General features: G+C 38.5%; 1 protein-coding gene and 1 long non-coding RNA gene across 8 annotated transcripts; one reads left to right on the forward strand and one right to left on the reverse strand.

Moving 5' to 3' along the window:
- Positions 1-102,844: 102,844 nt before the first annotated feature.
- Positions 102,845-951,898, reverse strand: PDE4D (phosphodiesterase 4D). Of its 6 annotated transcripts, none has more exons than XM_036278944.1 (15): positions 951,787-951,898; positions 306,983-307,174; positions 289,106-289,142; positions 281,809-281,882; positions 278,470-278,519; positions 156,655-156,767; positions 123,867-123,960; positions 122,059-122,231; positions 121,436-121,534; positions 120,082-120,246; positions 118,144-118,243; positions 110,806-110,960; positions 109,096-109,218; positions 108,458-108,640; positions 102,845-107,772 (listed from the first exon to the last, which is right to left on the reverse strand). In XM_036278944.1, the coding sequence occupies exons 1-15, from the start codon at positions 951,879-951,881 to the stop codon at positions 107,356-107,358; spliced, it is 2,070 nt and encodes a 689-aa protein (XP_036134837.1). In that variant the 5' UTR covers positions 951,882-951,898; the 3' UTR covers positions 102,845-107,355. The 6 variants fall into 6 exon arrangements, with proteins under 6 accessions (XP_036134837.1, XP_036134836.1, XP_036134838.1 ...); XM_036278943.1 differs by lacking the exon at positions 951,787-951,898 and adding an exon at positions 814,250-814,731; XM_036278945.1 differs by lacking the exon at positions 951,787-951,898 and adding an exon at positions 365,943-366,725.
- On the forward strand, positions 157,684-177,414 carry LOC118641621. Of its 2 annotated transcripts, XR_004961638.1 has the most exons (5): positions 157,684-157,794; positions 158,527-158,633; positions 159,364-159,470; positions 161,408-161,523; positions 176,801-177,414. It is a non-coding gene; the product is annotated as an uncharacterized LOC118641621 (long non-coding RNA). The 2 variants fall into 2 exon arrangements; XR_004961637.1 differs by lacking the exons at positions 159,364-159,470; positions 161,408-161,523.
- Positions 951,899-1,021,099: the final 69,201 nt, after the last annotated feature.

The following is a 1,021,099-nucleotide window of genomic DNA, read 5'->3' on the forward strand; positions in this document are numbered from 1 at the left end:
ATCCACACCGCCCCCCACTCCGCGGCTCCCAGGAGGGGGCGGGGCTTCACCCCGCGGGGGCTCTCAGGCGGGGGCGGGGTCTCACCTTGCGGAGGCTCCCAGGAGGGGCGGAGCCTAACCTCCCACCCCACCCGGGGCTTACAGGCGGGGGTGGGGTCCTCCCCGCACCCGGGGCGGCGCACCCTGAGTGCCCGTGCCCGGACCTGCGGCTCTCACCTGGGCGGGGCCCGGCGGGGCTCCTCCCCCTTGGAGCGGGGCAGCGGTGGCATTTGCTTTTACTTTGTTCTCTCGAAGCCTCGGGGACTTGCCATTTTGTTCTCAGACTAGTGGTGGTGGCTGTGCGCCCTGTTTCCGCTGGTGTGGACAGACCGCACTCTTGCTTTCTGTCAATGAAGACTACTGAACCCTAATTTCCCCAGTGCAGACAGGTCTCTGATGTTCGCTGGTGTAGACGGACTAATGAAGACAGTTGTACCCCTGATTTCCGCCGGTATAGATAAAGTGGACTTCAATTTCTGCTAGTGTAGACGGACCAAACTTCTATTGCCGTTCAAGTGAGGATGTTGCTTACAGGGATTCTCTCTTGAGCCCTCTGGGCCTTGTCCCAGAATAAGGGGCTTGAGCAGAGTCCCACTTTCCCCTCTTTGGGGAGTCAGGCACCAGAGAGTTGAACAGGCTCTCACCGGGTTTGCAATTCTAATGCCTTGGCTTATAGACAACCTCCAAAACAGTGTCTCCCACACCCCAGTGAAAAACGACTCTCCTGTAGCTAGGTGACTTGCAGGGTTTTGGTAGAGCACATTTCCTGAGCACCTGCTGTGTGCTGGGGATGCAAGCCAGGGTCCCAGGTGAACCCACTTCTTCTAGGAGGGTCTGCCAGTAGAGCCCATCCGTCTTCAGGTTTCTCACTCTGCTATGTCCTGAGTAGAAACTTGGGCACAGGCTCACCCACCCTGCTCTAAGACAAATGTGCTCATTTATGGATAAAGTTCAGTTGTTCAGAGAACAGAGCTGCACCGGAGCTGAAACCTAAGCCACAGGTTACAGAAGGAATGAGGTAAGGGTGGCAGGGGTGAGCTCCATGCCCTCCCCCAGGACAGGGCATTTAAAAAATTTTATTTATTTATTTATTTATTTATTTATTTATTTATTTATTTATTTCCTGGGAGGGAGGGAGGTGGGAGGAAGGGAGAGAGAGAAAGAGAGAGAGAGAGAGAGAGAGAGAGAGAGAGAGAGAGAGAGAGAGATCCTGTCCTGGACAGGGCATTTTTAAATTCCTATAGTTGTTCCCTGTCTTGCTTCCAGGAACCTCCAGCTCCCCCAACCCCACCCCCCATCCCAACCACTGAACCCAAGCCCACTAGTTTGAGTGCTGGGAATGTGGGTGTTACTCCTGTCTGCACCTCCCTGAGGCCCACAAGCATCCTTGTCTTCTTCTTCTCTTACCTGTTCTCCCAGTAGGAGTCCTGACCATGCTGCTCTAGGAACAGGAGCCAGGCTGTGTGGTCCCAAAGCACCTGCCAGGACAGAGCTGGGAATGTTGGCATACCTCCAGAGCAGATGGCTTTGTCCCTCATCAGCTCCTCCAGGATCCAGGAGCTGACCTCAGGAGAGGTCAACAGTAACCCGAATGCCTGGTCAAGGTGCAGCCCTGGACTCTCATTCTTACTGGAGACTTTAGGGCCTCCAGGTGGAAGCTATCCTGCCACACCCTGTTGTGCAGAGGAAAGCTGGACCGGCACAGGGCAAGCCCAGGAGTCCTCCATGTGCTGTCACAATATCTAGGGATCTGGTTCCTGCATTGCTGTGCATCCATAAAGTCGAGCATGTTTTCTAAGAAGTTTTTTCCCAAAACTTGGACAAATGACATGGTTTCATTTATTCAAAAGGTACTTACTACTTACTGATCACCTACTTTTGGCCAGTCACTGCACAGTCCCTAGAGGGTCTGACATTCCAATGCAGGAAGACAAACGATAGACCAATGAGCAGAGAACAAAAATCTGGATAAAGCAGATGGTCAAAGCAAAGAAGACTGTGCAGGCACTAGAAGAAAGTGAGGGAGTCACCTGTGCAACCCCTGGGCTGGGAATGGATCTGGTGTGCTTGGGGAAGGCTGGTGTATATAGGATCATGGTGAATGAGGGCTACGCAAAGTGGACAAGGTTGGAAAGACTGCAGGGATAAGTAGGTCACTGTGATGGATTCTGTTTTATTCTGAGTGTCGTGGGAAACCACTGTGGAGAGAGTTTGAAAAGGAAGTGACACTATCTGATTTTCATTCCAAATATCTCACCCTGTTTGCAGTGTGCAGACCACAAATGGTCAAGGCAGGGAGATCAGTCAGGAAGCAACTGCCACAATCTTGGTGAGAGTGATAGGCTTGGATCAAAGTGGGGATGACAGAGGTTGTGAGAAATGGTCAAAGCAGGATATACTTAGAGGCAGAGAAGGTTGAGAGGACTGGCTGACAGCTGGCTATGGAGAGTGAGGGAAAGAGAAACCAAGGAGGTCACTGGGAGGTTTTCCGAATTAGCTGAGCAAGACCCACACCCACTGCCTCTAGCGTGCCTTTCTGCATGCCCCAGATCCCTTGCATCTGAGATCACAGATGTGCCTGGTTTTGCTACAACATACACCACATAAGATATGGAAGGAGCTACAGGAAGTAGCGGCTGTCAGGGCAGATTGGTGGTGAATGTGTTTAGTTTGTTTAGGGAAGTTCAGGTCCTATCCCTGGCAGCAGTGGTGCTGAGCAGAAGGGAGTAGGACGGTGGGAATTTTCCTAACACAGTCGTACAGCATGGTCAGGTGTTTCTCCAGGTTGTTGATGATTCTGGCTGTTCCTTGTTACCTGACCCTCTCACAGATGCTATAATCTATCTGATATTTCCTACTACATCCATTACTGCATACATTAGCTACAGTGGCTTCTGCTATCTGCAGGTAAGAATCAGCAATTCAAGGATTCTGGGACTGATTGGCAGGTGGAGGTAGGTGCCACTCACTGAGATGGGAGAGACTGGGGGGAAAGCAGATTTTGGAGGAGAAGACATATAAACATTGAGATGCCTGTCAGACCTGTAGAATGGACCATTCACTGAATGAGCTTGGTGCTGAGAGAAGAGGTCAGGTTGGAAATACAAATCTGGAAGCATCTAAACATAGGTGTGTTTAGGGATGAGGAAAATGAATGTGTGAACAGAAGGAAAAGGGGACCAGGACTGAGCTGGGGAACATGCCAACACTTAGACGTTGTTTAAGAGTAGAAAGGCCTGCTTCTCAAACTCTTCCAAAGAAAAAATCTAAGAGGAGGGAACATTTTCTAGTGGATTCTATGAGACCAGCATTACCCTGATATCAAAGACAGAAAGACACAAGAAAACTATAGACCCATATCCCTGATGAATATAGATGCAAAAATCCTGAACAAAAAATTAACAAACAGATTCCAACAGCATATCAGAAGGATTATTCACCATGAAAAAAAATGAGATTTATTCCAGGAATGCAAAAGTAATTCAAAATAAGAAAATTAATCAATGTAATATTTCTCAATAACAGAACAATGGTGGTGGGGGGGTGTGTGATCATCTCAATGGACGAAGAAAAGGCATTTCAAAAATCCAACACCCTTTCATGATAAAAGCTCTCAGAAAACTAGGATTAGAGAGAAAATTCCTTAACGTGATAAACAGTATTTATGGAAAACAGACAGTTAACATCACAAACAATGATGAAAGATTGAAAGCTTTCTCCTTAAGATCAGGAACAAGACAAGGGAGCCTGTTTTCATCACTGCTATTCAACATTGTACTGGAAGTTCTAGCCAGAGCTGTTAGAGGCAACAGAAAGAAATAAAAGGCATTCAAGTTGGAAAGAAAGGGGTAAAACTATCTCTATTCATAGTGACATTATCTTATACATAGAAAATGCCAAAGAATTCACCAAAAAGTTACTAGAGCTAATTGATGAATTTAGCAAAGTTACAGGGTACAAGATCAACACACAGATCAGTGGTGTTTCTATACACTAGCAATAAACAATTCAAAGAAATTAAGAAAATAAATCCAGTTACAGTAGCATCTAAAAGAATTAAATGCTTAGGAATAAATCTAATCAAGGAGGTAAAAGACTTGTATGCTGAAAACTACAAAACATTCTGAAAGAAATTTAAAAAGACCTAAATAAAGGGAAATGCATGATGTTCATGGATAGGAAGACTTAACATTGTCAGTGCTACCTAAAGTGATCTATAGATTTAACACAATTCCTATAAAAATTTCAACAGTTTTTTTCACAGAAATTGAAAAGCTGATCTTCAAATTCACATGGAATTGCAGGGACCCTAGTAGCAAAAACAATCTTGAGAAAAAAACAAAAAACAACAAAGTTGGAGGACTCCTACAACCTGTATTCAAAACTTACTGTAAAACTACAGCAATTAAAAATGTGGTCCTGGCATAAGGACAGCTATATAAACCAATGAAAGAGAATAGAAAGCCCAGAAATAAACCCTCACATATATGGTTGAATGATTTTCAGCAAGGGTTGAACATTCAATGGGGAAAGGACAGTCTTTTCAACAAATGGTTCTGGGAAAACTAAATGTCCACATGCAAAAGAATGAATTTGGACCCTTAATTCATACCATATACAAAATGTAACTAAAAATTGGATCTCACAGAGTCCTCACTACAACAGTGTGAAGGCCCAGTATCAAAGGCACCCTAAATGTCCATCAACTGGGAAACAGAAAAGCAAATTATGATACATGAAGGAGCACAGCAGGTAAAATAAATTAACAGAGAAGCCTCAAAGGCAATGTTGAGTGAAAAAACACCCAGCAAATTACAAAAGGATCAGAATGGTGTCTTATCATTTAGGTAAACCCTAGAAATACCCCTAATTATCTGGGCTGTTTATCAACACATGCTCATACTCTTAAAGCATACAATCTCGCATGGAATGACAACATACAGGGCCCTGTGTCAGGCTGGTGAGCTCAGGCCGAGGGCGAGCGGCGTGCAATGATCTTTTAGGTGTGGGAAGGTTGCACTGGTTCCGCTGCCAAAGGCTGGAGTCAGGGCTCCCACTGCTTTTCAACTTCTCATTGTTATTCTAGTCTACATTTGCTCCTGCTTCTACTTTGAGTTTTAATCGGTTTACATTTTAGCCAGAGATTATAATGAGAAATATACTGGCACTGACAGCAATTACATGTGCGATTGGGTGTTCTGGGGAGGACACAATGGATGGAGAGCCTGTAAAATGTGGGTACCCTTAGGGCCGCGCACGGGTGCGGAGAGTTGCTGCAGAAAATCTGTGCGGGGCTTGGTGCGCTTTCCTGGAGCAGCTGCCCGCTCCAGGTCAGGGCCAACTCCATCCTGGTCCAGCCTTTCCTTAGATGCCTTTCCTCTCAGATCTCATCAGTCCAGTGAATTTTTTTTCTTTCTTTTTCTTTTTTTTTTTAATCCTCACCCAAGGACATTTTTTGCATTTATCTTCAGAAAGAGCGAGAGAAAGGAAGAGAGAAAGAGAAACATCAATGCGAGAGAGACACATCAACTGGCTGCCAACCGGGCCAGGGACAAACTGCAACCAAGATATGTGTCCTTAGTGGGAACTGAACCCAGGACTCTGGTCCGCAGGCTGACGCTTTAACCGCTGAGCCAAATCGGCCAGGGCCCATCCAATGGATTTTTAACCATTTATGTCCCAAGATAAAGGAAATGCGGAGAGCTGCAAGCAGAGGGAAGTGTGTTGGGGAGTGAGCGTAAATGCAGCTCACCCATTACCCCCATACCAGGGCGGTTGTGAGGTTGGCCTCCCAGAGAAGCAGTAAGAAGATGAGGGAGACACCTGTGGGCCCAGCACTTTCAACTGCACCTGCTGCGCTCTGGAGCCTGTCCTCAGGGGCTCACCGCCCATAGGTCAGAGCTCAGGCCCGCCCCACAGGGAAGGGCAGGCAGAGAGGTCCAGAAGCGGAATGGACACAGTCCACTGTGGGACCACAAAGGGCTTGTGTGGTCGCACTGGGGGATGGGGGTGCAGCCCGGGGACACGGCCAGGGTAGCGCTGGGCTGTGCTTGGGGAGATGACCCGTGGCTGTCATTGGCTGTCTGAGGCAGAAAGAGAAAGTATCTGGGAATGGGCCGGGGCTCCTTGTGACAGGACTGTGAGACTCTGGCAGGCTGTGGGCCACAGCGGTTGCTTGGCTTTTACTTTTAGAGAATTTAGGTTCTGTTGTTGAGCATTTAGAAGTCTCAAAGAGATTCTGAGCATCGATTTTGTTGTGAACTCTGTCCTTAATTTACTTTTTCATAGAATATTTTGTTTTCATATTTTTCATTTCACAGATACCACTTAAATTTAAAACTAGCTTATTTGTTTCATTTTTTTTCAATCCTTTGTTGCTTGGTTATAGTAAAGAATATAATAGCAGAAAATATTCGCTTTCAAGAGGAATGTTCCCACAGTTACAAAACGTCAGAAAGCGCCTCTGACAAACAAGTAGGAGCGCCAGTCACAGACGCCGCACAAAGGAGCAAACTCTGAACTGGAGTCTGTCCTGTCCCTGCTTTGGTGCTGGCTGCTGACACTGTTCACGGGTCACTGATCACATTGGGCATTAGGTGAGAGGGTTTGTGTCCCTGAGAACCCCTTTCACACAGAGCCCAGAGAGGAAACTTATGTCCTGGGTTACCCGATGATGCTTATTTAAAAAACATTTAAATGTGTGCTCAGTGTCTACAAAGTAGGGAAACAGATGAGGAGCTAACACTTGTCTGAAGCAGCTAACAGTTCGTCAATGTACCGGAAGAGGGGTACCTGTTTAAAAGTGTTGTTGTGATGTTTAAATGATTGTTCTCAAACTATTGGTATTGCAAATTTAAATATTAAAACTCTAAGACCAATGAGTTAAAAAATTTAATATGACAAAAAGTTTTAACATGTTAATTTTCTAATTCTTCTGAGAAACAAAAAGGAACTATATCCCCCCATCACTAAAAGTACAATCATGGAGCATATGGATTAAAATTATTTTCAGTCCAGAAATAGTTAAAACCAAATATTATGAGAAGGTTCAGAAAAGCCACCTGGTGCAGTCCTGCAATGGCCCCTCCAGGGAGCTCAGTGGGAGATGGGGAGCAATCTGCTGTGGCTGCCTACACCGATTGATTCCATTGTATGCAGGATTTCACTCTGACAGAATTGGGCAGCAGAACACAAAGGGAGACTCAGGCCCTGCCCGCCCTGGAATGTGAGTTATTTCAGAGCCCGGCCTTCTGTGTCTCAGCCCTTGGGGAGACCTGCCCTGGAGGACAGAGAGGCCTGTGTAAATGAAAATTATGCTGTAGGCTCAGATGCTGCAGGCCCGGGCCGGGCACATCAGCCAGGTCTGAGGACTCTGAAGAGCAGAGACAGATGATGACCCACCTCCCACTCCTATAAAATTTTGTTTACTGCCCTAAAGTCAGGTCTGTCTTGCTGGTCCTGACAGCTTTGGCTACCTTCAGTAGAGCAGGGAGGGGAGGGTACAAGTGGCCGGGCTCACAGAGCCTGCAGACCAGCCACACTGTGTGCCATGGGGACTTTGCATAGGCTGTTCCTGCTGTCCAGAATGTGCTCTCCCTACCCATCCCCTCAGCCAACTGCCGATCTCAGCTGAAGCCCTCTGCAAAGCCCCCCGCCCCCTCACACACACCTCTCTAACCAGCCTGCTGCCGTGATTACTGCCCCTGGTGTAATTTTACATGTTATTTCTCTGGTTGTCTGCCTCCCCAAATAGGGCTTTGGCTCCAGGAGGGCAGCACCTGCCCTCTCTCCCCAAATCCCAAGCACTTAATGTGGAGGGAGTTGTGGCAGAAATAAAAACTTTGCCGTGTATTTTAAGCACTCTCTCAGTTAAGTGTGACCATCTCACACCATGTTTGCTGAGCTCAGGGGGGAGGCCAGCCAATAGCATCTCTGAGAGAGGGACTTGAGCGAGAGCCACCAGCCCCGGCGAAACAGAGCCTAGGTGGCAAAGGCGGCAATGCCATCCTTCCAGATGGACAGCTGTGGTTGGGAGGGCCTGCCCCCTGACTGCAGGCCTGGGTATTCAGCCTTCTGCAGGAGTAGAAAGGTGAGACAAGAGGCATCTGGAGAGTCAGACTTGAGGGGGAGGTTAAATGCAGGAAGAGCTCACATCTGATTGTGCAGGCTCGGCTGTGAGGAGGAGCCACGTTCAGGGTCCCATTTTTGTCCCTATTAATCATTTTTTCTCTTTTATTGTGACATGTATGTAATCAAAAGAGTACATAAAAGGAGGGACATCTGTAATACTTTCAGCAATAAAGATTTTTTAAAAAGAGTACATAAACCAATGCACATCTCCTCTGTTAGCCATCACCCGGGCTAATGCACAGTCCCACTCACTCCTCCCCACCCTGAGGCCATCATTGTCCTCAAGGTGAAGCCTTTTCCTTGCTTCACCACCCACACAGGCAGTCACACAGGGGAAACCGAGCTGTGTTTGTGAGATTCACGGATGGACGTGATTATGTGCACGTGGATGTCTGTGAATACACACTGCTGTCCTTCCTCCTCACTACGTGCACAGCCCACGGCATGAAATACCACACTCTGTGTCCACCCTCCTCGGGGGCCAGCTTGTCTCATCTCCATTTCTTGGTTATTAAGAATAGTGACACCATGAATAGTCTTGTACACGTTTCTCAATAACCACTCTCAACACCTTTCTGCCGTCCACGCTGAGGAGCAGAACTGATGGCTGTGTGTACCTTCAACGCTAGTGGAAGGCCAAAGCCTCTCAAAGATGCTGAACCTTTAAATGCTTTTTGTGTGGCAATAGGGATGATCATATGATTTTTCTCTTTTAATCTGTTGATATGCGGATTATATTAATTGCTTTTCTAATATTAAACTAGTCTTACTTTCCTAGATAAGCCCTATTTAATCATATCATATATTACTATTTTTATATATTACTGGATCCAGTTTACTAAATATGTTAGAATTTCTTTACCTATGTTCATGCATGAGATTGGCCTGTATTAACCTTTCTTGTTCTACCCTTGTAAAATTTTACTATCAAAATTTATGCCAACCTCATAAAATAAGTTAGGAAATATTTTTTCATTTTCTATTCTTTAGAAGAGTTTGTGTAATATTGGAATTATTTGCCCCTTAAATATTTGATAAATTTCCCGGGGAAGCATCTGGGCCTGGAATTTTCCTAGGGAAATGCATTTTGATGATTGATTTAGTTTTTGTTCATGGTTATAAGACTATTAGGTTTAATATTTGTTTTTGAGTCAGTTTACATTTTATTTTTCTAGAAATTTTTCTGCATTATTAAATTTTTAAATTTATCAGCATAAACTTGTTGAAATATTCTGTGGATGAAAAAAAGGGGTTCTATGGAAAGTAACCTCACAGGGTAATCTGATCATAAATTTCTAACTGGGCAGATCATGGTGGGTAGTCATGACCCAGGCCTATATATTTAAAAAATTTTTTCCCTCTATTGATTTTAGAGAGAGAGGAAGTGAGAGGGAGAGAGAGCTAGAAACATCAATGAGAGAGAACAGTGATTGGCTGCCTCCTGCATGCTCCCCACTGGGGATTGGGCCCACAACCCGGGCATGTGTCCCAACCGGGAATTAAACCAGCGACTTCTTGGTGCATGGGTCGATGCTCAACCACTGAGCCACACCAGCTGGACAGGCCTATAACTTCTTTAGTGAAAGGTGTTTAAGTTAGCCCTCTCCACTGTTCTTGTGCATGCAGGTTAACATACCTTTGAGATGCCAGAAGGAATACTCCTCAAAGGTGTAACCACCCTTAAGAAAGCACAAATATTGTAATCCAATTCCTGCCTCTTTTTTTTAACCCACCCTCATGTAATCTTCCTTAAATTCTCTCCTTAATTTCAAATGCTTAGAAGAAGCTGCAAAACTGTTATTCTCCAGAGCATTTGAGATCTTGCTCCTTGGCATATGTCCTCAGTTTGATTCAAATAAACTCATAAAAATTCTGTCCAGGTTTGGACATTTCTTATGTTGACAAGACTGAAACTGCATTCTTTGTCTCATCCATGGTGGCAGGCAGTTAGGATCTCAGTTCAGAAAGCTTTCAGGCCCTGGCCAGGTAGTTCATTTGGTTTGAGCATCATCCCCATAGGCCAAAGTTGTGGGTTCGAGCCCCACTCAGGACACATATATCAACCAATGAAAGCATAAATAAGTGGAACAACAAAATCTCTCTCTCTTTCCCTCTCCATTCCTCTCTTTAAAATCAATCAATAAATTTTTAAAAAGAAGAAAAGTTTTCATTCAGCCTTGTGTATGTGCAGCTGGGGCACTGGCCAGAGACCCAAAATGCAGAGTTTCCTTTCTCTCTAGTTCTCCTCTTCTCTGATTTTTTTTTTTTTTTTAAATCTGTCAACTTGGCTAGGCTACAGGCCCATTATTCAATGAAATATTAATCTAAGTGTTGCTCTGAAGAGAACAAGTCCATAATAAATTGGGGAGGGGGTATAGTTAAAGTCCATAATCACTTGATATTAAGCAAGGGAGATGGTTCTGGATTACCTGATGGGCCTGATTAAATCAATTGGAAGGTTTGATCCTTGGGGGGACTAGGGGGAAAGAGGGAAGAGAAGGAGAGATGGAGAGAAGGAAAGAGGGAGAGAGGGGAAGGAAGAGAGGAGAGAAAGAGGGGCATATTGAGGATGAGAGGGATCTTCTACGGGTGCACAGCAGCTTTGGCCCATACCTGTGAACTTGCCTGTGGTCCCCTTTGCTGCATAGTGGATTTTGGACTATACACCATAGAAGCCAATTCCTTCTCTCTCTACTGGTTTTGCTTCTCTGGGTGGACCCTGGCAGATACAGCTGGTGGTCTGGGATGCCTTCAGCTCTTTCCCCTGGTTCCTCAGGCAGAAACAAAGGTAGATTTTCCACAGTAGTTCTGTTAGATAGGATAAGGGTCTCAAGATCTGGGGAGTTCTAAACATTATTACTAAATGTTATTATTGCTAAATGTTAAAATGTAGCACAGTATTTTGCAGACCAGCTGTGAACAGGGCAAGCTTGAGAGGAACTCAACCACATAAATGTAGACAACAGCAAAGAAGAAATGTATAATTGACTAAATAATGTATGTAAGCAATGGCTAAGCCTCCCTTTGGGGAGACAGAGCTTGGGATGTGAATCCTCTGTCTCCTTCTCTTGCTGCAAGTCAGAAAGCGACCTGGTGACAATCAAGAACACCCCAAGGGGCAAACCCCTTGAGTTTGGTAACAGTTATAGCTGCCCTGCACCACAATGTGGCTGTCCTCAGGACAATAAAAACTGGAACTCACCTATGCCTGCCAGCCACTCCCTCACATTCTGATTCTTCCTGAAAACCTGTCTGCTTTTGTTCATCTGTCAGTGCCCACAGGTGATTGTTTTATATTTCTCCATAGTTTGTAGTTGTCATCTCTGGGAGGATTGTTATCTCTAGAAGCTGAACTTCCATTTTTTTGTTCTTGATTTGATTATTTATCTTCTCTTTTTCTGATTAATCTCCTCAGAGCTTGTCAATCCCACTGGTTTGTCAAAGAACTAACTTTTGGTTTTGTCTATACTTTTTACCATGTTGTTTTCTAGCTCAATGCTTTCTGCTCTTGTCTTTGTTTAGTTGTTCAGCAGCTGTTCATTGAGCACCTACAGTGAACCCGGCTCTAGGAACATAGTGTTGAGAAAGCACATGTCCTCGAGATAGGGAGCAGACAGTAAAGCAAAGTAAGTATGTGAAATAGGTACCATTTTAGCAGCTGAATGTTAAGGTGGGAGAGTGAAGCAGGGAAGGAGGGGATATGAAAGACCGGGGCAGGGGTTGACGTTTCAGGACTGGATGTCTAGGAACAGTCTTATTGTCTGGGTGGTACCTGAGCAGTGAATGCGTAGATCTCTGGGGGAAGAACATTCCAAAGCTTAGAGAGAATCCAGAGCAGACACTGGGTCTACAGAGACTTCAGCATTCAGCCAGATGGAGTGCCCCTCCTTTTCCTGGGCACACAGCTAAACTATATTCTCCAGACCCCCTTGCATTTCATTTGGACTTCATGATTAGGAAAGGCTGGATGGGATGTAAAATGAGGTCACTGGAGAATAACGGGAGCCTGGAGTTCTCTTCATAGAGAATGGCAGAGACCTCACTGGGAGAAGCCATGAGAAATTAGATTTCTGTACAGGACAAATGACCACTCCTTGGAACAGGTGGCTTGAGAACCTACCACCTGGGAACAGAAAGAAGGGGGGCTTCCTGCATGTTTTTCCACAAGAGCAAAATAGTCTGTAGTGGGTTTGGGATGATTGATTCCATAGAGGTTCCCTAAAGGGGAAAGCGGTGGGAAGTTAGAGTAGATGAAGAAGGAAGAGATGAATGGGGAGGAAAGATGGACAAGGAACAGAGAGTTGAAGGCGCTGCTGGAGGGGGAAGACGGGAAAACACTGAAAATGACCTCACAGTGATGCTCCACAACACATTCTGACCACAGGGCCACTCTGGCTTCGAGAACTTACTTGGAGCCCAGGCGTTAATGTTGAAATGCCAGGGAACCTGGCATTAGAGTCCATGATACAGCTGCAATTTCTACAGTATGAACATAATGTGGTGAGCTTCTTATCAAGTGAAACAGGTGCTCCAGGAAGATGCCCATGGGGATAAAGGAGGTTACCAGAGAGATGCTACAAGCCCCACTTGGTGGACAATCCAGAAGACATCCAGTGGCTCCCAGTGGCAACCAGCAGTTTGTCCAGGGCCAAAGTCGATCAATGCACTGGCATATACACTGTCCTTTCTGCAGAAGCATCTGGTCACCTAGGAGTCACCCTAGCTGGAAGCATGCAACTGTGATGAACTCTGGTGGGGGGCCAGGCCGTTCGCTACAGTGGGAGGGTCTAGAAAGAGAATGCACCACAGCTGTCATCTGAAAGTTTGTCAGCCACATTGTAAAAAGGTAAACAGAAGTAAACATAAGCAGATGAAATGTACTTTAATAACATATTTCATGTAAATTAACAGCCAAATAATATAATTCAAGACATGACCAATACAGAAATTATTGAGCTCTTTTGTTCTGTGTTTCACACTGGATTTGAAACTCCTGTGGCCCTTACGCTCACAGCCTCTCAGTTTGGAACAGCCACATTTGAGTGGCTCAGCAGCCACGTGTGGCTTTGACTTTCATCCTGAGTGCTGCAGGACTTCAGATCGTCCCCAGCACTTGGCCTGGAGCTACACAGGCACCCCCAGGCCGCGTGCACCCGACTCATTCCTACCTCCTGCTCTGCTGAGGGCAGGGTCCTGCCTTCAACTTTAATCCGTGGCTGGGCACCGAGGACATGTCGAGCCCCACCCTCCTCCTTCCACCATCTGTCTTTGTCCCTTCTCCACTCCCAGCCTCCAGGATCCACTGACACCTGGTCCTGTCAAAGTGTCAAAAAGGATGGGGTTTTCATAAGGTTATGAAACTATCTTGACAATTCAGTCTGACGTCTGAACTAAAACATAATTTAAAAGTCAACTCAGTGCAATGGTTTGAGCATTCCTACAATATAACCATTTTATTCATGAAACGAGTTCAATGATTTTCATTAAAACCATTATTGTTCAGCAGTTATGTAGGATGCTACCCGAGGAAACAGCTTCTCTCTCTCTCTCTCTCATTAATGCTTTTCAAATCGGCCCTTCTTGAACTTCTTGAACGTTTCTACTATGGAAACATTGGTTCTACAGGGACATAAAGACCCAGCTTTCCTGGGGATGACTGAGGGTGCGCTGCGTGGGTCTCTTGGTGAGGACAGGGAGGCTCACTGCAGGAGGGGAGCTGGCTCCTTTGAGCTGGAATCTGCAGGAACTGTTGAGACATCTGTAAACAGCAGAACAGGGCGCCACCTCCTCACAGCTCACCCCACTCATTCTGCAGCTTGATTATCTATCTCTTTCAAGGGCTGAAATGCAGCAACAGTGAGGAGCCTGGTACTCCCAGGGCTCTCAAGGTTAGAAAGCAATGACCTTCTGTACCCTGAGGTGGTGTCTACACTCAGAAGAAAAGAATATAACAAACTGGGCAAAAAATACACATGAGCAACCGGGTCACAGGAAACATTTCTGTTACTGAAACAAGTGTGCTTTCTTTTTCTTTAAACCATTCAGGCCCCTCCCTCATTGCCAACCCTCTTTGTATCAGGGCTCAGGTAGTCAGGGTGATAGAGGTAAAGGGGCTGGGGGCTCTGTGCCTATGGGATCCTTGACCTGCATTGCTGCTGACCCTCTATTATATGCTGGTACGTTTCCCCCCCTTCTATCCCCATTTGGAGGCCATCCTGCCAGGTCATCCTCTGTTCCTTTTTTACTTGTGATCCATGCTTCTCTGTCTGCCCTAAACCCTCTCTTCACTCACTCAGGGCTGTCTGCAAAGCCCCCAAGTGCTGGCCTCCTCCAGGGGTGCACAGGCCTGACCTTGAGACAGGACTGGGTGTGCAGACAGACCAGGTGTAAGGTGAGTCCCACCTCAAGAAGCAGCAAACACACTAAGAGGGAACTGAGGTTGGTGTAGGGGGCTCCCGGGCTGCCCATTCTGTTGCAGTATGTTTCTGAAATTTCCTGTCTAACTAAATTTTCATACAGGCAAGAAACCTGCCACGTAACTCAGAGCCATGGCTTCTCTCCCTTACCCTTGGGAGGGATGATGAGCACACAGTAAGGGCAGCAGTGCGGTCAACCTCACGGTGACTCTGCCTCATGGGAGGATGACTGCCTACACCCGCTGGATGAGCCCCCTGCAAAGCCAGGCCCTCCCCGGGGGGTGCTCCTGAGGCTTGGTAGGTCTGCCTCTTAGGTACCAGGACCCAGCCTTTAGAAAACCTCTTGATGCTCTGTGAAATGTCAGGCATTTGTAACAGAACAATGGCAGTGAAATCACTGGGAGAGCAGTTTCCATCCCTAGACACTCTGCTGTCTGCTGTCTAAGCGTGCTGACCCTAGTACTATAGCACTGCATACGCAGATGCGTACTACAAAGTACCAGGTCAGGTTGTTAGTTCTGAGCAACCTACTGATAGTTAAATAGAAAACCATAGAAGATTTATTACTAAAGTCACATTTAAACCCAGAACATTATCCAGCACTTCCGATGAACAGTGACAGCCGTCCACCAAAGTCCACCTTCCTTCGGGGCAGACACGTGTGCGGGCCGTGGCCTCCACCACCAGGCTGCTGGGGCACTGAGCTCTCGCGCGGAGGCCTGGCCATGCCCTCTATGCTCTCATCCCCTTCTACCTGGTCACAGGTCTGTGTCCCTGCGGGAAGGCAAGGTACTGCTGGAAGACACCTGGATCCCGAATGAGCGGCGGGAAAGAGCCACCTGCCAGGACTGTTGTGAAGCAGGAAATAAACAGCTGTGTGGAGCTGTGAACTAAGCCTGTTGACTTGACCACTAATCACTCTGGTGAGAAATATAATGAACTTTACCCTTCATGACAAAGCGAGATGTGCTAAAACTTGTCTTACTGGGTTCTCCTCAAAGCTGGTCACTGCACTAGCTGCTCCCCTTTAAACAAAGGATGCCACAGCACCTGTCCCAGCAGGACCTGAAGGAGTGGCTCTCTTGGGACTCTCCATGGCTTTCCTGCCCCATACCCTTGTCTCAGGGCCAGCCAGGGTGGTCCAAGGGGGGCGGAGGACAGGGTCCTCCTGGATGTCCTCAGCCCTTCCTGGTAAACACACCTGCATCTGCCCACAGCAGCAGCATCGTGAGGTCACTGTCTCTGACTCTCTCTCATGCACTCTTCCTTCCTATCTGTGTCCCAGAGGACTTGCAGTGTACAGGGACACGGTGACGAATGAGCATGGCCACCTGAGCTCAGAGTCCCCTTTCTGTTGCCTGGAGGCTTCATAGCCTCTCCCTCCTCCTCCCTCCCTCCTGTTTCGGATTGGACCTCACAGCGCATGTCTCCAGAACTGCAGAAGTGAAGGGTGATGCCACCCTGGAGGCCAGAGGGAGAGGAGGGCCGTGCTCACACTGCAAATCAAAACTCTGAGCATACTGTCCACGGACCCCTGTAACCCGAGACTGCTGGTTTAGGCACGTCATATGGCCTCTGGCACATTACAGAGCACCACAGGCCTAGGTTGCCAAGACCATCGGCAGCGGGACACTCAGTGTCCTGCACGTACTTCCGGGAGCCCTATGGTTAAAAGTAACTCTGGAACTTCATGGAAAAGAAAGAAACTCTACTTTAAATAAATTCTGATCCAATCCCCAGTAAAAAGCATATGTAAGAGTGTTTAGCTAGTACTCAGTTTAGCAAATATCCTAAATGCCTCTCCTGAATCTTCTCAGACTGGGTTTTACCTAAGGTTGACTGATCTAATTTGTGGAAATAAATATGGTCTAACATTCTGCAAACATGTCCCAGTTACTATCAAAAGTCCATTAAAGTCCTTTAAATCTCCTTTCATGAGACTTCCACTTCCTGTCTAATGCACAAGCGTGTGCGCCCTTCTCGAGCCCCCATGGCCGCCCTCTGCCCGGCCTCCCTGTCCTCTTTGCTCCCTGCAAAGGGCACACAGGTCCTGGGATTTAGCCATTGGGTTCTCTCTGCAAGGCATGATTCATGTTTACCCAGTTTCTGGTGTGGACACTTCTCCCTATTAAGGGAGTCTGGGGCACATGGAGCAGGGAGGAGACAGGTTCCTCCGTCAAGGGCCTTCCCTGCACCTCTAAAATCAAACCAGCTGCCTCTTCCCCAGCACCAGCTCAGACCCAGGACTCATGGCACCGAAGAGAACTCAGTGCACTTGCTTTTTCTTTCTGGCTGAATCTACAGCACACAATGAAAAGTAAATACGGTTTTCAACTAATGCAAGGGGAAATTCATACGTTTATCTCACTCTAGATAGTGCAAACTGTAGGTCTATCCAATGCGGTATGGAAAGCACCTGCAATTATGAGACCTCAACACTCCCCTCTGGGTTTCATGACTGGCTCCTGTTTGAATGAAGCTAAAAAGAAGCAGTAAGAACAGCTCTGTTGTCAAAGACGGGACTGTCCTGTAGACTGGATTCCCATGAAAGGTCCCAAAGGTGGGAAATGAGGTCACTCTGGGTTATGATGAGACAGGAGCAAGAAAGCGACAGAGATGAAAAAATTAAACTTGGAGCTGCTGAAAATCTTTCCACAATCACATCTAGAGCGGGACATGCAAGTGTGCTACATGGATCAGTAAGCACTCCTAGAACAGCCACATCACACGAAACGTCTCATAACATTAAAAACAGCCCCAGAGCTCATGCGGCAGTTTGAATCAGCACCTATCCTGGGTTGTAATTTTGACACCATTTCCAAGCACTGTTTTTTCCCTTCTCCAAAATGTACTGGTTTTCACTCCCTTTCACAGAGTCCTTTGTCCGTGTCTGTGGTCCTGCCACTGTCCAGTTTTTATCTTCACAACAAGCCCTCTTGGGTTACTCTGTGTCTCTCATAGAAGCAGAACGCAGGCTAAGCAACCAAGGAAAGGCTTTGCAAGGAAAAAAATGTGTTCTGTTCTGTCCTGTTCCCCTGCTGCACAATGGGAAACAGCTCGTTATTTCCACAGGAGCTTTACCCACCGCACCTGAGACCTGGGGCATTCCTTTGGCCAGGGGCTTCTGCTTTCCGCCCCCGTGGTGTTCTTCCCTCGATGATGCCCGCTCATTCCTTAGAGGCACCTCCATGGTTCATAACCGATCCCAGCCCAGCCCACTCCTCTCTGCAGAGCCCACCCTCTGTGCCTCAGAAGTTGGGGGGATGCTCCTCCCATGGGGGTGGTTTAGGCAGGACCCGGTGCACCTGATGAGGAGCGAGGGAAGAGAAGAAGGCCCAGACAGAAACAGAACCTGCCAGGCCAGGAGGGGGATGGGACAAGCAGGATGGAGCGACACTCCTGTTCAACAGGCCCCGGATTCTGGGAAGAGCAAGCAAGGACACTTGTGTTTTGTGAGCTCCAATCTGGTGGTGCTAGTGCTTCCCCAAGGAAGGGGTGGGGAGGATTGGACAGGACAGAACAGAGACCTCCTGGTGAGCAGAGAGGGGACAGGCTGCCCTTGGAAAACCAGTGCTAGTCTACAAGCAAGTGTTCTGAAAGCAAAGCAATAAAATGGTGGGGAAGAAAACAGAACAAAGAAATGAGAAAAATAATCAGGGTCAAGGAAGAGAAATAAAAGAGCAAAATTAAGACTTTCTGCAGTTGTGAAGCCTGAGGCACGTGTGATGCCGCTGGACAGGGCAGGACTGAAGCCACTCCATCTTCCAGGGCCCAGCCCTGTCCCAGCCCTGGGAGAATTCCCGGCCCCCAAGGTGCACCTGACCGAGACCAACGCTGCAGGAACAGAAAAGCAGCACAGCCTTCTGGGACTGAGGGGCTGCTACAACCTGTACCTCTATGAAGCCCTCAGGCAGGCCTGCCCCGCACTCAGCAAGGCTGATCCCAGAGGCCATAAGGGGCAGACCCCAAAGTTCAGAGGCAGTCAAGCCAGCCAGAGGAGCCATGTGCCAAGGCTGGGAGATTCTCCTCCCAAATCACACACAGTGTACATGCAAACATACACATTCACACAAACACAGTGCATACACCAACACACATGCACATGCAAGTGCACATACTCTGCCCTCTGGGCTGGGCCGGAATGTGGGGGGCTGAAACCACAAACTACCCTCCCCCTTTTCGAATGGCCATCCTGGGGTCCCCACTTGGTGGGAAAGAAGTCATCCTCTTTCTTCTCTTGTGTCCCATAGGCTCTCCTTTCTCTTTCCCTAATAGAACTGTGGGTTTTCCCTAAAAGCCAGGGGTTAGTTTTATGCTGACCACTTTCTGTGTACTGTCAGTTAATTCCTGCAACTCGCTTCCCAAGGAAGTGACCGGGGAGACGCAGAGACCGAGTGGGTATTGCAGCCAGAGTTTGAATGGGCCAGCTGTTCCCAGAGCCTGTGCACTGCCTCTCTCAGCACCAGGCCCCCACCTGGCCTGAGTACCCTCTTCCCACCTCCTCCTGGGTGGTGCTAGTGCGAGGATCCTGGCCTGAGAGTGTGGAAAGTTGTTAGAGCTGGCAGGACTTGGCCATTTTGTCACCTGAATCCTTCTTCCGAGGGACGAGGACTCCAAAGCCACACAATGGTCTACCTACATCCAGAAGGAATCTTTATTTTCTTGACATCACACCCAACACTCCTTCCAAAGCTGCCTTCGATTGAATACCATAGCCCCGATTCTGCCTACGCTCGCCCCATACCATACCTGGAGAGCTTGGATCACAACCACAAGCCTGTGGGATCACAGACAGGCTCAGCCACGAGGCACCGAGGCAGTGATGACTTGGGAAGTTAGGGAGGGAACACAGACTAGATGGGAGCTCATGGTCCTGACCACATAGGCACCAGTTCCAGGAGTGTCTCCTGGCAGGGATGAGCTTGGGGTCTGGCCCTGAAATTGGAAGTCCAGTGAGATGAGATGGAGGCTGATGTCTGCCCAATCCCAAGAAGGGACAGGGTCTGGGTCTCTTTAATTGGGCGACCCTGCATGAGTGCTGGCTTCCTCTCAGCTGTTTCCTGAGACTAACTCACAGGAGTGAAAATAGCGATGAAAACTCAGTTAAAATAAAATGGGAAACACCCAACTCACTGGCTGGCACCTGGTCAACCTGACGGAAAACCCGATTCCTCCCCTACCCCAGGGCGGGTGCAGGAGAAGGCCCAGGATTCAAAAGTCTCCCCAAACTCCCCTTAATATCATTCACCCACTCTGTGAGATATTTTACCCCACAAAACCCAAATAAATACCTTAGCCTCCCTTAGGATCATGAATGTGAGCATGTAACCACATGCTCACACATTCTCAGACACTCGCCCTCCCCTTCCTTGCCCCATGCACATGCCAGACAAGCACATTCCTTAGACCCTCCTTCACACTAGCAAGACTCATAATCATCGCCTTTCACAGCAAACACGAGTGTGCAACGAGTATGGAGAATTAGAAAGAAAAGAAATTGAGGGAAGTGAAAGAGAAAACAAACAAACAACAAGAATAAGAATAAAAACCCAGGGAACAGAACTTAGGAGAAGGAGAGCAAGTAAAAGAAGAGACAGAACCCTGCAGGACCACGTCCAGATCACAGTTGGGAGAACACTGAGGGCAACCTGGAGATTGTGCTGTCCTTGGGCAGACCTCCAGGCCACTTGTGCCCTCTCAGGAAACTTGCCACTCCGAGTAACTTGGTTGCCAGGACAACGCAGCTGACACCACAAATGAGAGAAATAAACAACAGGAGACAGGCCACCCCTGGCCCTCTAGCCTCAGTGTGGCCCTGATGCGCCCCTTGCCCCACTGTGATCACAGTCCTGGGGCAGCCTCAGCTTGCTCACGGCAACCAACCAGCAGAGAATGTGGCCGCCTGGAACCACTGGTGAGCAGTGCCGGCTCATCTCAGGTAACAGGCAGTGTGGACGAAAAAGGGGCCATGTCCTAAACCTGCCGAACTCAGGAGAGGCCAGCACAGTGGGCCTTATAAACTCAGAGACCCAAAGTAACCACGTAGAAGTCTGAACACAAAAATTCCTAAGTCAAAGCAAATCATAGTGGGTAGCCACACCCTAGGCCTGTAGCTTCCTTGATAAAGGTCGATCTTTACTTTAAGTAAGCCGGTCTACTGTCTTTTTGCATCTAAGATAACATACCCTTGGAATATCAGAGTAGTCCCCCTTTTTCATGACCCCTCAGGGTATACTCACTACACCAGAGCACCAGAACACAGAACCCTTCATTGTTATCTTGTTCCCTGAACACCATCTCTATGTAGAAGTTAATTGTTAATTATTCTGTACCCACCGATGTAAAATAAGCACGTGTCTCTCCATTTTATTCTCTATGGAATCTCAGAGATTTCTCTGCTTTGCTTTCTCCCGCCTCCTTAATCCACCACCAATGAATTTCCTGTAACCTCCCCTTAGGTCCCCTCCTTTAATTATAATGCATAAAATAAGCTGCAAAACTGCCATTCTCTGGAGCATTTTCTCAATCTGTTGAGATTTTGCTTCCCACCAATTGTCACCAGTTTGGCTCAAATAAAGTCACAAAAAATCTCTGCAGGTTTGGCCATTCCTGGCATGGACAGCAGCCTCCGTCCACCGGGTGGGTTAGTACGTGCTGCAGAACAGTCCGTAGCACTTTTATTTTCTCACACTGCACTGGCGGATGCTTACTGACTGTGGGGAGCTGGAAAGTTGTCTCAGTTCCTCCAAACCGCGGGTGGGGAGCCAGGCGCTCCCAGTCCGCAGCCTTCCCTTTGCTAATCGAACCTGCTGCTGAACTCCTTACAAGCACTCTGTGACGTCAGATTTTGTTAACTTTCCAGGCCTTTTTACACACTTCTTCTGATCCACACAGTGATAGAGCATAGTGTTTCTGCTTCACCTTGGCTCCATTATTTCCACAGAAGAACAGATTTGAGCTCCAGCTCCCCACCTCTACCCAGTTACAAGGAAACGGGGACCGGCGAGGGTTACACATTGCCTGGGGATGATCCTGGGGTTTTCTCTCCCAGCGACCCCCACACAAAGGTCCAGAGGCCACAGCGACTTTGACCCACAAACTTCTAGGAAGGGACACTAGCCCCAGGCTTCTCCCTCTCTGTTCTGGTCTCCCAGTCACCCAGGTCCTTTCGCAGCGGTGCCAGAAGCGGGAACCTGCGGGGTTCAATCCAGTGGAAAGAAAAGGCAGTTGCTCAGAGCACTGGTCATGCTCCTGGGGGTGGCCACAGAGGAAGTGCTTTCTAGGTGGTCACCGACTTTAGGGGCTTTCCTAGCATGTGGGAAGGTTCTGGACCCCTGGCCAAAGACTCCAGTTAGGGCCCCCTCCAGGGGTTCTGGGCTCCTTACTCTCTTCCCATGACGCCAGGTGCACGTGCCTTGGGGAGGTTCGGGGTCGCGGTGCGTCAGGGTCTGCAGCAGTGCTAATCCTCCCTCCATGAAACTTCTCACTGCTCCCCATCCTGTCAGCACCACGTAACCCTGCTTCCCCAGCACTGACCCCAACCGACCTGCCCCGCACCAGCACCCCTCTCACCCCTCAACCCGAAGGGGGAACCGGCCCCTCGCAGGGCCTGCCTCACCCCTGCAGGTTGGCAGGTTGGCGCAGAAGTAGTGCCACCCTGGCACTCCTGGGACCCCTGGCGGAGTACAGGACCCCACCCAGGTGCCCCCCTGGTCTGCCTGTGGGGCAAGCACCGTGACCTGGGTAGAAGCTTCGAGACTCCGAGACTCAGACACCCCCTCCCCTCCGCATTTGAGAGTGAATACTGGGACCTCACACAAGGGGAGGGAGGAGTTTGGGGGACTCTGTGGATAGGGACAGGGAGGGCACTGGAAGTGGCTGGCTCCAGCCGCTCCCTGTCAGCCCCTAGGAAACCCAGAGAGGCCTGGAGCAGAATAGGGTACTTGACCCCCCGCCCTGCAGATCTCTAGGTGCCCCTTCTCTTCCCGAGGCGCACCCCACTTTGCTCCGGAAACCCCACCCAACCCCTCACAGTGCAGGAGAGGTCTCTGGGGCTGGAGGGCACAGGAATCTTCATATCCAGTCAGTAACTGGGCAAGCAGGCAGAGCGGTGCTGTGGACCCGGCGCAGTGACCCCTCCATCCATCCCTTTGCACCTTTTCGACTCTGAGATGATCAGACGGGGTCTGGAGGTGAGTCTGGGTGGTCAATGACGTTGGAACCTTCCTCATTTCATAGAGGTGAGCTGAGATTTAAAGCAGGTAGCTATTTGTGCAGTTCGCCAGTGCGTAGGAGCCCAATACACGGGCACCAAGCCCTCACCAAGCCCAGTCTCCATGAGTCCACGCACACACACAGTCAGTCCCCAGGCGGGCTCTGCAGCCCCACAGGAAGTCTTCCATCGTCAGACAAGGAGTCACATTGCCCTCCTGCAGGTGCCCATGCAATGAAAACGAAGAAAAACCACCATGTCTATTTTTCCTGGAAACTGACTTGGGCTGTGGGAGATGTGGCCAAGGCTAGAGGGAGGGCAGGATGGCAAGAGGCAGCTCTTCCAACCTGTGCCGGGATGGTCCTCTCATAGGCTAGTTAATAGCCTTTCTTTACAAAAAAATCCTGGTGAGCTGCCACTCTGACTGGCTCCTCTGTAGCTGAACTCAGCAGGTTCACCTCTTGGGGTGCTCTATTCAAGAACAAGTTCAAGAACAAGATTTGGTTGTCAGAGGTAGTTTTCTTTTTTTTTCTTTTTTTATCCTCACTCGAGGATATTTTTCCATTTTTTGTACAGATAGAGAGAGAGGAAGGGAGAGAGAGAGAGAAACATCGACGTGAAGGGACACATCGAGTGGCTGCCACCCGCACGACCAACCAGGGCCGGGGACAAACTGCAACCGAAGTACGTGCCCTTAGCGGGAACCGAACCCGGGTCTCTCCAGACCGCAGGCCGACGCTCTAACCGCTGAGCCAAACTGGCCAGGGCAGAGGTAGTTTTCTTTACTTGCATCAAGAAAAGGAGATGGGATTCATATCCAAAGCTTTGTCTCCCTGAAGGGAGGCTCAGCCATTGCTTATAAGCACTATTTGGTCAATTACATGTTGATTTCTTCCGTGTAGTTGGCTACATTTATCTTTTTGAGTTCCTGTGGGGTTCATCCTGTACTACATTTTAACATTTAGTAAGAATAAATAGCATTTAGTAAGAATGGCCCAGACCTGAGAGCTTTACCAAACAATCCCCGCCTTAGATTTTCACTCCTATTCTTGAGGGAATGGGGACGAGGGCCATTCATTTGTAACTGCTTCTTGCTGAACATGAGGAGTTACGTCTTTGAGTTAGAGGAATGAAATTTTCTGTCAACCTTATGAAGTCAGGTTCTGGGATTCCTGAGTGCATAAGGAAAGTACTACCCTAACCGGAGACATGGACCAGAAGAGGCAAGGCAGAAGCCTGGAAAAAATCAAGGGGACAGAAACCTTGCCACGCATAAACTCACACTCAGGTGGGGATCTGATGAGCAAGATGGATCAGAGTGCTAGCTTCCCTGAGGACAGTGACGTCAGAAAGGGAGAGAAGGGGGGAAGGTGCAGTCATTTTTGAATCTTTTCCCATATGATTCAGGACACCAAGCCATGATTTTTATTCAGGGATCACTTACTGAGCTGCTAGCTCTATCCGGACTTTGAAGGACAGGTAGGATCTGGGCAGGAAGTGATAATGCAGAAAGAGCGAGCCTGGTGGATGAAGCACAGCAATTGCACAGGGGGAAGGAATACCAGAAATGCGTCTGGCTATTTCCAGTAGTTACAAGAGACCTGTTCATGACCTTACTTACAAGTTTCCATCATGGGTAGTTTGGCCAATGTCCAGATTTGGACAGTGCAAAATGTCCAGTCAATGTCCCATGGTTTCTCAAGCACAGTGATGCTTGCCATGTGGCTGAGTGAAGAGCTGCACCTCATAGGCACCTCGGCCTGGGGAGGGAGGACAGGGTGGGAGGAAGCCTTGACACAGCCCTCTGCATCCACTCTCCTGGAACAGTGCACCACAGAAAAGCCCCCTGTGACGACAGGAGGCACTCCGGGGGAACACACACACACACACACACACACACACACACACACACACACGAGGGTGAAGCCAAACATGTGAGGCCACACTGTTCAGGTAACAAGTACAAAGCCCTCTATAAGCAGACGTCTGTTCAGACACCATCCCCTAGTAAGCCAGCCCCACGGCTGCAGTTCTGAGACTAAAGCACTTATGAAAATGAGGATACAGGGAGAAAGAAACAGTTACTTTCTACCTCTTTGTCCCCCAAATCCACTGCCCAGTAGGTGTTGAGATGGACCTTGAGATGAGATCAGCTGAGGGCTTTTTTTCCCTATCCTCACCTGAGGACATTTTTGCATTTATCTTCAGATAGAGCAGGAGCGAGAGAGGGGGGAAGAGAGAGAGAGAAACATCTATGTGTCTCATTGACTGGTCAATACCCACACAACCCCAACCGGGGCCGGGAACAAACAAAAACCAAGGTACAAGCTCTTATCAGGAACCAAACCCAGGACTCTCTGGTCCGCAGGCCGACACTCAAACTGCTGAGCCAAACTGGCTAGGGCCACCTGAGGTCTTTATAACTCACAGTTTTCATCTTTCACAGACTGTGGCTCTTCTACCCCTTCTCCCCTATTTGGAAACAATAGAAGCTCAAGACTAAAAGTGAAGCCCTGGCCAGGTGGCTCAGTTGGTTGGAGAGTCTTCCCAATATACCAGGGTTGCAGGTTCAATCTCTGGTCAGGGCACATGTGGGAGTCAATGATTGAGTGCATGGATGGGTGGAACAACAAATAGATGTTTCTCTCTCTCTCAGATCAATAAAAAGACAAACAAGCAGTTGACTGAATATTTTTTAAAAAGTGGGGGGAGACTCAAAGTGGACACAGGAAACAGCTGCAGGCACGGTTTGTAATGAAACAGGAGAGAAAAGTTAGGACAGGCAGCAATGCAAGGAAGGGCTGCTCACAAGGCACCGCCCTGACTCACCTCTCTCCAGCAGTAGACATCCGCTAGCAGGCCTGGCTTCTCGCAGCCCTTGGCTTCTGGACTCCTAGAGAAGATGGCTGAGAAGGTCTCCCCGAGGCTTGCTTTTCTCCACTCTCTAGTCTCTCTTCACTCTCCTTTTCCCTCTCCTCTTCTCCTCTTAGTCTTTGTTTGTTTGTTTCCTCTCTCTCACCCCTCTGCTCTCTTTTTGCTAAGTGAAATAAGTGAGACAGAGAAGGACAAATGCCATATGATTTACTTACATGTGGAATCTAAAAGAACTGAATAAATGAACAAATACAACAGAAACAGACTCGTAGATGCAGAGAGCAGATTAGGTGGTTGCCAGACAGGAGGTGGGGTGGGGGTGGGGGTTGGAGGGCTGGGTGAAAAAGGTGAAGGAATTAAGAAGAGGAAATTGGTAGTTTTGAAATAGTCATGGGGCTATACAGTACAGCATAGGGAATATAGTCAATAATATTGCAATAACTGTGGTGTCAGGTGAATACTAGACTTACTGAAGGGATTACATCATAAATTAAATAAATGTCTAACCATTATATTGTATACCTGAAAGTAATATAAAATAATATTGAAAGTCAACTGTAAATGAAAAATGTTTTAAAAAGAAAAATATTCATATTTTTTATTATTTCTTTAGGCAAATTGTATGAACAACTGATTTCAGAGCTGCTGAGCTAGGTGAAAGCTAGCAAATTGGGTATAACAATAACGATAATACTACAAAATTCTTCATAGGGTTTACAGCGTGCAGGCGACGTAGCCTGCATTTTCCCACGGAGCATTTTCACACCTGGTCTCACGAGATCACCATGCTTCAGGAGTCCACTTGCACTGCTTACTTACGGGCATTCTCTTGTAGCCTGTAGGAGGTAGGTTCTGTTTGCATCCTTGTTCTAAATTCTAGATGTGGAAGAAAGCCTTTTAAAAAATGACATGGATGCCCTGGCCGGTTTGGCTCAGCGGTTAGAGCGTTGGCCTGCGGTCCAAAGAGACCCGGGTTTGGTTCCCGCTAAGGGCATGTACCTCGGTTGCAGTTTGTCCCCGGCCCTGGTTGGGTTGTGCGGGTGGCAACCACTTGATGTGTCCCTTTCACATCGATGTTTCTCTCTCTGTCTCTCCCTCCCACTCTATCTGAACAAAAATGGAAAAATGTCCTCAGGTGAGGATAAAAAAAAAGAGGAAAAAAAAATGACATGGTTGTTCCAGGTCAGATTTGGGAAGTGAGTCAAAGTTTGATTCCACACCCTCTAAATCCCAGTTTTCCCATCATGCAACACTGTTGTGCTAATTTCTAAGGTAGTTGGAGCCAGGCTTTACCTTTCTCTAAGTGAGGAAATTTCGATCCAGAGGGCCTAAGACAACATTAGGATCCAGCTCATTTACTGATGCTTAGTTACCTTGACAATAATATTTTTAGAGGCAGATTTCATGTACTTTTTATTATTTTCAAAGATATTTCTGAAATGCCTGCACGTAGACTTACTTTTCCAGCACTAGTCATAGGTTTGGACTGATCCATCCATAGTCTTTGTAGGTTTTTCTTTTTGTTTTGTTTTGTTTATAGACAGTTTGATATACACATGCAAAATAAAATATATTTATTAAGATATATCTAAGTTCTAGGACTTCCTCCATACTTTTTAAATAAATTCCTTTTTTATCACAGAAATGTGAAGTACAGCATAGGTAATATAGTCAGTAATATTGTAATAACTATGTATGGTGTCAGGTCAGTACGTAGGTTTTTCTTAAAACAACCTTTCAACTAAATGAGATATAGACAGATTGAAGGGTTTCTCTGTAACCATAGAAGACAGATTCAAATTCCCTTGACCATAGTAAGGAAGCTAACTGTGACAGACCTTAATTTTCAACAATGACCACAGTATATTTCCAGTCCCACTTGCTTTTCCAGGTCTTTGCCACTCACCTGAGAGGTGGGGTCTATGACCCCTCCCTTTGATCCTAGGCAGGCTTTTGACTAGATAGGATATGAGTGACATAATCAACAGAATATGGCACAAGTGTTAAGTGACTTCCAAGGTTGGGTCATCAAAAAAGGATACAGCACCCTAGCTGGTGTTGTTCAGTGGTTAGAGCGTTGGCCCATACACTGAAGGGTCATGCATTCAGTTCCCAGCCAAGGGCACCTACTTGGATTGCAGGTCAATTCCTGCCCTGGTTGGGGTGAATGCAGGAGGCAATCGATCAATGTGTCTTTCTCACTTCGATGTCTCTTTTTCTCTCTCTCCCTCCCTTCTACTGTATCTAAAAAATAGGGAGATTGAAGACATATTGTGATGATCATTTTACAATATATACAAATATCAACTCATTTTGTTGTACATGTGAAACTAATATAATGTCTATCAGTTATACCTCAATAAAAAAAATAGGGTGTCACTATAGTTTTGTTTTTACTGATTTTGTACATACAGAATATATTCTTTCGTATCTCACTTCCTTTGGGCAACATTGAGTTTAAAGATTCATCTACATGTTTGTGTGTAGCTGTAGTTCATTCTCTTTTTTTGCTGTATAGTATCCCATTTTAGGCTTATACCACATCTTATTGATTCTGGTGTTGAGGGACATTTGGATAGCTTCCCTGCATTATGGACATCTTCATGTAAGATGCTCCCCGGGCCTCTCCTGGCAAGCATCTTGCCCTCTCCCAGCATGATCCCTGGCTCCCTACCTCCACCCAAAAAATAGGGCATTTGAATCATATGGCTCTCACCACTCTGTAACTCCAGGACTCAGACTTTACCCTCACCGAAGCCACAAGAAGACTCTGGCATGGCCCCAGTGAGAATCACATTAGAAAACTCTCCTTTGACTTTATGCTAGGAATGAACTAGCTTCTGTGTCATTTAGGGTGTGTTTGGCTGCAAATAACTCAAAGAGGCTTTAAATATTGAGTTTGTAAAAATCCAAAATAAAAATCTCAGAAGTAGGATGGGCTCCAGAGCAGGTTAATATAGTGGTTTAACCATGTGATCAGGATTCATGATCTTCTAAGCTTTGATGTTTACTCTGTCCATAGGAAGGGAGCCAGATAGCTTCCGTGGAACCAAACACCAAATCCAACCAAATTTCATGAGGAAGAAAAGAGAGTATCTCCTTCTGGGACTTCCTCTCAGGTGAGAGAAACCTTACCCTGAGTGACACCCCTGACCCTCAACGAGCAGCAACAGCAGGCTTCTCACGTCTCATTGACCAGAATTGGGTTACATGTTCTACCCTGAACTTGTCACTCACTGGCTGGGAGAATGAGGGTCCCCTAGTAGGCTTAGACTAAGCACATGGACTGAAATGGATGTTAAGTGTCAATTGTAATGTCCACTCCATTCTCCCTCCAACTCTGCCTCAGTTTCTCCTATTGTAAGCACTGGCTGTCCCACAATTCCTCTTCTATTAAACAGCAGTTCATTGGTGATGCCAAACTGCTATTCTAGGCAATGGCTCTCGGCCCTGGATGCCTAGTAGAGTCACTTGGGAAGTGTTTTTAAACACACCGAGCTTAGGCCTCACCCCAGATCAACCAATAATAATGGACTCTCTGAAGGCGAAATAGATGATCCCAGTTTGCCCAGGGTTATAACAAGTTAGGGATGGAACGAAGTCTCCTGACTCCTGGGTCAATGATCCTTAGCTACGGGCTTTTACTCTCTTATCCCATTCAATTCTATATACGCAAAAGGATTTGACTAGTAATTGACATTCCAAAATCTTTCTGTGAGAATAAGAACAAAGGTCAAGTTTTATATCAACACTTTCTTCCCCAAACTTTTCCCCTTTTTAGATTTTCTTCAGAAGTAACTGAAAAAAAAAAAAAAAAAGACTCCTGCCTGATTCTGACTTGTAGTTGATGGCCCCCTAATGTAGCTTTTGGTAAATGCATCTTTTGCAATGTGCTTGAGCAGCAAGTTCATGTTTTGCAATAATCTAACATATTGTGAATGCATAGATTCACCACTTTGTTGATAAACATTCAAAAACATGTGCATTCCACCCTGGCCGGTGTGGCTTAGTGATTAGAGTGTTGACTTGCGCACTGATTTGATTCCCAGTCAAGGGCACATACCTAGGTTGCAGGTTTGATCCTCTGCCCCAGTTGGGGCATGTGTGGGAGGCAAGGCAATCAACTGATGAGTCTCTCTCACATCAATGTCTCTCTCTCTCTTTCTCCCCCACCTCCCTCCCTTTACTCTCTCTAAAAATCAATGAAAACAATATCTTTAAGTGAGGATTAACAATAACAACAAAGATGTTCATTCCTCACTGTGTTATAAGTGGATCTTAGGAGCCCTCAGTTTCAAACCATTGTAGGACAAAGAAAGAAACTGGAGTCTCTTCCCAACTATCTCTTCTTGTGGACAAAAAAGTAAGCATAGGAAATCTTAGTTTTACTTTGAAATTAAATATGGACTTGAAAATATCAAAAGTTACCAATATTCTGCCCACAACACCTAACATATTTAAATTGTTTGTTTCAAATCCTATTTGTTGTCTCACCTCAAGATAGGTATAGTTTACATAAATGTTGAAAAGAAAGGGAATACTATTCTCTTCAAATGAAAGTGAAATAAATAATTTAAATTGAATAATAGAAATAATGAGGAAATGAATTGGAGCCAAGCATGCTATCTCATCCTTCTGGAAATCACTCCAAACCAAGAGCCTCCTTTGTAAGCGGATGGAGATGTAAAAGGCAGGGAGAAACCACTCACTCAGGCTTGCCCAAACCGATGCGGGAGGAAGTAGCATATCTTAGTAAAAATCCTACTAAATATTTAATGAACCAAGTTTATAAAACTGTTTCTAGCTTTAGGGTTTTGATTGCTTCCTGCCTTTCGCTTTCTTCCTTCCTCTCCTCCATAAAGAGACCCCGGCTCACTAACCCAGCGTCAGCGCTCACACGCCCCAGCGGCTGGTTCCGCTTTACCGTGGCCTGCTCGACCTTCAGCCTCCCAGACACAGCTCTTCCTAGCCAACCACTCAATCCAGTGTTTCCTCCTGCGTTTTAAAAAGGCTCTGGTAACAATATTCTCTGCTCACCCATGTCTACTTCTTCATCATCCCTAATGTCATCCCTAATGCCTGGCTGTCCACCCTTCTTTCTCTGCTGTCTGTCGGGTGGGAGTGAGGAAAGGTCGGTGCGTGCCTGCTGCAGTGAGCCTGGCTGCATTCCCATCCTGTGTCCCCAGCTCCCAGATTGAAGTGATTTAACCTCTCTGCGGCTCAGCTCCCTCATCTGCACAAGAGACTTGGTATTAATAATATGTATTCACCTCAATGGGTTGTTGTGAGGATTAAACTATATAACACACAGAGCACCAGAAGAGTAAACAGTAAGTGTTTGCTACCTTTTAACTGCGGGCTTTATGATTATACACCTGAACCTCTGTACCATCCTTCTAGCTGAGTCATCTCCTGAGTTCTCCAGTGCAATTCCACACATCTGAAAGATTAACCCTGCTAATCCCACTCCACTGCTCAGGAGTTGTCAGTGGCCCTCAGCTCATGAAGAGGTTTGGCTTACCCTCCATCAGCAGCACCCACAATAGGTCCAGTCTATAATTCCAGCCACATGTCCCTCAAACAGCATTTGCCAACCCTGTGCTCCAGCTCCACCCCACCACAGCGCGATCCTGCATTTAACTGAACTATTTTAAACAAATAAAATAGAATATAAAAATAATATAAGAAACTTACCTTCTACCCAATGCTATCAAGTCGGAATATTTTGGCACATCTGCTTCACATCTCTTTAAATAGATAAAATATTATAGATGTGCCTGAAGTACCTGTGCATCCCTCCCTTGATCCCATGGCCCTCATAACCTCCCAGAGGTAACCAATGTCTTGGATCTGGTGTCTGCGATTTCCTTGCACTTTTAAATACTGTTATTGATCAAGAACAGGAAAGTCTGAGGTACTGTCACAAAAGAAGAACCTAAGGAGACATGAGAACTAAATGTAATATGATATCATAGATGGCATAGAAGGATCCTGAAGCAGGAAAAGGACATTAGAAAATGACAAAGAAATCTCAAACTATGGACTTTAGTTAATAACAACGTATCAATATCCATTCATTATTTGAAACAAATGTAGCATACTATGTAACATGTTAATAAAAGGATAAACTGGATATAGGTATATGGGAACTATCTATACTGTTGTCATAATTGTTCTGTATACCTAAATTTATTCTAACATAAAAGAATTACCTTAAAAACATTATTACCACCTATGAATATTATCATTGAAAGAATATAGCATTGTTCTAAATGTTCCATATGTTTTCTAATTTGCCTAAATGATATTATACTATAGATTTATTTCATTATACAACTAGCTTTTTTCAGTGGTTAGATTCCAACGCCTTACTCTAATTCCATTCTCTGTGCCCCAAAAAGGTGACCTCTATAGATTGCATCTTCAGGCTCCCTTGCTTTCTGCTGTTGGTTGGAAAGAAACAACAGAAGACAGAAGAGTATCCGAAGAGAAAGTATGATGTGGTAGGCAAAATGATGGCCCACCAAAGATGTCCATGCCCTAACACCCTGAACCTGTGAGGATGCCACTTACAGGGCAAAGAGGACTTCACAGATGTGACTAGTTAAGGATCTGGAGATGGGGAGATTATCCTAGATTATCACAAGCATCCTTATAAGGAAAGCTTAAGGGTCAGTTTTGGAGCGAGAGATTAGATGGTGCTACATTGCTGGCTTTTGAAGGTGGAAAAATGAGACACAAGCCAAGAAATTCAGGCAGCTTCTAGAAGATAGAAAAGGGGAAATAATATATCCCCATCTAGAACTTCTGGAGGGAAAGCAGCCTGATAACATTGATGTTAGCCTGGTAAACCCTAAATTGGACTTCTGACATCCATAACTGTTAACAGAATACATTTCAAGTTTTAAGCCATGAAGTTGTTGGTAATTTGTTACAGCACCTATAGAAAACTAGTACATAAGAGATATTTATTCCCTGGGTTGTCTCCCTGTCTGGCTGCATATTTCGCAGTGGCTTCATTTTTGGCTTCAATCACTATTTTCTAGTAGGATCTCTTCTATGGCTTCAACTCCACCAGGCTCCATTAACTCTAATCTCTCCCTTATCACTTGAAACCTAGAAGAAGTAAAGAATTCCTGCCCTGGCCAGTTTGGCTCAGCGGTTAGAGTGTCGGCCTGTGGTCCGGAGAGACCCGGGGTTCGGTTCCCGCTAAGGGCATGTACTTCGGTTGCAGTTTGTCCCCGGCCCTGGTTGGTCGTGCGGGTGGCAGCCACTCGATGTGTCCCTTCACGTCGATGTTTCTTTCTCTCTCCCTTCCTCTCTCTCCCTCCCACTCTATCTGTACAAAAAATGGAAAAATATCCTCGGGTGAGGATAAAAAAAAAAAAAAAAAGAATTCCCTTTGTTACTAGTCGGCTAGTGTTTTACCAACCCTCTGCTTCCTTTAATCCACCCACACCTCTTCATTGAATTATTTTTAATTAAACTCCATGAGAAAACCATGTTTTCTGACGAGATTGACAAATAACACGTTTTTCTCTCACTACTAATATTGTTATGATATATCCATGGGAATAACATGAAGATCTAGTTTCTTTAATTTTGTAGGTAGATAGTATTCTATGTATGAAACACCAAGTTTTATCCATTCTCCTGTAGATAGAGATTTTGATAGATTTAAGTTTTACTCATTACATTTTCTTGTGTATGTATACTTGTATATATAAAAGTCATATTTCTTTAATTGACCGATATTTTATTTTATTTATTTATTTTTAATTAATTAATTAATTTTTGTTACGAATGTTTCTCCTTTTCCCCCCACTGACACCCTCCTCCCTGCACCCATTCCCCCCTTCACAGTATTGTTGTCTATGTCCATTGATTGTGCATATATACATATAAGCTCTTTGGTTTATCTCTTCCCTCCCCCCGCCCCCTCCTCTGAAGTTTGTCAGTTTGAACCCTACTTATGTCTCTGGTTCTTTTTTGTTTATGAGCTTATTTTGTTCATTATATTCCACAAATAAGTGAAATTATGTGATATTTGTCTTTCTCTGACTGGCTTATTTCACTTAGCATAATACCCTCGAGGTCTTTCCATGTCGTCTCAAAGGATAGGAGATCCTTTGTGTATATGTACCATAACTAAAAGCCATGTTTTATCTCAAGTGTAAAATTATAGGTGGAAATGCAGGTTGTTGATTATGTGTAATTTTCAGTTTTACTAGATCATCTTTCAAATACGTATTCATCAAACTCCTTCCTGTTCTTCAATGACTAGCTTGAATCCCACCTTCTCAATGCAGCCTTCCTTGACTCTTCCAGCTATAATATATTCCATTTCCTCTGGATTCCCATAGCAATTTTGTTGTCCCACTCATATGTCACTTACCAACCCCTATTTTTTTTGGCCTATTATATATGTGTGCCTCATCTCTCCTAAAACAGAAGCCATGTTGTTCTGGATCTTTCCACAAAAGATTACATTTGTAAACTATCAGCGCATCTTTTTCCCAACTAGTTTTTCTGCTTGGCTTCTCCTTATTTGTGGCATCATAATTCTCCTACCTACAAAGTCCTGAAGCCTTAGGAATCTTCAATTCTTTCCTGCTAAGTTGTAATTTGCTAAGGACTTGTGGCCCCTATGGCTGGTGGCCATATATCCGTAGCATAAAACCAGTCTCCATTTCATTCTCCATGTTGTTCCCTTGGTCGAGGCCCTATTTACTTGTTATTTGTTCATTTGGAATGACTCTGGGCCGACCCCCCGCTTCACCCAAGATGATGGATTCCCCTTTCAAAGCATCTTATAATAGCATCCTCTCCAAGCTCGTGTACTTTCAGGACTCAGAACTGAATCTGAAACTCTCCACCAGGCATTCAAAGTTAACAGATCTGGTAGAAATCGACAGCAAAGCAATAACAGTAGGAAACATCAGTATCCTACTTTCAACAATTGATATAGATCAGACAGAAAATCAATAAGGAAATAATGCACTTGAATTATACTTTAGATCAAATGGACATATAGAGAACATTCCATTTAATAAAAGCCGAATATTCTTCTCAAATGTACCAAAAATATTATCCAGGAGAGATAATAAGTTAGGTCACAAAAGAAGTCTTAACATATTTAAGAAGATTGAAATCATGTCAAATAATTTTTTGAATGAAACTAGAAGTCAACAGGAGAAAAGTTTGATAATTCACACACACACACACACACACACACACACACAATGTGGAGAATAAACAACACACTCGTGAATAGCTAATAAGGCAAAAAGGAAATCAAAAGGAAAATAAAAAAAATATCTTGAGACAAACAAAAATGAAAACATAATAAATCAAAACTTATGGAATGCAGCAAAAGCAGTTCAAAAAGGGAAGCATAGCCTGGCCAGTGTGGCTCAGCTGCTTGAACTTTGTTCCTTGCACCAAGAGGTCACTGGTTCAATTCCCCATCAGGGCACATGCCTGGATTGCAGATTTGATCCCCATTAGGGGGTGTGAAGGAGGCAGCCAATTGATATTTCTCTCTCATAGATGTTTCTATCTCTCTGTCCTTTTTCCTTCCCCTCTAAAAATAAAAAATCAACAAATTTTGTTTAAAGGAAGGTTATATAGTGACAAATGCCTACATTATGAAAAAGGAAAGATCTCAATTAATCAACCTAATTAATCTTATACCTCAAGGAACTAGAAAAAGAAGAACAGCCCTGGCTGGTGTGGGTCAGTGGTTAGAGCACCAGCCCACACACCAAGGGGTTGTGGGTCCGATTCCTGGTCAAGGGTATGTACCTGGGTTGCATATTTGATCCCCTGACAGGTGGCATGTGCAGGAGGCAACCATCTTACTGTCTTTCTCACATTGATGTTTTGCTCTCTCTCCCTCCCCCTTGCCTCCATTACATTCTCTCTAAAGATCAATGGAAAAAATATCCTTGGGTGAGGATTAAAAAAAAAAAAAGAACAAACTAAGCCCAGTGCTAGCAGACGTAATAACAAAAATTAGAGCAGAAATAAATTAAATAGGAAAGGGAAAGACAATAGAAAAGATAAATAACAATTAGAGTTGATTTTTTGAAGTGATAAACAAAATTGACAAACCTTTATCTGGAGTAGGAAAAAGAAGAGGTGACTCCAATAAATAAAATAGCAAATGAAGGAGGAGACATTACAACTTCTACCACAGAAATGCAAAGGATAAGAGACTACTATGAAAAATTATATACCAACAAATTAGATAACTTAGGTAAAAAATAGATAAATCAAGAAATATACAAATCACTCAAATTGAATCACAAAGAAATAGAAGATCTGAACAAACCAAAAATAAACAAGGAGATTTCATCAGTAATCAAAAATTTCCCCCATAATGAAAGCCCTGGCCCAGAGAGTTTCACTGGTGAATTCTATCAAGCATTTAAGAAAGAATAATATCAATTCTTCTCAAACTCTATAAAAAAATAATTGAACAGGAAGGAACACTCAAAACTCATTTGTATCAGTGTTACCCTGACACAAAAAACAAAAACAAACAAACAAACAAACAAAACCAGGCAAAAACATGTCAAGAAAAGAAAATTATAGGCTAATATTCCTGATCAACATAGATGTAAAAATCCTCAACAAAATACTCACAAACCACTTCAAGAGTACATTATGATCAAATGGGATTTATCCCTGGGATGTAAGGATGATTCAACAAATGCAAATTAATAAATGTGATATATCACATTACCAGAATAAAGAATAAAAATCATATGGTCATTTCAATAGAAGCAGAAAAAGCATTTGACAAAATCCAACATAATAAAAACTCTCAGTAAATTAGGTATAGAAAAAATACATCTCAATATAATAAGTCATATATGACAAGCCCACAGCTAACATCAAACTCAATGGTAAAATGTTGAAAGCCTTTTCTTAAAATCAGGAACAAGACAAGGATGCTTACCCCCCACAAATTCTATTCAATATAGTACTAGAGCCCTGACCGGTTTGGCTCAGCAGTTAGAGCGTTGGCCTGCGGTCCTGAGAGACCCGGGTTCAGTTCCTGCTAAGGGCGCATACCTCGGTTGCAGTTTGTCCCTGGCCCTGGTTGGGTCTTGTGGGTGGCAGCCACTCGATGTGTTCCTTTCACATCGATGTTTCTCTCTCTCTCTCTGTTCCTCTCTCTCCCTCCCACTTTACCTGAACAAAAAATGGAAAAATGTCCTCGGGTGAGGATAAAAAACAACAACAACAACAAAAAAACAATATAGTACTAGAAGCCCTAGCCACAGCAATTAGGCAAGAAAAAGAAATAAAATAAAAAGAAATAAAATTGGAAAGGAAGAAGTAAAATGATCTGTATTTGCAGATGACATGATTTTATATATAGAAAACCCTAACTATTCTACCAAAAAACTGTGAGAACTAATAAATTAATTCAATAAAGTTGTAGGATATAAAATTAACATGCAAAAATGTTACATTTCTTTAAAAAATTTTTTTCTTTATTGATTTTAGAGAGAGAAGAAGGGAGAGGGAGAGAGAGAGATAGAAACATTGATGAGAGAGAACATCAACTGGCTGCCTCCTGCATGCCCTCACTGGGGATTTGGCCTACAACCTGAGCATGTGCCCTGACTAGGAATCGAACTGGTGACCTCTTGGTGCATGGGTCAGTGCTCAACCACTGAGCTACAACAACCGGGCAATATGTTGCATTTCTGTACATTAACAACAAACTATCAAAAACAGAAATTAAGAAAGCAATCCTACCTACAATTACACCAAAAACAATAAAATATTCAGGAATAAATTTTACTATGGAGGTGAAAGATCTGTACAGTGAAAACTTTGATACATTGATGAATAAAACTGAAGAAGTGATACTCACGTTGTTGTTCAGGAAGAATTAATATTTTTTCAATGTCCCTACTACCCAAAGTGATCTACAGTATCACAGCAATCTCTATAAAAATTCCATTGGCATTTCCACAGAAATAAAAAAATCCTAAAATTTTTGTGGAACCACAGAAGACCCTTAACAGCCAAATCAAAAACAAAGAACTGAAAGAACAAAGCTGGAGACATTACACTTTTTGGTTTCAAACTATATTACAAAGCTATAGTAATCAAAACAGTATGGTACTGACATAAAACATGGATATAGACCACTGGAACATACTTGAGAACCCCCAAATCAGTCTACTGCATACATGTTCAACAAATCTTTGACAAAGGCATCAAGAACACACAATGGGGAAAGAAAAGTCTCTTCACTAAGTGGTATTGGGAAAACTGAATATCCACATGGAAAAGAATGAGACTGGACCCCCATATTATACCTCTCACAAAAATTAACTTGAAATGGGTTAAAGGCTTAAATGTAAGATCTGAAACCAAAAAAGTCCTAGAAGAAAATATAGAGAAGAATTCCCTGACATTAGTCTTGGCAGTGATTTTTTGGATAAAACACCAAAACCATAGGCAACAGAAGCTAAAACAAACAATTTGTACTTCATCAAACTAAATAGTTTCTGCACAGGAAAGAAAACAATTAGTAAATTAAAGGCAACCTACAGAATGAGAAAAAATATTTGCAAAACATATATCTGATAAGGGGTTAATATCTATCATGCATAAAGAACTCATACAACTCAATGGCAAAAAAAAAAGTAATAATAGAATTAAAAATTGGGCAAAAAACCTGAATAAACATTTTCCTGAAGAATTACAAATGGCCACTAGGTACTTGAAAAGGTGCTAAACATTACTAATCGCCAGGGAAATGCAAATCAAAACCACAATGAGATATCACCTCCCCCTATCAGGATGATTATTACAAAAAGGACAAGAGATAACTAGTGTTGATAAGAATGTGGAGAAAAGAAACCCTTTATACACTATTGATACAAATATAATATTGATACAGCCACTATTCAAAATTTTATGGCAGTTCATAAAAAATTAAAAGTAGAACTACTATATGATCCAGAAATCCCACTCCTGGGTATATATCCAAAGAAAATAAAATCAGATCTCAAAGAGATATCTGTACTCCCATGTTCACTGCAGCATTATTCACAATAGCCAAGATATAGAGACAACCTAAATGTTCCTTCAAAGGATAAATACAAATGTCAAATTGTGGTATATATATTTTTTTATTCATCCATAAAAAAGAAAAAAATTCTGCTATTTGGGACAACATGGATGGACCTGGAGGGTGTCATGCTAAGTGAAATAAGCCTGAGAAAGACATATACTGCTATGGTACCACGTCTATGGGGAATAATAAAAAGGGTGAGTTCATAGAAACAGAATGGTGGTTGCTGCCAGCAGCTCAAGGGAGGGGGAAATGGGAAGATGTAGGTCAAAGGTACAAACTTTGTTATAAGATGAATAAGTTCTGGGGATCTATTGTGCAGCATGGTGACTACGTGCTGGTCAATGATATGGATAGTATTGTAGACTTGAAAGTTACTGAGAGTAGATCTTAAGTGTTCCTACAACAAGAAAAAAAAGAATTAACTATGTAAGATGACGATTGTGTTAATTACCATTATCTTGGTAGTCATTATATGTGTGTGTGTGTGTGTGTGTGTGTAATCACAAACCATCATGTTGTACACTTTAAATATATACAATTATATTTTCAATTATTCTTCTATAAAGTTAAAAAAAGAAAAAGAAAAAAAGCATTTAGAGCCTGAACTCACTTTTATATCTTTTCGCCCAAACCTTCACAACAGGGCACGTCGTCCTTCTCCAAATGTGTCTCATCATTTGCTGTGTCCGTGCCTTGGTTCATGCTCTGTCTTTTATCTGGAAAATCTTCCTTTTTACCTGTTGAAAATTTCCCTTCCACTAAGATATTTCCTAATGTCACCTACATGAAAAAGAAGAATCACTCCCTGTCCTCTCCCACTCCCACTCCTGCCCTGGAGCCACCACCGTGGGAGCTGGGGGTCTTCCCTCCCACTGGGCTCTCCCAGCACCTGCACCCCTGGCTCCTTCTGTAGCACTGAGTTCACTGGTCCCAGCATTACCTCAGGTGGACAGTTCTATAAATCCTTGTTAGTTTGTAGATAGTGGAGACTATGTTTTAATATTCTTTATTTTTATTTATTTTTAATCCTCACCCGAGAATATGTTTTTATTGATTTTAGAGAGAGAGGAAGGGAAGGGGGGAACATCTATGTGAGAGAGAATCATTGATCAGCTGCCTCCTGTATGCGCCCGGGTGGGGATTGAACCTGCAACCTACGTATGTGCCCTGACTGGGAATCAAACCTGCCACCTTTTGGTGCACAGGATGATGCTCCAACCAACTGAGCCATCTGGCCAGGTCTTAATATTCTTTAATTCCCCCATGGCTCCTACCATTTTGTTTTGCTTATACCAGTGTTCAATTAATACACATGTATACACAACTATACACTTATAAACAAGAGAAGTAACGACTAAGAGGAATCTGTAGGGATTGGGAAATTTGGAACCGGGTGAAACTTTAGAAATTATTCAGTTGAACTCAAACTGCTTTTGTCTCTTCCTTCCTTAAATGCTTTCATGGTTCCCCACTATCTTAGAAGAATGTCAGGTTCTCATTATGGCCCAAGACCTGCCACCCTCCTGGCCCCATCCCTGGCCACACTTCCCTTACTGTTCCATTCCGGCCTTGCCCCTCTTGCTCCATGCCAGTCACGACGTTGTTCGTTCACTGTCGAGTGCTCTTCTCCTCACTGCTCACTGAAACTGTTCTTATCCAACCCCCAGGTCGCAGCCTCTGAACTTCACCTCATTCACTCATTCGCGTCACAGTATTCAGTAGCTGCCTACCGTGCACCAGGAACTCCCTTAGGCTCCGTGGATAGCATATCAAACAAACCACACCAAGATTCCTGCCCTCAAGACTCACATGCTTCCTTCAGTCTTGCCTTCCCCCCAAAACACACACAAGAGTTCTGCTCCCCCTACTGTGCGCCGTCAGTAGGACTCCTCTGTAGTATAGATCACCATTAGAGGTCCTTACCGATTTACTCTTTCATTAGAGTCCGTCTTCCTCAGTAAGCTGGGAGGTTCTTGAGGGCTGAGTTGTCCTTTCTTCACCTTTGTACCAACACCAAGCTCAGCACCAGGCACCTAGGCATCCTCAGGAAGTTTCCTGAAGGATTAAATGAAGTAATGAAATGAAGCCCCTAACTGTACGGATGAGGAAGCAGCAGCCCAAAGTTGGGAGGGGTCACCATCTCCTTCCCATAATATAACGAGGTAGCATAATGAGGTAGGGCCAGGGCTAGAACCTGGGCCACCGGACTCCCACGCCAGTGTAATTTCACTTTGTCAAAATTGAAATGGAGAAGGCAATGTAAATGAGTTGGTAAAGACGTGTGGGGAAAATGTGAAGGAAAAAAATATATTAAGAAAAGGAGAAACCATTAAAAACATTTTTGTGAACCAAATATAAGAGAAGAAAAGGGAAAGGGAAGACATGTTGACAGATGAAGAGGAAATGGGTGTGGGAACGTTCAAGAGGAGATGGTCAGCAGTCACACTGTCTGTATTTCTATTTGGTCCTGTTTCCCACAACTTGGTAGGAGCATTTATCTTTTGTGGGGGAAGGTGGTGAGGCAGCCATTACTTTATAGTAACAGTGTTGAACAGTCTCCACTGAACCTCTGCCTTTCTTCACCTTGCTCCGTGTTTGAAAGCGACCACCAAGGACTGCATCATGGGCTCCCTGGACCTTTGGCTTCTGACTGTGTTCAGTCTGTGGGAGGCAACAGCAAGACATTGCAAGGCAGGAGGAGAGAAGAACCAGGGCACTTATTTTCCCAGCTCCCCTGATGCTAGGAAACAAATTGATATTGGTTGCCTTCCTCTTCATGAAGCCTCAACTCCCGCAGCTGCAGTTCTTGCCACATTTCACGAATAGCTCACCCTTTCAGGTTTGGGGGTAGTTATGGCTTCCCACTGTTGCTGGCCCTGGAGAACTTGTTAGTTTCCCATATTGCTGTCTGCACCTTTATAATTATGGTAGTCTTTCATTAAACACTTAAATCATTCCGGATGAGGATGCCAAGAGCCTGACTAATACATTTGGTTTGGAGAATCCCCCATCCCCTCTTAGGAGGTAGAGACAGCTTTCTTTCTTTTTTTTATTGTCACCCGAGGACATTTTTTTGTCTTTTGTTCAGATAGAGTGGGAGGGAGAGAGAGGAAGAGAGAGAGAGAGAAACATTGACGTGAAAGGGACACATCGAGTGGTTGCCACCCACAGGACCCAACCAGGGCCAGGACAAACTGCAACCGAGGTACGTGCCCTTAGCGGGAATTGAACCCGGGTCTCTCTGGACCGCAGGCCAACGCTCTAACCACTGAGCAAACCAGCGACAGCTTTCTCTAAAGAAGCCACATGCTCATTTTCCAAGCTTCCCTTGCAGCTAGGGTAGAGGCACGTGACTTCGGATCCACAAATTGGGTGCACCCACATGAGAGTTTGACTTAGAAGCTGGAAAAGCAAAAGGATGACCTGAGTGGAATACATTCTGGGGAGGGTATCTACAAGCACAACCAATTCCTGGGTGTATAGACTTAAAGCCTGTTTTTCTTTCAACCCTTGCAAGGATTCTGAGAATAATCTTGTCTGCTTAACCAAACCAAACAAGGATTCTATTGTTGGCCACTGAAAACCATACCGCCCTGTCCTGGACTGTTTAAAAGTTGATGCCTGGGTGATTCTCCTGACTTACTCTCTCATCTTCCAACCACAGGTTAAGTTTGACTTTAATGCCTGCCCTTCCTGCGCTGGAAAAATGTTTTTCTTTGCTTCCAATCACCAACGTTGACCACATATAACTTGGCTTTGAAAATAATCCTTGTAAAAGCTGATGGCTTGGAAATCAGGAAAGTACAGTAGCTCACTACGTGGTCTGCAGGAAGCCCCATCTCCAAATGTCCTCCTCCTCCCTTTAACACTGGCCTGACCCTGCTCATTAGTGGTTTCAGGAGAAATTCTATTCCTGACTTCTTGCCCTCTCATTCTATAAAAGTTAATCATGAACAGCCACACACACAGGACTATTTCTGACCCTAGGCTTTGACGCTTTTCAGAGGTGGCTAACTGTGACTCAAATACGAAAAAGGAGAAAACTCCTTTTAAAGTAACAGATGTCACCTATATTATTACTCATACCCTGTGGGTTTTGACTGTACACGAGTAACAGAAGAGCACACGTAGCCATGTGCACATCAGTGTTTTAGCCTGAGGGGCTGGAGAATGAATCCCAATTTCTTTTTGTTCATGTGAACTACTCAGAGACCAAACAGGCGACATTCCATTTCACCTTGAGATTCCTTACTGAGGATCCCAACCCAGTTAGCCTGTTTCACATAGGGATCTAGATAAAGAGCTAAATTTAGCTGTACCTCAAAGGTAGAACATGTGGAACAGTAAATCCTCACTGAATGTCCTCAGTAGGTTCTGAGACTTGAAGTAGAATGACATATAGGCACACCTCATTTCATTCCACTTCATGGATACTTTATTTTTTTTTCAAATTGAAGGAAGACCCTTTGCCACCAAAACTCTACTGTGATGCTTGCTTTATTGTGGTGGTCTGCAGCCGAGCCCACAGTATCTCTGAGGTACGCCTGTATGAAGAGATCAATTATACCACAGACTAATTGAAAGAAACAAGAATAAGTTCCTATGGCATTTCATCAACATTATAACCAAACAGTATTCAAGGACCTGCTGCACATAATGGCATGAGTCAAGTGATCAACATCTGCTAATCATTACAGAATTTTTAAATATCTTTGCTCTCATAACCAATCAACTCACAACATTCCACTAGCAGGAGGCTTAAAATTCATCTGGTTACATTCCTTCATTTTACAGATAAGGGAACTGGAATCCAGAAATGTTAAGTGCCTGCCCAGGTCAGAAATTTGCTAAAATGCAAAGCCAGATGAAAACCTGGTTCTTTTTGGCTCCTAAACCAGTGTATTTTCAAACCACAGGAATCTAACTCTCCAAATAATAGGGGGGAAATATACGTTCAGGTCTTTATTTAATATATGGCTTTTCAAAAACCCAAAGATTTATTAAATTTGTCTATAAAACATTATCTGTAGGGGGAGAATAGGAATAATGTGCTGGGTTACATTATTTAACGTACTACAGTTATATAGAGCATAAATTACTTTAAGTTTAAAGTGCTTTTGCCATAGTAGCAAAATCAAACCTAGAACCTTGTCTAAGGAGCTTACCTTGTAAAGTGAACCACCTTTCAACAATAAATGTGGTTACAAATTAGCCAAAAGTGAAGATTCACAAAGAAGTCTAAGTGCTAGTTGTAGAATCCATTGAGCGTCCCTCTGTTTAAAGTCGAGTGTCTGATGCAGTGACCCAGGCGTTCTGAACTCTGTACACAGCTCAGGAGGGAGCAGAGGGCGGTGCTGGGGCCTGGGCTCTGGAGTAGGGCTGTTCGAGTCAGACAGCTCCATGACTTGTTGGCGAACTCTTGATACATTAGGTAACTTCTCCGTGCCTCCATTTCCTCCTTTGTAAAGTGGGGAGACAACAGTGAGGGTTCATACATGTAGGATCTGGTAGGCAATACGTGTTCCCAAAAGTCAGCAATTATCATTATCAATAAAAGAATCTAAACAGAGATCTGAGAGCTTACACAGGGATGGTCTTTGGAATTACCTGTTTCTAAATTTAGTGGGCTGCAATGAAAAAAAGTGCTCCAGAGAGCCACTAGAGGGAGCGCGTGGGTCAGACTGGAACGGTGGAGGCTGGCGTGTCAGGCAGCCACACAGATGCACATGCCTTCTCGCTTGGACGAGCAAACACACGGCCTCAGAGAGCACCCAAAACCCTAGGGCTGAGGCCCATGGATTTATAGATCAGACGTCCATCTTGAGCCGAGGTTTCTGTGGGGAGGCCGTTGGAGTTTGTCTTCGAATTGTCTCTCCTTTTCAAGTTGCCTGAAGCTGTGGTTCTTCACTGTTATCAGGACTCAGCCCTGAAGAGTGTTACTGATAGTACACTAAGATTCTCTAATGGAAGGAGGAGGGGCGTGTGTGTGTGTGTGTGCGCGTGCTCTCGGAAAGAGAGACGACAGTCAAGTCACAATTTCTACCAGGGCTGGGGCAGGGAGGGCCATGCTGTCTTCAAATGGCACAGCTCCTCAGAAAGGCACTGTGGGCAGCCTGCTGAGGTTCCAGAGGCCAAATGTTACGTTCTCTCTAGGCCACGACTGCAGGGGGTGCTCGCTGGCCCTGGCCCTGGCTTCTCTGCCCACTCGGCCCGCTCTGCCCGCTCCTGTCCCCGAGCTCTGCCCGCTCCTGTCCCCGAGCTCTGCCCGCTCTGCCCACTCCTGTCCCCCAGCTCTGCCCGCTCCTGTCCCCGAGCTCTGCCCGCTCCTGTCCCCGAGCTCTGCCCGCTCCTGTCCCCGAGCTCTGCCCGCTCTGCCCGCTCCTGTCCCCGAGCTCTGCCCGCTCCTGTCCCCGAGCTCTGCCCGCTCTGCCCACTCCTGTCCCCCAGCTCTGCCCGCTCCTGTCCCCGAGCTCTGCCCGCTCCTGTCCCCGAGCTCTGCCCGCTCCTGTCCCCGAGCTCTGCCCGCTCTGCCCGCTCCTGTCCCCGAGCTCTGCCCGCTCCTGTCCCCGAGCTCTGCCCGCTCTGCCCGCTCCTGTCCCCGAGCTCTGCCCGCTCCTGTCCCCGAGCTCTGCCCGCTCTGCCCACTCCTGTCCCCCAGCTCTGCCCGCTCCTGTCCCCAAGCTCTGCCCGCTCCTGTCCCCGAGCTCTGCCTGCTCTGCCCACTCCTGTCCCCCAGCTCTGCCCGCTCCTGTCCCCGAGCTCTGCCCGCTCCTGTCCCCCAGCTCTGCCCGCTCTGCCCACTCCTGTCCCCCAGCTCTGCCCGCTCCTGTCCCCGAGCTCTGCCCGCTCCTGTCCCCGAGCTCTGCCCGCTCTGCCCACTCCTGTCCCCGAGCTCTGCCCGCTCCTGTCCCCCAGCTCTGCCCGCTCCTGTCCCCGAGCTCTGCCTGCTCTGCCCGCTCCTGTCCCCGAGCTCTGCCTGCTCTGCCCGCTCCTGTCCCCGAGCTCTGCCCGCTCCTGTCCCCGAGCTCTGCCTGCTCTGCCCGCTCCTGTCCCCCAGCTCTGCCCGCTCCTGTCCCCGAGCTCTGCCCGCTCCTGTCCCCGAGCTCTGCCTGCTCTGCCCGCTCCTGTCCCCCAGCTCTGCCCGCTCCTGTCCCCGAGCTCTGCCCGCTCCTGTCCCCGAGCTCTGCCTGCTCTGCCCGCTCCTGTCCCCGAGCTCTGCCCGCTCCTGTCCCCGAGCTCTGCCCGCTCCTGTCCCCGAGCTCTGCTCAGGCACAGCCCTGCTTTAACAATAGTTCTCTTCCCCTAACAAATCCAAAATGTTGGGGGAAAATCTGACTCAGTTATTTTACTCTTCAGTTTGATTTCAGGATATCATTGGCATTTATTATTATTTTTTAATTTAGCTATAATTTTGACTTAAAGATTATCTTTATTTGGTCTTCCTTCTACTCCCAGCTTCTCGTGATTTTGAGTGTCACCCCAAGCTCAGAACAGCCCTCATCATCAGACTGGAGGTTTTTTTTAACTTCACCCGAGGATATTTTTCTATTTATCTTCAGCTAGGAAGGGAGGAAGGGAGGGAGGAAGGGAGGGAGGAAGGGAGGGAGGGGAAGAGAGGGAAGGAGAAACATTGATGTGAGAGAGACACATCTACTGGCTGCCTCCTAAATGACCCTGACCAGGGCTGGGGACGAACTGTAGCTGCTACCGAAGTATGTGCCCTAGACTAGAATCAAACCTGCGACTCATTGGTTCATGGCCTAAGGCTCTAACCGCTGAGCCAAACTGGCCCGGACCCATTGAAGGTTTTCTCAGGCAAGGGGCTTGCTCCTTGCTTCTGTGGATTTCCAAGGCCAAAAGTATGGGAGTTTCTTCATAGAAGGCTACCCCCTGACTTCCTGTCCCCAGAACATCCTGTCACTGAACTCTGTCCTCAGCTGACTTGGTGGGTGGACAGATTCTGGTGGAGGCAGAGGGAGTTCACAAGCTCACTGCCAGGCTGGGGTTCAGAGCATCAAGCAGCCTCTGACAGAGCTTGTGTATTATCATTTCTCTCTGAGGGGGTCCAGGCTTTCTCATGGGGTGAAGGGTCACCAGTAGGTCAATGCAGTTTTCCATCCTCCAGTCTGACAGCAGCAGCTCATTCTCTGAAGTAGCTGAACCATTTCCCTGCTGGCTTCACACCCAAGCTCTCTGACTTTGGGGTACACATGCTAGATGGGCAGCCACTGGTCTTCTCAACTTGGCAGCCAGTCTCCTGGGCTCTGCCCACAGGAAGTCTGCCTGGCTCTGCTCAGATGTTCCATCTCCTCTCCCTTGTTTTCCCCCCACCTCTGACCCTGGGTGTCCCTAGTACCTCTTGCTGGACCTATCAGCCTCTCTTTGCTTCAGATGAAACAGTTTTTTTTTTTTTTTTAAAGGAAATGTTTTTCTTGATTTTTTAGAGACAGAAGAAGGGAGAGAGAGATAGATACATAGATGTGAGAGAGAAACATCAATTGGCTGCCTCCTGCATGCCCTCTACTGGGGATCAAGCTCAAAACCCTGGCACGTGCCCTGACTGGGAATCAAACTGGTACCTCTCAGTCTATGGGGTGACACTCAATCCACTGAGCAACACTGGCCAGGCTGAATCAGCTTTTTAAAAAAAATCCTTACCCAAGGATATTTTTCCATTTATCTTCATATAGAGTGGGAGGGGGAAAGAGAAAGAGAGAATGAAACATCGATGTGAGAGGGACACATCGATTGATTGCCTCCCGCACGACACTGGACACTAACCAGGACTGGGGACTGAACCGCAACCGAGGTACGTGCCCTGGGCCAGAATCAAACTCCCGACCCTTCAGTATGCAGGCTGACGCTCTAACCGCTGAGCCAAACCAGCCAGGGCCGAATCAGATTTTTAAAAGTCCATTAACATCCTGACAAGAATTCCTCCCAAGCCATCAGTGTCCCTGATGAGGGTATCTGGTCCCCAACCACAGGGCTCCTCCCCCTGTTTCTCTGCACGGGCATTTGTAGTGGACATGCGTGTGGAGGACAACTTCGTCTGGCCTTCAAAAGTCCTGGTGGTCTCCCTCCATGCTTTAGAGACACTGGACCCAACAACTGCATTGTTGGCTGTTTGTTTGTTTTCAACCACACATCCCTTTTCCTACTTCAAAGCCATGCCACACACACACACAAGTACCACTAAGGCCACACTGTATTGGAGATGCCCCCGGAGGTAGGCCAGGGTGGGAGCTGTCGTGTTTGGCCGAAAATTCCTCCATCATCCACCCTAAATGCTGACCTTGTTCCTGGCCACTCGACCTGCACACTGAGACCAGGACACCAGTGATGTTGGGATAGAACTGAAACAGTCCTCTTTTGAAAGTTTGTTTAATTAACTAGCTCTGAAAAAAAGAAAAACACAAACATTGGGCAGAGTGGACTTACTGCTTTTTGCCTCAAGGAGTAGCTTTCTATCATTGATTGCAGGGCATTCAAAGTATATAATTTTGTCAGCCTTTTAACCAGTTTTATAAATGAGATGAAATTGAGCAAACATTTTTAAAAAGTGTGATGGATTTCTCCTAGGCAGCCCCAAAATCTTGTGTTCTCTCTTCCCCTTTAAAAATCTTCTGTGTTTGGACAGACATCATCTGTGTGTACACTGCTGGCCACCAACAGTGGGGGACGAGGGCCCAGAGACTGAGTAGTTGCAGGGAATCAGGGAAAATGTCTCTGCTCCACATTTTGCGTGTGCAAGCACAGCGTGGATAAGGGGTGTGGGGCAACCTTAGGCTGCAGGCAGTTATTCCTAAACCTAAGATGTTTCATGGAGGACCTGCTAAATCTTAGGGGTGGAAGCAACCTCAGGAAATGTGTGTGAAGCATGTCCATCTTCCAGATGCTTGACAAGCCTGTGATTGATTACCCAGAAGTAGAGCGGATGGTGGGAGCTTGTACTTGGTGCAGGCTGCCTGGGTTTGAATTCAGATTCTCCAGTTCCTAGCTGATGTGTGCCTTTGGCATGGTGCTTAATGCTTCTGCGTTCAACTTCTTTACTTGTAAAATGGAGATAATGGCAACACCAACCTCTGAGGGTTGTGGCAGTGCCTGGGGCTGGGCGAGCAGTGGACACGGGGCAGAATTGATTCATTTTACAGTCTGGCATAGAGCAGAGGGCTGAGCATTTGGCTGCTGCTCAATAAGTAATCAGGAACGAGTAAATAAGTAAACGAGGGTGAGTATGCCCAGTTTGCAGATACAGAAATGAGGTTGGGGAAGTCATGAGACACACACGGGGTTCTCAACTTAATGAGAGCTGGAACAGGCCCCTAAGCCCAGATCCTGGCCCCCTTTCACCACACCACTGTCTTCCTTGGGTGATGACCACGGTAAAACTGAGTGGGCCTGTGAGGTCGCTCCCACCCTGTCCTGCCTCCCACCCACACTCGGCAGAGCCATAGGAGAGTGCAAATTTAACCAAACTTTAACCGGCTCCTTCATCACCTCCTGCAGGCAGGGCGGGTCACTGGAGAACCTTCCCTGGGACACGGCAGGTACCAAACCCCGACTGCTCATCTCCAGGTTTAGAACAAATTGTCAGCCAGGCTGCCTCTGCAAGCCTGAGGATCCCAGGATCTTTGTTCCCTTTGTTCCAAAGATGATTATTTCTGCAGGGCCCTCCTGTTGGCCCCCTTCTCTCTGACACTCCTACTTGCCATTCTGATAAAATTCTGTCTTTAAGAACTGGGACTCCTGCTGTGCAGCCCCCCCCCTTTCTCCTCCCATCCTCCATCCCCTCCCTGCCTCTCTCCCTCTCTCTCAGACATCACTTCCCTTCTTTCCCTGCCTGCGTTTCTCTGCCAATTCCCCTTGACGTATTTTATCCCTCTGTGTTTTAAAGGGGAGGGAGAGACTTCTTTTTAGAAACCAACGCCTCTTAATCGAAGCAGGACAGTCCTGACACCTCACCCCAGAACTATTAAAATCTCTGCTGTTTCCCTCCGCAGCGGGCAGATTAAGGACACAGGCGTCTGCTGGAAGCGTAATTGTCATTGTTCAGTTTCATTTTCCCAAGGAGCAGCCTCCTCTGACGTTACAGCGGGTGACCTTGAGCTGCCCAAGAAAACCGCTGTGTCTGTTCAAACGTTCCGGTGACTAGAACTCCCCCAGAGGAATAGCTGGTCAAGGATGAATGGGATCAAGAGCAGCAGAAATCACGTCATTCCTCCGGTAGAGAGCAGCATTTCAGGCTCTGCTCTCTGTGGTTAGCCAGCAAGTTCTCGTTTTTGAAAGATCATTTCTTTCTCAGGGAGGTGGAGCGTAGCCTTGCGGTGCCCTTGTTCTGTGATGACACCCTGCACCCGGGAAGAGATTGCTCAGGCCTGCTCTATTCTGGCCGTTGGGTTTTTGGTGATGAGTGTGGATGAGTGAACCCAGGAGGCAGGATCCCTTTGCAGTCTGTTTCTGTCCTAGTTGCACTGTGCCCTTTAAGTACAGATGTGTATTTTTGTGTCCCTCTGTAGCCATCTGTCTTGCTCTTCTCTTAGTTGTCTTACCTGAGCTCCTCTGCCCTTTTGTTTCCTTTGGGCCATTTTCTCCTTCAAGCATTGCTGCATCGTGAGTTTACCTTTCTCTCTGGAACTGTTTCCTCAGCCCTAAGGGGAGACCTCTGATACAACTAACAGATGGCAGACCCAGAAACAACGGGATCGATGCTGCAGGTCAAAGGAGTGACCGCCAGATGGCACCCTACTAAGCAGATTTGGCTCTAGTGAGAATTTTCTGGTTTTAAAAAACAATCACTGGAGCACTGGCTGATGTGGCTCTCACATCCATGGTTTTTTTTTGTTTTTTGTTTCTCTTTGTCTCTCTTTCCACCCACTCCCTCCATACCTTCTACTCTCTCTAAAGATCAATGGAAAAAATATGCTCGGGTGAGGATTAACAACAACAACAAAGCAAGCACCCTGAGAGATCACTCAGCCCAGTGGCCTCCATATATATATATATATCACATATACATATAAGCAACAACTTTTTGTAATTGAATTTATTGGAGTGACATTGGTTCACAAAATCATACACGTTTCAAGTATACAACTCAACAAAACATCATGTGCACACTGCGTCATGCACCCACCACCCCAAGACAAGTATCTTTCCATCTCCATTCCCACCTGCCTTTACCAACCTCCACCTACCCCCACCCATCTTTCCCTCTGGTCATCACCACAGTATTGTCTGTGTCTACTTGTTTTATATATCTATATCTATATCTATATCTATATCTATGTTTATGTCCATATCCATATCCATATCCATATCCATATCCATATCTATATCTATCTATCCTATACCTATATCTATACCTATACCTATACCTATACCTATACCTATACCTATACCTATACCTATACCTATACCTATACCTATATTCATGCCTCTGTTTCTGTTTTGTATGTCGATTTATTTTGTCCATTACAGTCCATGTATAAGAGTACTCATATGGTATTTGTCTTTCTCTGACAAGCTTATTTCATTTAGCATAATAATCTCCAGGTCCATCCATACTTTTGCAAAAGGTAAGTCTTTCTTTCCTTTCCTTGCCTTTCTAAGGCTCGGTAGTATTCCTCCGTGTAAATGTACCTCAGAAGGCTGGAGCGCGAGTCCACAGGCTCCGCCACATACGACAGTGTTTACTTGTGGAGAAAGGTGAATGCATGCCTTGAGCTCTCACATGAAGAATGCCAGGAGCCCTGGCCGGTTTGGCTCAGCGGTTAGAGCATCGGCCTGCGGTCCCGAGAGACCCGGGTTCGGTTCCCACTAAGGGCACGTATCTCCGTTGCAGTTTGTCCCCGGCCCTAGTTGGGTTGTGTGGGTGGCAGCCACTCGATGTGTCCCTTTCACGTCGATGTTTCTCTCTCTCTCTCCCTCCCACTCTATGTGAACAAAAAATGAAAACATGTCCTTGGGTGAGGATAAAAAAAAAAAAAAGAATGCCAGGAGGCTGCCAGGCAGGACCTGCCAGCTGCCACCGCAGGCTCCTGGTGGATCCCAGCCTGAGTCAGTCGTGAGCTCCTGCTACAATAAGCAAGCTCTAGGAGACTTCCTATGGGAGGCAATTTCACCGAAGTTACAAGTGTTCCTTACATTTTTTTTTGGATGTGTCTATTTTTTGTCTCCCAAAGTAAGTCTGGCTTTCAGCAACTGCTGCGCTGTACCCTCCAATATTTCACTTTCCCTCTAGTCTTACTTACTTTACTTACTTTCTTAAGCTCAACTTTGTATTGACCTCCATTTCTTCTTGTTCCTTGGCTCCTCCCTGCAAACAAATATCCGATTCACTGCATGCTTAATATTTCATTTTTAGCCTATGCTTTGTTTTACTGCCAGCATCATCCCCAGACTTCGCCTGAATCCCAACTCACTCCTCATCTTTCTAATATATGTGGCTTAGCCTCAGCAAGAGACCCAAAGGGAGTGGGGCTCTGGGCATTAGGTGACACAGGAAATTGGCAAAAGGACATTCTCCATGGGGGTGGGGGTGAGCTTTGATAGGCCTGGTGGGAAGGAAGAGTGGCTAGTAACAGGAGTATGGATGGGCCTGTGTAAGAAGAAAACACTTCTTTTTTCTTAAGGAAAGTGAGGTAACTGCTGTGATTTACCAAAAGCTGAATATCCCTGGATGCCTTAGTTTGACTGAGGTGATACAACACAGCGAACCGAAACAACAGTGGTTTAAACAGCTCACAGCTTATTTCTTCCTCATAAAAATCCAAGCTGAAACTCTGCTCAAAGTCGCCAGAAGTCCAGGCCTCAATGCACCGTTTCTCGTTCATGGCTGCCACCAACTTGTCTAACAAGAAAAAGGAAGTAGGGAAAGTACACTCTTCCCTTTAGAGCATCACCCTGACGTTGCATGCTTCACTTCCTCTTGTGTCCAGTTGACCATAAATCGGTCCCCTGGGAACACCAGGCTGCAAGGTGAGCTGGGAAGCACGGCGCTCACGGCGTGTGCTCGGCGGGACCTGTTTCCCTGTCAGAGGGAAGAAGGAACACGAAGGGGAACCAGCACTCCGTGGACGGGCTGACTAGGCTGTGGGAGCAGTTCTCAGGGAAAGATTGCTACCGTCTCACAGGATGAGGTTAACCAAGGGGGTCTTCCCTGGAACGAGCACGGAGCCACCGACAGCAACGCCTTCTTAGAAACGTCCTAGTTACTGCAGATCACAGTCCCCTCGATGGGATTAGGTGAAAGTAGATGAGAGAATGTCAGGTAAACTTGTACCAACCGCCACACTCTGCCCACTCAACCTCCTCCCCACTCCACACCCTGGCATGAAACCTCCGTGGAGCCCTTCAGACCACTGTGTCTAGCATAGGTCTAGGTTCAAATCCCAGCTCTTCCAGCAACCAGCGCTGTGATTTTGACTGATCTGCCCTCCGTTCCTATGCATCCATTTCCTTATCTATAAAAGAGATAGATACCTACCTCATACAGCTGTTTTGTTCTAAGGATTAGATAGCTAATGCATGTTCACAGTACCTGATACATGGTAAACCCTCAACAATCCTTGGCTATTATTATAACACAGACTGTACACACAAACCCACCCTCTCCCCCAACCCTCATGCGCGTAGCAGTTCTCCCTGACCCTGATCTGGCAAAGAAGAGAGATGTCTGCGCAGTTTCTTTCTCACCTTCCATAGCCCAGGCTCCGCTGGGGGAGAAAGAGTAGGGCCAACAAGAAGGGCAACAGCAAGAGGCAAATGTGTAGAAACAAGGGTGAGCACGGGCCTTAGAAAACAATGGAAACCCCAGACCAGCTAGAATGGAAAATTTATGTTGGAAGGTCATAGAAAACAAATTTGGATAGTTCAGTTTATGCACTCATCAATAATGATAAAGACCTGGCCGGTTTGGCTCAGCGGTTGGAGCGTTGGTCTGTGGACCAGAGAGTCCCGGGTTCGGTTCCTGCTAGGGGCACGTACCAAATAATCATCATCATCATCATCATCATCATCACCATCACTGATAAAATGTGAAACCATCCAGCAATGAAACTCTCAGTGGCTTAAAAGTCATTTGAGAAAGACATTCTCAGCACCAGCAATGGCAGTAGGAATGCTTGCGACAATGGTTGCAGTTAGTATCATCAGGACTACTGTCAATAAACACATGCTCTGACACCCCAAGTGCTCTTCATATCCCGGGACACATTGCCCTCTCCTGACCCAAAGTATCTGGTCAAAACCTTGGAAAATGAGCACCATGTTCTTCACACCCTTTCCCCAAACCCAGCTGCACTTGTCAACTATCTACAAAGGTAATTCTCAATGGTAGGAAAGGGGGGAGCTTTATGTTCCCTTCTGAGGAACTTCCCAGAATTGCCAGGGGAGCTTTTCAGCGCACACTAGATACACCCCCCACTGACTGTGATACCCGCTTACCTGCTTGCTAGTGGTGTGCTGGAGGCAGCTCCTACATGCTCACGAAATGTACATCTCTTCCCAACTCTGTGTTCAGAGCATCCCCATTGGGCGCTTGAAATCAGACATGGTGGGAATACGTACGTGAAAGTTGGCAACCGTTATACACCACGGCTCTCCCCAGCCCTGCCCCCTGACAGCTGCTGTTTAAACATGTACCAGCCTACCACTGCCACCTGCCTCTGAGGGTCAGCACAGCAAGGGTTCATGTTGCCCAGGATGATGTACCTACCTGCCTCCTGGCACGGCGGAGTGAGAAAAGAGGGAGAATTCAATGTTCTACAGCACGTGGGGAACTACGCTGGGCGCTACAAGGCCTCTGCGCTCCAGGAGGGTCATGTGTTTGACGCCTCCGAGCAGTGATGGACTCAGCTGTGGTTCCGGGGGCAGCACTGTGGAAAGCCATGTTCGGTAGAGAACATGAGTATCAAACACATTCTCTGCCCTCGTGATGCTTTGACTGGCTGACAGACAAGGTATAGATAATAAGGTAGCGAGTGATATATAATATATAATAACATATGCAGAGGTGCCAAATGACTGGTGTGGATGACAAGTCCTCAAAGGGGGTGGAGGAGGGCTGACTGAGTGACTGCCACACACAGTGCTAGGAGACTCAAGCGAGCAAGACAGACCTGGCTGCTGGCCTGTGCTCACTGTCTAGAGTGGTGCCTCTCAGGGTGTGTCTAGCGACCACCTGCATCAGAATCATCGCAAATAATAACAGCTGAAGTCATGTTACGTGCAGTTCCTGAACTGAGTTCTTTATGTGTGTTACAGTTCCATTCTCAGACCAATACTATATATATATATATATATACACACACAGACACACACAGACACACACATACATATACATATATATGCATATATATGTTTATCTTCATTGTTGAAAGTATTACAGATATTCCTCCTTTTCCTCCTTTTCCCCCCATTGACACCCTCCTTCCTGTTCCCCCAACCTTCACCTCACTGTTGTCTGTGTCCGTTGGTTATGCACATATGCATATAAGTTCTTTGGTTTATCTCTTCCTGACCCCCCGTCCCCCTTCCCTCTGAAGTTTGTCAGTTTGTTCCCTATTTCCATGTCTCTGGAACTATTTTGTTCATTAGCTTATTTTGTTCATTATATTCTACAAATAAGTGAGATCATGTGATACCTGTCTTTCTCAGACTGGCTTATTTCGCTTAGCATAATACTCTCCAGTTCCCTCCATGTAACAACACTATATTTGCTCTCATTATTATTTGTATTTTACGGATTAGAAAAAGAAGAGACAAAAGAAGCTAACTTACATTGCCCAAGGTATGAGCCATGACGCATACCAGGAAGCCTGGCCCTCACTCCCCATGCCGTAAACCTACATTAAAAGGACTGGTTTCTAGGGCCCAAACTCACTGAAGCAGAATCTTGGGACTATATGTCAAAAATTTTACATTTTTAATTGGATCCCTAAATGATTGTAATGTCTACAAGTATTGCGACCAAATGATTTGGAGATAAAGTCAGTCAATTCACAAGCAATCATAATAAAAATATCACTTGGTAAGTCTCACAGAAGGAGTATGTACAAGATGCTGAGGGTGTGCTGAGCTTAGATGTGGTCAGGGAGGGCTTCCTAAGGGAATTGCTCATACCTCCCTCAAAGGTAAGTGTTCACCAGGTATCAGAAAAGTGAGAAAGCTTCAGGCCTGCAGTACAGATCAGATAACAGGGCTAATGGCCTTTGAGAGGTGGAAGAAACCCACTATGACCAGAAGGGAGGAAGGTGGGGCCCCTGCCGAAGAGAAGACACAGAGGTGGTCAGTGTAGGTGAGCCAGGCCTCCTGCAGAAGGCCGTGCTGTTTGTTGTGCACTGCGTGAAGTTTCTGCATCCACCCAGGAAGGGTCTTTTTGTAATTCAACCCCTTTCTTACGTACCTTTATGCATTTTGCACAAAGATACCATCTGTCTCGTTGGCCATCAGTGGGCTATCAGTGGCCTTGGGGCAGATCGGGGAGAGGTTTATTTGTAAATTCAGACATTTGGACAATGGGTAGCTATTGTAGGATTTTTTTTTTTATCCTCACCCGAGGATATTTTTCCATTTTTTGTACAGATAGAGTGGGAGGGAGAGAGAGGAAGGGAGAGAGAGAGAGAGAAACATCGACGTGAAAGGGACACATCGAGTGGCTGCCACCCGCACGACCAACCAGGGCCGGGGACAAACTGCAACCGAAGTACGTGCCCTTAGCGGGAACCGAACCCGGGTCTCTCCGGACCGCAGGCTGACGCTCTAACCGCTGAGCCAAACTGACTAGGGCATATTGTAGGATTTTTAAAAAGGAAATGACATGGTTGGGTTTGGGTGTTTGAAGGATCACTCTGACTGCAAAGATTTCTACGGAGCACGCTTATTGTGACAGGGATTGTAAATAGGACTCCGCGGTGAGACCACCACTATGGCTCCTTGGTCTGGAGGCTGCAGAGTTCTTTCCCGCCATGGGGACACTGCGTTTCCTCTCATTCACTCCCAGAAGGTCAACCTGCTCCCACCCCCCTTTGCTCTCACATGCTCAACTCTCTACACAGCATGGCAGTTCATTCTTACAACTACATTTACACATAAAGAAGCAGAGGGCCAGAGAGGTTAAGTAATGTGCCCATGGCCACACAGCTGCAAATGTAGAATTCAGAACCAAGTAAGTTTTATTCCAAAGCCTGCCACTGTACTCAATTGCCTCCAGGAACAAGCCAGACTCTCCTGGGGTTCCTATGATAAAACCCACCTGGGGAAACAGAAGCACTCAATTTCCTCCTCACATTTTCAGGCCACGGAAAGCTATGAATGAATCAAAGTTACTTTAGCAGACAGAACACAACTCAAATTGGCTTAAGCCAGGAACTTAAATAGCTCACGTAACTATAAAGCCTGATTTTGAGCCCTAAGGCCTTGGTCACTCTCACTCCATCTCAGCTTTGCTTTCTCTCCGTGGGGCTTCATCCTAAGGTGAACTCTCCGCTGGTGACAAGGACAGACACTAGCAGCTCCAGCTTATGTCTTACTTGCTTAGCTACCTCAGCTGGAAAATGCCTCACACTGGATCCAGAGAGAAGTTCTGGCCAGGGACCTCATTGCCCAGGCCTGGGCCCTGTGCCAGCCAATGAGAGGAGTGCAGTCAGCCCCAGTTGATCTCATGGGCTGAGAGTGGGAAAGTAGCACCCCAAAAGGAAACAGATGCTGTTATCAAAGGAAGAACTGGAGAGTAGGCAGAGAAAATAGGTTTTCAGAGTCCTATAGAATTTTTGAATCTCTGCTGTTTAGACCTGGTAAGATCATACTGGCTTCATTTTTACTATAAACATCTAGTCCTCTCCAAATGCAGAAATAATTTGAGACCCTTCTGAATGAGAATCGCCAGCAAAAAATGTCTGAAACCCTCTTTTTGGTTTCATGTGCTTTAACCTAAGAAACAAATTGAAGAAAGTCCAAAGGGAAGAGGAATCATTGATTTATGGGAAATATTAAATAACATTCTTAAACAGTTGGACATGTAATAAGAAAGTAACAAACATGAAAGATGAGAAGATGATTTAGTTTAACAAAGATCTGAGGTCAAAGAGAATGAGCAAAGTTGAAGGATGGAAAGGAAAAGAAAATTATTTTGAAAATTGAGATGTCAGGGAAGGAAGAACTAGTCAATGATGGATGTCTCAAAAAAGCAGAAATCCATCAACTTAATCAAGACATCTATGTTAAAATTGCCGAGCTATCAAGAGTGCTGCTTTTCCCAACATGACAGGTGATAGAATAAGCCAAGCAAGAATGAAAAAGATTTACTGGTTCCTCCATCACCATGACAACATCACAAGGGGAAAACAGTGATGGTGATAACGTCATATTCTAATTATTTTCTCCACCTTCATTATTTTCCATGTTCAGGGTGATGATAATGATTTTTTAAATTTACTTTATTGTTCATAGATTTTTCTTTCTTTAAAGTTGACGGAAGCTGTAGATGTTATTCTGTTTAGTGTATGATGCAAAGATAATAAATTATTCAGAGAAAAAATGTAAATGGTGTGAGAGAATACTTTCCCCGTGATTGCGTTAACAGCACTGTGTCATTTTGGGATAGTTCCATGTACTGTACATGAGCAGTGGGCTCAGATTTGTCCACTACTGTCCACCACAAAAGATGAACACTGAGCACTGTGGATTCAGACAGCATTTTAATACCTGATGATATAAAAATTTTTAAATGTATATATTTTTTATTGATTTTAGAGAGAGAGGAAGGGAGAGGGAGAGAGAGATAGAAACATCTATGAGAGAGAACATTGATTGGTCGCCTCCTATACATTCCTGGGCATGTACCCTGACCAGGAATCGAACCCGTGACCTCTTGGTGCATGGATCGACACTCAACCACTGAGCCACACCAGCTGGGCTAAAATTTTTTTAGGATAATAAAATAGATGGTCACTAATTTAATCACAATTATCATTATCTTTGAATTAATCAAAATAGATACTATTTTAAGTGCTTTCTGTGTGCCAGGCACCATACCACATGCTTCTTGTGTCCCCTTTTATTATATGAAAAACTGAGGCTTAGAGAGCTCCAATTACTCACTCAAGGGGATAAATGTAGGAAGCAGTAAAACCAAGATTTACATATTGGGCTGATCATCCCAGTTAGCACCCCACATTAATGGAGAAAACCATAGATTAAATGCACATGAGGACCAATTAGCCTCACAATATCCTAAGGCCAAAGAGTTCATTTTTGTTTTTTTTTATAGATCTTTTGTTTTTAATTGATTTTTTAGAGAGAGAGGAAGGTAGAGGGAGAGATAGAAACATTGTTGAGAGAGAAACATTGATTGGCTGCCTCCCACACAGCTTCTGGGGGTTGAGCCCACAACCCAGTCATGTGCCCTGACCAGGAATTGAACAGGCAACCTCTTGATGCATGGGACATCACTCAACCATCTAAACCACACCAGCCAGCCCAAAAAATTTATTCTTGCCCTTTGCCACTGAAGTAATTACTCAAAAAGAGAACTGAGCAAGAGTATGTTTTCAGCTACTAAAAGCCTACCTTATGATGTGCAGAGATGATAATCAGCTGCATCTTCCTTATATGTGAAGCCCAATATATGATTATTTCATATTCACCAAATTGTATTGTCTGGAAATTTAATGTACTGATTGCCCACTCTGTGCAAGGTACTGACCCCATAACTTCAGGGACAAAAATTATGAGTTAAGATGTAGCCATTGTTTCAAAGAACTTAAAATATGGGGCCAAGGTGGAAAAAGTTCAGGTGAGCGCTCTGTGGGTAAAACCAGCCACAATGAGAACACTGTGGAAGAGCTATACCCCAAGGATGGGAGTTTAAAGAGAGAGAGGAATCCCATCCATTCGTGGAAAGGCTTAATGAAGATTGTGGCATTTGATGTGGTCCTTGTGGATGTGACAGAATGTCAGCATGTACAAAGGAATGGAAAAGAGGATGTATCAGACAGAAAGAACAGCATAAATAAAAAGGTTAGCAACCCGTGAGTGTGTGGGCTGGCACACACACTCATGATGAAGTATCATGGTCTGATTGGAGATAAATGTGTGCATTGGGAGTAATGAAAGGCAAGGCTAGAAACATAGGTTGCAGACATTGTGCCCGACCTTCATGGCCAAGCTAAAAGACTGGCCTTGGTTTGCCAGGCAGTGAGGAAGATGTGCAGACGGTTGAGTGGGATGTGATTGGACTGATTAAAAATCATGCAGTTGGAATTGATGTGACCAGGTTGTTATGACAACAACTAACAAAATATTTAGGCCAGTGCTTCTCAAACTTTAACATGCCTAAGAATCACCTGGGAACTAGTTAGAATGCAGATTTAGGTTCAGCAGTGTGAGATGGGATTCGAGAGTCTGCATTGGTAACAAGGGACCAATGCTACTTACTTCTAATTGGAACTCAGAAACGTAAGTCTACATAAAATAATTTATTAGAGCCCTGGCCGGTTTGGCTCAGTGCTTAGAATGTCGGTCCATAAACCAAAGAATCGCAGGTTCGATTCTAGCCAAGGGCACATAGCTCGGTTGCGGGTTTGGCCTCGGTTGCGGTTTGGCCTCGGTTGCGGTTTGGTCCTGGCCCTGGTGGGAGTCGTGCAGGAGGCAACCAATCAATGTGTCTGTCTCATGCTGATGTCTCTCTGTCTCTGTCCTCTCTCTCCCACTCTCCCACTCTATCTGGAGATAAATGGAAAAATGTTCTTGGGTGAAAAAAAAAAAAAAAATATATATATATATATATATATATATATATATATATATATATATATTTATTAGACATTCTTAAGCATTTTGCCATCAGTTGTTATTTCTAGTCAGTGTTCTACCCACTTCTTCATTGCTTTGCATTTTCAGTGGCAAATCTGACATTTCTACCTGCATCTCCTCCTGTCCCCCCATTTTTAACATCTTTTTTTGTTAATCCCCATTGAAGGATATTTTTCCACTGGTTTTTAGAGAGAGTGGAAGGAAGGAAGGGAGAGAGGGGGAGAGAAGTGGGAGAGATAGAGAGAGAGGGAGAGAGAGGGAGAGAGAGAGAGAGAGAGACATGGATTGGTTGTCTCCCGCACATGTCCCGATCAGGGCTGGACATCAAACCTGCAACCCAGTTACAAGCCCTTGAACAGGAATCAAACAAGTGACCCTTTGGTGTGTGGGCCGATGCTCTAACCACTGTGCCACACAGGCCAAGGCCAGTTTTAACTCTTTAAATACAATCTTGAAGATAAGAAGCAGCAAGCTTAAAGGAGGTCATTTAAGCAGTGTTTCAACTGCAGATTTTTGTTACATTAAAGGAAGTAGAAAACATGTGGATGTATAAATAGAGGTGTAGAACACAAGTTCACAGAAATTTATTCTCTCGCTGTGTAAGGATGAGCTCACATTGAGAACGCAGGGCTCAAAGCTGGTTGCCTTAGTGAAAAGTGGGATACTGGTTACACTAAGGACAGTTTAAGAAATTTAGGTCTTTCTGTCACTTGCTGTGGACCAGATGCTGGGGCATTGGGCTCTGGAGCAAATTAAACTGACGACATTTAATAGCAACCTAATTCTTAACGGCCGGAATAGGGAGCACAGCGAAAGACTTAGAACTAGGTCAAGGAGGAAACTCTGATAAACCTCCTGAAATGGCTGGCTTTTCAAACATTATTCTTTCTATCAGTCATTTTCAAAAGGAAAACATGTCTTCCCTAATGGTATCATTGCTGACACCCAAATAAAAGATATAAGAAGTCATGCATGGCCCTGGCTGGTTTGGCTCAGCGGTTAGCGCTTCGGACTGCGGACCCAGGGTCATGGGATTGATGCTTGGTCAAAGGCACGTACTTGTGTTGCAGGTTTGACTGCAGTTGGGGTCGTGTGGGAGGCAGCCAATCAATGTTTTTCTCTCACATTGATGTGTGTGTCTCTCTCTCCCCATCCCTTCCACTATATCTAAAAAATCAATGGTAAAATATCCTTGGGTGAGGATTAACAAACAAACAAACAAAAAATGAAGTCATTCATGGAGAAATACAAAACCCAGGGCTGCCACGCACACTTTCCCTGTGCACTGCCTGACTTTCCGTCCCTGCCTTTTCTGTGTTTTGCTGGCTCCCAGCCACACGATGCAATCAAGGTGGGAACAAATTAACCTGGAATGAGAAACACCCATAAAGAAACAGATTAATTCACAGTTTGAGGTCATTATAATTTAATCCATTTTAGATGGATTGTTTGACTAAACAGATGGTGACAGTGTCCATGCATAAGCTCATGTCAGTCTCTTGTCCCGTGTCCACTCACACACCAAGGAAGAGATTAGCTAAATGCAACCAGTAATCTAAAGCAAGATTAGAGGAGGATTCACCTACATTTTCCAAAACCCCTCTGGCATTCTCTCAGTTGAAATTGTGTTCCTCTGTGAGTACAGAAAGAAAATCTTGCCTACCCCACCCAAGTATTTCCTTCAAGGGAACTTAATATTAGATCACAAAAGGAGAACACCACGAAGTGAAAGAGCTATCATTCTTATGTCAGATTAACACACATGGGACGAGACTGGTCGAAGCCATGGGCCTTTTCATTGAAAACTGTGTTTACGGCAGTCCTTGTGTGAGACTTCCTGTCCCTCAGAAAAACTGCTCCATGAAGGAAGGAGCTCTGAGCAGTAATTCCAGTAGGACTGGCCGTGTTCAGGCCACGTGACTGGCTGGCACAGAAATCACCAGTCTCCAGACTGGCCTGGGACCTGGGTCTCGCATAAAAAGCTCTGTGAAAAGAGAGATGATGATAGTTAGATGGCCAGCCAGACCCTCCTTAAGAACTGGAACTGGACACGTGGAGAGAATTGGCAGTGGGGAAAAAAGCAAGAAGCTCCAAAGATAAGCAGATACTGAGAACAGCAGAACCATTGGAGAGGCAGAGTGCACAGTGAAGAAACCTTGTGTCCTGGAGCGGAGGTGCCTGGAGGTGTGGGGGGGTCCAGCAGCTATCCTGGCCTGTCCCAGGCCTTGTGCAGCCCCGTGTGACCAGCCTTCCTGTTCTCTGTGGAACCTGGTGATTCAGCTGGTCCTGAGTTTCCATACGATCCAGCTAGCTATTGGCTGACATTCCCACTGGCAAAACTTGAAACTCCATTCCCGACCCATATTGATAAAAGAGGTCAAATACTTAACTAACTGAAAGAAGCTAGGAAAAAGGAGAGAAGAAAGAAACAAGACAAGAATGCAGACCCTGAAAGGAAAATTCAAGTAGTTTCAAGAACTTGTATGTGAGTCGATGTTCTATCAACATCTCTACCAGGAGACCCTTGCATTCAGAAACGCTTCATTAAAAATGGCCAACAATTAATGAGAGCAAAAAAAAAAAAAAAAAAAAAAGAGCAAGGGTATGTTACTTCTCAAAAAGCACTCCAAATTATTTTTATTATATTTTGAATAAATTTTAAGGTATCTAAAATCTTTCTTTGGCCTTCTTAGTCTCCTTTTTTTTTAAAAACTCACAGATCAGTTTTTTCTATTTTGCCATGTCCTGTCATCCAGAGAAGAGGAAGTCTAAGACAAAAGAAACCATTACACCCCCACCCTTGTTAAATTCTGAAAAACAGAAAACAAACAAACAAACATAAGCAAACCACATTTATTTAGTTTCATGTCTCAATTCTCTTTCCCACTCAATTCATTTCCCAACTGGGAGCTCAGGGCAGATTTTTTCTGGACTTCAGAGGTATGGTTGTAATGAGGACAGAAAGAAAAGATAGGAAGTTCTTTCAAACCCCAGGTGTACTCCTAGTTCAAAGGAAAATACATTCTTTACAAAATTCTCCTTCCTCCTTTTTTTGTCACTTCATGACAGCTCCAACTTCTATTCAAAGCCTTTAATGTCATCATCTGAATGCAGCCTGTATCATTGGTGAGCACTGTCATTGAAATCTCTCTAGTGGGTTGTCACAAAGAGAGGATCCTCAATGAGTCTCTGGCTAGCGTGACCATAGAGATCACCATGGCAACATGAGCAGGGTAAAAGGTAGTGTTATTGTTTCCTCATAGGGTGATGCTACAGAAAGGGCCTTGAGTTCTCAAACTCATCCTCTCCTATATCTCGTGAGGCCTCTCACCATCTCCTGATGCTGGAAGTCACCTTCTCCTTCCCAGTACCTAGACTGCACTCAGCACACCAGACAAATAATAATATAAAATAAGTATATCAGTGAGTCACCAGTTATTCATCTGAACATTCTTAAAACACTATCCATATAGGAAATGGACCCCAAGGGAAAGGAGGAGTCTAAGAATTTGAAATCATTATTCCAAATGCCAATATTTCAATCCCTTGAATAAAGAAAAGATAGTGAGACCTTCAGTTTTGTGTGACATTGCATCCTACTCTTAAGACTTCTCAAGATTTTACTTTTTGCAATTTTTATCGATTTATTTTTGTTACAAATGTTTTTCCTTTCCCCCCCTAGACATCCTCCTCCGAATCTTCCCTTTCCCACAGCATTGTTGTCTACATCCATTGGTTACACATATGTGCATATAAGTTCTTTGGTTTATCTCATCCCTCTCCCCAAACACACTCCTGAGGTTTGTCAGTCTGAACTATACTCCTTTCTATGTCTCTGGGTCTATATTGTTCATCAGCCTATTTTGTTCATTATATTCCACAAATAAGTGAGATGATGTGATATACTTGTCTTTCTCTGACTGGCTTATTTCGCTTAGCATAATACTCTCCAGGTCCCTCCACGTTGTCTTAAAGATAAGAGATCTCTTTTTCTTATAGCTGTATAGTATTCCATTGTGTATATGTACCACAGCTTTTTTATCCATTCATCTATTGATGGACACTTGGGATGTTTCCAGATCTTAGCAATTTAAGTAGTGCTGCTATGAACATAGAGGTACATATATTCTTTCTGATTGGTGTTTCAGGCTCCTTAGGATATATTCCTAGATGTGGGATCACTGGGTCAAATGTCAGATCAATTTTTAATTTTTTGAGGAAACACCATGTTGTTTTCCATAGTGGCTGCACCAATCTGCATTCCTAGTGGCAGAGTAATAGAGTTCCCTTTTCTCCACACCCTCACCAGCACTTGTTTTTTGATGATTTGTTGATGGCAGCCATTCTGGCAGGTGTGAGGTGATACCTCATAGTTGTTTTAATTCGCATCTCTCTGATTAGTGATGTTGGACATTTTTTCATATGTCTCCTGGTCATCTGTATGTCCTTTTTGGAGAGGTGTCTATTTAGGTCCTCTGATCATTTTTTAATTGGGTTCTTTGTCTTTTGTTGAGTTGTATAAGTACTCTAAATATTTTGGAAATTAAACCCTTATATGATGTATCACTGGCAATTATATTCTCCCATAAAGTGGGTTCCCTTTCCATTTTGATGGTCGTTTCTATTGCTGTGCAGAAGCTTTTGAGTTTGATGTAGTCCCATGTGTTCATTTTTTCCTTTGTTTCTCTTGCCTTATGCATTGCATAAGTGAAAATTCTGCTGCATGTGATATCTGAAATTTTGTTGCCCACATTTTTTTTCCAGGATTTTTATGGATTCAAGAATCACATTTAAGTCTTTTATCCATTTTGAGTTTATTCTTGTGTATGGTGTAAATTGGTGGTCTAGCTTCATTGTTTCGCATGTAGCTGTCCAATTTTCCCAACACCATTTATTAAAGAGACTTGTATGCTCTTGCCTCCTTTGTCAAATATTAGTTGAGCATAATGTCTTGGGTCAATTTCTGGGTTCTCTGTTCTGTTCCATTGATCTCTATGCCTGTTCTTGTGCCAGTACCAGGCTGTTTTGATTACAGTGGCTTTGTAGCATAACCTGATATCTGGTATTGTGATCCCACCTACTTTGTTCTGCTTTTTCAAGATTGCTGTGGCTTTTGGGGCTCTTTTTTTTTTTTCTTCTTCCATATAAACTTTTCAAGTATTTGTTCTAGTTCTGTGAAATATGTCACTATTTTAAAGGGGATTACATTAAATCTATAGATTGATTTGGGTAGTATGGACATTTTAATGATGTTAATTCTTCCAATCCATGAACAAGGTATATGCTTCCACTTTTTAATATCTTCCTCTATTTGTTTTTTTAGTGTTCTATAGTTTTCTGCAAATAGGTCCTTTACTTCTTTGGTTAAGTTTATTCGTAGGTATCTTAATTTTTTTGCTGTGATAGTAAATGGGATTTTTTTTTAGTTTCTCTTTCTGTGAACTCATTATTGGTGTATAAGAATGCCATCAATTTCTTGATGTTAATTTTGTATACTGTCACTTTGCCAAATTCGTTTATTAAATCTAGTAGATTTTTGATGGAGTCTTTAGGGTTTTCTATGTACAATATCATGTCATCTGCAAATAATGACTTCCTCCTTTCCAATTTGGATCTCTTTTATTTTTTCTTCATGTCTAATTGCTGTAGCTAAGATTTCCAGTACTTTGTTAAATGAGAGTGGCGAAAGTGGGCATCTCTGTCCTGTTCCTGTTCTTAAGAAAAATGCTTTTAGTTTTTGCCCATTGAGTATGATATTGGCTGTAGGTCTTTCACATATGGCCTTTATTATGTCAAGATATGATCGCTCTATTTCCACACTGCTGAGCGTTTTTATCAGAAATGGGTGCTGGATTTTGTTGAATGCTTTTTCAGTATCTATTGATATGATCATATGGTTTTTATCTTTCATTTTGTTTATGTGTATTACATTTATTAATTTGAGATAGTGTACCATCCTTGCATTCCTGAGATGAATCTCACTTGGTCATGGTGAATAATTTTTTTGATGTATTGCTAGATCTGATTTGCTAGTATTTTGTTAAGGATATTGGCATCTATGTTCATCTGGGATATTGGCCTATAGTTTTCTTTCTTTGTAGTGTCTCTTTCTGGTTTTGAAATTGGGATCATGATGGCCTCATAAAATGAGATTAGAAGTCTTCCTTCTTCTTGAATTCTTTGGAATAGTTTGAGGAGAATGGGTGTTAGCTCTTCTTTGAATGTTCGGTAAAACTTCCCCTTGAAGCCATCTGGGCCCCCTTGAAGCCATCTGGGCCCGGGCTTTTGTTTGCTGGGAGATTCTTAATTACATCTTCAATTTCCTTAGTTGTTATAGGTTTATTCAAGTTTTCTATCACTTCCCAGTTCAGTTTTGGAAGATTGTTTGTTTCTAGAAATTTGTTCATTTCGCCTATATTGTCCCATTTGTTGGCGTGTAATTGTTCATAGAATTTGTTAATGATCCTTTGTATTTCTGTGGTGTCAGTTTTTATTTCTCTTTTATTTCTGATTTTGTGTATTTGGGTCCTCTCTCGTTATTTCTTGGTGAGTCTAGCTAAGGGTCCATCAGTCTTGTTTATCTTTTCAAAGAACGAGCTCTTTGTTTCATTGATCTTTTGAATTGTTTTTTTAGTCTCTATGTCATTTATTTCTGCTCTGATCTTCACTGTTTCTTTCCTTCTACTTGCTCTGGGTTTTTCTTTTTGTTTGATTTTTAGTTCTTTGAGTTGTGAGATTAGACAGTCAATTAGAAATTTTTCTTGTTTCTTGAGGTAGGCCTGTAGTGCTATGAACTTCCCTCTCAGAACTGCTTTCGCTGCATCCCAAAGATTTTGTGTTGTTGTGTGTTCATTTTCATTGGTTCCAGAAAGTTTTAAATTTCTCCCTTGATCTCCTTGGTAACCCATTCATTGTTTAATAACATGCTATTTTAACCTCCAAGTGTTTGAGCGTCTTTGCGTGTTTTTGTTGTAACTGATGTTTAGTTTCATGCCATTGTGATCTGAGAAGATGCTTGATATGATTTCAGTCTTCTTGAACTTGTAGAGACTTAATTTGTGTCCTAACATGTGGTCTCTTTTTGAGAACAACCCATATGCACTTGAGAAGAATATGACTTCTGCAGTTTTGTGGTGTAATTCTCTGTATTAAATTCATTTGATCTAGTGCATCATTTAGAGTCTCTGTTTCCTTGCTTTTTTTCTAGAGGATCTATCCAGTGACCCTCTGCTATGATTGTATTGCTGTTGATTTCTCCTTTGAAGTCCTCCAGAAGTTATTTAATATATTTTGGTGCTCCTATATTGATTGCATATATGTTTACCAAGGTTATATCTTCCTGTTGGATAGACCCTTTCAATATTATGTAGTGGCCTTCTTTGTCTCTAGTTATGATGTTCATTTTGAAGTCTATTTTATTGGAAATGAGTATTGCTACCCCAGCTCTTTTTTTCTTTCCATTTGCTTGGAAGATTTTTTTTCTATTCCTTCACTTTCAACCTATGTAAGTCTTTTGTTGTAAGGTGAGTCTCTTGTAAATAACACGTATATGAGTCATGCTTTCTTATCTAATCTGCTACTCTGTGTCTTTTGATCAAAACATTCAATCCATTTACATTTAACATTATTATTGATATGTACTTATTCATTGCCATTTTTGTTTATTGTGGTTATATTTTTCTTCCTGTTTCTTCTAATTACAGCAGTCCTTTTAACATTTCTTGCAGTGCTGGTTTGGTGCTAATATATTCCCTTAGCCTTTTTTTTTTTTTGTCTGGGAGGCTCTTTATTTCATCTTCTATTTTGAATGATAGCCTTGCTGGATTCTCTCTTTATCTTTAATTTTTGACATTTTAATTATTATATGTCTTGGTGTGTGCCAGTTTTGGTTCTTCTTACTTGGGGTTCTCTGTGCTGCTCAAACTTGAATGCCTTTTTCCTTCACCAAGTTATGGAAGTTTTCTGTCACTATTTCTTCAAATATATTCTCTAACCCATGCTCATTTTCTTCTTCTTCTGGAACTCCTATGATGTGGATGTTGTCACATTTCAAGTTGTCCCACAGTTCTCTTAAGCTGTCTTCCTGTTTTTTAATTGCTTTTTCTTTTTGGTTTTCTGATCTATCATCTTCTAATCACTGATTTGGTCCTCAGCTTCCTCCACTCTGCTGGCTATTCTTTCCAATATGTTCTTTGTTTCTGCTATGTCATTCTTCATTTCCAATTGGTTGGTTTTTAATGTTTCTATATCTTTACTCATGCTGCTGAGCTCTTTACTCATGCTGTTGAGCTTCCTCATTATCATTGTTCTGAACTTTACCTCTGATAACTTGTTTAACTGTATTTCATTTATCTCTTCTTTGATAGAGTACTCCTGTTCTTTCTTTTGGGATTTGTTTCTGTGTGTCACTATTTTGACTGTCTCAGTGGGTTTTGGAGCCTGCCAAATTTTTCCTGTGGGTGTTGGTGTTCTGCTGATTGTGGCTCCCTCTACTGGGTTTGGATGAGTATGGGAGGACCCATGTTAAACACCATTGTCAAGTCTTACTTTCCTGGGCAGATTTGCAAGCCCAGGAAAGGTTCAGTTTTCCTCTAGCTTTTTGCCTGGAGGCTATTAGTCTCAGTAATTTGATGAGCCTTGGATTGTAGCCGTCAACTGAATTAAAAAAAAACCCTCAAGTATTCAGGGTAAGAGGATTTCCAGAGGATGGGGCAGATGCTTGCTGGCTGTTAATGAGTCTCAATTTGCATTTCTCTGGCCTGGTCAGGTGTTTTTAACTTTCTGAGGGAGGGGCTGTTGCTTCTCTGAGGGGCTCTGAGAAGAGGTTCTTTGAATAATATGGCTACTGTCTTGTGAGGGAGTGATTCAGCAAAAAAACGCCCAATGCCCTCCTAGCTCTCTAAGCTTCTGAGTCTCCACACAGTTCCAGTCCAGTCCACCCTCCCTCTGCTGGAGCCCAAGGTGAGTGGCTGTATCTAATTTAGTGCTCTGTCCTGGCCCTCTGCACTGTGGACCCAGCTTGGGATGTTAACCCCAAGGGAGCTGCTCACAGCTAAAACAGCTGCTGTCTGTAGGCTCCTAGCCCACCCTCTTGCCCCTCTGCAGTTCCTAGTAGGCTCGATTTAGTGTCCTTTTTCTGTCCCTAGTTATATGGGTCCTCTTCAGCTGCTTTTCTGTTGCTTTTCCCCAACTATTTGTCTTTATTTTAGTTGTAATTCCAGTTTGGTCCTGGGAGATGGTCTGTGTAGCTTCCATTTACTCTGCCACCATTTTGTAATCTCTCAAGATAATTTAAAAATTTTTAAAAATTGATTTTAGGGTGAGAGAAAAGGAGAAGGAGATAGAAACATCAATTGATGCATCCTGCATGCCCCCACTGGGGATTTGGCCCAAAACCTGGGCAAGTGCCCTGCCTGGAAATTGAACCAACAACCTCTTGGTGCATGGATCAATGCTCAACCACTGAGCCACACCAGCTGGGCAAGACTTCTCAAGATTTTTAAACATCCTTATCAAATTCTAAAGACTACTAGAGTTTCATGTTATCAATAAATGATGGACTGTGGTGAGGTGAAAGAGAATAGTGCCTACCTCTTGAGGTATAAAAACTAACATGTTTTTCTTCCTTCATAAGCATTACACCTTGTCCTTTGCTTCAGAGAAAGCAAAGATTCCTAAATTGTCAAATTTAACTCAAAAGAGATACTAAGTTCCTCTTATCCAAACTTCTAGCTTGGTATGAGACAGTATGGTATTGTGTTAACACTTAGCTGTGTAACCATGGTCAAGTTAATAACTTATTAAGTCAGGAGGACAAGATTCCCTTGGTCAAGTTACTAATTTCTCTAAACAGGAAAACCTGGTTGTAAATACAGTATGATCACTAACTCATAATGTGAGCATGAGCAAATCAATTATGACACCTTATTTTCCCCAATTGTCAAAGTAAGGTAACATTCTTGCTTTCCTATTTACCTTAAAGCCATACTCCCAAGCATCTTGTTCCTCAGGGTCATAATTGTAGACACTCTCTCCCTGGGTATACTATGACAAGACAACATGGCTCACAGAAGGGCTAAGCAAGTTAGACTGCAGGTTATGCTTAATTCCCCCAAGTGCCAGTAACTCCTTCTCTTGCTGATACTAGACTTAACCTGTGTTGTAGGCAGCCTCTAAGATGGTCCCCAGTGAGTCCCCATCTCCTGGTATTCACATCATTGTATAATTCTCTCCCCTTAGGTGTGGCCTGGAACTAGAGACCTTTTTCTAACAACTGGAATACAGAAAAAGTGGTAGTACATCACTTCTGAGACTATAAAAAGACTAGGATTGTCTTGCTCACTTTCTTTTTTACTCACTGTGCTGATGCTAGTTGTCTTGCACAGAGGTCTATGTGAAAATGAACTGAGGGAGGCCTCCAGCCAATAGCCAGCAAAGAACAAAGACCCTCAGATTCCACAAGGAACTAAATCCTAACAACAAACATGTAAGTGAGCTTGAAAGTGTGTCCTTTTGCTCTTTAATTGAACCTTCAGATGAGACCACAGCTCTGGCCAACACTTTGCAGCCCAGTGAGAGACATTAAGGCAGATGCACCTAGCTAGGCAAGGCATGGATATCTGACTCACAGAAACTGAGATTGTAAATGAGTGTTGTTTTAAGCCACTGAGGTTTGGGGTAATTTGTCATATGCAGCAATAGATAACTAATAAACCAAATGGTCAGAAATCATGACAGTGTATTTGCACTGAAGTAGTATTTTTCAAATGTCTGTGTCTCAATACATTCTAATGGTTATAACCCAGTTTAGTAAGCTAGTGAGTCTCAATCAGCATTTTTTAATGAAATGGAATGGAATAGAATAAAAAATATCAGAACTCACTGTGTTAAAGATAATATTGTCTTATGGAACTTATATTTCCCAAATATATTTCATACACTGGGTTATGAGGTAAAATGTATTTCTTAATATGAGTTGGGCCCAAAATGTTTGAAAGACACGCCTAAAGGGCAATTATAACAATCAAATGAGAAAATAAATTGAACTCTTGCTGTGGCCTGAATGTTTCTGTCACCATAAATTCACATGTTGAAATTCTAACACCCAATGTGATGGTGTTAGAAGATCATGAGGGTGGAATTCTTATGAATGGGGTTATTGATCTAACAAAAGAGACTCTACAGAGCTCCACGGCCCCTTCTACCACGTGAGGACACAAGAATTCTGTGACCTGGAAGACAACCCTCACCTGACCGTGCTGGTGCCATATTCTTAGACTTCTAGCCTCTAGAACTATAAGAAATACATTTTTGTTGTTTATAAGTTTCCCAGTCTGTGATATTTTGTTATAGCAGCCAAAATGGACTAAGACACTCTCTCTTCCTCCACTAGGCCAAGTTCAACAAAATGTTAAGACTTGGCTCAAGTTTTAACTCTCCTTAAAGCCTCCCTGGACCACTCCAGCCCACTGACTTTTTCCATCTCCTCTTGGAATCTAAGGACTATGAGAATCCAGTGTCAATGATAATAGTTATATCAATTTGAGTATTTATTACTGAGCACAGGGTATTTCTCTTAAAATATATGGCAAGATTCTTGAGAGGAAGGGCTGTGATTTCTTGTCTGTATCCTCCATAGTATATAATGTGAAAGGTATAAAACATGCAAAGAAGAGGCTTTTGGATCACCCTGGTGTTGGAGGTTTGTCATAAAGAAGCACAGCAGTGCAGAGTAATACAATTTTCTCCTTGTGTGAGGCCAGAAATGGTCTCCCCAGAGATGTCCATACTTTAATCACTGGAACCTGTGAATGTTACTCTATATGGAAACAAGGTCTTTCCATCTGAGACTAAGCTAAGGATCTTGAAATGAGATAGGAGTTATCCTGGCGTATCAGGGTGAGCCCTAAATGCAGTTAGATGCATCCTTGTAAATGGGAGGCAGAGAGTAATACGGCACAGACAGAAGGCACTGTGCCCGCAGGGGCAGAGATTGGAGTAATGCAGTCAGTGAAGATCGAACTCAGAGGTGGTATACAATCCTCACCTACTGCATTACTCCAATCTCTGCTTCCCTTAGCCTGTCACTTGGCATGGCAGCCTAGTAAGTCTCAATTGGGCTGCAAAAACAAACATGACCATCAGTATAATAACAGTGGAATGATACTCAGCTTAGAGAATGCTTTTTAAAAGCATTACATAAAGGTGACGATGTGTTCTTACAGGCCTGTGGAAGGACTTCTCGACAGTAGGTGAAGTTTGCTGACTGAGGAGAGCAGCATCTGTAGGAGTTTGTGACTCACCGGGATCCTTGTCTGAGCCCCAAATAAAAGACATGATCCAAGCATGGCCTAGATGGAAGCCAGGTAGCTTTGTTTGCTCTTAAGACAAACAGGGCAAAAAAAAAAAAAAGTATCTGAAGAGGTGTTAATTCTGCTTTTCATGTGAGGAAACGTGTGACCTGTAAAGCCTAGATTCCAGTCATTTAAATCAACACTTCTGAGCAAGTCCTTGAAACTTAGAAAATGCCTTGTGAATTTTGAAAACAATCCTGAGACATGCTAGACTGCTGCATTTGCTGAAGTCAGCTTGGTGCAAGAGCCTGGGCAGAGCCTGGGGACAGTGAAGAATAAAAACCACGACCACGGTGCAGTAGCCAGTCTTAGTGACCCCAGGTCACGACATCCTCAGTTTTGTGCTTAACCAGTATTTACCAGACAGATTCCTGGATTTCACTGATTGATTAAGATGGATGAGAGAGAGAGGGAGGGACAAAGAAACAGAGAAAGACTGAGAAAGAGAGAGAGTCACAGAGAATGACTGAAATAGCATTGCAGACTCTTTAATTTTTTTCTTCATTGATTTTAGAGAGAGGAAAGGAGAGGGAGAGAGAGATGTAACCATCGACAAGAGGGAACATTGATTGGCCATCTCTAGCATGCCCCTGCCCACAACCTGGGCATGTGCCCTGACGGGGAATCGAACTGGCTACCTCTTGGTACATGGGTTGATGCTCAACCACTGAGCCGCACTGGCTTGGCATATTGCAGACTCTTTTTATGACATTTAAAAACAAACAAACAAACAAACAAACAAACAAACAAACAAACAAACAAACAAAATCACCCACTGTAGCCACTATTTATAAATAAAAAGCATTTAAATACAAAAAAAAAATAAGAAAGCACATGATATTAGAATAAAGGGCAGTCCTTTAAGTTGAATAAATGTAGTTTTAGAAAAAACTCATTACCTTATGCTTATGTTTTTCATTTTACCCCAAATCAGTACTGTGAGTGTTCTGATAGCCACAATTGGAGACTTCAGCTCCTTTAAGTGACCCAGTCACTCCTTTGAGAGACTTCCTTCTTCCTATTATAAATTGAAATGAGCTGAGCTTTTTTGGCCCAACACAAATCAAGAAAAAATTAAACACCTGCCACAAATAAAAGTTGTCCAAAGGTCGTGGAAAAGTTTTTAATCAACCACTCTCAACTCTGGTTTTTTTGTGTGTGTGTTTTTTACTACCCTAGGAATTTTTCATTATCTCAATAGCTGCTGGGAAAAGCTTCAATAACCTACAACAAATTAAAGTTTAACTTTTGTTTTAGTGTTTGTATCATTTAAGACTTTAAAAAATAAAGGTGACGTGCACTATTTTTGAGTGCCTGACTACACGTCAGATGTTGTGCCAATGGCTTAGGAATACATATATACATTTTCCCATTAAAAAAAATTAAGGTATTATTTATGTACAATAAAAGTTAGACATTTTTACTGTTGAATTCTAGGAGTTTTGACAAATACACAAGCTATGTAACTAACACCACAGTGAAGATACAGAACAGTTTAATCAGCTCACAAATCCCCATCACCCCTTGTAGTCAATCCCTACCCTTAACCCCAGCTGGCATCCACTGACCAGTTTTCTGTTCCTAGAGTTCTGCCTCTTCCCGAATGTCCACACAATCATCCTCCAGGTGTCCATATAAATGGAATCATACAGGATGTAGCCTTTGAATCTGGTTTCTTGCACTTAGCATAGTGCCTCCGACATTTCTCTGTGGTTGCACATTATCAATAGTTCCTTCTTTTTTACTGCCAAGTACAACATAGTTTGTTTATTCATTCATCAGCTGAGGCACAGTTGGGTTGTTTGTATTAGGAGTAGAGAGACTAAAATAAAGCTGCTATGAAATTCACATACTGTTTTTGTATGAGTAAATTTTCATTTCTATTGGGTAAATACCTAGGAGTGGAATATCTGAGTCTTAAGTGTATGTTTAATTTTTAAAGAAACTACCAAACTAAGTGACTATCATTTTTTATTCTTAGCAGCGATGTGTGAGAGTCATAGCTGCTCTGTATCTCTGCTATCACTTGGTATTGTCAATTCTTATGTATATATATGTTTATATAATTATGTGTGTGTATGCCTCTCCCCCTCAATATACATATATATCTTTCTTCTTTTCCCTCCCTCTCTCTTTCTCCCTCTCTCTAAGAGAGAGAGACTTTCTAGTAGGTATGTAGTGGTATTCCTTGTAATTTCAACTTTTCAAAATTGAATTGAATTTTTAACTTTTTAAAATTTAATTTAATTCTAATATTTTTATTTTTAATTGAGACAAAATTCACAATTTTAACCATTTTAATGTGTATAGCTCAGTGGTTTTCAGAATATTCACATTGTTGTACAACTGATTGCAGAATATTGGACAGTATGATGATTAATTTTATGTGTTAACTTGACTGGACCATGGGTATCCAGATGGCATGATTGAAAACAAATATCTGGGCCAGAAGGTAAAGAAAACGTGAAAGGATGTCAAGGTGTTAATTCTAGCAAACAATATTGAGAATAAAGGAGATCAGTGGAAGCATTCTCAAATGAGAAGGGGTGCAGCAGGAAGAGGGAAGACAAAATTCTAGGGTCACAGCCAGAACTGCAGAAAAGAGGTTGCAAAAAGATGCTGCTCAAGGTTTAGAACATCCATAAAGCAGAGAGAGAGTGTGTCGGGTGGTGCACCGAGCAGAGACTTTGCTGGGCCCTAAGCCCCAGGGACACAAGCCACAGAAGCACCCATAGCAGCTTTGTTCAAGAATTCTCCAAATACAACAAATATGAGACGAAGAAAGAACCTCCTCTAGGAGGTGGGTCTTCAGACCTAAGCAATTTCACAGCAAGAAGCCATGAAAAAAAGATAGTTAACAAAGAATAGAAGATACATGTTCTGGAGGAGTTACTAAGGGCAAAGAAACTACACAGAGGCCCTGTGGAGTGGGAGTTGGGGGGTCAGAAAGGAAACAGGAATATGGTGCTCAAAGACATGAAAATGAAGAGGTTCTGATTGTGCTGGATAGGAAAGAAGGGCAACTCAAATAAGAAGTGGTCACTAGACCTGATTCTCTTGAGAGTTTCTAAACTCTGAAAGAAAGCATTGTTATCTCAAATGCCACTGTCAGAGAGGAGAGGGCATACTTGAATGGGGTTTCTCTCTAACGCAAGGTAATGTCTAATGCCCAAAAGATTTCTCCCCGGTGAATTTAAATTTACGGGTCATAGATTCTGGTCAACTGGCATGGACTGACCAGCAGCCTAACAGCATTAAAATAAAAAAGTCTTCCTTCACCTTTTCTCCGTCACTCAGAGACCGCTGGGATTCTAATAAAATGCAGCAAAATAAGACATTTGTGAAGATGGTTTTTGAACTTTAACTGAAGAATTATGGACGTTAGTCTTTCAACTCACTAAAAGGAGAACTGAGTTTGAATTTTGAGACTTTTTTGAATTTGATCTTGCCAAGTAATTTTTGGATGTTACCCTTTCTCCAAGAATTTGACAATATGATAGGGTTTTTAATCAGAGTCAGGGTGTGTCCACTTTAGTGTTAGAGTTGATTTATGCATTATATTTTATTTTTTATTTTTTAAAAATCTTTATTGTTGAATGTAGAATGTATTACAGATGTTCCACATTTCCCCCCATTGACCCCCTCCCCCCCACTCCCCCCCCCCCCGCCCGCCTTTTCCCACACTATTGTCTGCGTCCACTGGTTATGTATATAAATTCTTTGGTTATTTCTTCCCACCCCCCCCCAACCCCTTTCCCTTTGAGGTTTGTCAGTCTAGCAATAAATTTGTACTTCTTAATCCCTTTACCTTTTTCACCCATTCCCCCAACCCCCCTCCCATCTGGCAACCAACAAAATGTTCTCTGTATCTATGAGGATGTTTCTGTTCTACCTGTTCATTTTGTTTGTAGATTCCATTGTTCATAGATATGTATTCATTGCCATTTTGTTTGTTCATATATTTTATCTTTTTCTTCAAAAAGACCCTTCATCATTTCATATAATGGTTTGGTGGTGATGAACTCTTTTAACTTTTTCTTGTCTGGGAAAGTCTTTATATGGCCATCAATTCTAAATGACAGCTTTGCAGGATAGAGTAATCTTGGTTGTAGGTTCTTGCTTTTCATCACTCTGAATATTTCTTGCCACTCCCTTCTGGCCTGCAAAGTTTCTTTTGAAATCAGCTGACAGTCTTATGGGAACTCCCTTGTAGGTAACTAGCTGCCTTTCTCTTGCTGCTCTTAAGATTCTCTCTTTGTCTTGAACCTTTTGCATTTTGATGAGGATGTGTCTTGGTGTGGGCTTCTTGGGGTTCATCTTGTTTGGGACTCTCTGTGCTTCCTGGACTTTTATGTCTGTTTCCTTCACCAAGTTAGGAAAGTTTTTGCCATTATTGTTTCAAACAGGTTTTCGATTTCTTGTTCTCCCTCTTCTCCTTCTGGCACCCCCAAGATGTGAATGTTGGCATGCTTGAAGTTGTCCCAGAGGCTCCTTACACCATCCTCATTTTTTGGATTCTTTTTTTTTCCTGTTCTGATTGGGCATTTTTTGCTTTCTTATATTCCAAATCGATGGTTTGCTTCTTGGATTTACCTACTCTACTATTGAATCTGTGTAAATTATTCTTTATTTCAGTTAGTGCCTCCTTCATTTCTGATTGTGCATCCTTCATTTCTGACTGGTCCTTTTTTATGCTCTTGAGGCCCTCACTAAGTTCACTGAGGTTCTCACTAAGTTCATTGAGTATCCTTATAAGCAGTATTTTGAACTCAGCATCTGTTAGGTTGCTTATTTCCATTTCGCTTAGTTCTTTTCTCGGAGTTTTATTCTGTTCTTTCATTTGGGAGCTGTTTCTTTGTCTCCTCATTTTGGCTGCCTCCCTGTGTATGTTTCTATGTATTACTTAACAAGTGGTACGGGGCTAGCTGAGACCAGATGCTGCTTGTTTGAAAGAATTTAGGAAAAACCTGAAACAGGATCCAAGACAGGCCAATCTTATGGTTAAGCAAGTGGCAACAGCTTGGGTGGGCCTGAAAGTTGGGTGGGGCGGGGCCTCAGGGAGTCAGAAGGGCGGGGCTACCAGTGTGAGCCAGGTTGCTGGAGTCCCAGATATGGCGGCTGTCTGCCCCCCCCCCCCCCCCCCGGGGAAGGGCTCACCAAAGGAACAAAGGCCTCTGACAGCACGTTTGTCCTGGAGAAAGCCCCCTCTCCAGCCCTCGCTCCAGTGCCAAACAGCTCAGTTCTTCCCTGTATGTCTCTGGTGCCCCTCGAGCCGCCTCCCCTCCAAGCTTAGAGGGAGAGAGTCCGATAAGTCCGTGCGCGGGCCCTTTAAGGAGCTGCCTGGGGCTCCAGCCGCCTCAGCTTCCCTGAGCCTCAGTTTCCGCTGGTTTTTCCAGCCAGAAGTTATGGGGATTCTCTTCCTGGCACTGGAACCCTGAGCGGAGCACCTGGTGTGGGACAGGGACCCCTCAGTCCTCAGGAAGGGCCTTCCCAGCCGCGGGAGCCTCCTGATTTTTATCCGCCACACGTGGGTGTGGGACCAGCCCCTCTGCCTCCGCCCCTCCTACCAGTCTGGGTGTGGCTGCTGCTTTAATTCCATAGTTGTAGGACTTCCATTCAGCTTGATTTCAGGCGGTTCTGAATGATGATTGTTCTGTAGTTTAGTTGTAACTTTGATGTGGTTGTGGGAGGACGCGATACTGCATTTACCTACCCGCCATCTTGACCGGAAGTCCTCGATTTTTGCATTTTATATCAATATTTCCATTCACTCTCTCAGCAAATCATGTGAGACTATAGAAAGGACCAACTAGATAAAGTCTTGCTGCTAAAATGAATTGTTGCAGGGAAAAGATATTAAGTGTTCAAAATACTGCCCAAGCATCCAAAATTAACGTAATAAGATTAAAAGGCCAAAGTAAAAAAAGAAGAAAAAAACTATTTCTGACTTTGGACTTGATGTATGATAGTGCCATTACCTTCACAACAGGAACCTCAAATGGGAAACAACCCGACTGGCTGCTGACAGCGATATATTGGCTTTTGCCAAGTGCTGCTTCAGTGTGGCCCCTGGACTTCACACACACACCCTCACTCCACCATTGCTCTCATAAACAAGAGCATCCTTGTGCTGCTTTGCTCCTCTTGCAACAAGAAAGGACTCCAGTCTAAGCACTGTGATTAGACACCATTATTCCTAATGAATTATAAAACCTAAAACATTTGCCATTCTGTCTGCCAAACCAGAGTTAGTTACTTCCATGGGTCACAATAACAGATTTTAATTTAAGAGTTTGCTAGTAAAGAAAAACATAATAGGGAATATTCTCTACCTTTTATTTTATTTATTTTTTAAATCCAAACACGAGAATATTTTTCCATTTATCTTCAGATAGAGTGGAAGGGAGGGAGGGGGGCGGGAGAGAGAGAGAAACATTGATGTGACTGCAACTGAGATATATGCCCTTTGCTGGAATCAAACCTGTGACTCTGGTCTGCGGGCCGACGTCCAACCACTGAGCCAAACCGGCCAGGGCCTTTGTCTCTACCTTTTAAAGTGTATCCACAGTCTGATTCTTTGGGGGCCAGCTATATTTCATCTTGAATGGTGCCCTGGTTCTATAGCTATAGCCAGCCATCTATAGCTAAAGGAGACTTTGGGGCAAAAATATTTTCTCTTCTTTTTTCCTGAAGTCCTTCCCCTGTTAAGGTCAATTTTCTTTATAAAGACTGGGTCTGCTTTGGGTCCTCTGGCTAGGTTGACCATATAATTTATTGTCCAACTGGGATATTGGACATAAAGGAGGGCAATGGGTGTAAACCAAGATTTCCAGGCAAACCTGGTCACCATATGTATGACATTTTCTTGATGACCTTGCTGTGTTTATGGATTGCTTTATGAGCATCATACATTATTAATTATCCTTTCAAGTATAAGTTCTAAATCAAGTTGTTGTGGTTGAAAATAACCGAAATACCTTAAACTAGCTTAAGCCAAGAAACTGAGGGGGCGCAGGGAGAGTTATTTAAGGCTGTGGAAAAGCCCACGGAATCTGAGCGCCGAGAGCACAACAGGTCTCATGGGGGCTCTTGTGAAGCCAGGGACTGGGACAGCGTTGGGAACCAAGGATGCACATCGTCTGTCGTCCGAATGCTCTCTTACCTCCACTTCTCTCCGAGTGTCTACTTGAGTCTTTTTCTCTGAGACCACAAATAAGATCATCTGTGGGAAGTTATAGGGTGCAAAACTCCTGGGCTCAGAATAATGCCACTTTAGAAGATGCCTCCCCTCAGACTAGCCACTTGGTGTCCTAGCTGTTCAGTTCTTCAAACTCAGCCATGCTAGAGACTTGAGTTTTTATTACTTGCTGATTTATTTTTTAATCCTCACCTGAGGATGTTTCCATAGATTTGTATTTATTTTTTAAATCCTCACTGGAGATATTTTTTTCCATTGATTTTTTTTTTTTTTTTAGAGAGAGTTAAAGGGAGGAAGAAGAGAGGAAGAGAGAGAGAGAGAGAGAGGGAGAGGGAGAGGGAAAGGGAGAGGGAGAGGGAGAGGGAGAGAGAGGGAGAGGGGGAGAGAGAGAGGGGGGGAGAGAGAGAGAGAGAGAGAGATACACTTCTGTGTGAGAGAGACACACTGATTGGTAGCCTCCTGCACAGTCCTGATTGGGTCTGGGGAGCAAACCTGCAACCCAGTTATGAGCCCTTGACCAGGAATCGAACCACAGAACCTTCAATGTGCAAGCCAATGCTCTAACCACTGAGCATACTAGCAGAGCTCCATTGATTTTTAGAGAGAGAGAAACACAAATGTGAGAGAAATATTGATTGATTGCCTCCTCTAGGTGCCCGGAAGGGGAATCAAAACTGCAACCTTTTGCTGTAAGGGAGGATGCTCCAACCAACTGAGCCACCCAGCCAGGGCTCAGTGATTCATTTTTAAATAATTTCTTAACTGCATTTCCTTTTCCCAAGGGAACATTTGGAAATGTGCACTGGAGAAAGGATTTTCGGGCATTGAATGTGGGGGAGGGGCCGCCATGCTACTCATTCCTCATTGCCCTATGCAAAGAACTGCCCAAGACCAACTTTTCCCCTCTCCCTTCTTTATCCCCCCCAATTCCAATAGTGTTCCCATTGAGACGCTGAAACATAGTTTGCTGCCTGCAGGAGCCTGAATGGTTGGGCGTGAGAAATGAATATGTAGGCCACTGGATTGAGATGAACAGCACTCTGGTGTTCAGATTCTATCAGCAGGTTGTAATGGCAGAAAATACCTTCCGTGGTCCTAGATGAGAAAATAAAAACTGTAATAGAAGAGATTTTTGTTGTTATGTGTCCTTACACACCATCTAAATGTCACTAAGAAACTTTGTGGTTGTAGCTACACTAAATGTGGGCCACTGTAACAAAACCTGGAATAATAGCACTGAGATGGATGTCACTCGCACACCCTCAGGACACACCGACCTGACGTTAAAATCCCCCAGATTAAGGTGAGTGTCCTGTGTGTGCTGACAAGGCACCAGCTGTTAAAAATAGCTTATTTTAGTCGCTGGGATAGTTCAATCAATCTTATCAAAGCATTTTTAAATGTCAGAGGCTTTTATCACCTGGTTTTCATCAGCTTCCCAATCTGCTGTTTCCCACACTAATTTTAGGGGATGTTTGGTCTTATAAACCATAAAGCTTTGAACCTTAGAAACTAGACTAAATTGAACTGGCTTGGTTAGGAAGTCTGCAATTACTTCCAAGATAGGATTTTTGGCTTTTCATGTCATGAATTCTAGAGCGGTGAGCTACTAAGCCGGGGCCCCGAGGGGAGCCGGGAGCCTCAGCAACGAACACCCCTCTCCACCTCCAGGCTCACTGCCCGCTTCCTCCTGGATGTCAGGGGCCCACCACATGGCTGTGGGTGGAAACTTGGCTCCCTGCCCTGAGCTGATCCCTTAGGGACTCCTTCAAACTGCTCATATCTTGTGTCAGGAGACAGGGAGGAGGTTTACACTGACATCTTTCGGTGTTACCTAATAGCTTTCCTGAATGACGGAGGGAAAAGAAATCCTGAGGTGTAAAAATAAAACTCATCAGCATCACCCAACTTCACAGCAGAATCGTCTCTTTTGCCCTCTTCATTATTAATAACATCAAAATCGAGTCTGACGTTTCAATCCAGTAAGCACCAAGGGTAAATGTGGTAAACCATCTCTGTCTATCACACTCAGGGTGACACCTTCTGCGGCAGCTGTGTGTGAGCGGCTGGCCTGCGATCCAGGTACAGGCTGGCTCTGGGTGCAGAGGCCCTGGCCAGGCCTGACGTGGAAGGATGGCAGCTCCCTGGCACATCTTCCTAGGAGAATCCAGTTAAGAACCACAGACAGATGTGCACAGCCATAGAATTTTCTGGAATGTAATTGTTAGTGTCTTCCTCCTCTCGACCAGATAAGCACTTTTATTTTCCTGGAACACTGAATTAAACTGTTTTTATCTTTATCCCATGAACTCGTGTCATTTGGACAGCAAGGACAGTCATTGTGTTTACTCCGTTCATCGGACAATTGAGATCTTTCCGCCTGTTTGAAGACATGAGAGTTGAGAATAAAGAGCATGGCAGGTATTTAGATTTATTTCAGCTGAAGTCATGCCTTGTTTTTTAGCTTTCCATTCTTTTTCTGGGTCAGGCATCTGTAATTTTTAATTGCCTTAATTGAAAAGGTCCAATATTAACCAAATGGCTTGTGAAGTGTGTCAAGCTCATGCGTGGAAACTGGTGATGCTGCTCAGCTGGCTCACGATGCAGAGGTTTGAGCTAGAACTGAAGGTAGACTACATATATGAGACATAAACATATATTTTATCTATCTATTTATTTATTTTATTAATTTGTTTTTGTTACAGATGTTTCCCAGTTTTCCCCCATTGATACCCTCCTCCCCTTCTCTTCCCACCCCATCCCCAGCTTTGTTGTCTATGTTCATTGGTCACACATACATGTATATAAGTTCTATGGTTTATCTCTTTCCCCCCAACCACCCCTCCTCTGAGTCTTGTTAGTCTGTACCCCACCTCTATGTCTCTAGGTTAATTTTGTTCAGCAGTTTGTTTAGTTCATTATATTCCACAAATAAGCGAGATCATGTGATATTTGTCTTTCTCTGCTTGCTTGTTTCGATGAGCATAATACTCTCCAGATCCTTCCATGTCATCTCAAAGATAAGAGATAGTTCTTTCTTACAGCTGCATAGCATTCCATTGTGTACATGTACCACAGCTTTTTAATCCACTCATCTACTGATGGACGCTTGGGTTGTTTCCAGATCTTAGTTATTGTAAATAGTGCTGCTATGATCATAGGGGTACATATATTCTTTCTGATTGGTGTTTCAGGTTTCTTAGGGTATATTCCTAAAAGTGGGATCACTGGGTCAAATGGAAGTTCAATTTTTAATTTTTTGAGGTAACACCATATTGTTTTCCATAGTGGCTGCACCAGTCTGCATTCCCACCAGCAGTGTACTAGAGTCCCCTTTTCTCCACACCCTCACCAACACTTGTTGTTTGATGATTTGTTGATGGCGGCCATTCTGACAGGTTTGAGGTGATACCTCATAGTTGTTTTAATTTGCATCTCTCTGATGATTAGTGATGTTGACCATTTCTTCATATGTCTCTTGGCCATTTGTATGTCCTTTTTGGAGATGTGTCTATTTAGGTCCTCTGCCCATTTTTTTATTGGGTTCTTTGTCTTCCTTTTGTTGAGTTGTATGAGCACTCTACATATTTTGGAAATTAACCCCTTATCTGATGGATCATTGGCAATTATGGTCTCCCATATAGTGGGGTTTCTTTCCATAAACATATATTTTATATGCACAGATCCATTGTTGCAAACATGTCACCTTATTCAGAGATGATTTCCCCAATCCCTCCTCAGTGATCATGTTTCCTTCTTTGCAGGTCGAGCCTCCCATATTGTCCTCTTTGCATCTTCTCCTGACCAGAAGTCAGTGAATGACTAGCTGATATTGGGATATAATCTAGTTAAATAATAGACTTTTTCTCTGAATGAAGTTGGCAGGTCTCAAAAAGATGTTTATTCACACACCTGGCATATTTAGCACCAGTGATCTAACTGAAGCAGAGACTTAACTTGCTCCATGTATGAGCATCTCATTCTTTCAGAGCTGACCACGCAAGGGCCATACTTCAGCTTCTCTTCTTGAATAGTCTCTCAGACTGGCCAGCTAGATTATTTCGGACCAAGGCAGTACAATTTAGAGAATCATAATCTAGGTGATGCTGTCTGTATTCTCATAGGTATTTCTAGAAATATATCTTACATGTGCTGTAAAAAGAAGCATTTGGGTAGTTTTACTGATTCTAAAATACAATAAAAGGAAGGTGCATTAGGAGTAAAAGGAGTTTATTTTTGTTCATCTTCTCTTTGCTCTCTGTCTTTGAAGTCACTAGTGTTCCAAGCATGATTCTTGTGGTATGATCAGTGAGGGTTACAGCTGCACAAGTCAGCCTTAAGGTTATGGTGACCCAACCACAGTATTCTGAACAAAGACGTAGTGTGGGTGGACACATTGCCTGGGCCACCTGGAAGCCAGGCAGTAGATCAAGGCTAGTTTGGTGTTGTGTCTGGAGAAGTGTCCAGGGGACCTCCACTGTGGTCCCAGCAACCTGGACAGATCTGTGCTTATAGCTGCTTGTCTCCTTCAGCAACTACCCGTCCAGCCTTCCCTCGGTTGCCAGCCCTTCCCTTGCTCACCAGCCCATTTGGATGTAAAAGGCCTGTTAGCTAGTCACTGACCAGTTCACCACAGTATCGACATCTTCTTTCAGAAAAGCCATTCTTAGATAAATGAAGAAGGCTAGAAGTTATAGATGCTAGTGCAGATCAATAATTTAGGATAAGATCCTGCTGAGGTATCTTGTCACTGAAACAGGAATAGCCAACTCCACCAACTCAAATGGGTTGGGATGAAAGGAAAATTGCACAAAATAACTATGTCAAACAGGTAGAACCACCAGCAAAACTGCATTCTTTGCCCTAGTATATAACCTTTGACCCCCACTCCACACTCTCACTGACGAGCCTAGCTTCCTAACCTTGCTAGTCAAGTATGAGCTCAAGAATGTTCCAGAGAGTCTCAGTTTGTTGGTTATAAACTCTTTCAGTCTTTGCTGAGCCTGCACAATGTTGAGATTAGTTATGGACCTGGTGGCACTGCATGTTCATGACTACACTCTTCTCTTTCATCACCCCCACCTGCTCAACTCCCTCAACTCCCCCATGCCCCACTCCTCCCCACGCCCAGCCCACTCCACTATCCCAAAGTGGAAGAGTAGAACCATCAATACTGAGCCTTTTGAATAACTTGAGGATTGACAAACTCATTGCAGGATGCAGAGGTGTGGAATAGTCTTGAACTCTGAGTTGAATTTGGCTTCTAAATTAGTATGGAAGAAAAAACTAACTTGGGGGGATACTTCCTTGGGGCTTTAATAAGGAGCTAAACGCATGACTGTCCAGCCATTTATTTATATTGCCTGCAGGTGAAATGAAATACAATTAACACAGGACATGTTGAGAAGACAATGATCCATGGTTACAGCCCAGCCTGTGAACTTTGTGCCTGCAGCTAGAGCTCACACCAATTTGGATTGCTGGAGCCAAGAAAGCCAGCCTGGGGCCTCTGAGTCAGCCCGGGCTGTGGGGAGGTAAGGAGTCAGGGCCTCCATCAGAAACTTCTGAAAAGGGAGGAGCCATCATGGGCCAACAGCTGTCCCTGTTGGGGGTAGGCCATCCCTTCCCCACAGTCTCCACCTGCTCCCCTTCTTTACCCTGCTCTGTGACTTGTTACAGCCTGGGATTCAAATAGTAGAGATTCTTTTTAGTGTATTGAGAGATAAATGATTTTAAGTTTTCTTTGGGAGTGTAAGACGAACCAAAACTATTACTGGTTAAGTATTTCCCCCACCAGCCTTCTGTGGAAAAACCTTTCATGCTGTTGTGCCTCATTTGGACGATTAAAAAGGTAAAGGGTCCAGAAGCAGAATTATGAAAGGCAGAGGCAAGAAGATCACTCTCCCTAGGAAAGGGCAGAGGTGAGAAAATACTGCATTAGTAAACTCGGAGAGAGGAGAGAGGAGAGAGGAGAGAGAGCATGGGGAAATCGGCTAGGGGGAGAATTTTAAGATCAGTTTTTAGATATTATTGTTTTATATAAAATGTTTCCTGACACTTATTTAGCCACTTTATTTAAGATTCCAGGAAAGGCTCTTCCAAGGCTTTTTGCTAGAGTTTATTTCTTTGGAGGTAAGGATGGAGCAAAGGCCCAGGCTTACTTCGGGTCTGCCTATATCTTGGCATCAATGGCGAACGCCAGCCAAGTAAGAGCAGGGTCTTGCTGAGATGGGCTGAGGCATGAAACGGGCGGGGGATGCTGGGGGGGAGGGTGCGTGGCAAGGCACCCTGACACGCTTTGCCTCTCCACAGTTCTGCCCTGGGCCAGCCCCATGAGCTCCTTGTTTTTGGCCTCTGTGTGCCCCTACTGCGTCAAAGGAGTACCCAGGCGGCTGCCACCAGGGAGTGGAGCAGCAGCAGCAGCAGCAGCAGCAGCCGAGAGACTGGGCAGAAGTCCAGGTCCAAGTGCTCAAAGCTGCCAACATGCGGGGCCTGCCCACCCTCTCAGCCCACTGGCTCCTCATTAGGCAGTCAAGGGCAGACCTCAGTGCCCCTCAGTGCCCCCAGCCCTCTCCGCCTCCCCCCACCCCCACCATTATCCCAGGATGACAGTTGTGGTCTGGTTCCCAGCAGGAGCACATTGCCAGCTTCCCCCTGAAGCCACCTCGGCCTGTGCTCTACGAAGCCTTTCTGGACTAACCCTAAGAGGGACAGACAGGAAACTTGGGCAGAGGAAGTTGGCACTTAATGGCAAATCTGACGCCTTGCAAAGAGATTTATAACCAGGAAATTCACCGCGTCTGTGCTGCTTTTAGTAAACAGTGCCTGGCTTGATGGAGGAAGAGAAACTTTTGTGGAAAATGCCTGCCATTCATGTTCCTGGCAGATCTGCGGGCGTTTTACAACACATGCAGCCCTGATGATCGGTCACTCTCGCAACGCAGACAGGCGCTTTGTCAGGACGCCGAGCGTGTGTGCCAGCTGGCAGGGCTCAGACGAAGAGCAGAGGGGAGGGTGTGTGCCCTTTCCAGCACCCCTGATCCCGCCGTGAGTGTACCCTCCACCCTCAGAGCACAGCGCTTTCCCGAAGGATCTAGGGCACGCAGCAAGCTAAATTTATCCCAAATGTTATGGGTTGAATCACGTCTCCGCAGAAAGATATGCTGAAGTCCTAACCCCAGCCTCTCAGAATGTGACCTTGTGTTTGGAAATATGTCTTTGCATACGATGAAGTTGTATCAGAGTGGGATTGGCTCTGAATCTAATATGACTGGTGTCCTCGTAGGAGACAGACACGCAGGGAGAAGGTGGCTGGAGAGAGGCAGAGCCTGGAGGGGTGCAGCTGCGAACCGAGAATGCCCTGTCTGCTGGGGACCACCAGAAGCTGGAGAGCGGTGAGGGAGGGTTGTCGCCTACAGCCCCAGAGGGGGCATGGCTCTGCCTCTACTTGGCTTCAGGCCTCCGGACTTCAGAACTCTGAGATAAGTTCATGTTCTTGGAAGCCACCCTGTCTGGGGAACTTTGTTACGGCAGCTCTAGGAAACGAGTCCACCAAACGACGTGCGCTCGAGAACGGTCGCCCTGAGCTGGCCACGGAGCCGAGGTAAACTCGGGGACACCCCAGTGCACCTCCATCAGGAGTGCCAGGTAAAGAGCATGTCCTACAGGAAAACGCTTCTGTTGTTTTCTGGCTAAAGACACTTCTCCTTCATGATCCTTGGGGGACTTTGTAATCCCTTTTTCACATCGAACAGAACGAAAGTGTCATTGGTTGTCACCTTGTCCAATAATAAATGTGCTAAGTCCTTGAGCTTTTGCCCTGTGATTTAGACTCGTGGAACAAGAAAAAAATCCTTCCGAGTAAAAAACTCAATCATCTCTTTGGTTTCAAGAAGAAAAGGCCTGATCATTCTAGAAAATAACAAAACAAAACAAAACAACAACCCAGTTGCCTGGTTAGGCATAAGGGCCCGAGAAGATGGTCACATCATTCTTGGGTTTTAGTCCCTCACCTATGATTAAATTTTGGGGCTAAATGGACATAACCTTAGCTGCTAGCCACAGCAGTGAATGATGGAGGGCACCTTGAGCTGTCTATAAAGAAGGTCAACTTGGAATCACTTTGGGGATCAAGTGGAGGGCAAAATCGGCTAGGGAGGGTGGCAGGGTGGAGAATATATAATCTAGGTATGACAGAGCTACTGCTTGAGCCAGGACAGGATGGTGAAGGTTAACGGGACAGAGTAGCTTGCAGAGAAAGAAGCCACTTGAACATAAGGCGAAAAAGAGAGTTTCTACAGACTGTGGCAAAATTCTGGATCTGGCAAGGATGTATTTGCCTCATGTCATCCAGGAAAGAGAGGTTTTAGTCCACTGATTTAAGAACATCTACATTTCCAGAAATATTTTATATACCTCACACAATTAAACATTATGTAAACTACGACAATTAAGGGTTCAAGATCAGAAAAGAGATGATACAAAGGAGACATAGGGTTAGATGTTTTGAGGCACCTGTATGTCAGGAACTGCTGTAGCTGAAAGCTAAGGCAGAAGGAGAAATAAGCTATCAAGTTTTTACTACATAGTCATACAAATTCATCCGAAGACTAACATTTCCCTGGAAGGGAGCTTGAGAAGAGTTTATCCCATTAATCTATTAATCTATATTCATTTTATGAGAAGATAATGATTATATATACTCTTCTCTAGAAGTGTGTGATTTCTTCCAAAATTCACTGGGCTAAATGAGGTTCAGCTTAGACTTTGCAAATGGATTCTCTGATTTCTGTGATTATTATCCTATTCTTAAGAAATACAAGGTATGTGATAAGGAGTCAGACAAAACATCATATGATTTTATACATAAATATATTCTCCCATATCTACTGTCAAGTCTTGGAGTCAGAAACATAGCTATTGTGGTAACTGAAAGACAATTGGTCTCATGATTTTACACAGTAAGAAACAGAGATGGCACCTTTAATCCCCCAGAAGTTTAATTATCCCGTAGAAAGCCCAGCTAGTGGAGAACTCTCCTTACTATTATTAGATTTCTTTGCATTTAGGATGCAAATATATGCTGAAAGTGATTCACTGAAAATTACTGCTTTCTCTGTTAGTGTATTTGAAATCTGAGCTCTGCAGTGATGGAGTTGGTCCGTGAGCTGGGTGCAGCTTCATCATGGCTCTTCCTCAGTGCAAAGCTCGATTCTGGTCAAACTGGCATGTGGCCCCTTAGTCTACTTCCATGTGTGTTCCCAGAAGGCAGCGGGACGGTTCTCTTGGACTGCTAAGGTTTTTCTAAGTTCCAGACTTTGTTCCACTGACAGCTTTTTTCCTTTATAGTTTCAAAGGTTCTTAGTGGCATTTTTAAAAAAATGTCATAACTAAAGATGTGACTGCTATTCAGTTACCTGGTCAAAAGAAAGCCCTCTCGTCATGCCACTTGATTTCTCATGCCCCTCAGCCCCAAGTCCTCTTTGTGGGATATGTTCCCCAGAGTCACTGTTTCAACCACGGGCAAAACAACGGATCTCTAAGTCCAGAAAGAATGAACAAAATTAAAGATGAGAATTATTTATGTACAGAAGTATGTGAGCAGTGTTAGTGGTCTCCCTCTCTTCCCACACCTGCACACATGCACTCGTTGGCTAGAAAGATAATAAACTTCTGCATTAACCAAATGACCAACTAAAAACTAACACAGGGAAAGACCTATTCTAGTATTAGTGGATAATGTTAACCTTTGTTGTACACCTCTGTAAGCCAGGAATTGCTGATACTTTATGTACTTAACCTATACTACCCTACATAACTCCTTTAGGTAACTACTATTACATTAATTTTACCATTAGAAAAGGTTAAGTGGCTTGCTCCAAACTGAACATCTACCAAAGCAAGAATGTGGGCTTGCATTGTATCTGTGTTTCTAAACTATTGTCTTACTCTCTTTCTAGTCTACCATAGATATTGATAGCAGTCAGCCAAATACAGAATAACTGACTTCTCTAATACATATATATTAGCCAACAAGTTAATGATATGCACTGTAGCCACTTCAGAATGAACTAGAACATAATTTACGGAGGCTTTTGTTATCCTTTGCATAAGTCAAATGAGGCTTGCTAACCCTTTCACTCAAGTCAGTGTTTTCTAGCGAACAGTCTTCAGGTGGATGAACCAGCACCCCCCTACTTCTTTCCTCTCAGAGCATGGCAGCTCGAGCTCACTCCCACTACCCATCCTCTGCTTTTTCTGGGGTTTGAAAATGAGAATTTGAATAATTCACTGACCCACAGACTACTCAGCCTTGGAAAACCTGCCCCTTGACCTTCCATGCAACTGGCTCGATGCACTCAAGCAACTGGAATTTCTCAGTGACCAGTGATCAGAGAGGAAACCAGCAGCCGAACTGACCTATAGCAGCAGAGGCCAACTCGGCTTCCTCTGATGGTTTCCTGAGGCTATTGGGAAGATGGCCCTCCAGTCCTGGAACACCTTGTAACTCTCCTACATGCGTCATCACTCCCCAAACTGCTCCCTGAGAACTTTCATCTTATCGTAACACCCCACCTTCCTTTGCCTCTTTCTCCTTCCTTCCTTCCTTCCTTCCTTCCTTCCTTCCTTCCTTCCTTCCTCCCTCCCTCCCTCCCTCCCTCTTCCCCTCCCTCCCTCCCTCTTCCCCTCCCTCCTTCCCTCCCTCCCTTCCTTGTTTCTTTTTTCTGCTTCTTTCTTTCTTTCTTTCTTTCTTTCTTTCTTTCTTTCTTTCTTTCTTTCTTTCTTTCTTTCTTTCTTTCTTTCTCTTTCTTTCTTTCTTTCTTTCTTTCTTTCTTTCTTTCTTTCTTTCTCTCTCTCTCTCTCTCTCTCTCTCTCTCTCTCTCTCTTTCTTTCTTTCTTTCTTTCTTTCTTTCTTTCTTCTTTCTTTCTTGTTGTTATTGTTCTTCTTCTTTTTCTTCAGAGAGGAAGAGAGAGAGAGGGAAACATTGACGTGAAAGGGACACATCAAGTGGCTGCTACCCGCACAACCCAACCAGGGCCGGGGACAAACTGCAACCAAGGTACATGCCCTTAATGAAAACTGAACCGGAGGCCGACACTGTAACTGCTGAGCCAAACCAGCCAGGGCTTCTTCTTTTTTTAAATGAACCTCACACACAGAGGATTGCCCTAATCACGGTCTCAGTTTATGGTACAGTTTATGATCTGTATCATCATGAATCCTCACAAGGACTCTCTTGTTTCGTATAAATGTCATTCTTCCCCGTTTATACTGATCCTCATTCTTTCCCCCTCAGGCCCCACCCCGACAGGTCTGACTTGTAGAATTACCTGCATATGCACGTGTTTGCAGCAGGCACTGGTCCTTGTCCTCCTTGCATACTCATTGGGTTGGTAGCCGGTGCTGGCCATGGCTACACCACTTAGTTCCGGCCAATGGATATGAGCAAAAGTGGTGCATGAACTCGTAGGCTGCCCGGAGGCGGAGATGCGTCCTTGCCCTTCCTTCCCCTCCCCTCTCCTTGTGATCAAGCAGCCACGTAGGAGCCTGAGATCACAGCTGAGGGTGGCAAAGAAACATGATAGATGCCGCTTGGGTCCCTGATGATTTGGAACCACAATATAGGAGAAATTTTTTATCCAGTTTAATCCACTGTTATACTTTGAGTGCTTTTGTTTTAGACGTTGATCCAATTTTCTTAAAAAACGCAGCATCTTTGCAAAGAATGTAGGGGCACTTAATATGTCTGTATGTGATTCAAGCTTGAAATGGCATTGTTCGGTTTCTTAGGTTTTTCACTCAGAACTATTTGAAAAAAACGATCCCTGCTACAAGGAGCACGCATAGCTTTTGCTGCAGAAGAGGCCACTCCATGCCTCTACCATATTTTCCTTTGAAAAACTTATAATATTTATTGCTTTTTCTGAATTTCAACTACAATACATACGTGCTATGTAAAATATTACAGTGATATGTAATATAGAATCAGAAAATTAGCCTTCATTCCAGCTCTCCCTCATTCCCAACCACGTTTTCCTACACACTTCCCTAGTGATAGACACCTAGACTGCTTCCAACTTCACACTACCATTAACAACACCGTGATGATATCTTTATGAAACTTTAAAATAATTTTTTTCCTGGCTATATATAGAAGAGAACATTTGCTGGTCATAGAGTAGTCTCATGTTTAATTCCATTAAGTTCTGCCAAATCACTTTCCGGAATGGCTATCCTCGTCTGCACCGCCATTAGCGATGTCTGGGGCTCCTGGTCCTCTATATCCTGCCCTACATCTTGAGTTATTTAAATTTCTAATTTTTGCCAGTCTCGAGTGACTCATTTTTAGTTGCAGTGTATTAGCATTTGTGTAATGGTGCATATACTTGTTAGCCATTTGGGCTTTCCCTTCTATGCATTGCCTCTTCATACTCTTTTCCCAATTCCTGGTATATTCTTCTATTTTTAAATTATGTTTTCATTGATTTTTTTTTTTAGAGAGAGAGGAAGGGAAAGAGAGAAACATCAATGTGAGAGAGAAACATGGATAGGCTTGCCTCCTGCACGCCCCCTACTGGGGATCGAGCATGCAATCCGGGCATGTGCCCTGACCAGGGTTCAAACAGAGACCTCTCTGTCCATGGGACAACGCTCAATCCACTTAGCCCCACCAGTTGGGCTCCAGGTATACTCTTGATATTAATTCATGTTGGCTTTAGTTGCTTCTATTTATGATCTTTCAAGGCAGATATTCTTAGCATTAGTCATCAAGACCTTGTAGCTGTTAGATATTGATTTTCACACTGGTCCCTAACCCATGTCCAATTCCTACATTAGTGTGCACCCCACCTGAAGCCCAGTCATGTTCCTGACATTCCCCGTGTCCCTGAGCTGCCAAGTATCGTCAGCTTCCAACAACTTCACTGGTAAATCATCTCTCCCTTTCCTCCCCTTCTCTCTCTAGTTCAGTCTCAAAATCTGAATATGGCTATCAAATAGTGACCCTCTTCCTTTCCTGGAGCCTCTTTTGCTTGTCTGCAGTTAAGGAGCAGAGGGTCACAGGGTGCAACTGGGGTCATGCAGCTGGATGCTGACACTCTAGATGCTGACACTCAATCTTCATCAAATCTTCGCTTGGGAATGGACACTGGGATGGAATTTAGAGGAGAAACTTGTAAGATCGCTCTTAATTCTTAAAAGCTCGAGTCTTCAGAGTTTATGTGGGAATTTACAAAGCTTTTATTTTTCTTGTAAACCAAGAGATTTCCATCGACTATACCTCTTATTTTCAGCTTATTATTTTTTTTTATTTTCACCTGAGGACACTTTTCCATTTTCTTGCTTAGATAGAGTGGGAGGGAGAGAGGGGAAGGAAGAGAGTGAAAGAGAAACATTGACGTGAAAGGGACACATCGAGTGGCTGCCACCTGCACGACCCAACCAGGGCTGGGGGCAAACCACAACTGAGGTACATGCCCTTAGCGGGAACCGAACCCAGGTCTCTCGGGACCGCAGGCTGATGCTCTCTCTAACTGCTGAGCCAAACTGGCCAGGGCTTCAGCTTAGTTTTTACTGACCTTCATCTAAAAGCTACCCTCCCTCTGGATTGGCAACACTTGCATTCCTCACCCGAGCCAAGCCTGTGGCCACTTGCGCTAGGAGGTCAAGATGCTGTCGAAGCTGTACTTTTTCTTTCCAGAGTCCTGGGAGAATGTCAGCCCATGAAATTCAGTGCAAAAGATTTCATGGAGCTAACTAGAGCACAGTATTTTAAAAGATCTCCACCGACTAACAAACCAGGCGGGGAATAAAGCTGGTTTCATTCTCGGCATAGAAAGAGGAAAGATGGATCGCTGCTAAGGGCCCACGGGGTTGACCAGGGGCTTTATGATATAACACTTTCTTAGCTGTCACTTCTGGCCCTAATCATGGTTTACTGCTAAACTATTCAGTCCGGTAGTCAACACTCTCAATGTCTTTTTTTTTCCCTTAAGGGCATGATTAACTTATTTTAAAATATTGTACCACGCTAATCATAATGACCAGCATACACATTCTGATGGTTTTTCTCTTGGGTATTAACATTGCCATATTTTCATAGAAAATACTAACCAAGAACATTAGGAAAATAAAAATCTGTAATGAAAATTAACATTAATAATTGTGGTATCTTATCCCAGAGAATTATTAAAACCCCTTATGAATCAGAGCGCTCTCAATGTCTTTTATTCTTCTACTACTCCTGCTTAGGAAAATGCCAGCAATGGACAACCCAATTGTCCTCTTTCTCTGATCCCGTTGAGAAGTACTCCTGTGAGCACTACTGACAAAGGTCATACCTTAATGCTGACTAAATCCATGTCTCCAACATCAGCTGGGCTTTCAGTGAATATTTTCTTGAATTGCTACCACACCCTTCATCTGCCTTTTCTATTCAAGTTTTATGGTATAGCTTGAACATCACCTCCACCAGAAAGGCTTCCTTGATTTACCTGTCCCCAGACTGCAGCAGAGTTGGGTGACCATCCTTTGGTTCTCTCATCAGCCTCTGTCAGAGCACAGAGCACACTGCAGTATAATTGCTTCTTGGGCTCTCTCCTCTACTAGAGAGATGCTCTGCTGTTTCTTACCTTGGCAATCCCAGTGTTTAGCACAATGACTGGTACTTGATAAAAGTTTGTGAAACAAACAAATGAACAGAGTAAGAATTCATGTCTACATCAGCAGACATGACCAAGGTTCTTATAGTAACCTAAGAACTAGTCCAGGAGCTTGTTTGCTTAAGAGAGACAATAACAAAAAACCACCTGAAATCAAGCTGAATGAAAGTCCTATAACTATGAAATGAAAGAAGAAGCCACATGGAGACTGGTAGGAGGGGCGTAGGTGGATGGGCTGGTCCCACACCCATTTGTGGCAGAATAAAATTAGAAGGATACCTTTGTTGGGAAGGTCCTCCCTGAGGACTGAGGGGTCCCTGTCCCACACCAGGTGCTCAGCTTAGGGTTCCAGTGCCAGGAAGAGAAGTCCCCATAACTTCTGGCTGGAAAAACCAGTGGGAACTGAGGCTGAGGGAGGATGAGGTGGCTGGAGCCCCAGGTAGCTCCTCTTAAAGGGCCAGCACACGGACTTACTCAGACTCGCACCCTCCAGGCCCCAGCACGGGGGAGGCAGCTTGAAAGGCACCAGAGACATACAGGGAAGAACTGAGCTGTTTGGCATTGGAGCGAGGGCTGGAGAGGCGGCTTTCTCCTGGACAGACGTGCTATCAGAGGCCTTTGTTCCTTTGGTGAGCCCTTCCCTGGGGCAGCAGACAGCTGCCATATCTGGGACTCCAGCAACCTGGCTCACACTGTTTGCCCCATCCTGGTGATTCCCTGAGGCCCTGCCCCACACAACTTTCAGGCCCACCCAAGCTGTTGCCAGTTGCTTAACCATAGGATTGGCCTGTCTTGGATCCTGCTTCTGGTTTTCCTAAATTCTTTCAAACAAGTAGCATCTGGTCTCAGCTAGCCCCATACCTCTCGTTAAGTAATACATAGAAACATACACAGGGAGGCAGCCAAAATGAGGAGACAAAGAAACAGGTTCCAAATGAAAGAACAGAACAAAACTCCAGGAAAAGAAGTAAGACAAATAAAAATAAGCAACCTAACAGATGCAGAGTTCAAATCACTGCATATAAGGATACTCAATGAGCTTAGTGAAGGCCTCAAGAACATAAAAAAGGAGCAGTCAGAAATGAAGGATGCACAGTCAGAAATGAAGGAGGTACTAACTGAAATAAAGAATAATTTACACAGATTCAATAGTAGAGTAGGTAAAGCCAAGAAGCAAACCATCAATTTGGAATATAAGGAAGCAAAAAACACCCAATAAAAACAGCGGAAAAAAAAAAAAAAATGAGAATAGTGTAAGAAGCCTCTGGGACAACTTCAAGCGTGCCAACATTCACATCTTGGGGGTACCAGAAGGAGAAGAGAAAGAACAAGAAATCGAAAACCTATTTGAAATAACAGAGAAGAGAAAGAACAAGAAATCGAAAACCTATTTGAAATAACAATAGGTTTCAAAAACCTATTCAAAACAACTTGGTGAAGAAAACAGACATACAAGTCCAGGAAGCACAGAGAGTCCCAAACAAGATGAACCCCAAGAGGCCCACACCAAGACACATCCTCATCAAAATGCAAAAGGTTCAAGACAAAGAGAGAATCTTAAAAGCAGTAAGAGAAAAGCAGTTAGTTACCTACAAGTGTGTTCCCATAAGACTGTCAGCTGATTTCTCAAAAGAAACTTTGCAAGCCAGAAGGGAGTGGCAAGAAATATTCAGAGTGATGAAAAGCAAGAACCTACAACCAAGATTACTCTATCCTGCAAAGCTGTCATTTAGAATCGATGGCCATTAAAGAGTTTCCCAGACAACAAAAAGCTAAAGATGTTCATCACCACCAATCTATTATTATATGAAATCTTGAAGAAAAAGATAAAAAATATGAATAAACAAAATGGCAATGAATACATATCTATCGACAATGGAATCTACAAACAAAATGAACAGGCAGAACAGAAGAATTCTCATAGATATAGAGCACACTTTGTTGGTTGCCAGATGGGAGGGGGATTGGGGGAATGGGTGAAAAAGGTGAAGGGATTAAGAAGTACAGCCCTGGCCGGTTTGGCTCAGCGTGTGCTTCAATGCAGAGCGAGTGCTGAACAGCGATGAAGATGCTGGAAACTAAGGCAATAAAAATGGAAATGATTATTATCTCTAGAAAAGCTACATAAAAATGAAATGTAATTATAATAAATGGCATGGAGTGGATGTAAATAAGTTTATATAATGCTAACAATGCAAACTTTTAATAATTAACCAAAAATATGATATAATTCTAGAAGAAGACTTTAAGAAAGCATGTGGGTATGAAATCTGAGGGTAAATCCTCATCTGTGATAGTAAAAGTCAGAAGGTTATATTTAAACTTACAAAGCAGGAAATAGCAGTACCAACTAGTCACTTATATATAGGACAGTAAATGGAGGAAGACAAAGTAAAAGGAGGGCTAGGCTCTTAGGGAGTGAGAACCAGGGTGTAGAGAGGAAGGATGAAGTGAAGAGGACTGCAGTGTCTCTCTTACTCTCCCTCTATCCTTTGTTTCTAGTTAGAATGCCTGCGTCCTTCAGTGCTACTGTAGTTCCATCTGCCCTCCGTCTGCCTTTGGCCCCCAACTGCCTCAGTTCCTGAATATCCAATCTCGAATCCATTCTAGGCCAATTCATACCCTTCCCACCCATTCTTCACCATCAACATTCATTCATTCATTCATTCATTCATTCAATTACCCAGTTATTCTTTTCTTGTTTAAGAACCCTGACTATATGGCAGACACTGAACTAAGCTGTGGGAAAACAAAGATGAATAAGGCCCTGTCTCTGCCTATAAAAGCTCTATTTTAAACACAATGCATATGTACGTATACACTCAAATTTGGTATCTGCTACTCTGAATATAAAGGATGGCGTGTAGCTCAGGGTCTCTCAGAAACAGCCAGAGGCACAGATCAAGGTGATAGTAGTTTACTGGGAAGTGCAAACCTTTGGCTAGTAGGGTGAGAAAAGGAGGATTAAGGCCAACAGTAGAAGGGAAGTAGGAAGAGGGGAAGCAGTGTGTTGTAATATGTCTCCACATGGCTACTGCCTCACAAGGAGCAGCCCACAGACAGTGCAGGTGGCTTGGTAGGGTCGTTCACGGGATAGGAACTCACGGATTGTCCCGATGGGCTTCAGGAGAAAACCGAGCCTCAGAGAAGTCCAGGGAGAGAGAAGGAAAAGAGCAGAACCATCCTGGCTCGCTCCCATCTCTGGATTCCAAATGGTCAACGTTAATCCCATGGGTCAAAATTAATACCCTGAACTTCTGGGTTGTGTCATTTGGCCCCTTTGGTAACGCCTGTGATGCCAGACCCCAAGCCTGTGTGCTGTGTGGTTTCACCCAATTACGAAAGTAGAGGGGCGCTGGCCTGTGTGACGAGAGAGCCCCAGCAAGGCGGTTGGAGACTGTGAAGTTCTCAGTCCCTGCCAATTACACTAACGGTCTTTCAGGGTGAATAGAGATGTGATTTTCTGTTAGCCTATTCTATCCTCTGAATGACATTTTAATCTTTAGCCTATGCCAACTTGTGATGTGTGACATTGTGATTTATAACAAGAAATACATATTTAGTCTTCTTCCCAGTTTCTAATACAGAGCTCCTAAAACCCTTCGAATGTCCTAAGTGAAACAGCCATGAAGGTTACGGTAAAAGGTGACTGGAAAGCACCAAAGGATAAAGCCTGGTTGCCAGGGGAACCAGCTATGTGATTAGAAGGCTGGAACTTTCAGTCCCCACCCCTTTGACCTCCAGGGATGGGATGGGCTGGAGGTTGAATTGATCATCAATAACCAATGAGGTATGCCAATGAGGCATACCTCTGTAATGAAGCCTTCTTTAAAACCCAAGAAGGATGGGGTCCAAAGAGATTCCCGTTTGGTGACCATGGAGATTTGGGGAGAGTATGCGTCTAAAGGGACATGGATGCTTTTGCTCTTTCCCCACACTTTGCGCTATGCAACGCTTCCATATGGCTATTCCTGAGTTACATCCTTTTATAATAAACCAATGCTATTTAAGTAAAATGTTTCTCTGAGTTCTGTGAACTGTTCTAGCAAAATTAATCAAACCCAGGTGTGTGTGTGGGGTGTTGGCAGTGGAACCTTCAATCTATAGCCAGTAAGTCAGAAGCCCAGGTGACATGGGCTTGCCACTGGCATCTGATGTGTTGGAGAGGAGGTCTTATAGGACTGAGTTCTTAACCTGTGGAATCTGATGTTACCTCCAGGTACGGTCTAACACTATTAGAATTAAGTTGAATTGTAGGACACCCAGCTGGTGTTGGAAACCACCACCATCACATAAAAATTGGGTCCAGAACCCTTATGATGCCAATGAATACCATGATGGTGACAGACAATCCTAGGTTTTCTCTGTGAACCAATAGCTGACTTTATCATTCTTTTCCTGCTTGAGGAACATTGGCCAAACATGTGATTCTGCTGTTCCTTTGATTGCCTTTAGCTTCACCAGGTCACCTGCTGCAACTCTGTGGTAACAGGTATCCCTTTGAGTGAATGTAATGGAGTTAGAAAGGGGGTTGAGATGATTATGTTGGCCTTTTTGCAAAACTAAAAGAGAAAAAAATAATTCCATAAGGTCTTGAACAGTGTTTTCTCAAACTATATGGCACATAAAAGTAACAAAAGAACTTGTTAAAACAGATTCTGGGGCCCACCCCTACAGAGTCATATTCCAAAGACCTGAGTTGGGGCTTGATAATTTGCATTTCTAACAAGACCGTAGTTGATTTTGACATCAGTTCAAAGGAACACATTTTGAGAAGTGCTGGTGTTAGAGGGAAAAGACTAATCAAATATTAATATCCTGATTTAAATCTTTACTTGCCAGGCCAAAAGGAGTACATTGCCTTAAAAAAAAAAAAAAAAAAAATCACAATCTAGTGAGACAGAAAGTAAAAAACAAAAAAGAGAATTACAACATATTAGGTGGTAAAAAGCCATTATAGGGGTATGTAAAAATACCGAGAAACAGATTTCTGGGCCCAATATGGAGCCACTCTTGCCCAGGGTGCCATGTCATTGGACTGAAACTTACGTAACTTTTATGTCCCTGTAAATGTTCTGATTGACCAGAAACTCAGTATATTCAGTCAGCCAATCCCCAAGCACAAGTCAACTCTGGGCTTTCTCACCCCAAACAAGGTTCATATGTGCCCCAGCCAATCTGATCATTTCTACTTATCTCTTGTTCTTTATTTTTTATCCTATAAAAGCTCTTGCTTTCTGCCTCATTTGACAGATCAAAAGGAGACTGTCCACTTCGTAGTTTGTTTGTATCACCTAAATTGTCTTCTTTAATAATTTTTTTTAACAGTTTTTGGTAACAAAGTATACTATAAAACGGCACAAAATTCCCAACCCAGCAGCACATCCCCCTTGGGCATTAATTTCACTCCAAGAGACCCCAAACTTAGCTAAAGTACCTGGGGTTTCAAAGAACCGAGTGTACCACATCCCAGCACACCTGTGGCCTTGGAAGCTGCGGTATCTACACAAATGACAACATTTTACTAAGCCAACCTGGACTTAACAAGGACCATTATGGGGAATGTTCCAATTAGACATGTGCTTTAAAGCAAAGGTTCTCCAACAAAAAATGGGAAATCTGTTTTAACTGGAATGCAGAAGCCTCTAAAAAGCTTCAAAATTTCAAAATAGCTTCATTGTAAGAGGTTAATGAGAAATTAACGACACAGAGGTACCTAAAACACAAGACTGTAAGACTGACTTGACTCCTGCTCCTCTCACTCTTCCTTCACCCGAGGACTCACTAGTCCTCTTGTGAATTGCCTTTCCACTCTGCAGAGACACAAGATGGTAAGTGAACACCACCGACTTATCTGGCAGCTGCAACAGTTTCAAGTCAGAAACCTAAAACACCTGGGCCTCCCCCTTTGTACCCTTCAATGCATCCACCTTCAAAACACTGGCTCAGGAACCGGTGCCGATCACACTCAGCCAGGACACTGCAAAACAGATTGTACTCCAAGGTTTTGTTAAATCCCTTCATACCAACTCGAACACCCTCGTATGTACCCTGGAAGGAGGGCCCCTTCCTGTGTTGATGGGATTCCCCGGGATTCCCCAGTAAACTGCTATCAGTTATGCCTTTAAACAGCCAAGGGGAAATTAAAAAAAAAAAAAATTAAAGGAAAACCTTTCCACATTCTGGTAGACATCGGGGCTACACTCTGTACTTGAAACCCCACTCATTTGAGAGCTTGCACATAGGACCCTGGGAAAACTGGCAGAAGCCGAGGAAGGGTGAGGATTCTTACCGGAGTGGCTCTCCTGGATCTCTGTAGTGCCGGGTGGAGAGAGGAAAGTAAAATTTCAAGTGACCTCTTTCTTTCCAAATCCTGACCCCACTGGTCATCCATCCTCTCTCTCCCAGGAACAGCAATTGCTTTTTGGCACACAACATGTTTGCCATCGGTAGAAACACATTTTCCATTCCCGTCTTCCACCCACAAATATAGCGTCTTTTCCATCTCAACTCAGCACGTTTGCTCTGCGGTCATAACTTTTGCAGTTTGAAGTGCGACAGCAAAACTAGTACGAATTTCTTTTTCCTTCATCACAATTTCACAAATTTGTTTTTACTGTAGATCTTCGCAACCTCAGCATTCAATTATTTTCTTTCCTTATTAAGTCAAGAACTTCCACCTTTTCAGTCAAAGGAAGCTTCTCTTTGGCATATCTGAATTGCCAGCATTACCACTCCTGTGCTTTGGGGCCATTATTAAGCCAAATAAGGGCTATTGAACAGTCCATCTGATAACCTAGATGGCTACTAAGTGACTAACAGGCAGGGAGGGTATAGGTGGGGATGAGATTCACATCCCAGGGAGCGGGATGGAGCAGGACTCTCGAGATGTCATCACGCTACTCAGAATGGTGTGCAATTTAAAACTTATGAATTATTTCTGGAATTTTTCATTTAACATTTTCATATTGCAGTTGACTGCAGATAACTGAAACTGAAGAAAGCAAAATTGCAAATAAGGGGAGCTACTGTATCCTTATTCTAGAAAAGATTCGGGGATTATCTATGTATTCGATTTTTGCTCATTCCTTAAGTCCCTAAAATGTTTTGATGATCAGATTGGATTATATCTAATACCAGTTTGGTGGCTTTACTTAACAAATATTAAGACCTACTGTGTACCGGGTGGTTTTAGGTGTGAGAGAGACACCTGTGAGCAGACTTTGTTCTTAGGGAGCGATGTTCTGGAGGGAGAGGCAGACAATAAACAAACATGTGTATATCAGTTTGTGACGAACATTATACAAATAAAGCAGGGGAAGGAATAATGAGGGATGGAGCAGGGGTGCGTTCCTTCCACTTCTCCAGGGTCTCACTTTCATATGTACCTCAGGACTTGAGCAAGTGAAGTTTCCTTGTCTGGATCCCCTTCTTCTTCCTTTTAACTCTCTCTCCTGCTTGGTTTCCTCCCGCGATTCTTTAGAGCTCAGCCCCAAAGCACTTTTTTAGGGAAGCCTTCTCTGCCCCCCACAGGAGAGCACGTCCAGGTTCCTGCTGAGTCACAGCACCAGAGGCTCTTCTGAGCATTTATGGTGTCATGTGTGTGAAGTTGCTTAATGCCTCTGCCCCTCCAGACTGGAAGCTCGCAGAAGCAAAGCTGTGTGCCGCCTTCACTGCTGAGTCTTTCGAAACTTGCAGTTTTCAGTGTAGCTACCCAACAAGTAAAGGTTGGATGTCTGATTGACTTCCTGTGTACCAGAATATTCAATTAAACAGAGAAGTCCCCTTCCCAAGCCTCGTTACAAAATACTGTACTTCACCTTGTAGGCCATGCAAATAACGTTGGCATTATTTTTCTATAGAAAGACTAATCTACATACTTTTGTTTCCTTTGATTATGAATATCAATACTAGCTTATGTCAAAATCCTTTCATTTCACATTAACAATCTTCATTACTCTTGGAAACCTGTGTTGACTGGACTACAATTTTAAATAAATAATATTTTATTTGTAAAAGACTGACTCATAATTAGGCAGAATCAACCCATGCTTTTATTTTTCATTGCATATAAAAATTTCATATGAAGGTATTGATGTACAGTACTATCCCCATGGGCTGTAAGAGGCTAAGAAACCACTAAAAGAATCATCATTTGTAATGCTCACACACAATTTACCACTCTGAAAACATTATCTAAGGAAGTAAAATAAAAAACAACTAAATCAGTAAGGATGTGTTTTTGTAATTCTAGTGTCCCCTTTGTACTGTTTAAAACAAAAGTAATCAAATTCCTTTGGGCCAGGGCTGCTAAAATCTACAGTTTGTGTCAAAAAAACAAAAACAAACAAAACAAAATAAGAGGCGGCTCATTTTTCCTAAAAAAAGAATCCTTTCACTAAGTCATGTTTTCGGAGGGCTGGGCAGCAGTGAAGGTTTCCACATCATCCACTGCGAATTTTTTATAGCTTTTGGGAGCTGGTCACTGTGAAAGGTTATATTTTAAAATTCTAAAGCAATATAAGTTTTGCAGAAACAAATTCTAGAGAAAGGTAAATCCTTTATGCTATATCAATTGGCATCGTATAAAACAAATCGTACATTGTACATTCAGACTTACGTATAAAAAAAAAAACTTGGTTGATTTTAGTTGAAAAAAATTTCGAGGGTTAAAAAAAATGATCTTTTTCATATTCTATATTCTCTTAACATGACAAGAAGCTGATGAATAAATGACTAACCAGCACGTGAGATCTTTGGCTCTAGCTTCGAATCAAGTTCATTTGCCTCTGTGCTCTAGAAGCCAAAAATACTTTTCATAATCACTGGACAAGAATATATTTCCCAGTCGTGTTTGAAAGTAGAAAACAAATGTAACTAATTCAAGTAGCTCCTGTTCAACAGCTGGGGAAAGCCATCATCATATATGCAATGCTGCTTCATGGCAAGAAGTCCTTAAGCTTGTATGTCAAAAGCGTCTCAGAATCTTTCAGAGGTTGTCTGTGGTTTTGTAAAATCCAGCTATTGCCAGATAACCAATTGATTCAAAGCTTGGATGTAAAATGCCCAGCCCTAGCCCCACCATAACCTTACTTTCAAATGCAGCAAAACAGAAGAAAATATTGGTTAAAGTTAAGGCACAGCCCTGGGACCAAAGACCTGCAGCTATGTTCTTTAAATTTATATATCTTTATGTATTTTATAGTTTTTCTTGAATTTTCCATAAACAAGCTCTAAGGTGACAAGACTATATTACAGGAGAAAAGAAAATGTACAAGGAGTATGTATACACACCATTCATTCTCTCACCAAGAGTTTCCAAATATATCAACACCATCCCACCGTGGGATGATGTTTTAATAAGAACTGATAATTTACAATTAACATTACAGTATGTACATTACAATAAATACATGGTTGTAAACAGACAAACAAGACTGTATTACAGGTAAGGTCATTTGGTGAGGGAAAAAAAGCATGGCACAAAAAATAAATAATGCATTCAAAAATTATCATAAAGCTTTCTGTGAATTCCATTTCATTCAAGTTTTTTTTTTCCTTATCTTCAATTTGTTCTATCTACATTTTCTTGTGAATTTTAAGTGAACGTAAAAGAAAAGTAAATTAAAACAGCGTTATTATGTTTAGTAACTTGCAAGCTGAAATGTACTGGTTTTATGCAAACTTGGACATTTTTTCCCCATACAGTACCCAGATATTGCATCTTCTTATGGCATTTTAGGAAATGTAAAGCCACTTGTGAAAAAAAATGTTACTTTTAACACGGCGTATAATTCTGAAGCACGCTGGGGCAGAAGAGAAGGCGAGAGGAAGGAGGAGGGAGGGAGAGGGTAAGCAGACCGTACAGTGCACTAGTCCCTGCCTCTTGGATGTCACACATTTTCTACAATTTGATTGTCAATCAGTGGGTACCTTCATAACATGTGACCATTAAAAACCAACAAATTGAAAAAAAAAATCCTCTTTTTAGTGCATTTATAAACCCTTTCAGGTCTGGATTTGTTTGTGACATATTGCTGCTTTAAAAACTTTTTTTTCATTATTAAGATTCTAGGCACTCTGTGGGGGAAATACCAAGTATTAGGAAGAGGAAGGAATGAGAAGGGAATAAACCCTGGATTCTTTGCCTTTTCTTCTAAACCTCCATCAGGGTTAAATAAAATTAAAACAGAAGCAAGTTTCCAAGTGTTCTTGTGAAACCATTTGGACAAATAGAGGACTTTATTCTAAAAATTACTGTCTGATCTTTATAGAGAAAGGAAATGGAAATCTGATTATTAATTAGTCGATTCCTATTCTTCTCTGTGTAAAAGATCAGAGCTACATGAGTTTTCCATCAGTGGATCTCAGGGGACTAAATAGGAGCTATCTTCAGCTTGGGTCATTTCCCTGGCTCATGACTTAGTTGCTAGTCCCCAGTAGGCTCCCTGCGACACCCCAACTATAAATGTTTTTCAGGGTTACACTTCTTCTTAACTATTTTATTTATTTTCCATTTAGTCAGATACCCCCTTTAGTTCTATGTCAATTCTTGGATATCAATGTGAAAAAGGATTATGTGGGTTTCAAACTCTTCACAGAGAAAGTGAACACTTTGTTAAGAGCTGAAATGGGAGGAAAGTACAAAGTAAATTAATGTCCCAAGATGCCAGCTGATAGTAAATACTAGGAATTAAACTCTAAATTGCAATAGAGTTCTTGATGCTAAATTCTGCCAAGAATTTTTCTCTCTCATTTTTAATTTCGGCAGAACCTCTTTACCCAACCCAGTGTTTTCGGCTGGCATTATATTGCCAAACCTCTGGTGCTAGTGGCATCATCAACTTCTTTCCTTAGGATGTTTAAAGAAGTTCTCCTCTAGAAGACATACTTATGAACGGATGATTACTGATAAAGCAATCCTACATGTTACGTGCTTGTCTGTTAAGGAAGGGTAGTTGCTACACTTAAAATCACTTCTCAAGAATATTCTTTATACAGTTCTTAATCCCATGGTAAAATTGTAGAAACAAATGCACATTAATTGTCCTGGTGTTTGTTGATATATTCTGCTAATATTGTTAAAACTGCCTAACTAGCTGTTAACTTTTTTCTGTAAATCGGGAGTAAAAGCTAGTCATTCTACATGACCTTGCAGTAGAAATGAATGCTAATGCTAACCTGACTACCTGTTTCTGTTCATCAATCAAAATGGCAATGCTATATTTGATAAGACCCTATCTAGTGAAAGTGGACAGAGGTTCAAACACACACTAAATAATAAAACAGCACAGGGGCAAACGTTTTTCTTACTATAACCGACTGTGGAAACAATAAAAATGAGCGTGGCAGGTGGGGGTTATTTCAAAGACATGCACTTGTGAAATGAGGGTCTATTGACATAGCAAAAAGTTATCAGAAGACACTAACTAGGAAAATATCTAAAAAAGACTGAACATTTTAGCTACTGGGTATTTATATATCTCTCACTTCTTCAGACAACACCAACTGATGATTGAGTGTCCATGAGGCTGAAGACACAGTAGAAAGAATGCACACTGAAGCATTATTGAACAAATATTCACTTTGCACACCATGAAGAAAAAGAGTGAAGAGCAACTGCTTATCTGAAAAGACTGAAACAAAAAGCAAAGTAAACAAAGGCCTACAAAAAGAGTTTCCTGCAACATAAAATTTGTTTTTGTTTCAAAATATGGAAGTCATTGGTATATAAAACAAGGAATCACTACAAATCAGTTAATTGCTATGAATTATAAGGTGCAAGTAAAATTCAATTCTATTTTTAAATTAGATTTATCCAGTGTAGCACAGATTTGTACTGAAAACTTGCAAGTTACTCCTTAGAAAAAAATAACCAGTGGCAGATGAAGTTCTGAACATAGTTTTTTTTTTGTTTGTTTTTGTTTTTAAATATAATACCTCAATACATTTAATAATAAAAGTAAGCTCTACAAAAAATCTGTTTTACATATCATACAAAATGTAGAGGCCAGTGCAGCTCACTGAACCACACTATTCAGTCATGTATCAGGAAGACTTGAAATTAGAAAATTATGCAATTTCTGTGGCTCATCTTCCTCCTGGTAACAGATTCATGCTGTGTCCTGTGTCTGACCCATTTGTGGCTTCATTCATTAGTTCACTCTGTCTGTGTAATGCCTCCTTTCTGCTGAAAATATTGCAAACAAATAGAAAGAAATCCCAAGCCATATCAATTTTTGGGCTGCCTGATGAGCCACACTCTCTTGGAAACAATTTGGAATTGATTTTCTCTGGTTTGTCAGCTCTACCAAGCTGAAATCTTGTTAAAATGCTGTTCGTGAAGATGTCCCCTTGCTCTGATGACATGGAGGTGAAAAACTGGTTACAATATTCCTGAGCGCCAGACTGAGTAGTCAAGGTCAGTTCTGTTCAACAAATGTCCTGGCAGATGACAGTGAGGTGTGATCATGGTTGTGGCATGTGACATGCACTTTGGAAACAATTTTTCTACTTAAAAAAAAAAGGGTGTGAATCAGTCTTTTGCACTGTTACGTGTCAGGAGAATGATCATCTATTACACAGGCTTCAGGCTGGCTTTCCTCCTCTTCTCCTACCGCTTCTTCTTCGACCTGTTCGTCAAGGGGAATTTCGGTAGACTCGGAGTCTTGAGTACAGAGAGTCTTGGAGTCACTGCAGCTAGTGTCTTCTTCCACCTGACTTCCACTGTCCTTTTCAGTGTCTGACTCGCCATCCTCCTCTAAAGTGAGTTCAAACTGGAACTTCTCTGTCTGACCCTGCCGGCCTTCCTCCTGGTCATCAGGTGCTGGGGAGGGGCTCTGAGGAATTGTGCTCTGGTACCATTCACGATTGTCCTCCAAAGTGTCCAAAATGTCCTGGGCATCAGGATGTACAAGGTCTGCCCATGTCTCCCAGAGAGGATGAACAATATAGTCTATGAAGCCCACCTAGTTAAAAAGAAATCCAATTTTAGTGCAGGACTTGGGACTAAGAAATAATGGAAAAGGTTAACTAGATCCCACAAATGTATCTAATTTATATCTATATCTATATAAAATGTAAATGGAAATATACAAAATATAACATGGTCTACAAATGAAACAATGCACAGAAGACTACTAATTTTACTTTGGTAAAACAGTCACTATTTTAGGCAACAAGCCATATAAAAGTGTTGTTACTATTGGTGAAAATCAGTTTCTAGAGCTTTTTACAACATAAAAATTCTACAGCTGTTTATGTGGTAGGGTTTGGCTTGAGCCCTGGACTTCATTTTAGAATAGCCAATTTATAGGTGAATCGAGATAACTGAAATAATGTCATGTATTCCATATGGATTCATATAACTGAATTCACTCATAGATTCAGATAAATTGTTCCTATAACTGTGAATATACTATGTGAATATAGTCATTGATGACTATAATGCTACGAGAACATATAAATGACTATATGAATATAAATCATAAAAATAAAAGAGCTTTTTGGCTTATAAACACTAATGTGCAATTGAGCTAGCAAAAATAAAGTATTCATGTAAGAGCCACTAACATACTGTGTGATGTGGACACAATGGAATCAAATGTTCAAGTTGTTTTGGCCTGTCTGAAAGCTTTATGCTTAAGGCATTACCTGTGATTTTTCCACAGATGCATTGTGCTTGTCACACATGGGACTTATCTCCATGCCCCGCTCCCTCTCTCGGTCTCCTTGGCGGAAGAACTCCTCCATGATGCGGTCCGTCCACTGGCGGTACAGCTGCAGAGGCTTTGTTGGGTTGCTCAGGTCTGCACAGTGCACCATATTCTGGAGGACCTAAAAAACACAAATGCTTCCTCTACTCAGCACCTGTTCCTTAAAAAATTTTTTTTTACTAGAAATTCATATTAAATGACTGTGGCACTTAAAAATACACTTAGTGGAAGATTAACTCCAAACAGTTCAACCACAATGTGTCTATGTGTGGCTCACACTTATATTAATAGTCCCAAATTATGCCACCTCTACTGCATCTAAATATCAAGAGAAACTGTTCATGTGCACAGCTGATTAAATTCAGAGGTGCCTCAGTAGCTGGTTTTGTGGGACATTAGGGTTTTTATTTAAATGCACACACAAGTGAAAAGTCCAATCTGGTTAATTCTCAAGATTAAGAATATGGATTAAAATCCTGCTTATAATTCTTAAACTCATAAGTTGGGAGAAAGGAGACATAAATCTTATCAAAGCTAGACACAGACACACGAGACAATTCAAGTAATGCTTTTTACCTGAATCCTGTCAGAATAATTATCAAGAAGAAGAACTCCAGAACTTGTCACTTTCTTAGTTTCAACCATAGTTTTCAAATCAGCCAGTAGATTCATGTGTTTTGACATGTCTGTTGCAAGTACCTTAAAGGCAAAGAGTATTTTATTAAGTATAAAAGTCCAGAGGAAAAAAGAATCTGCAAATAAAAGTATTATGCAGAATGTAAGAAGAAATGGAAAACTATCTAATAGCAATGTATGGGAATTCCTTATTACTACTTGGGGTAGAGTCCTTTCTCCCTTGTTGTCAAGTTTTCTGGAAGCCCAGATACACGTGTGCAATATACAGAAACATGAGGCACTGATAACCTCTTTTATAATGGAACAAAATGTTATATGCATGATTAAGACATCATCACATATTTTTTCTATTCCTTGGACTAGGAAGTGGTTAGTGAAAGATAATGAACTGATTCAAGATTGCTCACTGAGTACTTCAGAAAAAGAATATTCTGGGCAACTTTCTGCTTATCCTTTGCTTTGTATATACAAAGCTTAACAGAATAAACTTTTTTTTCACATATTAAACATTTTATTTATTTTATTAATTTATTTTTGTTACACATTTCTCTTTTTCCCATCATTAACATCCAATTCCCGATCTGCTCCCCCCCCCCCAGCATTGTTGTCTATGTTCATTGGTTATGCATACATTTATATAAGTTCTTTGGTTTATCTCTTCCTTCTTCCCCCTCACCCTCTTCTGAAGTTTGTCAGTCTGTAACCTACTACTGTATCTCTGGGTCTGTTTTGTTCTTCAGCTTATTTTGTTCATTACATTCCATAAATAAGTGAGATCATGTGGTATTTGTCTTTCCCTGATTGGCTCATTTCACTTAGCAAAACAGACTCCAGGTCCCTCCATGTCATCTCAAAGGATAAGTGATCTTTCTTATAGCTGCATAGTGTTCCATTGTGTATATGCACCACAGCTTATTTATCTACTCATCTACTGATGAACACTTGGGCTGTTTCCAGATCTTAGCGACTGTAAATAGTGCTGCTATGAACATAGGGGTACATATATTCCAGAATAAACTTTTTGATAACCAGAGATTTTCCTGTGTCTCATAATCACTGTGAATAATGTGCAGAGAGAAAATATTAAAATCATGGATATTTTCTAAATGGCATTCTGATGGAGTTTTCCCCTCCACTTTTTGAGTGGAAAGAATTCGAGCTATGGCCAACACCTTCTGCTCTTGTTAGTCATCTTTCTCTGCCAGTCACCAGACCAAAGGAGTTCAGAAAATAAAATTGGAATAATGAAGGTAAGCTGTCATTATTCTTTAAAAAATTTTTTTTAATTGACTGATTTTAGAGAGAGTGAGAAAGAGAGAGCGAAACATCACTTTGTTGTTCTGTTTATTTATGCATTCATTGGTTGATTCTTGTATATGCCCTGACTGGGGATCAAACCCGCAACCTTGGTGTATCTCGACAATGCTCTAACCAACTGAGCTACCTGTCATTATTTTTAACTTCAAACAGGTAGAAGTAGAAAACCTATTACAGAACATCATTGCTGGAAGCAGAGAAAGCTTCTCAAACAAAGGACAATAAGTTTTGAAATACACAGTTCCTTTCATCTAATAATACTAATTCTTCTTTAAAAAAAAAAAACAACAATTTGCATCACGGTTTTCTTTTTTGCTTTTGTCAGCTACTTACAATGTCAATGACCATTTTCCTTAATGATTGTCTTTGCTTTTTGGTCAAATTCTGGAAAATGTCACAGTTTTCTTCTTGAAGCAACTTAAAGCCCACGGCCAAATGATGGTTCTCCAAGACAGAAGAATCATTGTACATCAAGGCAAGTTCAGAATCTTAAAAGAAAGATAAGAGATAAGGTGATTAATAAAGCCATTTATTCTAAGTTTATCTTATTCTTCATATTCTGAGATACTTTTGGTTTAGGATTCAATTTCCTCTAAACATCTCTGCTGGCCTTACCATTACATGCCAACACCAAGGAGAGAATGTACTAGTTACTGTAACAGTAGAAAGAGCACTGGAATCTTGGGAGTGAATTCTAATGAGACTGACATGTGACAAGTCATTTCACCCTGTAGGCCTCAGCTTTCTCTTTTCTCAAGTGCAAGAAGAACTGGAATAGATGAACTTTAACCTCTACTCCAGATCTGCCGTAGGTCGCTCCATAAGCTCAGCAGAATATGACATTATTCTTAACATTTGCAACATGTCCAAAACATAAGGTGTTGTATTCCTGATAACTGTGTATCACCTACCCAACATTTTATATAATGTAAGGATCATGTGACTTAAGATTTTTGTACTCAGAGGGGGTACAAGAACTGTTTGGAACACACAAAAAATATTAGATTTGTTCACGCTGCTCTTACTTATTTTCATCCACAGTATAGCTTTGAAAGTAGAGGCTTTATTCATTTTTCCATTTCCTTTTCCAAGTACCGTGGCAGTGACTATATACATGTATACTGCCCTTTCTACCTGTACACTCACGGCTTCACATAGAGGTGGATGTCAGGCTGCCTACACAACTGCATGGTGAAGAGTCTGCTGCTCTCTCACAACTGGCCTGGACCTGTGTATTTTAGGTGGTGAGAGATCCCGCCTCCTTACTAGTTCCTGTAAATATTTTATAGACCTAGATCTATAAGATAGTCATTAAAAAAATTGACTGATGCTTTAATCTGTTTCCATTTAAATCCTTGTAAAGATTAAAGTGCATGTGTTTGATCTTTTTACTGATTAATGTACAGAAAATATATTTGGAAATATGTATTCTTTTCTAAGAAAGAAATATCCACTACTACTCAATGAATATTTTAAAGGAGCTAGGGAGGGGAAGTGAGGCTCAGACATATTTCTTCTGTGAAACCTATGATTTCATTAGTACCATAGAAAGAGAATTTTCTGCTCCCAACCACAGAAACAAGAGATGTCTAGAGTACCGGGCAGTACATACGTATATTACTGTCTTTCTTTTTTTGGAGGCAGGGGGCGGGTAAAGCAATAGTGTTCCTGTTTAAAAAGTCAGTATCTGGTCAAATTGACTTTTAAATAGTCTATAAAAGCACTAGCAGTGAATATTTATCTACAGACAGTTAAATATATAAAAATAAAAAAATTTAAACAATAAATATCTTAGCACATGATGTTACTGTTTCTATAGTAGTATCATATTAGACAACATATATTGAAAGCAAGGCATAATGTTTTCTGAGTGGAGAAATAATGCCTAATCTATTACAGTTATTTTAAGGGAGTAAATGAGTATATAGATAAGGGTATTAACAGAAGAACTGACTCAGGCTTATAAAAACCCAGCTTAATCTATATGCTCTGTGAAGTAAGGTGAAAGAAATGTAGACAATTGAGCCTGCAGAATAGAAGATGAGTTGTTACTTTAAGGAAGAGGCTGATCTGTGGCATGAATGTTGAAACAAAGAATCTGAATTCCACTCAAGGTAAGGATGGCTTTTCACAGAGAGGGTGGTCTAGAAGCCCCCGCCAAGCCTGCCTAGGGAAGCAGTTAGCTCCAGACTTTAACAGGAGTCCAGACGGTCAAGAAAGACCATGAAATGATTCCTTATTAGACAGGTGGGCCTCTACTGCCTTTCCAATCTCTGGGGCTGTTACAAAAAGGTGGTGGTGACTGCTAATTTTTTTGTTTTAATCCTCACTCGAGAATATTTTTTTAAAAAATTTGAGAGGAAGGGAGTGAGAGAGGGAGGAGGAGGGAGGGGGAGAGGGAGAAAGGGAAAAAGGAGGGGCGGGGGGGGGGGGAGAAGCATCAATCAGTTGCCTCCTGTACTCACCCTGACTGGGGATCAAACTTGCAAGCTAGGTATATGCCCTGACTGGGAACTGAACCCTCAGCCTTTTGGTGTACGGAATGGTGCTCCAACTGAGCCACCCCGCTGGGGCATGACTGCTGATTTTTAAATGAATGCATGTTAGCATTCAGGCAACCCTACACTTCTTTAGGACTGAAGATGTGTGGTCACATCTAAAGGGGAGGTAAGATTCTATAGTTCTTGAGTAGATTTCCCCCAAAGGTGGCAATTCGGCAGTTCTATGTAGATTCCTTGAAGGTTCAGGAATAATCAGAAAGTTGCCTTCATACTTTGCTATAAGGTAAAGTAGCACAGAGGGAGAGAGAGGCTAGTTTATGCAACATTTTTGTTGAAATCCTCTTATTTTTCCAAGGCACAGTATGAGTCACCTCTTCCATGAAGCCTTTCTTGATTACCACAGGCAGAATTGCTCACTTTCTTCTGTGATTTCCTAACTACTTTGTGCTACTCATTTGGCATTTATCACATTTCACCTTATTGGTCATTATAACTGTACAAGTCTTAATAATCCCCATGAATGACATCCTAATCGACTTAGAGACTAAAAACCCTATAGAAAATTAAAAGCTATTAATATGATATGTTAGTTATCTGGTTTCTCCGGGACACTTCTGAACAGAACATTCTTCCATGAAATGGGGAAGGGAAGTGGTGATTTCAACTTAATATCCAGTTGCCAAGGACAAAGGATTAAATTCCTGGTTCATTCACTCCCTGTGCCCTCAACCTGCGCCAAGTGATGTCATACATTCCTTCACTTTTCTAGCAGAAGGCAAACTCTGTCTTGTTCCCATGTACTCCTAGTGCCTGGAACAATGTCTGGCACAAAGTACACCCTCAATAATTTTTTTGGTTGAATAAAATAATGATCTATGCAACTATTTCTGTATAATCATATTTGATATTACTTTGAAATGGTTAAGTTTATACAGAAAAATAATAGTATATATGGTACACAAATATAACTATGGAAAACTTATTTTAAAATGAGACTAGAGAAATAAAAACGTGTATACTGATAGCTAACTCTGGCTCCACCTTAATGCAGTGAAATGCCTCTGCTCGTAGAATCAAAAGCCATATGCTTTGGCCCTGGCCAGTTTAGCTCAGCGGTTAGAGTGTTGGCCTGAGGACCAATGAGTCATGGGTTCAATTCCGGTCAAGGGCACGTATCTTGGTTGCAGTTCATCCCCAACCAATGTGAGAGGCAACCAATGTGTCCCTCTCACGTCGATGTTTCTCTCTCTCTCCATCCCTCCCATTCTATCTGAAGATAAATATCCTTGGGTGAGGATTAAAAAAAAAAATCTATATGCTTTGAACACATGGCTCATGTAAGTAAATCTTTCTCCACAAAACTTAGCATCTTTGCTGGAAACAAAATTTACTCGTTTCCAGGTCAAATTAAATGCTACATTGATTCTGTACTTTTGACACTGCTTTATTGTTTCAGAAATAATGCTCTGAAGTAAAATGCTTTTGTTATGATAAATACCCTCCAGCATGTTATACCCAAAAGTTTATGATGCTACTTACATTTTATAGATTTATTTACATAAACTTCTACAGTTTTCCACCTGGAATTTCAACTTCTTTAAATCCTATTCATAGTCTCTCATATCCCTACATCATTTATAAGAGCTTAACCTACACTGCCAGGTAGAAACAATCTGTTCTTAAAACTTCCAGCATGTTTATAATGAGTGTTCATATTATTAGTATCAAATAATTTGGTGCCTAAAACAAACACAGTGGAACAGTTCATGGAAACTGTCATCACAGCTAAGAAGCAGAGGAATGTACTGAGGCTAGAATCAGCCAGGGAGCTCCAGTACCTCTCTACCATGCAAGCCATGCAACCTCATGGCACCTTTGTAGCCTCCTTAAAATAGGACAGGTGGGCTCTGGCCGGTTTGGCTCGGTGGTTAGAGCATCGGCCTGTGGTCCAGAGAGACCCAGGTTCAGTTCCCCCTAAGAGCATGTACCTCGATTTGGGTCGTGCGGGTGGCGGCCACTCGATGTGTCCCTTTCACATTGATGTTTCTCTCTCCCTCCAACTCTATCTGAACCAAAAATGAAAAAATGTCCTCTGGTGAGGATTAAAAAAATAAATTAAAAATAGGACAGGTGGACTCCTAACTATGGGTTTAAAATTTTGATGATTAAAATCTTTAGCATTCTTTATGATAGGAAACATAGATTAAACCTTTGGCATTGGACAAGTTGGCAGCACCAGCTCTAAGGTGCTAAGAGTGTGCTAGTCTGAGCTGCTGATGCTCAATTAATTCATAAAAGAAAGAGAAAACATACATTTAATGTCTATAAAAAAAACAAAACAAAACCAGTTTACGCCTGGCTGGGTGGCTCAGTGGACTGAGCGTCATCCCATGGACTGACAGGTTCTGCTTCCATTCCCAGCCAGGGCATCTGCCCGGGTTGCAGGCTTGATCCCTAGGGGAGAAATGTTTCTCTCTCTCTCTCCCTTCCCTTCTCTCTAAAAAAATCAATAAAAAAATATTTAAAAAAAAGTTTACCACAAACTAAAAATAATCTTATAATTTTGACAGCATATTTCACAAAGCTATTTATTATAAATTTATCAGTTATTAGGGGGACTCCTTTATAGCAATCTATGAAGTTAAAACTTATTTGTGTTACACTTGCTACTAAGCCTCTTCTGTGTCTTGAAATAAAATGCTTGCTGGCATGATCCCTAGGCAAAAGCTAACTAAGGCAGTAATTCTCATAATGCCCTGTGGCTCTGATCAACCCTGAGATACTTTCATGTACCAGGTGATGATGCTGATTCATTCTCTCAGGAATAACACAGCCTTTTCACACACCCCACCTTCAAGGAAACATCAGCGATCCAAAGCTGCTCTGGGAACTGTTCACCTCCCAGTGTTGCTGAGGTCCCACAGAAAAGAGATTATCACAACATCACCGAGTAACAAAATACTTACAAAAGCAGGATTCGCTCTTTCACCTCAAGCAAGTCATCAGCAAAATGACCTTACAAAGACACCCTTGGCCATTGTCACTGTATTTAAAATTCTCCCCTAAATTTCTCCAGTATCTATCTCAGTGGGCATCAGAACTCTGGAGAGCATCAGATTCATTTGTGAACCGAGGAGCTGCTAGCCTCAATTCCAGACTCCGCGGTCCTCTGAGGCTCACCAGAGTCCTCCAGTGCCAGCCTCACCCATTTGCCTTTGAGAGTCCACAATAAAGAATAATAAAGCTAGTTCTCATTTTTAAAAATATATGAGTATTTGGAGACAGTGACTTTATTACCAGTTGTTTTATTTTTTTCCTCTAATATATTTTTAGTTCTAATGTTACAATAAGGGAACATACAATATTATATATAATCGGATGCAAGAAAACACACCAGTCTGAATTTTGGGTGTTATTAATTTAAATAAAAATGTATACTTTTCTTATTTTTTTAACCCTCACCCGAGGATATTTTTCTATTTATCTTCAGATAGAGTGGGAGGGAGTGAGAGAGAGAGAAACATCGACGTGAAAGGGACACATCAACTGGTTGCCTCCCACATGACCCTGACCAGGGCCGGGGATGAACTACAACTGAGGTACATGCCCTTGACTGGAACCGAACCCATGATTCTTTGGTCCGCAGGCCCATACTCTAACTGCTGAGCCAAACTGGCCAAGGCAAATTTATACCTTTCTTAAAGGTAAAAATTAAATTATAACGACATTGTTATAAATTTGTTAAAAATCTCTAAAATAAGGAACATATCAAGACATGCATAACAATCAAAATAAATCAGGCCAGGCTAAGGAAAAATATCAGTGTATACTGCATTATATGACCTCTCGGTTCTCAGAAAGGACAGTCAATCCTAACCACTGATACAATGTAAATTCATGAGCTGCATCTAATGTTATTACTACTTATGTGTTAATATTTAGCTATACTTTGATGGTCCTGAAGGCACTTTAGTATAGGCTCTTATAAGGAAGCTGGAATATGAAATGTTATCCTATCTAATCGTGCATTAAATAAGTTCATAAACCAAACTTCTAAAATGTATTTGACACACATTTTAGGAAATCCACGACTTTCCCAATCTTCCTGTATATGAATGAGTCACTAAAGTACATTTTGTTATAGGGTAGTCCAGAGGCTATTGAAAGATACAAAAATAGATCTAAATATTCTAAATATCTGAGTTAAATCTCTCAAAGCAAAGCTTCATTTAAAACCTCCCAGCAAAGGATAGGAGATGAAAGTTGAATGCATGGAGACTGCTAGAGCTAGACTGCTATAGGGCATGAGAAATCTCATGGCCAAAAAAAAAAAAAAAGTCATATTCTTAACAGATAAGATAAAAAAATTTTTTAACAACTTTGCATTTATTATTTTGTATGTAAAAGTAAATTTACAATATTAATCTACTATGGTAGAGGGGGTTTAATTTTAGGACATTTAAATCACTTACCAATTAATTTAAGTAACAAAGGAACAGAAAAACCTAGAATATCTAGCTGCAGCACTACCTACATATTCTCTACAGAGGCTTTCTGTGTCAGAGACGCCCCATACGGAACAGTCTCTACCGCCCCTTGTATTTCCAAAAACAGTGACGACTTCTTATTTGATGAAATGTCACCCACCAATGAGAAAAAAATTAAAGGTTAAAAAAGAACTAAGTTAAAAGAGAAGTTCCTGTTGCCCTCTTAGGAGAGTTAAACAGGAAAGAGTAGGGCTGGGTGTGGTGGAGGGGAAAGTAGTAGGTATAGCCTCTGAAGAGGACGAAATGGCAACGTACACCAAGTGAGGAAGGTTTCACATTAATTCTATAATTTTTCTTTTTTTAAAAATATAAAACATAGGGGCAATACAAGTACCTAAATTTTCCTGCCAACTTTTACTTGGATTATCCTTGTGTACTAACATGGCAACATATTATTTCTACAGAAGTACTAGAATTCATGTGTTTCAAATAGCATACGTCTCACAGGATACAACAATAATTTTCAGAATTAAATTACATTAAGACACACTCTCATTAAAATGCATATTTACACAACCCCAAAGAACTTTATGGCTCTGGAAACCCCCAAGTATATAGAGACCCACATTCTAAAGTGTACAAAGAAAAAATATCTCCTGCAAAAATAAATGAACACTACTTACTTGTATTGATCAGAAACTGATTTGACACACCAGGATGATCTACATCATGTATTGCACTAGCAAAAATTGCTGCAAGAATCTCCAAATCTGTAAACACAGCCTGGAAAATCAGACAATATAGATAGCATCACTATTCTATAAGGTTTAAACAAATGGAAAATTACTTCCCAGAATTTTATGGAAAACAAAGTGAAGTTTCAAAATATATTATCTTAATGTGTTGGGAAGAGTCCTTTAGATAATGAGTTACTCATGAGCTTCGTAAGTGTAATCTTGGAAGAAAATATTTTACCTAATATTACTGTAACTTATGATAAAAACTTTTCCATTTGCTATATATTTTTCAGTATGACAAAAAATTATTATTTTTAATCCTCACCTGAGGATATTTTCCCATTATCTTCAGATAGAGTGGGGGTGGGGGGAGGGAGGAAGAGAGAGAGAGAGAGAGAGAGAGAGAGGTGAGAGAGACATCAATTGGTTGCCTCCTGTATGACACCAACCAGGCCAGGGGACCAAACCACAATGGAGGCATGTGTCCTTGACCAAACTGAACCTGTGACTCTTTGGTCCATGGGCCAATGCTCAGGGCTGAAATTGTTTTTTAAAGAAAATAATGAACAGTTATTTTTTGTTTGTTTGTTTTTGTTAATCCTTACCCAAGGATACTTTCCCATTGATATTTTAGATAGAGTGAAATAAGAAGGGAGGGAGGGAAAAAGAGAGAGAAACATCAATGTGAGAGAGACACACTGATTGGTTGCCTTCTGCATTACCCTGAGTCGGGCTGGGGCTCGAACCTGCAACCCAGGATGGGCCCCTGACCAGGAATCGAACCCATGACCTGTCAGTCCAAGGGCCAATGCTCTAACAGTTATTTTTTTTCATTCAAATGAGCGTTTTTCAACTTCAGCAGAATTCACATTTTGGGCCAGATAATCTTTGTTATGAAAGGCAGTCTGTGTACTGAAGGATTTTTAGCAGAATCACTGGCCTTTACCCATGAGATGTCAGGAGTATGTACCCCCAGTTGTGACGGCCAAAAATGTCTCTACATATTGTCAAATGCCTCTGGGGGGTGAGAGCAGAGGAAAAAGAAGGAATCACTCCCAGTTAAGGACCACTCACTCAAATGATGAGGTATTAACATAGTTTTATAATGAAAACAATCTGAACTACAAAAGAAATATTAGCAGCCCTGGTTGGTTTGGCTCAGCGGTTAGAGCATCGGCCTGTGGTCCAGAGAGACCCAGGTTCGGTTCCCGCTAAGGGCATGTACCTCGGTTACAGTTTGTCCCTGGCCCTGGTAGGGTTGTGCGGGTGGCAACCACTCGATGTATCCCTTTCATGTCGATGTTTCTCTCTCTCTTCCTCCCATTCTATCTGAACAAAATATGGAAAAATGTCCTCGGGTGAGGATTAAAAAAAAAAAAAGAAATATTAGCAAAAAAAGAATCTTTCTCCAAATGATTAAGGAAATCAAATTTCTTAAACAAACATTTCATGAAACAAGTCCTTAGGATTTGGTAAAATTAAAGTGTTTCCTTCTAATCAATTCTATAAAACATATCAATGTATTGCTTATATTTTAAAAGAATCATCCTTTGAACTATAAAAATGCAAAAGCCATGAGATTAAATTCCAGAAAAACAAACTGAAATGAAATAAGCCAGACAGATGTGCTTTAAGGAATGTCCATTAGCTCATTTCAAGGAAGCAATGTCATAAACGGACAAATCCCTAAATCTCTAATCAACTGTCACAGACAAAATCATCAAAGACTGTTTATTTACCACCACAACATCTTTTCCTTTATAACTCAATATACTTTTGATGAAGCTCATTATTTTCTGCCCTGCATACCATTTAGTATAAAAATTTAAGAGACCTTTATGAATGGCAAGTTAGTGTTCTCAAAGTTTTGGAAACCAGATTTACCTCCAAAGCAGGTGTAGATAACAGCACATGCGTTGACTGGACCACGTCTGCAGCATGAATATTGTTGTGGTACGCCACATCTGCGTGGTAATGGTCTTCCAGGGTCATAAGGTATGTAATTAAAGTGTCTACTGGAATTTTGAATGTTTTTAATAAATCCCGTTCCTGTAGGAAAAGAAATCCTCGTAACATTTTGTCCTTACATAAAAAGATTTTCCACAGAGTGTTAACAAAACAAGAAGAAAAAAAATCACACCCAGAAATAGAAATAACACTCTCACAATGTCCAGTGAGGAAAATGGAAATCACTGGGATGATCCAGGGTCGTGAAGGATAATACCAAGGTTGAGTTGTCCTTCTGAAGCCCAGTAGTGCTTGACCCAAGATGTATGGTGTGAGGAATGAGCTGCCAGGTATAAAAGTGTCTGTGTCCCAAGATCATGAAGTCAGCCTCCGTCTAGCACCACTGACTCAGCTACTAGATCACACCAGGTGAAAGCAACATCCTTTCTAGGGCTGGCATCTGCCGTTCCAGTCCCAGGGTATCTACAGCCTCAACTACTCATTTACAATCCTAACCCTGTGCTGGGACAAAAGCAGCTCAAGAGTGAGAAACTGATATGAAGAGAGTAATACACAAAACATCCTAAGATCAGTCAGCAGAGGGACGGATTCTTTTTTTTTTTTATAATTAGTACTCTATTTTCTATGCGAGTCAGGGTCATGTGGATGACTAAACTATTATGTTAATGAATCGCTCCAATTTTCCAACATCATATCTTGTCCTTAAATGGGAAAAAAAAGGAACGATATTGGTTTATTTGAGTTTTGTCCACACTTGGACCTTCTTGCATTCTTTTTTTTATCTTTATTGTTGAAAGTATTACAGAAAGTATTTTCCCCCCATTGACCCTCTCCTCCCCATTCTCACCCCCCTCCTGCCTTCCCCACATTATTGTCTGTGTCCATTGGTTGTGCATGTATGCATATAACTTTTTGGTTTACCTCTACCCATGCCCCGACCCCTCATCACCCTTCCTGCTGAAGTTTATCAGTCTGTTCCCCACTTCCATGTCTCTGGATCTATTTTGATCATCAGCTTATTTTGTTCATTATATTCCATAAATAAGTGAGATCATGTGGTACTTGTCTTTCTCTGATTGGCTTATTTCACTTAGCATAATACTCTCCAGGTCCCTCCATGTCATCTCAATGAGGCAAATAAGAAAAAAGTACAAAATATGCAGAAGGGTGAGTAGTAAAGAAGGTAAAATGCATGTACAATTCTCAGAGTAGACACTGAGTTTCAGAATGAAGAAAAAGAAAGAAAGGTGATAGAACTCAACCGCATTACCTGAAAGATGGTGTGCATGATAACAGTCAGAGGCCGGTTGCCAGACAGCTCTGCTATTCTAAAAACATGAAGACCCCATTTGTTCACATCTTCTAGTTCCTGGGGTTAAAGAAAGACAGAACATTTAGAAGCAGAGGTAGAACATGAAACAATGAACATATTCATTAAAAAATTACTGACTTAATGAAAAAATTGTTAGATTAAAAAAAAGTGATTCATTTTCAATGTAACAGATCCATCATGTAAGTACAGGCAAACTTTAGGCAAATTAACTTAAACGTTCTAAAAACTGAATAGTATTGCTTAACCTCGTGCCTTTGACAATACAACATATTTTCAATATAAATTTCAAAGCATTTCTTCAATAGATAAAATGCATTCACAAAAACTTGAACTATTCTCCTAAAACTGGAAGATATAATACATTTCTAACTTGTTAAGGTTAAACAATCAAATGTAGAAACAAAAAAGGAAAGGACACACATCCCAAACTACCTGTGTAAATCCACATATTAGTAAAACCCAAATAATTTAGAAAGAGCTTTACTAAAAGAGAAGGAATCAAAATTCATTAAAAGGCATTGTTGCATATTTATGATCACAATCCTTGAAATTTTTCTTACCTTGGCAAGGACATCTTCTTGTTCAGTTTTAACCCCAAACCTCGGGATGCTTGAATTAGTCAAACTGGAGCTGTGCATCAATTTCTTAACCCCACTGATCTGAGACATTGGCCTTTTCTTTTTCTCCTTTTCCTTCTGAGTTGGAGAAGGAATTTCCACTTCATGTTGCTTATCTTAAAAATAGAGAAAATAGTCTATATTTACTATTAATTCTACCTGGGCTTTTAAAAAAAAACAAAACATATATAACTAAACAGGTTTTAATTTATCATTATATATTCCAGGAAATATTTCCAAGTTAAGCTCCTTTTAGAGGAACTGAATATTTACAACTTGATGTGGACTTAATTTGGTACCCCAAATTCAGCAAATAAATCCCACTGCAAAATAATTGACACCAAATATGTTTAGTGGTTACATCTTTGCTAGAATACCCTAATACATTCTTTTGAAACACTTATCATGATAGTAGACTTGGAAAAAGCAAAACACATTGGTTATTTCCACTGTTCAACTCCATTCCTATCTGAAATTCTCTTAGTGGCTTCAAAACTGCTCTTGTCAAGTAAGGACTCCAGTTTCAATACTGCGTGGAAATGGGGGAAACTTCCTGCACAAATATAAAAGCAACAGGGTAAAAACCTGAGAGCTTACTGAAATGGATTACACTGTGGGAGTATAAGCCGCTTATCTGAATGACTTCGATTGTTCTTGCTGTTTCACATTTTCTATACTATAGTGAGCTAGGCGTTATGATGTAACAAGTTTTTATGGGAAGCACAGAGACTCTCCAATGTTATCTGATAAGTGAGTATCAGATTTACAAAAGCTACTATTTTTCAAATAAAAGAAACAAGATGTATCAGTACATTCATCCCCTATTTTAAGGGATTGAGCTCATCTAACTCATCCTTGTACATACTGTGTTCAATAAATGTCTGTTTAATAAATGTGCTAGTAAGATATTAAGCAACTTTGTTTTTGCATTTAAATATATTTTTATTGATATTTTAGACAGAGAGGAAGGGAGAAGGAGAGAAAGATAGAAACACCGATGAGAGAGAAACATCGATGGGGCTGTCTCCTACACACCCCATACTGGGGATTGAGCCCACAACCTGGGCATGTGCCCTGAGTAGAAATTGAACTGACAACCTCTCGGTGCATGGGACGATGCTCAGTCCACTGAGTCACACCATCTGGGTAGCAATTTTGTTTTTCAAGTAAAGTCAACTCAGGACTATGTTCAAGTTGTTGACTTCCACTTACTGCATTTTTTCTTTCTTTCTGGGAATGGGCGATGGGAGTGATGTCCCAGTATACTACACTCTCAGCCATTGTTATCAGCAAACTTTTCTTTAGCAATCATATTCTATCTTCCTCAACAGTTTATCAGGCATGGTGTCCATTAGACTACCAACACACTGAGGGCAGAAACCATTTCTAATTTATCATTTAATACCTAGTGCTCAGCAATGGCTGGTACTTAAAAAGAATTTGTTGAATGCATATATAGATCTCTCTAAAAAATACTTTTCACAGTTTAGTACATTGGAAAGACTAGCAAGATATAACTTTAATTCAGAAATCCCTAAAGTCCAGAATAAAACTAAAAGATAAAAAATGTACTTTGTCACTTTAGGTTCTAAAACTTAGGGGCTTAGAGGCTCAAATTATTAATATAATGAGTGAAAACAAATGAATTTGATTTTGATTTCCAAAATAAGTTGGTGCCCTAATCCTCCTGCCAAAACAAACAAATAACTCAAAATAAAATTTAAAAACTGCACTTAAATTGTTATTCTCACCTAAGAATGTGTTTGATATATACTCCGACACTTGATTTCCGGACCGACTCATTTCAGAGAGATGAGTGAGCTCCCGATTCAGCATCCTTTTAAACTGAAAAACAAAAAGATAAAATAAAATAATAGAAGATGAAAATTTAAGTGAAAGAACATAAGCATATGTAAAGATACTGAAAATACGCCCAAAGAAGTTTTACATTGTCCTGACACTTCAGATCAGTGCTTTACAACAGAACTTTCTGCAGTGATAGTAAAATTCTGTAATATGTGCTGTCCATTGCAGGACCACTAGCCACATGTGGCCATTAAGCACTTATAGTGTGGCTAGAGCAAAAGAGGAGCTGAGTTTTGAATTTTATTTAATTTTAATTTAAAGAGTGATATGTGGCTACGGGCTACCATATTGGACAGAACAGATTTAAACACTCAGGACGTGAAGGGGAGGAAAGGATATTAAAAAAATAAGGTGTTAGTAATTATTAGAGAAAAAAAATCCTAATTTATAGGCACATAACAGGCTGCCACACAATAGAGTATGTATGTTTTTCTTTTAATCAATTTGTCATGAGAGGAAATGAATATGTATACGGGTCAGAGGTTAAAATATAGTCTTATACTCCAAAATAAAACCAAACAGATTTGAGTATTCTTGCAGAATTACAGAGAAAGAAAATATTTAAAAACATATTTATAATGTTTGCTTTTTAACGTTTTTCCCCCTAAGTAGGGAGTATAAAATGTATTGGTTTTCAGCATCCAGAGAATTTACCAGTCCATTTCCCTAAGTCACATTAATGCAAAACAGGCCAATTTTCAATACTCTACTTCATTACTTCACAATTTTTTTTTACTGAAGCCATGGTGCCTATTTTATCCAAAGAAACCCTGGAATTTACCTACTACTACCACCACATAGCATTCAAGACCAGAATTCTCAGAAATGTTATACTTTCTCATCCATCAACTGCTTCTTTTTTTTTTTTTTATCCTCACTCGAGGACATTTTTCCAATTTTTGTACAGATAGAGTGGGAGGGAGAGAGAGGGGGAGAGGGTGGGAGAGAGAGAGAGAGAGAGAGAGAGAGAGAGAGAGAGAGAGAGAGAGAAACATCGACGCGAAAGGGACACATCGAGTGGCTGCCACCCGCACGACCAACCAGGGCTGGGGACAAACTGCAACCGAGGTACGTGCCCTTAGCGGGAACCGAACCCAGGTCTCTCCGGACCGCAGGCCAACGCTCTAACCGCTGAGCCAAACCAGCCAGGGCCATCAACTGCTTCTTAATGTCTTTCACTCCCAAAATTGCCCAGTTAGGCCTTTTAAGGTACCTTAATATTTCTCTTAACATTAAGGAAAAAATATATGTTTTTCTATATATAGAGTATACTATTAGATACTTGATCCAAAAAAGTCACATTTTATTTTAATATATAGTTGCCTTTAAAATTTTGAATTTCACCATAAATTGACATTTAAGTCTAGGGGAAAGACAGTGGTGTTCAAAATGTAATTCTAACTCAGTTTATTAAGTCAGTTTATTAAAAAATTTAAAAATCTCACTTTTCTGATAATTCATACCAAGATGATCTAAGTCAAGATAACTGGGCAAATTACTTCCAAAGTCAATCTTACTGTCCATCTAGATTAGGTATAAGAATTTATCACCACAATGCACTGAGGAAGATCAATAAAAAATTTCAAAAGACTACTGGATACAAGAAATGCTTATTAGCATTATCCTGCAGCCAAAACCAAAGAACTGGCCATACTAATACAAATTTTCTGGTTGTTAATTTTACAGGCATAGGGAGTTTATTCTCAAACTCAGAAATACAAAGGTCACTATCTTTGTTCATGCAATTTTTATAGTTGTCTCTGATCAAAAAATGCACATGATGTACAAATCTAGAAAGCTACATAGAAAAAAAATAGAAATCATGTATAGCCCCAGTGCTCAGCTATAACCATGCATAATTAGCTATATTCCCTTTTATGCATTTTTTAACATTTGTATAGATGTATATTATTATTATTTTTAATTTTATTTTGTTAATCCTCACCTGAGGATATTTTTCCATTGATTTTTAGAGAGAGTGGAAGGGAGGGAGGTAGAGAGACGGAAACATAGATGTGAGAGACACACATTGACTGGTTGCCTCCCACACATCCCCAACCGGGGCCAGGGATGGAACCTGCAACTCAGGTACGTGCTCTTGACCAGAACTGAACCTGTGACACTTTGGTCCTTGGGCCGATGCTCTCACCACTAAGCCAAACCTGCCAGGTCTGGATGTATATTTTTAAAATTGGCATCAGCAGTATATAAAACATGAACTGCTGCTAATTTTCACTTAGAATTATATATTATGATTGACTGGGGAAAAAGTAAATTTTGGGGCCTTCTAAGAACACTTATGCCCTGGCTGGTGGCTCAGTTGCTTAGCGTATCATCCAGATATGCCAAGGTTTCAGGTTTCATCTCCCGTCAGGGCACATACAGGAAGCAACCAAAGAATACATAAGTAAGTGGACCAATAAATTGACATTTATCTTTCTCTCTCAAATCAATTAAAATTTTTTAAAAAATACTGATGAAAACATTTATAACAGTGTTCAAATAATTTTCTGTCCATGTTTTATAAAGTTATATTTTCTTGAGTAAGTTACCGCCAATCAATTAATTAAAGAAGCTAATAGAAAGTGTCCTGTATTTAGCCTGGCACACAACAGGTGCTCAACATTATTTGAGCTCTTCTACATCCCTGGGCTTTTTATAGTGATGGATGATTTTTATCATTGCAGGACAAACAAATATAAGATCTGCATATAGTTATTATGCACTCCAAAATACATGTCTAAATATCTAGCTTCCCTACTCATTTTCATAAATAATTTAGGATATTATTCATATAGGAAATGGTCACCATGCTTCAAAAATATAACGATAACACCATGCACAAGGCCCAAAGGTGAGTAAATCCTTGCTTAACAAATAAAATTTACTTTCAGAAAAAAATATTTTTAAATTTATTTTATTTCCATCATTTATCCCCCTACACCTTCTTTCACTTCCACCCCCACCCCCGCAATCCCCACACTGTTGTCCATGTCCATGAGTTCTCTCTTTTTTTTTTTTGCTTAATCACTCCATACCCCCCTCCTCCACCAGATCTGTCTGTCTGCTCTCTATTTGTGAACCTGTCTCTACTTTGCTTGGTAGTTCACTCTGTTCATTAAATTCCTCATATAAGTGAAATCATATGGTACTTGTCTTTCTCTGACTGACTTATTTCACTTAGTGTAATGTTCTCCAGGTTCATCCATGCTGTTGCAAAGGGTAACATTTTCTTCCTTTTAACGGCCGAGTAATATTCCATTGTGTAAATGTATCACAGAAAAATATCTTTAGGTAAAACATGTTCAAAAGAGTCTGCTAAACCCTTTAAACATACATTTAATTAAATATCTCTGTGACCTAAAATTGTGCATGCTATGAGCTAACAGTTGCTATGAAGAACTGTCTGGTCATGACAGTCTTTTATAAGATGGGGGAACAGGCAAGGCTTTCAGCTACTCCTGGCCTCTCCACAGTCTCTATAGGAACCACACTGTCCACCTGACCTTCATGCATTTCTCTCAGTGTAACTCTATGCAACCTTGCTGGGGGGCGGGCACTGAAAAGTTAGATGGATACCCAGCTTTCTATAGAACTACCTTCCAACTTGTAAGCAATGAGGTATGAGGAATATGTTGCCATATGCTAAAGCACAAAAACTGCATGGTACTTGCAGATTCCCTACACAAATTGTTGAATTTATCTGGAAGAATACAAAGAATGAATTATAATTTTCCTGGCAGTTTGCTTATATAAATTATCAAAATAGCCAATTAGTACACATAACCAAAGCAAAAAATGACAGTGAAAAGTAATCTATTGTACAGACTGATAAATTACAGATTGCACATTCCACTGATTATTTTTGCATCATATATATTCTCAGACTACTCTTCCACCTTTGTTCAAAATTCAAAAACATGGGGTAGAGAAAGTCCTTCAGTGCACACTTATCTCCCTACCAAGGCTAGTGAGGTGCTCCAAAGAAGTCAACATTTCCTTTTAACATAATCAGAAGAAACATTTTAAGCAGTCCCCTTTCTTCCCAAGGGAAAGAGGAGGGGAGACCTCCCAAAGATAATCTTTAGAGTCAATTATGTTATAGCATAAAGGCATTTTTCTGAAAGGAATTAAAATCACCTCCCTTTTTTGTTACTGATATAAAACTTTGAGTCCAGGGAAGCTAAAATAATAACCATAAATATTATCATCAGTGCTTTCTCAACTGATAGCTGATACTGCAATCTGGTTTTGGAGTGTATAGCTGAACATAAAAAACAATAAACCACTCAACAGTCATTTTTAAATGTAAGTGAAATTTCTCTCATTTTAAGATTGCTACATATTATTTATTAGAATAACTATATAAACTTACTATGGGGTGAAATGATTAGAAAAGGTAAATAAAAGGTACTTTCTTAGAAAACTGTTATTTACAGATTTAAAAGAGATGACATATAGAACTGCTTTTCAAAAAAACTGAAAAATGTAGAATAATTTAATAGAGATTTTAGATATTTTTAAAAGCGACCTCTCCATATTTTGTGCTGAGTTATTCTGATTGTTTTTATCTAAATAGTCTGAAATAATATACAGAATCATTGTTGTAGCAAAGAAAAAAGATTTCAGGGTTAATGCTTTCAGATCCTTTGTTCTCATTGTGCAGAGGGTCTGTGAGCAGCACAAAGGAAAGTGAAATGCAGTTGAATTGAATACTGTATTTTGCTTTTTAAACTCCAGTTCCCCAATTTATATTCTACGTTTAAGACTGTTGAGGAAGAAAAATGAAATAATTAAAAATTTTAAGTATTCTTAAATTTAATCCTTTTATTTCTACATTCATGTCAATGTGCTACTGGGTACGTTATATACTCTCCTAGTATATAATTAAGAAGTTGGTAAAGGTTAAACATTAAGAAAATGCCTGTTTTGCCCTCATAATATTCTGTTAAAAATCATTTAAATATGCTATCCCGATACACTATTAGTTTAATAGGTTGCATTAAAAGCTAAAATAAATATTGTACTGGCTGTACAACAATAAACCCTTTAGCATATATAAGACTAAATATATTTATATGTGTCCTTAAGGACAAATATTTTCCCTTCTTATATTATATTATTTTTAGCAATATAATATCAAATATATAAAGTTGTCCAGCAAAAATTTTCTCAAAAAGATACTAAAATTCTGTACTGAAATTCTTAGAGGTATTGTTCATAATCATAACACATATGTGAAGCCCTTAAAAATGTATCAAATATGAATTATCTAAAAGCTAAGAGATAATTTCTAGGAGGATTGTGAGGGTTTTCTTTATTACTCTTTATACTTTTCTGTATTAAAAAAAAATTAAGCCAAAAAGTGGCTAGCAAAATTTAAAAGAAAATCTGCATTTAAAAAAAATACTAAAAATCTGGACCATCTGTAGATTAAAAGGGAGGTGGGGAATCATAACTATGTGGATAATGAAAACTGAAATAAGTTTTCTTAGAATGCAGGTAAATCTCACAGCAAAGAGAAAATTTTCCTTTAAAAAGAAACAAAGAAAATAAAAAAATTTTCAGTCTCAGTTCTTAATGAAAGAGGATTCTTAAAAACAATATATTGTGATATACTCAAATATTCAAGAATAAATTTCAATCTCTGAAGTGATGCTTCATTTAGGACTGAAAAAGGTTTTTCTATTTCCTGCTTCTATTACAGAGATCACCAGGCTATCATGACCAGGGGGCATGCAAGAAGCCTGCAAGGAGGAACACAATTTTATTCAATTCAGTATATTAATTCATTTCTTGAGATTAACAGAAGTAGCAGTATCATATAAACATAAATGTCTTCAAGTTTTACAAGAAGATAATCAAATTTTCATTTTAATAGAGATCTCTTAAAAACTCAAGTAATGTCAATTTTTAATGTCATCTAAAGCTTTACATCCAAAGGTGAAAAAACACTTCATCAGGTTACACTAGTGTAAATTTTTAGAAAGAGCCACAAGTTAATTTTTATAAACCTTTAAGTGCTACAAATGAACTGGAACCCATATACACCAGTATAAGTAATTTTGATCAATAATTTAATTCTAATGGATTTATTTAATTACCTTGATATTTACAAGCATAACTCAAATCCACACAACATGACAAATAGAAGAACCACTGCACATTAAAAATCTATTTTAACATACAAACTATAACTATTAGAAGTTACACAATTTCTCCTTATCTTGATCACTAAAAACATATATTTCTAGTGTATTCAGGTAAAGAAAAAAGCAAAAGATTGCTTAGAAAGCTTAACTCTATTGTAATATATTAAAACTATCACTTATACAATCAGAGTAACCAGGAGTTTACAAAGGCTAAATAAACCTTACCTTTATGTAGCCCCAGGACACTGACAGTAAATAGTTTGCTTCAGGCATTTTTGATTGATTATATAGAGACAGTAAGTTCTAAAATATGAATATCTTCAAAACCTTGATAGTTTAACAATCTCCACAAGCCTTGGAGTGTGTGGGTTTTTAAAGATTATTGGGAATTAAGTGTATGTAAGAAAGCCTTGCATTTAGATCCCATACGACATCCAGCTGTCTTCCCATTGAACACATGCCACTTGTAAAACTCCAGAATGGAACAGAATTCAGTGACTATTCTGAATAAAGAAAATTCATGTGATAAAGAAATATCTAAAGATCTAAGGGTCTGCATCTTTTTCTCCCTGAGCTCCAGAGATTAATGAATAATGTATGCCAATGTGCTTAGCTGCAAGAAAGACAAGTTCTGTCAAAAGCTACCAAATAAGGAACTGCGGGGAAGGTGGGAAGAGTGACAAGAAACCCCTCCCATAAAACCCCAACTATGCACCAATTGCACTCCATCCCTGGATCTATCAGGTCAGGAGGCGTGGACTAGGCCCAGGGTGCTCTGTGATTGGCTGGCAAGGACAAACCTCTGAGAAGGGGATTTTCCTCCTCCTCATCTCTGGTAAATGCCCTTTAAAAATGGTATCCCTACAGCAAAGGCTGCCTATGAGAAGATGAATGGGATTTTCCTCTCACAGTGATGAAAAACAACCATGAAACACCTGAAAACTCATAGTTCATTCTTAAATGAGACTACTAATCCTTGTGGAGTCATTTCTATGAATTTTAATATTCTCTGACTTCTCTTTAAAATAGAAGCTGCTCTGAAAATGGCAATCAGGCATTTTAATTGCTTCTCTTAATTACAAAACAAAACAAGTGGCTTCCCTGGTGACAAAGATATAAACAAAGTTCTTCCTCCATCCAACATAAAAGTATAGTGTAATTATAAAAAAATACAGTTATGTCCAGAATCCACAAATGGAAGTGATATTTCATTTCCTCACTGGTGTGGCATGGCTGTCTTGACCTCCTTTTATATGTTGGGTAGCCTTGCTTAGACGTTTATATGACTAATTTGCAAGGAAGAGGAGATTTTAAAACATCTTAAAAGAATTTGATGAAAGTTCTGCTAAGAACACAGAACACTGTCATAAGAAATCTTGCAGCTTTCACCTTGGTCTCCTTGAATGTGCCATTAGGATCCCTGAGTTGTCCTGTGAGAAAGTCGGACTATTCTGACACTGCCATGTTATGAGGAAGCCCATGCTAAATTTATGAAGAGACTGCTGGGAGAGTGACAGAGAGTGACAGAGAGAGTGACAGAGAGAGAGAGAGAGAGAGAGAGAGAGAGAATGAACAAGCTTATGTGTAATAAGCAGTTGTAGTCTAGGTTCAAATAATCATACATAAATTTCTCACCTACACGAATGGTTGTTAGCAAATGGGGTAATCCTCCAATGTAAGGACTACCCCATGTATTCCAGGACATCTAGTCTCCCTGGCTTCCATCCATAAAATTCCAGGAGTACTTCCCAATAAGTGTACCCTGAAATTTGAATGTTCCCCCAGGGTTAAGGATCAGTTTTAGTTGCTTCGATTGCCTTGAACTGTGACTCCTAAATCAGGGTGGCAGATGCTTGAGGCAAGAAAGATAGGTTATTCTCTCTTTGTATTTCTCAAAGTAGTGAACCACAGGCATAAAGAGATTCAATTGCAAATCCCTAATCTTCTGCAGTAAGGGAGATGATGATGATAACAAGAAATCTTTTTATAAAGCTCTGACACAATTAAAATTTATTTCATTTTCCCCACTATGAGAGACAGACTAGAAGCTCCTTCCCATTACCATGGTAGTAGCAGCCTGCAAAAGTCTAGACAACACAGAAGAGAAATGTGGATGGGGCCAGAGAGATACAACTCTTACTCTCAGACTTGGCTTCTGAACATTCTAATGAGGACACTGTAACAGGCATGTTAGAACATTTATTAAGCACTTATTATGCACCAGGAGCTTTATATACCCTATTTCTAATATTTGCAAAATCCAGGTAAGATAGGTATTATCACCATTTTAAGGTGAAAAAACAAGCACTCTTAAATATTCGATATTGTGACAGAACTGAAAGGCAAATCCAGGCTTCTTTCAGTCTTTGCTCTTCATGGTGTAATGAATAGCTCGTCATACAATTAAGCAGATGCAAACTCTATGATAAATGGTATGAATTTAAGAGTGGACTCATTTATCCTTAATCCTGTGCTGACTTCACAGTGTCCTGAATTAAAGAACCAGTGCTACTATCACTGTGGTCAGATCTCTGGATAGGGTGGATCTTACTAACTTCAGTCAGGAAGCTGGTACCCAGTCATAGGCAGCTTCACCTGAAAGTGAGGCCTACTATGTATGGGAGGTTATGTGAGCAAGACACAGATGCCCTTAGCAAGGTAGAGCTCACATTTCCTGTCTGGTGATCTGCTGCTCTCATACAAATGTATGCAGGTACTGAAATGGGGGGGTGGGGGGGATGTCCTTCAGCATTTAGTTCTCTTTTCATGTCTTTCTCTAATAACACTCCCCAGAATCTCTGATGTCACCCCTCTTTTATTCCTCATTTTCACTGATACTGCAAGCAATCACCAATCTTTCTAGACTATTTTAAGATATTTAAATTTCTGCTGGTGGAGTCGAATCATTGATATATTAACACGTGCTGGTATCACTGACTTTGTAATAGAGGTCAAGAGAGATAAGACAAATTTTTGAATAGGGGAAAAAGAACCAAACCAAACTATGAGGAAATTGAGGCTCAGAAGGTAAAGTGTCTTGCCCAGGGTCTCAAAGCCAAGCAGCAGAGTGGATATGAACTGAGGCTGTCTGGCTTCAAAATACTTTAAATTGCCAAAAAGTATTTCTGGCATTAATCTACATTTAGCCTAGAACCTATGAACAATATGTCGATTAACATAATAAATTCTAACCTATACAAGATATTACTGTACCTGAAATATTTAAGAAATATTATTTTAAATAAGTGTATTAACTCTTAGATTTCTCCAACCTAAGAGATCTTCCTGGTAACAGCATTGTTTTTGGTAGAACTTATACATTTGGAAAATATTTTTTCTATAATCAATCTACATTTATTTTATACTCTTCTACTTAAGACCAAAGTTCTGATAGTTATTATTAATCAAGAAGCAAATCTATATAAAGTGGGCTCTCACACATCCAATACTGTTCAGCTTGACACATGCAAATCTAATTGCTAAATGCTCCTTGAAGAATTCTGAGGCAAGGTTAAACTTCAGATATTAAATATAATAACTAGAGCATACCAGTGTCTTTAAAAATCACTGTTTTTTCTATGTCAACTGCCTTAAAAGTAGTTTTAAAGGCAGACAGTAATCAAGAATTAATTTATAACCTATATTTTGAATAACATAATTTAAATATATTTTTACATTATAAAAGCTATACTTTCTATGATGAATGCCAATTGTACAAAAACAACCTTAACTCAAGTAAACCCACTAAATCTGTTTGTGTTTACTGCCCTCTAGTGAGAATGGATCTGAATGCAATTTAAGGAACAGCTTTGCCCTGAAGAATCATTTCAGAAAACAAAACAACATATCTTACAAATACTATATAGGTCTGAAATTAAGAGAAACTCCAGGCTGACTTTAGTCATTTGTAATTAAGGAAATAAAAATTAAAACCAAAATATGATGCCACTACATAGTTAATAGAATGGCTAACATAAAAAATGAAACTCTCATACATTACTGGAGAGAATGCAAAATGGTATAGTGACTTTCTAAAAACAGTTTGGCACTTTCTTATAAAGTTAAAAAGTACACTGACCACATGATGCAAAATCCCACCCCTAGTTATTTACCTAAGAGAAATGAAAACAGATATTCATACAAAAACCTCTATACAAATATTTATAGCAATTCTATTCATATCAGCTGAAACCTGAAAATAGCCCAGGTATCAACTGGTGAATGAATAAACAAATTGTGATACATCCATAAAATGAACTAGAAAGCAATGAAAAGAAAAAAATTACTAAGATATGCAACATGTCATTGGATGAATCTCAAAAGCAATATGCAAAGGTAAAAAAAGCCATTTACAAAAGGCTATAGAGCCCTGGCCAGTTTGGCTCAGTGGCTGGAGCACTGGCCTGCGGACCAGAGAGTCCCGGGTTTGGTTCCCGCTAGGGGCACGTACCAAAAACAAAAACAAAACAAAACAAAACAAAAAGGCTATAGATATACTGTATGATTTCATTCATATGACATTCTGGAAAGGCAAAACAGCGGAACAATCAGGTCACTGGCTGTCAGTGACTGGGAGTGGGGGAGGGGAACGACTACAAAGGAGCAGGAGAGAACTCTTTGGGTGATGGAAATATGCTATATGTAGATTATGGTGGTAGTCACCCAGTTGTATACATTTGTCTAAATGCATTCATCCATAGCTAAAATGAGTACATCTTACCATATGTAAATTATACCTCAAAATCTGACTTTAAAAAATGTTAGATATTATCAAATTATTTTAATTCCAAATTTGCTTAATTGTGCCTAAACAGAAATGAAACACAAAAATGTCAAGCACAGTTACAAACAGTAAAATAACATTTTTACCCTTTCAAAGGGCTCCACCATCATATCCCAAATAGGCATATTTATGTCTAAAGTCAATGTTAGCTTTGAAGAATACAATATGTGGTAAATTATGCACAAAGCCTTTAGTTAAACTATCCTCACAGCTATTAGTATCATTTTTATTTTAATCCTCTGGAATAAAACATTCCCTAACGTATCTTAGATATTTTCCTGCTGTCTTAAATAAACCGACCTTAATTTAATACTTTAATGGTGGTCCTGGGCCACATTTACTCACTCATCACTAAATAGTCAATAAACATTTATTTTATTGTATGTCCCTTCTAGGCCAAGCACTATGCCAGTTGTTAGAAATTTAAAAAAAAAAAAAAAATCCAGTAAAGTTGGTAGAGCTGCTTGCAGAAAACTGAATAGTCCCAACTGATATATTCATTTTTTAATTCTTCTCTCACTTTTTCATAGGTTTTATTTTTTGAGTCCTTGGTTGTCAGCCTTTTCTTCTGTGGTCCGTATAAATCAGCCTCCCTGTAGTCAGTAAAGCCTTCATTTCTCCCTTTCTGTTACATTGGATTTTTGTCTAAGGCAGCATAGTATTTCCTAGAATGTGTTCTAAAGAACAGCAGTTCCATTCTCAAAGAAGACATCGAGTGCAAAAGAAACTTCTGATATGGTACTAACCTTCTTGAAGACTGTGTACATTAGCATACTAAAGGCTTTACCAAGAACAGTAATGAATAATCTTTCTAATTTTGTTTGACTTGGCATTTCTCAAACCATTTTGCTACCTAATTCTTCGCTCTTTACATTTATTAACAAGCAAAAACAAAATATTAGGGTTTCACGGAAAATTCTTGTGGAAAGTAATGGGCTTTAAATATCAGATAATATTTTTTTAGAATGATTATCTATTTATTCACTTAGCAAAATATTAAAGTTATGTGTCAGCATGGGCGATAAATGAACAAGACAGAAGAGTTCCCTGTCCATGTAAACCTTGGACTCTTGAGGCAAAAAGACAAAAAACAAGCTTTAGACAAAAAAAAAAAAAAGAGTGACAAATATGCTGAATAAAAGAAAAGGGGGGGGGTAACAACACCACACTATGATGGTGGACTATTAAGTAGTCAGAGCAAGCTGCACTGAAAAGGTATTATCTGAGATGAAATCCCAGTGACTAGAAAGAGCCAACCAGAAGATTTGGGGCAGAGCTTTCTGAACAAGGGCTGAATGAACACAGCCAGTACTAGGGAATAAGTATACAGGAAGAGATCAGAAGTAGGTCAAGGAAGGGCACCGTCAAGATCATATGAGCTTTCCAGAGGGTGTGGAACACCACTGGAAGGTTCTGAGCAGGGAGTAACTCCACGTGACTTACATTTTAAAAAGTTGTCTCTTGAGAGGGTGGTTTGTAGAGGAGTAAGAGCAGATGGAAGAGGAGAGGAAGCCCTTGAAGAAGAGCTAACAAGACTTGAACTGAATGCTGGAGTGAAGAGATGATAACAATCAACCTTTAGACTTCTTACTTGAATAGATATTTGGGTCATTTGCTGAGATGAAGAACGCTGGAGAAGTACAAATTTGGAGGAGGGTGAAAAAGAAGAGTCCTATGAATTGAGTGCAAGAAAATTTAAATATGTGAAGTTTTTTTTTTTTAACTGTCGAGGGACATTTTACATCCCCCCTCATTCTTCAAGAGTTCTGAGTAAGGAAAGCTGTCAGTTGTTTTAAATATGTAGTTACTTTAAAAACTTCTAATGATATTACATTCTGATAGACTACTTTCATCAAATTCTTTTTTGAAATTTATTTTTTCCATCACCATTTATCCCCTCTACACTCTCAATCAGCACACTGTTGTGTCCATGTCCATGAGTTCTCTCTCTCTCTTTTTTTTCTATTTTGTGCAATCCTTCCACCCCCTGGAGCTGTCTGCCTGCTCTTTATCTATGAGTCTGTCTCTATTTTGCTTGGTAGTCCAGTTTGTTTATTAAATTCCACATATGAGTCAAATCATATAGTATTTGTCTTTCTCTGACTGACTTATTTCACTTAGCATAATGTTCTCCAGGACCATCCATGCTGTAACAAAGGGTAACATTTTCTTCCTTTTTATGGCTGAGTAGTATTCTATTGTGTAAATGTACCACGACATTTTTACCCACTCATCTACTGATGGACACTTAGGCTGCTTCCAAATCTTGGCTATTGTAAATACATCAAATCCTCTTAAGATGTTTTCAGAATAGCCCAACAGAAGGGGCAGTAAAAGATAATCTATTTTTTTAAATCCCTTCTTCATAGCAGATTAATAATGTAAAAGCCTAAGCAAGGTTACACAATAAAACCAAAATTAGAATCTAGCACTCAAGTTGGCAATATTTTTATTAAAGTACTATGCCTTATTTGAACATTTTAGGAATTAAGAGTTAACTAAAAGCAATCACAAACTCAGTTAAAAATGGTGCAGTAATGGGATTGTTTTTTCATTTGCAACAATGACAGAATAGCAGGGTATGACAATTCTTACAAGTACCATAGTATACAGCATAGGTTTCTCTAGTTGGCTTCACCAGAGTTCAAATCTTGGCCTTGTCTCTTATGAGCACCACAATACACTGCAAACTCTTTAGGGTCTTTGGTTTGTGTGGAGGGAGTCAGAGTTAACTAAGGTAATCTAGCATAGTATTAAGCAGATGTCAGGAGCCCAATAAACTATATTGTGACCAGAAACACTGAAACTTGTCATAAGAAAAACAATCTGATTAAAACAGCTGCATTAAAATTCCTGTAATAATATCTACCCAATAGTCTATGCAATCAATGGTTTGTCTGAAACTATTAGAATCACAACTGAAAATGCTTATGGAGATATATAAAAAAAAAAATAGGGATAACTTTCTCAGAATGCACTGACCTGACAAATATAAAATCATCCCTGTAGGCTTCAGGACCAAATTCCAATCTCCAAAGGAAAATGTAGGTACAACCCTACAGGTGACTTGAGACCAAGGAGATCAAGCCCAGTACCAATGAGTATACAATGATAATCCTTTCAATCAGCCAATATTTAATTAGCACCAACTGTGTGTTATCTGCTGTTTCAGGTATGTCAGCCAGCCAATCCTGTGCTCTGAAAGAGCTTACCTATTAGCGTGTGGGAAACAAGGTGAACAAGCAACTGCAGGAGCTACCCCAAGTCCTTTCAGTGTGTGCCCTCCTGTGCTGCAGAGGCTGGACAATGAAAAACTCCATATCCCAAATGCCCTTGCAGCTATGGTTTCAGATGTGATACAATTTCTTTTAATCAGATGAACCCCTGCTACCTCACACAACTTAAACAGCTGTCAATGTCATTGTTATTTCCTTGTAAACAATCTGCCTCTTCTTTCCAGCTGTGTTGAGATCTATTTGTTTTGTGGTTTCTCTAGGAAATATCTAGATGGAGGATTTTTTTTTTTTTTGTCCTGCTTGGGATTCAACTAAAATCCTAGAATATTTCTTCCCCATTTTCTCCTTCTGGAATTCAAGTTAAATGCATGTTGCCATTTTGCTGGAAGAGGAAATCTTGCCATATTTTAAGTACCCACTGCTATCCATAAAATACAGCACAGGTCATATAATCATCATTAATTCTATAGCAGTCATTTTTATTCAAAATACTGCTTTTAAACAATTTTTTAAGTTAAATGTGATTGTTCTTATATCTTGAGACTAAAATACTGGAAAAACCAACTTAATTTATCTAATTGCTTATAAAATAAGATGCACCTATGTTTCTTATAGTAAAAAACCCAGCCGTGCCCTGGCTGGGTGGCTCAGCTGGTTGAAGCATTGTCCCATACACCAAAAGGTGGCGGGTTTGATTCCCAGTCAGGGCACATACCCAGGTTGTGGGTTCCATCCTTGGTCAGGGGTGTGCGGGAGGCAACTGATTGATGTTTTGCTAAAATCAATAAATTATTTTAAGAAACTCAGACCTGAAAACACAGTTTAAAAAAGCACTTAACTCACTTTTGTTCACACTTCAATAAAAATGGTTGTAACTATCTTGACATTTATTCTTCTAGGATACCTGCCTATGTTATAGCTTTAAGAAAGGAGAATGTAAAAAGTTTTGCTTCTGAGAATAACGAGGATAGGAAAAAAAATACAAACTGAAACAAACAAAAAACCTCTGCTTTACTTGACCTTACAAATGTGAATCTAATGCCCTGTGAGACAGCAAGTCAATCACATGTTAGAATGGGATAATCAAACATACAATTCTTACTGTGAAATATGTCCAAGTTGGAAAGTTACTCTAAAGAGATTTAGTCCAACCTTCTACCCAGAGAGGAGCCCTACAACTCTTCATAATTATTAGTTCTCCTCTCCTGAATTTCTTCCATTGTTGTGTAAGTCTGTTCCACTCTGGGTGAATATGGTTTTTAAACTTTGAGCTAATGATCACTAGCTTGCATTGACCTAATGCCATTCTCCAAAAGCTCTTTCTAAACCCTTTAAAACTGATTTCACTCTGAACACAGCAAATGAAAATAAAAAGTAGCTCAGAGGTTTTATTATAGAAGCTGCAACAAACAGAAGAACAGTCAATATCCTTAACCATTTACATAAATAAAAATAACACTCTAGATCTTGCAGATAGTGATTAACAGCTAAATAGGAACAATCATAGCTTGGGCTGTTATCTTCTCTTAACAGCTGGGCCACAAGTAAGTGAATTAGAACATATTAACTTCCATTTGGGGTATTAAGAAGACACACAAAGCAGATGGCTTTAATACAGGGTGGGGCAAAAGTAGGTATACAGTTGTTTGTATGGAAAATAATACAATAATTAATAAATAATCATACAAGAATAAACTCTTGTGTTTCGTGTTCTCATACCTACTTTTGCTCCACCCTGAATAGCCTCCAGAATATCAGTTCTAATAATTCATAAAATTGTCTTTCCCTAAAACCCAGGGTTAAAAATAATAATAGCTAATATTTACTGAGTGTCTACTATATGCCAAGGATAGTGCTGAGTACTTTCCTGGTATTATCTGATTTCTTTCTAATAACAACCCTATGAGGACTATTACTATTGTCATTTTACAGATGAGCCTTAAAGTCTTAACCATCAACTCTGGGCAGGAAATTCCCGGTAAGGAAGTCCTGTTCTTTCACCAGAATTCCAGTCCTGACAATTGAAGGCCTATAGGACATTTCTACTTAGATATGCAGTCTTACCTAAATTTCATGTGTAAAAATTTAACTGCCATATCGTCCACCTCACCACCCTCAAATGAGCTTCTCTTCCTGATTTCCCAACTAGCATACTTTCTTTTATTTAGAAACAACAGAATTTCATACTTTCCTCTGGAGACTTTCCTCCCACAAAGTCTCATATATCCTGTCACCTTTCCCATGCAATCTTTTTTTTTAAATCTTCACCTGAGGATACTTTTCCAATTATCTTCAGATAGAGTGGGAGGGGGAAGAGGGGAGAGAAGGAGGGAAGGAGAGAGAAATATTGATGTGAGAGAGACACACTGATTGGTTGTCTCCTGCATGACCCCGACCAGGGCTGGGGGACCTAACTACAACCGAGGTATATGCCCTTGACTGGAATCAAACCCACGACTCTTTGGTCCACAGGCGGATGCTCTAAATGCGGAGCCAAACTGCCCAGGGCTCCCATGCAATCTTTTTACTCACTCCTTTCTTTTTATTCCCACCCTATTCCAGTCCCTCATTGCTTATATGCCTAATTCTCTAACACATTCCTTCTGGCTTTCAATATTTCCCCTTACTGTTTTGCATCCATCAAACCACCACCAGACTTATCTTTCTAAAACCATTTTTGCTGCTATTTTCCTTGTTGTATTTGCCTTATAATAAAATGCAAGGGTTCTTCAGGACTTATAGGGTAATGGGCAAATGACTTAGTCTGGCATTTAAGGATCTCTGCATTGTGGACCCAAGCTACATTTCTCATACCTGCCTCTGTTCCTACAATGAGATTTCTGTTCTAGGCAGGCTCACTTATCCAGAACACCCACTACTCACCCACTCCCACAAATACACAATAAAGCTAAATCCAAAGTGTGTTCCATCCTATCCTGCCTCGTCTAACCCCTGGAATGTCACTGATTTCCTCATTAGCAACCTATATGAATTCTCAATGTTCAAGATCCAGCCTAAGTAGCACTGTTTTGGGATGCTTCCCAATCATTCTGGTTCTTACTATTGAACACACTCTGAACACCTCTGTAGGACCACAATACAGTGAATCACTCTATCATTCATTAACGCACACAGGCTTACTTATATGGCAGTTGAATTTCAGTGTGTACGTCTATATGCTTTTTTAAAATTTATTTATTTATTTATTATTTTAAAGACTATTTCCTCACCCAAGGACATTTTTGCATTTATCTTTGGATAGAACAGGAGAGAGAAAGGGAGGAAGAGAGAAAGAAAAACATCAATGTGAGAGAGACACATCGAGTGGTTGCCACCCACATGACCCCAACTGGGGCCAGGGACAAACTGTAACCGAGGTACATGCCCTTAGCGGGAACCAAACCCAGGACTCTCTGGTCCATAGGCTGATGCTCTAACTGCTGAGCCAAACTGGCCAGGGCTCTATAAGCTTTTTAATATCTACCCATCCATCTGTGTACCTATCTACGAATCCATCCATCTATCTATGCATTTGAATAAAAACACACATATACAGCCTTGGCCGGTTTGGCTCAGTGTTAGAATATTGGCCTGTGGACCAAAGGATCTTGGGTTCAATTCCCGGTCAAGGGCATGCACCTGAGTTGCAGGTTTGATCCCTGACACTGGTTGGCGTCATGTGAGAGGCAACCAATCAATGTGTTTCTCTCACATTGAAGTTTCTCTCTCTCTCTCCCCACCTCCATTCCACTCTATCTAAAAATCAGTGGAAAAATATCCTCGGGTGAGGATTAACAAAAACAAAATACACACACACACACACACACACACCTCATTTCATGTATAAAAACCTTTGGAGCAGATATATATCCTAGAGTTATCAGACCTCTCTCTCCCCCTTCCCCACCTCAATTCCCTTATGAAAGCCTATATACTGAATTGTGGTTATCTGAAGCCAAAAGGCATGAAACAACAACAAAAAACCTCATAATGATTTATTTCCCACATGAAAATGGTACCTGGTAAGTATTAAACACAAAAAATAAAGACACATCAGACTAAAAATCTCACTCAAAAGTAATGATGTCAATAAAAGACCTAAAAAAGGTCATGTCTATCAATAAAATATTTTTATTTGCCACAAGATAAAAGCCTTGACAAAAGTAACACAGGCTGTTTTGTTCTGGATCACTTCCTCTTTCCTGTGCCCTGTTACCTCATCTGTAAAATGAAGGAGGTGACTAGGTTGATCTCACAAATCTCTTTCACCTCTAAAGACTTCTGGAATTAAAAACAAAAAACAATTTTTATTAAGCATACCAAAGTTTGATTTCTCTGCAAAGTGGCTGACAGCAAGTGGGAAATGGAAAGGTATCAATCACCTACTCAGTGACTCATATTCAACTCTTACAACAACTATTCTGCTGGGGAGTTTCTTTTCCCTCTGGTATGGCTAGTGTCAGACCCATGACTAAGACCTCATCATGGGTTGGAACTACGTTCAAGGTCATTTCATCCACGCCTCTATTTCTCAGCTGGATTGTCATTTTAAATCTGTGCAATGATGAAAGGGTTTATTTTTGGTTCTTGTTCCCACTTGCCCCAAGAAGAGACACCTAGTAACCTGATATTGATATTTGACACTTTTGTTAATAATCATAACCTAAGTCACTTGGAGGGGGTCTTACAGGCCATCCAGGTAAGCAATGCACTAATTTTTAGACAAAGTGGAATGAAATCTATCTACATGAGAGCCTTACATCTCTAATTAAAGTTTCTTTTCCTGTCTGCCTTTAGATATATTCTTTCAAAGTAATCATAATTAAGTGGTTAGTGAGAATGTAAATAAAAATATGCTATCATGGAGTGCTAGGTAACCGAGCTAACACTAAAGTAAACAAACTCAGTGGCCATCACATATGCAAGCTAGTGAGGTCCCATAAATCACCATGACTGGGTATCAGGATTTCAAAGGCACACTCCGTGAGCTCTGTTGTCCAGGCTTGTTGATTCAAGCTCCAGTTGCATTGAGTTACTTATATGGCAGCATATAAAGTTCACCTTTAAGTTTAAAAATAGTTCCAATCCCCATCCCTACTAAAGCTAGGCCACAGTACCAACTATATATGTGCACAACACTATGCACTTGACATAAGTTTTCATACGTTCTCATAACAATCATGTAAAATAGATTGTTAATCCTGATTTACAGAGAGGTTGAGGCAATTTAATTATCCAAGGTCATAACCCTAATGTGGGGTGGATTTATATCCAGACGGTAAGAAAGACTGAATAAGGAAGAATGAAAGCAGAATCAAGATCAAGATTCATGTTTGTCATTTGCTTTTCTGTTCTACTTTTCTCTTTTGGCATCTAATAATTGCTCATTAAATACTACAGTGAATCAACTTAGAAATTTTGACACGGTCGCTCTTCCCCCTGTTCCACTTGCACCTTGCTGCCCCATGCTCTCACTCCCAGACAGCAAGTTCCTTAGGGGATAGCCCAGCAGTTGGATGTGATAAACCACCCATGCTGCTACTGGGCCATGACTCAAAGAGGCAACAGGTGAAGGAGGTGACGCCAACTTCTGGTGCTAAAAAAGACTCAAGCCTCAGAAATACACTCTGTCTATAAATCTCCCCTCTCCAGTCATAACTCCCCACCTCCCTCATCCCCGCAGCTGACTGTCTTCCCCTAAACAGTCACACCCTCACACTGATCAGGGGATTTCTTTTTTTCCTTCAAGGCTGTCCCAAAGGTTCACCATATGGTCCAACCAGATTTCACCATATGAATTCTGAGGTATAAAGTGGGCAGGAACACAAACTGGTCAGTCTGCCTCCAGCCAAGGAGAGCCCTGATCCCAGGCCAGCCCAGTCAGATATTCCTCCTCTCACATCCTTCCCCTTCCTCCCCTCACTAATACAACTTTCTCCTACTTTTCTTTCCGTCAATCTTTATTTCTCACTCTAGCCATGAGTCCGTCTTCCCTCCCCAAACAGGCAATCCCATGGCAATAGGCCATTTAAAACTTCTGACACCTGCTTAAACCTTCCCTGAGTTAATCCTATCTGCTGCATCCCTCCCCACTATTGATCAAGCTTTATTCCATTCAATTCTACTCACCCACCCCTCCAAATCTCATCAGCTTAGAATCTCAGATCTGCTTTAGTCAACTGATTTTCTGATACCACTGTCCCCATTACCTGTTAGTTTATATCTGTGCCCTGTTAACTACCTGCCTGCTAAGATGACTGCCAACGTAACATGCTGTCTCACCAGCATACTATTCCTAGGAGCTAGGCCCTTTCTGCTCCCATCCCAACATGACACGGAGAACAAGACAGAATAAGCTGCACTATAGGATTCCCCTCCAGGAATTATATTTTGCTGAAACTGCTTTTGCAATTTTGTAATCCAGAGCTCACTAAATACATTAAAACCTTATTAGGACATATTTAAAAAATGCAGCCTGAGAACAGACACTTACTTTTCTATCTCCCTGCCCCTTCTCCCCCGTGATGTTACATTCAGAAAAATAATGATCTCTGCTGGTATTAAGAAGCATATATATGGCTCTCAGACAAGTTGAACACAGCATCCATCTTTCACCTTTAAAAATGAAACATCGTTTTGCACGGAGTGTACTGCTTCTGGGACCAAGTTGGAAATTTAAGGTTTGAGGTATGAAAAAACATCAGGATTATGCCTTCCATGAGAAAGTAAGGTATATACCGGTGTTTTCCTGAGCAGCTGTCAAAGCCTGCTCATATGTATCATGTGATGATATCAACATGTTTGAAAATAAGGCTAAGACAACAAGTAATATTTCCACTGAATATTTTAAGTCAGTTTCAACAATATGTTCTGATGAGAATAAAACTACTTAACATCTTTGGTATATATTTTGATTTTCTGTATAATTTAGTGTAATATATAATTCTTTAAATAGACACATGTTAATTTGATTTTTGTATAATTCCCACTGTAATGAATGATCTGTTCTTTCTCCTTAAAAAGTTTGGATTAGAATGATCAGGTAGAGTTAAAGGAGTGTAACAAAAGAAAAATACTTTGATATATTCTCTCAAAATATTTTGGCAATTATTGTTTAAGATATCTTTATTCATATTTAGATTTAAAACAAAACAAAGCAACCCAAACACTGCTGTGTCAACAATGGACAGCAGCCTTAAATCAGCCAGTCATTTTCTGAAATGAAGACAATATCAGCCTGCATTTACTTCATGATGGCAACCTCATCTTTGCCTGGTTGCTATGGACACTTCCCTGTCAGGCCTGTGCTTTCCACTCTCCAGACCTGTTTATGACAGACTGAGGTGTTTCCTATTATGGTGCCTATGTCTGCACAGCACACTCCTTTCCAGTAATAAAGACCAGAGGCCGCCACTCTAGGGATTACAGTGCAGCAGACCAGAGATGCTGACAGGAACCCGAGCATGCCTTGGGTAAAGCTGCACAGGATGCTCCCTAACAGGCAAATGACAACCAGAACATCTTTTCTTCCCAGGGTAGCAGGGGAAGTATTCAGATATGTCATTTTTAGTTGAAGCGAACCTATAATAAGAATGTTATTGCTAATATAGATGCAGAGGAGAGAGAACTGTTTAAGGCCATCAATATGGCCTGTATGATTTTTGTCTGTATACTATGAATTTTTAATTTCAATGAAATTAGACTAATCTGAGCATAAACTATGCTAAAATTTCTGAGGCATGAGTGTCTATAAGCAGACCTGAGATTGTTAAATGGGAAATGATCAGGATTCTTGTCAGTGAAAGAAAAACACCTTTCTTGCAAGACATCAATTATAATGCACAGAATCCAAGGTGAGAATAGCATTTACATTAACCAACATCATGCATATGGTACTAATTTATGTGACCAACTACAAAATGATATATTGACACTCACTGGTTTTGAGTTATAAGGCCTGTAGAGGCGTCATCAATTCTAGTGCATGGTAGAAAATTTACTGTTTATATATTTGAACAGTTATTGAATCCATCTGCTTATCAGAAACATGGTTTGTATTCTATTTACACAAAGAGAAAAAAGTGTATCTCCCACTCATGGTTTATGAATATGATTTGAGAAAAAGGCTACACAGTTGATCCAAAATAATGCAGAGACACTCTAGGAAGTGAACTACATAAGAAGTCAGGAGATTTCTAACTACACAGGTAGTCCTGGACAACTTTTGGGTCTAATTTCCCAACTCAGACTAGATGAGTCAGACAAATGATCACTTCTCCCTCTTTAGTGCTAACACATCTGGCTTGGGTCTGAGATGAATAATGGATAACAGTAACAATGATGCTTTGAAATATTGATCATGCTAAATACTACCAAAACTACCAAAGAACTAAGTAGGCAGGAACAGACTATATTTTCATTTTATTAATTTATATTACTTCCACTCAAATAACATTAGACAGAAAAAATTAGGACAAATTTTAATTCTTTGACCAAATGTTTAGTAATTCCCTTGCAAAAGGTCTGACAAACAGTAAAATTGAAAATATTACCCATAAAAGAACTTTGATCTTCTAAGCACTCTTAAGTAAAATTGACCTTAGTTCCCAAGATTGATCAGTAATGATTCCTACAACACTGAGAGCAGAAACATTTAAAGCTGCATTTCAAGGATCACCACAACACTATTTACATAATTCATCCAGTATTTATTGAGCACCTACTCCACAAGGCCTTGTGTTCGATGTTACTGAGGCTGGAGAAATAAGACTAATGACCTAATGTACAATGTAAATGTAATAAGAATAAAACAAAGAAATAAATATTGTACTAAGAGTTAAGAGAACTACAAGTAAAACCCTGTGGAAGGTTAAAGGAGAAAGACATTATACTCAACTAGGGGAGGCTGGCTCGGAAGACATGGGAGAAGACACAACAGAAAAGGCTTCCCAGAGGAGCTAGCATTCCAGATAGGCCTTAACGAATGGTGAAGACTGGTTTAATAAACTTTTTGTTTTAGAATGCAGAAAAATGGGGAAGTACAGAGAGTATCCATATGCCCCACACCCAGCTTCACCTATTATTAACATCTTACACAAGCATGGCACATTTGTCACAATCACTGAACCAATGTTGATATATCATTATTAACAAAAGTCTACCTTTATTCCGATTTCTTCAGTTTTCACCTAATGTTCTTTTTCTGTTTCAGGATCCCAGCCAGGATAGTACATTACATTTAGTTGTCTCCTTAGGTACCTCTTGATTGTCACAGTTTCTCAGATTTTCCTTGTTTTTGATGGCCTTGACAATTTTGAGGAGTATTGGTCAGGTATTTTGTAGAATGTTTCTCCACTAGGAATCATCTGATGTTTTTCTCATGATTATATGTTTTTGGTAGGAAGACCACAGATGTAAAGCACCACTTTCATCAGATCATAAGGGTACGTACTACAACATGACTTATCACTGTCGATGTTAACTTTGATTATCTGGATGAGTTAGTGTGCACTTGTTGGGCTTCTCCACCAGAGGTACTCTGTTCCCTCTTTCCATACTGTGCCTTTTGGAAGAAAGTCAATATGCACAGCACACACTTAAGGAGTGAGTAGTTTTATGCTTTCCTTCCTTGAGGGTTGAGTATCTACATAAATTATTTGGAATTCTTCTGCACAGAATTTTGTCTATTCTCCCCACTTAATTATTTATTCAATAAAGTATTTATATCAGTATGAACTCATGAATTTTTTACTATTTAAATTTTTTTTTCTTTATTGATTTTAGAGAGAGAGGAAGGGAGAGGGAGAGAGAGATAGAAACATCCCTGAGAGAGAACATCGACTGGCTGCCTCCTGCATGCCCCCTCTCTGGGGAGTGCGCCCACAACCTGAGATGTGCCATGACTGAAAATCGAACTGGCAACCTCTTGGTGCATGGGTCAATGCTCAATCAATGAGCCACACCGGCCAAATGTGGATTTTTTACTTTTATATTTTGGGTTATAATCCAATACTCGTTTATTTTCTTGATAAAATATTTCAAGTAACTGGGAGCTCTTTCACCAGTTTGCTCTTTATCCCTTTGGTATGTCCGCACCCCTGTGGAGTTCTGTTTGAGCACTTCCTTACTTTCTGGCACTACAACATGCTCCAGGCTCATTTCCTCTCCCAGTTTCCAAATCAGCTATTTCTCCAAGAACTCACGACAAACCAGGCTGAGGGTGCTAGGTATATTCATTGCTGCTGGGTGTCACTGCTTTAGGCCCTCAGCTGACAGAGCAGGGAAACATTTATACATATACTAGACAGTTAAGATGTTGAGAAGTGCAGTGAGATGCTATGTCCTTAATATACTTTTCTTGGCTTTAAATATTAGTAAGAGATTCCGTGCCTGAATTACTTTCAGTCTCATTCAGAATAATAGGGGTACATTCATTTATGAAAATAATGGCTAAATTATTCTCCAAAACTTTATGTATTCCACTTAGAAACAGCTCAGCGAGTTTTAGACATTCTTGTAAAACTTCAGGTCAGATTGATGGGCTATTCTGTAAAATTACACGAAAAAAAGGGTAAACTTCTTAATAAGTCATTGATGGGAAGCAAATTGAGAAAAATTCCAAACGTCCTCTTTGGTTAGCATCAACATCATCAGGCCACCATTCACTCTTAAAGCTCATTGGAAGTGTAGGTGTCAGGATAGCAAAGAAACACCTTCTCCAGGCTTCACCCCAACAAAAGAAGAAAGAAAGATGGTATTCCTTTATAGATAGAAATAAATGATTTGACATTACTGAGTACCTACTATGTCTCTGACTCTGTCTAGACAGTTTCTATCTTTTAATTCATTAAATTGTCACAGCAACTATTTAACAGATGAGAAAACCAAAGCACAGAATTGCAGTAAGTTGTCTAATTTACATCTAATAAAAGGCAGAGAGTGAATCCAACCCAAGAGTGTGCTCTAAATCCATAGACTGTTCTGCCTGAGGAATGAAATGTCTAATGAGTAAGAGATTTCTGATGATGAAATCTGGCATTTTCTCCTCTAGTGGGGGGATCCCATTAATGGCAAAGAAAAAAAAACCATAGGTTGTTTAAAAAACAAATTTTTCTAACTAAAAATTACTCATAAAATTGTTCTTGCTGGAGATTTAATTTATTTTTATCCTCAACCAAGGATATTTTCCCATTTATCTTTGGATAGAGTGGGAGGGAGGGAGAAAGGGAGAGAGGGGGAGAGAGACAGACAGACAGACATGGATGTGAGAGAGAGACATTGATTAGTTGCCTCCTGCACGACCCCTATCAAGGCTGGGGACCAAACCACAACCAAAGTACGTGCCCTTGACAGGAATCGAACCTGTTACTCTTCGGTCTGTGGGCTGACACTCTAACCACTGAGCCAAACTGGCCAGAGCCTTGCTGCCAATTTAGAACAGTATATCCAAAGGTATGCACAGTGTCTGTGAGTGTTAAGTAAAATGCTTTAAGGTGGTATAGATGAATATTTTCTCATTTTGTTACATATTTATTTTAAGGTATACTAGAAAAAATATAACTAGGACTTCAAATCCATGATTCTATGTATATCCTTTCCTTAAGATGAGGCATTCGGGTGGGTATTAACAATAAAAAAATAAATGTTTTAAATGAAAACATTCAACCTGAAGCAATTATGAATGGATACAGAAAGCCTGAACAACACAAATTTAGACTGTTATTTATTAGAGAATAGAAAGATCATGTTTTTCTTCTAAGAAATATTATTTTCTTACATTGTAAGGAGTGTATGGCACATGGTTTTCCACAATCTCTTTTTAAGAACATATTCTAGACATTGAAAAACTTGTAACTTACTGACCACCCAGTATGTGCTATGCACCAAACTGAGCTTTGCATATATTATATCTAATGATCTCAACAACCTTCAATTTTATTTCCGCCTTTTACTATCCCCATTTATAAATGAAGAAATTGAGATTCAGAGAAGTAAGGCACGTTGCCCAAGATATTAGGTAGGAAGCAGCAGAGCTGGAATACGAAACCAAGTTCACGTGACAAAAAACATCTATGTTCTTTCCACTCTACAAAGCTGCCATTGGCATCACAGTTGTACACACCAGTCCAGGGAGTAATATCATTCATCCTCTTCTAAGTACACAAAGTATAGCAAAACAATAACAAAAAGCTCAAAATAGTAAGCACTAATACAGAAAACTACTTCATTAAAGCTCAAGTATTTTCTAAGTGTAAAGAGTGATTAACCTATTATCATCCAATTTAACTAGTTTCTTAATGAACAGAGCAGAACTGTTTGTTGTTTAATCAAATATTAAGACTCACTCCTTATACTATTAGAATGAATGAAAGAAAATGCTTTCTTGAAATGTCTTTTAAAATATCTTTTCAAACAAATAAAGGGCAACCCATCTCTCTATTTCCTAGAAAGATCACAGACTAACAGAGCCCAAAGAGACTGTCACAACAAGTAGCCAGGTACAGCACTACCACCCTGGCAGAGCTATGCCTTCAAACAATAAGCTCCAGCTATTTGCAGTTTTAGACGGTTGGTCTCTTTCTGAAAAAGAGAAAATCAGAGTCTACATATTTTATGGATTAAGTGAAAATCATAATATTTATAGCATTTCACATCTGCCAGATATGTCTATCTTAAGTAATAGTTATAATTTAGGTGATTATCAGAAATCTTCTTAAATTGAACAAACACATTACGTATCATCCTTGCTATTTGGGGGGGAAAAGTGTGTTTAATCTATCCATAATATTGGGAAAGTACTATTTTATCTTGGCCAAGCCTTTTGTTTTGAAATGAAAAAACAAAACAAAACAAAAAACATAGTTCATTATGCTCTGAGAAGGAAGTTACCTCTACCCTATAATTAAATCAAACTGTAATAACTGAAAACAATTTCTCTAGTAATAACTAATTTATTGAATCACAAAATTAGAAGTTTTTGATAATTAAATTGTTAGGGCTATTAAAGCTTACTGTTACTAAATACTGATTGATACAAAAATTGAGTTGATGGTAATAGAGAAACCTAAGATTTGTTTTAATCCATAGTGTTTTATTAAAGTCAAGGGCTTTACTATTATTCAATGAAGCATAAAATTTCTGTTAAAAGTTGTTCCCTCTTTCTATTACTATGAAAACAAAGAAAGTATATTTTACTACCATTAATAATAAAAACAAGCATTCTCTATCCTTCATAATAACTATGGCACACATGTGAACTACATAAATTTTTGCTAAATCTGCTTTTATTAAGTAAATGAAAAAGCAAATTCAAAACATCAATAAGTTGAGTTTCTATAGTTACAGAAAATACCTTCTTTTAAAATTTAAAGTTTTTCTTTAGGTGTGCTTAATTCTTAACAATTCTCTTATGACTATGTCAATAAATTTAAATATTTTAATGTAGAAAATAACTGTTACTTGCTGCTTGTTCTCCATAAAATTAAAATGCCTTTTCCAACTAACTTCAGCATCCTTCTTAGCAAAGTTAAACATTGGTTTCTGTTCTGTTATAATCACATAATGCTCAACTACCTTAAGATTTAGCTACTTCTATGAACATCCTATATTCATTCTAGCACCCCTTTCCCAGAAGAAAATTTATCAGCAGTCACAGAAAGCTCAAGTATATGTTATGTATGCACTGACTATTAAACAGCAGCAGGGGGAGCCGAGGATGAAAACACTAAGAAAAAGCACCCCAGAAAAGCAATTTAATTTACAGGCATCAGAAGCATGATAAGAGATCTTTCTGACAAAACAAATAGACAAAATTAATTTCATAAGAAATAATGACCACATTTGCTATGTTGGCCTATATACATCTGGAATGAACTAAAGAAAAACCTTAAGTTTCGTAGAAGGATGATTGAATCCTAACTTCAAGACGAACTTTCAGCCTCAAGTATAGTAGTTTCCGGCAATGACAAGGAACTACCCCAAAATTAGAGAGGAGGAAAAAAAACCTTTTTTTAGAGGGGTATATTTTGAGGGAAAATAAAAATGATTTAGTTTCCTCCTTCAAACATTTCTGCACTTACATTGAAAGCCTGGTGAAATGGGCATTGTTAGGTCACAAGTGGATAGAGTTATAGGGTAACTATATAAATAAAGTTATAGGGTAGCATAATCCTTGAAAACCCTGAGGCTTAGACTCCTGGCCTGTCCTCCTTGATTCCTCAATTGACTTTCCATAAGAGAAGGTAACCAAAAACACCCTGAGACTACTCTGCATCAAAAACATCTAAAAGGAGCCCTGGCCGGTTTTGCTCAGTGTTAGAGTGTAGGCACATGGACCAAAGAGTTGCGGGTTCGATTCTGGTCAAGGGCATGTACTTCAGTTGCAGTTTGATCCCGCGTGGGAGATAACCAATTGATGTGTCTTCTCTCTCACATTGATGTTTCTCTCTCTCTCCCCCTGCCTGCACTCTATCTGAAAACCAATGGAAAAATATCGAGTGAGGATTAAAAAAAAAAATCTAAAAGGGTATTTTAGCTTTGCAAAATCTGTACAAATGAATGAAAATGAGTCCCCTAATCCCAGACTGTTTTAAATATTCTACAAATTAATAGGAACTGTGTTTTCAGTTTTAGAGTAAAACAAAGAGTATTTGGCTCTTCTGTCTGAGATTCTGTAACTGGAATTTAAGAAAAGACTAAACTTCTAATTAGAACTTCAAAATGTTTATGTCTATATTATACCAAAAAAGTGTAAGTATAATTTAAGCATTTGTATAATATACAAATGTACATTAAAGACAGCTATTTAATAATTATATTATGAAAATCCATGAAAGTTAAAATGTCAAGCATAAATTACGACTGAATGTTAAAGAAAAACATTTTAGCCAAGTAAGCAACCAATGAAGTTTGACCTAAACCTCAAATAATAATACCAACAACAACAGGTATAGTGTCTACTAATTGTCAGGCACTATATTAGCTAGCTATTTTATTCTTTCAAACTCCTGAATTCACCTTTCAAAATAGATATTGTGTCCATCTTATGCTAAGGAAATTGAAGCTAAAAAAGTTAGTAGTCACTTCTCTAATGTAAGTCAGCTAGCAAAGAACAAAATTAAGATTCAACTTCCAGGTTGGTCTGCCACCAAAGCTTTGAGACCTCACCAAAATCTCCCTCCACTGTAGCAATGACGTTCCAAAGGAAATCTGTATAAATCTTAGGCAGATTAATGTGTTTATGAGGGCAAACGCTGTAGATTTAACCACTCAAATTAAATGCCATCTGGAGCCTCTTACCCTACTTGGTACAAGCATCATTCTACATGTATTACGGCTAACTCTGGCCTTGGACAAGAATTCAATAATTTTCCTATCTTAAAACATCAATAAGCATTATTCACATTATAATAGCAATCAGGAAATACAGCTAGTTGTTTCTAAAGCATCATTAAAAACTGCTAATAATTTAGATTCTTTTCATTAAGATTTAAAAAAAAACATGAAGAATCTGTTAACCCAATTAGCTAAATGGGTTTGAAGAATCAATTTCCTTCTTCCTGACAGCCAAAACCATCTTCATAATAATCATCATAGAGATATAGTGATTATTTGTATAGTTTGCTATATAATCACTTACAGATCCTGGTTCTTACTAGTATTTCTATTGTTATTTAAATCTATAAAGTAAAGTTTAAAAAACCTCAAGAGAGAAGAAAGCACAGAAGGATGTCATGACCTTTCAAAGGCAAAAAGAAAATAACCTGAAAACATTGTTGGTTCAAACAAGTACATGTAAAAAAAAAAAAAAAAAAAAAAAAAAAAAGATGGTAATAAAACAAAAAACCCAAAGCCATGTTTCAGACTTACTCATTCATACTCAAGAGATATCAAAGAACCTAGTGGACGTGTGATACAAGCTGTCACAATTCCAGTTCAGACTTAGGTTCACTCATGGGGACCTTCAGATCAGCTGCTCCAACTCAGTTTACAGCTCATGTGGATGTGACTTATTCGTGCCCTTGTTATCAAGCAGAAGGGTCACTTTACAACCTTTACCAAGAGCCCCCCCCCACTTTTATGCTAATCCTTTTTCATCTATAAAAAGTCACATGAGCTTAGCATTCATTTAGAAATAAATGGATTAAAAAGGTGAATATCTTAGACATTAAAAGTTTAAGCAACAGTTTCATCTGAGTTAAGAATTTTAATGTTAAAAATAAGTGTTCTGTCAGTAGTCATTCAATCATAAGACAAAGACACTGCTAGAAAGACTACATTCTGAAAAAGTCTTTTCTCAACCTGATCGCACTTCAATCAAATAAACCCATCTCCTATACTAAACCTGTATATTAACATAAAGTCTAATTTAGGGTCCTTCACAATGAAGATTAAAAAACAAAATCCGTCTCATGTGGTACCTTTAAAAGAAAGAAATCATTTTGAGTAATTATTGTGACCTAAAGTTTTATTTTTAATCTTAAAATGTAGATAAATAAATTAATTAATAGTTATCATATATTATGCATTATTAGATTTCATGTTAATTTTTAAATGAAAAAACAGGCCTCATCATTAAAAGTATGTATTTTGGGGGAAAGTAACTGTAGCTGCTCTGATTCATTTTGCTGAAAAAGTACAGTCAAATCATCTTGAAAACATAAGCAATTGCTTGCACATCTCTTCAGGTGCCTTCAGGTTCTGCTCTTTATTTTACTACACAGAATTAACCAGAGAAGAGAATTAAGAACTTAGGCCCACTGCAGAATGGTCCCATTCAGCAGGTAGGACAATGGGGATACTCAGCTTGTGCATTGCTATTATGAATCAAATTATGAAAGCCCAATTTATATTTTAGAAATTTGATAAATGAACTAAGAATTCGTTAGCCAGATGAGACCAATGACACATACTTCTACAGCAGGGACTAGGAGAGCAATCATTTTGATGAGGAGCCATACCAAATTTAGAAGTAAGGCCCAAATGACAATAAATAAAAATTCAGATATAATCTGTTGTGTTTATATGGGTAGGTCAGCATGCTTATGGGTACATTAGTGCCTGCAGACAGTGACTAGAGAGTCCCTTTTATTTTGTTTATTTGCAGGTAACATTTTACTTAAAAACAATGCTGTCTATATAAGCACTATCAACAGATAAGAGAAGTGGCTGGTATGTTATGGTATTTATTTTATTTATTTGTTAATTCTCACTTGAGGACATTTTTCCATTTTTTGTTCAGATAGAGTGGGAGGGAGAGAGAGAGAGAGAAACGTCGACGTGAAAGGGACACATTGAGTAGCTGCCACCCGCACGACCCAACCAGGGCCAGGGACAAACCGCAACCGAGGTACATGCCCTTAGCGGGAACCGAACCTGGGTCTCTCCGGACCACAGGCCAAAGCTCTAACCGCTGAGCCAAACTGGCTAGGGCATGTTATGGTATTTAAAAAAACCACACACACACACAAAAAACCAAAGAACAAGTGGGATAAAAACTACAATAAGCTAAAATAAAAAAAAGCATCACTCTTTGAAAAATATGTGCACATAAACAGTAAAATGGTATAACCTTCCTGACCTTGTAAATAGGTGACCAAAAATTAAATATCTTTAAGATGCAACTGTTACTAATTGTCACACAAAGTTACCAGCCCATACTGGCTGAATCCCTTGGCCATTTACCTTCAACATGGGCATGCCTCCTTTCCTATCCCCTCCGCCAATACTCATAAAAACATACATGATCAATCGTTTCCTTACACAACTAAAGACTAAAAACAGGAATCCCAAGAAATACAGTAAAACAGACAACACTCTACCTTGCTTTACAGCTATGTCAGGCTGAAGGTTACTTCTCAACCCCTCAAACTCCATTAACCACCAAGCATCACTGTAACGAAATGACCTCAGAAAACTGGACTTTCTCTCCAAGACTCAAGGGAACAAAGGTAAAGCTCATAATAAATTTTCTAACTTTGCTGACGTTTCCTCTGGACAGGTATGGCCAAGCGAACCTATAAAGGCTCCGTTTTTACAGGGTACCCTGACACCCAAATAAATGAGGGCTCAGGTTCCCAGTTCAGTTTGAGTGAGGTAGGTGGTGACATCCAAGAAACTGCACTGACCTCCAGCAGCTCTTATTTCCAGCCGGGACTCCCAAGAATACCCTTAAACGTGCAATGCCAATGGACTCGACTGGGTTTCTGCTGCAAGGGCAAAGTGTCACGAGCCTCCCCATCTGCCACCTCCCCCCAAAAACCACTGTGTCCTGGAGGTACCGCCATCAAACTATGTCAAAGCTACTTTGGCAAAATGTTAGATTTATCTGGAGTGAGTGGAGGAGAGAGGGAAGACACAGAATCAGGAACCTCCCTCGGAGGGAGCAGAACAGCCAACATACAGTGAGCGTGACAAAACCTGTGCATATCTCCCGGGCCACGGGGACTGGCGGCTCCAGCGGCGTGGGAAGCGACAGCCGCGCGGCGGCAGCGCAGGGGCTTACCTTGTTGGAGGCCATCTCACTGACGGAGTGCCTGGTCTGCAGGGTCTCTAGCTGGTCCAGACACCAGTCCAGCTCCTCCAGGGTCTCGCTGGCCAGTTTCTGGTAGGCCTCCTCTGCGAAGAGATAGGGAAAGGGGGGCTCAGTTCTCAAGCGCTTCACGGGGCCAGCAGCGAGTTCAAAGGGGGCCATCCTGCCGTACCCCGCCATGCTCGGATGCCCGGTGCCCGCACATGGGGGCTGCTCCTTCATATTGCCGAGCCGGGCACCGCGAGGGGGGCCTCGGGGACGCTCGGCCTCTCCAGCTTGGCGTCTCAGTCCGGCGTCCGGGGAGGGCGCGCCAAGTGCCGCACGCCAACTTTTACACGGGGACACGGGCGAAAACACCACGGTGCGACTCTGAGGCGGTGCGGCGGCCGGAGTCCTAGTCCTTGAGGATGACGAAGGGGGTGGCGCGTGCGCCGGGCGCCCGCCCCGCGGAGGGAGCGACTGGTCCGCCGCCCGGTGCCCCCGGCGGCCAGCCCCGAGCGCGTCTCCGCGCCGCCCCGCCCGAGCCTTCGGCAAAGGAATGAATCAGCCGCGGCCGGCTGCGCGGCCACCACGCTTCCTGTTTTCTTTCTCAACTCCTCGGGCGGCGGGCGCAGCGCCGCTCCAGCGCCGCGGCTTTCCGGGAACACTCCCCGCACGCCCCCTCGGCCTCGGCGTGCCGGCCGTCCTCAGCTCTACAAATGAGCCGAACTGCCCGAGCCTGCGCCCCCCGCCGCGTCCTTCCCCTCGGCCTCGGTCCCGCCGCCGCGCTGTGGCATCGCCAGCACCGCCTGGCGCCGCGCGCTTTGAAGACAGCCGGAGAGGCGCGGCGCGGGCGAGTGTGACTGGGGCTGTGGTGGGTCTGTGCGAGGGGCGCGGCGGAAAACCCGGCGTGGAGCGCCCGCCGCCCGCCCGCCGCCCGGGGTCGCGCCGGCCGCGGGGCTCTGGCGGCACCTGGCGCGCACGCGCGCGGCCGCGCACCTGCCCGCGGGGACCCGGAGCGCCCGCGGGGCCGCTGCCCCTCCCGGGTCGCTCCGATGGCCCGAGCCTCATCGTCTGCACTGCCGCCGCTTCCTGGGAGGTTTCGCGGGGAACCCGAAGGGCTGCACAGACAAGGTTGTTTAGGACCCGCGCAACCGTCTCTGAGGGTTGGGGTGTGAGGGTTTTTGAGCCTTCGTGTCTGAGGGTTGAGGATTTGCCTACTTCAAGGACAGGGTGGTTGTGGGAATAAAAGCATGTCTATCAAGACCAGACTACTCCAGTCCCCAGTCCCTGCTAAGTACCAGACTCCAAATTTTTGGAGCGGACATAAGCAAACAAAAACATGCAATGCTGTGGCGGAACGCTTTAGAAGTCTCGGGTTTGACAATATGCTGTAATTTCACATTCAGAATTGTCTAAGAGTTATCTTAAAGCTACAGCAATGCGAACGCACCACATGGTATGGGCAGTTTACACACGTCCTGCACAGCGCTCCAGGCGCCTGTGGAATTGCAAGTCAGAGACCAGGATGGTCTTGTGATGCCAAGGGGAAAAGTCTGGCAGGGTGTTTCTGGTCACTATGCACCGAATGCATTACAAACGTGCGAAAACGAAAAGACCCTGTATGAAAGCCGGCTCTATTTACAAAAGCTGACCTGGGGACCATGGGCACTCTCCATAAACACATCAATTGCAGAGAACTTCACTACATTAGCATTCCGATAAGTAAACCTCTCAGAGGGGAAAAATAATCTAAACTCCCAAGAGTCCATCTTATCCAACTTTGTTATTTTCAATTAGAAAGAATACATTGAAAGGTTTACATGAAGGTGGTGAGATGGCTTTTCTTTGTCTTGGAATCTACAGGTATTAAAAGAGAAGAAATTCTGCCTTTGAAATTTAGGCTCTATAAATGATCAGCGGCACAACAAAGAATTTCATAGACTGAATTTCAGGCTCATGGGATTTTCCAGGTAGGTTTTTATATAACATTTGTAAAAGTTAGAATAACTTTCTAAGTATTCGTTACAAGTACCACATGGCTCATTGTTATCAAGGGTTCTTGAACTGTTGCTATTTACTTTGAGAACTCTAGGTTAAAATTTGCCTCTTCTATTCTACTGTTTGTTTTTTCCTACACCAGTCTCTGTAAATATATACTTGAGGTGAAAAAACAACTGCCTAAACCTTGCTAAGTGAGTTATAAAGTGTAAGACTGGAGCTTTTATCCCTGACAATAGGACAACCTTAAACATAATTTTAAATTGTAAGTATAAAATATTTTTTGTGTATAGTCTTGTCTTGATTATAAGAATATAAAGAAATATAACATGCTTGTTGTAAAAACTGAAATATTATACGAAGACATAATATAGAAAGTCCCTTGTAATCCTATACCCTTAAGATTATAAACAATAATTAAGCCTTTGACCATAACACATTTTCATTGTACTTAATATCTTCCATATGCAAGCATAGCAGTACCAAGTTGTGATGGTACTACATCTACTAAATATATATATATATATATATATATATATATACATACATATGCATATATATATATAAATGTGTATATATATATATTTTTTATCCTTATCCGAGGATGTGTTCCCATTGATTTTAGAGATAGAGGAAGGGAGACAGAAACATTGATGTGAGAGAGAAACATGGATCGGTTGCCTCCTATATGTGCCCGACTAGGTATTGAACCTGCAACCTGTGCATGTGCCCTGACCAGTGATTGAACCTGCAAACTTGTGTACTCAGTGACGCTCCAACCACCTAAACCACCCTGCCAGGCCTATATGGTTTGTTTTTGCTTTTTTCATTTCTCTACTGTATAAAATAGTGATGTAGGTTATTTTAAGAAGAAATTTACTTATTTTGGGTAATTTGTGCACTGTTAGCACACCAGTGGGCTAAAGATGCAAAACCATTGTGTCTAGGACTTTTTCACTGTTATCTTTCCAGTTATTGATTATAACAGAAACAGGAACCCCTCTCCATACCACTAAGGTTTGGCTTTCCACGTTCCTTTTCCCTGCACTTCAATTCTTCCAAAGTCTGGGCTCCTATGTAAGTAATCCCCTCCCATCTTCACCAACTTCTCAAAGCTTTTCAGAAGTACAGGCCTTGGGCCTAACAGAATGTGGCACCACATATTTCACTGTTTATTTTTTAATCGTAATAGAAATGTAATTCAGGAAAGTTCCAATGCTTCAAAACATTATGCATTTAAATACAAGACTCTCTCTTAGGAAGGGAGTACAGGGACAATAGGGACAACTTATTTCAGAAGATGTACTTTATGTCCAAATTATAGATAAGCTATTTTGACAATCAGCATTTGGGTGCAATCATAATGTGGCCATAAACGTATTTAAGTATTTAAGTTCTAACATCTGCATGTACTGTATAAATCTGGAGAATGAAAAAAACGAACAGAGCACATCTACTTACCAAGAAGAAAATAATTACTAATAGCAGAGTAAAGAACAGTTTGTTCTATTAAACTGTTGCTCAAATAAAGAATTATTGTTGATATTAGCAAAGAGCTAATACTACTTTTTCCAAATTCCTAGGTTTATAGGCAATATAGCTGACCACAGTTTTTCAGGATCATTATGAAAGCTTAACTTTTAGGAATTTTAACCCCAAATGTTCTAAGAAATTGAGTAACTGACCTTTTCATCCCTACTACAAAGCCTCAATGTGAAATTGCTAGCCATCTTACAGGAAATTGAATCACCACACCAAACAACACACATAAATGTCATTGACAGCAGGACACAAACAGTGAGCTCGTTTAACTTTGGATTTTACCAAAAACACAAACTGTGTTCATAATAAAATACTTTTTACCCCAGAGAGTAGTATTCACTGTGGCACCACTTGAAAACGTATGAAAACTCTTCTATTTAACTATCCAAAATCTTGCTAAATCAAGGAACTACAGGGAGAAAAACTCCCAACCAACAACTGTTGGCGAAAGTTCATAAAAGCTAGGAGAGCGCTATCAAAGAGCAACGGAGAAATCACTCGAGCCTTTGGAAGAACCCTCCTACAGCAGCACTGGTTTTCTTCAAGGCACCCTTGAACTATGTAACACCCGCGGTTCTACTCAGGATCTTCTGTGAACAAACAGTTCTCAATTCTTGTAGGCCGGCACTTGGCTTCCGTCACTGTGATGCGATCAAGGGTTCCCCTGACACATGGCCTGAAATGGTGCCAGGGGCTCCAGGAGAAGATGCTGAAGCAGCAGCTTCCCTTTGCAAAGGAAAAAAGTAATCGCTTCAGAGCCACAGCAGTTAGCGAGGGGTTGAGGTCGGTTTCTTGTGAAATGTTTAGCAATTACTCTTACCCACAACTTAAGCAATGTTGACCATTGAGGTAAAAGGATCCACTCTACGTGATGTGTAACTGTGTGGATGTTGGCTTCTTTGCCAGTACTTGAATGACTAAAGGTCTGTATAAGGTTGTCATAATTCCTAGATAGGCCTATTGGTGTAAATGAAGAGAACAGGCCCCCCAAAATCACTTACTATGAACACCATTTACTTATACTTAATTAAAAAATAAATATAAATTATAACAGCTGATTTAGTTTTTCTTAAAATTAATAAAACAAAAACAAAAACACCACTTCACTAAATAGCTCTTGAGAGCAGATACTTATATATCTTCTTAGCCAATTCCAGCCATCTCCTCTCCTAATTCCCACCAAAATTTCCCCTTTGTTCCTCAGGATGGAGTCGATGGTATCTGATGTAGGCAGAACTGGAGAAAAATGATTTCTATTTCACCATGTATTGCTTCGAGCTAGTTACTCCCTGAGTTTGCTACAGTAAAAGATTTGTGCAGGTTAGTTTTAACTTTTGCTGACATTTTTTCTCTCCATGCATTTTATCTGATGGGAAATACATGAAGGAGTTGGAGTCACTTTCAATGTGTACATGTAACAGGTTTAAGCAGAGCTTGCCAGTGGCAAGCTGCTCTCAGGTCCAAGTGTATTTCTGGCATCAAAGTTCTTGTTTTGAAGTATTTTAAAATCTTATGAACTACATAAAATTTCTCTTAGTACTTCAAAAATCCTCCAAAGGGAAGAGGTGCATAATTTTGTGAGTTTTTTTTCCCTTTTATCTTCTCACTATCTATGATTTTTTTTCTAGTGCTTTCCCTAAGGCTCTAGTAGAACTTTAAAATGAAATGAATACAAGATTGGGTTTTAGTGACTTCTAGTACCATCAGTAAGTCAACTTCTAGCAGCAGCAGTAATTTATTTAGCACCAACTACGTGTCATGTACTTAACAGAGTCTGTAATAACAAGATGATAAAAAGAGCGTGTCTCTTATCCAAGGAAACCCTCGAGTCCAGTAAGGAATGAATTTCAGTGTACCTTACTAGAAAGCATTCTGAAAGAAGAAAACACATGGGCTATGGGAGAATAAAAGAGAGCTATTCAAATCAGACTGGGACAGAGGTAGAGTGGGAGAAGGCTGAGTCCGAATGAAAGAAACAGGAGATAAAAGGCTGAGAAGTATTTTTAAGAGAAAACAGTATGAACAAACACATGAGCCTATATTCACTGAGATATGTGTGCATATGTCTGTGGAGAAAGGAACTACCATGGGCAGGGCCTTGCTTAGGAGGAAAGAGGCTGCAGAAACCCACAGACACTGGCCATGGAAGTCTTGTCAGGCATCTGAAGGTAGGGGCTTTGGACTGAACCTCGAGTAGGAACCACTGAGTGATGCAGAGTACTGTATGAAATGGGATCTGACCTTATTTAGATGGAAAATCTAGGGCTCTGTAATGGGATTGAAGGAGGCAAGGTTGAAGTCAGTGAGAGCATTATCTTTGGCCATATTATTAGTGGAATAAAATTAATAATTTATAGAACATTTGCTTCTCTGATGATTATTCTTATCTAAGACAATCTCAGAACTAAAATTTTACATAGGCATATGTTCACAAGATATGCCAGGCATGAAGAGAATAGAAAAGGACTTCCCAAAGTGACTTGTGAGGGAATAGACTTCTTGCTCTTAAAACTACAGTCTTCTAGTCACTGAAATTTTAATCATACTGTATTCACCATAACTGTTTTCACCAGAATTTCTTTCAGGGAGAGCCTACATGCAGGAAAATGTTCGATAAGGCTACTTATATAGAAGGTGAGACTTTAAGGAGCCCTGGTTTGTGCGGAATTGATCTGTGGTCTCTTCTACATAGGAGAGGGGAAAAATATGCTAATTGCTTCAGAAGAGAGAGAGAGAGAGAGAGTGTGTGTGTGTGTGTGTGTGTGTGTAGTCAACTTGGTCTATAGGGTAATTCCATTCTATAAATCACCCTCTCCTTCCAATCTTTAATAAAGTTACTGAAGGCATAAACTGCTGAGATAAAGAGATTTTCTTTGTTTTGTTTTGTTTTAACCCAGTGTAGGGACTGAACTCAGAGGCCAGATTGGCCCAAACTAAAATGTCAGCCTGAGTTGACACTGAAGAGAAGAGGCAAAGAAAGAAGAGAAAGCTGTGGAACTCAATATAAGAGTAGAGAGGGCTTTTGTCCAAGGAATTGGGATTTGAGCCACGTTTAATCAGACAGTCTGGGTTGGAGATTCCATATGACCTGTGTTTGACTATAAGCAGTAGTATCTCTTGACTAAAACTGGAAGAGTACAAGGAGGTTCCAATCTCTATTCCACTACATGTAAGCCATAATTCCTGGCATATCACTTAATCTTTCTTAAACCTTAATTTCCTCACCTGTGGATTGGGGATAATAAAAAGTACCTTGTAGCCCTGGCCGGTTTGGCTCAGCAGTTAGAGTGTTGACCTGTGGTCCAGAGAGACCCGGGTTCTGTTCCCGCTAAGGGCACGTACCTCGGTTGCAGTTTGTCCCCGGCCCTGGTTGGGTTGTGCAGGAGGCAGCCGCTCCATGTGTCCCATTCACATCAATGTTTCTTTCTCTCTCTCTCTCCTCCCCACTCTATCTGAACAAAAAATGGAAAAATGTTCTCAGGTGAGGATTAAAGAAAAAAAAAAGTACCTTGTAGATTATTTTAATTTAAGAGAGAGACCATGAGTTAAATAACCTTGCATTGCTCACCTAATAGATTCTTTTCCAAACACTGCACTAAATGATGAAGATTTAGCAATGAACAAAGTAGTTGAAAGCTCCTGTCTACTCTCATAGACTTTCTAATCTACTGGTTATGATGATCTTTTATTGAACACCTGCTATGTGCTAGGTGTTGAGTATGCAAAAGAGAAGGAAATAACTTTGGGATTTTAGAAACTCATAGTCCAATGAGGAAGACAGTTATGGAACAGTATGTATGTAACTTGTCCACTAAAACCAGGCGGTACGTATAGGTGAGCACATGGCAGAGAAAGGGGACAGGGAGAGTGTCACCTACCACAGCCTGGGAGAGATCTGGGAAAGCTTTCTGAGAGGTGGAATGTTAGCCTTGAGTCTTCAAGGATGAATTGAAGAGTTAACTAGGTGAAGAATGGGAGGTGACATTTGAGATAGAGGGCAAATGTGCCATTGCCAGTTGGAGAAAAACCTTACAAGGTTGTTTAAATAAGCTAATCTGCAATAAGGCATTTAATACACAGGAGGTTCCTTCCTCTCTTACACGTTCTCAGTCCTAAACCAATTATATTTTCCTATCATCACCATCAAGCCTCAAACATCAACCAGTTCTGGGCTGAATATGAGTGAAAAAAAAAAACTAAGGTCTAGAATAGTCTTCGCAAGAACACACACACACACAAACACAAAATAATGCAAAGTCACTATGTATAAAAATTATGTACAAGATATATCATTGGTAATGAAAGCACCATTTACTGGGAGTCTGTTGGGAGGAACAGTTTAACATTTCCCAAAGAATGTTCACATAAACATTATTCCTACAGGATTCTTCTTACCAAAAGAATTCTGTGATCAAGCAAGTTTGGGAATAGTTGAAAATGTAGCCTCTTTGCAGTGATTTGTAATGGACACAAACCTACCAAAAACCTAGAAATTCTACAGCAAAGAAACTCATTTAATGCCATTTTACAAATTTTATTTTATTTTATGCAACTATCATCTCTTAAAGCATACTTGGGAAAACTTTGTCCTGTACCATGTCAGGTGAGAAGACAAACACAATACTTGAGTTCTATAGGTTCCCATATATTAAAATCCCCACCAAACACATCTTATTTCCTCTTCTCAGGGCCTTCGAGTCCTGTTGAGAATGGTCAGAGAGTACTCTTCCTCCTCCCATTCCTTCCTCTCTTTTGCTTTTTCCCAGAAAGAGAGCAGTCAAAAAAGCCCATACATATTTATTGAGCCTCTCTGATGTTCTGTTGCTTTGAAATACAAGAACATGAAAGATTCAGTGGCCTGGATCTGGGAAGGACCTTATAATATCCTGCTGAGAAAATCAGACACATGACCAGCTGCTGCTGGCATAGAAATCATTCAGCTCGGGAGTGCTATTGTAGTCCAGAAGGAGGGGGCGGTATGGACTGTAGTTAAGTGTACGGGGTTCCAGGAAGGAGGTGAACCTGGATGTACGTCTTTGACGACGAAGTCTGTGACGACGAAGTCTGTGACTTGAATGTCTGTGGGAGGAGGGAGTCAGCTGGCATTCTTTTCAGATAGAAGAAATGTCTGGAGCCTGGATCAGGGTTACATCTGTGGGCGGTAAATAGCTTGAATGAAGTAGACTCCTTGAAGGGTGGAGAAGGGAAATAGAGTTGAATACTTAAATGTGTGGCCTTGAGCTAATGGATATTGTTGGAATTGGATAAGTGCACTGGTAGCCCAGGAGGAGACAATAAAGAAGAGAGAGGAGGGAGACCAGGGATCCATTGCAGTAGTCCAGATGCACAGCAAGTGATAGGCAGCGTTCATGAGATATCCATTTTAGTGGCCTATTATGACAGTTGTGAGCTATAGAAAGAGCATGACATTGGGAACAGAGATGTAGGCTCAAATGCTGGCTCTGCAACCTAGCAACCATGTGGCAAATTTGGGTGAATTACTTAACTTCTCTGTGCCTCAGTTTTCTCTTTTGAAAATAGGGCTAAAAATGAATCCTACAGAAGATTGCTTCCCTCCAGGCCATTCTAATAATTTTATCTGAATTTTAAGACTAACTTTAATTTAAAAGTCACATATCCACATGCCTATTTCATTTTTGTGGGTTTCATTTCTACTTAAATGCATGACTTGTTAACAATTATAAATATTTATCAAGTCTGTTACATGTAATACCTAACAGCTGACTTTTTTTCTTTATTGATGTTAGAGAGAGAGAGAGAGGAAGGGAGAGAGAGAGAAAGATAGAAACATTTATGAGCAAGAACATTGATTAGCCACCTCCTGCATGCCCTTCATTGGGGATTTGGCCCACAACCTGGGCTTGTGCCCTGACCAGGACTCAAACCGGCAACCTCTTGGTGCATGGATCAACGCTCAACCACTCAGCCACACCAGCCAGGCCATAACAGCTGATTTTAACAGCAATTTCTCCGCCCCCCCCCCCCCCAATCTCTTCTTTTTTCTTTTGGCAGGGGTTGGAGGGGTGGGGAGAAGGAGGTGATGGGTGGGAGTGGGGGTGGGCTAGAATCCATTTATTTCCATAAAATTGCACACTTCTCAGAAACTACATTTGTGTCTAGAAAAACATAAAGTAGGATTTGCAATGCCTCTTTGTTCCTAGAACCTGGACTTGTCCAGTTTAGAGCAAATGATCAGTTGCCTGGAGTCGTCGGTCTCATGCAATGCCAGCCTTCCCCTGCCTAGACCCTTGCTTGTGTCAGGGCCCTTGGCAGCACTGCACTGGGGTCAGCTATGGTGAAGTTGTCCCAGCCTGGCTCTGGGGAAACTTCACCAGTATATCAAGGGACAGCCCACATAAGGGTGGATGTGTCAGTCTTCAGGTGATGTCTGGACAAAGCAGTTATAACTGCAAATTGAATAGTGCTTTTCCCCATGGAGCACAAAGCTATCAAAACAATTCTGTATGTATTTTTGATGCCAGTAGTAGTCAGTACCTGCATCTCTCTGAAAATGAACACAATTAGCAACAGTATTTATTGTATCTGCTACTTTAAACAATTTCAACTGCAGTTGTTTTATTATGCAAGATGCATAAAGCATGCCACTTATGTTTTATTTCATTCTTAAGAATGGCTTTTGAAAACATATTATTCACCAAAATCTGGACACTTCTTACTATGCTTTGATCTTGGAAACCCGAATTTTATTTTGAGTATTCCAGGTTTATGCTTAAATTATAGTTCCTTGATAAGAGAAAAAAATGTATAGCATTTTTATTCTCGTTGTCTGAACACATAATGTTTGTACATTTTATATATATATTTTTATAAATCTCCAGGGCATATTTACTAGCTAGAATTATTTAACCTGTGAATATTTTACATTAAGATCATTCTATATTAATATGAGTAGAAGGTTTTTGATTTAAGACAAGTCTGACATCCACTAAAATTGATTGTTGTAATAATATGTCCTTCTGGTGACTTAATACATATATATTTAAACAGCATTACATTTCTTAACTCTTGAAGTACAACTTTTAAGTTCTGTGAATTTTGCTGTTTTGCTAATACTACTATGCTTAGTATATCCATTATTTCACTGGAATTATTATTATTTTTTCATATAAATTTTTTGTTGTAAATCTAACCAATGAAGAGGCTTATGGATATTTGGGTCCACATTCTAATTTTGGTTTTTATATTTTGTTTTCATGATTTTCCTTGTTGACCTAGTAATCATGGCTGCCCGCCTCAAGAATGTCCTTTCTTCATCAGCTTGAAGGCCCCAGCTAACCAAACTATTCCTTTTTTTGCATTTTTTGATATCTTCCAATGCGCAAAAATTATGGGAGACCAACTCCTGTGGAGACTGTGTTTTCTTCTGAAGGCCCAGACTGCGCCCATAGAGTTTGGGGGGAAGATTAAATGGATGGAGCAGTGGCTTTCAAACTTTTTTTGATAGTGAGCCATAGTAAGAAACATATTTTGTATTATGATAAGTATACTTGTTTAAAGTAGAAGGTACAATGAATACTATTGTTAATTGTGCTCCTTTTTGAAGAAGTGTGGGTACCTACTCCTAGCATAAAAAATATGTACAGTACAGGAATATTTTGATATCTGTATTTGTTTAAAAAGGTAGGGGGAGTGAATAATATAATATAATATCATCATATATTATATATAGTCACTATTACATTATATAAAATAGTCTTGGCAAAATTTGTTCACAGTCTTTAACAAATCATACATTTAAATTTAACTGAAAGAAATTAAAAGAATTATATATGCAATATAAAGGAAATTTATATATAATTGAAACCATAATACATACATATATACACATATATATTTGATTCAACGTATAAAGAATTGAAATAGAACTTACATGAAATAATATTTACTCTTATCATGTATGACTCAGTCTGATGTTTTCTATTTCATTTAAAAATCTTGATTGTGATCCACTAAATTGATATTGCAATCTACCAGTAAGTTTGAAAACACTAGGTAGAGAATCACCCAGCTTAATTAAAGTTAGTTTGTTTTAACTCTTCTCTGTTCCTCCCACTTTATAATAAAAACTCGCCTACTTTCATACAGGAAGGGTGAAGTAAGTAGAACACAGAGATCTCTAAGGTATGAGCTGTTTAATAGGTAGGTACTTTGTAAATCATTTCTCATGTGTGCTAGAATCTTGCCAGTTGAATACATAAAGCAAGGATCATCCACTGAGGGGCCTGTAAGAGGCAGACGGATCATGTGGATGAATGATGTGGCTGGTGGGGGACGCCGGGCCAGTCGGTAGGACTTCAGAGAGCACATGCGGAAATGCAGGCCAACAGATTGCCAGGTCTTCGGACTTTTCAAGATAATCCTCACATTTGGATATTTTAATGCAAAATTTATGTTAAAAAAATTTGGCAACTGATTAAAAAGAGTTAAATTATTTTAAGGACCAAACTAAAAAGTTCAGATCCTTCGCACAAGTGACAAAAACCTTCCTGAGATCAGTGTTTTAGAAAAGCCCTTAAGGACCTTATAAATTCAAGGTAGAGAAATTAAGTGTTTCTGGAATCTGGAATGCTAATGTGGTGTCACTGAAAGACTATTTGATTTGGAGTCAAAAGACAGAGATTCCTTTCCTGTTTCCAACCGTTACTCAGGAATGGCCTTGGCCAAATGATCTCAGCTGTCCATGGACCAACTGGACCCCTATGAAATGTCCTGTGAGGAACTTGGCCTGACCAAAAATATCTGACTCCAATGACCTAACAATTACTAATGACCCAACCAAATAGGGAGCACTATTTCCTGAAGACTGCCATACATTCTAACCCTTTTATTGGCAAATGAATAGGAAAAAATAAAATTTTCCATTTGGTCCTCATTTTCCTTTACAGCTCTTAAACTCTTACCAAAAAATTACTGGAAATTATAGCTGTTTTCTTTTCCTCTTTAAAAAAATTTTTTTTTCTTTACTGATTTTAGAGAGAGAGAGAAACATTGATGAGAGAGAACAATGATTGGCTGCCTCCTGCATGCCCCCCACTGGGGATCAGGTCCACAACCTGGGCATGTGCCCTGACAGGGAATCAAACCAGCGACTTCTTGGTGCATGGGTCGACGCTCAACCATGGAGCCACACCGTCCGGGCAGGGGTCTTTTCCTCTTTCAGTCTCTCCTACATAACCTTATGTTCCCAAAGCACCTCTTATATAATACTATCTCTCCTCATGCAAGACCAAATTCTGGTTTTTATTGCCTGTAGGTTTGTATCTGAACTTCAGTTAAACCCCTGAGAGCCCCTCTAAAATCACCACACTGGACCCATCTGTCCTCACCATCCCTCGTGGTTGAACCCACCTACACACACCCACCCTGGTCAGGAAGTCTCCTTAGAGTCTCATCTCTGCATATTTAGTCATATTTGTCACTTGCTCATCCAGTCCTTCCTTCCCTCTTTCTTGCCCTCTATTGTATTCCTGCCTCTCACAGGTTACTCCTTTGTGGAAACACTCCTTTACAGGAAGCTCTACATAAAAGCAGATGACAAGCTGTCCTTAGGAGCAGCAGAAAAGTCTGGAATGGAGTGATTCTGAGATTACTCATGGAGCTGGGGCACTCGGGAGGGCACTAAGGGTGATGGGTTCCGGAGTTGGAGGGAATCCACATATTTGGTCTGTTTAGGTTCGACCGGGGGGGGGGGGGGGGGGGGTGAGTCCTTTCTACAGTTAGGAAAGTTGACAGTGTTACATAATTCATCCTTGTCAACTTAAACTTTGGTTCAGTTAACTATCATATATAACTATTTGTTCACTACTTGGTGCGGGGTAATCTGGCACTCTAAGAGATGCTCAATTTAAGAGCTGAATTCAGAAAATCTCTGCTTTGGGAGCCCACAATCTAGAGGTTCTGATCAACCAATGAACAACCCAGTGGCTTCAAAAGCAATTCATGTGTGCTATGGTAGAAGTATGTACGGGTCAGGAAAGCTGCGAGGGTCCATCCAGGCTGCCTGGAGAGGCAGTCTGCACTCTCCTCCACCTGATAACTCATGGTCAGAGTCTGTAAACTTGGCTGGGATTAAGGGAACAATGTGAGAACAACAGGAAGAGTGGGTCCGGTGGCTCACACGGGTCAAGAATGAGCTCCTGGCTCCAGGCCTCAGGCACAGCAAGCACAAAACATTTTTTTTTTTCCTTCAACTCTCCAAATTCTCTGCAGTGGAAGCCTAGGAGTGAGGGAGAAAAGGAGGCTTCAACCACTGGGGTGAAGGAGGAATGAGTAGGCATGAGTCTCTAAAAGTATAGAAAATCAACCAACTGGAAGCTGATTGATGGATGATCATGTTTATTCAAAAAGAGAGATTAAAAAGGCAACTGTGGGAGGCAGAGGAGAAAAACTGGGGTTGCCAGGAAAGTGGGTGAGGAAAACTCAGCCCTTTGAGAACTTGATAACATTTTGAAGCTTGAATTTCACATAGGCTGCTTCCTCTGCCTGCTTCTCCTTCCCCAGGAACTGGGCTGTCTGATCCCAAGGTTCTGCTCTCTTTGTGGGACAATGAAACTTTAGAAATGAATTCATCAGGGCAAGCAAGCATTGCTAACATAATTCTCCTTCAGGGTGAGACTGGCACCTGAATCTAAACTGGTTGGATTCTACAGGAAGTTATCTATTCAACTTGAGTTAAACCCCTACTCCAACTTCGACTTTCCACTTTAATTCCTTTATTTAGAAACCAGGCCAGAGGGTCCCTGTACCTAATCCCTGAGTGGATTATACTGGGTTATTCTGGGCCAAAGAGGGACTTTACAAAAACTGAAAATGCAAGAAAATCACTTTTGGAGTAAGGCAGTCCTAAACATGAGCTTTGCCACTGACTAGTGTGAGACCCTCATATAAACCAATTAACTTGTCTCAGCTTGTTCTCTAATGTGTAAAATGGAGAGCAGTACCTACATCATAGGGTGATTTTGAAGATTAAATAGGATTATACATGTAAAGCAAAGCTTGAAAAGTAGTAAGTGTCCAAAAAATGATGACGAATTGTACATGCAGGCACACAGAACATGCCTGAATTTTTTTAAAAAATTATTCCCAGCTCATTTCAATGTTTCATGCTTCTTCCTGATTCCGTGATCCATGGGCTGACTGAGTCTGTCTAGGCTTTACCAATGTGACTACGAACAGTAATCCTGGAAAGCGCTCTCAAGTTATTTATCTAATTAAATAAGCAAACCTTTTAAACTCAGCCATCCAAAAATCTCTGTAGCCTGTCTCTGTTTTGGTCAGAACAGCTCAGATGGTAGGAAAGGGCTTTGCAGGTGGAAAAATCAATACATTAGCAGTCTGGGAAACAAGGACCTCTGAATTATACACACCTCATTAAAACAGCCTGTTTACCCTGTTTATTTTGCCATGGTGTCTACCATTAGTAGGGGACTGGGAAAATCCAGTTTACCACCCAGCAGGCGTTCCCTTTAAAGACAGATACTGGCAAATATCATGTTTGATGTATGATAGCCGAACCTGAAGTTAACTTTTCAAGTAATTAAATCACTAATCAATCTATCACAATGATTTGTTTTACTGAATTTCTCCAGGGCTGCAACCATATCAAATTTATATTTCAATCTCTGGTGCTAAACACTGCCTGTCACATTCCAGGTATCCACCAAATGTTTGTTGAATCAACTGAACATGCATGGAGCATTCTCTGTATTAAGGCTACCTTTCTGTAATGTTTCCAGAGCTACTAATACATCTGAGAATCAGTAACTATAGTTAGAGGAATATTAATATGGTTCAGGGTCTTGTAAAACTCACAGTCCAAGATATCATATGATTAGACTGAATTTTGTGCTGGGAGAGAAAGCCCTGGTAGAGTGACCTCTGCCTCCATTTTTCTCCATTTTTTCCTCTGGGTACCTAAAAACTTTATTATGTTTATTTGTTTAGGTATCTGTTTCTTATGGATAGGGGGTCTACACATCCCATTGGTTTGGCATTTACCAGGTTTATGTCTGTTATCCCAATGTAATTATGAATAGCATTGCCTTTCATTCCACAAAGTGCCCTGGTTTGGATGCTAATCACATGGACACTCTACTTATGGGAGAGTTCATCACACATCATTTAGCTGCCCAACTCCATTTCCCTTGGAAGTCTGGGCATTCCACCCTGTCCAGGCTTTCTCTGTGGAGACACCTCTCCCAAGCACTGCATTCTAGAGCTTTGGGCTCAATCCTAAAAGAACAGACACCTCTCTTTCGATAGACTCTTGGTGGAGCAACAACAACAAAAAAATCAGTTTTTTAAATTTAGGTCATTCCTGTCTTCTTGGACATCTAATAAACACAAAGAAACAAAGACTCCCTAATAATTACATCCCCAAATTTGCTGAAATGTAGAAGATATGCCCATTTGAAAACTCTAATCTAGTAATTAAACTTAAGGTTCTCAGGTTAAACCGCACCTTAATAATGTAGCTCATTTTGTTAAAATCAGTTAAGGCCCTCTAATGTGTTTTGGAATAAATGGACAGACAAAAATTAAAATGTGGCTACCCAAGGTAATCAGAAAGCTCGCTTTATTCACTCAATAACAATGGCACTTGAATGGGTTCTTTTTACTATCGGCATGTAATTGTGCTTGGCTTTAATTTCTAGTAATGATGGAACAAATTGGATTACCTCATACTTTTAGGATCATTTGGTACATTGTGTTTTTGTGCTTCCATAAACCCCATTGGAAATGTAATCAGCTCTGTGATTGCTCATTCTCCCTATTTTGTGACATGTCTGCCTCACTCATGTCAGCAGAATGGTAACCATCATCTACCTTAATCCAAGACACTGCAGTAGAGTTAAAAGAAATGATTTCCTCCACCCCTCTCCTTTCAGATCTCTCTATTTGTAGCTATAAAATTTTGGCATGCCTGCTGGGACACAATCTTGTTAGAACAAGCAGAGTAATTCTTATGTGAGACTTCAGGACTCTTTCCACCTTAAGTTCAATATGTACCTGTGATTCAAACTTAGATGAGGGAACGGGTTGGTAAGAACATGATGAGTATCAAACAGTACTGAGAATACAAACTACTTCTATTTTGGACTATTAGTTTCTCCCTTCCTAATTCCAGGTGGACATGCAAGCTTTGAGGTAGGCAATCTACTGCCACATATCATTAAAATTAATTAGTGATTAATCTAGTACATTTAATCTTTAGGTCCTTACCCAGAGCAGGAAAAATATTCTAGGAAACCTAATGCAACTTTCCTGAACACTGCAGCTACTAAGATCATACTGTAAAAGACCATACTACAAATGACATTGCAAATACAGTGCAGCAGACTGACATTAAATATTTAAAACACATTTAACATTATTAATAAGCAGCAATGTCACAGAGACTGCTACCTGTCCCCTAATACTGATGATTTTCTTCATCAGTTGTATTAATAGATAACATTCAAAACAGAGAAAACTTCCAGACTCCTGTATAGCCAGGTGTTGTCACACAACTATGTTCTCATAAATGGGTTGATAGAAGTGTTATGTGCAGTTTTCAAGAACCTTCATTAAAAGACATCTGTCATATATCTTATATTTATTGATTGTTTGCCTATGGGCTAAATTGAAGTTGATGGATGGAGCAGGAGCAGCCATATTGGACCATGAGTTGAATTTAGGCATAAAGGGCACATACATGTATTGTTTCCAAATGGAAGGAGCATATGCCCTTGAAGACTTTATGGAACAGTGTTGTCACATTAGCTCTAGACTGTTTACATTCAGATTTTAACATGATAGAGAATAAACATCTATGTTCTTTAAGCTACTTCTGTTTTAATCTCTATTCACAGTGACACACAATCCCAACTAACATAAAGACCAATAACAAAACTCGTATTTCTCTTGATCTAGGACCATAGCTTAGTCTTGTCAAAAAGAATTGTGTTTACCCTGGCCCATTTGGCTCAGCGGTTAGAGTGTCGGTCCACGGACCAATGAGTTGCGGGTTTGATTCTGGTCAAGGGCATGTACCTTGTGGTTGTGGTTAATCCCCCGCCCTGGTCGGGGTTGTGTGGGAGACAGCCAGTTGATGTGTTTCTCTCACATTGATGTTTCTTTCTCTTTCCTTCTCTTTCCCTCCTACTCTATCTGAACAAAAATGGAAAAATATCCTCTGGTGAGGATTTAAAAAAAAAAAGGAGTGTGTCCACATAGGCCAGGCTGTGATTTAGCTACTGGAGGACTGACTGCCATCTTACTGCAATTCGAAGATATTTTGTAGTAACAGATTGCTAGTTTAGAGCTTCCAGAACTTTCTGAAAATGATTTCTAGAAAATATGCTAAACAAAGCCCTATAAGAACAACCCTGGAGCTTCCCTTAGGGCTCAGATATTTGTCTTTGCAGTCATATTTAGAAGTCATTCCAGTCTGGAAGCCACTGGGATGAACCAAAAAGTGGTTTCCCTGCCATGAAGACGAACACTGTCATTTTGGGGAGGTTCTCCTTCCCTCAACCCCCTCCACCACTCACTTATACTCTTCAACACATGGATGCTCACACATTGTTCTGACTCAGTAGTCTCTGAGCACACTGCTCTTGTTAAACCATTAAGAGCTGGAGGGTCTTTTCCAAATTATTCCTTTTCGTGAATTGTCATTTAAAGCCAATGTTCTTTCTTCCGGCAAATTCAATAGCTTTAAAACTAAATTCTTGTGCATCCACGTCATGTCTGAAAGTTTTATAGAATGACATACTGTTGTCATAAGGTCAGAGCAAAAATACCTCTGCATGTGCAATGTTTTGAAGTAAAACAGTTTATGCGTAGCTTCCATGAGGTTATAGAACATGGGATCTTATTTATTACCCAATTCCCAGTAGTGCTCCTCTATATAAATCTGTTGAATGAATACATGAAGAGTCTGCCTGAGGTAGTAAACTTATTATTTGCACACACTGGAGGCCCAGCTCTGTGTGTTCATTGTCACTGGAGGTACATAGAGCCTCTAAATGATTTTGCAGGACTGTGCCTCTATAATGTCCTCCATAGTTACCAAAGGATCCCCTTTTCACAGATTGCTCTAGCATCAGGCCCTCCCCCTACAGAGAATCTTGCTGCACATTCAAGTTTTCTGAAGCACTATTCTCCTCACTCAGACCCACTAATACATAGACATATTGTTGGATATACTTGGATGGAGAAGCATATGCATGCTCAAGATGTCTCTGGGAAAAACTGCAACTGTCAGAAATGTTAATTACCAAAATTAAGTGCATAGATTGTGAAGCATAAATCTTAATTCTGTTTGTTCACAGCAGTCTAAACCTGCATTAAAAATTTAAGATAGGAAATAAAAATAGTTATAAGAACTCTTTTGGGAGAGACCTACCACTATATTTGTGAAGGGATGATTACCTACACACCCCTGATCACTCTCAACCCATTCAGTACACCAGCAGGGCCCCTACATCTCTCTATTGCATGCTGTCAGGCAGCAAGGGAAGGGCATTGTCCAAGTAGAAACTACGTCAATCCTTAAAACTCTTGGTTTATCTGGTTATAAAAGGAAAAAGAAGATAAAGAATACAGAAAGATAAAATGTTCTGTCTGTGCTAATGAATGCTAGCTAACCATAATGCCATGGATAAGATGCAGTACAAAACAGGTAAGATCTATTAAGGTAAATCTTTTTTGTATTAAATCATTTTTTCTTCCTAAAACCAGCATTTAGTCATTTCCCATATACTAACATGACATGTTTGTAATTTTAAAATGTTAGTGAGATGCCTTTCTTTCTTTCTTTCTTTCTTTCTTTCTTTCTTTCTTTCTTTCTTTCTTTCTTTCTTTCTTTCTTTCTTCTAGTTGAGCTGTTTCTTCTAGCAGTTTCAGTATCTGGATTAGAATTTGAGGTAAAAAGGTATATATATGTCATGCTGAAATAGTCAAAGGCCATCAGATGTTTGAGACTGTATTGTAATTATATAGAAAAGTGTCCTTGTTCTTGGGAGGTGTTCATTTGAGGATAAAGCGCCATGATCTATGCAGCTTTCTCTCAGGTGGTTCAGAGAATAATAATCGTGTGTGTGTGCATGTGTGTGTGTGTGTGTGTGCATACACAAAGAGAAAGAGAATGTAATAAAGCGCATGAGGCAGAATGTTGACATTGGGTGGGAATATGCATGTGTTCTTTGTACTGTTCATGAAGCCTTCCACTGAGTTTGAAGTTATCCAAATAAAACATATTTTTAAAAAGGCAATTAGAACAGTGACCATGAATAATTAAATTATTTTATATTTGAGCACACTTTCCTGCCCTCCCCATGTACACACACTTCATACACTCAGAGATACACATAAGTGACACTTAACTGTACTGTTTTGCCTCCATAATGAGTGCTAGCATGTACGTAATTGAGAAATACAGTCTTCTATTCACGTATTCAAGCTCTAAGTGATTCTAAGAGACTTTTTAGACGATTTGGTTTTTAAGGCAACAATTTTGAAAACTTACTATAATGTCCTTCCTTATAAACAAGCTGCCCTTTTGTTTTTTCAGATTTGGTTGAAACTGGCTCATGGAGTTCAACTACCTGAGAACACATCCTTGAAAAAGACAGCTGAGGCATACTGCCTAAACCACAGATGGTTGAAAACCTGGCCAAAAGTGACTGTGACTACTCTGGACTGTTGACTTCACGAGTGCTGATGAATACAATGAACTGTAGAAGATCTATGATTTGTTTTGAACACATTTACTATGATGGATGGTCCAGATTTGGCAAGTTAGTTCACTCCCAGTAGAAATGGAAGTTTCACTGCCTTGCCTCTTTCAACATTCTTGTTGAGACAAATTTCACTCTTACGGGCCAATGTCACTGATAATTTGCAGCATAATGAATTTATTAGCTACCCTATGGATCAATGCTGTACATAATATTCCTGAGTCAACATGAGCTCTTAATTAAATGTCTTTGTTACAAATGCCTCTGCAAATTTTCCTTTAGATGACCAAACTTGAAGACATGCGTCTAAGTGTCAACCAGTAATTAGGCTAGTCACTTTTTGAGATGGGCCAGGACCAAGGCGAGGGCAGGGTCAGGTTAGAAAGTAATCTGTTATGCACAGCAGGTTATAAAATGGATACATGTAAAAAACAACCAATAAATTGATTCAAACTATTTTATGCCTGAAGTTATTCTGACACTTAGAGTATCAGCCTCTGAGAGAGCCAATTTTAATAATTGCCTTAAAAATTATAGATGAGAAGATAAAATTTGATATAGTTTATCTGGCAGTGGCAGCAATCTAGGGAATGAAAAAGAAGGAAGTTGAAAAAATGTGAGAATAAGACAATATCAGTTTTTAGTATAAATTTGAAATTCTTATTTTTTCCCAAAAAGTTAGAATGTTTATTGCTACTTTGTTTTTATTTAATTTATTTTTTATTGTTGAAAGTATTACAGATGTCCCCCATTTTTCCCCATTGACGCCCTCCTTCCTGCTCCCATCCCCCTCCTGCCTTCCTTGGCCTAGGGTCCATGTTGATTGGTTGTGCATATATGCACATAAGTTCTTTGGTTTATTTCTTACCTTTTGAGACGACATGGAGGGAACTAGAGAGTATTATGCTAAGCAAAATAAGCCAGTCAGAGAAAGACAAGTATCATATGATCTCACTTATTTGTGGAACATAATGAACAAAATAAACTGTCGACCAAAAGATCCAGAATCATGGAAGTAGGGAACAGACTGACAAACCTCAGTGGGAAGAGATAAACCAAAGAACTTATATGAAATCCTTATTTGATTATTATTATTGTTTAAACAAATTTTTTTCTTTATTGATTTTAGAGAGAGAGAGAAAGAGAGAGAGATTGAAACATTGATGAGAGAACATCGATTGGCCATCTCCTTCATGCCCCCAACTGGGGATTTGGCCCACAACCTGGGCACGTGCCCTGACTAGGAATCAAACTGGCGACCTCTTGGTACATAGGTCGACACTCAACCACTGAGTCACCCTAGCCGGGCTGAAATCCTTATTTTAAGTGGATTAATATCATTCAGAAATGCAAAAAGGAAGGTGAGGGAGTAAGAAACTAATGCCAAGGTACTTCTAAGGAAAAGGGTATTTAAATTAAAAATTGGACCTGGATTGTGGCCAGAATTTAACTGTTTTGTTATTGTTGTCATTAATAAAGAAACATGAGAAAAATATATGGTTTCACTAGGAGAGAGGGTGGAGGGTGAAGAAAGAGAGAGACAAAATCTGGGAAGAAGTAAAAATCCAGCTTTAAGGTCCCCAAATATGCTATATTTCAGGTCCTCCTCATAATATCAAGTTTTGCTAATATAATATATTAGAAATGTTTCTTATTTTAAAAGTCAAATTGGTAGACCCATTAGCCAAGGTGACATTTACATTCTTGTTACTCTTTACAGTGAGTTCTGTGGGCTAACCTTGAAAAATCCTTGCCAAGCTCAAATTGGTCCACTTTCTGCTAGGTAGACTACACAGCTCTTAAAATAAACCATGCAGCAACCAACTCTGACTGTACTAAGGTTAGGTATGGCATCAGGTCCTACAGGCTACCTATGCCCCAGTATTTTATCACAATGAACCATAAAACTACTGGCAGTGAATTTTCAATATGCCACAAAACATGGTTATTTGTTAATTCAGTTTGGTTCTCTCTCTTTTTTAATTCTCACATAAGGATATTTTTCCATTTATCTTTAGATAACCTACTTTATCACATTTCTACTCTGTATGATGGCATTGAAATATTGACTAGGTTTCTGATACAGTTTCTGGAGTCTGAATGTCACTGCAGGGATGAATAAACCAGACAGATTGGATTCATATGGGTTTGCCATATGACACTTTTTTTTCCTTCATAAGATTAGAGGAAAAACTGATTTCATTTCATTTACTGCTTTATTTGGGTTAGAACTGAAGTCAGTGTCATTATCCCTTTGCCTATTCTTTTGTATTTAAAACCTGATGTCAGATTATGCTGTTACAGAAGAAATAATTCAATACCTTCTGCTACATCTTATTTCTCATGGGCTTTATTTTTTTTTTAAAAGACAAATGGGACATAGACTTACTTCACAAAAAGCATACTTTTTAAACTTTAAGATTTTTTAAAGTTATCAAATAAACTAATTTATTATTATTTTATTTATAATTATATAATTTATTTAAAAGTTTTATGGGAAATGGTTCTACAGATATGTCAACTCTTCTCTTTTATTTTAAAGTTTTTTATTGTTGACACTATTACAGATGTCCCAGTAAACACACATACATATTAGTTTACTCTAATTACATTAAACTTACTTATAGGCTAAGCACCTTGTATTATGTAAATTTTTTTCATGTTATTCTTTTTTTGTTTTAATCCTCATCTGAGGATATGTTTTTTCATTGATTTTTTTTTGTAGGAGAGAAAGAGGAAAGGAGAGAGAGAAATGTAGATGTAAGAGGGAAACATTAATTGGTTGCCTCCTATATGCATCCCAACCAGGATTGAACCCACAACCTAGGTATGTGCTCTGAGTGGGAACTGAACCCACAACCTTCTGGTGTGTGGGATAATGCTCCAATGAACCGAGCCACCTGGCTGGGGCTATGTTACTCTTATGTGGTCAGTTTTTAATAACTCAACATTTATGAAAACTTCCTAAGACTACAGGCGTTCTATTGTAGACCCTGTAGTGACGAAACATGAACCCAATTGGCTGAGATCCAGAGCTTAAACTGCCTACTTGAGTTCTAGATTAAAAATTGCTGATATGTATAAAATACAAATTCTGACATCTCTATAGATGAGTATTCTGAAGTCTCAGTGTCTTTGTTCATAAAAAACATAAAGCTTGCCCCTAACACATACTGCCAGCATGCTGAGGTTCCCTTAGGGTATAGATTTCATTTGGGTTAACGTAATTGTTGATAATGGTAGTATATGTCACATGCGCTTAGGAAATGACTGTCTATTCAGACAATGGAAACTGAAAGTTTTTTTAAAAGTATAATTTTGTTAGGAGCTGGATCTTAGTCTTTCTGCTTCATTCATTTGTTCACGTATTTGTTAGTTAATTTGTTTATTAATTCAAAAATATATTTTGGGCAATTTCTGTGGCAGACATTGTGACAGGTGCTGAACTCAGTGATGGACAAAACACATCTGGTTTCTGCGTAAGCATCTTGCCCTGTGGAACAGAGTCAAACAAGGAATGCTAAATAAAAAATTTAAATCTGATTAACATTACATGTAAAATGCTACCCCCCAAAAAAGGGTAATTTATCTTCTATTATGGAAGACTCAGTCCAGTGAGGAAGATAAATATGTAAATAAACATAAAACAAAATGATCAGTGGGTGATGTAGATTTCAAAAAGGGGCCTTAGACAGAAAGTCCTGGCTTTGGATTTGAGTTTCAAATACAGTTGTGTGCTCTTGAGCCAGTTACTCAAGTCTTCTAAACCTCAGTTTCCTCTGTAAAGTGAGGATAAAACTACCTTGCTTATCTGATAGTATGAGAATTGGCTAAATGACTAGACAGCTCATTAAATTGTAGGTATTAGAATTGTTATTTTCTGAAATCATGGAAGTGTTCACACTGGAGGGAACATTTCAACTTAGTCTGGAAGAGCAAGTAGAGTTTATCAGACAGAAAAAGTTTGCTAGGGTGTTCCAAAGAGAAAGAACAAAGTGTGCAAATTCAAGTGGTCAAAATCAAAATGGTTTTTTGGAGGATGGTGAATAGCTCTGTGCAGTTGGAGCACAATATTACCCAAACAATCTGACTCACTGCCTCCTCTTTTAATGGATAAACAAAGAAAAGCATTCTAAAAATCAATTTAAGTCCTTCTTTCTCCTTATGCATTCTCCATTCCGCATGTCATTGAAACACATACCTCTTTTATAATAACTCAGTGTTAGGAGAGTTGGTAAATCAAGATGAACAGATTTCACAGCATTGGACAACAAAGAGAGAACAGTAACGGCAAACATGTTCCATGCGAGAACTTAATGCTCCAGCAAGTTAGAAGATGCAATTAAAGGAGTAAAAGTGGATGCAGGGATATTTCAGTGATGCTCCTACCATCATCCTAACCATTATTTCCTACCTTAATAAAATCCATTCCAGTCACTCATTGATTTGTGAATTCTGTTCCAGGAATTACCTTTTCATTCAATAGGAAAGACCTCTCCTTTTTTCCTGGGAGATTCCTGAGCAACGATGAAAACAGCAGTCACTGTCAACACAGCTAGTACTTGCATGGAGCCTCTGGTCCATGGCACCGGAATGACTCACACTTCCAGATGGCCTTGGTAGCCTTCATCCAGATTCCAGTCTTGGCACTATTAATCTGGTCTGGTGTTGTCTCAATAAATAACTGTTATAAAGACTAAGGCTTGTAAAAATTAAAAATGTTTATATTTCTGAATATAAAAGTAGCCTTCATTATAGATTATTTGGGAAAATGCAGAGAAGTGCAAGAGATAAAAAAAATTGTAGTTTCATCACCTATAATTCTACCATTCAGAGATAATCACTGTGAACATTTTGATGTACTTTTGTCCAATTTTTGTTTCCTAAGTAGATCTCTAAGAGAGATTTATAAAAGGGGAATTACTAGGTCAAACAGAATAAAGATTTTAAAAAATCTCTTGATGTGTACCGCTAAATTGTTGTTTTAGAAATATTATACCAATGTCTACTTTTAGAAGTCCTATTTGAAAATTCACAAATTCTCATCAACACATTATAAAATGTTATAAATATGTAAAAACTGAAAAGATATTATTTACTTTGTTTTAATTTGTGTGTTTTATTACAAGTAAGATCAATCAATTTTTAAATTTAAATTATATGTTTATCAAAGTTTTATAGGGACATAATAAATTTAATAGTACTAAAAATCTCCTGCACCATATACCTATACCTATACCTATACCTATACCTATACCTATACCTATACGTATACTCCATTCCCCTGAGGAAGCCACTTTCATATATTTTAGCTGATTAATTTGCTATATTACTCTGTATCTCTAAATGACATACCTGTGTTGCTACTTTCTATATTTTAGTTTTAGGCACTGATTATTGTGGGAGATGACAATTTAGTTTCTGATCCATTCACACTATCTTCAGTCTCTGAAATAGATATTGCAATTTAGATAGAGTTATTGTGTATATATTAGTAGGACTAAGGAAACACTATAAGCAGCCAAACTATGTAATATATGCCAATTACTTCTTATTTTCTTCACAAGTTTTTGTTTTCTTTATAGTTGAAAGTTCTCTGTTGTTTCTTTGTTTCTTTCCTTGTGTCTCTATGTAATTGCAACTAATTCTGTATCAAACTTTGCCCCATCCGCTAAGATCTCCTTTAAATATGGTTCAAATCCATTGAGTTTTATCAAATTCATTTTCTTGAAGAAATCTCTCCCAAAGGCCTCTTCTGATCTGGGTTGGTTATTCCCTAGGTTTGTTGCACAGCTGTCATTTTGGGACATTCCTTCGTTGTTATTCTGAAGATAGTGTTTTTGGAGTTTACTCCCTTGTTTTGGTAGCTTCCTGAGGAAGTATGCATCAGAAGCAAATTGTCTGAGGCTATAATATCTTTGAAATTGTCTTTATTCTGTGCTCACCCCTGATTAATAGTTGGCTGAGTATATAATTCTTGGTTGAGAATCATTTTCCTTCAAAATTTAAAAGGTTAAAGGCACCATCTTGTAGTTTTTCAACATCTGTCTCCACCCTGGAGGCAGAGTCTTCCTCCAGAGTCCCCTGGCTCCTCCTGAGCTGAGGGAGCTCTGAAGCTTCAGGCTCCTGGGTAGAGTCAAGCCTGAGGTCTCCGCGGATCGAGTCCGCTTCAGGGGCTGGAAGCGGCCCTGGCAAATGAACACATGGAGGACGTGGGGGAGGTCTTGACTTTCAACTTTGATCGTACGTTTTTCCCAGTTTGGTGCCCTTTCGATTTTTGATCCTTGTATATGACCTGACGATGATCCTTAGAATAAATTATTTCCTCCTACAGTTTTCTCTTCTTTCTAGAATTTCTGTTATTTACACGGTAGATGTTTTTGGATTGGCCCTCTAATTTTCTCATTTACTCTGCTTTCTATTTCTCCATATTTTTGCTCCATTTCCCTGGAGATGTCCTCAAAAAACTGGTTCATTTTCAGCATGGCACCTCAGTCTTCAACTATACCTGCTGTCCTTCAGTCCAGAGATTGTTTTATGCCCTTTGGAGAATAAATGGCAAGTATCTTGCTGGGGTGAATGAGGAACAGTCACATTGCTAGAGCATAAAATAGGATCTGCAGGTCTCATGGCTTCTTAAAAGGTTTTAATAATTACCCCATTTTTATAGGTACTGGGTATGGCTGATTTTTGAGTCTTTGGGTTGTTTTGCTCTAGTCATGGGATGGCTTTTTTTTTTTTTTTTGCTTTCCCCAGTGCTAGCATAAGATTCAACTTTAATTGTCTATTAGGGCAGTTACCACTTGTCCATTCTTTCCCCCCAGCTTCCAGAATTCTATTGCTGGCCCTCCTTTCCCATTTTCTTTGTCATTATGTTTTATGCTTTAAAAAGTCTTTTTATGATTTTCTGAAGACAGAGATGTTCAATGAATGTGCTAATTGCTCTATCTTTATCGAGAGGTCCCAATGTTTTTTTTTTAAATATTCTAACTTGTCATTATATATCTTCTTTTGTAATTGTCAGAACATATCTCTGACAATTTAACAATGATACCTCAGTGTTTTCCTTATTTATTTGCATGAGCCTTTTCTTTGTTAGTGCATTAATCACTGACCTCAATATCTTCGGGATGACTGATTTAAATTCCAGAGTTATCTGTGGTTCCTGTGGTTTAGAATGTACACAAGTCACAAAAGGCTTAGATGGAGGAGATACAATAAAACATACTCTGAATAGTTTGCCAAAATATTTAAAATCACATAAAGAACAATCTTCAATGACTAGGTTTTGAACTTGTAACAGGCAGATACTGATCTTTAACTATATTAAGACAATAAACTTCCATTGAACAGTTGATATGCGTGAAGCACCATATCCTTGAGAGTACATATTACAAGGTTCTGAGTCCCTTCCTTGCAGAATTTTCTGGAGAAAACAGTTTCATAAATAACTGTACAACAATGAGAACTGATCTCTAACAGAAAACAAAAGCTGAGAACAACTCACTTGACGTGAGTTAGGAGGAACTGGGAAAGACTTCGGAGCTAAAGAGCTGCCATTTGAGGTGGATCTTGAATGAGGAATGGTGGTTTTGCTAGGCTGTAAAGCTGACAGAGGGACTCAGGCCGAAAAAAGAGAATGTGCAAAATATTGCAGATATTTTTAAAAAGTTTGTTTAGGGAATGGTGAGAAGTCTATGGGTGTTGCTGAAGGTACAGAATATAAAAAGTTGAAACTGGACAGGATTTTAGAAAGAGAGTCCAGCCCAACGCACTGAGTTTTACAGACTGGACATCAGTCCTAGAGAAATTATAAGCTGTCAAAGATTCCATTCTTAATGAAAGAACCAGGACTAAGACATAATGTTCTGCCTTCTTTTAGAACTTTTTTTTTTTTTGTTATATCACACAGTTCCTAACTTCTCACTATAGAAACAGATTCTTTTCCTAAGAGCAAGTATGAAAAGAACTGATCAGAAGATCTAAGGGACCCAATTAGGATTTAATTCTAAACCATTGCTAGAGATTCCTTTGAAGTATTTTATGAAGGATTCTGAGGTCTACAGAAAAAGCACATTATCTTAATTATGTCTGTCTACTATGGGCATAAGATAGGAAAAATGACATGGAATTAAATCTATGACCAGGAACCACCTAATGGGAAATGAGGGGTGGAAAATAAGACAGAAAATAATGTACCATATGTGATTTATGACTAATCTCATTTTGGCTCAGTTTACATGATCACATTTATTCTTTTGAAAAAGTCATTAAATTTTGGATTAGATTATTTAAAACCTTTCCCTTTGAACCTCAATTTCTTTTCCTGTTTTAGTTTTCTCTTTTAAGCAGTGGATGTGCTTACTATTCAGTATTTGAGATTATACAAAACTATACTTTAGTCACCTTGATGCCTTTCGAATAGAGTCTGTTGTTTTTTAATCTTCCAAATTACTGGAATGCACATTTGCTGCAAATAAAACTCCTTCTGTCAAATCTTGTTTATTTTGTCCCTCAGTAAATAAGTACTTATTAATATACTGCATTTCTTCTATTCATTTATTCTGTGAGTACGTTTGTTAAAGCTGGGGACCATGAAACCCAAGGAAGGGTTTGGATAGAAGCAGCAGCAGGAGAGGCTGGGCGGGGCTGCTTTGGCCTCTAGAAATGTTAGGAAAGAAATGAGCCAAGGTGGGGCTGCTATTGGCTCACTAAAAAGTCAGAGAAAAGGAGCCTTGGAGACAGGTTCAGGGTTTTCTTGGCCCACTGTTCCCCTGGCTGAAAGTCCCTCAGGGGTCCCCAGAGTTAAAAATAAAATGTGCCTGAGGGAAGGGTATGGGTGTGCTCAGAGGAGGGTGTGCCAATATACTGCATTTCTTATAAATTACAAATAAAATTTTCTTCAAACATTTGCTTATTTGGAATCAGGTACGTAAGTCGAAAAGACTTTTCTATAATATGTCATGGTTTCAAAATCTATTATTACTTCCTACAAATATAGAGCATACAAAAGTTTCTCATCATTTTTCTAAGATTAACAACAAGGATTCATAAGTGTTAATCTCTTAGAATACTATTTTAATTTTTCTAAATATTTTCACAACCTAGTTATTTTTATCCATATTTTTAAGTTATACATATCTATTTGTATCTTTAAAAGAGCAGTATTATTTTTCTACATGATTCACCCTAAAATGTCATTCTATATTAATGAGGTAATTTATTTCTTCACTTTTCTACTTTATGATGCTTGAAGTCCTAAATGCCACTGTAGATCTTTCTAGAAAATACTTTTCAAAAATTGTGCTTCACTTTGGAGCTCTTGAGCAACTGCCTGAGAATTCTTGGAATAAACCAGAAGGAAGGCTGAAGAGACAAAGGAAGACGATAGCTCCCTGAAGTTAGTCAAACAGAATCCCTTGGTAAACCAAAATGGCCATTTGTACATCAGTAATTTATATTTTATACAGTACACTGATATTTATAAGTACAAAAACAACACATTTCTCTAGCTGTAAGTGGAGCCTCTTGGCAAATAAAAGAAAAACTGATTCCCATTAGTAAAACATTGGAGTTTAAGTCTAGATAAAAATATTTTAAAAATCTAATTTAAAAAGTCCCTGATTTGTACTCTGTGTAAGCAATTGGTTTGAAAATATTGCCATATAATCACAGAAAATACTAGCTCGACTCTTTGGAGTCTCCAGCGGCAGTAAGAAAAACAGGGGGAAAAAAACACTAACTCTATCAACAATAAAAACATGGAACCTGAGGAGCGACTGTGAACATAAATATACACCTTTATGAGCCTGATAATTTTATATTCAGTTCATGCAATTAGCAAGTTTGATAAATATGATTATAACTCTCAAGTTGAAACAAATGCTCTTTGCTAAGAGCAAAGAATTGTTCTTGAACAGATGGTATTACTTTTCTTGCCAATTTATGTTCATAGAACTCAATGCTTAGCCTTAAAAATGTCAGATAACTCAGATTTCAGGATAACACATACCAACTAATCTGCTCTGCTTATCTCTACCCTGTCACTCCCCTCTTGAATAGCTCAAACAAGATAGTATGATTGACACAAATAAAAGCAAAAACTATATATTTCTTATTGCTACACGGCCTTATCTATAATATAACATTTCAATAAAAGATACCATAATTCAAAGCAATAATATGCCCCATAATACTAATCTGCAACATATATAATGTGAAACACTTTATTTGTGCTGGAATTGCCACCAATATGAAAACATTTGATTACCAACTAAATAAGAATTCATTTCCAATGTGCTGTTAAGAACTAAAATCATAAATATATAAAAACTGGGTATAAATCCTAGCTCTGCTACTTATAAGCAATGTGACAACTGGTCAAGTTACTTAATCTCTCTGGTCTCAGGATTTATAGGGTTCTTCTGAATATTAAAAAATTATTACCTATAAAGCTCTTAGCAGGCTGTCTGCATAGAGTAAATATTTAACAAAATGGTAACTAATATTGGTGAACTGAAGTTTTAAATACATTAAGAATTTGTCCCTAAGGTATAGTCAATGCAATCATGACTTAAAAAAAATATTTTTAGGGTGAGGGAGGACAAAGATGGAAAAAGATGTCAAATGTATGGTGATGAAGTGAGACTAGCCTAGGGGTGGTGAGCCCACAGTGCAATATACAGATGATGTATTATAAAATTGTACACTTGAAACTTACATAATGTTATTAGCCAATGTCACTCTAATAAATTTAATTAAAAAATTTTTTTTGTCACTGTTTTCCTAGGGAAAAAATTTCTCACCATTTTTTTCAAACTTGTTTTGAATTATGAAATGAATTTGTAGGCATCTGAACCAGTTAGACTATATTGTACATGTAAGACTGACAATTGATTTTCAAGATTTGGCAAGAGTTCCAAATGTTTTCTTTTTTTTTTTTTTTTATCCTCACCTGAGGATTTTTCCATTTTTTTTGTACAGATAGAGTGGGAGGGAGAGAGAGGAAGAGAGAGAGAGGGAAACATCGATGTGAAAGGGACACATCGAGTGGCTGCCACCCGCACGACCAACCAGGGCCGGGGACAAACTGCAACCGAGGTACATGCCCTTAGCGGGAACCGAACCCGGGTCTCTCTGGACCGCAGGCCAACGCTCTAACCGCTGAGCCAAACTGGCCAGGGCTCAAATGTTTTCTTTTTGCAAACACACCTGAGGGCTCCCATGCACATATGATCAGTCAGCTGTTCCAGAGGACTGCTGCAGGGGTAGGACAGGTGACTCAGGGATAGGACTGGCTAAGAGCCTGTCCCCCCGCCCCCCATCAGACACCTGCCCCTCCCTTCCCTCCTCCAATTGAGCAGAGGACTCTTTCTCGCATAAAAACAACAAAAGCAAAATCCATCTTCGTTGTATGGGTTTTTACCCAACTTTTCCTTAGGAGCTCCTGAATTCCCCCCAAATCTCCATTTTACAGTAGTGTTGCTATTTCCTGAATGAGCATCTGAGTCTTTTGTGAAGTTTGATGAGACATCGAGGATGAAGACTCTGTTCTCCAGAAATATCTGATTCTACCTCCTTTAAACTCTTCTTTTCCATGACCATCTCCTGGCTTGTTGTCTTTCTTTGCATCTTATAACAAATTCACTGATCTAAAAATTAGTGTAATACATAAATAAGCATGCACATCAATGTTCACTGCACTACTGTTTGTAATATTAAAAAATCCACCAATAGAAAAACAATAAAATACAAAATCTGAAACACATAGTATGTTACAGTTTAAGAATATTGGTATAGATTTATATGTGCTGAATAATATAATCTCCAAAACATATTAAATACAAAAGTCAGTCACAGAATAACATGTGTAGTATATCAATTAGATTAAAAATTTCCTATAATTCTAATATATAAATATTCAGTTAAAAATTCAGAAAGGTTATACACCAAATTGCATCCATTGCTAAGTGGTTATTTTCAAGGAGAGCAAATCTAAAGGAACAGGAAGGCCTGGCTGGTTTGGCTTAGCGGTTAGAGTGTTGGCCTGTGGACCAAAGGGTCTTGGGTGTGATTCCTGGTCAAGGGCATGAACCTGGGTTGCAGGTTCGATTTCTGGCCCCAGTTGGGGTTGGGTGGGAGGCAACCAATCAATGGGTCTCTCTCACATCAATGTATATTTTTCTCTCTCTCTCCCTCTCCCTCCCTTCCACTCTATCTAAAAATCAATGGAAAAATATCCTCAGGTGAGAATTAGCAACAACAAAACAATAGAGCAGGAAGGAGAACTTTTCCATATTCTTTTTTTTTTTTTTTTTTTAGTGGTATGTGTCCCTAGCGGGAACCAAACCCGGGACTCTCTGATCCGCAGGCCAACACTCAACCGCTGAGCCAAACTGGCGAGGGCAAATATTCTTAATGTTTTAAGTATTTTATGACATGAAAGTACTTATCTATTACTATTGTAATAAAACTATACATTAAAAGAAAAATCTCATGGTAGAAATCTTAGGAAATATAGAAAAAGTAAAGAAAATATAGAACAAGCACATGTCATTCTACAACCCAATGCTCATTACTGTAAAAAATTGATACTTTTTCTAATACATTTCTACATACATATGCCCACATTCAATTTTTTAAAGCATGACTGGATCTCATCTTATTCACCTGATACCCTAAAAAGTTTGAAATACCAAAAAAAAAAAAAAAATTATTTCTATGAAGAAGCAACACTAGGAACTATTGGCCAAAGTAGGCTGTGGCTTTTATTGGTATAGTTTAAAGCTCAGCTGAAAACATACTGCATAGAAAAGAGATGCTATGCTATGGTCATATGCACACACATGTTTTCCATTTTCCAAGTCCCAATTAGGTCAGGGCAGCAAAAGACTGCCTAGGAGACTGCATTGTCTCAAGCTACTGACCTAATTCCTAGTGCTTGATTCTGGTGCATTTCCTGCATGACCTCAGAATGTGTCATTGTAAATTCCGTACGACAGAAGTTGCACATTTTGGAATGTGGATTCTGACATGTGGCTCAAATAAATGTTGTGGAAATGACAATGGAGCTCTGTGGGCCTCAGTTTCCTCATTTCTAAACTGATCTCTACATCCCTTCCAGGGTAAACAGTCTGTAATTTACTTAAAGCCACAAAGAATTATGCTGAACTGGCCACCATAATGTGGTCTATTCTCAGAGTCCTTAAATTAATCTTCAAAGCCAAATTTCCTGCAAAATGACTTCACTCCTTTATTGTGTATTTGTCTCCATTCTCCAGAATGCTCACCAGATGGTGACTGAGTCTATCTCCTCATCTAACAACATCATATTGTTTCTTGCCACTCACTACTTAAAGTTGTAAAAAAAAAAAAAAATCCTGTGGAAGCAAGTACTTAGCTGAAAAATGTAGCTTTCTCCTTAGGAAAAGGGTTGCAGGGCCAAACAGGGGCCCCAGACAGCTATCCTGTGAGGGCAATTATACAGATGATCCCTGGTTTTGATCTTCTTTGAAGTTAATTGAAAACACACTTGAATATGTACCAATCTTGACAGGCATGAAAGTCAGATTCACAAATAGGAAATGTGAAGCTTTCCCAATATTCTATTTAATCTTCTAATATGTTCGTGAAACTCACTGTAATTCAAGATCTTTACTATTGATATGAAGGAGATAGTACATAAATACATAATCTTTTAAAAAACATGTTTTCATTGATTTTTTAGAGAGAGAGGAAGGGGAAGAGAGATAGAAATATCGATGTGAGAGAGAAACATCGACCAGCTGCCTCATGCATGCCTCCTACTGGGGATTGAGCCCAAAACCTGGGCATGTGCCCTGACCAAGAATTGAACAGGGACCTCACAATTCATGGGACGATGCTCAATCCACTGAGCCACACTGGCCGGGCTAATCCACTGAGCCACACTGGCCGGGCTAAATACATAATCTTATCTCAAATATAATTCACTAGGTAAAAATCTTAAAAATAAAATAATGGTTTTATACTATCTATTGTGAGGAGAAGAATAAAAAATTCTTCATCAATATCCCAAGAAGTTTATGTTAGACATTTCTAATAAAACACAAATTAATTTCAAGTCAACATTAATACTCAAGTTATTGATTTCTTTTATTAGAAATTTATTGTCTATAGAAAAATGGGGAAAAAAGCATAAAGTTCTACTATCCAAGACTTCATGCCTTGTAATGATGCCAAGTTATCCATAGTAAGAAAACTCATTTATTTATTTGAAAACAATTAAAAATCATTTAAATAGATGGTATGGGAGCCAAAATATTTAAGCAACATTTTAAAAAAACTACAAAATTGCTAAGATAAATGATTAGAATATAGATTATTGATGTTTCCCATTTCAGAAAAGAAAGTTGAATGTTGCCTTATCTTTAAGGAGTAATCATTTCCTGCTGTTCAGTTTTGCTTTTAATAGGCATATATGTGATAAGCAGCAGAATAACTGGTCTGTTTTTTGCAATTTTGTATAAATTTTACTCAATATCAATTGTATTGCCATCAAATATTCTGAGTCTTATGGGCAAGAAGAAATCAGGTAAGGAAAGTGGATTCGCCATTTGACCTATCTCTTAAATTCAATCCTTCTATATAGATTTCCTCTACCTTTGTCCATACAGTTATACAATTATCACTGGATGGTTGATTTATTAAATGGTTTTCTATATATTTTCCTCAAAATCATATTTATTCTATAATGGTATCCTATAATATAAAATTGAAGCCACAATTTTTTCCATTCAACAATATCCGTAATGTAACCCATCACATTTATTAAAGAGTAATAGTAAAATAGGACTCCTAGTACAATAAGAATAGAATGGTTCCTTATCATGCTAGTATTCACTATTCAGCTTCCATTCAACAGCTTTAATTAACAATGAAGCAAATAAGAAACAAGAAGAAGCTGCCCACTATCTCCATTAGTTAATGCTACTTAGGACATTCTAACCTAAGCAACTGAATAAGAAAACCAAATATGACGTATAAATAAAAGGAGAAAGCAAAATTATATTTTCAGATGAAAATTATATAATTCAAAATTCAGGAGAATCAACTAAGTGTATAAGAAAAATAAAACATTATAAAATACATATATCGAATAGGTTTTTCTATAGATCAGCAATAACCAGTTAGAAAATGGAGAAAGTATCCTATTAATAATAATCATAAAACATAGAAAAATACCTAGAAATAAACTTAATAAAATATGTAAAAGTATTGTATAAAGAATACTGTAAAGCTTCACTGAAGGAGATTGAAAAAAAAACTAGAAAAATAAAAGTATATTTAATTTCCTCAGTGGGAAGACTCAATATTTTAAAGATAAATTAATTTATAAGTTTTTTCCCCAATTATTTTGTTCTAAACTATTAAAAGATTATTAATTGTGCAAGTTGATTTAGGATATCTACTATCGTTTTGTAGATATTTTTCTTAGAACCCTATGATGACTTTTTCTAATTTAGGCCACCTGTTTTCTGGGTTTACTACACTGTTATCATTTTGGAATTCATTTTCATAAAGCACCTGGATTAGTTCCACTACTTGTTTGTTCTATCTTAGGTTATCGTCTGTATAGGATTTTTTTCTTTTTGCTTGATATCTCAAATATGTATATTTTCATTATGAAGCATCTACAGGAGCTAAACTTTATAAACTTGAGCCCTTACATGTTTAAATAAATCTTTAGTTTTTTGATAATTCAACTATCAATTTTGGGTTCTAAGTAATCTTCCTCAGAACTTTGAAACATTGCCTAGCCTGTCCCAGGTCACCTTTGAAAGATTCCTTTTTGTTCTATAGAATTTTTTAGGATCAATTTTTTATCTTTGGAATTCTGAAATTTTACCAGCATGCGTAAACAGCATGTGTCTCCCCATTCCCCTCCCCCGCCCTGTTGGGAAGTGAATGAACTTTTTCAATCCCAGGACTTGAATCACTCTTCAGGTAAAGTAAATTATTTTTCAATTACTTTTCCTGCCCCTTCTTATGCCCCTACTGCCACCACATTCCTCATATCTCTTTACTTTACATCATATTTTATACCCTTGTCTTTTTGCTGTACATTTTAGGAGATTTGCTTGACTAATTCAATATTTATTCATGTTCAGTTTTTTATACAATCTTGCTGTTTTTTCAACATCCTGCTCCTAATTCACAGAACCCTAATCATAATTAATGTACTCTTCCCCTTAATCTCTCTGAAAGTTTAATATTTTAAGTTTTTATCTATGCTTTTTATCATCTCTGTTTCTTCTGAAAAGAAATTATTCTTCAGAATAATACTTTTGTTTTGCTCATTCATTCGTTTCTTTTTGTTTGCACGATTGGTTTCTTCAAATCATTGGTGATCTTTTGTTGACTGTGCCTACTTATAATTTAAGAACCAGGAGTTTTGTAGATGGTTGGCGGGGTTTCATAAGTAGTTGTGTGGTACTTGTAAACTACTTAATTAACAACGTAATGCAATTTCAATCAAAATTCTAATGAAATTCTTTTGTGAGGACTTCTCAAATAGATTATAAAATTAATTTTTATAATTTTAAAGTAATATTTATAAATTAGCAAAACCAAGTTAGAATAACTAAGCAATTTTTGAAAATAAGATTAAGAGGGCACATGATTTCTTAGCTACTAGAATGTATTTTTTATGTATATTAATTATAACATGGTACTTTTGTACAGGAATGGGCTACAAAGATTAAAAACAGAAACAATCATCCTTAAATTTAGTGAAATATAGAAGTGACATCTCAAGCCAATAAGGAAACTATGGATCATTCAATAAATGTTGTTCTGAAAATTTAGGAAATCTAGATAAAGAATATCAAAGCCCATAATTATTATTAAAATAAATCCTATAATTATTAAAGATTTAGACATGTAATGTAAATCCATTAAGGACTAAAATAAAATGTAGGTATACATATAGATTGGGGTAGAAAAAACATTCTAAGAATTTATAAAATATATTTATATTTTTTAATATACTTATATATAGGTTCTATAAGTGATTAAAAAGTTTTAGTTGATTAAAAGAAAGTATCCATAAAAGTGAAGTTGGGATGGTAGAAGGAAAAAGAATAAAATATTTAGAGGTAGCTAAAAACAATGTTGTACATATAAAATCATCCTCTCTTTTGCAAGGGTTGTATACAGGAGAGTAAAAAAAATGAACAATTTAATGAAAAATGTGCTATTATTATTCCCATTTTACACATGAGAAAACTGAGGCTTAGAAGTTATAACTTGCTGAGGATCACATAGCTAATAGTGGGGTGCTGGGATTTGAACCTAAGGAGCCCACCTTTCAGCCCTATGTTGTACTGCCTACTCCAACCAATCCTTTGGTATAGATTTGATCTCTCTGTCTGTGAGACTTTGCTGAAAATGTTTCTGAAACCCAGAATCCGTACCTCTTCCTTTCTCCCTTTGTCTTTCCATGCCCATTTCAATTAATTCCTTCTCCACAAAGTTTTTCCAGAAATCCCAGTCCTTCTTGGAATTCTCTCCTACCTTAGGTTGGAGAACACCACTCTCCTGATTTTCTGTCTACTCCTCAGTCACTCCTTTTCAATCTCTTTGTCAGATTCTTCTTTCTCTACACTTCTTTCCTCTCACCTTACTCTTTGACCCTCTGAGTACATTTACTTCCAAAATTGAAATGTCAACTTACTATGTTCTGAAAATTCCAGCTTAGACTGCTCTTCCGCATTCAGATTTCTACCCGAATGTGCAGACGCCTCAGACTCCCTGTTTCTAATGTTGATATTTACTCTGCGCTTTTTGCTCTCTGACTGAGATGCCACCATCACTCACCTACTCATTGAAGCCAGAATTCCAAGCATGATTCTTGAGTCCTCCCTCTCTCAAGCTCAATCTCCAAGTTCTGTCTGTTTTATTCTATGAATAACTATTGCATTCCCGCCCCTCTTCCAAATACTCTTAGTTCAAGCCCTTTGTTTCTCATGTAGTTATTGCAGTAGGCTCTGAACTGGTTTTCCTAGTGGCTATCTTTCCCCTTCTCACTCCAATTCTATCTCCACATCAACATTTCTCAAATTTGAGAAGTCACAGACTTCTAAGAACCCCTTCGCAACCCAGAGGCATACAGTCTCCTTATGAGAAACTTTGCAGCAAAAGTTATACACTTTTCTTCAGGTGATTTCATGTGTGGTTAATGCAATACTCCATGCATTAATAAATACAAAGGCAAAAATTCAGGCACATGATCCAGAAAATGTTTATATTTAATTATTTTTAAATAAATAAAAATAAAAACACATTAAAAACTTTACAAAGATTGCTTTTAATATGCAATTCTAAATTGTGTCAAAATTAAAGAACATGATAAAGACTTAAGGCTGATTTCTCTCATTGAATAAAATTACCCCAGTGTTTAAAAAAGAAAAATCTCAGTTTCTTGGCACATTAAAGACGTCATAGCGGTTCATGATTGGTTGCTTCTCTGTAATCTTTCTTATCCCTTCTCCATCGCCACTGTGTCTCATACTGCAACCTGTTTGGGGCTCTCCTGCGCCTTTCACACTGCAATATTTGCCTGAACTACTGACCTCTAACTATCTATACCTTCCCTGCTCTAGCCAACTTCTCATCCTCAAAGCACCTGATCCAGGATTTTCATCTCTGGGAGAATATCTGATTTTTTTCTCTTCTCTAGTTTTGAAGTGGTATGTGGGCACCAACAGCATCCTGTGATGTAATAGACTATCTTTCTGTTTAATGCCCCTATCTGTTGGGTCCCTAAAATTTAGGACTGTCTTAATTAATTTCCAGTCTTCAAGCCCAGTATAATTCCAAGGCACTCAATACATCTTTGTTAAATAGATCAAAGACTGTAATCATCTTTCTCTTTATATTTATAAATCTATATTTCTTTTTCCTTTCTCCATTGAAATTAATTAATTCATTTATTCATTCACTAATAATCATTGATCTCTTAGTTTCAGGGAACACAAAGATGCATAAGACATTGTCCTGGCCCCTACAGAGCACTTTAATATTGTGTAATTCTTTTCTTTCTCTATTATCATTTAATTATAAAGGTCTTTTCTTCAAAAGAATAGTAGAGTCATCATAATATCTTCTCTGCTTCTCACAGTTCTTAGATTATTGTAGAAGTTCAATATCTACTTGTGGATTAGCCTTATTTCGCCTTTAGGGGTGTCTATTAAGGCATACTTCTCTCAGAGGGCCCTGCTGTGTGGGAACCCCAAGTGCTAGACTTTAAGCAATTTATAGGTTTTCTGGCATAAATGTGCTAAGTGGACTGGAGGTCAGAATTATGAGTTCAGAAAAGAAACAGAATGTTGTGTTTGATTCCAGGTTATCATCTTAGTTCTCAGGGAAGTACTTATTCCATCAACATAAATAGACTAATTTTTATTGAATCAACATTATATATGTTAGTTTTACAATGTTTAGAGATTATTTTTAGGTATTATTTATTTCTATATATAAAGATGAAGAAATCAAAGCAACTAATCTAGGCCGATATGATTACAAAATCACTTTCGGTTCTATAATTATTTCTGGATAAACATGTTATTGCTCTTTATTACTAAAAAGAAAGATAACAGAGCTAAGATTTATTAAGCATTTATATTAGATTAGCTCAGTTTTGAGCACTTTCATATGTATTAATTAATTGAATTCTCACAGAAACTTTTATTATACCCATTTTATTGCTGAGGAAAATGAGGCCTAGTAACTTGAGCTTCAGTAACTTGCCCAAGGTAACTTAGCTGGTTAAATGGGGAGCTGAAATCCAAACACAGGCAATATGCACTTTTTACAATTGTATTATGCTTCCTACAGAAGGAGCTCAGGACTGGTTGTTACAAAACCAGGTTGTCAATCTTAAATTTGTCATATAATAGTAGAATGAATTTATTTAAGGATGTTATTTTATCTTGAGTTTCACTGTTCTTGCACCTTTTACAAGCTGGGAGGAGGAGTCTTTTACAAACTGAAAAGTGTTATAGATCCAATATATATATATATTTTTTACAATACTTTAAAATTATTTTTAAGAGTCTAGCTTTGGCTGATCTGGCTCAGCGGTTAGAGCATTGGCCTGCGGACCAGAGAATCCCGGGTTTGGTTCCCGCTAAGGGCACGTACCTCAGTTGCAATTTGTCCCCGGCCCTGGTTAAGGTCGTGTGGATGGCCACCAGTCAATGTGTCTCTCTCACATCAATGTTTCTTTCTCTCTCTCTCTCTCTTCTTCCCTTTCTCCCTCCCACTCTATCTGAAGATAAATGCAAAAATGTCCTCTGGTGAGGATAAAAAAAAAAAGAGAGAGAGTCTGAAAAGGAGAGTCATTCAGAAAGTCCATGTGAAGTAGAGAGAAGGTGGGACACTAGAACTGGATGTTCAGACTCCTGCTAATCATGGTAAGCTGCATGCTTTATTGCTGAACCTAAGGGAGAGATTAGATGGGAGGAGAGTGGGAAGTAAGAAGGCATGAAGCCTGCCTATTTGAAAGTGATGTAATTATTTTCTGATCAATGTAAGAGCATTAAAAACTTACAGAATAAGCAGAGTCACGAAGTTTTCAGGAAGGAATACAACTGTAAGAATACAGTTAAATTGTTAAAGATTATCAGAACCATCTTTAAAATCATAAATTTTATTATATATCTTTCTTTTCATAATTTAGTTAGTTGTTATTAGCAATCACATGATGAACCCTGCTCATGTTTTATGACTAGAACAGTTAACACCATTTCTAGGGCATTTGGCATTAGCCTCGGAGTTAGAAAACCCGAGTCTGTGCCGAGTTTGGTTCCATGTCAATAAAGAAGTGGCCATCAGGCCAAGGGAGTTGGAGGTGGGGTTGGGTGAAGGTGGGCAAAGGTGGGGGAATGGAGGACATCTGCAATAGTGTCAATATTAAACATTTTAAATAAAAATAAAGTAAATAAAAAGTATAGTCTGTGCTAAAAAAAAAAAAAAAAAAAAAAGTGGCCAGCTCCCTGTGGGATGATCTGTCTCCTCCAGTGTAAGGAACATGTTCATGCACTTGCCTCCTCTGCATTTCAAAAAGAACTCCTTAAAAGTTACACCACATACAGACACACTGGCATGAGAACTACTACCATCATCTCTTTTATACATGAGAGTATCAATGACAAAAAAATTCTCAAATGCAATCCCAAATTATAAAAATGTTGGGTAAGGAAAAATGTTGGGCAAAAAGTTATAGGATAGGAATAACAACAGTGACGCTGAATCTAAATGAATATTTGCCTTCTATATTCTATGGATTCTGAGAAGGGCCAGTCTTTCATTGAGTGTTCCAGAGTATTATCAGCCTTTCTCATTGACATGTTGTAGCAACTATTTGAACTTATGTGGCTTTTGGTTCCTTAAAGGTGCTTGCAAATGCCTTTTAGAAAATACTTTTTATGCCCTGGCCAGTTTGGCTCAGCGGTTAGAGCGTCGGCCTGCAGTCCGGAGAGACCCGGGATCGGTTCCCGCTAAGGGCATGTACTTCGGTTGCAGTTTGTCCCCGGCCCTGGTTGGTCGTGCGGGTGGCAGCCACTCGATGTGTCCCTTCACGTAGATGTTTCTCTCTCTCTCTCCCTTCCTCTCTCTCCCTCCCATTCTATCTGTACAAAAAATGGAAAAAAAAAAAAAAAGGAGAAAATACTTTTTATGAAGAAGTACAATAATAACAAAAATTCAAATATCTACTAAACATATAAAAGAGTGCTTACCCTCACTAGTACTCAGGGAAATGCAATGATTCCATTATAGAGCCTCCATATTTAGAAAAAACTGGAAAGTCTGACAGTACCATATGTTTTTGGTTAGGATGTGGATTCAGAAATTCTCATATACTTTGTGTATTATCAAACACTTTCCCCTTATCTACTAAAGTTGCATGACCCAGGATTTCATTTCTTGGTATATTCCCCCCAGAAATGCATGCTTATATGCACCAAGATGCATGTATATGAATGTTTATAACATTTTTGTTGGTGCTGGTGATGACATCATATTTTTATTCATAATATTTCCAAACTAGAAAATGCCCAACTTCATAACAAGAGAAGATTGGATGAATAAATTGTGGCTCTTTTATACAACAGAACACTATATAGTCATGAAAATATATGATCCTCTGCTACATGCAACATTGATAAAGTTTACAAGTATAATATATAAAAGAAGCAAAACATAAAAGTATCCACACATGAGTCCATTTACATAAAAAGAAATTGGGTGTTTCTGAGGGATAATTAAAATAGTACTTTAGAACTATTTGTTAAAATTAACATTTATATTTTACGTAGTTTTCTAAATATTTGTTATATTTCACAATTTATAAATTTACTTGAAATTATAGTAATCAAGGTGGTGTGGTATTGGAGAAAGAATAGACAAGTAGATCAATGAAACAGAATAGAAAGCCCAGATATAGACCCATATAAATATAGTCAACTGATATTTGGACAAAGAAGCAAAGGTAATATAATGGAGAAAATATCTTCAACAAATGGTGATGGAACAACTAGACGTTCACATGCAAAAAAAAAAAAAAAAAAAAAAATTCTAGTCCTGGCCAGTTTGGCTCAGCGGTTGAGCGTCGACCTGCTGACCAGAGAGTCCCGGGTTCGGTTCCTGCTAGTGGCACATACCACCAATAATAAAAAAAAAAATTCTAGACACAACCTTACATTCTTCAGAAAAATGAACTCAAAATAGATAACAGACCTAACTGTAAAACAATACTATCAAACTCCTAGAAATAACATAAGAGAAAAATCTAGATGACTTTAGGTCTGGCATGACTTCTTAGATACAACACCCAAAGGCATAATTCATGAGAGAAATAATTGGTTAGCTAGACTTCATAAAAATTGAATTTTTCTGCAATTGTTCTGCAAAAGACAGTATTAGGGGAATAAGAAGACAAGCCACAGACTACAAAAAATATTTGTAAATGACATATCTGATAAAGGAATGTTATTAAAAATATACAAAAAGTCTTAAAACTCAACAATAAGAAAACAAACAATTCATTTAAAAATGGGCCAATTTCACATATGATAACTTCACATAACAAGATTTCCAGATTGCAAATAAACACATGTAAAGATGCTCCACATATGTCATCATGAAAATTAAAACAAGATACCACTACACACCTATTAGTAGTGTCCAAATCTATAACACGGAAAACACCAAAAGCTGCCGAGGCGGTGAAGAAGTTAACAGGAACTCATTCAATGCTGGTGAGAAGCAAATGGGTGCAGCCACTTTGGAAAACAGTGTGGCAGTTTCCTACAACAAAACATACTCCTACCATATGATCTAGCAGTTGCACTACTTGATATTTACCCAAGAGTTGAAAACTTAGGTCCACACAAAAACCTGTACAAAGATGTTTAGAGCAGCTTTATTTATAATTGCCAAAACTTTGAAGTGATAGTCTGTCTGTCAGTAGGTTAACGGATAAACTGCGGTACATTGAGACAATGGAATATTAATCAGTGCTTAACAAGAAATGAGCTATCAAGCCATGACTAGACATGAAGGAACCTTAATTACATAATACTAAATAAAAGAAACATGATAAAAGGCTACATACTCTTTGATTCTAATTATATGATGTTCTGGAAAAGGTGGAATCATAGAGACAGTGAAAAGATCAGTGGTTGCCAGGGCTTGAGAGGAGGAAAGGGAAGGATAGTAGATGGATTACAGAAGAATTTTAGGGCAGTGAAAATACTGTGTATGATACTGTAGTGGTGGATACATGTCATTATACATTTTTCCAAACCCAAGAGTGAGCCCTAATTTGTAATCTATGGACTTTGAGTGAAAACAATGTCAATATAGGTTCATCAATTGTAAATAATACATCACTCTGGAAGGGAATGTTGACATTGGGCGAGGCTACACATGCATGTGGGCAGGGGGTATAAGGAAAATCTCTTCCTTCTGTTCAGTTCTGCTGTCAACCTCAAACTGCTCTAAAAAGAAAGTATATTAAAAAAAAAACAAAAAACCAAAGAACCTGAGCATTTATGGCTTCTCAGAAGTTCACAAAAATTTTACAGTCTAAAAAGATTAATTATGTAGAATCTTTTACTTCTATTTTATCTATGTAAGTGCTGATGAAGATCACCTGGTAGATAATTTAGAGGTTTAACATAAAGAGTCTTCTTAAATAATATGCCCTAGTTGAGAAAAATCACAAAGTTCCAATAGCAAAATGTTAACAAGGGAAAGAACTGAAGACATTTCTCTCTGAAACTGCCAACCAAGTCTGGTGTAATTGAAATTGATGGCAAGGACAACAGAGCACACTTAATTGAATTTTACTCTTAATGATCTCTAAGCCATGTTTGAAACATAAACATACATGTGAGAGTTTTTCAAGATGTTGGACATGAATCTGTTTTCATAATTCAAAAGCATACTTTGCTTATGAATCTCTTTTTAACAAGCTTTGGCTGGGAATTCTTTTCTTCCAGATGTTTGGTGTTGTATAGGCACAACATTCATATTTCTGGATATAATTTAAACCATAGTTACAAAGAGTATATTTATATTATAGAATGGTAGGACAGAATTCAAACAGATTGTCTATAGTTTATATAATGATGAGTACCTAAGTCTCACAAAGTACTATAGAGGCATCTGGTCATTTGAAGGAGGTTCTCTTAGTACTTCTCAAACCTGAAAGAATTTTAAATTCCATGAGACATTATTAAATAATATGGCCAATGAATAGTTTTGGTAAAAGAGAAAGCCTCTTAAATCACAGACACATAAAATGATTTTTAAATATATACTTTCATTTAAAACCCCTGTATACTCAATATATTGGAGGCAAATTAGTTTGGTGGTTGACAACACCGTCTCTGAAGTCAGATCTGGGGTTAAGTCTCAGCTCTAACAATTACGAACTTAGACAAGTCATATTACCTCTCTATGCCTCAGTACCTACTTCCCGGTATTCTTACAAAGGCAAAAATAAATATCCCATGTAAAGAACTTTGCAAAGCTCCAGGCACACAGTGAGCATTCAATAAATATTAGCTATTACCATCATTAGCACCTTCCAGAATCTTGCTGATCTTTCATCCAACTTGTTTTATCCCATCTTTTTTTTTCCAGTACAAAGTGCTCTTTGAGGCCACCTTCCTCCTCAGCTATGAAACCAGACATGTTTATCTTCTCTTCCCTTTTCTGAAACCTCACTGAAATGAAAATAAATAAAAAACACACAAGTCCACAAAGGCATAGATAATGGGGGAGGAGAGCAACAAAGGAGTTTTTAGAAATCAGAGAGTAGAGAGAGGAGTATAAACTGTCTTAGCACAAGGGAGAAAATGATTACAGAGAACAAATTCCAAGAGAAAGTGAACTAATATGTTCTGCCACACCCAGAAAGACTTACTGTTTAAGAGACAGTATAACTAAGAAAGGCAGGAGTTTAGTGGAGGCTGAACTATATCAAGATTATATATGGAGACTGTGGATCCAAAGTATTCCCTCTTATGCTGGAGACTGAATCTTTCTTTTCTAGAGAAAATAAGCTGGAGACTTCAAACTGGGGACATTGGGCACCAAAGTGAGCCCAAGGCTGAAAACAGATGCTTAACTGAGGAGTTTCTAGTAAGATTCCCAACCTTGTTACATGCCATGCTCCCCCAATACTAGCAGAACAGATAGATGTCCCTAGGTGATGTCTCCCAGGCAGGAATTGGGGAATCTTCTCCTAATGACATTGGAGAACTTGCCAAAGAATAAACCAACTGAACACCAATAATGCTGTCGTGAAACCCTACAGTTGACAAGCCTATCCATGTTCACAGAACTTCAATGTCTATTTATTGTTGTCATCATTGGTATTGTCTTTGAGCATGTGTGTGTGTCTCACTTTTAAATAAGAATGGATGGTCTCTTGAAGAAATTCTCCAGAATAGAGAGAGACTAGAATATGCAGGCCATACAAACTGAATAAAGCAATCCACAGGAAACAGAGAGACAGAGGAACAGCTCTAAGGAACTATCATTTGTGCCCTTAGAAAGATAATGTATTCCAGTCATGAGAATAGATACTATTTAAAAAATAACCAGAAAACAAGAGAGTACTGAAATTAAGAAATTAAAATTTTAATAGAAAGGTTGGAATATAAACTTGAAGAAATAGAGAAAGTGGAACAAAACATCAAAGAGACAAAAAATGGGGGTGGGAGGAAGTGAGGAATGCTGATCTAGAAGATCCAGCATTCAACTGACAGGGACCCCGGGAAGAGAGAGGAGAGAAAATGGAGGAAGTAAAGTTACTGATGACTTAATACAAAAAAAATTCCAGAATTAAAGTTCACAGATGTCTGGAGTGTGCCCAAGACAATAGAGGAAGACCCAGACCAAAACAACTGATCATGAAATGTAGAAATTTTGCAAGTCATTATAAAAACATAACTAAGAATGACCTTTTGCTATTAACTAATGACCCAGCATTCAACTATCTCGTATGACAAAGTGGAGTCTTTCTAAATTTGAATGCTTATTGAACTACAATGGAAAAAGTTTATTAACAATCTTATAATGTGGTATTTTTAAATGTGAATTCTTACCTAAAAGCAACGGAACAAAAAAATAAAACTAAGGGAAAAAACAAAAACCCTTCTTGGTATTTCAGTATTCTTTTACAAAGGATCCAGTTTATCACAGTAATTGACTCTCCTTTCTTACACTGGGCATATTACTATATTAAATGGCTACAGGATAAACTTAGGTAACAGTGGAGCTATAGTTCTTTCAGAAATAAGATAATTAAATAGTTATGTGTGCCAAGAAAACTTTCTTTGAACATTTCTATTATACCCTCTCATTATTTCTAGCTACCTGATTAGCAGTCAGTAAACTTGGGTAACTGCTTCCTTCTGATATCACTTCCAGTCTATTGTGGGGTTCTCCTAGCATTACTTCGACCACCAGAAAAAAAAAAAAAAGAGAGATATTTTGTTTGCTACTTATAAAATATGCTGAACTGTTTCTAACATTCAGGTTTTTTTTTTTTTTCTAATTCCCCAAACCAATTTTTATAATTGGCTAAGATTGATAATAATAGATTAAGGAGTATAAAGTAAGTATAATAAACATTATTACTTAAAATAAGAAGAGTTTCCTGATACTGAAACTGAATTCATACTAAACTGTTGAGTAGGATATTTCAGGGGTTCTCAATGCATTCCTGATGAAGATAGATTGCTTTTTATTTCCCTCAAATGTTCTTTATTCATTTCACAAGTATTTCTTCATTGTGTACCATGTACAAAGCACTGTGCTGGTTACTGTGGAGGAAACCAAGTGGGGAAAAACATCTAGTGTTTTTCTTCAAGACAGAGATAGGTCATCTGTGTGGGAGTTAGTGGTAGGGGTTCCTACAGAGTAAACTGCTGAATGTGAGGCGATGGGAAAAGTAAGGATAAGGAACTAAGTTGTGAATAAAGGCCAGTCTGACATTTAATTTGATAATTAGTAAAATGTGGTTTGTGTTTAGCCCTGCTTTCCTGGGCAGTCCTCTTGAGCTATAAATAGACATAAGACTTTAGAATCTACTAGTGAACTATGATGGAACTGTCATGGAACCAATGACATATACAATGAGAAGTTGCTATCCCATCGATAAATAGGGCTTTTCTCTCTTGTGAGCAGCTGGTTATTACAGATGCCCAGTATTCAGCTCCCCTATCTTTCGAAAACAGTACCCTGATTTCCTTTGGGGAAACTCCCCACTCTGTTAGGTGAGACCACTATGATTGGTTCAGGGTAGGATCTACAAGGTTAATTATATGGGAGCTACTAGAGAGAAATGCTCTTTTTTCTGTTTAATGTAAAACCTGGAAAGATATGTATAGCTCCAGATTCTGACATTGATGTTATTCTCATTTATATGAAAACTAAGGATGAAGCCAGAAGTGGACAGAGTTATGACAGAGGACCCGTTGACTGACTAAATCCCCGTTCCAGTCCAAATGGTACTCATGATTTACCTAAAACCTCACGGAACCACATTAGGAGTGTGTGTGTTTGTGTGTGTGGGGTAGGGGATGAAGCCATCCATACACTACGTGTAGGAGACTGCATCCTGGGGGGACACATTTTTACTGAGTGTGAAAACAGGTGGGTAACAACTGCTTAAGGGTGTGTAATACTCTTCACTATTATACTCCATGATGTCAAATGTTGCCCTTTAATATGACTGAGAAGTATTCTCAAGGTCATGGAAGAAACAAAGTTGCCTATCAATGAGGAGAAATATTTTAGTAAATGGAAGGTAAAACTTAAAAACATAATTAAAAGAAAGAAATTTTCTCCTTCTGAAAGTGGATATGGAACTGGTAAATAATAAGGGTAGTGGTTATTGACACATGCAAATCAACAAGCAAAACCACCCTAACTGGAAAACATGTAGATATGTGCAAAATGAAGCAAATCTTCTGATAGCCAAAAACACAAATTTATAAGTCTGCTTGAATTATATATTTTGACTAGTAATATGTCATATTAGTACTTTTATTTAAACCACAGCAATGTTTGCCATCCTAAAAATAGTTCCTGCACTCTAGAAAAGTACAATATGAAATTTCAGACTAGTGCTGGGCTTAACACACCGATAGAGCTGTAATACATTTTTGAAGTCCCTGCTCATTAGATTTCGCCCCTCCTACTACCTCCACTCCAAACATACATGCAAACAAATCACAAAAAAAGCATAATTATTGAAGAATACCATAACCTGCAAATTACAATATGAGGAGAATCACTGAAGCAAAATCGAAAAAGAGAATCAAAATTATCCTAGAACTTTTTTTCTTAAAAATAACTTTTCTTTCCTTTGAGCATGCATAAAACCATCTATGAGCACTCACGTGGTTCCTTTTTTACCTCTGTCTGTTTGTTTTAAAGACAAGAGGAGAAGAATCTGCTTAAAAGCCAAATACACTGATAAATGTTTACCGATAAAATCTTCCAGATGGGACTACTTTCAAGGAAGGTCAATTACAAGCCTTGTCTCTCTCCTTTTAATGATATCCTTTAATGATCCTCTTCCTCTCCCAGAAAATTAAATCACAAATACAACTTAGGCAGAGAATGACCTAGTAATCCTCATAATCACATTGCAATGACAGACAAGGAGATCAAAGTACAGGTGTACTGACAAATAGAGGTTTCCATCCTATTATAAAATGTGAACTTGCTACTAAGATCAAAAGTGCTTTTAGATCCCCAAACCCCAACAACTTCCAACATTTAAAAAAATGTGTGGTATCCCTGCTTAATAAACTTCCCTCAATTTTCCCCCTCTTCCAGTTTATACCAAAACATTGAAAATTCTTCACATATTGTGGCTGTGTTTTCATAAATTCAATAATTAATTAATTTTAGAAATTGAATGAATTATGTTTAGTCTCTAGTAGCACCCAGAAGAGTAAGTTTGCTGTTAATCTATTCTCTCCAAAATTGCAAACAGAGAACCTAGTGATGGAAAATTATATAAAGTTTACCTGATGGCAGGCAATGTATTAGTTAGAAATGGAGTTAGGCATCTAGTAGTGGCTTCAAAACAATCTTTATTTTTGTCTCATATTTAAAAAAATCCAGAGATAGGCCATGGATGGAGTAATGACACTGTTTTCACTGGAGACCTAGGCTCCTATTATCTTTCTTCTCCACCATCATTTACATATGCTTTCCATTCTCAAGGCCATTCAGCTTGCAAGATGGCCACTGATACCCCAGCCATCCCATGAACATCCCCAAGTCAGTCCTACAGGAAGAGTGGCAGGGTAAAAGGGAGTGCTTCTAGGTAGAAGCTCCCTCTGCTTACATTTCGTTGGCTACGCCTCTCTTTACAGGAGGTTGAGAAATGCAGTCTTTTGGCTGGGCAGATATCACCCAGTATAATTCAGATACATTTAGTCAATTTAATTATATTGGTCACAAAACAAATCTGTTGAGGGTATTTAGTCAGCCCTAGCAGTTAGAGAAACTGAGAGTAGAAAGATGAAAAGATTTTCCCCAAACTACAGAACCAGTTAGCCAGAGAACTAGGAGCAGAATTCAGACCTCTGATTTATCAGTAAAGATCCAGTCTTTTACTGACAAAGTGAACTTCGATGAGGTTAGCCCAGGAAACTCAGTTAACCAACATGAATAATAACAACACATCATACTACCTGGGGTCAGACCCCATGACTCACACTTCAGGTTTTACGGTCATAACTGCTCACAAGCTGTAACGTCTACACCCTTTGGTTACGAAGTGAGATTCACCATACTTACCGCAAGTCATATACATGTCTATATTGCCCTAAATTACCAAGAAAATGAGAGCTGTGCTATACAACATGACAGTATGAGTTGCTGTTTGTAGGAAAGTAGGAGGTTCCACACTCATGAACAGAAATTGGTACATGAACTTCACGAGTGGACTCTAGGTCTTTTATGGTGGTGGCTTTTTAAGAACACACACAAACATTATTATGGTGTCTCCTGAAACTGACATTCTGAAAATAGAGTCCACCATTATACAAAGGTTGTTTAAACATTTGAGGCTTTTTTTTTTTTTTTTTAAGCCATTGCTCTCATCCTCTTATCTCTTTTTTCACTATGGCCATCACTTCCTTACCTTCTCCTCCCAGCCACATTCTCAACCAACCACAGACCAAGATGGTAACTCATATACTGTATGTTTTCTTCAGTACTTTCTTCAAAGTTATTATTAGGCCCCTGCTATAATGTTTTACTTATTTTATGTCTTAAGGTTTCTGAGATCAGGGTCTATACATTTTTTATTTTTCCATAACATTCAACATATGGCAAAGATACCAATTTTATTTCACAACATCATGCTTAGAACATTTTAACACTCTTCCAAGCTGGTCTCCCTCCCTGCTTCCAGTGGTCCCATCGATCCTTCTCTCTTAGCCCTACTTACCACTTGCCCGTCTAAGTTACCTAAGTGATTTCTCAAAAATACAGAATATAGTAAGCTACCCTTATACATAGTTGGTGGTGCACCACTGTCTACGGATATAAATAAAATAATTTTAGAAGGTGATCCTAATCTGCATTCACATCAAGTCTTACTTCTTACCATTCTAACTGTTTGCACTCTACATACTATAAGCTACTCAGAAAGTCACCTCTTTTACTACATGTCTGTGATTTTACATATACTGTTCCTTCCTTCTGAAATGCCCTTCCTTCTTTCATTTATGCAGAGATTCCAAAGGCCTCCAAGATATAAATCAATTACTAAGCATAAAACTCTATGCTATGTATATCCAGCATTTTCTAGGAGACAGAGAAGCTTGGTAAATAAATTTGAACACATCTTTACAAGTACTTCTGTTATCACACCTATTCTACTGAATTTGGAAAACTCCATGAGTGTAGAACCGTGTATATTTTAGTTCAGTTCACTGTGGATCTCAGGTTCTGACACACAGGTAATACTCGATAGTTTGCTGAATGAATGAATGAATGCCACAATCCTTAACTAGACTTAAATAATTTTGAAAATCTACCTGCGAGTCATATAGATCTTGTATAATTTGATGCTATATTCACAGAGGCTAGCATAATACTTAGATGTAAATATTGCTCCACCTCTTTTGTTTTTCCAGTGAATCACTGGAGCCTAGAGCTGCCCTTGCAGTAGAAAACCCACTCTTTCCCTCTTTGAAAACTCCTCCTCCTTCAAATTGCCCAAGACTCTTAGGGATTATTCAGTCTAAAGTAGAATCTTGCTTCTAAACTTCAGGTAGAGAGGGTGGCCAATTAGCATGAAGGATTCTACCACTGCCATGTGGCATCACAGTTGATCTTGGGCCCTGAGAAATCCTATGTCCTGCTGGTTCAGGTCTCCATAGAATTCTAGGATGGCCAGACCTTGGACTTCAAGATTGCAGCTCTTTGATTTAATCTCACTGGCTCACTGAGACAAAAGTCAGCCCCCAGTCAACAATCTTAGGTCCATGCCCTGAGTAGGCAACACAAGCTTCCCTTTTCCTTCAGATATGTTAACCCCTCTAGGACCTTTTATATCAGCATTCTCTCCTGACCACAGACCACATGGGCCCCTCTTGATCCATTCTAATGGGTTTCCCTTACTTGTAATTGCAGAAAGGAAATTGAAGTTCAGTCTTTTTTCTCCCATTAGATTCCCAAAATTCTTTGGTAATTTGGTCCACTCTCTCCTCAAATTTGACCAAAGGTAGGGGCAGCTTTTAATGAAAAGGGGCCGGGGGAATCTTGTCACACACTTTCTCTAGGGAAAGAGATGCCGACAGGTCTTATATTTACATTGCTAAGGGACTCCACTTAGTGATTTCCCCCAAAATAATATATTTATGAACCCCCAGGAAGTTTTTCCAATAGCAGACTAGAAGTGGTGAGCAGAGATTTAGAATTTGTGCCTCTCCAATCATCCTTTTACATATTCATGAAGATGCTTTTTGAAATGAACAAAGTAATTTTTCCAAGTTCTTTATTCTTAATAACAGTAATTTATGACCATACAGACAAGGTAGGATTAGGACGGTTGAGTAACATTTGTTCTGATTGTCCTTTCCTGAGTGGCCAAGGAAATAGTGAGTCTGATAATCAGCTATTTAAAAAGGTGCATGGCCCTACCAATCCAATAACACTAAAGAGATTCATTCCATAAGTGAAGATCTGGCATTGCAGGGTCATATTTGAGCATGAGGACAAATGCAATAACAATAAATTTCAATTAGATGACAAAGTCAGCCATACATCACTGTGGCAGCAGTGTCTTTTCTTTCTTTTTTTTTATTTTTTATCCTCACCCGAGGATATTTTTCCATTTTTTGTACAGATAGAGTGGGAGGGAGAGAGAGGAAGAGAGAGAGAGAGAGAAACATCGACGTGAAGGGACACATCGAGTGGCTGCCACCCGCACGACCAACCAGGGCCGGGGACAAACTGCAACCGAAGTACGTGCCCTTAGCGGGAACCGAACCCGGGTCTCTCCGGACCGCAGGCCGACGCTCTAACCGCTGAGCCAAACTGGCCAGGGCAGCAGTGTCTTTTCCATTAAGAACCGAGAAAGGAAGTCTTAAAATTCTTGTGTTTATTTCAAAAAGATACAATAGCACTCTTTCTTCAAATGTATATACCCAGTTGAGTTTTATATAACATGATCCAGGAGAGATCATCCCAAATTGAGGCTTAATTTGCTACATTTCAGTGACTCTAAAAAGTACATATTTTCCCACATTTGTAATGCCTCTCAAATCCATGTTTGTCCTACAATCAATGGCATCTTGAATTTGATAAAGTAATTAATCAAATATTTTTAATTAAATGAAATACTTAAAAAAATGTAATAATGGACTACCTACAAATTCTCTAAACATCCAGGTTCCAATCCCAGAATCAGGATGTTACTGTATTAGCACATTAAAACAGAAACACAGACAATAGTGGTGGGTGAAGATGAATTGGAGCAGGGTGGATCTCACAGGGGGCTCCCCATCTAGCAGTCCATCAGCATCAACATCACCTGAAAACTTATTAGAAATGCAAAATAATCAGGTCCCACTCAAGAAGTACTGAATCAGAATCCTTGGGATATAGGGTTCTGCAATCTGGTTTTTAACAAAATACCTGGACATGAATTTGAGAACCACTCCTATAGTATGAAAGGAGACACTTAGGTGTACTTGGCATATCTGGGGAAGTGGCAGTGTCATAACTTAACCCAGTGGCAAGCTAGACTACAATAAAGAGAGGAAGATTCTAAGACCCAGTACAGAAAAGCACTTCTTAAAGTCCCTCATTTCCTAGGTTCTGACTCCATATGCACAAAAGCAGCTTCTGCTTAGGAGTTTGCTCCTAGGTGGCTGAATTACAAGGAAAGAATCAACTGGTCAGACCAATATGGCATGCTGACACTTGGAAACATATTTCCTCTTGTACATTACTTAATTAGCATTCTCGCTTTTGCACTGAGTTCTTGAGTTATGAGCATTAGTAACAGCACCTAATCTAACTGGATTCTGAGAAAATAAAATTTCTGAACCTGGGAAACTAAAGGTTAGTCCCTGAAATTTGAGTATATTGTGAAGACACTGACCAGAAGGGTCCATGACATACCCAAGCCACTTAAATGGACTATTTACCAGGTCAAGTGAAGTGGAGAATTAAGGGCGATTAGGTCAAGGTTGCAAACTGGCAGTCTTCTGGCTAGATGTGGTCTACAGATGTGGTTTGTTTGGGCCACACACATAGTTTAAAATTTGAGAAATTTCACATAAAATCTTGGATTTCTTCCTGTCTTAAAAAAGCTGAAGACTTGACAACAGGGAACCCACATCCTGGTATTTCAACAAGAGCCTAGAGCTAAGCAGAAACTGCTTCCTATAGATGAGATGTTCCCTGCAGTTTGCCATAGTCCCTATAGCTGGCCAGCCTGTCCTTTGATATTACCCACCTGACCCCTAATGCATTTGAATTCGAGAAGCACTAATCTATATAAATATTTTTTTCATGAAACAGATAATTGAAATGATTTGAAAGAAATAAGTTACTCAGAAAATTAACTCAACTTTATTATGTACCCTAATATTTATTAGTGTGTGTGTGTGTTGTGGGGACAGGGGTGTATATATTACTTTTAAAAACAGACACAGCGATGAGGAAAAAGGCTGTTGAGGCAGAGTAAAAGGAATAGTAGACTGGGCCCCTAATGTCTACATTCGAATCTGTTACTTACTAAATGTAAAATTATCCCTGAGCCTCAGTTTATATATCTGTTATATGGGGATGATAATATCTACCACACATAGGGTTTATCATGATAATTAAAATAGATAATGTATGTTCAAGTTCCTGACAAACCACAGACCCTCAGAAATGTTTGTTGAATTAAAAATCTGATGTATTTTGTTATCTGCATTTACTTTAGAATTATACCTAACACAGATAACTGTTTGGAAAAAAAATCAAAACTGACCCTTTGAAAGTGTTACAGTAAATGAGATAAAGGAATTAACATTATTGATTGTAAACTATGAACCATGAACTATGCTGGGTGTTTTATATACACTGTCCCCTTATAGCAATACTATGAGCTAGTATATCTCTCTTTTACACATAAAAACCGAGTCTCAGAAAGTTTGGGTCATTTACCTGAAGTCACACAGCAAGTATTTATAACCAGAATCATCTTACTCCAAAGCCTTAACATGTGAAAACTTTATTGTTTCTCACACTAGCCTGAATTCAAGAATCACTTGGGCTGCTCGTTAAAAATACAAGTTCTCCTGTTCCTTCCCAAACTTACTAAATCCGATTTGAAGCAGAGTAGCCTGGGACTCTGGATATTGTATGAAAGCCCCAGGTAATTCTTAATAATAGCAAAGAAATACTGCTTAAGGAAATTGACAAAGAGTCAAAGTAAGCAGAGAAAGAACTGCTTTGCATTATGCTCAGTAGAAGGAAAGAAGGAAGGGAGGGAGGGAGGGAGAGGAAGGGAAGGAGGAATCCTGGAGTTAAGGTCTAATCCCTTTGGAGGATTATGAGAATGCACTTTACTAGATGGGTGCTTTCTTTCTAACAGCACCCAGGCTGTTTAAAGCAAACACTAGAGCCAGCCAACAGGAAACTCAGCTTGCCACTGCAGAGGAGTAGAGTAAAGCACTTTGAACTACAGGCATCTTGTACACCCAAATTACATGCTGTGATACACATAGTATTTGAGCTGTTCTGCAATACAGAAGCCAATTATTCTTGGCAAGTACTTCTATCATGCTATTCGAATCACCATCCCTCACATGTGGAACTGTGCCACATCAAATGCACCAAGCCATAAATTCCTTCAACTCTTAGAGATGAAAGTCAAATGTTGGAGAAAAGACTTTGGTACACTCACCATACAGCAGAAAAGATATATACTTAACTTCTACTTCACTTAGCTGGATCTATTATGAGAAACTGGGGCAGCAGAATTCTGTCTTTGGAATTTTTCAGAAAGTAAACTAATTTTTTTCAATGTAATTTAGCATAATCATTGCATTTCAATTTTTGGTAAAGTTATTTCATTTCTAGTATTCATCTTAAAATAACTGATTTTCCAGCCTCTATATGTTTTAAAACACAGTAAAAAAAAAATCAGACACTAAAACAAAGAGTAGAGGCTGTAGGTACCATAAAATTCTTATTATAAAAGCTATACATATGTCTTGAATGATAGTGTTATTTAATAATCAGACTAATTAGTCAACCCAATCCCCTGTCCCTTACCTCTTGCAAATACTAAAGTTAAGATTTAATCAAGACTGTTCTGTGATATTAAAACAGAAGTCCAATGATAATTGTTAATGGTGTAGAAAATTTAAAATACAAATCCTAAAAGATTAAAAAACAGGAAATGAGGTATTAGATGCACCAGTCCAGGGTTTCTTATACTTCACTGTGCTTAGGGATCTTGTTAAAAATGCAGGTTCTGATTTAGTAGGTCTACATTTCTGAGTCCTGAGATTCCATATTTTTTTAAAAATATTTTTTCTTTATTGATTTTAGAGAGAAAGGAAGGGAGAGGGAGAAACAGATAGAAACATCAGTCAGAGAGAACATCGACTGGCCGCCCCCTGCATGACTCCCCCTAGGGATCAGACCTACAACCTGGGCATGTGCCCTGACCTAGAATCAAACCAGCAACCTCTTCATTTATTCCCTCAAACCCTCATCCCCCTCCTCCTATCCCCCCCTGCAATTACTACAGTTGTCCCTGTCTATGAGTTCTTTCTCTTTTTTCTTTTTCTTTTTAATTTAAGAGAGAGAGAGAGAGAGAGAGAGAGAGAGAGAGAGAGAGAGAAACAGAGAGAGAGAAACATCGATGTGAAAGGGACACATTGAGTGGCTACCACCCGCACGACCAACCAGGGCCGGGGACAAACTGCAACTGAGGTACGTGCCCTTAGCGGGAACCGAACCCGGGACTCTCTGGACCACAGGCCGACACTCTAACTGCTGAAACAAACCGCCCAGGGCTCTCTTTTTTTCTTTTATGCTCAATTTCCAATCTGCTTATATATTTGACTTGTAATATTATTGTATAAAGACTAATGGGTCCTCAATCATTTCTATAAAATATAAGCTGGTTGAAATGCATATTTTTCTAAGGTAAGACATTAAGCTTCTTCATGTTAGGTAAGAAGAAATCAGCATATTAAGAAGTTAACTATATACTCTTTGGGAAAAACACAAGCAAAAGACCCAGGTATAAAAATTATTGTAGATATAAGGGGTTCTAAAAATGTAAAGGGCAATTGCTGGATGTAAAGGGTTTTATACTGGAGCTCCATGTCCAGTGTTTTTCTCCGATAGTTGTAAGCATCTCACTTCCTATCTCTTCATACTAGTGAGAAATTATGTAAATATTTAGTGTTGTTATTTAAAAGACAGAATCAGTTTATTTTTTTAAGAGTTATTGATTACCTAATCTTAGATAAGCAGCTGAGAATCTAGAAATGTAGAAACACCTGTGTGTGTGTGTGTGTGTGTAAAACACTATACCAGGGATGATATGAAATATAAACATAATGCTATGAGAGTACTGAGTATTGAGAGTACTAATAAAGAAGTGATTATTTCCAGTATGAGGTAAGGGGGACGTGTCAAGGATATAGTCACGGAAGTAGCTTTGAGCTGGACCCAGAAGAACGGAAAGATATCAATACATGAAGAAGTAGGGGGGAAGCATTTCAGGCAAAGGGTCCTATGAGCAAAGCATCACAGAGGTGTGGCGGGAGAACGTGCAGTTTGGACCAAGTAGAGTAGGATATTCTATTACATCTGTTGTAATAACTCAGCTTGTGTAGTCCCCTCTCCTGAACCTGGGCTGGGCCTGGAACTTGCTTTGTGGGAAAATTGGCAGTGTGCCAGTTCTGGGCTTCTTCATTAAGAAGGCCTGGCTTTTGTGCTCTTGGAAGCTCTGAGCTTCCAGATAAGGAAGTCTGACTACCTTGCTGGAGAGATCCCCTGGAGAGTCCGCATGGAGAGAGAGAGGCCCTGACACTACATGAAGAGAGACAGAGACAGAGTCATCCCAGCTGAGACCCCGGCCCCCAGTAAGCCAGCCAAGGGAAATCAGTCCCACTCAGGACTACATTCAGTGAGACCAGAGAATTGCCAAGCTGAGCCCACCTTCGAGTGCAGAACAGAATGGCTGTTTTTTAGGACACCACTTTTTTGGAACAGTTTCTTAGAGAAAACTGTAACGGTGTTTGTCAACATTTTAAATCAGTACCTTCTTTTGATAAATATAAAACTCATATCCACCTGGAGATTCCGAAGTAGCCCTGCCTTTCTACACACACTAGTCAACACTTGTTTTGGACCTTATTTTTAGATTTTGATATACAGAAATGTTTTTCTTTTTATAAAAAAACTTATTATGAATGTTAATAGACTTTTTCAAACAACAGTCCCTGTGTCACCCCTCCTTTAACCCCTGCTCGACAGGGCACCTTGGACAGATTACAGTGTGTATGTGTATGTGTGCATGTGTGTGGCTTGTGTTGTGTTATACAGACAGCCACTCTGAAACAACTTTACATTAAACAATTCCCGACGTGTGACGCATGCCCGTTTTTTCTAACGTATTCAATTTCTTCTTTTCTTACTGCTGGTTGTGACCTGCTGAATTGGTTTCATAATGTATGAATAGGTCAAGACCCTGAGTTTCAGAAACACTGTCCTAAGAGGCATGACTTATTTAATAAATATTCATTAAACCCTGTATGTGCTATGCACTATTTTAATCTGCTAGGTACGGCAGTGAAAAAAAAAAAACCCAATTCCTTCTTTCAAAACAGTCACTAAACAGCAGCAACAAAATAGGCACAAAGTATGATTTGATTTCACTTGGAATAAACACGGAGAAGAAAAACTATGAGTGCCATGAAAAACTGTGATAAGGAGACTGTGCTGATCCTGGAGCATTGGAGTGGATATGTTCATGGATCCCAAATCAACAGAGATCGTCTTCAGAGCATTTCCAGACTTTCTGGCCTGCCAAGGGCTAGCAGAGGAGGATAGCAGGAGGCTGCTAAAAAGGCCAAGTGGGACCTGAGCCAGGCTGATGCTCCATCCAATTCTAAACCTGGTTGTAGGGGCTGGTATATGCCTTTAGCCTGTTGGGTCCAGCTTGTATTCAACACTTTCCAACAATCCTTGGCTTGTTGGGTCTGGACAGGAGAGTGTAAACAGGCAACATTGCAGTATTCCCCTTAGAGTCCAGAAATGAACAAAACACAATTGTCCACAATATTTAAGTATCAAATTATGAGACTGACCCAGAGTTAGGCAAAAATTATCTTCAAGAGACTCTCAAAACCGGACCCCGAGAGTAACTGGCTGAGGGTGTTAACATGTCTGGAGAAAGAAAGCTCCTATTCAAGGGAGGGTGGACAGCCAGCGCCTTTGCCCAGGGAGTGAGCCTGTCTTCCTGAAAAGGACTGTCCCACTGCTCACACCCATGTCCTAGGTCCTCAAAAGCAGGAGACAATAAACATTCTTATCCTATGCAACTCTGCCTATTCCAAATCCATGCTACGTCATGACTTGGCTTTCTGGACTTACCTGCAGAAGAAGAATGTGTGTTGGTGAGCCCAAAACATTTTGTAAGGAATTAACTGATATTCTGGCTTTAAGGCTCTTGTGAGTTTTGAGACTAGGAGTCAGCATATCTGGGAACTGTGACAATATCACCTTTCTAAGACTGTATGGCTGAGGGGCAGACCCTGGAGTATATATTATAGTTAATTCACCAAGAAAAATACTACTCTGTAAGGACCTGTCTGGGTGGCCAAGGTCCCTATCTGCAGCCCCATCTTTTTTCCTCTGGCTTTCCTGTGGTCTTACAGGGTCTAGTTCCTGCATATTTTCCATTTGTTTCAGTTTGCCTCTTTCCGATCTACAACTGTGCGAGCATGATCCTGGAACTAGAAAATAGTCAGCAAAATGTGGGCTTATCTTTGGGAAATTCTTTCCTTCTTTTCTAGGAGTTTATTTTTATACTTAATGCTAAATATCTTTTTTTCATTTCTATTGGTCATTTCTTCCTTAAGGATAAAGCAAGGAGAGTCAGAAAGTTGACAAAAAAGATATAAATGTTCAAAACCATTAGTTAAATAACACTACTGACTAGAACATGAATTACAAAAATTATTTTGAAGAATATGATTTGATGCAGAAAATGTTCATAATGTTTTGTTAAATGAAAGAAGAGTTTTACAGTGGTAAATGATGAAACGTTATGATCTCATTAAATATACATATGTATGTATACAAACATATACAAGTTCACAAACATATGGAAGGATATAAAGGAAGTATCATTAGTGGCTGTCTTTGCGTGGCTAGATTTATAGTTTTAATGCCGTTTGTGACTCATTTTTGTTTTATTTTCTGAACAAGTATGATGTATTCAGATGACTGAATAATGTCACCAACTATAAAGAGGAACAAATATAGGGGAAAAACTAAATTTAATTATGGATACAAAGAATTTGATAAACCTGTAATAATTCCAATAAATTGTTGGCATTTAAAGATTCATGGAAGAGGTTAAAATGAACCTGGATATGAATTTAGGGGTTATTAGTATAGAGATGGGATTAAAAGAATAAAACTGCACGAGTAAATCCTGGAGAACATAAAGAACGAGCTGGGGACTGAGAATGGGGATCCTGGGAACAGTTTCAAGTGTCACTGCCCTTTTAGAAAACCTACATCATTAGTTTGTTGAAAAATTTTACCCGTCTTCTGTAAGCCATAATCTATGATTACATAAATAATCAAAGGAAGGGTGGAGGAAGAGGAAGCTAGGAGGAAGACAGAAAGAATGCATAATTTCAAGTCAAGAAGAAGATAGTTTTTAATTTTTATTTTTTTTTAAATTTTATTTTATTGTTGCTAGTATTACAGATATCTCCCATTTTCTCCCTCCCCACCCCCACCCCATCTTTACTTCACCCCAGGCTATCTCTATACTATTGTCTGTGTCCATAGGTTATGCATATATGCATATATGTTCTTTGGTTAATCTCTTCCTCTCCTCTCCCCACCCCCCACCTCCCACCCTGAGATCTGTCAGTCTGTTCCATTCATCCATATCTCTGGACCTATTTTGTTCATCAGTTTATTTTGTTCTTTTGATTCCACTTATGAGATCATGTGATATTTGGTTACCTCTAATTGGCTTATTTCACTTAGCGTAATAGTCTCCAGGTCTATCCATGCTGTCTCAAAGGGTAAGAGATCCAAGAAGACGACGACAGTTTTAAGGAGGACAGACTGATAATTGCCTTAGAGAAACCTAGTAAGAAATGAGCTGACAAATATCTATTTTATTTGGCAATTAGGAGATCAGAGGAACCATAGTAGGGATAGCTGCATTGGAATGGTAGGACCGCAAGCTGACAGCAAGTGGGTTGAGTAATCAACGAGAGGAAAAGAAAATGGAGGTAGTGAGAATAAATTCTCCTTTCTAGAAATCTGGGTGAGAAAACCAACAGAGATATGGGGGGTGGGGCACAGGATCAGACATGAAGAGAGTTTTTTCCCTTAGAAAGGTGGAAACTCAACCAGTCTGAGGGAGAACCCACCAGAGAAAGAAAGAAGAGGGAGAAGGGATGAAGGGATGAAGGGATGACGGATAGAGCAATATACAGGGGGAAGTGTTGAAAGGGACAGGGGTTAAGTTTGAGAGTATTTTGTCCTGTTATTTTTAACTGCATAAAATAGATATCTTTTATAATATTACATAAAAAAGCAATAGCAATCAAACAAAATATAATTTAGTCTTTTTTTGATGACTCAATATCATCAATTAGAAAGTTAATTATTATACTCAGTGGAGTAGTTAGGGCTGTGTTATTAGGGTTTCCTAAGACAGGTTGAGTTTATTGCCCCATTCCAAAAGGCCCCAAACAACTGTGCTTTTTGGATGATTTTGTTAGGTTTCTGCTGCTTCTGTTTTCGGGTCATCAGCTGTCTCTTGGTTACTATCAGTAGCTTAAGTTGTGACTTACCCTGAAATCTCCTACCCACTTTTTCTAATTTGTTCATCTTTTTATAGGAGACTTAGAACTACATGACCAAGCCTTGTTTGAATCATTACTAAAATTTATGGTCATGCATTTCTCTTGTTGGTGAAGTGCATTACGTTTAGTGGGTGAAATTATGAATATCTATTTTGGGTGCTCAGCGACTTCTGTTGCTTCTTTCCTGGTATTGATCTATATTACAAGAGAAAGGGGATACTGTGGGGGTTGGAGTTGAGTTTTTAATAGTTAGGATGTGTATTGATGTTAATAATTGAGGTATATGTATATACCATGTTTAACAAAACATAATGTGTACATAGAGCAAAGGCTGATGGAATACTATGAGCTTACTTATCAAGAGTTACTGTCTTTCCAAAAAACCCACATAGTTAGTTTGCTGAAGGATTTCATCAGAGTCTTCTGCAAGCCATAATCTATGATGACATTAATGAAAAATAGTTGTTAAATAACTTTGTAATGATTCTGGTTCTCTTTAGATCCCCAACTATATAACTCCCACAATATTCTGGGAGATTTATAATTATTATTGGAAAACATATTTCTTATCTCAGAGAGATGGTGAATTAATGCTTGCTGTAGTCCTAACTAATAAATATACAGTCAAAAACGGTAAAAGTTCAGGAAATAAAATGGGAATATTTGTTCAAATTACCAACCTGTTTTTAGCATGTGTGGCACTAAGCTGTATTATAATGAACTTTTCTTGAGCAAATCTATTCAAGAAATTAAAATGGCATAAAGCACACACTTCCCTATTGTATAATTAGAATAAACAAGATGAATGATTTTCAGAAAGCTTATCCCTCGGATTTCTTTTCAATGTATATGCTATATGTAATTTACATTGTATGATGAGGATACAAACCAATTTTTGCCTTGTGACCCTGTTTTACTCACCAAATTTACACAGCTCAGACCTGCTCAGACAGGTTTTGAAAATAACACTTGCCAAGAACATGTGCAAATGTGCTCAATGAACGTCTATGTACATGCATTTTACTACTTTTCCTTTCTTTTTTCACTCCGAATGCTTTTAAAGATCAGCATAACTGCAATAAAAAGAAACCACAAGTGCCCTATTATTGAATTGCTAAGAATGTGTGTTGGAAACACCCCTCAGCGTTTTGAGAGGGTCAAAAGGAAGATGCTCTGCACGTAGTCCACAGCTGCAGGAATTCTGGTGAAAGCAGATACCAACTCAGAGCTGTTTGAGTGATGACGGTGCAGCCAGGCGAGTGAGGTGGGAGAATGACTGAAGAGCTTGGAAAGCTGGATGGGGTGTAGGGGAGTAGAAGAAGAAAGGGCAGAAAAGACAAGAGGGATGAGAAGGACAGCAGATGTGCTGCTGGGACAGACCTACTCTATGTTTCCATGTGTCAGTTGTTTAGAAGTTCTAAGAAAGACAACATTCTGCAAGGTGAAAGATTGCTGTAGGCAACTGGTGTTAAGTAATTAATGACAGTTGGTAATTATTCAATATAATCATTAGCAACAATAATGGCAAGACTAAATGCCAATAAAAATACTTGATCGTACACAGTAAGTCCATGTGCCAACTCCTTCATCTGAACTCAATTTCTCTATGGTTAACCGCTATTATTTCTCTGCCTCCACCATGGCTTTATATAACACTGCTAAACTGGATCGCGCCCACTTACCTGAGGCAGGTCTCCTTGGCATATTATTCTATTCTGGGGTCTCACTGCTATCAATTATTCATCTTATTGTCAGATAAATTGCTGAAATGCTGTTTTTGCGAAAAAAAATTGCTATTCCCATCTGTGCTCAAAAAATATTAATGACTGTCTACAAACTTTAAGTTAATATCCAAGACATTTTAGTTTGAATAAGGCTTTCACAGCCTGAATCCCTTTCTCACCTCACTCACCTGGATGCTCTGCTACAGGACCGTCACACTTTCACACACATCCCTGATTCAATACTTGTGCATCTCATTTGGGGTACCTGCTCCTCTCCATCCACGATTTTTTTTTATCCATATTATCCAACTCAAGCCTCACCTCCTCTGTGGAGCATTTCCTGACTAATCCAGCTCTCAAAGGTCTCTTCCTCCTTCTCTTCTTCATAGTTATATGATTTATTGGTTCTATTATTTATTTGACAATAAAAATTACAGAATTGCTGTTGCAATGGTATGATAAGACTGGCTGTTGTCAATTGTTAAATATTCAAGAATCTTGTCAAAGGACAAACCAGTGGTATCTTGAAATCAGCTATGGTGGGAGTATTTATACCAATGCAATAGGCAAACACTGCAGATCGTGTTTTGTTTTGTTTGTTTGGTTTTTGGTGGGAAAGGGAAAATAGAAGAAAACTAGTTTACCAGCACACCACAGCAGCAGACCCTCTAATTTAATTATTCTTACTACAATTAAAATATTTTATCAACTCTCTATCATAGCTAGTCAGTATAAATTTAAATACTTCTAGGACTAAGTAATCCATGACCTCCCAAGGAATTAAATTCCAACATGAACATGTATTCATGTATGTAAATTAAATTACAGGCTACATAATAGCTATCTCTCTCTATATATTTTACATTCTTTATGGAATTCAGCATAGCATATAATGAAAAACAGAACCCTCTACCTTTATAGCTTCAGTTTCAAGGTCTCCCCATTGCCCTTTAACTTTTAGCCTCACTGAACCTTAGAGTTGTTCCTCAAACATATCAGGTATTTCTTCCGTAACTTTCCAGAGGTCACTTCCCTGCTTTGGCTGGCCCAAATCTATTTTAGCCCTTCATCCCATGAGTGCCTTTTGTGGCTTTAAAAACACGTCACTTTAGACACATTGTATATTAATTGCACATTGATGTATTTATCTCTCTACTAGATCATAAACTGATTACATGTTAAATCTCATATGTTTCTCCTGTGTATCTCAGGTCCAAGATGCCCGACACATAGAAGGTGGTCCTTTTTAGATAGTGAATAGAGCAATTTATAGATGGTAGGTCTTCTTTGGCTCTTGTTCACAGCATTGATTACATTAAGCAATAGACCTCATGAATTTGCCACACTGTTTTATTTTTGTTGTTGTTGTTTGTTTGTTTCTACAAAGCAATCACCAGGGCATGCATTTCAAAGAGGAGAGAGATCATTCACAACTCCATGAGTACTTGTAACTATTGCTTTCTTCTTAGTCACCTTCCAGCGTACCTGACCTCATTCTCCTGTCTCTTCAGGATTATGGTTTGGTCCTCCAGTTTAGATGTTCTTTCTTTTGTGCATGCATCTGTTCTTTCCCCCCCCTCCAACAGCACCAATGGTAGATGCACTACAATTGATTACCCCCAGGAAGTCTTCATTGTTCTATGCTTAGTACATACCATAGAAATAAAAATTAGGCTATTGGACTTGGGGAGTGGGGATGACAAAGGAATCGTGACAGAAAGGAGAAAAGATAGAGTAAAGTAAAGCACAAGAGAAATGTATAAATTGGTGTGGAGAGAACCAAATGACGTAGCAATACTCAAAAACTCTTTATTCAACTTACTGCCAGCCTCCTTCTTTGAAGAAGATAACAGATGTTACTATATTCATAAAAGTGAGTTTCTCTCTAAATTCCCCAAATCTTATTTTATTTATAGATCCAGGAGTCTTTCTCACAACAGGCAAGCAAAATACATAAAATGCTTTTAGGAGAACCCTAAATAATATTAAATACCAAGAAAGTAGAGGGAAATTATGTCCTCTGTATAGAATATAGGGCCTATCAATGTATGGGTTCTGTTGACAGAAGTATAGTTGGGTAATTGAAATAATTCTTGACAGAGTTTAGGCAAAAAATTCTAACACCATGGCAGAGGATATAGATGAATTACATAAGCCTGAATTTTACTGTTTATAAAACACTGACTTGTCATAACTTTTTCTATTGTACCTCCAACTTATGTTTTTTCCAATGGTGTTAATATGACAATGAAAATAACAGAAGACTATACTAAAGAAAGCTTAGAATATAGTGACTTTCATTTCACTAACACTATTTTTCAATCACTGAGCTCTGCTCTAAGTCTTAACATTAGATGTTCAATTGTGCTCTAAAATGGTTAAGGTGGAAACATCCTGTGATTGACTTCAGTTCCACTACCTTTCCAATGATTCATATGAAAAGAGATGGATGTAAAAGGCCTAAAAGGGAAAAGCAGGACAAAGAAAATCCCACTTATAATTTATAGTTCCACAGAGGCTAATGGGGAAGATGCAAAACGAAATCAAGCCAACAACACTCTGAAATTTGCAAATGTTAAATACGCCTCCACTAATCTACTTAAAACATAAAACAGCTAACAACAACTTTAATTTTGCTCATGGTAGTGTCCTACATTCCCTTACTATATTCTACAACAAAGAGTCAAATGGTACGCCCACCAAGTGGACTTGACTGACTGTGACCTGCTCAGAACCATCCATTCATTCATTAATCAAACACATATGAATCCCATGTATGTGCCAGGCACTATGAGTACTGGAAATTCCAACATCAATAATACATGATGTAAGTTCTCAGAACATCATAGGCTTGCTGTAGCCACTACCACTTATCTTTTTTTTTTTTTAATTCATAAAGCTGTACTCTGATGTCCTTATAGTGCTAATTTCTCTCACTCTTTTTCAAAAATAATTTGAGGTGAGATTAACATTTTAAAAATCCAAAATTTTAAAGTGAGCGATTCAGTGACATTTATCACATTCACAATGTTGTGCAACTACCACCTCTATCTACTTCCAAACATTTCCATTATTCCAATAAAATCCCTGACCCATTAAGCAGTTTCTCCCTCCAAGACCACTTTAAACTTCAGTGTGTTGGGAAGCCTTTATCTAAAAACACATTGTAAAAAAACTCTTCTACTCCAATAGTCACTCAAACTTAAATAATGAAACTGAGAAAAAAATATTAAAGTCAAAGAACTTTTAAAAATCAAAACCAGGCTCCCATCTTAGGGTTTTAAAATGGCATTTTTCATTTTATTATTTTATTTTGTTTTTTACTCTTTAAGTCCATAGCCTCATTTCAGGAAGCATGTACCTCTTTCTTTCGGTCCAGCGGCTAAGGCGTTGTTGTACTGAAAACCTATGACACACATAATTTCTAAACAAGCATCACCATGAAGAATTGTCATATCTCTGTGTTATTTATCTTTTATGTCTCAGGACTTCATCTCTAAATCCCACATAGTCTTCTTTCTCTCTTCAGCTATAAGCAATATAACAGTTTCCACTGTATCTTCTTTGTTTAATTTTACATCAGCAAATTCTTCTTCAAATATTTACTTTCTAAGCCAATTCAGGTAATTCAGTTGATTACAAAAAGCAAAACTCTTTCCAGATAATCTCTGTTTCCCTTCCATAATCTGATGTTTACAAATCCTTTTCATAATTTTGTTAAACCCCTTCGATTCTTCCTACACTGTTGTCTTGCCATCAAAACATTTGATTCCAAAACCTGTGACCTCTCCAGTTCATTTAAAGCATTCACTGCCAAGTTTCCTGCTCTTGACATTAGAATTCTTAATACCAGCATCAAACCAATGTTTTACCCTCATCAGACAACCTGTCCCGTAATAGTTACAAATAGGAAATATGTATACCCTTGTAAATTTTAAAACTTCTGGGTGTGGAGGCCTAAATGCCAGAGACTAGAAAAAGTTGCATTTTGGAAGGGGTCTGTCCTGAGGCAGCACAGTGTAGCACAGTGGTTAAAAACATGCTTGGGAGAGCCAGACTTGGGTCCAAATCTCACCACTTACAAGCCCCATGACCCTGGATAAGTATATCAATTCTCTGAGCATCAGCCTTCTCATCTGTACAATGTAAAAAGGCAGCACTGTTTAATGGACAATCTTGTCTTTACACCATTTTTAGTAGTTGTACAACTCTCAAGCCAATCAACATATTACCTCAGAAACTGTTAAAAAACATGTAACTTTTGGAAAAGTGTACTCAGGGAGAAACAACTTTTCCTACTCCAAGCCCAGCTTATAATTCTGCCCTGATAGGTATCTATGCATCATAACACCTTTGCAGGTCTTCATTTCCTTAGTTATAATCTAAGGGAGGTTGAGTGAGAATTTCAATTGCTTGCATTCTGGATTTGGGACCCTGGGGTTTTGTTTTACTCATGAGGACCACTGAGGCATAGAGAGAGGCAGTGGTGTGCTCAAGGTCACACAGAGAGGCATGCTAAAAACCCAGCTCATCCTAAACTGGCTCCCAGCAAGTTTGGTTTCCATTTGAGTAGACCATGCTTTCTTAGCTCGCACAGATGCGGTCCCTCACCTCCTTGATCCCAGCTCAGCCTGACTCTAAGCTTCTTTCACTTCGACCTCCCTGAATTTTTCCCTGAGAATTCTGCAGGCTAACTAGTCTCCCTCTCTGAGATCCTTTCTTAAAGTGGTTATTCCATTAACCTTCCTTATTGGTTACTTGACTACTGTTGCTCTACTGCAACCAGTCAATTCATGGGAAGTATGAGGTGGAACAGAAAAGGAGAAAAGAAGAATCCAACAAACATAATATTAACTAGAATTGTTAAGCTAAAAAATACTGAGGTTGAACATCATAATACATTATTTATGAATAAAAATATAGTAAAGAGATAAAAATGTGGGCAGAATAATGATTTAAAAAAAAATTATGGCAGTGGTTGTTCTGAAGAAAGAAAAAGGAAAATGGGGGTGTTGGGGCAAATGTTAATATTCATTAATTATAAGTTGTGAATATATTTTATGTATATATATAAAATGTAATTTTATATATATATATAAAATTAACTCTGAAAGATTTGTACTTGCTACTCAAAGAACTAAAAAAATTCAGATATCTTGCCGAACAATTCAAATGCTGGGGCAAAGCCTGTACTACAAATATGTGCAACCAAAGCCAAGGTGCTCTCAATGCTTCTAGTTTTGGATTACAGCAATTAGAGGATATTGAGTTATTTTGTTTCCATGGCTCATTAAGCTAGGGTTAGAGTGCTGTCCATAATCAGATTCACTGCATTTATCCTTGCCTTCTCCCTATGAAATTAGGTCAGACCTTAGGGAAAAGAAAGACTAAAAAATACCACAAGTCCAAGGTAATTCTACGCAGAAAAGAAAGTGTTGACCCTGACAGATACCTACTAAGAAGGGCTCCGGGTGGATAACTGGACTCAAACACAACAAAATAAAACCAAACCAAAAAACAGCCTAGTAGCCATTGCTACACAGGGCCTGTGAAGAAAATGGCACTTCAGAGAGAAGCCTGCCTGCACTGTGTCTGCCATCTGAGCCAGCCTTATAAAGGAGTTCCTGGAATAGGATGAAGACTTTCCCCATTCGACTGGAGCTACATAACTATATCCCAATCAACTTCTTCACTGGCCAATTAGAGCGGCTCCTTTCTGACCAATCAGAACAGTGCCTTTTGGACCAATCAAACTATAGGAATTTGGAATCTTTATCTGCATTAGGGCAAACCGATTAGGGACCAGGGGCAGGGTCTAGTGTCTACATGTCAGCTCCCCTCTGGCTCTGGGAGTACACTTTCCCTTTCCACCGAAGACTGAAGACTGTGTTTCCCGACTGGAGTTGAATACTGAAGGTGAAACACTGAAGAGGTCTTGTTGGAACAAAGTGGAGCAGACCAGCATGGAGCAGAGCAGACCAGCATGGAGCAGAGCAGACCAGCAAGGAGCATAGAAGAGCTCTCTAGATGGAGAGGGGCCTGGCCCCAGGGCCTCCTAACAGCAGTGCTGTTTTACAGTCTTTTGCTGTGTCACAATTGAGCTATTTGCACTGAATAGTTTCCTTCTTCATGGCACCCCAAACTGGGGATTCCTGTTGGTGTTGAATTGACACCGATGACCATCAACCACCCATTGACAAAAGTAGCACACCTGACAAAGATTAAATTCTTGTTCCTTTTCTAAATGATCCCCTTCTTTAAACTTCCTTTGTTAATTGACTGCCAACCCTATTTGCTAATTGCTATCCTTCATCAGGGTCACTAGCACTTCCTGTTGCAAATTCGTGTTCAGTGAAACTGAGCCTGAGATCTTAAAAACTCACGCAGACCCAGACCGGGGCTTCCTGCTAGGGTGCCTAGTGCAAAGGGCGCTCAAACATTGCCAGGGGATGATCAACCAACTGTGGCCTGGGAGTGTTGCAGGCATCATCAAGGAATAGCAAGAGGCAAAAGGAATCTAGGTAGGAGGAAGAGAGAAAGGCTTTCTTCATTTTCCAGGAGAGGGAATTATCTGGATGGAGAATAATGGAGAACCACAGACGGGAGAGGTGAGGCAGGATCGGGGATGGCAGAAACATCAACAGGAACACAAACACGTCCAGAAGTGCTTTAGAGAATGGAAATGGTTGGTGTGTACTGTGTTGCTAGGGTTAATATCAAAGTCAGTGATTTTTAACCTTTCTGGGGACAACAGCCCTGTGAGAAGACTCATCCCCAACAACCCCCGCCCCACCTCCTCACCCAAAGTACCATCACACACTCAGGCTCCTGCAGTTGGAGGAAGGGCTCTGATCCTAAGGGCACAACCCAAGTCCCTGTCATATCCTAGGACAACAGGTTCAGAATCTTTTCTCTTCTTTTTGGTGTTAAGGAAAAGTATTTAATACTTTTAAAAAGAAAGGAAGGGAGGAAGAGAAGGAGGGAGGAAGCAAGGAAAGATTTCATATATAAACCTCAGACAAAACAAAACCTCAGACAAAACAAAACCAAAACCAAAAAATAAAACTAAAGTAGCCAATTTGAGCCAAATTAGAGATTTACCTGTATCTTTTCAGAGGGTGCAACCCAGGTTCTACGCGGGTAATTAGCCATCTTTCCATCACTACACTAAGCAAGACAGATTAAATGTACATAGCAAATGTGCTTTGCTAAACTCTCTCTCCCTTCCTTTGCCCGGTCACATTATATGGAAGAGGCCCACCTTCATGTAACCTTTACAATTTTCTTTTTTTTTTGGTATGTGCCCCTAGTAGGAACCGAACCTGGGACTCTCTGGGCTGCAGGTCGACGCTCAACCTCTGAGCCAAACCGGCCAGGGCACCTTTACTATTTTTTGAGAACACATGGGAGGGAGAGCACTATTTGTTTATTTGAAAGGAGTACTGCTTCTTGCTCCTTCCTTTTCAAAAAGAAACAGGTCTCTGGAAACAAAGAACTGTTATTGTGCTTCTCTCTCACGTGGCCTCTAGGATCAGCCCATTTAAATAGGAGTTTCGAATAATGCAGTTCATGAAGTCCACATTTTTTTTGTTTTTTTGTTTGCCAGATTCTGCTTTATGTGCATATGTTCTTTTGTTTCCCTCCTAACATTTCCATGGCTCGGAAACCATTCCTTCTTTCAGGGATAGCTGAAGGACATGGATATTAAAATCAGATCAGCAAAAGATTTGATAGACTTGGGAAGCTGCCAATCAATGCTGTAAAATAAAGCACATTGTGCGCTGATATCATCAAGCCTATTCTCTGTAGTTTTAATAATCTCGGAGTGAGGGTGGAGCTGGCAGAATAATTGGGAGCTGGAAAGAGAATGAAAGGATTAGATTAATTGTGGAATTTGAAAGTGGGGACAATTTACACCAAAGGATTTTTTTTCACAGACTTCCGGACCTCCAAGACATTTTCCAGTCTAGGTAACCTTTGAATTACAGATGGAGGTGATGTTCTTGGAGGCGCCTCTGAGAGCTGAAATCACAACATGCCCGCAGTGTTCTCTCTCCAAACCCACAACTTTGTCATTTTCTCAGGCAGACACACAAACACTCCAACTCCACACTAATGGGGCACAGAGGGGGGAAATCTTTGCTTTGTAGTAGCTCTTTTGAAGTGTTTAATTCCTCCTTTGTAATCTATTCATCAGCACACATTTCAAGCATATCAGTTTTAGCTCAACAATTTCATTCTCAGAGGCTTTTAATTTCTCCTGTGGCTCAGGGCCTCTGTCCAGCACCTGGGTGGCACAGTTTCTTTTATCTGAATTCAGAAATGTTAACAAAATTAAATTCTTTCATTCTCTCTCCCATCCTCTCCCCACACCAATTCAGGCTATGGTGCCCACTGAGGCCAAGCGAGCAAGAGAGTGTGTATGCGTGCACAGGAGCACCCTTGTGTCCAGCTTTTTAAAACACAAGAAATGCATAAAAGAAAGAAGAGTTCAGCTGGAGCCATGGCTTCCCATCTTCGCTTCTTTCTCCTCCGCCCCTCTTCCCCTCGTGCTCTCCCCCTCCCCCCAAGCACCAGCTTTTAATTTTCAAAAGCACTGCAATTGCTTGGTGTGGTTTCAAGAGCTGGGGTGCCATTCTCCCTGATGATGACTCTGCTGACGTCAATGGCATTCTTATCATGCCTAGTGCGACATCAGAAACCAGCCCTCTGAGGCTCCTCTTATTCACGGTGTCTGGACTCTTGGTAAAACGTGGACCGGATTTCTGAAATGAAAGGGACTCACTCCTTTTTTCCAGCAAGCCCTGAACTCAGCCAGACGCCCTTCTTGTCTGTGGCAGCTCGCCAGTTAAAACTTTATTCTCTCTCTCTCCTCTGCAAAGACCCCTTGAAAGAGAGGACTAAGTGGATCACAGAACTTCCTCTGTGTGTGTGTGTGTGTGTCCCTTCACCAAGGCAAGACTGTTCAACCCACTTCTGATTATTTTTTACATTTTACTAAAGACAGTGATAAGGTGATTTCTGCCTATACAGTGGATAAGACCCATTCATTTAAGTGTTCCTAGCTTACCCTCTGGGTCAGAACAGGAGCCCAGGTCCAAAACTCAGGCCCAATATCACTTCTTCAGATTGTAGCAAGCAACCCTTTTCTCTTTCATTTTTATTGAATTTATTGAGGTGACATTGGTCAAAGATTATATAGGTTTCAAGTGTACAATTCTGTAATACACCATCTGTACACTGTATTGTGTGTCCACCACCCCAAGTCAAGTCTCCTTCCATCACCACTCATCCCCCTTTTACCCTCTCCTACCTCCCCCCCCCTTTCCCTCTTGTAATCACCACAGTATTGTCTGTGTCTATGAGTTTTTAGAGCAGAAGGGAAATAATCATAGCTGAATAATAAGAGTAACGATAAAAATAGCTAAATACAAAAACTATCATTGAGAGTTTAACATTTTCCTCTAAATACTTAAGGCTTTTGAAGAGGCCCGATCTTAAAGCCTGGAGTTATAAGGTTGTTGCTAGATGCTAAAATCCATCATTCACTTTCCACCCAGCAGTTGGGGGCAGCTGTTACGATGACGGTGAAACTTTCCTTTGCAGTGGAGTTTATTACAGCCCCAAACTATCCCAAAACATTTCAGGAATATCTACAGTCCAAAGCTAGGGGATGGGGAGAAGGGGATAAACCACAGAATTTATACGCATGTATATGTAAACAATGGACAAAGACAACAATGCTGGGGGTGGGGATCAGGAGGAGGAGGGTGTCAATGGGAGAAAAAGGAGAAACATCTGTAACAAAAATAAATTAATAAAAATTTCAAAAAAAAAAAAAAAGAGCTAGGTGTTAAAGGAGTCAGGTCATTTAACATGATGACAGAATGGTACACATTTGGTAAGGTTTCATCTGCCCAATCTTTGATACAGAAAAATCAAAATGTTCTTGGTATCTACCAACCAACTAACAATGTTTCACTTCAAGATCACTGATCCACCCATAATAAACTTATTAGGAGCAACTGTTCTAGAAAGAAGCCACTTAACCTATGAAATGTACAATCATTAATTCTATCTAGAACTATTTGGAATCATAACATTAAAGGGACATCACATGACTTTGGCATAACCCTTCCACTTTCATGTGAGGAAACTGAGGCCCAGAGGTGGTTCTGTGATTTATTCAAGATCAAACAACTACTAGTGACAGGACTGAAAAACTCAAGCTGTTTCACGCTAAATGGTGTGCTCTTTCTGTGATACATTGCTCCTGCCTGTTTAAAGCCCAAACTCATTTGCCTATGAAGTTTCCATTTTTTCATAAAAATGAATAATAATTTTGAATGTCTTGATTAAAGTAAATTTTCAGATGACCAGAGACCTAATAATTTTTTTTTTCAGTGAGTTACACAACTAGTGAAAAGATTATGATGTTTATAGTTACCTTCTATACCTCCACCCCCTGCTCCTCATGTTAGTTCTGTCTTCTCCTCAGAGGATTATCATGGCCTTTATAAATGACCTTTGTCACTCTCTTTTTGACAGATGTGTAGCATCACATTGTGGTCCAGAATGGAGGAGTTGAAAGACGCTCACTTCAGAGACAGAAAGATCTAAATAGGAAACTTTGTTTTACCACTTGCTACTATATAACCTTTAAGAATGTCTTAATCTGTCTGAGCCTCAGTTTCCTTATCTATAAAATAGAAAGAATGACCCTTACCTTGCAGGGTTGTTGAAAAAGAGTTTAGAGATAATGCTTACTAAGCTCCTATCACGACACCTGGCACATAGGAGAAACTCAATAAAGAATAATGATACTAATGACGAATTTTTAAAAATGAGGAGAATCGTAACATGGGTAAGGACCAATAACCAGAGTTAGATCTGGGAAGTGCCACTAAAATCGAAAGGGCAGTATTTCTTTAAAGCATTTTTTCTAATGAGAAACTAGACCCAAAGCACAGGCCCACATAATAAATTTCTATCAACTGTAAGTGGAATGCATTTTACAGTGAGTGAGTGATTGATGTCAAGTAGCTACAAAACCTAATTATGCTCTTAAAAATTCTTCAAGGATTGTTTTGAAAATGCTTTGGGAAGGCTACTTTAAAGGTAAGCGATTATAGACTGAGCCAGTTTCTGGTTCTCTTCTGCCTGAGATAAACTGCCAATACTCACCTAGGCAGTAAGTAGCTTTTTGTACACTAAGATTAAAAACCAGAACTAATTCCTTAAACTTAAAGGCAGACTCACATTAAGGACACAAGTGTTTGGAAAGCCAAGCTGACCATTTGTGAGGTAAGCCAGTGTTCCATAACACACGTTCTCCCTGTATACCACATGACTACAAACTTGAGTTCATTTCATTAATAGCAAAATATACCTAAATATAAATGCTTCCTCCTTTTCTGAAATCAGTAACTTAACATAAAATAACAATAGCATTTAACTCAGAAACAAATTACAGCCACACTTGTTTAAGGTGGCTCACCCAAATTACATAAGCAATACTGGAATGGTCTGAGTCAGTTCTAGGTTGGATATGAATCAAGGAAACCAAGATGTCAAAAGAAGTATGTGTGATCTGAGAGGTGTCCATGTTGGTGATTTAGTCCTGAACTAATCAATTCTGCCTTGGGCACTGGAGAAAAAAGCTTTCTTTTCTAATGGAATTGTCAGGTCTTACCTACCTAATAGAAGTTTTGCATGCACTCAATATCGAAGTCAACTTTGAATGTTTGATATCCCTTCCACTTCACTCCAACAGATGGAAAGAATTTAGTCATATCTAACTACTCCAAATGAATAAGTAAGGTTATAAATGCAAATTTGATTATATCTTCCCCTTCTTTAAAATCCTTCATTAGCAATGCTCCATTTACCTAGCCACACCCCCACTGGGGAGGCCTGAGGAGGCCTGAGGAAGGGGCACCATTTTCTAATTCATCCCATTAAGGGATGGCCCTTTTCTAATCCAACTGCCTAGAGATTGTACCTGTTTAAAGTATACAGAAGTTGCCTTAAGTATACAACAGGCACGAGGAAGTCCTTTCAGAGTCAGCTTAATGCTGATCTGATTATATGCTCTCGCAACTTGTATTTTGCCTTCATGGTACTTAAGGCATTTCAATCATGTTTTTGTTTTGTTTGTTTTTAACTTTTCCCTTGCTCTTCTAGACTGTAAAGTGGGAATTGTGACCACATAGTTTATCTATGTATCCCCAGCTGCTATTTTAGTGCCTGGTACACAAGTTGTTAAAAAACTGTTATATAAAGTTGGGTTGCTATGTCATAGTCAATAGCTGACATGTTTCTCAGCAGAAGTTTCTGAGAGGACATGAAATAATTCTATATCCTAATGAATGATATTATTGTGGTCATTTCAAAACACCATAGACATATGGAATTCCAAAATAAAGTCTTACTGGCCCCTGGTGAAATAAAAATTAATAATAGTAATAACAATAATAGGGCTAATGTAACACAGTTACACACACACCTTAATGAAAAGTTTCAACAGCCCTTTTTGGGGGGCTGCCTGCTCTTTATGCCTTTTCCTCCTTTGTGAAATTAAAGGTATATAGGATATAGGACGTAAACGTCCTAATCTGGAGTCATGGTTCTAGTATGATAGTTGTTATATTGAAAATAGTTTTACTGAGTTGATGAGGTAGTAGTTCTATGTTGGACTTCTTATATTTTTTTGCTTGAAATTCTAAAGTCTAGGAACCGTTGACTTCACAGAATTTCTCCATTGGTACATAGACTTAAAGATTTTTGTGACACATGTCTTAGTGTCTAATTGTGTGGGGCTCAACTTACAATCCTTCCTTACTTTACTTCCCCATTTTTATATTTTGCCTTTTCTGATACTCCCCAGGACTATACCACACACTCACTCACAGTTCACTAGAATAATTAAAGATATAATCTTTAAAGGTAAAAGTTAAACTACGTTCTCTTTACATATATTAGACTTTCTAATGGTGTCCCAAGAAGTAGGGATCACAGTGGAGCCAGGATAGCGATTTTCCTCAACCCTGGAAGCAAATGCATGGGAGACTGAACACATGCCACCTTCTTTATTTACTTTAGTATTCACTAGAAACATAATTACCTATGTGTGCCATTTGGGAAACACCGACCTAAATGACCTCTGCATGATTCGATACATGTGTAAGTTGAAATCGAGAATACTAAATCTCAAAACTATTCAGAGGACCCTAGTCAATGAAATAATAAAATTTCAAATTTCATTGCAGTACATTTTCAGGTATGGTTTTTAAAATATTTAATATAGGGAAATATACAATTAATGAGCATGTGAAAATAACACTAGCTTCATCCTCCCTTAAAGAAAGGTTCTTATTGCTATTCCTATTACACAGATAGGTATGGGACTTCATGGCATTTATGGCATGTTGACATTATTAACATTTTCACTTGATTGTGGGAAATGGTATTTGTTTTTAGCTCTGCCTTAAAATATTAATACCTTAATTTCAAAATGATATATTAAAAATGTCCTTGTCAGTCAACCCCACAGGCTGTAGAAATGATCACGTTAAACATGTTGAACCTGATTTGACAATGGTAGCAAGTGAAGGCTGTTCTAGTGAAGGGAGGCCTTCCTATTGTAGCAAGAATTTCTTTATTCCTTTTGCTAAAATTGGTATTGTGATCAGTGTATGTCAAAGAATTTATTTGCATCAAACATTCTGCAATCTCTCTCTCTCATACACACACACACACAGCTATGAAAATCTTGTCATGTGTATAAAACACAAAAAGAGATTTTGTTGCATGCATGAAAATGGGAAGAACTCCTTCATCACTGCTACTCATGGCTAGAATTCATACTTTTCTAGTAGGTACAGTAAAATGGATGCTGATTCTATGACATAGGATTTCAATGGCTTAGAAGTAGAAAGACCTAGCACTGCCACTTCCTAGCCACGTGAACATTAGCAAGTTATTTAACTTCTTTAAGTCTCAGTTTTCTCATGTATAAGATGGAGTTCATACAGTTCTGAGGATTCATCAAGATAATTTATTTGAAGCATTTAGCATAATAACTAGTATAAAACAGGCACTCAAGCAACAGGAGATACAACACTAAACTTCAGTGCACTAGATCAGGACATTAGAGAAGGCGAATTCAATAAATCTCTGGTCTGACCCATGTTCTTTCTGCCATTAAAACATAGGTGAGTACACTGGGCCCCGTTTATGGGCTTCCCTTGGGCATAGGCTGCTTTCCCATCTTCCTGGTGGGAGTAGCCCCAGAAAGTTTTGGTCATCATTGCAATTGCCTCATCTTTTCTGCCTCCCCACCCTGGAGAGTCTGGCCTGGGCAACAGCCTTCGACTTGACAGGAACCATTTAGCTGTATGTAAGATACATGGAGCCTCTGCCTTCCCCAGAGACTTCTGGGAAGGTCAAGTTTCTGTAGAGCAAACTGACCAATGAGCGACAAATGGTGTGTAGGCAGAAAAACGGCTCATGCTTTTTCCCCCAAGTGGAATGTTCTAAGACGCAGTGGTTCTATACAACCTCATAGGCAATATTTTTTGAAACTTAGCAACTAGCTGTGTTTCTTATAAAGACGTGACACGTTTCATAATATATACCTCTTATTTGCTTTCTTTTCTCCCCTCCCCTCCCCTACTCCCCTGTTCCTTTTACCCCCCACTCCACTCTTGCTTCCTTGATGTTCCATGACTTACCTTCTGAATAAAAGCTTAGAACATAAGCTATTTCTAAGGGAATTCGGCCTAAGTCTGTGAGATTTAGAGGGAAAAATGAGACAACTAGAGTATAAAAATGAGAGAGAGAAAATTCATAGTACTTGACACCAATTTTACTTATCTACACTTCCTTGGATTTCCTCAATAATGAAAGCTCTTAAGGCCACCTTATGAACAAGGCAGAACCGATCAAATTAAGAGAACAAGGGGCCTTTGAGGAGACTGTCATTCCTTTCCTTCCATAGAGTCTAATTTCAATTCTAACCTATGATAACATAATTGAAAAACTTAACGCTGTCTTGAAGGAAAGAGAAAGGAAGGGAGGGAGGGAGGGAGGGAGGAAGAGAGAGAGAGAGAGAGATTAAGAGATTTTTCTCTTTGAAAAGTTATGTTCCTTTGTACTGAACTAAAGTGTAGCAGGATGTTAAAATGCAACTCTGGCATTGTTTTTTCTTTCAGAAATATGCCCACATTTTATAGAGTAAGCTATATATTGAGGTTCCACAAAAAAAACCAAAATGCAATTTTCACATTAAACATACATTCTAACGTCTGGCATTTCTCCTAGTGCTTGCACATAATTATCCATAACTGCAGTTTTTCCAACAGGGAACCCACAGTAGTCGCTCCGATTCATTCCACATTATATGACCCTCTCACAGAGTGATAACGGGCTCTATTCCCGTGCCCCTGGCTGCCATCTGCCTTCAGCTTCCATGGAACCGCTTTCCTCTCAGGCCTCAAGGGACACCACATATATGAACTCTAGGTTGTTATTCAGGCTTCTTTCATCCCCATTTTCTGTGCTTTTTTTTTTTTTTTTTTTTTATGACTGCTTGTTGCATAGGCACATTTGCTGAGTTGGCGCCTCACAGGTGGTTTGGTTTGTGGCATATTTTAATAGCTATGAAACCATGGCTTCAGCTATTGGGTTGCAAAGAGTTACATAATGCATGTGCAATTCAGTACACTAAGACCCCAAGTGACCCAGGAAACTGACACAAGAAAGGGACTGCACCTCACCAAACAACCCCTTTCAAGCACATGCTTATCCTAAAGACCATGCCCATACTCTGGAGGATGGTGGTCTTTGGAGAGCAGATCCTTCAACTACAAGGCACATTTATTTCTGTTGCTGTTTGGTTCATTTTTTTTTTTGGCTTGGTTTCTTTTTTATTCTTAGTGATCAGGGCATTTTATGAGTATTTTAGCATGCAGTAGTAATTGTATTCTCTAGAAAAATTTTAACCTTTCAAACATAGCAGAGATGTTATGGACGTTATAAATTAAATGTGGTCCCCAGACCCAGGTTGATGACCATAAACCTTTCCCTTTTCTTGCCACTCCTATTTAATTTATTTGGAACGAAGGAAGTGTGACGCTCCAGTGATATTAAGATTAGTTGCCATTCTGGGCCTGTAAGCACAGCCTTCTCTGGTCTGAGCTCAATTTCCAGAAATGCCTGTCATTGGTGCCAGAAGATAAAATTCATCCAAGTTCTAGTTATCCCATTATTATCATAGTTCATTCTTTATTTCACAATATATATTATCTTCAAAATATAGGTTTTGACATTCATTTTCCAAATCTTCATGTATCATAAAGAGGAATAAGAAGTAAATAATAATATTAATCTACTCAGGCTTTCATTGTCTATTCATTCAAAAAACATTTACTGAAGATCTATTCGATAATAGGTATTGTACCAAATGCAAATAAAGCAAGGAAAAAAACATACAAACCATATGCAAAAGATGAATTTGACTAGAGATTTACAATTGGCAGAATATTTTGTTTGTAAATCCCAGAAGCAGGGGGAGTGAGAATACAAGCATTTCTTATGTTGATGGTGGGACTGTAACTTGAAGTAGTCTTTCTGGAAGATTGGCAATATGTCTAAAAATTTTAAATGTAATTTTACTGCTAAAAATTTAACCAGTGAATATATCTCACAAAAAGATACAGAAATGTTGGGATATGAGGAAGCTAGCAATGTTATCTGTAGTAGTAAAAAAAAAGAAAAGAAATGATCTACAAGTCTGTGGACAGGGTTAAGTGGACTATTGTGCATAACTTAGGGAATGCTGTGTGTCAGGTAATAAGAATGAGGTACAGATCATTATCAAAATTAACACATACAGAAGAGCCCCAAGATATATTATTAAATTAACAAGAGCATGGTGTAGAATAGTATTTATAATACTATCTGGACAGATATGCAGGACATTACTAACATTTGACTCCAGACAGCCATGCTCAAGCAATTAGAATGGGCACAAAGTGACATCTATTTGCTGTCCTGCTGTCTCACATGATAACATTTACTGTAAGTAGGGCTCTCCCTGAGGGATGTGCTGAGCCAAGATCTTCGAATATTTGCCTACAGCTAGAATCAGGGAGAAATAAAGATCAATGCATGTTTTCAAAGAAATGGGGACATAAAAAGGGGAGAGAGAGAGAGAGAGAGAAGCAGCAAGAGTAGGTAGGAGAATCAACTCATCCCAACTGGCCCAGGACTTCCCTGTATTTTAGCACTGAGTGTCTCACCCAGGGAACTCTTCAGTCCCAAACAAAATGAAACAGCAGGTCACCTAGCCTGTGTTATGCATTAACTGTGCACATAGGAGAAGCTGAGGTACTTTCTTTCTTGCTCACATTCCAGCTCCTCTGTACCTCTTGCCTAGATGTTAAAGGGGACCCACAATTACCTGTAGTCTAAAGTTCCACTTCTATCCTTTGGTGCAAGGGGGGAAAAGTTACTTGTGGGGCTAGGAATAGTAAATCCAAAGAGGTTTTCAAGGCAAGGAAAACTTCATGGTATGGAAGGGCAGGCATAAAGCAGTATTCATTAGAAAAAGTTAAATGGTATCTATGAAAGTAAGTTAGATAATAATATGGACATTTTCGGAAAAAAACCTTTCTAAAAACACACTGACCCTTCGGAACTACTGGATGTAATCAACAATTTAAATTCCTCTGACTTCCCATATGACCCAGGGGTACTCGGGAGGGAGCAGCGGACCAAGAGCAGCCCTAAATTAGCGCCTGCGGCAGGTGCTGTGCTGCGGCACACCACCACCCTCACCAACCCTAACAAGGTGAAAGGCCAAGTCCCTGGGATCTCATTGTTTACAGTGTCCATGGCAAGAGGGAAGCCAAACACTGGGGACACATGCTACTTCAATGTTGCCCCTGAAAGCGGGTCCTGTTTCAGACTCGAGAGCGGCATCAGCAGCATAGCTGAACGTGCATGTGTTTCTCATAATGATGTTGGTATTCCTCTCACACATGTCCCCGCAGCAACCACTTGCTGAAGGAAAGCCGAAGCCATTTCAGCTTGGTTGCATTTTTCTAAGACTTCCTACAGAAAGAAATCCTCAATACTATTCACAAGCTATTTAATCTCTCGCCTTCAACATTTCTGCCCTTCTAGGGGGTGGTGTGCTGGCTTTTGCATGGATAGATCAGCTATGCCACTTTTACAAAACCATGTGCATTCTGCTCCGTGGGCAATTCATTCGGTCATTTAACCAATGTTTGCTAGGAAATAAATGGGGGCTGGGTTTCATGGATGAGTAAGACACAGATTTCACTCTCAGGAACTAATATAGGGAAGACCGACTAATGTGAATGACATTGTCAGATGAAAGAAGACTGTGAAGGATTTTATGAAAGTATAGAGGAGGAACGCTTAAACTCAGGAGGAATTCAGGAATCGCTAACGCAAGGGGAAAGTAGACGCCCTTAGGTTTCTGCCCTTAGGTTTCTGTAAGAGATGAGGGTGGAGAAGACTTCCAAGGGCGGCAGAACAATATATGCAAAAGCTACAGAGTTGTGGGAGAGCAAGGCTTGATCAGGAAACCGCAAAATGTGGGCTGGAGTCCAGGAAGGGAAGGCATGGGTGTGGGAGGAAGGAATCCGAAAAGGTAAGTGTGACCAGACACTGAGGAGAAGGTGGAAGAAAGGGCCCTTGTATTAACTGAGCATTTATTTTGTACCAGGCATATTTGTTATTTCATATGATTCCTCCAATAACTGTCTGACAATGTTCTCTACTCCATTATGCTAAAGAAGAAACAGAAGACGGAAAGGTTACACCTAAGCTGACCTACAATTTGAGGCCAAGTGTATCTAATAGCAAAACCCCTGGTCATTTTACCCCTGGACACTGTTTCTAGGTGAGAAGTAAAGAAGTTTAAACTTTACCTTGAAGGCACTGATGAGGGTCCGTAAGAGAGTGTGATAATCCGAAATGCATTTTAGAAGAAAAGTGCTCTGACGGTTATATACAGGAGGAGGAACTAGAGGCAGGGATACAAGGGACTTTTTCCCGGGCAGGGAAACATTTTTTCTCATTGTTTTGGAACAAAGGTCAGTGTCCAGGGGTACCCACAGAAAAGTGGATGTTTCCTTAGGCCTTGATGCTTAGAAACAGGCAAGTGTAAAATACAAGTTACAAAACTGAGGATGATGGATCCTAGAAACTGACCCATTTTGAAGGGGAGGGGGATTGGGCAAGGGGCAGAGGGCAAAGTAACAACATATTTCCAAAATTGAGAAACATAAGTCAAGCAGATGCAGTCCCAAATGAATGGCCAGGGGGGTTAGAAGACATCCATTCTTCTGAAGAGCAGTAGCTGGAGATGCTGGAGGCAGATGAAGCAGTTGAAACTTGCCCTTGTGTAATTACTTCTGGGTTACACTTCTGTTAAGTGATCCCACTACTTTAGAAGTCTGAGATGATGCCTGGCCGGAGAGCTTTCTTTAGCTACATGTCTCAGTGAAGCTATAAATTTCAGTCGAGTCATGTCCTGCAAATTGGGTCTAGTGAACTTAGGAAATGCAGGATGGGGTGATTGGGATATCTACTCAGGTTTGGTGGAGATAATTTACTTCTTGGGTAGAATATCTGATGGTCATTATATTTCCTTTTTTGGTTGGAAATATAAGTCCTTTGATATATATTTTGCCCAAATGAAATAGGCAAGTCAAAAGTCAGGGAGTGTTCTCGGACTAAGGACTATTTTATCATAAGCTCTAGTAAAGAAGGCTAGACTGTTTCTAAAAGAATTAGAAAAAAATTTAAATGAAAATTTTGCTGCTTCATCTTATTCAGAAATGATAACAAGACATCCATATTCTATAATAGTCAGTGAAAGTCTTTGCACCAGAGAATCAAGATTTTGAGATGTCAGGTAAAATTCTTATCAGAAAGATATGGTTATGGGAGCTAGAAAAGTAGTAATATTCCTTGATGTGGTGATTTTCTGATAAAATGTTAAAACTGCTATTAGATTTTCACCTTAGGGTCAAGGAGACAGTCATTCTTTGAAGGCTGCAAAGGTCTGGCTCTAGATTCAGGAATCATCAGTGCTCCTTTGAAGGTAAAAATTATACCTATGTATACATGTTCTACTTGTAAAATCAGAAATAATCTTCCATCTGTAAACTATAAATGACTTATACACACTGTAAATGGATGTTTTACTTATATGGCAGAAAGAAAGTTCCAGAAGTTTCAGGATCATAAGTGAGAATAAAATGCAATACAACTGGTAGACTAAATGAAAAGCCATTTGGTGATTTTTTAAAAAACTCCTAAAAAAATACATTTTCTACTAATGCTGTTACTTGAAAATTTACAATTAGATTCTTCTTTATACTTACAAAATAAAAATATTCCAAACAATTGCTTACACCACAGTCTAAATGGTCTCTCAGTTTCTTTCTGTAGCTAGCCTGCTGCCCAAATAAGTTGTAATAGCGGTTTTCAGGATGTTCACAACTAAAACCATCTTTAAAAAGTAGTTTAGGTGACATTTGTATTTCAATGATTAGGCCCAGAGAGGTAAAATTTCTCAAGGTCACGTAGTCCTAGTCTGTTATTAACAAAGTCAAGATTATGGACAATTTCAGGGTCTTGTTTTTGGTGTTTTCTTGGTTCTGAGGGTGCTCCTGAGGGGCTTGCTCTGGACAGTCAATATGACAAAGAGGCAACCAGGTGGGCTGCCTAGTCTTTCCCCCTCTCACTTCATCTAAAGCAGATCTGGGCTTTAAACAGTTATATACTGGGCTTCTTTCTGAAATGACATTTATTTGAGAAGAAAGACTTCTTTTACTAAATGACATTTTTAGATGAGTACATGCTGAACCAGAGTGACATGGTAGGCATGTAAGAAGAGAAGATGTTCTGGACATTGATGGGCACTCTACACGTGTCATAAGGCCAGAGGTATGTCCTACTCATCTTGGAATTTTCCTCAGAATCTAACTTGGTATCTTGGAGCCTAAGACATGCACTCGTGTACTAAGACATGTCAGCATGTTCTCATCTTCTAGACTCCTGATGGAGTCTAGTAGTTCCAGGGGCTTCCTTCTGACCTTAGTGGAGAGTTTATAATTCTCTCCTTGGTTTCTTCCACACACCCATGGGATCTGGCCAGCTTGTGTCTCTTAATGCCAGCCCTAGCTTTTCCTGACATACCTACTTTCAAGTTGGAAACACAATCTCCCAAACTGTACCTACCCTGTTTTCTCTGCACATGCGAAACTCGTGAATGAAGCATGAATATTAGGTTAATAACTACAGGGAAAGTGATATGAGGTAATCAAAACGAAGGTAAATGAGTTCACTCTAGCTTTCCACTAGTCCTTTTCTTAGAAGTTATGATTGCTTTCTCTGCTCTTTTGTTTGCTATTTTATTCCTGAGATGCATCTCTTCCTGTCCTCCTAAAAGGAGGCTCCACAACCCCCATGTTCTACAACCTCCCTTTTCCTGCTTTTTCAATTCTGTTTGCAAATTAGGTCACTTAAGCTTATAGCTGTCTGTATTATTTCCATCCCCAAGCAAACTTCAGGTTGTAATCTTCAAATGTGAAGTCCCTTTCACAGTTTATTCTGGAAAACCTGACCTCAGGCAATTACTGACTAAGTGACTTGACTTCTTGCTACATTTTGCCTAAAGGTGGGCCCTTTCTGGAACCACACAAAGGGTGCAAACTGAAGCTGGGTTGGGGTCTGGGAAAACATTTTCTATTAACACTTTTGTATTTTTACATCAATGATTACCTTTAAAAATTATGCTTCACCAGTTATAAAGACAAAAACCTCTTTTCAAAGATCTTCACAATGAAAAGATCTTCCATAAAATAAGACCCTTTAAAGCCAATTGCTCAATCAGAGGTCTTCAGAAGTCTTCCCTGATAGTACTTTCTTGGGGAATCTGGAGGAAATTTTTTCCCATTAAAATGGGATTTCATAATAGTTATAAAAAATGATTTGTAAGTAATGGATTTTGGGGGGTTAGGTGGGAATATAAAGTAGCATTGGGAAATGAGTTGTAAAATTTATATTCATGAAAAAACAACATAGTAATAGAGGTTCTAGAGAGACACCAAGTTCCTTTTCCTTTTTACCCCTCCCTTTCTTTCCCTTTCCTCTTTTCCTCCCTCCCACTTCCTTCCTGGAATACTCAAATGCTCAGTTATCTCTTAACATTTATTCAAATGCAAACTCCAGTCAGTTTGATTGGCTTTTACAGTAAGAGCTCCATTTTGAAGAAAACGAAAATTAAATGTCATCATCAATAAATCAACTAAAGGACCAAGTAGATTTATAGCATGGGCAGAGAAATCGATCTAACATAAGGATTCAGAGGTTACTGAGTCAGCCAGACCTAGACTGGACTCCAGCTCCACCACTTACAGTGCATGACCTTGAGCAAGCTAATTAAAGTAAATGACACATCCTCCTATGAAAAACGGGGATAATACTATGTATCTCCAAGTGAAACTGTGAAGATTGAATGATAATATGTACGTGGAAGGCTTAGATGTACCTGGAACATGGTGAGTACTCAATAAATATTATAATTAATATAACATTATAAAACATACACTACTCATATCATTGCAAAGCAATAAAGCAAAAGACATTCCAATATTCCACCTAATTAAGCAAATGAGTATTTAAGCAATAATTTAATTCATATGCTTCTAGTGTTGTTTACAATGATCTCATTCAAAAGATATTTTGTAAAAATTGTTTGATGCTCCAGCTGCTTAGATCTTAGAACCAATAATGAATTGCCAGGCTTTTAACTTAGGAATGCTCAGTAGTCTCAAGAATTCCACAGGGTTGATGTTGGCTCACAGCTTGTCACAATGTGTACTTCCATCCCTGAAGCTGACCGGCAAAGCAGAATTAGGCAAAGGTACTTCATCTTCAAGATCACATGCTCTCATTTTGATCCAATCCTATATGTTAGCCAGTTGTTTTAAAGATAAAAAATCCAAATAAATGAACCATCAGGAATTTCTCTAAGGTTATGAGAGGAAAACATCTTTTGTGACTTTGTCTAATTTTCTATTGATAACAATAAAAATAATTCTTCCATTCAGCCAGTTTTATAGAAAGCCGAATGTGTTGTGGGTCAGGAGATGTGAGTTCTGGCCACTAATCAGCTGGGTACAAGTCACTGGCCTGGTCTCTAAAATCAGCCTTGCACTGATGATCAGTGAGATCAGTTCCAAGCACAACAGCCTATTATTTCACACTAAACAACTTTTCCAGATGAACTAGAAGGCTGTAAATGGTATATTCAGAGAAGAAAAAATGGGCCAAAGTTAAAAAAGTGTATGTATGTCCTCAAAAAGCAAAGAAAAAAAATCATGAACACTATTCATTAGATTGTTCGCTGAGAAAAAAGATGAGTGGTGTTCTGAATATTAATCTTCAGGATATTTCAGCTGTTAAAATTAGCTTTGTAGTTAACTGACTGCCTATCACAGGGCTTTGTGTGTATTAAGCAAGCATTTCTGAGCATTGGCAGTGTATGAAATTTATATCTAGGTGCCATGGAGTTTAACAAAGTTTGGCTTCAACAAAGTCTACCTGCAGCAGCTTGAAATCAGGTAGATAAGAAAGAAAAATGCAGATTTAATATAAATCACTTAAAAGGTGATCTATGTCACATCAAAATAATATACCAACTTAGTTAAGTGACTAACCTGGAGTTAAGACTTAAAAGGTTTATATGTTTTACACAGGTCTTCAGATTTCCCTTCTAGAGACACTTCTCTTTGAACAATTAAACTCTTACCAAGAAGCTACTTGTTTTATAGCTGTCCTTGTGCTTTTAAAGAGATGTTAAAACAATGTGTTGTTTTTATTACAGAATATATACCCACTAAAGACACTAAGTTTGATAATTCAGAGAAAAAAAGACTTTTTTTAATCTTAAAGAAAATAAAGAGTGGATTCAATGGAATGACCATTTTCAAGTGCAAAGTGTTATGGTCTGTTAGGCACTCTCCATTCAGTCTCATTTAATCTTTGTAATGAAGCACAGTATTATCCTCATGGTTGGGGAGTGATTTTCCTGAATTCACATGTAACTAAATTGGGGAGGTGGAAGTAAACCCAGATTTGGCAGGCTCCAAAGTTTATGCTCTTCCTCTTCTTTCATGCTTCTTCTCATTCTCAGTGCTTCTCTGGAATTATGCTTGCAGAGAGGCGGAGAGCACGGACAGCTGCACCTATTGACCAGCTTGGATTATTAAAAATGTACACCCATCTCCCCCCTGTGATTTTTAGAAAGTCAGATTCCTAATAAATGAATTTTAAATGTAATTTCACATTCTCCTACAAAGAATGCATATGTCCTTTGTAGAGATATGAAATGTACTGAATTAGTAAAAAAAAAAACAAAAAACAAACTACACCAGAGATGCAAAGGGTGAAAGATATTTTATATCTAATTTAATCCAGCCCTAATTGAAAATTAATGATTTCATTTACATAAGTCCGTGTTTAGGTAAATTATGCAGTGTTTATAATAAATATAAATATGTTTACTAACAGTTAAGAAAAATTTAAAATATGTGTCTGAAGACAAGTTTAAAATGTTTAAATAAAACAAGTCCTGTTCTTATGTTTCTAAATTCTGGAAAAAACAAACAAACAAAAAAATCTTTAGGAAGCTTTTCTTTCCCTATCAACACTTAAAAATATTAGCTTAATAAGTATAAGCACTTTTCTATTATGTTTTTAAAAGGTTGCTAGAGAATATTTTGCTTGCATATGCATAAAAGTGTTTACATAATACACAAGAAACCTAACATTTGATCTTTTTTAGAAGACATCTGAACTTTGAAGCATGAGAACCTATTATTTATTTAAAATAATTTAAAGTAATTTCAATTATAAAAATAGTTCTAGACATGAAGGGTACTTACTATAGGTAGTGTAGGATACAAATGTAATACTTTTGAAGCCACTGAAAAGAGTCATTTTTTAAAAGTGAGTTAAATGAGTTAGTTGTTTCATCAAGAAATGAAAATGGTCAGACTCAATTTCTTTCAAATCAAATAACGCAACCTAGTGCGAATTGTTGAAAGAGTTTTGATATTTTTATTTTCAAACTGGATTTGCAGCATTTCTTCTTATTCAGATTACACAGAGAGCAGAACAGTAGGACTTAAATTGATAATGTAATTGGATAAGACCCTCTACAGAAAAACTGCAGAAAACAATAACCTACTGCTTAATTTCCTGAATAAAAAAAATTACCTTAATAAAATAAATAGAAAAGCCAAAAGAAGTATATTCAAGTTAGAACTACCCTCCTCTTGAACAACTCTTTGACATCTCTGTTAATTAAGTCAACAGTTAAGAACACATGGCAGTTTCACATAAATTTTAAAAATTAAGTGTCTTTGCAACTTTTGTTTAAAATTTTCCTTAAAATGCCAAAAAGAAAAAAAAAGTAAATTCTTATGGTACAGTTGAAAATAGTGGACAAATAATTATATTTCTAAAGTAGAAAAGAATACTTATTAAGAGTTTTCAGTTGAACTGGGAAGACCATTTTTTAAAAACTCAAATATTGTCTAAATCTTGGTTAGTCCTAAACTGGAGTCAGCTTTAAATAAATGGGTAAATGCATTGTGTGCCACGTCGCCCACTGGCTGAATTGGAATGCAGTATGACTGACGACAATCTCATCTGAGTTTGACCCGTGAACATCACAAGTTCTGACACTGTTTAAATTTCTAGTCCTTTAACACTTCTCTAAATAAATGACAGAACTTCTTAGGGTCCTATTTTTGTCTCTACAATTCTAAGTTGGATTTAGAAATATTTATAAAGTAAATTAAAGAACTTTAACCTAGTAACTATATTTCTTGTCATTGGTTCTTTGGCCAAAATTTCTGTTTCTCTTCAACAATGTCAAGTGAGATAAGGTGTTTGATTAAGCTATTTTCCCCATAAAATTATATTATTTGAATGGCTTTCTCTTGACCTTCCTATTCTCTAGTCTTTGCAATCATTCAACTAAGAGAACCAGTTATGAATATCACCCACACTAAGTTACATTAGGCCATCAAAGTATAATTTGTTGGCATGAGGAGATTTTTGAAGGTCCTCCTAATTCAGCAGCCACTTGCATTATTTATATCCAAATTATTTCCCATTTTTCTTAGTAGGGGAATGATTTGGTATTCAAGTGAATAATCTTTCTTGGTAATTTTTTTTTTTTTATCCTCACCCGAGGACATTCTCCATTTTTTGTTCAGACAGAGTGGGAAGGACAGAGAGAGAGAGAGAGAAACATCGATGTGAAAGGGACACATCGAGTGGCCGCCACCCACACAACCCAACCAGGGCCGGGGACAAACTGCAACCGAGGTACGTGCCCTTAGCGGAAACCGAACCCGGGTCTCTCTGGCCCGCAGGCCGATGCTCCAACCGCTGAGCCAAACCGGCCAGGGCTTGGTGATTTTTTTTTATTTTAGTCATGTCACTAGTGGAGGTATCCTTAATTAGAAAAATATTTGTATTTTCCTAAATTATTGACTTTTATGTTGTGGGGATTTTGGTGGCAGTGACCTTATGGTCCTGGTTCTACAATGTATGGGCTGGTGACTTTTTTTCTGTTGAGAGTAGAGGAGAAAAATTATATTTGAGCCCTGGCTGGTTTGGCTCAGCGGTTGGAGCATCGACCTGCGGTCCAGAGAGACCCGGGTTTGGTTCCCGCTAAGGTCACATACCTCAGTTGCAGTTTGTCCCTGGCCCTGGTTGGGTTGTGTGGGTGGCGGCCACTCGATGTGTCCCTTCACATCGATGTTTCTCTCTCTCTCTCTTCCTCTCTCTCCCTCCCGCTCTATCTGAACAAAAAATGGAAAAATGTCCTCGGTTGAGGATTAAAAAAAAAAAAAAATTATATTTGAAAAGTGGGAAACACCTAGGAACTAAAGGAGACTTTTATTTTTTTCTTTTTAATGTAACTCCTCAAATCTTATCTAAAACCTCAATTTTTTCTTCTCTAAGCTTCTGTATTCTCATCTGTATCATAAAGATAGTAATGACAGATTTGAAACTCACATGACACAGAGAAGGTGAAAAAAACAATATAGGCAGAAAGCTTAGCTGAGCACTTGGCATAGTGAGCACTTAGTACCAGATATTAGTTACAATTTTAATGGATATTAATTGTATTTTACACATAACCTGTTCATCCTGGAATAAATCTATTACCAATGAAGACTTTTTAAAAGGAACTCCATGGATGATAGGTTATTCATTGGACCTATAATAAAGATATATTAGAAATAATTAGATATTCTATACAAATTAGATATTCTATACAAATATATATTTTAAAAAACTGGTTTTGTTTTAAAGAGCAGGGAAATATTTCGATTACTCTAAAACCACACATGATTTAAATACACCAATGGTGTTTAACTATTATCCAAAGGAAAAGCTGACAAGACTGACAATCCTGTAATGCTTTTGCTCAGTGTGGGCTTGGGTGTCAGGATTTTGTGTAAGAGATACCAGACCTGTTTTGGTCATGGTAGTGATCAATGACTAACCTTGGCAATCATCCGCTTATAGAATTTGGTTCTTTGAGCAAAGGTGTAAATTATTCCCTTCCCCTTTTCTTTAAGGGTACACTTCGGTTTAAATTTTCTCTTAAATTAACAAACATCCTCAGGCTTTTAGCTAGGCAGAAAAAGCAAACACAGAAGAACTGATGGGCAAATGACCAGTGAATCTAAGTGAAGACTCTACATTTGAGTCCCAAACCAATTTCAAACTCAGTTTGATAGACAGTAAGTATTTCCTCTTAATCGTTTAGGGGTTAGCAGGAGTCGCTAAGCTCTCCTTTCTGTAGTATTAAGTTCTTTCACTAACGGACCAGGTTCGTTCAGGTGCTATCTTATTTGGGGTTTAATTTGTCCTAACATTCCTCCAAGAGCTATTACAGTATGCCACATCACTGTATTCCATTTAACTCTCCAACCACGAAGAAGCTGGCTGCAGCATCAAACAACACTATTAAAAATACCACAAGGGAACCTTGGAGTAGGAATTTCAGGCATAGTAACAGCCTAGGGACAAACAGAGGTTGTACAGACCTTGAATAATACAGAAATGGGGATTTAAGAGAATTTCAGATTTTGAAAAACCAGTCCGTGATATTTTCCTGTTAGGTTCCTAGGGCTGGCCCTCTGTAACTGTTAAAAGACAAGGGTAAACTTTGTCTCTCCCTATTGCCTTTAATTTTCCTTGTCAAAAGTTTCAGGATCAAGCATGATTCAGAATGGCTCGGCAGAGATGTCCAAAAGGAAGCCCTCCGCTACTAGACACCTTGCAAAGGAACACACACAGACGCATGAGCATGTAATTGTTTAAAAACCTGGTTATCACCCTGGCCAGTTTGGCTCAGCGGTTAGAGCATCAGCCCACTGACCAATGAGTCACGGGTTTGGTTCCGGTTCAGGGCATGTACCTTGGTTGCAATTCGTCCCCCGCCCTGGTTGGAGTTGTGCAGGAGGCAGCCACTCGATGTGTCCTTTTCACATCGATGTTTCTCTCTCTCTCTCTCTCTCCCTCCCACTCTGTCTGAACAAAAAAGGAAAAATGTCCTCGGGTGAAGATAAAAAAACAACAAACCCAAAACCTGGTTATCTTTATTGTGCCATTTAAGCAATTACTTGGAAGTTTTCAGGTGAAATCCTTACTCTAAGGGTTTAAAATGCAAGAGCAGAAGTTAGCATAGCCACAGCTACGTAAGAATTCCCAGGTATTTCAAATGGGAATGAATGTTTTGGAAATCCAGCAGACTTAATGAATTAGTCCAGAGTCCTACCTCATGGGAGGTCCAAAATCAGAGCCTTGGAGCTGGGAGGAAGATGTTACAGTTGTGTCAGTGGAGGAAGAGGAGCCCGTGCCTGCCTTTCAAAGGAGACCTTCTCTGGGGGGGAGAATATGACCACGAGACAGAAAAGCCTGTGGTGCCCCCAGACATCTGGGTCTGCAATAGAATCATCACCAACTGAACAAAGCAGAAGCAATGGCTTTTGGCATAAACTTCCTCATTCTTCTTAATGGGACAAAATGCTTCTAGAGTCATCTCAGAAGATCCAGTCTGCTAGACATAGTTTTTTGTTTGTTTGTTTTTTCAGGAGATTCCAGGAACGTGGGCAGACTGGGCTTCTTTTGGTCTGCCACAATCATAGAATTTTTCCTTTTTATCACATACTTCAGTTTGGAATTTTACATTTAGTACTGAGTATTTGATCACTACATATCTCCCCTCTCCTGGCCCCCAGACTACAGCAGTTAAGGACAGGGATAATGCTTCTTCAGGCCATCACTGTACACCAAGATCCTTGCTTAGATCTGGCACATGGTAGACTCTTAAGAAATTATTTGGTAAAAGAATGCTGTTCAGCCCTGGCCAGTTAGGCTCAGCTGTTAGAGTGTTGGGCCCATGGACCAAAGAGTCATGGGTTCGATTCCTGGTCAAGGGCACGTACTTTGGTTGCGGGTTTAATCCCTAACTCCCTGGCCCTAGTCAGGGTCATGCAGTGAGTCTCTTGCATTAATGTTTCTCTCTCTCTCTCTTTCCCTCCCTCCCACTCTATCTAAAAAATTTAATGAAAAAGTATCCTCGGGTAAGGATTAAAATGAATGAATGAATGAATGCTGTTCATATTGTTGAACAGACCAGGTCTAGAGATTGAACCCAAAGGCAGGCAGTTCATGGACTCACCAGTAGCCAATGACCAATAATACAAAACTAGAATAAAAAATTGCCTAGTAGTATTTGTAAACTTGTAGGTTCCATTTAATTATAATTGTAAATGAGAAATTGCAAATAGGGTAAGTGGTGTCAGGAGAAGTAAAAAGAAAATTATCTTAGATGGTCTGAAGTAACATTTAGACTAGGGAAGCTCTGGCCAGCCATGCGCAAGCTGGGCCAATGAAAAAGCAGTCTGTGAAGAACAGAAGAAATGGGTCCAGAAAGAGAACACAAACAAACAAATGGTAAAGAAAGATTCTATACACCCTACAAGCAAAAGAAGAAGTTGTAGGTCTCTAGAATTAGGATGATTCCTTAAAGCTTTTATGCCCTAGGAAGCAGGTAAGAATGACATATATTTTGATTCAGTTATCTCTAATAACCAAGCTGATCTGATGGCAATGCTACTACTTGCTACTAGGGACCTCTGTGAGTTAATGTGTGAAGTAAAGGTGCTTACTTTTTCTCAGTAGCTTGGGAAGCTGGAGTCCTTTCCTGGAATTCTTAAAGTGTTTCCAGGAAAAAGGCACTAAATAGCTTTGATTCAAGGAAATGAAACTCTTTTTTCTGGTATTGGCTGGTTGAAAATATAGTTATGGGAGTAAAATACAATTTTGTTCAAAGTACTACATCATGGTGTACCTCTCAACATTTACTGCAATTGAATCATACATAGAAACCTAACTTGTCTTGGATTTCACAGTTCTGGAGTTGGTTTTTATTTGCTGCCCGGAGCTCAGTTCCTGATAGTGATCATAGCGAGAGGCATTATCTTTTTCTAGTCACTAGAAACCATCGGGAACTCAACAAAAACCTACTTTGTGAGATATCTGGTGGGAATTAAATAGCCTTTTTAATCACTTTATAAACACAGACTATACTCCTGTATACAGGAGCAGAGGGACACGTGCTCTCCTTGAACATATCCTTGCCTTGTCTGGTGTTTAAAACTGGGGCCACTTCCATCCTAGAGGGACAGGGGTTAGGAAGGCAGAGGTGAGAAATGACAAATGGGGCCTGGAACTGGGAGATGCCGCAGGGAGGGATGAGGAGGCATCATGAGGGGAGAATGATGCAGGATTAGGGAATGTGGAAGGAGTAGGGTGACGAGGGTAAGAACAGGGATGTGAGATAAGGAACGAGAGATCACCAACAAACAAGTGAGGGAGGGAGAGAAAAGAGTGGGTAAGAAAGGCACAGGACATAATGAAGGGAAAGTGGGGGGGAGTATAGTGAAGAAGATGAGGAAAGCAGAGAATGTGGAAGAAACTACAGTGAACTGTGGTGAAATGAGAGAGAAGCAACAGAGTGTTGTTTTCAGGGCGAAGAATCTGAAATATAATTTCCAGGGTTTGAATCCCAGCTCTACAACGTGTCAGGACACTGACTATGAGCCTCAGTTTCTCATTCTGTAAAATAGTGTGACAGGTCATTCTACCTCCCTTACCAGGTTGGTGTGAGAATTAAAGGTGATCATGTGTGTCAAGGCTTAGCACAGTGCTTGGCACAGAGTCCGTGTTATTGTTGTTGAGGGAGAAGCAGAAGGGCAAGGAAAAGAAGATGGTAGAAGTAGGAAGAAGAGATACTCAGATAATGAAAGAATAAAAATGAAAGAAGTGAATTTCTGCTAATAATTTTAATCTTACTTTTCTAATATTATAATACAAGTTTCTACACCTACTATATTATTTCTGTTTTAATGACACTTGGGAAAATAAGTATGTGTTGGGTATAAATACCTTTTAAAATGTATTTTTGTATTCCACTAACATATAGTAATTGGCATTTCCTTAAGAATTAAAATTATTCCCCGAAACTAGTAAGATCAAGGCTAAATAAAGTTAAACCAGCTATCCAAAAAGTCATTTGTTTATTTTTCCCTTCCTCTTTAATGTATTGACTAGCCATCTGATGGAATTAACTAAAATCACTGGTTATTTTGAAATGTGTTAACCCAGCTGTAGACAGTAGGGAAAATAGAGCCCCTAGTGTTCTTGGTGATGTATCTTTCCAAGTTTCTCTCCACAACACAAACCACTTCCTTTTACTTGAAGTCATTTTGCTTTTCTCATTAGTTTCGCAGTCCAGGGGTTAATGCTGAGTGCTAAAGCAGCTCTAAGTCCAGGACCATAAAACGACACAACGGAATTGACCCAAAGCATAGAAGGAAGGCACACAGAGTTGTTCTTCTCCTCTCAAGAAAAGAAAGAAAGAAAGATGGAGGGGTAGGGTAGCTAAAGTATGGGAAATATATCAAAAAGATCTTTTCTGACATTGGGGAAGAGGAATAAAATATAGCCCAATTCAGAAGGAAAATAACTCATTACACGCATCATAGACATGCTCCAAAGTGCACTTGGCGTGGAAGTGCAGACTTGTCAGGTCACAGACATGCCTCCCTAACATTTCCACAAAGCTGATTAAATAGTGTGTCATAGACTCACCAATGGTAGTGGGATGAGAGGCCAACCTTCAGAGCCCATTAGTAAGTCTACCCTTAAATACCACTCAGAATAAACTGAAAGGAGTTTTATCCTTTTCACAATAATATGTCCTTTTGTGCGACCATGTGAGTTATTTAAAATATTGGCCAATGAAACAGGCCAGTAACAGCATTGCTTCTCACATTTTCCTGCTTCTGATTCAGAGGTATGACAATATGGAGAAGGTCATGCATTACTCACTTCTTTTAAGTTATTCCCTTCTGTCAAAGGGGTTAAGAGGCACATTTTCATCCACTTTCCTTTTTGTGCAGAATAAAAAAAATAAAAAAAATTCAATATTGGCTTCTACTGCCCTATGTTTTGTTTCTATATTCTACTTAATAATCATTTGAGAAATTATGAGAAGGGATGAATAAGTTGAACACGTTGGTGTCATAGCATCACACACTCTACAGTGAAGACAGAACAAAATAACTGACATATTATTGACAGCATGTTTGAGAATGAAGAGGCATAGACTACAGTTTCTAGAACAATTTCATTAGAGTTATGTTAGAGGTAGGTGTGGTGGCTATGAAAACAGAGAAGAGACTGATGGCCTAACCCGGCCAGGGGAAGGGAGAAGGGCTTGGATTTCAGGTGTCACATTACCCAAAGAATGAGGTAAAATTAGCCAGTCAATTAAGAGAGGAAAGTGAATTCTAGATGGGGAGGAGAGAACAAGCAAATTCAGAGAGTTGTGAAACATGGTCTCTTGTGGGTGGAAGATGTTTTCCATGAAACAATCAGGTGGTAGGGCATGTCTAGAAAGGAGGTATGATACGTTACTGGGCAGGGGCCTTGTGCACCAATTGCAAGGAGTTTAGATTTTATCCTGTGGCTGATGGGAGGCATAGAAGGGTTTTAAACAGGGAAGTAACATTTTCAGATTAATTTTTCAACTATATCAATTTGGTTGCACTGGGGAAGGCAAAGCTAAGGAGAATATACCACAGACAATTTAAGGAAGTGGTTCTCAAATTTTTTTATTTATAGTAAGAAGCAGATTTTTATAGCAAAATGGCTGTGTGCGTATGTGCATGCATCGACAATTTTATAAAACAGTACTTATCACTGATATCATAGACGTGGTTTTATATTCCACTATTTTCTATTTAATTCAACATAATGTTTTTATAAAATGCTAAATGCAACTGGAGTTTCAAAAACACTATTTCAGGTACTACTACAGTAATACAGGGAAAAGCTGGTGAGTGCCTGAAGTATCAGTGAGTTGGAAAAAGAGCACAGATTTGAGAAATATTTAAAATGTAAAATAAAAATGTAGTTATTTATTTGATGGAGTGGTATATGATGTCCAAGTTTTGGTCTAGATAATAGTGCTTCCAATGGAGACAGAAAGAACAGCTTTTCAAAGAAATATGTTCTTTGAAACATATCCGGTTTTGAATATATTGTATTTAAATGGCAGAATATCATCAGGTATTGGGTTTTTGTATGACTGAGTCTGAAAATTAGGGAAGAGGTCTGAGAAGAGAGAGAGTTTTAGGAATCTCCTTCACAAGATGAGGATCAACTGCTGAAGTACATGAAAGCATCTAGAGAGTACGCCGATAAGAAAACACTGGATCAAAAAGGACCTTTCAGAGTGCTCATGTTACAGACAGGGGAAGAAGACAGGTTATGAAGGATGGTGAGAAACAGTGTTGGGGAAGCAAGAAGAACAGAATTACCTGGGAGAGTATGGCTCCCAATAAAATAAAAAAAAATGTGTTGAATAAGTATTTACTGAGTAAATGAATGAGGAGAGAGTTTCAGAGGAAAGCCTCTAAGATAAGGACTTAACAGGCAGGTGGGAGCTCATTGGGAATAGTGAGGGGCGGGGCAGTTGGAGCAGAGGTGTGTGTGAGGGTTGGGGAGTGCATGGGAGATGAGGAGGGGGAACAGACAGACTTAGAAGAAAAGGACAGCCCAGCCGGTGTGGCTCAGTGGCTGAGCATGGATCTATGCACCAAGAGGTTGCCGGTTTGATGGCCAGTCAGGGCACATGCCCAGGTTGTGGGCCAAATCCCCAGTGAAGGACATGCAGGAGGCGGCCATTCGATGTTCTCTCTCATCAATGTTTCTATCTCTCTCTCCTCCTCCCTTCCTCTCTCTCTAAAATCAATAAAGAAAAAAAAAAGAAGAAGGGACGAGAAGGACAAAGAACCAGCTAACAGATCAATAAAGGGTCCATTACTGAATTTTTCTATTACGTTGCTTTTAAGATTGAAAGAGACATGAATAGGAAAAGAGCCAGAGGGAAAAAAAGGAGAAATTCAAGATGTGAGAAAAAGAAAGGAAAACCGGTGAAACAAGGACCTGAAGGTACGAGGAGGAGAGAGAATTAAGAGCACAGATGCAGGGGCTAATTTAGAGCAGTGAGGAAAAGGGACATATTATCTGCTGAGACCCAAGGAGAGAGAGAAGAACGGATATGGGAGTCAACAGAGGATGTAGGAGCTGAGAAAGTTCATGTCTTAATGAGTTTTTTCATTAAGCAACAAGTAAAGTCATTTTCTAAATGGTGATGAGCAGCTGCTGGGTGCGGAGGCTTGAGAAAGGGGAGAGTGTTTGAAACAGGCGCCAAGAGGACTGGGAGAGGAAGCAGAGCAGGATCAAGTGGCAAGTGGTACTGAGGGTCCAGGTGAAGCAAGTGATCTTGACTTTAGTGGAATTCCAGCTTAAAGTGATGTGGGAACCCTCCATCCCACCCACCCACCCAAGAAATTCAGGTAAAGAAGTGTAGAAGGCAGATTGCAAGACTTGACAGAATGTTGGACGTTCCCCAAAATGTATAAGAAGAACAGGATGGCAAGGAGTTTGAGAGACACTGACTGGGTAGGCAAGAAGGAGAGGTTAGGAGGGGGCTCATTTGCTTAAAGGAAATCGAAACCCTTGAATTAGACATTGCTAGAAAAATACTTTATTTACTCCTCTCCTTTGCAGCAAGATATGGTATATGGATAAATCTGAGCCAAGTAGATGTAAATAGAAATATTATGTGGGATTTCTGAACATTCTCTTCCAAAAGGAAGGGATATGCTATCATTCCTCTCTTCCTCCATCCTGCTGCTGGAAATTTAGATGTGATGACGAGAGCTCTCGTAGTCATCTTGAACATGGAGGCAAAGCCCATAATCTAGGGATGGTGAAGAAATTATCTCCACCCAAAACCCAGGAGACCCTAATGATCTTAGAGCAGCCATACCAGCCCTGGACTGCCCACTCTGGGACTGTTTTGTAGGCCAGAAAAACAAACTTCTGTCTTGATTAAAGCATGATTTTTCAGATCTCTTTTCCTCTAGCAGAACCAAATTCTAGCTATGAGTGTATACATAGCAACTGGAGCACTTGTAGGGCTACCTTGGGAGAGAATGTCAGCCCTCCATCATGTCATGCCTAAGCAGAGACAATATTTTATAGTGACCAAAGAAGCTTGGATCTTTTTAGGAGATTATAGAGTGCTCTTGATTTGGATGGAGAGAAAACACAGTCAAAGCCACATGGACATTATTGTTTTTTCCTGTTACACCAAGCAGTCTGTCTTCTTTGTGGTTCTTATAAAGAAATGTATTACAATTAATGACAACATTTACACCTAGGACTGCACATTTCCATTGTCTTATACTTTCTGTCTTCCTCCCTGAAAGGTCAGAATTCTTGTCAGTCAGCATAAAATAATTTAAGCCCAAGCCTAGTAAATCACTTATACTGAGTTGTTTTAAAGTGACTAAACAGCTGTAGTGTTCGAGGGCAGCTGAATCATCTGCCAGGGTCACATGTGTTTCACATGTCAAGTAATGTATATGGGTTCCGCTCCATCCGGGATTGTATGGAAAAAGACATTTGCAAACAAGTGATCTGAAGCCATGTTTCCAAACAGCTGCTATGGTTATGAAGATAAAAGTCACTATTGTAAACCATTTGAGTTTAGGACTATCACTCAAGAAAAAAATTCATTACAAATCACAATGTTCACACCAACGGGATCACTTTCTGATCATAATGACCCCCAATAAGTATCCAATCAGGATAAAAGTAATAGCATATCATCGTAATTATTATAATGACCTTATTCATGTGCAAGTAAGTGGAAAGAATGTGCACTGGGTATAAAAACAACACCAACCAAACACATAATTAAGATGGAACCTCATTAAACAGCTAAAGAGAGAGGACTTCAAGTAAGGAGAGTATTCTAATACTTTTCCTCCAGTTCTTGCTCCAGGTAACACTGACTGGGAGCACAAGGTGTGACTCCCGGGTGCTAATAACTTCCTTAACGAGCTGGAGTAATTGGTATAATGGAGCCAGGCTGATGGGACTGAGGGGATGACCTCAGAATCTAAAGAGTTTAGAAAAAGAATAACCTTTTTCTTAAAAGTAAAAACAATACATTTGAACTCAGAGCATAGTTAGAGAGTATCTGGCTCCAACAGAGAAAAGGAAAAGGGTACTGATTTTTGTGAGCAGCTTCACCATTGGGTTCTATTAACTCACAAGAGATAATTGGCTTTGAATTTACTGAGTTTTCATAATGTGGTTGGTATATGCTCTTCAAAGCCTATGATCAGCCTCCTCATCTTGTTTATATTTACTAGTCCTAATGACCTTTCATGTGGGAGATATGTTGAATAAAGATTGCTTTCAGACCATTTAACTCCTCTCTGCAGGTTTCAAGGTTGGCTTTTGTAAGTAAAATAATAGGTACCTCCAAGTCAGAGGAGCAGTGCAGACAGGCATAGACAAATACCCACTCTATCTAAGTATGGGCTCCACTCGAGCTGGAAAAGGCCTCTCAGCTCTGAGTCACTTATATAATCGAGTCCCTGAACATGTTTCTGTCGCTAATATTTTGTTGCTCTAGGCAACCATCAGGTCCACATGAAGACTTCTGCCAACTGGAGAGGATGACTAGCCAGAGGAGCCAGAATTTTCTTTTAACTCTTTGTTGAAAACTCAAAATTGCACAAGTGTCAAGAATATCTTCTAAAGATCCATATTGGGAAAAGTGGAAATCATACACTGACTTAGTGCGTCTTTTATTCACTGCTTAGGGAACTATAACTAAAGAAAATAAGGGCAATTAATCAAAAGCATGAGTTTAAAAAATAGTAAAACATTATGAAAGAGCTAGTTGGATCCTTCGATATTATTTAACCCAATATCCTCATTTTATAGAAGAAAAATCAGGTTTAGTTACTGACCAAAGGTTAAACAGGAAGCTAGCGACAGAGCAGGGATTATAATTGGTCCCTAAACCCTGAGGTCACCGCTCTTCCTATAAGTTTCACAAACCCAGCGCCAGATGCAAAAGGAAGGAATGCTAATAAATCACAAGTGATCACCTCTCTTTTAAAATAACAAATGGTCCTGGATGAAAACTGCCACTTTGCTGGGGTGCTGGAAGCAATCTTAAACCTCTGTAGCTATGTAGTGATCATTCATTGACAAGCCCACTACCAAAGTCTGTCCAGGTGGGATTTTGAACTGACCCTAAAGTATCTGAAAAATGTCTCAGGTCCATCATTGCTTAGAATCTGAAGTTGATCTTTGCCTCCTCTGAACTCTGAAGACACTCTCTGTGGCACAGTCCTGGAGCTATCTAAGATTCGTCTTATCTTTTTCATATATCCTGCCAAGTTCTTAGGAGTGGGACTACATCTTATTCACTTCCATGTCCCTGAAAACCAAGTATAGAGTTACATGTGTTTTGTTTCACTGGTCGATGATAAATCAGTATTAATTTTATTAGCTCTAGTAGTATAGTAACAAGCTACTTGTGCAGAGATTATCTAGGAACTCATACTATTCAACACCAGTAAATAAGTGAAAAGAACCCGAGAACAGTTAAGTAAATGTATTTAAATTACCAGTTATAAAACATGTATGGGGATGTAAAAAACAGCATAAGGAATATAGTAAATAATACTGAAATGTGTGGTGTCAGATGAGTACTAGACGTATCAGGGTGATCACTTAGTAAGTTATATAAATGTCTACCCGCTATGCCATACATCTTAAACTAATATAATACTGTAAGTTAGCTGTAATTGGAAAACATTTTTGAAGTTGTTATATGCATCAAATATCCTAAATCTCTGCCTCAGATATAGATTGCCCCCAACCGATTTTTATATTGAGTTAATTTGCTCTTCTTTTAGGCTCAATGAAATGGCCTGGTAACCAAGTTTACCAAAAAGAAAATAAAGCAGCAGATCAGAAAAGATCCCACTAAGGCAGGTCTAGTAAAAATATAGGGAGGTGATGATTGGGAGGAGCAGATGAGAAATTAAAGTGAAGCAAAATTGGGGGCTCTTTATTGTAGGGGAAATACGTCCATGTATCATTACCTCCTTAGGGCATCTGTGAGTGATAGAGAACTATACAAGTGGACGGACATAATGATGACCACAAAAAATGACATTCAGTGCACAACTTTGAGGTTAATAAAGAGTATACCTTTCAAAGATTTTCATTTCAAATGGTCAAAATTAGATTATGAACCTTGGTTTTCTAGAATATTTGACATATGAAACATTTCTCCTTAAATAAAATATAGGTAATCTAGGCATGGAGATAATTCAGCCTTAAATTTCACACTGGAATGCAGGTATTGCCATATTTTCATCCTCTATATAATCTTATATGTCCTACATATAATACCAAGGATTATAAGGCTTCAGACATTGTCAGAAGCATTTACATCCACTTAATAAGATCATTCAGTTAGCAGTTACTAAATCCTACCCATCTGTCCGTTCATCTTCTGCAACTACCTCTTCCTTTATATACCTGCTATCTAGCTATTTGCCTGTGTAGGGCCTTATTAGGCCTTATTCTTGGACATTGTGCTATTGTACTCTAACTGGTCTCTGAACCTTTAATGTTTTCTTCCTTCACTCTTTGGATTTGTAAAAAAGATTCCCAGGTAATTCCAATGAACAGACACGTTTGTGAACCACTACCCTAAATGCTTAGCACACTATTCATTTGACTCTTAATTACACCCTACAGTGGAACTAATTCCTTTAATGGCAGACAGCATATGTCTGTGATTTCTGGGCTTAGATGCTCTTAAAAAAATAGTTGCCTTTTAATAAATATTCACCATTAGTGAAAAGTATGGTCCCCTCACTTTCCATTTTCTCTCTCCATTTACTTAACAACCATTTGTAAATCCTTAGGTGCTACTTCTTCCAGAAGACCTTTGTACCTTGCACTGGATCTCCAGCAGAGAGGTACTAACGTTTTCTTTACCCTTCCTCTAGAGGTGCCATTTGATGTTTAGGCACAAAGAGACCAAGACAGTGGGCAAGAGTTGCTCTTTTAGTTTTACTTTTTCTTTGCAGGGAACACCTAAGGAGATCTGTCACACTTTCGAGTCCACCCTTCTTTGAAAGTCTGATTTGAAAGCAGATGGGGCTACATTTTGCACAAAGGCATTTGTGCAGGTGTGACTGTCATCCTGAGGAAGAGGACCCAATACCAGGCTCCCAAGGGAGCTAGACTGAGTGGCTCACTGGCATGACTGTTGAAAATGACAATGCTTTAAAGTTTGCAGACCCTTCCGTTGAATGATATTAAAACAATTCCACTCATAAAGCCTTAGAAAGCTAGTGGACAAAATATCCAATTGATATACAAATGGGGATTCACTGCATTAACTGTTTCGGTGGTTTGTTTGAAGTCCCCAAGCAATGGGCAATCTAAGCAGAGAAAACTATTTTCTACAAGCTATGTCTCCAAATAGTGATACTTAAGTTTGAACATCTTCAAGGAAAGCTAATCCTTTTATGTTTAAAATTTTGCTGTATTTTAGTTCTCAGCGCACAGATGCATAATTTGGGTCCCCCCAACCCCCTCTTAATTTGACCAAGCATTAGCTTCTATTTGATGTAAGAAAGGAAGCTCACTGAACACATTTAAATGGACCTAACCTAAGGGAACACTGTATTTATCTAATTGATTTTTAAATGAACGAAGTGTGGCATACAAATCTGTTTGATTCTTCTGCTTATTATTATTCAAATATGTAGCCATGTACCATGTTTCTCCAAAAAATTTTACAAATCTAATCTTTTCCTGTTTTTCTCCTGGCTTCCTTCACCCCTTTTCTTCACTTACATTTCTGTGAGCTCAAGACCATTAAGATTCAGAGTGGGAACTGGGGTACATTCCCATTTTCCCATATTTTCAATCTGTTGTAAAGTAAATATTTATTATGAGCAAAATGTGTCTGAGGAATGTTTATCAGACTATGGTTTTTATTTGGCTTTGTCCTAGCATATTCGTTTTTTATAAATTTTTTGCCCCATTTCAATGGTTTCTTTGATGTCTTGTTTTGACCAGCTGCTGAGCTTTGTGTGGCTGTCCATTTACATCACTTTAAAAAACGGTACATAGATGAAATTTGAACAAAATGAACAGTACTTTCACATTGTTTCAAAATCAAACATGTTCCTAAGGAATCTGATTTGTGGCAGATGGAGAACAAAACCTTCCAGAGGGAGGGCTGTTAAATGAGTCTTAATTGCTTGCACATGAAAATATAGTGACTAAGATTGTGTGCACAATTAGGAATTTAAACACGCAGCAAAGAACTGGCCGTGGAACCAGGCAGACATTTTTGCAGGCATAGCTAGTTTCTTGTGAACACAGACAATAGAAGACAAGTTAGTTAAGAAAAACAGTCTTAACAGAAATTTAGTTGTCTTCATTCTTCCTTATGTCCAGTTTCCAATTCTGAAGATGACGCATTTGCCTCTAACTCACGGATGAAAGTGTCATAGTACACTCAAGGAAAAAAGGTTTATTCAAGAATTAGAGTTTCTTTTTTTAGTTCCTACTGTGTACCAGATACTAGGCTTGGTGCTTATTCATCTCACTTAACCCTTATAATAACCCTATGGGAGACTTTTGTTATTGTCTACATTGTATAGATGAGAACATTGAGGCTCAGAGAATAACCTGTCCAAACTCAAATAGCTAACAAGGGGAACAGCCAGTATTCTCTGCATTGATTTAATACATCCAAAGCTCACCCTCTTACAATGCCTAGCTACTCCCCTGAGAAAAGATACATACCGTTTTATAAAACTAACATTAAGGTTGGCTCTACTTTCAATTTCAAGTCAATAATGCCTTCCTTGTGTTGGCGACACAACATGGGGAGGCTGGTGCACAGGCCAGAGTTGGTTAGGTGTGGTCAGGGCTGAGATGACAGATATAGAGACAGAGGCGAGGGCCTGCTACAGCTGTGGTTTAAGAAGTTTCTTCAGAGCATGGGTGGGGAGTTCAGTGGGCAGGTGGAAGCATCTAGTAGAAGTCAGTGCCTTGTGGCTCTGTGGGGAGCAGCTATAGGGGCAGGGAGGTTCTACCTGACTGGTTCTGCCACAATGTGGGCCACTCAGTCTAGCTCCCTTGGGAGCCTGGTGTTGGGTCCTCTTCCTCACAATGACAGTAACTTTCCAAGTGAGTAGGTAGTACAGTGTCCTACAGTGAACTTCCACTGATCTTCAGAGACTTAAATCTATGTCATCGCACTGATAAACCTGAATGCCTTTTCTAGGGGATCTCAAACTCTCCTTCAGATTCTTTCTCCTGGGGAAACCAGCACATTCCTGGAATGGAGGTATCTGATGGTTCAAAGGGACCTCTGATAAATGCCAGTGTGTGAATATTCATGACTGTGTGTGGATATTCAATGAACCATCCCATGAATTAAAAAACCCAACTCATTGATATACCAGGACCTATTTACAGGTTCTTCTCAGGAAGCTGAGAGGCTTACAAACAATCCTTCTCTTTCTATTATTCTGTATTCCTTAAAGTAAACCAAATTAGGTAGTGACTTAGTAGACCACAGTCCGTTTAGATTAAAATTAAATAAAGACCATAGGAATGCAAATTATTCTTTGCTTTGATTCTTATATTTGTAAGTAAACCAGGGGCTACAGACCATGGCACCTGGTATAGAACCAAGCATAAAGGAAGTATCATAAATGTGTGTGGGTCAAATAATGAGTCAGTCAAATCATTTTTGTGCCTATGAAAAGTCCAAACACAGATGAATTTGGTTCCCAGGGATACATTAATGAACAAGATCCATCCCGCATTCCCAAGAACCTTAATATCATAAAGAGCAGTTTACTGAGAAATATATTAGCAAAATAAATAGTGTATTGAAACCAACCCTCTCATCTCACTATAATTGATCATTATTTTTAGCTTTTCAGTATTTATTTCCTCTTTTTAACAGCACCCTAGTTTCTTTCAGGAAATTACTTGGCATCTTCATGAGATAATTCTAATAATAGCAGAGCCCACAATGATCAAGTGCTTACTCTGTGTCACGTATTGTGCTTAGTGTTTCATACATCATCACAAGTGATTTTCATGAATTCCTATGAGGTAATTACTATTATTATGCCCACTTCAAAAACAAGGGACTCGAGGATTCTGAAAGTTTAAATGAACTGTTTAAGGAGAAACATCTGTAAATGGCAGAGCTAGAACATGAACGCACACAACTGACCCCCTGATTCCGGCTCTTACTCCTACATCACGTCACACACTCTGGCAGAGCGACCAGGTGCCCTATTCTTTGTCGGTCAAGACTCAAGACCCAAACTAGACCAATTAGACCACTTCCCTGGGATTCAGCTCTTCAACAACTTAACAGAGAAACCAAAAACAATTGTGGGGGTCACCAGATTGCTCCTACTAGGAGACTTTTTCTTAATCTGTGCTTTCTAGCATTCTGAAGACGCACTGCCTGACCGTCAGCCTCCTAGCGAATTCTCAGAGAAGCGAAGATTCTTCCAATATGCTTCCACTAAGTTCCATTTTGCTTACGTTAGCAGAGTTGGTTTTCATCCTGTAACCAGAGGATCGTTGGTGATAGACCATCATAAGGGGAGGTTATAAGCAATTCAGAGAGAATGATATGGAATCCTCAAAGAACAGGACGCTGAAGACTGTCAGTGCCCAGCCCTAATTTAACAGACTCAGAGAGAGGGCGGAGGGACAAAACGCCAGGCTAATTTCCTTTGCTGCCCTTGCTTTTGGAATGAGGGTGTGGGCCTTCTCTGAGCCAGTGGGCTGGGGCATAGTGCCTTCTCCTTTATCTCCAGCACCTTCAGCACTTCCCAGTGAAGAGAACCTGGCTGCGAGGATCTGTAGAAACACAGCGTGTATGAGGTATGGCTGAAGGGTGAAAAAAGATGCCTACAGCCCATTCCCCTTCACAAACTGCTTAGAATTCAGACCAAATGTGGTACTGCAGACAAAGCTGTCTCCTTCAAAGTGTCACCAGGGAAAACCTGCGTATACACACACACACACACACACACACACACACACACACTCCATATGTTGTCATCACACTAAGAATCCTAGGACACTTTGCCTTGGTATTACCTTCAGAGCCCCTGTTATATTTCTTTCAGGTGCTTTAAGAGTCTTATCCCACGGTGGAGTGGATTCATTCCTAGAATTCGCCTCATCCAAGCTAATCCAACATCCTGTTTGGTGACTAAGGTTCCTAAGCATGTTGAAAATGACATTTTTGGTCAAAAGTGAAGTGTGATATTAAACTAACGAGAGTTTTGTTTTTTTTTTGTATGACCTGCAAACTGTCTGTAAAGTCATTCCCAGAATGCTTTCAGCAACAGCAGAAGGGCTACAGAATGCAGTTTACAAAGATGACTGTTTTGAGGATCAAAAATAAGTACATAAAAAAATGATGTCTATTGAAAGTATTATAATGCTCATCAATATATAAAGCACTTTTCACCTACCTTTTGTTAAGAGTTAACATTTATTATTACCAGATATTGTGCCAATTTTTTACATGGAGTATATAATGCAGTCCCTCAGAATTAGGAAGGTAATATATTATCCACTTCATTTTCACAGAAAAGACTCAGGGCACAGAGAAAGTTGTTTATGGTCACAAAGTGGGCGAGCAGAGAGCCAACAACAAAACCCAGATCTCCTGACTTCGGAACCTGCTCTTCCTCCTCTACATAGGTTCCAACTTATACAACAAACAAGCGAACAAAACTTACAACAGTTTGAATTTTTAAAAAACCTGCAGGAAGAGAAAACGTCGGGCTATTTCTATGTAAACAATTTTAGTTAAACAGCACGGCCCGTGCACAAGGGTTTCCGGGGCATCTCACCTATTTCTCGATTGAGTCTCCGTTCCACAGCCTGCCTGTCTTTTCCTATGTTCCTCCTTGGTGATTTAGAAAATATGACTTCTTTTACTACTCCCAGTCCTCTACTTTCCCATGCTGCTAAGTTTTCCTGAAGTTCCCAAACTGGTTTCTAGAACTTTTCTAGGACTAACTGAATTCCAGTGAGGACAGCTCCCAGGATCCTCTAGAAAACAGACCGTACTCTGTCCCATTTCTCTCTGCTTTCATTATTTTATCTACTCATTTATCCATTAATTTTACAAATCCTCTGTTTTCTATTTACTTAATGCTCTTTGACGTTTAGTAGAACACATTTTATCTTTTTTAATCCTATGAAACTCTAGGATAATGATTGTAAAGCTCAGTGGAGGTATTTCATGCTTCACTGGGTCCTCAACATCTAAGCATAGTTTTTCACGTTCTAAAGACTGAGTAAGTGAAAGAGTCGGGAGGGCAGCAAATATGATCAATTCAGTGGGCAATATGCAAATATCAGAAACACAGCAGAAAAAAGGTCATAAGCACCCACCGGTGTTGCCAGGCTCATGGTACATGTTGAGTGCCCACGATGCCAAAAAAGAACCACAAAAAAAGAGAGAAAATATGGCACACTCAAAAGCACTAGATATACAGACACCAGAAATATCTAAGGGAAGCATTTGGGGAATGGAGAGCTGGAAATTTCATCACTAGAAGTGATAACCAAGAAAATGAGAACAGATATAAAGAGCTTGTGGCAAGTCCAAACACAGATAATGAACATTATCACTTGGTAGAAACTGTTATTTCAGAGTTTATAGTGAGTGGTCCTGGGAGCCAGGTGAGTGTACAGGCTCAAGCATGGCTTTACTCTCATCCTGACAGGCTAGGTCTGCCTCACTTTTTACTCCGACCAGGGGGTCTTTCCTTGTTGGTGCTCCTGCCCTGGGCACTCATGACAACAGGCCTGCAGAGGGGTCAGGAAGAGAACTATGAGAATTGAGGGGTGCTTGAGGAATTCTACATCCCAGGCAGGAATCCTTTCCTGAGCTTATAGAACCAACTTCTGAGGTTGTCCCGAAGGGTTTCTCTGTACCCACAGGTCTTGTCCCTCCTGTTATCCTGTCCTCCCTTCATAGACACTCAGTAACAGATTATATAGATTCATTTTCTGCTCCTTTACTGGTTACATTTTGCCCTGAATTGTTTAACTCTATGAATAAATGGGAACTTCATTCACATGCATTTTCTGCTCCTTTCTCTGAAAAAAAGAGAGGAAAAAAAATCCCTAGGGAATAACTTTGGGAAGAGGCAGATGACAGCAGACTGTATATTTTAGTGTACGTGTTAATGAATTTTAAGGAGGAAAGTCTAATGTTCTGCCTTTGAGTCAGATGTAATCTATACTCTGTCATTTGTAGCTACATATTGAATTATAGTAAGGTTTAAAAGAGCTTATGCAGGTAGAGTCTTTAGTATATATCAAATGTCAGAAAATGTAAATTTTTATTAATATTAGTGTTAATAATACATCCAACCGATTTGTTGTTGTTGTTGTTGTTAATCTTCACCTGAGGATACTTTTCCATTGATTGTTTTTTCTTAGATAAAGTGGAAGGGAGGAAGAGGGAGAGAGGGAGAGAGAGAGAGAGAGAGAGAGAGAGAGAGAGAGAGAGAGATGAGAGAGACATATCCATTGGCTCCCTCCTGAACTCGGGGATTAAACTTGCAACCCAGGTACATGACCTTAACCAGGAATTGAACCTGATACCCTTTGGTCCAAGGGCCAATGCTATAGCCATTAAGGCAAACCAGCCAAGGCCCAACCAATTTTTTAAAGCTTTTTCTGAGAAAGTGAAAGAAAAGGATGCCGTGAATGAAGTTCCCATTTATTCATAGAGTTAAACAATTCAGGGCAAAATTTAACCAGTAAAATTTAGGAAATTAAACCCAAAGGAATTTTTCTTGTTTTGTCCCACCATAGTGTTGCATTTCTGAGTATGCCTAGAATATTTTATAAGGCATGCATAGGTGGGAAGCACTTTGTGGATAAAGGGAGTGACTTAAGAATGCAGTTTCTGACATTCTTTATTTTTTTTTAAGGAGACTTGGTAACATGTCTGAGAAGGCAAAAAGAATACAGTTACTAAACTAACATTTCCCAAGCTCACTCCCACCCTCATACACAAACGTGGACATGATACTTCATTTTCTTCTAGGAGAGGAGCAAGCTGGTCTAATTAAAACCTTGTACACTTTGAGAGATAACACCAACGTCGGCTCAGATGATGACGACCATGATGACGAGGATTGCACAGATAATAGTATCACCTTGTATTCTCTTCTACTGATCACAGAACCCTTCACACATTATCTTGTTTATCCTACACTACATTGTTTGTTAGATGGGGATATGGCTGTCACTACATACATTTTTAAGAAAGACAGTGATTTTCCAACAAATTACCAGCAACTCAATAACACTATACACAGCAGCACTCTTACCTACTTTATTTAGTTCTATTATACTCCCAAATTTGGCCAATCATGGTTCACCTGAAGCACTTGCTAATATAATAGACTCTGAGCCTTACCCAAAGGTTCTCTTCCGGACTGCCCAGGAATCTGGCTTTCTGTTTTCAAACATCCCTTCATCAGGCAGGGTTGGGAAACAACAACCTTTTTTTTTTTTAAGTCAGGATAATGGGGAAAGACTACTGGCTGACGTGAACTTTAGTAACATTTAGATCCTCTATTTTCATGGTAGTTTTTCTGATCAGCTGGAGGATAATAGAATAGTCATGTCATAGGCTCAATAATCAATAGATAAAGTGCTGCCCTATCCAAAGGATATTATTATTTGAAAATATAGTCAATTGTCCACTGTGGCACCTAATGTTGAAATATCACTAGGCAGCATCATTAGTACCTTTTGGTAGGTGAAGAGAGGCAAATAGACCACTGAGACCTGAGTAATACTTACATATTTGTCACTACCCACATTCTGTGTAAAATGGTAAAGCCATGTGCCTTTGTTAGTTACACAACAAAGTAGTTAGTCAACATCTAAAAATGTCTTAAATTAATCTTTGACATTTCTCATCACAATATTTTTTTTCTGATATATCTCCTTGGGCAAAGGAAAGAAAGGAAAAAATAAACCAATGGGACTACGTCAGCTACAAATTTTTGCACAGCAAAGGAAAATGTTAACAAAATGAAAAAATAACCACTGAATGGAAGAACATATTCATCAGTGATACATTTGATAAGGGGTTAATATCCAAATTTTATAAAGAACTCATGCAACTCAACACCAAAAAAACAAACAATCCAATTAAAGAATGGGCACAGGACCTGAATAGACACGTCTCCAAAGAGGACATACAGATGGCCAATAGACATATGAAAAGATGCTCAATGTCACTAATCATCAGAGAAATGCAAATTAAAAACACAATGAGCCTGGCGGTGTGGCTCAGTGGGTGAGCATTGACCTATGCACCAGGTAGCTGTTTCCATTCCCAGTCAGGGCACATGCCCAGGTTGTGGGCCCAATTCCCAGTGGGTGGCCTGTAGGAGGCAGCCAGTCAATGTTCTCTCTCATCAATGTTTCTATCTCTCTCTCTCTCTAACCAATAAAGGACAAAAAATTTAAAAAACAAACAAACATACAATGAGATAACACCTCACATCTGTCAGAATGGCTACCATTAATAAATCAACAAACAAGTGTTGTCAAGAAAAGGGAACCCTTGTGCATTGTTGGTGGAAATGCAGACTGATGTAGCCACTATGTTAAACCATATGGATGTTCCTCAAGAAATTAAAAATGGAACTGCCTTATGACTTAGTGATTCCAGTTCTGGGTATATACATACCTGAAGAAAACCAAAACACGATTTCAAAAGAATACATGCACCCCTATGTTCATTGCAGTGCTATTTACAATAGCCAAGACATGGAAGCATCCAAGTGCCCATCAAATGATGAGTGGATAAAAATGTGGTAGAACATATAAACAATGGAATATTAGCCATAAAAAAAGAATGAGATCTTACCATTTGTGACAATATGGATGGACCTAGAGGGTATTATGCCAAGTGAAATAAGCCAGTCAGAGAAAGACAAATACAATATAATTTCACTTATATGTGGAATCTAAAGAGCAAAATGAAAGAACAAACAAATGGAAACGGACTGATACAGAGAATAGACTGGTGGTTACCAGAAGTAAGGGGCATTGGGAAGTTAGATAAAAAAGGTGGAGGGATTTAGAAGTACAGATTGGTAGTTACAAAATAGTCATGGGGATGTAAAGTACAGTATAGGAAATATAGTCAATAATATTGTAATCATTATGTATGGTGCCAGGTGGGTACTGGATTCATCGAGGGGGAACACTTTGCAACTACATGATTATCTATGCTGTACACATAAAACTAATACAAAATAATATTGAATGTAAAAATAAAAATTAAATTAAAAAAATAAAAATATCTTAAATTATATCCAATACAATTAAAATACATTAAATGCCCACTTAGCACTTTATCATGTACACTTTAAAATAAACCAGTCAGAGAAAGGCAAGTATCACATGATCTCAATTTTATGTGGAATCTAATGAACAAAATAAACTGATGAACAAAATAGATCCAGAGACATGGAAGCCTGGAACAGATTGACGGACCTCAGAGGGAAGGGGGTGTTTAACCAAAAAACTCATATGAATATGAATAACCCATAGACACAGACAATAGGACAGTGAAGGCCTGCTGGGGGGGGGGGGTGTGAGATGGAAGGGGGTCAATGGAGGAAAAACGGGGGACATCTGTAATTGTAATACTTTCAACAATAAAGAACAATTTTAAAAAATAAAATAGAAGCATTAGTTTACACTATCAACATTTTCTCATAAATCATTAAAATCTTTTTATTATAGAATACTTATACCTAAATAGAAATCACATACTATTTAGCATTTGAGTTGTTTTCAGTCTTTATGCATACACACAATGCTGTGATGAACATCTGTGTATATGACTTCATTTTTCACAACTTTTATCATCACTCCTCAATCTAATAAACTGCCAAGTCTTCTCAACTCTATCTCTGAAAAGAGTTGTGAAACCATTCCATCATCTCCACCCCTAACACCACCACCCAGTTCAGAGCCATCTTATCTTTAGCATGTACCTGGTCTGCGACGGCCTCCTAATGAGTATGGGGCTGCCTCTAGTCTTTCTTCTTTTCAGTCTGTTGTCATTCTAAAACACGTACTTGCTCCTCTGCTTAGAAACTATTGATGATTTTCCATTCACCATAAAATAAAGTTCACTGTTACATACATTGGCTTCTAATGCTCCTCACACTATTGCTTTCATCTACTCTTGGACTCTCTTGTTCAGTTACTGCCATAACACTTTCAACTCTCTTTTGTCCTTCTCTGTTCCCAGTGCCCTGACGTGAACAGCACTCCATGTTTCCATATCTCACGCTTGCTGGTCCCTTGGTGTCCTTTCCCCTAACCATACGGCGAACTCCACATTCTCAAAGCTCAGCAGGGAGCTTTATCCAGGGAGAACCACCTGCCTTGCCTTCAAATACACGTATTTGAATTTGCTTCAATAATGGTACTTAGATTGTACTTAATTATTCATGCGTTCTTCTCCCCTAGGTTATAAATTCCTTGAAGTGCAGTAGCCACATTTTACTCATCTCTTTATCTCTAAACCTACCTTACTGCATGCCATATATAAGGTGCATAAAAAATATTTGTTCACAAAATGGATACAACTACTAATAAAATTACAGCAATGATGCTACCTCACATTGTTGAATACATTCTTGGTACCAATTACTGACTTAGAGTTTATTGATGAAAAAATAAAAGTTTAAAAAATTTCGATAAATTGACCAAGATTCTGCAGCTAGTAAAAGAAAAGCTGGGTTTTCAACCTACGTGGTTTGACTCACAGCCTTTTCATTGTGCTGACTAAATGAACATGCAGTCTCATCTAATAATTTCAATTAAAGTTATAGCAAAATGCCCCGGGAAGATTTCAGGCAACAGAGATACAATTAAATTATTATTATTTTTTTTTACCAGATTATGACATATCACTCTTTTCACTGTTTGTAAAAGCAAGTATTACTTCAATTAATTCTTGGTTGAAAAGGCACTGTGTCAAATCTGGTCTTTTTACATATTAGTGAGTATAACTCTGCTATCTGAATAAATGTATATGAGATAAAACAAGTTTGCTTGCAAGGAGGGAAACAGAAATTTAACCATCAAAAAGGTTATAAGTTTAATCAATAGCCACACTCCTTGCATTAGCAAATCTTTTAGTTCAATGTTTTCCTGAAAAAAACTTTTTAAGGAGGGAATTTTGTTAAAGTAATCTATTTTGGCTTAAAAAATTTAGAACACTTGACAGTCATTAAATGTCCTAAGTATAAAAGTAAAACAGGCAAAAACTAAAAAAAAAGTCAATGTATAAAAAGTCACATGAACAATCTTTATTAATTTTTTATTAAAGCTATTCACATAATGTGCACTCAGCATTTTGCAATCACATTCCTAAAGAGGTTACTAAGCACTCATTCTCTGCAATTATTAAAGCGTTGCCGCAATCTTTGCTCATAATAAAAGAAAAAAAAAAAGAACTAGCCAACAATGCTAGTACCTGCTAGAGGTTGATAAAGAGGTGAGGCTTCTGTGGCAAAGGCTTGGTCTACATCCTCCTCCCTGTACACAGTGACACACGTTTTATGGTGTGTCCTCAGATCCTACATATATTTCTCACCCAGATCCCTTTTGCCTTCTTTATTTTTAAAATATGTTTTTATTGATTTTTAGAGAGAGAGGAAAGGGGAGGGAGAGAGAGATAGAAACATTGGTGAGAGAGAAACTTTAATAGGCTGCCTCTTGCATGCCTCCTACTGGGGATGGAGTCTGAAACCCAAGCATGTGCCCTGATCTGGAATCAAACCAGCGACCTCTTGGTGATGGGTAAACATTCAACCATTGAACCACACTGGCTGGGTCCTTCTGCCTTCTCTATGTGGCTCGTGCTTTTCAACTGTTATCTGTTTTATGCATCTTGTGTTTTTTTTAAATCCTCATTGGAGGATATTGTTTCCATTAATTTTTAGAATGGAAGGGAGGGAGGGAAACATTGATGTGAGAGAAACACATTGGTTGCCTCCTGCATGACCCTGACCAGGCCAGGGATCAAACCTGCAACCCAGGTACATGCCCTTGACCGGGAATCAAACCTGTGACCCTTTGGTTCGTGGGCCCATGCTCTAACCTTTGAGTCAAACTGGCCAGGGCTGTTTCATATGTCTTTTAATATTACATACACTACTTGTTTTTGTTGTTTTTCTATCCTCACCCGAGGACATTTTTTCCCATTTTTTGTTCAGATAGAGTGGGAGGGAGGGGGAGAGAGAGAGAGAGAGAGAAAGAGAGAGAAAGAGAGAGAGAGAGAGAGAGAAACATCGACTTGAAAGGGACACATTGAGTGGCTGCCACCTGCACGACCAACCAGGGCCGGGGACAAACTGCACCGAGGTATGCCCTTAGTGGGAAATGAACCTGGGTCTCTCTGGACCACAGGCCGATGCTCTAACCACTGAGCCAAACCGGCCAGGGCTACACTACTTGTTTTTATCACACATACACACACAGAGACTTAAAAGACAGAGACCTACATAAGGTTTGGTGTTATCACTGTTGTCCCAATAAAATAGTTGCTGAGTTTCTTTCCTTTCATAAGGTCAACGTGTTAAGTGATTAGTCTAGATAATAACAAAATAATTGTTCCAGTTAAATATTTTTGTTACTTTTCCCCCCCTTTGTTAGATTTTAGGCTCCACTTTGTGTTTTAGAAGAAGAATATACAAGATTAAGTTTCTTTTCATTGTGTTTTGACTGACTAGTATTATTCAGTTGTTTACTATTTAAATCTTCTATTTACCAACAGACTGGATTCTATTTAGAATTCATTTTTAAGGAATTACAAATATTCAGGGTAAAAATATATGAAACAGAGTGGAGATTTACACCAAATTTTTGGGACTAAAACTATTTTTTTCTGAAACTACTTTTGTGTTGTTTTATGCTTGTCCTTCATCACATGTCTCCCTCTACAGGTAAAAAGTAGGTAACTGTACTCATTTTATTGCTTGGAGAGAACTTTTATTTTCTATAGTCAAAGCCTCAAAAGTCCTGTGCCTTAGGCTGCAAACCTTTATTAACCCGAGGACCACTAAGGTGGAGTCAATAGGTTGTATGAAGAAAACAGCTCTGAATGCAAAGACCTATGCACAAAAACCCCAATGCTCTATCTAGTGCTCAGAAATCAGTAACCTTAGTACTTACTTCTTTAATTTCTCCAAAACATGCACTTCTATGGTGGGTCTGAAGGCTAACCTAATTTGATGTATGCTTTTATGGAGGTGTAAGAAGGTCTCTGGACTTAGAAAAAGGAATCCTATATTTGTTCCTAGTTCTGCTTCTAAATAACATTTCTCTCACCAGGTCTCAGTATTCTCATCTTTTAAATAGAGAAGTTTAGATCAATGTTCTCTGACTTACATTCTTCCCTGAAAATTCTTAATTTCAAAATATTAAATAGAGAAACTGAAAATATGGAAATTAGGAACATTGAAAATTGGTATCGTGAAAACATGACCAAGTCTCATGAGATGTTTTTTCTTGAGTTAACGTTGTTTAAAAATGAAATGCTCAAAATGACTAATTGTGCCCAAAGAGACATGGCCGTGCTCGGAACACAGTACAGACCAGCCCCGCACAGGCATGGCACCTGTCACTGCTGCCTTCCCGGTTCAGCACACCCCCGGTCTGCTACTCGGCGCCTGCGAAGGGCTGCGCAGGTGAGCCCGTCTCTGCGCAAGGCAGGGGTCCCAAACGGCCTGCCATCAAGGCAGGGGTCCCCAAACGGCCTGCCATCAAGGCAGGGGTCCCAAACGGCCTGCCATCAAGGCAGGGGTCCCCAAACGGCCTGCCATCAAGGCAGGGGTCCCCAAACGGCCTGCCATCACTGCTGGGAAACGGCCACAAATGAAATGTACCAGAAAAGCTGATATATCCTGAATGTTCTCCTCCGCTCTACCAGTTTTTAAATTAACTTTAGGAACAATAGGGAAAGTCGGGTGCAGAGTAGGGTCGAGGGGAGACACCCTTGGTGAGTACCACTGCTTGCTGAGCTCTGCTGGTCGCCGACTTCTCTCCGCGTCCGCACGGGGTGTGGTGCTCGCATCCCTGCGCGTCAAGTGAGCCGGGGAAGCAAACGAGGAAGCGGGGCTCCGAGGAAGCGGGGCTCCGAGGAAGCGGGGCTCCGAGGAAGCGGGGCTCCGAGGAAGCGGGGCTCCGAGGAAGCGGGGCTCCCACGCACACTCGGAACCGCACGCACCAGCTTTTCATGACATCGCACGAAAGAACTTCAGTAGTAAGGCCCTTTGATGAATGTATTATATTTGGGCGCTTTATTATTATTTTTAATTGTTAAATCACTTTCCAGCTATGTATTTACCCATTGTGTATGGAAATAAAGACTGGCACGTGACTAAAAGGCCTTAACCCTGATGAAATAAATGAAACTTTCCTGGCTTTGACACATGCCCAACAGAATAACCTCAACATGGAATAAAGGTATTCTATGTCCCAGGGGAGAAGTTTTAGAGAACAGAGTGTGACATATGTAGATAGTCAAAATTCTTAACTCTCTTTTTTTTTTTAAGTTGATCTATGGAAAAGTTATGGAGTTACTGTTTTTTTTTGTTTTTTTTTCAAAGAGCTGTGGCTCAAAATAAGTTCTTAGATTTTGAAAGCAATCCTGAATATAGCTTATCACACACATCATGAAGACACTGAGGTCCGCGGCTGTCGTAGAGGGAGGGCCGCAGCCCTGGGGACACTAGGAGGCCCCATTATTGACAGGTGTGAAGAGTGTTTCTAGTTTGACCACCTGGGGGGGGGGGGTTCCATAATTTTTACTCTTATAACCCTGCAATCTTGTTTTTCTCTCATTTTTCCTTTTTTTGAAGTTCATCTCTCTGGCCTACCTTTCTATCACTCCCCCGTTCTATATACAGAGTGGGCCCTAGAAACAAAACCAAATAAATGATGTATCCAATGTTTACTCTGTGAAGCATGGAGCTGAGTATCCCACAGGTAAACTCATTCAATTTAGCAGTAACTGTATGAGTTATGATCTGCATTTCATGAGTGAGGAAACAGAGAGGGTGTGTAACCTGCCCAGGGCCATATGCTATCACGATAGAGCGTGGTTTGAATTCTGCGCGGGCAAAGAACTCACAACGCACAATTCCCGGGCATCAGTGACGTCTGGGAAGTTGCCCCGCAGGGGCCCCCTGAATCTGTGTACCACAGCAGCCTTTGGACCAGTCACGAACTTAACCAGATGCTACACTGTCTCTCTAGACCCGAAACAAAATTTCTAAGAAGGCCAAGTTCATCTTAAAGGGTGTCCCACAGACTCTTTTTAACACTCTGCTCTGCCCTTCCCGGGTCTTCTGCTAAGGTACAGCTGCCTTCCAGCAACAGGGGATGTAAACGGGGAGGCAGGACCGGGGTAGTCAGCTGCTAAGGGAGGAAATTCACAAGCACTACCTTTTCTGTGGATCTCAAGTTTTCCATCAAAGTCTCAACCACTATTATCATTACTATTTACGTTTAAAAATTGTTTTCTTTATTGATATTAGAGAGAGAGAGGAAGGGAGAGGGAGAGATAGAAACATCAATGAAAGAGAACATCAACTGGCTGCCTCCTCCCGCATGCCCCCCACTGGGGATCAGGCCCACAACCTGGGCGTGTGCCCTGACCGGGAACCGAACCGGTGACGTCCTGGTGCATGGGTCAATGTTCAACTACTGAGCCACACGGGCCAGGCTCTATGTTTTTAAAAGCCCACCTTTCCGTAATCGGCCCAGAGAGGGGAACCTTCCCCTGCTGTTGCTCCTCCCACCCCCTTCCACCTTCCTTCCCACCTCGGTTTGCTGTGCTTGGGCAAGGAAAACACCTTCCATTCTCTAGTCAGTTAATTTCCTATTGTGCTTTGTGATGAACACAGCAGCACTAAGCAGTTAATGCCAGTTAATTAGTTTCCCTTCCTAGATAAGATATTTCTGTAGTCCCATTGTGGCCAGGCCCCAGGCCAGGAGTCTGTGGGTACAAATGAGGCCATATTAGCCTCAATTCCCAGATTTTAGTAAACTCACAGTTTTAGTAATTCAGTTACTAAATTTTAGTAACTCACAGTTCTCTCGGGTATTGCTCCTGGGCCTCAATACTACGGAAACATTTCTGAGCTGCCATGCGGTTTCTCACACATGTTCAAGACCAAGTCTGTGCCCTTCGAGCGCAGCTACTCTCCCTTTAATCAGTGCCAGGCAACTGCCAGGGTGGGTGGACAGCTGACCCGACCACTGAGCACCCGCCACCTCTTGTTGGGCACAACAGTCTCCAATGGTACCTGCAGCTGCTCCTCTGGGAGGATGCTCCAGTGAGGCTGGCTCATGTGTGACCTCGAGCTACAAAAGGTTTCAGGGACCAAAATAGCACTGCATTCTGCTTATACCACAGTGTTAGAGTCTTGCTGAGCCCAAAAATAGCAGGGGTCGGGGGAGGGTTTGTCCCTCTTCACAAGGGTCACAAAAGTGCCCGGAGCAGGGCCGGGGACACAGTTCCATGTGGTATCTCTCAATAGAGGGCCCAGGCACATGCTCACACAAGTCGGCTTGCTCATCCCTTAACATAGTCACATAAGGGTAGAAACAGAGGGTCTTGGTCTACACCCACATCTCAGTTCAAGCTAACTGACATTTAATTTGGATTTTTGAAGGCGAAATGTATTACTAAAAAAACTACATCGCAGGAATTCAGTTACTGTTCATCTCTTGATCAGTATCAAGAAAACTGGTGAAGCAGACTTACACTACAAAACGACAGTTGAAAATCATCACCAATAAAATCTTGAAAGATAAACATGGAAAAGAGAACCAATAATTTAATATTCACTGAACACAAGTCTCATTCAAAAAGACATCCAGGGAAAAAAACAACTTTAACAACTGTTACAGAATCATTTCTGATGTAAAAATCACTAGCAAGCCGGTTGAAAGTGCTGACCAGACAGACACTCACTATAACTTAATAAACTGCTCCTCAGCATAATGTGAGGTGGAGTCCAAAGGAGACACTTGAATCAAATGAAATATTGGTCTAATTTGGATACTATGTTAATTTTCTTCTGGTGATAATTTTAGAAAACATAGGTTTTCTTTTCCAGGTAATTATTTTAATGAATCAGTTGGGGTTTCAAGAAATGATTAAAGGAACTCAATTTGATTTCATGTTCAAAAAAATGACCTCATTTATTCTGTTCTGGGTTCAGGTGAGACCAAGTCCCCATCTAAACCCGACTAACAGGAAGAGGGGTGCTATTGTTTCTGCCCTTTGTGTCCTTCACCCTTCTTTCCACGCTTCTTCCCCAACACCTGATCTTTTGATCCCATTGAACCTTTCTGTATTTCATAATTACTTCTCAGCCCTTCCAAACAGAATTTATTCTCAACTCGCTGGGTCCAAATCAGCGACTATGAGAAGGGTGTCCCTTCCTACACACAACTGGGATAATGATTAACCAGGAAGGTACCTTTTATTTATGTGTTTACTTTCATTAAACCAAGCTGCCATACTTGAACAGCACACCGATAACATGAAACGGACACAACACAGTCAGCACTGTGAAGGGGAGGCTATTGCCCAAAGTACAAATGCCCAGAACAACGCTGAACACAGTATAAACACACATTTAAATGGTTTAAAAATGGTATATCAGTAAAGATTTTCCAAGTCATAGTTCAAATGGACAACTTGTGAGATCAGTAAAAGAAATGATCATACAGAGAAAAATGGACTCATTTCTTTAAAATGGTACAACTGCAGAATAAAATTGGTGTTAGTATTATGCGGAGTCTCAGAAGACACGGTTTCTTCCTAGACATGAGATGAATGAGCTCCCAGGTCTTTCTTACCTGTTATGGTGGCTTTGTTGATGGACGGTTGATTGCACATGGGTGATCTTCTGACAAAGAGAGAAAAATATACAGCAGTAAATATGGGGTGCTTGTTGATTTGAGAGCTCTGAGTCATTTCAGATATGCCATTTTAGTTTAAAGGATTATTTTTAAGTTAAGACATGCAAATAAAGATTTCCCTTCAGACTAGCCAGTCAAGTGTCTGGGTGCCCTTTGACCTACAGCTCAGGTCACACATGTCAAAAAGTAAAGAGTTAAATCTCATAGTTATAGACTTTGGGGTAAATAAAGCTGATGTAAATGTCACAGGCACATGATAGGAGAGGAAGTTCTTATTGATCGACTATATTCAGTTAAGCCCGGGCTTCCAGAGCAAACACAGCCTTTCTGAACTTGAAAAAGCAGTCAGTGTACAATTGGTTTCCTTAATTCAGTGTTTAAAAGCTTTTATTTTTGGCATTCATTTTTACAATTGCCTTTATGTTATCAGAAATCAATGACTTCTTGTAAACTCTATTACAATTAGTGAAGCTAGTTAAACTTTTTCTATTTTCTTATGTTGAGAAACATCTATGATAATGTTTGTTAGAGAGCAATATTAATGATTTGTGCAAATAGATACTATAGAAACTTTAGAAATACTATAAACTAAAGCTACTTAAATAGATTCTACCTTGTATTCTCTAATTTTTCAGAAAATCTTCAAGTTCCACAAAATGATTATAAACGCTTTGAGTTTAAAAAAAAAGACACACACCATGTGACACGATTGACCTGTATTTCTACAGAGTCTAGTACCATGTATCCAGTGTTCAATCAGTGCTTCACAAATTATGTTGAAAAGAATATCATTATGGAATGTCCATTAAAATGTTTAAAACCAGAACTTTATAAAGTTGTTCATAAAACTGAAGCTTTCAAAATATAGTGATCTTTAAATTAAAATAAAAATAGATACTTGCAAGAGAGACCACAAGGGCCTTTACTTTGAGTCTATCAGATACTATTGTTTGGTTAGATGTCATCCTGGGCATTATACTGTAAGTCAAGACCAGGCATAAACTGTGATTTCTGTCTTCCTCTGGCTGCTCTTTTCCATTTGGGTCTATTTTGTCACTGTGAAGCGGCTGGAAACTTCTGTCTTGCACGGAATGGATCTCAGGTCATCTCCTTAGAGACTGAGGACAGTCTGATGCCTTCAGACCTGTCCGATCAACTGTTTGTCTCCCAAAGGTTTAGATGCTGGTACCCAAGTGACCATATTTGAAGAAAGTGTAAAAGGAGTTACAAAGTTTCTTGTTTCCTATTTAAAGCAACACCTCCTATTTTCTGGATAAAATTTAAAACTAAAAATGTTTTCGAGTGATATCAATAATTCCATGCCTCCTTCAGGGCTCAGACTTTCCAAAGAGGAGGTGACATGCCTACCAATTGCCATGCTAGAGTGTGGCCATGGCGCACGGAAGACGTGGGGCACTGAGCACATACACCGAGCACCGCTCCAGGCCCCACTCTGCATGACCACTCCCTTCTCCAGACAACCCACTCTGCATGACCACTCCCTCCTCCAGACAACCCACTCTGCATGACCACTCCCTCCTCCAGACAACCCACTCTGCATGACCACTCCCTCCTCCAGACAACCCACTCTGCATGACCACTCCCTCCTCCAGACAACCCACTCTGCATGACCACTCCCTCCTCCAGACAACCCACTCTGCATGACCACTCCCTCCTCCAGACAACCCACTCTGCATGACCACTCCCTCCTCCAGACAACCCACTCTGCATGACCACTCCCTCCTCCCGACAACCCACTCTGCATGACCACTCCCTCCTCCAGACAACCCACTCTGCATGACCACTCCCTCCTCCAGACAACCCACTCTGCATGACCACTCCCTCCTCCAGACAACCCACTCTGCATGACCACTCCCTCCTCCAGACAACCAGCCACGGGAGTGAGCGCTCTGCTGAGTACTCTGCAGGCACAGGCACATGCATGTGAACCAGATACAACCCCTGCTCACTGGGGACTGACATTCTCAAGAACACTCGGTTTAGACAAGCAAATAGGTAACTTGAGCATAGAGACCGAGGTGCTAAGAGAGGAGTTAGACACAGGACACAATTAGACAGAGATGGAAAAGGCATACCACCCAGTTCGGGGCCCGTGTGCGTGGGTGTGTACGCTGGGTGTTAGTTAGGGGGGATACCCCCAAAGAAACTGTAATTGAGCTGTCACCTAAAGAATAAATGACAGTTAGCCAGTGGATGTAGATGGGAAGAAGAAAGTAAGAAAAAAATGTTCAGGCTGAGAGAACAGGACTGCACAAATTCATTACCTACAAAACATGACAATCAGCGGAAGCTTCTGGGTTCCACGCAATTATTTGGATTGAGGCATTTATATTGATTTCTAAGAAACCTTTTTATTACCACAGGAAGTAAGTGCACAATAGCCAGAGCTTTTTTTAAACCATGGAAAATGTGAATTTGGGAGGTCACTTATATTATTATGGGGTAAAAAGTTCAGATTTTCTTTGTTCTTTAAGAAGTATTAACTACTACGAAATTTTATACACTTAGATAAGTTATAGTTCTAAATAAATTTCTACTCATTGTCCTTTTAATATTAATTTAAAGAAATGTTTTTTTTCTTCTGGAAATTGATTAAGTTGATATTTTAATAACATTTTATTATTAATAATAGATTATCAAAATAATGAGCATCTGAATCACTAATCAAATTTTCATTTACTCTTAGAAAATTAATTTTCTCTTTTTAGATATTTCACAGTTATTAGACCCCTCCAAATATAATCATTTCCTGTCTCAGCTTTTCTTCTTTCAAATGCTCCTCTGTTGTCCCATAAATGCCAATTTTATTAATTGCTCCATGACGCTGGTGATCTGAGGGTCGGTGACGGTTAGCAGAAAAATCAAAGATGTTTGCTATGATATGATGCTTCTCTAAGTAATCACTGACTTAGAATTAAGAGGATGACTTTAGATTGACATTAGACTTGATGAGATTATTTGTCCATGGTTAATTTATGAAGTAAGTCAAAACTATAAAGTTACCCTGAGTGTAAATAACTCGGCAGAGGACTGATCATGCCAGGTGATTTCTGACAGATGGAATCACCATATTTATTTGTCATACTGCTTCAGTTCTGATATTAGAACCATCATTACAGAGTATTTATAGAAAATTAACAGGACATCATATGACTTAGTGTAAATGGTTAGACAACCAGGCAAGGGCTCAGAGAAATCTAATATATTGCCTTGCGTTCAATGAAACTCAAGGAGGGGAAACAAAGGATAACTTACTTGCTAGGTGCTCGATCTGGCAAATTAGTTAATGCAGCAAAGTTGTTTCGCACAGTTCGCAGGCTGGCTAAGACCTAGGACAAAAAAAAAAAAAAGATTCTTTAAACTTCTTGAAGTAGGGCCATCTTTAATGCAATTTAAAATGATTTGGTGATTTTAAAATATGGTTTGTTAAGTGAAAACTTGACATTGCTTGCAACTTAGTTTCATACACCACTAAAGCACGAAAGCATTCCCAGGACTGAGGGAAGTTTAAATGCATCTGTGGGAAATCCAGAGGCCAGACTGTAAGGATTTCCCAGGCCTTCTCCTCGTGGTCTGTGAATGCGGCGACAGCAGCGGCTTCCGGGGCTCCTCAGCCACCAAGTGATGTACACAGAGCAGTCTTACATTTTTATGCAAATTTGAAACAGTGTAATAGAAGGTATTACTAAAGTCTCAGTTTAGAGGTGAGATTTAAAACAAAGTACCCTCAAATTTGCTTCAAAAGTTCACCAAGAATGTCATAATTTCAAAGTCAACAAGCTAAGTACATTTTAAATTGTGTGTGTGTGTGTGTGTGTGTGTGTTTTCCTACCTCTGCTACTGGCTAGTTTAGCCAGTAAACAGAAATTATTTTTGGTTAAGGTTATTGGAATCTTGAAGTATAAGTTCCTCAGGGAGGCATTTCTCACATAAAATCGGTCCACTCTGTATGTGCACAGTGCCTGGTGCATAGAAGATTCTCACGAAAACTGGTTTCCTAAATGACACCACGTAGCCACACACAGAAGGCAGGGCCATTAGGTCCCCCTGTGTCTGACAGCCCTCCCTTTTTCTAATTCAGTGAATCTAGAAAGTGGCCAAAGAAGTGGAAGTAAGACTTCTGAGAGTTACGAGAGTGTTCTCGTCCTCACACTCTCCTAGAATCGGCAAGTTTTCTCCAGGTTGAAACCTAGATTAGGTGAGACTATGGCTAATCTGGGTGACAACCAGAATGTTAAATTATCTAAAACACAGATTACAAATGTCCTGTTGGGTGCCACATAACCACTCAGACTGCCTGGGTCCGTTACGTTTCCAATGTGTGAACTGAGACAAGTTATATACTTTCTCTCTAGCTCGGTGTCCTCATCTATAAAGTGGGATAGTAAGATCCACCTTGAAATATTGCAAAGATGAGATGAAATGACAAGTTAGGTGCCAAGAACAATGCCTGGCAAAGAGAAGACACTCAGTGGACATCAGCTCATTATGGCAACATTCCATTTGGCCAATGGTTTGGTCTGAGCACGGGAATTACAAATGTCCATCACTGATAATACAAAGGGGGGCACTTTTATGATTGCTGCAAGGGTCTCAGAACTGTTTTCAGATTTTTTTTTTTTTCATTTGGCACTGACCTAAACAAAAGTCAGTATAAATATTTTCTAAGAAATTAAAAAAAAAATGTCTGAGATGTTTTTTGAAATTGGCATTGATCTGTGTAAATTAATCTGTGGCTGTTTCTGCCCTGGGACTGTGACCTCCAGCACGATCCCCTGAAGGAGTCAATGGCGCTTCCTAAGGTGCCAACCGCGATTAACTCAGTCACTGGAAAAACCTGGCTCATTATCACATATAAACAACTCACAGCGCTGAAAGGTCACACTGCCTATGACGGTGTATTCAAGCAGCCAACTGCTGACATCAGACCATGATGTCTTTTATTAGGCATGAAATCTTGAATGATGCAGAAATAAATCTAATAAATAATCCATTGTCATTAAATCCTGCAGGCTTAATTTATGCTTTAGGAATTGAATATCAAATACTTTAATAAAGCATTTTAAATAAGACTACTGCACTCCTTAATCAATCCATTTGCTAGGCAAAATTTTAACCTCAGAATTCTAAGAATTTTATTCTAATAAATTACAGTAAGTGCACTACATTTGACAGCTGAGTAAATAGAAATTGTACTGCAGGCAATTCATGTTCTATGCTCATTTGAAAGGAAATACTAGTTCATAAAAGATATACTGGAATTGCTTTTCTGTAAAAAGGATTTTTACTCTGTTATAATAAAGATATTAAGTTGTAGTACTTTGAAATTTAAATTTAATGTATCTATTTTTGTATAATTTATATCTTCACATGATGCAGACTTAAAACAGGAAAGGGTAAGAAGTAAAATGCCTCCCCCTCAACAACAAAGACAAAATTCAAAATGATTATTTCTGAGAGGAGGCAGGAAGACGAAATTGGGGAGGAGGAATACTCTGGGGCATTAAACTATTGGTACTGTATTTCTTAAACTGTTAACTTTTGGTATTATTCTTTATATTTTAGATAATCACTAGATATAGTCTCTCATACGTATATTTCTTTCTTTTTTTTTTTTTTTTTTATCCTCACCAGAGGACATTTTTCCACTTTTTGTTCAGGTAGAGTGGGAGGGAGAGAGAGGAACAGAGAGAGAGAGAGAAACATCGATGTGAAAGGGACACATCGAGTGGCTGCCACCCGCACAACCGACCAGGGCCGGGGACAAACTGCAACCGAGGTACATGCCCTTAGCGGGAACCGAACCCGGGTCTCTCAGGACCGCAGGCCGACGCTCTAACCGCTGAGCCAAACCAGCCAGGGCTCATACGTATATTTCAAAATAAGGAGAAAAGCAATGTCCCTCTCAGCCCCTCCTCTAGGCAGTCACTGCCTGTCCCCTTGACTGATGGACTCGTAGGTTGTCTCCTAAAGCTTTCCTTGGTAAACAATGCCGCAGTCAATTACCTTGCAGATACATCATTCCCTGATCATTGTTTTTGTGGCAGGACAAATAATATTTAATAAATTTTATATTAAGCATTAACTCTTATCTTCCTCACTATGACACCTGATACTGGCAGAAGTGTAAATAAAAGTTCCAGACAAATCTTATAAGGGGGCACTGCCCTAGGCATAGTTGATTGAGCCTAGGTGTCCCCGTTGCAAATGCACTGTTGGTCTTTCATGCTATCGGCTGCATTGCAGGACCAAAGAGGGAGACCTCTGCTGCTGCCGGAGTTTTACTCATGACCCTGAGTTAGGGTCCAATGATTTTTTGCTTCTCTTCTGGGGCAGGTCTCATTCCCCTTGCATTCAACCCTTTAAGAACTGTTGTCAAAGCTTTAATGCTCCTGTAATTTTCTTCACTCTTCAGTGTCTGCTAACCAAAAAGGTCCCTCAGGTTTCTCCTACACAGCTTAATGGTTAAAAAATTAAGGTCATTTCTTTCTCTTCTGTCCCTCCAAGCAAAAGTGTAATAAGTCAAGGTCAAAAATACACTGGGAATGATGAGAAATATATACGCTTTGAGAAAGAAAGTATAATAGGGTTATGGAGAACTTTACATAACGATGTATCGTGTATCAGCCCGTGAAAGGGTTTAGATGTTATTTATGCATGCTCCTCTCAGGTTTTCTTAGGTACTTCTGAACGTTTTCTAACCGACAGGATTCACTGAATACAGCAGGAAATGTGGACTACACTAAAAAGTTAAACAACTGAACATAATAACCTAAAAGAAATGTATACTTGTAAAATAATGATTTCTTGAAAATATTCAGATTTCTTTTTTTCTTTTTTTTTTAAGATGTGGCAATAATGTTGTTACAAAAATCCCTGCCTAAAAAAATAACAAATGATTTTGAGGACTGTGGTTTTCATTCCAAATACTCTTTAAGCCACAAGATGGCGCTAAAACACAGACCATGTGTTGTCACTGGCCTTGGGGGAAGTGGGAGAAAGAATACCTTGCCTTGGTTTTACCTCCAGGGAAAAAATGGAGTCAAATTATGATTATTTACAAGATAGAGAGGTCATTTTGATAGAAAACAAAACCTCTTTCCAAGTCATGTTTTGGTTAAACCATATGAAATTGCTGTTTTTGTATGTCAACAAATATTGATTTCTGGATTTCTAAAAGATGCTAGCTGTGATTTTTTTTTTTTTTTTAATTAAGGATAAAGAAAAACTAACAGATAAAAGCAACTGAAATGTGATAATTATCTTCTTTCATAGCCTGGTGAGGGGAACCTGGTGGGCTCAGTGAGTGGGGAACTGTGATGAGACCACAGAATGGCTGCGGCTTTAGTGAGACAGGGAAGGGCCTGCAGGGACATTGAAGAAATACTGGCGATGTTCTGTTACCGATGGAACAGTAGTGTTCTATTTTAACACTTCATCTTGCAGGTGAGAATTCTAGTTGGCCTGGAGTTTTACAAAGTAGTCATAACAAATAATGGGCAGCTGACGACAAAGCAGGGTTTCCTACATGTCATCGGTGTTGTCTCCTTGGTCCCCCACAAGAACTCTGGCCAAACTCTTACTGCACTCTGGGGAGGAAATGGCCAGTTGCCGAGCGGTGTGACACGGTGCCACACTGGGATCACTCAACACCTAGCCTCCATGCCCAAGGAAACTCCCACTCCAGAAGATGTTAGCACGGCCCTGGCCTGTTTGGCTCAGCAGTTAGAGTGTCGGCCTGCGGACCAGAGAGTCCAGGGTTCGGTTCCTGCTAAGGGCACGTACCTCGGCTGTAGTTTGTCCCTGGCCCTGGTTGGGGTCGTGTGGGTGGCAACCAGTCGATGTGTCTCTCTGACATGGATGTTTCTCTCTCTCTTCCCCGCTCTATCTGAAGATGAATGCAAAAATGTCCTCAGGGGAGGATAAAAAAATAAAATAAAAAATAAAAAAAAGGTGTTAGCACGAACATAGGAGAATATTTCAAAATGGAAATACATCAAATGTTTAAAGCTATCACTGTTTCTGAAGATCAAGACGATTCTGAGCTTACAGGGGAAAACATAAGAAATTGAAAGTGGAGGAGTTTAGGTTAAATACACCAGGAAGACTTGCTAGCCCTGACCATGCTGTGGACTCGGGAGGGATACTGTAGGGTCCTTTCTGAAGATTACGTCCGTCCAAGATGATTTAGCTTTCAGCCCTGGCCATGAAAGTAGAATATATCCTTCCTTAACTTCCTAAATTCTCTTATAATTTAGGAGTTTATTCTCTTAGCGTCACAGGAAACCACAACTGGAGGAAAAATGGAGGGATTCTTTCATGTTTTGGAGATGCACTCAGGCATAATAAAAATGAGTTCTGAAGAAGAGGCAGAAGATGAGATGAATTTGGGAGAAGACTTTTGTCCACTTTAGACAGTGGGAGGCTCATTTTTAAGAATTATAGTAAAGAAAATACACACAAAAAAATAAGGCTAAAGGGATATAAAATAAAATGTCAATACTAGTTATTTTGGGGTTTGGAATTATGGAAAAATTTCTTTTCTTCCTTTTGCTTATATATCTTTTCTAAACCTTTTATATATATATTTTGAAGGCAGTGTGGCTTTTTCACCAGAAGAATTTAGTGGGACATTCCAAATCTCAAAGCATGCTGGGGAAAGGGGAGAATTCTCTGGCCTATTTGAACATGTCCCTGAGTGACTTGTCTAGAATCAACTGTCCACTGGTGAAAGCAACTCTGGTATATTAGGCTGAATAATAATGGTATCACCTCAAGTGACATAACATCTTACATTGTAAGTATTATAATATTTAGCATTTAATGGCGACTATTTTATCTTGTATTAAGAATTTGAAGAGTTATTGGTTAGACCAACAAAATAAGGTAGTTGTACCCAACAGGGCTTAAGAGAAGACTGCTCAAGTTGGGATGGTTGTTTCTATATTTGGTAATGGTTATTTATATTATTTTGCCTGATTTTATCTTTTCACTCAGTTCACAGCACTTAGAAAGAAAATGATGGGTTCTCATTAATAAGCTATAAAAATCCTTAGTTTTAAATGGTTTTGGTATCACAAAATATGATTAAAACATGTGAGTGTATATTTTTTTGAACATAGAAATATAGTTAATAGAAATAAGTTATGATCTCCAGCAAAACCTCATGCAAACAAGACATGAATCTTCAGAAAGGGATGGTGGTTTCATTCTACCTTTAATTGCCTTTATTAATAAAAAAATCACTATTATACTGTTGTGTTATTTATGGATTCATTACATGGTTTATCTAAATTATAGCAAAAAAATTTCAGAAAACTTAAAAAAGTAAAAGAATTATACATAATTTTACTATCCAAACACTGCCATTATGCATTTTAAAAAATAATACCTATTATGATATTTTAGAAATGAAAAAGCCCTTATTGATAACATTAAAAATTCATTAAGCATTTTATTTTATAAAAATTGTGCCCAGTATTTTACAAGCCTGGTATTATTTCTCTCTCTTAACAATCTTATGAGGTGGATGGTGCTCTTGGAACTGTCATTTAGGAGGAAACCTGGTGGAAAAATTCAGTGAATAACCCAAGGCCATTCATTTAGCTAGAGGAGGAGATAAGGTTTGAACTGGGGGCCTATCTTTATATAGCCTAGCCCCTCAATTTTACCAACTGGAAAAAAAGGAGTCTTAGAGAAGTTAAATTAGTTGCCCACAGCACCAAAGCTAGTCTGACATGATTATTATTTGTTCTTATAAACTATCTGGATAATTCACATTCCAGTATTTAACGTTTCTTATTAACAGTGTTGGCTTTAAACCTGTCTCATGCTCCCAGTTAAATCAGTTTTATTCCATCCTCTCCTAAGTCTGTCTATACAGAGGCTCTCCACTTTTCCTGGAAAAACAGTGGGGGTGCAGCTTAGATTAAATCCTTTGTAGTGATTCTAATGCATAGCTAGGGTTGAAGAGGACTGATCTACACAAAAATTATCTGGTCATCAACCACTTTATATATATTTCAAAATGCTTTAGATCATTATATCACCTTTTAGTATTTACGTCATGTTGTGAAAGTATTTTCAAGTTAAAGTATACCTAAAAGGAACAAATAAGTATAAATATGTCACTCAGTTAAATCTTTGTACAAATCATATGTAAAAAAAGAAGGAGTAAATAAAGTATCAGGTTGAATTGGAATATTCAATTTCAAACTCTATCATGTACCTAATTATACTAAATGTAATTTAATCTGTGATATAGCCTTCTGCTTCTAGTGCTATGTCAGTTAAAAAAGTATGGTCCCATTTAAATGTCACTTAGGGAATTTATAATTTGGAGCAAAGAAACTCTACAGGGCTCTAGGTTTATAGGAAACAAACCAATATAGCCAAGGTCACATTTTTTAGAATTGCACTTGAGTTACTTGAATGAATCACAGAATTTGCATTTGTATTTATGCTTGATTGAAAATTAAATTAAGAACCAGAACTAATCCCTCAAATTAAATTTTCAAATGAGAAACCTGCCCATTCACCAAACCGTGCTTACCTGAGCAAATGGAGTCACAATCAAGTCATCTCCGTGTCTGAAAAATAAACCAAATCCAGGGTTACAGGTTACCAATAACTCTGTGATCACTTTTGATCAATCTTAAATGGTAAGGTTCACTTTCATAAATTCCCATAGAGAATTACAGTAATTCCATTCTTATTCTTCAGCACATGTTCTTCCCAGCCACTGGGGTGAAAATATGTCTTCTGGGCTGTTAACCATTGTCCAGTTCCCTGGGTAAAAAGAGGGGCTTCTTGATTCTCAGCCAAGGTCACGGTTGCTCATTAAGCACACAGGATATGCAATAATAGAAACAGAGTTCAAGCAGTGGGGCCTGAGTTTTACTCTTGGCCTCTCACTGTGGTTATCGGGAAACGGTGCTGTGGAAGGAGCTAGCAACTGCAGTGGCTTTGGGGAGAGGCCCCTGGGCCATCTAACATTTGAAGGTGATGAGAATCGAGTGCTCCGCATCATCATGTGTGAGTCTTGGACCGGCTAGGAACTGTAGATGGCATGGGACTGCATCATACACTAATAAAAACCCAGTGCAACTTCTCAACTGACTTACGTCCCAGCCGCTGTAATTACGGGGGAATGTCACCCCGTGTGTGCTGTTGCTGCAGCAACCTCAGCTACACCGTGCCTGAGGATGCAGGAGCAAGGTGTCAGCATGACGTGTCTCTGAGGGACAGGGAAAGAAAGGCAGGAAAGTTGTGCAACATTCCACTTGGAAGAAAGTGTGAAACTAGGGCCCAGAGTTCTTTCCTGGTATTTCTTAGCATGAATAATCTGTGAGAAGGATTTCCAAGATCTCTGTGGGACAGCTCTTGATTTAGCAAACTGAAGCTCTTTAATCAGAAGCGAAGGCAATTATTCTACACGGAAAGCTGGACGTGACCGTCACGTAGAACCCTCCAACTGACCTTTCATTCACCACCAACAACTCAGAAAAGGACCTAAGTGACCTAAAACAACACTCAGGAAATAAGCGGCAGCATTCGGATGACGTTAGTAAACGGTTCATTACCAATAATTAGACCAGTTGTTATGGTCGTCATCAAATTCCACAGAGACCTTGAAATTCAGAGTGTGGGAAAATAAAGAGAAGAAAAAGGTTGGAACACAATGGAAAGGAAACCTGTGTTATTTTGCACCCCTTGGTTTCAGAATTACATTTTTTGAGGGGTACTTGTTCTTTGTAGAGACTATTCAGATAGTCAAAATCAAGATAATGTGAAATCCAGATTTTTTCCAAGGTACAGTGTTTTTTTCTTCCATTTTATTTTTTATAATTGCCTGACTGCAAAGTTTATTTTCTAAGAACTAAGTCATCTTGACCAGGGCACATCATCCCAGGAAATATGTCTTCTGATTTTTTACATGAATTACGTTGGATTTGAATCACTCTACACACAAAAGGGTGTGAATGTTTATTAATTCTTTCTTTGGTTGTATTTTATTCCTAAGCACTCTAGAAGATGTATTTAGAATATATAATATTTAAAATAATTTATCAGTCTTGCTTTCTTTCTCTGTCAAAGCATCAAGAGAGACGGTTATAATTTTAGTGAAGGTGTTTCACTCCTTTGAATTACTCAGAAACTGTTTTTGTCAAAACATCTCAATTGTCTCATTTTAATAACAGTAAAATTATTTCCAGCATTTTGGTGGCAAATGTTCTCAATAAAGAGCAGGTCATATACTGTGTCCTTTTTTTTTCAAACTACACAATGCTTACATTATCTTTGAATACATACAGAATATATAATTTTAAAATCTCTGTCTGAGTCTGCACCTTAATATTAAGATGTCTTATCACCCACTGTCACAAGTACAATAATGCATGTGAAATATAAATTATTTTGTGTATGGAAAATACACAAGAAAAGGAATATAATATAAACATATTTTAATTGTATCCTATAATTTGTTTATAATAATAAAAAATCAGATCTAGTAGTTAAGATTAACAGAAGATAATTCTGCTATATACAATTTGGCTTAAAATATGTGTGAGTTTTAATGAACTGACTAAATGTACACACCAAAAAAACCTAGGGTAGAAAATAACTCGGAAATGCCTCACTTAAACAATTTTCCTCAAAAAGAAACATTTAAAAAAAAAAGAAAACCTAGCTAATTAAAGTATTGGAAGGGATTATAATACCACACCATAAGAATATTGCTGTTTCCTAAAATGGGAAGAGACTGTTAGGAACTCCTATAAATTGGCGAGAAGCTAGATTCAAATTTGCACAGTGATCATTGCCTGGAGACCTGAAATTGTACCTCCTGGTGACAACTTTTCTGAAGAAGATTATGCAATATTGCCTTTCCTTTAAATGAAAACAAAGAAACAAACAAAACAACACACTTTAACACAAAAGCAACTGGAGTATGCTTTAGGGAAAAATAGCTTTTTTAAGGAATTAGAGTATTTATTTATGCAGGACAGGTTGGGGCAGAGTGAGGGCTGTGGTGTGGGTCATAAATAACGCTTGTTTTGACATTGCCTGTCTGTGTGTGTGTGACTATGTGTGTGTGTGTACGTACGTATGTATGTGTGTCTGTGTGCATGCATGTGTGTGTGTGTATGCGTGTATGTGATGAGATCGGTACTCTGGCAACAGTCACAGCAGAGTCAGTGCCACGCTGGTCTCTAGTCCCATGATGTGGAAGTAAGTACTCAGTCACCTGCCCTGGTTCTCATGGGCTGAAACAGTCACCTCCTCCCACTCTGATTTTGAGTGTGGGGGGGTGCTGCTTCTCTCTCATATTCAGCAAGAACTTGAATGACCCAGAAATTGTTTTTGCCAAATATCTCAATTGTCTCATTTTAGTAACAGTAAAATGATTTCTAGGGTTTCAGGGGCAAGGGTTTTCAATAGAGGGCAGGTTCTATCCATATCCTTTTCCTGATGAGTTCTGGTGAGTGAGTCTGAGCCAGCACTGCTGGGGGCAGGGGACTAGAAGGCTTCAAGTGCACTATTGAATTTTCTGGTTTTCCTAAGTGGAATGACACAAGAGTCAAGAAAAATCCCTCTGCCTTTGGCCATCCTTCTCCTACTCGTGTATCATTTACTACTTTATTTTTCTAACCTTATTCTTTCTGTAATAGGGAGCCAGAAACATTGGGAAAAAACGAAAGAAGAAAAATCCAAAAGCAAACCCTCTTACAGAAACCTCACTGAGATCCAGAAACTATTCAAGTACTTAAATGTGGAAAAGCCCCTTGTCACCTCACAAAGTAAGTTCAACCTGAAAATGTCATTTTGTAAACTAGTGTAATTTTGTTGAAACACACTAGGCATCAATCTTTCCATGCTTTATTATTACTAAACCAGAAGGAAAAGGAGGTGTAATTAATCAGAAGAAAGTTGATACTTTATTGAGCAAGAAACCCCAATCCTATGATACTAAGAGCATCAGTGGCCACAAAGGAGCTGCTGCCTCTGAGCACCAGGCGTCGCAATTTCAGCATAAGTAGTTTCATGAACCAGCACTTTGAAGAGGAGTCATGGGCTGAAGCTTACTTTCTGAATCCAGTCTTGCGAAAACTTTTTGATCTTCCGTGTTTCACTCTCTCTCGCTATAAATCTAGGATAAAAAAAACCTCTCCTCTGGAGTTTGTCAATAGAATTGGGGAACTGATAAACTTACAGAAAATTGGTAGTTTGATATTTTAAAATCCTGGTGTCTTTCTTTCATTAGACTCAAAAACATCATCCATTTATCCATTCACTCTTGATCCACTTTTTTTAGAATTATAGGGAAACAAGCGTGTTCTCATATTTAATACGTACATAGAAATGTTTCTGGTGACTGGGCTGTTGGACAATACCCAAGAATCAGCCACAGGAGATCACCCCTCTCCACTCACATGTACAGCATGCAATAAACAAATACATAATACAATGTACATGATCTTTTAAAAATAATATGTATATTTTGAATGTAAAATTAGCTGTCGAAACTTTGGGAAATAGAGAAAAACTTAAAGAACCACCCACAGATAACTTTTGGTAACATTTTCCTTCTGGGTATATGTGAGCACATGTATGTTACACATGATTTGTATAGAAAGCATGATTTCTTACACAATTAGAATCATGCTTTTTAAAAATTAATTTATTTTGTTACAGATGTTTCTCCTTTTTTTCCCATTGAAATGGGAAAAATGCCATTGATCCCCTCGTCCCCATCCCCCCACCCTGTCCCCAGCCTTGTTGTCCATGTCCATCGGTTATGCGTACATGCATATAAGTTCTGTGGTTTATCTCCTCCCTCCCCCAAACCCCTTCTTCTGAGGATTGTCGGTCTGTACCCTACTTCCATGTCTCTGGGTCTACCCTGTTCCTCAGGCTGTTATGTTCATTATATTCCACAAATAAGTGAGATCATGTGATACTTGTCTTTCTCTGCTTGGCTTGTTTTGCTTAGGATAATACTCTCTAGGTCCCTCCATGTCATTTCAAAGGGTAAGAGATCTTTCTTTCTTTTTTTTCTTTTTATCCTCACCCAAGGACATTTTTTGTTCAGATAGAGTGGGAGGGAGAGAGAGGAAGAGAGAGAAACATCGATGTGAAAGGGACATATCGAGTGGTTGCCACCTGCATGACCCATCCAGGGCCAGGGACAAACTGCAACTTAGGTACATGCCCTTAGCGGGAACCAAACCTGGGTCTCTCAGGACTGTAGGCGGATGCTCTAACCGCTGAGCCAAACTGGCCAGGGCGAGATCTTTCTTTCTTACAGCTGCATAGTACTCCATTGTGTATATACACCACAACTTTTTTATCCCTAAAATTATGCTTTTAACATGAAACATATTGAATCATAAAAAATTTTGCCAGCCTTTATATTTTTAAAGCATGTTTAATGATTCCAGTCTATGTTTAGTAATCTTTAAAGCTTTCAAGTAGCTATGAATCCAAATGTATTAAAATGTAAGTGCTGATTCTATTTTAAAATGTAAAACATTAAATAATTGCATGAGTTAGATTCATTTCAGCTCATCCATTCCTTTAAAAACAACTCAGCAAAGAAAACATGCTTATTTTGACAAAACATCCATAAGACAAAGCTAAATATTAAAATATTACATGAGAAATTAGGTTCGTGGGGATGTTGAAAAGTAATCTGAAAAATTTGGCTACTGAGTACATTTTGCAAAACCAAATTCTATTTTTCCATAGATATCATTTTTAAAAGATAACTCATTTAAAAAAATGTTGGCCCTGAGAAATTGTGAATGTCACATTTAGGAATATAAACGCTTTAAAATTACTTCTGAAGGAGGAGGCATTATGATTTTAATAAACTGCCAGTAGACAATATACTGCTAACACACACCAACGAAACAAAGGAAAAACTGTGCGCCACTGGTTCCACATTGACCTGAGGATGTGCCTCCTGTATACCACGAGGCCTTTAAATCTAGACTACTTCCCTTGTAAATCAAGAAAAATTAAGTAGCACCTCCTTTCTGAAGCCCGGGAATGAAGTTCCGGTACAACAAAGCCAGTCTCGGCCACACCTGAATGGGGTTTTCCTCTTTGCAGCTCTCGCCACTTAGAATGAAAGGCATCCGTGTAACACAAAAGCTTAGTCCTCTGGTCAAAGGCCACAGCTACTGAAACTTACATTCTGGCAAATAAAATTAAATCACTTCTTAAAAAATTTGAAGTTTTTCCATGTTAAACTCAAAGTCATTTGTTTGTATCTGTACATACAGTTTCAATAGATTTTTGACAATGCTGACCATAGTTACTAGTCATCAAGCCTACATGTTTACCCCCATTTCAATAGAAATACTTTTGTACTTATATTAGCACAGAAAGGAGAAACCAAATTATAAGCCTTTCCTCAATTTTAACAAATAAGCTGATACCCTATTCTACAAAAACAGATGAATGAGGCCATCCCGGTTCTTAACTTTATAAGGAGACAGTGTATCTTCTGTGCCTTAACCTTTCTTTGCCCTGCAACCACAATTTCCTAATTATAGTTGATTGGTAGTTTATCCTAAAACCTCTTTCACTGATGCCCAGCAAAGTAACTTAATGCCTTCTTGGCTTCAATACTGGAGCCATTGTAATGTGTTACCATTACTTTTTATTTCTTAGAACAGACTTTTACATAATTATTTTTTAAAAATCAGAGTATAAGACCAAACAATTATAAATAATAATGGTAATAACTGCAGACAATTATAATTATTATGGAATCTTAATGATAACATTTATCGAATAATTATTATGTGCCAGGCACTGTGCAAAGCGCTTTGCACTGATCATCTCCTATTAATTCTTTTTGTAGATGAAGAAAAGGAGGCCAGAGAAAGACAAAATATCTTTCATCTGCTCATGAAATGATGGAGCCAGGATTCAAATTTAGGCAGCATGATTTTCAGAGGCTTTGTACTTAAACACTTGGCCATTCTGCAGCTGGAATGCACTGATCAGTGCCAGAAGCACACCGCAAACAATGCACAATCGTAACACATTTTCCATTTAATGTAGGTGATACATATGCTAAACACAGCAAATAGTAGAGTTACATATAAATGCAAAAGAAAGAATGTCAAAACATCAATGACTTACAAACAAAAACACCAAAAAACAACAACCAAGCTCTGCCTGCCTACTAATTTTCATGTCTTATAACCCTAAAAATAATAAATAAAATGAAATAATTTTGGTTTCCCATTTAGGTGATAGCTCTGGCGGATAGTCAAATGCCATATGCCCATATTCAGAATGTAGCAAGACTGTATGCATGTCAAATGTAACAAAGGCCTCTGAAGATGCTATTCATGTACATATATATTTATATTGAAGTATCTATAAGTAAATGTATGTATGTATATATCGTGTACACATGTATATATGTATATAATCTTATGGAAATTGTATATGTGTATAATTTTATGGAAATTCTGTGAGCTCTCTTTTCTTTGACATAAGCATTTTGTTTTTCTGCTTCTCTATTTTAAATGAGGGGGGGAGGCTACCACGGGGGAAAACACCTCCACCATCCTTATTGGCAGAAAGAGTATTTACTATATTATTTTGCCTATACTGTTCAATGGAAAAACTCTTTAAAGATCATCTGCTTTACATACATATATTTTAAGATATATTTTGTTTGATTAAAAGCACCATGTATGGAGACAGGTTTAATTGTAACAAATGTATCACTTGGGTGTGAGGGCAGGAGTGTATGGGGAACTTCAGAACCTTTCTTGTGATTTTGCTATGAATCTAAAACTGCTCTAAAAAGTAAAGTCTTATAAAATTTAAAAACAAAAAAAATCATAATTTGAGAAATAGATATGACCTTAGAAATTATTTAGTCTTCTGATATTTAAATAATTTGCTCACTTCTTATTAACATTTTGAGAATTAAAGACCAGCCTGATATTGGTAACAGAAATCCCCAAAACAAGACCCCTCGATTTTGGCCCACGTGTGCTCATATCACATATACTGATTATAAAGCAAATGGAACTGGAGTTAATGCAACATGAGCAAAAAATTCTCTGTGGTCTAAAGTGTAATCTGTTCTTTATGTGTCATAAAACAAAAATGTTGGCTTTATTAGAGGAAGTTCCTGATGCCAATCAATGACCTCAAGTGTGCCAGTTATGGGATGGCACAAAAGACAATTTGTTTTCAAAACTATGTATCAAAATATTTTCCAGTTTTGATAAGTTAGAAACTATTTTGCACATGTGTGTAGACACACCCACCAAAGCACATTGAGTTAGTTTATTTAATAAAAGCCAATACAATAGACTTCCAGAAGGGTTGATGCCAGACTATTGTCACAGAGCTTTGAGTGCTGACTTCACGGAGGGGAAGGAGGGGAAGAGGTGAGGACCCAGCCAGCTTGCACCGCTCTTACTGTGCTCCAGGAACAGGTTCTTCTTGCACAGGTTACCTTATTTGACAGGCCCCTTCTTGGTGTCAGTGGCCCTGTCCTCTTGGTTTTTCTCCAGGATGGATTCCTGAAGAAAGATTTTTGGGTGGCTAGTTCAACAATATTTTTAAAGATCTTCATGTGTTAAAATGATCTGGAAAATTAAAAGGAAGTGCATGCGCCCTGGCCGGTTTGGCTCAGCGGTTGGAGCGTCGGCCTGCGGACCAGAGAGTCCTGTGTTTGGTGTCCGCTAGGGGCACGTACCAAAAAAATAAATAAAAATAAAATAAAATAAAAGGAAATGCATGCTGCCCTGGCCGGTTTGGCTCAGTGGTTAGAGTGTTGACCTGAGGACCAAAAAGTCATGGGTTCGATTCTGGTTTTGTTTCGGTCCCTGGCCCTGATTGGGGTCATGTGGGAGGCAACCAGTCGATGTGTCTCTCTCACATAGATGTTTCTCTCTCTTGCTCTCTCCCTCCCACTCTATCTGCATGCCTACTATGACCAGACACTGAGCTCTACTGATACATGGTGTTTAATTCTGATGGCTCTGCATTAAATGGGTGCTTATATTCCTGATAACTAAAGTCTCCTTGGTGGTCATGCCCTTGGCAAGTAGCAGAGTTCAGTGATTTCCAAATGCTAAGCTGAGACCAGGTGCTCGCCCAACAGAATGTTCATTGGTCTGTGCCAAAGGGAGAATGAGCAGGGACCACAGAGTGAGGTTTTAAAAGAGTTAAATTCCTTTGGAAAACTCTCTTTGATTCTGAGAATATACCTTTGTTTGTGTTAAAGTGAAATGCCTTTTAAAAAATTGTGTATATTGATGGAAATTTTCTTGTTCAAGTCCTTTTTCTGGTGAAGTGAGCAGTTAGTAACCTTAGGTCAGTCTCCCAGGTGGTTTTAGCAGACTCACTGAGTCATAAAACCCCAAGGCACGGAAATGTGCAATGTAGCTGGATTTAAACCCAGGCTTTAAAATACTGCTTAGTTTCCACCACACCATGCCACTTTCTGTGTACTCAAATGGATTCAGCTATTTTGCAGCCACAGAAAAATACATATTCTGGACTCTAAAATAGCACTGTCCGACAAGAATTGTTGCAGTGATGGAAGTAGTCTCTGTGTTGCCAATGCATTATCCGCTAGCCACATGTAGCCACTTAGCACTTGAAATGTGGCTGGTGCAACTGAGGAACTGGTTTTTATTTTTATTTAACATTAATTCATTTGAATTAAGGAGCCATATGTGACTAATGGCTATCATGTTGACCAGTACAGCTCCTGAGCAATCATTACAAAACTTGTTATATGTCTTCCAAGAAAAGACAATGTCTGTATAACTGGAAAAAAAAGCACCTTCTCAAAGCTTGTGAGTGAAAGATCATTGATACTAAATTAATATAACAAACTCCTGACTGGCAAAAACCCCAAATCAAAAGGTTTGCTCAGATGCCCATCAAGAAACTCCATTCTTTAGAGTAAAAAAGAGATTTTAGTTTAATTGCTTTACTTATTTATTATATTCTCATCCAGAGGCCACTGTACCTCCCAGCAAATACCCCTGGAATGCTCTAACAGAAGCCATTGGTCAAAACCAGTATGTTCAGGGCCAAGGTACCTGGATCCAAATATCCAAAGTCATGGTGTGTGTGTGACATACATTTTAGAGCAGAATTTTGTAGTTTCTAAAAGGGAGCTGATATTTTCTCTAGTTTTCTTATATGGTTGTTTTGAAGATAAATTATTAAAACTTCATGGAAGAATTGGACATCAACCGTAAAGATTAGAGAGATGCCAAGCAATTTTAAGAACATGTTCCTATATATTCTTGAGTATGTACTTGTCGCAGAAACTAAAGGTATGCACTTCATTCCCCAAAGCATCTATGAAGCTAAGCACGAAGGAGGAAACATGGTGAACCCTGTAAATATCCTGAATTTGAACTGATGACTCCTCGGTCTGTTCATGACCCCTGGGGCCACGTTCAAAGTGCTCCTGTGTTTGGAGAGCTGGATTATGGATAAGCTGTCTGTCTGGGAAACATCAGGTTCCTTGATAAATAGGGCAAGCTGGACCACATTTAAACAAATGCAAAACAAACAAACAAAAACACTAAAAAAATACTGAGAAATATTACCTACTTTCTATAATACATAGAATAAATAACTGGAAACTTGATGTATTCAAGATAAAGAATGTACATAAAAAGAAAAAAGAAAAAGAAAAAGAGTGCAGTCAACACATGAAATTAACTCCATTATTTAATGTAAGAGTTCTTTTTACCAACTGCCTTCTTTTTAGCTTCTGCAAAAATATATTCATAATTGAAAATTATGATTAGATAAAAGTTTTATTTTAATGCACTTAAAAAAAAATCACCCAAGGGACCTTTAGATAACACACAAATCAGCATGCTTGCTTTCTGATTTTTCTGGAAAAAACAAAACAAAACAAAACAACCCCAAAACTAAAACAAACAATCAAATGAAAAAATAACCAGCCAAAGAAACAAAACTGGCCATGGAAATAACACACTTAATTTGAGTTCCCTAAGTCCCAAAGGGGAAATGGATATTGAGACAGGAAAACACGAGCTCTGCATGCAGACTCGTTCTCTCTGGAAGAGAAACAATGGTCTTGGGATCATTCATAACATTTACTAGGAGACACAGTCATTCACTGAATTGCTTCAATGATTTCCTGCCACAGTGCAGCCTCCCACATTCGCAGAGGTGCAAGCAGCTGTTCTCTCTCTTTCTGCTTTTAACTTGTCGGCTTTCAGTGAGAGGAAGGCAGGAACTAATGCCTTACACATGTTTAGACATACCTGTAGTCGTCAGTGACAGCACGTTTTCTTTTCAACCTAGGTTGAGAAAAACCCTCAAGTCTCAAAACCATTAAGGGAAGCTGATACAAAGCTTGAGAGAAACTGCAGTAAGCAGATGAAATAATTGCAGATGTTTCTCCAGCAAATCTGATCAGAGCCTCAAAGCCCACTGTTTGCTATTCCTGACTTGGTGTTTCCTGAAGGCTTTCTTTGGCTATATTTGTGAAGCACATCTTTATGTTTAATATTGCAGGGATGCAATGAGGAAGATACACAAATACTCCATAGCATATCCTATCTCAAGAAACACATCGCATAACTGTTCCTCCAGTGGTGTGATTACTTTTCCTTATATGGTTTAGGAAGCAATACAGAAAACATTAAGAACAATTCACTAAGGATCTCACACTGACAAGCAAAATAAATATTTAAAGTGATTGATGTGTAAGTGAAAATAGGGATTTATATAGAAATCTCAATATTGACTGGGTAAGCCTCCTCTATCTAGAATTTTGAAAATAAATAAATGAAGACAGAAATGCACAATCCAAACAACATTTTTATCTTGTTTTTGTGGATCTATACTGTCTCAAACAATACCCTGGCATAAAGTAAGTGTTATATATAATTGCTACATGAGTAAAAAAATGATATTCTCATTTAAAAATGCAGCCAAGTAATATACCCATCAGTTGGGAAACATTTAACAAACTATGACAATCTTTTGAGTAGAAGCTGCCAGGAACTTCTCTTCTGCTTTACATAAGATTTTTAGGTGCTGAGTTTAGCCTAGTGTTGTAGACTTATATATATCTTCCAAGGGTCGGTCGCATATTTTCTTTATTACTTCTCTGACCACTTTGAGCTTTTATCTTGTTGTATTCGTAAGATACAAATGGAAACCAAATGTTCATAGTGCCATCAATTTGGTCAAATGAATTTGCATCAGGTACTTCTGCTTCTCAAAACTTTCTGAAATGCTGTGAAGCACTTCGTTTACATTGGGATTACCAAAATAATGTTCTAGAAACGATCAACATGTTTGGGCGTTTCTTAAAAAGGTTACATTCTCAGGACCTTGGATCTCTCATCTGTAAAGTGACATAAAGATTGTCCCTCTCCATGGGACTGTGAAAAGTATCAAATGGGAGAGCAGATGTGAAAATACTTGGAAAGTGAAGGCTGACACATGCATGTAATGGATCTGACTGTTATTACCGCCATCCTGCACCTTATTTTCTCCTTGCACCTCAGCTATGTACCTAGTATCTATTCATACATAACGAGGTGATGACATCCTGTCCAGTAGGGAGTGATTATTTTTTTTCCTCAATAAATGAAATTGTTAAATTTCAACTTAAAGAGCATTTAAAGCAGCGGTTCTCAACCTGTGGGTCGTGACCCCTTTGGGGGGTCGAACGACCCTTTCACAGGGGTTGCCTAAGACATAACGGTAGCACAATTACAGTTATGAAGTAGCAATAAAAATAATCTTTTGGTTGGGGGTCACCACAACATGAGGAACTGTATTAAAGGGTTGTGACATTAGGAAGGTTGAGAACCACTGATTTAAAGGTTTTTCAAAATATTTCATTCAAATACATAATCACGAACCTTCATTGGCACTGTTTGCATCTGAAATTTCTAAGGGGTTTTCTCAATAGGTTTTTCTCAAGCTTAACTAGAACAATACATATAAAACCACCAAAAGCAATTAAAATATGTTAATGCCATTCTCTATAAAGTACAGTTGAATTATAGACATTCAACAATCTTCCTAGCATTACCATGAACTAGGTAAGAAAAAAAAATGGAGATTTACATATGGTCACATGTGAAGTCAAATGTGTATAAGATATATATAGTGTCAGATTAAAGCCCAAAATAGTAATTATTTACTCTATTCACCTTCCTTCTCAGAGAAACTTCATCTCCATGGTAGAAAATGCTTTTCCATGGGTCAGTGTCACAGAAAAACCCTATTGTTCCAATGCAAATATCTAGGGCAAACAGGAAAGCTGAACATGTCAAGACATTATTTTTCAACAATATATAAAATTGTATTATGGTCTGATTAAACATGTCATTCTTATGTGAGTTCAATCAGATAAAGAAAACTAAATAGGCACAAAGCTTTTCTTTGCTTTGGAAAAAAAAGCATTATTTAAATATGAGATATCATAGGTTTTTTTTCCCATAAAATGCATGCATATATTTAATATTTACTAACTTGGGTATAGGGTATAAAAGAAACAATCTACACAGTGGTATCTAAAATTCAATTTGCTACAACTTTAAAAACAGAACACATGACCACATCAAATAGACCACTAACTCACCAAGACTCTGTCTCTGGCCTCTGTCTAAAGCTAAGATGTCCCCCCACCCTTTATTTTATTTTATTATTATTTTTTATTATTATATTTTTATCCTCACCCGAGGACATTTTTTTTTTTTCCATTTTTTGTTCAGATAGAGTGGGAGGGAGAGAGAAAGAGAGAAACTTCGACGTGAAAGGGACACGTTGAGTGGCTGCCACCCTCACGACCCAACCGGGCCGGGGACAAACTGCAACCGAGGTACATGCCCTTAGCAGGAACTGAACCCGGGTCTCTCTGGACTGCAGGTTGACACTCTAACCGCTGAGCCAAACCGGCAAGGTCAGATGTTTCCCCTTTGATGAAGCTGGAGGAGATAACTTTCAACCTGGTCCTTCATCCATTCAACATATTCATTATCTATGGGGCTGTCCTGCATCGTTCTCCTCACCCCGATTCTGTTCTCTTTCTGGGTCTGCAGAAGGACTTCTTTAAGCCTTTTCTCTTGTTCTCAAGCTTCCCCATGCCTCTTTCCTTTACTTGTTGAAGGCAGTACTTTTTATTTCAATAAAAACATATGGATCACTAGCCATGCATTTTCTAAATATCTTCCCTTTACCTCCAAATTTATATTTCCCTTTTTCACTTGTGTCGTTCTTCTTTGTCCTTCCTAAATAATACTGTCTCTACTACTTTCCCAAGATTAGTCTTTTTACTTGAGCTCATGATAATACCTTTGTCAGTAGCTACAGCTCCATATTTAACACCCTCCTTCCCTCAGTTCAATGTTTCTGAAGTCAAAGAAATTTTTCCTTTGAATCCAATTCTCCCTCAAGCAGCTTTAGTTTTTCCTCCTCCTGTAACTTATCAGCCTTTTAAAGGGGCACCTGTACTTGCTGGTATCTCCACTGTCAATTCAATCCTGAACCCACTGGGCTTCAAATTCATTACTTCACTAAGACACTTCGCTCAGTTGTCACTCACACCCAGTCATTACAGAAGGTAATTGGATTTTCCAATTTCTCCTCTTCCTCTGGATTGTGTTTCAGCTCTCTGACCTTGTCCTCTAACCGTTGCCTGGTTTTCCCTGGAGTCCTCTCCTTCTCACATAAAAGCCAAAATCATTACCCATTATCTGCCATTACGTTGTCTACTCTCTATCCTGTGTGCATCATGTCAACATCACCATTAGTTTACTCCTTCAGGGGCAAAACTTCAGCATTTCCTTTGATTCTCCTTCTCCACTGCCTGTGCCCCAACGCGCGCACACACACACACACACACACACACACACACTCCACTCTATAAACCTCTTGCCTCTTGCATCCAGACCAGCCTCTTCATCCCTTCCCCACTCCCTTGACCTGGGCCTCCATCATATTTAAACTTCTTTGTTTCTGAGAATATCAGCATGATCCACCTCCATGCAGTAACTTTACTATGTAATCACTCAACAACAGAGTCATCAGAGTGCAATAAAAATAAGAGTGTGACCTGCCAAATCCCAGCTCCAGATCTCTGTGGCACTTAGGTCCCATATGCTGTCTAAGAGCTTCTCTGCTGCCACCTTTCCCTACACACCAACCAGACTGCCGTTCTTCACGGACCATGCTTTGCCTTGCCTCACACTATGCCCACCTTGCTCCTCTCGCCTGGCTTTCCCTGGATGGCAAACTCCCACTCCTCTCTGCCTCCGTCTTGTCAGCGCCTCACTGACGGTGTCACCGGCTCATTATACAAGTCAGAAGTGCAAGCCCGCCCCGTCTGCATACTGGGAACTTTGAAGACACTGTAGTTGCTCAAAAAGTGTTTTAATTACGTGTAAATGAATAAGTAAATGTCTTAAATTTCAAACCCAAGAAAGTGGGATAAAAATAACATAGAAACAGAGCCATTGGAAACAGCCATTGTTTTGGGATGAAGAAAGGTGGATGTCATTAATACAAGGAACTGATAGATACAGGGGGAAACAAAAGTAGGTTTACAGTTGTGACTACACAAAACACAGAGTTTATTCTTGTATTATTATTTATTAATGACTGTATTATTTTCCATATGAGCAACTGTAATCTGTATGTACAATTAATGAGTGTGAGGTAACAGTTGAACAAAGGAGTGTACATTTCCAGGATGCAATTCAGCGTTAGAGATCTGAAGCTCACTCACTAATGATGAACATGTACTATGTGGTGATTGTGAGGCACGGCCGAATAAGAAAGTGCAGATCCATAGGAAGTGTTTAAGTGCTACAGACCTGGAGTTCAGCCTCAGTGCTACAGACCTGAGGCTGCAGGGCCGGCGATACTGAGCAGTAAGTTATCTGATGAAAGCTGCTAGTTGGATACATACACAAAAGAGTCCCCCAAAGAAGAGCCCAAGGGGTTAGGGGCTATACTTTGGGGAAATACAGTATGTTAAGGGGTGATAAGGAGAACTGGTGAAGAAGAGAGCTGTGAGCAGGAGGGAACAGAGAATACAACAATGATCAAAGCCAGGAGATAAAAACCACCTTGCATTTCCTCTACTAACTGGCAACATGCCTTCCACTTTATGGAAGTGGAATCTATTTATTTCAAGTCTTGAATTAATGGGTTTTCAGAGCAATATGAATGGGAGACCGATTTCAGAATATTCAGGCAGCACAACATGCTGAGGAGATGTAGAGAACAGATGTAAATACGTAGACCTTTGGGGTGGGGCAGAAGAGTATAGAGATATAACTTACTGAAGAAGTTTCAATGCTAAAAAAGCAGAAGGAAAAAAAGCATGCACATATATATATATTTTATCCTCACCCAAGAACATTTTTTGATATTTTGTTCAGATAGAGTGGGAGGGAAAGAGAGAGAAATAGCGACATGAAAGGGACACATGAGTGGTTGCCACCCACACGACCCAACCAGGTCCGGGGACAAACTGCAACTGAGGTACGTGCCCTTAGCGGGAATCGAACCCGGGTCTCTCCAGACCACAGGCCAACGCTCCAACTGCTGAGCCAACCCGGCCAGGGCAAAAAAAGCATATTTTTCAAAAGATAGTGTAGAGTTGTGCATTATCAATGTAGACAGTGAGATGCTTCCCCCTGTAGTCTACAAGGACACAAATTAGGGTTTACATACCGTCTATTCCACTAACCATGTGATCTGTCTGAGCTCTCTTATTCCATAGATGATTTGTTATTTGAAATCAAGAACATTGTTTTGTGATTTTCTTATATCTCCTGAAGTGCTTCAGACAGGGACAGTGACACAATAAGAGTTTAATAATTCAGTATGTGAGTCAAAATGGTTGCAGTATAGTCACTCATTCCTAGGGAGACTACAGCATTAATTGTATTATCATTTTACAAGTGTTAATAAAATGGCAACCAAGAGCTATATGTTGGGAAAATGGAAAAAGTACAATTTCATTTCTGGAACCCTATTCGAACCTATTGGAATACCTTCGTCATATCAGGATGCCAAGAATAACCCCAGACCCTCAGAGGCCTCATATAAGTAAATTCCTGTAGGATTAACTGCAACCTGTCCTGAGCTTTTGAGATGGCATCATGAGAAAATGGTGAGTGTTACTGGACAAATGTCTAGATGCAGAGGAGGGAAGTGGGGGCCGACTCTACATACAGAAATAAGAATGACTACAGATGACAGTGTAAGCATTGAGTGAGACTAAGGTCCCATTTAGAAGCCTCCACAACTTAGAAAGCTAAAGAACACAACAGTAGACACAGGATTGGATTGTGCTGAGAAAATGAGCTAATAATAGGCTCTGATCTTTGAACCTGCTTATCAGTTTTAATTATTTTCTAAGCTGTGCCATCTCTTAAATGATACTCAAGTCGGCCTAATGTTTTCTGTGCTTGCATCCAGCGATCCATATTCCAAAAATGGTTTAATTTAGGCAAAACCCCATAAAGACCTCTCAAATGATCTGGCAAACTAGTGCTAATATCTGGATGATACATCAATGGAGTTATATTCAAAATGCTATGCATTTTAATATAGTCCTTTTCAGACTAAGTTTAAAGCTTTTTAAAATATTAGAAAATATGCATGTGGCTGGGTAGTTAAAACTCAGGTCCAGCATGAATAGAAGCTAATGTTTTAGGTGTAAATGTTTCCATTAAAATGTTTAATTCTCACTTTTCCCAGACACTGTATCTGTGGGAAAGTAAATGTTTCTTATCAAGAGTGACAATAGATGAGTGGATAAAAAAGCTGTGGTACATTTACACAGTGGAATACTATGCAGCTGTAAGAAAGAAAACTCTTTTACCCTTTGAGACGACATGAAGGGACCTGGAGAGTATTATGCTAAGTGAAATAAGCCAGTAGGAGAAAGACAAGTACCACATGATCTCACTTATTTGTGGAACATAATGAACACAATAAGCTGACGAACAAAACAGCTCCAGAGACATAGAAGTAGGAGATAGACTGACAAATGTCAGAGAGAAGGGGTATGGGGGGAGCGGAGATAAACCAAAGAACTGATATACATATGTGCACAACCAATGGACACAGACAACAGTGTGGTGAAGGCAGGGGTGGGGGTGGGAGTGGGGAGGAGGGTGTTAATGGGGGAAAAAGAAGAAACATCTGTAATACTTTTAACAATAAAGATAAATTTTAAAAAAGTGACAGTGTGCTCAAGGTAAATCTACCATTTATCTTCAGATTGTATAATTTTCCTCACCACTCTTTCTAAATTCTAGATTGATCGTTTTATTACATCATCAACTCCAGAAATAAACTAACTTATTTTCTACAGAAGCTCCCTCTTCGCTTTGCTCACCCTTATACTTACATATCACTGGCGATGGAGGAGTTCCGGGACATAGACTTTGGAGAGAGGTCATAATCGCTGTCGGATCGATATAGAAATGACTCCCGACGTTGACTGTGGACAAAGTTTGCTTGGAGAATTAGCCCAGATCCTGGGCTGGTCATGGGATCCAAGGGACTCCGTCCCGCAGATGTGCCATTGTCCACATCAAAACTGTAAACAAGGAGAAGAAATGACATTGCTATGAATAATTGCATGTTGGTATTTTAGTAGAGGAAGATTTCAGGTTAGGAATTGACAGTGGGATAATTTATGGCTGATTCCTGCTGGTAAAAAACAATAATACCGAAATATACAAAAGTAAAAAACAAACAAACACAAATTGATTCCATACTCTTGTCTTTCTAAGCTTTGGAATATTTGATACTTTTGTTAACCAATCAGATACAAGACATGGGTCTCTCTAAACTCAACTTTAGTTAGTTAAAAGGAACCATTCTGAAAAGAGCAATTCTATGTACAGAATTCCTTTCAGGAAAAGAACAAATACATAGTAACTGGCAAAATATTTGGGTTCAATTCAACAAGTGCTCATTATATGCCTAATGGCATTGCTTCCCCAAACCTGGGCTGGCTTCTCTCCCTTTTACCTATACCTATCCAATCACTAATTTCTATTATAGCCACTTCCCTCCATCCCTACTGCCAATATATTAAGTCCAGGGTTTCATCAACTCTCACCTACATTATTATAACAGCCTTAAAATTAGTCTCTTGAATCCATTTTTCCACCCTGTACCAAGAATGATTCTTCTTAAACTATAAACCTGGTGGCCCTTCACCAGTTTAAAACCTTTCAGTAGCTCACTATTGTTCTCAGGAAAAAGTCCAAATTTCTTGGCTAGACAGTCTTAATAATCGATTCTCAATTACAATTGACCATTTTTCCCAGCGTCAACATTGTAACCCTGTTCCATCGGGCATTTCAGATCCACTCATATTGAACCACCAGCTCAGGCTATCACTCTCTAACCTTCGGTTCCCTGCCCAGTTGTATTCATCCGTGAGATGCCCTTCTCTGTGCCCCCAAGGCATTTTCCCACCCCTTATCTGTAGCATTTTCCAGGAATAGACATTCTTACTTCTTGGTCTCCATTTCTCGACCGTGAGCTCTCTGAGAATAGAGAATGAGTGTTCTTGGCACTTCAGAAACTGTTAGTAAGTGGTTTGAATGAATGCCTGAATGAATGAAAGGCATTGTGCTTGGCCATACAGACTTCACAGTTGAGGGAAAAAAGAACCACACACGCACAGTTTTTAACATCTAGATAAACTTTCCACAAAGAGCTTTTCTAGTCAAACATCAACCAACATTAAAATAAAGTCACCACACATGTGTCCTTACAAGAGGAGGGTGATAGCTTGGATATGTGGTTAAAGATTGTTGAATGAATAAATAAACAAATGAATTCAAGTTTAGTTGTTACTAACATTTTCAGCAGTAGAAACTTTACTTAAACTATCAACCAGCTAATTTGAAAACATTTTCTTATTTTCTCCCTTGGAATTGTTAATAAATAGTGTTATGACCCAAAGAATAGAAGCCAAAGTAGAAGAAAAAGTAGGGGCTGGATGTTTCATAGATCATCTATGAATCTGTGACTAAATAAGAATATTGACTCTAAATGAATCCATCTATTTTAGAAAAAGAAGAAAAAACTCATGATGCATTTGATGTCTTTCAATTTAACATTTTCTCAGAATTGTGTCACTTTATAAATGCATTTATTTGGTCCTTGAAGGACAATGAGAGATTATCTAGTTGAACAGACTCACTTTATAGAAAAGAATATCGGCTCCCAGGAAAGGTAACTGACCAAAGTTACTGAGCTAACTGGATTCAATCATCTACTTTTCCGAAGTTCTTCCAGCTCTAATGTATAATTATGTAAACCACAAAATGTGTGTTAATAACTGTGACACCCAAACCGGGGACATTTGCTTCACTGAGAGAGGTGCTTCATGGATGTGGGAACTTTGGAAATCCTGAGGAAGGCCAACAGGGGACTGGGACCTCTAATCATTAAAGAGACATATCAGGGATCTCTGGCAAGCTCTTTTTGGATATGCTTAATTAAATAAGCATTTACTAAGCACCTAATATGAGTACATAGAGATACAAAAACTGAAGGAGGTAAGGTGAACCTAGCCTGGGATATCTGAGAAATCTTACAGAAGAGTAGTGTTTCATATAAAGAGAGCTTTGGAAGGCATTCAGTACACAGCTGAAAGGTGCGAGACCTCTGAAAAGGAGGAGGACAGGAGGAGATTTCTGTTTTAAGACAACAATCATGGAAGCTCTTTAGCATGAGGATAGTAATGTGAACATATAAAAAAGGTTTATTTTGATTTCCCTTGAATATCAAGATGTTCTTAGAGTTTATTTATTTTAAATTTCATTAATTTCATTGAGGTGACATTGGGTAATAAAATTATACAAGCTTCAAGTGTGCTATTATATAACACATCGTCTCTATATTGCATCGTCTCCTTCTATACCATCCTGAACGTGCACAAGCTGGTCTGTTCTTCAGTTAAACAAAATAAAGAGTAAGTACTCCCTCCTTGCTATACATTATCAAAAATATAGGAGATAAAGGAGTGTAATTTTTAGTTTAGTTTTTTTTAGTTCAATTGAGTCAGTATCAATATAACCAAAAACAAATCAGTAATTTGTGTTATTATTATATATTCCAATTAATTTATGTGTTAACTTACAGAGACTCTCCATTATAAGGTTTAGAACAAATACTGATACATGTATTAAAATAATTAATATTTTTTCAATAATATTATCTATTAAGAAAAAATGTATTAATAGGTCATAAAATGCTTAATATGGAGTATTCTAAGGACTTTGATATTTTTCTTAGCAAGCTGTAATACAAACATTGTCCACTAGATGGAGATCATTTTCTTAAATAAGAAAATTTATTGTAAATAATCTTAAACTAAATTAGTTCTTAAAGACTCAGGACAACATGGGTGGACCTAGAGTTATGCTATGTGAAATAAGTCAGACAAAGAAAGACAAGTACCATATGATTTCATTTATGTGTGGAATCTAAAGAACAAAATAAATGAACAAACAAAATAGAAACAGACTCATAGATACAGAGAAAAGACTGATGGTTACCAGAGGGAAGGGGGGTTGGGCAGCTGGGTATAAAAGGTGAAGGGATTAAGAAGTACAAATTACAGAAGTCATAGGGATGTAAAGTCACAGCACAGGGAACATAGTCAATAATACTGTAATAACTCTATGCGGTGCCAGGTGGATACTGGAAACACTTGGGGGGGGGGGGAGGGATACTCTGTAAAATATATGCTTGTCTAATCACTATGCTGTATACCTGAAACTGATATAAAAAAAATATTGAATGCAAACTATAACTGAAAGTTAAAATGTAAAAATGACTCATGTAAGCAACCACTTAAATATTATCCAAAAAAATAAAGCCTCATAATTTATAGGAAGTAATTATCAAATTTGATAAATTTATATTAATCTAAAAATATTAGTATTAACTTTATAGATTGAGAATGAAGATCTAAAAATGGTCACTGCTATTATATTAGATTTTTATTTTAAAAAACAACAACAAAACCTTGAGAAGCCTTTACTGAATTTCCATGAATAATAATAGAAAACCTATTATTGTTGGGATAAGGTAACTATAGTATCATTAATGGTCTGGGGAATCACTCTAAATTTTAATAACAAATTTACTGAGAATACAGTTTTTGTGGGGAGGTGGACCCAGGGTCTGAGGTTATTTACATGGTTGATTTCCATTACATTAAACGCTCCTATAATCAAAATTCATTATCAAGAAAAGGTAATATAGTAATATTCCAGAATTCCTAGGCAGAAGCATTAGCAAATGCCAGTATTGGTGAATGACTTTATAGAAAAACAGACTGCACTGTGAAAGTTTCAGTGAGCAAACTGTTAGAGTTTCTCCTACAACCTTAGGTTAGGACTAGAATAAATACAGATGTTTAAACATAGCACTCCTCTATAAAGAAAGCAATGTAACACGAAGCAATAAAGAAAAATAACAAAACATTCCATAGCTATATTAAATATTATATAAATAATACATTACTAAATTGTGTTATATAGGCAATCGGAGAATGTGATTTAGACTATACAGGAAGTTTAAGAAGCTAAAGGATGTGTTTCTTTGAAGGGCAGATAAAAAATATCCAGAGTAGAGTTGGGTAGGAGCCATAGACGGAATGTTTGTGTCTCTCAAAATCCATATGTTGAAACCTAATTCTCAATGTGATCTTATTTGGAGAGGGGGCCTTTGGGAGGTGATTAGGGCAGGAGGGTGGAGCCCTCCTGAGTGGAATTAGTGCCCTTATAAAAGAGGCCCAGAGCTCCCTTGCCCCTCCCAGCATGCGAGGAGAAATGGGCCCTCACCAGACACTGAATTTGCTGGCACCTTGTTCTCGGACTTCCAGCCTCCAGAACTGTAACAAACAAATGTCTGTTGTTTATGAGCCGCCCAGTCAATGGTAATTTGTTATAGAGCTTGACAATCGGAGAGAATGGGAGGAAAGGGTGTGTAGTAAATATGAAGCAGCATAAGTAAACCCAAGAAGGAGTAAGGCATGTGCATAAAACAGGACAGTGTTTGGTTCCATTTGAGGGCTCCTATTAAAGAACAGTGGGACCTATAAAAATGGCAGTTTCAGATAGTTCAGCCTAATAGGCAGGGCTAAGTGTGTGTGTGGAAAGTTAGGCAAGGAGGGTCAGCAGAATCTTATTATAAAGAAATATGTGGAAAGGCACATGCCAACTTTTAACACTGATCTCTCAGGGGAGTGAAATGGGAAAGACTATTAACTGTTCAGTTGTATGCTTCCAGATTATTTTATTGGCTAAAATAAACACATTGATTTTGAAATTAAAAAGAAATCAATGAGTATAAACATAAATAAATAAACCAAAGCATTGCCCCTTCCCCCACTGAAAGGCTTATTTATCAACTCCTTTAACTATTAGAACTAAGGCGCTCCCCTTGGGGATGGGTAGGTCTGGGGAAAATCAAGGCAATACTTCTTCATGCAGTGAGTAGTAATATCTGAGTCTAATAATGACGGTGATGCTAATAACTACAATGATGATAATTATGATAATAAAACTTTTGGAGCACTTTCCATGCGCCAGGCATTGTGCTCTGTGCTTTATATACGTTATCACATTGAATCCTCATGATAACCCTTTGATGTAGGCACTGTGTTTTCCATTTGACCCCTGAGGAATCTGAGGCACAGAGAAATGGTTTTATGTTAAGTAATGTGTTCAAGACTATACAGGTCACAAGTCAGTTTCCAACTCAACCTGTCTGATTCTAGAGCCTGGGGGAATGGCCCCTGTGTTTATGTCTCTACTGCACAGCCTCCTGTTAACCATTAACATCTCTTAGTTTCCTCACTTGGATGAAACTTCCAATGCTAACTCTCTGAAAGTGACATTCTGATCAACTTATAGATCATGTTTGCCAAGGCTAATTCTGGATGCGGTTTTAATACAACCCCTGTTGGGAGGTGGGGGAAGACCAAAACTATCCCTATTAGGATTGGAGTTAGAAAATGTGAGTTAAATGTCAAATTTTGGGTCTGCCACTTTCTGGTTGCACGACTGGGCGAGTTTACTGTACCTTTCTAAACCTCCACTGCCTGTTATCTAGCTCTAGGGCCACTATAAGGATTAGAAGAGAAAAAAAATGTCGGCAAGCTGCCTGGCAGCTAGTATATTTCCAATATTTAGCAGCTATTGTTATTTTTATTGTTATTGCTCTTTAACTCTGAGGGGGACTTTCCAATGAGGTCACTCTCTGTACCTGAATACATCGCTTTGGGAAGAACCCGAAAGGAGAGATGGAAGAGAAAGGGAATGAGAGCTGGTCAGCCATGTCACCTGGACTGACCCTGACAATCAATGAGGTGACAGATGCTGGAGCCAGACTGTTCCTACATCTCCACCCCACTCCGCAATTCCAGTGAGATGACATTAGGGAGAGGGTGGAGACTGTTGATTTCGCTCTAGATATTCCTCGCCGAGAAGAAAGAACAATTTCCTGCTAGGAATGGAGGAAGACAAGGAAGCAGGACAAGCTGGGTGGGACTCCACTGAATATAATGAGCAGAAACAACCCTTTAGACCTTAGGTCTCCAGCACCTGGGTGTACGCCGGGGACTTCAGGTCGAACTCACACTGCTATTTATTTACCTGTGCCCGAATCTCCCATGTATATTGAAACCCATGCTGTTGGTTATATAACAAAATTCATTTTGGTGCTTGCCAGTCAAGGAGAGGGGGATGGGTCACCCTTGAGCTTAAGAGAAGTGTAACCAAAGTTAGATAATTACTGAAAAATATTCTTTTCTCTTTATTTTTTTATTTTATTATTATTATTTTTTTAATCCTCACCCGAGGACATTTTTCCATTTTTTGTTCAGATAGAACGGGAGGGAGAGAGAGGTAGAGAGAGAAACATCGATGTGAAGGGACACATCGAGTGGCTGCCACCCGCACAACCAACCAGGGCCAGGGACAAACTGCATCCGAGGTACGTGCCCTTAGCGGGAACCGAACCCGGGTCTCTCTGTACCTCAGGCCGACGCTCCAACCGCTGAGCCAAACTGGCCAGGGCTCTTTTCTCTTTATAAGAGTTTATCCATTGCTACCAGTATCACAAAGCTATGAATCTGTTCCTAATTAATGCCAGTGATATTTCCCATTCAAGATATCCCTGAGGGTCAAATAACTTCTTTGGAGTTAAGAAAACTACTTCTCAAATTCCCCATTTTAATATTTATTTTGCTCAGATTATCTATAGAGACGAGACTACAGAAAGTAGTATATTTTCAGTGATAGGCACAAATGGCAATCTTTCCCAATCATCAAAAATCTGCACCTCAAATTCAAATAGGATGCCCCGAGAGGACATGATATTTAGCCACTTCAGTGAAGTATACAGAAGTGAGGTATGCATGTTAGCCTGCATACTATGTGTATTTGCACAGAGAACTAACATTTAAGCACAGGAACAATTTACCCTTTATTTTCACAGATGGATTTTATAAACAAAAGCCTGGAACAAAGGCGAAAGGTGTATGCTCATTTATCAGTAAAAATATCAGGTGACCTCTGGAAACAACATTTGTTTCCAACTCGTCCATGAGGCTTCCACGTAACATAGGGCAATAAAGAGATTCAAGAGGAAAGTGATGGCGTGAGTGTGATATTTGGACTAGAAACCACAAGAGACTAGCTGGACTTGCTTAGCAGGTTTCTGCCAAATGAGGTGTTATAAGGCCAATTTTCCTGAAAAACGTTTATTAGATCTAAAATTTCAAAAGCCCAGACCGAGAATTGTTTTATTCGAGGTTTACAGGTTACTTTTGAATGATTATCTTTTTTTTTTTTTTTGCATTTATCTTCAGCTAGAGCTAGAAGGAGAGAGGGAGGAAGAGAGGGAGAAACATTGATGTGAGAGAGACACATCAACGGGCTGCCACCCACACAACCCCATGGGGCCGGGGACACACTGCAACCAAGATCCGTGCCCTTAGTGGGAACCAAACCCGGGTCTCTCTGGTCCGCAGGCCGACGCTCTAACCGCTGAGCCAAACCGGCCAGGGCTGAACGGTTATCTTAAAGGAAACTTTTCTTCACTGAGACTCTGCTTTAGAAAGGATCTCAAGCAGGTCCTCAGTGGGGCTGTGACGCTGGGAGGCAGAGGCCAAGCCTGCGGCCAGCAGATTACGGCCCGTGTTTGCAGCAATTCTTAAGAAATAATGAACAGTTCGAGTCATCAGGATATTTTTAACTTGAATATGTGCTGACAGTGGAAAGGGCCTGTTTTCCTAGTTGTTGGTAGCTCTCAATTTATCTAAAAATTTCACTCGGGCTTCACTGTGCCGGAGAATAAAACCAGCCAGCCTGCACTCCCCGCCCTCACACCGTCTCCACCGGGGCTGGCCCGGCGAGTGGACGGGACCAGCCGCAAGTGCAAGTCTGCCGCCTGCGCTGGACCCGGGTGTCAGACGCGGCCCCCAGGGATTCACCAGGTTGTATTTTTCTGCCATCTGCTCTCTGAGACCACTTCTAAACTATTATATTTCAAAATGCAGTTTTCCTCAAAACCTGTCTTCATCAAGCTCAATCCCAAAGCGGGGAACCCCTCTGTTAATAGGGCGGGGGGTAGGTTATTTCTGCATTCATCAATTAATTAATTATTTCTGTGTTACAGAGCAACTAAAATTGCTTTGATAAGCCCGAATTAAAACATTAATATTTAACGGTGTGCCCCCTACTTCTCCCCACCAAAACATTTATTCTTTAAAAAAAAATTTTTTTCCCTTTATTAATTTTAGAGAGGAAGTGAGAGGGAGAGAGAGATAGAAACATCAGCGAGAGAGAACAGTGACTGGCCACACCCTGCATGCCCCCCACCGGGGATTTGGCCCACAACCTGGGCACGTGCCCTGACAGGGAATCGAACCAGCGACTTCTTGGTGCATGGGTCGACGCTCAACCACTGAGCCACACGGGCAGGACCACACATTTATTCTTTATACAGCAGAGTGATCCCGTTAAAATGTAAATCAGATCCCTGTGAGTTCCTGCTAACCATCCCCCAATGGCTTCCTATTTTATTCAAAGTAAATACTGTTAGGGCCCAGAGCAGGCCATCCCCCAAATCTCACCATGGCATATCGATTACTTTGAATTAAAGTTACTTGACTAGAAGCCAATGCAAAAAGGTCACCTTGACCCTCCCTTCTCTCCTTGAATGCAGGAAATAAATCTTCCCTGTGAAAGGTGCTGTCCTTGTTTGAGGGGGACTCCGAGAGAAACCCTTACTGCTGAAGTCAAGGAGTCCGGGGCAGAAAAGTTGACATAAACTAAACGTGTTACTCCTTTACTAACTTTACTATCCAAACCCAAACTGTGCTTAGATTTCTCACTAATGAACACCCAAACCTAAGTGTCTTTGTCCTTTGTCATTGTCACATATGTAGTTTGTCTAAAAAGAATAAAGAGCTGGCTGGTTCATCATTTCATGGAGCATTGTTTATAATATCACACGTGCACATATGAATGAGGTTTTCTCCTGTTAATCTGTGTTATGTCAATTTTATTATTTGTTCAGCTGTAAGAACTGAAGAAGTGTAGAGGGAAACATTTCTCTCTCCCTGACAATACTATGTCCTCACAGTGGCTCAGGTCCTGAGGCCTCTCCAGTCTCATCCTGTCCCTATTTCCTCTTGCCTCAGCCTCTTAGCCCCGGTCTGTCCTTTGAACACCTGTGTGTGCATCCTCCCCAGGGCCTTTGCACTTACAGTTCCCTTTGCCTGGGATATTCTTTACCCAGATATCAGCTCAATGTGACCTTCATGGCTACTCTATTTAGAATTATCACCCTAATCTCCTAGCCTTTTCTAGCCTGCTAGTGAGAGGAACCACTGTGCACTATTGATGGGAATGTAAATTGGTGCAGCAACTATGGAAAACAGCATGGAGCTTCCTCAAGAAATTAGAAATAGAACAATTCTATGATCCAGCAATATCAATTCTGGGTATATAGTGAAAGAAAATAAAATCACTATCTTGAAGAGATATCTGCACCCCCATGTTCATTACAATATTATTTACAATAGTCAAGGCATGGAAATAACCTAAGTACCCAGGGGCTGAGGAACAGATAAAGAAAATGTGATTCACACACACAGACACACACACAATGTAATATTATTCAGCTATAAAAGTAAGGAAATCTTGCCATTTGCAACAACATAGATGAAACTTGAGGGCGTTATGCTAAGTGGCCTAAGTCAGAAAAAGTAAGGCAAATACTATATGATCTCATTCATATGTGGAGTCTAAAAGAAACAAACTTGTAGATACAGAAAATAGATTGGCAGTTGACAAGGGTTGAAGAGTGAGGTGTCAGGTGAAGGTGGTTAAAGGGTACAAACTTCCAGTTATAAGGTGAATAGGTTCAGGAATATAATGTATAGCATAATGACTATAGTTAATAATACTGTATGGTACATTTTAAAGTTGCCAAGAAGACATTTCAAAAATCTCACCACAAAAAAATAGTTGTCGCTATATGAGGTAGTAGATGTGTTCACTAACCTAACTGTGGTAATCATTTTGTAATATATACATGTCACTACATTATATGCCTAAAAGTTACATAATGTGTCATGTCAATTATATCTCAATAAAACTGGAAAAAATAAAGTTGCCACACTAATTGCCTAGCCTTTCCTAGCCTCTTTTCCTTTTAATTTTTCTCCCCAGCATTTATCAGCCTCTGCTAAACTATTATTATATTTATCTTACCCTTCTCATTGGATTGTAAGCTCTACAAATGCAGAGATTTTTATCTATTTTGTACATTAACATATCCCCAGCACCTAGAATAGTGTCCGGCAGATAGCAATTACTCAATAAATATTTGTATTATGAATGCACTGATGTCATTAGATGCAGCACCACTTACTATATTCTGGTTGTTATTTACCATGGTTGCCCGTGTGGCTCTACTTCAAATGAATATTATTATTTTTTATTTTGGCTAGGAATCACTTTAAAAAAAAAAAATCTTTATTGTTGAATGTATTACAGATGTTGCTCATTTTTCCCCCATTGACCCCCTCCTTCCCACTCGTGCTCCCCCCCCACCTTTTCCCACGCTATTGTCTGTGTCCATTGGTTATGCATATAAATTCTTTGGTTTATTTCTTCCCACCTCCCAACCCCTTTCCTTTGAGGTTTGTCAGTCTAGCAATGAATTTGTACTTCTTAATCCCTTCACCTTTTTCACCCATTCCCCCAACCCCCCTCCCAACTGGCAACCAACAAAATGTTCTCTGTATCTATGAGAATGTTTCTCTTCTGCCTGTTCATTTTGTTTGTAGATTCCATTGTCAATAGATATGTATTCATTGCCATTTTGTTTGTTCATATATTTTATCTTTTTCTTCAAAAAGACCCTTCATCATTTCATATAATAACGGTTTGGTGGTGATGAACTCCTTTAACTTTTTCTTGTCTGGGAAACTCTTTATATGGCCATCGATTCTAAATGACAGCTTTGCAGGATAGAGTAACCTTAGTTGTAGGTTCTTGCTTTTCATCACTCTGAATATTTCTTGCCATGCCCTTCTGGCTTGCAAAGTTTCTTTTTAGAAATCAGCTGACAGCCATATGGGAACTCGCTTGTAGGTAACTAGCTGCCTTTCTCTTGCTGCTTTTAAGATTCTCTCTTTGTCTTGAACCTTTTGCATTTTGATGAGGATGTGTCTTGGTGTGGGCCTCTTGGGGTTCATCTTGTTTGGAACTCTCTGTGCTTCCTGGACTTGTATGTCTGTTTCCTTCACCAAGTTAGGAAAGTTTTCTGCCATTATTGTTTCAAACAGGTTTTCAATTTCTTGTTCTCGCTCTTCTCCTTCTGGCACCCCCAAGATGCGAATGTTGGCACGCTTGAAGTTGTCCCAGAGGCTCCTTACATTATCCTCATTTTTTGGATTCTTTTTTCTTTTTGCTGTTCTGATTGGGTGTTTTTTGCTTTCTTATATTCCAAATCGATGGTTTGCTTCTTGGATTTACGTACTCTATTATTGAATCTGTGTAAATTATTCTTTATTTCAGTTAGTGCCTCCATCATTTCTGACTGGTCCTTTTTATGCTCTTGAGGCCCTCACTAAGTTCACTGAGGTTCTCACTAAGTTCATTGAGCATCCTTATAAGCAGTATATTGAACTCAGCATCGGTTAGGTTGCTTATCTCCATTTCGCTTAGTTCTTTTCTTGGGGTTTTGTTCTGTTCTTTCATTTGGGAACTGTTTCTTTGTCTCCTCATTTTGGCTGCCTCCCTGTGTTTGTTTCTGTGTATTACTTAATGAGAGGTATGGGGCTCGCTGAGAGCAGATGCTACTCGTTTGAAAGAATTTAGGAAAACCTGAAGCAGGATCCAAGACAGGCCAATCCTATGGTTAAGCAACTGGCACCAGCTTGGGTGGGCCTGAAAGTTGTGTGGGGTGGGGCGGGGCCTCAGGGAGTCACCAGGGCGGGGCTACCAGTGTGAGCCAGGTTGCTGGAGGCCCAGATATGGCTTCTGTCTGCCACCCCAGGGAAGGGCTCACCAAAGGAACAAAGACCTCTGACAGCACGTTTGTCCCGGAGAAAGCCCCCTCTCCAGCCCTCGCTCCAGTGCCAAACAGCTCAGTTCTTCCCTGTATGTCTCTGGTGCCCCTCGAGCTGCCTCCCCTCCAAGCTTAGAGGGAGAGAGTCCGATAAGTCCGTGCGCGGGCCCTTTAAGGAGCTGCCTGGGGCTCCAGCGCCTCAGCTTCCCTGAGCCTCAGTTCCCGCTGGTTTTTCCAGCCAGAAGTTATGGAGACTTCTCTTCCTGGCCCTGGAACACTGAGCGGGGCACCTGGTGTGGGACAGGGACCCCTCAGTCCTCAGGGAGGACCTTCCCAGCCGAGGTGTCCTCCTGATTTTTATTCGCCACACGTGGGTGTGGGACCAGCCGGTCCACCTCCGCCCCTCCTACCAGTCTGGATGTGGCTGCTGCTTTAATTTCGTAGTTGTAGGACTTCCATTCAGCTTGATTTCAGGCAGTTTTGAAGGATGGTTGTTCTGTAGTTTAGTTGTAACTTTGATGTGGTTTTGGGAGGACGTGATACCGCGTTTACCTACCCACCATCCTGACCAGAAGTCCAGGAATCACATTTTTAAACAAAGAATCTTATCAACTAATGAGGTTCATTAGTTTGTTTGACTCAATCATTTGGAGAGGCACTTAGAAAGCTGGTGTGTTAAAAGGCATTTTGATAGGGGTTATTTTGAATATGCTCCTGTTTGACTACCAATCAGTCATGGATTCAGGGGTGGGTTCCAGGTTTTATGGCACATGAAGGTTATGCGATTTGGGGAGTCCACTTTGAAAAAAATAATGCCAAAAAAATCTTACTTTTGCAAATTTTACAAAACGTATGAAGCTTCTAGTACCTCTCCCTCCTAGAGCTTGGAAATGGCCTAGGCCAGTGAGGGGTCTGAGCTTGATCTTCATTGGTTTCACATTAAACCAGCATTTGAAACAATGCTAGATAGAAAAACAATGAAATGGCTGAAAATGAAAATGGAGCACCACGTTTTTTCCTAAAAGATAAATTATAATAGAAGTTAATTTTTTCTTCATCCTTTCCTTCTCTCTCTCTCTCTCTCCTTTTCGTAGCCCTAATCTCCAAAATTTACTCATATTTTTCACAAGTTGTCTTGCTATGTGTACATGTTTATTCTTCCAGATCAGTGATTATCAACTCGTCCTGGGGGAGTGGGGAGTGATTCTACCAGGTAGGATGCCAGAATCATCTTGAAGGTCTGAAGGGGGATGTGCTTCAGACGACACCTGTCTCCACAAATACTATGATATTCTCTTTGGGAAAGTGGGTTTTTAAAATGTGGTCCTGTATTATCTCCAGCTATTCATGTATTTAGACTTATTAAGAATTAACTTCCAAATGGTTTAGTTGAATGAATAAGAATTATTAAATTATGAGTCCCTTGTGAAAAATACTTATCATTTAAAATAATATATATTAAGTAGATTAAATAAGTCCAGGCAAGATGACAACTAAAAACAAAAACTGTAATAGTTCTACTAAAATTGCCTTGAAAAGTATAACTTAAATGTTATTCTTTTCTATGAATGAATATGAAAACTCATATACCATGTTTTTCTCTGCGTCTGGACTCTCCCTCAAACAGGTCAGGAAACAAGTCAGACTACCTACTATTAAATCTATTTTGGAAAAGTGATATTAGTCAGTTTCTAACCTCAAAGATTCAAGCAGATGAGTTTTTCCATTTGAGTGGGGGTAAAGGGGAACAGAGAGCTGTGTGGCTTGAATTAAATACCATTTCTTCAGTCCTACCAAGGTTAAAACAAATAAAAGAATATTATCCTATGACTGCCATAAACAATCATTTTTCTTCAGTAGTTCTTTAAAAATAAAAACGAAGACTAAAAATGAAGACATAAACACTCACACCAGACAGCATACATGTAGTTTTGTCATTGGCACGTTAAGATTAGCTTTACCTGCGATTTCTTACATTGGGTGAAATATACATTCTTACAAATGATCCTTCAGAGGTTTTAAGACATTGGGATGGGCTGCCAAAGAGGCTGTGAGGTCTTGTCTACAATGCTTTTGAAGAGTAAAGACATTTTTTATGTTTCCTTGAAATGATTTTGTATACAAGCCTGACTAAAGGCAAATGGTCCTGGAAAAGCATAGAATTCAATAATCAGGACCATAAACATAGAAAGTTCGGCCTGCTGTCTGCCAAATTCGATTCTCCGCTTGTTCCTGTGAATATACAAAGTCCTCTTTTCTCTGCTTCACTTGCAGTTAAGTTGGCCAGTGAGCAGAAACACTGCACATTGCTTTCAGGACTGGCCTGTAGCTCCTCCCACATGCTCATCTCTGTGCTTTCTCCTACCAGCTGGATGACAAAGGTGCCGAGCCATGAAGGGTGGTGGAGCACAAGACGGGGGATCCCTTAATGTGAGTAAGGAGCGCTTCCTTGTCCTAAATTTCACCTTACTTGGTAAAAATGAATATATTTTTTAAGACACTTAATTTTAGAGGTTTACAGTATTTGTTAGTACAATAACACTTAATGCACCGCATTACACCAAGCTAAATTGGCAGTACTGAAAGTATATTCAACTGTCAAACATATCACATTCAGTCTACTTCTGGACTAAAAAAAAAAAACCAAAAAAACAGTGCCCCACAGAGGCCCACTATTTCTTTAACTCTATCTTTGTCAAATATGGTTTTGCTTCCATCACCCCAAACCCCACCATTTCCCTTGCTTACATATATTTTCATTAAAACATTTCTGACCATCCAACTGCTTAAGAAGTGTTACGTTCATAACCTTTACACACAGTTGTGATTGTTCTGTAAAGAGTGAAAGCCGGTTTGGATCTGTTCTGCCTCGATGGCCATCAGAAAAGCTGCAAATGCTTCTTCTGGAGGATCAGCTCATGTGTGACCTCTTCTCTAATCATCTTAAGTTGCAAAGCAATGTCATTGCTGACCTCCTTTGCTTAGATTAACTATGTTTTCAAACTTTAGCCATTAAAATTCCTTTCATTTTTATGCAATGATATATCTCAAATATTTGGATATAATTAATCATCCATTTGTGCCAACTCATCTCTTTTCCAGAGGATCTGCTCAAGCATGAAGCTAATGCACAAATTTGTCTGTGGATCACTGAAGAGATCGCCTTCTCTTGGGATTTGGATCCATGCTCCACTTGAGATGGTGAGGTCTCAGAAGTATCAGATCGAACTAGGCTTGCCTTAGAATGGGATTTCAGACCACATAAATGTGTTCATTTCTAGGAGTATGGACCAGAATCTATTGGAAAAACTAGAAATATTTCAGTTTACCCAAATTAAGACTAGAACCACTCTTCACAGTTTTTTTTTTGTTTGTTTGTTTTTTGTTTTTTTGCTTATTTGCAATGGAAACAGGGCTGAGTTGGTTTTTTAGACTGAGAATGCTGTAGATTGAATCAGGAGCTGAAGGCCCTTCCTGTTCTGAACTCATAGACTAAATACTCTCTGATTCCAGGTGTGCTTCTCTAGAGGAAGGAAAGGAAGTTACCTGGGGTTTTATTTTTGGCAATAGCTTCTGAAATAATGAGTGGTGTTCAGTTTGTGCTTCCCTTCACTGAACTTTACTGTGTTTCTGATTTGAGAAACATTATGTTGTCACCTTAGAAACAAAATTCAAATGATCAATATAGCCAGACGGTGATGGAGTAGGTCACAGAAACATCTCCACCCACTCCACAAATATTCATCAACCACCTGGTGTTGCCAGACACCACTGGGAGGGAATGGAGTTCATTGAGAAGACACAAGGACTGTAGTAATTGCACTGAGCTTCTGCTTCTAAATTAAAATAGAATTTTTTCCCCTCCACACAACCAAATTCATGGTGAGACTGTCAATAAATCCTATTGACTTGCCAAATCCATAGGTAAGAAAAATGTGTGATACTTTTATAAATACATTTGACCACTTCTCTTATCATTTTAAGTTGGAAAGTGATGTCATTGCTGACCTCTTTTGCTTATACATTAACTGTGTTTTCAAACTTTAGCCAGTAAAATTCCTTTCATTTTTATGCAATGACATATCTCAAATATTTGGATATAATCATCCATTTATGCCAACTCACCTATTTTCTAGGTAAATTCTGACAATTCAACTATATGTATTTGTCTCTTTTTTTCTTTTTGTAGAATTTATTTATCCTGTATAATTTTGGCTCCCATTTTTGGATTATTTCCCACTCATGCTCCTTTTAAAAAATGACTTATGCTTTTTAAATGAGGAATCCAAAATGGTACATGGAGTTCAAAGTACAGTGTAAACAAGGCCATCCATAATGGGACAGCCTTTCAACCCAGCAAAGATCTGTCTAACTGGCTATAGATGGTCATATAAGAATCCTCAGATACAGCATTTCCTAACAGAAACTGTGATTGTTCTTACTTCTGGCCTGTAAAATATTTAGTACTACATTGTACCACCATGGTATGTAAATAGGACCTTAATCTCCAGCCTACCTATATAAAATGAGTACCACTGGGGGGTAATCTAATTTGAAATGTACTTACTTTTACAGAAAATAAACCTTATAAAATAAACTCTATTCTTTTTCAGACTCTACTACAAAAGTAAACTTAGTTTGGAAGGAAAAAACCCTAACATGATTACATACTTTGCTGACCTTTAAATTTTAATTTTGATCAAATTTTGAAAAGGCCTAAGATGGCTATAATTTATGAAATCCAAATCAGAGTTTTTACAAGCATTCTTTCAGTGTAGGATCCTTTTTTGCTTTTTTTTCTATCTTTAGAACTTTACAAAAAAAATCTTAAAACGTGACTTTACCCTTCTCTTTCTTTTCCTGTAAAATTTAGAACTAGAAATTAAATTTGACAAGAGGAAAATAAATCCAAACCACGTCTATGCTTATTCTGCTCTTGGCTTCTTCATACACAGCTGTCCTTTAAACTTGCAATATAATTATGAGTTTGAATTCCATGTATGCCACTAATTCCACTAACGTACTTGGCCCCTCAGGCCACATGGAAATAATCTCACAGGGCGCCATGGGTTCTTTAGCAATTGGCTGTGTCCACAAGCAACATCTGGACCTCTAATAATGAGTTGGACTATGATGACCTGTCTTCTGGAAACAAAAACTAATCCTCCCCAAAGTCCTTCCCTCCTGTGCCTCTCACAAAGCCCACTCACAGCTATTGTTCAGTGGAATTCACACAGTGACCCTGAGCTAATAGGCAGTGGGGGAGGAGATGGGGTGGATTCTTGTCCTCATGTGCCAAAGAGGACACTGAAGCTCAGGAAGAAGGGCAGTGGCTTGCCTAGAGTCTCTCATTGATGTAAGTGGCCAGATTATGACGCAAACCAAAACTTTCTGACCTATGAATTAAAGATGTAAATAGAAGATTGAACAACTGGATTAGTTTTAATTTAATAAAGCTTGAATCCAAGACACATTTTTGTTTTAATATCTCCTATCAACACTCAGAGATATTATCTAGCTGCCTTGAGCCTATGCTCAAAATCTTTGAATAGAATGTGACATTTTGCTGAAATGAATTGATGTATTTACTTGTCTCTAAATAACAGTATGACAAAAACTGGAACAGGATTATAGTAAGGGTCCTCCACTTTGGTAACCTTGTTAATCATCCTAACCACATTGTAATCCTGTGTTTGGTAAATGTTTAATAATTCTTGAGGGGAGATACAGCAAACAACCTCTCCATTATAAACTTATTTAAATACATTATAGACCAGCTTTGCAAGACAGCGGGGTTTCTATTTCATATTATAAGAAGTATTTGAGAAAAAAAGGAAAGTATATTTTTATAACTGAAAGATCAGAATTTACCCTGAGCTAGAGTACTAGGTTGGGGATTGGGAGCCTGGAGTTTGTGTTTGACTCTGCTAATAACTAATTCTTGGGCAAACCTCTTGACTTTTCTGTAACTTAGTAATTTTATCAGTAAAATAAAAGGATTGACTACAAGTTATTTTCCATTACTGGTCTGCACATTACTTTTAAAAGGCTTTATAAATACAGATTCTTAGGCTCCCTTTAGGATACTCTGAGTCAGCAGATCTGGAGCGGGACCCAGGAATCTGTATTTGAAAAACGCTGTCTAGGCGATTGCATGTGTTGTTAGGTTGGGAACACTAGATTTTCTGTTATCTAAGGCCCCTTCCAGGTTTAACATTCCGGATTCTAACTGCACAGCACTGAACTCAACTCATATTCCTGCACCCCACGTTCACTCCAGAGAGAGGATATTCAGAGCCACAGCTGTTCTGGTTGGAATTATCACACAGTCTTAGTTGTGCCGCTGTCCCTAAGTCCTACTGCGCTACACTGTATCTACACTGCTGTTGGGCTTTTGTGTGTAGTTGAAAGGAAAGAAATAAGGGGAAAAGGGAAGAGGGCAAGAAAAGGAATGATGGGAAAAAGAAGTAGAGAGAAGATGCTTGGAGTGGTGAAAAAATGGGACTGTTATTTACTTGAATAACTAACTACTCCTGCCTACCAAAGCAGGTTAAAATTCTTCATCATGGCATTTAAGTTACTTTAAAATCTGATCCCAACTCCTTTCCAATCTCACCTCTGTCCCCTCCAAAGATATCTTTGCTCTTGCTGGTCTCACTGTGCGGGGTACATGTTCAGGTGAAGTTTCATCTGAACCTCACCTGTTTCTGCCCATGAAATCTCTCTTATTCCTCAAAGGTCCGCATGTGTTGACCAATGTCTAGTATGCTTCTAACTTTTCTCCTGCAGTTCCAAACACCTTATTCATATCCTCAATAAAACATTATCTTGGGGTACTGCAAATGGCTGTAGAAACACCACTCCCCTTATTAACTGCCCCTCTCCAGCTATTTGAGGCTGGAAGGCGACATACCATTCATTGACCTTTAATCATCATAACAAAAATAACATTTATGTTCTTTGCCATTTACCAAATTCTTTTACATCCACTATTTTACTTGTTTTTTATAACATATCTGTGCAATACATATTATTGTCACCCCTTATTTGATGATAAAACTGCAACTCAAGGAAACTTAATGACTTGCTGGTAAATAAAGTTGAGATTTGAACCTAGATCCCTGTGACTTCAAATCTGTGCATTCCTGGCAGATAGCAGGTGCTCAATAAATGCACATTAAATAATTATGTGACTAAATAACTGGTGAGAGGAGACATCATGGTGTTGTGGGCAAATAATGGTCTTTGGGCACAGAGAAGCCCATGTTCACATCTTGAATCCACCACTTGCTAACTGGACAACGTTGGACAACTTAGTCTTTCTGAACTTCTATTTCCTCACTTATCACATGAAGAAATAATACTGCCTTCATAAAGGGGTGTGTGTGTATGTGAACTCAATAATTAAAATTATAATGTACTTTTGTCCAGTGTGTGCACAGAGCAAGCACTCATTAAATACTGGCTGCTTTACCTTGGTGACAGGCAGTCATGTATTAATTGCACCTGAATTCTGTGCATATGTCTATGCAGGGTACGTTCATTCCTAACACTTTTACCTTCTCTCATTTTCAGGAAAAAATATTAAGAGGTACTATATCATCATGGTTAAGAACACATGGTCTTGGGCATCTAGGTTCAAAACCTGACTCTCCCCCTTATTAGCCAAGTGAACTTGGCCAGGTTACTCAACCTCTCCATGCCTCAGTTTCCTCTTCCATGTAATCAAGCAAACAGTGATCAGCCCTACGTACGCACTGGCCATTTCTAGTATCATGGAGGCACTTAGCTAATAAGAGGTGTGCTGAGTATGAGAGAAAATTTGACCATTGTGCTTCTCAACCAAATGTTGATAACCCTTGTTAAACAGGAACCCAAAGTAACAAAGTAACCTTGTCATTTGGATTAATAGATTATAGCAATTAGTCCTGGCTGGTTTGGCTCAGCAGTTAGGTCTGGGTGTTCGATTCCCGGTCAAGGGCACCGGTACCTGGGTTGCAGTTTCGATCCCAGCCTCGGTCAGGGTCATGCAAGAGGCAACCGACTGATGTGTCTGTTTCACATTGATGTTTTTTTTTTCTCTCTCTCCTTTCCTCCCTTTCAACCTGTTTAAAAAATCAATGAAAAAATATCCTTGAGTAAGGATTAACAAAAAAAATTATATAGAGATAATAGTAATTAGACAAGCATTTGGACAAGAGGTAAGAACTCACCTATCCATGTAACAAAGCTATGAGAGTGTGCATTTTGCTCGCATATACTTATAAATGGAATAGGAGTCAGTTGACTTTTGGTGAGCAGCTCGGGTTTCTACTTCTGATGCTTTCATCTGAAATAAAATGACTCTTGCTCTCCCTAGCCCCACCACCAAACAGAAAGAACTAAAAGGAGAAAAAAGTTGCTATACTTGAGAAACTGTTCCTCTGAATCAGTTATCCCTATTGAATATTATATTAAAGGCTCTATTTCGCCTAAGAAATCTTGTACACATTTCAAAATTATAAAAACAAGAATATATGCTACCTGTAATGCCAAAAATATACCAGGCAAAATGTAATAATCTCTCTCATTCTTCAGTCGTGCACATAGGTGTAAAGTTAGAGCGAAGGTATTTTTGATTGTAAGATGGTAAGTAATGTGAGATCAATGTCCTTGGGAATAACCAGAAACGTGAGCCATTTATTGCACAGAGTTAATGTTTTGTGGCTTCTACTGATGTTAGGACAACCTCAGAAAGATTATCTTTGCAATGGTAGAGATTAAGTTGCTTTTGGAAGGCCAGGTATTCCTGTTACCAAAATAAACACTGCTTCAGCACGGGAAAGGAACCACAGAGGAAAGGTTTTCCCCATCTCTTTGCTGAAATACTGTTTGGTAAAGTAAAACAGACAAATAATTTGGAGGGCCCAGCATTTAAATCTTGCCCAGGTGGTCTCTATGTCAGCACTGTAATTGCTGTGTGTTGATGTACCTGCGTTTCCCTCTGGATGCTTCAAACTTGGACTGATGCCCGTGAGAGGAAGTGTGGTCTTTAACCTCTTTCCTAGTTTTGGTAACACTTTACTTTGCTGAAACATCTCCTCACTGGAGACCTGACGACACGTCACGCTCTCTGCAACCCCGCTCTTCCCCATCGCATTCCCCCAACACAATGAGAGCTGCTACTTTATAGCTCCCAAAGGCAAGACTCCCCAGAGTCCTCAGGTAACTGATTCATTGTCCACGGGGACACTGCTGTCCTGTTCCATGGGCCTTTTCCCAAGGTAACACAATAATAATAACAACAACAACAACAACAACAACAAGAGAGAATGCACTATTCTCAGCATTTCATATCCATTGTCTCATTATTACTACATTGGATAAAGAAACCTTACTCGTGAAGTAATGTACTTGAAGTCTGTATTTTATTCATGACACTTCTTTGCTTCTGTAGGATCCAGTGGTCCTTTATTAAAATATTGGTGCAGTTCATCGACTGGGTCCCCAAATGCTATTAGCTCCCCCAAGTATCAAATCATAGCAGAAACTACATGTGCTTTGGAATCAAATCTGTTTTGAATACGCTGTTCTTTGCTGGCTCTGGGACCTTAAGCAAATCTACTTAGGCTTTCTGCGCCTGAGATTCCACATTTGCTGAAATGGGATAATAAAGCATTCACCTTTAAAAGCACTTAGGATTTATCAATTAAAAAAATATATTCTCTAGGTTCTGCTGTGGCCCCAGATAGTGTTTAACTTTGTTTTTATTTATTTTTTCTATTGTGGGTTTTAATTCTACCCTCCTTCCCCCAGAAATTGGTTTTATTTGATGTACCCAAGTCTTAAGTTTCTCAATAAAGAAAAAAAAATCTCCATAAAAAAAATAATAAAAAAATAAATAACCAAACTGGGTTAATGAGTGTTAAAGCAACTAAAACAGTGTTTTAAAAGCGGTATGTGTTTAGTAAATGTCAATTCCCTTTTTATTCTCTTGAAATACACCAGAGTTCCCTGTATATTTCTTTGCTATTTTACTAAGATGGCCATAATTTGGCTCACTGCATGCAGCTTGAGGCCAGTAAAACACTAATAAAATTATCATTTGCAATCTTTTCACTTACTGAAACTAATGACCAACACACAACTTCCTGAGTTCAGAGTCCAACTAGATTTTTAGTGAAGGTGGTCGTATAGTTATAGTTTCTATCAGAGCAAAATTATGTTATTACTTTGACTCCAAGACTTTTCTTTTATGTGGCCATGACTTTGTTAGAGCAAGAAACAATTTGACTTTGATCTTGGCTCCCCTTCAAAAGTAATTTCACTACTATAAACTAACTCATTATTATTGAATAGCATATTCCAACCCATGCCTAGGGTAACACATCTGTTTTAGCAGGGTATGAGAAAGCTGAACGCAATGTTTCAAAATGATGGCCTTTTTGCCCCTGAGCTCACCTACTTTTGATTTTCCTAGTTCTCTTAATATTTGATGAGTGACAGGAGTTTTATTTTGAAAGCTACTATCAATTAGTATTGTGCCCGAAAGAAAGATGTAGTGAAAAGGTATTGGGAGTGAACGTCACATGTCTGTGAAGCACTGGTCTTTCAGCACAAGAACAGCAGATCTTCCTGGTCAACTAGCCAAGTGGTTTAACTGATAACACAAGTAAAGACTCCCCAAAGGTGTGATGCACATATTTTTCTGCTCAGTTCATTCCAATAGAAGCCCATACCTATAGTCATCCTGTAGCAGAGGGTTTCACATTTTGGAGAGCAGTTATTCCTTTAAGAATCAAATGACTTGCAAATCTTCAGCAATGTAAACCTTTGGAACAAATCATAAACATCACACTCACACACACACACACACACACACACACACACTTGGCTATAATTCTAGAAAATTCAATATGGCCTACTGGTTAAGCCTAAGGTTTTTAGAGTCAGATAGCCTAGATAAAAATGCTTAGTCTGCTGCTGTAGAGTTATAGATCTTCTGCAAGTTATTTCACCTCTTTAATTTCATTTTTCTCATCTTCAAAATGGAAATATAAACAGTACCTGTCTTACAGGATCATTGTGAAATTTAAATGAGATAAAGCACGTGAAGTGCTTAGCACACTGTGGGACACCAAGTGTTGGGTAAATTTTTATTGTCATTATTTTAAGGAGGTTACAGATCCTGAAAGCCTATTTGTGGACTCCAGGTTAAACATTCTGCCATGAAACAGGGATAAAGTTCAAATCAATTAAGGACAATCACTTACCATAAAAGCAACAAGATCCTATTAAAGTAAAGTAACTATCAACAAAAGGGCATTAAACAACTAGGTCTGCTACCCTGCCTGGCCCTAGCAAGTGGGACAATGGGTCTAGTCATGTCCCCGGATCTCTCTAAGGAGCACCAACCCGTACCAGCCTCAAGAACTTGGCGGCAATGGCTGCTATTGAGCAAAACAGCTTCTTGGCTGCCTGAACCTAATAAGGCTATTGTTCTGCTGCTGATTATTCTTTACAGGGTCCTAGGTGTAAGAAAGGGCTGTTACAAGGTTTTAATGAGAAAATATATAAGTGCCCAGTTTAAGGACCGACATACAATAACCTCTCAACAAATGCTGTCTCTTTCCCTGGTTCAGGAGGAAGGGTAACTTGGCTTGACAAAGTCACAGCTCGAGGAGAAATTGCACTGACACTCAGGGAAACATCTAAGTTATATAGCTTAAGTAAATATGACTTGAAATAAATAGGCCTTGGAGAGGGCTTTTCTTTGGGGATTATACAGAGATTTTGCTGGCGTGACGATATTTTCTCTGTAGACATTTGACTTATGCTTTAAGGTACACTATTTTAGTCTAAGATTCTTTAGCCAGATTAGTACTTTTTAGCCAGATTAGTACTTTTTGAAATGATTAAAATATCCAGCAGCCAGCAATTTCTTTAGTTCGAAGTAGTCACAGATTGAATAGTGCTTGTATCATATTGTTTTGTTCAGAAAGATTATCACAGAAAATAGCTGAGTTAAATTATTTTAATATATTCATTTCTGTGTCTCCATCACCTAACACATGTACAGGATACCATGTTCTGATACCATGTACAGGAACTTAATAACTATTCATTGAATGCATTTACTATATATGAACTTTTTTATCCACTTAACAAAACTCTCTGTTTAACACAGGTTTTATTGCTGAACCAAGTGACGTGGAATTAACTGTGCAAACACATGCTATGACTGACACAAGATGCAGATTTTAGCTCTGCAGTGGCCTGGAGAACCCATACTTTCCAATGGGGTCTCTGAGCATAAGGGCAGCAGAATCACTATTTTATTTTCAACAAGATTCACTGAAACTTTTCCAACTGGTCTTACCAAACTCTTTGGGTAGCTTCAGTTGCTTTTGATCTCAATTTAATTTTAACTCCAGTTGTGTGTATGGATGAGACAAAGAGAAAGAGGGAAAGACCTAAGTAAATAGAATTGAACTATGTCAGAGGGACCATAGGACAAATTACAACCAACAATCCACCAATAATGCCAGTCATTTAAAATTATTTAAACTTGTCAATGCAGGAATAATGACATAGATATCATGCCAATGACAACAATGGTAGTAGAAGTTAGCATTTATGGAGTATTTACTATACGCTAAAGATTGTGCTACATCCTTTTGAGGGTTTTATTTAATCATAACAACCCCAGGTGGAGGATACTAGTACTTCCCTTCCCTCTTTATAAATAAGGAAACAGGCACAGAGAAGTTAAATAAGTTATGGACAGATGTAGAGCTAGTGTCAAAGCATTGGAGTCATTCTTCATCATCATACCAATATTTCTCAGTGTGGCCTTAGACATCTACCTCAGAATTAACTGGGGTGCTTGTTAAAATAAATAGTTGTAGGTCATAGTCAGAACTACTGAATCAGTCTTGAGGATGAAGCCCAGGACTCTGCATTTTTAAAAACACACTCCTAGCCCTGGCTGGTTTGGCTCAGCAGTTGGGGCGTTGGCCCGCGGACCAGAGAGACCCAGGTTCAGTTCCTGCTAAGGGCACATACCTCAGTTGCAGTTTGTCCCCGGCTCCGATTGGGGTCATGTGGGTGGCAGCCACTCAATGTGTCTCTCTCACATCAATGTTTCTATCTCTCTTTTCCTCCCCCTCTCCCTCCCGTTCTATCTGAAGATAAATGCAAAAAGTGTCCTTGGGTGAGAAATAAAAAAAGAATAATAAAATAAAATAAAATAAAAACATACTCATAGCATTTTTTATGTACACCATAGTTTGAGAACCATTCTCTGCAGCATGAATCTTATAGCATGCTATTCCTACATGAACCAGATTTAGTAAAATGACTCTCATTTGTACTGTAGAGATCTGACTTATAAGTGTCAAAATACATCACCACACTTAAAAGAAATATTGAAATAGTTTCCCATCAAAAACTGCCTCAACAATTAAAGTAATTTCAATGGAGAACCCAAACTGTTTCTCTACTGAATTCTAATATAAGTGTAACTTCTTTTGTCCAGCTTTGGAAGATAGATTTTTGTGCTACTCTATCTTTTATATGGACCTTTGGCCTTAATTTCCTACCTGTAAAACAAGAGTGTCTGACAGCATAAATTATACAAATTCAGATTGTATTAAATATCAACGGCAAACTTTAGATCTTTAAAAAAGAGATTAACTACAATATTTCATTATAAAGCAATTTTCTTTAAGTAGGGTTAAAATATATTTTAATAAATATCCAGAAATATAATTTGTACTGAGTGTTTTATAAATATTTAAACTCGTTGATCCAATAACAGCTTTCCAAAGAATTTTGCCTAAGTAATCCCAGACACGGATTAAGATTGCTATTACAAAGATGTCCTATGAACCATTTTTTATCAGAGAAAAAGGGAGAAACCTTAACTGCCCAACAATGGAAAGAATGGCTAAATAAAACATTTCATTATTTGTAAAATGGATTCTGTGCCATCATCAGAATATCAGGTTTTACTAGAATATTAAAAGATATGGGAAAATGCTTATCAACAGTGTTGCTAAATGCAGAATAAAAAATGACATATGCAGTCTTGACAGTCATCTGGCATATGACAACAGGCTGGGCTACACATGGCAGTAAACATGTTTCAAATGTTCAGTCTCTGTGACCCAAATTTGTCCATTCCCTATGTATGTATACATACATTATGTGTGTGTGTTTGAATATGTTGTGTGTGTGTGCTTTAAAGTTATGCAGAAAATAAACCAACATGGTTTTTTTTTTTCTTTTTATCCTCAACCGAGGACATTTTTTCATTTTTTTGTACAGATAGAGTGGGAGGGAGAGAGAGGAAGAGAGAGAGGGAAACATCGATGTGAAAGGGACACATCCAGTGGCTGCCACCCGCACGACCAACCAGGGCCGGGGACAAACTGCAACCGAGGTACGTGCCCTTAGCGGGAACCGAACCCGGGTCTCTCCGGACTGCAGGTGGACGCTCTAACCGCTGAGCCAAACCGGCCAGGGCAAACCAACATGTTTTAATATGGCTATCCTGGATGCTATGATTATAGGTTATTTATATTTTATGACATGTACGTTTTGTAGTTCCCAATTTTTCCACAGTGAACATGTGTTTACTTTGTATTTAGAAAAACATGTGCTATTACAAAATAATTCAATGAGGAGGCACTGCTGGAAATACATTCATGATGTCAAGTGAAGCCGGTCCCGCACCACGGCCCTCGCTAACAAAGGGCCTCAGAGGCGCGCCTCGCCGGTGCTCCCGCCAACGGTGACTTTGGCGACAGCTATGCTGTTAGGGAAGCTGCAAACTCAAATGCCACAATCATGAGCTTCAGCACAGAAGGCTGTACTGGAAGTGGCAGCCAATGTCAGCTTTTGCCAAAAGAATGGTCAAGCGAATGTGTGCTTTTGCCCAAAAAGGAAAGTAATGTGGCTGTAACTGGATATTGTAAATAAGTGGTCAAAGGATCTCTAAATAAGCAATATCACATAAGCCTCCTTGCAGTGTAATTTTTCCTCCTGGGATCCGTGTCAGGCTCATAGGCATGGAGGCAGACAGGAAACTGTTATCTGTTTACCTCTAATTTATTTTTATAACTGCACAAGCCAGCAATGGGAGAAAACGTTTCTTTCAGAGAAAAATAAAATTGGCAATAAACCCTCTGAGTTTCTGAAAAATCTTAACAAACCAAAACTTACACTTTCATGTAGTTGTCAAACCTAGCCTCATTAAAACTTTATTTTCAGTTGAGTTTGCATATGTATGTGTGCATTGGAACCTTGAGATTTGGCCTCAAATCCTGGCTCTGTCAGTAGCTTTGTACCTTTGGGTACATTTCTTAGCCTCCCTGCTTTTAGGTTTTGTCATCTGTAAATGTAGGCAGTCTTATGCCACACAGGTTGGGTGAGAAAATGAGAGTTAAGTAGAGGGTATAATGGAAGGCACATTGTAAATACTAAATACAAGTCAACTTGATCCCTTTCCCCACATGTAAGTAAGATGATTTCATGCCTTGTGGAAGCATTTCAAACAACAAAGGAATGAAGTCAAACAAGTGTGTGTGTATGCGCACATGCATGTGATGAGACATATATGTGCACGCACACACATATATATTTTAGACATCTTTAAGGCTAAAAGAAAACTAGTATCTGCTTAGCAACAGCATGGATAGACCTGTGCAGTATATTATGTTAAGTGAAATAAGCCAGTCAGAGAAAGACAAATACCATATGATCTCACTTAAATCTAATGAACAAAATAAACTGACGAAGGAAAAAGAAACAGAGGCATGGATACATGGAACACACTGACAGCTGATGTGTTGGGCGGGGGGGGGGGGGGGCAGGAGTGGACGAAAGAATGTGAAGGGATTAGCCAAAGAACACATAGCCCATGGACACAAACAACAGTGTGGTGACAGCCAGAAGGAAGAGGGGCTGGAAGCTGAGTGGAGGCAGGCAGGCAAAATAGGGGGAAATGTGGACATCTGTAACAGTGTCAACAACAAAAATAATAAAATAGATTTTAGAAAGATTTTTAAAAAAAGAAACTTCTTTATTGATCTTGGTACTTCTGTGCAGGTGCTGATACAGTCAATGACAAAATATCTATTTCTCGTCTACATAGTTAGCTTTGTTTGGACAAGACCATGGCATCTATTCAGAAAGGTAACCATCTTTTTTCTTTTTAAATATTGAGGCAGACCTCTCAGAGGTTTCTTTAAAGCCAATGGCAATAAACATGTTTCAACCTCTGTTCTGCTTCACTGTAGACTCTGTGTGTGGTTAGGTTATGAAATAAAAAAGAGCTTGACCTTACAGGTATTTAGAAACAAACAAAATGGCACAGGATGATGTTAACTATGTACTCATTATCCTAATAAAAACATATAAATATCCAAAAAGAAAAAGACGATTATACATTAGACCTTCTATTTATTATTAAATAATAGAGGTCAATGTCACAGTTCTAGTCAAAACCAATTCTGACCTTAATAAATCTGATATACAAACATATTACCAGATGGGGACTATATTAACCTTATGTGATATTTTCAACCATGATGACTAATAATTCTAATATTTTATTTGGGTGCTCTTATTGAGAGAAGAATAACCATTTATGGAAGTATTCTACACGATTGTTCCTCCTTGAAAGGAAGGCCAGATCTCCATGCGTGTCAACATATTAATAAAAAATATACATACAATCAAATTAGTCAACAAACTGGAATCACAGTCAATTTTATAGTTCCAGATGCTGATCTCTACCCAGATAAAGCAAGACAATTTTATTTCTTCATCAGAACTCTAAAAATTAAATATTTATATCACTCGAAAATATAAGTAAAACTACCAAGGCATAAGTGTGTGTATATATGCATGTACACATATGCATATGTTATGGGCTCAGAAACCAATTTGGTCTTGTAAAAAATATTTCAGTTATAAGCCATAATGCTTATATTACATATTTTTTTTCTGTAAAACTACCTATACCCATATACATATACACACATGCACCATTATAATATAACTTTTAAAATTATTTCATATACTTGACCTTATTTGATCATAACAGAAACCAGTCTAATTGAAATAAATGTCTTGACCATAAAACTAAATCAGTTAATTAGTGACTATAAAAGCAGTTGATTTATAAGACTCTCTACCCCATAGCCATGCTAACAGAGCTAATTAATTTCATGTGTCATGCAAAGCTTGTTAAATTAGTAAGTGCTGTTACATTAAAAGGTATACAATACACAACCCCTTTAAAGCACAGCATTGTGATGACTTAAATGTTTCACTCACAGATACATAATATAGTAGAGTGGATTATCTCTCGATTTTATACAGAAAACATGTCATATGAGTTTATTCTTGTTATTTATATACATTTTGAGAGTCCTAGCATATTAGCATATACAATTGTTCAATAAATAGTATTAATGAATAAAAAAAGAAGGTATAAACATCTTACAGTCTAGCAAAATATTCATGTAGCTAAAATCTAGAAGTAAAGAACTAATGTTTACTTGTCCATTGTTTTAATTAAAAGTATTAATTCCCCCTTTAAGGTTATGCAAAGGTAAAGCAATTTTCAAAGTGTAAAAATTATGGGTTTTATATTGTGTCACAGAGTTCTCATAAAGAGCTATTCTGGTGATCTAGTGTATATATATATATATATGCATATACATTGTATACAATAGATATTGTAGTGACTCTAACTTGGATACTGGCTATCTTAACAGAAATTAGAAGATTTTAGAATACAGGCTGAAAGTTCGATTTACTCCGACTAACAATCAATCTGAAATAAAGATCACATATTTCAGAAGTTAAACTCTTAAGTAGGAAATGTGATTCAGTATTTTAAAGATAAATTTACACTTTATTTTTTCTCAAATATATTAATTGTGTAACTCAAAGTCTACCTTTAATTGATACAAGGTCAAAATGAAGAAAAAATGTGAAGTTCCTTAACCAACAGCTAACTAAACTCATCAGAGTATATAATTTTTGTGATGGGTATCATCTTAAAATCGGTACAAATACTGAGCATGATTTTTGTGAAAACAGAATAAAGTGCTGATTTTCATGTAATACGTTAGTATGTTCAATGTTTTGGGGCATCATTTAATGCAGAAGAAGCCTATGTTTACTGAGTAAAACAAGGAAGTAACAGGTCCTGGCCATATTCACTCAAGGCTAAAGGCAACCTCAGCCTCCCAGAGCCTCAACAATGAGCACTTCAGAAAAGGTGAGTTGGGATGCTTTGACTGGATTAAGTACGATGGCATTTGATATTGCTAAAACTTCTGCACAATTTTTCATTGGTGGGCATTTTTAAAAACAGAAATGGAATGTAGCCATAGGCTTTGGGCATTACTGATCAAGGATTCCCTTGATGACATAGTAGACACTAGCTTGAAAAATGAAAATTTACTGAACAAGTGTCCTGAACTACAGTTTCTGCAACATGCTTTCTTCTTCAGCATTGTCACTTGAACTTCACCTGCTGCTCTGAGTTCTCCCTGGTCTCTAGAAATAATTTTTATTTTAAGCAGGAACAAATTTAAGAGTCCTCCAAGCATCAGTCTCGAGGGGGTATCACACCACTCTTGCCACAGTCACCTTGAATCTATGTCCCATGTCTGAGTACTGGCTTCTGCCTTGATTCCTTGTGTCTGTCTTCCTTTCCTGAGACTTCGATTCATATGACCTCCAGATGTGAGCCGGAGTTGCTTTGTTACTGTTCCACCCTGAACCACAAGCTGGTATACAGACCTTTCTGAGGTCACATGATCTAGATCAGTGATCTCCAATCTTATGGGAGAGTATATTTCTACTAGATTAAAAAAAGTGTTAAGTACCTTTATCATGTATTTATGTTTAATAAGTTATATCATATTCCTGTATTATTGTACCAAAGTGTTACCTATTTTATAAAATACACTACAAAAAGAAATTTTGAGAGGATGAGAAAATATAGTCTTTCTTTCACACTCTAATATGTTGTCTTGTCCCCGTCCTGGGCATATATTTCTTTTCTTTTTTAAATAAGTTTTTTATTGATTTTTAGAGATATAGATAGAAACAATGACATGAGAGAAAAACATTGCTGCCTCCTCCATGCCCCCCACTGGGGACCAAGCCCGCAACCTGGGCATGTGCCCTGACCTGGATTTGAACCAAGACCTCTCAGTCCATGGGATGATGCTCAATCCACTGAGCCACACTGGCTAGGCCTAGGCACGTATTTCTAAGACTCACCTTTTCTGAGCCGCTTGTTAGGACAATATTATATTTTGTCTCCAAATAGCAGTTGGTAGATGATATTATCACTATGCCTGGCAGATGGAACTTTCCCTAGTCCCCAGTGGGTAGCCCCTTTAGTCCACTGCTCTTGCTTACATCTAGCACCTCCAACCATCTACCACGAGGTCTCACCAATCTGTGCTTTATCCCAGGGAAAGGGCTCATTCCAGGTTCTAATATCTCGTGTATTGCCTTATCCTCACACAATGAACTAATCAAGCCTCTGGGATAAGAAAAGATAAATGTTTATATAGGGGTTACCAAATGGATCAAAAGCAAATGTAAAAACAGTTAGACAATTATAATAGTTTAATACAGCATGTTTCTACCAATAGGCTGCACAGGTTTGTTTTGTTTTGTTTTTGTTTGTTTGTTTGTTTTTGCTGGTTTCTATTACGGTGTTAATTGTAAGATGTAATTTTATACCTGATAAGTATAGACACGATAGATGATATACAAAAGTTTACATGTGATACAGAACAATAAGTAAAGTAGGGGATATTTAACAAATGGTTGTGGAACATATGGCTAACTATTTGGGAATAAAATACACTTGGACCCTTATTTTAAAATAAATTTCCAGCCCAGCTGGTGTGGCTCAGTGGTTGAGGGTCGACCCATGCACCAAGAGGTCACTGGTCCGATTCCTGGTCAGAGTACATGCCCAGGTTGTGGGACTGATCCCCAGTGGGGGGTATGCAGGAGGCAGCCAACTGATGTTCTCTCTCATCAATGTTTCTATCTCTCTCTCCCTCTCCCTTCCTCTCTCAAAAAAAAAAAAAAACAAACACACACACACACACAAAAAACCAGTACTGAAAGAATTCCAACAGATTAAAGAATTAGGTAAAAAATGAATCCACATATAAAGAAAATATAGCTAAATATTGATTAGCTCTTGGTATAGGGGAAAAAAACCCTCATAACATTTTCTTTGTTAAAGCAAAGAAAAAAGTTACCAAAAAAAATCAATAAATTTTACAATACAAAACACCATAAATAAAAGTAAAAGAACTAAGAACTGAATATATGATTACAATACATGTGGGATAAATAAGACTCACATGTATAATATGTAAAGAACTTTTGTACTCAATAAAAAGAAAGACTATACAAGCATAAAAAAAACAAACCAAACCAAACAAAAATCAGCCCTGGCTGATTTGGGTCAGTGGTTAGAGCGTCGGCTTGTGAATGGAAGAGTCTTGGGTGGCATTCCGGTCAAGGGCATGTACGTCGGTTGCATTCGATCCCCGGTCCTGGTTGGGGTCCTGCAGGAGGCAACCAGACTATGTTTCTCTCTCTCTCTCTCTCTCTCTCTCTCTCTCTCTCTCTCTCTCTCCCCCCTCCCTCCCTCCCTCCCTCTCTTCCTCCTTCCCGCTCCCTCTCCCTCTCTCTCTTTCCCTCTCTCCCTCTCACTCTATCTGAAAAAAATCAGTGGAAAAATATCCTCAGGAGAAGATTAAAAAAATTTTCTTTTAAATAATAAAAAAAAGAAACCAGCTAACAGATGAATAGAAAATTCACAGAAAACAAAACGCTGATATTTTTACTCTTTGGGAAAAAGTAGAAAAAGCTTAACTATCCAACAATAGGCAAATATTTAAATTATGAAATATTTTAAGGCAAAATATTGTGTATACAGATAAACAATATTTTAAATATTATCAAATGATATGATAAAATTTAAAATTTTAAAAAGATGGAAGTAAAAGTATATGATCCACATGACTGCTATCCATGCCATATTTGCTTAGAAAAAGATCGAAAGAAAATGCCTAGGATTTCACAGTTGTTATTTTGGGAAGTAGTGAGGTTATGAGTCATTCATACTTGTATCTTTGCTCTCTGATATTTTTTTAAAAATTCTAGAGTGCACAAGAATTGCTTCTATAATGACAATTATTGTAATAGAAGAAACACATGGGGGTTAATGTGCCTTACCTGTAAACATTTTGCAGATTCTACACCAAGAAATTTAAAGTTAATAATGTTTTCCTATTTGAATAAAATATAAAGGGGTGCTCAACAACAGAATGTGATCAGACTCTGTGAAATACATTTCATACGTGACTCGGGGGCAAGCCACTCATGTGCTATCTTATTTAAAAGTTGTATTAAGGGGGTTCCCCATAAGGCAAGTTGCCTGAGAGACAGCACAGCTGTCAGGGAGCCGGCTTCCCTGTCCAGCAGCCTGGGCTGACAGTCTCGCTCCAGTGAGCAAAGCACTGCAACAGGGCATACGGTGATTTTACCTCCGCAAGACCCAGCCCGATGACCCATTTTCCCTACAGATGCCACCAAACCAAGCAGAAAGGGGGAGAAAATGGGGTCAATCCCGTTTCTAGTGACTAAATAATGACATAATAGGATTATTCATGTGATCTAGATTATAAACTGAAAAGTGATAGTATGGAATGGATAGAATGAGATCCAAAAATAAACAATGCCAGGTGATAACTTCCTTTCTTTCTGATACTGCTTTCTCCACTGGGTGCCTGTGCTCTCAGCATAACAATATGCAAAACACAGCGCAGCCTTGGTCCTCAGCAATTGCAGTTAGAGCATGCTCAACAGTAGGGTCACATTCCATAGTCACAATATACATAAAAATGTCAAAGAATCTTGCCCCCACCCTTTTCCGGATGACGGAGAAAAGCAGGCAACTGTGAGGTTTTACAACAGAGAATGCTTTGTTAACTCTGTTGACATTTGGCAAATGAATTACTGGTTGCCTCATGGCAGCAAAATCTTTATTTCTGAAAAAAAGATGCTGCGATTAGTCAGTGTCTTTTCCTCTGAAAATAAACAATAGTTTTGCCAAAGGGAAATGTATCATGATTTGTAAGATACCTCCATATTTAAATAAAATAAAAAATATTAAGACTTTTCTTTAGTTACAATCATCTTCATAAATTAATTATTCAGGAATAGATTGTTAGTAGACAAATTAATTGTATGCTACAACTTGTTCTGGTAGCATCTTTGTTAATTTCATCATTCAATCTCTCCTTCCCCAAATTCAGTTGCCATACATAGTATATTATTCATCCCTGCAGCAGGATGTAAACAATATTGAAAAAAAAATGTATTTATTTCATCATCTATGTTTTTATTCCTCTGAAAAAGACTTTTTAGTTCTAAGGAATGTCTGTTTTATAAATTTCTGATAAAACCAAATTATTTTATATTATTCTTTAAGATTTAGCTTTTATAGAATCTCTTCTCTACATCTTTCTTGATGTATTTTTAAGCTAATCCATATTGATTGCTGATACTATCTTTTTCATTTTACAGAATAACTAAGTGAATCAAGAACTAAGAGAGAGAACTAATGTAATTTCCAAAACAAGATTTGGTTAATATATGTTTTTTTTTAAAAAAATAAACTTTAAGGAGTTTGACCATTTAAAGGAGATAAATTATTTTTCCACCATCTGAAAATCATGTCCTCCAAGGCACCGTCACTTACCAAGGCATGGTGTCACTGCAATGCTGAATGCACAAATGCTTAATCAATAAATAAGTAAATGCGAGAATGAACAAATCAACAGGAAAACGAATGTGGGCACTTTTCTTTCATTAATAAGGCAAGCTAATTCAACCAAAGGCAGAAATCAGAATCTACTGGTGTATTTAACACATAGTCACTCCAGGTTTTGTCTGAAATAAATAGAAAAATGCACACTAAAACAGCTGACTTTCAAGCTCCGATAAAGCAAGCACAAAGCTGTTGCAATGCAGGAAGCATGACTGATGCTATGCAGGAAGCCACGACTCCCTCTTTCAGTCGCCAGCACACAATACTTGGCCAGACTGCAGAGGATACCGTGAAGGTCTCCACCATTCATGTTTAGTTGGGTCACCCTCCTCTTGTTTGTCAATCCTTGATTCACCCAGATGCTCACCCTAGTCCTTTTTTTTCCTGTTATGTGGATTGGTTTGTATAAAACATTTGGAAATGTTGTAGAATAAGAACTAAACAATGTCTTTTTTGAAATGATACCTTGGCTCTTAAAGATAGGAGGACAGACATTACCCTAATAACTAAAAATGATGTCAAACTGGGCAGATGGCAAGAACATGGGATGTATTGCACTGACCACCTCACAGTGCAGGATAATCCACACAAAGAAGCCCCTGGTCTTCCCATCACTTGTCAGAGGAGTACCTAGAAAATACATTTCTGCTTGTTTACATTGAGACATATTTTCAATAGAAAAATTAATCAGTACACAGAGTAAAAATCTTCCAAATTCAGCCTTGTTTCATCTCAGATTCCTGAACCTGTAGCCATCCCCTCTCCAAAGTCAGAACTATTGCCATTGTCTTGTGTGCACATGCAGGAAAAATGAGTCTTCGTATATTTTCATAAATGGGAATGCTGTGCCTTAACTTTTCCGTTTAAAAATACACCTATACTAAGCTAACAATGATGCAGTTATTTGATAGATTTTTTTTCCAGTGGTAAAAAAGAGTGGGAATACAGCCACTTTGGAAAACAGTAAAATAGAGTTATCATTTGACCCAGCATTTCCTCTTCTAAGTATATTCCCAGCAGAAATGAAAATATGTGCCCATACAAAAGCATTTACATAAATATTCATAGCAGCATAGCTTGTATTAGCCAAGAGGTGAAATAACCCAAATGTCTATGAACTGATGAATGAATACACACTATCTGGTTTAGCCACATAATGGAATACTATTTACCCATAAAAAAGGAATAAAATGCTAATACACAATATAGATGAATCTTAAAAACATTATACTAAGTAAAAGAAGCTAATTATGAAAGACCAGAGAGTTTTATTATTCTAATTATATGGAATATTCAGAATAGGCACACTTATAGGGACAAAAAGTAGATTAGTAGTTGCTAAGGGCTAAGAGTGAGGTAGGTGATGGGAAAATAGGAGGGTGATACTACAGGACACTTGGTTTCCTCTAGGGTGATAATGTTCTAAAGTTGATTGTGATGATGGTTGCACAACTGTGTGAATATACTAAAAATCAATGAATTGTATACTTCCAATGGGTTCATTGTATGGTATGTGAATTATATCTTACAAAAAATACCCCCCAAAAGAGCAGAAAGCATCTTCATGTACCAACATACCGTCAAGTGGAAAAATACAAGCTGCAGAACAGTGAAAGTGTAGAGTATGCTTCTTGTGTGAAAAGGGGGGCATAAATAGAATTTATTCATTGTTTGCATTTACCTAAGCTCTAAGGGATGTACAAAGGAAACTAATAAAAAGTGGATAGCTGTGATTAGGAGCATCATCTTTTCAAATTATAACAATAATAATAATAGTAAACATCACCTGGAGAAACCTCCGTACCAGCACTTAAGAGATCTTCCTCACAGTTGCATAATATTCTATTACCATTGTACTTAAATTATTCAATCAACCCCATACTGATTGACATTTAAGCTATTTCTAGTCTTCTAATTACAAAAACTGCTACAGAACATTTTTTTACATATATTTTTGTATTTATACACAACCATATAGGTAAATTTTTCAAAAATGAAGTTGCTACATTAAAGATAAATAATATAATATATCCATAAAGTAATGCAACAGAAGAATACTCCTTCAATATGTTAATTGCTGTAGCAGCTGTTAAACTCCAATAGAGTTTAATTGCAATTACTGAGCAATATGCATGTCTCTGAAAAAAATTAAATGAACATTTAAGATTTACCCATTCTCTGTCATGATGGCATTAAAGACGAAGCACAATAAGCTCTTTTTAAAAGAAATTCAGACAAAAAACCCAAACGGTTTATTCTATGTAAGCTCAGGAACTCGAGAAAAACAAGCCTATTTTTAATAGGCATGAATTTATTTGAATTTATTATGTAGTTTCCCAAATTCCGTGCACATTTAAATTGACCTTTCAAGCCTCAAAGTAGGAGTCTCAGAGCAAAAGGATGAAGAGAATCTGTTTCAATTAAGATAAACATCAACTGCCAAGACCCGATTAGACTACTTGAATTCCAAGAAGACAAAACCGTCATCAAAAGAAATGCAAAGCATCAGAGGCAGCAATAAACTTGATAAAATTTAACTGTGTGAAGTTTTGATGGTGCAGAGATATTTGTAAGTGTTCATGGAACACAGGGTTATGTTAGGATATATTCCTTTCTTTTCTTCCTTCCATCTTCCTGGCTCATTTTGGAGTTGTTTTGGCATGGTTCTATTTAGCTGCATTATCACCTCTACTTAAATGAACATATCTGGGCAGAGTAAACTCTGTTATTTATTATGGTCAAGGAATCGTAGAGATTAACTAACAAAATATTGTGGATGGAATTATATATATATATATATATATATATATATATATATATATATGAATTTTGGCTTTCCAAAAGAATTAGGATGTGATATATTTCACACTAAAATTTTAATTTACTTAATTTTGGTTGATATTATTGCTTCTGCCATTTTTTGTTCTTTTATAATCTATAAACTACTAAAGAACTTAGAGGATGAACATACGATGATGGTTGTGAAGATGATCAGTGATGGATTTGAGTTAATACAGGCCAAAACTCTACTTGCTGTTCAAAGATGACAGAACGCATCCATGAACCACTTAAGGGTAGCCAGGGAAAAGAATACTATGTATCTCTGAAACAGTCTTGCCTATCAGAACCTCTGTCTTCTGGACCATTCATCTTGTCACAGTGGGCACACTGTACTACCAGCTGAAGGCTAACATTATATCCTTTGGGACAATTACTATAGCCAGTCGGTGTAACCATTTTTTTTTTTTTTTACACACACATATATCTACTAACTCATTACATTTTGAACTCAAGTCTTAACTAAATTTAGTCCATAGAGGCATTAGAACTTGGAAATCTATGTACCCATAGCAAAGGTTTCCTGGTGGAAACTGCTACCTAAAAGCAAAGTAAATTTACCAATGGAAAACACTTTTTTAAAGAGTGATCACAGGGTTAAATAGTTCTTAGTGATTTCTGAAATTCTTTTTCTTCCTTGACTGGGAGAGGCACCAAAAAGCAGAGATTTCTTTAGCCTAAAAAAAATACCTTTCAAGTCAAGCAAGTCAAAGCTTAGCAAGCTCTTAGACTTTAACTAAAGAAGATGGATTTGCAGCAGCATAGCATCCTCAGGGCACTTTTCCTCCAGAAGGCTCTCCTCTTCTACCGAGGTGAACTTCACTTTCTCCGACCTTGGCCCACCAGGGTTCTCAGGAACACACTCGAGCACCGGAAGTTGGGTCAGATACACATCGAAACAACCAGCCAAAGTTCAACACTGAGGACAAATAGCGGGGGATCCATTATTTCAGGATTTGCAATTTTCCACTGGAAATCTGAATGTGAGGGCCATATAAATGCAAGGTCTTTAGAGAGCATTCTTTCATTTATTTTCTTTTTTAAATGACTCAAAAAGGTGGTCTTCTTTTTTGTTCTTCACGTCTGCTGGATATTCAGGTCCTTTGTACCTGCTGTAATAGGGTTCCTTTAGTTCTCAATTTCCCTGACTAGCCCAATTATAGTGCATTTCCAGGAAACAAACACACACACACACACACACACACACACACACACCCCTCTGTCCTTTCTGTATCCTCTTCATTGCATCTATCAGATTGGAAGTCTTTTATTCATTTAGTTATTTTTGCTAAGTAAGCTCCACGAAAGGGGGAGGCACCACTGTAACCCCAGTGTTTAGCACAAGAGACTAAATATATATTTGTCCATATAGAAATATATAGAAACTACCTTATACAAAACTGTAGATAAGTATCCTAAACAAAAATCTTGTTGAACTATTTTCTATTTTAAAGAAGCATATCTATCTCTGTTGTCTCATGGCATCACTGTAGGCTACTATTAAAATAAAAATAATTCATGTATATTTAAGAACTAAATCTAAAGTAACATATCTCCATATACTATAACATTTAGAAAATTATATATATATATATATATATATATATATATATTTAAGAAGGCAAGCCCTGGCCGGTTTGGCTCAGCGGTTACAGCGTCCGCCTGCGGTCCGGAGAGACCCGGGTTCGGTTCCCGCTAAGGGCATGTACCTTGGTTGCAGTTTGTCCCCGGCCCTGGTTGGTCGTGCGGGTGGCAGCCACTCGATGTGTCCCTTTCACATCGATGTTTCCCTCTCTCTCTCTTCCTCTCTCTCCCTCCCACAATGTCTGTACAAAAAATGGAAAAATGTCCTCGGATGAGGATTAAAAAAAAAAAAAAAAAAAAAGAAGGCTATGTCAAGGAAGTTTCCAGTCTAGCTTTAGCTAGAAGTGAAGTTGATTTGTTCCATATTCATGTAAATTTTTATCACAGAATTATAAGTTTAGATTAAGCCAAGATTATTTGTATCAGCCTTTAAATTAAACAATAATTAAGTTTTGCCCAGAGGTGTCATGGCATTTTCTCAGTAACATTTCCATTATTATTTCACATGTAAAAGATGTTATATGAAGATCATATTTGTATCATATTATATACCACTGTAAATGGCTAAAATTCTTATATCCTCAAATAGTAACTTGTATCAGAGACTACCCTGAATCAAAACTAACATGAAAGCATATGCAAGAAAATGTCAATAGGTGTTTTTGCCTCCTAATAATAATAAACTGGCTAATATTTATTTGATTTGCTAGGTACCAGGCATTGTGCCAAGAAAGCACTTTCCATGTATTCTTTTATTTAACCTTCAGAGGAACCCATGGGCTGTTTTTCCCCTTGTCCAAGATCACACAACTTGTACGTGGAAAAGCCTGGTTTTGAACTCAACCTGACGTCAGGAGCCACATCATGTCTCCTCTACATGATGATGGCAATTCCAAATTGCTCCTGAATTTCAATAGCTCAACTCTATGATGTTTCCCTTTGGCCTAAAAAAAAAAGGAAAGAAAGAAAAAATACTTTGAATGTAGTCAAGCAAATAAGGTGATATCAAAATGATATCAAGGTTTACAACTACCTATTAACTTTTCCAAAGAACAGAAAGAATATATCTGTCTACAAAAACACACAGAACATGATTATTTGCCCTGCTCCTGGTGTAAAGCATACACGTATTACATCAAACTTTCTAAGTGTTTTTTATTTCCGTCTGTAAAATGGTTAAAAGGTTTCTTAGATAACTGACAAAGAAAGAACTCATTTCTTTTCAAGATTACAGATTAAATATCATTACATGCAACATAACTCTCTACCTACCTATCTACCTCCTAGTAAAAGCAACTGAGTTACTCAGAGTCTCTCCACAAATCTTTCTTAAATCACCAGACTTATTCTCAGGGATCAGCCCTATTTTCTTTCTTTTAATTTTGTAAGTATTTTTTTTTTCTTTATTGATTTTAGACAGAGAAGAAGGGAGAGGTAGAGAGAGATAGAAACATTGATGAGAGAGAGCATCGATTGACTGCCTCCTGCATGCCCCGCACTGGGGATTTAGCCCACAACCTGGGCATGTGCCCTGACCGGGAATTGAACTGGTGACCTCTTGGTGCATAGGGGGTCAACGCTCAACCACTGAGCCATACTGGCCAGACGGGATCAGCCCTATTTTCTATATTCCTCTTAGTCACAACTCACATAAGAAATATCTTCTCCTCACCAGTATGTATGAATTTATTCAGGAAGCTATTCTAAGTCAGAAAATACTAGACTTGAGAACAAACTTTATAGATGTTTTCATGGACTTCACTTTCTTTCCTACCAAATTTTATTGGAATTCACAAGTTTCAACATGAGTTAATATCAAGGCATTACCTTTTCTTTTAGCTGACTACCTGAATCTACCCTATCTCAGCCAAAACAGATTGTTAACCATTTAAAAAGATTGTCCTGAGAGTCTTCTTTCCTTTTTCTCTTCAAAAACGTTAAATTTCTAAATTTGGGCACTAATGAATATAGAAAACCAAAGAAGACTTTAAAGCAATTTTTTATTCAGAAATATTTCAGAAGTCACAAAGGTATTCATTTGGTATTCAATTAAGTCTTGCCTTGAAAGCTAGAACATTTTTATATGAATTTGAAATTTACAGGGTAGGTTACACCTATGCAATACATAGGAAGCAACTGAATGAACATAAAATGCCTAGAGAGATTGGCACCAAGAGAATTTGGTATTTTAAATATTTTGGGAAGCCAAAATTTGCATGTGTAGGTTTGTAGTCTGCATTATTTCTAATATACAAATGATGTAAATTATGGAAACAAAAGTGTTTCGTGCTTTGAACACATTATCTAGTTTATTGAAATAAGTTATCTAAAGCTTTTATTCATGTATTGGAAATGTAGGCAACAATTTTTAGCTATTAAGAAATAACATATGGGTTGAATTTAAAAGAATAAAACTCTGTGTTTTACATATGAAATTATCAACAATTTATAAAAGCAAATGACCAACAGACCAGAAATAGTTGAAAAACAAACAAAACAAAACAAAACTTCAAAAGCTAGTTACTTAAGAAGGGTATAAAGCTGTGAGAAAGGGGAGATTCAAGTTAGAAATTAATTTAAAATTTACTTAAAATATTTTTTCTTTTCTTTCTTTTTTTGAGAAATCAGCTGACAGTCTTATGGGAACTCCCTTGTAGGTAACTAACTGCTTTTCTCTTGTTGTCTTTTTTTTTTTTTTTTATCCTCACCTGAGGACATTTTTCCATTTTTTATTCAGATAGAGCAGGAGGGAGAGAGAGAGAAACATCGATGTGAAAGGGACACATCGAGTGGCCGCCACCCACATGACCTAGCCAGGGCCGGGGACAAACTGCAGCCAAGGTACATGCCCTTAACGGGAACCGAACCTGAGTCTCTGTGGACCGCAGGCCGACGCTCTAACTGCTGAGACAAACCGGCCAGGGCTAAAATTTACTTAAAATCTTATAAGTAAAGTTTATAAACAAAATCTTACAGTTGTTCTGACTACTGGTTTAAGTTTATAAAAGTTGCTCATGCAGTTACCCACAATATTTACTTAAGAGGCAGAATACACTAAGTGGGGTGGCTTCTTAAGTCAAACTGAATCAAAACTAGTCTTATAGAACTGGAGCTGTTATAATTGCATAAAAATGCCAGTAGTCTCAATGTGTGTCTGGGAATCATATAATAATGTGGTTCAGCATGCCAAGTCTGAAAATAATTTGACATTTTGCTGGCAAACAAGTTTTCTACTGTTGTAATCATTAGGGTAAATCCTTTACACTGAACCACAATGGCACATGAATGCCATTTTCTTCTGATTTTCTGCATGAAAACCAGTTTTAACATTTTTTTTTTAAACAGTTATTTCAAAGGTTTCTATTAGATCCCGCTTATATAAAATAGCCTTACTGAGGGCAACGCATTTATAGCCAAGGCTTATGCATGATGCCTTTCTTTTAAGGTCAGGAACAAACAAGGATGCCCACTCTGCCACTTTTATTTAAGATAGTATTTATTCAACCTAGCCAAAGCAATCAGACAAGAAAAAAGAAATGAGACATCCAAATTGGAAAGAAAGAAGTAAAACTGTCACTATTTGCAGCGGAAATAAAATTATTTATAGAGAACCCTAAACATTGCATCAAAAAAACACCAAAAAAAACTGTTAGAACTAATAAATAAAAAAAAATTGCAAGTAGTTGCAAAATACAAAATCAAAATACAAAAATCTGTTGCATTTCTATAAACTAAAAACAAACTATCAGAAAGAGAAATAAAGATAAGAACCCCATTTACAACCATACCAAAAAGCATAAAATAACTATGAAAGGCCCATATATTGAAAACTTTAAGACATTAATGAAAGAAACTAAAGACGACACAAATAAATGAAAGATATACCATGCTTATGGGTTTGAAAGAATCAATATCGTTAAAATGTCCATATTACCCAAAGCAACCTACAAATTCAGTGCAATCCCCATCAAAATTCAATAGCACGTTTCAAAGAAATAGAACAAATAATCCTAAAATTTATGGAGCCACACAAAACACCAAATAACCAAAGCAATCTTGAGAAAGAACAAAGCTGGAACAAGGCATCATGCTCCCTGGTTTCAAACCATATTACAAAGCAATGGTAACTAACACAGTATGGTATTGGCATAAAAACAGACACATAGATTAATGGAATAGGATAGAGAACTCTGAAATAAATCTGTGCATATATGATCAAATAATTTATGACAAAGGAGCCAAGAATATTCAATGGGGAAAGGACAGTCTCTTTAATAAATAGTGTTGGGGAAATGGAACAGCCACATGCAAAAGGATGACATTATTTTACACCATATACAAAAACTAACTCAAAATGGATTAAAAATTTGACTGTATGAACTGAAACCATAAAACTTTTAAAAAAACAAAGGCAGTAAGCTCCTTGACATAGGGTTTGACAATGCTTTTTAAAATCTGACACCAAAAAGCAAAAGAACCAAAAATATATCATACTAAAAAGCTTTTGCACAGAAATAAAAACACATCAACAAAATTAAAAGACACCCCATTAAATGAAGAAAACATTTCCAAAGCTTATATTTGATAAGGAGTTAATATCCAAAATATATTTAAAAACTCATACAATTCATTAGCAAAACAAACAAACAATCTGATAAAAAAATGGGCAGATCTGAATAGACGTTTCCAAAGAAGACATACAGATGGCCAATAGGTACATAAAAAAGATGCTCAGGCCTTGGCTGGTTTGGCTCAGCGGTTAGAGCATCAGCCTGTGGACCAAAGGGTCTCAGGTTCACTTCTGGTCAAGGGCACATGCCTTGGTTGTGGTTCGAACCCTGGCCCTGGTCGAGGTCATGCACGAGGCAACCAAATGATGTGTCTCTCTCATATAGATGTTTCTTCCCCCCACCCCCCAAACACTCTATCTGAAAATCAATGGAAAAATATCCTTGGGTGAAGATTAAAAAATTCTCAGTATCATTAATCATCAAGAAAATCCAAATCAAAACCACAATGAGATATTACCTCACACGTTAGAATGGTCATTATCAAATGACAAGAACTACTGAGTGTTGGTGAAGATATGGAGAAGAGAATACCCTTGTGCACTGATTGCAGCGCTATTTACAATAGCCAAATACAAACATAACCTAAGTGTCCATCGATGGATGAATGAATAAAGAAATTGTGATAGTGACACTCACACACACACACACACACACACACACACACGAATGTTATTCATCTGTAAATAATGAAACCTTGCCATTTGCAACAGCATGGATGGACCTGGAGGTCATTATGCTAAGTGAAATAAGTCAGAGACAGTAAAAGAAAAATACTGTTTGATCTTACATGTGAAAACTCAACAAACAAGCAAACAACCCGCCTCCAAAATCAAGCTCATAGATATAGAAAACAAATTAATGGTTGCCAGAGGCAGAGGGCAGGGGTAGAGGAGAAATAGGTGAAGGGAGTCAAAAGGTAAAACAAAACAAAACATACACACACTAAAAAAAACAACAACCCATAAAACCTCATTACCTAGATATTAATAACACTTTAGATATATCATCCAGACATTTTTACACACAGAGATATTTATGCACAGAATATTAACATTTTTAAAGTATTAATAAAATAAACAAATATGACTGCACTCAACCATGATAATGGTAAAATGAGCTTATTTAGAGAGCTGGCAAACAAGCTAGTAGCAGTTACTTGTGGAAAGAAAAAGTTTATTTCTATTGTTAGTGAAATAGAGCCCCCAAACATTTTCCAAAATGTAACCAGGACCTATAAAAATAAAAGTATCCTGAAGATTACCTAGAAAGAAAGACATTTAGCAAGAAGTTAAATTAATCAAATATAAATTTTGAGTTATTTTTGTTTAAAATTCACTTCTTTCCAGGTATTTTTCTGATGTTCCTTTCCTATAAATACATAAAATTTTCCTAGTTCATGTATTTTATGTTTAAAAATTAAAGACTAAATTCATCCAAATAAAAAAGAAACCTATTGTTTTTAAGGTTTGTTTAAATATAACAAATTTAAATAATTAACTTGGCTGACATGGCCTTATTAGAAGTGACTAAATAAATAAATTATTTAGAATAAAAACATCAGTGTAGCCCAGGGAAAATATTTTGCTATAAAAAAAAAGTCAAATATTCCAGATTTATTTCATATAACCCCACCCTAAATATAAGTAATGAGGTGTTTAAATTATTCTGTTCACCACTGGATTTCTGCAAGCAACAACAAAAACACTTAAAAACAAACAAACAAACAAACACAAAAACAACTATAAATGTACTTTCTTACCATGAAAATAAAAAAATATCCCAGGGATATAGTAGTAGGTAAAACTAGAACTCCTCTGTCCCACAGAAATATTTTAGAAGCCACTAGACTGGAAATTTTTATGAAGGTAAAGAGTATATATTTAATCATTGTCTCATTAACAACCAGCAGGGTCCCTGGGGCAAAACTGGTTTAACACACATTGTTAAACAAAGCAATGAATAATGTACCTTTATTTTTGCAACTAATAGAGAAGCTACACAAAAATGAAAAAAAAAATTAAAAAACCACACACACACAAACTCTTGCTTAAGGACTACATATTTTAAGCTACAGGGTCTGATTAAATGGTCAAGTGGTTTGAAAATGTTTTTGAACAACACTAAAAACAAATCATATCCTGTATTATTACGGATTAGATCTTAATTTTTTAGCATTCTAAAATACTTAAGTCTACAGTGTGGTAAAGCTAAAAGCTAACTTAATAATGGGGAATGCTAACCCTAACTTTGGAGATCAGAGCTCAACTCCATTTGTTAGGGCTCCAGGAAAAACTTGACTCTTAGATTCAGCATCACAGCTGTGAAATTTACCAGATGTGACAGCTATGTTGGACTTTCAAATGCTCATGTTGAAGCTGGAGTGAGCTTGAAATGGTGGTCTTAGCACTTATCTCCAACAGGTCTCTCACTGAACAAAATAATAATCATCTCATTGAAAAAGTCAGGTCAACCGTGTTAGCTGTGGAGATCAGAGCTCAACTCCATTTGTTAGGGCTCCAGGAAAAACTTGACTCTTAGATTCAGCATCACAGCTGTGAAATTTACCAGATGTGACAGCTATGTTGGACTTTCAAATGCTCATGTTGAAGCTGGAGTGAGCTTGAAATGGTGGTCTTAGCACTTATCTCCAACAGGTCTCTCACTGAACAAAATAATAATCATCTCATTGAAAAAGTCAGGTCAACCGTGTTAGCTGGATGGTTAACATGTGCAACACACATTAGCATTTCTGAAGGCACCATTCATTACAAGTTGATGGTACTGAGGTGAGTTGCTCAGGCAAGCAGAAAATGTTGAAAAATACCGGGAAGTGTAGATTCTAGTAAGTGAGACACATATCTGGGGACAAGTGTTGGGACCAGAATTACCAGTGCAGGTGGTAAAGGAAGGGTGAAGGTCACAGGAACCAGGCAGAAGTCCCCCCAATGTTACATCTCCTTGTCATAGATGATAAATCCTGTCTCTACTACTTACCCAGTAAAATCCCTAGCAGAGAATCATCTATTGGAAGAAAATTATAAAGTAAGGTCTTCTTTTGGTACAACAAATTGTACCATTCTCACTGTTCTTCTCCATGCAACAGACAGATGTTGAGTACAGATGATGGAAAAGGCACTATGCTGGGCACAGGGATACAAAGATACCCAGACTAATTCTTTTGTTATTTACATGAGAAAGATCTTAGAATTATGGAGAAATTTCATGTGTATTATTGGTAAATGGTATGATCTGATGCCTATGTGTATAAAATAATTTCCTAATTATAACAACACCTTTATAAAGGCATGTTTGCTAATAGCAGGTTTGCTTTTTTGTGTGTGTTTTATATTACCATAGAAACACTTGCTGATTCATATACAACTAGATTCAATTTTTTACAGCAGGACTCAGATTAACAATTGGGACTATTTTTTCCAAGCAAGAGACTCACAAAATCCTTAGTGGTCCAATTTTTTCTGCTCCCAGTGTGCTTAACTCCACCCTCAAGCACACATTTTAACCCAATGTACAGTTGTTAATTATAATACTCTAATACTTTCAACACATTTTCTTTGGTAACTACTCATACTAAAAGAAGTAGATACCAGACACTATGGAATGCTAATTGTCTGCTGTCACTAAGCTACTGCATTCTCTACATTTCAAGTCACTATGCTTTACAGCTAAGCCTGAGGCAATGCCCCAGGCCGTAGGAACGGATCTAACCAGATCTCACTTTTTGCCTAGCGTGGCAAGGTACACTGAACAAAAGTCCTCTCCAGGCTGGGGCCGGGTAGGAAGCATGAGACACAGCTATGGAGATAACAATCTGTGAATTACATAACCAAGAATGCACGTCAGGACTGGAGGAGCAGGGGATCTGGAGAAGGTCTGGCAGAGAGATCACAGCAAAACTGAACCACCAGGTAGCCCCCAGCAGGAAGGGTATGTGGGGGACACAGATGTACCCAGGGATAATGCCCAAGCCCTAGACCCTTCCTTTCAGATTAAACCCCTGCCTAGGACTGTTTCTCCAGAGGATTCTGATCAATTTTCATTAAGTAAATAAGAGGCATTTCAGCTTTGAATCCACTGCTTCTTTTTCTGCCACCTTCTCTATGTAGTTTACTTCTTTGACCCACCTGAACAGAAGTATGTCTGCTTTGAATCATGTATTAATGAGATGTATCCAGAATACCTAGCTTTGTATAAATGCTCAGTTCTGAGATGTGCCCCAGAAGACTGCCTTATGGAAAAGAAGGCCTTAAAGATTAAATCAGTTTTCACATTTATATTTCTTGGTCATTTAAAAAGTCTTACTAATATACAAACTTGAAAAATGCATAGTACAAAGTAACATTTCCTGGGTACTCAAAGAAGTCAGGCATTGTGCTAAGAACCAGGTTTATTAACTCATTTGACATACTAATCTATATATCATAGCTAAAGGTAACATTTTATAATTTTTTTTTTAATCCTCACCTGAGGACATTTTTGCATTTATCTTCAGATAGAGCTGGAGGGAGAGAGGGGGGAAGAGAGAGAGAGAAACACCGATGTGAGAGAAACACATCGACTGGTTGCCACCCACACAACCTCAACCGGGGCTGGGGACAAACTGCAACCAAAGTACGTGCCCTTAGCGGGAATCGAACCCAGGACTCTCTGGTCCGCAGGCCGAGGCTCTAACCACTGAGGGGCAACATTTTATGATTTTTAAAAGTACACGAATACATGAAATTATCTTATTTGCCAAGCAACCTTAGGTAAGTTTACTTTAGTAGGTCTCAGTTTCCTTATCTGTATAATGAGGAATAATAATAAAGCCTCACAGACTTTATGATGAGGACCCAATGGGATAATTCTTGTCAAATGCACAGCCTAGGGCCGGCCACATAGTATACACCCAGTAAATAGCAATTGTCATTATTTTTACTTCTGTTGAAAGCTATCTTGGAAGAACAGAGAGGAACAAAATTAGAATTTTAGGACATGAATTTACCTACTTAAAGAACTATGTGACTTCGTCAAGTTTAATGATCAGAGTTCAGTTGTCTGGGACAGGACTTCAGTAAAAACAATGTCTTGAATTTCTGTCAGGAGATTGCAAAGGTGTCATCCTCCACACTTCTTTGCACAACCCTCCAGTACAAGTTTTTGAGAATTCTCAAAAAAATGATAGAATTGTTATGGTATTAGTTAACTCCACAGACATAAATTTAAGAAATATATTAATGTCCCATACCAATTATAATAGACCTGCTTTCATGCATTTGCCTGACAGATTACGCTTCAGCTTGCTGGTTGACCTCAAACTCCATTTTTGATTTTTAAAAAATATTTATTCAACAAAACCCTTTGCCACATAAGCATTGGCACTGTTTCTAACAATTTTTCTTAACCCTACTTGACCAGAAGTCTTAAAGACTAGCAAAACTTGTTCCATTTTCAAAATGGGGTCAGGAGTGGGGAGATTAGATTATAGGTTATTCTCTGTGGTCCTTTCCATTTCAAAGATTTTATGGTTCTATGCACTGGCCAGATGCCAGAGAGGAAGAAGACAGTGCAGTTCCCAGTCTGACTGGAGAGAGCGTCAATAAACTGAACATGTCAGGAACCAGCTCGATCCCTCAAGAACAGAGCTGTGTCAAAGTCCATTTTCTACTTCTTGATACATCTCTGGTCCGTGGTCAAGGGCCTATATACAAATCTTGAGGAAGAAAGCAGACAAACACAGAAAGTAAACATGTTCTTGAGATGCACGCGGTTAAAAGGAAAAACTTGAACAATCTAGAATAGGAAGGAAAAGTATATGTAGCTGACTACTTTTCGGAGTACTAGAGGAGAACCATGTGTGGCCCAAGTAGTTTAGAAAATAGAGAAAAGCATATAAAACAAGAACAACAGTAATTACAAATGTGGGATTTAGACCACGTTGTTTTCTTCAGCTCCATGATGGGTAAGCGATGTGACTTCAGTTTTACCATATAAAGCTGTTTCGAGGACAAAATGAGCTAAATAGTGTAAAGCACCAAGTGCAATGTCTAACAAAAAGGAAATGCTCAAACGATTGTAGCCATCATCATTCCAATAGTTACAATTCAGACTACCGCTCCACCCTGAGTAGCCGCTCTCCTAGCTAGCTGGTGGTCCAGTTGCCAGTTACTCAATGTTCTTTGACAAAATTGTAGTATCAGAGGAAAGGTCACAGCAATGGCTACAACGCTATTGCTTAAAAGTTGACATATTTTGCAATAATTTAACCTACCTAAAAGGGTATTTGTCATATAAATTCCTTGACACAGAGATAAAAGTCTGTGCCACACTGCAATGGAATGAGATCCTAGATGGTCGAAAAGATTATTTTCTGTATTTCATATATGTGAATATTTCATGTTTAGGAATTTAAAGAAATTGGATTTCTCATCTTGTATTTTAAACAGGAAGGAGAATTAGGTACAATGGGAATACTCTTCTGTGCGAAGCCTGAACACAATGACATACTGAAACTATGTTTTATGAAACATTTATTTTAACAAGTCACACTGGTGTCATCTACTTTACAATTCAAAATGAGTATTTTACACTGTGAAAGAAAAAAGATCATGAAGTCACTTACTAGCAGCTTTCAAATATCATAAAGGAGAAGCTACTTATCTGATTCACTATCTCTATATCTACTGATAACTAGAAAGAAATGGGTTAAAATTTAAGCAAGAGAGATTAGTATCAGATATAAACAAAACACCTTAATTGTACGGGTTGTAAAGCATCAGGACCATTTTCTATAAGGAAGTGTTGGAAGGTGCAATGCTGGTGTGCATAAATTCTACATCGAGTTTCTAATTTTCCAATTTCTTGTTCTCCCTCATGGGTAGTAGAGAGAAATGGAAGGACTTGCAGTTGATTCCCTTAATCCTTTAGCAGAAGTTCTTAGAGCTGAGATAAGGGCAGGGGGGTTGTCTTCTACATTCACATCCATTAATGGTGGCCTTTGCCTAGAAGGTGCAATGTGAGTAGACAGAGTAGGGTGCTAGATGGTGGATCTCTGATTTGAAATGGGCCTGAGTTCTTCCACACTGACTCCCCCTCTGATCTTCCCTCTTTCTCCTCTAGCTACACTTCGTCGGCTCTTCCCCACAATCTTTCTTCTTTCCTTCATTTTTTTTCTAACTTTTATTCTCAAGAGCAGCTTCCCCAATTCACATCCTCACCCATCACCCATAATGCTCCTAGGACAGCCAAACCCATCAGAAGGCTGAGGCTGGATAATAAATCCATATACATTTTATTTACCCTGTTATGCTAAGAAACTACATTCATAGGTTCCAGGATTCTCCCTATTCTCTCTTCTTCTGAAGTACTTTCTAGTTTAGGCCTAAGGACCACACAGCAAGACATTTCGAGAACTAAGACATATCACAGACACAGCTTTCTATTAGTCATCTTTACATGGTTACATTTACTAGTACCTCACTCCAGCTCACTGTCCTTGTGCCCCTGTGGTACCCCAGCCCTTCCAGTAGGCCCTGACCTCTCGATAGGTTTGGTGCTTTTGGCTAGAGGATACCTTACTTCTATCCATTTTTAAATATATCCTCCATCTCTGCTTTACTTCTTGAGAAGTTGGATAATTTCTGGAGGAGCTCCTAAGAAAACCTGTGCTGTTTTAAAATTAAGACTGTGCTTTCTTTGTGAGTATTATCAACCTAGTTGAGATCCTCCAGGTCTCATTCTTGTTACCTTTCTCCAGGTTTTAATGAGTCTATATGATTTTGAAATATGTTTTTATTGATTTGTTAAAGCGAGAGGAAGGGAGAGAGAAATAGAAACATCGATGTGAGAGAAAAACATCGATCAGCTGCTTCCTGCATGCCCCGTACTGGGGATTGTGCCAGCAACCTGGGCATGTGCCCTGACCGGGAATCGAACCGGGATCTCTCAGTCCATGGGACGATACTCAATCCACTGAGCCACACTGGCCAAGTCTATATGTTTAATAATAATTATTACTCAGAATATCTATACAGATCTTCCAGGCATCTTTCCTTAAGGAAAACCTCATTAACATTTTTCCTCTTTAGTTTCATCTTAGAATCTACTTTTCTCAGTCTTGCTGGTGACAGTCGGATGGATCAATGACTAACCATTCCTATACCCATGATTACATTCATGTCCTCATTCTTTCTGATTTAATATAATGCACTATATGATTAGAATGACTGATAGAGGGACTAAAAAGCGAGCTATTCCTTTATCCCTGCTGAAAGGCAAGTTTCAGTGATGGGGCCAAAACCATGGTGTGCCCAGATCAATGGGGAAGTTACAGGTAGGACCAAGTGTTGCTGCACACATAACTACAGACAATTTTATTAATGTGTAGTCTGTATAGTGCAATGCCACCAAGGAATGTTGCATGGGGCAATGTCCTATAAACTTTATTCACCATTGACATGATAGAAAAAAAACATAGGTTGACAACTCCATTTTGAAATAACCAAACTAGCCCGTCTGGTGTGGCTCAGTGGATTGAGTGTCAGTCCCATGGACTGAGAGGTCCCAGTTACAGGCAGGGCACATACATGCCCAGGTTGTGGGCTTGATCCCCACTGGGGGCATGCAGGGGATGGCTGATCAATGTTTCTCTCGCACACTGATGTTTCTCTCTCTCACTTCCACTCTCTCTCGAAAATCAATGAAAACACATTTTAAAAAAAGAAAAGAAAAGAAATACCCAAACTAAAGAAGCCACCTTTCTTCTGAAGAATGCAATACCAATTCAGCATTTCTTTATCAACTGCCATACTGAATTCCTGACATGTCAGCTAGGCATATAGTATTATTTAATGAGCGAAGATTTTCTGGTCCAAAACAAGCATAAAACAAATTTGTAAAAAATAAGATGGAAAATAAAATGAATGTTTCTTTTCTTTTCTTTTTTTAAAATTAAGGTGGCTTAACTATTATAACTCTTCTGTTATTTTTCAGAAATGAGAATTGTCCCATCACTTTAAAGTCTTTCAAAGTAGAAATATTTGGACCATTCTTATTGAATTTCCCAGGAAGTGTAAGTAGCAGAAAATTTATCCCAGTCCACGTAGGGATAGAGAAAACACAAATGACTCTCTATTGTGGGGCAGCTCTACAGAGTGTAGAACTATAAGGGACCGGAGTAGTTTCTTAGCTTAGTGTTTCTCAAACAATATTTCTTAGAACTCTAGAACTCTCTAGAGGTACTGCAAGGACCAAAATTGGGTTTGGGGGTGGGGGTAAAGGTGCAAACTCAGTGGCTGTTCTATTGTTATATTTTTACTTATATATTTCATATATATGTAGTTTAAAAAATTATCTCTATATGTCAAATATACAAATAATTTTTTTTCATTTGTTTGTTAATCCTTACCCAAGGATATTTTTCCATTGATTTTTAGAGAGCAGAAGAGGGGAAGAGGAGGGAGAGAGAAACATCAATGTGAGAGAGACACATCAATTGGTTGTCTCTTGCACATACCCTACCCAGAGCCAGGAATGGAAACTACAACGCAAGTATGTGCCTTTGACCAGGAATCGCACCTGTGACCCTTTGGTGCTCGGGCTGATGCTCTAACCACTAAGCCACACCAGCCAGGGCTATACATATAATTTTAAATCTTTCATATATACTCATCTATATTAGCATTTCATTTGTAAAAATCACTCCACTGAAAAAAAAAACATGCTTGAAATTCACTGATCCATGTCAACTTTATTTTACAGGAGAGTAAACCTGACTATAGAGAGACTAGATGACTTCTCCAGGGACACAAAGTAAGTTGGGAATAGGGTGGACAAAGGGCTTTTTTCAAGGAATCTCATAATTTTATAACTTTAAAGAGTATAACTACCTGAAATCCACTCTGTGCTCCCCTAGTTATATATTAAATAATTCTCAAGGTATCTTTACCACTTCTAAACACTATGTATCTCTAGGTCTATTATATAACAGCTGTGATACAAACTTAGGTAATTGGATAAAGAAATTTATTACATGGTAAAAACTCTGAATCACCCTTGAAAGCAGTCACTTAGCTAAGATCGTCACAGTGTATATTGAACAGGTAGAAAGCATGCAAATTCCATTTGTTTTCACCTTTATAAAAGCCTCTAAGATAAAACGTATAGGACAGAATATTTTTCAAAGCTTACTCAAAACACTGTGAAACCTAATACAAAACCTTACAAGAGCTTGTAGAGAACAAAGTTAAACTTGTTAACATAACTGGAAAGATGATCAATTCAAAACTGGGAGGCACTGGCCGTTTGTTCTTTATTTCTCTATAACAGGAACAGATGACCTTGTCTGCTACCAGTGGAGAACACACTGGCCTGGGGTCTAAAGCAACAAGACTCTTTCAGTCAATTTCAACATCTAACATCAGTTCTAAACTTCGTAGGCAATCAGACCTCTAAAACAACTTTCAATTGATTTCTTTTGTCACTCAATATCCAACCAAATATTTTAATGCATTTAGGCATAGTCACAAGATGGACAGTATTACAGTGATTTAAAAAATCACAATTGTATAGACAGTATAGGGAGGCAACAGGTTGCAGTATAAAGAACACTGTCTTTGGAACAGACTGACTTGGGTCCTAATCCCAGCCTTTTGTGGCAGTAAAATGGCCTTGCCCATGTTATTTCATCTCTTAAACTCATTTTCTTGCCTTCAAATGTGGATTAACAACTCCTTCAACGTTGTCATCAAACTAAATAAGCTATTATATCTAAAATTCTTCTCAGAGTTCTCATTCATAAAAGACACTCAATAAAATTAAAGCTAAAAGTATTATTATTAGAAAAGTAGAGAAATGCTGATATATAAAATGAAGAACCACAGCACAGAAATAGTATTTACAACTGCTTGAGATAGGTAAGTTAAGTAGAAAAATGAAAATAGTTGAGGATAGAAGATGAGTAATTTTCCCACGAAATATTAATGCTGTTATATCTTTTTTTTTCTGTTATAAAAGTAGTAGGTTGAGTCTAATCAATGCTTTTCACTGTGATCAGGAAGCCAAAATAAGAATTCTCAGCCGTCTGAATTTTTACAGCCTTAAGAGGAAAGAGTTATTAAAAACAAAACAAAATATTTTTTGATCTGAGCAGCAACATTATTCAAAAAATTGTTTTGTTTATTTACCCTACTGTATTTTGGACATTGAGCAAAGTGTTTTTTTTACCAGATATATAGATATCTACACATAGAAAGATGACGTTGCTAATGCACATGGTAGTTATAGTTTTAATATATTTAAACTTTCATGAATAATAGTTGCTTGATGAAAAACTTATATGCAATAGGAAAGTACAATGACAAGAAGAAAGCCTCCCCTACTTCCATTCCTGCTATTTTTACCCTAAAAGGTAACCAACCACTTGGTAGGAAAAGAGCCGTATAGACTTTTTTCCTACATCTATAAACCTAAGTAAAATCTTCATATTTAATAGTGTTTTAAAAGGCAACAGTCGTATTTCAGACAGCAGCATCTCTTTCCCACCAGATTACATAATGACCATCTTAAATGTTCATTACAAGTAGATGGCAAATAATGAATGTCTGACAGCAGAAAAGAACAAAATCCAGTTTCCTTGACCAAAATTCTCTTCATATTTTTATTTGGAAGGCTAATAATTTTTAAATTTAAACTAAACCACATCTGTCTTAATTAGATTAATGAGAAGTATTCCTGGGATTTGTCTGTAAATGATAAATTCCTGTAATAGTCTAGTATTGTTATAATATATAACTGCTGACTAAATCTAAATTTAAGACATGTAAAATTCAAATATTTTTGAAAATGTAACTCCCTCATTTTTTCTTGTATAGAATTTAAAGGTCAACTATTGTTACTGAACCAACTGAATTAGAATGGCAAACAATGACCCAAATCAGTAAATTTGTTAATTTTATTAACTTTATGAGCATAAGAAAATACATATGTTATGTTTTTCTCAATTTTACACATGTAGATTTTTAAAGAAAAGCTAAAGGATAAGTATCATAATCGTATTCTGCTAGATCCTGGCACATAGTAGGTACTTAATACCAGTAAAATAAATGTAAATAATTTAATATATATGCTTATTATATAATACTTTAAATTTGTGACAAATATAAAACAAGGAAATGAATAGATTAACTTCAAGATTTTTATTTCATTTTCTTTTATATTTATTTTATTTTATTTTTGTTACAGATGTTTCTCCTTTTTTTACCCCATTGACACCCTATTTCATTTTTTGAAATTTGTAATCTTTTAACTATAAGTACGGCTTGCTTTTAAGTAGATGAATTAAGAAAAAGGGTATGTAAATTCCTTTTAAAAATATGACTATCTCATAGGATTTAATCAAGGCTGTAAACAAGTAAGTGTAGATTGATTTTTCTGATATTGATTTGATAGAAGCAGATAGGAAAAAGTAAAGGAGAAGTAATATGAAGTCCTGAATTCTCACAGAAGCCAGTTAGCAAATCTCCAAAGGTAGCATCTGACTTGGAGACATCAGAGAGAAAGTAGAAGGTGTGGAGAAAGTGGGCCAATGGAACAGAAAATAGATACATAAGAAGAATTAAGATGGCAAAGCCAAAAGATAGGTCCCAAAGTATTCTGAAGTCCAAAATGAAATTGAATCATCCGAAAAATGGATCAATTTTTAAATCAGCAGGTCTCTCTCAGGGGAAGTCAACTGTTAAAACAATGAAGTGGACTTTGGTGTTTGAAAAGAAATGGAAGTTGGGGGGATTGGGTTGCTGAGATGTTAGAACAGGAAAGGTGTTAAGGAGAAGTCACTGTTCTGGGTCCTGTATCTGCAGAGGCACAGGGAGAGAATGGGCTACTATTTTTTTTAATTGAGTAGATATATATAATGAATTCATACACACATATATTTCCCCTATATCCCTAATCTATAAAATTTAGAACCTACATAGACTTTATTATATATACATATAAATAAATAAATGTGTATATAGTATTTGAGAGAGAAAAGGGATAGTAAAATGGTAAAACTTTAATTACATGAATTACAATCTCAGGCCAAGTAGTTTAGAGGCAGCAGTGATATATCCAATCCATTATATTATTAATAAGTCACATGTACGATGAATAATGGGAAAGGTTTCTGTAGTATACAGTTAAATCTAGAAATCATTAGCATAGCGACATTTATTTCTTACATAAAAAACATTCTGACCCCAACACTACACAAAATATTTACAACAATATGTAACAATATACACATTCACAAATTAATATTTTTAAAAACCCATTTTGAATTTTGGCCCTATTTATTTATGAAAATAGCTTACACAATTTGGAATCATAAAATATAACAGTTGTGGATAAAAATAGACTATGACAATCTCAGAGGAGTAGAGGATGTCAATTTTACTAGTCTTCTGAAGTGAACTACTTATTGCTGATTAAACCCTGAATTTAAAAATAAATCTCCTGACAATTTAGGCAGAAAGGAAGATAGGTTGGTTAAATACTGTTTATTCAAGTATCAAATCTTGTTTTCACATAGGTAGAATAGAAATCACAAATGAATAAAATTCACTTTTTAAAATAAATTTTTATATACCTATTTACATTAGTTATATTATATATTAATTAATATAAGGATTCTAAGTATTCCCAAGTATTTATTGTCTGACATAAAAGAACCATACAAATTTATTTGTAGATGTAATTTTTTCTTTAAATAAACTCAAGGAGGAAGTTATTACATGTATTCTTTTATAAGGAATCACAAGTGACATAAGAGACAAAAATCTACATTTATAATTTATTAAGACTCACAGAAATACTATTAAAAGGACAATTCTTGATTCGAGTCCACTGTAAAACACTAGTGCAGTAACCACATTAGTGTGTGCTAAATTCCTGATGCAAATAATTTGAGTATTTAGACATGTGTTTACCTGTTCATAAAATACATAATATATTCTGCCTGTCTGCTTCTGCTTCCATCTTATCCTAACCACCTGGCCTCAACCACTGCTTTTATTTCCCCCATCTGAAGCATGATTACTTCCACTTCAAAGAGGTAATCTTAGTTATTTACAATCACTAAGATAAAATAAGATTAACCTCTGAAATAGCCATACAAGTATTTTGTAACTAGCTATATTAGACACAAAAGTTACTTTGTTGGAAAAATATTCCCTAAGGATAATATGCTTATAAGCATATCAAATCAATATAGGGGAAACAGTACAATAAAACAGTGGAATACACTGAAATTAAAATATTTTCATTAAGGTGAAAACACTAAAATTACCAAGAAAAAAACATAGATACCAGGAAATATTATTAACAAAATAAAACATAGAAGATAAGTGAATGATAAGCAACTTGATATATATTTAGCCACACAGTTAAATTCAAGTTGGTCATATGATGAAAATATATGACATTCACAATTTCTCTAACACAACTGTGCTAAAAGCCACGGTATTACTTCTAAAGACAATGACAAAGACTGTCAACTACCAACCTGCTTGCAAGAAAGATGAGCAAATAAGCAACCAAATCAGACAGTGAAAGTAAGTTTTCATTTCTAAACTTTCAACATAGTTGCAAGTTTCTTTCCTCCTCTAAAAATTATCACCAGATGAATCTTGTCCACATGGAGTTAAAAACTGTGAGCACCCATTTTTAGAGCTGACAAATTGGGCACAAAATAGAGAATAAAACTGTCACCAATACCATGCTCTTTCTCACAAAGCCTTAACATCAAACCTAACTCCCAACTTCGTCAGCAATTACTAAATACTCTAGCATTACGTCAATCTTAAAAGGGAAGAGGGGAGAAGCATGAGAGAAAAGCACGTTACCAAACTGCCTCTGTAGTCTTCAGGGAACTTGTAGACCGGGATCTTGGCTTCATAATAATACTCATTTTGGAAAAAAAAAAAAAGAAAGAAAAAAAGGAAAGAAGTCTTCTGATTAATACATTTCAGCTGTCTTTCCACAAAGACAGTTTTAAATACGTTCCACTTCCAAGGGAGGCTGCTTGAAGTTCCCGGAGCCCAGCTCCTGCCCCCAGTCCCGAAGGGAGGGAAGCTTCTAAGACACCGGAGTTCTTTCCTCTTTCATACTGAATTTACTCCAGCACCAGGCTGTTCGGAAGTGACCGTTCTTTTTTTCTGTTTGCATGGCCAAGGGAGGAACTGGGTTTTGAATCTATTCTTCATCTGGTCACAAGGGAAACCAACCCAGTAAAAGATCCACTTGATCTTGTCTTTTCTGCAAATCCATAATCACAGGCTTCAAGTTTTCCAACACTCTAAAAGTACTCAGGTAGAGTGAGAAGAAAAGAAAATAACTGTGAAGTCTGGTCACACCAGAGAGTGTCAGGGAAGTTCCATTTCAGGGCGACCACAGGAAAACACTCTTCTCTGGGGAGCCAAGAAGTCAGCGAGGGAACTGAGCTGGTCACTGCGCGGGGCCCACAGCTTTACCTGCGAATGTAATTTCAGTCCCGTCCCCTGCTTGGAATCTGACTCCAAGCCTTTGTGAATGAGAACTATCATTCAATCTCCCCAGGAAGAAACTATTCTTCAAGGGCTGTATGACGTCTGTAGGAAGGCAGTTCAAAACACCGCAGGGAAGTGAGAGAGGGAAAAAAAAAAAAAAAAAAAAAAAACCAACCAGGGCGCCCAGCCCCGCCCTCTCTTCTATTGCTGAAACTTACAAAGCTAAGGGCAGACCAGCCGGAGACCTGGACTGTAAACCAGCCAGGCTGACCCCTCGAAACGTAAAACCATTTCCTCCCCTGGGAAATGAGGTGTCTGTGTTATTCAGTGTAAGATTCCCTGAGCACCTTTATAAGGAACACAGCCCTCTGCCATTGAGTTGTTAACCACCCTCTTCCTTCCAAAAAAAAAAAAAAAAAAGGAAAAAGGACATTTTTCTCAAAGTCCTGCACTGAAAACTAAAATTCCTTTTCAGAGCAAAGTTGAGAGAATGTGAGGATTTAGCAGCTATTCCTCTGGAGCATAGTTAGTGAAATGCCATGCTTTGGGGCTGATCTAGAGATGCAAACTGCCTCTTAAAAATTCAGCAGTTTAGCAGGCATCACTGCATCGGTCGTGCCAGAATGTTTAAACCAAAAAACCTAACGTATCTTTGCTGGACAAGTGGCTACAGGTACTGAGGCTGTTGTTCCCTTGCACGATGTTGTCTAAATCTTATTTTGTTCTGAAAATAATATGCAAATTTAATTGATTTCTATACATCAAAAACCTGGGTTTGCTAACTCTTAACAGCTCTTCAGTGAGAAATAAAGCTCATATCATATCATCTTAACACCTCTTATTGTGAAGCCCAATCCCTGTCCCACCTTCTACATCTGAACTAAAAACTGTTCTATTTTAGTAGATATAATCTAAGCTGAGTGGACTTGCTCCTAAGAGAAGGAACGTTTGCCCACCCTGGCTAGCCCTCTGAACATTTGCACAGAGCACATATATTCATCTGGGTGTGTCAACTTCAGTTATTTTGGATGTGAATTATCAAGCGAAAATAATGTAAGCATTCTGGTTCCTTAAACAACATTAGTTAGTACGTTGGTTCTCTAGTCTGACGTGAACTTTGTATTTATTTAGCATTTGTAGGCAGGATGTTGGAGTGCAGTGGTGACCCACCCAAAGGATTTGGAAAATTAATGTAGTAAGGCATCCTGCCAGAAGCTCTGGCTGCTTATTACAACAAATTCAACTCCTCCCCTGGTCATGCTTCAAGGTGCATTTGTGATTTAGTCTCCTCTCAGTGACCCTCTGGCCTCTGGAAGTAAATGCAAATCAACCGATTTCCATATAGTCAGCTCCTTTAAGCTTTTCAGTTTTCCTGTGATTGCTCAGGGACATTCATGTATTCTTAGGTCTGTCAAATATTCAGTATATTGATGGCATTTTAAGGCAAGTTAGCCTATCACACATTTTTAGGAATTCAAGAAATGGTTTGTGAGACTACTCACTTTTGAGGGGGAGGGGGCTCCTGGGAGGAGGTTTATCTTTTTTTTTTTCTCCTTGCATTTTTAATGTGAGAAAAGGAAGAAAAAAAAAAAAACCAAACTGAGTAAAAGTAAGCAGCTACTATTATTTATTTGGAGCACTGTTCTCTTCCATGTAATATTGCTATTTCAGGGGAGAAAAAGATGATAAAATGATCACAGAATGTAATGTTCAAATACTATGTGTTAAACTCTCCTGATAATTAGCCCTGTGCTCTACCATCCCCCAGGAGGCTCTCTGTCCCAGTGAGATTACTCAGCTGACTGCCACTCCCTTCACTGTCCCATACACAGGAGGTTAGTGCTGCCTGGAGCCCTGTTCCTTACTTGCTCAATGTTCATGAATTCCAAGAATCTACCTCTGAAAACCCTAGCCCACTTATTGGCTTATCTCCTAAACACAGTATAACAGTCCCATAACGACTACAATGTCATTTCTGTCCCCAAAGAAAACAAGTTATGGGGGAAATCTGACAATATATGCAATTAACCAAAATATGCAAAGCTTCTTGGATTAGTTCATCAAGGTTGCTATTACAGAGAAAGAAAGGTGAACAATATAATCAGGCCACTGAGATTTAAATTTTAAAAATTTTACTTCTTCCCCTAATATTGAAGGTAGTGACAGAATAAAAAACACACAAATAGTACTTATTCAATATTATAGTGTTTTCTTCATTCTAAGGCAATTTTTCACAGGAACATTTCTGAACTAATGTTTTGTAATCTGTGTTATGTATATTTTCTTCCTTTGAAAAGCTTCTCAGAATGGAGATCTTCACTGCCCTCCGAATTTCTCCTAGTACACAGTATATGATGGTGTACAGGCTGACATAAAAGCCGGGGTCTAGGGAGGCTGGACTTTAGGAACCGTGTAGCCCGTCTGCAGGACTTTGGAGAACATGTGTTTGATCCAGAGCTGCTATTATTTATAGCATTCCCTTGATATACTGAATTGTGTAATGCTGTATAGACTTCTATTTGACTATTGTCACCACAACATTTTTTTTTTTTTAATTGAGCTTAGGGAGATAGGAAGAAGAGAGAGAGAGAACATTAATTTGTTGTTCCACTTACTTATGCATTCATTGGTTGATTCTTGTATGTGTCCTGACCAGGGATCAAACCCACAACTCTGGTGTATCGGGATGATACTCTAACCAACTGAGCTACCTGGCCAGGGTACCACATTTCAATGGACTGCACCACAGATTGTATAAGTTCATTGGGTTCATTCATCTGCATATACTTTGTTGAATCAAACCTCTATGTAGCATGATGTTTACTGAACTTTAGTCATTTGGTCACTCATCCTCAGTTTTGCCCTACTATATTGGCATACCATCTGTACCATTACTTGCTGGATATTTTTCTTCATTGATTCAAATAATATAATACTGAAAGATAACTTTATTATTTTGAAATACTCTGCCCACTTTAAAATCTGTCTTATTTTCAGATTACAATAGCTATTCCATACTTTCTAGTCATGAGCAGATTTTTGAGAACCATATCATAAGCCAATAAAATATTCAGACCTGTCAAATATGCTTAAATTCAGTACTGCAGATATGTCAGATAACTTTTTAGGAAAAATGACAATGGAGCTGCAGTTTTTTGTTTTGTGTGTGTGTGTGTGTTTTTACAGTTTCCTGGTATTCTACATTGTACTCTAACATTAATAAGAACAAGTCACTTTGAACTCTTGTAGCATTTCCTTGTTATTGAGGAATAATGTGGTATTTTCCTTATCTGAAGAAGAATTTCAAGCAGATTTTGAGCATTTTCTCTTATCTTATTACACTCACTAAACACATAATTGGCCTCAAGGTCTTTCCTATAGACATGGACCTCTTTGGAACTAAATTTCTTACTTCCTGAGGAAGAGCTCAGAGTAATATTCTGAAGCTTCTGATTTTCAGGTTTCCTACTTCTTTTGTCAGATTATGATAACAATCATCACAATTTTGACGTAGTCTCTCTGCTTAATTTTGCTTTTGTTGTCTTTTGGTGTTCTATCAAAAAAAAATCATTGCCAACACCAAGGTCAAGCAGCTTTTCCCTGTTTTCTTCAAAGAGTTTTATGGTTTCAGGGCTTATACCCATTTATCCCCATTGTATGTTCTTGGTGTCCTTGTCAAAGATCAGTTTACCATATATGCATGGGTTTATTTCTGGGCTCTCTATTCTATTCCATTGATCTTTGGGTCCGTCTTCTTTTGTGTCAGTACCATTCAGTCTTGATTACTATTGCTTTGTAAGATAGTTGGAAATCAGGAAATGTGATGTCTCCAGCTTTGTCCATCTCTCTCAAGATTGTTTTGGCTATTCATGGCCTTTTTATTTCTGTGAAAAAAATGCCATTGCAATTTTAATAGGTGTTGCATTGAATAGTTGCATGAAACTAAAAAGCTTCTGCACAACCATGGAAACCATCAACAAAATTATTTTGGGTTCTGTACCCAATCCAATGTGGGGGATGAGGGACGGCTACATCCTCAAACCAACAAGCAATTCTTGGACACCAGCAGGGTGTCTGAGAATTCAACCCAATTCTGATACTATCTACCCAGAAATAGTATCAGGTTCCATAGGTTAAGCTCTTAGTCCCAAAAGAGTCCCCTTAATCCTCCCCTCTTCAGATACTAGTTATGAGTCCAGGTTGTTGTTACCTGTGCCTGACAGATTGACTATAAATCAGAGGTTCCAATGCTCCCCTTCATGGGTTTGATTAATTTTTGGCTGGGTCACAGAATTTAGGAAACCCATTTACTCACTAGATTATGTTTATTATAAAAGGATATAATTCAGTCACAACCATATGGAAAAGATGCAGAGGAAGGTATGGGAAAAGGGCATGGAGTTTCCAGCTCTCTCCTATCATGCCTTTTCTTACCCCTCTCCACATGTTCACTACCGTGAAGCTCTCTGAATCTCATCCTTTTGGGTTTTTTTTTTTTTTTTTGGTGGTACGTGTCCCTAGCGGGAATTGAACCCGGGACTCTCTGGTCCACAGGCCGATGCTCAACCGCTGAACCAAACTGGCCAGGGCCTTTTGGATTTTTAATAGGGGCTTCACTACAGGTATGACTGTCATTGGCCACTGAGAACTGATTCAACCCCTAGCCCCTCTTCCTTCCCCAGAGGACCTGTGGGGTTTGGGGCCTAAAGTTCGAACCCTCTAATCACACTGTTGGCTCCTCAGGCAACCAACTCTCTATCTTTAGGTTACCTAAGGGCTTTCTGAAAGTCATCCTATTAACATAACAGAAGACACCTTTATGGCTCTTATCACAGGAAATTCCAAGGGTTTTAATAGCTGTGAGCCAGGAACCAGTGGACAAAGACCAAATAATTATGAGAAATATATTTTGGTCATCTGATGACGGAATAAATACATTTATGTGCCACATAATAACCTTTAGGACAATGATGGACCACAAATGTGACCATGGTCTTATAAAATTGTAATGGAGCTGAAAAATTTCTATCAATTAGTGAGGTCATGGGGCAATCCATTACTCATGTGTTTTTCTGATGCTGGTTTAAACAAACCTGCCAGTTGTATAAAAGTATAGCACAAAATCCAAATACTGTTGTCATAAGTCTCTTTTAGAGATTGAAAGGGGTACAATAAATTTATTACATTGACATATTTTCATTCTGATTGAAACATCAAATAATTTAGACAATGATGGAAACTTGATACTGATTTCAGATGATAAAAATGAATCATTATTTTTAGGTTTGACATTGGCATTGTATAAGAAAATTTCCTTAATTATGTTGTTGTTGAGATACATAATTGAGATATATAAGGAGGAAATGAGGTGTCTGGGATTTGTTTTAAAACAAAAACAAAGGGAATGTGAAGGACAGAGGAAACCAATATAGCAAAATGTAACAGCCATTGAACCTAGGAGATGGGTACGTGGAGGTTCATTGCACTCTCCACTTCTTTGCATTTAAAAATGTTCATAATACAACGTTTAATAAGGTGGGATTAAAAAATGTATAGCACAGCCCTGGCCAGTTTGGCTCAGCGGTTAGAGCATTGGCCTGCAGTCCAGAGAGACCTGAGTTCGGTTCCCGCTAAGGGCATGTACCTCGGTTGCAGTTTGTTCCCGGCCCTGGTTGGTCATGCAGGTGGCAGCCACTCGATGTGTCCCTTTCACGTAGATGTTTCTCTCTCTCCCTCTCTTCCTCTCTCTCCCTCCCACTCTATCTGAACAAAAACTGGAAAAAAATGTCCTCAGGTAAGGATAAAAAAAAATGTATAGCACATACAACTATGCAGAGTACATACTTGGTAATGATAACAAATGACTATGTTACTGGTTTATGTGTGTTTTACACTGCATTTTAAAAATTAGAGTATACTCTTTCTACTTATAAAACAATGGTTTGCTGTAAGGCAGTCTGCTGTGATTGGCTGGCAGCAGTCTCGCCCATCTCCTGCTTATTGGAACTCTTGATTGCATCATTTTCTCTTGTGCTTGATTTAATCTTGTGCTGTTTTGTATAGTGACATGCTATACAGGCCTGTTGCCTAAGAGCAGTGGGCTACACCATGTGTCCTAAGTGTGTAGGAGGTTATACCATCTAGGTTTGTGTAAGTGCACAGTATGATGTTAGGGTAATGGCAAAATCACCTAGCAATGCATTTTTCAGAATGTATCCCTGTCATTAAGCGGCAAATTGCTATATATATTTATTATAAACTACAGTATCGAAAAAATAAAAAGACAACCTACAAATACAAGAAGATATTTTCAAATCCCCTATCTGATAAGATGTTAATATTCAAAATATATAAAGAACTCATAAAAATTAATAGCAAAACAAAATAGAACAAAATAAAGAAACTCCAAATTCTAAATTATATGATTAAAAAATGAGTAAAGAACCCAAGGAGACATTTTTTTCCAAAGAAGACATACAAATGGCTAACAGGTACATAAATAGGTGCTTAACATCAGTAATTATCAGGGAAATACAATCAAAACTAAGAGGAGATATAACCTCACACCTGTATTGATGGTGTTTATCAAAAAGACAAGAGATAAATGTTGATGAATATGGGAAGACAAGGGAACTTTTGAGGACTACTGGTGGGAAGGTAAATTGGTACAGCCACTATGAAAACATAATAGAACTTCCTCAAAAAATTAAAAATAGAACTACCATATGATCCAGCAATTTTACCTCTGGGTATATATCCAAAGGAAATGAATTCAATATCTCAGAGATATCTACACTCATGTTCATTGCAGCATTATTCACAGTAGCCAAAATATGGAAACAATCTAACTGTCCTTCCATAAGTAGGTAAAGAAGATGTGGTATAAAAATACAATGGAATGTTATTTGGTCATGAAAAAGAAGGAAATGTGCTATTTGTGACAACATAGGTAAACCTGGAGGACATTATGCTAAGTAAAATTATCCAGAGAGAGAAAGACAAATACTGTATGATCTCACTTACATGTAGAATCCAGAGAGAGAGAGAGAGAGATTTTCAAAAAGTTCTGTAAATCAAATGTTCAGAATTGTGACTATAGTTAATACTGTATTGTAAACAGTATTCCCAATTTGCTAAGCAAGTAAGTCTTTTGGAAAAAAATTTGTTTTAATCCTCACCCAAGGATATTTTTTTTTCTATTTATCTTCAGATAGAGTGGGAGGGAGAGAGAGGGAGAGAAAGAAACATCGATGTGAGAGGGACATATTGACTGGCTGCCTCCCACATGAGCCTGACTAGAGACGGGGACAAACCACAACAGAGGTATGTGCCCTTGGCAGGAATGAACCTGTGACTTATTGGTCCACAGGCCGACGCTTTTCCACTGAGCCAAACCGGCCAGGGCTAAGAGAGTAGATCTTAAGCATTCTCACCACTCACACACAAATGGTAACTGTAAGGTGATGGATACATTAATTAAACTGATTGTGGTACTCATTTCACAAAGTATGGGTATATTAAATCATCACATTATACACTTTAATTCTATACAACTTTATTTGTCAGTTATACTTCAGTAAAGCTGGGGGGAAAAGAAAGGGAGACTGACAATATCTCATATGATATAATATCAAAAAGCTAGAAAGATAACAGCTAATACTTTAACAGTAGAATAAAATAAAAATAAAGATGAGAGGGTAGCCCTGGCCTGTTTGGTTCAGCGGTTAGAGCGTCGGCCTGCGGTCCTGAGGGACCTGGGTTCAGTTCCCGCTAAGGGCGCGTACCTCGGTTGCAGTTTGTCCCCGGCCCTGGTCGGTTGTGCGGGTGGCAGCCACTCGATGTGTTCCTTTCACATCGATGTTTCTCTCTCTCTCTCTCTGTTCCTCTCTCTCCCTCCCACTCTACCTGAACAAAAAATGGAAAAGTGTCCTCGGGTGAGGATAAAAAAAAAAAAAAAAAAAGATGAGAGGGTGAAATAATAACATAAAAACATTTAAAATAAAAACAAAGCCAAAAGCTGATTCCGTGTAAAGAATAATAAATTGACAAACACCAAGCAAGACTGATCAAGAACTAATTTGAGAAACACAAATGGTCAGCATCAGTCAACATAAAAAAAAAAAAAGAAAATATATTATGAACAACTTCATGCTAATACATTTGAAAATTTAAGCAATATGGGCAAACTTCTGGCAAAACACAACTAACAAAAAAAATGGAAAAATCTGTTTTCCTACTTCAGTTAGAGATTGAATCTGTACCAAAATTAATTAAAAACAATAAAGTTTTCACAAATAAAAATAATAATTTAATAATCACTGACTAATTACTTTATATATTCTTTATTAATTGTTCATCTCAACAACCTGCAAGTTAGGTATGCTAATATGCTAATACTAACTTTATAAATAAAGAAAGCTAGTGATTTATTCAAAGTCGTCTCACTGGTGACAGGAAAGCATGTGTCTGACGTGTGTGTGACGTGTGTCTGTGAGAAAGAGAGGAGGAGGAAGGGGCAGAAGAGAGAGCGAGATTGAAAATTGCCACCGTGTTCTTGGGGATTGTTTTTAAGCCATCCATCTTCTTCAGCTGGACAGTGGCAATGAATGACTATCCGTTACAAATGGTGTCTGTGATTTACAGGTGTAATGAGAGATGTATTTAACAGCCAGCATATTTTAGATTTTCCAGATATCCAGGATTAAATAATCTGAGTTCACTGTCCTTGTTTCTAATTTTTAGGCTCATAAACACTATGATAAGGATATATATATATATATGATAATATCATGAGTCTGTTAGTCATAAAGTGTGATAAGGTCTTTAGCCATACTCATAACATGGGTAATGGTGGTTGGCTGTTAGCTATACAACAGCATTTTGATTGCCTCCTTAGGTAACAGGGGCTAACAAATGATTATTTTGAAAGGTAACAAAACGCGAGACCTCTGATAATGTATAGATTTTTGTGTTAACAAATTCATGTCTATTGAAAGGTTCAGAAAACTAGTTTTTAAACCAGCACAAACATTTCTGCATGGGATCAGCAATGTTGACAAGAAATACATTTTGTAATTGACTTTCAGAAATTTGGACTAATTCAAAATATTGGATTTCAAAGAAAATATTGTAGGTATCAAATAAAGTATCTAATTTTAAATTTTATAAGTGCTCTTGTATTTCATTTGTATTCTATATTCATTATATATTTATGTAATAAAAGATAATAAAACAACTAGAAAAATCACATTGCCAAGTGAAGTCCTATTTCTAATATTGTGAGATGAATTGAGGTTTCATTAAACTAGGGAAAAAAAAGAAAAGGAGACTGACAATATCTCATATTATGTAATATAAAAAAAGCTAGAAAGATAACAGCCAAACTGTACAATAATCTATCAGAAAATAATCAGAAATAAGCGTATACAGAATGTGCTTTAATGATAATTTAATACCTAATGCAATAGACAATGAACAAAATTGATTTATTAAAAAGCAAACATTCATTGGGTCTACTTAATTTACATTTGTTTAATAACATTTTCCCCTGCCTATGTTCAAAGTAACGGTAAAATGATCCAGGCAACTCAAGCAATTTCCCTTTGACCACACACTACAAATAAATTTTATTTTATGTGAAAGGTCTACTATTTGAGGCAATGCCTATTAATTAATTAGGGACGGTATACATGACCAGGTTAAAAAGTAGCCTTTGGAGTCAGACTGTCTGGATGAAGATCCAGACTCCACTAACGACTGGTTGTTGGATCAAGTTACTTGAACTTCTATAAGCCTCTCTTTCTTCAGCTATAAAATGAAAATACAGTAGAATTTTGTGAGGATTAAATGAAACATGTAAAACCTTGGCAAAGGGGTTGGCATATAGTGAGGGCTCAATAAATAATACCTACTATTAAAAATAAGTTTTAAAAGAGAAGTTAATGAATATGGAAGAAAGCTGGTTTAAAACTTAAAAGTATTTTACTATCACGCTTTGATGAAAAATAATTGTTTGTGTTTAATCTTAGTTTAGACCCTGATCCCTTTGCATAATAGACTGTAAACAGTTTTTCTGCCTCCTGTCTTATACACCTAAGGTTTATTCTCTGTATTGTCTATGGGTTACCTTTTGAAGACACACATTAAATTATTAATGTTGAATTAAGTGTTAAATTCCCTCCTTAAAAACCTTCAACAACTTCCTATTTCTTACAGAATCAATTATAGTTTTTTTTGTGTGTTAAATAAAAACTTACCATTTGAATGTGTACAGAGAAAGAGCAGAGTGGACTTTTCAATACTTTTGACAGTCCAATATGGAGTCACTGTCAGTCATGAGTTATGTCAAGACCAAGGTAATGGGGTATAGTGGAAACTCCCTTGGGAGGGGCCTGAAACACCCAAATCACAAATCTGGACACTTGGATAAGAACTCCACATGGACACTAATATGAGTGGGACTTCTGCTCTTTGTGGGCTATAAGAACTCAGAGCTCCGACCATTCAACATGTGAGCTTGGCTGTCCTACGGGTCACCCTCAGAGCCCTGCAGGACACCCTCCGAGCATTCCACCAGATGCATGCTGCCCCTGTAGCTGGAGACCAACACCCGCCTCTCCATCTGCAGAGGCTGCCAGTGATGGGACTTTGTGCTGGAAACTTGCTCTACTCATTTCTATCACTTACGCTCCCCCTCTCCGTGAGTAAAGTGTGTGATTCCATGGCCTACTGGGGACGGCTCCCCTAATAAACCTGGCATTATGGAACTACACAAACATGTGTGAGTGACTTCTTTTGGGTATGCTCATAACAATATGCAATCTATCATTCAGCCTTGCCCTTGATAACTAATTTTTTATATTCTATAATGGCTGCCACACAATCATAGGTGTCTTGTCCCAAATCTGCTGTGCTGTTTCCCTTGCTTGGTGAGTCTTTCACCTTCTAACCCCCTTGTCTTCAAGCTAACATCCCACTCAACCTTTCAAGATCTACCACAAGCAGTCAGCTAACTCAAAGACAAATTTAGAAGTTTAGTCTTCTTGGCTTCATTCAATCTGTGAACATCTTGGGCTAACTTTTATTATTATTATTATTATTATTATTATTATTATTATGTTTTACTTATGTGCAATGTATTTACAATGTATGGAAACATAGAATGGAAATTATAGTGACACCCACTAGAATTCCATGGCCACTGTTCAGCCACTGATTTTGACTGTGTGACCTTCAAAAACAACTTAATCTAAGATTCAACACCTTCTTTTCTTTTTTTAAAAATTTTATTTATTGATATATTAGAGAAAGAGAAAGGGAGAGGGGAAGAGAGATGGAAACATCATTGAGAGAGAACATCGATTGGCCGCCTCCTGCATGCCCCTGACCGGGGATTTGGCCCACTATCTGGGCATGTGTCCTGACTGGGAATTGAACCGGCGACCTCTGAGTGCATGGGTTGACGCTCAACCACTGAGCCACACCAGCTGAGCTCAACACCTCCTTTTCTAAAATAAAACAAGGTATGCATTTATCTTCCTTGCAGGGCTGTTCTGGATTAAATGAGAAAAGGCGTTGCCTCAGCTGCCATCACAAACTCACTTTTGGATCTTTGCCCATGCTTCATCAGTCTTCCTTCCCTTGTGTGTGTATGTCTCTCTCTCTCTCTCTCTCTCTCGCTCTCGCTCTCGCTCTCGCTCTCTCTCACTCTCTCCCCCCTCTAGTCTTGCTGCTGACTAGCAACCTTTAGATTCTAGTGCTAGTTCCTCCCAGGGTGCTTACAAACACCATGACATGATCCCCTCCTCACCTGCTAAGGGAAACCGATCCTGGCCTCCATGATGTGAGTTCCTTGAAAACCTGGGGTGGAGTTTATTCATCTTTGTATTCACAGTACCTAGGACAGTATCTGTCTCACAGGGTGCTCGCTTAACAACAGAATAGTTCTTTTCATTGGTCAACAGTGGCAGGTAAGCCTTTTACAGTTTTTTTGTTCAGGACCCTTTTGTGGCATTTGCCTCATGGCTGAAATTAGATTTCAAAAATTGAGGCTTGCGTGTCTTCTTTTTTATAAAGCTCTATCCCTAAAAGCTACTTTTAGTATCTCCTTTACCAAAAAACAGAGTTTCTGTAGCCTTACAATAAAAATTTTTCTACCAAAGAAAAAGAAACTGGGTGAGAAATACACCGGAGGAAGTCTGAGGCAGGCATTGGGCTGACCTCAGCATCATTGTTAAGGAGGGAACGATTCTTTCCTAAGTATTTAGCAGAAACAGCCTTAATTCGGAGAAGCTATTAGGTAATACGTGTGCTATTCAACCCAGATAGAGTATTTGGATTCTAATAAGGACTTTTTGGAAGCTCAATTCAAAAGAATGGCACTTCCAGGAAGTTTCCCCACATCTTGGCAAGACAATAGGAGGGTGCTCGTGGCATCCTGTGGAAGCTGCCGGCCATCAGTCACTGTCTGCCCGTGAATAAGACGGCGGTGCCTCTGGGTGCGAAGGCTGCACTCTGGTCCATTCTCTAGGAACCTGTCTGGAGCCAGCATAAGTGTTTTACATACATTAGCACATTTACTTTCACATCAACCACGTGAAGACTTTATTTTATTATTTTTAAAACCCTTACCCAAGGATATTTTTTCATTGAATTTTTTAGATAAAGTGGGAGGGAGGGAGTGAGGATAGAAGAAGGGAGGAGGAGGGAGGGGGAAAGAGACAGAGAGAGAGAAAAACATCAGTGTGAGAGAGACACATGGATTGGTTGTCTCCTGCACGACCGTGACAGGGGTGGGGGATTGAATCCAAAACCAAGGTAAGTGCCCTTGACTGGGAATTGAACTTGAGACTCTTTGATCTATGGTCTGATGCTCTAACCACTGAGTCAAACCAGCCAAGGCCACATGAAGACTTTATATACCCATTTATCAGATGAGGGAACTGAAAGGCAGATAGTGATTCCCCAGTTAGTTGAGAGGAAGAACTAGACCAGAATTCAGACCTTTTGATTCCAGAGGAAGGAATCTGAAAATGACAGGCAGAATTTCCACTCAGCGCATGCTCACCATGTGCCAGGCACTGGGTAAGATGCTCTGCACATGTCACCTCATTGCATATTTAAAACACATTCATGAACTAGGTACTATCATTTCAGGCCTTAAGTTGGGACTTAAAAGTTTTTCTGTTAAAAGAGCCAAATATCTCCTGGGAAAAAACTAGGATCTCAAGAACTCAACAAATAGCATTACAAATAGCATCTCAACAGAAGAACTATTTTTTAAAATTTGTTTAAGTAATTCTTAGACAAAGATGATAGAATGGGTAAATTTATCACCCCTATCACTGTTTGTGTGTGTGTGTGTTGTGTGTGGGGTGTGTGTGTGTGTGTGTTTGTGGACATGGCATTGTAATCATTAGAAATTAATTGTTTTCATTTTAGGAATTAAAATTTAAAAATGTTTTATGCATTTAGATACCAGACTGCAGGTGTATATAAATATGGTATTCAACAGCAAGTTTTGTTTAAAAAATAAGTGTCCATCAGTAGATGAGTGGATAAAAAAGCTGTGGTACATGTACACATGTATAGCTGAATACTATGCAGCTATAAAAAAAGATCTCTTACACTTTGAGACGACATGGAAGGACCTGGAGAGTATTATGCTAAGTGAAACAAGCCAAGCAGAGAAAGACAAATATCCCATAACCTCACTTATTTGTGGAATATAGTGAACTAAAGAAACCGATGAACAAAATTGACCCAGAGACATAGAGGTAGGGTACAGACTGACAAGCCTGAAGGCAAATGAGCTAGAAGAGGAGGGAGGTCGGGGGGGGGGGGGGGAGATAAACCACAGAATTTATATGCATGTTTGCATGACCAATGGACATAGACAACAAGGTTGGGGATGGGGCGGGGAGGATGGGGAGGAGGGTGTCAATGGGGGAAAAAGGAGAAACATTTGTAACAAAAACAAATTAATAAAAAAAATATGCATTTTAATTTTACTATGTTGGTTCTTTTCTCAAAATGAAGACATTTTCCTTCCTTACTCAAGAACAATTTCTATTGTTATATTATATCTATGGTTAAATTTTGTTTTCGGAACAGATGGCTCCTATATAAGGGACAAGAAAGCCGACTTAGATACTATTTAACCTGACCTTGCATATCAATTTATGCTCTTCTGGGGAGAAAGAGAGGCTGTTCATTCCAGACATGCAGTGAACTCTAAAAAAAATATGTGTAAACAACACAGAACTGTGATTTTCAGAACCACTCTAGTGTGTTCCCGTTTTCTTAAAGAGAGTGCTTTGTCTGATATTTTTGCCATACAGTTGAGTCTTGGAGCAGAAATTGCCTTATGAAAACTTGAAGGCAAATGAGCAAGAAGAGATAATGCTAAAATCCTCTCTACTTTCAGGGAAGATGGTTATTCCATATGGGGAGAGACGATGAAAAAGCTCTCCCACCCAAGGCCATGAAATGTAAGGCTTCATTCAGCTGACAGGTGTCCCTTGAGTCAGACTTCCCCAGGACATATACCTCATTTTTGGTTGACTCACAGACTTCTCTGCAGATAGTTAATCTTTTCTTAAGAGTTACCTTACAGCAATTCTAAATTATAATTAATTTACAGTGATTTAAAATACCATTAAAAAAAAACAAAACAGTTATTGCAAATGAGTAGTAGCTTAGGCAGGGCTGTTTAACACCTTTGTAGGCCCCTACACAGCATAGCCAATATATTAAAATGGACCCACTTCCCACATTATGTGAGATTTTTGCTACAAAATCTAGAAACAATTTTTATAATTTTGCTTTTGAAATTATTTGGCTACTATTAAACTTATTTAACTAATGAGCAGCCCTGACTTCTCTGCAATCACCCAGCATGCTTGAGAATACTTGTGAAGTAAAAAATATTCAACCCACAAGTTTTCCCTCAAATGTAATACAGTTTTTATGAACACTTATTTGACAATTATTAAAATTGACATACTGTTACACTTTGAAAATTTAATTAGACTTTAATCATTATTTTATAGTTTTCTTTTGGTAGTTTGGAGTCAGTTACTTTATTTTTCAGTTCTCAAATATTTTCATAAGCCCATAAAAAGCTCATTGGCTCTGGACTCTGAGGACCATACTATGTGCCATGGGCAACAGAACCCTGGACATGACCTGGGTGGAAAGGGAATTCTGGAAAGAAGTGATTCATGCAGGAGATATATTTAATATTTCCAGATAGTGTGCCATTTCCTGTAGTGTTTTGATAATTATGAGTTATGCTTAGCTTTGCTAGTGAGATAAAGTAAGGCATCAAGCATCACTGCAGGGCTTACTCATGATCCAGCTCATACTAGATATGACATATGATAAAAAAGCAAAGATGTGTGGCCACCCTTGAGGACATAATAGTTTAGTTGGGAAGAAAAATATTATTCTCTTTAAGGTTTTCTCTATAATAACGAACATATGAGATTGTGAGGTAATGAATCCAGGGCTTGGGTACTTCAATAACCAAACAAAGACAATAATACAGTTGTCTGGTTGTACCAAAATCTTTTGTTAAATTGTCCTTTAAAATACCTGACTAGTGACTTATGAACTAAGACAGTTGCTGGGGCCCCAACATTCTTCCCAAGAGGAGGAAGAAGCATGAGTACTTATGAGGGCCACCTTAGTTTTACTCAGTCCTAGAGACACAGTTTTCAACTGGGGTTAGGTTTCTACTCAATTAGAGAAACTGGAAATATGAAGAGAAGATTTTTAGCTCCAAGAGAAACAGATACATCTGAATTTAAGTCTCTGACTCCCATTCTGGTCGATTGTTTCAGTGGATATGGTCAATATTTTTCTCTAAAATGAACTTTGTTTTCTAAGAATAACTGGAATGTATTTGAAATAGCATGGCCTCAATAACCAAATGCTTTGTCTTCACTATTGCTGTTACTGACTAGGTCCTGTAATAGAGATAACATGGGTTCAGTAATGCTGAGGAATTCTTGCTCTTCTGTAACTAGGCTTGAGTGACTCTCTTGACTCAGTGGGAGGCACATACCACTGGGCACAATCGGGCTGCAAGGTCACTGTAGGTCTATCATAGGATGGTGAGTCACCATTTCCTCTAAGTTCTGCAACAGCATGGAAAAATCACCACCACTGTCTCTTATCCTGGAGAAATAAACAAGTAAGCAACCTGCCTCCAGCTCCTTAGGGATCATTTTTGAGAACATGAGTCTTCAACTTTTGCTTGACATGAAAGGAAGCCAAAGAAATGGCGATACAGAATTTCAACTCACACTGAGGAAATGCCTAACAGTTGTTAGATTATGCAAAATACCTAATTGTGGAAACCTAATGCTGATCTTTGATTCCTAGCATGAGGAGAGACCTAAGTAGAATCTGTTCTTTGGGGTAGCCAGTCTCACTAAAAACCATCTGAAGGAATGAAGAGCAAAACCCTGTTGTGTGAGAGATCATTTTAGCAGGGCTACTGCTTGTGTCTGCACCGGCTGTACACCGCACAACTACAGGGGGGCCGTTGACACAAACCACAGAGTGAACTGTGTCTTTGAAATTATGCAAAATGATGGTCCTATCTTTCTGTTTCTCAAATGATGAGATAATGCAACTCTATTTTCCATCTTTTAATAGACCCCAAAGGCTCCAGTTGAAGCACTGAGGCTAACACACTGGGCTGTACAGAGAAAGCGGAGTCTGAGTGGCAAGGTGTACATCCCAGCATGGCCCTGTACTCCAGTCACATTGCTTTACCCTTCTGTTTTTCAGTCTGCTCATTTGCAAAGTGGGTGTTATTGGGGTGGTTGGGAGAATTATATTAAGCTATGTCGGTAAAATGCTTACAACAGTGCTCAGCACTCATTATTAAAAGAGACAGTATTTCTCTTTTGCTCAATTGTTAGAATTCTGGAATGAATAAAAACTGGCCATGGCTGTATTACTATGATTCCGCTTCAAGAATATTTATGGCTCCAGGAGGAAACATTTTCTGTGTGCCCTTTAAGGCTGAGGACTAGAAACAGTTTAACAGGATGCTTTGGGAGAGAATGAAAAACAGACTTTTGTGACTGTCATTAAGAGCTTTAAAAAGTTTGTTGTATGGATTCTGTCCAGATAGTTTCAAATGTAGTTATCACCAAAGGTTAATAGAAACCCAGAAATCTTCAGATATTAATGGAAAATGATAGGCATTCTGGAGATAAATGTGAGCAAAACTACAAAAATAATATTGCCCCCCTGTGCCTTCTTTTCTTTCAGACGGCGCTGAAAACCTGGCAGACGGGCGCTGAGCCATTTGAAGATATTTGTCGGGGAAATCAGATGACCACAGAAAGCCCCTCTTTAAGGAAGCATGGCTCTTCCCCACTGGAATGAGAGCCAATGTGACCAACTTTTCTCATTTGTAAAGGGAAATTTAAAATTATATGAGAGATCTTCTCATTTTAAATGTTGGTGCTAATTCAAAATTAAAAAAAATTATCTGGCCAATACTGTGAAGAAAAACAAAATAGGTTTGAGGCGGGGGTGGTGGTTATGTTACCAGACTTTCTTAGGACTTATTTACTGTTTTATTAACCTCAAAGAAACTCCTTTTGTGCAGAGTGGCTAATGCAACAGTGGGCTAGTTTCAGATGTTTGTATTTTAATAGTAGGGATAGTAAATAACAATAACAAGCTACTGGGATTAATTGCCAATGGTAATCATTTCAGGCCTTTAACAAGGAAATTTCTGGAGAATAAATTGTAATGAAATGCCAAGAGCCTATTCCATCCATGCATAAAATCAGTCCTAGTAGACTTAGTTTTCGTTTTTTTTTTTTCTTTTTTCAATCTGCATTGTTGCTCTTTAGCTAATTGTTAACCAAAGTCTGAGTGGCTAGTTGAATGAGTAATATGGTTATTTAAACAAGAGAAGGTGGAAGGAAACTAGCATTTACTCAACACCTACTATCTACTTATTTCCCTCCTCCTTGGTTCTTTATATTTTCTCTTCGAATATTCAACAACCCTTGAAGGCAGTTGTAATTATTCCTTATTTTGTAGTTGTAAGTTGTTGGTTGAAGAAGTCATGCCTAACCCTTTGAACCATGCTCTTTTTTATACAATGAATGTTGATGTTGCCAAATATTAACTCAGGAGCTGGTACAGTTAGCAATCAGTCACACACACACACACACACACACACACACACACACACCCAGGAATTAAAAGCAGGGTTAAATTCACTAGTCTGGAGAGGGTCAACTGCCATTTGATAATTCAAAGGAAAGAATTTTCTGATGATAAATAGCACTTTTTTCACTGTAGTCTGAGTCATCATATATCATTTTTAAGGCACTGTCTGTGCATGTAAAAGGCATACATTAAAGGGATCTCAGACTTCCTTAAATCTATCACAAAAATCAACACAGACTTGGGAGTAATTAAATGTAAGCAGGAGATTTAATCTTTCAAATTTCTCTAAGGGAGAGATGGGGGTCTGATGGCTTTAGATTGGGAGGGGGTCAACAGAAATTAGGGGAAGATTAAGAGACAGCAAAATCTGTCCTGATTTTAAAGAAAGTTGAAAATAAAACTAGTTCAAATATTTTCATGACAGCTTCAATGTTAAGAGCATATAGGAGAATGTACCAACACTGTGACATTTGTTAAGTGTAACGAATGTAAAATGTGTAATATTCCACAGAGAAAAATGTGCCCTTCCAAGCAACATCAACTGTAATTATGATATTATGAGTTAATCCAACTTCTAATAAATCACAAATGATGAAATACTACCTGTTTGAGTAGTATCACATACTTATAAGATGGATCAGTAAAACTTTCTTCAGGGAGTTGACAATACAATGAGGTGGTGGACAGTAAGAGACATATGCCCATGAAAAACACCACATTGTATTTTCTTCATCATAGGTCTTATCATATACGACATTTTGGTGTCCTTCATTGCAGTTCTCACCTATGAGAATAGAACTTTAATGAGCAAAGGACCTGCCTGTCTTATATCCTCCTGTATCTCCAGTAGCTAGAGCAGTGCCTGGCCTATTGGAGGCTCCCAATAAAATCGGGTAAATGAATAAATAAAATGAACGAATGGACATAGATCATGAATATTATGGTTAAGAAAATAGGGAGAGAAAAAAATCCTTGCGGGATGGATAGTCAGGGAAGATTTCAAGGAGAGAGGATTCTAGATACAGGGCTTGAAAGCTGGTAGAAAAGAGGCCTAGAGGCTTTGCGAAGAATGGCATAGACCAAAAGGACAGCCATGGCCTGCGAGATGTTTCCAGCAACGTCAAGTGTTATTCCATTAGTACATTTTGATGAAGAGATTTAGGATTATATTAAGAAAAAACTTAACAAAAATGGAATGGGCTCCCTTGGGGTTGGTGGGAGAGAAATTTTTGTGAGGAAAGATACTGAAGATTTGGGTAGAAGATCACACAGCAAAAACGTGATAGTGGACAACCAGGCTCTGAGGAGTAGGGGGGACTTTTAAAGTTCCCTCTAATCTTGGGATTCCAGGATTCTGTTTGCCTTGTTGCTGAAATGAGTTGGAAAAATGTCTTAAAATCCTTGAATTAGTCATTGATAGAACTGCCTTTTTCTTCCTAAATCAATAGGAAGCTCAATTAACCACAAGGGTTATTTCATATTTTATTTGGTGAAATCACATTTCAGCTGGTTGAGAAACCATTGTTTTACCACTTAACACTTAAAGTAGTAACTGAGAGTGACATTTAAGAAATGTTTTGCACAGGTTTCAGAATACAATCACTTTGTTTTGAAGGTTTATAATATGAAGAAAAATTTTTAAAGCCCACTTTAATTAAACAGCTTGTAGAAAAAGATCTTTAAATCTCACCCAATAGAAGTGCTCATCTCAAATAGTAATCTACTAAGAACTTTAAGTAAACATATGACTGTAAATTTGATTTTGTAATAAATTGAATGAATTTGCTTTAAGATTATCTTTGATGTTACATATTCAAAAACAATAATAGTTTTGTTTAGATTTTCAAATTCATGGGACAAAAAGAAGGTTTGATTGAAAATACTTGTATACACATGCAGAGAAATTAATGCAGTGTCTCTGATCCTCATAGGGGAGGGTATTGGTGCCCATGTCCTCTGAACACCACTTCTCAAAGCTGGTTATCCAAAAACCTGCAGCTCCCTACCTAAAAGGTGCTTTTTGTTTGTTTGTTTGTTTCTTAACCTGTGAGTCTCTACCGAAGGGCTATTTCTGGCCATAGTTACATGCTTGGCCCCAAAATAAATAAACCAGAAGTAGTGGATTGTTAATAATCCCCAGAACAGGTGATAGATGGGGGAGTTGGTGGATGTGTATTCCAGCTTCCTTATCCCACGGATGGGATAACTGGGAGGAGTGTTCCATGCAGGACGTTTTGCTGAGTGAGATTCAGCTCCTCTTTCCCTGAGGGAACTGGCTTGATGATGAGTGACTCTGTCCTTCCATTCTGTCTCACTTCCCACTTCTTTACTCATGTTTCAGGAACTTCCTGAGTAAACTATTTGCACTCCTCATCTCAGGTTTTCTTCTGGGGGAACCTAGACCAATATATGTCTCTTCTTATATTTTGTGACACCAAAGATGACTTTTGATTGGGACTTGGAAACTATAAATAAAAGCTGATTAAAGTGAGATGGTTATATTTGTTTGTTCTTTGTCAAACACTGACATGTTACCATTTTTCTTTGTCAAATTTTCTCAAGTCCCTCTTTTCTTTCTCTATATCTCATTTCCCCTTCCCCCTCTTTTTTTCTTAATCCCTTCACCTTTTTTACCCAGTCTCTCAACCCCTCTCCCTTCTAACAGCTGTCAGTATGTTCTCTGTGTCTATGCATCTGTTTCTATTTTGTTTGTAAGTTTTTATTTTGTTCATTAGATTCCACATATAAGTGAAATCATATGGACCTGTCTTTCCCTGTCTGGATGATTTCAATTAGCATAATAGTCTCCAGGTCCATCCATGCTGTTGCAAAAGGTGAGATTTCCTTCTTTTTAACAATCCAGTACTATTCCATTGTGTAAATGTACCACAGTTTTTTTATCTACTCATCTACTGATGGGCACTTGGCTTACTTCTATAGCTTGGTAAATAACACTGCCATAAACATAGGGGTGTAATATTCTTTTGAATTAGTGTTTATATCCCTCTTCTTTGTCATTTGACCTTTTCAGTCTCTGGTACACATACATAAATAGGATGCCATGGGGTAGGTCAATGAGAAATATTAAAAAAATTATAAATATATACATATATATATATATACAGATTCACAGTGTTTGCCACATGAACAAAAATTACACCTTATTATTTGAGTATGTATTAAGGATCATATGGTGGCAAAAAATTTGTTATTTCTAGAAAAAATGGAAATGTTAATTTATTCTCCTGTGCCAAAATTGGTATTGCTTTGAATCAGTGTATTTCCTGACAGTGTTAACCAACACATGCAAACACACACACACACACACACACCTACAATGTGTGTACATGTTTAACTAATGTCTCTTAATAATCTGAATACACTAAAGGTCTTGTCAATTCAATCAACAATAAATCCTAAATTCAGAATTAATGTTTTATTCCTATTGATATTCCTTTTCAAATAATGTTTGATTGTCTTAAGTTAAAAATAAAACAAAATCATGGAGCTACCATAGATTCATATTAGGTTGGTCATTAGTTAAAAGCCAGATTTGACAGAATGATTCCTGCATCTTTAATTATTTATAGCAAGTATTTTAACATGGGAGGGGGCATGAACATATTTTTTTCAAATTTCTGAGCCAGTAAAGGATCTTTCCAATTTGTTTCCTCCTTAAATCTGTGGGGAGAAAAAGCCCATTGTAAAAAGGGGGGTAGGGACACCCTGGCTGGTTTGGCTCAGCGGTTGGAGTGTCGGCCTGCAGACCAGAGAGTCCCGGGTTCGGTTCCTGCTAGGGGCATGTACCAAATAAATTAAAATAAAATAAAATAAAATACAATAAAATAAAATACAATAAAATAAAATAAAATGGGGGGTAGGGGGAGAGAGTGGGAATAAAAATTTGGTGTGATTTTGATCTCCATTCTGTTAGGTAGGAATAAGAAGGAGTTTAGAGGGGGTCTGAATGAGAGAGAGAGAGAGACAGAGATAGAGAGAGAGACAGAGAGAGAGACAGAGACAGAGAGAGTTAATTAGAGAAAAATAAAGGTAAAATGTTTTCAGATCTTTCCCAAACACTTAAATATTTGACCAAAAGATGCATAAAGATAATGGCACAAACCCTCACATCATGACTGCGTGCAGCTTCAGAGCTATGGGGCTTTGGAATTACAAAGGCATATTGAGGATCTGGGTTTAGATTTGGAATTTGTATAACCTTAAAGTTTATGAAATTTGGAAATCTATGCTTTTCTTTACGTTTTTGATCACTAAAACTAGTTCTTTTAAAAGTATATTACTTAGGTTTCTTCTTTGAACATTGAATGGATTTTTTTAATGTTATATACCTAGCTTAAGGAATTGAAGGTGGTGGAAAAGCTCTTTGACATTGGTCCTGGTACTGATTTTTTGAATTTGGCATTCAAAGCACAGGCAACAAAAGCAAAAATAAACAAGTAGGATTACATCAAAGTAAAAAGCTCTGCACAGTAAAGAAAATAATCTATAGCCCTGGCCGGTTTGACTTAGCAGTTAGAGCGTCGGCCTGTGGTCCGGAGAGACCAGGGTTCGGTTCCCGCTAAGGGCACGTACCTCAGTTGCAGTTTGTCCCCAGCCCTGGTTGGGTCGTGTGGGTGGTAACCACTCGATGTGTCGCTTTCATGTCGATGTTTCTCTCTCTCTCTCTCCCCCTCCCACTCTATCTGAACAAAATATTGAAAAATGTCCTCGGGTGAGGATAAAAAAAAAATAATAATCTATAAAATGAAATGGCAATCTAGAAAATGAGAGAAAATATTTGTAAATCACATATCTTATAAGGGGTTAATATCCAGCATATATAAGGAACTCATTCACTCAACATTGAGAAAAAATAACAACAAATAATCTGATTAAAAATGGGCAGCAAACCTGAATAGACAGTTTTTTCAAGGAAGACATATAAATGGCCAGTAAATTCAAAAAAGGTACTCAATATAATCACTCGAAGAGAAATGCAAATTAACACCATAATGATATATCGCCTCACACCTGTTGGATGGCTTTTACCCAAAAGGCAGGAGATAACAAGTGTTGGAGTAAAGAGAATTGGTGCAGCCATTATAGAAAACGGTATGGAGGTTCCTAGAATTAGCATGTGATCCGATAATCCCACTACTGGGTATATATCCGAAGGAAGTGAGTTCACTATCTTGAAGAGATATTTGTACTCCCATGTACATTGCAGCATTATTAACAATAGCCAAGACATGGAAACGGTCTGTTGACAGATGAATAAAGAAAATGTGGTACCTATGCACAACTGAATATTATTCACCTATAAGAAAGAAGGAAATCCTGCCATTTGCAACAACACTGATGAACCTGGAGAACATCACGCTAAGTGAAGTAAGTCAAACAGAGAAAGACATATTATGCGATCTCATTTAAATGTGGAATCTAAACAAAAAGTCAGACTTATAGAAGCAGAGAGTAGAACAGTAATTCAGAATGGAAAAAATGGGGAGACACTGGTCAAGGGTATAAACTTTCAGTTATAGGATGAATGAGTGCTGGAGATCTAATGTACATATACATGTGACTCTAATTGATAATGCTGTATGTAAACCTGGAAGTTGCTGAGAGAGTAAATCTTAAGTGATCTCACCACCCACACCCAAAAAATTGTAACTATGTGAGGCAATGGTTGTGTTCATTAAATTGATTGTATATATGTGCATTAATTAGATGTATTCGTAAATTTCACAGTGTATAGGTATATCAAACCATTACATTGAACACCTTAAATATAGGATAGGGCAAAGGTAGACTCACAGTTGTGAGTACACAAATCCCAGAGTTTATTCTTGTATTACTATTTATTAATTATTGTATTATTTTCCATATGAACTGTAAACCTACTTTTGCCACACCCTGTATGTACAATTTTTGTTTGTCAATTATACTTCAATAAAGCTGGAAAAAATAGATGATCATGTTCTATAGCAAGTGAGCACAGGTATATTTTGGGTTAGAAATGGGGAAGAAGGAAATGTATAAAGGATTAGATGCTTCAACAGGTTAAAACATCATAAAGCTCAGAGTAAATTTTCATCTTGCTGGGCAGGAGTAGTAGTGAGGAAATAATCGTAGCTTATGTAAAAAGGAAAAGGTTATACTGTAGCCAATTAACTTTTTAAAACTACCTATTAATTTATTCTCAGGCAGAGCTTTGCAAAATGAATTCTGGAGTGTAGTTAGTGTCAGTTCTAGTTGTGGATGGAGGAAGTAGTCTTCACCAGTCTTAACTGATGATGGCTGTGAAATTTGGCATAGTGACCGGACTGAGGTAAGCAGGTGCCGTAATAACCACTGGGCACCTGTCTTTCTCAGCTCTAAGGAAACACCTGCTACTTTTCACATGAGCAGAGGTAGAGAAATGAGGAAACCTGTCCTTAGATACAACTTCAAAACCTGGTGCAGGTTCAAGTGCTGCTATCCTATCTCAGTGGAGTATTTCCAACTCTAGAGACTGAGACTGTGGTCACTCAAGAAATGCTGGTCATGGCCTCAGTGCTACAGGACAGGCACACACCATTCCCTCAGCTGCCAGTCCATGCTGAAAATTTGAGACCTAGCAGCTGGTGACATTCCCTCTTCACATACCAGCTGCCTCTAGCAGGCCAGTACACGTCTGAGCCAAAGAAACTGTTTCTTGCATTTGCCTAGACTTCGAGAGCACCCTCTGGCTTGGTGAACAGCAACTGGCAAGAAGGGAGAACCCTCCCTGCCAAGAAGGCTTCGAGAAGACCCATTCTTGCCCTTCAGAAGCAGCTGCATTCATGCCACTCATGAGAGGCCAGTGTGCATGTATTACCTGCCTTCACCAGTCAGCGGGAGGAAGGCCACTTAATGATTTTTCTCAACTCTATCAAATCAATTAACATGTTGCTACACTTCGATAGTAGCACCCAGGCAGGGGACCAGCAGGCTTCCTCAAGAGCCTTTTTATTAAGGAGGCATTTTTTATGTTCATCCTACTTTTTATCTCTGCAGCATAACATGGCACCCCAAATTGCTGGCATATTAGTCTAACAAAAGGCCACAGATCCCTCAGGCACAGAGTCAATTTATGTCTGACTTAATCGGTTCTTTCTTGTTAAAAGATAGTCATAAACAACTTAAGACCTTGGCTCACCAGGCACAGGCAGTGATTAGCAGGAAGACACAATGTGAGAACAATGGGGAGATGGGTGAGAGACGGGCAGGAGATGCATTGCTCATAGGAAGTAAAAAGCTGTAAAGCCCAAAGCATTTCCCTTCGTTTTTTTCCACGTAGGTCCCTTGACGTTACGCAGCTGGATATTCTCAGAGTTGAGAGTGAACTGGCTTATTATAAACGATTCATTCTACCTTCTGATATTTCCAGGCGCTCTGTTACGTTGGTCGATTCAGTACTCAGCTATTCCTCAAACCAAAGCAGATGGCTGCCCAAGGTGTCCCATTGTAAAACCCAGGAAGGCAACGAGATGAAAGCATTCAAGAAATTTTACTTGTTGCTGATCTTACTTCCTCCTTTAAAGACAGTTCTTCTTTTTATGTAAAATAGGCCTCACGTATTTGAACTTTGACAAGTGACAGAGAAAGGGAAGACTTTCTGAATTAGCTAATGGTATATATTTTGAGAAGGAATACATAATAAACATCTGGGTATAAGCCATAATTTCTTCCTGTCTAGGGTACATTGGGAGGCATTTCAAAAACTGTAACATTGTTTATTGACAAACCTAGGGAATTGCTTTAAATGTTTTTTTGTTTTGTTTTGTCAGATTAGAGGGTTTTAGAATGAAAAAAACAAAAGTAACAATAACATATATAGCATTTAGCCATCCCTTACTCTGTATATTATCCACATTTTACAGATAAGAAAACTGAGGCATAGTACAGTTGAATAACTTGCTTAGGTCACATGGCTAGAGACACATACCTATTAACTGGCGAGGAGAGGAGGCTAAATTTTTTTTGACATGCAATAATCAATTAATTAAAAATCACAAAATTCTTAGCATTTTCTTTAACTTTTTAAAGAAAAAGTGCCTGTTCCCAGAGGAGCAGTTACTGATACAAAACAGGGTGGGACAAACATAGTTTTACATTTGTGAGTGCACAAAATAGAAAGTTTATTCTTGTACTATTATTTATTAATTATTGTGTTGTTTATATTACAACTGTAAACCTACTTTTGCCCCACCCTGTATAAGCAATAGAGTCAAGCTGAAATTGCTTCAAACACATGAAATAAGTCATTAAAAAAAGAAAATAAAGGTTCTGAAAAGGGGTAAATATGATCTTAAAGTCAGTGAAGTGGTACTAAAGTACATTTACAAATTGATCACAACTAATGGAAAGAGAAAATGTAAAGAAATATGAAAATGTTAATTGTTCTATGGTGGTAGAATAATAGGCAAAGCTTTTTACTTCTTATTTTACAATTTCTGGATGCATTATTATTATTTTTCTTTTTATAATTAACAATAGTGTGTTAATAATAATTAACTATGAAGTCCAGTCTCTTTTTGCATAAGATTTTGCATAAAATTTTAGCTCAATCTATACATAGATTAATTTTTATGATCTGTTAACTCCCATCTTGGAGTTGGGAAACTCTTTTTTCCTTTAAGAATAAGGAAGAACATAATGTTTCTGTCCTTTTGGGGCAACCATTAGTGAGGACAACACACAGAAAAAAACATGTTATCATCTATGCAGAGTATTTATTAAAAAAACAAAAACAAAGTTCCTGATTTCAAAGTGCTTAGAATCTAGTGAAAGATAAGTTAAACTCAATTGCAGAACTGGTAGTCAGTATCCAGAAACTGTATGCTAATTTCAAATTCGGGAGAGTATATATTTATATATCTACTTTTCCCCCCCAGAAGACATTTTTCTTCCTCGTTAAAAAATACATATCATTTTGCCAGGGAAAAATAAACAAAAGGAAATTGTTTGGGGTTGACTCAAAACTGTGAATATTTGAATTCTAATTTGAGTCTACAGTCAGAAAAAAAAGTCTACCCTTCTGGTATAATACTTTTAAAGCAAATGGAATCCATCATGCATGAACAACTAATCTCTGACCTTTACTAGTAATTTTACCTATTGAAAAAAGCTTGAAACACTCGCTTGTGGAAAGGAAATAGACATTTGCTCACAGTCTCTAGACTCCAGCTCAGCTGACAGTAATTTTCCATTGATGGGGAGAAAATCATGGAAATTGCATAGCTATGGCTAGTTTTAGACTGGTCCTATATAAATGTCAGCCACAATCCTGCATTTTTCCTTTTGCATGAGTAAAATATCAACCAAGCATATAAAAAATGTTACTAATTTTTTTTGAGGTTACCTATAATTACAATACCTGATCTAGTTTTATCTTTTATATTTACCAACTATGTATTTTATGCATTTGCAGTACTTGTGCAAGCACAGTTAAAGTTCTGCTGAGAGAAGCAATAAAATTTCTATTCTGAAATTCTTTGTACAAATGCTATAGTAATACATTTTTTTTCAATGCTTTAAAATGTCCATATCAGGAAAAATTTTGAAAATGTATTTTTCCAAACATAGGTGGAGGGCCTTCTAAAATGACTTGAGTCAATTCTGCAGGAACCAAGAGAAACCCCCAAAAGTACAATACAATAAAATTCTTCACATGGTTTCTAAAGCAATGAAGCAAAACCATTGCTAAGGGTCAGTGGAGGAGCCACTGTACCACACCCATGGATGTTGAATAGTCTTCATAATGTCCCCAGTCACATCTTACTGAGATCTTGTGTTCTTGAATTCCCTGATACTCAGAATTCCAACTGCTAAAGTAAGTGTGTGTGTGTGTGTGTGTGTGTGTGTGTGTGAAAACTCACATGTTAGGGGTGAAGTGTTGATAAGGTGAGAGAAGTACCAAAAAAGCAGCCTAAATGAACACTTGCAGAGCACTTAGAATACTGCCTGGCATTCAGTCTGGAAACATGGGTAGCAACACATAATATCAAAAGGGATATTGTTAGTCTATTACAATATAAAATATTACCTGTATCCAGACTTTACAAACATGCTAGTAAATATAAGCTCTTATTTATGAGGAACCTTTATAGAGGGGGAAATAGGGGGACATTTTTTTAACCATAAAAACTTATAGAATTTTAACTCAAAAACATTTAGTTGTAATTATACTTATTTGATATGATTTTTATCTATATTTTATCTCCAGTAATCTGTCAAAAAACTTTCAATGAGCTAAAATTGTTAATCATCTCTTCAAAATCCAAAAACCATTTTATAAACAGCACATTGAGATATAAAAAATATGAAAAAAGTGGTATAAGATTTGATAGAGTGTATGATTTATGAATAATAAATATTGACTTTTAAAAAGTGAACTTCAGCACATATTTCCCTTTCTGATCTCCCTCCTTTGCATCCTTTCCTCCCCCCTCCCTTCTTCCCCTTTTCTTCATTCATTCATCAAATAATACACCAACCACTCCAGCAACAGTGATTGGTTGAAGGCTTTTATTTTCATTAATACAAATCAATTAAATAGTCTACTACTTTTCAATTGATAAATTTATTTGTAGAAAACAAAATAACTTAAAGTTATTCAACTTTCAAAGTCTGTTGTTCTAAGGACTCACCCATACAGGAAAAAGTATTCAATCAAGGTATAGACACAGGGACCAGTATCATTCATGTTAGACTTGACTTGATGCCATCTGTACCTTGTTCAGACACAGTTTATATCAGTTTTATTATACCTTCTCTATGATTTCCCTCTAACTTGGCACCTCATGGATTATCACAACTCGCCTACTATGTTACCTAGACCATGTCTTCTCTCTCTGTCACTAGGAGGGCACTCATAGTACTTGCCCTTGACCAGGGCCTTCTTCCTAGGATGGTTGTAGCAATGAATCCTCAGATCTACTGCCCTGCTGAACAAGATACTTATGACCAGGGTTGGAATCAGATTTTTAAAGCACAGTCCCTGTGACAGCTAATATTTAAGGGTCTCAGTCTGATTTATTTTGCAAGGGATTAAATCTGGCCTCTTACTCATCTTCTTGTTTTTGTGTTTCCCCTCCTCTTTCTTCCCCTTTCTCAAAGGCCTCCTTCAACATCAAGGAAAAGCAGTCATAAAAGAGAAGCCAGACCTTTGATCTGACATGTGTATGGGATGGAGAGAAAAGGAGTCGTCTCACATTTTTGTCTTAGTGATGTGAAAAGGAACCTCGGGGCAGAACTGTGCTGGAAAAGGCACCTCTTTCTTCACTGTATGTGGCCTTCTTGAGTCACTGGTCTTTGCTAGCAGCACAGAAGCCACAGAATAAAATGAGAAAAAGTGCTGAGTAGAATTTGGGAAGTATAGGGAAACCAGAAGTGAGCTCCCATGCATATTATATGACCATGTCACCAGTATCAATATTAAAATATTATTTATGCCCTGGCCAGTTTGGCTCAGCAGTTGGAACGTCAGCCTGTGGACCAAAGAGTCCTGGGTTTGGTTCCCGCTAGGGGCACGTACCAAAAAAAAAAAAAAGATTATTTACTCAAAACAGGATACACACACATTCCTCTACTAGAGCACCATGAGATATTTGGGCTTGAGAATTTATGGACCAATTAACACAATTATAGTCATATATCTTTAATTCAGGAATTCAAATTATGGCTACAATCTCCTGCTTAGGTAGCAAGTAAGTAGAGAGTTAGACAATACACAATTTGAGAATATCTTCAATGATGGGAAAATTATGTTACTTCCATGGGCCACACACTTTTTCAGAGATATTAAGACACGATAACCACCCCAATGTCTTAGCTCAGCTTTCATAAATGTGCCGAATTTTTGGAAGAAGGCCAAAAACTACATGTTAAGGAAAATACTGCAATCATTTGTTATTGCCTTAGTTCTTTTTATTCACTCAGTAGTGCTAGTGAGAGAGGTAATGTCAAACTCTAATTAGTCCTAGAGGAATGGACTGACACTGTTGCACGAGAACACAGGCAACTAATCGTGACCATGAGATGATCATGAAGTAGCTGGTTTTAATTTTGGCCAATAATCATTCAGCTCAATGAGTAGTTTATGGACTCATATCATCCCCTTGGAAAGGCTCCGTACAGGCAAAAAGGAAAGCACTCAAATAGGGTTGCTGTCCTGAGTGTGTCTGAGAAGCCCATTGGGCACTCCACATTTGAGGACCTCAGTGTTCCAGAAGGTTTGTGGCTGAGGGGTCAAATATTGATATCTGAAATTTCTATCTATCCTCTGTCATGAATTACTATTCAGTAAAAACACTGTTCCCCCTCACTGCCTCCTCCCTCAAGTACACTGGGTTTTGCCATTTTATGTATTTTGATCAACAGAATGAAAATACAAATGATCTGCCTGTTCCAAGCTGAGGCTTAATGGGTTATGAAGTGTTTCCACTTGCCACTCTGGGAGTTGCCAACTATGCCACGGCAAGAACAGGCCCTGGGAAATCACTGATCCAAGGAGAGAGATGAGGAACAAACATGAGGGCAACTGCAGCCGAAGCAGAGCTCTCCCAGTCTACTAGCAGACCTAGGAGCAAGAAACATGCTTATTGCTACATGCTCCAGGTAGTTGGTGGTGGTTTGTTATGCAGCATTACTGTATCAATAGCTAACTAGTATACCCTGCAATACAAGACCAATATAAGTAGTATGTGTAATTTGTTTTCTTTTGGCATCCCAAAGGTTCTGACCAATTCAACCAGCCCACAAACTTTATATTTTCTTATTCCCATTCAAATTTGCCTTAGCAACCTAGCCATTTACTATTTCTTAAATAAGCCTTCTATAGAGCACAGTGTCTACCCCCCACCCCCACCCCCATTTAACATTCACATCTGTCAAATCTTTACAGGCAAGATTCAATTAAAATTTGTATCTTTTATGAGTAACTTCAGATTCTCCCATTCATTCATCCCTCAGGAAGAAGCATTTTGTTCTCTAAACTTTATCCTTCTCTTGTTTTACTTAACACCTTCTGCAATAAATTATAGAACCTCTACTACTGTCCTTTATCACTTATTAGTTGATATATCCCTTACCATCTGAGAGGACTTTAAGAATAGAAATATTTCTTATATTTTAGACAGAATAGGTTCCCCAAACTCATTAGGTACAATTTAAATCTATCCACTCCCCCTCCAAATAGGCTTCTCCATTGTATATCAAAACTCAATAAATATCATCTTCATCCTCCTACTGACCTAGGTCAGAACTCTCTCACTTCCTATTAACTAAGTCCCGATTAGTCGAAACTCCTAAATGTCAATCAAATATATTCCCCTTTCTGTGGCTCCATCACCATTTCCCTGGAATTATTGCAATGGATTATCACTTGTTCCACTTACTTCCAGTCTTAACCATATACAAACCAATTTCCTGGTCAAAGAGATATTTTTTTGAAGTGCAAATCTGATTATGCCATTTGCTACTTAAAATCTTTCTTGGCTCTCCACTGCAGCAGAACAAAGTATTAATCTCTGTATGACACCTTTTATCTACTCCAGTATATGTTTTCAGCCTTATTTCTAATTGATAGCTACCTTGTGCTCTATACCTTAGGCAAACTGATATTCAGCTTTCTCCCAAACACACCATGATTTCTCTTATTCAGTCATTTGCACATGCTATTCTGTCTACCTGATAACCTCTCTCTCCTCCCACTACCGTCACCTTCGTTATTTCCTCTTGTCCTTTATATCTCAGGTCAAATAAAACTTCCTTTAGAAATCCACTCTGACACCCCCCTCCCCCCTTGCTCTGGCAAGGCTGGCTAGGTGCCCTTCTTGAGCATTTCTATAGCATCCTGGACTTACATGCTTCTCTGTAGCACTTATCACACAACAGTGTAATTTCTGATGCACTTGCAGTCGACTCGATCAGTGGCCTAAATAAGAGTCATTTCTCCTTCTGACGAGACTTTCAGTGTAATTCAAATGTCCACACACCTTTGTGAGCATGTATTTATGGGGTGGTGGGCCTCAGCCCAGGCCCCATGAAGGAAACCTGATCATCTCAGCTAATCAGGGAAGCACCATTTCTGTGGTAGTGACTGGTGAAGACATTAGCACGCGATGCAATCATGACCGATGAGACCATGAAGAGAAGTCAGGGGGAGTCTTTTGGGAAGGATATTTTTTTTCTCTATCTTAAAAGAAGACATAAATAAAAGAAGATCCTTTTTTGTACTAGTCATAGTTATTTGCATTTCATACATACAATGTTGATAGACATTTTGAGATCATGTGAACAAGTCCAAAAAATCACCAACATTTGAAGATGGCAAAAAATAAAGTCAGAAAAGACTCACTGGGTCACTGAGTGACTTGAGCTTCTCTCCTCAGGTTTAAGCCAGCTGAGTTGTCATTTTCTTTACAGCTATAAGCAGTCTGACACACATATCTATCTTTCTCATTGCACTGATATTAATATAAATGCACGTTTGTAGATAGGAACTGTGAAAAAAACTAAGCATTTAAAGAAAACATCATAGAAGCCTGCATGGTCTTATGGTAATTGATAAGGAAAACTATTAATGTGGTACCATATAGAGAATCAGAATCAGCTTTTGAGGAAAAGACGTTAGAAGTCTACTAATTTATTCTCTGGGCCTCAGAATAAAATAAAACCGTAATAGCCCTCTGAAAAACTAGGTATGAAATGATCACAGGGGTCTCATTGTACTAAATTCAGAAGCCTCCAGAAACGTAACATAATTCAGTTAATTTTCTCTTCTATCCCTTTCCTTTCCCTTCCGTTCCCCTGCCAGCTTGGATTTACTTCAAAAGCTGAGCAAGTTCAAAGGGGGACAACGCCATGATCCTATTTACCTGAGTTCTGAACAAAGATCCAAGAAAAGGTCAAGGTGATAGCCAAACCCTCAATTACATTAACCTTGTGTGGACTGGAACACTGAACAATGCAGTATTGTCTTTGTTTATGCAGAATTACTTACTAGAAACAGAAAGTTGAAGAATAGCAAGAAAGAGAAATCCTCTATTTTTGGTCTATAAACCTCTAATAATAATTGAAGAGCTTATATTTCTATGATAGTTAACTTCTTCCTACTTTCATTTTATGCATTTAATATTAAGTGCATGGCAGGGAGAACCTATACAGTAGTCTAGTCTATTAAATAGCACCATCGTGCTACTTATCAATAATGAACCAATACTCCATTTTCATAAGGAAATTAAAAATTATGACAGCTAATATGGACAATGAAGATTATTGTTTAATCACATTAAAAACTGATTAACAATTAAACTTCTGCTGCAAATAGAACTGATTGTATACTTACGGACAGTTACTCGTAAAATGAGACAATTTACATAAGATAGAAATGATCTTTTTCTTGAAATTTTAGTAGAAGTATGTAGAACCATCTGAGTCAACAGTTTTGATAGTTTATTTATTTAATTTGTGGGGGTGGTGAGTAAATTTATAACTATTAATTCAATTTTTCTAATGATTATAGGTCTATTCCAGTTCTTCCTTTTAATAACTTGTTGAGTCAATTTAAGTTTTATTTTTGTACAATAAAACTTTATAAATAAGCAATAATAAAAATACAACAGCTTTAAAAATGTATGAAATAGCCCTGGCTGGTTTTGCTCAGTGGTTAGAGCGTCGACCGGCCAACCAAAGAGTCCTGGGTTCGGTTCCCTCTAGGGGCACGTACCTTTGTTGTAGTTCTTCCCCGGTCCCAGTTGGGGTCGTGCGGGTGGCAGCCACTTGATGTGTCTCTCTCACATCGATGTTTCTCTCTCTCTCCTCCTTTCTCTCTCCTTCCAGCTCTATCTGAAGATAAATGCAAAAATGTCCTTGGGTGAGGGTAAAAAAATAAAAAGTATAATAATGTCTCCCTTATGATTCTAGAGCTCTACTGTCTAACAGGGGAGCCCCAAGCCACAAGTAGCTATTAAGTACTTGACATATGTGTAGCCCACACTGAAATGTGTCTTAAGTATAATTAATACACACTCTGCTTTAAAAAACTTTTTTCTTTACTGATTTTAGAGAAAGAGGAAAAGAGAGGGAGAAACACTGATGAGAGAGAATATAGATTGGCCGTCTCCTGCATGCCCCCCATTGGGATTGGACCCACAATCTGGGCATGTACCCTAACCAGGAATCAACCCAGTGACCTCTCGGTGCATGGGTTGATGCTCAACCAGTGAGTCACACCAGCAGGGCTACACTCTGCTTTTGGAAGACTTAGTATTAAAATAAGAATGTAAGATAATTTGCTAACAATTTTTTTTATATTAATTGCATATTGAGATTATAATACTTGGAATATAGTGAGTTAAAGTACATTCTTAAATTAAGTTTACTTTTCAAATGTGGCTACTAAAAAATTGAAAATGACATATGTGGTATGTATTATATTTCCATTGGGAAACACTGTTCTAGAACATTCATTAGCTCCTCTCACATAATGTCCTGCATTGTAGATATTGATATGTGTAATTTCTAACCAAGCTATAATGAAAAGGATGCTCCCAAATAAATGTGTGTTTTTGGAAAAGTCATATAACTTGTATGAATCTTTATTGCTTCATCTTTAAAATGGCTCCACAAGCCCTGGTCAGTTTGGCTCAGCGGTTGGAGCATTGGCCTGCGGACCAGAGAGTCCTAGGTTTGGTTCTCGCTAAGGGCACGTACCTCAGTTGCAGTTTGTCCCTGGCCCCGGTTGGGGCTGTGTGGGTGGCAGTCACTTGATGTGTCTCTCTCACATCGATGTTTCTCTCTCTCTCTCTCTCTCTCTCCCTCCTGCTCTATCTGAAGATAAATGAAAAAAAAAAAGTCCTCAGGTGAGGATAAAAAAAATAAAAAATAAAAATAAAATGGCTCCATGAGATAAGCTTCAAACTCTCCTTTCCAATTCTTATATATTTAATGACTTCATAATTTCAAAATAGATTCCAAAGCATGGAACACAGTTCATGTGATAATTTCAATTTAACAAATATTTCTGGAGTATCTGTCATATGTAAGGTCCTGTGATAAGGCAATTTTACATCTAAACATCTCCCACTGTATTTAGCACTATTCTTTACTCTTGAATACTCCTTGAGAAATATTTAAGGAATGAATGAATGAATGCCTTATTAGTATGCTCTGTCTTACATATTAATACAGAAAGAAAAATTTCTCCCGCCCCACACACACATCCAATATTACTGTCTGTGAATGAAATACTCTCCCAATTTTTCTTTTGAAAAACCGAGTTGTGATTCTACAGCAGAAACTCAAGTGGCTATATAACTGAATGGTCACTGAACCCCACAGCTAAAAACGCCTTGCTCCTTCTGAAAAATGGAAAATGCTTTGTGATTCGAAGTAAAGAGCACTCCAATTTTAGCTGCCTTTGTCCTCTTTGAGGCTTGTCTGGGTCAATCATTAGCAATACAGCTCCTGAGACTGAGTGGAAAGAGGAGGATGATAAACAAGTGCAAATGAGCTTCCTTAAAAAAGCAATGGCACAAAGCAAGAGAGCACTTGAGACCCATCCTGTCAAGGTGTTCACATTAAGCAGGCCAAGAAATGAGAAACTGAAAATTAATAAACCAGAACCTAGCTGTGTGTGCTTATTTAACCAAATCCACTGTTAATTTAATGCATTTTCACCTTCCACTTTAGTGAGGACTTCTAAAATTATTCTAAAGGTTTCTCGAAAACTGCTTATCCAATTTTACTGGGATTCTTAAACTTCTTTTAATTTTTTTCTAAACTATAAGAGGAAGACATGAAGGAACAAAGTCTAATATATTAGAAAGAGTGTTAGATGAGGAGCTGGAAATCTGATGTCTGGTTTTAGAACGGCTACAAATTTGTGATGTGACATTGGACAAATTTTTATTTTTTCATCAGTTTATCTAAAAATGAGGATGAAGTCCTATGTACTCTAAAGCTTGGGGGGGGGGATCAAATAATAAGGAAAAGCATTTATCAGAATGGAAATGTTCTACAAATGGGAAGTATTTTATACATCATCATCAGAGAACTCTTTTATGAGCTAAAATTTGGTAATACTACATGCGATCCTAGGTCCAAAGAAGAAGACAAAGAAGAAACAAATATAACAAAAATATTATATCTACTATGAGCAATAGCATAATATTCATAAAACTATTTAAAAGCATTTAGTGCCTTGGTTAATTGTATAGACTCTGGAGACAGACTCATAGGATTTGAGGCCTGACTATACAATTTACTAGCTGTTTGATTTGGAACATATCACTTTACCTTGCTATTGTTTAGTTTTCTTGTCGTAAAATGGGAATAAATAAAAGTCTATACCTCATATGTTTATTATGAGGAATAAAGGAATATAATATATATTCACACACATTAGAACAGTGTTGGTACTTAGTAGGTAGCACATGAGTATAGCTGTTCTTTGGCAGTTTACTGTAGGCTTACCTCCTAGCTGGCATTTGTTTTACATCGTTTGAAAAATAGCATAAATTTCCCACATGAACGCCAGATGCTGGAAGTATCACAAGCACATGGTGGGAGAACAAAGAAAAGCAACGTCGATACATAATTCACAAAATGAGAACCTAGATCACCTGCCCTTTTCCAAGGGCTTATCAATCCATGGTGAAACAAAGTACACATCCTGTGGGACCTTAGTAAAATTTATGGTTCTCTTTATTTTTACAATTTCCCCAGGTACTGAAACAAGTACTAATAGTTTCTTGTATTTGCATTGTGATTTTAGAAACCCCTTTCAACAAAAATAAATTAATTAAAAAAAAACAACCACTTTCACATCCATTACCTCATTAGAAGTGGAGGCTATTAAAGGTAGACAATGAGTTTACTTGCACTCTCGCGTATCTCTTTAAGGAATCAAGTCAACCAACCACTTGAGAAAAAAGTACTCGAGAAAAAAGGTAGGTTCTTTGCCAAACACCTTCTGGCAGCTCCTAAGCCTGTTCATGAACAGCTCCAGAGCTGTTCATCTGAGCCAACTGCAGGCCTGGAAGGATCCAGAGTGGTTATTCATCTGCTCAGCAGACCTTGTTGACACTGAATTGTGGCCGGGCCATGCCTTCCATAAGCAGGTGTCTGTCAGTAAGTCAATCATTGATGGCAAATTCCTCTAGATCAGTGGTTCTCAACCTTCCTAATGCCGTGACCCTTTAATGCAGTTCCTCATGTTGTGGTGACCCCCAATCATAAAATTATTTTTGTTGCTACTTCATAACTATAATTTTGCTACTGTTATGTCTTAGGCGATCCCTGTGAAAGGGTCGTTTGACCCCCAAAGGGGTCACAACCCATAGGTTGAGAACCACTGCTCAAGAGGAAGGTTATTTTTGATGCTTCACCAAATGTAAGAGTGTAAGGCAGAGAAGGAGGACTCAGAGTAGGTAAGGACTTCCTCTAGGATTTTCATATAGACGATACCAGGTTGTATCATTCCATTTGTTGTATTCCAAGGTGATTTTTCATAAGACTATTCTTACTGGAAAGGAAAGTCTTGGGCTGTTTCTTACCTATTTTGACCAACTGTTACAACAGCACTGTTGCTTTAGAGCCCCAAAGCCCTGACTGGGTAGCTCACTTGGTTCGAGCTTCGTCCCAATAAGCCAAGGTTGCAGGTTTGATTCTCGTTCAGGGCACATACAAGAATCAACCAATGAAGGCATAAATAAGTGGAACAAATCAATGTTTCTCTTTCCCTTCCTCTCTCTCTCTCTCTAACAACAACAAAAAAATAGAACCCCAAGCTCTGGCAAATATGGCAGAAATGAGAGTTCCAAGCACATGTTTTCATGGCATACTATGCAGCTGTAAAAAAGAAGGATCTCTTACCCTTTGAGACAGCATGGAGGGAACTGAGGAATACTATGCTAAGCAAAATAAGCTAGTCAGAGAAAGAGAAGTATTACATGATATCACTTATATGTGGAATCTAATGAATAAAAGCTGACGAACAAAATAGATCCAGAGACATGGAAGCAGGGAACAGACGACAAACCTCAGAGGGGGTGGGGGGGAAGAAATAAACCAAAGAACTTATATGCATATATGTATAACCAATGAACATAGACAGTAGTGTGGTGAAGGAGGGGGGCAGGAATGGGGAGGAAGGGGTCAATGGGGGGAAAAAGGGGGACATCTGTAATACTTTCAACAATAAAGGTAAATTAAAAAGAAAGAATAAAAATAAATAAAATGTCAACCTAAGCCCTGATATATCAATAATTATATAAAATATAATTTGTCCGAATATACCAATTAAAAAAACAACAGAGAATGACAGAGTGAATTAAAAGAAATCACCAAACTATACGCTGTTTACAAGAAACTCATTTCAAATACAATGATGTAGGCAGGTTGAAAGTACACGGCTAGAAAAGTTATACCATGTAAGCATTAATAAAAGGAAAGCAGTAATGGCTATGTTAATATCACATAAAGTAGACTTGAGAGCAAAGATATTTACCAGAATCAGAGAGGGACATTATATAATGATGAAAGAGTCAAAAACCAAAGCAAACCAGAACAAAAAACAAGCCCCTCTAACAAAAAGCATTGACATATAGCATCTTGTGAGGCCCTGATTAAATCTAATCAGATTGCTGCATCAGAAATCAATTGTTCTCAGAAATTACATTGTCTATTAAAGTCCTTAAATATATTATGACAACAAAATAACCAAAAAGATGATAATATTTTATCATTAAGCATAGTAAAATGTCACAGTTCATGAACTGGATTAAAAATTGCAATAAGACTTGAGCTTTTGCAAATGTAAAACTGAGCACCTAGGTATTCACTCTAGTTTAGGACAAAACAAGATGACTTTCAGAGTTCTTTCATCATCTTGTGTTCTTTTATTTTGGTCCTTCCTCCTATAAGTTGAACTTAAACCTTTAAGGGTTAAACAAAAATATAAAAGAATATAAAACACGTGAAAGCAGGCCCTTGTTGTCTACTTATTCAATATCATCCCTGTAACACCTAGAGAAATGCTGAAACCCAGAAATATTAAAACATATTTATAAAATACATGAGTATCTTAGAAGTTTGGGTCATTCTAACCACACTAATACTTTAATTTACCTATAGACATAATAGTCAGTTGATCAATATTAAACAACATGAAACAATATTAATAAATGTTTCTCTTTGCAGGAACATAATGCTAAATTATAATTATGCAAAGTTAAAAACAACATACAAATTAATTAGAGAGCATTATTAAATAAGGCTTAAGCTATTCTATAAATAAATAATTTAGCAATCCTTTGCTAAAGGTTCTTGCTATTATGTGTAAGCCCTCAGGAAACTGGGAGTCCTATTTTTAATATGCTCGTCACATTAATGAATGAACAGTATAAACAGTTTATGCAAGCACGTCATCTAAGCATTACTCTCGGGGACCAGTGGGACATTTCAGTAACAAGAACACTTTTTTGACTTGGAAGATACTTCTACATTTCTTGATTTTCCCCAAGGGGTAATGTTTAAGCAAAATCTGGCACAGAGGTGAAATATGTGATCGAAGCAAACTTTCTCTCTGTAAGGGAAACATGATCCCTTCACTATTGTGAGATCGTTTGGACCCTGTTGCCAAAATGGCCCCAGACAACCTGTTCTTTATGGTACTCAATCACCTCCTTCTGCATCATGCCCTCATCCAGAAGGAGGGGGAGCATGCCAGTTAAAACCTGTTCTTGGGGAAGAATCCAAGCTCATAGATTCATTCCTATATAAATTCAAATCATTTTACCTTTCCATGAAGTACCTGCCTTTTTGGTCTTAACTCTATGTAATAAGACCCCAAAATCCAAACATAACATTTTTTTTTTCAAAAGGGTTTTAAGCATTAGACATTAGGACAATAAGGTCTCTTGGTTTATTCGGTTTATCTATCACTAAATTAAATATACAGAAATGTAGTCACACTGCTTTAGCTACTTAAAAAGAAACTACACGGTTCATTCACTGGTCACGCAAGCTGCAGCACTTCTCTGGTTATACTCAGCGTCGGCCATGTCAGCAGAGTTCCCACGTCTGACACACATCTCTGATGTTCTGATGGGTGCCTCTGCCCTGAGGACCCACCACCTCCTCAATGGGAACACAGCGGAAGCCATGTCCACCCTTGTCTCCCACCACCCCACTGTCCCTTCTCATGTGCCCACTTCCCAGTCTTCAGAGCTCAGCTACGGGTGACCTTCCATCTCCACACCTCATCACACTAGTTGCAAATTTAAGTGCCATTACACCTATACAATGTTTCCAGAAATGACCTTTCTTCTATTCCTACTCCTGTGAATTTGGTTTATTATCTCATTACTCCTTTTTTTACACAAAAGTAATATCTGCTCCTTGTATTAGTTTGTTAGGGCTGCCATCAGAAATACCACGAGTGGCTTAAATAACAAAAACGTATTTTCTTACATTTCTGGATGCTTTTTTCCTTGTCTTGTAGATGGCCATCTTTTACCTTTGTCCTCACTTAGTTGCTCTGTGCCTGTGTTCTAATCTCCTCTTATAAGGACACTAGTCATATGGAATTAGTCCCCACCCCCATATGACCTCATTTTACCATAACAGTCATAATTTGAGGTAGTGGGGTTAGGAATTCAATGCGAATTTTGGGAGAACACATTTCAGCCTACAACACTCATATTTTTCCTGAGCCACTCGCTCTCATCCAAGAATGTTATATTTATTCCCCCCAAACCACGTAGATAGTCTTTAGAAAAACTGTGTTCTACAACCACAGACACATCCTTAAACAAAGTCCCTCTCTGATCTGAATCTACTGTCTGATGTTAATCAGCCCATTCCCTCATTCAAGACCTCCCACAACCCAAATGTCTGTTTTCGAGTTTATTTTTCTGATTCCAGTAGAATACAGGCACTCTGGATGACTCAACAACAGGCCACTATTTCCTACTTCTCTTGCTTCCATTTGCATTTTTCTAAAAATGACATGATCTTTCCAGACTCTAACAAAACGCCAGTATAATTTAGCATCACCTTTCCTAAATCACATACATACCCTTTAAAACAACTGTTTCCAGTTTCTGGAGCCATAGCATTTACCTGACTCTCTCTTATTTCATTTATTTTTCTGTGCTGGTCTCTTAGCTTGATAAATCCTAGTACCCTTTTGACAAATCATGGGTACTGAATAAACCATTTATTAAGTTGATTAAGGCCGGTCTATTTGACATTAATTGTTTCAGGGGTGAATATGATTAAAATATCCCAAAGTACTGTTACTCTTGTGTTCATCTTATAGACATGGCACAAATCATGGTGTGATGACTACAAGATAGTAATGGTTATTTTAGCTATTTTTCTCACCCAAATAAATACATTTTTTACACTAAACAATTATAGATTCTATCTATCTATCTATCTATCTATCTATCTATCTATCTATCTATCTATCATCTATCTATCATCTATGTAATGTATGTATATATTAACAATCTACCATTTTATATATAAAGCATATACGTGTGTGTGTGTGTGTGTGTGTGTTTTCTTTACGAAATTTTTTTGGTGACATTTGTGAAAACTACAAGAATAATCTTATCTACATTGCAGGCTAGAGAACCTTAGGGCCATTATTAGTGACTGGCTTGCCTAAAGTTTTATAAGATACAGCTTCAACGCACTTTTAAAAAATTTCTAGCTTATTTTCCATCTTACTTCACTCTTTCCAAGGTTTACTCAACACTTAGCACAAATATATAATTCTTCCCTATCTTCTTGTCCTTGAGAAACCTTAATAACTTAGTGTAGGTCAAATGCAGCCAACTCTTTGCGAGCCTGCTCACAACATTTCCAACTCCCTTAATCCTTGCTGCATTTATTATAGAGACCAGAAAGCAAAATATTAGCTTTCTAATCTCCTTCCCATTAGAGATGGCCATATGGCATAGCTCTGACTAATGGGCTATAAGCTGACGTCTTTTGAGGGCTTTGGTGAAGGCTTTTGTGTTTCTGATAAATGGGATAGATACAGCTAGAGCTTCCTCTCCCCGCTTCTCCCCTGCACTCTCCCCTCACTGCATGTAATGTGGACATGAGGTCTGCAGCTGCAACTGTCATCTTGCCATCATAAAGGAAAGACAAGATAATTGCATAGATGCTGGCCTTCTGCAAATGGTGCTAACATCGTACAATAGTTGAAATGCCTCCAGTAGCCACTTACTTAAAGGTACCTCTATTTGTTTGACCCATTGTAGGTCCAGGCTTCTTGTTATTTACAGCTCAAAGCACTTAAAAGTAATACACCAAAGTTAACAATTTGAGTTTTTCCACAAAAAAAACTTCTATAGGCACAAAATGTGCTCCTTAATCAAAATCCAGTTACAAACCCACAAATCCAATTCCTTTGGTCAAAAGGAGGCAAGGGAGAGTAAGTGGACTGTTTTCATATAACTCACTCCCTAGTAAGGGCATCTCTGTTATCCTCCTTTTCCCATGGGGATTACTAACTGTTTTCTGCATATATCAAGAAAATGAAAAGTTGAATTAAAAATTAGATGGAAAGGAGGGTCCATATGAGAAATCCACTGACAACCTTCAGATAAAGATTACTGTAATCTGTTTCTCGTGCATAAAGACAGCATAAATGGCATAGACTGCTATTGCTCTATATCTATCTATCTATCTATCTATCTATCTATCTATCTATCTATCTATCTATCTATCATGTATCTATCTATCTTTCTTTACATTTCCTGTAGAATACCTCATAATTGCAATAGCTGGAAAGAATCTCACTCATTTTCAACACACATTCAGGAAGCTAAGTGTGCTTCTCTCCAGCTCATTATCAGAGCAATTTAAATAAACTATTTTAATGCTGCTTTTAGGGCTTCAGATTTTATAATTTATGTACCTGAGGCATTATTCATTTTTTTGAAGAGGTTTTGGTTCCAGTCCTGCGAAGTCCTAAAGAGCTCTAATTTAAGACTCCTTGGGGAGTTTTTCCTTGATCTGCTGGATTCAAGATTCTTTAGTAAATAACCTGCTAGGATTATTTTTGGTGAGGATAATTTATCTTTAATTTTAATGCCTTAATTGCATGTTATACACATCCTTCAACCCAGGATAGCAATCTCATTAAGTAAATACAAAATTGTATGTAACATATTATAATGAAAACAATACATTGTTAAAGGATATACTATGCAAATCTTTAATCCCACAGGTTATTTATGCTGATTCAAAGCTGAAAAGTCTTTAAATGGAATAATATTGCTGCTTATCTGAATGATAAGCACCCTCATCTGTTTAATCCTAAATTATAGGGCTCTCTTTTAGGTACACAGTTCACATACAATCCTTATACCTGTGAGCAGTTCCAAATTTAATAGCGTCCTTTCTGATAGTCTTTGTAGGATTGGCAACTTGTCTGACAAAAGCAGCTCTATGGGAAGGAATTAGGGGAAACAAGTTGGTAACACAGTATTTAGATTTTGTAGTTGTGAGTACATTGGGCAAACTAATGCCTCCCAACCAGTCCTTAGTACCACTACTGTTTTCCTGAGATTTACAGAGAAAGCAGAACTATACTAACATGGGCACATAACATTAATCAGACCTTCTTACCTCCCCATTTCTGGAAATTCTTCTTAATTAAGTACACTGTATGCATATCATTCATGAAAGAAATAAACCAGTCAGTCACTCCTTAGTAAAAAATAATTGTCTGATTTTTACCACCTCTTCATGAGATGTTACTGTTACATCCTTTTCCCCTCTCTGAAATACTCTTTCCTGCTTTTCACATGGCTAATTCAATCACCTTTTATTTCTCAGTTTATATATTATTTCCTCCGAGAAGCTTCAGTTTCCAAGCCCCATATTAGCTGGTGCTCTCCTTTATGATATCTTCTTGGGATCTGTACTTCTCCTCAATGCATTTTATCTAATTATTCACTTAATTTGGTGATTATGTGGTGGGTCCCCCTGCCCCAAATCAGGAAATTAACATTGATGAAACACTGTTATCCAACCCACAGACTACTCAGATTTCACCCACTGTCCTCCTTGTCCTCTGTAGGGAGAATATTTCAGGTCCAGGATCCAATCCAAGATCACCTGTTTCATTTTATTTATTTATTTACTTTTTTATCCTCACCCGAGGACATTTTTCCATTTTTTGTACAGATAGAGTGGGAGGGAGAGAGAGGAAGAGAGAGAGAGAGAGAAACATCAATGTGAAAGGGACACATCGAGTGGCTGCCACCCGCACGACCAACCAGGGCCGGGGACAAACTGCAACCGAGGTACATGCCCTTAGTGGGAACCGAACCCGGGTCTCTCTGGACCGCAGGCCAACGCTCTAACCGCTGAGCCAAACTGGCCAGGGCTCACCTGTTTCATTTTAGTTGGCATGTCTCTTTAGCCTTCCTTCACCTGGATCAGTCTTAGTCTTTCTTAGTCTCAACTTTGACATTTTGAAGAGATGGGGCCAGTTACTTTGTAGAATGTTCCTCGATTTGGGTTTGTCTGATATTTCATTAGATTTGGTTATGCACAGATGGAAGAAATACCACCGAAGTGATACTACTGATCCTACCAGGTGGCAAGAGAGTGTGACTTGTTCCCATATTGGCGATGTTAACTTTGATCACCAAGTCCTGGGCATGTCCTCCGAGTTTCTCTGCTGCAAAGGCACTGCTTCTGTGCTTATCACTTAACATTCTACTGTAAGGTCCTTTCATTCTCCCTTATTTACTTCTGTCAATATGGATCCATGGATTCTGATTTTATTAAATGGGTTATCATCCATTACTATCGTTACTTATTTTGATGCTCAGATTGTCCCAGATTTGGCCAAGTGAGAGCTCCTTCAAGCTGGCTTCTCTGCCTGTCATTCTTTGAGCACAGTCTTATTTCTGGCACAAGATGGTCCAGGTTTACTCTTCCAGCCCCTGCCTTAGACTCAGCCATTTTGCTAAGGACCCCTGGTTCTTCTTAGTGGAGAGTGATATTAGAACCCACTCTTTGGAAGGTCGGTGTGCTCATCACCACTGAGTTGTCATCGCTCATGTGCTTCCAGTGGACAGACTGGAGAAGCTGCCATCTCACACTGTCCTGGCTTTTCCATGTTATATCTGTAGTTCCCTTCTCTCACTGAGAGAAGCCAGGCTCCCAACACCACCAAAACATTTACTCCTTTGCTCAGTTCTACAATACATATAAACTTGTATCAGAATGACTAGGGCCATACCGCTGTTAACAATAAGCCTACTAACATATTAAAATCAAATTTAAGTTTTCTTTGCAGTTATTTTGATCCTTTTTATCTTCAGACTGAGGGGACTGAAAGTACTATAGCTAAAAGTTACTTGGATTCTTTCTTTTCCACTTTTCTTTAAAATGGCTGTTACCCATTTGATATATATTTAAGTTTGTTTCTATTTGTTTTCAACTTTGAAGTAATAAAAAATCTTTGTTGATTTAACTTTTGTCATTTTCATTATGATGTGTCTTGGTGTGGGCCTCTTTGGGTTCATCTTGTTTGGGACCCTCCATGCTTCCTGGACCTGGGTGTCTGTTTCCTTTACCAGGAAGGGGGAGTTTTCTGCCATTATTTGTATTTCTTACTCTCTCTCTCCTCTTTCTGGGACCCCTGTAATTTGAATGTTGTTCCCGAGTTCCCTTAAACTATCCTCATCTTTTAATATGCCTTTTTCTTTTTGCTGCTTCGGTTGGGTGTTTTCTGCTATCTTATCTTCCAAATCGCTGATTGGATCCTCTGCTTCATCTAATCTGTTGTTGTATATAGGTTTAATTTCAGTTATATTCTTCATTTCTGACTGGTTCTTTTTTATGTTTCCTATCTCTTTGTTGAAGTTATCATTGAACTCATTGAGTATCCTTATAACCACTGTTTTGAATTCTTCATCTGATAAATTGCTTGTCTCTGTTTCATTTAGTTATTTTTCTGGGGTTTTGTCCTGATCTTTTATTTGGAACATCTTTTTTTGTCTGCTCAGTTGGCTGTCTCTCTGTATTTGTTTCTATGAATTAGGCAAAACAACAACCTCTCCTGGTATTGAAGGAGTGGCCTTGTGTAGGAGCTACCCCTTTGTAGACTGTGTATGCCAAGTGTCTTTGGCAAGACAGCTAGAGTGTGTGTAGGTCACAGGGGGTGGGGGTGGGGGTGGAGCCAAGGCTCACCAGGGCCTGAAACTGTAGTTGGAATGGGCTCAGGCCTCGGGTAGTCCCAGAGGCAAGCCAGGCTGGGACCTGGTGACAAAGCTGGAGCAGGGATGATGGGGCGGGGGGAGGGGGGATTGCAGGGATTCCCAGAGGTAAGCTGCTAGGGCTGTAGCTGAAGCAGGTTTGGTCTGTAGAAGTCCTAGGGACAAGCCACACCTGGGTGGGAGCTGTAGTTAGTACAGTGCAAGCTTAGGGGAGCCCCAGGGCAAGTCACTCAGCTGGAACCCAGAGCTGGAGCAGGCTGCAGGGAGACCTGTTTCTGTGCAGTGCCTCTGCCTCTTTGTCTCTGTCTCTTTCATTTATTGTACAGAAGCTGTTCAGTCAGCCCTCAGTTCTTCAGAGGGAATTGCCTTGTCTATAAGTGAGGGGCTGAGTTCAGGGTTTTCCTATGCTGCTATCTTGGACCAGAAACCAAGAAGTGGAGAAAAACCCTCCACTCTAGCCTAAGTGTGAACTGACACTCACCTTGGGAGACTCGGATGGTCACTTGGTGATGACATGTTTAATGTTTGTCTCCGCTGCTTTGTCAGACTTGCGAGGGCAGGAACCATGTCTGTTTTAGTCACCTGTTTCCTCAGCCCAGTCCAGTAAAATGTAAGTGCTGAATACATTTATCAGTAGGAAAGCACTCAGATTGCTCTCCTGGGCTCAGGGATGGAAATCAGCCCTGAAGAATACCAACCATAGGAGTCTTTAGACAGCAAAATATCCATTTTACAGAGGAGAAAGCTGTGAAGATTGGAAAGTGCCCAGACTCTTAAAGAATAAAAAAAGAAAGATGGTAAAGAAAAAGCGCATCTATTTCACACCCTTGCTCAGGCTTTGCTACTGAAAAAAAAAAAATTGCCCCTATAACTGGGTGTGTGTGTGTATGTGTGTTTGTATATGTCAATGCTTAGTTATTATAACAGGTGCGAAGCATACAACCTGCATTCATTTTTAATGAAGAAGATACTTAAAATAAAGACACAAGTAAAATAACGATGAAGGTGTTTGTTGTTTTTTAAAGGAGTCAGTGGTACCATTACAAATGTCTCCCTCTCAGGGACGAAAGAATTGCTTCTTTAAATAGTATCTTTCTGTAAAATGATGGGGGAAGTTCCTGAAGATGGAAACAGAAAAGCTAGATGGCAGCAGACTGCCTTGGTTTTGTCCCAAACCTCTCATGCCCTTATCATTGAGGATGTACATGCATGCTTACAATCAATGGCAGTATCCATACAAATAATATCAATAGCTCAAAAGATTCCAGAAATAAGTTCTTGAGCCACCCCGTGCCATTTGGAACAAGTAGAGTTTGGAATTTTCCCCAAATTTGTAATTCTGAGAAAAATGGTCTAGACTAAATGTCTATGACTATATTCAGATGATTCCTATTAAAAAAAAAAAATGAGAATACAGAATAGACTAACTTGTAACAGTGACATTGCTGGGGGAACAAATTGGCTCTAGAAGCAATAAAAAACCTGGGAAGGCACTTCAAGGTAATCAATTTAGTTGTATCGCTTTTTGCTGTGACTCTCAAGAAAGCTAATTTAGTCTTTGAAAGTAGTATCTTGCAGCCTGGAATTGGTACCCACAGCATCAAATAAACTATTCCATGAACCTTAAGCTGCCCTTGACAGAATGAAGGGCAGGCTCAGCTCCCAGCCATCAGGAGAGGTATAATTTCACAAGGCCAGACAGCCAGAAAATGTGACCCTGAGAGGGACTCTTGTAGAAAAATTTTGCGTTTCCTTTTCCCTATCTATCTGTAGCCTCAATGAAGCAATTTTTCTATTATTTATCTTTATTCCTATTTATGGCTATTATCATCTTTTGGGAAATGTGTTTTTGGTTGTTATTAGAAGCAGGTATAGTTAATAAAAGTTTAGCTGTGAAACCAGGAGGCCCTGGGTTCAAACCTCAGTTTACTAGCAATATGACCTTCAGGAAGCCACTTACCCATGTGCCTCTGTTTTTACAGCTGTTAACAAAAGGGGATGTGTGTGTAATAATAATGCCCACCTCTCAGAATTGTTGTAAGGATTAACCAATCAATTTACTACTGAAAATGCTAGCACAAGACCAGGCTTATAGTATGTAATGAATACATCTAAATCTTATTCCTTTTCTCTTTTTCAGCCTTTTCTTCTTCCTCCCCCTCTCCATCTTAGTATACCAGCCTTGGTCGTAGAAGATGTCCGGGAGAGCCTGCCAAGCCCGCTGCCCACCGGGCAGCTGTGTGGGCCTCATACAGGATACAGCCCCGTTAGGGATTTAGTCTGTGTCCTTGATGCTCAGATCACACTAGAATGCAAATGTTTCTGAGGAGGAAAAAGCATTAATTCATGTCTAATTATTTATTTATACTTTTAAGTCTTCATTTTTACAATTTACTGGGAAGATTCTACTGAGGAGATTACAGAAAGAACAAAGGCTTCAGTTCCAAGGAGAATGGGGGAGGTAGAAGGGGACACAGGAAGCAAAGACCGATGAAGGGAAAAAAAGGTCTCAGAAGACAAGCTGCCTCTATCAGTCATTCTATTGAACCAGCCCACCCTTTGGCAAATCAATTCTGCATGCTTCTTAAATTGCCTACTGTTATATTTTCATGTTTACAGCCCCAAATTTAGGCATAATATTTATTATAAATGGCATTATTTTGTTTTCACAGGGTGTCTTACAAGTAATCAACCCAAAATTAATACTCATCCTGTCTGTCATAGTAATCTCATCCATCATTAAAAGGTCTTATATATGGGATTCTTTGAACCTTCATTTCGTAGATTGGTACATTTGCATTGTATTAGGACTATAGACAGCTATATAAAAAATGAAAACCATGAAGTGGGAGCAATGAGGTAGATATTTCAAATATGCATATATAAAACAATAAAAATCTGAGTTTTGAAAATCTAGAAGCTTATCCAAAGTTGGAGAATGTCCTACATTGAGATATTACCCAGAAAAATTCTGCAGTGAAATGTTTTCCCTTTTGTTAAAATAAAAGTGTATTAGTTGACAGTTAGCTACCTATAGTATCTTTAAAGGAAGTGACATCTATATGTGGCCAAGCAGATCAATAACTTGATTTGTTGAGGTTTACAGATTCTAAGAGCCTTATCTTCTCCATCCTTAAAATGCAGCTAATCATTGTTATATTTTTGAAGTAGGCATATAGTTTATGTTAAGTTTTACATTACTTATGCTAAATATTTTCCTGATGCTATGTTTAATATATTCTATAGAAATGTTGTTAAAATGATATATTCAAACAATAAAGAAAAAATTTAAACATCCTAAAATGCTGTTAAAAGCACCCATCTTTTTGACCATCAAGAAAATTGAAAAGTAGACAGGAAAGTATAAATTTCATTGTTCATAGGTGTATATTGAGAATGACTCCAGAGGTTATGGTTGATCATGATTCTTTGAATAAAATAAAACATAAAAGTTTTAGGACTTCCAGAACCTAAGTTGCTCTTCAAGTATTTAGCTAAAGTTAGTTGTTTTGTTTCCTAAACAGTGTCTTGAGAAGCTAACAACTCTGTAAACTGTAAACTTCTCTTAACCCTGACTACAGAAGTATTCACTTGACAAAAAATGGGGTCATAGCATCTATTCATTCCATCTTCATTTTTTTTTTTTTTTTAATAAAACAAAAAACCATTTAAAACAAGCTGCAGTTCTGCCAGGACAGAATTTGGTAGCCAGGAACCTATTGTAGTTTGCCATTATTAGCCTTTTTACATTCTCTTAATGGCACTACTGCTATATTTTAAAAGGATTAGTACAAGTATAAGGCATTCACAGATCTCCTGTAATGATGACGGTTGAAAATAACAGCAGCAGCAACATGTAACATCTGTGGGGTACTTACCAAATACCAGGTACCATACTGAGCACTTTACATGATTATCTCACTAACTACCACAGGAACCTTATGAGTGGAGTTCTATTATTATTTTAATTTACAGATGAGCACACCGAGGCAGGGAGAGGGTACACAGTTAGTGAGCGGTAGAATCAGCCAGTACACTGCCCTGGCCTGAGTCCAGAGACCAGCACTACACCTCTCTTGGGTGAGCAGTTGAACTCAACAGGACATGGACACAGTTATACTAGCACATTCAGAAGAAGTTCATAAGGTTGTTTTTTTTATTGTCCTCCAAAGTGATTTTTGAAAAATATTACAGGTGGCCCGGAGAAATTTTAAGAGGTTGCATGGGCATTAGCTTAAAGCTAAGAATGGCATGGGAAGGATATTATAGGGAAGAGACTTGGGGAAGTTCATAGGTAAAAAAATCATGAGAACCACTTGCTTCATATATGATTTTATGTGAATGGTTAAAACACTTTCTCAAGAATTCTTTAAGGTCCCATTAATCTTTAATGCCCACCAGTAAATGTTGCATCCCATGATAATACTTTACATTTCTATGTTATTTCACAAACATTTGATTCTCATAATACATTTGTGAGATGACTAAGAAAAAATGTGGCCCTATTTTCCAGACGCCAAGATAGGGATCCAAGGCTCCATGGCACAGTAAAAACAGAACCTAAAGTTAGCGTTCAGGTCCTCAGTTCCAGTCAATAATAACTTTCATCAACGCAAAGGTCTTTTGTTATAGTAACCTGTGGCTTGGTGAAAAAAGTCTTCTCCGTGATCTAAATTTTGCGCAAGGAAACGAAGGTTCAATAATATCATACCCTTGTTTACTGTATTTTAGGATTCATTGAAGTGTCAAATCCAAAGGAGGTGGTTATCTCAAAAGAGTGTCTGGCTAAGCAGGGCTGAGAGAATGCATGTCATTAGCTCTTGAAAGTTGTTACCACTGAGTTCATGTTCCTAAATTGTTTCTGTGAGGATCATATCTTGAATCCAAGATAAAGTATGGTAGACACAAAAGGAGTATAATTAGGATACTAATCAGGAACTCTACTGGAACTTTGCAGCTTGTAAGGCCCCAGGGGAAAGAACAAAGGCAGAAGCACCCCTGAGAAATGCTCAATTCCAGAATACGGAATAGTTTAATCACAAACTCTTAAAATCTTTTTTTTACTTAACTATTTTTTTTACTGAAATTCTTAAAATTTCTCACTGCTATAGCAACCAATGAGTCTGTGTTCATGATCCTCAATGGCATTTTAGTGCAATTTATAGAAAAAACACACACACACACACAAATAATGTAAATTAAGAAACACATTATGAATCTTTTGTCCATTATGTAACTAGCACCAACTGTGCAACCATTTACATGTCTGGTGGTGATGATGTATTTATCTTGCTATTGCTTTTCCAAATCCCAAGAAGTTCTTGTTTAGAAGTGTAGATGTAAGCCCTACTCTGTCCAGTGCAAACAGGCTCCTAGACAGTGACCTGTCTAAATAAAGCTTTCATTGAATCTCTTTGGATCACACACTATGAATATAAGAATAAACAAGAAATGCATCCAAGTGTATTTTTAAATCCTAGGTTTGATTCTCTGATCAAGCTAGAAGACATCTAGCATCAAGTTTTTTATCCTCACCCAAGGACATTTTTCCATTTTTTGTTCAGATAGAGCAGGAGGGAGAGAGAGGAAGAAAGAGAGAGAGAAACATCGACGTGAAGGGACACATCGAATGGCTGCCACCCATACGACCAACCAGGGCCGGGGACAAACTGTAAACGAGGCACGTGCCCTTAGCGGGAACCGAACCTGGGTCTCTCTGTACCGCAGGCCGACGCTCCAACCGCTGAGCCAAACTGGCCAGGGCTCAAGTTATATTTTTTTCCCTGAATATTCTATATTTTCTCAAAGTCATTTTCCCTACTAATCAATAGTGAGAGATGATAGGAGGCAGTTGAATATATTCAGCATTTCCAAATATTGGTCTTTAGATCAGTACAGCATATGTAGGTGAAAAATTATAGATAGATGCATGTGAAGGGGTAGAGGTGTTCTGTGGTAAAATAAGTTTTCAGTATTTCACCATGCCTTTAATATACTAATGAATGAATACTGTTTGAGAAGAGAACAGACTATGCAGCTTTTCTTAAAATTATTTCAGCAAAGAAGCATTATTTTGCACAATGTTCCCAGGAACCAGGATCTCATGCATATACTTTGTCACACAGGTCTGAATTCCTATCACAGTTCAGAATTGCTGTGCAACCTTGAAATATTGAAATATTCCAAGCCTTGGTTTCTTGAGGTTAAGAAAAGATCATTAAATTAAAAAATGCTGGGGAAAATTCCATTGTGTCTTTGATATTCAAATATACCTAGGATCTTCACAAATCTCCAAATTCACTAATATCACTACAGAATAAACTTTTCCCCTTAGAAACATTAGTAAAAGAAATACTCTAATTGATGCTTTTACCACCTGTTACTTTACAAAAATGTTTGTAGTCCTCATTCCTTTCTTGAGATCTCACTTTTACTAACAGCCCTGGTTTGCTAAATTTTTCATTTGATGAGCAATTTGGCACTGACTGAAACACTTTATGAAAAATTCCAAAATGTTTTATTTTTTTCTGAAAACAAGCATATGGTGAACTATGGTTGACTTGTTCAAAAAATGTGATCTTATTTACCACTATAAATTTCATACGATTCCTCATTTTTCTAAGAATTATCATTTTCTTAGTTGTTTTCTTTCTTGTTACTTCTGTCTAGATTAGTGCTGGCCAATGGAAATACAATGTGAACCATGAATGGAGGCCATATACATAATTTTAAATTTCCTAAAAGTTAGATTATGAATATTTTTCTTATGCAAAATAAAAAACAACAACAACAACTACTGCTTTCCTATATGCTAACAATGAAACTTCAGAAAAAGAAATGGAAAACAAAACAAAACAAAACAAAAAAACCCAAACAATTCCTTTTGCAATTGCAACCCAAAGAATAAAATACCTATGAACACAGGGGTATATATATTCTTTCTGATTGGTGTTTCAGGCTTCTTAGGGTCTGTTCCTAGAAGTAGAATCACTGGATCAAATGGCAGTTCAATTTTTAATTTTTTGAGGAAACACCATATTGTTTTCCATAGTGGCTGCACCAGTCTGTATTCCCACCAGCAGTGTACTAGAGTCCCCTTTTCTCCACACCCTTGCCAGCACTTGCTATTTGATGATTTATTGATGGCAGCCATTCTGATAGGTGTGGGGTGATACTTCATAGTTGTTTTAATTTGCATCTCTTTGATGATTAGTGACATTGAGCATTTTTTCTGTGTCTCTTGGCTATTTGTATGTCCTATTTGGAGAGGTATCTATTTAGGTTCTCTGCCCATTTTTTAATTGGGTTCTTTGTCTTCCTTTTGTTGAATTGTATGAGTACTCTCTATATTTTGGAAATTAGCCCCTTATCTGATGTATCATTGGCAATTATACTCTCCTATATAGTGGGCTCCCTTTCCATTTTGATGGTTATTTCTTTTGCTGTGCGGAAGCTTCTTAATCCTCTATGTTCATAGCAGCACTATTTATAATTGCTAATATCTAGAAACAGCCCATGTGTCCATCAATAGATGAGTGGATAAAAAAACTGTGGTACATATACACAATGGAATACTATGCAGCTGTAATAAAGAAAGATCTTTTGAACCAACATGGAAGGAACTGGAGAGTATTATCTTAAGTGAAAAAAGCCAATCAGAGAAAGACAAGTATCACATGATCTCACTTATTTGTGGAATACAATGAACAAAACAAGCTGAGGAGCAAAATAGACCCAGAGACATGTAACTGGGGTGCAGATTGACAAACCTCAGAAGAGGTGGATGTGAGGGGGGGATAAGAGATAAATCGCAGAACTTATATGCATGTATGTGTAAACAAGGACATAGACAATAATGCCGGTAGTGGTGGCAGGGGGAGGAGGGTATAAATGGGGAGAAAAAAGAGAAACATCTGTAAGAAAAACAAAAAACAAACAAACAAAAAGAATAAAATACCTAGGAATAAACTTAACAAAGGATGTGAAGGACCTATACACTGAAAACTATAAAGCATTATTAAAGAAGATTTAAAAAGACACAATGAAATGGAAAGATATTCTCTGTCCATGGATTGGAAGAATTGACATAGTTAAAATATTCACATTATTCAAAGAACTAAACAGATTGAATGAAATCTCCATCAAAATCCCAATGTCATTTTTAATTTTATTTTTATTCGTTAATCCTCACTCGAGGCTATTTTTCCATTGATTTTTAGAGAGAGTGGAAGGGAGGAAGCAAGCAAGATAGAGAGAGAGGCAGAAACATTTATGTGAGAGAGACACATTGATCAGTTGCCTCCTGCATGATCCCAAGTGGGGCCAGAATCAAACCTGCAACCCAGGTATGTACTCTTGTCAGGAAGTTGAACCCTCAACCCTTCAGTCCACAGGCTAACACTCTCACTGCTGGAAAGCCATGTAAAAAAGAATGAAATTAGATTATAGTTTGTCCTTATGTACAAAATGTAATTCAAAATGGACCAAAGACCTAAATATAAGATCTGAAACAATAAATTACACAGAAGAAAACATAGGTACTAAATTTATAGACCTTGGTCACAGAGAACATTTTATGAATTGGACCCCAAAGGCAAGGGATGTAAAAAAAATAAATAAATTGAGTGGGACTATATCAAACTAAAAAACTTCTATACAGCAAAAGAAACCAACAACAAAACTAAAGGGCAATCAACCAAATGGGAGATGACATTTGTAAACAACAGCTTCAACAAGGAGTTAATAACCAAAATATATATAGAACTTAGACAACTGAACACCAACCCTAAAAAAGCAATCCAATTAAAAAATGGGCAGAAGACTTGAACAAACACCTCTCCCAAGAAGACATATAAATGGCCAACAAATACATGAAAAGATGTTCAACTTTACTAGCTATTATGGAAGTTCAAATGCAAATTACAATGAGGTACCACCTCATACCTGTTAGAATGGCTATTATCATCAAGACAAATAATAACAAGTGTTGCAGAGGTTGTGATGAAAAAAAACCCTTATTCATTGTTGGTGAGGATGTAAACTGGTATAGCCACCATGGAAAACAGTATGGCTGTTCCTCAAAAAATTAAGAATAGAGTTCTTAATATGACCTAGCAATCCCTTTCTCGGCATCTACACAAAAAACTTGAAAACATTTCTTTGCAAAGATATATGCACCCCTATGCTCATTGTAGCTTTATTCACAGTGGCCAACACATGAAGACAACCAAAGTATTCTTCAACAGAGGATTGGATAAATAAGATGTACATATATACATTGGAATATTATTCAGCCATAAGAAGAGATGAAATACTGCCATTTGTGACAACATGGATGGACCTTGAGGATATTATACTAAGCAAAATACATCAATCAGAAAAACAAAGGAACCATATGATTTTACTCATATGTGGGATATAAAACTGAAATTCATAGACACAGACAACAGTATGGTGGTTTCCAGAGAGCAAAGGGGGCCAACTATATGGTGATGGAAGATTGATCTGACTTTGAGTGGTGGGCGCACAATGCAATATACAGATCATGCATCATAGAAATGTATACTTGAAACTTACATGATCCTATTAACCAATGTCACCCCAATAAATTTAATAAAAAAGTTTTTTTAAAAAGCAGGTGAATTTAATTTAATAATATATTTTATTTAACCCAGTATATGCAAAATATACTATTTTACACATGTAATAAATATAAAAATTAGTAATGAGATTTTTCACTTTTGTTCATGACAAGTATTTGAAAATTTATGTGCATTTTACACTTACAGCCCGTCTCATTTGTATTAGCCACAGTTCAGTTGCTCCGTGGCTAGTAGCTACCATGCTGGACTGTACAGGTCTGGATTAGGTAGGAGTCAGCTTTCTTCTGAGAGCCATTTTTCTACACAGATATAATGTGTTTATTACTTCAAAGTTATTGCATTAGAAAGAAGAACTGAGATTGAGGAAACCACCTTGTGATGTGGATACGGAGTGACCTGCAGGCTCATTCATTAGTTAAGTAACTTAAATCCACAGAAGAGCTTAATTGTATATAGGATCAAATTATTGCTGGCCACGAAGCCCTGGAGTCCCTCATAATAACCCAAATCACAAAAGCTAAGGTGTTATTGTAATTATTTTGCAAGTAGAAAAAGCAATAATAGTGATTTAAAATGTAAAAGAAATTAAGTTCTATAAATATATGTTGAATGTAAATTACATGACACTTGGCTAGGTCTTGATATGAGAAATCCAATTTCCCAGCAGTGGTATGCACGTAGGTACACACAGACAAAGATCCGTATATTCACATATGTATGTATGACATAAATGCCGCCTATTTTAAAAGGTTCAGTGCTTGGTGATTCTTTATTTTTGATAATGGGCACTACAGAACAGAAAGTAGCACATCAGTCTTGTCCATAAGCAATCTTCCTATTCATACTAAACTTACCTTCAATGGAAATAAATTTATAGCCTATTTTTGTGAACAGTGATAACTAACATGGGCAGGCACTGGTTTAAGGACTATTCCTGCATCATCTCACTTAATGCTCACAGCAGTTAATGATGTAGGTGCAGAGGCAACTGAACAGAGTCCATTTAAATAGTTTAATAAATATCATACAGCCTACTCAAGGAACAGCCATAATTTGAACTCAGGAAACTCTGCTCAGACATAAAGCTAAACTACTCACATTAAATGATATTCTAAACATTGTCTTTTTAAGTAATAATTTGTTCTCTAACCTGAATTAGGTACTTAAGAACCATGCCAATATTTCTTGTGACTGAAGATCTTAATGAGAAAGAACTTTATAAATAAATAGTTTTATACTTAGCATAACCTCTCATTTTATTTTGTCCCAAGAGCCATCCAGGCAAAGACTCGGCTTCATTCCTTATCTCTGACAAATACCAGAATCTACAACATATGGCGCCTCTTATCTGCAACAATTCTCCCAGTGCTTGCGTTCGTCTTTATTGTTGATATTTTGTGGGTTAGTGGCTCTTGAGAAATGACAAATACCTTTCTCCTTTGAACTGCATATTACCATATTTGGGCTTGCTTTTTCATATAATTTTCAGTAGTCCCTTTTATTTCTCTCTTCATTTAAACTGGAACTTAAAAATAATAAATTTAACCTTAATAGTATTTACATTTTTGTTTTGGTAATGTGACAGAGTTTATTTAACTAGTAGTTGCACATAAACCTGTTGAATCAACTGGGCAAGTAAATAGCCCATTAATTTTACATTAATCCATTTGAAAGTAGGCATCAAGGAGGTGTCTGTCTTGAAACCCCAGAATACATAATGCAAGGTGAGAACTGGTATTAATTTTCACATCCATCCTTTTGCTTACACTTAGTAGCATTCAAAAAAAATCATTATTATTATTGAGAAAAATAATGTTAGCAATAGGGTTACTTTTGAAAGTCTGTCAACTCCTGATTTAAACATGTATCAGAGTTTTTTCTAACAAAATAAAATTTGGATTTCATATGTCTAGCAGATTGTACATAATATACATTTGTTGAATAAAAGAATGAATTGCATATAAGTTCATAGGGACATTTAACTATTCTTTGATCTTTAAGGGGATTGGCGTTGATATCACAAATACATTTTTGATTATGAAGAAATATTTTGGCACATATCCTGGGTCATTTATAGTTTTCTTATACCTTCATAATGACATTTCTATAAATGTACAGAGATACAGTAATTATATAGTCTATACAGTCAATTTCACACGAGAAGGCTGAGATCCAGAGAAGTTAAGTAACTTGGCTAATATAGAGGATAGGGCAAAAGTAGGTTGACAGTTGTGAGTCTGCAAAACAGTGTTTGTTCTTGTATTATTATTATTGATTAATTATTGTATAATTTTCCATACAAATACAGGTAAACCTACTTTTGCCCACCCCTGTATAATGAGCCAGGAATGGACATCTAGTTCAGCTGGCTGCAGCTCTTCCAAGCAAACACGGTACAGTTCATACTATGATGACCATATAAGTGTAATATGCAGAGTGTTGTATGCTGGGACTTTATCATTATGATAATAAAATTTATATTAAAAGTGAGAAAGTACATTTTGTGTGGTGAGTTATATAATAAACGGTAAGTAAATGAAGTCTGAGATTGGACTTGAATATTGAACACTATGTCTTAAACAATATACAAAATCGTTTAGGGAAAGACTTTATCTCAGGTGTTATGACAAAAATACTTTCTATCTATTTAGTCTTCCCTTAGTCTTCATTGTAAACCAACGAAAACTAAAAAATGTACTGGCTCATGCCTTCCCTTGTGGCCATGTCTACTGTCACCAATAGTAAAGGATGAATGAACGTGTTTTAAAAGTGGCCAGTGATTACTACATTTTTAACATAATGTTCTGATATTCACAGTGGTATAGGGTGATGGTCAGCTTTATCAGAAGTATTATTAACTTTCCTCTGAGAATGCAGACAATATTGGGTAGTCAGATTTTAGACTTAGTCTCTTAAATGGTTATTTTAGATATGTCTTGAGGTTCTTTTTCTTTTTTTTTTTTTCTTTTTTAATCCTCACCCGTGGATATTTTTCCATTTTTTGTACAGATAGAATAGGAGGGAGAGAGAGGAAGGGAGAGAGAGAGAAACATCGACGTGAAGGGACACATTGAGTGGCTGCCACCCGCACGACCAACCAGAGCCGGGGACAAACTGCAACCGAAGCACATGCCCTTAGCGGGAACCGAACCCGGGTCTCTCTGGACTGCAGGCCGACGCTCTAACCGCTGAGCCAAACTGGCCAGGGCGAGGTTCTTTTTCAATGGTTTAAATTATTCATGGAAAAAGAAAGATTCTTCAACTAACCTATTGATGCAAAAGCAGATGCCCTGGCAACCTCATTCTGAACATCTCAAAAAAATGTCTTCCATTCACATTCATACCCATCTTCCCTCTCAATAGTGTTGGCCCAAGAGTGTTTCTGTTTCTGACAATTGAATCAGGAGTAATTCATGAAAAGCTGCACATGTGTATTTGCTTTAAGAATTTACAAAAACAACAACAAAAACCCCCAACATTTAAAGAAGTCCCCATGATTTATTTTCAGTGTCTAAACATTTTGTTAGTGCATCAATGTATTATATTACGAAATCTCTACTATATCAATAAGAATTAGGATTACTTTTAAATTCTACAAAAAGAATGACAATTAATTTTTTTACTGATTTCATGTGGAGCCAGACATTTGTATCTTATTTGCAAAATTTACTTTATCTGATAAATCTACTCTACCATCTATTTCCTAGACCCCTTCTACTCAAATTGGGATCTGAGGACCAGCAGTATCGGTACCATCTTGGAGCTCATTAGAGATGCAGAATCTCAGGACCTACCCTCGACCTACTTAATCAGAAGCTGCATTTTAGCAAGATCCCCAGGAGACTAGTGTACACATCCAGTTTTGGGAGGCACTGGGCTAAGCCATAGAATTTAGTTCATCATTATAAACTGCCTTGTTTCCTTCAGCAAAAGTGTAAGCGCCTCTTCAGTTTCTGGCATTAGGCCTAAGGCTTGATATTTATTTAAATGTAGTAAAATGAAAAAAAGAAGCAAAGAAAAACTTTTCCAAGCTAGAATTAAAGCCTGAAAACACCTTTGTTTATTTTCCAAAGTTTTATTTTGTCATCAGATTCTGCTCTAAAGTGTCATCTCGTAGTTTTCCCAATGGAGATGAACTCGATCACGTCTGGTGGGCTGGTCTGTAGTCAAGGCACACAGGCCTGCTTATCTACTTGGAGGACAACCTTTGTCCCTGGCAATCCCCCTCTCTGATTTATGAATATTTCCTATCTTGCTGTCAGCCCCAGCAGCGGGCAGGACAATAGGGAGTGGAAAATAAAGCTAAGCCATTCCGCTTTGCTTTAGTCATTCTGCTAAAGGATTTGATAGCTTGAAACATTGGTTAACATGAAATTTACCATGGCTCAGCGATACATTTTAATTTATCACTGACAAAACAATTAGCCATTATAAGCTGCTACATGGTATATATTGGAAACATTTTAGTGACCTGAAAGAATTAACATGACTTCTGGCAGGGCTCAGGAGGTTATTTAGGCACTGAGAAATGTTGGTTCTGAGAATTATATTTTTAGGAAAACCTTATTTCTGAAGGATCTAAAATTAAAACTCAAATATAACAACTTCTCGAGCCCACTAAGATAGAGATTAAACTTTAAAAGAGAACATTATAAATCATTAATTCCTTCCCCAATCTCTAAGTCAAGTGAGCCTTATATAGAAGTTTTCCTTTCAAAGTTCATGATCTGAAGTATCTGTCTGATAATCAAGTATATATTGTTTCAAGTCATGAAAACTCTAGAATAAGTTCATATTGCTTTATTTTTTCTTTTTGTTCTACCTAATATGCCACCAGGACTGGATTTTGAAAGCTTCAAGAAACGGTGATGACATATAGAAGAGGATTACATGTTACCAGATTTTTCACATAAAAAAAACAAAACAAAACAACAAAACAAAACAAAAATGACAAAGAAAGAGGAAAGAGAATAAAGAAAAACTGCTTTAAATGCATGGGAATAGCTGACTTCCTGTGCTGCCTCTGACATGCATCCTCGGTGAGCTATTAGTGTCTTTGGGCCACATGCAGGCCAATGGGGTTGGGAGGACAGGGAACGCGTGCTCCTGCCTGTGGCGGTTCCCCTGGGGCACACCGACAGGCTCTGTCATCCTGACCTCCTCTGCGGGGTGGTCACTGCCCCCAGTGGAAAGAATGCGAGGTGCCCTGGAGAAGTGGGAATAGGGGCCTGCCTCCTGCTGCCCTCAGTTCCTCAGAGGGAAGACAACAGGTGGGCAGGGCTCTCTGGAGTCGGAGGAGGAAGAAAAGGGGAGGAGGTCCGGGGTCCTTGGGGAAGAGCAGGAGGCTCCTGTGGGCCTTGACCAAAATTCTCTGCCCGAGACAGGGCAGGGTCAGCTTTGTCAACGGCCAGGGTGGCTGCAGCCACACTGCCTTTGAGGAGGGGCCCATTGCACTGTGGCTTCCTTATAAGACACACTTGAAACCAAGAGAAAGAGTAAGGCTGATTGGGGGAAATAAAGTTCACTATAATAGACTTTAGTATGTCAATAAAGTAAATTTAATAATAAAGTTTATAAAAGTGATGTGTTTGCTGTAGAAAACTTGAAAAAAGCAAACTAAAGGAAGAAACGCATAATTCCATCCACAGTTCACAACAGTAAGCAACAAAAATATCCCATATTAAATCTATTCCTCCCGTATGTTAATGCTTTTAAAAACATAAATGCATGGGTAAAAAAAAAAATCTTTGAAAAAGCAATACACACTTATAGTATCCTGACTTACATTGCCTACGTACTTGCTAGTATGTTGAAACAAATTAGGTTGGCTTAGGAAAGTCCAAAAAAACTTTCCAAATAAATAATTTATGAAAGAGAAAATTTTATTTAAAGTGAGCAGAGGATATATAATTAGAACTAAAAGTAGGAAATGGACATTTTAAAATAGAATAAAAGATTATTAATTGGTTTTTCTAACAATGACCATATGTGATTCTTTGTTTTCACTTGTTATTTGAAATTTGTTATTATTTATTCAGACAAATGAATCTTGATAAAATGTAAGGATAAGATCTAGATTTAAACTGAATATGGCTCAAAGAGGGGAAAATTTTATTTCTGCACAACAGGTCAAGCTTTCTACTATCGTTAGCTATTTTACAGTTACATACTGGCCAGCATGAAGGGAAACAGAGTATGAATGGATCCTAGCGTCTGCACTGTTCCTGGAGAAACAGGTCCCATAGGCCAGAGGATCCATTCCCATAAAAAATGGATCGTTATATGACATTGCTGTTACTAAATAAACATTTATTAAGATACTGTCATTGAAAATACCTAGATGGCCTACTTTTTGGTAAGGATGTGAAAAACTGGAACACTGCTTTGGGGATTATAAAATTGGTACAACCATTTGGAAGAGTGTTTTTATATATTTGGCAGAATCTAAAAACATTTGCATAACTTAAAACTCAGAAATTCTTCTCCTTGAGGAATAACCAACACACATGCATGCATACAAACTTACACACACTCCATGTACATTTGTTTACCAAATGAGATATTCTAGAATGTTCATAGCAGTTCTATTCATAATAGCCTCAAACTGGAATACTCAAGTGTCCATTAACAATAGAATCAGCCTGGTTGGTGTGGCTCAGTGGTTGAGCATTGACCCATACACCAAGAGGTCGTCAGTTTGATTCCTGGTCAGGGCACATGCCCAGGTTGTGGGCCAAATCCCCAGTCGGGGGCATGCAGGAGGCAGCCAATTGATGTTCTTTCTCATTGACGTTTCTATTTCTCTTTCCCTCTCCCTTCCTCTCTCTCTCCCTCTCTCTTCCTCTCTCTAAAAAGCAATAAAGAAAAAAAACCCAATAGAATCAATAAGTAATCTGCAGTATATTCACTCCTTGTAATACTATCACAATGATAATGAACAATCTACAACAACACAAAATAGTATGGATGTTTTCACAATGTTGACTGAAAGAAGACAAAACAAAAGAGTTTTATAGTATAATTCCATTCATAAAATGTTCAAAAGCAGGGAAAACAAATCTATGTTCTTGGAAGTCAGTATATTGTTGCCTCTGGGATCATAGTGACTTGAAGGGAGCATGAAGGGGTATCCTTGGGAGCTGGTAATGTTTCAGTTCTTGATCTGAGTGCTGTTTCAGTGAGTGAAAATGGCTAAGTATTTTTTTCTGTCTCACCTGGTTGCACATTCACACCTATTTTCTCAAACCAATTGATTTCTCATAGGGTGCTAAGGGTTACATATAAATAATTCAACAAAGAAAGAGAGTTACTTTACTTTTTTTTTCTTCCTTTCTTTCTTTCTTTCTTTCTTTCTTTTTTTTTTTTTACCAATACTAGGAAGGCAAAATATATATTTAAAAGTCATACAGGGCTAACAGAAACATTAAGCCTGTTAAGTCCATCATAAACACAAGGTAATTTGTTTCCCCAGGCAATAATTAAATTTTTTTTATTGATTGATTTTAGAGAGGGAGAGAGGAAGGGAAGAGACACACAGAGAGAGACATTGATTTGCTGTTCCACTAATGTATGCATCCATTGTGATTCTTGTATGTGCCCTGACGGGACTGACCTGCAATCTTGGCATATTGGAATGATCCTCTAACAAACTGAGCTACCTGTTCAGGGCCAAAAATTTCTTCTTTCCTTTTCTTGGCATTTCTGTAAATCAGTTCTCCCTAATGTTTCTGTGTTCTCAGTCCAGAAGAGAAATCTGATGTTTCATGTCCCTCGGTATCTCAGCCAAGGGTTAGGAAAGCAACACAAACTTGCAGAGTCATTCTCTCTCTCCTTGACCAGGGAAGACAGGACCGAAACATGCCCACTAGCAGAACCACTGGTAACTGTCAACTGCATTTGCTCAAGACATTTTGAAATTTATGACAAAGAACGAAAGAAAGTTATGTGGTTTTTATCTTTTATGATAAAAAGAGATTGATATAGTAATTTTCTAGGAAACAGTAATCTATAGAAAGAAAATAATTTTATGAGCAATGAAATGTTTTCATCTTTAGTTGATCTGAGATCTGGGCAGCGATACTTTCTGGAACCCATAGATAAGAGCTTTTTGTCAAGTACAACCCAAAGATGGCAGAGGAATATTTTTGTTATGGTTTTCTTTCTCCTAGAGTGACCACCCTTTCACTAGAGAATGTACTTACGTCATCAAATTGATGTGATTCTTAAACAGGACATAAATCTTCCCTTTGGATAAGAGCGCTAATCAGATTCAGTTAGTTTTTCATTCTCTATCCAAACACTGCCACTATGTGAAAAGAAAAATACCTGAAAACCGAGGATATTTTAGAGTTAAACCTCTCCTCCCAGCCAATCTACTTTATTATCCTATATAAACGAATTCTGCTATTACATTCCTTTATCCATAGCAACTTCCAGTGGATAATTCACAAATCACTTAAAGACAAGTTAATTGCCAAAAGGGATCAAGCAACAAGCATTAGAAGCATAATATTTACAGGCACCATCCTAAAAATTTATGTGTTAGAGAAAAGTTTGGTCTGGTTAGCTTTCCTTCTAATCCAAGATTTTATATTTGTGTGATTACTTTGTAAAATAAATCCATCACATAATTATTCTTAAGCCAACTATGTATTGGGGGCAGAGAAAAGTTTGGTCTGGTTAGCTTTCCTTCTAATCCAAGATTTTATATTTGTGTGATTACTTTATAAAATAAATCCATCACATAATTATTCTTAAGCCAACTATGTTTTGGGGGAAGATATGGGTAGCTATATCAAGCAAAAAATAAAAGGTACTACTATAGGACATATTACTGTTATTGAATTTTATCTTCCATTTTTTTTACTTTAATATTTTCTACATGTGAAACATTTTGAGAATTACATAAAATGACCTAACAGAATGTATATTGTAAACTGCTCCCCCTCTTCCTCCTCCCACTCCTCAGGTGTTTACAATAAAGGTAAAGCAAAGGCAAATTCACTTAAGAGATGGGCATCTGATTTGACCAAGAATAGTCAGTAATGATGATAATATCCATATGGTTTCATCGACTTGATGCAATTCTGAGTTAGACCGTGTCTGCCTAGGACTGGCATGTACTCATGGATATGTGGAATAGATATGTTTCAATTTATACGTAAATAAATTGTCATTTGTCATTTTCTTTATGATGCCTTGACTTCCTTAAGGGAAGGTCCTATCCCAGTCTCTATTTTATTTAGTTGTGAATGTGTTTATTTTCTGCCTTCCTCCACTAGAATGTAAGCTTTATGAGAGCACAGACTTTGTCCATTTTACTTTTTATTCTATCCCTAATAGAAGGTAAATATTTTATTTTTTTTAAACAGTGAAATTTTTAAAATTATTTTTTAAAAGTGTTTTCTTTTTTTATTGTTGAGTCTATTATAGATGTCCCTCATTTTCCACCCCTGCCTCCACACTCCCTAGGCCTTCATTACATTATTGTCGGGGTCCACGGGCTATGCATATATATTCTTTGGTTGATCTCTTTCCATCTTCCCCATCCTCCTCCCCTCGGAGATCTGTTAATTTGTTCTGTGTATAGAAGCCTCTGGTTCTATTTTGCTCGTTAGTTTATTTTATTCTTTAGATTCTAATATAAGTGAGATCATGTGATACTTTGTCTTTCTCTGACTGGCTTATTTTGCTTAGCATAATAATCTCCAGGTCCATCCCTGCTGTCACAAAGGGTAAGAGTTCCTTCCTTTTTTTTTACAGCTGCATAGTAGTCCATTGTGTAAAGGTACTGCAACTTTTTAATCTACTCATCTACTGATGGGCCTATGGGCTGTTTCCAGATCTTAGCTATTGTAAATAACACTGCTTTGAACATAGGGGTGTACATATTCTTTCTGATTGGTGTTTTGGAATTCCTAGGATATATACCCAGAAGTAGGATCACTGGGTCAAAAGAAAGTTCCATTTTTAATTTTTTGATGAGACTCCATACTGTTTTCCATGGTGGCTGAAACAGTCTACATTCCCACCAGCGATATGCTAGGGTTCCCATTTCTCCACATCCTTTCCAGCACTTGTTGTTTGTTGATTTATTGATAGTTACCATTCTGACTGGTGTGAGCTGATACCTCATTGTAGTTTTTATTTGCATCTCTCTGGTGAGTAGTGACCTTGAGCATTTTTTTAAATGTCTACTTGCCATTTGTATGTCCTCTTTGGAGAAGTGTCTATTCAGGTCCTTTGCCCATTTTTTTTTTTTTTATATATATAGGATTGTCTTCCTGGTGTTGAGTTGTATAAGTCCTTTATATATTTTGGAGATTAATCCTTATCTGATGAATCATGTAAGGTAAATATTTTCGGGTGGCGAATAAAGCACTAGGCACAATGGTATGCTGCAGCTGTCCCTACTAGTTCGCGCAACCAGACTGTCAAATTCTCAGGATTACTATTTATAAGTCAGTTGTTCTACTGAGTGGCTATTAAAATTAAATTACATAAACATAGAATTAAATAAATTGTGTTACAAAGAAAGGTAATATTCAAAACTCATCACTTCTAATAATTTGACTACATTATACTATTATCTAAGTTCTTGAGGCTGTTCACATCTATTGCATCTGTACGTGCTGCTGTGCATTTCATGCCGACTCCAGTTAGTGACCTTGGCAGCTTGAAATGGGCTGGTGGGAGAATTGTTGGCACAGAAACCAGCAAATATTACAAATAGACTGTTTTGATGTTCACAGAGAGATGGCTGTTAACATTTATCAACACACTACTGACCTGACTTAGGCATTTCACAAATAGTATCTGAATGAATGCATTCATCTTTTATATGAATTCCCATTGCATTTGAGTATTTTATTCATGGTCACATCGGTTCTTACTTTTTCAGAATGTATTCTATTAGCTCAGCACAAAGCTTATTTTTCAGGTTCACTCCCAAGCTTTCTTTTTGAAATGTGGCTTACATACTTGCTCTTGAAATGCCTGCCTTTTGCATTTGATTGACTTCACATTATTAAGACCTTAGAGAGGTTTTCAGGTTTTTCAATCTCAAATAATGGGTTTGAGCAGATGAACGCGTGGGTCTCTTCAGCTTTCAACCTCTGTGTCATGAATATGGGGGAAAGTAGCAGAATCCTCACTCCTGTCAGGGGTCTAAAATCATTTGCTGATGTACTCATTCATTCAATACATATACATCAAGCACCTACTATATGCCACACACCCTTCTAGGTCTTGCTGATAGAGAGGTGGGAAAAAAAAAGACAAAAATTGCTCCTGCCTGGAGCTCACATTTCAGTATTAATAATAGCTAACTTTTATTTTAGTGCTGTGTATGTGCCAGGCATTCTATGCAGCTAACACTCTTAATCCTCACAACACCATATTTTACAGACAAGGAAACTAAGACACAATGAAGTTAGGCAACCTGACCAATGTCTCAGAGCTGTGAGTGAAAGTGTGGGCATTAGAACCCCAGAAGCGTGGCTGCAGAGCTGCCCAGCCCTCGTCATTACTCTGTACCAGCTTTACCAGCTTTTCAAGGTGAGGGTGTTTGTACACAAGTTGCTTCTAAGGTAATTGTTTATACACCAGCTGCAATGCACTATTCTGTCACCAAGGGTGGTCCCAAACTTCTACACATATTTGACCAAAAAAAAAAAAAAAAAAAGTCACAAAACTGGTGAGATGACAGGGGAACTACAAAAAAATGCTACAAAGAGTTGGTAGGCAGGCTTACTTTTGTGTACATATTTCATTTATGGGCACAATGACCCACAGAAGTAGGCATTTTTATTTTCCATTTACAGACAGGGGACCGCTAGTGCAGGTTAGGGAATTAATTGCCCGGGTAGCAAAGCAGCAGAATGTGCATCCAAGCTTGGTCCATTTGCTTCTAAAGCCAACGCCTCCCTCCTACGCCATGCTTCCAATCCCGCACATGCAATGATTATTAACCATTCTGTTATTCTTATGATGGCTGTTACATTCCTTATAAGGTAACTATTTTTCTCATTTTCAGTTAAGCTGATATTATTCATAATTTCAAATAGTATTAGGAAGGCCAGTTTAATATTCAAGACAGTGCCAGGGGAATAAATTGGCATGATACAGGATGCAGTTGACCTCTCCAGCTCAGAGTACCTTCTGGCTCCTCTGGCTAAGGAGTAACATTTTGGTGGCGAAATACAACGACATGAGCAGTATTTCTGAACAGATGAAATGAGCCAGAGGGAAGAGGACAGAAGAGGGGCACATAAAATCATTGATTGGTTTCTTTCTTTCTTTTTTGCATAAGAAACACGATGCTTTTGCTTAACACTACTTTAAATCAATATCAATTAAGTTAAAAGACAGTTTAGATATTATTTCTTTAGTTGATATTTTAACTGACCACTTAGCTCTTTTTCTGTATCAAATTACATGGTATTCTTTCTTCAGAGAAAGATTCTGTGTTAAGCAGACCAGGATAGTTAAGTCTATTAGAATTATACCACTCATAAAATTCCTGCATGTGTAGTGACGCAAGGATCTGATTAGCAGATGGGAGGTAGAAAGGTGACTATTTAGAAGTCTAGGCTCTGGAACAGACTGTCAGGGCTCAAACTGGGACACGTTTCTTAAACTCTCTCTGTCGAGTTTTCTCCCCTATCAACTCAGGGCAAAGCTGGACCACCTGTGGAGTGTTTTGCGGGATAAAGTGAGATGATGCCTGTACAGCCCTGGGAACACTGTCCGGAGTACGTACGGTAAGTTCTCAGTATAAATTATATCTCATTGTTCTTACCCGACTTTCTGACCAAATGTGTGTGTGGCTTCTGATTCCTGAACCTTCAATTCTTCCTCTCTCGTTTGGTGGTAATTATATCCACCCTCTTCACTTAGTTGGAAGAAGTAAATGAGTTCAGGTGTGTGGCACTATAAACAAGTTTTCACATCTGTGACATCTGTAAAGCTTAAAAAAATATGCTATGTAATGGAAGGTACAGACGAGACGTGGTACTTAGTCACATCCCATTGCAGTGATTTGTTGTTGGCCCTCATTTCCCAAAGACTTGGGTTCTGGCCAGTATTTTCTGGTGGGCCTGCAAGGTTTATTTGATAGTCACTGATAAGCTACTACTTAGTTTTCGGTAGTAACAAAGAATGGCTAAGCGGCCACTATGGTCCCTGCTCATACACTATAAAATCTCCAAATCAAAGTTGGAGGTTTGAGCATAACTTTCTAAGAACACAGGGAATGACTTAAGGTCATCTAGGGTTTTTTGTTTTAGCAAATATTGCTGTATGTTTCCGTGGCCTGAATAACACTTGTTCTTTTGACTCTAGATCTGATGGCTAAACCTCCTTTCCACTGATCAGTTTATTTCACTTAAAACATTTACTTGTTAGCCCTGCTACAAGAAGTTTGCTCAAATGAGTTTAATTAGTCACTTATTTGGCAGCTTTGTTAAAAGGCTGGGGGAGGGAAAGTTATGGAAACTATAGGCCAAAACGAGATTTGGAGATTTTCTGAGAATTTCACGACCCCTATTAGGATAAGAACACATTTTCTGCTTCTGGCCTGTGGAATTCTATTGGAATCATCTCTGCCCTACACTTAAAAGTATTTGGATGATTTTCTCTTCTCTCTGCATAGCATCCACCCCATAGTCACCACATGAAATGTTCTTTTTAACATCCCTTTCTGAGAAGACAGAAAACAGAAAGTACTGTTCTGGTTGGAAGACAAGACCATTGCTAGAAAAATAACTTTCTATTTAAAGTTTCTTTAAACATTAATATTAAACAATAATATTAAAAAACAAAAACGAAATGTCCTAGTGTTCCCCTGGGGAGTTGTCAGAGTTCACCAATCCGCTAAGTCTTAGCTCCTTATTCTTTGCTTCCCAGATCTCACACTCCCCCCTTTTTAAGGTACTATATTTAAGCCTCCAATATAAATTTACCCACATTATTTTCTTTTTCTTTTTTTTATCCTCAACCAGGGCCGGGGACAAACTGCAACCGAGGTACGTACCCTTAGCGGGAACTGAACCCTGGACTCTGGTCTGCAGGCCGACGCTCTAACCACTGAGCAAATCTGGCCAGGACTATTGTATTTTCTTAAATCGAACATGAGCAAATCATTTCCCTCCCTTTCTCCTTTAAAACAGATATGAGAGGTGCAGCTCTTAGTTAATGATTGGCATTCATTCTAGGTCTACAGAGGAAAATTAGCCTCCTTATTATGTAATTCTCTCTTCATCAAATCAAATTTGGCTTAATAAGCTATATATTAATCATTTGGCTTTTTTTTTTTTTTTATCCTCACCCGAGGACATTTTTCCATTTTTTGTTCAGGTAGAGTGGGAGGGAGAGAGAGGAACAGAGAGAGAGAGAGAAACATCGATGTGAAAGGAACACATCGAGTGGCTGCCACCCGCACAACCGACCAGGGCCGGGGACAAACTGCAACCGAGGTACGTGCCCTTAGCGGGAACCGAACCCGGGTCTCTCAGGACCGCAGGCCGACGCTCTAACCGCTGAGCCAAACTGGCCAGGGCTCATTTGGCTTTTTCTAAAAATATACTTTATCCACAGAAGACAAATTTTTTTTCACCGCAAAAAAAAAAAATCAATAAAAATATATTAAAAACACGTTTTTTAACCATTGAAAAACTGCTTTCAAGTCAATTTTAAGCATTATATAATGGGCCCATGTTGTGAATATTTCTCAGGGATCAACACTCATCAAGTGTACATGATTTGCCATTACTTTAACAAATCAGACTCTTTAATTGAATATAAAATCTTACAGACTTGGCTTTCCTTTATCCTGAATGCTATAAGAGAGTAAAAATAATGCCCCCAAATATATTCCAGCTTAAAGCTAAGTGTACCACCAGTATCTTGCATTAATATCCATTCAATTTTCAAAGAAAAATATGACACTATACTAGACACAGATTTTATAGTATAAAAATATTGTTCTCAAACAATCTTATAAAGGAGAAATGCAATAAAGAAATGTTGGCTAATGTCCCATTAGTTCTATTGCTTCAATAATGGTATCATATCCAAAGCTTCAAAAAGGTTAAGTTTAGGTTAATTCCATGTTTTAAGGATCTTGTATATTAATAAAGAAATGCAAAATCAGGGTTGCAAAATGTGGGTATTCTAAATGTTTACATGAATGAATTTAACACTTTTAACTCAGGAATGCTATGCAATGAAACTGTACCATTCAGAAGATAATTGCAGACTTTAAGTGTATGTATGTGGGCACATTTATGTGTGTATGGACACATACGCTCATATATTGACTCATGGTGCATTTGAGGTGGTGTGGTCTGTAAAAAGTTTAAAGCTATATAATAAACATCTTTTTTATTACTGTCAGTGTAGTGCTGTGGTAAGTGCATAATCTCTTTTTGAGTACCGAGAGACCTCTAAAAATACGAGGCCACAGCGAACTACTGCCCTCCTAACACCCTAACCTTCCACTGGACACTCAGCCTGGCCCTGATCATAATCCACCCGTTGATTTTGTGACTAAAGGAGTGATACCAACTAACACAGTGCAGCAAGATGCTTCCTCAAATAGGCATCAACGGTACTCTTGCTGCATATAAGGGAGTCTCTAGCCTCAAAATACAGTTCAAATGGAGAGACAAAATAGGACTCTCAGAACAGTGAAGGCAGTGCATATACATAATTATCACATGGGCAATTATGTTCAAATTAAAAGCAAATGAATGAGGGACAAAGACTTGCAAGCTGCACAGGAGACTGGCCCATGATGGCTCTTCCAGATGTTATCCTCTCTTCTTAAACTAGTCATGAAAAAGGTTTGTTAGAACTATAAACACAGGGCATTTAAATACATGGAAAACTTCCTTAGATATTCAGGGCTTGTTGTATTTTGGAACGGATCAGAACTTGACAAAAGGAAAATAGCTTTGCCAGACCAAAAAGGCAAGTTCCAAATATATTTGCAAATCATACAGGAGAGATTAAACTCTGTATTGCTTGAGATTTCTAAAATTCTTTAGTCTAACATGCCTTTGCTTTTACTCTAACCAGCAGTTAGATATTCATGATATTTAGCAAAATCAGATCTCAACGATGAGGAAGTCAGAAGCCACCATCTTTTGGAAATATACATAGTGAAGTTTACAAATCTTTCATAAACCCACAACTTAGCACATAATAAGCATGGCCAATGCATGCCATTCAGTAGAATGCAAAGCAACAGTAAGTGTATAATTTCTAGTGATACACCATATTTATAACTGGAACAAATTTAAAAATAAATGGTATTTATTTTGTTTTGAAATAGAAATAAATAAAGGTACTACTCATATTTTTAGCTGCCAATCCCTTGTCAAAATTTGCTTATGCACTGTTACTAGTGAAATATATAATTAGATTTTCCTGATTTTATAGTTCCCTAAAAAATGCCAAGGGCCCTATCTTCCATACTGTCTAAAGCAAATAAATCATTCTCATGAATTATTATTATCCAAATTTTGAATGTTTTCTATCCAAGTAAATCAGAAGACATTTTAATCCAAATTTCATGCAACTGTCAGTGGAGGCCTGGTGGTATCCAGGTATGTTGCATTTGGTCTAAATAAGAAAGCCTTTATTCTCGAGATTTTGCAAACAATTTCACCTTTATTTGCTCTTGCTGAAATAACTTTCAGTGCTATCGACTAAACCAACCAGTAACACAGGATGTGTGAGGAATCAATCTTTTCCTTGTAAATATCTAGAATACTAACTAAAGCAAGAAATAAATCAAAGAATTTTCTTAGTGTCTTCTTATTTTTCTAGTTACTTGGTTAAAACAAGCTAATTTGGATGTAAAACAAAGGTGTCATTGACAATTTATTGCGGTCATGATGTCAAGATATTTCGTATGATTTCTAGAGAAATAAACAAAAATTAACAAAATATTTACTTTGATTTCATGGTGTTTAATCCTGGACAATATTAAAACTCTGAATTATCACCTAGACCAGAGAGATAATTTCCATTTTTCCTGAAACACATGAACAACACCTAGACTAGGGTTTGTTGTTGTGGTTGCTTGTTTGTTTAATCAAGCAAGAACACTTTCCTGACATTCAAAGGGTTAACTGAAAGTTGGCATGACCAATTTTGGCTACAATAAGTTGATTAGGTAGGCCAGTACACTTGTTTTCCAGATGACAGTAATAGGAATGCTTTTTTAAGCTCACCGTCTAACTCTTGAAAACAGCTTTTAGAGTTAGTCAACTTCCTTCTACTTCTCCAGGTTTCCACATACCCCTGACTATTTCAAGGTCCACATCTTCTTAGTTCATGTTATACTGCCAATTGAACGCACATTTGGAATTGAAAAAAAAAAAAAAAAAAAAATCAACGCAAGGTGAAATCTCATTTGCAGGGGGAGCCTACCGCTACCACAGATGAGGAACAAAATCTTCCCAGCTACAAAAGGAAAGAGCCGATACCTGTAGGACTTTGAGAAACGCAATCTTGATTTAGCTCTTGGAGATGGTCCTAGCATTGTGGCTCCCTGAAGATCCCAAACAAAAGCCATTTGTAAAGGTGCCAGGATCACTGGAAACAGTGGGGAGTCAGAGTTGGTGCAGGGCCCTGGGGCTGGAGGGCCCCCCACTGAGCAGGACGCACTGGCGGCGGCTTGTGGGCATTTCCTCTGTGTGGTGGTATGCGCTGACAGGGAGGTGGCAGGTCGGTGGAGCAGGGCTGGAAAGGATGGCCAGGACTTCCTGCCTTTTGCGACAGAGCTTGCTTCACTCAGACCTTATCTCATTAATAACGTGAGTGACAGTCCCGTGCAAATTCGTTTTTAAATTGAGCCCTGATTAAACAGCATAGTCACCTGCCACTCCTGAAAAGCACAATACACACATGGCAAAAGGTGTGATTGAGGTGGGTGAACCTTTTCTATCTGGTGTGAAGTTAAAAAAAGAGTAAACTTTGTTAAAACGTTTTTCTTTTGTGCCTACAACTGTGAAATTTGACAAAGTTCAATAAATTTCATGTACTTAACTGCCAAATATCATATTCTTTATTTCAACTTCTCTTAATAAGAGTATGAACACCGCTGTGGCAAAACTTCCCCAAAGATTTAATCACCTCCGAATACCAGCACTTTCTTGCAAGTCGGTGTGAAGAGAAAAAACAGGCAGATCACTTTCAAAGCTTTTGGCAGCTTTTCCTTCAAGGAGATACTGTCACCTTGGAGAGTGAATCATAATGCAGGACTTTGACAACAAAGATCAATTTTCTTGTCCATTTTCTATTCCCTAGAAACACTTCTAGGCTCGCTGATAAATCCCTTAAAACAACTTTCTTTCAAATTAAATAAATGCTGAAAGCCAAACAGAGCCTCTCACATGTGTAATGAATGCAGCACATTTCAGGGAGGCATATATTTCAAGACACTGTACTCAAGGGTCAAAGGACCTAACGCCGTCATCGGTCCTCCCCCCAGTGGTGGTTAATGTTAACAATGCAGCACAGCTCCATGGGCCCCTGTCCAGACACTGCCCCGCCAGTGACCTCAGCTGTAAACCAAGGCAGAACTCCGCTTCTCTGGGATAAGATTAGAGAGGCTCCGAGTGCCCAAGGGTGAATTAACCCACTCGGAACTGGACGAAATGGATCAATAGTTGAGCTTAGTGATCATCACTCTATCTGCCACATTTTGAGCCCCCTACCGCACAATCTCTCTCTTCTGTACCCAAGGGGTCCGAAATATTCATTTAGTTTAGTAGAAACTCCAGTCAATAAACATGACACTCCTTTTCACAACAGCAGTCAGAGCAACCAGGGGTTCTTGAGAACACTACAGGTTCCATATCAGCTTTGGGAATGAGTAATTGAAAACATTTTTACAGTTTCACCTCTGTTATCTGACGGGTGGGCTGAAAGAGGGGGCGTGTCATTGCTGACTGAACAGCAGCAGCCTTGGGGAGTCACCAGTCAAAAATAAACACATGCTCTCCAGATCAACTGGCACTATTTCAATGCTTCACAAACGATACCTTTTTGCTTTTGTATATGAATCCATGTTTCACAGGGGCAAAATTGGTGGTAACCTTCCTGGCGATCTTCGAGAAGGACTCGAGAGGGTGCCCGTACCTTTACCAGCCTGCCCCTGTCGTGTGTGAAGTGCCACTATTATCGTTTTGTTCCTTTATACCATTTAGTTTCTATGATGGGACAGCTCTTCGGAAATGCAAACATTCCCGGCCGAGTTGACACAGAGCCGAAGAACTTGGTGCTTAGGTGATGGCTTCATCTGAGACTGAAGTCAGACAGTGTATTTGAACTGGGGATCTGGGTGAGGAGGGGGAATGTCCCTGAAAGCAGAGGGGTGGGGTGGATTGTGTCGGGGGAGGAGGGGGGGACACGGAGATAAGCCAGAGAGCAGGAGGGAAGTTTCTGGCAAAGCTTTACTTCTTTCACCTTCCACGCAACACAAACTCTCCTTCTAGGCAGTGGCGTTTAGGATTTTGTAGGTGAAGCAGCACCACAGGCTTATGAAAATGAAAGCTGCACTCTATAGATATAGCTTTGGAAGCAGAAAAATATTACTTGCACTGTTATTCCCATTATTGGTCAGGGCAAGATGGACCCTATCTTCCCATGCAGGCTAAACCCAGCCACAGGCATTTTGACTTATGCTTGTCTTTTTCTCCATACAAACTTACATTTTCATAAGAATGTCCTGTTAATTGATATCTAATTGATAAAATACAAGGGCATAATAATACAGAATGAAGATACTGTAGAATGTCTACCTTTTTCTAAAAGAAATATGCACTGAAGAAGATGCAAAGTTGTCTTTCACATTATTGCCAAAACATTTTTTTCCTGCCCCCTTGCTTCTTGAAAGCAGACATTTAGAATAGTCAAGAGAATAAAAACAATGAAAGTATAAATGTGAAATTATAAGCAGGAAAGTGAAAACTTGGGTCCATTTTCCTAATGTAAAATTAGATAAAGACACAAGAAGTATTTGCCAATGATGTTATTTTTTTCCTTAAATAATTACTTACCTCCTCCTTCCCATTTCTTCCGTCCAGTTACACATAATCCCCCTTAGGTCACAAGGCCTCAGCAAGGTCACAGAAATAAGCTACTTATTTGTGAGATTAATCACAAGCAAAGAGAAGCCTTGATTTCAAGTACAGATATGAATACAGGGGTAGTCAAAAGCAGGTTAATAATAATAAATAAATAACATAATGACTAATAAATAAACAATAATATGAGAATAAACTCTGTGTTTTACATACTCACAATTGTAAACCTACTACTTTTGCCCACCCTTGTACTGTTCAGAGGGACTGGCTAGTACTTCACAGCCTTGAGAAGTTGACAATGGAAAGAAACAAAAATAAATTAAGTAAGACCTTCGCTGTCAACTGTATTTCAAACATGTTTATAAATTTTGCTTCACAGGTACTAAAGGGTAGAAAAGAAAATGAAGTAGAAATCTTAATTTGTAATATATTAAACATTCATTTTCCAGAAGAATTTTTAAGAAAAGCACGATTGAATGATAGTGAAAGAAGTTCCATCACTGAAACAAACTCTTCTTTTATATGTTGGAAACTGCACTTATATCCCAGGGAAAACCAGATACTGAAATCTGAGCTTTGCTTCCACCCCGTTGTTATCCACATAATTCTTAACCTCTCTAAAATCTCAGCCAAAGGCCTATTCCTGCCAATAACTTAGATATTATGTTCTGCAAAGCTCTAAGTAAAGCATCTTTTTTGCTTCTTGAATATTTCTGAGATTGTGGTTCCAAGATTCCAGATGTTACAAATGGCAAATTTGAAGTTTGGTGTCTGACACAGAGACTCAGAATTTCCTTTCTAGGAAGGATATAGCTCCTACAACTCAAATGGAAAACCCCCAATTTAAAAGTGGGCAAATTTAAACATAATCCACATAGGCATTTATTTACACACCAAGTGACTATTTGATATGTGGAGGGGGGAGGTTTAAGCTAAACTTCAGAGAAACAAAGTAGCAGTTACATCAGCAGAGTTGCATATGTTGAAATACATTGCCTCAGGAAACCCAAGCAGGCAGAGATCTGGGTTCAGGATAATGCTGTATTTTGAAATAGTCAGAAGTCGCAGACTCAAAAACAGCAGAAATTAACGTGGACGCAAACAGCTTCATTTCATTTTTATTTATTAGCTGCCTCTGATAAGAGTTTCATTCTAATAATTCAATTTTCAGAGTGATTTGTTGCAAAGAGTGTGTTGAAAGAAAATTTTACAACTGGACTTGTGTGTTTCTGAAAGATAGTATTAATTCAGTATAAGTAATTGTGGTTTAAGCAGGGTTTTTTTTTTAAAAAAAAATTACATTAATGTATAATCATTATTCCAAAAGTAAATGCTACAAAATAATGGTAGCATTTTCTTGGAATTGCTTGCAAATAGTCATTCTCAATGTTGCATGTATCTACTTGATTTAGAGGACAATTATTTCATGTTCTGAAATGAAGGACAATTATTAATTAATGGTACCCTGTAGCCTTAAGAACATTAGGAAACCATTCTCTGTGTAAGCTGCTACAAATACATTCTTATTCATATAGCTCCCAGGACACAAACAGAAATAAAATGTAATTGAAGAGCGAAAAGTATTAAGTCATAGGATAAAAGAAATGACAAGAGGCATGATTAAATATAAGAACTGAAGATAAATAAAACTGGGTTGTGAATCAAAATACTTAACATTTCCACCTAACTTAGAGCATGTTTTTAAAAGTTTTAGCAATGTGGAAGCTAATTAAGTCAACCCCTTTCTATTCAATAAGGCACTGAGTTCCTTGTACATGCCTGGATACATGATATTAAAGGACAGAATTCAAGGAGGAAGAAATGAGAGGGAAGGGAAATATAGTTTATGTTTATTAAGTATCTACTAAGTAATTGACAGAGTCCTAGGTGGTTTTTTAAAGTAGTCAACAAGAAATATATCTAGAGTCAAATTATTGAAAAATTTGAAATTCATACAGGCTAATTACTTGACATAAAGAAACTAAACATGAGGTTTTTAAATGTGTGTAAAAGTGTTTTGGAGTCTGTAATTGTCTAATTGTCCAATTTTTTGCAAATGAAGATTTTAAATGTCAGAAAAATTATTTCTTTTCAATACTGTACTCATTAAGGCAGACTGAAAAAAAATTCTCCTTAACTATTGACTGGTGAGTGAAAGATTGGATATAAAACTTTACCAGAAAGCCACTTTCTCCAGGAAGCCTTCCCTGCTTTCTCATACCAGGGGATGTCTCCACAGTACCCTGCACTTCCTCTTTGTCACTGGCAGTGCATTTGTCATTATTTTTTCAGTATCTGGCTTCCCTGATAGACCTAAACACCATTAGGACATAGATCATGTCTGTTTCTCAGTAGATCCCCAGTGCTCAGCAAATGGCCTGGAAAAGTAAGTCACAATGTGTTTGTTTAATGAATGAATAAGTCAATTATCTCCTGACTACTTGAAAATAAGATGTATCACCTACATTATACTTTTAAAAAATATATTTTTTCTTCATTGATTTTAGAGGGATAGGTAGAAAGAGATAGAAACATTAATGAGAGAGAACATCGACTGGCCGCCTCCTGCATGCCCCCCACTGGGGATTAGGCCAACAACTTGGGCATGTGTCCATGTGTCCTGCCTGGGAATCTAACCGGTGACCTCTTGGTGCATGGGTCAAAGTTCAACCAGTGAGCCACACCAGCCAGGCATACATTACTTTTTTTTATGCTTCTGAATAGGAACAAAAAAGTTCACCATGGGTAATTTAGGTAGGACTCATTTATTTTCTCTTTCTTTAGATGTTCTCTCTGACAAAGTCATGATTGTAGCAATAAATAAATAAATAAGTAAACAAATAAAAGCAGAAAAACACTGCCATTGTAATGACCAAAAGAATTACCCAGAATATATATTTTTTAAATGAAACCACTGGGCAAATATTCAGGGTAGGGGGGGTTTGAGCAACGGTTATGCCATGAACTTGCCATGTAACCTTGAGCACTGTTGTGTGACCTTCCTACATTTCGCTATCATCCAAACGAGAACCACTGCATAGAGTTTTTGAGAGGCATGAACAGGGTAATTTATATGAAATCACTTTGAAAATGCCACACAAAATTTTAGTCACTGCTAATAATAATGTTTGTAAGCTTTCTGGGGAACTAAGAAAACTATTTTTATGTTGTAAGAAACATTTCTAGTTTTAAAAATTGTCCTCTAAGATGGGTCACTCATAAGCGTGGTAAGCAGGCACACCATTTTACCGGTTTCAAAAGGGTATCCGTCTCTAGTTTTGATGAATAATGTTTTTTCTCTATTTTAACCTCTTTATCTTGAGTGTATAAAGATAGAATATCAAACTGTTGTGTTTTAACGGTTAATTCTATTACAAAATCTTAATGTTTTACTTGCAGCATGAAAACCTTCTATTGGTTCTCTTTGCTAGAACTAAAAAAAAATAAATTCATTAAATGACAAGAAATTCTACTAAAATTAGCTAATGAAATTTTTCTCAATTGTTCAAAGTCCTGGGTTTCATCTAAATAAAAAACATTTCTATTTATTTATATTTGAAAACTTATGGGATCCTGAAGACAGGTTGTTTTAAGTAGAAAAGCATTTGCTACATTGGCTCCATCTCAAGCTGCTCTCATTGTTGACCACACACCAAATAAGGACAGAAATGGCCCCTTACAGCGTTTTAGAACTATGTTAACAAACAAGCAAAAGCAGTGATGAAACTATCAGACTGAAAAAACAAAAACAAAATCACTCCCTTGGGGGGAAAAAAAGACCCCAAATGCCAAGAATCTCTAAATAACAACAATCTCATGCGGTCAACTTTGGCACTGGGAATTTTTTCCATGACAGTGTTCAATATCTCGCTAAATCGGGATAGCCATTTATTGCAGCCAACATTCATAAACTTTCCCATTTCTGGACACTTACTGCTGGCCTGTAACCCACAGGTCTGCCTTTTCACTCTGACACCACCAGCTCAGGGTAATTTTCTGATTCCTTATTGTATCAATGACTTATTTAGTATTTACTCTGTGATAAGGGCTTAACATATGTTATGTTATCCTCACAATAATATATCTATGAGCTTGGTGTTACTTTTATTCTGTTTTTCAACTCAGGGCATGGAGGCTTAGCATGTTGCAATGACTAGCTCCTATGATAATACAGCCAATGAGAGGCAGATCTGAGATGCAAATTGAGGTCCTGGATTATAAAACATCTGTTCTTAGCCAATATATGTCCAGAATATAAGTGAATGAAGAAATAAATGAGGACAGGGCTCTTTCTTTGGAGTTAAGTTCTGGAGGAAGTTTTGGATTTTCATAGAAGGAATGGGAGACAAGTACAATAGCTATATAATCTTAATTAAGCTTAACTAATTCTTAGCTAAACATTATTATGGCCACTTTATAGATTAAAAATTCTGAGGCTGGAGAGGTTAAATAACTTGGTCGACATGATAGAATTAATAAATGATGGAGATGGGTCTCCAAGTCAGTTTTTTTTATCCTCATCCAAGGACATTTTTGCATTCATCTTCAGACAGAGTGGGAGGGAGCGAGGGAGGAAGACAGAGAGAAACTTCGATGTAAGAGAGACACATTGACTGGTTACCACCCACACGACCCCAACCGGGCCCGGGGACAAACTGCAACCTAGCTACATGTCCTTAGCAGGAACTGAACCCGGCCTCTCTGGTCCACAGGCCGATGCTCTAACCGCTGGGCCAAACCAGCCAGGACCCAAGTCAGTTTTGTATGTCCCGAATGTTGTCCTCACTGTAGCCCACTTACACAAGCTCTTTACCTTCCGATTCCAGGGACAAGATTGGTCTGTTGCTCTGGGTGGTCCTGAAGCTGGAGGTGGGCGCTGAACGGCTCAACTGTGCTAGTTAGAGAGTTGCAGAGGGAGAGAGAGAGGAGGCCGGGCGCAGCACAGTACGGTTTCAGAAAAAGTGATCATGTCAGTCTTTGTATATCCTGTGTACTGCTCTGTATTTTCCTTCTGTATATTTTACATAGAAAAGAAATATAAACACTTTCAATCCATCCAACCACTGGCAGCAATTACCAGGGACTAAAATAGAAATCCGGGTCTTTGCGTAACAGTGAAAGAAAACAGAATTTATTTTAGCTATTTGTTTTTGTTTTCTAACAGGATGAATACAACTTAAGGCACCATTTTCTAGTTATCCCTCAAACCACCTAAGAAATGTATAACGGACACAATTAGGGCTTTAATATACGGCACCAGGGCAGGTGCTGGCTCAGGCTGTCATCGCCATCACGCGTTTGCTTCTCTTGGTTCAGAGGGACTCTGACTTGCCCAGGTTTGGTAAGTGATAAATAATGTGGCCGTGATGAGAACTCTGGCTTACCTCTAAATTTTAGAATATAAGACATTTCTAAATTAGGGACTTCCTCTAGTAAACTTATTGCCTTTAAAATGCAGAAGTAAATTTGAGAAAACACTGTTTTTTTGGTTGGTCAGATGATATCAAATAAAATAATTGATATATAGCAAAGATTGATATAAATTAGATCTTTTACTTTGATATATGTTATTGATGACTTAAGGTGTCAAATTTATATTTGAAAATGAAATAAATTACAGCCAAAGATATAAAACCATAACAGTGGATTGTTGAGCACTACTGAACATTAAATAAAGAAATGTTTGGGGAAGAAGGTACTTTTCTAGATACGCTAAAAGACTATTCTTAATATTTTACACTTGGAGGGGTGTAGGAGAGATGCATTTATAAAGAAGTTCTTATTCCATGCCTGGTGCTGAGTGTGGATCTAAGTCAGGGCTGAGGAGACACACACACACACACACACACACACACACACACACACACACGCAGTGGGGAGGACCTGGCCTCTCCTTACAGAGGCTTGCTACTGGGAAAATAATATCACATCGTAAAAACACCTCTGGTCAGTATTTTCTCAATAAAATGTATAAATAGTGCTCCAAACATTAAAACTGACCAACATGAAAATTGGCATGTTTCTTTACAAATAAAGAAAAAAAAAAGCATGCTATCAATAGGGCAGCTCAGCAACAGTCCAAATGAGCTGAACTACAGATGTCTAAAGCACAAACTTGATGAGGCAAACAGCACTTTTCAGGAAAGAAATGTAGAGGATGGTTCTTGCCATATCAAAAAAATTTTTTTCACGATAGTATTATGAACAATTTAAAAAATACATAGAAGTTGAAGGGATTCTACAGTGAACACCTGTGTATTTAGCCATACTACCAGTAACATTTAAGAGATTGTTTCTGAACAGGTGATTATTATACTGGACTTGAGCAATAAGAACTGTACTGTTATAATAAGATTCATCTGAATAACATTTATGGGTTGTACATTATGTTGAGCCTAAATTATAAGCCTCTATGCTTTATTTTTTAGTCTATTGTCTTTTTATCCTCACCCAAGGACTTTTTTTTTTTTTTTTTTTTTTGATATTTTGTTCGGATAGAGTGGGAGGGAGAGAGAGAGAGAGAAACATCGACCTGAAAGGGACACATTGAGTTGCTGCCACCCACACGACCCAACCAGGGCCGGGGACAAACTGCAACCGAGGTACGTGCCCTTAGCGGAAACCGAACCCGGGTCTCTCCAGACCGCAGGCTCTAACCGCTGAGCCAAACCAGCCAGGGCTATTTTTTAAGTCTATTTTAAAGGGTGAACTTTGCAGAGGAAAAGATAATGTGTTTTCCCCCCATGTAGTGTAAAGAACATGATACATTTGAACTCCTAAATCTTACCAACAAAAATAAGTTAATGATAAAAAGTAAATGTTAAAGATAAGCTCAAAGGTTATGAATTATCAAAATCAATATCCATTTAAGTGATAAAACTGTCAACCATGAGGTAATTCCATTTTAGTTGTAGGTAATGTTTTCTGAATTGCTTCATACAGGGTAATTCTTAGTAAATTATGAGTTTAGTCAGGTGGTTAGGAATGGGATGATTGGGATTATTCCATAGTTGCTGATATTTTACAAAATATCCTATCAATTTTTAAGCCAGGAGATGCTTCAATAAATAAGAACATTTTATTTTTTTGGTGGGTTTTACTGTTTGTTTCTTTTTCTTATATTTTTCTTTCTTTATATTATTGATACTATTACAGAAGTCCCCATGTTCCCCACTTTGCCTCCCCCCACTCTCTATCACCACACTGTTGTCTGTGTCTATAGGTTATGCATATATGTTATTTGGCTAACCCTTTCACCTTCTTTCATCTAGTCCCCGCCCTCCCCTTCCTTTTGACAGCTGTCAGTCTGTTCTATGTATCCATGACTCTGTTTTTATTTTGTTCACCAGTTTATTTTGTTCATTAGATTCCACACATGAATGAGATCATATGGTATTTGTCTTTCTCTATCTAGCCTACTTCACTTAGCACAATAACCACCAGGTAAGAGGTCCTTCATTTTAACAGCTGTGTAGTATTCCACCATGTAAATGGACCACAGCTTTTTTATCCACTCACCTACTGATGGGCAATTGGGTTGTTTCCAGATCTTGGCTATTGTAAATAATGCTGCTATGAACACAGTGGTGTATATATTCTTTAAAATTGGTGTTTTGGGATTCTAAGAATATATTTCCAGAAGTGGGATCACTTGTCAAAAGGCAGTTAGTTCCATTTCTAATTTTTTGAGGAAACCACACTGTTTTGTACAGTGGCTACACCAGTCTGCATTCTCACCAACAGCACACTAGGGGTCCCTTTTCTCCACATCCTCACCAGCACTTGTTGTTTGTTGATTTATTAATGGTTTCTTTTCTTACATTTTAAAATAATATCATATAAATGTTAGGCCTAGTTTTTTATGGACAAGAAAGTGATTCTACTTTTGTAGTAAATGAAAAAACATCCCATCATCAATGAATCTATTTTTCATATACTATTTCTGACATGCCTATGAAAAGTCAGCTTACTATCTTCTCAGCAATTTGAGATGTAGGTCAATGTCAAATGACATCACAAGAGTAACAGAGGAAACCTAATTTTAGTCTTCATAAAACTAAAGAAGTTGCACAGATAATTACTGAACACTCAGCTCATGTTTGGAGTTAGATACTTGAAAAGGAATAATCACAGAGAAGCAGGTCCTGCAGAGTAAGGTCTAACTAGCTAGGATTCTTGGGTACTAGAAGGACCACAATGCATCTCAGATTCAGACAATCGACTCTTCAGATACACTTAAGGTTGTGTATTTGCAACTATAGTGCAATCTGATTATGGCAGTTCAGTGACAATAGCAAATATAGCTACCCAAAGCATTGCAGCACTTTCAAGAAGATGCTAGTGTTAATACTTTAAGAAGTGCCTTATAAACCATACACCAGTAGAATATTATTCAGTCATGAGAAAGAAGAAACCCTGCCAGTACAACGATATAAGTAGGCTTTGAGGACATTATGCTAAGTCAGATACATCATACAAAGACAAATACTCTATGCTATCACTTATGTGAAATCTAAAAAGTCAGACTCATAAAACAGAGAGTAAAATGGCATTGCCAGGTGCTGGGGGTGGGAAATAAGAGATGTGTTGTTTAAGGGTACAAACTTGCAACTACTAGATAAATAGTCCTGGAGATTTAATGCACAGCATAGTGATTATACACAACAATATTGCATTATGAAAATCAAACTTGTTAAGAGCCTGAATCTTAATTATTTCACTCACAAAAATAAATGATAGTTATGTGACGTGACAGAGGTTTTAACTAACACTATAATGGCAATCATATTACAATATATAAGTATATCAAATTAACATGTTGGTCACCTTAAACTTTCAGTTATATATCAACTATATTTTAATAAAAAGGTGCATTATAAAGTTACTAATATTAAGCAGAATAGAATTATTTCTAAAAAGCATTTATCAATTAATTTAAATATATACCAAAATGTTGACAGTATTATTATTGCTAGGTAGTAGGATCATAGGTGTTTTTAAATTTCTTTTTCTGTAATGTTCAAATTTTCTAAAATAAACCAGGATTACTTTTTTAATCAGATGAAACTAAATATAGGTTACTAAAAGCTTAAGTAGTCAGAAATTTTTTTTTTTTTTAATCACCAGGAGCTTTAAGGTTTTAGTTTGATTAGATTTTAATCAAATGTCATGAATAAAACCTTTTAAATTTATATTAACTTACACTAGGAGTAGTTTACACATTGCTGAGATGTTAAAGGGTCAGAGAGAGAAGTACTAGGAAGACAGAGAAGTACACAGTCCATTAGAAGCTCTGTGACATTTAACTAAAGAAGACAGAGCAGTCTGTCCCACAGAGGTAAGAAGAGCCAGGGCCGGAAAAAAGCAAACAGAGAAAGAAGCTGAGCTTTTTATAGATTCTGAAACCCACTTCAAGCTGATCTGCAAGGAAATACAGATCTATGAAGAGCTAGATGTTTGCACAGCGCCCCCTTGTGAAGAAAAGAGCCACGACCTTCAACTAGCCATAAGTGGCATTTATTTAGCCTTCATCTGCTGATTGACTTCCAAACCTTGGAGAGGATGCATAGGTGGGTGTGGGGGACGCGCAGGCTTGGTATCCTACTTCTCCATTATTAAATGTATACAGAAATTTTCTATGTGGTTGTGCTTCTTAATGGTAATGCTTTAAAAATATTCAAAATAGGAAATCAGTATCTATGTTTGTCCTCACTACTTTAGAAACTTGCTCTCTTGGTCTGATGAACACAATTAATCCATTTGACAAAATAATAAAAATTAAAATAAAAATTAAAAAATTAGATAATATTTTTAAAATAAAACCTTTAAATTAATCTTAAAATGATGAAATCATTTATTTATACTTTGGAGATAGTGTGGATTTGGTTTCAGACAGCCACAATAAAGTGAGTATAGCAATAAAAGCTGGTCATACTCTTTTTGCAGGTGGAGGGTCCTTCCTTCAATTTGTAAAAACACATTTGTGAAGCACAATAGAGTGAAGTGCAATAAGAGGAGACATGCCTATAAAATGTTAGTATGGTTATGAGTGCCATTTGGAAATATATTAGTCACTTGAAACTTCACATGATAGCCACTGATAAAAAATACTACTGTTTTTAGCAATGTGAGAACTGGGAGCATTTTTTTGTGCTTGAATTAGCTCTTTAATTAGAATAAAATATTATTCATGTAAATGATTCTACTGATTTACAATTATCTGATAATTGCTCAGCAGGAATAATCAAATTCTGGATGCTTCCTGCAAAGGGGAAATTACTCCAGGATGTAACAGTAATATATGCAAGAAGAGTTGTGCTTTATCTGCTATTCTGATTCAAAAAGTGAGAGACAATGATTTGTTTTCGCATTCGGTTAAATGAGCGACTGGAGGTGAGTACAGTCTTCATTTGCCTGTTGTCGGCTAACTGTGTCATACAAAACATGCTCTGAACCTTGAGCCAGGCAAGCAAAAAAACAATAATAACAATAATAACACCAAAGGATGGCTTGAGTGGCTCCCCATAATCTTCACCAGTTTTTCCAAAGTGACCTCAAATAAATATATAGGGGAAGTAAAAACAGTGTTGCTTCCTACATAAAGGTGGAGTCAAGACAAGTCTCCAAGATCTCCTTCCTTGCAATCAAATTGCCATCACTATTCAAGGTGCTACTATCTAGATATTCTGCTATGCCTTCTACTAAAAGCTCAGACTATTCACTGATGAGCACCATTGTGTCCATGTGGAAAAGGGAACATAAGGAAGAGAAGAGACACGTATGTGTAGAAACCTACCCACATTCAGATCTTGTGCAAAGGCCTTTCACATAGGCTTGTAAAAGACTAACACCTCCCAGATATACGTCAATCCCTGACATTTTCCCTGATTTCAGAGATAGTATATCCATCTCCTTCTTGGGTGTTGACATTTGAATGTTTAATAGTCTTAGGTTGAATTCCTCCCAGGCAGACCCTTCAAAGTCCTGGTGTGGGTACTTCACTTGGAGAGGAGGCAGAGAGGTAACTGCAGGAAGTTAGGGGATAGAATAGGGGCACAGGAAGGGAAAAAAGTCAGCGATGTGTGTTTTAATAAGCAGGTGACCACTGTGAGCACATGGAACTCAAGTTCTCCTTGGAACCCTTTGAGGGACACATACACATGCCTTGGGATTGTCTCACTGAATCATGGAGAACGTGGGTATGTTATCATACCCTGGCCTCTCAATGTTTTAGGGTTGTCCCTAAGAGTGGGGACACATACACATGCCTTGGGATTGTCTCACTGAATCATGGAGAACGTGGGTATGTTAGCATACCCTGGCCTCTCAATGTTTCAGGGTTGTCCCTGAGAGTGTTAAGTTACAAGTCCTGTGGGTCACCCTCACACAGTCTACCATGCTCCTTTGTACTGGAGAAAGCCCCCAGGTGCCTGAGACGAGAGGCTGACTGAGAATGCATGACCTACCACAGTTGCAGATGAACTCGGGTGGGTAAAGGGGAAAGGAGTGGGGATTCAAGTATTTGTCACAAATTGGCCCTTCAAACTTAAGACGCCCAATCTGAAATTTAGGTTCCTGTTCCTGTCACCCCACCACTAAACCTATTCTTCCCTCATCTTTCCCCAACTCAGCAAAATGAAAACCTCAGTTTCTAATTTTTTTCAGGCCACAACCCTTGAATCATCTTTGACTCATTTATTTTTTTTCTTACCCTATGTGAAAATCCACCATCGAATTTTGTCAACTGTGTTTTCAAATTGTAGCCAGAATCTGGCCACTTCTCATCACCTCCTCTGCCACAACTCTAGTCCAGCTCACCATTATCTCTTGCCCAGACTGTTGTAGTGATTTCTTTGCCATTTTTTCCTTGCTCCAAATCTGCTCACAGAATATTCAGAGTGGTCCTTTGAAAATGTCTGTCATTTTTCTGCTCAAAACCCTCTACTAGTTTTCACTTTACTTGGGATAAAGTCCAGACTCTTTACCAAGGCTTACAAAAGCCTTCTCTCTTCCCCATTGCCTGCTTTGTTCCACCCATACTGGTCTTCTTCCTGTTCCTCGAATGCAGTCAATCTGCTCCTACCTCAGGACCTTTGCACTTGCTATTTCACCTTCCTGAAATGCAGTTTCTTCAGACATTTGCATCCTTTCATTTTGTTAAGATCCACATGTCAGTTCAATAGAGACTACCTATTCAATATAAAACAGCACTGCTATCACTCTATTTCTTTACTCTGCATTATTAATCTTCAGAGAACTTATTATGACATACATAATGTATTTTGTATGTTTATGTATTTTACATTGTCTACCCCCCCATCTCCCAACTGAAGTCCCATTAGAACAGAGACCCTGCTTCGTGCATTGCTGTTTACTAGCAACTAGAATAGGTCCTGTTAGGGGTAGGGGTTCAATATGTACTTGCTAAGTGGATGAATTCACTAGTATGAGAGCCATATGAGGTAAATATTGATACTTGTTAATCATATATTTCCTTAATATCGTGACTGGTATTATCCAATAACAAGTATAAGAAGCTGCTATTCTTCAGAAGCACTGAATGCCAATTCATGAGGAGACGAGGAATATCCGATACATGGTAAAGTCACTGGAGCTCAGTGGGAAATTGTTGTGAACAGAGGTAGTTAGGAAAGGGTAGGAAAAAAGGTTTCTCGGAGACTGTGAAGAACTTTTAATGTTATGTTAGGATAGAAACCTTGTTGCATTTAGAAGTGAAAAGTCATCAAAAGTTTCTAAAGAAGGGAGTAAAATAATGAAAGAAGAATTTTAGAACCATTAATATTTGATTCCATTTCAAAGGATTTGAGCAGGGAAAAGGGAGCCAGGGAGACAGTGTCATGATGTTTCTCCTTCATATCCTCTTTTCGCTCAAGACATTGGCATATATTTTTGAAACCTCTTTATAGATGTTTAATTGATATACACAAACTGCACATATTTAATATATAGAGAATTTGATGAGTTTGGACATAGGCATATACTTGTGAATCAAGGTAATAGACATATTCATTACCTCCAAAAGTTTCATTGTATCTCTTTGTTCTTTGGGATTTTGTTTGTTTGTTTTGTGTGTGGTAATAACATTTAACATGAGATCTACTGCCTTAAACTTTTTTTGGTTAATCCTCACCCAAGGATATTTTTCCATTGATATTTTTTAGAGAGACTGGAAGGAAGGGAGGGAGAGGGAGACAGAAACATTGATGTGAGAAAAACTACTGATTGGTTGCCTCCCACACAGCTCTGACTGGGGCCAGGGATTGAACCTGCACCCAAGGTATGCACCCTTGACTGGAATTGAACCTGAGACCCTTCAGCCTGATGCTCTAACCGCTGAGCCAAACCGGCCAGGGCTACCCTCTTAAACTTTTAAGTATACAGTACAGTATTGTTAACTATAGGCACGGTATTGTATAGTAGATCTCTAGAAGTTGTTCATCTTTTCAACATAGTTTTTAGACTATCATTCCCTATTTTTCATATCCAGTTAGGAACTTTGTGTCCTTATGAATGTTAACTAACATGCTTTAGCTGAAAATAGGTTTGTCCATAGTTTCTCGGGAATTGAAAGCGAACCTATTTCAGGTGTGAAAATCCCTCTTCTTCAGGTTATCTGGGAACTAATAAACAAAGCAGTGAAAACAGATAAGGTTGGGCATGAATGCTATGGGCTATCTGGTGAGATAGAGGAATCAGTAAGTGGGAATAAAATGTCAGAGACATCTGCAGTGATTGGCAAGAATTGTTTACTTTTGTAATTTGTGTCTTATCTAGAGCATGATGAATATGACCGGTTCTCTTTCTCTGAAGGAATAATGTGAAGAAAAAGAGTGCTGTATGCATGTTCAGTGTTCTCTTGGGCTGTGAACTCCCATGGGCCATGTATCCCTGGCACTGCCCAGCACAGTACGAGCTAAAAAAAATATATGTTAAATGAATCCCTGAAATTTCTTAGAAGACAGATTCCAGGGTAATTTCATTATTTTGGTCTATATTCTGCTATCCCCCCCCTTTTTTTAAACTCACCTTTATTGTTGAATGTATTATAGATGTTCCCCCTTTTTATCTCCATTGACCCCCTCCCCCCCACTCCCACCCCCTCCTGCCTTCCCCACACTGTTGTTGGTGTCCATTGGTTGTGCATATATGCATAGAAGTTCTTTGGTTTATCTCATCCCGCCCTCCCTCCCCACTTCCCTTTTAGGTTCATCAGTCTAACAACCAATTTGTACTTCTTAATCCCTTCCATTGTTCCTTCTTATAATAAATATTTAATCCTGTTTTGTTCCAGAAAGGATTCGAGGCTTCTGTATTTCCTTTGGTAATTAAGATAAGCCACGTCATCCATCTCCCTGCCTACCAGCGGACAATAGCTAATGCATAAAGTTTTCACGTCTTTACACCTTCATATGTTTGAGCATTATTTCATATACATAAAACAGTAAGTATCATTGGAGAATATAAGCTAGTGTACTGTAGAATGTCTGACATATCTTTGTAAAAAACTCCAAGTGACTAATTTTGTTAGTTTATGTTCAAAACCAACATGGTACAAAAGTTACAAATAAAGAGTAAACGTATAGAGAAAATTAAGTCATAAGGGTTGTTTGATGGCATTAGCTAGTCTCAGTTCTATTTTTTCACTTAGTTCATCAAATAATTTGCCAGGTAAACACGCAGACACAATTCTCAATCTTCTGGTACCAGGAAATACAGCTCTGAGGGGACTTGAGAAATCCACAGTGAATTAAGGACAATTTATTTTGTATAGCTCAAACTTTGAGCCGTCGCTCATGCTGTGTTCACCCTTTTAGATATCTTCGTATTCCAGTATTTTTAAACTACAGTCACCATGCTACCACCAGAGATCTTTAAAAAAATACAAAAGGAAAAACTACAATTTTAGTAGTTAATTCATGATACTAAAAACATCACAAGGAAAGGCTGAACTGAAACTAATGACAAGCTTCTGCTTTGTGCCAAATGGTTGTGGCATTTTTGCCACTGTTATTTGTGGAATTTCCTCCAATATTTGATGCAAGGCCATTCCTGAAGAATTCTGTGCTCAGGACCAAGCCCGCCGCGGTGGCTCAGCCTCCTGTTTCTCCAGCCCCTCTGGTGCACACCGTGAGGTCCCGTGGCAGGGAAGGGCCGAGGTAGAGGGCAGATTTTGAAGGGAGAAAGTTTAGAGGAGCGTGTGTGTGTGAGTGTGTGTGTGTGTGTGAGCGTGTATGTGTTTATTTTTCATGTGTCCTGATTTATCACAGTCTAGGAAGTGTACAGGGAAGTTCCGTGCTACGTCTCTAAGGTGTAGCCTTTCCAGAAGCAGCTGCTTCCCTGGCCGCCCTCTCTGCCCCTCTGACTGCCACGGGCGGGGCAGCTCAGCCACAATGTGGAAGATGAGACAGATCAGCCTGCCTCGCAGGCCTAAAGGGGGCTCTGCTGATGTGTCTGCCTAACAATCAATAATTCAGTTAAGTGAATTTTCTGATGCATAAAATAACATACATTTGTTATAACCTGCTGACTTTTATCAGCACTGACCTAAGAATCATACCAAAAAAAAAGTGCTGTGAGAATGTAGACATAGTTTTCTGTTGTATTACTATATAAATGATGACTATTCATATAGAACATTTGAAAAATGAAGAAAGGTAAAACAAAACAAAACAAAAATCATCCATACCCAGAGATAACTATTTTAAATGATCTAGCTCATTTTTTTTCCCTTATTTAAAAAAAAATTTTTCTCTTTATTGATTTTTAGAGAAAGAGAGAAGAAGGGGGGGAGAGAGAGAGAGAGAGAGAGAGAGACATTGATGAGAGAGAACACTGATAGGCTGCCTCCTGCGTGCCCTCACTGGGGATCGGGCCCACAACCTGTAGCATGTGCCCTGACCGGGAACTGAACTGGCAATCTCTTGCTGCATGGGTTGATGCTCAACCACTGAGCCACACTGGCTGGGTGTGGGCCATATTTTAAACAGATATTTATGCATCTAATTTTAACATTCAATTGAGAATTTAGTACATATGATTTTGAATTCTGTTTTGCATTTCATGCTTTACTGTAAGTGATTGCCCATATCATTTAATGTTATTTAAAAATACTTTTAATGGTTGTAAGACTCATTTGGCTGAGTCTAATATCAAAATGTATTTAAACATTAATTAAGTAGAAGATTTAGAATATATGTAGGCTTTCAATATTATATATACTATTGTGGCAAATAGCTTTGAATTAAATCTTTTTAGTATCTCAAATTATTTTCCTAATCCAAGTAGCTATAAGTAGAAATACTAGATTAAAGGGTATACATATTTTTAAGACCTGAGGCTCTTGATCATTTTTAATCATTTTAAGGAAATGAAACACTCAAAGTATTTCAAAGTTCAATGTAACAAACTATATTTGTATGTATTACTTTATTATGACTTTTAAAAAAAAGATTAGTAAAACATAAGATAATTGAAACTAACTTGTTATTTACTACAAAGAGGATTTTCACCACATGAAAACTAGTGAGAACCTATAGCAATGAAAAATGTTTCTTCTCTTACGAGGTGGAAAAAAAAATTTCACCGTATAAATCTATAATTTTGGCCACATTTTATGACAAGGCAAAAAAGCAGACATAAGAAAAAGATATAGAACTATTATTACAGCCACACAGAGCTGGTCAACCACTTCAAGTTCTTGTGGCCAGTGAGGTCACTGGAGCTGCAGGCCAACATTTCAGACAAATTATGCGCATTGAGGTCGCTGTGCTCCACTTGAGGCATTTTTCCTAATTGTAGTGTTCTCTTTATAAAAGGTCCTCGACTTCAAAATATCCTTTTGTGCCCTCTAGTGTTTAAATTCATCAAAACTTTTGAGATGTTTATTTCTTAGTTCTAAACTATAATGAATATCAGTTCATTCCTATAGATACCAAATGCTTGTCTATATCATAAGGTAGCCAACATATATTTGGTTGCAAGATTTTTGAAGTATACTTAAAATTTTTCATTTTAAAGGAAGTTATAGCAGGGACTGGAAAATGACCAAGGGGCAAATCTCACTCACCACCTGTTTTTGTAAAGCTGTATTGGAACATGCCTTGCTCATTCATTACATATTGCCGACGGATGGCTACATTTGCTCTACAATGGCAGAGTTGAGTAGTTAATCCCTGAGAACTTAAGTCCTGCAAAGTTGAAAATATTTACTATCTTGTGCAGCATAGAAAAAGTCTGCCGACCCTCGGGCTACTAAAGAATCTCTCTAATACTTAGATTGGATGAAGAAAAACAATAACTATATTTTCCTAAAGATGTTATGCCATTTTACAAGGTCATTTTCTTCTACTCTTTACCATCAACCACTAAAATGCTAGTTAAAACAAAGAGAATTACAGGCCAGTTGATTAGCTTTGTGGTTCAAAAACCAAATACGTATTTTTTCATTGAACACATTTTGCAGTACTTGACTTTTGTAATGTCTACTTGGGATGATAACATTGACCCTATCCTGATGACTTTTATATTGATATAATTATGGTGAAGAGAATATAACGAGACTCAAGTTCCTTACTTATCAAGACCAGGGAACCAAGAACTGTCTAGCCTCCTGTGCAACATCATCTTTTTTTGAATAGCTAGACTTTAGATTAGGAGTAGATTTAGTGCCCCCAACTCTATTTTTATATATCTATCAATAAAACTCACACTTTTATAAACACATAGTCTTTCAAGAATAAAGTAAACTTTGCATTTATAATTCACATGGTGTTTATGTCAGTTTTATTCATGATTCAAATCTCACATAATCACTTTCATATATGAATGAAAGCAAAGTGTAGTATAGGAAGGCCATGATCTTATGTGGGCACTTAACAGGCTATCTTCCTTCCCCAGGACAAATCCCACATCTTCCTAAGCCCCTCTGATATTTTATCTTCTCTTTTGTGTATCTAAAAGCTTTATTTAAATGCCCTTCTCCTTATGTGAAATGGTTGAGATAGAGTTCATTAGAGCTTTTATTTTTCCATGTGGTTTCCAGGAAGTGAATCTTTAATTGCTTTCTAACTCAGAATTTCACTTATGGCTCAAAATGGTTATGGCTATTCCTTTTTTAAAGATACTTATCAGCAATACCTTGGCCACAAATTTTGCACAATAATGGAAAAAAGCATAAAACCAAGGGCTTACAAAAGTGATTGAAGACAGTTTCTGGTTGATTGCTTTTGCTCAGGAAGAGACATCTCATTCTTGTGACACACATTCATGGCCATTGTAGGTTATATACTTGGAGCTGAAGGTTGCCGCCCTTCTCAACCTTACAGTCTCTCGCTGCACACCTTTACTTCATATTGTGTGTGTGTGTGTGTGTGTGTGTGTGTTTACCCACACTCTGCAATCCCCTTCCTTGTATCTGACATAGACATCATTTCAACACAAATTCAAATATAAACCCTGCATAGACTTTATGGAATCGCATGCTTAAAATTCATGCATCAAATACTTAAGTCTACAATGTTACCTTTCAAATATTTGCAGTTACAACAACCTAATGCATGCCAAAACAAATCATCTTTCAGGCCCAATTTTAAAAGCAATTAAAATATAAATGAGGAAAAAGTGACACCATACCTCTATTCCATAAGCAAAATAAATTATTTCCAAACTTACCTGCAAAAGAAAAAAAAAAGCAATAAATATCAAATCAGAGTACATTTAATTATTTTATCTCTAGCAAATGAGGCAAAACTGTCATCATAAACATAGTTATTATTAATTATCACTGTGTGGATCATGCTTTATAAGTTAAGTGCTGGCAGTGACATTCGTTTAAGACCGATCCCCATATTGAATCGAGAGTCCTTTTCCATATGCAGCTGAACCTCGTAGATGAGTGTTCATAAGCAATGGGGGAAAATGCTTCAGAGTCAGACGCCCCTGGGTTAAATCCCAGTTGTATGACAGCCTGGGAACTCAAGTCATTTTATAATGCCTGAGACTCAGTATTCTTATCTGTAAAATGAGAACACAATGTTCACCTAGTTGGATTATTGTGAGCACTAAACAAGGTCATGTTGTAGAAGCTCAGTAAATATTAATTGCCTTCTTGACTTCCTGTAAGCTTCATTTTATCTCAGTCCTTGGCAGAATGACAGGTGTCTAGTGTAATACATAAATCGTGGAAGAATTTTTGGCAATTTAAAATGGATAGAAAAGATAAAACAAATTCTATACTTTGTCTTCTTTATAATGTCACAAAATTGGTGTATATAAAATAGTAGCCACCTACGCTGACCAATTTATTTTTCATTGTAAATTTAAGCATTTCACGCAGAGTTTAAACAATTAACTAGAGCATAAAAGTCTTTAGCACAGCCTCTATGTCCCATATATACATACTATGTCTCCTGTAACTGTCCCCTTCGCTTTCTAGTCTTCTCTCCTTTTCTGGAAATAGCAAGGATGCTCCAGCCTCAGGACATTTGCATTTGCTGCTCCCTCTGCCCAGAAATCCGCACTGCCCATTCCTCCTCCTCTTCAAGTCTTATCTCAAAGAATCTTTATTCACTGAAGACTAACCTGACTTCCCCACTTAAAATTCTAACCATTTCCTTGGCCTCTGATTTGAACTCTCCTTCCTTTGCACTGTCTTTTCCCAGTACTCTAACCTAACACATTGCATAACACCATAAACTTAGCATGTTTATTGAGTCTCCTGCTCCTAACACTCTAAATAATTGACACAAAACAGGGGCTTCTGTATTTACTGTTCACTCTTGAGTACCCAGGACTTACAACAATGTTCAGTAAATAGAAGGTATTGAAAAACATTTGTTTAAAGGGTGAATATAGCACATATAAAAGAATGAAATATAAACATAAAAAGTACACATATATGATACAAGTATTTTATTTATATATTTACTTACACATATTTATTTATTTAAATGTTTCATTCATGTAAATATATTTCTTATGTGCATATATGAATATCTACCTACATTTTAATCCAGAAGTAAATCATTTTACTTCTATTTAATTGTGATGAGAGAAACTGGGATAGTCACTGGAGCTGCTGGCTAGTATTTCCAGCTGTCCGCTAACAGGCACATGAAGGTATACTTCATAACCTCTGCGGCTGGATGGAGCCATGTAACTAGATCTGGCCAACCTCAGGGGTCATGAGTGACCAAGCGCTGAGTTACTGGTGTGAAACCCTTCACCTCTTTCTTTCTCTCTGCCCTAGAGACCAGCCAAGTCCGAGATGGCAACTCTTCGTCAGCCTCTGAACTGGAGTGGCTGTGACCACAGCTTCCAAGGTGACATCAGCATGAGAGAAACAAAGTCAACCTGTCTCTTTACAAGGCTGAGGTTGTTAATGTAGCTTAAGAGAAATTAGGCCCATATAATTAAGAAATTATACACAACCCTGGCTGGTTTTGCTCAGTGGTTAGAGCGTCGGCCCATGGACTGGAGAGTCCTGGGTTCGGTTCCCGCTAAGGGCATGTACTTCGGTTGCCGTTCGTCCCCAGCCCCAGTTGGGGTCGTGTGGGTGGCAACCACTCGATGTGTCTCTCACATTGATATTTCTCTCTTTGTCTTACCCATCTCTCCCTCTCACTCTATCTGAAGATAAATGCAAGAATGTCCTCTGGGGAGGAAAAAAAAAAAGAAATTATACACAAAGGCTTATTTTTAAAAACTTTATTTTCTGTATCCCTTGTGAACACCCTTTCCCAAATCATTTTGTTTCTACTAAAACTTAATTCTATAATTCTACGTAATGAGCTTATAATGTTCTTTCTAGTTTTTGAAATGTTTAGCTATTATCTGTTCAATTTTCATTATAACACGGATTTAATTATCTTATTCTGGTTCCCCACTTCCCTTCTTTCACCTAATTAAACCATAGTTTTTAGTTAAATTTATAATCACTGTTTGCATATATTTACTATACACATTTTATTTACTACATATGTAGTATGATTATATTCCCCTCATGGTATAACTTCTGTTTTGCCTAGTTAATAATTGCCTTTTACTTACATGTGCAATTTTCTTTTCCATTAAAGAATTTTCCCCCCTAATAGTAGCTCATATTTGCCATGGGGTCAGCTAAGGCCTGCCTGCTCGAGCCTGTAGTCCTCCTTTCTCCTCATCCAGATCACCCCCCTATAAACATCCTGCACCCCAGTCTCAGAGCCTGCTTCCGGAGAATCTGACAGCAACACAGGCATGCCCTTCATCCCGTTTCAGCCCTGCACGGCAACCCCACAGCGTGCCACACACACAGTCAGTTCACCACCCTAACCAGGATCCATCGAGTGTAGACGGGTGCAAATGCCCTTCGCCATTAACATGGATGAAAAACCATCTTATCTATTAAAAGCAGAAAAGGCATAAGTACATTTCCCAAATTACTGCAGAAAATACTTATTTTTGAGATGTTCAAAGTTCAGTTAAATAATAAATAAAGAAAAGGCTAGAGAGTCAAATAATGTGGAAAATGCTGGCTTGGCAATTTTAAAGAAACAATTTTTCTTTTTTACTGCAGGTCTTATAAGAGCTTGGATATAATAATTGGACTATGACTATGCTAGAATGTGGGGAACATTTGCAGAATATTTGAACTGTTCCTCTAGGCACATCAGAGTAAGCCATCTTTTAGAATACTATTTGGGAATTTATGCACAAGGCATCTTAAACCAAGTTTTATACAAATCACAGTATTTCTATTACTCCTACAAGAATTCTTTTACCTTAACTGGAGAGGTAAAATGAATTGGTAATCACTTGAAAAACAGCATGACTATGCTGAGGAATAAAACACGTTTAGTTCACTTCCAGGTGAGTGTTCTATTAGTTAGATCAAATTGCCTACTAAATTAAAGTTAATCATAATATTTGAATTATAATCATTTAATGTAAAATTTCTTCTCCCAGAATAGTCTACACTAGAAGTCAATTTCTCAACATGAGAAAATTTATTCAAGCAATCTGTACATATTTTTAACTCTATCTTTGTTTCTCTAGTTCAGCTTGTGACAAAATGTTTTCTGTAGAGTGCCATCCCCATTAGATACTCTGAAAATAAACAAAAAAGCTCCATATTTAAGGAAGTTTGGGATATTCTGCATATAGTTTCTCTTTCCTGGAGATTTAAAATATCTGGTCTGTCAAAGACTTTGGGAATCTTACAGTGATACATCAGTTTGATTTTGTGAATCATAGCTTATTTGGCCATGGAAGCATTTTACATGTAGTTCCTACTGATATTATATGGAAGTAGCATTTCACAAAACCTAGCTTGGAACATACTGACTTAGGCTAGTAGGGTTCTTAATAGCAAGAAAATATTACGGATATTAAAGGGAAAAATAAGAGCTCCAACGGTCCTGACCAAGGCAGATAAATTTTGTGAATGCTCCTGATTTCTCAATGAGAAAGAAAGAGGACACAGATAAGTAATAATTGGGTTACATTTATGTACTTAGGGTACAGGGCCCTTTGATCAAATGTATCAACCTCATTCTGTCATGATTTCATTTACTCATGGATGTGGGTTCAAGACTAAGATGTAATTCCAAAATACATCCTCTATTTTGGAGAGAGGAAACATCTAGGATCTTTGACACAGCATGAATAACATAAACCTAATATTAAAAATTTAACTTTGTTAATGTCAGGAACTTTAAGAAACTAAAAACTACAAAGATTAAGATTTAGCTTAGGGACTTAGAAATATAGCAAAAACATCCTGGCTGGTGTGGCTCCAGAGGTCACCAGTTCGATTCCCAGTCAGGGCACATGCATAGGTTGTGGACCAAACCCCCAGTGGGGAGCATGCAGAAGATGTCTTATCGATGTTCTCTCTCATTGATGTTTCTCTCTCTCCCTCTCACTCTAAAAATAAATATAGAAAAAATATTTTTAAAATATAGCAAAAACATTTCATTATTGTATTCGTCTATTTTATGAAATTCTGTGAGGTTTTGGGGATGAAGAGATAATGGAATCAAAACTTTGATTTCACCCCTCACCTTCTAGATCTTCCTTGTGAATTATGTAGGAATTTAACATATGAAGCCAATGAACGGAACAAGGGAATTGCAGGGGGGTTTGTGAAGTACCTGAAATAATATGCAACATTGTGGGTACATTTGCATTTTTCAAGGGACTTCTCTTTCTTTTCTGATCACAGTTTTATAGGATTTCTAATGTTTATGATATGTAGCAATATCTTTGTTGAGACCTTCATTTTAGATATTTTAAAAATTTTAAAACATTGTAAAGTCTACAGTTGATTTATGGGTATTGGTTAAAACATGCTTACTTATATAAAATTTCAATATACTATTTAAATTTTATTCTGCAGCTAGGGCAGAGAGAACCACTTTATCTAAAGATCTTACTTGAATGAGAAACTGAATTGCCCACAAGATGGCTCTCTATAATCTTGTATATATGAATTTACCAAATCAATTTTTCAAAAAGCTATTTCTAACATCATCTTTCACTTAAAATTGCTTCTTTACAGTAAAGGATTCATCATAATTCTTTTACTTCCATGCTTGAAAGTCTAGCAATGACTGACAAAGTATTTGTTAATATTTGGGGGGGTGAATGGATGTTTCAAACATTCGTTAAATTTTATTGCATTATTAGTATACAATTATTTATCTGCTACATATATTGCCCTGTGCTTATGCATGGTGGTGAATTTAAAAACAAACAAAAGGAGTTCATGTTTAAAGAGCAAATAATGTTTCTTATCTTTTGGGGGGAAAAAGAGTTTTGTACCAAAAGATTTCAGAGTATATATTTTTTCAGAGAATATTTAAATGAAAACAATTGCTATAGACGAATTATTGATGTACACGGAAGAAGAGACATCAATGTGGAATTCAGTTAGATAAAAGACTTGTGAGGTTAATTTGACCTATAAAGAACTGCAAGGTTTCTATGAGAAGAAGGTAGGAAGAAAATATTCCAGAAAGGGAAAAAAGCACAAGAATAAGCTCGCGATTACGTGGTCATGGCATGCAAGAGAACGGCCTCCTTGCAGTTAAAGCTAGGTGATTTATAGAGAGTGCTGAAAGTTATTCCAAGGAGAAGGAAAGGCAATTAATATTTATGGAGGGCAAGCTGTGATTCATGCTGTGATTAAGTGATCCCTCTAACTTGATAATGTATCTATGTGCCCCTTATTAAGGTATTGAAATTGTTATGCTATATCTGGATATTTTGAGGGTAGGTGGTTCTTTTCCTAAACTCTAATACACTACAATCACATGGGGAGAGAAAGGTCCTCAGAGAGGAAACTCGAATTAAGAAGGTGGGTTGTTTGCCAGCATAAGAGGAGACTAATCTTCTCTGTCGTGATTCAATTTATCTTGGGTGAAGACTGTGTCTTTCAGAGTTCTCTTGCATTAAGGATAAAGATGGCCTCGCTGCCTGGTATGGAGTGAAAGCCAGAGGGAAAGCTTTGCATAAGGGATTGAATTTGAGTAAAATATCGCCTATACTAAGTAAAGTGATCTAATTTTATGTTTTGACATTACTTATTTTCTTTTGTCAGAAAAGTCTTGCTTATAAATTTTTTATTTGACTCAGCTGTTGATAACAATAAAAAAAGGAGGATTTTTTTTTTTTTACCCATATTTGGATCAAATTGAGTTAGTGGTAAAAACATCTCTCTAAAGAATGATGATAAAGTGAAAACAAAAATTAGAAAGACCTCAGAAAAAAGAATTCATGTTAGGAGAAAGAGAGTTGACGCATGTCAACTTGCGCTCCAAATTGAGAATTTTCCTTCACTCCAACATTGAACTCCAAATTTATAAGTCAGGCCGTCTATTCAGCATCCCCTTATTAATATCTCAACTTATCACATTAACCACAGAGCTTCCCACATTCCTTTCCAAGTCTTCCTTTTCTGATGCCTTGTCCCACCTCAGTTTTTGACAACTCCGTTCTTCCACTTGCTCAGCCCAAAACCTTGATCAGCCATCGTCATTTTCATTTATTTACTTATTTGTTTTTATCTTTATTGCCACTATCATTTTTAAAGATGAAGTGTCCTCATTGGTGTCCCTGCTTCTTCCCTTATTCTCCTAAAGTTTTATTCCAAATTAGTAGTCAGAATGTTCTTGGTAAAACCTGTTCAAAGCTTCGTGCTGGCTATATCACTCAGAATTAAGGCCAGAGTCACCAATATCCACAAAGCCCTACAGGAATTGCCGTCTTCACCCCTTCCCCTCACTCCGTTATATCTCATCTCCTACGTGGTCTCCTCTTATTTTCCACTTTGCTTCTTCAGTGCGGCCCCTGGGCCTCCTAATTGTTTCTCAATCATGACACTAGACTCCTGACTTTCCTCCTGCTCAGGACACTCCTCCCTCACATACTCATCTCCGTTATGTATTTACTGAAATGCTAGCTATTCACGATATTTTTCCTGACCATCCACATACACACAATACTCAGTGGTCTCTTCCTTGATATATTTTTCTTCTTAGCATTTATCACGAAATTAATCTTAATATCTATCATCTATCTATCTATCTTAAAGTTATTTTTTCTTATTGTTTCCCCCCAACAAGAATATAAGTGACATAAAGGTAGAACTTTTGTCAGTTTTGTTCACTGCTGTATCTCTTCCAACACATATAATAAAGTTAGGAACATAGTATTTCTTCAGTAGATATTTATTGAATACACTTTTTTTTCAAATCTTCATTTCTGTGTTCTCCTAAAAAGTCAGGAAATCTGCCCACACTGGCCTATATTTTCACATGGCAACAACATTCAGGAGCTTAGAAGTCAGCTGCTTAGGCAGATGAGGGTGCATGTTCCCTTTGGCTAGGATCACCCTTTGCCTTCTTCATTTGCATTACCTGCTGGATCTTTATCCATGTGTGAATTGTGATCTCTGCTGGGAGAGTCCTGAACAGACAGGATCAAATGAGGGCTATCAATATGTCATTTGAGATTAGTGGGTAGGACTGATGTAATGAGTTTGGATGCAGACATACCAGTTAGTATCTCTCATCCAAGTCCAGGTGTGTATAGATGAGAACTGTATGAGGTTAATATCCTGGAGTGTGAAGAAGAGAGGAAGCAGAGTTTGAAGGAAAGATTAATAGAACTTGAGGATGGATTGAATGTTGAAAATGAAAAAAAAGAAAGATTAATGGTGACTAAAATTTCTAGACTAATTGAATAGAAAAATGGTAATTCCTGATGTTAAAAGAGAAGTTGGGAGTCAACCTAACAGATCATAAACCTACATATGGAAAAAATATACTAATCTCAATAAAAATAAGTTGAGTTTGAAGACAGATTCAAAAGTATTTGATAACATAAAAGAACTTTGAGATTAATACCAGAGATAAGGATTCAATTTTGCATAGTGTTTATATACTGCCTATAAAAAGGCACATTATGATCAAGGTAATCTCAAGAATAAAATATATAGAACAAGAGATAAAAAAATAGGGTATGATAGAGAAGATTCCCAATTATAGACCAAGTGGTTGAAATAAAATTTAAAGGCAAAACCCCTTTCCTCCCACCCCCAAAAGTACACACACCTACACAAACACAAATGCTAATGATTTAGTGTGTTGAAGCTGGCTGCTTCCATACTCCACCTGTGTTCCACCTTTCTCCATTCTACTTCTAAAATGATCTCATTCTGGTGACGACAAATTATTGATCTCATTCTGGTGATGACAAATTATACATGATACTATGGATTTTCTAAGTTTACCTTCTATTGCTTTCCTGACTTTGCATTTCCAAGCCATTTATAGTGTGTCAAATCCTCTGAATAAAATAGTTATATCTGGTTTTTAGAATATTAATTTACAAAAAGACAGTTATATTTAATTCAAACACCATACAAAATTCTTCTTCACCAAAGGTCATGCACCAAGTACAGCACCAAGAATATAAGAAGTGGTCTCCTTTCCTTTCCTCTGATACTTGAATAAAACTAAAGTTTTATAATTCCAGAAAATATGTCCTTTCATTAAAATTAGAAGTTAAATGTGATAAAAGCTTTCTTCAAGGTCTTTAAAACAGTTCAGTTTATATACATTGGAAGAATTATCTGTATTCTGTTATTAAGGGCCTTGCCTTGTGGGGCCTAATGTTTTCGGTTTGGGAAACTCATTTCTCTGAGTTGAAGGCATCTTAATGTATTTTCCTTCTTTAACGCTCTGAGGTGATGTCCTGTGAACTGCTAAAATATAGTCTGTCCTTTGGCTGCCAAACAGATCCACAGAGGCCTGCTGCCCGTATTGGCAGATAAATGACAGCAGATGGAATCAAGCATGCGTCTTGTCTCATCGGCAAGTCTTCAGCCTTAGAAGAAGGGATGTGCCCCTGAAGCGTTAAGCAGGGTGTTTGACTAGCATCAGTGTCACTGTCATCGTTGGTGAAAGGGAAATTGGCACATTACTATACATAGTAGGCAAAGTGCCACTCTTACAATTCCTGTAGGCATATTTTCCTTACTTGCATCTTGTCTTCTTGCCAAGGACAGGCTTCTGGGCCCAATATGTTTTGCCTCCCAGAATCTTTTTTTGTCCAATGTGTAGAAAGATAATTAATATTACTATTGAAACATGTGTTACCATTAATATTCATTCAATTAGTGCTATCAATGTGTACAGAAATGAACACAAATGTGAATTAACAACTTCTTGAGCATATACTATATTACAGGTTCACTATGCTATATAATCACCATTTTTTATTATTGATAGGGCTTATCATAAACAAGACACAGTTCCAAAGCTGTAAAAGGGTTTTAAAATATATTAACTTTTAAAATCCTTACAACAATCTGATGAGCTTAGCATTACCAACCTCATTATAGATTAAAAAAAACTATAAAAATAGTTATTACTCATAGTAATATTAGCAGTAACAGTAGCTAGCATGAATGTTTACTATGTGTTAGGTATACATATACATATATGTATATATATGTACACACATACATATACATATACATACACAGGTGGGGCAAAAGTAGGCTTAGAGTTGTGAGTATGTAAAACAGGATTTATTCTTGTATTATTATTTATTAATTATTGAAATGAACAACTATAAACCTACTTTTGCCCCACCCTGTATATGCATGTGTGTATATATGTATATTATATTTACACACACTATAGTGTATATATATACACTATATATTATATACGTGTGTGTGTGTGTGTGTGTGTATACACTCTTAGTTCTCATAATAGACCTGTGAGTTTGGCATTCCACTTTCATTTAGAAATGAGAAAACTAATAATAGTAATAATTAATAATGCTAATAATAGTAAAAACAGCTAACATTGTGAGTTTAATATGTGTCCGCATACTATGTGTCTGCAGTATTAGCAGTAACAATATTATCTCATTTAGACTTCACAGAGGGTGACATTACCATCCTGGTTTTAGAGATAATGAAACTCTAAGAATCTAAGGACATATAACTAACAAAGGGGAGCCTAGGTTTTAACTCAAATAATGAGTGCAAAGCCTGGCCCCTTTACCAGTGTGCTAGACTACAGACAACACATTCTGGAAACTCGAGTGTGAGAAAGGTTTTTGTGAGTAAGATCACAAGGAGTTAACACCAAATGAAATATGTTTTGTAATACATTACATCAATGGAAAATTGCAATTTAAAATCATTTTTTTGAGATCCCACTATGTGCAAAGCTGTGCACCAAGCAGTGGGACTAATGCAAAATGGAGGTAATACACAAACCTCACCTTCACAGGAACTTGTGGTCTTATGGGGGAGAGATGTGTGTGGATAATGCATGAGTGAATTAGATGTGCAGAGCTGGGAGGGGGGCAAGAGATGAAATCTAAGCTGGAATGCCTGGCTTGTGGTGTGAAGCTCAGGGGTATTACATTAAATAAAATATGTGAGCTTCTCACTGGACTATTTGTCATTCTCTTTTGACTCCATTTACATTTAGTTCTATTGATGTTGCTTTTGCATTTATTGGTTTTCTCAATTAATAGAAAGAGAGAGGGAACAGTGTTCACTAGTGAGAAGACGAGGTGAAGAGTGTTATTTTAAATCATCTTTGGAGTGAAAGTTGCAGTAGGATAATCTAATATCTGAGCAACGCAACTGCTGTCAATATCTGCAAACTCACTCATCATCAGTACTGAATCTGCTGGTTTGGTTGGCTAGGTGTTCATGTCTCCCCTCTCTCCTGGTTAGGGGAAGCCAGGCTCACCTCTGCCAATAAAGAGCACCACTAGACTTTGCTCTTCAGTAAGTGATGATGTTAAATTTATCAAGTATTAAAGGGGAAATGGAATATTCCACTCAAACAATACCAACATAAAACATTTAACTGTGGTCATACTAATAAACACAGGACATTATCATATTTGGAAAGTTGGTTGCTTTGGTCCCTTTGAAATTTACAGAAGAATTAAGAAAATTGTTTTCAATTTGTACGACATAGGCCTAGAACAAGAATCAGGGGTCCTCTGTGCCACCCTCTCACTGTGCGTCTCTGAAACTCCTAAGTCCTTTCTTCTGGTATTTAACTCCATACTTCTGACTGATGTTCCATTATGGGCAATGGGAATTTCACATTCCTTCACCATCTCACTCCCCCACTTCCCTCTTTCAGTCCTTCCAATACAGTTACATAACAGTTGTTGGTTAAAGGAATATTCGGGGTTAAACTTATTGTTTCTGAAAAGTAATGTTTACTGATAAGCCAATTAGTGTGCCATGATTATGTTTTATTTATTGAACAACCTTTTGTATTTTTGTGGAATTATACATTATTTATTTTTTATTTGCTTAATTTTATGTGGTATTGTCACTAATTCCAGAATTCTCCAAAACAATGTTTTAAAGCCCTTTGTAAAATATTTCCTGCCTGGGTTAGACACATCAATCATTTTATCAGTTCCCTCACACTTGATTGATGACTTAGCTAGGTTTGAAATTTCGTGTTGCAAATCATTTTCACTTAGAATTTTGAATGCATCGCTCTATTTTCTTCAAGGCATCAATGTGCTTTTGAGAAGATAAATACCACATATGCCCCTATCAGAAATAGAAACAAAGGAAAAATAAACAAATGAGACTACATCAAACTACAAAGCTCTGTACAGCAAAAGAAACCAGCATCAAATCGAAAAGGGATCCCACTGTATGGGAGAACATATTTTCCAATGATACATCTGATAAGAGGTTAATTTTCAAAATATAAAAGATATCATAAAAGCCAACAAAAGGAAAACAAACAATCCAATTAAAAATGGGCAAAGGACCTGAATAAACAATTCTTCAGAGAGGACATACAGATGGCCAAGAGGCATATAAAAAAATGCTCTACGTCACTAATTACCAGAGAGATGCAAATTAAAACTACAATGAGGTATCACCTCACACCTGCCAGAATGGCTGCCATCAATAAATCAACAAACAATAAGTGCTGCCAAGGATGTGGAGAGAAGGGAACCCTAGTGCGCTGCTAGTGGGAATGCACACAGGTACAGCCACTATGAAAAACAGTGTGGAGTTTCCTCAAAGAATAAAAAATGAAACTGGCATTTGACCCAGTAATCCTACTTCTAGGAATATATCTTTAAGAATCCCCAAACAGCTATCAGAAAGAATATGTGCACCCCTATGTTCGTAAGGAGCGCTATTTACGATAGCTAGGATCTGGAAACAGCCCAAGTGTCTGTCCATTAGTAGGTAAGTGGATAAAAAAGCTGTGGTACATTTACACAGTGGAATACTGTGCAACTGTAAAAAGAAAGATCTCTTATCCTTTGATACAGCATGGAGGGACTTGGAGAGTATTATATACTAAGTGAAATAAGCCAATCAGAGAAAGACAAATATCACATGATCTCACTAATATGTGGAATCCAATGAACAGAATAAACCGATGAACTAAATAGATCCAGAGGCATAGAAGCCTGGGACAGACTGACAGCTGTCTGTCAGAGGGAAGTGGGGAGGGCAGGCAGGAAGAGATTGACTGAAGAACTTAAATGCGTACATGTATTGCCCGTGGTCACAGAAAACAGTGCTGTGGAGGCTTGGGGTGTGGTGGCAACTGGGTGGAGGAGGTCAATGGCGGAAAAAAAGGGGGACATCTGTAATAGTTTCAACAATAAAGATAAATAAAAAAAATATGACTAAAAAAAAAGAAATGTAATCTGTAGGTTTTCCTGTTTAGAAGCTTTTAGGACCTTCTATTTGTATCTGGTGGTCTGAAATATCAAGAGATGTCTTTTGTCCAAGTCCATTTTCTTTCATTGTGCTGGGCACTCAAGGGCCTTTCCAATGAAGAGGAAATGTTCTTCGATTTGAAGAAGATTTTGTTATTTTTTGTTTACTCCATTCCTGGCACACCTGTCTTTCCTCTCTATTTTTTTCTTTCTCAGATATTAGTCATAGAACTGTTTTTCCAATTTTCCTAACTTCTGTTGTTCATCTCTTTATTATTACTTGTTGGTAGATTTCTAAAACTTTAACTTTTAGTTCTTCGATTGAAATTTTTATTTCACCTATCATTGTTTTAAAGTTTAGTAACTCTTTTGTTCTTGTTATTTTGTTTTATGAATGTAATAAGTTTTTATCTGAGAATATATTTTTCTGAATCCTCTATTTGTTTTGCATTATTATTATTATTACTATTATTATTATTTTTATTTGTTTGATTTATAGTTTATGTTGGAGACTTTCCTTAAGGGTTTGTGGGGCCCTGTTGTCAATTCATATTGAAGATTAAGGCACTAAAATGCTGCCTGAAAAGTGTGCATGACTAAAGTGAGTAGAGTCTTGGGATTCGCCATAGGGTACCTGGGAAATAAAGAACCTGCTTTTTCACTGGGCAACCACATAATGCCAGGATCTGTAGGTCTTTTCTCTGGGTAGTGATTTCATTTTTCTAGAAGATTTCCCAATGTCCTGCCTAGGATTATAAGCCTACCTGACAGAGTCCTTGGCTCTAATGCTCCCAGTGAAGCCAGAGCTTCACTACTTGGCGGGCAGACTTTCGATTTCCCCATTTCACTGAGCCTGGTATCTCTCAGCCCGAACCTCTTCGGTTCCATTTTTCCATAGAATAAATGTCCGATTCTCTGGTGGGTATGGATCGTGGAGTTATTTCCTTGCTGTGCCAGTGACAGAGGACCTACGGAAGAGTCCACTTCATGTGCGAATTTTCCCTCAACATCCCCGTTTTTAAGCATACTGGGGCTCTAGTTCCCACGTCTTTTCAGATTCCTGCCAAGGGAATTGTGTGCTTCCGACACGCTCCCCTGTGGGCACTTTGCAATTAGCATTCTCAACCTCGCTCATTCCTCTTCCTGCTTTCCGTTTCTAATCTACTCCTGTCATCTCCAGGGGTCTCCTTTCTCACCGCTTTATTCTCGGGGATTTACACCAGCACTTGAAGAGAAAATTTTCAAAGGTAGCAACTAACAAAGGTTATATTAGTTTGCTTGAGCTGCCATAGAAAATATCACAGCCTGGGTGGTTTAAACAAGACAGATTTATTTTCTCACAGTTCTGGAGGCTAGATGACTAAAATCAAAGTGCTAGCAGGTTTCGTTTCTTCCGAGGCCTCTCTCTTGGCTCGCAGAGGGCTCCTCTCTTGCTTTGTGTTCACATGGACTTTCGTGTGCGTGCACGTGTCTGGCATATCTCTTTGTGTGTCCAAGTTTCATCTTCTTAAAAGGATAGAAGTCATATTGGATTAGGACTCACCCTAAAGACCTCATTTTAACATTTATCTTCAAAGACCTACCTCCAAACAGTCACCTTCTGAGGCAGTGGGGATTATGACGTCAATATATGATTTTTGGGGGGGAAATGATTTAGCCCATAACAAAGATCATATTTAAAAATGTTTTCGTTTTAATTCTTAACACTACCCCAAGCATCCTTAAAGTACCCTATGTCCTTTTACTTACAGACACCAGACTGTCTATCCAAATCAACAGTGTTCTTTGTGAAATAGCATGCCATTAATTCATTCACTCGTCAGATAATAATTATTGGGCGTCTCTTTTGCAAGATTCTTGATTTAGCAGCACAAGAAATACAAAAGGAAGTCAGACCCAATTTCTGACTATGACAGGGTTTCATTGAGAGGGATAAGAGCAGGAGTCTTTATCTTTCTATGGAAAATTTTTGTATGATGCTTTAAAAGTTAAAATAGTGCCCTGGCCAGTTTTGCTTAGTGGTTAGTGTCGGCTCCAGGACCAATGTGTTGAGGGTTTAATTCCTGGTCAAGGGCATGTACCTGGGTTGTAGGTTCAATCCCCAGCCCCAGTAGGAGTTGTGTGGGAGGCAACTAATCCATATATCTCTCTTACATCCATGTTTCTCTCTCTCTCTCCCCCACTCCCTTCCACTCTATCTAAAAAAAAAAGGCAATAGAAAAATATCCTTGGGTGAGAATTAAAACAAAAAACAAACAAAAAGTTTAAATATTTATCAATTCCTTAATGATGATTCTTTTGAAAAAATTTAAAAAAATGCTTTCAAGGGGGCATTAATGTATCTTATCTTTTACATTGAATGCAGCATGGTAAACTTTTATTTATTTTTAAAAATCATTTTTGTTCTTCAGAAGTCAGACCCACATAAAGATTGCCTCTTATTACATTTGCTTACCACCATTTCATTTCAGGAATATGACAGCCCAACTTTCAACTCAAAAGGAACAGAAAGTTAAGAATTGAACAGCATGGAAAAGATTCCCCCTCTGCTACACTTACACACCTGCATCCACTTTCCCCTTAAGGCAAGATGAGGAGTGTTCACAGAGAAGAGCTAAGAAGAGCTAAGCACCTAGAGCACATGGCAAATCCCAACCAGGTCTGGCCTATGGATTTTCTTACTTGGCAAATACATGGATTTGAAGCGCTTGGCTACCTCTCTTGTTTCTAAGGGGTATTGATCCATGGAAAATTATTAATAATTAACTAAACTTAAGCAATAAGAGGTTGTTACTTTGTACTGGCAATCTTTGCTTTGACCATCTATACAAATTGCATGAAGAATGAGTATGAACAATAAGTAAATGATCATTTTATTATTAGTAGGCTATCATGGCTCTTTACTAAAATATGAGCACCAGCTTTGATCTAACTATGGACTTTCCTCAAAGAGAAGTCATAATATGTTATCCCTGCAATATCTCCTTGCCCTCCTATTGGCTATAGGGGATTTTCTGTGTGTAAGTTTAAGGTAATTAATTTATACAAGGTTTTCTTTGTCTGTGTCTGTCGTAGATCATTTTTGGTATCGGGGCATGACTGGTGCTATATTATGGTCCAGACATGAAAATCAGCCAACCTTAAAATTTGCTGATGCTGGAGAGCATTTGGGAAAAATAATCTAAATTTTATGATTTTCTGCAGGAAAATCTTGTTATATATTATGTATATGCATTAATTGTATTTAGCAACAAACTGCTCTTACTCTTTTTCAGGAAAAAGGAATTCAAATGTCATCTGTCATTCCTGAGAGCAATTCTATGCTGAGTGGCCTAACAAAAAATGCACAGTTGTCTTGTTTGAGGTATTCTTCACTTACCTTCCCCCACCTGAGGGCTGTGCAATGTCCTTCCTACAACTATTTCCCTCTCTCCTTCCTATAATCCCTAAACCTCAGTACAACTGATTGTAGATCAAAATAGGCAGGTGATTAGCACACATATCAATTTAGGCAGAGAATCTCACATGTGAAATATGGGAAAGAATAAAACTACAGATTTGGGAAAGATGTGTAAACACTGTTTTAATTTTCTGCCTCTATCAATTTAAGATCTGGATTGACCTGGGAAAGATGCAAAGGGTCCAATTCTTAGTTCTTCATGAATAAAATAGGAGCATTATCAACTTCCTCATAAACTGCTGCTTTCTGGTGGGAATTAAATGAAATCTTCTCTCTCTCTTTGGATGTCTATAAATACACACATTTTTTTCTGTATGTGTGCTCACAACTCAACTAAGTGCTAGTTGTGGCCCAAACACATGTAGTCTAGTTTGAAATGAAGCATATATCATATAATGATCCAAATTACAATAAAATCTTCCAATAAAAGTTATTTTAAACGCTGCATGATTAGATGCCCTGTGATCAAACTGACAATATAGCAGAGTTTATATACTTTGAACCTTCACTGAGGGACAGTTCATACATTATTCCTTTTGTTGTTGTTGTTCAGATAGAGTGGGAGGGAGGGAGAGAGAAACATCAATGTGAAAGGGACACATTGAGGGGCTGCCACCCACATGACCCAACCAGGGCTGGGGACAAACTGCAACCAAGGTACATGCCTGTAGCAGGAACCGAACCTGGGTCTCTCGGGACCACAGGCTGACGCTCCAACTGCTGAGCCAAACAGGCCAGGGCATTATAGTTTTTTAAAATTGATTTGGGGGAGGGGGGAGAGAAACATCAATTTGTTGTTCCACTTATTTATGCATTCATTGGTTGATTCCTGCATTTCCCGATTGGGGATCCAACCTGCAACCTTGGTATATTGGGATGATGCTCTAACCAACTGAGATTATCTAGCCAGGAACATATGTTATTCTTAATACTCAGGAAAACCCTGCAACATGGGTTTTACTACTCTGATTATATAGAAAAGGAACATGAGGTTCAGAGAAGGTAGACAACTTGGTCAGAAAAAGAAAAACAAACAAACAAATAGATCTACTTGGTCCCAAGCCGGGCCTCCTTTTACGAGGCCACATGATCCTGCTGCCAATGCAGCGGAGTGCATGGTGCTCTGCAGATGTCATCATGGCAGAGGAGTAAACTGGACCTGCAGGAAAGGGCAGAATTTGGGCAGGTCCAAAGGAAAGCAGGAACACTTCAGGAGAGGGGATGATGTCCGCAAAGGCATGTAGATGGAAACACTAAAGTGTATTTGTGAGTTGGCGACAAACCTGTTTGTCTAGAAATAAACTATGTGGATGAGAAGCAGGGTACAGGACCAGAAAAATGTATTAGAACAAATTTCGGAGACTTTGAATGCCAGAAAAAGGAATGCCATCTGCTACCTTATACAAAAAAGGAGGATTTATTGAGGAACCACTGTGCTGTATTGTGTAGATATGAAGACACATAAGAAACAAACAAAAATATCTACGAAGAAACAAAAACAGCAGTAAAATAGCCTGTCCTCATGGAGCTTGGACTCCACCTACTCCGGCGGGTGGAATAATGCTCTGGGGCTCTGGTAGAAGTCTGAGTGAGGACACAGCAACACAAGGAAGGGGGTTTCATTTGGACCTCCAGTCATTGGCATAGAAGTTGTCAAGAAAAGCTTCATAGTGAAAATGGATTCATTCTGGTAACAATGAGACATGGAGAAATGATTTGAATAGTGGAATTACAGGATAAAAATACCATTTTTGGAAGATTGATTCAACAGTAGCATACCACAGGTACTATGTGAGGTAATGGTTACAGACTAGAAACTAGACTCATTATACAGATCACTGCAGCTGTCCAGGCAGGAGGAGGGGTGGTGGCCGTGGAAACGGAGAGGTAGGAAGGCATGAGCGTTTCCTGTGAAAATCCTGAGGGACTTGAGGATGACTGACAAGGTTGATGAGAGGAGGGTTCAGTGATGACTCTGAGGTTCTGGTTTAGGTCAATGAAAGAAATAGCACTGACCTAAAGAGAAATATATGAGTTCTGTTCTGGAGAGCTAATTAAAAAAAAGGTGAGTCCAGGTTAACCAGGCTGACAGCAAGATATCTGGCAGTTAGAGATACAGATCTGGAGTAGAAAGAGCTTACATTTATGCATTTCGTCCAGCATCTAGCTGCTTTATAAACCCAAAAGATTAGAATTTTCTTTTGCCAGACACGATATGGTGTAAATTATAAAAGTACATAAAAACAACAATAATAATAAACTGAGGGCTAATATTCACTGAGGGTTCATTATGTACTAGGCTCTGTGCTAGGTGTTTTATATATTATTGGTATTATTTCATTTAATTCTCATAACTTGCTGATGTAGGTACTATTATTATCTCCATTTTACATATGTGGAAACTGAAGCAAAAAAGAGAAATCAGCGTGCCCAAGATAACACAGTCAGTGAGCAGCAGAGTGTAAATTCAAACCCAGTCTACTATGGACTGTCCAATACGGCAGCCGCTAGCCACACCAGGCTTTGGAACTCAAAAGGGAGCTAGCATGATTGAAGAACCAAAATTTTAGTCTTATTTGATTTTATTAATTAATATTTAAAATATGAAACTGATAGTTGATTCAGTAATTGGAAAACAAATTTTAAGTATATTTAAAACAATCTAAGTGAATCTACATTTCCAGTTGTAAAATTTATTATATCTAAATACAAATCAAGTATTATTGAGGAAAAATTAGCATCTTAGTTGATATGTATATAAAACATACACAGGATTTCAAAGACTTAGAATGAGGAAAGAATTTTAAATATCTGGTTAATAATTTTATATATTGATTATTAGTTGAAATAATATTTTTATATAGTGGGTATCAGAAAATTTTAAATTATAGATGTGGCTCACATAATATTTCTATCGAATAGCATTGGCAAACACTTAGAAATAAATAAATGAGAGGTCAACTGTATGATGAGACAATTGACAGTTAATGGGAACTTCCGGACAAGATGGCGGGTAGGTAAACGCGGTATCGTGTCCTCCCAAAACCACATCAAAGTTACAACTAAACTACAGAACAACCATCCTTCAAAACCACCTGAAATCAAGCTGAATGGAAGTCCTACAACTACAGGATGAAAGCAGCAGCCACATCCAGACTGGTAGGAGGGGCAGAGGCGGATGGGCTGGTCCCACACCCACGTGTGGTGGATAAAAATCAGGAGGCTCCCGCGGCTGGGAAGGTCCTCCCTGAGGACTGAGGGGTCCCTGTCTCACACCAGGTGCCCCGCTCAGGGTTCCAGTGCCAGGAAGAGAGTCCCCATCACTTCTGGCTGGAAAAACCAGCGGGAACTGAGGCTCAGGGAGGCTGAGGCGGCTGGAGCCCCAGGCAGCTCCCTAAAGGGCCCGCGCATGGACTTATCGGACTCTCTCCCTCTAAGCTTGGAGGGGAGGCAGCTCAGGGGCGCCAGAGACACACAGGGAAGAACTGAGCTGTTTGACACTGGAGCGAGGGCTGGAGAGGGGGCTTCCTTGGGGACAAACGTGCTGTCAGAGGCCTTTGTTCCTTTGGTGAGCCCTTCCCCGGGGGGAGGCAGACAGCCACCATATCTGGGACTCCAGCAACCTGGCTCACACTGGTAGCCCCGCCCTGCTGACTCCCTGAGGCCCCGCCCTACCCAACTTTCAGGCCCACCCAAGCTGTTGCCACTTGCTTAACCATAAGATTGGCCTGTCTTGGATCCTGTTTCAGGTTTTCCTAAATTCCTTCAAACAAGCAGCATCTGCTCTCAGCTAGCCCCATACCTTTCATTAAGTAATACACAGAAACAAACACAGGGAGGCAGCCAAAATGAGGAGACAAAGAAACAGGTCCCAAATGAAAGAACAGGACAAAACCCCAAGAAAAGAACTAAGCGAAATGGAGATAAACAACCTAACAGAAGCCGAGTTCAAAATACTGCTTGTAAGGATGCTCAGTGAACTTAGTGAGAACCTCAGTGAAATTAGTGAGGGCCTCAAGAGCATAAAAAAGGACCAGTCAGAAATGAAGGAGGCACTAACTGAAATAAAGAATAATTTACACAGATCCAATACTAGAGTACGTAAATCCAAGAAGCAAACCATCGATTTGGAATATAAGAATGCAAAAAATGCCCAATTAGAACAGGAAAAAGAAAAAAGAATCCAAAAAAATGAGGATGGTGTAAGGAGCCTCTGGGACAACTTCAAGCGTGCCAACATTCGCATCTTGGGGGTGCCAGAAGGAGAAGAGAGAGAACAAGAAATTGAAAACCTGTTTGAAACAATAATGGCAGAAAACTTTCCTAACTTGGTGAAGGAAACAAACATACAAGTCCAGGAAGCACAGAGAGTTCCAAACAAGATGAACCCCAAGTGGCCCACACCAAGACACATCCTCATCAAAATGCAAAAGGTTAATGACAAAGAGAGAATCTTAAAAGCAGAAAGAGAAAAGCAGTTAGTTACCTACAAGGGAGTTTCCATAAGGCTGTCAGCTGATTTCTCAAAAGAAACTTTGCAGGCCAGAAGGGAGTGGCAAGAGACACGCAGAGTGATAAAAAGCAAGAACCTACAATCAAGATTACACTATCCTGCAAAGTTGTCATTTAGAATCGATGGCCATATAAAGAGTTTCCCAGACAAGAAAAAGTTAAAGGAGTTCATCACCACCAAACCATTATTATATGAAATGATGAAGGGTCTTTTTGAAGAAAAAGATAAAATATATGAACAAACAAAATGGCAATGGATACATATCTATCAACAATGGAATCTACAAACAAAATGAACAGGTAGAACAGAAACATTCTCATAGATACAGAGAACATGTTGTTGGTTGCCAGATGGGAGGGGGTTGGGGGAATGGGTGAAAAAGATGAAGGGATTAAGAAGTACAAATTCATTGCTAGACTGACAAACCTCAAAGGGAAAGGGGTTGGGGGGTGGGAAGAAATAAACCAAAGAACATATGCATAACCAATGGACACAGACAATAGTGTGGGAAAAGGTGGGAGGGGGATGGGACTGGGGAGGAGGGGATCAATGGATGAAAAATGAGGAACATCTGTAATACATTCAACAATAAAGATTTAAAAAAAAAGAGAGTTAATGGGACACAGGCTATTCCTTATATTGTTCTGGGTCCCTATTTTTTTAGAATGCCTGTAGAGAATATAGAAATTGTCTTAATTCAATGGGGACAGTGAGCCCTGGGCATCAAGGTATAGTCTTGCATGCCTTTTTATTTTTTATGAGGGTGTTCTAGTCTGATGGTGAAACCTACATGGTGTGTTTGAGAACTGTTGACAAAAATCCAGACATTTGTTGTTTTTTTTTGATGTGTGTGACAGAAAAAGGTAGAAAATTTTAACTACACGGGAGGAAAATGATGATAGTCAAGTACTGTGAATTTTTGAGTATAGCAAAAATTAAGGCAGTGCCATTTAACAAGAAAATAAATGTAAAATTCTACCCATTTTCAGGCATTCAGCATATATAAAGGAGTATGTCCCGAAAGTTAGAATCACCCAGATATTTTAAACTGGTAAGAGTAAACATTTCATTCATCAGATTCACCGGAGTCAGGTGCAGGAGATTCACATCCACTTGCAAGAGAGAGCGAGCAGTGCTCTCTCCATTCTCCAGGCCCGCTGTGGTGGCAGTGAGTGTATAGCCAAATGCCGTTATAAAAATCTCCAGTAAAATTATATGACCATGTTTTTATGATGCATGTATGAAATATTGCAACTTCCAAGGGACACTTTAATTTTTGAGAATATTCTACATAAAGTCTTGGTTAACAGATAAACCGATCAACTTCATGCCTTTTCAATTTCTAATTATTATTTTAAAGGATTGACTATGCATCCTTTGTAACAATTTTTCACAAAAGAGATCTTCAGAAATAAATTTATAGATTTTTGTTTATGTCATATATATGTGATATATAACATTTCAAGAGTATGTATGGAACACTAGAGTGTCATAATCTATAGTTTAGAGCAATGAGGTCCTCACATTAGAAGGCAAATGAAAAGTAAATTCCCTTGCCAAGAGAAACAGAGTGCTTTGGAGAAAGATAAACAAATCCATTAGAGAGAACATTAAATGCATTGGAAACAGCTTCAATAAAATACACAAGGTCCTGGCAATATAATTTATCCACTGATAAAACTGCTTTCAGAACAACTAAAAGGGAATAACACATAAATACCTACATTTAGCCAAACAAGACAACAATGCGCTTATTGAATTTTCAGTAAGAAATATTTGTAAAAAGAAAAGGTTGTAATATAAAATAATAGAATAGAACCTTATAACTAATTCTAACTGCGTGGCCATACTTCTTTCCAGTGATTGGGTAATGGACTATTCTTTTTGTTGGTTCCATTTCTGTCTGTTCTTTTCCAGAATTCCAAAATTATGTAGTTCTATCTATAGTTAACAAATCCCTAACCATAAGGTCAGTTTTGGTTGATTTCTGGTAATTGTGCCACTTAAACATTGTCACTTAATATTTATTGCTGAAACTGTAATAATAGCAGAGCAGATCAGTATAGGATCATCTGTGTTTTGTTGTTAATATTTACTTCTTGTAAGCATTTCTTTTTCTTTGGTTACAAAAAGTTTCAGAATTCAATATGACAATTTGATTTGAATTTAATGGTCAGCTTTAAAAATGAATGCCATTTTACAAAAAGCACTTTCAATTTATGTATCTTACAAGTTAGCCAAGGTCTGAGTGATCTCGGATAAAATATTTAGGAACAGTCTGATGTATTTTAGATTTTTCTGTAAATTATTTATCTTCTATTCAAGCTGCATTTAGAGCTCTAAATGATATATTGCAGGGTGAAAGTAAGGTTCTGAATTGGAAACAAATAAACAAGGAATTGATTGTGACTTTGAAAAAAATTAAACTTTGTTAACTTTTTAGTCTAACTCCTAAATGTAGATGTTCTCTAAAGATGTTTGTTTGTCTCTCTTTGGTTTTCACTTCTCCAACCGTGACCTCTTCTTATCTTTGTTTGCCATATGTTTGCCAAATCAGTCTATCCATCAATAAGTCATCATCTTAACTCTCAAAACTACTGCTCTTCTTCCTATTCCCTATTTCTGTTTATTGTTTAACTCTTCTGCCAGAAATCCAAGATTAGTTGTGGCATCTAGGTATCATCATGGGAATAGCATCCTTTTTTTCTTTCTTACACAAGTGTTCAACTCTTGCCAATCCTTCGCCTGTATGTCTCCCTCCTATCCATTTTATTATCATCATTACCAGTTCATGTTTGACCATTATCTGATCCCTTTAAAAACAAAACTTTACATTGCCTGATAAATTTTATATAGTCTTTAAAGGCTATATAGAATATACAAAAATAACAGAAGTTAATACTGTGATGCATCATTTTGTGTTAACTACCATGTTATTATCTCCAGTGTAGATTATTGCCATAACTCCCCCAACTAGTCTCCTTACTCTAGTCATCGGCTCCTCCAAGGTATGTCTTCATTGATGCAATTTTATTCTTTCTTATACAAAGCTAAGATCATAGGACTTCCCTGTTAAAAAAAAAATCTTCAACAGTTCATCTTGGCTTAGAAATATTCCATTAGCTTTTTTCATGATCTAAAAATACAGTTTCACTCTTTCTTTCTAATTTTATTTCCCATGATTGCATTCTCAAGTTAATTAAACTTGGCCATACTCATTCCCCCCTCCCCCCCATAAATGTTCTCTTATTTTCCCATATCTATACCTTTGCCAGAGTCCCAAATCCACATAACTAAATGCAAACTTCAAGACTAAATGCCATTTAACTGATATAGCATTCTATGACATTCCCAGTTGGAAGTAAACTCTCCTTCATCAGAGCTGCCAAATCATTTTACACCTGCTTTCCCTATGCTGCTTAACAGAACAGAATTTAGAGATGTGACTGAAGCTTAGGCACCAATTTCAGCATTTAAGTAATTCTATGGCGCTGAGCAAGACCTGTGAACCCTCAGTATCTTAGCTTCTCGTTAGTTGTTGAGTGCATTCAGGAGAACGCCTCTTTCTTTTTTATGACTGTATTTTAATTTCTAAGACCTTCCCTGAACAGCTCAGCTGGTGATACTGTTTGGCCCTATGTACTCCTCGAGGGCTATTAAATTCTTTATGTGCTTATCATTTTTTTTGTTTGTTTTGTTTTGTTTGAACTTTTGACTGAACAGTTAGGTTGAGATCTTTTTGAAGGCTGGGAATTTGTCTTGCTCAGTGTTGAAATCCTAGCAGAGAGCTTTGAACTCAGTTCCCATTTAATAAACATCTGTTGAATGAGTGAATAAGAAATGAACAAATGAATTTATTGATATCTGTATCTTGTGGAAGAGTTATTTATGTCTAGTACTTGTCAGCTCTCTTTACACTATAAGCCCCAGATATCAGACTCTTTGTGTGTTCCATCTTTGTCTTGTTTTAGTTCCAGGAGGGTGACATGAAATAAATATTAGCAAAAAGTCGAGGAGAAAAATGTCACTAAGCTGGGTCATGAATGGGTATGTTCATGCATATAGATCTTTCCTGTTGGACAGTTCCCCCCAACCCCCGGTGTGCATACAATCTTAATATCAGTTTAACTCTGCAAATGAGGCTAATTATACTTACTATCAACATCAAAATTCCTTCTCAAATTGAATACAAGGAAACATAGATACATCTGTTATAATACAAACTTTAGTGGAGTCATAGAGAATCCCTTAAATCACCCAAATATAAGGCAAGATGTTCACACTGTGGGAGACTCGTAAGAACTGAAATGGGGAGAGAGCAGAAGATACACATTTCCTACCTCACATTTACTAGTGGACATTGATCCATTCAATGTGGTAGTAGTCGGAGAAGCTAAATTGCCCTATTTAAATTGCAGTTTCTGCCTTGGCTGGTTTGCTCAATGGTTAGAGTGTTGGTCCTCGGACCAAAGAGTCACAGGTTCGATTCTGGTCCTGGGCACATACCTCGGTTGCAGTTCGGTTCCTGGCCCTGGTCAGGGTCATGAGAGGCAAAGAGTCGATGTGTCTCTCTCACATCAATGTTTCTCTCTCTCTCCCTTCCCACTCCTGCTCTACCTGAAAATCAATGGAAAAATATCCTCAGGTGAGGATTAAAAATAATAAATAAAATAAATAAATAAATTGCTGTTTCTTCTCTCTCTCTCTCTCTCTCTCTCTCTCTCTCACTCTCTGTTTGCTTAGTATGTATATTTGAATCTGTTAAATTGTTCTTTTAAAGTATCTCCTTAATCACAACACATGCAAACTTTTCAATAGCCTGGAAAGAGAAATGGGTCTGTATAAACCTCATTAGCTCCTGAAATACTTAACCCCAACCACCCCTGTCATAATGTAAATGCAGATCTGACATGGAGAGTGTAGTGTGGTATAGTCAAAATGGCAATTTATCTTTAAAAACTGCCAGTGATGTGAAGGTTACCTTTAATCTTCCTCCTCTGCTTTGAGGTGATTCTGAACATACACTGGAGCCAGAGACAATGGCAACCCCAGGGCTGGAATGTGCGGCTTCCACAGGCCTCATCACACTGGATTTCTGGCATCTATCAGCCTTAGGATTCAAAGTATTTTCCCCCAGAGGGGGGAAAACTGCTGACAAAAAGAAGTGTCAGGGAGAAGCAAAATCTCTTGTAAGTAAAAATGACCAAGAACTCCTTTGCTACAGAGTATGACTCCTATCACAAGCAACAGAAATAAAAAACTGGACTGATTTTCTCTTGGTGTCATAGCCACTGGACTCTTAAAATACAAAAGAAAGAAAGAGGGAGAGACAGGGAGGGAGAGTGGAGGGAGGAAGGAAAGAAGGAAGAAAGGAAGGAAGAGAAAAGAAAAGAAATTAGAACCTCAAAGAGAACAGAAAGCTGTTGGTATTCTTGATGTTCTGTGATATACATGAGGAGTTACCATGGTAACACCAGTATCACATAACTCAGTTTACATTATACCCAAGCATACATGGTTCAGAATAACAGCACAAATAAGAGCACATATTTTCAGTTAAGATGGCTGGGGCCAGAAGGGCAATTACAAATTTGAGAAAACTGTATGCCCATCATAAGGGCACGTTGAATAATTTTATCATTTTGCAGACTTTGAGACTTATGTAGCTATGTATACATTCTTGTATAATTTTGCCTAAATTAAAAATCAATGACTAAATACCACATATTTACACTAATCCCCCATGTATTATGACAAGCTGAAAGCTATGTGTTTTGTGAGCTAGTTTACTGTGAATTCTTATAAAATCATAAGCTTAGGTTCCAAAAAATATTAGTGGAATCTTAAATATTTTAATCATGCAAATTAGGCAAAAACATTGTTTTTTGACTCATCCATTGCTCAGGAAGAATTTCTATTTTTATACTTGGGGTCAATTATAAAACTTTGGAACTAAGTACCTACCACCCAAAGCGTTTTGGTATAATTTACCAGTATATATGGTAGAAAAGTAAACATCACTATAGCAATGAAAACAAACCAACAAACACACACAAAACCATTCTGAGGGGATTATATGGAAACATATGAGAATACCCTAATAATAATTTCAGGTAGTGAGTATGATACTGGTTTAAATGTAAACAATGGTCAAGGCTTAAGATACAACTTTGGAAGTTGGTAGAATAAATTTAATATTTTTCTCCAAAAGGTACATATTTAGTATCTCTGATCACTTTCTTATACCCAGTTGGAAAAATAAATTTCATAAGAATTCATTGAATAGCTATTATGTTCCAGGTCTTGTACAAAGCACTGGGCACACTGTGGTTTAAAACACAGTCTTAGGCCCTGTCCCCATGGTCCCATGACTGAGTTTGGAAGAAGAAACTTAGGCCAACAGATACATAAAGATGTGATTATAACTGTGAGAACTTCTGAAACAAAAATAATGGTGTAAAAAGAGTATGTAAAAACAGATGCCATCCGGCCGGTGTGGCTCATTGGTTGAGTGTGGACTCATGTACCAAGAGGTTGCTGGTTTGATTCCTGGTCAGGGCACATGCCCAGGTTGTGGGCCAAATCCCCAGTAGGGGGCATGCAGGAGGCGGTCAACTGATGTTCTCTCTCATAGATGTTTCTATCTCTCTTCCTCTCCCTTTCTCTCTCTCTAAAAATCAATAAAGGAAAAAAAACCAAACCAACAAAAAACATGTGCCTAAAATAGTCTGGGCATTTAGGGAAAGTTTCCCTGGAGAGATGAGGCCTGAAGGATGAGTAACACCATGCACTACCAATAACCACATGAATGAAGCACTGACCATCTTTCAAAATTTAGAACACGTTTCATCATGTCTGGGAAGCTGATTAACTTTCCCTTGGACACCTGCAGCTTCCCTCCCATCAAACTTCTCTCCAAGATACCTCTCTTGCTCGCCACTGGCAAGACTCTTCTTTCTCCTCTTAGGCTGTAGAAAACATGGCATTAACAGATCAGGTCCAAAGTCATCCCCTTATTTTCAAAGGCTATTAGTGGATTGACTGTCCACCCCTCCTCTTAGTCTTTGCTTCTTTTAGACCTTATATATCAATATATAATCTGTTTGAAGGCAAGGTTCTATCCTAAGCCTGGAACACTTCATCAGACTCACTTCATCATGTAGCACAGTTTACAAAGCAAAATGAAAGGTGACAACTGAAGCTCCCTGTGTAGCACAAGTTTATGTAATATTTTTGTTCGATGCAAGAGCAAAGCAGAAAAACTAAAAAATAAAAAAAAGAAAGACATTTTAAAGTTTCAAAGGGTGGTGAAGTAATTTAGTGTCTCTAACTGGATGTAGAAAAGTGACTAACACATGAAGGACACTGTGATTGTGTAGAGGCCCCTGTGATTCACTGCAAGTAAACATCCAAATTATTCTAAATAGTGTCATTTTACTCCTTTTTGTTAAAGGAGAGGTGATGAGTGAATACTAAACTGACACAGAAGGACAAAAGTCAATATTTATGACTTTTTATTAATCCCTAGCAGTTGTCAATGAATTGGAAAGTAACCTGTTTTAACTTTACTTGTAAAATATTACCTACTATTTATTTGAGTGTTTTAAGATTCCCAATGATAAATAAGGCACAAATAATATGTTTTTAAATTACACTTCCAATAAGTAAATTAAGTAATCACTCAATGCTTCTCTCTAAAATGTAATAAATTATTTGGCTGATTCACTTTTATTTTATTTTTCTTTATTGATTTTTAGAGAGAGAAGAAGAGAGAGGGGGAGAGATATAGAAACATCGATGAGAGAGAACACTGATTGGCCACCTCCTGCATGCCCTCCACTGTGGATTTGGTCCACAATCTGGGCATGTGCCCTGACCGGGAATCGAATCAGCAACCTCTTGGTACATGGGCCAATACTCAACCACTGAGCCTCACCGGCCAGGCTGGCTAATTCCCTTTTAAAGAAGAGCATTCTCCTTCACGTTATTTTCACCACTATCCTCCTCCCTCATTATATTGCAGACACCTTATGCTTTCAGTTTCTTTAATGTTCACATCAGGGCTTCATTCGCTGAGTTCTCCATAGAACAAGTTACTACTCATTTTCAGGCCTCATTATTCCCAAATGCTTAAACTGTATTACATACCTACTTAATACTCTTATTGGGCCCTTGTCCCCTTGTTAGCTGTTCTCAATTATAATAATGTATTTTGTAATTATAATGAAATTGTCTCTGTCAGGATTTTACACTGCTTGCTTCTACTAGGCTAGGACCTTATTTAGTCTTTTCCATTCCAATTTATGCTGCATGCCATTGTCAAGCTAGTCTTCCTAAAACAGCTGTTTCTGTCATGCCTCTCTTAAAGAAGACAGAAAATATAGAAATAATTGAGGTTCATTATGATAATGTTGTGATAGCTATATAAGACAAGGAACAACTGCCCTGGCCAGAGTGGCTCAGCTGGTTGGAATGTGGTCCGGTGCACTGGAAGGTTGTGGATTCAATTTCTGGTCAGGGTGCCATACAGGAGGCAATTGATCTATGTTTCTCTCTCACATCGATGTTTCTCTCTCACTCTCTCCTCCTCTCTCTCTCTCTCTCTAAAAATCATTAAAAAAAAAAGAAAAGGGCCAACTGCTAGCTGATGAAAAAAACTTCTATTTGGCAATTGGGAACTAGGAAAAGATTAATGAAAAAGATCTGCAGGATGAGTTCAGGTTTACAAAATGATGGGAGAGGGCAACTCCAACCCCCCAGAAGGTATAGTTATTAGTTATTTATACCTACAATGCAGAGTCTACATGGATGATGAGCAAAATTAACAAGGACAGAGAAATAGGGAGGGAGTAGAACATGATCATGATCCTATGGAATTAGGACTTTTTTGTAGTCAATGAAAAGCTGCTGGTGCAAGCCTGAAAGTGCCATGATGAAATTTTAGAAAATTAATCTGTGGTGACAGTCAGGAAGATGATAGTAGACTAGAGAGGCCCATCATTCTTTCAGGCACGAGAGAACAAGGGCATGGCCTAGGATGATGTGCTGGGAAGGGTAACAGTCGGAAAGAGGGAGAATGCACTTGACACCAGCTGGTGATGAGTGGTCAGCCTGAGGGAGGGGGAACATGGAGGATGACTGCAAATCACCAAGGAAATGGAAGATGGTGAAGGTCCTTGGGAAACTTCAGTTTGAAATACATAAGCTTGAGTTCTCTGGAAGACACTTGGATAGTAGACATTTCGACATACCCCTCTGGAATTGAGAAGAAAATGAGGAGTTGAAAATACACATTGTGGTTCAAACTACTACTGTCAATAATTTTTCTCAGGTTAGGGAAGGTGAGAAGAAATCCTGAGGCTAAGCAGAAGTTTACTTAGTGAAAAAGAAGGGCTTCTCATCAAAGAAAGCACTCGCTTTCCCTCCAGTCTTCCCCTTATGCATGTGGCTCATGCATTCACGGTGAATGAGCCCATGCACATAGGCATGAAGACATGTGGAAACGAATCCAACAGAGTTTCATTGTGACAGTCCAGTGGGATGGTCACTTAATATTTTTTATTTTCTGTGTAGTTTTACTTAGTATTTTTCACTTTACCTTGAAAGGCAGATCAATGATTAGCACCTAGCCCAGAGTCACAAGAATGTATTAGACCATTTATTCAGCTTTCTGTAATGAAATCTTAGTAGTACCTCTACTGAAAGAACAATAGGTTCTGACAATGCAATAAAGCCACGAATTGAGACAAATCAGAAGACAGGAGGTTTGAATTACTGAGTATTTTAGAACATTTTAAAAGTGTGGCAATTGTCTATTTTTAACCAGGCTAAGAAAGCATTATCTAGTGGTTACCACAAGAAAGATAAGGGAAAGTGTTTTTATGAATACATAGAAAATATCAATTGTCTGAATATAAGTAACGGCCTTTAAAGTGCTTTGAAGTACTCTCCCATCCAATTTATTTACATAAGGGTTTCTCAACCTCAGCACTACTGATATTTTGGGTCAGATAATTATTTTCTGTAGGGGTTGCCTTGTGTATCAAAAGGATCCACCTCTACCTATTTGATGCTATCCCCACCCCCTACCTCCCCGCAATATGTGACAATCAAAACTATCCCAACACATTGCCAAATGACCCTGGAAGTAAAATGGTCCCAGGTGAGAATCACTGGCTACACTGATCATTAATTAAATGTGCATTTAAAAAAGACTATATAAAAGCAAATGTTGGCCTAGGTCCTGTTTGAATGATTATAGATTCCAAATTAAAAATGTTCTATTTAATGAAGATTTACTGTCCACAATGTGTAATTGTTTTCCTTTGGTACAAAAATCAGAAGTGTTTTTTATATTTTGCAGTATTGCACTCCTTCAGGTTCAGACTCATTAATGGAACATACTTTTTATGAACATGAGGTCTCTGATTATTCAGGAATCATAGTCCATTTCCTATCTTACTTTACAGTCATTAGTAGTAAATAATTTCTATGGACACTATTTGCTATGCACTGAACTATGTCACCCCAAAATTCATATGTTGAAGCCCTAATCCCCAGTACCTCAGAATGTGACTATATCTGACATAGGTTCTTTAAAGTGGTCATCAAAGAGAGCTCTGGAGAAACCAAACCTGTTGACAACTTGACCTTGAACTTCCAGCCACCAAAACTGTGAGAAAATAAACTTGTTGTTTAAGCAATCCAGTCTGTGGTATTTTGCTATGGCTGCCCTAACAAACTAATACACCATTTGAGTAAAGGAACAGTTGGATGATTGGTCAGAAATCCAAGCATGCAACTTTGTATTCTTTCCCCAAGGAGAAAACAGACGCATTATGATAGACTCGAAGTCACTGTAGTCATTCCTGTCTTCAAGCTCTTTGTACCGTTTTCCCCCACTCCAACAATAGGGAGAAAACACCTAACAATAGGAAGGATTTAGGGAAACAGAGGCCAGAGAGTGTACGAGAGAAGCAGGTAGGATCAAGGCGGAGCCCAGAGCAGAGCACCGTCTCCATCAAAGCCTGCCAGCCAGAGACGAGGGAGAACCTCTGAAATGTCCCGGTAGAGACTGGGTGGAGACACCCACAGCCTGGTTGTGACAAGTAGGGTCCTAGAGCACTTTCCATACTTTGGGTGCTGGTGAGTCAAGTCTCACCTCTTTTACTGCTCTTAGTTTTTGTTTTCTATTTTGCTAAAAAATGCTTGTGTGTGTGTGTGTGTGAGTTTTACATCGGAGCAGCATAAACAGGCAGAACTTCTATAACATTTCATAACTGCAGTATTTTTTTCCATCTAGCACCTTCCCTTTTCCCCTCCCACAGTGATGTGTTTTTCTTTCTACTACATGAAGCTTTGTATGAATATAGAAGTGAATTATTTCCGGTTCTGCTTTGCTGACCTGGTACTTAAGCCAGTGGTCTAAAGGCAGTAGTGTGTACAACTTCTTTAGAGAAACAAGGAAGACGAATTCAACTGATGCAGAACAGCAGAGGCAAAAGTACTGTCAAAGACCCCCTGTGGTGGCACCCAGGGAAGTGATATTAGGCCTTTGTCAAGATGGGTAACATTTGCTTTCTCATCATTTACTTATTAAACAAATATTTATTGTCTGATCTGTGCTGGGCTCTACCCTGGGCACTACAGATATAACAACAAACATGACATAACACGCATACTCAAAAACACTGCAGCAGAATTGAGTGAGAAAGGGGTAAAAGAACTAGATTAAATCGAAGTATTCCACTTCTATGTGCTAAATTGATGTGTCAAAATTGTAAAACATTAGAAAAAAATTATTTTTCTTGCAAGAGTAAAAATAGAGCCCTAAAGTTTATACGTGCTACAAAAAAATTAAAAGGAAAAAATTTTAAAAAATCACAAATGTACAAAATTTCTAGGATCACAGATGGTAGGAATGTCATTCTCTTCAACATTGAACTTAATTTGATTTAGTAGTGTTAACTGTTTCAGTAATGTATTTTTGTTGCTCTTGAAATGAGAATTCAGAACTATCAAATGACCATGTGATCACACTTCTAATAGAGCTAATTTTCAATTTGGAAATTATTTCCCTGTGTTCCAAGACTACATGCTGTTCCTTCAATAAGTCATTATTATAATAAGGATACACTTGAATTTAAATTGAGCTATATTTTGCATGATTAGAATTTTCTGCTTTATTCCCATTTAGTGAAAAGCAAATAAAAAAAAAAAAAATCTCATCCCAATCTTATGCTTCATTTTAGACTTACCCCAAGGCATTTCTGAAGGCTTGGAAACTTTCAAAATCTGAATGTTACTTCATGTTTTAGTAAAGTCAAATCTGGCAAAATGTGTGCTCTATATGTGAGTTTGAATGTGTGTAATTAGAAAAAGAAAAGTAGAAGAGTAAGAAAATAATGATAGTCTTCAAGTAAAATAAGTTGCTTTTAGAATTTTGAATTTCTTTTCCAAGAATTCATAAAATTATGGAGAACTGGCATTTTCACAGAGATGGAAATGTCCCTATAAAATGCTTCTGAAGTTCATTGTGAAATACTGAATAAAATGATTTTGTATAAAATCAAAATTGAGGGATGATATTTGGACTCATTAGTCAGCCGTGTCTATTCTGACACTACATAAAAAAGCTGGAAGATAGAAAGGGTCTACTTACTGCATACCCTCTTTTCCTTGTAATGAAAACACTGAGCTCAACTCCAAAATTTCTAATTATACAACAAGAGTTTGCCTGTGTAGTGTGTGTACGTGTATGTGTGTGTGTGTGTGGTGGGGTTTGTGGAGACTGAATTGGCAGAATCCTGGAACACTGATCTAGAAATGACATTTTTTTAATAGAAAAAAATATCTAAATTTATTCTAGCCTCCATAGTGACCACATAGAAACTAATGCTTTTTTTTTTTAGAATTTTAATGTGTTCATTGCACATTGGCAATAAAGCATGTCATGTATAGATTACGAGATACTGGTTATCTGGTATCAAGAAGCATCAACAAATATACCCACTATTTGACTAAATCCTCTTTCAAATATTCATCAAGGATGATTCTGACAGTAATTACAAGCACTAATAATCTCTCGCATTTAAAAATCTGCATGCCCTGAAACCGAGTCAGCTTTTGCTAAATGGCTAAACTAAGAATATTTTCTAGCTTTCCCTTTTGGTTAATTTTTTCCTAACTACCCAGTATGCTGAATTTTAAAACTAATCTCTCACCCTGACCCTCCCAGCTCAGCAGACCTCCAAAGGAGTTATCAAAGGGTAACAAAACACATTTTCACTGACAAACAACTAGAAGAAAGGAAATCAGTTACCGTCTCCTCTGTGGCTTAATGTCAATAGGCTTGTTGATGGCATAAGGCGATCCATGAACATAAGTACTTCGGAACCTAGCCACCTTCCCCAGTGTCAGGTACTCACAGCTGGTTGGCAAACTCATTTTATCCAAAAGGCAGGAAGTGAAAACTAATCTTAGTAGTCTTAGTAGTCAGACCAGCATTCCTGGGAACGCTGGAAAGAATGAGTCTGATAATGGCTTTCAGACATATGCTGCTCACTGGTCGCTGGGTGCTGCTTTTCTTCAAAAGTAAACGCGTGTTTCTCCCAGGCTACACGCGCTACCTTGTTTTCTGTTCATGGATACAGGAAGCTTGTTGCTTATTTCTAACCGGAGTCGTGCTCTGAACAGTTTATTGGCTGAGCAGATGCAGTAGAAATTGTGTAGCTTCACAACAACCTACTTCCACTCAAACCAAATCACTGAGTAGGCAGTTAGGTTTAATACATTTCTGTCTAATGTCTAAAAGAACATCACCCTAATGTAACAGTGGTCAGGAAATCAGGCTTATTTACCTGCACGCCAAACATGCACCTAATAGGGTGAAATTAATCAATTATTTTCTATATTTTCAAAATGGGAAAATTGTTCGCTAAAAGATACTTAGAAATTGAGATGGGCACATAGAAATGATGATGGATGGTTCTCCAATTTTCTGGTAAAAAAAAAACTGTGGGTTCTTGTTAAAAAATCACCGTTCATAATAGAACTGAATTGAGCCCCTCAGGAACATAACCATTATAAGCAAAGGCCTTTGTATATACTAAGCTTTTGACTTTGATGCTGATTTTTTTTTCTTACTAGAAACATTTTCTCAGAAATGCAACCTCTATTTGTTTATTTGATGAAAACCTATTGGAAAATTGTGAGGAAATTCTTACTAATTGTTTGTAAGTCAATACTTCATAACAGTGAAAGGTAGATTGGATAAATTGTAAATGATACCAAATAATTCTACCTAAGGCAGCAGTTTCAGAGAAAAGTTATAGCTTTAATTAGCCCCCAGTTTCACTAACCCTCACCCCATTTCTTAGTGTTATAGCAACAAAACCACTGAGGCTCTTGTGTAACCTAACGATAGGAGTTCAGAGTACTGTGCAGAGTAATTTTGATATGTGAAAAATGATTTCTTATCCAGGATTTGAATAAACACAAACTATTTACTTAAGAGTCCTGGGACCTGGGCAACACAAAGTGTGCTGAGAGAAAGCTGTATTCTATTCTGTAGTGACCAAATTCAGACACTCTTTCAGTTTAAATGACAGACATCATTTAAGTTCAGAAATTTTTGAAGTTTGAAAGGGAAGATAATTTTCCCTTTGACAGTAAGCATTTCTATCCAATGATTTTTTAAAATGAATTTTATTACAGAATGATATATGCTATACATGCTCATTTTAACATGTTAGATGTGTATAGATAAAAAGGCCTATAATCTTTTTCTTCCCATTAATCCCCTTTTTCTTTATGCTAATTCTATCACTGTTTAGAATTATATATATCTGTATATATAGACATACACATATATGCACACATAATATATATACACACAAACACACACATACACACAGACATAGAGTGAAGCACTTCTCCTATTATTGTGTAAAGTGGGCTTGTACTATACATAATCCTCTATAAATATTCTTTTACTTAAAAGATATCATGAACAATTTTACAGTCAATATGTAGAGAGCTAGAGTGTTCTTTTTAATAGTTACATAAGATTCCATAGACTGGATGTACCATTATTTACTCAAGTAATCTTTTATTGACAATCACACAATTATAACACATTTGTTAATATATTCTTACTAATTGGTGCTTTTATTTCTTTCAGTGGGTTGCTAGATCACAGAATGTGTGGTTTTTCTTTTAATAGCCTGTTACAGTTCACACTCCTACAAGTCATGTAGGAAGATGTTCATTTCCCCACACCCTTGACAACACTATTGACACTCAAGTCCTTTTTTTTTTTTTTTTTAGCATAAAAATAAGGTAACCAGCTCTTCAAAATGCCCAGTGATTTCATACAGTTCTTTACTAAAACAAAATTGTTATTGATGCCCTGGCTGGTTTGGCTCAGTGGTTAAAGCGTCAGCCCATGGACCAAAAGGACTTGGGTTTGATTCCTGGTCAAGGGCAAGTACCTAGGTTGCAGGCTTCATCTCCAGCCCTCGTTGGGGTTGTGTGGGAGGTAACCAACTGGTTGGGAATGTGTGGGAGGTAACCAATCTCTCTCTCTCTCTCTCTCTACCCCCCCCCTTCCCTTGCTTCCACTAGATCTAAAAATCAATGGAAAAATATCCTCGGGTGAGGATTAACAAAAATAAAACTGTTATTGAAGTGCCTGCAAAAGGTAAGGGTAGTCTATCTGAACTGAAATATACTAGGCAGAAGTCTAGAATCTGGTAGAAGTGAGAGAACACCTAAGTAAAGCATAGTTAACAAAGAATTTTTGCTTAATTTGCATAAATAAGGAGAGATAAAATACAGAGGAATACCCTGCTCTGTCTCCACTCTTTAGTATATTTTTCTTAATTAGAATAATATTTCATCATTTGAGGAAATGACACATAATTTTACAATTATGTAGGTAGGAAGTACCTTATGACCGACTACCCGCTAACTGTCATGTACACCCGGGTATGGTTTATGGTTTTTTAATTTAAGAGGCCCACTGCATCTATTCCTCTATTTCAGAGTCTTAAGGAAAACTGCACATTACTTTTATTTGTAGCTAATTTAGAGGCCTTTGTCCAGTACTAGAGGATAAGAGATGCTTCACATAAGAATTTTCTGTAAGGGGTAAAAATTAAAACAACCCTGAAGGGTAAGACATAAATCTCTCTGGGAGGGAAATATGTGTCCTCTGGTGGTAAAACTCCTTGGTTTTCTTAGCAGGGGCTTTTGTGCTTGTCCCTGGGGATGATCCACTAGGAGCCTGGCAGGCCTACGGGAGATTGCCTGTACTTAAATTGGGATGAGAAGGGATTACTCTAAAATGCAACCTGCCAAGAATCTAGAATCTCTTAGAACACTGGCCAGGCAGTAGGAAGTGGTTTCTGAGGAAAACAGGGATCATCCTATTTTCCATAATTTCCTTTCTCTGAGGCTGGGGAGAGCTGGTTGGGGACTTTACCTTCAGGAAAATAAAAATACACTGGAGAGCTTACTTTCATCAACAGATAAGAACCATGGTCTATAGCAGGTTTATAGCCAAACAAGGTTAAAATCTCACTAAGGAATGACCAACTAGGCTTACCCACTAATGTTTTGTTTGCGTTTATATACTGTGTCAGACAGGCATGGAGTCTAGCAGGATTTTACTCATCACCCCATGATTCCAAGTTCATGAAAACACTACAAGGGCAGAGATCACATTAGGGTATTGAGAACACCAATTTTCATCAGTATGCTAGAGTTTGTGACACTGGTAATGTCTTCAACAGCAATTAAAAGCAATTGCTAACAAGTAACAGTTTGAGCCACAGAACTTTTCCTAATAATTCCAATATTTATTAAAGAAGATTCTTCTTTCAGCTGTTAGCTCTACCCTGGCATGAGTCTGGCAGTTTGAAAAGCTGGAGGAATTCTTTCAGGACAGGAGGATACTCTGTTCATGACCATATCAAAGCACAAGAATTGACTGAATCATTTCCTCTTGCTTGGAAGGACTCCCTCCCTCCCTCCCAGAACTTGTGTTCTCTCCATGCCCAGACTGGGGAGCAATGCAGCTGGGGTTCGATTCTGCTCTTGATCTCCAGGTTCTTCTCACTTCTGACCGACATACTTCCTGGTGAAGGTATCCAATCCAATGGCTTCAAACATCCATTATGTGATGAAAAACTCACATTGTTTTTTCAAGAATCTATACCTTTATGCTATTATAATCAACTGTTCATAAGAAAATTCCATTTGGAGTCTCTCAGGTACTTCATTCCCACATGTTTAATATACTTCACATCAATTCTCTTTCCCTATCCCCCAAAACACATTTGTTCCCGTGATTTCTGGCACTGTCACCATTCAGCCAACCATCTGACAATCACCTGTAATCATGCCACAAATATTAGAGACATGAATAAATATATTATATTAACAATAATTATTAACTATAATATTGATAGTAATAGATTATAGCTAACGTTGATCACATGATTTCTATGTGCTAGACACTGTTATTAGTAAAAATGAACTCTTGTAATCCTCATAAAATTGTATGAGCTGGGCACTATGGTTATACTCATGTTATAGAGGAGAAAAGACATAGAGAATTGAGATACATGTCTCAAGTCACAGAGAGTGTTAAATGGTGGAGTTAGAGTTAGGAACCAGTTCACTTGTCTCCAAAGTCCAAAGACCAGAATATGTTATGCCTCTCTACAAATTCTACTTTCTTCAATATCTCTTTTTTATATATTTCTTAGGTTAATACTTTGGTCTTTTTCTCCTTATCTCCATCCTTCATTTGAATGCCATGTAGATCATTTTAAAATGGAAATCTGAACATGTGATTCCCTTGCTTGAAATTATTCAATGGCTCCCCATTTCTTTAGTGATAAGGTTTAATGTCTAAGTTTCAAAGCTTAGCACAGAGATGCCCTATGGTCTTGCTCTGACTTCCTCTGTATCAGCCACAGTAATTCTGGCAGCATCCTGTGCACGGGCTGAGCATTCACATCTCTGTGACTTCACAGATGATAAGCCCTCTGACCAGAACACTTTTCTCTCCTTTCTCTGTCTTGATAACTCTTAAAGTGTCATCTCTTAAAAAAAACAAAAACAAACAAACAAACAAAAAAAAAACAAAATTAAACAAAAAACCAAAAAACCCAACCCTTCTCTATTCCTCAGTTTTACTTAGATAACTCTCATCTATTTTCTCCATCAATACAAACCTCTAGCACATTGTTTCAAAGCTGTCCATACATTTATAACTCTTTTCCATGGCACTATAGTTTCCTGAGGGCAGGCATTTTGCATTATTTGACTTTGTAATTCCAATATCTAGAACAACACTTGTTTGTTACATAAGGGAGCTGAAATGATAAGATACTGGATGTTCCAATGGTCTCCTTAAATCCCTCATTCCCAGCTATTCTCAGAATAATAAAAATATTAACTATTGAAATATTTTGAAAGTAGTTTTGTTTGATACAGAGACAGAAAATTAGATCAGGTCCCAGTATCATTTAATAGGGACAGGAAAGTCTGTTGGTTTCAGTTTTCACACCCAACAAAATCCTATGACTAATGATAATCTCATCTTAACTAACTTATTATATATCCAAAGTTTAGGCTGAATTAATGTGGCAATAAAATTAACTGAATAAAATAATGCTCATTCAATGAAGTTTCAGGTACGCCCACAAAATTCATCTCTAGCTTTTAATAAACTGTTTGAATATTAAAAACAGTGACATTTTGCTTTAGAATGTATAAAAATGGAAATAAATGAATTTAATATACATGGTGGGCTTCAACAACATGACTTCTTCAACAGATGTCCTATGCTACTTCCCACACTTTCATCCTTAAAAAGCACAGTCTACTTGCCAAAATATAAACTGTTGCCAATATTTAGCTGCTAAAGAGTTTTTAACAGTAGGAACCAGTGGAAAGAATTAAAACACTTTTAAGTTATTTCCAAATAACCAAATATCTGACATCATTATAAAATCTGAAGATGAAAACTAATCACGCTGTAAGTCCTTACTCTGTCAACTAGCTGGTCAAGCAAAGAGCAGGTGTCTTTTGGTAAAGACTGTTCTATATTTGATTACTAGCAGATTAAAAATAATATATGAATTCATTGTTCTACCTCAACCAGTTACCCAGCCAGCTGTCATGAGTTCAACATCTACTGTGTATAAGAAATGGATGGTATAATTCGTGTCTGAGAAAAAAGAAGTTATATAATCCATTTGATGTTCAATTCAGGCACCATGCATGACAGGACTCACTTCAAAAGACCACCCTATGAAATAGAAATAAAAAGTGGCATGGCGTAAATGATCCTGTTTGAAACCCTGTGGTTGGCTAACATCACTTCAAGTTTATATTCAACCTATACCATCATTTACTTCCTTATATTTTATCACTAATGTTGTCTCTGAGGTATTTTATAAATTGCAAGGTGGGAAGATTCATGGCTTATTCATCTTTGAATTTTCTACAGTGTCTGGTACATTTCTTTATACATAGTAGCAGCATAGCAAATATTTATTACCAAAGAGCTTGCATCCATATATTTTCTTCATTAACTTTTTAAACCAGGGGTCTATATGCTTGTTTTCTTAAAAAGTATACAGCTTTTGTCCTGGAAGAATTATAATTTTTGAAAAGTTTTTAAGAATGTTTTTCTTGATTTTTTTAGAGAAAGAGAGAGAGAGAAACATCAATGTGAGAGAAGGACATCGATTGACTGCCTCCTGCATGCCCCCTACTGGGGATGGAGCCCAAAACCTGGGTGTGTGACCTGACTGGGAATCGAACCAGGACCTCTCAGTCCTTGTGTCGACGCTCAATCCACTGAGCCATACCAGCTGGGCATGTCCTGGAAAAATGATTAAATAGTGCCTCCTTTTACTCCCAAGAGTATCATTGGATCATAAATTATCTGGTTATTGTCTGGCTCTGGAACTGCTCACTTACAGGCTGGCTTGACCACTAGACTGAAGGCAGCTCAAAGGCAGCGACTGAGTCTTACTCATTATTGGTTCTCTAAATCGATCCCTGTACCGTACTTCCTCAAGGGTTGGCCATGATGACCCATCAAACAACATCATAGGGAAATTCATAATAGATTCAATCAGATTGAATAAATGTGGAGAAGAAACAAAATGTCAAGGAGTAATCTGCACAGAGGTAGATCAGACAGGTAAATATTGACCTGGACATTTTAAATTTAGGTAATACAAAAGTTATCCCTATATAGCAGTGAAATATCACTGTCATTGTTAACTACCTCTAGACCTCTGGGTTCATTCAGCAAAATTCAGGAGTTAGGATATATTCCTAGAAGTGGGATCACTGGGTCAAATGGCAGTTCAATTTACCAATCAGAAAGAACATATATCCTATATTCACAGCAGCACTATTTATAATCGCTAAGATCTGAAAACAGCCCAAGTGTCCATCAATAGATAAGTGAATAAAAAAGCTGTGGTGCATATACACAATGGAATACTATGCAGCTGTAAGAAAGAAAGATCTCTTATCCTTTGAGAGGACATGGAGGGACCTAGAGAGTATTATGCTAAGCAATTTAAGCCAATCAGAGAAAAACGAATACCACATGATCTCACTTATTTGTGGAATATAATTAACAAAAAAGCTGATGAACAAAATAGACCCAGAGACACAGAAAGGAGTACGGTTCAGACTGACAAACTTCAGAGGAGGGGGGTGGAGGGGGGAGAGGATGAGATAAACCAAAGAACTTATATGCATATATGCATAACCAATGGACATAGATAACAATGCTTATAGGAGGGGGCAGGATAGGGAGGAGGGTGTCTGGGAGAAAAAAGGAGAAACAACTGTAACAAAAATTAATTAATTAATTTAAAAAAAGGAAAACATTCAGGAGTTATTTGTAATTGAGGGAGAGATCAAGAATGAGGATGTTGGTTTTGAATCGAAGTGACTTTGGTTCATAACCTTGCACTGCCAAAAATGAGTTGGGTAATCCTGGAGAAGATAACACCTTTCTAGGATCAGTTTCCAGGACATTTAAGCTTTATTCATTTACTCAACAAATATTGTAGATATGGGAAATCCAGGAGCAAAAAAAATAGACAAATATTTTTGCTTTTATGGAACTGAGATTCTAGTAGATAGATGGACATATAAGTAAGTAAAATATAGGAGAGGTGATAAGTGATATGGAAAAAAATATATCAGGGAAGGGATTCAAGGGATTCAGAGATAGGGATGAGGAGGAAGACTGCCTTACTGACATGGAGCCCTTGGGGGTAGGGTCTGTGGTGGGTGAGATGACTGAGGGGTTGGTCTTCCTGTGGCGACTGAATCAAAAGGGGATAAAGGAAGAGGAGATTATAGAGGTGAGGAGGCAGGTGCCGGCTGGGTAGTGGATGGCACAGTATTTGTTGAATAAAAAAGTAAGTGAATTAATGAAGGCCTTCAACAGATATTAGCTGCAATCCTGAGAGACAGCAAATCTGTCACCCAAGAAAAAAAATCTAACCAAGCTAACCTGACCTGGAATGTAGCCATTATTAAGATTCTACAAGCCCCTAAACTGAAACATCCCTCTTAGTTTATGAAAGAGATCTGTTTTTGTTTTTTGTTTTTTTTTTCTGTCATGATTCATTCCTTTGTTGATAGACTTTTGTGATATTGGTCAATAGATAATTAATTATAAGCAACTGTGATTTAGCAACTGCTAGAATTTTCCTGATAAATTTGATGAATTAATCCCAAATTCAGGTAACACAGAACTTAAAGGCAATTATAGGAAACATAAAGTGGTGATAAATTAAGAGAAAATCAGTTACAGGTAACATAGGCTTCTATTAACGCTCAATTATTTAGCAACAAAAGCTTGTGATAGAATTTTTAACAGTGTTACCTTTTCTTTACTTATTCTCCTCAGACAAATAAATTCATGGATTAGTCACTACCAATAACACTTATAACTAACATCTACAGGGCATTTGATTGGTGTCATCAGGCACTATGCTAAGAACTTTTCATGTAATTTCTCATAATGGGAAGATTTATTAGAAGTGATTGGAAATGTTGTCTTCTCCTAATGCACGAACACCCTCCGGGAGAAGCAAATACTTGTTCTGCTCCAGGCCCTGCTGGTATGAGAACCCCTGCTTCATGGGCGCATGCTCACCTTTGAGCAGATCCAAATACTGTGAAATTCTCTGTACCGAACTACATTTCATCTTTGTACAAGTACTATTTCTTGATCCTAGATCTGGAGTCATTCAAGAGTAATAGTGATTATTTTTTATTACAGCATCCCTGTAACTATCTAATGAGAGCTTTTACATTCTCCCTTTACTAGGCCAGTTAGTCTCTGAATTTTTTATTGTTCCTAACACGCCAGAATTTCTAGATGCTTCACCATCCTGGCAACATGCTTCTGGGGTAATGCCTGCTTGTTGATTCCTCTTAAAAGTGTGACGTCTGAAGTTAAACTGACATTCTAGGTGAGCTATAACTATTGTGGGGCAGGGAGAGATAATTGTCTCCATTTGTCTGTCCATTGTAAGTCCATGAATGAGGCTTAAGACAGAATTCTCCTCATACCATTAACCATGTACCATCCCCCTTAGGATTCTAAAATCTAACTCAGATTACTTGTGGACTTGAAATTGTAGTTATTTTTATTAGCAAACATAAATAACTATTGGTCCTGACTTTGCATTTATCTTGAGAGAGAGGAGGAAGGGGGGGAGAGAGAGAGAGAGAGACATCGACATGTGAGAAACACATTGGGTGGCCACCTCCCATACGACCCAACCAGGGCCGGGGACAAACTGCAACCGAGATATGTGCCCCTAGCGGGAACTGAACCCAGGTCTCTCTGGTCCGCGGGCCAATGCTCCAACTGCTAAGCCAAACCGGCCTGGGCTGGTCCTGACTGTATTCCAGTGTTTTCACTACCACTTTTGAGTCAATTTTTCTGTGTATTGATTAAATCAATAACTTTCCATCTAGGTAAAGATTTATTTTTTATTTAGTATTCTTCATTTATGTTTTTCAACTACTAATAAATCCATTTAACTGCATTTTCATTCAGCCCACATATCCATTATAGTTACAATTATACCACAGAGACTTTTTCAAATACCTTACCAAAATAAAAATATACTATGTCTACAGCATTTTCCTGATTTACCAAATCAGTGACAGTTAGATTATGACTAATTCTGTGTGGACTAGCACATGCAAATGATACCAATGAGCTTTGGGACTAGACGTTTTTATTAACAAGACTGAATGTTTTGTAAGAAAGAAGTAAAAGAAATGATAGGCCACGTCCTGGAAGACCATTCAGATATTAAGTTGACTTTGTAGAAAAACCAATTTAGTTGAGACTAAGGCAGTGTAACATGTGGGTAACATCAAATAGCAAATACAAATGAAGAATGAAAATGTGGTTTGTCAACATTAAGTGTACATAACACATAATTTAGTGACAAATCAGCAAGGTAACAGCTGAACAGAGAAGCAAGAAGGTCAAGCGGATGACAAAAAGGATGGCAGCATCAGGATCTCTGAGCTCATTCCATCTTTACAGACGCTTAGATCAAACACGAGACCTCACTCAATTTGAAGAATGACACTCAGAGAATGTTCGTGGGAGAATATACTGTGAGTGAGAACAGATGTTTAAATAAATTGGTACCATTTGGCCTAGAGATGAGAAGACAGGGATGATTTAATGACAGGCCTCAGAGACCTTTTGAAAGAATAACGATGTCTACTGCATTCCATCCTCTCTTAGGAAATAGATGTGATTTTAAAGAGAAGCAGAGGGAAGAGAAGGCAGCAACAGAGGAAGGTTTCCTGACAGTAGAGGTTGATTAAAGAGGAACATAAAGAGTTTGTTAGGGAGACTTTCCCAGCGCTCACAGTGTCTTCCGATCCATACCTTAGTGCCATCAGGGTCATGGAGGAAGAGCAAGTGAAGATAGAACATTTTACACCTGAATTAGTGTGAGTGAAAAGAGTCACTGACTCACACCATCTTGAACATGTGCCACCAGAAGCAATAACCCTTTTTCTTTTCTAGTTTTTCTTCTCCACCTATTTTACAATATTAAAATCAATTTACTTATTATTTATTTTGCCTTTAGAAAAGCCCAGCATAGTGGAAAACTTTGAGAGACACAAAAGGAGAATCAGATGACCCCTGCCATCACAAAGCTTATAATACTTCTGAGAGAAAAAAAGATTTAAACACATGAATAAATTTGCAGTCAGTATGAGACAATACATAGTGTGTGGCTCAAACACAAAATGTTGTAAGCCCTTTAGGGAAACAAAATCAATATCTACCCTGAAGGCAACACATTCAGTTTACAAAGAGACTCTTACCCTCCATCATTCCAGACAGACAACAGAATCCCCGGAGAACATTGATTGCAGAGGTTCTAAAATATGAATCTGACAATTTGACCATTTCTCTTAAAAATTTACACAAAGAAGTAGATAAAGACAGCAAATATGATGCCCAAAATGCTTACATAATGTTATCTTCAAAAATGTCATATGTTTGCACTTTATTTTTATTTTCATAAATGACAGAATTCCTGAACTGTGTGTTCCATTTTGGAAAAAGCATGTACTTGGTTGTTCTCTTTCCCTTATGGGAAAGTCAATATGTGTAATTACATAGAGAAAGAAAAGGCTAGGTCATCTGAATTACCAATGTCATTGCTCTTACGAACGATAGAGTGCAGTATCTAGAATTTATTTGCCATGTGATTATTTTGCTATTATGGACAATGTTAATCCCCAAGAGAACAGATGGTACAAGCGTATTTTAAATTACTAAATGAAGTGTGCTTTTTAAACCACAAATGTGTATTAGCAGAGTGAATACATTTGGCATTTAACCCTTGCTTATAGTTTTGCCTTCATATTCTAAGAGATAACCCTAGTCAACTAAGAAGTATCTCTTTCTTTCTCTTGACCTTTTGGATACTAAGGTGACAGAAAACAGGTAATGGAAGAAAAATCACTGAATTTAGCCTGGAGATGTAAATCCCCCCTACACACACACTCCTACCCCCCCCCCAAAAAAAAACAGAGAAAGGAGGGGAAGGGAGAAAGAGAGGGAGAGGGAGAGGGAGAGAGAGAGAAAGAGAGAAATATATGACTTTTCTTTGGTGGTACAGTAGGGTAACACTGAAGAAGCAATCTTTTCTTAGCAAGTTACTAAGAACTAAACCAGTTGAGATCAAGTAAGAAGGTACCTAACCCCATATTCAGTTGCCTTTGTTTTAGGACAACCTCTTCACATGGAACATACCCTAATTTTAGCAAGTGACCTAAATCATTCTTAAAGGCTCACAATAGCCAGGGTACTTTGTCTTTTTGTTATAGACCATTTATTCTTAGAGCATGATGAGAAAAACAAAAGAACCTTTCTGGGGTTTTTCTACAAATAGCAGAAGCAAATCCAGACTATGAACCTTTGGCCTTGTTCATAGCAGCAGACAAACTGAAGTATAAAACTTATACTTAAACAGAAAAGATACAAAAGAAAACTCTATGGCACACAAAGGTGTAGGATGGAGTGGGTGAGCCAATTGTCCTTGGACCACACAGAGCTAACAGGACTGAGTTTGGTCAAAATACTGTTCCCCCCACCCCCTTGAACCGACATTTGAAACATGCAGGAAATGTCACATAAGAGTTGAAAATTAAACTTCTTTAAAAAATTTACAAGTCTAAAACACAAAGCCACCCCCATTTCCTACAAGCTGAATTGAAACCAGAGCAGAGGACCAGCTATCTCCTTTAGACGGGGCAGGCATTCTTCAGGTAGATAGAATCCCTACCCAAGTTACCAAAGTCAGGTAAATTTCCTCCTGGCTTTTATAAGCATTTGACTTGAAGACATTTCAAATGAAACTTTAACTTGGTAATAAGTAAATCTGCTATTACCTGGTCAAATCCTAATAAAAAATATTAGCACTTATCCAGAGTAAGTCCTAGTCTTCCCACCACAATTTATTTACCATTTCCAGGAACTGTTTTCAATGCTTTACAAAGCTTTATGGAAACTCTAGAACTGGCCCATTTGTGTGTAACAGCAACTCTATTATATCATGAAAAAAGGTTTTTATTTACTAATACAGATTGGTATTTAAACCAAGATCAATAAATACAGTCAATATGTGTGAAGGAAGAATCATTCAATAGCACATTTTTCATTTACTCAAAAGACATGTATTGAGTCAATGCCAGGAAATCTTTTCCGATTGGGACTGACAGATACTGCTTGTCTGGTTTATGGTGATATGTCTCAAGTTTCTGATCTTTCTGTTTCCAACATTTATTTCCCATTCAATTGACCCCATGCAGACTAAACTGCCTGAATATATAGATATAACTGCAACTTGTGAGTAATTGTAAAGACAGTCAATTATTTAATGAGAATTTAAGAAGACTGTCTATATGACCTTGATAATACCAAATGATTTAGTCAAAATTATATGAGACCATGGAGACAAAATAACACACTGAACAAATTGTACCCTTTCAAATACTCTCAGAGGACATGTAGACATAGCTTAAATCCAGTCTACTTAATGCTTCAGATACATTAGCTGAAAATTTCATAGTTTGGGAAATGTAAGTTTATGTTGCTCATACATATATATGTATATTTACATATTTTTGCAAAGAAAATGCAAATGACTTTAGAAAAATGTAATATCTCCCGCTGCTTCATTATATAATTTATTTTCAATTGCTAGAATTACTAAACAACAGAAAATATGACACATAGCACACAATGTATTTTTTTTAGTAGTCTTTTGTCACTGTTTCTCATGGTCATATATAGCGGAATGTTGACTAGGTATAAAGAAGCCCCATTGGTTTAAAGATAGAACCCCCAACACCTAAATAATTTATCTAGTATTGTTTTCTAGACTGGGTTTCTGATATAATTGAGACATTTGCTTAAAAGCATAGTATGGATTTTTAAAACTTAAAATATTTATAAAAAACATTATATATATTCTATCAATTTATTTCCATTCATTTTTTAGCAATTACTAAGTAAACTGCTTACAAAGTAATGGGAGCAATTTTTTTTTTTTTTTTTTTTAATCCTCACCCGAGGACATTTTTCCATTTTTTGTTCAGATAGAGCGGAAGGGAGAGAGAGGAAGAGAGAGAGAGAGAAACATCGGTGTGAAGGGACACATCGAGTGGCTGCCACCCGCACGACCAACCAGGGCCGGGGACAAACTGCAACCGAGGTACATGCCCTTAGCGGGAACCGAACCCGGGTCTCTCTGTACCGCAGGCCAACGCTCTAACCGCTGAGCCAAACCGGCCAGGGTGGGAGCGATTTTTTAAAAACATATATACCATATGCAAATTCATAAATGATTTATTTCAATGGATAAATAGAGCTTGCTTGCTAAATGGATAAATGAATAATCACTATTAGGGCTGAAGACATTTTTGGCATATAGTGAGAATTCTCACTATAGGCCATTTCCAGTGTGCATAAGAAAACAGTTTCTTGATTTTTATAGTTACTTCCCATTTGACCCCAAATAGTATTAGCTAACTGGATGATCCACTTTATTAGACTTAATGCCAAAGGACTTTTGACAGCTCCATAGAATCAAATCTATCTTCAGCAGATGAGATTTTCATCAATGAATTAAAAATAACACCCCAAAATAAAAAAACAAACACGTGTAGCACAGGCTCAGAAGGGAAGTTCAAAAGGGAATCCCCGAAGCATGTGAACAGTGTCAACATCCCTACAAGTGGACAGCTCTGCACAGGCATCGGTTAGAAAGGTTCACTCTCCATTTGATTAATGTATGTGTTCGGGTGTGTTGTAGTCAATTTTGCTTCCTTTTTTCTTCTTCATATGTGTTTTTAAAAATATATGCAATTTCCAGAGTCAATGTCAGATGTTAATGCTGTATTTATGCTATCTGGTATGATAGATTTTAATTAATGAGTAAACAATTAATAAAATATCACATCAGAAACAGTAAAAGACAGTTACTGCTTTAAACATTCCTTTGGTGACTTTACATCATTTGTGCAGGTGGATTAAATAATTGTTTTGGGTGGAATCTCATGAAGGTCAGATTTGTCAGACTGGACAGCTCATTATCCCAGTAGTTTTTGTAATTAACTTGGAAAAATGTGATAGATTGTGTTAGTGTCAAAATATTTCATGGCTTTCTGAACCCATTCCTGTGCTAGGATTATACTTCTTATCCCATCAATGCCAAGCTTGGCTGTGCAACTTACTTTGGCCAATGGCATGTAGTAAAAGAGATTTGTGGCATTTCTGAGCAAAAGATTTAAAAGCCAATGCGTGGCCCTGCCATCTCCCCACATCTTCTGCCTTTTCAGGATGGGTTGGGCTCAGGATGAGCTGTTCCTTAATGAAGAGGGTAAGGAACAGAGCAACACCCCCCAGCTAACAGATAGATAGCAATAGCAAGAATAACGCCGTGGCTGTCGCCACTCAAATATCAGGATAGTTTATTGTTGCCTTAGCATAACCAGTCTAAATGGACTGAAATAAAGAATAAGGTCACAGCCATCAGGTTCTGATGTGGGAACCTGTATATTTTTATTTTCTGTATACAAAGCAGGCTGGCAAAGAGAGTTTGAGTTGGTAAAAATACAGTATTTTATAAAGTCTCTAGTTTTTCATGACGTTTTTGATAATACACTCTAAAAAGATCCTCTGGCTGTCACTAGGGGCAAGAGTCTCCCCGCCACGCTTCAGTACTCCCTCAGCCGCACTGAAGAAAAAGTCCTTTTACCTTCTCTGTGCTCCGGGCTCTGTTCTCCCAAGTGCCCCGGGCACCGCACTAGAAAGTAGCGCGTGGGGAGTGAAGGTTGGGCTGGAAATGAAGTTCCTTCAGTTATCAACACACTGGAGCATCATTCCCAGTATCACTATAACAATAATTCACAACAATTTACAAATGAAGTAATTGAAGCTACAATTCACAAAACTGTCACTACAGTGGTGATTCTCAGGTATGTGTGGTGTGTGTGTGTTTTCCTGTGTGAACACAGAGAGCAAAGGGAAGAATGTTGTACTTTGGGAACAAAAATTTTAAAAGAGAAAAAAATAAAACTAAAAATAAATAAAAAAGCCTTTCCCCAGGTGGGTCTGTTACAACCCTCTACCTCCCACTCACACACTATCTCATGACACTAATTCCAAGTTGAGAAGCCCTGCTTTGCAGGAGATATAAAAGATTTCTGATCACACAGCCACGTGCCAAAAGATACAAATACTAACACCTTCTGCAGTCATGTGTCAAGTGTGGGCAGCGTCACTGTGCCTTCCCACAGTGTTCTGCTTTGCCCAGAACTGCCCTGGTCTGCTTGAGATAAGTGCTTTAGACTTGTTTCTGAGTTTGCTCCTGTTTTCCCGTGAAACTGTTAACAGTCCCTCTTTTACTCCTGGACAGTGAATTATCTGGCCACTCCACATCTAGGCTCATTACCAAGAAATTGTGAGGCCCAGGAAAGTTTGTGGCAGAAACTTTCTATAGCACTTTCTTATACGTGTATAGTTTTCTCCCTATGTCTACTCCTTTTAAAATGTCATATGTCTATATATCCAACCCAACAAAATTTTGAATTCACTCTACAAAAGTATTCCTTAGCAGCCTTGGAGACTTTATATTAATTATTCATATCAAACTCCCTTATCTTACCTCCCTTTTCTTACCTATCACAAATTCCTTGTAAGGATAGAGACCACATATATCAAATGATTGGTGTTGGAGATTCAAAGAACCATGTTTCTTTTCAGTACTTTAAAAATGCCTATATTCTTAACTTGGTTAAACTGTACAGGTCTCCTTGGTCTAGCATCCCACGCTGTGGGACGGTGTTTGGGATAAGGAGCTAACAATAGCAAGAGAAGGCCACCTGCTGCACAGTCCACCCCACTCAGTCTTCACTATGAAACAGTGAGGACACTGTGGAATGTCTTGGTTTCCTTGAATCACTTCAACCTATATGGCACTATCTGCAGGACTATTTGCTTTTGAAAACAAAGATTTGGACTAGCCTCTGACATTTCAGTTACCCAAGAACACACAAAATGGTAGCTGACTGATGGGATTTAGCTTCTATGTGGTTTTTGCCACCTGGCAGTAACTCCCCCGCCCCCCAGCATTCTGGTTACGTGGACCACAATGACATCCAGAACAATGCCATTTCTGGTTAAAGATAAATTGCTGAGCCAAAAGCTCTATTCTGACTATGCAAATGATCTCCTAGTGCCAAATGATTAGCATTTTTAAGGCAAAGAATTTGGCTAAGATGGTATGTTATACATATTACACTGGGTGTGAAAGCAATTTTGTATTACTGAAGGATTTTGTAGCACCACAGCCTTTATCTGCCCCATAAACTGTATGCAACATTGATGGATGTATTTAAGATTAAACAAAATTTCAATTCATATCAAGAAATAAAAAACTCAATTTACCAATAAATCAGTATTGGCTGGTAACAAAAGAAACATGATAGGTCAGCATTTTAGCACAGAATGCATCATTTCCATCTAGTGGTCAAAAGGGTAACTTTACTACGTAGAGAGGTTTAACAGCATGAGGAAGACAATGCAGGGGCAAGGCTGCAATGTATTTTCACTATAACCCAAGCACCTTATATACACTTTTACATTCTGACAACTATTAATCAGCTCCCTTTCCCATTTTCCCAAAAGACCATAGCAAATGTTCTTTCTTCTCCTCAAACACTTGACTCCCCACTTCCCCCACACAGCAGATGATTTTCCTCCTCAAAGAGAAAAATAATAATTATCAAAATGGAACATTCTCCTTGTCCAGACATGATACTGCCGAATGCATCTACACCCACATTGATAATCTCCACTTTCCCTCCTGTTTCCACCCCAGGCAAACCATTCCACCTGTGTTTTGGATCTCGGTCCCTTTTATATCTTCAGAAAACCAGCTTCGTCCATTATCCCCTCACTATTTTATTTCTTTTTACCAAGTCCTTTCCACAAGAATTCAAATGGAATCACTACTTCCCCACCTTAAATACCACCCTCAATTACTACATCTTTGTTCAGCTACCTTCCTATCTCCTCATTCTGAGCCAAATTTCTTGAAATAATTTCCTGCATATCCACTATCTTGACTCTCCCTTCACACTTACACTTCCGCCTCCCTCAGTCTGACTTCTGCTCCAACCACTATGGAAATTTTTCTCACCTGGTCACCTATTTACCTTCGTTTCATGAAATACAATGAACATTTCCCAAACTATTGGCCACTCCCTCCTTTCTTTCTTTTCTTTTTTTTAAATTGTTTTTATCTTTATTGATTTTAGAGAGAGGAAAGGGGAAAGAGAGAGAGATAGAAACATCAATGAGAGAGAACATCAAATGGTTGCCTCCTGCATGTCCCCCACTGGGGATTGTGCCCACAACCTGGGCATGTGCCCTGACCAGGAATCAAATTGGCGACCTCTTGGTGCCTGGGTCGACGCTCCACCACTGAGCCACACCGGCTGGCTGCCACTTCCTTCTTTCTGAAATACTTTGTTCTCTTGGCTTTCATGATAGCTAATTTTCTTGGTTTTCTTCTTCAAGTCCCCATTTCTTTTTCAGCCTTTCCCTCACTCTCTTCTTCAAATGTTGGTATTTCTCAGGGCTGAGACAAGGCTCTCTTGTCCTCCTATTCTTGCATAGCCTCTGGTTGATCTCATTGACTTAAATAACCTCCAATAACGTCTATAGATGGACAGCTCATGATCAGTTTCTCTAGTTCAGATATGCCTCCTGAGCTTCAGATACATGGATCATACCTGGACAGTTCCATCTGGAGACGTTCCATTCATACATCAAGCTCAACCATGGAATTCTGCCTCCTCCAGTATTCTCTCTTGGTATGAATAGCACCCCATTTATTTATATATTTGCCTTATTGAGAACACTGGGAACAATCCTAACTTCTCCCTTAATCTTTTCTCCTAGAGCCTATCAATTGCCAAGACATGCAGACTCAGTCTCTTAATCTCCATTTCTCAAATTTATTCACTTTCTTCATTGCCATGCCATCATTGTGCCACCCCACCATCACCAACTGATGTGGTCCTATATGGTTTTTCCCCCCTCCTTTTCAAACAATTCTATACAGTAGCCACTGACTTTAGAAAACACAAATGCCTAATACAAGCAAATTAAATTAATTAATTAAAAAAAGAAACTAGATTACATTCTTGCACCATATACAAGAACAAACATAAATTGGATTGAAAACTTAAATGTAAGACTAGAAATCTTAGTAAGAAGAAAAACGTAGGTAGTAATATCTCTGATATTTCTCTTACCAATATTTTTTCTGATATATCTTCTTGAACAAGGGAAACAAAAGAAAAAAAGGAGACCATACAAACTAAAAAGGTTTTACAAAGGAAACCATCAACGAAATGAAAAAATTACCTACTAAATGGAAGATATCTGCCAATGATACAACCAATAATGAGTTAATATCCAAAATTTATAAAGATTGATGTAACTCAACACTAAAAAAAACAAAGACGAAAAAGAATCCAATTTAAAAAATGAGCAGAGGATCTGAAAAGGCACTTCCCCAAAGAGAACACAAGGATGGCCAATATACATATGAAAAGATCGTGCCCTGGCTCTTTGGCTCAGTGGTTGGAGCATTGGCCTGCGGACCAGAGAGTTCCGGGTTTGGTTCCCGCTAGGGGCATGTACCAAAAAATAAAAAAAGATGCTCAACATCACTAATATCAGAAAAATGCAAATTAAAATCACAATGAGATATCATCTCACATCTGTCAAAATGGCTATCATCAATAAATCAACAAAAACATGTATTGGTGAGAATGTGGAGACAAAGGAACCTTCATGCACTGTTGATACAGATCGGTGCAGCCATTGTGGAAAACAGTATGGAGTTACCTCAAAAAATTAAAAATAGAACTGCCCATGATCCAGTGATTCCATTTTGGGGACTATATCCAAAGAAACCAAAACACTGATTTGAAAGAATATATGCACCCCTACATTCATTGCAACTTTATTTACAATTGTCAAGATTTGGAAGCAGTCCAAGTACCCATCAGTAGATTTACACTATGGAATACTATGCAGCTGTAAAAAAGATGGATGTTTTACCATTTGATGCTCAACATCACCAATTATCAGAGAAATGCAAAATAAACCACAATGCGATATCATCTCACACCTGTCAGAATGGCTATCATCAATAAATTAACAAAAATATGTATTGGGGAGGATGTGGAGAAAAAGGCAGTGGTACATATATACAATGGAATATTACTCAGCTATAAAAAAAAGAAAATCTTAATTGCAACAGTATGGATGGACCTAGAGGGTATTACGCTCAGTGAAATAAGTCAAAAAGAGAAAAACAAATACCATATTATTTCATTTATATGTGGAATGTAAAGAGAAAATAAGTGAAGAAACAAAATAGAAACAGACTCATAGATATAGAGAACAGACTGATGGTCGCCAGAGGTGAATGAGTTTGGTGGGGCTGGTATTAAGAGCTCCAAACTGATAGTCAGAAAATAGTTCTGGGGATGGAAAGTACAGTATAGGGAATATAGTTAATATTATTGTAATAACTATGTACAGTGCCAGGTGGATACTTGAAATATGGGGGGGACAATTTTGTAAAGTATATGATTGTCAAGCCACTATGCTGTATACCTGAAAGTAATACAAAATAATATTGAATGTAAACTGTAATTGAAAAGTAAAATAACACACACACACACAAATGTCCATATCATCCCATTGCAATGTGTTCCAATTGGCTTGCATTCAAAATCCTTTAAGCTTGAAAGAGTTCTAATATTCTTTCCCTTCCTCCCTCTCTCCTATATTTCACTCTCCAGTTATTCACGTTTTTAAGTCCCAAAATGTGTCTTCTCTCTCCTCTTGCCACATGATATTGGATATTTTTCCCCTTCTCCATTGATAGATTCCTATTCATACAACTATGTTTAGGTTTTGACCTAAACTTTACTTTCTCAGGTAAACCTTTATTAACTACTTCTAATATAGGGTCTCTCTCTATCACTTTGAACAGGGCTTTATAAAAAGTCAACCAACTAAGAAAAGAAAAATGCTCTACATATTTCCAAAGCAGTGAATGTAACAGATGTCATTCATTACACAGGTGATGAAAGAGGTAAAATGTCCAGTAAGGTCTGTGAGACGACCCAGAGGTTAGGGACAATAGGAAGCCAGTGCCACCTCTGGTCAGGAGAAACAAAAGAACTGATGCTCCCTGGGCTTGGAGTATCAGGTTGAGGCTGGAGCCCTGGGGGAGACACAGCCACTACCCAACACGCTGCCTGAGGCAGAGAGAAGGTAACACCCTAGCTTTTCTCTCTCTCCAAATGCTCAGAAGTGCCTCCAACATACCACATTTAACAACCCACAGACACGGAAGCCTGGGGACCATATCTTTTAGGGGTTCGCTGTCTACAACAAAGGGCAGAGGAGGGGAAGAGTAAGAAATGGATTTGTAGGTAAATAAACCAAAGACCAGAACAAAAACATTCACCACATGTAATGTCATTACCTACTAAAATATTTCTTCTACAAACTTCAAGGTCCCTAAGGGCAAGGGCTTATCCTGCTTCCCTTTTTTTTTCTAGTAAAGTAATTGAACTCAAGAAGCATTCAGTAAAAACTGGCTGAATGAATAAATGAATGCAATCCCATTGTTCACATTTTCAGGTGGGGAGAATGAGGCCAAGAGGGGCAAAGTTCCTGCCTGGGGTTCCACAGCTACTAAGAAGTGAACCTTTGATTTGAGTCTGGTCTATATGAATGCATACTCTTGTTACTCCACCTTACTGACTTCACGAACTCTTTGTAAATTAATATTATTGCTTTCTGTGACAAGTTTTCACAATACACTGAACAGAAACACATGCAGCTATTCATTGGTGGTTGTGATTAATAGCACTGATATTGCTTCTTTTACTTATTCCTTTATCCATTCAACAAACATATATTGAGTATCTAATAAGTTTGGTTAAACTGGAAATTCTATGTGGAGAAACACTATTAAATGTGTTCTTCATTTATTAACAGAGCTTGAGACAATGCCTAGCACTTAATGAGCATAATAGACCTTTGATAGGTATATTTGGTGAATGGGTTATTACATAAGTAATTTTAAACAATAGCTGCTGAAGATTCAGAAAGACAGCTCTTGACATTAGGAACCCATGGCAAAACTTCAATAGAAAGGGTCTACGAATTAATCAGAAGACACTGAAGAATACAGAATTTCAGAGGATGTATTACTGAACAAATGTAGATACTACTTGACTCTTTTCTGAACTCAAACTCTGGTTGGTAAGTTCTCTGGGCTCTGTCTGTGGCTGGGCTCCCTAATCATTCCATATTTCTTAAACTACTTTCCATGCTTACAATATACATTTTGGAAAATAATTACACAATTGATGAATGAATGATTTTAAATGATCATCAAGGTCTAACTATATCAGTGAGGCCCCGAGACACAAATAAGCTGACTGAACATAAAATAATATAAATCTATTTGGTAAAGACAAAGATCAAACTAAAAAACTTTTGCACCACAAAAGAAACCAGCATCAAAATAAAAAAGGAACCCACTCTCTGGGAGAACATATTTGCCAATGATACATCGAATAAGGGGTTAATATTAAAAACATATAGGGTACTCATACAACTCAACAAATGGAAGACAAACAATCCAATTTAAAAATGGCCCTGGCCGGTTTGGCTCAGCGGTTAGAGCGTCGGCCTGCGGTCCACAGAGACCCGGGTTCGGTTCCCGCTAAAGGCATATGCCTTGGCTGCAGTTTGTCCCCGGCCCTGGTTGGGTAGTGTGGGTGGCGGCCACTCGATGTGTCCCTTTCACATCGATGTTTCTCTCTCTCCTTCCCGCTCTATTTGAGTAAAAAGTGGAAAAATGTCCTCGGGTGAGGATAAAAAAAATAAAATAAAATAAAAATGGCGGAGAACCCGAATAGTCACTTCTTCAAACAGGACATACACATGGCCAGGAGGCACATGAAAAAATGCTTATAATCTCTAATCATCAGAGAGATACAAATTAAAATGACTATGAGATATCACCTCACACCTGCCAGAATGGCTGCCATCAACAAATCCTCAAACAACAAGTGCTAATGGGAATGTAGACTGGTGCAGCCACTACGGAAAACAATATGGTGTTTCCTCAAAAAATTAAAAATGAAATTGCCTTTTGACCCAGTGATCCCACTTCTTGAAATATGTCCTAAGAAGCCTAAAACACCAATCAGAAAGAGTATATGTACCCCCTATTTCATAGCAGTGCTATTTACAATAGCTAAGATCTGGAAACAGCGCAAGTGCCCATCAGTAGATAATTGGATAAAAAAGCTGTGGTACATATACACAATGGAATACTATGCAGCTGTAAGAAAGAGAGATCTCTTACCCTTTGAGACAACATGGAGGGACCTGGAGGGTATTATGCTAAGCAAAATCAGCCAGTCAGAGAATGAAAAGTACCACATGATCTCACTTATTTGTGGAACATAATGAACAAAATAAGTTGTTAACCAAAAGAGATCCAGAATCATGAAAGGAGGGAACAGACTGACAAACCTCAGAGGGATGGGGGCGTTGGGAAGGGTGGGAAGAGATAAACCAAAGAATTTATGTGCATATATCCACAACCATTCAATATGGACACGAGGCTGGGGAAGGCAGGAAGGGGTGGGAGCAGAAAAAGGAGGTAAATGGGGAAAAAGGGAGAAATCTGTAATACTTTCAATAATTAAAAAAAAGATTTAAACAATATTCTCTTTTGGTGTTCCTGTGACCTCTAAAGTAATTTGGTTGAAAATTTTACTTTGTTGGTTTTTATTTAGTTGTTGTATAGATAGAGTTTTATAGGTTTAAAAATAATAATCAATTTAATTAAATATAAATTCATAAAATGAATCAGATATATAAAATAATAAGAATAAATATAGTGCCTTGTGACTGAACCTACAGCATATTATTTCCTAGTTGAGAAAATAAGACTGAAAGTATCCTATGTGACTGAAGAATATGGATTAACTTTAAAAGATGGAATAGCTGTCCTGGCCAGTTTGGTTCAGTGGTTAGAACGTCGGCCTGCGGTCCAGAGAGACCAGGGTTCGGTTCCCTCTAAGGGCACATACCTTGGTTGCAGTTTGTCCCCGGCCCTGGTTGGGTCATGCAGGTGGCAACCACTTGATGTGTCCCTTTCATATCGATGTTTCTCTCTCTCTCCCTCCCTCCCACTCTATCTGAACAAAAAATGGAAAAAAATGTCCTCGGGTGAGGATAAAAAAAAAAAGATGGAATAGCAATAAAATAGGAACAGTTAATTAAACCACAGGAAAAACATAGTCAAATGGCTTCCCTGTTATTCAATAACTATTTTTGGAAATGGTAAATCCTAATCTCTCCTCTGCTGAAACAAAATGACATGCATAAAAGGAATGTAGAGAGTTTAACTGACATAGTTCTGTCTGTAGATCTGCAATGAAATCTGATTTCGTTCCTGTACATGAAACCTCTCATTGTGTCCTGTGCCAATTATATTTTATTGGTAATATGAAAAGACAATTTACATGAGATGCAGAAAGTGGTAGATTTGATTAGAAAAATTACTAAGTTTTTTGTTAAAATAGTTTATATTTATCTGAATATAAATAATTTAATATATGTTTTTTTCCATGATTAAATTTGTAATGAAAATAGTCAATGCTTAGTTTGTTCTGTTACATCAAAAATTAAAAATGGAAGTGATTTATGACTCATCAATTCACTTCTGGGAATACATCAGAGGAAACCCAAAATACTAATTCAAAGGAATACATGCACCCCTATGTTCATTGCAGTGTTATTTACAATAGCAAAGATTTGGAAGCAGCTCAAGTGCCCATCAGTAGATGAGTGGATAAAACATCTGTGGTACATTTACATAATGGAATACTACTTGACTGTAAAAAAGAAGGAAATTTTACACTTTGCAACATGTGAATGGACCTGCAAAACATTATGCCAAATGAAATATGCCAATCAGAGAAAGACAAGTACCATATGATTTTACTCACACGTGGAATCTAATGAACTAACAAGCAAAAGAGAGACAGACTCATAGATAAAGAGCGGACGGACAGCTGTTGGGGATGGGGGACTAGGTGGGAGGATGAGGGACTGAGCGAAAGAGAAAAAAAAAGAGAGAAAGAACACATGGACATGGACATGGACAACAGAGCGGTGATTGCTGGGGGGTGGGGGAGTAGGGGATGGAGAAGAGGGTATGGTGATGGAAGGAGATTTGACGTGAGGTGGGGAACACACAATACAGTGTACAGATGGTGTGTCAAAGAACTGTGCACCTGAAACCTGTATAATTTTGTTAACCAGTGTCACCCCCCCAAGAATTAATAAAATGAAAAAATAAAATAAGCATTTTGCCTTCTTATATATCTATGCTTTTTAAAATTAGAATATACTAAATGCCTCAAAAAAAAAAAACCCACAAAAAACAAACAAAACTATTTTCCAATTACCTTCTTAGCTGAATCCTCTTACTTTTAGTTTCACTGTTATCAAAGCAGAAAGATTGTTTACTTCATCCCTTAGTAATATGAAGGGGAAATGGTGTTAAAGTTTAAACAATGGTGTTTCAAAAGACCAGGTTAATTTATAAAAGTTTTTATTGGAAGGGGTGGGGTATCTTCTAATAGGTAAAATATTCTTACACAGGTAAGATAGAGGAGTGAGTGCTTGATTCTTTTCTATCTTGATAGTTCCAACAGTACTTACCTATCTCGTGTTATATTCATTCATGGTTCAAATTCAGTGGCATTTAACGTCGGTTGCAACAGGATTTGACCCTGACGCTGACCATTTAACAGAATAAAAATCTCTCAGGTGGGGGACAACATCAGTATTTTTAACATTTCCTAAGTGAAATAAATGTACATTTAAGGTTGTAACCTAATAGGAATTTGAGATAGCTTGTTTGATTAGATGAATCTCTGACACGGAAATCATACCAATGGTAGCTACCAAGTACTAGTAGTCCAAAAAATCCGAATTAATTTTATGGCCCTAGATAGACACCCACTTAACCTATTCTATCTATTTAACTCTTTTAGCTATGGGAGGAGAGTTGACTTAGTCCTGTGTGGTTCTTAACCAATCATAGATCCTTGCCATCTGATGAAGCCAGGGACACATTTTCTAGAATACTGCACATTAACGCAAAAATTTACATGCAATATCAAGGTCAACAGACCATGTGAAGCCAGCCGCTCTTTCCTCTGAGGTGCAAAGCTAAGAACAATAAGTGACTACAATCAGGCAAGCTCAAAATCAGTATAAGAGAGCCCTTCTAACAATTAGAGCTGCTCTATAATGTAGTATTAAAAAGGCATTAAAGGAGAAAAATTATAATCATGTGGAAATGATATAGAAAAGTGTTTATAAAATAAACAATTAGTGAGAAAAGTACAATGCAAAATTATAGATACACTTTAAATGTTATGTTATGCAGATATGAATTAGAAAGGAATGGAAAAATGAAAAATCCATAGGAAAATGGATTAACATTTTTATTGTGTAATTTTTAAAATAAAATTTAAGATAGTTCCTATAAAAATAATAATAGACCAATATTAACATAATTAAAAGAATGACTTTATCTTGCCTTTGCAGAAGACATGGCAGGATTAAGCGACACCCAATTACTTGGAAGAAGGCACTGCAGAAACCAACTGCGTTAGAAAATTAAACAGGGGTCACCAAACCAAAAGTGATGCCAAGATGCCAGTTTTGTTACTATTCAAACCTACCCAGGACTAATGATTTAACCAGCAGAACATCAAAGATGACCTTGATAGCGCACACTGGGTTGTCTGGACAATGCACGAGCTGTTGGCAGCTTCTCCCTCCTCTCATCTGGAGAGGCCTCACCCACATTCAGCTTCCCATGAGACTCGGGGCTGCGTGTTCCTGGCTGAAGGGATGTGTAGTTTCTCTAAGGTCTCTGGGGCTGGGTACTGGCTTTCCTAGACAACTCCTCTTTGAGCTGGTGGCTAAACCTAGAGTCTGGCAGCCAAGTGGGTTGTCTAGACCCTCTCTGACAAAGTTCCTCTCCACAGTTGCCTGAAAAAAGGGGCCAACAAGAGCGATAATGCAGGGCTGGGGAAGCATGGCTTCCTCTCTTCTTACCAGCGCTTGATTAGTAGTAAGTCACTTGAAGCCTGCTCCTTAACCCATACTTCCCGCTGTTGTGGCATGTGAGCTCCCAGGACATGTGGCCACCATGTTGGAACAGCATGCCCTCAAGGGGGGGGGGGGGGGGGCAAGGATGTTAGCTTTCTCAGGCGAAGCTAGGCATAAATTGACCCAACCACTGTGGATCATTCTTAGAGATCTAGGGCTTCTGTTGGGGAGTGTACTGCTTTGTTCTATTTTCAAATTCATAGACAGAGCAATGTGTGCATTGATGCAGATATTGATGCAGATAAATAGCTAAGAAATTTTATGTAAAAGAAGTTTTTTTTTGAAAGCATATTGTAAAATTCCATTTCAGTATAAAATTATATACATTTACATGTACCAAAAAGTCTAGATATGCATACAAAAACTTTTAGATATAGTTATCTAAGGGGAGGAGAGGGAACATAGCAAACACATTTTTATCTAAGTCTTACTTACATTTCTGCAGTGTTTGAATTTTTCACAAAAATATTACAATACTTTTATAATCAAAACAGAAAATAAACATTAAAATATTAAAGCTTCTTAGGTCTCATTTAGACAGAATTTTGAAACTTAGTTTCCTATAAGACAATATAAAATAGAGTCATTTGGTAATTAAGAAATTAACTCTCTGGACCATTCTGGTTGCCTTGTGGCTACAGTGTTTTAACCTAAACAACTTACAGACTGAACTTGATATTTTCTCTACTGGTTTGGTCATCTGTCTAATTTTTTTAGTTCAGTCAAAATGTTTTAATTTGTTTAGGCTTTAACTAATCATTGCCTAAGAGAAAACTAGACTTTTTCTTAAGGACTGTTCTTTGGATCCTCAATTAATTTTTCGTAATATGCTATCTTGTGAATTGGACAGATCTTTCTGGAATTTGGTGATCCTTTTCACAGGCTTTCACTGGACTCTTCTACTCATGATCCTATGAGGCCCCTATTTCTTGTCCATTTTAAGAGTTTTTAATGGAAATCTAGATGGAATGTTTGTGATTCAAGGCAAAAATTACTGTATTTTGTTAACAAAGATACTAGCCTATGTTGCTGGTATTTGCAAGCTCTCATTCTTCAGAGGTTAGCTATACTGTGGTGGTCAGATTAGAAAATCAAGGTAAATAATGTAAGACAGCTTTCATGAAATTGGTTAGAATGAACAAACTAACACATCGGCTAAAGCAATTATTTAATAGTCAAGTGACTTTTGTCTAAAGGTAAAGAAATAAACACTACAGAGAAGAGCAAGAACTTTACCTAAATTATCTCCATACCTCTTTCCCAAATTATTTTAGTCTTAGTTGTGTTATTATTTCATCTATTTAATTGTGACAGAACAATTTACATGGATTCTCTAATTTACCCTGGGGATATCAGCTAGTGCCCTAGATGGTACCAAGATATCCCAGGAGTGTCTTGGTTCAGGCTGTCAGGCAGGCAGACTCCGGGGACACACATTAGCCAAATGATGTGCTGGTCCTCTAACTGCTTCCAGCATATCAGAACAGCCCTGAGCATCCTGCGGTTTTGTAAGTCGGATGAGTATAATTCTAAATTATGTTATCATCTTTTCACATACACAATACTCAGTCTTGTTAAACAGATGCATTTTTCTTCCTTAACATCAAAAATATACCACCAGCAACATTTCTTTGTCCATACATTGAATTTATTTGCATATGTTTGACTTGTTTAGGTCAACATCTCACATGAAATCTACTAAAAGTGCCTGAGAGCAAATAAGAGGGACCTGGAGTGGTACATCAAAGGTATACCTTTGGATATAAACTTTTCAGTGATGCTATATTTAACAGATAAAACTGTATCTGTGGTATGTAGAATTGACTTTCCGTTTTCTAACATTCCATCACTGCTACCGGTATGCCATAACAGTATTTAAAAATAAATAAGCAGAATGAGTAAAGGGGGAAATAATCTTTAATAAGATAATTATAAGCAATCTTTAGACACATTTTCCTTTACCACCAACTTTTTATTTAAACGTCATACTTATAGACACCTATATTCTTTACTCCTATATGTTTTACATATAATTGCTTGAGTATTTGTAATGATTAAAGTCTCTTTAGTTAGTCATTACATTTAATTAAATTTATTGTATGTTCAGTAGGCATTGCCGTAGTTCAAGGTTAACATGGGGGCTTCATTAAGTGTTGGATAAAATTTTATATTTATCAATTGAACATTTAAATTGGGAGGGAAGGAGGACTCAGTTGAAATGACAAGTTAGAGCTGCATTTACATCACACTGACACGAGCTTTGTTGTGAAAACATATGTACTACAAATCAAGGTAAATAATGTAAGACAGCTTTCATGAAATTGGTTAGAATGAACAAACTAACACATCGGCTAAAGCAATTATTTAATAGTCAAGTGACTTTTGTCTAAAGGTAAAGAAATAAACACTACAGAGAAGAGCAAGTAGAACCTTTCCTAAATTATCTCCATACCTCTTTCCCAAATTATTTTAGTCTTAGTTGTGTTATTATTTCATCTATTTAATTGTGACAGAACAATTTACATGGATTCTCTAATTTACCCTGGGGATATCAGCTAGTGCTCTATCAGCCATTTTCTACACTTCTGATATGAATCTTTATTGATTACGGTAACCCATTGTTTCAGAGGGTTAACACAGAAAGCTTTAAGAAGAAATAAAAAATGAGTTTAAACTCACACACACACAGTATCTCCAAGTAAGGGTTTCTTGCCAGTGAAATAAAGCAAGTTTCTCATTATTAAAATCCATGACTGGTGCTAATTTGGTTCACAGGATGTTTTGAGGATCAAAAGGTGTGGTTGTCCCTTTACTGAATCACATACTCATTAAGCTTTTTACTAAAGCCAGGTGGTCAAGGGTTCACCTCGAATAACAAAGGTGCTCCAAGGGAATTATCACAATTATTCCATTGTTTGAATTTTCCATAGCTACCGTTCAGTGAAATTTTGCCAGAAAGTTATTTTCAGTTAATTGGGTCAAACGGGCAGCTGTATTTGGAAGTTTAAACAAACATTTCTTTTTAAGTGTCACTGATTCAGAAAATAGAATCTGTTGGGACCGTAAAGGATCTCAGGTCATTCAGAAGCCATATGTGCAAAATTAATGCAATAAAACACAACTACATGGTGAAAATGTCTCTGTTTGCAATAAATACACATACTCTGAATTTCTATTTTCTTTCAAGAGCATTAGAGGACAAAAGAAATCTTTTCAAAATACAAATTTGAATATGTTATGGACCTCACCTTCCCACCCACTTGAGCCTTCGGTTGGCTTCCCATTGTTCTCAGGACAGAAGACAAACTCTTTCATAAGGGTCTGCCTCAGTTGGTCCCTCCTCTCCTCTCAAGCTGCTGTCTTCCTTTCAGCTCTCTGAATCTCAGCCTCACTGCTTCCTTTCTGAAAACTGTATTCTACTTACTGCTTCCCATTTCAGGACTTTGCACAGTTTGCTTTCCAGATACTCATCTTTTATTTCCTTCATCCTCCTGCTTCATTCTACCACCTCCACCACCATCACCACCACCATCACCCTAACTACTAGTACTGCTAGACAGAACACACACACACACACATACACACACACACACACACACACACACAGAGTCCTTCAAACTCAGCTCACTTGTTATATACTGAGAGAAATATTTCATGCTAAGAGAAATATTTCCTGACATCTCTCACATCACTTCAAAATGACAGGTGTCCCTGTTACAAAATCTCCTAGTCCTATATAATGTAACACTTATTATTGCTTTATTTTTACATATATTTTTGGACCTTTTCAGTTAATGCTCATCCCTCCATAAAAGTTGGAACTCTATATGTTTCTTCTGATGATTATTTACCCAACATCTTGCATAAAACCGGAATGCAATGGATGCTAACATCAAAACACTGTTGAAATGAGAGGATGAATTAATCAATCAATCAAATCTTCACCCCTTCTCTATGATAGATGACTAATCCACTAAGCAAAATTCAACCTGAAGTAATGCTAAAGGAAAAGAACATTTGTTGAACTCATCTATTTTGCAAGGACTAGTGTGCTTTGCTTTTCTAAATATAATATGAGCAATTACTCAGTGAAGTAAGTATTTTGGTTCCTTTTTACAGATAGAGAATCTCAGTCACTTGGGCTTAGTAACTTGCCCAAGGATACACATCTAGTAAAAGAAAGCAACATAGTTATGCTGAAGTTTGATGGGTTTTGTATTTTCTTAGGAGCCATGTTTATAACTGCATTAAATGAGCATTTGTACAACTTGAATTTAGGATGATTCTATTTCAAAGCACTAAAAATACTTTTGAATGCTGGCCCTAGAAAGTGTGGAAAAAACTGAAGAATGCTTATAAACTGAATTTATTCTTCAAGTCTGAAAACTTAATGAGGCTATTGTTTTAAATGTAAATTAGAGTGCTTATGCTTAGAATTATTAGTAAAGAGTTAAGCAGGATTTCAGAACTTAAAGCATGATTTCAAGAACTAAACTTTATTTTAGTTCCAGAATACTCAATTCACTACCTTGGGACCATTGATGCTCATAACGTGACCCTCCAAGAACCTGCCTCTAGTTCCGACAACTGTTAATTAGGTCATTATTTTCTACAAACCCAAACTGTCTTTCATATGCCTGGGATCAATGCCCTTTTCACTTTTACCCATTTGCAGAGGTCAGCATTCCTTCCCGATCGCCTCTGCTGATCGGAATGCTGATGGGACTCCTAGGAATGAGGTCGACAGTGTGCATTTGATCACTGCCCAACCCCAAGACCTATAAATCGACAAAAGGATTCTGACTTGGTTCTCCTACCCTATTCTTGCCAACATATTAAACAACGATTTATCATTTAATATTATGTACCCAGCCCTCTTGGTACTATGAGTGAAGTAAATAAAACTTAAAATATGATTAGTCCTTATCTTTGAGATTTATTTGTATTCTAACTGGGGAAGACAGAACTAATTTACATGGAGTGATTAGAAAATAATTAAGTGAGAAACTATCATATGAACAATAATGGGCTGAACTGTGTCCCCCCCTCCCAAATTCATATTTTGAAATCCTAATCTCACAACGTGACCATATTTGGAGATCATGCCTTTAGAGTGGACCCTATTCCAATATGACTGGTGTCCTTTAAGAAGAGATTAGGACCACATACAGGGTGAACAACATGTCAAGACACAGACAGGAGAAGGGCATCTACAGCTAAGGAGAGAGGCCTCAGAAAACATGAACCCAGCCAACACCTTAATCTCAGACTTCTAGCTCCAGAACAACAAGGAAATACCCAATTTTTGTTTAAGCTACTCGTCTGTGGCACTTTGTTACGGCAGCCCCAATAAACACACACGGATACTACTGAAGAATGATTTCAGGGCAGGGATAAACCTGTATGTATTGTAATACTTGAGGGAGGTTTTGTGCAGGGAATGGGGTCATAATTGAACACAGACAAACACTAAGTGAAGCAGAGGCAGTCGTATGACATTACAGGAGAGCAGAAAGCTCAGTGAGGTAAGCTAAGGAACTGGCAGAGAAAGTAATTTAGCCATTGGCAGCAGTCTCTAAAACCTCCGAATCTTTGCAATTTGTTCATATTAAGTGTTGCTGTATCTCTATTCATATATTTACTCATTTACATTAGATAGAAAAATTTCAATTGACATTAAATGTAATGTGTTATTGTTACAAGGACTACATTGACATTCATATAAACATACAGTATTTATAATACATGTTAAAATCTGGAAATCCATAGCCAAATAATGACTGAGGATAAGTAAAACACATCTGAGGCATTATAAATTCAACTATATTTTATATTATATGATATGTACATAGGAGCTTCATGTGTAAAATGAGAAACAAAAGATATATGCAATATATAAAATTGTTTTGGTCTACTGGTATTTCTCATTATCCAGATTATACCTATTTATTATCAAATGCTTTAAAAATTTCTCTGGATTAAGCTTATACATCTATTCATAATCATATGTCACTGAAGTATTTAAGTAGATAGCTTCATACCTATACATATGACCTCTAAATACCAAAAATATTATTTTTTTAAATTTTTGACTCCCTTTTAGAAACAAACTGACAAACAAACAACTCCTCCACATTGCCCACCTCTGTTTTCATTTGGGATATTCAGAAAATGTTTAAAAGCTGCATTTAGGTGAATAATTTCCTGTCTAGGAAATGCAAGCCAGCTCAGAACCATCAGCTGTTCATCTACCCAATAAGCAGGTGTGAATAAATATTTCATGAACATTCCTTGAAATCTCCTCCTTACTCTCACAGCGATAGTCCCTCCCCCATCATCCTGTACTGTTAGTCCCCTTCCTTGGAGAAAGAAGGATGTTTGAGTGCCAATTTACATTCTTACCTGCATCAGGTCGCAGATCATTCTTTACCGTCCACATTTATGTTTTATTTATTTATGTTTTGGTGTGCTTATAAGCCATTTGTTGTACATCAGACAGGTGCATTTTCTTTCAGCATTAAAGAAGAGGGAAACCAAAAGTACTTACCTAAAAAACAAAACACAAAAATAGAATAATTAAAGTGAATTCCTGGGCACACTTGATGGCTTAACAAAGCACTGATGCAGGAATGAAAACACCTCAAGCATCTCCTGGCCCTGAACTACCCAGCAAATACAGCATGAGAAGCAGGCAAGGAGTGTACATCTAAGACGTGCACTGTTCTGAAAGTTAAAAGAGCAAAGGGGACCTGTGGCAGTTTGGCTCAGCGGTTGAGCGTCGGCCTGCAGACCAGAGAGTCCCGGGTTCGGTTTCTGCTAGGAGCACATACCACAAAAAAAAAAAAAAAGAGCACAGGGGTACTCCTTATTAATTTAAAGATAAATGGGTAAAACAATGTTTTCTATTCAATGTTCTAAACATGGCAGCAGAACATGTTGTCTAGTATTACATTATTACGGTCTCCATCCTGGGGAGTCGAATTTCTCATTTTCCTTAGTAGTTTAGCAGGATTTGTTAACTGCCTAGAATAATGTTTTCATCACTATAAGCCAGGAGATCTTGATTCTAGACCTTACATCTCCAATCAGAGCTTCAATGTGGTCTCCCAGCAGCATCAGGAAGAGAGGATGGGGACATGCCAGACACTGATAGGTTATGAGAAAACAAAGGCTTTTCTAACTGTCATTGTCACAACTATGAAACCATGGGCTTCCTTTAATCTGAGACACTGTGATGCTGGTGGAATGGTACACTGTGGGAGATTTTTGGGCACGGTTACCATAGATGACATCAAGTTAACACACAGAATCAGATGCAGCATACAGCAAAGAACAGTAAGTTTTACATAGAGTGTATTTAGGAAAAGCTACATCTAAATAAAAAATGGCAAGTGTTTGTGGATTTTATCAGTGTGTCAACTTTGTTATAGGCATGTCGCTGACGGTGTGTAATGTCATGGGAGCCCACTGCACAGGGTGAGCAGGAAATGTGCTTGGGATGGCTTTAGCGGGTGACAGCTCTGAAATAGGTGGTAGAAGGCACAGGACACACCAAGGGAAGACATTTGTTTACTCTGCCAGTTATCAAAAGCCAAAGGAACTGTTCCTTTGGAAGAAAAGATTTTCCCATTCCTTTCTTGACAGGCAAGAGCCAAAGAAGATCAAAAGCCCCACCCTGGCCCATGTGGCTCGGGGGTTGGGTGGTGTGCCATGCACGGAAAGGTTGCTGGTTCGACTCCCACCTGGGTGGCAGGCTTGATCTCTGGTAGGGGGCATGCAGGAGGCAGCCAATTGATGTTTCTCTCTCACCCTTCCCCTTTTAAAAAAAGAAGAAAAAGAGTCCCAAGAGAAAATGGGACTTGGAGAGAGGAGAAGAGCTCCATTTTCAAGGACAGAGAACATCTGTCCATGCGGTGGGGGCAGCACAGCTCGCTGCCTACTCGGGTGCTGACAGGTGAGCAGATGCAAAGGGCAGACTTACAAAATGGCATTACTTCTGAAGCCTGCAGTGTCTCCCTCACCTGGGCTGCTTGGTAAAAACATGATATTCCCAGGACCCACCTGGACTTCCTGAATCAGTGTCTCTGAAGGTGAGATTCTGGCATTTCTATTTTAAATAAAAACCTCAGGTGAATTTTTTTTTATCCTCACCCAAGGACATTTTTCTATTTTTTGTTCAGATAGAGTGTGAGGGAGAGAGAGGGAGGGAGGGAGAGAGAGAGAGGGAGGGAGAGAGAGAGAGGGAGAGGGAGAGGGAGAAGGAGAGAGAGAGAGAGAGAGAAACATTGATGTAAAAGGGACACATCGATTGGCTGCCGCTCACACGACCCAACCAGGGCCGGGGACAAACTGCAACCGAGGTACATGCCCTTAGCGGGAACCGAACCCGGGTCTCTCTGGACCACAGGCAACTCTCCAACCGCTGAGCCAAACCGGCCAGGGCACCGCAGGTGAATCTGATGTAGCCTGGCAGGTGCCAGTCTACACATACTATAGCTTTAGGAACCACATACTAGAAGGTGTGGATTCTCTCTTTTGTCATGCTGCTCATCAGAGATCCTTCTCTGAGGTGGCTGAGTTATATCATGTCAGAATGTAACAGAACACCACAATTTAATGTAATATCAGAGATATGGGATCTATCTCTTCCTTATTTAATTTTTCTTCACCAACTAACTGTTGATCAAAACAACCTAGCATAACATGTATTATCTTAACTGGCTTGTGCTGCTTTCCATTCCTACAATACACTGATTCTTGCTAATAAGATGCATTCTACACGCCCACTCATAGAGGGCACTGTTTTCTTGTTAGTTCATTCTGCTGCAGGCAATTGGTAACAATAACAAACAAAACACCCCCACAATTTCATCAGTGAATTGCTCCAAAGAACAGTTTTAAATATTACAGAACATATAGACAAATCTCTTCAGTGCAAACTCTCATGAATCTGAGTGAACTTTAATTTGGCATCATTTATCTAGCATCTCTTGACCTATGGTACCTTCATTTTCATCACTACTACTTCTTAGCTAGTCCTTGAGTTATTTTTATCTGAATAATGCAAAATGAGAGGTTGATTTCCTTTTTTCCCCCGAAAGTGTTTTGATTATATTCTAATATTTCTTTGCTTTAGATATTCAGAAATCTTGATTTCACTTCTAAGATGTGGAATATTTTAAAGGATGAAACAGCACTTCACAAGAGTACATGAAAGTGCTTACTAGATACAAAAAAACATTGGTTTACAAGGTTAAGGTGCTCCACTATTAAGTGAAATATAACTTAAAAAACTAGTCTTAATACTGTGAACTGACCTCAATATTTTTTTAAAAATATATTTTTATTAATTTTTTGGAGAGTGAGAAAGGGAGAGGGAGAGTGATAGAAACATGGATGTGGCAAACATCGACTGCTGCTTCCTGCACACCCACTACTGGGGATCAAGCTCGCAACCCAGACATGTACCCTGACTAGGAATTGAACTGGTGACCTGTCAGTGCATGGGACGACACTCAATCCACTGTATCACACCAGCCGGGCTGACCTCAATATTAATATTTATATTCATCAGAGGCTAAGTGGAAATGCCTTCATGTTTTATATTTGCAGGTGAACCTGAACTGCCATTTAAAAATTTTTGCATATGTCTGTCTTGGCATATAAGCATTCATTTTGTATTGCTTAAATAAGTGAAAGGACTATGAAGATTCAATCAAAGAAGCTAACAGGATTGGCTAGAAACGGAAAGACTTGGGTGTGGAGTGAGAAAGGAAGTCATTAGAACACTTTTAAAAACATCTCCTATCCTATGGGCCATAAACATGGAGTAAAGATAAAATATTAACTGACATGGGTCACAAAACACCACAAAGCAGCACAAATGGCTTTAAAAGCTTCTGTAAATCCTAAGGATCACCATAAGACTCACATCCCTCTACATTTTTTCAAATCATGCTATTCGTTTCTTTTTCCGTGTCCAATTGCACAAGTGACAACAGCTACAAAATGCATCACACAAAAGGAAGACAGTTAAAAAGGCCTGAAAAATAAAAAGTGACAAGCAGTTGGCTCTAACTCTGGCCTTTCTCTAGTAGCACAGAGTGTTGCCTCTTGTTCTTTATTTACAAGGTGGTAGTATAATACAGTGCAGCCCCAAACCCATCGCCAGGTCGCCAAGCTTCCACAGGCAGCTACTTTGTGTTCGAGGTAACTTGTTTGTGGTACGGATTCCACTGTTTTTGTATTTATAAAAAAAGGTTAAAAATAACAACTGGCTTTATTTCACATGAAAATCGTTTCAAACTATATAATAACTAGTAAAATGAATAAGTATCCCTGACAGAGGCAGGCCAGGCACCAGGGAGACGAGAAAACACAGGAAAAGAGAAGGGAAAGGCTATTTTTTTCAAAAACAGAAATCACATATTCCTGCATGCTGTCTTTCAAAGGACAATGATTTATTAGGCTCAAATTAAGCAGACTTTGCCCTGGTGGAGCCCGTTAAACTGCAAAGAGTAAGTAAATATAAATCTCAAGTAAATACGCCTTTTTACTGAAGCATCCAATGCCAATTTTACTGTTCAAAATCATATCAAGTGGACACAAGACTGGAGCCAAGTCTGGACAGTGTTCTTCATATGCAAAGGCTGATAACAAAAAACTACCAGATAGCTGAGGAGAGACATGCCACTGTCAACACAGCTCCTAAACCAAGATGGTGTTCTTTATTTTCATACACTGTTAATCATTTCCCCAAAGGCAATAACCTATTTCACTTGCTGACATTGCTCTTGAACAGCTTGCCTGGCAAGTAGCTGTCTCATTAGCTTTCAAAGACATCCTATCTGCCGTTCATCTCCTGCAAATGCATGAATATAACCTTTCCATCGTCTTGACTTATAATTTCCCCTTCAAAATAAGAATTTTATGAATTGTTTGGACCGGTCATGCAAGTCTCTCAAGAATTCATAAAACTTGTCTTTCAATATACTTTAAAATTAAGATTGTATACCAGTTTCATATTATGATTCTTATGCCTACTTAAACCTATGCTGAGGACAGCTAGCTAGCCTACCAGGCCCAATTAAAGGGTTAATATCTCACAAACTAATTAAAACGTTACTGAGGATTGAGTACTATTCCTTGACAAGTTAAAAAAAAAAAATTCTGACTAGAAATGCTCTCAACATACATGGAAAATGAGGACTAAAGCAGATTATAGGAGAAGGATTACTTTCCTACTTAAATGCAACCCCTCTCTTTAATCCCACCAGACACTATAAATAGGAATAAGTTTATTCTGGTACTAAGCATAGATTTTCTTGGCAGAGAAAGCCAAGTTCAAGACCCTTAATGTAGTTTGGTTCACTCTATTTTATCATAAAAAAGAAAGACATATAGAAGTAAAATAATAATAATAATAATAATAATAATAATGATTCAGAAGAAAGCCTGGAATATAGGCACATAATAATTTGTATTTGTTATAGTGATCAAGGAAAAATTAGTTCAAAGTCCAAAATTAGTCCAAAAAGTCTAAAAACAGTCCAAAGAGCAACATTTCAGTGTTTTTAAGTAAGGAAAAATCCTGTGTAGAGTCTGATTATTTCTGACAGTGTTAAAGAATGGATCCTGCCCTGGCCGGTTTGGCTCAGCGGTTAGAGCGTCGGCCTGCGTTCCGAAGAGACCCGGGTTCGGTTCCCACTAAGGGCACGTACTTCGGTTGCAGTTTGTCCCCGGCCCTGGGTGGTCGTGCGGGTGGCAGCCACTCGATGTGTCCCTTTCACTTCGATGTTTCTCTCTCTCTCTCTCCCTCCTACTCTATCTGTACAAAAATTGGAAAAATGTCCTCGGGTGAAGATAAAAAAATATATATATATTAAAAAAAAAAAAAAAAAAAGAATGGATCCTGATAGAAAAAAAAAATCTGTGAAACAACAGGCAGGTTGACATAACTTTGAAGTACTCCTTATAGGTAACTGGATATAGTCCCTAATCTCAAATATAAATAGACCCTATCAACAGTAATGCAAAGTTTACTGCTTTAAAAAATTCATCATTTCGCTATTAGTTCTCAGAGTTTAAAAGTACTTCCTTATAACCTGTGCATTCCAGTAGGGTGCAACATGGTTCTTCTGTTTCCTTATTTGTGGGCTGTGCACTTTAAATTATTTTCTGTATCTGCGCCAACTCTTGTTTTCTCTTTAGCTCTTTAGCACAGGATATTCTCAAGATATTTTCATTTTCCTGTATGAACTAGCTCGATGAGCCAAATTACTTTCAGAGTTTCAACTATACTAATGCCTCCCAAATATCTAGTTTAGACCCCAATTTCTAATCAAACTTTGCTCCTTAATTTTCAGTGGTTAAAAGAGAGACATCACATAATTCATAATATTATTACAGCAATAATATTCAGCAATTAACTCAGGAATTTTTGAATGATGATATATACACAAATGATTAAATCTAAAGCCTGTATTAATTGTATTATATAGAATACTGCCATCTTTTCTTCCTATGCAAATAGTCAAGAAGACGTTGTCAGAGTTTGTATTTATTTTGCAAGGATAAGAATTTCTTGCTTGTTGCAGCTACCCTCTCAAAATACTCCAGCTTCAACAAAACAGCTCTGTACCAGGGCTTTCAATGTCTAGATTTCCAGATGTTATGACTCCTGACAAGGGATCTACATTTATTTCATATGTGTTTAAGAAATCCATGAAGCTAGAGCTCATCTACTCTGTCATCATCACTCTTCATTACCCTCGAGCAAATGGCCAGGCTGAGAGAAAGGTGCAGACTATTTAGAATGCCCTCAAGTGAACTGTTAGAAGAAACTGACCAAGGAGATTTGCCAAATTTCTCATCACCTCACTCCAGGGGGTCAAGAGGAGTCAGTTCTGGTGAATGAAACAAGGAGCAACACAGCAATTATTCCTTTGACAGTTCCCATATAGAACTTAGCTTAGAATTTATAGACAAACCAGAATGTATTCTGGATATTGTATTAACTCTTAATTCAATTTTTTCCATACAAGTTAATCTTGACAAGAATTTTAAAGATAGTAGAAAGGGGCATGTTCCTACATAATTTAAATCACAGTATATGTGTTTTTACAAGTATAGATGCCCTAGGGCAGTGGTTCTCAACCTTCCTAATGCCCCAATCCTTTAATACAGTTCCTCATGTTGTGGTGACCACCAACCATAAAATTATTTTTGTTGCTACTTCATAACTGTAATTTTGCTACTGTTATGAATCGTAATGTAAATATATGCTATGCAGGATGTATTTTCATTGTTACAAATTGAACAGGATTAAAGCATAGTGATTAATCACAAAAACAATATGTAATTATATATTGTGAAATATTTATTTCTAATTACAAATAAATGAAATTTTGTCTTGAAGCATGGTGTAGCATGGGTAACAGTCTTAATATAACAACAGTAAACTCCATTGCTATATTTTGCGACAGTATGCATAAAAAGCCAACGTCAGGGCGAAGGTTGAGATTGCTTCTTTCTCAACAGATCAGAAATTCTTGGGGCAGTCTTTGTCTTTGCAAGAGCACAATGAAGATCATCTTCCACAAGTCTACTTCTGTATTTGGACTTGATAACCAACAAATTGGAAAACCCTGTTTCACAAAGGTATGTTGTTGGAAGTGAAAGAAGAAGGCGCAACACTGTTTCAGAACAGAAGATGACTGCAAACACTTGATCCAGAATTTTGTAATTGGCACTGTAGAGATATCAGTTCTCACTGCATTGCTGTTAATAAGTTCAATGAACTTTTCTTGTGCTATTTCAGGAACATCTTTAACTTTGACTGTGAATGGGCTTCTGGCAAGTGCAAATGGGGGTATCAGGTAGATTTGGAAAGTATGATGAAATTTTGTCTGCAAGCATGTGCAAGTGTTCTTTCACAGAAATTATTGTAATCCTTTTGTCTGGTTCAATGTCATGTTACTCAAAGAAAGCAGATAAGGTAGGCAACATGTAAATTGTATTTTCATCCAATTTTTTTTGCCAAAGCTGAAATTTTATTTGGAATGATTGGATGTTTTCAGACAAATTGAGGCATGTTGCATTTGGTCCTTGCAGTGATAAATTTAACTCATTTAAGATGGCAAAGATCAACCAAGTAAGCTATTTTCTATAGTTCACTTTTATTGCTGAAAAGTGCTTTGAACTGTGGTCTTGCTTTCTGATTAAAAAACGTTTTGAGTTCATCATGAAGCTCAAAAACACGTTTTAAAACTTTTCCTGTCGACAACCATCTCACTTCAGTGTGAAATAGCAGAGCATTGTTCAGCGCATCCAACTCGTTGCACAGTTGCAAAAATAGTCGACTGTTCAAAGTTCTCGCCTTTACAAAATTGACAGAACTTATGATGCTTTTTATTACTTCTTGTAACTCTTGAGGCAGCGTCTTCATTGCTAATATTTGCTGATGAATCATACAGTGAGTTCTGACGACTTTTGGTGACTCATTCAGTACCAAACGTTGAAATCCAGATCGACATCCTAGCATAGCTGGAGCGCCATCTGTGCAAACAACACAAACCTTTTCCCAAGAGATTTTATGCTCTTTCAGAAATGAACCAACTGTGTCAAATACATCATGTGCAATAGTTGTCATTTCAAGAGGTTTGCAAAAAAGAAACTCATCTTTAAAGTTGCCATCATTAATATACCTCATGTAAACTAGTAACTGTGAATAGTTTGCAATGTCTGTAGATTCATCAAGCTGGATGCTAAATATTGAAAGTGGAGCAGATTTAATTTCCTGGATTACCTGATCAAGAATATCAGCAAACATGTCATCTATTCTTCTGCAAATAGTGTAGTTAAATAAGGAAACTGCACTCAATTTCTTAACAAATTCGTCTTCGATCATAACTCGAACAGTGTCTTTGGACACTGGCAACAGTAAATCCTCAGCAATGGTATGAGTTTTCATAGCTCTGGCGATTCTGAGTGCCACCAAATATGAAACTTCAACAGCTGCTACATTTGGTTTTTGATACTTGTCACCAGTGTCAAGTCTGGCTTTCTTGAGTCCATCAGCTTTGCTTCTAAAATAGCTGGTATCCTTGCCAGCAAAGCTTGAGTGCTTGCTATCAAAATGGCATTTTAGTTTGTTCAGCTTCATAGATTCAGCTGATAGAACTTCACAACAAATAACACATTGCGGTTTTGCATTCCTGCTGTAATTATTGAGATAAAACTATACTGTAAAAAATCCTCACCATATTTTCTTTTCTTAACATTCTTCTCTACGTGATCCATTGTCATGGGATGGTTTGCTAATGAAATAATATATAACAGTAGCTTTAATTATACAAAAGATGATACATGGCATAGTTTAGTCAATACAGTTCATTAAAGTTTCCTATGATTTACCATTCTGTGTTGTTGTTTTTTTACATACCTGTTACTATCACAAGGGGGCAGTATTCACATCAACCATGGCTGAATATAAAAAGATCAATCAGCATCCAGATTAAGCTCCCATGGTACAGATTTTTTTTTTTTTTTTGCAGTAGTTGATGATTTTACAATACATGATTTTACATTTACCCAGTAATTATAATTCATGAAGTGTCGTTTTACCTCCAATATTGCTGTTTTCAACACAGTAGCTGCTTTTAACAGAGTAGCTGCTTTCTGCACAGTGGCTGCTCTCTACACGTGTGACTGGTTCGCATAAGTACATTATGGCGCCAACCCTGTCACATACACCTGTATTTGTATGGGGTGTATGTGTTGGGGTTGGTGTGATGATGTCATCACGCCAGATAGTCATATGTGGGCATATCTGTATGTGGGCATATCTGCATGTGGGCGGACCCGCCTGGAGACGGATAGAGGAGCAGTGTCTCGGTTCTTAAGACCATTGGAAATAAGTGTTTTCTGATGGTCTTAGGCGACCCCTGTGAAAGGGTTGTTTGACACCCAAAGGAGTCGCAACCCACAGGTTAAGAAGCGCTGTCCTAGGGTGACACAATCCTAATAGGAGTGATTCGGTGTTATGTTTAATTTTTTAAAATTTCTGCTTGTATTTATTTCTTTTGAGTTCATTATATACCACTGCGTACCTGTTTAAGTTCAGATATATTATATAATTTATTTAACATGGATTAAGCCTTTTCTTCTTGAGTAACTGCAACTAAGCCTCTAAAACGTTAGAAGAAGTTGGAGGGGTAGTCTAGAAAAGAGTGAAATCATGATTAACGTGTCTACCAAATTCCTTCAGTTCTCCTCTTTCTGGGGACATCTCTGCCCCTTTGCTGTCAGGCAGGGATATGTGATATACTTTGACCAATGAATCTGACCAAAGTAATATGCGTCATTTCTGGTGAAGGCTGTGCCTGAGGAACTGTATTCTATTTTTCTGTTAAGGAGACTGTAGAAGCCTGTGTTGAAATGGAGCATTAGTAATAGCAGATTGGCTGCAATAAGCTAAGCCTCCTTGCCAATCTATCTTGAATATATAGAAAGGGTAACAAATAAGCTATTGTATTAACCTATTAAGATCTGGGATACTGCAGAATAATCTAGCTCATCCTGACTTGTATAATGTGCAACCAAAATAATAAAATATTAATAATTAAAGCCATGGAGAGTTTTACACAAAAAATCCAATTAATTATACCCAGTATTTAAGTTCAAAAATATAAAGCAGCTAAAGCTTGACTTAATTACTATCTTCAAGTATAGAAATAGGGTTGTGTTTTCTTTTTCTCCCTACTAGAAAGGTACTAAGAATTTTTCCAAAAAATGTACTTCTATTTTACAAAAAGAAACTAACCTGAGGCAAGATAATTTTGGTTTGGAAATAAGAGAAAAAAAAATTCATGTTATAAAGGAGGAGGATGAAACTGAGGAAGGGTAAATGATGGAGGCTGAGCTTTGCCAAGCAGGAACACTGACCTGACTTCTAACTAGGAAGTTAATTAGAGTTGACTTCAAAGGGTTTGGAGAAAATGTCTTAGAGGGGCTTAGAATTCTGTTTTCTACCCCATTCCTAAGGTCTGCTTATCTGTGTCTAAAATGATGAACAAAGAAAGGTTGGCTTAGCCTTCTGCACAGTGTTTTTGTTGTTGTTGTTTTGTTTTTTACTGTCGGAATCAAAGATGTCCATACCCAGTTGCTGTAGGCCTGGGCTTGCTGATTGCTGCATGTCTCCAAGCTTCTAGGGGATTCCCTCTGGCCAGCCAAGCCCTAAAGCAGGGGGATCCTTTAAAACACACTCTTCTTCCTTACCCCATATTTTTGGCTGTTTCCATTTTATTATTAAAATCATACAAAGTCAAGTTATATGATAAAGATATAAAGAATAAAAACTAGATGTTTTCAAAAACTTCTTCAGCCCTGGCCGGTGTGGCTCAGTGGTTCTAGTGTCCTCCACCACCCCCAGCCCCAGCCTCTTCCAGCACCAAAGGGTCTTGAATTCAATTCCTGGTCATGGGCACATACACGGGTTTCATGTTCTATCTCTACCCTGTCAGGCACGTGTGGGAGGCAACCAATAAATGTGTCTCTCTCATATCTATGTTCGCTCTCTCTCTCTCCCTCCCTCCCTTCTACTCTCCCTAAAAATCAATGGAATAATATCCTTGGGTGAGGATTAACAACAACAACAAAAATCAAAAACCAAAAAAACAAAACTTCTCGAAGCACAAAAAAGGCACAAAGCAAGGCTCCTAAAGCAGGGTTATATAAGGCGTAGAAGAGAGAATTAATGAGTAAATGAGGAGAAGGAGTTTTCCCCAGTAACCTATTATCCTTTTCTTTCCTCCATTTTATGGAGAAAATGGTGAAGTTCAAATTCAACTGAGTTCTGCTTCTGGCTATGATGAAACAGCTTAAAAATATGCAACATTCCAACCAAAAAATTTATAAAGGTTAAAAAAAAAACCAAAACCAACCATTCAAATAGACAAAACCTAATATACGGTGACAGAAACCAGAATACTGGTCACCTTCTTAGTGGGGGCGGGAGTGATTAGAGGATGGCACCAGGGTTTCGAAGAGACTGTCCTATTTCTTGATCCAGATGATGTTTACATAAATGTGTTCATTTTGTGGGCATTCATCAGGCTGTATACTTATAACTAGGTACTTTTATGTATATAGAATATACTTCAGTAACATTTATTTTTTAAAATGTTAATTGATTATAACATTTTTAATCAGTTAATGCCTGGTAGTACATCATTTGCAAAATGCAAGAATATGTAAATTTTCTCTGAGATCCTTAACTTTTGGCCATTTTGTGGAATTTGTTTAGATTTACTGACATTGGAATTATTCTCCTCTGGCGTTGTTACGTAGTACTAGTCTGAGATGGGCTCACCTTCGGCTGGCAAGTTCATGAGCAACACAATCCTGTATAAAGCATTGCCCATTTGGCATTGCATCTGCCTTGAATATAGTTTTGGGTTGTATATTTTAGAAAACCACACTGCATGTGGTCAAATGTCCATCACACCTCACCCCCATAACTCAACTAAACAACAACTCAGCATCAGTTTCATGAGGGAGGAAAGGTAAGATTTTATCTGGAATCTATGTAGCCTATAATTGTAAAATAAATAAACTGTACTACATTTTAAATAGATAAAACTTTGAAATATTGCTTGCAAACTATGCTTTTTAATAGCATTACAACATGTAACAACAGATCATTTTAGAAGATAATTAAATTAAATCTCACAATAAGTTTCAACAATCTATAGACAAACATTCAGAGGAATAAGTTACATTAAAAAGAACAATGGACCATCAGTCTGCAAATACAAAATAAGGAGCACAAAAATTATAGCATTACCAAATTCAAGAATTTGAATTTCTATTCACAACAGATAGGAATATTTTAAGGCAGCTATAAAAACCATCTACAGAAATGAAAATATTAATTCTACTTTAGAAAAAAATAACTTGGTAGTGATGTTGAGATAAATATTTTTATAACTTGCTTATTTCACTGACTGAACAGCAGTGGCTACTACATTGGTTTTATGCATAATATAATCATATGGGTGTGATTCATAAAATTAACTGTTTTATTCTTGAAAAGTAAAAACAAAGGGACACATTAATATTGTAAAGATATTAAGAAAGAAATATGCTCAATGAAGGCTGAAAGCATATATAATTTAATGAGATGAAATGAAATAGATATGGTTAGGTTCAAGTAACAAACTCTTAGAAAATTTAAAAATACTGGATTTAGTTGAGGACATTTAGTAATTATCATATGGAAATATCATATCTTATTCTCTTTTAGGCACTAGTAATCTTCATCAGAGTATTATCCAATTAGTAACAGTAACAGCTATGTAAGCACAGACTTGAAGTTTATAGCCACATTACCTTTCTTAAGATAGATTAAGAACATCCAAACTACATTTGGAAATAAGATTGCAGAGGAAATTTTAAAATTACCTAAAAGAACAACCTGTTTTTAAGAACTTCTTAAGTGTCTGTTTATATATGAAAAATGGATATGCTAACTGCAAATCAAAAGATCTTCTATTTGTAAATACTTAATGAACACACTGAACTACCAAGCAAAATAGAGACAGATTCATAGACAGAGAGCAGGTGGACAGCTCTGGTGGGGGAGGACATTGAGAGGCGTGGAAAGACTGAGCAAAAAAGAACAACAAAGAGAGAGAACTCATGGACTTGGACAACAGGGTGCTGATTGTGTGGGTGGGGTGGGGATGGATGGAGATGGAAGAGGGCATAAAGGGGATAAATAGTGATAAAAAATAAAATAAAATAAAAATAAAACACTAAATTTGTTTACCAGATGCTCAAGACACTGTGGAAAACAGTTTGGTCATTATATACCACAGAGATTAAAAGCTACGGCGCTGTGTAACAATTTTAATTAAAGTCTATGATACAATTATATAATTTATTTTTTTATTTTGAAAGATAATAGATAAAATAACTGAGAATTATTTATGTGTATTATTTGACTAAATATTAATATTAAAAACTATCCATTTGATTTAATTAATTAGGTTTCTTTTGAGCTTTCTTCTAGCAAAGTGGTACTTAACATGTTACCTGCTAATGTCAATGGATTTTTTTATGATATTTTAATAAACAAATTACAACTATAATACCTTAATAACTACTTTAAAATATAAGATTTATCGATATATATAACTATTTACTCAATTTAACCGTGGTAATTATTTCTAATACCTATTGTTGCTCTTGACTGAGGCACAGAAAGCATCTCATGGAATATCACATAAAAATAACTTAAGTGCTAGAGTCCAAAAGCATTCAATGCACAAGGTATAAGCATGGACTCAGAGTCATCAGAGATGATTTGAACCCTGCTGCATATTCGAATTACCTGGGGAGCTTCCTAAAAATCCTGGTGCTCAGGCTCTATTCTTAAAGATTATGATTCAGTTTGCCTAGACTTCCACATTTTTCCAGTGTTTTCCAGGTGATTCTAAAGTACTGGTAAAGGTTGGAAGACCCATACCACAGCAACTCAGGCCGATACCACACTGAGACCACAGTCTGCTCTTACCAGGCATGATTAAGTTTAAACAATCCCAGTTCAATACCTAACTACATTTGAGACTAATTTCCTTTGAGCTGTCCTCAGAGGACAGTGAAATGAACTAATACAATGTTTCTATTTATAAACCTTTCCATCCATGAACATTTTTCTTTGCATTTTTACCTTGGGTTGGGTTATTTTAAACTGTGGACTCATGGGAAATGGGAAATAAATGGCATGAATTGTGACAAATTAATTTTTTTCTATTTTTCAGTTAAAATTGACACTCAATATTATATAACTTTTAGTTATACAGCTTAGTAGTTAGACATTTATATAACTTATGAAGTAATTTCCCCAATAAGCCTAGTACCCACCTGGCACCCTACATAGTTATTACAATATTATTGAGTATATTACCTGTGCTATATTTTATTTTATTTTTTTATTTTTTATATTTTTCTTCCCCCGAGGACATTTTTCCATTTTTTTGTTCAGATAGAGTGGGAGGGAGAGAGAGGAAGAGAGAGAAACATCCACGTGAAAGGGACACATTGAGTGGCTGCCACCCGCACGACCAACCAGGGCCAGGGACAAACTGTAACCGAGGTACGTGCCCTTAGCGGGAACCGAACCCAGGTCTCTTGGGACTGCAGGCCGATGCTCTAACCGCCGAGCCAAACCGGCCAGGGCTGGGCTGTGTTTTAAATCCCTGTGACTAATATGTAATTGCCAGTTTGTGCTTCTTAATTCCTTCACCATTTTTACCAGTTCCCCAATGACCCTCCCATCTGGCAATTGTCAGTTTGTTCTCTGTATCTGTGAGTTTGCTTCTGTTTTTATTGTGCATTTATTTTGTTTATCTATTTATTTTTAGATTCTACATACAGAATGGGCAAAAGTAGGTTTAGAGTTATTTGTATGGAAAATAATACAATAACTAATAAATAATAACACAAATAAACTCTGTTTTGTGTACTCACAACTGTAAACCTCCATTTGTCTCTCCCTGTATAAGTTAAATTATATGATATTTGTTTTACTCTGCCTGACTTATTTCACTAGCTTAATACCCTCCAGATTCATCCACGTGGTTGTAAATATAAGATTTCATTCTTTTTTATGGCTAATATTTCACTTTGTAGATGTACCACATTTTCTTATTCAACTGTCTCTCAAAGAACACTTCCTCATGTGGTTGCTTCCACATCTTGGCTATTGTATATAAAATGTTCTTCTTTGTCTCTTGTTATAGCCTTTGTTTTAAAGAGCTGTGACAAATTTTAAAATCCAAAGATTAGATTCATCACATGTAATAAGAGTAAGTTTACATATGTATATGTGTGAATACATGTGCTTGGTGATAAAGTAAAATATATTTCTGCACTAGGTTGTTGGGCTCTCTGCAAATTGCAGTTGATTATTCTTTTTTAACTTAGAAAACTGATAAACTTATATAATGTCATGAAAAGTAAGAATATATCCAGCCATAATTTTAAAGCAATATTGAACTTACAAAAATATCTTCTAATGGAATAGCCATGGCATTTTTCCTGTAAATGCAGATTGTGTTAGGAGGGTAATTAATGCAAATTAATTTCTAATTTCCACTGCCATTTTCTCTAAATATTTTACTAATATTTTATGGTATATAAATTGATCTTTTTATTCACAAAAGACATTTTTGGAAGTTGTATTTTCAAATTGTTTTTTCAATACAAAAAATTTTATAAGTGTGAACACTTCAATACTTCATTAAAGGAGATCTTCTCTGTGATTTTTTCATGAATATTTTAGTACTCAAAAGCTTATGAGTTTTTTCACTTCAAATATTCAGTCATATTTTAAAATTATGAAATTTATTAAAAAGGGCGGAACCATTTACCTACGAGACAATGATGTTTCTTCTGGCAAGGTCTTATCCAGGCACACAGAAGTGTGCATTTCTCTTTGGAAAACCATCCTTTCAGGCTGTACAGTGTGACAGGGAGATAATGCTCCCCCATGCTCTCTGAATGGTCTAAGATTGAATAAAAACATCCCGTGACACAGATTACCTCCCTTATCTTATTTTGACTATCACCCCACACTCAGATTCTGGGACAGTCCAGGTTACTGAAGAACATTTCTACTTCTCTGTTTTCATGGTGGGCACACAGTCACGTCATCATGGGGCACAGCCATGTTGGGGCACTAAGACGTATCAGCACAGAGGTTAGCTTCACTAACATGCCAGGATACGGTACTCTCTGAAGCGAGGAATTGCTTTCCAGCATGTTATTTTATTTAAATTATTTTATATCCTTCCAATAAATCTCTTTGTACTTGAACTAATTTAATAGGTTTATGTCCACTCATTTATTGAACACCTGCTGTGTGTTAGACAGATAATAATCAACATGGCAGGGTGGTCCTCTACCTTTATGGAGTCCACTTCCTTACAACCAAATTTCCGTGACTTAAATAATTAATAAATACTTAATGTAATTTTCCTCTCTTAGAATGGACTTAAAGTGAAGGTTCATAGGCTCTAGTGTTTTCAGAGCAACCAAGACAGCCCTCATGAAGCAGAACTATGCACATGGTATGCATGAATTCAATTATTGCTTGTGTACCAAGGGGTTTGTGGGGGCTCTTTCTCTCCTGTTTCACCAGAGGTCATAAAAAGACCAAAGAGAAAGCAACAGAAGACAAATAATCCTCCCCTTGGAGTTGCTAGACTGTCTTGTAGAATTTGCAAAGGTGCAGCTTTTCTGACCCTTAGCTGACATCCCACACCCCAGCTTTTATTTATTTATGTATGTATGTATGTATGTATGTATGTATTTATTTATTTATTTTATTTTATTTTTTTATCCTCACTCGAGGAATTTTTCCATTTTTTGTACAGATAGAGTGGGAGGGAGAGAGAGGAAGGGAGAGAGAGAGAAACATCGACGTGAAGGGACACATCGAGTGGCTGCCACCCGCACGACCAACCACGGCCGGGGACAAACTGCAACCGAGGTACGTGCCCTTAGCGGGAACCGAACCCGGGTCTCTCCGGACCGCAGGCGGACGCTCTAACCGCTGAGCCAAACCGGCCAGGGCCCACACCCCAGCTTTTAAAAGAGGCCAGAAGGACAGAAGGAAGGAAAGACAGAAAATTCAAGAGGGAATTTCTTTGGAGAGAGTTGTAGGCATGCTGGATATCACCTCTCCATTGGGTTTTAAGCACAATAAAGAGAAAGACAAATGTTTGCTGATTGCGCTCCATGAGTTCTGCTTGTTCAACACATCAATGACATTTTCTAATAGATGGAGAAGTAATATAATGTAGGTAACAACAGCAACAATAACAAAATGTAAACCAGGAGGTCAAGTCTGGGGTTGGCACCAACTAGTTATGTGTCTCTTAATACATCAGCCTCTCTGAGGTGCACCAGATTCATCTCTAAAATGGAATTGAATTAGGTCTGGGGAATTTTCCAAATGGAAATCTCCATTAAATTTCCGGCCCCTCTTCTTTGTTCTGTAGGTGTATCTGGGTAGTGGTAGGGGAAGGTACACGGCACAATTTGAAAATTTAACCAGAATACATTTGTGGTCTCTCTCAACATTAAGATCACATAATTTGACTTATCTGGGGAATAAAGACCATTAATTAGTCACTGAGGTTTTCTCATCACTGTCACTAGTAACCATGCCCTCATTGTTGAAACCAATCCTCAGCTTAAAAGTATGATTTTTGTTTTTATATTCTTTGTACATATAAAACACATATCCTCAGGAAAGAAAAAACCTATGAAGAAAGACTTCAACTCTCAATTTGTAAGTTCATGCATCAGACTTAAGAGAGTAAATCTTTAGTTTCCAATATCACCTTAATACTCTCTAGGTTGTCAATTAACAAGTAACAAACATTTCTTCAGAGCTATACTCATTTGAGGCTTCTTGTAGTCTACATATAGCATTGCATGTTTTAATTCCTTAAAAATAATTTTGGAAAATTCAGTTATTTGAGTAATGATGTGTTTATTGAAATATGCCCATTTGACCATTTTCTACTGGTCTCGTCTTTTTAGGGAATGGCTGTTATGGAAAAGAGAGGAGCCATTTATTTTGGCATTGTTCCTTAAAACAGTCTCTTTAAAATGACCTCTGCCACAGTAAAAAGCTATACAGAAAATCAATTTGCAATGCCATTTTAAATATATGAGACAAAATCATCATTATAATAATAAGAGAATATACTTTTGGAAATGCAAGATTTTTCATAAAATATATCACAATAAGTCAATGATATTAAAAATAAAAGTGATTCTCTCTTGCTTTTTTTGAAACGGACCCACAGAAGTTACTGCGATGCCCTAGGCAATAAGGCCTGGTGTTAGAAGTGTGCATGTTACCAAAGTGGTGCAAACTTTTTTGATTCTTACATAATTGTTATCAGCAAAGACATATTTCTAATGACAATGATCTTCTTAGGATGCTCTCTAATACAAATCCATATTTTGCTATATCCCATATAAATTCAATCATTTTACATATGAATGTACACACTTGGAAATAAATTTTTATATCTTCTATATAAGAAAATATGTGAGCATCTCACATGTATAAACTTGAGTCCATCCCCTTTTAAAGTTTCCATAGATAAAAATACCCACAATCTTTGAAGTATTTTACTATTCTCAATGGCCTGCTTAGAGCAAACAAACTAAACTTTTTTTTTTTTTTTTTTTTTTTACAAACATAAAACTCATCTACTTGTAAGATGAGTTAAGTCAGGTTGCTTGGCAACACTGTTCTCAGGATGCATATTTGTTTTTGATAACATACCTGTATCTCCCTTTACCTCTAAGATTGAGTCTTATATTTACTAGAAAGAGAGATGCCCTTCTTCTTCCTTATTAAAGCTAATATTAATAGTTATTAACAAACTGGACAAACAGCAGCAGTATAAATACTGAAACTAAACCAGTGTAATAGAGTATCATGGTTTCTGTTTGAGGGACAACATAACTACATTTCAACAGGAAGGACACAATTTACTGGGGATTGAGAACAGGCACATCCTGGTTTTCACTTGGGCCTCCACGGCTTACGGGGCAGACCTGACTCGAGCTCTGCAGTCTCCAGGTTAGGCTGCTCTTGGCAACACCATCAACTTCAAAAACTTCCATCTGAGCAAAACGTCTCTGAAGAGTACTCTGGGGCCCAGCGGACCCCATCACTGGCAGGTTCTCAGGGGGCAAGTCAAAGCTGGGGTTCTCCAGGGGCTTCACACCTGCACTCTCCAAGCCAAAGTATTTATCTTAACACCAGTACTAACCTGTGATTCAGTATCCAATAAATAATATTTATGTGCCCTGGACGGTTTTGCTCAGTGGTTAGAGCGTCAGCCCACGGACTAATGAGATCCAGGTTCGATTCTGGCCAAGGGCACGTACCTCGGTTATGGTTCATCCCTGGCCCTGGTCGGGTCGCGCGGGAGGCAACCAGTCAATGTGTCTCTCTCGCATGGATGTTTTTCTCTCTCTCTCTCTCCCTCCCTCCTAATCTGTCTAAAGATCTATGGAAAAATGTTCTTGAGTGAGAATAATAATAATAATAATAATATTTATGTTCTTATGCCAGCATGTGACAGTCTGTGGTTGTCTAGAACCAACCACTTTGTATATCTTTATTTTTCCTCCCTGGCCCTATAAATATCATATCTAGGAAAATGATATCTCTGTCATTCAAGACTCTTTGATGATGGAGTTTTGCACTTTGAGAAAGTATAGGTAATACTTGATCACTTGAGACTTTGTGAAGCCAGATCCTACTTTTTTATTGTCCACAGCCCCATCATCACTGTAGAACAAACAAATGCTGTAGGTATACTGGTAATGCTTGTGCCCCTTCCTCCAACACATCCTTGGTCAATGGCAGCACCAAATACAAGACATTGTACCCTCATTCCCATGATGGTACTTTATACCCCTACATTTCTGTGATGCAGGAATACTAGAAAAAACAACATCACAGGTTAGCAGATTATAGTTTAAGCCTTAGTTTTACACAAACTAGTCGCCTGGCTCTGATAAAATTGAAATCACTTAGTAATTTTTTCCACATTTTTTCTTCTGTAAAATATAACTTGAGTCAGCTCTGAATTTCTCTAAGAGTTCTAAAATTCCATGATTTTATGATCCATCAACTGCTATTTGACAACCAGTAATATCTACCATGATGCATGAGACCAAGCTACTAAACCAGTTAGTTAAGCAACCATCAGGCAGACTCAGTTCTGGTTTGGATACTGAAAAAACAAAAAACAAACAAAACAAAAATGAAGAAACCTGAGTCTCCCACAGAAGCCTAGAGCCTGAGGATGATAGAAATAAAAGCAAATGACGTTATGGTGATGTCTGACAGTGTGTTTTTATAGTCACTAGTACAGTGCTTAGTTCCTACACAATAATTGCTTGTTATTAGATTGATGGATAAAAAGATGATCTGTATTACCTATTAGTATTCAGGAAACTAAGGAATGACTATATATATAGTGCATCCAATGATTTGTGCAACATTCTAGCCATTTGGGCTTTATTTTCACTCTGTGTCATTGTTATTTTTAAAATATGTCTTAATTGATTTTTTTAGAGAGAGAGGAAGGGAGAGAGAAACATCGGTGTGAGAGAGACACATTGATTGGCTGCCTCCTGTACGACCCCTCCTAGGGACCGAGCCTGCAACCTGGGCATGTGCCCCAACAAGGAATCGAACTGGGAACTTCTCAGTCATTGGATGACACTCAATCCACTGAACCACACCAGCTGGTCTATGTCATTGTTATTTATTAAGGAGTATGAATGATTAAGACACAGACATCTGGTCCTGCCTATATTCTCACACTGCATGTTTTATTTTTTAAAGATATACCTAGGAAATTAATATTTATACTTGAACATAAATGCCTGGGCTTAAATTTGTTTAAATCTCTACCAATGAGGTTTTTTTTAAAAAAATCTCTCTTTTCAAGAATGATGCCTGAAGCAAGAAATCCACCTAGCTTTACAGATGCCTATTTTTAGATTTCTTATATAGATACATACATTTAATATATGGCTATATACAATCTTGCTACAGAATAATTTTTCTAGAAGAAATGCCCTGACCAAAGACCAAGAGGGGAAACTCCTCAAAGCTTTTATTTTTGCATAAGATCAGAGCCAACACTGTCAGAAAATGATTAATACTCAGACATTCTCACTATTGTCAAAATAGTGCACAAAGAGGCAAAGGCAGGATCGCCTTGGGCATTCCCAGCTCCCTGACATCAATTCATATCAGATTCAGATAACTTGCTATGCCAGCTGCTTGATTCTCCTGGGTCCTGAGAATTCAATTCTCTTTCAAATGAGGTTGCCACCTAAATACCATCAAAGCGACTATGAAATATTGGCAGAAGAGCTTAGACTTCTTTGAAGGCCTCTCACCACCCCCTAGCAGCAAGCCTGTAGAAAAGGGTCAACTCTTCCCTCTTCTCTTTAATTATGGTCACTGTCATGATGTAAAATATTTATTTCTGAACTCCATATTTTGATTTAGAGTAGAGACAGTCAGCGCTCTGTAAGGATTTAGCTCATATAGGTTCATAAATATGATTTGGTAGCGGACTCTGTAAGGCCTGTGCCACCGCTTGGATTCTGGAAACGGCATTGCCTAGGAAACCATATTATTTGATTTGTTTGCTCTCCCCCCAACTCATCTCCGTTCTTCACCTTCCCAGACTTTTCTCTCTGTCATGATCCAACGTCATGATTGACTTTCCATCGTTGCTCTTCAGAAACAGAAAAGGTTTTCAAGTATTTGAAATATTATCTTAGTTATTTCTCCACGAACAGTTGTCAGCTTTTCATCTTAGTTACCATAGATGTTTTTCTGTGCCATCTTAAATGAATTATTTGCAGATTAATTATAATAGCTAACATAAATTACCCACCATGTATCTTCCTCTATGCTCTATACATATTGTTTCCGTTAAAGATCACCCCTTTAAGATATAGATATTATTATTCCCATTGTATTGGTGAAGAAATGTAGGCCTCTAGCTGTTAAGTGACTTCCCAGTGTCACAGCTTGGAGTAGTGCAGCTGAGGCCTAACCACATAGTAGGGTTAAAACGTCTATGTTCTTAGCCGTTAGTATATATTGTTTCACCTTCTGAGCACAGAAAGCACATAAAAGGAATGGTCTATGAACTTTTAAAGAATCAAATCTCCAATGCCTTTGCCACTTGCTTAAATACACTAGGTTATTATTACATGTTTATTGAAAGTCAATACCTGACACATTTGTGTGATATTGGGGAATAAGAAGAAAATAATAAAATCTTTGCTTCCTCTATTGAGAACTTCACTTTATAAAGATTTTTTTTTTTTTGGAAAACTATGCATTTTGGTTTTTGTTTCCCATGCAGAAGCTGTCTAATTCAGAAATATTTACAAGGAGAAGATAATAGGGCTGATAAATCCACCATTTAAAAATCTTAAGGTTGTTGTTTTTTTTTGTCTCTATGATCTAAATGAAAAGAAACAAATAAAATCCAAGTCAATATGGAGATGAGGAAGAAAGAAACTTTTATATTCTTTACAGAAGGGAAAGCAGAGTCTCATAAAAGACATAGAAGTGATGCTCTTTCAGGACCGAGAAAGGCTCCATGGAAAGGTATTTTCAACTATTTTTGGAAAGATAAGTAAGCTACTATAAGAAAAAGGGGGAAGAAAATTTCTAGCAGAAATAATATTTTTAAGTGCAGAGAAATGAAAAGGACTTAAAAATAATTAAAAATTTTTATTAAAAATTTCATGTTCCGCAGAGACTAAGAGGAATGAGTAAATGAGATTGCAAGGTATAAACCGGAGGCCGGAGTCTGGAGCCGGGCTTGCACCCCCCACACAAGAGACTCAGTGTGACCGTGGGCAAGCTACTTCCCTGTAGCTCCCTCCTGGGTCAAATGATGCTACGAGCTATCTCATTGTCCTAGCTAGTTATTTCTCTAATAAATTATACACATTCTTCTTCCAAAGAAAGTGTGTAAAGCAGTTTTTAAGGATAAATAAGCTAACATTTTAAAAAAGTTGATCAGGTAGAGAAGAAACATAAAAAAGTGTCAGAAATGCAGCTAAGAATTATACTTTGACTATGAACTTGCCTCCAAGCTTTAAAGCGACAATTGAAACCTAGTGAGTTGCACAACTCAGGAGGAGAAATATCTTCCCCCTTCAGTTGTAAGATCAAGTGAGATCCTATAAGTGACAATGTTAAATTCCTCCCCACTTCCTGTGCTCTACGCAAGAGCTGATTAGGAAGGAAGCCTGCCAAGAAGGTTCCTTTGCAGAACTACCACAAGCACTCTGCAAGTCCCCTTTCCCCCTGCTCCCTCCTTCTGTGTGTGTGTGTGTGTGTGTGTGTATAATAGATTTAAAGTGCTGCAACATTCAAGGCCTGTAGGCCATTCAGTCTACAGCTTTCACTTCCTTTTCTAATCTCACATTTTCCTGCTTTACCAGTAGCAAATAATTTGAGCTATTCAGCTCATGCAAGCTGAGAGAGAAAAAAAAAACAAAAAACTGAAGAGATGGGCTTTTCGTAACATTTGGAACACAGATATTCAATGTGTCAGAAATGAATTTAGAATAGATACACTGTTTAAATACACAATTGAAATACCATTACAGGGAACATCTCTTTGCTATGTATTGTTGCTTTTTAATAAATTGGTAATGGTGACATTAGTGTGTGCATAACTGTGCAGGCTGCTTAGCAGTTAGGTACTGCCAAGATATGCATTCATATAAAATTACTAGATATATATTTGGTTATATTTGGTAGAACAATACATTTTTATTTTTTATTTATTTATTTATTTTTTTTATCCTCACCTGAGGACATTTTTCCATTTTTTACACAGATAGAGTGGGAGGGAAAGAGAGAGAGAAACATCGATGTGAAAGGGACACATCGAGTGGCTGCCACCCGCACGACCAACCAGGGCCGGGGACAAACTGCAACCGAGGTACATGCCCTTAGCGGGAACCGAACCTGGGTCTCTCCGGACCGCAGGCCGATGCTCTAACCGCTGAGCCAAACCGGTCAGGGTGAACAATACATTTTTAAATAAAATATAACCATTGAGGCAATCTCTTTTTTTTGAGGAGTCTTCAGAGGGCTTTAAAATACGGTTGCAATACCCATGGTTTCAGGAAACTAGTATGCATTCAAATACAACTGTTGAATTATTTTCATAATAAAATATGTTTGGATGTATTAGGATTAATGGTTCAGCTCATAAGTAAAATGTAAGGGTGAGTGGGAGAGAGGTAGTTGTAGAAAACATCTGTGCTTTCCAAATGAATGAGTCACAAAAGGAGAAGAAGGACAAACTTCCATGGTAGATAACCTTTGGGCTGTTTTCCAATCCAAGTCAATTTCATTATTTTAATATTAATTTAATATTTTAATATTAATAAGAACTGTGCTACTGTTCATTCTGCAATACCATTCTCCTTTTGGGGCTTATACTTACTTAGGGTCTTTAAATTTTACAAAAACACAAGCCTCCAGAAAATATTAATTAGCATCTCACTTGGTATATCAGAAATAGTCTTTGATTAAATGTAATATAAGTTGATAATGAAATTACTTTGTTTTTCAGACCTTCAAATTTCTAGAGAGAATCACATACAATGATTAAAATTCGTATCTTAAGGAATCCCACTTGGAAAATACAGGTTACTTTGGTGTAAGAATCTGAGATATTTGTTATTTTAATGAAAGCAATTATATGGAGTTTGAGTATTCTTTTTTTTCTTTATTGCTTTAATATTATAAACATTTGAATTAATAAGATTTGGGGTGCCTTAGCAATAAGGATGAATTCGTATGCTCCTTGTCCCCACTTGAAAAAGAGCTCAAAAAATGCTCTGGCCGGTTTGGCTCAACAGTTAGAGCGTTGGCCTGCGGCCCAGAGAGACCCGGGTTCGGTTCCCGCTAAGGGCATGTACCTCGGTTGCAGTTTGTCCCCGGCCCTGGTTGGTCGTGCGGGTGGCAGCCACTCGATGTGTCCCTTTCATGTCAATATTTCTCTCTCTCTCTTCCTCTCTCTCCCAAACACTCTACCTGAACAAAAAATGGAAAAATGTCCTCAGGTGAGGATAAAAAAAAAAAATTAAAAAAGAAAAGAAAAAGAACTCAAAATGACTCGTTGATGAGAATGAAATAAAAAAATTGTTCTGTGGTTGAATATCAAGGGAGATTTGACAGTATCACGCATTTTCAGTTTTCTCTTTATTTCTTTATATTTTAATAACCTACCAACACTTGTTTCCCCTGCAGTTGTTTTCTCACATATATAGTAAAGATAATAGTATCCAAGACTTCAACTTGTAAAAGTATGTGTTTAATAAAACTCCTGTTATTTCTGTGAAGATAATGAAATTACAATAATGGCACTGCCTTAATAAAATAACACTAACATTTTAATTGTTATTGCTGCCAGTGGAGCAAGAGCACCGTTTCTCAGACACTGGCTTATTTCCGTGACTCTCACACACCCACAAATGAGATGCCCTGACAAATGAGGTAGATTTTTTCTGTCTTTAAAAAATAAAAATACCAATCAACTATGAAGTAAACATCCCCTTGAAATAGGTATCAACATGCCAAATTAATTTTTAAATAGCAGTTGGTTGGACTTAGTCAAATAATAGTCTAAAACATATTTAATATATTGGCTGTTTTCCAATCCCGCCACAACACACAAAACAGTTTTTTTTTTAAGTAACCATAATAAATAAGCTTTGAGTAGCTCCTTAATGCCAATTACTCTGTCAAATACCTCCAAATACATCATCTCAGTTGTTCATATGAGTCCCATGAAATAAAATATTATGATCCCCACTTTATAAATGTTGCTGGAGAGATAAATGACAAATGTGAAAAAGAAATAAAACCAACTAAAATGGTTTCTTAACTTTGAAAAATATCCCATTCAAAGAACACATGCGTGGGCACAGAATGCAGACCACTCACACATGCAGTATTGCTTATTTGCCACGCTCTACATCTGTCATTTTTGTGCATTTCTTCATACACCTCATGTGTGTACTATAATGACCAATAATGTTAAATTGAAGTAAATGAAGCTATTATAGCCAAATTATCTTGTTCTCTTGATGTGGTACAGAAAGTAATTGAACAGGTGAGCATATAATACTTTATTAGGCACAAAAAATTAATTAGCAACTGCTCCATACCATAAAACTAAAAGGCTGAACCACTCCCCCCACCATAAAGCAGCTCTACAAAGAATGTCTCCACAGGGGCTGAGAGTTCCCTGGAGGGCACCGAGGAAGTCTGCCTGGGGCAGGGGGCACACAGGAGCTCCAGGGCCCCTCAGAGGGGTGTCTGATCTGTTGCATGTACTAGTTGAGTGACTTTGGGCAAGCTACTACCTCTCTTTCTGAGCTTACTTTTCCTCAGCTTGGACATGTAGGGGCTAATGGTATTTCAAGTATATCTATAGTATTTTATCTGTGACTTTCTATGTTTGAAATATCTCATTCAAAAAAGAATATAATAAAAAAATAAATAACATGACAATTGGTATCAGCCACTTCCGGGGGGGTGGGGGTTGGGGGTGGGGGGTTGAAGTGAACTTTAAATCAAATATCATATAAACTGGATAACACATAGTAGGTGTCTGTCAAATATTATCTCCCATCTCTCTTGTCATTACTTTCTTGTCCATAAACGGTTACCTTCTACCTTGCCAGTTTCAATTATTAGTGAAGCAAGTCAGTAGTGATGGATAAAATACTAATTAAATATCTACTACACAGAAATATCACATAACATTGAAAGCAAATTTCATTTAAATTTTTTAGAAAACCTCTGCACTCTTGTTTTGAATAATAATTGATATACAGGCTACATAATATTCAGTGGATTACAACTTTTTTTTTTTTTTTATCCTCACCCGAGGACATTTTTCCATTTTTTGTACAGACAGAGTGGGAGGGAGAGAGAGAGAGGGAAACATCGACGTGAAGGGACACATCGAGTGGCTGCCACCCGCACGACCAACCAGGGCCGGGGACAAACTGCAACCAAGGTACATGCCCTTAGCGGGAACCGAACCCAGGTCTCTCCGGACCGCAGGCGGGCGCTCTAACCGCTGAGCCAAACCGGCCAGGGCCAGGCTACATAATATTCAAACATTTTTCTCAGTATTTGTCTGGAAAAATGAAATAAAAACTTATAATACTTTGAATGTCACTGTTTAAGTGTGTGTGCGTGTATGTGTGTGCATGTGTATCTCCATACAGATCCCAAAACTCAGATATTTTATTTCGCATTTTATCTAACTAATTTTAACAATAAATGCTATGATTAAATATAATTAATAAGATATTTAAGAAATTAAGCTGACAGATTGATTCCAAACTATAATTTTTTACTTTAATAATTTATTTAAGGCCTATTGGCCAAAAATGCAAATTATGTGTTAGGCACATTTATTTTTTAATTTTAAAAAGTTTAATTAAACGTACTGGGGTGACTGACATTGGTTACTAGGATCATATAGGTTTCAATCATACATTTCTATGATACACGACCTGTATACAGTCATCCCTCGCCACTTCGCACTTCGACATTCAGGGCTTCACTCTATTGCCGTTTTTCAAATACACTATAGTGGCGAGGGACGACTGTATATAAAGAATCCTACTTCGCAGAAATTCATTGATCACGGTAGAGTCTGGACCTGGTTAACCGCGATAAACAAGGGCCGGCTGTATAGCATTGTGTACCCACCAGCCAAAGTCAAATCATCTTCCATCATCATATATTTGGCACCCTTATAAAGATAATTTTTTCTTTTGCAGGTGGCTATGATCCTTTGTAAAGATTTAAAAAATAATGTGAAGTTGTTGAGAAATGATACAGCCTCGTTTTTTTCATCTCCTCCCATTCTAAAGTTATATTGCCTATTCAGTGACCACAATCTCATCCAGCTATAAATAGAAATAAATAACTTTTTCTCCAGTAAACAACTCATGTTATAGAGTCCAAATGATAGGTGTCCTGGGTGATTGAAATGTAGAATTGCAATGTCTTAATGTGTAGGTAAGATATTAGGACAGAAAGTGAATGATTAACTACAGATTGATGTGGCAGGTATTTTAGGATCCACCACAGTATGTGATAAGACTGATTCTATGTATTTGTGAAAATACACCATTGTTTAAGTTGGATTCATGATGGTACACAATCTCAGAAGGGTGTGCTCCATACCAGGATATAGGAGCATCATGGAAGGAGGTGGATCATATGTGCCATAAAACAGTGAGCTGATCACATTTGACCATCTTACAAAACAGGTATTTTTTCCCTGTAATAAAGACTACCTCAGAAATTAAATGGCTTAATATACAGGTATAGATAAAAGATTAGAAAAATATGAGCTCTATAAACCTCACTTTGAGCCACGTAACCCCAATTAAGATCTGAGAAATACTTCCTTTAACACTCTCCAGCACGATATTGAAAATGCAGTGCAACCCAGCTAGACAGACAATGTAATGCTCTGAATGTTACTACCTGGTGAGTTCAGACCAACAACAGCAGGAAAAAAAATCACCTAAGTTGTCAGAATTGTTTGGGCTCCATTTGTGAATATCGCAATGTGTCAAACATGTAATGAAGGAGCTTTCTAGAAGTTGTATAGCCATTAAACTTCTGAAGCATTGCCATGTTGGTATAAGGATGGATTATAGATCTCAAAAATAAATACTAGCTAGAATTAGGCTACAAATTTAGCTCATGAATGTCTGTTAGGGAAAGTCAGTGTCTTAATTTGACATGAATATGAGATCTGTGAACCCAAGGAAAAAACCTGAAAACTTCTTCCTGGTCTATAAAAATTCTTACAGAAGGTGAGACAACAGAAGCAAGTTAATCATAGCTTTCATTTCATTAAGGTGCTTTAAATTCTTCTATGCCCAACTTCTGCAATTTTTTTCTTTATGGTTTCATTTATTATTAAAAAGTTAATTTGTGACCAGGTATTACAACAATCTTGAAAACTATTATTAGCTATCCCTAATCTCCATCTTTTTTTTTTATCCTCACTTGAGGACATTTTTCCATTTTTTGTTCTGACAGAGTGGGAGGGAGAGGGAGGAAGAGAGAGAGAGAGAAACATCGACATGAAAGGGACACATCGAGTGGCTGCCACCCACACAACCCAACCAGGGCCGGGGACAAACTGCAACCGAGGCAAGCGCCCTTAGCGGGAACTGAACCTGGGTCTCTCTGGACCTCAGGCCGACACTCCAACTGCTGAGCCAAACTGGCCAGGGCCAATCTCCATCTTTTAAAAGACCAGAGAAAGTTCTTAATGTCTAACAACAGACCCTATGCACCTGCATTAGGATTTTGCAGCAGCCCCACCAGCAGTCTGCCTCATGCAACAACAAGCACACAAAACAACACTTAGTGTTTGAGATGGACTTTGAGGTACACCCAAACCTTGGTCCTCACTGGGAGCCTCACTTGGAAAGAAGGGATTTGTTCTAAACATTCTGTAACAAAAAGCCAGTCTCTTAACACAGTCTCCTGTGCTCAAATCCCCTTCAGGCAACTGTATAATTACCAACTAAGGCAGAAAAATCTCTGGCTGCTATTTTTGTCAATATGTTCTCTGCTATATTCAGCCTCGTTTAGCCTCGCCTTCTCCATCAACATTACTTCCTCATGACCTTCTCGAGGTTTTCTTTCACCACTGTGATATTGTGAGCAAATTCACATACATCCTTGATCACTTCTGAAAATAAAGTATTCATCTTCTTAATCACACCAAAATCAAGCTTTCTCCTGATGGCATCAGCTTTCAAAACATTTTCTATCAGAAATAGTTTCCTTGTATGTTATGCTTTATGGAGTCCATTAGCTTAGCTCCACTCTTCAGCAAACCTTCCCCTTTGCAAACACATCACTCTACTTATACACTCTCCATGTGCCTATTATTTTATCAACTATTGAACCCTTTTCTAACTTTCATGGTAAAATTTATTGTCGAACTTTAACAAGCCTCATCACAAACCTCACCTCCTCATCTCCATTCCAATTACAACTTTGAGAAGTATAGACACCTCTCCCACCCTGATCTGACTGGTTTTGGTATCACTTCTTATAACGAAGTTCATAAATTCTAATGTGGGAGACTTTTTGCATGGCATCAATTTTGTTAAAATCTGCTCTGCCGTCACCTGCCCCAAGGCAGGATATCTCCGCATTCTGCATTTCTTTATCTCTGCATTTTGCATTTCTCTAAGTAACCATTTACTCAACAAGCCAGTCTTTGCTGACCTTTTGTTCCTTTTGTGGTATTTCCTGGAATTGCTTCAGGCAAGCTTGGTGCTTGGCCCAAGGTGCTTCTTGCCCTATATATTGTGTGAATTACCCCTGAATAAACGAAACTTGATCAGGACCCTGTCTTGTCCTCTCCATTTCTCCTGTCTCTTCTCCCTCCTCATCCTCACTCCCCCTCTAGAGTCCTCATTGCTCGAGCTGTGGGACGGGTCATTCTAATCCTTCCATTTCTCCTTTGTTGGTCCCTTCTGATCTTCTCTCTTTCCCCATTGTCACTCCTAGTACTATATTCCTTTCTTAGTTTGCTGTATTATAGCCTCCCATGACAACCAACTTACTTTTTTCCAGAACTCAATTTTCTAACCATATTCACATTAGCACTCTTAAATATCTTATCCTTGGTCTCCAAAAGCCCCACCCTGTGAAACCCAAACTCCTGTTCCATTATAGCATTCTTCTCAATAATAACAAAGTCATATCTTTCAACAGTTGTTATACCTATTTTCCTTAGTCTGTTTGCCTTATAATTTTGATTGTTTGCTAATATAGTTGCTGATTTTAAAAATATTTTTGGGTAGCCTAATCTTTGTCAGCCTTTTTTTTTCAATAAAAAATTCAGTAGTGAAGATGGCTGCGTAGGTAAACACGGTATCACGTCCTCCCACAACCACATCAAAGTTACAACTAAACTACAGAACAACCATCCTTCAAAACCGCCTGAAATCAAGCTGAATGGCAGTCCTACAACTACGGAATTAAAGCAGCAGCCACATCCAGACTGGTAGGAGGGGCAGAGGCGGATGGGCTGGTCCCACACCCACGTGTGGCGGATAAAAATCAGGAGGCTCCTGCGGCTGGGAAGGTCCTTCCTGAGGACTGAGGGGTCCCCGTCCCACACCAGGTGCCCCGCTCAGGGTTCCAGTGCCAGGAAGAGAAGTCCCCATAACTTCTGGCTGGAAAAACCAGCGGGAACTGAGGCTCAGGGAGGCTGAGGCGGCTGGAGCCCCAGGCAGCTCCTTAAAGGGCCCGCGCACGGACTTATCGGACTCTCTCCCTCTAAGCTTGGAGGGGAGGCAGCTCGAGGGGCACCAGAGACATACAGGGAAGAAGCTGTTTGGCACTGGAGCGAGGGCTGGAGAGGGGGCTTTCTCCGGGACAAACGTGCTGTCAGAGGCCTTTGTTATTTGGTGAGCTCTTCCCTGGGGCGGCAGACAGCTGCCATATCTGGGACTCCAGCAACCTGGCTCACACTGGTAGCCCCGCCCTGCTGACTCCCTGAGGCCCCGCCCCGCTCCACACAACTTTCAGGCCCACCCAAGCTGTTGCCACTTGCTTAACCATAGGATTGGCCTGTCTTGGATCCTGCTTTAGGTTTTTCCTAAATTCTTTCAAATGAGCAGCATCTGGTCTCAGCGAGCCCCATACCTCTTGTTAAGTAATACACAGAAACAAACACAGGGAGGCAGCCAAAATGAGGAGACAAAGAAACAGGTCCCAAGTGAAAGAACAGAACAAAACCCCAAGAAAAGAACTAAGCGAAATGGAGATAAGCAACCTAACCGATGCTGAGTTCAAAATACTGCTTATAAGGATGCTCAATGAACTTAGTGAGAACCTCAGTGAACTTAGGGAGGGCATCAAGAGCATAAAAAAGGACCAGTTAGAAATCATGGATGCCCAGTTAGAATTGAAGGAGGCATTAACTGAAATAAAGAATAATTTACAAAGCTTAAATAATAGAGTATGTAAAACCAAGGAGCAAACCATCGATTTGGAATATAAGGAAGCAAAAAACACCCAATCAGAAAAGCAAAAAGAAAAAGAATAAAAAAAAATGAGGATAGTGTAAGGAGCCTCTGGGACAACTTCAAGCGTGCCAACATTCGCATCTTGGGGGTGCCAGAAGGAGAAGAGAGACAACAAGAAATCGAAAACCTGTTTGAAACAATTATGGCAGAAAACTTTTCTAACTTGGTGAAGGAAACAGACATACAAGTCCAGGAAGCACAGAGAGTCCCAAACAAGATGAACCCCAAGAGGCCCACACCAAGACACATCCTCATCAAAATACAAAAGGTTCATGACAAAGAGAGAATCTTAAAAGCAGCAAGAGAAAAGCAGTTAGTTACCTACAAGGGAGTTCCCATTAGGCTGTCAGCTGATTTCTCAAAAGAAACTTTGCAGGCCAGAAGGGAGTGAGTGGCAAGAAATATTCAGAGTGATGAAAAGCAAGAACCTACAACCAAGTTTACTCTATCCTGTAAAACTGTCATTTAGAATCGATGGACATAAAAAACTTTCCCAGACAAGAAAAAGTTAAAGGAGTTCATCACCACCAAACCGTTATTATATGAAATGATGAAGGGTCTTTTTGAAGAAAAAGATAAAATATATGAACAAACAAAATGGCAATGAATACATATCTATCAACAATGGAATCTACAAACAAAATGAACAGTTAGAACAGAAACATTCTCATAGATACAGAGAACGTTTTGTTGGTTGCCAGATGGGAGGGAGGTTGGGGGAATGGGTGAAAAAGGTGAAGGGATTAAAAAGTACAAATTCATTGCTAGACTGACAAACCTCAAAGGGAAAGGGGCTGGGGGGTGGGAAGAAATAAACCAAAGAACTTATATGCATAACCAATGGACACAGACAATAGTGTGGGAAAAGGCGGGAGGGGGGCGGGAGTGGGGAGGAGGGGGTCAATGGGGGAAAAATGTGGAACATCTGTAATACATTTTACATCCAACAATAAAGATTAAAAAAAAAAAAATCAGTAGAATATCCTTTACCTGTGTTAGAACATAGATGTTACACAGAAAGATTTGAAGTTCAAATTTGGTCACTTCAACAATTTTTTTTTTTTTTTAAACAGAAATACACTAGGCAGGGTGGGTGTGTAAAAGAATAGCTCTTGATCTTAAGAAGTTTACAAGCTTTGGTAAAAATAAATAGACAAGCAAATTTCAATATTATATAGCAAATGCAATGAAAGATGTCTATCAATATATGGGAGCACAGTATTAAATGATTTTTGGAAGGTGGGAGAGTGAAAGAATCCATAAGAGGTAGATGAAGTTTGACTCAAATCTCAAAATGTTAGAAAGTGGTATCTGAGAAATAAATAAAAAAGGACAGGTTCTAAAAGGAGAAAACATCAGGTTGTGTACAGACAATGAGAAGAGCTAGATGTAAATACAGAGTAGGGTAACCTATGTCCTGTCCCCTTTTGAACCTGTGTTTCTCATATAAAAATTAATAGCTGCCTAATTTATTCTTTAAAAGCCCCTGTTTCAACAATAAATTAAACCATATTAAGAGTATCCAAAGGAAAATGCTGACAGAATTCATTTGGGGAAGTTATTGCAAACCTTTCTGGTTTGGGGACACTATCCTGTAGTTTCTTGAAATCCATAAAGAGTTGTAAGTAGAAATGTTACCTGGCTAGTTTTATGTTTTGATTGTTTTCTCTGGGGGCTGAGTAAGCAACAAATTTAAGTGGAGAGGAAATTAGAGAAATGGAAACCAGTTAAAAGCTGTTATGGGGTCCAGTGGAAGCTGGTGTGGATCTCAATGAGTGCATATTAGAACTGCTAAAGGAAAGACTTTAGAAATATTTAGCACATAGAATCAGCAAAGTTGGGTGATTGCTTTGATACACTAGCTAACTATACTGTAAAAATAATGGAACAGAAAGAGGTCAGGGAAGTGATGTGAATTTAGATTTTGACAGTTTGTGGTTGAGTTGCTAATCGGAATGTCAAATGGAATAAACATTAGAGTCTAAATTTTAAGGGAGAGTTTAGGGATGAAGATTAAAGCCTGAAGAAGCATAAACATGTTCTTGACAGCTAAAATTCTGAAATTTCCCCAGGAAATTTTCAAGGTCCTTTGGCAACCTGAAAAAGCTGTCTTGTTCCATTGATCCCTCTGTCTCTCCTTGCACTGGTGGTCCCCTCAATACAGTGGTCCCCACTTATCCACAAGCAATATGTTCCAAGAACTCCAGTGGATGCTTGAAACCGTGGATAATACCAAACCTTCTATATACTATGTTTTTCCTATACATAAACATATACATATGATAAAATTTAATTTAATTTATAAATTAGGCAGAGTAAGAGATCAATAACAAACTAATAATAAAATACAATAATCTACTGTAATAAAAGTTATTGGAATGTGGTCTCTCTCTTAAAACATCTAATTGTTCTATACTCACCCTTTTACTTAAAAGAAGCATTTTACAGCTTCTTTTTGGCATATTCAAATTCCTAGCATTGGTAATCTTTGGGGCTACTATTAAGTAAAATAATGTTCCTTGCACACAGGCACTGCAACAGTCAACCTGATAACCGAGATGGCTACGAAGTGACCAAGGCCAGGGAGCATGTACAGCATGGAGACAAGCGTCACGTGCCAGATGGGATGGAGCAGGACTCACGAGATTTCTTCACACCGCTTAGGAAGGCATGCGATTTAAAACTTAGGAATTGTTTGTTTCTAGATTTTCCCCCCTTTATTTTATTTTATTTTTTCATCACCATTTATCCCCACTATACCCTCTTCCACCTCCATCTAGAATTTTCATTTAATATTTTTAGACTGTAGGTAACTGAAACCACAAAATGCGAAACCACAAATAAGGGGGAATTATGGTATAATTTCTCTGAGGATTCAGGCTAGCCTTTCTTCATCTCTATAGTCCTCATATCTCATAGCATAATGGCATATCTCTTAGAAGAGTACATTCACTCAATAAATGTTTATTAAATTAAAAGGTACTTCATAGCATAGAATATCATTTCAGTCCATGGAGGACAAATAAGTATTGACTGGATGAAATTTATATGAACTATCAGAGGACAACAAAATACCACAGGCCTACATGCATATGTTCCATTAACAGTTAAGTCCGAGGCTAGAACCCAAAGCAAAGAAAAAGAGGTCTGACTTGCACCGAGTGGCTTTCAAAGGCAAAACACCCACCTAAATACTTGCCTAGAAGAATGTATCTGTCTAATCACCTCCCACCTGACAGAGACAAGTCTCAAGCAGTGTAGCTCAGATTCAGAAAACTGTACACTTGGGCCCTAAGCAACAGGATTTTCTTCAATACACTTCCACCAATTAAAGTCTGGAGTGAAAACTGAAATGATAGAAACATTTTGTTCACTTTGGGAACAAGGATAGTTATATGAATTCAATTAGGAAAATTGAAAGCATTATTGTTTTCCATTTAGATAATGTCTTTATTCTCAAAGATTTTTTTCCCTTCTGGTTGTTATTTTGTTTTTGTTTTTGTTTTTTTTCATCTCCTAAGACACTCCTTAGAAAACATTGCAAAATTTTTTTCTTTACATTGATATAAAAACGAAAACATGGAGAAGTTCTAGTGGAAAGGGCGTCCTAACATCTGATCCCACACTAATTTTAATCCTGAATCACAAAACATTAATGAAATAGAGGTGTTTTATAGACTATTAAAAAGCTTTAATTAACTTTGCAGATATTGCTTTTATTTGACTATATTTGAAGAGTAGGTCTGTCTTTTAGCTGTTATTTAATTATAGTGTAACTTCTGTATGAGGAGAAAAGAATCCAGAAGAACCCAAAGACAGTGTACAGCATTCAAACATATAATTCAAAGAGGGTTTTGCCACTGAAGACTCCTTGTTTCAGTATCATTCAAGGTAGGAAAGAAAGGAGGTTAGACTACAATATTCCAGAACGTTAATTTCACGATCTGGAACTCTTAGGTAATTTTAGAGTGTGGCAAAGCGATGAAAGTTTGATAGGTTCATCATCTATGACCTTCCTGGAGACTAAAAGGAGAAACTGCAATTAGATTCTCAGAAACCTGTGCTTTCAAGTAAAAGGAAAATGAAAACAGTAAAATAAGTTAGTGAAACTGACAGATATCTGGGGGTAGATTCCTCTCCATGGAAGTACTCTTGTGACTACTGGTCCACACAAAGGTTTCCATGAAACCTAAGACTACACAATACAATGGCAATGCTATATATCCAGTGATAACCTGTAAGTAATATAAGTAGATGATGTCTACTCTTAAGTACTTAGGTGCTATGATCCATGGCTAGCTATAAGTGACAACTGCCCAGTGGACTGGAATGCACAGAGCAGGGTATATTCCAAGTTCAACTAACTTCCTCACTTTCAAAAACATAAGAGTTTATGTTCTCAGAATTCTTCCATTATGTTTTCTGTGAATTTCAAGCTTGGTTTCATGCTGGATTATGACCTTCTAATGAACTGTAATGTAGCTCCAAGTGCTATGGGTGAGTCTACCTGATGAAGAATGCCATTTACTCTCTTGATATAAACAAACATTTCCTTTGGGGCAGGACTTTCTAGAATGGTATGTGATGAAAGATAAAACAAGAAATAAATAATGAATTGATGACTTTCCTCAACATCACAATGCACATAGTCTTTTAAAATATCTGAGTCTGAAAGTCTAAAGCAACATACCCAAGATAGAGATCTTATAATATTGCATATCAGTTATCATTCTGTATTCCTACTTTTCCAAATGCTATGGACTTCTTAAGACAGGAACAAAACATTATTTTTTTAAAATATTGGATCAGAGCTGTGTTAAGGAAACAGCAAATCTTGTTGAATGAAAAATAAAAAATAAGCAACCAATAAATATAATGACATGTGATAAGTGTAATGTGTACATCATGCCATGAGAGATAGAGTTATATAGAGTCCCTTTGAATCACAATACTGCTTTGCATTATTTTTAAAAGTTATATACTATATAATTTCATAATATAATTAGATAAAGTACCATTTACATACATATACATATTTAATAACAATCCATTTTGCATTTATTATAAGAAATAATATATCATTTTTAGTAATTTAGAGCAAAGAGGATTCTTCCTATTATTATAACGAAAATTCAGAGGAAAAACACAACATCCCCAGCTAATGAAATGTGGTTAAAGAATGTGCATCAATCAATAGAAACACATGCTTTTAAAAAGTTATCCTAGTTCTCAGTCCCAGTAAACATTGGTTTTATATCACCTTTGTTTGTTCTCATACATCTTGGTCCCGGTAATAAAGAGCTTGACTTCATTGTTTCATCTTTCCTGACTGCTCTTATATCTCACCCCTCCCTCTTCAGCTCTGCCCCGCATCTGGGCAAACTGGTAAACTGGTGAGAAACTCACACCACACAAGCCTCTGCCAAGCAACACTCTCAGCTTGGGTCTCACCACCTAAAATCTATAAAATCCCCAAGCCAGTCAACGTGCCCTACTTGCTCCCCAAATTCTCAATTTTGTACATAATAAACGTTTTCATAACTTCTTAGGGTGACCCAAATTTTTGGTGGGCATTCATCTGAATCTATACAATGGCTAAAGCATTCTAATCTTCTAGACTTTGATTATTTGGTTTTCCTCCTCTGCTCCTTTCTTACAGCTAAAATAACGTGTCCCCAGGCTACACTCAGAAGCTAGACAAAAGGAACTGCAGCTTTAATACAGCAAGAACCTAGAAGCAAGCATGGAAATGATATTATTATTAGCAGAAATTACAGATATCCACCTGCCTAATTCTCAATTGACTCTGACATCAACAGTCTTTCTAGAATATGTTCAAACAGCATCATTAGCAGAGGGTGCTGAGAGGAGCAGAAAATTACTCTTTTCATGCCTAGATTTGATTGGCCTCGTGCAGTGCACTAATATAAGGATATGTGGCACCATTTCCAAAACTAATGTTAAGGAAATTAACATGGACAGGGGAAAAGCAGATTTTTAACATTTAAATAGCACATTCTCAAGAGGAAAAATGCCAACTATGATGTATTCATAATACATTAACTATTCAAAATAGAACTTAGACTTCACTATGTGCCAAGCATGGTGCTAAGCATTTTACACACATCACTGCATTTATTGTAATAAAAACCCCATAGATCAGATGCTGTTACTATTGAGATTCACTCACATTCAAAGTCTAAAGTCTATAACTTCATGTACTCATTACATTGCTTCAAATCTACATTGCTAATGCTATGTTCTTGCTTCCTGATAGTTTTTTGAAGTATTATAGGCCTTTATCGAGATAATCAACTGGCAAACTTGACAAAGAACATTTTTATATTGTGATGTAGGGAGACACTATCTGTCACAGTTGACTAATGAAATATATATATATAAACACTACATGATATGCTTTATTAATTTCAGCTATCTTGTTCTAAAGAAATGTACACCATGATCTGGGATGCAGCAAGACAATTAAATAGATGTCTTTATATGTGTGTGTGTGTGTGTGTGTGTGTGTGTGTGTTACTTATTTATTTTAATCTCACCCGAGAATATTTTTCCATTTATTTTCAGACGGAGTAGGAGGGAGGGAGGGAGAGAAACATTGATGTGAAAGAGACACATTGACTGGTTGCCTCTCACACGACCCTGACCAGGGCTAGGGACTGAACTGCAACTGAGGTATACGCCCTCGACTGGAATTGAACCAGCGACTCCATGGTCTGTGGGCCGATGCTCTAACTGCTGAGCCAAACTGTCCAGGGAGCCTTTACTTTTTTTTAGAAGTTAATTACTGAATTACATCAGAGTAAAAATTCTGGGAACTGTAAGGAAGTAGAAAGAGGTGATATATTACCATATGCGACAACAGGGATGGACCTTGAGAATATTATGCTAACTGAAAGGAATCAGGCAGAAAGAGTTAAGAACCATATGATTTTTCTCATATGTGGGACATAAAACAGAAACTTGTGGACACAAACAGCAGTGTGGTGGTTGCCAGAGGGAAGGGGTGAGAGAGAGGGTGAAGGGAACCTCATACATGGTGACGAAAGATGATTTTACTTTGGGTGTTGGACACACAGTGCACTCTACAGATCTTATAACATAGAAATCCATACCTGAAACCTATGTGATAATATTAACCAATGTCACCCCAATAAATTTAATAAAAATACAAGCAAATAAAAATAAAGAAAAATAAAAAACTAAAGAAGAAGAAAGAGGTGCAAGTCGTGTTGTTGACTTCAATACATTTACAGTTACCGAGAAAATACTATGACCCCACAGTTCATGTAGTTTTTAATGATTTGAAATGCTAATTCATTACTAAGTTTTTTAAAGTATTAGTATTTTAGAATTAGTTTTAAACTTCTATTGTTCTGAGTTAGTATCTAAATTTGTTTATACGCTCTGTCTTTGGAAGATAGAACATATTTCTGTTTGAAGTAGCTGATCACCTAAGAATTTGTTGTAAAGCTAATTGTGCATAACCAATAGGTATATAATTTGTGTGGAAAACAGCAGGGGGAGCTCAAACCCTGGCTGGACAAATTAAAGATTGACTTCAAGAGTATTAAAAACTTATTTTAAATCAATTTTGAAGAGTAGAAAAAGAAAGTTAGGATAGAGATGCACAGTGAGATTATTCTTGTTTTTTTGTTTTTTTTATATAAAGCCTGAAATAATTCCCAGTAAAATGGTGAATTAGTTACACAGAAAAACACTTTCCAGTAGAGAATACTTCAAAACGCTAGATAAAAATGGCTAAGAAAAATATGTTTAAACATGCACAAAAGCACAAGACATCAGAAAATGCAAATTAAAACTATGACGTACCATTGCACACCCATCAGAATGGTTAAGATGAAAAAAGGTATAACAATTGCCAGCAAGAATGTGGATCAACCAGCAAACTGCCACGGTGTGGGTTGAAATCTGAATTGGAAAAACTACTTGGGAAAGCTGTTGGCAGTTTCTTCTAAAACTGAAAAAAAGCCACACCTCACGATCATGCCATTATAATTCTGGATGCCTATCCAACCACAATGTGCACTTCTGTATACAAAAAGATATGTAGGCCCTGGCCGGTTTGGCTCAGCGGTTAGAGCGTTGGCCTGCGGTCTGGAGAGACCCGGGTTCGGTTCCCGCTAAGGGCACGTACTTCGGTTGCAGTTTGTCCCCGGCCCTGGTTGGTCGTGTGGGTGGCAGCCACTCGATGTGTCCCTTTCAAGTCGATGTTTCTCTCTCTCTCTCTCTCCCTCCCACTCTATCTGTACAAAAATTGCAACAACAAAAAAATGTCCTCGGGTGAGGATAAAAAAACAAAAAAAAACAAAAAGATATGTAGAATAATGTTCATAGTAATATGGTTTGTAATAACTTCAAATAAAAACAAAACACATTTATCAGCCATAAAATGAATAAATAATTTATGGTATATTTATATGAGGATGAAAATGAAATGCAACAGATTAATTTTCCAAATACAAAGTCTCTTGAGAAATAGAAACCAAACATTAAACAGTTCATGAGAAGCCAAACACTAAAGGGTACATTCTCTTTAGTGAATAATATCACCTATGGTGATAAATATCAGGATAGCAATTACTCCTGAGGGGCTGCATCTGAAAGAAGGCATAAAGGGTCAATTTGGTAACATCCTTCTTTTCTTTCTTAAAATTTTTTTCTTTATTGTGTTTTGAGAGAGAGGGAGGGAGAGAGAGATTGAAACATCGATGAGCAAGAACACTGATTGGCTGCCCCCTGCATGCCCCTCACTGGGGATTGGGCCCATGACCTGGGCATATGCCTTGACTGGGAATCAAACTGGTGACCTCTTGGTGCATGGGTTGATGCTCAGCCACTGAGCCACACTGGCCAGGCACCTGCTTCTTGATCTAGTTGCTAGTTATATGGGTAAGTTTATTTCACGAAAATTCATCATACCATACAGTTAGTGTGATTTTCTCCATCATGATATAATTCATCAAAATTTGCTCTAAATATTATTCTAGATCTAGATGATTGTTTTAAAGTATTAAATTAAGGGTTATAATTTGAAGCCTGGAATTAAGAATGTATAATTCTACAGAAATAAGAAAGAACTAGAGCTGGTATTTATCCTGAAAGCATCTTCCAATCCTTTGTGTGCCAGGGAAAGAATCAAGCTGGGGACCTAAACAGAGAAGGGAGTCCCATTCAGACACCACATAAAGTCTCACACTCAAAACTCAATACCCAGAGTGAGTGTACCAGATAAAACCTTTCCTGCAAAGGGCAAGACTTGCCTTGGTTCTAGGCAGCATACTAAAAAAATGTTTCCTTTCAAAATTTATAATCACAAGTGGATATTCATATGGGATTGTGTTCTCATCTGGTCCCGAGTGGAACATTTAGTTTAAAGTAGGCCTATCATTGGTACATCATGCAGTTATTTTGTACAAACAAATTCCCTGCTGAAAAAATATACTTTAAACACAAATAATTCCCACATATAAAACACTAAGGAGCATTACAGAAAAATCCACAGAATGTATAAAGAAATAAACTCCCATGATAAACTATCAACAGAAATAATAAACTGCAAATTAGGCTACAAATTTTATAGATAATGGAATTACACACACACACACAAACATATGTGTATATATACATATATATATGTATATATATTCATGATATTTAAAAAAATACAATAACAGAAAATGTGGCATATTTAAGATAAAAACAAATAAAACCTTCGCCCTGGCCGTTTTGGTTCAGTGGTTAGAGTGTTGGCCTGCGACCCAGAGAGACCCGGGTTCAGTCCCCACTGGGGGCATGTACCTCGGTTGCAATTTGTCCCTGGACCTGGTTGGCTCGTCCGGGTGGCAACCACTCTATACGTCCCTTTCACGTCAATGTTTCTCTCTTCTCTCTCTCCCTCTCACTCTATCTGAACAACAACAACAACAACAAAATTGTCCTCGGGTGAGGATAAAAACAAAACAAGAACAACAAAGAAAACAAACAAACAAACAAAAAACAAATAGAACCTTCAAAATTGAATTTAATAGTTGAAAACAGAAACTCAATAAATAGATTAAATAATGGAGTTTTGTATTAGAAAGACAGAAGGTATATTTATGTATATATACACAGATTATTTTGAATGAAACATTCAGAAAGCAATAAATAGATAAGAAATAGGTTAAGAATAGTGGATGATAGAATAAAAAGATCAACATAAGATTTATGGTTTCGTAGAGAAGAATAAAAGGAATAGTAGTGAGCAGTATTTGAAATGATAATAGCTAAAATTGTCCAAAATTAATAAAAGACACCAAGACTCACATATAAGAAGGCCAATGAATCTTAAGTAGGTAAATTTTCAAAAAATCCACATCTGGAATCATTAGAATGAAATTGTGCAACAAAGACAAAAAGAAGAATATAAAAGTACCCACAGAGAAGAGATACAACTAAAGAACACAGATCAGACTAAAATTGATTTCTGAAAAGACAATTTAATACTATCTTTAAAAATCTGAGAGAAAAAGTTATCAACCTAGGAATACATATACAGCAAAACTATATTTTAAGTATAAGTGCAAAATATTTATTTTAAGAAAATCAAACATTAAGATAATTCTCTACTACTGAGCACTATAGAAACTTCTAAAAGATGCATTTTAAAAATAAGGAAGACTTGAGAGACCTAAAAACAGTAATGAGAAAAAAAAAAAAAGAAAACCTGTTAGTAAATATTCACAAAAATTGACTTATTAAAAATGATAATAATTTCTATAATAAGATATACATGAGAACAAATTTTATTTTTATTGTATTGCTGAAGAAACAAAATATAAAATAGGGTAAATAAGAAACCTAAATAAAATTGTGAATATTATAATTAATCAGATGATATGAATCAACTAATATTTGCAGTTACAGCAAGTTTCTACAAATGTCAGAGTATTATACAGATACCTTCTCTAATAATGTAACAAATCCAGAAATTAATAATAATATAGGTGTAAAAAGTGCTTTCTTTTGGAAAAAAATTTAGAAGTACTTTTAAATAACACTTGCGTTGGAGAAGAAAAAACAGGATTTAGGAAACACTTAAAACTGAATAATCAATATATTGTATCAAATACGTGGCATGCAGCTAAAGCAGTAGAATTAAATAAATATATTAGAAATAAAAGAAAGCTAAAAAATTAATGCACAGAACAACTCACTTAAGAACATTTAAAAGATAGAAAAATAAAACTGAAGAAAGTAGAAGGAAATAATAATTTTAAGAACAGACAGTAACAAGAAAGAAAAAACAATAATGGAAATTTAAAAATAGAAAGCCATTTGAGTAGACTAACAAAATAGTTTGGTGAATTAACAGAAATAATAGAGAATAGAGGGAGAGAAAACAATAGCAATTATTTTTTAATTTTTGAAAAAAAAAAAAAAGAATGGGCAAAATATGAGAGACAGAGATAAATGATAGATAGATGATAGACAGACAAATAAATAACAGAAAAAACATAAAGGAGGCATAACTTACCCAGAAAAATAAAGAAACAGGAAATGTAAAGGAAAAAACCATTTTCCACATATATGGAAAAAGCAGAAAAATGCAAAGCAACTTGGTAAAAGTATCAGTGAAAACTGTTTGGCTAAGTTGAGCAAATGGAGCACAATGAAAAGTGGCTGCACCGGATTCCACCAGATGTGGTAAGGAGATCTAAAAATATAACTATAACTCCTAGTACTTAAGCATTTAAACATTTTTTTCTGTTTTGCTAAAATGATACCTGAGTCCATACTGGTTACACTGAGATTTAATTAGAGAAAGATAGAATTGGACTCATTTGTGATAGAAGACAAAATACGATTAAAAACTAAGTTAACAAGCAGGTCTTAATAAACAGTATCTCTTGGATAAAAAAATCACGGGAGATATGGATATATGTATAGAATTTGACCTAGTGAATCCAACACTCAGAATTCATACAAATAAAAAATTTAAAAAATAAAGAAAACGTCAAAGATGTTTATAGGACCATTATATGTAATAAGTGAGAAGAAAAAAGCTTAAACATAAAAAAAGCAGAAATTTTTAAACAAGTCAGACTATTTTATGACAATCAAAATAATATGTGTAAAGATTGTGTCAGACAATAGAAAAGCAATGAAGCAGTTACATTAGGTTTAAAAAGTAAGACAAAATATAATATATGATTATTATTATAGCTACATAGAATGTGTATACCAATGGACAACATTTGAAAGGGAGAGAAGAAATAAGAATTGTTATATTTCAGTGGTAGAATTATGTTAAATAATTAAAAAATATATATATATGTAGATATATATAAATGCAACTAATAAATGTTTTAAAATGTACTACCTCTTGACTAAAATGCCCAATTATAGGAACAGCCTATTAATTATTATTAATTTTTGAATTCACAGGAAATTCACAAAACTAGAAAAACTATAAAATTCTTTAATAGGTATCTAAAAGTACAATTATCTTGCTTTCCAATTTTGCTTGGATAAATATGAAAATGAATAGTAATTTTCAAATATGTAGAAGAGCACAAGATACTAGGAAGTGTATACAAACGCTGAATTTGTTTCATGAATTCAGCACTCCATGAGATATTCCTAATAAGGCTTTCTTATAAAATGTGATTATTTGAGGTTTAAATGAATTCAAAGACCAAGACAGTTTGTTGTTCCAGAATATAAACAAAACATAAAATAGGTGTGGATATCTAAGCTTTTGACTATATCCAGTCTTAACATCTGACTTCTATACTCAACTGCTTAGACTTATAGAAAATGTCCAAAATTTTAATAATTCAGTGTTAAGGAAGAAAAATTTCTCAAGGATTATATAAAAGCTATACAAACCATAAAGAAGGTTGGGAAACTCCAAACCAAGTATTATAAAATAAAGCAGCAATAATTAAATATTTGTGAATGTAAATACATGTGTATGTATATGTATGGTATATAATATGAATGGTTATAAAAGTATATGTTCTAATTTTAGTCTCCTTATTTAAGGTGACATTAATAAAGGAGAAAAACAACATATATATCTCAATAAATGACAAAAGTCTTCTGACAAAATTCAACAAATATTCATGATAAAAATTTATAACAAATTTGGAGTAGAGGGAACTTACTAAAACTGGTGTAATCTCAAAGCAGGACTTTTAAATTTAAAAACAAGAAAATAATATGTGTTATTTTACTTTCGACTTAACAATTTGTGGAAAGTCTAGTTACCTTGAACTAACGTCATTGCCATCACCTGGGAGCTCGTTAGAAATGCAGATGCCCAGGCTCTGACCTCCTACTGAACCAAGATTTTCATTTAATATGTTGCCCAGATGACTCAGATGCATTTTATAGTTTGGGAAGCACTGGCCTAACTGGTGTAGAAAGACAACAAATATTTTTATAAATAGCATAAAATATAGAATATAAAAATTAGAATGGAAAAATAAACCTTTATATTTTCAAAAATTATATGATTGTCTACATAGAATATCTAAAAGATTAAGAAGAAAAATTATCAAAAGTATAATGACATTTAACAAATTCCCTAGATAGTTGGAAAATATAAAAATATGTTTGTTTATAGTTGCAATAAGCATTTAGAAAATGTAATTTTGAAAGTTGTTGCCATTTCGCAATGACAATAGAAAGTATACAGGGCATATGAATAAAAGATATGCAAAGTTTTTATAACAAAATTTATAACACATATTGAAAAACACTAATGGAGAACCAATGAAGAGATATTCCAAATTATAGATAAAAATATAATATCCTGAATACATCACTTTTTCTTAAATTGATTCAGTGAATTTCAAATAGATTTAATGAATTTCAATCAATGCCACAATAGTTTATTTCAAGGGACTTAATAAACAGTTGTAAAAAAAAATTTTAATGGAAGTGAGAAAAATAAAGAATAGCCAACACAAAACTGAAAAATTATAAGATCAGGCAGAGGGAACTCCTTACCTGATAGTCATTATTATAACACTATAGAAATTAGGACCATGGAAGTTTAGAACATAGATTTTTTAAAAACAATTTTAAAAACTGGCTAATGGAACAGAATAGTAACCCCAGAAATAGACCTATAGTACCAAGAAACAACACATGTCAAAGGTAGTCAGTGGAAAATAACGGGGTGTCAATCAGTGGTCAGCCATGTGAAAAGCATGTATAAAATTGGATTACTCTCACGCCAAGTACACAATTTAATTTTGTATGTAAAAGGACTTGAATGTAAAAGAAAGAACATGAAAAATTTTTAGAAGAAATTCATACCAATAAAAAAACATTTCTATTTCTCAAAATGTTTCAACAGTAAACCTACTGGGAGGAGATATTTCTAATACTGATGATCAACAAGGAATTGCAGAATATATAGAAAATTCCTAAAAATCAATCAGAAAAAGACAGCCTAGGAGAAAAATAGGCAAAAGACATGGTGAATCACCAATAATCATATGTCTAAGTGCTCAAAATTAAGTTACCAGGGAAATTAAAATTAATGCCATAATTACTATCATTTTATAACCACTAGATTGAAAAAGTATTTAAGTCTGACAAAAAAACAATCACTTTGCTTTTACAAACTACATGACCATATATTCCACTTGCTCCAACACTCATTGAGAATCAATAAGTTTTACACACACATTCACATGCACAAACACAGTCATTCAAGATTCAGAGGTGGTAAACATTTCCAAATCACTTATAAATTATTGTCTGTGAATTCTTCATGAAGAGTGTTAAACTCTTTTCAAATGTGTAAATTTAACTGTTACTAAGAAATGAGAAACACTACCAATACTCCTAATTTAATATAGTTAATATTGTTTATAAAAGAAAGAAAAATGCTTGGCCACAAGACTTTCATATTTTAGTATTTTGTGAATTAAAAATGTATAACAGAAAAGGGATCTCACACCTAACCTATTTTACCAGCCCATAATTAAAAATTTCTTTAACCTTGCATAAAATACATTCATACTCCTTAAAATTATTTTACTGTAAAAGAAGGATATTACAATTTTAATATAAATTATAATAATTGTTCTGATTGCAAATGCTATTAAGAAAGGCAGGTAAGCCCTGGCAGGTTGAACCCAGCGGTTAAAGTGTTGGCCCGCTAACGAGAGTCGCAGGTTTGATTCTGGGTGAGGGCACGTACCTTGGTTGCAGTTCTGTCCCTGCCCTGATCTCTGCCCTGGTCAAGGTCCTGCAGGAGGCAACCAATTGATGTGTCTTAGACACATCAGTGTCTCTCTCTCTCTCTTTCTCTCTCTCTCCACCTTCTCTCATTCTGTCTGAAGAGAAATGGGAAAATATTCTAGGGTGAAGATTTAAAAAGGAAAGGCAGCCCTGGCCGGTTTGGCTCAGCGGTAGAGCGTCAGCCTGCGGTCCAGAGAGACCCGGGTTCAGTTCCCGCTAAGGGCACGTACCTCGGTTGCAGTTTGTCCCCGGCCCTGGTTGGGTCATGCGGGAGGCAGCCATTCGATGTGTCCCTTTCTCGTCGATGTTTCTCTCTCTCTCTCTCTCCCTCCCACTATATCTGAACAAAAAATGGAGAAATGGCCTTGGGTGAGGAAGAAAGGCAAATAAAATTCACTTACTTTTTAAGACCCAAACACTTAACTTTATACCCACCTTTCAAACTTTAAGCCTACGACTTCTTTGCTGTGGTTTTGCCTACTTGGACCACAGTTTTGTGCAAAACTGAGCAGCATTCAAGGGTCTTGCTTCAGGGTTGGCCTTGGGTGCCAGGGAACTGGGCATCAGCACCTGGCTCAGCCACATGCTAGCTGTGTGGCCATGGGTAAGTAACAGTGTCTTACTGAACGTTGGCTCCTCACTAGCTGAATGAGGCTGACATGAGCCCCTACTTGTAGGACGGCGGCCATTGTGAGTTAAAACACAAAGTGCAAAGTGCTTGGAGCAGTGTCTGGAACACAGCGAGTGGTCTCTGCTTGTCCGTGATCATTGTTTACATTATGCACAGTGAATAATAGGTCATACTGAAGAAAAAGACATCAAAGCAATGGTCATTTCAGACAATCTAAGTAGTTTTGCTCTTGAGAATATTTTAAACTTAAAAGTTTCAAGTGGAAATATAATGCTAGCTTCATTTATAATAGTAAAACAGTGCAAATAAGATCTTCCCTGATATCATTATATCTAAATATATTAAAGAAATTTACTATCTTCTGTTTCCCATTTTTATTAAAATGTGCCAGACTAGCCCTGGCCAGTTTGGTTCAGCGGTTAGAGCATCGGCCTGCGGTCTGGAGAGACCCGGGTTCAGTTCCCGCTAAGGACATGTACCTTAGTTGCAGTTTGTCCCCAGCCCTGGCTAGGTCGTGCGGGTGGCAGCCACTCGATGTTTCCCTTTCATGTCTTTCACATTGATGTTTCTCTGTCTCTCTCCACCTCCCACTCTATCTGAACAAAAAATGGAAAATGTCCTCGGGTGAGGATTTAAGAAAAAAAAAAAATGTGCCAGACTAATACAGTTAGAAATGGCTTTTATTCTGGTCAGTATTTTTAGCAGGTTTTAATTTGCAGGCATTCAAATTGGACGTGCTGGAATTTGGCTCTAATTAGCTCAAGATTTTGCCCTACCAGACTGAATAAATATACATATTATTTTTACTAGTGGCAAAACAGTGATTTTAGTTTGCAAGCCAAAATAATGTTTACTCTCTCATATTTATTCTTCAGTTCAAAAAAATGTAATCATAAAGCATGCTTAGGTATTTTTGCTGTCTGAATACTCTGACCCCAAATCTTACTGTGTAGGTGAGTCATGATGACAGTAACAAATGCATGTTATTAATCGTCTGTCATGTCGGTGCTAGATGTGCAATGTGGTGGTTGCGTAAGAGAGGGGGGAACAGGACATAATCACTCACATCAAGAATCTTATATCAATTTAAAGAGACAGAAATTAAAAGTCCCCAAACAACGGTGAGTCATATCAAATAGTTTCCAGTCAACATCTGATAGGGTGCAGGAGTCTAATAAAAAATAAGAGAAGGAAGTAATGAGGTTAGTAGTCAGGGAATGTGTCTTGGATGAAGTAGGAATTGCAAGGACCTTGAAGAAAAGTAGAATTTGTTAAGACATTTACCCCCAACTTCAGGCATTAAATCTGCCAGCTTCATATTTTGCCACATCCACATTTCTATTAGATGATTTTTTGTTGTATCTGATATTCCCCATATTATTATCTATTTTTAAGAATACTTTTTGAAAACCCTAATTGCTTTTATTTAAAGGGAAACTATAGCACTACTATATATGGAAAGTCCATAGGAATTATCATAAAAATAGGGGAAGATATCTGAAAACAAATAAATGTAAACAAAACAACCTTAGTAGTTTCTGTCCAGAGAATGCTACTTTCAAAAGGCTCTGGCCCAGAGGCCAGTTTTGCTTTTGTTTAATAGAGATATTAAAAAGACGTTAAGACAATTTAGAGATTTATTTACACTGACAGGAGACTTTTTCCTGTTCTTCCTTCCTCCCTACTATCCTTCCTCCTTTCCTTCATTTCTTTCTTCTTTTTGAACTTCCTCCTTCGCTCTTTCCCTGTTTCTTTCCTTTGCCTTCTTCCTTCTTCCTCCTTCCCTCCATTAACAGATATTTATTGAGCACCTATTATGTGCCAGGTGCTATTCTAGGCATCGGTGAAGAAACAGACAAAGCCCTTGCCTCATAGACTTTGTATTCTTGTTGGAGAAAGATGGTCAGTAAACAATGAAACAAGAAAAGGTATAGTAGCACATACTAGCTATGAAGAAAAATAGAGGAGGGAGTTCCAGTTCTATTTTTGGGAATGACATGGACAGAGAGGCATTCACTGATAAAGTGACCAATGAGCAGGGTTCTGAAGGACAGAATAAAACCAACCATGCCGATACTGAGAGGGAGAGATTTCCCGGCAGTGCAACAGTGAGTGTGAAGGCTGTGATGCTGAACATGCCCGGTATGTTCAAGGAACAGTAATGGACACAGTGTGGTGGAAGGGAGTGGGTGAGGGGGACAATGGCTTGAAAAGGGGTCAGATTGCTGGGGGCTGGGTGGTAGAGTTTTGACCACAGAGACCTTTCAATGACAAAGAAAGAACTTTGACTTTGACTCTAAATGATGTGGAAAGACACAGGATGGCTCTGATTGGAAAGCAATGCAATGTAACCTAATTACTGTTTGTTTTGTTTTTAGAATAACTCCACTGCGTGGAGGTAAGACTGGAGGGGTGGGCAAGAGTACAAAGAAGGAACTTGGTCACGGCGGTATCGCAATGACCTAGGAGAGAGATGGCAGAATATTTAGTCCTTGGGAGGAAAGACGGAATTCCCAATGAGTGGAATGATAAGAGCAGAGGCAAGAGGTCATGGTTGGCATTCGGGACAAGAAGATCGATGTGGGAAGAGCAGGAGGGGTATGAGCACTGGGAAGGAGTACCTCTCAGGGACACTGAGGCTCGGGTGAGAAGGTGTTTTACATGAAAGAAGGATAACTAAGAGAAGCATAAGAAGAAAGCAGAGTTAAAGACAGGAAAAAAGAGAAGTTTCATAGAACCTTCATTCAAAGAAAAATGTAATATGGGTCAGAGGTATAACAGGGCTCAGGATTTGCTACACGGCTTTTATTTTAAACCAGGAAAACCCTCTGAAGTCCTTACATCTCAACTACTAACTCACTGAATAACGTCAATATTTTCATTATTTGGTTGCTTTTAAGAGACAAAAAGAACTGTTCATAACCATAAAATATGTACATATATATTTATATAAGGAACTCCCCAGTTTCAAAAGCTGGCATGGAATTATTCTTTAGATATTATAAGGAGCCTTTATAGTTTTAGGTTTAGAGGTAAGCTGGCATCATGAGGATTCACCGTGTTGACGAGGTATATTTCAAGGGAGCCAAAGAAACAATAGGGGATCACTGTTAAAAAATAATCTCCACGGCGAAATGAAACTAACGCAAACTAAGGCAGGACAGGAGAGCGACAGTGAAGGTGTGCAGCTGGGAATGGGAAAGAGGACTGCGAGGGGAGGTGACTGGAAGGAGCAGAGGTGTCTTCTCTTTACATCAGTGCATTTCTGATGTTATCAGGGAGACTTGGCTCATCCTGCATAAAGCAACCAAGTCAAAATAAAAGTAAAAATAGATGCATGACTGGATCTTTTGCTGGTAACATGGGGAGCCTGGGAACCTGAGCCTGGTGTGGAGAAGAGATGGAACCAACAACCATTTCACAGGTAAAACACAGAATGATTTTTGTTTCCCAGTCCAGGCCCTCCTCACCCTTTGCCTTCACTAGATTCCTAACTGGCCTTGCACATCTACACTTGCCCTCCGCACACCATTATTCCCTAGCCAACCACAATGGCCTTTATGCTCCCTGAGCCAATGCAAGTCCTGTATTATCCGGCTCTTGCTCATCGTCCAACAATCCCCACCTTTTCCCACCACAAGTTCTCCAAATGACACAACTTCCTGGTGATTCTAGAAAAGTTACCCGTTCTAACACCATCCCCTACCTCTTCCTGACCCAACTCTACAATCATGTCCTCCCCTTGGTGATCTTGAGGCACCCCCCCCACCTCGCCATTATAATTTTTGATACACTTGTAATTCTACATCTGTCTCCCCCAGAGGGTAGAAAAGCGCATAGTAAATAGTAAGCACTTAAATATTTGTTAACTGTTAAGGTTGAATGTTGATTATTGATTAACATGTTGATATGAAGACAGCAGCTGATCATTTATGGAGAATATAAAATCTTTTGTACATTAACTTACATTTCATATAAAGTGCAGATGGCTCTATATATGTTAAAAAGAGTGCTTAATGTACTGCAACATGCTTTTGCTAGGACTAAAAGAAAACTCAAATTTGGAATGGTCATAGAACATTGTATATTCTCCTGCATCCATAAGTTCAAAAATAAATACAAGACAATGTAATCAAACCAAAATTCAAGGTAGAGTATATTTCAGAATCAATTCAGCTCTTATGGGAAAAATATTTAAAATGTACTAGGACTAGTCACTGAGTTGTTATGAATTTAAATATTTGTTCTTGAACTAAGGATAATCATGTACAAATGTGACAAAAATTAAATATAAAAGGGTGGTTATTTGGATTGTAGCTTTAAAATAATTCCTAAGAATCAAAGTCAATATCCATATATTTGTGCTCATAATACTGGAATGCATTTTATAGGAGTATAAAGTCAAGTCTTAGATACAGTTGCCAGCCATACACAAACAACTTCATTATCTACTGTTTTACACAAATGGCAATCAAGTAGCAAGAGGGAGATACTCCAATACAAAGTTACTTCTGGGTGTGTATGAGATGTTTAATCTGTATATCAGGCTACCAGAGTAACTCTTAATGCACAGAAGCTATAATTTCCAAGGACCATTTTATATCCAAGAGATTTGGAGAAATTGTCAACAACTTTTTTTTTTTAACTTATCTTTATTGTTGAATGTATTACAGATGTTCCTCATTTTCCCCCTATTGATCTGTTCCTTCCCACTCCTACCCCCCTCCTGCCTTTCCCCACACTGTTGTCTGTGTCCATTGGTTATGCACATATACATATAAGTTCTTTGGTTTATTTCTTCCCACCCCCACCCCCCTTCTCTTTGAGGCTTGTCAGTCTAACAACTAATTTGGACTTTTTTTTTTATCCTCACTTGAGGACATTTTTCCATTTTTTGTTCAGATGGAGTGGGAGGGAGAGAGAGGAAGAGAGAGAGAGAAACATCGATGTGAAAGAGACACATGGAGTGGCTGCCACCCACACGAACCAACCAGGGCCGGGAAAAAACTGCAACTGAGGTACGCGCCTTTAGAGGGAACTGAACCCGGGTCTCTCTGGATCGCAGGCCAGCGCTTTAACCGCTGAGCCAAACTGGCCAGGGCAAATTTGTACTTCTTAATCTGTTCACCTTTTTCACCCATTCCCCCAACTCCCCTTTCATCTGGCAACCAACAAAATGTTCTCTGTATCTATAAGAATGTTTCTGTTCTGCCTGTTCATTTTGTTTGTAGATTCAATTGTCAATAGATATGTATTCATTGCCATTTTGTTTGTTCATATTTTTTATCTTTTTCTTCAAGAAGACCCTTTAACATTTCATATAATAATGGTTTGGTGATGATGAACTCCTTTAGTTGTTTCTTGTCTGGGAAACTCTTTATATGGCTATCATTTCTAAATGACAGTTTTGCAGGACAGAGTAAACTTGGTTGTAGGTTCTTGCTTTTCATCACTCTGAATATTTCTTGCCACTCACTCCCTTCTGGCCTGCAAAGTTTCTTTTGAGAAATCAGCTGACAGTCTTATGGGAACTCCCTTGTAGGTAACTAGCTGCCTTTCTCTTGCTGCTTTTAAGATTCTCTCTTTGCCTTGAACCTTTTGCATTTTGATGATGATGTGTCTTGGTGTGGGCCTCTTGGGGTTCATCTTGTTTGGGACTCTCTGTGCTTCCTGGACTTGTATGTCTGTTTCCTTCAACAAGTTAGGGAAGTTTTCTGCCATTATTGCTTCAAACAGGTTTTCAATTTCTTGTTCTCTCTCTTCTCCTTTTGGCACCTCCAAGATGCGAATGTTGGCATGCTTGAAGTTGTCCCAGAAGCTCCTTACACTATCCTCATTTTTTTTTTTTTTGTATTCTTTTTTCTTTTGGCTGTTCTGATTGGGTGTTTTTTGCTTCCTTATATTCCAAATCGATGGTTTGCTTCTTGGCTTTACCTACGCTGCTATTGAATCTGTGTAAAGCATTCTTTATTTCAGTTAGTGTCTCCTTCATTTCTGACTATGCATCCTTCATTTCTGACTGCTCCTTTTTTATGCTCTTGAGGCCTTCACTAAGTTCACTGAGGTTCTCACTAAGTTCCTTGAGCATCCTTGTAAGCAGTGTTTTGAACTTTGCACCTATTAGGTTGCTTATCTCCATTTTGCTTAGTTCTTTTCCTGGAGTTTTGCTGTTCTTTCATTTAGGACCTGTTTCTTTGTCTCCTCATTTTAGCTGCCTTCCTATGTTTGTTTCTATGTATTACTTAACGAGAGGTATGGGGCTCGCTGAGACCAGATGCTGCTTGTTTGAAAGAATTTAGGAAAACCTGAAGCAGGATCCAAGACAGGCCAATCTTATGGTAAAGCAACTGGCAACAGCTTGGGTGGGCCTGAAAGTTGGGTGGGGCGGGGCCTCAGGGAATCACCAGGGTGGGGCTACCAGTGTGAGCCAGGTTGCTGGAGTCCCAGGTATGGTGGCTGTCTGCCGCCCCAGGGAAGGGCTCACCAAATAACAAAGGCCTCTGGCAGCACGTTTGTCCCGGAGAAAGCTGCCTCTCCAGCCCTCACTCCAATGCCAAACAGCTCAGTTCTTCCCCATATGTCTCTGGTGCCTTTCAATCTGCCTCTCCCACGCTGGAGCCTCAAGGGAGTAAGTCTGATAAGTCCGTGTGCTGGCCCTTTAAGAGGAGCTGCCTGGGGCTCCCGCAGCCTCAGCCTCCCTCAACCTCAGTTCCCCCTGGTTTTGCAGCCAGAAGTGATGTGGATTCTCTTCCTGGCACTGGAACCCTGAGCTGGGCACCTGGTGTGGGACGGGAAACTTTCAGTCCCCAGGGAGGATCTTCCCAGCCAAGGTGTCCTCCTGATTTTTATCCGCCACACGTGGGTGTGGGACCAGCCTGTCCGCCTCCGCCCCTCCTACCAGTCTGGATGTGGCTGCTGCTTTAATTCCGTAGTTGTAGGACTTCCATTCAGCTTGATTCCACGTGGTTCTGAATAATGGTTGCTCTGTAGTTTAGTTGTAACTTTGATCTGCCAACAACTTTTATTTTTTTAATTTTTTTTTTTTTTTTTTGCATTTATCTTGAGACAGAGCATGAGGGAGAAAGGGAAGAAGAGAGAAAGAGAATCATCGATGTGAGAGAGACACTTCGAGTGGCTGCCACCCACACAACCCCAAACAGGGCCGGGGACAAACTGCAACTGAGGTACGTGCCCTTAGTGGGAACTGAACGTGAGCCTCTCTGATCTGCCGGTTGATGCTCCATCCACTGAGCCAAACGGGCCAGGGCTGCCAACAACTTTTAAAATATTATACTTCAGTTGCAGTTTGTCCCCGGCCCTGGTTGGGGTCGTGTGGGTGGCAACCACTCGATGTGTCTCTCTCACATTGATGTTTCTCTCTCTTCCCCCGCTATCTCCCTTCCACTCTATCTGAAGATACATGCAAAAATGTCCTGTGAGGATTAAAAAATAAATAAATGAAACAAAAAATAAAAAAATTATCTTTATTGTTAAAAGTATTATAGATGTCTATCCTCTTTTCTCCCATTGACCCCTTCCTCCCCAACAACAATTTTTAACATTAGCTTATTAAAGTGTGAATTCCAGGCAAAGAATCTTAAGATCAGGTGAAGTTGCTTATGCTACTTGACATCAACAGTCTACAGAATGTGATTGTGAAATGCCTGCCATTTTCAGAGCATTGCACATGGAGAACTTCCTCAGTTTACAGAGGGTCTCTACCTACTGGATTATATTTCGGTTAACTTGAGTAAGAATTATCCTTTAAAGGCACAGTAAAGATCAGGAGCAGAACAACACTGACTTTTCAACATCACAAGGCATAATAAGGTTTAGAAGTATTTGGCCGTGGAACAGAACATCTTCTATCATTGTTAATATGAGTATTCATTAAGCACCATCAGTAGGCTTAACTCAGTTCCTGCCCAATTAGCTTGTAATTTAATTACTAGTCCTAAATGCAATTCCTCTAAATTGGGGTGGTTGGTTTTTGAAACCGATACTATTATTGTCAGTGGCTCTCTAACATTTTTATCTTTTACTTTATTCATACATTTTGCTCTTACACACCCACCCCTCCTTCATTTTTTCCTCACTGAAAAGATGTAAATCAAGGTGTACCTACAAAAGCACAAGCCTGTGTCAACATAGGAGTTTAAAATCCTTACCACTGCACTGTACCTGTGCACATTTATAGACAATCTAACACATTTATATAGTTATCAAATATTAGCTCTGACCCATGAAAACATTCCTAGGATATTCATACAAACTGATAGACTTTTCGTTTTGTTTCTAAATGAATTTCACACATCTGGATTTTGTATATAGTTTCTGAGAGGGCTCTATATCTATCCTGGAGTTGGTTCATTGCCCAAGATTCCTTCCAGGGTTAGATGGTATACCTTATTCTCCACCACAGTCTCTCTTGGAAGATCTCAGCTATATTAGGATCATAGAGGACCACTCACTAATGTAGAAAGTAGAAAAATGGCTGCCTCTAAGAAAACTACTTAATAACTTAAAAAAAAAAGAAATGATACACTCCTCTTTATCAAAACCAAACTCTTGTCGTCATAAATATTTTAATTTTTAGCTAAAAATCATAAATGCATACGCCATGGACACAGTGAAGGTCAAGAGAGAGGGAGGCAGGAGTGGGTGGAGGTGGGCAAAGGGGGGAGGGAAGGGGGACACCTGCAATAATGTCAACATTAAACATTTTTAATAAAAAAAAAACAACTATGAAAAATAGTCATACATCCAAAATGCCCTACCATAGCTTCCTGTGTGCTGTCCTACCCAGAGGAGCCTGTGGTGCGTCCTGAGGCCCTGCGGTGCTCATCTCCAGATAAATGTCTCCCAATAATGTCACAGGCAAACAGTCCCACGAAAGCTGACTGCACAGCTTCAAAAGAGGATATGCTGCAGCCAATGTACAGACCACAATGAAGCAAGGGGGAGACACATACTACCACTTTCAATATCAAAGAGTGTTTCTTTTAAGCCCTGAAATCACTATCTGGTTCTTTGCAGATACGCATCGATGACAGCTAGGGGACCAGGCAGGGGAGACACAGACTGACGTCCACTACTCACCATTTTCTTGGTCGTTTGACTACAAAACATTAACACTGGGAGCTTTTGCTAAAACAAATAAGTTAATGCTTGCTTCAATGCATTTTTTTCTCCATTATTATTTTAGATAAAGCCAGGGAGCTAAACATTCATATTTTTTATTAATTATGACAATTACTGTTTTAGAAAGTCAGCTTCTCTTGTTATCTAATACCACAGGAAGTCTGCACATTGGTTAGCCCTGAAAATGGCCAAAAGGATCTTTTCCCAGTACTTAATTTTATTTCTTAGTTTTCTCTTTTTGCTCACACAGCCATTCCTCTATCGTTAGATATTTTATTCATTTCCATTTTTCACTATTACAAAGAATGCTTTTAGGAAATTTTTACCTAAAAAATTATATTTTTCTTCTTATGCCAAAATGAGAATTTATAAGAAAAAATACAGAAAAACAAAAAAGTGAATATTTAAAAATATTTACAATCTTACTCTGAAATAATTGCTGGATAGTTTGGAAGGGTATACGTGTGTAACAGCGTATTCATACATTTACCCTTTACTCTGAGTATGAGCATACACATAAATTTTTCATTTACATATATGTAAATAAACAAATGCATGAATTTATGAAAATTAGATGGTACTAAAAATGCTTTTAATATTGTGCTTGTTTTTAGCCAGACAGAGAAAGAGAAGTATCATATGATCTCACTTATTTGTGGAATATAATGAACATAACAGTCTGAGGAATGGGGTAGTTCCAGAGACGTGGAAGTGGGGTACAGACTGACAATCCCCAGAAGAGGGGGTGGTGGGGGAGAGATAAACCACAGAACTTATATGCATGTGTGCATGAACAGTGGACATGGACAACAAACTGGGGACTGGGCAGGGAGGGAGGGGAAGGGGGGAATCAGTGGGGGTAAAAGGAGAAACATCTGTAACAAAAATAAATAAATTAATTAAATTTAAAAAAATAAATAATTAAATAACAAATATTGTGCTTGTTTTTAATCCTGTGAGGCTTTTGAACTACCCAAAACAGTATCTGTTTTCCAGCAACATGTTTACAAAGTTTATGTTTTTTTCAATCACCAAAGAAAAGTGTATTATAGCCAGCAAAGTTATCCTCCTAACATTTGAGAGACACTAGAATGAATGAGGCTTGATGTATTTGATTTAAATGACATAAAATGAAATCTAACTTTCAATATTCAAGTCTTCTTTACAAAGTAGAATAAGGCCCATTCTCATTCTTTCAAAAATGTTATATGCTTAAGGAGTTGTCTCCAGCTGGAAGGAATAATTTTATAACCTTGCTTCTAAATTGTATACAATTCCTCCTGTTTTGATTCTGCTGTCACAGATGTTTAATTAACAAGAGTCACTGTAGCAAGGGATTTGTCTATAATTTGATTGAGTCACCCATTTCTGAGTCATCTACTTCTGATTTGTTTAAAATCAAATGCAAGATACTTGGCTAACATACAATCACCATGGACTAGGGCCTGAAAAGAACAAACCAATTATAGGCTTCTTTCGAACCTTCTATTTTGCTAACAAAAGTTACAGCTGTATTCATTAAAAGGCATTTCCTAAGCATCCTTCTATTATAGCTGAAACACCAAGTTCCCAACTCACTCACATTTTTTTCAGCCCAACGTCTGTAATATTAATTGTATACTTAAAGATAAGCAAAACTTTACAAAGAAAATATATCTTTGATATTACAAATTTGTAATCTAACAGAGGAATTTCGGTTAAGTGACATATGTAAGATCACATACATGTGTGTCAGAAAACAAATTCATACTCATTAACATAAACTACAGAGATCGTAAGAGACATAAGATAAAGCTTGTTTCAGAACAACTGCGGGGGCAGTAACAGACTTTATAAAGGAAAGTGGTCGGGTGGGGGGAAAGGGTAAAGTGACTTACTCTTTCTTCTGGGAAGAACAGCTAATAGAATGGATAACAGAATCAGATATAAAAAGAGCTTAATGGCCCAAATCTAACAAGATGGAGTTAAATAGAAAACATATTTGAAGTCTTGCCCTTTGGTTAGAAGACAAAACAACACACACACACCTGAGTGACAACCAAGGGGGAAGGAGTGGTGGCTAAGCTGAGCATGTTTAGTGACATGTATGTCAAGATGACAATACGAACAGTCAATGTGATTTAACATCACAAATTTGATAATGTCCAGAATGATGTGGGGGAAAAAAAAAGGGGTCTCTATTGCTCTGAGCTTCTTGGGTCCCATTTGAAATGATTTGTTCATCTCTGGACCAGAAATTTTAAAAAGAATGTTTTAAGATAGGAGTTTGGCTAAATGAGGGTGACTAGGAAATGAGAGGATAGCTGCTGGAGTGTAAGGGTATTTGATGTACCGGCTAGAACCCACAGGGGACAGACTCAAAAGAGTGGAATTTCACTTGCGCCATTGGTATCCAGGCTTCAGAAATAGGAGCAACGCTACTTGGACGCTTTGTGGAGGCTGAAGTTGATTCAGGGAAAGTAAGAACAAGCCAACAATGCAGAGCTGGCCAAGCACAGAAGAGCTGCCTGGGAGAATGGTGAGGTTTCTGTGTGAGATCCACAGAAGGAACAAGCATTGGCCGCTGAAAGGTCAAGTCATAGTTGGAGAGCTCTGAACCAGAGGGCATTGGTATCGTCTTCCAACTTGAAAATTCTGATTCAACAAGAGTTTAACTTAAACTATCACATCTTTAAAAATATGTTGACCAATTTAAGGTTTTCAAATATAAACAATGTATGGCCAAAGATTTTCTAAACTCTCACAGCATAACACTCACTACCTACTGCCCTGGAGCTATCCCCTGAGGCATGAGACAGTAAGCTCCCTTGATGAAAACCACTCTTCAAAATATGACATACGAAAAACTGAATTTAGAATAGTGTCAGTTCATATGGACCTGTCAGGATCTAAAGGACATAAAATACTTGGTGGCATGTTTCATACTGAGAGTTCAAGGTACTTCCCCCATTACAGTACCTTTTACACTTAATGTGTCCATGGGTCACCTGAGATCTTGTGAAACTGCAGATTGTAACCCAGTAGGTCCAGGGAGGGGTCCAAGAATGTGCATTTCTACCAAGGTCTCAGGTGATGTTCATGTAGCTGGTTCATGGACCAAACTTTGAGTAACAGGTAAGGCATATTTCCTGTGAAGCATCATTGCAGAATGCTTATTTTACTAGTAATTACCTGGGTATTTCTTTGCTTTACATATTAACATATCTACTAATAGATTGTAGAATTTCTATTCTCCTTACATTGAACATTAAAATATATGGTATAATAAAAGAAAAATAATTGGACATACAATATTTTTCAGGTACTTAAGAATTGGTCTTCTTGATCAGATTACTTGGAAGTATCAATGGACAATTCTATCAAGATTAATGGCCATGATTCACTGAATTAGTAGTTGGATCTTCTTTTTATTTACTTATTATGTGAAAGTCTTTGATAATAAAATAATTACAATAGTTTTCTTTTTCCTGGCACTGAACTTATGATAGCAACAATTCAGTGTCAGATATAGTCTGAGATCTTCTGGAGGGCTGTGAGCTGTCAAGGATGATATGAAGTGGGTGATCCCAAAGAAACAAAGCCTGAATGTTCCCAAGATGTTTGCTTAAGACCAAGTTTTAAAGTCTCTCTTTTTTTAATTTGGTGAAAATTAAATATATGAATTTTTTCATGTATTCTTCAGAAAATATGAAAAGGTAAATGATGTTATTTAGACCAGAATGTTTACTTCCTTATCGAAAAATAAGAATGTCATCTTTTTTGTGTTTTGAGCCTTTACCTAAATCATCAAATATGGTTATTGGGGGAAGTTTGGATATTCTAGAATAGGAACTGGTCTTTAGATGTTGATATTCAGGTATCTAGACATGCAGGGTCATTGTCCTATAGTGAGAGACTCTGGCCTCCTAGTCTCTCTGCAACAATCTTTCTCCTCATCTCCTTCCAGTCTTAACACAAATGTCGATGTGAAAGGCTACTCTATCTACAGCTGTATCCCCTCCTGCTACCTCCCTGACTTATTTTTCTTCTTGGTATTTACCACTATCCAACATACAATATATTTCCTTATTTTTCTTGAATATTGTCTGCCTTACCTGTATTAGTTTTCTCTTGCTGATATGACAAATTACCATAAACACAGTAGTTTAACAAAGACAATGTATTATTTCTAGTTCTGTAGGTCAGAAGTCTAACACAGGTCTCACTGGTCTAAGACCAAGGTGTTGGCAGGACTGCATTCCTTTTTGGAGCCTGTGGGGAAAATCTGTTTCCCTTTTATGGCACCTTTAGAGGTCACCCCCATTCATTCCTTGGTTCCTGAACCCCTTCCTCCAGTTTCAAAGCCAGCAAAGTTGCATCTTTCTGATCCTTCTTTAGTCATAAAGTCTGTCTCTCACAGTCAGAAAAGAATCTATGCTTTTAGTTTGGGTAACCCAGGACAATCTCTACTTCTAAAGGTTTGCATCACATCTGCAACATCCCCCTTTCCATGTAAGATAACATATTCAGAGGTTCTGTGGATTAGGCTGTGACATCTTTGTGGGGGCATTATCCCATCTACCGTACCCTTCAATGGAATGTAAGCTCCATTAGGTCATGGAATTTTATTGGTCTTGTTGTATATTAAGCACTTAGAACAGCATCTGGCACATAGTATATAATCAATAAATATTTTTTCAATTAAAGAATGAATAAACATCAGATTTGGTTGATGATGAGCATATATTTAAAGTGCAGGTGCTAGAACACATAACTCTTCTAGTTCTGCTTGAAAAATGCATCACCTGAACTTCATCCTGTCTGTTTCTCTCTGTATAAAATGAGCACAAACTTTTTCACAAGAATGTTGGAAGGAATATAACTGAAGGTATATCATATATAAAAATGTCTGAGAAACAAAAATAGAAAATATCTTTTTGATTCCTAATCCTCCTGTCATTTCTGTAAACCCAAATAAATTACTTAAACTTTGTGCCCCTGAATGGTTGTATTTTTTTCCTGTAACATATTCTGAAATAATGAAATAAAGGATATTAATTCATATAAAAATTAATAAACCTTTGCCTTATTTGAAAAATAAGATGACCACTTTGTCCAATTCACAGAGTGATTTAGAATCAATATGATTTACATTAAAATAGTTAGAAAATTCTTAAATAAATATAAAGTATTAATGCTATACTTTTTAAGTTTGTCTTAGGACCCTTATCTAAAATATACGTTTCCTGTATCCATGCCTCTGTTTCTGTTTTATTCTGACAGCTGTCAGAGGGGAGCAGGGGAGGGAGGGCCTGAATGGAAAAGGTAAAGGGATTAGCCAAAGAACATATGTGCATAATTCATGAACACAGACAACAGTGCGGTGATGGCCAGAGGAACGGGGGATGGGGACTGGGTGGAGGGGGACAAATGGTGCGAGAGAGGGATGGGGACATTTGTAATAGTGTCAATAATAAAAATTAAAAAATAAATAAAATAAAAAATACATATTTCTTCAAGCTCCAATATTTGGTCAGAGGTTCACACTCCAGGTTCACATCCCAACCAAGATGACAAAAAGGATATTTGGGAAGATTCTACAGAAAAGCTGTAGCCTTCTTTGGTGTCTCTTCCCTCCAGACATGGCAGCCTCAGGGCCATGGCCCTCGACTGAGTGCAGTGTGTCTGGACCATCTCTGGAGGTGGTGGGGCAGCAGGGGGTGATCATGCCTCTCATCTCTGAACCCCAGGCTAGTCCAGGCATTTGACTAGTTTGGGCGTATCACCGAATTCCCTTAGGCTTCCCTGCTGCCTCATTCTCAGTAGCATGTTAACAAAGGATGTTGGCAAAGAGCACAATGGTGCAGACATAAGGCACTTTCAGCCTACTGTTTCCTTTCCTTAGGAAAGGACCAGAACATGATCTGTCCGATATACTGTCTTCAGAGAACACACGTTTATAACCAATATCACAGTAAAGATAATAACAGACTAACAAAAGCTTACAGACTTTTTTTTTGTTCATTTTTCCAATATTAGCAGTTGGAACGTTTACTATTTGTAGAATACCTTTGCAAGAAAATGAGAGTCTCCAAATTTATTGACAAAATTTATAAATTAAAAAAAATCTAATATACCTTTAAAAAACAGAGGTTGCTGTGAACTCACAAGCTATTTACCAGAAGAGTAAAAATCAAAATGTTTAAGATAGAATCTTCTGTGTTTGGTTTTTAAAAATCTGTGAAGCTAAGATTAGAAAACACTTATTTTTCTCTAGGACTGACTTAATTAAACATACCAAAGTAGGCCAGGACAGCAACAACAACAAAACAGTTTTAATATAGCTGTGGTTCTTCTGTGGGTCTGTGGCTATATATGGATATTTGGAAACATTAGGATGTTGGTGACAATCAAGCTATTCACTATTAGTCAACAGGTATATGCACTGTAGAGAAGGCTCAGCTGATACACTGTGAAGCTAACACAGTGATTCTCCAATTGAGGTCTCCAGACCAGCAACACCAGTGTCCCCAGGAGACTTCCTAGAAGAACACAATGGGGCACTCATCACAGATACACTGGTTCAAAAACTAGGGGGAAGGCCCCCAGGAATGTGTGCTTTACAGCACCTCCAGGGCATTCTGATGCTTACTAAGGTCTGAAACCCCTTGGCTGAAGTCACATTGAATACTCTTTTATTTTCTTGGTCTAAAATTGTTGTGCCTTACTTCTTAACACAGTGGCCATGTTTAATGGTGTGTATGGAAAAGCACAATTGCTTCGTAAAAGGTGAAAACTGGACCCTGGCTGGGTGGCTCAGTCAGTTGAAATATCATCCATGCACCAGAAGGTTCCAGGTTTGATTCCCGGTCAGGGCACATACCCAGGTTGATCCAGGGTCTGGGCACATACAACAGGCCTCCAATTGATGGATCTCTCTCTCTCTCTCTCTCTCTCTCTCTCTCTCTCTCTCCTCCTCCTCCCTCCCTCCCACACTCCCTTTCTTCCTCTTTCTCTAAAAGCAATAAAAATGTACTCTCAAGTGAGGATTAAAAAAATGTGAAAATTGGTTAGCTATTTTAAAAATCATCTAGGCAGATTATTTTGAAAACTAGGTATTTTAATAATCTGAAAACATAATAGAGCCTCCCCCAAAGTGAAACCTAAATTTCTCACTATTTTCACCAGTTTATATAAATAACTCATGCAAAATATTAAATGCTTTTCAGATAGTAACAGAAATCTGGCATATTTTATTGGAATTCTCTCATAATTTAGATACATTATTCAGAGATTGACCTCCCCAACCCCCCCATCCACAAGAATCAAAGAACCCAGGGGTGAAAACCTGAAAAAGCAAATCCAGCCAAACAAACAGAATACTTTTTCATGCAACTACATTTTAAAACTTTAAGAATATTGAAAAATATGGGCATTTTCCTCCCTGAGTTAAATAATCATAAAGCACATATACTGTTTTATCTTAGTAACTGAAAGTACCATTTTACCTAATTGCTATAATAAAAGTGAAGCCACAGTGCTGAGAAAGCCCAGAGAACACAGCAGCTAATTCTTTCTGGAGAACCAAGGAGACGGTCCTGGAAAAGTTACTGGGTCTTGGATGGGAAGTGTCCAGGGTACAGAATGAGGTTGAGGAGTTTTCCCACAAGTGAACACAGTGTGTGCACAAGAGACCCCGGCATGAAGGGGCCTGGGAGTGAACCTGCAAACGAGAGCTGCGCCATGCAGGGTGTCCTGTGTCGAGGGGGTTGGGTTTTTCCTGCAGGCAGTGGAGAGCCAGTGAGAGTTTCTAGGCTGGGGCTTTACACAGCACCCTCTTGTTAGGAAGATGTGCTCTGGCAAAAGCCTGCGCTCTGAGCTGAATCTCACAGAGACAGCTGTCAGAGAATTCTGACCATTTCTAACGTGACAAAAGGCTAGGCCCAAACAGGGGTGATGGCGGTGAAGACAAGAACCAGAGAGACACTTGAGCTGGTTGGGGGTGGAGGGTGAACAAACAAGGAGAAATCTTGAACTTATTATCTCTTAACACTGGGTGTGATGCTTATTTTGCATTAATTATCCACACAAATTATTGAAGGCTAAACAAGGCTTTTATGCTTAGATTGGAAGAGGGGCATACCTTCATTTACCAGCTGGTTCAAATGGTCACTTTTCAAAATGACAGAAACAGGTGGAAAGCAGTATCACCGGGAGACAAGAGAAGGTGTGGTGGATGCATTCTTAACCTGCAGGTCTGTGAGTGGACACTAGTGAGCCTCGAAAGCAGTGGATTTATTAGGGGCGTTAAATGTACTGTCCTTTGGGTCATTCTGATGCCATTGGTCTGGATGTCTGTCCTGGGCATGAAATTTTTACAAGTTCCCCCAGGTGACTCAGGCAGGTGAGAACTTCTGCTTCAACATATAAGTGAAGCCTTTTTCAATTTGATAGTGTAGCTTTAAATTTTCATTCTGTTGATTTGCCTAATAATCTGCTGTGATGCTAATGAAACCAAGTGTTATATATTTACCTCCTAGGGAATGAGGCAAAAACAAATGAGATAATATATGTGTGAAAGTACATTGAGCTGGTATTTATTATTAGCACCAGTGTTTCAAAAATTTCCTATAGGGAGAAAATACATAAATCATGGGAAAATACAGCAAAGTACCATAATTTCTTCACTTTTATCTTTTTAAAAAATATTTTTTCTTTATTGATTTTTAAAGAGATAGGAAAGGAGAGAGAGAAATAGAAACATCAATGAGAGAGAACATCAATTAGCCACCTCCTGCATGCCCCTCACTGGGGATCGGGACCACAACCTGGGCCTGTGCCCTGACCAGGAACCAAACCAGCAACCTCTTGGTGCATGGACCGATGCTCAACCACTGAGCCACACCAGCTGGGCTTCACTTTCATCTTTAACACGTAAGCTATAAATATTTCATAAACACTATATTTCACAACATATAATAAGTGCATCCTTTTTATTGACATAAGATGAGAGTCTTTTTAAAAAGGCATCAGATGCCCTGGCTTGTTTGGCTCAGTGGTTAAAATGTCAGCCTGTGGACCAATGAGTCGTGAATTCGATTCCATTCAAGGGCATGTACCTTGGTTGCAATTTGTCCCTGGCCCTGACCGGGATCGTGTGGGAGGCAACCAGTCGATGTGTCCCTCTCATGTCAATGTCTCTCTCTCTCCCCCTTCCTCTCTCCCCCTTCCTCCTTCCCTCCCTCCCTCCCTCTCTCCTTTCTTCCCTTCCTCCCTCCATCCCTCCCGGTCTATCTGGAGATAAACAGAAAAAAATGTCCTCGGGTGAGGATTGAAAAATAAATTAAATAAAAAGGCATCAGAGGCGATAAATGCAAACTGGATTTTAACACGCATCTGGGAGGCTTTAACTTCCCTTCATAAAATCTTCTTATAAATGGCAGGTTCTCTAAATCCTAAAATATCTCAGTTGACTTTTCCTTGTGCATGCTAAATACTCAGTTAAGATTCTGTAAATGCCTGAACAACACTAACACATGTGTGGTGCTGGTATGTTATACTAATGCATTGTTCGGAGCAAGATGTGCTGAAGAAGTTGATCTCCAAGCTCTGAAGAATGGTGACTGAAACTTAGCAGCACCAATAGCTAGGCAGAGATGTATCTACAATGCTCTAAAATAACTCAAATGCCTAAAACAAAGAATGAAAATATTTCTTTCGGGCACTGATGTTAATATAATTTTAACAATTTTGAGAAGAAAGAAGCCACAGAAAAAAAGAAGAAACAATGTTCAAAAGAAAAAATATATATAAAAAAGAGGAAATATCAAAATAAATGGCTCAGTGGATTATATTTTTAAATAATAAGGATCAAAGACAAAAGAATCTGTCATGAAAGTGATCATTTTTGGATACATGAATGTGGAGTATGTCCAATACAGATACAATTCTACTTGTACTGTGTGATTACAAAGGGTGGTTTTTACCTACTTTTAAAGTTTTTCAACATTAATGTTGTACTATCCAGGTTTAGGTCCAATTAAGATTTCTAAGCTCTGTGCGTTGATAGTATTTCATTCCTCCATCCCACTTTCTTCAGTCTCTATTCAGTCTCAGCTTTTAGGGCACATTTCTAAGGTCTTTATTCAAATTATTATTGCAGGCATTTTTAAGGTCTGAGGGGGTACAGGAGTGGGGTGGAGGGGGTCAGTTGGGAAAAAAAGGGGGACATCTATAATAATTTCAACAATAAAGATTTAAAAAATTAGACAAACTTTCTTTTCTCTTTAATAAGAGGTTTACTGCAGTGAATGACATCATGGAAAAACACATATAATTCTGTATTCTTTGTATATTAGCTCATCTAACTTGGGATATCCCACATGAAGTGAGACGTCAGCTCTAAGTATAATATGCTACATATATTAAAGTCCAATATATAATTGGTATATAAAACATTTGGTAAGCACAGTAAAGAAAGATCCACCCTAACCCTGGCCAGTTTGGCTCAGCAGTTAGAGCATCAGCTCTCGAACCTAAGGGTCTCAGGTTCAATTCCTCATCAAAGGCATGTACCTGGGTTGCAGGTTTGGTCTCCAGGGCCAGACTGGGTCATGCCAGAGGCAACCAATCAATGTGTCTCTCTCACATCAATCTCTCTCTCTCTCTCTCTCTCTCTCTCTCTCTCTCTCTCTCTTTCTCCCTCCCTCCCTTCTCCTCTACCTAAAAATCAATGGGAAAATATCCTCAGGTGAAGATTAACAAAAATAAATATAAATAAATAAATAAAAAGAAAGCTGCACCCCAAATTTAAATAGGTTTATCCTAAATTTACAGAAGATATAACATAGTTTATTGGATAGTTAAATATGTTGTACGTATATGTCTATATGTACTTATATATATACATACATATTTACTGAATGGTTAAGACAAAATAATGATAGGATATGAGGATTAACATTGTATTGACTGAATAAAGCATTTATTAGAGAGAATAAGGTTTCTGATGACCTGATTAGGATAAAGAGTTCAGAAAAAGAAAATGAGAAGCTCAATGACAATATTTAACAATTTTGACCAACCCCCAACCTATCCAGCTTTCAACTGTTTTGTGTATAAGCAAGAATTTCAAATTAGAAGCCTCCCAATTATTAATATAAAAGAGCTTACATGTAGTACATCACAGAAGTAGGCTTAATTGTCCACTTAACAGACCAAAGTAATGCAAGTGTTTAAAAAGACTGCATCATCAGAAACATATCATACATGCCTCCCAACCTTCCTAATTTGGTAATTTGCAAATATTAATGGGATTTTCATCATTCTCGATGTTGTTGATGATAATGCTTGCTCTCATTATTCCTAAAGGCTAGTTGAAATTTATGTTTGTATATTAATTTCTCTGACAACTTTTAATGTTTCAAAAATAAAATCAATTCAAAAGTTACATAATTATGGAGAGAATTTTGGAAAAATTTTATAGAGCAGTTTATACTTTATATGAGATTTTTTCTTTAGTTTACCTGTACATGCAATTATTCATTAGGTAGGGTGCCCTCAACTTCTTTTTTGATATGTCAAAAGAAAGCTTCTAACAGTCTCATTTAAATATTTTATCTGAAAATGCACTTCTATAATTTCACATAAAAATTTTAAAAGTTGCATGAGAAATATATTTTTCTTTCCCAAAAGGTGAATACTTATTTTACCCTTTAGTTCTTATATTCACCTATTTGTTTTTAGTGTTGCTGTCACTAAACAACAAATCTATAGTAAATACATTTACATTTTACTGTTACAGGAAACTTATCCCTAACCTAAACAAGAATAAGACTTCTTAAGTTCAGGTTAGGCCATTCTATTTCTCTCATATGTTCTCTTGTTGAAATAAAATACCATCAAAAGTTAGTAAGTATGGTTAGTTGGTAGGTATATTTCATTGAGGAAACAAAGTTGCTTTCTAGGATTTCCTGGGGGAAAATCCTATGGCTCTAAAATTCAGATAGTACTTAAAACTGGTATCAAGAGCAGTGCCTAGTCACTGTGAGAGTAATCAAGGACTCTTGTGACAGTTCTTTGGCTTTAGCTTCTGCGAATAAAGCATGTTGAAAGTATTTGTGCAGACAGAGTAGACCAGAAGAACCCAGATCACTTGCACTACAGGCTTATATTGCATTTCCAACAGTTTATTCATCATCTCTACTTGGGCAACCACAGAATTCTCAGACTCAGCATGTTCAAATAGAATGTATCAATCATTTCATCCTAAAACCTGCTACCCCTTCTGGCCCCTAGCTCAATGAATGATCCATCGTTGCTCAACATATCTTCCTCGCCCTTGCTTCCACACCTAATGAATCAGCAGTTTCCACTGAATTTACTTCCTAAGTAGCTATTTTTCTAAATCTTGTCACTTCTCTTTGCTTCCTCCTTCCACTCGTCCAAGCTATGAATGCTTGTCTGAATAGGGACAAGAGTGAATCCATCGATCTCCCTTTCTCCAGGACTGTGCTTTCCACTACGGTCTCTAAAATGCAGCCAAAGCCTGTAGCCTCCAGGCTTTTAATTTTGTGGGAATACAGTCGAGAATCCTTAGCATGGCTAGCAAGGCCCCCCTTTTCTCTGTTCCCCACATTCTTCTCCAGCTTCCACTCCTCTCTCTCCAGAGCCCGCGCAGCTGCCACACGCCTTCCAAGCCCCAGCGCCACGTTCAGTCATGTAAGGGAGCCAAGAACTCAGTGCCTTTGGGCTTTGCATGTGTTCTTCTCAGTCTGCCCTTTCATCATCTGGACATTTCTACTCAGCCTGTAAGCTCTAGTTGTCTAGTCCATGAAGACTTCTGGACTACCCCACACCCATGCCCTCAAGTCCAGGAGAATTGCTCTCACAGCATCCTATACTCTGCCTCATCCGGAAAAGTACTACACTTCGTTGTGATGGCCTGTTGACTCATCTAGCTTTACCATCGGTCCTCTGGCTTCACAAGAACCATGGCTGTGACTCTCTTGCTCACTTGTTCAACCTTGGCACCTTATTGTGCGAAGTCTAGACAGATATTCCACAAACATTGCCTAAATGAGTGAATCAAATGGAGTTATGTGCAAAAGCCACAGAGTTCATATTTCTGTTTATGCCCTTAGCTATCTGGTTGAAGTATAGTAGGAAATAATAAGCTGTTGGCTAAAACAAAGTTACTTCCCCGCTATACAGTTTCACCACCTTGCCCCCCCCCCCCCCCAACAACAACAACAACAAATCCAGGTACTATCTAAATTTAAATCTATTTGACTCGACTTCTTTCAGCCTTGGTAAGAACTCAAGCAACCATCATCATCTTTAAGAAAATTAAATTACTAATATCGGTCTACCCATTTCTCCAAGAAAATGAAATTACTTCTCTACAGAATTAAAACACCATTTCCTTGAACTTGATGAAGCAGCCAATTTTCTTTTGTGTTTCCTGCCTCAAAAAAGAATATGTGTCTAGACAGAATATTAGTGAAGTTTTTCCATGAGATAGCCTTTTCTGCTAGAACAAACTCCATTATTCCTACACAATTACATAAATAGCTCACTGTACCTCTCTGCTTACCTCTTAATTTCGAGGAAAAAAAACAAACCACAGGAAGAAAACCAAAAACTAGGTGATAGAAATTCTAACCCATATTCCAAGCACAGAATTCTGCTTTTTAAAAAAAACAACACTATGGGTTAATATACTATTCTCCAACTTTCTAAAGGTTGTCATAACTAATTTTAAAAAGTGACAAAGCAATGTATTCTATATTTGCTTTGTGGTATTCTTTGCAGTACTGGTTCTCAGATTTTAGCACACATCAGAATCTCCTGGAAGGGCTTTTTAAATTGCAAGTTGCTGGGCCCGGTCCCAGAGTTTCTGACTTACTAGTCCTGAAACTGGACCAAAGACTTTGCATTTCCAACAAATTCCCAGGCGATATTGATGCAGCTGATCTGGGGACCACACTTTGAGATGTAACTGATACATGCAGCTCATCGTAAAGAAACACATTAATCTCTGTTTATGTAGTTAATGTGACATTTTGACATGTACTAGCCCACAATCTCTTCTTCTTTATTTTTGGTCATAAGTATCTAGTTCAGTTTTGCTGCCTAAATATGTGAAGCATGTACTCAGCGTTGAAACTTAACAGCACAAGAGTATACCATTTTCTTTTCTTTTATCCTCACCTGAGGGCATCTTTCCATTTTTTGTTCAGATAGAGTGGGAGGGAGGGAGAGGAAGAGAGAGAGAGAGAAACATCGACGTGAAAGGGACACATCGAGTGGCTGCCACCTGCACGACCAACCAGGGCCGGGGACAAACTGCAACCGAGGTACGTGCCCTTAGCGGGAACTGAACCTGGGTCTCTCGGGACCGCAGGCCGATGCTCTAACCGCTGAGCCAAACCAGCCAGGGCACATCATTTTCTTAAAAAGGAAAGAAGAGGTTTCTTTCTGAAAGTTTGAAAAATTAAATGGAGAAACAACCCACAGATTGCTCTAAGGACGTTTACCTTCAGTAACAAACATACTTTTGTTTAACATGATGACAGCGTAGCCCTTTGCAAACTCTGGAGCCTTGAGGGCCCACAAATAAGCTCATTCCGAATTCTAGTTCCTTCTCTGCTCTTGCTCTCTCAATGGTGGCTGCGCATTCTGAATTCTCTGAGCCACAAAAGGGGAAGACTTTAAACCTTGTTCATCCTCCCTCATTTAAACCATTTACTGCCTTAACTTATAGGAGCAATCTCAAGTAGTCTGCTTTAAACAGTGCAGAACTAATTGTGAAATCCACCAACAAAGTGGTACTTTGTGGAATCTCTTTGCTCCAAAGACTTTCCATTATCTCTCTGTTTCTCTGTGGTATCATTGTGTTGAGAAGAGTTAGCTGAAAACTCTATCTAGAGTTGGGCTTCGTAGGAGGGTTAGTTTGTCTTATAGACTTGCTGTTTCAGTCTTCTTAGAAAGAAGGAATATCTTAGAAAGTTCCACTTCTCATCAGTTTTGGCATACGCTGAGTCAAATAAAGGCTATCAGAATTTTTAAAAAGTGATGTCCTTAGTATTGGCTTTTGAAAAACTCAGGCACACTGTGCTGTGACCATTACAAGGTACTACATAAGTTTCCACTGTTTTTGAAGGTTCTTTTTGAGTGGAGAATAACTTGTTCACTTCTTTATCTCTACAATTTAAAATAGTGCCCCAAAATAGAAATTGCTCAATATATAACATTTATTGCCTGATTGGCTCGCACTAAAACTATCACAGGTGATGCATAATTAAATTAATGAAGTGTAACATGGCGCCAAAGTTCATAAATTAAATAATACCAAAACAGAGATTGCTTTTACAAATGAAAGAAATGAATCAGAAGCTGTCGTTCTCAAATATAACTTCTTCTAACTCCTAGTCTACAGATACATCCATCACCAGATGTCTGGCAAATGTTCAAAATAAATATAAATTTACATTTCAGCACCTAAATCCCTGGTTTTATATTCGGAAAGTGCCCAGATTGGTAAAACATTTTTTCAGTAAAATTGTCTGCTAGTTTATACATGTAAAGAAATTACCCATGTGACATCCTTCTTTATATAGGGAATACAGTTGGGACTAAATACTTTCTCATAATTGTGTAAGGAGGCATATAATTACTAGGTGGACAAGTGTGATAGCCATTTCTTTTTAACACCAATGATTTCCTTAACGCTTCTTCTCTGTTTTGCAGATGTATCAGTTTGTGGATCTTTAGAGCTCCTTCAGCTGAATCTCTTCTCTGAAGCCTCTGCCTATGTGAGGTCATAAAATAATCCTGACTGGGAAGGTCCGTACAAGAACCTCAGCAGCAACTAGTTTATGCCACTCAGATCTCTACCCATCTAGAGGTCAGCCATGACTGCTGGCTCCTGCATTGTCTTCTCTTCTTCCCAGATTCCCCAACTCCTGAGGTCTACCTCACGGACACCAGACCCTGTGGCAGATGTTCAAGTCAGGAGAGCCTCCAACCACTCTGATTTACTGCCCTTTCTACCTTGGGTTCTCCTGTAACCCAAGACAGCCTAATCCAAGCCAAGCTCTCTATGCCCTTTGGATTCTGTTCCTCTAATGAGTCATAAGACTGGCCTCGAGGGACAAGCCAGTTCTCCCAGGTCTCATCTAGCACCCAAATTATTTTCTTTTTTTTCCTGTCAGGCTCTGATTTCTTTCCCAGTTCTTGTTGCTAAAATCCCATTGAGCCCCTCATTGACACCCTAAATCCAGGCAAGGTACAATTTTGCTGTCTTAAGTTCATTTTCAGAGTTCAGGATATAACAGCTAGTCATTTGGCACCCGATAAGCTTTTGCACCAGAGGACAGAAATCAGGGCGGAGAAAGGGCATAGAAGAGGTCCTAGGTGCTGAAACATATTTTTATAGAATAATGTAGTTGGTGAAGTCTCTTACCCAGCAAGGAGCAAACCGATGTATTATTTTAGCATTTCTGTCATTTCTATACAGGATTTTATTTTATGGAAAAGTTCCACAGTTTTTTAACATACTATATCATCCCCTTATGCCAAGAAGTCCTATATTTTAAGAATTATAAAATTTCACTCATTGAAAATGTTGGCACACCATGTGCTATGTATTACGTATTTATGTATCTTAAAAATCCTGAACAGATAAAAAAAAAGAAAAAAAAAAAAAAAAAGAAAATCGGTTGCAGTTTGTCCCCGGCCCTGGTTGGTCGTGCGGGTGGCAGCCACTCGATGTGTCCCTTCACGTCGATGTTTCTCTCTCTCTCTCTCTCCCTTCCTCTCTCTCCCTCCCACTCTATCTGTACAAAAAATGGAAAAATATCCTTGGGTGAGGATAAAAAATAAATAAAAAAAAAAAAAAATCCTGAACAAATCTCTCTTGAGGTTCTGTTTAAAATGCAACCACCAGCACAGTCAAGTATGATAGAAGAACAGGCCATCAATTCCCAGAAGACCAGCACCTGCCCCCAAAGTGCTGTCATTTGAAATGTTGTTGAAATTACTTTGCAAATTAGTTACGCAGTATATAGGAACGCAAGCAGGCTGCAATATTTATTTCCTTCTACTGGACAACATTAAAGCCTCAGAAAACGTCCAAACCTCTTCTAGAAATGAAACTCAATTGAGACGAGCAGCCGAGAGCTTTCATGAACGCAGGCGGTCTGCGTGCTGCCAGCCAATTCACAATCCCGGACGAGCACAGCCAGGGAGAGTTATTTACGTGTGTTCTGGTGTAACAGAAAGGGTGAGAATGAAAAGGATCTGCTGAATCACATCAGGTTCGACTGAGGAATGACAGAGGAGTTTTCTTCAATTAATGGCCAGCTGCATAACTTGAGCGAACGCCAGCTGGGCTTTCGTCACGAAGTGACACAAAGATGAATTATTCCGTCCGCAGGCGCTGGCTGTGATGCAGTGAATTAATCCAGCCCAAGTTGGAGGAGGAGGAGGGGCGGGTGATTATAATGAATTTTGTGAGCCTATTTTGGTGACTGTTTATGGATACTGAGTTCATGCTAACTGTTAAAATGTTCAACTGAATTCATCTAGGTTCAAATACGTGTTTGAAGAAACAAACTGTTACAAGGAGGAACCAAAATGGATGGAAATGGCCTCCTCGAAGGCATGTAATTTTCTTTCATTGATTAGTGAAATCCATAAACATATTCAAGTGACATGGTCAAAGGGGCAGTAGGCAAAAAAGGTTTTATGAAGGGAGTCCATAGGAGTTTTCTTGAGGGGGAAGATGATGACTACAATGATATAAAGAGAATCCAGAATAGGTTTGAAAAGTCCAGTGCCTGCAAGTACATTCAGAGCGATTAACAGGCCCAGCTGCTGGGACTTTCTAGCACGGTCCCTGTCCCGGTGGTCACAAGTGCCTGTGTCTTCTGGCTGCCTCGCCACATTCCCGCCTGTCTGGATGGAAGCGCGCCCACCCACAAGCCAGACCTTTTCGTTATGGGAAAGTTCCTGAGGTTCCATGTGTCAGGCGAACTTTGCTTCCCCATCACTTCATGTAAACACCTCTTCTATGGGGATTTCTTACAGAAAAACCTACTTCAAAGTTTCTAACCAAAGAAATGAAATTCAGGAAAAGAGGAGCTACATAGGAATCTAGACATAAAATAAGCCCCCGGAATGAGGACGCAGTAGCAGTTTGACCTGTGAATCCTTTGCCATCTGGTTGCTCCCTCAATGTTCACACTGTAACCCTGGAAATATAAACACACAATTCTAAACATTCACAGGCCCGTGGGAGCAGAATGCCACCGGCCAGTCAACTGGGGCACACAGATCATAACTCCTGTGAGTGGCAGGAGTGGAGGTGCGGAGATGGCCACCATTCAGCACCCTGCACCAGAGAAAACTGGGCACAAGGAAGAGGTGATTGGCAGCCAATTCTTGGATGCTCTCATTCATCAAGGAAGGTGCTCAACGCCCTGGCTGGTTGGGCTCAGCGGTTGGAGCGCCGGCCTGTGGACCAGAGAGTTCTGGGTTCAGTTCCCACTAGGGGCACATACAAAAAAAAAAAAAAAAAAAAAAGGAGCTTAAGGATTGAATTACCCAATTGATGCTAGTCCTACCCATGCCAGAGGGCAAAAGTGACGTGACTGCCAAAGGCCACAGTGGCTTTGGATTTGGGCAGAGCTGCTGGCATCTAGTGTGGATGGAAAGGAGGCTCCTCACCAAATCTGGTAATGAGCACCCCACTCTGACATGGATTTTAGAGAAGGAATCCGAAGACAATGATCACAGGATTTGACTCTTTAAATCTGTCAACATGAGAGATAAACCTAATTTGGCCACATGAGCATGATGAAAACCAGTCTTTGCTTCTGGCAACACAGAAAGAAAAGGGCAAAACAAGAAACGCATCGCTGTAAGTTACATTCAGAGCCCCAGAGAGAGTCCCACAGCCACATGGCACCTGCTCCACCATGGCTGGGTCGTCTGGAGATCCCAAGCCATTAGCTGAAGGTTATCTCCACAGTGAATGCTGGGGGAGGTGAGCTGTTAGGAAGCTGAATTAACAAGCGCTTTTACAAATGCCTTAGGTGGCCTCAGTGGGCACGCTGACGGTAACTCGCTTCCAAGCCAGCCATTTATAGACAGAATATAGACACACTTTCTAGTTATGAGTATTGCATGGTGATGGTTCCCAAGCATTAATGTGCTTCTTTCAGCAAACTGACTGTTTTCATGAGAAGCATTTTAGTTTATTTTCTAGCACTGTCTATATCAGAGCCAAAGGTATGAGTGGAAACAGAAAAGTTTGATCAGTCATGTTTGACTTTGTTTTGTTTTTGTAATCTTTGTTATGGAGCAGACACAGCTTCTTCTTCATTACCGAGAATAAATGATACAAATGGATGTGTTAACGGGGTCTCTCATTAAAACATGGATATATATAGTTCACGTACACCTCCTCCACTCAGGAATTGATTACTGAATTTGTGATTCATCATTTCTTTCATTTCTTTTTTCCTTTTGAAATGCTCTTTATGAGACAAAAGGAGTGACAGGACAGAATTGGAAACTACTGTCCCAGGCTTGATGCTAGAAAACTTTTATGCATTGTCGTCTTTAAAGCTAACAGCCTTCTGAGGTTGATATCCAATTACATATAGAGCAAAAGCAGCTCAATGGTAAAGAGACAGTTCCTCCAAGATAGTTTTATTTGTCGAATAACCTAGTTTAAGAGATGCTCATGTACCCTCATTTTTATCCCTACATGTTCTATCATTTTCTTCATGTTTCATTTGCCTGTCTTCCTTTTAAATTGTGATTTCCTTGAAGGTGGGGACTACATGTTACACATCTGTGTACCCTCAGAGCCTGAAACAATGCTGGCATCTGGCTGAAAGAAATATCAGGGTAAATGTGAGCAACAGCACTAAGCTAACCACCCTGAAAGGTCTTACTCCAACACCCACCAAGTAAAAAATGTTCGAGTTTATCAGTGATATTTGGCAGAAAAATGGGTGGTGAGCTTAGTTTATCCATTTTTATTCTAGACAGTTCATGACCAAAGGGTCTCAAAATATACTTCTTCACAGAATTCATGTACTCAAGTTAGCTCTGTTTCCCAAAACTACAGATAAATGGGAACTATAGATTCAGGTAAAAGTCAGGCTCCATGGAAGGACTGTTTTGTTTTTAAAAATTTTTTATTAAACATATGAGTGATCATTTACATTGTTAAATCATAGGTTGGCATTTCACTTGAACTACAGGAAAAATATTCCAATATCAATTTTATTTCAAAGGACTATATTGAATAAAACCCCAAGTGCTCTCTACATGGAAAATTCTAGCTTTTCCGTACTATACAAATGCACAATATAAATATAATCATGATGGCATTTCTTTTTACAGCATCAGCATATAGAAACACAAACCTCTGAAGAACAAAAATTTTGAGGAACTAAGTAAAAGAGCTTTAAAAGGCCGTGGAAAGAGGCCGCAGGCGCAAAACGTGAGAAGGCTTTCCACGGGCGGCTTCGCTGCCACAGCCTAATACCAGCTTATACCAGCTCCCGTTCCAAACCCTGGGGCCCCTCCTCCCATCCCATTGGGAGCCACTAACGTTAGTAATAAAAACCCTTTTAAACTGAAAAGATGAACAATAGTCAGAAAACAGTTCTTTGATTTAAAATGTAACCAATTTAGCTATGACAGGACCAGTTTAGCTTTTCCATTAGTCACAGGGACCACCGTGCCCTGGTCCCGTAATACTTTTAGGAGCTCATGAAAATGTTTTAATTTTTTTTAAATTAGAAAAAATACATAATTCAGCTTAGATCATATTTATTGTTTGATCAATGGAATTTTAAAGTGTAATTTTTAGCCCAGCCGGTGTGGCTCAGTGGTTGAGCATAGACCCATGCACCAAGAGGTCACTGGTTCGATTCCTGGTCAGGGCACAAGCCCAGGTTGTGGGCCTGATCCCCTGTGGGGGGCATGCAGGAGGCGGCCAATCGATGTTCTCTCTTATCGATGTTTCTCTCTTTCTCTCCCTCTCCCTTCCTCTCTCTCTCTCTAACATCAATAAGGAAAAAAATTTTAAGTGTAATTTTTAGTATTTTTCATGGAAGAAGGGGTCCATAATAGTCAAATGTACAGAGCCCACAAAAGTCATAGTGTGGACCAGAGCTATGCTATTTTTAATCTTTATAAATTTGGCATAAAAATATTATTTGTTGGAATGCTAAGGATATGTTAATATGTGTACCTTTCCTTTCTTCTTTCCCACCACAAAAACCAGTCCCTCAAAAAACAATGAAAATTCTTATCATATGGAAAAGAAAAGTCTTATATTTGATTAAATATGGATAAGTATCAATAAAGATTTCAATTTAAGAATTTCCTAAGAAGCTTCATGTTCTCTATCTCATACCTTTTACCTGGAAAACAACAACTTTGAAGTCATTACAATTCAGAGTAACAAAGAAAGATGAACTCCTAGAACACAATGCCTTCATACAAACACTAATTGAGAAATGCTTACCCACAAAGCTTTCCTTTCCTTTCTTTATTTTATTTTATTTTATTTATTTATCTTTATTGATTTTTAGAGAAAGAGGAAGGGAGGGGGGAGAGAGATAGAAACATCAATGAGAACATCGATTGGCCGCCTCCTGCATGCCCCCCACTGGGGATCCGGCCGACAACCTGGGCATGTGCCCTGACCGGGGATGGAACCAGCCACCTCTTGGTGCAGGGGTCGACGCTCAACCACTGAGCCACACCAGCCGGACAAGCTTTCCTTTCTTTAACATGAAGTTAGCTGGTTCATTTGAATAATCCCTGAATCTAGGTGGATACTTTGGAATATGGTCCTGAGTTAGAACTCAATTAGTAAGCTAAACTAAGTGAGTACTCAGTTAGTAAAAAGACTGGCATCAAAACTAATATTAGGAATACCTTTCTCATATGGCACAGCATTATTAACAACAGCAGTTGTGTTTTCATGCCCCCAGGCCATATTTTCATTCCCTGGTAGCTCTGCCTATAAGTTCCTTCTATGTTCATCCATGAATAGGATATTGACTTATTATATTATCTCATTCTTCCTCTAGCTCTGACTAGTCTGCAGACAGGCTGCAGAGGAAATGATGAGTAGATATCAAATACTCTTAGTGTTGAAACCTTTGTTAAGTAATCTCTTGGTATGGAAAGAAGCAAGAAGTAATGGCTGAAATGAAGTTTTAGTATTATCTGTGAATTGTATTTATCCATGACCTTCTTTTATTTATTTATGTTTTATAGCAAGGAGAAGTAGTAGTATATACACAATGCAAATTGCAATATTTGGAACAAAAATTTTAGAATTTTTAGTATATATATTTTTTTCTTTTCATATATTCTAAGTGGTCTCTTTTAAAAATATATAGGAGAGAATTAGAATTTAACACCTTGCCTACATATGATAATAAAATAGAATAGAATAATAAGATAGAATTATTAAATTCTAATTTAATAACTATTAAATTATATAAGAAGAAAATAAACATTTTCTTTTTACATAGTCACAATTTAGACTTAAAAAAACAATTTTTGTGTCCTCACTAAGTTGGGCATAGTATCACATGTATAGTATAAGCAGACCAGTAGAGAGGACCTGCCATTGAAATAAAGCAGAAGTTCACATTTCCTTTTCAAAATATAATTTGTATAATCAGGCTGTTAAATATATGGCCATCTGATATAGGAAAGTAGAACATTAACATTAAAGATTTAGAAATTCTGCCTCATCGTAATGAGAAGTTCTTTAAATATGACTTATTTTTCTGGTTACCAGACATCTCTGCATATGTGTCATGCATCTGTCCCTTCTTATTCTGATAAGAAACCAAATTTTCTGTTGGATGGGACTGACCTCCAGGGCTGAGATGCGCAAAGGCCTGGTCAGTCACGTGACCGACTCAAGGCTGGCACTGAATCCAAGTCCACCCATTTCAAATCAGCCCCATCTTCATTGGAACCATTGGGAAATATATGCTCTCATGCCACTGGAATTACTACACACAGAATTACCTCTGGTGCTATCTTAGCCATCATTACCACCATATGAGACAAGACAGAAAGAAGCTGTTTGGGGGATGGGACTTGGTAGGTAGTGGGTGGGGAAAACGACAGAGCACTTGGTGTAACCTTGCACCTATGAAAACTAGGTGCACTCTTTGGATTTCCCAGTTCCCAGTTTCAAGGGCCCATAAATTGCCTTTCTGTTTGTTTAAATTAGTTTAAATTTGGCAATTAATTGGAGAGAAAGCTCTGACTAATACACAATATTACCACATCAATCTTTTCAATGTTAAGGAATGTAATAGAAATCTTGAAGCAATGCAAGTCCACTCTTGTCACTTACCCCTCTCTTTGACAATAAGAAAATTCAATTATTTCTTGTTGCACCACTGGAGAAAATTCATTCATTCATTCACTCATTAATTCATACAACAAATGCTTACTATATACCTTTTATGTACCAGGCACCCACTGAAGATTCATAATTGAACAAAACAGACAAATGGTCTACTTTCATAAAACTTACAATCTGGTAGGTGGGAGTTGACATTGAATAAATAAATGAATACAGCATGTAAATATGTTGTAAGTTACATGTGCTACAGAGAAAAAGAATGTAGGCAAGAGAATTCAGAATGTCTGAGTTTGATAACGGGTTTTGTTTGGTTGTTTGTTAAATAGATAGTCAGGGAAGGTCTCATTAAGAAAACAATATTTGAGCAAAGACCTACACAGAGTTCCTTACTAAGGAAGGTATGGATCCTGAAACAAAGTATAGTAAGGCTCAACTCAGCAGGGTGTAAGGAAAATGTTTCTTAGAGGAGTTTACCTGTTTACACAAAGGAGAAACTCCCTTCGATGCCCCACTAGAACATTTTGCTGCTAGCTCTCTGAGGGAACTGGCCTATTTGTTTTGTTTCACTGGGCAAATAGAAACATGAGTTAGGGATGGCTGTAGGTCCCATGAATCATTATAATTTTCAGTGTGCACTCTCAGGCATAAAGGCTGTGATGTGAATTGCTGACTAATTTTATAAAGCACCTGGGGCTCCTCAGGGCAAAGGCACTATGTCAACACCAGCATTAAACAAATAACAGTAATTGACCCAATCCTCTGGTGGTGTAAGGCAAATAAGATATGTTCCCTCTTGGAAGTTCATGACGTCTGCCAGGTTTACCACATGGCAACCTGAATCAAACAAAAATGAGGCAAAGCATTTTTAGAGCCACTTTTGCTCCCATTGTAGATAGCCTCCAAACAAGCACCATGAAATGTTGAGTATATAACAGCAAATTAAAACTGACTATGCTATTATTTCGCTATCACAATAAGTTACTGAATAAACACTTGAAATATTATTTATTATTGTACAGGTAACTTCATTATTAGTTAGAAATAAGAAGAGTGCTATTCATTAGATAATAAAGGCAGAATCATTTTCCACCAGTTTCTACTGCAAAATAACTTTTAAACATTGCATCTCTTGTAGTTTCTCAATGTGGATTCTGATTAAAGAAGCTTTCCAAAAACAAGAATGGATTTTAGGGTTCCAGATGGTATATAAAACTCTAAAATGTATATAACCTATTAACAAGATTTCTTTGTATTTTCTAAGAATTCAATGAGAAAACCACCTAATTTCAATGTAAGTCTTTATCTACTTCACTGCACACCAAAACAGGCATTTGAACAAGAGAATGTGTGATATATATACACAACTTATAAACAAACATCATGATTTGAATGTTAAGTAAAACAAGGGATAATTCAGGATAAACCTGGTTCTATGAACTCCAAAGTGCAACCAAAGAACAAACTAACCACTTTCTCAAGGTTATTAGCTATCACTGCTCTTAGAATTATGAGATACTTTCCTGAAAGACTTTAGGATTAATCTAGCATGACTCGTTTATTTCAGATGAAGAGACTAAGTCTCAGAGAGGTCACTTTATGAGGAACATAAAAATCACCTGTAATACCTTCAGCCACAGCAACTCTTAGTGTTTTGCAATAGCCTTCCAGATATTTTCCTATGATTTACTGTGTGTGTGTGTGTGTAGTTCTTATTTTTAAAAAGCAGTCTCTATTTTTATGTATTACTCATTTATTTTCAATTTAACATAACCATGAATATCTACCATGTTAAAAATTAATATTGTACGCCCTGGCCGGTTTGGCTCAGCGGTTAGAGCGTCGGCCTGCGGTCCTGAGAGACCCGGGTTCGGTTCCCGCTAAGGGCATGTACCTCAGTTGCAGTTTGTCCCCGGCCCTGGTCGGTTGTGCGGGTGGCAGCCACTCGATGTGTCCCTTTCACATCGATGTTTCTCTCTCTCTCTCTGTTCCTCTCTCTCCCTCCCACTCTACCTGAACAAAAAATGGAAAAATGTCCTCGAGTGAGGATAAAAAAAAAAAAAAAAATTAATATTGTACATCAACATTCCATCACATGTGTGGACCTTGATATATTAAATGAATCCCCCATTGCTAGATATTTGGCCTATTTTAAATTTTCCACATAATAATAAATAATGATGTAGCTAAATCTTTTCACACATTCTTATTTCTTTAGGATACATTCTTAGAAGAAAAATTGCTGGTTCAAAAGTTTTGGTTTTTTTTCTGGATTTTTTTTTTTTTTAGGTTTTTGGCAATTGTTATCGGATTGCCTTCTAGAATGGCTATTTAAATTTTCACTTTCACTGCTAGACAGTAAGAATGTTCCTAATTGAATCGATATTTGGTATGATCTGGCTTTATTTTTTAAATATCTAACACTTTGATTAGAGAAAATGTTGGCCCTTTAATTTGCATTTCTTTAAGTTTGGAGTTTTATTCATGTTACTGGCAAATTGTGTTTCTTTTCTTATGAACTGATCGTGTGTTGACTTTTTTGTAAGAATGGTCATCATTTTTGCTACTGATTTCTAGGGATTTTTATTTTATTTTATTTTTTAAAATCTTCACAGGAGGATATGTTTTTATTGATTTGAGAGAAGGAGAGAGAAGCATAGATATGAGACAGAACCATCAATTGATTGATCGGCAGGCATCCAGACCAGGCATTGAATCCCCAAACTTTTTGGTGTACTGGAGGACGCTCCAACCAACCTAGCCAGGGCTGATTTTCTAAGGATTTTTAAGTGCATTAAAGTGAATGTTCCTTTAGCACTACTGGAAATAGATTCCCTGGTTTGTCATTTGTCTGATGTGCAGAAATATTTGACTTATTTTATTTTTTTTATCCTCACCCGAGGACATTTTTCCATTTTTTGTTCAGATAGAGTGGGAGGGAGGGAGGGAGGGAGGAAGGGAGGGAGTGAGGGAGGGAGGGAGAGAGAGAGACATCGACACAAAAGGGACACATCGAGTGGTTGCCACCAGCATGACCAACCAGGGCTGGGGACAAACTGCAACCGAGGTGCGTGCCCTTAGCGGGAACCAAACCCAGGTCTCTCTGGAACGCAGGCTGACACTCTAACCACTGAGCCAAACCAGCCAGGGCTGACTTTTTTTTAAATCCTCACCCGAGGTTTTGCATTTATCTTGAGATAGAGCAGGAGGGGGAGAGGGAGAGAGAGAAGAAGGGAGGGAGAGAGGGGGAGGAAGAAAGAGGGAGGGAGGGAGAGGGAAGGGGGGAGAGAGAGAGAGAGAGAGAGAGAGAGAGAGATGGACTGAGTGACTGCCACCCACACGACCCCAACCTGGGCCGGGGACAATCTGCAACTGAGGTACCTGCCCCTAGCGGGAACCGAAGCCAGGCCTCTCTGGTTCGTGGGCCAAACTGGCCACAGCAATATTTGACTTTTTACAGGTACACATATCTATCAAACATTTTCTTCATATTTTCTAGCTCTGGTGATATGCTTAGAAATACCTCCCCACTTTGAATTTAATAAATATTCACCTATGTTTTATCATAGTAATTTTAAATAAATTACTTTTTAGTTGTTACAATAATAAAATATATATTATATTAATAGTATTTTTTATTTTAATCAAACCTTACTTAATATATATTTTTATGTGAAGTATAAAGAAGGAATCTAAGTTTATATTATTTTCCCAAATGAGTAGCTATTGCCTCCACACCATTATTGAATAACCATACCTTTTCTTATTGACTTCAATATTATTTTAATTATTCAATAATATACTCATTTAATTATTCATATCTACACATGTATTTATTCTTTTAGAAGTACTTTTGAAATATTTCTTCAAAATAAAAAATAATACTTCATTGGTATTATTGGTGTATGAGTGGGGTGTGCGTGTGTGTGTGTGTGTGTGTGTGTGTGTAAAACTGCTTCACTAACTGTTAGGTATGACTCTGTCTCATTTTCTCTCACCACAGAAAACTGGGGAAGACATTTTCTGAGGTGAGACATAAAGCCCACTCTCTCAGGTTTTACCATCTCCCAAGAGAAACACTATGATCTATCTCATAGATGGGTCTCCATGCCAACAGTACACACCTCTGTGATAATTTTTCCTCATCACTGGGAAGTAATTTTCCACTTTCAGCTTTAAAAATTGAGTATGGATCCCCCTCATAATCTAGCTGCTAAGTGATTTAAGAGGTATTTCACAAAATCCAAAAACAGTAGTAATCTTTATAACAGAAACATTTTTCAACCATTTTTCTCCATTCTTGTAGCCTGGCTCTGCGGTGCTTTAGGACTAATTTTGGAAAGAATGTGTACTTTTTTCATATTATATAATATTTTGAGAACATTTAAATGAATGCTTAGTGAGATTTTTTAAAATAAAGATTTAAAATATTTTTATGCCAATAACTGAAGAAGATTAACAGAGCATAAAAAGCTGTACTTAATATTTCAGAAAGCAGTGTAATAAACTAGTGTTTAAAAAAATAAAAGGCAAGACAAACATTACAAAATGAAACCTGGAGGAACCAAAGCTTCTAAAAGAATTAAGCCTTCCCTCCAGCAGACCCTCGTGTAGTGCTCTGTTATTTAGGGAGTCGATGATGAATGGAGCCAAGTATGAAACTTAATAAGAACTACATTTTCTTAAACATTTGCCACATACCTGGTATAACGCTATGTGTCATACACATTAGCTTCACTCCTTATGCTGACCTTATTTTCACTTCCTAAATGCCAGGAACCCAGGTCAACGAGTTCTTCATAGGAACACTTCATTACATTCTTACAACAGTCTTACAGAACAGCTATCATGGTCCCCATTTTGGGATGAGGTCACTGAGTCTCAGATCCCAAGGTTACAGAGCTAGTAAGTGACAAATAATAAGGTTGCAGTCCATGCTCTTTAGATGCTGCCACTGTTTCAAGTTTGACTTAACTTGTTTCTGAGAATAATGACTAACTTGTTATCTACTTACAACATGTCAGACATTTTTCTAAGTGCTTTCCTTTTTTTTATCCTCACCCGAGGACATTTTTCCATTTTTTGTTCAGGTAGAGTGGGAGGGAGAGAGCGGAACAGAGAGAGAGAGAGAGAAACATCGATGTGAAAGGAACACATCGAGTGGCTGCCACCCGCACGACTGACCAGAGCCGGGGTCAAACTGCAACCGAGGTACATGCCCTTAGCGGGAACCGAACCCGGGTCTCTCAGGACCGCAGGCCAACACTCTAATCGCTGAGCCAAACCGGCCAGGGCTCTAAGTGCTTTCTTTGTGTGCACTGTTCCCCTTGAAGTAAGGACCTATTAAGTAACAACTATAAAGTAAGGACCATGACTGCCCTTTCCCCCACTGACTTAATAGAGAAGGGAACTGAGATTTAGAGAAGTTGACCTGCCCACGGTCACACAGCTAAGGAATGACGGGGCCAGATATGCACCCAGACTATTTAACTCTGGCTTTAAGCTTTTCATCACCATACAGAAATGTCCACTGAGAAAGATGGCTAAATTGGGGTAATGATATTTATAAAATCTAAAAGAATATGAATAAATTAGTAATGGGAATAGAAGGCTACGATTTTAAATGCTAGGATGGGCAGTTTTCCTTAGAAGTCAGCATCTGTTCTGAAACACAATGAAACACAATGGAAACTGACAGGAAAGTTAACTATGAAACAACTGCAGGCACATAAATCAGATGCAGATCTCACTTTTCCAAAAGAGGTCAGTCATACTTGACTACAAAGACTTTAGGATTTCATTTTTACGTTCAACACAGTAATTCAGAATGACACAGTAAAAATAAGCAAAAACAAAGAGTAAATAACTATCTGCATAAATGTGTTTCCTTCAAGACTTCTGAGGGGGTAGGAAGATGAAACACACAAAGCCAAGGTAAATGTATTGGTGGGAAACCAGAGGGAAAGAGCAAAGGATGCACTGATCAATGGCAATCAGTGTACCCCTTCCTAAGACCTTCCTGATCATAATTTCTCATCCTCCAGTGGTTGTGAAACAGTAAGATGACTGACTCTCTCTGAACTCTCTTTCTATCCAACCCACTGTGGACTGAAGCAAAAGGAGTCCCTGGCACCACTGACATTTTCAGATTTGAGGTGCATATGCAAACTAATCCCTGTCTCTTCTGACACATCTATGAAACTGTAATGAAAGAACTGCAAGGTAAATGAGGATGTCCCATAATCCTCACTCACTCCGCCGTTGTGAAGCATATTGACCTTGTTTTCAGCTAGTGCTGAGATGAGCAATTGCTTCATTAGAACATGATATTTTGTGACCCGCGAGATCCTGGTCACCTCAAGTTATTTTCTAGAGGAGATGGATGTTCCTGCTTGAGCTGAATATGCACCTCAGGTTTCCTTGATTTTTTCTAAATTTACTCTAACGTTTTATATACTTTCTGGCTGGTTTCTGGAGTTTATGAACCGTTTCCTTGATTAAAACAACAACAAAAAAAACCTTTGCACAAAACATAAGGTAAATGCTATATTTTCACTTTCTGACTATGCTGAGTTCTCTTGAGGAGTAGTAGAGGCCTGCACACCTGACGCAGAGTAGCTCTTCAGCACCTCGCAGAACTGGGAGTCAGTTCCTAACCTGCATCATAATGTTCTGATCCTCACTTTTTATTCAAGTTCTTACTTTCTCTGTATTTATTTTGCCCACACTAGATATCCACTGTGGTAAGTGTCTCTCATTTAAGCAGCACAACAATTTGAAGAGGGAGATACTTTTGGTTTCCAAATATTAGAACAGAGAGATCTGAGTTGGAGAGAGTTTCAGTGACTTGCACATGGCCATTGCCATGCCTTGGGAATTCTGCTTTGCAAGATAAGGCAGCACTAAAGACATAGGCTACAGTAGCATTTATCGTCCTTTGTCTACATAGTATGCCACAAGAAGATACATCCTGGGGCTGGGTACAAGGACAACTTTGTCTTCCCTGAGAAATGGATGTTCTTCTCATCTAACATTTCCCTTGTTTTCCTGCTAAGTTTGGCCACCATGTAACTATGAGAGATTTCTGGGTTCCTTCAGAGGAAACACAATGACCCTTATTATTAGAATATCCACTTTATCTTTATCCAATTTTCCCTTTTACAAATTCCAAATTAAAAAAGTAAACTTTATTGCTTTGTATTTTTGTAAGATACTGCAAATTCTCTTTACACTTGATCTTAGCCAGAAGGTGAGAAGAGATTGCAAAACCTTTTGGTAAGTTGCAGGGCGTGAATAAATGAAGGAAGAAAGGCAGGAACACATTAATCAAGCAATCGAGGCGGCAAACATAAAATGGCTGCCATTTATATTTTTAAATGATTATGAAGTTTGTTTTCTAATAAATAAAACCTTAACAAAAATTACGCAGAACCGCAATCTCTAGAAATCCCTTATGTACAGGTTTATCAAATAGTAAGTACAGGAGTAGAATGCTGAACTAAATGCACTTTTTTTGCAGGCAGAGCAGTCTCTGATCTGTTTACTGTTCACTGCATCTCAGGGTTCCCCAGAAGTAAACAAAGACCACAATGAGTTTGTGAAATCTAGCATTACAATATGGCTTATACTAAAATTTGACTTTGTATGGCTGAGATTTAGACTTTCATCTATAAAATTCTTTGTAACATCCAAAGCAATGTTATAATAACTATTGAAAATACCACATGTTCTGATAATATACCTATTTGCAAATTATATTATCTTTCCTCAGCCCCTACTTGATAGGTGCTTGTTACAATGGTCCCACATGGTGAGTGTTATTTCCTGGCCATTTTGGCATTTTAGGATTGAGAATCTTTATACCACTGTCCTGCCATCATTGATGACTGGCTGAGTGTCTAAAAGCAACAGAGGCACTGAGCAGAACTGAAGATTAACACCAGCCTTTCTCACTTTGTCAGATGTGTAAAATACAATGATGTTTTGTAGAATGTGCGTTAGAAATAATTGTGTCAGGTTTATGTGTGTCCTAATGTATACAAATGTATGTCCTGTGAGCATTTTACACTAACCATCATGGTGGTTGTATCCCTCTTTGAGTTGCTGACACCCTGAGAGAACAAGGCATTTTAATTAAAAATGAGCTAAAATAGCAAAGTGGAAATAAAGAAAATAAACACTGAAGCCACGCGGTGCTAAACACTGATCAGCACTGCTATATTTGCAACTGAAATCAGCTAGCAGGAGGCAAGTGTGAACTGACAAGGCAATGAGGGCATCGGGGAAAATGAGAACCTATGACAGGAAAGAGCCCAGCAGTACCTCACTTCAGCTCCTTCAGTCAGAAAGGACTAACAACAGGGTGCTCTGTCATTAAAACCCACCTGTTTATAAAATAACACACATGTAATATAGAATATTATTGCTGGCTCTAGAGGGAATATACTAGGTTGTATGAAAACCATGAGCTTTAGAAATACTACTGAACAATGGATGTTTCCAGCTTGACAGCAAGAGAAATGTATCCATTTTCTTCCTACAAAGCTTAATTGAGCATCTACTATACTCTAAGTGCTATTCTAGCTTCTGGGATATAACAGAAAACAAAACAGACCAGATGCCTTTTATGGCGTTCTTATTCTAGTAGGAGGGGATATGAACATTAAAAGAAAGAGGCAAATTATAAGATATATTAGAAAGTGATGCATATGATAGAGAAGAATATGGCAGGGGAGTTTGCAGGGGTGGGAGTTAGGAATGGAAACAGTGTTTCTCAAACTGTTGACTGGAAAAATGCCACACTGAGGTGAAAATAAACTAACAAACAAAATAAAAACCAAACTCATAGCCAGCAGACAGGAGATGGTAGGGGAGCTGGGTGAAAAAGGTGAAGGGATTAAGCAAACAAACAAACAAAAAACATAAAACAACTTAACACCTCATAGACAATGGTATGGTCATTACCAGCGGGAAATGGACATATGGGTGGCAGAAAAGGTTAAAGGGGGGATGGTGATGGAAACAGACATGACTTGGGTGGTGAACACACCATACAATATACAGATGGTGTGTTATAGAATTGTACACCTGAAACCTATATAATTTTATAACCAACGTTACCCCAATAGATTCAATAAAAAAAAAGACTGGAAGGGAGCGAGCCATGAGGATAGCTGGTGGAAAGCAAACCATTTCTTCATTTGGATAAGGGTTCTGGGGGCAGGGGAGGGAGCACTTTCTACACTCTCAAGTATGTAGATGACAGAATAGTAGACAAGAAGTCAAAGCCAACAATTTGGAGAAAAAGAACACGTTATGCTAAAAATTAGAGAAAAGTTAAAGATCAGAACACATAGATTTTTAAGACAAAATTGGAGACATTAAAAAAAAATGACTCTGGCCTCTGTGGCTCAGTGGATTGAACAGTGTCCCAAGCAGTTCGATCCCCTCTAGGGGGCATGCAGGAGGCAGCTGATGGATGTTTCTCACATACATGTTTCTCTCTCCCTCTCCCTTTCTATGTCACTAAAATCAACAAAAACATATTAAAAAATAAATGAAGAGAGAAAAAGAATTGTATTTGACAGCATAACTCCAGGCTACTCCTACCAGGTCTGTTCAATGTATTCTGGCATGAGAAGTTCCAGTGGAAGAGTTTGAGAGGTTTTTCCTGCTGGGAGGGTCATGTTAGGGTGATGACTAAGTTCAGGAGAATTCGAGGCTACTGCTAATCACTAAGAGATCATGGACACATGTGTGCTGCTCCCCATCTCAGAAGTAGTACACGAAACATATGAATTCTACACAGATCTAAACAACACAACATAGCTCAGAAAAGTCCATGAGTACAGTGAGATATTATTAATCTCAGAATTGCAAGCTAGTCATTTAAAACAAACAAATGAACAAACAAACAAACACAAAGCAACTAAATGCAGCTACGGTTGAAGACAATAATGGGAAAGAGAAAGCGCATGAGCCCAATATACCCATTTTCAAATAAGATCATGGTGTGTCCTTTGTGGTCAAGAGGAAAATGCTTAACTTCAGTTAGTGCATTCACTGAATGATTAACAATAACACATGTCATCAAGTTCCTAACATGGCACCTGTCTACACTTCATCTTATGAGACTGCTTAATAGCTTAACATTTTTTAGGGAAAGACATTCATTGAAGGAAGTCTTAGTATATGTGTGCATATGTTATTTATTATTATAGTTTAAAAAATTTTTTAAACTTAAGAATAATATAATGCTTACTTCATATGAGCCATATTATGGTTTCCAGTAATTTTGGTCCCTTGATAGGTATGATTCATTGAAATGTCCTTCAAAAGAGATAATTTCATTTATCACTTGAACTTTAAGAAAACTTTCAATGTTTGTTTTAGAGACGGCTCATGCTATTAACTTCAAAGCACCTCAGCCTCCAGTGCCCGCCTGTGCATAAGCTGTAGATATATGTGTGAATGACTCTGACTGTTCTGCATGGAACTTCCTGCTGTGAAACCATTCACAAAGTCATCCTCCGAGTTCACCTTTAATGTCAAAGGTCAACTACAGCTACAGCTCATGAACATATTCCCACAATACTAAATGCATACTGTTAAAATACTCTTTAAAGACTTTCTGATTAGGAAAGCTAAAATAGTTAAACCTGCCCTGGCCGGTTTGGCGCAGCGGTTGGAGCATCGGCCTGCAGTACTGAGAGACCCGGGTTCGGTTCCTGCTAAGGGCGCGTACCTCGGTTGCAGTTTGTCCCCGGCCCTGGTTGGTCGTGCGGGTGGCAGCCACTTGATGTGTCCCTTCACATCGATGTTTCTCTCTCTCTCTCTTCCTCTCTCTCCCTCCCACTCTATCTGAACAAAAAATGGAAAAATGTCCTCGGGTGAGGATAACAAAAAAATAAATAAATAAATAAAATAAAATAGTTAAAACTTTCTTAGAATTATACTGGATATTTTGAAAAGTTGTTTATAGCACTCAGAAAATTTTTTTAGGGTCTCTTCTTGTCCTCTAGAATAATGTCCTCATGGGACAATCACATTCTTTAAGGGCTAAGTATATCCCCCAAATTTCCATTTTTTTATCCAAAGCACCTGGGAATAATTTACATATAAATGAAGAGACAAAATGTGCCACCATTTAAAAATATCAGTTTCTTGACCTATAGTCAAAGAAACTGCTGTAATTTTAATTCCTTTAAAGAGTCAACGTTAAAGGAATTGCATGTTATTTAAAAGAGTATTCCAAAGCACAGGGCAGCCTTGTTTGCTGACAATGTTTCTTTAAATATTTAGTTTAGGATATGACACCAGAGGCCTCGGCAGTGAATACTTTGATGAAATGTAAAGTTTAATAAATCCATGAAAATAAACCCCAGATGTGGGTTATGGGTGATTCCATGTTTCTGAACATAGTATAATATATAAAGTCTAAAGGAATTAGAGATTTAAAAATGATTCCTGGTGATAAATGTTGAGGTAAATTCTAGTCATTCAAAACACTTTTTTTTGTGATACTCTTTGAAATACCCATTTTAGTTCCTTCCCATAGGCTATACAATATAGAATAACATACTAACCTGAAGAATATGAAGAACTGGGTAGAGTAAGACAGATAAAATTCATTCATTCATTCCACTCATTCATTCACTCACTCACTCATTCATACATCATTCCTTCCTTCATGCATGCATTCAAAAAGACCTATTCTGTCCGGCTGGGTGGCTCAGTGGATGAGCATCGACCCACGAACCAAGAGGTCGCTGGTTCGATTCCCGATCAGGACACATGCCTAGGTTGTGGGCCTGATCCCCAGTGTGAGGCATGCAGGAGGAGGCCAATCCATGTTCTCTCTCATCAATGTTTCTAGCTCTCTCTCCCTCACACTTCCTTTCTCTCTAAAATCAATAAAGAAAAAAAATAAAATAAAAAAGGCCTATTCTGGGTTACATATTCTTTTGGTGACATCTAAGCAAGATCTGGTTCTTGTTCTTTAGTCCTTTTTTTTTTTTTTTAATCCTCACCCGAGGACATTTTTACATTTTTTGTTCAGATAGAGCGGGAGGGAGAGAGAGGAAGAGAGAGAGAGAAACATCGATGTGAAGGGACACATCAAGTGGCTGCCACCCTCACGACCAACCAGGGCCGGGGACAAACTGCAACTGAGGTACGTGCCCTTAGCGGGAACCGAACCCGGGTCTCTCTGTACCGCAGGCCGACGCTCCAACCGCTGAGCCAAACCGGCCAGGGCTCTTTAGTACTTTTAATACTTACTAGGGAAGAGAGACAGGTAAACAGCTCATTGCTCATCTCTCCCAGTAAGAATGCTAATGAAGCTCAGAGGAGGAGCCACAGCAATAATCCAGTCCTCAGATATGGGGCCTAGAGGTGGTAGGTATCCTTGTGGAAGAAGGATTACCAAAGGAGACAGATGGTATCTAGTTAGGGGAGGGTGATCCCAGTAGGTGAAGCAGACTGTGCAAAGGTAGGAAAAATAAGCAGGAAACAGAGAACAGTAAGTTCATTGTTCCAGGAAAGAATTTTATAGGACTTGGCAAACAGAGAGAGAGGACACTTGTGAGAAGCAGTCAGAAGGCCAGCTAAAGAGTTTGTCTTTTATCTTTAGGGCTCTGGGAAGACGTTGAGAGATTTTAAACATAGATTTTGAAAAACATGGCAGCATCAAATGATACTATGATCCTCATTTTCGTACTAAGGCTGACTTTTCAGCTGTTCATTAATATCTAGTTTTCTTCTCCTTCTGACCTCATAGAATTGTGCTTCCCTGCTTCCTTGAAGTTAACAAAGCTTCATTGCTTTGAAAAATAAAATATGATACTTTTTTTCCTTGGTGGAAGCATTTAATCGCTACTACTTGGATCTGTAACCCCTTCATCTGTCATGGGGATTGTAGATGCCTGAGGTTGATATGAAAGTGTTGCTCTAAGCATTCACGGAAGACTGCTGGCCCGAAGGGTCACCCAGATTCACAGTGGGATTGTCTGGTACTGCAGTATAACATTGCCTACCTTTCCCAAATAATGGGGAATATATATATATATATATATCCAATATATATCCATCCTCACCCGAGGACATTTTCCCATTTTTTGTTCAGGGAGAGAGAGAGAGAGAAACATTGACGTGAAAGGGACACATTGAGTGGCCGCCACCTGCACAACCCAACCAGGGCCGGGGACAAACTGCAACCGAGGCACATGCCCCTAGCAGGAACTGAACCCGGGTCTCTCTGGACCGCAGGCCGACGCTGTAACCGCTGAGCCAAACCAGAATATTCTTATAATTAACAGGCTATTGCAACTGGTTTAAAATTTGTTCAATGAAAACAAGTTATGTTTCTTCCTAGAACTGCACACCTGTCAAGAGTCAATTTCTCACACTGCTAAACCACATCACTCCTTCCAGAGTTTGGATGTGACAGGTGGTAGAGCGTTTGCTTACTTACTTATAATTAGTTCTGTTTGGAAATTTGAAAACTGCAGAGTAAAATGAAGAAGGTGTGCATTTATTTTAATAACTTTTAGAAAGAAGCAGTACCTTGGTAAATGGTAGTATTTTTAAAGGATAGTTTAAATCTTAAACATAAATATTGTACATGTTTGCATACACTTTATTCTTTGTACTTTCTGACTGCTGCTTACATCCTGCCTGCGTTGCTTCTAAATACCAATTTGTGTCTCTCTCATCTGTCAGCAGATGTTTTAAAATGCTGGAGAACACAGAAGAAGCCAGAGTCTTCTTTCTCAGGGATGCACCTAAACATCTTAAAAAATGGAGAATTCACTGATAGGTCATTCTTTGGACGCTGTTAAAACTTCTGAACCATCAGGGATTTATTATTCATATCACAAAAGGGAAATTGCTTATTCTTACGCTTATAATCTCAGATAATTTATCTCATGTAGAATGTTACATGGATTAGGTCTCAGGAGAGGAATAGACTTTGTCCATATATTATACAAATGAGATGCATTTAAAACCTGGTTGTGAAGGAAACGCTTCCTGAGATGACAAGATGTAAATCTGCTGTAAAATCAGAATGCCTTAGCTAATCCTTTGAGATTGGGCCAAGATGATCCCTTGGGTAAGGAATCTAACCCTTTCAAATTGCATGGAAATTAGAAGATAAATGAAGATGTTATGGATGGAAAATCATTTCTAAATAAACCACTGGGATGGAAAGCATTAGAATAATGGCTTTTTTTTAAAGTTATTTTTTTCTTTCTGTCACTCATAATTATTTCAAATGCATGTACTTTGAAATAAAATATACTGATCTAGTTAGGTTTGAGTCCTCTTTTAGAAAATTCCCTTACAGTGTTTTTTATGGAATAACAATAGTACTTTAGACAAAGCAGAACCCTAACATGAAGCTGATGTTGGTAGGCAAGGAAAGCACCTTATTTTATATTTTCTGTACAGAGAGAGAAAGAAAATTTCTCTCTTACTCTCAGTAGAGCTAAATCCCCAGGACAAGTGGGGATGTTATTGTGAGATATTTTATGTGGCTTAGCCATTTTTGTAAAATCAGAGAGAAATTAGTCCAGAGGCTCCTTCTTATTTCCTTTTCAGTGGTGTTTAGTTACTGATAAATATAAAACTGCATGTGATTTAGTTGCCCGATTTAGGAAAAGGAGCTGTCAGTGTTATGATTCCAAACTGTGTTGAGAGGGTTCGGAGCTGGCGTGGCCCCTCTGCCCGGGGGCCAGGTGACCGAGGAAGCGGCTGGGTGGGGTGGTAACACGTGTCAGCTTTGCTGCTGAGCCAGTGACCTCGGCCCCCTGAGGACAGAAGAGAAAAGTTGCTGGGAGAAGTGCTTAGCAGAGAACTCAGGGAATCTTAGAGTCGAAGAAGTTTGAGCAGAAAAAGGTTTTTCAACATTTCAGTTTCCCAAGGTTGGAGCAGCAGAATCATCGGCAGAGACAGGAGCACACGAGTTAACATAACTCTCCAATAAGGACGCACCCCTGCAGCCCTGGCAGCTGTGAGCGGACACCCTGAACCACTCACTAGACTGAGACAGGGATGTGATCTGGGTGCCCAGGACCCCTACAGGCTGTGAGGGGACATTCTGAGTGGCGTTTACTGAGTACGCAGAATGTACCAGACATGTTTGTTAGTGCTTTTTTGGATATTAACTTATTCAAACTTCACAACCACTGTCTGAGGTAATTATTATAACTTGCCCCACTGTCAGATGTAGAAATAGAGGTGAAAAAAAGTAAAGAAACTTGCCAAAGGCGATGCAGTTAGTACCAAGAAGAGCCAGGCTATCGGCCTAAGACGCCTGCCTCCAGAACCCACATTCAACCAGCAAACTAACAGCTCTCAGAGAGAGGAAATAACAAAGCAAAAAGCACCAAGCCTTTGCTTCCAAGAGCAGACACAAGTTATATACCACATGAAAGATGATGAACATGAGAACACAGGAAATGATTGATGTCAAGTGAATGTCAGGAAATATATAGTTGTTGAAACAGGTCCTAGGAAAGGAGGTTATACAAGGCAAACAAATTAAAAAGTGGATCCTTAAGTCAGATGTGAACAAGGAAGGACAGTGCAGTGTGGACAGAGAGAGCATACATGGGCTAGCCTCAGAAGGGCCGGGGTTCAAATCCCAGCTCTGCCACTTACAAGCTGTGTGAGCTTGGTAAGTTACTTGTTCTTGATGCTTTAGTTCCTGTATCTACAGGAGACAGGATTACAAGGATAGTAAAACCTATTTCAAAGGGTATTTATGAATTCAAGCAAAATTTATTAAGTGCAGGTCTTAGCATAGTGCCTGGTACAAGGTATACACTTAATATATATTTTTTATTGTGCAATTGGGGTTGATGGAAAGAGGGTTTCAGACTAGCGGAAAGGTATATAAAATAAGACTGTAAAAGCCAGAAGTACACCTTCCATCAGCTCAGTTTAAGCTGACTATATGAGTTATATGTCTGATTTGAGCTTAGAAGTGAGGGAGAAGCTCCCTGAATGGTTTCTAGGGGGTCTCAAAGCTCTGAAAATTTGCATGTGGTCATTTTGATCAACAAGTACTATGGGTTTTGTGCAAAGACCTAAGTATAGGAAAAGAGTTACAGAGGCCTGAATAGGGAAACCCACCCTGTTTGTGGTGACACAGTCTGGCCTGGAGTATGCTCACCAGTTAGGGCTCTGCCTGTGCAAACGATGGAGAACTTGGGATGCTGTCTGGAAGAGCAGGAAACAGGGCTTCATTCGGTAATCAAAGAAATATTTATCAGATACCAGGTAGGAGCCAGGCTCTAGGTTGGCTTTTAGGGTAGACAATGAACGAGGTAGAGATGACAAGGAGCCCCGCGGAAACGTAGTCTTATGATGGAGACAGATAAGAGAACAGCATATACAATCCTATTTGAGAAGTGGTATTTGAAAACAAAAACAAAAAGCGATGCACAGACGGTAGGGGAAGCAGAGAGACTTGAGATACAACAAAGCAGGCGGGGAACACTTCCAAGAAGAGCCAAGACTTCAGAGGAACATCAAAGGAAGAGGCCGGTCTCACTGAGCAGATGACAGGAGGGGGAGGAGGCACCTGATCAGAAGAAACAGCATGGACACACTGATGAATGAAACGGGTGATATATTTAAGGAGTTGCAAAACACTTCCCAGGAACAGGATGCAATGGGGTGCGGCACATGAGGTTGAGAAATAATGTGCTACAAACACTGGAGACCCGCGGAAGAATGTGTGGGAGAGGGAGGGGCTTGGCTTTCCTCTTTGAAGAGGTCCCTGTGGAAGGAGAGGGGTGGAGAAGGGGGTAGGTGGTGAGACGGAGGCCTATAAACTATTCAGAAAGTTGTTTCACAGAGCCCAGGCGAGAAATAGTCTCAGTGTCATGGGCTCTTTTGGCTTCTTTTGCATTCACCATTTGTTCATTCACCACATAAGGTTCTCTCCTGGTTAATTCTTACTGATCCTTCAAGTCACAGTTTGAACATCCATTTCTCAGGGAAACCATCCCTGGTCTCCCCGACCAGGTCAAATACCCCTCACAGGCCCTTCGAAGGCTTTGTGCTTCTCTTCCACAATGTCTGTCCGCATTGCGGTTTCATGTACGTGTGTATGAGTGTGCCTGTGTCAGTGTGTGTGATCATTTGATAAGTGCTTCTCTGACTGTAAGTCCACGTAGGCAGGAACTGTGTCTGCTTTTACACACCATTTAACCCTCAATGTCTACAAATGAATGGTAAACAGAAATAAGTGTGTGTGGGCATGAGGGATGATGTCAGGGTATGGTAAAAGGTTGAAGGAGCTGAACCTGAAAAGAGGTGTCAAAGATTAACTAAATATGTTGCCTACCCTAAGTAGTATCTTCACAATGTATTTTTTCTTTCTGGACTGAGTGGGAAAATATGGCTTTTAAAATTGTATTTAGTTGGTTTTATAAAAAATTTTTATGGGATCCTAGAATTTTAGACTACAAAGACAGGTCCTGCTGGGTAGTATACTTTTGTTAGAGCTCAAAGAGAAGTGAGTATTCTTGAGTCTTATAATTTTTACATTACAGGTTTTCTTTATTAGATTTCTATATAAGACCAAATTGATGCAAATTGGAGGCATATTCACTATTTTATACAAGATCTTACCATTATTTTCTTTAGAACATTCATTGAAAGTATGGCTCATTGTTGAAAATCCATTCTTCAGTGTGTTTCCCACCAGCTGGCCAGCTCCGAAAGACTTGATTTACTGTCTGAAGCCAAATCCCAGCTTTCCTTTGTGATTATAGGATTTTCAGTAAATCAGAACACGGCCATGTCAATTGCTAAAGGTGGGTCCTAAAAGTTATTCTTTGTCTTTGAGCTACCTGCAGGACACACGCAATATGCACTTGTTTGACATTTCTCCAGGAAGTGCAGAGGTTTATAGGTAAAGAAGGTAACTTTCAAATTAGACAATTCTCTTACTTCAGATATAGTTCTGGAGTATGTTTGTTAGAAAAAAGGTTAATGTAGTAATGTAGTAATCTTAAATTGCATAAATATCTAAGAACTTAACATTATCTAGAATCCAAATGACAATGAACAATATAAAGTTGACTATCATTCATCATATACAGAAACGTATCTGAGACCCAGGCACTATTTTAAAGTCATAAGTTTGCAGGGTAAAAAAACAAAACAAAACAAAACGAAACAAAAACATTTAGGACATGGAATATTGCACTTTTCTAAGACTTTAATGACATCCAGTAACAAGGAACATACCAAATACCCAAATCCTGGTTTTTAATATAATTCTCCCATGAAGGGAAACAGGGGTCCTTGGAGAAATGGCTGAATTGAGAACTGGGGAAAGAAAATGTAAAAGATGAGCCTGTAGCTTCTAATGGCAGAAAGTAAGAAAGTGCTAAACAAAATCCCACAAAGAGGGGGTATGTCAAAGGGACACAAATGCCAACTGAAAGAACTCCCAGTAGCCAAAGCTGAAGCAAGTTGAGCAACAACATAGTATCGAATCATAACCTAACGTGCCAAGTAAACATCCATAGGTCCACACTAACATATGCAGAGGAGTACATAAATCATTAAATAAATGGAGGACAGACCTCCTGTGAAGAATTCCAAATCTTTTATGTAAATATTCTGCCTTCAAGGAAGTTGAGCATAACTCCCTCCTCTTTAGGGGCTGTTCATAGTGACTTCCTTCCAAAGAGTAGAGTATGAAAATAAGGGAAGAGAATGAGTTTACTGTGGAAAAACATGACAAAAATATGTGTGTGTGTGCATGTGTATATTTATGTGTATACTAACCTGTGTATATACTTACACATATAAATGTGTCTATATGTAATGTGATGCTCAAGGTTAAGATGAATAGCAGTTAAGTCATTTTTATTGTGTGATAAAAATGGCATCTTACCATTTGAAGTCTTCTCAAAACACATAACCCTAGTCTAATCATGAGGAAAACATCAGGAAATCCCAAATGAGGGAAATTCTACAAAATACCCGACCAACACTCCTCAAAACTGTCCAGGTAATTAAAACAAAGAAAATTTGAGAAGCTGTCATAGCCAAGAGGAGTCTGAGGAAGTAGGACAACTAAATACATGTGTTTTTCTGGGTGGGATCCTGAAACAGAAACAGGACATTCGATAAAAATAAGAAAATACGAATAATGTATAATCTAGTTAATAAAACTATAGTAATATGTGTTCATGAATTGTGACAAAAGTGCCACAGTCGTATAGGATGGCAATAACAAAGGAAAGGGGGCATGAGTTATGTGCACCAACTTGGCAAACTTCCTATCAACAACTGTTGTTAAAAAAGTTTACTTTAAAGAAAACTTAGATGTCTATAAATTTAATTTAAACTAGTAAAATTAAAGAGTAGTATTTAATCTTACTGATCTAAGCCACTATTTAATTTCCTAAATAAAAAGACATAGTATTCTTCATATATTAACCTCTATAATTGCTTTCTCTATATTTCTTTAGAAAATATTAGATCATGTTACACACCATCAATTAAAACCAGGTTAGAACATTATAGAATTGATGAACATGATTCATTTAAAGAAAAGTTTACTAACTGGCAGGAAATAATTTAAAGGAGATAAGCACTATGGATGTATTTTCAAAAAGACAAAATAATCAAGATTGATTTACTGTCCTAAGACACAAAAAAACCCAGAGCTCAAACTAGAGAAGAATTATAAAGGTTAATCCAAACAGAACAAAGATGAATTTCAGCAAATCAGTAAACTATTATCATTTACTCATGATTCCCGATCCTCGTAAACAGAGCGTTGCACATTGGTCCACCCCACTTCTCCACTGGGACCCACACAGGCGATGACACACAAAATGCTTCTTCTGACCATGAGAACATCCAGACCCATTCTGGGATTAAATCTCTTACTACCGGTACAGCCACTAATTCAGATCTGGAGCGACGAAGACTCAGGCTGAAAGTATGTCATGCCTAGACGGCCCCAGAAAAGGCTTCCCTCCCTTCGGGTTCACCTGGCCAGCACAGGGCACTCTCATGCACATTATCTTATTACATCATACATTTTAGTACTTCACATACTATCTTCACAATTGTTTCCATATACAAGTACTGCCTGTAGTATTTGTCATGTATGCCATGTTTTTCTAAATTCTGAATAAACAATTTATTTCTCTTAAAAAATAAAATAAAAAGGAAGAACCAGCCAGATCCAAGACCAGTCCTTCCATTCCTGCATCATTTTCTTTCTTTAACAATCACAGTGATTCGGCCACTCCATATGTGACCAGGCGTGAGTTTCTCCCACCCTAGCACTCTCCTGTTTGTCCTCTCCAGTACGTCTGCTGCCCAGAAGTGAGCACAATCCAGCTGAGGTCTGAATGATGTAGGGTCAAGTGCACTCGTTACCTCTTTATTTCGGGTTATTCTAGTTCTATTAATGTAACCCAAGTTGCTATGTGAAATCTCCAAAATAGGTACCATATTTTACATTCAAAACTGGGTGATAGATACAAATACCACATTATCTGTGATTACTGTGAATGAGGTTAGTACATTATTACTTGGTTGTGAATATCGTACTTGGCTTCCTAGAGGCTTCAAGTGTGCGTGAATCACAGCCCTCCCATAAGGGCACAGTCAGAGGTGCCCTCAGAGGACACGCCTTTCAGCCTTCCCTTATTCTTTTTTTTTTTTTTTTTTATCCTCACCTGAGGACATTTTTCCATTTTTTGTTCAGGTAGAGTGGGAGGGAGAGAGAGTAACAGAGAGAGAGAGAGAAACATCGATGTGAAAGGAACACATCGAGTGTCCGCCACCCGCACAACCGACCAGGGCCGGGGACAAACTGCAACCGAGGTACGCGCCCTTAGCGGGAACCGAACGCGGGTCTCTCAGGACCGCAGGCCGACGCTCTAACCACTGAACCAAACCGGCCAGGGCAGCCTTCCCTTATTCTTAAAAACAAAACAAAACACCAAACCCACCTTCTTCTTTGTTTGTTCTAACTACACAGATGTAAAATCAGAACTGAACATAATGATGGGCAGAGAGTCCTCTTGAGTCTCAGTATTTAAGCTCCTGGTATTTTCTGTACACTTAAAGTATATGTATTTCCATGAGAAATGTTACTTACTGCCTGTCTCACAAGTAATGATGTCATACAAAGTTGAGCAATTAATAATTCAAGAACACTTTAAAATGCAGGTCCCCAAAAATATACTTTTCTAATCCTAGTAGAAAATATGTGAAATAATATAACATTTCATTCATAAATTGTGAAAACTGTTTTAGAACAAAATGACTTTAATGCAGGAGATGGATTTATTTAAAATGCACTCAACATCTTGTTATTCACCCTTCTGATTCCACCCTATCAATTATACTGACCAAGCTACAGATATTTTAAACATTAATGCTTTTAGGAATATACAATAATGATAAATATGCCAAAAAATTGCAAATCTCTAAGAAAAAAAATAACGAATGCATGCCAGCCAAATTTCCATCTGAAGTAAGCTACTCAGTGATAGTGATGTCTTTAATCGAGAAAGATAAATAATGTTAATCTTAGAAAATTTATTTAATTAATTAATAATAGATTAGTCAAGATTACATTTGAACAAATTAGCAAACAGAAAAAGATATCCATAAAAATACCTAATTTTTAGTTCCTTACATGAGAAATGGTGCTGTTTGTTTTACAGACTAATTTGTACAAATGTCTAATAAATACGTACTTATTTTCACTCTTCACATACACTGTAGCATATACAAAACAATAATTTGCTCCCCTCCCTGAAGTATTTTGATTTGGGATTTTTTTTAATGACACATGGGAATAAAGGGGATTCTTTTTCATGCTGGACATAAAGGTTCCTAAACACGGAATTTCATTAACACAAAGCACAGTGTGAAAGGCACGAGGGACCTCAGTTTAAGAACAATAGACATAAGACAGATGTCCTGGTTGCCTCCTGAACAGCACAGTCAGCAGTCTGGAGCACTCAGCAGTGATGAATAGGCATGAAGGATCAGGTACTGAAAAGCCATTTCCTTGGAAATGAAACCTTTTTTTATTTCTTTTATCTTTTGCCTGTCTTGACTGAAGCTCTGAAGTAACCAAGGATACAGAAGGAGTGGGGAAAGCATGCAACTCAGATTACCCAAAGGAGATGCTCATGATGAGGCTGAATAAAAATAGATTCTGAGGAGAGAAAGGGGGGCAATGGCCATAATCTTCAAAATTCTTTTGATGTGTTGTTGCATTCAAAGCAGTGGATTTTCTCCAGGTAAAAGTGTTTAATACAAATGGACGCATCTGTCAATTAAAGGCATTTTACTCATAGACAAGTGAAACACTTGACTATTATTAGATTCAGGTTCTAGTATTCAAATCAAATTCTTATTTTCAATATGTAATAGCTAATTTACCTAGCTGAAAAAACTAAAGGAAGAAATGATAGGAACATAAATGCAGGGAGTCTTTATATACTATATTCCAGAATTCCATTCTTTTTGGTTTTATGTGGTGTTTTCTTGAAACTATCAGAATGATTGTTTTTTGGGAAAATAGATATGTCATATCACACATTCTTAAAAAAAAAAACAAAAACAACACACACAACTTTTTGACCTGGCCTCATATGTAAGGAATTTTATAATTTTCAGAAACTTTGGCACTTGTCTACATCCCTTTCCAGGCTACTTGTCATTTTATAATCAGTTTCATGGTTCCTATTGTCCTCATTATCCGAATGTGTGCTCGAAACATTTCAAGCACAGGGAAGCAATCTCGTGAAACGACAAGAATTGGCAGATGCCATTGGAAGCAGCCCGGCTCAGAACTCGAATTTCAACTCTCGTTCTTACACAAAGAAAATCCACACACAGACTCAAGGACATTTACCTCGAGGAAGCAGATGTCCTAAAGGCTCACACGAGGGTGCGTTGCTCTGGTACTGTTGCCATTACAAAGGGAGGACTCAGGAGTGTGAACCCTGCGCCATGATGGCCTATGGAAAGACTCAAAGCATGTGACAGTGCTTTTGAACTTCAAGATAGTAACTTAGAAAGACAGCATTTTTTATAAGGAACATTTTAATTCAGATTATTATTTTATGAACGCCTCAAACTTTTAAATTGTATTTAAGGAGATTTTAATGAAATCTGGTATATGGGTTTTCTTTTGATTATTAACTAACACTAGTGTTTATAATTTTTAATAAATATGTTTTTATTGATTCTAGAGAGAAGGGAAGGTGAGAGAAACATCAATCAGCTGCCTCTCGCACACCCTCTACTGGGGATCAAACCTGAAACCAGGGCATGTGCCCTGACCAAATGAACCTGTGACCTTTTGGTGCATGTGATGATGCTCAACCTACTGAGCCACACCAGCCAGGACAGTGTTTATAATTTTCAAAGAGCTTTCAAATATACTATAACCTTTATAGAAACTTGGGTGGAAGGAATAAACAGGAGGCATAACTAAAATACATCAATCTTCTTATATATCAGGTTGCTTTTATATATATATATATCTCATTCCTCTTTATGATAAATTTTAGGGCAAATTTTCTTCCAATCTTACTATTAGAAGTAGGTGTGCTTCCCCTGAGTTGTTTATATCCAATGGACACTGGGATTTGTACGTAAGCGTCCTGATTTACACTTGGCTCTTAGGGAGCTTAACAATAACTACATAGTCCATCTGGTATACCCTCAGATGGCATGGTCTGTTAGACACCCAGAAGAGGTAGGACTCTGTGTCTCCCTTGAGATTTAGACAACAGCAATTTGAACTTTCTAACTTCATGGTCAGTAAGAATCCCAAAACTCGCCCTGGCCGGTTTAGTTCAGCGGTTAGAGCGTCGGGCTGCGGTCCTGAGAGACCCGGGTTCGGTTCCCGCTAGGGGCGCGTACCTCGGTTGCAGTTTGTCCCCGGCCCTGGTCGGTTGTGCGGGTGGCAGCCACTCGGTGTGTCCCTTCACATCGATGTTTCTCTCTCTCTCTCTCTGTTCCGCTCTCTCCCTCCCACTCTACCTGAACAAAAAATGGAAAAATGTCCTCAGGTGAGGATAAAAAAAAGAATCCCCAAACTCAGCCCTTGATATGTGATCATTTCAGGGGTGAGGGGAGCTCATTGTTTTCTCTTGCTAACACAACACAATCTTTTTTGATTTGCATACCATCAACACCACTGAATCACATTAAGGCTTCCTGAGACTTAAAGTAAGACATACATGTACCGATGGTCTTTAATTTTTTTTTCTCTTTCACTGGGAAGGATTTGTATATGGACTGGGCACACATAGTTCTTAGCCTTTCTTAGGCTTCTCCTCTTCTTCTCCTCTCTTCTAATCTTTTTATTAAAAACATTTTTTTTATTGATCTTTAGAGAGAAAGGGAGGGAGAGGAAAAGAGAGAAGGAAATATCCATCCATCTGCTACCTCCTATACAGGAGATCGAGGCCAAAATCCAGGCATATGCCCTGACCAAGAATCCAAGAGTCAACCTTTTGATACATGGGACACTGCCCAACCAACTGAGACACACTGGCCAGCCAGGACTCCTCTCTTTTAATTTTTCTTTCTCATCTCCACCGCTTTGTTTGGCTTTGGAAGACTAAATTCTCCCTCTGTTATAGAGTGGCTTTCACTCTCAGATCACCTGAACACCTACCTGTAGCCAAATTCTCAAGGGACTCTTTCTACCCCATGAGCATATTTAATGTATCTCTTCCAACAAAGACATTTGTCTTCCCCAAGAAGATTGTGGGGCTATTCGTTAAGGTAATGTAATTTTCTTCACCTTATTTACATATGCATGTGAGTATTAGCATCATATCTTATTTCCCATTTCCTTCCCTCAACAATCTCCTCTATTAGTTAAAGTTCTGTATTTTTTCTGGCTTCCTTTAATGCTGCCCAGAACAGGACAAGGTTTAAACAAACAAGTAAATAATATATTATCTCACTGAATGCTGACAACAAATCTGGGTTAGTACAATTGCATTTTTTTTTTTTTTTTTTATCCTCACCCGAGGACATTTTTCCATTTTTTGTTCAGATAGAGCGGGAGGGAGAGAGAGGAAGAGAGAGAGAGAAACATCGATGTGAAGGGACACATCGAGTGGCTGCCACCCGCACGACTAACCAGGGCCGGGGACAAACTGCAACCGAGGTATGTGCCCTTAGTGGGAACCAAACCCGGGTCTCTCTGGACCGCAGGCCGACGCTCCAACCGCTGAGCCAAACCGGCCAGGGCCAATTGCATTATTTTTTAATGAATGAGGAAAGTGATCATAAAAGTCAGGTGATTTGTTCAAAGTCAGCCAGTCCACATGAGAGTTGGATCTAAACTTAGTTCAATATAGCTCTAAAGCACAGATTTGTTCCCTTGCATAGTACCACCTGCTAAGAAAAATGTGTATGGGACTCCTCAAACGCTTTATCAAAATACACAGGTCACCTACTCTTCCTCCACCCCTATATTCTGACACTCCTTGTTAATGAGATGGGAAGATGAGGGCTGAATGGTCTTTTTGCATAAATTCTTATAGACGTGTCTGATACAACTACCGTCCCTAATGATAGCTTGTCCAGACCTCACTGTTTCCACCACGCTGAAACCCAGGGTGTAGATCCCTAAAATATTGAAGTTTGAGTTAAATTTCTAGGATGTGCCTCTCACTGAAAAATATATAAACATATAAAATCATTCTTGAAGTTCTTTTACAACAAAACAAAAATAGAACCTTATTCTATCTATCTATCTATCTATTAATCCTCACCGAAGGACATTTTTGCATTCATCTTCAGATAGAGTGGGAGGGAGAGAGGGAGGAAGAGAGAGAGAAACATCGACGTGAAAGAGACCATCTAGTGGTTGCCACCCGCATGACCCCAACTGAGGCCGGAGACAAACTGTAACTGAGGTACGCATCCCTACGGGAACCGAACCCGGGACGGTCTGGTCCACAGGCCGATGTTCTAACTGCTGAGCCAAACTGGCCAGGGTGTAAAACCTTATTTTAATGTGCAGAGGGATTTTAAGTTTTTAATTGTCATGTTAACTAACAGATATGATTGCTATTTTAACTGAAATATGAAAAATATGGCATATTCTATTAATTTCAAAGGCTCAACTGACAAATTATTTTTCATATAAAATTTCAATATTTCAACATTTTAAGTATCAATATTTTCCTAAGATGTGATTTAATGTCTTATTTTGAAAACATCTAAAATCAAAGCAATATCAAAATGAGAAACTAAAGAGTAATAATAAGTCTAAGAAGATTACTTTAGAATCAAATCAATCTGGCAGATCCTAATGATTAAGCACCAACTTCTAAAAAGAACTGCCCTAAACATTTTACATACCATATCTCATTTAGTCCTGATAGCAATATGCGAGGTAGGATTATCAGCCATAATTTCTAGATGAGGCAAACAAGAGGTACCAGTACATTTTTTAGTTGCTCAGGGTTGTACAGCTCCTAAGTGGAACAGCAAGGATGGGATCATAGTTGTCTAAGCCCATACATCACTGCCTCTCACTATTTGATAGTGCTAACTATGTAGGATGTAGCCAAATTTGTGGAAAAAGAAAAAAGAGAGGTATACAAGACATGATATATATATATATATATATATATATATATATATATATATATATATTTTAGTTTAAAACATGCATTAATTATGGTACCTCAACAAAGAGCCAATAAACAAACATTAATTCGTGCAATTTTCTTTATGTCAATGAGACTTTAGAGAAGTGAGCTGAGGGCAGAGGATTTATGGAAGACATGAGCTACTGGAGACTGGGGGAACTTGAAGGATGGGTAGGGTTTAGATAGTCAGAGCAGAGGGCAGAGCATCCCCCGTCAGGAAATCAGATTGGTATGTTTGGGAACACTGAGAAGACTAACATAATTAAAGAAGAAGAATCTGGTTTAGGAATCAGGAGATTTAAATCACAAGAAATAAAGATAGATCAAGTGAGACATAATTACAAAGGGCTTTGAAGGTCAAATAGAAAAATATTCATATGTTAAGTCACTCACTCATTTCACAAAGATCTATATATGCTCAGTATATGAGCCAGGAAAAGAAAACAGAATAATACAGAAAGCCCTGGAGAATTCTATCTCCAGTGCTGTACAATCACTGCCAGGGCTCTGTCCACATTCTCTCTGCAATCACACACTGGTGGCATCCTAGTCCTAAACATGGGCAACACTCTACTGAAGGCTTTGCCTGCATTCAGGCAAGGCTGGAAATGCCAAGAATTAATTTACTAGAGTAGCCATAAGCCAATGAAGAATGAGAGCTGGGGGCTAAATCCTCCAGTGACATCGTACCGCGGGTAGGACAAATCTGAAGCAAGTTCTACATCATTCCTAGAGGACCCCAATGGGGTTGAGTCCCAGTTGCCTACTTCAGTCACCTTATCAATAATGTACCCTGTATGGGCATGCTTTCCATTCATGTCCTACTTCCCTGCTCCCCCACTGGTGTTTCCTGGTATAATCTCCCAAATAAACCATCTGCACTCAAATCTTTCTCTCAGGGCCTCTCCCGAGGGACCCCAATGCGACACTGATGTACAACAGCTCTAGAAGCAACTAACCATGGTAGAGCACCTATATGCCAGGAGCCTTTCTAAGCACTTTGCATATGTCACAACATGTTATTCTCACAACAGCCTATGAGGTACAACTATCACAACCCCTATTTCGCAGATGAGGAAACTGAGAAAGAGACAGGTTCAAAACCATCCCAGAGTCACACAGCAGGAAAGCTTGAATCCAGATTAGAACCAGCCACTCTGGCTCCAGAGTCAGAGCTCTTAGACCCTGAGGTGGCTGCCTCTCTGCACATGGAAATGAATTACTGTGTAGCAACACAGACCTTATAATAGGAAGTACAGGAGCTCTAGGAGAACAGAAGGAGGGATTAGTTCTACCTGGAGTTCAGGAAAAACCAAGCAAACCAAGTTCTAATGGATTAGCAGGGGTTTTCCACGGCAACAGGCAAAAGGGTGAAAGTACATTCCTATCCAAGGTCCGTCACATAGCAGGGCAGGTCTCCAGAGACCGTGGATCCCAATCAAGTGTACTAGAGTAAGGGGTAGTGGAGAGTCATGTGGGGTCTATTGATTAGCCAGGGTCTAGCTTCCCTGGTATTTCCTCAAAAGTGTAGCACTGATATAAAGTTGTTCCTTAACACCTTCCATATCTATTTTATATATTAAGTCGCTGCCTAAGCTTTTGCTTGAAGGTAAGTTCTGTGCCTTAAAAATACATGTTCCTAATATCTACATTAAAGAATAATACCTAACAACTCAAATATGGAATATGTATGGTGGAATAATGAGGCAAATAACATTCACACTAATAGTAGCTATTATTTATACATGAAATTAGAAAGGCAGAGGCCAGGTGAGGCAGGTTCTTAGGCTGTATTGTGCATAATACATAGCCAATATATTTTCCAGTCTTGAGATGAGATTTGCAGGAGATGATGCTTTTAGAACTTGGTTTGATAAGGTAAGATACATGAAAAGAGGAGAGAACTGCCATACATAGAAGTTTAGTTCTCCAAGCAATTGAGAGCTGATAGGAAGGGCATGGTTGGAACGAACCTGTCAGTGAGTAAACTAGATTACCCTAGGCAGCCCAGGTAACTTGCAGAGCCTGGATTCTTAATCCATACAGTAACAACAGGTACCATTGATTAGTTACTTACTGAGTGACAGGTGCTCTTCCAAGCACTTGACCGGTTTTCTCATTTAATCTTCACCGCAATCCAAGAAGTAAGAGCTACTTATAATCCCTATTTTATAAGTGGAAAAACTGAAGTACAGAGGTTAGATAACTTACCCTAGTTTACACCCTCAATAAGTAGATAACACACCCTTTTCATGGATTTTGGGGAGGATTAAATGAGATGAGGTCTATCAAAAACTGAGTCTATACCTGTCATTTAATAACCTCTCAAATGTGATATTTATTATTATTATCTTTATTATTTTTATAGCATCAGTTCCTGTGCCTTATCTCAAGACACAGAAGGACAATATCATTTAAATAATGCAGAAAAATATTTAATTAAATAATTTTCTAACCATATAAATTTTGTTACTCATTCTTTTCTTTGCACATATTCATTGAAGAAAAAGTTACAGAATATACCTATTAGGTATAAATTGTGCTTGTCACTCAGGATATAAATTAGAACAAAGTAGTGAAGCTGGCTGCTCTCATGAATAGGATGGAGTATGATTTGTTACTATGAAGTCAAAGAGGTTGGCTTGTTACAGAAAGCTACCTGAAGAAAAAAGATGTGCAGCAAAGTTGTGGCAGATGTGGTCCAGTCTTTAAACGTATGACATCTTGATCTAACTTAATATTTAACCTCTCTCAAGCATCAAATCTTGCATGGATTACACTCTAGAAAATGGGATTTTATAAACATTCTCTTCTTTTAGAAGTCAGCCAACAGCCCCGCCAGTGTGGCTCAGTGGACTGAACACTGTCCCATGGACTGAGAGGTCCCAGTTCAACTCCCGGTCAGGGCACATGCTTGGATTGTGGGCTCAATCCCCAATAGGGGATGTGCAGGAGGCAGCCGATCGATGTTTCTCTCTCACATTGATGTTTCTATCTCTCTCTCCCTTCCTCTCTCTCTAAAAAAACAAATCAATAAAAACAATTAAGAAAACAACAAAGTCGGACAACAAAGACTCTAAGGCCTTACTTTATGACTTCTATGAGTTGTCTTCCACTACTCTCAACACTTCGGTTTCTTCAATTTGGCCGCTATTGACTTGCTAGCTTTCCTTCCTTCTCTAGAACATCAATGGCCTCTCCAACTTGATGCCAATTATTTGTTTTAAATTTACTGAGCAAACACATATATACAAAACAACCTAATGTCCAGGTTTCTGATATTGAGACCTTCCCATCATGTTATTTCTTTAAGCTAGAGGGAGGATGGATGAACAAGGAAGGGCCTGAGACCTTCGACCAAGAGAAGAGCTGGGAAGACATAAGGGCACATAAATGGTATGTGAGACATATTTTCTCGATCACTGTGAATATAGCATTCATAGGCATAGAGTTGCCAACACACTCATGAAAAAGATTGATACTTAAAGTTCGATTTTGTGGTGAAAAAATTAAGCCAAATACATAAGGCTGAGTGACTAAGGATGTTCTTCAGCAGGGGCCATATACTTCAGAAAAAAACAAAACAAAAGCAAAAACAAACCAAAAACCAAGGTTTATTCCTGGAGTGGTTTGTTGATCAATGTATTCTCTCTCAGCATTTCCTTTGATAGAAGGGCAGTTATGCTTAAAGACAAACATGGGTAAATTAATAAGATACAGAACCATAGGTTTTTATAGCATCAAAATGAACATTTAGTTCAACCTCTTCATCACCAGATTTCAGAAGAAAAACATGAAAACTCAAAGGGAGGGAAGAATGAAGCATCCTTGTAAGTGAGTAGGACTGCCTAGTTTGGAGGTTTGAGGCTAGAGCAGAAATTCTACAAAGAAAACCATGTACAAAGTAATTGTGAGCACTGAACACCAGAAATATTAAAGAGTAGGTTCTGAAGACCTCAGAGAAAATGCTGATGATTAGAAAAGATGAAAGGAATTCATAATATCTCCTGTACTCATGGCACACTATAGGGTTTATAATTACAACTTAAAAATTACAAGGTTATTTAAAATGCCCTCTTAATTACATCCTATATTTGTCATCCCCCATCCCCCCAAGGTATCATGAAAACATAAAAGAGAATTTAAATTTAAAACTATTTAAACTAGGTTATATCAGTTCCGGTTAAAGTCATATTATGTTTTGTTATTTTCCATTAGTTTTTCAGAGACTGGTGACCCGTTCAAATAAACTTCAGAAGGGGTCTGAAGAAATTGTTGTAAAAGCAGGTAATATATATATATATATATTTGTGACATTTCAACATAAACCATGGAAAGGTTTCTATTAAAAAATGAGCAAAAATGAATCTTTTTGCCTTCTCTTCCAACTGTGATTTTTATTCATTTGAAGATAAAATTCAAAGCGAACATCTTAGAGCTTCTGTTTGTCACCCTAGAGTTATTTCCAGGCAGCCTAGGAATCGCCTATTTCCAAAATCAGGTCATGGAACTGGAACTGCAATCTAATTAATATGTTCATGAAACAGCTCCACCACTACCAAACAGATAACAACAATAACAAAATCAACTCTGCAATCTTTGGAATCCCCAAAACACAATCAATAGGAGACATTCTAATTACAACCCAGTTTCTAATTTAATAATTAAGAATTCTAATATTTCCTTAATTGTCTGCTCCTTTTCCTGAGAAAATAAGTAATTTTAAAAGTGAAGCAAAACATTCTTTATTGACTTAATATATTCATTCAGCATCACTGACTTTTTCCAACGTTACTGACACATACTTCCCTCTTTAGTAACTTCCCAGTACCCACAGAAACTGTTCCATGACCCGAGTCTCCACCTGTCCCTCCATGAGACATGATCTTAAATTCTAGTTCCCAGAGAAAACAGAGGGCATGAGACCAAAACTCCTTTCGCCTACCTAATCTCTACATTACCCGCATCCATCTTCCCTCCCTCACTCCTATCTTGGAGAAAGCCATGTCCTTCACCAGTTGTCTGTTCTGTATCTGAATACTTCCTTTGGGACATGTTCCCTGACCCTTAGAAGTACTGACTGTTCTTCACTAACTACTGGATTTTCCTTCCTCCTCTTCTTCTCTCCTCTCCCCTCCTCTCTTCCCCTCATTCTGTCTTTCTTGTCCAAAATTTTGAAAGTATTATGCACTACTTTTCTCTGCTCTCATAAACCTTAAAATATAACGTACCCCCGGGTACTCCCTTAAATCATTCTCCAAAGTGTTATCAATGACTAGCAGTTCTCAAAACCATCAGATAAACTTTTAGTTCCTCATTTCTAGACTTCAATAATGTAGTTGGACCAGCCAGTTTCTTACTTTGGTCTCCTATAACTTTTTGTATTTATCTATATACCTATATTAATATGCTTTCTATTAAACTATAATTGTTTCCTTGGCTGTGCTCTTCACTAGTCTATGATTATCTTCAAGGCCGTACTGTTATCTATTTATCTGCACATCCTGTAGGTTAATCAGTATGTACCACATGTTCCAATCCAATTCACTACAAATAATAATTTTTAGTAGCTCAGATATTGGGTTATTTCATGATTAAAATGTTTCTTTTGCTGTTTGGCACTAATTCTGATTTCAGAAAAAGTTAGTAGTTTTTACCTGGGCAAAAACTAATATTAAGGACCTATAATTAGAACATTTTAAAGAAAGTAATAGTGATGGTAGAAAAACTGAAAGCATGTATGATCTTTTATTGTTGACAAAGCATGCTCAAAAACATTTTATCTGACTATCACAACTGCCCTTCAAGTTGGAACATGGAGCCATGTCCAACCAGGGCTGAGCCTTGAACAGATGCTGACCTCGTCTGTGCTCCACTCGCCCAGTGTGTGCCCAGAGGACGGGGAGCCCTTCGCTTTGCATGGAGGCTCTGTCCATCCACCAAACACCACAATGTGCATTTCTAATTCATCTGCCTAAAGTGGGGAACATTTCCTAATATTGTTACTCAGAGAAGGATTCTATAGACCATAGTGGCCCTGAGAACATGGTTCACCACAAATCCTTATAAAATTTTTCATTCTGAAAAAAAAGTGCACACCAAAAGAATTGTGCCATGGTTAAAGTATAGGTCATAGTGTTAACATGAACAGAAAGGGTTTCTCAGGGAAAGGCCCTTGGCTGGGCATTCCATGTACTTACCCAACTTGCTAACTAACAGGGTGAGTCTGCTGATTTTCTCTGGTCTTACTGTTAATCTATTTTCCAGAAGGTCCAAGGTCAGAGTGCTAAGGCATCTGCCACAGAACAATATGGTGAATAAAACATTGGGCTTTAAAACAGGTCGGGTTTGGTTTTGAGGGCGTCAGCTTCCCTACGTAATAGATACATGACCTCGAGCAAGTCATTTGCCTTCCATGAGCATTACTTTCCTCATCTGTAGACTTGCATTCAAATAAAACCTACCTTTGAAAGTTACAGTTGACATTAAATCATGTAATTTATGTGAAAACATGTGCCATGGACAGGGGGCAAGGGGTTCAATTTGTGTTGATCTCTTCCTTCAAGTATTCGATGTTTAAATTTGTTACCTATATTTTAAAAAATTCATCCAAGAGGTTTTAGCATGCCATTGTTTAACAGTCTAATAAATTCTTGTAATAGATATGCTATGAGAGTTTCTTTACTAGTATATTCTTCAACGTGAAGTGGGCAAATATCTGCCACCATAATTTCCAGCAGGCGGCGCAGAGCTGAGAGCTTTCCCGAGGTCAGGCAAAGCAGAAACCCCAGAATTAGAGTGAGAAACCTGGACGGGCGTTTTGTTTGTTTTGTTTTGTTCTTCCCTAGTCAATAACCTGACTACATAGAATCTGAATTAACCATTTTTAAAACCCAATATATATCCTAACAAACCAAATATATATCTTAACATTTTACACAATATAATCTCTAGGTGAAGTATGTTTTCTTGGGTATGTTTATAGGCTGGTACTTCTCTAAAAACTGGAAATACTATCCAATAGTCCATCAAGAGATGAGTTGTAGCAGTTGACTTATGGTTTAGAGACATTTTGTAACTATTCTGAAAAGGTGGGATGATGCTGTAGCTAGACAGGGTATTAATGAGCATTAAGTCTTTGGGGTTATCAAAGGATTAATGAAGAGGTAAAGTGTGGTTATTATTAAATGAATGAATGAATGAATGAGTGGAAGGAAGGAAGGAAGGAAGGACGAATGAGGGAGGGAGGGAGGGAGGGAGGGAGGGAGGGAGGGAGGGAGGGAGGAAGGAAGGAAGGAAGGAAGGAAGGAAGGAAGGAAGGAAGGAAGGAAGGAAGGAAGGAAGGAAGGAAGGGAAGGTTAGTTCTAGCCTGTGGCAAGTGGGAAACTAAGTTCCCTCCTTGGGTTCTTTTTCCTCTCAGAGTATTGAACTATGTTTTCCCCTTACTTGCCTTTTTTTCCTCTGAATCTGGGTACCTCAGTATTAGTGGCTATAACTCAGTAATAGTCAGCTGAAAGGTTATAGAAACAAAGGGGTAGAAAGTGAAGCATTTAATAGAAGTAAAACATTCCCAATCTATAACTAATCATTTGCACATGATAGAGAATATTTCTTCCTTTTTTCCTTTTGTAGGAATTGTCTAAAACCTTCCTGGCTTGGGCCACCCACTTAGCCCACTGAGGATGTATCCTGTCAGCATTTTAAAGTGCACTATTTTACAGTGATACCTCGGTTCTCGAACGCCTTGACTTTCGACCAAATCGGTATTCGACCAGGAGATTCGAGAAACTTTTGTCTTGGAATCCGAACAAATATTTGGAACTCGAACTTCCGAGCTGAGCCGAGTTGAGCCGAATGGCGTTCATTCGGCCCAGCGCGCCTTGCTTGCGTCATCAGTGTGAGTGCAGAGAGAGAGTCACGCTTTGTGGAGAGAGTCACGCTTTACACTGAATTTAACCCTTAGACATACTGTACACTTTTATTTCTTGTTGAGACTTATGTTTTTCTACATATTATATACAAATTAGGCCAGTAAATAGGCATTTTCTGAGGCTTGGAACGAATTAATCCAGTTTCCATTATTTCCTATTGGGTTTCATTGCTTCGGTTCTCGAACAATTTGGTTCTCGACCGTCCTCCTGGAACGAATTATGTTCAAGAACCGAGGTATCACTGTATAGTGGAAAGTCTGCTGGGACTGAAAATTATGTTGAATTTCCATAACTTGTGAGCACACTGGCATTACACATGGCAACTTTTCTCCTCTGCATACCATTCCTTAATCAAATTTTTACAAATTAAAACAAAATATAAATTTTTATTTTCATCTTAGAATTGTAAGGTATTGCTAAAAGGAATTAAGGAGAATACAGCTAGCAGCAATAAAAGACAGTAAAATAGAAAGCCAAGAGAAAAATTATATGTTTAATAGGATCAATATTTCATCTAAAGGAAAGTCTTCGCTGTATTATATCTAAACCTGAATTCCAGCCTTAAGCAACGGCTGATTTTACATTGAGCCCCAGGGATCTGTGAACAAAATGAGTTTGTATAATTATGAGCTCTATCTAAACTTGACTGTGTTTACAAATAAATTCTATTTGGCCATAACAGGAGTTCAGAGTCAGCTGAGAATTTGGTATTTGTATTCTAAAATTGCTGGGTAGTTCTGTCACTTGGAGGAAGAGATGGTACAGAAGCAAGGTCAGCAATGACCTGAAATCTCATTAGAAGACAAGCAGACACTGGCAGATTTTTAGGTTGACTGAAATGAACAGAGCTCCCTTATCTTGCATGAACCTTAATACATTTTGTCCTTCAAGGCATTTCACAGTCATCAAACTCAATGTTTCCCCCACCCACAAAAATTCTCATAAGAGAAGTGAGATCATTGTACTAGTCAAAATATAAACTCTGAAAAACGCAATTCTGGGTTGAGTTCCTATAGTTTCAATGTATAAAGAGCAGAAAAACTTAAAAGATGAAACTCTAAGAGGCCAGGTAGGAAGGATTATCCTTTCGGTAAGAAGCAGGCCATCTTGCCTTTCTCTGATCATGTATTCATTGAATTTGCTATTGAAGAAAATATATAAAAATAAATACAAACTTGCATATTGATTTATATCTTGCTTTATTCCATAAAGGATTTTGACCGAAGAAAACAAAACAAAATGGGTTAGTAAATTAGTTGAACCTTGGTCTAGAGAAGAAATGACCCAACTGGGACTTGCTCGATTAAATCTTATTAGGAATGTGCAGAGGAAAGTCCAACAAAAAGATGTGGAGGCCTACAAAAGTGAAGAAGAAGGCTCAATGCTGAATCAGAGTATGGAATCACTCTATGTTGCCTCTTGATCCAAGTCACCTCTCAGCATCACAAAGAGATTGATAAAAGCATTTAGGCAGGGGGGCTTTAAAAAGTGACATTATAGGCAACAAATAAGTAACACAGTTAATCACCACCCACAGTCTAGTTCCACGTCTTCCTCAGGTTCCCTCAGAGGAGCACATGAAGAGCGGCTCTGGACAGCAGGGCCTTTGGCTTCTGCCCCGTACTGATCTGTCTCCGTCGTCATTTAAGTCCATCATAAAAAAGGATGCAAAGGAATAAAATGCTCTCCAAGTTTTATAAATGTAAAATTAAAAATTCGGTTGGGTTGAACATGGCCCTGGTTTTCTGGCATGAAATTATAGCATTTTTATAAATCAGATCAGACAAAGTTGTTATATATCTTTTAAGCAAGGCAAAATGTTACAACATATGTTAGACACACTGTGTTCTGTCCGCCTTTTGTGACCCCTGCATACAATCTCATGTCATCATGCTTCTAGAGAATCATCTTAATTGCTACTAAATTAAATTTAAATTCCTAGAAAGCTGATTTGCACTTACCCTTTTCCAACCATGTAAGGAGATCTGATCCCAAATTCCTAGGCTAGCACTGTATTCTCACAACTAGTCAGAATAAAAAATAAGAAGAGCTATATAGTACTTATTTACCTACTGAGGCAAACCCTTATCTTTGTTTGGCTTGGCAGTAAAAGTTCAAAAAGTTAATAGAAAAAAGCCTTGGCAATAAAATCCTCCAGCAAATATTTCTAACGTAGATTTAAAAAAGAAAAGCACATTCTTCATGCCACTTTTTTTTTAGCACTCAACAAGTAGTGTTCTATTAAGACAACTAATAAGACCACTTATTAACTTTAACTTGTAACCAATAAACAATAAATTTGTAATACTATTGCTCAATTACCAACACGCCAGCCCTAGAGCAAGAGGATGAGAGTCCAAGTAGGAACTCTGTACACAGGCTTCTATTTGAATCATTATCTCTGATACACTTTTGAAGACTACTCTGTATCCCTTGTATCTCAATGTCCCCTCCTTCTTGCTTCTCAAAAAGCAGAACAGAAAAAGAACATGAACCAATCCAAAGGGTTTAGAGCCTTCATAGAGATGAGCTAGAGCTCATGAAACCAAAACACACATCTCTTTTAAAATGTTTATTCCTCCCTGGCATTGATCGGTCTTTTGCCAACTTCTGATCTGCCCCTTGGGGGGGGGGGGGGGATGCATGTAGAATGAGGAAAGGGAGTCTTTGGACATGAAAATGAGAACAACTTGGCAAATCCTCTCTTCTTAGCATGATAATTCAGGAGCATGGAATCTAATCCAAGAGGGATTCTCACAGTAGGACAAAGGGAAAGGAGGTTTTCTGTCAACAAACACTAGAATCTCTTACTGCAGCACTGAAAGGTGAGGTTATAAATAAGAGAAAAACAACAATTGGAGAAGTTGAGAACCAAGCACAACATTAACTGGGTCAATTGGAAAAAAACCACCACCTTCTTCGAGTTCAGCGTCTTAGTAAAGAATCTTTCTAAGGGGCCCAGGTAAGAATAGCTACACAGAGCACATTGGCTCAGTGTGGTTACAAACAACAACAAATTGGCATGGCATACAGTGAAATATGTGAAGGATTTCCTAGCTGTAGGCACAAAAGAAAACCACCAGGACTTTCGACTTCTCCATACAGCTTTCAGACATATATATTACAGATCTAGAGAAGCATGAATAAGCACATTTGCATTCTTTAAAAAACTATAGAGTTGAAGGGCTCATTTCTTTCCAGTCAAAAGTAGAGGTGAGGTAAATGCAACAAAATAAAAGATGGTTATAATAGTAGGTATTCAAAGCATGCATGCATCTTACCTATTGAAAAATAAACAAATGGACTCAAACAACAGAGCTTACGCAGAACAAAAACTGTTGCTTTATAGAAAGATATAGTTTATAGAAATGAGAATGGTACTTTTCTCCCAAAACAAATCTTAATAGGTACAAAATTAACCTTGTTTAAGGCACAAGGAATAGAAGAGAAAAACAAATATTTGACAAATGCCTACTATGTGCTAGGACCTTTTTATTTTAAGGCTAATGACTATTTATGTGAATATATCTGTAAGAATGACAAGAACCTTATTGCTGATGCCTGACCCTCACCATCAGGACCAGCAAGGCAATAGCACCAAACCTCCCACTGAGTCGGGAACTCTGGTGATGCACTTGGAAGTGGGCCACTGAGGTTTGCAGGCGTCTCACCCAGACTCCCTCCCAAGCACACTGGAGAGTGGGGATGGTGCCTCTGGACAGCAGAGAAAGAAGATACGCCACAGCTTTGGTTCTGGGTGTAGCTGGTGTTGACAGAACATGAGCACCTGGCCAAAGTGACAGAGGATGTCACTCACCCTTTTCTGTTACTGATTTTTAGCAAACAAGCTAAAACCTCCGTAACAAACCAGGAAGTGATTTTGGTGGAGCCTTAAGATATCAGAAAGCTTTCATTTGAGACACTGTCATAAAAGCAACTGGAAACCCTCAGGAGCTTGTATTTCAATATCTATTACTTATCCCGAGGCCAGCCAAAAAATTTACTTGGGAAATATACTTTCAAAAGCAGGCAGATTGCAGTATCCCAAACAAAGCATGTTAGTAGCCATGAAATCTTAAAATGCGCCTTTATCATGCAATTCACAAAGTTTCTGCTATGAGAGATGGAACCCAGTCAACCCTAAAGGTCTGGTAAAAGCAAACAATTTTAAATAATGAGCTTTGCTCCTGTAATACCCTCAGCAATTAATTCCTATACACATTTAGTCTTAAACTCTAATAAGAAACAGTACATGATGTCACATGTCCAGGGACCTTAATACATTGCCCTGACCCTCTCAATACATGAGCAAAAATCAACGCACTATCCAAGTTCTATGAGAGTCTGAACACTTCATGATTCATGTGTTAGAATTCTATTTAATTAGTTCTTTTTGGTAGGAACGTTTCATGAATAGTTAAAATATTCCTTAAATGTGAGACACCAACACATCTTAGTATTATTTTAAAATTCAGTCAGCATTCTAAGTGTTCCCTTAACCTTCTTTTAGACATTCAGAAAGACCTAAGGCCAGGCAAATTAATATTAGATGTCAGAAATACGTGTGTGTGTGTGTGTGTGTGTGTGTGTGTCCTTCCCCAGGGAATTTTCAAATAAAAGGAAACAAAAGAGCAAAAAACAAATCCCAACCCTCCCTCTTTCTTTTATTTATTAGTTAAATAGTTGCCATTTGCAAAGTTATTGTGCTTTCCCTCCCCCTCCATGAAATGTTAGCAATTGCGAATGTCCTCATGCTTGACTTTTTATTTGGGGATGCTTTTATATTAACAACTAATTTGTTATTGCATAACCATTACTTTCTCAGGCAACATTTGGTCTTAAACATGTTTTACATTTCATCCTCACTTGATTCCAATATTCTTGTTCAAGACAAATCTGCCTCTGCACTTGTCACAGGATTTTATAATTCTGAGTTGTACAAACTTAAGGGGATATTGATTACTCACCATATCCAGGAATGCCTTCTAAAGGGGAAATTATTCACATGCATCATGTTTGCAGGTCTTCTCTCATCAATATTTTCCTGGTCTCATATGTTACATGTAGTGATTTTCACAGATGAATTCCAACTCTCCTGTTTGAGCAGCTATCATGGGCAATTATTGCAACAAGTACTGAATTCCAAAAAAATCCCCCTGCCCCCAAAACAAAAAACAAATAGCAACAACAAAAGCCCTTCCAGGATCTGAAGAAAGAAACATCGCAGAGCACTGCCGGTATGTGTCCATCCATTTAGGTTCCACTAATTAGTCAAAACACTAAAATAACCAGTTCAATCGTTTATCCTAAATGGTGGCAAATATTGTCCTGGTAAAAATACAACTGCCTAGAGTGTAAATTAATGCATCCTCGCAGGAAAGACTCTGGAATGTGGAAAAAAAGGAGTCAAAAGACAGTTTCTTGTTATCCTTGTTAAAGAAGTGTTAGAAGGGAAATGGAAAACTTCAGGCTGCTTTGCCATGCTGTCCTTTAGAAATGAATATTGCTTTTTCTTCTTTCTTAGGCACATATTCCTGTGTGGTCACTTTAACGCAGTGCTGCCTTCTGAGACGAGTCAGACAAAGACCTGGGCAAAGGGGCTAGAAACCATGTACAACCAAAGCCAACTTCTTCTCCAGATCTCAGAATTGCTGGTATTCAACTGCAAAAGTAGGAAGGCAATGAGCAGTTTCTGCTTTGCAGGACAGAATTACCTACCATCATGACTTCAGAAGGTGCTGTCATGAGGAAATTCATTTCAGCTGCCTTAACCCCATAATAAGGCTGTCTGCTCTCTTTAAGTAAAATGACTAAGCTATTGATCCTTTCACTGCAGAAACCCCTTTAATTTGTTGTTATCAAAACCATGTGCGGGCTTTTCATATTTTGCCTTGGAAAGAAAATGAATTTCACAGCTGCAAGTCAGACGTTGTCTAAGAATTTCTTCCCCGCTGTCTTTCTTTATCTTTCTCTTTTACCCCCAATTCAATTCCCCAATAGGTGTCATTGACTCTGATGCTCTGACATCTTCTGAAAGATTCTCATGCCCAAGCCATACAGACCTTGCATGCTTTTGAAACACAATGGCAACAGGCTCCTGCTGGGGTCCCCCAGTGCCGAATTTCCAGCAGAACCTTTGGAGTCCTCGCAGCCGGCCGTCTGCCCTGGGCTGCGCCGCCCGCCGGCTCTGAGCAGCGCAGGACACTTGCGGGCTGGTACCGTACATTAACTCTGCAGCAGCCCCGCCGGCTGCACTGCTGCCTGGCCGGCTGTGCTGGCGTCAAGGGGGCCCTCTAGGTGGGTTCCCGGACACTGCAGCACGCGGCGCTCGCCTCCCAGGGAGCCAGCCAGAGGGGTTAAAGGCACAGCTCCTTCTCAAAACGCAGATTTTCTTCAGTGAGTAATTACCAGGCAAGAGGAGCAAAGCAGTAAAAAAAAAAAAAAAGGCCAGTAAATAAGCTCACAGAAACACGACACCTTGAACAAATAGATATTACGGAGGGAGGGTTTCTATTTTTGTTCTTCCTTTCTTACCCAATGGAAAGAAAGGGGGGAAAAGAAGTCAGAGAGAATTGGTAGATGACAGGGTTTGGTCACTTTGAGTCCTTTTCCTTTCTTAATAAATATATTGGGATGGGGATATCGCACTATCTGATGATGTGCATTTAGCTACAAATGACCACAGGGTAATTTTTGGACAGGAAATCCTGGGAAGCCAGTTGTGCGGAAGTCAGTTATACTTCAGTTGCAATTGCGCATGCCATAAGGCTGCTTGTTTGATGAGGGGTGTGTAGCTTTGAGGAGTGCTGAGATAAAGCATTGCAATGCCTACTGTCGATGTTTTGCTTCTCCTCAAGCTTGCCCCTTTGTTGCAAAAATTCTGTTCAACAATCCCCTGAAAGCACCCCATCATTGTTGATGCCATTTTAGAGCAAGAATAAAATAGTAAACTCTTGTAATAGTACGTTGGCACATAAATGGTGTTTGTTGGAAATCCATAGGAGAATGGACTTAATACAGTAGCAGTGTACTTAACACTGATGCATCACATTTAACTAAGGTATTTAAATAGCCTGCCATGCAATTGCTTAATATTAAATGGAATACTGGCAACATTTAATACACCATGCTATTATCTTCTGTTAGAATTTCCCCAGTGAGGCCCTGTCATCATAGAAAATATTACACAGAGGTAGGGGTAGAGAAGGGGTGGATTTCTCATAAATTCAAAACCAGGTATAATGAAATTTAGTCTTGAAAACTGTCATGATTTGGGGAGTTTTCATTTTAATCAAAATGATGATGTTGTTGCAAGTATTTCTGGGAGGAGGAAGAATTCAGTGCTTCCTTTAAAAGCAGTTGGAGCTTGTAGGTTCAGAAAGATGGTACCACAGCTTAAAAGGAACTTGAAAATGTGTGTTGGGATTTCATGTAGCAGGCAGTATTCCCATGACCTCCTCTTTCTAAGGCAATAAATCTCTTCTGTAAGGACATTTGCGATCTGAATCAGAAAACCTCAGTCTGAATTGTGTTTAACAGCTTTGAAGAAAGACATTTTGATTCAAAATTTGATATTATATTACATATTTAAGTATTATTATTTAAGGGCAAGGAACACCCCAAATGTCTTGGGCCCTGTACTAAGTGCTTCACATTATTATATCATTTAGTCCTCATAATAACACTGTTAGGTAAGGAATGTTATTAGACCTGATTTACAGACAGGAATTTGGGACATACAGAGACTAAGTAGCTTGTCCAAGGTCAAACATCTAGTAAGGGTCCTGATTTGAACAAAGACAGTCCGGCTCCAGAGCCTGCATGCATTACCCCTATATCACAGGCCCGCCATAGTAATGCCACTTTGCATTAGTGTTGTGCTTTGATGATGATGGTGGTGATGACATGATAATGGACATTAACCTATTTCAAAACCAATACTAGTTCTTACACTTTGTAAAGGAGAAGGTCTCCAAGGAAAGTACCAAATACAAAGATTTTAAAAATTATATAGAAATTTATTTTCTCTTATAAGACATCACTGCTTTGAAATTTCTTTATATTTTTAGTATTCTATTCCTCTCTGTATGTATGCCAACGTGATACTTGTGGGCGATGTGGCACCAAGAATATCTGTGACTATTTTTCAGTTACCACACGGTTCAACATCCAATACCTGTCAGCAATGTTTCCATTCGTGGGCAATGATAAAAGCAAAGCACTTCATAAATAAAAAATAACTTAGTCATTAGATTACTAAAGGAGATATAAAATTAAAACTATATAAACCAATAAGAAATTTCAACTGAATATTTCAAAGTGAACATTTCTTGGCTTTTTATTTCTATTTGTACATATGCAACCATCTAGAGTAAGGTTAACAAATTAGAATGAAAGGACACACAACTGAAAACTATGATAAATAGTAGAAAAGCCAAATTTCTGCTTAAGAAATAGGAAAGAAAAATGTAATTTATTTCACAGTTCAGGGAACCAAGACTACACATTAATAAACAATCCTCAATTGAGTATTTTGAAAACCCAAGGCAACATACATAAAGAATGGACTTGCTTAGAGAATAGAAATGTCTGATTTACAGCATTTTATTTCGTGTATATTAGATGCAGGGTCTTCAGAGTTATGACCACTATTTTACAAACTGAATGCTTCACCAGACTTAATATTTTACAAATGTGTGGTCCTCAAGAAACAACATCTGGGCAGAATGAATAGTTTTGCCATTTAAAATCAAGTTCTTAAAGATGTAAAATGTTGATGGGCTAGGGCGATGTACATCATTTTCTTTCTACTAAAAAGGTAATCCTCCTTTCAGGGAACTTCTAGGAAATATTAGGGATACATATGAAAGATTAGCTGTGGCTGATCCCAGCCCCATCATTTCAATCAATAAAGGAGTGCTAATTGCTAGCAGGGTACCACAGATCATCACAACCTTGGTAAGATTGCTCTAGCCATGATACAGCCTCAGCAACAGCGGCACAAAGGCTGGTTTTTATCTCTTTTAAAAAATTTTAATTTCACAGCAAGCACAAGGGTAATTGGTCTTTCAGGAATGGACTCAAATTAACCATCCTCATATGAGACTGATATTTAAAAAAAACAATTTAAAAACTCAGATTATCAATGTATTGATCAAGTGAAAACTACAAACTCGGAGCAAAACATAATACTAGAATCAACATTTCAATGAAAGCTTATATTTAGTGCACTCAGAATCAGAAGTATTAACTAGCCAGTGTCCCAATGTGCTTTTCCAATAATTAAAGCCCTTTTCTGCCATGGCTAGTAGGTTATGCTTATCAAGGTGATGGTTTCCAAACTGAGTTCCAGGGAGCCCTGTGGTTTTACAAAGTGGTCTCAAGACAACTGCTGAGCAAAGAAAAGGCCAGGTGCCTTGTGTTGTTTCAGAGCTTTTACTGGTTTTGTTTCAAGGTTTGGTTTGAAAAGAGAGTCTGGTTCTTAATGAAAATGTTTACAAAATAAATAACAGTGGGAATAAGAAGTTAACACTTTCTAAGTAAATTCTTATCTTTGTATTGTCAGTTTCAAGACTCATTCTTTCCAAACCCATTCAGTTTACACGCTTCCTTCACAATGAGTCAAATACAAATGATTAAGTTAGAGTTCTGTGCTAACACAAGCATAATAGCACAGTGAAGACACACCCTCATCTCTGAACTTGGGTGTTTCCCAAACTCTTATCATTTATCTGCTAAGGAGGGTGTAATGACGCACTTCAGTATTTCATTGATTCCCAGAGTTTCACTTTTTTTTTTTAAAGTAAATTTTAAGTTACTTTTACACATAGCAAAAGAAATCCAGGAAACTAATAAGCAAAAGATAGCTGGAGTAGCCATAATCATTTTAGACAAAAGACATTCTCTGACCACAGCATTATTGAGGATATAGCAGCACATGATGATAAAAAGGTTCAGTGTGGCAACAAATTACTAGAACTTCAAAACTTACATGCCCAAGGAAAAGCAAATGTTGACAGAACTTCAGGAAGATCTCAAGTTACCATCCTAAGATATTTATGTGGAGGGGGAAGAATTCAACATCTCTTTCTCAAGCAAGAAACAAGACAAGTCACATAAATAACAATAACAAAAAACCAAGTGTAGCCAAATAAGAATTAAAGCAACACAACAAAGAAACTTGACCTATTGGACACATCTAGAATGGATCCGATAATTAGAAAGTTTACATTCTTCTCAAAGACAAATGGAATACTTAACAAAATATAAAGTGAGTCTCTACATCTTACAGAAATAGCAGACAAATAACATTCTCTAAACACAGGATAGCAAAATAACAAAAAGATAAAAATCCTTATGTTAGGAAATTAAAGAAAAACTTCTGAAAATGGGTCAAAGAAGATATCGTGAAAAATTAAAAATATTTCTAAGTGAATAATACAAACTCCATATTTGAAAACCGGTAGGAATTCAGCAAAAGCAGTGATTCATGAAAATTTAAAGACTTAGGTCCTTCTTTTAGAAAATAAAAAGTAAAATTTAAGTGCATGCCGAAGAAGTTAATAAAAAGAAAAAAGATAAACAAAAAGAAAGTAAAAAGAAGGAAACACCAAGAAGAAGAGTCAAAACTAACTCAACATAAACACAAAGAGTGTAACAAGCAAATGCTACCCTAAGAAGTCTCCGATTATCTACATCAGTGGCTCTCAAACTTCACCATGCAACCTAATCATGTGTAGGGCTTGTTAAAACTTGGTTGTTCAGAATCATCCCTAAAGTTTCTGATTCAGTAGGTCTAGGATAGACCTAAGATTTTGCATTTCTCATAAATCCCCATGTGGTGCAGATGTTGCTGGACCAAGGACCAAACTTTAGAACCACTGATCTAAGTTAAGGTACATCTTTCTGTCACCATGACAGTTTGCTATAACTAACAGCTAACATCAATGATTACTTCTGAAATAAGTTAGATGAAATAAAATTAAAAATCCTCTAGATTTATATATGCTATGAAAGAACCTAAAAGGCGATCTTTTATTAATATTTATAAACACTAATTATCAGTTCAGCTATTTTAGTAAAGTGCCCCATTCTTTCATGAGGCTAGATAACTTCTGTCAGTTGTCAAGTGAAAATACTGGGCCCCTCTATGCTACATGTTGGCTTTGTATAAATACACTTACACATACACATACCTCTACAAACTTTTTAAAACACATTTTCTATATTAGTTGTTCCATCTTAGGAAACAGAAGCTACAAGCACTTGGATATAATAGGGGATATCACTTCTTCACCTAAAAGCTAACAAAGCAGTATTTTAAATTCGTTTTCCAATAAAAAACAAAATGTATGTGTACTTTTTGCACATGCATATGTATTATAGGTACCATTCCAATATGTAGAATACTCCCCACTTCCCAACAACAAAAAGAAATTCATGTTCAAATTCTCTCCCACCCGTACAGAAAACCCATCCCTATGGAAGGAACAGTCTTCTTCTGTGTATTTATAACCCCAAAAATAATGCTGGCACTCAGTGAATGTTAAATGATGACCATGTTGATAGTGATAACTTCCCACTTCTGGCAGGTTCTAGCAAACTCTGAAGGTGTGTTGTTCAGCACAATTATAACCGAAATAAGAGGAACTCTTCATGAAACCATGGTTTCAATTGCTAAGAGTCAGGGAGTTGCGTCATGTTTCAGCAAGTTGCTAGTACATTCAATTTCTACATATTCTTATCACAAAGGATACAACCCCCAAGTGAAAAGTGAAAAAGATATTTATTAAACACCTATTTTGATTACCTAAAACCAAAGATGCTTTGTTGGAAATATTCTTGATTTACATAATACTAATACAAGTCATTTTATTTTTAATCTTCACCCGAGGATATACTTTTCATTGATTCTAGAAAGAGAGGAAGAGAGATGGAAAGAGAGAGAGAGAGAGAAACATCAATGGGTTGCCTCCTCTTCGTGCCCTGACTGGGGATTGAACTCACCACCTGGGTGTTTGCCCTACCCAGGATCGAACCTGTGACCCATCAGTGCATGGGACCATGCTTTAACCAACTGAGCTGCAATGGTCAGCACAACAAGTCCTCTTGGCTGACACAGCCTAAGTTTAAACTTATTTTAAAAAATATATGCATTTACAGGAAAAATTTCTCATATCATGAAACACAATACATTTCATAACTGGGGTAGTTTAGAATGCTTGCAAAATTTTACTTTTAATATATTTGGAAGTAGAAATGCTAAACAAACTAATGCTAGAATACAAAGAAAGCACTTAATATTTATTCAAAATCAAATGTGGGAAAAAATCCACAGCAACTTTGGAGGAAAAAAAGTTGAGTTGGCATTCTGTCTTGGGGATTTCAAAATGTGAGTCATTAATTTCAGGTTCTTTTACTTTTTGTATAATTTTGAGCAACTCAGTAAACCTCTATGAGAGTCACTTTTCTTATTTGTAACATAGAAATAATAGCAAATTCATGGGTTATTATAATTTTTAACAGAGAGGAAAATTATAGAAAAATACTTTGTAATAGAAGGGGTTTCTTTAAATGTTTACATATACTTTAAATGGACTCATTAGAAAATGTAATAAAATATAGATTTTTTTTCACTTGGTAAACAATTTATGTAAATTAAAATGGAAATAAAATTAAAAAACCAATGAGGTAATGTTGAAAGTCCTTTCTAAAGTGGAATTATAAATTCATTTTTATCTTAAACTTTTCTAAAGGTTTTGTATCATATTTGTTTTAGAAACTCACAGGAGTAAAAATATTTATCATGTAATAAAATAAGGCCCAGCTTCAAAATATACCCATATTTATGGAATAATACAGATTTCTAAGAATGACTTGAAATATATCTGAAATATTGGTAGGTAAAAATAACAGCTCTCAAGTTTGCAGAATACTATCTTCAATATGAATTCATCAGTTTAAATATTCAAGTATATATAAATGTACGTTTGTGCCAATGTAGAGGAAGAAACCAGAAGGCTATATACCAACCTATTGATAAATTAATTACCTTTGAGATAAAAAAGTAAAAGTAGGTGATTCGATGGCTGCAAAAGGAGTAGTTGCCTCAATTCTCAAGTTTTACAAATCCAACAAGGCCCAGTTATACTCTGTTTCTGTGAATTTCTGTATCATTACAATAACTCTGTTCTCTCTCTTTTTTTTTTTTATATAAGCTCGTCTAAGTTCGTTTTTTTTACTTGCAATCAAAATCTTGTCTAGACAAGTCACCATATAAGAATTGTTTTTTGTTACTCATAAATCCTTTCCTTCCCTCTACAAATAAAGCAATTTAAAATTAATGCTACATTGTAATATTAAATAGCCACAGTGAATTAGCATGAAATTGAGTTAATGATTACTCAAGCAAGAGGCCTAAATTAAAGACACACACACACACACACACACACACACACACACACACACTAATGATGTATCTATATCTACAACCACTTTCAGAGGTTCTGGTGAGAGAACACTTTTTCTCTGACTGATGTCTATTACACTTCCACTCAAAATATTAGCTTCTTATTTATCTCAAACCCAGTTCATCACTTTCTTCACTGAATGTTAATTTGTTATAGATGAGGAGGCAAAAGACAGTGAAAGAGAAAGATTAAGAAAGATGGGGAAACACTGTGATTTTTTATTAGCTGTATGGAGTATGAAAATTTAGTCCTTGAAAGGCATAAATCTTCTTTTAGGAAGAAAAAGGAATGAACATTCATATAATTATTTTTAAATAACCATTTAAACATTTAAAAGTTTTAAAATGTATTAAAACCAGAACTCAAAATTTTAGAATAATAGTTTTAAATTTATTGTGACATAATTAAATAAAACATTCTTTGCATTTGCATACAAAATAACTTCAAGGCTAGTTATCAAGTCCCGGTTACCTATTTATAGACAACTCTCCATCAGCTAGGTTTGTATACCCTCAGCTCTGCTGTTTTTAACGTTCTGGTGTGGGGATGAATCCATAATGGTGAGCACTTGAAACTCTCCACTAGCCTGCCTCTCTCTATAATTGGCATATCCCATCCCTAGAAACATCACTGTAGACCACACAGATCACTTAATAGATACAAATGGGCAAAACAGAAACAACACATGTCCCAAACTGAATGAGACAGAAAAATGTTAGTATGAAATTCAATTGCCTAGCTATTTATCTTATACTGTTTTTACTTTTAGGCTTTCTCCTCTTTTCTGATTGACGCTTCCTCTTTATGGCAATGGGACAGGAGTCAGAGCAAAACTAAAAAGCAGGGTGTGTGCAGATGATAATAATAAATAAAAGGTCTGGGCTTGTGTTGTCAGCCTCAGCAGGTTTCCTTGACTTTCTTCAATACCTGCTTTATTTTTAAAAGGATGGAAGTTATATAGGAAGCAAGAACAAAGTTAGTGAAAATTATAAACTCACATTTCTCCCTTTTCCCAGTAATTACCCACTGACTAGAGGCACAGGCCTTATGAGATGAGGTGGCCACTGTGTGACCATATTGGGGGTTAAGTATTTTTGTTCTGGAAAGAGAAGTGTCAAGCAACTGTTGCAGCCCTGAATCCCTGATGGGCTCTCCTCATAGATGATGGATATCATGAGCAGACGACAGTCTTAAACTCTCAGTCCAAAGGTGTCTGAAGGGAGGAAGGGGTGAAGAAAGAGAGATGAGGGTAAGTGAAAGACTGGAGTGGGACAGATATACTACTATTAATACTAACTTCCCCAGTTCCCTCACTTTCCATAGTGACTTACTGCTTCCTACACCTTTAATGAAGATCTACTCTGACAGCCTTCTACTGGGGCACAGGTGTTCACTGGTGTGGCTGCTGGGTGTTGACCGGTGCGCTGAAAGACTGCAGGTTTCATTCCTGGGCAGGGCGCATGCCTGGGTTGTGGGCTCGATCCCCAGTATGGGGTATGCAGGAGGGAGCCAATTGATATTCTGCTCTTGTATTGATGTTTCTCTCTCTCTCTCCCTCTCCCTCTAAAAAATCAATAATAATAATAAATAAAAGGTCAGAACATCTGCTGGAAGGTGTAAATAGTTTTCCCCTCAAATTTTAGAGAAAGAAAAGAGAAACGTGCAAAGAGAGATCCAAATGTGATGGGGTATTATCAGGATATTTTTAAAAGTATCTGTAAAAGGGTACCAATATTGTAACAAAGCCATTGAAAATAAGAACGTGTGATATGCATTTAAAACACATTATATATATATATATATTTTACTACCCCATTAAGTTTTATTTATGGAGAAAGTCTTGTGACTTTTCTGAACGCTTTTAGGCAATAGAGAGCTTTACATTCACTTTAAACCATCAACTCAGATTCTATTCAGAAATTAGTGTGTCCAATCCAAGCTATCATCCAAAACTCCAAACCTGAATTAACTCACATCTTCTTCCTGCTCCCAGCTAGGCCCCACAAAAGACTAGCTGCTTTCAATGGGGTGAGCGGGTGGAGCAGGGGTTAGGGTTTAAGTTCCCCTTCCTTGCAATCCTGACTTGCCAGCTGTTGGTAGTGACTACTCTGGAGTGGCGAGCATGGAGACACTATGAAACAGAGGGATATTTTCCCCTTGAATTGGCATTGTTATAAGATGGCATCTTGCGTTTCTGGCAGATGTTGAAAGCTTCCTCTTTGTCTCTCGGGCACTTTTGTGGGTGCATCAGCTGCATCCCTGCTGGGATCCCTGGCTGCAGCTCCTATGACTCAGGCAGAGCTTTGTTTTCAAAGTGCTGCTGGTTGATCAGCCCCTCAGCAAGCCCCTGGTTTTCTAGTGGCCAAATCCCTGCAAACTCTTGCTGTTGGAGTCCAAGTGCTTTATCCAGACGGTCCTCTTGGGGAGGACATAAAATGGCTCAAGGCCAGCTCGCTCTCTGGTGTGGTGTACATCTGGTTCATGAGAAAAAATGCCCCACCAGGAAGCCTCTTTCTCTTGGCTTGATGTGAATGAGGTTAGTGCAGCCCCTTTGGGGGGAGGGTAAGGTAGGACTCAGTACTACCCAGTTCTCTTTCTTAAAAACAAAACACCTTTTTGTAAACTACTCTTCCTCTCCCCTCGGAACTTTTTCACAGTCTCCACCTGAGTTAAAGGCACCGGTAGGAAGGGCTCACAGTGACGAAACGGATTCTTGGCCACCTGCTTTGAAAGTTGGAGTTGGGGCTGGCTCCTGGCTTTGGGATGCAGCTCACTGCTTTTGTTGAACCTTCAGTTTTATTTGTTACAATCTCTTAAAGTCATAGTTCCATGGTTACCATTGTTGGTAATCTACTCAATACCCACCCCCTTCTTCCCAAGTGGCAGATACCCAATTATTTTTGTAGAAATCTACTTTTTGAAGCAGGTAAGTCCTCAGAGACGGTCACTCCATACCCAGCTCAGGGGTAAATCCTGAACAGTCTAATCTCATTTGCTGGCTAGTAATTTGTTTATGTCTTAAGACCAAACCTAGCCGAAGAGATATAAAGGGAAGTCAGTTGAGATGATTTCTGGAAGAAGGGTTTCATAAAAAGAAAAACAAAGGGAAGAGAGGGTTCACTCTCTGCCTTTGGACTTTGTCCCTGGCTAGGGCCATTGTCTTGTGATAACAAGAGGAGTTAGTTTGAGCAGAAGGACAACGTGCAAGATGGCAAAGCAAAACCTAGGCAACGCGTCTGAGCCTCTTAATAACCCTAGAACAGTATACTTTGAAACTTCACCTTATAAGACAATACATTGTCCTTATTTGTTCGTGTTGAGCCATTGAGTTGATAGGCCCAAATTTTCACAAAAGACATCTTCACTGAGACAGTCACTGTGAAGTATTTACTGTAACCCTAACACGAACACTTCTCAATAGGTAATTCAGTTCAAAGAGGAAGCTTATGTTTTCTCACTTTTTCTTTTCTTTTTTAAAACATTTTTTTTTAATCTTCATCCGAGGACATTTTTCCATTTTTTGTACAGACAGAGTGGGAGCGAGAGAGAGGAAGAGAGAGAGAGGGAAACATCGATGTGAAAGGGACACATTGAGTGGCTGCCACCTGCACGACCAACCAGGGCCGAGGACAAACTGCAACCGAGGTACATGCCCTTAGCGGGAACCGAACCCGGGCCTCTCCGGACGGCAGGCCGACGCTCTAACCGCTGAGCCAAACCGGCCAGGGCTCACTTTTTCTTTTCTTTTTGAATAACTGATGGGTGAGTGCATCTGCCACAAACGCACTTTAAAATCAGATGTTTAAGTTAATTCTCAAAATTGCAATGACTATTACTGAACAGAATCAACAGTTATGATGAGACCTGTTATAATAAATGTAAACAAAAATAAACAAAAACTTTGTTCATTTGGAAAATCCATCATTTATCAGTGGGTTTGGATTTCTCTTGGAGTTCCTGAAGAAACCAAAGAGGTTTCTAATATTACATGATACTGTCAACATCCAGGGCCATGATCACATTCTAATCTTAGAAAACACAAGATGGTTTATACGCCAAAAACCCCATGCAAAGCCAATCATTTTATGTTGAATTCTATTTAGAAGATCAAGCAAGAACCTATTTGCTACTCCATATTAATGATGTGGGTGTGTTTATATTAAATCACTTTCCGAGAAACACTAGGTGACTAATTTGTGACAACGATATGTTTGCAGACTAACACATTCATAAGAAGAGCAGAATAATGAGCTAATTTGTAAAGTACCAGATGGAATTACTGGAAACTGGTAGCTTAAGCTATTATAATTGTCCCTTATACTCCATGAAGAAACTTCTAGTAATCTTACTACCCACATCTTTGCTTTGGGATAAACAGGCCCAGGTACAACTAATCCTCTTCCCAAGAAGGCAGGTCTCTTGTACTTGATACACTTGTGCCTGGGAGAGCCTGCTGCAATGGAATGCCTTGATTTTTTTATAACTCTGCTGTCTGAAGGGCATCCCATAATGAGACACCATTAATCTTCATTGCTCCCCAGTCCGTGTTGTTGCTGTTGCTCTTTTGATGTTCTTTCTCAGATAGTTCACAAACACTGGTGTCAAATCTACACAGTACTTGGACTGTCTTTTTCTCCTCCCTTTGCATGCTCCTATTCACTGATACAGGCACCAAATCTTCAGTACTTTTGAGACTGACTTTTCTATAGTTTTGTTTTTTCCCCAAGTCAACCCAGGGATGATTTTACTCCTCTTATAGTTAGACTCATCCTCCCTCCTTTAGTCTCTACCCAAAGCTTGAGATTGATACATCTAAGCCTCGATTTTGGTATTTCTGTACTACATCTCCTCAGAGGTCAATAGAATTTTTTCTGAAGAAAGCACACTTTGGTGGAATGGACGCAGGTTCATGGTATCACCGGACAGACCTGAGGTCTCTTACTACTTCATTTACCATGGACGCATTTGCCAACCTTCACTGAATCTTAAATTTTTCATTTGGAAAACAATAATGATACATCTTTCTTAGATTTACTTGGGATAATTCAACATTAGAAGGTATAGGTTAACCATGTGACATGTATAATATTTGTTTCCCTTGCCCTTCTCAAATGTTTGCCATCTAACCTGCTGACAATAGTGGGATGTTACAGTAAGGAAGAAGGGAAACAGTGTAGAAAACGGAAAAGGCTGAATAATACAGGCTGCTCCAGCAATGACTAATGCAAAGTAAGTTGGCAGAGTGGGCTTTTACAAACATAGCCATGGTGTAGTTTTTACATAATTTGCCGTAATGAGAGTCTATACACTAATTAAAATAAGACCCATGACCAAAAAGAGAAATGAGAAATGGATGCAAATAAGTGTCACAGAAGGAGAATGACAAATAGCCAATAGTAATTTGAAAAGATATTCAATCTCATTGGTAACCAAAGAAATAAGTTAAAACTACAATGAGCTATTTTGTCTAGCATATTGGTAAAAAAGAAAGACTAAAAATGTCCAGTGATGGGAAGGAGTGGGAAACACGTACACCCCTACACAAATATATAATACAGGTGAAAATGCTTAAAAATGTACATTGACTAACAAATGATCAAAATATTTTATGTATAAAGATAATGAGATAGCTGTATAAAATTTGTAGGTGAATTGCTGTTTTTGGAGGTAAAAATAAGTGTTTAATAATTGGTAATCCAAAAGTTTATTCTTTTTCTTTATTTATTTACAATTATTGGAATCTTTTATATTATAATTGATAGTTGTCAAGTTTCCAACCCTAGGTAAATCTTTTTTTTATATTTTAATTTGTAACTTTCATATTTTGATAATTTGTTTCTAAAGACAACATATTGCTGTCATTGTAAGCCAAAGTCGATTTCCTTTACCCCAGGAGTAAAAAAGACTTCTCAAACAAGGATTTAAATGCCTGTTACTGCAGCTCCTGGACTATGGTCTTTCAGTTAGAATTTAATTTTCTTGCAGTATGGGATGGGGAGAGGGAAGATGGTGTTTGTCAGACACAAAGACCGTGATCCTGATATCATCTGTAGAGAGTGTCTCTGGGTCCCTTTGACCAGTGCTGGGCTCGAGCCTCCTTAGTCACACCATCTAGACCAAAGTCATGCATTAGTGAGCTGTCTGATTTAGACCAGGAAACAGACTAAAAGGAACTAACCCAGTGGAAATTCATGGGACCAGTGGTCAAACTTGGTTACTTTATAACTAAGATCCAACATTTTAAAGTAAAATAGTACCTTCTTTTTCAAGGAGAACTATACTATATAAGGCAGCAAATATATATATATATAAAATGCCTTTCCTCAGTGTGAGCCCCAGATTAGCCTGGTATAAACAGTATATCTATACATCTTTAGCTATGTAAATTGAGCGGAGCCTCTCAAAAGAGTGTTGTATTAATTGAGTCATTAGCATAAGAAACTAATTCGTTTCCTTCCACATGCCATTTAGAAACATGCAATAACACATTGAAAATGAATGGCACAGGGTGAGAAAAAGCAAACTTTTTTTTTGAGTTGTTCTTCGGGGGAAGGTTTTATGCATTAGGTTTTACAAAGGTTCTGTCTTTGAACACATGCAATAACCCTATAAAGTGAGTATTAATATCCCCAACTTTATAGATGAGGAACCAGAAAAATCTAGAGGAAATAGGTATTGCCCAGGGATCCAGCTATAAGTAGCTGAGCTGTGACTGGAATGCAAACCCCACTTTGCCCACTGCATTGTGCGAGCAGCCTTGTCCAGTGGGTTTAAGACATGATAGAAAATGACAGCTTGGGAGAGGGGTGCAACTTTAGAGACAGTAGATGGGGCAATGAGGATCATGAGCCATGTAACTAGCAAGTGCCAGACTTTATGCTAATACTTGGCTTGCCCCTCCCCATTTAAAATTCCAGAGAAGTGCTACTAGTTTGTTCATTTCACAGTAAGAAAACCAATGCACAAAATAGTTAAGCAAGTCACCCAAAGTTACACGGCTAGTTGAAAAGTCTTATGGTGAGCTTCATTGTTTCTTTCCCCCATATTTACCGCACCCCACCCCACTTCTTTCTTACAGAGGAGAAAGTAAAAAACAATTGACCTGTTTATAGTTTATTGATTTCATATACCTTTGGGAATTCTATTAGCCTTCAGATAAAAAAATCACCAACATTTTCCCTCATCTAAGGATGGATGCCAAGATGCTATTTGGGGATACTGGGAGGCACTTTACTGACGTCCTGCTTATGTCAACAGAGAAGCATAGAATTAGGCTGCAGTTGGACTCCTAACCCTATCAATGACTTTCTAAACCTTCATCAAAAACATCTTTTGGTTCCTCCACATGCAAAATTAAAATAGCTAGGAGTCTTTGTTTAAAAATGCAAATACATAATTTGGCTAAGGCTGATATTTTATATTGTCTCCTTGGCTGGTGTTTTGGGAATTATTCATCTAGCACTGAGTGAATGCCCGGTGCCCAAGCCCCTCCTCCTTCCTATTTATTATCAGGCTGCTGCAGTGCAGCGCTGAGACATCTGATCATTTAGATCATTAAAAATCAGTCCGATGACCACACGTTTCTGGACATTTTAGAGAAATGACAAAAAGTACAGTATTAGATTGCTATTAACTTGCTCTGGGTTTTCTTTTTACAGCTGCCAGGAAAGTCATTTGGTAAAATTGATTAAACCAGCATGCCAGGAGGAGAGAGAAAAAGAGCAGAGAAATGTAAACACAGCAAGCACAGAGGGGAGGGCAATGATATCTTTCCTGGGAATAAAATGAGATGTCTCTGGAGGAGGCAGGAGAGGGCGGGTAGGAGGAGAACCTTGCATAGAGAGAGCATACTATAATTTGGGGTATAAGAGATTTGAGATGGCAGGATAAAAGCAACCAAAATGCAGAAACAATGAAGAGGCAGGCAATCCACATGCTTCTGACAAACTGTATGCATTGGTCACACGACACAGTTTGATTAAATTAATCCAGGAAACATCATTGGTACCATGATAAGAAGCTGATTTGAAGGTTTTAATAAAATCAATTCTACCAATATCAGGAGATGGTAAGAAGGGTGCCTAGTTTCCTGCACAGTAGGTTTTGTTTTTGAATGAACAATTAATAAAGGAAAATAAATCTCTGTACTTTTGCTCAATAAAACCATGAGTGTATAACAATTCACATATATATTCCCCTATTGGTTATTATAATGGCCACTCATATTCCCTCCTTTCAAATATAAACTTCCTTCTTCTTAAAAAATTTTATTTTCCCTCTAATATCTCTTAAACAATTTCTTGATTAACCTAAAAGAAACACTGGTATGTGGAATCACAGAACGCTGACAAAGATAGATTTTAATGTGGGGTTTCTGCAATCATGCCACTATTTCTATTCCTCCCAGAGTCCTATTTAAAGTCACATTTAGTTCACATGGCTCATGCTTCTGTAGAAAGGGGCAGGAAAAACTATCAAGTATTTATTTGCTCTATATTATATCTGCTACCATTTAAAGTACAACAACCACCCGGCCGGTGTGGCTCAGTGGTTTAGCGTCGACCCTTGCACCAAGAGGCTACCGGTTCGATTCCTGGTCAGGGCACATGCCCAGGTTGTTGGCCAAATCCCCAGTGAGGCATACAGGAGGCAACCAATTGATATTCTTTCTCATCGATGTTTCTATTCCTCTGTCTCTCATTAATAAAGAAAAAAAAATGTAAAAAGAAAATAAATAAAGTACAACAACCACCTAAATACAAGTGACTTGAAACAGTATTTAAGACATAAATAAAGAAAATATTTTATGGAAGAGTAAAAATACTTCCTTGGATAAGGTACAAGAACCATTTAATTGCACAGAAGAGGACCAACACGGTCTAAATGAAGTGGCCCCCTAGAGAGAAGTTCCAAATCGTATTTGCTCCATTTCAGCTATTCAGCAGAAGCTGAGATTCAAAAATCATGTACTTAGAGCCATGGGTTTACACGGAGGGGAGCACCCTCCTTGAAGAACAGTCACCAGACTCCAAGACAGCTCTCAAGCATGCTCCTCTTGGTATTCACACCTTTGTGTGGTCTCTCCTCCTATAACGTACCGGGTTCATCAACCAGCTAAAAGTAATGAAATGTCACTTTTGAGAAAGAGTATAAAAGACTATGGCTCCTGTGTGTGTTGGGATGTCTCTTTCTCTCTGAACTCCCAGGTGGGGGATATAAGCTCTCATATTATCAACAGCCCTGTGGAGAGGCTCACATGGCTTGTGAGTGACCTTGAGAGCAGTTGAGCTTTGAGATGATTGAAGCTCAACTCAACAACTCAAGAGAGACCAGTATCACTAACTAATGTGAGGAACCTTGAGCCATTTTCATGATTGGAGACTGTAATATAGAGATATGGAAAATTCACTGTAATGCAACCTAATGTATGCCCACTGGCTTGGAGACTAAGGACTGAAAGACCAATCACTTTATTATTTATTTATTATTAACTCGGTTATTAACTTATTATTTATTTATTACAATAGCCCATTCTACATCCACAGTGTATCATGTATAAATACGTGGTTCTATCTTGATCAGTTCTCAACTTTAAAATCCTTTCAAATAGAGCCTTATTTTATTCTGGGACAGTTTAATCTATTCTCGACTCTTAATCTGTTGTGAGACATTGTACTAAAAACATAACATAGTCAATATTTTAAGATGCACGGACCTATAATTTAGTGTAAAGAGACATGGCTACTGAAGTGAGTAGTTACATTAGGCTTTTTGATAGACCTCTGTCTCAGAAACCCATTTAAACACACCTCAGTGGAACAAAAATCAACAAGGGGGGTGGCAGGGAATATGGGCGGTTTTGGGTGGTGAGGAATTGAAGTCAGTAAATGCTGGAGAGAAGAAATCAAATGTGATGTTTATATTCCAAAGTTGGAGACACTATAATGAGAGGGGATGGAGAGTCAGTGGAGAAAAACAAAGCACTGGGAGGGGGCCAGGATCTCTTAGAAAGTGGGAAGCAATAGGACATGGACCTCAAATCGGCACATCCTTAAGGAGGATTCTCACACACAGCTTACTCAGATCCTTCATGCATTAGTACCAAACCTTCAGGGCGACTTTTCATGGCACTCGTTACCACAGATGCCCTGTTCTTCTCACCACTAGCACTCTCTGGTTTTCCCCTCTAGCGTTCATCACAGCCTACACTTACATGTCATTTGCCAGCATGTCTCTCTGCCCCACTAGGACAGAAGCTCTAGGAGGGCAGGGGTCATATCTGTCACGGTCCTTAGCACAGTGTCTGACACACATTAAATGGTCCATACATATCTGTGGACTGAACAAATCAGGATGGGCACAAGAACCCATTTAAGATGACATATCTTCACAGATTACAATTCCACTACTGCAATAATTCTGATCTCTCCTTGGCCTATCTGCTGTTCTCACTTAAATGGAATCCTAGAAGGGAATGCTGCCCAGTAGTCCTTATACCTTTGTAAAATCTCATTGATATTTGGGGGTTTTCAATCTACTTTGGATGATATAGCAGCCAAATCTATCCACATCACTAAACCCAATAAGCCTGACTGTCATTCTTACTCTGAAGCTATTTAGAATGTGCAATGAGCCACTGGATTCTACTTCCTAAAAACTAATTTCCCTAGAGCTTTTGTTCTATTATTTCATCATTGCCCCTGAGGTCAGAAACTATGATTTTTTTTCTCTCTCCCGAACAGCACGATGTCTCATTAAAACTTCTTCCCATAAGCCTAAGTATTTTTTTATAAATTCAAGAAAGTTTCAAGGATCGTGAAGGACCTTTGGTTCAATATCAGCTATATTTAGTGCTTTGAGAGCAACGGCGCAGTCAAGTTCATTAATGACCTAGAAACAATTAATTCAATATATTCCTGATTTCTTGATTGGAAATGTTTTGTTTTTAGATTTTAAAATACTACGGTTTGCTCAAGCTTTTAAAAATGCATGTTCTCATAACATTTTTGCATATCCCAACAAATCAAGTTGGATTATTATATTTACATATGAAGATGGGCAAGTCTGATAACCTAGTAATTTATATTTTTATATTCCCTGCTTCTTCTTAAAGAGAGAAAGAGGGGCAGTAATTATTCATTCATTCACTCATTCAACAAAGGCTTATTGACTACCACCACTTCTAGGAACTACTCTAGAGGTTGTTTACACAGTCAACTATGAAATAGAAGAGGGGCTGTCATTCCAGTTGGAGGAGCAGGGTCCAAACATAAACAAAATGAGTAAGTGCACTCTGTAGACATTTACGGTACATGCTCTAGGTAGGAATATACGGTAAAAGTTTCTAGGAAGAAAATTTTTAAAAAGTAAAGGAGATGAACAACTCCTGAAACAGGGATGGTATGGACGCAATTATTAAAAAGCATGGACAGGGAAAGCCTAAGTAGATATTTAAATAAAAAATGAGAGATGTGAGGAAGTAAAACAAGAGCACACTGGGAGAGGCACGTTCTGGTCTGCAGTAATAGAAAACAGAACCCCTGAAGCAGGACTATTCTTGGAGAGGTTGAGGAACAGAAGGAAGTCAGTGTTACTAGACCAGAGCAGGAGTCATAGCAGATGAAACAAGTACCAGGAAATCATCAGGTGGTAGGCTATTATAAGGATTTTAATTTTGATGAAGACCAGAGGTCACTGGAGGGTTGTGAGCAAAGCAGTGACCTGACATGACCTAGGTGTTAGCAGTACCACTCTGCTGACGTGTGCAGACCAGGCTGAAGTGGGAAAAGGGTGAAGAGGGACACTGGTCAGAGGGTGTTGTGCAATCCAGGTGAGAGAGACTGGTGGCCAGGACCGAGCGATGGAGGTAGTGAAGAATGGTCAGACTCCGGTTATATTCTGAAAGACAGCTGGCTGGATTTGATGACTGGATTGGACGGAGAAGGTGGGAGGTAGGAAACAGACAGAAATAAAAAGTAACTGGGAAGTTTGGCCTGGGATGGGGAAGTCCCCAGAAAGAGCTGGTTTGGGGGGAAACTAAGACTTTGGTTTTGGATGTGAGGTTTCAGGTATAGGCATGCAGGTGGAGATGACAGGTAGGCAGTTGAATAGGAAAGTCTATATTCAGGGGAGAGGTCCAGGTTGGTGACAGAAATTTGACCATGACATATGGACTCTATGTGATTTGATGAGGTCAAGTAGAAGCTATGAGGACAGAAAAGTTTACAGACTAAGCTTAAGACATATCAGTGCTAAAATTTGAGAAGCTGAGGAGGAAACAGCAGAGAATAAGGATGGACCAGGCAAGACGGAGGAAGCCAGGATAATGACACCTGAGGTGCCCTGAAACCCAAGGAAGCTGGCATTACCTCTCTGAATGTTCCTGAGCAGCACAGAGACACCTACTTTGTACGTTTAATTTGGTCACAGTATTCACATGCCAATAAAATTTCATCTGGACTAACATATTAAATTCAGTTGCATATTTTGCAGAGTCAAGCAAGTGATGAAAGAGAAACAAAAGAGGAAGAAAGGAATGCTGGAAATTATGAGATCTGCAAGATTAGTTATAAATCAGGTTGTCAACATTAAATTATATTAAGATAGCCATGAAATTATGTTAATAATGCCACACAATGGAAATCATTTTAACCTTTGACTCAATTTGAAAAACAATAAATGATTCAAGTTCCAGTTTATTGAGAAGGAAAAACATTCCCCATAAACATTGTGCAGCACACTGTGTAAGCTAGACTATTTCAAGGCAACGTCATAAATAAATAAGTTCTAGCCCACTTCTTGCTTTCTGCCTGATGGAATTGGCCTGACCATGGAGCACACATGAAGTATAAAGAAGACTCTGGCCCTGGCCAGTTTGGCTCAGTGGTTAGAGTGTCGGCCTGCGGTACAGAGAGACCCGGGTTCGGTTCCCGCTAAGGGCACATACCTCGGTTGCAGTTTGTCCCCGGCCCTGGTTGGTCGTGCGGGTGGCAGCCACTCGATGTGTCCCTTCACATCGATGTTTCTCTCTCTCTCTCTTCCTCTCTCTCCCTCCCGCTCTATCTGAACAAAAAAAAAAATGTCCTCGGGTGAGGATAAAAAAAAAAAAAAAAGAAGACTCTGTGTTTACATGATTACCCCTTAGAAAAAGGCCATGTTACAATGCAAATAAGTAGAATTAGGGAGGAAGAGAATCATGTTGGAGTGAGCATCTTATTTTTGGAGAAAAACTTAAACTAAATTTTACACCAATGATAATAAGCATGTTTTGTGTTACAATGGAAATTGCAGTTTTGTTGTTTTGCTAACAAAGATTTCTTGCATGTATGGGAAAGATGCATTTAAAGATAGAAGAAGATATGTGGATATGTACAGCATTACTCCTACTACTGTAGACAATCACAGCTTGAAGCTACACTGCAGTATACATCACTGCAACTAAAGCAACAGCATTCAGAGTTACATATACTTTTACTTTCCCCTTTTAAAAATGGAGGTACTAATACCATTCCTGGTTACCTAATCAGATGAGATTATGTATTTTAAAGCATTAAAAAATAACATGCTACAGAATATTGAAGAATATCAAAGGATTAATTCAGCATGACTTCCTTTGAATGAATGAAAAATTTTAAAGTGCCAGTTGTTTTTCAATCACTTGGAAGGGACTTATCTTTAAACACACTGTCTTCAGGCCACTGGGCAGATACGCAAATTGAGTTAGTCAAAATGTGGTTTTTGGATATATTTAATGTTGAACATTCTCATTCTAGCCACACAATCCTTATCTGGATGTTAGACTAGCACTTAGAGTTTAGAAGTTATGAATCAACTTCAAGTTTTCCTAGGTTGTATTAGAACAGTAATTTTCAACTGGGTGTGCCACAAGAATTTTTATAACATAAAACACCTAGTTATTTAGTCAAGGGCACTGACCTCTCTACCTTTAGATTGTCAAATAAAAAATATGACAACAGCCAATAGCAATCCAATATGAATGAATTGAAATGACACCTATTTTTCTGTCAGATCGGCAAAAAATATCATTTTTGGTGCGCTGCAGAATTTTAGTGATTAGTTTCTGTGTGCCATGAAATGGGAAAGGTTGAAAATCACTGTTTTAGACAAATGAAATTAACTTCAGTACATTTGAATTTTGAGTGTTCCTGGTACGCTATAACTTTTGGTTCTGAGATCAATGCCTTAAACGGCCTTATAAACTTGAAGGCTTCCTGGAAATTCAGTATCTACCTATGACCTTTTTTTAAAAAAATTCCTTTTATTGATTTTAGAGAGAGAGGAAATGAGAGGGAGCGAGAGATAGAAACATCGATGAGAGAGAGCATCAATTGGCCGCCTTCTGCAGGCTCCCCACTGGGGATCCGGCTCACAACCTGGGCATGTGCCCTGACTGGGAATCGAACTGGTGACCTCTTGGTGCATGGGTCAATGCTCAACCACTGAGCCACACCGGCCAGACTCCCTATGACCTTTTGATGAGTCTAAGGTATATGGATTATAAGCACATGGATTAAATTCTGCATGAACTACTCATGGCTATGAGACACCTGAGGAAAAGTTTTTGGCAAGGAGTCAAATATGCTGGGCTGGCCCCTCAGTATTTTCAGGAGACTCAGTCAGCATATTCAAAACAAGACAAAAGTGACCCCAAGTGCCCGCATTTTCTTGGACATCGCCAGTCTTCATACTTCCTTCAATGTGAGGAAGAGGTCTTCAGACATCATAGTTCACATTGTAGTCTCCGTGAACTGGGTCATCTGACCTCTTGGTTTTGCTCTAGGCTTATTCTGAATGTGACCCTAATAAGTTCAAAATTCTTTAGACTGCCCCCCTTACACTCTTGAGCAGCTAGTTAGCGAAATAGAAATGAGTTTTGACCAAAAGAAAACTATCCTGGGTAATAAAATGAATTCTGCCCTTGAAATTTTTAAGACTTGGTAAAATATTGCTAACTTCATATGAAGTCCTCGCCCCTGATGCCTTAAATCAATGTCAGTAAAAAATGATTACATATTTATGCTTGAATATTTGACTGATATATTGTGAAATATCTTATGGGTGAAATTATTTTATAAAGAAAAATAATTAGTAATTGAAAGGCCTTAGAGAGGATCTAGTTTATACCAATCTAACTTAACCCAATCTTTGGCAAAGTACAGGTAGTTTCCTATTTTAGCAAGTTATTGCAGAAAACCTCCAAATGGCCTGCCAGGGCCTAGAAAAAGTAAATGTATTTTCTGCAAGCATCCACAATCTGTCTCAATAGTAAAACCAAGCATAAGGCTTGCTAATTTCCAATGCAAGTGAAACGTCTTGGCAAACATGCTGCATTTTTTTAAACAATATTTTAGGCTGTAATATACAATGGAATTTTTAAAATGCAGTCATTTCCACCAGTTTTATTCTTATTTTACTTTACATGCAAACCAGTTGTCTTTCAGTTTTAAAGAATTCAGTGCAGTATTTCGGTGTTTCAGCACCGTCTTTCCATTTTGAATATAAGCCAAGTATTTATGTGATTAGATCTATGACTCCTCAAAGCACCAGAAATTATAACTGTGTGATCAATATAATGTAGCAATTTTCCAAAGTGGCAACTTACATTGAATTTAAGAATAGGAATTTACCTACAAAAGAAACTATTTCCAAGTCCTCATATGTCTGTCTCTAAGTAGAATGATGCTCCCTGGCAATTCTCCCTAATGATGGGTTAGTCGCCAGCCCTTGTCTTTTCAAATCGTATCTGTAAAAACGAAAGTAAACGGCTAAAGTTAATCTAAAATTTAGTATTCTGGAAGTTACCAAACAAATTTGCTTCTGTAGTTTTTGGTGTAAAGTTGCTCCCCCAAAGATTGTAATTCTCCTTATTTTCTATTCAGTGCATTTCAAGAGCTAAAATTGGGGTAGGAAAGGAAGGCTTCTTTTATATATAGATTCCAACTAAGATAAACAAGTGTTTAACTTATCAATGTATTACTTAGACCTAATAATGATATATATGTCTAAGATTTTAAAGTATTAGATAATACAGGCACATAAACATTTATAGTTTCTTTTTAAAGGTATCCATCAGTTTTCTTATCTCCGATTGCTGAAGGCATAGATTGTCTTCTTATGTGCTATCAACATTATGACAAAAAAACACATCTTCCAACATGCCCAGAAGTTTTCTTTTTAGATAGGGAGATTTCAGACCTTGGTTTGCATATGTGTAAATTAGGTAAAGGGAGAGTTGCCGTGGTTGATGATCTTCTTGTTCCCTACTTCTTTCTAACTGTGGAGAGCACAGTCTGGAAATCAGGGTTGCAATCCTGTATAACAGTCATTTACTTCTTTCCATGGCCACCACAGTAAATATTATACTATGATGCAGACTCTTCAATAAGAGATTAAAAGCCAGTATTGATCTATGAATGTCTGACAATGATAGCACTATGCATAAATTGAAGTGTTTGACAATACCTCATTAATTCCTACTGGTTATGGATTTAATTATGTCTCCCCAAATTCATATGTTAAAGTCCCAACCCCTAGTACCTAAGACCCTGATCTTAACTGAAAATAGGGTGGTTGCATGTTATTAGTTAAAATGGGGCCATACAGTCATAGGGTGGGTCCCTGATCCAATATGCCTAGTATTCTTATAAAAAAAAAAAAAATGTCATGTGAAGAGACAGACATGGCAACAGGGGAATGTCGTGTGAAGACTGAAGTTTTGCTGCCAGGAGGTAAGAAAGAGACCTTCCAGCACCGTGATCTTAGACTTCTGACCTTAAGGACTGTGAAAAAAGACATTTCTGTTGTTCACACCACTTAGTTTGTGGCCCTTCATTACAGCAGCCCTGGCATACTAATACAACATTCATCCTAATTTCCTGCATTCTGGTTTCAACTCCAACTGTGCCAATGGAATGCTTTCTACTAAGCAATGGCCTATTTTCTGGTTACTCAGCTCATTCTACTTATAGCTTCTGACCTGTTGATCACCCTTCTTTAAGCCTCTCTCTACCATTCCTTTCTGAGTATGTTTTGTTTTTTACTAACACTACTGAATATTCCTTTTCATTTTATTCCTTCAACCGTCACTCAGAGTTTGATATGTGTCATGCAACAAAGAAATATTCTGCAATGACTAAGCGCCTGTGCTCAAGGTGCAGAAAGTCAGGTGGGATAGAGAAGGAAATCAATGAGGAAAGTACAATCTTGTACTATAAAAATAGAAGTCTTGTGCTGTAAGAATATGTAGGAAGTCCTCCTAAGGCTATCCTGCAGGTTTAGGCAAAGGTCCTTCTAGAAAGTGATATATGTTGAAACATGAGGAGGGATTACTGAGGCAGGGTTGGAAAATTGAAGACTCGAGACAAGGGAAAGAGGGCATTATAGGCAAAAGGAACAATAAAGGCTTAGGGACAAGAGGGACCGATGAACTGTGAGAACTGTAATCAGAACTATTTTCAGAAAGCAAAGGGGGGCCTGGCCAGAGAAGAGAGCAGGACTCCAATCCCAATGGGTCACGTGTCATGTTACAAAGTTTGAACTTTATTCTGAAAGCAAAAGAGAGTCATGAAAAATTGTAAGCAGAAAATACAAATAATCATATTTACCTTTTAGAAATATATTGAGTCGTGTGTGCTATATAGATGGGGAGAAGTAAGAACAACTGAAAGGAGAGGAAATAGTTACGAGGTGACTATAGTATTTCAGAAGACAGATGATAGTGGTTTAACCAAATGTAGTACCTATGAAACCTCTCAATGCACTGTCCAGGGAAATCAGGATCTCTGTGGACAGGACCAAAGCAGGAATATTTTTTAAAGGCACAAAGATTGAGAAGCACAGAACTCTATTGTTACTTGTTTTGTCTAAGTGGCTTTCCACGTCACTCAAGATGGTGAATTACAGGAATACTTTTGGTTTTAAAACTTTTATTCAAGAACACACTGGGGAGATGAGGAGAATGGCAAAAGAGTCAGCATAGAGTACAAACAGTTCCAAATGCTCTCAAGTACGGTGGTTTACATTAAAAGATAACTGCGCTAGGAAAGTATTGTCAGACTTCTTTCTTACAGGAAACCTAGAGAAACCTCCTACACCCTCATTCCCTCTATTTTCCCCCTAGACTCGGAATTCAAACATATCCCCAATTTCTTGCTTTCGAAAAGTTTAATCAGGAGGTTAGAGCTATATGTCCATTAGCACTCCCAGATTCAACTCTACAGTTATCATCCTGGACTTCAGATTGATGTCTTGAATTTAATTTCTTAGACTGGGGCCTGCCCTGGCTAGTTTTCCAATCATCAACAACTCCCAGAGACTGGAGAATTGAACAGACCCTTGCAGAGGTTGTATATTAGCATTAACCTTTGCTTCACAAATAAAAGCATAAAAGTCAAAGATATTCTTAATGTTTCCTGGACAGAGCACCTTCATCCAGATTGCACTGAATAGGAAGCTAGCTGAATTCTTGTCACCATGGTGACCTCAGGATCCTGGAAGTACAGGTTTACACAGGGGTTTACCCAGGTGAAGCCTTTAAATCTGATCAGAAAGCAGATCTGCTCGGCCTATGAATGATGCCTGTGCTTCCCAAAGCAGCAAAATAATGAGGTTTTCCTTCCCAGAGTGGCTAATTTCTAGTAGTTTCTTAGGAAATAAGAATAAGTCTGAGGGATTTTTTTTCTCTGTTTTCCTTCCTACAGTGACAGAGTCCCAGGTCTGGTTTACCTTGAGAGGTCTAGGGTTGCAAAAGACCTTTGCTATAAACAGAGGCACTCATAATCCTCCTGTCCTACAGTCCCTAGCAAGACTAGCTTTTAATATATGAAGAATTCCTTAGACTCAGGGATCTAAATTATTTTACTTTACTTTTTTCCCCATCTAATGAATCAGTCAAGAATAAGGATATGTTGCAAAACTAGGCGGACGGTGGAAGCCAAACTTTTAAAATTGTCTGTGTGCAACAATTATGGAACTTTGAAAGATAGACTCAAACAGGTAACCACAATGACAAATTTGTATCACTTTTCAATTCAGAATATTGATATTGCAGTTTATGTTTTCATATATTGTATTTCATCTGATCTTTAAAATAGGACAAATACTGCCTCTTTTAAAAGAAAATGATCTATGAACAGAAGCACAAGGGAATTTTAGGGTAGCAAAAATACTCTGTGTGACACCGTAATGATGGCTATGTGTCACTATATATTTGTCCAAACCAACAGAATGCACTCCATGAGTGACCCTAAGGCAAATTATGGATGTTGGGGAATAATGCTGTCTCAATGTAAATGCATTCTTGGTGAAATGTACCATTATGGTGAGTGAGAATGATAATGGGGGAGTCTGCTCATGTGTGGAAGCAGAAGTTAGCAGAAGGTATGTGGAAAATCTCTGTTGTAAACTTAAACTGATCTAAAAAATTTAAAACTGGGAATGAAAATGACAGGGGAGTGAATAGAAGCTACACAGACTGTCTCCCAGGACCAAACTAGAATTACAACTAAAATAAAGGCAAATCATCTGGAGAAACCAACTGAAGAGCAGCTAGAGAGAACTCTTATAACTAGAGACATAAAGAGGAGCCCAGACTGAAGCTGGTAGGAGCTGCAGAGGCACACGAGAGGGCTGACTGGGTGCCCATGGGCAGCAATTGAGGACTGTCTTAGCTGTGAGCCGTTCCCTCTGAGAACTCAGGCGTTAAAACCCCAAGCCAGCTCCCCAGCACAGAGTGGCAGAACAGAAAAAGGTGCCCACATAACACCTGGCTGGGAAATTACCAGGGCAGAGGTTCCATCTGGCAGGGAGAGGCACAGGCAACACTGCACTTCCCTGAAGGGCCAGTACACTAAATTACAGCTATAGCCACTCACCTTGGGCTCCAGCAGAGAGAGGGCTAACTGGACTGGAACTGTATGAGGACAGGCAGGAGTTTGTGGTACTGGGAAGTGAGCTGGGAAAGAGGCCATTAGGATCTCTATGAGGAGTCACTCCCCCACAAGACAGTAGCCATCTCCCTCAAAAAAAAAAGCCCCTTCCCAGAGCAGCTTTACCCTGGGGGAGAAGCAACTGCCCCACCCTTGGGAATTTAACACCACCCAGCCAGGAGAAGTGCAACCTGAGACTCATTAACAGCCAGAGACTACCTGCCAGCCAGTAGGCAACAAAGAGTCTCTGAAAGCTTTGAGCTTCAAACCTGGCTGTCAGTGTTGGGGGTTCTGGCTCTGGGGACTGAGCTGTGAAGGCTAAGGCCTGAGTTCCTATGCTAAGCCACTCCCACATCCTTCAGTAGCCACCTCTGTCAAGATGCCCCATCAGAGTGGCTTTAGCCTGGGGGAGAAGCAACTGCCCCTCCCTTGGGAATTTAACATCACCCAGCCTGGAGAAGTGCAACTTGAGGCTCATTAACAGCCAGAGACAACCAGGAAGTCAGTAGGCAGAGATGAGATTCTGAAGGCTTTCAGCCTTGGGCCTGACTCTCAGTGTTGGGTTTCATGGCTCTGGGCACTGAGCTCTGAAGGCTGAGGCCTAGGTCCTTGTGCTGAGCCATTAACCTACACTGCAGAAACCATTTTCTTCTCAAAGCAACTTTAACCCAGGAGAAAGCACTCCACTCACTGAAAATCTCCTTACCCTGCCCACCTGTGGGATTTCCCATTTAGCTGGATTTAATTGATAGTTATAGAATTATACTCCAAAACTGCAGAATTCACATTCTTCTCAAGTGCACATGGAACATTCTTAAAGATAAACCATATATTAAGACACAAACTAAGTTAAGAAGATTGAAATCATATCAAGCATCTTCTCAGATCACAATGACATGAAACTAGAAATTAATTACAATAAAACATTCAAAAACAGTCCAGCACTTGGAGAGTAAATAGTACATTATTAAACAATGAATGGGTTACCAAGCAAGTCAAGGAAGAAATCGCAAACATCCTGGAAACCAATGAAAATGAACACACAACAACACAGTATCTGTGAGATGCAGTGAAAGCAGTTTTGAGAGTGAAGTTCATAGTACTACAGGCCTACCCCAAGAAACAAGAAAATTTTCTAATAGACTATCTAACTCTACAAGTTGAAGAACTAGAAAGTCAACAAAAAGAAATACCCAGAGCAAGTAGAAGAAAAGAAATAGTAAAGGTCAAAATAAACAACATAGAGACTATAAAAACAATTAAGATCAATAAAACAAAAAGCTGGTTCTTTGAAAAAATAAATAAGATTAATGAACCTTTAGCCAGACTCACCAAGAAACAAAGAGAGAGGACCCAAATAAACAAAATAAGAAATGAAAGAGAAGTAAAAACTCACACCACAGAAATACAAAAGATTACTTAAAAAATACTATGAACAATTATAAGCCAACAAATTGGACGACCTAGGTGAAATGGACAAATTTCTAGAATCACACAGTCTTCCAAAACTGAAACTGGAAGAGACAGGAAACTTGAACAGACCAATAACAACTAAGCAAATTGAAGATGTAATCAATAAGTTCCCAGCAAACAAAAGCCCAGGTCTGGATGGCTTTACAGGGGAGTTTTACCAAACATACAAAGGAGAACTAACACTCATTCTCCTCAAACTATTCCAAAATATTCAAGAAAAGGAAGACTTCCAAGTTCTTTTTATGAGGCCAGCATAATCCTAATTCCAACACCAGATAGAGACACTAGAAAGAAAGAAAATTACAGGCCAATATCCCTAAATAATTGATGCCAAAATCCTCAATAAAATATTAGCAAATCAGATCCAGCAATATATTTTAAAAAATTATTTACTGTGACCAAGTGGAATTCATCCCAGGGATGCAAGGTGGTACAATATTTTGCAAATCAATAAATGTGATATACTACATAAACAAAATGAAAGATAAAGACCATATGATGATATCAATAGACACTGAAAAGGCATTGGACAAAATACAGCACCCATTTCTGATCAAAATGCTCATCAAAGTGGGAATAGAGGGATCATATCTTAACATAATAAAGGCCATATATGAAAAACTTCCAGCTAACATCACACTTAATGGGCAAAAACTAAAAGCATTTCACTTAAAAACAGGAGCAAGACAGGGATGCCCACTTTCACCACTCTTATTTAACATAGTACTGGAAGTTTTAGCCACAGAAATTTGACAATAAGAAAAAAGAAAAGGGATCCAAATGGAAAGAATGAAGAGAAAGTGTCATTATTTGCAGATAACATGATATTGTACATAGAAAACCCTAAAGACTTTATAAAAAAAAAACTATTAGCTTTAATAAATGAATTTGGCAAAGTAGCAGGATCCAAAATCAACATCCAGAAATCAATGGCATTCTTATAAACCAGTAATAAACACTGAGAAAGGGAAACTAAGAAAACAATCTCATTTACCACAGCAAAAACAACAACAAAAATACCTGGGAATAAACTTAACATAGGAGATAAAAGACCTGTTCTCAGAAAACTACAGGATATTGAAAAAAAAAAAAAAAAAAATAGAAGAAGATATAAAAAAAGTGGAAGCATATGCCATCTTCATGGATTGGAAAAATCAACATCATTAAAATGCCCATACTCCCCAAAGCAATCTACAGATTCAATACAATCCCTATTAACGTGCCAATGGCATATTTCACAGATCTAGAACCAATACTCCAACAGTTTATATGGAACCATAAAAGACCCTGAATAGCCACAGCAATCTTGAAAAAGAACAGCCCTGGCCGGTTTGGCTCAGCGGTTAGAGCGTCGGCCTGTGGTCCAGAGAGACCCGGGTTCGGTTCCCGCTAGGGGCGTGTACCTCGGTTGCAGTTTGTCCCCGGCCCTGGTTGGTCGTGCGGGTGGCGGCCACTCGATGTGTCTCTTTCACGTCGATGTTTCTCTCTCTCTCTCCTCCTCTCTCTCCCTCCCACTCTATCTGAGCAAAAAAAAAAAAAAAGAAAAAGAAGAACAAAGTGGAAGGGATCACAATACCAGATATCAAGTTATACTACAAAGCCATTGTAATCAAAACAACCTGGTACTGGCACAAGAACAGGCATATAGATCAATGGGACAGAACAGTGAATCTAGAAATCAACCCAAGACAATTAATATTCTACAAAGGAGGCAAGACATGCAATAGAGAAAAGATCATCTCTTCAATAAATGGTGTCGGGAAAATTGGACAGCTACATGAAAAAATTAAATAAAATAAAAAGAACCTAGACCTCCAACTTACACCATACACAAAATGCATATAAGACTTAAATGTAACCTGTGAAACCATAAGAATCCTAGAGGAAAATGAAGGCAGAAAATCTCAGACATCATAAGTAGTGGAATTTTCACTGATATATCACCTAGGGTAAGAGAAACAAAGAATAACATTAATAAATGGGACTACATCAAACTAAAAAGCTTTTGCATGGCAAAAGAAACCAGTATCAAAATGAAAAGGAAACCCACTCTCTGGGAGAACGTATTTGCCAATGATACATCAGATAAAGTGTTAATATCCAAAATATATAGAACACTCATATAATTCAACAAAAAGAAGACAAACAATCACATTATAAAATGGGCAGAGGACCTGAATAGACACTTCTCCAAACAGGACATACAAATGGCCAGAAGACATGAAAAAATGCTCAACATATCTAATCATCAGAGAGATGTAAATTAAAATGACTATGAGATATCACCTCACACCTGCCAGAATGGTGGCCATCAATAGATCATCAAACAATCAGTGCTGGCGAGGGTGTGGAGAAAAGGGGACTCTAGTACACTGCTGGTGGGAATGAAAACTGGTGCAGCCACTATGGAACAATATGGTGTTTCCTCAAAAAATTAAAAATGAAACTGCCATTTGACCTACTGATCCCACCTCTTGGAATGAGTCCTAAGAATCCCGAAACACCAATCAGGAAGAATATATGCACCCCTATGTTCATAGAGGCACTATTTACAACTGCTAAGATCTGGAAACAGCCCAAGTGCCCATCAGTAGATGAATGGGTGAAAAAGCTGTGGTACATTTACACAATGGAGTATTATACAGATGTCAGAAAGAAAGATCTCTTACTGTTTGAGACAACATGGAGGGACCTGGAGAGTATTATGCTAAGTGAAATAAGCAGTCAGAAGAAGAAAAGTACCACATGATCTCACTCATTTATGGAACATAATGAACAAAATAAGCTGTCGACCAAAGGAAATCCAGAATCATGGAAGTAGGGAACAGACTAACAAACTTCAGAGGGATGGGGCGTGGGAAGGGTTGGAAGAGATAAACCAAAGATCTTATATGCATATACGCACAACCAGTGGACACAGCTTTAGACTGGGGAAAGGAGGAGGAGGATGGGAGCAGGAAAGAGGGCGTCAGTGGGGGGAAAAGGCAAACATCTGTAATACTTTCAACAATAACAACAATAAAACCAAAATAAAAAACCTCATGATTCCAAAAAGGCAGCTCCGTGGTATCCCTTTGTGAAAGGAATGGTTTATAGAACAGAACAGTAGTGTACATTATAAAAAATTTGACATTGTCATCAAAATGTCCCTTCCAGGAGGGAAATTTAACCAGTAAGTTAAAAATTAGGAAACTCAAAAGTCGTTTTGCAGTCTTAACTCATTATTACATCTTTACTTTTACTGATAAGATGTAAAATACAATTTGAATGCTAAATGCACCATATATCTAACCAATTAACCACAAAAATCTTTCCTACACATTTCTTGTATTGGAAATGAGAAAATTTAAAAATTTGCTTGGACAAAAAGCTATTACTAAAAATTTACCAATATTGATAATTATGATAATAGTTCACAGTAAATTGCATTTCCTTTTTGGAAAATGTCAATATATAATAAATAAATTTGTTTTTCTTGTCTAAATAAGGATAGTATGCTGTAACATCAAAACATTTTCTGATAAAAAATTAAAGCTAAAAAATATAAATAAATAAAAGAAAGTGACCTATGGAACCAATAAATGAAACTTTCTGTTTTTTACTCCTCTCCGAGGATGTGTGTGTGTGTGTGTGTGTGTGTGTGTGTGTGTGTGTGTTCATTGATTTGAGAGAGAGAGAGAGGAAAAAAACAACATTGACATGAGAGAGAAACATGGACCAGTTGCCTCCCGTACATATCCTGACCAGGGATTGAACCCATAACCTAGGTATCTGCCCTGATAGGGAATCAAATACACAACCTTTTGGTATGGGATGATGCTCCAACCAACTGAGCTACCCAGTCAGGGCAGATGAAACTTTCTTGAAGTTAAATCTGAAATTTAGTGCCATACTAGAGTTTAAGTTAAAAACCAGGTATTTTTACTCAGAAAACAGAATTTCTTCTACTACACCATTTCATAATGTATATGTGCACACACAAATACACTATATCTACATCAACATCTCTATCTCTACCTCTATCTCTACATCTCTATCTATCTATATATGTTTTAAGAGAAAACAAACATAATTCCAGAGAAAAACGTATTATGGTAGGTGTCACTAACCACATGAAATAAATTTAGAAAGTCTTAAATCGAATATACCGTAAAAAGTCATGACAGAGTTACTACAGCATCAACGAGCAAAAGAAACAAAAAAATTTCAGTTCCAATCTGACATATGTGACTTTGCTGAGACTGGTACTGTGTAGCTCATTTCCATCCAAGTGCAGACCTCAAGTCTGAGATATTGGCTACCTTGATGTTTGGCTATTGTTATCTTAATCATGACAACTGCTTTTTCCTTTGTGTTGGACACATTTCTCTCTCTTTACTAATTTTCGACACCTAAACAAAGAGGGGTATTCCTGTAACCCTTCTCTCATTGTGCTCAATCTTAAGGAAGTCATGCTGCAGTCTGTCAAAGCCAAGTAACTGTTCAACACCACCTGGGAGAGTACTTCAGAATTACTTGGGTCACTAACCTGAGACTCACCATCAACAGATGATCTGAGAATCTTGAATCAAGTACTATGAACCCAAGAAAGTACTTGAAACTGTTGGCAATGCACCATTATTCCAAATTTTGACTGGCTTCTGGGACCCAGTACTTTCTCAATTTAGCTCATTTCTCATAATCACTATATCTCTCCAGTCTTCCTGTTAAACTCCTGATTCTTTATCTTTGTGATCACTACCCAAGATGAAAAACCCTTTGGCTTTGTTCTTCCCATGTCTCATTGATATGAAGATGCCACTGATAGTGAGATGCATCAATTTGTTAACAGCTTTTCAGGGAAAGAAAAAACCCTACCTTATTAAATGAGCATATCAATTGTATGACTCACACTACTTTCAAAGCTGTTAAGATAATAAGAGAATACTTCAAAATTGTTGAATGCGAAGTATCTTTGTTCATATCTTCATTCAGCATAGTTTTTTCTGCTGTATTTTTTTTTTTTGTAAAACTCAATACTCTCACTTTCACTGGACCTCCAGGATAGCACCATGCAACAGAACTTTCTACAGTGATACAGATGTTCTGAAATCTGTGCCATCCAACATACAAAACTACACGTGTCTATTCAACATTTGAAATGTGCCTAAAGTAACTAAGAAATTGTTTTAACTTAACATGTAAATGGCCACACGTGGCTAGTGGTGACTATTGTTTAGCACAGTTCCAGAATCCCAGATCTAGAACAGGCACCATTAAATAGATACCACTTCTGAAATTCTCAAAAATGGAATTTTTGCTTCTCTCATGTTACTGAAACTTGAGGAGTGGTTAACAATCATCTGGTTTTTCACTGCCCTTCCAGTCCACCACTTGATTAGCTTCTTTCAACTAATATGCCTGCTCCAGGGCTCACACATACCCTTATTTCCTGATATCCAGAATCTCCTTCCCCCCCGGAAGCATAAGAATCTTACACATGGGCCACACTTTTTCTTCCTCTCCTAGCTTGTACTGTTACCCTCAATAACAACCTTAATTGTAATGAAAATATCTTCTTAATCAGCTCCACTTGACAATGGGAGCCGAAGACACAGAGATAGTTATCTCTAACTCTGCTCTCCAGTGCTTTAAAGTTACCTCTCCTTCAAGACTGAAAACACTGCCACAATTTCCATCTCTGACTGAATCTGTTACTTTAAACTTCCTAGGTCTTTGAGCTTGGTGTGCACCCTCCTGAGGGCAACCAGGAACCCAGGCTTTTTGTAAGCCCTGATGGTCGCTGCTTTCTCTGTAGCTTCAAGGCGATTGAGCATTATTAGAAAAAGATTACATGCTGTTGACTGGATGCTTCATAAATAATACTGTTTACTTTTACCAGGGACTCAATTATGCAACAGAACTATTATTTGAGAAGTTATTAAAAATCTTTATATTATTTTTAAGTTCGCAACTTCATTTTCCTCAGAAGAAAATAGTGACAAGACTAAAAATAGCAAACACTTTGAACATTGATAATGCATTATGCACTATTCTAAGCATGTTATATGTATAATATCATTTAATCCTCACAAATACACATTATTTGGGCTGTGTTTATTGGCCCTACTATTTTTTGTTACATTATAGTGAGGAAAATATACGTAAAACAGTCTCACTGTGATGAAAGAGGAGAAGCCACTTTATATAGACTGGCTCAACATCTCTCATCGGAAACCACTGCTCACGCTCTTTCCTTTTCTCGTATGTCAGAGAAATAAGGTTTCTTCTTTCTGTGGTAAATCAATCCATGAACATTCTAGATTCTCTCCCCTTTCTATCTTGCGGGACCTTGCTCTTGATTCTAGACACACTTTCCTCCTTTGGCACCTTCTCTTTTCTCTTTCTCTCGCATCTTGGTGAAAGGATGGGCGTTATTTTGTTTAGTATTCAGTGGTAATACATATTACGATCTGAATCGTGTTACAAGTTAATCGTAGCATGAGAATAGAGTCAATATTTTGATTAAAGAAATTAAGGTAATAACCTTAATGAGCAGTTATCTAAAATACCACAATGGAGTGACGAACAGAGGCATTTTGAGAGCCTGTGAATGTATATGCTTCTATTGCTTCCTGTTCCTAAAACATAAATAAGATCTTCAATCTACAGTTTAAAAATTATTCCTTATAAATATTTCCCGACTATGCGTTGCTTAGTTCCACCATCCTCTAATGACAAAGCTTCTGCTTATTTAGAAAAACAGCTTGATAGACCTGTCATGAAGTTTTGTATTTTGTATATATTTAATTTTTCATACTTCTTCTGTTCAGTTGAGACTAGTCTGCTCTATGCATTCATGTCATAAAAACTTAATTATGTCTCTGGCCTCTTTGGCTCAGCAGTTAGATAGTCAACCTGTAGACTGAAGGGCCACAGGTTCGATTCCCAGTCAAGGGCACATACTTGGGGTGCAGGTTCAATCCTTACTTCCTGTCAAGGTCATGCAGAAGGCCACCAATAATAGATGTGTCTCTCTAACATTGATGTTTCTCTCTCTCTCTGCCTCCCTTTCTTCCTTCTAGTCTATCTAAAAATCAGTGGGAAAAAAAATCCTCTGGTAAGGATCCACAACAACAAGAACAATCAAAACCAAAACCAAGCAAACAAACAAACCTCAATTATGTATGAACTTAGAATCTAACCCCTCCAATAGTATTTTTTGATCTTTAGGATAGATATGCCTAGCTCACTTGAGACAATCAATTCCTGTTTCTCATTAACTAATGAATTAATAAATTAAACTGGATGATGATGACTTTGGTGATGCCAATGGCGTTACAGTAGGAAATAACCCTGAGACCATCTACTCCTTTCAGGAAAGTCACTAAGCAGGTGGCATGAATATTTTGCTGCTATTCAAATAAGAATTAAAATAATAAAATAAAATTATTAAAAATGCACTGAATTTTAAGAATATTTTTCAAAATAGCAGCATATACTAAGTTCATTGTCACATGCATTACATATTTTATTCTTTTTTTTTTTACCTTCACCCGGGGACATTTTTTCATCTTTTTGTTCATAGAATGAGAGGGAGAGAGAGAGAACCATAGATGTGAAAGGGACACACTGAGTGGTCGCCACCCACACAACCCAATCAGGGCCGGGGACAAACTGCATCGAGGTATGTGCCCTTAGCGGGAACCGAACCGGGGTCTCTCTGGACCGCAGGCTGATGCTCTAACTGCTGAGCCAAACCGGCCAGGGCTAATGTTTTATTCTTATGTAGGCACTGAATTTTATGTTAACAGTATCCTTTCTATTACTTTTTAACTACATTTTGCATGAATTATGCCCTCCCTCCCCTGCACCCTTTTATTTAGCAGGTGGTATCACTGAATCCATCCTTAAGGAGTACATCCTGGGATTTAGTAATGTATTTGAAGGTTCCTTCGCCCTGAAGCACCAGACAGATTTTTATATAAAGCCACAGAAGTTCTCTTTTTTTGTGTAGATTGCTATTCATAGTAATTGTTCTCACCACCAACCATCAGAAATGTTTGGTAGCCTTTAAATTGCTTTCTGAGAATGAAACCCCACAGCACTGTTTGTACCTACAGCAGAGGCCAGACAAGGGTGGCAAAAATCTGCATAGTTCTTGGGGTTACAGAAAGAGATGAGACACCTGCTGGCTCCTGGCTAGGCGCACCTGCACCTGCATCACATATCTATCCTTCAGCAAGAAATAGCTCAGTACTGTGTCCTTAACCACTTTGTTTCTCAAAGAGCCATTAGTAAGTTTTGTAAAACAGAGTCTGTAGATTAATCACCTACACCTACCTCTTACTTATCTGAATAGCAAAGAGGAAAGGAATTAAAATAAAAAATTGCTGCTGCAGAACCACAGCAATTATGTTAATGTAATTCTCAAGACAACGCCTGTACAGCTTTTTATAACTTCAAGTTATAATTTTAATTTAATAACTGAAGAAAAGAATGTTTGCAATATTCCTGGACCATAGGAAGAAAAAAAGAAAGGAGGGCATGGTCTGTGGCAGGAGAGAGTAGCAAGGCCATGCAGTGTGGTGGACTCTATCAGGCGGCACTGGCTCCACTCTGCAATACTTCCACAATCCCACCTGTGCTTCCATGGTCCTCTCTCCATGTCCAGCAACGTCCAATAGGAAGTTCTGCAATAATGAAAATGCTCTATATCTGCACTGTCCAATACAAAAGCCCCTGGAGAAACAAAGGGCCATTTAAATTTATTAAAACAAAATTGAAAATTCAGTGTATTTCATATATGGCTAGTGACTAGTAAATGTGGCATGTCACTAGGCTAGCCACATGGTTTTGGTACAGAATGACATTTTAAGATAGTTAATAGTACCCAGCATTTATTGAGCCTTGATCCTAAGCTAGAGAGCTTACCTTTCCTTACCCCCAAGTATTTATTGGAGGTCTATTTTAATGTTTTTGTTTTTTTTTTACAATTTATTTTAGAGAGCTGGAGAAAGGGAGAGTGGGAGAGAAATGAGAAAGAAATATCAATAAGAGAACCATCAATCGTCTGCCTCTTGCATGTCCCCTACTGGGGATCAAGCCTGCAACCCAGGCGTTTTGTCCTGACTTGGAAAAGAACTAGCAGCCACTATATACACAGGACGCTCAACCACTGAGCCACACCGGCTAGGGCACGTAGCAGGTCTATTTTATACCAGGCAATATTTTGTGTCTCAGTACAGAATGAGGAATAAGGCAGTTATAAGGTCCAGGCCCCATGGAAATTTCAGGCTAGTGTGGGAGGTAGAAAAGGAATAAGAAAATAAATAACTGTGTGATTTACTTTTATGTAGTTATAAATAAATAATATGTAAGGCAATAAACAGAGTATGTTGGGTAGAGGTAGGAATGTTCTTAGAAAAGGTAGTCAAGCATGATTCTCTGAGAAAGCAACCTTGACATAGGGTTATGTACCTTGTCTGTGGTATGTTATTAAGTTGTCTTAGTCCTGGCAAACTAATACAAGTAGGCCTGCATAAGCAAGCTACATGAATTGTGCATGTTTTTCATTCCCAAAGGTATCCTATGGGCTAGGCACTGGTGTTCCCATTCGTCAGATGAGACCAAAAAAGTAAATAATTGGTCAGAGGAAATTTCACTGTTCTATGACAGTCAAGACAGAAATCAGAATTGTCCCGACTCCTGTGCCTGAAAGTTCTCTTAGTGATACCCTCTTTGATGGCTTTGACTTATTTTTTTGTGATTCCACTCATCTGGCTCAATGACAATTAAAGAATTAATACTGTTTATAAATAAAATTAGGTCATATAATAATGGCTATAATGCAGTGTGTCACTTAAAATAAAATTTAAAAATCTAGCATAAATATCATATTTGGTCTTTCTCTTTAAAACTAATTCTATATTTAATTTTCTTAATAATTACAAAATCTTGGCCTATTTATCATATGCACATACATATACCATACATATGTAAATACATACATGTTTAGACAATTGTAAATTTTAGGTTAAACAGTAAAATGTAAACTCTATAAATCTCTTCTCTTAGTCTTTCCTCCCACTGTCTTGTCTTCCATATGTCCAGGGTGACACTCTTATTTCACTTGCTTCAGAATAAATAAAACTGTTCAAAGTCATATTTCCTTGAGGACATATAATTCCCTTGTTAATGAATAAGTGTCCATGTTTACAGACCCTCACCTTTATCAAAGAAGCTTTGACATTCCCTTCTGGAGTGGGTGGCAAGTTCACTTTTAAAATATAAACTCAATACGTGCCCTCCTGAGAAATGGGAGCAGAGAGCCCTGATGAGAAGATGATCTATGATTCGGTTTGCTCATTTGCTGAAAAGAAACCAATTCAGTGGGCAGAAACATTTGCCCAAACGAGAAAGACTTTTGAGAAATGTTCTAAATATGGCCTTACTTTAATCAAGCAATGCCATCTGTTCGCTGAGTGGCAAGGTCGAAACTTTTATAATAAAAATAGCACCAATGTCAAAAATGAACATATAGAAACATAACTGCTGCCTATACTAAATATGCCTACCTGTATTCTAGGAAGCATATAGCTAGAGATAGCAGATAGATATAGATATAGATATAGATATAGATATAGATATAGATATAGATATAGATGTAGCCATTAGCTTCAGGTATGACCTTTATAGGAGCTACTTTGGTCTTGGTCCTGCTAATGACAAGTTGTAAAACCTTTGCTAAGTTATTAAACTTCCCTGAGACTCAGTTATGGTTCCTCTGTGTCATATTTGTGGTAAAGATAATGAGGTCATGTTTGCGAAGGTACTTTGTGAACTGTAAAGTGAAGTGTAAGCAAAAGGCTTAATTTTTACTGCAGAAAGTGGCTCTCAAAAAAATAAAAGTGATTTAAAAGTATCTTTTGAGTATGAAACACACTGTCAATCACTTTACATGTCATTATCTCACCTTAGCTCAGTTATGTACTATTACTCTTGTCACTCGCAGAAGAGGAAATGAATGCTTGAAGGGCTTACGTGAGGTGCCTAAAGCTACCCAGCTAGTAAATTCTAGAAAGTGGATTTGAGCCCAGGTTGACCTCATTCCAGAGCCTATTTTTCTTAACGATAATTTCTCTCCCTTCATCTTACACTCCTAAAAAAAAGGGGTGTGTGTGTGTGTTTAAACTTTATTACTGAAGTGATTATTTTGCTTTTGTTTTTGGAGAATAAAATTTTAAGATTCAATGTTAATTTTTAAAATTCTAAAGCACAATTAATAAAATATCAAAGTTTGCATAATACATATATATACATCTGTAATAGAAAATCAATTATTATACCAAAAGCCCTAAATATTATTGAAAATGGAGTATTTTAAAATAAAATTCTCCTTTATATTTCATAGACCTGTCTTTCAGATATAGCAAGTCATCATGGAAATATGATATACTTTCATTCCCACGTGGAATCTAATAGAGACAGACTCATAGATGGAGAGCAGGTGGATAGCTGTCGGGAGGTCTGCAGGGGGTGAAGGTACTGAGGGAAGAAGAGAAGGTACTCATGGACAGGGATACCGGCATGGTGATGGCCGGACGGCGGGCAGGTGGGGGAGGGTGAAGGGTGGATAAATGGTATGGATGGAGATTTGATTCGGGGTGGTGAACACACAAAACAGTGTACAGATGCTGTGTTGTACAATTGCACACCTGAAACCTGTATAATTTTGTTAAACAATAAATTCAATAAAAAGAAAAAAATGGAAAATTAAAAGTAATAATAAAGAAAATATCCAAAGTATCAGAATTAAGTTCTTAGCTGTCTTTTTAGAATTCCCCAGTAAAGTATCTTTTATGTATAGATACTTATATCAATAAATAGTTTGTGTTACTTGACTTAATGTCATTACTCATGCCAATTATATTTCATAATATGAAAGAGATATGGGTGTGGGGAGGAACAGATGGGAAACAACAAAGAAAGTAAAGTGATTTGAGAAGAGACTTAGGTCTAACTTGTTTGTTTTTTGATGATGACCAAGATATTTAACATATCCCATAGCATGTAATATAAGCATTTCTTTAAAAATACTGAATAGTTCCCTCAGTGTCAAAATGTATACAAATTGTGTGTGTGTGTGGGTGTGGGGTGCACAAATATTGGGCCTTGGTTTCTCAAATGTTCTGAGCAAGGCTATATGTAACACCAGATTCCATCACCATTAAAGTATTAATTATAAATGCTACTTAAGAGACAGTGAATGAGCCAACTTAAGTGCTTGAGAATAACTAACTCCTCTCAGGAGGCTCACTTGAGGGACAAATACAGAGCTAAACAAGGTAGGCAGGAGGGCTTTGCCTGCCTCTTCCCCTCCCCACAGTCTTTCCAGCATTCTTTTTCTGTCACGTTTAAAGATACGTACGAACACTTAAAAAATAAATATAAAGGGAAAACACAATTGTGAGTAACCACAGTGGACTGAGAACATATAAGTACATGGTGTTATATATCAGAAACTCTGCAAAAATGTTTCTTGGAAAGGTGAGGCAGAAGCCCATTTGTCATAACATTTTAGGCATCCGTGGACTTGGTGTGTGGCATTTTACACTTGTGGTGCAATTAGAAGATTTCAGCTGGTCCCTGAAATCCTGGCCAGAAGTGACACTTTTTGTAAAAAGAGTCACATAGAAGAGGGTTTTTGTTCTGTTTTAGTTTCATTTGCATTTGTTTTTGGGGGGGACATGAAACCAGGAAAACTTCCTGCTAAATTTCACCATCTAGAAATCTTTCTTTATAGTATAATATAGTATTCACAATATTTTTCTATAAATATTATTCAATCATCTTTATAATTAACATTATAAATATTTACAGTTTAGTTATTTAAATTAAATATTTACAAATAATCACAATACCATGGATACTTTTTCAAATTGTTAAATGCAGATCAGTAAAAACTTTTTAATCATTTTAATGATATTATAAGTCTATTGTTATAACTCATCCCCTCTTTGGGACATTTAGAATTTTTTTTTTATTATTCTTATAAACAATACTGTAGTAAACATGTTTTTAACATATATCTTGGCTAATTTACCTGAATATACCATAAAATTAATTCCTATAAAGTCTTGTGCTCTGGAAAGGTAACTGGTGTTTTAGAATGACAGCCTTTGGTAGTCACAGTTTGGGGAATACAGTGGTTGGGGGAGAGAGGAGACTGAAGACTGAGAAGCCCAGAAACCTAGACTCAAGAAGTGGCAACAGAAACACAGATGATAAGAGCACAGAACAGACTTAGAAGGAATCAACAGGATGGAAAACAGAACCATAAGGGGCAGAGGACAGATTTCAGGAGAGAAAGGAATCTAGAGTGACCTTAAACCTTCAGTTTGAACAACTGGGGAGTAGATAATGAGTTACAAATTAAACATGCTGAGTCTGAGATGCCTTCAAGGCATCCTGGTAGAAAGAGTCAATGGGCTGGACACAGTAGAACCATTACAGAATCCTACGATAGACACCTGCTCAAATCTCTACATATAAGACAAACAATAAAATCTAGTTTTATTTTACAGTTCTTGCCCTACCATCACATGCCAATCTGCTTGCTTGTGGGATTACACAGCAAAGTCTCTTAGGTTGTTGTCCAAAGTCACTGAATTTGTTGTAACAGCTTACAAAACAAAAAACAACAACAATGAAAAAACACACAAAAAATTACACCTCAACCTGAAGAAGAACTTGAGGGATATTGATTAAGGAAGTAAATAAAGCAAATTGTAGATTAAAAACCATAGAACATCTGGGGGGGAAAAGAAAACGTTACTAGAAAGTAGTCTCATAAAGTTTGAAAAATATTTACACATGCAGTAAGGCATTTTATTTTACAATAACCTTAGAAGGTGTGTAGGATCCTCACCAGAGGATATTTTTTCCATTGATTTTTTTTTAAGAGAGAGTGGAAGGGAGGAAGGGAAAGAGAGAGACAGAGAGAAACATCAATGTGAGATACATCAGTTGGTTGCCTCCTTTATGACACTGACCAAAGCCGGGGATCACACTCACAACCCACGTACTTGCCCTTGTCTGAAATTGAACCCACAAGCCTTTGGTCCCTGGGCTGATGCTCTAACCAGTGAGCAAAACCAGCCAGGGCAGGTGTGTAGGCTTTTATTACCAATTTATGGATCTCAGGAAACTGAAGTTCTGAAAAGCTGAACAGTTTTTCTGTTGTTTCACAGCTAGTAAATGTTAATGTAAGGACTTGAACCCTGGCCTTCAGACTCTAACACGAGTTCTCACAATTTTTCAACTGCATCAAAAAATTTTTTTTTTTCTTTACTGCCTCTTCCTTCTTTTTCTTTTTCCTCTTCCTTCTTCTAAGATATTTTGATTTAAAGTGTTAATTCAAAATACACCTCATTTTTAAGGCAAAGAAGGGCTCAAGTCATTTAATGAAAAGTTATAATAGTGCCTTTGTGCTAGGCGGCTGAGCCAGGGCAGTAGTTTCGGGCAGTTCTGCCGTGCAGATCAGCTTGCTGCCCTCCTGGGACAGAGCTTAGGCCCAGGCTGGCTCACAGCCCTGTGTCTGTTACTTGGTGCATTTCCTAGTAACCTTTCCTTCTACTACATTCTTTAGTCATCGTCGACTCCATAAATTCTGCCTGATAAGTCATATTTCTTTTTGTAGTCATTAAAATATCACCTCTTGCCCTGGCTTGAGTGGCTTTGTTGGTTGGGCATTGTCTTGCGCACTGAAAGGTTGCTGGTTCAATTCCCGGTCAGGGCACATGCCCAGGTTCCAGGCTCGATCCCAGATTGGGAGCACGCAGGAGGCAGCCGATACATGCTCTACTCTCATACCTCATCAATGTTTCTCTCTCTCCCTCTTCCTTCCTCTTCCTCTGAAAATTAGCAAAAGAATGTCACCTCTTCTTCTAAAAGAAAAGATTTCTAAGTGTGACTCTCAATACTGAAAACTCTTAAAATGTATCATACAACCACTATCATTCTTCAACTACAAGGCTCAGGTTAAAGCAATCCCATTACATCTTTCTTTTTTGCTTTCTCTTATTCTTTCCCAGAGATTTATAGACTATAATCTCATATTTGTTTTTTAGTTTTTTTTTTAGACTTAGTCTGATTCGGAAGCACTTCTCTGACTAGTTCGGTTTCCAGAATTTCGAAGGTGAAAGTGACTTTCTTGACTTCTCAGTTTATTTTAGAAAGCCATAGTAACTGTGACAGGGAAATCTAACCAAGATAACATGGAAAATATTTTGATCAAACTCAATTTTTATTTTTGGCTGAAAGCTGTTTTTTGAAAGCTTGGTGCCATTTTTTTTTGTAAAACAACAGCTTTATTGAGCAATGATTGAGACACAATAAACCGCACATACTTCAAGTGTGTAAGTTGACAAGTTTTGACATATGTAAATACCCATTAAAATACCACCACAAGCAAGGTAATGAACATATCAATCACTCCCAAAAGACTCCCTGTGTTCCTTCTGAGTCTCTCCTCTCCTCTCCCCTCCACCCTTCCTTTGCAGACACCATGTTCAGACATCAAATCCTCTCCAATTTTTCTATAACCTCAATTTTGTTTTAATAAAATTCTTAAGAGTCCCTAAAAATGTAACAAAATTATCTGGGGGGAGGGGAACCTTTAAGATGAATCATTACAGATTAGGAGAAAAAAAAAAAAAGATGAACATGCCAATATAAAACTAAGTTCATAGGTAGAGAATGTCCATTCCTCCAAAGGCTAATAAACAAGTTCAAGTCTAACTAATCATAATAGAAAGGGCAATTAAAGTAACAGAGATATACACTTATATTGATCTTCTTGGCAAAGATCGAAAAGATAAAATAGTACTTGGTGTTAGAGAGGGTTTTTCAAAGCAGACACTAACACATTGTTGGTAAAGAGTACAGATTTCTGTAGGGTAATTTGGTATAACTATTGCAATATTAAATGTAAATTATTTTTAATCTAGCAATTAAATATACCATATTTCATCCACGTGGTGAAATCGCTACAGGCCATTTAAATGGTGAAGTTTATCTGTGTGGATTAAGATGGAAAGAAAAATGAAGATATTACAGAATGATTTATTAATTTTTTGTAGGGGAAAATACTTTTAGTGTGTTTGTGCATGCATACAAACAACGCTGGGGAAACTATATGACATTGACCAGATGTTCTCTCTGAGGGTGGGAGTAAAATGAGAGCAATTTCTTTCATAAACATATTTTCTAATTGAGAAACACTTGCTAATTTTATAATTTAAAATATTTTCATTTAAATAGCAGCATGTCTAATATTTTCTTACTGAATTTATATTGTTTTCAATATCTCTGTAAACATTTAGCTAAAAATAGTCTAAGAAATATATTACAAAAATGTTGACAGTTATTCCATAGTTAAAAAAAATCTTTTCAACAATTTTGGTAATCTGGAGTTTTCTAATGTTTTTTACAATGATCTTTTATCACATCTGTAGTAAAATACTTCTAATTAAGTTCCTTTAAGTAAAATCAATATAATAAAAATCATCACTTAGAAAAAAATAGTCAATTGTTTAAATGTTCTTTTCAAATGTTGACCATCATAGTCAAATATAGATGGTAACTGGGGAGATGTCTGCTTCCTGACAAGATGGAGTAAAAGGAGTCAGAAAAAAATCACAATACCAGACAAAATGTGTGAAGCCACCATTTTTAGACGTTAGGTAACAGGTGGCTCAGGACAGTGAGTGGAGCGAGAAGAACGCCTTAGGTGAGGCTTGTGCCTGCCCCACTTTCTGCCTGGAGGGAGCTTCTAGACCTCAGCAAAGAGAGAGGGAACCAGCCAGGCCCACGGTGTCCCTAAATGCAGGAGATGGAACTGGAAGCTGGGGAGGTCCGGGCAGGTAGAGTTTGCTAAGTGGAGTGACAGGGCGGGGGCAGCACACAGGGAACCTGGGATATCCGTACTGGTTCCCTTGGGTCTTCAGCTGAGCATCAATCAGCTTGGGGAAGGTGGGGTCTCTAGGAACGGGCAGGAGTTAGAGATGACAAAGGGGAAAGAGGAAACTTTTAGGGTGATAACTATATTTGTTATCTTGATTTGGGTAATTCTCTCATAAGTGTGTATACAAATATCAAAATTTACCAGATTGTGTCCTTTAAATACATGCACTATATTGTATACTGTTTTATCTCAGTGTAATTCTTAAAATAATTTTGTAAAAAAAAAAAATACATCATTAAAAATGGACTGATGGGATAGGGTACTGGTAAAATAAACTCTTTTTGTATGCACAATACAATTTAGCATCAATGCACAACTCTTCATGTTATCCAATGATACCCTAAGAAAGCAAGTAAAGATGCTACCAAAACACCTATACATTTTGTATCCATATGCAGCAAATTACTTTGAAAAATCTTAGTTGTTTTCCCTACAGGATCAAAGTTTTCCTAGCATCTGACAATTTGATCATGACTTATCACTCTAAGAAATTACAATTTGCTAATAACACAGAAAGCCATAGAACAGAGTTTGTTTACCCCTCCCCCCATAATATAATACTCAGTGTCGTTAGAAGATGTACCAATATTATTAACTTCAAGAAGGAAAGCATTTCATGTCAACATAGATGTAATCATGCATGGGGTAGAGTATAGGGAATTTAGAACACGCCTTGGTTTAATTGAATATTAAGAGTTGTTCTTAAAATAGGACATTTGCAGGAAAGCAGGGTGACTATATTATATGGGGTGGCCTATATGTACATTGCGGCCGGATGGTGTATGTTCCCTGAATAAGCAAATTATCAATAGGACAAATTTATCTGTATTGACTGCTCTCAACCAAAGTATTTGAGGCAAAATAGTATCTTGGCAGTCAACTGTGGGTATTTTGGGTGCTGCATTGGTCTAAGTAACATGTAATTGATCGACAGTTAACTGATGTGAAGGTCAGACTTCTAGGATTTCTCTTAGTCTCACACTCTGCATCAGCTGTTGTCTTTTAGGAATGGCTGTATCATAGGTTCCTGACTCATCTTCAGCCAGAATAATAGGAACAAACCTGGTGTTACAATATGTGGGCTGCAAATGCAACAAAATTAGTGCCTCTATATTTGCTTTGCAGATTGTTCTTGAATTATGGCCCCACAGTCATGCTGCATTGTTCACTTTAAGTTTCTATATTGAGAAAGAACTATAAAAGCCCACTTGTTTACACTGAAACTTAGTGCAAAGGTTCTCATTACCCTTCATTTTAGGTTTTTCAGATGAACTCCCTTATCTATTAATATGTGAGCTTACAGAACTTTTATTTCGTGTGTGTGTGTGTGTGTGTGTGTGTGTGTGTGTGTGTGACTAATCAATGATGAATTCTTAGCTTCTTGAGGAACATACTGAAAAACCTAAAGGGCAATCTAAGTGATAAATAGCATACTCTATTCACTGAATTAAGTTTTCATCCCGTTATCACACAATTCCATTCGGTGCTTTAAAATAAACCACGGGGAACATTTCACAGGAGAGGTATTAACTTCTTTCTATTTAGGTCACAATACTGGGAAACAAATGAACATTTAAAGCTTACTGGAGCCAAGCTTATTCCCCTCTCAGAAAATGGTGCTATTAAATGACTGAGGTGATTAAAAGAAGTGGTGTAATTTGTGAAATATTGGCTATCAAGAAACTTCTACAGGATAATGCATAAAAAGAACTTTTATGAAATATCTGAGAAATGATGGCTAAATTTCTAAGAAACACAGAACTATTTTTATATCACTGCAAGGCCAGCTTCTTTGTTTCCTTAGGCAAGCTGATTTGCTATGGTCTAGGAATTGTCCTGTCTTCCATTGACCTAGGTTTATCATGAAGCTAGAAAGAGCGAAGCTTTGGGGCCTCTTCTCAAGGCCCTGAAGTGGCTCTAGTGCTTGGTTAACATGCTCATATGATCTGGGCATTTGTAATAGTTATTTTTATTTTAATTGTAGTAGTTTAGGACCTATGTCTACTCAGCTGATTTGGACTGTAGGCTGATGCTTCCCCTAAGGTTGAATGGCATCAAAATGACGGGGCGCCTTTTTGGGATCTGGCTAATTAGAAGTTGAATTAAAGATGTGTTTAGCATTGGTTTGGTGGATTATTATTTGGTGGTTCTCAGTCTCTTCCACTCATCCTCAGGTCTATTGCTGGCGTCCTGGCCTAAGCACAGCTCCCAGGAACGCTGCTGGTGAACACAGTGCCGGTCCACGGGCACTGGAGCACCACGGCGCAGGGCCGAGTCCACACTGTGCATGGACATGACCAGGGCTCCAGGCACCACAAGTTTGCATGGAGTAGAGGAGGCACAATGTTTAACACGTATAAAATCAAGATCTTTGAAAATTCTTCTAACTCATATAGCTCAAAAATGAAAGACATTTATTTGATACAGGTTTTCCCAAGTCTGGCCATCATCTCAAGACTCTGTATGAAATCACCAATACCAAACTGAGAAACTTGATGCAACTTTTCTAAAATACCAATAACAAAATGTTAGATTATAATTAACCATACTAGGGGAAAGACTAAATTATCTTGTAATTCTCAACTTAGAAAACATTATAGAATCATGGTCATATAAAGAGGTGATTAGAGAACAAAACAGCCAAAAACTATAAAGTTAAAAAAAAAAAAAAGGAATATCAAGCAATTCATTTCTTTAATCAAGGTATTTTTTTTTAGATTTTGTGATACATGTTGTATTTGCTAGCTTTATTAAATTCGTAATTTGTTGGATTCAGTTGTTACCTAATGTATTAATTTCTCTTAAAGTGGGCTCCCTGGGTTGTATAAAGCCGCTGGTGCTATAAAATCTGGACAAGGTCAGCCAGTTATATGAATCACACATGACAAAAGAGAATTACTGCCCTGGCTGGTTTTGCTCGGTGGTTAGAGCCTCCGCCTGAGGACCAAAGAGGCGTGGGTTTGATTCCGGTCAAGGGCACATACCTAGGTTGCGGTTAGGTCCCTGGTCTTGATTGGAGCTGTGCAGGAGGCAACCAATCGATGTGCCCCTCTCACATCGATGTTTCTCTCTCTTTGTCTCTCTGTCTTTTTTCTCTCCCCCTCCCTCCCTCCTACTCTATCTGAAGATGAATGGAAAAATATCCTTGGGTGAGAATTAAAAAACAAAAACAAAAGAGAATTACTATAGAGCTGGGTTACAGATCATTTATTGTGCAATAATTTATATGTTAATATTGGTAGACTAAGGTTAATAAATACTAATCAAATCTTATCTTTAGCTAACAAGGAGAGGATTATTATTTTTAAAACTATGAACCTAGATATGCTGAATATCTGAATAATTAATGCTATTGTTGCCTGTCTTTCCTTGTACATTTTCTGTATATATACATTTAACATTTATTTTTGAAGTTGGGAATTCTCAATTTTTTTCAAATAAAGAAAATTGTGATTTCAAATACACCTATACCTGAATAAACATTCCTATAAAATATGCAGATTGTGACACACTTTTAAGAATTAAAGTTTGTCTTAAGATGTATCTTCTCATCTACACTGTAAAATGATTTCTAAAAGCAATAGCACTGTAATTTAGTACAAAATTATGTCTTATAGATTGTCTTTATACATATCAACTACATGTATAGAAAATGTAACTGCAGATAAGACTGAAGAAAACCACAGGTTGAGGGTTTACAGAGAAAAAAAATATGTTTAATACAAAAATATTTCAGAAACTATCCAGAAGAAAATGGTTATATCAAAAAATCATATAAATGTGCTCACATTAAGAAATCCAATAGTCTCTAAGTAAAGATTTGAATTATAATTAAATTATGAAATAATTTTGTCTTACAAGATTACTGAATGGAATTATTAAACACAACTTATAATTTGTAACATTAGGTACAACTAAATCAATGATTTTCAACCTGGATCAGCATCCTGTAAAGAGAACATGGATATAATTTCAATGGCATTTATATCCTTAAAATTAGATGCAAATTCTTTATGTGATTATGTGTCTATGTATAGTGTCCACAAGAGTGTTGCTAGATTCTTCGATGATTCCAGAATCCCTAACAGAGTAAAAACATAAACCTAACTTATTTTATTTTCCAGCTGGAATATAGCATTTCCACTGGGAAGAACAAAGAAGAAAAATGAAGTTCTGATTGTGGTAGTGATGTCTAATTCCACTCACATATCACAAGATAAGGAGGAAAAAATTCCAAGAGGGATTTGATAACTTCATGAAAAAAAGTTCTCAGGAGACACATTCACTAAACAATTCCCAGAGTGCTCATTTATGAGCAATGTGAAAATTCTAAAAACACTGTTCAGTGACATCTCAATAGTTCTTCAAAATGCCAGATTGAAGAAGTGTCTTTTTCCAAGTCAGCCTTAAATGTGATTACACTTTACTCTTGTGTTTACAGAATCATTACACAACAATTTTAAATACTCTTTGAGCCTATGGATACTTTAGTAACCAAAATACTATGAATAGGAGCTTTTGCATTCATGAAGGGATGAAGAGGATGATTAGTTATTAATTTATTTCAAGGCTATGAAAACTATCTTCAGTATTAATGACATACATAGTAAGTGATAGCAACATTTGGACCAACACTGACGGCAAGCCTTCTTGTGACGTTTTCTGACCAAGTTCTATCAGAGGTGCAGCAAATAAGAGTGGAAATTCTCCAAGAGTTGGCCACCAGAGGAATGACTGAAACAACGTGGACCTCTAAGCCCAGACAGAAAAGGTTTAATGGAGGAGACTATGGGTGTGTTCTGTTGTATTTTCAAGGCGAAGAGAGATTATCATAATCATTTTGTATCTTTCCAGTGCCATGCCTCATACCCAGAGGAGGAGGTGGTAGGGAACCAGACTTCAGCACAAAGAATATTTTTCCCCAAATGAGTCTTTTTGTGACAAGAAAAGAGTTTGTCTTAGTGAGTTGACTTTCTCTCCTGAAAAGGTGATTCTAAAGTATCGGAATGTTCTGAGACGGCTTTGTACCCTGAGTGGGAAGTGAAAGTCTTGTATGTAGGGAATCTCTGCCTATACTTAGATTCTGTGGTTTCATGGTTTATTAAGAATAATTGTTTGCTACTACTGAAGACATAACCTGATAATAGGGCATCTGTCAAAGGAACACCCTTAGAGAGCTGAGTGAATATAAATGTGAAGCAAAGGAACAGAGACGTCAGTGTAGAGTAATCTGTACACAGAATGCAGGATTTTACAAATTTTAAACCACAACTCATCAACTCTCTTTTCTGAGAACATGTGAGGAGAAGATTAGGGCTCTTCAAGGCAAAAGCATAACAAAATTCCAAAGCACGCTCATGCTTTGGAAATGTGCTTTTATGTAGCAGTGAGAGAACTGGAGGAATCAGAAGTGATAAAAAAAAAAAAAAAAGATGTAAGCGGGGCAAAGTGGTGAATGGCCTTCAAGATAAGGACAAGTAATTGGAAATTGGTTAGGAAAGCAAAAGGGAGTCAGAAGAAGGAATTGGAAAGATGAGTAATGGGAAGTTAGAAGATTAGAAAAGCTACACAGATTACTTTGGAGGCAGGCTTTTGAAATGATTCCAGAGTGTGATGGTCAAAGAAAAGATTGCAGAATTGAGATAGGAAACCAAAAGACAAGGATGGATAGACTATTCCCGAAACAGGAATAAGGCCTTCATGAGGATCCAGGAAGGCAGTTTGTAAATAACAAAAATGGCATTCATCCCTGAAATGGCATATATATGTGTCACCTGCTCGACATCTATCAGGCAATGTTTGTCGTATGAATGAAGAAAAAGAGTTCTATTCTTATGTAACACAATCACTTAAAATCATCACTTGGAGAAACAAAAGTTGATTGTTGGGTTAGAAAATGTTGATTATGCTACAGAGTTTCTTTTATAGAATTGCTTGGACAGAGAACATCAGTTCTTAAGTTCTAAGACTGAAAACAAAACTTCTTTGAATTTGCTCTCACTGTATAGCAGGTTTTACAAGAAAAATAGAGTCAAGCTAACACTGCAAATAACATGTAATTTCAAAGAGAAAAAAAAAATCCAGGACTTTTTATCCATTTTTCAAACTAGATTAATATAACATGAATAATTTTTATTCACATGTTTTCAGAACTAAGATGAATGAATCAGAAGAATGGCTCCATTTAAAACATTTTTCCTTTTTGTGAAGTCTAACATGGTTGTTGATAAAACAATCTTTCTTTTAGTCACAGAAAAGCCTCAGAAGCTTTTCTCATTCTCCTATTTTTTAATTGATGCAAATTATGTCTAGAGAGAATTAATTCTAATAATTAATGGGATAAGATGGCTGGCAATGCAGAAATCAGTGCCCTGAGTTATCTTTGTGTATCTTCAAGAACTGAATCTCTACTGTGCTGTGATAGCCAGCAATGCCAACTATCCTGAATTGTCTGAGGTATAACCTGTAAAAAGTACATGGAAATCTTAAAAAGTCCACAGCTTTTAGTCAATATCCATTCCTAAGGCCCATTTAAATGACACTTTTAAGTGTCTTGAAAACAAATATAATTAGAAACCATTTAAAATACCTAACTTTACTGGTTAGTAGTGTCTATCCTATGTTTAATGGTAGGGTTATTTTATTAAAGTGCCTTGCTAAAATATTAGTACTTAATAAACAAGATCATTCTGCTGTCAATTTGATATACTGATTTCATATATCCATTTACTAGCTTTTCTCCTCCATTTGATATTTTGTGAATGCTTCAAAAGTCATGCAATAGCTAAAAAATAAAAAAGAAAGGTCAAGAAATAGTAACCAATAAACAACTCAGTCCAAATGAATATGCTGTAGTTTTTATACTGTGCTATTTTTATTTCATAAAAAAATAGTGGTTAAATAAGAACAAAACTTTCTAATTATAATTCTTGAGTACAATAATTAATCCATTTCCTGAAATGAATAGAACACTTGTATTTATGAAAACAATTATTCCTTTCCCTTTCTCATGATAACTGGTAGCCAAGTCCTTTAATCTATTTTCTGAAAAAACAATGTATTGGGAGAATGAAAGAAAGAAACAAAATAATGAAAAAAAAACAAGGAATCTAGCCACATGGCATTTCTCAATGCCTGCTGATGCCAAAATCTCTCACCTTTTATAGCAGGCCCTATGATGATAATATCCTCTTCAGGAATGAATGACTCATTACCCTCGGTTTGAGAAGTGCACTCATATGTCAGCCCTTTTTGTGAACTGCCTCATCTAAGAAGGGCCACCTTGTCCAAGCATCTACTATCAAGTCAACAAGAGAGTGTAAAGGCCCTGCTCCAGAGCTGTTTAGGACAACTCTGAAGGAATACCCCGGCTTCAAGACTCCCTATTGGGTCTGCTGAGGCCTTCTTTGACACTGCATTGCAGACCAACTTTTCCTTTCTTCTCCTTCTCCTTCTCCTGATTCTTCCTTCCCACCCCTTCTATAGGTGGTGGTCTCAAGAATCTCTTCCTCAGAATCTGCTTCTTAGGAAACCTATTCTGTAAACCAATCAATTAGAACGTTGAAGGTACACAGTTAGTCCCTGTTGCTAACCATTTATTCTTTATATGCATTTGCTATTTAAATTAATCCACTAAAAAGTGAACCCTAGAAACATTTCAAAACTCTCCATAATTTCTATTGTGTCCATTTCCATTGATATGCCATATGAGTATTCACACATACCAGACCAGATTCTTTCTTGCACAGTGTGTTTGTGTTTTCTTCCCAGGACATGTAACGATAAGCACATAGAACCTCCTGCAAAACACACGCGAGTCTGATAACAAATGTTGATACCCATGTAAAATAGATATCAATGTTAACATAATTAAAAGGTATATATTTCACTGTGGCCTTTTTAACTTCATTATGATTGTGTATTAGACATCTCAGGACTTGACCGACTACCCATCCCCCCCCCCCAGAAGAACAATTATAAAACCTTGATTCCTCAATCATTCTTCAAATATCAACATTTCCATTAACTGGAGATCAGAAAACACTCATTTAAATACAGCAATTTAGATCTGATTGTATGTTCTTTCTTCCTTTTTTTTAAGATTTCTATCTTGGAAACTGTCAGAAGTCTCAATGTAGGAGGAATGACAAACAGGAGAAGCCGCAGTCTCTTATTCGGTGAGCCGGTGACTCCTCCTGCCAAGGAAGCGGTCGTAGACAGTAACATCACATAAACACCACTTATCTGACTCCTATTCAAAACAAATTCATGGATATTTAATGATAGGTATTAGATTTGAAGTGTCATAATCCAGAAACATTTCAATACAAAAAAGATACTTTATAGAAATACCAATTTTCTAAACTGAAAAATATTATCCCACATTTCAAAATTAAAGGTAATAAAACATGTCTATTGGTTAGGTTCACATATCTGCATATTGAGCTGACTATTATTTAATTAAATGTTGGACAAAAAAACGTTTAAAACGCAGTGGCTATATGTGGGATTGTAATAGGAGTATACATTCTGTTCCCAAGAGATCGTCTAAAACCACGGTGAGTATATCTGTAGGTGGAAGGGAAGCGAGGTGGGTATGGGAAGAATAGAAGCAGAACATACCACCCACTCTGTAGGATTACAGATGCAGCCAGAAGTCACAGAAACAGGGAAGAATGAGGGAATCCATATGTGAAAATTCTTTCTATGAGCAATTAGGCCACAGAGGATTCTTTCCACAACTGCACTTTCCCCAATCTTGTCTAAGAAAATACTTCAGGTGCCCCTGCACCCCGCACTGCTGGTGGGAATGCAGACTGGTGCAGCCACTATGGAAAACAATATGGTGTAACCTCAAAATATTAAAAATTGAACTTCCATTTTACCCAGTGATCCCACTTCTAGGAATATACCCTAAGAAGCCTGAAACACCAATCAGAAAGAATATATGTACCCCCATGTTCATAGCAGCACTATTTACAATAATTAAGATCTGGAAACAGCCCAAGTGTCCACCAGTAGACGAATGGATAAAAAAGCAGTGGTACATATACACAATGGAGTACTATGCAGCTGTAAGAAAGAAAGATCTCTTATCCTTTGAGACGACGTGGAGGGACCTGGAAAGTATTATCCTAAGCGAAACAAGCCAAGCAGAGAAAGACAAATACCACATGATCTCACTTATTTGTGGAATATAATGAACATAACAGTCTGAGGAATGGGGTAGACCCAGAGACATAGAAGTGGGGTACAGACTGACAATTCCCTGAAGAGGGGGTGGTGGGTGAGAGATAAACCACGGAACTTATATGCATATATGTATGAACAATGGACACGGAAAACAGGTGGGGACAGGGTGGGGAGGGAGAGGGGGGAATCAGTGGGGGGAAAAGGAGAAACATCTGTAACAAAAATAAATAAATAAAAGAGAAAATACTTCAAAATCATGGAAGAAAACAGTTATTTCAAATGTACGTTCAATGATAATTCTAAATAAACTTTTCACAATAATTTATGGGAAAAATTAGGGTGGAATGGAGAGGGAGGGAGGGAGGAGAAGGAAGAAGAGGGTGAGAGAAAGGGAGAGGAGAAGAAAAGAGGATGACTCTTCACATGGCATTTCTGCGTGTCTGCTGGTTCGAGATTCTATTACCATATATATTAAAATGTTGAGGCTTTTATTCCCTACTGCTGGTTATGCACACTTGATGATAGCATCAGCTTACAGGCAGACTCTGTGGTTTGAAACACTTTGTTAGTGTAACTGTCGTTTGTTGATTTGTTTCAAGAAAGGTCATGACTGGCTCCTCCCAGAACTTCAGGTACAATAAATGGGGAGGGTTCACTACTTAGAAAAATTGTTCTATATTTTCAACAATTTTATCAAGATATAATTCAAATATCATACAATTCACTTATGTAAAGTATATTAGTCAGTGGATTTTAGTATATTCACAGAGTTTTACACCCATCACCATATCATAATATATATATTTTTTTGTTCAGGTAGAGTGGGAGAGAGAGAGAGGAACAGAGAGAGAGAGAAACATTGATGTGAAAGGGACACATCGAGTGGCTGTCACCCGCACGACCTACCAGGGCCGGGGACAAACTGCAACCGAGGTACATGCCCTTAGCGGGAACCGAACCCGGGTCTCTCAGGACTGCAGGCCGACACTCTAGCCGCTGAGCCAAACCGGCCAGAGCCATATCATAATATTTTTATAAATCTCTCATCCATTATCTGCCAAGCTCCACTCCCCCATGCTCCACCCCCACCCCTGCCTTAGTTAACCACTAATATACTTTCTGTCTCTGGATTTGTCTGTTATGGACCTTTAATATAAATTAAGTCATGTAACATGCCATATACTGTTCTAGCTTCTTTCATTTAGCATGTTTTCAAGGTACATCCATGTAACAGCATGTATTATACCAAATAAATTTTTATTGTCAAATAATATTCCATTGTATGAATATTCCACATTTGTTTATCCATTCATCAGTTAATGGACAATTGGATTATTCCTGCTTTGTGGAAAGAATTTCTATTTTAAAGAATTTCTATTATAAATAATGCTTCTATGAACATTCATGTAAATGTTTTTGTGCGGACACATATTTTCAGTTCTTTGGGGTATGTATCTAGGAGCAGAATTGCTGGATCACATGGTAACTCTGTTTAATCATTTGATAAATGGGTATGGTCTATATCATTTTAATTTATTCCCATATTTCTAAAAAGTCAATGCTATATGGTACAGTTTGCTACCCACATCTTGGAGCAAAGGCCTAGTTAAAAAAGCCTTGGTTGTTTCATGAATTAATACTGTAAATGCTTAATAGCCTAGACATTCACTAGACATGGAATTATATCAGCTTAAATCTTTCTTCTTTATACAATATACCATAGATTATCAATAAAAATGATTTTTAAAAATTCCTTAACAAAAGAAGCACATACTGATAGATTTTGTAGTACAATATTCTGCATGTTATATTGTTGTTCTTGAATTTCAATATAAAATACAGTGAAAAAATAATGCCTCTACTAATAAAATAGTCAATATCTCACTTTTATGTATTTTACAGTTTATCAGTAACGTCAACCTGAACATTACTCATTCAACCCTCACAGCACTTAAGTTAAAATTTCTCTTCTTCCAGGGAAAAGAAAACCAAGATTGAACAGGCTAAGCTGCTTCCAACTATTAAATAGCTAGTTACAGAGCTGGGTAGAATTGGACACCAAGACTCCAAAGTTCAAACCTAGAACACTGTATAGTTATTCTAGTAAAAGAAAAACTCCCAGTTATAGCTATTTCCAATCTACTCTTGCCTTGCATTTGTACCTCCTCCATCTCTCACACAACAGACATAGTAGTCGAACCATACACTCAACCCACATGCATACACAACACACACATACCATACATACAATAGACACATACACCTCATATACTCTTATCTCACAGACACACAGAACACACATACACACACCTCACATACATCCCCCACACCTCATAAACACCTCACAGATACAAAGAACACACTCATACATATACACACTACAAATACCACATTCACATAAATATCTCGTGTATATGGCATTCATATATGCTCTCACCATATGCAGTCCTCACATATATGCGAACCTCTCATATACATACCAACAACTCACGCATATGCATACATTCACACACACAGGAAGGAAAGTTGTCAATTTAATGCATCAGATTTCAAGGCACGGGTCAAGTTCTCTAGGGCAGGGACACAATGTGCTAAGGTGACCTACTGCACTTTTCCTTAACCTTCCTTCCTCCAACACTGGCTAGGTAAAGAAAGTCAAGGTGTGCTGTCTCTCTTGCTGAAAAACACCTCTAAAGTCCATGTGTCATGTGGGTGATGAGAATGCAATCAGAGCCAAAGGTTCAGATCTAGGCTTTGGGGACATTAGTACCCATGTCTTCAACCCTGAACTGTCTGTAGGATTCGGACATTTCTGAGCCCTTAGCCATATCTTCTTCACGCCAGAGTGCTAATACTCTTTGTATGTTATAATGAGACTTTTTCTGAATCATACTTTTATTGTATAATAACTTTAACATTTACCAATCTGAATCTAATCAGTGTTTTATGTTATTCCTCTCTGCAAATTAATACAGCTCTTATCATTACAGATATGAAAATATTTGAATTTAATTATTACTTAAAAATACACATTGGCTTTAAACCCCCTAAGCATTCATACAAGCCTGTTGAAGGAAAATTTTAAATTATTCATTGTTATTTTACCCTTAGTCTGAATCTTAATGTTTATTAAATTAGGATCAATATAAAAGAATAATAATTATGAATACCATTTATGATAAATAAAAAGTAAAAACAAACACCACTTACTGCTTGTTTATTCTATGCCAGGTATGGTGATAACCAATTCTTAAATATATCATCTCATTTAATCATATTAAGGATAAAATCATATGAGAAAGATATCATTATCTGTACCTTATAGATTAAAAAAAAGAGAGAAAAACTTGAAGCTCATAAATATATTCCTTAAAAGTCTCATACTTGACAAATATTGGTCCTGGGTGCTGGAATTCTCAGGTCTGATGAAATCAAATCCCAGGCTTTGAGATTCTACTCTGTATCCCTTCCTAATAGCCCAAAGTGGACAGCTAGATTTTCAAATGGGCCACTTGGTGCTTGCTTGTGCCTGAATGACTCCATAAAATGCCAGTGCCTAAGATTATCCTTTAGCGCATGGTCTAAAAGCTATCCTTAAAAGTTTTTGTTTGTTTTTTTTTTTAGAAAATTTTGATGCAACTTAAATATTTTAGGGCCAAGCCTTCACCGTACAATTGAAAGCTACAAACACATAATAAAAGCAACTTCTTTAATTTTACAAATAAAATATTTTACAAATAAAAGCAACTTTTGCACATTTTAAACAGACGTTTAATGGGTGAAATTGCTTAAAGTGAATCACTTAGGTGCGTGAAGAAACTTACAGGTTCCTCATTGACAAACATAAGGTAAATAGCGTTTTAATCTTTCTTTCCAGGCAATAGAAGAAAACTTTGAACAGAAGGGAAATACAAATCTAAAAAATAATCATGTCGCACAAGTGGAAGGACGCAGGCAAAAACGGCCTCTAAAGCCAGGCACGAGGGCAGGCCGTTCCGCATGAGGAGGCATGACTGAGTGCAGTTCGGTTTCTGAAAACTAGCTGAGGGGGGAATTGTGATGAAAACCAAAACCACAACTGAGAAGTACTTTTCTTTTCAAAGGGTAATCTCTAGGCCTTGCCAGCAATCCTGCCCTGAGGGAAGACAGTGCGGATCTTACGGAGTAAGAGGCCGGTCTACTCAAAACCAAGGTTTTTTACTTCGTACTGTGTTCCAGATGTTTCCTTTCTCTGACAGCGTCCAGCTACACGAACATCTATACCAAACCGCCTAGAGTTGTAACCGTGTTGGGATAGGTCATTTATTACAAAACCCCCTTCCTCATCCATCAAAGGGCTGGCCGGTGGTCTGAAACTGCATCCGCGAGCTCCGTGTGCATCAAGGTATGGGCAGTTAGAAGACTCCACTGCCTTGCAAGTGTCTCGGAACAAACTTGATTTTTAAAAAAGAAAACTCTGTGTGTGTGTGTGTGTGTGTGTGTGTGTGTGTGTGTGTGTATTATTTTGGTGATAGTATTTTATTCCGATGAAGTCTTTCTGTCCAATGTCTTATTTTTACCTATTTGGGTTTCAGACAAAAAGCTTATATTTAATTTTTCTTCGTTTTTTAATGGAAACTGTATTTAAAACCACTTACTTTAATTTATCTTTTCTCCCTCAAGGATAAATGACCCTGAGAATTAATTTTTTCCTGCTTTTTCTAATTTCTCTTTTCAAAAGTAATTTCTTTCTAAAACCGAAGAGCTACCTGTCTAGAGAGCAGGTATTTTAGGGTTGCTGAAAGTGATTGCACATTTGCCTTTTTAAAAAGTAGCACTGTAACAGCATTCACATAAGGCTTCGTGGTCTGGGATGTCAAGACTCAGGGATTGTGACTACTACCAAGAAAAGATGCTAAAATGGACGGCGATGGGGGAACTCAACAATTTTGATCTGTGGATTTATTTAATTAAGAATACACAAGTAGTAAAGCTGAATTAATGAATTATTAAAATATGTCTCTTATTTACACCAATGGGATTATAAGCTGCTAAAACAGTGCTCAAGGCATGTTATCATGTCTGAGTATTGTAACTAAATCCACAACGAAAAGAGCTATTCATTATTTCCTCAAGCTCTCGTTCACCACTCTGAGATGGTAATCCCTACAGTAACCCCTACTGGCCAGTCCACTTCATGGCTAATGCTGCAAGGACGCAGGAGAAAGAATGACCTCACTGGCCACAGGCCTGACCACAGGAGTTGTCCGTCATGCGTTTTCTGTGTCATCTAGCTCCAGCAATGACCCTCCAGATGCTCTTAGAATGTTTTACTTTTAAGAAATCAAACCTTAATAGACATGGTAGAATTTTTACATTTCTGGCAATATAAATATTCTTTAAAAATCAAAAGATAAAACAAAGTTTTCTCACATTAAATATATTTTCCTTAGTATTATTTTCCGAAGAGGTGAAATTATCAAATGACATTTGAACACTTCATTATAATTTGAACACTGGTCCAAGTTAAGGAGACAGACGGGTAAAGAATGAACACTGTGAGGTCATGTACATAGGATGCTAATTTATATGACAAAAATAAACCACAGGCAAAGTAAGCAACATGTTGACATATCCACCCCACATGCCCAACATTGTGTCTGCTTGCAAAGTGACAAATATGACAGGACTTTTGCATAAACAGCATGTAGACGCCCCTTTAGCAAGTTCAGGTGGTCTATAATTGACTTGTACTCTCTGGTTAAAATTAGGTAAATAAACTTGTGCATAAGCAATTGAGCTTGCGAGCTCATTAATTTTCCATATCAATATATCCAAGAATGAAGCAAAACCTAGAGAGAGTCTAGAATAAATCACACATATAGTGATATTCTCACTACTTCCTGACCCAATGTATCTCTCGTCTTCCTTTTAGGTCTGTAAAAGTGGTTAACTAGTGCTTGATTTCAGACAGGAAAGAAGTTGCAGAGGAGCATTGTAGCATGGGAGAAAGCAGTGGCTTGGGGGTAAGCATTTTGCTTTACCTTCCTGCTTGGGGTTGCTATATTTATGAACAGTATATATTGTGATAGATTGTGATGCTGTTTTCAACAATTCACTCCTTTCTCTATAAGACTTGCTGAATGAATTTCCAGGTCTTCTGGTAGAGGGACTATGTTGCTTTGCCATATTGTCTGGTTGGCCACAAACTTGCTTGGGCTCATGGAAAGTGAGTTGAAGTGACAATCATTTCAAAGCAAAAACCCTAAGGAGCACCACGTGCCTCCACTATTCTCTTGCTCTTTCCGCCCACCACAAGAACAACATGCCCCATGTGGGGGTTGTTCCTTAAGCCTGGATCCAGGAAGGAGAAAACTCAGTGGAGCAGAACTGCCTACTATCAACCACCAACATGTAGCATAAGCAAGAAATACAAATTTGGAATTCTGAGCCACTGAGATTGGAGCTGCTTGTCACCACAGCAAAGCTGACTGCTACATAATTATTTATCTATTAGGGAAAAAGAAAACAGTACCAGTTTCAGGAGACTGCTTCTTCTCTCCACTAAATATAATTTTCTTTGAGCACTGGGTTGAGAGTTCATTCAGGTTAGCTTGGCAGCCACTGATAGCCTGCTGAAAGCAAGAGTCTCAGTTCAAAGGTCACAGACCCAACCACCTGTACCCTCTCCTTCCACTTTCTTCTAATGGATCTAATAGTTCAATCTATTGAATTGAGAAGGAAAACAAGAAAACACTTCAGATGGAGAGGAGCTCCTTTACATTATTTCAAAGGAAAACCTGAGCAATTCAAGATTCTCTGAAAATCTCACCTGTGAATGAGCAATGTACAAGAAAAAAAAAAAAAGATATACTGAAATATCTGGGCCTCATTTTTTCCAACAATGGAGCAGATGGGGTGGATTATCTGTAGCAGTACCTGCTCTGACCCTGAATATCTGTTGTTTGTCAAAAACAGTTTGAATGCGTTTAGTTTCAGTTTCCCATGCATATGATCACATTTCTCATAGAGTTTACTTTTGGAAAAGTTTAAAATAAAAAGATCATGAGAATTAAACACCACTGGTACATTGAGGTTGCTATTCATGTAATAATTTTATAAATTCAGAAGAAAGAAAAGCACTCTTTTGAGTAAACTACCTTTAGCCTCTCCTTTTAATTGAATCTAAAAAACAGGCAAATAACCCTCAATGAAAATAATTTAAACCATTAGATACTTATCATTTTATATTTTAATTTTAATATATTTTATATGTGAAACAATGGAATAAATATGGAAGACAGGTAGAGCAGGGTGAGAGAGACTCTAGATTCTGAGAAGATAACTTTACTTCTGGTGTTTAGCATGGATTTTCTTCCTTCAAAACAGTTTAGAAATTGCAGACATTTTTAATTCTACCTAAACACTTTTATGAAGAAGGATATATATGTACAAACAAATACACATTTAAGAAACTTTAAAAATGATTATTTTTTTCCTTTTTATTGAATTTATTGGGGTCACACAGGTTAACAAAGTATACAGGTTTCAGGTGCAAATTCTACAACATATCATCTGTGCCCCGTATTTTGTGTTCGCCACCCCAAGTCAAGTTTCCAAGTCCATCACCATCCCTATACCCTCTTCCCCTCCGCTCGGCAATGACTGCTCTGTTGCCCTTGTCCATGAGTTTTTACTCTCTCTCTTTTTATTTTTGCTCAGTCCCTCCACCTTCCCCCCAGTGCCCAACCCCAGTCTGTCATTATTTTGCTTGCTAGTTCAATAAACGGGTAAATTTTGAGTTGGTAAATGTTAACCCTAGGTTTAAAAAAAATATTCATTATGAGTTAGTACTTCATATTAAACTGCTGTTTAACTCCCTCATATTTTTAGAACAGTTATTTATTTCTTTTTTTGTTTGTTTTTTACCCTCACCTGAGGACATTTTTTCATTTTTTGTTCAGATAGAGCAGGCAGGAGAGAGAGAGAAAGAGAGAGAGAAACATCGATGTGAAAGGGACACATCGAGTGGCTGCCACCCGCACGACCCAACCAGGGCCGGGGACAAACTGCAACCAAGGTACATGCCCTTAGCGGGAACCGAATCCGGGTCTCTCTGGACCGCAGGCTGATGCTCTAACCGCTGAGCCAAACCAGCCAGGGCCAGTTATTTACTTCTTAATCACCTAGAAAATAAGCCTTAGAAATGATCCATTTGCTTATTTACACTGATATTTTCAAACAGAATATCAACTTTGTCTTTTCCTTGCCATATGCAACAAATATTGAATAATCATTTCATTGAATCTGTCTGACACTTGCTTAGTTATATTTTGATATTTCCACCAATTTATATTTTTCTGAGAAAATAAACTATTTTCACCATATGTCCAATCTCTCACAGCCCCTCATATAATCTCCTAAATAATGGTATCTATGAAGCAGGAGGATCTATTTATAAATTAACTTCATTTTCAGGGTCATTACTGGCAGCATATTCCTGAGCAACAGCTATGGAGACAAAAAGTATGAAAATATGGCAGAAATCTGAACCATCACGCCAGAAGGGCGCCTGCCGAGGGTTAACAGGAGAGCCTAACACTGAACTCGGCTTCTTCTCTTCGGCTCATCTCATCTCAACACATGTGCAGGAAATGTCACCTTCCCTGCCGCCTTCATATAATAAGCAGGATGTAGAGCTCTGTTATAAAATTGAAGCCAACGCAACCGATGATTGCCTGTTTTAAAGAACACTCCCTTCATTCTGATGTACTTTAGAAACACACATATTGTTGACGAGAAGTTTGCAGTGTCAGTGGAAGTTTTGATGCCACTACCAACAATGTATTCTTTCTACTCACTCAGTTCTCAAGGACTGTAGCATATGAATGCTCTAGAAACCAAATATGTATTTTACCCCCTTCCCCGAAGGAAAATTAAGAATCTTTATTTATTGGCACTCTTGTGGGGAGAGTGATGTAGATATTTCATGGCATATATTCTGGCTGTCCTGTCTGCCCAGTTGAGCTGACAACGCAGCTGTAGCCGTCACTGAGCAAGGCGCTGTGTATTAACACTTTCCTTTTGACTAGAACAATCATTTACTATTTTGACATGTGTAAATAAGAGCTTTCCTGCATATTATTTTACTTTAGTTTTGAGAAATAGTCAATGCTTAGTTCATGAACAGCCTTGTCTTGTGTTAGGAATTTAGATATTTTCTAATGTCATTGAGAGCTATTGAAGGACTCTAGAATGCAGATTTATTTCAGAAAGGTTTCTCTGACAGGCAGAGAGCAATAGCCTCCAAAGTGGGGATGCACATGCCGGAGGAAAGTCAAAGCTATCTAGAGGCTAGGAGAAAAAAATGTAAAAGTGGTGTGTGTGGCCCTGGCTGGGTGGCCCCGTTGGTTGGAGCATCGTCCTGTACACCGAAAGGCTGCAGGTTCAATTCCCAGTCAAGGTACATACCTAGGTTACAGGTTTGATGCCCAGTTGGGGCACAAACAGGAGGCAACAGATCGATGTTTCTCTTTCACATTGATGCTTTTTAAAAAATTTTATTTGCTCTCTCTCTTTTTCTCTCTTCCTTTCTCTCTAAAAAGCAATAAAACCATATCTTCAGGTGAGGATTAAAAAAATTTTTTTAAAGTGATGTGTGTGTATAAAAATATATAAATGTGTTTGTATGTGTGTGTATATATGATCCTATTTAATTTTGATATTTGTTTTAAATTTATCTTAATTAAATTTTATATACATTTTAAATGTGTATATTATAGTAATACTTGTATACAATATATAAATGCATACCTACCTACCTAAATATATTAGTAATTCATGTTCAATCGTTTTGTTCCCTTTTATGACGTCATGTGAGAGAAAAAGTTTAGAAATTATTTGAAAATTAAACAGAAGCAGAAAATTAGTGAGGGGCCTAGAAAATAGTTCAAGTAGTAAAAAAACTGGGGCCAGATTTAAGACAACAGAAACAGAGGAGAGAGACACGTGCATATTCTTATGATGAAGAAACGACACCGACTGACTGGATTTGAAGACAGAGAAGGACAAGGGAGAGTGAGCCTGAGTAAGTACTGGACAGTTCGCTGAAGCTCAGATTCAAGGAGAGATTTATCAGATGAGTACCTTAGGCTTGAGAATTTAGAAACAGCATTTTTTCTGGTAAAGTTTTTGAGGAAAACTGTAGCCATGAAAGGAAAGATGGAGGGAGAAAGATGAATAGGTGACTTTCCAGACTCATCGCTGCCCTAACTCAACCATAATGGTTCAGTTTTTTTTTTAATTGTTTTTTCTTTATTGATATTACAGAGAGAGAGGAAGGGAGATGGGGAGAGAGAGAGAAACATTTATGAGAGAGAACATCGGTTGGCCGCCTCCTGCATGCCCCCCACTGGGGATTGGGCCCACAACCTGGGCATGTGCCCTGGCCAGGAATCAAACCGGCGACCTCTTGGTGCATGGGTCGATGTTCAACCACTGAGCCACACTGGCCGGGCCATAATGGTTCAGTTTTATCTGATTTACATATTGGAATTTTGTGCTAGATTTTGTTTGTAGAAAGAGGTATTATTCTGATTCAAAAAAATAAAATTGGAGCCCTGGCTGGTGTGGCTCAGTCGGTTGGAGCCTTGCCACTGCACTGGAAGGTTACAGGTTCGATTCCCGATCAGGCAATCAGGCTGCAGTTTCGATCCCCAGTTGGGGCACATACTGGAGGCAACCAATCAATGTGTCTCTCTCACATCCATGTTTCTATCTCTTTCTCTCCCTTGCTTCCTCTCTGAATTAAAAATAAATAAATAAATAAATAAATAAATAAAATTAGAAAATTACTGGTATAGGGTTGACTACCTGACTATGAAAAATCAATATTTAATGGCATGGAAAAAACATGCAAAAGATAAATAATATCTATAAATATTATATATATTTATATAATATCTATAAATATGATGAAATTAACCCATTTATACTTAAGAGAAACCATCTTTTTACATGGCAAAGTAAAATCTGTATATCAGACTGAGATAAATACATTCCTCTCATTATTATTACCTTTAGATACTACCAATTTTCTGTGGACAGACATTTCTAGAATGGCATCCTATCTCCAAAAAGGATATTACTAACGGCTAACAAACCCCACAAGTCTGTGGAGTCCTACACCTAATCACCAGTATAAAGTAACTATTTGTTACCATGACCTCTGGCCCCTTTAAAGCTACTATGTACATAGTTACCTGACATTTATTAAACATAGTCCCAAACCTTTTGGAATTTTTCAGCAAGTAATAAACAGTCTCTGCCCAAGCAGGTTTTAAAACAATATTCTAAGAAGGAGCCAAACAGTTTAGACACTGTATTTGGATGCAGTTGCTGTGCATTTTATTCATAGAAATGCATGACATGGCTTGCTATTCCTGAGAGACTGCTGAGTGTCTGATTTTTACAAAGAGTAAGCAAGTGAATTGTAAAAGGTCCTAGCAATAATAGATTTCATAATCCCTTAAGTATTCCCCCACTAAACCCTCCTGATTTTTGGATTCTAAGAAGAATGGAAGTGATGGATTATGATTAGCCTAATTGTGTTGGGGTGTGACAGATGCTATCGGCCAGCCCTGATGGCAGAGTGGAATCTACGTCTAGTACCCAAGCTCTTTTCTGCATGAAGAACTGCAGTCACCTCTTCCATATTGCAAGCATTTGGTTTCACTGTATGTCTTAAGCATACACATACAAGGCAGGGCCCAGGTGAGCGCAGATAAACAATGTGTTTGTCTGGGTCGGGCTACAGCTTAGAAAACGCCAAAATGAACAACAAAGCAGAGCAATTCCATGAAATGGACAATGTGAGTGAATATTACATTCAAATGTGAATATGCCCAATTCAAAAATTTGATTTGCCAAGTGAAGGCTGATTAGCAGAACACACACATTGCCAGTTGGCCTGAGAATCGGCCCTAGGCTTGCCAGCTTCCCCGCCAGAAATTTTCATTATAATTCGACAACGTGTCTTTGATCCAGCCTTCCTCCAGGGGCTCCTTTACCTGGAGGTTCTGGCAACTTCACAATGACAAGAATGAAGTTCAAATAAACCCCCTATATTTTTTTATCGTTTGGCATGATTCTGACTTCAAGTAATGGAAAACGATGACACTGCTGACTTTAAAAATGAGGAAATATCAAACATCAGTGGCCAAACTTCCAGACACAGGTGACTACAGGTTTGGTCAGTGCCTTCAAGGAAGCACACCCTTTCCATCTTCCGCCCCAGGCACTCCCTTGCGCCAGGATTGCTCGGCTCGCCCCCTTGTGGCCACAAGATGAGACCAGAGTGTTAGGATCACTTGCAGGCCTGACAAGGAGCAGAATACACGCCACTCCTGAGTTTGAGAAGCTCTCCAGCCAACGCACCGCACACCTCCTGTTCCAGAACTGTATCACCTGCCCATTACTAAGACAATCGCTTTTAAGGAACTAGAGATGAACCTCTCTGATGCAGACTACCACGATGTACCCCGGAACGGGGGATAAGACGGCTTTCCGTGAGAAGAATGACACCTGCAGAAAGAATGGGAAAAGGAGAGAAGAGATTCCGGAGGGCATCCATTGGAGTGTGCCACATTTACACCATATAGAATACACACTGTGATTTGAAACCAAGTCCCCATCTGTGAGTGCTTAATAAAAAGATGGGAGCCACTAAAATCATCCCTCCTCTCTCACTGAATTCAAAACGCTGCCCGCGTGATCACTGGGTTGACTTTAAAGAGTAGTGGACTATTACTTTCCTCTCTTTCATGAAACCCTCCTAGAGAGAGTTTCCGGGACATTTCACTATTTTTGTTCTCGTACTACTACTTGACCTGCTCGAGCTTGTCTCTCATCATTGGCTTTGCATCTACTTTCTTCTCCTTTTATTGAAGAGTCAGCCCCAAGTCCTCTTGTCTTTTCTTTCTAAAATTTCTCGCGACCACTTCAGTGGTTTCAAATAGCACAATTATATGAATGTGTTTCTAACTCATACCCCCACCCTGCCCTCTCTTCTAAATTAGGGATAACGACTTGCATTGTCCGCTTCCATTCAAACTCAACAAATCGCTCTCAGCATCTTATCTCAATTTACCATCTTCTCTTCATTTCCCAGTTTCCATTTCTGTCTTGTCCTTCAACCAGTCGTCCAGGCCTGAACATGAGAATCATCTTGGGTGTCTCACTCTTCCTCAACGATCATGTTAACTTGTGTAATGTGGTATAATATCTGACAGATCTCTAATATCTGTCCCCGGGCCTATCCATTATCGCCGAACTTAACTCTACATTACCTCTTACCCAAGCTAAGCCACTGGGCTTGATGTTTCTTAGACCACACGCTCAGTCTCCCCCCCTATGGTATCATGCCAAATGGATCTTCCCATGACATTCTGTCAACATCTGCCTGCTAATTCTCTTCATCCTGTACTCTGGCCCACTGGCTCTTTCCCCAAGTTGCACCATACTTCCTGTTTTTGTGACTTTGTCTAGTATTCTTTCCTCTTTAATCATGTTGCCCTTCCTTACTTCTGTAGAATTCCTGTCCTTTCATAAATGTTAAAGGATTGAGAATAAATACCTCTTTAAGACTATAAATGATGACCACAGAAGCCCAAGTCTCTTTGGCATTTATTAACTGATATTGCACAAAATTTAAGTCTATGAAATCCAGGTAGTCCTCTATAAAGGGGAAGAGAGGATAATACTTTCCCTGACTCCAATAGAATAATTAAAATTAATAAAATTTTAAATGCGGTGAATATATAAAAGCAAGTGTAAAGGCCAACGGTCTATGTATAATGGAAAGCATCATCTTTATCCCCTTTAATGCTATCCACCCACAGCATGCTTACAAGGCATCCTTCTGAGATTCTACTTAAATTTTTCACTTTTATGGTCAACTTCTCCCTTAGAATTAGTTCAGCTACTTAAAAAAAAATCTTCTGAGGGTCACTGATGTTTTTGAAATATAGAATTAAGTTCAAAATACATAACAGAATCAGACACTGCATGACATAATTAGTTAGGGTATGAAAGAAATAAAATACATTAGTTGTAATATCAGAACCTAATGGATAATTCTCTTATTTGAAATATGAAGTATTAAGTGCTAAAAAGCAATGTCCTAGGCCAGGACTTCCAGCAAGCCATTGGCTATCTATTGTGCTTACCATGCCATATAACACTCCAGAAATGGTTGAATCATAATAATTCTATGGGATACATCAGTGTAAAACTAGTCTCTCAAGGGATAGCCAGGTGACTGCAGCATGAGTCAAAGAGCAATTCATCGATCAACATTTATATCAATATTTATTTCACATTATACATTGGTGTGGAGTATTTAGTAATTAATATGTAGTTTCTGATTCTATTAGGTCTTCCAAATTTGCAGTATATGTGGTGAGCATATACTAGTTCTGGAATTTTTTAAGAGAAATGTAATAAGGAAAATGGGAAGAACCTTCTATATCAGGTATTAATATTTTTGTTTGATTTAGTCACTGCTGTGATCAACATGGCCCTTTTAGTTACCATTTTAATGAGAATTTTAAAGTGCACACACCCAAACATACACCCACCTACTTTCAACACGTATTTCCTTGTATAAAGTATTTCCAAAGATAGAGTGAAATGAGGTATGAGCTCTGGCTATTTAACCTGAAAATGGTAGCTGTTAAATACTGTCAGTGATCCTGTCCTGGTTCACATGACTCTCACCAATTTTCTATCTAAGAGGCAATATATAAACTGAGGTCAGGTTCCCATCCTGGTTAAAGCCAATAGCATGGCTTTGACCAGCCTCCTTTCTGTTGGGTGATCAAAGAAAGAAATTAACAAAGATCCAAAGAACAATCAGGCAGGCAGATCACTATGAATAAGAAAAGTAAGTCCTCCATCTCAAGGAAGGATAACTCCTGTCTGCCTACTGTGATTAATTATGAAACTGAGCATGGAGCGAACTATAGGCAATGAAAATACTAAAGGACGTATAGGAGTTGATAAGGACAACCACCACAATAATGAGTTATCTTTCCAAACAATAAAGAGAAATCAAGTATTATTTTTTATTTTTCTATTAAAAATACCCCTCACACTGAAAGCACTACCTATGGAATATACATGTTCTCAGGTATCTTCTAAAAGATTGAAACCTTCATTTCTCAGAGAACTTCCATTTAAGTATATCATTCCTAAAGTCGGGATCTTTAGAAGATCTGAGTTACTCAATATTTCTAAAGCACACTCTTGGAGATAAAATAAATGTTTCACATATTGATAGACTCTCCCTAAATCTTTTAAATTTTCAGACAAAAAGGCAAAACTGAAGCCCAAGTTGAGGCAGAGTAGCATTTCTGCCAACAACATCATGCCTGGCCATGCCTAAAATGTTTGCCAAGACTACATAGGCTAGATGGTAAGTTGGATTTATAATTCTTTCTGCAACTGGAAACCATTCTGAACTTCTGATTAAAGCTAGAGAAAGGGAAGAAGGACCAAACCCAGAAACCATTAAAATTCAGAGATAATTATGGAAAACCAACAAGCATTTACCAAATGATTCCCCAGAGCCACTCCTAAAAGCAGAAATAAAAAGTTTATACCACCCACAACACAATGATTTAATGAAGTTAATAAACCACAGAAGAAAAATCCAGTTCTGAAGTTTGATAATAACCTGATATTACTTCTTTCAACTGTCTAAATAGTTGGCTACATTATTATAAAGGCAAATATATAATTGGTTTTACGCATGTATCTTTAAAATACCAACAACAAATTGAAATCATCACTCTGAGAAACATTGTTATCTGTAATTCTTTTTGCATAATCTATTTTAATTTTTATTACTGCAGATTTTTGACTCTAAGTTCACAAAGGGAATTGCTCAACATGATATGATATAAAATGTCTAATATGCACACTAATTAATCTCTACAGGATGTAATCACTACATACATAAAATGAAAGGGTTATATATGATGTTTAAAATCCCTGCCAGCAATAAAGCTGTATGACACAGTAATTTTCTCAAGTGCCAGAAGAAAAAGGGAAGGATGTTTAATATTCTGAGCTAGCAATATCCCAAATGCCCAAACTGTAACCACTGAGCACATACATTTATGGACAAGTAGCTCGGAAATCATGAAAATGTGCCACAAATATAATGTGATTTTGGCCTGCTAATGTCTTAATTACATGAAATAGCTACCTCCATATTTCCTCCATCTCTAAAAGATGGGCATTGAAAAGACATCCTCTGAGTCCCTTTTAACTCATTTTCTCATAGTCTACAACTTTATGTAAACATTAATGTACTTCCTACAGAGAAGTCTTCTACTCCACTGTAACAAGTGTACATTATTGCTCAGGAAGGTTAATGAACACTCTAGACTCATCCCTGTGTTCAGAGGGAACTGACAAGGCTTTATGGGTGGAACAGTAAATGCTCAGGACTGACTGCCTCTGACTGGGCAGAATGAAATTTATCTTTTACTTGTTTGCAGAAAATGACTATGTAAACTTTACAACATTAGCCAATATTTTTGTTCTTTTAGTGTTGTTGTTAATCCTCACTCAAGTATATTTTTCTTTGTTTCTTTTTCTAATTTATCTTTTTGTTTGTTTGTTTTTTAATCCTCACCTGAGAACATTTTTTTATATTTTGTTCAGATAGAGTGGGAGGGAGAGAGAGAGAAACATCGATGTGAAAGGGACACGAGTGGTTACTACCCGCACGACCCAACCAGGGCCGGGGACAAACTGCAACCAAAGTAGGTGCCCTTAGCGGGAACTGAACCTGGGTCTCTCTGGACTGCAGGCCGATGCTCTAACCACTGAGCAAACTGGCCAGGGCAGCCTTTTTCTAATTTATCTCTACTGTTGAAAGTATTACAGATGTCCCCCCTTTTCCCCCCTTGACACCCTCCTCCCTGCTCTCCCCCAGGCACCTTCACCGCTGTGTCTATTGGTTATGTATATATGCATATAAGTTCTTTGGTTTATCAATAGGTGAGTGCATAAAAACAGATGTGGTACATGTACACAACAGAATACTATGCAGCTGTAAGAAAGAAAGACCTCTTACCCTTTGAGATGACATGGAGGGACCTGGAGAGTATTATGCTAAGCAAAATAAGCCAGTCAGAGCAACACAAGTATCACATCTCACTTATTTGTGGAATATAATGAACAAAAATAACCTAATGAACAAAATAGATCCAGAGACATGGAAGTAGAGAACAGACTACAAACCTCAGAAGGAAGGGTGGTGGGGAGAAGGAAGAGATAAACCAAAAAACTTATTTCTATTCTTTAACACATGCATCACTGACTAGGATCCAGTGTTCCAAACAAGTACAAGATGTTTCCTTGTTTCTGATAAGTTTTTAAAAAGTACAACTGACTTCCTTCTAAATTACCTCCTAAAGGCATACTTCTCATTTGTCCTAGTAATGATTTCCTTAGTACTGTTTACAAACCCAATCATTATTAGCTTCTTGAATGCAAAGTTATATGTACTAATTGTTGCTTTCATGATTTTAATAAATCAAAAGCCTATGGGAAGTGCAAGTGTGTCATCTTCTTTCAGGCTTCTATGTGATTACCTTGCAAATTCCTGAGCAGTGAATTCAATGGGGAAGTATGATGCCACCTAGTGATCAGATAGGAAATCACATCTGTGCATTTTCCCTCTAGACTAGGGTACAGTATTACAATTTCTCTTCTTGCCATTCTAGACTTTAGAATGGCAAGAAGAGAAATAGAATAGAAATCACTTAGGCAGGAACTTTATCTAGTTATTTGCTATGCACAGCATTCTTCACAGCCATTACTAAAAATTGTGGATTATAACAATATTAACATAGCATTCTCACTCTCGTGGGGTCACTTCCTAACTTCAACCTATCATTGTTGTAGTCATGTAGTTTCCAAAATAAATGTCCTTACATGGAACATTTAATATCAATAAACCATGTCTTTGGTGCATTAAAAGTTAATGAGATTTTGAAACATAATTCTAAACACTGCACTGTAAAATATATTTACATACCCTGCTAGGATGCTAGTAAAATGTTGAATACTTTAAAACACAGAGGAAAAATTTAGATGAAATAAATGGCATACTATTTAAAGAGTAAAGCATTCTTTAACATGAAACCAATGTGTTTCTCGTTGTCAGGAAAAAGTACCTCACTGTATTTCAAGTGTTATCATGGTATTATGCAGGTATCAGTAAGATAAGATACACTTGCCTGGGTCAGTTTAGATGCCCACACTGTCCTGGCAGATTTTGTCCAGTTTTGCCCCTCTGAAAAGTTCTACAAAAAACAAGGAACATGTCTGATGCATCTTTTCATCTCCACCCACAATTCCTATTGGCCAGCACAATGCCTGGAGTGTCATGGGGACTTACTTTCATCTCTACAATCATAGGCCTGGGGATTTTTATTTATAATAAGAAATGCTCTCTCTTTTCTATGATTCACTGCTCTTCTTCTGAGCTTTCTACAAGTTGTGCCTTGACATGTTTGATATCCACCTTTCTGCCTCCGAAACTCTTTAGAATCGTGAGTATCCTTGTCCATACGCTCTCTTTTTTTATGGGTGGTTCCTCTAACAGGCAGGGATTTGATGCACCCTTTGATGAATTGGATACAGAAGGGTGGGAATGGGAAGCTCTTAATTCTTAGTATTTTCAATGGGTACTATTGATATTCTACAAGGAGATTTCAACCTTGTAACATATAAGCTGGAAACCAGTGCTTTTGGAATTATGGAACTGGGCCACAGTACATTGCAAATATGGTGTGGTTCAAAAAATGTACTTTATCTGCAAATACTGGCTTACTGTCCACTGTCTTCTAGGTAGATCATGGCACATATGTGTCAACATAAACTACATAACATCTATACCTATGCTCCAACTAACTATCATAGGTTGTCACTATGAAGTGTGATGAATCTCAGTGAGACAATTCAGATACCCCATTTACCAAATAAATATTTCAAAAGTACTTAATTTCTTTGTAGAATAAAAATACAAAAATGGTCCGGGTGGTGTGGCTCAGTGGTTGAGCGTCGACCCATGTACCAAGAGGTCTTGCCGGTTTGATTCCGGGTCAGAACACATGCCCAGGTTGTGGGCCCAATCCCCAGTGGGGGGCACGCAGGAGGCGGCCAATCAATGTTCTCTCTTATTGATGTTTCTATCTCTCTCTCCCTCACACTTCCTCTCTCTCTAAAATCAATAAAGGAAAAAAATTTTTTCCAATAAATAAAAATACAAAAATGTTTCTTTTTCTTTAGTATTGTTCATTTAGGATTCAAGTCAGTAATTTTTCCATAAACTATAATAAACTTTTCATGACTCTATTGCTCTCAAAGTACATAGACTGTCACAGAGTAGAAAAGAATTGTATTAACAACTCCCCCATGGGCACCTAGAGTTCAGCCATACATCTCCCTTCAGAAAGTCACAACTGTTTGTCCCTATGTCAATTAAGTGTGTCTGTGGGCTGTAGCCCAAGAGTTATAAAATTATTATTACCTACCAATTTATAGGTATTTGAAGAATATGAAATTCATCACTTTTCAGGAGCATAGATAAAAGCAAATTGGTAGTGCATCAGAGTTACTTTTCAGTGCACCATGACGTCACTAAAATGAGTGCTATAATGTTACAGGGCTTTCAGGTTTGTAAAAACATAACCATAAATTATATTGACCTCAGATATGAGTTGAGTATCTATAAAATATCACGTGTATCTCAAAATATTGGACTGCTGTTTGATGACTGGATATTGCTGCATAATTTTTCTTCTATTGTCCCAAATCCTTTTGGAGAGAGAGATTTAATGGGATTTGAAATGTGCAAGCTGTCTCAATAAGATGCAGTCAAATAAAGTATGGTTACGTTGAAAAAAAAAAAAAGAATATGAAATGATAATGGAAAACAAACTGTTGTCATATTTTTTGCAACAAATCAACCAGTATTTGTAATGAAAACTGAAAGGGGGCCCAGCCAGTGTGGTTCAGTGGTTAAGCATCAACCCATGGACCAAGAGGGCACAAGTTTGACTCCCGATCAGGGTACATGTCAGGTTGCAGGCTCGATCCCCAGGAGGGGGAGTGCAGGAGGCAGCTGATCAATGTTTCTATATCTCCCTTTCCCTTTCTCTCTCTCTCTAAAAAATCAATAAAACATATTTTTAAAAAAGAAAGAAAGAAAACTGAAAGGGATTCAGAGCCCTCTCACCTGGGTTCAAATCTGACTCTTTATAGTCCGAGCAGTAAATGAACCTCTCTTGAGTCTAAGTTTCTTCATGTGCATGTAGAGATGTTCTCTGCTAACCTCGATGACCCAAAGTCCTAATTTTGGCACACAACAAATTTTAATGAGAGCAATAGTTTTCAAAGTAATTTTGAATGCCTTTTAAGAAACATTCTTCTGACAATATAATTTTAAGAGATCGCAGTGTGACCTATAAAGATTTTATATTTAGAGAGGGCTTCATTGCTAACTGAGATTGAAGATCAAGTTGTACATTCAGTAACACAATCGCACACTTTGATGAAACAGAAGATAGGATGTCTAAGTAGTGACAGCACAAACTGCATTTATCTTTCAAAATACAGAAAGTAAAGTAAGTCTTTAATATCAGTTTTAATTAATCAATCCACATGATTGCGTTCCTGGAAGAGTTTTCTCAGGAATAAAATTTATGCTTAGCATTGACCTTGAGATATCTAATATTATTTTAAATGCTTTGCATATAGTTTATTTTTTTATCTGCACCTGAGGATATGTTTATTGGTTTTAGAGAGAGGAAGGAAGGGGGGGAGGGAGGGGGAGAGAGAGAGAGAGAGAGAGAGAGAGAGAGAGAGAGAGAGAGAATGATGTGAGAAACATCAATCAGTTGCCTCCCATACCCATCCTGACCAGAGATGGAACCCCAACTCAAGCATGTACCCTAACTGGGAATTGAACCCACAACCTTTTGGTGCAGGGGATGACACTCCAACTAACTCTCCAACTAACTGAGCCACACCAGCCAGGACAACTTTTTATGTATTTTAAAGGGCTAAAATATTCAATAATTTATCTTTTTGTTGAGTTAACATATATTTATTAAAGGCCTCCTCCATGACAAGCGCAGGGTTGGGAATGGTCTACTTGGGTTTTATGATACAGATTAAGCTAAGAGGCATAATTAAATCTTTTACAAACTACTAAACCAACAGAGAGCTACTAAAAGCTGAAGGATTTCATAATTTTTTAGAGTGCAAAGAATTATCTATTTTAAGTCACAAACTACTCCGAGTTTCATATGGAAATTAAATAAAGGCTATATGAAGTATATACACTGAAGTATATACTTTATTGAGTAAGAAAGGAGCAGAAATGGCTTTAAAGGGGGGGAAAGGAAAGAAAAGTCATAACTCCAACTACCCCAATCTTGTGACTTGAAACTAAAACCAAGTATACAGTTTTCAATCAGTACCTACCTGTATATATGGCAACAGAATGTCATAGTTAAAACAGGCATGATCATTCCACCACATATATGCAGAAAGGCAAATGCTGGGTGGAGCACATTAAACAGTTCCTTCACCATTTAGCTGTCTTACACCAGTGGTTTAATTCTATGCTATCTGTCTGTATTCCACTGATCTGGCCTCTCTTGATCCAACCAACCAACACACTACTTAGCATGTGTCTAGCTTTTTCTAAGCATGAGCTTAAAGTTTGAAGTAGTCATCGTATTGACTCTTATCACACTAAGAGAGGCAGCCATCAACCTGAGCCACATAGAACAGGTGAGAAATGGAGATGCACGAAAGTCGAGTTACACAGGCAGTAACATTCTCCAATGGTTCTTTCTCCTTGTTCTTCTGAAAAAGAGCAGTGGGAGTTATAGATTTATCAGAATTATAAATTTTAAATTTAATCCATATAGGTTTTTTCTAATGGAGAGAATGTAGAATTGGAATGGCAATTTTACATCACTATAAGACTCTTATTGATCATGACTAAATAAAATCAGAATGTATACTTATGTTATTATAATAGTGCCTAACAGAGGAATAAGAAATAAAAGTTTTTCTGAACTAGCCTGGAGCTAATAAATCCAGGAATCCAGATCACCCCAATGCCCAGCCCTTTTGTCCCCTTTGGCCCCTCTTATGTGACTCACACAGAGGAGGCATTTGTGACCAACTGTGTTACTGAACGACATTGTTCATACTCTGACACAGCCTAACATGTATTTTTTTTTTTTTATGTTTATGATAATCTCTCCACTAAATGTTTAGTTCCTAGGGGCCGAAACTCTTTGTATTCTCAAGTCCTATTAAGCATATACTAAGTGCTCAATAAATGTTGATTTAAGTAAACAAATAATCTCATGATTGCTTAAAACTAAGGTGAATTAATAAACCATTAAGGTATTAAAATGATGAGTTAGTCCCCCAAGAATTATTCAAATATCTTAAACTCATAACAACAAAAAAAATTGGGGGAGTTTGGCTTGCTTTTAAGAAAGGTATGATGTTTAATAGTAAAAAAATGAATAATAAACTCAAGGATAAATTGAACAAGAAGAGCTCAAGACTTGTACACCCAAAACTATAAAAATTCATTGAAAGAAATTAGAGAAGATCTAATAATGTTATTAATATGATAATATTATCCAAAGTAATCTAACAATGCAACACAATTCCTATGAAAAATTTCCATGGCTTCCTTGTATAAATTGACAAGCTGATCTTAGAATTCAGAGGAGCCAAAATAATCTAGAAAAAGAAGTAAGATTGAGAACTTATACTTCTCAATTTCAAAACTTAATACAAAGCAACTATAACGAAAGCCATGTGCTATTGGCATAAATAAAGATATATAAATCAATGGAATAGAATTGGGAGTCCAGAAAGAAATCCAAATATATGAAATTGATTTTCAGCAAGGGTACTAAGACCATTAAATGGGGAAAGAATATTTTTTCAAGAATTGGTTGAGAAATTAAGACAACTAGATATTCACATGCAAAAGGAAGAAATTATACCTCTTCCTCATACCATATTCAAAATTAACTCAAAGTGGATTAAAGACATTAAGAGCTAAAACTATGAAAGTCTTAGAAGAAAGCATAGGTTTAAATTATTCTCTATGACTTTGAATTAGACAATGGCTGCATAGATATAAAACCCCCAAAACAAGCAACAGAAATAAATAGATAAATTAGACTTTGTAAAAATGAAAAACATTTGTGTTTTAAAGGACACTCTCCAGAAAGTGAAAAGAAAACCCACAAAATGGGGGGAAATGTTTGTAAATATATAGCTGTTAAAGCTGGATGATGGAATTGATAACTTAAGATTCATGATACTATTGTCTCTACTTGTGTTTATGTTTTAAAACTTCCACAACAAAAAAATTTAAGTAAAATGTTTAAAAGGGAAATGTGTAATGTTAAAGAAAAGTCTAGCTGGGTCATTTTTATTGTAATATTATGTTATGAGCTGTTATTATAAAAGTAATAACATTATTTCAAAATTTATTTAAGGTATAAAAATAAAATTAAAAAAATAAGAATGTCAATGATCCTTTCAGATAGACTTGGTTTCATATTTTTAGTATATGCATTTAAAATGTGTAAAGAATTATATGTAGTTTTATGACAAATTTTAATATTAATATTTCTGCTTTCTTGGTAAATATATGGAAACACCATATTTTAAATAGTCTGCTATTAATGTATATTCACCCCCAAATATTTGACTGTTGTCAACAACTCACTAATGAGCATCTTTATACAATAATCTTTCCCCACTTCTCTAATTACTACCTGATAATAAATGCTTAAAAAAGAAACTGCTACATCTAAACTGTATTCCTATTTTAAAGTCTTTTGACATAGAGTGTTAAAATTACCTTTGTGAATGTATCTAATTTATACTCTAAAAAAATACATATGTGCTTATTTCCTTAGCCCTTACTTATGTTAGGTATTACTAACCTTTCTAACATTTCCAGTCTATTACCAGTAAATTTTCAAATTAATCTCAAAGAAAACTCAGAGACAGGTTGTTTCCTCAATTTCTTTTCTCTAATTTTGCAAAAGATAAAAATACTAGAAAAATTCAACATTTATTTTTCACAAAATGTTACATGATCAGTCTCTCTTATAATGACACAATTCCTATCTGTACAGCTATGTGGTAGGGAAAGGGCAATAACATTTCATTCAAAAGTTCCTGGACCTGGAAATATTTTCTAGGCTGGAGTACTTTCCTATTATAGCAACAGTAGCTTAAAAGGATTTTTTTTTTTTTAAATCCTCAGCGGAGGACATTTTTCAATATTATGTTCAGATAGAGTGGGAGGGAGAGAGAGAGAGAGAGAGAGAGAAACATCGACGTGAAGGGACACCTCGAGTGGCTGCCACCCACACGACCCAACCAGGGCTGGGGACAAACTGCAACCAAGGTACATGCCCTTAGCGGGAACCGAACCCGGGTCTCTCTGAACCACAGGCCAATGCTCTAACTGCTGAGCCAAACCGGCCAGGGTAGGAAGGATGTTTTTCCATACCAACTGAAATATAACTATCTTGGTACAGTGCTTATTTTCTATTTTAAAAAGAAAAACAACAACACTTTCCTGTTTATTTTATTACTTTTGAGCACATTAGAAACAGTAAGAAGTTCCACTGCAAGCGTTCCAAATAGGTAATCAAACACATCTGTGGTCATCTTGCCTCTCTAGACATTTCCTGCTGACTTTGCTAACTATAATCCTGTAAGCTAAACTTTCTGGATCTTACTCCAATAGAAATTCCAGATTATTCATACTTCAGACAAAGAGCTAAATGTCAAACTGACAGCCATCTAACTTCTGTAATCAAGTCCCTGCCAAGTTAAGTTGAGACAAGTGATATATGAGAGATAATCTAATAGCAAGGCTGAAAATTAATAGTTAAATTTGTTATCAAGGCTAAGTATAAGAACACTTATATTCACCCATAATGAATAATGTGCTTTTATGTAACTCACATAAAATTGCTGTTAAAGACATTGTTGCTCTGTTTTCTGAAATGATACCAATGAAAAGTGTTAGAGTTAATACAGAAGTTTTTTCTTCTGAAGACAGATATTTTCAGGTTTCCTATTTACCATGTTTTTGAGGAAGCTCAGATCTAAATTTAACTTCAAATACAAAATATCCTTTTACATTGTGCTTCTGGCTTAGCTTTTCACATTCATTTCCTACATTTAAAAAATTAGGGTAGGCCCTGGCCGGTTTGGCTCAGCGGTTAGAGCGTTGGGTATTTAATAGTGCTAGGCAATTCTTATTATTGTAAAAATGCAATTATTAGCACCATGTTTTAAATACAGAAATAGAAAATGCCAACCCTCATATTGTTTGATTCAGTCCTAGGTGAAAACAAATTTATAAACTAAAACAAATGAACTGAACCTCATGTCAGATGGGTAACACGACCACAGTGAAGTGGGGTGAGAGTCAGATGAGAAGAAAACCGGTAACTTCTGAAGACGGGATTAAGCACGGAGAACAAAGTATGCTAAAAACCCAATTAAAAGGCATGCAGGCTTTTCTTTTCCATTTCCTGTCTCCCCCTTTCCCCCCAAAAGAGGCATAGGTTAGCAATTCTGAAACTAATTTCTACAACTACATTCATTATAATATTACCAATACATAATATATTGTGAATGGTCAGAACCAAGCTCCTCACTGTTGAAAGAAAGTCACAGACAGGAACATGGAGAAGGATGGAGTGAACATTGTGGTACTGGATCGGACCTGAAAGAACCAGTGTGAAGTCACAGATTTAACATAAAGAGCTACCTGGACACACAGATTTTGGTGTGTGTGGGTACGTATATTTATGAACACATTAAGGATAGGAGTGCGTGTATATACTTTTTCCCTGGATCTGTCTGCTGGGAGGACCTAGAAGCAAAAACTCCCCAGTAGCAATAAATACACCCACCCACCCCCTAATTTTTGTTTCTAAATAACTTTTCCTATTTAAAGAAATAAGGGATCCTTGGAAAAGCAGCTGATGTCAAAGCTGTGACAGGGACAAATAAGAGTCTTAAAGCCCTGGCCGGTTTGGCTCGGGGTTAGAGCATCAGCCTGCGGTCTCGAGAGACCTGGGTTTGGTTCCTGCTAGGGGCCTGTGCCTTAGTTGCCGTTTGTCCCCTGCCCTGGTTGGGTCATGCGGGTGGCAGCCACTCTATGTGTACCTTTCACGTCAATGTTTCTCTCTCTCCCTCCCACTCTATCTGAACAAAAAAATGAAGAAATGTCCTCGGATGAGGATTAAAAAAAAAAAAAAAAAGAGTCTTAGATATCTTGTGACAAAAAGTAAGAGAGTGCTCAAGGAATCATAGGAAGGTGTTAAAATGACAATGAAGCCAAGTAAAACAAACTCCTAATGTCCAAATATGGGACAGTATGATTATCAAAATAAATAATATATTACCTAATAATATTAAAGGATTATTATGGGCTAAATAAACAATCTACAAGTTTATGCCAAAAAAGACAAACAAATGAACAAACAGGAAGAAAATGTTCTTCCAAATAAAATAGAAAGCCAACAACTAAATGAGGAAGAAATGATTGCCTTTAATAACTCTCATAATAATAACTGATTCAAGCAGGAATCACTGAAGAATTCTAATTATTGGGTGAAAATCTGAAGAATAACAGCATATTTCCATGGTCTCAGAGGATTACCCTACAAGTTACTTTTTCATTACAAAGGAGAAAAAAATAGTGGAGAAACTTTGTAGTGGAGAAACAAGGAAGGTATCGCTTTAACCACAGGATGAAAGTAAAAATTGTAGTAATGGAATGAACTAAATGTGCCTCCAGATACGAGAACTCAGAATCACTCCTGTTATAGTCTTCCCCAAATTGTATGAATCTCATCACAAGAAACATAAAACTCAAATTGAGAGCAGTCTATAAAACGATTGGCCTGCATTCTTCAAAAACCTCCATGTCATGAAATCAGGTATCAGAAACTGTTCCAGTTTCATGGGTATTAAAAAGACATGACAACTAATTACAAAGCATTAATTTGTGTTTTCTTTTGCTGTAAAGAACATTATAGGGACAATTACTGAAATGAGAAGTAAGGTCTGTAGATTAGATAATAGAATTGTATCAGTATTAATGTATTGATTTTGATCATTGAAATATAACTACTTAAGAGAATCCTAGGCTTTTAGAAAATGTTCAAGTGTTTAGAAGTAAAAGGGTATCATGTCTACAACTCAGTCTTAAACAGTTCAGAAGAAAAAATTATATAAATAAGCATATATATATTTGTGCATTATGTGTGTGTATAGATAGATAGATAGATAGACAGACTGATAAAGACCCCATAGACAGAGAAAAACAGAAAGATACAGGGATAGAGATAGAGACAGAAAACAAGAGAAAGACAGAAAGAGTGACAGAAAAAAGAGAAAGAGAAGAAAATGAGACGATCAGAGTACTCTTGGTGTTGGGTATCCAGGTATCCTTTATGCTATTCTGTCATTTTAACAGTAAATCTAAAATTACACCAATTAAAAACTAAAATAAATCCCTTAGACTCTGTACTGGCTTTGGTATTTCAGGCCTGACTGTAATAAATGGCTCCAATATATTCATTTCTGAATAACAACATAAATGTATATTTTTCCCATATAAGCATTTTTCAAATATGAGCTTCAATCTACTAGGTTATAAATCTACTAAGTGGGATATAACCAGCACATTCTTTAATGAGCTGGAATATAAAAGAAAATATAAGAATGTATCATATTCTGGAGAACTATTTGTTTTTGACACTTTTATTACAATTATATAAAATTGTGTGTATCTGTTTGTGGCCTTAAGTCTTAATGTAAAATGTTTTTCTTACTACAGTTCAAAACAAACAAAAAAAGAAAACTGAAAACACTGTACTCTTCTTTTTTATTCTACTGGTTTACCACTAGTTGTATGCATCCATGCATTCAATTTTTCATTTACCCAATTTCTTCAATAATCACTTAGTAAATACTTTCTGTTTTTCAGAAGGTATTACCATATTAATGGCAGCTACTATTAGAAAACCACGGATCCCTTCTAGTCTTCTTTTTCTCCTCCTCCTCTCAGAGAAAATCTTGCCTCTTGAGTTAATGAAAGCTGATATATTTTAGAAGTACTCATCAGTTTTTGTGAATCTATATTGCAAATGACAGAATATTCATCTTTCTTGAGAAGATATAATTCTACAGCATTTATCCTGTTAATATAATTATCTCATTTTAAGTTATTCATCCAAAAACTGGGCATAAAATATTTATGCCTTCTCTAACTTGACTCTTGGCATGTGCTAGGAAATGGACAAAATAATGAGCAACCACAAGAAAACATCCACAAAAAATATCCGGAAACCACTAGTCAGGCCCAGTTTAAACAGGTTGGAATTAGTTTGCAAGTCCTCATGTATAAGTATATTTATTTATATGAATGTGTCTAACCTGAGTTTTTAGGCAATGATACTACAACTCTTTCTGCTCTTGTCATAATCAAATGGTCAACTTATTTACTCTCCCACTCTTGATAACTTTTGCTTAAAACATAATCTCTACACTGGTAATGTAGTGAAGGATAGTATCATTTCCCCATTGCTAGTTGCCTTCTTTAAAATAAGAATCATGGGCATATCTACAGTTTTTATAAAATGGAATAATATGTTGACTTTAGTGCTTATGGAGACATAAAGTTAGAATTGTCAAGAGACATTCTGGTGAATTTCTACAAGTTTCCCCAATATTACAAAGCATGCTCACCATAAAATTGTGACTTGGAACATAACTATATTTTCCAATTGTGTCTGTGTAAACACACAATACAAAGAGTAAATGTATGCAGAGAAGGAAATGATCATTCATGACAAATCTCACACCATAGATTAAAAATCTGCTAAATCTTCCCATTCCATTTAGGCCCTGTACCCCATGTCTTTATCTTATTTTATCAAAGTGTGATTTATTTATTATAGTTTATTTATTAGTAGTGTTTAAATATAGAAAACATATTAAAAATGTTTAATATATACAACATACAAAAAATATAGTTATCTTTTTTTGTTTGGCATGGCATAATGCAATTACATACACTAGTACTTTTGTGACTGAGCCAGGCCCACGTAACTTTCAGATGTTCTGAATTAGATTAAAGCTCATAGAATACCGTCCAAAGTACTTACCAAGTCCAGAAGCCCCAGATAACCTGGCTTTAGGTGAATTTTGCAGACGCACGTTTCGCCGTAATCCCATAAATGCACTCTAGTATATAAAGTTCACTGTCTCATCAACTTTCTCTATGCTCTTTCATGCCACCGTGCCCTTGAGCAAGCTGCTCATGTAACCATCCACCTCTAGCTACCTGGTCAACATTCAAGACAAACTTCAGGGTCTCTTCTTGCATGAATTTTTCCTCCCTCAGCACTACCTTTCCTTCTTCTCCAAAATGTAATCTCCCTCATTCTATCTCTTGCATCTCCTTCATCACAGGTCTATCTCTTTTATACTATATTTTGATTAATTTATTTTATAGTATTGTCTCTCTCATTAGACTACCATGAATTTTTCAAAATGGTATTTAGCCATTATTATTTTTTTTGCTGATTCCACCAGAGCACAGAAAGATGTTTGGTATAAATACAGCTCTCAATAATTATTTTGAACAAATAGATAATAAAAAGTAACAGATACCATAGAAAAATACAAAGGACTATAAAATTCCGAGAGCAGTAAAAACTAGTCACTTGCTTGTCCAGATCATGAGGGAAGAAGTAACTGACTTGGGCATGAAGAATTATTGGGATGTGGATCAAAAATGATGGTGAGAGAAGGCTTGTGACAGAGAAAGGAAGAACCAAGACCTAGGAGCCTAAGTGACCACCGCAGCCCTCTAACCACTGCGACCATAACTGGGTGAAGGCCCCCAGCCTCTGCCTCTGAAATCCACTGCAGCATTTGAGTTATAGGGCTATGGCCACACCTCCCATGACTTGCTGCAAGGCAATGACAGAGCACAGTAGAGGTATTGAGGCAGATCCATTCCCAGAGACACAGGGCTCCTCTGATGGTCGACTTTGGCTTGAGGACTCCTAAATGGCTTAACTCAACCCAATCTACTATGCTTTCACCCAAAAGTGCCCCCCCCCCTTCACTTAAGGTAAAATGTGTATCATAATTTGAGATTTTACTCATCATTATCTACTTCCTCTCTATTTTCTCTTATATGGGGGTTTCCTGAAATCCGTACATTTCCAATCCCATTTTGGCACAGGCTTCTTGGGAGAACAAGAATAACACTCAGAGTACAGAGTATATGGTGTAACTAGTGGAGATTAAAGCTGAAGGAGCAAACTTGGGCTTTATCATTGAGGACAACTAGTCAATTTAATACTTTGCCCCAAGACAGAATAAACTTAATTTCCTAATACAAATAAAATTGTCTATATAGTTCTTAAAGTTCACCAGATATCTCATTACTTCATTTTGTGAATTGTTTCAAAGCTCAGTCATCTTTCACATCCAACTTAGGTCTACACTAAATTCTTTATTGCGATTTAAGAGAATTTATTCCAGTTCAAGCTTCTATGGGGCTAGATTATAGCCAACCGTGGAAATACTATATTAACTACCTGAACTCTTACTCATAACAGGAGTTCTCCCCACAATTTTCTGCACACATTGTCTTGTGGGGCCACACTGGTCATGTTTTCTATTTAGTACCAAATTATGTCTTATTATTATAACCTAATTATGAAATTACTGCTCTTTATAAACTGAAAACACAATGGTTCCCCATATGTAAGCAGAAAAATAAAGGCCTGTATCTTTTCTTTAGATAAATTTTTATAATTGTTAATAGAAACAAAATCGTTTCTCCTATTCTAAAGTCTTTCAAATACTCTGCTGTTTACTGACAGAGTAAAAAAAAAATCTTTAATTATTTATGTTGAATAGAAAATGTTATCCCTTTTAAAATAATGAGTATATTTTTTTCTGCCTATGATTTAAACAGAGTAGGAATGCATGTGGGAAACGTTATCTTTCCAGATCCCTCCTTGAATTAAATAAAGGCATTTGTCTGACTGTGATGAGCACATTGTCTAGTCCAGATTTTCCAAGTGTGTAAATCAAAATGAAACGCTCCAACCGCAAGACTTACCCTTCTGCATAGAACTTCAAAAATGGTGATGTACTTACCTAAAATAGAAGGAGAGATGACATTAATGACATTCATCACAACTTAGACATATAGTGAAAAACACATTCTAGAAGGCATTTAGTGCATATATTCGCCTCACCACTGCCAGCCCCAATTTTAGGGCTTTTGTTTACAACACAACAGTCCAGGTGGTGGAGTGTCTCACTGTCCAAGTTTACTCTGTGTACATTTCATGGGTATCTGCTCAATACATGTGAAGAGATAACAATCAACTAGCCAGCACTGTGATTTAGTAACAATAGCAAATAACATCTACCGAGTGCTTTCTTACCTGCCAAACCCAGAACAATATGCTTTATGTGCATTTTCCAATTTACTCTTCAGAATACGGATGTGTGGTAAGTACTACTATTAGCCCCATTGTAAAGATGAAATAAGTGAGGCTTAGACATGTTCATTAACTTGCCCAAAGTCACATAGCTAGAAAGCATTAGAGCTAGGATTTTCATAGGTTCTCTCAAAATCTTTATGCTATACTCCCAAATCCCAGTGGGAAAGAAAGATAGCTCCCAGCATTAGTATTTTGTTTCATAGTAAATTACAAAAATAGAACTGATCATAATTTTAAAACTTGGAAGAACGAGCAATGCCTGGTGCATAACAGCTGCTAAATAATATTTGTTCAACAAATAGATAATAAGCAAACGGATGTTATTGATATTTAGTAAATATACTCATGTTTTATCCCAAGACAACAAATACTTGCAAAGTGAAGTACTCTAAAGTAAAGGCTCTTTCTTCCTTCCTGAAAACGGCACTGGAGCAATGCTTTATCACACTGATGATCTAGAGATGGGAACTGAATGCTCTTAAGTAACAAAGATGAGCCCCGGCCTGTGTGGCTCAGTGGACTGAACACCTTCCTGTGGGCTGAGAGGTCCTGGTTTGATTCCCAGACAGGGCACATGCCAGGGTTGTGGGCTTGATCCCCAGTTGGGGGCCTGCAGGAGGCAGCCGATAGATGTTTCTATCACTCTCTCTAAAAAAATCAATTAAAAAAGAAAAGTAACAAAGATGAGGGATGGATCTGGAACATGCCAGGGAGCTACAAGAAGAAAAGAATTTACATTAGACCAACATGCCCTTAGTCTGTCCTCAAAGGCCTTGTTGGCCTAAAGTAAAATTTTTTAATTATTCAAGAAGCAGTTAATAAGCAGTGTTTAACAGTCCATTTTGTTCAGGTTTTTGGTCACTAATATAGGGTTCTCTTTAGTAGCAAAATATTAAAGAAAGAACTATTAGAGGGGAATAGAAATAAGGGACTGGATATTTGAAAGAATATGATAAATAGAAAAACAAAAATAAGAAATAACTGAGGTCTCAAAGTCAAGAAAACCTAACCATAACATTTTCTGTTTTAATACATATAACAAACATATCGAAAGACTTTATTGTAAAAATAACACCAAGAGCAAATTGCCTTTAGAAATTTCCATAAGCTGGTAACATAATAAAATAAACCAATAAACTAGAGGTACTTCACACAAATGTTCAGACTCTTTACCAAATAACTCTTCATTTGAATGTTTTATATGAAAAATATTTATACCTATGGGTTATTTTCACTGTTTTTCTCCGTATTATTTATAGATTTTGTTTTTTTTCTCTATTAATAGACATTTTTATTGAACTATTTATTTTAGGTAGTTATTAAAGTTAAGTTCCCCTCAAACAAAGATAATAAACCTTTAAAATATGTTTTAAGCAGCGTCTGTTATTTGTTTCAAGGTCAGATTGAACTCTTATCAAAGTCACAAGTCTATGCACATTTTAGTGAAACAAATGAAAGTTTTATTTTGCATTCATGTTTACCTTTAAAGATAATTGGACTCAGTGGCATGAAACTTTAATTATGAAGCAGTTTTAAAAGTGCATTTGGTTCCAGTTTGATAAAGACTCTGGAGAGGGTCCACAGAGCACAGTTATTGGCCCATAAGTTAGGCAAGATCTAATAGAATGTTCTTCTTGAATAAGAATAACTGAAAGCAGTTGTTCTTCATCCACTTCCTTGTGATGATGCTAAGGTTTTAGGTAACATTTCATCAGTCAGTGAACAGATTAAAGAAAAGAGCCTAAATCAGATTCATCTTTAGTAAGCCTAAAGTGTTCTATGGATTAGGATTTATACCACTGTTCTACTGAATATCTGGATTAGTTCTAAGTGATAAGTGCATATGAAAAGACATCAAAGTTTGCTGCCTTAAGAGCTGAAATAAGTAGGAGTAGCTCAAATATGGATGGCATTTGTATTTATGCTGGTGGGGGGAAGGGGCAAAAGGTGGAAAACCCAAAGGACAGCCATGTTTATTCATTAGACCAAGGCATAGATTTTTCCAACACTAAATTGTTGCACAATTCTTTACTCTTGCCCAACCCCAACATCCATTTTCTTTCTTTCTTTCTTTTTTTTTTTTTTTGTTCAGATAGAGCGGGAGGGAGAGAGAGGAAGAGAGAGAGAGAGAAGCATCGATGTGAAAGGGACACATCGAGTGGCTGCCACCTGCATGACCAACTAGGGCCGGGGACAAACTGCAACCGAGGTACATGCCCTTAGCGGGAACCGAACCCGGGTCTCTCCGGACCGCAGGCTGACGCTCTAATCGCTGAGCCAAACCGGCCAGGGCCCAACATCCATTTTCAAATCTACTGGTCATTCAGCAATTTCTTTGAAGAACAAACAACTGTATTATCTTATTGAAAATCTACTGACTTCATTCATAAACTCCCATGAATTCCTATATTAAGTAGATACAGGTCAGAAGAATGAACTCTATGCCAGACTGGCCTTCTTTGCTGAAATGATGGTTAAGTCCATTTGAAGTGATTCACTCCATGCCTGTGCAATGAGCCTTTATTCTTTTTTTTTTTTTAATTCTCACCAGAGGATATTTTTCCATTTATCTTCAGATAGATTGGGGGGTGGGGGGAGACATCAGTGTGAGAGAGACACACTGATTGTCTGCCTCCTGCACGACCCCAACCAGGGCCGGGGACCAAACAACTGAGGCCCATGCCCTTGACTGGAATAGAACGCAGGACTCCTAGGTCTGCAGGCCGACGCTCTAGCTGCTGAGTCAATCCGGCCAGGGCATGCGCCTTTATTCTTAAAAGAATTTTTAAAAAATCTTCTTAAAAAGGCAAGACATTAATACTTGAAACAACTATTAAATGATGCAAAACAACTTATAATTAAATGTAAATTACATGGTTGAGACATCAAATGCTACAGGAATTTAAAGAAATGAGAAAAAGATGTTTCAGCTGTTATGTGGGATTGCAGCAATATTCTGTTGCTGGGTGGAAAAGCATTGAGAGAGCCTTGGACTTGTCATCTGAATGCACAACCAGTACATGCTCTTCTGGACAGAGTCTGGAATAAAGATCCAACACAGAGCTTGCAGGATCAGTAGGAAGGCTGCTTCAGGACAAGTCAAAAGCTTAGAAGGGACCATGTGTCCAGTGAATTTTGAGAAGCAGGTCTACTCTCAATCTCTATGATCATTTGTTCCTAAGCATCTCAGATTGGTAATTGATAAGTAACACAAATAAAAATCTACTTTTAAAGTAACTTTATCAGCCCAGCTGGTGTAGCTAAGTGGATTGAGTATCCCATAAACTGAGAGGTCCCAGTTTGATTCTTAGGCAGGGTATATGCCCAGGTTGCAGGCTCAATCCCTCATAGGGGAGATGCAGGAGGCAGCCAATCGATGTTTCTCTCTCACATCAAAGTTTCTGGCTCTCTCTCCTTTACTCTCTAAAAAATAATCAATAATAATAAAAAAATAAAGTAACTTTATCCAACATTACCATGAGTGAACTTTGCTGAAAGATGTTCACTTATTCAGAGATGCCCAAAGTCTCATTAATTTTAAATTGTATTAAAGGCAGGCCCCCTAGTTATGCACATCTGAGTTGCATTGATTTATATATAATCCATTGCCAGCCACCTTCAAATCTCCAATGCTTCTAATCTAGGATCATCTTTTTTTTTTCAAATTCAATAACTCAAATCCTTATCTTTTATTTATCATAGAACCCATACATCCAGACTCCATGATGTCTCTGTATTTTGGAGGAAAACAAAAACCAAAACATTTCAATCTCAGCCCAACTGAAGGATCACCTCTTCTAATGAGTCTTTCACTGATTGCTACCCTGCCTCTCCCAAGCTTAGGAGCCCCTCTCTACTCTTAGCTCTTCACAGTATATTACAATTCCTCCCACAGGCAGAAACTACATCTTTTATTGCTTTATTACCAAATGTTGTCACTGTGTGTAATGCATGGAAGGTATGTAATGTTTGTTGAAATGACAATTGTTTCATTAGCTACACCGTAGATTAACTACTTATTCAGGCCAATGTCAACCCCACTCTTGTTTGTGGTCTAGTGATTACGCATGACATATACTGAATCTTGAAGTCTTTTCACATGAATTATACAGACTGGGAACACATTTAAAAATCGTGTATATTTTATTTTATTATTGTTAAACTGATTTCAACTTATCTTGTTTGGATTTCTCAAAGACATTCAACTCAAAGTGCAGAATCATTATGTTCGGAACCATTACATGGTAACACTTCTAGTTACCATCTTTAAAAATAGGAAAATCAAGTATGATTTGTGTACACATTATTAACTATAATCATTGTTAACTCTGGGCTTGAAGCTTTACATGCACCATGTATTGTATCCTCCCAATGACCCCAGGAAATAGTAGAGCGTGGCAGACAGACCGCCCTCAAATATGCCGCTTTGGCACCAGAACTCTTTTGAGCTAAAGACACCTGAAAAAACACCAGATGCAAAAAGCATGCCCTTACCTATCCTCTTTCCTCCAGAAAGTAGGAAATAAAACTTCCATGTGAAAGATGCCCTCCCGATATCAAGAAGAAATAAACATTCTTATCACCAGAGATGAGGAGAATTCTGAACAAACAGACTGTAAGAACAGAAAACAGGTTTTTCTTTTCTTTTCTTTTTTTTTTTATGACTTTTTCCACAACTGATGAGAAGCACCTGGTCATTAAACATGGAGATGGCTGGTGTTTCCAACTTCAAACTGCCTCACTCCCCAACTGCAAGGGGCAGGAGAGAATATTAGAATTAATAGAAAATATTAGAAGAGTAAGAAAACTAATCATAGTGAGGCCCTGGATATAGTTAGAAAAGTGTTAGTCATCCTTGACAATGTTGATCACGGTGGCTTTGTTCTGATTGAGGAAGAGTCCACTCTGACCCACCTGGGAGGTGTGTACTGGGGAGTTTACGTCGGGAGTGCTGTTCGCTCTCCTAATCTGAGGACAAGGGGGACAACATGGGACGATGAACAACCTGGTTATCAGAACACTGGACCTGTGACTGCGACTCACTGGTGACCAGTCCCTGTAGCCTCACATCCTTTCCCACTTGCCTACTAAAGAAGACTCGATAAGAAATCCCCTGGTGCATCGGCCGACATCTCCCGAAGAACCAACAAACTGCAACTCCTCAAATCATCCTCGGCATATTTTTAACTTCATTACGACCCCCTCCCTAAGGCCCCAGTAGAAGAGTAACTCACCCTTTTGCCCTGCCCTTGTATTGTCAGTCAGCACATCCGTCCTTTCCCCTTTTATGCAGAAAGTGAACAAAATTTCCTCCCTTTTCTCTCTTCTCTCAGTTGTGAATTCTTTCACAAGACCGGCCCAAACAAAAACCCTAACACAGACCTTGTAAAAAGAATTCTTACCTTCCTTTAGCTTCCCCATGTGTTTTACTTACTTTCCTACAATGGCCTCTTTTTGTACAGCCTAGTACAAAGAACTTTAGGCTTTGCCACTTCTTTGGGTCTTCATTTCCTTATGAGGACACGTGTCACCTAAAACTTATATTAAGTAAAGTTTCTTTATGTATGTGTTTCTTTATCAATTTAATTCTCAGGCCAAGTAGGAGACCCTAAGAGGGTAGAGGTAAAGTTTTGCCCCTGCTATTATAAGTACATCTTGGAAATTAGAGAGTTGACATAAATAATCTGAGATCATAAAGTGGTGAGTGGATTCATCTTGGGCCATTCGTCCAATCTAGGTGCACAATTGCTAATCCCTACTTGATGTAATAAATGCATTCAGCAAATATCCATTGAATGCCTACAGTATATCAAGGGCTTGTTCTAGAGATACATCAGTGACTAACAGATCCTGAACCACATGGAACTTAAGATTCTAGTGGATGAGACAGATAATAAATACGTACATTGTGTAGTATTGAAGAATGGGATGAGCACTGTGGAATAAATTGAGTGGGGAAATAGAGGTAGAGAATGGTGATAGGGTCGAGGAGCATTGCAATAAAAGAGTTAATAGGGTGGTCAGGGTAGGTCTCACTAAAAAAGTACATCTAAGCAATGAGTTGAAGGAGTTATATTTTAGCACATTTATTTGGTAAGAATCCAAGAAAAGTTGAGACTATAATTGAGAATGCAGTAGTTTTGTTAATCTTGGTGCTGAAGAAGCTGAGTGAGAAAGCATTCCTCAGTTGGGAGTAATTTGTAGTGAATTTAAATTAGAGGCCATATTAAGCAAATTGAGTGAAGTTTATTCATCCATTCAATCAGTATTTATTGTGAACCAGCTATATATTAGGCATTGGAGTAAATCAATACACCAGACAGCCACTGAATTTATGGGCTTACATTCTAAAAGAGGAGATATCCGTTAAGCAAAAAGCTGTGTAATTAATTAATTACCCTTGTGTGAAGTGCTACAAAGGAGGCACACAGAGGGCCAAGAGAGTGGGTAACGAGGGGACTTAATCTTCTCTGGGGTGTCATCAAGGCAAATATGAGACCCAAGGGGCAAGTGGGGGGGGGGGCGGTAGTGGGAAAATAGGATTTTTCTATATTCCAAGTATGATGTTTATTCATTCAGTGAATATTTATCAAGTGTTATTATATTCCTGTACCATGTGCACCCAACACACATCATCTCATTTGATCTTCACAACAAACCTCTGTGTAAGGTCTCTTATTCTTACTTCACAGATGTGAAAACTGAAGCTCAGGGAATACAATATCTTGTCCCGGATCACACAGGTTGTGAGACAGGATTCCAACCCAGACCATTTCAGGGTTTTCGCATATCAGTCAGAGATCAGGTAATCTCTATTATTATGATGAGTTGGGATCACATACATATTTACTGAAAAACAACAGCTGGTGTAGGGACTTAGATTTGACTACTGACTGAGGCAAGACGGGACGGTCTGGGTTGGAATGGCCATCCCAGCTGAACGGTCCCAGTGGGATCTAGCCCTTGGTTCCACTTGCCATCACATAAGCTCCTGTCCTTACTTATTTATATAATGCAGTGGACAAGTATTAAAGACCTATAGACACCAGTGTCGGCACTGCAAATAGCCTTCTGGTGAGGATTCAGACCTATAAACAGACAAATGTAGTCCAATATGCTAATGTTATAAAACCACTACAGAAAGAATCTGGGCCCAGGGAAGAGGCTCTTAATTTTGCCTGGATGCTTCTGAGAGGAACTGGCCTTTGACCTGAAGATCAGAGCCACAGGGCACTGGGGAAAGGAAGGAGAAAGAACAGCATTGAAGGACCAGAGAAAGTCCCTTGTTTTCCAGACTGAGTAGCTGGCTTAGGTGTGTCTGGGCTCTTGTTAGAAGGGAGGGAAAGGGCCTGCCCTGGCACAGGCGGCTCGCCCAGTAATGACTTTGGCCCTGGTTTTCTGTATTGAATGGGTATTTGAAAAGCTGACTGTGTTGCGGTTTGCTCTCTCATGGACCCATCAAAACCATTAACAAAATTAAGGGGCAGATAGAAGGACAGAGGCAGGAAGCACCACAAACATGCACACTCAAATCCCAGCACCAGGAACACCGCCTGTAAACTCATATCTTATTTGAAAACACTACAGTTAAAAGAATGTCAGCCCACACATGGTGCTTACTATTTCTTTCTTTCTTTTTTTTAGGATTGGAGCTAGCAAGAACATGAAGTAATGGGACATTCTTCATAGTCCAAAAGCAAATCTATTTAGAGCAAAACCATAATTACATATGCAGCTTCTGTGACAGGGACAACAGCCTCAGATCCACAGTCTGCTTCTGAAGACCCACAAGTATTTGATTCAAAGAACCACCTTCATTAGCATGGACTATCACTAACTCACCACGGCTTTTGATCAGACTAAAAACCCAGTTCCTGTGTCTCTAAAAATCGAAAACCACCCTGCAGTTGCCTAATTTCCCTGAGAGTGGAGGTTTCACTTGGCACTTGGGCCTAAAAGAGGCCTCAAAGTAGGTAATTAGCTGGTTAGGGACCCGGTACACTCCGTACCTCTCCATCCCCACATCCTCCTTCAGGCTCAAGCAGAACAGGAGGGCTTTCTATGTCAATGGCTTTTACCATATGACATGTAGAAACAGAATTTCTTAACCCATTATTTCTATTATTTCTCAATTGATAGGTGGGAAAATGTATGACTCCTGTCAGTCTGTAAAGAAATTATAGTTTCATGAAATGCACAGAAGGAGGTATGCTAAATATAAAACATTTTTTTAATAGGGAGAAGGGAGAAGTAAGAATCAGAAATATCTGTTACAACTTAATATAATAAATGTGGCAATAAATTATAGCTACATAGCTGGTGGTTATAAGTATTTAAATTTTTTTTTTTAATTTAAAAGGTTGACTCTTCTGGCATGACCTTCCAAAATTATATAAAGAATAACAATAGAAACAGAACTCAGTGGGTCTCAAGTCAATATTAAAAGAACAACATCAACTGTTTCCCCCCTGTGGGAGTCTCTGGGCTATCAGGAAGGTGGTATCATTAAGAATATAAACTTGTAACCCAGAATGCCTGGTTCAAATGCAGGTAAACCTGAGCATCCAGGTAGCGACAGCTATTAGTGATGATGACGGTGTGATAATGATGATGAAGTGATAATGATGACTGCAGTGACTGTAACAAAGACGAAGTTGGGAAGGATAGTTTGGTGATCAAAGATTAGTGGAGCCCTGTCTATGGACTGACTTGTTCCTTTTCTGATAAATACTTAAAAACTGATAATACAAAACAAGGGATGTTTTATATCTCCATCTTACCCTGCTGAATCAAAAAGCTATTTAGTTTTTCAAAGTCTTCCTAAGTCTAGATTGATGGCAATTAAGTATTAGTATATCGCTTATTTAAATCACCATCTACTAGTTGTGTCCAATTTATGCAGTCTCCCTCTGAGAGAACTGTTAATAGCTTCTTCTGCACAGGGACTATAGAATATTGATCATACAATCAGGCAGGATCCCTTGAGTTTGTGTAGAAAGATTTCATCTAATAGTGGGCAGAAATTCCAATAGCAGCTCTGCAGGGATTTCTGGTTACAAATTTCAATACCCTGCAAGAAGAAGCTGCTTGAAAATAACTAAACTATATTCAGTGTCAACTGGGAATCTCTAGAAAACTAATAAAAGGGAGAATAACACATTCAGAACTGCAGGGATGAGTAATAATAATCTCTATTGGTTCTGACTTCAAGTGAATTCATCAATTAATTGTAAAAAACTAATATAACTTTGCAGTAGTGGGCTAATGAGAAAATGTTTTTGTGATACTGTATCAGTTTAACAACATCCCAAGTTTTGGCAATCATACCTTTGATATTTTTATTTTCCTTCTATAAATCATGCCACTAATGTTAAAAACAACATAACTTAGGATTTTATTATCTATCAAAATGGGATAAGAGTACAGTTCTGCAGAGATTAAATAGAAATGGTCATCACTTCATGAATCACATTTATTGCATACCAAAATTATATGGGAGAAAAAAATCACTAGATGTCACAGCTAGATTTTATTTATTCATTTATTTTTTATCCTCACCCGAGGACATCTTTGCATTTATCTTTAGATAGAGCAGGAGGGAGAAAACGAGGAAGAGAGAGATATAAACATGGATGTGAGAGAGACACATCTACTGGTTGCCACCCACATGACCCCAAATGGGGCCAGGGACAGACTGCAACCAAGGTACATGCTCTTAGCGGGAACCAAACCCAGGACTCTCTGGTCTGTGGGCCGATGCTCTAACCGCTGAGCCAAACTGGCTGGGGCTATATTTATATAATATACCCAATAAATGAGCAAAGAATAATAATAAATATATACATGTATTATATAAATCTATACATGAAGTGTTTGGATACTTATTTGTATTTGTTTGACTGCTAGATTTTTCTACCCTCATATTTGACAGGGCTTCAATCCCCTTAATATCTCCAAAATTTATTCCACCAGCCCCCAAACCTCACATTCTTCTGTGTCTATGTATCAACTGCCAGTGAAAGTCCTGTCCCCTTCTCCCAACTACTCTCATACAACATGCCTATTATATCTACTAAACATTTGGGGAATTAGCATCCTTCTATCAATTGCTAGAATCTGCCCACGTGATGTTTAGTCTGTGTTAAAGTGGTGGTGGCACCACCATCCACACCCCTAGCATCCTTTTTTTTTTTTTAAATCCTCACCTGAAGATATTTTCCCACTGATTTTTAGATAGAGTGTGTTTGGGGGGTGTCGGGGAGAAATACTGATGAGTCATTCGTTATTGCCTCCTGCATGACCTCCACCGTGGCTGGTGATCGAACCTGCAACCCAGGTACATGCTCTTGAGTGGGATTTGAACCCGAGACCCTTCAGTCTGCTCAGGCAAACCAGCCAGGTCTGCATGTTTTTCCTTTTATCAGCCCCTAGGATATGACCTTGCCCCACAACTAGAATACTTCATAACTGCAGGATGAACATAAAATCCATAACTTGGCACACAAGGTTCCCAGTACCTGATCTTATTTACTTCCAGTCTCAGATCTTGTCAACAATTTACTTATAGTCCCTTGTCACACATGTATCATGGTATTTCTTGCTTCAATGTCTCTGCTGCTGTTATTCACCTCCTCCTTCTACTCTTCCTTCTCCTCCCCACACCCACACTCTTTCTATAAGAGTCTCTTTGTCCTACCTTTCTACCTCAGGCTCGGTAAGGACCTGCTCCTTTCTATTCCTATAAAACCCTGTGCGTATTGCTAATCATGGCACTCACCATGTATTTTAACCGATACTTTATTTAAATCTCTATTCCCCGCCTCAACCCTAATATGAACTCCAAGTTGAACTTCTTAGGAGATGAGTCTTATTTATGTTATTTATTTATGTTAGTGTCTCTAGTAACTAGAATATAGTATATACATATAAAAAAATCATAGGTACTAAACTTATAGGCCTTGGTCTTAGAGAAGATTTTATAAATTTAACCCCAAAGGCAAGGAAAGTAAAGACAAAAATAAATGAATGGGACTATATCAAACTAAAAAGCTTTCACACATCAAAAGAAACCACCAAAAAAACAAAAAGGAACAAATTAAATGGGAGAAAAACTGAATATTTGCAAACAACAGCTCTGACAAGGGGGTTATATCTAAAATACATAAGAACTCATACAATTCAACACAAAACAAAAAATCTAATTTAAAATATGGGCAGGGGACCTAGACACATTTCTGGTTTTAAAATGCAAATCGAAATTACAGTGAGCCCTGGATAGTTTGGCTCAGCGGTTAGAGCATTGGCCCGCGGACCAATGAGTTGTAGGTTCGATTCTGGTCAAGGGCATGTACCTCAGTTGCAGTTTGTCCCAGTCCTGGTCGGGGTCATGCAGAAGGCAACCAGGCGATGTGTCTCTCTCACATAAATGTTTCTCTCTCCTTTCCTCCCCCTCCCTCCCACCCTATCTGAACAAAAATGAAAAAAAATATCCTTGGGTGTGGATTAAAAAAACAAACAAAAAACTACAGTGAGATTCCACCTCACACCTGTTAAAATGGCTATTATCAACAAGACAAGTAATAACAAATGTTGGAGAAGTTGTGGAGAAAAAGGAACCCTCATTCACTGCTGGTGGGAATGTAAACTGGTGCAGCCACTATGGAAAACAATATGGAGTTTCCTTTAAAAATTAAAAATAGAGCTACCATATGACCCAGCAATTCCTCTTCTGGGTATCGACCTGAAAAATTTGAAAACATTTATTTGCTAAGATATATGCACCCCTAGTTTATTCATGGTAGCCAAGACATTGAAACAAGCAAAGTGTCTTTTGATATGTAACTGGATAAAGAAGATGTGGTACATACATGCTATGGAATACTACTCAGCCATAGGAAAAGTTGAAACACTGACATTTGTGTCAACATGGATGAACCTTGAGAAAATTATGCTAAGCAAAATAAGTGAGTTAGAAAAAGCTAAGAACCACGATGTCTCTCATATGTGGGATATAAAACTGAAGCTCATAGACAGAGACAACAGTATGGTGGTTACTAGAGGGAAGAGGGTATAGGGGGTAATACAGGGTAAGGGGGGCAAATATATGGTGAAGGAAGATACTTTGGGTGGTAGGCACATAATGCAGTATACAGTCATGTATCATAGAAATGTACTCTTGAATTCTCCTATATAATCTTATTAACCAATGTCACCCTAATAAATTTAATTTTAAAAGTCTTAGAGAGAAGAAAAATAAGTTTAAGAGACTGATTGAGTAACTGAGTGAGTGAATGCTTTCTCTAGAACAATTAATACTGAAAAGCAAATAAAACCAAGGTGGAGAAAATGCCATTACTCAGGATTCAGGGATAGGATGGGAGATGGGGCCCTGGAACACATCCCCGGAGAATTTCTCAGTTGGAGGAGGTGAGAGCAGAAGTGTGGACTGTGGGAAGCTGAATCTCCAGGAGGAGCACCGGGGTGAGGAGATCGGACAGCAAGACAACAGAGTACTGCACAGTGCATGGTCCATGGGAACCTTATAACACTTCAAGGTTTTAGTAAAACTGTCAAGTTCACACTCCTGCCCAGTTTTATGTCCAGGTTTGAGGCCTCACAGGAGAAAGGGGTCTGGAGGAAGAGAGAAGCATAAAAATGTAAAGTGTGGTCCTGGCATAGGTCATGGCAAAGTAAATCAAATCTCCAAGGAAAAAGAGAGCCCTAGTCAATTGAAAATGTGGCAGAAGAGAATGAGTGGGAAGCTAGATGATAGATGTGTTAATACATTAACAGCAATCACATCTCTGAACAGTTTTTTGTTATGCATTTATTACTTTGTATTCTGCCTTAAAAAAAAAAAAAAAAAGATTTGATGGTGTGAGAAAGAGTAAGAAAACAAAGTTATTGTTCAGAATGCATCCCACAGGTACCAGAAGAGAAAAATGAGCTTCTTAGCAGCCAACATGAAAAGAGAACATAATTTTTCAGTTTGGAATTACTCAGAAAAGATGGAGCTATTCTTGATATTGAAGCATCAGGTAGACATGTTTCCTGCGTCCTCATGGAGTAAACACTGAAACGATGAGCAACGCTTTACCATAACATATTGCAAATGCATGATGCTATCAAGAGTAAGACATTTATTTTGGAAACAAACCTTAGAATAATCACCTAACAGCTTCCTGCTCTTGACCACGAATACACAGAGATACATTCTCTCGTGTAACCCATAAATGAGGGTCTATTTCACATTAGATTTTACATCTGACATTGCGTATGTCACTTCAGCCTTGAGGCAAAGTAGCAATAAAAGAAACATGTCTTATTTTTCAAAACGTTTTATTGCTCATATCCTTGGTTATTTTCAGACAATAATGAACATATAGTTAGTATCACTCTCTACAGATGAAGTACCTTACACTTTGAAAAGCTCCCTGAAAAGAATAGATGATACACATAAACTTATACAACATTACAAATTAATGATAATTCAAAGAAGTACCATGCAGCTTCTACTTGAGAAGGAATTTTCCTTTTGCAAACAGAAGGGGTATCTGGCAGAATTTCCTTTGTCCCCAGCCGACTTCTCAATGAAATGTTTCCACTTTGCACCCTTTGGGTTCAGTTGTTCAACTGGTTACAATTAGTTAGACTAGTAACTGGTTAAACAACTGTAACCAAAGAGTACAGATTGAGATGTTGAGATCTACTAGAGAGAGGTTTGCTAGTAGTGGTCAGCAGAGCTCTCTGTCCTCTTCAATGTTGCATGAATGACTTGAAGCAAGATACATGCATGAAATCCATTAAACATTGATCCAGCAGTAGTATTTGCCTGCTACTGTGACAGGGACGGAGGGTACTGAGAAAATTATTATATTTTCCTGAGCTCCAGCTGGGGGTGGGTAGCAGGGGGAGAGGGGAAGAATGAGAGAAGGAGAGAGAAGGGAGGGGCTATATTATACAACAGGAAATTTAACGCTTGACCTCTAGCTAGAAACATTTGAATGAAGGAAAATATTTCAAGAAATGTAAGGGAGATAACTCCTATAATTTACAAATTTCTCATTAGAATAAACATTCAATCATCATCAACACTACCAAACACATATCTTGAATTTTACCTTTATTTAGTCAAACTCACAAATATTATGCAGATGACAAGTTACCAAGTCTTATTGAACAACAAAAACAAGAAAACACAAAAGCCCTGCTCCATTCATCTGACAGCAGAGGACTCTCATCTCACCAGGGCCTAGACCACTCCCAGATACTAACTTGGATACTTTGCAAAACTCATTATTTCAAGCACCAAATATTTGTTTACTGTAATTAATAATCTACACTTAGTGGGACTCTGGCTATCAGTGCTAGTTATTTATATTCTGTTTCCCCCGTCCCCTAATATTTCTGCCATGGACAGACTTCTGCATTGGGACACACCTAGCTCAATTTCTCATCCGAATTTTGTGGTCTTTTTCAATTCCCAGCCTTGACGGAGAACTTTGAGTTGCCAGTACTGAGCTGGACCTAGGTAAACACCAGAGATAACACAGTTGAGTTCCTACTCTCAGAAAATTCACTAATCTGTAGGGTTTCTTTGCCACAATTCACAAACCCAAGGAGATTAAAAGGTGGGTCTTTTCTGCTGTTCAAGGAACTAGGTTTTTTTTTTCTTCTAATTTTAGTATGCATCACCCTTGAACATTTACACAATGACAGTGTGGTGTCCATGAGCAAGGCACTCGGTGAGGCTCAGTTCTGGGCTTAAGTGCTATCTCACAGGTTTTAGACTAAGTGACAATGTAGACATAAGAGGACCATAACCCAGATACATGCAAAATGGAACAAAACGGAACTACCGGGCCAGGATACTTCAAATATTTTCTTTACAGTATATAAATGCCTTTCCATCAGATTTATTTTAATTTTCTAAAACTTTGTAGAACTTAATATACCAATGACAGATATTAGTCAAAGCTGTTTAAAACCAGACTTCCCTTATTTACAAAAGGCAGTTTTTACAACTACCAGGAATAAACACAAAAGAAATGGAAACATTTCCATTTCTAGCAATTCGCCAGAATTAACTGATTGTATACTGGACACAGCTGTTTCTATGAGAGATTTTTCCTTTCTTTGGAATTTAATATTGACTGTGCTCTTGTGGCATAAATACAGTAAATGAAAGATTGTTCAGGGCTTGATAAGAGAGACCAGAAACAATAGCTCCCCTGGGGCCTTTCTCTGCCTTAGTAACCAAACTCTTATCTGGGGGCTCCTAGGGAGAGGGCCTCATTTGTCATGTCAATTACACACAAACAATATGTTCTTGGACTTTTCTTGCCACCTTCCTTAATCTGAGGAAGACACATCCTCAGCCAGGAGGCAGTTCTGAAGATAAAGTTGAAAGTAAGAAGGCAAGCCTAAAATATAAACACAGGAAAGAGTCTCATTCCCTAGCTTCTCATATTTGAACCACTGAAAACTGTTTCTCACTGAATTCAATTCTTTAGAAAAAGAAACCAGGACAATTTTCTCAGGCTATGGTACATGACTTCTTGCACACGTAGTTTTTGTTTAATAACAATACTAATAAAATTAGATGCTGTTTGCACCATATTTAATAAATTGAAAAAGACATCCCTGTCATTTTTCTAGAGCCTGTCTGGGTGATTAACAGTAAGAGCTACATTTTATCCATTGTTTAACTTTGTGCCAGGAATTATACATAGCACTAGGCACACATCATGGTATTTATTCTTCCCAACCGTTTGATAGGATAATTCTTGGCATAGTAATGCAGTGATCATTACTTATTTTGATCTCCACCTATCCTTTTGTGGGATCAAACTATTCAAAATGGTGGGTTAATAACACAATGTTAGAAGCCAGTGCTCTGGAGCTAGATGGTCTATATTTGATCCTAGCTACAAGAAGCTGGCAAAGGAAGACAGTGCTATCAATCTCATGGTGTAACTCTGGAGATTAAATCTGATAATCTTGGTCCATCTCTAGACCGGTGCTTTGACCTCTGGTACGCTTCCAAAATTTTTCAACTTGCGGAAATGAAATACAGACTCAGACCCTGACATCCCCAAAGACACCGGTGCCTTGAAGGCTAGCCAAGTGGGTTGTCAGATTCTATTTACTTGGTTATGACTAATGTTCTTCACCCAAACTAATCCCTTTACAAAAGTTCATTTCTGTTCTTTTTCTTGAAGCTTCTCCCCGAGTCATGTGGGAGGTGTGACCGGCAAGGATGTCGTGGTTCCCTGTGTCCCAGTTGGTTAGGGTGCTTTAGCTCAGGAAGTGAGTGGGTTGAATACAGGGGCCAATGATGATCCTTTAACTATTAACTTAAGGCTAACTAATGTGGCAGAGGTCCACTTCTTAAGCAACTGGGAATTCAAACAATGAAAGGCTAGGATATCCGAAACAATGTGCTTGAACCAAAGCACTGCAGTAACGGAAGCCTGACATTTTGTGCTCAAGTTATAAGGCTGTCAGGTGTCAGAAGGAGAAATATCTCTCCTCCAAGCCAGATGTGAACACGGCTCTACCTGACCCAGCTCTTCCTCTCATGTGGCTGACAGAGGGTTAGGGGAGTTTAACATCTTGCTTATGGATGATGCCTCATGGTTTAGGAAGAAATGAATTCTAAAAACATCATTTGCTAACAAGACATGCTTTACATTTATATAGATATATTCAGTATGATAGGGCTAGGGCTTAGATTGAAAGAGTGCAAAATTGTACCATATGAAGACATAAGTCCTTTTTCTAATTTTCTCTCCTTAAATATGTACATATACATGTTTGATAAAAGTAATGGTTCTTAATAAACATTAGAGAGTTATTTTTCAAAACCTAAAGAAGAGAATATGCCTATCAGTGATGCTCAGTTTTTTTTTTTTTATTATTACACACAACAAAAAACAAATTGGATACAGCACAATGAGAAACTTCCAATGAAACCAGTAACGCAAACATTGTATCCAGTAAAGTTTATAGCAGAACATCAGCAAGACAGCAGGAATTTATCACATAAATTAGCGCCTCCGCTTTGTTAGAGAGCTTTTACTCCTAGATGAAGTAGTTTTGTTATGGTTAGTAACATCTCCTTAGCCATACTGAGAGTGAGGCGTAACTGACCAGAGACTGTAATCTAAATATCTTCAGCTAAAAACAACATAGCTCATGTTCAAAGACAGAAAATGGCAAAACAATGGATTGATTGTATAGCTCCTCTGTGAATTAATTCTTTTTTTATGTGAATTAGTTCTTTATTCAGAAAAGCATTTATTGCATTAGTGTTCGTGTAAGCATGAGGGGGATCGGGGATGAGAAGATACCCCCCTGCCTTTCAGGAGCTCCGAGTCATGGAAAAGCACCCACAAGCTGCTCACTTCCAGATGTTGGTCTAGTTGTAGGGCTCGGCAAACTCTGACCCTCGGGCCATACCAAGCCCAAAGCCTGTTTCTGAAATAAGATTTTACTGGAACACGGCCACACTCAGTACATACTGCCTTGGGCTGCTTCTGCGACTATGAGGACAGATTTGAATAATTGTGACAGACCCTTATGGCTCCCAAAGCTCAAGACATTTACTGATTTGGCCTTTGTTTTTTAAAAAAGTGCCAACCTATGGTCTCATGAATAATAGCATTTATTAGTTTAAATTAGACTTAATATATTCAAAATGGGAGTAATCACATTATGATCACTAGGTCTGAGACGCTAGGGAAAACACAAAATGTTGGACACAAAATGTTGTAACCAACATGAATTGTTCTATAAATAATAAAATATAAATTAATTTCTAAATTATAAAAATATATTTACACAATAAATATATTGCAGAACACGGCTGCTTTATATATACTGCTATAAAAAGATACCCAAGGTACATTTAGTATTTATAGCATGTTCTTATTTAGGCAAAAAAAAAGATTTACCTACATATTCTTGTTTTAATATTCATTGACTATTTCTAGAAGTACATAAAAATTGGTATAGTCTTGTTCCTGAAAGGCAAATTCCCCTTGGTACTTCTAGAAATTTTACGATGCTGTTACATAGCCTTAAATAATATATCTCAAAGTACTTTAGAGTAAATTGTGTAGTGCAAGTGAGAGAGGGAGAGAGAGAGAGAGAGAGTGTGTGTGTATGACAGAGAGGCGAGGCAGAAACAAGAAAGAGATACAGTTAGTTTTATTCTTCATCTTAGGGACATCTTGGACATCTGAAGAATCTCCTGTGAAATCCACACTCCAAGCATGGCTCTTCACAAGAGCAGCTACTGCTGTCCACACCAAAAGATTTTTTAATCTACACAATGGATATAAAACTCATTTTCATGGGTGAATTGAATGGTGTTCAAGAAATATAGGTTGAATAAAACATTGTACTTTTACCCTTGATGAACAGGGATGTAGGAATCTAAATGGTGTCCTATGCTTGGTATTTAGTAATTTGGGTCTTGCGTCCTGTCCTGTGATCTTAAGTGGAATCTGTTAGCTAATCTGACTATAGGGGGAGCTATTCTTGCCTCAAGAACATTGTTACATCAACCGGGTGTGAGTCTTATATAAGACGCTTATCAGAATGTCTAAGGGACAAAGCTGGGACTCTATGGAGTTTATGAGAACAGTTTGTGCCTCTTTGGCAGCAAACACTTGTGGGTAAATCACAATTCTGTCCAAAATTTGTTTTTGATATTACCTTATACCTGGTGGCTTGCTTACGGAAAAGAGACCTATGTACTTTATCCTATTCTAATTTAATGTGGGCTATGGTAATTACCAAAAGAACCTTATAACCATAAAGGGTCAAAATGGCTATGTCAATGACTAATTTAAAAATAAGTAATTAATCCTAACAAAGAGCATTACCTAAGCCTCAATCAATGAATGTTCCTTTCACGTACTTCTTAGGACCTGAAAGTCACCCTGACGGGGACAGTCAATAGCATTGGCTCAAAAGCCTGCATCTTTCATTGGGCTCTTTTTCTTTTAATCAAGAATATCCTCGAATATATTTTCAGCAACAGTAGTGCTAAGTTTTATCTGGTGTTGAGAAGTTGTGAATTTAATGTTAGAATCATAACATTTTAGGCTTGTAAGGCATTTTAGTGAGCATCTATTTCATCTGTCCACTTTACTCATCGTTTTATGCATGAGGAAACGGACGTCCATGCATCGAAGGAACTTGCCTAAATGACCAGGGTAGAGACTGAACCAGGATCAGAGGAGATCTTAACTCCTAATCTTTCCCCCTGCAGACCCAGGGGAAGAAAATAATGTTTAGGGAATAAGGAAACATGTTTAATGCTTACAGCTAATCACAACATTCCTAGGAACTCTTCCCTATAAACAGAAAATCTAAACTCTTCAAAATAATAGCACCTTTTTGCTGTAACACATTCTTTGGAGTTATTTCACAGCTGAAAGCCCAGCATTGATTCCTGGGTAGTCTTATGAAAATAGAATTCTCTGGGGGTAAAAAAATGAACATCCCGAGGAATAATACAGAATCTGAGAGAGGTTGGGCGGGTGGTGCAAAGAGCCTGTTCCTCTGCCGAGAAGTTTCCAGATAGCAAGAAACACAGCAGGGAGTAGAAAGAAGTGAAAATTATAGATGAAGTTGCTCTTCAGATACAAACTTGGTTTCTGACAGCTTTTGTTCAAAAAACCCAGGAGCAGCTGAACAGAAATATTAGTCCAGAGGCAGCCCTGAGGCTCATGCGCTCACTGCTCTCCACCTCGGTATAAATATTGCAACTTCCTCTCATCCTCTCCTGCTGGGGCGGGGGATGACCTTGGAGAGCAGAGGGAGAGGCAGTTTCTAATTGAGACTTGCTCAGTGGTATGCAGAAAACAGCAAGTTTAACTTGGATCCCAACAACTGCTGTTCAAAAACAAAGGAAGCAATCACCATTAGCATAATGAGAATACAAATCCCAAGCCTCAATAGAGCTCTGTAGGAGACCCCTAACTGAAATGTTGGGGGAAAGGAGGCTCTGGTCAATTGCAGCAGGTTTACCAACTCCTCATGTGGGCACAGCATGACTTTGGGGCTTATTCGAGAGGGAGAAGATGTGTTTTATTTCCTTGGGAGCTGCTGGTTCTGGATGGGACAGGGTAAACACGTGCATGTGGACGCAATTCGCGCAGCATATAAACAATTACACAACTGAGCAGAGCTTGCTGGCTCCCTCAGTAAGGAAGGGCGTGGGAAGAGCTCAAGATGTGGGCTGGAGACAGGGATGAGGCAAGAACAATTTTATGGAGAATTTAGCTGAGTTTTGCAGCTGAGAGAGGACCTGGTTTAGCTGAAAAGCACAAGAAGGGCTTACACTTGGTATGAGAGGCAGGGAAGTATGAAACCTTTATTTAAAATATAATAAGCTGGGCCAGTGTTGCTCAGTGGTTGAGCATCAACCCGTGCACCAAGAAGCAGCTGGTTCAATTCCAGGTTGTGGGCCCGATCCCCAGTCGGAGGCATGCAGGAGACAGCCAGTAAATGTTCTCCCTCATCGGTGTTTCTCTCTCTCCCCCTTCCTTTCTCACTAAATCAATAAAGAAAAAAAAAAATTAAAATATAATAAAAGAATCAACAAAGGCTTTTGAAGTCTTCCTTTCTGTGGAGAACTCACTCTTGATCCAAAATGAAATGTGGGGATTCTGGCAGAGGACAAAAGCAAGAATACTGCATATTAATAATTCAATGAGAATGTCTATTACACACCAATCTCCCAAAGTCTCATTAGTAAGATAATTATACTATTCTCATAACAGGGCAAAGGCTAAAATATAATATTTATATTTATATTTTATATTAACAGGGCGAAATATAATATTTAACTTAATGTTATATTCAAAATGAAACAAACAAATCCAGTCTAATAGTACATTTCAGAGCTAGCAGAATTGTTGTAAACCCTATAAATGTCATATTTTGATTAACCTTTATGGAGAAAAATATTGCATTTGTGTAGCTCTAATGCTGTTTTTGAAATAAAGCAAAAAATTCTCATCAATATTTCTATTTTGACTATTTTGATATTTAAAGGTCACACAGACAACTTTCAATTATCTTGTAAAGAAATGGATTAACTGATAGCATCCTAGAATGGAGAGCTGACAGCCCCAGGCACATAGTAAAATCTTTACATAGTTTTATAATTGATACTAACAATAGTCTAGTAAGGTACCATACATTTATGCATAGTTTACAGACCAGAAAACTAAGATGTAGAAATTTGAAGTAATTTGCTCTTGGACACAGCTAATATGGGGCAGAGACTCCAAGTCAGAATGTATTAACAATTTGATCTGTTGCCTTTCCGAGTTCTCTAGTGTGTAATAGGAATCACAGATGAAAACAGTCAGCAGGCCTGGCCGGTATAGCTCCGAGATTAAGCATTGGCCCGTGGACTGAGAGGTCCAGGTTTGGTTCTGGTCAGGGATCAGGGCACATGCCCAGGTTGAGGGCTCAATCCCCAGTAGGGGGCATGCAGGAGGCAGCTGATCAATGTTTCTCTTTTATATCTATGTTTCCATCTCTCTCTCCCTTCCTCTCTAAAAAAATCCATAAAAACATATTTAAAAACAAAACAAAACAGTCGACAGTTCCACTCTGTTATTCTTCTCCAGTAACTATGAAATGTCTCTCATGCTATTTTCTATGGGTGTCTTATCAATTTTTGTGTGTCTTAAGGGAACTCTTATTAACTACATTTGGAAAGTTTTCCGTCTACTGACAGATCATACTCCCAGGAAATTTTTCTTGATAAGAAATCTTTATTTTGTCCTAGGAATTCTCCTAACTGTCCTTAGGATCACCACTTAAATCTCTTCCCCTTGAAGCATTTATCCTCATTTAAAAATAAGTAACTAATATGTCCATTCATTTATTTAGCCAGGCTGTAAATAATCTTCTGTTGCATAATCTCTCAATTCTTTTATCATACTTTCTCCTGCTCTCTCCACTCCCTTCACATTGTCTGCATTCTTGCCCCCACTGAGCCTGAGCGCTGTGCTCTGCCCTGGAGCCGGCTGGGAATCACAGTCCCACTGGAGTGCTGTTCATTTGCTACAGCCTGCCCACACTCTCTAGACTTTATCTAATACGATCTCTGTTCTCATACCTTCATCGCTGTCAATGCTGAATTATTCCAGAGAAATTTTTATTGCTAGTATGTTGTTCACACATGATATATCTTCATTCTTTTGTACATTATGCTTACGTTACTTTTTGTTGGTATCTCAACCAGGGAGAAGAGTTGAGTGAGGAAAATGCTTATTAATCTTATATAGTGTTTTGTTAGAAAGGGTCGTGAAATTTTGTTGGGTAAGAAAGGGAAAACAGCCAAATGACATTTATCATTAAAACCCTACTATTTCTTGCCAAGGATTTATAAAGTGATTACTGTATTAGCCTGCTGAATTAACCCTGTGCAAAAGGTCCTGATAAACACTGATACATACTCTGTCCAATAAACTTTAGCTAAAAAATATAATAGCAGTGTGATGTATTTGCTATATGGTTGTTAGCTGAATAAGTTTAACTCTCAAAGAACTGCACATAAAATTAATTTCACAATTACTGAAACTAGAAGACAGATTCTGAGCAAGGATTGAGATTTATGCTCCAAGTACAATAAAATTAGTGGACAAGACTTCTACCTTTATTTATTTTATTTATTTATTTTTAAATTCTCACCCAAGGACATTTTTCGATATTCTGTTCAGATAGAGTGGGAAGGGGAGAGAGGAAGAGAGAGAAACATCCATGTGAAAGGGACACATCGAGTGGTTGCCACCCACACAACCCAACCAGGGTCGGGGACAAACTGCAACCGAGGTACGTGCCCTTAGTGGGAACTGAACCCGGCTCTCTCGGGACTGCAGGCTGACACTTTAACCTCTAAGCCAAACCGGCCAGGGCAAGACTTCTACCTTTAGAGATAGGTACTCATAAACTACAAGGTGTGTCAAAAGTAGATTTACAGCTGTGAGTATATGCAACACAGAGTTTATTCTTGTATTCTTACTAGTGATTATTATGTTTTCCATATGAACAATTGTAAATTTACTTTTGTCCCACACTGTATACTTAAAGTTAGAATTATTATAGGTAAAGTAATAAGGATGATAATTATTTAAAGAGTTTATTTTTATTTATTGATTTGAAAGAGAGAGAGAGAGAGCACACATCGATTTGTTGTTCCAGTGTTCCAGTTATCTATGCATTCATTGGTCATCGATTGATTCTTGTATGTGCCCTGACCAGGGATGGAACCTGCAACCTTGGCATGTTGGGACGACCCTATAACCAACTGAGCTACCTGGCCAGTGAATAATTCAGTATTAATACTTTACCTTACACTGTAGAATATTTGGTGGTTAAAATTATCATCTATGAATTAAATTGCAAATGGCTTGGTATGGATATTGTCATTCAGCATTCAGTTCTGTGACACAACCATATGTTTTAGGAACATATAACTAAGTTATAATAGTACTGTTCAAATTAGATGCAAGAACTCACAGGGAAGAAATGGTTAATGAACATTTGAAAAGATGCACAACTTTGCTAGTAATAAGGGGGGAAAAAAGAATAACAACATGTACCTAACAAATAGAAAAAAATTTTAAACCTGATAAAATTGTGTTGCAACAACGGGATAAATGAGTAACTCTCATGCACTAACTATCACAGAGTAAACTTACAGCCATCACAGAGAATAACTGGGCATTATATAGGGAAATTGATATTCCTATTTAGTCTGAGACCCAGCTACTCCACTTCTGATCATGCACCTCAAAGAAACTCTCCAAATGTGCACGAGCAAATATGACATTGGTGATCACTGTCGTATTTAGTCATTTGTTTACTCATTTCATAAATATTCATTGAGTGAACAGTTCTGTTTGCTTGAGATGATCTCTGAGACTGAAACAGACAATTCTTCCTGCCTTAATTGGTATGTTCCAGGGCACTGGTTTTGATACTAAAAAGTTTAAAATGAGCTAATAATCACCAGTGAAGCAACAGACAAAATAGTGTATAGTCACAGAATGGAGAGGGAAATAATGAGGGGGGAAAAAAGCATGTTGCAGAATGCTAATTGCATAATACAGAATTTGTATGAAATTTAAAACCATATAAAATATTGTATATTTTATACTTGTGTGTGTGAAAGCAACATAAAACTGAATAGGTAGCATAAACACTAATTGCACAAAAGTGGTTGAATGCATACAGAAAATAGGATCAGGATGCAAAATAAAGAGAATTTTAATGTTATCTATAAGTGTTAAAATATTTAAAAATATGACAAGATAAACATTTGATTCTGATTGGTCTGCATGTGTGATTATATTACACTTTGAATTTTTTTGTATTTTGATATATTTTTAAAACTGTTTGTGATAGCCCTAAAATGCTTTTTTTATAATTGTATGTAACCACATTTTTATAAATGTCTGTAAGAGAAATTTGTACAAATATTGCTTCTACATATAACACGACCTAATTAGTTTATTGCAGGGTGACTGAAAGCTTATAGGATAAATAGAGCATAATGAACCAAGGGAAGATGCATTTATTACACCTAGGTAATTATTAACAAATCAAATCAGCTAAGTAGAAATTAGTAATACAGAGCAGTATCTTTATTTTTTTTTAAAGAAGCTCCATGATGAGAAAGAAGTTGCTGAGAGGACAGTGAAAAACAGCACCAGGTGCTTGCCAGGCATTGCTGCTTCACTTAGCATCTACCACTCCTTACCTCAGGGACACAGGACGTGGTACAGGGTCGGCCTTAACCCTGCCTATATGTTTGTTGATATAACCTAGTGGACCTTAATTAGATGGCCTATTTACCAGGGCTATACGGCAGTTTACCCAGGTTTTAACAAACTTTTATAAAGATCTACATGAATCATACTTACAGGCTGTACTTGGGGAAAGGGCTGAGTTGTTCTGTATCTCGAATTCCTCTTCTGTAAAATGTGGACGTTAACAGTAGCTCTCTAGGGGGATTTCCTGTGATTTGCCACACCAAGCACTTACACTATAGTTTCTCTGTGCCATGTGCTGACACAGAATCAGTGTTGTTTGTTAAAAAGTAAGCAAGCTGATCCAGAAACCATATTCATGGTGTTTCAGTTGACGGACATTCTATTTCCCCCGCATGGCTTTTAAAACTCCAATCTAATATGTTTTCATAAAAGTCTTGAAATCTAACACAACACATTCTGTTTCATGTAAAGCACATCAGAATCCACTTACATCCCAATTTTGATGTAATCTTAGAAGAGATCAGATGAGTAATTATTTAAAATATAAAGGCCACAATGTTGTCAATATGTCATTATAATCTATGAAAAATTATTAGCTTTGGCAATTCTATGTCATCACCCATCATGCAAAACTCAAAACCCTAATAATAAACAGAAGGTCATTTATTCACATACAATGCGACTCAAACCTGTGTGCCTACGAAGCATACACCCAAAACAACATGAAAGCACAGCCAGATTGGCACTCACATCTCCAAACTCTTTTTTTTTTTACATCAGTTTTCTGAAAGCTTGTCATGGAGTCAAGCACACTGTCATCAGGCACTGATAAAAAATTTAGCACAGGAAGAGAGCGAGAGGAGAGTCCTTTTACTTAGTGATAAAATGCTTTCATCTTTGTTCTTATTAATCTCATTCCCAAGCACAAATGATGTGCATGTCACTAATAGAATAGAAAAAACTAGAGGAAAATACTCCTCCGCCCTCATTCTTTTCCAGCTGAATCACATTAATTGATCCCAGTAGGTTTTTCAATTTTGCTGCCCTCCCTGCATCAAGCCTTCATTCCCTTTGTGACCTTCCTGCCCCTCATCATCATGGCCTTCACCTGGACGTGCCTCCGGTCCTGTGGACGATGCACACGCATTTCACTCACGGAGCAGCACCCTCAGGGATGCGCACTTCCCATGCCCCGGAAACTGCTGGGGGAACCCATGTAAATTCATATCTCATATTATGACTCACTCTCACCCATTATTTTTATTAATACCATTTTTATAAGAATATAAAAATTGAATTCCACACGCAAGATAAAGACACAATCACGATTCTAGAATGCCAGCTAACATTTTTGAAGTAATAAGAATAAATGTAACCCTTTCAGAAAAATAACGTGTTTCAACCAAAAATTTACATGTCAATAAGAAACTATGGAAAATTATTAGGATGTCTATTCAACATCCTAGGTTACATTAAACTGAGGGTAGCTCTTCAGCTGTGTGTTGGCTTCATGATGGTATTTATGGCACGTGATAGTTGCAGTGATTAGAAGCATTCTGGCTTGTTTCCATTCTAGCTAGCACTAATATTCCCTAGACAAAAGTAAGAACAATAACAACACTAGGGATAATAGCCAGTAATATAGCACTTACTCTAAAATAGCATATTGTTCTAAGAACTTGACATATATGGACTTAGTCAATTCTCCAATAACCCTAGTTTTACCATCTCCATTTTACAATTGAAGAAATTGAGGCAAAATCTCAGTTACCGTGTCTAAATCAGTGGGTTATATAACTTTAGTGTGCATAAAAATCTTCTGAGGACCTTGTAAAAGAATGAAAAATTTCTATCCATTCCCACCCTCTACTCTGATTCAGTACAATTCATTAGGGTAGAGAGCCACAAATCTAGCATTACAAGCTCCACTCTTGAGTGGTCTGAGGACCAAACTTGAAGGACACTGCTCTAGGTTGTACCGTTCCCAAGGACATTGCAAATGACCCTCAAGGCCCTTGTTTTTTGATGTTTCTGAACATTCTATTTTCATTCATTTCGGAGTAATACTTATTTTGATCTCAATGATCTTCACTATCTTCATCCAAAGTTTAATAAAAACAAACTAATTGATATGTTGACACCTTAATTATGCCAGCTTGAATCAAGGCCGCATCTCCGTGTTTGAGAAGCCATACTTCTCTTTTCACAACAAATCTGTCACATCCTGGTGAACACATTTCTTAATTTTTGTAACACCCTGCAAGGGTGATTCTCCAGAATCCTATCTTAAATAGATACCTGCTTAAGTAAAGGTTATCATTCTCAAAGGCATATCTGAGAAATTAAAAAGTTTCTGAAGAATGCTCAGCCACATCATCCCACACAAACACACAAAATAACACTTAGGAGCAGTTTCCTTTCTTCGGAGCCCTTGTAGGGGGAAGATTCTTTGATTTATTGTAGCAAAACTATAAGCTTAGAGTAAAACCTGCCTGTCAGAATAGAGGCTGTTAGATCTTGAGACTGTTCTTGACCAAACAAAGCATTTCATTTTCTTATTTCCACGGAGACAACGGATAATTTTATACAGTGAAAGGAGAAATAAACCATTGTTTTCTTCATCCATGGCTACATTTCCCTGGCTTTCAACAAAGATTGCAAATGTCTTTCAAATTCTAGTAATTTGAAAGGCTGCAAAAGATAATAATACAGAGGCATATCCATCAGACTTTAGAGAAAAAAACATGTTTTTTGATGAATCTAAATTGAAGTACACAAAAAAGCACCCGTTCTCTGTTTTTACAACTAAAGCAATTCACTTGTAGAACTTAAAAAGATCCTCCTGTTTCTAGCCTCACAGGGGAGATATGGGAAGAGGACTCATGCTAAATGAGGCATTACTGAATGGGCAACCTTTTGAATTATGTCATAGGCTAAGTTGAATCTCTGTGGGATCTTTCTATATATGTAGCCCCTGGTGAGCTGGTAAGTACTTATGTGTATCAGTTGGCTCTCCAGGGAGAAAAAAGCCCTGATTTTTAGGGTTTGGAAACTTCCAGGTCTCATTTCCAACTCTTGGTGTGATGCTACCAAATGTGGACTTGGGAAGAGATGTGCAGCATCACTTCCTCTGATACTATTTCTCTCACATGGACAAACGAACTTAACCTCAAGAGCACAGGTGCTAGTAAAATGTGGCAAAATAACTAGGATGTATGGGTTTTGAGGATAGATTATTTTACTTTTTATATAATTTATTTAATTAAAAGTTTACATAATTTAATAAAGGGTATCGTAACAACTGGCTCTCACAGTCCCTGAAAGTGTAACAGCTGGCTCTCATGAGCCGGCTTCACTTGGCCCCAGCCTATCTCTGCTCATCACAAGGAAACTCTTCACATACTAATCCATTTTTATACACAGCCATTTTTAAATAAAATGTATGCTTTACATAAAACTTATTTAAGTATTTAGGTAAAAATTATTTTATTAGAATGTATGAGTACAAACTGTTTAATGTAATTCACTCTCTATATAACTTTACAAATGATAGCACTATACAATTTCAGGATTAAGAGAGACTTAGGTACACTGCTGGTAGGAATGCAGACTAGTGCAGCCATTATGAGAAACAGTATGGACTTTCCTCAAAAAATTAAAAATTGATCTGCTGTTTAACCCAGTGATCCCACCTCTAGAAATATATCCTAAGAAGCCAGAAACACCAATCGAAAAGAATTTATGCACCCCTATGTTCATAGAAGAACTACTTACAAAAGCTAAAATCTGGTAACTGTCCAAGTGCCCATCAGTAGATGAGTGGATAAAAAAGCTGTGGTACATTTATACAACGGAATACTATGCAGCTGTTAGAAAGAAAGGTCTCTTACCCTTTGAGACAACATAGAGGGACCTGGAGATTATTATATAAGTGAAACAAGCCAGTCAGAGAAACACAAGTATCACATGATTTCACTTATTTGTGGAATATAATTAACAAAATAGATTCAAAGACATGGAAGTAGGGAGGAGATAAACCAAAAAACTGATAGGTAGATATGCATAACCAAAGGACACAAACAACAGTGTGGTGAAGGGTGAGGGGACAGGAGCAGAGAGGAGGGTGTCAAGGGGGGAAAAAGGAGAGATATCTATAACACTTTCAACAATAAAGATAAATGTAAAAAAATTTATAAAAAGAGAGAGACTTGAGAAATCGTCTGATCCAACTGCCCCTAAGAAATGCCATGAAGACTATTGGGGTACCATCCTTATTCACCCCCTGCTCTAAAACTGCAAGAAGTCACAATCAATCCACAACTTCTCCGACCGCTCCTCAGGGACATCCATAGTTCTGCCTAATCTATTTTTTCCCATAACTACTTCCAGCCAGCATCCAGCCCACCAAATTAATTGTCTTTCCATGTGTCTTTCTTCTGTGAATGCCATGTTTCTTCTCCCTTGTAAAGCTGTTTCCTCAGCTCTGTCACACAATCACTTATTTAAATTTTTCATTTTTTTTAGAGAACTTTAGACTATTTACATGCTTGCTACAAATGCTCATTTCAACAGCAGACTACCTGAGCAATGGAATCTAGAAATCTGCAAGGAGCTCAGGTGGTTTGTAAGCTCTCAAGTTTCAAAATCAACTGATATACTGAGTATTAGCTAATGTTAAGTTGAGACTAAGAGAACAGTAAATGCAAGATCTAGTTTAGTGGATATAATACTGTAAACACTTAGAACTCAGTGTGTTAGGTGCTGCAGAATAATAGTATTCAGAGTGAGTATTAGAAAAGAAATGATGAGATAAGCCACAAACTAGGAGAAAACATTTGCAAAAAACATATCTGATAAAGGATTGTTATTCAAAATATACAAATAAATCTGAAAATCCAACATAATAAAACAAACAACCTGATTATAAAACAGGCCAAAGACCTTAACACGCACCTCACCAAAGAAGGCATTGATGGCAAATAAGCATATGAAAGAGATGTTCTACATCATATACCATCAAGGAAATGCAAATTAAAACAATAAATGAACTACCACTACAAAAGCAGTAGAATGGCCCAAACCTAAACACTGACAACAGTAAATACTGGCAAGGATGCAGATCAACAGGAAATCTCACTCTTACTGGTGGGAATGCAGAACTGTACAAACACTTTGGAAGAAAGGTGTATGTCTTCTTACAAAACTAAGCATACTCTTACCTTATAATACAACAATTGCATTCTTTGATATTTACCCAAAGGAGCTGAAAATTTATGTCCACACAAACACCTGCACATACATGTTTGCAAAGACTTTATTCATAATAGCCAAAACCTGGAAGCAACCAACATGTCCTTCAGTAGGTGAACAAACTGTGGTACATCCAGGTAATGGAATATTATTCAGTGCTTAACAAGAAATGCGCTACTAAGCCACGGAAAGGCATGGAGAAAACATAAGTGCATATTACTAAGTGAAAGGAGCCAATCTGAAAAGGTTGCATTCTCTAAGATTCCAAGCATATGGCTTTCAGGAAAGGGCAAAACTAAGGCAAAAGATAAAAAATCAGTGGTGGACAAGAGTTGGGGGTGAGGTAGAGGGAACAGATGAATGAACAGGTAAAATGCAGAGGATTTTTAGGGCAGTAAAAACACTCTGTGATACTATAATGTTGGATACATGTCATCATGCATTTGTCCAAACTCATATAATGCAACCCCAAGAGTGAACCCTAATGTATGGACTCTGGATGATCATGACAGCCAACACATAGGTTCATCCACTGTAACAGATGTACCATTCTGGTGAGGGTGTTGATAACAGGGAAGGCTATGCTCGTGTGGGGGGTTAAGGGTATATGTAAAATCTCAGTACTTTCTGCTCAATGTTGCTGTGAACCTAAAACTGCTTGAAAAAATAAAGTCTTAAAAAATGAGAGGATGATGAACATTTATCAATAAAGGGAGACTTCTCCACGGAAGTAAGAGGTAGGAGATATGCTAGGAGCTGAAGAAAATTTTCTTCCATTTTACTGTTTCTCAGGGTTCAAGGACCAGAGTGGCTGCAGATAAACAATATAGAAGCCTAAACAAGGGCCTTACTGACTGTGGAATTTCTCCAACATGGACTTTTTATTATCAGACAAAAATCACGTGGGCTTCATATAAATGCATATTCCTAAGCACTGGAGTGTTATATTAGGGGTTCTGATTTTGTAGGATGCAAAGAGCTGGGAAGTCAGGAGTTTTAACTCAAGAGAAATTAGTATAAGAGTGAGGGGCACAGAAAGGTCTTATATAGGGCAGCGTCACCTTCAGACTTAAATTTCAAACTAAAATTTCTAAATCTCCTTGGTTCAATTCAAGTTTAGCACTCAGCGAATCTTATCTAGTTATTAAAGCTCAAAGTTACCCCTTCTTTCTTTTATATGTTATTGAACTTGGAGTTTGAATTATACAACCATTTCCTTTCTATGCATTACTTATTTTTTTCTATTGCCAGTTTGTAGGAGTAGAGACGGCTCATCTTGCCGTATTCTTTACAATGCCTGAGGCAGGCATAGGCACGTGGATACATAGATATATCTTTATCTACTGACTCTCAGGACTTAACCCTGACTTTTTAGACATGTTAGTAGTATAATAGTAAAGGCTAATATTTAATGACTGCTTATTATGTGCCAGAAACTATTGGAAGTACTTTACATGTATTGACTCATTTAATCCATTTAATAACCTTATGAGATTGATGTGATTATTATCTCTGTTTTAGGTATTTTTCAAGGTAGACTGGCTTCAGATCCCGTGCCCTTTGTTACCAAGCTATACTGCTTCTCCCCACTATGACCCACTAAAAGTTAGGCTTAAACACTGAATATGTAAGAGAAATAAAATAAAAAAGCTATGGTGATATTATATTCAATAGCAATAATTTTAAAAATAATTATTCAGAATCCTCCATAAAAGATACCACATTGAACACTAAGGCAGTCAGAAATAGTGTAAACTCCCAGGTTGAAATCTGCATGCGCCAGCTACGCATCACTGACTACACATCCACCTGGAGTGAAACCCTCCTGTGTGCCTTCACATTCCCACTGAAAGTCACAAATCTAGAGAGATGCATCAGCAGAAGTGACAATACTATATCATAGCCTTGAAGTCTATGACAAGCCCAGCCTTTGACAGTCTAGTGAGGGGGTGTGCGTCTAGAATACTATTAAAGGTGTCATGATCTTTGTTTCCCAAATACTCCCTTTGGGATAACAAAACAGCAGAAGACACTATTCAGGACGATAGAATGGGTTCTAATACTCCCATACCCTATAATTAATCTTTATTCAATCTCAAGCATTTTTATTTAATCTCTTTCTTGAAATAAAATGCTAATAAGGCAAGAGGACGTGACTACAGGGCAATGCCAGAAAATGGCCTCATTTCTCTTCTTTTGGAATAAATAAGAGCCCTTTGATCATATCAATGAGTGAGAAATGCGTAAGTCTGTAATATATAATTTAGTTAAATTACATCCATCTTGGGAGATGAATAACCTGAATTTAAAAGAATTTAGGTAGAAAAAAAGTCAAAGTACACCGCAACTGTAAATCTAATCTCTTTGAACTTGATATAAAATATTCTAGAATCTTTAAAATAGTCATTGTTAAAAAATTTTCCCTTTTTTCCAGCGCCTATTTCCTTAATTCTGTCCTATCCATGTTTCCATGATAGTTCAATTTATTCTGGACTTCTCTAAAGATTTTTTTTTTTATGTTGGCTGTATCTATCAGAAACCTAAAGATAATAGACTAATCTGCATCAGGATATATTAAATATGCCTTGTTAGGATTCATCAATTAACCCTATACAATTACTGATCAGAATAAAGGGCTCTTAGGGAAGATCCATAATGAGAAATAATTTTATATATTAAATATTTAAGCTCATTATTGCCTAGAGAACATTGCTAGGCATTTGACTTTTATCTAAATGAGCTCATATACTCCCATATACTCAAAGCTCTTGCTTTTGAAAGTACATAGTAGCAACTCAATATATACACATGGAATGAATGTGCTCCCCTTTACTGCTGTTTCTAAGCTTCTGAAAGGTCAAGGAACAAATATGAATGCTATTTTTATTTTTCACAAATGCTGCATTGTTATATATCCATAGTTCAGACTTTTTAAAAAATGAACACTCTTTATAATATGTTTTCAAAGCTGATAAGAATATGACCCAACACTGTGTCAGATACAGACGTCACTGAATTCACATTAAAGCCAAAGCAAATTTCCATCCCACAGATCAAGGCCAAGTTGAATGGGAAAACAGGAAAGGAGGAGCTGCATATACCTTGATTGTTCTTGGGTGATAGGATAACTTAACAAACAAGCATACAAGGAGTTTCCTAGGGCAGTCAAATTCCAGAATTTAAGCTGGGGAGTAATAATGAAACATGGGGTTAAATCTCCTGGATCCTCTGGTTTTTCCATGACCAGCATTTTGAATGTGGACAAATTACTTAAATAGCTAAATGTATTTTCTTACCCTTACAAGAAAAAGAAAATAAATACTCCATAGAATTTTGTGAAGATTAAAAGAGACATTGCATACAAAGCATTTAACACAGAGCCAAGCACAGAGTAAATGTTCTATAAATATGAACTATTGTATTATTCCTAGGGGATTTCTTTTTCATTAATTAGGATAAATACAGATATAGGACTCCCATAAAAAGGAACATAGAAGTTGTGATGTGTGAGACTTATCCTTTGCATATTAATAGGTATGGGGAAATGGGTACAGATGCATTGCCCTTTGCAGGAACGACATGAGTCTATTTGGGCAACATACTTTATGCCCGAATCAATCATAAAAGATATCCTGTAACAAAAATACCCATATGGGTTTTCACAGTGGAAAATATTTGAATACTTCCTTTAGAGATGAATTTTGATGCCCACTTAAGTAACTATTCAAAAGATTATTGTATGCATTTGACATGACAGCTGGGTTTGGAAAAGTGCCGTTACAGGAAACAGAAGCCACCGATGAACTTTTCTCCTGGCAGTTAGTTATATTAAATAATTTTATACAGAAAAGAGAGAGAGAAGCTAAAATCCAGGTCACAGAATATTCTGTCAGTTGTTCTGAAATTTTTTTCTTCCCCTTGTGTAGCAGAAAATCACAGACTTAAGGGAGTCAACCTGGCTATGCTTTTCAAACTCCTTTTATTCCTTACGTGAAAAAAGGAATGATCATGGGACAGGATAACAGGAGACAACATTTGGTTATCATCCAGTCTCCTAAGACCTAACTGAAGACTGTTTCAGAGTAGAGTTTGCTGAGGTTCCCAGATAATTAACCCTTAGAAGCCCAGAGATAGTAGACCTGGGTGTTACAATCAGCTACGTATGGAGATTTCAATATGCCAAGAGCAAAAACTTCACTAATTCAGGGATCATTCAGATAGGAAATCCAATCTAAAAAAATGTAAAATCTCAGGATTATTTCATCAAGAAGATTTCAAATTATTCTGAGAAATAATTGAAGAGAGATTATTTTTTTTATTTTTAAAATTTATCTTTTTCTTTTCTTCCCCATTGACTCCCTCTTTCCCCCTGCCCTTCACCACACTATTGTCTGTGTCCATTGATTACGCAAATATGCTCGTCAGTTCTTTGGTTTATCTTTTCCAGCCCCCACCCCCACCCCCTTCCCTCTGAGGATTGTATAAGACTGGAAACAGAATGGGTATTGGTTGAAAGTAAATGTTTTTGTTTATTTGCATGTAGTGATGCATAATTTAAAATGCAAATTATGAAGTCATTATGCCAGTAAATGCTCTCATGGGTTTGGGAGCAGATGTCCTCTGTTCTCTGACCTTCTTTCCCTGCCATGGTCGTGAGTGGTCCATCAGGTGGTTACACAGTGAAGTGTCAGGCACTCACAACCTCTCTCCAGTCAGGGAGAATTTTGTCTAAATGCCAAGGATTGCTAGAAATAGCTGCACAAACACAGGCAGATACCTGCAACTTTAGTGCACTTGAGGTTTTGTTTTTGCTGAAGTGTAATAAAAATATATAATAAAATTATAATAAATGCCTCTTATGACGTAGGATTTAAAAAATGAGTCAAACCCGGGTTCTGCTTCTTGTTAATTTTGTCACATTGGGCAAGTGACTTCACATTTTTGAGCCTTGTTTCGTCCTGCATAAAACTAGGGATAAGAGCTGTCATGAAATATCTGAATGGTATGGCGAAACTCTGACTACCTCTGGCTACCTCTCCAAGATTCTCATCATGGCTTTGTCTTCTGGTTTGCCTGGGGGAATAAATACCCACTTCCATATCACCTCCTCAGGCAGAGCTTCTCAGTCTGTCCTTTTGTGCTAATGCCAGATCTCACACAGCCTTTCGTTTTTTTTAATCTGGCACGCTGTTCAACAATCAATCACTTGTTTCCTGAGTTGTGTTCACCCAGGCTTGGAAAGACTGGTCCATACAGTGGTGCATTTCCTCTTCACGTATGCACCATATCTACACACGGTAGATGTCCAGTGAATGTTTGTTGAATATATATATGTATTTTAAAACAGCAAAATCCCCGGAAATGTTAAGAAACAAGAGTAAGCAAAACAGTATGAAGACTTTCTGGAGAAGTTACATTCATTGCCCAAAAAAGGAGACATATCACTTGGGAGAAAGTGTGAAGCTCTTCTAGTCATCTTGAAAATATGACTATAATGATCAGTGAAATACACTGCATGTAAAAATGATTTATAGCTCTGTTCTCTGCAAATGTTAACAGTAAATCCAATTCTAAATGTTATTTGAAAAAGAAGTTAGCATTTAAATCTCAAGTGTTTAATTTAAATCATTAAAAGTTATACTGCACTGCTTTTTATTGGGATCTTTTGGACTTAGAAGACAATTAAAAATCTTAAGGGTTTTACTCAAATAAACAGTTTCCATAAATATCAAGGTTAGTTGTTCTTTTTTTACATATAATAGGTCAGGTCTCCACAAGACTGCTTCTTATGGAAATAGAAAAACTTTGATTTGAGTCTACTTCCAACCTATTATGTGATCCTGGCTAAGTTAGTAAAAGTTTTGAATTTCAATTTACCAGGAAAATGGCTGGTAAGACCTTCCTCAGGGCTGGTACAAGGAGCCATTGAAATACGTCATTAGAAACCACCTAACACTAGGTCTGCCATTTCTTTTTTCCCACCTACACCTCTTCTCCAACTTCTACACTTTCTCTAAAATTAATGCTTTTTCAATGAACATTTTGCAACTTAAATGCTATGAAATATTAAATGCTTATTGGAAAAGTAATATTTTTCAATACTTTTATTTTTAAAGTGATTTTCTAGCATTAGATGACATATGAACATATTAATTATATAAAGTATTTTTTCCAATTTTTGTATGACTCCTATCTTAAAACTATCTAGTCATGTGTACGTATCCTACACATGTACTAACATAGCATCATTTTAGTTACAAATTTGATGTGGATGTAACTTTAGCTAAAGGAATAAAATCTGCATGATCAATAGTATAACTTTGCAACAATATGAAGATACAATTCTCTTTTTTCACAAACACATACACGCAGCATATATATTAAATTTATTTTGGCTATAATTTATATCACTACATAACTTCAACTCATAAATCAATTAATTCAACAAATTTATTAAGTGTCTGCCATGTGCCAGGAAATTAGGTAAGAACTAATTAATAAAGATGAACAAAACACATTCTTATCCTTGTAGAACCCATAGTCAATAAAGAGAAAGATAAGACATAAGGCAAGTAATACGGTGAGATGAATACCATAATAGAGAGTTCAATACATAACTAATATACTATCAAAAGCAGATCTAATACTTTAGAATTTTTGGGTTTTTTTTTTCCCCTAAAACTATCTTTATTGGCTTTACCTAGTTTAATCCAAAAATTATGCCCTAACATTTTTACTTAGGCAGACTGATTTTGGAGACCTCTAAGACAGAACAAAGTTTTCTATCTTAAGGTAAAACACATCATCAATGTTAGATGTGAAAATGAAATGTGATTCACAAGTCTTAGCTTCTCTCAATTTCAATGGAAGTAGACAGTTAGTTTAGCATATGTGGATTTCTTAAAATAGAAAACAGATTTTTCCCAGCAATATGTCTCAGGGAAAATAAAATGTATGGGCTGGTTTATTTCCTTACATTAAAAGGATCTTTCTAACTGGTGTTTGATTACATACCAGAAGAAAAAAGAAGACTGTAATAAGACAACTACAATTATTTTTTGCTCAGGAGCAAAGATTCCTGGGTTTACCCACGTCTGAGAACTTGTTTCAAATTAGTGGTTAGACTATAAACAAACAAAGAGGGAAAGATTTCAGAATGGAATCCTTGGAATAACTACTAATTCTGAGTGGGTATAGCACAGGTTTTAAGGAGCAACAGCCTTTTACAAGTTTTGGCTCTGACATCTACTACTCAACATTGAATACGTTTCTTATCTCTCTGAAGCTTGTTTACTAAATAGCAGTATGGAACTAAATATGACCTATTCATAGAATTGCTTGAGAATTCAGAATAATGAATGCCAGGTGCCTGTCCTATAGTCAGCTCTCAATATTTGGTAGCTAGTAGTAGTAGTAGTAGTACACTGGAAAGATGAGAAGAAGAAATAGCAATTTAAAAGCATCTGCACTGAGTTGAATCATTATGGACTGGCACCCGGTTTGGCAGGTCTTATTTCACTTACTCCATAGTTAACCACATCCAATAGATGAGGAACTTGAGGCATAGACCTGTGAAGTGCCTTGCACAAGGTCACACAGTTTAGGAGAGGTGAAATTAGAACTTGAGTCCAGATCTATCCGGAGTCTGAAGTTCATGCTAATATGAACACAATACAAAACCTCTATTCTGACTCTCAACCACCTACCCTCCTCCCAATATAACCTGAAAAAAAGTGTTTGGTTTGATTTAAAAGTTATGAACTCTAATCTCTTTAGGGTTTCTCTTTCTGCTCCAATGTTTCCCGTTATTCCATTTTAAAGTATTCGAATACACTGCAGTAAGAAGCATTTTACTGAATGTGTGGGGCACAAACAGGCTGGTCTTTCTCTGTGTGGTAGCACAGATTAACTCCTTGCTCCTGGTGTGACTGGGTACCTGTAGTCTCTGAATGGTTTGGCCCATGTTATTCTACACAATTATTAATAATGCTAAATTGTCAATATTCAGAGGGAAAAGTATCACCTGTGACTAATATAGTCCCTACAGTTAGGTTTCAGTGTTTGCCATCTGCACAACCACTTAGAGTTAGTAAAATGCAATAATGGTTTGCATTTAATTTTCTCCACTCTAATTTTAGTGGAGCAAGAGTTTAAAATGAATAGTTGCTTTTAATTTGATTTTAGAATTTCATTTTATATTTATTAATTTTATGAAAAATTTAAAAACCATAAAATACTACATATTTCTAGATTAGACATCACATTTTATGTTGAAAATATTCACTTATATTAAATAAAATCCAGGTTTTATTAGTGTAAAGTTATTTAGCAAATTTCCCTCTGAAAATTTTACCCTATTCCCATACAAAATATACTCAAGATGTTTGCATCAGTTTCAGAAACAACATATTTCATCATTTTCCATGTATGAAGAGCCTGTGGACATGCTATCTTTCAATGAGAGTAATAGAATGAGAAAGAGAAAAGGATCATTCTGAACAGGTTAATCCCGGAAGTGCCTTAGCCTGACACATAACCTTCTTAGACAGGGTGGTTTTTCCCAATAGACCTTTCCCGTTCATACTCTTCATTATTGCCCACATTTGGTTTTCCAAAAATTTAAAACTGAAAGAACCTGCCTTAAAGTAAAGCATTCACTACAGCAAGTACTCCAGTGGTTTCTAAACACCAAAGTTTCTCCTTGAAAAAAACGTGTCACCAGTCCATACAGAACAGAGAGAAATAGAAACCGTTTCATATATCTATCATTAAGCTACACAAACCTAATTTAAGGTACTGGTGTGATCTTTACCACTTTTAAAATTCAAAATAACCAGGATTTTATAAAATGATAATAGTGGAGAATAGAATGTTTTTTAATTTGACACCACTTGGTAAACCAGAAGTAGGCAACATAACATAAGTCACCACCATATTTTTAAATGAGGATTTAAAAATGCAAAGGTCAGGAATCACTAGTATATACCATATATGTTTACTAGTAAAATCACTATTGTAGTGACTAAAATATATTTTCCTCTAAGTACATATTAATTTTATTTAGACTGGGAAATTTATATATAAAGGTGGATTTAGATAACCTAATATCAGTCCACATATATTTATCTCATGTTCATCAGAGGGATGTTTAATATCTAAATCTTTTGTTTTCTTATATAATCATAGCTATACAGTCAAAGTGAAATGATAAGTACATGGACATTTAAAATTTGTAAATATAATACATTGCATTGATGTAATTTTAAAGTGAAAAGTACATAAAGAGCGATTTTTCAGGATAAAGGATTCACTATGCAATTAATAACTTAGTATCTTATAAAGGCCTTAGAAAAAGTGATAAATCTGCAGAAAAATATAATAAAAAATCTAGGAAAGAGAAATGGCACTAAATGTTAATTGATACATTTTGAGTTATTATCAGAATGCTTATGAAACTGTAGAACAAAGGATTAGCACAAGCCAGATCATTATTTAAGGTTATTGTAATACAGTTCAAAATGAATACAATAAAATCACTGACAAAAAAAGTTATCTTTATTTCAAGCCTACACCAATAAAAGAATACTTAGAAAGCAGAAAACACATAACTATTATTGATTAGTTGTTCTCATCACATTCTATTTGGAAAATGTCTATAATGCATTTGGGAGGAGGTTCTCATTGAGAAACGAGGTGAGAAAGGGGGAAATGAGTCCAGTTCTATTTTTATGCAAAATTTTACCTCTATTTTTTAAATTAAAAATGAATCCCCAAGTATATTGATAGAACTTCTATGGAAAACTGACAATGTTTATTAAAGTTGAATTTATCCATACCTTGTAAACCAGCAACTCAACTCCTAGTTAAATACTCAACAGAAATGTGTACATATTTTAACCAAAGGATATGGACTAGAAGGTTTATACCAACAGTATATGTAATAGCCCCAAACCTATAAACTACTCAAATGCTCATCAACCATAGAAAACATTTTATTTGTTTTCACAATAGAATATAGATAATTAATTGCACAAACTAATGTTGACCAAAAGAAGATAGTGAATAAGCCAAGTGCATGTTGCATGATTCCATTTACATAAAATACAAAAAGACAAATTATTCTGTGCTGATGAAAGTGAGAACAGTGACCAGCCTTGTAAGGAAGAGGATTAGAGGACAGGAGGAGGGGAGCTTGGAATGAGGGGTAAGGCCCTATAATGTTTTGTTTCTTGATCTGGGATTTGGTTTCATGAGTATGAAAGGTGCTGTATTCTTAAGATATGTATAACTTTTTGCATGTAGACTACACTATAATACAAAGTTACAAAGAAAAATGAACCCCTAAACAAATAAATGTGTAGTCAGGAGGTAAATATCTAGACGTTTCTAATACAATAACAATAGTAATGCTTTTTCTAAACTTAGAAAGCAGGTAAGGGATTTGGGAGAAAAATAAAATCAGAGGCAAATTTAGAATAGATCTGGCATTCACAATACACTGTACCCATAAGTACCATGCACTTTTCAGATCTTCAGCATTTCTCATAGAGGCCATTACTTCCTGTGACATTCTTTATTAGAAAAAGAATATCAACACTAATCCTAGAAAAATATTCATATGTATCCCCTAATGTTACATTAGAATAATCAACCTCATTCTATTATGGTCTGGTTTTGGACTAAAGCTTTAACTTTGGAGAAAGCAATTTTATAAATGCCATCATTTGCCTGGTCTACTTAGTAAGTACTTGACATTTTGGAAGGCTTGTTATACTTCTTAAGCAATTTATAGATTTGATTAAAATATAGACTTGTCAGAAGATCAGGTTCCATACAATCACTTCTAATTTAATTTTTTAGCTATTTTGACATCGTAAAAGAGATTACACAGCTGACTGCTCATCAACATCCTTTTCTTCTTGGGCCCATGGCAAGGTTTCATTTCCCGGCATCCCCTGTAGATAGGTATGAATAGATTTCAATCCAGACTCCTTTGTGCTGTTTTTCTCTCCTGGCTGTCTGAAATGTAGATGTTCCCAAGGTTAACACTTGAAATTATGTATTAAAGATGGCAAAGCCACCACCAGTGTAGTTCCAGGATGACTGGGCAGAGGAAGACAAGGCCTGATCTCTTGTATTTGAGCTATTATATATTTTTTATTGCATATATTAGTCTACTCTAAATCATGGGGTTTCTCCCTTGGGGTTTCAAAATAAAATGGGTAAATTGTGCATTTTATGTGCAGTAAGGTGGAGTTCTCTGTCCTCTTTACCCTCTTTGCATTTCTACATCCTTATAACTAATGGAGAGTTGGAGGATATTTTGTAAAAACAATGCATTCATGTTACAATATAGAAAATCAGTTTCAGCAAAAGAGAATATTCTTAGATTTATTTCATCTTTTCAAGGATGTAGTTGGAGGGTGGGCTAGAGATAGAAAATAAAAAGGAGGTTCTGTGTGGAATGAAAACCCTGTGCAATAACAAAGAGATGGATTCTTTGCAAGACTTCTGGATTCCAGACTATCTGTGGCCTGCCAGGAGTGAATTATCTCTGCTAATGGTCAGTAACTAAGTACCCTTTCAGATATGGTGGGGAATAATGGCCAGATTCTCAGTGGAGGGAAAAAGGAATAGCTGCTTTGCAAGCATAAACAGAAGCAAAGCTATTGACAAGAATTTTACTTCTTCAAATGAGAGATATAAGTCACTGAATTTAATGCCCTCTACAAAAAATAAAGTAAAATATCAACCTTAATGTCTCTGGGCATGGAGGCAATGCCATAAGACCAATTCCTTATGCTCCATAAGACCAATTCAAAAATCAAACATCTGCATAATACAGTCTTTTGTACACAACTGCAGCTGAAGCCCGCAAATAGAAACCTGATTGTGAGCCCTCAGACAGCTAAGACCAGAAATCCTTCATCTTCACTCTCTGGGTGCTCAGGACAGCAATGACAACTAAGAGGCACGCCACAGACTAAGGACCGAACAGATTCCAAGTCGGTCAACACTTAGAGATAAGTTTGCTCTAGTACAATACTTACCAATCCAAATGATATAGGAGACCAAGTAATGCAGTTTGTTCTCAATGAGAAAACTCTAGGAATGGGTGAGCTGGAGTGGGGAGGAGAGAAACCAACAGGTCTATCATTGAGAAGAGAAGCAGAGGAAGAAGCAGGGATGGCGCTCTGAAATGTGCAGCGGTTGGTAGACACTGAACCCGGGAAAACCCAGCTAAAGAGAGAGAACATTTTGGCTGTACAAAGAAGCTATTTCTGCCTCCAAATCAGGATAATTGAACAAATTAGAATATAGTTACTTCTTTTAATAATATTGGTTGAGATAGACACGTTAATTTTCCAGCTTTAAAAATTAAGTTATGCCTGGCTGGTGGAGTTGAATGGATTGAGCATCGTCCCATGGACTGAAAAGTCAGGGTCAAGGTCCCATGCATTTCTTGTCAGGGCACATGCCTTGGTTTCTGGCTCATTCCCCAGTAGGGGTTGTACAGGAGGCAGCCAATCGGTGTTTCTCTCCCACATCGATGTTTCTCTCTCTCTCTTCCTTCCTCTCTCTCTCAAAAAGTCAATAAAAACATACTTTAAAAAATGAAGTTACTTTTATCACAAAGTTTTATTTTCAGACTCTACTTACACATACATGGAATAGTGGAGAGTTGAAACATTACTATTTAAACTAGCTCCAACTTTGAGATTCATCTATTAAGCTACTGGAGACCTAGGGGAATTGAGAACTGTTATCAGCATTGCCTCATTCTCCCCTTTAATTTTTGTACGAGCTATAAATAGCTAGCAAATCTGTCCACTTGGTATTTTCTGCTGCTTTCACAGTTTAATTTTTTCACTGTGTTATAAAGTAGGCTCACTTTGAATTAAAGATCAGAAAGGATCCAGTTCAATTATTTTAATTATGTCTTCCATAGGCTTTATGCAAATTTTGCTAGACCATTTGTCTCTGAAACAAAGGAGGTCTTGATAGTGCAGAAAATGAAAAACTTGTTATTGATCTGAATTTAGCATATTTTTTGTAACATAATTGTGTACAGGTAATATCAGCTGATTTTCTTTTGTAAACCCTCATTTTATTTTCTTTCTCACTAATCTTGGCTACAAGAAAATTTATCTTTCCTAATAAGTTGAATATTCAGTTATATTGCTTTTCATATCTCATCAGCTAATTGTTTTTCCAATCTCATAAAATTAGCCTGTCTGAATTATAAGACTGAGAGATATAGCTGACTGCATATCCAATATCCATTCTTCTGATCATTCTCATTTATACAAGCTCAGTATTGTTTACCCCAAAAGTATGTCTAGTTAAAAGCACAAGATGCCCATCCTCTCTTGAAGCTAGAGTCAAGTATGTGATATTTCTTATTCTTAAGGAGGGTTCCTAGGTGGTCCTGGATTCCCTGTTACATATACCTGGCCCCTGCCTGCTTCCCTACTACTTCCTTTCTATACCCTGCTTGGAATGGGGATGTAATGCTGGAGGAACAGTAGTCACATCACATGCGCTCATGAGGTGACAAGCACAGGATAGATGGCGTAGTTAGTATGTTATGAATGGCAGAGAAGAAACAATAAAAGAAAACCATTTCTTTGAAGATATCACAGGATCTCTGGGCTAGTACTAGACTGCTAGCACTCTTCTGCACAAGACAAGTAAATCCTTAGATTGTTAAACTGCTGTTTCCTGTTACTCATAGCTGAATGCATCCCTAACTGATAAAAAAAAAAAATACTCTAATCTTTCTGCAGTAAAAACTCTATAGCACACCTGCCATACTTTTAAAATATAAATTTCGAAAGGAATTGGTGCCAGGCTAGTAATTCAAGTAACTGCCTTCTCCCTGTTACTACATTAGCGCACATTCATTTAGCTTTTGTTGGAGCTAATGTTTCCTTCATTCACTTCTTTGCATACAAGGCATTTTTAAAGTAAATATACACAAATTACCTATCTTAGAAATTGGGGGGGAAAGCAGAAATATTTATAAATCATCCAATTCAGTTTTTGCTTCCTTTCCTAACCTGTGAATTCTTTTGGTGTAAAATACATTATAAATGAATGCAGTTCCTATTGTATTTTATGCATAATGGTTGTCATGCTAATGTGCACAAAAGGTTTTATCTAGCATGAATGTATCAAGTAAATCCCAAACCTTGCCACTGAAAATGCTGACAGACTAAATAAAATTGCTGACAACCTCCAAAATCTGTACACAGAGATTACTGCTATGCAAACATTATTGCATGTCCTGTTAGATAAACAAATGCTATCATATTTGATATTTATCTTAACATAAAAATAATAATTATTAAATTATATTTATGCTTTTATCATTCTCTGCTAACTCACTAACTCACTGTACAGTGTGAATTTCAATAAAACTCACCCTCTTCTTTCTGTATGTGGTTTTAGCCAAGACTTAAAAATAAACCCATCAACTAACCCATCCTTCTCTAGCATCTTATATTATAATCTATGCAAATATCCTTAGGGAAAGCCACATTTTTATGATTTTATTGATTGTTAAATTGTGTGGCATATATTAAAATGTCAGGGGACAAGGAGAGAGAGAGAGTGTGTGAGGGAGGGAGGGAGAGACAGAGAACAGAGGCAGGCTACCCCCACTACCAAAATAGCTTTGTTTTCATCAGGAAGTTTTCTGGATTAATTGAACAACTTAATTCACAAATTAATAAAACTCCACTCTGAAGATCTGATTGAGAGAGGAATGGAAAACGCCTGACCTTTTGGATTGTAATGTGCTGATTAGTTTTTTCCATGCTTCCCCATTAAATTCTGGGAATGATTAATACCAGCTTTCAGATTTAGGCATAGCAAAAAAAAAAAGCAAAATCCTTATGACTGAGATGGTAAAGGGAAAATGGATGGTAAATAAACAATAAAATTGGTTTACAGAGGCTTCTCTTCTCATTTCTGTTGGATGAACACAAAGTAAGAGCCTATTTATGTCAACTAAAGGCTTCATCGGGCAGAATCGTTCATTATGTAAGTATGACCTTTAAAGTCATATCACAGCTGTAATGTGACTAATATACACATGAATAATTGACGATTGACAGCATTTAATATTTATTAAGTGCCTTTTCATACAGATTTGACTGAAGTAAATTAATTCTATGTACCCAGTGATGATATTCACTTAGTGATTTATTCAGCTTCTAAACATGATGAGCAATGTTCTGCATAAGATAATGAGTTAGAATTTGCACAATGGAGATTTCAAGATGAATGGGGCACTGTCCTTATTTTTATGGGGTAAGCTCCTTAAGGAGGAAATAATAGTTTTTTACAGAATGAAAAGGTCAACCCCACTTTAGATGATAAGTAACCAGAGGTTGAAGTAATGTTTGAATAAGGCCTCAGGGATGAGTTTTGGTAAGTGGTGATAGCAAGTTTAGGGAAGGGCCAAATCAACGGTCAGTGAATCTCAGAAAGCAATATTGTTGAGGGGGAAATATGCAAAAAAGAGAAAACCCTGGTCTGGTAGAATGGAACTAGAATTTTAAAGAACTCATTGAGGAGTTTAGAGTCCTTGGAGAAGACAGTGAGTCTTAGGAGAGAGAAGAATAAATTGATGCGATGTAGTATATTCAGTTTCAGTGCCTCTCCATAGAGAACTAAAAAAAATTAAGATTAGATTGATTTCTGCTTCTCTCTATGATTACATGGAGAAGGGTGTTATCTACTATGTTAAAACAAAGCTGAAATTGTACTTTAATTTCGATCATCTGCTAAGGGTGATTTCAACTACACTTTTATCGAGGGCCCCAAAATTGAAATGTTAGATTATTTACCCCCAACTATAAATTTTGTCTTTGTGAATGGAAAAGATGCCATTACCATTCTATCCTTTCTCTTTCTTTCCTCCCTATTCACAGTCTTTAATTTCTTAATTATTTAAACTTCATGAATGAATACTGAGCACATAAAGTAGAAAGTACTAATTTTATCCATTTTTAAATGCTGAAATTATGATTTTTAATAAGTTATTAGAAACCACTTTTTGATTATTATAGAAAAAGTAAATTTGAGTTTTGAGTTGAAGGGTTAAGGATTAAATCTGTATTAATTTAAGTAGGGGATTTTTATGGATTTTCAAAACCAGAGTCTAGGGAATTGCAAACTTTTACCTTGTGAAATAGATAATCTGAAACTCTGTTCCATTTCATGGTCTGATGAAAAAAATATTCAACCGGAGCAGGCAGAGGCAATACTATAATCCTCAAATCAAATATGTGTGTGTGTGTGTGTGTGTGTGTGTGTGTGTGTGGCGCGCGCTCGTGCACGCGTATATTCTCTCCTTGGTACTGGTTTCATTTAACATGATCTTTTTTCCTAAAACTATGTTGAAACTATGTGGTTTATGGTTTAAGAAAAGAACAAGTAGGATAAGACATAGTATACTGTGTTCACAGCAACAGGCTCAATGCAATCGTTTTGTACAATATCTGACTTTGGGATTTTCATATATGTACAGAAAATTATATGCAAGTTGTAAATTATACAACATTTCCACCTCGTTATATCTGTTTGTCTTAAGGATTTACAATAAAAATACGTTCCCTCAAGCTGATCATGTTGACAAGTGCTGCATTACTGAGACAGGCTCAAAAATGAAAGGACGATTTTCTGATTTTGTCTGCTATGATCTCCTTATAGCCCTGGAAATTGGACGTATACAAAATGATCAAATAACTCATAAACAAAGTAAAGTCCATCTTTTATTAGAGATAAGAAAACTTCCCAAAAGAAAGCACAGATCTTAGCTATTATAAATAATGCTGCTATGAACATAGGGGTGCACATATACTTTCTGACAGTGTTTCAGGATTCTTGGGATATATTCCCAGAAGTGGGATCACTGGGTCAAATGGCAGTTTCATTTCTTATCTTTTGAGGAAACCCCATACTGTTTTCCACTAAGATAATTCCAGATATTAATTAATTGCCATTTCATGGGGTATACTATAGACTCGTTCCTCTTTCTTTCTTTCTGCCACCTTCTCTCTCCCTGTTCTTTCTATCCTTCTTTTTTAAAGAAAAGTCACAGTGAAAATCAAGGCAGAAAAAAGAGAGAAAAAGTTTGGGAATAATGTGAAGAAGAGATGAAGGAAGCTCTCTGCAGTTGACCCAGAGATAAACGAGGTAGTCTATCACATCCCAAAGCTTGTAGAGTTCCTGCAATGTCTCTGATTGCATCTCAAACTGGTTTACAGACTCCCAGGGAGAGCACACCTCATGATGTGCCCCATGATCATGCGTATGGACTAAGTCCTTAACAGAAACTGCATACTTTCATAAGCACCGTGCTCACAAAATCCCTTAAACCCCATTAATCCTATATTGAGGTTTTGAGCTCCTTCTACATAGAAAAACCTCTTTTTATCCATTGCCCACAGGATATTTGTGTAAAAGTGATACTTTTCAATAGACCCTGTCTCCTGAAAAGTTTCGTGAAAGAAGTTATTCATTTGAATGCCTCTGGAACAGTGGAGTACAGAATCACATCTATGCATCACTGAGTGATGCTACAATTAAAGAAACATAAACCTTAAAGTTGTGTATTTGGGAACATTAATAGACTAGGAAATTAGACTTGATGAACATAAAGGTATAGTCACTAATGTCAGGGAAGGTAACTAAGGGGAATATTTTGTTTTCTATTAACTCTACTCAGACAATTTGTACCCCAGAGTTTGGGTTCTAATTTATTCAGCTAATATCTTGAAATACTATCAAATAAATTCTAAGATGTAACAATGAGAGTAATCTCCATTTTTTAATTCAGGGACAATAGGATCCTTCAAAGTATTAAACTCGAATATTAAACAATGTTTGCAAAAGAAGAAAATAATGAAAAAAATAAATTTGAAACTTGCTTTATTATTTAAAAACATCAATTTAATCAAGCATAAACATCTCATTAGAGGGTGAAGGTTTGAATTCTAATCATTCAGACCCCATGCTACTGCATTATAAATATTTCTTCTTTATAAATCCTTGAGAATAAGAATTAGGCACCCTCTAGACAATTGCTGCGTGAGTTACTTATAAAAGTAGGAAATACTATATTATTGTTAGTGTTCTGAAACTGAATAATGAATTAATCCCTACATCATTTAGTATGTTAATGTCTATTGCCATTTATTTTGTTAAGTACAGAAAATTATTAGCAGTCTGGACCTTCTAAATAAACAACCCTCTAACATTTATTCTTTGTTTTTTAAAGTGCCCACATATTTAAACTATTTTCAATAATGACCATAAATCTACTCCTATGTATTACTTGAATATTCATGTATTTCTTTTTCCTACTGGTATTTTTACTCTGAAATGGAAAATGGGAGGGAAGGATGAGGAATTATTTTATACATATTTTCTTTGGTATATTTTTCAAAAATAGGCAGTTCTCATAAACTTTTAGATTTTTGACCCATTTATATCTTGCATGGAAGCAGTAATAAGGGCACAGTTATATGGAATTTAGATGTAAGAGGTTTTCCTTCCTTCTTATCATCATTTAATTATTTGAATGAAAAATTTCACATGAGGCTATGGAATCTATGAGACAGAGATGCCCAAATGAAAACAGAAACAAATACAATAGTGGAATTAAATTTGGAATTTACATTGTCTTTCCATTTTTAGAGGAATGTACAATCAGCAGTAAAGAACCAAGCAACTGTTGCTGCTTCAACAATATATAGAATTATTCAGGTAAGATGGAAGAGCACAGCATTTTGCACTGTAGAGGACTTTAGAGAGCAACGACCCACACCCCCCTTTTATATTTGAGGAAATTAAGCCAATGAGAATTTAAGCAATTTGCCTGAGATCACTCACTAGCTAGTGACAGAGGAGAACAACAACAAAGGTCTTTTGATCTATAGTAAATTGAGCTGTTCATTCATTTCTACATAATTACTTTTTGCATTTAAGGCACCCAGTGTAAGTCAAAATTTCGTATGCACTCCGAATCCGAAGTCAAAACAAGAGTGATGCAAAACAAACAAAAGAAGTGGCCACTGAGAAGAGATACTGAATAAAGACGAGTTCTCCACTTTCCTTCCATATCCACACCCGAAGGCTCTGGGTCGGGCCTAAAAGAACACGGAACTGCATCAATTGAACTGTATTCTAGGTCTCACATTGCCCTAATGTGTACCCTTGGGTACTCTGCTGTACACTCTTGACCTTGGTTTTATCATCTAGTCAAAACTCAAGATGATTTCTCCAAGGCCCCTTTTTCTCTAAGTCTCTATGCAGCTGACATTATCTCTTTTCTTTTTGAACCCAAAGTCCAAGCAATAAGCTCTCCTTACAGAAATTCCTGCATTTGCTGTTTAAAAATCAGAAAATTTCAGTGGAGTTGCCTAACAATAGGAATTCATAATAACTGTAACTGTACTATGAACATTTTTGTGTTTCAGAGTATTGCAGTTCATGGAAAGAGAACACTAGCTATGGCTATGAAGTTGTCTGGAGAAATTTTTGTTGGATATTAGCTGTAAATTTCACATATTTTCTTTCATAGAACCTGCTTTCCTTCTTGCAAGTTATAGGAGAGAAGGAACTTTTAACTTAAACATGAAAGCATCACATAGAAGTGACTAATTACATTCCCCAAGGGAATCATCTTTAGATATCCAGGTTCGTTCCTTTCAAGCAACCTGAAATTACACTCTTCAAGCAGTTAATAAAACCTCTACAGTTGGTGAAATAAAGAGGAGACTAGGAGAATAACAACCTGGCTAGAGAAAATATTTCTAAGAGTATGTCATCTGAGTTTAATAGTTTACTGATAATCTTTGGGTTTTAATGCTTCAAATGAATTGATAATTTTAATGGGTTTTTATACAACATAGGGATTAGTAGACTAGCCAGGCTGTCTCCGGAATGACTATTGTGTTGGGAATGGAAGGCTGGAAAGAATGTGTGTTGCACCAACAGCATCTTCTCTCACCATAATTATTGTTTCTCCTTCTGATAACTATCATCACTATCATCGTTTTAGAATGTCACATTGTATAAAAGACATATCCTACAAATTATCATGTTTAGTTACTTTAACAACCTTTTAAAACTTTTCTTATATGTTATTTATCTCAATTTAGTAAATTAGAAAACCACACTCGGAGGAATTAGGAGACTTACTCAGTCTTACAGCTAATTTATAGTAAAGCCAGGCCTTGAACAACCCCATTCCAGAAACTCCTATCCTTTTATCTTACCTTGAGATGGTATCATTTCACATAAGTACAATGATTTCACATCACCCTACTAGGTGTGGGGCTGTCAGGAATATGAAATTTAGTCCAAGAAGCATATTTAGGGAAATGTTCTGACATAAGTAACTTTTGTCCTTATGTAAAAACCCTGTCATCATTTCATTTGAAAGAAGAATCATTCCAGAATGTAAAGGTCAAAGTCATTCCTTCATACTGACCTCTCATATCACTGAAAACATTTCTCTTTATTTATTCTCTCAAAAAGAATTATTATTGGAAAATATAGTTAATATTTATTCTGAAAGGAAATAGAAAACAATGAAGTATTTTTAAGGCTCTCTTCCAAATATTTAAGCTATATTAATAGCTGCTGAAACTTACCATTTAGCGTAGTGCAAACAAAATTTAACGATACCATTGGACTTAGTACATTCTAACAGTAGTAGTTGTGGCCAATGTGGCACTCAATAAGAAATCCTACATGAAAATTTCAAAGCTTACAAGTTAGTATATGATCATTAATTATTCTATAAATTGAAGTTGGTGCAGCTAAAGTTGGATGGACCCTTTCCTTATTCCTCATCTCAAAACAAATGACAGATGGGTCAAATATTGAATATAAAAAATAAATTTTAACAGGACAAAGATAAAAGGTGAAAAACAATTTAATAATTTTAAAACAAAATCACGTTCCTTAAACATGACATAAAAGCACATGCAGGATATTTGCTAAAACTTGCTGTATTAAAAAAATTTTGAGACAAAAAAATCAAAAGACCTAAATAAAATTTGGGCAAATGGCTTGAATAGATTTGTTTTTCGATCCTCACTTGAGAATATGGTTTTATTCATTTTAGAGATAGCGAAACCAATGTGAGAAAGAGACATTGATCATTTGCCTCCCATATACACCCTGACCAGGGATTGAACACCTAACCCAGGTATGTGCCCTGATCAGGAATCAAACCCTTTGGGTGTATGGGACAACACTCCAACCAACTGAGCCACTCAATCAGGACAGAGTCAATACTTATTCAATTATGACATAAGAATGTCCAATAAGCCTATGAGAATTTGTTCAATATCACTAATCATAATAGAAATGCAATAAAAACCATAGTGAGATATAATTTCACACCCATTAGGATAGTTACTATAAAAAAAAGAAAGTAAGTATTGATGAGGGTGTAGATAAATTGGAACTGTACACTGTTGGAAGCACTGTAAAGTGGTGCAGTCCCTATGGAAAACATATTGGAGATTCTTCAAAAAATTAAAAATAGAACTATCATATAATCCAGCAGTCCAAATTCTGGGTATATATCCAAAAATATCTAAAAGAGATATTTGTACACCTATGTTAATAGCAGCACTATTCACAATAGCCAACAGATGAAAGGAACCCAAATATCCATCAACATTTGAATAAACAAAATGTTATATATATATACAATGAAATAGTATTTAGCCTTAAAAAGGAAGGAAATCTTGTCACATGCCACTTCATGGGTAAACTTTGAAGACATGTTAAGTGGAATAAGCTAGTGACAAAAAGACAAATACTGTATGATGCCACTTATATGAGGCATCTAACGTAATCATATTCATAGAAAGTAGAATGGTGGCTACCAGGGATTGGGAGGAAGAGGTAAAGGTAGTTGTTTTTGAATGACTATAGAGTTTCAGTTTTACAAGATGAAAAGGTTCTGGAGATCTGTTCGACAGCAATGTGAATCTATTTAACACTATAAATTATACACTTAAAATGGCACAAGTGGTATATTTTATGTTTTTACCACAATAAAAATATCTTATAGTATTTATATATTACTTTTAAAAACTATAGACAAAGCAAAAAAAAAATAGACTTAGAAAAATATTTAAAACAGTTATGACAAAGAGTTAATTTCAAAAATATACTCAAAGGTATAAAAAAATCAATACCAAATTGGTTATTTCAATTTTTTAAAGGGCAAAATATATTAACAGGCGGTGGACTAAGAAATGGAAAATAATTAAAAGATGCTAAACTTACTCATAAAACTTAATAGTAAAATAAGAATAGATGTTATATTTTGCCCATAATAGTGATAAAAAATAAAAGTAGATAATATCCAGTGATGGTGGGAGTAATAATGAGAAGTTAATAGGTCCTCTGTTTATAGGTATATAAAACGATGAAACAATTTTGGAAGCAAATTTGCCAATACCTTTTTGATATTTAAAATTAATATATCTTTGGACCAATGATTTCACTGGTAGAAATCTATCTTATAGATATAGTTTAGGTTTTTATTGAGAATGAAATTAAGCAATCCCTGAAGATATCTAGCATTGTGCTTAATACATATATGTTACTCAATAAGTGTTATCAATATTTTCATTGTAATTACCTGAAAAGGCGTAAAATAGTTCTGAGAGATACACCAGACAAAATTAAGAGTAGGTACTCTGGCGAGAGCAAATGGAAAGCTGACAGGGCTTAGGAAAGGCATAAGGGGACTTACTCACCTTTATGTTTTGTAATAATTTTTACCATAAACATGTGCTATATTTAAGATTTTAAAATGCTAATTTTAGTCACTGAGACCAGGGCCAACCATTCATAAAAAAATTAGAAAAACACCCATCATTGTTCTTTCTGGCCTTACTAGGCCTACAGTTTTTCTTTCTTCCTCTTTCAAGAGAGGTATATATGCAAATGATACAAAATAAATAATGTTGCCCCATTTTTCTTTTTCACATCCCTTTCCTGAGCCTTTGGGAAGAAACATCAACACAGTATAACTGGACGTCCAGTGACCATTGCAGTTGTCTACTCAAACTTTTTAGATTCTTCTCCCAAGAAGCCCTGTTGCCTTAAAGCTATTCAAACTGGAACCCTCAAGAAGTGAAGTAGTCAGAAAGTACTGTCCATATGGGCATGGCCCAGACCTTGTGCTATCTGGGTGGCTTTCGTAGGGACTCTCACAACAAGGCATATGTTTAGAGACCATGACGGGCTGAATGGTGGTACCAAAAAAGATACGGCCACATCCTAATAATTTCAGAACCTGTGAATGTTACCTTATTTGGAAACAATAATTTTTGTAGGAATAATTAAGGAACTTGAAAAGAGGACATTGTCCTAGATTATCCAGATAAGCCCTAAATCCAATGACAAGGATCTTTATGAGACACACAGAAAAGACTGACACAGAGGAGAAGGCATGTGAAGACGGAGGCAAAGACTGGAGGCAAAAGACTGGAGGACATTTGTCTGAAAACAAATGTTTCAACACTGACTCTCACTTTTACATCCCTTCCTCTCATATGTTTTATTTATTTATTTGTTTGTTTGTTTGTTTTTAATTTAATTTATTGGGGTGACATTGGTTAATAAAATTATATAGGTTTCAGCCCTGGCCCATGTGCCTCCATTGGTTGGACATCGTCCCAGGCACCAAAAGGTTCCTGGTTCAGATTCTGGTCAGGGCATATGCCTGAGTTGTGGGCTCAATCCCAGGTAGGGGGGCATGCAGGAGGCAGCCGGTTGATATTTCTTTCTTTCCCTCTCCCTTTCTCTGTCTCTAAAAAGCAATCAAAAAATATTTTTTAAAGTTATATAGGTTTCTGGAGATTTTTCCTTTTCTTTCATTTGGGTGTTGTTTCTTTGTCACCCCATTTTAGTTATCTCTTTGTGCTTGCTTCTATGTGTTAGAACTACGATGACTCCCAGTCTTTGTGGGGTGGCCTTATGTAGTAGTGTCCTGTGGAACACAGTGGTGAAGTCTCCTTGATCTCCTGAGCCGAATGGTCTAGGAATTTCCCTTGTGTAGATTATGTGGACTCGCCTGTTGTGATTGGGAGCTGATCGTTCTTGGCTCCTTTTATGGGAGGGATCAACTTTCACCCCTTGGAAATGAGATTAGCAGGAGGGGGACAGCAGAATTTGGGTTGCAAAGTCAATCCACCCTTTAATTAGGGTGACAAGGAACCTCGGGGCCTCGAGATGGGAGCTAGCTGCTTGCCTTCTAGCTCAGCAGTACCAGAGACCCTGAGGGGAGGCTATGGGTGGTCTGCAGCAGATATTCCAGTTCTGAGTTTTTTCCCCTTTCATCTGTGAGGCTGCACCAGCAGGAATGTGCCAGCAGGGCTTGTAGGAAGAGAACAGGCTGCTCCCTCTGCTTGGGGTGGCGCTGGCCCTTGGGGATGGAGTAGAGAGTTGTTTGTCTCATTCTATCTCTGCAGTGCACTGGCCTCACAACACAAAATCTATGGGACACAGCGGAAGCAGTCCTGAGAGGGAAGTTCATAGCATTACAGGACTACCTTAAGAAACAAGAAAATTTTCTAATGTAGTATCTAACCCTACAACTCGAAAGAGAACCCAGAATAAGTAGAAGGAAAGAAATAATAAAGAGCAGAGCATAAATAAATAATATAAAGATGCCCTGGCTGGTTTGGCTCAGCCATTAGAGCGTCGGCCCACAGAATTGTGGGTTTGATTCTGGTCAAGGGCATGTACCTCAGTCGCGATTTGTCTCCAGCCCTGGTTGGGCTTGTGCGGGAGGCAGCCACTTGATATGTCCCTCTCACATCGATGTTTCCCTCTTCCTCTCTCTCTTCCCCTCTCTCGCTCCCACTCTATCTGAACAAAAAAAATATATGGAAAAATATCCTCGGGTGAGGATAAAAAATAAATAAATAAATAATACAAAGACTAAAAAAAAATTACACAAGGTCAATGAAACCAAGAGCTGGTTCTTTGAAAAGATAAACAAGATTGATCACTCTCTAGCCAGACTCACTGATAATCAAAGAGAGAGGATCCAAATTAATAAAATCAGAAACAAAAGAGGTGAAGTAACAACTGCCACCACAGAAATACAAAGGATTGTAAGAAAATATTATGCACAATTATATATTGGACAACCTAGGAAAAATGGACAAATTCCTAGAATCATAAAAGCTCCTATAACTCAACCAGGAAGAGTAAGAAAACCTGAACAGACCAATAACAACTAACAAAATTGAAACAGTCATCAATAAACTCCAAGTAAACTAAAGTCCTGCTCCGGACAACTTAACAGGGGAGTTTTACCAAACAATCAAAGAAGAACTAACACCTATTCTCTTCAAACTATTCCAGAACTATTCAAGAGGAAGGAAGACAACCAAGTTCTTTTTATGAGGCCAGCATAATTCTATTTCCAAAACCACATAAAGATACTACAAAAAAAAGAAAACTACAGGCCAATAACCCTGATGAGCCTAGATGCCAAAATCCTCAACAAAATATTAGCAAATCAGATCCAGCACTATATTACAAAAAATATTCACCATGACAAAGCGGGATTTATCTCCGGGAAGCAAGGCTGGTACAATATTTGCAAGTCAATAAATGTGATACACCACATAAACAAAATGAAAGGTAAAAAAATCATGATCATATCAATAGATGCTGAAAAAGCATTTGACAAAATCCAGCACCCATATTTTATAAAAACTCAGCAAAGTGGCTATAGAGGGATCATACCTCAACATAATAAAGGCCATATATGACAAACATCAATGGGCAAAAACTAGCATTTCCTTTAAGAACAAGAACATAACAGGGATGTGCGCTTTCACCAATCTTATTCAACATAGTTCTAGAAGTCTTAGCCACAGTGATCAGAGAAAAAAAAAAAACAAAAGGCATCCAAATTGAAAATGAGGAAGTCAAACTGTCATTATTCACAGATGACATGATATTGTACATAGAAAACACTAAAGACTCCACAAAAAAACCTGCTAGATTTAATAATTGAATTTAGCAAAGTAGCAGGATACAAAATTAACATTTAGTAATTGATGGCATTTTTATACAGCGATAATGAAAACACAGAAAGAGAAACTAAAAGAACAACCCCAGTTACCACTGTAACAAAAAAAATTAAAATACATTGGAATAAACTTAACCAAGGAGATAAAAGACCTATTCTCAGAAAACTACAGCACATTAAAAAAAGCAATAGAGGAAGATATAAAAAAGTGGAAGCATATACCTTGTTCATGGATTGGAAGAATTAACATCATTAAAATATCCATACTACCCAAAGAAATCTATAGATTCAAGGCAATCTCCATTAAAATACCAATGACATATTTCACAGAACTAGAACAAATACTTCAAAAGTTTATATGGAACCATAAAAGACCCTAAATAGCCACAGCAATCTTGAAAAAGAAGGACAAAGTAGGAGGGACCACAATACTGGATATCAGGTTATAGTACAAAGCCACCATAGTCAAAACATCCTGGTATTGGCACAACAACAGGCATAGATCAGTAGAATAGAACAGAACCCAGAAATCAACCCAAGACATTATGCTCAATTAATATTTGACAAAGGAGGCAAGAGCATACAAAAAGACGGTCTCTTCAATAAATAGTGTTGGGAAAATTGGACAGGTACATGCAAAAAATATGAAACTAGATGACCAAATTAGATCATACACAAGAATAAACTCAAAATGGATAACAGACTTAAATGTAAGTCCTGAAACCATAAAAATCCTAGAAGAAAATGTAGGCAGCAAAATTTCAGACATCACATGTAGCAGAATTTTCACTGATACAATCAGCAAGGGCAAGAGAAACAAAGGAAAAAATTAATAAATAGGACTACAGCAAACAAAAAATCTTCTGCACAGCAATAGAAACCAGCATCGAAATGAAAAAGGAACCCACTGTTGGGAGAACAAATCTGCTAATGTTACATCGGATAAGGGGTTTATTTCCAAAATATACAAAGTACTCATACAACTCAACACTAGAAAGACAACAATCAAATTAAGAAATGGGCAAAGGACCTGAATAGACACTTCTCCAAAGAGGACATACAAATGGTCAAGATATTTATGAGAAAATGCTCATCATCATTAATCATCAGAGAGATGCAAATTAAAATGACTATGAGGTAACACCTCATACCTGTCAGAATGGCCGCCATCGACATATCATCAAACAAGTGCTGGCAAGGGTGTGGAGAAAAGGGGATTCTATGGAAAACAGTTGTGTTTTCTCAAAAAATTAAAAATGGAACTGCCATTTGATTCAGTGATCCCACTTCTAGGAATATATCCTAAAAAGCCTAAAACACCAATCAGAAAGAATATATGCACCTCGATGTTCATAGCAGCACTATTTACAATAGCTAAGATCTGGACACAGCCCAAGTGTCCATCAGTGGATGATTGATAAAAATGCTGTGGTACATTTACACAATGGAATATTACACAGCTGTAAGAAAGAAAGATCTTTTACCCTTTGCCAAGACATGGAAGGAACTGGAGAGTATTATGCTGAGCAAAATAAGATAAATAGAAAGACAAGTACCACATGATTTCATTTATATGTGGAATCTAATGAACATATTAAATTGATGAACAAATAGATCCAGAGACATGGAAGTAGGGAACAGACTGACACCCCTCAGAGGGAAGGGGGTAGGGGAATGGGAAGACATAAATCAAAGAATTTATATGCATATATGCACAACCAGTGGACACAGACAACAGTGCAGCGAAGGCAGGGGGGTCGGGAGTGGGGAAGAGGGTGTCAATGAGGGGAAAAAAGAGGGACATTTGTAATACTTTCAAAAATAAACTTTTATTTTGTTTTTAAAGAAAAAGATTATAAAGGTCTCAAGTGTATAATTCTATAATACCTCATCTGTATATTGTTCTGTGTGTTTATACCCCAAGTTAAGTCTCCTTCCATCACCATTTATTCCCTCTTATACTCTCTCCTACCTCCCCCCACCTCCCTTCCCCACTGATCATATGTTTTAGTAATAGTCTTAACAGCCAACATGTCACCACTGCACTTAAATATTGAAAAGACATCACTCTGGTTGAGAGTGATTACAGGAAATAATCCCTTTGGTTAACATTGCCACAATTGTTAATGCGGTTGATATGAACCCTGCTCCACAAATCTGTAATTCTACCACTTGAGATCCATGTATTAGGTCACAAAGACTTTTGTGTCTTCAAAAACTCCTGTTAAAATGTGATCTTCCCTAAAAGATATAACTTTTGGGGGTTTCCCCTATGCTACTACATCTGAGAAAGGGTAAAAAGTGGGAAGAAAGGAGTCCAGAAATTTCCAGAATAGTCCCCTGAGTACCGAACATGTTTCCTAGAATGGTCGATCAAGTTCTTTAAGACATCATACTACCGGGAAAAAATGACCTACTGTATTTTGTGCTAAGTATTAGACGTATCAGAAAATAAATTTCAGAGGCTAAGTCACAATGGTCTTACCAAACAACTTCCTCGGAGAAATGAGATTAAGCAAGTGAACCAGTGCCTGTTTTCCTCATTCTTAATGTCATTACAGCTTTAAATTGTATTTTAGTGCCATAATGGTGAAAATGTCCAGGCATGGCAGTGGAGAGGAGTTTCACCAGGGAAAGGTTGGCAGATTGTCTCCAAAAGACCTTGAAAGTTGGGAATATCTTGAAGAAATTACTAGGATTAGAATCTGGCACTGAGTTTTGTAGACTCAAACTGGAATCTTTCAGCACATGACAATATCCTCTTCTCTCAGGAGCAAACCCATATCAGACACTCTCATGGAACTGCTGAACAGACTCCAAATGCCATTACTTTCTTTTCACTGAGCACTACAGTCACTGTACAGAGTATAAAGCTTCGACCATCTGACTCAGCACTTTCTGTCACATTAGACAGTCCTATATAACAATGAAGATAATGATCAGAAGATTGTTTGGTGAACATGGAGCTACAACAAAAGATATAGATACATAGATGATAGATTAGATAAATAGACAGACAGATTAAAAGACTATTAGTAGCCTACTCAAATTCCCACCAACCCTATCAACAGACTGGCCTATAAACTTACCTTTAAAGAGTATTGCATCTGGGCTCTGATGCATAAGTATAGATTTCATATGTTCATTCTACATCTTTTATTTCTCTCTGTATTATATATAGAAAACATAGAATATTTTGGAATTAATTGTGACCATAATACTAATTATGAAGAAACAATACTGCAGACCATTTTTTAATATTCCTATATAGTAGCCTACAACTTTTGATCACTCTACAAGGTTAATCATCATTATTACTAGGTGTGACAGTAACCCAGTGGCTACAACAAGAAGTTGATGATGTTAAATTTCCAAGTGGCCCCTGGTATAAAGCTTGACTTTGATGTGTATAAACAAGCATAAATATAGAACTCATGACGAGGTCTATTAGGATTATACAATCTTCTGAGACAAAGCTTTCTAGAACTGCCCTGCTCAAGAGTTTTAAAAGCAAACAGATCAAAGCATGTATCACTGAAAATCCTGCTGGTTGTCATGAGAAAAGGGGTAAAATTGCAAACCCATCGAGTTGTATCCATTATTGTAATGACTTAGAATAGACTAGGAGGACAAAGATGAAGGGTGAGTAGAACAGAATCATAATAAAAGTAATCACAAGTCATGTACCACTGATATTGAGCTTTCTTTTGTACAGCAAAGAGAGTTCGGTATTTTCTTCTGAATAGCTATGGTAACAGGTTTCTTTTCTGAGTGCCTGGCTTCCTGTCTATAGACCCATACAACCGAGTAACATGCCTTTCCCAAACATTCATTAGATAGTGAGAATGACTCAAAAAACAAGATGGACATTTGCCAAAAGGTTTCTTGCTAAGAGTAAAATCTATTTTTCAATGGAAATGCCAAACTGAATTTTGAGCAGATAAAAAACAATGCTGTCTCATTATACTGCATCTCATCAGCTATGACAACTTATACTTTCCTTTATGAATACAGAGTTAGGATTATGTGGATAGGGAAAGAAGAGGCTAGATGTGCCTGTGTATCTAGCCTGCTGAGAAGGAAAGTCTAGGATAGAAGAGTTCTCTTTACAGCATAAGCCACTCTTTAGAAATTAGAGTCACATACAATTTAGGTGGGGGGAAGGAGTTCTTGAGTGATGCTTTGTATAATTCTACACTCTGTGGAGGATTCAATTGACAGGGTATTTTTTTATAGTGCTTTCCTTAAAATATAGTCCTCTTCAAATGGATGCTATTCCTCATTTAAATGGGCCACCCTGTATATTCCGAATGAGCTTTTCCACTGAAGAAGTGTGTTGATGTAAATCTACGTTGGCAAGAGCGTCATCAGAGTCAGCTGGGAGCGACAGGCATGTTCCAGCCAATTCTGGATGGTGTGTTGAAATATGCTTCCCAGGCTACAAGCACAAATGCACAAAAGCATGCCCACGTATTCACAGGAGGTGACGTGCTGATCAGCAAAGCCGCAGCTCTGTCAGAACATAAAACACATACCAGGAGCATTTCTTGAAGAAAAGCCAGCCACTCAATCACAGCGAGAGCTACATAATCCTGACAGGTTAAAAGGTGTCAGGGCTCGCCCTTTCCCTACGGGCAGAAAAAAAAAAAAGTTTGCACATGTTGCTTTGCAGGTTTGCAGGGCGCACGCCTAAGACGAAGATCGTATATCCAAATAGCAGCCAGCTAGTTCACATGATATAAATGTCCAAGCAAGCAATATAAACCAACAATGCAAATTCCAAAGAGAATGCTATGTTCTATCAATTTCATATGTGTTTTGCTCACAAGTATGATTATGAAAACAGTCCTGAGTAAATATTAAATGTGGCATAGTCTTGCTATTTTTAAAGACATTTTATGCCTACATGTAAAACCTACTTATTTAGTAAAAGCAGTGCCATTGTAATAACTATATATATGAACCATTGAAGTACAACATATATTTTTTCAGAAATATTTTTTAAATCTTCAACATCTAGTCTTATATTATGTGTTCACTACCCAAAACTCACGATGCAATGTACAGGAGATGTATTACAGAATTATATACTTGAAATCTATATCATTTAATTAACCAACATTACCCCAGTAAATTTAATAAAATTAAAACATTAAAAATATATATAGTTTTAACATCATGCTTAAGAAGATGATTTTGTATCCAATGCAAGAAAAATAGTAAAGGTAATTTTGTGTTAGAAAATCTGCCCCAGGGCCATACATCTGGATACTAGCTATTTCCCAATCACCTTTCTTCAGCTTTCGCCACATTTCTCATTCCTGCAACATGAATTTACTGTAAGAGGTGGGAAGAGCATGGCTTTATCAGACAGAAATGTTGGAGTGAAGACTACTGGACAGACGTGGCCAACCTGCCTCTCTCCTCCATTTCTGTAAATGTAGTGCAGGTGAATTAGCATGTCTGGAGTGAATTAAAACAAACAGACCCAAAAGAAGGACCATCCAGCCGAAGAGCTGTCTTTTTCTAACTGCGCAGCCTCAAATGAGATTCCTGTCTTTCACATACAATTGTTACCACAAGAACCACAAGATGACCGGACCCTCATCCCCAGATGGCTCTGTAAATTCTCTAGTCAGACTTTTGGCCCCAGCCTCCACCCAGTCTGCAATCTCTCCACTGGGATTCTAGGTTGTAGGTTGTCATCAGGAAGATCTCTTGTATTCTCAACCTCTGCTCCATTTCTTGCACATTTTTGCTCTAATACTGCTGGCTGTCCACTGAGGATTCTGCTTTACTCCAAGTTGCTGAAGTGGAGGCTATTTTTCCTTCACATTTTTGTACCACAGCCCTGAAGGAGGAGTACGTCTTTCTTGCTCTTCTCTGATGTATCCAGGGAGGATCGTGACCATTTTTTTTAAACCACCTCTTGTTTACTACTCTACTCGGACCACCATTATATCTTACCCACTGGTCGCCTTATTTTCCTCACATATGTATTTTCCACAAAGAAGCCTGAATGAGTTTCCCCAAACTTAATTCAGACTGTGTCTCCCCGAGGCAGATACCCCCACTACTTCCCTTCTCCCTTTAATGCAACATAGTCATAGCCAAGTAGAAAACCTCCAAATCTCTTACTCCAGCCTCAAAAACACTGACCCTTTCTATGTCTCTGAGCTCCTTTTCTGTAACATTTCCTTCCCTCTAACACACCAATCACATCCTCCTTTGGAGCCTTTGAATTTGTTACTTCTTCTGCCTGAAATGCTCTTCCCCTAGATAGTCATCTATTCACCCAGTCACCGCCTTCAGATTTCTACTCAACTGTCACCTTTAGTGAGTCTTCCCCAAACAGCTTACATAAAATTCTCTATCCTCTTACCCTGCCTTATTCTTCTTTACTGTATTAATCATTCTGTGATCCACTGGAATATTTATTTTTACATTGTCTTCTCCCCCATTAGACTATATGCTCCATGACACATCCCCACAATAGTGATAGAAATAGACCCTCATAAATTCTTTGAATGAATGAAAGAGTAACAGAATATATTTAGCTCTTGACTCTGACCCAAGTGAGCCAGTTTTGAAATAGAGAAGATGTCTTCAGAGCCAAATGGTAGATGTATTCTAAGCATTATATTCTCTTGCAATTTAGTGAAAAGGTAGGCACATACCTCACATAAATAATGTCTCTATTCTATGCATTGGAACACAAGTGTCACCAGTGAAGTTAACGCTGATTCAAATGGAAATGCAATTGTGTACTATGCTTTTGCAGAAGGATCCGTAAAAGGAGCAGAAGGGTATTAGTTAGCTGAGAGATGGTATAGATTGGTCTAATTGAACTGAATCTCAGATTCCAACTATTGAGTATGTTCAATGCATATACTTGAGGCTTAGTGAGCTCAGCATGGGGTAATAACTCAAAATGTCACTTCCTTTTATTTGCAGTGAAGCTTTAGAGAAAAATAAAATTGATTGTGTTTCATTTAAGCATACAAATCCCTGGTGTGTGTGTGTGTGGGGGGGGAGAATGAGAATGTTAGTTGACCTTCAAAACTCAATTATAGCCTACTTTTGTGGCCCACCTTCCCAAGGATACTCTCAGCTATACTGAAACTCACCTTAGTCTCATGTAGTCCCCATACTTGTTCATGCTGTTCCTATGGTGAAACAAACTCACTCACCTCCTGCTGTTTCCTCCCCTTCCATTCTTCAATCCAGTCCTCTACTACAATTGTCTATGTGTGATGTTCATATCAAATTCCTTTCTAGACCCCATTGTTAATTTTGTAAAATGTAATAACAAAGTTTTTTTTAAAAATAGAGACATTTTATTAATTTTGAAATAATTAACCTAATAGAGGTATTAGGTTAATTTTGAAATAATTAACCTAATTAAGTTGCAGTGAATATTAAATGAGGTAGTCTAAGAAAATGCTCAGGCCCTTCTTTGTGACTACTCCATCTTAAGCTTGAGTGATTTCCACTACCAGAAATAATCTCTATTTTCTACAAATTCCCAATACTTTTTGTAATTATGGCAACAGTTATTCGAGTAATCACATTCTATGCCCCATCAGATCATAACTCTTGAGAGCAAAGACAACAGCATCCCATACAGTAATTTACATAGAATAGTCTATGTGAGGTAAATAAACTCCCCTATCCCAATAGGCTCAGATTACTGTGTGTTCTACTAATATTTATTTTTACATTATACTTGATTAGTATGTCATTCCTTCCAAAGGTCTTTTTGTTAAGCATATCATTTGAACTTTTAAATAATTCTATAAAGCATGGATGAATTAGTAATAGTTTCATTTTACAGATAAATTGTGCCCTGTGGAGTTTAAATAATACTCTACCCCTAAGATCTCTCACTCCCCTAGCATGTGAGTAGCAAAGTTCCCTCCTGGATCTCTTTCTGTGTCACAGTATTGTGCTAGGTGTTAGAGATACAATAGTGAACGAGAAGAAACTGGTTCTTCCCTTTACAGAATTTACCCTCTAGATCAGTAGTTCTGAACTAGGGACAATTTTGCCCCCATTGGAAACATTTGGCAATGGTTGGAAACATTTTGGATTTCACAACAGGGTGGCTATTACTGATATCTAGTGGGAAGCAACCAGGGATGCTCCTAATATCCTAGAATCCGCACAGCAGCCTCAACACCAAAGCATTATTCAGGCTCAATTGCCAGTAGTATTGAGCTTGAAAAAACCTGCTCTCGATTCAGCTCCAGAATGAATGATTGTGAAGTATTCATAGGAAACAACACGAAATAAGGTTGTGGGGATAGGTGTGGAACTGATGAGAGAGACTTAAGTGCCAAATTGAGGAATATAAACTTTATCTTGTAGACCAGGGATTGGCAAACTATGGCCAGTGGAATAAATCCAGCCTCTTATCATTTTTTGTACAATAAGGTATTACTGAATGCGTGCATGCCCATTTATATATCTTGTGGCTGCTTCTGCACTCTAGCTGCAGAACTGAGTCGTTGCCCAAGATAACGTATGGGTCATAAAGCCTAAAATTTTTACTATCTGGCCCTTTACAGAAAAAAGTTTGCTCACCCCTGATCTAGAGAGTGGGCAGCCAAGGCAGAACTTTGGGATAATTAATGAGATAGCCTCGGCAGACTTTCTCAAGGGGTGGGAAACAGATTGTGGCACACAACAAGGAAGGATTTTCAAATAGCCCAGACTTAAGACTAAGTGCTACAATTGGTGGCAGTATCAGGAAAGCAAGCAAGTGATATTAGATGAAATCATCTATAGGCCTGTGCAGAGGGAGGGAAAAGCAGAAGTCATAATGATTCAGGCTGGTTCACTGAGAAATCATGTTTCACAGCCAAGAAAACCAGAAGTGGGGAAACAGTGAGCTCAGTTTTGCACACGTTACATCTAAGGTTGGACTAGATACCCCAAGTAGAAATGTCCAGGGAGGCATATGGAAGTCAAGCCAGGTTTAAGAGTTGGATTTTGCTAAATGGAGTTAACAGTGGAGCTGGGGCAGAAATCAGACTGATGGTGTAGGGAGCATACTCAAATAAGGTCAAAGCACTAATTATAGAACTTGGAGTGGGGTGCACTTTGATATAAGGTGCCGGAAATAACGTTAATGAAAGAGGAAAAGAGATATCTTACAAAAAATAGGAGTTAAGCTAGCGAATGAGACAGATTCAAGAAGGAGGGTTGAGCATCAGTATCAAATGCTAATACTATATTGCCAATGCTGATATTGAACATTATCAGTAGGCGACTTTAAATGAAAAGGCAATCTGCTTTTAATTTATGGAGGCAGTTGCTCATTTGCAAAGAAAATCCTCAAGAAGAATGTAAGATAATGCTTTCTTTAATTTACAGCTAGTACACTGGTGGATTTTATCAAAACTTTCTTTTTACTCCAATGCATATCTGAGTCTTCTGCAGTCTCTGTTGACAGAATAGGTGATGAATCAAGATGTTCCTCTAAGACAGAGCTTTTCAAAGGACAGCTGCAGCACCACTTACAGAGCTGCTTACAAATGCGGCATTTGCTGTGGGGGCAGGGCTGACTTTATGGGTGTGACCTGAGCAGTTGTGCGGGACCTCCCTCCCAGAAGGGCTCTGTTGAATGATCTGCTGTTGCTGTCATGACATTCTCACTGTTCTTTTGAAGGAGTGATCCTGCATTCTCATCTGACACCAGGCTATGCAAATGTAGCCGGTCCTGTGTAGGTGTTCTAGTCTAGAATTAAATAAATATAAGATGACAGAGGTTTAGAGAAACTTGGATTCCTCACCTCCGCTTTCACTCATTTACACAGAGATCCTACACTTTTTTTTTTTTTTTATCCTCACCCGAGGACACTTTTCCATCCTTTGGTCAGGTAGAGCGGGAGGGAGAGAGAGGAACAGAGAGAGAGAAACACCCATGTGAAAGGAACACATCGAGTGGCTGCCACCCGCACAACCGACCAGGGCCGGGGACAAACTGCAACCGAGGTACGCGCCCCTAGCGGGAACCGAACCCAGGTCTCCCAGGACCGCAGGCCGACGCTCCAACCGCTGAGCCAAACCGGCCAGGGCGAGATCCTATACTTTTAACAAATGTTTATGTTGGTGTCCTTTGGAAGTAGACCTTGGAAGCTACCATTAGCATGTACAGTATTTTCCATGAACAGTACTATGGTTCTCGGCATCTGGGCAGCTACCAGGTAGAAAATGGGGTGGTGCTAAAATAGAGTACCAGTGCTTCACTTTTTGCTTAGAAATAGAATCATGCGACCCAAGTTCAGAGTGTTTCCCTTCAACTACGCTGTTTCAGCTGGAAGAACCAATGTCCTTCCAACACTGGAAATATCAATAATATAGTATCACTGGGTTGGTGTATTAAATGGCTTGACATTGCACCAAGATGGTGTTAAACTTAGATGATATGGTTCACTGAATTTTTAAGTATTAAATTAAATGATGAGAAGGTTATTTCCTTCCCCAATTCCTCCCAGTCAATCTTATTACCTTAAGAAAAAAAGACTTAATTGGTCTCTCACATCTCTGTATTTCTTTCTTTTTTAAAATTTTTTCCTTCATTGTTTAGAGAGAGAAGAAGGGAGAGGGAGAGAGAGAGAGATACATTGATTGGCCACCTCCTGCATGCTCCCCACTGGGGATTTGGCCCACAACCTGGGCATGTACCCTGGCCAGGAATAGAATTGGTGACCTCTTGGTGTATGGGTCGATGCTCAACCACTGAGCCACACTGGCTGGGCTCTGTATTACTTTTTAACTGTCATTTTAAATAAAGAGAAAGCTGACAGACCCCAGGCTCAGAGTCCTTAGCAAGTCACAGTATCTAGCTTGAATCTATTTAGCTTTTTCAAATTATATTTTAAAATTATCTTCTATGTATTAGAAATGAAACAGGTTTTTAATTTACAGTAGACTATGAAGCCATATTTTTAAGCATATGTGCCTTTAAATAAAAATGTAAATCCACCAAAAAGTATTAAATACAAAACAGTTCAAATGATCCACATATTGACCTTAAACTAGGAAGGTGACACAGAAATGATCACACTATTAATGACACTGCTGTTGTTATTAACAAGAGGGCTTTATTAACGGAAGCCAGTTCTATTCAGAGGATAGCCACAGCATTCTGCCTTGTGCGTCATCAGCCTCCAATTCATATATGTTTTAGTTATTACCACCATAAATCATTCCCTGTTCTATTTGGCACTCTCTCAATAGAAAGTCATAAAAAAAAAAAATCACATTGCACAGAATAAAGCCAAGTAAAACAAATACTATAAACCTAAAGAAGGTAAACAAGCAGAAATGATAATCCAAGTAACCTTATTAGTCAGAAAATTGCTTACTTCAAGAGTCAACAATACACACCATTTATAAGTATAAATGTGAAATCAGCTATATAAAAAATGAAAAAAACCATGTACCCTGCTAATAATAATATACAAAGGAAGTCCCTTTATTTTAATAATAGCTAATTTGATCAGAGGGCTAGCTCATAAAGGTAATGGAAAGGAAATTGGTTGGTTTGAAATCACCACAATGTAAAAATGAATATAGATTGAACTATGGACAAAATATTTACATTAAAATAACATTTATATGCAAAACTTCTTCAAAAAAGTTTTCTATTATTCAATTTCAGTTATTCTAAACATCTACTTAAGAGACATGATGCTTAGTTTCTGCCAGTTCAAATTTTTTCAAATTGTCATCCTTAAAGAAAAGGAACTATGGAGGGTGTTTTTTTTGTTTTGTTTTGTTTTGATTTTCAAATTCCTCAAAATCTTGGCGTTTCTTTTATAAGCTCAGTTCTTGGTGTATAATTTAACCACTGTGAATTCTAAAAGATAAGGATTAGTCATCAGAGTTTAACAAGGTAGTTATTCAGTAATTTCCTAAGAATCATAAATATATTTAAATGTTTTTTCAGAAATACAGCACATGTAAATTACTTTCAAGTATAAACTAAGTACTGTTCAAATGCACATATTTAATAAATTAGTGTCACTCTCACCTAGTGGTTCATTGAGATATACTAAAGTCAAACTATACCAGTCTAGGTGTGTGTGTGTGCAGGCGCGCGTGCACACTCACACACACACACACAGAGTCATGGTGACAAAGTCCACACAAATGGTTAATCATTGAGTTTAAATTTCTTTCCACTATGGCAATCAAACCCAATATCACCAGGACTTATAGATTAGAAGAGTATGGATCTCCCCTAGTGCTCAGCATAAGAAGCACAGCAATGGAAGACACATTTCTCAATCAAACAACACATTTTTACTAAACGTGTATTATACCGGTGGCACTTGTGAATACAAAGGTGATGCATGTAGAGGTTTCTACTTTTTAAAAAGTTACAGTCCAAACACAAACATGAAATTGAAAAGATCATAAGATAAAAAGTGCCAAATAAATAGCAAATTTCACCATGTGAAATCAGACAATTTGGCCCTATGCATATTTTTTTCATGAAAACCAAAAAGTCAAGCCACTAACCCCAATGTTTTCATTTTCTTTCTTCTCATTAAACCTTACATTTTATATATATATTGACTCCCGCCCCCCAAATAATCTCACAAATGTCATTTTGCCATTTTAAAGAAGAAAGACAACATGCACTCCTGGTCCTGGAGGTATTTCCATTCTAAAAGCAGGTATTTTGCTCAAAGAGACTATCCCATAATAAAGGGATTGGCATGAAGGGTGGCAAAGGAACAGAAGACTGCTTTGAGGTAAGATGGGCTTCGGTCCTCCTGTCTGGCCACCTGGTCATTAGCAGTCAGCATGTGAGTCAGGCCAGCTCTGGTTACCAAGCAGTTTGCTGCTCTGTTGCTTAGTGACTTGAGCTTGCAGACCATCATTTCCAGCTGGCTCTTCTGGAATCAAACCTTAACAGATTTCTCACTTGATCTTTCTCTTTCAATCTCAAGCCTTTCAAGCCATTTTCTCTGAATTATTGAAAATAAAATTATCCTGATTTGTTTTATTTTTGTGTCAGTCTTACTTTATATGTATTCTGAATTAGACATATATGTTTCCCATCCATACACATAATTTTATCAGAATGAAGGGATGTCTACATTCATATAAGCCATATATGTAAACAAATAAACTGGGATTTCATACCTAGAAAGAGATCTGCCCCTACCCTTCTATTAACTAACCACCATTCTGTAAAATCATTGAGCATCCCTTGTTGTAGCTCTGATGCATGTGCAAGGCAAAGTAGCAAAAGTGAATGTGATTTTTAGCCTAACGGGAGGTAATACTGTACTGAAAGAACACAGGATGAAGAGTTAGTTGTACCTGCATTCAAGTTTTTGTTTTTGTTTTTAAATTCTCACCCGAGGATATTTTTACATTTATCTTTAGACAGAGTGGGAGGGAAGGAGGCAGGGAAGAAGTGGGGGAGGGAGGGAGAGGGTGAAAGAGAGAGAAAGAAACAGCAATGTGAGAGAGACACATAGACTGGCTGCCACCCACAGGGCCCCAGAGGGGTTGGGGACAAACTGCAACGGAGGTACGTGCCCTTAGCCAGAATCAAACCTGCGACTCTTTAGTCCGTGGGCCAACGCTCTTAACTGCTTAGCCAAACTGACCAGGGCTGCATTCAAGGTTTAATTCAACTGATTTCATCTCTGCAGAACTGAATAATTTTGGGTATACAACAATTTTATCTGGGCCTCTGCATTTGCATATGTAAAATACAAATAAAAATACTTAAACTCAATCTTGTTTTGGAGGGTTGATATATATAGAGTACCTGACACATAGCAGGAGCTAAATCATTAATAGCTACATTATAATAAATTTAAGGTAATAAAGTTATGTAATGAACCTAAAGTTTTGATTTTGTAATGAAATCAGATTATTTCTTCTCATTTCAACTCTAGATATCATTTTGAGAAGTTTATGTCCTTAAAATTGAATATAAAATGTTATATTAAAATTAGGGGTTGGGGTAGGTAGAAGTGGGTAAAGGTGGGGATAAATGGAGACAGAAAGAGACTTTGCTTTGGGTAATGGGTACACGATATAGTGTGTAGATGTTTTGTTGAGTTTTACACTTGAAACCTGTATGACTTTGTGAACCAATGTCACCCCAATACATTCCATTAAAATTTTGTATATATAGTAGAAGAGACTGACATGGTAAAATAATACATAATTGAAGATACAGTAAAAGAATTTTAAATTATAATTTTTATTACCTATAGATTTTCACATTTCCTACCTACAATCTTGGCTTGCAGTTAGTGTCCTAGGATGAATACCAGCAAAGCTTTCATTCTGATGCCCTGCAGCCTATTTATGAGTCAGAATTATTAAAGAATTGTTTCCCCTTTTCCCTATGCAGCATCCACCTTACTCACTTACAACAGCAAGTTGGAACTTGTATTTAATTACTTATCTTAAATGTACTGTAGTTTGTTATCACTTTGTAAATTTAATTTGTCATTTTTTTTCACTTGTAAATATCAAATGCCTTTATAACCATATGACTTATGAATAGAGTCTACAATTCAAAAAGGTTGAGTAACTAAGGTCAAATACTAAGTGGCCAGCAGAGCTGAAAACATATGACTTCAAACTGTATTAAACCCATCCCTGTTTTAAAACATGATCTTTTTCAAAAGCAAAACATTAAAAAATAATGAAATAATTTTGTTGCGCTGGTGATAATATAGCTTCTTCCTGAAACCATTACTTGAAGAACAATTTTGGAAGCTTCCTGTCTAAAAAAAGTGCTAAAGTTCATTGAGTTACCTTCCCTCACAGGAGTTACTTACATAGAAATTTATACAAAGTACAACTTTTAAAATTAAAGCCGTGACTTAAAAATTATTTTGATGAACTTTGAGATTTAAATTTTAATTTTCTTCTCATTAAACATTTCTAGCAGGCTTATAAGAAAGGCTTTTTGCTTAGAAGTATTTTTACCACTAGTAGCACTGGCTTCAGCTGGTTATCTTTTCTTTTCTTTAAGGTGAATGTCAAAGCACAGGAAGTATACACACACCATTAACTGCCAGATCATTTCAATGTTGTCTTCCTTTTTCCTCTGTAACTATTTGTTGCATTTTAACCTTTGCAATTTCTTTTTCCTTCCTTCCTTCCTTCCTTCCTTCCTTCCTTCCTTCCTTCCTTCCTTCCTTCCTTCCTTCCTTCATCTCATCTGAGGGTATGTCTGTTGAATTTATTAAGAGGAGGAGGAGGAGGGGGGGGGGAGAGAGAGAGAGAGAGAGAGAGAGAGAGAGAGAGAGAGAGAGAGAGATATGAGGGAGAAGCATGGATCCATTGCCTCCAGTATGCACCTCGACCAGAGATGGAACCCACAACCCAGGTATGTGCTCTGACCCGGAATCGAAGGAATCAAACTTGCAACATTTTGGTGTATGGGACGACGCTCCAATCAACCGAGACACACTGGCCAGGGCCCTTGGCAATTTCTTAAATATTACAAGTCAACTGACAAGTTCTTTAAGAGGAATGTCTTCCTGGAGTCTTCTGATTTTAGTAAAGGCTAATAAAAATTTTCAAAACCTACAGACACCCTTAACTTGCAATGCCCACAAGATTCCCCTGAAGACACACAGCCAATTACACCAGGGACACAGCTAATGAGTTGGCCAAATGGCCTTGCCCAATGTGCTGGCATAACTTCCTGTTGTTCTCACCAAATGATTTTCCCCAGAAACTTCCTCCCTACCTCCTGGTATCACACTATACCCACACCCTACCTCTGGGTTCCCATCTCCTGGGACAGCATCAACAATGCCCTTCACTGAGTATCCTCACACAAGGGGCAGAGAAAAGATAAACTTAAAGTTAAGTAGGGCAAATATATAAACAAGGAAGAAATAGTTTTCAAACAGAATCACTAAATAATGTCTTTAAAAACCTACTCAGCTCTCTTTCTGTGTTTAATCTACAAATTCTTTAAAAAAAAATCATTACCCAAGGATATTTTTCAATAAACTTATTTTATTTTTTAGAGAGAGGAAGGGAAAGAGAGAGAAACATCCATGTGAGAGAAAAACATTGACTAGTTGCCTCCCATACGCATCCCTGACTTGGAATCAAACCCACAACCTTTTGGTGTATTGGACGATGCTCCAACTAACTGAGCTACCAGGCCAGGGCAACCTATAAATTCTTTAAATGGATGGATTTCTCCTTTATAGGTGCTAAAGCTTAACTTGAAGAAATGTTTAGTATACTTCTTTCTTAAGCAACTATAAAAGCAAATAGTAGCTGAAGACATTTTGACTTAAGAAAGCAAATATTTATTTCTAAATACAAGCAATTTTAGTGCCAATGCTTGGTAAAGAGAAATTTATGTCACGTAAAAGATATGGCCCAAAGCATTATCTAGCTCATAAAAATGTTTAAGATTTTCTAAAAGTGTCCTAAAAGAGGCCTTTCAAAACCCACCTAAAGAAACAATTTTGTTGTTGAAGGATGCTACAAAGTGCTTATTCTGCTTTAGATATGTCAAGAACACACATGCATGCACAGAAATGGTAAAGATAAGACATTTCAGTATTATTTGGATACCACCTTATCCAAAGAAACTCTATTGCCTATGATACTTTCCTTAATTTAGTGCATATAACAGAGTGTGAATTGTGGAGAAAACCTGAAAAATACAAAGATTTTCCTAACTGATTTTCTTCACCAGAGATTCCCCTGACTTTGGAGTTCCTGCTGACATCAAAGGGAATCCCCTACTCAGATAAAAGCAGACTCCTATCTATAATCACTAGCCTACATGGTACTAGGTTTTTTTTTTGTTTTTTTATCCTCACCTAAGGACATTTTTCCATTTTTTGTTCAGATAGAGTGGGAGGGTGAGAGAGGAAGAGAGAGAAACATCGACGTGAAAGGGACACATCGAGTGGCTGCCACCCGCACAACCCAACCAGGGCCAGGGACAAACTGCAACCGAGGTACGTGCCCTTAGCGGGAACCGAACCCGGGTCTCTCTGGACTGCAGGCTGACGCTCTAACTGCTGAGCCAAACCAGCCAGGGCAACATACTAGGTATTAAGTAAGTAGAGTGGTGAAGAGTGTAGACATGAGAGGGTTCTAATGTAACACAGCACCAGACATATTCAACAAACATTAGCTAGTGATATAACTGTCATTAACAAGCATTGAGGGAATAGTAGAAGGAAGATGTGCCAGTGATTCTGAAGCAGCAGCAGATTATTTCCAGTTTGGGCAACAGGAGGAAGCTCTTGGGAAGAGAGGGATTTGAAAGACACATGAATGAGAGTAGGCAGAGAGAGGCACCAAGACCTACAGCTGTGCCTCAGCAATCCCTCTCCTTTCTGCCTTCTCCTTTCCCATGAAACTGACACACACCCCTCATTCCTTTGGTCTTTTCACATATATTCTCTTCAGTCCATCCATCTATACACAACGTGACAGGATAACCATCTAAAAATTTAAACATGATCCTAAAAACGCATAACAAGGAATATATTAGCTTATAGTGACACTAAGTGCCTATCTTAGGGCAGCACAACATAATTTACATGCAATTATACTTAACAAAACCAGAGCAACAAATTGATACTATTACTATTCCTAACAGGGAAATTGAGGTCGAATTTCAGTAGTCTTCCTTCTGCTTACACTTTCTGTGCAAGTCACACCGCATCTAGAGTATTGTGTCAGTTTTGTACCCTACACTTTAAATGGGCCATAAAAATCCAAATAAAGTCTGGATTAAAAACAACCAGGATCAACCTGGTAAATACAGCATATAAAGGTGAAATAACCTAGGGTGTTTAATTAAGAAAAGTAAAGAATTTTCTAAAAAGTAAGATAAAATTAAAAATCTTGATTAACAGGTATACCAAGAATAATAGATCAGGGGCTCTTTGATGAGTTACTACTCTAAGCCTCTTGCATTAAGGGCTGCATTGTAGAAGAGAGAAGAGAATGAAGCTGTGGGATTTTCAAAGTAGATCCTGGACCCACCCCCCACCCCCACCCCAGGGACAGTTAAAGAGAAGAAGACTTTAACTGTATATTAGGAAGGCCTTTGCAATCAATATTGTCAAGAAATAGAATTGCTCCATATGATCCCCATCAAGGAGGTGTACAGAGAGAGAGAGATACTAAAGGACTGGTCATCAACTATGAGATGGAGACTGAACCAGGTAGCCTTTGACGTACTGTGACTGAGATGGGCTAGGTAGTCACCAGGTTTGTTTTACCTTGTTCCTGGGAACAGACAAGATAGGCTTCCCAGTCTCCTTTGCAGTTAGATGTGGCCATAGAACTAAGTTCTAGCCAGAGAATACGAGTATAACTGATGAGCATACTTCTTGGCCTGCCTCATAAAAACTCACACATGCCATCTTCTATGGTATTTTTCCCTAATTCAGCTGAGCCTAACAACCTTGAAAATCATGTGTTACAAATAGTGGAACCACAAGATAGTGAGATCTCATGTCCATGAAGCACCCCAGGGCATGCTACCTCCCCATGAGAAGCAGCAGCAATAAATAATTACTTATAGTGTCAGTGCACTGAGATTTGGAGAGTATGTCATAGAGCAACACGATTACCTTAACTAAAATAGATGCCTCCCAATATGACTTTTTCTTCAACTAGAGTGTAAATTATTTGAAACAAACTTAAACAAACAAAAAAATCTCCTGTTCAACTTTGTGATCCATAGGTACAAATGAAACATTTTAAACTCAGTAGCTACTAAATAAATGTCTATTTAATGGAAGGGAAACCAGGTGCAGGAACCAACAATCTGAGGCAGAAACACACCAGGCAAGAGTTTAAATGACTAAAATGACTGGTCACCTAATTTAGAAGGAGCTAAGGATTTGAGCGTGGTGATAGCAGCAGCAATTCATATATAGATATACATATATACATATGTATATAGAGATATACATATATATGAACAATTTGGAATAGGTTTTAAAAATATTATATATAGTGCTTATGAAAGCACAGCTGAGATGACATTTGTCAAAAGATACCTGTGGATATTATAAAAATCTTGGAATTCATTGAACCAACATGAAAAACGTGAGCTATTCTTTCCACATCCCTTGCTGAATGCTTTTAGTCCATGAGGACTGTTTCCCTTTTGAGTAACTGATAGTTGATATCGTGATTTTTACTTTTTCATTTCCATTGCTCTTTTGATGCTTTCCTGATCTGGCTGAGACCTGACATACCAAAATGAAATATCGGCAGAAATTGTGCTCTTGGAGTCTCTCCAAACAGCACCAGAAAAGGAAGTGCCAGAAATTTCAGAAGAAAGCCTGTTTTCATGAGATTTCCTGCCTTCATTACATCTCAACGTGTCCAAACAGTTCAGATAACCTTCAGCTGAACTCCAGGTTGCTTCACTCAGATGGAAACCAAGCAACTGAGTTGAGGCTTACCCATTCAACAGTGGGTACAATTTAGAAACTCCAATTTAAAAAAAAAAAAAAAAAGTATCTTAACCGAAAGGAATACTGGATACCAACATTCTGGGCCTGACTTAATGGACTTTTGCCAGCTTCCCTGCTCTGGCACCTGATGCCTGGGTTCAAGCCATCCCTCCTCCTCAAAGTATCTCACAGTGTTTATCTATGCCTTTCATTCACTGCCTATTTCTGACAAAAATCTTCAACAATATCTTCCTCAGAGAAAAGTCATCATTTTTCCATAATTTCTTTAAGACTGAAAAAAATCAGTGTTTGCATTGTATCTAACAAAACTTAGAAATGCCACGTGGTTAAAATCTTAGGGTAAAGAATACTTCTCCGATTAGAGATCTAGCTATTTAAAATTAAAATTCTGAGGTCAGATATTTCTTTGGCCAGGACGTGCCTTTTACTTCCTTTGTCATCTCTTTTCATCTCTGACATGAAAGCATTCCTGGTTCTGGCCATGTTGTTAGTGTAGATTTTGATTCTCCCTATTTGCTACTTCTTACCTAGAAGTCTCATTTCTGTTTTGTTTTGCTTTCCACTCCTGGCACAGTCTTTCATTTTCTATAGAAAAACTGTATAAAAATCAGTCGATTGCAATTGTTTCTCAGCTCACATGCTCATTGTTTCTTTTTGTTATGTTTGTTTGTATCACAGTTAATATTCATTTTACCACTAGTGAAGGTAGTATATAGAACCTACTACTATCTAAAATTCCCTGTGTGCATCACAGAGCTCCCCACCCTCTCTCTGATCATAGCCTAGAATTGCTGATTCTGAGGCAGAAACACTACAATAAGCTCACACAATGGTTTCTCTTAATATTTGTTTTTAGAAGAGCATGGAAATATCAGAAATCATCTAGAATAATTTATGGAAGCACACATAAATCAAATTCATCCTTTATTAAAAAAAAGATAAAAATAGAAAGAAAGTTAAAATACTGACACAATATTCAAAGAATCCAAATTCAAAGAATACAACAATATTATCAAGTCCAGACTGCAACCTTCTGCACAGAACCCCTAAATCCTTTCTTCTTTCCCTTTGAAAGGCATATTTGAGATTACAGACATATTAAAGCCAGTAGTGAGAAGGGGTTTTACAGGAACACACCAGTACACACACACACACACACACACACACACACTCTATATATATCTCTGTTCAACTGGGGATCATGCAGAAAATAAAGAGCAAATTATAATTTTCCTCGTCTCCTTTTTGGTCCTTTCTTTCCTAGGCTGTTGTAGAACCTGGCAGGGATGTGAGTTTAAGAAATCAAAGAAACGCCACCACATCAGAATGGGAGTAAAAATGCATTCTTATTGACATCTGGAATCCAATTTTCTTGTAGGAACTTGCAATAGGAATTGAACTTTGAGAACCACCCACCTTAACTGCTATTACCAATATCCAGGCTTCCCGCCCCGGCTAGGAAATTGGTGGGATTTATTGTTCAGGTACATTACTTATGATAAATCACAGGTGAGGGAGGAGGATGGTACTCCCTCCTCACCCCTAAAGTTGAAGGCGCGAGGAGCGAAAATCAGGGGCCGGCCACCATTTCCAAGGATCTGTGCAGACCTTACCATGTATGTGCCACCGTGAACCGCCGCTGTTTGGGGATGTTGCTGCTGAGGAGCATCCTGCGCAGAAGCCGGGGGGAATTTCTCGGAGAAATCACCGGAGAGAGCTTGGGAGAAGCCGATTTCCTGGCCGTCTTGGACTTCTCGTGCTGCAACAGGTTTTCCCGCAAAGATCGGACAAGATCCTCGTTCAGCCAGGGGTTGGGACAGTGCGGATTATCCACTTCAGGTACGGTTAAGGTGTCCGGGCTTGTCGCCTGCTGAGCCATTTTTCCGGGTCAACTTTGAACAGTTGGCAACAATCCAGGGCAACGTGGTTCCCTGGCCTCTTTCCAGTGATCGCGTCGCTCGGAGTCCGGGGAAATGCCCAGCGAAGCCGGTCGGATCCAGCTGCCCTCAGTTCATTCAGTGGCCTGCCCCCGTCTCTCGGTGGAGCGGGGCTGGTGCAGAAGCCTAGACACGTCACCCTGCTCTGCGGTTCCCCCCGGCCGCGGAGCCCCGAGCTCGCGCCGCCAAGGAACAGGGAGGGACGCGGGAGGGACGCCGCGGCGCGGGCTGGCTTTGTCAGCGCCACCGAGCAGCCTGTGAAACTATTGGAACTAATGCGCCGCAGCTGCTGGAGTGACTTCTGCTTATGTACATAAAAAATCCTGGGGGGAGGGCTTAACCATCAGATGCCTGCTGCTCAGTTGTTCGACTAGTCTTTCCATTGGCTTATTCCTGAATCCAAGGGAAAGAAAAACTTTGAACTTGACCTTCCTCTCCTGCAAGAGCTACTTATCTCCCCTCAGTCCACATTCATAAAAGAAAATTGCTAGTCCTTTGGTTTTTATAAGGGGAGAATAAACAAGCACCAGCTAGACAAGGAGAAATGTTTCCCTGCTTGCTAAACTCAGTCTGATGCCTCTCAAGAGAATAAAATGGACTCTTGTTAGCCCCTCTTTCCACCTAGTTAGAAACCAAACAAAAGGTTTAAAATACTGCACGTGGATAACATTACAGGTTGCTGTTGTGTTGTACAAACTTGCTAATCATGGCCCTCTAAAAGCATGAGACAACACTACATCCACCAATGGTATTTGTTATCTCTTGCATTTAAACTAATGACACTTCAGAGGGGCCGACTGTCTCCATCAGAGGAGTTAAAAATGATTTTAAAGTTTGAATTATTTCTTATGGTACATGCAATTTTATATATTCAACTATAAAAGAATAACATACATCCAGCTTTCATTGTTATTTTCTTAGTTACCTTTTAATCTAAGGTTTTCATTTGTGATCAACATAGCATCAAGAAACATATTCAGATGTAGTTTAAAACAACAACAACAACAAAAGAAATTATTTTTTGCCTATTTAGTTTGGTAGTGGAAAAACATGTTTTAATGTCACAACAGTTCAAGTAATGGAGTGATAAAGCCTGTTAAATCTTACATTGTAAATCATATTATACACTAGAAGTGCAAACATTAGAACTGTATTGGAAGGGAACTCCAACCTTGAATAGAGATGACCTAGCAGCCCAGTGATGTACAGACAGTTCAGGATTAAAATCAAATCACATTTCACAGAATCTAAAATATTTTCATTTTTAAAAAGCACAGTAACTTAAGAAGGAGTTACAAAATGCATCTAGATAAAATGGACGCTGCAATAGTCTGATTCAACTATTTGGTTGGGAGGTTCTAGGATTATTATTAGGCCAGTCCTAAAGATTCTCCTTTCTCCCTTCCTGCTTGTTCCACCTAAGTCTTAATTACTTGCCTTTAAAAATGTTACAAAAGAGGATACAAGGAGGTTCTGAAGCACAGTTAACACTGATGTACCTATAATAATTTAATGAGACATATGTGTCATGAGTTAATTAGAAAATCTGCTATGCAAACATTCAAATCTTAAAAACTCAGGATGTGATTATTCTTATTCATAAAGAATTTTCACCAGTACAAAAGTTTTCATAATTGTGCAAAATTAAGTTGCAATTTCCCTTACTTTAAAGAATATACAGATATTCTTTAAAACAAATAGCCAATTTCTTTAAAGTAGGCTGAGGGACTGACAACTGCACCAAACGTGCAAACGCGGAGTGTAATGCTTTCCCTCAAAGAGCTCGTGATGCAATGCATGACTCAGTGGAAAGGGCTGGACAACGCTCAGGAAAAGGCAGCAGAACACCTATAAAGTGATAGCATCAGGTGCAGAAAAATACAGTGGAAGTGCTATACATAAGCAATGAAGGAACGGTGAATTGGAGTACAGTCTGAAGAGGGGAAGGATAAAAAATTAATGGAAAGGAAGTTGCAAAAGAAATGCACTCCAGAATGACAAACTAGAATGTGCAAATAAAGAAGTAAACAAGTTTTGTTTAAACAAACAAACAAACAAAATTCCCAGGAGTTGGTAGATAGAAAATTTGCTCAGATTTGTGGAAATGAAAATTCAGATAACAAGACAAAGTGAGGAAAACAAACGGTAGGCAGTATTCTCACAGGGCATTAAAACACTAGAAACATTTCACACTTTCTAAAGACTTAGTTCCATTCAACAAACATTTGTGGGCATTTCTCTTGTGCTAGGCACCTTATTGAGGGCTGTAGGGTATTTAAAGAAGAGCTTGATGCTGTCCCTGTCCTCTGAGAGTTTATAATCAAGTAAGGTAGATAAGTACAAAACAACTGATGTGACAAAGTATAGCCCAAGCACCCAAATGAGAGCCTGGAAGCTGGAAATGTTTAAATGTCTGGCTTTAAGGAGAGAATTCTCGGTGACAAAATAAAAGAATGTGTATGACTAAGAATGATATGGGCCATATACTGGGAAACTCATTGCTTTCAGGGGATTCCAGGTTCCAGTTCTTGCCTTCAGTGACCTTCTCTGAGGAGGAGTAAACTATTTACAAACTTGTGTTCTCATAGATAGCATGTGCTCAGAGAAACTGGACACTTTGTTGACAATCACAACTAAGCTAAAACAGAAGGCAAAATTCCATTAAAAATTCATTCAGTATTGTGGTTAAACATAGATCGAAACCGAACAGAGGTATTCTGCAAATTCCCACTGCTTTGGTACAGGTTAAAGGATTCCATTATAGAGCAGAGTTGGCTGCCTGTTTACAGGGTCCCATATCCTAGCATTAATTGTTTAATTTCCTTATCTCTACAATTATCTGTCTGAATCCTCCAAATGATATATAGCATGCATGCTGCTGTGTGAAAATAAAATTAATTGTTTTGAGAATTCTTTGCCCCCTCCTTGATACAACTTGAAACACCCCGCGATGTTTCAAAATCACCAGCTTGAAAATCACTGCGTTAGGAGGCATGAATTGTAGACTTCTGAACATAACCAAAGATGAGTGAGGTTTGGATAAACTGGCAATTTTCTTTATAATAATGCAGAAGGTCAGGGGAGCTCTTCCAACAAAAGCACTATGTACAAATCTTGCCTTTTTAAAAAACCAAAAAACCAAAATCTCTTTAAAATTAGCTGCCAGAAACTTCTCTGAAAAACATAGTACTATAAATGACAGCCAAATAAGGCCTTAGGTTTTAGCAAGTGGAAATGTAAAAGTGGGTGGAATGTTTTGATAAGGTCACTCATACCTCGAACAGCAGATAATATCTTTTTAACTTCATAAATGTTTTCCCACAAAGCTTTTCATGGATTTTCAAAATTCGCTTTTTTAGATTATTCAGAATCCTTGAAAACATTTATTTAATTATTCATAGGCAGCAAAACAAATAAGAAATAATATTTACATAGGTTCTGGTACAAGGATTGAAAAATATGTTCTTGTCTAAGTGGGAATAAGCAAGGCTGAATTTCTCACAATTAAAAAGGTGTAATGGTGCAGCTAATTCAAAAGAACCAATACATTAAAATGATTTATACTTGACTACGGAATGTAGTATATGTGTCTACCAATTCTGTTACTTAGGTAAACAGTGTGTTAAGATGAGGCTGCTTTTCAAATTGCCCACAGGATGTGGTCCATGAACATGAAGTGATGGTGGCCGACACTGTGTTGTCTAATAGTGAAGAGGCTGTTTGGAACCCCAAAGCTTGTTTTGAACTCCAGCTATGATACTTACTAGCTGTGTTACTTCACTTCTCTGTGGTCCTCATCTCTTAAACAGAATGATAATAATAATAATAGCTCTTGTATAAGAATGCTGCAAAGATATGTGTGTCAATACCCATACTATAAAGTGTTTAGAAGAATACCTGGTACAGAGTAAACACCTAATAAATGAAACCTGCCACTAGTTGATATAGGGAACTCACAAAAATTTACACTTACTATATATCGAATATGTGCCAGGAATTGTTTCATTTTATTTCATTTAATTCTTGCAATACCCTTATGGTGTTTTTTTTTCATTACCACTATTTTACTGGTGAGGGCTTAAGAAGGTTAAATAACTTGCCCAAAGACATATAGTTCAACAATGCAGAACTGAGGTTTGATTGTCTATGAAGTGCCAAGGCCTTTTATTTCAACTGTCTACCAACCCCTCGAAAGGACTGCTGATCCAATATTGAAAATTGATGATAGATATTTCTATGGAAAATAGTAGAAGTCTGACTGCCCTGAGCTGTTGATCTAGTTAACATTAAATTCTGTCCTTGACTCTACTTGAGCCATATGCTGTGACAACCTGTGAAGCCTGCCAAGTCATGAAATTCTTATAAAGGCATGGCATTCAAGTAAGGACAGCTTGAGGTGGAATTCCTGAGTGGGGTTTTCATCTGTATGCCTGGACTCCTTTGATATGAAGGAGTTTTAATTAACCTTCATGGTACTTTTCACTTTGCAAAATAATATATCCTAACATTATGTAATTTAAAAATTTTTGTGATTATTTTTTATTTAGAGCTTATATCATGAATCCTGATGATAAAGCTGTATCATCCCTATATCTAAAAGCACATTTGAACATTATAGAACAGGGCTTTTCAAATCATCATTACTGAATTTTTATAGGTAATGGGCTGGTTGGCAGAGATTAAAACAGTAAGTGTATCTCCTTGAAAAGATGTATATAACCCTCCAAAATTAACAATATAGAAACAATAGGCGTGTCACGGGTTTAGAGGAATAACCAATATACATGTAGATCAGTGAAAATAATTCAAAGAAGAAGCAGGACTTGAATTAGGCCTTGAAAGAAGGTACATGTTGAAAAAATATTCAGTTGGGGGAGTTAGGTAGGCTTGGGGAGGGAAGAGATTGAAAATTTTAGACTCATTCCTATGGAAAAAAAAGATTTACTTGTGATATAGGTAAATAATATCTAGAGATATGAATAAGATTAGTTTAGTGGCAATATGTACTGTAATTTGGAGGAGGAGGATTCTGACGGCTATTTATTTCTACAGTTCTATTTTAATACAAATTTGTATAGAATAGAAAGAAAGAGGCTTATGATACAAGAACTAGAAGGATTTGTTCATCGGCTATATATGAGCATACAAGTTAAAAATAGACCGGACATTTTTTAATATAATCAATTATACATTTCACCTAATTAAGCATGGTTTACCTAATTAATCATCAAAAGGCTACTAATGTGAAAAAAAGTATCTAGGGTTTATTGAACAAATACATCTGTCTTGATTCATATTAGAGCTACATTTTGAGCACACAAAGTGTCCTCCTAAGCTCAATTTATTTTAATAAAAAGATTTAATGTTTTTTTGTTTTGTTTTGTTTTGTTTTCAAGATTAAGTCTCTTTAAATGGAGCTTTCTCTAGAATACAACAAAATGTTAGGGATATCTTGACTGAAATAAGTCAACGTTTCATTTAAAAGAAAGGTTAACATTTTATTGTGCACAACCTATAACAGAAATATTAAAACAGCTTGTTCATTTTATTTCTGAGAAAAAATTGCAATACAATCTACATCATGAGAATATCTCCTTTTATTCTGTTACATCCACTTAAAAAAGCTTCCAAAACTAGTACAGAACTCCTCTTGATTACTCTGTTAAAATAATACACTACAGTCTGGCTGGCGTGGCTCACTGGATTGAGTGTCATCCCATGAACTGAGAAGTCCTGGTTCGATTTCCCGTCAGGGCACATGCTTGAGTTGTGGGCTTGATCCCCCCGTAGGGGGCATACAGGAGGCAGCTGATAGATGTTTCTCTCTCATATTTATGTTTCTCTCTCTCTCTCTTCCTTCCTCTCTCTCTAAAAAAATCAATAAAAACATATTTTAAAAATATTTCAATAATACACTAGAATGTCTTCTCTAAATATTAGCCAAACTTCAATAAAGACATTGGGTTTTGATGGTCCCTGAAGTGGAAGATTTTGATAGAAGATTTCTAGATTTTCCTTCAGTGGGAAGAATAGACAAACATTCAACTTAGTGACAAAATAACCCCTATATGCCACTATATCAGTGGTGGATCATCCTCTAGCACATTGAATGACTAAGAAAGTCACCAGATCTAAGTGCAAAACACAAATACCCTAGCAGATATACTTTGCATCATTACTTAATTGGGCATTACAAGCACTCTAATGAGATGTGATTTTAAATTCGAGAAAACTGAGGCTCAAAAGTTAAATCAATTCCTTAAGGCCATACGTACTCAGTACGTGATAGAATTGGGATTTTAAGCCAGATAGACCAAGTCCAGAGCTTATGCATGTAACCACTGCACTACACTGCCTTTGTAATTAAAAATAAAAGCAAGTAAATTAATAAAGTCACTCTTAGAAAATTGAATTCACATAACTTGATATGTGAAAATCTAAACTCACTTCAAAATATCTGTCCAAGAGTGTTTGTTCCTTTTTTCAAACACTAAGAGAAGGTTTATTTAGAAGGTCACAAAGGTAGAGTGAGCGGTGGAAGAAGTGAGCCAGCAGAGTTGCCTGGGCTCAGGGAACAAGTTACAGAAGCAAAATCAGGTCCCTTGAAGTTGGGGAGAAAGAGAGCGGCAGGGAAAGTGCACCTGGGGGGGGGGGGGTAAAGGTGCGGGTATGCTCCATAGAGCTGCCAAAAGTTTTTGAAGTGAAAATATTTCCAAACCCCAATCAATGCCCATTAGCAGTGGTATTTTTGAGACTCTGACAGATATTTTCCCCAAACCAAAAGATCTCCCAACTCCCCCAAATTTCGCATTGTCTAACAAACAATGAACATTGAATGCACAAAAGAGCTTGGGTAGACCTTCAAAGTCTTTTGCTGTTTTTGTCCACACGACAGACATGTTAATGAACAACATCCCACATGTATCCCCAACTCAGAGAAATGTAACACAATAGTGAACTACTCAAAACTCAACCCTCAGGAACACATGTCCTCATCTCTCTTTTTCAGTCTCTGTGTTCCTTCCCCACTGGCCCCATGAAAGGATTTTGAGTCGTTCTCAAACTAGCATAACAAGGCTGCAAAACCTCCCTCTGATCCTGACACAGAACATCTGTTTCAGTCATTCTGGCTTTTGGTTATAGTTTTATGAGACAAAATATTACATTTCACTGAGAGTGTCCATAATTCAGAGGTTTATAATTGTAGCTGGCGATTTATTTCCTAAGTTTTAATATATTTAGACAATGACTCCTCATAAGCACCATAATTTTAGGGATAACACTTGTCATACCTAACTGTAAGGGATCTTCTGAGACCTAGTTGCTTATGTGGGTTGTTTCACAAAAGGCATTACAGAAACTGGAGTTTTATTCTCAATTCTATAATTTACTAGCTAAGTGACCTTGAACAAGTTCATTCAACTTCTCTGGAACTCAGTTTTATAGTAGAAAGTCCTAAAACTTTGCTAGAATTTTATACCTTTAAAAAAGTAAAGCATATGCTGTCTTTGCAAGATTAAGTTGCTATTTAAGAAAAATGATTATCAAATACATCCTGAAGCAATATGGTCTCTTCCAGTTACATGTAGTGATAATATGTTCCACAGATGGTACTTTAGAAAGAGAAATGGAAAAGATATGTTCAACATTTAAGGACCAGGAAATGGAAAATTAGAGGATGCTGCACTGAGCAGGTGCCTTACTAAAGCTTTTACAGCCCTAAAAGTTATGAAAATCATTTTCTAACTAGGTAAAAAAAAATATTCTGACATCTGAGTCACGGCTTGGGAGATGGGGTGGGAGAGCAATGCCTAAGTTAATTTAATATTTGGAATCAAAGCATTGTTTTACTTCTAAAATAGTGTGACTACTGAGATAGGTATATTCACTGTTACATAATAAGTCAGATTTTTCTAAAACTTCAGAGCTTAACTTACCTTTTAGGCGATGACAAACATCTCTGTACTCACATTGTACAAGGAGTACCCAATTTCAGTGAGCATTGCATGAAGAAAAAAAAAGTGCGCCCTGGCCGGTTTGGCTCAGAGGTTAGAGCGTCGACCTGCAGTCCTGAGAGACCCGGGTTCGGTTCCCGCTAAGGGCATGTACCTCAGTTGCAGTTTGTCCCCGGCCCTGGTTGGTCGTGCAGGTGGCAGCCACTCGATGTGTTCCTTTCACGTCGATGTTGATGTTTCTATCTCTCTCTCTCTGTTCCTCTCTCTCCCTCCCACTCTACCTGAACAAGGAGTGGGAAAGTGTCCTCGGGTGAGGATAAAAAAAAAAAGAAAAGAAAAGAAAAAAAAGGGCATTTTGTGATTTAAAAAACAAAACAAAACAGTGGGGTGGGTCAAATACAACTAAACAGGTTTCCTTACATGAGGGCTTCTCAGTCTTTTAATTTGCTGATGTGATTTATGAAAGCAAGCTTGCTTGCTCTGTATTTACCTCCTCTTCTTGTATGTCCAGACATGGGTGTTTCTAGGAACACTTACCTGGGCTTACTACAAACATCTCTTTGAACATAGCTGATCAATATTAGAAAATTTCTTGGGATTCTTTCAGGGTGCTGCACTGCTAGCAGACTCTTTTAGACTTGATGTGATTGCTAAGCCCTGGCTCTGAGGCTAATTCCACCCTCCTCTTCAACTGGTGCGTCTCCCCTGCGAAGAGCCAGAACGTTAGCAGAGGCTGTGGGAGAGCTGGGGCCATGGGTCTAAATGACAATTCTGTAGGTGTCGTGCTACTTGGAAGGCTGTGAGCAGGCTAAGGGGCCAGAGAAATAGAGGGCTAAATGACACTGTTAATGAGAAGATGTGCAAAGGCAACTGAAGTCTAGACGGGTGTTTTCAAGCTTTAGTGTACCTACCAATCAATTACAGATACAGACACAGATTCTGATTTAGTAGGTCTGGGGTGGGGCTTGAAATGTTAGGTTCCCAGAGCTCCCAGATGATGCTAATGCTGGTCATAGACCACTCCATGAGTATCCAGGTACTAGAATAAACAGAGATGGATGCTATTAAAGTCTGTCAAAGGAAGGCAATTAACTTGTACCTGCTAATCCTATATCAAATTTATATTCCACCAATTCTGTAGTGCTTATATTTATTAGTTTTAATTAATAGTGGATTGTTTTATTGAATAACATTATTATAAACCACTTTTTAAAACGAGCATGTACACTCTAAGAGACTCAAGTCTAAAAGCTAATTTTGCTAAATTTGATCCATACTTTTAAGATGAGGGGGGAAAAAAAAGATTTAATATAAGTTGAAACTCTTTTGCAACTGTTGTAAAATTCTTTACCTATTCTATATAAAAAGGCAAACCTTATTTAAGACTGTTTTTGGGTTATAATTTAAATAATCTGAAAGCACTTAATTGCACAAACATCATGTGCTGGGTCCTACAGATATAATGAGGATGCTGATCTTTGTGTATCTGGAGACATAAGATTCATTCTGTGTTCATAGTTAGCTAGGACTTTTACTCTAGTCCACTGTATATGAAACATTATCAAAATCACTCATCATCAAGATTTACCACCATGCTATTGACCTTTCTATCTATTATCTAAAGAATTAATCAGACCGGCCAGTGTGGCTCAGTGGTTGAGCATCGACCCATGCACCAAGAGGTCGCAGGTTTGATTCCCGGTCAGGACACATGCCTGGGTTGTGGGCCAAATCCCCAGTGGGGAGCATGCGGAAGTGACCAATCAATGTTCTCTCTCATTGATGTTTCTATCTCTCTCTCCCTCTCACTTTCTCTCTCTGTAAAACCAATAAAGGAAAAACATTTTTTTTAAATAAGAAAAAGAATTAATCAATTAAGTGTTTGTGTTTCTATCAACTTGATGCACCTGCTTATGAGGAACTATTATCTAAATATATTAAACTTTGGAACATAAATTGCCAGCTACTATTATAAACCTATAGTTTATAGTCCCATAGTAAGTCTGTGTATAACTGTACAAGCAGGTATATGATTTTCTCTCTCATATTCCCAGTGAAATGACACTGCCCTTGAAGGGCTCAAAAGATTGCTAAATCGCCCTAGCCGGTTTGGCTCAGCGGTTAGAGCGTCGACCTGCGGTCCTGAGAGACCCGGGTTCGGTTCCCGCTAAGGGCACGTACCTCGGTTGCAGTTTGTCCCCGGCCCTGGTCGGTCGTGCGGGTGGCAGCCACTCGATATGTTCCTTTCACATAGATATTTCTCTCTCTCTCTCTGTTCCTCTCTTTCCCTCCCACTCTACCTGAACAAAAAAATGGGAAAATGTCCTTGGGTGAGGATAAAAAAAAAAAAAAAAAAGATTGCTAAATTATGTACACTAATCTGCATTTTTCCTGAAATCAGTATTTTTCAGCCCCAATAAAATAAATACAGATACCTCTCACACTAATATAAAAATATACATTCTAGCTAGTCTAATAAGCACCATTTATATTCATTCTGCAATTATATAAGCATTGTATAAAACCATCCAGTGATTATTTAATTGATTACAAAGGAAAATGATATATGACAAAGAAATCCTCTTACTGCATCCATGGTGAACACACTTCAGTCTAAGCACCGGTTGCCTCATGATCCTTATACTTTAAATGCCTGGAATATAGTGAGTGTTCAGCAGGCACTCGCTCAAGGAAGGGAAGAAAGGAGCAAAGGATTTGTACAGTTGGTTTAGCCTTCTTGTGAGATTCTAGGTAGTTAACAAGGTGAAAGGACAGTGCGTCCCAATCAATGTGCTCTGATATACCCACTAAAGTCGGAAATGTTTTAGAAATTCTATATCTAGGAATGCTTTTAATTTTATTCATGTATTATTTTTAAATTATCTGGACAATACCAAATCCATTCTCATTATAAAAAATGTTAAAGTCATCCAGAAATCTCAAGTTTCTATAGACCACCATCCCCAAACTTGACCCTCCTCACAGGTAACTCTGTTATCAGTTGTGTTTATCTTTCTAGACTTCTGCTGTCCCTTACAGCAGCTGCTAGCCCAAATGGGGCTAATGTAACTAAAGAACTACGTTTGTATTTGTATTATTTTACTAACTTAAATTTAAATATCTTTCTGTGGCTAGTGGCTACCATACTGGTCAGGAAAACTCTAGACCTTCATGTGATTTCATGAATAATAATATGCCTGTAGAAACATATATTACTATTTTTTGATGCTTTTTTTAATCCTCACCCAAGGATTATTATTATTTTTTTCATTTATGTTCAGATAGAGCGGGAGGGAGAGAGGGAGGTGGAGAGTGAGAGAGAAACGTCTACGTGAGAGAGACACATTGATTGGTTGCCACCTGCACAACCCCAATGGGGATGGGGACGAACTGCATCTGAGATACATGCCCTTAACTGCAATCGAACCCAGGATTCCCCAGTCCATGGGCCGATATTCTAACCACTGAGCCAAACTGACCAGGGCTTCTGATGTTTTTTATAAAACAAAGTGTCACACCTGATCATTCTGATCATTTGACCACTTGCCTTTTTCATTCAACAAAGATCCCCCTTGTTATTTTTAGGTGATGCATAGTATTTTACAGTATGGCTATTTCTCGGCTCAGTTAGCCATTTTTCTATTGATGGGCATCGGGTGTCCAGGGTTTCACTATTAAATCCAAAGCATAGCCTTGGAAACTCCTCTTTGTGTACACATTTCAATGACTGTTTTTTATAATAGATAGGTAGATATAAGATTGTTAAGAGATACAAGCATTTTTTCAGGCTATATATATAGAAATATGTTTATTGATATATAGATAATGGTATATGTATATATTATTGGGGGAGAGCATATGAGAGTCCAACCTGTATAACTTTATGTGAGGATTTTTGATAGGTGAAGTAGTTGGCAAAGAAACCCAGAGACATGCATCTCTGGGCTGATGCAGCTCATCGGCTCACAGAGCCAGCAAGGATCTGATGGGTCCTTTCCAAACAGCAGCAGACCTGCCCTTATTGGCCAGAGCATACCCTATCTTTGTATTTGGCTTTTCTCTTGTTCTTCTTGATATAAAGCAGGAGTTCCACATCCTGGTTGCACATTGGAAATGTGTGCACATTATAAATACCTGAATGCTCTTTTTAAAAAGTCCATTGATCAGGTCCCATTCCAGTTCAATTAAATCAGAATATCCAGGGATGAGATCCAGGTATTTTAACAGAAACTGCCATACTGTTCTTTGAAGTGGCTGATTCGATTTACACTCCCTGCAACAGTGTTTGACTTTCCACATTTTGTCTTCAAACAAACTTATGTTGCCATCAATTCCCCCATACTAGCTGTGCCGGCCTTTTTTACCCCTTCAAGAATATCTTCTATTTTTTAGTGCGGAAGAAATTAAGCACATCAATGGCTACCATTAAAATTCACAGAAGTGGGAAGATGTATTTCACTTTGCTTCAAAATCAATGTTCAATTTTTAGCTTTTTAACAATTTTAGTTGACCAAGCATTTCCCAGGAGTGTCTCCAATATGACAATATCTACACATCATAGAAGGCTTTTGCAAAGGAAAAAGCATTAACTTTATTTTTCAGTAATGTTCTGGTACCACTCAGTAAAATATGTTTTAAATTGCTTTTCCTATAATAGAGAAAGATTGTGCTGAGCATTTAAACTTTTTGCCTAGTCCTTCTTTTACACATTGGTGTAGTTTTCCAGGGACTGACCAGGATTTGTAAAATTTTTCCCTTCAGCAAAATTATGGTCTAGATAAGAACAGAATGTGTGTATGTATATGCGTGTGTGTTCCAATTATTTTAATGTAATTAAATAATTTTTATTTATTTATTATCTTATTGAATTTATTGGGGTTACATTGGGTAATAAAATTATATAGGTTTGGCTCAGTGGTAGAGCGTCAACGCATGCACCAAAAGGTTGCTGGTTTGATTCCTGGTCAGGGCACATGCTTAAGTCGTGGGCCCAATCCCCAGTGAGGGACATGCAGGAGGTGGCCAATCAATGTTCTCTCTCATCAATGTTTCTATCTCTCTTTCCCTTTCCCTTTCTCTCTCACTAAAAAAAGAAAAAAAATTATATAGGTTTTAGGTATACAACTCTATAATGCATCATCTGCATTCTGGTCTGACAATAGTGTCACTGCAGTATCCTTAGATAGATAGTTTGGATGATTGAGAGAACACTTGACCAGGAATCTAGTCCTGACTCTTCTACTACTTTTCCTAGGGCCCGAGGCAGGCCCCCCAATCTACAGGTCTCAGTTTCCTTTTCTGAAAATGATGGTGATGGAATAGATGTCTTCAGAGGTCCCCTTAATTAATAAAAATTAACTGACCCTAACACAGATCAGCCAATACCTTAGGTATTAGTTAGACTGTGGTAGTATTTGAATGAAGAGAAAGAAGTCCTAAGAAATGGTTTTATGTAGAATCAGCACAGACTCATTAATATGTGAGGCCAAGTACATATGCTCTGCAAGAGTGCAAATACTTTGTGCTTTTCCACCATTCTGGATGCTCAACACAATGCCATCCTGCCCCTTCTTCAAGGGAAAGGACACCTGCTTGGGAAAGATTTAGAATCACAGAGAGAGGCCGAGGTATTGGAAACTTGCAGAAGTGTTTTAGAGCCTTGTATTCAAAAGACATAACAGAAGAGGATTTCTGAAAATTAGAGCCCGGTAACTTCTTTGCTGATCCCCCAAATCATGAATAAATTATTTAAGCAATGAATCATGAACCTCCTATGCTGCAGGTAGTAACATACAGAAGTCAAATATATTTTTTAAAATGTATTCGATTTTCTTTTCAGAGAAGATTCCTATGTTATAGGTCAGGGAAATAAATATCTGTGTCATATTGAATCTGGTTTTAATGAAGACCTTTGATAAGATCTTTCAGAACAAGCTTGTAGGTACAATGGAGCAAAATGGGCAGGTAGATGGGTGGGTGGATTCATAAAAAGTGAGACAACTGTTCCCAAAAGATGTGAACTAAGAGAGTTCACATCACCCCGAAGAGCAGTCACGGCTATCATATGCAATTATATGCATTTTAAGAAACAGATTTTAAGATATATACTTCCTGTTTATCAAATCTGAGTCTAACACCAAGTTGATGGCTAAAGTGGTAGAGTAGCAGTTTCCCAACCCACATTTATCATAATAATTTCCAGGAGAGATGTTAAAACAGAAAAAGTATTCACCGGGTGAAAGAACAGATCAAATTTTAAAACATTTAAATTAATTTGGATAAATATAAAGTAAAAATGTCAACAGCAATTCAGATGTATGGATTATTTTACTGCAAAGATCTAACAGAATCAACAGAAAACACTAATGTTATCAAAAGCAGCATTTACAGAAGCATAGTCCTAAGTTCCAGGTCTGGATTAAGTGTAAACGGTACAAAGATAATTAGGGCAGGATGACTGACTTCTCCTAGTACCCAGGAGAGAATCTGACTCATTAGACTTCAGTCAAGGATGGTGAGCCTTTTTACTTTCTTGGTCTTATTTAAGAGGATGAGGATGAGGATGTGCTGTTGGTTCTGTTTAGTAGATAGAAAGGTAGCTGTTTTCAAGAGTCACCTTTAGGCAAAATAGTGTGTAATAGCCATTATGGGAAAGATGTCAATACAACTAAATTCTGCACGTGCTTTCTTTTTAAAATTTAGATATGGACTTTCCTATTATGTTTTTCAAATGATATTACGTATTTAATAAAGGGTAGCACCAAGTTTTTGCAGATTATATTCTAACATTCTGCTCTGTGGAGTCAAGAATGTGGTTTACTTGTGATGCAACTCCTGCCTCTGTTGCCAATGACAACGGTTGTTTACCTGATTAGGTTTCATGTGTTTGGTCAGGTTGTGTCATGAGAATTGTATTAAGAAGAATTATGGGTTTATTGAGTGCCAGCTCTGTGCAGTGAAAATGGCAGGGGCGGAAGGTGGGTGTCGGTAGGGTTTTTTTTGGCAGGAGATCACACATGCAGCGTCCTGGACATTCTACATGAGCCTTTTCACATCAAGTGGTTTCCCTCTCCGACCCTGGCATCTATTTGCTAGCCTCTGGAAAAGTGCATATGTGGATCCGGAAAGAGCCATTGATCATCAGTTCTCTTCTGTAGCTCCCCACATTTCTGTGGCTTCAGGAAACCTTGAGCTGCAACCTCCCTCTTCTCTCAGGATGTGAAATTGAGAACAACTATAATTTTCAACAGATTCGGAACTGGGATTTGGAATGATAAGGTGGTTATTGAATTGAATTATAATAAAATCAGGCAGTCGCCCAATTGCTTCCAGCTCTTCTCCTCCCTCTGTGGGTTAACAAGTGCTTCCAAAGCCATGGGGCATTAAGAATCCTGAAACAGCTAATTCACAGTGCTGATCCACATCACATGAAACATGTGGATTCCAGGCAGCTGTAAAGCCTCAGCTTCCTCGGGCCATCAGAACGATGATGGAGCTCTCGGAATTGCATTTTGACATTCTGCTCCCTGCCTGTGGCAGAAAATACCCTTTTCAATAGGCACTCTAGACCGGGATAGTACTCTGGGCATGAAAAATCTCATTGCCATGACTATGAAAAAGTAAATGAACATTTCCTCATGTTCAGACTATGACTCACAGCTAGCCTGTTAATGGTCAAAGGAAGCCCGGGGCATTCTCCTGACACACTGCCCAACCAAATGAAATACAGAATTGGTGAGATGTTGAGTTTCATAGCTTTGGGTCATTCATCTTCACAAAGGCAGATAAAACCTAGGTAAAGGAGGTTCTTCATAGCGTTTTTTCAATTTCTACTTAAAGATATCATCAAGATAAAAAGAGGGTCTGTCTACTACATCTTACAGATAAACAAACAAAAGCAATAACAAAAAGCTTTCCATTTTCCCAAAACCTTGGACAAATTGATATGTACCTGTTTTATCTTGCATGGATCTGAACAAAATAAGTTATGTGCTTTATTAATAAAATGGTCTGTCACACTGACAAAGAAAAGCCTTATCTCCTGCCTCCAGCTTATACTCCATCCTGCATAATGTTATAAAAATATCTTTCTAAAATATGTCATTCCCTACTTGAATAACCTTGGTGTATATATATATTTATATATATTTCTGTTTCATAGTAGATAATATACATATTTTGTATGCTCCTTATACCAAGGATTTTACTATCAGACTTAGATCTTTGCAACTTCCTCTCATGGTAGCAGGGAGGGTATTGTGTCCAGTTGGGTAACATCTGGCCCTTGGGCCCTATAAGGCCCACAAAATAAACACCAGTTAATATCACCTCACCAAATTAACCTGACCAAATATAGCAGGCTAATTTTTAAGTTGATAATTTTGTATGGCCCACAAACGATGTTATAAATATCCCAATGGCCCTTGGCAGAAAAAATGTTCCCCACCTCTGGATGCTGTAGCTACAGAACTTTACTACTCAACATGCCATGTCCTTTTGAATCTGTTACTTCACCCACATAGCCACTTGCTGAATTCTTTGTTCTTTTTGAAGTTGTTGTGGCTTAAATGTCACTTGCTTTGGGAATCTTTCTCCTTCCAAAGAGTAGGACTCACACCCTCTATCACTTCTATTCTCTCTTCTATCACCCATATCACTAGGATAAGGACTGGGACTTACGTTTTTATCACTTATATATATTGCCTCTGGAAAAATCAAAGGAGAGCAATAAATGATTTATTGAAGGAAGAGATAGGTGGATAGATGCATGGCTAAAATTAGGTCACTGAACTAGACCATACCTAAAGGTTGTTTTAATTCTATGATTAATTGTATATGTTATTTTTAATGAGGAGGGTTTGAAGTGATTACCAGGAAATATATCAGTTAGCAGCTGACATTCGTACTCAGTGACATTTGAAATTATAAGTGATATTTTAATTCACTCCTTGCATATGTGTCTCTTTTATACAAAGATCTCATTACAATGACTATGGAAGCTCCATAGGCTGAAACATAAAAGCTGGGCCTAAACGCAGCTAAAACTGGGTGTGATGTTTAAAAGCTTAGAGATACATCTTTAAAATGTATATATCTAAAGCCAAAAGCTGGGAATGTTGCAAATATATTGACATAATTAAAATATGAAATTATCTACAAATACTAAACAATGGGCTGAATTGAGTATTATAGGAATGAGATAAAGTATAATAGTTGCTAAAACTAAGTTATGTATTTAAGCCAATATTCCCAGCAAATGAAAAATGGACAAAAAATGTTCTGTATTTTGATATTATGAATGAATTAAAAGTGATGGCTTTGAAGAATGTTTAATGATTTGATAAAAAGTATGAGTGGTTCATTGTTTCTTTCAAGAGGAAAAAACAGCAGTGTTTGAAAAGATCTAATCAAAGAGTATTTGCAGGTGGCTAGTGGCTTCTTCAGAGAGAGTTCCTTATGCAATGGAAGGAGTTGGGCACCATGAGCTTTGCCCAGTAACAAAGCCTGGGCTCTCGAAGGGAGAGCCATTCTGAATAGAAAATGGTAGCTGTTAAGTGAATGCGTTCCAGAGAATAATCTCTGTCTTCTGAAAAGCGGAGAGAGCTGTAAAAAAGGAGATGTCGCATATAATTCTGTACAGTTTCAGAAACAAAGGGAGAAAGGTCAATGTCAGCGGAGCAGCTGCAAAGTAAAAGCATGGCCTGGTGGTGCCTGCTCGACTCCCTGGGCAGCAACAGGACCTGCTGAGCTTTGGGGAGTGCGGGGAGCTTCTGGGCCTGCTCAAGGAACAGTGGCTCCAATAAATGGGGTCTTGTTCTTTGAGATACCCTGGGGATCTCCCAGAAATAATGAGATGCATTTCACAGGAGAACTACTGCAGCAAATGTGGGCAAAGGTAATGAGAATTAAATAATTGAAGTTAACGTAACCTCATTCATTGCCCCAGGTCTGGCAAATTTTAGGGTGAGGATTCCTATTTATTTATTTGTTAACTTTGTTAATCCTCACCGAGGATGTTTTTCCATTGATTTTTAGATAGAGTGGAAGAGAGGAAGGGAGAAAGAGAGGAACGTCAATGTGAGAAAGACACATCAATCGGTTGCCTTTTGCATGACCCTGTCTGGGCTGGGGATCAAACCTGCAACCCAGGTATGCATGCCCTTGATCAGGAATTGAAACTGTGAGTCTTTGGTCTGAGGGCTTTAACCGCTGAGTCAAACCAGCCAGGGCAGGATTTTTTTTTAAAAAAATGTTATTATATAGTTATAGGAGAAAATGATTTAGAATTGTTCATTTATCATAAGCTTCTTAAAAGTATGATGTGGCTTTTATAAAAAGAAAATGAAGTTTAAAAAAAAGAACAAAACAAAATCCAAAATAAACCCAATATAATTTTAGACCTCTTTGACCTCAACAGGAAAAATACTGTCTCACAGGAGACAATCAGTTCACTGTTCTCCAGGCTTGGTTAGGGTTTGTCTGATGTGGACAACCGGGTATTGATAAGCCTGGAAATATTACACGAGAGAAAGGGTTCTAAAACCAGGAAGTAGAACCTAAAGAAGAATCCGTTTGAAGAGGGCATGCCACTTGTTCCAAACAGCGAAGGCCATTTCGAAGGGAAAAAAATTGGCAGGAATCTCTTACTCAGAATGAAGAACAAGGGGTGGGCAGCACAGAGAGGTGGGCAAATAGCTCCTTATCAAGTCAGCTTCTAAATGACTTAGAGCCCTTTATGACACGTCCATCTTCCTTGAAAGGCAATATGTGTTAGGTCATTCCGCGTTCCCAGAAAGAAGCTATCGGAGCTTCGGCCAAGGCATTCTCTATGCTGGTAGGAGATTAGGCTAAGTGATGTCTACGTTCCTTTCAGTGCTAAGAGCAAGGTTCTCTGGGCTTTGTCTGCTGAAAGCAGTATTACCTGGAATTAATGTAATTTGCGTGGCTTCCCTGAAGTCATACAGTGCATTTAATTAGTCACTACATTTTGAGCTATATACAGGTATATGCACATCTGTTCCTGATGGGAGTGAAAAATGTGACCTGAGTGGATATAAGCAATATCTTATTCTAGGTTAAAATTGAAATCCTTGCTTTAGTCCTATGAGCGTTTTAGATCCCAGGAAGTCGTCATAGTCATCATTCAGGAGGCTGCAGAACAGGAGATTGAGGTCGGTGCTCTTCTAGGAACCGAAGCAGATGCAGGTCACATTTCACCCAGGCCCAGAGTTATGTTGCTCTGAGAGCGGAGAGCACAGAGCTGCAGCCTTATGAGCTAATGCGATTATTCCATTCAACGTGATCAATGGAAAGTAACAGGCAGGAAGAGTTCTTTATGTTTTTGTTTTTGTCTTTCACTCGGCGGGTGTGCCATGGGAGGGGGGTTGGCAGGAGGAACTGACACACTTCTGCCTACCTTATGCCACACCTGTGATGAGGGCACATAGGGCTTCTTGGCGTCTCATGAGAACAAAGAGGCACGGGGTATCTGCATTTTCAGAGGAGAAAACCTGGGATTTACAGGTGGCAAGAGTTTATTCCAATGTGGACCCCCAACTGCAAACACAGCTCTGGCGAATCTTTCAAATGACTAAACACAACAAAAAAGTGGTAAGACGTATTTTAAAGTGCCGTCTTTCAATTATTGTGGAAAGAAACCCCCCTTCTACATTTTGGAACTGTTAATGTGGCCCAAATTTAAGATGAAAATGAAAAGCATCCAGACCAAATGCAGTGTTTTACCCATTTTGAAACACTCTGGGCTTTGTGTGAAAATAAAGCCTTATAAAAATAGACCTCAAAGATTGAAAATAAGAACAGATAAGCAGTTTCCCAGTAAAGAATGAGCGCTACAGAATCACTGCAGAGTGTATGGAAATTTCAAAGGGCAGTGAACTGTGCTCTGATGCCCAAAGTGAAAAACAGGATGTGTGACTAAGGCGCTGACCCACGACCGGCCACCTCACCTCGGAACGTAGGAGCCGCTGACGTGGCTGTTCGTTTTCTTTCTCTTTCCTCTTCCTCTCTTTGTCCTTGTTTTTCATTCCACCCTCTGCCTCAATTCTGTTTCCTCCTCTTCCATTATCTGTGCTCTCATCTTCCACCTTTGAGTTTTTCTTTAATTGACCCTAATGTGAAACTCAAGTAATTGAAAATGTGTTACATAACCTGAAATGCTTCTGTCTACTACTGTTCTTCATGTTCAGCTCAGGTAAGTACAATCTATTTTTTTTCTCTCCGACAGTGATTTTACTTACATTGTGTTCCCCCATTGATTCTTCTGAGCTACCCTCCACCCTGCCCGGGAATGCGGGCCTGCAGTGGGAACAGAGAGGCCAAGGGCCAGGGCCAATTCTCTTTGGGAGAAAGAAACTGTCTCTTACCCCTGTTTTAGGAACATTTCCTGGTTCCAGTCTCGGAGCCCCACAGTGCGCCCAGCATCACAGAGACGCTATCCTATGGCATGTTATATGAACAATGTCAATAGAAAAATGGCATCCAAGAGAACTCAAATAAACCTCTTGTTTAAAATTGTTGTTGTCACAGGAGCTTAATACTTTGTAATAACACACACACAGTCTAAATATGTTGTCCTTGGATGGAGAACACATCAGTTGTTTAAAGCCCCAAGAACAAACATTCTGCTTGATCTTAGCCAAATGCTAGAAAGCTATGAATACAATAGTGGGGTTCACAGTGTTTGGAGCCACACAAAGCCACTGTAGAGAACCTGCAATGTAAATCCGGTCCTTCTCAGCTAATGACATTGAATGCTTCCTTTAACCTCATGATTCTGTGTTTTAGAATGGACACTTTGTACTGTTAACCCTCAGAAACACAGGGTACATGGTGGAGAGGCCAGGCACAAGGCACCCCACCCCCCAAATATATAGAGAAGTAACCCTTAATCTCTCCTGAGATATGTGTGTATTATGAATATGGTCTGTTGTACTCATTTTATTTGCTCCTTCGAGAATATTTATAGAACATCTTCTCAATTACAGCCAGTCAGGGGGCTGGACCCTGCAAGGGTTGCAAAGTTAAATGCTGAAATACAACAACATAAAACAAGTTCTGTCCCTAAGGTTACAGGTTTGAGAGGAAAGAGACAGCTCTGGGCTTAGAATCACAGGACCTGAATTCAGGTCTGCCTTCCGCCTCTCGCTCCCTGAGCGACTTTAGGTAACTCACCTAGGCAGCTCACAAAAGCCTTCTAGTTCTCACTTACACCTTCCACAAAACAGGGATTACATCCGCCTATATTGTAGTAGGTCATGAGACTAAGTGAGAGACTTGTGAGAAGTGCCCCGGTACTATGACTACCCAAAAATGAAGTATTCTAACCAAGGCATTTGCCCAGTCTAGTATAAAATACAATGTACGGTTTCAGGACACAATGAATAAAAAATACAAGAGGTACCTCAAAGAAGCAAATGGTGATGTCCAAAAGCCTGAAAATAAAAATCAGAGCTATGGGCTCAGAGGAGAGAGAAATCTGTGACTGGTGAGGGCACAAAAGGCTTCTCTGGAAGGAAAAGTAGTGGAAAAAGGGAACTAAAAGTTAGGATGATTAGTATGCTTGTAGGCTTTATTCCCAATGTGCTGATGTGGAAACTGAGGCTCAGAAACATTATATAACAGCCTGAGGCCACACTAGGCCAGTAAGTGGGCAGTGGCAACACCTGTATTTAAAACTGGTTTACTCATTTTTTTAATTACAAAGTCCAGACACTGGAAATATTAGCAAAAAGTCTGAAGCTAATAGAGGATAAACGCGCACGCGCGCGCGCGTGTGTGTGTGTGTGTGTGTGTGTGTGTGTCTGACTGTCCATCTGCTGGGCGTATGGACATGAACTGAATGAAGAAAGCAAGAACATCATTGGAAAAAACTAACAAGGAAGGTCTGATGCAAGTGATATATTTGAGGGACTGAAGAGAAAGGAAACAGAGTAGTAAAGGTTTGTTGTGACCTGTTAAATATGCAAAGAAGTTTGAACATTTTCCACAATGAAATGAAATCTCATGGAAAATCTTGAAGCAGAAGTGTGATCTAGTCCAGGTGGTTTTAGGGAGGCTGGCGTGGCACCATGTAGAGTAGTTGACTAGAGAAGAAGCAGAGGGAAGTACAGTAGAGGAGATAAAAGGAAGGAACAGATAGGAGCACGTGTGTGTGTGTGTGTGTGTGTGTGTGTGTGTGTGTGTGTGTCTGACTGTCCATCTGTGTTCAGAAAGGACTGTGAACTTCAGGCTTAGGTGGCAGAATGATGACTGTACTAACAGAACTGGGGAAGGCGGGAGGTGCCGTGTTGGAGGAGAGAAGTCTGCTAACAAACATAAAGTGATGAGACAGCCGAGTGGAATGTTCAAAAAGCAGTTGGAGCGAGACAAGGGTCTGCTTACCCGTACGATCTCTGTAGGAGTTGTAGTTAATGCCGGGAGTGTATGATTTCCATGGAAGGGAGAAACTCAGAGACAGAATGATCCAAGAACTACCCTTTGGAAAATATCCAGTGTCCAGCTGTGAATACTGAAAACTTTTGTTTATAATGATGGCAAATATTAACTCTGGATTTTTTGTTTTTGTTTTTTGCCTTAAGTGAAACTTGAAAATGGTGGCCAGGCACTAAAACAAAATGAACTGGTCATATGCTTTGTTTATTTCACGCTTGCTTGATAATACATGTTTAGTTAATAAATGACTCCAATAAATCAGAATTTAATCTGAGACTTGCTTCCCTCCTAACCAGATGGTACGATTGTAAGGAAATAGCTACCCATTGCCATCTTGAACTTCATTGGCAGTTATAAATGTCCAACAAAAAGAACACAAATATGTTTATAACCATATTGGTTTAAGTCAGTTGCCAACACAGTTGAGTCTGAGCATCATTTAACCTTTTAAGGAATAAACATTCATAATGGCTTATTCCCTAAAAGACAAAATGGCCTCTAAAAATATATTTCAAGTACTCATAATGACAAAGGAAAGTTCTAGGCAAATGATTAAACAGTTGACCTGTTTGCTTCATGAGGAAGGGGGCCCCATAGCTTCTGAGGAACATCTGCTTGTTCAGCAATGAAGCCTGGACAAGGGGCTTTTTGTTCTTACTTTTTCCCTTCGGGGCTCACTCATGTGTTGATAGGGAGCAATTATGTCTTTAAAATGTTCCTGCTTAGGTATACATAACGATCATCTGATTTAATCACTATTCTGGTGGGGTGTCAGGAAAGTATAGCAATCTAAACAGCTCAATGTTGTGCAGGAGGTTACCATGTAGTATCTGCCAATGTGGGACTTTGCCTGTGTACACATACACAGACAGAGAGATGCACACATCAACACAGACATACACAGATACAGATGCACACATTGACACAGATGCACACACTGACACAGATACACACACAGATACAGATATACACCGACACAGATACACACATAGACACAGACACACACTGACACAGATACATACATAGATACAGATACACACAGACACACACTGACACAGATACACACAGATGCAGATACATACACAGACACAGATACCCACACAGATACAGATACACACACAGCCACAGGTGCACACACAGACACATACTGACACAGATACAAACATAGATACAGATACACACAGACACACACTGACACAGATACACACAGATGCAGATACATATACAGACACAGATACCCACACAGATACAGATACACACACAGACACAGATGCATACACAGACACACACTGACACAGATACAGACATAGACACAGATACACACAGACACACACTGACACAGATAAACACACCGACACAGATGCACACACTGACACAGTTACACACACAGATACAGATACACACAGACACACCCTGAACACAGATACATACACAGACGCAGATGCACACACAGACACAGATATATGCACAGACACAGACACACTGACACAGATGCACACACTGACACAGAAACACACACAGACACAGATACGCACATACACACCCAGCCATCTCTGAGGTAATTCAACAAACCCTGCAGCTGGACTCATCTTCATTTTCAGAACCTTTGAAGAACAATCATATTTGAGGAAGAAAGGGAATGAGTCACACTGAGGTAAAAAGGTACATCAATACGCCTCTTCAAGATGTTCATAGAGAAGGGACAAAAGAACAACCATTCGGCGAAAGCCCGTCTGTGATGCAGGCCCAGCAAAGCAGGGTCCCTCGTGCCCTCAGGCAGCCTGGAGGAGCTGCGCCCCCCCCCCCCCCCCGGTTCCTCACAGCCCCATTTTCGGAGTCTTTCCCTTAGAGCTTATGTTCCACTGACCTATAAATGTTCACTGCAAGTATACTGATTTTCACCTCCTGCAGTGTTCACCACTTTAAAAAATGTTTTGTCTTCAAAATAGCATGCTTTACATTAAAAACCTCAAGTAAACTATACAGTAAGAACAACAAATCATAATTAATTAAGGCATTAAAAACAACTCATTAATGACATCTAAACATTACTTAATTACGAATTTATCATACAAAAAATGTAGAAGATGTCATCTCTGCTCCTCATGCCACTTTTCCTAACTGCTGGGGGACCCAGCTGTGAGTGGAAGAAGGGGATGGGTCACGGTGAAACATCAGAGAGGCTGGTCCAGACAGTGAGCAGCACAGCGCTTCCACGGCCTGGAGCAGAACCCCCGAGGGACTACTGTGGTTTCTGGAGGGAGGCTGCCTGTGCTCAAACCCAGCTCAACTCCCAAGACCCCCGTGTCCGGGCAGAGGAGTGTCTCTGAGGTTCATTTTCCTCATGGAGGTGGGGGGGTAGTTGTGAAGATTAGATGAAATAATACACAGTTTGCTGCCTGTTGTTCTCCAAGACTATTTGCTGATGGGATTAGCTAGTGAAGTCAGAGGCTGAAGTCAAAAGTCAACCTTATCCATGAATGTTGATCAAACACTCACAATTCTATTGGCAGGTCCTTCAAAGCCTAACTCAGCTTTAGGTTTCTCTGGGCATCTGACACAGAAGAGCCTCTATATGAGGATAATTTGAGGGAGTTGGTCTGTGTCTGCGGGTGTAGAGAAACAGGAAAAGTGAGGATGTCCGAGAGAGGACAGTGGGAAGATGAGGGGTACAGAGCCCTTAAAGCTGGCCCTACTGACGGAAGATCTGGCGTTACAGGTTAGATTGCATCCCCCCAGAAAGATATATTGAAGTCCTAACCCCCAGTAACTCAGAATGTGATTGTATTTAAAAATAGGGTGTTTAAAGGTAAGCAAGTTAAAATAGGGTCATTAGGGTGGGCCCTAGACCAATGTGATTGGTGTCCTTATAAGAAGAGATTGGGACACGGAAAAGACAGCCAACCTACAAGAGAAGAGAAAGACCAGGAGCAGACCCTTCCCTGGTACCTTCTGAGGGAGTGTGGCTCTGCTAATCCCTTGACGTCAAACTTCCAGCCTCCAGAAATGTGGGACAATAGTTTCTGTTGTTCTAAACCATCCATTTCAAGTATCTTGTTATGGCAGCCCTAGGAAACTAACATCTGACAATCAGAACGCCAGTCAAATAACAGACGAGGAAGGAGGATTCGGTTTCTTAGAAATTTTAGATCACAGGAACCACTTAATATCATAAGTTGGAAAAATAAATCCCCTTCAAATATCGTCTACAGTGCAAAGGTCCATAGAAATACAATATGTAAATGTAAAATTTACAGCCCAGAGAGGAGGAAAAAATAAAATTACTATTCATGGATATTTAAGCAGAGTTTATGACTGCAAAAATAAGCAGTGCAAAGAAATAAACAGAAAAATGAATAGTAATTGTGGAGCAGTAGGATTAAACTCAGCTACATTTGAGTCTCAACTTGGCCTTTTGACAAGTGTGGGACCTTCGGTAAGTTGCTAACACTCACTGATCCTCAATTCCCTCTACAAAGATCGTTGTGTAGACTGTCATGATACATTTGAGATGCTCAGTGTGGGGTTCCACACATGGTGACTATTGACTGATTTTAGTTATTACTTTCTTTTTTTAAATTTATTTTGAGAGAGAAAGAGATTAAAAACACTGATTTTTTTGTTCCACTTATTTATGCATTCATTGGTTGTTTCTTGTATTTGTGGACCCAGTGGCAGATAATAGCTTTAATTTTTTTTTTTAATTATAGGTAAACACCCTACATTTGGAAACAAAAAGTTTATTTTTTTGCTTTCATCTTTTTAGATGACACTTATTTTATGTTTTATTTTAAAATAATGCATTCTGTATCTTTTATTCTAGATCATCTCATGTCTTTGAAAGTAGTGGCATACATAGATAGCAAATATAAACACCAGATGTAAGAATATGGATATTATGCCAAGCCTTCTAGTTAACCAGAAAGGCGCAAACCATTTTATACAAAGTCCTTCTTTTCAGGGATTTGGAAATATGTCAAAATAAGGTTTCTGAGTTCCAATTTGGACCACGACATCACAATTGCAACCCACTTTTGAATAAATGTATCTTCACAACCATTATTGTTCAGAATTTGCTGCAAGAATGAACACTCGATTGGATTGTCACACACATCTGAGTTGGATCAACTTGTTGGGACAAATCTAAAAGGTGGTGCTTAGTAGACCCAGGAGAGAAAGTGCCTGAGAAATGAACCTAGTCAGAAAGTGTGGAGCTGCTGAAAAGGAGAAAGTATACAGGTAAATACTGCTTACATGGCAATGGGAGACCCTATTGCTTGTGGGAAATAGAATGTTTGTTATGAAAAACATCCAGAAATCAGATCAGCAGGTACTACGGTCATGGACGTGCCAAAAGATTGGAGGAAAAAGGCTGCTGCTGGGCTCCGAGAAGCTCAGGACCCAGCCCCTGAAAGGGCTACCCCCCGCATCAGAGGACCAGAGACTGCGATTTTCTTGCCAAATGAAAAATACTCTGGGAGTTAGTTTGTTGATCTGGAGTTGTAAAACCTTCCCCACAACATGAAATATTGCATAGCTTTTTTCAACTGGGGGCTTTAGTGGTATAAATATATTTACCCCTAAGTTCTAGAGAAGCACACTTAAACCTTAGAAAATGTGTCTCTAATTCATCCAGAGACAGCCTTTTGTCTAGAAACAGAGGGACCACTCCTAGCACAGATCCACTTATGGGAGTTCAGAGGGCGAGGACACAGCCTGTGTCTCTACATTCCCTGAGAAAATGGCTTACAGCCCTGCAGGCCTCCGGAATGTCAGGCTCTGCCCTACAGGTTTCACAAACATATTGATTGATGTCATCCTCATAACAAAATTGCAGGTAGATACTATGATTATCTTTACTTAAATATATTTTGTTTTTATTTTTTATTACTTAAAAATTATTTTTTCTTTATTGATTTTTAGAGAGAAAGGAAGGAAGGGAGAGAGAGAGAGAGAGACATCGATGAGAGAGAACATCGATTGGCCGCCTCCTGCATGCCCACCCTGGGGATCAGGCCCACAACCTGGGCATGTGCCCTGACCACAAATCGAACAGGTGATCTCTTGGTACATGGGTCGACGCTCAACCACTGAGCTACACCAGCGGGCAAATATATTTTGTTTTTAATTGTGGTAAAAAAACACATTAAATTATGTGGTAAAAAACACAACATTAAACACACCATTTTTAAGTGATCAGTAGTGTTAAGTATGTTCACACTGTGATATAACAGGTCTCCAGAATTTTTTTTATCTTTCAAGACTGAAATTCTGAGTCCATTAAACAACAACTATGATTACTTCCATTCTATGTAGGAGAAAACTAAGGTACAGAGAGATTAAGTAACTTGCTCAAGGTCACACAGCTAGTTTGTGACAGAGGCCTGATTCAGAACCATAGAGTCTGTCTTCAACATCATCTTAATTATTTAGCTATGAGAGAAAATTTTAAGAAATAGCACAACAAACATTCGAAATTAAAAATGTATTCTTCTGAATGGGCAATACATTTATATGATTGAAGATAAAAATTATATATATACAAGTATATGTACATGTGTCCACACATAAGTATTTATATGTATATGTATATGTATATATAATAGCACACACAGAGATAAAACTCTATATAGCTGATCCCATTTTGAAGTCACTGAGTTTCTCCTTTGCCCCATAGGTAAATACTTATCATGTTGTTGTCTTTCATACAAAAAGGTAGCCTCCCATGCGCACCGATTTATAACATCCTTTAGTCACATAATATTGTTAAATATGTTTCCATATCTACTTATAGATAACATATTATTCCATTGTCTGAAAGTGTAATTTATTGAACCAGTCACCTATGGATGGGCCTTTATGTTATTTTCAAGCTTTCACTATTACCAGTTGTTTTCCAGTGAATAACCTTGTACGTTAGCCATGCTCCATGTGCACAGTAACCTGTAAGAGGGATTGTGGAGGAGGGGTTGCTGAGTCTAGTGGCATATGCATTTGTAATGACAGATGCTGCCCGTCACCTAGTTCTTGGCCCACCGGCAGATTCCTCACGGCCTCACGAACAGAATCTTTTACCAATCTTTTAGATTTTTGTCACTCAAGTAAATCAAAAGTGGTATCTTACTGCCATTTTAATTTTCCAAAAGCTTAAGTTCTCACTGAAGGATAATAGCATAAATAATTAAGCATAATGTTGTTTGTTTAGAGAATTAAACTCTCCACGAAGAATGTATTCACCATATTATAAGCATTTTATATCCTCTAGCACAAAAATCTCACTGATTTTGTTGCTCTGTTCATGTTTTAAGTATTGAGCATTTACTTAGTAATATATTTGACTAATATTTGTGAGTGGTAGATGCTTTCATCTAACCCAGTGATTTTAAACTGCTGTGCCACAAGAATTTTTAAAACATGCAGTACCTGACTATTTAGTCAGGAGCACTCACCTCTTTTCCCTTAGATTGTCAAATACAAAAAAAAAAAAAGAAAAGAAATGACAACAGCCAACACAACAATAACTGTCCAGTATGAATGAAACAAAATAATAAGTATTTTTTTTGTTAGATTGGCAAAAAATATATTTTTTTGGTATGCTACAGAATTTTAGCCATTAGTTTATGTGAGCCATGAGATAAAAAAGGTTGAAAATCGCTGAACTAACCTACTAGAAATGGGAATCTAGAACTTTAAAAGGAGAGGAAAGAATATGTGGTTTCTTCATGTACATTGGAAAGTAGGGAGGAAGTACGAGACTGTGAAAGGAAATCAAGTCTACAGACTACCACGATGTGCGTGGGACGGAAGAATGAACGAAGAGACACTGATGAGGCCAAGGCTGATGGAGTCCTCCACCCTTGCCACCATCCCTCCACTCTGTTCCCAACAGCCATCATTTGGACTCCAGCAACTGTGGCCTGACTCCCAACATCCACACCCCTCCCAACATCCGCATCCCTCCCAACATCTACACCCCTCCCAACATCCACACCCCTCCCAACATCCACACCCCTCCCAACATCCACACCCCTCCCAACATCCACACCCCTCCCAACATCCACAACCTTCCCAACATCGACACCCCTCCCAACATCCACACCCCTCCCAACATCCACAACCTTCCCAACATCGACACCCCTCCCAACATCCACAACCCTCCCAACATCCACACCCCTCTCAACATCTATACCCCTCCCAACATCCACATCCCTCCCAACATCCACACCCCTCCCAACATCCACACCCCTCCCAACATCCACACCCCTCCCAACATCCACAACCTTCCCAACATCTACACCCCTCCCAACATCCACACCCCTCCCAACATCCACACCCCTCCCAACATCTACACCCCTCCCAACATCCACACCCCTCCCAACATCTACACCCCTCCCAACATCTACACCCCTCCCAACATCCACACCCCTCCCAACATCCACACCCCTCCCAACATCTACAACCTTCCCAACATCCACACCCCTCCCAACATCCACACCCCTCCCAACATCTATACCCCTCCCAACATCCACACCCCTCCCAACATCCACACCCCTCCCAACATCCACACCCCTCCCAACATCTATACCCCTCCCAACATCTATACCCCTCCCAAAACATATACCCCCCAACATCTACAACCCTCCCAACATCTATACCCCTCCAAACATCTATAGCCCCTCCCAAAATGTACACCCACCCAACATCTACAACCCTCCCAACATCTATACCCCTCCCAACATCTACACCCCACCCAACATCTATACCCCTCCCAACATCTATACCCCTCCCAACATCTACACCCTTCCCAACATCTACACCCCTCCCAACATCTATAACCCAACATCTATAATCCCAACACATGTACCCCTCAACATCTATTTTCCACAGCACAGCCAGAAAAATTTTGTTAAGTAAAAGTCTGATGATTCTACTGCCCCATTTTCTTTCTTCTCTGATTTTCCTGTTAATAACCTGAATGTTTGTGTTCTCCCCAAACTCCTATGTTGAAGCCTACACCACCAGTGCTATGATATCTGGAGATAAGGCCTTTAGGAGCTGACTAGGTTAAATGAGGTCATGAGGCTGAGGTCCTCGTGATGGAACTAGTTCCCAATAAGAAGAGACACCCAAGTGCTTGCATGAACACTGTCTTTCTCCCGCCACCTGTCTGACATGTGAGAACACCTCAAGAAGGCAGTGGTCTGCCCTGGTTGGTTTGATTCAGCTGTTAGAGCATCATCCTGTGGACCAGAGGGTCCTGGGTTCGGTTCCTGCTACGGGCACATACCTTGGTTGTGGTTTGTCACCAGCCCGAATGGGGTCGTGTGGGTGGCGACTACTCGATGTGTCTCTCTCACATCGATGTTTCTCGCGCTCTCTCTCTCTCTCTCTCTCTCCCCCTCCCTCCCTCCCTCCCACTCTATCTGAAGATAAATACAAGAATGTCCTTGGGTGAGGATACAACAAAAAAAGCAGTGGTCTGAAAGCCAGAAATTGAGCTCCTATCAGAAGCCAACCCTACTGACACATGAAATCAGACCTCTAGCTTCCAAAACTGTGAGAAAATAAATGTCTGTTGGTTATGCCACCAGCCAAGTCCATGGTATTTTGTTTTGACAGCCCAAACAGACATTTCTTGTTAGTTTCTCAAACCACTGCATACCTTTCCGTCATAAGAATTATTAGAGCTCAGAAGTAACCAACTGCAATTTTTGATTATTCATTAGACTATCAGCTTCAACAGTGAATGAACTGTACTTATTTTTGCAAGTAAGTGTTGAATAATTGCTTGGTGAAAACAAAACAGAAACAGACTGGTACATACAGAGAACAAATTGATGGTTGACGAATGGGAGGGAGTTTGGGGGTGGGCAAAAAAGGTGAAGGAACTAAGAAGTACAAACTGGTAGTTGCAAAATAGTTATGGGATGTAAAGTACAGCTTAGGGAATATAGTCAATAATACTGTAATAACGATGTACGGTGCCAGGTGGGTACTAGTGATCAGGGGGATACATTTATAAGTTATATGAAAAAAATGTAACCACTCTGCTGTACACTTAAAACTATTATAACATTTAATGTCAACTATAATTGAAAAGAAAAAGTAAAAAAGACATATGAACCTTCTGTAATTTTTTTTTTTTTTTTATCCTCATCCGAGGACATTTTTCCATTTTTTGTACAGACAGAGTGGGAGGGAGAGAGAGGAAGAGAGAGAGAGAGAGGGAAACATCGATGTGAAAGGGACACATCGAGTGGCTGCCACCCGCACGACCAACCAGGGCCGGGGACAAACTGCAACCGAGGTACGCGCCCTTAGCGGGAACCGAACCCGGGTCTCTCCGGACCACAGGTGGACGCTCTAACCGCTGAGCCAAACCGGCCAGGGCAAACCTTCTGTAATTTTTGATTAAAATGTTTTCCCACCCACCCCAAAATATAGTTGTTGAATACTAAACCTGACTATAAAGAATTTCCAGATCAAATATAAGTTGAATGGCAAAATTCACTTTGGTCATCCTAACCCATATGAACATGCTGCTGGGTGCACACACACACACACACACACACACACACACACAATGATTTATAACCAAAGGTTTATTCTATCAAGGGTTGAGTACTAATAAATGAAAGACTATTTTGCTCTGCTGAGCACCTGGGTAAGTCTGGGAGTTAAAATGTGGATGAAGCAGAAGAAGAGGTAAAGTGCTAACTCCCAAGAAGTGAGAAAAGTTTGGAGCGCCTATGAGCAACTTTCAGAAAATAAGGGAGACAGAGGGCCAACTGCAATGGCAGAAGGCTAGCATCTTAGTTGTAGAAATAACTGGGTAACTTACTTTTTAAGAATATAAATGTTCCAATAATCTTCACATCATTTCACACTATTTGTGAATGTAAATTATTTCTATTTCCTCACATCATGAATAAGTCTGATACATACAGAAATAACCTGTGTGAATCAGTTTCTTTTTGTAGGCGAGAGGAAAGGCTGGTAGCTGGGAAAACAAAGGAAGAGGCTCCGTTCCACCACTGGGCTCCGCGGTAAAGGGAGAGATGATAGTTGCTGTGAGCTATTTGTAGAATGAACTAATTCTACTGAGACAGGGATTTGGGGCCTGGCGTGATCAGAGACTTTTCATAATCTGTACAATGGGGTTTCGAGCCAATTTTATCTAGATCTTAGGAAACAGGGTGAACTCAGTTGACCCCAATGAGGAAAAATTTCCATATCCCACAAACAATAAAAAATTTCAACTGAAGTTTAAAGTGGTAGCAACCAGAAACCAGGCTTCCTGTTGCCCTTGAGCAACTGAAAGTTCATATTCACATACCCAAGTAACCACCTCCACCCCCACACTGGACAGATGAACAATTCAACTGGTAACTTTGGGAACTGATTCAATGTTGGAGCTCTGTTAATTGCAGAGAATGATTTCCAAAGGACTGGAAGAGAACATGCTATATAAATGCTTATGTTCAACAACTTGAAGGCAGCAGGAACTTGCAGTAATATTTACAGAAAGAATTCCAGGAGAACATGAGAGGTAGGAGGACTGGATTAACCGAATAAAAAAAGGGATAGCATCTCATTTTCATTTGGGTGTATAAAGAATGAGAACCTGAAACAGGTTTGGTTATAAAAGTGAGTTAAAAAAAACAAACAAAAACTTATGGTATTGAAAGAATCAACAGTCACTGGGTGAAAAAACAAAAGAAAATAAAACAGGCAATTATTGACTTTTAGATTCTATGCTTGGGTGACTAATGACAAATATGATTTAGTAAACCTTAGGAACATATCATGCAAATAGCCTGTATAGATGGATTTTGTTTGTTCTGCTTTTGCAGAAAAATCAAATGGCCTAGACAAAACAGACTAGGAGTTTGGCAAAGCGATACCATTAGCAGGCAATAATGTGGATACCAAAGGTGGTGCCGGGGTACTTTGAAATGTACTTCTAGATACAAATTCCAAGTTCTTCCTTCCCAAAGCTGCAGCACAGGTCTAAGCCTACCATTGTTATGCTTCTCCAGAATACATCGCCCAGAGAGATCTTCCTTGCCTGGCAGAGATTAGACTAAGCTACCACCAAGTCCAGGATGGGGAAAAACCAATTGTTCAAGAAGTAGTATCTGGAAGCAAGGGTCTGTATGGAACTAAGAAAGGTTTAGTCATTAGAAATAAAAAAGAAGACTTAAATCACAAAGGGTCCTTACTCTGTGCCCACCAGGAAAACAACTGCAGTATATATGAAACGTCCCTCAAATCATTTTCTAGCCAGGAGCATACATGACATTACTGACTAAAGACTACCCTCTAGTGGCCGAATGGAAGAACTACAATCACTGGTAAAGCGTAGAATAAATTCTGTTAAAGTAATGTTACAAAGAAAAGGCGATAAAAAATGAAAAAATCTGTCTAATTTTCCCTTAGTGCCAGGGAAAACAATTGGTCATGCTATATAGTAAATGCTGATAAAGTGGCAAGTGTGCCTGTTGTTAATTACTCTCATAACCTAGATGAGGCCCAGATGCATGTCTAGGTTTTGCTGTTTACAATCCAAATATAGCACAAGAATAGCGACATTTCTACCAATGATAAATTGACTGTAAGATACAAAAATCATTTATAAAAGTGATTTAAATAAAGTGACCCTGAGATTTCTGTTTTCCTCACAATTTCTCACAGCTTTCTCAGTTAGCTACTCTGCAGGTAGCTGGTATAGCTGGTAGAGTCCAGTTATTTCAGAGGCAGAGAATCTGGGTGGCTCCCTAGTTCCACAAACTCCTGGTTGTTTGACCCTCGGGTTATTCATTTAACTTCTATGAGACTCACTCTTTTAAAATATGCAATATAGCCTGGCCAGTGTAGCTCAGTCGACTGAGCGTCACCCCATGGACTGAGAGGTCCCAGTTTGATTCCAGGTCAGGGCACATGCCCGGGTTGCTGGCTGGGTCCCCAGAAGGGGGCATGCAAGAGGTAGCCGATCGATGTTTCTCTCACATCGATGTTTCTATCTCTCTCTCTCTCTTCCTTTCTCTCTAAAAAAATTTAATTAAAAAAAAATATATATATATTTTTAAAGGGGGAGTTAATAGGTTAAACCTACTAACACCATCATTTCTTAAGAAGAGCGATTTCCTAGATTTATTCTAGGGACTGACTATTTTTTTTTTTCTGGTGTTATCTATCTAGCTACTAACTTTTGGGGTGGGATGAACATCAGACGACCTTTATACCACATTGGTTAGGTTGGAAACAACTAGTGTCAAATAAATGAAATGTAAGCTAATTTCAAGTAGCCAGTGGGATGACATGGCATTGTCATAAATCTTAGTATTACAGTTGGACTTTTGTTTCCATGTACAATTGCTTTCTAATGGGAAAGTGTCCCTGGAGATGAGGGCACTGTTTCAAAATGAATCATTTCTCCGACAGTCCTGCTGGTCGTTAATTACGAGAACACCACAGCCTGCCACGTCCTGACGACCAGCTGGATTGAGGCAGGAAACGCAGAACGCAGCCGTTTGTCATTTCTCATTTCTAGCTTAGAGCCCGTTTATCCAAGATTCAGAATGAATTTAATGTTTTGTGCAACATGTAAAAATCAGTTCATTATATTCTTCTTGTTTAAGGGAGCAAAATTCGAGAGGAACATGTCCACAGAAGACATGGCAATAAAACAAGGATGGGTGTTTATGAAAATAGCCCCCTGGACAAGGGATGGCTCTCTCGAAACTCATAAAGAGAACAAGGTACTTCCGAAGTTCTAACACTTTTCTAAGCAGTAGAATCACCTGAGAGTTTCTGACAATTTCTATGCCCAGCCCACAGACACCATCATCACTATTTATTATTTTTAAAAGATATTTTTATTTATTTATTTTTTTAGAGAGAGAGGGTGAGAGAGGCAGCCATGCAAAAGCAAAACATCCATCTGCTGCCTCAGGCATTTCCCATACAGTGGGTCGAACCCACAACCCTGGCATGTACCTTGGTCTGGAATTCAATGGGCAACCTTTCAGTGCGCAGGAAGGTGTTCAATCAACTGAACCACACTGGTGGCCAGGGTTACAGTTTTTAAAAATGTATCTTTATTGTTGAAAGTACCCCCCCTTTTTCCCCCATTGACACCCTCCTCCCCCCTCCCATCCCCACCCCACCTTCACTGCACTGTCGTCTGTGTCCATAGGTTATGCATATATGCATATAAGTTCCTTGGTTTATCTCTTCCCGCCCCCCCCCCCCATCTCACTTTCCCTCTGAGGTTTGCCAGTGTGTTTTATGTTTTAATCTTCACCCAAGGATTTTTTTAGAATTGATTTTAGAGATAGGAAGTGGGGAGAGAGAGAGAGAGAGAGAGAGACATTGGTTGTTGCCTCCCACACACTCGCTAACCAAGGATCCAACCCGAAACCTAGGTATGTGCTCTCACCAGAAATCGAACCCGCAACCTTTTGGTGCACAGGCTGACACTCCAATCATTTGATCTACCAGGCCAGGGCAACATCCTTATTTTTAAAAATTCTCTAAGTGACGCCAATGTCTGAGAAACCCTTTGCACATACTTTAAAGCATACAAGTAATGCACTTTTTCCCAATGATCATGATATGATCATAGGTCATTGTTTTAACCTCCTTATTTTTATAATAGCAAGAAACACAGCTTCATTTTATAGGCATATAAACAGATAAACAAATCACATGCAGGTGAAAAGCAGGGGCTAGCGGGACTCAGTCAAGGGGCCAGCAGAGAACATAATGATTGAGTTCAGTTGTACATGCAGGACACCCTGCTGGGGCCTGCAGGGTACAGACCAATACATGCCAATGCCTGTGATCAGGGGACAGCTAGAGGGGACCGCCAATGTGCAAGCATATCAAGAAGTACGATTGTGCTCCAAATGAATTGGGAGCAGAGTTGCATTGCAAGGCAATGCAAGATAACAGGTGTTAGTGACCAAGGAAAGTAAGTGACTACATTGCTAAAGTCACCACCTGGTTGATCCCAAGGACTGTGAAGAAACCAACACATGATGGGAACCTCACCAGTGGGGTATGGGAAGGAGAAACTGCACTTTACCTGCAGTAGTTCTCACAATGCGGCCCCAGGCTGCAGCATCAGCATCGCCTGGGAGCTCCTTGGAAAAGCACAGACCCACCAGATGAGATACTGGGCTGGGGTGAGGGAGGCGGAGGAAGGGAGAACCAGGAGTAACTGCTGGTGGGTGTGGGATTTCTGAGGTCACAAAAATGTTTTCAAACTGATTGTGGTGATGGTTGCACAACTTTGAAAAAATATTAAAAGCCATTGTGTTGTATGCTATGAATGAATTGCAGAGTATACGAATTATCTCAATAAAACTGTTATATATTAAGAAAAAGGTTCTCCGAAGTCAGCATACCTGGAATTCTTGTAAAAAATGCATAATCCCAGCCCAGCCGGTGTGGCTCAGTGGTTGAGCGTCGACCCATGCACCAAATGTCACCGATTCGATTCCCAGTCAGGGCACATGCCCAGGTTGTGTGCCAAATCCCCAGTGGGGGGCATGCAGGAGGCGGCCAATCTATGTTTCTATCTCTCTTTCCCTCTCCCTTCCTCTCTCTCTAAAAGTCAATACAGAAAAAAATTTTTTTTAAATAAAAATGCATATTCCTAAACTACTCCACCCCCAGACTTCTCACTCAGATGGTCTGGAGAGGAATCCCAACTCTACATTTCCCCCCAGTACCCCATTTGATTCTGATACTTTCAGAAATGCAGACGATGCCACGGGCCCTCTACTGAAGGTTGTGACTTCTCATTCACCGGCTGACGGCTCCCGGATCAGTCTCTCTTATGGATTCACTCCTAGCCTTCTAGGAATTCATTTCTAGGTGTAAAGGAAAGGGTGCAGAGACAGCTATTTTAAGCCAAGTGTATGTATTTTGAAAATTAAATTTTCACTCAGTAAAAGTTCAAAAAAATGAACATAATTTTAAAAAATGAAGCAAAAATTAATTGAAAAGATCAAAAGTCTTAACAGTTACCTTACTTTGCTCGGTTTGTACCCTCTTCCTGACTGTGCAGTCTGGGGGTTTTGTACTGCTGTGGTCTCCAGACACCCGCTTACCCCCATGGCTGTGACATTAGGGTGCTCAGTGTAAGCCCCAAAGTGCAGAATGTTAACAATGGGCAGGAGCCTCCGGGGCATCATCAGGTCTTTGGAAGGCAGAATAATGGCCCCCCAGAGGTGTTCTGCTTCTATCCCTGAAGCCTGTGAATATGTCACCTTACATGGCAAAGGGGAATTATGGTTACAGATGGAATGAAGGTTACTAAAGTAAGAGTGTAGCTTGGATTACCCAGGTGGATCTGATCATAATCACAAGGATCCTAAAAGTATAAAAAGGAGGCAGAAGAAGAGAGTCAGAGAGCTGCAGTGTTGGCTGTGAAGATGGAGGGAGGGGCCATGAGCCGAGGAGCACTGAGGCCTCTAGAAACTTCACACCTGTGGGAGAGAAATACCATCAGCGTCCACAACACCTGCATCCTAGCCATGAAGGAAACCCCTTACCCTCTCCGCTGGCTTCACCAGGCACTAGCTGGTGGCAATAGCGGGGGCCTCCCTCTCCAGAGACTGAGCTGCAACAGCCTCCATGCCTGGGGCCCCCGCCTCGGTCGGGGGTGTCACCTCGAGTTAGAGGCGTGGCACAAGATACACAGCAGAGCCACAGGAGCCCATCCTCAGGCTTCCCTTTTGAGAACAAAATGATCTCTAAGGTCTGGGACATCCCTGGAATGATATTATACGAAGTTGACCATTACATCATCCACATTTGCTGAAGTAGAGACATTACACCTGTACAGGTGGACGCAGCCACTGACACTGCAACACCAAACAGACCATTTTTGCTTAGAACTCGAGAGGACAGCAATCTTAGTTAAGGTCTTGAAACAGAAGAGCAGTTCTTCAGACACACCAGCCTGAGTAGGCAGCGCCATCACTGCGAATGTGCTGCCTTCAGGCACGAAGGAACATTCACAAACTCACATTTTGTATGAGGTTTATCATATTTTACACATCTGACATGACTACCCCTTGTGTCTCTTTAATTCCTAACTCATGATTTCACCTCATTTTAAAAAAATAAAAGTACAAAATCACAAGAATGAACAAACAATAACTACATGCAGCAACATGGAAAGATGTCACAAACTTCATATCGACCTAAGAGGCCAGACACAAGAGTGTGTGACTTCGTTTACCTAAAGCTTAAGAGAAGAAGAAGCCCACTCATTTTTAGTATTAGAAGGTCCAGTAGTGAGTATCTGAGGGGTCAGTAACTGGAAGGAGGCTCCAGGGAGTCTGTTTTCTAATCCAGGGGCTGCTGACCTCAGCAATGTTCACTCTGAAAATTCAAACTTATAACTGGTGCCCTTATATTTATGTATATTGTGATACACAGTGAAAAGAAATGTATCCTGCTACTTTGCTGAATTCATTTATTAAATTTAGTGGGTTTTTTGGTGAAGTTTTTAGGGTTTTCTACATATAATATCATGTCATCTGCGAATAATGATAGTTTCACTTCCTCCTTTCCAATTCGGATGCTTTTTATTTTTTCTTCTTGTCTGATTGCTGTGGCTAAGACTTTCAGTACTATGCTGAATAAGAGTGGTGAAAGCAGACATCCCTATCTTGATCCAACTTCTAGGAATATATCCTAAGAATTCTGAAACACTAATCAGAAAGAATATATGCACCTCTATGTTCATCAGCACTATTTAGAATAGCTAAGATCTGGAAATAGCCAAAGTACCCATCAGTAGATGAGTGGATAAAAAAGCTGTGTACATTTATGCAATAGAATACTATGCAGCTGTAAAAAAGGATCTCATACCCTTTGAGACAGCATAGAGGGACCTGAAGAGTATTATGCTAAGTGAAATAAGCCAGTCAGAGAAAGATAAGTATCACATGATCTCACTTATATGTGAAATCTAATGTACAAAATAAACTGATGAATAAAATAGATCCAGAGAAATGGAAGCATGGAACAGACTGACGGATCTCCGAGGGAGGTGCAGGTGAGTAGGAAAAGATTAACCAAAGAACTTATATGCATATATGTATAGCCCATAGACATGAACGATAGTGTGGTGAAGTCCTGGGGGCAGGGGTGAGAGCACAGTGGAGGTAGAAAGTGGGGGATAAATGGGGGACATCTGTAATACTTTCAACAATAAGGATAAATTTTTAGAAAAATAAATTTGAGAATAAGATTAATGCTATATTAGAATTTGAAGAAGTTAGGACTTCCTCACTTCCCCTTGGCATTTAAAGACATGCTAGGGGTTGGGTGCTGTTCTCGTGAGTGCTCAGGAAGGTCATCAGCTGCGGTCCCCTGCAGGGCGTGGACACAGCCCTACCATTGTACTATTTGGTTCTAAGGGAATGAAAAAATCCGAAAGAGGACCATGAGAGTGGTCTGTTTCTCGGCCCTGGGCAGTTCAGCCTGGCCTCCATGTAAATGAAGTTAGGACAAGGAAAGTTGGGGAGTGGCTAAGACTTTGCAGCCGTTTGGTGGCCTGTGCTGTGGGACATCGTCCCATCAGCCGGAGCCACCCTGCTGCCCAGCCACGCCCACCGCCGCCAGCCACGCCCACCGCCGCCAGCCACGCCCGAAATCCTGAGGCAAGTCTTCCTTGACCCTTTCCTTCTATTCTCCCCACTTCTCTCTTCCTCCTTTTCCATCAAACCCTACCTGTTCTATTATCACACAATTTTTTATATTAGTTTTTTAAATGGGTGGTCCTTAATCCTGGTAGCCCATTTATATTCCTTGAAAGTCTTCTAAAAACACCGATATCTGGGCTCGCTACACAGGAATTTATGGAGATTGCCACCCCCACCCTGTCCCAACCACCATGGGTACCCTTATAACCTCCCCACGGGGTACAGGTGGGAAGGCCAGAGGTGAGAGGCTCTAACTGTGGCTTACAGAAGGGACACTATTTACATGGCACCTCCCTCAGGCCACATCTGGAATGTGCCACCGCCTAAGGACTCAGTAAAAGGAGTGACAACCCGACCGTGTGGCTCAGTGGATTGAGCATTGTCCCATGGACTGCGAGGTCCGGTCTGATTCTCGGTCAGGGCACATGCCAGGGTTGGGGGGCTCGATCCCCAGAAGGGGGCGGGCAGGAGGTAGCCAATCAATGTTTCTCTCTCACATTGATGTTTCTCTCTCTCTTTCTTCCTCTCTCTTAAAAAAAAAAAAATCAATAAAAATATATTTTTAAAAAAGAGTGAGAAATCTAACATACTGTCCTCCAGCACGTGGAGCACAGTTCCCTGGGTGGGTTGAGTTGCACGATACTGATCAACGCTACCTCGCTGTGGTCACCGTCTTCCCTGGACACAACCCAAGCCTTCTTCTGGGGACTCGGTTAATACTAGAACAATTCTGATGTCCCCACTTACCATAAGGAGTGCCTGCCTAAGACAACATTTCTTTTAAACAAACAGGGTTTTAAATCATTTACTGAAGAGTGAATGCTCGTTGTCCTAAATGGATTTTTAATGATGTGTGAAGTTCTCGACTGTCCACAAGGTGTTGAGCTTTACAAAAAAGTATTTCATTAGTATGAAATTATATCTTCTCTTTGATGTGTTATTTCTATATTCTAAAACCTAAGAATCCTAAATGTAAGAAAGATGTCAATTAAAATTCCTACTTTCTTTTAAAAGACTGAAGTAGGGGGAGAGGGTATTTCTCCTTGATTTTATTTGGTGGGAGAAGTTATGCAGCTGGGAGAGGAGGTAATAAAAGTAGGTGTTTCTCCAGCTGGGCTGCCTTGACTACCCCCAGAGCCTGTGCAGTGATAACCTCATGGCAACCACAAGCCTCTTTCTGGCCGGTGCACAAGATCAATGCTCCGCAAGGCTGGGGCCTTAGATTGGGTCCAAGCCTCTTTTACCAGGGTTCAATGTTCCTCCTTAGACAGGGAAAAAGGAAGGTCTGCTCTGGGGGAGTAGAGGGCCTGCTCTGCCCGCTCCCCAGCCCTGCCCATTCCCCGGGAAGAGGTACCTGTGGAACCTGGGAACATGCCCACAAGGACCCCCGTGCTCCCTTTAGACAATGACCTGGAAATGGAAAACTTTGAATTGCTTACCCAAGTGACTCAAGCCAGCCAACATGGTCCACGTGGGCCCTTGCCCCCATCTGCCCTCTTAGAGGCAGATGTGTCACAGTGCGTACAACCCTAGGCCTGTGGGGCTGCTGCTTGGGGGTGACTATGCATGGTACGTGGTCTGAGACGGTCCCACACGCACACAGAGGAGCCTCATGGCTGCAGACGGAAAGAGAAGAGTGGGTGAGTCCCAGGCCCCTTCCCTCAGCGCCCAGAGCCCTGACGATGGTGAGTGCACCCCGGCCGTCCAGGCCATCAGCGCCGCGCACTTGTCAAGGTCGGCGGACAGACCCCTGACACGGAGGCTCTGCATGTGGACCTGACCTTCCAGGTATGCTCTTATTTGTTGAGGAAGGAGCCTCGAGCTCCCTTAAATGAACAGTCTGTTAGCGTGTCTACAACTTTTAACTATTCAGGCACGTGATATCTGGTTCTCCGTCTGCATCTTTATCTCACGCACTGCCAGTCTCAGAGGTGGCCCCTGTCTAAGCCCCACCCCAGACCTGCCGAATCCAATGTCTCAGGTTGGGCTGGTAAATTTGAGTTTTAACAAGCTCCTCAGATGATTTGTACCCATGATTCGTTTGCCAACCACTCACCTAGACCCTTATCTCCTCTGTTGTGTTTTACACTCAGTCTCTGTGGCAACAGAGCGGCGCTGAGTGATTCATCTGCGAGGGAAAGCAGATAAGGGATGTGGGGCCCACACCGGCCGACTGCCTTGTGCTCAGGAAGCAGGTTCACTACGCCCGCGGCCTGTGGCTTCCATTCCGCTGTCCTCGGCCAGCACACTGTGTGGGAGAGCGTGGAAGCCCCCCGAAAACCCCTCCAAGTTGAGACCACTTCCCCTCTCCGCCAGAATTCTTCCTGTTTGAGATCCGCCCTCATCCCCACTGGCTCCGGTCCAGCTCTTTGATCTAACAGCTATTCTCTCCCCAACCTCTCTACTCCTCCGAGCCTAGAATTTTTGTTTATCACACAACTGTCTAGCCCAGAGCCACTAAATCTCTCCTGGTAGGAGAGAAACCATTCATGACAATACCCTGGGAGCACAGCAGGATTCCCCCAGGAGCCCTAAAAACCCAGGCCTGGGCCCCATTCCAACCAATTAACTCTGGTCTGAGTGTGATGTGTGGCATATGCGCGTTATAAAAATATGGGGAACAGATGAGTTTTCATTATTCTGCTCACACATCAAAATTTTCAAAGAAGCCACTTCTCCCCGATACCCAGAGACGTGGGACATTGGTTCAGTATTTTATAGCATTAAGGACACACTGGTTATTAGTATAACTCCAGCTTCTCTAACCCTGCCCATTCCCCTCAGGCCTGCAAATGCTCCCTACAAGAGTGGCATTTCACCCAAATCACACCAAGCACCTCCATAAAGACTTCTCCTGGCCAAGGACAGGATAGCACCCACTGTGTCTTTCAGGGCTTCAAACAGAGGCTGAGTTACTTAACCCCCAGGCCTTCTTGTTAGCAGGGTATTTAAGAGAGTGGTGGTTTGTGTTTGTTTTCTTTCTTTCTTTTTTTTTTTTGGCACTATTATAAAACATTCTAGTGACATATCCAGTCTGCACCCTGTAATTTAGAAATTAAGTGTGTACGTGCAGTTCATGGAAGATGAAAAGTTGGACTTGAAATTCGAGTGCAGTGACTTAGTAGAGAGTCGCCATGGCTGGGGACACTGCTCCCTCCCTAGGCAGGACGGGCCCAAGAGGTCGGTATCAGTTAGATTCTGTCAGGTGGTTCTTGTTCCAGCTATTCCACACTTCCCAAAATAATTAGGGAAAAACACATCTAAATTAAGCCGAAGCAACTAATATGGACCCATGTAAGTTGGGATTTAAAAGTACTGTTTCTAGGCAACAAATAAAATGTTGCTGTTTGTACAAGAACTTTTCAATCTGACCCTCTAATTTAAGTTGTGGGAACAGTTTTCAAGTACACATTTCACAGAAAAGAAGATGAAATCCAGGGAATGATGACAATACCACAAGAAGCCATAGCAGCTGTCAGATTCACCCTGTACAACCCCTGCTTCTCAGTTCCTCCAAACAGCAGTCCCTTCAGGACAGTGTCACCTGCCTGGGTTGTCACAATGTGCAGGAGGTTGAATGTGTGCACAAAAGGTACAGCTCCAGACTGTGCAGGTGGAACCCATGCTGGGTTTGGTCAATTTCAGTCATTGATGTATTGATGAGAAATGTACTTTTTAACCCCCCTGGAGGGAAGGACAGAATTCAGTTCTACCAAGAGGGCTTCTCTGTACAACTCTGTTCCACCTCAAACAGTTTCAGAGTCCGAGAAGCCTGGGTAACATGTTCTGGGGCCAGGGTGCCCATCTGCCTGGAGAGTACATGGGAACTCCTGGACGGTTTCAGGGTAGTGTTTACACTGGAGACAGTGATGCATCCTGAATAAAAATCATATCTTCTGGGAAGTCCCATGAGGCTCATGCACCACCTTCCCTTCTCCTCCTCAGCACTGCCCACGGAGATGGCAGCCACCTCCTACTCGGCCCCCGGCTGCCCTCAGACCCCTTGTGAAACTCAAGACGGTCAAAACGAGGACCAAGAAGTTCATCCCGCCCCGGTCAGACCAATATGTCAAAATTAAGCGGAACTGCGGAAACCCAGAGGCACCGGCAACAGGGTGCTCGCAAGACTCCACGGCCAGCTCTTGATGCCCAGCATGGGTGATGGGAGCAACGAGGAAGCAAAGCACAAGCCGCCCAGTGGCTTTCGGAAGCTCCTGGTCCACAAAGTCAAGGAGCTTGAAGGGCTGCTGACGGGCAGCAGGTCTCCGGTGCTAAGATCGCTCGCAGTGTCTCCTCAGAGACCCACACGGCCTGTGGAAAGAGCAGCTCAGCTGACCACCAGTCACCAATCCCCACGCCAGGCTGCGCAGCGATAAATGAATAAACTGATAGTGTATACATTGTGTTTGTGTTAATAAAACCGCAGCGTTCTGCAAAAAAAAAAAACTGTATAAGGAGCAAAAGGGCCTGCCCAGATGTCATGTGGATGCTTTAGAGTGATTATTATGCTTTAGGAATGAAAAGATAATTAATTCCATAGCCTGGTTAAGAGTGGTAAGAAAGCCCTAACTTTAGCTCAGCGGTCAGAGCGTCGGCCTGCGGTCCAGAGAGACCGGGGTTCAGTTCCCGCTAAGGGCACGGACCTCGGTTGCAGTTTGTCCCCGGCCCTGGTTGGTCGTGCGGGTGGCAGCCACTCGATGTGCCCCTTTCACGTCGACGTTTCTCTCTCTCTTCTCTCTTTCCCTCCCGCTCTGTTTGAACAAAGAATGAAAAATGTCCTCCGGTAAGGGAGGGAGGGAGGGAGGGAGGGAGGGAGGGAGGGAGGGAGGAAGGAAGGAAGGAAGGAAGGAAGGAAGGAAGGAAGGAAGGAAGGAAGGAAGGAAGGAAGGAAGGAAGGAAGGAAGGAAGGAAGGAAGGAAGGAAGGAAGGAAGGAAAACGACACCTTACTCCATTAGGCTGCTCAGCAATACTTGTGGTAGCCATAAGGTGGCGCTCACTTCTTAGAAATACAACCATGTTGAAAACCTGGCTCCAAGGAGAACTAGAACAGTCTAACATAAAAATGTCTTTCAATAAAACGATGTCAGTTTTCACAGTTACAGACAACTATGCAGTAAGTACATGAGCAGTGATATTCACAAATGTGTGCGGTGCTGAGAATCATAAAATAGGATGTGGAACTCAATGGTTCCTGCTCATTTTTACATATCTGAATTTATTTCTTCTTTAGGCTCTACATGTAAATTAAGCATATATTGATTTCTCTTTAATGTGTTAAGTGCTTCCCATTAATTAAAATGATGCCTTTCTATCTGGAACTTATAATGAAGAGATGGTGTGATAGAGTGAAATGCTCCAGGAACATCTCTGTGGGCTAGCTCAGCTCTTCAGGCCCGAGGACCAGGCTCTGGCCCCTCACGGCTGGATTCCAGCATCCCTCCTCCCCCCTGGCCTGTCTGCCAACCTGGGTCACTGCTGTCTCAGGACCCTTTGGTCAGCAGAGCCTTAAGCACTTCCCTATTTTTCCTTCTTCCTCCATATCCCCATTAGCGTGTCTGTCTTAACTAAAAAATAAAACAATGAGAACAAGTAGTTCTTACATTTTTTAAAAAATCAGTGCATTTTTTATGTGTATATACTTGTGGGTTTATGCAACAGTAGAAAAAAAATCAAGAATGATTTCTATGTTTACTGACCCTGAACAAAAGCTATAAGATACATATATCTAGCTCAAAATGTAAATGCTCTCACTGTTCACATGGCCTCTTTTCCTGAATACACAGTGGAGCCGAACTTGACGTGAGAAAGTGGTATCATAGTTTAAGAAGAATTTGGAAGACAGTATAAAGGCGCTAAGTGGAGGCTGCAAAGTGTGGGATGGAGGTGAAGGGCTGGGACGGGGAACCGAGGAGAAAGAAGAGAGAAGGAAATTCAAGGGAGCTGAAACCCAGGGAAATGTGAATTTGTTCCAGAACGTCCTGAACACTTTGTACTGTCAGACAGAACCTGTGATGTGGGCTGTATCTATGGGAAAAAAAGCATGATTTTACCTGGAGAATCATAGACTGATCGGAAAGCCTCCTAAATTCTTGCCTTCTCAATCCAATTAGCAAGCAACCTAGTTTTCCCACTTTTGCTCCACGGTTGTCTGCTGGAGACTCCACACCCCAAATGCTCAGCCTACTGCAGGTTCATTCCATCTCACTTTAGCTGTGTCCTCGGTAGTGGTTTTAATCACTCCCAAAGAGCTCTCTCTCTGATTACCTGCAATGGCTCTTTCAAAACTCTCTCTTTTCAAGTTCTCAGACCTGGCCGGACCTGCACCCTAGCCATTAGATGCCTCTGCAACTGACTTTCCTGGCCCAAAGCCATTCTCCATGAGCCCACATTTCCAGGGAGCATCACCCCCTCCCTTCCTTCAGAGAGGATCCTCCTCGTATTGCAGGCTAGCCTCCCACCCAGCTGCCAGAGGCAACTGAACAGGATAAAATCTGTGGGCAGGATACACAATTTTCCCAAGACTCAGTTTTGTCATCTCTAAATGTTGCTATAATGATGCAACCTCCCTGCGATGTCTTGGGGATTCCCAATGTGTTCTTTGTGAGAGCACTTTCCACACTATGTACGCAATACATTCCCTCAGATCTCTATCAGCTGATTTGAAAATTCAAGGATTTTAGGCCCACAAAGTAAAATGTGGGCTTAAAATCCAAGTTCCCAAGTTCTCACCCTTTCCCATGTCTCACCCTTCGCCACTTTCCCTGATAATACCATGTCATTCTCATTGTTAGGCTCTTCATTCGTACCCTGGTCCCTGAGTGCAAGCCTTCCCCAGGCTTCTATCCTCTGTCCTGTCTTCCCCTACATAACCACTGGTGCACGATCCCCGCACTGTGATCATTGCAGCTTTGGAACAGGAGGCTGTTAATATCGCCAACCCTGGAACTGTCTCCCCTCAAACGTAGGCGCGTGAAGGCACAATAGATAGACGGTCATAACCCTGTTTATACATGTGTAGACTCAATGCAAAGGTATTAGGATACCCTCACGTTTTACAAGTAAATGAAAACTTTTATTAAAGAATCCAGCTTGTAAAGAGAGGCATTCCTGCAGACAGTGAAAGGTTATTTCTCTCCGGCCGGAAGCACCAGCTGACAGTGCTTTGCAGACTTCTCTTAGCAGCCCCACGTGGCCGTCTCTGGAGATAATACGGGCAATGAAGGGATGTCAAAGAACACGCACTGAATCATGATGGATGGAAGGAAAACCATTTACCAGTTTTCTGGCGGGTCAGGCGTCTGTGTTCCATTTGAACGAGGACACACAGTAATATTCCCAAATTCCGAGTCTGATAGAACTGTCTGTCTCCTCTGTACTTGTGAAGTCTGCTGCTAAGATTTTCTCTCATTTGTTTCCAAGCACTTAATCTCCATACAAAAGTGACAATTTTCTGGGCACTCGCTTCTGGCCCAGGGGCCGTCTGCTTGGTGCTCGGTTGTTCTTATTATTAAGTAAACCTATTACGTTGTTTTCCTGAAAACCATCAGAGTTTGGCAAAGAATGCTAAGCAGGCCAAGTTTGCATTGGTTCAGGCCTGTTCCACATTAGTACCATCTTCACTGGCTGGTGCCTCTCTGTTCCGAGTCTTTGAAACACTGACTCCTCCCATGAGACCCTCAAGGCACATGTCTATGTGTGTATACATTATAGACAACATCGATTGCCTCCCATTACCAACTTTAATGGTTTCCTTCCTAACTAATTTTCTATGCTGTCCACCTTGCACATGCATATATGTTCACACACACACACAGGTGTTTGCCATTGGTTACTATTTGCCCAGGGAATTAAAATTCATTTAAGTAAGAATTCAATAACGCAAGTTTACTTGCTTTTAACAGACAAATATAAAAAGAATTCCTAAGAAATTAGTCTTACATCTTCTAGCTTTCCTTTTTCCAAACAACGACAAGAACATTAGATGAAGAGTCTAGCAGGGACGGAAATGCTGCACTCACAAAACCATGTGAAAAAACTGCAGGCCTGTGCAAGGAAACTTCGATAAAATAAAAATGCAGATCTCTCGAGGTTGCAGTGCTCGCCACAAACACGGGGCAGGGTGATCTGTTCTTCCCAGTCTCAGCCCCTAGACAGTCACCTCTATGCATGGCTGCAACTATCTTCGTGGCCTTAGGGAGGCGCTGTTGGTCCCTTAACGTATCTAAGGCAAAGCTGAAATATTTTAAAGTTACCTCTAAATATCTACAATAGAACAAAATGAAAAAATAACTCAAGCTAACATAACCGTAGATATTCTGGCCCAAAATTAATTTAAGAGGTTCACACTTCCTCGGAACAGGAGGTTGTTTATTTACTGGACTCAGAATATAATGAAATAAATGCAAGACATAGAGGAGTGGTAGGTAACACCTTTTTCCTTCCCTGGGTCTAGTCCTTATTTCCTCCCCAACACTAGAGTGTGGCAAACGATGGGCCCATGGGACCGAATCCAGCCTGCAGCCTGTTTTTGTAAATAAAGTGACATAGAAATAAAGCCACACTCACTGGTTTACTCATGGTCTATGGCTGCTTTCATTCTGCACCAGAGTGGAGTAGTTGCCACCGAGACTAATGTCCCACAAAGCATAAAAGAATTACTATCTGCTCTTTACAGAGCAAGTTTGCCATCTCCTGTCCTTGAGCTATAGTATTTTCCAACAGGGGACACAGAGGTGACTGGTAGATATAAGGAATTTCGGTATGTGGCTGGTCAGCCCGCAGGGGAGCCGGCTTCTTCAAACACATGTCTGCAACATGATGGAACTACCATCTGCCAGCCTCTTCTAGTGAGCGGCACGCAGGCAAATGGTAAAGGACACTTGGGATGCATATTCAGAGACTATAAAGTATCAGACATGGACCTTGTGGGGATGGAAGTGTGGCTTTCTTTTCTGCTTCTAGTTGAGAGTTGCACCAATGAGAGAGAAAAGAAAACTCCAATCTCATGCCCCACAAAGGGGTTTGGCTTCGGCATGGTGCTTTGGGCTCTCCATGGGGGGCACAGGCTGCATTTTACAACCCTCGAAAGCTTGCATCTGTTAGGAAATGTAGTTCTCAATCTAATTACAAGAGCTCAAAGCTGAAAATGTGGTACAGAGGAGAAAACATGTTCAGATAAATGGGGAAAGTGGAGGGCTTTGTGCAGAGAGAGAAAATGAGAAATGTTGAAGAGATAGTCATTAGTATGAGAAAGGACAGGGAGGTGACAGAGAACAACACACGTCTCAGATATCTACATATTTTTGCACAGTCTGGCTAATAACGCAAATGAGAGATTTTAGTCCAATAGCACTGTATACATCAAGGAAATAGACATCCGTGGGAAACGCTCCATGTGCAGGAAGAATGTGTTAGAAGAGAGATCTATGGGTGAAAAGTAACCTAAGGAACAGAAATCATGGGTGTGAGACCTTCCAAGGAAGCAAGAGACGCTGAGAAGATGACTGGGGCTGTGGAACTGTGGCCGGAGACCCCACTCAAGAAAATCTCAGGCTTTCCAAAGCGGGGGGCAGGTCTATATCTGAAACTGTATTTCGGGTGATTTGGGTATTAGTCCTGAAAACGTTTCAGAACTGACTAATGAGCAGGTGGTTTTTGAGCACAAGAGGGTGAAGCAAGGCTCTGGGGGGCCAGCATGACTCACGGGGACTCATGAGTGGGCAGGGTGCCGCTTGGCATGGCGGTTAAATGTGTCGACCCTGGAGCTAGGCTGCTGGGATCTGAGTCGGTTCTACCACTTTCTAGCTGTGTGACCCTCGGCTACTTATCTTCTCCTTAGTGTTTTGGTTGTCAGTGGACATAATACCAGCAGTGGCTGTTATAAGGATTGCATAAGCCAGTACATATAAAGGACTTGAAAAGGAGTCAGATTGGGCCATGTAATCATCAGCTGTTACGAGTGGCAGCCAGCAGCCAGCAGCATGGCACAGACCTGGATAAAGTTGGGTTTTAGGTGAGTAGTTCACAACTCTCACACGACCCAAATGAGGACCAGCTGAAAAGTGAAAAGGTGGTCTGAACAACCACATAGATCAAAAGATCCATGCCTGGCGTCATAGCTACAATTCCACTTCAGCATAGTAACACCTCTCTAATTTCAAGTCTACGTCTTCAGTCCTGTCCCTGTTCAACATTCCTTCTTAATAAGACCTGCAATTATTTTACTGTGAAAAATTGTAAAATATTGTGAAATATTCGAAGCATACAAAAATAGCTTTCAACATTTAGAACAGAATATGGAAGTACATCATACCTAAAACACTAGGGATTTCTCTCTTACTGAACATATTCAAATAAATACTGACACACCTCTTAGTGAAGATATGGAAGAATGTCCTATAAGGTACTTGCTGAGATAAACCTTGAACTTTTTTTTTTTTTTTTTTGATATTTTGTTCAGACAGAGTGGGAGGGAGAGAGAGAGAGAGAAACATCGACGTGAAAGGGACACATCGAGTAGTTGCCACCCGCACAACCCAACCAGGGCCGGGGACAAACTGCAACTGAGGTACATGCCCTTAGCGGGAACCGAACCAGGGTCTTTGGGGACCGCAGGCCGACGCTCTAACCGCTGAGCCAAACCGGCCAGGGCAACCTTGAACATTTTTATTCATTCTTTCAATTCATTCAAATGTTTATTAAGTATTTAATATATGTTAGGCATTGCTGTAGGTACTTGGAATTTATTGAAACAAAACAAATAATGTGTCTTTGTGAAACTGTCATGCAGGTGGGATCCTTGCTAACCAGAGTTTCTATGAAGCATGACATCTTGGTTTCATTTTAGGATTTTCCACAAACGATGCATAAATGTGATACACTTACTAATTTTTCTCATCTATAAAATGGCAATAAAATACCCTCACTTCATATCATGATTTGGGATCATTCATCCAATCAACAAGTATTTATTACTTTGTGCTAGGATCAAGACAATGAAGGAGACAAAGTCCCTGCCCTCATGAAATGTTGATCTTTTATTATCAGGAATATACAATCAGGTAGTTAACATTGAGATCAATATTTATATGTAAATGTAAGCTGTGACTAGTAGAACCAACCACATAAACATGGTTCATGAGTCTTTAAAAGTCTTCTGGGGGGCCCTGGCCGGTTTGGCTCAGCGGTTGGAGCGTCGGCCTGTGGTACAGAGAGACCCGGGTTCGGTTCCCACTAAGGGCATGTACCTCGGTTGCAGTTTGTCCCCGGCCCTGGTTGGTCATGCGGGTGGCGGCCACTCGATGTGTCCCTACACATTGATGTTTCTTTCTCTCTCTCTCTTCCTCTCTCTCCCTCCTGCTCTATCTGAACAAAAAATGGAAAAATGTCCTCGGGTGAGGATTAAAAAATAATAATAAATAAATAAATAAATAAATAAATAAATAAATAAATAAATAAAAGTCTTCTGGGAGGTACTCAGTGTAGATTGTGGCTGTTACCTAACCCATGTGCCGATATCAAAGCCAGTATCTCTGGTAGTTCATTGATGCTGTGCTCCACACTTGGACAGGTAGCAGGAAAACTCTAGGATTTCCACAAAACCTAGAGGGATTTCCTTCCCAAGAAATATCCAGCTTTGCTGCCAAACAGTCTTTTCTACATGGAGGCCTCAGTCAAGAGGTACAATGCCTGGGAAGAGTTACACCCAGAACCTGAGCATGCACATTTCGAAATGAATTTCCAAATGGACATTCCTAGATCCACAACATGCCAAACAAGAAGTGCACTGAGGTTGGGCCCTGGAGGTGGAGACAGCATTAACCGGCAGAAGTCAATTTCCTGGAATGGGGGATGGGTTAAGTGATCAGGGGAGGAGTCATTCCTCAATTGAATACCTACTCTCTCTACCTGCTCTTCCATTCCCACCCTCTGGTAACACTAAAAGCCATGCCCTCATTCCTCAGGTGTGCCCCACGCATGGCAGTCTGGTGTGCAAATCCACCTGCTTCTGCTCCCTCCCAGGAGGGGCTCTGAAAGGTGGCTTGCATGGTGCCTCGGTTTTCAGCTGAAGGGACCATGAATTGACTCAGCAGCAAAAAGTGGCTTCACGAGTTTGGAAGATTAGATGAAATAAGTTCTTCCTCCCCCTCATTTAGGCCACACATTTTTTCAGTCTATAGGGGAGAAGAGGGATCCTTTTATTCTTTATTCATCCAACAAATATTTACTGAGCACCTATCATGTGTGAGGTAGGGTTCTTGGGGGTGGGTGGCGAAGACACACAATGGACACATGTGTGTTAAATACTAAAATATCAGCTGGGCTAGTGCTATGGATGAAACTGTGCCTCCAAAATTTAAATGTGGAAGCCCTAAACCCCAATGTGACTATATTTGGTGATGGACCTTTTGGGAAGTAATTAAGGTTAAATGAGGTCATAGGGTGAGGTCCTAATTCTATAGACTTGGTGGTCTGTTGGCCTTATAAGAAGCAGACCCCCCCCCCCCCCCCCCCCCCCCCCGCGAACATTCACCAGGGAGGGGCGTGTGACTGAGCAGCAGGAAGACGGCCACTTGAAGCTGGGAAGAGAGCTCTCACTAGAGCCCCTGGCACTCTGACCTTGGACTTCCAGCCTCCAGAACTGTGGGACAATAAATGTCTGTTCTTCAAGCCACCCGGTCAATCTATTTTGTTATCGTGGTCCAAGCAGATTAAGACCATCAGGTAGTGATAAGTGCTCAGAATTAAAACCAAGCAGAGTAAAGGGACAGAGAAATAAGACAAAGAGATAGTCAGGGAGACCCTCCGAGGGGGAGACTTTGGCTGAGAGTTGAATGAAGATAAGATTCATTCAAAGGCACCCCCTGGTTTCAGGTTTAAGAATGATAGCAATGGGGCCCAGCTAGTGTGGCTCAGTGGCTGAGCGTTGACCCATGAATGAAGGGGTCACCAGTTCAATTCCTGGTCAGGGCACATGCCCAGGTTGTGGGCCAAATCACCAGTGGGGGGCATGCAGGAGGCGGCCAATCGATGTTCTTTCTCATGGATATTTCTATCTCTCTCTCCCTCTCCCTTCCTCTCTCTCTCAAAATAAAGGAAAAAAAAAAAAGATTGGTAGCAATGGGGATTTGATAGGGCTCATCTTTAGAAGGAAATAAGACTTCCCCTTTAGAATATTTTTGGGAAACAGACTGTTCTCTTTCAGGGAGAGAATGTTACCCTAGGCAATCTGTGTTTGGGCTAGTCCCTTTCACCTCATGCCGTTCTCTGAGCTCTGAGATGAGGATAATAGTAAATTTTACTTCATTATGTTTTTTGGAGGTTTAAATTAGTTAATGCACATGGACCAAAGCTTGACACACCATCAGTGTTTAATAAGCATTAGCAATTACTATTACTACCACTACTACTATTATCTCTACTATTATAACAACTGTTGCTAGTATGTTGTTGTTGTTGCTATTAGAAAGCCACAGACAGATATTAAAAAATACATTTCAGAAATGGTACCTTTCGATGAAATCATCTCTGAGCATCCTAGCCCTGACCATCTCTGGAATATTAACTTCGCTGGTCTGTCTCCCCCAAGCTCCATCAGAAGAGCAAAACCAATGATCAAGCCCATGTGTTATGAACTAGGAGGTCCTCTGAACGAGTTAAAGCCATCAGTGACAAAGGCTGTCTCCTGATGGAACCAATCCTTTCTGATCACTGAGGCCAGGACGGTCCTGCTCAGGTCCTCTCATTCCTTCTGGGCCACAGTGTGAACCAAACAGTTAGCAAGATGAAGACACTCCTCCAAGTGCTCCTGAGGAGAAACAAGGTAAAAAAAAAGATGGGAGAAATAAAAAAGAAAACAAAGAAGAGGGAAGCAGGAGTGAAGGAGAAGAACTGAAAAGGAAGGTGAATGTGGGGAGACTGTGTGGCCATTAGGAATTCGCTGTCGACTCAGTCAACACGGCAATCAAAATAGAAGTGGAAGAGGAATTAGGTCGGCAGACATTATCCACTTGGATCTCCTGTCTCATACTGGTAGGTATTTAACGAGATGACTTTGTTCGAAGCTTGAGTGCATTAAAATGAGTAAATGATATCAACAAATGTTTTCATCTAGGCTTTGCTTTTATAGAGGCATTTTTACAATTACAAATAAACTGAAGTGAAATTGCTTTGAACCTGCCAGACTGTAAGTTTCCTAAGGGCAGAAGTTGTGCGCGTGGTTTCCTTTGGAGCACTTCTGTCTTTTCGGTGCTGGGGAAAATTAGTTGCACGTGTACTCAATTGGTGGCTTTCTGAACGTTTTTGGACACCTTTTTGCATTTTCCTCCCAAAAGACTCCAGATCCACTAGTTTCCATAGACTTCTGCTTTTTCTCTCTCTCATTTTCTACAAAATTATTTTATTTTATCTTTAATATGTCATCAAAATGTTATACACCACAATGCTGCCTCTTAAATAGGCCTATTACTCCTAAATACTGACCTTATTCTTACATTATCAGAGTTGTTCTTGATTTTTATAGTATTCTATGGAAACCATGTGATCTGCATTTCATTTTATTTTGCCCCCCCCACCCCCCGAGTACAAGCAGAGGTTTATTTAGAAAGTCACGGAGGTAGAAGAAGTGAGCCATGGAGGAAGTGAGGCAGCTGGGCTGTGTGGACCCAGGAAACAAGTTACAGAGGCAAAAGACGGGCCCTTGGAGCTTAGAAAAGGAAGGCAAGGGTATGCACCCGGGGGAGGAAGTGCAAAGGGGCAGGTGAGAGAGGGAGAGAGACAGAAAATGCCTTAGTTTGCTTTTTTTGAGGAAAATTTGATGTTAGGCACTAGGCATGACTACTAATACGGTTACACTGTGAGTCAAATGAAACCTGAGGGGCTTCTTCAGTGAGGTCGGGCAGCAAGAATATCTGGACAGTTGCTCGTATTCCCCTCAATGGCCATGGGATTATGGTGGGAGTGGTGATGGTGAAAAAGAAGCAGGAATGATAAAGTTTTAAGGAAAGTGAATGCGAATTAGAACTGCAGTACAATGTGTTGATTTCCGTTGGAGGCAATTTCCCTTGAGGCAACAGTGGTGTTTGAGAAAGACCATAGGATTAATCATCAGAAGATATGTGCTCATTTTCTACTACTGCCACATACTCGTGGTTTTACCTTCAATAATCATTTGACCTTGAACAATCTCTTGTCCTTGCCCTTGTATGTAAAACGACAGCAAGGACACCTGCAGAGGATGGTAAGAATGCTTTGTGAACAAAATCAACCAATATTTAAATACCCTTTCCCGTGTTTCCATATATATTTCATGTTCTTGCCTTTTCCCATTTTCTAAAATCTCCAATACACTTATTATTTCTTAGCATGTGTATTTTCGGTGCTCTGCCCACTTGTGTCATTTATTATCTCTTTGTTCATTCTTTCAAGTGGTTATTACAGGCTGCTTTCCTAGGTGCATGAATAAATACTCTCCACAGGGTATCCCCAAATGATGGCGAGTCAACTCAGATGAGCATAATGTTTTCTGAACTTCAGACACCTCCTCTCTCATTTTTCTTTATTTTCTGTCCTATTTGTAGAGAAAGGGAATTGTCTGGATGCTAAATGTTGAAGGAATCGGATGCACCTGCGACAGGCAGTCTTGGTTTCTAAGTAGGAAGTTACTAAAATCCTCTCACCCCACTATCAGATGGGTCTCTTGTGTTTGCTGAAGAGTAATCATGTGACCAACTAGCAATCAAGGGTGCCAGTGAAAAGTCTTTTCTTCCTTTGACAAGAACATGTGGAAAAAATGTCTTAATGGGACATTTTAGTTCTTTTGTAAAAAAAAAAAAAAAGAAAAATCACTCCTATGGGTTTCTTCCTACTGGCCCAGTAGTACTCACTTCCCAATCATATATCTTATTCAAGGTATTAAATTAACATTGAACTATTAAGTTTAAGTTTGTGTTTAATGTCTCAGTGAGAGATAATGACTCCTATAATTTGGTTAGAGCTTACAGCAATTTATAAAATATGCCAAGAACATCTAAGCCATCACTCTCCAGTATTAAATCTAATCTTTAGCAAAAGGAGTAAATGTAAGTTGGTATTTAGTTAAAATATAAAATTTAAGAGGAAAATGACATTATTAACTTTCATATCATACTAAGTCAATTAGTGATGTTTAAAAATTAACCCCATTTCAAACCAACCATGACTTGCTTATTTACTTATTAAAAATGTCTCACTTTTAAACTGAGACATCTATTTACACATTTGTATATATTAAATATTTCATTCATCAGATTTATGCATTATATTAAGTATTTTATATTATTACTTAATTTTTTGGATCTACATAATTTAAATAAGTGAACTAAAATAAGGCAATATGATTATCTATTTTAAATAAAGTTTTCTTACGTTTCTAATGTTTTGTTTTAAAGCTTTAATTGTTATGTTATTTAGAACATACAGCCCTGGCCGGTTTGGCTCAGCAGTGGAGCATCAGCCTGTGGTCCAGTGAGACCCGGGTTCGGTTCCAGCTAAGGGCATGTACCTCGGTTGCAGTTTGTCCCCGGCCCTGGTTGGTCATGTGGATGGCGACCACTCGATGTGTCCCTTTCACATCGATGTTTCTCTCTCTCTCTCTTTCCCTCCCACTCTAACTGAACAAAATATCAAAAAAAAAAAAAAATGTCCTCAGGTGAGGATTAAAAAAAAAAGAACATACACATTTGGGGACAATTTTTACTACACTAAGAGGTATGCTGACAAATGTTTAACAACCAGCTCTGAAGAAGGTGGGGAGAGAAGCCCTGGTTTGTATCATTTGCCAATTTCCTTGGTGTAAATAATCATACCATGGCCAATTTCAATGTGACGTTATACAACATGTAGTTAGGAATAAATGTGACAATGAGCTCTCACAAACTGGTACCAGCCAACACCAGAACACCAGGGATTTTGTCTTTTTTTCTTTATGTAAATTCTGTCTTAACCCTGTTGGTGTTTAAACTTTATTTTCTAACTTACCTAATATTGTTACTTTTGCATTGTTTTGGTTCACGTTTGCTTTATATCTCTTTGCCTATTTCTTTATTTCCAATTCACAAAAATAGATTTTTTAAACATAAATGAATTTATGTTTCCCATCGATTGTTCACAGTGATTTGTGTGCACACGTGTTTGTGTGTGCATGTATTTGTACGTGCATGTGTTTTGGAATGACGGGCTTGTGTACATGCTCGTTTGCTTTTTCACTTGTTTGTTAACCCAATTTGATACTGAGTGGGAGAAATTGTCTCATTTATATACAGCATAATATCATCTTACTTTATTTTTATTATTTATATGTTATTGAAAAGGGTGAATATTGCTAAACTTTATACTCCAAGAATTAGAGACAGGGAAACACACTTTTATGAACATTCAAGTAAATGCAAACAAATCCCTCCATTGACACAAACATTTTTATGATCTTGGTGGGAAGAACTATGACATATTTTCTAATTTTATTGTGTATATTCAGTATACATAGAGATAGCTAGAACTCACTTTGTACTGAGGGCAATGATTTTGTATTAGTATTTTTATTATGTTAGAATTTGTCAGATTCTATTTTATCTGTATTTACATCCCCTCTCACTTTTTAAAACTAAAGTGATACTTAAATGTAAAAAAAAAAAAAGTGAGACTAGATAGGGAAAAAATAGACTAACTAAAATGCTGAGCTTTAGCATATTTAATAAATGAGCCAAAGTGACGCTGAAAATGTTGCTGTGATTAGATCAATTTTTTGTCATTCCAACTCAAAGCCTCTTCCCCTAAATCAGATACTTTCGGAGGGTGACGGAAGCTCCAGCCGGCCTGGCTTGTGCGGGACGCAGTCTGCACACCTGCGCTGCTCAGCCTCCACGACAGGGCTGGGACTCTGCAGGCCCTCGGTGATGTTTGTGAATTGACTGCTTGGCAGCTGCAAATATCACAATCAAGGGACAGCAATTGTCTCAGACTATAGCCCTCTCACAGCGTCAGCATGGTCCCAAAGTGGCTGTTTAGCAATGGGGATGAACAATGCTTGCCTCAGCTGGAGACAGACTGCTGAAATCTTGGCTCATCTAATTACCACTTTTCCTAAGGGCCTTGTCACCTAAAAGAGTTGTGCCTCGGGTTTACAGGCTGGGCAACCATCCTTACAAATCAGTGTTTTCACAAAGCATGCTGGATTTTCTTTGGCTATGAAGCTGCTGTGTCTTCCGCTCTTTTCAAGACGAGCTGGAGCGTCATTAGACGGGTTCAGCTTTATGCTGCATCACCTCTTGACGCAGGCCCCAGAGGTTCTCGGAGCTTTCAAAAAGAGTTTCATTTCTCAGCTAAGACTAATAAAATCAAACTCGTGTCTCTTGTGCCCCTGTTTAATGTCTTCCCGTATAATTCTCTAATTTGTAGACTCCAGCCAAGGGCCAATAAAGCAATTTCCCCCACTTTTTATGATTTCCTGCTTATAATGCTTCCTTTTCCCCCCAGTCTTTGAAAACAACATTGACAATGATGCTTTTAGTTGATCTCCAACAGCCTGCAAAAAGCAAGAATGGAGAGAAGGAGAGAAGCTTGTCCAGCAAAGCTTTAGCCTCGAGAGGAGTTGGCCCATTTGCTAATTTTTCATTGACCCCGAGGCCCCTTTGGAAAGCCTTAAGCAGCCTCTTGAACTCTTGTCCACTAGTCACACTAGAACTTTCTGTGTGTACTTTTCTTACCCTATGTCATATGTTACTTATTTTCACTCTAAGCAACATTAACATTATCAATCTTTGGGTAAAAGTCTATGGAAATCAACTGAACTTGGAATCCGATCGAAAAGGCTGTCTTAGTAAGAAGCTAAGAACAGAAAAACACCAGAACCTAGGCCTTTGGTCACAATACATCGAAACATACGTGAAGGTAACGGCGTAAAGCAGCACGAGCTGCCTCCCAGATGTATGTCTCTTGGCCTGACTTCTATACCAAACTCCAAATTACATAGACAATATCTAACTTAACTCTGTAATGGGAACCTCAGTCTTAACATAATGCCTATTCCTTCCCCTACCCTGTTCTCTTAAATGTTTTGTCTTGGTAAATGGTACCACCACCTACATCTCAAGCCGGAAGCCCAGAAGAGTCGCCTCATCCGTTTCCATTCCCCCTTCCCACATCCACCAGCACCAGGGTTCTGAACGTTGGCAGGTGAACGTGTGTTTTCAATATCTGTTCATGTCTATATCAGCCCTGCTACTCCCACTCCAAACTCCAAACCACCTGATATGGCCCCTGGTCTTCCTTCTTCGTTCTTGCCCATTTTCATTTGCTTTTCCTTAAAGCATACAGAGAGATCTTTCTAAAAATGTAAATCAGTTCACGCCATTCTCCTAGGAACCCATCTGTGGTTTCTCACTGCACGTTGAATAAAACCCATCTCATTTCTAGGTCTGCAAGCTCCTCTGCCTACTTTGCTGACTCTCCCTCTGACTCATTCAACCCCACTGGACTTCTGTGTCTGTGAAGGTGACGTGCCATGCTTTGGGACCTTTGCTCCTTCTCTATCTAGAATGCTATTCTTCCCACAGAAACTGAGCTGGCTGGCTCTCGTCTATCATCCATATGTCGGTAAAAATTGTTTTTGCAAAAAAAGCCTTCCTTCACTGATTGATTCAACAATCTCGGCTACTCTCCTTTGCCTCATCTGGTTGTATTTTCTTTACAGCATTATCACTATGAAAAATCATCTTGTTCATTCATTTGTGAACGAGTTAATTTTTTGACTCGTCTCTCACTTGACAGCAGCACTGTCCAACGGGAACGCAAGCCACCCGTGTGGCTGTAAATTCTTAGTAACCACAGTAGAAAAGCAAAACAAACCATTGAAATTCATTTTAATTATATATTTTATTTAACCTAAAACAACAATAGCATCATTTCAACGTGTAATCAATATTAAAAGTATTAATGAGCTGTTTACATTCTTTTCTTCCGTACGGTCTTTGAGATGCAGTGTGAACATCGCACTAGTGACTGGCCACATTTCAAGTGCTCGACAGCCGCCTGTGGTGGGTTAGCTCTGGAATGTAACCTCCGTGTGAGCAAGGGCCTTGCCTGTCCTGCTCACTGCTGTATTCCTTGTGTTCATAAAAAGAACAGTACCTAACACATAGCAGGCACTCAAGAAATATTTCATGAGTGAGAGAACAGTTCAAAGAATTTGAGATCTCAGCAGAATTCCTCAGTAAAGACCAAGTACCTATCTTTATGTGCAGTTTCAAAAGCTTTAAAAAAATCTAAGTAAATCAGTTAGTTACTTTGAGTGAGGAAAATCGCTGATTTAAAAATACTGTAAGTATGAATTTTAGGGAAAGGTCCCCAGTCTTTTTGTCCTGTCCACAGTCTCTATGATATTGCTCAGTTCCCCCTGGGTACCTACTAAACCCTTACATGCAATGCTCTCTCCCTGGTCATCCCACTGAAACCTTCTAAGTCATCCTTCATATCTCAGCTCCCGTTCTCACTGCAGTAGGGAGCAAGTTTCTTCCAGACTTCCTTGAATACACCTTGATTTGGAATTCCACTATGCTTTGGATAGTCCTCTATTATAGCATTAAACCTGCTCTTAAAATAGAGTTATCCTATTTCTTTGTCTTGATGTCTGTGAGGAGACTTCTGATCCCACTCCTGGGTTGCTAACAGTAACTCTTTAGACATCTCCATGGGAAGACAATTTATTCACCTGATTGATGAAATGTAAAACCTCCAACATGCACCTAACATGTGTGTCAATTGGGTAAGTTGATGTGTCTCAACTGTCCTGAACTCAGAGGAAAAGGAGTGTGACTGTCTCCTCAGAGACCTACACAAGTGATGCATTATTCAGAAAGTGGTCAATATACAAAAGAATTAGATAAGGATCAAAATATCATCTTTGTTGTTAATAAATCTGGATTGGACATTGTGAGTAAATGGCTGAGATCAGGTCTGAGCTAACCCAGAACTGCCTGGAAGAATCATCTCAGAGTCTGCACACAATGGAGTCAAGATAAACGTGGAACATTGTACCACTTTGCTGATACCTGGACAGAGGAGCTATGGGGTGGCATGGAGGCCTGGGCTTCTATAACTACAATAGTTCTGCAAGGTCAGATGGAAACGAATGATACAGCTTCTGGGTTGAGGTAACTCCCGTGCACTTAGTTCTTGTCCACAGCAGCCACACAGAATATACGAGGGAATAAAAGAAGCTGCATATTTGGGCAGGTGCTTAGGCCACCTCATGACATGAAGATGCTCTTCTGATGAATTTCTTGCCCTGTGTCCTTCTATCAAGCTAAGCAAAGAAAAGTCTTAAGTGAAAGTCTACTGTGTCTTGTGGGACTTGAAGCTGTAAGACTTATAGTATCAGAGCAGAGACCTGTAGCCAGAAATAGGCTTTCTAATACTCCCTCTCAAGTCTTAGTCCTGCCATAGCAGCAAGGGGAGGCTGCTTGCTCAGGACACTTACTCATTTGTTATATGATAAAGTGAAGCTTCCCTCTTGTCCATCTGAAAGCCAGAAGAGTGAAGATCAAGAGACTAAGAAAACCTGTGCTCAGGGCTTGGTTCATTGAGAAGGAAGGTAATGAGAGTGAGAAATGAGAGCAAAGAGAACAAGGTCATATGTGAACGTGGGTTCTCACACACAGCTTTGCCCAACTGGAAGGCTTGAATAAATAAATGTCATATTCTTCCATCGATAGGAGTAACTCAGGTGTGAGGACAATTTGTGTTTCTTTAATACAAAAGCAAAAGAAAGAAAACAAAGAACATGGGCCTGCTAACATTTTGGAGGCATGTCTCCCTGCTGTAGCTAGTTCACTCCTTGAAATCAGGGCCTAGTTTACCTGCGTATCCATACCTATTGGTTGAGTGCCAAGAACCCAATAAATAATTTAAGTCAATCAATGAATTACAAGTTAATGACTAATCAATCTTCAACCTTCAATCTATACACTATACAAATCTTTAAAAAAAGTTTTAGACGTTACCAAAGTTTACGGTAGGAAGCCATGTAAAAATTATATATAGAATATGAGATTTATATTGCTTATTTCCTTGAAGAACTCTGAACTGTGTAATAAAAAACATTTATGAAAAATTAATTTCATTCATGTTCTTACTGATCTCTAAATTCAGAAATATAGTCAGTACTAGAAAATTGAGAACATTATGAAAAAATGCCAAGTACCAAAGAGGCTATTTCAATTGTCATGACTTCACACAAAAGCCAAATGTTTTGGGAATCATAATGACAAGTTTCTTAAAGGCACTTAACACAGAAGTCAATTCCAAGCAAGGGAGTAGAGACTGGGAAAGAGGGGAAGTGGATAGAACAGACTACTTTCCTTTTAAAAGAAAAAGGGAAATACCCACAAAAGGAAATGATATTGTCAAATTAATGCCAAACAGGAATAGACAATGGAGAAATCATTTGAATAATCTGACTGATAAGGCGTCTAAGAGCTTTTCCAGACATGATACTCAGAACAATTACCATTTAGCAGGAATAGTTTATAGGAATGAATAAATAGCAAGGGAGAAGGTTAATGGAGATGAGTCTAAACAAATAAAAACATCTAGAATGTTGTTTAATACAAACTTTTTGAGATATGGTCAATTCCCCATCCAAGATTAAGGTAAATTACCTGATTTGAATTTTCAATTTGTGGTCAGATAAAGGTTTTGATACCCTCTGTGTTTGAATTGATTTTTAGTTTTAAAAAAAAGTAGCTCAGTTTCTGTCAAGACAGGCCCGAGGCATACTGGTTAAAAAGATATGGCAAGATGAGCAATAGTTAAGACTGGTTGCATAATGGCCTGACTTAAGCTACACACCTATCCTATAAAAAAAACAAGGTTTGAGTTAATCAACAAAAGTTGTTTATGAGCCAAATTTTCCTAATGCATTCAACTACTCAGTTTTGGGTAAGACTGATTTCACACACACACAAAAAGAATATCAGAAAAGTATTCTATCACAGCAGACTGAAAGTGTTAAACATCATAGCATATGATATTAAAATTAATTTTCAGCATTCATAACTTTATTTTCAAGTTTAGGTGCACAGCATATTTCTGATAAATTAAGCCATCTAATAGCTGTTTATACATTTCACAATTTTATCTGACCCTCGCTCATCTTTACTGCCCAGAGGAGGAGGCTAATTTAGAAACAGAATATACTCAGGAAATTCTGATTCGGGAAGAGAAGACCGAAAGCAGGAGGCGGCAGGTCAGGTGTGGCCTCATTCTGAGAGGAGATGCTGGGTGTTCCTGAAGGGGTGCTACAGAAAACACTGGGCCACCTAGATGTCCAAATAACTCAGCCTGAATTTGATCTCCACAAAATACCTCATTGTTTTGTTTCAAATACTGTGGCTAAAAAACGATATCATAAAAGCTCACATTAAAATGTATACATGAAGAACACATTAAAATAAGAATTAGTCTCTTGGAATCATCTCTGCCATTTCTACTTGTATTAGAACAGTTAATTTAGGTCTTAATGTTAACTTACTATTTTTTCATAATGTTTATAGAGATTAGGGGAAACTATGGACGTAATGGAAAAAATAAATGCTTGCTTGATTGTAGCGGGTTGGGGGAGAAAAGTAAAAAAAAAAAAAAAAAACAGATGGAAAGAACAAATAAGAAACAAAGAAAGCCCTGGCCAGTTTGGCTCAGCGGTTAGAGCGTCGGCCTGCGGTCCGGAGACCCGGGTTCGGTTCCCGCTAAGGGCATATACCTCGGTCGCAGTTTGTCCCCGGCCCTGGTTGGTCGTGCGGGTGGCAGCCACTCACATCGATGTTTCTCTCTCTCTCTCTTCCTCTCTCTCCTTCCCGCTCTAGCTGAACAAAAAATGGAAAAATGTCCTTGGGTGAGGATAAAAAAAAAAAAAAAAAAAAAGAAACAAAGAAACAATAATGAACAACAAAAAAATACTTTATAAAACTGATGTGAGACCAAATAAAGAAAATCTGGTGAATGGCTTTTTAAAGATCTAAAACAATTTCAAAGTCAAAAAGAAAAGAGAGAGAAAAAAAGGAAGACTCTAGAGACAAGCAAAATGGAACTCGAAAAATAAATGGCACAAAAATGTAAAACTACAAATCTAAACTAAAAACGTCCAGATATATGTTATAAAAATATTTCTTTTCCTTTTCATTTTTATAAACACCTAAGGATCCAGGAAACAATCAGACTCTAAAGATAATTAAGAAGAAATGTGGTGTAAAAAGAATTTTCTTATTATGCTTTTTATGTGTTTCAATGACCTAGGGCAGGCGGGCTCTTATTTTAATGATGCATCCATGCCTCAAAAAGAGTATGGGGATCCTCTTTCAGATTTATCTTCAGAATCTGTTGATGTTATTTTTATACATTTAATTATTTCATTTGGGGCTGACTCCCATCACTAGTCTTCAAGCTGGGGGCCCTTCAGATGGCACACCTCAGCAAGAGCCTGTCCTTTTAAGAGCAAAGCAGTGTCGGCTAACCCCATCCTGTGTCCTATCTACAGCACTGACAGGGAGTCCATGGAATAGAACTAACGAAGGTTGTATCTCATGAACTCAAGTAGATACCGCACTGAGTATCACAGTGGGGTAAAAAGCAAGTTGTGTCTATAAAAGGGCTGGCAAATAGGTTCTATTTCAAGTGCCAGCTGTGATTCATTCACAGTGGCTGTCTGAAGGGCTTCTTTGGGAAAGATTGCTAGGCTAAGTCTCAGATTAGAGGCGAAACTACTGAAATAAATGAATTCACAATGTGGGAGTAGAGTCACACATATCTGACGCATACTGTCACCCTTGATATAAAGATATATTTGATACCCCTGATATAAAGAGTATCTAGAGAGATTTTGTAGTTCATGGAGTGGCCCTAATGCAATTGTTGCAAGAAATTAAGCATACAGTCACAGAAAGACATTATACACAGATATACATACCCATACACACACACGCACAGACGCGTGTGCGCGCACACACACCCACACATTATATACAGGGGTGGGCAAAAGTAAGTAGGTTTACAGTTGTTTGTATGAAAAATAATACAATAATTAATAAAAAATAATTCAAGAATACACTGTTTCACATACTCACATTTCTAAACCTACTTTTGCCCACCTGTGTATTACACACACACACACATACACACACACACAAACCATATTAACAAGAGATATAGTCACAGAAAAACATTATTTTAAAGAACAGCACACATTAGAATATATAATTATTTGCTTTGTTAAAAATATCAGGTTCTTTATTGAATAATCAACTGTTGGTAGATTAGATTTTTCTACATTAAAAGAATAACTTAGGGGAAAATTCATTTTTATATATACCCAATTATGTAAATTGCTTAACATTTACACAGTTATGTGGATTACTTCCTTACTCTCTTCACAATTAATTATGTTGGAAGCCAGCTGTGTGGGCCTCACATCCTCCTGCTACATCACGGCTGCTTCCCCACATCCTGGCAGCACCATCTTCCAGTTTCTCAGGGATCCCACAAAGAAAGAAAAGGAACCCTCTTTGCAAGAGATGTTCAAGCTCTGGGTAACCACAAAAGCTGGGGGCCTTACTTTAGTGCACACCTCACTGAACAAAAACCCCAAACCCTCAGTTATACACACGTTCTGTCAGTGCCTACGGCAGGACATTTTAAAGCCCTTCACAAACTCTCTGTTATAATCTAATTATACAATTATCTCTTTATTGCTTGGTTTTGACTATTCTATTTAAGTAGTTTTCAAATTTGTTATTTGCATTTTTCTAATTAATTAAAAAGTAATAGTGCAAAAAGAGCTAATAAAACTGGTGTCATGTGTATCTAAAGGATGAATGTGCAATTAGAATTCATCCTCTTCTTTTTAAAATACTCTGGAAAGATGATTTTTATTCTTAATTAAAAAACTGTATTTAGTATTTTTTATAGAATCCCGAGTTAAGAGGACATATACCTGGAATGCTCAGTGTCACACTGTCACTGAGAGCTAAGTCTGATTTAGTTACCTGACATGTATTCTGTTCAGAAGTACAGGCAGCTTTAGCAGAAACATCGATAAAAGACTCAATATGAATTTTGTTCATATTGGCAAGAAGTACATAAAAGAGAATTAACAGAATGAACAGATCTTTTCTGTATTTGAATTCAAATGCCAGGCTAAAAGATAGCACCTTTTCACCTATAATTGGACCCAAAAAGGACCTCAGGAGAGGGAGGCTTCCCTGCTGGTGTCCAACACATGGCTTGGTAGGCACCTCTCCCTTACTTAAAGCTGGGTCCACTGGGTATGACAGGATGGATATATTGTGAGCTTAATGTAACTTCTGTGTTATCTGTAAATCCAAAACAGAGGGACAGAAAACTCAGAAAATGTAAGGTTTGAGAAGGCTTAGATTTTCAAAATTAGCAATTTATAAAAAGTCCAGGTTTTAACCAAAGATCATATATGCATAACCCATGGACACAGACAATAGTGCAGAAGGCCTCGGGTGGGGTGGGGTTGGGTGGAGGGAGGCAAAGGGGGCGGGGAATGGTGGACATCTGTAATACTGACAACAGTAATTTTTAAAAGTCCAGGTTTCAAGCATGGAAAATTAAATCCATTCCAAACCAATCTTTCAATCATCATCTAATAAAGCAATGACTACATTAACAACAAAAAATTATATATATATATATATATATATATATATATATATATAGTGGGCAAAAGTAGGTTTATAGTTGTAATACAAATAAATAATACAAGATTTACTAAATAATAATACAACAATAAACTGTTTTGCATACTCATGATATACATATATATATGTGTATGTATATGTGTGTGTGTGTTTGTGCTCAATCCTCTCACCAACCTCCTTACACCAGAGAATGTGTATTCAAATGTTATTTTAATGGTAAAGAAACTATCCCCATAACACCATTTAGTTTGGACACACAGAACAAGAAGCTGTAAAAGTGTTAAAAGGACTTTTCTTTTGGGACAGCAATGGTTTGACTAGAAGCCTCAGCCTATTAAAGGTTTGATAACTTGCTTAAAGAAGGAGGAAGAATTAATGAATTGGCTGATTTTGGCTATCAAGGGACTTCTGTTATCTACTAACACTGAAAAAAAATATTACCCTCTCTTTGGCTCTATTTTTTAATTTCCAAAATGAGATAGATTGATCAATATTTTTATTTGGGGAACCCTGAATCCCAATCTGAAATCTGACCAGAATCCCAGCATACAGGAGGGATGGAAACCAGCCCATTCTGACGGAAGCCGGAGTAGGGTCCTGAAGGAAGTAAGATCGACATTGATCACCGGGGGGGACAGTGAAGGTCGTGACAGGAAGACGAGAAGTCTCAGTGAGAAGCGGCAGAAACTGGAAAATAGAGGTGGCAACTGGAGAGTGAGCTGTCGGAAGCAGCGGTTTTGGAAGTGGAGCAGTTTTGCATTTTGGCGGCTATGGTAAGGGGGAGAGTGCTGGGCACCGCTTCTGAGAGGCTGGGGAAGTGGTGTGGGGTAACGGCTGGGTTGGCCTCTGGAGAGAATTAGGGGGACAGGAGACTGATGCGTAAGCTTCCCGAGAGGCCGTGAACGACAGCACAGGAGTGAGAAAGGGGAGTCCACTTAGCCTCGGCCACCAGGAAGGAGAGGGAAGAATAATGTGGAAAGGAGCATGGGGGTAAGAGGACCCCGCTCAATCTCCAACCCTGAGGTGAGTGGCGTTTGAAAGAGTGAGCAGCAGTCACTGCCCAGATCTACAGGGAGAGGTAGTTTCAAAGTTAAATGTCAAAAGAGTTTCCAATTTCAACTAAGACAGTTCAGAGAGAACTTTCGGAGAAGCCACTGGGAACATCTATGTACTGATTTGAAGGAAGAAATTCCCCCTGGAATTACTGGATAGTGGCAGTGCTTCTGTTTCAGGCATTGTCCAGTGTCATGTCTGAGCTCTCCAGTCGGTTCAGACTCCCTTGTTCAGGAGGCTTGGCCCACACAGGCAGGGGTTGGTGGTGTTGGTTGGTGCTGTTGGTGTGTGGTGTGTGGCGTGGTGTGTGCGTGTGTGTGTGTGTGTGTGGTGGGCAGGGGTGTAGAAGAGCTCAGAAGCGGTCTTCTGAAATAATCACTTGAAGGATTACAAAAACTATTCTGAGCAAGACTTACGTATAGATACTGAATGCTGACAGGATAAATGTAGACAACGTGATTTTCCCTTTTATGTGCTGGTTGATACGCCATGTCAATAATTTCAGCCAAGAGAGACAAACAACAAAGCTCTAAGGCAGCAGATCTAAAACAACTTGATGTCAGTTTTTAACTGATGAGAAACCAGTAAATGTTTGTAATTGGAGGGGGAAAAAATCAGTTTTTCATGATTAAGTTCTACATCAAAGTGATCTGGAAATTGTGCTTCAGAACATTTATAATACCAAGTTGTACTTCTCTGAAATAATCAAATACACATTCAGTCTCCCTCTCTGTATAAACAAATACACATTTCTCTGTGAAAACAAATCCACCTGCTACAAAAGGAACCAAAAGAACAATAAAACTGTGCCATAAGCACCAAAAAATGATGACTTTATTGAACACCTATTGTACTTACTTTGCTTTATTATCAAAAGCTAATGTTCCCCCATCTCCATTTTTCAACTTATCCACAAAAAACATGCAGCACTGTGGGAAGGGAGCATGTCTTTGCTGAATGCTATTACAGAATATTATTAGCTGGACAGTATTGACATTTTTACATGCATAAATTGATGATAATAGCTGCACCAGGATAACCACATTAGTGAAAGTTTAAAAACGAGACCATTGTACAGGGAACTATTTGAAATGGGATGATTATATTTTAATGTGACATCTGATCGTGCAAAGTTGTAAGTGGAATTCAGAGTCTGTGTGGAGTAGCAAGAAAGATCAGTGCACCAACCTGTGAAACATTATCCTTTGTAAGCTCCACATTTGAAGGCTAAATATTCATTCGTCATGCTTCATGCTCTTTGATCACACACTTTAAGCAAAGAAAGTGTTGACTGAGCATTGTTCCTCCAGCAAGGCTTGTGAAAACCAAATACATTTGTGCACTGCAAATACAATTTCATATGTTAATAGTCACTAATAGCTTGTAATTAATGAACAGCCTGTTAGGTAAATAGGCCATTTTGAAATTTCAGCAGAAGTGCTGGGGTTCTCCTCTCAAATACTTTAAAGTCTTTGGCGATATGTATATATTTTTTGCACATTTTACCATCTACCATTTCAGACATCTCGTACAGTTGCCCCTTCCCACCTTCCCATTAAAACTCACTTTCAGAAAAGGATGTAAAAATGCAAATATACAACCGTATAGTCCTTGCATGTTAAATGTCACAGCTAACCTTATACCAGGAGGCAAAGCCATGCAATTCAGTTGAAGGAAGTGGTGAAGGTTTCGGGGATGAAGGTCCCTGGAACCATGTTGGCTTAGATTTGAGTCCTTGCTTTGCTATTTCTTGGATACATGTTCTGAAGAAATAACTCAATCTTTCTGGTATGTAATTTCCTCTTCTGTAAAATGAAGATGATCATTTCCAGGGCAGCACTCACGTCTGTGGGGGACGTGGTGCACATTAGGAAAGGCCCTCCCCCTGGGTAGCTGCATCCCCTCAATACGTGGATGGGCAAGAGGAGTGCAGCCTGGATTTGAGACCCGTTCTTCCCCTCAGCCTAAAGCACGTATTCGGTGCACAGACAGCACAGAGCACATGATGGCTGCATCGCTGGGCTGATCTGATGATTAAGGAAATGGTACATGTGAACATGGCTTATCACAGGGCCGGAGCCTAGTCACTCTAACATTTTCAAAGCTATTTTCTTATAGCCCTTCCAGCTTGTGTTTCATTATTGCACACATGTGAATGCACACCTGCGCACACACACACACACACACTCACTCACTGAACAAGTTAGATAAAATAATAAATTTATATCCATAATGAATTAGTAGATAATAATAAACGTAAAGTATTGAGACTCAGTGGGGCAAGTCATTTCCAACTTAAATCATCAGGATAATTTTGTATGTATTTGATGTGTGCAAGTCCAGAGAATGCAGATATAGCCCTGCCTTGGGTTCTTAAGAGTAAACTTGGTAGACAATTACATGAGAAACAAATAGTACAGTGGCTTATCTATCATTCTGTGTTAATAAACAGAAGGAAAAGCAATAAAGGTTGTGAATTTAGTGAGACAGATCCCCATCCCGAGAATTGTCTGTCTGTCCTAGCTTTGCTTACAATGTAATGCTTCTTGCTAGAGTGAGCTCCTGTATTGTTTTCTCCTCTAAGAATATAGTTAATCTCATTTGAGGCCACAATGTGACAAAACATGCATCTTCATGGAGAAAGTGGAACAGACGTTGCCCCGCGGGAGGGTCAGCATGCGGAGGGGGGCTGAGGGCACCTCCCGTCCTCGCCCCTCATCCTGGACTCCGCGTCCCGGGCACGGTGCAGCTGTGGCAGCGGACAGTGCTGGCTGGAGAGAGAGGAGTCTGAGCCACAAACCCACGTGCATCTTGTACCGCACTCTCACGTGTAGACAAGTGTTGCTTTCTGAGAGAATATGAACATGCTTACTTTACAGTGTACTACGATTGACAAAATAAAATAATTTTAGCTACCTGCTCAGAATACAAACACAAACACACCCACACATTACACAACGATGATTAGTGCAGCGGAATGAAGAGTCCAAGGGTTGCAAAATAAAATTCACAACGTTTAGTAAGCTGACGATTTTTACAACTCCCGGAAGTTTAAGCCAGATGAAAACAACGATGAAATTAATTTAAAGTCATATCCACTTATAATGTGTATCCTACTGAACTCTGAGAAAATAATATGGCGAAATTCTCTCAGGGCTGCACAGGATGAAAGTTGACCTGTGTGTCATTTTTCTTTTTCCCAGCAAGCTCCTCAAGACTACTATTAATATTTTAGGAATGCAATACCCTATGGCATATAAATCAGATGTAAAAATAAAGTGTTTTTGATGACAAGAAAATACTAGGTTGAGAAACAATGACACTCATGTAATAGCATTTGAATTCAGACTCCATTTACATGTGGTAAATGGGGAATTATTATCTCAGTTTGCTCTGTCAGATTTCTGTCAACCAAATGACCAGCTGAACACCAAAGTCTGGAGAGAAAACCTTGGTCAGGTTAACCTTGCAGAGGGAAACAATGTCCCCATCCTGCCTCTTCAGCTCAACTTGCAGAAATAAAACACTGAATTTCACATAAGAAGGATGAGGGGGCAGAACCATTCCTCTAAAATATATTTGTACTATTGTTTCCTCTGGTCATTTGTTTGGATAATTGGCTTTGCTGAATGGCAGCGCTGGCATCACAAGGAATGGCCCTTTGTTGAGAGCTTTAGTAACATCTGAATTGCAAACTCTGTTCCACTTTTCCAAGCATGACAGTTCCTCTCTCTTTTCTAGTCATGGAGGCTTGATTCATTGTCAGAGCTATTTTATATTTTCAGCTTCTCACCTAGGACTTTGCAGATGTTTACTTTACGTCCATCCCTGTTCCAACTGACCATGGCAAAGGGGAAGCGGACAAATAACTCACTGTGGATGGAAAGAATGGTCTGTAGGTCTCAAGAGCTGCCCAGTTCTCTAGAAGTGTCCATCGGCTCAGCAGGCAATGGCTAACTTGTTAACATAAAATGTTCCATCTTGTGCTGCATTGTTTTTGTCTTAACAACTGAAGGGTTTTGTTTTTAACTGAAATTTCTGAAACTACATAACTAACACCCCCCATAGGAGAAGATAATAATGCAGGGTCTTTGAATAACTTTTGATATTCAAAACATGTAGAAAGAAGTTTGACATTAAAAGTCACCTAGTTAGGCCCTGGCCGGTTTGGCTCAGCGGTTAGAGCGTCGGCCTGCGGTCCTGAGAGACCCGGGTTCGGTTCCCGCTAAGGGCACGTACTTCGGTTGCAGTTTGTCCCCGGCCCTGGTTGGTCGTGCGGGTGGCAGCCACTCGATGTGTCCCTTCACGTCGATGTTTCTCACTCTCTCTCCCTTCCTCTCTCTCCCTCCCACTCTATCTGTACAAAAAATGGAAAAATATCCTCGGGTGAGGATAAAAAAAAAAAAAAAGTCACCTAGTTAGGAAATTTCATTTGTCCCATAGTGCCTTGTAATCCTGCAAATTGAAAGAAATTCATTTTCATTGCAAAAGGGACAAACAGCATGTTTTTTTTTAACACAAAGAGTTCTTTAGTCCACTTGCTTTTAAATATATATGATCTCAGTTATTTGTGGAACATAATGAACACAATAAGCTGACGAATAAAATAGATTCAAAGACATGGAAGTAGGGATCAGACTGACAAACCTCAGAGGGAAGCGAGGTGGGAGGCAGAAAGAGATAAACCAAAGAACTTATATATGCACATATGCACAACCAATGAACACAGAAAACAGTGTGCAAAGGGGGGTTGGGCAGGGAGCAGGGAGAAAGGTGTCAGTGGGGGAGAAAAGGAGGGGCATCTGCCCTGGCTGCTTCGGCTCAGTTGTTAGAGGTTAGAGTGTCCGCCCATAGTCCACAGAGACCTGGGTTCGGTTCCCACTAAGGGCACGTAACTCGGTTGCAGTTTGTCCCTGGTCCTGGTTGGGGTCATTTGGGTGGCAACCAGTTGATGTATCTCTCTCACATCGATGTTTCTCTCTCTCTTCCCCCCTCTCTCCCTCCTGCTCTATCTGAAGAGAAATGGCAAAAAATGTCCTCAGGGGAGGATAAAAAAAAAAAAAAAAAAAGGAGGAACATCTGCATTACTTTCAACAATAAAGATATATCAAATAAATAAACAAATATACACATTTCCTCAGCCATTTCAAGGCAGCAGTCACAGGAGAGGTTTAAGTATCACCAAAATAAATCCTTGTTGTCCCCAGTTCTGGGCTGTTTTCCCCCATCACCCTGGGCTGAGAGGTTCTATGTCCCATGGGGGAGGCCTTCTTGGCAGCAAGAACACCCTGCAGTACTGCCGTGGGGTACAGAATGGGCAACCACTTTCTCGGAGGGGTAGCCACAGAGGCAGACTGCTTATCGCTTACATAAAGGTCCATAGTGATTATTTGCTGGAGACTATTTATGAGCTTTGTGGTTAAGAGCTCCTGCTCAGAGCAGGAAGACCTGGGTTTGAAATCTGTTTTGCCACTAACTCTAGGGTGTGTTATTCTAGAAAGCAATCTGGAAATGGGGAGGAAAACAGTATCCATCACCTAGGGCTACTACAGTGTTGACATTGAGTTGTACCTATAAAGCTGGAGATCGGCTCTCTGGGTTGCATTTCCACCTCTGCCACTTTTCTGTGTGTGATCACAACCACTTAACAACTCTGCCTTAGAGTCCTCATCTATAAAATAGTATAAAATAAAAGGAAAAGGGGGATAATAATACTTCTTGGGTCTGTTGTGAAGATTACAAGTTAATATATATATAGAAATGCTTAGAACAGAGTCTTGCACACAGTCAAATACAAGTATTAGTCATCATCACCACCACCACCATCATTCCCACAATCACCGGAGGCATTGGTATAACCCTCTGCACATTAGTTTTTTACGGACCTGACTTCTAAATGATAGCCCCCATCTTTGATATCATTGTTTCCTAGCTTATCTGTATCTGCTAACATTTCTGTAATAAAGATACATTTCTTTAGAGTGAGAAAAAATGGAAGTTATAATTACAAAATACTAGTTTAAATTATTTTTGTGCTAAGAAATCAATACAAAGGCTTATGAGAAATAATCTCGCCTACCAAGGATGCGAATGTGTGGATGGGAAGTCAGAGCACATTATGAGCAGATTGAAAGGCAGAGTGTAAGCAGGAAATTTGTCTTAAGTTTTAACTCTACCTTTGACTTTGCCCTGCATCTACCTTGAAGTCATACTCAGTCCTTTGTCACAGCATCTCTGAGAGAGAGAGAGAGAGAGAGAGAGAGAGAGAGAGAGAGGGAGAGAGAGAGAGAGAATCCAAAACAGACCAAACAACTAGATTTTGCGAAGTGTTTTGTGTTGATATTGGACAGTTCCATGGTAACATTTCCATTGTGCATCCTGGTTTCTCTTTAGTGCCTCTCCCACTCAGGCGCTTGGCTCTCTCATCTGTCTCCCCCACACAGACTCTCAAGGATTCATCTAGGATCTCTCTGTAGTCTCTATTATTTCTCCTCTTCCACTCAGAAGGCATTCCGAGAAGCAAACAGAGGTGTCCTCTCTGTCAGCTTCACACTCCTTAGAAGGATAAAGCAGATACTGCAAATAAAGACTTTCAACTTGATTTCTTGCTTTGTGATATTTGGCAACTGAATTACTCTTTCTGGGCATAGCCTCTTTACTTTTTAAAAAATTGAAATGTAACTTATACATAGTAAGTGCACAGATCCTAAAAGTGCAGTTTGATCAATTTTGACAAATATATACATGAATATAAATCATACCCCTACCAGGACAGAACATCTCCATTAATCAAGAAATTTCCTGGTGTGGGGCCTAGTTTAATGCACAGAATGAGTACTGAAAAATAATCCCAACTAATAAAAAGGGTGGTTGTGAGAATCAAATAAAATGCTCTTCACAGAACCACCTTGTTGTCCATTTATTTTAAGATGTATCAGTGTATAAGTACCGAATTAACATCTAAGAGTTTCTGTAATCAGAAGAAAGAGAGCTGGGAGAGAGGGATCAGACAGTTAAAGGCATTTTACATAAAAAGCAGCAAGGATTAAAAGTGGAGTCAGAAATGTGCATATCATATTCCTTACACAACACATCACAAAATTAGACTTGAGTAGAGCCCCAAAGCCGTGTTAAATTTCATGGACTGTGACACAGGGCACTAGCCACATTCCAAGAGAACCCCCGGCTGTCATCAAAAGCTTTGTTGTCATCCTATTTAGCAAGTCCTTGGAAAAACATCCAGGCCAGTCAGGTCCCAGTGCCCTGTGATGTGGGAAGGAAGAAGCACTACCTGGGCACAACACTCCCAGATCTATAGTCCCTCCTGAAAAGGGAACCCCCTTCACCACTCCCAAGCTCCCTCCAAGCAAACAGACTATCTCAAAGTTTTGTAAACCTGTCACAGAACACAGAGTAACAGCTACCTGAACCCTAGCACAATATTAGAATCAAGAATACCTGAGCTTTAGTCCATACACAAATCCCACGGTCTTCTAAATCTGGGGTGTCCTCGGGACACTATCTGCATGTCCCCATGTCTGTCTGGCGCCATCAGTCCCCTGGGACATTCACTAGATAAATATTTAAACCAAGTCCTGGTCGGTTTGGTTCACAAGTTAGAGCATCGGCCTGCGGACCAGTCGTGTTCGGTTTCCGCTAAGGGCACGTACCTCAGTTGCAGTTTGTCCCTGGCCCTGGTTGGGGTCATGTGGGTGGCAGCCACTCGATGTGTCTCTCTCTCATTGATGTTTCCCTCCCTCTCTTCCTCCCTCTCTCCCTCCTGCTCTGTCTGAAGATAAATGCAAAAATGTCCTCAGGTAAGGATAAAAAAAATTTGAACCCTAGCTCTGCCATACTTATTAGCACCTACTGTGTGCAAGGCACTGCACCGAGTTAGATGTGGGCAAGACCTCTGCCTCCATGCCCTCAACCATAAAATCAGAAGTCTGCAGAGGAACCTTCTCCCCTGACCTGAGGGAGGCAGATGTGACTCAGTGACCCTACATGCGTCGTCAGAACAGAGTTGGGAGTGGGTGACACACTTGCCATTTTTCCATCTTTGCCTCTCTTTCCCTCTGATCCTCTGTTAGACCCTCTCCTAAGCACTTAGATGTACTAACCTCATTTACTTCTCACAAACTCCTATTCTGTAAAGTAGATGCCATGTTTTCATTCCCATCTGATGGATAAGAAGACCGAGGCAAGTACTGTGCTGAAGATCACAGGCTACTAATGGCAGTCCCAAGCCTCACACCAGGCGATCTGGCCCCAGGGCCCATGAGCACCAACCCCATGCTATGCAGCCTCCCAAACAAAACATCGCTTCTCCACTCGGAGACTTGAGACTCCTGCCTCACTGTCTTGTTTTCCTCTTTCGTCTCAGTATAGCCTATGCCCAAATACAATCGATTTTCATGTCTGCTCCTTGTTCTGTATTCTTCCTCCACTAAGCCAAGGCTTCGTATCCTCACAGAGGCAGTATGGGAAAAGCTCCTGACAGGTCTCCCTGCTTCTACACTTCCTTTCAGCAACATATTTTCTTGGGACAGATTTATACTTCTGCTTCTCTGTGTTATGTCTACCCTGCCTCTCACCCTCATCCCCAACTCTAAAACCTTTACCTTGAATTCAAGACTTTCTTCACCTAGGCTCATGTTAAACCCCAAATTACTTTCCTATTACTTAAATGTGTGAATTGCCTATCCAATCAGTCCTGGCTTTTCATTTACTCAACAAATACTTATTGAGCAACTACTATGTGCTAGGCACTAAGCCAAGGACTATCTATCCATTTCTAACCCTTGTTCAAGGACTACCCAAGTCCAACTATCTGCTTCCTCTGAAACTTCTGTGGCACTGTGGTTCAGGCCACCTATTTCAGCCTCTAGTTATTGTTTATGTTGACATTTTATTTCCCAACTGGACTCTAAGCTCCTTGCAAGAGAGACAATGCCATGTGTCTAAGTCTTCGATCTACCACTTACAATGTATGCTCCATTAGGGCTGGGATGTGTGATGTCTGTTTTGTTCATGAGGAGTCCAGCTACTGAGAATGTGCCTGTCACATGGTAGGCACTCAGGAAACATTTGCTGAATGATGAGTGACTCTCTCTGTACTTGGCAGGATGCTGAATATATATCATGTGCTTTAAATCAATATCTAAGAAATTGAATATTTAACATTAAGTATCAAATCCATCCAGAACACCTCCCCCCCAAAAAAAGAAAACATTTGAAGAGTTATTAAAAAACAGGTTTTGTACTCAGGAACATTCTTGCAGATTCTAGAGTTTCTATGTCGTTGTGGCAAGAACAGATAAAACACCATAGCTCCTTCAAAATGCAAATACACCGGTCTTGAAAAATAAAAATAACTAACAAAATAAACTTATTATTTATATTACATATTATCCATAATTTATCAGTAATATGCATTTCTCATTGACATTTTCTGTTTGCTACAATTCAGTTAATTCTATTACTTTGTTGCTACTATTGTTGATCAGTAATAGTGACAATTTGTTAACCTCCAGAGATAGTTGTATATCACTTATACATTTAATTAGAATGTTAGAGTCATGACATTTTACAGTTGAAAGGAATCCTACTCCATATTTAGACATCTATGAGCTTTACTTTTAAGTATCAAAAATGTGTTTTTGTTTGTGTGTTTTTTAATCTTCACCCAAGGACACTTTTCGGTTGACTTTCTATATAGAATAGAAGGGAAAGAGGGAGAGAGTGAGAGAAACATCGATGTGAGAGAGACACATCAATTGGTTGCCTCTCACATGACCCCCACCGTGACCAGGGATTGAACCTGTAACCCAGGTACGTGCCCCTGACCAGGAATCAAACCGATGACCCTTTGGTCAGCAGGCCGATGCTCTAACAGCTGAGCCAAACCGGCCAGGGCAAAAGTGTGTGTGTGTGTGTGTGTGTGTGTTGTGTTTGAATAGGATCTTACAAAAACTCAATGTATAAAGAAATAAAAGTAGAGTTGTTCTGATTGACACAGGGGAAGGAGAGCAGGAGAGAGCCCAGAGTCCTGCCTGCTCACCCTTCCTCCCCCACTTTCCAAGGCACACCCCTTCACTGCCGAAGACCACAAATTACACAGGACACAGTCCGAATCACATCTGATCAGAAGTAACCCCTTATTTAACACAGAAGAAATGAGACCCAAAGGGAGTAGGCGACCTGCCCGGTACCATTCAGCTGGGAGGAGGGGAGCCATGCAGACTGCTGAACTGCGATGCAGGGCAGGTAACCCTGCCACGCTGTGCTGCCCTAAGCTAGGGTCATCGCTGGCAGTTGCCATTCTCACCTAGATCCTTCTAGACGTTCTCCCACCTCCAAGCTGTCTACTTCCCTCACACAAGGTCGGCACTGAATCCTCTTTCTAGCTGCTCTTGGTTTTTGAATCCAGTTTTTAGGAAACATCAGGTTACTAGGCCGTTTAACAATTTCTTTCCATGACCTGAGTTGCTTCCTGAAACTTCTGTCATGAAAGTAGCTGGTTCGCACTTGGCGAAGGTGTCCTGGCACACTGCTTAGTGCCCACAGAGGGCCTCTCACCTAGAGCCCACTGTCTACAGGGCAATTTTCATGGCTGAAAGGCGTGAGCAAACACTCACATATGTCGGTCCATTTATGAAGCAGCTTCATTTAAAGCCCCATGACTCCAAAATGGTACCTCTGCAAACGGGTATCTACTTTTTATCATTATTCGTTCTTTATGGACATCCTGTTTATTTTTATCTGGTTTTAATGCTGGCTGTGAATGTCATCGTAAAACTGTCTTCCAGAACACCTACTGATGGGGAAGAGGGAAGGCTGCACGGACTCGGCGCCAAATGGGAGAGGATCCGCAGGATCCCGCTGCCTGAGTGGCAGGTGCCGCTGCAGGGCGACGCGGGCAGTGGAGGGGAGGGGCTGTGCTGCCCTGGAGAACGGCTGTGCTTTAGTGGAGGGTGGTCATCACGGGCTGTCAGCTCTGAGGCCCGACTCCCACCATCCAGAGAAAAACCCACGGCTGCTGGAGCGAAGGCAACTAGGGTCCCTGGAAGGTGGAAAACCAACATTTAATCGGCTCAAACTAAGTTAAGTACCAACAACTCCCTTTCTCCTCCAATTCTTGCCTGGTTAGGGTTATCAGTTTTTTAAATATTTTTGGGGGGAGGTTAGATTTCATTGTATTCTTATCATTCAATTTTGCTCTGGGAGAAAATCTCTCAAGAAAAGCATTTTCAGGACTGTCCAGATGCTCTCCTCTCAATGACTGACTGCATTTCAAATCTGTAATTCAGGCCTCCCCAAGCTGGGTTGCTTTGGCCTATTTATTGTTTTTCATGCAGTGGAAAGGTGATGTGAATCACTTTAATATCTCCTTGCATCACATCCACCGACTCCCTCTGCCGTGCGAGTGACACTCAGGCACGCGAGCAAGCGCCGCGAACAGTGCAGAACCCACGGCGCCGACCAGAGGTGGAACAGGGCGCCCAGAGGGCACGTAACTGGCCCGCACTCACGGAAATGCAGTGCCCATTTTAAGGGGAACTTATAAATTTGATTGCTCTAGTCAGACTATATGTGCTACTGTGTGTTCAGTTTTATGCAGACACATTTTAAGACAATACTGAGATAAAGTCATTTAGCATATAATCTATGGTCTGGACTTCATGATCTCACGTGATGGGCTTTATTATAAGGTTCTTCCCCTAACACTCTCCTCCTCTGAGTATCTTTTTCTTTCTAAATAAGGCCTGGCTTATTCAACCCAGGACATTTCATTTGCCATTTCCCTGTTTCAAAAACTCTTCCTCCTCCGTGAAGCTTATTGCTCCTCACATTCAGTACTGGAGACACTTCCCCTGACTACCAAATCTAGAGGACACACATAGCACACAAGCACGCACACGGGCGCGCGCAAGCACACACACACACACAAATCCCTTGTCACTCGCTTATCCATCCCTATGCCATTTTCCTCTTGGCATTGAGCACTATCTGAAATAATCGTGTGTGTGTGTGTGTGTGTGTGTGTGTGTGTGTGTGGCTTATCATCTGCCTCCCTCCACTCTTCCTCTGAGAGCTCCGTGCAGGGGAAAGGCCTTGTTTGCTTTGCTGTCTGCTACATCACTATACCACCATCCCCAGAACAGTGCTGGCACCTGGCAGACACCCCACCAACAGCTGTTAAATGAATCATAAACAAATGAAGAGAGTATGCGTGGTGTCAGCTGGCCCTGCCCAGGTTGGTGAGAGTACAGAAAGGGGTTATGGGAAAAATGATTGAAGCCAGTAGAATTTTAGCCTGGGAAAGAGGAGTTTTAGGGAAACCATGGCAATTGTCCTAAACAGTCAGAGAGACGGCCACACAGAAGAGGAATTGGTAAAGTTAGATGCAGGAAATCTGGGTTTGTATTGTTCAGGGAGAGCATTCTGACAAGGAGAGCTCTCGAAAAAGGACTGGGTTCTTCATTAGATGGGGCTTTCTCTAACTGTGATGTATCAGGGAAAGACTTGGGCTATCTCTCGGATGTACAAGATAATTTCACTATGCACAAGAGAATATATGGAAATTGGAGAATGAGAGAATGTTGATTCTAATTTTTCTAAATGAAACAAATATCATTTATTCCAATTCTTCATTCTAAAAAGAGGAACCTAAGGATAAGACAAATAACATGGTTTGTCCCAAGATACAGTCAACACTGTTGGCTTACAAATCTCATACCTATTCCCAAATTTACTCTCTTTTACCCATTTCCAATATGGACTGGGGATACTAACCTAATTTCACTCTCTTCTCTTGAAGTTGGGTGACTACTTGACATAGTTCTAGCCAGTGAGAAAGAAGTAAATGAGGAGATGGAGGGCACTTCCAGAATAGCTTTGCTGTCCTGTTAAAGGAGACAGAAGTGGCTATGGCTGCCTTTCTCCTTCCCTTTGAATTTAACATGAGAATGATGACTGGAGCTACAGTAGCCATTTTGTGACCCTTCGAGAAGAACCATGAACACAGAGAAACCAGCACTAACAGTGCACTAACCAAGCCACCAGCTAACCCTTCAAGCCTCCTTATTGCTTTAAGAGATTGGCAGTAGGGTTTTCTTACAGCCAAAAGCATTTCTAACTGAAATGCAGATATTACAGAAAATGTTCTAGTTTAAGAGTAATTTAATTATAATATTTTATAATGTATAATTATAATTACTACATATTTATTTATATAACATGTCATATAATAACATACTAGTCTTATATTCCCTAATCTCCAGACAGGTAGGTTTTTTTCATTATATATAATGATTTAATTGTCAACCCTTATGAAATGCCTATTGAGTTTCAGACACAGTACTAAGGCCTGGTATGTTGAGATCCCTGGCCACACAAAAACCACTCTCCTAGAAAAGACAGACTGGCGAAAGCATGACTGCAATCCAGTGATATAACAGCTATGACGGAGGGACACACAGCATGTCAAGACAACAAAGAAGGCCTGGGTCCAAGAGGCAACAAGAATACAGAGCACATCCCCCAGGAGAAGACACCTGCTCAGAGCTGAGACATAAGCGAAGAGTAGAGTTAACCAGATGGAGTGGGTAGAAGGGCCAAGAAGACACTAGGCAGAGGAGATACAGCGAAGAGAGGAAGACCTACTCAAGAGACTGCAAACAGGTTGGCAAGACTAGAACTCCACGTGCACGGTGAGAAGAGGCTGCAGAGAGGTGCAGGAGAGATGCAGGCCCAAAGGCGAGCCTGGAAGGGCGGCAGGAGCCAGATAAGAAAAAGGTCTTGTTTGCCAAGGTGATATGCTGAGAATGCATCTAGAAACAGGTTCTAAAAGGCTACTTAAGTTTCAAAAGTAGGCGAGTGCGCAATCAAATTTGCTTTTAAGAGAGGTTACCCTGGTTGCAACACGGAACATAAGCTGGTAGGGAGAGGGTAAAGGTAGTTCAAGACTAGGAGTCAGGGAGGTAAACTAGGAGACAGGTAAATGATGAGATCAGACTTTGAGAGAATTTCTGTGATTACCCAAAGGGATTAAAAACTTGCATCCATACAAAAACTGCACACAGATGTTATAGCAGCTTTATTCATAATTGCCTAAACTGGGGTACAACTAAGATGATCTTCAGTAGATGAATGGAAATATAAACTGTGATACAACTAGGCAATGAACTATTAGTCAGTGCTAAAAAAAAAAAAGAGCTATGAAGCCATGCAAAGACATAGGCACATTTATGGAAACAGTAAAAAGATCAGTGGCTGCCAGGATTTAAGGGAAAGAAAGGGATACATGGGCAGAACATCAAGGATTTTTGTGGCAGCAAAACTACTTTGTATGGTACTATGTTGGTAGATCCATGTCATTATATGTTTATCCAAACCCATAGAATGTACAACACCAAGAGTGAGTCCTAATGTAAACTATGAACTCTGGGAGATCATGATATGTCCATGTAACAAGTATACCACTGTGGTGGGGAATTTCTGATAAAGATGTGGAGACTGTACACCTGTGGGGGCAGGGAATATATGGAAAATTTCAGTACGTTCTGCTCAATTTTGCTGTGAACCTAAAAGTGCTCTACAAAAATAAAATTAAGCTCTGGTCAGGTTTGGCTCAGCAGTTAGAGTGTTGACCTGTGGTAAAGAGAGACCCGGGTTCGGTTCCCGCTAAGGGCATGTACCTTGGTTGCAGTTTGTCCCCAGCCCTGGTTGGTCATGCGGGTGGCAGCCACTCGATGTGTCCCTTTCACATCGATGTTTCTCTCTCTCTCTCTCTCTCTCTCTCTCTCTCTGTCTCTCTCTCTCTCCCCCCCTCCTTCCCTCCCTCCCTCCCACTCTAGCAGAACAAAAAATGGAAAAATGTCCTCTGGTGAGGATGAAAAAATAAAATAAAACAAAGTTGAGGGAGAGAAGGAGAGAGGGAGAGAGAATATCTGAGATATGAGAAGGTAGAAGTGAAAGAACTTGGAAATGATTTGGTGAGAGTATAGGGAGGAGGTAAGGGTGATGGTCAGGGTTCTGACCTGGGTGTTAGGATGGTGACGCCTTTCCAAAGCAAGGTAACATGAAAGGTAGGAACAGCCTGGAAAGGCAATCCCAGCATAGGTAAGTGTTACAGGAAACACTGCACCTCTTTAGGACATACATTTCTTACATGTGGAAACTTTTTCTAGTCCTAAATCTACTGCCCTAAAAAAGGAATAAAATGTCAAGTGATTTGTGCACCAAGTGGGAAACTAGGGATTCTTTAGTTGGGATTCTGATTTTCTTTTCTTTTCTTTTCTTTCCAGTTTACAATTAAGTTTAATGTAATTTTGTGACTATTGGATTGAGTATGGCATAACAAATTACAGAGAAAACTAATGCTTAGATTTTTATTACCTTGCTAATTATAACTTCAAGTTATCATTACTTAAAAACTCAAGACTCTGTATATAACAGGGAGAGGTTCATTTTTAACAAGTGGATATAGATCTGGATTTTAAAATTGTTTTTCTGTTAGTTAAGGTAATGCTAGATGCTAGACAAGAAGTCGCTAAAATTGCAATATGTTAGCACGGTAGAAATTTCTTTCTGCCCTGGCTGGTTTTGCTCAGTGGTTAGAACATTGGCTTGCAGACCAAAGAGTCACGGGTTCGATTCCTGGTCAAGGGCATGTACCTGGGTCACAGGTTCAGTCCCGGACCCTGGTCAGGGTAGTGCAGGAGGCAACCAGTCAATGTGTCTCTCTCACGTAGATGTTTCTTTCTCTCTCTCCCCCTCCCTCCCTCACATTCTATCAAAAGCAATGGGAAAATATCCTTGAGTGAGGATTAACCCCACACACACAAAAAGAAAGAAACAAAGAAAGAAAAAAAGAAATTTCTTTTTTCTTTGCATAAAGACCAAAAGCAGGTAATGCTTATTTGTAATGTTTTTCAGTAGTGGCTCATCTTCCTTTCAGGAACCCAAACTCCTTTCATTCTCTGGAATTGCCATTTTCAAAGTAAGAATTTTATGGTATGCATAATCGTGTACTCTACTGTACAATTGTGTATTTCACCTAATAATCTTTTCCCAGCTTTATTATATATAATATAATTGACACATAACATTGTGTAAGTTTAAGGTACACAATGTGTTGATTTGATATACTTACATACTGCAAAATGATTACTCTGTGGGGTTAGCTAACATCTGCATCGCATCATAGAATTATTTCTTTCTCGTGGTGTGAACATTTAAGATTTACACTTTCAGCAACTTTCAAGCATGGATGGAGCTTGAGGGTATTATGACAAGTGAAATAAGTCAAAGAAAGACAAATATTGTATATCACTCATATGTGGAATCTGAAAAAGCCAAACTCATAGAAACAAAGACTAAAATAGTGGTTACCAGGGGTGAAACAGGGAAAACAAGGGAAGGTGTTGGTGGAGGGATACAAACTTCCAGCTATATGATTTTCATCAATTAATAATTTTCTCTATATGTACTTCTCTATCCATTAAATAAAACATACATTTCCTAGGAGTTTTCAAACAATAATTTTGCAAAATTATTTAAGTTGAACTGGTCCCTGTTAATAATTATAAAAATAAATTGACTGAATCTCTACTTGCTACAAAATAATTTGCTCCATTATCATATAGTCACAGCTTGTACACACACAAGAATGTCACTAAATGTCAATTAAAATAATATTTTTATTTTAAGTGTTAAAATTATTCTTGCCAGTTAGTTGAACAAGTCTTTTTATCTCAAATTCACAGTTCTGAATATAAAAAATAGTTTAAGTAGTATCTGTGTTTTGTTTCTAAACTCTTTCTGAATTCTGCATTTTTTTCTTAATGGTCAAGCTAGCATCACAATAATTACTTCTAATTTATATTCAGAAAATGTTCCTAATGTCTACATGTCTACACTGATCAAATAGTTAACATAATTTTAATTTCTAGAAATCAACATTTGTTCACTGCATGCGTCCAAAATATTCTTTTAAGTGATTTCTTATAAATTTTATTTATATTTTACTAAATATATAGAAAAAAGAAAAACCTTAAAACTATAATTTTTTTTTACCTCAGGAAACATATGGTATAAATGCTTAAGGAAATGTGAGTCATGTTTTTGATGAGACAACTACTGAAAAATCAGCTCCTTCTGCTACAGTATAAATAGCATGATAAGCCCTATCGAAGGTCAGAAATCTAATTTTAAAAAATGTATTTTGAGTTTTTTTTATTTTAGCCATCTTGCCACATATTAGAAATGTGTTCTGTCCAGTCACCAACTCAGTTTCTATTGCACTTGCTTTTCATTTTTTTGAAGCAAGAGAGATGAAAAGTCTCATTTCATTATTTTTTGACTCAAAGATCCATGAGATACTGCAGTGCCAAAATAGGAACAATCTCCTCTACCCATTCTCTGCCCTCCTCCCCCCCGAAAAATCCTTTCACCTCCCAAACAACTTCTAAAAATACATTTTTATTTTATGTTAACTGCTCTTTTGAAACTTGAAGATGCTTCTGAAGGATTTGGTTGTCAGTGTTACTTATTTCCAAATTCCCATCTGGCTCTCAAATGACTCTTCCCTCTTCTTTCCCCATGAACACCTCAGAAAGTTGTAATGGATTTGGCAATATGAGAGAGGTTATGCCTTTTATGAAATAGCACTTGGCATCTTCAGCTGTCTCTCCCTAACTGTGAGCTTCCTGCCCAGTGGGTGCTTGGTAAGTGGAATGGATTAAACAACTACCCCAGGGAGGAGGGGGATTGATTGACAGGTGAAGTTCAGGCCACTCATGTATTACTTGCAAATGAACCCTGTGACAAAAATGAAATTTCACTCTCCTGCATTTTTAGACATAAGGAAACTGAGGTAGAGGGAGGTTACTTGCTTTAATACTCTCAGAATTTAAAGACCAAATTTCCTGCCCATTGTGTAGTCATGAGACAAACCTGTATAGGCCTGTTATACTGTTACCCTTGGCTGAACCTAGACTTCATTTCCACTGACTGGTCTTTATCTTTGTACAGCTCGTGTGCAGCTAGTGCCTGATCTTGCTTTCCTACCTCTCAAAACAAAAACATCTGCAGCACCAAATTTTCAATCGTTTTCAAAGAGAATGTGCTGGGATTTATTTGTTTTTGCAAGAGCCACAAAGTTTTTTGTTTTGTTTTTTAAATCGAATCTTTAGAGAAGAAGGGAAAGAGAGATAGAAACATCGATAGGCTGCCTCCTGCATGCCCCCTACTGGGAATCGAGCCCAAAACTTAGGCATGCCCTGACCAGGAATCAAACCAAGACCTCTCAGTCCATGGGATGGCGCTCAGTCTACTGAGCCACACCAGCTAGGCTACTTCTAGTCTTTTAAAATCTGTATATGTATTTCTAAAACTGAGACCATGTAATATAAACACCCTGATATTTCACATTTAACATATTATTGTATGAGGTTTTCTACATATCAATACTTCAAATACTCTTTTTTCTTTTAATACTTTCAAATAATTTTTTAAAGTTTTAATCTTTTTGGAATTTCTTTTTGTAAATTTTATTTTTCAATTATAATTTACATTTGATAGTATTTTGTATTAGTTTCAGGTGTACGACCTAGTGGTTAGAAAATCATATACTTTACAAAGTTATCTTCCAAATATTTCAAGGACCCACCTGGCACTGTACATAGTTATTACAATATTATTGACTATATTCTCTCTGCTGTGCTTTATGTCCTGCAAGCAGGTACCTCATTATTGTACAGTATTGTATGCATGAGTAGTTAAACCCAGCAGTGGCTTCTCTATTTTCTAAGGATACAGCCCACCTCTCCTAACTTGACCTAATGGTTGGTCTGGTCACTACTCCAGCCTTATCCTCAGACACTGAAAATCGCCATACTTTCATTTAGACTTCTTTCATATACCTGACTCTTCCTGCTTAAGATATCCTTCCCTGCAGTACACAGCTTTACAATGACCCCCAAGATTTCCATCTCTGCATACACATACCCTATATAATCTTCCTCTCTTAAATGAGGACCTGACCTATGAACATAAGATACCATTCTCATAATTAGGTTACAGTATTTGAAGAAAGGGATTTTCCTGATGTAATTAAAGGTCCTTAATCAGTTGATTTTTGAGTCAATCAAAAGGATGATTCTCTTAGGTGGACCTGACTTAACTGGGAGAGAGTTCTTAAAAGAGGAAGCGCCCTTCCTGAGGAGAGACATTCTCCTGCTGGTCTGGAAGAAGTCAGCTGCCTGTTGTGGAAGGAGCTGTGGGGGGTTAAAAACTGCAGGTGGCCTCCAGCTGAAAGCAGGGACCTCAGGCTTAAAACCAAAAGGAGCTAAATTCTCCCAACAACATGCAGGGGTTTGAAAAAAGACCCCAGCCCCAGAAATGAATGCACCCTGGTCACCACCTGACTATAGCCTCCTGAGACCCTGCATACAGAACCCAGTTACGACTGGACCAGACTCCTGACCCAGGAAAATTGTAAGATCATAAATGTTGTTTATGAGTCACTGAGTCTGTGGTTGCCTGATACTCAGCAATAGAAAACGAAATGAATGTATCCTCTTTTTCTCTTTGGCAACTTTGACTCATCTTTCAGGTCTGAGCTTTGAGATCCCTTCCTTCAAGGAGCACCTCCTGCCCCTTCTATCTATTGTTCTGACTCCTTTTTTCTTCCCACATCAACAGCAATCACAAGTGGGATTGAACTTGCCCATTTTCTCATCTGTATGCCCCTAACACAATAAACACATATGAATACTGAGGCTCAGAGAGGCAACAATGTATTTATTTGATAGCCAAAATAAATAGGGACTTCTGAGGAAAAGCAACATATGGGAACCACATGGGAACTTGAATTTTAACAGATTTATCAACACAGGATGTAGTCTGAACTAAGTTAGAGTGATTTGACCATAACATATATTTAATGTATTATCTGAAAATGGACACACATCAAAATGACTCAGAAAAACCCATTGACGCAAATTCATTGAATTATTCATGTGTGCATTAGCTGTGTCATTACAGGACCTGAATCTATATACAATTTGTTACAGAGCTTTGTCAGTTTTATGTAAAAATCAGTTAGAGTGAATAAAACTGCATATTTATGGCATTTTCTCTGTATTAATGACCTCTGAAGAAAACAGTTTTTGTTTTTGTTTTTACTGGGTTTCAAAGCCAGGTTAGGTCACGGTATCCCAGAAGCAGTTCTGTGCTGGGGTCAAGGAGTGACTCATCTGTGAGCTTACAGGAGGTGAACATGCTCCAAATGCTAATTACGTCAAGCTGAAATCCTTCCAGATACCAGGAATAAAAGCAAATAGATGTATGATATTTTAATTCCACATTAAAGAGAAGGGTTAAAATAATAATGCAGCTAAACTAAACATAAAGGGCCAGCGATCCCTGTCTTTTGATGAGGACTAGGAAAGAAAGAACCCCTTTCTGTTATATACAAAACTGCGTATTTATCTACCTTATCTACTGCCATACCTGATCCAGCGCTGGATAGTCACTGAAAAAGGTCAGCATTGATTGGCTTTTGATAAGGACACAATTTTGCATCTTCAGCATTGCTGGACTGGTGAGTTAGGATTATTTCCTAAGGCCCATCCATTTCCTCTAATTGGATCTGTCAAGCCAAAGAGCTGTCAGATTCTGAAAGTATTCAATAATTCTCAAGCTTTATGTTTCACGAGAATCACATGGGATGCTTCTTTAGTGTTCAGATGCCCAGGCCCTTCCCCCAGAAATTCGGATTCCCCTAGGTCTGCAGGTGGTGGCCTGCAGACGGGTTTTAAGCAAGCCCAGGGATGATGGTGGTACAGGTGGTTTAACGCTCACCCTTCCCGAATTCTTGAGTAGATCACTAAGATACTTGTCATCCCTACTTCTCAAAGGACTTGCTCCTGAGACCAGAAGGTGTTCGCTTGGTGTTCTCTGCTCTGTATGAGAAAGACCCTTTGAAGTGTCTGGAGGTCCCTTTTTTCCTGGTAAAATTCCTAATCCAAATGAGGGGGAGAAAACTCAGATGCCTTTAGGGTTAAGCAGGGATACAGAAGCAATCTGGTGAGCATTCCACTGAAATGGAGAGAGTGAGCACTAAGGAAAAGCCACCGCTTGGTGTGCAGCTTGGTCCTCGCAGGTGGGAACATGAGCCAGGTGTTGCCAGATTGGTTCTTTGCAAGAGAAACAGAACATCTGATGTTTGTGAAAGTTTCTCTGAGTTTTTTTAAACACTGGATTTTTAAAATAAAATCCATGATTGGGCTGAGAGGCCTAGTTTTTTACCTCTGCCTGAATCCATCAGGAAGATTTATAATAAAAAATCATTGACAGTGGCAAACATGAGCACACACTTCATAGATGAGAAGCAGGAAGGGAAACACATGCACAGGACGCGCCAAGGAAAGAGAACTGAGCAAGGGGCCGCCTCTTCACACGGAGCCCTGTGTTGGGAGGAGGAGGTGTTTCCCAGGTTCAGAACATGGGAGCTCTCAAACTTGGATTTCTCCTTCCCCTTTCTTCCCTTCCCCTCCTTGTCCTCCTCCTCTTCTAGCAAAAAGGTTTTTACATCTTCATTCCCACAATATCTCACACTTTATCACCCACAATCCTCTGGAGTAGATAACTCAAGGTTGGACCTGCAATATATTGAGATGCTATAGAGTAAAGTAGATTTCTGTATCTGCCCCAGACTCAACCTCATTCCGCAGACCGGCTGTGGCTGCCGTCATCTGGGCTGTGGGATGCTGGGGGCGACGTGCATGGGGAGGGGGACAGAGGTCCCATTCAAGTGAGGTTGGGTGTCAGACTGAGCTGTGGTGAGTGCTAACAGATTCTGCCCATGCCGCTTCCAGTTCAGTTCTTCATGGGCCACAGCATCTCCAAAACTGTTCAGAACCATCTAACTTCCCAAATATCAAACTTTACTGTTTTTCCTGAAGTGTCGGTTTCTTCCAGACGCATGCTCTCTGTTTGGAGAAAATCCTGGAGAGCACAGGTAATTCCTAAATCAGGCAAACAACCAAGAAAACCTCTGTAATCTGAGCCCAGTAACTCCATATAGCAAGTTTGACAGCAGTCTGCTCTGAAAGTCCCTCTCGAAGCACTGGCTTGTGCCGACTCACACGAAAGTCAAGGCAGTGCACTTTCTCTGCCCCAAAACCACGAAGATCAAATCCTATTTTGAGCTTTTCAGCACTGCTTCTTAGTGTTTATACCATAAATACAAAAATATATCTCCTGTGTGGGACAAGACATTTCAAGTATTTTATTATAAACCTTTTACTTCATAATATAGAGTTGGGATCTTGATAATGATCTCAACAAGATGTTTTAGGATCCACTGGTGAGCATTATAAAGAGTGATTATCCAAAGGAAATCCAGGCTTAACTGAACTGTAAACATGTTTTCAATGATAAAATCTGGGTGGTTTAATTCCTAAAGATATTTTCTCTTTTAAATTCTTCATTTTAAAAGAGAGAGAGAGACACTGGTCATCTAAATACAAAACAAAAAAACTTTCAGTGATAGATTATTGCTTTGGGATATTCAATTGGTTAAATTACCTAATTCTTGTTTGTAATTTAGTTTATTGTCATTTCATGTGAAATCAGTGATTAAAGAAGTAAATATAATGACAGAGGTGTTATGAAAACCTACCTGTTTTATTGTATCCTGTGGTTTAAGGCTATAATCTGCTTTGTATTAAGATTGCTAGTTTCATTAAAATTCATTATTTTAAGTATGGCAATAGTCAATTAAAATAGGCTTATAGATACATACATTAGAATATGTCTTTTGCTATGTTTTTACATCCACTAAAAGTGATATTTACATATTTTTTGGCATAGAAAAGTACTCTTCTAATACTGTTCAATGCAGATTGCTAAACTATAACTACATACACCCTATGAACCCAACTTTTTAAAAAAAAGTATGCATAGTGAAGATGGAGAATATATCCCAGGATTAACAATAAATAACCTTTAATGATGAAATTAAGAGTGAATAAAGCAGCCTGACTGGTGTGGCTCAGTGGTTGCGCATTGACCCATGCACCAAGAGGTTGCTGGTTCGATTCCTGGTTGGGGCATATGGCCATGTTGTGGGCCAAATCCCCAGTGGGGGGCATGTAGGAGGCAGCCAATCAATGTTCTCTTTCATCAATGTTTCTATCTCTCCCTCTCTCTCTTCCTTCCTCTCTCTCTAAAATCAATAAGGAAAAAATTTCAAAAAAAGAATGAGTAAAGCAAATCAAAACCATAGGGATACCACTTTGCCTCCATTAGAATAGCTATAATCAAAAGTACTTTTAAAATAAAATAATGGATGAATATAAATATAATCTCTAAAGCAGAAAACACATAACTGTTTAAAACCTAAAATGTGTTTAATCCATACCTTTTTTTTTTAGCCTCACCCGAGCACATTTTTGCATTTATCTTCAGATAGAGCGGGAGGGAGAGAGGGAGGAAGAGAGAGAGAGAGAGAGAAACATCGACATGAAAGAGACACGTCCCCAACCTGGGCTGGGGCCAAACTGCAACCGAGGTACGGTGCCCTTTGCAGGAACCGAACCCGGGACTCTCTGGTCCACAAGCCAATGCTCTAACTGCTGAGCCAAACTGGTCAGGTCTAATCCATACCTTTTGACAGAAGGCAGGAGAAAATAGTAAGATAAAATAAATGACTTAAAATGTAAACCTATTACAGTAAATGGTCATCTGGAAAACTACAGAATTGCAGATTGTGTTCTCAAGAAACAGACCTTTATTTAGCAGAGATTATTTGGATGGTGGGATCCAGGGGTTTAACTGTTTTGTTTCATACTATTAGTGTAGGCAGTGAGGAGTTAACAAAAGAGAAGAGAGCTAGACTGGCTGAGCCTAACTGAGTCTAGGAGTTATACTTAATCAGGCTTAAGTCTGGAAGTCACAGCTTCAGACACCCCAGGGGATCGCCAACCCCAGCCAAGGGGTGTAGCATCCCCCAACCCCCCACTGCCACTCCCTACCATAGGGAGGAAGGACTAACTTTTCAATCTCCCAGGGAATCACCTTCCATTCCCCACAGATTACTGGGGTGAGGAAGAACCCAGAAAGGAGACATTCCTGTGCAGCGCACATGATGAGTAGGAGCCAAGACAGCAACCATAGAAGGAAGCTATCTAGTCTGGGAAAAGGATCAGATTGGATGAGGGATTAAACCCCAGAAGATCTAGAGAAGAGATTGGATGGGGAAGGATTCAACACAAGTCCACAAAGAGCCAAGAAATAGATTGGTGAATTTGAAAGAAAGCTCTCTCCTTCCCAAACCCAAGGTAATATGATCAAAGCTTACCAAAGCCCCCTCCCAGTATCACTTGTTTGCCCTGTTCATCAGCCCGCTGGAACATTCTCTCTCACTGTGGCAGCTGCCCGGCCCAAGCACAGGCCGGCTCCAAGTGCGGCCCTGGGTGAGCAGCTCAGCGCCGCGTGGCCGGAGCACAGTGGGACCCGAGACTGAGCCAGCCGGGCAGGAGCAGGGGCTATGCTGCCTCTGGAGCCCAGGATGATGGAGGCATAGTTCTGAATCCTGACCTCACCAGGCCCAGGACGTATTCAACAGCGAGACAGAACTAAGCCGCCTTGTCTGGAGGAGACGCAGGCACCTGGAGACAGCCCTCTGTGTTTGTTCCAGCACCAGTGAACCTTTCCACGCACTTCCCCCACGTGTGGGTCCCCTTTCCACGCACTTCCCCCACGTGTGGGTCCCCTTTCCACGCACTTCCCCCACGTGTGGGTCCCGGCAATGCTTTGCTGGTGGCTGCGAGAAGCCCCATTTGAAGCTATTGAGGCCTGCCTCTGATAAGAACAACAAAAAAAGTTGAAACTACTTAAGCAAGGAAGAGATGGGAAGTTTAATGCTAATCAAATACAAATGACTCATAAAGAAAAGGAGTTCCTGCAGGAATGTGCCCTGTGTTCCTTAAGCTCACTGCTTCAATACACGGGCTCCCAGAAAGCACACTGTGCCTCCCAAGCGGCCCCATGTCTCTTATTTATATTGTTCACGTACTTGCTTTGGAGCGTACAAAGCCGAGCTTCAGCCTGACTTTCTAAATGCCAAATTTCTTGACTTATGATCAGGGAGTTTTGCTAATGTTAAAGGAAACAAAAATGCATGTATTTTTTAATTTTCTGCAAGAACTCCAAACCATGCACAGTACAGACAAATGAGAGTTTGTACTAGGTCTCTGAAGTTTCATGGTGTTTTTGTTAAATATATCAATATTTTCCTTTACAATGTTTACCTTTACCGTTGTGCTTGTAGGGGATTACCCCAAACATCCAAGAGTATTTAAGTTTTCAGGATATTTTCTTCTAGATTTCTGTAGATTCCGTTTTTATGGTTAGTTCTCTAAAATTCCATATCTGAACCTTATTTTGAAGTATTTATTATATGAGATTAGATTCGAACTTTTGTCTCAGCAGTATTTTTAGAAAGTAAATGTATTACAGAATTAATACACAGTAATCATAGGTAGGAGACAAATTTCTAAAATGCCAACTATAGTCCCAGTTATTATCATTTTATTCCACCTCTCCCATTCACCCTCTCTCCCCTCTCAATCACTCTTTCTTGCTGTCTTATTTCGTGCCCCTGTTTGTCTGTGTATATGTGTGTGGGAGGATGGTTGCCATGTATGTCAAGCACCAAACACAGCACTTTTACACATTCAAGTAATTAATTATCAAAGCAGACTTGTGAGGTAGAAATTATTCTCTTTACTTCAGAGATACTGAAAGAGGGACCCAGAGAGGTCAGGGTGCTGGAGACAAAAGAGACCAGTGCCTGAAAAATTGGAATGTGTATATGAGGTCCTGGCAAAGTTTAAATGCAGATTCTTGGTCAGTAAGTCTAGGAGGGGCCTGCGAGCTTCCCTTCTGACCAGCTCTCTGATGCTGATGCTGATTCTGATGGTCCCTGGACCATAATTTAAACAGTAAAAGCAAACGTGACAATTAAATAGTGGAACTTGAGCAGCATGTAGGTGTCTAGACCCCTGTTTCATTCCGTTCTTCCATGCTTCCTCTAGCTGCTCTCAGCACACATCTGTGCTTGTCCTTCTAACAAGGTCCCAACCTGAGAGAAATTCAGGTTTCTCAACAACTTTTGTTTACAAGATTAAACACAGTAACAAGTACTTTCAAAATCTGAAAGTTAAACTGAGTGATGAAAAGAAAGTCAGAAGAAAGAAAAAAAAACAAAACAAAACATTTATACCACATAAAAAGTTCTAAACACCTTTTGCAAGGAAACTTGTGGAAGTACCATCAGTAAAACCAATTTTTACACAAGACCAGAGAATTATATTCCAAAGAAGACTCAAAAGGGCTGAAATATTCAGTTAGTATTCATCTACCCATTCTATAAATACAGAACGTTCACAACTATTTCTCAGATCAATGCCTATTGTGGATGTTTTTGGAATGAGACATTCTACTTCTATAATGTTACATCCAATGTATTCTTAGGAGACAGGAAGAAGAAATTATCACCATTCAATATGAAACTAACATTTTCTCATAGCAGGTCTAGAAATGAAGGGCCTTTATTTCAAACAAATACATCATTTTGAGTCACATAATTATGGTATCTACAAAAGAGTTAATTTGAACTTGACAAAAATAATTATTTTAAACTATGAGTCAAGTATTCTAGGCCATTGTCCTTGGCGTGGACAAGAGTTACATATGATTCAGACATTTTTTTTTTTTTTTTTTTCTGGTTTGCTCACTAAACTATGACAACTGTAGGACATATCAAAGCTTAGGACTAAAGGATCAAATGTGAATTATCCTTCCACTTCCAAAATGAGACTGGAATCCAGCGAGAAAACTTGATTGAACACAGAGCTCATAATTCCAGTTTAATACCACTATTTCCTAGTAATAAGTGAGAATCCAATAATTTTTAGCTGAAACTTTAGACATTAATTCACTCCCTGCTCTTAACAATGACTTTACTATTGTTTCTGCTTATCAAAAGTGGAAAATAATAAATAATAGTTTTCTTTTGTCATTGGAATTCTACACACAGATATGTCTTTGCTCTTCTAGCTTCCTGAGCCATTACGATGTTCATACATATAATACAGATGAAGAAAAGACTGTCTACAAGATATTATTTTAGTAGAAGAAAAATAAAGTCAGAATTAAATGTCACATTAATGTGAAAAAAAATGTATTTCTGTAGGAGCATGTTTCTCCCATCAATGAGTGAGACAGTTATAGCCCAAATCTCCCACACATCAATGGGAGAACAAATCTTATAGTGATGAGTACATGACATATTTTCCTCTGAATAGTGAAGAATACACAGTCATAGTAACTGCAAATAATTTTGTAATAACCTTACTCTATTCCTGATGTGGCACCTGTTAAATACACCGAGACCTTTTCCTCTCATCACTGGATTTCACATTTAATTTGCATAATGTGCCTAAGAAGAAAAATAATGGGTCTGTCTGAAATTTCATTTGAAGTAAATCATCAGGGAAAATGCAGAAGCAGGTATCTCCCTAAAAATATATTACAACACAGGGAACGTCAACATAAAATCTCAAAATGTTCATTTCCAAGTACTGGAATCATGTTATTTCCAAACTTCTAGAAGAAATCTTGAATACTCCACCCTCTTTTAAAAGTTTTGTTTAAAAAAAGCAGATTCAAAGAAAATTAGTCTTCATAAGGTTTCTTTTTTACAACCCACCCAATTGGTAAAAGGCAGAAGTATTTCATTTGATGCAATTGCTCTTCAGCATCACAGATGAGGAAATATGAAGAATGGGGGGATGCCCTAAAGGTAAGAATTTTTCCTGTATATGAGTCCTGGTTCCAAGATAATCCCCTTGTCACCTGTCAAATTCTAAAACTTATTCCAGAATTTAGACTCAATAAATACACAGCAAGTCAGTGACCAACTGAGAGCCAGCAGAGACTAGACTGCCTTTAGAATGATAGCTGAGGATGGCCTTGGTCCACCTGAATTTACCCATCATGCATTTGCCTAGAGCAGGGAACATCTGTACTCTGCCTGGTATAAAGAACAGTAATTTGTTATTATTGTTGTTGTGCTTCCTGGGAAATCACATTTGTTTCTTTATACAATTTGTGTGTGTGTGTGTGTGTGTGTGTACGCACGCGCACGCAATTTATTGGGGCCTTGCTAACTCTAGAAAAGTTATTCTTTATTCTGTTTTTAACTCTTCTAGCTCCTAAAATACATCAAAGGCTATTATAGTTTTATGATATATGAAAAAGAATACTTGAATTTTTCTTCCATTCAAACTTCATCTCTGAATATAACATGGGAGAGATTATAAATAAATTATGACTAAAAGCTACCAGGTTTATTTCCCTGATGAGCAAGTCCATTTCTGAATCAATATTTATTTTTGAGAACTATTGACTACTAACAAGAACTAGTAATATTTCAAAAGCTAGAACTCTTGAAGCCATTTCTCAATGGGATTGATGCATCAATAAATCTATCAGCCAGACTGTTGTTTTTTTTTAATCCTCACCCAAGGGTATTTTTCTATTTATCTGCAGATAAAGTGGGAGGGAGAAAGAGAGAGAGAGAGAAACATCAACGTGAGAGGGACACATTGACTAGTTGCCTCCCACATGACCCCAACCAGGGCCAGGGATGAACTGCAACTGAGGTACATGCCGTTGCCCAGAATTGAACCCAGGACTCATTGGTCCACAGGCTGACGCTCTACCACTGAGCCAAACTAGCCAGGGCCAGACTGTTGTTAAGATTCCTAAGACTTATGCTAAGGGACATGGGTGGAAAAAATCTACAAGCGTCAAATGGACCTCATAACTAGTTACTCAAAAGATCATAATTTAAGACAAGAAGGAAGGAAGGAAGGAAGAAAGGAAGGAAGGAAGGAAGGAAGGAAGGAAGGAAGGAAGGAAGGAAGGAAGGAAGGAAGGAAGGGAGGGAGGGAGGGAAAGGGAATGGAAGGGAAGGAGGGAGGGGGAGGGAGGGAGAGGGGAGAAGGAGGGAGGGAGGGAGGAAATAGTGTTGTTTTCTGTTTGGAACTCTTTTACCATACAAAAACAAATATTTCAATGGTTCTGAGTTTTAATTTCGCCCATGATGAGAAAGACAAACATTTCATACATAGATGGGTATCTGGAAGGTGAATGTTCTTCTACACTTGGGAAGCTGCTAAGACTGACCATGGCATTCCTTCTTGATGCTCTCACAGAACTCTGAACTATGGTGTTTATTTGAAACAAGGGGACCAGAAAATGTAGAATTCCCCTCTGTCTCACATCCCTGTGGTAGGATGCATCATTTCCTCATCCTGTATCCACTTTCTTTGCCATGTAACCTGCTGTGTCCTCCCAATAAGAATGGGAGAAACTTCCCCACACCTTCAGCCACAGGATGTCAGCAAATGTAAGGAAAGAAGCTTGAAAGAATGTTTGTGTATTAGCTTGTCTCTTTCTACCGTGACTGTCTATGAGAAGAACACTTCCAGGCAAGTCCATGGTTCCAGGAGGAAGGTGAGAGAGAGACGGAACAGAGCCATCCTCCGCCTACTCAGATGTTGAATCTAGCTGACACAGAACTAGCCACGAGTTCAACATAGATCAACCGGCACCAGTTCACCACCAGGAGTGTTAGAAATAACAAATAATAGCTAACTGATAAACTCTCTTGGTGCCTTCATAGGAGAGAACCCAACAAAATTAATCAAATTTTCTGTGGGTTTCAGTCTCAGTGGGACATCATTACTACTTGCCAAAGCAAAGACTCACTCAGGTAAAACACTGAAAAAAAAGGGTCACTTTAAAAATTTTTTGCAAGGATCTTGATGAAGCAGACTACTATATGCTAGTCAGTATTAATGGAGGCTCCAGATTAAATATTATTCAAGTACTAAAGCTATATTGAAATTTATGTTTTGATGGTAAGAAAGAATTACTATAAATCATTAGTGTTGTTACTTGTGAAAGCAACTGAAGACATGTATTGTTTAAATTGATACCATTATAATCTTTAATAAGTGCCTGTCTTTCTAAAACAGGTAAGAAGTGCATCTTTCATTTCCTGGGGAAAACCAATTCAGGGAAAATTTTAGGCTAATACATGACAAACAAGAACCTATTTGTCAGTAATTGACACCTAGATTTTTTTATAAAGACATGAGAGTTGTCTCTCATTTTTCAGCTTTGCCTTTACTGCTTGCTAATGGACAGTTTTCTATTTGATGCCAACGTAGGAAATGCAGGAGGAAAGAGGAGCAGTTTCCAACGGACACCTCGCAGCCATTCACACCGTGTTTACTACCGCCATCTCCGCCTCCAAGAGAAATCCCTGGTGGGAGGTGTTCAAAAGTACATTAGTCCTCACTTAACATTGTCAATACGTTCTTGGAAAATGTGACTTTAAGTGCAACAATGTATAGTAAAACCAGTTTTACCACAGGCTAATTGATATAAATGAGTTAAGTTCCCACAGCACATTTCTGGTCACAGAAACACCAACAAACTTCTAAATAAAGACCCTAAAAACTTCTATTGAACATTGAAATAAATGTGAGCTATACCTACTAAGAAAGATTAAAAAAACAAGTAAGATAATTATTTCCCAACCATTTTAAAACAGCTCAGGGTCATAGGTGGCCAGAGCCTATCTGGCAGCTCAGGGCACAAGGCACAAACCCACCCTGGCCAGGATCCCCTTCTGTGGCAGGGTGCCCTGCCACATGCCCGCACTCACTCAGGCGGGCACAATACAGACACACCGACTCCCCTAATGTGCATGCACATCTTTGGGATGTGGGAGGAAACTGGAAATAACCCCCTCAGATGGGGGAGGTCCACGCTCTATACAGACAGCGAGACAGCGGCCCTGGCTGGGGAATTGCATTTTTTTCTCATCGAATTTATAAAAAAAGGACTCTAAATGAAACAATAATGATTCCAGGACTTGCTATAATTTCAAGCAGTTCCAACTATAGCAGGTGTTCTTGCTTTAGCAACTCTCTAAATTAAAATACCAAGATTATAAGTAATTTTCTTTATAAGGCAAGATTTTCTGATTTTTTTTTTTTTTTTTTTTTTTTATCCTCACCCGAGGACATTTTTCCATTTTTTGTACAGACAGAGTGGGAGGGAGAGAGAGGAAGAGATAGAGAGAGAGAAACATCGACGTGAAAGGGACACATCGAGTGGCTGCCACCACACGACCAACCAGGGCCGGGGACAAACTGCAACCGAAGTACGTGCCCTTAGCGGGAACCGAACCCGGGTCTCTCTGTACCGCAGGCCGACGCTCTAACCGCTGAACCAAACCGGCCAGGGCAAGATTTTCTGATTTTTTAAAAGTTTATGCAATAAAGATTTTTAAAGAGCAGGCTCACAAATAACCAGCTAAGTTTTACTAAATTTCATAAAATAAACTGAAATCAACTTCTTTAATTTGTGCTAAAAATATGAATTTGTGCTTTCACTGCTGGATAATACAATGTGTGATTGGCAGTACCATGGTGAGATTCCACACAAGTTAGGTACCAATGGAGACTGTCCTTGGAGCACAGGTGATCAAGCAGGATGAGGTGCTGAATCTAGATAGAAGAACTAACCAGGTTCGGTTTGGGTTCCTAGAAGACTTCAACATGGATCAAGTTTCAGGCCTGATGAAGTTTACAAACTGGTCTTCTAAAAGTATGGTGCCTACTGCTAAAGGTAGGCACCCAGAAATTATAGTTGACAAGGCCAGAATCTTGAGCTCAACAGATTTGGGAAAGATGGAGTGTTTGATAGGTTGAACTGGAGCTTACTGAGTGACGGGTGGCTCCAACTTAAAAGGCATAATGAAAGTAGAAGAGCAAAGGAGAAACCAGAGATGTTAGTGATAGTTACAGGTACCTGCAGAGTAAGGGGTGGAGTTGTGATGGTCCCAGAGAACTGGAGATTATGGGTCACATTTCCAAAAAAAAAAGAAAGAAGGCTGTGGTAGTTTTGTTGTTTTTTTTTAACTGTGGGAACAGATAGTTTCCGCAGAAGATGCATTAATTAATGGGGATGAGCTTGGGGTCTTTATGAAGTAGATAAGTTCATAAGCTTGAAAACTTGAGACATTGAAATAACTTATTTGTCTTCAAGCAAAGGATGCAATGAGATTTAATTAGGAGTACTTTCTTCTTAACTGAGAAATTCTATGTGAGCTAGGCAATCTTTACCTTTTTCCATATATACACACTCCACTAAGTTTTACTTTTTACTATGTTATATAATAAGGAATGATTATTTTACTTATTTAAATGAATAGTTACTATTGTTAGTAATAATTAATATTTAATTTAGTAACATTTATGCTAATTGCTAAACAGACCATTCAAATGAATTACTTTTAAAGTATATAATTGGGTAATAAAAATATGTTTAAAACCTACAAGACCCTATTCAAATCAAAAACTGAAAATGAAATACAAGAATAGCATTTAACTGGCTTTAATAGCAAATTAAGCATAAATGATACATGTAAATATAACTGCTAGAAACATAAACTTAGGGTCCTCTAAAGAATCCAAACTACAGTCTTCTATTTTATTTATTTTAAATTCAGAAAATAACCTATATTTAATTTAGCAACATTTTGAGTAGAAGTTTGAGGCCAGAATTAAGAAGCCACATTCATTGTTTAACCCAGCAACAATTTACTAGGTTACCCATTTTTTTTTTTTTTAAGCAAAGCCTAAAGCAGCCTTAGCTGAAAGAGTTGCCAAACCAGTTTGTGAGCCAGTTAACAGATAAAAATGCTGAAATGGTAAGTAGATTTCTATTTCTCAGGAAGGTTACTGAATTGCCCCCATTCCCCAAATTATCAGTTCAATTCACTAAATTAAATCAAGCAACCATTCAAATCTGTGGGAAAATAATCAATTTGAGTGGCTCTTCAGTTGCGTGGAGGAAAGGGGAGGGGAGGAATAACTAGATGTTCCATTGTTCAGAACATCTGCATTCTTGTTCTATGGCTAATGTTCTTTCTTCCTTGTTCCCACTCTTGTCTCATAGTGTTGGGCACTAATTTCACTTTGAAAACACATGTTGCAAAGAGTTGTCCTTCTCCCTCAGTATTTCGACTCCCTGGGTTGAAGATCCTTGTTTAAAATGCAGATTCTCAATTTAGGGATGGAAAACTAAATGCAGGGCTGGTTTCCTGCTGCTCAGAGGCTTGAACGAAGTCAGAGATGAGCTGGCAAAGCCGGGCAGAGCCAGCCTTGACACCGCGGTAAGGGAGGCCAGACCGTGGGTTTCGCTCTCAGTCTGTGCCAGAGTTTATCTGAAGCAGCCTGCGTGCCCTCTTCTGAGTTTGACAGCCCTGTGTTTGTGGCTGCTCTTCCCACTGCCCAGACGACCACCCAGTCCTAGAGCAGCTGAGCGCCTCTGAATGCAGTGCCTGGCTGTGCTGTGCCCCCAGGACATTTCTAAGACTTTATATCCCTGGGCCATCAAAATCATTTCTGTTTTGTTGCTTTAGTTCAGGGCCCTAGTCTATAAGTTTCGACCAGGTAACACATTTTAAGCTATTAAGGGGTTCATTAAGTTTCAATGACATCTAACATTTTTATGCAGAAGTAATACTTACCAAAAGAGAATCGGAAAACTCAGAAAAAAATGAAGGAAAAAAATCTTACACAATCTGGCTTGTCATGAGCATCCTCTGCTTATTCGGACTGCTCTAATATGTGTATGTATTCATATTGTGTGTGATGAATGTATGTCTGTGTCTGTAGGATAGCTAGTTGTTTTAGCCTCTACCCTGGAACCAGACGGCTGAATTCCAATCTTGGCTCTGCAACCTTGGGCAAATTACATTGACCTCTCTATACCTCAGTCTCCACACCTGCAAAATGGGGCTAGTAATAAGACCTACCTCATGAAGCAGTTAGAAGCACAAATGTGGGCTCTTTTAGCCATGTTGTACACCATGGTACTCCAGGGGTGGCTACCGGGATTTGATCTCAGCTCCGCCTTAGCAGATTACTGTGGGAAAGTTCTTGGCTAATCTGCGCCTCAGTGTCCTTATCTATAACCAAAGAAACTCATAGGGAAAAACAAATAAAAAGATCAGACGATAAAATGTTTTACAGCTTCTGTGTTGTTGGAACTGAAAAGGGCAAGGGTCAGTGATGAACTAGTCATTTTGGATAAATTTGACGTTTCTGTTCATAGGCTACCATGCTTTTCTACACTACGATCACCTTCCATACTACTGTTTTAATTACATAAGAAAAATTTAATAAAAGTCTGTATTTTCCCCTAGGGAAAGAGAGGCCAAACTCTTTTCAAGTTCTCAAAGGAGTCCATGACCCAAGCACTGTTAAGAACTACTGTGGCATTAGATGATCTCCTTGCTCTAAAATTAAATAATTTTAAGTCTCATAGAACCTGTTTTCAAAATCTATTCTGTTTTAATTTTTCTGCTAGAATTATTTCAAACTTACTCCAAACAGGAGTAAATGTACATCCAGTACAAAATTCCATGAGGTTTTAGTGCTCGGTCAGGGGCTAACAAATGGATCGCTAAGGTCTGGAAAACTAACTTTGGAAGCATATTTTCTCTTACCGAACCCAGATAGAGTTCAATTTCAGTCATTTATAGACCTGAATAATACTATATCATTTCATTTTATTAATATATGGCTATTTTTCTAATTTAAGTCTAAAACAATATTTTAGAAGAAATTCTGTATGTGTTTAGTATAAAAAGTATTCCTATGGTTCAAAGTTTTATAAATCAGTACTCCAATTATCACTAAATAAGAGCTTTTAATCGAAGAGTCTAAGACTTTTGGCTTCACTTTATAAGAATAAACTTGCTTCCATCAAGGCCAGTCAGTTCACTAAAAAAAACAATGGACTAATTAATTTATTATTGTAGGCATTGTGTTACTTCTTAATCATTTAACTGAATATACCCCTACCTAGACATATTATTTTGATACTAGTCTCTGCCCATTGACCTGAGCTCTGATGGGAACTATAAAAAAATGTAAGGCATTTTTTAGTTCTCCAAGTATCAAATTTTTTAGCTTAGGACTCATTTCTCTTTTTCTTTTTTTTTAAAACATAACATGTCTGTGATAGTGTCAGCATTGTGACTAGGGAGGCCTATTGCCAGTCCTGAAGAATCTACATTATTTTAAAAATATCCCCACATGACATTGATGAAATCCAAAAGAACTGTAAAGATGAAAGGAATGAGGCAGTTTTAAAACCCTGCCTGGTCCCTGGCAGGGTGAGTCACTGAGCCGTGCTCTGCGCGGCATTCACGGGAAGAGCACATAGCACGGCAGCATTCTTCTGAGCTGGCAGGGAGCTGAAATTAACCAGAATATCCTCCTCTCAGTGGTTCTCAACCTTCCTAATGCCAGACCCTTTGATACAGTTCTTCATGTTGTGGTGACCCCCAACCATAAAATTGTTTTCGCTGCTACTTCATAACTGTAATTTTGCTACTGTTACGAATTGCCATCGTAATGGTCTTAGGCAACCCCTGTGAAAGGGTCGTTCGACCCCAAAGGGGTCACGACCCACAGGTTGAGAACCACTGTCCTAGAGGCTCTTCAGAAAAGGAGTTGCTTTCTGGTCAATAACCTCATGGTTCCAGCAGGGCAGCTGCAGGCTTCATTGGAACGTGCGCATGGACCTTCCTCCGATGTCTCAGATGAACCGTGAGTCCAGAAGATGCTAAGCAGTGGTCAGCTGAGAGTCTGACACCTTACAGAGCTAAAAACTTTTATCGGACCTGTAGAGCTTTAAAATTTTCAGATATGCACAAAAGTCCAAAAGCATGTCCATTTGGCAACTGAAATTGTAAAATGTGTGGCTATTTTCCCCACTTTGGCAGTAACATGAATGTGAGATTTCCTATGAACTGATTCTAACAAATTCTTTTATTTACTAATTTGAGAGACAGAGGAAGGAGGGAGAAAGAGTGAAGGGGGAGGGTCGATTTGTTGTTCCACTTATTTATGCATTCAATCGGCTGCTTCTTGTATGTGTCCTGTCTGAAAATCAAACCAGCAACCTTGGTGTACTGGGACAATACTCTAACCAACTGAGCTACCCAGCCAGGGCCATTCTGGCAAATGCTTTGAAACATCTGTTCACTCAATCAACATTTTAAAGTAGTACCATTCTAAAATTAAACTAGCTCTACTTTATATTTCATTTTGCCCTTCTACTCTTTCACCAAAGATTATTTGATGTTGGCAAATAATTAATTGTCATGTAAAGGGGTATTTCATTGGGCTTCATAAACAACTGTGCATATTTATAAAACGTGTGATTGTGTCTATGAATGCCCACGGAAGATTACCCTCTGAGTTTGAATGTGTTATTTCTGGTGGTGCCATTTCCTGTGTAGCTCTATGGGAATAACAAACCCAACAGACTGGCAGTATGTTTTCCCCTTGGATACCTGTGGAGTGTGTCCTTTGGATAATGATTACAGCCACACCCTGTGGGGTTTGTTCCTTTGTAATGCTGGAAAGAGGTGGCCCTGCAGGGCAGATTTGCTGGTACAGGCTGATACATGACCTCACTCCCACCAGGTTCTCCAATAGACCCTCCTCTGAGCTAGCAGGCTGCTGACAGGCTGCTGTGGAGGACGCAGCGCCCAGCACAGCAGCAAAGGTTGTCACTGAAAGGCAGCTCCACTCCAGGTCACCTGACACTCTCTCCGTGGGATAGGCTCAGCAAGAAGGGATAACTACCTTGTTATCAGAAAAAGGCAGGGAGCTGAGGCTTTCTGCGAAACAGCCTCGTATTCTCTGCATGTCTCTCCCGAGGTGAACTTGTGAGATATATGCAAAATGAAGGTGAATGCTCAATGCCCAAAGCAGGTGGCCTTTCAAACTTCAGTGAATGATTTGCGTTGAAAACAATTTTTAGAATTCTTCAGTAAATAAAACAGAAAAGCAAGCTGAATTTAACTAGTAGACGTGGGTTTTCTGCTTTAAAAACTATCTTTACATTATTTATAAATGACAAATATATTTTGATAATCCTATGTAAAGTAAATAATCACAATCATTTAAAGGCTCTAAATGCATTTAAGGCTCTGGGGGTTAATCCCAGTTAAGCCAAAACCTGTGAAGGGAAAGGCAAGAGGTGTCACTGGAGCTTACGCAGGGCCTGGCCGCAGGTACTGGTGGAGCAGGAAGAGCCTGGTCCTTCTCCCTCACATTCAGCAGCTGTCTAATCCTAAGGAAATGTCACCTTAATGTTCTGACCAGCCCTGGCTGGTTTGGCTCAGCGGTTAGAGCGTCGGCCTGCGGTCCCGGGAGACCCGGGTTCGGTTCCCGCTGGGGGCGTTTGCCTCAGTTGCAGTTTGTCCCCGGCCATGGTTGGTCGTGCGGGTGGCGGCCACTCGGTGTGTCCCTTTCACATCGATGTTTCTCTCTCTCCCCCTCCCACTCTACCGGAACAAAAAATAGAAAAGTGTCCTCAGGTGAGGATAAAAAAAAAAAAAAAGTTCTGACCAAAGTTTCATAAGTCATTGTTTATTTTGAAACTGGGTGAATATATTACACCTCTGTTGTCACCTAAATTGTAATTTCTTTACATTTTTATATGTATTTAACTACTTGACTTTTTCTACATCCAGTTTTAGACGGTGGCCACATATAGTAATAATGAGAACAAACCATGATTTATTGAGCACTGTCTCATGCGTGTGTTTTCTGTGTCTTCTCTGCTTAATTCTCCCGCTGCAAGGTAAGCGTTTCTGTTATCACAGAGAATCAGAGAAAAAGGGGACAGTAAAGTCACACAAATGTAAGTGTGTGGCACAGAGTCCAAGCCCAGCCTTGCAGGCAGGTGACGGCTGCTAGCACACTTTGCCTCTAGCACTGGTACATCACCTGGCGTCCTGTAAGGACTCCACATGCTCTTTAACTCTGAGATACCGTGAAAATGGCATTTACTAATAATTTACTACGGAGCAAATCAACAATTCTCTCCGTCTCCACTGTCTTCTCAACCATTTGTGCCATTTGTTTAGAATAGTTGAAAAAGTTAAACAGCAACAATCAACTAGATTTTGCCAGAAAACCATTTTAAAAGTTGGCAGCCAAGTGGACTCATATTTATGACTTCTTCTTATTGTTTACTGAAAATAATAGTATCCTAATTCTCTCTCGTTATACTATAGGTTTCATCAGCTCCAACTTTATCTAAAGGAATATTTTCACCTAGGTGCTGAGGAATAATTATTGAATCCAAATGTCACACTCTAATAAAAAAAGAATAAAGGGCATTTCCATCACAAATAAAAAATACTTTCTCTTATTTAAAAAATTTTTTTTTCTCTTATTGATTTTAGAGAGGGAGAAAGTGAAAGGGAAGAGAGAGAGAAACATTGATGAGGGAGAACATCAATTGGCCCCCTCCTGCATGCCCCCCACTAGGGATTGGGCCCACAACCTGGGCATGTGCCCTGACCAGGAATCAAACTGGCAACCTCCTGGTGCATGGGTTGATGCTCAACCACTGAGGTACACCAGCCAGACCCTTATTTTTTTTCCAGATTCCAAAAATGCATTGAGATAAACAAAATCAAGGGAGAAATTGCTTATTTCATCTCAGATAAAACCCAGAATAGAGGAGGTATCAAACATTTATGTCAATTTTCATATAAAAGTTTAATACAGCAATATCTAAAATATAAACAGCTATTCCTCCTTTTGGAAAGTCCTTCTTGATTTTGAGCAGTCTCTGGAGCACAGATGACAAGCAAAACTGAAGCTGTCACGATCCGCTTAATCAAGTGCCTCTTCAACAAGTGTCCACGGGGAATAAATAATGTCTAATAAGATTTTAGGTTGATTTGTTAGACTAAGGTTTCCATCAGACACAGAATTCTTTTATTAATTATGATAACCCCACGGAGACTAACTAAGCAATGTTTTCCTCTCTTAAAAAATATCCTCCTAAGTTACTGAATTCATAAAATAGAAAGTAGAGGCTGCCTCTATTCCTGAAAGATAACTTGCAAACTAAATTAAACAAGATGGCAAGGGTCATTTATTTCTGGAATCCGAAGGACTCTTCTGATTTCCGAGGATAAGACAGGAAGCTAACTTAATTGAGGTGTGCAGAGAGAAGGGTCTGAGGTGGAGTATGACCTGAGGCCCTTGAAGCTAAGGTAGATGGGCTTGAAGAGAGCACCCCTGTGCCCTGGGAATGGTTTTAACACACTGTATGTGAAATGAGTACACGTTTTTTGAAAACGAATGAGCTTCATTAAATAGAAAAGGTGAACATATTGTTCCATTTCCCTTCAGCTAACAAAAACAAGAGAATATCAATCTCATTCATAAAAATTAAAACTACACTTAAATATTATTTTTTACTTATCTAGCAGATACTAAAATTTTTATAGCATACTATATTATAAAATATACTGAGAATAAGTAAAGTTAATCATGGGAGGGTCAAGTTTGTATAATTTTTTGGAGGACAATTTGGTGATACCTATCAAGTTAAAAAATATATTTTCCTCTGACTTAGAAATTTTATAATCAAATACTAATTCTATACCTATATTTACTATATATGCATAAATAATTATGTAAAAGGATAGTCACTGCAACACTAGATAATGGCAAACGATGGAAACGACCTAACCATCTATCAACAGGAGACTGATGAAATTAACTCTATCTCATCCATATAAAGGACTACCCTGCAACTGTTAAAATGTCTACACACACAGTTAGAAACCAATCTCCTTGCTATACGATTAAGGGAAATAAGCGAGAAGCAAAATGCAAGGGTTCTACTAGATCCCTTGTATTTAAGTGAACACATCAAAGGTATCTATCAGGAAATGCATACATGGAAGTTATCACCTGGACAGGGCAATGAAAAATTGAGTCTATGGGGCACGGAGATGTACTATTCATGAATAGCTTTTGATACTGAAGAGATTTTTATTCGTGTGCTTGTATTAACTATTCGAACTGATGGTATTACCTACTTAATCTTTTAGAAAAGACTATGAAAGAAAAAGTTATCCAAAAAGACTCGGGTTGCAAAGTCAAGCGAACGTGGCTGCATTATATCAGTAAGATGAGAAGTGGTTCTCAAACATCTTGATTCAGGATCTTTTTACAATGTTAAAAATATTGAAGACCCAAAGGATTTTTGTTTTTGTTTTTGAAATAGTTCTCATATTAAGATGTAAAACTAAGACATTTAAAATATTTACTTACTAATTTATTTTTAAAAACAGTAATAAACACATTTTTACAAAAATAATTGTTTTGTTTTTGTTTTTTAATTAGTCGGAAAAGTGATGTTTTTTTTGCTATGTCTAGTTTAATAGAAGCCAGCTGGATTCTCATATCAGCTTCTGTGTTCAGTTTTCTGTGACATGATCTGCATCACATGATGTAGCTTCTGGAGAACTCCATGGAGAAAATGCAGAAGGAAAAGGGCAAAGGATATGTTGGTATTATTATGCAAATACTATAGTCTCATGGAATGGGTCCTGGGGACCATGCTTTGAGATCCACTGGTCAGAATAAAAATAGAACTTTACAAGTGACTTGCCATGATAAAAAAAAAAAAAAAAAGAAAGAAAGAAAGAAAAGAAAATTACCTTCTTTAGCTGTGGTACACTTTCTGAAACTCTCTAACTCCGTGAGTAATATTTGCCTATCCTAACACAAGTTCCTGAAACTTCGAGGGCAGCGGTGCTGGATAGAAGCAATATTCTAGGGACAACAGCCTATTCGTTCAGTTTTCCAATGGTGTAATCCTAGCATAATATTCTTCTTTGTGCAGTAGCTTTCAACACTGGCCAAACAAGGTTTTCTCTTTGAAAACAGAAATCTAGCTCCAACACCTTAATATTTTAATTTAAGAAATATCAAAGTATATCTCCCTTTCCCCTAAAACCACCGTATTCACATTATTCAATCTCTGTAGACTGAGAATTGTAGCATCTAAGAGACTAAGTTTGTAGGGGTTAACAAATGTAATTAGTGTGGCAATAAATAACAGTTTACCCTTTCAGCATGCTCATTTACCGTATTCCAGGCTGGCAATACAATAGGGAGCTGATAGTCTGGCCGATAGGCATGAATCAAAACATCTGATACCTTACTAACATTGATGAAATAAAACTAAAGTAAGTTCTGAAAGCACATTACAGGGCCTGCCACCTACCAAGGTTTGGGGACTTGCGAACATATTCTCAGGAGAAGTGAGATTTTAGCTGAGATCTGAAAGAGGTGTAGGAGTTAATAGGCAGGGAGAGTGGGGGTTGGAGGGGTTCTTCCAGGCAGAGGAAATGGCGTGTACAAAGAACAGCAGGCAGTGTGGTAGGTTCCAACTGCTGAAGTTAGGTTAGTGTGAGCAAAGCACAGAAAGCAATGTCAGAATTGATGCCAGATAAAGCTGTCAACATAGACAGGGGTCAGGTCATACGGATTCTTGAATGTCATGGTAAGGATTTAGGTATTTATCCTGGGAACAAAAGGGAGGTGTTCTAAGGTATTACAGACAGTTGCTAGAGTTTTACTGGTATGTTTACTGGATGCAAGATAAGGTGGCCTTGCATCTGGCCTCATGATTAGTTTCCTTGCACCCTGATTTGAATCAACAATGTGTACTATAACATGCTAGGTCCCCACAGAGAATTTTACTTGAAATGTTCTTTCCAATGTCTGTCAAAAGTTTCAAGAAGTGATTTTCTAGGTGATTATCTAAGAAATGTTTTACTATGCCTCCAATCCTCGGATTCTAAGAGTTTATCCAAGAATTGGTTAATAACCAGAACTGTCTGCAGTTTGACTATAGCAGTTCCGCACTGGGGTCACCCGCACTGAGTTCAGCTTCAGCGTTTCAGCCTCAGCTCCTAACAAAGGCAGTGGTCAGAAAATACTCTATGGTATTTGCAGCTGGATTTGTTGCCATCATGCTGTTAGGTCAAGGTCTACTATATTATCTAGAGTTCCCCATAAAGTCACACATGTAAAAACATGTAGTATCCTAAAAGGCAGTGGTCAGAAAATACTCTATGGTATTTGCAGCTGGATTTGTTGCCATCATGCTGTTAGGTCAAGGTCTATTATATTATCTAAAGTTCCCCATAAAGTCACACATGTAAAAACATGTAGTATCCTAAAACACATGGAATTGATAGATTTCTTCTTTTGCCTTAACGAGAACAAGTTAAATAACCACATTGGCCCAATTGTTATTGTCAAGATCAAAACTTAAGTTTGATGGCATTAACTATGATAACTCTTGTGCTTTTTCTTCTTTGCTTCATTCCTATTAGATTTTGCTTATATTATACCACCCTGAAATCTATCTCATAAGCCATAGCTAATCCTTTTACAGAGTGACATGTGGAACACGTACACACACGTATAACAAATGTATGACTTCAGTTCCAAGATATTTACCCACTATATTGATAAGGGGTCAAAAAAGAAATGTCCAATGTGACCATTTCTTTGAACCTTGCTGGGGTAGGTGGGACAAAGAAGGTTTATGATCTATCTATCTGCGCCACAGCAAGAATGACTGAATGTTACATAAAATAAAAAATAATGCATACTTAAAGAGAGAATATATATTTAGCTTATTGATATAGTTTCCAGCATAAAAATCAGGCTGGTGGCATCACACATATGGGCCATGGCCTCACTCCAAACTGCTGAAGCTCATTCTGGATCACTAATCATTTACAAAAGGCTCATTCACCATTGCTGCCAAGACGGGGAGAATGTACAAAAATGTACACTTCAGAGCCAAAATTAATGCTTTCTTGTCTAAGAAAGGTAAAGTCAGAACAGTATACCAGAAAAGAGATGTGACAACAAGAATAGAAAACCCTGGAAAACATTCAGGGGAAAAAAATCTCAAATAAGAAGGCAAGAGGTGTGTGGATACCAGTATATCATTATTTCCACACACACACTCACACATACCTGCATAAATATAAAACATGACTGGGCTAGGCAGAATTCTAAGATGACCCCAATGACCCATGTCCTTGTAATATCCTCTCCCCTTAAGAATAGTCAAAATCTGTAACTTGTTTTTAACCAGAATGGCAAAGGTAGAGGATTTTTCAGATGTAACTAAGGTCTTGAATCAGTTGACTTTAAGTTCATACAAAAGAAGATCATCTTTCATAGGACTGTCCTAGGCAGGTAAGCCCTTCAAAGGAAGTCAGTGACTCTTTCTCCTGCTGGCTTTGAAGAAGCAAGCTTTCATGAATTTTGCAACTGGCATTAAAGAAATTCCACCAACAGCCACATGAGCCTGAAAGAGGAGCCTAAGCCTGTGATGGGACTTCAGCTCTTCAATCAACACCTTGATTGGAACCTTTTGAGAACCTGAACAGAGCCTTCAGCTAAGCCAAGCCCAGCTTCGTAACCATGGAAATTGTGAGCTAATAAACGTGTGTAGTTTTAAGTTGCTAAATTTGTAGTAATTTGTTATGCTGCAATAGGAAACAAATAAAATGATGTAAATGGAACCAGGCTGAAAGTACAATTTCAGTATTTGAATATAACTGGAAGAAATACCAATGGGTATTCACAAATGCACATATATATGTATATACATCTATGCATACTCAAATTTGTCAACAAGGGAGAAAAAGGAAACCTGCTTTATTTAACGCCACCCAAAAATTTATTCCATTTTTTTGTCCTACTCATCTTAGTTAAAGGCAAATGCATTCATTTTGTGAAACCTCAGAATCATCATTGACTCTTCACTACTCCAGATCCTTCTAACATAATATCACCTAATCCTACACTCACTTTTAACTTTTTCATCACACTGTTGAACTCTGTCTCTACTGCAGCTGAGGACTTATTTGGAATAAACACGCCTTCTATGTGATCCCCTTGTCCATAATTTCCTTACCACCTTCCCAAGCCCACTCTCCTTTCCAGTCTTAGATGGGCTTCCCACAATAGTCACTGGAAAGACAGTGAAGAAAGTAGAGTAGAATTGATTGTGAGGTGATAGGTGTGGGTGGGGGGATGGGATGGGAGGAGTAGAAAGGCTAGAGACGAGACACCAGATGTGCGTAGGAAGTCATATATAAATGTACAGACCTTGTTATGAATTGAAAATTATCCTAAAGGCAATAAGAAACCATTGAAAGATTTACGACAGAAGAGTGATTAAAACAAAACAAAAAACTTAATATAGTCTTCCCTTGCAGAAAATCATTCTAAATTGGGAAATGAAGATTCTATGATGAATCAGCAACTTTCTTGAGAGGAAAGCTGCTTACTAATGAAAACCTTGGATAGATTAGTTAAAATCATAACTTTTGGCAAACAGAATTTGGAAGCTGAAATAATAACTACTGTAAGGGCCTGGCATTGTAATGGTTCAATGAGACTCAGTTCTGGTTCCTTCTCCCCACCTTGCTCAATGGAGAGACATGAAACCGTATTCATTCTATCCATCAATGTTGAATTCAAGCTTGCTAAGTGAGTTTGATCTCAGGGAGTGGGCACATGTAAATAGCAACAAAGATAACATCGAACTAGCAACCAGTAAACTAAATTAGGAGAAAAAGAAGGCCATGCTGTCCACAGGAAATATTTTTATATTAGGACATTTGACTTAGTACAGCTCAGTAGAAGTAACTCCCACCTGCTGATATAAAATGACATAGAATTTGGGTCTCCTCAATGAAAATGGAAGGATTTCTCATATGCCATCTCTATTTTCACAACTCTCAGCTACAAAGAAACACCTAGAGACCATATATGTCCATTCCCAAATAATCTTAAGAACAAAGGTAGCTGCATTTAACCAGCTACTCTATACAATTTGTCAAAGATACATTTCTGGGGCTGAAACACCAAACTTGTTCCACTGCTTCATTTCCTATCCCTTCCCATACCTACAGAACATATATTTTGGGGATAAAACATACTACAGAGGCTCAAATACTAAAAAAGTCTAATTCCAATCCTCTAGTTTGTGGTTAGGAAGGAAATATTCTGAGAATTTAAGCAGAGAACAAGAGAACATTCCTGTCATTCCCTGTACCAGATGACATAGATTGTTTAAGGCTGACATAATCAAGGGGATGATGGGCAGACCGTGAAGCACTCCTGTGGTCTTGTGGGAATGGCATTTTTTAAAGGCCACCCTCAAATTTTGGGGATGTGGTTAGTTGAGCCATGTAGAAAAGTGTCAGAGCTACTAACTGCATAACACACCCGGTGCAGGAGTGGGATCTGCCTCTCCAAATATGCTAAACCCTACATTGAGCCAAAAATCTAAAAGAGGAAAATACAAAGAGGGTTCTCTTCTCCAAGGCCAAAAAGGCATGAAATTCTACTGGGTTGAACCATGTGAAGTTGGCAATATTCTAACCTATACAGATGGTTCAAACTAAAAAAGAGAGAGTTAGTTTTAAGATATTAGTTTGATAACCCACAAATATTTCTAAACCAAACTAATAAAAGTACACAAGCAGAAAAACAAAGGCTGATATAATCAAGAACTCATGACTTTTATATTCCTTCCAAAAGATGTTTTTTTTTTTTTTCAAAATCTAGTGACTTATGCCAATACTTGTATTCTAACAAAATGTTCTTAAACAAATAAAAAATGTTATTGAAATTTTCAAAAATCAAGTCATATAATACAAAGCAGCCTTGATACTTTGTTCACATTGCATTTGTAAAAAGCAAGATTCAGAGTTGTTGATTCCAGTGAAATTTTGGTGTCCAGATAATGCCTCTTCACTCTAGCCCTCGGCATATCCAGGTTCCTTGCAAAAACATGTCTATTCCCACCATACTACAAAAATTTATCACATTCACTCCTTACTCACACGTTGAAGTAAAAATGAAATATGATGACTGGTGAATTCTAAATGCACTAGAGGGAAACTCAGCTGCCAAAAAAGTGTTCTTATTGTAGAGGTAATCTTCACTTAACATGCTGGGAAGGACAGTGAATAATAGAATAGTAATCCAAGAAGATACTATTTATAGAAGGGAGTATAGTTAACTGTGTTTCTTTTCTCTCTCTACTGGGTATTCATTCTCCATTTTTAAATGAACCCAAAGTATAATAATTAGTTAAGGGATGCCTGAAATAAAAGGATGTAAAATATGACATCAAAAATATAAAATGTGCCGTTTGTCCAGTGTGGCTCAGTGGATTGAACATCATCCCATGAGCTGAGAGGTCCTAGTTCAATTCACGGTCAGGGCACATGCCCAGGTTGCAGGCTCAATCCCTAGTAGGGGGTGTGCAGGAGGCAACCCATAGATGTATCTCTCTCCCGTTATTGTTTCTATCTCTCTCTCCCTTCCTCTCTCTCTAAAAATAATCAATAAAAACAAATTATATATATATTATATATATATAATGTGGTTGGGAGGAATAAAAATGAGAAATTTTGGAATGTGATCAAATTTAAGGTGGTATCAATTTAACAGACATTTATGTACATAGAATGTTATATGTGAACCGCATAGTAACCACAGAGCAAAAACTTATAGTAAATACACAAAAGAGAATAACAAACAAACAAAAACTAAACATAGTACTAAAGAAAGCCATCAAACCACAAAGGAGAGAGAAAAAGAACAAAGAAGAACTATAAAAACACCAGAAAACAGTGAACAAAATGGCAATAAGTACATACCTATCAATAGTTGCTTTAAATGTAAATGGACTACATTTTCTAATCAAAATACATAGAGTGACTGAATAGATTAAAAAGCAAGATCTATCTATATGCTGCCTACAAGAGACTTACTTTAGAAGTAAAGACACACACACAGGCTTACAGTGAAGGGGTTGAGGACAATATTCAGTGCAGATGGAAATAAAAAGGACACTGGTATAGCTATACTCACATGAGACAAAATAGATTTTAAAGTAGAAATTAATTACAAAACAAACAAACAAAAAACACAAAAATGTGGAAATTAAGCAACATTCTATTGAACAACAAATGGGTCATCAACAAAACCAAAGAGGAATTTTAAAGAATACCTACAGATGACCAGCTAGTATGGGTCAGTGGTTGAACATCAACCCATGCACCAAGAGGACGCTGGTTTGATTCCTGGTCAGGGTACATGCTCAGGTTGCGGGCCTGATCCCATGTGGAGGGCATGCAGGAGGCAGCCAATCGATGTTCTCTCTCATTGATGTCTCTATCTCTCTCCCTCTTCCTTCCTCTGTCTCTAAAATCAATAAAGAAAAATTATTTTTAAAAAATACCTAGAGATAAACAAAAATAGAAATACGACGTACCAAAATCTGTGAGATACAGCAAGAGCAGTTTTAATAGGAAAGTTTATAGCAATACAGGCATACCTCAAGAAATAAGAAAACGCTCAAGTAAACAATATAACTTTAAAGGAACAAAAAAAATAAAATGAACAAATGAAACCCAAAGGTGCTAGAAGGAGTAAAATAAAGTAAAATAATAAATCTCAGAGTTAAATAAATACAATAAAGATAAAAAGTATAGTACAAAAGATCAATGAAACTAAGAGCTGTTTCTTTGAGAAAATAAACATAATTTATAAATCTTTAGCTAGACTAACCAAGAAAAAATAGAGGGTTCAAGTAAACAAAAATCAGAAATTAAAGAAAAGTTAAACTAATAAAATAGAAATACAAAGAATTGTAAGAGACTACTACAAACAATTATATGCCCCCAAAATTGTACAACCTAGAAGATATGGATACATTCCTCAAAGCATATAATCTTCCAAGACTGAATCACAAAAAATAGAAAATCTGAAAAGACTGATTACTAGGAAGTAGATTGAATCAGTAATCAAAACCTCCCAACAAACCGAAGTCCAGGACTAGGTGACTTCATTGGTGAATTCTGCCAAACATTCAAAGATTTAATACCTATTATTCTCAAATTCCTCTAAACAATAGAAGAGAAGGGAATACTCCAAACCATTTTATGAGGCCAGCATTCCCCTGATACCAAAACCAGACAAGTACACCATAAAAAAAGAAAATTCAGGCCAATATCCTCAAGAAACATGCAAAAATCATCAACAAAATTTTAACAAACTGAATTCAACAATATATTGAAAAGATCAAGTGGGATGTGATCAAGTGGGATGTATTCTAGGGTTGCAAGAATGGTTCAACATCTGCAAATTAATCAATGTGATACATCAAATTAATTAAATGAAGGATAAAAATTATATGATCATCTCAATGGATGCAGTAAAAGCATTGATACGATTCAACATCCATTTGTGGTAAAAACTCTCAACAAAGTGGGTCTAGAGGGAACACCTCAACATAATAAAAGCTATATTCGACAGAGCCACAGCTATTATCCTAGTCAAAAGTAAAACCTGGAAGCTTTCTCTTGGATATCAGAAACAAGACAAGAATGCCACACTCAGCACTTTTAGTCAACATAGCATTGGAAGTCCTAGACACAACAATTAGGCAAGAAAAAGAAATAAAATACATCCAAATTAGAAAGGAAGAAAAAAGAAAGAAAGCTGTCATTATTTGGTATTATACATACAAAACCCTACAGACTCCACCAAAAAGTTATTAGAATAAAAAAATTCACTTAAGTTGAGAAATATAATATCAATACACAGAAATCTGGCATTTCTATATACTAACAATGAACTAAGAGAAATTTAGAAAATATCATTTAAAATTATATCAAAAAATTTAATATCTAAGAATGAACTTAACTAAGAAGCTGAAAGACCTATAACTGAAAACTATAAAACAGTGATAAAATAAATTAATAAAGACACAAATAAATGAAGAGATATTCCATGCTCATATACTGAAAGAATTAGTATTGTTAAAATATTACTACCCAAATCAATCTACTTATGCAATGCAATCCCTGTCAAAATGCCAGTCATTTCTCATACAAATAAAAATAATAATTCTAATATTTGTATGGAGCCACTAAAGATCCCCAGTAGCCAGAAACAATCTTGAGAAATACAAGCAAAGCTGTAACATGCTCCCTGATTTCAAACAATACTACAAAGTTATAGTAATCAAATAAGTGTGGCATTGGCATAAAACAAGACATAGATCAATGGTACAGAGTTTAGAACAGAACTAAACCCATATGGACAATTAATTTATCACAAAATATCCAAGAACATAAAATGGAGAAAAAACAATCTAGGAGAAAAATGGTACTAGGAGAACTGGACAGACACATGCAAAAGAATGAAAGTTATAAACAAAAATTAACTTAAAATGAATTAAAGACTTAAATGTAAAATTTAAATTCCTGGAAGAGAACATATATAGGTGGTAAGGTCTTTGATATAAGTCTTAGCAATTTTTTTGATGATTCTGATTACAAAGGCAAGGGAAACAAAAGTAAAAATAAACAAAAGGAACTATATCAAATAAAGAGTTTCTTTTTTTTTTTTCCAGTGTATTTTTTTTTTGCTTATTCATTTTTTATTGATTAATTTTTGTTACAGATGTTTCTCCTATTTCCCCCACTGATTCCCCCCTCCCCCTCCCTCCCTGCCCCTTCCCCAGATTGTTGTCCATGTCCACTGTTCATGCATACATGCGTATAAGTTCTGTGGTTCATCCCTCCCCCACCTCCCCACTCCTTAGGGGATTGTTAGTCTGTACCGCGCTTCCGCGTCTCTGGGACTACCCCGTTCCTCAAACTGCTATGTTCATTATATTCCACAAATAAGTGAGATCATATGAAACTTGTCTTTCTCTGTTTGGCTTGTTTCACTTAGGATGATACTTTCAAGGTCCCTCTATGTAGTCTCAAAGGATAAGAGATCTTTCTTTCTTACCGCTGCATAGTACTCCATTGTGTATATGTACCACAGCTTTCTGATCCATTCGTCTACTGATGGACACTTGGGCTGTTTCCAGGTCTTAGCGATTGTAAATAGTGCTGCTACAATGATGGGGGTACATATATTCTTTCTGATTGGTGTTTTATGCTTCTTAGGGTATATTCCTAGAAGTGGGATCACTGGGTCAAATGGAAGATCAATTTTTAATTTTTTGAGGTGACACCATATTGTTTTCCATAGTGGCTGCACCAGTCTGCATTCCCACCAGCAGTGCACTAGAGTCCCCTTTTCTCCACACCCTCGTCAACACTTGTTGTTTGATGATTTGTTGATGGCGGCCATTCTGACAGGTCTGCGGTGATACCTCATTGTTGTTTTGATTTGCATCTCTCTGATGATTAGTGATGATGAGCATCAAATAAAGAATTTCTTCACAGTAAAGAAAAACATCTTTGAAACAAAAGGACAACCTATTGAATGATAAAAGCTATTTACAAATCATATATCCAAAAAGAGGTTAACATTCAAAATATATAAAGGACTCAACAACAAAAAGAAAAAAATAATTAAAATTGGGCAGAGAATCTGAATAGACATGTTTACAAATAGATATGCAGTTGACCAACAGGCACATGAAAAGATGTTCATCACTAATTATTAGGGGAATGTGAATCAAAACTACAATGGGATATCACCTCCCAGCTGTTAGAATGCCTATTATAAAAAAGACAAGAAATTGCTAGTGCTGGCAAGGATTGGAGATAATAGAAGCCTTGCATGCTGTTGACAGGAATGTAAATTGGTGCAGCCACTATGAAAAAGAGTATGGAGGTTCCTCATAACATTGAGAATATAAGTACATATGATCAAGCTATTTCACTTTTAGGTATTTATCCAAAAAATATGAGAACACTAATTCAAAAAGATATATGTAACCCTATGTTCATTGCAACATTATTTACTATAGCCAAGATATGGAAAAAACTTAAGTGTTTATTGATGAATGAATGAATAAACATGATGTCACACACACACACACACACACACACACACACACACACACACTAGAATACTATTCAGCCATAAAAGAGAATAAAATCTTACCATTTGTCTGTCACAATATAGATGAACTTTGAGGGTACTATGCTAAATAAAATAGAAGAAAAAAGACAAATACCATATGATTTCACTCATGTTGGAATCTAAAAAAACAAGCAAACCAACAAATGAACAAACAAAACAAAAACAAACTCATAGATACAGAGAACAATTTGGTGGATAACAGAGGGGAAGGGGGTTGGGGGTTCGTGAAAATGAATGAAGGGGGTTAATTTTATGGCGAAAGATGATAACTCAAATTTGATGGTGATCACTTTGCAGTGCATACAGATGAATTTAATGTTGTACTTGAAGCATATATAATGTTATGTACCAATTTTACCTTAACAAAAAAAAAGTGTGGCTAATAAGGAAGTAATAAAATACAGTACAATATTAGTGGTAAAAAAAAAAAAAAGAAAGAAAGAAAAGAAAATACAAGTGATGAAAAGTGAGAAAAAGCTTATCCAAGTTTTCAAATGATTTTAAACATGAAGGAAAAAGTGGATACTATTTCAAACAAACACATTTATGAGCACACACACAGAGACGTACATACACACTAGTGTTTTAAGGATTTTCTGGAATAGATGGGTACAGAATTAACTGAGATTAGAAAACAAAAGCTAGAAAGACGGTTGTAGCTGATTCCTAGTTAGAAGGATAGTGGGAGGGAGAAAGGGATGGAGGAAGAGAGAGAGATACATGCTATAGGGAAAAAGTTCACTAGCTTAATGATGTCTCACAAGAAGAAATAATGAGTTCAAATGAGTTCAGAAAACCAATTTGACTAAGTTAACACAATTAATAAGCAATGTCCTGGAATGGGATATATCTACCTATATATTTATCATCAAAAAGCATTTATGCTTAATACAATGGCACAAGTGAGCTATCTCAAACAACACCACTGCAATTTTATCTGCAGACAAGTAGTTTAAAACTGTCTTACTAATATTTCATTGTTTCCCTCACCTAAACAAGCTAATAATTAAAATGACTGCAGGAAAACTAAAACGTAAGACTTTAGATTTACCCTAAACATCCAGAAAATGATGGATTCTTAATGATATATTTTACAGAAATACATTTAACTTAAAACTATTTTATCTAATAGTATTGAGACAGTCAACAAGTCACATCATTTCTATTTGTAAAATCTCTCAACTTCGTCTCTCCATTCTTACTGCTGTAGTCTTAGTTTCAGACTACAGAATTAGTCTTTATCTGGTTTGTTGCAATAAACACCTAAAAAAATCACACCTCCAATTTCTTCCCACTGCATGCTCCATGTATCTGCCAGCATAAGCTTTTAAAAAGTCAAAGCTAAACACATATTTTCCCTGTTGAAAATCTATCAGGGCCTTTTTAACATCTTCAGAGGAAAGTTGAAAAATCTTCAGCAAAGAATTTCCTTCTTTTTCCGTGCTCCCTGCCAGCTCCATCCCACATAGCCTAAGTCCGTGTGTATTGAACATTCTCAGAATGGCGCCTTAGAAAATACTATTAGATACTCTTGTCTTTAGCTATCTATGTAACAATTCTGATTATTTAATAAAAATCAGATTACAGTGATATCCTGGTAAACAAAACTGTAGTGGGTATTGAAGGAGACAGTTACTGTATTTCAGTTTGGTCTTCTAATGTTGTAATTTGCTTGCATTTATTTTTCATAAGCAGATTTTTATAACAGACAGAAGATCCAAAATTCTCATTAATTAACTACATCAAATATTTAAAGCAATGCTTAGATACAAGCAGCATCCAAAGCAATAAACAGGCTGCCAGACTGGTTGACGGCCAATGTTAGTTTATGCTTTTGCTTTTTACAGACTCTCACTATATCCTCAAGAGCTCTAGATTGGTTCAAACACTTCTAAAATTTTCACGAGTTCCCACAGATGTTATGACAAGCATTCAAAGGAGTATCTAATCCAATATTGCCAAGTCAATCTAATTTGGACAAATGACTTTTTAAAAATTCTCTGGGGAAACGTTACATTGAACTTGTGTAAGTTTATCAACCAGTTGAGTGGTCTAGTTACTTCAGCTGTTCATACAGTTATGTCTTAGAGCTAGTTAAGGAAGTAGAATTGTCTTTTCAAAAAGTGTTTTTATATATGATATATCAAAAAAGCACACTGATTTTTTCTCCATCTTTTGCCTAATGAGATACATAGTCATATTTGAACTCACTGAAAATTGAATAGCACTCCACTAGAGAGTAAACGGTAAAATAGTTGAGTCTAGAATCTTCATGTAAAGGATGCCATTAAAAACAACACAAAATTGTTTTCCCTAAGTATATATTTTTTTCTGAAATATTACAATAGTTTTATTATTAAATATTTATATTATCTATTATTAATGATTTTTTATTATACTCTTTTGTGACTTTGGCTTATAAAATAGTCCATGTCAACAGAACTAATGACTCATTTAACAGTTTCCTGCACCAAAAGTAAAATTAATACGTAAAATATAAGGACAACATTTATTAAATTAAACTGACATTTTGTCAGAATAATTGTGTTTTATTTTACTCTTACTTTTTTCCTATGATTGTTAAAGTTCTTAGACCATTTGAATTAGCTATTATAGTCTCAGGCAAGAAATGTATTTATTTTTACTCTTGGGTTTTACTGTCACAAAGAAGAAGATACTAAGAAGTTATAGATACTTTATATTTGTTTGATACAGATTAAAGATAATGAATTTTAGGTAGAATAGGTAGAATTTAGTAATAAGTTTTAAATTATGCATAAACCATCAACACTAAAATAAATTAAATATAAAAAGAAAGGAAATAGCATTAAAATAAGTAACTATTGCCTTTATTTCAGTTTTGCTTACTAGCCCCTTAAAAATAACTACAACAACACAATCTTGACAGTCCATGATGGTATTTCTTTCCTAACTTCCTATCCTGCAGGCTGCTTGCCAGAGTGATGCTTAACAACTGCTAACACTCAAGTGTCGTTTACATAAAATAAAGAAAATAACAACTTAACTCTTTAAATAAAATGTGTTAAAATTCTCTCAATTAGAATTGTTTCTGCTCTTTTTTAATAGCAGACTCCTAGCTTTATAAATTTGATAAATTGAGGTTAGTTTATTTATTTAATAAATGTTCAAATGTAAACAATGGTGGATGAGATTGGCAATAAACAAATAAATACACAATTATGCATGTCAATTTAAAATATAATGAATGCCATAAAAAAGAACTATAAGTTATGACATCAAAAAAGTGATGTTTGAATTAAGACCTGAAATATGAATTTGGATTATCCAAGCTAATGGACAGGGAGAAAGCAGCTCAGGCAGAGGAAACAATGTGTCCAGAGGCCCACATGTGGGAAGACACATAGAAAGTTTGGCCTAGCCCCATGAAACCACTGAGAACATCCTGTTTCCCACAAACTGTGGGTCTGTTGACTTACTGAATTTTCAGTTAATATATATTAATATATATTAATTTTCAGTTAATAATATATATGGAAGCTTCTGAGTTGTTAATGTAAATACGAGTTTCTTAGATTCCTTTTGTATGTGGGGGTCATCCTCATGCTCTTTATTACCTCTCAAAAAATCTGATAAGAACAATATAGTGTGTTTCTCAGTGTTGGACGATCTTTCTTCAGTATTCGTATGAGAAACCTGCATGATGAGTAGAGAACCTGGTTCTCTATACAACTGAAAAGATGCCAGGTGGTAGGAATGACGCTGAGTGGTGGTAAAACAAAAATGTGTATAGGAGACTAAATATTTATAAGTGTAAAGATTTTAAATTGCTTCCAATAAATTGGAAGCACACCTACCTGCCTGCTAGGTAAATAACAACAATAACAATAGGAAAACAAAGACAATATTGCAATAAATTTGAAGCAATCTTAGCAGATAAGGGGTGTGACTCTGTAAATATTTTCAGAGAGAAAGGTTGCAAGTAAATGACTTTAAAATACCAACCTCATTTTGGTTAAATAACTTCTAACATTTAACTGGTCTATATTTAAGTGGGCTGATCCATGTATTTACCAGGGCTAAATTTTGTAACTAACTTATCTCAGAGCATTCAAGTGGAAGTGGATATTCTGTGGAAATCCAGAGAAATGGGTGATCATGCCAGAACACCAAAGAGCTGGATAGCAAGACTGAACTTTCTTATTCCTTTGGCTACGTCCTCATTTCTCAAATAAGGGGGACCTCATTTGGATTGAGGTCTCCTAGAATTTGGAGTCAAGCTTGAGGGTTAGTCATGTTGGATTTTCTTGAGACCGGCAGTTATAGGAACAATCCAGGTCAAAAAACAATATTTGAGGAAGAAACTGAAATTAAAATGTAGCTATCAACCCTGAGGACCAGGGTGGAAACATATAAGGCATCCAAATCAAATTAGGTAACCAAGTGACAACAAGAGGCTGAATATCAGATATACAAGATAGAATCTAGAGGAATTCTCCAAGCTGGAGAATGTATTCAGCACTAAAGGGAAAGCATTGTTAAAAATGCTAACTGTGCCCTGGCCAGTTTGGCTCAACAGTTAGAGGATCAGCCCTCGGACAAAAGGATCAGGAGTTTGATTCCCAGTCAAGGGCCCCTCCCTGGGTTGCAGGTTTGATCCCTGGCCCAGTGAGGGTTGTTTGGGAGGCAACCAATCATATATAGTATATATATATATAGTATTGTGTGTTCAACACCCTGTGTCAATTTTCCTTCCATCACCATTTATGCTCCCTTTACCCTATCTACTTCCCCCACCTCCCTTTCCTCCTGGTAATGACCATACATACTATTGTCTGCATCTATGAGGTCTTTTTCTGTCTTTTTTGTTGTTGTTGCTTAATTTATTTACCTTTTCACCCAGTTCCCCCACCCTGTTCCCCTCTGATGGCTGTCAGTGTGTTTTCTGGATCTATGAGTCTATTTCTATTTTGTTTGTTAGTTTATTTTATTAATTAGATTCCACATATAGGTGAAATTATATGGAACTTGTCTTTCTCTGACTGGCTTATATCACCTCAAAAAACTCAATAAATAAAAAAAGAATGCTAACTGGGGCTCCAACACTGATGGAATGTCAATGAACTGTACTTAGACAACAGGCCATCAACACACAATTTTATAAAAGAACAGCCATAATTATTTTAAAACAAGATTCTTACTTATTCATACTTTATATAATGTAGGAGAGTTATTGAAAAATTACACACCATTTTACATAGTATCCTTTTTTACAATAAATCATGGGAAAATATTTTAATTCTGAGTTAACAGCAATGCATGCTCCCTAGCAACTCATAAGTGTTTAACTTACTGACACTATGAATCTTGAACGGGTGGTGTTTCCTTCCTTGGATTGGCTGATAGGAAGCTCAAAGCCAAATCTGTTACCCACTTTTAGCAATTGCTCAGGAATCAATGGTATGTATTTTGATTGCAGATTTTATACTATTTTCATGCTGTTATATGGTCTTCTCTTTGATATCCCAATATCCCAAATTTACCTAATCATACTTGTTTTATAACACAATCCTTTGCTTCTGGGAGCAGGTGAGAAAAGTGAGATAAAAATAAAATATTAACCTAGTGAGTAGATAAGTGGAAAAATATTAGTAAAAGAAGAAAATATATGACTTCTGCTTATTATAAAAGCTACAGGTGCTCATTTTAAAAGAAATCAAATGAAAGAAAAGAACATTGAACAGAATATCAAAGACCTTAAATATCCTCTCTTCTCACACCTATTATAGTTCAGTGCTTTTTCTAATACTATGACATATATGTATATATACCACTTGTACATAATGTGCATATACATATATGTCTAAATGTAGGCACACATATGTATACACGTAGCCTCATAGGTATAAGTATGCATGAATATATACAGGTAAATGGTACCATATTCTGTGATCTTGTCTCTTAATTACTTTTTTTCCCATTCTAGGGGTTATAATTGCATTTCAATATAGGTGGATATTGTTTATTCATTATCTATCAGTCTTTTGTAGTAGATATGAGATGACTTATTTTACCAACTATCTGTTGAAGTATATTTGGGTGTTTTCTAGATGTTTATTATTATATGCAATGTTGCAATATAGTACTTCTTTGCTCAGTTATTTAATAATATTCTTAGGCTTAGTTCCTAAGCATAGAATTACTTTTAAAATTTTGGTACATATTATTTGATTATCCACCAAAGTTTTGTTTTGTTAATTTACACTCTCTATCAAAAGTATATGAGAAAGTGCCTGCTTCTCCACACCTCCAATTCTTTTGAATTAGTCATCTTTTTTTTTAATTAATTTATTTATTTTTGTTACAGATGTTTCTCCTTTTTCCCCCACTGATTCCTCCCTCCCCCTCTCTCCCCGCCCTGTCCCCAGCTTTGTTGTCCATGTCCATTGTTCATGCACACATGCATATAAGTTCTGTGGTTTATCTCTCCCCCACCACTCCCTCTTCTGGGGATTGCCAGTCTGTACCCCACTTCCATGTCTCTGGGACTACCCAATGCCTCAGACTGTTATGCTCATCATATTCCACAAATAAGTTAGATCATATAATACTTGTCTTTATCTGCTTGGCTTGTTTCGCTTAGGATGATACTTTCCAGGTCCCTCCATGTCATCTCAAAGGATAAGAGATCTTTTTTAATTACAGCTGCATAGTACTCCATTGTGTATATGTACCACTGCTTTTTTATCCATTCGTCTACTGATGGACATTTGGGCTGTTTCCAGATCTTAGCTATTGTAATAGTGCTGCTACAAACATGAGGGTACATATATTCTTTCTGATTGGTGTTTCAGGCTTCTTAGGGTATATTCCTAGAAGTGGGATCACTGGGTCAAATGGGAGTTCAATTTCTAATTTTTGAGGTAACACCATATTGTTTTCTATCGTGGCTGCACCAGTCTGCATTCCCACCAGCAGTGTACTAGAGTTCCCTTTTCTCCACACCCTCGCCAACACTTGTTGTTTGATGATTTGTTGATGGCGGCCACTCTGACAGGTGTGAGGTGATACCTCACAGAACTATAACAAAAACTTCAAGGGGTGGTGGGAAGAGATAAACCACAGAACTTATATGCATGTATGCATAACCAATGGACATGGACAACTAAGCCGGGGACGGGGCAGAGGTAGGGTGGGGTGGGGGGTGCCAATGGAGTAAAAAGGTAAAATATCTGTAACAAAAAAATAAATAAAAATTCATAAAAAAAAATAAAATAAAAAAACAAACAAACAAAAAAAAACCAAATACTTCAAAAGTTCATATGGAACCATAAAAGACCTTGAATAGCCACAGTAATCTTGAAAAAGAATAACAAAGTAGGAGGGATCACATTACCAGATTTCAGGTTATACTACAAAACTACTGTAATCAAAACATCCTAGTACTGGCACAAAAACAGGCATATAGACCAGCGGAACAGAACAGAGAACCCAGAAATGGACCCAAGGCAATATGCTCAATTAATATTTGACAACGGTGTCAAGAGCATACAGTGGAGTAAAGACAGCCTCTTTAATTAATGGTGTTGGGAAAATTGGACAGCTACATGCAAAAAAATGAAACTAGACCATCAACTTACACCATACACAAGAATAAACTCAAAATGGATAAAAGACTTAAATGAATTAGTCATCATTTAATATTTTTCAAAAATAATAGATAAAATACCTAAATAGCATTACTGTTTTAATTTTTACTTTAATCTGTTCACAAGGTAGATAATCTTTTAAAATAAATACCATCATTAATATTTCTTCCTTTTTAAATTACCTCTTTATGTACTTTTTCTATTTTTAAAAAATTATCTTTATTGTTGAAAGTATTACAGATGTCCCTCCTTTTTTATTTTTCTATTTTTATCTTGTTTTTAATATTTTATTATTGATTTTAAGTGCTTTTTAATTATGGTACAAGGTAAGGATCTTTTTAATTTTAATAAACTAATGAACACCGTATTTTAAGGAATTTATCCTAGTCTCACTGAATTAGAATATTGCCCTTAGTAAATTCGAAATTTTCATATATTCATGGGTTTCATGTTTGACCTTTTAATCCAGTTACATCAAAATATCAGTTTATTATACTGTCTGAATTTAAAGACTATTACTATTAAAAGACTTTACTATTCTTATACTTATTTTTAATCAAATTTTAAGTCAATTAATTTCCTAAAATCTCAATGGTGATTTGTCATTTTTAAATAACATGGCCTTATCTATCTGCAGCATTGCATATTTCTAAAATCTCATTTCAAATTGCTTACTTTTGACACTCCAGTGAGGATATTACTCCATTGGTATATGATTTTCTCATAATTGTTTCCTTAGTGAATTAACCAATGACTTAGTTCACTATAGAACTATATCTTAAAAATTGTGAATCAAGGGCTTGTGAGAATCTGATAAATGCTCTCCCCAGAATATGTACCCACCCCGAAATGTAATTAAAGACAAAGAGCCCAAAGTTAATAATTTACTCGATAAAGGAAAGTCTCTAAATAAAAAAGATTTTATTCCATCACAGTTGTTTTTATTCTGATGTTGTTTCTTACAAGTTGAATCCAAACTGCTATCTCTTTTCATAATCATTATAATTTCTCTCTGTCTTCAAAGCATTAGTCAAATGATGGGCTTCTTTGCATCTGATACCAAGTCATATATATCTCACAGTGTGATGGAAAGATCACCAGACTAGGAGTTTGAAGGCTCAAATCTGAGTTCTACCTTTGAACATGTACTATGTGTCTATATCTCTGAGAGCCAATATTCCCTTTGATCACCTATAAAATGAGAAAAATATCACTAGCTCTCTTTACTTCATAAAGAATTAAATAATTCAAATATATCCTGGGAGAGCACAAACTGAAAAGACAAGGTTTCATTATTATTATTATTATTATTACTATTATTTCCAAATTTAAAGTTCATCATTTACTGAGGACCTATATAAACCATACACTGTGTGAGGTCCTAAATGTACTTAATCTTGGAGACATCAAATTGTAATAGGTAGCAGCTAGAGCAGAGATTTTCAACTAGTACACCACAAGAATTTTTCAAATATGTAATACCTGACTATTCAGTCAGGGGCACTGACCTCTCTTTCTTAGATTGTCAAGAAAAAGACAACAGCTCACATAATAGCAGTTCGATGTGACTAAATAAAAATTATAGCTATTTTTTATCAGACTGGCAAAAATACATTTTTGTGCTGAAGAATTTTAGTCATTAGTTTATGTGTGCCATAAGATGAAAAAGCTTGAAAATTGCTGTGCTAGAGTATAGATATATACAAAATGCCATGTGAAAGCCCAGAAGAAAAAAATATTACTCTGCTTGTAACACTATACACATAAGTGGTGACATATGAACTAATTTTGAAAATATATTCCTAAGCTTCCCAAAGAGATAACAAAGGGGTGGTGTAGGGCACAGGGAAAGCAGTCTAGAAGGAAGAAACAGCTTCACAAAGAAAGAGGTGTCAGAAGGTGTCACAGAGAGCTCAGCACATTGCGAAAAGTTGATTGTGGTGATTTCATGGGGATTGCAGAAGAGGGTGAATAGCAAGACTTTCTGTGAGAAAGAGAGACAGGGCTAACACTTTGAAGAGTTAGACTAAGAAATTTAGATTTTATCTTGCAGACAATCATCCAAGGTTTTCAGACAAGGGGATGATGAGATTAGATGGCCTTGAGTGTAAAATTGATTGGCATCACGAGAGACTGAATCTGGAGAATAGTCCTGGATGTAAAGTACAGCATAGGCAATATAGTCAATACTATTATAATAACTATGGTGCCAGATGGGTGCTAGAATATTGGGGGGGGGCACTGTAAAGAATATGATTATCTAACCATTATGCTGAATACATCAAGCTAATACAAAATGATATTGAATGTAAACTTTAATTAAAATAATAAAATATAATTTTTTTAAAAAGAAGACAATTGCAACTGAGTAGAAGACAAAGATAAAGACCTGAACCAGGGAAGTGGCAATGAGAGAACACAACAGATATTTCCGGGTAGAATCAAGAGTTATTGGGCGGGAGTTAAGGAAGAGGAAGAATCTAAGGATACCACTGGCTTGACACCACTGGATGAATTGTGATACCACACACTGATCAATACAGTAACTGTAAATGCTTATTTATTTTATACACACACACACACACACACACATATATTTTGTTGTTGTTGTTGTTACAGATGTTTCTCCTTTTGCCCCCATTGATACTCTCCTCCTGATCCTACCCCCTCAAGCATTGTTGTCTATGTCCATTGGTTATGCATACATGCATATAAGTTCTTTGGTTTATCTCTTCCCTTCCCCCCATACCCCTCTTCTGAGGTTTGTTAGTCTGTACCCTACTATGTCTCTGGGTCTATTTTGTTCATTACCTTATTTTGTTCATTATATTCCACAAATAAGTGAGATCATGTGATATTTGTCTTTCTATGATTGGCTTATATCACTTAGAATAATACTCTTCAGGTCCCTCCATGTTGTCTCAAAGGATAAGAGATCTTTTTTTCTTACAGCTGCATAGTATTGCATTGTGTATATGTACCACAGCTTTTTAATCCACTCATTTATTGATACACACTCAATGTAACAGAATAGAGAATCCAGAAATTGACCCAGGACATTATGCTCAGTTAATATTTGACAAAAGTGGTAAGAGCATACAATGAAGTAAAGAGAGCCTCTTTAATAAATAGTGATGGGAAAATTGGACAGCTACATGCAAAACAAATGAAGCTAGACCAGGAACTTACACCATTCCCAAGAACAAACTCAAAATGTACAAAAGACTTAAATGTGACTCGTGAATCCATAAAAATCCTAGAAGAAAATGTAGGCAACAAAATTTCAGACATCACATGCAGCAGTATTTTCACTGATACAATGCCTAAGACAAGAGAAACAAAGGAAAAAAATGAATAAATGGGACTACATAAAACTAAAAATCTTCTGCACAGCAAAAGAAACAAGTTTCAAAATGGAAAGAAAACCTACTATATGGGAGAGCATAGTTGCCAATGGTATATCAGATAATGGGTTAATTTTCAAAATATATAGAGTAATCATACAACTCAACAAAAGGAAGACAAATCCAATTTAAAAATGGGCAGAGGACCTAGAGACACTTCTCCAAACAGGACATACAAATGGCCAATAGACATATGAAAAAATGCTCAATGTCACTAATTATCAGAGAGATGCAAATTAAAACAACTATGAAGTATCACCTCACACCTGCCAGAATGGCTGTCATCAACAAATCATCAAACAAGTGCTGGTGAGAATGTGGAGAAAAGGGGACTCTAGTACATTGCTGGTGGGAATGCAGACTGGTGCAGCCACTATGGAAAACAATATGGTGTTTCCTCAAAAAAATGAAAATGAAACTGCCATTTGACCCAGTGATCCCACTTCTGGGAATATACCCAAGAAGCCTGAAACACCGATCAGAAAGAATATATGTACCCCTATGTTCATAGCAGCACTATTTACAATTGCTAAGATCTATAAATTCTTATTAGGATGACAAAGTATTCCTTATTTCTTATTTATTGCCCAAAGTGATATGGTGAGAATCACGGTGATAGTAGTATCTGTGTATAGGTTCAAATCAATTTAGCTGATGAGTTTTTGAAAAGAACGTGAAATGCCCTCTTCTCTGGGAAAAATTAGATTTGCTATTTTTAAATGTAGAAAAACATTTCTCAGAGAAAAAAAACACATCCTTTGAAATATAATAGAGTGCTATTTGGTATAATCCCTTAGCAACATTCAAGTTATAGATCCACATATTGGACATTTTAAAACTTGTAGATGGAAAATAAGTTGTGAGAGAGATACTATTTTATCAATGTTAGACTTGAGGTAATTGAATAACTCCCAAAAGTTGCTAACAAGGTGTAGTCTTTTTAAATTATCATTATACTATTTGAATTATAAAAACTCTTCCCATGATACTCTCCAAAACCCACATTAAAGTTTAGAGATAGAAATTAGTGAACAACTCATCATTGTGTGTGTCTGTGTGTGTATGAATATATCCAAGTTGGAAAGTGAAAGAATGTTTCCTTTTCTGAAATAGTCTCTCTCGCCATTATTTGAATATCCTATTTACTCACTGAAGTAATTTTCAAACTTCTGGCTTCAGGCTATAGCCTGGAAGATGGGGACAGTGATTGTGAAAATATAGCCACAATGAGAAATGTAGAGTAATTGTCAGGAGATATGGAAGACACATATTGTAGTTCTCATTCTGTCAGTCAACTATTGTGTTAGATAAATTAACCCCTCGGGATATATGTTTGTTCAAGCGTAAAAGATGGATTAAGTTAGCTCCAATCTAAGTCCCTTCCATTTTGACATTCCATAGTGTTAACATGGTCTCAGAGAAACATGTCTTGTGGATATTGTTGGTTATCTATTTCCCTGTTACTGGTCCATAAGTGGGCAACTGAACCAAGATGGTCCAATGAAAAGGAAAGAAGAGTTTACTTATATTCCATGTTTGAAACACAGGTTCTTATTTCTCTTTTCCTTCCACCTCCTCCTTTTACCACCCCCATGAAACATGGGAAGTAGATAATTTCAGAATAAAAAATATAAGAAAGTGATGGAGTCATTATATTTTTCTTCTGATACACCAGTCTCAGAATACACAGAAATGTTGAAATCAGTATTTTTTAAAAGTCTAACCACTGTTTTGGCAATATATATATAAAACGTGAAATATATAGATTTTATCAATTTTTTTGCTACTTAAATGGCCTTATTTATTAAAATTTAAAGATGGAAATTTATGCCAGTTATCTAATATTTTAAAAAGTTACTGTTTCCTAAAATCCGAAGTCTTACATTCACTTATGTGGACAATATAAGTGACCACATTTTCAACCCATTATTTTGGTAATGTGAAACTCATTTTGCATCATGAACTTAAATTATCACTGCATCCTTTAATGATGAAAAAGTACAATGGAAAACTTTGATAAAATAAAAGAAAAACATGGAGAGTATTATGCTAAATGAAATAAGCCAGTCAGAGAAAGAAAAGATCCACATGATTTCATTCATATGTGGAATCTAATGAACAAAATATACTAACAAACAAAATAGCAGCAGACTCATAGATACAGAGAACAGACCGCAGCTGTCAGAAGGGAGGGGGGATTCAGGGGTGGGTGAAAAAGGTAAAGAGATTAAGGGGGAAAAATCAATAAAAAATAATGGAGAAATATTTTTTATAACCCAGAGTAGAAAAGCAAAACTCTAAATTTTTTGTATTTAAATATTGCAATATAATATTTCCTTTCACTTAATATTTTAGGTTAACATATTTAAAAGATAAATGTCAAATACATGTTTTATAATATGCATGAAATTTGTATGGAGTGAAATTATAGTTTTTAGCTATTGTACCTTCTAAAATACCTAAATCAAATGTCACCTTCTTGATACTTACACATCTGTCATCTAGAATGTCTTTATAGTACCCAAGAAATCACCTATGGTATTTAAATTTCCAAGCTAAATTTTTTGTTTGTTTGTTTTTTTTTTCAATTTATTTAAAGTAAAAAACAACAACAAAGAACAGTACACCCATTCCTCTAACTTGCCCACATCCATCTCTGACAACCATTAATCTCTTCTTTGTATATATGAGCTTGTTATACACACACACACACACACACACACATATTTAGATTATACATGTAAGTGAAATCATATATTTTTCTCTGTCAAACATATTTTAATTAGCATAATACACTTTATGTTCATCAATGTCACAATTGGCACAATTTTATTTTATTTTTTGCTGAAATATATATATGTATGTATATATATACATATATATGTATATATACACACACATACCATTTTCTTTATGCATTCATTCATATATGGACACTAAGGTTGTCTCCAAATCTTGGCTATTTTAAGTAATGCTGCAATGAACATGTGGGGGGGAGGGTTGCATATGTCTTTTCAAGTTAGTGTTTTCATTTTCTTTAGATAAATACCCAGAGTGGAATTGCTGGGTCATATGGTAATTCTATTTTTTATTTTTCTAGGAACCCTCATACTGTTTTCTACAGCAGCTCCACCAATTTACATCCCCACCTACAGCACAGAGGATTCCCTTTTCTCCACAACCTCACCAACACTTACTATTTTTTATAATAGTCATTCTAACAGGTATGAAGTGATACATCATTGTAGTTTTGATCTGCATTTCCCTGATGATTAGTGATGTTGAGAATTAATTTGTTATTGAGAATATACAGCTCCTACAGGATTTAGCAAAGTACAGTACTGATAAATGAAATATTTGGTTGTGTTAAAAGATGTAAAACCTCAGCTACCGAAAAGAAAGTGTTCTTATTGTAGAGATAATCTTTACTTAACATGCTTGGAAGGACTGCGGATAATAGAGTAGTAATCCAAGAGGATAAACTTTATAGAAGGAAATAGACTTAAGTTCTTTTTCTCTCTCTACTGGGTATTTTTTATCCATTTTAAAATGAACTAAAACTACAATAATTAGTTAAGGGAAGCCTGAAATAAAAAGACATAAAATGTGATATAAAATATAATATATAAAATATGCTTTCTATCCAGTGTGGCTTAGTGGATTGAGTGCCATCCCACGAACTGAGAGGTCATGGTTTGATTCCAGGTCAGGGCACATGCCTGGGTTGTGGGTTCAACTGATGTTTCTCCCTCACATTGATGTTTCTATTTCTCTCTCTCTAAAAAAATACAATGAAAACAAAAGTAAAAAAAAATAACATCATTTGTCAGTTTAGTTAAAATATTACATTTTGAGAAACTATTATTTAAAATGATTAAATAATATATATTTTCTAAATAGTGTTTTAACTTTTAAAAATATTTTATTTGGCTCTCTTAGCAACATACAGACTCATTTTCCTGATAATTTTATGATTTCATAAATTAAAAAATAAATTATAAAATAAATATATCTTGCTAGATTTAATTTAACCCAAAAATAATTTAACATACCTACATTTTCCATGGAATCAAAAAAACTGACAATAAATCTCTGAGGATTGTCTCCTTCCTTTTTATAGAAATTTCTTCATTAAATCAAATACACCTCTTTCCTATTGTTTCACATACCATAAATAATTATCAAAATTTCAGTTAAGATAATATCTTTAAATGTTACTATACATGCTAAAATTAAACATGTTTTTCTTGATAATCAACAGAAATTCATTCATCCATCCATGAGATTTTTTTCGGAGACATTATTTGACACACAAGCCCTTTTTGGATGATGGCACACATGTGCACACATACACATACACACACACTTTGCACATGTCTCACATCTTTATTTTTAGAAGATCACTGAAAACAAACTGCAGTGTTTTGATTAGCTTTAATTCTCTGAACTGTTTTATCTTTATTATTATATGCATTGTACAAAATCAACCAATACACTGGTTTGCTTCCATGGTGATCATTAACACTAGTGTAACAGCTAGGATTTCAAAAGTTAAAAATAAGGGTTAAAATCTCTCATTGCATCCAGAGCCTAGGCTATCTGTCATTCTTTAAAAAAAAAAAAAAAAAAATGGGTTTCAAACATCTCATTTTTGGTTCATTTGGACTTCATGCCCTGTGGTATCAATCAATATAAACTTCATGTTTTATTTTATATATTTCTTGATGCTGTCAAAGTTCTCAGGTTCTGTGCACATTTATTTTAGGAGCACCCACTGCCTTTGTTGAGCAGCAGACCTGGGTTTTAGTCTTAGCTCTGGCACTCAGAGTTGATTTACTACTGAACAAGAGACTCACATTCTCTAGGGCTCAGTGTTCTTATCTGTAAAATGGAGATAATACCATTTCATCTCAGTGTTGTTAGTAAATGTAAACTTCATTATAATTTTAAAGCATTGCTACTGTTCTCTTTAAAGAATGAAAGAAACACACATGTCCTCCTTGAAAATACATTTACTTGCAAAAGCAATTATTTTAAGGAAAAGCTTGATATGCAATGTAGGAGTGTTTGGGAAATACATAAATGATGTAACAAATTAAGTCCAAGTACACTTAGATGGAATGACAATGATTTATTAGATGAACCAGAGTAGAAGCTATATGTAAATATTATACATCTTAGTTTTCTATGAACCATTCAACTAACACATTTCAAATAGAACAATTAATCAGTGTGGAGTTCACAGCAAAAAATAATTTCAAATCAATGATGCGATATCTCTATTCCAATTAGCTTATTTTCCCCCTCTACCCTTCCAGACATATTCTATTTTATTAAAATATGAAGTTAATTAAAAGATTCTACAAAGTAAATCAACCCACAGATTAAGCTCAGTTTCACAAAAGTTTTCTCTTTATAGGTCAACTATACAAAGTGCCACGCTTGCCTTTATTCCACCATCAGAGACCCACATACATGAAACTCAACCCACCTCTTCAAACAAAGGGTAAACCTGGATGTGGATGTTAGCACTCTGGGCTGGAAAAATGAAACTTGCATATTAATTTATGAATGTCAGCAAATCACACCAATATTCAATTGATCTGAATTGAGAGTAACTACAGTTCTCATTCTTTGTATCTAACAGGTACAATGACATCATCACAAAAAAGGTCCAGTAAGTAGGGGTGTGAAGAAAGCAAAGGGTGTGAGGAGCATGTGTGCACATCAGGGTTGGGATATTCTATTTGGCTGGATTTCCTTTGACAAGAGTGTATACAGCATACACACACACAGCCATGCTCATTAAGAAGGAAGACAAGAAGGAAGGAAGGAAGGAAGGAAAAAAGGAAGGAAGGAAAGAAGGCAGGCAGGCAGGCAGGCTGGCTCACATTTGAATACTATTGAGATTTTTCGAGTTGGACAAACCACCTCAGCCCCAGGTTTTCTTGCTTCCATACCCAGCTCTGATTTACAATGTATAATTACCCATTATCCAAATATGTGGCTTGAACATGCAGCCCATCAATGCCTGCCAGAGTCTAACCTTTGATGATGACAGTTCTACTTTGCCATTAGGTATGCCAAGATCAGCAGCCCCTGAAACCTCGTGTGTGTGTGCGAGCGCGCGCGCACGTTTGGGCTTGCTCAAGCACTTATGTGGGGGAGGGGATCCTTGGGTTAAAGGACCGGGGGCAGGGAAGAAAGGAGCTGTTTCTAGGTTCCCAGGAAAGGAACCGAACGCGGGCCTAACTTCCACCTCTAGGTCAGAATTAAAAATCTGGGGCTGTCTTTTCAGAGCAGCTGTAACTGGTCCTTTACACTACTCATTTTCTTGGAAAAGGAGAGATTGGCATTTATTAAAACTCTGGGTGACAAGCCGCTTCCTTGCCGGGTTATCCTGAGCACGTTAAGGAGGAATACTATAAACAAGTCTCTGCGTCTTGCCTGCTCCTGAAAGGAGGTGCTTTCTTCCTGGAACTTCGCAGGGAGACTCCATACACACCACACACCAACACTCCCACAGCGTCCACGTTCCCTTCTTCCATCCCTCCCTCCTTCCTTCTCATAAGCATGGCTGAATATTTTGCGCCAAACTCTCCAAGTCACCCACGTGTTTGTTCTCCCCTTTTGCTGTTCAATTTACTTTCTGACTTGACAAAGGGAAACTCTAGTGGTTCTCAGGCTTTCGGCTGCAATCTTGGGATCCAACTGTTTCAACCATACCCTGCCCCCACCCCAATCAGATCTGCCCCGCCTAACCCCCTCACTCAGGGGGAGTGTACAGATTACTGAGTATTTCCCTGGCTCAACCTGCCCCCGCCCAATTTTTCTTCCTCCTCCAGCAGAGCAAACTGAATACGCCTGTTTAGTCCCACTTGCCAGAGTGGAATGGAAGTGGGTGGGGAAGGGGGTGGTGGGTGGTATAGATAACTGGGAATCGCTCAGTCAGTCTCTCTCTCTCTCTCTCTCTCTCTCTCTCTCTCTCTCTCTCTCTCACACACACACACACACACACACACACACACACACACAACATTTAAGCTCCACTTTTAGGGTCTCTCACACACACCTGAATCCTACCCTCTCTAAAGAGGACAGACACGCCCCTGCTCGCCCTCCCCAATTCCCAGAATAGAATTTGACCGAGGGTCCAGGATTGCTGGTGATGAATAGACCAACAAGGAGAATCTGAGAACTGGGGAGGTGACCCCTTGCCTGACTGGGGGAGGGGGCGCTCTCCACTCACCGTCTGAGTCCCTGGAACGACGAGGGCCAGGACATCCTGGATTTCTTCAGGCCCGGCCGGTGGCCGGTTTCCACGGCGTAGGAGGTGCGGTCCATGGCGCCACAGTACAGGTAGCGCTCGGTGTCCGAGTAGCCACGATGCCGGACGCGGCCGGTGGCCCCGCTCGAGGCGTAGCGGCCACGAGCTGCCCCGGGCGGCGGCGGGGGGGGCGGCAGGGGGGGCGGTGGCGGCTGCAGTGGACACTGGGGCTGGGGCTGGGGCTGGGGCGAGGGCGGTGGCGGCGGTGGCGGCAGGTGATGGTGGGGGTGTAGGAGGCGGAACTGGGGCTGCCGGAGCGGGTACTGGTGGTGATGCTCGTGCCTCCAGAGATGCTTGGGGGCTTTGAGCGTGGCCCCACCGGTTCCGTCGCTGCCCTCGCCTTTACCCGCCCGGGCTGGCACGCTACTATCCTCTGCTTCCATCCTGGCTCGTGGCTCCGAGCCCTGCTGCCCAGCAGGGTTTACCGCGCTGGCCCGCCGGAGCGCCTCGCCGCTGCTGCTGCCGCCGCTGCCGCTGCCTCTGGAGCCGAGCAGAGAGGCTGGGCTCAGCTTTCTACTTGAAGCCTCCAGACGCTCGAGACGACCGAGAGGGGGCTCTGTTACCGGGAGGGGGTCACAGAAAGCGACAGGGCTCCCTCCGCACTGGTTGTGGCAGGGACACGCTCCTGGGTTCCCAAGTCACCAAGAGTAGGACGTGCAGTGCGCGGCTTCACCAACGGCAGGTCCCACCTTCCTCCCTTTCTTCTTCTCTTCTCTTCTTTGGGCGCCGGAGGCGAGAGCAGGAATTGTTAGCAGCTGGGGCTGTAGAAGCAGCAGCGGCCTGGGTAGCCTCCTCCTCTGCTCAAGGCATCAGAACACTGATCCCGGAGCTGCTGAAAAGTTGGACAGCTCCCGACTGGCCAGCTGGAGCTGTGACTTTCTCCAAAACCACCGCAGCCAGTCAGGAGTCAGACCTGTCCTCCTGATCCTTCCCCTCGCGGTGCCCCCGCCTCCCTCTCCCACTCCCCCCCCCCCCCCAGGTTTCTTCTCCACCTGCGCTTGCCTCGGTCCTCTTTGGAGAAATACAGTTTGGTGGTTCTTGGCTGATTTTCAGAGCTTGTTGACGATGAGCCCCATGCTGGGGCATCCAAAGATAAGAGATGTGACCTGGCAAAGTTGCCTGGAATGAAGTGTGTGCGCGGCGCTGAAAAACTGGATCTTGGTGAAGATCAAATGTTAGGGTTAATTCGGTCTCTTGACATGACATAGGATTAAATATTGTGTGTATCTTTCCCATAGTAGGGAGAGACTGCCCAACATATCTTCTTGAAGATTTTTCTCCAGCTAGTATATATTTTTTGCTGTTTCTGTGATTAAGGACCTCAGGAGTGGTTGTAGCTGGAAATCAAGGAGAACCTTCACCAGGGTTGAGCCAGCAGGCCACAATTAAGATTAGGGCACCTTTTCTATTACAAACCTCTGGTTATCTTCAGTGGTTTCCACTGTCAATGCCTGCCTGCAATTTAGTCTTTCTTCCACTTCCAGCAAAACACAGCTCAACAGAACACAGCTCAATTACCAAAGCATTTAAAACATGTTGTACCATTACTATTCCACAGAAAATCGAGTCATATTTGACACTAAGATCCAAATTTAATTTTTATTTGCCTTTTTATTAGTATTTTTCCTCAGTGTTAAATGTACTTAATTAAGAAGCCAAGAGAATTTCAGAGCAATACATATGCAGATTTTTCCTGTACCTTTTTATATTACCACATTGCATAAAGATCAAATGTCATCTACTCACTGTTAAAAATAATTATAGAATTAGACTTTGTGGGAGTTACCACTCTACTATTCATTTGAAATATAAATATATTTAGGACTCACAATAGCTTGTTGGCAGTGTAATTATACTATTCTTTACATACACTCCATGTTAAAATAATGAAATATGTACATTTTATGTATATCATATAATAAATACTAAATTACCAGATTCAGGAATCAAACGTCAGACTCTCCAGAGTACTAGAAATCCAGTGCTCTCCATACATTGAATGCTCAGTATAAATGCCATTCGGCAAATAACATCAATGAAAATAAATGCTCACTTTGTTCATCAGCAAGAACAGTCCATGAAATGCACAAGTATCTCCTCTAAGTGGGAGCAATTACATTTAATACTGTGCAAAAAGACCCTTGGCATCTGTTTATGGGTTTCTTTCTTTTGGTGGTAGAAAATATCCTTTCCCCCAAATTTCAGTAGTGTACTCTGCCCATATGTGGCCCATACACAAAACCTGAAAAAGGCCATGTCTTGAGAGGAACAAGGAAGTCTCCCAAGCACTACTTCTGACTCTGTAGGACTGAAAACATACTTGACTAAGGCATGCCCTCTCCCCTTCACAGACACAACTGTGACTAATGGCAGTGGCCGAAGCATTTTTCATGCCAAGAAAGGCATTGAGCTGGTATCTTTCCAAACAGGAAAGGAGAGAAAAGGAAGTGTTATACAGTGTAAACTGCTTTTTCACCTTTTTAATTCATTTATTATTAACATTTGGAGCCATTTCGAAGAAGTATACAAATTTCTTCATTCCTCTGAAATGCTTGCACCTTTCTTCTCAATATAATTGTGGCAAAATACCTCTATCTGAAACTCTTTTCACTTCTCAGATACTAACAGTACAAGCATTGTATGATCTTTTTTCCCAGAATAAATAGAATAATTCAAATCAAACCTCCTTTTCACTCTTAGTTCTCTCCTTCCTTTTAATTCAGGGGCACTTTCTTTTTCTTATATTCCCCATTCACTTAAAAAAGATTCCTTTGTTTTTATTACACAATTACATATCAGGTGCATTTTTTTTTTTTGAAATGTGTTTTTATTGATTTTTTTGTTTTGTTTTGTTTTTAGAGAGAGAGGAAGGCAGAGGAAAGAGAGAGAGAAACATCCATTGTCCTGCCTAAACAAATGAAATCAGTATTTCTGGCGGGGGGGGGGGGGAAGCAGTAGCATTAAAAAAACAACAACTCCAGCTCAGCGGTTAGAGCGTTGGCCTGCGGACCCGAGACCTGAGTGACCCGAGTTCGGTTCCCGCTAAAGGCACATACCTTGGTTACAGTTTGTCCCCAGCCCTGATTGGGGTCGTGTGGGTGACAGCCAGTAGATGTTTCTCTCTCTCTCTTCCTCCCTCCCTCCCTCCCACTCTATCTGAAGATAAGTGTAAAAATGTCCTCAGGTGAGGATAAAAAAACAAAACAAAAAACCACTCTACAGGTGATTTCTATATGTCAATAACTACTGATTTAGACCTAGTCCCTCATTATGTGGTTGCAAAAACTTTCTAGACATACTCAATTGAATTGTGACTCAAGTACTTTCTGGAAAAACAAGTTCAAGAGTCCAGATCTCATGAAAATATATACTTGAACTATCACTCTAGTTGCCTTTATGGTAAAAGAAAATTTTGTACTGTCAAAAATTGAGCACTTCCAGTCTTCCACTTAAAAACTTATTTCAGCCCCGGATGGTGTTCACAGTGGTTAGAACGTTGGCTGTGCACTGAATGATCTCAGCTCAAGGACAGGCAACTGGGACCTGAGTTGCGGGTTCAATCCCTATCCCAGTCTGGGTGCATGCCGGAAGCAACCAATTGCTGTTTCTCTCTCACATGGATGCTTCTCTCTCTCTCTCTCTCCCCCAACCCCCTTCCACTTTCTCTAAAAATCAATGGGAAAAAAGTCCTTTGGTGAGGATTAACAAAAACAAATAAAAAACTCATTTCATTAATCTAGGGGTTGCCTACCCATATTTAAAAACAAGCAAGAAATTGAAATGTTCAATTGACCCCTTGATTTTCCATGCCTATATATTAAGTAAAGTATCCATTTTTCCCTTGTTGAAGTTTTATGGGACCATTCTGAGAGGCTTCTTATGAACTATTGGGTTCACATGAGGCATCCTTGAAAGTTTTCACCACTCACCATCAGTATAACTCAAAAAAAGTGAAAAAAATAGGTAAATAATCAATGCATTTTTCCTGAACAAACCTAAATAAACAGTTAATTGTTGCCATTAGCATGAGACAGATTATCACATGCCACCACCACCACTTTTTTGCCAATGCATTTCAAATCTGCCCTGGCAATCCAATCAATCTCTTAATGTGCTGCTGGGCAATTAACAAGGGAGAACATTCTTGTCAATAAGGTGGAGAATTCTGGCAGAGATGATGTCAATTTAAAGCTAAGAGAGAGAAAGCACCATTTCTATCCACAACACAGAATTTAATGATAAGTTACAATAACTAAGGGTCTATTTCTAACTTGGTAATGGGAATAAGATTTAAGTGAAACTCTCTTTTGGCATATATATATATATATATATATATATATATATATATATATCGCCTATGTATACTCAAACATACATGTGTTATTTTATTATTTAGGTGGCACCAATTTAATACCATATAATCAACATAAAGTTGGACATTTTCATTGTCACATATTGTCTTATACAAGGCCAAATTGCTGCCTCATTAAAAATATCCAAATGATCCATACAACATCTTAGATTTCACCTAGGTCTTCAACATTTTGTAGAAACAGGCTTAGGGTATTTTCTTAAGATAAATGAAGGGCTAATAAAATTGTAAAACTTATATACATATAGTAGATAGTATTGTCAATCCAAATCCACTATAAACACTAGTACTAAATTGTTTCCATTTTTTTTTCATTTTCAGCATTTTGTCTCTAATATAAAACAAACAGCAGTAAGCAATAAATGTTAAACTAAGAATTGCTGCATTTGAACATATTTGCCTTTAACTAGCATACTGATATAAATTCAGCAGCTCCTAATCATTTGGCACTGTGGTTTCAGTACTATCAGAGACCAATTTTGTAACTTTCTAATGACTCCACTCATCAATTCAAGTTGGAAAATATTGCTTATATACTATATCAGCAATTTTCAACTGGTGTTGAAAATTGGCACACTGCTGTGCTGTAAGAATTTTTAAAATATGCAATACCTGACTGTTTAATAAGGAGCACTGACCTCCTTTCCCTTAGATTGTCAAATAAAAATAATGATAACAGCCAATATAACAATAGCTGTCCAGTGTGAATGAATCAAAAGTATACCAATTTATTTTTGTAATGTGGGCAAAAAGAAATATATTTTTGGTGTGCTGCAGAATTATAGTAATTAGTGTATGTTTGCCATGAGATGAAAAAGGTGGAAAACCGCTGTTCTATATGTCAGTTTCCATGAAAACCAAAGTCTTCATGGAGAAACATGAAAAAGTACTTGTTCTCAATGAGCTTAATGCGTTATAGGGGAAATAAATATAAATAATCAACTCTAATTCAGAGAGAGAGAGAGAGATGTTGTTGGTGGGGATATGTATTGTCTTACTATGTGAACACAGGGCGAACATTCAATTCTGGAGCCTAAGGGAGACTTCCACAAAGGGAGACTGGCATCTAAGCTGAGGCCAAGAGTTCAAGTACAAGTTGAAATTAACCAAATATCATTTTGGATTAACATATATGTTTGATTGTGTTTGTGTGTGTGTCTTGGTGTACATCAAAGGACAAAGGCATTCTGGGAAGAAAATGGCACAGAAAAAACTGATAGATGAGAGACATTATGGAGTGTTGGACTTTCAGAAAATGGCAAGTAATTCTGTAAATCTGTGAGAAGACAATGGGAAAGTATGGAACCATCTGATAATGAATCACCTCTTATGAAGTGACTCCTCAACACAGTATGGTGACTCTATATAAATTACCAAAAGGGCTTCCTTCTGGGTGGATTGGGTTTTAAGGTAAAATGCAAAGAGAGAAGTCAAAGATGTGAGAAGAAAAAGGAGAATAACAGATAGTGTGCTGCCCCTGAGAAAGTGAGGGTGGACTGAACTCTAAGGTAGAGATGGAAAGATTCGTCTTAAACTACACAAAAGCCGACATTTCTATTGTGACAGGAGAAAAGGGGGAAAGGATGAACTCAGATGGAAATATGTTTATTGCATTAACTGCATTCATTGAACATTTAACTTTTGGCATACTGCCAAACACTTTTTCTCCATTATTTTATTTAATTCTTGCAACAGTGCACTTCTTTATTCACACTTAAACATTTTGAAAAGCCATAATGATTCTTTTAACAGAGACTAAAAGGACTGTACCAATCTCCTGTAGAGACTGAATCTAGACTATGTGACCTTAACTCTACATAGAAAACACTTATTCACCTGATGGTCTCAAATTTAACTAATTCATTCAACTAATATTTAATGAACACTTAATATATGCCAACCAGTTAGTTATGGAAAAAAAAATTGAATAAACTGCATATTTCTGGCTCCCCTGTTCTAATTGGAAGAGAGAAAATATACACTCAAACAAATGTATAAATATACCAGACGTGGCTAAGGATTATAAAGCAAAGTGAAGCGAATGAAGAAGCGTATGATGTTTGGGAGTGTAGAGTAGTCAAAGGGGGCTTCTTTCATAGGGTAGCATATGACAGGAAGCCTGAAGAGGGTGAGCCAGCATTTCAGGCGATAGAAAAGCAAATGTGAAGAAATGGACTTAGCAGTAAGCTTGTTATATTCAAAGAATACCAAGCCTACCAGTGCCAGTGGTGGAGTGAGGTGGAGGCTATTTGGAAAAGAAGAAAGATAAAGGAGGGCCAAGTTGGCCAAGGTAAGGACTTTGAATTTGTTACTTGTATTCATGGAGTACACATAGTTGAATTTTAGACTTAATTACATTATATTTAGATGCCTAATATTCACTTAACATTTCTTCAAAAGACTGCAGTATAATACTTCATTGAAGAGATAAGTTATTCTGTCTGTAGAGACAAATAAAAATATGCCTAAAGTAAAAGATTTACTCCAAGGGAAGAAAATATTTCTTTCAGGTAGAAAGATTACAATGTTATATTTTATTGTAAAGCAACAAGATATTCGTAAGTACTTGAGACTGTATATTGTTTTATCATTGAAATAACTATCAAATTGTGGCCAAGCATACAGGAGCAATGCACTTAAAATGAGTAGATATTACCAAACTGGAAAATATATTGCAACACATGTAAGTCTCAAAGAACTATTTTTAAATTGTGGGAGCAAAGTGGAGGGGGTCAATTGGGAGAAATGGGGGACATCTGTAATACTTTCAACAGTAAAGATAAATTTAAAAAATAAGTATACTTATGCTCTGGCTGGTATGGCTCACTGGTTGAGCATTGACCCATGCACCAAGAGGTTGCCAATTTGATTCCCGGTCAGGGCACATGCCCAGGATGTGGGCCTAATCCCTAGTGTGGGGCATGCAGGAGGCGGCCAGTTGATGTTTCTTTCTCTTGCTCCCTCTCTCTTCCTCTCTTCTAAAATCAATACAGAAAAAATATTTTTAAAAAAATTTTCTAAAAAAATATAAGTGTACTTATAAATCAATATGAAAGAATAGAAAATAGGCAAAATACACAAAAGCATTTCAAAGAAGAGGAAAGCAGAATGGTGATAAAGCAAGAATAACCGATCAATCTCACTAGTAATCAGGGAAATGCAAGAACAGACCACAGTGAGAGGGCATGTAATGTCTGCTAGGTTGGCAAAAGAGTAAAAAGCCTGATGATACCATGTGTTGGTAAAGATGTAGATGAATGGGAACTCACACATTCTGGGGAGAAACAATTTCCATTACCCAGTAAAGGTGACTGTTCATATACATTCCATCCACAACTTCACTCTTGGGTACTTAGCACAGAGAACCTCTTAAACACACACACACACACACACACAAATGCGCGTGCCAGGGAACATGCACCTGAATGTTCATAGCAGGATTATGCATTATAACAAAAAGCTAGACACACCCTCAATGTTTAGCAGTGAAAGAAAAGATAAATCCTGGGATATTCACACAAATGTTTTATCATGCAGCCATGAAGGACCACATCAGGCAACTTGGAGGAATCTTAGAAATGCCTTGTTGCCCTGGCCGGTTTGCTCAGCAGTTAGAGCGTCGGCCTGCGGTCTGGAGAAATGTCTTGTTGAGTTAATGAAGCAACTGGCAGATTACAAATCCTAGATCATTCTTATTAAGCTCAAAAACAAGAAACAAATATGAAAATAAATCAAACGAACAAAAATAAACTGATGAACACAAAAGAAACAGAACTATAGACACATAGAACAGACTAATAGCTGTCAGAGAGGTGGGGGTAGGAAGGATTGGATAAAAGAAATGAAGAGATTAGACAAAGAATATGTATTAGACATAGTGTGATGATGGCCAGAGGGAAGGGGGGTGGGAGTTGGAGGATGGGTGAAGGGGAGGAAAATGAGGGCGTCTCTAATAGTGTAAACAATACAAATAAAGTAAAAAAATATATAATAAATTTGGTGCAGTGCTCTTCCAACTAATGTGCATATGAACCTACAGGGGAATTTATTGAAATTCGGATTCTGATTCAGTAGATCTGGGGTCAGGGCTGAGGTTCTGTATTTTTAATAAGCTCCCAGGTGACACCAATGCTACAGGGCTATGGACCATATTTAAGTTGCAAGGTTTTAGAAAATACATACATATGGACTATTTTATGAAGTATTTAAAAACAAATTGTTATAAAATTCACAAAATTTAGGATGGTTGTTTCCCGGTAAGCGGGGAAGGAAAGAAAAGATGGTCAATGGGAGAAGGAAGAAGCTGACAGGTAGATGAAATGAGTTAATAATATTGTGGTTCATAAATAATATGCTCTATAACCTATACATCACAAATATTATTTTGTATATATTGCATATAATATAATAAAATAAAACATAAGCACCCACAGGCAGGGAACCCACATTATGACCAACAGAACAGATAAAACCGAGGGGGGCAGGAACAAGCAGTGGGCATGTGGAACAGAAAATTCCATCTTTAGAAGAGAAAGCCGCAGGCCATTTGAAAACACTCGGTTGTTGTAAGCTCCCCAAATTGAGTCCTTGGACAAACTTAAAACTGTGGCAGCCTAAAAAATAATGTGGGGAATTCAAATAGAGTTCTGAGCTAAAAATAATGGCAAACTTCTTTAGAATGGGATTTATCCTCCTTTCAAAGTTTTGTTTTAAAATTAACGCTGAATTAGGATCAACATTTTTGTGCAAAGGTATGTGTAGCTTCAAACGCAACGTGAACATGCCCCATCCTTTCTCTGCGATTTGCCTCTTCCTGGCACACATATATTCACAAATATTTACCCCCTGCATCTTCTTCATTTCCAGGAAGTTTCCTTCCTAGGGTCAGGAGGATTTTAATAGTTCTAATATCTGCCATTAAGATACAATGTTCCTCATCATCTATCATTTGAGCAACCAGCAAACATCGCAGCAGGGATCAGTAATGACTAATAAGAACTCAGGATAGTGGCCTAAGGATCAAGAAGTGGCGTTAGCAGAAAAGAGAGCAGAATTAAAACCGTTTAAAAGGAAAGATGGATAAGACTAAGAAAAAAATTTCTATCTTCTCAATATTCTCCAAACTGTTTTGGTATATAAAAAAAGTGCAATACATTGCTGAATCAGGCCACTCATTTAATGTCTGTCTGCTCTAAGAGGGAAAAAATATAAGACAATAAAGGGCAGGATATCTACATTTCAGTGATAACTAACACATTTGTAGTTGACTATGAACCAAGCATAGTTCTGACTGCTTTTCAAGATTTACTTTATTACGATTCCCACTGTACAGATAAAGAAACTGAGTCACAGAGAAGGCAGCAACTGGCCCAAGGGCACAAAGATAGCATGGGTAAAGCCAGGTTACAATTCACACTGCCAGTGACCGGGCTCTTGTTCTAAACCAGAGTTCCCAGCTGCCTCTCAGAAGTCCCAGCTTCTTATTTCCTATTATCACTTCCTGTATCCATGGACATTTCCAATTTCCTTGTAAATAAATGGAACATATGGTTAAGATGATACCTATAGGAATCAGACAGATTTTGAATCCCCCAAAATTATGTGATGTGGAGCAAATTTTGTAACTTTGCTGAGCCCTAGTCTGTCTTGTACAAAATATTGTGCAATTCCACACACACACACACACACACACGTATTTTCTTTTTATTGTTTTCTTCCTCCTTTATCTCCCTGAATCAGAAAACAATTAAGTGTGGAAACAGTGACAGAAACTCCAGCAGGCACCTAACTTTCAGGTGCCCAGAATAGAAACCTGTCATAGATAAGGGAAGGGAGAATTGCTCCCGCTTTGCAGGAATAAAGCCATTCTGGGACTGCCCGTTCAAGTGTGAATTCAAGTTTAAAATCCAAGGTCTGCAAATATTTTTAGGTAATTATCCAAGACCACCAAATTCAGAGCCGACTGTAGTGATGGTGAATACTAATTGAAAGATGAATACATTTAACTTATTAGATGAAATGGCTTTTTCTTGAGTGATAGCAAATGTATTATTTTTTAGCAACATCACAATTGACCACCCTGATGCTCTGAAGTAAACAAGATAAACAAGACTTCAAAGATGCTCCCAGCACTGAGGGAAGGCTGGTTTCTTAATCTGTCTGCAAGGAACGCATGCTCCTTCCATGGGAGCTCACTCACAAGCTAGCTTGAACTGCAGCCCAGTTATCGGTCTTGTTGTGAATGCAAAGTTAGTCAAATAGCACTTAAAAACACGAAAAACAAACACTGGGAAAAGGTACCATTTATTTCAGTAGAACTGTAAAAACTGTATGTAACTTGGTGAGTGGACTAGAAGAAAATAAGAACCTGGGTGAGGAAAAAAATATACATAGAATTCATAATCAATGGCAGGCTCTACAACATGTTGTTGATGTTTTTAATGTGTTTGACTGCTTACTATATCTTCTTTCAGACTGGACACAATGAGATGAGATTTTACTTATTTTAATCAGTGTAGTTTTGACATGGTATTTGGAGGGAGAAGAAGAAGGATATAAGCCATTATTCTCCTCAGCATGGCACCACCATTTTAAAATAAATGGAAGATTCCTGGTCCAATATTACTAAAGCTGAGTAATTTCCCTCCCCGGCTGGGTGCATGGAAAACAGCATATTTTCTTCATGCATAAATAATGGAATATCATCTTCTGAACACACTGGATTGTTTGGAAAGCTCTGTGGAGTATGCCAAATGCAGGTCTAGATTTATTGACAACGGCCACCATGCAGGTTCAAAGATGTGAACTAACTGACCGGTCATAAGGCATACAAGGGGCTTACTAACCCGGTTGTTCTTTGATGTTGGTCAAGTAACATATATGATGGTCAAACCAGTAATATTATTGCATTGACATAATATTTTTATTTTTAAAAGTATGTCATTCACTGTCATTAAGAGAACGGGCAGACTGCTAAAAAGCCCTAAGTTTCATTTCCAAGCTCTGAGACTTTCTGGATGTGTGACAGTAGGTAGGCTACATTAACCTCTCCAAGTCAGTTTCTCATCTGTAACATAGGGATGCTAATAGTTACTGCAAAGTTTCTGTAAGAGTTAAATGAGGTAATAGATGCAAAATGCTCGGCATAGTATCTGGCACATAAGTACTATATGTATACATAACTATACATACATATATACATTATTTTACATGTGTATGTATGCATATATATGCACATACACTACATATAATTTATATATAATTTAGGAAATGAGGAAAATAAAAAAACAAAACCCTTTACAGTATCATGCTAAGTTCTGAACTCTTAAAAATGAAGAGCTTCATCCAAGTAGTAATAGGACTGCCTTTAATCCGGCGAGGAATATTTTAGTGAGAAAAAGACCTACTATATCTTAAAACTGAAACTAGTTCTGTCTTCTACTCTGCTTTGTTCCTACTTTTATTTTTACTCCGTTTTCTGGCATATGGAGGAGAAGGAAGAAAACTAACATTGGCCGAGGGTCTACTATATGACAGTGTTGTTCTAAAGGGCATTTCACTCACGCTACAGCAACTGACAGCCATGGCCTGTGTATCCGGCAGGTATTATTATTCCTACTTTTCAGATAAGAAAGAGGTGTCCTAATTAATGGGTCAAAATTTTACACAACCCAAATTATAAATCCTAGTTATATACTTACAAAGCCTTTTACATTTTTTAAAGAATTTTATAGATCTCATATTTGGTCAGGTTCCTATCTATTTTTAATTTGGACCCTATTTCTTTAGAGAAATTATGCTAGAAAAACTGGTTAGCTTCATAGCCAGGAAAAAGCAGTAGTTTTTTAAACCAGCCTATTAATCCATTATAGAAATATCATACATTGCAATAAAACGGGTTGGCAAAGAATGGCTACAGGATAAATCCAGCTTACCACCTGTTTCAGTAAATTAGGTTTTATTGGGACACAGGCACATTCATTCCTTCATTTATTGTCTATAAATTCTTTCACGCTGCAAAGGCAGAGTTGAGTTGTTGTGACAGAGACTGTATAACCCACAAACTGTAAAATAGCAGGGTTGGCAAAAGTAGGCTTACAGTTGTAAGTATGTGAAACACAGAATTTATTCTTGTATTACTATTTATTTGTATTACAACTGTAAACTTACTTTTGCCCACTGGTATTTACTATCTGATTCTTCATAGAAACGGTTTTCTGACTATTAATAACTAAATAAAATACTAGATAAAAAGTTATGTCACTAGCAAACCACCGTTTCTGACATTCTCTCTATGAAGAAATACTCCGCTGTGTTTGGGCAAAATCGAGGCAGGTACCAGGAGATGATTTCCACAGCTGCCCAGCCCGCCCAGAGGAGACCTAGGGGTGGGAGGCTGTGGGCGCAAGGGTGTCGTTCTGACGTAGGTGGCTGGCCCCAAAGGAACAGCTACTCTGTTCACAGCTCCAGCTGCCAGCACAAATGTACTTGCCTTTTGTCCGTGGCCTTTTCCTGCTACCCCCTTTTCCCTTCAGCTGAAACTTCTCCCAAGTCCTCATTCTTTACTAGACTTCCCTCATCCCTTTCAAAAGATCAAAGCCTTCCCACCTTCAAACCAAACACGCTTTATTTCAAAGCATGAAGGAATGATTATGACTTACCCTTTACTGAAAATGATTTATTTGCAATGTTTTCACTTTTCAAAGTACTTGAATTTCTTTCATTTTTTTTCACCTTCTGTTGGTGAAATGAACGACTTTGAAATTTCTTTAATTTTAGGCCATATCCATGTGAAAGAGACATTTCCAATTCCTCATGCTACATTAAAACCTCATACTAACTCTGAAGGTAATCTACGATGTTATTAACTAAAAGGCCAAATAATTCATTCACGTGTATAAAGGAAGGTGTGAAATAAAAAAAATTTCAAAAAATTTTAAAAGAAAAGATAGATTTACTTTTGAAAATGTGGCTTTTAATTATTGGTTACTGTTTCAGTGGAAGCACCATGACCCCAAAATTTACATCAATATAAAACTGAAACACTTCTGAAAATTATTGTAATTTCTATTTAAATTTTAATTTTCCTTATATCTTCAATCAGTAGCATTCCTAATAGCTTCATGATATAAGCTAGAACCTAAAAGTAAAAACCATTCTCAAGATTTTCTTCTGGGTTTGTTTGGAAACTACTTAGAATATGGTCCATGACTATGTATTTTACGCACTATGGACTGTAATTCCAGTAACTACATTGTCCAAACCAAGAATTGGGGTTCACAGTCTGACAGATCTCTAGGAAGTAAAAACTATGATTATTTTTATTGAGATAAATATCATTATATTAGTTTCAAGTGTACAGCATAATGATTCACTATATGTACATATTATGAAATGATAACCACTATAAGTTTAGTTAATATCCATCACCACACATAGTTATAATTTTTTAAAGATTCAATCCCTTAGAAACTTTCAAACATACCACGGTCACCACAGTCTTATTAACCACAGTCGCCATGTTTTACATTATACCCCCAGAACTTACTTATTTTAAAATTGAAAATGTGTACCTTTAACCATCCACACCCATTTCACTCACTCCCCCACCCTACTCCTCTGGTAACCACAATGTGGTCTGTGTATCTTTCAGTTCAGTAATGATTATTTTCAATTAGAATTATTTTCCCAAATTTAGATTGTAGGATAACCATAACTACAGAGATATTCTAATATATTTCCTACACATGCTCTTTTAGCTGAATGGGGAAGATTTATATAATCAGTGGAGGGGGACAAAAAGAGAGAAAATGGGGGATATCTGTAGTAGTGTCCACAATATAAAAAAAAAAGAAAGAAAAGAATTCTACATCCACTTTCAAAAACAAATTGACTAGTTTAAAAAAAAGAGCATTAGCCCTGACCGGTTTGGCTTGGTGGTTAGAACATTGGCCTGTGGACCAAAGAGTCTCAGGTTTGATTCTGGTCAAGGGCATGTACCTCCATTGCAGTTTAATCCCCGGCCCTGGTTGGGGTCATGTGGGAGGCAACCAGTAGTGTCTCTCTCACATCAATGTTTCTCTCTCTCTTTCTCTCCCTCACTCTATCTGAAAATAAATGGCAAAACATCCTTGGGTGAAGATTAACAACAACAACAAAAAGAACCTTGACTGAAAATTAGTTAAATATTTTAACAAATGCAGAAAATAATCATTAGAATATATTTAAATATAATATAAAGTGTGAGATTCTTTCTGTATTTCTTTTTTATCTGGATGTAAAATCATATTAATTACTTCATATTGTATTTTCTCCTTAGTTTGCAGTTGGGTATTATCTTTTTGTGTGTTGACTCTATTAAGTGAATTAATTGACTAGGACGTCAAATTGTATAAACAAAAATGACCAAATATGTTGAATTAAATACATTAGTAGCAGCTTAGACGATTTCTTCTCTTTGATTTCTTATATCCAAACATTTCTAAGTCTTATCAATTCTTCCTTAACTAGATCCCTTGCAGTCATCACCTCTTTTTCATTCCTACTTCCAGAACTATAGTATAAACCTTCACCACTTCACTCCCGGATTTTTGTGACAGACTTCTAATTGGGTATTATTCGAAATGTGGTCTGAAAAACACTTAATCAAAATCACATTGAAACTTGTTAAAATGAAGATTAAGGGCCCTCTCCAGACTTAATCAGAACTCTAGAGTAAGGTCTAGGATTCTGCAATTTTATAAAGCTACCTCAGTGGAGTCTTAAGCCCATTAAAGTTTAAGAACCAGTTTTTAAACTGCTTTCTTCCTTTCTTCTCTCTCCCTAGTTTCAAGAAATTGTGCAGATGTTTATCATCTTGGTCATTCTAATGCACTGTCCTTGGCCTCTAACTTCCCTCCAGAAAACCTTCCACAATTCTTCATTACTCTCAGAGTGAAGTCCGAATATCGTAACCTGGCTATGAAGGACCTGCACAGTGTGATCAGGAACTTCCTGCTGTCTCCCACAGATGACGAGCTAATTCCTAGTTTCATGCATTCAACTCAATTTTGAATCCCCCCCTTCCCTCAGCTTGGAATAACCTCCCCTTATCCAACCCTAATCCACTCATAACTCAATCCAAAAGCAAAGCAACTCCAAGTTTTCATGGTGCCTTCTTTGTTTTTTTCTTTTTATGGGCTCATATCATTCATTGTACATACTATTCATATGGCACTCAATCCTAGACTGCCTGTTCTACCTCTTGAATTGTCATGTAATTTTTAATGTGAGTATGCATGTCTCATTTTTACACCTTGATTGTGAAATTTCTGAAGGTAGGAATACTGTATATTCAACTGTGTTTTCCAGCATACCTATAAACAATGAGTAAATGTTTTTGAAATGACTAAATGAATATAAAATTGACTAAGTCTCCCTTGATATTACCAGTTATTTGGCTGATTAGTTGATTGTTTTGAAATTGCACATATTCAGTATTAAGAGACTCCTTTATTTTATGAGCTTTCACTTGTCTCATTTTCATATGCCAAGGAGCTATTCATGACAACAGAATTAATCCCAAACTTACAAAATGCCAGCAATAGAAGCATCAGCAGTTTGGTTCAAATATTGCATAAAGATCTTGCTGGGTGGTTCAACTGGGAGGTGGAATATGATGTTTTAAGCTTTATTTTGTCTATCTTATACCTACTCCCACAATTACAAAATACCTCATTTCTCAGTTACTACTTTCAAGACCTCAAAGAGATGTTGGTAATTTACTTCTATGACTTCCATGGAACCACAGACCCCAAATTCCATATTGGAAGCACTTACATCCATGTTACTTCCAAATATCTCCTTGCCTCCAAAAGATTTTCACGTGCAAAACACAAAGTCGGATTTTACCATGTAGTAGAATTCCTGGGGCAGAGCCGCAATCCTCACCAGCATCGGTCAGGGTCTAGATAGCAAGGTAGCTAAAGGATTACCATAAGAGTCTTGATGGGCATTAGATTGGCTTTTTGTCTACCAAAACCTAAAATCCACTTTAAACATTTTAAAACAATTAGAGCTATATCTTTATGAGAACGCTTTGGACAATAACTGATAAACTTTACATCTGAATGAATGGTCTTTTGATGAGGTCTAATTTATAATATCAATTTGTATATATTTAAATATATTATGTATTTAATGTATAATAGTAATGTATATGTACTTATTTTCTATGACCACATAGTCAAATTCTCTATTTGAATGGATAATTTATTTTTGTATAAATTATAATCATTTTAATGCTTTATAAGGCTCACATTTTTTATTATTATTAAAATTCTCATAATATTTTTCCCAAGCAAAAGTACAAAGGGAGGCTTTGGAGAAATAAAAATTTATGTTTAAATTTCAGTTCTACCACTACCAGTGTGAAGCTGGGTATGTTGTTTTTTACTCCTCGGAAGTAATTTCTCTAAGATGTTTTTGTTTCAAAAAGAAATAACTCCTTTTGGCCGGCGTGGCTCAGCGTCAACCCATGCACCAAGAGGTCGCCGGTTCAATTCTGGGTCAGGACACATGCCCCAGTTGTGGGCTCGATCCCCAGTGGGGGGCATGCATGAGGCGGCCAATGGATGTTCTCTCCCATCCATGTTTCTATCCCCCTCTCCCTTCCTCTGTGAAATCAATAAAGAAAAAAAAAATTAAAAAGGAAGAATTCCTACATCAAAGAATTGTAGTAAGGACATAATAACAAATGAATGGATTGGCACAGCACTTGCCATACATATAGTTATTATCTGCTTCCTTCCAAACTCGATGAGAAAAGAGCCTGGTGCATAGTAGGTACTCAAAATAATCATTTGTTGAATTAATGTAATTAATCTGTGTTACTGACAAGAAAGTTGTTTTTTTTTTTTAAAGTAATTTACTCATGTAAAATACTTGAGTAAAATATTTTTTTAAAGTTATACATTAAGAAACTGTCTTTTCCTTCTTTCACATGTAAGAAGGGGAGACTGTACCTGGTGATGGGAGATGTGCATACTAGTAACAAACTAAAGACATATTGCGATTAATATGTTTATCACAGAGTAGTCAACAGTATCAAAAACACCTGGACATATTACCCTGATGACCTATGAAGATCAGGTCAGTTAATCTGGTGTTTGTTTAGTGACCCTTGATGAGCCTGGAGGGGAGCCCATATTTGTTAGGTTCTACATTCTTAGGTCCCTCTTGGTTTTTAATCATTTATACAAATATGAGAAGTAACAGGGATTATATCACTCATTCATCCAACAAATAATTACCGAGTACTAACTAACTGCCAGGAAATGTTTTAGTCACCGGGGATATAGCAGTGAGCAACACAATCAAGGCTGCTACCGTCTGCCTTTAATGTAGTGAGATGAACAATAAACACGTAATAAATATCAAAGCAAACACTCCACAAAGAAGATAGCGAGGCATACTATTCTGAGAATTCTAAATAATGGCTGTGCTAGCAGGTTACCGAAGCCTGCTTTAGATTGGGTTGCCAGGGAATACCTCTCCGAGCAAGTGACCTTTAAGCTGAGACCCAAATGACATGAGGGAACCAGGAATACAAACATCAAAGAAAAATAATTATAGAGGGAACAACTAGGCTAGTATGCAGCTCTGAAGAATGGCTTGGCCAGTTTCAATAAACAGACATCAAGCCACTTCGGATGAAAGTAAATTAAGCCAGCAACTATTCAAGGGCATGAGAAATATTTCAATTTTTCTCATTGTTATTTGAAAGGTGTTGAATGAGATAATTGCCAAGGATCATTTTCTACGAAATGGATTTTTTCAAAATTTCAGTGGTCAAGATGTTTCTGTTATTCCCAACTGAATGCTTTATGAGACATTGTGTCTTTCAAGTCCTGCCACAGGAAATCCCCAAAGCCTGAGCAGCTGCACTCCTGACCCATGAGGCTGTTGATGTGGCAGTTGTTATAATATTCTGTGTCTAGAAAAGTGAAATACAACTCTATCCATGTGTGTGAGAGAGCCAGACAAACACGCTTGACTTCTGCATTAATAAGACTCCCATTGAAGAGAGAATGAAAAGAAAGATATAAAAAATTTAATACATAAAAGTAAAGTAAGGCTTATTTTCTTTCCTTGTGGTCCAGAATATAAATTATAAATATGAGAGCCTTGTGGAAACAAGTCAGGTAATTAATTCCTACAGCATTAAAGATACTAAATTTTCAAAAAGAGTATAGTAAAAATGATGCACTGTTTGTCCATGGTACAATAAGGTTTGTCTAGGGTATAATATATTTCTCTCTAGAAATTCTGAGTCAGAACGGACGTATTGACGCCACTTGTAGTCGGGGCTGGAGAAATACATTTGCGAACTGATAATCAATGGGCAAGCAGGCAGAGAAGGGCTAGAGAGAGGGAAAATCTGAAGACTGAGTTAGAGAAATTATAAAGAACCAGAAAAGAACAATCAGGAAAGGCCAGTGCATAGGGAGGGGAATAAAAAATCATCCTGAAAACCAAGGGAAGGGACAATTAAATCAGACATAAAGTTGTTTTGAAAGTTACTATCAGGAACCAACATAAGAGAGCCGTTTCGAGGACCCGACAACTTGCAGAGTCTACCCTTGGAGAACACAGGAATAAGCTTTTCAGCAGCTACAGGCTTTAACAAACCTTGGAAAGGAAAATGGTTTGCCTTAGTATCGCTTGTTTTAGGCATGAATTTGGGGGGGGGGAGCATGAACAGTTTGTTTTGGGCAGGAAGACCACAGTTACATATGATTTCTAGGTTGCAATACAGCTAGTTAGCATTGTTCTTGCTATTTTCCTCACAATAATGTGAGATTGAACATCTACTCATACATTTCATCTCACTAGGAACTATAGCATTGCACTGTGTTATGATTATATTGATTTTTCCCTTCATAGTTGTGTGAGTTATTCTTAACAGGAAATAAGAGTATATAAGACATTTCTCCAAAGATAATTTTCATTTCTTTATAACACTAATCTCTTTTTGGGGATGTGAATTATCTGGAATTTTTATCACTCCAGAAGCATAAAGTATATTTTCTTGATCACACTGATCTAAATTTGAAACATATAATATTTATTTTTCTGAAATACTTTTATGTAAATAATTTCTCCTCATGTCTTTTCTTTCTTTAATCTTCTAGTCTCTGGTACTCTTCGTAACCAGATTTTTTTCTATTCTTTACCTCTGCTCATCACCTCATACTACCCCCAAAATATGTGTAGTCAACTACAACATATAATCTTTTTAAAATTTTTTTTTTCTTTATGGATTTTAGAGAGAGAAGAAAAGAGAGGTGGGGAGAGATGGAAACATCGATGAGACAGAACAACCATTGGCCGCCTCCTGCATGCCCCCCCTGGAGATTTGGCCCACAACCTGGGCATGTGCCCTGACTGGGAATCGAACTGGTGATCTCTTGGTGCATGGGTTGATGCTCAACCACTAAGCCATACTGGCTGGGCACAAAGTATAATCTATGAGAGAACCTTTTTCTGAATTTTTACATTTGGGGGAGAAAAAAACAATGGTAGACCCTCTCCTGGAAACCCTGCCTTATATATCACAACCTAAGCTGAACGAAAAATAATCTAGGCAACAAACTGACATATCAACTGAGAAATACTAATTGGCAACTTTTGCAACAATAAAACAAATCAACTGACTGAAAAGAATGAGCTATTCTGCCTTTATTATATTTTTTACCTGCACTTTTTTTAATGTGAGGAAAACTTACTTCATGCAGCATATTTCATGCAAATTTGTTTTAAATCCAAGCATACAGTGAACAGTAAGAAATATAAAGTAACTCTGGTTAAAATTATAAATGCCAAATGCACTTGTCTAAAGGTACACTGTGAGGCCCTGGCCAGGTGGCTCAGTTGGTTGGAGCATCGTCCCATATACCAAAAGTTTGCAGGTTCGATCCCTGGTCGGGGTGTCTATGGGAGGCAACCAACTGAGGGGGAGAAAAAAAAAAAGAAGATAAACTGTGAGGATATGAGCTTTCCCAGTATGAAATCAATGCATTTAGTAACTGAAATCTGACAAACCAATTGAATATACATATAATTCAGCTTTAAAACCTATATAAAGAATCATTAATCAAATAGTTGTTTCACTATGAATTTTGTTAACACTGATACTATGTTTGAAATATATTTTAAAAGATGGCTCTGGATATTACCAAGGTTTAGTAAATGTTTTCAAGCATCACCACAGACATATCAGGAATACAGTGTTTTTTGCAAACCTATGAGACTAAACAGACTACTTCGTAAAGATGTCTTTCATTACATACTGTTAAACAAAATAGGTGAAGGTCAAAAGAGAAGGGAAGAAAGCAGTGTATAGATTGAATTCTACAATGACCTCTATCTCTGACTTGCTAATATATTTAGGTAGAGCCTAGTGCTAATGAGGCCAGTCACAGGCTTGATTTTGAAATATGTCAATTAAGCTCATTCTGTTTCATGTTTCCAGGCCGAACTCTAACCATCGCCAGCTGACTCAGAGCAAAGCTAATTTCAGTGGGGACCAGGCCAGAGAGTTTGTATGGATCACACGACTACTTCCGGAAAAACAGTTTTAAAGGTTCAGCCTCCCCATAGCAGTTCATTAATCACCTTTTCTAGGAAATGAAGGGCAATTCATTACTTAGGAGCCACTAAGGAAAGTGACAGGGAATTAAACTTTGATACAGAATGTGTGGGTCCCAGTCCTAATCCTAGGGTCCCTGAATGTGAGACTCGAAATAAATCAATTAAACTCTCTGATTTTTAATGTCCTCATTTATTAATTATTCTATAGTAATACTCATTTAGCCTTGCTCTGAATACTGTATTAAGACTACCAAAAAAGATGTGACTTGGTCAGCCTTGTGTTTTAAGCTTCTAGGAAATAGTGAATATTTGCTTAATTAGTATTTGCTGAATAAAATGTGAGAAGAAATCTGAAAGACCGGAGCGTACTATTCCAGTGAAACTTATTTAGTCTAAATAAATTTTATACATTTAATATAATTAATATACTTGCCAACATATTATACGTTTTGTTGTATAAAAATAAAGATAACATTTATTAAAATCATATAGAATAAAGTGTTATATATTGCATCTTCTCTCACTTAATTCTATATTTAATGTAATTAAAATGTGCTTATGTAGAAAAATCAAAAAGTATACCCAGTCTTCTAAATTTAATCATTTTCTAAAATGATAATCTAATGACCTATGATTGTGTGTGTGTGTGTGTGTGTGTGTGTATGTACATATATATATAATGTCATCAGTTCTACAAAAAGGAGAAAAATGTGGGATATATTTTGGGAGAAAACAGCAGTATATAAAATATTGCTAAAAAACCTTCATTCTAAAGAAAATTGTTCTCCAACATGGTCTGGAAGATAATAACATTAGGGAAAAAAGCTTTACAGTCAAATGAATTATAGGCATATTTTTTGTCTCTGCTTTGAGATATATGTTTGTGTATATTCTTTTTTAAAGAGGCACTTGTTTTTGTAGTAGTTAAATGCCATTTAAACAATCAATTAAAATTGAGTATCTGATTACCTGAAAACCTTTTAAAAATGCCTAAGACCAGAATTGATTTTCTTATCTGGAATGTGGCAGGCAGACATTAAAATGCCCCACATAATATTCACACAGCTTTGTATAACTCCCTCCATCATAAGTGTAGATAGGAACTGTGACTTGCTTCTGACAAACAGAATATGGAAAAGGTGGTGGACTGTCTCTTTTGTACTTGCTTACATTATATCATTATATGAGGCACAGTGATGTTAGCAAACTTTCTCTCTTCTTTGCTTTGAAACAACGAGCTGCCATGTAGTATGGAGAGGGCAACTTAGCAGAGAAATGAAGATGACCTCTAAGAGCTGATAGTAACCACTGCCTTACAGCCACTAAGAAGCCAGGATCCTCATTTTTCTTGCTGCAAGAAAGTTAAATTTACAAGAACATAAGGGAGCTCAGAAGTGAATCCAGTCCCAGTCAAGCCTTCAGATGAGAACTGAGCCCTGCCTGACAATTTGTTTCATAGCAACAGAAAACTAATACATAAAATATTTGAGGAATTATAGTAACAACAATAATACCTTTAAAAAAAAAAAAACTGGTTGAATTTGCCCTGGTTGATTTGGCTCAGCAGTTAGAGCGTTGTCCTGGGGACTGACGGGACTGGGTTCTATCTGGATAGTGCGGGAGGCAACCAATCAATGTCTCTCTCTCACTCTGATGTTTCTCTCTCTCTTCCTCTCTCCCTCCCTCCCTTCCACTCTATCTAAAAATTAATGGAAAAATATCCTCAGGTGAGGATTAACAACAACTACAACAAATAAAGGTTGAATTCAAATAAAAAGTATTGCTTTCTAATTGTTTACAGCTGTGTAGATTCCACAAACTACTTTCTAACCTGATTGATTACGTCAGCCGTGGGCTTAGTTTATATCCATGAAACAGTCACTTGCCAATATCAATCTAAGAGTTAGTTCGTGTGTATAGCATAACGCTGTAGAAATATTCTTGACCCTGGAGAAGGGTTATATTACTCAATTTTCACTTTCCTTCTTCTATCCCTACTCTTTCCGAGGGACCAGTTAAAATCTACACTGTACAATCTGCATGGACTTTCTAGGAGGTTATTCTGTCATTAAATTTGACAAATCCCGATAATCAAACAAAGAGGATTTGCTACAGCTGTGCCTTATCAACAAATACCCTTCCTCCTACTACTCATTGTTACATTTAGATCAGATTCACATCCTTTGAAAGCCATATCTGGAATTCTTCTGTCTACTTCGACTCAGGTACTTTTCATCTGTACTTGAAGAGAATGCCATGCAAATCACTGGACGTGGTAGTCATGCATTTACTGCTCTCTTTCTTACTTCTTCAGGGAGAGACTTTGCCTATTTTTCTTCTTCCCTCAGCTTAGTACTTGGCACAGAGTAGACACCTAATGAATATTTTGGAACTTTAAGTTTCCAAAATGGTTTTACATGTAAATGCACACATATTTTAACCTCACAATGTCCAGGTGGTAATCTAGCAAAGATTAATTTGCAAATGTGTTAGTCTCTTTGGGGATAGAGCAGATGTCTTCTGGTAACAACATTGCCCCTTTATTAAATGAACCATAGCTATTTCTTCAATGCACATGGAAAATTTAATTAACAGTCTCTGATAACAAAAGATACAGATTAAAAATAACTGAATTGAGATTATATAGAATAAACTTTTATTTTTTAAATGTTAGAAACATGCACTAAATCCATAAATAAAACTCAGACAGTCTTAATATTGTGCTAATGACAAAAATCTATGCTGGGGGCATTAATGAGGAGCATAAAGAGACATAATTTTTTTTCCTTTAAAAATGTTTTTTCTTAATTGATTTTAGTGAGAGAGGGAGAGAAATAGAAATGGTGATGAGAGAGACCATCGATTGGCCTCCTCCTGCATGTCCCCCACTTGGGATCGGGCCCACAACCTGGGCATGTACCCTAAGCAGGAATCAAACCAGTGACCTCTTGGTGCATAGGTTGGTGCTCAACCACTGAGCCACATCAGCCGGGCGAGACATATCATTTTGTCTTAGTTCTCATCTAAATATAATCCTGTAATCAACTCTAAGATCCTATCCCAGTTCAAAATCTATATAACCCTATATGGCCCTAGACTATCACTAATAACAAAATGGATAATATCATTTAAACAATTTAAAATTGTTATTTCTGTCGTTTTCCAAGCCTATACGTTGAAGAAAAAAATAACTATATTTATATCACAATCACTGTGTTGTTCCTAAATACTACTCTGCCACCCCCTGGAAATGTTGAAGCCCTGGATATATAATTCTACTTTAATGTAAATGGGCTATGTTGAGGTATTTTTTAAATGTTTTTATTGATTTTTTATAGAGAGAGAGAGATAGAAACATCTATGTGAAAGAAAAATACTGATCAGCTGCCTTCCCCACAGCCCCCATCGAGGGGCTCAAGCCTGCAACCTGGGCAGGTGCTCTGATGGGGATCAAGCCGGACCTCTCAGCACATGGGACGCTGCTCAATCCATTGGGCCACACTGGGCGGGCTATGTTCAGGTATTTGATATTTGCCACACAAAAATATATTGGAACGCCTTCTTTAGCTAAAGTAGGGAGTGTTTATTAATTTCTCTGGCTTTGAACTAGCAATATGTAACATCTAGAGTAAGTTGGAAGCCAGACTTCATTACCAACTATGAAGTGGTTAAGGGCTCAGACCTTGGAGCCACATTACCAAGGTTTGAATCCTGACTCCACCATTTACCAGCAGTTTGACTTTTGGTAAGTTACTTAACTTCTCTGAGGCTTTATTTTTCTCATGTATAAAGGGATAACAAAAGCACTGACCTCACAGGATGGGTGTGAACATTATTTAAGGTAATGGGTGTCTAATGCTAAGAAGACTGCCTGGCATATTAAAAGCTCTCACTGAACAATAGCTACTAATAATAACTATGTCATACTTAGTCTCTTCTGATGTCAACATTTCAAAGTGGACAACATATCAATGTAATAATTGAAACATTATCATTATTAGGGTTACTAAAGATACAAAGATTTAAGATGACTAATATATCCTATTGATAACCTGACTACTAAACATTACTATTTAGAAGGCACTGGAGCCGTACTGGAAAACCTAAAAATAATAAAAACAAAAATAAGCTAAAATAGGACTATAAAAGATAAAGAAAATGGTAATGGACAAGGAGAAGTCTAATTTCCCAAAGAAAACTTTGGATAAATTAGAAAATATGAGAACCTACAGAAACACATGAAAAATCAAAAAGAGTGCTTTAGTGTTATCTGACCACACTTTCAAATAATCCTTCTTAAAGCATTTTGCCAGATGTTTGAGAGAAACATCAAAACTGAGATTTTAATAAGAGCTTACTTTTTTATCTTCCCCAAAAGGTATATTCTATTTCATGGACATGTTATCAGTATCAATAAAAATCCAAACCCTCAAGGACATTAAGTTATACTAAACTGCACAGAACTGCACTTTCTGAATTTATGAGCACTTTCTCCCACTATGATTGTAAAGTGCATGCAATGTACCATCATTCTGCACTCTCAGTAACATCTATTTTGGACTGTTTTGAGGTAAAATAACTGAAGTCTACAGTGTTGAGAAATGATTAATAATATTTAAAAATAAGTTTAAGTATAGGTTAAGTTTTTAGTGATTTTTGGTACAAAGTATCATAATTTCAAACATTTATCTCGTATTTTCTCTTACAGAAAACTCTCCCAAGGCCACAATTCAAACATCTTCTTTACAAATTACAGGCATTAGCTCATGTATAAAAAAAACTTCAAGATATGTTTTATGTTCAAAATAATATAGACACAAATTTAATATGTATTTGTAAAATATATGAACTTGTTTCTCTACAGGGAAGAAAACAATACTGACTATTTATATAGTATTAATAGTGCTGTTCATTCTCATTAAATGTAAGGCCCAACTTTTTAAATAAAAACTTGAGGTTATTGTGAATTTCAAGAAAAGGAAATGGTATAGATTTGGAGACTAGAGTCTCAAATATGTGATATTGATTTCTAGAAGAAAAACATAGATCATTAACCATATCACTGATATAATTTCAAAGAGCATGCAGTAAACACTGGAGACAACATTTGAAATGAGTCATGTTCAACTAACTTCAATCCCTTTTTTGATAGACTTATGGTTTTGGGGAAGTTTTATGATGTATTGATTTCACTATGATTCTGACAGCCTTCCATGACATCCTTATGAATAAAATTGTAATATGTAATATAAATGATAGTGCTCTTTAGTGAATTAATTGCTGGTTGCTGGTTGAATACTGTATTCAGACAGTATTGCTAAATAGCTTGGGACTAAGTTGGAAACATGACTTAAATGAAATCAAAGATTTCAATTCTATATTTTTATCAATGACCTCTGTGAAGAAAAGGAGGGCTAGTTTACAAATTCTGTGGACAACAGTACAACATGTATTATAGAATAAAAACTATTTTGAATTGTCTAATAGAAGAAACCAAAATATTGAAATTCAACATGGATACTTAGAAAGTTCAACGTTCAGTTAAAAGAAAGTTTAAAAAGTATAAGAAGAGAGAGGTCTGGCCTGAAGCATTTTATAGGAAAAATGTTGACCACTAAGTGATATAAATGACAGTATTCTGCAATAATAAGTAGCCAGGCCATCTTGGATGGCATTCAAAGAGAAAAGCACTCAAATTGGGAAAATGGCACTTTGCTGTGTTCTATGTTAGTCAGATTGTATCTGAATTATTGTAACTATTTCTAATTTATCCTTTAACATTAGAAAACTATGGACAGCCCAGATATCAAAACCCCAAATTTGGAAGGATAATAAAAATACGTGCACTTGTGTCTGGTTCTAAATGCTTGCCTTTCACATGGGTACTTGATGGGTGAATAAAAAAGGGAGAAAGGTTGGGAAGAATAACTGAAAAATATGAAAATAAAGAAGAAATGTAGGATGGATATATTGAAGAAGAAAATCATCAGGAATAGGAGTTATAGCTGTTACTTTATGCATTCATGGAACGTGATGAGCCAGGTTGGAGAAAAGAGGCCTAATGATATTCCAGAAAGGAGCATTCGCACCGTTTGCTGGACATTGCTAAGAGGCAGAAGAATGGGACAGAAAGAAAGATCACATAACAATCAGTGTCTTTTAACAGTGGAGAAGGCTGCCTTGTGAAGTAATGAGTCATTGGAAGTTTTCAAAGAGAGGCAGGCTGGCCTTCAGTATAGGAATTCTACAGGGTGAGTCAGACTCCAGGGAGAAACATAACAAACCACAGACTCTGCTTTCAACTGTCGGGTTGGAAGACAGATATGCACAATTAGAAAATACATAGGTAATTGCTGTCATAGAGATATGGCAGCAGAGAAGAAGGAGGCTTCAGTTTACTGTAGAAATAGTAACACTTGAGATTGAAGGATGGGTCACTGTTTTGTTTTGTTTATTACTTTTTTCTTTATTGATTTGAAAGAGAGAGGAAGGAAGAGGAAGAGAGAGAGAAACATCGATGAGAGAGAACATGCTGCCTCCTGCATGTCCCCACTGGGGATTGGGCCCATACACTAGGCATGTGCCTTGACCAAGAATCAAACTGGTGACCTCCTGGTGCATGGGTCGATGCTCAACCAGTGACTCACACCAGCCAGGCAAAGGATGGGTGACTTTTGATGGTTTGATGACACTTCTGCATTTGAGCTCTAGTGTCCCCTGCCTAAAATCACCCTTCTCTCCATATTGTGCACCACTCCACAACATGTTTTTTCCTCCCATTCCCACTAATCTCTTCTCGGTCTACTTTCTCTTTTTGATCACTTAAAGCATCTTTCCAGATCCAGTTCAAACGTTCCCTCAAATGCAAAACCTCACTTAAGGGCCTGGGCCTCCTTTAACTTCTCTCTATTCCCAAACCTAGTAAGTTAAACTAATTCATAACATACAGTGTGAATGTGGCAAATACCATCCTGCATGATTTTCAATGAAGTTTTTGTACTGAAATGTAAACGGGCAACCAAAGTACATTGCAGTATATTTGAAGCTACCAGTGTGGTTAATATTCGTAAATACCAAGAGAAAGTATACATAAATTCTCATATTTTAAGAAAGCATTTCAACAAAGTATATTTTTTATATATATATTTGCTAGACATCTTGGAACTTGGTAATTTTTTCTCTTTTATGGACAGCTTGACTTGGTTTGATTCAAGTGCTGCTTCCTAAATTCAGATGCAGGTGCTAATTAGTATCAAGGCCCAAACATCTAGAGAGGAAGGTAAATAGAGAACATATGGGAATAAAAATGGCACCAAAACAAAGGTTCTTTTGATGATATGCATGGTTTTAAAAGTTTCAAAATCAGAATGCAAGCTGGTGAATTAGAATGTTCCATGTCCCTCATACTGAAATAAAGCCGCCAAGCAAAAACATTTATTACTAAGAAATGTGATTGTCTAGTTGTTTGCTGCTTAAATATTTATGAAGTTTATAGTTTGAATGTGGCATTTCCATAAACTGCCTTGATTAATGAATTTAATTGTAAATGTTATGAGCTGATTTCCCAAATTGTATTTCACCTTGTTTATGTGCTTGGTGTAAAAGTAAATTTTCAGACTGACTAATGCTCAGTGGGTTTGGATCCGTTGACAAAGCTGTCAGGCCCTACGACGTGAGCTGTGCGTAAGTGAAAGTGGCTGTAATTATGGATCTGACCGAAGTGAATGTGTGCAGGGCTCAGCACCAGATTTCCTGAGCAGACACATATGCTCAGTTGACCCAGAATTCCATCCAGGGAACTTAGTAAATAAGACCACATATTAAAAATAAAGAGACTGATATGAAATTCTCCTCTAAGGACATTTCTTTGAATATACAGGCTCTGATGGAAAGAAAATTTCACAACTTATGAATTTTTTAACAGGAGGAAGGGATGATGAAGAAAATGGAAGGAGCCTATTGATCATCTTCCCTATTCCTTTGGGATCTATTTTGTACTGCAGAAGGATAAAATATGACTAATATGAGACTGATGTCTGGCCACAAATCTTCCATCCTATTTCTGGCACTCCCTTTGCCTCTCTCTTTATATTTTCATATAACATTTGACACCTTCAAAACTTTGGGCCTTAAAACACTTCATCTCCAGACCAAATATCCTTGCTCACTTTTGCAACTGCCATCTCTAACTCACAGCAGAGGGAAGTCAAATAATTTAGTAGACATAAACATTTTGGCTATAGTAAAAGAACTTCAATAAGGATTCCCTTCTGGGCCATGAAAAGACAAGTGTGCTTAAAGACTATAAATCTGTATATGTATAATTTTGTCATATAATTTTGAATTTTTACAACCTGTAAATGCATCAATTTTGTATATACTCACATGAAAATTCCTCTCCTTTTAAAACTCTTTCAGTTTTTCATACCAGCTTAGCTTAGTACAGGCTAAACCTTTAAAAGTTTAGACATTTTATGGGACCCTCCCCTGTTCTCAGATAAATCATATTTGGGTGCGATCTCTGAGGAACCTCTTCTTCCATACTCTCTTCTTTCTAGAGACATATACATTTAGTTCTACCTTTAGGTCAATTCTTCTATGTCTCAAAACACACCATCTTCATATACATTCCATTTTGATTCAACTGTTGAAAATAGACTTTGGTACCAAAATGTTAAAGGGTTGAATAAAGGATATTGTAGCTACAATCTTTTTTATGTTAAAAATTGGTTTGCTCCCTGCCACAAAGAATCCTAAAAGTTAGATATTATGTTATCTTTAATGTCATTTCCCTTAATATATTAATTCTATGAAAATGTAAAAATGTTTAGGTAAGCACATGGGCACTTGGTTAATAATGTGGGAACAAATTTGTCTATGAAATGCTTCTTATACATATTTATTCCCATTGTATTTAGACATAATTTCTCTAACATAGCATCCCGATGGATTATTAGTGGACTTGACTCTAGCCATAGTTACTACATAAGCCAAACCGACCTTTCAGAAAAGGCCACAAAATGAATAGACAGCCCTTCTCTGGGAAAATGGTCTCACCATTAATGAATAAAGAAACTCTGGCTATCTCTTTGAATGTCATAATGTAAATTTGAGCAATGCAGTTAAATAGTGCTGAAGTAATGTTGGCTTCATGAAAATACAGTCTTTGTGCCTGGTGCACCTCTATCTGACCAGAGTCTTAGTCCAAAGGAACCTATAGTGGTTCGAAAACTGACTCCATGTAAGATATGTCCACCTGGAACCTGTGGAAAAGGGATCTTTGCAGATGTAATCAAGTTAAGCATCCTTGGTTAGGGAACTGTAAATGCAACGATGAGTTTACTATAAGAAAAGAAGAGAAACAAACAGAGAATAGGCCATATGAAGACAGAGGCAGAGATTGGAGTTGTGCTTTTACAAGCCAAAGAATGCCCGGAGCCACGGGAAGTTAGAAGAGAGGCAAAGAATGGCATCTCCCCTAGAGCCTCCAGAAGGAAGAAGTCTTTCCTGACACTTTTGATTTCAGACTTCTGGCTTCCAGAATTGTGAGAAAATAAATTTTTGTTGTTTTCAGGCATTCAAATTGTGGTAATTAGTTACAGCAGCCCTAGGAAACAAATGTAGAACCAATCTTATCCTGGGGTCTGAACGCTTCCAGTGTTACCTGTGCTGTGTGAAAAGCAGAGAAAACTAAGCAGAGTAGATGCACCATTATTCAAGGAGAGGATGCTACTGCTGTGTTCAGGAGATGAAGGGATTTTATTTAGATTAATTGAAAGACAGGATAATTTTGGACAGTGATGTACAGAAATATGACTAAATAAACTTTCATCTCTATGTTAAAGTACTGGCAGTTTTAGGTTTCAGACAAGAGAAGTAAATAAAAAGAAAAAACTTTATTCAGGATCACAGATTGCCATAACAAATGTGACAGATTTCTAATATTTCAGGAATGCTTAATTTTGTCCCTCTATCTTGAAAGCATTCAGAGGAAAACAGAAAACGTCACTGAGGAGAAATCTTCCATATTTGTTTGTCATTCACAAGTTGGACATTTGTAGGAAAATATAAATTTGAATCTAAGTAATACTTTTCAAGCAGAGAGAATTTACAAAATATTTACTTGCCTTTCTTATTTTGCTTGTTGACAAGTTTGTATAAGAAAAACTTTATATACATAAGTTTTATATATGCAGATATTTATATTTCCACATATAATATGCTTAGGAACATTTCCATATATTTTTAAAAATAATGTTCACTTAGGCCTCATTTTCTTAGGTAAAATGTAAAATAAAAGTTAGATATTTTTATGTTGAGTAATTTGGTTTACATACTTCTCTGATCCAGCTATACATTCTAAATTGTAGCATTAAAAGCTGTTTTATGTTTATAAACATCCACATTCAAGGAGATTATGTATTAAAAGTATAGCTATCATGACTTTTATGACAATATAAAAAGAAAAAAGAATTTTAAAATCCATAGCTGTCTCCTGTCAAAAATGAATTTCAATTCTTTTTTTTTTTCCACAGTTGAATAGTATTCCATCGTGTAAATGTACCACAATTCCTTTTTGACAGCATGGATAAATCTGGAGAGTGTTATGCTAAGTGAAATAAGCCAGTCAGAGAAAGGCAAGTACCATATGATTTCACGTATATGGGTAATCTAATGAACTCAATAAACTAGCAAACAAAATAGAAATAGACTCATAGATGCAGAGAACAGACTGATAGCTGTCATTGGGGAGGAGTTTGGGCAACTGGGTGAAACAGGCAAAGGGATTAAGGAAATAAAAAATTTCATTGACCAGTGCCCATCAATAGATGAGTGAATAAAAATGCTGTCATACATTTACACAATGGAGTACTATGCAGCTGTAAGAAAGAAACACCTCTTACCCTTTGAGACAACATGGAGGGACCAGGATAGTATTATGCTAAGCAATATAAAACAGTCAGAGAATGTCAAGTATCACATTATCTTACTTGTTTATGGAATATAATGAACAAAATAAGCTAATGATTAAAATAGATCCAGGGAAATGGAAGCAGGGAACAGACTGACAAACCTCAGAGGGAAGGGGGTTGAGCGAAGGGGGTTGAGGGGTGGGAAGAGATAAACCAAAGAACTTATATGCATATATTCATAACCAATGGACACAGACAATAGAGTGGCGAAGTCAGGACAGGGGCGGGAGTGGGGAGGAAGGGGCTAATGAGGGGAACACCTGTAATACTTTCAACAATAAAGATAAAAAAATAAAATATTATCACACACACAGACAACTTCATAGACATAGACAATAGCATGGTGATTACCAGAGAGAAAAGGAGGGTAGAAGAGGCTAAGGAGAGGGAATAAATGGTGATGAAAGGAGATGTGACTTGAGGTGATGAACACACAATATAATATACAGGTAATGTGTTATAGAATTGTGTACCTGAAACCTATATAACTTTATTAACCAAGGTCACTCCAGTAAATTCAATACAAAGAGAAAAAAAGAGTTTAACTTTAAAAACATTTTAGTATACTTGTTTTATCACATATCTATCCATCTGTCTGTCTATTTATCAATCTATATTATCTTCAGCTGCACTGCAAAGTAAATGTAGATTTTAGTGAACTTGTATACTCTTGGAGTCTGGCATTTCAAACTTTTCACAGATGTGCATACATTGTCATAGGGTGCTGTGAAAGATGTAAAATAAGTGCCTGTCTTACTGGGAAAATACTTAGGAGCCTTGTTTCAAAAGTAACAGAATTTCTGGAATTCTGGCATGGAATTGGAGAAGAACACAGGCTTGTTCTTAAATCTGAACTTTATCTTGACTCAAACATTGCTGAGCCCTAATAAAAAGGGGGTATACTTGTAAGAAATGAAGTTCAATACAAAAGATAATTTATTGGTCACTGTCTGTAATAACAAAAAATAAACAAACATCTTATGGTCATTGCTATCAAAGAACAGTTCACTTAATGGGCAGGAGGGATAGCATTTACTGAAAATTTACTACATAGTAAATCCTGTTTAAGAATTTTATATGCAGAGGGAGACCCGGGAAACCCAGAAATGATTGCTGTGGACTTCCGGTCAAGATGGCGGGTAGGTAAACGCGGTATCGCGTCCTCCCACAACCACATCAGAGTTACAACTAAACTACAGAACAACCATCATTCAGAACCGCCTGAAATCAAGCTGAATGGAAGTCGTACAACTACGGAATTAAAGCAGCAGCCACATCTAGACTGGTAGGAGGAGCGGCGGCGCGAGGGGCGGCAGTGGTGGTGGCGGAGGCGGCGTGGCGGCGAGTCGGGCTGGTCCCACACCCACATGTGGCGGATAAAAATCAGGAGGCTCCCGCGGCTGGGAAGGTCCTTCCTGAGGACTGAGGGGTCCCCGTCCCACACCAGGTGCCCCGCTCAGGGTTCCAGTGCCAGGAAGAGAATCCCCATAACTTCTGGCTGGAAAAACCAGCGGGAACTGAGGCTCAGGGAAGCTGAGGCGGCTGGAGCCCCAGGCAGCTCCTTAAAGGGCCCGCGCATGGACTTATCGGACTCTCTCCCTCTAAGCTTGGAGGGGAGGCAGCTTGAGGGGCGCCGGAGACATACAGGTAAGAACTGAGCTGTTTGGCACTGGAGCGAGGGCTGGAGAGGGGGCTTCCTCGGGGACAAACGTGCTGTCAGAGGCCTTTGTTCCTTTGGTGAGCCCTTCCCAGGGGCGGCAGACAGAAGCCATATCTGGGACCCCAGCAACCTGGCTCACACTGGTAGCCCCGCCCTGGTGACTCCCTGAGGCCCCGCCCCACCCCACCCAACTTTCAGGCTCACCCAAGCTGTTGCCACTTGCTTAACCATAGGATTGGCCTGTCTTGGATCCTGCTTCAGGTTTTTCCTAAATTCTTTTAAATGAGCAGCATCTGGTCTCAGCCCCATACCTCTCATTAAGTAATACACAGAAACAAACACAGGGAGGCAGCCAAAATGAGGAGACAAAGAAACAGGTCCCAAATGAAAGAACAGAACAAAACCCCAAGAAAAGAACTAAGCAAAAGGGAGATAAGCAACCTAACAGATACTGAGTTCAAAATACTGCTTATAAGGATGCTCAATGAACTTAGTGAGAACCTCAGTGAACTTAGGGAGGGCCTCAAGAGCATAAAAAAGGTCCAGTTAGAAATCATGGATACACAGTTAGAATTGAAGGAGGCATTAACTGAAATAAAGAATAATTTACACAGCTTCAATAATAGAGTATGTAAATCCAAGGAGCAAACCATCGATTTGGAATATAAGGAAGCAAAAAATCCCCAATCAGAACAGCAAAAAGAAAAAAGAATCCAAAAAATGAGGATAGTGTAAGGAGCCTCTGGGACAACTTCAAGCGTGCCAACATTCGCATCTTGGGGGTGCCCGAAGGAGAAGAGAGAGAACAAGAAATTGAAAACCTGTTTGAAACAATAATGGCAGAAAACTTTCCTAACTTGGTGAAGGAAACAGACATACAAGTCCAGGAAGCACAGAGAGTCCCAAACAAGATGAACCCCAAGAGGCACACACCAAGACACATCCTCATCAAAATGCAAAAGGTTCAAGACAAAGAGAGAATCTTAAAAGCAGCAAGAGAAAGGCAGCTAGTTACCTACAAGGGAGTACCCATTAGGCTGTCAGCTGATTTCTCAAAAGAAACTTTGCGGGCCAGAAGGGAGTGGCAAGAAATATTCAGAGTGATGAAAAGCAAGAACCTACAACCAAGATTACTCTATCCTGCAAAGCTGTCATTTAGAATTGATGGACATATAAAAACTTTCCCAGACAAGAAAAAGTTAAAGGAGTTCATCACTACCAAACCGTTATTATATGAAGAAAAAGATAAAATGTATGAACAAACAAAATGGCAATGAATACATATCTATCAACAATGGAATCTACAAACAAAATGAACAGGAAGAACAGAAACATTCTCATAGATACAGAGAACATTTTGTTGGTTGCCAGTTGGGAAGGGGGTTGGGGGAATGGGTGAAAAAGGTGAAGGGATTAAGAAGCACAAATTCATTGCTAGACTGACAAACCTCAAAGGGAAAGGGGTTGGGGGGGTGGAAAGAAATAAACCAAAGAACTTATATGCATAACCAATGGACACAGACAATAGTGTGGGAAAAGGTGAGAGGGGGGCGGGAGTGGGGAGGAGGGGGTCAATGGGGGAAAAATGTAGAACATCTGTAATACATTTTACATCCAACAATAAAGATTTGAAAAAAAAAAAAGAATTTTATATGCATAATCACATTATCACTAACAAGAAATGTATTATAGAATTGTATACCTGAAGCTACCAGCAATACACTCATTTTATAGCTGAGGAAAGTGATGCAGAGTTGGGGTTAAATAAGCTGCCCTGGTCACACAGCTGGTAAGTGAAAATCGGACTTTCATGTTCAGGTTTTAAGGCACTAAACTGTACTAACTTTCCCACCATACTCAGTAATCAAAGATTTTAAGTGCTTTTCTTTTTATGCTCTAGGAATATAGAGTAGGAAATTGTGATTTTTTTTCCAACTTGGGGGACTCTGTCTGAAAAGGCCATAGGTGCCAAGTTGTTTCTACATTGGACTTTAAAAGATAGGGGGTAATCTCATACATGGAGAAAAAGCATCTTAGCTAGAGAGATCAGTGAACAGAATTAGAAAACTTCTAATGAGCACTTCTTGCAGAATAATTTTGTGCAGTTCCAGGGCGCAGTGGAAATGTCCACATCCTGATTTCCAGCACCTGTCTCTTACCTTCAGAGAGTAGCTACCCCTTCTAGAAATGATGAGATCTCCTCTTTCTGGGGGCAGCATCAGACTTCTGGAGACCTTACCAAACTTTATGGGACTCAGGTCTGAGGTCTAGTTCCCCACATCTTTGCTCTGACACAGGGTTCAGAGAATTTGTAGCTAGAACAGGTGATGCTGCACACATAATGCCTCACATTCCAGTGACTTTCCTCAGCTCCACAGTCCTGACTCTGCTCAGATTAATTCAGTGGTTTTGATTGCTAGCACTAAAACAGAAGAAAACATTACAATTTGAGACGATACTTCTTTAATTACTAATATGTCTCTAAACTAATGTGTCATTTACTTGTAACACTGAAAGTTTTAAAGTCGTGATTTTCTGTCTCTTCAATTAAGAGTAGAACTCTGTGGAACTGACTCCAGGGTAAACATGATGATATTAAGAAAGGAAAAACAGAGTATCAAATAGCTTTGGGGATCCTGCAATAAACATTGTACCCAACTCCAATTTCAACAAAACGTGCTGGAGTAACCTTTTTGCATGAAATATGCCGCATGACCCAAAGTCACAAAACTCAAACACCGTGAATTAAAAATTCAAACTCTGCTATTTTTTTGTGATGAATTAAATGTTTGAAGCTATATAGTCTTTTCCTAAATATGTTTTCAACTTACATGGAAAAAAATCTCAGACCCCTACAAAAATAAGTGGATAATAGTTTTGCCTGTCTTATGGAACATGGTAATAAAATTAATTTTCTTTGAGCTGGAGAAGAGGTAGGGTCCTGCACTTCTAGATAGTGGCCACAGGAAGACAGCAGAGACCCAGGGCAGAGCTAGAAGCAGCTACTAGGACCTGGGGGGAGTGAAGAGAATTGACTTGCAAGTGAACTGGCTTGGAACAGATAAGCAGAAACTCTTCCTTCCTCTAAATGTAGCAGAGGGATATGAAGAATACGATCCTAAAGGGCAAGGAAGAGTGTCAGATTCTTTCATTGCAAGGGATGGGGCTTGAGCCGTATTTTTTGGATATTAAAGAAAGAAGTGATATCAAAAAGCTGGAGGACTTGGGACATTTAGATGGCAGACGTTTTATCAGATCTATCACCCAGCAGTGTGAAGTGCCATCCAAATTGCATAGAAGAAGTATTATAGCAGTGCAGAGGAGGAGGAATTCCTTTCAGGTCGGGGAATACAGAATATACCACAAAGGATGCAGCACTTCATGTAGGCCTTGAGAGAGATATAGCATTTTTATAGGCAAAGATTGATGTAAAGGCTTCCGGTTCAGAGCAAAAATGGCATGAAGGATGAAAATGCATGCTCTGGAAACAGGAGGATTCAGACCACATTAAGTCAACCACATACTTAAAAGCAATAGAAGATATTGGTAGGAAAAAAAGATTGAGATTGGAGAGAGGGGGGTTTTCAATGTCAGAATAAGGAATTAGATATTTATTCCATAGTAAACAATGAAATAATTAAAGTGTATATAAAAGTAAGATAACCTGGTGGCCTGGGATCTAGAAGTAAGAAATATGAGGGCTTTGTTTTTCAACATGTTGAGTTTGAAGGGCTGGTAGGTCATAAATATCCAATCCATTGATTATGCAAGACTACAGCTTAGGGAAGGCTTCAGGATGAAAGATACTAATCAAGGAGTGATTCCACAGGCTTGAAGTCACGATCGACTGTGGCAGTGCATGGGAGTTCCCGATTAGAGAGTGAGGGAAATGAGGAGATGGCAGAGAGCAGGATCCAGGCGCAGAGGGTGACAATTGGAAACTAAGACAGTATAGGTCAGAAAACCAGGAGAGCTTTTCAGGAAGGATGAGGTGATTCAATGTATTACAGAGGATAAAAACTGGGAAATAAAATTAAAGGAGCACTACTTTCCCATTTGATTGAAAAGGGGATAGAAAATAAAACCATTGTGAATGATTTAGGAATATACAATATATGGAGAAACAAATCAAAGCATTTAAATCTAAAATGTGTGCAATTAATGTCTTGCTAAGTTGGCTTTTAAATATTTCCCATTTGATTTTTTTTAAAAAGTCTTTCATCCAGAATGCATTTGAGTGAATGCAATAATGGATACGCAAGACAAATACTCTTCAAAGTCACTATTGCTAAAAGCATCTACATCTTCGCTACTCAAAGAGTGGTCAAAGGACCAGCAGACTCAAAATCATCTGGGAGCTTGTTAGATGCAGAATTCCAGGTCTCATTCTAGACTACCTAAACCGCAACGTGCATAATAATGTGCACCTCAGTTGACTCATTCATTAGAGTTTGTACATAACACTATTTTGCCTAAACATCAGCTTAGGGATATACATGAGCACTATATTCCACAATATGTTTACAGATTACTCACTTCACACTTGAGGTAATAAATAGGCTGTGATTGGTATTTAGTTCTCAAGTCTACTACTCAATAGCTATAAGAAAATCTCACTCTCAAGTCTTCAGTTCCTTTGCAAAAGCAGTAGTCTCATTCAGTTCCTATAATTCTGTCATTTAAATAAATTGAGCTTAAGGGGCATGGCCCCCACTCCCTAGAATGTAGTATAACACTGGCATCCTAAGGGACTGTAATGGCATACATTAAAGAAAAGCAAAAATGCACAAAGCAAATGTCTTACAATTATGTCTTACAAAATAAAGACAAGAATGCCTTGGGAAGGACATTTTTAGAGTTTCAAGTTTGAGGAGATACTGTTATTAAATTGCTCCTCCAAGTAGTTCAAGATCTTCTTGAGAAGGCAGATTCTTACTTAATGCAAAAGAGAAGGCTCTGCAAACTTCTACTGAAGACAGTAAATAGCATACGTGAAATGCTTCCTGTGTCCAGATATATGTACAAGCATGTCTCCTTTAATCCTCACAAAACCCTAAGAGGCAGGCAGCACTACTATTATCCCCATTTACAGGTAGAAAAACTAAGAAGTCAATAACTTGAATAAGGTCATACAGCTTACAAGAGGCAGAGTTGAGAGTCCAACCCAGATCTGTCTAACTAGAAAACGTAGAATTCTTAAGTATGATACTATGAAATTAAGGATCAGGAAGGGAAATATAAATAATGTTAGCTAACATGTATTAAGTATCTATGATATGCCAAGCATCATTTCAAGAGCTCAGCATATATTAAGACATTCAATCCTCGAAAACACACTATCAGATAGACACCGCTATTATTATCCTCTTTTATAGGTGAGTGTGTTAGTCAGCTTAAGCTGCCATCACAAAACACCATAGACTGGGTGATCTAAACAACAGACGTTTGCCAGCATGGGTGGGTGCTGGTGAGGGCTCTCTTCCTGGCCCACAGAAAGCAGCCCTCTTGTGTGCTCTCACCCTCTGGGTGCATGCACATAAAGAAAGAATATACTCTCTCTTCTTCTTATAAGGCCACCAGTCTTATCAGAATCAAACCTTAACCTTATGGTTTCATTAACTTTAATTACTCCCAAAAAGCCTATCCCTAAATACAGTCGTATTGAAGGTTAGGGGCTCAACATGAATGTTTCAGGGGACACAACTCAATCCATAGCAGTGATAAGTCGCCGTATGAGCATGGTTAAATAATTTTATCAAGGTCACCCAGTGATAAATGGTGGAGCTTCAATTTAAATCTCGGCAGGCTGGCTCTAGGTACCACACCCATCCACTATACTATGTTTCCTCTAAGGACCAGTAAACAGAGAGCATATTAAGCATGATGTAGCTCTCTCCATTAATGGTTGCTCCATAGTCAATATTCTATTGTCATTTTTAGTTAACTAATGCTTTTATTCAAATATAATTTTCCAAAATGTTTGTTTCCTATTAGTGGAACTATAACAGCATGGCTTTCTGTTTTCTTTCCCAAAGCCAGTCCAAATAATAAATGTAAGGTGAGAAAAAATAGGTTAAATTATATTGACTGTTCCTAGCTTCTAGGGACAGATTGACGTCCTTCAATTGCATCCAGGTTTTCATAAAACCTGTTACTCTACATTATTCTTTACTTTGTATCATTGTTATGGGTCTCTCCACTCAGTTAAGTCCTTAGAAGTACCAATTAAAGATGTGATTAAAGACATTCAACTCACAACCTAGCAGGGGCATTGGTGTTTGACAGCGAGGCTGAAAAGAGGGATTAAGTTAGGTCCAGCTCTTTTCTGGACTGCTGTGCCAACCAAAGGGAGCCAGGGAGAAAGGCAGCTGATAATATGGAATTTTAGAAATGAATAAAGTACAATTGAATCAAGGCGACTGCTATGTCTAAAGCCATATACTGAATTTTTTTCTCTGGGGATATTTCCACAGGATGATCAAAAATAGTTAAGAGAGGAGCATGTATATGCTAATGGTCAAAATTGTCCCTCCAATCTTATCTCCCACGATCCCTTAGCACACACTCTCCTTTTCAGCAAGGCTGATCACTCTTCACTGTGACCCACATACCCGCTCGTGAGTACTTTTTTATTGTGTTCATGCTGTTTCCGCTGCTCGCGATCCTTCCTCGTCCGGACTAGCCAAACCTCATTCTTTAGCCCAGTTCAGTTATGTTCCCTTGAGTTTTTCTATCATTCCTTCAAATTCAATTTGAACTTGAATCTTCCACAGCTCTATAGTAATATGACAGTGGGGAAACTTCTAATGGTCATGTGTGCCTGGTTCTTCCTTCTTAGTGCATGAAAGCATACATTTCCCTGCCCCCTTTATAGACAGGCAGGGCCATGAGGCTAGTTTGGATAATCGACTGTCTATGAAGATGAAATATGTCACCACCTTGCTGGAGTATTTAATTACCAGTGTAAAACCATTCTCGCCTCTCTTCCCTTTGCTATGAAAATAGACAGTGTTCTAGGTGGTAGCTCCTCTAGCCAGGGTCCCAGAATAAAGATGAGATGGAGCCAAGTATCCTGCTAAAGCACAAAGGGAATGCTGAGTGAATGAGAAATAAAATTTCCTTGTTTTAAGTATCTGAAATTTGTGAGTGTCTGTGGTTTTGTGTGTGGGGAGGGTGGGTTAGGGGCAAGGGTTGTTATTACAGCAAAATATAGCTTATTATAACAACTATGGTGTCTTTCTGCTTTGAGATTATGTATATATTATGCTTCTAAGAGCCTTCATACTCAGAAAATATTTATCAGATTATCTACTGTGAGACAGACAATGGCCTAGGCACTGAGGACACAATGATGAGCAAGACATACAAAATCATTAACCTCATGGAAATTAAGATCTAGTGAAGGAGATAAATGTCTATCAAGTAATTATATGAACAAATATAAATTTGAAGCCCAAACCAGTGCTGTAAAGGAGAAGCAAAGCTGACCTAGTTGAGAGGACTGCGGTGAGGTGTCAGGGGAAGCCTTCGGAGAACGCGAATTTGTGCTGAGCTATGCAGACTAATTAAGGACCAAAGTAGGTAAAGAACAGCAGTAGTGAGGAGGGAGAAGAGCATTGCAGGCAGGGGTGCGGCAGGTACATGTGTCCTTAGGGGGCAGTGGGGCAGTGGGAAGCATAAATAATGTGAAATAAGCAAAGAAATCAGTGAGATGGAGACTGACCACATTCTGCAGGACAAGCTAAGGATTGCAGGTTTTATCATAAAAGTTAATGGAATGGAAACCATGGAGACATTTCAAGATGGTAAAGAGAGGGTATAATTGCATCCTCACTGTAATGTGGGGGAGCCCCCCCCAGGTTAAATTTCCATGTCAAATTCATGATGCTATTCTTTTAGTGTGATCAAAGAAAGTTTTATTGTTCACAAAGGTGGGGAGTCCCCCGGGTCAAGTGGAAGGAGGTCCAGACCAGGGACAGAGCACAAAGTAAACAAGCATCTCGTCAAGGACAATTCTCTCCGGTGACCCCTTTCTGGCACAGGATTTTGAAAGAGGTCGTCAGAGTGAGTGTGTCTCGGGGTGGGGGGGGGGGGGGGGTGGGGGAGGGACTGTGCTTTATCGTGCTGTTGAAGAAAGTGACAGATACAGGCAAGACCTGAGACTTGGAGATTGTCAGCACGAATAAAACACCGCTGGAGGTGCAGGTCTCTTTTCCTATGGTCTCTGTAGAGGGGGCGCACACAACATGATTATTTGAACGTCAAAGGGTTTTCTGGCTATGCTGCAGAGATTGGATTGTACACCAGTTAGGAGGGTGCTGTAATTTGGGCACCAGTTAAGAGGATTTTGCAGTAGTCCAGATGACAGATGATGACAGATTAGAGTATTGGTGGCGGAGGCAGGGACAGCCTGGGGCATAAATTGCTCTTCAAACAAATACAATCAAACTGTGGCTCCTTTGAAAGACTAGTTTCTGAGGTCAGTATTCAATATTTGTTCTCACCACAGTGGGGTTCCTCTCGGCTGTCATTCCCTGATTCTCTCCTAAAAATTAGCCTGCAATTTAGCATGTATCTTGATTCTCCCCCAATTTCACCAAAGCCTCCACTGTCCTTGAAAGTACTCCTCGGCTGAACTTCTCCATGCTCTGTTGCAAAGTAAGTCAGTTCCTTTGGGAAGATTTTAATGACTTTTTATTGTACAGATTGCTTCTCCTCCCATGCAAACTCTCTAAACAGGGCTCTGAAGATGAGGATGAGGACAGTGGCAACTTCTCTCAGAGTGTTTGAGTGATATCCCCACTCTAGAAGCTGAGTTTACTCAGGGTTTGGAGCAGTAGTGTGAGGTCCCCTAGATTTCTCTCCCCGGAGCAGAACCACCACTTCGGGAGCCCAGGCGAGGGTGAGGAGGACCTCAGCATTCTAGCCTGCTATGCCCACGCTAGTGTCTCCATTCCACCACCGAGGCAGGATGGAAAAGGGAGCCTCCTACCTCTCAATTGCACTCGCCCGGGGCTTAGCCTTAGCAGGAGGTAACTGGGGGCAGGGTGAGAAACAGGAAAGTCCTGCCTCTCCCAGGAAGAAATCCCTCTGTCTGGGAGCTGTGGGGAAGGGAGCCCTGTGTGTTTGGTTGTATCAGTCTGGAGTGGAGCCTCCACCTCATTGAGCAGGGCCTGGGATGAGAGGGAGCTATCTTGTTTCAAATGCCAAGAGTCTCTCACCTTCTTAACTGAATTATTGTAGATGTTCTTAAATAGGTGTTTCTTCATTTGCTGTTTGTCCTTAGGACTATTTCCAGAGGCTTTACTTTTTTTTTTTTTAAGTTTTCACCAGCTTACTGTGGGGAAGCGGGGGCAGTCAATGGATGGAGCGCCTCAAGAGGTCATGCCAGAAGTCAACCATTCCCCTGTGTCTCCATCTTGCCTAGGCCCGTCCAACGCTGATTCAGGGCATTGGTCAAGAGACTGCTAGTGAATGTGAGATACACAGAAGCTTGAAAAGTGCTTGTTCTGTGAAGTTTGCTCTTTCTTGATATTGGCAACCCTTTTACCACCATTTGAATGAGCCTGAACTAATCTGTTGGAAGATGGTGAGTTCCCAGCTATCCTCGATGTACCAGACTACACAGATGAGGCCAACAGACTGTTAGAAAAACCAAGAGAACACAACATTTCAAGGCAGCAATGCTCAAACCATTGAATTCTGCTGAGAGATTAAGTAAGAGGATTGGGAAGTTCACTATATTTAGAGGTATCGAGGTTCTTGTTCATCTGAATAAGAACCATTTTATTAGTGAAATGGGGATAAGAGACAGAGTAGAATAGATTCAGGAGTGATAGGAAAGTAAGGAAATGGAGCTAGTGAGAATAGGCAAAACTATAGGAAAGGGTGGTTTTGCAGAGAAGAGAAATGGGGCAAATAATGAGCAGTGGTTCTCAACTGGGGGTGATTTTGCCCTCCATGGGACATTTGGTGGTGTCTGGAGACATTTTTTTTTTTTTTTTTTTTTTTTAATCCTCACCCGAGGACATTTTTCCATTTTTTGTTCAAGTAGAGTGGGAGGGAGAGAGAGGAACAGAGAGAAAGAGAGAAACATCGATGTGAAAGGAACACATCGAGTGGCTGCCACCTGCACAACCGACCAGGGCCGGGGACAAACTGCAACCGAGGTACCTGCCCTTAGCGGGAACCGAACCCGGGTCTCTCAGGACCGCAGGCCGACGCTCTAACCGCTGAGCCAAACCGGCCAGGGCTGGAGACATTTTTGATGGTCACAACTGAGGGTGCGGGAGTGTTCTCATGAGTAGAGGCCAGAGATGCTGCTAAACATCCTACAATGCACAGCACATTCCTGTGATAATTAATTATTTAGCATAAGATGTTAAGAGAAACCTTAGTGTAGAGGAAAAAGCAAGTGAAGGTATGATTTTTGGGTTGCTTGATTTTTGTTTCTTCCTTTGTTTTAATCACAGAAAATGCTTGCATACTTCTTAGTCTCATAGGAAGTATCTAGCCGAGAGGAAGTGGTCGCAAGTATAGAAAACATATAATTCTTCTTCTTTTTTATAGAAGAGGATACTGAGACTCCAAGAGGAGTAAGGCTTTCGTTCCAGGTGAGGAAGTCAGTAAATGTAGAGCCCAGATTCATACTTCGGCCTATCTGACTCTAGAACAAGTAGGTAAGAGTTCTTAATCCTGCTATACTGCCCACCACACCAATTGCATCCACAGCAGAAACTAAACAGATATCACAGGTTTCTCCTGCCTGCCTTCTAAAAGCTGCTTTCTTACTCCTGGCCCAATTTTCTTTACTGAACCATGTCTTTAACTTACTATTAAGGTTGAGTATATCATTTACTCAAGAGGACCTTCACTTATAGTTTAGGCTCCAATCCTTTTAGGCCCATTTATAGCCACTTGGCCGCTGCCATCTGGCAGCATCTTGTCCTCTTCAGGACCCATCTGTCTAAGGCTCATATGTGCGGCACAGAAAAACGGACCAACCCAAATGAAAAGTGAACTTTTTGCTGGATCTGATTCTGAACTCTGATTCTGTCTCAGGTTATCTGACTGGCCCCCGTCCCTAAGGAATGATGTTGCAGAATTCTGAGCATTATCATTTGTAACATCCAAATATCTTCATCATACAGTAATAATTGCAAGAGCTAGGAGCACTTATGCTGTACCCCAGGGATTATTATGGAGGAATAAGGGAAGTAAAAAAATGAATGGCAAGTCAGGAAATGCACAAAGGAAAGCCCACTTGGACCCAAATAATGCTTTAATATACTGACATGTCTGGGGAAGAATTAAAAACCTGTGCTCCAGGGGCACAGCGGAGCCAGGCCCTGAAAGCATCCAGAGAACACATACTTTCCTTCCAAGGAAGCAGGCTGGCCTCGCAGGAGGCTACAGAACTGTGAACTTAATGCAGTGAAGTATAGTGTGAAAAATTAGGAGGAGCCAAGTGTCCACTTCTTGTTTTAAAAGATTCCCTACCTGAGCTACTTTTTAATTTCTTTGGAAAGATTTCACAAGTTCTCTCTCCTACTTTTTCCAGTTTTTAATACCTTATCTTCTCAGGAAATTCTTGCATTAGGATTGAATCGAGACATAATTACTGTTTGATTACCTTGCAATTCCCTCCTTACTAACTGGAGTTAAAGATACCCTTCAGTCCCACTTGTAAGATAACCTTCATGGACTTGAGGTATTTCTTCTTCCTCCCTCTTACCTCCTTTCTCCTTTCTGCTAATCTCTCCAACCATTCTTCATTTATTTCTTCCAGTCTTCCTCCTTTCCCCCACCTTAATCTTCTTCTGTCTGTAGTCTTAGAATTGGAACCCAGATGTGTTTGACACAAAATCCACAAAATATATCGACTAAATGCAGTATAAATAACCACCCTAGACTAAAAGGTTATTTTTTATTTAAAATATGCAGTCTAGTCTATCGAAAATTAAAGTGCAAAATTTTCTGTAATATCAAACATTAGCATATCGAGAAGCAATATAATAGCAGTGGTATTAATTTGCCAGGTTTTTCAGTGGCTTCTATTGAAAGTGATTAGAAGTAGTTTAGTTACTATCTCCCAGTTTCTATGTAGTCAACACTGCAGTGCTGGAGCAGAATAAATGGCCGAAATGGCAATTTGCCACATGCTTCTACCACTTTGAGAGGAGTAAATCAGAAGAGGATATCATTTACTGTTGACTAAAACATTAAAAGGTAAAATAACATTTGAATCAAGTGCTTTTCATGAAAAATCACTAAGCCTCTACCACGAAATATTGAAAATACTTTGGATTGTAGCCTAACCTTTTATTACAGAGCTTGAATTACTATGTGGAGTTTGTGCTATTTTCCATAGAGGCCAAGCTCCGAGGAGGCAGGGGCCGATGAAGATCTGGGATCTTTTAATCTCAGGATATTTCATTTCTGGACAATGACTGAGGCAGAGATAGGAATGATATTTGTTTCGCATTTCAATATAAAATTGAGGATGGAAAGGTCACCTTTTGTTTCTCTTCCCACTCCAGGTTCTCTTTACACAAGTGTTGCTTTCATTCTCCTCTCTAATATTGTCATACTATGGGCTATGATAATGACCTGGTAAAACATAAAAGAGTCTTCCATGTGAGAACCATGTCCCGTAGCCTAATGCCAATAAAGTGATGAGGGAGAAAGGTGATCAAGTAGCAGTGGGGAGTGATATAATAAATAGTTTTGAGGCTCTCGACGGATTGATTCCTGAGCTTCTGTTTTATAAACAGGTGCCCTTCCCACCCACTCCCATTTAATGGGATGACCCAAAGCGAGTTTGGCAGGGCTGTCTGCTCGTGTGAATTCTTTGCAGGCCATTGCGCAGCACCAACAGCCCCCAGCAGTCAGCAGAGAGCAGTTTGACCTCCTACTCACTGCAAAATTCAAATCTGAGATTAATGGTCTCACAAAATAGCCACTTCTTTTTCAAGTGAAAGTGATGAGAAACAGTTTAGCAGACCTTAATGTGTGGCCACCTGGACAAACTGACTCATGTCTAAACTGCTTTCCACACTGTGGATGGTCCAAGAATGGGCATGGGCAGCATTCCAGTTAATAAAGCTTATTCTGGCCAATTTGTCTATTTCTGTCACCCCTGTCCTCCAAGTGCTGAGGCTCAGACAAGCTGTCCCTTCCACTAGTCTCTAGTCTCAAATAATGAGACTGGCAGTGCTGGGTGAGCAGCCTACCATGACAGAATATAAGGAGTTAGTTGGAATCAGAACTCATACCTCACCACTTCTCATGTTTAGCAATTATTACAACAATGTTGCAAATTAGCGTCTTGCTTCCAAGTGACTTAAGGAGTTTAATACCACTGTGCCTTAGTGAACAAGGAATAAGAGAACAGCCAAACATTTGCATGCCGAGATTAATCTTTCACAACTCAGAATGTTTAGCCCAAAGACTTTCTGAACTACTTGTATTTCTATTATGCTACACCCCCATTTTTCCTAACGTTATTTAAATAAAATTATTCAAACATGGAATTCATTTGCATTTAGTTGTGGAGTCATTAGCATTTGCCAGGACACTGCACTGTTGGGCTGATTTTGCCTAATATATTGTTAGACCCAGGCCATCACATGCCCCATGCCACCTATTGTGAAAGTAACTCACAGAAGGCATTCTCTAATTGGTGAAATACCACACATATATTAGAGGTTCTTATTTAAATTAATGAGTTATCACCTCGTCTATTCCAACAGTCCCATAATTCATTGCTACTTTGTGTAAACTGGCACTCTTTCTGGTTGTTACATCCTAGCATTGATTCTGGCTCATCAGAAGTCTCTCCTCTTCACACTGTTATGTTCTACACATTGATAATGCAACAACATTTTTTGCATGCTCTTTTTTTCTCATATCCCTGCTGATGGATAACTGAGTTTTGCCTTAGTTTTCGAATACAAAAGTTTTCATTCTCAAACACAATTCCAGGCTCCTGATCAGGATTGTTGAGAGAGAGCTGGAAGAATTCCTAAAGTGGTGTCACATGCCATGAAACTTCAAATTGGTTGTTATGTTAACACACTCAGATAGTTTCAATTTATCTTCAAGTTTCCTTTTCACAAGGCAATATAACTGCAGTTCTCCATACTGTCCTATGGAGACAGAGCACTTTGCAACTTGAGTCACTTTCTGATATTCCTTGGAAGGCAAGGCTCGGCAAGTCTTTTCCCTGTTAACTTATTGTACCCTTCAGATGAGCACTGAGACAGAAGATGAAGTCCTGATTATGATGCTAAGAATAGAAAGTCAGGGAGGCTCGCGAGGGCTAGAGAGCAGGCTCAGTGGTTGTAGTTCTACAGCAAGACAAACTAGTTCCTCTGGTCCTGTAAATCAGAGTCACTAACTTCTTCCTCTTGTGAGTATTAACTATCCTGAGCATTAAGAGAAAACTGAAAATTGTAGGATATGCATATTTGCTGCTGAAATCTTAAAAGTTCTTGAAATGTGAAGTGCAGATATTGACAAACCTTTCAAAGCCATGTTTAAAAGGAAGATTGTGCCCTGGCTGGTTTGGCTCAGCGGTTAGAGCATCGGCCTGCGGTCCGGAGAGACCCGGGTTCAGTTCCCGCTAAGGGCATGTACCTCGGTTGCAGTTTGTCCCTGGCCCTGGTTGGTTGTGTGGGTGGCGACTGCTCAATGTGTCCCTTTCACATCGATGTTTCTCTCTCTCTCTGTTCCTCTCTCTCCCACTCTATCTGAACAAAGAATGGAAAAATGTCCTCGGGTGAGGATGATAAAAAAAAAAATAATAATAAAATAAAAGGAAGATTGTTTAGGCAACTGATTTTCAAGGATACAGTCCATTCTTAATAGTGACTCAAAATGGCCCTGGCTGGTTTGGCTCAAAAATTAGAGCGAAGACCCGCAGATCAGAGAGACCCAGATTCGGTTCTCACTAAGGGCATGTACCTCAGTTGCAGTTTGTTGCTGACCCTGGTTAGGGTTGTGTGGGTGGCAACCCATCAATGTGTCTCTCTCACATCGATGTTTCTCTCTCTCTTCCTCCCTCTCTTCCTCCTGTCTGTCTGAAGATAAATGCAAAAATGTCTTTGGGTGAGGATAAAAAAAGAAATTAAGAAAAAAAAAAAAAAAGAAGAGTAACTCAAAACATAATTAAGGTGGTAATTTGTAATGCTTTGTACACTAGTACACTCTAATAATGATATATAAAATACAACTGAAATATTAGCTTACTAGTGCGTATAGTTATAGTGCCACAAATACATTGTAAGTGGAACTCCTTTATATAAAAGTTGTTATACAAAGCTAAAAATATTTCCCACTGTTGAGATGTTCTACCAGTTTTTTTCCTGTGGGTACTTGTTTTATTCTTGAAATTGATCACATTGTGGCCTAGATTATGCCTGAATTTACATAACAATAAGCTAAATTATAATGGATTTCTTTTGTGATTGAGTAATACTGTATACAAATTCTATATATGAAGAAACCAAAGCATAGATGAATTATATAATTTTCTTCGCATTGCAGAAATCTAGTTGGAAATTGCATCTTCTTCTCTGGGGAATTACAGGGGAAGGAGTTGGTTATACACTGTGCAATTCTAATTTTGTAATGGCTGGCTGATATATATATTGAACTACTGAAGAAGGAATGAGAAATATAAAATGAATCAAATAATTTCAGATTGTCTATATTATGGTAAAAGTTCATAGTTAACAAATGAACACTGAACCCCAAAAGTAAGAGCTCTCCACTAAAGCCTGTGGTTGATGAAGAAGTCACTAACCCATCCTTTTAGCCTTTGAGATACTTATAATTTACTTAGACAGGCAAGACACACAAATACAAAAGATATACAAAAAAATGTACATTAACTGCCTATTACCTATTAGTGTAAAGAAAAGAACACAGGGTTGGAAATCACATATGAATTCTTATCTGGATTAGCCATGAACTACCTTCGTAACCTTGAGCGTGTCCTGATCTCACTGGGTCTCAATTTTCTCACCTGGTTACTGAATGCTTACCATGTGTAACAGGCATCTTACACATATTTATTCATTTCATCCTCAAAACCAACCTATGAAGTAGGTAATATTATTCTATTATTGGTCCTCATTTTACTGATAAGAAAACTGAAGCAAAGCTCATCTCAGCAATTTGTCCAGGATTATGCTGGTAGTAAGTGGTAGAGGACCTAATCTTATATTTTCAGACAGGAGAAGGTTGGAGCAAATCGGAATGGTGCATATGTTTGTGTGTGTGGGTGTGGGTGTGGGTGTGGGTATGTGTGTGTGTGAGAGAGAGAGAGAGAGAGAGAGAACAAATGTCTGATAGATTTTAGATTTTTGGGGTTGTATTACATGATAAGAAATTACCAACTATCTGGACAAACTATGAGACATGACACGGTTCTGTTCATATCACTTCCCAGTAGAGATCCCATTCCTTGACCTATCTCTATGTGACCTGATTCTTTAGGTCGAGTCTTTAAAATATGAATATGTCAAGGATACATCTATTACTTTCAACAGTAAGAAACAACTTTCCCATAGAAAGTTAACTGATATATTTTTTTATTTGAGATGACATGAATTATCCACTCACTAAATCCAGCACACTTGTTTCTGTATAGACCTGAGTTAGAGAAAATTTTGTTACCTTACAATTATTCCTAAGTGTTACAGACAGACATAGAATAAGACATTTGCTACTTTTGTTTTGTTTGCTTGCTTGTTTCATATTACTTTAAGGAGAAACATGGAGATATGTAAACTTAAATCCACTTTATGGTGATAACAAACGTTATGTGATTAATAAGCGTTTAAACCTGTTTTCATTTGTACCAGCAACTTCAAATATCAGTTAAAGCTTCTTTGGGTAAGATTTGCAAAATAGTTTAAGTAAAGTACAATGCTCTTTTAATGGTATATGTTAAGTGTATTAAGACATTTTGAACATTTTAGTTCTTTATTCATTACTCATTTTAAAGATAATACTTTTTAATTTTTTGTTCTGCATATCTCACAGTATCTTTGGATAAAAGACACACATCTCTCATCTAAGGCCATCAACCTACCATGCACCAAGCTGTACAGTTCAATATCTTCAGCCCCATAGCTAGGTAGTTAGTTCCATTGTTTTGGGGACAATGTTAGGTAAAAAAAATTAGGGAACTTCCAACTGCCACAATTATATGTGATTATACAAACTCAATTAAAATTTAAATTTTTATATGTGATTTAATTTATTTTATAATTTGATCCTTAGTAAATAGTTATAATTGTTATGAAATAGATGCTAGCATCCATTTTTCCTGGACTAAATGTGAATATCTTATTTGTTTTTGTGTCTATGAAACACAGATATTGAAATTTTTGTTGAATGAATAAATGAATGAATACATTAATAGATAAGTGAGTAAGTATCAGGATAAAGGGCATGCTATTTGAATCCAAGCAAAGCTCAGGATATCAATTAGTACCATCTGGGCTGCCCTTTCTCTTGATTGTTTTAGTCTAGATTTCAAGGTCAATTCTTCCTTCTCTATCAATACCTGTGTTTAGTTAAAGTTTATTTTATCCTTACTTTGGCTTTCTTATCAACTGGTTTTATCTAATCATTGATATTTTTCCTATTTTTTTTTTTTTTTACTTCACTTTTTAATTTTTTTACTTATTGATTTTTAGAGAGAGAGGAAGAAAAGAGGGAAAAAGAGATAGAAATATTGATGAGAGAGAACATCGATTGGCTGCCTCCTGCATGCCCCCCACCAGGGGTTTGGCCCACAACCCTGGGCATGTGCCCTGACCAGGAATCATACCGGCAATCTCTTGGTGCATGGGTCGATGCTCAACCACTGAGCCACACCAGCCGGGCCTTTTGCGTCACTTTTTAGTAATTTAAAATTAAATAGGTAACCATGGACACAAACAACAATGTGGTGAGGGCAAGAGAGAGAGGAGGGTGGGGTCTGGATGGAGGGCAGCAAAGGGGGAGGAAGTGGGGGACATCTGTAATAATGCCAACACTAAAAATGTTATAATTTTAAAAAATAAAAATTAAATTAAATAAGTAAAAAGTGTACGAGTTGTTATTTAAGAAACAACAGTTAACCTCACTTAAGTATGAATAAAGCAATATTGTGTCTGGCTCAAAACACTTAAACCATGGAATATATTGGTTGGTTCAGCAGAAGAGTAATTTCAAAGAATCATTATCAATATTATCAACAATATGTGCCAAGTCTGATTCTAAGTTCTTTATTTGTATTAATTTTTATAAGTCTCACAACAACCAATATGAGAAAGATAATACTGTGCACTTTATATTTTTATATAGCCTCAGCTTTAGTAATAGCTATTGTTGGTAGATAGAAGAAATAACTAAGTAATAATACTTTGGGATAATAAGAAAAAAAGAAAATTTCCATGTATTCAGATAAATGTACATTATTTTTTTATACCCACTATAAATAAAAATCACAAATGTAAAATAAATTAAATATTTTATACCAAATATTTGCAATTTGGAGCAGCATTTAAGTGTTTTAGAAATGATTTTTCATTTTTCCAAGTCTGGACAGTTAAAAATTCAAAGCACAAGTACCATGTCTATCATCATCATTTCATTAAAGAAAGACTATTTGAAACCAAAAATGGTGGAAGGATGTAAGTGCATAATATAGGTTATTGTCTTCAGCTGAATAAATTTACCTTTGTGAAAGATTCATGATGTTGTCTAATTTCTGATTTCCGAAACTGCCAAGGAAAATGTGACCATTGACTGGCACCAGTCTTTGTATTGGCATTGGGAAACACCAAATATTATGTAATGACAACCACATTTATGAGTGAACGTTTTGAAAGCAGATATAACCGAGATTTAGCAGGCCTCTACATATCTTTCCCCATATCTACACTGAGGCTATATTCAGCAGCTTATTACGTTCTTACCAAAAATAAATCTGACCCTGCAACACATTGGGATGTTATTTTCTCTAAAGATTATAAGAATACAGAAAAACAAATTTACTTCACATTCCATGAGAGAAGCTTCATAAATATTTCCTTAAACACCTCTGTTCTTCCTTATAAGTACATTTCTAAATGCCAGAATCCTTACCTTTTCACTCTCTCAGCCCCTTTATGTCCATAGTCCATACAATCCTTACACTACCACTTCCTCTCATCCCTTCTGGCCCTAAACTTTCATGTCCCACTCAGTAAAACCACAATCTGGCTTTAGCTAGACCTACCCCAACCCGTCCATAGCAGATTGATAATCCAAAGGTGAATATATAGACCTCATACTATCTCATGTTGTGATGAACATTCTTCTCACAGAAAGGTAGGCACTATGAATCTTGGAGAGAGCTTGTGACAGGTTCTCTTTCATATTCTCTCTCTCTCTCTCTCTCTCTCTCTCTCTCTCTCTCTCTCTCTCTCTCTCAGTTAGTCCTGAGGGAGGGACTGTATGGAGAGAAACTGAAGCCTGGCCCAGAGCCTGCATCAACCACCAGTGAGTGAATGGCCTTTGAGACAATTCCATTCTCAAACATTTTGTGTCTTCAGTTGAAACCTTTAACGAGATAGAGCAGAGACCAGTCGCCTTCACCCTACCTTGTTTAATTTCCTGACTCACAGAAACCACGAGAGTTAATGAAATATTGTTGTTGCTTTAAGTCACTAAATGTTGGGTTGTTTTGGTATGAAGAAGTAGATAAGTAATACATCTTCCTAGAAAGGAGCTCCATGACCATTTATTATTACTTGTATCTTTGGGAAGATACAAGTTTCATCCTCTTCTTTGTTAAACTGCTTTTTAAAATATTCACCAAATAAGTGCTGGTCTCCTATAATCATAATGTGTGATTTGTTTTAGTCACTTATATAGAAATGCTTATAAGTTTCTAAGAAATGGTCTCATGTTTATACCAGAAACACGAGATTTGGCATTATATCTTAGCTATGCAAAATAGAAACACTGTAAGTGTAAGTTATATTTTTGTAATTAAATACATCAAAACTATTTATTTTTTAAATATTTATGTTCTGTAAAACTTAAAAACCATAAAAAATAAAGCAGTTGGACTATCTTTTAAATTTACTTCATATTTCTTATAAGAAAAGGAATAATAACTTTGTTGCAGCCAACTAAATTTCTCATTAACATTCACTTGATAAAATTAGAAAAAAACTGAACTTTAATGTGATCATAAAAGCAACCCTTAATGTTGCAGAATATACTTTTCAGTAAGCTTGTAAATCTGCAGTTACTAACATAATTTCACAGTTCTCAATCTATTCTTGGCAAGATATGATAATGGCGGAGAAGGCCTAGCACTTATCAAATTATTTAATTTGCTCACAGCACTATAAGTTACAAGGAATATTGTGAACATTTGTAATATTACATAACACATCTATGTAAATGATAACTGAAAAAGAGGCAATACTTTCTCACCCACTTTACATATACAATTTAAACTGTATATATTATTGTAGAGTAAGGGAAGAACCAGGGACAGGCTTCGTGAAGGGAATTCATTCAGTCAACAGTCATACTGAATGTAGACCTCAATAAATGCCCAGTTCCTTGGAATGTATCGATATTCCTTATTTAAAGAAGAGGAATAGCAAGAAATTCTATGGTGAGGATTATTACTGTCATAGGTTTGGGAAGAACTGGACATTTACATAAAGGAGACCTTTCCAAATGTTATTTTAGTATACGAAGCCAGTTTCCTGGTTCAGGATTACTGAACTAATATTTGGGCAGTTACGTGAGCAGCATTCAGCATAAAGGAATGTGTTCATGTGGGAGATTCAGACCCAAGGGTGATGGAAAAAAGCAGGACAGACTAAAAAGTCAGAAATAACTATTATTATCAGAGATGACAGATCTGAAGGTACTTTAGCTTGACTGTGACACTGGTATATTGAATAAAAATTCATTCTTATTTCCAAAGCCCCAGCTGCAAAATGCCACTGCCCTGAAGGTACCCTCCAAATCTTTCCAGATTTTACGCTGGTACCAGGTAAGAGATCGCTTTTTACACAGATTCAGAAGAATGTGCCCCAAGCTCTTTTCTTAGTGTTCCCCTAGTGAAGTCTAGTGAATACTTGCATTAAATATGTTTACATATGTTACTGATACACAGGGCAATGCCTGAAGTACAGTTAGTGCACAAAAGTATTTAATCTAAATCTTCTATCAGAAATTAGGTAACATAGCCCTGGCCGGTTTGGCTCAGCGGTTAGAGCGTCGGCCTGAGGTCCTGAGAGACCCGGGTTCGGTTCCCGCTAAGGGCATGTACCTCGGTTGCAGTTTGTCCCCAGCCCTGGTTGGTTGTGCGGGTGGCAGCCACTCGATGTGTCCCTTTCACGTCGATGTTTCTCTCTCTCTCTCTCTGTTCCTCTCTCTCCCTCCCACCCTACCTGAACAAAAAAAAAAATAGGAAAAAAAAAAAAAATGTCCTCTGGTGAGGATAAAAAAAAAAAAAAAAAAAAGAAATTAGGTAACATATATCTGGAAGGCATAGCATATATTTGTGTTAAACCTATTAAAATATATTATTTGATTCAATAAATCTTTTATAAATTTCTCAAGGAAAATTAGAGATGTGTTAAAATATTTTTATAGAATTTAGAAATGTTTCACAAATTGGTAATCAGAAATATTTAAAATACGTTGTGTGCATAAGTGTTTACAATGGTGAAAAGTTTGAAATAATTCAATACAAATACAATGATATTTAATAATATAGCTATAGTAATCAAAACAGTATGCTCATCACATAAAAACAGACAGATTAGTGGAACAGAACCCAGAACCCAGAAATAAACCCATGCATCTATGGTCAATTAATTTTCAACAAAGAGAGCAAGAATACACAATGGGGAAAGATAGTCTCCAAAAAACGGTGTTGGGAAAACTAGATATCTACATGCAAAATAATTAAAAGAATTAAATCTTAAATAGTACACAAAAATAAACCCCAAATGATTAAAGACTTAAATGTAAGAACTGAAACTATAAAACTCTTAGAAGAAAACATAGGAGAAAAGCTCCTTGACATTGGTCTTGGTAATACTTTTTTTTGGATTTAACATCAAACGCAAAGGCAACAAAAGCAGAAACTGTATCAAACTAAAAAGCTTCCTCACAGCAACGGAAACCAACAAAATGAAAAGGCAGCCTATGAAATAGGAAAAAAGACTTGCAAACCACATCTATATAATAAGGGGTTAAGATCCAAAATATACAAGAAACTCATATAACTGACAGCAAACAAACAATAAAAATGGGCAAAAAAACTAAACAGACGTTTTTCTAAAGAAGACATATAAATGGCCAACATGTATATGAAAAGTGCTAAACTTCGCTAATCATCAGGGAAATGCAAGTCAAAACCATAATGAGATATCACCTCAAGCCCGTTAGGATGTTCATGATCAAAAAGACGAGAAAAATGCTGGTGTGGATGTGGAGAAAGAGCGAACCCTTGTACACTGTTGGTGGGAATGTAAACTGGTACAGCTGCTATAGCCAACAGTATGGTGGTTCCTCAAAAAATGAAAAACAGAGCTACCATATGACCCAGCAATCTTACATCTGAATATTTATATATATTCATATACATATACGTATATCAGAAGGAAACGAAATCATTATCTTGAAGAGACATCTGTATTCCCATGTTCATAGCAGCATTATTCACAGTAGCTAAGACAGAAACAACCTGTGTCCACTGGCAGATGCATGGGTAAAGAAAATGTGGTATATCTACATGATAGAATAATATTCAGGCTTAACAAATCCTGTCATTTAACTACAGGGATGAAGCTGAAGTGCATTATGCTAAGTGAAATAAATCAGACAGAGAAAGACAAATACTGTATGATCTCATTTACATAGAGGATCTAAAAAAAAAAAAACACATCTAACAGAAACAATAGAATGTTTGTTGTCAAGTGTTGGGGGTGAGAAAAATGGGGCAAGGTTAGTAAGAGTACAAAATTTCAGTTATGAGGATCTAAAGTACAGCATGGTGATTATAGCTAGTAATACTGTATTGTTTACTTGAAATTTGCTAAGAGAGTAGATGTTAAACATCTCAACTAAAAAACATATATGGGCCCTGGTCAGTTTGGCTCAGCAGTTAGAGCGTCAGTCTGAGGTCCAGAGAGACCGGGGTTCAGTTCCCGCTAAGGGCTCATACCTCGGTTGCAGTTTGTCCCTGGCCCTGGTTGGGTTGTGTGGGTGGCAACCACTCGATGTGTCCCTTTCACATCGATGTTTCTCTCTCTCTCTCTCCCTCCCACTCTATCTGAACAAAACATGGAAAAATGTCCTCGGGTGAGGACAAAAAAACAAAACAAAAAAAACATATCTGAGGTGATAATAGCTGTATTAATTTGATTGTGAAAATCATTTCACAATGCATACATATAACAATTCATTAGATGGTATATTTTAAATGTATTATACTTTTATTTGTAAATTATACTTCAATAAACTTGAAAAAAAGTTAAAAATTATATAATAAAATTAGTTACATTATCTCAATTTTTAAAAATATGCATATAGATAAAATATATGAATATGAATAATATATAAAGGACTACAAAATATTAACAGTACTTTTCTCTCTTAGGGTAAAATTATTATTATTTTTTTTTTTATCCTCACCCGAGGACATTTTTCGATATTTTGTTCAGATAGAGTGAGAGGGAGAGAGAGAGAGAGAGAGAAACATCGACGTGAAAGCGATACATCGAGTGGTTGCCACCCACACAACCCAACCAGGGCCGGGGACAAACTGCAACCAAGGTACGTGCCCTTAGCGGGAACCGAACCCGGGTCTCTCCGGACCGCAGGCCAACGCTTTAACCGCTGAGCCAAACCGGCCAGGGCAGGGTAAAATTATTTTAAGTTCTCTTTATACATCTCTATATTTTCCAAATGTTCTACATGCCTTATATAAATAAATATTAAAAAATAAAAATGTAACTGATTTATAAGAATCCAACAGAAATATTTATAGATTATTTTCTCAGACTGGTGTAAATTTTATAATTGCTGAAATTCAAAATAAAGCAATTATACATAAATTACAACGTGAACTAACAAGCAAAATAGTGACAGACTCATGGATAGAGACTAGGCTGACAGCTGGGGGGATGCTGGGAGGGGTGGAGGGATTGAGCAAAAAAGAAAAAAAACTCATGAACATGACATCAGTACAGTGATTGCTATTACTGGAGGTGGGGAGGGGGAAGGGAAGGTGGAGGAGGGTATGGGGGAGATAAATGGTGATGGATGGAGACTTGATTTGGGGTGGGGAACACACAATACAGTGTACAGATTATGTGTTGTGGAATTGTGCACCTGAAACCTGTATAATTTTGTTAACCAGTGTCACCCCAATACATTCAATAAAAAGGGAAAAATAAAAATAAAAAAGCTAAAATTATTAACAGTTGGTACTCATCAGGCACAGATGAAATAAGCCAATCTCTATATGTAAATTTGTACTTCTACAGGAAAACATGGGAACTGGGATAATTTGGGAACTTTCGAAAACTTTAAGATTTTGATAAATTATCCCTTACAGAGTTCCTTAATTTCTCTACATTTCAAAAAACTTCTTAGTCGAAGTATGTGACTCATTTTGTATTCTTATTTTGAGTTATTAGTGATATTTAATACTATAAACATCATAAAGCTAATAGCCCAAGAGGCAGAATTTGAAATAAATGTTGAAAAATATTTTTCATTCTTTTTACCATGTATTATATTGTTTTCACTAAAGTTTCTTTGCCTTGTCATGGAATAAAAATTTATTTCCTCGCCAAAAAGAATATTAAAGTGATTGCAATTATTACAATTAAATTGATTTTTATTTGCCTACTCTAAAAGAATCAATGTAAGTATTTAATAATTGAAAGTAGTTTAAATAGATATATGATAGATAGATAGATAGATAGATAGATAGATGATAGATAGATAGATAGATAGATAGATAGATAGATAGATAGATAGATAATAGATAGATAAGCTAATGTATGTATAGACTATCATGGCTGTGCCTCAGAGCAGGGACTGGCTCACTGAGAATCTGAATAAGAAAAAAACCACTCTAGTACACATTCCTCTTGTCTAATTTTTCTATCATGTGCACATGATATTTTTAAAAATTAAAACACTCTGTATAATAGCTGACATTGTTAAGTGTCCAATCCATCTAGTTAGTGATCATTTCGATTTTAGCAGGTATTTTCCCCAGCAGTATCTGCTTGGCAATTCAATTGGCATGTGCAGCCCAAGTAGCAATCAGCTACTCTGTTCAGTGGTGCCTGCCAATTTTCAGGAACATGCTGCCCATCTAAGTCCATTCCTCTGAGCAGAATAGGAAGGGAATCCCTGGGGATATCATAGAAATTGGCCCGAATCTGCTTAGGCTTCTAGCTTTCGGGACACTGCAGAGATTACTCAAGTCCTCGTGCAAGCCTGAGGATTCCATTCAGTATCGCTGAGGGGACTTCCCTGTTTAATATTCTGTCCCAGTCACTTCACCCACAACAAGAGCCAGCTATGAGGATTGCCTCTCTGTAGCAGGCCAGGCTATTTCTCAGATCATTCCTCTTCCCAGTGCAACCATCCTTTCATCCTCCTGCAGAAGGTGCTCCACTGCACAGAGCCCCCTCCTTCCTTCACGACCATCCTTCCCAGCTGCCGGAGGTCCCTCTCCCTTCTCCATGGGAAGATTACCACCAAGTAAGATCAACAGGTTCTCTTTGATGCCGCTCATTAAAAGGAATAATTGAATGTCCTTGCATTCTGCTCCCTAAATTCTTCTTGTTTGCAATCAGAGGAGGTTGTGCTTCACTTTCTCACTGACAAAGTGATCTGATATTCTTTCTGGAAGAAAGAAAAAGAGCTCACCTCTAAGAGCTCTGTACTTGTAGACTCCACAGGCAAAGGTTAGGAAGCAATGCACTCAATTCTGAATCAGACAATGGGGCAAAAGTGAGAGTTTCAAACTTAGGTGAGTGGTCCAGGCCGCAGATGGCAGGAAACTGAATAATAAAGCATGAGGTCACAACATCAATAGGCTGTTGACTTATAATGGGAGAAAATGAGTTCTGGGTGGGCCCAAGCAACTATTTTGCCCTTTGGTTAAATTATTCAATAGCCTTTGGCCTGTAGGACAGCTTTGTGGCCCCCGATCAGTTGGGGACCAGCTCTGCTCCCTCGCCCTTCCTCACAGATGCTCCAGCTCCCCGATGCTCTTCCCAGAGTCTATCAGTCCATTGCCTACGACTTGATGTGGCCTGGGCTGTACCACAGCCATAGCAGAAGCTTCACTTTAGAGTTATGCGTTATAAAACCTTTCAATAACACTATAACACCCACCCACATAGACAGATGAAAACAAAACAAAACAAAAAAGAAACAGCATGGATGTGTATGAGTGTGTGTCCGTGGGAGGTGTAGACAAAGAGGAGGAGCGGAGGTGGGTTTGTGGGGAAAGTAGGGAAGCTTGAACTGCAAGGCTCTCTGGTTGTTTAAATACCTTCCACGTTTCTGGGATGAGGCCTGGTAATGTGTTTATTTAGGCCTACGCTTTTGTAAAATTTGTAAAAGTAAAATAAAAATTCTTACAATATCAAGTAGTAAAATGCTAAAGATGTTTAGAATGTTTTAACAAGACAGGTGAGAAATCAATGACTGCTGAATTGTACCCATACAGAAGATACTTTGTTTTAATCTTTAACTTTTTAATTAAAGAACTAAGGAATAAATGAATAATATAAAATTTCTAATGCAGTTATTAAAATATGAAAAAATGCAATGAGACTTAATGATTGAATCAAAAGATATTCAGATATCAAGCTGCAAATCGTGAGAATTTGTTCAGATCATCTCAGATATGGTAATTTATTAAGAGGAAGAGATAAATTTCCAGTAGAAATGATGAACTGACTCTTGGATTCCTTGACAACTGAATTAATGAAGAAGAGTAAATCAAATTAACACATTAAAAAGTTTAAAATATTTTTTCAGGATTTGACATAAAATGCTGACATTGATACAAATGATCTAAAATTCATGTTCTGATACTTTAGTGAGGACCTCAATGACAAGCTGTTAACCCAGTTAAACCAGAAGTATATAAAATTAGTCAATACACACACACACACACACACACACACACACCATGCCCTGAAATCTTACAACTCTGTCTGAAACACAATTAAAGATTTCTCCAAATTTGACATCTTTAACAATGTATAAGTTATTTCCTAACCTTTCTAGACTATTAACACATTTTAAAAATCAACTATCCTAGAGAAAAGTCTCAATTATCTTTCTAATCTTTACATAGAAAATGTTATATCAGTGGCATTTAAAGAGATAATTAAAGAATATGTAGCCAAAAGTAGAGAGATAAATGTATTATAGGGTTATGTTGGATAATTGATAATTCATTGATTTTTAATATTTTATGGTATTTGTAATATAAGCTTACTTAAATTGATAGTGATTTTAATTCTTCACTTTTTTTTTTTTAATCCTCACCTGAGAATATTTTTCTATTTTTTGTTCAGGTAGAGTGTGAGGGAGAGAGAGAGAGAGAAACATCGACATGAAAGGGACACATCAAGTGGCTGCCACCCACACGACCAACCAGGGCTGGGGACAAACTGCAACCGAGGTACGTGCCCTTAGCGGGAACCGAACCTGGGTCTCTCTGGACCGCAGGCCGACGCTCTAACCACTGAGGAAAACCAGCTAGGGCTTCATTCTTCACTTTTTTCTGATTTATAGTGTATTAGTAATTTTTCTTTTTGCCCTTACTGGGGTGCCATTACTGAGTCAGCTTCAGGCCAAAGCTTCAGCTGCCTTCTTCCTCTCAAATGTGCATCTGCTTTGTAGAGGAGAGAAGACTCCAAAGAAGAGATCAAAAACATGCACATAACATGGAGACCCACAGAAGTTGAGACCTTACAGAAAGGGACAAATTATATTTACTTTTCTTAATGAGAAGAAAAAATCCTTTAGGAAGAGGAGAGAGAGGCTTGACTCAAAAGGTAGCACATTTCCTCTCTACCTTCTCCTTTGTTTATTAGCATAAGGTCAATTGAAGCTCTTTCTCTATTCCACTCTGGACCCAAAGGTTATGCTCTCATTCTCTACCTTAGCCAAAAATCTCAGAGGGGTAAGGATCAGGTTTGGTAATTTTCCTCTTTTGTGATAACATTCTAATTCCCCCAAAACTTCATCTCATGGACAAAGATTTTAACCTAGGCTGTTCTCATGGCTTGAAATATGACTGAATAACCAACCACTGTCTCCTCACACTGGTCCACTCATCCCCCAATGTACCCACGCACTCACACTCCCTGCTTTGCTCTCCCAGCAGTCTATCAAAGGGGGTTTTCACTAGAACATAGCAGCATCAATCCCTGCCAAAAGCAGGAGAATAACAGAATATGGAAACAAGCTGGTTTCCAAAATACAAAATCCTAAGTTAACCTTACAATCAGGAAGATAAATCTCTCCCAAGCACAGCAACCTCTATGGTAAAATATGATTCCTTAAATTTTCCTATTTGGCTTTACATGCTAATCTTTCCATTAGTATACACTCTAAATTTATATGGGCTTTTGTTGAAAATAGAATGTCTTTTTCTTATCACTCAGGTGAGAAATGTGGTCCTATTTGAAAGTAGGGTGACTTGTTCCATGCATTGTTGTTGTTTTTGAGCTTGAGAACATCTCTATGATCCCAAACCTCCTAGACTAACTATAGGACTGGATTCCTGAGTCCAGCTCTTATTCTTTTATTTCCACAGTCATGTTTTAACTCTATCTAACAGAACCACATTGAATAACAAGGCTATAACTTTTTAAGAGCAAAAATATCTAGCAATGTGCAGGAGGGACATATATAGTATTGCAGACTACGTGCATCTGCAATATGTATAGAGAAAGCATTATACACATATTTAGCAGAAATTGAAATGCAATGGTTCCATGAGAGAAACTTTGAAATAAGAAAAATAGGCATAGACCATGGCAACTGGAAGCAGCCATTGACATCACATCAATCAACAATCTGCCTGTTAAATTCTGACTCAATCTCACTTTAGAATTTAGACCTTAACTTTGGTCTCAGTATGAGAATGAAAAGTTCAAAGTCTTTTTTAAAAAATGTTTTATCCTCCCCCGAGGACATTTTTGCATTTATCTTCAGATAGAGTGAGCAGGAGGGAGAGGGGGCAAGAGAGAGAGAGAAACATCAATATGAGAGAGACACATCAACTGGTTGCCAACCACACTAACCCAACTGGGGCTGGGGACAAACTGCAGCCAAGGTACATGCCCTTAGTGCATTATTTCTCAACCTTCCTAATGCCGCGACCCCTTTAATACAGTTCCTCATGTTGTGGTGACCCCCAACCATAAAATTATTTTTGTTGCTACTTCATCACTGTAATTTTGTTACTATTATGAATCACCATCGGAAATATGTGTTTTCCGATGGTCTTAGGCAACCCCTGTGAAAGGGTTGTTTGATCCCCAAAGGGGTCGCAACCCACAGGTTGAGAACCACTGCCTCAGCGGGAACCGAACCCAGGACTCTCTGGTCCACAGGCCGACATTCTAACCGCTGAGCCAAACCGGCCAGGGCTAAATTCTTTCTTAAATGTAAAATTAGTCAATATAATTTCAGGTTTAAAAAAAAAAAAAGAAGTAACTTGTATGAAAGCCCAGGCAGTTTAATCTAATGGAGAGTGTACCCTTCTTCCACATCCTTTAATTTTGTTGATCTGTCTCTTAACTCATAGCCAGCTGTTTGGCTTTCTTCTTTGACAGTGCACAGCTGTCTCACTCAGTGTCTTAAACCAAGATCTCAATTCCTTTCCCAAGTGCCCATGTCCACTCCAGGCCCTCTTCTCCTTCACTGTTTGTTCTACATTGGCAATCTCTTCTATAACCAAGTATAAGACAGGTAAGTCTACCTATTCTTCCTCTAACTATTTAACATACACTGCTCGTTTGTCTTCTACCCACTGTCTCTACTCTAGACTTTGTTGCCATTACTCTTCATTGAATTACTGCAATAGCTTTCTGACTGATCTTGCCATGGACTCTCTTGTTCCAACCTCCTAGCTAATCTCTAACAGTAGCCATAGTGATCTTTTAAAAAGGTAAATCCGATTGCACCGCACTGATTTCCCATTGCTTATATTTTTAGTCTGGCTTACCTCTGCAGCCTGCCTACCTTTTCAGCCTCATCTTCCTCCCTGATACTGCTTACTTCCCCTATTTTGATTCCTTAATTATGCCATGCTTTTTTTTGCCTCAGGGCCTTTGCACATGCTAAGAAAAAATTAAAACACTTAGAAGAAAACTTGTACAATTTTCAACCACCACATTTACCCACTTACCTACATCTGTGCCACACACTTTCCCTTACATTAGTATTGATAAAATCACCTTGCTCCAATGCAAGGCTAGTCTTCCTCTTGTATACTAGACCCATCCCCTCTTATCTACTCAAAGACTGTTTCTGCAACTTCCTGCATCGATTTTTCCCTCTCTACTATATCATTCCTTCTATGGTCTGAATATTTGTGTCCTCCCCAAATGTGTATGTTGAAATCCTAACTAAAGGAGATGATATTAGTGGGTGGGACCTTCGGGAGGTCCTTAGGTCATGAAGGTAAAACCATCATGAATGGGATGAACGCTATTCTAAAAGAGACCTCAGAGAGCTCCCTGGCCCCTTCTCCCCGTGAGGACACAGGGAGAAGATGCTGGCTGTGAACCAGGAAGCAGCGCTCACCAGAATGCAACTATGCTAGTGTCTGAGTCTTAGACTTCCCAGCCTCCAGAACTGTGAGAAATAAATTTCTGTTGTGTATGAACTTCCCAATCTGTGGCATTTTGTTATAGTAATCCAAATTAACTAAGATAATTCCAATCAATATATAAATATGCTGTTAATTCTCTAAAAAAACAAAACCACTCCACGTTGCCCGTCAGTGAAGCGCCTCTGCCCTGCATGCAGACCCTCCGGCGTCCCTGCAAACAGCGCGGCTAGTTCCCTCGAGGCTTCCAAACTTGTACTGAAAGTCCTGCTTTTAGTGAGACATCTGGCCCCTCTACTTAAAATTCAACCTCTCCAGATACATCGTGCCCCTTTCCCTGCTTTCTACCCCCACTAAAAGGTAATATCCATGAGAGCAGGGATATCTGTCTATGTTGTACGCTATTTTATCACAGTGTCCACTTCCATGAGAGTAGGAACTATGCTCTTGACACCCGACACCATCTCTGTATCAGAGACACCACTCAGTCACTCTGGAGAATGAAGGAGAGCATGCGCGGGCTTCATATCACCTTGGCTTCTCCCTGCCACGGCACACATGATTATGGTCCTTCCATACTTGGGAAGCCTAAATTTCCTGATAAGTTGTCCAGTCAATGACTGTTTGCAGTCCACGTCAGAGGTCAGCAAACATTTTCTCTAACAGGTCAGAGAGTAAACATTTTAGGCTCAGAGGGCCAAATGGGCTCCATCGCAGTTACCTTGCTCTGCAGCTAGTGTTTCTCCAAGAAAACATTACTGACATAACAGGTGGCAGGCAGGATGGCCTGCAGGCTGTCATGTGTCAACCGCTGGTCTAAGTTGGTCTTCTGGATCTTAACTCATCTTCTGAGAAGAATATAAAAACCAAAAAAAAAAAAAAGAGAGAGACACCCGTCCAGGTCCACAGAGTTCGCCTTATTTGTTGCCTCACAAGTTCTTTGATCATTTACAAGGGAGAGCCTCATCCATTACCTCCACCTCTCCTCTGTATCTCCAGGTCACTTCCAGTGTACCCCATAAAACCATTTTAGAAAGACAATGAGAGCCAACAGTAAAGCTAAAGAACAATAAAAAAAAATCTCTCTACTTGAGGACACCACATGGTTTATACCTCAAAAATTCTTCAAGTGGCATCATCGTCCCATGACCCCTCCAGAGAAAGAATATTATGATTTTTCTTCTTCTGGAGCATTAAAATAAAGATAAACTCTAGGAGAAAAACATACAGAGCCTTATAATTTCCTTTCAGAGGTGTTTTACTAAAACCTGTATTTTTTTTAATTTTGCAGATGATATATTTCTCTCTTAGGTATATAGGCCTATGTCACTCAAAAGTATTTGTTTGTTATGCTTACAAAATGCTGTCGTGGGATAATTTAAATGCAAATTAGAATAGAAGCTATCCAAAGACTTTATTTTGTTGTGATGTTAAGATAATCAAATTTGTCATTTCCCAGGATAAATTTTTCCTTCAAATAAAATAAATGGTACAGATATTTCAATTGATGTTAATTTTATCTTTTGCCAATGTTATCTGATTTTGGTTTTTCATCATTTAACAGGCTCTAATAAGGTATTGTAAAAAAGTCACTTCTCTAAAAATAATAGCTTTCAAGTTGTTTAAGTAATCAGCTGTGGCAGTTTAATAACAGATCTTGGAAATATGTGACAAGACATTATTTTGAATGGGCAAGGGTTGCAGTTAACAATGCTCATTTATAACAATGAAATCTAACTGACCATTGCTAAGGCTGATTTTTAGTATGTTCCAGATATTCCCAGGAGAGATTTTTAGGATTTTTCAAAGGTGCTAGATGTTGGGGGTCTTTATGGAGAGTTGACCTTGAGTTTTCTTGGGATCTCAAATGCCCCAGGAACCCTACACCTCCAGTCTCTTTCATACTGAGTAAGGGTTACTTTGGCATAATCTTTGCCTCCTGTCATTGTTTCAGATCATGGTAGATGCTAGCAGGACCGTCTTTAGAAACAGGGGAGTGAGTTCAGGCAGATATCAAAGAAGGTTCAGGTGTTCTCAAGAGTGAAGTTATACAAAAGATTTTCTCTATCATTGGCAATTACAGAAATTTGAATAGAATATATAAGTATAGTGAATCTGATTTGATATTCTGGTATATCTTGGTTAATACCAAAGATATTCAGATCTTGGTTTACATCTTGGTTCTCCGTGACACTGGGGAAATTATTTACCTTCTCCAGACTTCAGTTTTTTTCATCCATAAAATAAAGATAATAATGGTACCTACCCTAGGGTTGGTCTAAGTATCAAAAACCGCAAAACATATCCAATGTTATCATAGGGTCTGCCATGTGGTAAAGTAGTATTCTTTACCCTTCAACTTTAAAATAAAAAATTTGGCCCTGGCCAGTTTGGCTTGGTGAGAGCATCGGCCCACAGACCAGAGAGTCCTGGGTTCAGCTCCCACTAAGGGCACGTACCTCGGTTGCAGTTTGTCTCCGGCCCCAGTTGGGGTTGTGTGGGTGGCAGCCAGTCAATGCGTCTCTCTCACATCAATCTTTCTCTGTCTCTCCTGCTCTATCTGAAGATGAATACAAAAATGTCCTCACGTGAGGTTAAAAATAATAATAAATAAATAAATAAAATCAAAATTTTGAGATGGAAGACAAAAGATACAGGAGAAAGAGTTCTTTCTGTGTTCATCAGGAAGAAAAAAAGCCAAAACAAAACAAAACAAAAAAACACATAAGCATCATCCTGTAATATATAATTTCCTCCACATTGTTATTGCCAACGCTAGAATCTGTTTCTAAACTACTCCAATTGTATTTTTTATTAAACAAACCAATTCTTTTCTGAGCTATAAGAAATAGTAATGGATATACAATTGATATGCTGAATAATTGGGGAAATGTATCCACTCCTCACAATTCCACCATTAACTTTGGAAAAGGCCATTAACTTAATTGAAGTGATTCCGATGATTCCTGTCTCGTGAAGAATGGCCTTATGATATCCTTTCTCTATATTGTAAAGAATAGATATTTTTATGGGAGGAAATGTGGGAGAAGAAAACAAATTCTGAAGTGTAGAATTATAATTGAGCTTAAAAAGCTGTGAATATGATTAAGATGGTGTATCGAGGTAGAAACAGGGTACCAGAAAGAGAAGGAATACACTTGGGGCTTTCAAAGAAGGTCGAGCCAGTGTGCCTGTATCCTCTCTGCCACAAGTTGACCCTGCAGATTGATAATAGGTTTCAGAAATTATGCTCACGAAATACTTCTTCTGAAGTAGATTGTACACATGTGCACACACACAACAACAACAATAAATAACTTCTAAAGGACAAGGATATCTATAACAAACATTTAATCAACATTTTCCAATCTTCTTCTTCACAACTATCTTCAAAATTTTATATCAGGAACAACTCTAATAAAGTGAGTACCAGATGTAAGAAAGAGTTAGACTATTTTTCCATATTTGAAGAGAGGCCCTTCTCAGTAAACTAACAACAATCAGAGTTAATTTTCCTTCTGGAAAAAAACTTCTTTTAAAAGAGAGAGAAGGAGGTAGGGAGGGAGGAAAAGAGGGGAGGAAGAAAGAGAGATTAAAACAAAGTAGTACTTATAAAGGAATAATATTCTCCAGAGAAAAAAGACATGAGATTTGTAATTAAAATGTACTTAATTAATAGCTAGGCAAACCACTCTCATTAGGATTTCATTGTAATGCTTGAACAGTCAAAAGGGAGTGATTACAAAGAAGCAGGGTCCTTGTCTCCTTCCTGGGAGCTTCACAAACTTTGCCAGGGACATCTCAAGAGACTTCTCTCCACCACTCTCCTTTTTGTTACCCTTTTAACTGAAAAGAATGCACTGAAATGAAAATTTAATGTTCCCCTTTGCTTCCTCCCTACCAACACTTACTACTGATTTTAAAATTAAGGTTCTCAAAAAGTCATAGCCCTTCCTTACTTTGGTTTCTAGAATTGTAGAAGCTCATAATACATTCATTTAGGGCTGTGTACTTGTGTAAACAACAGAAATCAGCACTTATGGACTTAATCAGGAAATGGAGTTGGTCAAAAGCAGATAAGATACCAGTCAATGGACAGAGAGCTTGAAGAACCAGACTTCAGCAGGATCCAGTGGCGGCATGAGCAACCAGGAGGGAACCTCAAGATCAGTCTGCCTCGGACCCTGCTGTTCACCACCTGGGCACATATTACCCCTGGTGACACTGTCAGCAACCACAACCATCATGCCACTAACTTTTCCACTTAATAGTGGCCCATGTGATGGTGGATCTGAGCCATCCCCTCAAGATGCAATGTCCTGGCTGGAAGCATCAGATCGACCATACTGATGTCTAACTGCCAGAAAGGTGTGCAGAGGGGATATCTGTCCCCTGTGGCTTTCCTGGTGGAAGGCTGGGCCCTTTCCTACCTACCCGAAAACTCCGCCAAAACAGAAGAGTACTGCATACTGACCAACCAACCAACCTTCCACATCCTACCTTCCTTGAGTTTACATCCATCTCACTATTCCTAGGGTTACATTCCCAAGGAATGGAGTGACAGTAATAGAAGTTAAAAAAAAAAAAAGACATACAGAGTACCTGTCTTATTGAAATGTCTGGCTGAATGAGTATCAAACCTAGTGTCTTAGTCCATTCAGGGTGCTATAACAGAATGCAATAAACTGGGTGGCTTA

Source organism: Molossus molossus, unplaced genomic scaffold (assembly GCF_014108415.1).
Source record: "Molossus molossus isolate mMolMol1 unplaced genomic scaffold, mMolMol1.p scaffold_m16_p_3, whole genome shotgun sequence".
NCBI classification, from domain to species: Eukaryota; Metazoa; Chordata; class Mammalia; order Chiroptera; family Molossidae; genus Molossus; species Molossus molossus.

Coding starts and splice junctions, on each gene's coding strand:
- PDE4D (XM_036278943.1), bottom strand. CDS start 814,515: ATGGCTCAGCAGGCGACAAGCCCGGACACCTTAACCGTACCTGAAGTG. Junction 156,768..278,469: donor CAACAAAGCCACCATAACAG/GTAAGAAAGACC, acceptor ATCTCTTCGCAG/AGGAGGCCTACCAGAAACTG. Junction 107,773..108,457: donor CATCTGTGGAAAAATCACAG/GTAATGCCTTAA, acceptor CTTTTTAACTAG/GTGGGCTTCATAGACTATAT.